We start from the raw sequence: 1,053,961 nt of genomic DNA, 5'->3' as shown, positions 1-1,053,961 counted from the left end.
GATTTTATATTTGTATATAAAATACACACATACAAATACTTATATAGAAAGTCAACCAGATATAAGGTCACAAGGGCCTGGAGAGGAAAGGACACACATCTCACAGACAAGGAAGGACTTGAGATATAGCCAAAATAAAGAATCAAAAATCACTCTTAGAGCTGGTAACGTGGTTTCCTTCTGGGAGGGGAGCTGAGGGGATCAAGTGTGAGGAAGACTTACATTTCACTATATATATCCTTTTGTATCTTTTGATTTTAAAGATTTCCATTTTTTCCTTTTTTTTTTTTTAATTACGTGGCTTAAATTTTAAAATAACTATGGTGGCAAAACCAGGGGGACAGTTAAAATGGTGGTCCGGACAAAGAGGGACGGCATGTAGATTTGGTGAGGAATTTTAGTTTTTAGTGTGTTCATTTCCGGTGCCAGGGGTAAAACCAAGGAGAAGTGTTCCGGGATAACTGGAGTTAATGGAATTCAGGAAGGGGTGGATAATCTGGGGAGAGGATAGCGTTCTTCATATAAATATGGCGATCAGTGACGTGCTGAAGGATGAACTCCCCATAGAAACAGAAAAAGACATCCACAGCAAAGTAAGGAGTGTGAACAGAAACAGAAAGAGGGTTGGTGAGATAAGAAAAACAAATAGTCAAGAGGTATGAAAGTTAGAAGGAGGAAGGGTCTCTGGAAAAATAAAACAATAAAACTATGAGAACCTCACAGATCGTACGACTCATTTTAGGGACCATCTTTAGTCTCATGCAATAAGAATGAGAGCTTGCTATACACCTGAAACTAACAACATTGTAAATCAATTATACTTCAATTAAAAAAAATTTTTTTTAATTAAAAAACCAAGAGCGAAAGCCAAGAGAATACTAAAAAAGCAGAGTTCTTAACTTTTTCATACCACGTAGCCTTCTCAGAATATTTTTAAATGTATAACAAATATACCCAGAAATTCAAAGGAACAAGTTACATTAAAATACAATTTTCAGAATATTTTTAAAGTATAACGTAGTAGTATATGTGCTTTATATTAAATCCATTAAATACTAAGATCTAGTGTCGAGCCTAAAGACCACCATAATTCTGAGGTAGTAAATGAGTAAAAATAATATTTCAAGACAAGATATCTACAAAAACCATCATAAGAAAATACCTGTGATTTCTACTGCTGACAAGATCACAGGTACTGCTAACACTACTTAGTTTGTTTTCTCCATTTATAGTTGAGGGAAATACTAATTTTCTGTTAGACTTTAGCAAAAAGAAAGGTACATTACTTTTCCTTATCCGAGTTCATGGATTTCCTAATCTATGGACTTCAGGTTAAGAAACCCAATCTGAAAGAAATCATCCTTTCTACCCTCCACATACCCACACAGGTATGTGACCCTGCTTCCCTCTTCCCCACCTCTGTCTCTTACCCTTCCCCACTTGCTCCAAGCACCCTCAAGTTCCCAGTCCTGCCTGAAGATGTCTGACATCTAAGAATAGGGGTGGTGAACGAGGGTTGCAGGAAAGCTGTATGTATATACTTTGTCTGTCTTCAAAAAAAGAGAGAGAAAAGCTCTGAGGTATATTGCGGGTCTAAAAAGATGGGGAAAACAGTATCATTCATTACCAAAAGGAACAACAAATTATAAAAAGAAAACATCTTTTTATCAATTAAGAAAGAATCTTTGAATTTATTAATATTGTTCAAGTCAACCCTGGAAAACATCTGCAATTCAATATCTATTCGATAATCTATAAAATGAGGTAAAAAAACAGCACCTACCTCCTAGGGGTTTTGTGAGGATTAACTTAGTTAATACATATAATGAATTGAAAATAGTGCCTGACACAGGCTAAACACTCAGTTTTAAACTATCTTTATTATTATATCTGATGTCTTATTTTCAAGAACATTCCATGAAAATTTCTGGTAAGATTATCTGTATTAATGACTTACATAATAGCAAATTAAGAGTGATAAGGAGGTTAGCCCAGACTCTTGCTTTTCATTTAAATGCTGCAAAGTTAGAATACTCCACTTTTTCCAGTTACATTTTCATCCCTCTAGGGGGAAATAGCCTCAGTGGCTCTTTAAAGGGACTGTAAACTTGGGAAAGAAAAGGTCTGGCAACTCGTATTACAAAGGGCTAATTTCCATAATGCTGTTTATAAAACTTCCTACAAATGAATAAATAAAGCCTAACAATCCTTATACACTGCTGGTGGGAGTATAAACTGGTACAGCAACTTTGGAAACAACTTTGATATAATCTAATAAAAGTTAAGATATACATACTCTAAGGGAACAGTTTGACTACTACATGCATATTTAGGAAATGCAGAATTTTAAGGGTCAGGATGACTGTACAAGAATATTCATAGCAGCGTTGTTCCTCAGTGACCCAGAGAAAGGAAACATCCCAAATGTCTACCAAGCATAAAATGACTAAATTGCAATATATTTGTACAATGAAAACTAATAAATTATGGTTATATTCAACAACACGAATAATTTTTTACCAAGGTAACATTGAACACACAAAAAAGCAAGATGCTATATATATACATATTACTCCATTTATATAGAGTTTAAAAGCAGGCAAAACTATATTCTTTAGGGATACATAGATAGGAGGCAAAATAAAGAAAAAGAAGGAAATGAACACAAAAGTCAAGAGAGCAAGTAAGGGGCAGAAGGAATTTTGTTTGGGAGTAGGGGGTTGTTTTGGGGGGCTGAGAGTGTTCTTTTTGATCAGGTGATGGGTACACAAGTATTTGCTCTGTAACAATTTATTTAACTGTACTCCCAAACTTTTATATATATATATATATATATTTTTTTTTTTTTTTCTGACCGCATGTTATATTTCACAAAGGAAATGTCAAGAAGGAGGCGCCAAATGTATACCTATGGCTGATTCATGTTGATGTTTGGCAGAAACCAACACAATTCTGTAAAGCAATTATCTTTCAGTTAAAAAAAAATTTTTTTAATCTCTGTAGGAATAAAATGGATAAAGAATATGACAGAAATTTCACAAAAAGGAAAATAAAAACGGCTCTTAAATAAATGAAAAGATGCTCAACTTTATGAAAAGACATAAAAACTCCACTGACGTAATCCCTGGCAGTCCAATGGTTAGGACTCTGAGCTTTCACCGCAGGGGCCCAGGTTCAGCCCCTGGTTGGGGAACTAAGATCCCACAAGCCACATGGCATGGCTGAAGAAACAAAACAAAAATATTCCACTGAGATACAAACAGGTCATGATGATAACGCTAACACATTGTGTTAGCAATGGAGAGGAGAAATACATTTTTTGTATCACTGAAGAAAATATAAGTTGTTCCAATATCTATGGAGGGCAATTAGGTAATAGCCATCAAAATTACAAATAACTTTTAATTTAGCAATTCCATTCCTAGGAATTCATTCATTCCTCAAATATTTATTGAGCATCTACTATGTGGCAGACACTGTTTCATGCTCTAGAATTTATCTTCTCCATTCTATGAAAAGTCTGGGAACATAGGGCTGTTTATTATTTCTTAATATTGATTTACTTATTTATTTTTTGACTGCGTTGGATCTTATTTGCATCATGCAGGATCTTTCATTGCCATGTGCAGACTCTCTAATTGTGGGATGCAGGCTCAGTAGTTATAGCACATGGGCTCTCCAGTTGCTCTGAGGCACATGGGATCTTAGTTCCCTGGCCAGGAATCAAACCCGCGTCCCAGGCCTTGCATAGAGGATTCTTAACCACTAGACCACCAGGGAAGACCCAGGGGCTGTTTATTATTCCTGTGGAATTGCTCATGAGAAAGAAGGCTTGCATCTCAATGAGATAATTAAGATTATGTCAGAGCACATTAAACAAAATGAAAAAAGTATAACAAACATTTCCCTACTTACACATTTTTAGATAATCTGCATATACATGGTTATTGGCCTGTTTGTTTTTGAAACGCTGTTTGTAATAGAAAGATGAGGGGAATAAGACTTAAATGCACATCATTATAGGAGTGGTTGAATAAACTATGATTGGCATCTGCTTCATCGCCAGTGCTATCTTCATGGGCATGTGACCTGTGCAGTCACACAGGGCCCCACACTCAAAAGGGCCCCAAGTTTTGCTGTTGCCTCTTGAAATTCTGAACAATTTCACTTCTGAATTTGAGTTTTGTAGGTGAAGTCTGATGCAGCAATGAAGCCAATGTGTGAGCAGAGGAGCTCAGAGCAGTTGGGTGTCACAATTCTTTTGTCACCTCACTCACAAATAGCATCTGTGATGTTCCACGAGCACAGAATTCTGGAGAGCTTGCAATACATGGGACACTCAGCCAATGAGTACAAGGTATACAAGATAAGTGTGTTACATGTATGACTGAATAAGCCCTGAGAGGTGACTGAATAAGCCTTGAGAGGCCATGCTTTCCATTTGACCTAGAACTTGCTCTGAAGCCAAAAAGCAGATAGTGGTTTTCTTTTATAAGCTTTTTTTTTTTTGGTCACACATGTGGAATCTTAGTTCCCCAGCTAGGGATCAAACCTGTGCCCTCTGCATTGGAACTGGACCACCAGGGAAGTCTCAACAGTGGTATTCTAAGAAACATGGAAGATCAAAGAACCGCATCACATCATTTCTTACTTGTGTTACTTCTCCATATTAGCCAATCACTTACGCTAAAAGTGATGACATAGAAGGAAGTGACAGACAAGGCAACCCAGAGTTCCTTTTCCTTTTGCTCCTTCCTTGCTTATCAGGAAGCTAAAAGTTAAGTGTTGGTAGAAGGTGCATGTATCAAGAAGTGAGATCAAAACATTTGAATTCATTTATCCAGTTTCCCATTGTTCTGGTAAGAACAAAATGCAATGTGCAAGTACAAGCTACAGAATACAAATTGTATAATTTTGGTGATTCAACATCCACGTTAAATGCTCTTTAAAACTGGCATTGCGCAATGTAAGATGGTAAATTTCATAATAACAATTTAAATTTTTAAGTTTTCTTTACTTAGACATTGAACAGCAAATAAAAAGCAGCATGGCAAGTCAAGACAGAGACCATGAAAGAAAGGTCTACTTTATCTTTAGTAACATTAATGGTACTTTCTCCCCTGTTTTCTGAATAAGGGACTCACATTTTCATTTTGCACCAGGCCTCTCAAATTAGATAGCTTGTCTTGGTCATCATTTATGAATTTTGTGGCATTAGGCAAGTTATTTAAACACTCAGAGCCTCAGTTTTTCATCTCTGCAAAATGGGAAGAATAATCATACCTAGTTCATACTATTGTTGAGAGGATTAAATATGCTAATATAAATAAAACTCTTAGAGTTTAGCTCCTATATATTTCTGGACTTCCATGGTGGCTCAGATGGTAAAGAATTAGCCTGCATTACAGGAGACCTAGGTTTGATACCTAGGTCAGAAAGATCCCCTGGAGAAGGGAACGGCTACCTACTCTGGTATTCTTGCCTGGAGAATCCCATGGACAGAGGAGCCTAACAGGCTACAGTCCATGGGGTCATAAAGAGTCAGATATGACTGAGCCACTAACACTATATATTTAATATTATCATTAGTGCTGTGTTGCTGTTATCAAATAGACAGTAGAAGAGTATCCAGCCATTAAAGAAGAAAGAGGAAGTCTTTCATATACTACACATACATAAATACATGAGAGTGGTCGAAAAATATAGTAAGTGAAAAAACAAAACAGATAATATGTCAAACAATGTCTCTGATATGCTTTCATTTATTTAAAGAAGGAAAGAAAAAATGTCTTACGTATGTATTGAAAAGTGAAAATGAAGTCACTCAGTCATGTCCAACTCTTTGCAACCCCATAGACTGTAGCCTGCCAGGCTCCTCTGTCCATGGGATTCTCCAGGCAAGAGTACTGGAGTGGGTTGCCATTTCCTTCTCCAGGGGATCTTCCCGATTCAGGAACCGAACCCAGGTCTCCTGCATTGCAGGCAAACTCTTTACCATCTGAGCCACCTAAGGAGTCACATATGTACTTGCATACATTTAAAACATGTTTCTGGGAGAAGTTGTGACCTCTTAAATAATACTGGTTGTTTTCAAGGAGGGGAAACAAGCAACTGGAAGATGAGGTGAGAGGGGAATTTTTCTCTCTTCAAACTTTTGAACCATGTCGAAGTTTCTTTTATCAAAAAAAGAAATTAAATATTTTAGACACCTTCTACATTTTCTTTTACACAATGCACTCCCAGGCACAGAAGCCTAAATAAATAATTGTTGGCCAAGGATATTTCTTTAAAATTTAAAAGGGGTAACATCAGTTTTAAGTTCTTTTTTCTCAATCAGATGCACAGATGTCTGATGTGACCATTCCAAAGAAATGACAGTAACTACAGTAGCTAAACTAAACTTGCACTTGTTTGTTTCCATTCATAGACCCTGCGTGGTACTTTACAGAGAAACTAGAGAAAATCTTGGTGATCAGACAGACCAGATGAGGTTAAGGAGCTTGTGTTAGTCCCAAATGGGCTTGGTTGGTGAGAGAAGACAGGAGGAGAAGGGGGCGACAGAGGATGAGATGGTTGAATGGCATCATCGACTCAATGGTCATGAGTTTGAGCAAACTCCAGGAGATAGTGAAGGACCAAGAAACCCAGCATGCACCATGGAATATTACTCAGCCATTAAAAAGAATTCATTTGAATCAGTTCTAATGAGATGGATGAAACTGGAGCCCATTATACAGAGTGAAGTAAGCCAGAAAGATAAAGACCATTACAGTATACTAACACATATATATGGAATTTAGAAAGATGGTAATGATAACCCTATATGCAAAACAGAAAAAGAGACACAGATGTACAGAACAGACTTTTGGACTGTGTGAGCGAAGGCGAGGGTGGGATGTTTTGAGAGAACAGCACCGAAACATGTATATTATCTCGGGTGAAACAGATCACCAGCCCAGGCTGGATACATGAGACAAGTGCTCGGGCCTGGTGCACTGGGAAGACCCAGAGGGATCGGGTGGAGAGGGAGGTGGGAGGGGGGATCGGGATAGGGAATACATGTAACTCCATGGCTGATTCATGTCAATGTATGACAAAACCCACTACAATATTGTAAAGTAATTAGCCTCCAACTAATAAAAATAAATGAAAAAAAAAAAAGAAACCCAGCATGATGCAGTCCATGCGGTTGCAAAGAGTCGGACATGGCTTAGTGACTGAACAGCAATAACCATGAGGCAGGTGCTATACAGGAATGGCAGCCATGAACAGGAAAACTGAATTCCAGTTACATCAAGTAATTACAACACACTGTGATGACAGAGTAATGGCGGTTCCTGTGACCACGGGTGCACATGTTAGGAGGGCAAGCAAATTCTGTCCCCCAGTTTTTGTTTGTTTGTTTTGGCTATAGCATGTGGGAACTTAGTTCCACAACCAGGGATCAAACCCCTGCCCGCTGCAATGGAAGCTCAGAGTCTCAACCACAGGGCTGCCAGGGAAGGCCCCCCTCCCCCATTTTTACTTATTGCCCCAATAATTGCGCTGAGATATTATAATAACAACTTGTGTGTTCTAGTCAAAGATGATACACCCAAACCATTTTCCAAAAGACCTGTCCCTTGAGTTTGCGTGATTTGTTTACCTGTACCTATAGGTCTCATGTGCATGGTCAACCTGTGAAGATTAGGGGAAGGGATGTAATTTGGGGCCATGTAACTCATGAACAGTAAGTACCAGTAACAGTGGTTTCAGTATATAAGATCTTAAGCAAATATTTAATGACTCTGTTTTCTCAATAATAATACCTACCTCCTAGGGTTGTTGTGAATATTAACCCAGGTAAAGTCTTGCACAGAGTAGATGCTCAATAAAGCTGGACTGATGCTATCATTGTTATTGTTCATTCCTTAGGACTCTGGCCTTCTAGATTAAAATATGAGAAGAGATGAGATCCTGAGTTGTAAGCACTGCTCTCATATCCATTCATTGGTATTGATTTTCTTCACAATATCACTGTTTATCACTTTCTTTCCTTCCCACTGTCATCAACTTGCTTAAGAGATCACTGGGCAGTGATATTCAGAAGGGCTGGAATAAAATGCTAGTAGGTATATGTTAACTCTATTTATTCTTAAGTAATAGCACAGGACACTGGTTCTCCCTCATGAATCTCAGTAGCTGAATGCTCCCTGCTTTTAGCAATTAGGTTTCTCTCCCTCTCAAACTCAAGTCATTAAGAAAATAGTTACTGAGCTCCTGGCAAGACCCTAAAGATGCGATGATGATTAAGGTGGTGTCTTTGCCTTCAAAGTTTCCATGGCAGTCGGGAAGACAGACAAAAACAGACAAAAGCCTTACAATGGAATAAAGGCTGAGACGGAGGAAAGCATCTACGGGAGGCGGGGGAAGCACAGCGGAACAGCACAGGAGAGCGAAGCCCCCAAGAGGAGCGACAGCAACCACTCTCCAGAAGCTGATGGTTCAGTCCGGCTGAAGCTTGGGGTCCGAGAAGAAAGCCCAAAGACTTTCATTAATCTGGGATGGTGGTCTCAAACTTCCACGTTCATTGAATCCACTCTTGATAAAACAGCCTCCTGGGCTCTATCCCCAGAGATTCTGATTTAGTGGACAGAAGTGACCAGTGTGGTCAGTCTGAAGGCCACATTCTGAGAACCACTGATCTGGAGAAGACATGATCAACCTGCAGATAGCCAGATAGCCTTGAACCTTATACTGAGAGGTGTATACCCTTGGGTGCATGGAGAGCTTTTTATGAAAATTTATTTTATTGAAATATAGTTGATTTACAATGTTGTGTTGATTTCTGTGGTACAGCAAAGTGATTCAGTAGCACATACGTGTTTGTGTGTGTGTGCTCAGTCATGTCCAACTCTTTGCAACCCCATGGACTGTAGCCCACCAGGCTCCTCTGTCCATGGGGTTTTCCAGGCAAGAATATTGGAGTGGGTTGCCATATCCTCCTCCAGGGTATCTTCCCGACCCACGGATCGAAACTGCATCTCCTGTGTCTACTGCATTGGCAGGAGGATTCTTTATCACTGAGCCACCTGGGAACCCCTGAATATATTTACATATATATTTATTATTTATATATAATGCATATATTAAAGTGAAGATATATATATATATATACTTTTTAAAAAATATGGAAGCCTTTTGCAAATTTGCATGTCATCCTTGTGCAGGGGCCCACATGGAGAGCTTTTGAAGAGTTTAAGCTTGCAAGATATACAGTCACATTTACATTTTTAGAAAAATCACTTTGGATGCCATATGAAAAATTGTTCAGAGAGACAAGGCTGGAATCCCAGGAGAACAGTTCGGAGGCTGCTACAGAAACCCCCTGAGAAATCACAAGGACCTGAAATAAAATAATGTCTTATTTGTCCTGGGTTGTCATTTGACCTGGGTGGCAGAAGCTAATCCATTTGTCTTTAAATGTTTTTGGCTAACATCTCCGGGATCGCTGCTTCCACTTTGGGAGAGTTCTGAGTTAGAGAAATAAAGGCAAGCCCTGTGAGCTAGTCCTTCACTGAGTCACTGGGCAGACAACCAAACAGAGTTACAAATGTAGGAAATAATCTTATGGTTACCGGGGTGGGAGGTGGGGTGAAGGAGGGAAGGATAAATTGGGAGATTGGGATTAACATATATGCACTACTATATATAAAATAGGTAACTAATAAAGACCTATTACATAGCACAGGGAACTCTATTCAATACCCTAATAATGACCTATATGGGAAATCTAAAAAAAAAATCTAAAAAAAAGTGGCTATATGTATATGTATAACTGAATCACTTTGCTGTACATTAGAAAGTAACACAACATTGTAAATTGACTATGCTACAATAAAAATTAAAAAACAAACAACCACAGTTTATATATATATATATATATATATATATATATATATATATAATTTTTAAAAACCAATTCTCTATTTATCTATTTTTTGACCTTACAACACAGCACATGGGATGTTAGTTCCCTGACCAGGGATTGAACCCACACCCCCTGTAATGGAAGTGTGGAGTCTTTTGTTTTGTTTTGTTTTGAGTCTTTTTTTTTAAATTGAGCTTTTAAAAAAATTATATATTTGTTTGGTTGTTCCAGGTCCTTACTGTGGCCTGTGGGATCTAGTTCCCTGACCAGGGGTCAAACTCGGGCCTCCTGAATTGGGAGTGTGGAGTCTTAACCACTGGACCACCAGGTCAGTCCCACAACCACAGTTCTCTGAGAAGTTTCATTTTTCTCCTTTTGGTACTAGGAACCTCTATTGGGAATGCAAGCCGTTGTTTCCAGACCCATGCTGAGCTGGAGAAAGACAGGACTAGAGTAAGTTGAAACACCACGAAACTCTCTTACCAAGATCCCTCTGGTTTTTTCTTGATTACTCACTCCCTTGGTTGCTGTAAACTTTTAGTTTTCAGAGTTCCAATGAGGTTGAATCTGAAAATTTCTGCCAGTTTGTTCACTGCTCTTGTGGAGGATCAAACTGTTAGAGTTTTCTACTGCCATCTTTGCTGATATTTTGTAGTTTTCAGTGAATAAATCTAACACTTCTTTGGTTAAATTTATTTCCTAAGGTTCGTTGCCGTTGTTTGCTGCTACTATAAATGAAATTGTTTTCTTAATTTCATTTCCAGATTTTCATTGCTAGTGCATAGAAACAGAATTGATTTTTGTATATGAATCTGATATCCCACTATCTGGCTAAACTTGTTTATTAGTTCTAGCAGGTCTAGGATTTCCTCCATGTCATCTGCAAATAAAGATAATGTTACCTCCTTCTTTCCAACTTGGATGCCTTTTCATTCTCTTTCACGTCAATTGCCCTGAATGGGAATTCCAGTACAATATAGAATAGAAGTGGTAAGAGTGGGCAGCTTTGTTTTGTACCTGGATTTAGAAGAAAAATGTTTAGTCTTTCACCACGAAGTATACTGTTAGCTGTGAGTTTTCACTAGATGCTCCTTACTGAATTGACAATTTTCTTCTATTCAGATTTTGTTTCATGTATTTATTCTAAAATATTTTATGCATCTAAAATGTCAGTTTAAGAAGAGTTTCATAGGCCTAGCGAGATTGTCAAAGCATTCCATGGCATAGTTATTATCAAGGGCCTTGGCTATTTGGCAGCATCTTCCAGGTTTGAGTGACAACTATAGACCAGGCTTATACTTCTCTAGTTTGTCACAGTCCCTACCACCCCCTGGAACATTTTTTTTTAATTATTTTTAAATTTTTATTTATTTCTTTATTTTTGGCTGTGCTGAGTGTTGCATGCTGTCTTTCTCTAGTTGTGGTGTACAGGCTTCTCACTGCGGTGACTTCTCCTGTTGCAGAGCACCAGCTCTAGAAGTGTGGGCTCTGAGAGCTCTAGATGCAGGCTCAGTAGTTGCCCCGAGGCATGTGGGATCTTTCTGGATCAGGGATCGAATCTGTGTCTGCTGCATTAGCAGGCAGATTCTTAACCACTAGACCACCAGGAAATTCCCCTGTAACATCTTTAATACCTAGGTGCTATGGATTGAATTGCATCTCTCCAAGATTCATGGTGAAGCCCCAACCCCCATGGTGACTGCATTTGGAGACAGAGTCTCTTTGGAAATAATTCAGGTTAAATGAAGTCATAAAGGTAGGTCCCTGATCCCATAGGTTTAGAATCCTTATAAGAAGAAACACCAGAGCACACACTCTGTCTCTCCCTCTCTCTCTTTCCCTTCATTTCCCTTCCCATTCCTTGTGAAGACATAGCAGGAAGGTGCCATCCACAAGCCAGGGAGAGAGTCCTCACCAGAAACAAAACATATCAGAATCTTGATCTTGGATTTTCCAGCCTCCAGAACTGAGAGTAAATAAGTTTCTGTTGTTTAAGCCATCCAGCCTATGATATTTGACATGGCAGCCTAAGCAGATTAAGACACTGGGTCTGTATCACTTGATTTTTTTGAGGCCTTCTAGTTTGTGACACTACTCCACAACTCCACCCAGATTAAATGATCTTAAAGCCAAGATCCAAGATTAGTTAGTTAGGAACTCAAGATGGGTTTAAAAAAAATTTAATAGGATTTTGTGTTTAGACATGGAAGAACTGAGGAAATGAAAGAAAGCTGGAAGGGGTTAAGGTTCCAAATCAGAGAACTGAATCCTAGAGTGGGACTTTCAGAGATGAAGCAGGTCCACACCTGGGGAAGCTCCCTTTCTCTGTCGCAGGTGGAAGCTGTTACAGATTCAAAGGTGATTCAAGTTGAAGAAAGGGAGGGAAGAAGAGGCATATGTGCTTAAGCTAGCTGGGCTGATGGAAAGAAAGATACAAGTCTATGTGTCCAAACCATAAGTTAACATGCAGGAATGGCTGGAAGGTTGCTGACTGATAGGGTGAGGTGGAGAATAGGGTCTCCTGGCTGGATGACATGATCTTCAAAAGGAAGAGATTATACATGAAGATGGAGTAGAACAGCAGGGAAAGCTATGAGAATTCGAACTCCCTTCAGTATTATCTCCATCTGCACAAACCTCATAAATAGTGTCCCCTAAAGCAAGGACAACTTCTGTCTTATTCTTCTTTAATTTTTTTTTGGCTATTGCCACATGGCATGTGGAGTCTTAGTTTCCCGACCAGGAATCGAACCTGTGTGCCCTGCATTGGAAACTCAGAGCCTTAATCACCAGACCCCCAAGGAACTATCATGTTCTTTTTAGTGGGCTTAACAAAGGTCCATATAGTCAAACATGACTATGGTTTTCCCAGTAGTCGTGTGCAGATGTGAGAGTTGGACCATAAAGAAAGCTGAGCACCAAAGAATAGCTTTCTAACTATGGTGCTGGAGAAGACTCTTGAGAGTCCCTTGGATTGCGAGGAGATCAAAGCAGTCAATCTTAAAGGAAATCAGTCCTGAATAACCACTGGAAGGACTGATGCTGAAGCTGAAGCTCCAATACTTTGGCCACCTGATGTGAAGAGCTGACTCATTGGAAAAGACCCTGATTCTGGGAAACATTGAGGGCAGGAGCAGAAAGAACGACAGAGAATGAGATGGTTGATGGCATCACCAACTCAATGGACATGAGTTTGAGCAAATTCTGGGAGTTGGTAATGCACAGTGAAGCCTGGTGTGCTGCAGTCCATGGGGTCGCAGGGTCAGACATGACTGAGTGACTGAGAGCAGGACTAATCTAAGAGACTTGGTGAAGTTTGCAAGATGTAGTTTTCTAGAAGCTGAACAAGGCAATGTAACAGGGGGGTTTTTATCTCAGCTGAGCTTGACCCACATTTGCTTTTTGTTATTGTTCTTCAGTTGCTCAGTCATGTCTGACTCTTTGCAGCAACATAGATGACAGCATGCCAGGTTACCCTGTCCTTCACCATCTCCCAGAATTTGCTCAAATTCATGTCCATTGAGTCAGTGATGCTGCCCCCACCTTGTAAAGATAATGGATATCTCTGACATTGCAGTTGTCTTTTACTTTGGTCTGGGTAACCATGACTTTTGTTCTCTCTCACATCTGGCTCTAGGTTAACTCTCTAGATAAACTATAAGCTGACTAACCTAATTAACCTAATTATCAATTCACCAAAATATTTTAAAAATGAAATATAATGACTAATAACATTTAGTCATATTATAAACATTCATTTTATAAAATTGATAAATTAAAACATACTAATTTTATAAATTAAAGATATGTGTTAGAATTTTCTTTCTCTCCACACACATAAGTATTTTTTTTTTTTCAGAACTAACTGTTCCAGAACAAACTGCAGATATAATGTCCCTTTACACCTCAATACTTGTTCTTCCTATAAATAAGCCTATTCTCTTCTATCATGGGACAGTTTTTAAACCAAAATCAAGAAATTAATATTGACAGCATTTTTAATCTGTTGACCTTATTCAAATTTTGCCATTGTCTCAAGAATGTGCTTTACAGGAAAATAATATTTTTTTAAAAAAGCAAAAACAAAAAAACCTTCTAGACCAGGATCCAATCCAGCATCACACATTGCCTTTCCTTATCAATTTAGTCTCCATTAATCTAGAAGAATTCTTTAGTCTGTCTTTATGTTTCATATCTTGACACTTTTGAAGATTACATGTTACTTACTATGTACAAAGTCCCTCAGAATGAGTTTGCCTGGTATTTCCTCATAATTGCATTCAGGTAATACATTTTTGGCAGGAATGTCATATCCAGAAATGATGCTGTCAGGAAGCACATGGTATCTACATGTCCCATCACTGATGTTATTTTTTTTTTTTTTTTTTTTGGTCACACTGTGTAGCTTGAGGAATCTTAGTTTCCCCACCAGGAATTGAACCTATTCCCCTGCAGTGAAAGCACATGGTCTTAACCACGGAACTGCCAGGAAAGTCCAACTGATACTAATTTTGATCACATGGTTAAGGTGACATCTGCCAAGATTCTCCACTCTAAAGTTGTTAATTGTGAGGGAAAAGTAATACGTCTACTTGGAAGGGACTTTGAGACTATGCACAAGCCTGTTTCGCAACAAACTACTGCCTGTTAGTTTTAGCATTCGTCTATCATTCTTGCCTCAAACAATTACCACTGTGGTGGTTGCCAAGTAGTGATATGTATTGTAATGTTTCTTACTTTTTTGTTTGTAAAATTCATCTATATTTTTGTGCCTAATTCTAGCTTATACCATTTCATTGTTTGAATTATATCACCATTTAATTTTATTGGTGATAAGATATTTGGGATGTTTATCAGTCAGTCAGTTCAGTCGCTCAGTCATGTCCGACTCTTTGCAACCCCATGAACCAGGCCTCCCTGTCCATCACCAACTCCCGGAGTCTACCCAAATCCATGTCTATTGAGTCAGTGATGCCATCCAACCATCTCATCCTCTATTGTCCCCTTCTCCTCCTGCCTTCAACCTTTCCCAGCATCAGGGTCTTTTCAAATAAGTCAGCTCTTTGCATCAGGTGGCCAAAGTATTGGAGTTTCAGCTTCAACATCAGTCCTTCCAATGAATATTCAGGACTGATTTCCTTTAGGTTGGATCTCCTTGCAGTCCAAGGGACTCTCAAGAGTCTTCTCCAACACCACAGTTCAAAAGCATCAGTTCTTCAGCGCTCAGCTTTCTTTATAGTCCAACTCTCACATCCATACATGACTGCTAGAAAAACCATAGCCTTGACGAGACAGACCTTTGTTGGCAAAGTAATGTCTCTGCTTTTTAATATGCTGTCTAGGTTGGTCATAACTTTCCTTCTAAGGAGTAAGCGTCTTTTAATTTCATGGCTGCAGCAACCATCTGCAGTGATTTTGGAGCCCCCCAAAATAAAGTCTGCCACTGTTTCCACTGTTTCTCCATCTACTTGCTGTGAAGTGATGGGACTGGATGCCATGATCTTAGTTTTCTTAATGTTGAGCTTTAAGCCAACTTTTTCACTCTCCTTTTTCACTTTCATCAAGAGGCTCTTTAATAGTTCTTCACTTTCTGCCATAAGGGTGCTGGCATCTGCATATCTGAGGTTATTGATATTTCTCCCAGCAATCTTGATTCCAGCTTGTGCTTCATCCAGTTCAGCATCTCTCATGATGTATTCTGCATATAAGTTAAATAAGCACAGTGACAATATACAGCCTTGACATACTCCTTTTCCTATTTGGAACCAGTCTGTTGTTCCATGCCCAATTCAAACTGTTGCTTCCTGACCTGCACACAGATTTCTCAAGAGGCAGGTCAGGTGGTCTAGTATTCCCATCTCTTTCTGAATTTTCGACAATTTGCTGTGATCCACACAGTCAAAGGCTTTGGCATAGTCAATAAAGCAGGAATAGATGTTTTTCTGGAACTCTCTTGCTTTTTCGATGATCCAGCAGATGTTGGCAATTTGAGTTCTTGTTCCTCTGCCTTTTCTAAATCCAGCTTGAACAACTGGAAGTTCATGGTTCAGGTATTGTTGAAGCCTGGCTTGGAGAATTTTGAGCATCACTTTGCTAGCAGGTGAGATGAGTGCAATTGTGCGGTAGTTTGAGCATTCTTTGGCATTTCCTTTCTTTGGGATTGGGATGAAACCTGACCTTTTCCAGCCCTGTGGCCACTGCTGAGTTTTCCAAATTTGCTGATATATTGAGTGCAACACTTGCACAGCATCATCTTTTAGGATTTGAAAGAGCTCAACTGGAATTCCATCACCTCCGCTAGCTTTGTTCATAGTGATGCGTCCTGTGGCCCACTTGACTTCGCATTCCAGGATGTCTGGCTCTAGGTGAGTGATCACACCATTGTGATGATGTTTATACTTTTAGGTAATTTAGAGAATCTATAATGGGTCTTCCCTGGTAGTCCAGTGGTTAAGAATCTGCCTGCCACAACTAGAGAAAGCCTGTGCATGCAACAAAGACCCAGTACATTGAAAAATAAATAAGTTTTAAATCTATAATTTACATTTTGTACATAGATCCTGGTACATATAAGAACACACCTGTCCAGGGCTGTACTGTCAAATATTGTATCCACTAGCCACATGTAACTGCTGAGTATTTCAAGTGTGGTTAGTCCACATTGCATTGTGCTGTAAGTGTAAAATATATACCACATTTTAAAGACTTAACATGAAAATATTCCATTCATGTTTATGCTGATTATATGTTCAAATGATATTTTGGATTTTGTGGTTAAACCAAACTTACAAAATCCCCTTACAAGGATGAAAAAGACTTGCTTCATCCAAGAACATTTTCCCTTTCTGGGCCAGTATGCATCCAATGCATCCAATCCAACATGAGGGTATGAAGTCCTGTCTCCACGCCCAAACTCAGGACCACTATAAAGGTTTACCCAGTACAATGCTTATAAATACTTTAAATGTTTATGCCTTACCCTAAAAGTGAACTTGTTTTGAGTTTTTCCTCTTCATTTTGTCAAATTGTAAACATGTTCTTTAAAAAAATGTCATAAGCATAATTATGTAAAACTTGTTTCTGAATATATGTACTTTAATATTTATTTTTTAAAAATTATGAAACTGTGATAGCACATTTACAGGAGACTTGGAAAAAAATAACAAAGTTACACACAGTTATACTATCACTTCAGTTCAGTTCAGCCGCTCAGTCGTGTCTGACTCTTTGCGACCCCATGAATCGCAGCACGCCAGGCCTCCCTGTCCATCACCAACTCCCGGAGTTTACTCAAACCCATGTCCATCGAGTCGGTGATGCCATCCAGCCATCTCATCCTCTGTCGTCCCCTTCTCCTCCTGCCCTCAATCCCTCCCAGCATCAGTCTTTTCCAATGAGTCTACTCTTTGCATGAGGTGGCCAAAGTGTTGGACTTTCAGCTTCAACATCAGCCCTTCCAATGAACACCCAGGACTGATCTCCTTTAGGATGGACTGGTTGGATCTCCTTGCAGTCCAAGGGACTCTCAAGAGTCTTCTCCAACACCACAGTTCAGAAGCATCAATTCTTCAGCGCTCAGCTTTCTTCACAGTCCAACTCTCACATCCACACATGACCACTGGAAATATTACAATTATTTTTTAAGTAGATGAAATAAGAATTTTAGCTGGAGTTTCAATATCAAACTCTCAAGAGTTAATAGAATGAATAGAAAGAAAAGTAGGATATGGCAGACTTAAGCAGCACTGTGAACCAATTCCATGTAATCAAGATTTATACAATTTTCACAGAGCAGCAGGATACAAATTCTATTCAGTTCCCATAGACTATAAACCAGGATGTTTTTTAATACATTTCTGAGAAAAGTTTCTAAAAGGTGGAAGATATGTTTTTACCTGGAAATTGAGTAAACAAGGTGTTTGTGCTCTTAAGAAAGCCTATGAAATTATTCACAGGATCTATGCTGATTACGCTAACTCCAAAGCTCCTCTAGTTAATGTTTTGGTACAAATGCCACATCTCCAGAGAGGTTTCCAGCATTGAGCAAAGCATCAGGCTCTCATCATCTCCAGTGGAGACTGTCAAGTTGTGAGCTTTCTGCAGGAAACTGCAGCATCGAGACCAGATTGGTAGATGACCCCAAACTTCTCATGCAGATTAGAGGAAGAAAATTTCATTATCAAGAGGCCACAGACGTATTGGTGAGGAGTCTGCAGTGGCTGAGATAGAGACGGATTGTGTCTTTAGACAAGATTATGTGTCCCTGGGCTTCCCTGGTTGCTCAGTGGTGAAGAATTTGCCTGCTAGTGCAGGAGACACAGGTTCAATCCCTGATCCAGAAAGATCCCACACGCTGCCAAGAAACTAAGCCCATGGGCCAAAACCGTTGAGCCTGTGCACTAGAGCCCAGGAGCCACAGTTAATGAAACCCGCACACCCTAGAGCCTGTGCTCCGAACAAGAGAAACAAACCACTGTAATGAAAAGCCTGCTCACCATGACAGTAGAGTAGCCCCCACTTCTCACAACTAGAGAAAAGCCCTCCCACAGCAATGAAGAACCAGAACAGCCAAAAGTAAACAAATACACTTATTAAAAAAAATTATGCGTCCCTTTCATTCATACCCTTGTCTATTTGCTTGCTCCCTGATATAACTTATTGAAGGAAAAAATGATTATCAATTTGCATTAAACAAGAGTGGTGCTTTCAGTAACTTCTCTTGTTTTGCCTACCTCTTGACATCATGAACCAGAGGGTCTTGAGTTTAACCTTGAGTTAATACTCAGATAACTCCAAACTTTCAAAAACTAGCAAAATTATAACATGTATTCATGTATCTTTATATTAAATATATATCAATGTATAGTTATATGTGTATGTATTTCTTTTTCTAAAATTTTCATGGGTAAATTATTATCATGGCCCTTTACCACCTAAACACTTCAGTGGTCATTTCCTAAAAATAGGAATATTCTCTCACATAACAGCACATAAATTTACAGCTCGTAAGTTTATAATTCTCTAATCTACCGTCTATATTCCAAATTTGTCAGTTAACTTCAGTTCAGTTCAGTTGCTCAGTCGTGTCCGACTCTTTGCGACCCCATGAACCGCAGCATGCCAGGCCTCCCTGTCCATCACCAACTCCCGGAGTCTACCCAAATCCATGTCCATTGAGTCAGTGATGCCATCCAACCATCTCATCCTCTGTCGTCCCCTTCTCCTCCTGCCCTCAATCTTTCCCAGCATCAGGGTCTTTTCAAATGAGTCAGCTCTTCGCATCAGGTGGCCAAAGTATTGGAGTTTCAGCTTCAACACCAGTCCTTCCAATGAACACTCAGGACTGATCTCCTTTAGGATGGACTGGTTGGATCTCCTTGCAGTCCAAGGGACTCTCAAGAGTCTTCTCCAACACCACAGTTCAAAAGCATCAATTCTTTGGCGCTCAGCTTTCTTTATAGTCCAACTCTCACAACCATACATGACTACTGGAAAAGCCATAGCCTTGACTAGACAGACCTTTGTTGACAAAGTAATGTCTCTGCTTTTTAATATGCTATCTAGGTTGGTCATAACTTTCCTTCTAAGGGGTAAGCGTCTTTAATTTCATGGCTGCAGTCACCATCTGCAGTGATTTTGGAGCCCAGAAAAATAAAGTCAGCCACTGTTTCTCCATTTGCCATGAAGTGATGGGACTGGATGCCATGATCTTAGTTTTCTGAATGTTGAGCTTTAAACCAACTTTTTCACTCTTTTTCACTTCCATCAAGAGACTTTAGTTCTTCACTTTCTGACGTAAGGGTGGTGTCATCTGCATATCTGAGGTTATTGATATTTCTCCTGACAGTCTTGATTCCAGCTTGTGGTTCCTCCAACCCAGCGTTTCTCATGATGTACTCTGCATATGTCAGTTAACTTAGTGGTGTTCTTTACAGCTTTTTTGTCTCTCCAAGACAAAATCTAGTCTAGGGTCAGATATTCCATTCAACTCTCATGTAGTCAGCCTCCTTTAATTTGGAATATTTCCACTGACATCTTTTATGACATTAACGTTCTTGTGTTTTACATTTCTCACTTATTTTTGGCTACACTGGGTCTTTGTTGCTTCATGTGGGCTTGCTCTAGCTGCAGTGAGTGGGGACTCCTCTCTAGTTGTGGTGCACGGGCTTCTCATTGCGGTGGCGTCTCTGGTTGCAGAGCATGGGCTGTAGAGTGTGCGTTCAGTAGTTGTGGCTTTTGGGCTTAGTGGCTGGCACTCAGCCTTCTTTATGACCAACTCTCACATCTGTACACAACTGAAAAACCATAGCTTTGACTATACAGACCTTTCTTGGCAAAGTGATGTCTCTGCTTTTTCTTATGATGTCTAGGTTTATCATAGCTCTTCTTCCAAGGATGTATTCATGCTTTTATGCAAATTGAAATTGTTATTAAACAGTGGTTACCAGGTGGCACTGGTTGTAAAGAACCCACCTGCCAGTGCAGGAGACATGACATAGGTTTAATCCCTGGGCCAGGAAGATCTCCTGGAGGAGGGCATGGCAACCCATTCCAGTATTTTTGCCTTGAGAATCCCATGGACAGAGGAGCCTGGCAGGCTACAGTCCATAGGGTGGCAAAGAGTTGGATATGACTGAAGTGACTTAGCACCCACCCACCACTCTCTTGCTCTACAATCATAGGCTTATGGTGATAGCAGGATCCCTACAGGAAATCTTTCTTACAGGTAATTTGAAGTTATAGTATTTTCTTAATAAGAAGGCATGAACCCTGTATAGTTTTGTTTTACTTGATTTAATGGTTGTTTTGGGAGATGGACAGATTTGTCATCAGGTAAGTATCATTGTTTTCCAGCCCTAGGAGTCTCAATATACTTTTCTTATCAGACATAAATTTTAGCACCCAATCATGATTAAAGTGATGAGAAAAAAAGGTTTAATTGTTCAGGGTGACACAGCAACTAAGGGGCAAAGTCTACACTTCCTAGATGTCAGCTTAGTGCTTTTTAAAAATAAACGATTAGAAACCTTAATTCTACTTCATTGTTGTTCTTTGCTCCATTGCTTACTCATTTCTTATTCTAATTCCAGTGAAGCATTATGCGTTTGGATTTTCTTCTCAAATACAGCTTTTAGCCCCAAACTGAAAATTCCATCTTCAGGGTGCTGAATGAAAAGAATGCTTGTGTTAGGGGAAACTGATAATTCAGAATGGAAAGAAAATTGAGGATTTAAAATTTTCTACTTTAAAGCAAATTCTAGTCACTCAAGAAAGGGACACTGCTTTCAATTTCAGTGTAAGAAGTACAGAGACAGGATATACATATATCAAAGCCTGATCAAAGGATTAAACATTTAACAGATCTTAATCTATGGCTAGTAATAAAGTAACCTCTGTAAAAACGGAACTTCTATGATACTCAATTTCAAAATGCTAGGGAGGACACTTGACAATTAACATTAGACATGATCTCAAACTGCCAGAGAAGTCCAAAACTAAATGTTCTGAAGATACACTAATGTCAAGTGTCCAGCTCTGCCACTGAATAGCTGAGAGTCATTTTCTTTTGTAAAATCGAGTAGCACTTACCGTATAGGGTTGAGGACTGAAAATATTGTACACAAGGCAAGTAAAACAGGACACACGACAAGAACTCACTAAACACAGCTGTTTAGCAAAGTTTGCATTTCTGAACCTTCACAAAACCGTTAATTACAGGCTAAACAAAGAATATTTCCTACTTAGACTTCTAGTTATCCCTGTCCTGCTGACAGCAAATGACCAGTCCTAGGACGGTTATGGTCTGAGTCATCCCCTAATATGCCCAGCACACCTCACTTTATGTCTTTTTCCCTACCACAACCCCTTCTTCAAGTCTGAGCAAAACCCTTCAGCCCTCTACAAGATATCAAGCTAGAGTAAAATTTGCTCTCTATACTCTACTTCTTTCAGATCTTGGTATTTAAAATGGATTCTAATTAGAAAAGAGCTTTGTGTCCTTTTAAAGGAATTTCAGAAATCACACAATTGAGAAATAAGCAGTTGACTTGCAAAATAGCAGCTGCTGGCAAGGGGCTTTTGTAGTTTGGGAAAAATACATTCTAAAGTTACCAATTTTTGTCATGATATTTATTTTGAAATTCCAAATAATACTAAAAAAGGTGTGAGTTTTAAAATAAATAAATATATATTTTAGATGACAGTGTAGGTAAAAAAACAGAGAAGCATTGCTCTAGACTTCTGTGGAACATAAAACTATAATCTTTCACTATTTTGCTGTGCTTCACTATCAAAATACAGGTGGCACAGCTCTGATATAGCTTTAATGACTTGATTATGAATTGCTTTCAAAAGTAATTTATTTGGATTTTCCATATCCTTTAATGAATTGCAAATATATTAACAGAAAAGACTTTACCCGCCCCCCCCAAGACTGTACAATTTCTGAAATAAGTCAGGAAAAGCAAAAAAAGAAGACACAAAATTACATTGTTTCAATGCATATATAACACACACATCACACCCACACTTGCATTTTCCCAGGTTTTCACAAAGAAAACAGGTCACCATATTTCTCTTGAAGGCCCATACTATACTCTGGCTAAACAGAGACTTGCAAACTTTTTTCTTCAAAAAGAGCATTTTTAATAGACTAAATACTGGTTATCACTGAGTTTTTGTTTAAGGTACAACAGCAGCATGGTTCAAATATTACTTGCAGTTCTTGGAAAAAAATAAAAATTTCAAAGTAATGAAATACAGAAAAAGTAGGACCACCTTTCATTATTTTGAGTACCTTTGTTCTCTTGAAAAAATATTTCCAACCTTCTAAAATCCCAGAGTTAAGAACCATTTCCAAGGGGGAAAAATATCCAATGCCACAACATAACTTCTGAACGAGTGTGTGTGTGTGTATACACACGTGTGAAAGGCTTAAAGAGAAAAAATGATGTTGAAGTACTTAGTATTTCTTATTTCCTTCAAAATACTTCTGAAATTTGAAGCAAACATTTCGCTTGATTAAAATGCGTATCTTCTTCTGGTTATTTGATCCCCATACTACACAAAAAAGAAAGAAGAGAAAGCCAGAAACAGTAAGTAGGGAGGAAATGCTTCCAACAGCTAAATGACTTTGAAAGTGGAGGTGTGAGGAAAATGCAATCAGATCAATCCTGGGCTGATATCGATCAACCAACCATCTCCATGCTGTGCCTCCCGCAACTATCCTTTTATTCTTGGTCTCAAAATTAGTACCAGAAAGACTTACTTCTGGCACAGGACATAAATTCCTACTACACAACATAACTAATTATACATCAGCAAATTGTTTTCTGAGCATAGCTTTCTCCAAGCTCTGTAACAAAGAGCTCAGATCAAAGCTTTCTATGAAACTCTATATTTGATACTGTTATACAGCTGGCTTATGATTTGCCAATTAAAAAAAATAAAAGAATATAAAATTAAATATTACAGAACTAATGGATAATAAAATGGAATATTTGTTAGAATTCAAGTGCTAGCCTTGGGGAATCCTTAATGATATTCATTTACACCCAATCTTTCCTTTTTCTTTTTTTGTTTAGTCCTTTTTCTTATAAATTATTTTTTTAGGCAGCACATAAACAGATTTAGGTAGGAAATTTTGTTAAATACCTCTCTGGCACCCCAATACCCAACCTAACACTCTGACTTGAATTAGTTTATAATGCAATTTAATCCGTATTCAAATAAGCAGATTAATAGTAAATGATAGAAAATTACTGAGACTACGGGCTAAAATTTCTCCACATCTTCTGTAATCCACCTTATTTTCACAGCTTGACTAACAAAATACAGGTAACCAGTAGATAAGTTCATCCTTCATCAAATAATCCACAACAATAACTGTAGGCCTGTCATTTGTAAGAAACTATAAATTTGTTATATTCTGATATTGGCACTTAATAAAATGTTAACAACTAAAGTTTCTCTAAAAATTTCAAACATTACAATAAAGGAGATACACAATTTAAAACTTTAAATCAGTTACTGTGAAATTCCAATAATTCCCATTTTATTATGCATAATTAGATCTTTAAAACTGTGGTCATTCCCCAAAGACATCAATCTATATTATGATAAACTCAAGAGAGAACTTGTCTCCTTCATAAGAGTAGGTGGTTTTTTGTTTTTATTTTTGCAGCTAAACATTTCTAATATTCTAAACCAAATCACTCCCAGTACATGTTTTGGTGGCTCACACTACTGGAAATAATCTGAAGCAGAGAGCAGAAAAGAATGGAAATGACCTCACCAAAGGTAACCACACTTTCTTGCACCTTGCTTAAACACTTAAGGAAAGTCAAAGGGATACCTGTCTTGAACAAATATAAATTCAAGGTTATGGTAGGATTCTGATTGTATTAAGGCTTTCACTATCATGATCTCTTAAAGTCTTTCCATTTAGTGTTCTCATTTGATTCTTCTGGTGAACTTATATTGTTATTAAGAGCCTTGTTTTGGCTTTTCAGTGGGCAACCCCTCTATCATCTCTGAAAGTTAAAGGTGATCCCACAGAGCTCAAAGAGAAGAGGAAAAATGTTAAGGACCAATTTTAAAGTTTGCAATACCAAGATAACAATGATCAACACTTTGAGGCAAGATGAATAAATTAAAATTCTTGGTTAGACATTAAAGTATTCTTGCCAAGAATAAGTGTACACTGTATGGAGGAATATTGATTCCTACATATGAGTCCCTATATGCTCATTATATTTGTTTATGGGAGACATTGAAGTTTAATTTACATTCCTTGGCAATCAGGTTACTCTGTTATAGGCAATGTCTTTTATTGTTCCATCTGGCACTTGCTAACACCATTCTTGAAGAACCTAGAAATGAAGGTCAGTCACTTTGTTTATCAGGAACAGAACCAAGTAAAAACAAATTTTTGGAAAAACGACCAAGAGATTCTGGTTCATCACTATTTTCCATATCTAATGGTTCCTTCAGGATAAAACATAACTCTTCCTTCCATGATAGCTTTCCAACAAAGGGAGATTAAAGAAAAAAAAAAGAAAGAAAGAAAAAGAAAGTTTCCCACCCTATCCCCGCTAAACTGTCATTCATACTGGTGAAAGAGCCAGTCTTGTTAGCAGCTAAATATTGCACTGCCTTTCATTCTGTGTACAGTCAGGGTCCAATGAAAGTGGCACACTCAGGATATAAGTGATGGATGATGACATTGCTGGCTCAAGAGTGAAGACTCAGTATATGGAAGGACAAGAAACATGTCAGCACAAGTCACACATCCAGTTGCAAAGGTCTGATTTCCAGAAGTTAAAATTCATCACTTTCAGCTGCATGAAGTTGTGTGTCATCTGCATCAGTCATGCTGCTCTCCTGGGATTCATCTGTTCCCACTTCAAAAATAAAAAAAGTCTACAGTAAGGTATCTGAAAAATATTTTTTTTAGTTCATGAAAATAAGTAAAGAAAACTATTATATTCAGAGAGATAAGACCTTAAACAAAAGCCCTTAAAAATCCTGATATCCTTCAATAAAATGCAATTCAAGTTCCTTATTTTATAGCATGTCTGAGTATTTTATTGCATTTAACCATTAAGAGTTTTAACTACTAAAACTGCCTCTCCCTAATTTCTTACTCCCTAACCTAAGAATTGGGCTTTCCAGGTGGTGCCTGTGGTGAAGAACCAGACTGCCAATGCAGGAGACTTAAGAGATGTGGCTTTGATCTCTGGGTGGGGAAGATCCCCTGGAGGAGGGCACAGCAACCCACCCAGCATTCTTACCCGGAGGATCCCACAGACAGGGGAGCCTTGCGGGCTGCAGGCCAGAGGGTCGCAAAGAGTTGGACACACTGAAGCAACTTAGCACGCACTCAACCTGAGAATTAGAACTATTCTCTAAGACACTGAAAAAGACTGACATTCCACCCAGCTGTTGACTTCACTTTGGGGATAGTCCCTGTTAGTTCACAAAAATATAAATATATTTCTGGAACAAAGGCTTCTTAGTTTATCTCATCAGAGGTCTCTCAATTCATATTTATCTGCCTTTTAATTAACTGATGTATAGCTGACTTACAATATTATATTAGTTTCAGATGTACAATATTTAGATTCCACATATGTGAGAGTTACACAGAATTTGAACAGCCACTACTACAGATCTTTCAATACTTTAAAATGTGCACAAACTTATTATTCATTCACTTAGCACTTAAAAAATGTTTTCAACATAGTCACACCTATCATCTTTTCTCCCCCTACCACATTCCTAGGAAGCAGATAAGCATGGCATTAGTTACATAGATTGAAGTTCAGGTAAAAATCAGCAATAGATTTGTCAAAATCACACAGCAAACTAGATTCAGAACTGAAACTAGTTACCTGGCTCCATATGCACACTGTTGTTATATTACCCTGTTCAATTTCCCTAAAATTTCATTTGGTATAAAAATCTACTGTGTTTAGAAATAAAATTCTTATGCAAAAGGCAGCTTTCTGAATATTCAAAAAATTTTCCACTTTATTCTGTGCCATAAAGAAATATCTGTTTCCTCTGATACGGTGTTTCACTAGCTTTCTGGTTTGAATAATCACATATAGACCTAAGTCATACGGATGATACTCACTAATCTGTTCTTCTTGGGTTATTGGCTCTTCATCATCTGGAAGGTAGCGTTTATCAATCGCCTCTTTAATCTGGTTATTGGCTCCTTTAGGATCTAAATCCATAGCCCAAGAGAAATTCATCAGGGCGAGGTGCGTTTGACCTAACTTCTTGTAAACCTAAAAATAAACAGCAGCACTACATTTTTCATTAAGTTGTAAGCTTCATCTATAAAATCCTAAACATTTTAAATTTAAATTAGGTTCCTGACTGATGTGTTATAAGTTCATTCTGAAGAGTAGGACATTTTCATCCTATAGAAGAATTCATACCAACTTTTGAGTTCCTTTTAATATATTCAGGTATTATTTTCAGAATTCCTTGCCTGTATCTCTCAGGTACTGAGCTTCCAACACATCTCACTCTGTCTGGAACAATGACAGTGGACTATAAATTGCTTGATTAGTACTCATTTACACTGATTTTAAATGGAGTTATAACAACTCTCCCCTGATGGCTCAGTGGTAAAGAATCCACCTGCAATGTAGAAGTCACAGGAGACACAGGTTCGATCCCTGGGTCGGGAAGATTCCCCTGGAGGAGGAAATGGCAACCCACTCCAGTATTTTTGTCTGAAAAATCCCATGGACAGAGAAGCCTGGCTAGCTACAGTCCAAAGGTCACAAAGAGTCAGATACAACTGAGCGTGTGGTAACCATACATACAAAGCAACTCTCACCACTGTCCTTCATCCTCAGTTACTTTAACCAGTTGGCTTCTGGGGACCCAGTGTGTAAAGTCCTGACTAGTCTTGCCTCTACTGGAGAAGGAAATGGCAACCCACTCCAGTATTCTTGCCTGGAGAATCCCAGGGATGGGGGAGCCTGGTGGGCTGCCGTCTATGGGGTCACACAGAGTTGGACACGACTGAAGTGACTTAGCAGCAGCAGCAGCAGTCTTGCTTCAGAAATTCTGCAAGCCATTTTTTTTGAACTAAGACAATACTGCGGTATTATTTTTCTTCTTTTGGGAGACGTTTGAGTATTTTATTGATAACTGGAAACTAAGGGCTTTCCTTGAGGTAGTCTCAACTATGAACTCAGTATCAGTCACTGGACTGCAAGTGCTGATACACTGCCAAACTACAGAAAGATGACAGGGTGTGTGCTCCTGCTTCTTCATTAGGATATCTATCACCTTCTTACCTGTTAATAAAAACTAAATCCATGATTTATTTCCAGAGTATATAGTTCAGAAATCTAGCTGAATTTGCTCAATAGATGGTGCACAATAAAACATTATATTTGTTTTTCAAAAGTTAGTATCTGTTATGATAGAGTTTAGAACCAGGGCCCCAATCTTTACCTTTCCTATTAAGAAGTAAACGAGGGATTCTTTGGGAACAATTTGTTTCAATTCTTCAAGTTCTTGTAAAGCAGACTGAAAAAAGCAAAGAAAAACACAGTAGCAAAATTTTTACAGTTCTGATTAAGCAAGTGATTTTATTTAATTTCCCAAATCATCTTAACTAAAGCTTATTAGATCTTAATCAAAGTACTACCTTGCTTCATTAATCCTTGTGAAAATGCAAGAAAAATACTTATTACAAGAAGAAGAAATGGCAGGAATTCACTCAAATTCACTGAAAACATACACAATTCTCAACAGTTTGATTTTCATTTCGGAGGCAAGACATTGCAGAAGCAGTCAGCAACTTTTCTTATGCCCCCTTTCTAACCTACACCTAAATCATGTATCAAAGTAAGCCTGATAATCTGGCTGAGCCCCAAGCTGGTACTCAAAAATGACTATAACCATTTTGGCCTGGACAATGGGTCAGATTAGAACATGGGTTTCTTGAAGCAATATAGGCTTGATTTACATGGCAGTCCTGGTAGGTGAGGTGGCTTATGCCTTTAAGATTAATAAAATCCTTCAACTGAAGAACCTGACCACACAGCAGATTAAATAAAAACTTTTAAAATTTTGTACAATGAAGCAAAAACAGGAAAACAAATGCTGAATTATAATTATAGTACACTTCAAAGAGCAAGTTAAAAATTGTTAAATGTTTATTAGATTTAAAGGACATTGTAAAAGGCAGAACAGTAAGATTAGACATCCACTTCTCCATAAATCAGAGCAAGACTCCATGGGGTCACAAAGAGTTGGACACAACTGAGTGATTAACTCTCCCTCTAGGGGAGTACTAGATGGTAAGCTATTCAAGGGCAGGAAATATGGTTGCTTCATTTGCCACTATATTCCTGGTGTCTGACCCATCCTTCCTGTGAGTATGTCATGAAGAAATACAGGCAAAAAAAGAAATAGCTTTTAAAAGTGGGGAAATAAACTATTTAAGATAAAAATTCATGTATAAATAACTTTGTTTATTTAAAAAGTGGCAAAGCTTAAATAGTACTATGCTGAAGACTGTTAAGATACATATATTATATATATATATATCTATCTTACCTTATATTTTTCATTTGCAAATAAAACTGAGGCTCTGTGAAATTTGCATAGAGGGTTCTTAGGATCAATAACAATGGCTTTGTTTAGGGTATCCAAAGCCTTCTCAGATTTTTTCAGTGCATGCTGAACCTATAAGAAATAAAGATCCTATTAATGTTTCCTTTTGATATTTATGAGGAAAGGTAAAAACCAAATAGTGTGACTCAAAAACAACACAGCTCCCAATTCACCATTACTCTCCATAATGATAATCAAGATTCTATCTTTAGAGTAGATATTTGGTTACCTTTAAGCCTAAAAGACAAGAAAAACCTTAGTCTTTCTTCACAAGAAAATCTGTACTATTTTGTTAGATAATACATTTTAACAGACTTATTATGGCCCTCTAAATATTAGACTTCTCAAAATTTTTCAAGAACCCCTAGGGGTTTTGGCTCTGAAACTTACCAATCTTGTTTTACTCAGGATAATTACACTTTTACCTATTTGAGGAATTTGCTTTAAAAATAAATCTTCTGCTTTACATATCTGAAAACCATTGATCTGTATTTCTGGGTAGTAAGTAATTTATTTCAAATAACTTAAAAAAAAAAACCAAAAGCAAACCCAACCAAGTCTCATTATTTATTCATGTGTACTGACATTGCTATGTTCATTCTTAGATTATATATTAAAAATAAATTTCAACAGGCTCAGAGACATAGAAAACAAACTGACGGTTACAAAAGGGGAAAGGGGGGTGAAGGAGGAATAAATTAGGAATTTAGGATTAACAGATACAGACAATTATATACAAAATACATGAACAATAAGGACCTACTATATAGCACAGGGAACTATATTCAATACCTCATAATAACCTATAATGGGAAAGAAATCTGAAAATGAATACATATGTATACATACTGAATCACCTTGCTGAAACTCTGAAACTAACACAACACTGTAAATCAACTATACTCAAAAAGACAAAAAATAAAAACAGGGAAACTATAGCAGAGAAGTAACCTTTCCAGTTCTTAGAACCCACAGATTACACAATGCTTGACTATGGCCTTTAAGAAAGCCTGCTTTTAAAATGTTCAACTTCACTAAAAGGTAGCAAGAGATACTCAAGTTTGGTTTAAGTAAAGTGACAAAAAAAATCTTTGACGTATTTTCCCTATATCTTTTGTACAGTATCTAACTGTAAAAGTTACCATGTCAATTCTTAAGAAAATCATTATAAAGAGCTAGAATTCTGCCCCCAAAATGAAAAGCGAAATTCCAAACTCATATCATTTTCCTTATCCTGTATGCTTGTTCCCACAAAAGTCAAACTTGCAAAGAGAAAGAAAAGAGGAAAAGAGGGAGAGGGGAGAAAGGTGAAAGGACAAGAACAAGAACTTAAAAAATGTTCCAAAAAAAAAAAAAAGTTCCAAGCTTTCAGAGAAATTAGTAAATTAAGATTTTAAAAAACAAACATACAAAAACAAAACAAAACAAAACAAACATACCCGTTCTCTTATCCTATCAAAGTACAACTTATTATCACATACAGTAAAAAAATATATAAACATAAAATTGACCATTCTCACCACTTTATAAGAATTTTAATTAGTTCTAATATATCTATACCACTCAGAGGCTAAAATACAGGCAATCATTTGCCTTAAATTATTAATTACTTAATTTAGGAGCTAAATATTAACATGGAAAACTGCTTTCAAAAATATCAAGTATCTCATATGAGTGTTATAATAACCCTATGAGCTAGGCAAGATGGTATTATTTGTCATTCACAAAATAGAAGCTCAGAGAAATTAAGTAACTTGCCCAAGCAATGAGGGTACTCCAGTGATTTCTCTTTATGCCAAGCAAAAAGGTGATATTTTTGGCTGTAAAAGAATCCAGGATATTGTTTCAAGAATAACAATAACAAAGAACCCCAATTTTCATTACAGCAATTAAGCCAATAACATTCCAAAAGGGATTAACTGAACAATACTTAGAAAGCTACTTACTACTCCAATGTGGCAAAGCAAAACTGAACTTTGAGGGTTGATGTCAAGTGCTTTCTGGAAATGCATTTCTGCAAGGCTGAATTTTTCTTGCTTGTAATAAATCATTCCTAAACCATACCTGAGAGTTTAAAATAAAATACAATTTTAAGGATGTGAAATGCTAATTTAGTTTAACTAATAAAGGGATATGTATGGAATGTGGCATTTTAATAAACCAGTAGAAAAATACTGATGGTCTTAGGGTAGGCAAAATCTGTCATGATAAAAAACTGCCCAAGTGTTTTAGACAAGTCACTTTTATAAGTAAAAACAATCCAGTCAATCAAACAATAAATCAAATAAAACTATAATAACTAGAAAAAAAGAAACCACATCCTTAGATCTACCACTACAATCTAGATTTAATAGCTAATTTTTACTGAGCGATTATCATGTGTTTGCCGATAATTAAATTCTTTGTTTGATTTACTTTATTTAATCCTAGATGGAACCAAGGAGATAGGTACTGTTATCAATCACATTTTAAAATAAAGAAACTGAAGCTTAGAGAAGTTAAATAACTTGCTCAAAGTTATACAGCTAATAAGGGTGGGTAAAGAATCAGCCTGCAATACAGGAGCTGCAAGAGACCTAGGGTTGATCCCTGGGTTAGAAAGATCCCCCGGAGGAGGAAATGGCAATCCACTCTAGTATTTTTGTCTGGAAAACTCATGGACAGAGGTGCCTGGTGGGCTACATACAGTCCACAGGGTAGTGAAGAGTCAGACATGACTCAGTGACTAAACACACACACAAGGATTCTATTCAGATCCTCCCTTGATGATTCTAGACCCTAAACTCCTAATAATGCTACTCCCATATTATTTGTCCAAATGCACATATATTTTATACTATGATTAAAGTATGCATAGTTCATGGTCTGCTTCCCCTCCCCCCACTCACGGTATCAAAAATATGCTCCTATAGCTTTCAAAACTTATAGACTTCAAAATTATAATTTTTAAAGGCTTCATGTAGACATCAAAATTAATACATCTTAAAGACTATGCAATGATATATTAAGTTGATACACAGGTATGTTTTCTGAATTTTCAAAACATCAAATATATTGTGACCAATTTACATTAAGGATCCCTCTGGGTGAAACTAGATAATAATGAAGGGGAATAGTCAACAAATGATTAAGAAAAAAGCACAACAGTATACTGTTTATTATTATAATTGTGTTAGAGGTCAAGAAAATGTATGAAAAGTTCTGTGCTAATAATGGTGAAAATGGAGATAACTAAAGAAAGACTACTCACCTTGGAGTTGGAAAAATAAATTTGCTTAGTTTAGTTAAAACTGTTACCTGAATAACTCAATATTGAAAGTCTTTCCAGTAAAAGCTTGCTAGTCTGAATATACCTCCTTTTCTTTAATTGCAACAATTATTTTTATAACAATTTTGATACGGTAAATTTTGTTAAGAATGCAACTACTGAAATATGGCAGAACAGATAACTACACGTTTAAGAAACAACTCAAGTCCTATTAAGAACTGAGCTCTGATGGATGAAAATGGAGCCCATTATACAGAGTGAAGTAAGCCAGAAAGATAAAGAACATTGCAGCATACTAACACATATATATGGAATTTAGAAAGATGGTAACGATAACCCTATATGCAAAACAGAAAAAGAGACACAGATGTACAGAACAGACTTTTAGACTCTGTGGGAGAAGGTGAGGGTGGGATGTTTCGAGAGAACAGCACTGAAACATGTATATTATCTATAGTCAAACAGATCACCAGCCCAGGTTGGATGCATGAGACAAGTGCTCGGGCCTGGTGCACTGGGAAAACCCAGAGGGATCGGGTAGAGGGAGGTGGGAGGGGGGATCAGGATGGGGAATACATGTAACTCCATGGCTGATTCATGTCAATGTATGACAAAACCCACTACAATATTGTAAAGTAATTAGCCTCCAACTAATAAAAATAAATGGAAAAAAAAAGCTGTGGTACATATACACAATGGAATATTACTCAGCCATTAAAAAGAATTCATTTGAATCAGTTCTAATGAGATGGATGAAACTGGAGCCCATTATACAGAGTGAAGTAAGCCAGAAAGACAAACACCAATACATTAAAAAAAAAAAAAAAAAAAAAAAGGAACTGAACTCTGAAAATATCACAGAGAACTTTATGTGAATGTTGGCAAGCTTGACTGTTTAAGTGGTCAGCAGAAGCTAGTACTCATCAGGCCATCTTTCAGGCAATGTTAACAACTTAGAAATGAGATAAAATTCATTAACGAACACATATACAAATCAAAAAATATATTTCAGTAACCTAGTGCTTCAGATTTAGAAACTGCTATAATGATTAACCCTATCATAAATAGATTAACCTTCCTATTCATCTACTTACTCACAAGTATAAAAAAGTAAAACAGGTATAACTTAAACAGGAACATTCTTGATAAACTTAATAAACTAGAACTAATACTTAATAAATCTGCCAAAGAGCAACAACTAATGGATAGTTTTCTATGTTTATTTTCTATCTTCCAAAAGGTAGCAGAAATTACCTATTGAATAATAGAAAAGAAGAATTATACTGTTATTATAATTATGATAGAGAAAATTATACTGTTCTTCTCCACAGTCCCAACCATTCTCTATTTTCATCACCATTTTAGTGCTCTAACAAAAAATAACACATCAAAGTAACAATACCAGATATTAATACTTGCAAAAGTTTAGTAGGAGAAAAAGTAGAAACTTCAATATAAGCATCTGGAATTCTAGTGGCATTAGTTAAGAGTTTGTTAAAGGTATAAATTTCACATAAAAAACCACTTAGGTTAGAAGCTACCAAACAGTATGTACCATTCTACGAATTCATGACAACAAAGAAATAATCTCACAAGAAAAATTACTGGGTACCAGCCCCATTAATAAGACATTGTCTTTGCACTTACCATGCATTATAATGTCTAGGATTGACTCTGATAGCATTTCGAAAACAAGCTAATGCTTTGTCTAATTCTTCAGTTAACACAAACTCGTGCCCTAATAGAGTATAGGCATAAGCATAATTTGGATCAACCTGGATAGCTCTCTGGAAGAATTTAATTGCAATATCATGTTCCCGCTGCAAACTGAAACAGTTCCCTGCAGCACACCAGGCCTTTAAAAAAAAAAAAAAAGGAAACAAAAACCAAATGCATAATTAAAATTTTGACTTATTTTTTTCTAACAAAAGCAATCTATGACTAAAGTGAAGACTCAGATCTTATGTAGAACAAAAAGACAACAATTGAAGAGCTTTAATATAGTCAATCCTTATTATTCAAGCATTCCATATTTGCAAATCTACTTTCTAAAATTAACTTGTAAAACCAAAATCAATACTTGCAGTGCTTTGGTGATCACTGGTGGACCCACGTGTGATATGTGTGTGTATATTTCTCCTAGGAGTAACGGTTCAGTATTTGTCAATTTAGTGTCCATGGAAACTATAGACGTAACTACCAGGAATAATGAGAACTGACTCTTAAATTCTAAGCTTAAATATGTTACAAAAGGACCACTAAATATTCTTGAGATGCAAGGAAATAAAACTCTTATAGGACTGAAACATGTAAATAAACTGCTTATGCCTTAAAATGACAGTTAAAATTATTATTTTTATTTAAAATGAGCACTTTAAAAATCTCTATTTCTGTTTAATGAACTCTACTCTTGGTGACAACAGCAAGTATAACCAAATCTTGATTAATCCTGAATGAAATATATGCTTTAAGATTTCTCTATTTGTGAATCTATACCACATACTCTAGGATTTCTCCTTCTGAGTCTCGGCCTATAGACGAGAATGCAAAAATAAGCGTGGGTGAAACTAAATTAATGATTTGGGTCATTCTCATTTGGTAAAGACAATAAAAAAATAGTTGCAGGGATTTCCCTGATGATCCAGTGGTTAGGACTCCTCACTGTTACTGTCGAGGGCCTGGGTTCAATCCCTCGTTGGGGAACTAAAATCCCACAAGCCACGATGATGCAGCAAAAAAAAGAAAAGAAAAAAGAACATGAACAAACTGCTTCAGTTAATTTACCTCTGGTGAATTTTTATCCATATCTGTTAAGTCTTTTGAAAGAACTGAAAGAGCAACATCCTTTTGAAGATGCCAAAGTGTTGTAGAGTAGATCTCCATGCCTTCGACTCTGTAATTTTCAATTCTCCTAACTTCTGAGAATATTCTTTCAGCCTGAAATACAAAAATTAGTAAGAGGAAAACAAGTTGATACAATTTACATATATACTGGGAGAGTGCTGGGCACTGTTCTCATAGGACCTAAACGCTGCCTTATTTTACACGTGAATTTTATGTGAATTAGCACCAACACATGGCCAAACTGAGTAACCTTCTATGGTAGGTCAAATATTGATGCAATCATATTCATACTTAACCTAGTTTTTATACACAAGTCATGGAAGGAACATAAATTCTGGGGGGGGGGGGGGGGGGTGGTGGTGGAATTTTTTCCACCAAAAAGAAAGAAGAAAGATCTAGACAAATTTAAAAAGAAGTCAATTATTTTATCTTAAAAAACACTATTCCAAGTTTTTATAACAGCTTTATAGAATAACTCTCTGGAAAGGTGAGAGATGAGTGACCTCTGCAATAGAAAACCTATTTCTGTACATTTATTAAGAGGCCAAGTTGAATACTTCAGGGGAAAAAGAGGCGCGGGTGGCTGCCAGCCCTATGGCACCCGGAGCCCTGCGCGCTCGTCAGCGTTGCGCCCGCTGGAAGCACAGGCCCTGCTCATCCACACCCTTGTGCTTCTGCAGCGCCCTGACTTCCGGGCCCCTCCTCAGCCACCGGGTCACAGTCCTCCCCTTACACACTCACAGCGTCCAGACTGCTTCTCTCCCCGGAAGCTGGAGATTTTGGGCTCCATGAAACCAGTTAGCTCCCCAGTTTACCAATTCATTAAAAATTCTGAAAGTCAAACTTAGTTTTGAATAAGGAATATCAGGTCTATTTTTAATGAAATGAAGATGACAAGGAAATAGCATTCATAAAACTAGAAAAATAGGAATGCTTAGATATGGCCGTAAGAATAGGAATTTTTATGATATGGTCATACACCATCTAGAATTAGCTTAGATTTGTGACTCCTCTGAAATTCCTTAAAAGTTATACAGATAAGTTTTTCATTTTTTCAAACACACACTGGTTACAAGAAAACAGACCTAACCACCTGTCAAATACAGGTTTTAGAAACCTGGTTTAAAATTTTTCAGAATCTATTGTTTCCTCTGAAAAATGATTATGCCACAGACAAAAGGAAAATTGGAACAAAACAAAAAATTAAGTTGAAACAAAGATTTCCTTTAAATATCTGGGTCTACATCTGGTCTATGATTAGGGGTAACGAAAAAATTCATGTTAAGAACCCATGAAACAAATAATTTTGAAAAGGCTTGCCAAACCCCACTTCTACCTAGGTACCAATTAAAAAAAAAAACAATCCAGTAATGAAAAAGGCTGTCTACAACTTTTTTCTTTATTACTCAAAATTATAAGAATAGGTATCTTCTGGATTTATTCTTCACCTGGAAGAATACTACACCCCTAGAGCTCTGCATGGCTCCTTAAAGCAGCAAAAATCTTCTTTCTCTGAGCATGTTTTTTTAAGAAAATAGCACCATACCCCACTGTTCCCCAATCTCCTTACCACGCTTCATTTTTCCTTCATATGACTTATTGCTATGTGTCCTTATACATTTATTGGCTTATAATTTCTCTTACTAGAAAAGGGGCTTCCCAGGTTTCACTAGTGGTGAAGAACCTGCTTGCCAATGCAGCAGATTTAAGAGACATGGGTTCAATCCCTGGATCAGAAAGATCCCCTGGAGGAGGGCATGGCAACCCACTCCAGTACTCTTGCTTGGAGAATCTCATGGACAGAGGAACCAGGCAGGCTACAGTCCATAGGGTTGCAAAGAGTCAGACACGACTGAAGCAACTTAGCACATGCACACTTGCTAGTAAGCTCTATGAAGGCAAGCAATTATCTGTCTAGCTATAGTACAGTATAGAACAGAGTCTGGGATATAATATGCACTCAAATACATGTTGAATGTAAAAAGGGCAAACAAGTGATCTTATTATCAACTTTAAATAATTTATATTAGGTTTCTTAAAGCTTTTTCTAATTTAAGTTTAGAGGTGGGGGAGGAAGCGCTTTGAAAGAACTGGGGAGTAAATTAGAATTTTCCTTGGCTTTAGGTTAATCATCCTCTCCTTTCCTGATTTAAACAGATAACTTAAGCAACAAATATAATTAAAAATTAAAATGTTAAAACCTTACAATAAGAACATTATATCCTCAACTACTTACAACTTTCTTCATTGTATTAATTTTATAAAACATACTAAGTGCCAAAAATTCATCCCAGTAAGCTCTCTATATAGCATAAAAATTTTGATTATAAACATCTATTATATGGTAAATACATATTTTCAGATCCAAGTAAGTAGAGTACAAATGTCCCATGTAAGAATGACTTTGATTCTCTACAAATCTATCTCAAGTAATCCCAAAGAATTCAAATTACCCTTAACACAAGAAAGAACTGCACTGATAAGTTATTAATATTGACAAAATAAAGACATTATATAATAAATATTGACCCTTGAGATCTAGCCTTCTCAAACATAATTTTAATTAAATTTACATTATCTCTAGAAAGGCATATGTAACTTTTTAAATACTTACTTGCATGTACTCTGAAAGTTCGAAATAGGCCCTTCCAATTTGGCACAGCACCCAACCAGTATTGTAGTGATGAGAAGGTAGGTGGCTCAAGATATTAATAGCTTCTTTGCAGTTGTATGAACACAAAGCTAAATAACCTTTTCCCATTTCACGAAGAAGGCTCATCAAACCTTCTGGGAGAAAATAATGTAGTAAACAAAGGAAAAAAAAACACAATAAAGCTGCCTGGTTTTCTAGGAAGGCTAATTAAAAAATATTTCATTAAACATTCCAACACTGGGCTTCCCTGGTGGCCCAGTGGAAAAGAATCTGCCTACCAATTCAGGAGACACAGGTTCAATATCTGGTCCAGGAAGATCCCACATGCCGCAGAGCGACTAAGCCTGTGCGCCACAACTACTGAACCGGAGCTCTGGAGCCTGGGAGCTGCACTACATGAGCCCACAGACCTAGAGCCTGTGCTCCTAACAGGAGACGCCACAGCAGCGAGAAGCCCGTGCCCCACAACTAGAGCGGTCCCTGAGAAAAGCCCACACAGCGGCAACGAGGACCCGGCAGAGCCACAACCAGAAATGAATGAACAACAAAGTGAATAAAAAAGAAAAAAAAATTCCAACATCTACGCAGAAAAAAATGTTAATGAACATAAATAAACTTACTTAAAAAAAGTGAATAAAATAAAATATAAAGAAGATTTTAAGCTTTCAAAACAGACCTGCTGCTGCTTTCTGTAGATTAAATGCCTGGATCTGAGGTGTAATTGTAGAGATTTTTCCTTCTGAAATGATTGAAGAATCTAATTTTGTGATTTCCAGGCTATCATTTATGTTAGGTTGAGTTATTCCTCCTTTATTAGTTTTACTTTTTGTTTTTCTATTTGGGATTTTAGGTGGAAACTTCATTTTTAATTTTTTGCTATTCTCCTGTAACAAGAAGGAAATTCCATACTTGTTATGCTTATGTATTTTAAACATCTATCTAACCCTTTTTCTCAAGTATTAGATATAAAATAAACATATGGTTTTGACTGATCTATATTTTTCTCAGAAGAAATTTTATAAAAACAAAAGTCTTCAAAGTCACTTAATTTGAAACGCAACAATTCTGAAAATAAATCATATTAACTAACTAGTATTTAAGGTACATTAGCTTTAAGCGTTTCTCTTTATTCAAAGTATATCACTTTCATTTATTAATTAAAAATAAGAAAGTAAGGAGATACAACAACTACCTAATTGTCTCAGAGCACTGAAATCTGTAAGGTATAAAACTGCTGATCTATATATGTCACAATTAAAGACTGTCCATAATATTTGTTAATGGATAAAGAAAATTTACCAAAGGTATAAAACTCTCCAGTTGTCCAAAGACATGGGCAAAGAAAACAAAAAATTTTCATTCACTCTTCCCACAATCTTTCCCAATGGAAACATATGACATAACCACAGTATACCATCAAATCCAGGAAACTGGAATTGGTGCAATACTAGCAACTAAAACTATAGATCTTACTTGGATTTCATCAGTTTTCACATGGACCTTTTAAAAAATTTCTGTGTGTCCAGTTCTGTGAAAATGTTACATGTATGGATTTATTTAGTCAACTACCACAATAAAGATTCAGGACTATTCTACCACTACAAAAGGAAATTCCTTTGTGCTATGCTATTAAAGTCACATCTTCCCCTCGGTCCTAACTCCTAGTAACTATTGATCTCCTCTCCATCTCTATAATTTTGTAATTTTAACATTAAAAAAATTTTACATAGTCTCCTAATGTATTCATTAGAGAATGAGTCATTGATGAACAGAAATTTCAGAGGAGGAAGTATTAAATAAATGTGACATACAGAAATTTTTAAATTACCTTGGTTGTAGAGCTGTCACTAGTAAAAAGTCGTGAACTTCTTCGAGGCAGTGCATTTGGGGGAGATGTGATAGTGGGGCTCAATACCTGAGGTGTTGTACTAAAAAAATTATAAAAGTAGACATTTAAAAAACCTCAGTTTATGATCATTAACTATTATTTTAAGTATATTAAAAATATGCATTCAACATGTTTGTATTCTAAAATTGATGAGATCAATCCTTTCCTCACCCCCCTATGAAAACTCTTTTTAAAGAACTATTCTTGTTACCATAAAATGATATAAATTACAGCATAGATCTTCACTCTATTTGAAATTGCTAATTTGAACATAAAACAATCCACATAAAAGTTCTGGGTCAATAAATTATACCTATAAACCAATTATCTTTAGTCCTTATTTGGAACTATAGCAAGTTAAAGAAAAAGAAAGCTGGACATAGTCTAAATGTGGGATATTTGCTAAATAAATATTACTAGAACAATTGATACCTGAGAAGCTATTACCCTGTAAGTTCAAACAGCCACATCAAGGGATTATTCCGCAGAATGAGAGAGGGGGACATGGACAGTAAAAGTATTTGAAGAAATAATGGCCAAAAATTAGCTAAATTTGATGAAAACTATCAACTAACAGATCCAAGGAGCTTAATGAATTTGAAGCCCAAGAAAGGAGAAAACACCCTAGAGCATAATCAAATGGATTAATATCAATGATAAAGAAAAAAATCTTAACAAGTCAAAGAAAAGAGACAGATTACACACACAGAAACAAAAATAAGGATGGTAAGAGGTTTATCAGAAACAATCCAAGAAGACAGTAGAGCAATATAAAGAAAAAAACCTGTCAATCAGAATTCCATACCATCAAAGTATCAGTCAGAAGTAAAAACAAAGGTGAAATTAAAACTTTCTTTTGAACATACAAAGGCTGAAAAAATTCATTACCAACAGACCTAGACTACAGGAAATGTTAATCACTCTGTAGAAGTAAAATATATGACAATAGCATAGAGACTGAGAAGATGAGTAGGAAAATATACATTACAAGGTTTATACTCTTAAGTGACAGGGTACAGGATTACTTGAAGGTAGACTTTGATAAGTTAAAATATGTGATATAAACCCTAAAACAACCTCTAAAACGACAAGATAAAGAGTAATTGTTAATAAAGCAATGCTATGGGTTGAACTCTGTCTTTCAAAGGAATATGATGGAGTCCTAACCTCCAGTACTGTTAATGTGAACTTTTTGGGAAATAGGGTCTTTGCGGATGTAATTAAGATTAGCCCACCAGGGTGGGCGCTAATTCAGTATGACAGATGTCCTAATAAGAAAAAGGAAATTTGAATACAGAGGCACACAGGGAAGATGGCTACGTGGAGACAGAGGGAAATACTGAGTTGCCTACTACAAAATAAGGAATGCCTGGGGCAACCAGAAGCTGGAAGAGATAAGGATCCTCCCCTAGTGACTTCAGAGGAAGTATGGCCCTAGCGATACCTTGATTTCAGATAGAACTGTGAGTGAATACATTTCTGTTGTTTTAAGCCACCCAGCTTGTGGTACTTTGCTAGGGCAGCTGTTAGAACCTAAAACAGGCAATAAAGAAGGTACAGTGGTGCACATCAACTATACAGCAACTAAGAAAAGAAGATAAAATGGAATTAGTAATACAGAGAAGACAAAATGAATGTAATTCATGTGTATTACGGTTAGTATATTTGTTTAAATAAAATGCATAATTCAGTAAATTATGTTTATATACTCTTGAAGACTAACATATATTTGGCCTATTAATGTGCTCTGCAGGAGGCTCCTTGTCACTGAGCCCGAGGCAATCACTGCCACCTACCTGAGAGCTGGCACTCATGATGAGATTTACCACCCGGGCATTTTAGAAATATTGAAGCCTTTTATATAGTCAAGGTATATGCACACGTGTACCTATTTTAAGACTTATGGTACATGTTCACTATTTTAGGAGGTAAAGTTGTAGCTTTCTCTTAATATATCAGCTATAATTTATTTTCGAGGCCTTGAATAGGAAGAGAAATCCTATTTAACACCATTCCTGTGTGGAAATGGATTCATCATTTGAAGATTTATTGGAAGAGTCATACTATGATATACTTATAGAAATGCATAATAGGGGAAGGGGAGAATAATCTATCTGTACTTGACCAGTGGAGAAGGTTACATTAAAAAAAAAATTATTTTGGAGGAGTGCTAAGTATATCTAGTTTAAACAAACTCGCGAGGCAACTAGAATAAAAAGGTATTTTAGCTAACTCTTGTCTTGATTTGCATTGTAATACTCAAAAATTAAATTTGCTTTTTCGTAAGTTGGAAATTTCAAATTTAACATATTCAAAATTTACAATAGTCATTCTAGAATTCTTGGAACAGTCAAAACCTGCCTAAACTGAAGAACTATTTCACAAGAAAAGCTAAACAATATCAAATAATGAGACCAAATAAATACCTTGTTTGTGGGCCAGAACTCTGAGTCTGTGCAACAAGAATTGGAGTTACCTCTCGACTGTTTCCACTCTGTGAGAAGACAGACTTTGTTCCAGTTTGGCCGATTCTGGCAACAGACTGTAAAACACAAAAAGTCTAAAGTTTGTGAATTATAGATTGCATTCTGAGTGGTAGAAGACATCATGATGTACCCCTCTACATTTCTCTAATACAAGATTTCATACTATATATTGCCTGTCATCTGAAAACGCATACTATTAATGTCATTAGTGATGTCATTTTAGGTTAATTAATTATTGTTATATTAGAATGAACATCATCCTATTTCCTCATATTAAGCTCAGTATTTTTACCCTTATACTATCCTTTTATCTTTTGACTTTAGTTATCAAGGAAAGGCTTAAGATTTCTAGAAGCCATTTATTATGTAACTTTCCCAGTTGGGGCTAAGTGCTAAAAAATTTTAAGACAACTACTATTCTCAAGATTTATGATCTAACTTAGTATACATAAAAAATAATACAGTAAGATTTTATATCCCTTCTTTGGCACTTAATAAAGACAGTCTTAGAGTAATTCAGATTAGTAGGTTAAAAAAAAAATCACTGGGTTATTTTCCAAACTCTAAGAATACTGCACTGAATTAGTATTTCTTTTTGATGTGTTCAATCTTCTGAACTGTGCTTGCCCCTTCTCTCTTCTCTAATTTATCACCTTATTTCTATTTATTTTCATCACTTAACTCTTTTATAAAGTGATCTCTGTGTCAGTGGATACTGAAAAAAACATTTTACTACCAAATAAATTTCTCCCAAAATTAGTTACTGTGATAGTCACTGTACATAATTCTGAAATTGCACATTATAAATAATTACTAATAATTACTTTCTCACCATATATAAAAGCCTTATTTTGGCCTTCTCAACATTTAACATCATTGATCATGCCCACCCACCTTGCCCTCTGAAACTGTAATTTCTAAAATATTTAGTATAGTATCTTGATTATTTGTTCTACCACTTAATTTGTTGGCCCTTCTTTCTTCTTCCACTGTTTTAAATTAAGTTCCTTAGCAATTCTCTCTTTCTCTAGGAAAGCATGGTCATTTTAACCCTTTAATTATTATATCTATCACTTGGTCATATTCTTTCCTCTATAACTATCCACTGAATATTTTCACCTATTTTCTGGTCCTTCCTTATTTAACAAAGAACTATCTGCTGAACTCACTACTTGGTTTGATATTTTTAGGTGATCCTGCAGGCAGATCTGGAAGTGTAGCTTTTCCAGGAATGTCTTGTAATAGAGTAAAGAACAGAGGCAGAAAGAAGAGGCTCAGACTGGGCAGTGAAATCGCATGTGCGTCCACTGCCTAACTTGTCCTTAATCACTCTGACTCATGGTTTTGGCCTACTTCCCCTGGCATGCTAACCACTGTCCTACTATGCCTTCTTCTAACGGTAATAAACTAATTTCCACATATATATGTCACTCTCATAATAATACAACAGCAGGTAGTTGCCAACTTTTAAAAAATTCAGTTTAAAATACAATCCCCATATTAAATACTTTTAGTCCACGTTTACCACTCTTGGGAGTTCCTATCATCACTCATTAAGAAGCTATCATATAAAAAAAACTTTGCTAAAGTTCAGGAGTAAACAGTAAAAACAAAACAAGAAGAAACATGTTTCTCTGAGGGTAAAAGGGCTCTCTCAGTCATTCGCACACCAGTATGACTCATTCAGCTTTCATTTCTTAAATATCCATTACGCACAACAGGCATTTACATATATAACCTAACTGAATTCTCACAGAAGAATGTTTTAGATGAACCTCACTGTGGCCTCTGCTGCCACAGACAGTAAGAGAACATTATAAAAAGAGCCACAGGGGCAATGCAATCTTGTTCCCGTATTTACTATAAAGATACTATGAAATATTTTTCATTTTACTACACTTTTACTCCACACCTGAGGATCCACCATAAAAATTTTATGATCATAAAGAGCTAGCTTTATGTCAGTCATCTTTTTTCATGTTAATATTAGTACAACTAAAAAACAAATATACTGGTGGGGACAAGCAAAAACCATGGCAGGTATAATTTCCATTATTTACATTCAAAGTGATCATCTTAATTTTGTTTTTTAAAAAAAGGAACTTAAAAAGTAAAAATCTGAATATGCTTAATTAGCTATATGCTGAAATATACTACACTTGTGAGTTACAAACTTACGTGGTCAAAAGAGCAACCAGCTTTGTGTCTCTTAGTATAACCAGGAGGCTATGATAATGATGACCTTCTTTTACATTTAGATAACTTCTCTAAGGCAACAGCAATTCACTGTATTTTACACGGAAAATACCTTTTTTGAAGGGGCTCCGGTGGGTGGCACGTCAATTACAGAAGATGTATTAGTGTAGTTTTGTAAATAGGATCCATCTCCAGGACTTGGGGTTTCTAATGGCAAAATCCCAAAACTGAGAAGAGGTTGAAATCAAGGTGTCAAAAAGTCATCAAGGCATATATAAAGCAGCAGTATACTTAAATTAGAAGGTCTAAAAGGAAGAGAATGGCAAATCAGTCTTGGGGACATTGAGGATCTAAGGGGCAGATTAAAAATAAGCTGTGAATATAGACTATTCCACCCACCAAAACTAAAACTAAAAAAAAAAAAAAAAAAAAATCAAATAAGGAACTAAACTGAGCAGTAACTATGAATCTCAGGAGATTTATTAGAAATAAAGAAGAGTAGATTTGTAAAAGCTAAGATCCAAATTATCAAATTAGTTCAAATTCTTGGAATTTATGTGATTTAGACACTATTACAGAGAAAATGTCCTTAGAGACCAATGAAGGCATCTGTGGAATCAGTGAGTTTTGTAATCTCATGGTCATACTATTTAAGTAATTCCCTGGCCCTGGTACCCAATTCACAGTCTGTTCTAGCATGTAATTTTTTATTTTGATTCTTTGGGAAATGCATCCTCTGGCCTGGGTTCAAGTATTTATACACACAAATATTTCTAAAAATTTTCACAAAACATTTCATATATAGGTGTCAATCCTTTCCCACTTTGGAATAGAGCACTTTAACCATTGCTATCAGTGATTATAAGCATCCCAACGTTTTAAGAGGTTCATTGCTATTCACTGAGGCATAGTCATAAACAGAGTATCTTTTAACACATACAACAGCTTAATAAGGAATGCTTACGTTTAAAAATTTTCTCCAACACTTAATATGAAATTCTTATCACAGATACTGTATTTCTACTACTTCATCTTCTGAAAATGGAATAGACTCATTACTGACTTATTAAATATCTCTATTTCCATAATGATTTAGAAGTTGCTGTTCATATTAATTTATGTCACTAATAAAGGAATTATTCTAAGATCATTTAATATTACAGCACATTTTAAAGTATCTTTTATTTGTCTTACCTTGGGGTTAACGGGCTAAGAGCAGCTGGTCCTCCTAATAAACTTCGACCAGTTTTTGGTTTATTTTGAACCTGTTTAGATAATATGGAAGTTCCTGTTCCAAGAGGGACAGTATCTGGTGAAATTACAGCCGAATCAATATAAGACACTGAAGAATCTGTATTCAATGAGTACTTTGAATTGGAAGATTCTAAATTCAGTCTGTTTAATTCCTGAAACAGAAAATTTCTACCATGTCATTTACAATATATTATTTAGCTCAGATCACTGTTTTTCATTTTCACAATATTTTTAACACTAGTGTATAATACACTTACAATTGTGTCCTGGGGTGTTTCTGTAAGAACTGTCTCAGGCTGTCTGTGAGATAAACTATGATTAGATACTAGTGTTGTGCAAGAGTTGGGCAGACAGCTGCTAAAGTTCTGTAAAGATGTTAATTTAAATGTTTGGTCAGGATCTGGCTTTTCACCTGTGAAGGGGGAAAAAAAAAATTTGCTTCTGAGGAAATAAAGGTTAAATTAAAAAAAAAAAAGCATAAGCATTTTTAAAGTTCTATTTCAGTGAATCAGATTTATCTCCCAAAAACCCATCCATCAGTGTACTGTGAGAGTGTACACCAAAGATAAAGCTGTACATTTAGGAAATAAATTAAACCACAATGAAACTGACTTTAAATATAATAAATCACAGGAAAGTACAGATTTCTGTGTTTTAAAGCAGAAAGCAACTAGACCTCATTTTGCTCAAGGTAAGGAATGAGGGTGGAGAGGTGAAACCTTCTAGAAATCAACGTAAAATTTTAAGCACTTACATGTATATCGACACAACATTTTAAAATGATCCTTCATGCCTCCTAGAGCATATATACTGTGACAACTCCCCACCCCATATTATCCAGGTCTCTGGGTATTCTATTAATTTCTTTTCTTATCCAGAATGCTATTTTGGCTAACTTTATACTCACAACACAACTCATTCCTTGAGGACACAAGAAAGGCCACATTATTCCTGAAATATGATTCTACCTTACTTCTTGTTCTCAAGTTTAAAAGCCTTTAGCTTTGAAAAATATTTGTCTTGTGGATATATAATTTGTATCACTTTGCAAAAATTAAGCAAGGGGAAAAAAAAGTGAAGAAGAAATGGGAGAACCCTCCCCTAACCACCTCTACAAACTTACCTATTTCACATAATGATTCAAAGGGGGACCAGAGGAAAGGATTTAAACTAAGGCTCTTTTGGTAGCATTCTGATCCTTTGGCAAGCCGATCTGTCTTGCTGTAAAGACAAACAAATAGATCAGACAAGCTATAAAACCTAAAACATCTATTACAAAGAAAATTTGTTATAGAAAATTAGGTAAATCTTATGTAAGTTCTGTGCATTCTCTTCTAAATTCTTCCTTAAATGATCAACTTCTCCTTCTTACCATCCTCCAATCTCTATTATTTAGGGTATTTCAAGTCAAACATCAGGTGAAAGCAAACAGAACATGAACTGAAAGGCATGTTAACAAAACAAACAAACTCATTGCTTTCTTAGATACTATAATTGCTTTTCATTTCCTTTTGGACATTATAGTTAATGAGGAGATATGGGAAACACGCAAATATTTCAGTCTTATTCTTGATTTTAAATATAAATCCCAGTGGTAATTTTGAAAGTGACTTAAATGCTTTAAATATAGCATATTTAAATGAGAAGATATTTTAACAAAGTAGAGGTGGCAGCTCTTAACAAAAAGGAAAATTCATGTTTCTTTCTAAATTGGTTATATAAAGGCTTACATTAAAAACATGGACAACATTCTTAGGACCCTTTATACTTGAAACAATCTAGAAATTATTAGAATAGCACTGTGGCCTCCCTAGCTTTTAAATGGGAGAGAAGATGAGGTTGAGGGTTAGTAAGACTTGTAGAGCTTTCAGGTTAAAAAATACTACTGATCTGGTTTAAGACTGAAATTCTTCATTATCTAAAGGAAAAAAATTAAAATACAGCAATTTTTCCAAAACCCTGAGGTTTTATAAAGGACCAGATGGCACTGAACTAAGATTTTCAAAACAACCCTCAAATGAAACTATCAGTTAAAACACATAATCTGTTTATGTGCTGTCAGTATACATCAGAGAAATGAAAAGAAGATCCCCTTGGGGAACTAGATATTAATGTGCCTTACTTTCAAATTTTGCAAGTAAGTAGAAACTAGAATAAATGATGTAATAAAGACAAGAAAGTACCACTAGTTGAAGCTTATTTAGCTTCCCAGATTTGTCTAATTTGACCCAATAAACACACGGACACAAACGGGAAGGAGACAAACTTTCAGAAAATATAAGTTTTATCAAAGTCTGTATCTAAGGATTGCTTAGATGAAATTTCTTAAAGGAAAAATAATTGTAACAAGAATGATATATTCATTTACCATGTATAGCAGGGTAACTTAAAAACAGGAAACAAAGACATAAGAGTATTTTTGGAAGGTAAAAATTAGGAGTGGAAAGTGGAAAATGAATGCTTGGGAACTTTTAATGTATGTCCAGGAAATGAAAAATACAGTGAAATCTCAATGTTTGAAGATTATACCAAAACTAACATGTTATACAGCCCCTCACCATGTATGTAACTAAGTATGGCTTGTCTATTTATTTATCTTTCATGTGCTCTCTTACAATTGATTATAAGTTTTCTGAGAATAAAAAACTAGATTTCTCATGATCTGATTAATAGACCATAAAATAAATGTAAAACAAAATGTCTACTAAGAAGAGATTAGATACACACACACATACACACACATGGATAGATACTGGTATGTATAAATAATATAAAAGTTAATTGGGACAACTCAACACCAGAAAAATAAACAACCTAATCAAGAAGTGGGAAAAAGACCTAAACAGACATTTCTCCAAAGAAGACATACAGATGGCCAACAAACACATGAAAGATGAGCAACATCAGTCATTATTAGAGAAAGGCAAATCAAAACTACAATGAGATATCACCTCACACTGGTCAGAAAGGTCATCATCAAAAAGTCTACCAACAATAAATGCTGGAGAGGGTGTGGAGAAAAGGGACCGCTCTTGCACTGTTGGTGGGAATGTAAGTTGATACATTAAATATAATTTAAATTACATTCAAGGTAAACTGATACAGTCACTATGGAAGATGGTATGGAGATTCCTTAAAAAACTAGGAATAAAACCACCATGTGACCCAGCAATCCCACTCCTAGGCATATACCCTGAGGAAACCAAAATTGAAAGAGACACATTTATCCTATTGTTTACTGCAGCACTATTTACAATAGTTAGAACATGGAGCTAACCTAGATGTCCATCAGCAGATAAATGGATAAAGAAGTTGTACATATACACAATGGAATATTACTCAGCCATAAAAAGGAACACACTTGAGTCAGTTCTCATGAGGTGGATGAACCTAGAGCCTATTATACAGAGTAAAGTAAGTCAGAAAGAGAAAGACAAATATTGTATACTAATGCATATATACAGAATCTAGAAAAATGGTACTGAAGAGTTTATTTGCAGGGCAGCAATGGAGAAAGAGACATAGAGAACAGACTTACAGACATGAGGAGAGGGGAAGAGCAGGTGAGATGTATGGAGAGAATAAAACGGAAACTTACATTACCATATGTAAAATAGATAGCGAACGGGAATTTGCTGTATGGCTCAGGAAACTCAAACAGGGGTTCTGTATCAAGCTAGAGGGATGGGATGGGGAGGGAGATTCAAAAGGGAGGGGATATATGTATACCTATAGCTGATTCATGTTGAGATTTGACAGAAAACAACAAAATTCTGTAAAGCAATTATCCTTCAATTAAAAAAAAATTAACTGGGGAAGGAGCCAGATGTAGAGTTATAATAGTCACATCTGGGAGACAGATCTATAATTACTCAATAGAGAGATAAAAGGAGGAAAAGATTTAATAAAATTAAGCTGCCTGGAGTGCCCCAACTTTAGATGAATTTTTTTAAAAACTAAAACTCAGAAAGGAGTTTTCCAAAGGATTGGGGTTAAAAATAACTATTTAAATGGCACTGGGAAGAAACAGGTTAATCTAAGAACCAGAATTAGAATCAGTCATGCCCTAAAGATGCAAGACTCATGTGCTACTGTAGACAAAAAGACCAATGAAGTGTCTATATCAAAATACTAGAGATAAAAGATAACTTAACAAGCTGTAGCTTCAAAACTATAACAAGGAGGTTTCTAGATTACCGGGTGCAACTTTGGTCACAACAGGCATATGACAGTTGAAATGAAAAGCCAGTTTCTGGAGCAGGGTTGTGCCCTATTGGATACCTGACTTTTAATCTTTATGATAAATAAAAATATTTCTCTGAAAAAGAGGAAAAACCTTCCTTCAAGGTTAGAACTTGATACAAATGTACCTTTAAATACTTTTAAACAAGTGATCTTGTTTTAAAATAACTAGTAATACATATACAGCATTTCTGTGATTTAACACCTTCCCTTTATTTTACTAAACTTTATTTTGATATAATTTTAGACTCACATAGAAGTTGAAAAAATAGTATAGAATTCCCTATACCCAGCTTCCCTTAATAATAGCTTTCAACATAACCACAGTACAATTATCAAAGCTGGGAAACTGATAGTAGTATAATACAGTAAGGGTTTCCCTGGTAGCTCAGCTGGTAAAGAATCCATCTGCAATGCAGGAGACTCTGGTTCAATTCCTGGGGTTGGGAAGATCCCCTGGAGAAAGGATAGCCAGCCCACTCCATATCATGCCTGTAGAATCCCCATGGACAGAGGAGCCTGGCTGGCTGCAGTCCATGGGGTCGCAAAGAGTCGGACAAGACTGACCGACTAAGCACAATAATATGGTAAACTAAACCACAGATTTAATTTGGATTTCAGCAGTTTTTACATGCATTTATTTGTGTATAGTTTTTATGAAGTTTTATCACATGTATATATTTGGGTAATGACCACTACAATCAGGATATAGAACTGTTCCAAAGTCCCAAACTCCTTTAGCTACACCTCTCTATAGCCCCAGTACTCTTGCCCCAACTCTCATGTCTGAGAACCACTGATCTGTCTCTATCACTGTAATTGTGTCATAACAATAATGTTCTATTAATGCTATCACAGAATATGTAAATTGTTGAAATTGGCCTTTTTTCACTTGCCATAATGCTCTTGAAATCCATCCAAATTATCATGTTTATCTATAGTTTGTTCCTCTTTATCGCTGAGTAGTAGTTCATTCTAGTACTGGAAACAATTTTCTGGTAATTTGAATCATTTTTACTTACCAATATACATGTCCCAACAATGAAAGAGTAAAGCAAGCTGAATCACCAAACTCAGTAACAATATCATCATGGCTTTTCTGCTTATTAAACACTCCACCAGATAAGATCTGTTCCCCTTCTGCAAGCCTTTAAAACACACATTCACAGATTTTTTTAAAAAGTCAATATAAAAAACACAGTGTGTAAAGACATTCTTCATTACCAATGAACCTCTTACTATGGAGATAAAGTAAAAAGTTCGTGGTACCTTTAGAATAGCAATAAACATGTATTAAGAATCATTTGGGAGATTGGGAATTTACCATCTTAAAATTTCAGTCTTACCCTTTAAAAACAGAAATAGTTACCTTTAGTCTATATGTACAAATCTAGTCTGAGCAATGTATGCATTACTCACATCAAAAGAAAAGGAAGACTGTTATGCTGGGGGAAAAATATGAACATCTCTTCATTAACAGATTTGGTGGTCCTTCTTAGTTCTATAATTCCTTGAAGCAGGAATTTGCAAGCAGGTTAAACAAGATTAACATTTTAATTAAAAATTGCATACTTAATGGCCTCAGTTATTTTTAGGTTAACAACTGAAATGTGAATAGCACTTCATCTCTTTTTATCAATTATGTGTTCTTGATATAAAAATTACAAATATTCCCCAAAGAGAAAAAAATTTGCCTGATTTCACTATATATTTTTAGCATAACAGAGTTTGTAATGGTTCATGTTTCAAAGTTTTTTCCAAATCATCATGTGGAAAACTCGCAAGTAAGCTTATATATCCTAAACATAAAATGTGCTATCTAAAGATTTTTTTTTTACTATCAGTGGGAGTTTTTAAAAACTATAAATATTTATAAATGGGATAAGAACATTTAATGTAAGAACTGGCTTAAGAAACTGGCAAATTAAATAAGTATATTTTAAAGAATTCAACATTAGAATCTTCAGAGTAGAAGTAATTCAATAGCAAATGTCTCATAAATTTTATATATATATTTTAGCTTTAATTTAAAAGTCATCAATTAGACACTGGACAAATAAAATACTTATCAGACTATGGAGACTTTATGAGCTTTATTTATATCCTTTCACTGTATACCTATCAACTAAATGGGGTTTGTTTGTATCCTTTGACTGTATACCTATAAACTAAACAGACAGGCTTTACAGTTATCTGTTTAGTCACCTTTACCACTATTCCATTTTTCACAGCACAGAAAAGTCTGACAGAACATAACTACCTAAATCTCTAGCTGCCTCCAGATTCAGAATATGGATAGCTGACTTGGTTGTACCGTCATATTTCAAAGAAGTGTTCTCCTAAATCTGTCCCCTTGCTTAAAAGGAGTAATGGTTCCCCAAAAGAATGATTTTGAAGGTCAAATAACTAATTACACAACTATCTAGACACAAGGCAGCATTAATCTCAGGTGAACTGGGAAGTTAGGTTTTCAGGCTTATTACAATCATTTTACAAAATCATAAGGAATTAGTTACAACTTAGGTTTCTCCAGATTTAAATTCTATTTATACCGTAACAATAAAATCTCTCCATATCAAAATAATAGGCAGCAGCATTTCAAAAATTACTGAAATAGACAAAACTCTACTACCAAGAGGGGAGAAAGGGAATCAGAGTCTAATCCATCAAAAGAATTTTCTCGAGAATTCTACAGTTAAGTAGAACAAAATTAGGTAGAAAAGATTTAGAAACTTACTTGCTGAGATCAACACAACATTTTGCAAGCAGGTATTTACATTGCGGTGTAGTACAACTGTGTCCTTTCAAAAGTCTATATGCTTTATATGCTTTTCCTGAGCGATAATAACAGGTTGCCAGTAAAAACAAGGCTTCTTCTGAGTGTACTAAGAACAAACATGAAAAAAAAATGGGCTGTTAATTCAGTATGTTGAATGGTAATTATGGTTTATCTAGCGATACATAAACAAGTTTAGCAATAACAAAAAAATTAGGCATGTTATTCAATACAAAAAACAATTTATTAATTCAAATTTCAATTAAGGAGAAATACTTTCCCAATACAAAAGGTAGTTCCCCAAGTCCTGACTACCTTCTTTCCAGAAGAAAAAAAGGAAATAATACAATGAAGATAACTGTAGTATTCTCTGTAAATCCTTAAGAAGATCAAACACAGGTACAAAATTGCACTTAAACAGACTATCAGAAAAGCATCTTGTTTTTATGTAGTATTTTTCTGAGAGATCCTTTGAGAGAACAGAAGTCAAATTTCATGAGAGAGAAACTCAGGGTTATAAACCTAATTATCAATCTGAAAATTTCTACATTAAAAAAAGACCAAACTGGAAAACAAACAAAACTCACTTATTTCTAATACCAAATACACAGTGGATTATATTCAAAATAATTTAAGGTTAAGGAAAAAAAATTCTAAATTGTGACTACCCACACTATATAAACATTCAATTGACAAATTTGACACTTGTCCAGTAACAATAATTAAACTGCTCTTTAATGGCAAGAGCTGGATTATTTATCAACCTCTTTCCTTTTAACACTAGGAAATGCCTGGTTAATGAAATGTAGCATTCTTCTCCTTTATTTACTCTCTCCCAAACTGACCATCACCCCACTTCTAACCTCACAACCTCCCAACCAATTCAGATGACAGTCTCTTTTTTTTTCCTTTTTGGCCACTATGCACAACGTGTGGGATCTTAGTTCCCCTCCCAGGATCGAACCCTCACCAACTGTAGTAGAAGCACAGTCTTAACCACCAGGGAAGTCCCCAGATGAGTCTAAAGAGGCAAGGATAGAAAGAGGGAAAATCTTAAGTTCTGCACTTCTAAAAATGGGTTATGTAATAATATCAGGAGACTGAGGGGCCATTTAAGCCTGTGATTCCCCAAGTGTGGTCCCTATGCGAGCATCAACATGACTTTGGAGCTTGTGAGAAATGAAGTTCTCAGGCCCCATCTCAGCTCAGACCCACTAAAATCAGTAATTCTGGGAGTGGGGACCAGCAATCTGTGTGGTAACAGACCCTTCAAGTGATCTGATGCATGCTAAACTTTGCGAATCCCTAAATTTAAAGTACAGATAAACTTGCCACATCTTTCTATAAAACTAACTCAAAATGTGGGATAAAAAAGTAGCTTGAAATTTTCCTTCTATGAAGGTTATTTTTTTTTTCCTTTCCTGTTGTACGCCATATATGCACAAGCAAAAACCAACAGAACTCTACTTCTCTGGTCCATCTTATGATTTTTCACGAAACCCTAGTATAAAAAACAATGTACAATCAGATGCCATGTAGTAAATGATAAGAATTTGAGTGTACATGTGTTAATAGGATCTACAGTAGTATCTCTCAGAAATAAAAAAATGAATGGGGACCTCTATTGCAATGGGAACAAATTGTTAATTTCATTGAACTACAAGTGCTAATTCAAGTAAGTTAGAAAGTGTGATTTCTTCTAGATTTTGCAAAGGCCTGGTTTCTTGTCATCTAATAAATGAAGCTTTTAAAAACTAATTATTATACCAAAAAACAATGGCTCTCCGAAGCTAGTTCAACTTTGAGCAATAAAAATATATGATGAAGTATGATGACTTAAAAACTATGTTTAAGTGAGATTATGGATTGGAGGTCTAATCAAACCTTAAGCTTAATGCAACTATAAGATAGTGAAGTAGACTGAGAACAACTGGAAGGATCGTGAAACTGTATGGACTGAAAGGGGTGGCTTTTTGAAGCTTCCCAGAAATAAACTGACAGTCCAAACATAGCTAGTGAACCAGTAGTGAGTGGCTATAATAAATCTAAAAAGGACAGAGTATTGACAAACAGATTTCATCTGGAATAGTAACTTCAAATGATTGACAGTGGCTGCCTCAAGTGCAAAACTCAGAAAAACTCCTAAGGCTGATCATGGCTTTGCTAGTGTAAGTGTGCAGAGATCAAAATAACAGGATCTGGAAATAGCTATAAATGTCTGCATGACATTTATTTGCTATCCTAATAAGAGCCTTAATCAAAATATGTGATTGGGAATTAAATGGTCCATAATACACAGTCAACCCTCTGCAGCTGAGCTCTGCAGATGCAGAACCCATGGGTGGTCCTGAGATGACTGTATTCTATAATCAGGAATAAAGTAAACACTGATTCCACAAAGTCACTCTTAATACTGATAAATCAATCACATATGAGTTAAATCAAGGCACATCCATATGACTAAACACAGTTGTCCAAAAAAAAAACCCTGAATTTTTTCAGAATGCATTGTTAGGTGAAAAAAATGAGTTACAGAACAATACTGAAACTCCTCTTCCTACAAACAGGTTGGGCTTCAAATATAGAGTAGGTCATTTAATATAAGCTCAAAATAATTAAGAGGAACTTAAGCTTGCATCCTTTAGACACACTGCCATCAAATGGGAAGATGAATTAGCTTCTCAGTGCTTTTCAACTAGATAGACACCTCTTCTTCATTCTGATTTATATGTAGCCTTTTCCAAAATGGACTGGTTATGGTGTAAGACTTAAACTAAATGTTTGTTGAGGTGAATACTCTTTATCTAGCTTTGAAAGTGAAAGTGAAGTTAGTCGTGTCCGACTCTGTCACCCCATGGACTGTAGCCTACCAGGCTCCTCTGTCCATAGGATTTTTCAGGCAAGAGTACTGGAATGGGTTGCCATTTCCTTCTCCAGGAGATCTTTCTGACCCAAGGATCGAACCCAGGTCTCCCGCATTGTAGGCAGATGCTTTAACCTCTGAGCCACCAGGGAAGTCTATCTAGCCTTGATAAATTCTAAATACCACAAAGAATTCAGAAGTTAAGAGTACCATGCTTGCTGCCCTGTCACAAACACTCTAGTATTCAAAGAGCATAACACCTATGGGATCATTTATGATTTGTGATACACATTTCATCTTGATTATCTTTTAAGTTCTCACATTACATACAGGCAGTACAGCACATGGATCAGAGTAATGACACTAGAGCCAAACTGCTTCTTTAGTTTGGATTTCCATACTACCACTTATTAGCTGTGTGACTCAGGGCAAGTTAACTTCTCTGATCCTCAGTTTTTCCCTCTGTAAAATAAGGACACAGTGAGTGATACCTACCTCTAAGTACTTAGTGCTGTTAGAATTAAATGAGTTAATATATAAGAACTTTGGATAGTGCCTGATATATAGTAAGAGTTGTATGCACTATTATTAAATTATTATTACTGACCTTCTCCTAAATTTACAATACCTGACTAGTCATCTGATATTTACATGCGGTATACATACATAATGTTCAGCCACAAACTCAAGTGATTCCATCTTATCACTTTTTTGCTGACTGATTTCAAATGCCTGGGTGCTATACTTCACATACGACGCAAGATTCATTCCACCCTTTTCAGAGTCATTTCTGTTGCTGAACACTTGATCTATATGTACAACTTTAGTATTTTAATACTATTCTGAATTTTTATTTTCCTCATGTGTGTTCAAACCCTAAATTTCAGTACTAACTGGTTTTATACTTGTAGATAATGGGGGTTAATAATATTTTTAAATACTTTGAAAACATGATTGGTGTAAATACACCACAGGTAAGAACGCTAGAGAAAATTTTAAAAAGAAATGGCAATACATATGTAGAAAGCAGACAGCCAGATCATACAGGACTTTGCAAGTTGTGTAAAGATTTAGGGATAAATTTTTATAGCTATTATACATCTCTAAAGGGTTTTACAAAGTAAAGAGAACGGGGTTGATTTGGGAGGGGGGAAATCAGAGCAGCAGGAAACAGTAAACACGGGAAAATTAATAAGAAGGCTTTTCTACTAAGACACAGTGGTATTTCAGAATAGGGTGGGAACATTATGAATCCAGTTTTGAATGAATTGAGTTTGATATATGTGATATTTATATGAAACATCTGATCGATGCAATGAAATAGTTGAGCCTTGGATTTAAAAAGATCATTGGGAAGACCAGAGTCTTAGTTCACAAACACATAATGAAAATGAAAACTATAATGATTAAAAAAAATAGCATTAGGAGTTCCTTGGTGCCTAGTGGTTAGGATTCTGGGATTTCACTGTTGTGGTCTAGGGTTCAATCCCCAGTTAGGGAACTGAGATCCTGCAAGTGGCAATGCATGGCCAATAAATAAATAAAAATAAAAGAATATTTTTAAAAAATAGCATTATCTTTTTCATCATTAACAATTTAACTATGAAAGTAAAAGAATAGGCCAATGGGCCAGATATCCTTTTTGTCCCCCCATATGACAAAGTGACTTGAATTTCTAGCGACGATATATTTATAAAATTTTCCACTAGTAATGGCCTAAAAATGATATAATATGCCATATTTTTAGTAGTATTTGGACAACTTCCTTCAATGATGACCTTAACATAACTGGAAATAATTTTTTTTTTAATGCTGCCATTTGCAGTCACATATTTCTGTGAGTTTGGGCTCTCACTATAATAGCTAAGAGAAGAGAAGAGAATCAGATGCTGAATCTTTTACTCTGATTAAGTTCTCTTCAACTAAGCCAAATTTACAAAAAGCACTGTACTCAATGAATTTCTACACCTGACCCATTAATCATTAAGACAGGTAAAAACCTGGTGAACAATTGTCTTAGTTTCTTCATTTCTAAAATGGTAATAGCAATGTCTTTTTATAGAGCTGTTGAAGACTAAATAAAGAATAAGTTTTAAGTACTCAGAGTACCTAGTATACAGTAAGAAATCCATAAATAGTAACTGCCTAAACTAACATTACCAAATTAAAAAAGAAAGTATAAGTCAGGAAAACATGAGGGCTGCTTAGGTATCAATGAAAATATATGTAAGTAGATTATCCACAATAAACCTTGCTTTTCTTTGCAGAGCTGGGCAATCTGTTGTCTTACCTTCTTTGTAAGGCTCTCACTTTTCTTAATCTTTTCATGTGGACCTAAGACTTCTGTCCCATAGATCTTCCCAACTTTCCTCAGGAACTCCTATCCTTCCCTGAGCACCTGACAGCACTCTCAAAGGGACGCTAATTCCCTCCTGTCCCAAGGTAAGCTTGGTTTCCTCCTTGCTTCTCCCAACTATTTTATTTCCAAATACCATCCTTTGTTCTTTTGTGAAATCCCCTGCTGGTGAGATTCATATCTTTTCCTTTTAACTCTTGGTTACTAAATTCAAGACATTCTGCTTCATTAATAAAAGAATTCTGCACCTCATTTACAGTCCTCCTCTCCTAAGTTATTTCCATACATCTACCAATTCAATTTCATCTGGATTTCTAGTACCTCTCCTAAATCCTCTTATTTATCAATCCCTGTGTTAACTTCCCGTTGTAGTTTACAATTCCTGGCCCACATCTTGTCTATATTCTTTAATATTCTCATCCCTTGTCCTTTTTTGACACATGTCTAGCAAACCCCTAATATTTACCTTCTATGCCTGCAGTTCAGTTACTAAGCACTTTACTTTTACGAAGTAAAATCATATAACTGAGCAGAAAGGTTCCATTACTAGTTCATGCAGACACACAAAAATAAAACTTACCTACAATCATAAAAAAACTTCTGGTAAGTAATCCAATGGGAGGTTACTCAGTAAGTGGGAAAATTGAGTTAAACACTGGGGTAAAAAGAAGGCAGCACTGTTTCTAGTTAAGACAGTTATAGTATAGTAAGATAATAATACTTCCTAAATTAATTCATAGACTTATATGGTTTCAGGAGAGCACTGATCAAAATATTTGTGAAATTTCATGGAGAAGGAAATGGCAACCCACTCCAGCACTCTTGCCTGGAAAATCCCATGGCCAGAGAAGCGTGGTAGGTTACAGTCCATGGGGTTAGTCACAGAATCAGACATGACTGAGTGACTGGGCTTCCCTGGTAGCTCAGAGGTTAAAGCGTCTGACTGCAATGCGGGAGGCCTGGGTTCGAACCCTGGGTTGGGAAGATCCCCTGGAGAAAGAAATGGCAACCCACTCCAGTATTCTTGCCTGGAGAATCCCATGGACGGAGGAGCCTGGCGGGCTACAGTCCACAGGGTCGCAAAGAGTCGGACACAGCTGAGCGACTTCACTTTCACTTTCAGTGACTATATAACATCCAGCTGAAGACTAGCAGGGGGGTACTCCTTCTATCTCCTTTATACTTTAATAAAACTTTATTACATACACACACGCACAAAATTTGTGAAATTTCAGAACATTAATAAAATACACATGTAAAATGAAAGAATTAAAAAAAGGGTATTCCTACCAAAGAATGAAATGAGGGAAAAAATGATGGGACAGGACTTATTAGATGTTAAAAGACAATATAATAAAGGGTTAATAATAAAATAGTATGATATTGAGTTAAAAATAGAAAATCAACTAATGAAAGAGAGGAAAGCTTCTGGGAACAGAGTAGAACATTTAAAAAAAATTTAACACAAAACCACGTAAAATACCACGTGGAAGGGAAAAAAGCATTTAATAAATAACACTGACTAAATTAAGTAATAACACTATGATACATTTTTTAAAACTTTTTAAATTACCAAGAACTATATATTTCTTGAGTTATAGAAAAATGACAATTCTTCCAGCTACTGAAGAAATAGGAGAAAGTTTAAATGATAAAGCTACTAAATAAAATTTAAAAGATTAGATTATAAAAATTAACAGAATTAAGATTAAAAAGCAAATAATCTGGGGGCAAATATGCAATAAACAAAGAGTCCACAGACACAGGAATAAATGTAAAACACTTGAGAAAATACCCAGCATCCTTCAGAATTATAAAAAGGAAGACAAAATACTTCACAAATTTCTAGTAAGCAAAAATACATTATGGTAAATCTGATACTGATAGGGCTGTGAAGGAAGTCTTATACTATTGGTGACACAGTGATTATCACAACTGTCTCTGCTGGCTTATCAACCAGGCAAAAGTAAATTGTTGTAGAACTGCTCACGCATTTTGACTTGTATGGGACTTTCCTACTGCCTCAGTGGGTAAAGAATACACTTCCCAATGCAGGAGACACGGGTTCGATCCCTGGGTCAGGAATATTCCCTGGAGAAGGAAATGGTAACCCACTCCAGTATTCTTGCCTGGAAATCCCATGGACAGAGGAGCCCGACAGGCTATACAGTCCATGGAGTCGCAAAAAGAGTCGGACACGACTTAGCCACTAAATGACACCTACTTTGACTTGTAAATTCTATCCTAGAGTATATGACACAAGGAAAATGACAAAGCTGTACATAATCATCTTAGTATTTTTGCTAACGTGCTAAGTCACTTCAGTCGTGTCTGACTCTTTGAGACCCATGGACTGTAGCCTGCCAGGCTCCACTGTCCATGGGATTCTTCAGGCAAGAGTACTGGAATGGGCTGCCATTTCTTCCTCCAGGGTATCTTCCTGACCCAGGGTTCAGATCCACATCTCTTATGTCTCCTGAGTAGGCAGGCAGGTTCTTTACCACTAGTATCGCCCGGGAAGCATCTTAGGAAGATTATAATAACCAAAGACACAAAAAATACCTCACTAATACCAGCTGAAGTTGAATTTATTACAGTGCCAGAAGGTCGTGCCAAGTGTTTTAAATATATTATTTCATTTTTCAATTCCAAGAGACAATAATTACCTTTATTTTGTAGATGAGAAATCTGAAATACTCAAATGTTAATTAGCTTGCCCAAGGTATACTACAGCATGTTTAAGGGTTAGGGTTTGTACTAAGGCTGAAGGCTCAAAATCCATGCTCTAAACCACAGAATATAGACTCTAAAAAAAAAAAAGAAAAAAATACCTAAAGACTGGAACATGATTAAGTACACCACAGGGTAAAACCCAAAGCAAGTCTACATAGTTACTAAAAGTAGCATATAAAAAGCTACACAGATACTGGGAAAAAATTTTTATGAACTAGTGTCAATCATAAAGATAAAACAAGAGTAATACCCACAGGACTTTCCTGGTGGTCCAGTGGTTAAAACTCTGTGCTTTCAATGCATGGGGCGCAGTTCCATCCCTGGTTGGGGAACTAAGATCCCACACGCCTTGAGGCAGAGCCGAAAGAAAAAAGTGATACCCAGAATCTTGTTACAGTCATAAGAAGTGATGGAATTCCATGTATTTTATTCTTTTATAGTTCTTGGAAAGGAATAGACTACAAACCTTCTGCATACAGTCGCTCTGCTAGGAAAACTGCATCTCTGTAAGCATAGTGGTTTAGTGCTTGCCATATAGCAGCCTGTAAATAGAGGAAAAAGAACATAAATAAACAGTTTCATAGTAACTCTTAGCACAGAGCCTTGCATATAATACTTAAATCAACACATCTAATTTAAGTAATAAAACCTCAATATCCACAATGTAAACTCCATAACCTATTAGATGAGGCTCTTCACAGTATGACTCCTAACATCTGAATTTACTCACTTAATTCTCCATGAACTTTTAGACCTCTGTGTCTTTGTATTTCCTTTTCCTTCACTGGGGAATGTGGGCTCCTTCATCTACCTTCTCTTATAAATTGCACATCCTTGTAGACTCAGCTTTAATAATATCAACTTCATAAAGCTTCTAAACTGGAGGCCACTGTGTGCATGCTAAGTTGCTTCAGTCATGTCCAACTCTGTGCAACTCTATGAACCACAGCTTGCTAGGCTCCTCTCTCCATGAGATTCTTCAGGAAAGAATACCCCTGGAGTGCCATGCCTTCCTCCAGGGGATCTTCTGGATCCAGGAATTGAACCCGCACCCCTTTCATCTCCTTCATTGGCAGGCAGATTCTTTACCACTATTGTAATCTTGGAAGCCCATACAAGGTCATATATGTTGGCTAAGTATATATGAAATAACTATTGCACTGGTAATTCAATTTAGGTTCATTATGGATTTAAAAGGTTTTAATGTCTTTGCATAAAATATCACAGCTTTGTCTATTACCTTAAAATTCTGCAGCAGCCTAGAGATATGGATAAGATATACCATCACTTGCTATTCTGAAATATATCTATTACCATATCCAACCTAATGGTAGTATCTAAAAAAAATTCTTTCTTCCATAGGAAGTCTCTGACAAGCTGTTATTCATTTCCTTGAAGTTAAAAGAATCAGGGGGCAACATTTATATTTTATCAGAAAAATAGAAAAATGTTTACCTACCATGTTCATATTAAGAACAATGTCTATACAAGTCAGTTGTACAATTATTTTAAGAGAAAGGTGAACATGAACATCAGATTAACTTAATTCTGGCAGACAAAAGTGAACAACTATGGTCCAGTCAGCCATTAATCTATTACAGAGAGATGACAAAGCTGTAATATTTTATGCAAAGACTGGCTCTAAATATTTGAGGAGCACAAATACAGAGATTTTAAAAAGTGATTTTGTAAAATCTACACTCTGGTCTCTGTTTCTCCAAAGTAAGTGTTTGTGATTTGTTCCTCATACTGCAGTGAGTTCAAAACAAAAAAAGAAAACAACATCAATATATTAAAGTACGTTTCAATGTTGGGTGAACTTTTGTTTTTAGATGCCAATAAAACTTCTTTGTTTGAAAAAAAAAAATAAATAAAAGGTTTTAATGGTTTGGTTAGTGAATTTAACCATCATTTACAGAAATGTACCTAAAGAAAAGTACCTAGGGTCTTATCCCCTTTTTTCCTAGTCCCAGCCTGTAACTGAATCTTCTTTCCTCTAAACTTGTAGTTTCCTAAGTGGTCTTCGTGCCTACAGGCTGCAATGTAATCCATCCTATCCCAGAAATCTGAGTTTGGACATGAGCTCAAAGTCATGTTCCATGACTCACTAGTTCTGTGTCTTGGGCAGGTGACAATGTGTCCTAAGTCTTGGTTTCTTCATTTTAAATATAAGACTCCAATAAAAGTACACAATGGTTCCCTGCATATACCTAATAACTAGTTGATAAATTTCAGATGCTGCCATCATCATTTTCATGTCTTCATCCCTGATCAAAACTTCCTAATGATTCCTCCTGGATGGTCCCACAGTTTATATAATACACCGCTACAGAATAAAGTACAAACTCCTTAGTAAACCAATCAAATCCCTTTGGGCCTTAATCATCCCTTTTCAGCTGTTGCTCATCTCTCATCAAAGCTGCCTATGGTCTAGAACCAGAAAAGGCATCCATCAGTGCCTAAACATCAGCTGTACTTTCACATTTCAAAGTCCGTTTGGGCTGTCCTTTAACTTCTACCTAGTGAAACGTGTCTTCTTTAAAATTCAGCTTACATGGTATCTTCCTTTCACTGATCTATCCCATGCAATATTAATGACTCCATCCTATGAGGTCCCAGAAAATTCTGTCTCTACTTCAAAAAAATATATCAAGCTGTTTATTAGATTTAGTCATATATATTGTTTGGTAAACTAGGCTGCAACTTCTGTGGGTAAAAGTCAGATTCTATTTTTTCTATAATTCCCTGGTTATCCTACTTAAGTAGTTATTTTCCTAATTATCCTAGATAACTGTCTTTAAACACAGGGAATGCTCAATAAATGCTTGTTGAATAAGTGTTTTAAAACTCTGAATCTAATTTCCACTTACTGACCTACAAACTTTTAGTAACCTAATATGGAGGTAAAATATAAAATATTCCTACTATAATTAAATTTACTAACATGATTAAAACATTACTGTTGGCAATATAAAACAATACAAAGTAACATCTAGTGGTTTCTTCCTTGATACAGGTAAGCATAACATTATAAAGGAATCAAGAATCTGGTAAGGAGATACGGGTCAGTCCAACTGAGCAGTTGGAATACATCAGATTTGGGGGCAATAACATTTTAGTGGAGTGACCTATAAATACCTGAAAGATAACCAGATTTTTCTGGTTAATAGTAGCCTAGATCACGTTATATACAGAGTACATCATGAGAAACTTCGCTGGGCTGGATGAAGGCACAAGCTGGAATCAAGACTGCCAGGATAAATATCAATAACCTCAGTTATGCAGATGACATCACCCTTACAGCAGAAAGCAAAGAAGAAATAAAGAGCCTCTTGATTAAAGTGAAAGAGGAGAGTGAAAAAGTTGGCTTAAAACTCAACGTTCAGAAAACTAAGATCATGGCATCTGGTCCCATCACTTCATGGCAAATAGATGGGGAAACAATGGAAACAGTGAGAGACTTTATTTTTTTGGGCTCCAAAATCGTTGTAGATGGTGACTGCAGCCATGAAATTAAAAGATGCTTGTTCCTTGGAAGAAAAGTTATGACCAACCTAGACAGCATACTAAAAAGAAGAGACATTCCTTTGCCAACAAAGGTCCATCTAGTCAAAGCTATGGTTTTCCCAGTAGTCATGTATGGTTGTGAGAGTTGGACTATAAAGAAAGCTGAGTGCCGAAGAATTGAATGCTTTTGAACTGTGGTGTTGAAGACTCTTGAGAGTCCCCTGGACTGCAAGGAGATCCAACCAGTCCATCCTAAAGGAAATCAGTCCTGAATATTCATTAGAAGGACTAATGCTGAAGCTGAAACTCTAATACTTTGGCCACCTGATGCAAAGAACTGATTCATTTGAAAAGACCCTGATGCTGGGAAAGATTGAAGGTGGAGGAGAAGGGGAAGACAGAGGATGAGATGATTGGATGGCATCACTGACTCAATGGAACACAAGTTTGAGCAAACTCCGGGAGGCCTGGTGTGCTGCAGTCCATGGGGTCTCAAAGAGTCGGATGTGACTGAACTGAACTGAACTGAGATCATGTTTCCATACTAGTTAGATCATTTTCCTTATCATCTTATTCAATATGCCTACCACTTTTTGAAACACAGTATCCATCCATTTGGTAAACATTTATTGATCATTTACTTTGCTACATGATCCTGATTGCAGTAAAAAATAAATAATATAAAAATTTAACCAATTTGAGAAAATCAAGTTCTTTGGGTGAGCTGCACAAAGCCTTAACATTTTGAATTTTCAGGTCTCTACTGACAATGAGAAATTATGAATAAGTCAGGTATTATTCTATAGGCAAGTATCTGGTCATTGTCATCACGCTTTTGTTTTTTTATCAAACAGCTGGGAAGCTGAGCCTTAGAACAAAAATATGTGGCATTAGCAAGGAGTGAACATAATAAGAACAGGTTTTAAACGTACTACAGAATCACTGCTATCTAATTTACTTTTCCTCTATACAACAACACAGCAAAGATAGTTAAAAGGCATTCAAAAAACAACAGTTAAAGATATTTAAATTTAATTTGACTCAATTATTTATTGAATGCTTAATATGATCCCCACACTTCAACCTAAGGCAGATAAAAAAGATTCCTCTGACACTAATCTAGATGACTGACTAAGTCAATTCTCTGAGCTTTAGCTTTAATCGTCTGTAAAATAAGGATAAAAACATTTACCTCTGAGATAAGCTTAGCACAATGCCTGGTTAAATTCTAAACCCTCTAAAGAACTAATCTAGTCTTTTGGTGTTTTACCAGACCATACATGACCTAGAGTTCTGACACTATGCCTACAGGTTATCTTTCAAATACACTCATTTAAATTAGGAAACTGTAATAATAGTGAGAGGAAGAAACTCAATTAACATTTACTTTTAAAGGCAGACCATTTTTTCCTGGATTACTTTAACAGTGTCTTATTTAGCCCCTCTGAATTCTTTTCTATCTTATGATTCATTTTCTCTTCCTATGAGTTTTTCACAAGTCAGATCTGATCTTTACTTAAAATCCTTCAGTGGCTTCTAACTGTTCCTGGCAATAAAAGGCAAGACACCAAACTGGCAGTGTGCTACAGTCTGTACCTACCTCTTCGATTTTCATGTTTTCTCAGTATCATGTTTTCTCATGCTGTCCAGGTTAGCACAATGACCTTCTTTCAGCTTCTCAAACCTGCCACGTTATCCTTCTGCCACAGGTCCTTTATACACAGTTCATTTTGCCTGGCATACTCCCTCCTTTCCTTCAATCTATGCTAATTCTAGTCATCCTTTGGACTTCCTTCTTTTCCAGGGAAGGTTTTTTATAGGACACCCAGATGAGGTTACGCATTCTTATACACTCTGATAACATCAAGTATCTCTCCTTTGCAGTATTTCTCACTGTTGTAATTTTACACATATTTAGGAAAGAATATGAGTAATATCTTCCTCACTATAATATAAACTCTAGAAAGGTAGAGACTACATCTGGTTTTGCTCACTGGATACTCCCAGCATTTGTTATATACTTTTTAAGTAGGTGCTTAACTAATGTATGATGAATGAATAAACAAATGATCTTTGACTTTTTGCTGTCCTCCCATTGCTAGCATTTTACATGTTAAATTTTTCTATATTATTATACATTCAATAGTTAAGAATCTCTGGAAATCTTGAAAGAAACTCTGTGGTACATAGAACTCTGTTTCTAATACAAATAATCACCACCTAAGTACTCCTTTATAAAATATGGGGATTTCCTAAGAACCTACTTAAAGAACACTGCGAGTAGGAAAGAACAGATCCACAATTTGATGTTGGAGACTTGTGTTCAAACTTGTGTGCCAGGACTTCAGCAGCGACACTTTGGGGAATTATTTAACTTTTCTCAGCCTCAATTTTCTCATCTGAAAAGTGGAACTCTATTTTTGGACTTGTGTAGATTAAATGAAATGATACGGTGCTTCTAGTATATTGACAGGCACACATTAGGTACTTAAAAACCTTTTCCCTTTCCAGCTCTTAAGATTAACAAATTCTCCAGATGTAATTGATAGTTTGTATTATATAATGTCTCCCATATATGCCACAACTGTTGATTTTGCAACACATAATCCACAAGAGACCCAAGGATTGATTCACCAGCTCCGTCATCGTCATCGTCATTGCTACTGCTTACCAGGAAAATCTGGCACATAAATACTATTGCCAAAAAGTCCTAGAACTTTTGAGTTTCTTTCTTTTTAAAATTAAAGAAGTGGAAGTATCATATTCAAGAGTTCTATCCATTTCTGATTTAAAATCAAGTTTTGCTCAGAATAAAGTCATTCCTTCATCATCAATTCTTAAGGGGGTCAGAAAAGGATAGTGAAGGCAGCCAATAAAAACTCCCACACATCCCAGAAGTGAAACTTGACACATATAGCCCCCATTACACTCTGCTTAAGCATGTGAGTGACAGTATGTATCTTCTGGGAGAATGCAGTGGGGAATGAACTATTCTCTAAAGCATGACAAATTGGTAGCTGATGACAGGCAGGGCTAAGATTAGCGACTACCCACCCCTCCACCCCCACCCCGTTCATCCCTTCCATTGCTCAACTGCTGGTGTAAGTAAAAGTGAAGTGGCTCAGTCCTGTCCGACTCTTTGCAACCCCATGGACAGTAGCCTATCACGCTTCTCCATCCATGGGATTTTCCAGGCAAGAGTACTGGAGTGGGTTGCCATTTCCTACCTTCCCCTAAAAGAATAACACTCAGCGTATCACTTCAGGTGTTCTACAAATTAAAGCCAGATGGAAGAAAAGCTGCTAAAGGTAATGAAGCCAAACTGAGCAACACGACCACCAAGCCCCCAAAAAAGGTTAAAAGAGAAATTTTGCTGATTAAACTAACGAGTCAGTTCTAGGCCACACTAACTTTTAAAGATGATTAAATCAACACCATGGAAATTAAATGGCAAAGTTCCTTCTCCTTGTTTCTCTTCTTAAATATGAAATATTATTTTAAATATAAACAAACCTCTGTAAATTGTACAACTAACTCAGACACAAATATGACCACCTAGATTGTGTCATTCTTGTTTTTTTCAAAAAAGAAAATAGGTGTCTTCTTTTCGACCATTAAAAAAATGGACAACATCAGAAGGTATGAAGAAAAAAAAATCACTTTGGAATTTTCCTACTATACATTACAATGTAATTTCTTGAACTCTAATTTACTTCAGGTCTACATCAATGGTTCTGTCTGGGCAATTTTGTCCCACAAAGGACATGTAGTAACGTCTAGCGGGCATTCTGTTTGTCACAAATGGAGTGGGCATATAGCAGGTAGACGGCAAGGACACTGCAAAACACAGGACAGTATCCCCACTACCAAAAATTAGCTTGCTGAAAACATCAGTAGTGCCAAGATTGATAAACCCTGATGTCCACTACTGTGTAACTTACTGGCCTGTATGTCTCCCTAAATCTTGTCTTGTCCCACCTTCCCAATAGCACCAGATTAATTTTTTCCCAAGCAGTGCTTTCATTACAGTTTTGCAGCCTGATTCTACCTGGCTAGCAAAACCTTATCTTTTCTGTTCTCAATTCCCATTCTAGACAAGGCTATAATTTTTATTGTTTTCTTGTTCCTGAGCACCATTCTCAACTTTGGGCTTTTGCTCATGCCATTCTGTGCCAAGCACATTCTCCTCTACCAATTCAAACCCTTTTTATTTTCTAAAGCTTTAAGTTCTACTCCTTCCAGAAACCTTTTCCATCTTTCCAGTCCACAAGGATCTCTCTTTACTGAATTTATTATTATCTGTGCAAACAAATACATACTGACTTGTAACATTATTCAGTTGCTCCCATTAAGCATATTTATCTTCCCAAAAAGACTGGACCCCTCAAAAGATGAGAAGTTATATATCTACATTTCTACTGGTTGGTTTCACAAATATCTTAATTTTTTCACAACATAATTCCTAATGGCCCTCCTTCAAATTTATTTTCCCTGAAAAGAATTCTCCATTTATTAAACATTACCCCCAAAATGAAATCTAGGTAGCTGTTCTTGATTCCCTCACAAATGATCAATTTCCATGATGCATTGATTCTACCTCCAAAATATCTCTTGAACTTATCTACCACTTTCCTATTCCACTGCTACCACTTTAATATAGGTTACCAATCCCAAAGAAAGGAAATGCCAAAGAATGCTCAAACTACTGCACAATTACACTCATCTCACACGCTAGTAAAGTAATGCTCAAAATTCTCCAAGCCAGGCTTCAGCAATACATAAACCGTGAAATTCCAGATGTTCAAGCTGGTTTTAGAAAAGGCAGAGGAGCCAGAGATCAAATTGCAAACATCCTCTGGATCATCGAAAAAGCAAGAGAGTTCCATAAAAACATCTATTTCTGATATCTATTTATTGACTATGCCAAAGCCTTTGACTGTGTGGATCACAATAAACTGTAGAAAATTCTGAAAGAGATGGGAATACCGGACCACCTGACCTGCCTTTTGAAAAACCTGTATGCAGGTCAGGAAGCAGCAGTTAGAACTGGACATGGAACAACAGACTGGTTCCAAATCGGGAAAGGAGTATGTCAAGGCTGTATATTGTCACCCTGCTTATTTAACTTATATGCAGAGTATATCATGAGAAACTCTGGGCTGGAGGAAGCACAAGCTGGAATCAAGATTGCCGGGAGAAATATCAATAACCTCAGATATGCAGATGATACCACCCTATGGCAGAAAATGAAGAACCACTAAAGGGCCTCTTGATGAAAGTGAAAGAGGAGAGTGAAAAAGTTGGCTTAAAGCTCAACGTTCAGAAAACTAAGATCATGGCATGTGGTCCCATCACTTTATGGGAAATGGATGGGGAAACAGTGACAGACTTTATTTTTTTAAGCTCCAAAATCACTGCAGATGGTGACTGTAGCCATAAAATTAAAAGACGCTTACTCCTTGGAAGGAAAGTTATAACCAACCTAGACAGCATATTAAAAAGCAGAGACATTATTTTGCCGACAAAGGTCCGTCTAGTCAAGGCTATGGTTTTTCCAGTGGTCATGTATGGATGTGAGAGTTGGACTATAAAGAAAGCAGAGCACTGAAGAATTGATGCTTTTGAACTGTGGTGTTAGAGAAGACTCTTGAGAGTCCCTTGGACTGCAAGGAGATACAACCAGTCCATCCTAAAGGAGATCAGTCCTGGGTGTTCATTGGAGGGTCTGATGTTGAAGCTGAAACTCCAATACTTTGGTCACCCGATGCAAAGAGCTGACTCATTTGAAAAGATCCTGATGCTGGGAAAGATTGAGGGTAGGAGGAGAAGGGGACAACAGAGGATGAGATGGTTGGATGGCATCACCGACTCAATGGACATGAGTTCGGGTGGTCTCCGGGAGTTGGTGTTGGACAGGGAGGCATGGCGTGCTGCAGTTCATGGGGTCGCAGAGTCGGACACAACTGAGCGACTGAACTGAACCGTCATCTTAAGACTTTTTATTCTTGCCTCCTTCTTCCCTGAACTTTCACATACAGTAGCCAGAGATCTTAATATCTATATCAGATTATGTCAACCCCCAGCTGAAAATTCATCAGTGATTCCCCATTACACTTAGAATGAAAAATGAACTCCTTACAATGGCCTTATATTACTATGCAACTCCAGCCACACTGGCCGCCTTTCAGGTCTTCCAATGCCAAGTTGTGCTATGTCTCAGGGACTTTACACATGCTGTTTTCTCTATTTGTAATTCTCTTCAAATTATTTCTGTCTCAAACTTTGAACTCAGCTACAATGTTATTTGCTCAAAAGGAACTTTCCTAACATCCTTTTTAGAGAAGGTTTTAGAATGTCTTTTATCTGTGCCTGACACATAGCAGGTGCATAACATTCTTTCCAATTTGATTATTTCACTGAGGCTGCTTCTGAACTTTGATGGTCCAACTGCAAACCTGACTGAAGTCAGGACGCCCTTATTAGGTTTCTCTCTAACACCCTACTTATAGTACTCTTCTTATCACAATTTATAATTATTAATTTGTGATTATTTGTCTCATGCTTTCTCTCTATATAAGCACAAAGGCTGTATCAGAGCACTAGTCCATAAAGGAATTATCACATATTTGTAATGATCTCCTTCTCTATCTCCCCACTTCAAAGCACATCCTCTCAGTTCAGGTACTATGCAGCACTGTCTTCAAAATACTTTATTGTACCTAAATATAGGAATCTGTTTTCTAAAAGGAAATTTCATAAACAAATGTATTTCAGCTAACCTGAATACATTTTTTGAATGAAGACCAAATAGTCAAATGCTATTGATTTATCAATTTAGCTACATATATATGTGTGTATATATATATACATTTTTACAGTGATAAAATATATTTAGGAATTTCTTTTTTTTCTGCTCTACTGAATAGAACAGTTTATTAAAAAGCCTTTTTTTGGGAGAGGGGTAACCATCTAACACAGTTTTCCTGCACACACCATCTTCAGTTCTAAGCTATCTGGAAACTGCGCCCTTTGAACCTGAGTTAGATGCCGTCCCTGTACTTCTTATCCCGAGCCAAAGGTATTCCTTTACTGCTGCTGCTAAGTCGCTCAGTCGTCTCTGACTCTTCGCGACCCCATGGACTACAACCTACCAGGCTCCTCTGTCCATGGGATTTCCAGGCAAGAGCACTGGAGTGGGTTGCCACTGCCTTCTCCGCCTTCACTATCTAATGATCTCTAAAACAATATTATGTGTAAAAGCAACCAGTTACTATATTGCTTATTAAGATGATTTTTCCAAGGCTTTTTGGGTTTTTTTTACAACTTCATTCAACATTTCTGTGATGTCTTACCCCCTAGGAATAATGGATAAATCTATATAAAATTGATTTTTTAAAAAATAAATTTCATCAGGTAGATTTTATACACATCCAAATTAGCACTGATTCAAGTCACTTAGGCTAGTGATTATTCTTCCCCAAATAGTTATTTTAAAAATTAAATAAATAACAGAATTTCTGCCTCATAATAGGAGAGATTTTTGAAGACTCAAATAATACTTTTTTATAAAAGATAATTTGGAGGAAGTGCTTATATTTAGGCTTACATGGTATATCAAACTGGGTATCCCATGTTAAAGCTTTAAAAACAGAAAAAGCAAAAATCAGTTGCTCATCTTTTCTCTCAACTTTTTTCTATGCCTAATAACACTTCAAACCCTGAGACAACCCTCAAGAGGACACACCTTTCCAACTTACTCTCATTCCTTTACAAATACAAGCAATCACTTATTATAGTTTAAATAGCCAAAGTTGCTTGTTCTCCTACTGCTATAGATCCCTTCTTGAATGGCTTCTTATACTAAAAATTAAAACCAAAATTCTCACCTAATTATATTCTAAAACTTGTTACCACTGTCAGTGGGTTGTGTGGGGAGCAAACAAATTTGACTCTTGAGCCTTAAAAATATCTAAATGCATTAATGCCAAGAGTACCGAAGAGTACTTCAATGAAAAACAGAAAACTTGATGCGTTTATCACACAAGAAATATCTTTACCAAGGAATTGGCTACATATTTCTCTCCATGCTTTTATGCAAATTAGGTGGCCCTGGTGATAAAGAACCCGCCTGTCAATGCAGGAGATGTAAGAGACACAGGTTTGATCCCTGGGTCGGGAAGATCCCCTGGAGGAAGGCAAAGCAACCCACTCCAGTGTTCCTTGCCTGGAGAATCCCATGGACCAGAGGAGCCTGGCAGGCTACAGTCTACAGGATCGCAGAGAGTCAGACACGATTGAAGTGACCTGGCACGGATGCATAGGCTATCCATAAAACTAGTTTATCATCTTAGAAGCCATATCTATAAGCCAAATGTATCATTAATTGTTAAGACAAAATAACAAAAATATGAAACAAATTAAACAACTTGAGTAATCTGCTTATACATTTTAGAAGGTATAGATAGCAACTTCTAATTTCACATTAGGTCTCAAAAAAAACACAAACATTAAAAAGGGATTCTTTACTAGTAAATTTGGATGGAAAGAAACAGCTTTGACAGCACCAGTATAATGTACAAACAGAATTGTGTGTACAATTCTGTACAGAAGACAGAATCCCACATTACACTAATTAAAAAATTAATAGCTGCTATATGTAAACAGCTAGAGAAAGAGCCAACTAGGAGAAATTGGTATTTCATCCTGTGATGAAAAAAATTAAAGAAATATGGAAGGAGTGATGTATTAAAATATTTTACTATTTGATATCACAAGTCTTTAGGAGCAATATGAAGCAATTTCTAAAATCGGTTTGCTTTCAAAATACAGTGCATGACTCAGTGACAGCAGTTGATAGAGGTCAACTCTTCTAATCAAGTCAAAGAATCATATGATAGTGTAAAAAGTCTTCCAGACCTGGTCCATCACCAAGGGACAAAAGATTTAGTTTCTTCAGATGGCAGGAGGGGGAAATGACTTGGCACCGTATCACACCCTTAAAATCCAATAGGGTTTCTTCCATGCCAACAGAGCACTGTGCGTCAAAGCAAACCTTGGTGTAGTATGGATGGAAAAACCATGATTTGTCTTCCATTTCCTGAACGCCTTATAAACATGCACAGTAAAACACTCCTGATCCCCATCACAGGTCATGGAAAAAAACCAATTTGGTGTTTCCACCCCCTCCCCGTGTATAGGTGCTTGCGCCTCTACACTGGGCCTTGGGGTTCTCTTTGCAGATCATTGTCCGGAGGTAAACTGAGTGAGGGAGAAAAAGCAACGTGGGCTAGGCAGTTTGTCACCAAAAAAGAAATTAGTATTAAAAACACCGATCCTACCCTCCCTCCACTTTTCTCCTAGAAAACAAAAACAAAACCAACACTCTCCCCGCAAACTTGCCCCACCATTACGAAGATCACACAGGCGCTGATCAAATGTGCGTCCCAACCATCCTTGGGCAAGAGAACACCTGGGGCGAGTTTTCGGCCTCTCATCGCTCACCCCGGCCCTGGCCCAGCCCCTGGGCTGACAGGAGGGGCTCGCCCGACATTGGCCCGGAGGGAAAAGGAGGGATTATCGCCGAACTCCGCTCACACCCGGGAAAGAAGTAACACAGGGCTACAGGGAACGCGGCTGAGGGGCAAGGCCTCGGAACTGACGAGAAGACAGGCAGGAGCCGGCGTGAGGTGAGGCGGGAGAAGCAACCGGGCCTAGGCCGCACCAGGCCGCGAAGTGGCCATACGCCGCTTCCCGACCAAGGCTGCGAGCCAAGCCTCAGGGAAGAGGGTTACCATTACCTGGACGGGTTCCTGCAGCACCGTCATCCTGGAGGTTCAGGCCCACTTTCTGCAGTGCCTCAGGCCCCCCCCGTAGCGACTCCGGCCCGGCCAGCCCCGGCTCATTTAAACTCACCAGCGACCGTTACCGGGGGATGGGGGAGGCCGAGCGAGAGCCGAGTACCTCCGAGCGGGACACGGAAAAACCCGAAGTGGAGAGACGCGCGCGGGAGCCAGACGGAAAGACCCGAAGGAGACCGGAAATACCCGAGGTGAGTCGGCGGAGGAGAACACCGTTGCCGGAAGTTGTCGAGGAGTACCGGAGACGACCGAGCGTGATCCAAAGCGTATGTTCCTCTTCTCGGCCACGCCTTCACTCACGCACGCCACGCCCCGTCGGCCCTTAGGCAGGGTCACGCCCAATCAGTAACCAATAGGCTGGGCGTGGCGTGCGGGAGTCGGCCAGCAGCGTTACGTGGCCGGGCTTCAATCTTGATTCGCGATTCAAGCTTGCTGGATTAATTGGTGCGCGGTGGATTAAGCAGAGGTTTAAACTCAAGAGTTTGGAGCTGATTTTAATCAATCAAGAGGTATCTGTCTGTTAAGTTTAGGTCGTTTATCCATTCCTGAACTCTTATTCATGGCTCAAAGGAAAATAGGAAATAGGAAAGACTGCCACTATTTAAGGATTGAATTTGACCCCTGTCCTCAAATTACGGTCTGTTTAACGGAAAAGTAACGTAACAAAGAATGTTATGTTATGTGATGCCCATTATAAAGTGATGTAAAAATCCAGAAGAAAGGAAAGGGAAATTAATTAGCATTAAGATGAGAAAGTCTCTCAGAGAGAGACTTTATTTTGGGGGGCTCCAAAATCACTGCAGATGGTGATTGCAGCCATGAAATGAAAAGATGCTTGCTCCTTGGAAGAAAAACTATGACCAACCTAGACAGCATATTGAAAAGCAGAGACATTACTTTGCCAACAAAGGTCCATCTTGTCAAAGCTATGGTTTTTCCAGTAGTCATGTATGGATGTGAGAGTTGGACCACAAAGAGAGTTGAGCCCTGAAGAATTGATGCTTTTGAACAGTGCTGTTGGGAGAAGACTACTGAGAGTCCCTTAGACTGCAAGGAAATCTAACCAGTCAATTCTAAAGGAAATCAGTCCTGAATATTCATTGGAAGCACTGATGCTAAAGCTGAAACTCCAGTACTTTGGCCACCTGATTCGAAGAACTGACTCATTTGAAAAGACCCTGATGCTGGGAAAGATTGAAGGCTGGAGGAGAAGGGGACGACAGAGGATGAGATGGTTGGATGGCATCACTGACTCAATGGACATGAGTTTGAGCAAGCTCCAGGAGTTGATGAACAGGGAGGCCTGGTGTGCTGCAGTCCACGGAGTCACAAAGAGTCGAAGAGGACTGAGGAATTGAACTGAAGATGAGAAAAGTTTCAGATGTAAGCCAGATTTTGAAAGATAGGTAGAATTAGAAGAAAAGAAGGGAGAAAGTGAAAGGGAGCAGAATGAGATCAATCTGGTAAGAGATTCAACATTAACTGCTGCTGCTAAGTCGCTTCAGTTGTGTCCGACTCTGCGACCCCATAGACAGCAGCCCACCAGGCTCTGCCATCCCTGGGATTCTCCAGGCAAGAACAATGGAGTGGGTTGCCATTTCCTTCTCCAGTGCATGAAAGTGAAAAGTGAAAGTGAAGTGATTATTTAGGTGGCCAGATCATGGAAAATCTCAGAAATAGGGCAGAAATGTTTATTCTTGATTAGGAGAGGCATTGTGATGTATTGGGAAATCAGGAGGTTGGATTTCAATTTTATCTCTGGCACTATTAGCTTTAGGTCCTTAGGCAAGTCACAACCTCACTGAACTTGTATTTCTTTAGTTTAAAGACAACCATTAAGAGGACGAAATGCATTAATATATGTGACTGTCTAACACATATAGGAGGCTCTCAAATTTCCTTCCTATTACCTCTCCCCCTAAAGTGTGTGAACAGGGAACTATTAAGATTTTAGTTTTTGGTAGATGAGAAAAACAGTCTTTGCAGTATTTTTAAAATTGAAATATAGTTGATTGACAACATTGTGTTATTTTCAGGTGTATAGCAAAGTGATTCAGATATTTTTTTCAGATTAATTTTCCACTATAGGTTATGCAAGATATTTTTATAGTGCCATGTGCTATATGGTAAATCCTAGTTGCTAATCTATTTCATGTATAGTAGTTTGTATCTGTTAACCTCATGTTCTTAGTTTATCTTTCTTTCCCTCCCTTTTCCCTTCCGTATCCATAAGGTTGAAGAAAACACTTTTTGAAGGTTGACTTCCTAATCAGGGCATTTCTAGGCTAGATGTGGGACTTCTGTTTTAAAAATATGGCAAAGACTGTTTTTCTCAATAGTATATTCCATTTGTGTGGATATTTCTCTTTCTGGTTCTAACATTTTATGTAGATGAAATCAGTTCAGAATGGGTCACTCCACCTTCCTTTGGGTGGTGTTGTGGGGGGCGGGGGGATGGATGTTTTGTTTTGTTGATAGAGCTATGACCTTACTGGTGGCCATCCATAGTCACTGCCTATGTACTCGTAGCCCCAGAAAGGGTACGGTGAGCTTATGCTGCCCTGTGGCTTGTTCTGTTAGCAGGGTTGGGCTGGGTGAATTAGGGGGGGAATAGTGTCCAGTGTGGTAGTCACTAGCTAAACTTTAGTTAGAATCAAGTGAAATTTAAAATGAAGCTCTTCAGATGCTCTAGGCCCATTCCAAGGACTCAGTAGAGACATGTAGCTAGTGATTCCCATACTGGATAGCACAGGTACAGATTTATTACCGTCACTGGCTTGATGAGGACTGTAAGATCCACGATAGCTTCGCTCACATCTTGGGTGCCTTGGAGCTGGTTGTTGGCTGAGCCCCTTATTTCTCTTCCACCTGACTTCACATCAGTCAGTTGTCTGACCCTAACTTCTTGACTTGGCACCTGGCAGCCAAGAAGACAAAGACAGAAGCTGTGAGGCCCCTTAGGGCCAGGTCTGTAAGTCAAGCTCCGTCACTTCTAGTTGGTCAAATTAAGACACAGAGACCGCTGGATTCAACTGGAGGAGAAATGAGTCTGCTTCTAGATGGGAAGAGTGGAAAAGCAACACTGCAAAAGGCATGTGCCGTGGGAAGGATTGATCATCTTTGAAAACACTCTACCAGGTTTGAGATGCCAGATGAGAGAATCTGGTGGGGGGAATGGAAAGAAAGTGTGTGTGTGTGGGGGGTAATTACTCCTAAAATGTGACACAATATTACTTTTAAAATGTGATGCGTTAACTGACCACAGCACTCCAGATTTATTCCAATGAATTCAGAATGCAATAGGACTCATGCTTTTATTATCTGGATGACTTCTATTATGGTGGGCTAAAGTTTTACTTATATAACTGATCCTGCTAAGCTTTTGGTCATTTTACACACACACACACCACTTTTTCACACAACAGGCTTCCAAGTCATGTACCTGGGCATTTGATTCTTGTAAATTTCAATGTAGAAACTTACAACACAGGATATATAAAGATGATTTTTGTGTGTGTGAAAATGTGTGTCTAGACTCAGCATTTAGAGATTCTGTGATGTTTGGCATGCTGGCTTTTAAGCTTAGAATTTGCCTAAAGTCCCACCTCGCCCCCCCCCCCCCCCCCAATACCCTTTTTTTCTTTTTTCTGAAAAAGAGCATCTCTTTTCTGACCGTTGTTCATGGGCTAACACATCTGTTGCAGTTTTGTGGTCATTTAGAGCAAGACCACATTGTTTGAAGTTGTGCTTCGATGGACTCTTTTAGAGCATTTTTACTTCCTTTTCTATTCCTCATTGACCTACTTAAACACACCATCCAGCAACTACTTGGGCATCCTGCCGTCACCAATCCACATATATTTAGCTGGCAAGTGGACTTAGATTACAGTAAGCATTATTCCAAACATGATATTTTTTCCTTTATCTTAGCCTTCCTCTTGTTCTGTTTCATGTTCAATCAGATTGGAGGTCAGGGTTTAGGGAACTATTCAAGAAGCTAGATATGGTACCACAGACAAGGTACAGGCCCACTGAGATAACCCAGAGAAAGCTCACTCTTCTCAACTCCTTGAGTTCTCCTTATCTGTACCCTTCTTTTGTCCCTGTTGACGCTGCCTCTTATCCTCTTTATATTACCTACTCTGAGGCTCTGCCCCTCTCTCCCCACCCAAGTCATCAAATCAACTCCTTGAGACTTCCCTGGTGGTCCAGGGGTTCAACTCCGAGCTCCCAATGTAGGGGGCCCTGGCTTGATCCCTGGGCAGGGTATTAGATCCCACATGCTGCATCTAAGACCCAGCACAACTAAATAAATACATGATAAAAAAAATATTTTTTAAAAAACAATACATACCATGTTAGTATTGCATTAAAAAAATCATCCCTTTACTTTGGCATCTCTGATGACAGTTTCCTGGTTTTCTTTCTACTGCTCTGTTTCTTATCAGTTTCCTTGACAGAACTTCTAATATCAGAATGCTTCATGGGGTCAGTTCTAGGCCTTCTCACTCTATATATTCTTCCAAGGTGAACTTATTCTCATGGTTTCATTTTTTTAATTGAAAATTGTTCCATAATCTCCGTCTCTAGCCAGGCTCTTCTTAGAACTCCAGGCCTAAATGCCTAGCTGTCAGCTGGATATCTCTCTCTGGGTGTCTCACAGGTACTTTGTTCAGAATGGAACTCCTCACTCTTCTATTTGAATTATTATCTGTCCCAGTTTCTCCATTGCCCAAACCTGAAACCACTCTTTAATAACCCTAATGTCTGGTCTCAAAGCCCTGCTGATTTTACCTCCTAAATGTACTTTATTTTTATTTTTTTCTAAATGTACTTTAATGTTTCTTCTGCCTCAGGTCTCACCTCCCTCCAAAAACAAGTATAATCGTGTCAGGACTCCTCCCCATGCTTCTCCACTGTTGACCTAAAACAAATAGACTGCCAGTTATTGCTTCAGCATAAAAATGGGTTTATTTGGGACAGCGAAGAAGTGCAGGGTCTGCAACCATGGTGAGCCACGTGCAAGTCACCAGCAAACAAATGGAGAAGGAGAACTCTTTTATGGCAGGGAAAAGGAAATTGGGAGGGCTATAATAAATAAAAAAAGTCTATGACTCCTCTTTGGCTGAGTTATATCAGTCTCTCATTGAGTGAGCTCCTTCAGGAAAGGAGAGGAAGTCTTCTTCTTCTATTGGACTCTCTTATTGTCTGGGGATGTGAGAGCTCCCTCTTCTGGTCTCCCAACTCTATTTTAGTTGAAGTTTCTGTTGATTAACTTCTTTTTTTTTTAAACATTTATTTGTCTGCACCAGATCTTAGTTGAGGCACATGGGGTCTTTGATCTTTGTTGGGGCATGGGGGATCTTAACTCTCTTTTTTTTCTTTTTATTTATTTTTCATTGAAAGATAACTATGATATTGTGTTGATTTCTGCCATACATCAACGTGGATCAGCCCTGTTGGTATACACACGTAGGTATATATACATATGTTCCCTCGCTCATGGGCTTCCCTCCCACCTCCCAGCCCATCCCACACCTCTAGGTTGTCACAGAGCCCTGGTTTGAGTTCCCTAAGCCATACAGCAAATTCCTACTGGTTGTCTATTTTACGTATGTTAGTGTATGTTTCCAGAGGCATGTGAACTCTTAGCTGCGGCATTTAGGATCTAGTTCCATGACCAGGGGATCGAACCTGCATCCCTAACATTGGGAGGAGAAGTCTCAGCCACTGGAACACCAGGGAAGTCCCCTGAATAACTTTTTACATGCCCCAATTCAGGATTTCCCATTGTTCTCAGGATATAGTCCAAAACCTTTTAACTAGTCTCAACAGGGCCATCCAAGGTCTAGTCTCTGCTTCCTTATTCAGCCTTATCTCACTTGTTTCCCTCTTATACTATATATTCCAGTGAAGGAGATCAGAAAATGCCACTTTGGCATGAAGATTATTCTGAACTGAAAGCAAGGCAACAAATATAGATATTTTTGCCCACCCACCCCCATCTGCCTAAAAGCAGACAAAATTCTCCTTTGTGAGGGTGTTTCCTCTCCCCTCTCTGATAAAAGAAAGAGGAAAGCAACCATTATCACTGGAAACAGAGCTGGCACTGAGTTGGTTCTGCACCAAAAAATCTTATTAAAATGACCTTTATCTTCCATTAGTTTCCCCATATATTACCTTTCCATAATATACCACTCCTGGAAGCCCAAACACTATGTCTTGTTACTTCTCCACAAATGTGGAGAATCTTCTATGCTAAGATGATAGGTAAGTCTCAGGTTCTAACCACCTCTTTAAGTTATTTATCACTGAATTCTCCTGTGTGTATGCACGTTGCATGTGTAAATAAAATCTTGTTTTTAAAATTCTGGTAATCTGTCGTTTGTCAGTTTAATTTGCAGGCCTCAAAGACTGAACTTATGAGGATAGAGGGAAAAGTCCCTGCCCCCCCCACCCCCACTAGCTACATGGAACTTCTTAACCCACTTTCTTGTCCCAGAGACATTGTATATGTGTCCTGTCCCTGTCCAGATACCCTAGTTCAACTCTTCACTTGACTAGCTCTACCCATCCTCCAAATTTCACTTCTTTAGTTTTTTTCTGACCTATTGGAATACAGGGGTAGTTTGGCTATCCCTGCTTTTCCTTGGGTGCTAATGTACTTGTCATTACTGTTAGCACCCTTTACTGTGATAACTTGTTTAATTGTCCTCTTCCTATCGAACCCATAAGCTTCATAAGGAAAGAAGCCCTGTTTGCCTGTTCCAGGATGTATTCTCCACACTTAGTATAGTATCAGGTACAGGCAAACCTTGGAGACATTGTGAGTTCTAATCCAAACCATCACAATAAAGCAAATATCAGAACAAAGCAAGTCACATGAATTTTTAGGGTTCCCAGTACATATAAAAGTTATAGTATACTATAGACTATTAAATCTGAAATAGTATTATGTTTAAAAATGTACATACCTTAGTTTAAAAATACTTCAGCAAGTAATAGTAGTAACAGCAAAGATCACGGGTCACAGATCACCATGTCTGTGTGTACTAAGTTGCTTCAGTCATGCCTGACTCTTTGCAACCCCGTCGGGGTCCAGCCCCAGCAGGATCCAGGGGAACCCTCAGGATGAACGGCATCGGTGAATGAGAGAGAGAGTGAGACAAAGCTTGGGGCTAAGTCTGAAGTTTATTTTTGCATAGCTCCTTTATACCCTTAACAACATCTCTGGGGGAAGTGCACATTGCTTACACACAGGGCATCTCAAAACATTACAGCAGCTTGACCTTCAACAAAAACAGGATGTCACCCACATACTTTTCTTTCACAAGAGTCTTTCTTATCATTTGGCCTTCAGGCCTGCTAACATTTTATGGCTTGCACCTGGTGTGACTTAAGCAACTTCAGTAGCAACCCTGTTTTTCTTATAATTAATCTATTTTCTTTCTAATAAGCGTCATCTCTATGCGAACTAGATAGGATTACATTTTTACAGAACAGAAATGCGAAGGACTGCAGAAACAGCGGATATGGCACAAAACAGGCTCTTAGTCTAAAAGTTAACTACCTGCAAGAAGTCGCCAGCTAATCTCTATCTAAAGTATTTTTTATTAGGCACATTTGTGGCTATCATATTTGTGGAGCTTTTCTCACCCCGTGAAGCGGCCTATACTTAATAGTTTCTTTTGTTAGCGTATTGTGTTTAGGATGTTTAGAACAATCATGAGCATTTTGTGCAATGAGAGCACACATTAATCAAACAAGCCAGAATGCCAGCTAAAGGGTTTGAACTGAAGCATTTCCTTCACCCCTGGCCCCTTCATAGGGTACCAGCGTCCAGGAGATTTATTAGGGTTTTAAGTTGGTCCTCATTCAGTGAAAGAGGAGCAGGAGAGCTCTCCGCAGGCAACACAAGAATCCACAGCAGGGCGAACAAGACCAACAGCAGAAAAGGAGGGAGGACACAGGGTGGGGTGGAGGCCGAGGCCAACCTGGAGGCTCCCTTATCCTAGACGGCCTTGACGGTCAGGTTTTTTCCTCGTGACCTTGTCATGGATGGGATCCCAGACGGCCTTGCCTGCCCGGTATTTTCTTCATGACCTCGTCACGGGCGGGACCTCCCATAACGACTCCCGGCACAACCCTATAGACTGTAGCCCGCCAGGCTCCTCTGTCCATGGGATTCTCCAGGCAAGAATACTGGAGTGGGTTGCATGCCCTCCTCCAGGGGATCTTCCAGACCCAGGGATTGAACCCACATCTCTCACATTGGCAGGGAGATTCTTCACCAGTAGTGCCACCTGGGAAGCCCCCAGATAGATCACCATAACAAGTATATTAATAATGAAAAATTTCAACTATTGTGAGAATTACCAGAAATGTGACATAAAATGAGCAAATGCTGTTGCAAAAATGATTTTCTTGACGCAGGGTTGCCACGAAGTTTCAATTAGATTTTCCTGATGCAGGGTTGCCAGGAAGTTTCAATTAGTAGAAAACACAATATCTGTGAAGTGTAACAAAGCAAAGTGCAATAAAATGAAGTATGTCTGTGTTGTTGTTTAGTCTCTTAGTCATGTCCAACTCTTTTTTGACCCCATGGACTGGAGCTTGCCAGGCTCCTCTGTCCATAGAATTTTCCAGGCAAGAATACTGGAGTACTCCAGGGGATCTTCCCAACTCAAGGATCGAATCCAAATCTTACTCATTGGCAGGCGGATTCTTTACCACCGGGAAAGCCCGGTATGCCTGCAGAAGATGGGTATTCATTTTTTTATTTGTTTAGTGAATAAGTAGAATAAACTCATTCTGTTCATATTATTAATTTTTGTTTATTGAGTGGTGTTATGTATAGAATGTTTCCCCCACTCCCACCCAATTCATATGTTGAAGCCCTAACACCCGGTGTGGCTGTGTTTGCAGAGGAGACATCTAAGGTTAATGAGCTCATAAAAGTGGGGTCCTCATCTGATAGGATTAGTGTCCTTTTAAGAAGAGACACCCAAGAGCTCACTCTCTTTTCTCTGCCATCCTCCCCGTGTATGTTCATGCACCGTGGAAAGGTCCTATGAGGACATAGGGAGAAGGCAGCCATCTGCGAAGTTAGGAAGAGAGCTCTTACCAGAAACCAGATTTGTTAGCACTTTAATAATCTATAGATATGTATACCTATATATATATTTGGCTGCATTGGGGTCTCAGTTTTGGCATGCAGGATCTTCATTGCATCACATGGGATATTTCGTTGCCATGCACAGACTGTCTAGTTCTGGTACAGGCTCTGGAGCACGTGGGCTCAGTAATTTCCTAGGCTTTAGTTGCTCTGGTAGCTCAGACGGTAAAGCATCTGCCTGCAATGCAGGAGACCTGGGTTCGATCCCCGTGTCGGGAAGATCCCCTGGAGAAGGAAGTGGCAATCCAGTCCAGTACTCTTGCCTGGAAAATTCCATGGACGGAGGAGCCTGGTAGGCTACAGTCCGTGGGGTCGGAAGGAGTCGGACACGACTGAGCAACTTCACTTTCTTTCTTTCTATAGTTCCTTTTGGAGAAGGAAATGGCAACCCACTCCAGTGTTCTTGCCTGGAGAATCCCATGGACAGAGGGGCCTGGTGGGCTGCAGTCTATGGGGTTGCAAGGAGTCGGATATGACTAAGCAACCAACACACACACACACACACGTGGAATAACTGATCGTTTCAAGATCGAGAAAGGAGTACGTCAGGGCTGTATGCTGTTACCCTGTTTGTTTAACCTATACCCTGAGCACGTCATGAAAAATGCTGACCTGGGTGAGTTACAAGCTGGAATCAAGACAGGCGGGAGAAATATCAACAACCTCAGATATGCAGATGATACCACTCTAATGGCAGAAAGCGAAGAAGCAAAGACAAACTAAAGAACCTCTTGATGAGGGTGAAGGAGGAGAGTGAAAGAGCCAGCTTAAGACTAAATATGAAAAAACTGAGATCATGACATGCAGCCCCATTACTGCATGGCAAATGGAAGGGGGAAAGGTGGAAGTAGTAATGGATTTTCTCTTCTTGGGCTCCAAAATCACTGCGGATGGTGACTGCAGTCATGAAATCAGAAGATGATTGCTTCTTCACAGGAGAGCGATGACAAACCTAGACAGTCTGTTCAAAAACAGAGACATTACTTTGCCAACAAATGTTCATATAGACAAGGCTCTGGTCTTCCCAGTGATCACGAGCAGTTGTGAGAGCTGGAACGTAAAGAAGGCAGAATGCTAAAGAATTGATGCCTTCAAACTCTTGTGCTAGAGAAGACTCCTGAAAGTCCCTTGGACAGCAAGGAGATCAAACCAGTCAATCTTAAGGGAGATCAACCCTGAATAGTCACTGGAAGGATTGATGCTGAAGCTGACACTCCAGTATTTTGGTCATCTGATGCCAACAGACGACTCATTGGAAAAGTCCCTGATGCTGGGAAAGATCAAGCACAGAATGATAAGAGGGTGTCAGAGAATGAGATAGCTGGATGGCATAACCGATGCAATGAACATGAACTTCGGCAAACTCTGGGAGATAGGGAGGCCTGGCATGCTGCAGTCCATGGGGTTGCAGAGTTAGACGTGACTGGGAGACTGAACGACAATGAAAATAAGTTCCATGAAGTCAGGGACTTTGGCTTCTCATGATATCCCCATCACCTAGCAGAGTGCCCTGTACAAATATGAACAGATTTTAAAATAAATCTATAATCATTTTAATATCTGATAATTGAATGGCTTGACCGCTTAATTTATCTCTTACTGATCATAATTTGATGCTTTTTTTTTTTTTTGGCTCCACCAAGCGGCACGTGGGATCTTTAGTTCCCTGACCAGTGATCACACCCACTACAGGGGAAGCATAGATTCTTAACCACTGACCTTCCAGGGAAGTCCTGTGATACTTTTTTAAAAAAACCTTTTTTTTTTTAACGTGGACCATTTTAAAGTCTTTACTAAGTTTTTTACAATATTACTTCTCTGCTTTTTAAGTTTTTTGGGGCACTGAGGCATGTGGGATCTGAGCTCCCTGATTAGGGACTGAACATGCACCCCCTGCATCGGAAGGTGAACTCTTAACCACTGACTAGTCAAGGAGGTCCCCTCTGATGCTTTTTTGACTCCCCCTCTCTGGACATTGGGCTTTCCTGGTAGATCAGACGGTAAAGAATCTGCCTGCAATGCAGGAGACTGGGGTTCAACCCCTGGGTCAGGAAGATCCCCTAGAGAAGAGAATGGCTACCCACTCCAGAATTCTTGCCTGGAGAATTCCATGGACAGAGAAGCCTGACAGACTACATCCATGGGGTTGCAAAGAGTTGTACACAACTCAGCAACTAACACTTTCCCTTCTCTGGATATAGAGGGCCTTGTCCCTCTATATGCTGGCCTTGTCCACATGTTCTTGAGGTATTCAAAGTCAAGGCAGTGTCTGAAGTGTTGAGGCTCATCAGAATATGCATCTTGGTTGAGGTGAGCACTGAGATGTGCTGCAGGGTCTAGGGCTCAAGGACTCTGCAAACTCAAAGGGAAAGAGATAAATGGCAGGCAAGTTAACTTGTGTGGAGTGAAGGCTATGAAAGCTTCTTTGAAATGGCGATGTTGGGGACAGTTGATAAGCTCTGGGTTCCAGGCTGATGACTTTAGACTGATAAAATAGACCCAGAGAGATGCCAGGGGTGACAGAGCTGGGGAATGACCTCATGAGAATGGAATCAGAGAAAGATTATGTTAACAGCTGAGGATTATGTGAAGTGGAGAAGAGAGTAGGGGCTGGGAATGCAGCAAAGAGTCTCCTAGGCAGTGTAGGCAACTCTCAGCTTCTATTATGGTAGGGTCCTAGATGGTTGATGGAAATGGTTCTGAGTTACTCATTTATGGTGAGAAATATTCTTATCTAATTCCTTCTCCTTAGGGCATTAAGATTCTAACCAGAGGCAGCTTGATGAGTAAAGACTTTGAACCAAAAGAGTGAATTGGATGATCTTACTATTATCTCCTTTTCTTCAGAAGGGGCACATATGTCTGACTGCTAGGTGGTGCAGTGGTGAAGGATCCGCCTGCCAATGCAGGAGACACAAGAGATGCGGTTCGATCCCTTGGTTGGGAGGATCCCCTGAAGTATGAAATGGCAACCCACTCCAGTATTCTTGCCTGAAGAATTTCATGGACAGAGGAGCCTGGTAGGCTACAGTCCATGGGGTCTCAAAGAGTCAGATACGACTAAGCACGCGTGCTAGACAAAAAATATGTGTATCATTTGGAGAGGACACCAACTGAATCATAGATTGTTTCTCCCTTTTCTAGGTTCTAGGGAGGCTTTCATTTTTCTCTAAATAAATTGCACAGCAATGGTTTAAACACAGACTTGATCGATTCCAGTCTTGAGTATACACCATAGTTGTCTTAAGTAGACGTTGTTATTATTGTTTGTCTGTTTTTGTGTCACAAATATGTGATTTGGGAGATGGGTGATTAGCTAGGTTTAAAACATACTGAGTTTGAAGTGCCTCAGGTGAGAAATGTCCAAAAGTCAATTGAAAATGTGAAGCTTGATCAATTTAGGAAGGAACCTGGAACTTGAGATCTTTTTCAGGTAGGATTCTAAGTGCTTTCTTTTTGGGGGTTATGTTACACCTCATAAAACTTAGTGAGGCTATTTATCATTATATTAAAACTGTATTGATTTATACATCTGCATCCTCTATACCAAAAGGAAAAGGGGAGTGGCAGAGGATGAGGTGGTCAGATAGCATCACTGACTCAATGACATAAATTTGAGCAAACTCCAGGAGACAGTGGAGGACAGAGGAGTTTGGCATGAGGCAGTCCATGAGGTTGCGAAGAGCTGGACATGAGTGAGTAATAACAGTCCTCCATACCAGACAGTGAGCTCCCTGGGGTCAGGGATGGCCTCTTACTCATCTTAGTCAAAGTGCCTGTCTACTGTGGGTGCTCATTAAGTGTTGAATGAGTGAATGAGAGTAGTCTGGATAAAGGAGATGAAGGAAAAGAGGATCAGTGACAACTTTAGTGTTTTAAGTACAGAGGAGGAGGCCTTGAGGTCTCTAAGACCACAGATCTAGTCACAGAACAGTTGTCGATGGAGTGCTAGGGAGGAAGTCAGAATTCAAGAAGTACAAGAAGAAGCTGGTATAAAGGGAAACCGAGAAAAAAGAATCATCTTTAGAACTGAAAGCACATGCTGAGAATAAATGCCTGCTAGGAGTCTGAGTCGCTTCCTCCTTACTTAGAGCCATCCATACTCTGGGTGCAGGCCAGCTCTTCCTCTGATGCCTTCTTGCTTCCATGCTCCCTGGAGGAGGTGCAGCAGGCCTCCCCTAGACGGAACCCGCATCAGCAATTTCAGCTCCTACCGTTGCTGTAGAGTAGCGTCCTAGCTTCTTGTCCCACGTCTGCCATGACTTACAGTGTGACCTTGGGCAAGTCATCCCCTTTCCTCTGGGCCTCTAAAGTACCTGGCAGCTGTCAGGATGTCTGGGAGAACACAGTTCGGATGACTGGTGAGAATTCCAACTTGCCCTTTGCGGCATTTCTTCTATAAGTCGCCTTGCCAAACACCAGCTGTCCTGGGCTCTGCTTTTGGTCCTCAGGCTGACTCTCACCCACCTGTTACTGGGCCCCTCCCGGCGTCCTTCTCCCGCAGTGCAGTTCACAGATGCGCCACTAGTCGGCACTGCCTTGACCTCAGCACAGAAATTAGCTTCAACCATTGAGGCCGACTATTGAGTGGTGAGGTCAAACTTATGTGGCATTTTCCATCTGAACTAAAATAGCCAAGGAAATGAAGTTTGAGGAAACGATTTAAGTGCTCTGAGAGCCGGTGCTACCGTACTCCTTGAAATTTTGATTTTAGACGCCTTTCTACTTGTTTTCTTCTCTTACCTCAGGTGCCCTGGGTCTTAAGAGTCGCTGAGACTTCAGGTGACTCATTGCTTTTTTTTCTCTTTCCTTGGTGGCCAGGAATCTTATATACAGAGGACTGGGTTAATCACTCTCCTTGACTTATAGCCTTCTTTCATCAGTGGTTCATATAAAGCCTCTCTTGTTTAATTGATTATTCCCTCTTATCTCATTACCCCTTCCATCTAAACTACACTCAGCATTATAGCGTTAGGCAACCATCAGATATTTTTAATGTGTATTTCTTTTGTTTATGTGTGTTCTTGAATAATAGGTAATGATTCTAGTATGTATGTATTTTAAACTTTTTCATGTATTTTATTCCATCCCGTGTACCCAAAATTTTATCTCAAGATGTAATCAATATAAAAATTACTGAGATACATTACATTCTTTTTTGTCTTCAAAATCCACTGTGTGTTTTACTCTTACAGTGTACCTCAATTTGGATGCTAAATTTTCATCAGAAATACTTGAACTGTTTTTAGATCATAAAATTAATATTGAAAAATAGATTCATGTACATGAGTTGTTCCAAGCATGCTTTAAAATTTTCCAGTAACTGAATTAAATACCAAAAAAACCCCCCCACTTTCTTTTAATATCTGCATCCAAATTGACAAAATTGCTTCATTTTGTAGTTGGTTTAACTTTGAAGCAAAAGCATATATCAGTTTCAAAACTATGTCCAAGATAAGTAAATTTACCAACTCTCCTGTCAATCAGTATTATTCACATGAAATTTAAAGAGATATTGCATAAATTGAAAAGCAACTCTAAGATGTATTAATACCAACATTTAAACTTTCTTGTTGTTTTTGTAGCCAATTTACATAATACTATTGATTACAATGAAAATCTCCTGCATATATATGTTAGAAAACTTTGCACTAATTTGCACTATGAGAAATTTCAATTTTAGCATAAATTCTCATATCTGTCTAGCTAATTTGCAAATAAGCATTTTCTTTCCTTGAAGCTTCAATTTTAGCTCCTTCGTAACCAATATGATATCAGTAAGATTGTACGCACATTTTTTTCCCCAATTTTAATTGTTTTCTCTACTTCTTTTTTCTTACTGAAGTATAATTGCTTTACAATGTTGTGTTAGTTTTTGCTGTCCAACAAAGTGAATCAGATGTATGTATACACCCATCCACCTCCTCTTTGAGCCTCGTTCCCACCCCAACCCACCCTACCCCGTCCCAACCATCGGGATCATCGAAGAGCACTGAGCTGAGATCCCAGTGCTACACAAAAACTTCCCACTGCTGCTGCTGCTAAGTCGCTTCAGTCGTGTCCGACTCTGTGTGACCCCATAGACGGCAGCCCACAAGGCTCCCCCGTCCCTGGGATTCTCAAGGCAAGAACACTGGAGTGGGTTGCCATTTCCTTCTCTAATGTGTGAAAGTGAAAAGTGAAAGTGAAGTCGCTCAGTCGTGCAGGACCCTTAGCGACCCCATGGACTGCAGCCCACCAGGCTCCTCCTTCCGTGGGATTTTCCAGGCAAGAGTGCTGGAGTGGGGTGCCATTGCCTTCTCCAAACTTCCCACTAGCTATCTATTTTACACATGGTAGTGCATATGTATATATATGCGTATATTTTTTAATTTATAGAAGTGTTATCATGGCTTAGATCTCATTCAGTTTCTCACTTATCACTGTGATCCTTTTGTGTATGCATCTAATCCTTTGCTTCTAACTGCTACATACTCTTCCATGGTACCTGTGCCTCTTACCCAGGGATTCCCAGTGATGGAGACCCAGATTGCTTCCAAGTCCTGCCACCACAAATCATGATAAGGTGAATATCCTGTTCATGTCCCTTATGATCTTATGTGAGGTTTTTTTTTTTTGGATGTATACTTAGCTTGATTGCTCTTCTAACCACGAAGCACTACTGCTTCTGTCCCTCATATTTCTTAGCTTTCCTGTTTCTTTGCTTTGCTTTTCTTCTCCTGGGATATATTCTCTCTTTTGTCTTTCAATTCCCTAATACATTTCCCAGCTGTGTCCATTCCACTAATTTTCAAGTCTACTGTGTGCTCAATTTTAGTTATTCATTTTTTATGCCTAACATTGCTTATTTTATTAAAGTTGTTTTCCTTATTTCAACTATTATACTTTTCTATATGTGATATTTCCGTTTGATTCTTCTTTATGTTTTCTCATTCTGATGTCATATTGGTAATATTTGCCTTGATCTCTTTTGAAAGTGAAAGTGTTAGTCGATTAGTCATGTGCAACTCTTTGCGATCCCATGGACTGTAGCCTGCCAGGCTCCTCTGACCACAGAACTCTCCAGGCAATACTGGAGAGGGAAATCATTCCCTGCTCCAGGGTCTCTTCCTGAACGAGGGATAGAACCCAAGTCTCCTGCATTGCAGGCAGATCTTTTACTGTTTGAACCACCTTTAACATGTTTATTAACCTACTTTTAAAATCTTGGTCTGTCCTGGTCATCTTTCTACTTAAGGGACAACCTGTAATCAAGTGGGTTGTATCCATCTGAATTAGTTGTTCTCTTTACCTGTCTTGTTATTTTGCCCATGGGTACATAGGTTGGTCTGTTCAACAATGTGTACCAGTGCCATTTAGCTCAGGGGGTGAGGGTCAGGGGTGGATGAGTCCTAAGACTGAGAACCCCAGGCATCAAAGCTCCCAAGTCAATCAGACCCAACCCCACAAAATAACTCCTCATGTCAGACATCACCCTTTGCCCTCCACCTCCCATAGGAGAAGCAACCTTAGGGGGAAGTGCTTCTTAGATTGCAATTCATTTGCTTGGGAAATTGAGGGGATGAGGAGAGGAAACAACTGTCCAAAGTTCAGTTCCCCCCCTTGTTTTTGACTGTCTTCTCATAAGCACAGTGCATCTTCAATGCCCCATTGTTACCCTTACCAGCACCTGGATCAGTGTTTTTTTGTTGTTGTTTGTTTGTTTTACAGAATTTTATTGGGGAATCATTGACATACAATAATAGGCACATACATTAACTTGTACAGTTTGATAAATTTTGACATTTGTGTACACTCCCTAAACTCACAGCCCAATCAAAATAGTGCATTTATCTATTCATCCACCCTGAAAGTTGTCCACAAAGTGATAGGTAAAAGGATAGATTTTAATGCTCCAGGGCACAAAAAGTTCATTGATAACTTTTTTATTTTTAAATATATTAATTTGATTTTGAAGTATTTGATACTTATGAAAGAATATATGTAATGTTTATGTAAGTTATGAAGCATAAAAGTAGTAACCATGAACCCATCTCTCACTTTAAGAATTATAAAATAGCATTGCATTTTAAAAAATGTTTTTATTGTAGTAAAAGTCACATAAAACATACTAGTTTTTTAAAACAATTATTTATTTATGACTGAGTTGGTCTTAGTTGGGGCTCTCAGGCATCTCTCTAGTCGCAATGTGAGGGCTCTGGCACATGTGGGTTCTGTAGTTGCCCCAACGCAGGTAGAATCTTAATTTCTGGACCAGGGATTGAACCCATGTCCCCTGCATTGGAAGGCGGATTCTTTTTTTTTTTTTCCCATTTATTTTTATTAGTTGGAGGCTAATTACTTTACAGTATTGTAGTGGTTTTTGCCATACATTGACATGAATCAGTCATGGGTTTACATGTATTCCCCATCCTGAATCCCCCTCCCACCTCCCTCTCCATCCCATCCCTCTGAGTCATCCCAGTGCCCCAGCCTTGAGCACTTGTCTCATGCACCCAACCTGGACTGGCGATCTGTTTCACACTTGATAATATACATGTTTCGATGTTGTTCTCTCAGATCATCCCACCCTCATGGAAGGCGAATTCTTAACCACTAGACCACCAGAGAAGTCCTGAAAACATACTATTTTAACTGTATTTAGCCACGCAGTTCAGTGGCACTCAGTACATTCACATTGTTGTGTAAACCAGCAGTTTGAGTCCTGAAGGCGATGTTACATCACTGTCCTAAGAAATTGCAGAGAAGAGCGAAGAAAACCTCAGACACACTCTTTTTTTTTTTTCTCTCATTCCACAGCCATGCCTGGCCACCTCCTGCCATAAAACAAAGCCACCCCTCACTAGCACCAGTTCAGAGTGGGGTCTCCCTCACCCAAGGAGTATCTCACAATTTTCTTCATTTCATGGTATTTTCTGTTTATAATTCTTCCACAGTTGACCTTGGTGGGGCGGGGCACCAGTCACACTGGTTCAATCAAGTTTAAGGATGTTGAGCACTTGCTCTGTGCTAGGCACTGCTCTAAGCGTTATCACCTGTATTAACTCATTTAATCCTCACAGTCACAGGTTATATTAGCAGCCCCATTTTACAGATGGGAAAACTGAGATATAAAGACGTTAACTAACGGGACTTCCCTGGTGGTCCAGTGGCTAAGACTCCATGCTCCCAATACAGGGGCTTGGGTTTGATCCCTGGTCAGGGGACTAGATCCCACATGCACAACTAAGAGTTCTCATGCCACAACTAAAGATCCTGCATGTTGCAACTTAAGAAAAAAATCCCACAGGCTTCAAGAAAGATAGAAGTTCCTATGTGTTGCAACTAACATCTGATACAGCCAAATAAACAAATAAAATAAGTTAACTAGTTGTCTAATTGGCAAATTAATCAGGACTCTAACCCAGGACTCTAACTTCTGAGTGGGTCCTTGCGGCAGAGCCTGGCTTGCCAAGTGCCCTCTATGGGGACAGATAAAAGCAGTGTTGGCCAGGGCTTGCCCCATGATGTCCAGCTGATGAGACACTGGCCAGAAGAGAGGAGGGGGGCGGTGACAAGAACAAGGCATTAACAGCCAGGCCTGTTGTCAGCAGCGTTTGATCCCAGGCAGGAGGCTCTAACTGATCTCTCTCAGGGCAGGACACGGCGCTGGGTGGTCAGAGGCGAAGGGAGGAGGATGTGTGAGTGTGTGTCAGCCCAGCCCAGTCGGTCCGGTGGTCTCCGTCCTCCCCTGTGCGTTTGTTTAGATTCGACACGTGGTGTAAGCTGATTGGTGTGAACTGTTCTGCGTTTTCCATCTCCTCCTCCTGTTGGCAGCATGTGAGTGGCTGCACCCACTCTGGCTTAGGGACCATGCCTCCCTGGAGGCCACAGTCAGGCTGCTGGTTCTTGCCACCTCTTCTTTCCTTTGCTTTGATTGGTCAACACATATTGAAGGATAAAACCCTGCCATAGGCCCCCTGAAGGGTACTGTCAGGAGTGTGTGTGCGCTCAATGGTGTCTGACTCTGGAATCCCATGGACTGTAGCCCGCCAGGCTCTTCTGTTCATGGGGTTCTCCAGACAAGAATACTGGAGTGGGTTGCTATGCCCTCCAGGGGATCTTCCCAACCCAGGGATCGAACCCCCATCTCTTCCATTTCCTGGAAGGTGGATTCTTTACCACGGTGTCACCGGGGAAGCCTTAAGGGTATTCTAGGTGGATGAGATTGGAAGCAAATGGCAGTGACTGTGAGGCAGAATGAGGACCACAAGAAAGTGAAACCTCTGATCCAGTTCCTGGGGTCTCATGAGCTGTGGGCATCACTGAGTTTGAGTAATAACAAGGCTAGTGTCAGATATCTTGACTCTTGATGCATGTTTCTTCCTGGGAAACCACAGCTCCCCTCTAGTCATTTCTGAAGTGCTGGCCAGTTTGTTTTTAGCTGGGGTTGCTTAAAGAGAGTCAGAAATTGATTTGAGGAGCGTCTCCTTCCCCACTGAGGTTTCAGGCAGGCAGGTTCCTCGTCTGAATGTCGCTGACAGGCAGGCTGCCTGGCCCCAGGGAGCTGCTACATGCTTTCTGAGCCACAAATATTTCACTCTGTGGGTACCCAGCGGCTGCCCTTCCCCTCTCCCGTTCCCTTCCACCTCTTTCTCGTTCCTAAACCCACACCTTACAGTCACGTTAGCCCCTGCCACCTTAGTCATCCCTCCCTCCTGGGGGCCCCTCTCCTGCCTGTCTTTTTGGGAAAGCTGAGAAACCAGAGCCCACCCCTAGCTTCCTCTGCCTCAGAACGCAAAGGGAAATTGACAAGTCTTGTTGTTTCCTGTATGCCAGAGACGGCTTGTGGTGCCTAACTAATATTTCATACAAAAGCTGGAGAAGAAAATGTTTACTGTTGAGGATCCTGAGGGTGCTGGGCCCAAGATTTAGAAATGGCAAAATCAGGATTCAGACCTGTGCTTGCCTGCCTCCAAAACCCACGCCTTTTCTGTGTTTCCAGATCCCCCAGTCCAATTCAGCGTTCTCAGCTTTCTAACCTCAGAGCTTTGTTCCCAAGCAGACTGGACACTTTGCTTTACCTTAGAATTGAAAGCATTAAAAAAAAAAATTTAAAGAATAAATAAAAGAGGAGAAAGAAGAAAAAGAAAGGAAAAGACAGCCTTCTAGTTGCCTTGTCTTTTGGCGATCATACTTCTTCCCAGAATGATTAGAATAACTTGTTCTTCTATTCAACTGGTTATTTTTTTTTCTTCCATTTATTTTTATTAGTTGTCAACTGGTTATTTTTAAACCTTTAAACCATAGAACTATATTCTAGGAAATGACTGTGGGCCCTCCAGCATATAAACATGCAGGAGTCATACTGATTGAAGTGGCAGGGGTATGTCCCTTACAGCCGGAAGCCAGTTAAGGAAGCCTTACATATCTGTTGACCCCTGAAAGCTCCTGATTATCTCTCATTTTAGAGATAAGGAACCTGGGGCCCAGACGGGGAAGTGGCTGGCAGTCAGAACTAGTAATGTCCGGCTCTTGTAGCTTCTGGCCTGCAGCTTTCTTTCTGTCTTTCTTTTTTAATAATTTTGATTTGTGTATTTGTTTTTGGTTGCACTGGGTCTTTGTCGCTGGGCAGGCTTTCTCTAGTTGCGACAAGCGGGGCGTACTCTTTGTTGTGGTGGGCTGGTTTCTCGCTGGGGTGGCTTCTCTTGTTGCGGGGCATGGGCTCTAGAGCTCGGGGGCTTCAGTGGTTGCAGCGTGCGGGTTCAGTAGCTGTGGCTCCCCGGCTCTAGAGCGCAGGCTCAGGAGTTGTGGCTATGTTGCTCCAGGGCATGTGGGGTCCTCTCGGACTGGGGATCGAACCTGTGTCTCCTGAATTGGCAGGCAGACTCCCGTCCTCCACTGCGCCATCAGGGAAGTCCCTGGCCTGTCGCTTTCTAGTGTGGCTGTCTCTGCACCTCGTCCAGGAAGGGAGTGTGAGTAGGGGCAGAGAGAGAAGGAGAGACTGGGCTTCCTCTTCCCTCCTTCCTCGTCACCAACAACCTGAGCTCCCAACACCCTTGGAGGAGGTAGTCAGGGAGAGGACATCTGAGGAATACTGCAGGGTGCTAGCAGGTCACCAGGAGTCAGAAGGAAGATAGAAGGCAGAAGGGGTAGGGGGAGGAGAAAAGAGCCAAGGAGCCGCCATGCCAGCCCAGGATGGGACTGGCCTAGGGTTTGGGCCCTGGCCTTGCTCTAGGATCCCTTGGATTTGTCCTGGTCCCCTTTCCTGCATCAGTATCTTTTAAAATGTGTATTTATCTATTTGGCTGTGTGGGGTCTCGGTCATAGCACAGGGCCTCTCTAGCTGTGGCATCAGGCTCAGCAGTTGTGGCCCAGGCCTAGATGCTCCGCAGCACATAGGATCTCAGTTCCCGAGCAGGGATAGAGCCCACATCCCCTGCCTTGCAAGGCAGATTCTTATCCACGGGACCACCGGGGGAGCCCCCTGCATGTTTTCCTTGGAGGCTTCTCTGCTCACCGATGGAGGGAGCGCGTACAGGGTACAAGAGGGGCAGGTAGTGTAGCAGCGCCCCGTGGACACAGGGAGCCGGGATTAGCTGGCCCCGCTCTGCCCATGAACAGCCGAAGGTCTCATGGTAGCTCTGAAGTCTCCTGGGCCTCAGGTTCCTCCTCAAACCAGGTGGGATGAGACGATCTCTAAGGGCCCTTTCGACTCTGATGATGTGGTACCTGGAGCCTGTGCTGAGGGAGCCCAGAGAATGGGCAGATGTGGACTCCGGAGCACCAGGTGTTAGGTGCTCTAGAAATCTTGTTTTATAGGAAAGGAAACCGGACCTAGAAAGGCTCTGACTTTTCTGCTTCTCTCAGCTTTATTTCTCTTCATCCTCTGAACTATAGAGCTGTAAGATTCAAAGCAAAGCAATTCTGTGCAGTGGATAAGCTTTTTTATCATTGTTTTTCTGAACTTTTTAACTTACAATTTTTTTTTTTTTTTTTACAAAAACAGTACATGCTCATAAAAATTTCCATGAATACAGGAAGTGAAAAAACTAAAAAACTGAAAATTGCTGTCATCCTCCTGTCCTTACCCTTTGAGTCCCCAGGGGTGTCTCTTGTTGACAGTTTGATGTGTATTCTTCCTGACCTTTCTGATGAACCACAAACATACGTGTCCCCCACTCTATGGGATTATAGTATCAATTATTCAAACATAAGTCTTCCCATGTGGCACAGTGGTAAAGAATCAGCCTGTCAATGCAGGAGACTCTGGTTGAATCCCTGGGTCGGGAAGATCCCGTGGAGTAGGAAATGGCAACCCAGTCCAATATTCTTGCCTGGGAAATTCCGTGGACAGAGGAGCCTGGTAGGCTACAGTCTACGGGTTGCAAAGAGTTGGACACAACTGAGCATTCATGCACTGCATTGAAGCATAAGCTTTAGAATCAAACATACCTTTGTTCTAATCCTAGTTTATAGCTCATTAGCTGAATGGCCTTGCTATTTGACTAGTTTTAGTCTCATTCTCCTCATGTACAAAATGGGAGTAATAGTAATATCTACCTTATAGGATTGTAGGGAAGATTTAAGGAAATTTTGTATGAATGACAGTTAACTACAAGTGCTTGATACATAGTAAGCACTACACACACACACACACACACACACACACACACACTCACTCACTCACACACACACACACACCCACAGGGCACAGAGTGAGTTACAGGTATAATAAAAATGAGACTCAAGTTTTCTGACCTCTAGTCTCATTGACTTTCAGCCAAACTGTCTGCTTCTCACTCTGTCCCTGCTGGGCACAAGTTACATGCTCCATTTTTGTTGAATGAATGAAGCTGTAGGGGGTGAACCTAGGAATCTGAGGTCTGCGGGACTTCCTGGGGAGCCAGCTCTGAGAGATGGAGGGTTTTACCCTGTGGATTGGGAGGGTGTGAGACAGTGCGGGTTGGCCCCACCAGCTGTTGCTCCGGGGCTGCAGGCTGAAGTTGAACCTCAGGGCAGAGCCGAGGCCCCAGAGTGGCTCTCGGCTTAAAGGATCTTGGCTTAAAAGGAATGTGCAGTGGGCTGCCTCTGCTCAGGAGGGGCTAAAAAAAGCCTGGCCCTCCCCTGGGCTTTGTGTGAGGGTTATCAGCTGCTCAAGTCAGCTCATCTCTCTGGCTGGACTCTGGCATTTTTGAGAGGCTCTGTTTCCCTGGCCCCTCTGGGTGTCCACCAGTTGACAGGAAGGGGTCAGCCTCCCTGTCCCCGAGGTGGAGGCCGTGGGGCATGTGAGGTGTGGGGGGAAGGGCCGGGGGAGGGGGCTGGTGGCCCCAAACCTGGTGACAATGCACAGTTGTCAGCTGTACCCTGCTGGTGTTTCTTCCTTTTATAGTCAGCAGCAGTTGCTCTCGCTCTCACCCAGCCCCTCTCTGGGGGCTCCTGCCCAGGATAAAAGGGGCAGGAGGCAGCCCAGGCTCCCATCTCATTTCCCCGGTGCTCCACGTCTCTCGATTCCTTCCTAGGTCCTACCTCCTTGGAAGAGCCCAACAGGACAACATGCCTCCCAAGAAGCCTGAGCCTAAGAAGGAGGTGGCCAAGCCAGCCACAGCCCCGGCCCCGTCTCCTGCCCCACCTCCTGAGCCCCTCAAGGAACCTGCCTTTGACCCCAAGAGCGTAAAGGTGAGTGAGCCTTAGCCACTGGGATGGGGGTGGGCTGACATTCAGGGTTCTCTTGGCCCTGGAGCTCAGAGATCTGCTTCATGGAGGTGGGACCGGGGTGAGGGCTGAGGTGTCCGCGCTCCCGATCCTAGTCCCAGGGGCGATGGAGAAGGTGCTGGGGAGTGCTCTTTTGGTTGGTAGGCTGTTCTTTTGCCTCAAGAACAGCTTTCTGCCCTGACTGAGGAAGGCCTGCTCTGTTATCCAACATTTGCTCAGTAAAGTCAGAAATGGCAGGAGGCGCAACCAACCAACCACCCAAACTGTTTTTCAGGCACCATAGTGAAGCAAAAAGACTGTGTGATATCTTTAAGAGAAAAGACGCAGAATAATCTCCTCCAGTTTACTGCACAGTAGATGATGTCAGTAGCGAGGGAGCATGATCTCTGTGTGCTGGGGTCAGGGAAAGGCTTCACTTGCAAAGACCCTCGCAGTGGATGGGTGGTGGGGGGCAAGGAGACCCTAGGTAAGGTGAGAAGAGCCAGCTTGCCTCTCCTTTTCCCTACCCAGGTGAGCCCCTCCTGTGTGGGTTCTAGAATCATTCAGTGTTTCTCTTTCTCCCTCACGCCCTCACTTCACAAGAGGTGTTGAGAGTTCTGGAGGTTGCATTGTTTGACAGGCCATCAGTTATGGCCCAGCGGTCAGGGGGCTGGTGTGCGGCTCTCAGCCCATATTGTCGCCTTTCCTCCTCATCTGCGCCCTTACCCTGGGCTCCTGCTTGGAGTAGGCAGTGGTCTGGCCCATCCTAGTCTGAGACCCTCTGTCTCAGCAGGTGTGGGGGCTGGGTCAGGCTTCCTTGGCTGCCCCAGCCCTGTTCCCTCTCTGCCCGCCCTGCTCGCCTCACGCCTCCAAGGAAGGCTCCTCTCCTTGGAGCTGGTGTAGACCCTGCCTGCTGATTCAGTCATTTTAGGCTTCTCAGTTATCTGGCCCAGCTGCTTAAGGGATGGAACTGGGAGGGGATGGGCCACAGAAGGAGGGGGTCAGAGCCCCCTGGAGACTGAAGCAGTTTTAAGCGTTGGCACCAGAATGTAAAAGGTCGAGTGGCTACTGGTATGAAAAGCTATTAATAACTGGTTGGGAATGGTGGGCCTTGGGGATCTCAGCCTCAGGGCAGAGCTGGGGGGTTGGTGAGGAATCAGATCAACATTTCAGCTCAGGGCCTGTTTCTGTACAAAGAGGCCAGGAAACTAGCCCCCAGAACTCTAACTGGATGACCCTTCTTGGCTCTGCCAGGGTTCTTCCTAGTGCCCACAGCCCTGGGGGACCTGCCACCGTGCCCAGAATTGTAGGGTTAACTTATGGTCATTCCAGCAAGGAAGGAGTTAAGCAGAACTGGCTTGGCCAAGAGATGGAGGCCGTTGCCCCACCCCTGGGCTTGGTTATGGGACACTCTGGGGAAACTGAGGCAAAGGAAAAGACTTTGAAAGTCCCTGAAGCTTCTCTAGGTCATATACCACTCCCTCTATGAGCAGAGCCTAGCATGAAAAGCTGACTATCTCCCCCTTTAGGAAACCTGTATTTCTGATTAGTTCTGATAATGTACTGTTCCTGTGGGTCAACCTAGTCTGGACAAGAACTGCCTGCTGGTATCAACGGAGTGCCTTCTCTTTGGCCTATCACTTCACCCCCATCACCCACCTTCCCCAATTTCATACCTCTGGTTGCAATTGTCTTCTCCATGTCTGGGTCTTCCAGTTCTAGGAGTTGTTGAAGTTGCTTTAAAGTGGAAAAAAAATTAAGTATCTTTCTGAGGGTCATTTTCCCTCTTATACTTACCCAGTTCCTTTGCTTAGAAGGTTCTTTGCTCAAAGACAGAGCCAAAGTACAAATGAAAATAAACTAGACAAAGACAAATACTGCATGGTAGCACATGCCTGTGGAATTTAAATAAAAATGAAAAGTCAAACTGGAGAAACAGAGAGTAGAAAAGTTGTTGCCAGGGGCCAGTCTGAGGATCTAATGTAAAAATGGTGACGACGATCAGTAATACCGTATTGTATAATTGAAATTTGCTAACAGAGTAGGGGGCTTCCCAGGCGGCACAAGTGGTAAAGAACCTACCTGCCAACGCAGGGGACATGAGAGACCCTGGTTTGATCCCTGGGTTGGGAAGATCCCCTGGAGAAGGGAAAGGCAATCCACCCCGGTGTTCAAGCCTGGAAAATCTCATAGACAGAGGAGTTCATGTGATCACAAAGAGTCAGACATGACTGAAGTGACTTAGCACAGCACAACAGAACCTAAGTGCTCTCACAAAAATAAAATAGCAAATAAATAAATAAGGTGACACATGTATCAGTTAACACACGGGAGGAATCCTTTCACAATGTATTCATATATTAAATCATCACAATGTACACTTTCAAAATCTTACAATTTTGTCAATTATACCTCAATAAAGTAGAAAAATTTTTTTAAAAAGATAAAGTAAAAGTAAACTTCAGTTCAATGTGTGTGGTTATGACTATATATTCTGATGTTATGTTCTTATATTAATATCTCTTACATGTTTACTCCTGGGACTTAAAGCATTGCAAAGTAAGGCAAGTGGCACCGTTCCTCAGAGGGTTCATTCAAGGCGTCTTTTGCCCTATTTAGGGGGTTTCTTTAGCTTTCTGGCCACCATCACCTACACCTCTGGCAAAGTCCATCCTGGGCATAGCCACTTCCTTTCCCAACACAGTGTAACCCCTCTCCTGCTCTCCTGACTCATTCTGGCCACCTTCAGGGGTGTTCATTAATGAGGTCAGCTTCGGATGGGCACAGAGCAGCAGAACCAGAACTAGGAAGAAGAAGAAGATGCTCCAGGATTGGTTTCCACCACCAGTGGAGAGCGGATTTGAGGGGGTGGTGGTGATGCTGGATAAAGACCACGAAGTAACACACAAGATGCTAAATTAAAATGATGACTCATGCTTGTTCATTGTCATTCATCTTCAGAGCTTTCCACCTTCTTCTTTTGTACTCAGATTTGAATTTAGGGGAAGAAAATCCAAAATTTACTCCTTCTTGCAACAAATAATTTTTGAGTACCTACTCTGTGTCAGGTTTTTTCTTTCAAATTCCCTGTTCTGTGGGGACCCTGGTTTTAAGGAGCCGCGGTACACACAAAGGCATGAGTGGAAAACAGGAAGCATCCAGGGCTCACCCACACTAAGCTCCCTGCCCCACGGTGCCTGGGAGGGATGCGTGCTGAAGGAGGGGCTGGAGTGGAAGGGGGTGAGGGAAGGCTTCGTTGAAGGCAGTAGATTGAAAGTTAGTGTCAAGTAGAAAGGGTAGAAACCATTTACAGCTGCTAGGACGGAATTTACATTTGACCCAAAGGAATTATAATAGGGAGTTGTGTGGGCTCTGGAGTTATTCAGAGCACTTCTCTTTCCCTCTCACTTGGAGCCATCACTTCACAAGTGGTGTTGAGAGAGTTTTGGAGGCTGCAGTATTTGATGGGCTGTCAGCTGTGGCTTGGTCATCAGGAGGCCAGTGTTTGACTCTCAGCCCATAATCTTCTTCCCCCCTCATCTGTGTCTGCGGCGGGTGACCCAGCAGCCCCGGAAGCCTGCTTCTCATCGGAAGCCGTTAGCAGTCCCAGCCCTGACTCCTCTGTGTTTCTCTCCACAGATAGACTTCACTGCTGACCAGGTCGAAGGTGAGTACTGATAACTCCAACACCGCGCACCCCCCCCCCACACACCCTCTCTGCTGTGCCTCCTGGGGAAGAGGTTGTCATGATCACCATGGGTAATCATCACTGTCGCTGCCATCACCACCACCATCATCATCATCATCATCACACTAGCATCACCACCATCATCACCATCACCAGTGCAAACCTGTATTTGAGTCAGGGTACACAAAAGCATGACTGGAAAAGTTATTCAAAATAGCAAGTATTAAAAAAAAAAACCAAAATAGCAAGTATAGGGGATTCCCTGGTGGCCTAATGGTTAGGCTTCTGGGCTTTCACTGTCAGGGTTCAATCCCTTCTCAGGGAACTGAGATCCTCAGTGTGGCCGAAAAAACAATCCAAAAAACACCGCCACCACAAACAAACAAACAAAAACAAATAGCAAGTATGGGTTTGCTCTTTGTTGACTGTTATTACTTAAGCACTGTACCTGGATTAATTTATTTCTCACCACAACCCTATGAGGTAGGGTAGGGACCGTCACCACCCCACTTTACAGGTGGTAAAACTGAGGCACAAAGAGGTTGGGTGGTCTACTCAGTCTCTCACAGATAGGTGGTGGTGGAGCCAGGATTCCAGCCAAGGCAATCCGATTCCAGGCTTGGGTTCTGAACGGCTCTGCCAGACGGCCTGGAACATAACAGATGCACAGCAAAAAAATTTTTTTCCTTTTCTCTACCCTAAAATCTAAGATATTTAAAAGCCATCATTTCTGTTGCTGTTATTGAAAAGCCCTCCTTGGGCTACCAGCTCTCTCCCTCCTCATCATGAAGTCTGACAAGACGCTCAGCCCCCTAGCGGTGGCAGGGCCAACGGTGTCTTGGGGGTACCCTAGTCCACCTGTGGTCTCCATCAGCTCTTCTCTGTCTTTGATGAAAGCAATTTATTTTCTCAATGTTATGTAGATATTATTAAGTGTAGCTTCTAGACAAGCCCCTCAGCCCTTCTTTTGTAGGATTCTGGTGTTTTGAGAATGAAATGTTTCATCTTGTGATATCTACTTTAGAGCCTCACCCTCACTGCAATTTATCCTTCTGTTTCCCTCATCAAATCACTCTTGAACAGGAAATCATACAAACTGGAAGGGACCTTGAAAGGTCACCCGATTAAACCCCTTAATTTTAAGCACAGGCTATATTTGAAAAATTAAACTAACACAAGCACATGATAAAAATTAGTATACTACTTAAAAATAAGTAATGAAAATAAAAATATTTTCCCCTTGCTTTCCTTTCATGCTGATCTGCTTTCCCCAAAACAATCATTGTTAACAGGTCTATGCATCCTTTGATAAAAATATATCATGTTACACCAGTATGTATGTGTAAAATTTACACAGATTGAGTCCTATGATGCATACTGTCCTGCATCTTTCATTTAATATACATTTGGGTTCAACAATATATAACATAGTATATATTATTTAATTATCTATTTTAAATTGAACACAAAAACAGTTCTACCTCATTCTTTTAAACCATTGTATAGATTCTCACACATGGATGTACCTTTTAATCCAATTAGCTCATATTGCTAGACCTTCAGATTATCCCCAGCTGGGGGAAAAATCATCATGCTTTCCCCAGGAGGCTTTCCTAGCAATGAGTCAAAGAATATGTGCATTTTTTTTTTAATTTTTAAAAATTAATTAATTAGGCTGCCTCAGGTCTCTGGGGCTCGCAGAGTCTTTGCCATGTGATGCAGGATCTTAAGTGATAGCTCACAGACTCTCTAGTTGTAGAGAGTGGGTTTAGCTGCATATGGGATCTTGGGGCTTCCCAGGTGGCGCTAGTGGTAAAGAACCTGCCTGCCAATGCAAGAGACATAAGAGATGCTGGTTTGATCCCTGGGTTGGGAAGATTCCCCTGGAGAAGGAAATGGCAACTCTCTCCAGTATTCTTGCCTGGAGAATCCCGTGGACAGGGAGCCTGGTGGGCTGCAGTCCACGGGATGGCAGTCGGACACAACTGAGTGACTAAGCACATACATATGGGATCTTAGTTTCCTGACCAGGGATGGAGCCGTCTTCCTGCATTGCAAGGCAGATTCTTAACCACTGGACCACCAGGGAGGTGTCAAGTCTACGTGCATTTAAAATTGTAATAGTTACTGTCAAGTTTCTCCTCCCAAAAAGCCAGTGACTCACAAAAAGGGCATGATGATGGCAGATGTATTTTGAATCTAGTGAATTAAATCTGACTCCATTTTTGCATTATTCTGTTGACACCCACTTTCTGTCAATAGTCTGGAGTGCTGTGAAATTCTTAAAATTAATTTTAATTTTAATTAATTTTAATGCATTTTAGTTACATACATTGACTTCCCAGGTGACTCAGTGGTAAAGAATCTGCCTGCCAATGTAGGAGACTCGGGTTTGATCCCTGGGTCAGGAAGTTCCCCTGGAAATGGAAATGGCATCCCACTCCAGTATTCTTGCCTGGGAAATCTCATAAACAGAGGAGTCTGGCAGGCTACAGTTCATGGGGTTGCAAAAGAGTCAGAAATGCCTTAGCGACTAAACAATAATAACAAGTTAAATTTATACTCATTGTATATACAAACACAGTGGTACCCAGGAAGACTAGAAAATCAATGATAAAAAATTTTCATTTCCCAAGTGAGAATCCTGGTCAAAGCCAGCTGGGACAGCTGCCTGCCTCTTTTCTCCGTGAAGATTTTCAGGGCTGGGACTTAACTAATCCCAGGCTTTCATCCCTCTGACTTTGAAGGCATTGTTCCTTAGGTTGGATTTGAATTGTTTCGGTTTTGATTTTGTTCCCATCTCTTCCTTTGCTCCTTGGTGAACCTGAAGATGATTTTCTTCTGTTTTGCTGGAAAGAACATGATTTGGAACCAGGAGACTTGGCTATTAGCCCTAAATCTGCCACTGGTGTCCATGAGACTTAGTGCAAGTCACTTTTTTAAACCTAAATTCTCTCCTCTGCAAACTGAAGGTATTCGATTCTCTTCAATTCAGAAATTCTGTGATTCTTTTCAGCATTCTCTAGATAACCTCCATCTATTTGAGGATAATCATCAAATCCTTTCTTAGCTTTGTAATCTCCAGGTGATACAGCCCCAATTTCTTTTATTTATTTATTTATTTCTTCTCATAGGAGCTAGTTTCTAAGTCCTGACTTCCTTCTCTGGTCCCTCTCCAGATTTCCATATCCCTTTGGAAAGGGATCATCAGCATTGCTCATTGCTCTAGCAGGCAGCTCACTACTACTATAGAACTTTGAGAAAAAGTTTCTTCAGAGACCAAGAGTATCATCTCTCATATTGCTTGAGATCACTGGGCTAGTTTTCCCCCTAGTTGCAATCCTAGATTTCAGTGTCAGGTTTTTATGTGTGCAGTAGCCTTCTCTGCAGGCAGGAACATTCACTGGGACAACAGGCCACTTCCTCCTCATCCTCTCTCCTCACTTGTTTTCCTTAATCGTTGGCTGAAGTCACATCTGCAGTGGCCTACAAATGAGGATAATAATACCTATAGTATAAAGTTTTTGTAAATATAGATGGGGTAATTCATGCAAAGTTATCAACTCAGAGGCTGGCCCACGATAAGTGCTCGAACCATAGGTCATCATTCTTATTATTTTCCTCTTGTTCAATCTTCCTGTTAAATATCATTCTTTTATGTGCAGATTGCGTCTTTAAGTTTGCCCTCACTCTTCTGAATGAATTAGAAGATCCAAAAGCCTGAGTGCAGATTCAACTACCATATTTATCGGACAATGAATTTGTGCCAGAAGTCATGTTACTAGCTATACATGTTAAGAATTAAATTCTTCTAACAAAGCTGTGAGGTCGGTGCTATTCCTTTTGACAGAGGAGGAACCAAGGTTCAGTGAGGTTATGTGGCTTGGCTAAGATCACACAGTTAAGTGTTAAAATTAGGATTGAAGTCAGTGAGAGATTACTAACAGTGTTGTTGGGGAACTGACAGAGTTAAGATTTTTTACACGCGCTATTGTATTTTATTTGAATGTAATTTAAGGATCCTATGAGGCAGGTGCCATTTATAAAAGAAGAGGTTTATAGAGGTTAAATATTTACTTGCCCGAGGTCACATAGCAAGTAAGCAACGGAAATGGAATTTGAGCTCAATTATTTAGTAATTTGAAAGACATGCGGTTTTATCTCTTTGCAATTCATACAAAGTCTAATAAAGAGCTGCATGTAAACGTCTTGGGGAACCTGTTTTGATATGTGGAATGATTTGTAAATAATCCATATGCCGCCTCTGAGAAAGTGTTTCTAAAGTACTTAGAGAGGATTAAAAACAGCTTTTCTCCTAAGTAGTCCACACATTCTTCTTAGGTTTATATTGTTAATCCACTTTGTAAACCGCTTCTTCATGGGTAGCACAAGGGTACTTCAATGCCATACCCAGTCCAAATTATCCCCGGTAATGAGCCGGTTGAACCCAAATTGATGAGGAATTAAGGTTGTTTGCAAAGGGCCCAGGAGTGCCTTCATTCAGCCTGGTGCCTTGGGCTCCTGCACTAGTATCTTCTGTGAATCTGGCTTCAGAACTAGTAATATAATAATAACCGCTTGCCTTCTTCCCTGGTGGCGCTGGTGGTAAAGAATCCACCTGCCAATGCAGGAGATGCAGGAGACGTGGGCTTGATCCTTGGATTGGGAAGATCCCCCAGAGAAGGGCATGGCAACCCACTCCAGTATTCTTGACTGGGAAATCCCATAGACAGAGGAGACTGATGGCCGACAGTCCATGCGGTTGCTAAGAATTGAACGTGATTGACTTCACACGCATGCGTGTGTGCGCGCACACACACACACTGTTAGCCAAGTCCCTTACCACGTGCTAAACACCACACGTGGAGGGCTTAGTCATCCCCCCGCAGCCCCAACAGGTGCACACTGTCATTCCACCTTAGAGCTGAGAGACAGAGGGCCCACGGAAGTTAGGAGCTTGCCTGAGGCCACCTGGGGGTCAGTGGCAGAGCTGGGGTGGGTTGACTGTCCACCCTTGTCGCCTTGTCCAGCCTGAGAGCTCGCTTTCAGCCTGGGACAGGCCGCACTGTTATTGGCTGACTTCTGAACGGGTCTTATCACTTTGCAGAGTGTCTCCACACACTGCCCCCTCCTTTGGCACTCAACTGGGAGGGTCAGGTGAGGACTGACTCTTGGTGTGTTTGCTTAAGGAGACTGAGACCCAGCCCAGCTTATTCTACCTTGATTGGCAGAGCCAGGAGGAGAACCCAGGAGTCCTGACTCCTGAGCCAGTGCTTTTGACTTCCCTGGAAAGATGAGTGGATGGGAAGGGCAGAGGCAGGGGAGACGTCAAATGATGTGACAAGTGGTTGCTGGAACAGGTCATGGGGGCTCCAGGATACTTCTTTAGTTGTCAGAAGATGGGGTGGGCATGGGTTCCAGGGAGGGGCTGGCATGCTGGCTGTAGGGAAATATTTTATCAACTCCATTGACCTGCTCTTCAACGAGGGTAGAAGCTGATCAGCCCCTAGTTACTGCCTTCGCTTGGCCCCAGGGGGCTGCAGTCAGTCTTTTCTCTGCAGAGTTCAAAGAGGCCTTTTCGTTGTTTGACCGGACCCCGACTGGAGAGCTGAAGATCACCTATGGGCAGTGTGGGGACGTGCTGCGAGCCCTGGGCCAGAACCCCACCAACGCCGAGGTGCTGCGTGTCCTGGGCAAGCCCAAGCCAGAAGGTCAGCCTCCCCTCCCTACCCCTGGGGCTCTCTCCTTTCAAGGCCAACCTGCTCTCCCCAGGTACCCTGCCTCCCATTGCTAGAATTACCCGGAAACATCTGGCACTTGGTCAGTCCTCAAAAGAATGTGACCTGGGCTTGTTCTCATTTTCTCCGTGAGCGTGGGAACTCCTGGGGAGCAGGCGCGACTTTCTACCGCTTCATTGTCTTCCTCTGATGCACAGGGTGCCTGGGACATGGGGCAGAGGGGCTGGCAGGAAAACTGGGAACTGACCATCGCCCCCACCTCCTCCAGAAATTGTGGGTGAGGGGTTACAGCACAGCGATGTCCTGTGACCACCCTGAGTTGTATCACGGATAATGTGTTTCTGATAATACAGCACTGAGATTGCAAATTATTCATTTAATGTAAATTAGAGCAGACGCAGGCTCAGCTCTATAATGATGCCTGTTTCACTGGTTTGCGTTAGATAGGTTTTGGTGAATGGGGGTTTAGAAAGTGGTGCAAGGGGTCCCATTTGTGAATGTCATCTGTCACTGTGGCAGTCAGGCTAACAGCTGCCCTAACACATGAGTCCTTCTGAGGGGCCAGGGCTGGGCAGGCCTGGGCAGGAGCCCTTAGCCAGGATGGATCATTTCTAGAGATTTCCTGGGCCCAAATTGGGGCCTTCCTGCCCTCTTCCTTGGTTCTGGGTCCTTCCCCTCCTATTCTTGCTGGAGAAAACACCAACAATGGTGAAGGATGTGGCTCAGAACGGACCAGAGGACCAGGAGCCTGCCTGTGTCAGTAGGGATTCTCAGAGGGCAAAAGATATTTGGGTCTTTCCATTGTGAGCGGTTTCTGGGTTATAAAGGAAAGCAATGCCAGCCTTGGGATACTTAAAAATGGTTTTACCTCTATGAAAGTAAATTTTTTTGTTTAAACTTTGGTAAATATTCAAGAGTTTTTATTCCAGGTTTCTCATCTTTTTCTTACGGTGTAGTAGGAATTCTTTAAATAATTATCTATTGTAATCTGTAGTTTAATAACAAAAATTATCTTTTGCCAATTTCTTCTTGCAGTTTATAGCTTGTCAAAAACACAAAAGTAAATTAAAGCTTTTAACACACAACAATGTGGGAGAAAGGTGCTAATCATTATTGATTCAGACTTGCTACAGGTGGTGGGGACTAGTGAGGGGACTCAAATTTGGAGTTGTGCAAAGTTTTCTTTTTGCAGTCTTGTCAGTTTACCATGAGACTGGGAGTTTGTCACGTGTCCGAAGTCTAAGTTGTGAACGTGAGAACTGGGAGCCCCTCAGATCCTGCTGCTGCCCCCTCACCTCCCTGCCCCTCTGGCTGCCTGGAGTTCAGAGGTCAGGGTGGAATCACAGGTCCCGGGTCATTTCACTGAGAAGAGTGCCCAGAGCCAGCTCCTGCCGGGCTCCTGGGGCTTCGTGCCCTCCAGGATTCCAGACTGGGGGCCCCACCCAGAAGTGATGGCAGCTGAGCTCTGGGCTAGCCTGGCAGAGCCTGATGACACCTCTCCCGAGCCTCTGCTCCTCTCGAGCTCATGTCGAATTCCTTTCCTTGCTGGTCCCACTGGAAGAGATGAATTCCAAGATGCTGGACTTTGAGACCTTCCTGCCCATCCTGCAGCACATCTCCCGAAACAAGGAGCAGGGCACCTACGAGGACTTCGTGGAGGGGCTGCGCGTGTTCGACAAGGAGAGCAACGGCACGGTCATGGGCGCCGAGCTTCGCCACGTCCTTGCTACCCTGGGTACGTATGCCAGCCAGGCAGGGGCGGAGCCCAAGGGAGAGGAACAGAGGATGAGAAGCGTCTGAGCAGCGTATGTTGGGGAGACGTGGGGCTCCCTGTGTCCTGAGTCTCACGTTCTGGTCCAAGCCCGTATTCCTGGGTTCTGTAGGTACCATTGTCCCCAGCTGGGTTTGCTCAGCAGGGTTGGAAGGAGACAAGAGCAGGCTGGGAGAGCAGGGGTGAAGCCTGAGAGGTGGGATCCAGGGCCCCTGTCCTTGTCTTTGCCTCTGTTGCTAGGGCCTTGGTCTGCTTACGCACTGATGGCTATAGGCAGAGGGAGAGACCTTGGGGGCTAGGAAGGGTCTAAAGACCTTGACTCCACCTTCCAAAGCCTTGGGGAAGATTTTGTTTGACCACTTCCTTGATCCAGGAAGTCCTGGGCCATCAGACTCAAGGGGGTGCTTGGGTTTGGCCAGTTGTCCTTTGCCCATCTGTCATTAAGTGCCCACTGTCTCCCACCCTAGGAGAAAAGATGAGTGAGGCTGAAGTGGAGCAGCTGTTGGCAGGTCAGGAGGATGCCAATGGCTGCATCAACTACGAAGGTATCAGCTCATTCTGCACTTCCTTGGGCAGCCAGGGATGCGGTGGGGTGGGGTGGGGTGGGTACAGTTCAGGCCAGGAGGGGCTGCAGAACATAACAGAAGCAGGAGCTAGAGGATATATGTACCCCATGGTCTTTGGTGAGCTCCCAGTTGATATTGTTCTTTTCCCTCCTGGGAGTGAACATCACTGCGTAATGGAAGGAGCATGGATTTTGGAGATAGCTCTGTGATATACCAGCTGGGTGATCTTAAGCAAGTTGATTACCTTCTCTTAACATTGGTTTTCTCATCTGAACAACGGGGTGATGCTGGACCCTTTCCCAGGATTGCAGGGATTGGCAGAGATAACGTAGCTCATTTCATCCATGTCTGGTATCAGCACAGAGAGTGTACACAGAGCAGTGATTAGTTCCCTTCCTTTCTTCCACCTTCTCCCCATCAACCCCAAACGGGAAAAGGAATCATAATGAAGAAAGGGTGGTGGGAAGGTTTGCAGTCAGGTGGTATAGACCAGGGAGGAGGGGTTTAAGGGGTTGAGAGGGGCCAGGTGACGTGGCTGTTTTCCGTCTTCTTTCCCAGCCTTTGTCAAGCACATCATGTCTGGGTGAAGCAGATCCCTCCAGGGTGAGTGCAGCCCACCCCCCCCGGTGGGGGGGGGGGGCCCACAGCCACACCACGTGCCCTAGAGCCCTTCTCTTCTGGTTTGACCCCCTTCGAGGACACTGCAGGAGACCAGAGCAGTCCGGCCCCACCTATCACCCCTGCATTCTTAGTGCTTCTGTCACCTCCCCTTCATCCCTTCCTGCCCTGCTCCCAGCCTCCTTGGTCTTTGCACCCAATCTTGACCCACCAGTCACATCCTCCTGCCTTTTCCGGGATCTCTCAAGGCCAGATGAATCGCTCAGGTGGGGCTTTCTCTGTAGGCTTCTGGCTGTGAGGAGCCAGGTTGCAGGTGAAAGAGAACATCCCGGGCCTATGCCCTTGGCCCTGTTCCTCTTCACCCCCTTCCCTGAGCCCCTCCGGCCTTGGTGCTGGCTGGTGGGGGTGGGGCCATCATCAGGAGCTGGAGTGTGGAGGGGGAGGTAGAACCCTTTCTATCTCACGCTCTCTTTCAGGTGCCTGGCCCGGGGCCTTAGCCCAGGTGAGTTACCAAGAGGCCCAGAGTGACTGAGCCGGAGCTGGAGTCCTGGACTTTCCCCTGCATGGCAGCCCTGGGGACTCCAAGGGCCCACAGTCCTTGCCATAAATAAACAGCTTCAGCAAGGCCGGGCCGAGGTCCCAACCAGCCTCTGAGTTGTTTATTAAAGCCAATTAATTTATTGAGTTGGGTTTTTGTGAGTGTGTGTGATAATGTCACCTGAGGCCTGTTGCATATTCCTCAGAAGAATAAGCAGTATCTTGGAGCTGGGGAACATGGGCCAGGGCCCAGGGAGCTAGAATCAGGAGGGTCAGATCGTGAGCACAGAGTTTTGGAAGGGTCTGCAGTCTGAGGAGCTGTGATCAGGAGCTTCATTTCCTTCCTAAGCTCAATCTCTACCTTAGGTCTGTCCAGGTGACAAGCAGAAAGAGGGCCACCAGGAGCCCAGGGGATACCAAGGGATCCTCAAATGGTCCTTGCTCCCTCCTCTTTAAAAAAAATTGTGGTAAAACTCACATAACATATGGGACTTCCCGAGTGGCTCAGATGGTAAAGAATCTGCCTGCAATAGAGGAGACCCAGATTCAATCCCTGAGTTGGGAAGATCCCCTGGAGAAGGAAATGGCAACCGACTCCAGTATTCTTGCAGCACATAATATAAAAATTTCCATCTTAACAATTTTTAAGTTTTCAGTTCCGTAGTATTGTGTGTTCACATTGTGTGAACTTGTGTAGCAAGTCTCCAGAACTTTTTCATCTTATAAAATTGAAACTCTATATCCATTAAACAATAAATCCCCATTTCCCCCTCTCTCCAATCCCTGACAACCACCATTCAACTTCCTGTATCTATGAATTTGACTACTCTAGATAGTTCATATGAGCGGAGTCATAGTGTATTTGTCTTTTTGTGACTGGTTTATTTCACTTCGCGTACTGTCTTCAAGCTTAATTTGTGTTGCAGTAAGTGTCAGAATTCCCTTCTTTTTTAAGGAGGAATAGTGTTCCGCTGTATGTGTGCAGGTAGCACATTTTGTTTATGGTTCTTGTAACTTTTTTTTTTATCATGCCACATGGCATGTGGGATCCTGGTTCCCTGCCTGGGGATCGAACTTGCACCTGCCCCCTGCATTGGAAACTCAGAGTCTTAACCATTGGACCACCAGGGAAGTCCTAGTCCTTGCATCTTCATATGGGCCCTTTAGGTGTCTCTGCCCCTGAGAGCAAGGTCCCTGATGCCTGATTCAGCCTTGCTTGTTCTGGGCATCTCACTGACTCCCTGGCCACACCCAGGACTCCATACAGGACTCTGCATCAGGGCTTCAGAGGGAGCACAGACCTCAGGCCGGGCAGGCAGGGGTGTGGCAGGAGGCAACTGGGAAGAGGAGAGACGAGAAACCAGAGATTGAGCAGAAGGGGACAGACCAGGTCATGAAACTAAAGACACGCATATGAGCAGGACCCCTCTGGATGGGGGTCCCCACATCCCTGAGAGCCCCCCAAGGTGGATTAGAACCTCCTTCTTACAGCCTTTCTGCTGCCCTCTCAAGGCATCCAACTGCAGAACTTTGTGAAACATCCTTTATGGATCCCGCCAAGGCTGAGATTCCATGAGCCCAAAAGGGAAGTTGTCATGGGAAGCTGAGAACCATGAGCCCAAACTCAGCCTTCTCAGAATTTAAAGTCTGGTTGGGAAGATGAGACCAAGGCCCATGTATACCTTTTCTTCTGTGAGGAAGGGGCTCCAGTGATGGGAGAGACCTGTTGAATCATAAAACTTGAGATCTTTATGTAGTTGTGATAGGGGTCATTGACTCCAGTGGTTTTCAAACGTGGTTGTAGCTCTATAGCCTTTTAAAAAATTGTTTATTTATTTGGCTGTGCTGGGTTGTGGTTGTGGCTATTACCATTTGTGGGCTCTTAGCTGCAGCATACAGGATCTAGTTCTCAGACCAGGGATTGAACCCAGGCCCCCTACTCTGGGAGCAGAGTCTTAAACCACTGAACCACCAGGGAAGTCTTGGCTGCATAGCCTTTTACTCAAACTAAATTCTGTGTAGAAGCCACTGCATGAACTGAAGGGAGCAGGGATTCTCCAGCTGAGGAGTGAGGGATGGATGCCTGTATCTTGAGCCGCTGCCTGGGCTCCTTAGAGCACAACCAGAAGACCACTGACTGAGTCAGACCAGCTAATTATAAAAGTAAGGAAATGGCTCCTTAGGGGAGACTTGACTCACCCAAGGTCACGGCTAATGACCCATGAACCCAGGTCCCCAGAATCCCACATTTTCCCATTTTTCGACACACATCAATCTGCCTTTGAAATTTTTTTCAAGTTAGGCTCTTGGGAGCTTCTCTCGTATTATCCCTACCATTCTGCTTGATCATTTTTGGCCTTACTTATTTCTCCTTTTAATTTTTGTTTATTTTATTGCCAGATAATTTCAGATTCCCAACCAGGGATTGAACCTGGGCCATGGGAGTGAGAGCCTGGAATCCTAGCCTCTAGACCACCAGGGAACACCCCATTATTTCTCCTTTTCAATTAATGAAGATTTTTATGTGGACCGTTTTTAAAGTCTTTATTGAATTTGTTACAATACTGCTTCTGTTTTGTTTTGGCTTTTTGGCCATGAGACATGTGGGATTTTAGCTCCCGAACCAGGGATCAAACCCACACGCCCTGCATTGGAAGGTGAAGTCTTAACCACTGGACTGCCAGGGAAGTTCCTGTTTCTCCTTTTGAAGAGTCACCCTCCCCAACTTGAAATGCCAGCATTCCTCAGCGTTGGGGCCTTGTCAGGTTTTCCTCACTCCCTTTTCCTTTCTTCCCTTCCACCTTCCCTCCCTCCCTTTCTTTCTCCATGAAGTATTTTTGTCCACTGTAAACATGTAGGGGGAAATGGGGCCAAGCTCCCAATGAGTAAAAACTGAAAGTGTTTTCCCCTCCAAAGTCGATTACCAGTTAAGTCCAGTTAAGCAAGGACATAAGCATCCAGGTACTAACCACAGAATGATCACCTCACAGCACAACATCAGCAGGACAACTTCTTCCATGCCACATGCAGTGTAATTTCCAAGGGCCCTGCACCAAGAGGAAGTGAGATGTGACTGGGATGATCTTTCTTAATGGGCTTTAAGTGAGACCTTAGTGGAAAAGATGACACAAGGCTGGTCCTCAGGTTCAGGAAGGAAAAGGGCAGGAAAGGGGGTCACAGACTTACCTGACGGACGCTTACTGAGGGCTGGCCGTGTGTGTGGCACTGGCTTGGGCCTTGAGGAGACACTGGAGTGGGCAGACACAGTCCCTGCCCTCATGGAGCTTACAGTCCAGCGGGAAGACAGACATGAAACAGTGTGATCATGTGACAGATAACAGCCAACACTTACTGAATGCAATATCAGTTATGATTATCTTTGGCTGTGGGTTAGGGAGACTGAAAGACTGGCTTAAAAGACACGAAAGTACGTTTTCACCTCCCACTGAAGTCCGGGGGTTGGCTGTCCAGGGCTGGTATGGCAGCCGTTCTGCACAAAGTTCTCAGACCCAGACTCCTTTTATCTTGTGGCATTGCTCTGTGACCCCTACTCACAGTCCTGATGGCTGCTCTGGATCAGCCACCTCGGCTCCTGAGGGGGTAGTTCTGGAAGCATTTCCTACTTGGTGAATCCTCAGGAACTGGTATGGCCTGCCGGGCTCGTTATGGTATTCGGCTTACGCCTTTGAAGACACAAGAACCCTTGGGCTGCTAGTCGCCTTTCCCCCGGCCTAGCCTCCTCCTCAGCTTCCCTGGTGGCGGAGATGGTAAAGGATCCACCTGCAATGCAGGAGACCCGGGTTCAACCCCCGCATTGGGAAGACCCTTGGTGAAAGGAACGGCAATCCACTCCACTATTCTCGCCTGGAGAATCTCATGGGAGAGCCTAGCAGGCTACAGTCCATGGGTTCGCATGACTCAGCACACACACACAACCTCCTTCTGGCCGGCCCATCAGTAAGGCTCAGCACTCGTCCCGTCTGGGAAGAGGTATGGGGAAAACTGACCCATCTGCGAGATTTTCTTTGAATGGACTGACTTCCAATACTTCAAACCAGGACTCAGACCATGTCTTGGTCTGCTTGGGTTGCTAGGACAAAACACCATAGACTGGGTGGCTTCAGTAACAGACATTGATTTCTCACAGAGTTGGAGGCTTGGAGCCTGAGATCAAAGTGCAAGCATGATTGGATTCTGGTAAGGCCTCTTTCTGGCTTCCAGGTGGCTAATTTCCTGCTGAATCCTAACAGAGAAAAAAGGGGAGAGAGAAAGTGAGCAAGAAAGAAAGAGACAGAGACAGACTAATCCCATTATGAGGGCTCCACTCTCAGGACTTCACCAAAACATAATTACCAAGGGCTTTGCCTCCAAATACCATCACACTGGAGACCAGGGGCTTTACCATATGAATTTCGGGGGACACAATTCAGTCCCACAGCGGACCATGTAACTTACAGGAACAGGACTGCGCCCCCTGCGGTTCCTTCTCTCGCCTGCAGGCTGGCTGACTGGGCTTGAGAGGGTGGCACCGCAGGAGGCTGAGTAAGGGTGGGAGGAGGAAGGAAGGGGTGTCCCAGTTCTTGGGTGGACTGAAGGAAGGCTCCAGCCTGGAGCTAGACATGGCATCATCCCGACAGGGTGAGGGCAAGTGACGGACATGGGAAAATCGCTTTTGTGGAGCACCGAGGATGACTGGAGTACCCACAGGCTGGGCATCGTGCCTCCCAGAGACTGGTACAGGAAACACGGCCTGCAGTGCAGCTACCTTCCCACCCTAAACCCTGCACACAGATGCTGAGGAGAAAGTTTCATGCTTCAGTTCAGAGAGGATGGGGAGTTTCCTTTAAAGTTCCCGTTGCCGGAGGGAATGAGCCAAGGCAAGCGTAGGGAGGAGCCGTAATGCTCTCTTCACTCAGCGGCTTTCCTCTGCGGCGTTTATTAATGAAGTGCCATTAGGTGTTTGGCTGGTGGCGCAATACCCATATCACACCACTAGATGGCATAATTGCAGCAGCCACGCTTCCAAAGGACGCCCGGGAATGAGAATTACAGGAAAACTGATTCCCACCCTGGGCTGGAAGGAATCCTTAGAAATCACTTGGTCCATCTCTATGCTTTCAGAAAAATGGAGGTTTTATTCATTTTCAAAGACTCACAACTATTAGTGAGCTTCCTTCAGGACCCCCTCAAAGGTTTTGCAGTGAAGGGGCAGAGAGAGGACTGTTTTGGACACGTGGAAACCTGGCATCTAGACCAGTTTGGCTCCTGAGATACACACACACTCAGCTTCTGATCCACAGGTTGCAAAATAAGGAAGTCGATTAGATCATCTTTAATGTCCTTTCCAGCTCTCTGATTCAGATCATTTGGAATGCACCCAATTACTTCCTAAACTCAACTTTAGTCCAACTCTAGATCAACTGTAGTCTTGTTTTATTTTCACCCTCACTGTGTATATGTGTTTAGAACCTTAAGTGGCAGAAAGCATTCATTCAAAATAACTGCAGAATACACAGCTGCAGGTGCTTTGGAAGTCACCTTCCAAAAAGGTGATTCCAAAAGCAAAGTCACTCATAGTCTTTCACTCCATGAGTTTGTACCCTACTGAAGTAAGAATGATCTACAGGTGAAAAGTTATAAAATGAAAATAGAAGAAAGGACACCAGGCAGTGTATATCTAAAGACTGAGGGAGAGGTATGGTATCATAGCACTTGGATCTCAGGGAATGGCCAGGGAGGGCTTCATGGAGGAGGTGTGCAAGCTCGGATGGGATATGAATAGACAAGGACCTGGAGAGTGTGATTCTTGACAGGATGCCTTCTTTTTTCCCGGCTATAATCACACGCATGTGTGCTCAGTCGCTCAATTCTGTCAACTCTTTGCTATCCTACGGACTGTAGCCCACCAGGCTCCTCCGTCCATGGGATTCTCCAGGCAAGAATACTGGAGTGTGTTGCTATGCTCTCCTCCAGGGGATCTTCCCAAACCAGGGATCAAAACTGACTCTTGGAACAGCATCGAAACATGTATATTATCTAGGGTGAAACAGATCACCAGCCCAGGTTGGATGCATGAGACAGTGCTCGGGCCTGGTGCACTGGGAAGACCCAGAGGGATCGGGTGGAGAGGGAGGTGGGATGAGGGACCGGGATGGGGAATACATGTAAATCCATGGCTGATTCATGTCAATGTATGACAAAAACCACTGCAATATTGTAAAGTAATTAGCCTCCAACTAATAAAAATAAGTGAAAAAAAAAAAAAAAACCCCAAAAAACCAAAACTGACTCTTGTGTCTCCTGCATTGGCAGGCGGATTCTGTGCCACCTGGGAATACCACAGTCTCTGCCTTTTAGGATTTGCATAAAAAGAAATAAAGAAGGATAAAAGAAGAGTGAGAAAAGTAACTGGAGAATGGGATAAGAGGCAGGGAGAAGGAAGAAAGACTGAGAAAGGGGGGAAGGGTGAGCAGGGATCACACTGGTGTGAGGTGCAGCTGTTCAGAGATGGAGAAGCAAAGTTAAAAAAATCTAAAACTAAGCTGGGAAAGTACTCATTCTTTTCTCCCCTGATCTTTTAGAGTCACAGAATCATAAGTTTTCAGGGTTAGAAGAGATCTCTAATCCAAACTCTTCCATAAAAGCCCTGTAGAAGTCATTCAGTGTTCACTTGGATACCCACTATGACAGGAGACTTGCTACCCCCCTGATAGCCCACTCCATTTGGGAAAACCTCTAATTGATATTCTTCTTAGTAGGAATCTGACATTTACATCCCTGAAATTTCTATCCACTGGTCCTGGATTTGCCTTCCAAAGTGACCTGGAAAAGACCTAGAACCATTCCCCAAGACAGAAGTTGGCATTTCCTCTTTCTCAGCTTGGCATCTCCCAGCTGGTGCTTGTTCCACACTGAGATTCTCAAATCCATTTCGTGTGGCCAGTTGCTGTCTAATGTGTTCTATCCTGGGATTCAGTTCCCTCTTGGCAGTGTAGTTGGCCACTTCAGAGCTGAAAATTAATCTTCTTGGCGGAAAACATGGAGCTGAGGTCAAACAGAGGTTGGTGAACTCTGCTAATGTCACTCATGCGGCACTGAGGACTGTGACCTTTCTGTTCTTCTTGCTCAGAACTTTAGTGTAGCAGGTTTTTGTTAATTTTGAGATTACAAAAATTTCAGGGACTTCCCTGATGACCCAGTGGTAAAGAATCCACCCGGCAATGCAGAAGACCCGGGTTCAATCCCTGGTACGGGAAAATCACACATGCCGCAGAGCAGCTATGCGGCTGGGCCATAGCCCAGCCTGGGAGCCACAACTCCTTAAGCGCGTGTGCCTAGAGCCCACGTTCCACAGCAAGAGAAGCCGCAGTGAGAAACTCACGCACTGCAACTAGAGAGTAGCCCCTGCCTGGCGCAACTAGAGAAAAACACCTGCAGGGACAAAGACCCAGCCCAGCCAAAAAAAGAGAATTCAGTTCGCCTGGGATTTACGCCTTCTTGGCCTTGTGGTCACAGCCCCATGCGACAAATTTATGTTCATAATAAGCCCTTGGCTGCCCCTCCTTCCATCTATTCTGGAGAAGAACCCTGGAGAATTCTCTTTCCTCAGCTCCACCAGCCTCTTCAGAGCCCCTTCCCCACCTGTTTCCTTACTGAGCTGTTCATAGTTCTCTTTTGAAGACAGTCCATTCCTCTGGTGATAGGAACAGAGATTCTTTTTTAAAAGCTGTTAATGTGACATATTTTTTCATCTTAATGACATTTATTGTTCTCTAATTTTACAAGCAATACATGTTCATTTCAGACAACTAAAAATACATAAAAAAGAATAAAGTGAAAAATAACCATCACCCATAATCTCCAACCCTCAGAGAAACCACCATTAGTATTTTGATGTGTTTATGTCCGGTGTCTCTCTCTCTGTCTCTCTCTGTCTCTATCTCTCTCTCTATATTTATATGTATATATGTATCCAGTGTCTGTCTATCTATCATCGAGATATAATTGACTTACAACACTGTGTTAAGGAACAGAGATTCTTTATCATAAAAGACACATGTGAGCACATTTACACTCTTTCCGAGAACTTCTACTTTTCATCACATTTCCAAAAAGTTCAGAGACCCAAAAAAGGCTAAGAATTGCTATTCGGGAGCCTTTGTGGGATTCTGTTTATCTTTCCTCTGAATGTTTTGATATTGCATCTGCTTTGGGCAGGCTTCCTCCAGGCTACCACGAGCTCTAAAATAGCACATCTCTTTCTCTCAGGACCTGCTTCACTTCCTCCTCTCCCCCAGCCATTCCTTGGGTCACACTGAGGTTTAGAGAGACAGCTCCACCTTTTACTTTTACTTCCTCCGTGGCCCTGCTTTTTGCTGCATTAGCATTTCTACTACACCCCTCTGAGTCTTGCTCCAGACCCTGCTGAACCCGTGTGAGCGTCCACCACTCCGCATCCTCCTCCCTTACCCCACCAGCTGGTGCCTTGGGTTCACAGGCTCATTGCGTTCCCAGGGTCACTTTGGTTCCACTCTCCTCGATCAGGCTCTGATGGCTTCTGCTGGACTTTCTCCTTCAGACAGGTGTGTTCTCTGCGATGTGAATCTTCTTGACTGTCAACACTCACATGCCTACTCTTCTAGAAGTTTTATTTTTCCTAGAACAGAGGCCATTGTTGAATGGAGATGATTCCCATCTCACAAATCTATGGTCACACCCAAGACAGTATGTGCACTTCCTAAAAAATATTCACCATTTTACATTTACATAAGTCTCACAGGATGTTCGGAGAAGGCAATGGCAACCCACTCCAGTACTCTTGCCTGGAAAATCCCATGGACGGAGGAGACTGGTAGGCTGCAGTCCAAGGGATCGCTAAGAGTCGGACACGACTGGGCGACTTCACTTTGACTTTTCACTTTCATGCATTGGAGAAGGAAATGGCAACCCACTCCAGTGTTCTTGCCTGGAGGATCCCAGGGGTGGCTGAGCCTGGTGGGCTGCCGTCTATGGGGTCGCACAGAGTCAGACACAACTGAAGCGACTTAGCAGCAGCAGCAGCATAGGATGTTAGTTATTAGGCGTTGACATGTCATATCATAACAAAGGGCCGTGGGCAGTGTAAGGACAGGCTGATGAGGGTGTCCTGAGTGTTTCAGTTTGTTTTGTGCAGGGTAAGGCTTTGGTCTGGGCATTTGAGGACTTGAAACATTGCATCTGGCCGTGCTGGTCTCAGGGATCCCTCCATTCCCAGCCCTTGGGCTTCAAAGGAAATTTAAAAAATGATCTTGTTATCCCTACCCTCTCTCCCATTCCATCCCACCCACACTTCAGCTCTCATTGCAGCCCTTCTGTGCCCTACATCTTGAGGAATAGCTAGAGGTTAAAGATTTAGCGTTTAAAAGCTTGGTTACCAGCTGGAATGTGGAGAGCGCTCTTGTGTGGTTAGTTTCGTAATCATATATTTAATGCAGTTTATTACTGGTACTGCAAGTTTTTGTTTTTAGAATTTAGTCTTTGTGATATTTTGCCAGGGTCTAGTTTCTGACAATGGCAGCTGGAGTTTTGCCAGGCCTTTGAGGTTTAGAAAATTGAATGGGACCTGGCTGTTGCATTCAGGACGGTAGGTAACCTAAGACATAGTTTTCTGCCTGCGCTCAGTCGTGTCCGACTCTTGGAGGCCCCTTGGACTGTAGCCTGTTAGTCTCCTCTGTCCATGGGATTTTCCAGACAAGAATACTGGAGTGGGTAGCTAAGACATATATGGTATACAAACACAAAAATATCAAGTGGAAGGCAAAGGCTGTAAGATAGATACTAACAAAGAAGTGGGGGGATTTTAAAGGGAAAAGCAGCACTATTTCCAGTTAGGACATCAGAGAAGGCTCTTTGGAGGAGGAGGAGGGGCTGGCACTGAAACTGTAGAGGATGCAGGTGACTTGATGCGTGCTCTTAGAAGAGAGTTGTCGTGGTTAAGAGTATAGTCTCAGGGTCAGGATGGGTCTACACTCATGAGCTGTGTGACCCTGGACAAGGTTTTCAACCTCTCCAAGCCTCAGTTTCCTAATTTATAAAGTGGGGATAATAGTAGTACTGACCTCATTTGGTTATTACAAGGATCCAGTGAGTTGATCAATGTAAAGTCTTAAAACAGCATTTGTATACGTATAACGGATTCAATTGGCTGTACGCCTGAAACTTAGACAGCATTGTAAATCAACTATACTCCAATCAATTAAAAAGAAAAAATGTAAAAAACCCACCCAAAACAAAACAGCATTTGTAACCTAGTAAGAACTCAATTATTAACTCTATAGGCAGAGGGGTATTCTAGGCAGCACATACAATTCTAGCCAGAGAAGGAAAATGAAAGAACTCTTATCCTTTTGGGAAATCCCCAGATAACAGAAATACCTGGGCAACAAGAGGAGAGAGAAACATTGCTCATCAAAATAGTGGTAAAGAACCCACCTGCCTAGGAGGTGTCTTCCTTATTGACAGATGGGTTCTTTACCACGACACCACCTGGGAAGCCTGTAATTAAGGTGGACATGTTATTAAATTTATTTTTTTTTCTGGGAATTTGGGCTTGTTAGGGGTAGTCTTGTGTGATAATCACTCTCATATTTTTTACTTGCTTTTGTTTTACAGCTTGATAAAAATACAATTAAAAATTGCTACAGATAAATAGGGGAGAGACTTAATGTCTCCAATCCATGTAGCTAATTTCATATACCTTTGGCAATTTACCATGTGCTTCCCCTCCATCTTCTGCCATGCTGCAATTAGTTTTTTTTTTTTGTCTTTCAAACTTTTATTTAAGGGCACTGATCCATGATGGATTTTAGATCTTGTTGAATGCAGCCACATCCATAGACTGTACATACTCATCGAAAGCAGTGATCTGCTCCTCCAGCATGTCTGTCCCAACTTTGTCGTCTTAACTACACACTGTACTTGAAGTTTTTTAATGCCATACCCAACCAGAACTAGCTTAGAAGAGCCCCAGACCAAGCCCTCTGCTTGAATGCTTCTGACGCACTCCTCTAGTTTTGCCATATTGGTCTCATCATCCCAAGGTTTCACGTCTAATAAGATGGAAGACTTAGCGACAAGTGCTGGTTTTTTGGCTTTCTTTGACTCATGCTGGGCAAGGCGTTCTTCTCTTAGCCTCTTGGCTTCTTCACTTTCCTCCTCCTCATCAGATCCAAAGAGATCAATGTCATCATCATCTTTACTATCTGTAGCTCCACTTTCTGTGGTGTCTTCCACATTAGCAGGGCCATACTTGCCCAAAGCTTTCTTCACTCCTGGCAGGCTGGCCTTTTCCTTCTCATAAGATTTGATGTAATTATACCAACGGAGGGCATGACACAAGTCGGCAGGTGGTGGGCCGGAGACGGCTTCAAATACTGCCACATCTGCTTGTGATGGCGCATACCCCTCTATGTAACTCTTGTCTGCCAAGTAGTCGTTGAGCACCTGGAGGCCAGTGGGGCTTTTCAAGTCTCCAAAACCCATGGCGACGGCTAATCTAGAACTGGGAGGCAGCCAAGAAAAAGAGGCACGCAACCGGTCAGCGCCCAGCGCAAAGAGGAAAAAAAGGTGCAATTAGTTTTTGAGTGTCTCTAGGAGTTCTGTCTTCCAGCCTCAAAGGACACTTATGGTCACCTGCCTCAGTGTCCTAAATGTTCATTATTATTTATTTTTGGCCTTACCCCATAGCACATGGGATCTTAGCTCCCCAACCAAGGATTCAACCTGTGCCTCCTGCATTGGAAGCACAGAGTCTAAACCACTGGACTGCCAGAGAAGTCCCTATGAAGTATTTAGTACAGTGGCTGGCAAATAATAAGCCCTTGATAATTGTTACCTTTGAAGTTGTCATCACCCTGTCATCTTACCTTAATGGATTGCTTGGTAGAGTTCTGAAGCAGTAGGAAATAAAGGTTCATTTTGTGACCTGGGCAGAAGAAAGCTCTAGAAAACTAGGATGCTCCCAGTCTGAAGGTACTACTTCAAAATCCTTAGAGTACTTAGGGGATGACTAGAGTGTAGGGTTTCCAAGGAAGAATCAAAGACACAGGGTCAGGAAGATAGATGAGTGGTGGTTGCAAGTAACTATCCACAGATGGGGAACATAGCTCTCAGGGTAATCATGGGTGCCTGAGCTCCAGAGGGGAGGAGAAGAGGGTGAGGGAGGAGAGGGAAGGAGGAGGGGGAACCCGGGAGGTCAAGGTGTTCTCCTGCCAGGGGTCCTGATTGGAGCGCCCTAGGTATGGGCTTTCCCCTTCCACTCCTTCCTCAGACCCTGGGGCTCCCAAGTCCTTACTGCAGGCCTTATTGGGTTGGAAGCAGCCAGAGCCTTGGGGAAGTGAGGCGCACTGCTGATCATACACCCAGCTCACAGTCACGCCTCTCTGTCTCATCCTTTCAGGGAAAAGCTGAATCCCAGGGGCTCTCTGTTCAACCCAGAACTTGGTCTAACGCCCAGGTTTTTCCGGTGTAGTTCTCATATCTCAGGAGTCAGGCGGGCATGGCTGGTAACTTCTTGTAATAGTTAAGACAGGAAGTGGTCAGGACCTGGAAATAGAGCAGGGCTAGGGAGTGGGAGGGTTAGGAAAAGGCTTTTTCTGGAGAAAATGTTCTGTGTGCTTTCTTGGGCTGGGAGCACAGAATTCCCGGTCTTGGCCTGGGCTGCAGGGACCCTCAGGGAAACTTCTTTATGGACCTCCCAATTTAATTTTTTCCTTTATTCCAATAGGAATTTCTCGCATGAACATAGCAAGACCCACTTGAAGCATTAGAGGGTATCAGGCAACCTGTAGCCCCACTTACAGTTAGGGAGACAGTGGGGTGTAGAGTCAGAAGGACATGCTTCTCAGTCCCCCTTTTGTCGCTTACTACCTAGGCACTCTTTTTTTAAAAAATAATAATTAACTAGGCTTCACTGGGTCTTAGTTGTGGCATGCGGGATCTAGTTACCTGACCAAGGATTGAACCCAGGCCCCCTGCATTGGGGGTGCAGAGTCTTAGCCAGTGGACCACCAGGGAAGTCACCCTAGGTGTTCTTCAGCTAACTATCCCATTTCTCTGAGCCTCTGTTTTTTCACTTGTAAGATCAGGATTCCCATGTCTATTTTGTGCTGATTAAGTAAAGTATGAAAAAATTCTTAGCATAGTATTTTGCATATAAAAATTAAAAAATAAATGGGATCTAATATAATAACAACAATAATAATAATTGTTCTGTCACCCTACTTAACCTCAGCTTCTGTAAAGTAAGTTATTATGAGGATTAAGGGAGATGATCAATATTTATAAAGAAAGTGGTGTATAAAAAGAAAGATATTTATTTATTTATCAAAGAAGTGCTTTCAAATTCTAGTTCTTTTCCTTGGAGAAGAATCACACTTGGGGGAAAGGGCTTGGGTCAGCAGCTTGTGACAGTGAGGGGACATGGGGGTGGCGGGGAGAGGCCTTTCTCTGGCTGGAGAAGACCTGGGGGGATAACACTCCCTGTTGGGAGGAACTGGGTTGAGGGATTGGGGAGTGGATTCAGGCAGGCTTGGGGGGACCCAGTGACTGGGCCCTGTTTCTTGGAGTGATGGTAAGGACCTGTGGATACGGTTGACGTTGGGCCTTTCTGAGTCCCCAGTGGCCCAGAAGAAGGCCTCCTAGCCTCATGGACTAGGGCTTGACTCTAGGGCTCCCCTATCCCAGAGTGATAGTTCTTAACACACGGTCATAGACCATTTAAGAAACTAGTGAAACCTAAGGACTATTTCTGTAGAAAACACAAACTTTTGGCTATCAGAGGGGGTTCACAGATCTTTTGAAATTCATCCAAGGACTTGTGGTGCAGAAACAATGTCCCTGGCTTCAGAATAGCCCTGATGCTTTAGGTGTTGGCAAGAAGAGTGGTCCATGAACTTGGGACAATCTGAGACTTGTCCCAGCAACACTGATTATGCTAAAGATATTCCAGAGGTTGGAACAGGGACAGGGACCTGACCCAGGAGCTACATCAGGGGATGGTCAGTTTGACCAGTAAGGACCCTCCCCATAGCCTGTAACATCCTCCTGCCTCAGTTAATCAGCTCACCTCAACTAGAGCCCAGGGGGCTAGTGACAAGCAGCAACAATGAAGCAGTGGGTATCTTGACTTGCAGAGAAAATTTAGGGAATTCAGCATAGATGAACTGATCCTAGGGGGAAGAAATAGCTCACATTTATTGAGGATGAGATGGCTAGGTAGCATCACCGACTCAATGGATAGGAACTTGAGCAAACTCTGGGTTAGGACTCGGCACTTTGACTATGGTGGCCTGGGTTCAATCTCTTGTTGGGGAACTAAGATCCTACAAGCCACATGGGATGGCTGGAAAAAAAAGTCTGGAGCCCAGTTGCAAGTTTGGATTCACTGAAGCAGGGCCCCAAGGAAGGTGACTGAGAATAGAAAGATACCCAAAGAGGAATTTGGGGCCAGAAGTCAAGCAGCAGCTCTGTTACTGGAATGAGGCATCACCCTGGCTTGGGGGTTGGATGGAGTAAGTATCTGGATTCGTGTGAGACGGGGTGTAAGCAGTCATATGATGCCTTCTGTGCTCACAGAGCTTGAACCCAGGCTTGGCCAGGTGGTACTTTGTATGATGAGTTGAGATAGAAAGTCCTTGGGCTCTTACTTGTTCTTTTCAGCAGAGAAAGGTCTGGCTTATGTGAGAATGCACGCCAAGACAGAACTTGACTATATTAGGCCCAGTGGGGCTCAAGCTTTGGGAAGGCAGGGCCTGGTGCTCTTCACTACAGCATTCTCAGTATGCTGACACACAGTAGGTGCCTAATACATGCTTGTGAATGAATGTGAAATGCCAAGGCTGAGCTCATCCCTTCACAACTTTGATAAAAATCTAGGGGTACTTTTCCATACAGCTCCCCAGAGCCTAGAAATTCCAAGTTCTATCATCTTTAAGTCAGTGTGGACTCTGAAAACTCATTTCCTTTAAGCCAAAGGAACAGCCCTGTCATCTCTCTCAATGGACAGAAGAGCTCTGCCAAATGTGTAGGAGGAGAATATTGTGAACCAATACACTTACTCCACACTCAAGACTTCTTAACTACAGGAACAAATTTTTAAAAAATTATTTATTTATTTGACTGCTGTGGGATCTTTGTTGCAGCATGCACACTCTTGGTTGTGGTATGCAGGATCTAGTTCCCTGACCAGGGATCGAATCCAGGACCATGGCTTTGGGAGCATGGAGTCTTAGCCACTAGACCACCAGGGAAGTCCTCAGAGGAATGAATTTAAATTGATAGACCTATAATATCTCCACAAATTGTAAGAACAATACGAATATACTTTTCTGTGTTTTTCAGATTCCAAAGGCTTTCGTATCCCTGATCTCTGGAACCTCATAAACATGTGTGGGTGTTGGGAGTGAGTAGAGTGGGTTTGGGGGTGGGGAAAAGGGCAGGGAACAGTTATTTTTTTATAGACAAGAAAAATGAATATAGGGAATTCCCTGGTGGTCCAGTGGTTAGGACTCAGGGCTTCATCGGCGTTGGTCCATGTGGGCGTGGGTTTGATCCCTCATCAGAGAACTCAGATTCCACAGGCTGAGAAGGAAGGCCAAAAAAGAAAAAAGAAAGAAAGAAAAATGAGTACAGAGAGGATTTGGAGTGTTTTTAGATCACTTAATCAGTAAGAGGTGGGGCAAGAATGTGAACCCAGGGACCTTCTGACTCTAAGTACAAAGAGGAAATAAACATGACCTTGAAGGAAAGAGATCCAGGAAATGGCCACAGAAGTGTTTCCTCCAACTTACAGTGGTGACAGTGAGCAACTGGATGGAGTGGGGCTTCCCAAGGGGGCTGACAAGGGCACAGGGCAAGGTTCCCTATCCTGGTGTTAGCCTGGCCAAGGTCACTCAAGGAACCAGATAACGACTCCTGCATCTTAAATGGATCTTGGGGAAGATCTGCCTGCCCTCCATGGTCCTATCCATTGCAGAATATGGCATTTGGGAAAATCATGGAATAGACACTCAGATCTCCCAACATCACTGCTTGATTAACAATTCTTTTAACATTAACCATCAAGGGCTGCTAAGAAGATAAAAGCAGGAAGAAATTATTTTATTTACTGAGGGCCTACTGAGTAATATAAAGATAAAAAGCTACGGTCCCTGTGCTCAAGTATCTCACTGTCTACCAGACAGAGGTGATGTGGGACAGGCAGAGATGGATAAATAATCACAGAACGTCTGCTCCTGACTATGACGAAGTGACTGATATGGAACTTACTCTCCCGCGATAAACAAGAATATATTCAGGCAAAATGTTTGAGAAACTGCTTTAGACATTGAATATGGCTAGCAGAATTATAATCCTTGTGGGAAGAGAAACACATGAGGTGAGGAGCTCTACATTTGCCGAGGAGCTTTTGGCCTGGGGGAGCCTGCTGGAACGCAGTGGGAGAAAGTGGAGCCTAATAAGAGCATGGTGGTCTCACTGAGGTGAAAAGCATAGATTAGAGTTCAGGGCCTCTGAAGAAGCTGTAATCTGTGGGAAAGGTTTTTGGGGAGGGGGAAGCTGAACAGAGGGGTGCCCCAGAAGTCCGCATGGGTGATCTCTACAGTCTTTGGACAAAGACCGAGCTGCGCATGCACATAGTGAGACTCTATAAGGCTTAGCAGAGAGCAGCAGAGAGTTGAAGAGAACTCTAGAGGTGGCACATGGCTTAGAGATGGAGTTCTAGCCCAGTCAGAATGAGAAGATCTCACTAAACAACTTGATGATACAGCTTAGATGATACAGAACGTCCACACCTTAGGAGTAAGGACCACGTTCTACAGACACATATAAACAAGCACACTCTCTAAGATTAAGGATAGAATTTGAAATGACCAGCCCTTCCTGAAAAAGAATAAAGCCATCCTGTCAAGATAACTTGCCAGTAATTTGTCTAATAGAACTAAACTCAGTTCTCCTCAAAGGATGACAACATAAGCTCTGAAATGAATAAGTCACAATGTTAATACATAATCTAATATTACTATACATATGAAGAAGCAGGAACTTGGGACCCACCATTTTTTAAAAAGCAATGAAGATATACAGTTCCTGAGATGAGCTAGAATTAGCAGACTGGAATTTTAGAATACCGGTTATAATCATGTTTATGGTTTTTTCAGTGGTCATATATGGATGTGAGAGTTGGACTATAAAGAAAGTTGAGCACCAAAGAATTGATGCTTCTGAACTGTGGTGTTGGAGAAGACTCTTGAGAGTCCCTTGGACTGCAAAGAGATCCAACCAGTCCATCTTAAAGGAAATCAGTCCTGAATATTCGTTGGAAGGACTGATGCTGAAGTTGAAACTCCAATACTTTGGCCACCTGATGCGAAGAGCTGACTCATTTGAAAAGACCCTGATGCTGGGAAAGATTGAGGGCAGGAGGAGAAGGGGACGACAGAGGATGAGATGGTTGGATGGCATCACTGACCCAATGGACATGGGTTTGGGTGAACTCCGGGAGTTGGTGATGGACAGGGAGGCCTAGTGTGCTGCGGTTCATGGGGTCACAAAGAGTCGGACATGACTGAGCAACTGAACTGAACTGAAGGACATAAAGGAAAACATAGACATAATTACTGAAGATATGGGGAATCTCTGCAGAGAAAGTGAAACTGTGAAAGAGAAGCATGGGAAAATTCTAGAACTTAAAACACCGTAGGCATAACAGCATAATAGAGACTGCAAAAGAAAGGGTTGGGAAACTTAAACAGAGATTACTATTTAATCAAAAAGCAAACAATAAAGTTATTTAAAAAACCTGGAGTCTCAGTGACCTGTGGGATAGTTTATTTCAGATGATATCTAAAATATGTGTGGGCTTCTCTGGTGGCTCAGCGGTAAAGAATCTGCCTGCAATGCAGGAGATGCAAGTTTGATCCCTGGGTCAGGATGATCCCCTGGGGAAGGAAATGGCAACCCACTCCAGTATTCTTGCCTGGGAAATCTCATGGACAGAGGAGCCTGGCGGGTTACAGTCCATAGGGTTGCAAAACAGTCAGACTCGACTTAGTGACCAAACAACAACAAAACATGTGTAACTGGAGTTTCAGAAGGTAAGGAGAGAGAGAATGGGCAGAAAAAATATTGGAAGACATAATTGCTAAGGAGTTCCTATATTTGGTGAAAAATAAACCACTTACAATGTCTTCCCTGGTGGCTTAGACTGTAAAGCATCTGCCTGCAATGTGGGAGACCTGGGTTCGATCCCTGGTTTGGGAAGATCCCCTGGAAAAGGAAATGGCAACCCACTCCAGTATTCTTGCCTGGAAAATCCCATGGATGCAGGAGCCTGATAGGCTACAGTCCATGGGGTCGCAAAGAGTCGGACACAACTGAACGATTTCTCTTTCTTTCTCTTTCTACATAAGGAGAAGAGGGAGGCAGAGGATGAGAAGGTTGGATAGCATCACCAATTCAATGGTCGTGAACTTGGGCAAATTCTGGGAGACAGTGAGGGACAGGGAAGCCTGGCATGCTGCAGTCCGTGGGGTCATGAAGAGTCAGACATGACTTAGTGACTGAATAACAACAAAAACCATTCAAGAGTCCATTAACCTTAAGTTGGTGAAGAAGAAAAGCACCTGTTCATCTTACAATCAAACTGCTAAAAAACTGATAAAGAGTTAACTTAAAAGCAGCTAGAAACAAATCTGAGACAATTTGGGCAACAAAATAAGTTAGGATAGTTTTGTATTATAATTCATGGAATAAAATAAATATTCACAAATTCACACTGAATTTTAAAAATGAGAGAGAAGAGAGCAGGTCTTCCTTACTGTGGAATACTAATTAACAGCTATAGAAGGAAAAAATGGAAATAAAAAATCACTATTAACGAAATATCACACTAACTAATTAATTGCAATCAAGAACCATTGATGGATGCTGAAATTAGTGGGTGAAAGTAGGAAGAGAAACAGGACATTTGCATAGAATTGAAGTATCTTCCCAGAAAATATTGATTAATTGCAAAGAGCAAAATCGTTCTTTTAAACTAAAGAAACCTGGCAGACATCACCTTCACCATGAGATCAAAGCAATAAGATTCATTGTTATGTCAAACACGACTTAATGACGAAACACCCGCCTCCCCCACACACATGCATACACACACACCACCTGGTATAAGGTAATGACAAAGCATACACTTTTGGTGATATTCTTGCTTGGAAAGCTTCCATACAATCATGAGAAAACACCAGAAAAACCCAGAGTGAGGGCCATGTGTGTGTGTTTAGTCACAATCTCAGTCATGGCCAACTCCTTGTGACCCCATGGACTGTAGCCCACCAGGCTCCTCTGTCCAGTTCCAGGCAAGAATACTACATCATAATTGGCCTAATAATTGACACAAAAATGTCAAGGTGATGAAAGAGAAGAAAGACTGAGAAAATGTCATAGATTGAAGGAGACTAAGGAAACATGGTAACAATACAATATGGCATGCTGGATTGGATCTTAGAACAGAAAAAGGATATTAGTGGAATATTGGCAAAATTCAAATATTGTGTCTAGATTAGTTAATAGCATCATACTGAGCTTTCTGTGTTCAATAATTACAATATGGCAATACAAAATGTTGACAGTAGGAGAAACTGAGTGAAGAATAAAAGGGAACTCAATATTTCGAAACTCTTCTGTAAGTGTAAATGATTAAAAAAAAAAAAAAAACCCAGAGGGAAAAGACAAGGAAACAAGAATATATATGATGGGAATTCCTTGGTAGTCTAGTGGTTAAGACTCCATGCTTTCACTGATGAGAGCCCTGGTTTGATCCCTGGTTGAGGAACTAAAATTCCACACACCTCATGCTGAAGCCAGAAAAATAAATAAATAAAATAAATGATGGCTGGCTTCTCATGAGAAACAGTGGAACCAGAAAACAGTGGGACAACATCCATAAAGTACTGAAAGAAAAAATTACCCTATTAACCTAAAAATCTCTATATAAGAAGTATCATTAAAAATGAGACAAATAAAAGTTGAGCATTTTGCTTTTTAGTCTCAAAGTCATGTCCAACTCTTTGCAACCCCATGTGCTGTAGCCCATCAGGCCTCCTCTGTCCATGGAATTCCTGGCAAGAACATCGGGGTGGTAGCCACTTTCTTCTCCTGGGGATCTTCCTGACCCAGGGATCGAACCTGGGTCTCTTGAGTCTCCTGCATTTACAGGTAGCTTCTTTACCACTGAGCATATTTATGGCCTTTAAAGTCTGCTAAAGATAGTTCTTCAGGCTGAAGGGATTGGAAACTTGGACAGCATATTTGCTGGAGAGGTGTCCACCCCAAGTGATTGGTACCAGCAGTGTTAGGCTGGGGAGACACCTAGGTGAATGGGAGATAGTTTATATACATGAGAATGAAGCAAATAAGTAAACATCTAGGTGGAGATGAAACCTGTGTGATCTGGATTTTGATCCACTGTTAAAAGGGCGTCTAACCTAGTCGCCTTCTAGCCGTTAGGAACAGCGTATGGAGCTCAGGTCAGGAAGCCCAGTGACCCTTTGTGGGTGGCTCCTCCCCTGCCCCCTTGCAAATTACTAATGACATTTCTACTGATGTGTGCTCTTCTTTTCCCTAGTGTTTGGGAGGTCTGAAGAGGAAATGCCCATCTCTGCTGAGGGTGGAGCAGAAGGAAGGGTGGGGGGGATCAGACATGGTTATATGGAAGAGGTGACATATGAGATGTTCTGATAAGTGGAATTTTCCACGTGGAAAGAGGAAGTAAGATCAGTCAGACAGGCAGGCAAGGAGTGTCTGGGAATGTTACATATCTTTTTGAGCTAGGATGGGAGGTGGGGCTGGAGACCTGAGGCAGGGCCAGTTTCCAGGTATCTTGTGCATCTCAGGAGAGGGCTTAGGGAAGCCCAAGGACAGCCTGGAAGGCTTTGGAGGAGCCCAACATCTGGAGAGATTCCAAATCCTGCCTGATGCCTCAGGGCTTTTTCTTTTCTTCATTTAAAAAAATTTTTGGGCAGCTCTGGGTCACAGCTCTTTGTTGCTGAGTATGGCTATCCCAAGTTGCAGTTTTAGCAAGAGGAGGCTACTCTCTAGTTGCACTGTGTGGGCTTCTCATTGTGGTGGCTTCTCCTGTTGCAGAACCAGCGCTCTAGGGTTCCAGGGCTCAGTCATCGCCGGGTACCGTCTTAGCTGCGTGTGGGAACTTGGTTCCTGGACCAGAGAATGAACCCAGGTCCCCTGCAAAGGCAAGTGAAAGTCACTCAGTCATGTCTGACTCTTTGAGACCCCATGGATTGTATAGTCCATGGAATGGGGACTATACAGTTCATGGAATTCTCCAGGCAAGAATACTGGAATGGGTAGCATTTCCTTTCTCCAGGGGATCTTCCCAACCCAGGGTTTGAACTCAGGTCTCCCACTTTGCAGGCGGATTCAATATCAGTTGAACCACCAGGGAAGGCCCTGCATTGGCAAGCAGATTCCTAACCACTGGACCACCAGGGAAATCCTCAGGCCTTGTTTTCCATTATCCTTAGAGCTTCCTATTGAGGCAGCCTGCACCAGCCCCTATCTGTGGTGGGCTCCTGCTCCGTCCCAGTGCTGTTGCCTTTGAGCTTCCCGAAGTTTCTAGTTTGTGGAGGACCCAGAGACCCATAAGTAGGGATCCAGGGAGGCAGGAGGCCTTTGAAGAGAATGAGATAAAGCTCTAAAGCCTGTGAGTTTGAGTGCAGGCAGTATGTTGACTGTCTTGAAATGTTTATCAGATACTGTGCTTACTCCGTGCAAGCACCTATTTGCAGAGAAAGGCCCTTTATGCACATCAAATGCTTACACAAACTTGAGATGCGGTCTTGTCTTCAAGAGGCTTACTGTTTACTGGAAAACCAAACTAATCCAAGATAAATATTAGTGAATAACAAAGGACTAAACAGGTGCCTGGCACAGAGTAGGCGTTCAGCAGGTTTGTCAATTAAATGAATGAACGTATCGATGACCAAAAGTCAAGGTACAGAGGGCAGGTGCCCGAGGACCTCGAGGGAAAGAGAAAGCCGTGTGGGTGTCTCCGAAGAGAGGGCACAGGTTTCTGGCTTTTCTAAGCATACCTAGTGCCCGATGCGGACCCTGGGGCCAGGATGTCCCTGGTGGATGCGCCCTCGACCTCCCTGGGGTCCCAGTTTTGCCTTGCGTACCCGCAGGCGATCCTCGCGGGCTGAGCCGCAGCGGCAGAGAGGAGCGGCGGTTTCCCACTTTCCGCCCTGCGGTGGAGGGTCCGCAGAAAGGCCGGAGGGGAGGGCGCATCAGTCCACGGCCCGCCCCGTTGCGTCCCACCCACCGCGTCCCCTCCCCTCCGGCCCCGGGAAAAGCGGCCGCGGGCGCCGCCGCTCGCTGTGGGGCGGGAGGACGCTGCCGAGAGGGAGCGCGGCGGCGGGCGGACGAGATGCGAGCGCGGCGACTCTGGGCCGCGGTGCTGATGGTGGGGGCGCTGGCGGGCGTCGGCGTCGGAGGTGAGTGGGGCTCCCGCGCGGTGGGGACCCGGGTCTCGGGTGAGCCACGCCGCGCTCCTGCCGCAGCCGAGTGTACAGAGCAGACGTAGAGCGGGGAAGCCGGTCGGGTGGTCCTGCGCCCCTGCGCTCAGAGTGCGCGGGGCCAGGCTGGAGACGTCGGAGCTGGAAGCTGGGGACCTTCCGGGCTCCCTGCGGTCAGGGCCAGCCACTACCTAGCGGCAAGTCCACCGGGACACCCAGCTAACTCGTAAGCCGAGTTAGGCGCCTGTCCCGGGCGATCTCCACGTGAGCGGCGCGGTGGGCGCATCTCTGAGTCCGGAGTTCAGTCCCGGCCGCGCGCCTCGCAGGTGGTCCCGGCCGTGCGAAGGCAGGGTGGCTCCCGGAGCCCGGGCGAGCTTCCCGGGGCTGTTCCCCCGCGCTGGCAGAGGGTTGCGGTTGTCGCTTCCCAAATGAGAGCGTGTGCGCGCAGACTTACCGGTTACTCGACATTTCTCTCTCTTTGTGTACACTTTCTCCCAAGTTTCTGTCTGTTGAGTTTTTACTTGGAGGGTCCCCGCGGGAGCGATTCGGAGGAGGACGAGGTCTGTGCCTCCTACAGTGTCCTAGGGTGGCGGCAGTAGCCTCCGCTTCCGGGACAAGCCCAGCATCCGAACACTCTCCACTGCGTGCGAACGGCCACGCCAGGGGTCCCCGGAGCTGGCTTGGCTCCTGGCTTTGTCTCTCCTGCTGCCGCACGCGCACTGTCAGCTGCCAAGGCAGCTGGCACTCGGCCTCGTTGGTGCTGGGAGGGGCACAGCCCAGGTTGCTCTTTCTGGTGCTCGGGTGACCCTCCCAGGGAGAACTCTGTCTCTTGGTCCACTGCGGCGTTTCTCTGCAGCGGACGCACAAGTGTGCACACACCTACTTTTAGTGAAAAGGGTAGTACTCATGATAAGTAGTACTCCCTATGGCTCCGTTGGTTAAGAGTCCGCCTGCCATGCGGGACACCCCGATTCGACTCCTGGGTCTTGAAGATCCGCTGGAGAAGGGACAGGCTACCCACTCCAGTATTCTTGGGCTTCCTTTGTGGCTCAGCTGGTAAAGAATCTGCCTGCAATGTGGGAGACCTAGTTTCCATCCCTGGGTTGGGAAGACCCCCTGGAGAAGGGAAAGGCTACCCACTCCAGTTTTCTGGCCTGGAGAATTCCATGGACTGTATGGTCCATGAGGTTGCAAAGAGTCGGACAGGACTCAGTGACTTTCAATTTCACTTTTTCATGGTAAGACAACTTAGATTCTACAGAAGATTAAGACTTATTGCTAAATCTGTCAGGAAATACTTGATGACTTCCTTTAAGACTCTTGTATGTGTACAGATTGTCCAAGATAGGGCAACAGTATCTTAAAAAAAAACAACACTTTATTGAGGTAGGACCCACATTTTAAAAGCTGTATATATTTAATGTATATGACTTGAATTTTGAGATAAGTATACACTCATGAGATCATCACCACAGTTTATGATCCACAACTTGATGAAGGAGTTACAGATAATACATAGGGGGCTGTTTAAGTTATTGCTGCAGAAGCTTCCCATGTAGTAGATGCTCAAACAAGTCAACTGATATTTTTAGCCTGCAGTGAGTGGCCTGATGACTATGGCCCAGAATTATGAATCTCCAGCATTCAACCCTGGGAGAGGTTAGAGTCTTGGTTCAGATGCTGTCTGAATGGAGAAGTCTGGAGGCAACTCGGCGTTCTCCGGCAGCAATGCCTGCTTCCGTGAACTTAAAACATTTTTTGCTTTCTTTTCACATCTACAGTTTTCTGAATTTCTGAATGATTTCTGAATCTAATCATTATGTATTTTTACAGTTTTAGAAGTAAGATAATATGAGATAGAGTCTAGCATGGTGCTTGGTTCAGCTGGTGAAGATGAAGAGTGCATTTGTTATTTTGCTGTCTCTCTCTCCACCCCTCACTTCTAATATACTTTTTGTTGATCTGGTTTACACAGTTATAATGATCTGTATAGGATTCTACTGTGCTGACATACCTAAATTTGCATGAATTATTCTCTTGGGGATCTGTTTACAGGTTCATCATTGTGATTGGAGTGATTCCAGAGTGGTGATGGGCTATACTGAGTTAGCTAGCCCCAGAGAACCATTGAGAGGCAGGGTAGAGTCCTATTTAAGAGTATGGGCTTAGGACTTCCCTGGTGGTCCAGTGGCTAACTTTGGGTTCCCATTGCAAGGGGCACAGGTTTGATCCCTGGTCGGGAAACTAGATCCCACATGCTGCAATTGAGAGTTCACTTGCCACAACTAAAGATCCTGCATGCCTCAGGTAAGACCCAGTGCAGCCAAATAAACAAATTAAATTTAAAAAAGAGGATGAGCTCTAAGCAACTTCCCTGATCATCCAGGGGTTAAGACTTCATCCACCCTTCCACTGCAGTGGGTTCTGGTTCGATTTCTGGTCCAGAAGATTTGCTGCTCTGGGAAGTCCCCCATCTGCGAGGTGTGGCCAAAACAACCCACAAAAACAAACAAACAAAACAAAAACAACAGCAACAAAAATCAAAAACAAAGGACAAAAGATCATGGACTCTAGAGAAGACCTCCAAAGTAATAAACCCCCAGTAATAGTGGCTTTCTCAATGTCTCAGTGGGTAAAGATACACCTGCAATGCAGGAGACAAAGGAGATTCAGGTTTGGTCCCTGGATTGGGTAGATTCCCCTGGAGATGGAAATGGTATCCTACTTTAGTATTCTTGCCTGAAAAATCCCATGGACAGAGGAGCCTGCCAGGCTACAGTTCAAGGGTTGCAAAGAGTCAGACACAACTGAACAGAGCAGAGAGCAAAAGCAGTTTCAGTTATATTTCACACCCCCCTCACTCCAGTGTTTATGACTGGGTTGCAGGGATCATCTGATCCCTGGGAGGCAGATATAGTATGAAAGTGGAGAGCTCTGTTGGAACCCAGTGTCGAAGGGACACAGACTGGATGGGGATGTCACAGAGAGGCTGTCCCAGTGTGGGATAGTCTGGTAAGGGGAGAAGAGAGGTTGTTTGGTGGTAGACTTGAGTTTTGGAATTCATGTGCAAAGATGAGCTTTTTGACTTCACTCAAGAAATATTGGGTTTTGTGGCTTCCCCAAATATGGGTCTTTATTTTAACCCAAGACCTACTGAGTAACAGGTTTGTTTTCTATCTAATTTGATTAGTTCTGAGCTGAGGTGCTGATTTCTCCTCCTGAATTTATAATCTAAAACTCTCCAGCTGAAAGGAACTCTCAGCGCCTGGAGAGACATAGCAGGGGGCTTTTTGGCTGGGGAAAGGAACAGCTGTGGTTTGAATGTGTGCGTGCTAAGTCACTTCAGTCATGTCTGACTCTGTGACTCTATGGACTATAGCCCGTCAGGCTGCTCAGTCCATGGGATTCTCCAGGTAAGAATACTGGATTGGGTTGCCATGCCCTCCTCCAGGGGATCTTCTTGACCCATGGATCAAACCTACATCTCTTGCACCTCCTACCTTGGCAGGTGAGTTCTTTACCATTAGTGCCACTTGGGAAGCCCAGCTATGGTTTAAAGCCAATCAAATGTGGGTTTAATTCTTCTTTTTTAGACATTTTATTTGTATTGGAGTATAGCTGCTTAACAATGTTGTGATAGTTTCAAATGGACAGCAAAGGGACTCAAATGTATACATGTATCCATTTTTCTCCAAACTCCCCTCTCATCCAGGCTGCCACTGGATGTGGGTGTAGTTGTTAATTTTGCCTCAGTATCTGTTTTACCTTGGGCAAGTGACTTAATCTCTTAGGTCCTCTGTTTCCTCCTCTATAGAGTGGAGGGATTAGTACTTCTACAATTGTACCAATTAAATGAAATAAAGGCACGAAATAAGTTTTCAATGGTAACCACTCCTGTCATTTTTCTTGTCCGTGGTAACTACAGTGTTTTGGAGGTTAGACTGTTAGTGCTTCATCCATGCATAAAATTCAAGTTCCTAGAATGAGACCCATGGGGTCCCTCTTCCCACACTTATGTGATAGGGGCTAAGTCGCTTTGATCATGTCCGACTCTTTGCAACCCTATGGACTATAGCATGCCAAGTTCCTCTGTCCATGGAATTCTCCAGGCAGGAATACTGAAATGCATTGCTATGCCCTCCTCCAGGGACTCTTCCCTATTTCATTGGTATATCTCAGCCACTCTGACCCAGCAAGAGCTCACACAAGAGCCCAAGGGGGAGTGGGGGTCTCTCCCCATACATTTGCTTTATCCACAAGAAAACTTCAAGTCCTGTCCCCGGGAAAAGAGGGAAGTAAAATATATTCACAGGATTTGAGAAGGATGCATCTACTTTGTTCAGTACTCTATGTGCAGTGGTTGGAACATAGGTGCAAAATATATACCTATGGAAAGGCATCTTGAGGAGATATGCCTCACCTTAAGATATCCAATATTTGAATATGTGCATTCATTCATAGATGATCCTCAAATGCTCCCTCTGGGCATTCTGGAGGATATTAAAATACAGTCGAGACCATGAGTTCTTTGGGCACTTGGACCCCAACACTCTTGTGCCATTTAGACCTCTGCTCTGAAGGTCCTGGGAACTCAGAGGATCTTCTGTGAAGTGTCTGCCTTTGTCCCTGTCTTCTGGGAGAATATGCATGGGAGGGCAACATTCTCCTTTCCACCTTTCAAAATTGTAAGTGTGAGTGGCTGAGGTCTCCTGGGGACAGCATAAATGAGACAAGGAGGCAGAATGAGGAGAGGGAGTTAAGACAGGGCTCTGGACTTTCCTAGTAGAAATTCCTCCTCTGCAACTCCCCACCCAACTCAGGATCTCTGGTTATCATTCCCTCCCAGACCCAAGACTCCCGTCCTTTTTGGCAGGAATAGCCAGGAAGCATGCCTGCAGGAACCACAACTCATGAATCAGCAGACAGATAATTAACTGGGGGAATGACTGAGCAGCTTCGGGATCGACTGCTTAGTTTGACCCATCCCCCTCTGCTGCCCACAGAGCTGGCCTGCTGCTTCACTCCTGCCCCCTGGCCCTTTCTGAGTGGAATGGTTGTCGTGGCTGATGGAGCTCAGGTCACGAGTGGAAAAGCAAGTGGAAGCAGAGGAATGAGGCTGCCTGTCCTTCCTGGGAGTAAACTGCTGGTGATTTTTTTAAGGGGGAGACTCTGCAGCAAAGAATTTATAAAATCTGCCTTTCTCTCCATGCACAGTATCACCAGGAACACTCTTCTTTTTAAAAATTAAAGTATAATTTATGTACAGTGAAGTGTGTTCTTTGTAGGTGTTCAGTTCTATGCGTTTTGATAAACACACAGTCAAGTGGGCTTTCTGAGTGGCTCAGTGGTGAAGAATCCGCCTGCCAGCGCAGGAGACGCAGGAGACTCTGGTGCGATCCCTGGGTCCAGAAGATCCCCCAGAGTAGGCAATGGCAACCCATTCCAGTATTCTTGGCTGGGAAGTCCCGTGGGCAGAGGGGCCTGGTGGGTTACATTACAGGGGTTGCAAAGAATCTGACGCGACTGAGTGACATGCACGCACCAGAGCGGTGGGGGAGAGCGGTGTCTCCTGCTAGGACTCCTACCGGTTCAGAACAGACCACACTCTCTCCTGGGAGTTTCCTGAGGACTGTTGGAATGGGCTGGACCGAGTTTCTTCTGGAGTTCCCCTTGAGCTTTGGGATTCCAAGAGGTTACCAAGTTTTGATGCTGAAGGTGCTCATTTGTATAGAGCCTGGCATGCTCTGGGGAACCTACATTTAAATGAATGCAAATCTAGAGACTGAGGTAGAACAGAGGATATGTAAAAATAGCTTTATATATATATATATATATTTTTTTTTTAGCTTATAAAAGTAATTCAACTTTTTGTGGGGGAAAAAAAATAAGTCAGTGGAGTTCCCTGTCCATCTAGTGGCTAGGACTCAGGGCTTTCATGGTGGTGGTCCAGGTTTAATCCCTTGTCAGAGAACTAAGATCCTGCAGACCTTGCTCCGTGACCAAAAAATACATTAAAAAAATCAAGCAGTGCAAAAATAGAATCATGTAAAAAGTACAAGTCCCTTGTAGTCTTGTCCTTAAAGATAACCACTTAAAAATTTTTTTGAATTATAGTTTTTTATTTTTGAAATTATGAAATTATGATAACATATTTATAGGAGACTTGGAAAATAGAACAAGGTTACATATAGTTCCACTGTATATTGCACTTATTTTTTAAGTAGATAAATTAAGATTTTTAGTTGGAGTTTCATATCAAACTCTCAAAAATTAATAGAATGAATAAACAGAGAAGTAGAAGTCGACTTGAAAAGCACTATGAACCAATTCAACATAATTAAGATTTATACAGACAGAAAAAAAACAAAATTCTGTAAAGCAATTATCCTTCAATTAAAAATAAATAAATTTTTAAAATTAAAAAAAAATTTATACAATTTCCACACAACAGCAGGGTACAAATTCTAGTCAAGTTCCCATAGGCTATAAACCAGGAGACACTGAAACATATCCAGAGACATAAGATCAGGTACAAACATTTCAGGTCTTAAAGTATTGAAATCATACAGAGTCTGTTCTTTTATTAATGTAGAATTATGTTAGAGATCAATATCAAGAGATATTTGAAGATAGCCCACATGTTTTCAAGCACAGTGTGACATTTTCCAAGAGAGATCTTTGACTTAGCTATTGAAAGCTTCAATAAAGTTAGGAGACTAAAGAGGCACAGAGGGTGACTGCAGAGAAGAAAGCATTTAAATGAGAAATTAATATCAAAGATACTTTAAAAATCCCATGTATTTGGAAATTAAATGTCCACTTTTAAATGATGGGTGTTAAGATAACCACTGTTGACAGTTACTCCAGAATTCTTTCCTATGTATATGGAAACTTTATTTCCATAAATAAATTTTTAAGGAAATATTTTCCCATGTATATTCCACTGTATATAATTATTTATCTTTGTTGTTGTTTCTCAAGCAGAATCATTCAAAGTAGCATTATTGTCACTTAATAATATACCATGGACATCTTTTTTTTATCAGTTTATGGCTTTCTATTACTGTTTATTCCAAGAGCTGTCATTCTAGACCAAAGGCATATTATTATATGGATATATCTGAATTTTCTTAACCAAGACCCTGTTGGTAGTCATTGGGATCACCCCTAATTATCTGCTACTACCGATAAAGCTGCAGGGGACATCCTTGTTCATTATTATTCACCTTTGGAGCTAAAACTCCTGGGTCAAAGGACACGAATATTTTAAATTTAAATTTTTATAGCTTTTCCAAATTGTCCTCAAAATGGTGGGACCAATTTGCCTTCCTACCAAGACAGACTGGCAGCAAGGGCTGGTGGCACCAGATATGAGCAGCAGATATAATGACAAGATGTGAGCTGGAGGAAGAAAAGTAATGAAACTGAACCATCAAATGCCAAGTGAAGTGAAGTGAAAGTCATTCAGTCATGTCTGACTTTTTGTGTCCCCATGGACTATCCAGTTCATAGAATTTTCCAGGCTAGAATACTGGAGTGGGTAGCCTTTCCCTTCTCCAGGGGATCTTCCCGACCCAGGGATCAAACCCACATCTCCCACATTGCAGGCAGATTCTTTACCAGCTGAGCCACCAGGGAAGCTACGGAGGTCACCAAAAGGGCACTGCTTGGCTGGGCCTCAAACAGAGCTTGGTACAGGCTTGCCTCTCTTCTATATCGAGTGAGTCAGATAGGAGGTGGGTCTTGTGCTGATAAAATTTTCCAGAACTTGAAATGCAGCATTTGAATGAAATGTTAGTTAGTTAGAACATTAGGAAGAAACAGACATGTGTATAAAATTAGAGGGATCCTGGGCCCTGGGATGCTAGGCTTCCTAGAGTATTAGCCTACTGATATTTTCTGCCAGGAAGATATACTTTCAGGGCTGCTTGCACTGTGAAAATCACTAATTTAGTCCTGTTTGTTTTACGGAAAAGCAGAAAGGGAGGTCCTGAGAGGCAAAGTGACTTGCTCAAGATCATGCAGCTAGTTTAGTGGCATTGGAGAAGTCTAGGCCTGAGGGCATCTGTCTCCTGGCCAGTGATTCTTCACTGTATCCCATAGAGACCAAGGGCCCTTTCTCATCTGCCCCTGAGGTGGGTGCAGAATGTGTGGGGGTGGGCATTCCTAGTGCAGGGAGTGATTGGCATGAAGGTAAGGAGGAAGGAAACCAACATTTACTGAGCATCCACTAATTTTTTTTTCTATTTTAAAAATTAGAGTATAATTGCTTTGCATTGTTGGTTTCTGCTATATGACAAAGCGAATCAGCTCTATGTATACATATATCCTTCCCTCTTGAGCCTCCCTCCCAACCCATCCCATCCCTTTAGGTCATCACAGAGTGCTGAGCTGAGCTCCCTGTGCCACACATGGCTTCCCACTGGCTATCCAATTCACACATGGTAGTGTGGGTCGGGAAGATCCCCTGGAGAAGGAAATGCCAACCCGCTCAAGTACTCTTGCCTGGAGAATCCCATGGACAGAGGAGCCTGGTGGACTACAGTCCATGGGATCACGTAAGAGTTGGACACGACTTAACAACTCAACAACAACAACAGCTAAGTGTATATATGTCAATGCTCTTCTCAATTCATCCTCTCGCTTCCCTGCTGTGTCCACAAATCTTTTCTCTATGTCTGTGCCTGAGCATCCACTATTGATGGTTCATGTTATCTCATTTAATCCTAACGACTCTTGAAGTAAGTATTATGCCCATATTTGGGAGTGTTGGGGAAAGGAAGCAGTTGTTGAGGGTCACAGTGCTTGGCTGATGTGGTTGGGTTAGACCTGTTAAACACAAGGGAACAATGATAAGCTCTTGAACAGGGATGTGACAGAGCCTCAGAGTCACTGGACCTTAGAGAGAGCACCAGAGAGACGAGAGGATGTGCTTGAGGTCACACAGCCAGTGGAGTGGTTAAAGGTCTCCTGCCTGCTGTCTGCATGCTTCTCTCACCACATCCACTGTTACACAAAAATAACCTTCATTGGTTTTTTTTTTCTTCTTTTTTTTCTTTCATTGTTTTTTAAATTGGGGGTTAGTTGCTTTACAGTGTTGTGTTAATTTCTGCTGTCGAGCAAAGTGAATCAGCTATACATATACATGTATCTTCTCTTTGTCACACACACACACAAAATGTTCCTTGTTTTCTCCTCCTGCCCTCAGGGTGTTTTCCAGGGGTCGGGTGTTAATTTTAGATGGCAATTACATGGAAGACAGGACTCTGTCCTTTTTATGCGGTGTTCAGCGCACGGCTACTTGATTATACCAGTTGGAGATGATAACCTGACATGATGTGGCTTCTCTTATAAGGACGGGGCTACTGGCTGAAGAAGGGTCAGCGAAAGGGCAAGGCCAATGGTTAACATGTTTGAACTTTGTCCAAAGGGATCCACTTGCTCATGGCAAAATCTTTCCTATTTTTGGGTCTTGCCCCTTGTGCCATTGGATCAGCAAATCCTCAGAGTACATCTAGGGTCTAACCACGCCATGAACACCACTACCATCCAAATCCAATCCACTTCCCTTTGCTGCCTGGATTACTATTTACAAATTTTTAAAATTTATTTAATTTTGGCTGCACTGGGTCTTTGCTGTTGCAAGCAGGCTTTCTCTAGTTGCAGCCCATGGGGCTACTCTTTATTGAGATGCATGGCCTTCTCGCGGCGGTGGCTTCTCGTGTCGTGAAGCACAGGCTCTAGGCACATGGGCTCAGTAGTTGTGGCAGCAGGCTTAGTCGTCCTGAGGCATATGGGATCTTCCTGGATCAGGGATCGAACCTATGTCCCAGCATTGGCAGGTGGGTTCTTAACCACTGGAGCACCAGGTAAGTCCTGATGCCTGGCTTAGTTTATCTTGTAGCATGTAGGATCTTAGTTTCCAGATCACGGATTGAACTTGAGTCTCCTGCATTGCCAGGTGGATTCTTAACCATTGGACCACCAGAGAAGTCCCTTGACCGCTTGATATCCTCCCCCACTGATGCTTTATCCTGCCCTATTTTCTTTTTTAATAATAAATTTATTTACTTTTAATCGAAGGATAATTGCTTCACAACATTGTGTCGGCCTCTGCCACAGATCATTATGAGTCAGCCCTCGTCTGTTTTCTTAATGCATTTGAAATTGTACTTTCCGTTTGTGTATGTTTCGGTTTTCTGTTGAACATATTGGATTTTCTAAACTCCAGGAGAGTAGGGCGGTTGTGTATTTCATCAGTGTGCCTCCAGTGCTTAGCAAAGTGCTGGACACAGATAAGTACTCAATGAGTTTTTGTTGGGTATGAGTGAATAAGTGGCAACATCATTGATAACATCTTAGTAGAAAAGTATATAAGTCAAATGACCACTTTTCTGTTATCCATAAGTGGATTGACCATTGCAAAATGTTCAGTCTCCGCTAGTTTTTCTCAATCATGCAAAGTATTTCAGGTCAGTGCTTCTCAAAATCATGTCATATATGCTACAGAAATGCAAATCCATTTTACGTTAGCTTCTTAGGGCTGCTGTAACTGGGTGACTTAAAACAGCAGAAGTTTATTCTCTAGAGGCTAGAAATCCGAAATCACGGTGTCAGCAGGGCCATGCTCCCTCTGAGACACTGGGATGGACTCTTTCCTGGTATCTTCCTAGCTTTTGGTGATAGCTGGCAATGCTTGATGTTCCTTGTCTTCCAGCTATATCACTCCAACCTCTGCCTCTGTCTTCATGCGGCGGAATTCTATGTCTTCACCTGACATTTTCCTCTTATGAGGACATCAGTCACATTGGTTTAGTGTCCACCCTCATGATCTCATTTTGATTACATATGCAAAGACCCTTTTTCTAAATAAGGTCATAGTTGTAGGGCCTGGGAATTAAGACTCCAATATGTCTTTTGTGAGGATGCAATTCAGCCTATAACACATTTTAATATTGGTTAAGACAAATTGTACACAAATGCCTTCAGATGTTACGTACCATATTTAATTGTCTCAGATATACTTTAAAAAAAATTGGAAAATCTCTGAAATCAGGATATTTTCTGTATGGTTGGGCTTCCCAGATGGCTCAGTGGTAAAGAATCTGTCTGCTAGTGCAGGAGATGCAGGTTCGATGCCTGGGTCAAAAAGTTCCTCTGGAGTAGGAAATGGCAACCCACTCCAGTACTCTTGCCTGGGAGATCCCAAGGACAGAGAAGCATGGTGGGCTACAGTCCATGGGATAGCAAAGAGTCGGACTTGACTGATCCACTAAGCATGCACACACACACCTGTAAGGTAATTTGGACTCTACTGCTTTGGGTGATGCTTACTAGAGCTTTCTGTTCAGAGCACTGTGTTACCTTGAACTCCACCTTCCTGTCTTCTTCCCCTTCCTCGGCTCACTGAGCTGCTGTCACATGTAATGAAAGACCAAAATAAAATAAACTTTCTTAACAACTTGCTCCAGAGAAACCACTTGTTGCATGCACTGTGCAGTTAGGGTATGTTTTGTTCTTGGATGACTCACTCAGCCAGGTGACTGCAATGGAAGATCAGGCCCCTCCTGAGTCACCCAGTGTCCCCGTGAACCTGTTTAGGAAGTCACCAGTCAAAGGTCACTGGCAGGGCCATAACTCTTTCCTGGTGGACAGTAGGAGAGATATCCGCAGTGTTTGCAGTGTGGATCGTCCTCTCTTCCCACTGAACACCTGTCCCTCTGACTGAGCCCTCTTGGAGGGCCCACAAGTGTGGCCTGTTCCTGAATACTGACATCCTGTCTCATTGGACAACATATCCTCAAAATAGCTCTCATTGACGCATTAATAACTTCCACTGGTTCCACCTCCCTTCCTTGTTCCTCTTTTTTTTTCTCTATTTCCCCCACTATTTGTCTCTCTTCTGGTTCTGTGAATTGATCTGATGTGTCAAACCACAGCCTTCTACTTCTAACTTCCAGACCACATTCCTGGCTAATCTCGTCTATCTTTTCTAACTGGCATTCTTTTCTTGACCATCTCTTCTAGACTGGGTTTTTGATCACCTGCCTTCTACTGCTTGGGACTCAGGATAAAAACATCAACAACAAAAACAATAGCGTCAAATAGATGACCAATGAGGACCTGCTGCATAGCACATAACTCAGTGTTATGTGGCAGGCTGGATGGGAGGAGAGTTTGGGGGAGAATGGATACATGCATATGTATGATGAATTCCTTTGCTGTCCACCTGAAACTATCACACCGTTATTAATTAGCTATACACTGACACAAAATAAATAAACAAATGGCAACCATAGCAGCAGCAGCCTCTCTGGGTGCTTCTATTCTTGCCAGCTGCTGTGCTCAGAGTGTGCCAGGGGTTGGATCACTTATAAGTACCTTGGGAGGAATGGGACCAGTCTGACCTTGTTGCCTTGCTCTGGCTAAGCTGCCCGAAGAAATGGGTGGTGGGAGTTGTTAATTCATTTCAGGGACAGAGTTCTAATAAAGGACCCTCATTCTCCAGCAGGGCTGAATCTGGCCCTCTGAGACTGAGTAAGAAAAGAGGCCTTATGAATGACTGCAAACAGAGGCCTAAACTCCTTCCACATGTTTGGCAGGGAGGGGTGTCCTCAAAGCAGCAGCTCACTGAATCAGCACAGTCAGGCGCAGGGACTTCTGATGAGTCACTTGCTTTCAGTCACTGTGTTCCAGGGAACCTGCCCTTGGTGGGCAGTATTCTGGGGAGAGGGGGGAATCATTGCTCTCATGAAATCAACCTGTGGTTCATTACACAGAGGATGGGTAAGGGGAACTGGGTAATCATGACTCCCCAGCCATGACTTCCTAAAGAACTACCCCTGGCAGCTCATCTCATTTTCTGGGGTCAGGGACCGCCCGTTCACTGGGAGGGGGCCTGGTGTTGTTTATTTCACATCTGGTAAGGCATTCTTTTGTGGCAACAAGTCAAGGATTCATGGGAAATGCTAATTTGAGAATGAATGGAGGGCTAAATGGACAGACCGGGAAAAGTTCTCAAAAAACAATTTGATGGCGCGCACACCTCCGTTGGTCGGTCCTCTTCTCTCTTCTAACTTGTCCCTCGTCTCCCTGCTGGAAATCCGTGGTACTTATGTCCAGAATTACTCCCTTGGATGTTGGTTCTCATGAAAACTTCAAAAAGGGATGCCTAAAATAATTCAGGCTATGTTTTTCTCAGAACTCTTCCAATAAGGCAGTAAGGGGGACTGAGTTCACATCTGGCTGAGAAAAGAGCTAAGAGAAGGCCAGGCAGCCTTGGCAGGGAGAGGCCTCCTGGATGCATTGTGGGTTCTGAACACTCTGTCATTCTGACTCTGGCAGCTCTGGGAAGACTGGCTGCTTTTCTCCCATTAGAGTTAGTACACGGCTGAGGGCTGTCCCAACTCAGAGATGGCCTTGATGCCTTAGGGTCAGACCTGGAACTGCTGCTGTAATTTCCACCTTGCAGCCTTTGTGTCATACACATAGGCTGGAGTCAGTCAGAGGCTGGAGTCATAGAGGTTACTCACGAGCTTACATGTGACTTGCAGAATTTTCGAGTTGAGAAAGGCCTTTGAAGTTAGACAGACTCAGAGCTCCGAGGAAACATGGGGCTTCCAGGAGGCGCTTCAAAGATTCCACATATAATCTAGTGTTTTTCAGAGAATAGTGAAAATTTCAATTGTCCAAGGAACTGTATCAACCCATTTGTGTGTTTTATATTGGAATTCTAGGCATAATTTGGAGAAATGAGCTCAGTTGCCTAAAAAACAAAACAAAACTGACCTAGTCCAGGACTTTGCAATTTGCTCTGTATGTATGCGTGTGTGCTTAGTCGTGTCCGACTCTTTGTGACTCCATGGACCGTAGCCTGCCAGGCTTCTCTGTCCATGGGATTCTCCAAGCAACGATACTGGAGTGGGTTGCCATTTCCTACTCCAGGGGATCTACCTGACCCAGGGATGAAACCCACTTCTCCTGCATCTCCTGCATTGGCAGGTGGATTCTTTTACCAGTCAGACACCTAGGAAGCCCCATTAAATGACTCATCCAAGACTATGTTGTTAGTGGGTGACTCAGAACCACAATGTACTGATTGTGTGTGTACCTTTTCTGTTAGGTCACTCTGTCCTGAGCTGGATACTGTTGCAGTGTAATTTTTAGAGTTAAAAATATGATTCTTGTACAACTATAAAAATGAAGTGAAAGTGAAAGTTGCTCAGTCGTATCCGATTCTTTGTGACCCCATGGACTGTAGCCCGCCAGGTTCCTCTATCCATGGAATTCGCCAGACAAGAATACTGGAGTGGGTTACCCCTTCTCTGGGGGATCTTCCTGACCAGGGATAGAATCCAGGTCTCCCACATTGCAGGCAGATTTTTTTACCATCTGAGCCACCAGGGAAATCCAATAAAATGAACCCGTGTCAAAGACTTCATTCAACTCAATGAGAGAACCTGTAAGATGTTGATTAGTCTAAAAGAGATTTCAGGGAAGGGAGTTACAGTCAGTCAATGGAATGCTGAAATCGGTTGCCCAATAGATTCAATATTGGTTAATGTTCTACAAAGCAATAAACCTTAACCTCTGGTGGTTATCTTTGCTACTAGACAGAAATCATTTGCATTGTTGTTGGATAAGAATCATATACATCATTCTCTTTAAGAGTTATATCCATTGTTATTGATTTTCTACAGGTCAACTTCCACTCGTATAGGACTGTAAGATATCCTAATCAGTAGAGGTCAAACAAAGGCACACACCCCTAAAGTTATATAACCCCTTAGCCTGGTGAGGCTACTGGTCAACCCCTTGCGTTACCTTGAAAAGTCACCCAGTACTCCCTTTGCCTGTTTCCACATTTTGGATAGTTTCTTTTAACAATTTCGTGTGTATGTGTGTACGTGCACATTTTCTGTTCCCTCTCCCCGCCACCAGATGTTGAAAGGGAGTTCAGTCACTGTATTATAAAGTGGCCTGAGATACTCAGCTCTGTAAGAAGTTTCAGGGACACTGGGGAAACATCCCAATGATGAGGACGATTTTCCCTCAAATATATTTGCTGGTCTTACCAGCTAAGGAGAAGGGACCACTTCAGAAAATTGGATAAAGGAATTGTCAGGATAATTGAGTCATATCAGGAAGGGGGTCTGGGCTTCCCAGGTGGCGCTAGTGGTAAAGAACCCACCTGCCAATGCAGGAGACATAAGAGATTTGGGTTTGATCCCTGGGTCAGGAATCAGGAGGGCATGGCAACCCACTCCAGTATTCTTGCCTAGAGAATCCCATGGACATAGGAGCCGGGAGGGCTACAGTCTATGGGGTCACACAGAGTCGGACATGACTGAAGCAACTTAGCACGCATGCACAGGAAGGGAGTCTCCCTCATTCTATTCTTTGCACAGTTGTTCATTGGGATCTTCAGGGGATTTATTCCAGGCTCCCTTGACCAAAATCTGAGGATGCTTAAGCCCCTTATAAAAATAGTTTAGTGTTGGCGTATAACACACATACTCTTGTATTCCATAAATCATCCTATGTTCCTTACCATGTGAATGCTATGTAAATAGTTGTAAATCCAATGTAGATAAATAGTTGCTGCCATGTGGCAAATTCAAGTTTTGCTTGTTGGCATTTTCTGGATTTTTTTTTTTTCTGTATATATTTTGACCCTTGGTTGTTTGAATCTGTGGATGTGGGACCTATGGATATGGAGGGCTGACTGTACTGGAAAAGGCCTTCCTGGGAGCCCTGGAGGAAGAGAAGGTTTACCTGACCGAAGCCAGGAAGGCTAAGCTATGGGGAACATGAATGGGGGCTTCTGTCCAGGTGAATGTCTGTGGTTTACTTCCTGGCTGGACTTCTTATGGAATGCTTTTCATCCCTCTGGTTGTGTCTGCTCCTCCGTCAACTTTTTCTGCATCCTTTGACACTTTCAAGACCATTCACAGTCTTCAGTTGAACTGAGACAATTTGGAACCAGTTCTCAGAATTCTGATATAATCAGACTTGAGGGGTCCATGTTATTGGAATCCAGTAGTGATTTACTGAGCATCTACTGCTTTCTAGGCACTGCAAATGTAGTGATAAAAAGTCAAGGTCTCTATGATTAAAATCAGAGATTTCTTCAAAAAAGGAATGTTAGGTTCTCTTCTGGTGTTCCAGAAAGGTTCAACCCATCTCTTTTACATTCTATGTCAATAGTCCTGAGCGAGATTTAACTTTTATAGTGTCATTTTGAATGGCATTTTGTAGTGTACCCAATGCTTCTCTTTTACCTCACTGAATTCCATGTGCAAATCCTGTGACATAGATATTATCAACTTCATGGAGGTTCACCAGGTTGATTGAGGTCATGACATGTCTCGTTAGAAAAGCATTCAGAATTCAAATACAGGCTTTCCAACTCCAAAATTCCATGTTCTTCCAGCTTATATCAGTCAACTTTTTCTAGTATTTCTTTAGTTCTCCCTAAAGCATTCTATGCTTGCATCCCAAGATATATATATTGGGAAGCTTGAGAAGATTTCAGAAGATTTGCTTTCCCCTCATGGGCCAGTTGGAACTGCTGTGGCTGTCACCCCCTACCCCCATATTTAGGCTGGGTGTTAATATTAGTTCATCCAGGCTCTGAATTCCCTGTGTAGTGGCTGTGAATAAATCATTAAAGTAATTACCATGGCTCTGGACCTGAGATTTTTATTTGTACAATGTTGGTGTTAAATCAGTTGTTAAAGCCTTTCTTTATTAAATCTAATTTTTGTGTGTGTTTTTTTAAAAAAATATTTATTTATTTGGCTGCATCCAGTCTTATCTGTGGCACCATGAGATCTTCCGTTGTGGTGTGCAGACTCTAGAGGTCTTGGGCTCAGTAGTTGTGGTGTGTGGGCTTAGTTGCCCTGTGGCATGTGAGATCTTTTTTTTTTTTTTTTGTTTTGAATAGATTTTTGAGTTTTATTGAAATCTTACATGAGCAAGAAATTGGAAATACAATCACATCAAAGAACAAATTGTCATGGCTTTGACGTTTAAGCCAAACAAATTTTGTAGGGCAGGTTTCAAAAAGGTGTGAAGTTATAACAATTTAAAAACACAGTTGACCTACTTCTAGGAATGCAAAACATACAATCATAGGTTATTTTCAATACAAGAAAACTTAAATTTGTTTGCTTTTAATTTCTTCAAACTACTAAGACAAAGCACTAGCTTGTATTTTTATTAACAGCATACTCCATACCCCTAGGTAAGCTATCCCAAATCCAAAATATGAAACTGTCCAAAACCAAAGGTTCTGCAAAATCATGATTTTAACAGTGTGCTCAGATTGTTTTGAAGCTAAAATGAAGCCTGAAACGATAAAAGCATTGTAACTCCCAGAATAAGGGAACTCTGCAAGCCCAATAATGTCCAAGAGCATTTATGAAAAGAGGAAAAAATAAAAAGACTTGAGTATATACACAATAGTGATTTCTTCAGCCAAATACAAATGGCAGCAAATTGCTACTTAAAGATGAAACAGATAAGCCAATTTTTTTTGAAGGATGTAGATCTAGAGCCAATCGTATCTTGTCAATATCATTTTCAAGCCCTCACTTGTCTATTTCCACTGTTGCCCATAAGTATCCTGATAAAATTCCTGGTTGTCATTATCGTAACCATAGTTACCAGAACAGTCACCACCTTGCTGAAGCGGCTGTTGAGCGATGGGTTGGGAACCCCAGTTCTGTTGGTTGTTGGTCTGACGGCGCTTGGAGTCAGGTTGGTTGTACCCGTCTGCCTTTCTCTTGCCTCCTACATTGCCCCCACGGTTGCCCCGAGATCCACGGGAACCACGGCCTCTCTGCTGTTGTGCAGGACCCCCTCTGCCACCCCTAGAGCCTCTTGGTGGTCCCAAAGGTGCCCCCCTCTGTGAGTAGCCAGCTCTACCCCTTGGAGGTGGTGCTCCCCGCCCCCTTGGTGGTGGTGGAGCACCTCGCCCTCCCCTTCCTCCTCCTCTTCCTCTTACTGCATAGCCATCATCATAGCCGTAGTAGGGATCTTCATAGCCTCCACGATAGTCGTGGTAATCATAACCATAGTAATCATCATAGTAATCTTCATAGCCATAGTAATCTGGAGGGTAGCCATATCCACCTCTCCCCCCACCACGACCCCGACCTCTAATTGGAGGTGGCATTCGAGGAGGAGGGTGATAGTAATAATCTTCATACGCAGTACTCCTGGAGGCCTGTCTAGCAGCTTGGCGCTCTTTCCTTTTCTTGTCTGGTGGCTTGGCTAAGACTATTTCAATTTCTTCCCCTTCTATTTCTTTGCCATTCATTTCATCCATGGCCTTAACAGCTGCTCCTCTGTCTTCGAAATGAACAAATGCATAATCTTTCAACTTCTTCACTCTTTCAAGTTTTCCAAATTCAGAAAATGACTTTTCCAATATTTCTTCTGTCACTGTAGTAGCCAAGTTTCTCACAAATAAAACTTTCACCTTAGCCATGACTTCTGGATCTGGTTCTTCCACAGGATCAGCCCATTCAACTGTAACTACATTTCCCCACACTTTTACTTTTCCACTCATCAGCCGGCGTCTGGCTTGTGGTGCTGACTTGTGATCCTCATACTCAAGGAAGCAGAACCCCCGATTCTTCTTTTTGTCATCGGGTTGATGATAGAGAATAACGTCCACCAAACCCTCTGTTAAACCTGTGACTTTACTGAATTCTTCCAGAATGTTTTCTTTAGTCTTATTCTTCGGAATTGATCCAACAAAAAGCCTGTTGTTTGCCACAGAAATGCACACTCCAAGGTGTTTACCAGGGCGAATTTCATAGCTGTCACACAGTTTAACAGCTTCCTGCTCGGCTTCCTTTCCACAGAAGGTAATGAATGCATACCCTCTGTTCTGACCAGACAGTGGATCCATCATAAGACGCAGATCCCAAATGGGACCAGCCTTTTCAAAGAGGGGCACCAATTCATCCTCGTATGAATCTCTTGGTATTTTACCTACAAAGACTTCTGTTCCAATTCCAGGTTGCACGCCAGAGTACACACTGTCTGGGGGAGGACCATCATACTTCCTCTGTCCTGTGGTTACATCCAAGGTATAACCGGTCCTTTCAAGCAAGGCCTTGATCTTTGCTTCATCAGGTCCCTTTGTGGACTCTTGCACCTTGCTCCCCTGTTTCTCCCTTTGCCTGTAGGTCTTCATAACTCCACATAAAAATGCACTTTTGTTCTGAACATGTGATAAGTCACTTTCCTTGAACTGCTGTAGTACAGAGAGAGCTCCTTCTTCATTAAATTCCCTGAGAGCATCAATTGCTCTTTCATCAAGATCGACATAAGCTACCAATCCTGTCTGAAATATTTCATCAAGTCTTTCTGCCACCTTCTGAGGGAGGCCTGCCTCTATCAGTGTCTTGTAGTGTTCTGTGTGATTTACACTGGAAGTATCCATTGGTTCTTCCTCTTCTTTTAACTGTACCGCATTACCATTCACCTGATTAGCCATTTTATTATGCCACTAATGTCTATATAGAGGCAGACTCCGTGGTTAATCTCTGGGTGGATAAATGTTTCTCAAGGCAAAACTCAAATTCTGATGAACAGGGCAGAGTTGGGGCCGGTGGCCGGGCCCGTGAGAACCAGCGCGAGGCGCTTTGAAAACGACTAGAAATGGCGCGCGCGCCACCCCCTTGCATGTGAGATCTTAGTTCCCTCACCAGGGATCAAACTCACACCCCCTGCATTGGAAGGCAGATTCTTAACCACTGAACCACCAGGGAAGTCCCAATGAAAGCCTTTCCGTCAGTTATGATCTGACACTTGCTCCATCACTTGCCATCACCGTGGCCTCATCAGTTAAGAGCAGTGATGAGTTTCTCCTGACTTTCCTCAGCCTCCTTCTCTTTCCCCAAACCATCTATTTTGGGTAAGCGTCTATGGGCTGGTGAAGGTGTACTTGTGTCCGTCTGAGAGCTGTAAACTTGGGCATTTGGGAAAGCTAGGCAAGGATAAGGCAGGCAAGTTACTGTGTCAAGCCAAATTGGGTGCTAATACGTCTGTCTTTCTGTTGCAGGGCCCAACATCTGTGCCACACGAGGTGTGAGCTCCTGCCAGCAATGTCTGGCTGTGAATCCCCTGTGTGCCTGGTGTTCAGATGAGGTAAGGAGCAGATATCTGACTTTATTTCTTTCCCGGACTTAGCTGCCTTTGTGTAGAAACAGACCCATGGGGCTATCTCCTCGCTCCTAAGTACACAAGCCCTTGTCCCTTCTGAGCAAAACTAGGGAGAAGCCTTCCCATGGATGGATGTTGAAGGGAGCTGTCACGAGCTGTTGCTGGGAGTGCCATCCAGAGAATGTTACCTGGCCCTGGCCTTAGGCAAGTAGGCTGGGCCTCTTGGCCTCCCCTGTGGCTGTTTTACCATACTTTGCTTATTTTTGTTGGGGTCCAACACCCCCGGGAGGCTGGGCCTCAGGTCACAAAAAGGAAGGCACAAGGGAGTTGTAGGTACAGAGTGGATGCTGGCTTGTGAACATCCAGAATTTTTAAAAGGCAAATGACAGACAGATCTTGCACTTGCATGTGGGGCTGTTTAGTCAGGGGGCCTTTTCTCTCCCTTTCCTGTCTGACACTTGGGCTCCCCGTGGCTTTGCCTTATCTCTCTTTCTCTCCTTCCTTCCTTCTCTTGGGAAGGTGTTGATGAGAGAAGGAGCCGGGCCAATTTGGTGAGGCCGGGAGGGTGACAGGAAAGGGTTAGCTGTGTCTAGGCAGTGGGTTTGTTGTGTCTGGGGCCCTGGGGAATGAGTGTGTCTGAGGGGATGGCTGTGTTTGTGGCTAAGATGGGAATTTGGAGCTAGCAAGGGCCGGGCGTGAGTGTGGCTGGAGCGGGGCCAGTGATTACAGAGTGCGCGGCTGAGTCATGGGCCTCGTCCCGGCAGGTGGTCACCTGAACTCCTGGCCTGGCTGGGTGTTGGCCGCCTGAGGTGCCCGCTCCGTGGCTCTGTGAAGTGCTCTAAGCCGAGCCCCGGTTGTCTTTGTCGGCTCCTCTCCCCCATCTGCTGAGTTTCCTAAAAAGGCAACCTCCCTGGCAGGCTGCTGAGGGGAGGGGAGTGGGAGCTGCGAGGCCGTGTTTATCAACGAGAGGGAGGCCGGGCCGGCCGAGGCCAGCCCAACACAATGCCTTGGCCTCTGTGCAGTTCAGCACGAGAATGGCTTCCAGAGGCAGCTGCCCAACATCTGGGCCACACTGACTTCATTTAGCAAAAGAAACGTTCCCTGGGGCCAGGAGCTGGGGGTGGGGCATTGAGTGAGTCCTTCCCCTCCACCCCCGCAGGTTCTCCACCCCTCTGGGCTGAACTGGCCCCTCAAGTGTGATGTGGCCTCTCCCTTCTCATCTGCCATATCCTCCTTCCCTTGATCATCATCATGATATTATTAAGCTTCTTTTACAAGGAAATTGGAATTCTGCGGCTGAATCCTCGAAGAAGGGAGAGCTGGATGGGGAGGGTGCTGGATTGGAGGGCGTCTAGCTGGCTGGAGCAGAAGGGTTTGTCAGGGGAGAAGCCCTAGGATCGCTCAAAGGATGCTCCTCCCTCTGCCTTCCCCCCTTTGCAACCCAAAGCAAGACAAAAGGGAGAAACTGTGGTTCAGAAGAATCTGGGGGAAAAGAAAACCATTTTTGGAACGTCTCTCACCTCTCTTGATTGGCATAGGGACAAACCAGGTAATAGATATGCCGAGCCCCCACCAGACAAAGCCCTTAGGTCATGTGACCAGATTTTAGAGAAAAATGTAGAGTATTTAATGGTGGCCATGGTGGATTTTGTCCAATCTGAGGTGGGAGGAGGAAAGAAAGAGGGGAAGAAAGGTGCAGGATAGGATCAAAGCTTAAGTTAGGACAAGCCTAGGGATGGTGGGGTGGAGTCAAAGAGAAGAGGTGTGTGTGTGTGCGCGTGAGTGTGTGTGTGCCCAGTCATGTCTGATTCTTTGTGAACTGTAGCCTGCCAGGCTCCTCTGTCCTTGAGATTTTCCAGGCAAGAGTACTGGAGTGGGTGGCCATTTCTTATTCCAGGTGATCTTCCTGACCCAGGGCTCGAACCTGTGTCTCTTGTGTCTCCTGCATTTGCAGGTAGATTCTTTACCACTGTGCCTCTTGGGGTGTATTTCTTTGACCAAAGAAATCTAATCAGAGGAGGTAGGTGGTCCAAAAAGATATTTTCTGGGAGGATGGAATTTAAACAGTAAAGTGTTTGTTTGTTTGTTTTGAGTGACAAAGTCAGATTTACTGCTCTGGATTGAATCAATGGAGACAGGACCTAGGGGGCGGAAGGCGGAGACAGGAAGTTGGTGAAGCACCCTTTTGGCCTTCATCAGCATGCTGGGAAAGCTGGGGGTGGGGTGTGGTGTGGAGGCCAAGGGCTTGGTGAATGACTACAACTATCTCTCGAGGAGGGAGGAGGGGAGGTGGGATAGCAGAGGAGGCCAGCATGGGGCAACGTTTGTCAACCAGGGAGAGTGGAATCCCAGCCTGTAACCTGAACATGACTGCCATTTCAATTTTTTTCCCTGAGGGCTTCCCCTGCACTGACCAAGTGTAACTGCTGAAAGTGTCTTGGCTGTTGATTTTAAAAACCAAAATGAACCGCCTGGGCCATATTGCCTGTGATTTGTTGAATAATCGACCCTGGAAAACCTTTGGCTTCTGCTTCTCCTACCTTGGCTGTTATAGGCAGGGTTGGCAGTGCCTGCAAAAACAACTGGTTGGGCTGAGCTTTCCCTGGTCCTGCCGGACAGCAGCTCTGGGTGTGGATAGCAAGCACTTGGCTGGGTCTTAGGAAAACATAGCCAATGTGGATGAGTGCAGACTTTTCGGCCCATCTGCATTGGGTGTGTTCTTGGGGGGCTGGATGCTGATATGGGTTGGGGTGGTGTGCTGTCTCTGGACTGTGAATCTAGCAGAGAAGTTGGCCTCACACTGAGATTCAGCTTGTGGTCTTGGCCTTGGTGGCATCATGTAGGGAATTAGAGCTTTCCAAACATGCCTGCTGGTAAGAATCACCTTGGGTGCTTGTTAAATATAAGGATGTCTAGGATGGACCCTGAACCCATTGCATTAGAATGAGTTGTTATTGAATATCAATAACAATAAACTAAAATGCTTTCCTTTTCCGCTCCTTCTTTCTGTTCCCTCCATACCTCTCTCTGTATGTTCAATTTCTTGTCCTCATCAGATGTCAATCAAGAGAACAATTTATTATTGTTAGTTATTATTAATTTATTTGGAGGCATTTGTTAGCTCTCTGGGAGAGGGGAAAGTCACATGATATATTGTTCCTTGCCCTCCAAGAAAAAAGTATGCAGTAATAGTAGTATTGGGGATTTTTCTGGTGGTCCAGTGGCTAAGATACCATGCTCCCAATCCTGGGGACCTGGGTTTGATCCTTGGTCAGGAAACTAGATCCCACATGCTGCAACTACAGATCTCACATGCCGCAAGGAAGTTCGGAGATCCCATTTGCTGCAACTCTGACCCGGCACAGCCAAATCAGTAAATATTTAAAAAATAGTTAAAATGGCAACAGTAGAAAAGAGTTACCTATTTGAATTTATTGTTTCTGTGTGCTAAGTTGCTTTAGTTGTGCCCAACTCTGTGGACTGATGCTGAAGCTGAAGCTTCAACATTTTGGCCACCTGATGGGAAGAACTGACTCGATTGGAAAAGACCCTGATGCTGGGAAAGATTAAAGGCAGGGAGAGAAGGGGACAACAGAGGATGACATGGTTGGATGGTATCACCGGCTCAATGGACATGAGTTTGAGCAAGCTCTGGGAGTTGGTGATGGATAGGGGAGGCAGGTGTGCTGCAGTCCATGGGGTCACAAAGAGTCGGATATGACTGAGTGACTGAACTGAACTGAAGTGTGCAACCCTGTGGACTGTAGACTGCCAGGCTCCTCTGTCCAAGGGATTCTCCAGGCAAGAATACTGAAGTGGGTTGCCATGCCCTCCTCTAGGGGATCTTCCTGACCCATGGATTGAACTGGAGTCTCTTCCATCTCCTGCGTTGGCAGCCCAGTTCTTTACCACTAGCACCACCTGGAAAGTCCTTGTTTATATCAAATCAAAACGACTTGAGTATATAGGACTTACACTGAGATTTTTACATCTTGAAAGTGTTTCCTGTTCACAGTTTTATTTTTTCCCCGACCAGCCCTGTGAAATAAGTAGAATAATGACAGTTATTCACACTATGCTTCCCCAGTTTCTAAAATGGGATTAATGGAGAATGGGACTAACAGCATGTGTCATTCTCCCAGGAGAGGGTGGGAATTCAGCTCACACAGAACGTGGGCTGGAGCCTCCCACCTCTGTGCTCCAACCCTTTCCCTGGGTCTGGGTTATTTTTGCCTTTTTTGTGTAACATCTGGTTTCACTAGGAACTGGAACTTGACTACTCCTCTCTGCCTCCTTCCAGCTTTCTCTCTGAGTCACCTGCATGCATTCCTTCTACCTGCTCAGCCTGGGTTATTAGGACAGGGAATGGAGCCCAAGTGTGTTGAGGTCACTGCCTTGGTGTGCTTCTGGGACAGCAAGCTCTCGGGGAGAGGGTAGCCAAGGAGCAGCCCTGTTAGGTTCCTGACCTCTGATGTCAGCGACCACGGAGGGAGGGGAGGAGACAGTTTTTGTTTCTTAGTGTTTAGATTTCTAAGGAAATTCATAACAAACCATAAGCACTGTCAGCAAGGCTTAGTACTTCAAACTTTCTTCTACTAAACACTTCCTCGTTAGAAAATGGGGGTCAGGAAACCCCCTCCAAAACATTCTCTCCCTTTACCATGCAGCTTGAAGATACCCGACAGCCTTGCAGTTCTCATTGCTTCCTGGGCTCTCCCTTCCCCCTCTCTCTTTCAGCATCTGTCTTAGTCCTGGAAAGGATCAGCAACAGGGCATCTTGGTCCATCCAGTCATTGCCTTTTTTGGAAGGTTTTCTGCCTGGGGCTTTGTGGGCAGCTGGAATCAGAGGTACAGTAGGGAGTTTTGTGAGCAAGAAAGAGACTGCTTCCTGAGAGAGAAGGGTTGGGAGAGATGGGCAGGAGCGGAAAGAATTAGAACACAAAAATGCTGAATGCTCATGAGTTCTCCTCTCTGCCGTTCTGTCCCCGGCTGAGCTAGGGGAATGGGGCAGGATTTTCATCTCTCTGAGACTTGGAGGAGCTGTGAAGTTTTGTAGGATCTTTTGAACCAGGAAAGTTAAGTCTCGTGCGCTGTTTGCTGTTGCTGATGCCGTTTCTCTGCCTCTTACCCCTGAAACTGAGAGAATGAGAAGGAAGCTGCTGGCTTCCGGAAGCTGTTTCCGTGTTTTGCCTGGGCCAGGTTGGTGCTTATGCCATCTGTCTTAGTCTCTTCAGGCTGCTGTAACAAAAATGCCATAGCCACGGTGGCTTAACAATAAACATTTATTTCTGACTATTCTGGAGGCTAGAAAGTCTAAGATTGAGGTATCAGCAAATTCAGCAGCTCCTCACTATGTCCTCAAATGGCAAAAGGGGACAGGGAACTCTTTTTCTTTTTTCCTTCAATTTTTGGCCACACCTCTCAGCATGTGGGATCTTAGTTTCCTGAACAGGGATCAAACTTTCACCCCTTGCTTTGGAAGGTGGAATCTTAACCACTGGACTGCCTGGGAAGTCCTCCAGGGAGCACTCTGGGGCCTCTTTTATAAGGGCACAATACCTTTCATGAGGGCTTCCCCTCATGATCTATCACCTCCCAAGCTCCCACCTCCTAATACCATCATGTTGGTGGTAAGGGTTTAATGTATGAATTCTGAGGGGAGGCAGACATTCAGTCTATAGCATTGTTGGTGTTGTTCATGGTCCCATCCATGTGGGGAAGCCCTTCTGCCTATTAGAGAAGGGCTGGGCAGGAGAGTTCAATTCAGTTAAGCTGCTCAGTCATGTCTGACTCTTTGTGGCCCCATGAACCGCAGCACGCCAGGCCTCCCTGTCCATCACCAACTCCTGGAGTTTACCCAAACTCATGTCCATTAAGTCGGTGATGCCATCCAACCATCTCATCCTCTATCATCCCCTTCTCCTCCTGCCCTCAATCTTTCCCAGCATCAGGGTCTTTTCCAATGAGTCAACTCTTTGCATCAGGTGGCCAAAGTATTGAAGTTTTAGCTTCAACATAGTCCTTCCAATGAACACCCAGGACTGATCTCCTTTAGGATGGACAGGTTGGATCTTGCAGTCCAAGGGACTCTCAAGAGTCTTCTCCAACACCACAGTTCAAAAACATCAATTCTTTGGTGCTCAACTTTCTTTATAGTCCAACTCTCACATCCATACATGACTACTGGAAAAACCATAGCCTTGACTAGATGGAGCTTTGTTGACAAAGTAATGCCTCTGCTTTTTAATATGCTGTCTAGGTTGGTCATAATGTTCCTTCCAAGGAGTAAGTGTCTTTTAATTTCATGGCTGTAGTCACCATCGGCAGTGATTTTGGAGCCCCCCCAAAATAATGTCTGCCACTGTTTCCACTGTTTCCCCATCTATTTGCCATGAAATGATGGGACCAGATGCCATGATCTTCATTTTCTGAATGTTGAGCTCTGAGCCAAATTTTTCACTCTCTTTCACTTTCATCAAAAGGCTCTTTAGTTCTTCTTCACTTTCTGCCATAAGCTTGGTGTCATCTGCATATCTGAAGTTATTGATATTTCTCCCAGCAATCTTGATTCCAGCTTGAGCTTCTTCCAGCCCAGTGTTTCTCATGATGTACTCTGCATATAAGTTAAATAAGCAGGGTGACAATATACAGCTTTGACGTACTCCTTTTCCTATTTGGAACCAGTCTGTTGTTCCATGTCCAATTCTAACTGTTGATTCCTGACCTGCATATAGGTTTCTCAAGAGGCAGGTCAGGTGGTCTGGTATTCCCATCTTTTTCAGAATTTTCCAGTTTGTTGTGATCCACACAGTCAAAGGCTTTGGCATAGTCAATAAAGCAGAAATAGATGTTTTTCTGGAACTCTCTTGCTTTTTCGATGATCCAGCAGATGTTGGCAATTTGGTCTCTGGTTCTTCTTCCTTTTCTAAAACCAGCTTGAACATCTGGAAGTTCATGGTTCATGTATTGCTGAAGCCTGGCTTGGAGAATTTTGAGCATTACTTTACTAGCGTGTGAGATGAGTGCAATTGTGCAGTAGTTTGAGCATTCTTTGGGATTGCCTTTCTTTGGGATTGGAATGAAAACTTAACTTTTCCACTCCTGTGGCCACTGCTGAGTTTTCCACATTTGCTGACTTATTGAGTGCAGCACTTTCACTGCATCATCTTTCAGGATTTGAAATAGCTCAGCTGGAATTCCATCACCTCCACTAGCTTTGTTCGTAGTGATGCTTCCTAAGGCCCACTTGACTTCACATTCCAGGATGTCTAACTCTAGGTGAGTGATCACACCATCATGATTATCTGGGTCATGAAGATCTTTTTTGTACAGTTCTTCTGTGTATTCTTGCCACCTCTTCTGAATATCTTCTGCTTCTGTTAGGTCCATACCATTTCTGTCCTTTATTGAGCCCATCTTTGCATGAAATGTTTCCTTGGTATCTCTAATTTTCTTGAAGAGATCTCTAGTCTTTCCCATTCTATTGTTTTCCTCTATCTCTTTGCATTGATCACTGAGGAAGGCTTTCTTATCTCTCCTTGCTATTCTTTGGCACTCTGCATTAAAATGGGTATATCTTTCCTTTTCCCTTTGCTCTTGCTTCTTTTCACAGCTATTTGTAAGGCCTCTTCAGGCAGGAGAGGGAGAAGGACTTCAAGCATCAGGAGAGGTTTTAGGTTACAGATTCAGGATTTTCTGAATATGGATGGCTCTTTGTGGTTCAGTCTCTCTCCTGGAAACATGGCTTCCAGTCCCCTGAGGGGCTGGGAAGACAGGATGCTACCTATCCATCCCACACCTCCCGCATCCCCATCTAGCATTCTGTTCCCTACTCAGGGCATTCTCAAGTGTGGCTCTTCCCAGGACACTCTATTTCACAGTCCTGATTCTCTGTCTTGATTCCCACTCTACATGGAATGTAATACAACTTACTATTTTATCAGGTTAATCACAGTCAGGCCATCTAGTCAGTATCTCACATCTGCCCTTTCTGAGCTCTGCAACTCTGGGCAAATTACCTAATTTCTCCAAACCTTTGATTTCTTACTTGTTAAGACTGAGCTCCTCATTTGTGAAACCTCCAAGCCTCAGGTTTGTAATTTATAAAAAACCAATAGTTCCAGCATTATAGAACTGTAATCAGAAGGACTGCAATATTCCACGTACAATGCTTCTTACAGGGCCTGACATGCAGTATGTGTGTGTGTGTGTGTTAGTCACTTAGTCATGTCCGACTCTTTGCGACGCCATGGACTGTAGCCTGGCTGTCCATGGGATTCTCCAGGCAAGAATACTGGAGTGGGTCACTGTTTCCTTCTCCAGGGGATCTTCCTGACCCAGGGATCGAACCCAGGTCTCCTGCACTGCTGGCAGATTCTTTACTGTCTGCGCCACCAGGAAAGTTACAGGTCAAAGAGTTTGTGTTGTGTGGTTGTCACTTTAAAACACACAGTGAAAGCCATCGGAGAGGCAAGGCCACTGTTTCTTCTGCAGAGACCACGGTCTGGCTCAGAGGACGTCCCTCCACTCAGGAGTGTGCACCAGCCCCGGACAGCCTCGGGACAAGGGCCTCAGCCCTAGAGGTGGAGGCTGCGGGTGAGCTTGGAGGTGTCTTGGTTCCGCGCGAAAGAGGTCAGGTTTCACTCATTTTAAGAGGTTAATGACATGCAGTACATACTCCGTAAATGTTAACATGAGTTGTTCTGGGATGTCGGTGTGTGTTATTCAGCTGCCTTCTGAATGTGGTGTGAGAGGGGGTGGCTGAGGGTGTGGGGGATCGTTGGACTGAAGGCCTAGATGTTGTGAAATAGGTCTCAGGAGAGGTTTTCTAGCTTTCCAGGCAGTCCCCCCACAAGGCTGGCAAGAATCCCTCGTGGGCTTGTGTCCACACAGTGCTGGCTGAGTTTGCTGCATGTCAGAGGAGGAAGGGACTGAAAGCATCATGTCATCTAAGCCCTCTGACGAGGGTGAATGGGAGAGGGAAACTGAGCCTCAGTGGAGTGAAATGACTTATCTGAGGTCACACGGCTGGTTAGTGGCAGACCTAAGATCGAACCCGTTTACTGATTTCTAGTGTCTTTTCCAATCCCCCTGTTCAGTGCTTGGGTGGAAACACAGACAGAGCTCCAGAGGGTGGTGGGACACATGCCAGGGTGTTTGGAAGGGTGCTCAGCCTGCCCTTTGGCCATTATGAGGGAGGAAGCTCAAAGTGATAGAACGGCTCTGGTTAGTGGCCTAACATCATGGGATTTGCCCAAGCTTGTGAAGTTTATTCTTAATTAATTTATCCAGGAACTATTTATAGCTAACATTTGTCGAGCGCTTACCCTATGGCAGGCACCGTACCCTGTGTTTTACAGGTGCTGCCTTATGTTGTTGTCCCATAGAACATCCTTGTGAATGTGGGGCTGTTATTATTTTCATGTTCTCAAGCAAAGCCTGGAGAGTTGAGGTCTCTTGCCCTAGTGAGTAGCTAGTAAGAGGCAATGCTGAGCTGTGGTCTCTTCTTAGCGCCTACTCTCTGTTCTCTCCCTGTATCCTCCCCTATCACCTTGGTGGTCAGCCTCAGATTGGGTGTTGGGAATAGAGGGGAAAGGAGATACACATAATCCCTGCTCTCATGGGTCTCACACCCCAGCAGTGTCTTAACACAGTGGCTTCCAAACTGTTTTGACCCTGACTTCTAGAAAGAAGTACATCGTCTTTCTTTCTTTCTTTTTTATTGGAGTATAATTGCTTTACAATGTTGTGTTAGTTTTTACTGTATAATGAAGTGAATCAGTTATATATACATTTATCCATTCTCTCTTGGCCTCCGTCCCACCCACTCCTCATTACAGATCACTGAGTTGAGCTTCCTGTGCTTTATGGGTTCCCACTAGCTATCTGTTTTATACATGGTAGTGTAAATGTCAATCCTACTCTCCCACTGTGTCCCACCCTCTGCTTTCCCAGCTGTGTCCGTGTGTCTGTTCTCTATGTTTGCATCTCTATTCCTGCCCTGGAAGTTGGTTCAGCTGTACCATTTTTCTAGATTCTACATATATGCATTGATATATGATATTTGTTTTTCTTTTACTTCACTCTGTATGTCAGGCTCTAGGTCCATCCATATCCCTACAAATGACCCAATTTTGTTTCTTTTTATGTCTGAGTAATATTCCACAGTATATGAATACCATATTTATTATACAGTTTATACCCCACTTCCCAATACATAAACCTTTCACAAAATAATATTTACTTTTACTACTTATATACTTTGATACTTTCTATTCTGTTATGTTGTTGTTTAGTTGCTAAGTTGTTTCTGACTCTGTTGGGACACAGGGGACTGTAGCCCACCAGGCTCCTCTATCCATGGGATTTCCCAGCAAGAATGCTGGAGTGGGTCACTGTTTCATTCTTTCGGCGATCTTCCTGACCCAGTGATCAAATTCATATCTCCTGTGTTGCAGGCAGATCCTTTATAACTGAGCCAGCTGGGAAGTCATTCTGTTATGTTGCATTTTACTTAATTAATGGGTGGTTGAAACCTACTATGTTAATTTTTCTGACCCACAGGTAGGTTGCATTTTACAGTTTGAAAAACGGCTCAATAGGCATCTTATTGTACTGCATCTTCTTACCTGCCAATCCAAGAACAGACACTCACCTAACCTTTCTGATGCCTCAATTTCCCCATTCTGTACAACAGGCCTAGGTACTGTCTTAGGAAGGACCTAACATGTTCATTGATGCTGGTTTAGCTCCAAAGTGCTGGGTAAGCGCTAGGCGGTTGGGAGGTGGTAGAGGCTGCAGGAAGCAGAGAGCCACCACTGGTCTGATCCCAGGACTTGCCCCGGGGCTTCTGTCTTACAGGCGCTGCCTCCAGGTTCGCCCCGCTGTAACCTGAAGGAGAACCTGCTGGAGGATAACTGCGCCCCGGAGTCCATCGAGTTCCCGATCAGCGAGGCCAGAATCCTGGAGGCCAGGCCCCTCAGTGACAAGGGCACTGGAGACAGCTCCCAGATTACCCAAGTCAGTCCCCAGAGGATTGCCCTCCGCCTCCGGCCAGGTAGGGAGCCTGTGGACGTGGCTCACGAGGAAATTGTGGTGGGAAGAGAAGGATGTGGGGGGAGGTGTGAGCAGGAGAAGGGAAGAAAATGGAAGGCTTGGGGACCTGGAGTCCGAAGATCGGAGTTTGAATCTTGGCTTTTCCACAGATTAGCTATTTGACCTTGGGAAAGTTATTTAACCCTGCTAAGACTGTGATGTTTAGTTGCTAGGTCGTGTCCCACTCTGAGTGACCCCATGTAGCCCACCAGGCTCCTGTGTCCATGGGATTTTCCAGGCAAGAGTACTGGAGTGGATTGCCATAAAAATGTCTGTTTCTTCTTTTCCCCAATGCTTGTTTTACCCGGTATATAGCTTTCTCTTGGGACTCAAATGATATATAAGATGAGGAAGCAGTTTATAAGCCCCTTTTCCATGTGAGTTTGAGGCAGGGCCGTGTATAGGGGCAGAGAAAATAGGGGCAGGAGACCTTCGGAGGGGGTAAGGCTTAGGCTAAGAGACAGGCTTTTGGAAGCACTGATATTGACTTTCCAATTCAATTAAGAATTTAAGAGTGTTTTATGTGTGAGGCGTGTGTTGGGTAGTGTGCGACTCAGGGCAGAGTGGAACACGGTTCCTCCCTTTACAGAGTCTGGAATGTAGTAACTGCCAACACTTCTGTGATCCTGGGTGGCAAACCCTTGGGACCCAGGGATTAGACAGATGGGGATTTAGAGACAGTGAAGATTTTAGAATGGAAAAGAAGAGGTTAAAAATAGGAGAGTTAAGAGATTGAAAGAGTAATAGAATTGCAAGGGGAGAGGAAGAGGAACCAGGGCTTTCAAGTTTGGTTTGCTCAAGGAGTTACTTCAGGGAATTCCCTGGTGGTCCAATGGTTAGGTCTTGTCACTTTTACTGTGGTGGCTTGGGTTCAGTCCCTGGTCAGGGAACTAAAATCCCATAAGCCACGTGGCACAGCAAAAAAAAAAAAAAAAAAAAAAAAAAATTGCTTCATCCTAAATATGTCCAAAGGCTTCCCTGATAGCTCAGCTAGTAAAGAATCCAGCTGCAATGCTGGCGACTCTGGTTCAATTCCTGGGTCAGGATGATCCCCTGGAGAAGGGATAGGCTACCCACTCCAGTATTCATGGGCTTCCCTGGTGGCTTAGATGGTTAAGAATCTGCCTGTGGGAGACCTGGGTTTGATTTCTGGGTTGGGAAGATCCCCTGGAGGAGGACACGGCAACCCACTCCAGCATTCTTGCCTGGAGAATCCCTGGACAGAGGAGCCTGGCAGGCTACAGTCCACGGGGTGGCAAAGAGTCGGACACGACTGAGCGACTAAGCACAGCACAGCCCAGCAAATATGTCCAAATCTGCTTAAGTCTTAGAGGAAGAAGAGGAGAAGACTTAACGTCCTTCTGCCTTACAGATGATTCGAAGATTTTCTCCATCCAAGTTCGGCAGGTGGAAGATTACCCTGTGGACATCTACTACTTAATGGACTTATCTTACTCCATGAAGGATGACCTGCGGAACATCCAGAACCTGGGTACCAAGCTGGCCTCCCAGATGCGTAAGCTCACCAGTAACCTGCGGATTGGCTTCGGGGCCTTTGTGGACAAGCCCGTGTCACCATACATGTATATTTCTCCACCAGAGGCCATCAGAAACCCTTGCTATGAGTAAGTCTCTCCTGTAGAAGCCAGGATAGCATCTCTTCCCATTGCCCCAGATATGCCCAAGTCCTGCTTCTTATTTCTACCTCCAGGTTGGCTTTGTTGGCTGCCTTCTGGCCAAATTGTTTCTCCTCTTTACCAACGTCTCCCTGTCTGGCAAGCAGGCCAACTCACTTACTGTGTTGACAGTTAATAATAAACCAAAATTGTTAATAAGATAAATAAAGCTATTTGGAGACCTAGAAAGGAAATTCATTAGCTTCCCAGTCTAGGTCACAAATAGATAGTAGACAAGAGAGAATAAAAGAGAAATGAGACCAAACGTAGAGAGAGAACTTTATGGATAAGTAAATAGAGGAGTTATGATTTCAGAATGTTGATTCCATTGTTATTGTCCTCCCTATCTAGAAGATGGGTTCTACAGAGTTAAAATGCAAAGAAATAAGTCCTAGAGGAATATAAAAGAGTGGAAATGATATTTATTGAACCTTCTAGCATAAATTGATGTGTCCCTACTTTGAGACATTGGCTTACAACTGAATGGTTTATTTATTTAATTGGTGGAGAGACTATGCAAATTCATGGATTATAATTTAAAATGATGGTTATCAAGTCTGACAGGGTATGGCTTTACTTTTTAGATTTGAGAGTTATGTGGGTTGTAAGTTTACCCAGTAAGGATGTCAACCATGATTTAAAGAAATAAACCAATAGACTGGGGACAGAAATGCTCTGTTTGACACAGATCTATCAATTTATTGATAGTTCAGAGACATAAAGTTATTGATGAATTTTTGCTTATTGTTATGTTAATGTTACTTTAGAGAAGTGTTGAGTATAATGTGTTACCAATAGCAATCAGAGCCTCACTCTGATCTAAGAACCTTCCCCATGTTAACTCACTTAAACCTCACAACTAAAAGACGCTTGCTCCTTGGAAGAAAAGCTACGACAAACCTAGACAGTGTATTAAAAACAAGAGACATTACTTTGCCAACAAAGGTCCATATAGTCAAAAAATTCTGTGTAATCAAAGCTATGGTTTTTCCAGTAGTCATGTATGGATATGAGAGTTGGTTCATAAAGAAAGCTGAGTGCCAGAGAATTGATACTTTCAAACTGTGGTGTTGGAGAAGACTCTTGAGAGTCCTTTGGACAGTAAGGAGATCAAACCTGTCAATCCTAAAGGAAATCAGTCCTGAATATTCACTGGAAGGACTGATGCTGAAGCTCCAATACTTTGGCCGTCTGATGCGAAGAGCTGACTCATTGGGAAAGACCGTGTTGCTGGGAAAGATTGAAGGCAGGAGAAGGGGACAAAGGGGATTTGATGGTTGGATGGCATCACTGACTCAATGGATATGAGTTTGAGCAAGCTCTGGGAGTTGGTGGTGGACAGGGAAGCCTGGTGTGCTGCAGTCCATGGGGTTGCAAAGAGTTGGACACGACTGAGCGACTGAACAATAAGGCTTCACAACAACCCTTACTAGCTATCATGTCCTCATTTGTTTTACAGGTTAGGTGTAGAGAAGCTTGCCTAGGATTCCATGACTAGTAAGTCAAGGAACTGGGATTTGAATCAAGGCAGTCTGGTTCCACAGTTCACTCTCTTATCCTTTGAGCTAGGTGGAGGTTAGTTCAATGTGATGCCTAAGTAATTTGAAGGGTTTAGAGTCTAAACTCTGGATAATTCTAGCTGCATAGAACTGGACTGGGCATACCACTTTCCACATCTCTCTCCCTCTTTTCCCTCCCCACTCCCCAGGCAGTCTTTTCTCCACCCCTATCCCTGGCTACACCACATGGCATGTGGGATCCCTTAGTTCCCCGACCAGGGATCGAACCTGCATTCCTTGTATTGGAAGCACTGGACTGCCAGGGAAGTCCCCCTCCCTGCAATCTTTTGTCAGGTGTCTGTTTAAATCATCTCCTTCCCTCCCCAGTATGAAGGCTACCTGTTTGCCCATGTTCGGCTACAAACACGTGCTGACACTAACTGACCAGGTGACCCGCTTCAATGAGGAGGTGAAGAAGCAGAGTGTGTCGCGGAACCGAGATGCACCAGAGGGTGGCTTTGATGCCATCATGCAGGCTACTGTCTGTGATGTGAGTTTGGAGGATGTGGAGCGCCAGGTGTGGTTGGTGCAGATCAAAATGGGGAGGAAGTGGCTCAACGGTGGGGATTTCTGGGTGAAATACAAGATAGGAACTAAGCAGAGCTTTGTACAGTATGAGCAACATGTTGCTGCTGATAAACAACCTCTGCTTGTATTTGCTCCCTGGCCAGAGCTGATATTTTTTTTGAACCTTAGGGGACCCAGGTGCTTACTGGGGAGAGCATCTCCCCACCATCTCTGGAAGTGTATCCGAGTCCAGGCTGGGCTCACTTAACCTCAGCAAAGTGGGCAGATGTTCAGGCAAGATTTCTTCTAGCCCAGCCCAGCTCTGCAGATGCAGGTGGGTTTTTGGATAGGCCATGTGATTCTCATTGAAGAAGTTCTATTTGGAGATGAAGTAGGTGTCTTTCAGCTGCTTGAACTAGTGAGCTCTGAGACTGTTTTTCTAAGAGAACAGAAACTGCTGAGTTGGAAAGCTCCAGCTTGTGTTCCAAGGACTGGGACTGAGGCCATTCTCCAGCCCATGTCTAGCCCTTCAGATTAGGAACTCCTTGGGTCTTTGTTTTGTACCAGTGACATAGCTAAAGTTGCTGTCTTTCACCTTTTTTTTTTTTTTTTTAAACAGGAGAAGATTGGCTGGAGGAATGATGCCTCCCACTTGCTGGTGTTTACCACTGATGCCAAGACCCATATAGCGCTGGATGGAAGGCTGGCAGGCATCGTCCAGCCCAATGATGGGCAGTGTCATGTGGGCAGTGACAACCATTATTCTGCCTCCACCACCATGGTGAGATTCTTTTTTCCACTTATGGTTCCTATTCACTATGGCCAGGACTGCCCTAACTCAGGCAGAGTCTTTGTGTATGAAATGAAATATGAAGATGACAGGTCTTCCTTTGGGCAAGATGCAGGGCTCTTTGCAGCCTGTCTTCGTCCAGGGTACAACCTGCACAACCATTAAAGGTGGTCCTGGCTGGGGTCAGTGTTACTGATACCCCCACTGCCTCCAGCACCAGCCTGCAGCATTGTGGCATCCAGAATGGACCTAGAGGACTTTTACATGTTCAGCTGGAAAGCAGGGCCATCCTGTAATTGTGTACAAATTAGCCCCCTCTTGGAGCATCATGCTCTCTGTGGTTATTGGAAGAAGACAGAGCAAAAAGAGACAAAGACTGGCAAACCATGGTGAGGCAGTCCTGTGAGGAAAGGATAAAGGGCTCAGTGTCATTTAGTTGGAATACAAGGGCTAAAGGATGGTTTAGCTGATACATGAGAAGACTTTTTAAAGTTAAAAACTAAAAAATTATTATTATTATTTTAAATATGGAAAATCATTAAAGATATTTTATTTATTTATTTGGCTGCATTGGGTCTTAGTTGCAGCACTTAGATCTTCGATTTTCATTGCAGCATGTGAACTCTTAGTTGCAGCATGTGGGATCTTAGTTCCTTGACCAGGGATTGAACCCAGGGCCCCTGCATGGAGAGCCTGGAATCCTAGCCATTGAACCACCAGGGCAGTCCCAAGAAGACTTTTTTTTTTTAATTTTTTTTTTTTTTGAGGTGACATTGGTTTATAACATTATATGTTTCATGGTGTACATCAGTATCTTTTTACTTCTGCATACACTACACCATGCTTACCACTCCAAATTTAGTTTCCACCTGTCACCATACAGTAGATCCTCTTTACCCATTTCATCCTCCTCCACCCCTTCCCCTCTGGTAGCCACTACTCTGTATGAGAAGACTTCTTAGAAATTGTTTTCTATGTCCACAGAAGGTAAAACAAAGGAAAGCAGTTTACATGGAAACAGGAGAAATTGCAGTAAATCATAAAGAAAATGTACAGACCTGCAGAATACTGATACTCTGAGTATATAGGGGGAGCTGTGAACTCTTCATTTCTTAAAGACAATATAGCAACTACTCCATCTAGGTGGCTTAAATGTACACCTATGTAAAGGCAGGAACCTGAGTTTCACAATCTCATGAGCTCCCTGAAAGGTCTAGGATTCCAGAGACATGTTCATAATTTGTCAGCACTGCCTTTTTGGCTTGAGTTTTTGATATCAGCCATATGCAGGTTGAGCACTACCAAGCAATGGGTGAGTCTATAATGACTGACATCTAGTCTTTGCAGGGCCTTGGGGCTTCCCCAGTGTCTCAGTGGTAAAGAACCCACCTGCGATGCAGGAGACGCAGGAGACATGGGTTCGATCCCTGGATTGGGAAGATCCCTTGGAGGAGAGTATGGCAACCCTTTCCAGTATTCTTGCCTGGAGAATTCCATGGATGGAGGAGCCTGGCGGGTTACAGTCCAATGGGGTAGAAAAGAATTAGACACAACTGAAGCGACTGAACACATACATACTAGGCATGCCCTTACCGGGGTTGGAGAGTGTTAACAAGACTATATAATGTCCTTCTCTTAAAGAGGTTTTGGTTTAGTCAAGAAGATATGGTACCAATAACAGAAGGTGCATGATTAATGCTAACTAGGTGAAACAGTTGATAAAGGCTTTAGGTATTCAAAAGAAAAGCTCATCGTGAACTGGGGTGGTCAAGGAACGCCTCCTGGAGAAGGTGAGACCTGAGCTGGATCCTAAGGAAGGAGGAGGATTAACAAAAAGAAGTCCACTTTAGGTGGGAGAAAGACAGGGGGCCAGATCAGTGGTGAGTGAAAAGGGGAGAGAGGTTGCATGATGACTGGAAAGGAAAGTTGAGATCACGTGGCAGAGTACTGTGAGCACCAAGCCAAGGCATTTGTCAGGAGCCACAAAACAGGAGTACGCTTCAAAACGACGAGGCCTGGTGCTACCTGGTCCAGAAAGCTGCTCCTTGGTGTGGATGCTTCAAATCTAAGTAGGAAGAAAGAGACGTTTAGTTTTGATACCACAAGCCTGTATCTCTTCATCTATCCCGGGTTCACACCTGAGTTTGTGTTTGCCTCTCATTGTCATGGGGTGAAAAAGTTGAAGCCCCACCACTGTCTGGGCCATCGCCCAAATCAACCAAGGTTGATTCTAAGGTTTAGAATCCAGGGATGTATGTGAATAGACTTCTTACTTCTTAACTAATCTCCACATCCTCCCTTTTTACAGGATTATCCCTCCTTGGGGCTGATGACTGAGAAGCTATCCCAGAAAAACATCAATTTGATTTTTGCAGTGACTGAAAGTGTAGTCAATCTCTACCAGGTGACTATACCTTCGGGGCTTCCTGGAGTGGGAGTGGGCTCTGTGATGGGTGGACCTATCTCAGGGAATCAACCCAGACTACCTTTGGCCATGGTCCCCAATCAGAAAAGACCTGGGAGCTAATGATTACTTTTGGTGAACCTCTCTCCTCTAACCTTGAACCTAGCAGGGTGGGTGTGTTGACGTTTGCAGTGGTGGAGGGGAGTAATTTGGTGGGAAGAGGGGTGTGAGAGGTTCTCTGTAATTTTTCTCAGGGCTGAAAAACTGCTAGATATATTCCTGGCAGTGATAAGTAAAATATCCCATCCCTCCCTCAATTTTTGTTTCAAGACCCTCCATCTGTTTGGGGAGGGCTTTTGGAGACCACCACCTTTATCAGTTGTCCCTAGACATCTTTGTCTTCTTTTCTAGAACTACAGTGAGCTCATCCCAGGGACCACAGTGGGAGTTCTGTCTACTGATTCCAGCAATGTTCTCCAGCTCATTGTGGATGCTTATGGGGTAAGTGTCTTACACTGGGCATGGACCTGCTAAGAGTCCATTGCACTTGGCATTACCCGGGAGGCCTCAGATTTGGGAGTCCTGGCAGCTAGTCCACCATGCAGCCTTGACTGCCTTCTTCTTGTTCTTCCAGAGGCTAGGTGATAGGCAGCACTGGGAGGAATGCAGCCTTCTGCAACAGAAATGGCTCAAGAAGGGATGGAGGGAGCCATAGGAACAACAGGGGAACTGCTTAGAGAAGGTGAAATGGAAAGAGACAATGGGGATGATGTTAAGAAGCGGGGCCCTGAAACTGGGAGTGGGTTCAGGCTGAGGGAGAGCTGGGCTCCAACAACAGAGGGAAGAGGGAGCTGAATTATGGGGAATGTGAGGCTGATGAAAAATTCAGTAGAAAGTAGTACTACCCAAGGTGACCAGTATCAGCACTCCTTTCTTGCAAGTCCATGAGGCCTGCAGGAGGGCACAGCCGGTTTCGATTTTACCCAGACTCAGACACAAGTGGAGAAAGAGCGCGAGCAGGTCTTGGGCTGGAAGGTTAGTAGGATAGAAGCTCCTAGGGACGCTGTGGCAGCTGAGGTGGACCTCAGCATTTAGCAGGGCAGGTGAGTCCAGGGCCACCTGGTGGTTTTTGCTTGGGATGTAATTGGCCCCTACTTATGTCCTCTCAGCCTGTTTTCTGACCTTCTTTTGCCCTTTCTTGCTCAGAAAATCCGCTCGAAAGTAGAGCTGGAAGTGCGCGACCTCCCCGAGGAGCTGTCCTTATCCTTCAACGCCACATGTCTCAACAACGAAGTCATCCCAGGCCTGAAGTCTTGTGTCGGACTCAAGATTGGAGACACGGTGAGGTGGGCTGGACGGGGCAGCGCTGCGGCTGTGCCCCGGAACCTCTGTGGGCACCCACCCCTTCCCTGTACTTTCTTCCTGAGCGTCCTGGCAAGTCAGATGTAACGGAGCTGCCAGCCTTTGCCTCCGAGGCTTCTGTTAGCTAAACCTTTCTCCGTTAAGTAACTTCCCCATCAGGATTTTTAAAAACTTGCGTTTGGTGACTGTTTATGCACAGTCGATTGCAAATGATAATATTTCTTGCCTTCAGCCCTTTACTAGTTTCCACCCTCCTCTAAGGTAATGCCTTTCTTTGCTTTGCAACGTAAAATGGAAATGTCATCTGTGAATATTTATTGAGCCCTGACTTCATGCCAGGCATTGTCCTAGCTGCTGAAGATTTGGCAGCAAACGGAATAGGTGAAAATACCCACCATCATGGAATTTCAGAATGCAAATGTTCATTTTGCCTCCTTAGTCCCTCTGCGGCTTTCCTTCCCTAGTGGTTGGTTCTCCTCGGCTTCTGCCTTAGGGGAGAGGGATGGTGAAAGGGGTGGGAAGAAAAGAGGGGCTTATCTATAGTTATATCATCCATGTCTATATCATTTAATGTCTATATGTCTATCTGCATCCATCTATCCCTCTTTCTGTCTATATTCTAGGCTCATGTGCACACACCCTAGTGAGAAATATTGGCCTGAAACATGTTTGATTGCACAAGTGATGAAATGTTATGTGGAAATTGAACAGGGAGCTCCCTGGTGGTCTAGTGGTTATCACTCTGTGCTTCCACTGCAGGGCGCATGGTTTCGATCCCTGGTTGGGGAATTAAGGTCTTGCATGCTGCAAGGCGGGACCAAAATAAGTAAATAAATAAAAATAAAGAGATTGAATAGTAGACCTTGAGCCTGTGTTGGCCACTACGTGACACTGTATGGGTTAGGGTTAGGGTTACCATTGTTGTTTAGTTGCTGTCATGTCTGATTCTTTTGTGACCCCATTGAGTGTAGCCTGCCAGATTCCTCTGTCCATGGGATTTTCCAGGCAAGAATACTGAAGTGGGTTGCCATTTCCTTCTCCAGGAGATCTTCTCCACCCAAGGATTGAACCCATGTCTCTTGCATCTCCTGTATTGGCAGGCAGATTCTTTACCACTGAGCAACCTGGGAAGCCCCAGTGTTACCATACAATGCCACAAAATAGTGCTTTGTGTACCTTGATATTATGTAATCAGCTAGCTTAGTTGGCCAAGGCAGAGTGTTTATAAGATCATAGGTTCTGCTCTGCTTGAACTGCTTTATTTACCTTTTTTAAAAAAAGCTGTCTCGTGATTATAAGTCATGTCTGCACCCAGCCAGCAGGTCACAATGGCACCAGGCTCTTGCTTTGGCTTTGCAGACCCTGGTAGTGACAAAGCTGAGGAACTTTGGCTTGCAGGGGACAGGACACCCAGTTTGAATATTCCTGGGCAGGGCAGGGAACAGCTTCTTTCCCTCTAGGGCTGGAGTGTCAACAGGGTCCCCTGTGCCTGAACACGATCTTACTTTGCATCCAGGTGAGCTTCAGCATTGAGGCCAAAGTGCGTGGCTGCCCCCAGAAGAAGGAGAAGTCCTTCACCATCAAGCCTGTGGGCTTCAAAGACAGCCTCACCGTGCAGGTCACTTTCGACTGTGACTGTGCCTGCCAGGCCGAGGCTGAGCCTCATAGCCCCCGCTGCAACAATGGCAATGGGACCTTTGAGTGTGGGGTGTGCCGCTGTGGGCCTGGCTGGTTGGGGTCCCAGTGCGAGTGCTCGGAAGAGGACTACCGCCCCTCGCAGCAGGACGAGTGCAGCCCCCGGGAGGGCCAGCCCATCTGCAGCCAGCGGGGCGAGTGTCTCTGTGGCCAGTGCGTCTGCCACAGCAGTGACTTTGGCAAGATCACGGGCAAGTACTGCGAGTGTGATGACTTCTCCTGTGTCCGCTACAAGGGGGAGATGTGCTCAGGTGAGTGGAATTGCACATGCCTTCCATCCTGGTACCCACACACACTCACGCATTTGCAGCCTCTGGAAATGGATGCAGGGTAGGGCTTGAGGTGGGCACAGGGTGGCTCGGGCAGAGGGAGCCGATGGTGTTCCACTCCAAGGGCAGGAAACAGAAGCGAGGTTCTCTTTCATCCCCCTCAGCTCCCTCTGTCCTTTCTCGAGGGACACAAGGAAACTAGTGTCTGCTTTCAGGGGGCTTCTCTCTTAAAAGAGGGTGGGAAAGAGTGGGGAAAATTGAAAGTGAAGATAGTTTTTTTTCTTTTCTCTCATCTGCCCCTCAGCTCACATTTTAAGTCACTGGTTTCTAATCTTTTTGAGGATATAAATCAACCCCTTTTTTACATTAAAAAAGTTTTTTTTTTCTTGGCCACACCATGAGGTATCTTAGTTTAGTTCTTTGACTAGGGTTGAAACTTGCCCCCCTCCCCTACATTGGAAGGGTGGAGTCTTAACCACTGGACCACCAGGAAAGTCCTCCAACCCTTTTTTTACTTAAAAAAACACCCAAAACCACTGACTAATGATAATTAAAATTTTAGTATACATAGATTTGGAAACTACATGATGTCAGAATATGTAGTGAAGTTAGTAATTATTTAACATGAATTTATTTTTTCATCACACAACATGTGGAAAACAAGTAGTGTCTTTACAAGATATTGGAGCACATTTAATGAGCCAGTACACTTAGGAGAGTGACTGAAAAATAGTAAGCTCTTATTAAGTGTTGGTACTATTTTATTATCACTGTTGGTATATTATTATTTTTTGTACTCTAGATCGCTACAGTCCAAAATGGTGGCTATTTTAAATGAATCAAGTTTAATTAAAGCTTAAGTACAAAGTTTAAATTGAATTAAATTTAAAAAAATTAGTTTCTGTGTTCCTCAGGAACCATGTATAGCTAGTTGCCACCCTATTGCATAGCACAGATGTTTCTTGGGGGTGCTGCCACAGACAGTCCCAGACTGCAGGCTGGGCATTATGAGTTTGAATCCTCCTACCTGCAGGAGACTGAATTGTTGTCTATCTCATGACAAAATTCAGTAAAATCTTGAGGCCCATGATAATCTCAAGCTGGTTTCTCCCTACCCCAAAGTCCACTCCTGGGGTACTTCCCCAGCTAGAAGCAGTCCAAGTAAGTTAACATAATTCTTATCTGCAGACATACTGACAACACTCCCAGAGGCAGTTGGCAGTCTGAGTTGTTCCTGAGCATTAGGGATGCATTTTTGCTGGGCTGTAGTCACTGTGGCTTAATCCCCATTGTGAGAGATAGACTGAAGATATCTGCAATTTGGTTGGGACCAGTTTGCAGTTGTATTGTGTGGCCAATTGAACAGAGATTATCATTGGCTTCTGGGGTGATCAAACCTATGACCCAGATTGGCTTCACTTGCACTGGGGTTCTAACCAGTGGAGCTAATCTACCCAGGTGTTCACTTTAACATTGGCCTTTAGGAAAGCTTGAGGAGAAAGGTAAATGTGTGTCATTCTAAAGCATACCCGAGTAATATAAAAATGGCTTCTATCTATTACCTACAACATTGTTTACTGAAGTCAACAAAATTCGAGAGACTGGAGAAAAATGACATCAGAGAAAAGGAATACTGTTCCTAGAATGTTAAAACCTTCAATTTGCTGTAATATGTTATAGCATTTGAGACGGATCAAATTAAATATCTTCTTATAACAAAAATTTGATATCAGAGAGATTAGGGGAAAGAGAGATCAGATATGCATGAACACACAGACACACCCAGCAATTTGAATTCAGGAGTGAGGTAGGAGTTTCAGTTCCTTCTCATAGTGGTCCCCAACATCCGGGATCCAAGGCCTGATAATCTGAGGTGGAGCTGATGGATTAACAACAGAAATAAAGGGCAGAGTAAATGGAATGCTCTTGAATCATCCCCAAACCACCCCCCCAACCCCAGTCCATGGAAAAACTGTCTTCTGTGAAACCCATCCCTGGTGCCAAAAAGGGTGGGGACTGCTGCCTTCTAATATTTAATAGTATTTATGTCATATTCAGGGCTTTCCTGGTGGCTCAGACAGTAAAGAATCCACCTGCAAGGCCAGAGACCTGGGTTCGATCCCTGGGTTGGGAAGATACCCTGGAGGAGGGCATGGAAACCCACTCCAGTATTCTTGCCTGGAGAATCCCATGGACAGAGGAGCCCAGCGGGCTACAGACCATGGGGTTGCAAAGAGTCGGACATGACTGGGTGACTAAGTACAAACACACATGTCATATTCCAGGCACCAAAGGGAATGTTTAAGTTTGACGTGGGAGACACATGAGGAGAAGGTTGGGACTGAGGGAAAGAAAGTTCCCCCTAGGAGAGGCTTACACATGGACCACGATGGCACCAGCGGGGGAGGGAGGCCTGCTGCTGCTCTATGGGCTGACTGTTCCTGGTCTGATGTGGGGCGTGTGGGAGGGATCCCAGCCAGGGTGGTGTGTTTCCTTTGGCCACCCGCCCCACTGAAGCCACAGAACAAAGGCCCCGGGTCATCAGCCCTGATTCCTGCCTCCCAGCCGCGCAGGAACAGCTCGTCCCCAGTGAGCTCCAGCCTGTCACACGAGGGAGGCCCAGGCAGCCACTGTAGCTCTGAGGCCTCCCTCTCCCTTCCTGCCAGGGTGTTGGGTGCCCGCCGGCCTCAGGTCTGGACCCTCTGGTGCCGTCATCACATCCTCCAGGGACACATGCTCGCTGAACACCTGCTCTGTGCCAGGCCCTCGGTCCATATGGGTGCACAGGGGGGTCATGTGCGGTTCCTAACCTCGTGGGGCTTATAGCCCAGCTCATCCTTGTCCCTCCCTGCCCAGAGCTGCTGGCCTGGTCTCTTCTTTGCTCAAGCAGAGGCTTGGGAGCGCAATGACTCGGCCATGGTCCCAGCTCCTGGCTGTCCCTGTCCCCTCCTCCCCACTGGAGGCATGGTCTTTGTGGTTTCGTGGTATCAGCACCCCTCAAACGTCAGGGCGTGCATCCTTGTCCTCAAGGGACTCTTTCCCTGTCACATCAAGGTTTTTTTCCAAAAACTGACCTCAAGCAGGATACATTATTGTTAAATAATCCTAAACAATGTAAAGGGAAAAAAAGTTTGTCTTCTTCTCCTCCTTGAGAATCCCAGATCCCTGTCTCCTTGGGGACCCCCGGACTTCTTATCAACCTGCCTAGGAATTGACTCTCACGTGAATGCTGGTCAGGCACCCGTGTGAGCCAGGTTCTGTGCTGTGTGCCATAGTGTTGTGGGATAGAGAGGCATGAATAAGGGACTTCCTTGGTGGTTCAGTTGTTAAGACTCCAAACTCACAATGCAGGGTGGCCCGGGTTCGATCCTTGGTCAGGGAACTAGATCTCGCATGCCACAACTAAGAGTCTTCATGCCGCAACCTGGCACAGCCAAAAAAAGAAAAAGAGAGAGAGAAGCATGAATAAGACAGTTTTGTCATAAACTTACCCACGGAGAATTCACAGCACAAGGCAGAACCTGTCAGATCCCAGAAGTGAGGTGTCCTCAGTGAGTGTTATAGAGAGATGCACTGTGGACAGCGGAGCCCTGGGGGGCTTCATGGAGGAAATGGGAAGTCAGAGGAAGGGCTGGCCCATAGAGGAGGGCAGCGAAGTGATGTGTCAGCCCAGAAGGTCAATCTGTATGCGGGGAGTGACTGCCTGACCTCTGACCTGAGACCCCTGCTCCTCCCTTCCCTTCCCCTCCCCCACGCCTCCTGGGCCACCTTCTTCTCTACCTCCCTCCTCTTTCTCATGTTTTCGCTTCATTTGCCACCCTCCTCCCCTGACTTTCCTGTGAACCCCTTTTGCTGGAGGGATGCCAGTCCTGTGACATTACTGCACTGTGGTTTCCTTTTAAAGCTTGACCCTGCTGGAGCCTTGCAGTCAGCCTGCTGGCGCTGGCCTGCCACTATCCACTCCCAGCCTCACTCCTGGGCTGGCCTGCGGGCCGTCTTCTCAAAGATCACTTTGTTTAGCCTCACAAAGGAAACACTATGAGACAAGGGTTTCTGAGGAGACTGAGGCCTCTGAGTGCTGCCAGGCCTCTGTGGTGTCCGCTTTTCCTTATCCAGGAGGCATGGTCAAAAGCTGGGTGTAGTGGACACTGTGGGGGTCCCACTCAGCTGGCCCACCCATCCCCCAACCGCTGATAGGGCTGCTGAGAATACCTCACAATTGTACCTTCTCTGGAGAATTATTTTCAGCTGACAAGAGCTGGATGGCTCTCAGACCTTGGCCAATGACTGGTGGACAAGGGCTTACACAGGCCAGTCTCTTTGCCTCAAGGTTGCTGTGGTGCTGGTCATGCCCATCAGCCTGCCATGGGATCAGGCTGAGGGGAGTTGTCAGGCTGAGACCACATTCCTGCCAGCTTTTTTTTTTTTTTTTTTTTTGATGTGGACCATTTTTAAAGTCTTTATTGACTTTGTTACAATATGGTTTTTTGGCCACGGGGCATGTGAGATCTTAGCTCCCCAACCAGGGATTGAACCCGCTCTCCCTGAGTTGAAAGGCGATATCTTAACCGCTGGACCACCAGGGAAGTCTCCTTGCCAGCATTTGCCTCCTGCCCTGTCCTGCTTCCCTCCTTCCCTTCTGCATCCCCAAGAAGTCACTGGGACAAGAATGCTCACCACAAGCCATACTATCTGTCTTCTTTCTTCATCCTTCTACCAGCCCAGTATCTCTATTCTCTAGATCAGGAGTCCCTGATCTTTGGGATCTAAGGCCTGATGATCTCAGGTGGAGCTGATGTAATAATGTTAGCAATAAAGTGCAGAATAAATGTACCAGGCTTGGATCATCACGAAACCATCTTTCTACCCCAGCCTGTGGAAAAATTGTCTTCCACGAAAATATGATGTCTTCCACTTTTGACCATGGTACCAAAAAGACTGGGGACAGCTGCTCTAGATGTATCAGGTTGGCTGAAAGTTCATTTGGGTTTTTACCATAAGATGATATGGAAAAACCCCAATGGGCTTTTGGCCAACCCAATATTTGGCAGCTGGGGTCATTGAGGTTTTGTTTCCCATCCTTCTTGGGAAACAGACACACATAGTGAAGGTGTGTCTGAGCCTTGAATGCCAGGGTGGTTCCTAGAGGATTATGCTGGTATCACTCATCCTTTAGTGGGTGATACCATCCAGAGGGACCTATAGTGGCCAAGAGATATTAATCAGACCCACTGGGTCACTGGGTAGCCAGCTCATTGCTATTTGAGCCTAACTGTGTACCATCCTCTCCTCCACCATCCTGGGGCCCATCTGCTCACACAATGGCTTGATTTTCAGATCAATTCATGTTACTTCCCCCTTGCTCCCTGCCTTTCCTCTGATTAACAATCAGATTTTTATTATTCATCCACTTCTTCCTGATTCAGAGTCCTGGAGAATGAGTCACCTTTCTGCAGGATTTAGGAGCCAAGTTTTAAAGCCTTGGTTAATGATTGTTAGGGGAATATAGTGTTGAGAGTTAATGCCTGCATTTAAGCAATCTAACCCCTACCCTCACCCCATCTCTCTCTCCTGTTCCTATACTCAGGTAGGGAAGCAAATAAGTCTTTCCTAGTAAGGCTGGCGGCTCTTTGCAAACTATGGTAACACAACGAAGGGCATAGGTTGGTGAAGGTTTGTGTGTATTTTCTATGAATTTAACTAGAGGAGATAAGATCTATGATATGCCTGTCTTGTTCACCGTTGAGTCCCCAGTGCTCAAGATGTGGTATGAGTTCGGTAAATATTTGTTGAATGAATAGATAAATAAGAAATTGCATTAGTTGTACACCTACTGTGTGTAAGATTTTACACTAATCACTATTGATGGAAAAATGAATATAATATGTGCTCCCCCATCAGGGAGCTCACAATCCAGAAAGAAACAGATAAGCAAGCAAATTGGTTGAACATCAGGGTTGAAATAAAGGTATCTATAAATACTGGGAGAGTACATGGGCAGACAGTTGATTTGGCCTGGGGAGGTCAGAAAAAAGTTTCAGAGGGGAAGGGACATTTGAATTGGGCTTTAAAGGATGAGTAGGAGTTAGGTAGTGGTCTCAGGATGAAAGGGCATCTAAGCAGAGGGAACAGCAGGCAGAGAAGAGTGAGGCTATGAGAACAGTGTAGAAGATGGTGAATAGCTCAGTGTGGAGGCAAAAGTGTGGTGATGTGAAGAGGGTGATGAGAGGTAAAGCCCCGAATACCGTCCTGGAGTGGGGGCCTCACTGACCGGTCTGCCCCCTTGGGCTGTGTGTTTTCAGGCCATGGCCAGTGCAGCTGTGGGGACTGCCTATGTGACTCCGACTGGACCGGCTACTACTGCAACTGTACCACGCGCACGGACACCTGCATGTCCAGCAACGGGCTACTGTGCAGCGGGCGGGGCAAGTGCGAGTGCGGCAGCTGTGTCTGCATCCAGCCTGGCTCCTACGGGGACACCTGTGAGAAGTGTCCCACCTGCCCTGATGCCTGCACCTTTAAGAAGTGAGTGGGCAGAGACGTGAGCTGGAGAGAGATGGGTGTCTGGGATGGGGGAGAGGGTCCCCCACACTGTGCAGGTTCTGTCTCTCACTCACCAGAGCTTTAGAGAGAGAGGAGTCTGTTCCAGCAAATGACTAGTGTTCATCTATCCATTGAAAACTTGAGGGAAAGTTGGAGCTAGAGCCAGGGGTGAAGGGAACAGAGTGGTACCAGCTGGACTGCAGTTGGAGAAACCTCTCTTTTAGGCAGGATCCTGAATCCCTGAGTTGGAGGAAGGCTAAACCAGGTGACTCCTGGGGAATGTTCCAGTGCTGAGGTTCTGATTTTGTGAAGGAGGTGGGGCCAGGATTATGAAGGCTACAGGAGATGTTCACCACTATAAACATCATTCATCTGGGGGCAGAGGAAGCCCCCCTCAACCCAAGTCCATGGCCCCACTGTTTCTCTTACTGCTTTAGCCAGGCTGGACTCATGGGTATGCAGCCTGCGTATTTGTACAGCACCCTGTGCTTAGAAGGGCCTCACCTTTTGTTTAATGCTCTGCTACCACTGTTTTGAAATTCTTCCTAATTTAAAAAAGAATTATTTATTTATTTATGGCCGCACTGGGTCTTCATTGCTGCGCAAGGACTTTCTCTACTTGTGGTGAGCAGGGGCCACTCCTTAGTTGTGGCATGCAGGCTTTTCATTGCGGTGTCTTCTCTTGTTGCGGAGCACAGGCTCTAGGGAGCACGGGCTTCAGCAGTCGCAGCAGGCAAGCTCGGTAGTTGTGCAAGGACTGAGCTGCCTTGTGTTATGTGGGATCCTCCCGGACCAAGGATCGAACCTGTGTCCCCTGCATTGTCAGCAGACTCCCAACCACTGGACCACCAGGGAAGCCCCCTACTAATTTTTGAGTAAGGGACTGACATTTTTTTTGTGCGCCAGGCCCCCAAATTATGAGACCGGTTCTGACTTTAGGGCTCCCAGAAGTGGCATAGGATTCACCCTCCTGTCACAGTCTTGGATGGGACATAAAGAAGTTTAATAAAGTTCCTGGAGACCTCTGCCTACATAGCCTTAGCTATCAGTTAGGAGGGCAGTCCCACCCCTGAACTCCAGATGTGACTTTCTGGGTCCCCCATGGTTGTCTTACAAATGCTTTTATTTTTGTGTCTATTTTCTGGGGGAGGGGCATCTTTCTGGGTATATGGCAGGCAGAGCCAGACTGTAGCGCACTTAGGGTTCTTCCTTCCCTGCCTTCACCCCTGTGTCCCCTCTCTTTTAGGGAGTGTGTGGAATGTAAGAAGTTTAACCGGGGAACCCTCAACGAGGAAAATACCTGCAACCGTTATTGTCGTGATGAGACTGAGCCTGTGAAGGAACTTAGTAAGTTCAGCAAGCCATAGAGTTATGCACACCCACGTTCTAGGTTTGTCCAGTTTAACCCCAGAAACTTTCCAACTCTCATCTGTAAAATGGAAGAGTAATTCCTACCTCAAAGGTATACTGTGTAGGCCTGATACGCAGTAGGTCCTTCCTAAAAGCTAGCTTCCCTGAGAAACCTTCTGCATCTCTGCAAATGTGTTCAGCAGTTCCCTCCGCTTTTACTTCCTAGAGCCCATGGGCTCAGCAAAATCCTGCAAAGAACTTTTAAAGTATGTGTAAGTCGGGCAACCCTAGCTTTACTACCCTAAGGAAAGAAAGATGATGTACTCCATTTTACAGGTGAAGAAACTGAGGCACAGAATGAAGAAGTAGTTGCCCATGATAACCTTAGTTTAGTAGGCCAGTAAGCATTTACTAAGGGGTTTCCAGGTGGCTCAGTGTTAAAGAATCTGCCTGCCAATGCAGGAGATGCAAGAGACGTGGATTCGAGTCCTGGGTTGGGAAGATCCTCTGGAACAGGAAATGGCAACTCACTCCAGTATTCTTACCTGGAAAATTCCATGGACAGAGGAGCCCGGTGGGCTACAGTCCATGGAGCCGCAAAGAGTGGGACACGACTGAACGACTGAACACACCATTTTACCTCAGAATGTTAAGCAAGGTCCAGCATACAGCTCTGCAGATATAGAGAGAAACCTTCACCTTTATGGATTTGGAGCCAAAATTATTAGCCTGCAGCCCTTTTGGCTCCTGGGAGCTCCTCCTGGCATAAGACAGAAATACAGTGAGGAACAAAACTCTTGCCTGCAATTATTCTGGTTGGTACTTCATCTTGACTTAAAAGGAGTTGCTCTTTGCTGCTGTCACATATCTGATGTGGTTATCTAGGTCAGTTAGACGTTGGGTGATGCTGAGAGATAGTGATCTCACATGAAGAAAGGAAACACATGTTCAATGAGAGCCACAGGAAGACACAGCTAGCCAGCCAGCTTCAGGATGGGGGTGCTTTGGGAAAGAGTCAGATCTCTGGATCCTTTGGCTAATGTCTGAAGTGGGTCTGGACTAATAGTGATTTGGGGATTGAGTTTGAAGAGGCTGTTTTTCCTCTGGAGGAGACCAGGCTTGCTATGATTAGCTTAGATAGAAGAGGCTGCTGATAGGAGAGATTTTTATCATCTAGACTAGATGAGTATCACAAGTTAGTTGATAAATACCCCCATCCTCCACAATGATAATCATAAAAATAAATGCTTCATTGTATGGAGTTTTATAACTTATACAAATGACAAAAGTATCTTTTTGTGCACATTATCTTATTTTTCTCCCAATAACCTAGTAAAGAAGAACTTAGTACTATTGCTAACTTCATTTTTGAGGATAAGAAAACTGAGTCTCAAGAAAGTTGTCACAAAGCAAATTAGTGGTGAGTTAAGGTTGGAACTAAATCCTGAAATCCTTACTCTTTGCATTGCTCTGTAATACCGCTGGTTTACTGAAGGCTCTGTAGGATGTGCTTTGAGACTCATGTCCTAGTCCTGCTCTATCACTTATTTGCTGTCTGACCTTGGTACATTTGCTTAATCTCATCATGTATCAGATTTATCCATCTGCTAAAGCTGGTGGAGGGCATTGTGCAGTTGGTGGAGGGTAACCCATAGTATCACAGTCAGAATAACAGGTTTTAGAATTGGAAGGGATGAAGCCAACAAGACATGATGAGAGTCAAAGAAAAAGAGACGGCTCTGGGGAGGAACACTGGATAGGAAGCAGAAATAGAAGAAATGTAAGGGTTGAGCAAGCAAACTATTGGGAATCATTGAGCAAACAGAGAAAGGAAAGAGAGGAAAGGAACACCCACTGTGTGTTAGGTGGTTTATGCTGTTTGATTCTCAACCATCCTTGTGAGTGAAGGTATCTTTTCTGCTATAGAAGAAGAAATAGATTCAATGAGGTCAGATAACTTACCCAAGATCACACAGCTGGGAGATGATAGAGCCAGGCTTTGAATCAGACTATAATACTGTTATGTCATATCCCTCCCAGAAGAAGGAATAAGAACCCAAAAGTACTTTGTGAGGGACAGAGTACTAATACAGCAGTGAAAGTCATCTCGAAGCAGTTGCCAGGCACGACAGCCATCTCCAAGCATATTGCCTAATATCAGACATGGGGTTTCCTGTCACATGCTTTCCCAGAAGTCTTAAGGCTGGATTTGGGGGTGGCTCCATCTTTCAGGGACTGACCTGTTTTTCATTCTCCCATCTTTCCTCCTCTCCCAGAGGACACTGGCAAGGATGCTGTGAATTGTACCTACAAGAATGAGGATGACTGTGTCGTCAGATTCCAGTACTATGAAGACTCCAGCGGAAAGTCCATTTTGTATGTGGTAGAAGAGCCAGGTGAGTGAACCCTGAGGGTCCCGACCCTTCCCCGAGGGAGAGTGAGACCAATATTAGACAGTTCCATCCATCACTCCTCTTAAACAGAACATCCAGGTGAAACCTGATCTTACAAGTGATAGATCAGGGCTTGTCATCTGAGTGTGGGGTATGTAAATACAGACATTAGCAAGAAAATGACCTGCTAATTGAGGAGATAGAAGAATAAGAAGGTGGGTAAGGAGAGGAAGAGGGTAGGTGTGGAGCTCAAGGAACAGATGATAGCCTGGTATTTTTTGAGGTGATGTTGTAAGGAAGAGGTAAGGAATTTAAATTCTAGCACTTTTCAGCACAAGGCATCTGCTCTACTAAGAGTTAAATGGTTGCCAGGAACAAGCTGCTTGCTGCTTCAGAGGAAGGCCTGAGGTTTGAGGTCTTCACCTTACCAGCTTTACTGTGTGATGTGGTGAAGGATGTGAAGCTGCCTCCAACACTGAAAAGTTAATGCTTGCTCTCAGGACCCTCTGGAGGCAGGAGAGCCCACTGTGTCATACACACACCCACCACAGGTTTGTCACCATCCAGTGCAGTAGATTTGCTTGTTTTTCCTCATTTTCTTTATCTCCTTTCTCTCCCTTAAACAACAGATGAAGGTATGAATCATTAGACTTTTTTTTCCGCCACACCACTCAGCATGTGGGATCTTAATTCCCTGACCAGGGATCGAACTTTTGTCCCCTGCGTTGGAAGGCAGAGTCTTAACCACTGGACTGCTGGAGAAATCCCAATCATTAGACAGTATTTTTGAGTACATATACATCAGGCATGGGCTAGGTGCTGGAGATGTAATAGTAAATAAGGCAGGTGTGGTATTCACAGGCATGTAAAGCAGTCATGATGCTGCAGGGGCATAAGGCCTATGGTATAGTGGGGATGGGGGATGGGAGGGGTGGGCCAGAACTTTCTGGAATGAAGGACAATCTCTGAAGGCAGAGGCTAAATCACTTGGTCACTTGACATTCTTTACAGTTGTAGGAGTGTCTTCAAATCATTCTTTAGACCAGGGGCCAGCAAACTTTTTCTGTAAAGGGCCAGATGTTAAATATTTTAGGGTTTGTGGACCAGATGGTGTCTGCGGTGACTACTCAACTCTGACACGTAGCAAGAAACCTGCCGTAGACTATATGCAAATGAAGGCATCTGACTGTGTTTACCAAAACAGGTGGCCAGCCGCTTTTGGCTCACTGGGCTGTTGTTTGCTGGTCCCTGCTTGAGGCCAGTGGTTCTTGAACTTTTGTATGTTCCTTTGTTAAAAAATCCAGAGTTCTGAACGCTGTCTTACTTCTACAAGCCAATGCCTCTCTGTTCCTTGTTAGTGCTCCTGGTAATTGTGATATATTCCCTGATGTTTTAGACATACCACTTCCCAGATGAGCCATCTCAGACCTCCTCCAGCATCCATTCTGATGATTAGATTAGGTACACATCTTTGATTTTCAGAGCAGCTGTGCTTCCCCCGCCCCCGCCCCCGCCCCTGTTTTGTTTTTTTTTTTTTTTGGTGTGGACCATTTTGAAAGTCTTTATTGAATTTGCTACAATATTACTTCTGTTTTATGTTTTGTTTTTTTAGCTACAAGGCATGTGGGACTTTGGCTCCCCGACCAGGCATCGAACTCGCACCCGTTGCATTGGGTTGCTGTGCTTCCCTTTAGACAGGCTAAGTTCTTATATTGCTTCTTTAGGGAATTCCCTAGTGGTCCAGTGGTTAAAACTCTGTGCTTCCATTGCCAGGGGTCCAGGTACAGTCCCTGGTTGGGGCACTAAGATCCCACAAACCTCAGTCAAAGAAAAAAATTGCTTCTTTAATCTCCTGTCTTCTTCAGGTGACTATATGTTCCTTGAACATAGGAATTGTGTCTCTTATCTATTGTTATAATATCTCTATACCTGGCTCAGTTATTTACAGAGAAGATACTTCATACACAGTTTTTGAATGAATGCATAGGATGGATTATGCCCAGGAGACAGGCAGACTCATATATATCTTAATATCTGTTGGGAGAATCTTGGCTGCTTAAAGACAGGAGTGGTTGAAAGTGGGAAAAGGGCTGCACCTATGTCACTGGAGGTGTTGTCCTCCCCGTGGGTAGAGGAGAGCGTGGGGTCCCCATTTGTGATATTGCTTATCAGTCTCTCCAGGGCTCTCATCCTTTATAAGGGAGAAGAAAGGTAAAGAAAGGGTATCACCTTAGTTTTGTGACTCAAGGGAACACTGACGTGGGGAAGTGGAGAGGAAAGAGTCTGGGTATGTACTGGGTTGGCCAAAAAATTCACTCAGGATTTCCCATAGGATGGGATGGAAAAATCCGAATGAACTTCTTGGTCAACCCATTACGTCTGGGGACGCAGATGTAAGTTAGTTTCAGCACGACTTCCTCATACTTTCTCATCCACCTGTGTTAACGTGTTAAATGGATTTTCCACACCCACCCTATCTGTACTTTTGTCCCTTCTCATCTCCAACGTGCAGTGTCCTCTTGCTTTGGGGTTTAACATTAACTCATCTCTTTGCTGTAACAATCTGGCTGGTGCTCCTGCTGTAGCACTCACAAAAATCATTTGACCTGGTATTCTGAGACTGAAATCTATTGCCTGGAGTCCTGGGAAACAAAGATGATGATAACTGGGATGCTGACACATCACTAGTTATCAGAGTGGAGGTAACTTTTTAGGCTTACTGCCAGTGTAGCCCTTCCTCCACATCAGGAGATAGGTCCCCAGACCTACATTTCTTACCTTGTTGCCTTGAATTCCAAGTTCTGCCTTTCCTCTCACCCTGGCTTCCAGTCATTTTCAGGGACTCTGGCTTTGAGTAGAAGGTAACATCTGGGGCCCTCAGTCTCGGAGGAGATTATTCTCATTTGCTTCCCTAACTCTTGCCCTAGTAGATGTTCTCTCTGAAGGGCTGAACCACCACGGGGCAGTGAAGAGGGCACCGCTATAGAGTTTGACATTAGCCAAGTGGTCAGGGAATGAGCTCCTTTGAGCTGGGCTGTCATCACTTCCAGATAGGGTTGTCTGATAAAAATACAGTATGTCTGCCTTTGGACATTTACATTGCTTCCATGTCCTGGCTGTTGAAAATAGTGCTGCAGTGGGCATTGGGGTACATGTGTCCTTTTGAATTACAGTTTTCTCAGGGAGAAGATATGGTACATATGTCCAATGGAATATTAATCAGCCACAGAAAGGAATGAAACGGGGTCACTTGTAGAGATACGGATGGACCTAGAGTCTGTCATACAGAGTGAAGTAAGTCAGAAAGAGAAAGACAAATACTGTATATGAACACATATATGTAGAATCTAGAAAAGTGGTATGGATGAACCTATTTCCAGGACAAGGAATAGAGACACAGACATAAGAGAATGGACATGTGGACATGAGAGGGGAGGGGAGGGGGAGATGAATTGGGAGACTAGGATTGATGTATTAGTATATACACTACTAGGCGTAAAACAGATAGCTAGTTGGAAGCTGCTGCATAGCACAGGGAGCTCAGCTTGGTGCTCTGTGATGACCTAGAGGGGTGAGCTGTGGGTTGGGGGGAAGGGAGGGCCAAGAGGGAGGGGATATCTGTGTACATATAGTTGATTTCACTTCACTGTGCAGCAGAAACTAACACAACATTACATTGTAGAGTGATTATACTTCAATAAAAAATACAACAGGCAAGATGTGGTACACACTTCAAAAGTTATTTGTTATTTATCTGCAATTCTAATGTAACTGGACTTCCTGTACTTTTGTTTGTCAATTCTGCTAACCATCCCCAGTCGTCCCTGGTCATCATCCATCATGGGTCATCATCACTGTGGCTGGGAAGGCACTTCAGAGACCACCTGGTCTTGTATCTGTTTCCAGGAAACCTGCCGTCCGCCCCTTTTAGGACAGATGGTTAACAGGTTTACTTTTTCCCCTGAAGATCTGGCTTTCTACCTGTCCTGGCCATACTGACACGTAAAATTGAAGCGATTCCACTTTGAGGTTTGAGGGTCAGCCCTACCTCAGTCTTCCAGAGAATTCATAACTGCTTTTCCCAGAAGAACTAGGATGGACCCTTCATCCTTGGGAACTCAGACATTGGGATCTCATAGCCTCTTTCCAGACATTCCTTTAATTATAGACAGGTTGTAATTTGGTGGGATAGGAAATAGCCAGCTTGGGTTGTGGTAGTGGTTGTTTTTGGGTCATGTGTGGTAAGCATAGTGTGTATGTTTAGAGAAGAAGGTGGGAGACAGTGTGGAAAGTAGGTGTGACATCTCTTTAGACCCATCAATACTCAGATATACAAACACCTAATTATATAACACCTGAGAAGTTACTGGAGTGAGGTCACTCATCAGACGTCTGTGGTTTATGGGAAATGGAGCTGTTCAGAGCATACTCAACTGGGCTCTCAGAGGGCTGACGTCGTACCTCTGTTTATGTTGGTTGTTGACTGGGGTTGAACAGGAAGTTGGTTCTCAACAGGGTGAGAATTTTAGATGACTAAATATTTTGGGAAGAAACCCAAAATATTGTCTTGGTTGGCAGACCTCCTAGTTTCAAAGTATGTTAAGGAGGTCATTAGGTTCCCAGCCCTCGGGGGTTATAAATATCTGAACTAGGGTAACTAACTCAAATACCCAGCTCAAACTCAAGGAGGAGCTGGGTAAATAAATTAGGCAAAACAGCCTCGAATAACAGGGATACCAGTAATAACAGTAGCTGATATTTATTGAGCTCTGACTCTGTGCCAGGCACTGTTCTGAGTTCCTTAAATATATTTAACTTAATTATTCCTTTTTTAAGGTTAAAAAAATTTTTGTTTTATTTATTTTGGTGGCACTGGGAGGGTCTTCATTGCTGTGCATGGACTTTCTCCAGTTGCGGCGAGTGGGGGCTACTCTCTAGTTGCAGTGTCTGGGCTTCTCGTTGTGGTGGCTTCTTGCTGAGCACAAGCTCTGGGCGTGCAGGCTCAGTATTTGTGGTGAGTGCACTTTTTAGTTGCCCACAGCATGTGGAATCTTGCTGGACTTGGGATCGAGCTTATGTTGCCTGCACTGGCAAGTGTATTCTTATCCACTGTACCACCAGAGAAGTCCTTAATTATTCCTTAACTATTGCTCATAATACATTTTTGAAATCAGAGCTATTATTGTTAGAGATGGAGAAACGGAAAACAGACACCCAGAAAGGTGAAGTTATTTATCAAAGGTCACATAGCCAGGATTTACTCCCAGGCAGTGTGGCTCCAGAGTCCACAGGGGCACAGACTCAATGACAAGCCACACTTCGCCTCTGTTTAGTGCAGAAAAGAAAGAGTGGTGAGGAATCTGGAAAACTAAAAAGTGTTCCGACTAAAATGGGCAGCTACTCCTCAGCCCGAGCTGTTTGAAACCCTGTAAAAGTGTAAGTTCAGTGTTTCTAGATCTTTTGACTTTTTTCTTTTTCTGAAGAGAAGAAGAATCTGCAATTTTAGGGGGGAGAATCTCCTGGTTTAATGTTGCCAGCAAAATCAAACGTTTTCTTTATTTGGCAGCGCCAGGTCTTCATTGCAACCTGTGGGATCTTTAGTTGTGGCTTGCGAACTCCTACTTACAGCATGTGGGATCTAGTTCCCTGGTTGGGAATCGAATCTAGGCTCCTGCATTGGAAACTTGGAGCCTTAATTACCATTGAACCACCAGGAAACTCCCCAAATCGAATTTTTAATGAACATTTGTGTGAACTCTCACCAAGTAGGCTAGACTCTGCTTGTGGATGACCAGCTAATGACCTTTGATTTAAACCACTCAGGACAGATGATTACTGCTCTAAGGATTTTACCCCGCTCCTTTTAAAAATTAATAGGCTTATTTTGTAAGTTCTGTTTCCTTTGGAGAATGCTCCTGTACTATATTCCTTTGTCGAGAAGATCTTATTTGTAACCAATTCAAATGATTCCTACTCCATTCCCAACCACCCTGCTCTGTGTTCTCTCCTGATAGAGTGTCCCAAGGGCCCTGACATCCTGGTGGTCTTGCTCTCCGTGATGGGGGCCATTCTGCTCATCGGCCTTGCGACTCTGCTCATCTGGAAGCTTCTCATCACCATCCATGACCGGAAGGAGTTTGCTAAATTTGAAGAAGAGAGAGCCAGAGCCAAATGGGACACTGTAAGAGGCCGGGCTGGGCATTTTCTTAAGTTGTTGGTTCGAGAGTCTGAAGTGGAAGTAATAGATGCTTATTTAGGGCAGTCCAGGCTCATCCAGCACCAAAGTTTCCCAGTTAGCCTTTTCCTGGAAGTTGGGAGATGGACTAACAGTCCTAATGTCATTACACTTCTGGAAACCATCTGGTTCTTTCTCTATGACATCAGTGAGCACCACCTGAGCACGGATAGGGCTTAGCTCTGCCCTGGAAGCAGGGAAAAGGAAACTTACTCTGCAAGTGAGTAAGGTAAGACAGACTTGAGAATCCTACATTGAGGACATATAGTAATCCACTATATACTGATGAAGTCCAAAGCATTAAACATAAACAGAAACAAATGATAACAGCTAACATTTACTGAAGATTTACCATGTACCAGGAACTGTCCTAAATGCTTTTTATGAATTAACTTATTTCCTTCCTGTAACAGCCCTATGTGATAGATAACATTATTATCCCCATTTTATAGATAAGGAAACTGAATATAGAGAAATTTAGCAGCTTCTTTGATTATGGGAGGGAACTAGGTTATGATAGGAATTACTTTTTGTATCAGCCTCTTAAAAGAATGCTCCCTGCAATTTACCCTGATTGAATTTAATCAAACAAGCTTTTAATTGAGAAACTTCTATATACTCAAGTTTACTCTCTTTTGGCTCATGTTGCACATTTTAACTTTTTCCTGGGCTTCCAAGTGAATGACTTCACTGAATATCCAAGGTTAGGTTGAAAGTTTGTTCCCATCTGATGGTGACCTCAGGCCTTTGAACTCAAGGATTCTAAGAAGTTGAGATGTTTCTGTTCAGACAATGTAGAAATCCTGACCCTCTAAGGCACATGAGAATGTGTTGTGTTTCTTGAGGCTACCTACCACTAAGGGCTATTAGACCTAATGGGATTTGTCACTTTGTTTTAGAAAATAATTTGGGAAACCTAGTGAGGGTCTTTTTCCTGATAATGTGACAGTTTGTGAGCAAGGCTTGAGGGATAAGATGAGAACAGATTAAGAATCATTTGAGCAAAAGTGGTCCTCTGTATTCCAACCATCACCTGCTACACCTATCTTCTCTGCCTGCGCCCCTTATCACAGTCACAACAAAGAAAAAAAGGGGGGTGAAAGGGAGAAAGAGAGTTCAGAAGAGAAGGAGGAAATATGAGATATTGGCTAAAAGCTAATCTCGGAGGGTTTTGGGATCCGCAAGAGTGATGGGCTGAATTTAACCCCTCAGGAATGGTGGAAGGACGGCATGCCATTTTCTCTCTCCTCTTATTTCCTACCCATTCCCTCTGTAAGAGCAAATGTATGAATGAGTATTACAAGCATCACACTGTTCATTGATGGTATATCTCAGAGAAGAGTGTCGTGGGTAAACTTCTCAGATAACAAGTAAACCCCCAGGATAGGCAAGAATTGAGGAATTTGCTGTAAGACACTTTTCTGTTCTCTCTGCAGGCCAACAACCCACTGTATAAAGAGGCCACATCCACCTTCACCAACATCACCTACCGGGGCACTTAACGAGCAGCCATCCCAGGATCACCCTTGGACTGTCCCAGGATCGCGGACGTCTCTGCTGTCATGTTTACGGGGGGCAACACCTGTGGGGCGGGATTGAGGGCTTGGAGTGGGGTGGGCTGGAAGAATGTGGGTCTGTGTGTGGGTGGGTGTGTGTGTGTGTGTGTGATATGTGTAGGGGGAGTGTATAATTTAAAACCTGTGTCCCAGATGAGCGAAGCTCCTCAGTCTTTGTCCTCAGAATGCCTCCTTCCTTCAGGGAGTTTTCCTGCTTAACCTGAGGGTGACCTACATCGCTGAGCAGGTGTTCTTTATTACCTCAGTGGGCAGCCAACTTTCCTTCTCAGGACAGTCTCTTGGAGAGGAGGGCAGGGCCAAGGACTCTCGTTCCAGAGAGAGGGACCTTGGTTTACCTTGTATTTCTGGTTCTCAGGCCTGACTCACAGCAGCTCTGCTGGGAGCTGCTGGGCTTTGAGGCTTTGTTGTGTCATTCGAGCCTCCATCTCCTGTCCCTTCCCTCAGGCTGAGGGAGACATTAGGGGAAAGCTGAACCATCAGGCCTGCCTGTCTTTGCCGTCACCTCAACCCAGCATAGTTCTCTACTAAGGGAAGTCCTTGCTGTCTAGTCTTCGATCTACTGGGAGATGGGCTGGTGCTGGGAGGCGGGGGGACATGCATGACCTGGGGTTAAGGTGCCCAGGCTCCCCCATTCATGATCATAACCCTTCAGATTTGCCTTATTGGCAGCTCCTTCCTAGAGATTCCTTTAGAAGTTGTGTGTCACCCTTAGCCAGCATCACCTCTTTGGCTCCCATCCCATCCTTTCACTGCTATAGACATTTGTTATGTACTGGGAGGGGCTTCCCAGGTGGCTCAGTGGGTAAGGAATCCACCTGCAATGCAGGGAATGCAGAAGGCGTGGGTTCGATCACTGGGTCAGGAAGATCCCTTGGAGGAGGGCATGGCGATCCACTCCAGTATTCTTGCCTGGAGAATCCCATGGACAGAGGAGCCTGGTGGGCTACAGTCCACGGGGTCATGGAGTCAGACACGACTGAAGTGACCAAGCATGCACGCTCACACATATACTGGGAATTTCTCTCATGACCAAAGGCTTTGCCTTCCAGGGAGAGTGCTATGGTTAGAGTCAGAGGTCTGGCCTCACCCTTCAGGCCTTCTGTCCCATGTTCAAGTCACCTCCACACACCCAATTCTGTGTTTCTATGTGCTATACCCACCCATGGGGCTGATTGCATTTATCTACCTCTTGGGTGTCTTGTGAAGGAATCATCCCCATGGGACTCTGAGTCTGCTGGGCATAAGTGCCAGGGTGGAAGGATGGGCCAGGTGAATAAGCATGTGTGGGCCATCTTCCTGTGGGCTTGGCAACCTCATTTGAACTCAGTCTTTAATTTGAGAGGCCACAAGTGGAATTTTGTTTTTCTCACTGAAACCTGAAATCAGGGACACCTGAAATCAGTATGAGGCTTGCTGAATCTGAAGGAGCATATATATAAACACACTTGCATTATATTTGTAATTTCATTTGATGATGATGAAGAAAAGGATGAAAAGCCACACCGACTTGAGCTGGGTGCAGACACGCCCACTTGGCATCATTCATAAGAAGTCGCTACCCCATTGCTGGGTCTGTAAGGGCTCTCTCATTCTGGGAGCCTGCAGGGTTGGACACATGGACATGCTGGACCTCTCCCAAGGAGGAGGAGGAAAATGGGCTGTGCTTTTTTTTTTCCTAGCAAAAGCAGTTGCTCCATTGGTGTTTACATTTATTCAACATTAATCACCACCCCCACTCCCTGAGAAAAAGGGAAGGGCCTATAAAAACAGGGGTCTGATGATAAAAAAAATCTAGGTTCTGACCTCAGTGTTACATCTAAGGAGCTTTAACCTTAATTAAGGCAAGTCTTCTCCCTGGGGCTCAGTTTTCTAGTTTGAAAAATGATGCATTTTGCCTAGCCAATCTAGGAGGTCTCTGTCAGTATCCACATTCCATAATGCTGGGACTTACTGTGGCATCAAATAGGCAGTCAAGATTCTGTGGGATGTTGATTGTTTTTTCATTTGGGAGATCTGGCTCTGGCAAGAGCAGGTGGCATCCCATATCACCTTTCTCAATGAAAAAAGCCTCATTTTATTTTCTCTGAGAACACCCTTTTCCAACTTTTGTTAGCAGTTACATCTCCTGATATAGCACTTAAACTCCACTTAGTTATTATTTCTTTGTTCACTTTGCACATGGTTTAATCCATGTATTGGGGAAGAGGAATCCATAAGAACTAGCTGAAATGTGTGTTCTGTATCCATGTGTTAACATTGAGAATAAACCTTGGGATTGGGAATGGGGCAGATATCTGAGCCCAGTGTCACTCATGGATTACTCCTTCCCATAGGGAATGGTAATGTTGTAGAGAGATAAATGGGAAGAGACGATTATAAATCCAGGAAGTTTAGAATCTAATTCTAACTGTTGGCTCCTGAGAAAAGACTCCATTGAAGTAGCAGTCATTTTCTTTAGATAAGATGGTTTATACGAAGAAACGGTACCAAAGGAGGAGAAAACTGTATCCTAAGGAGGAAAAAATTAGTAGGAATCTTTCTGAGTTTCTGGAATGAGGCTTACAGGCTTTGAAGATCAGTGTTTGTATGTGGGGGAGAAACCATAGCTGTGTTCATGAGCTAGCAAATAGCAGTCAGTTTTGGTGTCATGTAGGGTGAACCCCTAAGTAGTATTTTAGCATCAGAAAACCAGCCCAAAGAAGTTATTTGTTCTGAGCTCTTTTGGTGATATTTTATGTTCAATCTCAGGGTCTGTGGACAAAAATGGGAAACTTGGAACATTCCTGACAAGTTGTCACCTAAGGAGTCAAGTTCTTTACCTCTCAGATATTCCTAGACCATCCATGATTTCAAGATATTTCTCTTTGTTAAGTATTTCTGGTTGACATAAATGCCTTCCTGACTTCCTAACCACCTCCTCTGTTTGAGTTGTGCAACAGTGAATTAAATGTGGTTTCCAAAAAGAATTGGCCTAAGGCTCCCCAGGGCTTCCTGTGCTGTTATTCCTGTTTCCTTTGGGTGAATAAAGTGACATTGCCTCACAAATGATTATTTTAGAGCAAACATGTTTCCAAATGTAACAGAATGATGATGACTCCAGGAACTGAAGTTAGTTTCCCAATCTAGGGCTTTTGTTTAGACTTGAATCACATTTTCAAAATGAGAAGGTTTTTACTGGTCTAAGAGAATTTTTTGGTTTTGGGGTTTTTTTTTGGGGGGGTGTTTAAATTGGGGATTTCTTAGAACCTTGTATAACTTCAACAGAAGGGACTGTCAATTTAGTGTAGGTTTTGTTTACAGGAGGCATAAATTAGTAAAGTAAAGGCTTAATGGCAAATTATTTACAGGACATGTAAATGCCCAACTTTAAGACAATGGGTCTCAAAGTGTCGGCCCTAGGACCAGAGGAGGTAATTCCTCTGGTGATTCTGTTGCATGGTCAAGTTTGAGAACTACTGATTTAAGGAATCACATACTTACCCTTTCTGGCTTAGAAAGAAATTTACAATAAGTCAGCTCTGCTGCTAAAAGATTAAGAATGTACTTTGGCTGATAGATTAAGAAAACCAAGTATGTACTCACAGAAAACGAAAGTCTATGTTCAATCCATTTTCCAAGTTAACTCACAGGCTTGTTGGGTTCACTCACAGCCACAAATTCCCATGAAAAACTAAAAGAAGTAATAGATGAGAATCTCAGAGGGAAAAACAGCTAACAGAATACTTGGCAGGCATCAAAGAAAACCTTTTGTGTACCAAGCTGAAACAAGAAAATACTCTTACATATACCTATGGCTGATTCATGTTGATGTATGGCAGAAACAAACACAGTATTGTAAAGCAATTATCCCTCAATTAAAAATAAGTAAATTTAAAAATACTCTTACAGCATTTGTTTATAGGAGATAGGATCAAAATCTTAAATATCATCATCCTATAGGATGTCAGAATAAGACTTTAGAACTTGTAACTTTACTTTTTGCTACTTAAAATTTATTGAGCACTGACAGTGTGGCACTGAAATACTTTACAGAACACTTATAATCCTTGCCTTACTTACTTGAAAAAAAAAAAAGCACAATACAGTACAGGACATCATTAAAAGATTATGTGAACCTAGACTGAGTCCTTTTATGGTGAAATTTTGTAAGATTCACTGTGTTTTATTTACATCATGCTAACTGATGACTAAGTGTCTGGATGAAAATGGAGGACTTTATGTGAAAATGAACTGGGTAGCAATATGTCAAATCATATCTATAAGCCTTGACCTCTGTAGCCTGAATTATTTGATAATAGCCATCTAATGACCACTGGGACCAACCACAAGCAGACTGTCTTGAAATTACAATACCCTCATTTTTCATGACAATGTAAGGAAACAATAATATATGCCTTGCAGTAAGCCATTTAGTACTTGAAACTAATTTCTCTTTGGTTTTGTAACATATTTCTGGATATATGTTTCCCTAATTTGTTTTAGTTTGACTAATGTGCACAAGGAGGCAGTTTTAAATGTTTTGATTGGGGTTGACCATATTGTTAAGTAAAATTTTAAAAATCCACTACTGTGGGTATCCAAGAATGGATTGTATGTGAAAGGAAAATTATAGATCAGGAACATGATGGTGTTCCTTGCAGTTCCTAATGTCATAGTGATGTCTCCAACCTCTTACATAGAGAAAATATTTTTTGTTAGCTCTGTATTTTCTGACAATACACCAAGGAATGAAGAATATAAATACTGGGTTGACCAAAATGTTCATTCAGCTTTTTCCATAACATGGAAAAATCCAAACAAACTTTTTAGCCAACCCAATGTCTAGAGAGCAACATTTAGGAGATTTAAGAGCCCTTAGGCAAAGCCACCATTGTAAATTATTCTCTAGCAGTATCCCTGAAAAGAACTTTGAAAGGAAAAAGTTTTACAATTCACTGTGTTTTACCCAGTATATCGGTTGGATTTTCTTGTGACTCACACCATTGGCATGATTCTTTAGAGAGGTCAGAGTGATGCCTGTATAAATATCATTTGTCGGCTGATGGAAATACTTTGTTAAATAATAGGAAAAATGTTGATGGATATATGCTAGGCTTTACTTTTCCTGACCCTTATAATCATCCATTGTGACAGAGATTGCTACTTGGGCCCATTATCTGTTATCACCATTCTCACATTGTATTAGGATTCTTAATTTTTAGTCAGACACACGGTTGCTCATAATAAATACAGCTGGGTGTGCAATGGTCATCTCGTTGGCAGTGAGATGTTAATGAAGGGAGTACACACAACTTTCAGCAAGTGCTATTTAAGGGAGGGAGCATGCCTTTCTTCTCTTCCTTCTTCCTGCAGGCTGATATGTAGAGATGATAGCAAGACTCTAAGCAGACATCATGGATCAAGATGTAACCTAGGGATTATATTAGTTATCTATTGCTGCATAACAAATGACCACATGATTTTAGCAGCATAAAACAACAAACATTATGTTAAAGTTTCTGTGTTCAGAAATTCAAGAATGGCTTAGCTGGGTGGTTCTCACTCAGAGTCTCTCTTGAGGTCGTAATCAAGCTGTTGGCCAGAGCTACAGTCAACTCAAGACTCAAAGGGGCTGCAGGATCCATTTCCAAGATGGCTTATTCACATGGCTGTTGGCAGGAGGCATCAGTTCCATGCTGGCTATTGACAATAGGACATTTGCATAGGACTGCTCGAGGGTTCACAAGACATGCCATCTGGCTGCTCTGCAAGTGAGTAATCCAAGAGAAAACATGGAGAAAGCTGCAGTGTCTTTTATTACCCTCTCTTTGTAAATGTCACATAATCACTTCTGCCATACTCTTCATTATAAATAGCTTACTAAATCTAGCCCACCTTCAAGGGGAGGGAAGTAGATGTCACTTCTTTATTTCTTTATTTGGCTGCATTGGGTCTTAGTTGCAGTATGTGGCATCCTTGCTGTGATGTGGGATCTTTCGTTGTACATGAACTCCAGGTGGTACTGATGGTAAAGAACCTGCCCGCTAGTGCTGGAGACATCCCTGGGTTGGGAAGGCTTGATCTCTGGGTTGGGAAGATCCCTGGAAGAGGGCATGGCAGCCCACTGCAGTATTCTTGCCTGGAGAATCCCCATGGACAGAGGAATCTGGTAGGCTACAGTCCAAAGGGTCACAAAGAGTCAGATATGACTGAAGTGACTTAGCACACACATGAACCCTCTAGTTGCAGTGCAAGCTTAGTTGCTCTGTGGCATGTGGAATTTAGCTTCCCAATGAGATGCCACTTCTTGAACAGAAGAGTACTGTGGTAGACAAAACCATTGCCTATGACCACCCCCACCCCCAGCCAAAAATATCCTTATCTTAATCTCCAGAACCAGTGAATATGCTACTTTACATGCAATAAACTTTTAAGGTTCTGGCAGGTGGGTGCAGAGACCTACTGTCTTGCAGCCACCAAGATAAGTCTTGTATGTAAGTTCCCTTTCTTATTACACTTTCCATCTACCAAGGTGGAGTGGCCTGCCTCTTTCTTTGGTCTCTCCCTACCCTTCATGTAAGAGAGCTGGTTTCAGATTTCACCTGGGACGCTCTCAAGGTTGCAAACGAACAAGCATCAGCTCAAGTCCAGAGTCTTAGACTTTAAATACATCCAGGGGCAGATCGGCTTCTTGGGTGAATTCCTTATATACTTGAGTACAATACTTCTCAGTCTGAAATCCTGTGAACTAAAGGAAAAAGCTATATGCTTCCTTCATACAACAACCAATGTAAAATGGTGGGATAGGTGGGATAACTGCTACAGTCACTCCTGTTTCAAAAGGCAGGAAAAAAGAGATGCACAGATGTTCACAGCAATTCTGAAATTCATTCAGGTACAGGTCTGCAGATCCACCTTCAAGGCCTCAGAACAATTCTCCATGGCTCGATGTTTTACCCTCTAGGCTGTCAGCTGTTGTTGTTCAGTTGCTCAGTCGTGTCTGACTCTTTGCAACCCCATGAACTGCAGCTCGCCAGGCTTCCCTGTCCTTCACTATCTCCTGGCATTTGCTCAAACTCATGTTGAGTCGATGATACCATCCAACCATCTCATCCTCTGTCTCCCCCTTCTGCCCTCAAGCTTTCCCAGCATCTGGGTCTTTTCCAATGAGTGTGTCCTCAAATCAAGCAGTCAAAGTACTCGAGCTTTAGTTTCAGCATCAGCCCTTCCAATGAATATTCAGGGTTGATTTCCTTTTGGATTGACTGGTTTGATCTCCTTGCTGTCCAAGGGACTCTCAAGAGTCTTCACCAGCACTATAGTTCTAAAGCATCAATTCTTGGGTACTCAGCCTTCTTTATGGTGCAACTCTCACATCCATACATGACTACTAGAAAAACCATAGCTTTGACTGTACATATGAACCTTTGTCAGCAAAGTAATCTCCGCTTTTTAATATGCTGTCTAGGTTGGTCATAGCTTTTCTTCCAAGGAGCAAGTGTCTTTTAATTTCATGGCTGCAGTTACCATCCACAGTGATTTTTTGTCTTGCTTAGTCAACAATTATTCAGAAATTTTCTGTTACTGGCAAAGGAATCTAGTCCTCATTAATATATACTTGGTGCTATTTAAAGTCTATGAAACTGACTAATACAGTATCTAACTAGCTCATCAATAGATTCAGTGCTAAAAAATCTACAAATGTTCAAGATTTTTAAAATATTCACAATCTGTTGATCAGCTTACAGATTGAAGCCACTGCAATTCTTACAAATTAGAAATTGAATCTTTATGAATAAGTGGAAAATGAGATGAGTCATTAATACAGGTGACTGTAAACAATGTGGGTGGTGGGGAAGTAGGGAATGGAGAGTTTACAAAAATAAAAACATGGTCTCAGCACTCAGATTACATATAGACTATTTAGAGAGATAAACTGTATATACTTTAAAAGTACTAAAGAATAATACTCCATTGTATATATCACATCATCTTTATCCATTCCTCTGCTGATGGACATGGAGGTTGTTTCCATGTTCTGGCTATTGTAACTAGTGCTACAACAGACACTAGGGTGCATGCATCTTTTGAAATTATGGTTTTCTCTGGATATATGACCAAGAATGGGACTGCTGGGACATATGGCAGTTTGAACCATAAAATGGAACAAAATTATGCCATTTGCAGAGATGTGGATGGACCTAGTGATTGTCAGAGCGAAGTAAGTCAGAAAAACAAATATATATTAATGCATATATGTGGAAATGAGAAAAATGGTACAGATGAACCTACCTACAAGGCAGAAATAGAGACACAGATGCAGAGGAAAAAAATGTATGGACACCAAGAGGGAAAAGGGAGGGTGGGATGAATTGGGAGGTTGGAATTGACATATATACACCACTATTTATGAAACAGATAACTAATGAGAAGCTACTGTATAGCATGGGGAACTCTACTCAATGCTCTTGTGGTGACCTAAATGGGACAAAAATCCAAAAAAGTTGGGATATGTGTATACGTACTGTTGACTCATTTGCTGTACGGCAAAAAATAACACAACACTGTAAAGAAACTATACTCCAATAAAACTTTTTAAAAAGAAGTACTAAATGCCTACAGAGCAGAGTTTAAAACATAAATGAGCTTAGCAGTATCACTGAAGGAATTAATTATGGTGACATACCGACTACTACATACATTTTTGAATTATCATGATCCTGGGAAAACTGAGGCTTAGACAATTTGTCTAAGGTAATTTGTCTTAGGTAATTTGCCCCACTGCATACAGTAAATAAGTAAGACTTGAATTTGGACAGATCTGTCTCTAAAGCCCATGATGTTCACCACATGTAAATAATGGAAAGCTCAGTTTGGATCAATGTGAACAATTTTACCTGTATGTTTGTAAAGAAAGATAACTTTAAATCGTGGGTTTTTTGGGTTTTTAAGAACACTCTTTGCTTGACAGCATTTACAACTATAGTTGAACAAAACTTAAAAATGATTAATTTCATCCAATTGGATTTACACAACGTTTTAGGGACTAACTGAGGAAAACCAGGAACAGAGGACTAACGCTGCTTTGAGTCATTTCTTTGACCAACTATCATCTGCAGCGTGCCTAAAAAGTTGATTTTCGTAGAAAAACAAAATATCTCTTCCAAAAGCAAGGTTAGTCCTTTGAAGGGCAGGCTGGAACAAACTTCAGTAAGGTTGTGGGACAATGGCTTCGACTGTCCACTAATAAGTAGTAGAAGCGAAGTTAGACGGAACATTTTAGCGGAAAGGAAGGGCCGGAGGTATTGAAAGCATGGATAGAAGATAACACTGAAATGGGACCAGATGGGGTGGGACAGCACACCAGAGAATGAATGGAACTGCCAGAAGAGCAGAGAGCGTGCAGGATGGAGAGAGAAATCCAGGCTCTTGGTGCGCAGAGATGAGCCCCGCCACTCTGGTCCAGGCCGCCGAGCCCTGTCTGGGTGAGGTCACAGGCCCTTATGAAGGTCACAAGCCCTTGTGAGGTGGGGCAGACGGGTGCGGCCGCAGCGCTGTCCTGTCCGCGCTAAGGCGGCGGCGATCAGCCGCTCCCTGGAGCCCCGGAGCCCCTGCAAAGTGGCGGTGGCAGGGGCAGCCGAGGTAGCCTGGGTCCCGCGATTGCTCAGCGTGGGCAGCTCAGTGGGCGGAGCATCGAGCGCGGTCAGGTGACCCAGGGGCGGGGCCTCGCTGCAAGGGGGCTCGGGAAGGGAGGCGGAGCTAGAGCGTCGTGCTGAGCTAGGGCTGAGGGGCGAAGGGGTCTGCGTGTGGACCGGCAGACTCCTGAGCGAACGAGGGACAGATTGGGGAGCCATAGGGGGTGACAGTGGGACCGTCAGGGGACAGAGGTGGGGAGAGGAGACCTGCTGAGGCGATGGGAAGGAAGAGCCTCTGAGGCTGAGGGAGAGAAGAGTGTCACGTGGTGTGAGGGACAAAGTAGAACAGTTCCAGGGTTTGGCGAAAGTTCCAGGAAGGGCAGTAAATGAGGAACCGGACTGTCAAGGTGCAGAGTGAGGGGTGACTGGGCCGGAGCCGGCGGCCCCTCAACAGTGGTGGTGGTTCTGGAAGGGTGGTGGTCACTGTGGTGGGGGACTTCAATGCTTCTTCGCAGAACGTTCGGCCTCCGTTGGAGCACTTGTTTCCGTCTTGCGGGGTGATTTTCTTGTCTACTTGTTTGCTTACTTTTTTCCTAGAGAAGTCGCAAACTTCGCAGGAGCAGGGCCTGTTAGAATCCTCTACAGCGCAGAGTTCTGCATGAAATGGATTTTCACTTAATGTTTGTTATAAACAAAGGCAGCTCCTGGGGGAGATAGTGATACAAGTTTCATGTTAGTAGCAGTAGATGCAGTGACGTGGTTGTAAGATTGCAGTTTAATGGATGTGTGCCATCAACAAAACGGAAAGAGTGAGCGAGTGAGTGAGGCGTCTCGTGAGAGGGGCGGTGTGAAAGGAAAGAGTGGAAGGTACTATGTGAGGAGTTGACACCCTCAGAAGCAGCCAGTTACTCTGTGAAGGTGGTGCTAATTCACCAAGGGACAAGGTGCCACGGTGGAAGCGCAATGTCAACCTAGAGGCACGAAACAAAATGAAGCCTTGTTTTGGACTTTCGGAGTCAGAATCTCTGTTTTCTGCCTCTGCTCTGCTTCTTGGTTTACTGAGAAGCAATGGAATTTTGTAAAACTATCCCTGGACTTTGGTTTCCCGGGTGGCTCAGTGGCAAAGAACCTGCCTGGCAATGCAAGAGATGTGGGTTCGATATCTGGGTGGGCAAGAGCCCCTGGCTCACAAGAGTTGGACACTATGTAGTGGTTGAATAACAACACAATATTCATGAACTTGTGAGTCAGAGATCTGAAGTTGGCTAGTATGCATTTTCTTCTGTACTATGTGTGGGCAAATAAGTCTCTCTATGCGTTAGTTTCATGTGTAATTAATAATTAAGGGGTTAGACTGGAAAGGTTTGTTCATTCTAGCAGTGTTGGGGATTCTGTGATTTCATGTAACATTACCTGCCCCCAAGCCCTTAATCATATGTCCCCCCCCAATTTCCATTAAAATTTTATTTAATTGACAATATTTTACAGAAATAAGAGCAGTTTTTCTTTAATACAGATAGGTATATTTATCTATTTATATTTCTCTTTTTACAAAATTGAAGCAGATCAAATTGTTTTCCCTAAAACTGTAGTGAAAAAAGGAATACTAGGAAATAGAAATAAATACTGAAATATGTTCATCATTAAATTATAACCAAGGGCCTTCTGAATCTCAGCAAGGTATATGATTTGGAGAGAGAACATAAGATTTGGAGCCAGGAGACCTGGTCTACGCTGTTTACTTGCTTTGTGTCATAGGCATATTTCTCAATCTGAATCTCAGTTCTCCACCTTGAAAACAGGAATATTAATTAGTGTTTTCATTTTCTTAGGATACATACCCAGCAGTGGAATTGCTGGATTGTGTTACATTTTTATGTAGAGAACTTCATATTGTTTTCCGTAGTGGCTGTACCAATTTACAATCTCAGGAACAGTGTACTTGGGTACCCTTTTCTCCACATGCTCATCAACATTTGTTATTTGTAATGTTGTGATGTAATGACTTTGTAATTTGTAATGTAATGACTTTGCTGATTGTCATTTGGACAGGTATGAGGTGACTGGGCTGTAATCACTTCTTCCACTCTCCTAAATGACTATTTTATAATAATGCCACTCCCCTCAAACCTCCAGCTCACTGTCTTATCCTCATTCTCTGTTGATTACCTTGCTTCCTGTTTCACTAAGAAGACCAAAACAATCAGAGATGATTTCCACAAGCTCCCATTACCAGATCTACTCACCTAGTCTACATGCAATTATGCTGCATTACTCTGCATTGTCTCATTATCATGAATATATTCTTAGTTAAGGCCAAATCCTCCCTTATGTCCTAAATCCTGTTTCTTTTCTTCTACTTGAGAATATTGTTCCAGTAATTCCCCCCTCCTATGTGATCAGTTTTTGCTTCTCTGCTAGGTTATTTCCATCAGCATATGAACATGCCTTTATTTTTTCCCCATCTTAAAACCTCATAGCCATGCTTAGCCTTCAGCTACCTCAATTCTCTTTCCCTTTATAGAATAACCCCTAGAGTTGTCTCATATTTCTGTTCCCCATTCTCTCTTCAATTCACTCCAAGGATATTATTTCCTTATGACACCCAAATGGCTCCTCTTAGGGTGGTTGGTGTCCTCTATGTTGCAGAATCTAGTGAATCATTCAGTACTCATCTTACTTGACTTAGAGACAGCATTTGTCACAGCTGATTACTCATTCTTCTTTTGGATTGCTTTTTTTCACTTGACTTTCAGGAACCCAGGACCCACCAGATTTTCTTACTTGTAGAATCCAGAGTGATCCTTTCAGAAAGGACTTTAGGTCATGTTATTTCTCTGCTCAAAATTCACCTATGGCTTCCTGTCTTCTCAGAGTAAAGGCCAAAGTACCTGCTGTAATACAGGAGCCCTTCATGATCTGCCTCCCTTCCTTCACCACTCTGATCCCTTCTCTCCCTCCCTTCTTTCCCCTTTGCAGTATTTCAGCCTCATGGGTCTTCCTACCATTTCAGAACATTCAAGCTCCTTCTTGCTTTGGAGCCTTTATACTTACTTTTTTCTCTGACTGAAATGCACTTCCTTAAGTTATGCATTGGCTCCCCACTTTAACTCTTTTAGGTTTGTACTCTTAAGTCTGCTCAGTAAGGTCTTCCTTGGCTATCACATCTGCTCTTTGCATCTCTTCCTCAACACCAGACTTAAAATTTCTCTCACTCTTTTACATTTCCCCCCTTAGCACTTGTCACAGATATTATGCTATATATTTATTTATTTTATTGTTTCTCTCCCTGGTTAGAATGTAAGCTCCATGAGGGCAGTTTTTTTTTTCTCTCTGTTTTGTTCACTGCTTTATCCCCAGAGCCTGGAAGAAAGCCTTGCACATGGTAAGTGTGCAATGTATGTGTGCTGAATTTATGGATGAAGGGGTAGAATGGATTGGAGAAAAGGGATACAGTTCTTTTCATTTTTCTTGGTTTGCTCTTGCAAGTTCACATATCTGTCATGATTCGAAGAGTTGAGAAACAATTGTGTTGTCACAGTTATGGGGAAGAGACTTCCTTTGCTATCTTTTCTCTTAGCTTGGAGAGCGTTATGTGGTATCCAGTTTATACAGCAGATTGAGACCTGCCAACTTTTCGATAATGTGACCAATAATTATGAAACAGTTCTTCCTTTCAAAGTTTATTTGTCATGCTTACTCTGCTTAATTAAGTACTTTGGTGACCCAAGAGTTCTTGGTATGTAAGCTCAGAAGGGACTGAATTCCTTCCTTGCTCCCTCTCTCCCTCCCTTCCTACCTCCCTCCCTTCCTACCTCCCTCCTTCCCTCCCTCCCTTCTTTCACTCTTTCTTTCCTCCTTCCTCTCCTCCCTCTTCTTCTCTGCTTCTCTCCTTCCCTCCCTTCTTTCCTACCAGGCTTTTTTCTTTCCTTCTTTTGCAATGCCTTTATAGTACTGTGCTTGGTTCTGTGAGAAATAATTCAAAGAATGATGAGATACCAGCCCATTCCTTAGAAATTTAGACTTTAATTGGTGTAAGAATTATACATGTGATAATTAAATAAAAATACAAGGCAAATGATTAATGCAAGTTGAATAATGAAGACAATAAGAATACTGAAGACAGTAAGTGCTATGCTAAGAAGTTTAAAGGTGAAGATTGAACTGGTTAGAGAAGTTTTAGAAGAGGTTACATAGAGTGGTTTGCTGGCGAGACCTATAAAACCTCTAATGTCTTCTGAGATGCATATTTTTAATGTGGTTTCATTTTATTTTTAACATGTTTTGAATTCCAGAAATTTTGGACTTACCATATTGAACAGTAATTACAATTACATATTATAGAAATATTTTAAAATACTGTCTATTAGAATATTAATACTTACAGTTAAACTTTACAATATGAAAAAGACACTAATAATTGCAACTAACAATGTAATGTAGCTAGCAGTGTAATAAATCATGACTCAGATATGAGTATTGGGTTGGTGGCTCAGATAGTAAAGAACCTGCCTGCAATGCAAGAGACCTGGGCTCGAACCCTGGGTTGGGAAGATCCCCTGGAGAAGCGAATGGCTGCCCACTTGAGTACTCTTGTCTGCAGAATTCCATGGACAGAGGAGCCTGGTGGGTAACAGTTCATGGGGTCACGAAGAGTCAGGCATGACTGAACGACTAACACACTTGGGTCAGATATGATTAAAAATATATTGTGAAAAATTTGGGAAATTTCTAAAGTTGGTTATCACATTTCCATAGTGTGGAACTGGATAAAACATCTTTTGTTTGCAATAGTATTGTTTTGAGAGTCAGTATTGTGTGATGCTGAAGACCTCAGGCTGTTAGGCTGCCTGAATTCAGAATCTGATACTACTATTTGTTGGCTGTGGAATCTTGGGCAATTTGATCCAAGTCTTTATTTTCCTCATCTGTAAAATAGAGATAATGGTAATTCCTTGAAAGGTAATTGTGAGGAATAAATGGAATAATGCGGTTGAAGTGTTTATCATAATGTCTAATAGACAGTAAATATTAAATAATGTTAGTAATTACTACCTATGCTAGTTCTGCTTAACTGGGCTTATTTGAATAAATAAATATTGAACTTTCTGTTTTTCATGCCATTCAAATTTGGATTTCACTACTCCTCCTTATACCACAAAGTTAAGGGACTGGATGAACTCCTGTGATTTATGACTTATTAACTGCTTTTTCTAACTTTTGTATATGTATCTGAGTTAGGAAATGTCTATTAGGTATTGTGCTATAAGTGAGTATCACGTTTAAATAATAGCATCAGGTAGTTTAATTACTTACATCTCCTAAACAAGGATATGATTTTTTATTTTTCTTTTTTTGGCAGGAAATCATTTTGTGCTATTGTTCATTCATAGTTGTTCATCAAGTTCTTTGAGTCTTCAAGGGCAGAATTTACCTCTAAACAGAAAGATGGAAACTAAAGTTCATTTATTTTGCCAGGTATTTTTCAAAACGGTTTGTAAAGATTCCTTCCTTTTCTTCCTTAAAAATTTGTTTACATTACTTCACACCTATAATCAGTAAGCAGATTCATAGCAACATAGTCATACTATCTTGCTTAAAAACTGAGGTGACTTTTGAATTGTTTTAGTAGAAATATATTGAACTCTCATCCCAGCAACCCATGATGTAGTATCAAGAGATCTGTAATGTATGATAAAACTAATTTTGGGGGGAAGGGACAGACACAATTTTTTTGGAGACCAAAGAATTTAAACCTACATGAGAGATTGTAAACAATGTAATTAATAACATGACAGTCTAACCAAAAGGTAAAAGATAATTTAAAAGATGGGACTTCGCTGGTGGCTCAGTGGTAAAGAATCTGCCTGCTAAAGCAGGAGATGCCGATTTGATCTCTGAGTGGGGGTGATCCCCTGGAGCAGGAAATTGCAACCCACTCCAGTATTCTTGCCTGGAAGATTCCACAGACAGAGGAGCCTGGTGGGCTACAGTTCGCGGAGTTGCAAAAGAGTCAAATATGACTTAGCCACTAAACAACAACAACAACAATTTAAAAGATACCAAGTGTCTCTAGTCTTCTTATCTTGATTCAGGGGATATTCCTATCTATTGGCCAGTATCGTGTCAATAAAAAACCAAATCTGGACTTATTATTGAGAGACTTTGTTCAAAAGGATTATTGTAAGGGACAAAAGAGACTACTGAAATAGAAGAAGGGGGGACTAACTGAAATAGGGACCATAAGATCTGCAAGCATCTCAAGGACTAGACCAAAATTTTCTTTTTTCTTTTAAGTTTTATTTTATATTTAATATTTTTATTGTGTATTGGAGTATAGTTGATTGATGTTCTGTTTGTTTCAAGTGCACAACAAAGTGATTAAAAGAATGTTCTTTTGTTGAGAGTGTAAATAAGGCTAGGTGCTAGAGGTTAAGAATCCACCTGCCAATGCAGGAGAATTGGGTTTGATCCCTGGGTTGGGAAGGGGATCCCTAGAGAAGGAAATGGCAGCCTTCTTCAGTATTCTTTGCTGGAAAATTACATGGACAGAGGAACCTGGCAGGCTACAGTCCATGCAGTTGGACACTACTGAGTGAGCACGAAGAAGGCCCGGAAGTATTGGTTATGGGGAAATGGGGAGTAGCATGATCAGATAAAGAGATCAGAGAAAGAGGCTAGCCTGTTCTCTAGAGGGGCTGCCTGCTCACTGGCTCAGGGTGGTGGTGGTGGTGTTCAGTTTGTATCCTACTCTTTGCGACCCCATGGACTGCAGCATGCCAGGCTTCCTTCATCATCTCCCAGAGCTTGTTCGAACTCATGTGCATTGTGTCGGTGATGCCATCCAGCCATCTCATCCTCTGTCGAGATGGCTCAGGGTGAGGGTAGGCCAAAGTTTCGGGGCTTGGAGGAAGGAGAGAAGCTTAACCAAGCCTTGCTTAGTAAGTGTTTTGTCCTGATAAATAGGTGGGGATGAGACCGTTCAGCTAATCATTTATGAGGCAAAGAAAGGAAAATTTGAAGATGTTTGGCCTTGTCATAGGTAAACATGAGGGGTATGTGGTAAGTCTTATCTAAATCATTTGAGGAAGGGTGGTTCTTTGCAGCCAGCTGTTATCCAGAACACAAAAGAGTGAGGGAATTCTTTTAAAGTTCACTGTTTTTTCAGAAGCACAAGGCTCAGGTGAAATTTAACATTGTCAATTGAGAGTCTTAATCTTTTAAATTTATTGTTTTAGTGGATCTGGTGCCACCATATAAGACATGTACCTATGCAGTAATTCAAAATATAACTTCAGAACTTCATGCTAATTACTGAAGGCTGGATATGTCTAGACCTTTAGGCTCAGATGGTAAAGAATCTGCCTGTAATGTGGGAGACATTACATTAGATCTTTGGGTAGGGGAGATCCCCTGGAGAAGGAAATGGCAACCCACTCCAGTATTTTGGAGAATTCCATGGATAGAGGAGCCTGGTGGGCTACAGTCCAGTCCATGTGGTCGAAAAGAGGCAGACACGACTGAGTGACTAACACTACTTTGGCTAATTACTGAGACATGTAATATATACAATGTTGATGGTTCCCTTATAAACTGATTTTGAAGATAAATTCTTAAATATTAAAAAATTAACAATATCAAAATATCATACCAGTTTATTTCCTTAAGCTATATACTTTGTATTTTACAAATGGTTCACCTTTAACAGTAAAGTTTTAGAGATTCTTTTCTTCCTCTGTTAAAGTTTCTACTCACTATCTCTTTCTGTTTATCCGAACTTTGATAACAGATTTTTGTTCCCCTCTGTCTTAAAAGTTTTATTTAAATTAATTAATTTCTGTTATGCTGGGTCTTCATTGCTGCATGAGGGCTTCCTAGTTGTGGTGAGCAGGGGCTGCTCTCTAGTTGTGGTGTGCAGGTTTCTCATTACGGTGCTTTTGTTGTGGAGCATGGGCTCTAGGCGCTCAGGCTCAGTAGTAGCACATGGGCTCTAGAGTGTGGAGGCTTCAGCAGTTGTGGCACACAGGCTTAGTTGCCCTGTGGCATATGGTATCTTCCCAGACCAGGGATTGAAACCATGTCCCTTGCACTGGCAAGCAGAACCCATGTCCCCACACTGAACCACCAGAGAAGTGCTAGAATTGATTCTTGATGTTGTACATTCTGTGGGATTGGACAAATGTGTGATGACATGTAGCCACTATTAAAATGTTATATAGAATATTAATAGTTTCACTGCCCTAAAATCCTCTGTGCTTTGCCTATTTATCTCTTCTCACCCCACCTACTCCCACCAGCAACCGCTGATCTTTTCATTGTCCCCAAAGTTTTTCCTTTTCCAGAATGTCATATAGTTGGATCATACAGTATGCAGCTTTTACACATTGGTTGCTTTCACAATGTAGAAGTATACATTTAAGATTCCGCCATGTCTTTTCATGGCTTGATAGCTCATTTCTTTTTAGTACTGAATAGTATTCCATGATCTGATTGTATCACAGTTTATCTATCCTTTGATCTACTGAAGAACATCTTAGTTTTTTACAAGTTTTGGCCATTATGAACAAAGCTATAAATGTCTGTATTCAGGTTTTTGTGTGGATATACGTTTTCAACTCCTCAGGGTAAATATGGAAAAGTGCAATTGCTGAATTGTATGGTAAGAGTATGTTTAGTTTGGTAAGACACTGTCAAATTGTCTTTCAAAATAGCTATGCCATTTTACATTCCCAGCAGCAATGAATGGGAGTTCCTCTTGCTTCACATTCTTGTCATCACTTGGTATTGTCTATGTTTTTGATTTTGGCCATTCTAATAGATGTGCAGTGGTATCTTGATGTTTCAGTTTGTAATTCCCTAATGACGTGATGTTGAACATCTTTTCATGTGCTTGTTTACCATCTGTATATCTTCTTTGGTGAGGTGTCTGTTAAGATCTTTTGCCTGTTTTTTAATTGGGTTGAACTTTAAGAGTTCTTTGTATAGCTTTGAATATACAAATAAACATACTTTGAATACAGTCCCTTATCAGATATATCTTTTGCAAATATTTTCTCCCAGCCTATGGATTGTCCTTTCATCCTATTGACAGTGTCTTTTGCAAAGTAAAAGTTTTAATTAATGAAGTTAAGTTTAATGGTGCCATAAGAACTAGATTCAGTGAGTGTTAGATATATTCATGAATGCTTTACATTTGTAGCTGCATAGTGCACTAAGGAAAGTTGGAGTCATTTAGAATGTATACCTAATCCAAATTAATGCATTAAGTAGCTCTTTTCAACAAAATTCTTTTTGGTAGCACCATTTTGGAGAGAGTATTGATCTAGAGTGAATGATTTGACTCAGAATGTCATATTTAATTTATGTATGCAAAGAGAACATGGCTGACAGTGGCTTTTGATTGCTCTCCAGGGGGAAGAAAATACTGATTCATCAGATGATGACTGTAATTCTTTTGCAGCTGACTTATTATCAAGAGATATTGACAGCAAAAAGTACATCAAGTTTTCTAAAAGAATAGAGAAGAGAATTTCACCTGAAATTAGGGGTTTGAACCCAGAACACACAAAAAAGTAAGTTGAGCTGTGAACTTACTTAATTGAATTATACTTTTGCCAGTTTAAGAGAACCAAAAATGTAACTCATGTGTTCTCGTAATGTACTAAGCATAGAGGATCATGCATATTGTGACCATTCTTTTAGGAGCATGGTTTTAATTCCTAAATAACTTCTCATATTTTTCTCACTTCTCTCACAGCCATGTGGAGGCCTATAAGCTATCATAGTTTTCCAGTAATAAGGCCATCTTCCATGTATCTGTCTAGATTTTTTTTTTTACAAAATTGTAATTTATTTAAATATATGGTGTCATGATTTAACATATGTATACATTGTGAAATGATTACCCCCATTGAATTAGTTAACACATTCATCATCTCACGTATTTACTACATCATCATCATCATCATCATCATCATCATCATCATATTATTTTGGTGAGAACAGAAGTTCTGATCTCAGCAAATCTTAGTTATACAGTACAGGATTACTAACTAGTCACCTGGTGACTTTTTTTTTTTAAAAATATGTATAAGTCACATAGCATTTGTCTTTCTCTGTTTGAATTATTTCACTTTGCATAATGCCATCAAGGTCCATCCATGTTATTTCCTTCTTTCTCATGGCTAAATAGTATTCCATTGTTTATATTTACCACATCTTCTTTATTTGGAGAAGGAAATGGCAATCCATTCCAGTATTCTTGCCTGGAGAATTTCAAGGACAGAGGAGCATGGCAGGATGGGATCTCAATCCATGGGATCACAGTCTATGGGGTCTCAAAGAGTCTTACATGACTGTGCAACTAACTTTCACTTTCACTTTTCTTTAACTATTAATCTGTTGACAGACACTTATATAGTTTTCATATCTTGGCTATTGTGGATAATACTGCAATGACAATGGGAATGCATATATCTCTTTTGAGATCTTGTTTTCATTTCTTTTGGATATATACCCAGAAATAGAATTGCTGGATCATTTTATAATTCTGTGTTTAATTTTTAAAAAATTTTATTTATTTATTATTTATTTCTGGCTGTACTGGGTCTTTGTTGGGGCATGGGCTTTTCTCGTTGCAGTGTATGGGTTTCTATGTAGAGTGGCTTTTCTTGTTGTGGAATGTGCGTTCTAGAGTGTGTGGGCTTCACTAGTTGCAGCACGTGGGCTCAGTGGTTGTGGTTCCCTGGCTCTAGAGCACAGGCTTAATAGTTGTGGCACCTGAACTTAGTTGCTCTGTGGCATGTGGGATCTTCCTGACCCAGGGATCGAATCCCTGTCTCCAGCATTGGGAGGCAGATTCTTTACCGCTGAGCCACCAGGGAAGCCCTGTGTTTAAATTTTTTTATGAAACCTGTCCATACTGTTTTCTATAGTGACCGTACTGACTAATATTCCCACCAACAGTGTACAGAGTTCTGCTTTCTGCACATCCTTGCCAACTCTAGTTATCTCCTCTTTTTGTGATGATGACCATTCTAACAGGTGTGAGGTGATACCTCACAGTGATTTTGATGTTAATTTCCCTGATGATGAGTGATGTCAAGCACCTTTTCATGTATTTGTTGATCATTGCTATGTCTTCCTTGGAGAGATATCTATTCAAATCTTTGCCTATTTTTAATTGGGTCATTTCTTCATTTGCTTTTGGGTTATATGAGTTGCTTATGTATTTTGAATATTAACTCATCAGATATATGGTTTGCCAATATTTTCTCTCACTCCCTAGGTTACCTTTTCATTTTGCTAATATTTTCCTTTGCTGAGGAGAAACTTTTTAGTTTGATATAGTCCCACTTGTTTATTTTGCTTCTTTTGCTTTTATTTTTGGTATCAATTGAAAAATCATTGCTAAGACTGATGTCAAAGACATTTGTTTTCCTCTAGGAGTTGCACAGTTTCTTTACCAAGATTCTTTTAGCTTTTTGAAGTCTTTTGTAGTTTCATACAGATTTTAGGATTGTTTAATTTCTGTGAAAAGTGACATTGGAATATGGATGAGAATTGCTTCAAATTCATAGTTCACTTTAGATAGTAATGACATTAACAATAGTAGTACTTCCAAACCATGAACACAGAATATCTTGGCATTATTTGTAATCTTCTTCAATGTCTTTCACCAGTGTTTATAGTTTTCAGTGTACAGATTTTTCACCTCCTTGGTTAAATTTATTCCTAAGTGTTTTATTCCTTTTGATTATGTAAATAGGGTTGTTTTCTTAATTTCTCTTTCTGATACTTCTTGTTAGTGGATAGAAGTACAATTGATTTTGTATATTTTACATTTTTCAACTTTATTGAATTTGTGTGTTAGTTCCAGCAGTTTTGTTTTTGATGGAGTCTTTAAGGTTTTTCTGTGTATAAAATCATGCTGTCTTGTATATTATCTGTAGTGAAACAAATCACCAGCCCAGGTGGGATGCATGAGACAAGTGCTCGGGCCTGGTGCACTGGGAAGACCCAGAGGAATCGGGTGGAGAGGGAGGTGGGGGGATCGGGATGGGGAATACATGTAACTCCATGACTGATTCATGTCAATGTATGACAAAACCCACTGAAATGTTGTGAAGTAATTAGCCTCCAACTAATAAAAATAAATGAAAAGAAAAAAAATCATGCTGTCTGAAAACACAATTTAACTTCCTTTTCTGATTTGAATATCTTTTTTTTTTTCATGCCTAATTGCTCTGGCTAGGACTTCCAGTTGAATAAAAGTGGTGAGAGGGCACCCTTGTCTTGTTTCTGATCTTAGAGCAAAAGCTTTCAACTTTTCGCTTTCAACATGACAGTATGATGTTAACTCTGGGCTTGTCATATATGGCTTTGTTATGTTGAGGTACATTCCTTCTAAACCTATTTTGTTGAGAGTTTTTTATCATAAGTGAATATTGAGTTTTGTCAAATTTCTGCATCCGTTGAGATGATCATGTAATTATTATCCTTCATTTTATTAATGTGATTGTGTAAGGAAAAGCCTAAGTTCTCCTGTTTATCTCCTTTACTTTCATGCTACTGCCACACTAACACTTCTAACACCAGATATGTGGATTTTCCCCCACGCCATGAAATTCTGCGACACCAGCTGGGTAGTCTACAATTTAACTCAATTCTGATGCTATCTACCTACAGATAGTGCCAGATCCCACAGGTTAAGGGTTCAGAGCCATGAGACTGCCCCACCCCCACTTCATCTTACAGTCTCAAGTGTTAGGTCCTCAGGTTACTTCTATCTGACTTGGCTATAAATCAGAGGTCCCTATGACCCCTCCTCAGGTTTGATTAATTTCTAGAACAGCTCAGAAAGCTCAGGGAAACACTTAACTTATATTTACCAGTTTATTTAAAAAATGTGATAGAAGGTACAGATGAATAGCCAGACAAAGAGATACATTGGGAGAGGTCTGGAAGGGTCTCAGATGAAGGAGCTCTGTCCTTATGGAGTTGGAGTGTATCATCTTCCCAGTATGTGGATATGTTCAAGAACCTATAAAGCTCTCCAGAGAGGGTAGAGGACTGTAAATGGAGTTAACAATTGATAATGCCTACATGAGAAGGTGGAGAAGGCAATGGCGACCCACTCCAGTACTCTTGCCTGGAAAAATCCCACGGATAGAGGAGCCGGGTAGGCTGCAGTCCATAGGGTCGCTAGGAGTCGTACATGACTGAGCAACTTTGTTTTCACTTTTCACTTTCCTGCATTGGAGAAGGAAGTGGCAACCCACTCCAGTGTTCTTGCCTGGAGCATCCCGGGGATAGGGGAGCCTGGTGGGCTGCCGTCTATGGGGTCGCACAGAGTCGGACACGACTGAAGCGACTTAGGAGCAGCAGCAGCACATAAGGAGGCCTCTAAAAAACTCCCAATAGTATGGGGTTCAGAGATCTTTCAGGTTGGTGAACACATCCACATACCAGGAAGGGTAATGTACCCTAACTCCGTGTGAACTTAATTTCCTGCACCTATGATCCTTCAAGACATTATCTTACATATCTCTTCATCTGGCTATTCATCTGTATCATTTTTCATGTCCTTTAATAAACTGGTAAGCGTACGTAACTGTTCTGAGTTCTTGAGTCCCTCAAGCAAAATAATGAAACCCAAGGAATGGCTTGTGAGAACCTCTGATTTATAGCCAGTTGGTCAGAAGCACAGGTGAAAAATGGGCCTGCAGTTGATATCTGAGGTAAGGTGGGGCAGTCTTGTGGAACTGAGCCCTTACCCTGTGGAATCTGAAAGTATCTCCAGGTACTTTGTATCAGGATTGAGTTAACTTATAAGACACCCATCCGGTGTTACAGAGAATTGCTTGGTGGGGGCAAACCCCACACACGTTTGGGGTCAGATGTGAGTGTGATTGTAGTGTGAGAATAAAGGAGAAACAGAAGGAACACTGATTTTTCCCTACATAGTTGTGTATCACATTTATTGATTTTCCTATCTTGAACCATGCTTGTGTCCTGGGAATAAATCCCACTTGATCATGGTGTCTGATCTTTTTAATATACAGTTGAATGTGGTTTACAGATACTTTGTTGAGAGTTTTTGCATCTGTGTTCATCAGGAATATTAACCTGATATTCTTTTCTTGTAGTGTCCTTGTCGGGCTTTGATATTGGTAATGCATGATCCATTGCTTTAGTCGTGTCCTACTCTTTGTGACCCTATGGACTGTAGCCTGCCAGGCTCCTCTGTCCATGGGATTTTCCAAGCAAGAATACTGGAGTGGGTTGTCATGTCTTTCTCCAGGGAATCTTCCCTGACCTACGGATCGAATCCACGTCTCCAGCTTCTCCTGCATTGCAGGTGGATTCTTTACCGCTGAGCCACTGGGGAAGCCCATTGGTAATGCTGTCTTCATAAAATGAGTTTGAAAGTGTTCCCTCCTCTTCAATTTTTGGAAAGAGTTTGAGAAGGATTGACATTAATTCTTCTTTAAATCTTTAGTAGAATGCACGAGCAAAGCTAACTGATTTTGGACTTTGTTGAAAGGTTTTTGATTACTGATTTAATGTCTTTACTAATAATTGGTCTGTTCAGATTTTGTACTTCTTTATAATTCAATCTTGGTAGGCTGTATTATTTTAGGAATTTCTTTCTTCTAGATTATCTAATTTATTGATATATAATTGTTCATAGTAGTTTCTTATGATCTTTACTATTTCTCTGTTATCAGTTGTAATACCTCCTTTTTTATTTCTTATTTCACTTGAGTTTATCTCTCAGCACCCCCTACCCCATTTTGTTTTTGATATCACAGTTTACATCTTTTTATATTATATACCTCTAAGCAAACTGTTGTGGTTATAGTTATTATTAATACTTTTGCCCTTTAACATTTATACCAAAGTTGTATGTGATTTGCCTCCACCATTACAATAGTGGTACACCATTATACACCTCGGATTTCCCAGGTGGCTCAGTGGTAAAGAATCCACTTGCCAGTGTAGGAGATGCAGGAGACCTGGGTTCAGTCCCTGGGTTGGGAAGATTCCCTGGAGGAGGAAATGGCAACCCACTCCATTATTCTTGGCTGGAGCATCCCATGGACAGGAGTCTGGCGGGCTACAGTCCATAGGGTTTCAAAGAGTCAGACGTTAATGAGTGACTGAAACAAGTCAGAAAGTGAAGTCACTCAGTCATGTCCGACTCTTTGTGGCCCCATGGACTGTAGCCCACCAGGCTCCTCTGTCCATGGGATTTTCCGGGCAAGAGTACTGGAGTGGGCTGCCATTTCCTTCTCCAGGGGATCTTCCTAAGCCAGGGATTGAACCCAGGGCTCCCGCACTGTAGGCAGATGCTTTACAGTCTGAGCCGCCAGGGAAGATGAGTGACTGAGTACATCACAATATTAGAGTATTCTGAATTTGACTATATATCTATATATATATATTTACCTTTACCAGTAAAATTTATATTTTCATATGTTTTCTTGGTACTAATTTAGCATACTTTCTTATTAACTTGCAGAACTCCCTTTAACATTTCTTATAAGGTCAGTCTAGTGGTGATGAACTCCTTCAGTTTTTGTTTGTCTATAAAATTCTTTATCTCTCCTTCAGTTCTAAATACAACTTTATGGGGTAGAGTATTCTTGTTTTTTTTTTTCTTTCAGCACTTTGAATATATCATCTCTCTCCCTCCTGGCCTTGGAAGATTCCTGCTGACAAATTTGCTGATAATCATGTGGGAGTTCCCACTATTCCATTGAGTTAGAGGAGAAAGATGAGACAATCATTTCTAGGCCACCACATTAAGGGGCTTCCCAGGTGCTGCTAGTGGTAAAGAATCTACCTGCCAGTACAGGAGACCTAAGAGATGTGGGTTCAATCTCTGGGCCAGGATGGTTCCCTGGAGGAGGGCATGGCAACCCACACCAGTATTTTTGCCTGGAGAATCCCATGGACAGAAAAGCCTGGTAGCCTACAGTCTGTAGGGTCGCAAAGAGTCAGATGTGACTGAGGCGATCTAGCATGCGCACAGCACACCACAATAAAGCTTGTTACCTAGGAAGAAATGGAACGTAGTAGTAGTGTTTCTTTCCTTTCTTTTATTAGCATTGTTTAAAATGGTTAATACCTGGGGAGACACAATGCACCTAAGGAATGCAATATGAAACAAATGTTTTTAGTTATTTGTTATTTATATCAAATCATTCCTATTCCCTAAAATAGTTATCTTGTTATTAAAAGAACAGTTATACTTTTTAAAATGATAAAACATAAAAGGTGATGTAATGAGGTAGAAGTCATAATTATTCTAGAAATATGAAAATCAGTTTCACTAAGGATATATGGAAGGGGATGGGGGATGTAAAGCAGCAGTATGCTGTAGGTTGTGATTAATTCATGTGTCATGAAATCAAGAGGTAGCTACTAGTAGTTTTCTAAAAAGAAATTAGCATAGAATCGAAGACATTATAGTGCTTTTCATATAATAAGGATAAGTATTCTTTTGTGAAATTGTTTTATTTCTGTCTCTTTTTGTATATGGGTGTTACATCTCAATAGGAAATGTATTTTATACTCTGGGACATAGTCAAAGTAAAGCCATTGCCTTGTGAGGGGAGGACTGTCGAGGGGACTGACCACAGAGCATCTTCAGTGGGGATAAGAGCAAGGTAATAGGGCTCTCAGGGTAGAAGTTTAGGGATTGGATTTAAAGGGTATAATGTCAAAAGGGGCCTTCCCAGGTGGTGCAGTGTAAAGAATCTGCCTGCCAATGCAGGAGATTCAGGAGACATCAGTTTGATCCCTGGGTCTGGAAGATCCTTTGGAGGAGGAAATGGCAACCCACTTCAGTATTCTTGCCTGGAAAATTGCTTGGACAGAGGAGCCTGATGGACTGCAGTCCATGGGGTCACAAAGAGTCCGACACAGTTGGGCAACTGAGCTTGCTCTCAATGTCAAAAGATCAAGTTACCTACTAAGAAAGGGGAGTAGGCTGCATGATAAAAATTTCCCTTATTTCACAGTTTTGCTTAGTGCTAAGTTTATCTAAAGATGTTGTAGACTCAATCTAGTCATTTTTCTATGTATCACCTAAGCAGCCTTTGCATAGCAGATTACTCTAAAAGGAAGGAATCATTTCTGCTAAAGAGTTTTTAGTTTTACATACAAGGAAGAATAAGGTGTTACTTCTAAAGTACTAGATTACAGCCCAGTTGATATGAGTTTTGGGTAGAAACAAGCCTATGCGGTATTGCCATAGTGATTCTCAATTTATTCTCTGTGTTAGAATCTAGTATCTTTAGAAAAAAAAAACTAGTATCTTTAAAAAATTCCAAATATCATCTCAGTCTCCAAAATAATTAAAATCACAATATTGGGGGATTGGACACAGGCATCAGAATTTTTTGAAGCTCTCAGGTGATTCCATTGTGCAGACAAGTTTGGAATCTAGTTTATCTCAGAATCATTCTTAGTCTACAAGATCCCAGGGCACAAAATAATTTTAGGGTTGTCCTTGAAATCTAGATCTACTTTGGATTACTTAAAGCAAAGTATGAAATTTCCAAAAGCTCTTCTTTTTCAAATTCATTTCAGGGTTATTTTATTGATCTCACTATTGTATAGTTTGTGGAGTATATATTTGTGTTACAAAAGTTCTTGACAGTTCAATAAGAAGAGGAGGGAAAGAGGCAGGCATAAACAGAGAAAACCAAGAAATAAGAAAGCAGAGTAATTGCTAAAAAATAGTTCAGAATCTAGCTTGGACTTTAAAGTACCATTTCTTATTGAAAGGAACCATTTCTTTGGAGAAATGTGTGACAGCAGGTCTGGGAAAGGAAGTGTACAGATGAGCTTGGAGCATCTTGTCTTCCAGAAATGAGGAAACTAATGAAGACTGCTACCAGAGATGGATCAAGAGCCCACTTAAAAAAGCTCTCACCCCTTCCCAACCCACATTAGAAAATTAGAGCATCAATAAGGATAAAATTGCAGGGAATTAAAGTGAATTTAATATATTTAAATTAGTGTGTTCACAATGATATAAAAATCATTTTGTCATTGTTGAAGGTTCAGTTCAGCTCAGTTACTCAGTCGTGTTCGACTCTTTGTGACCTCATGGAGTGCAGCACACCAGGCATCCCTGTCCATCACCAACTCCCGGAGTTTACCCAAACTCATGTCCATTGAGTCGGTGATACCATCCAACCATCTCATCCTCTTTTGTCCCCTTCTCCTCCTGCCTTCAATCTTTCCCAATATCAGGGTCTTTTCAAATGAGTCAGTTTTTCTCATCAGGTGGCCAAAGTATTGGAGTTTCATCTTCAGCATCAGTCCTTCCAATGAACACTCAGGACTGATCTCATTTAGGATGGACTGGTTGGATCTCCTTGCAGTCCAACGGACTCTCAAGAGTCTTCTCCAACACCACACTTCAAAAGCATCAATTCTTCGGCTCTCAGCTTTCTTTATAGTCCAGCTCTCACATCCGTACATGACTTCTGGAAAAACTATAGCCTTGACTAGATGGACCTTTGTTGGCAAAGTAATGTCTCTGCTTTTTAATGTTGAAGGTTACAGGTGAGCAAAGTCACTGTCACGGAAAGTGATAAATAAGGGAAAAGCAGTGAATGATCTTGCCTTTCTGAACTGTACCAAAGGGTAAGCAAATAGTACGTGAGAGAAAGTTTCTGTTTATGGAAATATTTTAGCTAATGAGAAAAGAAGGAATGATATTAGATTTAGAATGTAACCATTTTGCGGTTCCTGATGATTTACTGCAGATAGTTATTAGTAGCTGCTAATATCACAAATAGAGAGTTACCTGGACATTATATGCTTCCTGATGGGAAAATACCATCACCTATATAACCCCTTCCAACTACCCTCTAAAAAAGTAGAATATTAATCACATTGAGTCTTTAAACTCCTACAATCTTGGCAATAAAATCAGCAAAATCTAGACTGTGAAAAATCTTTAAAACAACTGGCAATAATGATGATAATGATAATAAAAGACATGGGGGAAGAACCTATAGGTGGAAAAAGATCTAAAAGACATGTCAGCCAACTGTAATGTGGAGACCTTATTGAATCCCGATGTAAAGTGTTAAAAAATTTTGACACTTATGAGGCAATTGGAAATTTGAATACAGGTTCAGGTGTATTTGATGATATTAAGACATTATTGGGGATTTTTGGTTTCATAACTGTGTTTTAAATATGTTTTTAAAAGACAAAACACCTTGAAGAAATGCATATAAAAATCCTATGGATGATGCAATATGATACTGGAATTTGTTTTAAAGTAATAAGGAATGAGAGCAGGGATAAGAATATAGATGAAATAAAATTGTTCATTATTGAAACTGGGTGATGGGTCATTACTGAAACATGAGGAGATCATCATATTATTCTGTCTACTTTTGTTTGTATTTGAAAATTTCCATAAATAAATGACAAAAGAAGAAGAATCAAGAAAAAAAAAATCAATTCAGGAATTACTCCAATTTTCTGTGCAATTTAGGTATGAAACATCAATGTTCCTACTCGGAGAGGAAAAATCCTCTGACTTTTCAGGAGAAAAAAAAGGCAGGAGGAAGAAGAGTTTACAAGTACAATTGCATACTAGAAGAACTGAGGTAAATAAATATTTGCAAATATTTTTGCTTTGCTTTCAAGTATTTTCTTTAGCCCTCAAATAGTCCATTACATTTTAGTCCAAGTATTGAAATGTCATAATCTTAAATATTTCTTCTTCTTCCAGCTCCTTTACCCTATTCCTCCTGCACCTTCTCTTTCTGCTGTAACTCCTTTAAAAATATCAATAGAACATGGAACCTTTCAAGAAGAATATTAATTTTCCCCCTTCTTTATCCATCAGACCAGCATTTTTTATTGTTATGCTCTCTGTTAACGTTTCTGCTGTTGTAGCAGTGACTCTGGCATTCCTTGGCATTTGGCAGCATGAATTCAATCTTGGCCTTCATGTTGCTCTTCATATGGCCTTCTCCCCCGTGTCTACAGTTCAGACTCTTCTCTTATAAGCACATCATTGTGTCTTTCATCTTGAGGTCTTTAACTTGAGATTACACTGTAAAGACCATTTCTGCAAATAAGGTCACATTCACATTTTCCAGGGATTAGGATATAGACATCTCTTAGTGGGGTTATGTAACCTACTACATTCACTGTATGATATATTTAAGTATATGTTCCTTTATTTCGATATTTGTTTGCTTCCTGAGGCTGAGCAAATTTGGAAAACTCAGCAGTGGCTACAGGAATTTGGTGATGGACAGGGAGGCCTGGCGTGCTGTGGTCCATGGGGTTGCAAAGAGTCAGACACGACTGAGTGACTGAACTGAACTGAGGCTGAGAACACATGTCTTCAACTCTGGAAAATGCGAATCCATTATCTTTAGACTATTTTCCCTCCTCCAATCTCTTTATTCTGTTCTTCTGTATCTTCTGTTAGATGTGTGTTAGACCTTATCATTTTGTTTTCTGTGTTTTTTAATATTGCTTCATGTTTTTGATTTTTTTCTATTTTGTTCTGAGTAATTTCTCCCATCTACTTTCTTGTTGACTTTTCTTTTTTCCAGCCAGATATAATTTGCAGTTTAACCTATCTACTGAAATTTTAATGTCTATACATTTTACTTTTTGAAGTTTTATTTAGTTCTTAAAATTTGCCTTATATTATTTGCTTATGTCCCATAATTATTTTAGGATTGATATCTGATAAATCTAGATATGAAGTCATTGGGGGATCGAAATCTTCTCTTTGTTGTCTTGTTTGATTTTCACTCATTAACTCATATTCCTCTCAGTCTTGTATGGTTTGAGAGTCCTCTCTGCATCGTGCATGGTCTTTACAAGTTAGTGCTCCAGTGAATTCCTTGGAGGTCCAGTGGTTAGTAATTGGGCTTACACTGCAGTGGGTCCGAGATTCAAATCCTGATTGGGGAACTAAGATCCTGCAACCTGAAAAGTGCAGCCAAAAAAAAAAAAAGTCAAGGCTCTAGGTTCCTTCCATAGAGCCACGTGAAATTGAAGACACCTAGAATTCAGTTCTTATTTTCTAAAGTGACATTTTTCTATCTGCTTAAGCTGTTTGTCATTTTTGAACTATCTTTATACATGCAGTGTTATTTTTATCAATGTTTATGGAGGTTTTCTTAACCATAAGAATAATTTAAAGCACACTTACCTGTATTATTTAAATAACTGTGTTGATTCTTCACATTATTTTACTTATATAGTCAAAACTTGTATATGTAGCCTAGAGTTTGATAGTCTTGTCTTCACTATACCATAGATTTGCTATCTTTTGTAAAATACATTACTATAAATTGACACAGCATTAATTATGAGATGATGTTGCATACTTAAGAAAAATGTGGCTTTGTCAAAGAATATGATGGAGTTTATTTAAAATTTTAGTATTATAAGCTGTAATTTAGTTACAAAAAGTAATTTTATATTAGAAGTATAGTAATTGGGTATAGGTATGATTGGAGCCTAGGTATGATTAATTATGTTTTAAGGGATTTATTGTTTAAGAATGCCAGTTTACCAATGTGATCTGAGACACAGATATTCTTGCATTTGGCTCTAGGTTGCTCCTTTGTCTGTGAAGGAGAAGATGACTAGAAAAGAAAGCTCTTTATACAAGTTGCCAAGTCAGTACAGCATTCACAAGACTTTGTCACCTCTTGATAAATCTTCCTCAGTTATTCGGTATTTAAATCATTGTATTTTTTAAAAATATTGGATTCAGATTTGGGATTTTTCTACAGCATTCATTTCTCCCTTCTACAGAAAGTATGCCAAATAGTTTGTGCTAACTAAGACTGCTCTTAGGAAGGATGGTGTGGCACTAAGAGCCCTGCATGTGGAATTGAAAGGCTTAGAGTTGAGTCCTGATGGACTTCACATGCTGGTTTAGACTCTTATAGAATTCACTTTGTATTTCTGGGCCTCAGTTTCCACATCTGTATAAGAATCTTGTACTAGATGCACTCTTTAATATTTTTTCCAACACCAACATCCTGTGATTTCCATGTTATGTAATCAGATGATTCATCTTTTTAAGATGTTTTTATCAACAGGTTATGGGATCTGAGATTCTTTGACTGTTTAAAGATATTCTTATTTATCTTATAATGTTGTTGTCGTTAAATTGTGTCCGACTGTTTTGTGACCCCACGGACTGTAGCCCACCAGGCTCCTCTGTCCTTGGAATTTCCTAGGCAAGAATACTGGATTGGTTTGCCATTTCCTTCTCCAGGAGATCTTTCCCACCCAGGGATCGAACTTGCATTTCCTGTGTCTGCTGCATTATGGGCAGATTCTTTACCTGCTGAGCCACCCGGGGAAAGTTATAATAACTTTCTATAAAATTTGCTGTAAGTTGAATTAGGAATAGGAAAAAGTGGACCACAGTCAAGAGATATTACATATTGACTAGGGTAAATCTGCTTCATAGAGATATACCTAAAAGAAATAAGTGAGAATTCTAGGGTGAAGAATATGTAATGACTGATTATCACTTGGACAGTTTTTAAAGAAAGGTTCTTATGGAGTTTAAGAGATGAGAATTTCAGGCTAAATTTTAATGGCAAAATATTATATATCACAAAGTTACATTAAAGTTTTGTGGGTTTTTTGTTTTATTTTTGTTTTCTTGCTTTCTGATGTGGCTGTTTCTTTGACAGGAAAGATGAAAAACTTTCTAACCTTTACCAGACACTATATGATGAAGTACCTGAAGGATGCTTTTACTCAGAAGAATTAAGCGGTAATAATAGGTTTCAGAATTTCTTGAATAAATTTCCTGATTATGTGTTCTGTGTTCTCAAAGAGACAATTTAAGTTATTTCTTTCCAAGTTTGATGACTTTCTAAAGGGGTAGGTTTCTTTGCTTGATAGATTTTTTTTTTTCTTTCAGTATTTTGAGTATATCATCACATTCTCTCCTGGTCTGAAAAGTTTCTGTTGAAAAATTTGCCAGTGGCCTTACAGGATTCTCTTGTCTCTTTTCTCTCCTTGCTTTCAAAGTTCTTTCTTTGTTTTTGACTTTTGACAGTTTAATTATAAAGTATCTTTGCGTAACCTTATTTGGGTTCAAACTATTTTGGGATCCTTTAGGCCTCTTGGATTTGAATGTCCATTTATCTTCCCAAGTTTGGGATGTTTTCAGCCATTGTTGTTTTAAAATATATTTTCTGTTTCTTTCTCTTTGTCTTCTCTTCCTGGAATTCCTGTAATGCAGATATTGTTTCTTTTGTTTGTATCCTATAAGTCCTATAGGATCTCTTTGCTCTTTTTTCCTTTTTTTGCCTGGGTAATTTTAAATGTTCTTTCTTTAGATTCTTTCTTCTATGTGGTTCAGTTTGTTTTTAAAGCTATTTAATTTTCTTGTTAAATTCACTGTATTTTTCATTTCTAGGATTTCTTTTTATTTTCTTTTCTTTAATATTTTCTGTTTCTTTGTTGAGCTTCTTGTTTTTTGGCTGACAGTTAATAGATTTCCATTTCTTTAGAGCCAGTTATTGAAACTTTATTAGTTTTCTTTGGTAGTGTCACGTTTATGTAATTTTTCATTATCTTTGATTCCTTATATTGGCATCTACATTTGAGTAAGTGATCTCCTTTTCCAGATATTACTGGTTTGCTTTAGCAGAGACAGTTTTTCACCAGTCAGCTTAGTTTCTGTTTCTGGATGTGTTAACTGGTAATGTCCTTGGAAAGGTGGGTCTTGCTATCAGAGTCTCTTTTAGAGCTAGGCCACTGCTCATGTTCTAAGATTGGGGAGGGGATGCACTGGTTCAGAAGAGCTGGCTAGAACTGCTGGTTTGTCCCCTAAATGAAGCTATAGGAAAGGTTCTGTGTTGCTTGGGTTCTCTAGTCAGTCAGGACCGGGTTCTATACTCACTAGTAGGCAGGGCTATGAATTAACTTTTGAGCTTTGCAAGGCAATAGAACTGGTCCCAAAGGAATGCACTGCTTTTTGTGTGGAAATCTGAATCAGGCTAGACAGCACTGAGTTTCTTAGTTAGATGCCCCAGTTTTGCTCTGTAGACAGAGAAAACCCTGGGCTCTGCTATCTGTTCAACTGTTACTGTAAAGAGGGCTATGGGATGGGTTATACAGCTCCCCGTGTGCTCTGGTTAAGTCCCCTGGTTGGGCAGGCTAAAGGGTTGTGTTCAACAGTGTGTGGGACTATAAATTAGTTTCCTTGTTGAGCAAGGCACCATATAGGCCCTAAGACCTGCAAGGTTTGTTTGGGTATCAAGTTGGGCAGAATTATGCACCAAGTTCCCTGGTCTACTGATCTACCATCCTGTCTGCAGACAGGTAGGGCCAGCAGTGGGCCTATCTCAAGTGCCATTGTAATTGGAGTTGCAAGATGGTGTATAGAGATTCTCAGGAGTTATGGTTAAGTTTTTTGGTCAGATTGGACTGGAGCCTTTATATTCAGTGTTCAGTGGGGCTATAAATTACCTTTCCTGCCTGGTTGGGACTGAAGGACAGGTCCCCAGGGCTGGTAAAGCTCTTTGTTTGGGAATCAAATCAGACAGATCTCTGCACCAAACTCCCTGGACAGACAAAGCCACCATCTTGGCTTTGCAGATGCAGAGTTGCTGGTTGGGTTTTCTGCTCAAATGCCAATGTAATAGAGGCTTCAGGGTGGCCTACTGAGATTCCCAGGAGCTCTGTTTAGGATTCCTAGTTAATAGGACTGGAGTTTATATTCAGCAGAACAGGCTCCAAGGCTGATAAGACTCTTGTTTGGGGAGCTAATCAGGTAGATCTGTGCATCCTGGCCAGATGCAGTTGCTGGCTTGTTTCTACAAGCAGACAGACCCACTAGCCAGGCTATCTGCTCAGGTACTGCTGGACCATGTCATTTCCCAGGTGTTCAGGCCAGGCTTCCTGGTCAGGCGGGGCCAGAAGCTCCATTCAGCAGTGCACTGGGCTGTGAATTACTTCCTCTCTCTGGGTAAGCAGGAGAACCAGCTCCAAAGCTGGAAAGGCTTTTTGTTTGTGGTCTTGACTCAAGCAGACCTGTGCTCCAAGTTCCCTGGCTAAAGCAGGGCACTGACTTTTTCTGTGGGTGACCAGTTCTGCTTGCTGGACTCTCCATTCCAGGATTGCTGGGCTGCATAGCTTCCTGGGTGTTTGGGTCCGGCTTTCTGGTCAGGCAGAACCAGGAGCTACAACTCAGCATTGGATGGAGATGTGAATTAGCTCCCTTGTCTAGATGGAGTATTAGAACTGACCCCAAGTAGCTTTCCAGGTATTCTGGTTAGTCTTTCTGGAGAGGCAGGGCCACATATCTTTAGTGTCTTTAAAGACATCTTTAGTGTCCAAGTGGTTGATTCATGTAATACTCATACAATACTTTTTAAAACTAATTATTACTTTAATTTCTCTCACCAACCCTGATGTCCACCATTTGATCATTGTTATAATGTTGAAACCTCAGACTTTAATGTCTTGTTCTCTGTTTTCCAACCTGAGCTGCTTTTAGCACCAGTTGGTATCCCCTTTTGTTTTGATCAGATCTCCTGTTTCTTCCTGTACTTATTTCACATCTTCATTTTTCTCTTCAAATCTTCAATCCTATCACCTAGTCCTTCAGTTCTTAAAATATGACATTGCTTTTTCATAGAGGGTTAATAAAGACTGTTTGGCAGAATCTTCCTGAACTCCTTGACTATAAATGAAATCCGTAGCCTTCTGTATTGTCTCATTGAGAAAGAGTCGCTTTCACAAGACAGATCCTTTCACTTCTCTTTTTTTCAATTTTATTTTCTTCTGCTTCCTTAGGGACAATGCTTTGTCAGCTTTATACTCTTTCAGAGAAGCTTATTGAAAGAGTTTTTTTCATTAATTACTGTTTACTTCCTGTTGTTGTTCAGTTGCCCAGTTGTGTCTGACTCTTTGCAACCCCATGGACTGCAGCATGCCAGGCCTCCCTGTCCTTCACCATCTCCTGAAGTTTGCCCAAGTTCATGATCATGGCATTGGTTATTACTTCATCCAGGTTGAAGTAATGGAACCAGATGCCATGATGTTAGTTTTTTTTTTTACTATTTAGTTTTAAGCCAACTCTTTTACTATCCTCCTTCACCCTCATCAAGAGGCTCTTTAGTTCCTCTTTGCTTTCTGCCATTGAGTGGTATCATCTGCATATCTGAAGTTGTTGATGTTTCTCCTGCCTATCTTGATTCCAGCTTGTAACTCATCCAGCCTGGCATTTCTCATGATGTACTTAGCTTATAGTTAAATAAACAGCAGACAGCTCTGTCATAGTCCTTTCTCAGTTTGGAACCAGTTTGTTGTTCCATGTCCGGTTCTGACTGTTGCTTCTTGATCTGCATACAGATTTCTCAGGAGACAGATAAAGTAGTCTGGTATCCCCATCTCTTTAAGAGCTTTCCCACAGTTTGTTATGATCCACACAGTCAAAGGCTTTAGCACCTCAATGAAGTAGATGTTTTTCTGGAATTCTCTTGCTTTCTCTATGATCTCCAACGAATACTTGGCAATTTGCTCTCTGGTTCCTCTGCCTTTTCTAAACCCAGCTTGGACATCTGGAAGTTCTTGCTTCACGTAATGCTGAAGCCTAGCATGCAAGATTTTAAGCATGATGTTACTACCACAGGAGATGAGTGCAAATGTCCAAAGGTTTGAACGTTCTTTAGTACTGCTTTAGTATTTACTTCCTACTTCACTGAAATCTGGTTTCCAGAAACTTCCAGAAGTGAAACTTCTATTAGTAAAGTCATTAGTGTCTTTTTAAAAGTCTTTTTCTGGTATTTATCATTGTTATTTGTTGCCTCTTTTTCTGAAAACAAGGTGAATTCAACCCAATTTAGTTCAGTAGACATTTTTTGAGAATCTCTTCTGAAGTAGATTCTGGGACTTGAAGAATGAAAAATCTTGCCCTCTATTAGCTGACAGTTTAACTGAAGGATACTGACATGCAAGTAGTCAGAACACCAAGAGCTTTGACTGATACACACACAAGTTATAAGGAAGCAGAGAAGGGTTTAACATGCCCAGGATAAGTTGTGGAAGCCTTTGCTTATGTGAACCTTGCGTGAGTTTTCTGATAGTTTCTGAGAATTCTTTAGAAACTCATAGGCTTAGAGGTCACTGGCTCAAGACATACCCAAATAAGTAACAAGACTGATGTTAAAGCAAAGAGTTGGAACAGAAAGATTTGTTCCTCTTTTTCTTTAGTGATTGTCCCCCACCTTCACCTCAGCCCCGACCCTGGAGAGGATGGGGAGAATAAATGATTATTCCCTTGAATTAATTAACTGTTTTGTTATGTGTATTCAGCACTTCAGAAAGCCTGTAAAATTTTTAGTAAAATTCGAGGTGGTAAGATTTATGTGAATGATCTGCCAATGATCCATCGAATCTTGAAGATCTCTATAAGTGACACAGAAATGCGAAAGGCACTGAAGACTATTGATATTGATGGTAAGTTTTTGTGTTTTCATTATTAGTTTAGGGGGTCTACAGTCATGGACATAAGTTAGATGTTGTTGTTGTTCAGTCACCCAGTCGTGTCCAACTCTGCGACCCCATGGACTGCAGCACACCAGGTTTCCCTGTCTTTCACCATATCCCAGAGTTTGCTCAAACTCATGTCCATTGAGTCAGTGATGCCATCCAACCATCTCGTCCTCTGTCGTCCCCTTCTCCTCCTGCCTTCAATCTTTCCCAGCCTTAGTGTCTTTTCTAATGAGCTGGCTGTTCGTATCAGGTGGCGAAAGTATTGGAATGTCAGCATCAGTCCTTCAAGGAATATTCAGGACTGATTTCCTTTATGATTGACTGGTTTGATCTTGTAGTCCAAGGGACTCTCAAGAGTCTTCTCCAGCACCACAGTTTGAAGGCATAAATTCTTCGGCGTTCAGCCTTCTTCTCAACTCTCACATCCATACATGACTATTGGGAAAGCCATAGCTTTGACTATATATGGGCCTTTGTCAGCAAAGTAATGTATCTGCTTTTTAATATACTATCTAGGTTTGCCATGGTCAGATTATAATTACAAATGATAGAAAAGCTAAACTTTAAAATGTTATAAAAAAACTTCTGTGCACATTTACAATAATGATATTAAAAAATTGGGCCTCAGATACACATGACTGAATTGATTGATTACTAGGTTGGCTTATGACATGCTGTCATCAACATTTGATATTTTTAGACTTTTAATTTTTGCTAGTTGCCTTAGTATGAAATGGCGTGGGATAGGGAAAATTTCTTAAAGCAAAAAATGTTTGAGATTAATATATTTGATATATTTAATTATATTAAAATTCATTGCCTGGATTGAGAAGATCCCCTGGTGGAGGGCATGGCAACTCACTCCAATGTTCTTGCTTGGAGAATCCCATGGACAGAGAAGCCTGGTAGGCTACAGTCCATTGGGTCGCAAAGAGTTGGATATGACTGAAGCAACTTAGCGCACACATTTAAAAAGACACCTGAAAGTGAAAAGACAGGTTACAAACTTGGAGATATTTGCAATTCACACAATTGACAAATGATTAGTTTACAAAATGTGTAAAGAATTCATACAAATAGATGACAAATAATGAAATAGAAAAGAAGGCAAAACACATGGACAAGTATTTCACATAAAATGTAACACTTATAGTCAATAATTATGTATAAATAGGTTCAACATCACTCTTGTTCAAGGACATAAAAATAAAACCCTAATAAATTGCACTTTAAGTAGCTAGAGAAATTGGACATGATTGGACTATTGAACAATAGCAGAAACCTAGAAAAATGTATGTTTGCACTCAATGTTTGATACTTGAATCAAAGAAGTAAATAATAGAGAACGCATTACTTTTACAGACCATTCAAAACTTGTTATTAAGGGAGCCACAGGTCATAATGGCCATCATCAAAAAGTGCATAAACAATAAATGCTGGATAAGATGTGGAAAAAAGGGAACCTTCCTACACCATTGATGGGAATGTAAATTGGTACAACCACTATGGAGAACAGTATGGAGGTTCCTTAAAAACTAAAAATAGAACTACCACATGACTGCTCTTGTGTGTAGACTATGGTATTCTACTGTCAGTTAATTCTAGTCACATTTTTAGTTTGTACTTTATCTTATATGCTTAGTGAATCTGCTGATAAATTTGCTAATGGAGTCTTTTTCTTTCTTTTTCTGAATCATTTCTTATAGTTAATGGAATGCTGGATTTTTCAGATTTCCTTAAGGCTGTGAATGATGTCTGTTATTTGGTCTCTCGGAATCCAGGTAAAAAGATTTTCTTCAGAATTATAGAAGAAAATTATTTTTGGTAGTAACTGATTTTAGGGTGGGGTGGTTATATGAATTTATGTTTTTTTTTCAGAATTTCTTAACTCCTTTTTGCCTTAGTAGTCCAGGTTGAGAAAAATTAGACATGGGCTATTCTATAAAAGGCACTAAAAAACCTGGATCACTGCCATGGTATCCTAATTTTCTGTCTTCAATCTCCACTTTTTCCTGTACACAACTACAAGACCAATTTTTTTAAAACACAATTTTTGTCATGTCATTACCTCAAAAATTTAGCTGCTCTTCTTAGTCCAAACTCTTATGCTTCAGGTCCTCACTTCTTCATAATTTTGCTTGCTGCTCTTCCTTTCTCCATAAATCTTTCCCAGGCAAGAACCCCATGCTCCAGTTCAGTTCAGTCAGTTAGTTGTGTCCGACTCTTTGTGACCCCATGGACTGCAGCACTCCAGCATTCCCTGTCCATCACCAACTCCCGGGCTTACTCAAACTCATGTCCATGGAGTCGGTGATGCTATCCAACAGTCTCATTCTCTGTCCCCTTCTCCTCCTGCCTTCAGTGTTTCCCAGCATCAGGGTCTTTTCTAATGAACCAGCTCTTTGCATCAGGTGGCCAAAGTTTTGGAGTTTCAGCTTCAGCATCAGTCCTTCCAATGAATATTCAGGGCTGATTTCCTTTAGGATGGACTGGTTGGATCTCCCTGTAGTCCAAGGGACTCTCAAGAGTCTTCTCCAGCACCACAATTCAAAAGTATCAATTCTTCTGTGCTCAGCTTTCTTTATAGTCCAACTCTCACATCCATACATGACTACTGGAAAAACTATAGCTTTGACTAGATGGACCTTTGTTGGCAAAGTAATGTCTCTGCTTTTTAATATGCTGTCTAGGTTGGTCATAGCTTTTCTTCCCAGGAGCAAGCGTCTTTTAATTTCATGGCTGAAGACACCATCTGCAGTGATTTTGAAGCCCCCAAAAATAGTCTCTCACTGTTTCCATTGTTTCCCTATCTATTTGCCATGAAGTGATGGGACTGGATGCCATGATCTTAGTTTTCTGAATGTTGAGTTTTAAGCCAACTTTTTCACTCTCCCCTTTAACTTTCATCAAGAGGCTCTTTAGTTCCTTTTCACTTTCTGCCTTAACCCTGGTGTTATCTGCACATCTGAGGTTATTGATATTTCTCCTGGCAGTCCTGATTCCAGCTTGTGCTTCATCCAACCTGGCACTTTGCATGATGTATTCTGCATATAAGTTAAATAAGCAGGGTGACAATATACAGCCTTGACATACTCTTTTCCTGATTTGGAACAAGTCTATTGTTCCATGTCCAGTTCTAACTGTTGCTTCTTGACCTGCATACAGATTTCTCAGGAGGCAGGTCATGTGGTCTGGTGTTCCTATCTCTTTAAGAATTTTCCAGTTTATTGTGATCCACAGAGTCAAGGCTTTGGTGTAGTCAATAAAGCAGAAGTAGATGTTTTTCTGGAACTCTCTTGTTTTTTTGATGATCTAACAGATGTTGGTAATTTGATCTCTGGTTCCTCTGCCTTTTCTCAATTCAATTTGAACATCTGGAAGTTCACGGTTCACATACTGTTGAAGCCTGGCTTGGAGAATTTTGAGCATTACTTTACTAGCATGTGAGATGAGTGCAATTGTGTGGTAGTTTGAACATTTGGCATTGCCTGTCTTTGGGATTTGAATGAGAACTGACCTTTTCCAGTCCTGTGGCCACTGCTGAGTTTTCCAAATGTGCTGACATATTGTGTGCAACACTTTAGCAGTATCGTCTTTTAGGATTTGAAATAGCTTAGCTCAGCTGGAATTCTATCACCTCCACTAGCTTTGTTCATAGTGATGCTTCCTAAGGCCCACTTGACTTCACATTCCAGGATGTCTGGCTCTACGTGAGTGATCACACCATCATGATTATCTGGGTCATGAAGATCTTTTCTGTACAGTTCTTCTGTTTATTCTTGTCACCTCTTCTTAATACCTTCTGCTTCTGTTAGGTCCATACCATTTCTGTCCTTTATTGTGCCCATCTTTGCATGAAATGTTCCCTTGGTATCTCTAATGTTCTTGAAGAGATTTCTAATCTTTCCCATTCTATTGTTTTCCTCTATTTCTTTGCATTGATCACTGAGGAAGGCTTTCTATCTCTCCTTGCTATTCTTTGGAACTCTGCATTCAAATGGGTATATCTTTTCTTTTCTCCTTTGCCTTTAGCTTCTATTCTTTTCTCAGTTATTTGTAAGGCCTCCTCAGACAACCATTTTGCCTTTTTTCCCCATGCTCCAGTTAATCATGAGTCTCCGTACCTGCCAATTTCATTCTTACTTCATGCCTTAGTTCTTTTTCATTCTTACTTCATGCCTTCTGTTGAAGACTCATATCTGTTTTCTTATCTACCCTTGACAGTTCTTTTCCCATTGCCTGGAATCTGCATGAATTTCTACCTAAAGTTTTCAGATACTGAATTGTCTCCTAATAACTTTTAGCTTGCACTACATATAAATTGTAAAGAAAATAATTGAAATGACTATTCATGTTAATGATAGAAATAGTGCTTCCAAAGGTCTGCAATCTCTAGTGTTCATGATCGAATTTTAGCAGTCCTTTTATTTTTCCCTTAGGTAAGATTAAGTTTCTGTGCTTATAGAAGATTACATATATTGGAATTATATATATTTATTGTCAGCCAAACTGTATTTTCTTAGAATCAAGTATACATGAATGTGATAGTCAATATTCCCGAGTAAGCAAACAAGAGGCAAGAAAAACTCTTTAAAGTTTACTGATTCATTAATGTAATAAATGTTGTTAAATGCCTACCATATGAAGCCGTAGACATGGTGTTTGGTTTGCTTTTCCTTTTTTAATTCCTTACTTCCTACTTGGCATTTTGATTAACTCCTGTGGCATTGGGATTCTCCTTTATCTCCTTGGTTTTTGACTTACAGCCTTTTCCTGACCATAGATATATATGTTTGTTTGGACTCCTAGGTACTGCCTACTTGTTGTACCGCAGTTAAGAATAGCTTATTTGCTCCCTCATATTCCTTGGTTTTCAATTCCTGGCTTCCTATTTTGACCTTATTTCTGTTTATTGCTACATGCTCTGCAACTAATCAGGAAGTCCCAGGTTTCTTTTTTTCCTTTCAACTCAACACACATAACTCTTCAATGTTATTTTTATAAAATATCCAAGGAATATTTAAGTGTAAAAAGTTGTGAAAGACACTGTTTAATTCCTCCTATAATTTAATGTTGACTTTAGAATCCATTTTGTATTCCATTATGAATATATATATATGTGTGTTTTGTAAGATGAGATGTTACCAATTTTTAGGCAGAGGGTTGATTAAATCCAAGTCTCCCACATTGCAGGTGGATTCTTTAGCAGCTGAGCCACAAGGGAAGCCCTTTGATCTCACAGAAGCTAGTAGAAAGACCAAGCATACAGTTAGGAATTGAGAGACCCTCTAAAAGGGAAAAATGGAAACAATCTACTTTAAGAGAAAAGAGTCAGCTATATACATTGTTTTCTAGTATGATTTTTAAAAAATAAGTAATATATCTTGAAAAGTTTTCCATGTCAATAGATACAGGTCAGCCTTTTTTTTTTTTTATTAAAACTTAAAAAAAAATTTATTTATTTTAGCCTTTCATTTTCAAATAGCTACATGGTATCTGAAAATGTAGATATACTGTAATTTAATCCCATAATGTTGAATATTTAATTGGTTTTAATTACTATTGTAAACAATTCCACAATGCTTGTAACTTTTCTTATATTTTTATATTATATATGTATTTGAAATTATATTTACATTTATATGTGTGCATGTGTCTTTATCATACCTTTATAAGGAAAAATGAGTTATAACTTATTAGGCAGAGGAGAGCCAGTGTGTACATTGGGACATGCCTTCAATACCTTGCCAGATAGTTTCTCAACTCTGCCTTAGCCTTCACTTCCTTCCTATGTATCTCCTCAAGGTAAGCCAGTGGTAAGAGTTTGTTGTTGTTCAGTTGCTCAGTCATTTCTGACTCTTCGTGATTCCAATGGTCTATAGCCCACCAGGCTTCCCTGTCCTTCACTATCTCCCGGAGTTTGCTCAAACTCATGTTCATTGAGTCAGTGATGCCATTCAACCATCTCATCCTCTGTCATCCCCTTCTCCTCCTGCCCTCAGTTTTTCTCAGCATTAGGGTCTTTTCTAGTAGGTCAGCTCTTTGCATCAGATGGCCAAAGTACTGGAGCTTCAGCTTCAACATCAGTCCTTCCAGTGAATGTGCTAAGTGCTAAGTCACTTCAGTTGTGTCCGACTCTTTGTGACCCCATGGACTATAGCCCACCAAGCTCCTCTGTCCATGGGATTCTCCAGGCAAGAACACCAGACTGGGTTGCCATGCCCCTCTCCACTTCCAGTGAATATAAAGTGTCTATTTCCTTTAGGATTGACTGGTTTGATCTCCTTGCTGCCCAAGGGACTCTCAAGAGCCTTTTTCAGCACCAGAGTTCAAAAGCATCAATTCTTCAGTACTCAGCCTTCTTTCTGGTCCAACTCTCACATCCATGCATGACTACTGGAAAAACCATAGCTTTGATTAGGTAGACCTTTGTTGGCAAAGTGATGTCTCTGCTTTTTAATGTTCTGTCTAGGTTTGTCATAGCTTTCCTTCCAAGGAACAAGCATCTTTTAATTTCATGGCTGCAGTCACTGTTTGCAGTGATTTTGGAGCCCAAGAAAATAAAGTGTGTCACTGTTTCCATTGTTTGCCCATCTATTTGCCATGAAATGATAGGACTGGATGCTATGATCTTCATTTTTTGAATGCTGAGTTTTAAGTCAGCTTTTTCACTCTCCTCTTAACACCTTCATCAAGAGGCTCTTTAGTTCCTCTTCAGTTCTACTGTTAAGGTGGTATCATCTGCCTATCTGAGGTTATTGATATTTCTCCTGGCAGTCTTGATTCCAGCTTGTGCTTCATCCAGCCCAGCATTTTGCATGATTTACTCTGCATATAAGTTAAGTAAGCAAGGTGATAATATACAGCCTTGATATACTCCTTTCCCAATTTTGAATCAGTCTGTTTTTCCATGTCTGGTTCGAACTGTTGCTTCATGACCTGCATACAGTTTTCTCAGGAGAGTTTAGGACCTTCTCAAGTCTTTCCTGAGTGTCTATACAGCCCGAACCTTGTGTGTAGCCATCTAGATTCCCAGGAGTATGCTGGAGATTTTCAAAGCCACCTATGGATATCTCATTTCCCAGATTTTCCTCTTAAGTTTGTTTGTTAGCCTATTGTTTGCTCTGTTTCCATTACTACTGGCAGTTGTGATGGTAAACAGTTATCTCTGTTTTTGGTGAATTCTCCCGGGGAAGAGTCTGTTTGCACTGGGAAAGCTTTGAGTCAGTTTATGTAAGAACAGATTTGTAAGTAGGGTCTTTCAGAGAACCACCAGACAGGTCTAATAATAGCAGTTCTCAGGGAATGGCACTTTGAGGAAGTTTCAACCTCTTTTTCCTCCATTGGATTTTAGGTTGCTGGTTTTCATTGCAGTTTTCGACTCTTGGTTTTCAAGGCTCCTAGTAGCCCCTGGGAAGGAAAGGTGGGAATACAGCAAGTTAAAATGCCACAAAGCTCAGTGTTCTTAAGGAGAGTCAGACATTTTTTTCTTGAACAAAGCATTCCTTGGGTTGTTTTAAGCCTTTGGTTGATTTCCAGAGTGTTGAAAAAGTTGACTTTGACATTTTTGCCAGTGTTCTCATTGTTTTATAGAATAGAGGATTCTCAGAGGTCCTTCCTCTATTTTTTTTTTACTGAAGGATAATTGCTTTACAGAATTTTTTTGTCTTCTGTCAAACCTCTACATGAATCAGCCATAGGTATACATATATCTCCACCCTTTTGAAACTTCCTCCTATCTCCTTCCCCATCCCCCCGCTCTGGGTTGATACAGAGCCCCTTTGAGTTTCCTGAGCCATACAGCAAATTCCTGTTGGCCATGTATTTTACATATGGTAATATAGATTTCCATGTTACTCTCTCCTCCCCTCTCCCCATGTCCATAAGTCTATTCTTTATGTCCGTTTCTCCATTGTTGCCCTGTAAATAAATTCTTCAGTACCATTTTCCTAGATTCCGTATGTATACATTCAGTTCAGTTCAGTTCAGTTGCTCAGTTGTGTCCGACTCTTTGTGACTCCATGAATTGCAGCACGCCAGGCCTCCCTGTCCGTCACCAACTCCCGGAGTTTACCCAAACTCATGTACATTGAGTTGGTGATGCCATCCAGCCATCTCATCCTCTGTCGTCCCCTTCTCCTCCTGCCCCCAATCCCTCCCAGCATCAGGGTCTTTTCAAATGAGTCAGCTCTTTGCATGAGGTGGCCAAAGTATTGGAGTTTCAGCTTCAGCATCAGTCCTTCCAATGAACACCCAGGACTGATCTCCTTTAGGATGGACTGGTTGGATCTCCTTGCAGTCCAAGGGACTCTCAAGAGTCTTCTCCAACATCACAGTTCAAAAGCATCAATTTTTCAGTGCTCAGTGTTTCGTGTTAGGAAGTGTTTTAATTTCATTCTTTTACATGTAAGCTGTCCAGTTTTCCCAGCACCATTTATTGAAGAGGCTATCTTTGCTCCATTGTATATTCTTGCCTCCTTTGTCAAAAATAAAAAGTACCCATAGGTGCATGGGTTTATTTCTGGGCTTTCTACCTTATTCCATTGGTCTATATTTCTGTTTTTGTGCCAGTACCATACTGTCTTGATGACTGCAGCTTTGTAGCATAATCTGAAGTTGGGAAGGTTGATTCCTCCATCTCCATTTTTCTTTCTCAAGACTGCTTTGGCCATTCGGGGTCTTTTGTGTTTCCGTATGAATTGTGAAATTTTTTGTTCTAGTTTTGTGAAAAATGCCACTGGTAATTTGATAGGGATTTCATTAAATCTGTAGATTGTGTTTAGTAGTATAGTCATTTTCACAATATTGACTCTTCCTACCCAGGAACATGGAATATCTCTCCATCTGTTTATGTCATCTTTGATTTCTTTCATTCAGTTCAGTTCAGTTCAGTCACTCAGTCGTGTCTGACTCTTTGCGACCCCATGAATCACAGCATGCCAGGCCTCCCTGTCCATCACCAACTCCTGGAGTTTACTCAAACTTATGTCCATCGAGTCGGTGATGCCATCCAGCCATCTCATCCTCTGTCATCCCCTTTTCCTCCTGCCCCTAATCCCTCCCATCATCAGGGTCTTTTCCAATGAGTCAGCTCTTCGCATGAGGTGGCCAAAGTACTGGAGTTTCAGCTTCAGCATCAGTCCTTCCAATGAACAACCAGGACTGATCTCCTTTTGGATGAACTGGTTGGATCTCCTTGCAGTCCAAGGGACTCTCAAGGGTCTTCTCCAATACCACAGTTCAAAAGCATCAATTTTTTGGTGCTCAGCTTTCTTCACAGTAGTGTCTTATAATTTTCTGTGTACAGTTCTTTTGTCTCCTTAGGTAGGTTTATTCCTAAATATTAAATTCTTTTTGTTGCATTGGTGAATGGAATTGATTCCTTAATTTCTCTTTCTAATTTTTCATTGTTAGTATATAAAAATGCAAGTGATTTCTGCGTATTTATTTTGTATCCTGCAACTTTGCTAAATTCACTGATTAGCTCTAGTAATTTTCTGATACTATCTTTAGGGTTTTCTATGTACAGTATCATGTCACCTGTAAACAGTGAGAGCTTTACCTCTTTTTCAGTCTGGATTCCTTTTATTTATTTTTCTTCTCTTATTGCTGTAGCTAGGACTTCCAGAACTATGTTGAATAATAGTGGCAGAAGTGGACACCTCTGTCTTGTTCCTGATCTTAGGGGGAATGCTTTCGGTTTTTCACCATTGAGAATAATATTTGCTGTAGGCTTATCATATATGGCCTTTACTATGTTGAGGTAGGTTCCTTCTATCCCCATTTTTTAAAAGAGTTTTAGTCATAAATGGGTGCTGAATTTTTTCAAAGGCTTTTCTGTGCATCTATTGAGATTATCACACATGGTTTTTATCTTTCAATTTGTTAATATGGTGTATCACATTAATTGATTTGCGTATATTGAAGAATCTTTGCATTCCTGGAATAAACCCAACTTTATCATGGTGTATGAGCTTTTTGATGTGTTGCTGAATTCTGTTTGCTAGAATTTTGTTGAGGATTTTTGTATCTATGTTCATCAGTGATATTGGCCTGTAGTTTTCTTTTTGTTGTCTTTGTCTGGTTTTGGTATCAGTGTGATGGTGGCCTCGTAGAATGAGTTTGAAAGTGTTCCTTCCTCTGCAATTTTTTGAAAGAGCTTTAGAAGGATAGGCATTATCTCTTCTCTAAATGTTTGATAGGATTCTCCTGTGAAGCCATCTGGCCCTGGGCTTTTGTGTTTTGGGAGATTTTTGATCCCAGCTTCAATTTCAGTGCTTGTATTTGGGTTGTTTATAATTTCTGTTTCTTCCTGGTTCAGTCTTGGAAGATCGAACTTTTCTAAGAACCTGTCCATTTTTCCCAGGTTATCTATTTTATTGCAGTTGTTCATAATAGTCTCTTATAATCCTTTGTATGTCTGCATTGTCTGTTGTAACTTCTCCTTTTTCATTTCTAATTTTGTTGATTTGATTCTTCTCTCTTTTTTTTCTTGATGAGTCTGACTAAAGGTTTGTCAATTTTGTTTATCTTCTCAAAGAACCAGCTTTTAGTTTTATTAATCTTTACTGTTGTTTCTTTCATTTCTTTTTCATTTATTTCTGCTTGGATCTTTATGATTTCTTTTCTTCTACTAATTATGGGTATATTTTTTGTTCTTGTTTTTCCAGTTGTTTTAGGTGTAAAGTTAGGTTGTCTATTCGATGTTTTTCTTGTTTCTTGAGGTAGGATTGTATCACTATAAGCTTCTCTCTTAGAACTGCTTTTTCTGCATCCCATAGGTTTTGAGTTGTTGTGTTTTCATTGTCATTTGCTTCTAGAATTTTTTGATTTCCCTTTTGATTTCTTCAGTAAACTGTTGGTTATTTAGAAACATGTTGTTTAATCTCCATGTGTTTGTGTTTCTTACACTTTTTTTTCTTGTAATTAATATCTAGTCTCATAGCATTGTGGTTGGAGAAGATGCTTGATACAACTTCAGTTTTCTTAAATTTAGTGAGGTTTGATTTGTGATCCAAGATGTGGTCTATGCTGGAGAATGTTCCATGTGCACTTGAGAAGAAATTGTATTCTTCTGCATTTGGATGGAATGTCTTGAAGATACCAATGAGATCCATCTCATCTAATTTATCATTTAAAACATGTTTCCTTATTAATTTTCTGTTTTGATGATCTGTCCATTGGTGTGAGTGGGGTGTTTAAATCTCTTACTATTATTGTGTTACTGTCAATTTCTCCTTTTATGTCTGTTAGTGTTTGTCTTATGTATTGAGGTGCTCCTATGTTGGGTGCATAGATATTTACAATTGTTATGTCTTCCTCTTGGATTGATCCCTTGATCATTATGTAGTGTCCTTCCTTATCTCTTGTAATCTTCTTTATTTTAAGGTCTATTTTTTTCTGATGTGAGGATTGCTACTCCAGCTTTCTTTTGCTTCCCATTTGCATGGAATTTATTTTTCTATCCTCTCACTCTCAGTCTGTATGTGTCTTTAGGTCTGAAATGGGTTTCTTGTAGACAGCATAGATACGGGTTTTGTTTTTGTACAGCCAGTCTGTGTCTTTTGCTTGGAGCATTTGGAGCATTTGATCCATTTACATTTAAAGTAATTATTGATATATATGTTCCTATTGCCATTTTCTTAATTGTTTGGGATTGATTTTGTAGATTTTTTTTTTCCCATTGTATTTCTTGACTATATAAGTCCCTTTAATATTTGTTGTAAAGCCAGTTTGGTGATACTGAATTCTCTTAACTTTTGCTTGTCTGAAAATCTTTTTATTTCTCCATCAATTTTGAATGAGATCCTTGCTGGGTACAGTAATCTTGGTTGTAGATTTTTCCCTTTCAGTACTTTAAATATATCCTGCCATTCCCTTCTGGCCTGCAGAGTTTCTGCTGAAAGATCAGCTGTTAAGTGTATGGGGTTTCCCTTGTATGTTACTTGTTGCTTTTCCCTGGCTGCTTTTAATATTCTTTCTTTGTGTTTAGTTTTTGTTAGTTTGATTAGTATGATGTGTCTTGGTGGGTTTTTCCTTGGGTTTATTCTGTATGGGACTCTTTGTGCCTCTTGGACTTCATTGACTATTTCCTTTTCCATGTTGGGGAAATTTTCGACTATAATCTCTTCAAAAATTTTCTCATACCCTTTCTTTTTCTCTCTGTCTTCTGGGACTCTTATAATTTGAATGTTGGTGTGTTTGATATGGTCCCAGAGGTCTCTGAGACTGTCCTCGGCTCTTTTCATTCTTTTTACTTTATTCAGCTCTTCAGAAGTTATTCCCACCATTTTACCTTCCAGCTCACTGATTCGTCCTGCTTCAGATATTCTGCTATTGATTCCTTCCAGAGTATTTTTAATTTCAATAATCGTGTTGTTTGTCTCTATATGTTTATTCTTTAATTTTTCTAGGTCTTTGTTAATTGATTCTTGCAATTTCTTCATTTTGTTTTCAAGGTTTTTGATCATCTTCACTATCATTATTCTGAATTCTTTTTCAGGCAGTTTGCCTATTTCCTCCTCATTTATTTGGACTTCAGTGCTTCTAGTTTGTTCTTTCATTTGTGCCCTATTTCTCTGCCTTTTCATTATTATTATTATTATTATTATTTAGGTTATTATGTTTGAGGTCTCCTTTCCCAGGCTTCAAGGGAAGTTGAATTCTTTCCTTGAAGAAGGTTGAATTCTTTCTTCCTTTTGGTTTCTGTGCTTCTAAGGTTGGTCCTGTGGTTTGTGTGAGCTTTGTATAGGGTGAGATTTGTGCTGAGTTTTTGTTTGTTTCTTTGTTTTTCCTCTGATGGGCAAGGCTAAGTGAGGTGGTGATCCTGTCTGCTGATGATTGGGTTTGTTTTTGTTTTGTTTGTTGTTTAGGTGAGGTGTCCTGCACAGTGTGCTACTGGTGGTTGGGTGATGCCGGGTCTTGTATTCCAGTGGTTTCCTTTGTGTGAGTTCTCACTATTTGATACTCCCTAGGGTTAGTTCTCAGATAGTCTAGGTCTTGGAGTCAGTGTTCCTACTCCAAAGGTCCAGGACTTGGTCTGTGGTCAGGAATGAAGATTCCACAAGTGGTTTGTTATGGCATTAGGTGAGATTAAAGCAAATATGCCAAAAACAAGAAACCAAAGATGAACCCCAGACAAATGGCAGTTACAAAATCAGGCAAATAATAACTAAAATAATGGAATATACACATACATATACACCCATGAGCAAAGTGAAAACAGTCCAACAAAAATAAAGTACAGTAGACTGATCTGGTGAACAAAGGAAATAAAAAATTATATTTACCAGTTAAGAACAAAACTAACTTAAGTACAAATTGGAAAACAAAACTAAATCAAGGTGCCAAGTGGAGAATAAAGCAATGAAAAAAAAAAATGAACAAATATGTTGGGAGAAAAGGAAAGAAAGAAAAGAAAGAAATAATAGATATACAAAGTTAAATAGAGGTAGGTGAAGAAGATTTATATACATTAAAGATTAACTGCAAAGGGAAAAAACAGTAGAAAAGGCAAACAAAGGAATAAATGTAGAAAAATATAATAGGTTATAAAAATTAAAAATATAAAAACTAGAAAAGAAAAAAATCAGAAGAAGAAAGAAAAAAGGAAAACTCCGCAGAACTACAAAAGCCCAATGTAGAAGCAGAGGTTTATAACAGCAATAGAAAGTGTGACTGAATATACACATATACATATATACCCATAAGCAAAATCAAAACAGTCCAACAAAAATAAAGTACAATAGATTGACCTGGCAAACAAAGGAAAACAAAAATTATATCTACCAGAACAAAACTAATCAAAGCACAAACTGGAAAACAAAACTAAAGCAAGGGCCAATTGGGGGAATAAAGCAATGAAAATAAAACTAACAAATATGTTGAGAGGGAAGGAGAGAAAGAAAAGAAAGAATAGATATGCAAAGTTAAATAGAGGTAGATGAAGAAGATTTGTATACATTAAAGATTAACTGCAAAGGGAAGAAACAGTAGGAAAAGCAAACAAAGGAATGAATGTATAAAAAATAATAATAGGTTTAAAACATTAAAATTAAGAAGAAAACAAAAAAAAAAAAGGAGGAAAACTCCACAGAACTGCAAAAGCCCAACATAGAGGCGGAGGTTTATGACAACAATAAAAAATGAGACTGAGAAAAACAAAAAGCTCAAAAGCTTAATTGGATTTCTTTCTTTCTTTTTTTAAAATTTATTTACTTTAATTGGAAGCTAATTTCTTTACAGTATTTTAGTGGTTTTGCCATACATTGACATGAATCCACCATGGGTGTACATGTGTTCCCCATTCTGAACTAATTGGATTTCTTAGTGCCAATAAAACCAACAACTATTTTGCATATAGGGTTATCGTTACCATCTTTCTAAATTCCATATATATGTGTTAGTATACTGTAATGGTCTTTATCTTTCTGGCTTACTTCACTCTGTATAATGGGCTCCAGATGTATAGAACAGACTTTTGGACTCTGTGGGAGAAGGCGAGGGTGGGATGTTTCAAGAGAACAGCATCGAAACATGTATATTATCTAGGGTGAAACAGATCACCAGCCCAGGTTGGATGCATGAGACAAGTGCTCGGACCTGGTGCACTGGGAAGACCCAGAGGGATCGGGCAGAGAGGGAGGTGGAGGGGGGATCGGGATGGGGAACACATGTAAATCCATGGCTGATTCATGTCAATGTATGACAAAACCCACTGCAATGTTGTAAAGTAATTAGCCTCCAACTAATAAAAAAAAACAAAAACCCAACAACTGCAACAGAGGAAGGAAAAAAGAAAAAGAAAACAAAATCCACAATTATCTACAGAAAAAGTTAAAAAAAATAAGAATAATAATTGCTTTTCTTGAGCCACTGCTGTCAGAGTCCTTTCCCTCGCTGGGAGTCACAGTCCACCTTAGCTCCCTAGGATGCCCTCCAGCACTGTGCTGACCTTGGACGTGCTGTGGGGGCAGCTCAGATTCTCATCTGGTCCTACTCCTGTGTGTGCTTGCCTCCAGTGTCCATTGGAGCTATCAGAACTAGTGCATTTTTTTTTTAATGGGAGCTCTCAATGGCCTTTTATATATTCCATTGACACAGAGTCTGCTTAGTTGATCTTGTGGATTTAATCTGCAGCTTGTACAGATGGTGGGAAGGTTTGGGGTCTTATTCCTTAGCCACACTGCCCCTGGGTTTCAATTGTGGTTTTATTTCCACCTCTACATGTGGGTCATCCACTGGAGTTTAGCTCCTGAGGCTGCCCTGGAGGGTTTGGGTTTCCCCCTGTGAGGGCCAGGTGTGGAGGTGGTGCAGCCGTTTGGGTCACAGTTCTGGCAGCACTAGGTACTCAGGGGGATTGTGGTGGCTAAGGCAGCAGGAAATATAGTGTTCTAGAAGGGTATGGCAACCAGTATCAGCCGATATGCTGCAGCATTCTTGCCTGGAGAACCCCCCTCTCTGATAGAGAAGCCTGGCAGGCCACAGTCTACAGGGTCTCAGAGTCGGACATGACCGAAGTGACCCTGTGTGCATAGACGCAAGACATTTTTTTTTGCACGTGGTAGCTGTGTCCCAGTGAGACTTAAGCGTGAAGGTGGCGCAGCTGCGTGGTTTGCGGGGACCCTGGCGGCACAAGTGTGCGGGGACACGGACTGCCTCTGCCGCAGGAGTTATGGCCCTATCAGAGTCTTTTTTCCAAGCCTCTTGCAGCTGGCAATCAGAAGGCCTCTTTGGTCAGTCTTTCTCTGTAGCTCTGCCCATTCAGGCACTTAAGAGGGCTCCCTTGCCTGGGGTCCTTCTCTGTTGTTTGGCATGTCAGGCACATGGAGGGGCCCCCCTGGCTGGGGTCCTACTCTGTAGATAGATGTCAGGCACTTAAATGGGCACCCTGGGTGGGGTCCTACTTTGTAGTTCATGGCATCAGGGATTTGATGGGCCAGCCTCTTTATTGTTCAGCTGCCAATGCTGGCGGGTGGGGAGAGAGAGGCTATGGTGATGGCTCCACCCCCTACACGTGACTCAGCAGTATTACGTTGCTTCCATGGTTGCCTCACTTTCCTCCACTGGCATTTCCCACCATGATCTCCCTCACATCCCCTCAATCTATCTCTCTGAAGTCAATAGCAGCCCTCGCCCTGGGATTGCTCCACAACCCCTAAACTCCAGCTCCAGCTGCTGTGCCTTCCAGGAGACCAGCATTCCTGTCCGGGGTGTTAATGCCTGTGGCAAGGACCGTCTGATTCTCATTCCATTTAGGCTGCCACAGATCAGCTGTTTAACTCTCAGCCATAAATATTTCTTCTCTGACTCAGACAATTGCCCCACTGTGGGGATCAGACCCCTGCTTCAGTTACCCCACCCACTGAAGGCAGGTCCAGTCCTGCTAACTCTCCTGTTTTTCCCCCCTAGATCTTTCGTAGTATAGAGTTTTGCATGGTTCTATATATTCTTTTCCACTGGTCAGGTACTCCTGTCTGTTCTCAGCTGGTGTTCTGCATGCACTTCTGTGTCTGAAGATGTATTCCTGATGTATCCTTGGAGAGAGGTGTACTCCACAGTCCACCTACTCCTCCGCCATCTTGTTCTCCTTCCTTTGCTGTTTTTGCTCCCTTGATTAATAACTACTAGTTGAATGAGCAGTGCTCAGTTCTTCCTCTTCTACTGTGCTTATCTAAGCCCTTGTAGATCATTTTGTTTACTATATGCTGAATGCCAAGGAAATCTAGTCTGACTACAAAGAGATTTGCACTCTGGAATTATTTGAATTGTGTTTCCTTATCAAGATAAATTAAGGGATATAGTGGTCTAAGTTACACTTAAATATCTTAAATGTAGCATTTGGATACAGATAACTGTTTCGGTTTTAAGGAAGCCTTCTTTTGGGGGGAAATTCTCTTCATTATTATGTTCACTTTTTTTTAAACCATGTTCTTCCCAGTTCACTTTTGATGTCAAGGACAGTTAAGAAATTTCTATGGATAAATAGACATTTTGATAGTGGTCAAACCATTGTCAAATTCTTTGTAGTATATACAAAATCTGAAGAAAAATTCTGTATTTACACCATTCTTCTTTCTTTTACAGTATCTTTCCTCAATTACACTTTAAAGTAATTAATAAATGCCCCCAATTTTGGATTAAAGTGTCTTGCTATTCTAGATTATATAACTGGTAAGAAATTGTTATAGCTAAAAGTTTTAACTAAGAGGTGAGTATAACATAATGATTAAGAACAAACATTTTGGATTAGAATTCTGGCTGTTCCATATACTTACAGTGCAATCAAGAGACTTTCTGAGACTTAGTTTCCTTATCTGTAATGTAGGGATAATGAAAAATTTTATTTTATAGGCCGATTGTGATAATGGAATTATATAGCCCGTAATTTTTAGCACAGTTCCTGGCACGTAGACAGAATTCCGTAAAAACCAGTTATTATTGATAATATTATTTTAGCAGCATAATAGTACAGTAGCAAGCATTGCATTTTATATTAAGAATATGGCTAGAATTGGGCAAATGCCTACTTGCAGGTATATTTTTAGAAATCCCCAAATTTATTTTTCCCAGACCAAAATCTGCTCTTCCAGGGAAAGATGTTGATTGTCATTGTACAGTAATTTCTTTGTTTATTGTACTTTTGCAGCATTTCAGAATGCCTTGAAGATTTTTCACAGGATAAAAGGTGGTCAAGTTTCAGTTTCTGAAGTGGGTGAAGTGTTGGATAGCATGGATATCTTGGTGGTCCCTGAAACTTTGCAGGAAGTGATAAAATATACTAATATCAACAGTGAGTTATTTGAATTGATGTATACGTATTTCTTTCTTGGCTACCAATTTTTCTGACTCATCCTTTACTTCTCCTTTTTCTACTTGATTCTTGCCTTTTGCCATGACACTGCTTACTGGTGTCTATGATAAAAGTTGGCCTAGAAAAATTAAGTGAGAAATTTCTAATTGTTATATTTTGATATGTTTGGCAAAAATATAAGAGAAAAATGGAATTTTAAAATTTTCAATGTTATCTCTCTTTTCCAATTGTCATTTCTTGTTTTTTTGGAGAGGTAGTTTCTGTGGTATCAAGAGCATTGACTCCACAAGTTAGGAGACCTAAATTTCTTAAATTTCCAACTTTGTTTTGTAACTTTGATTACAAAATCTTCCTGTGCTGTACAATTACATTCTCTTTAAACTGTATGTTTAGCATATGTTTTATATTAAGTGTTTACATGTGACCAAGAGATGTCCTATAATAATGGATTGATTAGTGATTGATTAATTGATTTATCCATTCATTTAATGAGTCAGATAGCCATTTAATATCTACTGTGCCTGAAACTATGGTAGGTGATATACAGATGAATAAAACATATTTATTGTTCTGAAGGAGCATGCATTCTGATGTAGAAAAAGGCAAATAAACTGAAAATTATGATAATATATGTAGCAAATACTATTATAGAGTGTATTTATGCATATTGGAAGCATTAGAGAAAGATTATTAGAGGAGGTGATGTCTGAGCTAAATGTTGAAGGATTTGTAGGAGTTAGTTGCAGATGGTGGTGGAGGGTGAAACTTTTTAGACTGAGGGAACAGTTTGTGTAAATGTGGCAGGAAAATAATCAGACATGGCATCCTTTCTGGTGGGATTATACTGGATTTTGTCATTTGGTAGTGGTGGCTTTATAGTAGGCCTTTGATTGGTGAAGTGTAGTCTGGAGGTAGAAGCAGGCTGCATGCAGTTTCAGTAGGTAGTCATTTATGGTGGGCTCTTGGGTGATAGACATGAATGGAGAGATATGTATTGGAGCATGAAGATGTATATAAATTGGAATTTTAAAGACTAATCTTAAGTCATATTAAATAACCTTCAGGGCATGCTCTACCAGGAGCAACAGAAATCATATATGAAACTACTGCATTGCCTTGCTTTTTGTCTTATGAAATTCTAGTCTGGGCTTCTAGGTCACCCACTTTATATGGAGACATGGATTAGATAAATAATACTAATTTCATAAGATTATTGTAGGATGTAGATATAAAAATTTATCACTGTTTGGCACCTAGAACAGGCTCAAGAAATGTGAAGCAGAAACCTAAGAATCATCCTTGACAGCTCTGTTTTCTATGTGAAATTATTATGAAGTACTATTATTTTAAAATCCTACATATCTCTTAAATCTTTCTGTTTTCAGCATTGCTAATTTTTCCTTAGGACAATTGGAAGTCTACCCATATCCAGGCTTCCCTGATAGCTCAGTTGGTAAAGAAGCTGCCTGCAATGCAGGAGACCCTGGTTCGATTCCTGGGTCTGGAAGATCCCCTGGAGAAGGGATAGGCCACCCACTCCAGTATTCTTGGCCTTCCCTTGTGGCTCAGCTGGTAAAGAATCTGCCTGCAATGTGGGAGACCTAGGTTTGATCTCTGGGTTGGGAAGCTCCCCTGGAGAAGGGAAAGGCTACCTACTTCATTATTCTGGCTTGGAGAATTCCATGGAGTTACAAAGAGTTGGACATGACTGAATGGCTTTCACTTTTCACTTTTGCCCATATCCAGTCTTAATCTCCCTTTGCACTGTAGCCAGAAAGATCTTTTCAAAAGAAACATCTGGTCATGTTACCTTCTTTGTATAAAATGTAATAATACCTCTTTAATATACAAGGCTTTGCAAAGTCTGGCCTTTACCTGGATCTTAGCTTTATCTCAGACCACATTCTCCCTTACTGTCTGTGCCTTTTTAGAGTTTCAACCTTATACTGCTCTCCTTCTGCCACAGCCATTACACATATTCTGTTCTTTTCTTGGAATATTCCTCTCCTCCTAGTTATTCCTGCTTATATTTGAAAAGCGAAAGTGAAAGTCGCTCAGTCATGTCTGACTCTTCGTGACCCCATGGACTATACAGTCCTTGGAATTCTCCAGGCCAGAATACTGGAGTGGGTAACCTTTCCCTTCTCCAGGGGACTTACCTAATCCAGGGATTGAACCCAGGTCTCCCGCATTGCAGGCAGATTCTTTACCAGCTGAGCCACAAGGGAAGACCAAGAATACTGGAATGGGTAGCTTATCTCTTCTCCAGCAAATCTTCCTGACCCAGGAATCAAACAGTGGTCTCCTGCATTGCAGGCGGATTTTTTTTACCAACTGAGCTATCAGGGAAATATTTATTTATTTTTTAAAAATTCATTTATTTTTAACTGAAGGATAATTGATTTATAATACTGTATTGGTTCCTGCCATACATCAACATGAATCAGCCATGAGTGTACATATGTCTACTCCCTGTGAACCTCCCTCCCCCCTCCCACCCCCCCCACCTCTCTAGGTTGTCACAGAGCACAGGTTTGAGCTCCCTGCGTCATACAGCAAATTCCCACTGGCTATCTGCTTTACATATGGTAATGTAAATGTTTCCATGCTACTCTCTCCATTGTCCCACCCTTTCTTCCACCCCATGTCCACAAGTCTGTTCTCTATGTCTGCATCTCCACTGCTACCCTGCATATATGTTCATCAGTACCATCTTTCTAGATTCCATATATATGCATTAGTATATGATATTGTTTTTCTCTTTCTGACTTACTTCATTTTGTATAATAGGCTCTAGATTTGTCCACATCATGTGAGCCAACACAAGTACATTCCTTTTAATAGCTGAGTAATATTCCATTGTGTATATGTATCACAACTTCTTTATCCATTCATCTGTCGATGGATATCTAGGTTGTTTCCATGTTTTAGCTACTATTGTAAATAGTGCTGCAATGAACATTGAGGTACATATATCTTTTTAAATGATGGTTTCCTCAGGGTCCTGCTTAATACTTTAAACTACACTCTGTTTTTTGGAGATGTTTCCCTGACCTCTCATAGGTCATATTCTCATATTGTACACTTTCACAGGATTGATCTCAGTTGCAATTTATATTTTAAACTGTTTGATTAAGGTTTGTGTATTAATTAACACTAGTTAAGCACCAGGAGAGCAGATATCGTGTCTACTTTTGCTCAATATTGTATCCTCAGTATATAGCACAGTGAATATGGCAGATATTAACCGCTGAAACAATGTTGAAAGAATTAATAATTCTCAGTCCTTATTCCATCTCCCCCAGCCAGGAAGAACAAGATTTCTTCATTTTGTCATATTAATGAAGTCTTATGTTTCAGTGTATACTGAGTTACTAATTCATAATTCCAGATATTGTTCAAAGCCCATAATAGCTGGCCCTTTTTTCCTACTTGCACATATTTATGTGGTGTTTTAATTTTAGAATAGGATAGCAGCTGTATTGTGTTCAAAAGGAAATACAGTGTCTAAACTCAGGAATTCTTTGTATTACAGGTAATCAAATGGTGGATATTGGGGATATTATATTTACTTTGGATGAACTACAGCAAGAGTATGAGAATATTTGTAAGTGATCTCTTGTTGCTATAGCAAGTTTTGTTTACAAATTGTCTTTAAGTACTAATTTATAGATTTTATTATATGAGTTTTGAAAGACTTCTTTAAACCCTTCACACTCTTAAATCAGAGAGATAAAAATTTAATATAGTACCCTGAATATACCTGATAATCAATATTATAATTATATTCCCTGATGGCTCAGATGATAAAGAATCTGCCTACAAGGCAGGAGACCCAGGTTCAATCCCTGGGTCAGAAAGATCCCCTGGAGAAGAAATTGGCTACCTATTCTATTCTTGCTTGAAGAATTCCATGGACAGAGGAGCCTGGTGGGCTACAGTCCATGGGGTCACAGAGGGTCAGACACGACTGAGTGACTAACATTTTCACATAATTATCTAATATTACAATCTCATAATTTTTCTGTTTTTATCTTTCTCTTAATATCTTGCAACGTAGTCAACTTGTAGTAACACTAAAAAAAAGATAATATTTAATTTGCAATTTGTGGTCATTCTGACATCCTGACATTGACTGTTTAAAAAACCATAGTATGTTTTTCTCTATCACTCATTGTTTAGTTTTTCTTCATTAAGTGCATTGTTTTTGATGTTTTCCTCTTGCACATCGTCATTCTTTACTCTTGTTTCATTTGTCCAAATGTCATTTGATCAAGATTATCTATGTACGTAATTTTAAGGATTACATAGCTCTGTAAATCTTGCTAGAAAAAAAAAAAAGAAAAGCAGCCTCTTGCCTAATCCTCCTCTCAGCTTCTCCAGAGGCAAAAATTTCAAATGTTTTAGCTGATTACTTGATATTTATCTTCATGACTGAAAATAGCATGTTTATATTGCTACTTGTTAATTTCTAAAATTTTAGATAGACAAAGTAAACTTCCTACTATTGATGCTGAAAGCTCGCCTTCTCTGCACCCATGCTGGATTGAATCTCAGAAACAGAGTTTTGGGTGAAGTAGAAAAGAATAGCTTTATTGATTTGGCAGGGAAAGGAGAACACAGTGGATTCCTGTCCTGAAAAACTATGCATCCCAACCCAGGGGAGTTTGGTCAGGGCTTTTATAATAATGGTCCAAGAGTACGGTCTCTGACAAAATTAAAGTGTATACAGATGCTTTCAAATTGTGGTGCTGGAGAAGACTCTTGAGGGTCCCTTGGACAGCAAGGAGATCCAGCCAGGTAATCCTAAAGGAAATCAGTCCTGAATATTCATTGGACAGACTGATGGTGAAACTGAAGTTCTAATATTTCGGCCACCTGATGCAAAGAGCTGACTCATTGGAAAAGACCCTGATGCTGGCAAAGATTGAGGGCAGGAGGAGAAGGGGATAACAGAGGATGAGATGGTTGGATGGCATCACTGACTCAATGGACATGAGTTTGAGCAAACTCTCAAACTCTAAGTCCAGGGAGCCCTGGACTTAGCGACTGAGCAACAAACACCAGCAGGGCTTACACTCCCTTAACCTTGTCTCAGGTGGTTGGTCTCCTAATCTTGATTAGTTTCTATGATCCCTTTAGTCTTGCCTCTGATAGTTACTTGGCTGCTTCTCCCTTGATTGTTGTTCAGTCGCTCAGTCCTGTCCAGCTCTTTGCAACCCCATGAACTGCAGTATACCAGGCTTCCAAGTCCTTCACCATCTCCCAGAGTTTGCTCAAACTCCTGTCTCTCAAGTCCATTGTCCCCTTCTCCTCCTACTTGGTCATCAGGTGACCAAGTACTGGAGCTTCAGCTTCAGCATCAGTTTTTCCAATGAATATTCAAGGTTGATTTTCTTTAGGGTTGACTGGTTGGATCTCCTTGCTGTCCAAGAGACTCTCAAGAGTCTTTTCCAGCTTCACAGTTTGAAGGCATCAATTCTTTGGCACTCAGCCTTTTTTATCCCTGGCTCTCACATCCATACATGATTACTGGAAACACCATAGCTTAGACTATACAGACCTTTGTCAGCAAAGTAATGTCTCTGCTTTTTAATACACTGTCTAGTTTTCAGGGTAGGTCATGGAGGCTGGAGTCTTGCCTGTGAGAAATGGGGGACACAAGGACTTCCATGCCTGGGGGTCCCACAGAGCCTCATTTGGTTTTTACAATTGAAAATAAGAATTTAGTTCTGTTTCATTTTCCCTGTCTACGCCACATCCACCTACTCTTCCTGGACCTATTAAGAAGAGGTGGCAAGAATACACAGAAGAACTATACAAAAAAGATCTTCATGACCCAGATAACCACGAATGGGAAATTAATCATCTAGAGCCAGACAGTCTGGCGTGCAAAGTCAAGTGGGCCTTAGAAAGCATCACTACGAACAAAGCTAGTGGAGGTGATGGCATTCCAGCTGAGTTGAGCTATTTCAAATCCTAATAGGTGATGCCGTTCAAGTGCTGCACTCAATATGTCAGCACATTTGGAAAACTCAGCAGTGGCCACAGGACTGGAAAAGGTCAGTTCTCATTCAAATCCCAAAGACAGGCAATGCCAAAGAATGTTCTAACTACCTCACAGTTGCACTCATCTCACACACTAGCAAAGTAATGCTGAAAATTCTCCAAGCAAGGCTTCAACAGTATTTGAACTGAGAACTTCCAGATGTTCAACCTGGATTTAGAAAAGGTAGGGGAACCAGAGATAATATTGCCAACATCCATTGGATCATAGAAAAAATAAGAGAATTCCAGAAAAAAACATCTGATTCATTGACTATGCTAAAGTCTTTTACTGTGTGGATCACAACAAATTGTGGAAAGTTCTTAAAGAGACAGGATTACCAGACCACATGACCTGCCTCCTGAGAAATCTGTATGCAGATCAAGAAGCAACAGTTAGACCTGGACATGGAACAATAGACTGGTTCCAAATCGGGAAAAGAGTATGTCAAGGCTGTATATTGTCATCCTGCTTATTTAACATATGCAGAATACTTCATGCAAAGTGCTGAGTTGGATGAAGCACAAACTGGAATCAGGACTGACAGGAGAAATATCAATAACCTCAGATGTGCAGATAACACCAGGGTTATGGCAGAAAGTGAAGAGGAACTAAAGAGCCTCTTGATGAAAGTGAAAGACGACACTGAAAAAGTTGACTTAAAACTCAGCATTCAAAAAACGAAGATCATGGCATCTTGTCCCATCAGTTCATGGCAAATAAATGGGGAAACAATGGAAACAGTGACAGACTTTGTTTTCTTGGGCTCCAAAATCACTGCAGCTGGTGATTGTAGCCATGAAATTAAAAGATGCTTGTTCCTTGAAAGAAAAGCTATGACCAACCTAGACAGCATATTAAAAAGCAGAGACATTACTTTGCTGACAGTGGTCCATCTAGTCAAAGCTATAGTTTTTCCAGTAGTCATGTATGGATGTGAGAGTTGGACCATGAAAAAAGCTGAGCACTAAAGAATTGATGCTTTTGAACTGTGGTGTTGGAGAAGACTCTTGAGAGTCCCTTGGACTGCAAGGAGATCCAATCAGTCCATCCTAAAGGAAATCAGTCTTGAATATTCATTGGAAGACCTGATGCTAAAATTGAAGCTCCAGTACTTGGTCACCTGATGCAAAGCACTGACTCATTGGCAAAGACCCTGATGCTGGGAAAGATTGAAGATGGGAGGGGAAGGGACAACAGAGGATGAGATTGTTGGATGGCATCACGGACTTGATGGACATGAGTTTGAGCAAGCTCTGGGAGTTGGTGATAGGGAAGCCTGGCATGCTGCAGTCCATGGGATTGCAAAGAGTCAGACAGGACTGAGTGACTGAACTGAACTGAACATTTTATGTGTAGTTATATTCCTGGAATCTCTCTTAATTAACATTCTGGAAGAAGATTTTTCACTTCTTTCCCTGTATGAGATTCTGTACTCATGTTTGATTGGCAGTTTAAGTATAGAATTCTAGGTTGGAAATAAATTTCCTTAGAATTTTTCTGTTTTCCAGTTTTCAGTGTTGCTGTCAAATCCACAATTCTTTTGATTCCTGACTTTTTGTATGTAATTGGTTTTTTCTTTGAAATTTTATAGAATAATTTCTTTACCTTTAGTGTTCTGAAATGTCATGGTTATGTGCCTTGAAATAGATTGTTTTGGCAACAATTGCGTTGGGTACAGTATAATGTGATTCTGGGAAATTTAAGCAATTTGTTGATGATTTCCTTTTCTCTGTAACTTTCATTACTTGGATACTTGACATCCTGAATAGATTTTCCTTCTTTTAAAAAAAAAAAACCTTTTTCTCTGTTATTTTTTGGTGAGATGTACTTAACTTTATCTTCCAACCCATGTGTTTAGGCTTTCATTTGTACTTTTAAGATTTCCAAGAATTTTTTTTCCCTTCTGAAAGTATGTTCTTTTAACATCTTGTTATATGGATATTCCTATTGTTCCATGAACATAATATCTTCTGTTGTGCTAAGGATGATGTTTTAAAATTTTTCTTTTTCTTTCATAGTGTTTTTTCCAAGTTATTTTTCTTTTATTTGGCCTTCATTTTAGAGGCATTCTCCAAATGTCTGGTGATCTTTGGTTGTCTGCTTATGTTTGAGAATGATGAACTCAAAGCTGTTTGGAAGCTCTGAGACTGGGAGTGTGAACTAGTTGACTATGGACTGAGCACTCTAGAGTAGTGGTTCTTAACCAGAAGTGATTTTGGTTAATACTCTCCCACAGGAACATTTGGCAACTTGTGGAGATGATTTTTGGTCATTAAAACATGTGTTACTGTCATTAAGTGATTAGAGGCCAGGGATGCTTCTGTTGACTTTTAAAAAAAAGCACAACCTAAAAGTTGAGAATTGTGTTTTACTGGGGCATTAATGAGGACTTAAGCCTGGGATATAGCCTCTCAGAAAGCTCTGAGGGGCTGTTCCAAAGAGATAAGGGAGGAGCCAGGATATACAGGAGTTTTTGCAAAACTCCTATAGAATTCATGTAATCAAATATCAAAACATTACTGCCCATTAAAGAAAATCCAGACATCTAAAGTTAATGAGTCTATTGCTTTTCTATGTGTGGGAAGATGCAAGAGTCTTGGCTTAATAAAATCATTCCTTTGACATGTACTTTAACTCTATAGAGCCAATATTCTGTTTTTCTCCATCCTGAACCCACTCGGGATGCACCATGGGGGTGGCTGCAGTGGCTGATGGCTTGATGGCCTCAACATCTTTTGTTTATTTATATGGTGGGTGATATTCTTTGTGTGAACTTCTACTCTTTTTTTTTTTTTTTTTTTGGCTGTGTGGTATGTGGGATCCTAGCTCCTGATCAGCAATTGAACCCGTGCCCCCTGCTTTGAAAGTTCAGAGTCTTCCAAAGTCTTCAAAGTCTACTGGATCTTCTAGATATCCCCTTCTCCCCCACTTAATAAGGAATTGAAGTGAAGTGAAGTCGCTCAGTCGTGTCTGACTCTTTGCGATCCCGTCGACTGTAGCCTACCAGGCTTCTCCGTCCATGGGATTTTCCAAACAGGAGTGAGGAATCATGTGTCCCCAAATGCCAATACTGCTGAGGTCAGGGCATCATGCTGTAGGCAATCTGGCTGGATTTTTGCCTTGCAGACCCTTGATGTCACCATCTTTAGGGTCTTTTGCCTTTCAGATGGTCAGTGTTTTCAAAGAAGCAGCTTCTAATTTCCTTCTTGGAGGCTGTAAGTTTTCTTGCCAGAGTTTCAGGTGTTTAATGAGGCAAAAGAACTGGAGTTCTCTTTATTCAGTGGTAATTGTCATGTAACCCTCCCTTTTCATTATCCAGATAATACCCTTACTCTCTTCTATGTTTTGTATTCCCTAACCCAGAGACCTTATGTTTAACCCTCTCTGGTGAATTGTTAGTCTTCTGCTGGAGTGGGAGAAGATCAGTACATGGCCTTGAGAAAATATATGGCTGTGTGAAGGCTATCTAGATATTATTACTGCTTAAACAGACTTTTAAACAATCCTTTATTTCCAGTTTTACTCTTTCCTTCACTTTCAGAAGTAATTAGATGCCACTAATTTATGAGCCTCTGGAGGTTTTGTGTTATAAATTGGGTTGTTGGCATTTTCCTTCTGGCTTAGAATTCAGCCTTTTCCCATCTACTAAGTTCATGCAGTTCATAGTTCTTTTCCTATTCTTCTTATGAATTTATTGTATTTTAAGAATAATTTTAATGGGATTTTTGAAAGCTGTTCAATTTGCCATCATTACCTGAAAGTTTCAAAGTTTATTTTAAATTCTAATTTTGTCTCTGGTATACAAGTTTTACATTTATTTTTCTTTTCCTGCAGAGATATTACTGATAATCACATACCCACTCCCATGCATGATTTGCATCATTTATAATTTTTTCTGAATCTTTGCTGATTTTCTATTAGTTCTGTTACTGTGAAAGGAGAATAGTATTGAAATATATAATTGTGGATTTGTCTGTTTCTCCTTTCATTTTTGTTGGGCTTTGATTCATGCATCTTGAAGCTCTGTTAGTTTCAGGACATTTAGGATAGTGGTTTCTTCTTGGCAAACTACTCTTTTATCATTATGTAATGTGTATGTAATCAATGGTAATTTTCTTTGCTCTGCAATTTACTTTTTAAAATATTAATAAAACTACTTCCGCTTTCTTTTAATTAGTGTTTTCATGTATAGATTTTCTATCCTTTTCTTTTTACCATCTTATATCATCATATTTGGGCTTCCCAGGTGGCTCAGTGGTAAAGAATCCACCTACCAAGCAGGAGCTGTGAGTTCTATCCCTGGATTGGGAACATCCCCTGGAGAAAAAAATGGCAACCCACTCCAATATCTTTGCTGGAAATCCCATGGATAGAGGAGCCTTTAGTCCATGGGATTGCAAAAGAGTCAGACACGACTTAGTGACTAGCAAAAACAACTGTCCTCATATTTCAGGTATTTTGTAGAGTTGGGTAAACGTGAATGTGAAAGTCACTCAGTCGTGTCTGACTGTTTGCAACCCCATGGACTATACAGTCCATGGAATGCTCCAGGCCAGAATACTGGAGTGGGTAGTCTTTCCCTTCTCCAGGGAATCTTCCCAACCCAGGGATCGAGCTCAGGTCTCCCACATTGCAAGCGGATTCTTTAACAGACGAGCCACAAGGGAAGTCAAAGAATATTGGAGTGGGTAGTCTATCCCTTCTCCAGCAGATCTTCCTGATGCAGGAGTCCAGCTGGGGTCTCCTGCATTGTAGGTGGATTCTTTACTAACTGAGCCATCAGAGAAACCCTGTAGAGTTGGATGATGCTTTTATATTCATTCTTATAATTCCTGTTTTTTAATTGGAATGTCTAGGTCATTTTTACTTAATGTGATTAATTATATCAGATATAGGTAGCCATGTTATTTCTTTTCTATTTTTTCCTCTCTTTTTCAACCTTTTCTACCTTCTTTTTTGGAAGTTTTTAAAAAATTCTTTAAAAAAATTTACCTATATATTTTTGCACCGTATGTCTGCATTTTTCAGTAATTGTTCTAAGGATTATAACATACATATTTAACCTTCAGTTCTAACAGTTTAGTCAGTCAGTTCAGTTGCTCAGTCGTGTCTGACTCTTTGCGACCCCATGGAATGCCGCACTCCAGGCTTCCCTGTCCATCACCAACTCCCGGGGCTTACTCAAACTCATGTCCATGTAGTCGGTGATGACATCCAACCATCTCATCCTCTGTCGTCCCCTTCTCCTCCCACCTTCAATCTTTCCCAGCATCAGGGTCTTTTCCAATGAGTCAGTGCTTTGCATCAGGTGGGCAAAGTATTGGAGTTTCAGCTTTAGCATCAGTCCTTCCAATGAATATTCAGGACTGATTTCCTTTAGGATGGACTGGTTGGACCTCCTTGCAGTCCAAGGGACTCTCAAGAGTCTTCTCCAACACCACAGTTCAAAAGCATCAATTCTTCTGTGCTCAGCTTTCTTTATAGCCCAGCTCTCACATCCATACTTAACTACTGGAAAAACAATAGCTTTGACTAGACAGACCTCTGTTGACAAAGTAATGTCTCTGCTTTTTAACTTGCTGTCTAAGTTGGTCATAGCTTTTCTTCCAAGAAACAAGCATCTTTTAATTTCATGGCTGCAATCACCAGCTGCAGTGATTTTGGAGCCCAAGAAAATAAAGTCTCTCACTGCTTCCATTGTTTCTCCATCTATTTGCCGTGAAGTGATGGGACTGGATGCCATGATCTTAGTTTTCTGAATGTTGAGTTTTAAGCCAACTTTTTCACTTTCCTCTTCCACTTTCATCAATAGGCTCTTTAGTTCCTCTTCACTTTCTGCCATAAGGATGGTGTCATCTACATATCTGAGGTTATTGATATTTCTCCTGGCAGTCCTGATTCCAGCTTGTGCTTCATCCAGCCTGGCATTTCACATGATGTACTCTGCATATAAGTTAAATAGCAGGGTATCTTTATTTAACCTTAAAGTATACTAAAGTAAATATTTTACCACTTTCAAGTAAAATATAGAAATTTTACCACTGTGTAGGTCTTTTTACCTTCTGATTTTATGTTCTGATTTTCTTATGTATTACAACTACATTCTTGGAAAGCATACCAGATAATATAATATTTTGCTTTCAATGATTAAACATATTTTAAACTATCAAGAGGAGAGGAATAGTCTTATATTTAACCAAATCTTTGCCATTATATATTTTCCTTCTTTCATATTGACTGCCTACATGTCTTTTGAATATCATTCTTTTAATAATTTTAAAGGATTAAGCTTCTATATGAAAAACTTAATCATTTTTAAAAGAGCAGATATACTAAAAATGAATTAGCTTAATTTTTCTTCATCTGAGAATATCTTTATTTTCTCTACTTTCTGAAAGATATTTTTATTGGATATAGGATTCTGAGTTGACAGTTATTTTCTTTCAATACTTTAAAATTTTCTTTTTACTTTTGACTTCCACAGTTTCTGAAGAGAAATCTGATGTTATCCAAATAATAAAATAGACTGTTTTTCTCTGATTGCTTTCAAGATACTTTCTTTTTTCTTTAGTTTTTAGCCATTTGATTATGATGCATTGGGAGTGTGTTTTTTTGAGTTTTTCCTGTTGGGGTTCATTGAGTTTCTTGGATCTATCTTGCCAAACTTGCGATCTTTTGTCATTGTAACTTCAAATATTTGTTCTGCACCACATTTTCTCCCCTGTCTTCTTGAGACTACAAAGACACAAATGTTAGCCCTCTTTGATGTTGTCCCACAGATCCTTGACACTTCTTAATTTTGTTTTCATTCTTATTTACCTCTACTGTTCAGATTGAATAAGTTCAATTAATGTGTCTAAAGTTTCATAAACTATCCCATGACATCTCCATTATGTTGTTGAACCTATTTGATTAATTTTTTTACTTTAATTATAGTATTTTTAAGTTTTAAATGTCCAAATTTGCTTCTTGTTTGTATCTTTTATTTTGTCTTCTGAGACTTTCTTTCTATTTTGAGTGGTTTTTTTTTTTTCACTATAATTTGGAGCATTTTTAGAATAGATGCTTAGAAGTTTATGCATTTATTTGGCTTTGTTGGGTCTTAGCTGCAGCTTGTAGGATCTTCCATGGCGGTGCATGGGCTCTCTGGTTATGATGCTTAGGCTCAGTAGTTGTGGTGCCTGGGCTTAGTTGCTCAGGTGTATGTGGGATCTTAGTTCCCAGGGATTGAACCTGTGTCCCCTGCATTGCAAGGCAGATTCCTAACCCCTGGGCCACCTGGGAACTCCTTGCTTGAACGTTTTTATAAGGCAATTTCAACGTCTTTTTCCACTTGGTCTTGACATCAGTTGCTTGTCTTTTCCCATGCAAACTGAGATTTTTTTGTTCTTCACATGTGAAGTGGTTTTGAATTATATCCTGGACATTTTTTAAAAATTAATTAATTAATTTATTTTACTTTACAATGTTGTATTGGTTTTGCCTTATATTGACTTGAATTTGCCATGGATGTACATGTGTTCCCCATCCTGAAGCCCCCTCCCACCACCCTCCCCATCCCATCCCTCTGGGTCACCCAGTGCACCAGCCCCAAGCATCCTGTATGCGATTCGTTTCACATGTGATAATTTACATGTTTCAATGCCATTCTCCCATATCATCCCACCCTCACCCTCTCCCACAGAGTCCAAAAGACTTTCAATACATCTGTGTCTCTTTTGCTATCTCGCATACAGGGTTATCGTTACCATCTTTCTAAATTCTGTATATATTCGTTAGTGTACTGTATTGACGTATTTCTTTCTGACTTACTTCACTCTGTATAGTAGGCTCCCGTTTCATCCACCTCATTAGAACTGATTCAAATGTATTCTTCTTAATGGCTGAGTAATATTCCATTGTGTATATGTACCACAGCTTTCTTATCCATTCATCTGCTTATGGACATCTAGGTTGCTTCCTTGTCCTGGCTATTACAAACAGTGCTATGATGAACATTGGGGTACACGTGTCTCTTTCAATTTTTATCCTGGACATTTTGAAGATTAAGTTGTGAGACTGTGGGTCTAAGATTCTAAGGAAATTCTGTGGAAAATGTTGAAATCTTGTTTTGGCAGGGATTTGACTCAATTTGGTTTAGGTTACAAATTTAAGTTAATTTTCTGTGTTTTTCAGTTTCAATATCAGTTTGTTTTTCATAGCCTTTGCAGTGCTATTCAAATCTGTGTGTCATCCAGAGCCAAAGTGGAACCTGGGTTGTGGTCTGCCCTGAAGTTTAGTTCTCAGAGTTATGGTGTACTGTTTAGGGCCAAATTCATGTGCAGGTCAGGGGTGAGTGCAGTTTATAAGCAGCTTTATGAGATTATTTTCCTGAGCTACTTCCTCTCCACAATCTATTTAATGCTTTTTTAATCTCCGAGAGCTCTAGTTTTTGTTTCTTTAGCTGAAAACAGTGATTTACTTACAACACTCTGCTACACAGTTCTATTATCAATGCCCATGTCTAAAGCCAAGTGGCCGAAGGACACAGAGAGAATAAAAGCAACTTGCTAATATATTCCTTTACTTTTTTGAATATATAAAATATGCTAATAGTTACTGTGTTAATGTATTTGTGTGATAGTTTTATGAACTCTTCCATTTCTGAACAGGTTTCTATCAATTGATTTTTCTGCTGATTGTGGCTTATATTTTCCTATTATTTTAGATGTCTATAGTTTTGATGGGATACTATACATTGTGAAGTTTATGTTATTTGCTGAATTTTGTAGCATTCCTTTAAATAGTGTTGGATTTTGTCCTGATGCAGTTGAGTTACTTGAAATCAGTTAGGTCCTTTGGAAGCTTGTTTTCTAAAGTTTTTTAAGGGTGATCTCAGAGCAGCTTTTAATGCTAATTTAGCTCCACTACTAAGGTAGCGTTCTTCAGATGATTCTACTAGATGATCCATATATTATAAGATCTTTCTGCTTTGGTTGGTGAGATCATAAATTATTTTTAGTTCTCAGTGAGATACAGGAATTGTTCTACCTATAATTTTCTGGTAATTCTTTCCTTGTTATTAGGTCATGTTCTCTCATGTAAGTACAGATCAGCACTCAGCCAAAGTGTCAAGCAGACCCCTTAGCTGATCTCCAGAGCCCAGCAGTTCTATTTTCTCTTTGCTCTCATATTCTAGCCCCTTTGGCCTTTCTAATGTCATATCTCTTCTCATTCAGACCAGTGGGCTCTATTTAGGTTTTACTTTCCTGTGCTGTGGAAACTGTCCAGATAGTAAACTAGTGCAATGGTAGGGCTTTAGCTCATTTGTTACCCTTCTTTAAAGGATTATTGTCCTATGCTACCTGTTGTCCAATGTCTGAAAATTGTTCTTTTTCACATGTCTTGTCCAGTTTTTAGTTGCTTAAAGTCAGAGGGTAAAGTTAGTTTCTATTATAGTGTCTTGGCCAATAGCAGAAATGTCAAAGATTTTATATTTTTACCCTATTCCTTTTTGAGAGGTAGCACTTAGAGGTCAATGTCTTTATCTTTAAGAATTTCTAGACTTTTTTTTTTATTTCTAGACTTTTTATACATAAAACTAATATAATGTTTTATGTCAATTACCAAAAAAAGAATAATAATAATTTTAAGTTTCTAAACTTTTAAAATCCAAACACTTTCCTTCAGTTGTTCATTGTAATACACCCTAAGCTAAGAAACTTTTCTTTTTCTCTAAATAAAATGTCTTCATAATCAATATTGTATTGCTACTCTATTAAAAGTCTCTTGTTTTCTTTGGTTTTATAGGAACTTGATGCTGTCATGGAATTATTTTGAGGGTCAAGTGTTGTAACATTTGAAATATTTTAAAATGTGTTATTCAAATGCAAGGTACTATTATGAGCCATGAGATGGATTTTGTAAATGAAGCCCCAATTGGGATATTATATTAATATTTTTCTAAAAATTTTCTTTTATGTATGAAGTTACTAACCTCCTGCAAATGCTGCAGATTTTTAGGAGAGTAATTATTTTACTGTCTTACTTTCGGAGAGTATCATTTTATTTATAAAGTGTTCTAACTTTGTAAATATTTAAAAATTTCCCTTTACAACTTCTTCATATTTCTGCACCCTCATAACTAAGGGATTTGTATCTGTATTGGCTTATTAGTCTATTATCTTTCTGAATTGGAAAAGAGTGGGGAATGAGAACCATGTACTTCAGTAGGCTTTTGCTTTAGGTTCAGTGTTGCTATGAATAGTGTCAGATGGAAGTATTTAACTATATTAAACCAGTAGATTATATTTAACCTAGTCAATAGTTAACCTTTTGGTCATCAGCTCTGTTAGTTATTAACTTCATCTGATGTATTTAAGCAAATGATAATTTCTTGAACAGTTTTCATGAGAACTTAAGTATTGTTTTTTAAAAGGCATTACAAATTGTACAGGTAAATGAATTAATGGAATATGTTTCTCTTGCTTAGCAATTATGGAAGGAGCAGCCTCGGATGAAGCTACTTCAAGAAAGTTATCAAATGTATCAGGATGCTATCCACAATATAGGAAGAAAAGCATTTTAGCTTCTGGACTGTCTGAATCATCATTATTCCAAAAATTAAATACAAAGAGCCTCCAAAATCATAAAATTATGAGCGAGAATGATGACTATGAATTTAAAAGACCAAAAAATATTTTGCAAATAAGAAGATTCCAGGATGAGGTTGATGGCGGTGATATAGAGTTCCAGGAACCATATTCAAAGGATGGCATGAACTTTAAGAAAAGTTCAGAGAAAGTTGAAATTCATGACTCAAAGTCTAAACCACAAGACTTGAAGCATGTTTCAGGCCTCAAAAAGACTCTGGATAAAAGTGATATTTTTAGTATCCCAAAACTTCAGAAGCCAGCTGTGAGAAGGAGCTCTAGCCTTCTAAAACAAGTTTCATCTAAGGAAAAAACTGCAGTTAATGCTCTGGGTCAGTATCATATAGGTAAGACAACATCTGGGCCCTTCAGTTATTATAGAAATGAGCTGAAGTAAGCAGTATTAGTAGTTGTAGACATTTCAATTGTCAATGCTCTGAATATCCATCACTTTTGAAATTTAGGCTGATGGATTCAATACTGTGGTTTTGATAGCAGTTCCTTTCCAGATGCTCCCTTTTGTGGGGAGCTAACTTGGGCTGTTGGTGTGCTGCGATTCATGGGGTTGCAAAGAGTCGGACACGACTGAGTGACTGAACTGAACTTGGGCTGAGAAGTTTATTGAGTGATTAATTGGAATCACTCAAGTTCAGAGGATGAGATGGTTGGATGGCATCACTGACTCAATGGACATGAGTTAGAGTAAATTCCAGGAGATGGTGAAGGATAGGGAAGCCTGGTGTGCTGCAGTCTATGGGGTTGCAGAGTCGGATATGACTTAGCAACTGAACAAGTTCCCGAGAAAGTAGAGGGGCTATTTTCCTTTGGAAATGCTTTTTTTTGGGTCATTTATTTAACCAAGTATATATGAAGTCTATGTGAAATTTTTGCTCAGAGTTCCTTAATTTAAATTTAGGAATATATCTATAGTACTTCAGGTATTCTTTCTTTTTTTTTTAATTTTAATTGGAGGCTAATTACTTTACAATATTGTGGTGGTTTTTGCCATACATTCACATGAATCAGCTGTGGGCTTACATGTGTTCCCCATCCTGAACCCCCCTCCCACCTCCCTCCCCATCCCATCCCTCTGGGTCATCCCAGTGCACCAGCCCTGAGTACCCTGTCTCATGCATCGAACCTGGACTGGCGATCTATTTCACACATGATGATATACATGTTTCAATGCTATTCTCTCAAATCATCCCACCCTTGCCTTCTCCCACAGAGTCCAAAAGTCTGTTCTTTACATCTGTGTCTCTTTTGCTGTCTTGCATATATGGTCATTGTTACCATCTTTCTAAATTCCATATATATGCATTAATATACTGTATTGGTGTTTTTCTTTCTGACTTACTTCACTCTGTATAATAGGCTCCCGTTTCATCCACCTCATTAGAACTTATTCAAATGCATTCTTTTTAATAGCTGAGTAATATTCCATTGTGTATATGTACCACACCTTTCTTATCCATTCACCTGCCAGTGGGCATCTAGGTTGCTTCCATGTTCTGGCTATTGTGAATAGTGCTGCGATGAACACTGGGGTATACGTGTCTCTTTCAGTTCTGATTTCCTCCGTGTGTATGCCCAGCAGTGGGATTGCTGGGTTGTATGGCAGTTCTATTTCCAGTTTTTTAAGGAATCTCCACATGGTTCAGGTATTATTTCTTATGGATGTGGGAATATCAAGAGAAAATAATTAATAGTATACATCCCAGATCTCTAAGGCTTTATGATATTCCTCAAAGATGAGCAGTGACTTCCCAACCAGTATGTGTTTTTCCCTTATGTACTACTTATATCATAGAAGTATTAGGTATGTGCATGCATGCTTAGTCACTTCAGTCGTGTCCAACTCTTTGCAACACTATGGACCAAAACCCACTAGGCTTCTCTGTCCATGGACTTCTCCAAGGAAGAATACTGGAGTGGGTTGCCCTGCCCTTCTCCAGGGGACATATTGTGTAGGGAACCCAATTAAACACTCCTTTCTGTAGGCCTCAGCTGGAGTTACTTAACTTATATTTATTTTATTTCAAGAAATTTACCAGCCTTTAAAAATTGTATTTAGTACTGAGTGTAATTGTTAAGATGAATGCTTTGTGAATCATTAGTGACTCTTATTCCCTGGTGGCTTAGATGTTAACAAATCTGCCTGCAATGCAGGAGACCTGGGTTCCATCCCTGGGTCAGAAAGATCCCCTGGAGAAGGGAATGGCAACCCACTCCAGTATTCTTGCCCGGAGAACTCCATGGACAGAGCAGTCTGGCGGGCTACCATCCACAGGGTCACAAAGAGTTGAACACGATGCAGTGACTAACACACACACATACGCTAATGCATACTAATAACTCAGTTGAAAAAGGAGTGTGATCTATTAAGGAGGCATAAAGATATTTATTATGATTCCTTTACTGATGCACTGCTTTTATGCCATGTCTCATTTCTGTCTCTGAGTTTTTTTGTATTTCATTGAGAATTAAAGCTCTGATTAAAGGAATAATGGAGTAGTAGGCCTTTAGCCAGTGGGTAGAACAGGATTGTGGTAGAAAGTGGTTATCCACCTTGCTGGTATCACTAAAATCAAATGACTTCATCTACCACTGTCATACTTAACATTCTGTATTTGGAAAAGTATAAAATAGTTTATCTCCTACAACTTCTCCAAATAAACTGATGATGGTTGAGCATCTGTGAAATGTGACTGCCACTTGATTTACATTTAAAAAACATTTAAAATTTTTGTTATTAAAGAATTTTAAATTAATAAGAATTACACAGAAATGAAAACATTTCTACCTACTCTTCATCTAATGTTCCCACATGTTAATATCTTTTATAACCCCAGTATAATGATCTAAACTGGAAAATTAACACTGATACAACAGTATTTACTAATATAGGACCTTATTAAAAGTTTGACTGTTTTTCTATGAATGTCCTTTTTTTGATCCAGGATCTCTTTCAGGATCACATGTTACACTTAATTGTCATGTGTCCTAGTCTCCTTCAATCTGGGATGGTTTTTCAATATTTCATGACCTTGATACTTTGGAAGAGTATTGACTAGTTGTTTTGTGTAATGTCCCTCATTTTGGGTCTTCTTGTATTTCTTCATGAATAAATTCAGGGTATACATTTTTGCCAGAATACAACAGAGGTGATATTTTTCCCGTTTCAGTACATTATATAAGGAGGCTCATTATGGTCATATGTGTCTGCTAGGATTTTGTAATTTTGAAGGTTGTGAACTGAAAACATGGTAGGTAAAGTGATAGGGAAAGAACTCTCAATTTTTGTCTGAAATCTTGAAATTTAAACATGGCACATTGATGTTTTAATCTCTTGGACTCCATTATATTTTAATCAGAAACAAGCTGCAGGTATAAATGTTAATAGAATTTCAAGACAGTTTTGTGTTTGAGCTGTAAGAGAAAGATTAGGTATAATGTAAAATACAACAGAAATATGAAGAGTTTTAAGGTGGTATTAGATAAGTAAAACTTGATTTCTGATTACAAGAAAAAGATTTCAGCTGCCAATTATTGCTAAGACACATAAATTATGTTGCTGAATAGTCTTCCACATTTTGTGTATTTAGGAAGTGTCTGTGAAACTATCAAAAAACTCCAAGAAAATTACATTGATGCAGAAGAACTTCAGTCCATTTTGCCTTCAATAGGAATTACTTTATCAGATAAAGAGTTCAAGAAGATTGTGACCGATACTGCTAGAAATGGTGAGAGACTGATAATATCAAAATTTTGAAAAAAAAATTAGATACTTTCACATGATAGTATTAAATGTTGGAGTAAGATCTCTCAACTGGGAATGGCATGGGTCATTCTAAAGAAGATTCGGAAAGAACAAACAAAAATTGGAAGTAGTTATATATAAAATAGATAACTAAAGACTAATAAGTATAGCACAGGGAACTTAACTCAATACTCTGTAATGACCTATATGGGAAAAGAGTGGATATATGTATTACTAATTCACCTTGCTGTGGAGCAAAAACTACTAATAACACAAGATTGTAAATCAACTATACACCAATATATACATTATTTTTAAATTGAGAGTAGTAAAAAAACGATTTCCGGAAAGTTTGGTATAATAGAATGGTTTGGAGGGTCTAGGTAGGTCTTTTCTATTTCAGAATTCTTTCATAAGGTTCTTCATCACTATTCCTAGCTCTGCCTTCTGGTGTGGGACAGGTTCTGGGGAAAGCTTATCTAGTTGTAGAAGAGAGGTTCAAGTAGCAAGACTATGATACCCCAGAGGTTCAAAAATCTCTCAGTAAATAGCCCAGGGAGTCCAAGGAGAAATAATTGGAGATTCTAAAATGTAGAGGGAGTACTGTAGCTAGGAATTTAGGGCTAGTGATTCTTAATCAAGGCAAGCAGCTATTAAATAGCATCTAGAAATAAAATAGCATATCTCACTCATCAGCCTAAGTTTAGGGCAGAGTTTGAGTTTCTAACAAAGATTTTTGTGTTAGAGAAGTTGATTTATCATTAAGTAAGAATTTTCCACAGCAAAAGTTCAGTTGAAGAGAGGGCAGAGGCAACATTTTGGGAAAAGACTGACAGAAATAACATTAGGAGTGAACTATTAGACCCTGAGCAAAACTGTTAGTTAAGGTAAATAAGAAAGAAGGTTTGATTTAAGAAAAAAATCTAAGGAGTAGAGATCAGAGTAAATGGTTACGAGAGGGGTAAGTGTGGGCTGCTGCTGCTACTGCTGCTCTTGCTAAGTCGCTTCAGTCGTGTCCGACTCTGTGCGACCCCATAGGCGGCAGCCCACCAGGCTCCGCCGTCCCTGGGATTCTTCAGGCAAGAACACTGGAATGGGTTGCCATTTCCTTCTCCAATGCGTGAAAGTGAAGTTGCTCAGTCGTGTCGAACTCCTCGCCACCCCATGGACTGCAGCCTACCAGGCTCTGTCCATGGGATTTTCCAGGCAAGAGTACTGGAGTGGGTTGCCATTGCCTTCTCCGGTAAGTGTTGGGGGTGGAACAAAATGGGTAAAAGGGATCAATTGTATGATGACAGGTGGAAACTAAATTTTTGGTAGTGAGCACACTGTAGCATATATTAAAGTAGAAATATACTGTTGTACACGTGAAGCATGCAATGCTATAGATGAGCGTTACCTCAATACAAAATAATTCTTTTAAATTTATTTTTATTAGTTGGAGGCTAATTACTTTACAATATTGTGGTTTTTGTCATACATTGACATGAATCAGCCATGGATTTACATGTATTCCCCATTTTAAAAAATCTAAAGGGTAGAAGCCACTAAATTTTTTCAGCCTTTTTTCTGCTTATCAGGATTAGTATGAACACTGTGCAGGGTTTGTATCTAAAATAGGTGTTGTTTGGACTAGCTGGATAACCGGGGGTAGGGATGGGGATATGTGGGTCCATTAGGGCTGGTTAGCGTTGTCAAGGTATCAATGGATAGCATATTGGATGACTGGGTTTTCATAATTATGTGAAATAAACTCATTAACTTTCTCATGGTCCATATCTTTGAGCACCTTTCCTTTTTCCTCTATCTATTAATAACTGAGTACCTTACCCTGTCCTTTGCACTTTATAATAAACATTGAAAAAGCAGGGACTGTGTCTTACTTACTTTTGAGTCCTTGGTGCCTAGCATAGTTCTTGGCACTAATATACTCTCAGTAAATTGTTGAAATGAAATGAAATGACCTAATTTAGAAAGACTCATCTAGGGAGACAGGCTATGTAGAAGAAATAAGCTGATGATTAAGTGAAGGGTAAGTATTTGTTTCATAGTTGTATTAAAATGTGAATTTACATTTTACACAAAAGTATAATAGAATGTATCATCTCAACTTTTTATTTTACAGAAAATGGAATGGTGAAATTAGATGACTTTGTGAGTGCTGTCTCTAAAGAGCAAACTCTTCCTGAATATGATGGTAGGTAGGAAATTTATTTTAAAGTCATTTGAGGAAAGAGCAGTTAGGTTGAGGAGAATTAGGTTCAACTAAACTGAATTTGCTTTTTTTATGTACTAATAGTTCCAAACCCTTGACAAGCCATTTGGCATTTTTTAAAAACTTTATGTCTCAGGGTACTAAGAACTAACTTGCTTACTTCACAGAATTATTATGTGGATTTTATGAACTGGAAAGTGCTATACCCATGTACAGTAATGGTAATGATAATGAGGTGGTCAAATAGGTAATTAGCTCCATTATTAGCTATTGATGAATGATTTACTTCTTTAAAGAGGGACTTGTTTGAATCAAATACTTTGGTTTATCTTTGTTTTAGAACATTAAAAAAGAAACAGTTCTATTGAGGTAAAATTTACATACATAAAATCTCCCATGCACTGATTTACAAATTTATAGTCATACCACAATCTAGTTTTTTATTATTTGCAGTGTTTTAATTTTTTTATATAAATAATTTTTTTGTGTGAGATTAAAAAGCAATGAAAGTTATAAAGGCATGTTGTTTTATTTCCTTCTGTTTATTCATATGCTTAAAAAGAAGTGAACTTTCTGTCTCTTCCTAAAAGATTTCTCAGATAAAAAAAAATTAATCCAAAGGAAGACACGTCCTTTTATACCTAGATGAAGAATCTCATGTTAAAAGCTATATTATCATTTGTCATTTCTGATGAATGTAAGTGCTTAAATCTCTGGATTCCTTGAAGATGCTATTAGTATATAGATTTCTTGAATGCTTCACCATGCAATCATTCATTCACAAATTCAATCATTCTTTCAATGCTATTTTGTGAAGTTGTGTCTGTCTTGGTCACAGCTGACTCTTTGCTCTGGGTCTTTGTCGTGGTGCACAGGCTTTTTTCAGTTGTGACGAGTGGGCTTCTTTTGTTGTTGTGCGTGGGCTTTCTCTAGCTGTAGTGCACATGGGTTTAGTTGCTCCACAGCATATGGGATCTTAGTTCCCTGACCAGGGATTGAACCTGTATCTCCTGCACTGGAAGGCAGATTCTCACCATCTTAGCCATTTTTAAATGTACATTTCAGTAATTTTAGTGTTAAGTGCATTCACATTGTTGTGCAACCAATCTTCAGAGCTTTTTATCTTACCAAATTGAAACTTTTTATCAGTTCAGTTCAGTTGCTCAGTCTTGTCCAACTCTTTGCAACCCCATGGACTGCATCATGCCAGGCTTCCCTCTTCATCACCAACTCCCGGAGTTTACTCAAACTCATGTCCACTGAATCAGTGATGTCATCCAACTATCTCATCCTCTGTTGTCCCCTTCTCCTCCTGCCTTCAATCTTTCCCAGCATCAGGGTCTTTTCAAATGAATCAGTTCTTCGCATCAGGTGGCCAAAGTATTGGAGTTTCAGCTTCAACATCAGTCCTTCCAATGAATATTCACTGATTTCCTTTAGGATGGACTGGTTGGATCTCTTTGCAGTCCAAGGGACTCTCAAGAGTCTTCTCCAGCACCACAGTTCAAAAGCATCAATTCTTTGGCACTCAGCTTTCTTTATAGTCAAACTGTCACACCCATATATGACTACCGGAAAAACCATAACTTTGACCAAATGGACCTTTGTTGGCAAAGTAATGTCTCTGCTTTTTAATATGTTGTCTAGGCTGGTCATCACTTTTCTTCCAAGGAACAAGCATCTTTTAATTTCATGGCTGCAGTCACCATCTGCAGTGATTTTGAAGCCCCCCCGAAAATAAAGTCTGTCACTGTTTCCATTGTTTCCCCATCTATTTGCCATGGAATGATGGGACCAGATGCCATGATCTTAGTTTTCTGAATGTTGAGTTTTAAGCCAACCTTTTCACTCTGTTTTTTCACTTTCATCAAGAGGCTCTTTAGTTCTTCTTCGCTTTCTGCCGTAAGGGTGGTATCATCTGCACCTCTGAGGTTATTGATATTTCTCCTGGCAATCTTTATTCCCACTTGTGCTTCATCTATATACCAGTTATACCTACATACCTATACCAGTTAAATAAAAATTACCCATCCTTGACCCTCCAGCTCTGGAAATCATCATTCTACAATACTTTTTGTTTCTGTGAATTTGTTCACTTGAGATACCCTAGTAGAATCATATAGCATTTGTCTTTCTGTGACTGGCTTATTTTGTTTATAATAATGCCCTCAAAATCTGTGTTGTAGCATGTGTCAGAATTTCCTTCCTTTTTCATGCTGAATAATATTCCATTGTGTGTGTACACCACATTTTGCTTATTCATTTGACAGTGCACACGTGTGTTTCTTCCACCACTTGGCTGTTGTGAATAGTGCTGCTATACAAATGGGCATGCAAATAACTCTTTAGGCTGCTACTTTGATTCTTTTAGCTATATACCCAGAAGTAGACACAATCCAGTTTGTAACATTTCTATCAGTACTGAAAATTCTCTCATGTCCATTTGTAATTAATCTTCACCCCATCCCTAGACAACCACTAATTTGCTTTCAGGCTCTATGATTGTGCCTTTTTTTGACAGTTAATACAAATTAAATCATATAACATGTCTTTTATACTTGGCTTCCTTCATTTTGCATAATGTTTTTAAGGTTAATTCATGTTGTAGTAAGTATCAATAGTTCATTCCTTTTTATGGATAAATTCATATTACAGTTTATAGATATACTCTGTTTTGTTGATGGTTGACAAGTTCATAGACATTTGACTTTTCCAATTTGTGACTTTTATCAGTAGTAATGAAATTAATATTTGCATACATGTCTTTCTGTGGACATATGCTTTTATTTCTTATGGGTAAATTCCTAGGAGAAAGATTGTTAGTCTGTATAGTAAATTTATGTTTAGGTTTTTAACAAATTGCCAAACTGTTTTCCAAAGTGGCTATAACATTTTCTTTCTCAGCAGCAGTGTATAAAGATTCTAGTTTCTTCACATCTTTGTCAACACTTGGTTTTTTCAAATTTTAACTATTATAATAAGTGTGTAGTGGTATCTCATTTTGCTTTTAAGTTTCATTTCTCTAATGACTAATAATATTGAGTATTTTTGTATATGCTTGCTCGCCATCCAGGTGTCTTTGGTAAAGTATATATTCAAATCTTTTGCCCATTTTTAGAATTCCATTTTGATTTATCTATATTATTTTAGAGTGTATCTCTTTTTGGTGGTTGCTTCAGGTATTATATATACTTAACTTATACAGTCTACTGATGTCATTATTTTACCAGTTCAAATGAAGTATGGAAATATTGTCTATCCTTACATCCCTTTACCCTCCCCTATGTATGATATAATTGTCTTAAATATATCCTTTACATATATTTAAAAGCATACTGGACAGTTTTATAATTTTTGCTTTAACCATCAAATGTGATTTAAAAACTTAAGAGAAGGAAAGCCTACTGTATTTACCCATATTTTGGCCTACCATTTTTTATTCTTCCTTCCTGATACTCCAGAGTTCTTTGTTTTATCCTTTTCTTTCTGTTTAAACATCTTCCATTTAACCATTCATCAGTTTACTGTCAACAGATTCTCTTCATTTTCTTCCATCTGAGAACATCTTGATTTTCCCTTCATTCCTGAAGGATATTTTTTTTCTAAGTATGAATTTGGGGTTGACAGTTCTTTTCTTTCAGCACTTGAAAAATATGGTGCCACTTCTTTCTGGTGTCCGTGGTTTCTGAGGGAAATCTTCATTAGCTTTTTTCCCCCCTATAGGTAAGTTGTCATTTTTCTTTAGCTACTTTTTTTTTCCCATTTATTTTTATTAGTGGGAGGCTAATTACAATATTGTAGTGGTTTTTGCCATACATTGACATGAATCAGCCATGGATTTACATGTATTCCCCATCCCGATCCCCCCTCTCACCTCCCTCCCCACCCCATCCCTCTGGGTCTTCCCAGTGCACCAGCCCTGATCACTTGTCTCATGCATCCAACCTGGGCTGGTGATCTGTTTCACCCTTGATAATACACATGTTTTGATGCTGTTCTCTCTAAACATCCCACCCTCTCCTTCTCCCACAGAGTCCAAAAGTCTGTTCTGTACATCTGTGTCTCTTTTTCTGTTTTGCTTATAGGGTTATCATTACCATCTTTCTAAATTCCATATATATGCATTAGTATACTGTATTGGTCTTTATCTTTCTGGCTTACTTCACTCTGTATAATGGGCTCCAGTTTCATCCATCTCATTAGAACTGATTCAAATTTTTTTCTCTGTGTTTAATTATGATGTGTCTTGACATGATTTTCTTTAGCTTTATCCTGTTTGAGTTTCACTTATTTTCTTGGATCTGTAGGTTCATATCTGTTGCCAAAAATTTGGAAATTGTTTAGCCATTATTTCTTTGAATACCTTTTAAGCCATGTTGTCTCTCTTTTCTTCTAAGACTCTGATGTTAAGATGTTAGATCATTTTTTTATACTGCTTCAGGTCCCTGAGACTCCATTCTTTTTTTATTTCAATCTATTTTCTTTATACCAGACCACCTGACCTGCCTCTTGAGAAACCTATATGCAGGTCAGGAAGCAACAGTTAGAACTGGACATGGAGCAACAGACTGGCTCCAAATAGGAAAAGGAGTACATCAAGGCTGTGTATTGTCACCCTGCTTGTTTAACTTATATGTAGAATACATCATGAGAAACGCTGGGCTGGAAGAAGCACAAGCTGGAATCAAGATTGCCGGGAGAAATATCAATAACCTCAGATATGCAGATGACACCACCATTATGGCAGAAAGTGAAGATGAACTAAAAAGTCTCTTGATGAAAGTGAAAGAGGAGAGTGAAAAAGTTGGCTTAAAGCTCAGCATTCAGAAAACTAAGATCATGGCATCTGGTCCCATCACTTCATGGGAAATAGATGGGGAAACAGTGGGAACAGTATTAGACTTTATTTTCTTGGGCTCCAAAATCACTGCAGATGGTGACTGCAGCCATGAAATTAAAAGACGCTTACTCCTTGGAAGGAAAGTTATGACCAGCCTAGATAGCATATTAAAAAGCAGCGACATTACTTTGTCCACAAAGGTCTGTCTAGTCAAGGCTATGGTTTTTCCAGTAGTCATGTATGGATGTGAGAGTTGGACTGTGAAGAAAGCTGAGCGCCCAAAAATTGATGCTTTTGAACTGTGGTGTTGGAGAAGACTCTTGAGAGTCCCTTGGACTGCAAGGAGATCCAACCAGTCCATCCTGAAGGAGATCAGTCCTGGGTGTTCATTGGAAGGACTGATGTTGAAGCTGAAATTCCAATACTTTGGCCACCTCATCTGAAGAGTTGACTCATTGGAAAAGACCCTGATGCGGGGAGGGGTTTGGGGCAGGAGGAGAAGGGGACTACAGAGGATGAGATGGCTGGATGGCATCACCGACTCAATGGACATGAGTTTGAGTAAACTCTGGGAGTTGGTGATAGACAGGGAGGCCTGGCATGCTGCGATTCATGGGGTCACAAAGAGTGGGACACGACTGAGTGACTGAACTGAACTGATTTTCTTTTGTTGTTCATTGGGTGATTTTGCTGTCTTTCAGTTCATTGATTCTTTCTTCTCTTTTCTCCACATATTTCATACTCTGATTTTATAACCTATTAATGTTCATATTATTAAAGATTCTGACAATGCTTTTCATATATAACATTTGTGAAATATTTAATATGTCATTGGTATGTTAAAACCAAAATTCATCTTACTATTGGTGTTTTCTTTTTGACATATATATAATACTTATTTGCATACTACTTTATTTTCAGTGTTGGCTGGTGTCATTAAAGCTATTGATAAAATTAAAGATGAAAATATTGATTATGGGGATCTGAACACTTGTCTTCAAAATTTAGGAGTTTACCTTTCTAAGCCAGAATTTCAGAAGATCACAGAGTTGACTGAAGTTGGTGGTAAGTGACATATTGTCAGGAAAACTGGGTTGATATATCTGAAAAGAGGATGAGTTTGCTATTCTTTTCCTCAGAGTGATGACTTTACAGATTTTATTGGAAAAAAAGTCCATTAAAGTTAAGCAAATACAGAAAAGTACAAAAATATTCAAAAGTACAAGACTCTTAAAATCTCATTGCCCAGAAATAAGCAGTCTTAATAGTCTTTCAGACTATTTTTCCCCTAGGCAAAAATGTAAACAAAAAGAAAGTAGGGTTTGTGATTTTGCTTTCTGATTGACACAAGTCAGGACTAAAGGCATTAAGTGGGACAAAGGACGACTTTATTATGTCAAAGCCCACAGTTCATAATAAAGCCCACCAATTCTTTTAGGTGCCCCTAGAACATAGCAGCAACTTTCCTAAAGAGAAAGGTTGAGAGTGAGGTAGAGGAGTGTATATGGTTATAGATAAAATAATAATGACCATGAGTTGATATTTGCATCTAGGGAGTATACTTGGTGCTCATTGCCATTTACTTTCTATTTTGAATATATTTACAATTTTTCATAATGAAAAGTAAAAAGAAATAGAAACAAATCTATTATAAGTTATATAAGACCTATGTGGATAAAATGATAAAATGTATAAAAGACATTACAAATACCTAAATAAATGATAATATACCCCATATTCATGGACTCAGAGGCCCAAGACTGTCAAATATAATTAATCTATTTATCCAAAACAATTCTAATAAAACCCTAACTTTTTTGATGAGCTAATTCTAGTATTTGTATGTGTGAGCAAAGGCCAAGAAGAAGAAAAACGTGTGTAGCTGTGTGTGTGTGTATGTGTGTGTGTATGGTGTTGACTGAGACATGCTTTCTGGATTATCAAGGCTCATTATAAAGCTATAGTAATTTAAACAGTGTGAGAATGGCACAGGGATAGAGAAATTGACCAATAAGACAGTAGAAGGAACTTCCAAATTTATCTACACACATATATGGAAATATATATAATGAGGTGGTAGATCATAAGGGGAAAAAGAAGCACCATTTAATAAATGGTGCTGGAGTAATTAACTCTTCAAATGGAAAAAAAGGGATTGAATCCCTATCTATATGCCATATTCAGTAATACTTTCCAGATGTGAACAGTAAAAGTTTTAGGAAAAAAGGAGGAAAAATTTTCTAACTTAGTGTTAGGAGGGACTTTTAAAAAAAAATTCAAAATCACTAAGCAGAAAAGATTGATAACTTTTGCTACATGAGAATGAAGAACTTCTCTTTACTAAAAGATAATACAAAAAGGACAAGTTACAAACCTGAGTAAAAATTATTTTCAATACATAACAGCAGATGATTATTTTAGAGTATTTGTAGGGAGCCCTATAAAATAACCACCTAATAGAAAAAATATCTAAATTTCAAGAACAGTCATATCCAGGGGAACAAATACAAATTTCTAATAATCATATAAAAACATTTGCAAGATCATTAGGAATCAGGGAAATGCAAAATTTAGGTCACAGTGAGATAACTTTTTATATCCACCTACTTGGCAAAAATTAAGATTTCTGTTAATGTAAGTGTTGCTAAATATGAAAGTGAAAAGTGGTGAAAGTGGTTTAAAAAACTTTGAAAAAGATTATGTAGTATTTTGTAAGGTTTTCATATCCCTGTGGCTTAGAAAAATTCACTTTCAGCTATAAATCCAAATAAATCATTTGCACTGATGTACAAGCAGACATGTTCAAGGCAGCATTGATTTTAATGTGTGCCCAGTCACTCAGTCGTGTCTGACTCTTTGCTATGGACTGTAGCCCTCCAGGCTCCTCTGTCCATGGAATTCTCCAGGCAAGAATACTGAATGGGTAGCCGTTCCCTTCTCTTGGGGATCTTCCCAACCCAGGGATCAAACCTGGGTCTCTCATATTGCAGGCAGATTCTTCACCATCTGAACCACCAGAGAAGCCTTTCGTAATGAATATATGTCTCAAATTTTTTTTTGTATGTATGTGTATGTGCTTAGTTGCTCAGTGTGTCCAACTCTTTGCAACCCTATGAACTGTAGTCCGCCAGGCTCCTCTATCCATGGGGATTCTCCAGGCAAGAATACTGGAGTGGGTTGCCATGCCCTCCTCCAGGGGATCTTCCCAACCCAGGGATCGAACCCAGGTCTCCCGCATTGCAGGTGGATTCTTTACCATCTGAGCTACGAGGGTATCAAATATAATAAAATAAAAGAGCAGAATTTATTGCTTTAGAAAACTTATGTGTTCCTGTCAGGGAATGTAAATCTTAATTAACTCTGAATTCCCCCGGAATTTTTCAAGGTCTCACTTCTTTTTTCTCAATGGATTTGGCTAAGAATATAAAGTGATTTGGTGCTCTTTGAAGTAAAATACTCAAGGATATTTAGTCTTGAAAATAGAAGTATACTGTGCTGTATTTTTTATAGTGTATTAGAATTTTTTTTTCTCAGTGGGGTAAGCAAAGGACTAGGATTATTAAAAACTCACCATATTTATGTAAAATCTTTATATCAGGCCCTGGAAAATTCTTAGAAATGTTTTATTCATTATCATTGGGATATTATGAAGAATTTTTAAGGTATAAAGTGACTATTAAAATGTTTAATTGTTTCAGTAGCATGCTTGAGTAAAGATATTAGTATGAATGTTAGCCTGATAGAGAAGAAGTCAAGAGTCAAGAGAGCTCTCTTCTAACTCCTGGTTTTGTATTATCTGTTGTGAAATCATATCATATATGCATGTTTTTTTAACATGTATAAATATTAATTCTTTGCCTACATATTTACTGAGTTGTTGCAAGGTCAAGTCAAGATTATATAAGTTTAAAGTTAAAAACGTTGTACACTTGTGACTAGAGGGATTTTTGATAAGCTTTCTTGGTGTTTTCAGGGCTTAGTTTTTGCCTGTAAATTGAACTGCTTTCCCCCCTTATACCCATATGTCTTTAGTGGTTAGTATTAGCTGATGGATATAATGATGTTATCTCCCTGAATATATAACTTATTTTACATAATTTAGTATTTATCACAATAAATCTTTAAGTTAATACTGAAGAAAATGTGTTCTTTTCCCTTTAGAAACAAAAAAAGTGAATTTTAAACAATTTGTTGATACTATGATGAGAAACACGGAACGCTTCTCTGAAAAATTAGGTAAGAATTTGTACTTTTTGTGGACTAAATAGTTTGACAGACTTTAGAAAAGTGTAATACACTAAAAGAGCCAGGTATCCTGAAGATCATCAGGCAAATAAATAGTTGGCTTACTGCTATGTTTGACCTTAATCATCTCCGTTACTGATTCCTAAATCTAGAAGACCTTCCCTATGCAAATGAATTGAAAGCTATCATAATCTTACTACTCAACCTCACACCTCATTATATAGAGCTAGAATCATATATATGAAATCCATATTTTGGGAAGATTTTAAACGTTTTATTATTTTGGGAAAGTGATGCCATCTAGTGATCATAGCTGAGTACTATAATACAAAATTTCTGGTTTCAGCTGTTTATATTTTTTTCATCTTCCAATTTATTTGATAACATTTGTTGCGCCATTACTATGTATCAGATTATATGTTACGCTGTGAGAGTGCTAAAGACACTGTTTGAAAATGAAAAAGACAGTCTTTGTAACTAAGAAGCTCACTGTAAAAAAATGTAAGGTCATATATGTATATTTTAAATGGAATGAAATTAGTACCTTAAAAATTGGTGCTAAAAGTAGGATTGTGTTATTTTGTGCCATATATTAGGAAATAGTGCACTTTAAGTAACAGCCATTTTTACCTTATATATCAATTTAATTTGTTTCCTATATAAGGAAATCCAATTGATTAGTTGGATGAAAGGATTATTTGCTTGTCAGTCACTTTTCCTAGAAATTTCATTTTTAGATTATTTCCTTTCTAATTCTTTTTCTTTAAGTAATTTTAAAATTAAAGTAAATGCCAAGAGAAAATAATTTTAGTAAAACCATTTCAAGCACATTCAGTGACTGGATGTATATTTTTACATTGTGTACTCATTTAGATTTTATGTAAGCCATTGTGTGTGATTATTCTGTGTTGATCATTCTGTGTGGCTGCTGTAGAATTTATTTTTGTTTTTATTCTTTTATCTTGATTTTTATTCATTTACTTTATTTTTTGTATTTTACAAGATGATGGCTATAATTATTTGTGCTATACAGTATATCTTTGTTGCTGTCTATTTTATGCATAGAAGTTTGTATCTCTTAATCCCATTACCTGTATTTTGTCCTTTCCCTCTGTTCTTTCCTCTCCTCACTGGCAACCACTAATTTGTTTTCTATATATGTGAGTCTGGTTCTCTTTATTGTATACATTCATTTGTTTTATTTTATTTGATTCCACATAAAAGTGATATCATACAGTATTTTTCTTTATCTGACTGATTTTACTAAGCATAGTATTGTCTAGGTGCATCCAAATTGCTGCAGTGGCAGAATTTGGTTCTTTTTATGGCTGAGTAATATTCCATTTTGTCAGAACTCTCCACTATGACCCATCTGTCTTGGGTGGCCCTACACACCATGGCTCATAGTTTCATTGAGTTAGACAAGGCTGTAGTCCATGTGATCAGATTGCCGCACAATTGCACTCATCTCATACTCTAGCAAAGTAATGCTCAAAATTCTCCAAGTCAGGCTTCAACAGTACATGCACTGTGAACTTCCAGATGTTCAAGCTGGATTTAGAAAAGGCAGAACAACAAGAGATAAATTGCCAACATCCATTGGATCATCGAAAAAGAAAGAGAGCTCCAGAGAAACATCTACTTCTGCTTTTTTGACTACGCCAGAGCCTTTGTGTGGATCACAACAAATGTGGAAAATTCTTAAAGAGATGGGAATACCAGACCTCCTGAACATCGTCCTAAGAAATCTGTGTGCAGGTCAAGAAGCAACAGTCAGAACTGAATGTGAAACAACAGACTGGTTTCAAATCGGGAAAGGAGTACGTCAAGGCTGTATATTGTCACCCTGCTTATTTAACTTATATGCAGAGTATGTCATGAGAAATGCCAGGCTGGATGAAGAACAAGCTGGATTCAAGATTGCCGGAAGAAATATCAATAACCTCAGATGTGCAGATGACACCATCCTTATGGCAGAAAGCAAAGAAGAGCTAAAGAGCCTCTTGATGAAAATGAAAAAGGAGAGTGAGAAAGTTGGCTTAAAACTCAACATTCAGAAAACTAAGATCATGGCATCTGGTCCCATCACTTCATGGCAAATAGATGGGGGAACAATGGAAGCAGTGAGAGACTTTATTTTCTTGGGCTCCAAAATTACTGTAGATGGTGACTCCAGCCATAAAATTAAAAGATGCTTGTCCCTTGGAAGAAAAGTTATGACCAACCTAGACAACATATTAAAAAGCAGAGACATTACTTTGCCAACAAAGGTCCATCTAGTCAAAGCTGTGGTTTTTCCAGTAGTCATGTATGGATGTGACAGTTGGACTATAAAAAAAGCTGAGCACAGAAGAATTGATGCTTTTTAACTGTGGTGTTGGAGAAGACTCTTGAGAGTCCCTTGGACTGCAAGGAGGTCCAACCAGTCCATCCTAAAGGAAATCAGTAAATATTCATTGGAAGGACTGATGCTGAAGCTGAAATTCCAATACTTTGGCCAGCTGATGTGAAGAACTGACTCATTGGAAAAGACCCTGATGCTTGGAAAGAGTGAAGGCAAGAGAAGGGGACAACAGAGGATGAGATGGTTGGATGGCATCACTGACTTGATGGACATGAGTTTGAGTAAACTCTGGGAGTTGGTGATGGACAGGGAAGCCTGGTGTGCTGTAGTCCATGGGGTCGTGAAGAGTCAGACACTATCGAGTGACTGAAATGAATTGAACTGAATATTCCATTGTGTGTGTGTGTGTGTGTGTGTGTGTGTGTATGTGTGTGTGTGTGTTTGTGTATGTGTATATATATGGCATTTTTTCCTTTACAAATTCATTTGTTAATGGACACTTATGTTGCTTCCATATCTTGGCTATTATAAGTAGTGTTGTTATGAACATTGAGGTGTGTCTATCTTTTGAAATTAGTGTTTTTGGTTTTTCCAAATATATACCCAGGAGTGAAATTGCTGGACATATGGTTGTTCTGTTTTTAGCTTTTTGAAGAGCCTCCTTACTGTTTTCCACAGTGGCTGCAACAAATTACCTCCCTACCAACAGGGTACAGGTATTCCTATTTCTCTACATCGTTGCTGATGTTTGTTACTTATGGACTTTTTGATGATAGCCATTCTGACAGGTGGGAGGTGATATCTCATTGTGGTTTTGATTTGTATTTCTCTAATAATTAGTGATGTTGAGCTTCTTTTCACGTATCTCTTAGCCATCTGTATGTCTTCTTTGGAGAAATGTCTAGTTAGCGGGTATCAGGGGTGAGCTATGGTGGAGTGGACACCCTCAAAGAACTGGGCTGCTTCTCATGTTGATAAGTAAGCTTCAGCAAATACATTATTTATGGATATTCTGAATTTAGCATTAAAATATAGTTTATGTTTGAGGTTGAAGGGGAATCTGGCTATTCTTAGTCTACCATGTTGCCAGTTCTCTCTTTAAAAGCACTGTTCAGATTTTTGACCTTGCCACTCCACACTGCATGTGTGCTCAGTTTCCTAGTTGTGTCTGACTCTTTGCAACCCCATAGACTGTAGCCCATCAGGCTCCTACTGTCCGTGGAATTTTCCAGGCAAGAATACTGGAGCAGGTTGCCATTTCCTATTCCAGGTTATCTTCCTGGGATAACCTGGAAGGATAACCAGGGATCAAACCGAGTCTTCTATGTCTGCTGCATTGGCAGGTGAATTTTTTACCACTGAACCAGCTGGGAAGCCCTGCCACTCCATACTAGCTTTTTACAAAAAGTTAAATCTTGTCTTGCTAAATGCAGTGGTCAATTTTCTGTCTTTATCTTATTTATCTCTAGTAGGTTTTAACATGTTTTTCTTCAAAATTTCTCTCCCCCTGTCTTCTGTGACACTGTAGTCTCCTAATTTCCTTCTCATCTAATTGGCTTTTCCTTTTTCAAAAATTGAGATATAATTGACATATTGTGTAAGTTTAAGGCATGCAATGTGTTGATTTGGTACACTTTTTGCAGTAGGATTACCATCATAATGTTAACTAACACCTCCATCACATCACATTATTATTTCTTTTTTTGTGGTGAGAACATTTAAGATTTAGTCTCTTAACAACTTTCAAGTATACAGTACAATATTTTTTACCATAATCACTATGCTGTTCATTAGAACCCCAGGGCATTCTAATCTAACTGCAAGCTAGTATCCTTTGACCAACATCTCCCTAGCTCCCTGACTCCTCAAGCCCTGGTAGCCACCATTCCTATTTTCTGTATCTATGAGTTCTGCTTTTTTAGATTTCACATATAAGTGAGATCTTCTAGTATTTGTCTTTCTCTGTCTGACTTACCTCATTTAATACCCTCAAGGTTGCAAGTGGCAGAATTTTCTGTAGTTGCTGAATAATATTCCATTTTATATGTCCCTTCCTCTTTTGTTTTGTTTGCTGGCTGCTGCTTTTCTGGCTGACTTTTAAATGTTAGTGTGATCCCAGATTCCATTCTGAGTTTCATTCTCTAAGGCTTTTTCTGAGTGATCCTACTGCTTTAAATAATACCTGTATCCTTCTGACTCCCTATTTATCTCAAACTTAATGTATATGGAAAAGAATTCTTCTTTTCTGACAAGCTTATTCTTTCCCTAGTCTTTCCTATCTCAGCTACTGATCCTACTCTCCACCCAGCTGCTCAGGTCTCAAACCTAGAAGTTCTTCATGGTCCCAGCCCCCTTAGACTGTCATTCAGTTTATCATTAAATACTCTCTCAGCTTTATGCTCAAAATATATCCTATGTTTGTTCACTTCTCATCATCTCTATCATTTTCACCTTTGTTGATGCCACTGTCATTTTTTCTGTGAACTGCTACCACTGACATTTTTCGGAAGCTTCCTAACTGCCTGATCTTCAGAAAGTTCATTGTCTACATAGCAATAAAATAATCTTTTATACTTTTATAATAAGATAATTTCACTTCCCTGTTAAAACCTTACAAAGGTTTTCTGTTGGAATTTTAATAAAACAAAATTTCCTTCCATAGTCTGTGATATAGTGAAGAGGAAATAGTTATCCAGAAGAGGATTTTTTTTTTCCACTTATTTTTATTAGTTGGAGGCTAATTACTTTGCAATATTGTAGTGGTTTTTGCCATACATTGACATGAATCATCTATGGATTTACACGTATTCCCCATCCCGATCCCCCCTCCACCTCCCTCTCTGCCCGATCCCTCTGGGTCTTCCCAGTGCACCAGCCCCGAGCACTTGTCTCCTGCATCCAACCTGGGCTGGTGATCTGTTTCATCCTTGATAATATACATGTTTCAGTGTTGTTCTCTCTAAACATCCCACCCTCGCCTTCTCCCACAGAGTCCAAAAGTCTGTTCTGTACATCTGTGTCTCTTTTTCTGTTTTGCATGTAAGGTTATCGTTACCATCTTTCTAAATTCCATATATATGCATTAGTATACTGTATTGGTCTTTATCTTTCTGGCTTACTTCACTCTGTATAATGGGCTCCAGTTTCATCCATCTCATTAGAACTGATTCAAATGAATTCTTTTTAATGGCTGAGCAATATTCCATGGTGTATATGTACCACAGCTTCCTTACCCATTCGTCTGCTGATGGGCATCTAGGTTGCTTCCATGTCCTGGCTATTATAAACAGTGCTGCGATGAACATTGGGGTGCACGTGTGTCTTTCAGATCTGGTTTCCTCGGTGTGTATGCCCAGAAGTGGGATTGCTGGGTCATATGGCAGTTCTATTTCCAGTTTTTTAAGAAATCTCCACACTGTTCTCCATAGCGGCTGTACTAGTTTGCATTCCCACCAACAGTGTAAGAGGGTTCCCTTTTCTCCACACCCTCTCCAGCATTTATTGCTTGTAGACTTTTGGATAGCAGCTATCCTGACTGGCGTGTAATGGTACCTCATTGAGGTTTTGATTTGCATTTCTCTGATAATGAGTGATGTTGAGCATTTTTCATGTGTTTGTTAACCATCTGTATGTCTTCTTTGGAGATATATGTCTGTTTAGTTCTTTGGCCCATGTTTTGATTGGGTCATTTATTTTTCTGGAATTGAGCTGCAGGAGTTGCTTGTATATTTTTGAGATTAATCCTTTGTCTGTTGCTTCGTTTGCTATTATTTTCTCCCATTCTGAGGGCTGTCTTTTCACGTTGCTTATAGTTTCCTTTGTTGTGCAAAAGCTTTTAAGTTTCATTAGGTCCCATTTGTTTATTTTTGCTTTTATTTCCAATATTCTGGGAGGTGGGTCATAGAGGATCCTGCTGTGATTTATGTCAGAGAGTGTTTTGCCTATGTTCTTCTCTAGGAGTTTTATAGTTTCTGGTCTTACATTTAGATCTTTAATCCATTTTGAGTTTATTTTTGTGTATGGTGTTCAGAAAAGGGTTTTGTGGGGAGATACAGAGCAAAAGCTATTTAATTCATGATTTTATCAGTTGGACATATTTGTGAATTCAGGTTATTGTAAATCAATGAAAGTTCAATGAAAGTTATTCTTTATAATGATTATTTAGGGGTGCTTAGTTATTTTTAAGTTTCCTTATATATGGAACTATAAGTTCTTGAAATATTTTAGAATCTTCAAAGATACACTTAATTTTATGTTATGTTATTGTATTTTAATATTTGGGAGTTGGCAATTTATACTTTATTTGTTATTCTTCTTAACCATAAAAATCTCAATTCATAACTATTCCAGATAATAGTTTGCTGTATTAATTTCTTGAACAAGAATGTTGTAAAACATGTGTTTTGTGTACCCTTTAGTATTGCTTGATAATATTGAAAACTTCCACAATCTCAGCAAAGAAAAGATGAGTGCTCCTGACCTGTGGAATACTCTGTCTAATTTGAACAATAATTTAAACAAAGATGAATTCCTAACTGCACTGAAATTGGCAAAAGCTGATGGTGAGTATTCCAAATACTAAAATTAAAAGATATATGGTTTTATCTTCTGCCAATCTTTATTTATCCTTGTATCTTGTATTTGGCTGATATGCCAGTATATACATTTAGGAAATATAAAGAAAGCTCATATTGTTTGGCTGTCCTATAGAAAATAATTAATATCTAATATATTATTTCTCTACATTGATCAAATATGCACTGACTGTCACCGGATGAAGCCAAACTGAATCCAAGTTTGGCTACTTGTTGCTTGAAAGGCCAATACTCAGGAGAAAAGTATTGGCATAAATGGAAAAAATTGCTTTATTCAGGCCAGCAATCTGAAAAGATGGTAGACCAATGTCCTAAGACCATTTCCAAGTTGCCAGTTAGGAGTCAAAGGTTTTAATGACAGTGTGAGGGAGGGGCCTACAGGATGTATGAACAGCTTGTGCACAATTCTCGGATTGGTTGATACTGACTGATTAGTTTAAAAGCATTATGTTTCAGGCATCATCTACCCTCTGACTTTAACCCATCTGGGGTCTACATGATTATGGCCAGCGTTTTCATCTGATAAAGTCTACTTCCTATAGAAACAACTTGAGAATGTGTGTTAGACCCTGATCTATTAATAAATCTTTCTGGGAACTGGGAATTCAGTGATTGTGCTGTGTGACTGGTTTGTAGTTTAAATTTTTTACCACTTTCCTGGCCCAACAGCTAGCTGTGTTTTGTTTTTGTATTTTCACATTTCATAATCATTTACTCTTGATCTAGCCTTTTGGGACTCTTGGGAGGCCTAGGAGAGTAAAGCTTTTCTACACATAAAAGGCAGGTGGAGGATATGGAGGTGGTGGTCTGTCCTGGGAGGGCAGAATGCCTGATAGGGTCCTGCTTGGTTGCTTGACTACTTTCAAGTTCCATAATATGTTAACGGAAAATGGAATATCCCAGTGAACACAGGGAGTTAGGAAAATGGTTTATATCCCAGTTTTATTAATACTTCTTGGGATAGTCATGCTGTTTGGTTGAAACAGGCTTTTATTTAATTTGTTAGGAAAATGCATTTGCTGGTGGCTACCACCTGTACCTCGTTAGGAAGTGAAAAAAGATTCACACGAAACAAAAAAAAAGTTCACAAAAATACTATAAAAAAAGACAATAGATTACAATTTTAAAAATAAATTCTCCATTATATCCTGCTGATATTCTGCATTTAGGAAAGAAAGAGTCCATGGCTACATGTGATCATTTCTACTCTCTCATATTCTTAGTACCCTAAAGTTACGAATGTATTTTTATACTCTTTTTTTGTGGAATGTTTATGCAGGACTAGCCTAGTAACATAAGCATGCTGTCTGGGGTCTTTTTCAAAAATTGTCATCCTCTGTGAGTGTTACTACCCCCCTTTTCTCCTTTAATTGAGGCTGGTTATTTTAGACTTTAAGCATGTGGATTGTTTTCTTTATTGGGATATATGAGGTGAGAAGGGTTGATTGAAACACAAGGGTAATTTTCTGGTAGTAGGGATATTTTCCCCCCTCTTTTTTCCTCTGTGGCAAAGTTTCAGGTTCTTTTGATACAGTGAATGGAAGTTGTGGGCAACATGTGCCAGAGAAAATATTACATAGCATTTATTTTAATCAGACCAGTAAAACATTTTATGCATTATGAAGATAACTCAGCTGTCTATAAAACCACTTATTGTGGTAATAAAGCTCCATATATTGTATCCTATTCATTATTATATACTTGTGAAGCAAATATATAGTGTGTAAAATGTAGATTATTTTACCATCTAAATCCGAATATATACAAGATATTGAAAACTGTATGTGGACTTCATCTGTCATACTATTTCTTCTTTTAACTTTAAGCCTTTTATACAAAGTGATTTGGCTCTTATTTTAGTGTACAGGGGTGCTCAGTAGCTTCAGTTGTGTCTGACTCTTTTGACCCTGTGGACTGTAGCCTGAGAGGCTCCTCTATCCATGGGATTCTCTAGGCAAGAGTACTGGAGCAGATTGCTGTGCACTTCTCCAAGGGATCTTCCCAGCTCAGGGATTGAACCTGACCAAAGTAGCTAACACGACCAAGTGAACTGATAAAGCATCTCAACACATCCTTAGAAATATGAGAAAGAACTTAAGGATTATTGTCCTGAAATAATCATTTGACCAGGTTATGTTAAAAAGAAAAAAAAAAGCAACAGATTTAGGTTCTCTCTAAGTGAATTACTTCCTGGCTGTTGATGATATTCCATATTGACTCCTCAGTATTTTAAAGTATATTTAAAATGAAAAAATTAGTTTTATGATGATTAGAAAAATGCATTGAAAAGTAAAAAAGGTGTGTATCATTTGGAAAATTCAGAAATGCTTCCAAAATATCAAGTTATATAGCTTTTGAGTCCCTCCCTGTTTCTGATAAAAGATCTAAATGAAGAGAGTTGAGGTTGAGCCAAAATATGTCGGGATGATGTGGAAAATAGTTAAGGGGAATGTGAGAGACTGAATCCATAGACTAGGAATTATAAGGAGGAAATCATTATAGTTGTAGCCAGGCATAAAGACTTCAGATACTTTCTTCTCTTCTGGTTTCTCCAGTTTTATTTGTTTTAGGTTTTTAAACTTAAACTGAGATGTATTTGTTCTATTTCTCCTGACTCTGATCTCTGATGGAACTGAAATTAGCTAAATAACTTTCTTTTCTTTTGGATTTGACAACCTGATTCAGAACATGTCTTTGTGATATTGCTATTTTCGTTTATACTTGTTCAAGTTAGGTCTGAACATTTATTTCAGGCTCTAACTTTGAAACCTGGCACTTGTGGTGGTTAACCTTGTGTTGGTGGTTTAGCAAAGAATGCGTGCCAAATTCCAAAATCTCTGTCTGCCCACATGTCTTTTCATAGAATATATTTTAAATGTACCCAAGGAATCTTTTCTGAAACCTGTGGTTGCTTTTCTGTTTCAGCATATGTAAGAACTTAAGGACCAAATGGAATTATAGGTCATAGAGATTTGTGTCTGTTGGTAAACAGGCCCAACCCTAGATGCAGATTTTGTTAGAGCACCTGCTAGTGTCATTGGCACCTGGGGACCTCAGATGCTCCTTGTTTGTTTGCTTTTTTCCTTTCTTTCTTTTAGAATTCTAAATAGCTGAATTTAGTTGTGTTTGAATATATGTGCTGGATTCAGAGGAATCTTCACTTAGGTGACTGAGCTGCAATGCCTACTGCTTACTTTAAGCTTCTCTTTAAGCTGCTATAAATTGAAGACACTTAATTGAGAAGGTCTTTTTGTAACTAGTCTTAGAAAATTTGATTATCTTGCCTTGCTAGTTGATATGAGGCTGGTAGGAGATTATCCAGAGTAACAGACTATAAAAGAATCGTGGGAAATGGGATACACAAACTTTTTGTATCCTTTTCTACCCTTTCTTCCCACATCAGAGAGATACCTGACATATTTAAGGCAGAGCTCTTATAGTTAGGGAAATGTAGGGCCTACTAAGGGGCTTCCCAGGTGGCTCAGAGATAAAAGAATCTGCCTACAGTGTGGGAGCCACAGGAGACGTGGGTTTGATCCCTGGGTCAGGAAGAACCCATGGAGAAGGGCACAGCAACCCACTCCAGTATTCTTGCCTGGAGAATCTCATGGACGGGCTACAGTTAATAGGGACACAAAGAGTTGGACACGACTGAAGCGACTTAGTATGGCTCAATGGGGCAGGACCCTACTAAAAGATAGAAGCTGGAAAAATGCAATAAAGATACATGCTCTTACTGTAGAGTACAGTTCCTAAAAATCAAAGTGTTAATTTGAAAGCCAAGGAAAGATAAAAGATAAGACACTATTGGTTGTAGCTATATGTGTGTATATATTTCCAATTTTATTGCATAATAAGTGACAAATATAATTGTATGTAAAGTGTATAATATTATGATTGAAAGATATAGTGGAAGGATTAACAAGATCAAGATAATTAACACATGTACACCCATTACCTCACATAGTTAATTTTGTGTGTATATGAATGATTAGAATGCTTGACATCTAATCTCAGCAACTTTCAAGTGTAAATTGCCATATGTTCAACTATAATCACCATGCTGTACATTAGATTCTCTGAACTTATTCTTTTTCTTTTATTGAAACTATTTTTCTTATAACTGAAAGTTTTTGCCCTTTGACCTATGCTTCTCCATTTCCCATTCCCCAAGCCCCTATCTACTTTATGTTTCTATGAAATTGTTTTTTTTTTTTTAAGATTCCAAATATAAGTGATACCCTACAGTACTTGTCTTTCTCTGTTTGGCATATTTCACTTAATAAAATGTATAATGCCCTGCAGGCTTTTCTATGTTGTCACAAATGGCAGAATTTCCTTCTTTTTTTTATGACTAAATAATAGTCCATCATGTATATATAATTAAAAAAAAAAGGGAAATGGTTGAATCATGTGGTAGTTCTATATTTAATTTTTTGAGGAACCACTATACTTTAAAAATAATGACTGTACCCAGTTACCTTCCAATCCACAGTGTATAAGGGTTCCTTTTCCTCTATATCCTCACCAGTATCAGTTATTTCTTTTTGGTAATGGCCACCCTAACAGATGTGAGATGATATCTCGTTGTGGTTTTGATTTGTATTTCACTGATGATTAGTGATATTAAACACCTTTTCATATACCTTTTGGCCTTTGTAGCTATATATTTAAGCTCTAGGCAAGGTCTTATCTGCTGTCAATACACTTTCTGCTTATACTGTATTCTATCCTATGATCATAAACTATAGTAATTCTAAATCCTTGGATTAATTTTCCCTGTTCCAGATTCATAAAACAAAGTGTTTGTCACTTTGTCTTTGTAATCTCGTACTTATGTATTTTTGTATAAGAAATGGGTGTAAACATCAATCAGAAATTCTAGCTATAGAGCCATCTGACTTTGGAAAAAGTTTTACATCTGCTACAGTATTTTTATCTTCAAACATTTGAAAGGCTAAAATTAAACTGAGATTTGTGTCTTAGTTTTATTTATGGTGATATGGATTGCATAGTTTCTCTTGACTATTGGAAATGAACATCTCAGCCTGATTTCTGCAGCCATAAGGTTTCTTCATTCCATAAAATTAATCTTTTGGTCACTCAACAATATACAAAGGAAATATAATTTTTATGAGTACATCAAATAATTTACATCTTCAAAGATTGCTTTATTGGATCCAACTTCTGCTTCAGTGAGGCTGATTTATTTAAAATGTTTTTCTTACAGAAGGTGACAAAGTACAAATTGAAGAATTTGCAAAAGTGGTAAAGGAAATGCATGATACCTCCAAGTTAAAAGGTAAGTATTGGATTACTTGTGACTGTTAAATTTATTTTTATTGGAGGGATGCCTTTGGTTTTGTTTTTTACCTTTTCTGGTTGTGCTAATTTCTGGTTAACATATTGGCATTGATCTATTTATAGGTAGGCAGAGCTTGGTTTTGATTAAAAGTTGACAGGTTTCTTAATGAAAGAAAAAAGGTTTTTTGTAGAAAGGGACCCGCTTAAACCTATTTTTAACTTTTTTTGTTTTTAGGACTTTATATATACAGTCAGCACTGGCCTTAAAATGTTTCCAGATATGAAAATTCTGTATATCGTTTTAAGCCTCAGACTTAGGACTCCATCCTGTGTATAGGCTTCTATATTATATAATTTCTCATAAATCTTTTACTTCTTTTTTTTTCACTTATTTTTTATTAGTTGGAGGCTAATTACTTTACAGTATTGTAGTGGTTTTTGTCATACATTGAGATGAATCAGCCGTGGATTTACATGTATTCCCCATCCCGATCCCCCCTCCCACCTCCCTCTCTACCCGATCCCTCTGGGTCTTCCCAGTGCTTTTACTTCTTTAATAGACACTTCTTATGTTCCTTTCTTTAGTTTTTGTTAAATATCAGAGAGACCATGTGCAGTTCAGTGGCACAGGTTTTCTACTATTTGACTTCCATTTTGGTTTAAAAGTTAAAGATGTAGGACTGAAACCAATGAAGATTGTACTTGTGGGGTTTGTGCACTTTCTTGTTTGGAAAATATATTTAAAACAGTATTACTGGTGATTTATTTGAATAGCCATTCAAATAACTATTTGATCAGTGAGCACTCTTGTGAAAAGAATGACAACTCAGAAAAATGTTAGGGAAATGACTCAATGCAGAGCCATTTCTGTGTCCAAAGAAGCAGACAATATACTTATAGATTTTTAATACATAGGCTTTCTTGGCATATGAAATACCCACCACTAGAGCTCTCTTTTAGGTAAGAAATGTATTTAATATTTTCTGGTTTACATATAAGTATTTTACCTGGGTCATAACATAATTAGCATCAACATAGTATAGTAGTTAATTAGATTAGCTAAGCAATAGGAAACAGTGCATAGTAGTAGAAAAGAGCGTGGGCTATGGAGTATGATAAAAGATGGGTGTGTGGTTCTTTGACTTATTAGCTGCCTTCTCACTCTAGGCCATTCTGATTTCTTCATCTTTAAAACAAGGATGCTAAAAACAGCGTGTTTCTCATACAGTTGCCAGGATCAACTGCAAAAATACATATTAAGCAGAATTATTAGGTACATATTATCTGCTTAGCAAATGGTAGTTAACTTTGAAGTCAGAGAGCAGGGCTCAGATGGTAAGAAAAAAAATGTTGAAATTAAGCCATTGCGAAAGGAGAACAGATGGATTCGGGTTAGGTACCTGAATCTTGGGGATGGTCACAGGAATGAGGGAGATGGCATTGGAATCTGCCAGTTAGTGCAATATAAGGCCAATAACTACAGGGAAGAGTAAACAAGGGCTCCCCAAGAAGGAAAGAGTTAGCATAGCAGGCCCTCCATCATAACCGATCAGGCTAGTTCACTGTGTCTCAGCTGTCCGCTGGAGAACTTGGAGGGGCCTGGAGAGGAGGCATAATGTGCAAAGTTCTGTACTTCCCTTCAACAAAGACACATACAGTCTTAAAGGATTATGGTCAGTGTCTGATCTTGTAGTTTAGGATATTAGGGATGAGGCAGGCAATGCTAGGTTATGATGAGGATTAAGAATAGCCATTGGTGTGGATGACTTTGGAAAGAAAGTGAAGGCTTGTTGGCAGTTAAGATGTCAAGGTGCTCTGAGGTTAGGATCATCCTTATTGTCATTGGATGATAATAGGATATAGGGTTGAGGGAAAATTATGATCAATGTGCCAAAATCCTTAGAGACTATGAAGGAGTGATCAGAAAGTAATAGAAAATGGTGTCAGAAGGGTGGTATAGTTGAATATCAGGCTTGAACCTTAAAGGGAAGTGATATATTTTGATTGAAGTTGGACTAAAATAGGCTCAAAACAGCAGCAGAAAACAAGAGAATGGTGGTCTGCTTCCTGGTTCTATGGCATATGGAACAGGGGAGAATGAATAGACTGTACTCAAGATGATTATGCAAGGAAACAATATTTTAAAGGAAACCAAATTTTGGTTAAGAAAGAAGAGTTGATACAGGTTTTTAGGTGTTGGCAAAACTCAAATTGCCATCTGCAGTTGTCTCCTAATAATGTTAGGGGAACAGGAAGTGAGGTAGGATCTAAGGCACTAAGAAGCTGTGATTACCATTTGTAGCTACTTTCTTGTTGGTTTTAATAATTATAATAAAAATGACAATTATTTTATTGCTATTAATAATGACACTTAATAAACCCTTAGTGTATGGTTGGATGGCATCACCGTCTCAATGGACATGAGTTTGAGCAAGCTCTGGGAGTTGGTGATGGACAGGGAAGCCTGGCATGCTGTAGTCCATGGGGTCACAGAGAGTCAGACATGACTGAGTGACTGAACTGACTGAACTTATATGTTTAACACTGTTTTAAATGTTTTTCAATATATTTTCATATTTAATCTCCACATCAACCTTGTGAGGTAGATACTGTTATAATTCCACTTTACATATAAGACAAATGAGATTTATAGAGGGGTTAAGGGTTAAGTAGTAAAAATTTGCTCATGGTCACAGAGTTCCAGGTCACAAATTCCAGGGTCAGGATTTGAATGCAGATCTATCTGACTTCACACTGCCTCCTTTGAAAAGGCTGGATGTGAAGTGAAATTCCAGATGCTAGAGTACAATTGACTGTTGGTAGAATTGAAGAGAAAAGATGAATGAGCCCTTGTGATACTGTGTTTTGTAGTTTACAGTTTTTGTGATTCTGAAAATTATTTCACCTCAATAAATAAAGTTAATTTTGCTTGCTACTGTTAGAAATCCATATGTCTGACTCTTTGCGACCCCATGGACTTTAGCCCACCAGGCTCCTCTTTCCAGGCAAGAATACAGGAGTGGGTAGCCATTCCCTTCTCCAGAGGATCTTCCTGGCCGAGGGATTGAACCCAGGTCACATGCATTGCAGGCAGATTCTTTACCACTGAGCCACCAGGGAATCCCAGTAAAATAACTCTTCTGTGTAACTATAGTGAAAAATTCAGCTATATGAATCATTTTGGTTATGCCAATTTTATATTAGCACCAGAGAAATGTGATCAAGAATTCTTTGTATATTATATTGGTGGACATAGTATTTCCTGAGGTCTGGATTCTTCACTGAGATTTCTTATTCCTCAATTCAGGATGTGATCATAAACCATGAGTTGCCACTGACAAAAGCCTTTAGTGATGGTTACTGCTTTTAAATTCAGAGGCTAGATCAGTTACTAAATAACTTCTTTCTATTTCTAGAATCACAGGAGACTGTCTTAGCTGTTGATTTGCCTGAAGATGACATGATACCTGGGAAGAACTTGAAAGGTTTTCTAGGAGATATTGGAATTAAGTCACCTAAAGAAGAGGTAGAGAAAATCCTTCAGTCAGATTTTGTTTCTGGTAAGCATTTAAATACTTCTATCAGGTTTTTTGTTTGTCTCATTTGGTTTTCGGTAAGACTAGTCTTTATAAGTATTCTTTATAAAGAAAGTGCATGGTCTTTGTTCAAGTAAATTCAGTTCCTTTGTTGAGCAAATATCTATAGGTATTTGCTTGTTATTTTAAACATTATCTTTGGCTGAGTAATATTCCATGGTGTATAGGTACCTCCAACTAATAAAAATAAATAAAAAAAAAACAGAAAAAAATTATCTTTGAAAAGGAGCCTTTCCTCGTTTGCAGTTATGAGAATAATTTTAACAAGCAGTTTGAAATTTTGTGGAGAATGGGCTTGTTGTAATCCTCTCCCCTCAGATAAATCTTAATTTAGTGACTGAAGAGTAGTTTGAATTCAGAATCTGTGAGTAGAAATCCTGGCTTTGTTGCTTTGGGTAGAGTGAAGTTACTGGACTTTAAAAGTTTCTTGGTATTTTAGTTTTTGCACAGAGCTAGTGTATCTACAATCTCATCACAAGGCATTTTGGATGAAAATGAATCCAAAGTACCTGGTAAATAAAACTTTCAAGAATAAATTAAAGGTTTAAAATTTTCAATATAAAAATGGTATGCTGATTTTGATACTATATACGTGTAAATTAATTAATTTATTCTTGGCTGAACTGGGTTTTGGTTGCTGCATCGAGCAGGAGCTACCTTCCAGTTGTAGTGTACAGGCTTCTCATTGCAGTCGCTTCTCTTGCTGTAGGGCCCGGGCTAAGGGCTCTCGGGCTTCAGTGGTTGTGGCGAGGGGGCTGGCAGCTGCAGCTCGTGGGCTCTAGAGCACAGGCTCAGTAGTTGTGATGCTCGGGCTTAGCTGTCCCGCATCTTGTGGAATCTTCCCAGATCAGGGATCCCCTGCATTGGCAAGTGGATTCTTAACCACTGGACAACCAGAGAAGTCTGACACTGTATTTTTAATATTATTTTGTCCGCAAATCCTTGCTTGTGACCTCTCTTTCTTTTCCTTCCAGAAGACAACATGGTTAATGTTAAAGACTATATGAAGACTCTGAGTGACACCCAGAAATTTTCCAATTTTATTGGTAAGCTGTTTATGGTAAACTATTAAAAAGCAACTCAGGACTCATTCAGAGGTCATCTAGTCAAACACTATATTGGATGCTTAATCTTCTCTGTGGTATCTGTCTATATTTGAACACTTCCAATTATGGTAAACTACTAATTTTTTTTCATTTAAGAATTGTGCATTTGTGATGGAAAAGACTGGAAAAAAATAAGGTCTTGATCTTTTTCATAGTCAAAATAAGAAAATTGTATTATATACTAAAGGCAATATTTTAAATGTTATAAAAATTTTAATGACCAGAAATGTAGGAAACACAAAGTGTAGCCTCTGTAATGTCACTGTCTGGAAAACTCCTGTTAATATTTGGTAAATAACCTTTTAGGCTTTTTTCTTTAGATCAATGAATATTTGTGTTTTCCAAATTATTATTTTAAATTAGGTCACTTTGCTCCAGTATTCTTGGGCTTCTCTGGTGGCTCAGAGAAAGGTAAAGAATCTGCCTGCAATGTGAGAGACCTGGGTTTAATCTCATGCCCATAATATTCCATGTGCATGTATGCTAAATCGCTTCAGTTGTGTCCAACTCTTTGCGACCCCATGAACTGTAGCTCACCAGGCTCCCCTGTCCATGGGGATTCTCCAGGCGAGAATACTGGAGTGGGTTGCCGTGCCCTCTCCAGGGGATCTTCCCTACCCAGGGATTGAACCCAGCTCTCCTGCATTGATAGGTGGGCCCTTCACTACTTGCATCCCGTGGGAAGCCCATAATATCCCATAATTGACTTTAAAAAATTAACAGTGTATCTTAGATACTGTTCCATGTTTTATTATATTCTGTAAGCTACCCCATTCTTTTTTTCTTCTGGTTTTATAGAGATATAATTGATATACAGCACTATATAAGTTTAAGGTGTATTGCATAGTGATTTAATTTATATACATCAAGTAATTACCACTGTAAGTTTAGTGAACATCTATCTCTCATACAGACACAAAATTAAAGAAATAGAAGTAATATTTTTTTTTTTGTGATGAGAACTCTTAGGGTTTACTTTCAACAACTTTCATATATAACATACAGCATTAATTGTATTTATCATGATGCATGTCACATCCCTAGTGCTTATTAATCTTATACCTGGAAGTTTTGACCTTTTAACTACCCCCCATCCTCCATCTCTGGTAACCACAAATCTGATATCTTTTCCTATGAGTTTGCTTTTAAGTATAATTGACCTGTAACACAATGTTAATTCCTATTACATGACATGGTGATTTGACATTTCTAAACATTTCAAACTGATCGCCACAATGATTCTAATTATCCTATGTCACCACCCAAAGGTACTACATAGTTATTGGCTATGTTCCACTCACTGTACATTTCATACCCATGACTCATTTCTTTGATAACTGTTTAAGTTTGTACCTCTTAATTCCCTCACCTATTTTCTTCTCTTCCCCAAACTTTCCCCTCTGGCAAATACCTGTTTGTTCTCTGTATCTAAAAATCTGTTTATATTTTTGTAATTTTTGTTTATTTCTCTTTTTTTTTAGATTTCATATATAATTAAAATCATATAGTTTTGTATTTCTCTGTATGACTTAGTTCTTTTGGCATAATACCATCTAGGTCCATCCATATTGCAGCAAATTACAAGGGTTTATTCTTTTTTTATGGCTGAGTAATATTGCAGTGTACATGTACACCACATCTACTTTGTTCACATATTGATGGACACTTAGGTTGCTTCCATATCTTGAATATTATAAATAATGCTCCAGTAAACAAAGGGATGAATATGTCTTTTCTAATTAATGTTTTTGTTTTCTTTGGATATATGCCCGGGAGTGGAATTGCTGAGTCATAATGGTAGCACTGTTTTCAGTTTTTTGAGAAACCTCCATACTGTCTTCCATAGTGGTTGCACCAAATTGCATACTGACATTACAGATTTCCCTTTCTCCACATCTTGCCAAGACTTCTTATTTGTTGTCTTTTAAAAAAAGAATATTTGGTTTTTATTTTTTATTATTTATTTATTTTTTGGCTGTGCTGGGTCTTTGTTGCTGAGAGGGCTTTTCTCTAGTTGCAGCAAGCAGGGGCTACTCTTTGTTGTAGTGCGTTGGCTTTTCCTCGTGGGGGCTTCTCTTGTTGCAGAGCACAGGCTCTGGGGCATGCAGGCTTCAGCAGTTGCCACATGGCTCAGTAGTTGCGGTTCCTGAGCTCTGGAGCACAGGCTCAGTGGTGCATGGCTTAGTTGCTCCACAGCACATGGATCTTCCCTGGACCCGGGATTGAGCCTGTGTCTCTTGAATTGGATGGATTCTTTACCACTGTGCCACCAGGGAAGCCCCTATTTGTTGTCTTTTTGATAACAGCCATTCTGACAGGTGTGAGGTGATATCTCATTGTGGGTTTGATTTGCATTTCCCTCATGATTAGTGATGTTGAGCATCTTTTCATGTGCCTGTTGATCATCTGTATGTCTTGTGGAAAAATATGTATTGATATCCTCTGCTTATTCTTTAATGTGTTTGCTTATTTTTTTGGCATTGAGTCATACCAGTTCTTTGTATATTTTGGATACCCTTATTGGATACATTAATATTATTTGCAAATATCACCTGACATTCAGTAGATAGCTTTTTCATTTTGTTGACAGCTTCCTTCACTGTGCAAAAAGATTTTAGTTTAGTTTGAGTTAGTCCCATTTGCTTATTTTTGCTTTCGTTTCCCTTGCCTAAGGAGACATGTCCAAAAAAATATTACAAAGACTTATGTCAAAGAACATCCTGCCTATGTTTTTTCTAGAAGTTTCATGGGTTTGGGCCTTATATTTAAGTGTTTAATTCATTTTGAATTTATTTTTTTGCATCATGTAAGAGGGGAGTCCAGTTTGATTTCTTGCATGCAGCTTCCCAGTTTTCACAACACCATTTAGTGAAGAGGGTGTCTTTTCCCTATTGTGTTTTCTCCCACCTTTGTCATAGATTAATTGCCCACATAAGTGTGGTTTCATTTTTGGGCTCTCTATTATGTTGCATTGAATTATGTGTCTGTTTTGTACCAATACCATACTATTTTGATTACTATTAGGTATAGTTTAAAATCAAAAATTATGATGTCTCCAGTTTTATTCTTCTTTCTTAGGATTGTTTTGGCTATTTGAAGGGTGTTTTGCATTTCCACACAAATTTTAGAATTATTTGTTTTACTTCTGTGAAAAATACCTTTGGTGTTTTGATAAGAATTGCACTGAATCTCTTTTTCTGGTTTTGTTATTAGGGCAGTGGTGGCTGTATAGAATGAGTTTGGTAGAGTTCCTTTCTCTGCAATATTTTGAAATAGTGATAGGTATTAACTCTTCTCTAACTGTTCAGTAGAATTCACCTGAAGGAGATCAGTCCTGGGTGTTCATTGGAAGGACTGATGCTGAAGCTGAAACTCCAATACTTTGGCCACCTCATGCGAAGAGTTGACATATTGGAAAAGACCCTGATGCTGGGAGGGATTGGGGGCAGGAGGAGAAGGGGATGACAGAGGATGAGATGGTTGGATGGCATCACCGACTCGATGGACATGAGTTTGAGTAAACTCTGGGAGTTGGTGATGGACAGGGAGGCCTGGCGTGCTGCGATTCATGGGATCACAAAGAGTTGGACACGACTGAGCAACTGAACTGAACTGAACTGAACAGAAACAAGTAATCTTGTCCATGTTTTAAAAGCAGATGCTTATTTATTGGAGTGAATGGTCACAAAAATACATATGATAGAGCCCTACTCTTCTACTTCCCAACCTTGAATTCCAGAGATAGGGTATTTCTTATAGAAAGAGCTTCATAAACAAGTGTGAATTTGGTGTGGGATTTTCATAAATACCATTCACCAGTCTAAGGAAATTGCCTTCTATTCCTTTTTTGCTAAAAAGATTGAATTTATATTTGTTTATTTGGTTTATCATGAATTTTCCAAACAATTCTTATGTATATCTTAAGGTAGGTCATCTGAGTTTTCTCTTTTAATTTGTTAGTGTGGTGAATTACAGGAGTTGAATTTTTATAATATTAAATGAAACCCGGAATTTTGGATTAAACCCATCTTGGTCATGAAATATTATTATTTTAATTTTTCTAATAAAATAGAAATAGAAATTTTATTTTTGTAAACTTTGTCTACAATTTATTAATCTCTATTTATGAGTGAGACTAATTATAGTTTTGTTTTCTCATACTGGCATTGTCAGGCTTCAATGTCAAATTATCCTTGTAATTTGAAAAGTATTCTTTCTTTTTCTAAATCCTAAAATAGCTTATGTAACACTGGAATTGCATATTCCTTTCATGTCTAGTGGTAGTCACAAAAGAAGCCATCTGAGCATAATAGTTCTGTTTGGGTAGGTTTTTGATTAGTAATTAATCTTTCATGTTATATGATTATTAATTTTTCTTTTATTCTTGAAGTCAATTTTGGTAAATTTTTCCCTAGGAGTTTGTCTTTTTAAAATTTATTGCTATAATGCTATAAAGTTTTTAATAATAAATTCTTAGTATTTTTGTAGTTATTTATAACATATACAGTAATACTTCCATTTCATTCTTCATTTTTGTTATTTTTATGTTTTCCTTTTTAAAATCACTTATGCTAGTGGTTTCCCAAAAAAATTGAAAAAACATTTTTTCTCTTCCTTTGTCATTTTTGTTCCGTAAAGCATCTCTGTAGGGAGTTGTTCAGTTGAGAAGTCATGTCGGACTTTTTGCAACCCCGTGAACTACAGCACACACATCTTTTCCAGATGGTAATCTGCCTGTAATGCAGAAGACCTGGATTCCACTTTCTAACTCATTTCACAGAGCCAAGATCACCCTGATACCAAAACTAGACAAGTTCAGTTCAGTTCAGTAGCTCAGTCGTGTCCAACTCTTTGCGACCCCAGGGACTGCAGCACGCCAGGCATCCTTGTCCGTCACCAACTCCCAGAACTCGCTCAAATTCATGTCCATTGAGTCAGTTATGCCATCCAACCATCTCATCCTCTGTTGTCCCCTTCTCCTCTTGCTGTCAATCTTTCCCAGCATCAGAGTCTTTCCCAATGAGTCAGTCCTTTGCATCAGCAGGTGAAAGTATTGGAGCTTCGGTTTCAGCATCAGTCCTTCCAGTGAATATTCAGGACTGATTTCCTTTAGGATGGATTGGTTGGGTCTCCTTGCAGTCCAAGGGACTCTCAAGAGTCTTCTCCAACACCATAGTTCAAAAGCATCAATTCTTTGGCACTCAGCTTTCTTTACGGTGCAAACTTCACATCCATGCATGACTACTGGAAAAACCGTAGCTTTGACTAGACAGACCATTATTGACAAAGTAATGTCTTTGCTTTTTAATATGCTGTCTAGGTTGGTTTTAGCTTTTCTTCCAAGGAACAAGCATCTTTTAATTTCATGGCTGCAGTCACCATCTGCAGTTATTTCGCAGCCTCAAAAATAAAGTCTGTCACTGTTTGCATTGTTTCCCCATCTATTTGCCATTGAAGTGATGAGACCAGATGCCATGATATTAGTTTTTTGACTGTTGCGTTTTAAGCCAGCTTTTTCACTCTCCTCTTTCAGTTTCATCAAAAGCTCTTCAGTTACTCGTCACTTTCTGCCATAAGGGTGGTGTCATCTGCCTATCTGAGGTTATTGATATTTCTCCTGGCAACTTGCTTCCAGCTTGTGATTCATCCAGCTCAGCATTTCGCATGATGTACTTTGCATATAAGTTAAATAAGCAGGGTGACAATATACTGCCTTTATGTACTCCTTTCCCAATTTGTAACCAGTCCACTCTTCCTTGTTCGCTTCTAACTGTTGCTTCTTGACCTGCATACAGATTTCTTAGGAGGCAGGTCAGGTGGTCTGGTATTCCCATCTCTTTAAGAATTTTCCACAGTTTGTTGTGCACCACACAGAGGCTTTGGCATAGTCAATAAAGCAGAAGTAGATGTTTTTCTGGAACTCTCTTGCTTTTTCCAACAGATGTTGGCAATTTGATCTCTGGTTCCTCTGTCTTTTCTAAATACAGCTTGAACATCTGGAAGTTCAATCTAAGTTGACCTGGTTGGAGAATTTTGAGCATTAATTTGTCTAGCGTGTGAGATGAGTGCAACTGTGCAGTACTTAGAACATTCTTTGGCATTGCCTTTCTTTGGGATTGGGATGAAAACTGACCTTGTCCAGTCCTGTGGCCACTACTGAATTTTCCAAATTTTCTGGTAGATTGAGTGCAACATTTTCACAACATCATCTTTTAGGATTTGAAATAGCTCAGCTGGAATTCCATCACTTCCACTAGCTTTGTTCCTAGTGATGCTTCCTAAGGACCACTTGACTTTGCACTATGTCTGGCTCTAGGTGAGTGATCATATCTTCGTGGTTATCTGGGTCATGAAGATCTTTTTTGTATTGTTCTTCTATGTATTCTTGCCACCTTTTCTTAATATCTTCTGCTTCTGTTAGGTCCATACCGTTTCTGTCCTTTTTTGTGCCCATCTTTGCATGAAATGTTCCCTTGATAACTAATTTTCTTAAAGAGATTTCTAGTCTTTCCCATTCTGTTATTTTCCTCTATTTCTTTGCATTGATCACTGAGGAAGGCTTTCTTATATCTCCTTGCTATTCTTTGGAACTCTGCGTTCAGATGGGCATATCTTTCCCTTTCTCCTTTGCCTTTAGTTTCTCTTCTTTTCTCAGTTATTTGTAAGGCCTCCTTAGACAACCATTTTGCCTTTTTGCACTGAAGAAGGGACTGGCAAACCACTTCAATATTCCTGCCTTGAGAACCCCATGAACTGTATGAAAAGGCAAAAAACCAGACAAAGATACCACAAAAAAGAAAATTATAGTCAAATATCTGTGAGAAATATAAATTCAAAAATCCTCAACCCAATATTAGCAAAATAAATACAACGATATATTAAAAGGATCATTCACCATGACCTAGTGAAATTTATTCCAGGGATTCAAGGATGGTCAAATGTCTGCAAGTCAGTCAACATGATGCATACTACCTTGTGTGCTGTGCCGTGCTAAGTCGCTTCAGTCATGTCTGACTCTGTGATCCCATGGACTGTAGCCTGCCAGGCTCCTCTGTCCATGGGATTCTCCAGGCAAGAATACTGAAGTGGGTGCCATGCTCTCCTCCAGGGGATGTTCCCAACCCAGGGATCAAACCTGCATCTCATGTCTCCTGCATTGGTAGGGTTTTGTTTTGTTTTGTTTTTTTTACCACTAGCACCACCTGGGAAAACGTGATACACCACCTTAATGAAGGGTAAAAAATATGTGAGCATCTCAATAGATACAGAAAAAGCATTTGTAAAGTCAGTGATCATTTACGATAAAATCTCTTAGTAAAGTGGGCATAGAAGGAATGTACCTCAACATAATGTTCCCTTGGTATCTCTAATTTTCTTAAAGAGATCTCTAGTCTTTCCCATTCTATTGTTTTCCTCTATTTCTTTGCATTGATAATGAAGGCTATATATGAGAAACCCACAGCTTTTATCATACTCAGTGGTGAAAAACTAAAAGCTATTCCTTTAAAATCAAGAATAAGATAATGATGCCACTCTTATCCAACACAGTATTGGAAATCTTAACTACAGCAATTCAGTTCAGTTCAGTTCAGTTCAGTTGCTCAGTCGTGTCTGACTCTTTGCGGCCCCATGGACTGCAGCACACCAGGCTTCCCTGTCCATCACCAACTCCCAGAACTTGCTCAGACTCATGTCCATTGAGTCGGTTATGCCATCCAACCATCTCATCCTCTGTCGTCCCCTTCTCCTCCCACCTTCAATCTTTCTCAGCATCAGGGTCTTTTCTTTTTTTTCATTTATTTTTATTAGTTGGAGGCTAATTACTTTACAATATTGTAGTGGTTTTTGCCATACATTGACAGGAATCAGCCATGGATTTTCATGTGTTCCCCATCCCGATCCCCCCTCCCACCTCCCTCCCCATCCCATCCCTCTGGGTCTTCCCAGTGCACCAGCCCTGAGCACTTGTCTCATGCATCCAACCTGGACTGGTGATCTGTTTCACATTTGATAGTATATTTGTTTCAATGCTATTCTCTCAGAACATCCCACCCTCGCCTTCTCCCACAGAGTCCAAAAGTCTGTTCTATACATCTGTGTTTCTTTTTCTTTTTTTTTGGTGATGAGAACTCTTAGGATTTATTCTCTTAACAGCTTTTGTATATAACATAGCAGTGTTAATTTTATTTATCATATTATTCATTATACTCCTAGGACTTATTTTGTAAGTGGAAGTTTGTACGGTTTTTTTTTTTTTCATTTATTTTTATTAGTTGGAGGCTAATTACTTCACAACATTTCAGTGGGTTTTGTCATACATTGCATATAGGGTTATTGTTACCATCTTTTAAAATTTGAATCAGTTCTTCACATCAGATGGCCAAAGTATTGGAGTTTCAGCTTTAGCATCAGTCCTTCCAATAAATATTCAGGACTGATTTCCTTTAGATGGACTGGTTGGGTCTCCTTGCAGTCCAAGGGACTCTAAGAGTCTTCTCCAACACCACAGTTCAAAAGCATCAATTCTTCTGGTGCTCAGCTTCTTTGTAGTCCAACTCTCACATCCATACATGACTACTGGAAAAGCCATAGCTTAGACTAGATGGACCTTTGTTGGCAAAGTAATGTCTCTGCTTTTTAATATGTTGTCTAGATTGGCCATAACTTTTCTTCCAAGGAACAAGTGCCTTTTAATTTCATGGCTGCAGTCACCATTTGCAGTGATTTTGGAGCCCAAGAAAAAGTCTCTCACTGTTTCGATTGTTTCTCCATCTATTTGCCATGAAGTGATGGGACCAGATCCGATGATCTTAGTTTTCTGAATGTTGAGTTTTAAGCCAACTTTTTCACTTTCCTTTTTCACTTTCATCAAGAGGCTCTTTGGTTCTTCTTTGCTTTCTGCCATAAGACTGGTATCATCTGCGTTTTGATATTTCTCCCAGCAATGTTGATTCCAGCTTGTGCTTCATCCAGCCCGGCATTTCTCATGATGTACTCTGCATATAAGTTAAATAATCAGGATGACAATATACAGCCTTGACATACTCCTTTCCCTATTTGGAACCAGTCTGTTTTTCCATGTCCAGTTTCTAACTGTTGCTTCTTGACCTGCATACAGATTTCTCAGGAGGCAGGTCAGGTGGTCTGGTATTCCCATCTCTTTAAGAATTTGCCACAGTTTGTTGTGATCCACACAGTCAAAGGGTTTTGCATAGTCAAGAAAGCTATAGCAATTAGGCAAGAAATAAATAAAAGGCATCCATATTGGAAAGAAAGAAGTAAAACAGTCACTATTTGAGGATGATATGATTTTATATATAGAAAACGCTAAATACTCTACCAAAAAAACCTATTAGAAATAATAAACAAGTTGGCAGGATACAAAACCAATATGAAAAAAAGTCTAAAATTTTCAAATCCAGGAGTCTAACTCTACACAGTGATCTAGTAACATTGGTCACAAACAGAGAAGAACAAGGAGTAAGAGCATACATTGGAGAATGGATAGTTTCATCTTCAATAAATGCTGTTGGAAAAACTGGACAGCCACACACACACACACACACACACACACACACAAAATAAAACTAGACAACTGTCTCACACAACAGACAAACATGATTTTAAGTCCTGAAGCTATAAAAACTCCTAGAAGAAAATATAGGCAGTTCATTCTTTGACATGTCTTATCAATATCTTTTTGGATATTTGTTCCTAGGCATGAAAAACAAAAGCAAAAATGAACTAATAGGACAACATCAGACTAAAAAGGTTCTTCACAGCAAAGGAAACCGTCAACAAAACTAAAAGACAACCTACCAAATGGGAGTAGATATTTGCCCATGTGATATCTGATAAGGAGTTAATATCCAAAATATATAAGTAACTTACACAATTCAATAACAGTAGCAAAAACTGATCTAAAAAATGGGAGAGAAGTCAAATAGACATTTTCCCAAAGAAGGCAGACAAATAGCCAAGAGGCACATGAAAGAAATGTTCAGCATCACTTATTATTAGGAAAATGTAAATCAAAACTTCCCACCTGTTAGAGTACCCATTATAAAAAAGACAAGAAATAAAACGTGTTGGTGAGAAAGTGGTGAAATATTTATTGGTGGTGCAGCCACTGTGTAAAAAAAGTATGAAGATTCCTCAAAAAAATTAATAATGGAACTACTATATGATCCAGTTGTACCACTTCTGGGTATTTATTCAAAGTGTGTAAAAATTAATTCACAAAGGCATATGCACCCTCTAAGTTCATCACAACATTATTTAAATTAGCCGAGATATGAAAACAACTCAAATGCCCATCAATGGATGAATTGATAAAGAACGTGTGATACACACACACACAGACACAGACACACACACACACAGAAATAGTATTCAGCCACAAAAAAGAAAAATAATGCCATTTTGCAGCAACATGGATGGACCTTGAGATTATCATACTAAGTGAAGCAAGTCAGAAAGAGAAAGACTAATACCACATGATATCACTTATATGTAGAAGCTAAAAAAATACAAATAAAGTTATTTACAAAAGTTGAGTAAATTCACAGACATAGAAAACAAGTGTGGTTACTGAAGTGGAGGTGGGGGATAAATTAGGAGTTTTAGATTAAAATATGCCCACTGCTATATATAAAATAGATAACCAACAGAGATCTACTGTATAGTATAGGGAACTAAACTCAGTATCTTATAATAACCTATAAGGGAAAAGAATGTATAAAAGCAATGTATGTATATATATTGAATAATAGTGGGTTTTTACAAAAATTTTGCAGAAACCAAACTTTTGCCCAACTAGTAATGCTGGGCTTTCCTTGTAGCCCAGCTGGTAAAGAACCTTCCTGCAATTCAGGAGACCCCATTTTGATTCCTGGGTCAAGAAGATCCCCTGGAGAAGGGATAGGCTACCCACTCCAGTATTCTTGGCTTTCCTGGTGGCTCAGATAGTAAAGAGTCCACCTGCAATGTGGGAGACCTGGGTTCAACCCCTGGGTTGGGATAATCCTCTGGAGGAGGGCATGGCAACCCACTCCAGTATTCTTGCTGGAGAATCCCCATGGACAGAGGAGCCTGGTAGGCTACAGTCTAGGGGGTTGCAAAGAGTCAGACACGACTGAGCGACTAAGCACCGCACAGTGATGTTAAATTTTGCTTATTGATTAATTGGCTTCTAAAAGCAAAGCCCATTGATATGTTTTAAAAGCTTCTTAACTCAGAATTCCTTCTGTAATACACCTAAGCTGTGTGCAAGCTCGGGTGTTAACTTTTTACACAAACTTCATCATATGTTCTCTGTTCTTCATGTGTTTACAGATTTATATAAAGAGATTACAACTCTTGAAAAGATCAGAAATGATAAGATGCCTATAAATGAACTGAGCTCCCAACTCTTGAGTGCTGGAGTTCCTTTATGCAACAAGGCATTCCAGGAGATTCTGAATGAAGCATCTACTGATGGTGAGTTTTTTTAAAGAACAGTCTGTACTGAGCTTTATGAAAACTTACTTTTACTGTGTACATGGGATATCTGTTGTGTATGTGTATATTTTAGACGCACTAGTTCTTAGAAATATAATGAGAACATAGGCATATTGAAAACTAATTAAAATTAGCTTTTTCTGGAAACATTTTCTGGAAATATTTTGAAGATATATCTGTTTCTCTGGCATCAAATCTGTAAATATATATATATCAATATTTAATTATTTAAGCTGAATAAGTTAATATAATTAGATTTTCCCCCTTCCTTTGAGAGAAAAGATTATGGGTAAAAGTGTCTTAATTGGTTTTTATCCAACTACTTTTCAGAAATTATAAAATTTGCTCACCCACCTCTCTCTGTTATAGTTATTTAATAATTATTAGCATTTACAACTTGCCATTTCATAACCCTTATACTTTACTTTTTAGAAACTGGTGAAGTAAATCTCAAACAAATTTTGGAAACTTTTAACACAAGTAAGCCAGTTTCTGAATTTAAAGGTGAGTAAATAACTCTTTCCTTTTAGATATTTGTCATAGTTTGCATTGTATTTTGTCATTATTATTAAGTGCTGTTGTGAGTTATAAATGGCATACAAATCAACTGTATATTTTTATGATTAAAGTGCACAATTTGATAAGTTTTGACATATACATATACTTATGAAACTGTCATCACAGTCAGTAGTGAGCACATTTAACCCCTAAATTTCCCCACGTCACTTTGTAATCTCTCCTGCCTTTCCATATCCTTCTTCTTCCCATCCCCAGGCAAGCACTGATGTACTTTCTGTCAGTAGAGATTTGTTAGCATACCCAGAGTTTTATACAAATGGAGTACTCTTTTTTTTTTTTTTTTCAGTTTTATTTATTTATTTATTTTGGCTGCTTTGGGTCTTCGCTGCTGCTTGCAGCCCTTCTCTAGTTGCCATAAGTAGGGGCTACTCTGTTGTGTTTGTAGGGCTTCTCACTGTGGTTGCTTCTCTTGCCGAATATGGGCTCTGGGGCACGCGGACTTGAGTAGTTGCTGTGTGTGGCTTAGTAATTGCGGTTCCTGGGCTCTAGAGCACAGGTTCAGTAGCTGTGGTGCATGGGCTTACTTGCTCCATAGCATGTAGGATTTTTCCCGGTCAAAGTGATAACCCTTGTCTCTTGTGTTGGCAGGCATATTCTTTACCACTTAGCTATCAAGGAAGACCAATAGTTTTACTCTTTTTTTTTCTGGATTCTTTCACTAAGAATAATTATTTTGGGATTAATTCATATTGTACCCTGTATCAATAGTTTATTCTTGTTTATGACTGAATTGTACTTCATTTTATAGATATACTGTGATTTATTTACTTACCTACTGATACACATTAGGTTGTTTCCAATTTTTGCCCATTACAAATAAAGTTTCTATTTGTGTAAGTTGTTATATAGACATATGCTTTAATTCTCTTGGGTAATTGCCAATTATTGATTGGATACTAGGTATGTATTTAACTTTTTAAGAAACTGCCAATTTCCAAAGTGTTTACACCATTTTACATTCTCACCAGCAGTGTAACCGAGTTCCACTTCTTCCAAATTTTTGCCATTGCTGGATATAGTATGTCTTTTAAATTTTAATCTTTCTAATAAGTGTATAGCTGTATCCATTGTGGTTTTAATTTGCATTTCCTTAATGACTAATGCTGTTGAGCATCTTCTCCTGTGCTTACTTTTTAGCTGTATATCTTCTTTGGCAAAGTATCTGTTCAGAGCTTTTGCCCACTTTTTAAGTTGGATTTTTAAAAAACTTCTGTGAATATTCTGGTTACAAGTCTAGTATAAGACATGTACCTAGCAAATATTTTCTCTGAGTCTTTTGCTTATCTCTGTATTTTCATTTTCTTAACTGTCTTTAGAAGAGCATTAATTTTGATGAATTCTAATCAAGTTTTTTCTTTTATGCATTGTGCTTTTGGTTTTGTGTATATGAAATCTTTGCCTTACCAGAGGTTAAAAAGGCTTTTTGGTATGCTTTATTCTAAAATTCTATGGGTTTTCATTTTGCATATTAGGCATATGATCTATTTTTAGTTAAATTTTGTATATGAAGTAAAGTTTGAATCAAAGTTCTTTTATTTTTTTACATATGGATATCCATTTGTTCCAGTACCATTGTTGAAAAGACTATGCTTTTTCCACTGATTTGTCTTTGTACTTTTATAGAAAATCACACACGCACACATATACACACACACATGCATATATATACACACACACACAGTTGACCATTGAGCAACACAGGTTTGAATGGGTTGGGCCCATTTATACATGATTATTTTGAATAAATGTATACTATAGTAGTATACAATCCAAAGTTGATTGAATCTGCAGATATAGAGCTGTGAATATGCGAGACCAACCATAAAATTATATGTGGATTTTTGACTGTTCAGAGGTCACTGTCTCAAACCTCACATTATTCAAAAGTCAAATGTATATATATGGCTTCCCTGGTGGCTCAGATGGCAAAGGATCTGCCTGCAATGCAGGAGGTCTGAGTTTGATCCCTGGGTCGGGAAGATCCCCTGGAGAAGGGAATGACTTACCCACTCCAGTATTATTGCCTGGAGAATTCCATGGACAGAGAAGCCTGGCAGGTTACAGTCCATGGGGTTGCAAAGAATCAGATATAACTGAGCAACTAACACACACACACACACCACACGTATAAATATATATTCCCAGATTCTCTGTTCTGTTTTATTGATCTTTTTTCTATCTTTACACTAATAACAGCATTGCCTAATTACTATAACTTTCTAATAAACATTGAACTCCATTAGATTGTATCAGTTCCCCAACTTTTCAAAATTGTTTTGGCTACTGTAGGTCTTTTTACATCGCCATACGAATTTTAGAACCAGTTTGTAAATTTCTACAAAAAAGCCTACTGGAATTTACTGGAGAAATTAAGGAGCTCATGAATTAAGATTTGTTTGAAATTTTTCTTATCTAATAAATTATTCCTGCAACTTTTTTGTGTATTTGTATTTTTCCGCCTTGAAAACTTTTTTCCTATAATCTCTTAGGAAACTAGGGATTCTGATCCGATTAGTGACTTTGAGTGTACGATGATTTGTATAACTTGGTGATAAAGCAGTTAGGGACATGGGTCTAATCCTCAGGATCCTGTTTAGAGGAGAAAACTCCTAGAGGTTTAGCTAAGACCCAGAGGAATGCAGAGTGCTTCAGCTTGAAAGAACCTCTAGCATTTTTATTTTCCTCAGAGAAAAACCCTTTTATCTATTTCCTATAATCTTGAAACTTTTCGGTCTGTATTTCATCTACATTTGTGGCATTTGACCCTTGTATATAGATATCTCTTAGGTTAAGAAGTAAAGGCCATTTCTACTTTTAGTCAAAATATATTTCTAAAAACACTACTCTCGCAGTTTTGGGGTAATTTTAAAAGAGAGTAAGAGTTATGAGGACTAAGGAAAAAAAAGGAAGGAAAATATTTTTAAATAGAAGAAAATTCAGGGATAATAGCTTTATATTCTGAAATTTGAATAGTTTCTTAGAGATAAAATCTCTAAGAAATCTCTCTCACTGACAAAAAAAATTGAACATTTCCTTACAAGATGCAATAATGGCTATATTTAGATTTTTAAAAATTGTTTGTTTTATTCAGCTAAGTTAGAAAAACTCAGTCAACTTTTTTTGTATTGAGTCAAAAATAACTTGTTTCTCAGGGAAATTCTTGAAACAAAAGATTATTTTTGTCTTATTAATTTTGGAATCATAGAGATACAAGTTAATTGAGATACATGTTTGGACAATAGTCTAGAATTTTAGGTACATTATTGTTCAGAAGTTTCCAAAGGATATTAAGTGACTTACAGAATCCCCATTTGCTTTCAGATATACACACTGCCCTCAATACTGTCAGCTTGATGAACCGCAACAGAATTCAAGCTAATGACTTAAAAGATGCTTTTGATGAACTCAGTGTTTCTGTAAAGCCTGAAGAACATCAGATGTTAGAGAAAACCCTTGACATTGACGGTATATATAGCAAGTATAAGTTCGTTTTCTGGACAAAGTGATATAATTTTTAAAATTTCCCTTCCTTATCTTCCACTCATCACTCTCCAACTCCCCAACAACTTTCTTTTTATTATTCTGATGGGGAAAAAAATACTCTTAACAGAGCAACTCTACTGAGGTCATGAATTTATCTTGATAAAGAAGTCTTTGAATAAAACTAGTAAGGTTTTTTAAAGCCTATATAGCCCCATCAAATATTCTGTGTTGACTCCATAAGGGTATATTTATTTGTTTGTGTGATTTTAGCACCTACAGCACTATAGAAATCAGGAAAGGTAAAGTAATTGAGAAGGTTGTGCTGATGTGAAACTGCTTTTGGCCAGGAAAATATTAGAAGAGGACTTTACCCCCCCTGCGTGAGATATTTATGGCATAAGGTTGATTAATGTGAATCCTAAGAGCTTTCAGAAAAAACTACATATAATTTTCAAATTTTGAAAATTATGTTTTTAAATTAACTTAAAATCAGTTTCTAAAAATATTTTCTTTTTTACATTATGAGTTTTTGACTTGCTTCATCAGTAGTAATGACTGGGGCTAATGTGTGGCACAACTTCTGGGGCACATTGTTATCTGAGTAAACAGGATTCCTTGGTGTTGTCCAGTGCCTGTCCTGATTGACTAAGTGTGGCAGACTTGATCTTGAGTGCCTATTATATGTAAGGTGTCATGTAATATGTAATCAAACAAATATAAAATATTTATATTTAGGAATCTTTTGGTCTAGCTAGTAAGGCAAGATGTAAACAACAAAAGAGTATATTACAATACAGAATATAAAAGTTCAGTGAATGTATAATGTTAATGTGGCAGAATTTGAATAATTTCCAGGGAAATTGATGTGATATTGATTTATAATAAGAAATATATATTTAGTTTCTGCCCTCATTTCTGGGACAGAGCTCCTAAAACTCTTATAAATTCCTAAGTGATAAGAGCACTAGGAGTATCTTTTGTTCTAATGAGACAGCTCTGGTGGGGCTCCTGGATGTGGGCTGGAAAGACCAAGCCAAAATTAGAAGCTTAGAATTTTCAGTCCATCCCACCCCTGCTCCCATGATGGAACAGGGACTGGAACTTGAGTGAATAATTGATTATGCTTTTGTGAGGAAGCCTTCCTTGAGATCCTCCCAGATATCACCTTATATACCTCTTCATCTGGCTGTTCTTCTGCACACTTTATCATACCCTTTAATAAACTGGCACACATAACTAACTACTGCCCTGAGTTTTGTGAAGTGCTCTAGCAAATCACCGAGCCCAAGTGGGAGGAGGTCATAAGAACACCCAGTTTGTAGCCAGTTTGGACAGAAGTTGTGGGTAGCCTGAAGTCCTCCTACTTACAATTGGCATCTGAAGTGGGGGTGGTGTGTCTCGTGGGGCTGAACTCTTAACCTATGGGATGTTATTTCTGGTAGATAGTGTCAGAATTGAGTTAAATTATAGGCCATTCAGCTGGTGTTGTAGAGAATTGCTTGGTGTGGGAACTCTTCCCTCATCAAACTGGTGTTAAAAGTATTGTGAATGTGGTGGTAGTGTGAAAGTAAAGGAGAAACATGTAAAGAAAGACTGAATTTTTCACACACAGGTGATACTGTGTTGTGTGAGTTCAGAGGGAAGCTATTTCATTTATTCATTGAAAGTTTATTGAGCACATATTGCTTGCTGGACACTAAATATAAAGATAAAAAAGCTTACAGTATATTGAGATGACAACGAGAACACCAATTAAATTCTATGATACTATACCAGTTAAATACCATATAGGTAAACATTCATTGAATGTTATGGAAAGCACACACGATATGTACCTAACCCACACAAGGTTGGATAGGGTAGTCAGAAGATTATTCCCAGAGGAGATGACATTGGAGTTGAGTTTTGAAACGTGAGTAGGAAGTAGTCAAGAATTGGGAGTTCAGGGAAGGGGACTGGAAGGAGTTAGAAGGGAATGCTGAGAAATCAAAGGAACTTTAAGTAGCCCAGTAGAACTTACACCAGTGGATCTTTGACTGATTTATATCAGTATTACTTAGGGAATTTGTTAAACCCAGATGCTTTGATCTCATTCTAGATCTCTTGCTTCAGAGATATCTACATCAGATCCAAGGCACATGTGTGTGTATGTGTCTGTTTTTCAACGAACTTTGCAGTTCATGTTGAAATCATGAAATCAAAGTTTGACCATTGACTTGGTGGTGCGTAGTTGTTGAGAGTAAGGTCAAGAGCAGATAAAGAAGGGTTTTACTTTTGTTTCTTTCTGAGCAGAAGAGTTAGAACTTTACCCTGCAGGATCTAGTGAAAGTTGCTCAGTCGTGTCCAAGTCTTTGCGAGCCCATGGACTATACAGTCCGTGGAATTACCCAGGCCAGAATACTGGAGTGAGTAGCCTTTTCCTTCTCCAGGGGATCTTCCCAACCCAGGGATCGAACCCAGGTCTCCCACATTGCAGTTGGATTCTTTACCATCTGAGCCACAAGGGAGTCATTGAAAATTCAGCATTGAAAAGTGACATGATTAATTTTGCACTTTGTAATACACATTTTGATAGTGGTGTTGAGAAAGGACTAAAGATTGTGACAACATAGATGGACCTAGACAGTGTTATACTAAGTGAAATAAGTCAGAGGAGGACAAATACCATATGATTTATTTTATATGTAAAATCTAATAAAACAAAGGAACAAATGTAACAAAACCTAAACAGAGTCACAGATACAGAGGGTAAACAGATAGTTGCCAAAGGGGAATGGAGTGGGGGGATGAGAGAAATAGGTGAGGAAGATTAAGAGGTGAAACAGTAATAATGTAATATCTTTGTGTGATGACAGATGGTAGCCATACTTACCATGGTGACCATTTGTAATGTAAAGAAATACTGAATCATGTTGTACGCATCATGTTGTAGGAACTAACACAGTGTTGTATGTCAGTTATACATCTAAAACCCCACAAATTTATAGAAAAAGAGATCAGATTTGTGGTTACCAGAGGGGGATTGGGGGAGGGGGGATTGGATGAAAGTGGTCAAAAGGTGCAAACTTCTGGTTATAAGATAAATAAGTACTAAGGATGTAATGTACAGCATGATAGATACAATTAACACTGTTGTGTGTTATATATGAAAGTTGTTAAAAGAGTAAACCCTAAGAGTCCTCATCACAAGGAAAAACATTTTTTCTTTAATTTTGTATCTATATGAGATGATGGATGTTCACTAAACTTATGCTAATCTTTTCACAATATATGCAAATCAAATCATTATGCTGTACATCTTAAACTTATATAGTGCTGTATGTCAATTATATCTCCAAAAAAGAAAAAAGGAATTAAAAAAGGGCTAAAGGAGGGTAAGTTTGAAAGTAGGGAGACATTTTAAAACTCATAGTTATCCTGGTTAGAAATCGTGAGTGTTGAACTAAGGCATTGGCTAAAGGGATGGAAAGAAGGGAACAAATACGATTTCTGGGAGGCAGAACATCATTGTTGTTTAAGTTAGGGAAGACAGAAGGAGAGGAAATAGGATGAATAACATATTTCTGGCTTGGGAGACTTACTTCATGATGATGCTTTCTAATAAGATAGGGAATGTAGGAGGAGGATCAGGTTTTAGTGCAAAAATGAGGATAACATTGTGTCTGAGATGCTCGTGGACGTAGAATTGAAGGCATGCTGTAGATAGTCTAGGCTAGAAATAGAAATTTGAGAGTCGTCAACATGTTGCTTATAGTTAAATTCAGAAAAAATTTATAGGGTATAATAAAAAGAGAGCTAAGGATAGAGGACTGGGGCATGCTAACATTTAAGTAATGGTGAAGAAAGAGTAGTTTATAAAGGACATTAAGAAGAAGTAAGCAGAATGGTAGGAGGGAGCCCATGAGAAAGCTGTAACCACAAAACAAAAGGAAAAAAGTTTCAAGGAGGAAAGTGTAATATAAAACAAAAAAATTAAATGTATTTATCAGTTTGGCAGTAAATAATTAACTGGTGAACTTGGTAAAAGCAGTTTCAGGAGAAGTGAAAGCCAGATAGCAGCAGTTTGAGGTGTGAATGAGGATATGATAAAATATGAATAAAGACATTTCTTTTCAGGAGTTAGGTTGTCAAGGAAAGGAAAGAAAGGAGCAGTAGCTGGAGGGCAATATAGGCTCAAGGGAAGGCTTTCCTGAAAATGACTTATGGTCTGGTTTTGACATGAATAAGATCTGGTTAAGGACAGAATGGGTACCTTTCTGGACAAAAGTTTACAGAGGTAGAAACTCATAAGCTACTTTAAGGGAACCAGTGTAACTCATTGTGGAAGTCCTTTATGTTTCTTGAATTGATCAATTTATCTTTGTACTGTTTTTGTCTTTACAGAAAAGGGGCATGTTTCCCTGAAGTCTGCCCTATTAGCATTGAAGAGCAGTAAGCGTTTTCAAGATTTTAGGGGTGAGAATAATTAGGGAGTTTTATACACATTTCAAACATAGATAATACTTACCATAATTGTTGATAAGTGATGGGCCACTTACATAAAATCATAAGTGAAGTGAAGTGAAGTCGCTCAGTTGTGTCCGACTCTTTGCGACTCCATGGACTGTAGCTTACCTGGGCTCCTCCCTCCATGGGATTCTCCAGGCAAGAATATTGGAGTGGGTTGCCATTTCCTTCTCCAGGGGGTCTTCCCGACTCAGGGATTGAACCTGGGTCTCCTGCATTGCAGGCAGATGCTTTAACCTCTGAGCCACCAGGGAAGCCAAAATCATAAGTAACACACTACAAAATTAAATGAGTGGTATACATTTAATATTTTAGGAGTTCAGATGAAGGTGAACTTCAAATGTTCACTAGTTTAACTTTTTTTTTTTTTCATTTATTTTTATTAGTTGGAGGCTAATTACTTTACAACAATGCAGTGGTTTTTGTCATACATTGAAATGAATTAGCCATGGATTTACTTGTATTCCCCATCCCGGTCCCCCCTCCCACCTCCCTCTCCACCCCATCCCTCTGGGTCTTCCCAGTGCTTCTTTCTTTTGACTTCTTCCTTTTGGACTACTTAGTAAGGGAAAGAAAAGCTGAGAACGCCATTGAAACCCTTAGCAGATGATATACATTTACAGAGGCATCAGACATACACATTACTTATAAGCTTATAATTGAAGCAAATAGTATGCCTTCTAACAAGGATGCCAAAAATATGTGACCTTAAGAATTATTTAGTTAATTAAGTTTTTTGGTTAGGTAACATGTTCAACAGACCATAAATTAAAAAGTATATAAGGAGCCAGAGGAGATCAAGATGGTGGAGTAGAAGGATGCTGAGCTCATCTCCCACAGACACATCAAAAATACATCTGCATAGGGAGTAAATCTCACTTAAAGGAAACTGGAGACTGGCAGCAAGACTTACACAACCAAGACTGTAAAGAAAGATCCCTGTGAAGTTGGGTAGAAAGGGAAATAAAGTGATCAGGTCAGGACCTGTGCCCCTAGCAAGGGACACAGTGGAGGAGAGGGATTATAAAGGCTCAGAGATACTTGCTGGGGAGTGAGCATTTCAAACCACATATTGGGCACCCCAGCCCTGTGATATGACATTAGGAAGATGAGTCCCCTCAGCTTGTTTGAAAACCAGTGGGACTAACAGGCTGTTGTTGTTCAGTTGCTAAGTCATTTCTGACTGTTTGTTACCCTATGAACTGCAGCACTCCAGGCTTCCCTGTCCTTCACTGTCTCTAGAGTTTGCTCAAACTCATGTCCATTGAATCAGTGATGCTGTCTAACCATCTCATCCTCTGCTGCGCCTTTCTCATCTTGCCCTCAGGCTTTCTCAGTATGAGGGTCTTTTTCAATGAATCAGCTCTTCACAACAGGTGGCCAAAGTATTGGAGCTTCAGCATCAGGCCTTTCATTGAATATTCAGGATTGATTTCCTTTAAGATTCACTGGTTTGATCTCCTTGCAGTCCAAGGAACTCTCAAGAGTCTTCTCCAGCACCACTGCTTGAAAGTATCATTCTTCCACGTTCAGCCTTCTTTATGGTGCAGCTCTCACATCCATACATGACTGTGGGAAAAATCATAACTTTGGCTGTATGGACCTTTGCTGGCAAAGTGGAGAAGGGCTGTTAGAAACTTAGACCCTGCTTGTGAAAAGCATACGCATGCTTGCTTATTCCTTGGGACAAGGCAAAGGAAGCAGATTGAAACTGCCTGGGACTCTGGCTAGTTTCCTGTGACCACTCCAGTGCAAACCCTGGCCCATGCTGAGCACCTGCTCTGGCCCCTCTGACTCTGGTGCAGTTCTGCTCTAGGGAGAGGGTTGCCATTGCTGAGAGGAGTATACACTTGTGCCAGGAGGAGCCAGCACGGCATCTGAACGGGGTGAGGGCAGCCGTTATTGGTATTCACAGAGGGAGCAGATTGGGAGGGTCTGGAGCTCTGACTGAGCATATGAGAAGCTCTGGTTCACACCTGGCTCTGGCTCTAGCCCCTCCATTCCCAGTGACACATCACACCAAGGTGATAGCTGCTAGCACGTGTTTGGGGAAGACATGACCCTTGCTCCCATCTTCTAACTCTTCCACCAAAGCCACATGTGAACTGTATAGGGGCACTCTCATACAAGGACACCCCTTTAAGCCTGAAATAGGTGACTGTTTCACCTAAATTCATAAAGACAGAGAATGTTAAGCAAAATGAGAAGACAGAGAAATTTGTTTCAAACAAAAGAATAAGAACCCCACCCCTCAAAAAACAAGGTGCTAGGTGCTCAGATGCTTAGTCATGTCCCACTCTTTGTGATCACATGTACTGTAGCCTGCCATGTTCCTCTCTCCATGGGATTTTCCAGGCAAGAATATTGGAGTGGGGTGCCATTTCCTCCTCCAGGGGATTTTCCAACTCAGGGATCGAACCCTCATCTCTTACATGTCCTGCATTGTCAGACAGATTCTCTACCACCAGCACCACTTGGAAAGCCCCTCCCCCAAAACAAAGTAACAGACAAAAATTTGTCACATAAAGTATTCAAAGCATTAGTAATAAGAATACTATCTGAACTGGGAAAAGAATAATGAACATAGTGGGAATTTTAACAGGCAATCGGAAATTAAAGAACTAGCCAGGGCTGAAGAATATAATACTAGAAATGAAAAACACACTAGAAGGAATTGACAGCAGACTAGGTGATAGAGAAGAATGCATAAGTGACCTGGAAGATAAAATAATGGAAATCACCAATTCAGAATAGCAAAAAGAAAACAAAAAAATCAACAGTTTAAGGGTCCTTTAAAACAACATCAAGCATACTGATACTCTCATTTTAGGGGTGCTAGAAGAAGAGAGAGAAAGGGATGGAAGATATGTTTGATGAAACTATGGCTGAAAAATTCTTGAACCTGAAGAAGGAAATAGGGAGAACCTTTGCAATTGTGATTATCCTCTGTTGTTGTTCCTTCTTATTTAAAAAAATTTATTTTGACTACTCATAAGCTGCTTTAAAAAACATTTGTTTATTTATTTGACTGTACTAGGACTTAGTTCAGCTTGCTGGGTCTTTTTTTCTAGTTGCAACAGGCAAACTCTTAGTTGGGGCATGTAGGATCTAGTTCCCTAATCAGAGATAGAACCCGGCCCCCCTGCATTGGGAGCATTGAGTTTTAGCCATTGGACCACCAGGGAAGTCCTGGTTCCTTTTTCATATCTTTAGTTGTGGCAGATCTTTTCTGTTAGTCTTCAGATCATTCTCATAGATGGTTGCTCTGTAAATAGTTGTAATTTTGGTGTGTCTGTGGGGGGAGGTAATCTCAGAGTCTTCCTACTCTGCCATATTGACCACATAAACCCCCTCAAAAATAAACCAATTCTATTAGCATATTAATTAGCTATTACCATATTAAGATCATGGCATCCGATCCCATCACTTCATGGCAAATAGATGGGGAAACAATGGCTGACTTTATTTTTTTGGGCTCCAAAATCACTGCAGATGGTGCTTGCAGCCATGAAGTTAAAAGACGTTTACTCCTTGGAAGGAAAGTTATGACCAACCTAGGCAGCATGTTAAAAAGCAGAAACATTACTTTGCCAACAAAGGTCCATCTAGTTAAGGCTGTGGTTTTTCCAGTGGTCATGTATGGATGTGAGAGTTGGACTATAAAGAAAGCTGAGCACCGAAGAATTGATGCTTTTGAAATGTGGTGTTGGAGGAGACTCTTGAGAGTCCCTTGGACTGCGAGGAGATCCAACCAGTCCATCCTAAAGCAGATCAGTCCTGGGTGTTCATTGGAAGGACTGATGTTGAAACTGAGACTCCAATACTTTGGCCACCTGATGAGAAGAGCTGACTCATTGGAAAAAGACCCTGATGCTGGGAAAGATTGAGGGCAGGAGGAGAAGGGGATGACAGAGAATGAGATGGTTGGATGGCATCACCGACTCAATGGACATGAGTTTGGGTAAACTCCAGGAGTTGGTGATGGACAGGGAGGTCTGGCGTGCTGTGGTTCATGGGGTCGCAAAGAGTCAGACACAACTGAGCGACTGAACTGAACTGAATTACCATATATACCATACCTACATTCTCAGCCCTAAGTAAAAGAGAGTCAGTATAAGTTTTAATAAAAAATAGAAAAGAACCAGACTGAGGTGGCAGTAGCTGGGAAGCAGCAAAGAGAACACAACGTATAAGGCAAGGATATGGGAAGAATGGGAAGCAGAAATGGACATACAGAGCTTAATTCTTATGATGAGTTTGCCTTGTAATTGATCTTCTGTTTTATGTGTTTGAAATGAGAATTACCTCAAGAGAGTATTTAAAATGAATGCTATATTATCTTTAAGGAAAAAATGCTAGCTATTTAAACTAATTTCTTGAAATACAGTTAATTATTAGAGTTTGTATTTAAACTGAAAATATTTTCTTTTTATAGAGGTTAATAAACTTGCAAATGCCTTAGACAAAGTCACCAATGAAAAAGTTTATGTTGATGATATACAATCTATACTGAGTGGCCTGGGGATTTATTTTCCAGAAGAAGAATTACAAGAGATGTTTTCATCAGTTTCTGTTGATAGTAAGTATTTTCTTTTCTAGGACATTTATTATATATAAAACTTGTGTCTATTTTCACTCATAAATCCACAGAGCTGAGTGGTAAGGAATCAAATATGAGTTCAACAATGTTAAAATTTCCCTCTAGGCTTGGGTGAGATTTTGTTCTGGATTATCTTCATATTGAGTTATCCTATAAAAGTATAATCTTCCTCTCTTCTCCCCCCCCCACCCCTTTTTTTGCCCCCTGAGGTTTGAATCATGGTTTATTGGTTAGGAACTGTGAAGTTGTCTTGTGCGCATGAAACAAAGGCCTAAACTGTAGTAGGATGATACATTCTACCAGTATGGTTTCCTTACAATCCTCAACAGGCTATACTGCCGTTTTGGAGTTCTGCTAGTGGGATGTTTAGCTTACATGTACAGCCTTGTAGTGTTCTTTTCTTCTTAAGTTCTAAGTACATTACTGATAGAAAGCCAAATATTGTGTAGTTCCTGTATTAATATATCTTTGCTCATAAGTATATGTAGTTTTCTTTAAATATTATAGCTTGTTTGGTTTATGGTACTTATCATTTAGTGGATAAATTATATTCTGTGAAGACATAGATAGTTATCATTGGATGTGTAATGCTGAAAAATTACAGGAATATAGCATCAGAGAGGAAATGTGAAAACAATGATCTCAATTGGTTAAGGTATGTGTAAAATCCATAAAATGTTCATTGGCTCTATAGCAAAAAAGATCACAAGAGTCATCATAATCATGTTCCTTTTTATAATTAGTCTGAGATACGTTTATTAGAATCAGTGTCAGAAAAATATAAGACTAACTTTGGTTTTGAAGATTTAGTAGGCATGCATATCTTCTTACTTCATACTTTTGTATCTTTGGACCAAAGACCATTCATTCCTTTATGTTTCATTTTCAGATGAAGGAAAAGTGGACTTAAAAGATTTCCTGATTAGGTTGTCACAAACTCCATATTTTACAAAAGGTTCAAGTGAGTGAGAACTTTTTAGCAATAATTTTGAGTGGAATTGTTTAGTTTTGATTATATGCATTTATGCAGTTTTCTAATGCTGCAAAGCATGTCATATGCATAACAAATGTACTTTGAATGAAGAACCAGTAGGGAATTATAGTCCTAACCTTTTCTTGACTTACATTTCCTAGAGTTATAGTATATTTTTTCATCACTCAAAAGGGGTAAATATACAAAATCTATCTGGATAATTCATCCTAGTAGTTGACTTTGTGATCCAAGACGGCTGCCATCAGTTGGCAATGTCTTGGTCATTTTACTGAAATTCTGGGAAGAAGGTCAATACGCCTTTTTCTTTTTCTATGCTATTATAAACTTATTTAAATGAGATTTTATCATGGGAATATTAACTATTGAAACATATAGGAACATGTTGAAACATATAGGCTTCCTCCGTGATATTTTTTGCATTACTCCACTTCCTTGGACATGAGATATTGGGTGTAATCTGGTTTTAATGTATTCAGTTAACTGCTATCTCCAACTGATAGAGGTGTCTGTGGGAACTTCTGCATCTCCTTGAAATTTAGGCTAAATAAGCCCCAATTAATAAATTCACAACTATTTTGGATTCCTTGAGTCTCCTGGCAGCAACCCATTTTTTTGAGGTTAATTGAAATGGTTTAATTTCCCTTAGATGCTTTCTAAGGTTGAAACTGAACTAAATTCAAAAGGCTTAATTTAAATAGCTACAAAATGAAGTTGTTTTCCAGAGCCTAAGTGTTTAGGATGTGACCAAAATGGTATGTTTCCTCAATTGACAAAAGATTTTGTCCTAAATCTTTGTTTTTCTGAATGGGATCTTATAAAACTCTCCCATATATATGGTTTATAAGCAATTCTCTTATAGGGTTAATGTTTGTGACAGTATTTATCATAATACATTAAAATTTTTTTCTTACTTGAATGAATAATTTATACATAATACTTTAAAAAATAAATATTAACATTTTTTGTATTGATATAGCTGTGCCAGTCTTTCCATTGTTGGGGGGATATTTTTGGCATATGTATTGGCATGTACAGGTATCCACTGAAGGAAAAAAACTGAGGCCAGTCACATCAAGTTATGACCAGTTATGCAGTTTTTAGCAAGAGGATTACTTTTATGATTATTTGCCATAGCTTTTTTGGGGTTTCTCTGGTGGCTCGAATAGTAATGAATCTGCCCACAATACAGGAGAACTGGGTTCAATCCCTGGGTTGAAAAGATCCCCTAGAAGAGGAAATGGCTACCCACTCCGGTATTCTTGCCTGAAGATTCCCATGGACGGAGGAGCCTGACGGGCTACAATCTATGGGGTCATAAAGAGTTGGACATGACTGAGCGACTTTCAGTACCTTAGCTTTAGTGGAATTGTATCATTATTTATGATGTAGATAAATATATGTTCTGAGTTTTGGTTGTGTGTGACCATCCTTAAGTCTTAACTTTACATATTTGCAAGAGTCTTGGGTTAGCATGCTAGCTAAACATTCTGCCTAAGAAATCAGATATCCTGCACTTCAGACTTGCCTTCACTTTTGATAACTATGTATGCTAATTAGACACCCCGTGGCTCAGACGGTAAAGCATCTGCCTACACTGTGGGAGATCCGGGTTCCATCCCTGGGTTGGGAAGATCTCCTGGAGAAGGAAATGGCAACCCACTCCAGTATTCTTACCTGGAAAATCCCATGGATAGAGGAACCTGGTAGGCTACAGTCCATCAGGTCGCAAAGAGTCGGACACAACTGAGTGACTTCACTCACTTTCATGCATCACAGCCTTGTTGTGGCGGAGGCACTTGCATAACTCAGTGAAGTTGTGAGCCATCATGTGCAGGGCCACCCAAGACAGATGGATCATAATGAAGGGTTCTGACAAAACGGTGGTCCACTGAAGGAAGAAATGGCAACCCACTCCAATATTCTTGACTGGAGAACCTCATGAACGGTATGAAAAAGCAAAAAGATATGACACTAGAAGAGAGTCCTCCAGCTCAGAAGGTGTCCAATATGCTACTGGAGAAAAACAGAAGGCAATTACTAATAGCTCCAGAAAAATAAAGCACCTGGGCCAAAGTTGAAACAACACTCAGTTATGGATGTATCTGGTGGTGAAAGTAAAGTCTGATGCTGTAAAGAACAGTATTGCATGGGAATTTGTAATGTTAAGTCCATGAATCAAGGTAAGTTGGACATAGTCAAGCAGGAGATGGCAAGAATGTATATCAACATCTTAGGAATCAGTGAACTAAAATGGACTGGAATGGGTGAATTTAATTCAGATGACCATTACATCTACCACTGTGGGCCAGAATCCCATAGAAGAAATGGAGTAGCCCTCATAGTCAACAGAAAAGTCCAAAATCCAATACTTGGGTGCAGCCTCAAAAATGAAAGAATGATCTCAGTTCATTTCCAAGGCAAACCACTGAACGTCACAGTAATCCAAGTCTGTGTCCTAACCTCTCATGCCAAAGAAGCTGAAGTTGACTGGTTCTATGAAGATCTGCAAGACCTTCTAGAACTAACACCAAAAAAGATGTCCTTTTCATCATAGGGGACTGGAATGCAAGCATAGGAAGTCAAGAGATATCTGGAGTAAAGGGCAAGTTTGACCTTGGAGTACAAAATGAAGCAGGATAAAGGCTAACAGAGTTTTGACAAGAGAACACACTGGTCATAGCAAACACCCTCTTCCACCAACACAAGAGACTACCCTACAAATGGACATCACTAGATAATCAATACTGAAATCAGATTGATTATGTTCTTTGCATCCAAAGATGGAAAAGCTCTGTACAGTCAGCAAAAACCAGACTGGGAGCTGACTGTGGCTCAAGTCATGAGCTCCTTATTGCAATATTCAAGCTTAAATTGAACAAAGGAGGGAAAACCACTGCCCATTCAGGTATGACATAGGTCAAATCCCTTATGATTATAGAGTGGAAGTGATAAATAGATTCAAGGGATTAGATTTTGTAGACAGAGTGCCTGAAGAACTATGGATGGAGGATTGTAACATTGTACAGGAGGTAGTGATCAAAACCATCCCAAAGAAAAAGAAATACAAGAAGGGAAAGTGGTTGCCAAAAGAAATACAAGAAGGGAAAGTGGTTGCCTGAAGAGGCTTTACAAATAACTGAGAAAAAAGGGAAAAATAAGCCCAAATTAATGCAGAGTTCCAGAGAAGAGCAAGGAGAGATAAGACCTTCCTAAGTGAACAATGCAAAAAATAGAGGAAAACAATAATTAGAAAGACTAGAGATCTCTTCAAGAAAATTGAAGATATTAAGGGAACATTTCATGCAAGGATGGGGACAATAAACAACAGAAATGGTAAGGATCTAACAGAAGCCGAAGAGGTTAAGATGAGATGGCAAGAATATATAGAAGAACTATACAGAAAAAGTCTTAATAACCTGGATAAACATGATGGTGTGGTCACTTACCTAGAGCCAGACAACCTGCAGCGTGAAGTCAAATTGGCCTTGGGAAGCATTACTACAAACAGAGCTAGTGGAGATAATGGAATTTCAGCTAAGCTATTTAAAATCCTAAAAGATGATGCTGTTAAGGTGCTTCACTCAATATGTCAGCAAATTTGGAAAACTCAGTAGTGGCCACAGGTCTTCAAAAGGTCAATTTTCATCTCAATCTCAAAGAAGACCAATTCCAGAGAATGTTCAGACTCAGTATGTGAATTGAGCACTTCCAATGTACAAGCTGGGTTTTGAAGAGGCAGAGGAACCAGAGAGCAAATTTCCAACATTTGTTAGATCATGGAGAAAATAAGGGAGTTCCAGTAAAGCATCCAATTCTGCTTCATTGGCTATACTAAAACCTTGGACTGTGTGGATAACAATGAACTGTGGGAAATTTCTAAAGAGATGAGAGTACCCGACCACCATACCTGTCTCTTGAGAAACCTGTATGCAGGTCAAGAAGCAACAGTTAGAACCAAACATAGAACAGTGAACTGGTTCAAATTGGGAAAGGAGTTCAAATTGGGAAAAGGCTGTATATTGTCACTCTGCTTATTTAACTTATATGCAGAGTACATCATGTGAAATACTGGACTGGATGATTCACAAGCTGGAATCAAGATTGCTGGGAGAATTATCAACAACTTCAGATATGCAGATGATACCTCTCTGATGGCAGAAAGTGAAGAGAAACTAAAGAGCCTCTTGATGAGGGTGAAAGGAGAAAGTGAAAAAGCTGGCTTAGAACTCAACATTTGAAAAACTAAGATCGTGGCATCCAGTCCCATCACTTCATGGCAAATAGAAGGGGAAAGAGTGGAAACAGTGACAGACTTTATTTTCTTGGGCTCCAAAATCACTGCAGATGGTGACTGCAGCCATGAAATTAAAAGATGCTTGCTCCTTGGAAGAAAAGCTATGACAAACCTCAGTTCAGTTCAGTTGTTCAGTCATGTCCAACTCTTTGTGACCCTATGGACTGCAGCACGCCAGGCCTCCCATCACCAGTTCCTGGAGTTTACTCAAGCTCATGTCCATCGAGTTGGTGATGCTATCCAACCGTCTCATTCTCTGTCGTCCCCTTCTTCTCCTGCCTTTAATCTTTCCCAGCATCAGGGTCTTTTCAGATGAGTCAGTTCTTCGCATCAGGTGACCAAAGTATTGGAGTTTCAGCTTTAGCATCAGTCTTTCCAATGAATATTCAAGACTGATTTCCTTTAGGATGGACTGGTTGGATGTCCTTGCAGTCCAAGGGACTTTCAAGAGTCTTCTCCGACACCACAGTTCAAAAGTGTCAATTCTTCAACACTCAACTTTCTTTATAGTTCAACTCTCATGTCCATACATGACTACTGGAAAAACCGTAGCTTTGACTAGATGGACCTTTGTTGGCAAAATAATGTCTTTGTTTTGTAGTATGCTGTCTAGGTTGGTCATAGCTTTTCTTCCAAGGAGCAAGTGTCTTTTAATTTCATCGCTGAAGTCACCATCTGCAGGAATTTTGGAGCCCCCAAAATAGTCTGTCACTGTTTCCATTGTTTCCCCATCTATTTGCCATGAAGTGATGAGACTGGATGCCGTGATCTTAGTTTTTTGACTGTTGAGTTTTAAGCCAGCTTTTTCACTCTCCTCTTTCACTTTCATCAAGAGGCTCTTTAGTTCTTCTTTGCTTTCTGCCATAAGGGTGCATATTGATATTTCTCCTGGCAGTCTTGATTCCAGCTTGTGCTTCTTCCAGCCCAGCATTTCTCATGATGTACTCTGCATATAAGTTAAATAAGCAGGGTGACAATATACAGCCTTGACAAACTCCTTTCCCTGTTTTTAACCAGTCTGTTGCTCCGTGTCTGGTTCTAACTGTCGCTTTGACCTGCATACAGATTTCTCAAGAGACAGGTCAGGTGATCTGGTATTCCCATCTCTTTCAGAATTTTCCACAGTTTATTGTGATCCACACAGTCCAAGGCTTTGGCATAGTCAATAAAGCAGATGTTGATGTTTTTCTGGAACTCTCTTGCTTTTTTTTATGATCCAATGGATGTTAGCAAATCCTTCCTCAGTAATCAGTGCAAAGAAATAGAGGAATTACAAACCTAGACAGCATATTAAAAAACAGAGAGACCACTTTACTGACAAAGCTCTGTATAGTCAAAGCTATGGTTTTTCCAGCAGTCATGTATGGATGTGAGAGTTAGACCTTAAAGAAGGCTGAGTGCCGAAGAAGTGATGCTTTCAAATTGTGGTGCTGGAGAAGACTCTTGAGAGTACTTTGGACTGCAAGGAGCTCAAACCAGTCAATCCTAAGGAGATCAACCCTAAATATTAATTGGAAGGACTGATGCTGAAGCTGAAGTTCCAATACTTTGGCCACCTGATATGAAGAGCCAACTCATTTTAAAAGACCCTGATGCTGGGAAAGACTGAAGGCAAGAGGAGAGGCGGGAGGCAGAGAATGTGACGGTTAGAAAGCTTTACCAATTCAGTGGACATGAATTTGAGCAAACTTGGGGAGATAGTGGAGGACAGAGGAGGCTGTTATACTGCTGTCCATGGATTCAAAAAAAGGTGGACCCAACTTAGCAACTCTAAAACAAATGCTTTAGACTGAATACCTTCTCTAATGCTAGGTATATTTATCTGTTAAGTAAGGAAAATATTAGTACCAATTTTCCAAAGGTTTTTTGGGATTAAATGAGATGGCGTATGTAAAGGACTGAGCATTATGCCTAGCAAGCTGAGACTGGGAAGTGCCCATAAGTGGCAGTAGTCGTGAAGGTAGTAGCAATAGCAGTAGCAGCAGCAGCAGCAGCTGGTGGAGTAGTAATCATTGGTCAGTACCTACTAGTGATATTTGAGTGTTTTTAAAAACATCGAACTTTGTATTTTTTTGAATATAGAACTAGAAGGTCCCATGAAAGCTCTGGCCTCCATTAGGAAAAATATGGCCAATCCTGATGACTTAGGTTCCATGATGAAAAATATAGGAGTTCCATTACCCCAAGATGTGATTCAAAGTGCACTGAAGAATGTGACTATCATGGGTAAGTATGTAATATGTTTCTAGGATCTTTTATCTTAGCTTACATGCATCTGTTTGAATTTTTCATGAGTTGTTAAAGGGTTTATCTGCTTCATGGATTATCCAAGGCTTTTATACCTACCACCCAGTTAGTTTCTAGTTATTTTCAACAGATCATACCAAGGAAGGATCTATAGAGGATGAGTGTTTGTGTGTGTGCCTGAATGATATGCATTAATCTGTCTTTCTGATTGAATATATATTCAATCTGATTGAATATAGGTATGTATTTAACTATATTTCAAGGTCAAATCCATAAATTATTTTTCAGTCTAGCAGTTATACTATAGCTGTCTACCTCTTATTTCTGGCCACTTATCTTTCCCATGTTCCCTGACATGTTGTTTCTTTCAGATGATGGGATGGTGAATTTAGAAGAGTTTATGGGCAATTTGGTCCATTCAGGATTTTCATCTCCATCTGAAAGTGAGTAAGAATTTTCATTTGAATTGAGGTAGATAATGTGTGTATCATGGATCTCTTGGGAAAACCCCAGATAGGCTTTTGAGATGGTTCTCAGCTGCTTTAAAACTGGCAGAATATTCCAATGTCATTGTTCCACACCTGTCAAATGTGTAGCACAACTGAAAAACACCATGAGTTTTAGAAAGAACTAGTTATCTCTGCTGTCTGAGGGTTTCCCTAATGGTTCAGTGGTATAGAAGCTGCCTGCAATGCAGGAGTTGCTGGAGACACAGGTTCGATCCCTGGGTTGGAAAGATAGCAACCCATTCCAGTACTCTTGCCTGAAAAATCCCATGGACACAGGAGCCTAGTGGGCTATAGTCCAAAACAGCCAAAAAGAGTCCGACACAACTGAGAGTCTGAGCACAGCACAGTTACCTCTGCCGTCTAGTCTGAGCACTAGAGTCTTGACTGCAGTTGTCTTTCACTAAGGGCCTTTTAAAAACAGGAATTGTGTAAATAATGGGCTTCTGATACTAATTTATAACTCTTCACTAAGAAACTGATGGAAACCCTTACTGTTACTATTTGGAGAATTTTTGTTCAGGTTTGAATTTCTCTTCTTTTATTATTCGAAGTTTGTTTGCTTTGGATATTTCTTTGAATGGCTTCCCCCTTTTTCCAATCTCTCCTTATACATGAACTCAAAGTTTAATTTTAGTACTATGTTTGTCAATTATAGTGTTAAAAATACTTTTCTTCTTTTGGTTTGCACAGTATATTTGCAATCTCAAGCCTCTGTGTTTTCTGATGAGCTGCCCTTTTTTGTACTAAGGTATTGGAAAGAATGTTTTATATTTTGTATATTTAGGTGGGAAGAATAATTCTGACTTCAAGCCAAAACTGTATCCACTTTCACATCATTTCACATTGTACATCTTAACATAGTCCTTATGGTTGCAGAAGCTCAGGGTACACTTTTGATCATTTCCACATACTTTTGGATAGGTACACATATATAGTCTTGATATTTATGGAGGGATATTTTGCAGAAATGCCTTCTTTGGGGAAACTTTCTAATGAAATATCTCATCTGTTTTTGAGAACTGGCATTAAAACAAGCATCTCAAATAATAATGTAGTACCTTTTTATGATGATGAGTGGTAACTAGACTTATCATGGTGATCATTTTATAATGTATAAAAATATTAAGTCACTATGTTGTATACCAGAAACTGACATAGTATTGCAATTATACTTCCAAAACAACTCTTTTTCTTTTTCATAAAAAAAGAGATGAGATTTGTGGTTATCAGAGATGAGAAGAGGAGATATTGGAAGAAAGGGGTCATAAGGTTGTAAAAGGAAATGGCAACCCACTCCAGTATTCTTGCCTGGAGAACCCCATGGACAGAGGAGCCTGGTGGGCTATAGTCCATGGGGTTGCAAAGAGTTGCACACAACTGAAGCAACTTAGCAATGGGTCATAAGGTACAAACTTCCAGTTATAAGATAAATAAGTACTACAATATAATTACTAGTGCTGTACATTATATATGAAAGTTAAGAGTGTAAATCCTAAGAGTTCTTATCCCGAGGAAAAAAATTTTATTTTTTTCATTTAATTTTTATGAGATAATGAATGTTCATTAAACTTATTATGATGATCATTTCTTGATGTATCTAAGTCAAATCATTATGCTGTGTACCTTAAGCTTATACAGTGCTGTATGTCAATTATATCTCAGTAAAACTGGAAGGAAAAAAGAAACATATCAAAAGTGCCACTGTATCTTCTGAAGAGATTGTTCATTATGCTATTTAGTGACAAATGTGAAAAATGTCTCTTGAAATTTGGTACCAGAAGAAACTTTCTCTCTCCCAAAGACCAGTATGCTCCTTTGTATAAATGATAACCTGAGTTCCCTTTTCTACCTTAACTACCAGAAAGTTCAGATTTAAATTTAATTTTATTAATTGTAACTATATTGGTTTTGTTATTTACCATCTTCCTCTCATGTATTTTGAATTTTTATTTCTGTCTTAAATACATTTACTTTTCATTTAGTAATTCCTCAAATTGTTTTAGGAAGTGATTGGATATAAATTATAAAATAGCATATCAAAAACTGCTATGAATCCTGGCCCATGGGACATTAATTAGTATGTCATGAAAGAGAGATCAGTGGCTAAACTTGGAAAACACTGAAGTAGAAAACAAACTTTAACAAAATTCTCTGCTGCTAGACTGTTAGAGGATTTCGCAGTTGGCACAGTGGTAAAGAATCTGCCTGCCAAGCAGGAGATGCAGATTCGATCCCTGGGTCAGAAGGGTCCCCTGGAGAAGGAAAAGACAGCCCATCCAGTATTGTTGCCTGGGAAATCCCATGGACAGAGGAGCCTGGTGGGTTACACTCCATGGGTTTGCAAAGGGTCAGACAAAACTGAGCGACTGAGTGACAGCATGCACGCACACACGAAGCTCCATCACCATTCTCAATCTTACTATCTTTACTACATACTCATTTGTCAAGGGTTACCTCAAGTATTAAAAAGCAGAGACATTACTTTGCCAACAAAGGTCCGTCTAGTCAAGGCTATGGTTTTTCCAGTGGTCATGTATGGATGTAAAGTTGGACTATAAAGAAAGCTGAGCGCCAAAGAATTGATGCTTTTGAACTGTGGTGTTGGAGAAGACTGTTGAGAGTCCCTTGGACTGCAAGGAGATCCAACCAGTCCATCCTAAAGGAGATCAGTTCTGAGTGTTCATTGGAAGAACTGATGTTGAAGCTGAAACTCCAATACTTTGGTCACCTGATGCGAAGAGTTGACTCATTTGAAAAGACCCTGATGCTGGGAAAGATTGAGGGCAGGAGGAGAAGAGGACGACAGAGGATGAGATGGTTGGATGGCATCACCGACTCAATGGACTTGGATTTGGGTGGACTCCAGGAGTTGGTGATGGATAGGGAGGCCTGGCATGCTGCGATTCATGGGGTCGCAAAGAGTTGGACACAACTGAGTGACTGAACTGAACTGAACTGAACCTCAAGTTGGTACAGAATCCCTTGTATCACTCATACTGTTTTTTTTCTGTGTTCTTCAGAAGACAATTTGGAAATGCTGTTTTGAAGAATAAAATGGAACAATTGTTTGTTGCTGATATGATAAAATAGAACCTACTTATGCATTGATATATAACTCTTGTGCCCAGTGTCTAAATTCTCTTATTAGTCTTTGTGATTTGGTAGATTCTTTAAGATTTTCTGTGTAAACAATTATGTAATCTGCAAGTAGATACAGTTTTACTTTTTTCATCCCATTTTCCATGCCTTTTATTTCTTTTTCTTGTTCTTCCTTATTTTGTTGTCTAACTCCTTCAATATAATGTTGAACAGAAATGTTGAGAGTGGGTATCTTGCTTTATTCTGATCTTAGGGGTAAAACATTCAGTCTTTCACCATTAAATATGTTAGCTGTAGGTTGTTTTTTTTTAAGTCTCTGTTTGAAGAAATTCCCTTACTCTTTCCAGTTTACTGACAGTTTTTTTTTATCATAAATGAATGATAATTTTGTGAAATTCATTTTCTGTCTTCTAAGATGATAGTTTTGTTTTTGTCCTTTATTCTGTTAACATGGTGAATTAAGATGCCTGATTGTTAAATATTGGTAAATTGTATTTAAAAAATACAAGTTTTATTTTGCAGAGTAAAAAGAGCAGAATTTTCAAACTTAAATAGAAAAACATTTTATGCATAGTGATACGGTACATTCTTGTTTTTCAAAGAAACCCTTTAGCTTGCAAACAGAACCAAAATATAATCCGTTATGTTGAAATTGTGGAAAAGCCCAACCATTAGCAATTTTGTCTACTTTTTTTTAAAAGCAGAATTCTCTTGTATTAACTTTTATATTTGTTTATTTATTTATGCCTGTACTGGGTCTTTGTTGCTTTGTGGAGAGTGGGGGCTACCCTCTGGTTGTGGTGTGTGGGCTTCTCATCGCAGTGGCTTCTCTTGTGGTGGAGCATGGGCTCTAAGCACACAGGCTTCAGTAGTTACAGCATGTGGGCTCAATAGTTGCAGCTCCTGGGCTCTAGAGGACAGGCTCAATAGTTGTGGTACATGGGCTTAGTTGCTCCAAGGTGTATTAGATCTTCCTGACCCAGGGATCGAACCCATGTCTCCTGCATTGGCAGGTGGATTCTTTACCACTGAGGCACCAGGGAAATCCCTGTCTACTATTTTTGTATCACTACAAAATGTGAAAAAAAGTGGAGCCTGGCATGCTGCCATTCATGGAGTTGCAAAGAGTCGGTCATAAGTTGTGACTCAACTCACTAAGTTAAGTGACTGAACAGTATGTTTCATACTTATGCATTATGAGGACATTAACTTCTAGATCTCTCTGAATATGATAGAGGTCTTTATTAGTTTAAATTATCTTTCCTTTTCTGTGTAATCTGTTTCTACAGTTAAGAATTGAGACACTGAACTAATCATGCTTGAGAGCCAGAATAAATTTGTTTTATTTTTGTATATGGAAATTGGTTGATCTCTTTTGGTTTCTCAGATGAATGACTAAGAACCCTGTGTATATGAATGAAATATGCTGCTTGGCAAGCCTTGCTTTAGGGAGAGCTGGTAAAGCGGCTTCTTAAATGGTAGAATAAATTAAGCTTTAGTTTCATTCACCAAAATTCACCTTGACAGCTGTGGTTTTCTTTCTTTCTTACTGGAGAGTTCTCCAGTATTTTGGCCAGGAAGCAGGTGCTGAACTGCGTGTTCCTCTGTGACTCAGGGATTTTGGAAAATGAGAAAGGAGTGACTTACTGATACAAATAAATGCTCCATAGATAGGCTTTCGGTTAATCCTTTAATTTTCTGATTCTTCCTCCCTCTGCCACCTTACTTCTCCCCTCAGTATCTGCTAAAATTGAGCATTGAGTTTTTCGGGGAGTTTTTCTGGGCAAATAATCCTTTATCTACTTAGAGCCTCCTTCTTTGTAAATTCTAGACTGTGATTTCCTCTACTTTTTTTATTTATCACATTTATTTGTTTGCTTTTTTACTATATATTTCCCCAAAGTAGCATGTGAACTATTGATAGGAACTTTCTCTGTTTTGCTCACTGCCGTTGTCACTAGCATGTAGGCTAGTGTCCATCACATAAAATGACTTAAACAAATGTTTAATGAATAAATAGATGAACTAACATACTTTGTTCTCTTTCATAAATATTAAACTTTTATTCTACTTTTTCCTACTTATTTTTTCCACATATTCTTTTTGTTGTTTATTCCCTTCTCCCATCATTTTAATCTGTTTAATTGGGTCTTTGAAAGAAGAGGAGAAAAACATGTCTTCATTGCTAGATTTTAGGATATTTATGAGAATATTTTTCATGGAAAAAAAGTCTTGCATTTTGGGTAAAACAACCTATTTAAAAAATTTTGAGACCTTTATTACTATTTGGTGAATATAATCAATGATAGTAATTAATTTAAGAATTAAGTCTCTAATCAAACCACTGCCTTCAAGTTATATTTATATGGCCCAATTGTCCATGTTACTCTAATAATACCCAACAGTTTTTACTTTGTCTTTAGCTCATTTATCGAGAGCTACTGAGGCACTTCTATTTTAATCCCTATGTTCTACTGAACAGCTCTCACTGTAAAATGTGGCATTTCATATTTAAAATCATTAGAAAATCTCAATTTCATATTATTCACTTTCTATGTCTTCAAAGAAAAAATCGAGATCAGTAACCTGGATAATTTCATGGATGATATGGGAATTGAACTTACATGTAAAGAACATAAAGAGCTGGTAAATCATCTCCCAGCTAGTGGTGAGCATTTCAGTAATTTTGGTATCTTGCAAAGAATGCTTTTAGGCTTAATTATAAGAAATATTCATATTTCTCTTTAAAGTACTATAAAAGTACACAGAAATATCTAGTACCAAAGGTGTGAATGTGTATGTGTACTTTATTATTATTGTGATTTTTGAAATGAACATTCAGGCTTTAAGTGAATATTAAGATTGTTATGCAGAAAGTATTAATATCTGGGCCCTAAATATCACCAACTAAGCTAGGTAGTCTCATGAGGTACTAAGCTAGGTAATCTCATCATCAAGGTCAGTGAAAGGCCAGACCATAAGCAGGGAAAAGTAGAAAATTAGAGGAGATGGAAATGTGAAAATGAAGAATAAGAAAAGAAAACTAGTTACGTTCTGCCTCGTAAGCTAGTAAGAATAGCCTATGGCAGAAGTGTCATGAAATTCTAATTTTATTTAGGTTAAATTGTCATAGTAATAAAGGTAGATTTCATTCATACTGCTATGTATCAGGGACTATACCTCCTTCACAGTATTATTTCAAGAATTAAGGAAATAACATAAGTAATTTAAAAATAAATATTAGGGTTTTTTTCCCTCCTGTATATTGAAACAGTGTCTAAATATATATATGTATTTATGTATGTATGTAAAGAGCTTCCCAGGTGGCTCTAGTGGTAAAGAACCTGCCTGCCAATGCAGGAGATGTAAGAGACTCGTGTTCGATCCCTGGGTTGGGAAGATCCCCTGCAGGAGGGCATGGCAACCCACTCCAGTATTCTTGCCTGGAGAATCCCATGGACAGAGGAGCCTGGCAGGCTACAGTCCATAGGGTCGCACAGAGTTGGACATGACTGAAGCAACTTAACATGCATGTATGTAAAAGAAGTCAATAACTTGCTACTCTAATAAAATGGTGGCTCATAATAGCTAAGAATTGTAGTCTTTAATGAGGAAGAAATAGGTATAATCCCTTGTGATTTATTTTTAGTTTGCTCATTTATTTATACAACAAACATTTATTATGGACCTTGTATGTGCCAGATAAAGATGAATTAGGTCTATTCATGCCAGTAAGGAATTTATAGTTTATTTGGAGACAGGAGACAAGTATGAAGAAAAAATGCAAATTAAAGTTCTAAAAGGTCTACGTTATTGAGAATAAATAGACAACATTTGCCATGGAGGAGGAAATGACAACCAATGGACAGAGGAGCCTGGCTGGCTATAGTCCATGGGGTTGTAAAAGAGACAAAGATGAATCAACGACTGAGCATACACAGAGACAGTATTTGGGAAAGGATGAAAAGATGGAAGGAGAAAGGGAATAATGGTTGCTTTCAGACAACTGAATCTGTTGTGGTAGTTTAGGAAAAAAAGAGCTGATGTAAAGGAGGCAAGGTTGTATTACAGAGGGCCTGGACTTTATCCTACAGGTAATACTGCAGGGGGAGCCACTATAGTTTTTCTTATCTGAGAGTGGTATCATGTTTTGTTCTCTACTCCCAAAAGTTACTGGACTAAAGACTACAGAAGATAACTCAAGAGCTGTCTTAAATTCTAAAATGTATTTTTTCACTTATTGGTCACTTTTAAGTACCATGAAAATAGCTATAGTGTATTGCATTTGGCTTCCCTCATAGCTCAGTCATTATAGGATTTCCCTGCAATGAAGGAGACAGCGTTTGATTCCTGGATGGGGAAGACCCCCTGGGTATTCCATTTGAGAAAGCAAATAATTTTTGAAAGATTTGCTTTTCATACTGATTTTTGTAACTTTAAATATTATGCCTTTTTATGACTTCCCATATCAATTATTGTTTCTGTTTAAAACTTTGTCTATCTTGCAGCTGATGAGAAGATAAATCAGCTCAAATTGATGGATACCATGAATACTCTTGAAGGTGAGTGAGTAATAAGAAGACATAAAACTAAAGTCTTGAACCTTTGCAATAATACTTTAATGAAGTGTATTAAGGTTTTGTTTATGCATATTCACAATAAAAAATCTTGGAGAATACGAGGGAAGCATAGAGAGGGCAAAAAGATAAATATCACCCTTAGTTTACAATCAAAGACAAAGATAACCATTTTTTGGTATCAGTTCTGGCAACCCACTCTAGTATTCTTGCCTGGAGAATCTCATGGACTATAGCCTGCCAGTCTACTCTGTCCACTGTGTTGCAAGAGTCGTACATAACTTAGCGACTAAACCACCTAAACGACAGTTCAGTTCAGTTGCTCAGTTGTGTCCGACTCTTTGCTGTCCCATGGACTGCAGCATGCCAGGCCTCCCTGTCCATTTCCAACTCCTGAAGCTTGCTCAAACTCATGTCCATCAAGTTGGTGATGACATCCAACCATCTTATCCTCTATCATCCCCTTCTCCTCCTGCCTTCACTCTTTCCCAGCATCAGGGTCTTTTCTAATGAGTTAGTTCTTTGCAACAGGTGGCCAGTGTATTGGAGCTTCGGCTTCAGCATCAGTCCTTCCAGTGAATATTCAGAACTGACTTCCTTTAGGATTGACTAGTTTGATCTTATTGCAGTCCAAGGGACTCTCAAGAGTCTTCTCCAACACCCCAGTTCAAGAGCATCAATTCTCTGGTGCCGAACCTTTTTTATAGTCCAACTCTCACATCCACACATGACTACTGGAAGAAACAACTTGCACAGAATTTTTTGGATTTGACTTTTATTCATATTATTTCGTGAATAGTAAAGTGCTAATCATATTTTATTGATTGATAGATAATTTGCATCTATTAATACTGAGTTTTATGGACAGAGTCTTTATTATTGTAACAGTGGACAGTTTACATGATTTCTTTATATATATATATATATATATATATATATATTTACGTATTTTCTAAATAATGTAATTTACTCTGGCTTTCTTAAAGTGGCCATATTCTTGACCTGCATGGAAACAATGATGTTATAAATCTGCAATAAGTAAATCAAATTACTTCAGTGAATAAGTAACTAGTTAGAAATCTAGAGGAGTGAGATGAAGTAGAAAGAAAAAATCCTGCTCCTAGAATAGGTGGTAACTAGTGGCAAAAAAAATTGAATTATTGGGAAGATTTCAAATCTTCTTTACTCTTTTAGAGAGAAATGCAAATCCTTATTGCACCAATGGAAAAACTTTGGCATATATGAGAATGACTTCTCTCATTGCCAAAGATAATAGCATAGTACTATTGTTCCTATCAAGCATAGGTTTAATTTCAAAAATGTAGTTTGTGTGATTTACAATTATGATATAAAAAATGGTGTCTCTCTGTGGAAAAAAGATGTATTTAACAATTTGAAGTATGTAACCACACAGACCTGTGTTCAAATACTGGCTCTACAAGCTACTAGCTGTGCAATTCTAGGCAGGTAACACTTCTCTCAGCCTCAGTCACACCATTTGTGAAACTGAAATATTGTGGATACCTAACTTATGTTATTTGAGGATAGACTGAAATGGTGAAAATATAGTATATAAAAATAACTAGATTATTATCTACATGGTGAAATTTAGTGGGCAGTTATTAACTTTGCATTTTTAAAATTTGGTTTAGGCTTGTCATCACAGGTATAATTGGTTATTACATATGGATTAATGATATCAGATTTTATTTTGATTTTGTTATTTATTTTATATTAGTTTTAGAACAAACTTTATTCTGCATATTTGTTTTTTACATTGAGACTGAGAAGCACAAAGTACAGAAATAGTGTCCTTATCCCAGACATAATATATGTATGAAATATATATTTATATATGAAATATATTTTTATGTATAATATGTATTATATTTGTTGATGTTCAATCACTCATTTGTGTCTGACTCTTTGTGACCCCATGGACTACAGCAATCCAGGCTTCCCTGTCCATCACTATCTCCCGGAGTTTGCTCAAACTCATGTCTGTTGAGTCACTGATGACATCCAACCATCTCATCCTCTGTTGCCCTCTTCTCCTCCTGCTCTCAATCTTTCCCAGCATCAGGGTCTTTTCCAATAAGCTGACTCTTCACATTAGGTGATCAAAACATTGGAGCTTCAGATTCAGCATCAGTCTGTTCAGTGAATATTCAGGGTCGATTTCCTTTAGGTTTGACTGGTTTGGTTTCCTTGCTGTCCAAAGGACTCTAAGAGCCTTCTCCACCACCACAATTTGAAAGCATCAATTCTTCAGCACTCAGCCTTCTTTATAGTCCAACTTTCACATTCATACATGACTATGGAAAAACCATAGCTTTGACTGTATGGACCTTTGTTGGCAAAGCGATGTCTCTTCTCTGCTTTTTAATACACTGTCTAGTATCATCATAGCTTTTCTTCCAAGGAGCAAGTGACTTAATTTCATGGCTGTAGTCACCATCCACAGTGATTTTGGAGCCCAATAAAGTCTGTCACTGTTTCCTTTTGTTCCCCAGTTATTTGCCATGAAGTGATGGGACTGGATGTCATGGTCTTAGTTTTTTGAATGTGGAGTTTTAAGTCAGTTTTTTCACTCTCCTCTTTCACCTTCATCATTATGTAAGATAATCCAATATTTATATATACTTATATAATATATAAATTATATATAATGCACAAACATACATACATACATATATATGTAATGTATATATGCATGCTTACAGATGTATGTGAGAGTTTGTAGACATATGTGTGTGTTTGTGTGTGTTTAATTTACCTCATTTTTCTTAAGGAGGGAAAGTTAATACTCAAAAGTTAAGCAATGTTCTGGAGAAGATGGAAGTGGAGCTCACAAATAAGGAATTTCAGAATCTATCAGAACATTTACCAGTTGATAGCATTTCTGTCTTTACTGATGTTTTCAGAGAAAGTCAGATATTGTATGAGGATTCATTAACCACCTTTATTTTCCCATATTGGAGTTTTCAAATGTAATTAGAAAGGTTAAATCTTAATTGCACTTAAACATCTTCTCTTGTAAGTCTTACTTGTCACCAGCAGGCAGAAGGAATATCTGAGAATGATTCAGCTGTCAGTGACATGCTTGGACTTAGGAAGAGAAAACAGACAAAGGTAAATCAGAACACAGATGAGTGGAAGTAGAAGAAAAGAGGAGGTCTGAAAGTAAGCTAGCAAGAAAGGAGGAGGGGAAGAGAAGGTTAGGCTATTGGACTTTCAGTAGTTCCTGGGCTGCAAATGGGAAGTGAATGGAAGCTGCTCAGTCGTGTCTAACTCTTTGTGACCCCGTGGACTGTAGACTGCCAGGCTCCTCTGTCCGTGGAATTCTCCAGGCAAGAATACTGGAGTGGGTTGCCATTCCCTTCTCCAGGCCAACTCAGGCATGGAACCTGGGTCTCCTGCACTGCAGGCAGATTTTTTACCAACTGAGCAAACAGGGCCTGGAAAATGCGGTTAGGCTAAGGGCCCATAGGTGTGATATGACTCTTATTCCATCACTGCAGTTTCCTGATTCTGAGTCAAATCTTTATTTTATATTTTTGGAGTGTAATATCAGAGTTGATATATAAAGTACTTTACTGTGAAAGGTGTTTCTTTTTTATAGCTAGTGAGAAGATAGATCTAAATACACTTCTGGATGAAATTAAAGTTCTTACAGATGAGTGCAAAATTCTGACTAGAATAAAAAATCTTAATTCTTATTGATGAGCTGTTCACAATATAGAATCTGCAGTTCTTTGGTTATCTGAATTTTAATCATAGCAGCCATTGCATTCCTTGTACAAGATTTTTAACTAAGTTGAATTTTTATGGGTGATCTGTTTTGAAGTTGCCACTTTTTGAAAAAAAATGTATATTGTCTCCATAGAATTTGGTCAATAGAAACTAAACCAAAATTCAATGAAGAGGGAAAGTTTGCATTTATTAGCCAAAGTCAATGTTTATATTTCTGGCCCCAAGGAGAACTTCTTGAAGAAAATATAGGAGAATAATTTTATGACCTTACGAGAGACAAAGATTTCTTAGATGACAAAGAGTTATAAGCATGAAATTAAAAATTAATGGGTATCATAAAAATTAGAAACTTCTCTTTGTGAAAGTTAAGAAAGTGAAAAGGCAAGATATAGACTGAAAGAAAATATTTTCAAAACATGGGTGACAAAGAACTAATATCAAGAATATCAAGAACTCTTACAACTTAGTAATAAAAAGACAAATCAATAAAAGTTGGTTTATCTGTTCAATTTGAACAGAGATTTCACACAAGAAAATATATAAATGGCTAATGACCACAGGAAGGAATGCTGAGCATTACTAGTCATCAGAAAAATGCAATTTAAGTCATTATTAGGCACCACACTAAAGATCCATTAGAATAGGAAAAAATTAAAAGATGGACAGTATCAAGCATTGGCAAGATTTGGAGCATACAATATCTAGAGGGTATACTAACCACAGTGGAGATCTGTATGTCAGTTTCTCATAAAGTTGAACATAAATTTACCATAAGACCCAGCAACTTCACTCCTAGTTATTTTTCCAGGAGAAATTAATACATATGTATTAAGTGTTTGTGCATGAATATTCATAGCAACTTTATTCAGTCCATCAACCCATGTAGGTATAAACAAAGTGGAGTATATTCATGAAATGCTGCTCAACAAATGAACAATTTACTGATTCAAAACATGCTGGATGAGCCTCCAAAACATTATCTAAATGAAAGAAGACACTCGAAATAATACCTAGTGTATGATGCTATTTTATGAAATTCTGGAAGAGTAAATCTAATAACAGAAAGCAACCTGGTGACTGCTTGGGTTTATGTTTTAGAGGGATTGACTTCAAAAAAGGATTTATATTTTAGAAGGAGAATAGAAAGAATGAGTGGACTTGAAGTTAGCAAGCCATCATATTACTAATGTGAATGAAAAATGTCCTGTTTATCTCAGTAGCCCTGCTGCTTGGCAGAGTGTCTTCAATGTTGAGTTGTTGAATGAATAAATGAATAAGGAATGGTTGTCTTAAAACAATAAATAAATGAAAAGTGTTCTAATTATTCCACTTTGATTTCATTTGGAAAGTCTATTGTGCAAAATTCTAAAACAAATTTTAACCTTCAAAATTTATTTATTCAATGTTGGAACCTTCCACAGTGTTAATAAATTATTAAATACTTACCTTTTATTATAGCTGAGAGAAAAATAAATCAGATGAGACCAACAGATACCATGGAGCCTCTTAAAGGTAAGATGAAAAGGCAGCAAAACAGATCCTTTTGCTTTGATTCTTATACGGTTTCCTAGTAATTAGATTGCCACCCTCTATATATTAATTATTTTTATTAGTTATTTAGATTTATCAGTTAATATACCGTGATAAACTATTTTGTATCTTGCTTTGTTACTCAGTCACTAAGTGGTGTCTGACTCTTTACGACCTCATGGATTGCAGCACTCCAGGCTTCCCTGGGCTTCATTATAGAATTCCAGTTTTGATAAGTGAGAAGAAAATCAAGCTCTGGATCTAAGAAGCAAAGAGTGAAGTAGAGAACTCAGGATTATCAGCAATGGAGACTTTCTTTCTAGATAGTATGGACAACAAAAATAAATCTTATTTATTGGTCTAAAGTTTTATATTAGATTGCTTGCCTTAAGTGCTATAATTCAGTTAGTTAACATTTGCTGAGTTCTTTAGATGCAGAAGGAAGATAAAGTGGTGAATCAGACAATGTTCCTGCTTTCATGGAGATTTCATTTTCTTAGTAGATGGGGGAAAAATTAATCAAAAAATGAAATAATTTCAGAAAGCAGTAAGTGCTTCTTTTTCTATAAAAATAGAAGGTAATAGGATTAAGGGTGGTGGGGTGGGGGGGGGGGCTGCATTAGATCAGTTAGGAAATGCCAGGTGGAGGTGGAGGCATTTGAGCTGAGATTTGGACTCAGCCTCCTTTTAGAATTTTGTGTTGAATAAGCTGTTTTTCTGGGCTTCCCTGGTGACTCTGAGGTAAAGTATCCACCTTCTGTACAAGAAGCTGCAGGGTTTGATCCCTGGGTCAGGAAGATTCTCCTGGAGGAGGGCATGGCAACCCACTCCAGTATTCTTGCCTGGAGAATCCCATGGACAGAGGAGACTGGTGGGCTACAGTCCATAGGGTTGCAAAGATTCGGGCACAACTGAAACAACTTATCTTGTACACATGCAAGCTGTTTTTCAACATAAGCCTAATAAAATAAATTCTAATTCTAATATTAAAGTTCATTGCCAGTTGGATAGATTTTGAACATAATAATGACAATACATAGACATCGTTGTCATGTTGTACAGTGATAACATCTTCGTCATAGCCCTTTCTCTTTTCCAAGAGAGAAATGATATAAATAATCTTGACATCATTTTAGAGAAAACAGAAATTAATTTCTCTGATAAAGGAATTGAAGAACTGTCATCCAGTTGGCTAGCTGACTTTGGGGCATTATAGATTCCATTATTTTTTTTTCCAAAGGGAACTTGGGATTGTTGGTTTATGATTTCACATTCCTAAAATTCTAGTTTTTTAGTTTCCTGAAGACAATTGATATATATGTTATGAGAATTCAGTCCTATCCTAAGCAATTTCCTTTTCCTTAATTGAGCACCACCTTCACAATAATTTAGGGTATTCTGTGTTTATTGAGCTGAATATATGCAAAACCTGAGCTGGGTTCTGTAGAAGTGAGTTGTAAAATGTATAAAGCTTGGTATTTGTTCTTAAAGTTGCATTTGATTAAAGGGGAAAGATAATTTATAAGCAAAAAAATATAAGTGAAAATAACTTGGAGATTAGGAAAAATGCTAAGTATGGTTATTGTCAGATTTAAGAGTATTGATGCAGTATTAACTCTAAACTCCAACCCCCCCGCCACAGCCTGTTGATTTAATGGAATGGAGTAAGTGCTGATTTAGGAATCTGACAGATATAGTTTTCCTTCTCATACTAACTTTGTGACTTTAGAAAAATTTTTAACTTTTCTGAGGCTCGGTTTCTTTGTTAAAAAATATCATGATAACTTAGCAGGAGTTTGAGATATGGTGTATGAAAACACCCATCACAATACATGGCTTGATAGACAGTCATTAAATTTAGTTTTCTTTCCTTTTCTGAGTGAAAGAGAGCAGATTAGAAAGGACAGAAAACCAAATCAAAATGATGGATTTGGAGGAAAATACTTTTAAATCTTTAAACTTTCATTCTAATGCTGTAAATAGAGTTTAATATCTTAGTACAGAAACCAAAAGGACATATATACTATTTTGAATACTCATTTTTTCATGATTTTATCTTGTGGGGAGGGATTATAGAAATGCAGTTGTAGTGAAAATCATGGGACAATTAATTTTTTATGCTGTTTCACAGTTAAGAATTTCATTTTGCATTTTTGAATTTTATTGTGATCTCTGTGATTTGTAAATTGTCTTACAGCTGATGGGAAAGTTGAACTGAATAAAATAATGAATGATGCTAAAGCTGTTCCAGGTTAGAAATTGATGTAAGACTGAAATAGTAGTGCTTTTAAAACATAGCTTTGCATCAGTATTCTGAATTATATAACCATCACTTTATTAACCTCTTATAACTCCTGCCACTTTATTAACTAATAAAATATTTTATTTGCAACCCTATGAACTGTAGCCCACCAGGCTCATCTGTCCATGGAATTCTCCAGGCCAGAATACTGGAGTGGGTAGCCATTCCCTTCTCCAGGGGATCTTCCCAAGCCAGAAATTGAACTGGGATCTCTTGCATTGCAGGTAGATTCGTTATCAGCTGAGTTACTTGGGAAGCCCTGAATTATGTAACCATTACCTTATAACTCCTGCCACTTTATTAACTAATAAAATATTTTCTCTAATGAACTTCTTTGAATTTCAGTATTTTTTGAAATAAAACTACTGATTTCTTGACAGAAGTCCTCCATGCTGCAGAGGTTTTACTAATAGCATGCTTCACTTTGCCATACTTTGGAAATATGAAACCTATGTTTCATGATAAAAATAATGCACAATGAAAATAATAATAACTATTATTTAGTGGGTACTTTCTAACATGTAGCCAGCATTTATTAATATTATATACATGAGGTAGGTAGTATTATAATCTATATCTTATAGATGGGGCATCAGAGTCTTAGAGGGTAAATATCAGGATAAAGTGTATGCTTTTTTGTTTTTAGATTTCACCTGTATGTTTATAGACAACCAGCCTCATAATTCAAGAGAAAATAATAATAATACTACCTATTAATATAATCATTATTGTTACTGATATATAATATAATTTCAATGGACAGTTTTATAACTACATGTCATACTAATCTGACCTGAGATTATAAGAGATTACCAGAACACAATTCCATTTTAGACTATGTAATTAACTGAAGATATCATCTTTGTTCTCATCTATAGTTGAATTAGAGTGATACTATATAAGCATAAGTGGTATTGTACTTACATTGAAACTTAAATAATTCTTAAATGTCCTTCTGGGTTCTTTTCCTAACTTCTCAAAAGAAAGAAAATTGATTCCAGTGATTTTGAAAATATTCAGGGAAACATGACAATTCAACCCACAGATAAGCTAAATGTTTAGCTACTGAAAACTTTGTCAGTGGATGAAAAACATTTTCCTTCAAGAGAGTTTTGTTTTGAGGCTTGTATATGGTAATTTCTAGATCTATACCTATCTGATTAGATATGTTAAGAAAAATATTCCCTTCTCCAGGGGATCTTCCTGACCCAGGAATCAAATCCAGGTCTCTTGCATTGCAGGTGGATTCTTTACCATCTGAGCCACCAGGAAATCCCAGATGTAACTATCTTGAAAGGGAAAATGTTTGTGATTTAGTTTTTAGTGCATTGATGCTAGCAAACCATTTACTCATGGTTTTTGCCATCAAGATTGAACAGTATTTAATGGTACTCTGGAATCAGTGATAAGCCTAAAGTGTAAATATAAAAAAGACAGAAATGAGTCTAAGAGGAACAGAAGGAGAAAGTAGGAAAGTATTCAGAAAGAGAAAAAATCTTCAATAGGTTGTGTATATGGCAGGATCAAATTTAACACAGTACAAACATTAGTGTGCAGTAAGTGAGAGTGGTGTTCTTTATTTTTTCTAACTGACTTCATTGCCTTCCCAGTCCCCTTTCTATTTTGGCTGTGAGTGGGGTTGAAGACAGTGGAAGGTGAGAGGGCAGGATTTAAACTGGCCACCTAAAAGTAATTCAGTTCATTCTGATTTAAAGTAAAAGATGTCTTTTTAGTTGACCTAGTTTGTTTTAGGAAATCCTCAGTTTTTCAAGCCTTTCTCCCCTTCCCCTCATAAAGGTATCCCACTATAAGAAAAAGCTTGTATATCCTCCTGGTGGTAGAGGAGGGTAGCTAGACCTTGTGTTGTCCTCTGGGCTCTTGATGGCCTCTTTAACAATGTTTCATATTTCGTGAGTCCTGAACATGCTGGTGACCTCTCCTGTTGAAGTCCACTGCTTAAGGAACTTATGGTCTGTTTTCTTAGCAAAGTCAAGGTTCTCTGGTCCTTCCTTCACTAACTTGGCTGAGCTTTAGACTCATTGTTGATGAGGTCCTTTGAGTCTCAGTCAAGTGTTCTATCAGTCCCCAAACTGTGCTATCTCATAGCCTCTGTTAAGCATTATATTTCCCTTGATTTGGTGACCCATTCACTTCTATCTCTGACTCACTAGGAGTATGTGGAATAGCTGAATATCTTCCATATCATGCCAAAAGCCAAAGCGGGCAAAGGGGTATTTCCAGCCCTCTCTCTGCCTAAACACACCATACCACAATATCTGGTGACAATGGCATTGCTGTCTGGGCACCCTATAAGATGGCAACATTACAGAGTTCCAAATGGAAGCAAGACACAAGTACTCCTTAATTTTTTTATACCCTCGCTCCCATCCCACCAACATACCTTCTATTTTACCTCCTTTCAAGGTTTGACTTAGAGAGACGAGTTGGGAATAGACTTAGATAGGGATGGGGCGTTTGACAGCAAAAACAATTAAACCTACTTTCTTTAGAAAGAGAGAGATAAAAGGAGGGAGGAAAAGAGGGTGGGAGGAAGGGAGAGAGGAAGAGAGAAAGAGAAATAGATAAAGATAGATTTAAAAAGAAAGGTGTATCTTTATCTCTCGCTCTCCAAGTTGCATTTTCTTAAGTTTCCCTGATATGGGGCTTCCCTGATAGCTCAGTTGGTAAGGAATCTGCATGCAATGCAGGAGACTCCAGTTCAATTCCTGGGTCGGGAAGATCCACTGGAGAATGGATAGGCTACCCACTCCAGTATTCTTGGGCTTCCCTTGTGACTTAGCTGGTAAAGAATCCGCCCGCAATGTGGGAGACCTGATTCAGTCCCTGGGTTGGGAAGATCCCCTGGAGAGGGGAAAGGGTACCCACTCCAGTATTCTTGCCTGGAGAATTCCATGGACTATACAATCCATGGGTCACAAAGAGTTGGACACGACTGAGTGACTTTCACTTTCACTTTCAAGCCATAAAGTAGACTTTTCCTGTCCTTTTCTAATCAAATGTGGGTGAAAAAGAAAGAGGAAAGGAGCTTCCCTATGTCATCCTTTGGTCTTTCAACCCTCTAGTTTATTATTTAATGTCAGATGTTCAAGTTTGCTTTGTAAAAGTAGTTTCTGAAAATTAAAAATATGCTTTTTTTCCCTTTGAGTGATATACATTCTATGATTTGAATAGGGAAAAGTTTCACAGGAGAAAAAAAAAATGAAGTCCCTCAGTCGTGTGCAACTATTTGTGACCCCATGGATTGTAGCTTATCAGGCTCCTCCGTCCGTGGGATTTTCCAGGCAAGAGTACTGGAGTGGGTTGCCATTTCCTTTTCCAGAGGATATTCCCGACCCAGGGATCGAACCTGGGTCTCCTGCATTGTAGGCAGACGCTTTACCATCTGAGCCACCAGGGAAGTTCACAGAAGAAAGGAAATATGAAAAAGAAAAATACGCTAGTACAATTTAAAATATTTTACCTGTGCAGTACATTTCAACATGACAGAATGTTGCTTTAAGGGTGAAAAGACTTTGACCTAGCTTTCATGTTTTTATGGAGATGGGTATTCCTAATCTATAAGGCAAATCAGAAAAGTGTTTTTTTATGAAACTTAAACAGTCTCATGAATTCCATTTCTCTGTGAGTGGAATTTTGCCTTATCTTTAGCTAATAGCAAAGGTGCATCATAGTGAAATCTTAGCTGGTTTTGAAACCTTTCAAAGGTAAGATGGATGATACATTAACTCTCAAATTATCTCCTAGTATCTTATTTCCTAATCATTTGATAAGGAGTTCTGCTACTCTCCAATGTATGGTCCAATATAATTTAAATTATTTTATCTTGGCAGATGTTTTCTATTTTGGGTTTATTTATCTTGGCCATATTGATGTGGATTTTAATAAACTTTCCTAAAGGGGAGGTAGAATTTATTGCTTGAGGTTAGTTATGAAATGCAGAACAAGAGAATAGTCATTCAGTGATATTTATGAGCATAGGCAGTGAATCCAGTTAGAGTTAAAAAGGGAAACCAACCCTACTTTTGTCTCAGAGGTAGCTATTAAAATGTGTCAAGCACCTCTGTATGGCTGACAGAGTTCTAAGTATTTTCGTATATGTTACTTTATACTCAAAGAAGCTCTATGGGACAGACAGGATCACCTTCATCTCATATACCAGAAAACTGGGACTCCCAAGAAGTTGTGTTATTTACCTACATTCCAGTAGGTAATAAATAGTAGAGAACAATATTCAAACCCATGTGTTCTTACTTCAACCATAGTAATTTTCTCATTTCACTGATGCTGCTGCTGCTAAGTTGCTTCAGTTGTGTACGACTCTGTGCAACACCATAGACGGCAGCCCACCAGGCTCCGCCATCCCTGGGATTTTCCAGGCAAGAGTACTGGAGTGGGTTGCCATTGCCTTCTCCTTCTCATTTCACTAGAACTGCCTATTTCTTTCATAAGAATGATACACTGAAAACTATAATATTAAGAATGCACTGTTCCTTTTAGAAATTTATGGTGTGTATGTTTATTCCTCCAAAAAGGTTTAAAGGAAGTGAGCTTAATTCTAACCATATTGAATGTCTACATAAATTTATATAGGTTCCAGGGGTCTTGAATATTCCTGTGTCCCCAAAAAAAGATCTATAATGCATAGGCAAAATAAATGAAACATTTTAGAACTAGTAAGAATTTTCATATTTATCTCTCTTTCCTTAAGGAGAGATGGTAAATATCAGAGACCTGGACAGCATACTAGGAAACATGGGCATTGAACTCACCAAAGAAGAACTTGGAGAGCTGAGAAGAAACCTTCCCGTTAATGGTGACTCATTTTAGATATAAAGCATCCCTCAGGAAAGCTTGATCTTGAGGTTTATGTATGAGTATTTCTGAGACCAGATTCATTTTATGATGATAAAAAAAAACTTGCAAAATTTCAGAAAAAATCCAGTTCTAGAGAACAAATCCTGTCTTCATTTTCTAAATCCAGATAAAACACAAAGCACTTGTCTAGATTAATTCCAAGATCATCTTTCATATCTGTGAATATGTTCAGGAAGCAAAATTAAAAGGTGGAAAAGGAAATGAAAGACTGAAATTGTACATCCTTTCCACATTTCCCATTCACTTCTGTATTCTGACTTAACTTCTTAATTCTGACTGTGGCTCCTTAACATTACTGAAACTTCTCTAAGGACATAAGTTGCTTACTATTTGTCAGTTACATTAGACTTTATCCAGTCTGTTTTTATTGGAGCTTTCTACTGTCTTTGATATTGATGATAATTCTGACCTTGAGATTATGTTCTTTTGGCTTCTGTATTATTCCCCCCACCTGAATCTTCCCATTCCTCTCTGATTTTCATTTTATATACTCTCTCTGGATAATCTCATCATTATCCATGGTTTTACCTGTCCCCTACCTGCTTTATGCCTTTCAAATCTCATTTCTACACAGACTCTCTCCTGGGCTTCAAAATGGTATGTCCAAATGCCTGTTAAACATTTCCCCTTGGATACTGCACAGGAGGGTTTTTTTCCCTCAACTTATTTAAAATTGAATTTGCTATATTCTGCTCAGTCTTCTAGTCCTGTGTTCTCTCTCATTTGAGTTATCAGTATCACTGTCTAGTCACCTAAGCTAGATATATGGGATTCATTTTTTTATTCTCCAATGTTTCCATTCTGTCACTTAATCTTGCATTTTACATCTATCTATATAAACCTAAATTTCAAAAATACCATACATAGATGAATAGCTGTATGGTTATGTGACAAACCAAGTATAGTAAAATGTTAATAGTAGAATCTAGATGGTGGACATTCATTGCACAATTTTTTCAACTTTGCTGTATGTTTACAAATTTTCATAACAAAATGCTGAAAAAATTCCATATTTAATTTCTTCAGCATCTCTCTGTTCTTGCTACCATGGCCATATTTTAGGTCCTTTTTTTTCCAACTTTGCATACTACAGTGGCTTCCACAATGTAGCCTTCACAGTGATCCATATAAAATGCAAATATGATGATATTATGCCTCAATTTAAAATCTTTTATTGGTTTTCAGTAATGTACTAGGAAATGTCTCAAGTGCCTTCATATGGTAAACAAATAAACTTCATGATTTGGACCCTGCTTGTCTATCTAGTCTAGTATTTTACCCTCAATAACATTGAACTTTTATTCCAGACAGACATATATCATGTTTTTAATCACAATTTTGCTTTGTTAATGCATTCCCCAGTATTCAGAGGGCCTCTCCTTCCCTTTTTCTGACTAACTTCTCCTCCTTGCATGTTAGAGCTGAGAGGCACCTTTTCTAAACAGCTTTTCCTTAACTGCCCAGGATATATTAAATACCTTGTCTCTGTTTTCACAACAACTGTACATATATTTTTTCATTGTTCTTGCTATACTGTATTGTATTAATATGTTTATATTTGCTATCTGGTAACTTTAATGTGAGCTTTAGGAAAAGAGGTACTATTTACCTTCAGGAAAGGGCTTACCATTCATTTTCCTATAGCCAGTACTTAGCAGAGTACCTGACATATAAATTGGCATTCCATAAAAGTTGATTGAGAGATGGACAAATAATTGAGTAAATGACTGGATAAATAACTGAGTAAAATGACTAAATGATTCCTAAAGAAAGCAAGTAACTGCTTTTGGTTAGGTCATGAATATTTACTTCTAGTATATTGTTACCATTTATCAGCAACAATTCTGAGTGACAAGAGAGATCAGTTAGGGATAGACTGGAGATAAAAATATGAACTTTTTCTGACCAGCAATCCATGCTTACAATTCATAGCTTTACCAGAGTTTAGAATCCTCAGGGAATTAACTTGCATGCCTGGTATTTCCTATCATGCTTATAAAGAGTTATTGGCCTAGTGAGAGCATATTTTACTCTGGGATGAACTTTATAGTCCAAGGGTCAAGGGCCAGCTTACTAAGATAGAATCAATCTCTGAAAACTAAGAATTATGCATTAAAATGAACCCAGTGGATAATGTGAATGTGGAGTAACAAAATTTAGCTAGCTTCTGAAATATTATTTGCAAATATTTTTTATGAATTTGCTTCCTATATCAGTTATGCCTTACTTATTTAATAGCTCAAGGGAAGACTGATCTGAAAATGCTGATGGATACAGTACAAGTTATTACAGGTTAGTAAGATGTTACTATAAATTTAAGATACTAATTCTTTACAGGAAGCTATATTTTTTCTCTGACAAATATTTTCCTGAAGTATGATGTGTATAATTACTGTTTCATATAATCATATTTATCTACCTTTAGAACTATTGCAAAGTGAACTTATCCATGTCACCCTGAATCAAGAAATAAATAGTATCAATAATCCAGAAGATCCCCTATAGCCACCTCCTTCATACTTTCTAGATGTTATTAAATCCTTTATTCTAGGATCACAGGTTTGTTTCATCTGTATTTGAACTTTATATAGACGGAACTATATGATTTATATTCCACTATATTTATTTCTGTATCTATTTCACTGCCTTCTTTCATTCAGCTTTATATTAAATGTTTTTCTCTGAGATTTATCCATATTGTTGCATGTGGCAGTGGTTTGTACTTTTTATTGCTGTATGTTATAAAATATACTAAATTATCAAGTAGAGATATTTAGAGAAAAACTTACTTTGGTAGGTGAAATGACTTCTAATTAATTCATTGTACCTGAATACAGTTCTGTGTAATATTCCATTGCATAAGTATACCCCAAAAATCTATTTAATATGCTCTCAAAGGACATTTCCAGTCTAGAGCAGTTACAAATAATTTATTTTTGCTATGAATATTCTTGTATATACCTCTTGCTGAACACATGTGCACAATTCTGTGGCCAGATACCTAAATGAAATTGCTTTGTCATAAGATAGGATTGTGTATACTTTATTAGATATTGTCCATTCATTTTCTTAAGTAGTTGTACCATTTTACATTCCAACCAGCAATATATGAGAGTTCCAATTGCTTTACATTCTAGCTAATATTTGATACAGTCTGTCCTTTCCATTTTAACTATTCTGGTGAGTACTTGGTAATATCCCACTGTGGTTATTTTTTGCATTTCCTTAAGGATTAATAATGTTGAGCACCTTTTTCATGTTTATTGGTTAATCCTTTATTCCCATGTTTATTTTGATAACTCCTTTTGTAAAGTTTCTGTTCATATCTGTTGTCTATTTGTCTTCTTGGATGCCTCTCTTTTAGTTATTAAATTTTCTATGTCCTGCATTTTACCTATAGTTTTTAATGTATTCTGGATACAAGTCCACTATAGATTATATAAATTGTAAATGTCTCACTGTATGTATTACATTTTCACTTATATCTTTTGATGAACAGAAGTTCCTATTTTATGTGTAGTTGAATTAATTAATCAATCTTTTGTAGTTAGAGAGTTTGGGGGTGTATTTAAGAAATCCTTGCATGCACCAGGGTCAAACTCTTTTCCTATTTTATCTTCTGGGAGCTTTATTACTTTTCTTTCACATTTTTTCCTATAATCCTCTCAGAATTGATTTTTCTGTGCGATGGGATAAGGGTCATTATTTGCTTTTTTCTAAATATATACTCAGCACCATTCATTGAAAAGATGATCCTTTTCCCCACTGCAATATAAGGCAAACTTTTTCATTAATTAAAGACCACAAAAGTGTTGCTGATTCTGGACTTTTTCTTTGGTCTATTTGTCCTTGCACCAGTACACTATACACTTGATATAGCTTTAATATGTCTTAATGTCTGAAGTGTAAGTCCTCCAAATTTGCTTTACTTTATAAAGATTTTCTTGGCTATTGATGGTCCTTTGCATGTCTGTATAAATTTTAGAATCAGCTTTTAATTGCCCCTCCAAATCCTGCTGGTGTTTTATTTGAATCTAGATCAATTTACACAGAATAAGTTTTCTGATTTATGAAAATCAGTGGTGTGCTGGTGAAATGACTCTCTGAAAAAGGCAACACCTGATTTGTAGCATATTTTACTTTCCATAGTGTAAATGGACTATAACCCACCAGGTTCCTCTGTCCAAGGGAATTCTCCTGGCAGGAGTACTGGAATGGGCTGCCATGCCCTCCTCCAGGGGATCTTCCCAACCCAGGGACTGAACCCAGGTCTTTTGCCTTGGAGGTGGATTCTTTACCATCTGAGCTACCAGGGAAGCTGACTAAGCACGTAGTATAAATACTTTCACCCTGGCCAATTTCAAGTTACTATTTAAATACTAGCTCACAGAGCATTGTAAAGCAATTTTTCCTCTAATTAAAAAATAAATTAAAAATAATACAGCAGCACAGAAAATGAAAAAAAACTAGCTCACAGAATTCCTAAATTTTTAACAATTGGCCCTTGTGAGCCACTTCAAGCTTGTAGTACATCACTGAAAATAATTCAAGATAGTAGCACAGCACTGAAAATGTTATATTTATTTAGGTCAACTTAATTTCTCTCTTTTATTAGATTTATTCCTAGGTATTTTATAGTTTTTTAATGTAATTGCAAGTGATATATATTTTTCTTATTTAATATCCTAGTCGTTGACATATAGAAATGGATTCATGTCAATGTATAGCAAAACCACTACAATATTGTAAAGTAATTAGCCTCCAATTAACATAAATAAGTTTATGTTTTTAAAAAAGACATGGAGGTGATTTTATCTGTATCTGTCTGTGTGTTAGTCAGGGTCCGACTCCTTGCGAGCCCATGGATTGTAGCCCGCCAGGCTCCTCTGTCCGTGGGATTCTCCAGGCAAGAGTACTGGAGTGGGTTGCCATTTCCTTCTCCAGTTTGTGCCTTTATATGCATGAGGTTTGCTAATATTTTGTTTAGGATTTTTGCAAAGTGGTTTTGTAATGTATTTTGTTGTAATGTTAATGTTCTTGTCAAATTTTGGTTTCAAGGTAGTTTGGCCTCATAAAATTAGGTAGAAATCCTCTGGAAAAGTTTGTATTTAATTGTATCATTCACAGATAAAACACTCTAGGACTGGAGATTTTTATGTGGGTAAGATTTTAAATTGCCAGTTTAGTTATCTTAGTAGATACAAGGCTATCAGGATTTTATATTCCTCTTGCATCATTACTAAGTTGTGTTTTTCTAGGACTTTGTCCCTTCTAAATACTCAAATCAGTTATATGTTGGTCATAATATCCTCTTATTTTCTTTTTAACATCTGTAGAATCTGTAGTGATCTCCCCTTTGTCTTTAGAAATACTCACTATTTATATATTCTCTTCTTTCCTTTGTTAATATTAGTACAGGTATTTATAACTTTTGTAAGTCTTTCCAAAACCCAGTTTTTTGTTGTATTGCTCTTATTTAGTTTGTTTTCCATTTCAGTAATTCCTGCTCTTTCTTTATTATTTATTTTTTTCTACTTTTGAGGGGTTTAACTTGTTCTAACTATTTGAGATAGAATCTTAGGTTATTATTTTTTTTTCATTTTTTCTACTGTATACATTTAAGTTTATAAATTTCCTTCTCAGCACATCTTTACTTTATCCCACAAGTTTTATATGTAATATTATTATTGTTATTTAATTCAAAATATATTCTAAATTCCAGTGTGATTTTTGACATATGATTTATTTAGAAAAACCTTCTTTAATTTCCAAACGTATGGGGGTTTTCTAATATCTTTTGCCTCTGATTTGTAGTTTAATTCCATACTGTATACTGCACAGTTATTTGTACCCATCATCTTCATTATTCTAATAATTTAAAAATTATATAAGCTGTATTGATTGTATGAAATATTACTTTATAACCACCATTATGGGAACATCTCTATTGCTAGAGTTAAAGGAATACTGTTCATTCTCTGTATCTGCAATTGACTGCTTATTGTTTAGCAGGTATCATTATGCCTTAATTTACTTTCATAATTTGAAATTATAATATTTAAAAAATCTCATCTTTCTGTACTTCTTTTGTTTTGAAGGAGGAGAAGTTGACCTCAGTGACTTGGATAATGTCATGCAAAATATGGGAATAGAGCCCACACCTAAAGAACACTTGGAGCCAGTGAATTTACTTCCAGTTTATGGTAAGCATTTCAAATATCAGCATAGATTTCAGGAGAGTTAATATTACCTTTAAGAGAGTTAGTATAGTCATTGAAAAAGTTATTCAGTTTTGCAAGCAGTAGTTGGCTTTTGAGGAGATAATGATATCCTTAAAAAGCCATTTTATCCAATACCCCAGGTTTATTATAGATAAATTATAAGTTAGAGATAATTAAACATATCCAAATTTTACAGATATTTTGAATATTTAAGAATTTATAAATTGTCATTTAAAATATATATAAATAAATAGCCCAATCAATTCTAAATCTTGACATCAGGGTGAGGAATGTTGATAGTTATCTTTCATTCCATTGAGATGCCTATAGAAAATAGGAGAAGGAGGAGGAGAGATTTAAAACTAAACTAGTAGAGGGGAAAAAAGATAGAGTCAAAAAAACTATAAAATAAGGAAATGTTTTTGCTTTAGCATCAGCTCAGTTCAGTTGCTCAGTCGTGTCCGACTCTGTGACCCCATGAACCATAGCACACCAGGCCTCCCTGTCCATCACCAACTCCCAGAGTTTACCCAAACTCATGTCCATTGAGTGAGTGATGCCATCCAACCATCTCATCCTTTGTCATTCCCTTCTCCTGTCCGCAATCTTTCCCAGCATCAGGGTATTTTCCAATGAATCAGCTCTTTGCATCAGGTGGCCAAAGTATTGGAGTTTCAGCTTCAACATCAGTCCTTCTAATGAACACCCAGGACTGATCTCCTTCAGGATGGACTGGTTGGATCTCCTTGCAGTCCAAGGGAATCTCAAGAGTCTTCTCCAACACCACAGTTCAAAAGCATCAATTCTGTGCTCTTCTTTCTTTCTTTTTTTTTTCCATTTATTTTTAGTAGTTGGAGGCTAATTACTTTACAATATTGTAGTGGTTTTTATAGTCCAACTCTCACATCCACACATGACCACTGGAAAAACCATAGCCTTGACTAGATGGACATCTGTTGGCAAAGTAATGTCTCTGCTTTTTAATATGCTGTCTAGATTGGTCATAGCTTTCCTTCCAAGGAGTAAGCGTCTTTTAATTTCATGGCTGCAATCACCATCTGCAGTGATTTTGGAGCCCCCCAAGATAAAGTCAGCCATTGTTTCCACTGTTTCCCCATCTATTTGCCATGAAGTGATGGGACCGGATGCCATGATCTTAGTTTTCTGAATGTTGAGCTTTAAGCCAACTTTTTCACTCTCCTCTTTCACCGTCCTCAAGAGGCTCTTTATTGCTTCTTCACTTTCTGCCATAACGGTGGTGGCATCTGCATATCTGAGGTTATTGATATTTCTCCCGGCAATCTTGATTCCAGCTTGAGCTTCTTCCAGCCCAGCGTTTCTCATGATGTACTCTGCATATAAGGTAAATAAGCAGGGTGACAATATACAGCCTTGACATACTCCTTTTCCTATTTGGAGCCAGTCTGTTGTTCCATGTCCAGTTCTAACTGTTGCTTCCTGACCTGCATACAGGTTTTCAAGAAGCAGGTCAGGTGGTCTGGTATTCCCATCTCTAAGAATTTTCCACAGGTTGTTGTGATCCACACAAAGTCAAAGTCAAAGGCTTTGGCCTAGTCAATAAAGCAGAAATAGATGTTTTTCTGGAACTCTCTTGCTTTTTCGATGATCCAGTGGATGTTGGCAATTTGATCTCTGGTTCCTCTGCCTTTTCTAAAACTAGCTTTAACACCTGAAAGTTCATGGTTCATGTATTGCTGAAGCCTGGCTTGGAGAATTTTGAGTATTACTTCACTAGCGTGTGAGATGAGTGCAATTGTGCAGTAGTTCGAGCATTCTTTGGCATTGCCTTTCTTTGGGATTGGAATGAAAACTGACCTTTTCTAGTCCTGTGGCCACTGCTGTTTTCCAAATTTTTGCTTTAGCATAGTAGGTATTAATAATTGTCTCAGGTGCTAAAGAATTGATATATCTACCATATTAAGAAGTTTTCTTACATTTGGTTTTATCATTTCTAGAAGATAAATTTTAGGAGCAAATTATTTATTGCTCCAATTATTTATTGCTTCTGTTATTAATTATAATAATAAATTAATTATTATTACTTATTATTAGATAAATTTTTGGAGCAAATTATTTTAATGGTTTATATTTCTGTACTTGGATATTTAGTATTGCTTTAGTATATCTAGTTCTTTTTTTTGTGACCTAAATTATGTTATTTTCTTTCATCTACATCTGATGGAAAAATATATAAGAATAGGTTGTTGAACTGTGTGAAAGCTACAAAAGCTGAGAGAGATACAAATTGATAAGTCAGATTGAGACTGTTATGTGTCACTCTTGTCTTTTCCTAGTCATTAACCATTGCTTGCTGTCATTCTCATATATATATACATACATTTCCATAATTCTTTTAATACATATATATGTGTTTTGTGCCAGTCTCAGCCTATCAGTAACCAGTGTTGTGGTTGGATTGGCCCTTGTGATTATTGTTACAATTGCAAGATACCCTTCAATATTAATCATCAGGAAGCTTTGGAAAAACAAAGGCTTATTACTTACATGACCTGGAAATTACTCGGTACATCTGGGGTCACATAGTGAGGTTGCAAGGAGAGAAAGAGAGTGTGTGCATGGGCCTGAAGTTCCACTTTTATTATGGTTGAGGGTGGGAGCCTAGGGTTTTGTGTTCTCAGTCTTTACTGGTGAATTTAGAACATAAGAGTGAACAAAAACCACTACAATATTGTAAAGTAATTAGCCTCCAACTAATAAAAATAAATGAAAAAAAAAGAATTGGACCATAAAAAAATAAAATAAAAATAAATTTTAAAAAAAGTGGAAGTTTAAAGATTGGGAAGAGAGTAAGTGGTTCAAATAATTGGAATCTAAATCAACCAAGATCTCTAAAACAAAGGAGCTTCAGTGCTGGGAGGTGTGTGACAGTCAATGTATTCATTCGAGATAACCATCTTTGAAGTGAGTGCACTTGAATTACAAAAAGAAAAAAAAAAAACACTGTCAGGATTTACACTACTCTTCATATTGATTAAATAATCTCCTGTTTTATTTTAAAGAGATGTTCTAACAGTTTAGGTTTACCTCAATTTTGGCTGTGGATGTATTAAAATTTAAGGCTATTAAATACTGAGATGGGCTTCCCTGGTAGCTTAGTTGATAAAGAATCCACCTGCAATTAAGGAGACCCTGGTTCGATTCCCTGGTCGGGAAGATCCCCTGGAGAAGGGATAGGTTACCCACTCCCATATTCTTGGGCTTCCCTGGTGGCTCAGATGGTAAAAGGATCTACCTGCAATGCAGGAGACCTGGGTTCAATCCCTGTGTTTGGAAGATTCCCTGGAGGAGAGCATGGCAACCCACTCCATTATTCTTGTCTGGAGAATCCCAATGGACAGAGGAGCCTGGAGGGCTACAGTCCATGGGGTCGCAAAGAGTTAGACATGACTGAGCGACTAAGCACAGCATGTATTGAAATACAGTGACCAAACTGAGCACAGTTACTTGTATAAATGTTTATATTAAAAACTGTTATGTTTGTTTTTTCTGCTAAAATTAACCTGAGTGTTTTCTCAATCTGCTTTCAATATGTTGTGTTATATAAATTAATAGATTAGTTTTAGTTCATTAATGACCTTCTTTAAACACTTAAATGTCCTTGACCTCTTTTTTATGATGAAATTAATAACCATAGTACATAGGCATTAATATTTATTATATTCTGAAATTTATGTCAATTTCCTCATGTATTTCTCTTTTTAAGGATTGCAAGTTGGTGTTCAGGATCTTGATGCTATTCTTGGAAACATGTCAGTCAAACTCACAGCTGAGGAACCTATTGACCTAACTCCATATATACCAGTTGATGGTAAGTGCCTTAGACATCATTGTGCCCTAATAAGAATTTGGGGTTTGGGGCTAATATTTTTGGTAGTACTTATTTGGCATAAATAAGAATGGTTTTTACCTCTTAATATATTAAAATTTCCCTAAGAAAGGCAATGCCAAAGAATGCTCAAACTACTGCACAATTGCACTCATCTCACATGCTAGTAAAGTAATGCTCAAAATTCTCCAAGCCAGGCTTCAACAGTATGTGAACCGTGAACTTCCAGATGTTCAAGCTGGATTTAGAAAAGGCAGAGGAACCAGAAACCAAATTGCCAACATCTGCTGGATCATCGAAAAAGCAAGAGAATTCCAGAAAAACATCTATTTTTGCTTTATTGACTATGCCAAAGCCTTTGACTGTGTGGATCACAACAACCTGTGGAAAATTCTTAGAGAGATGGGAATACCAGACCACCTGACCTGCTTCTTGAAAACCTGTATGCAGGTCAGGAAGCAACAGTTAGAACTGGACATGGAAAAACAGACTGGTTCTAAATCGGGAAAGGAGTACATCAAGGCTGTATATTGTCACCCTACTTATTTACTTTATATGCAGAGTACATCATGAGAAACGCTGGGCTGGAAGAAGCTCAAGCTGGAATCAAGATTGCCGGGAGAAATATCAATAACCTCAGATATGCAGATGCCACCACCGTTATGGCAGAAAGTGAAGAAGCAATAAAGAGCCTCTTGAGGACGGTGAAAGAGGAGAGTGAAAAAGTTGGCTTAAAGCTCAACATTCAGAAAACTAAGATCATGGCATCTGGTCCCATCACTTCATGGCAAATAGATGGGGAAACAGTGGAAACAATGGCTGACTTTATTTTGGGGGGCTCCAAAATCACTGCAGATGGTGATTGCAGCCATGAAATTAAAAGACACTTGCTCCTTGGAAGAAAAGCTATGACCAACCTAGACAGCATACTAAAAAGCAGGGATGTTACTTTGCCAACAGATGTCCATCTAGTCAAGGCTATGGTTTTTCCAGTGGTCATGTGTGGATGTGAGAGCTGGACTATAAAGAAAACTGAGTGCTGAAGAATTGATGCTTTTGAACTGTGGTGTTGGAGAAGACTCTTGAGAGTCCCTTGGACTGCAAGAAGATCCAGCGAGTCCTGAATATTCATTCAGGAAATCAGTCCTGGCTATTCATTGGAAGGACTGATGTTGAAGCTGAAACTCCAATACTTTGGCCACCTGATGCGAAGAACCAACTCATTTGAAAAGACCCTGATGCCCTGGAAAGATTGAAGGCGGGATCTGAAGGGGATAACAGAGGATGAGATGGTTGGATGGCATCACCTACTCAATGGACGTGAGTTTGAGTAAACTCCGGGAGTTGGTGATAGACAGGGAGGCCTGGTGTACTGCAATCCATGGGATTGCAAGGAGTCAGACATGACTGAGTGACTGAAATTACTGATTGACTGATATTAAAATTGATGCTATTTTTTTTTTACCATTTATTCATTCAGTAAATATTACTGAGCATCACATATTGGACGTTCTGCTAAGTGCTAGAGATTGAATAGCAAGTAAAAACAACCATAGTCCTTGACCTAAGCAGCTTAATATCTACTATATCACAATTCTTCATGTACTAGTAGAAGCTGAATTAGAAGTAGAGAATTCAGACAATACTGCAAAGCTACAGTAATCAAATCAGTGTGGTATTGGCACAAAAACAAACATATGTATCAATGGAACAAAATAGAGTGCCCCAAAACCCACACACCTACAGTCAAATAATCTTTGACAAAGGACACAAGAATATATAATAGGAAAAAGACAGTCTCTTAAGTAAAAAGTGTTTGGAAAGTTGGACAGCTGCTTGTAAACCAATGAAGTTAGCACACACAATCTCACTACACACAATAATTAACTCAAAATGGCTTAAATATAAGACATGACATCATAAAATACCAGAGGAGGACACAGGCAAAACATTCTCTGACATGAATGTACCAGTGTTTTCCTAGATCAGTCTCTCAAGGCAATAGAAATAAAAATGAAAATAAACAAATGAGATCTAATCAAACTTACAAGTTCTTGCACAGCAAAGGAAACAATAAACAAGAAGACAACATACAGAATGGGAGAAAATATTTGCAAGTGATGTGATTGACAATGGCTTAATTTCCAAAATATAACAATAGCTCATACAACTCAATAACAAAGAAACAGGCAACCCGATAAAAAAAATGATCAGAAGACCTAAAGAGACATTTCTCAAAAGAAAACATGCAAATGGTTAACAGACACGTGAAAAGATGCTCAACGTTGCTAATTATTAGAGAATTGTGAATCAAAACCTCAATGAGATACCACCTCACTCCAGTCAGAATGGCTATCATTAAAAGTCTACAAATAACAAATGCTGGAGAGGATGTGGAGAAAAGGGAACCCTCCTACACTGTTGGTAGGAATGTAAGTTTGTATCACGACTGTGGAAAATAGTGTGCAGGTTCCTCAGCAAACTAGAGATAAAATTACCATATGATCTATCAGTCCCACTCCTGGGCATATTTCCAGACAAAGCTTTAATTCAAAAAGATATGGACATCCCTGTGTTCATAGCAGCATTATTCACAATAGCCAAGATATGGCTGTATAGCTTGGGGAATATATTCAATATCCTGTAATAAGCTGTGATGAAAAAGAATATGAAAAAATATATATATATACACACACACAGACACATATACATATTATTACTGAGTGACTTTGCTTTAGAGCAGTCATGAACACAACATTGAGATCCAACTATACTTCAATAAAAAATAAATTTAAATAAAGAGGAAGGGGTTCCATGGTGGCTTAGTGGTAAAGAATTTGCCTGCCAGTATGCGAGACAGAGATTCCATCCCTGGTCTGAGAAGACCCCACGTGCCACGTGGCAACTAAGCCCATGTGGCACAATTGCTGAACCTGCGCTCTGGAGCTGGGAAGCTGCAACTACTGAAGTCCTGTGCCCTAGAGCTGGCGCACCACAGTGAAGAGTAGCTCCTGCCCACCACAACTAAAGAAATCCCATGACAACAATGAAGACCCAGCATAGATAAAATGATTCATTAATTTTATTTTATTTATTTTTTTTTTAGTTTCTTCAAGTTTGTGGCTTCCTTTTTCATTTTTTTAAAATTTTTTCCATTTATTTTTATTAGTTGGAGGCTAATTACTTTACATCATTGCAGTGGTTTTTGTCATACATTGAAATGAATTAGCCATGGATTTACATGTATTCCCCATCCCGGTCCCCCCTCCTACCTCCCTCTCCACCTGATCCCTCTGGGTCTTCCCAGTGCACCAGACCTGAGCACTTGTCTCATGCACCCAGCCTGGGCTGGTGATCTGTTTCACCCTAGATAATATACATGTTTTGATGCTGTTCTCTTGAAACATCCCACCCTCACCTTCTCCCAGAGTCCACAAGTCTGCTCTATACATCTGAGTCTCTTTTTCTGTTTTGCATATAGGGTTATCGTTACCATCTTTCCAAATTCCATATATATGTGTTAGTATACTGAATCAGTTCTAATGAGATGGATGAAACTGGAGCCCATTATACAGAGCGAAGTAAGCCAGAAAGATAAAGACCATTACAGATTCATTAATTTTAAAACTTTTATTTTTAGAAAAAAATTATATTTTTAAATTAAAAAAAATAAAGAAAAGAGGAAGATGCTACTAACAAGCTAAGAACTAAATTCTTTCCACTTAATTATAATTAAATGCTCTTTCCACATTATGATTGTATGGGCTTTTAAAATCTATTACCCCCATACTCCTTAAAAAAAGATTTAAGTATAAATGCCTAGAGTTAGATACTAGAACTTTTAGCAATAAAACTTCACTCTTTGTTTCCAAAGTCATTATCTGGACTCCTTCCCAATAATTAGCGTATCTTATATGATGGGAAAGCTGAATTCTAGTTCAGCATAGCAAGTGGTGAAGAAAAGTTTTGGTAAAATTAGAGTTGATCTCATAATAAAGCAAGTACTTGCTAATAAAACTTATTTTATATCAGCAATCTATATCATCCTAATTTACTACAAAGTTATTCTCATAATTGCTTGTTTTTTTGCCTTGATTATCATTCAGAGATTATACTAGAATTAACAAGGAAGTCTTTATCTGAAGTGCCAATGGCCTATTTGTTAGGTCAGGTACCTGTTTATCCTGCAGTTGGTTGTAATGCTTCAAAGACAGTTTGTTTTTTTTAATTACATCAAATCATGGCATCATTCACAATAATACCATAAGTCTCCATTTCTTTTGCTTTGAAGAAGGAGAGGTTGTTGTCAATGACATGAAAAAAGTTCCTGGAAACATGGGAGTAGAACTCAAAGAAAAGAAACATGAGTTGGTGAACAACGTGCCAATTAATGGTAAGAATTTCTGTAACTATTCTGCTTCCTATCTAGGTGAAAGACAAAAACTGTCCAAAAAACCTTTAGAAGGCAATATTGTTTTATCTTAAGAAGAAATACCAACTCTGTCATCTCATTTTTAGTTTGGGAATCAGTAGACTCTAGTTATAAATCCCATGACCATGGGTGAAAAATACTGGTTCTTATTTTTTAATCCATTGTAAGTCCTAAAGTTTCAAATGAGAATTAAGGGGGAAAAGGAAGGCATTGAAAAGTATTGGAATGAAAATAAATGAGACATTACAAAAAATAAATGGGGAAGGGGCTTCTGCATGCTAGAGTCCAGGCAATAACTACCTTAGATGCCAATGAGTGAAAAGGGGCCTTCTCAGCAGTTTACTCCATTTCATATTTTATAAAAAATTATTGAGAGTAAATTTGTACTTTGTAGGGAAATGTAAGTTCTGACTTTGTGAAATGGTGGCTTCTATCCTGCTTAATGAATTTTTATATCACTTTTGTGAGATTTTGATTAGTATATTTCTTAAAGCCCATGGAAAGATCAGTCAGAATAGGATGATTGATGGTATGAAGGCCTTTAAAGATGAGCAAAAAGAAAAAATAGGATATTAAATCTTGATAGCTTCACCCTTCTAATATTTTGATGGCATGCTTATGCTTCTTTTAATCCATCTGTACTTTTGCAGATAATCTGCATTATATGTTAGAAAAAACACATCATAATTTGTTGAAAGTTTATGGAAAAGAAGAAAATAAGTTCTATCTAGTCTGAAGAGTGATTAAGAAACAAAAAGAGTAGTAATTGCTAAGAAATTTACTCAGAAAAAGAAAAATTTCTCTGGGTGTCAGCAAAAAAAAAAAAAAATCATGCTTATTGGGTAGAAGTATGAAATTTGTTTTCCCCACTGCTGTGTTTCACTAGCAGTTCATCAACTTCTTTTAAAACTTTCTGCTATGTGGAGTGGCCAAGGGAAGAGATTTTATTCTATTATTGAACATCTTTTAAACACTTGAACAGAATTTATTTAGCCATGGGCTTTGTACTAAAACCTATAACCATATTATGCAGGAATTAACAGTTTTTGGTTACATTTAAGAATCACTAAATTTTGGGTTTATTCCTCTCAGTTTCTTAAAGGGAAGGGGATGATTGTATCAACAAGTTATATACTTTTCTGTAAAACATGAAGTTGAATCTCATAGGCAAAAAACTTTAAAATCTGAAATAGAATCTAAAAATTAATAACTGAGCATTTAACCACTCAAGAGGTCTTGGGCTTATGAAATGCTGAAATGAATCTTTAAAGCTACTAATCTGGCACTAAGAAGACATTGTAAAACCTCACAGAATCTATTTCTAACTAGAAATAAATTCTGTCTTTAAGACTTATATTGAGTTTGTTATATCAGCAACTTCTTTCACTGTGTATCATAAACAATGCTGAAGTTTCTGAAGACCACAAAAGACCAGAGAAGAGTCAGGGAAAAGAGAACAAATTGGGACAAGGAGGGTGGAAATAGATGAAAACATTTTAATTGAAAAATTAAATCTAGGTCTACATAGCAAACATTGAAGTGAAGGATTAGCAATTACTCAGCAGAAGTGATCTGGGAGTTCAAGCAAATGAGAATGGCCCCTTGTTATTGTTTGGAAAGATGAGATCTGTGGTCTACAGCAACAGGTGCTAAACTACCTTGGGCACATTTTGTTGTTTCAGGTTGTCCCCAAGAAACGGTAATAGGAAATCGGTTCTAGATTTATCTATCCTATTGAACTTTTCTGAACATTGGAAATTAGTCTTGATAGCCCTATTAAAAGTGTTAAATGATAGTACGGAGACATGAATTATATTTTCTCTCTTTTTTTATATCAGTAACACAAGCTAATTAGTAATACACAGACATGAATGTATTTTTAATATTTTGGAAACATTGTATTTTTGTCATTTTCCACTCCTACTGCTTTCCTAAGGAGGGAAGGTTAACATGAGTACTTTGGACAGCATTCTGGGGGAAATGAGAATTAAACTCATAGAAAAGGAAAAGGAAAAACTGACAGAAAACCTGCTAGCTAATGGTGAGTATTTTAGAAATAACTGTGCCTTTGATGGGAATTTGTGCTTATAAATATTAGTATGAGAATTTCTAAAACTAGTGATGTTTAGTACCCAAAAAGTATTTTGTTGATCTTGAGAAGAATTAATTTCTTATGTAAAGTTAAGTACTATTTCTTCATTTCTATAAATCCCAGGGAGCAGAAAACAGTTGTCTTTAGTTTATTGTTCTGTTCAACACTCTCTCACAAAAAACTTAATTTTCCCTATAATTCCTGAAAATGTTCATATTTATATCTTTGAACCAATTTTCTCACCCAAATATTGAATTGGTATATTTTAATTTCTATAGGACATTTCTATGCTGTCCCTCAGACATCATGGATTTTGTCAGTAACTGAGTTCATAATTATCACTGTGGTACTTAATGAAAGCAGCCACATGGGGCTTTTAGAAATATATTGGGGGCACGTTTGGTTGTCACAGGTGATTTTAAGATTGGGTACTATTAGTATTAAATTCTTTGAGCACTTCCCAGGTGGCACAGTGGTAAAGAATCCATCTGCCAATGCAGGAGATGCAAGAGATGTGGGTTTGATCCCTGGGTCAGGAAGATCCCCTGGATATGGGCATGGCAACCTACTCCAGTATTCTTGCCTGGAGAATCCCATGGACAGAGGATCTTGGCGGGCTGCAGTCCATAAGGTCACAAAGAGTTGGACACGCCTGAGCACGAATGCATGAGTGCCAGGGATACTAAGTGCTCTACAATTAATAGGACTTTTCAACACACTGAAGAATTGTTCCACAGATAATACCAATTGCATGTTCAGTAATTGAGAAACTCTGGACCCTAACTTGACTTGTATTTCCATACTTTTTCACTATTTGGTACCATCATTTTTATCTTAGTAATATAAGCTGGAATCCTGAGAGTTAAACTCTAACTCATTATATTACAAATGAGTACCATTCGTCTATAAAATGTGAGCTTCTTTTGCCAGAGACCATACCTGGATCTTCATTTTACATCTTTATCCCTCCCTCATCTTAGTACCTTTCACAAATTATAATAAATATTTAATGAAAGAATTAGAATAAATAAAAGAAGTTTCTATTCAAAATGAGAGAAAAACAAAAAGAGTGCTAGTGGCTGGTACTTACAGTAGCCTATTGACAGATGCCTCAACTATTTACTTACTATTATACTCTTCATACCAATTATTAATACCACAGTGTTGTCATAGTTATCCCACACAGAGTTAACTATCTTCTATTCTTGTAAGAAATATTTGGTCTTACTTGCATTTAGGAGCCCATGTTCTCAGGGAAGTTTATAATCCATTGCAGTCTATTCAGTTCTCAATGACATAATGGGAAAACAGTTTTATATACAAAATGTAAAGTTTTTTGCTTTCTTCCAGTTTCTTTTCTGTCATCTTCTTATTCTACCCTCATGTCCTTCTAATGTGAGCCAGTGGGCATCCCTTTTGAGATTATAATTTACTTTATTGTGACTAACTACAATTATATTATAGTTAGTAGAGTTATCAAAGGACTTTGTGAACACCCAGATCACTCCAAAAAGGAATCTCATGCCCTTTAGCTATCACCCTACAAACCCTATGTAATTACTAATCTATCTTCTGTCTCTGTAGATTTGCCTTACCATTTCAAATAAATGGTATAATATGTGGGTTTTGTGACTAGCTTATTTCACTTAGTATGTACAGGTTTATCTGTATTGTATGTATCAGTTAATTCATTCTTATTTTTTGCTTTTTTTCAATATTTTTATTGTGATAAAATGCACGTAACAAAATTTACTATCTTAATCATTTTAAAGGATACAGTTCAGTGGTGTTAAGCTCATTGATACTATTGTACAACCATTCAGTTCAGTTAAGTTCAGTCGCTCAGTCATGTCCGACTGTTTGTGACCGCATGGACCGCAGCACTCCAGGCCTCCCTGTCCATCACCAACTCCCAGAGTTTACCCAAATTAATGTCCATTGAATCTGTGATGCCATCCAACCGTCTCGTCCTCTGTCATCTCCTTCTCCTCCTGCCTTCAATCTTTCCCAGCATCAGGGTCTTTTCAAATGAGTCAGCTCTTCACATCAGGTGGCCAAAGTATTGGAGTTTCAGCTTCAACATCAGTCCTTCCAGTGAACACTCAGGACTGATCTCCTTTAGGATGGACTGGTTGGATCTCCTTGCAGTCCAAGGGACTCTCAAGAGTCTTCTCCAACACCACAGTTCAAAAGCATCAATTCTTCTGCGCTCAGCTTTCTTTATAGTCCAACTCTCACTTCCATACATTACTACTGGAAAAACCATAGCCTTGACTAGACGGACCTTTGTTGACAAAGTAATGTCTCTGCTTTTTAATATGCTATCTAGGTTGGTCATAACCTTCCTTCCAAGGAGTAAGCGAGTTTTAATTTCAACCATTACCATCATCCATCTCCAGAATTTTTTTCATTTTGCAAATTGAAACTTTATATTCATTAAACAAAAGCTCCCCGCTGCCCCTTATCCCCAGCCCCTAGCAGCCACCATTCTGTTTCTGCCCCTATGACTTTCTATCCCTCTGATTTCATATAAGTGGAATGACTGTTTTATTTCATGTGGCATAATGTCCTCAAGGCTCACCTATGTTATAGCATATATTGGAATTTCCCGCCTTGTAAGCCTCAATAATATTCCACTGTAGGTGCATCCCTCATTCTGCTTATCTGCTCATCCATCAGTGAACACTGTGTTGCTTCCACATTCTAGTTGTTTATAATGCTGCTATGAACATGAGTGTACTGCTTCATTCCTTTTTATTGCCAAATAATATTCCATTGTATGGATATTATTTTCTTTATCTGCTTATCAGTTGATAGGCATTTGGGTTCTTTCCACTTTTGGGGCATAATAAGCATTTCCAAACATACACGAAAGTAGTAATAGAATAATATAATTATTCTTTCTCACATGTTCCTGTCATCTAGATTGAACAAGTAGGAAGATTTTGTTACACTTGTTTTTTTTTTTTATTTTTCGGACTGAAATAGTTCAAAACAAGTTCCAACATCATTTTGTTCTTATGTACTTCAGTATGCATCTCTTAAAAATACAGACCATTTTTTATGTTACTGCAATGCCATTATATAATTTAATTCAAAATTTTCTTACTTATCTCTAGTTTTTTTACAGTTGTTAATAGTTTATTCAAGTCAAACACCAAAGTTTTCACCCTGTATCTGTTAAGACACTTGAATCTCATGGAATGTAAAGCTGATCCTCCTTCCTCCTTCTCTTTTACTAAAGTTCGAATTTACTGAAGAAACTGTGTCTGTTGCCAGTTGTCTTGTAGAGTATCCCACTTACTAAATTTGTTTTCTCATCTGTCTTGTTCCTCTAGCCTATGTATTCCCTATAACTAGAAGTCAGCTCTAATGGTTTAATTATTTTCAATTTTAACATTTTTTTGACAAGAATACTTCATATGTGATACTGTAACATTTTACATTTATTTCTATCAGGAAATACGATCTATTTTATCTTTTTGAAAATAGCTATACAATTGTCACAAAGAATTGGACCCAACTTAGTGACTGAACAACAACAAAAAACAGTTGTCACAAATTGCTTATTTCAAGTTCCATCTTCATTCCCTATAATGTGAGATGCCATCTTAACTATATACTTAGTTTCTATATTCACTTGCCTGTTTTTGGAATTCATATTCTGTCCTATTGGTCTAGTTATTCATACACTAATACTAAATTGCCTTGAATATGACAGCTTTATCATGTTTTAATATAGGTTGGTCTAACCCCAGGCCCTCGTTCCCCTCCCCAAGACACATAAGTATATGGCTTCCCCCAGGTCTGGCTGTTCTTTATGGGAATGTCTTTCTGTGTGACTTTTATTAGTAGGATATTTGTCTTTTTTTTTTAATCTTCCATTTTCTATGTAATATATTCCCAAGTGAGAAGATAATTGATTTCTTAGGGTTTGGAAATCACTTATGTGGTCAGAGTACTTATTGTATGTACTTGCTTATTATTGTGCCTAGTCAAAAAACCCCAACATGAAGAAATATGAAGGTATATGGTGCACCATTATTTCTTATTTTCTTTGGTACAGAAATAGCAACTATTCTTTCAAATTTAGATTGAACATAAAAATCTTCCACATTCAATATAGACTGGCATTATTCTGAGTCAAGCTTAGATCATGTGATGATGATGCTGTGCCCAGTTTGTTGTAGTTTGGGCCTCCATGGATATAAATGATGCCATACATGCCTCAGTAGGTGTGCACAGTAAGAGTACCCATGAACATTGTGAGCAACTCATTAAGAAGCTCCAGGAAAAAGAGGAAATGCCTCTTCCTGGCAGTATGCTTACCTGCCTAGCTTCCTGTTTTTCATGAGACTTTGGACTAGTAATTCCTTACTCTCTTTCAGCTCTTCATTGCTTTCAAAATGATGCTTGTTATATTTTATTCAAGATTTTAGTTGCTTTAAGCAGTAAGATGGGTCTGAATAACGTAGTCATCCAAATGGATGGAAACAACTTGCTGGTCAATTTTTGTTAGGAGTTAAGGTATCTAATCTGGGAGTTCAGAAAAGAAAAATAAACTTTACTCATTTTCATTTATTTTACCATTTGCTGTAAATAATTAAGAACTTGCTTAACCATTTTGAATATATCAATTCTAATATCCTTATTGACTGCCTTGGTATATATATGAAGAGACCTTATTAAATCTTGGCCTTCTTGATAAGGTGGATGAAGAAGTTGTTGTTCAGTTGCTAAATCATCCAACTCTTGTGACCCCATGAACTGTAGCACACCAGGATTCTCTGTCCTTCACCATCTCCTGGAGTTTGCTCAAACTCATGTCCATTGAGTCAGTGATGCCATCCAACCACCTCGTCTTCTGTCATCCCCTTCTCCTGCCTTCAATCTTTCCCAGCATCAGGTCTTTTCTAATGAGTCGACTCTTTACATCAGGTAGCCAAAGTATTGGAGCTTCAGCTTCAGCATCAGTCCTTCCAATGACTATTCAGGGTTGATATCCTTTAGAATTGACTGGTTTGATCTCCTTGCTGTCCAAGGGACTCTCAAGAATCTTCTTCAGCACCACAATTCAAAAGCATCAGTTCTTCAACACTTAGCCTTCTTTATGGTCCAACTCTTACATTTGTACATGACTAGTGGAAAAACCAAACCTTTGACTATACAGACAAAGCTGTAATCATAATGCACAATAAGTAACATCAATGGTCACATTGTAGAACCAATAATTTTTTTGTACATGCTTTTCTTTTTACAAGATAAGATTATTGATGTCAATAAAGTGGGTACTCTTTTGCAAAACATGGGGATGAACTTTACAGAACAAGAAATTAGTAATCTGACACACAGTCTACTAGGTGATGGTAAGTATTTAAGACATATTTGAATTGCTCAGGGTCTGTGGAGAATATGGACTTCTATAAAAGAAATCTCTGAAAACTCTTACTTGACATTGAGACAGAAGACAGTAAAGATGACTCAAGACAGAAAATAAACATGTTGATGTTGGACAAAAAGCAACAAAAATCTGTAAAGAAATTATACTTCAATTAAAAAATAAACATTTTTCTAAAAAAGAAAGTAAGCATGTTTTGTCCCTTGATATTTCCAGCAATTTCTGATTCAGTTGAGAATATGGCCAGTGCCACTATTAGACTTGGATAGAACCAGAGAAAGACAGTACTCTCCGGGGAGCGGAATGGTATACATTCCCTTTAACACAGAATTTTTTTTTTTAATAGAAGAGACAACTAAGCCAAATGTGGGAAATTACTTAAAAAAAAAAAAGAGTTCTATCACCACCATTATTTCCAGGGACTTTAGGACAGCAGAATAAAGGAGAAGTGATAAGTGTGGGACTTACTTCCTACACCACATGAGAAGGGCAGAGTCGTCCAGATAACCCAAGGGAAAGGACCATGAAGAATTCAAGCTGTCATGCAAGGAATGCAAGAATGCTCAGCCACTGATGCTTCTGCTTGCATCCTTATATTCCTGAACCAGATTCTGTGGTCCAAGGACTATGTTCCCAGACTTCTAATCTCCCTCAATGGGCTGGAGACAAACTCTAAAGAGCAGTAAATTTCACATTAGGGCTCAATTAATTCATAAACTAAATAAACAAAAGTTAAAGATATAAACCTGATATCACTCCAGTGAGGCTAAGTGTTTGAAACATTTCCTGACTATTTTACAATCTTAATTGAATTAATACTTGCTTATCTTATTAAGATGCATTTAATTGCATCATTGTATAGGACAGAACTGTTCCCTAAAATATTTTTTTGTTTCATTCTATAATTTTTATCACTTTCAATCTACCAGAAAGAATATGCAGATGATCTTCATTGTCTTATTTTCTTTGCATGGGATGACATATTCATTAGGAAAAGTGGGACTAGATGTGGAGCTATCACATATCATAATAGAAAAATATTTTTTTAGCTTAAGAGACCTATCTGAGATTATAATGGTACTTTTAAAAATATTGCCGTACACCAGGTCCGAGCACTTGTCTCATGCATCCAACCTGGGCTGGTGATCTGTTTCACCCTAGATAATATACATGTTTCGATGCTGTTCTCTTGAAACATCCCACCCTCGCCTTCTCCCACAGAGTCCAAAAGTCTGTTCTGTACATCTGTGTCTCTTTTTCTGTTTTGCATATAGGGTTATCATTACCATCTTTTTAAATTCCATATATATGCATTGGTATACTGTATTGGTCTTTATCTTTCTGGCTTACTTCACTCTGTATAATGGGCTCCTGTTTCATCCATCTCATTAGAACTGATTCAAATGAATTCTTTTTAATGGCTGAGTAATATTCCATGGTGTATATGTACCACAGCTTCCTCATCCATTCGTCTGCTGATGGGCATCTAGGTTGCTTCCATGTCCTGGCTATTATAAACAGTGCTGCGATGAACATTGGAGTGCACGTGTCTCTTTCAGATCTGGTTTCCTCAGTGTGTATGCCCAGAAGTGGGATTGCTGGGTCATATGGCAGTTCTATTTCCAGTTTTTTGAGAAATCTCCACACTGTTCTCCATAGCGGCTGTACTAGTTTGCATTCCCACCAACAGTGTAAGAGGGTTCCCTTTTCTCCACACCCTCTCCAGCATTTATTGCTTGTAGACTTTTGGATAGCAGCCATCCTGACTGGCGTGTAATGGTACCTCATTGAGGTTTTGATTTGCATTTCTCTGATAATGAGTGATGTTGAGCATTTTTCATGTGTTTGTTAGCCATCTGTATGTCTTCTTTGGAGAAATGTCTGTTTAGTTCTTTGGCCCATGTTTTGATTGGGTCATTTATTTTTCTGGAGTTGAGCTGCAGGAGTTGCTTGTATATTTTTGAGATTAATCCTTTGTCTGTTGCTTCGTTTGCTATTATTTTCTCCCATTCTGAGGGCTGTCTTTTCACGTTGCTTATAGTTTCCTTTGTTGTGCAAAAGCTTTTAAGCTTCATTAGGTCCCATTTGTTTATTTTTGCTTTTATTTCCAATATTCTGGGAGGTGGGTCATAGAGGATCCTGCTGTGATTTATGTCAGAGAGTGTTTTGCCTATATTCTCCTCTAGGAGTTTGATAGTTTCTGGTCTTACATTTAGATCTTTAATCCACTTTGAGTTTATTTTTGTGTATGGTGTTAGAAAGTGTTCTAGTTTCATTCTTTTACAAGTGGTTGACCAGTTTTCCCAGCACCACTTGTTAAAGAGGTTGTCTTTTGTCCATTGTATATTCTTGTCTCCTTGGTCAAAGATAAGTTGTCTTTAGGTACGTGGATTTATCTCTGGGCTTTCTATTTTGTCTTTGTGCCAGTACCATACTGTCTTGATGACTGTGGCTTTGTAGTAGAGCCTGAAGTCAGGCAGGTTGATTCCTCCAGTTCCATTCTTCTTTCTCAAGATTGCTTTGGCTAGTCGAGGTTTTTTGTATTTCCATACAAATTGTGAAATTATTTGTTCTAGTTCTGTGAAGAATACCATTGGTAGCTTGATAAGGGGAATATTTTAAAATCATGTTATTATCTCTGATGTTATTATTGAGTTTCCCAATAACATGAGCTAAGCTCAACATTCAGAAAACTAAGATCATGACATCTGGTCCCATCACTACATGGCAAATAGATGGGGAAACAGTGGAAACAGTGGCTGACTTTATTTTTGGGGGCTCCAAAATCACTGCAGATGGTGATTGCAGCCATGAAATTAAAATATGCTTACTCCTTGGAAGGAAAGTTATGACCAACCCAGATAGCGTATTAAAAAGCAAAGACATTACTTTGTCAACAAAGGTCCGTCTAGTCAAGGCTATGGTTTTTCCAGTGGTCATGTATGGATGTGAGAGTTGGACTATAAAGAAAGATGAGCGCCGAAGAAGTGATACTTTTGAAGTGTGGTGTTGGAGAAGACTCTTGAGAGTCCCTTGGACTGCAAGGAGATCCAGCCAGTCCATCCTAAAACAGATCAGTCCTAGGTGTTCACTGGAAGGACTGATGTTGAAGCTGAAACTCCAATACTTTGGCCACCTGGTGTGGAGAACTGACTCATTTGAAAAGACCCTGATGTTGGGAAAGATTGAGGGCAGGAGGAGAAGGGGACAACAGAGGATGAGATGGTTGGATGGCATCTCCAACGCAATGGACATGAGTTTGAGTAAGCTCAGGGAAACCTGGCGTGCTGCAGTCCATAGGGTTGCAAAGAATCAGACACAACTGAGCGACTGAACTGAACTGATATGGATATATTTCATTCTGCCCTTGCATGTCCTCAAATTGTTACCTTCTGAGCCACCAGGAAAGCCCCTGATTCCTCATAGGCATGAATATTTCATTATTTGAAATGATAGGTAAGCCATAAAACTCTCAAATATCTATATCCTCATCTTTCCAAAGGAAAAAAGGTTGATGTTGATGACCTTCCAAATCTTCTTAGGAACATGGGAATTGAGCTGACAGATAAGGAATGCTCAGAGCTGAGGAAAATCCTACCAATCAATGGTGAGTCACATGGTTGCCACTCGGACCTTTCATGGCCTAATTGTGTGGCCTTTTTGAGAAGTTATAAAACTTCCCTATGAAATTTCCTCTAGAAATTTCTGAACTTTAAGAGAATAAAATTCTAGGCTGTGTAGAAACCATATAACTGTCAATTAAATTTACTTTTTAAGTCATTAAAACTTTAGGCTCTGAGTAAAGCAATTGATATTGTGTGTGTGTGTGCTTAGTTATGTGCAACTCTGTGACCCCATGAATGTAACCCACCAGGCTCCTCTGTCCATGGGATTTTCCAGGCAAAAATGCTGGAGCCAGTTGCCATGTCCTACTGCAGAGGTTCTTCGCAACCCAGGGATCAAACCCACATCTCTTGTATTGGCAGGCAGATTCTTTACCACCTACACAACCTTTACCACTGGAAACCCTGACTTAATATTACTTATACTTAATTATAAAACCTAATTATAAGCAAGGAAAGAAAGGAAAATGAGAAGAGTGAAAGACTAGTAGAAGGAAGAGAAAGAAGTTAGAGGAAAAAAATGGTGGTCTAGTGGGTAAGAATCCATCCTACAATGCAGTGAACACAAGTTCAATTCTGGGTCAGGAAACTAAGATTCCCACATACTACAGAACAACTGAGTCAGCATGACACAACTAGGAAGTCCATGCACCTCCACAAAGATCCCACGTGTTGGCAACTAAGATCTGATACAACCAAAAAAACAAGTAAATATTTTAAAAATGGGAAACAACAGTATAGCAGAGTGGTAGAGAGCAAAGTATCCTGTGTCTGAATGCCTAGATTCAGATCCTAGCTCCACTACTTATCTTCTGTGTTATCTTGGACAAGTTTCTTCTAAACCTCAGTGTGTGAAATTCCTCATTTATAAAAAGAGGATAAAAATAATAAAGCACTTTGACATGTGCTTAGTATAAGATAAAATTTCAATAAAAGTTATATATTGTGCTGTATTGTAGTTGTGATTATGATGATGGTGGTGATACGTGTGGTAACAATGATGGCTTTAATGGTGGCAATGATGATGATGCCTCAGCATAGCCCAAACTCACAATTGCTTTTAGTAACAAAGATCATAGGGACATGTCACTTTTTTACAAGTTGTTATTTCTGCCTTCATTTTTAAAATTTCTAGTTAAAATAATATTTTAAGGAAAATTATGAAAATATATATTTATAGAATTATGAAATACAAAATACTCTTTTATGAATGACCATACAATTTTCATTCTGACATGAATTTGGCTTTTCTTATAGCTATTGGACAGGTGTTTCAAAATAGGGTTTTGGATGAAGTAAAGTCTCTCAAAGATAAGAAGATACATGTTAAATTCTTGAGTCTAGAACATTATACTGTGAATATTATTGATTCATTACTTATACATCCCTAAATATGTTTATTTTATCAGATAATATTCTTTATTGTATTTTTGCATCTAGCTTTGCATTTACCCAAGCAGGTGAAAAAAATCATTTCAAGTTTACTTGTATATAGCAAGTTAGTTATTTTAGAAATTTGTCACAAATAACCTGAGAGTTTATGTGACAAAAATAATCTGTTACTTCAGAAACCTATGAGATTAGTTGCTTAAGCTCTAGTTTAAAAATCATTAAGAAATTTTATGGTATGTTCTCTTACCCCCTCAAGCCCAACTTTAAAAAGAGAAATTTTTATTTGTAACTCTGCTACTTACTTTTTCAGTCATGAATATGATTTATTTTTATTACTGTTTTTCCATTACATTTCTGAGGTCACAATGGCTATTGGAAAAATAATTCATGGGTAGAGTTATATTTTTAATGTTTTGAAGTCATTTAATTTGCCTCATTTTAATTTTCTCTTTTTCTAAGGTGGGATGATTAATGTCAATGATCTGAACAAAGTTCTTGGAAACATGGGAATTAAGCTCACAGAAAAAGAACATGAAGATCTGATAGCTAATCTTCCAGTTGATGGTGAGCATGAAATTTATAATATACTTTAACATCTCTGAGCTCCAAGGGGTTATGTCCAGGTATCTGCTAAATATTTCTATTTACATGTCCCAGGCTAAAAAAAAATTCATTATATTTTAATTGAATAGAGTCTTACCTCCATGTTCTCTACATCTCCTATAAAACTGGGATCATTCTTCACTCTAACTTTCCCTTAATCCCTGTCCCAGTTAAATTCTATTTAACATCCTGAAGATTTCTTTACTCTGCTTTCTTTACTCCTGACTATCTGTTACCACTGCCCCTATAAACTGGTATTTATAGCCCCAACTTTCTACCTCATCAACATTTGACTTTGTCAGGTGTATTATTTTTTAACATGGTTGATATGAAATTGTATCTTGTTTTAAACTGCATTTGCAGATTGCCAGTGAGGTTATCATCTCATATCTTTACTGATCATTCAACCTTTCTTGTCTGTAAATTGCCTTTTCATTATTTTGCCTAAATCTATTGGGTAATTTGCATTTTAATAATTAATTTATGGTTGTTCTTTATGTACTCTGTACATGCGTGCTAAGGCACTTCAGTCGTGCCTGACTGTCTGCAGCCCCATGGACTGTAGCCTGCCAGGCTCCTCTGTCCATGGGATTCTCCAGGCCAGAATACTGGAGTGAGTTGTCATGCCTTCCTTCAGGGGATCTTCCCGACCTAGGGATCAAATCCGCGTCTCTTACGTCTCCTGCATTGGCAAGTGGGTTCTTTACCACTATTGCCACCTGGGAAGCCCACATACTATATGCTAATATGTATGCTAGTAGGATATAACATCCCACTCTGTATGTTAATCATTTTTATGTTTTATGTACAAGAAATCAAAATCATCAATTCTTTGGCACTCAGAACTGATACTTTTGAACTGTGGTGTTGGAGAAGACTCTTGAGAGTCCCTTGGACAGCAAAGAGAACCAGCCAGTTCCTCCTGAAGGAAATCAGTCCTGAATATTAATTGGAAGGACTGATGCTGAAGCTGAAACTCAATACTTTGGCCACCTGGTGCGAAGTACTGACTGGTTGGGTATGACCCTGATGCTGGGAAAGATTGAAGGCAGGAGGAGAAGGGACGACAGAGGATGAGATAGTGGGATGGCATCACCAATTCAATGGACATGAGTTTGAGCAAATTCCAGCAGTTGGTGATAGACGGGGACGCCTGGCATGCTGCAGTCCGTGGGGTCACAAAGAGTCAGACTGAGCGACTGAACTGACATAAGAAATATCTGTCTCTTACTTAGCGTTTTGCTTAGATTATCATCTTTCATTGAACAGAAGTTCTTAATTTTAATAGAATTAAATTTGTCACTGTCTTCCCTTACAATTTGTTTTCTGTTTAGAAAATTCTTCCTTATCATCAGATCTTAAAGATTTTTCCTATTGTTTTTATCCTATTTCTTTTTAATTGATAAAGAATTTATTTTGGGTTTTTTTTTTTTGTGAGTTAAGAGATCTAATATTTTTCTGTATTAATGGCCAGTATTTCATTAGCCCTTTTCCTACTGACTTGTAATATTTACTATCACATATACTAGAGTCAGTTTCTAAGTTTCTATACTGTTTCATTGACTTATTTTTCCCTCTATCAATATACTATACTACCTTAATAATAAGATTTTACATTAGTAAATCTTGAAATTGAGTATTGTAAGTATCCCTTCTTGAGATGTGTTACAATGGAGTATTACTCAGCCATGATAGAGAAGGAAACAATGCCATTTGCTGCAGCATGACAAGATTAGAGATTATCATGCTAAGTGAAGTATGTCAGATGGAGAAAGACAAATAGCATGTGATATCACTTACATATAGAATCTTTTGAAATGATACAAATGAACTTATTTACAAAACAGAAACAGAATCACAGACTTAGAAAACAAAGTTGGTTACCAGAGGCGAAAGCAGCAGGATAAATTGGGAGGTTGGAGTTAACATACACACACTACTATATATGAAATAGTAAACAAGGACCTACTGTATAGCACAGGAAGCTCTTCTCAGTACTCTGTAATATCCTATATGGGAAAAGGATCTGAAAAAGAATAAATATATGTATAAGTAAATCACCTTGCTGTGCACTTGAGACTAACACAACATTGTGAATCAACGATACTCTAATATAAAATAAATTTTTTAAAAGTACTTTTCTTGTTCCTCAAAATTATGTCAGTTATTTTGTAATTCTTAGTCTTCCATGAATTTTATTAACTGCTTCTAAAATCTATGATTAATACCATTTGGATTTGAATTGAATATGTATTAAAATTAGTATTGTGGTATTCGCAGACTCTTGATGACTTTCCAAAGTTGATCTGGTTTCCCACAACCTTACGAAGATATTTAAAATCAATTATTTCTTTTTCTTGTTATATTTAATGTGTTAGGAATTGCAGCCCAATTTGAATACTAGAGGTAAAATAGGCTTTCTTGTCTTTTTGTGGTTTTAATGGACAAACTTCTAAAGTTTCACCGTTGAATAATGATGTCTACTTTGACGTTTGTTTTACTGAGGTGAAATTCACATATTCATATAACATAAAATTAGTTGCTATGAAATAGATAATTCAGTGGTACTTAGTGCATTCACAATGTTGTACAGTCACTAATTCCAGAACATTTTTGTCCTCTTTTGAAGAATCTCTGTTATTTTAAGCTATTACTTTACACTAATCCCACCTTTGGTATTAGGGTAATATTGGCCTCATAGAATGAATTAGGAATTATTTCCTTCTCTTCTATTTTTTTGGAACAGGTTAAGAAAAATTGGTATTAATTTTTCTTTAAATGTTAGTAGAATTCACCAATGAAACCAACTAGTCCCAGGCTTTTTTTTTGTTGAGAGGTTTTAAATTGCTGATTCAATCTCTTTACTTGTTAAAAGGCTGTTAAAGTTCTGTTTCTATTTCTTCTGGAGTCAATTTTGGTAATTTATGTTTCTAGGAATATATCCTTTTCATCTAGGCTATTAATTTGTTGGCATGTACTTATTCATAGTATTCTCACATAATCCTTTTTATTTCTCTGAGGTTGGTAGTATGTCCCCACTTTCATTATTTATTTTAGTATGTTGCATCTTTTTCCTTAATCAATCTAGCTAAAGATTTGTCAGTTTTATTGGTCTTTTCAGAGTCAACTTTTCATTTTCTTGATTTTCCTGATTTTTCTGACCTCTATATCATCTGTCTTTACACCCTAATTTATTATTCCCTTCTTTCTACTAGCTTTGAATCTAGTTTGACATAATCCACTTCCAGGGCTTATGAAGTGCCCAGTCTTGCCTGAGGTATATGGCCACATTAGAGGAAGGTTACCAAATTAGAGTTCTGTTAGCAGAAAGAATAGTAAGTAGTCATGGCTGATGATTCGACAACCAGCAATGTCTGCCACATACCCCCAAAGCCTACCACGTGGCCTAATTCATATTAAAAATTCTTTACATATTTAATAAATGAATTAATCAGTAGACAAAAAATAATGAGGAAGAAAATTTCCTGTGGTAGAAAATGGTAGAAAGCCTTAACACTTGTCTCAAATGTGTTTCAGTAGTGGCCGACTCTGTGCAACCCTATGGACTGTAGCATGCTAGGCTCCTCTGTCCATGGAATTCTCCAGGCAAGAATACTGGAGTGGGTTACCATTTCCTTCTCTAGGTGATCTTCCTAACCCAAGGATCAAACTCATATCTCTATGTCTCCTGGCTTGGCAGGCAGGTTCTTTACCACTAGTGCCACCGGGGAAGCATGTCACAAATGTATAGAAATCAAGTATTTACAGCAAGTCATGGTGATTGAAAATGTTGGAGAAAAGAAATTTAGCAAAGAATGAAAGATGAAAAGTATAGACTCTTTTCCATTTGTGGTGGCCACTGATGGAGCTTTATAGCTGGCATAAATCATATCTTGATCTCCTTATGCAGGAGTGTATAGCTTCATATAAGCTAGAGAATCCTTATAATCTAGGGAACAGTTGGTTCTTAATATTATTGGGTGAATTATTGAAATCTAGTAAATTATAAATTAATATATGTTTATAAAATATAATAAAATAAAAATAGTTGATTTTGATTATGAGCTATAAACAAGTATTTTATACCTTTTTCCTGAATCTCAATCATTTGTATTAATTGTACCTTTTTGAATAGCTAATGGAAAGATTGTTCTCAATAAGCTAATGGATGGAGTAAAAACTGTTATAGGTGAGTGACAAATACTCTAAATCTAAGAAAATAAATTATTATACTAAATTATATTTCATGATTTTTTTAATCATAGCATTGTCATAACTGTTTCATCATCATTGTTGATTTAGACATTTTTCCTTTTTATTAATGAGTGGTATTTATCAAATTTTCCAGAGTTGGTTGAACTTTAGATAATCTATATTTTAATAACAGTGCTTTGGTGCAGCATCTCGATAAGAAATATTTTATTCTATGAAGCATTTGTCAACAACATATTTCATATGAGTTTATAAATATCACATATTAGTTTAAATGACCAAAGTATAGGTGTAGATGAAGCACTGTAGATGAGGTGAAGCTTCAACTTATATAGGTAATCATGTAAAGACCAACACATTTCATTCAATAACTAAAGATCAAACATCTAAAATATTCTAATTTATCATGTACTTTATATCCCTACATTCTATTGTATACTATATTATCCTGTCCACATGATTAGGAGATAATACCTTTCACATATGTTTGTGATGAAGCTTTGCTCTTGATTCAATAACTGAAGTCAGTGCTACATAGGAAAATATTATTTATTTTTAAATTTTAAATCTTCAAGTAATTTTTAAAATTCTTACATTTTCTAATTCTTATTATTTGTAGGGGAGGACATGGATATCTCTGACACAGAAGGCATTCTGGAAAACATGGGGATACAATTTTCAGATAAGGAACACTTGGAGTTATTGAAAAAGTTATCAGTTGATGGTAAGCATTTCAAATATCACTGTAACAGTGGTTCCCAAGAGGGGACAGTTTTGCTCCTGAAGAAACATTTGACAGTGTCTGGAAATGTTTTTGGTTGTCACAACTTGGTGGAGGAGGGGGAAGTGTCACTGGCATCTGGTGGATAGAAGACATCTAATGCATAGGACAGACCCATACAGCAAAGAATTATCCAAAATGTTAGTAGTGCTGCTGTTAAGAAACTTTGCAGTAAAACCTTTAAGAAAACTTAGATTTGTGTGTTTAAGTAAGAATGTCTATTCCATTTGAGACTCGAAGAAAAAATTTGTCAAAAATTAAGAAATCTTAATTGCATAATTTAGTTCTTCATTTGAAAATCAAGAAACATACCATTATTATGAGTAAGTGCTGAGAAATACCTGCCATTACTCTTAATTCTACTGGAATACTTGATTTTAAGAGAGGAACTTTAAGAAAAAGGAAGTGTGAATATTCAGTCATTCTGTTGTGTCCAACTGTTCATGACTCCATGAGCTGCAGCAAGCCAGGCTTCCCTGTCCTTCGCTATCTCCCAGAGTTTGCTCAAGCTCTTGTCCATTGAGTTGATGATGCCTTCCAACCATCTCATCCTCTGTAACATCCTTCCCCTCTTGTCCTCAATCTTTCCCAGCATCAGGGTCTTTTCCAATGAGTTGGCTCTTCGCATCAGGTGGCCAAAGTATTGGAACTTCAGCTTCAGCCCTTCCAATGAATAGTCAGGATTGATTTTATTTAGGATTGACTGGTTTGATCTCATTGCTGTTCAAGGGACTCTCAAGAGTCTTCCTCTGCACCACAATTCAAAAGCATCAATTTTGCAGTGCTCAGCCTTGTTTATGTCCAACTCTCACACCTGTACATGACTACTGGAAATACCAAAGATTTGACCATTCAGACTTTTGTCAGCAAAACGATGTCTCTGCTTTTTAATATGCTATCGAGGTTTGTCATAGCTTTTCTTCCCAAGGAGCATGTGTCTTCTAATTTCATGGCTGCAGCCACTGTCCTCGGTGATTTTGGAGCCCAAGAAAATAAAATCTTCCTCTGTTTCCATTTTTTCCCCATCTATTTGCCATGAAATGATGAGACTAGGTGCCATGATCTTAGTTTTCTGAATGTTGAGTTTTATGCCAGCTTTTTCACTTTCTTCTTTCACTTTCATTAAGAGGCTCTTTAGTTCCTCTTCAATTTCTTGCCTAAGGCTGGTGTCATCTGCATATCTGAGGTTTTTGATATTTCTCCTTGCAATCTTATTCTAGCTTGAGCTTCGTCCAGTCCAGCATTTTGCATGATGTAATCTGCATAGAAGTTAAATAAGCAGGGTGAGAATATACAGCCTTGAGGTACTCCTTTCCCAATCTGGAACCAGTCAATTGGTCCATGTCTGGTTCTAATTGTTGCTTCTTGGCCTGCATACAGGTTTCTCAGGAGGCAGGTAAAGTGGTATGGTATTCCCATTGTTTAAGAATTTTCCACAGTTCATTGTGATCCACACAGTCAAAGGCCTTAGTGTAGTCAGTGAATCAGAAGTAGATGTTTTTCTGGAATTCTCTTGTTTTTTTTCTGTGATCTAACAGATGTTGGCAATTTCATCTCTGGTTCCTCTGCCTTTTCTAAATCCAGCTTGAACATCTGGAAGTTCTTGGTTCATGTACTAGTGAAGCCTGGCATGGAGAATTTTGAGCATTACTTTGCTAGCATGTGAGATGAGTGCAATTGTGCGGTAGTTTGAACTTTCTTTGGCATTGCCTTTCTTTGGGACTGGAATGGAGACTGACCTTTTCCAGCTCTGTGGCCACTGCTGAGTTTTCCAAATTTGCTGGCATATTGAGAGCAACACTTTAACAGCATCATCTTTAAGGATTTGAAATAAGCTCAACTGGAATTCTATCACCTCCACTAGCTTTGTTCGTAGTGATACTTCCTAAGGCCCACTTGATTTCACACTCCAGGATATCTGGCTCTAGGTGAGTGACCACACAATCATGTTTACCCAGATTATTAAGACCTTTCTTGTATAGTTCTTTTGTGTATTCTTGCCACCTCTTCTTAATCTCTTCTGCTTTTGTTAGGTCCTTACTCTTTTGTCCTTTATCATCCCCATCATTGCATGAAATGTTCTCTTGATATCTCCAATTTTCTTGAAGAGATCTCTAGTCTTTCCCATTTTATTGTTTTCCTCTATTTCTTTGCATTAATCACTGAGGAAGGCTTTCTTATCTCTCCTTGATATTCTTTGGAACTCTGCATTCAGATTAATTTATCTTTCCCTTTCTTCTTTGCCTTTCACTTCTCTTCTTTTCTCAGCTATTTGTAAGGCCTCCTCAGACAACCATTTTGCCTTCTTTCATTTCTTTTTCCTTGAGGATAATTTTGGGCACTGTCTCCTATACAGTGTTACAAACCTCTGTCCATAGGTCTTTAGGCATTCTGTCTATTAGATCTAATCCTTTGAATCTAGTTGTCACTTCTACCATATAATCATAAGGGATTTGATTTAGGTCATACCTGAGTGGCCTAGTGGTTTTCCCTACTTTCTTCAATTTAAGTCTGTATTTTGCAGTAAGGAGTTCAGGATCTGAGCCACAGTCAGCTCCCAGTCTTGTTTTTGCTGACTGTATAGAGCTTCTCCATCTTTGGCTACAAAGAATGTAATCAATCTGATTTCAGTATTAACCATCTGGTGACGTCCATGTGCAGAGTTGTCTCTTGTGTTGTTGGAAGAGGGTGTTTGCTATGACCAGTGTGTTCTCTTGACAAAAATCGGTTGGCCTTTGTCCTGTTTCATTTTGTACTCCAAGGCCAAACTTGCCTGTTACTCCAGCTATCTCTTGACTTCGTATTTTTTGCATTCCAGTCCCCTATGATGAAAAGGACATCTTTTTTTGGAGTTAGTTCTAGAAGGTCTTATATATCTTCATGGAACCATTCAGTTTCAGCTTCTTTGGCATTAGGGGTTGGGGCATAGACTTAGATATACTGTGATGTTGAATAGCTTTGCCTTGGAAACAAACCAAGATCATTTTGTTGTTTTTGAGATTGCACCCAAGTACTGCATTTTGAACTCTTTCATTGACTATGAAGGCTACTCCATTTCTTCTAAAGGATTCTTGCCCACAGTAGTAGATATAATGTTGATCTGAATTAAATTCACCCACTCCAGTCCATTTTAGATCACTGATTCCTAAAATGTCAGTGTTCACTCTTGCCATCTCTTGTTTGACCAATCCAATATACCTTGATTAATGGACCTGACATTCCAGGTTTCTATGCAATATTGTTCTTGACAGCATCAGACTTTACTTTCACCATCAGACATCATTTCTGGGCATCGTTTCTGCTTTGGCTCAGTCTCTACATTCTTTCTGGAGCGATTTTTCTGCTCTTCCCCAGGAGCATATTGGACAACTACCATCCTGGGGGGCTCATCTTTCAGTGTCATATCTTTTTGCCTTTTCATACTGCTCATGGGTTTCTCAAGGCAAGAATGCTGAAGCAGTTTGCCAGAAATCCAAATGAGAAAAGTAAAAGGAGGAATTAAAAGACCGCATGTTTTGGCATGGTAGAATAATAATAATACTGGCTTTACAATTCAAAGAGAATATGATCACTTTTGTTTGGGAAGGGGAGGCCTGTACCACATGGCATGTGGGACTTTGATCAGGGATCAAACCCATGTTCCCTACTTTGGAAGCATGGAGTCTTAACCACTGGACCACCAGGAAAGTCCCCAAAGATCAGACTTTGAAAGTATGTTTTTGTTTGTAATGTTTTTATAATTTGATATATATGGAAAATTTTTAAAGCCATAATTCTAAAATGATTTTTAAACCATCTTAGTGACTGATTTCTCTTTTTCCTGAATTATGTGTTTTTTTACAGCTGATAGGAAAATCTATCAGAATAGATTACTAGAAGGTATAAAGACTCATAGAGATAGGAGAGTCATAATGAAAAAAGCAGATGAGTGCTCTGTAATTTACCTTTTGTTGTTGTTGTTGTAGTATGATACACATAAGATAAAATTTCTATTTCAGTAACATTAAGTATACAACCTTTTGCAACTGTTACCACCATCCATATCCAGAAACTTTTCATCACCCCAAACAGAAATGCTATCAAAAAGCCCATTAAGAAATAATTTCCCATTCCCCTTTCTTCCGCCCTGAGTAACCACTACTCTACTTTCTGTCTCTATGGGTTTGCCTATTTTATGTACTTTATGTAAGTAGATATCATTTAATTTTGTTATTTTTTTCAAGAAAAGTCTATATTCCTTTGGAATTTCCCAAACTTTGGCAGGGCTTGGAAAAATCAAAATCTGAATCTGTACCATAAAAAAATAAAAGATTTCTTTTATTCATAAAATCTGATCAACAGTAAGGCCAACCAGTCTGAAAATTTAATCAGCAATAACAACCATCACCTTTTAGTTGAACAGAAGAATTGACTGGATTGTCTAGTTTTGTCACATTTTAGAATTACTATATTTTGTTCTCATCCCTGTCTCTTTTTAAGGAGGGGAAATTGATGTTGGTAAACTGGACACAGTTCTGGGAAACATGGGGATGAATCTCACAGAAAAGGAACTTAAAGATCTGACACAGAGCCTGCAGACTGATGGTGAGCATCAAATGGTGAACATTCAGAGTTCAAATAGCAGAGTGGTTAAAGGCACAGACACTAGAACCAGACTGGACTGGGTTTGAATTCTGACTCTTCATGTTTAAAGTTATGGCATCTTAATGTTTTTCTGTCTCAGTTTCTTCATACATGAAAGGAGTACATTAATAGCACATCCATAATAGAATTTTGTGAGGATTAAATTAAACCAGTCCCTGGTATTATACATAATGTGTCCAATAAAGTCACTTATTACTATGATAAATATTATTGTTATAATCATTTCTATTATTATCAAGCACCTCTGAAAGCTTGTGAGATTATAGATCTCTTCAAAATGCTTACTTGATATCAAGCTGCTTAGAAAAAGTTTGAAAACCCAATATGGAAGTAAGAGCAAACATTTTCTCTTGACTTTTACATTAACTTATTATATTAATTTTTTTTTGAGTGATGAAGTCTAAACATTGCTGAGAATGTCAACAGGATTACTGAAGGACCATTAGGGAGACAAGGAAAAAAGAGAAAAAGTGGGGAGAGGTTGTAGAAGGCAAGGCTTGTGACAATGGGATATGACAAAATTAAAAGAGTAAAATTGAAAAAAAAAAAGGGAGAAACAAAGAAAGCCTACTGAACATAATGATTAAAATTTCACCCCAAATTGCATCAAATTTGCAGAGATATCTACCCCCAGCTGTTTAAAATAGAAGCACAAAGACAGTGTCACATTTTTTGTCCCCTTAGAGACTCTCATCACAGAGCAAAGTTGTCTATAATTAGGGCCACCCAGCGAACATGTTCTTCCTCCTTTAGAAGGCTATAAAGGTTCCTGTATGATGTTGCCAGACTCCATTATCCAGGAGCTGATGTTGGACTACAGTTCCCTCTTGGAAACCTGGAAACAAGCTCTGATTTTTTAAGAAATGTTAAGTAAGATTGAAGTGTAACTATTTACAGAGCAACTCCCTCCTAGAAGAACAAAATCTGGAATATGTGAACTTTAGAAGATTCCAGTAAGGCCAAGAAATATCTCACCGCTGGACAAATCCATTTTTCCCCATCTTAATCAGATGCCATTTAGTAGCAATTTTGTCATTTCTTATGTTACATTTTTCAGAGATAAGTTCTTGTTTTTTTTTAACTAATTAATTACTTTTAATTGGAGGCTAATTACTTTACAGTATTGTAGTGCTTTTTGCCATGCATTGACATGAATCAGCCATGGGTGTACATGTGTCCTCCATCCTGAACCCCCTTCCCAAATCCCTCCCCATTGCATCCCTCAGGGTTCTCCCAGTGCACCAGCTATGAGTGCCCTGTTTCATGCATTGAACTTGGACTGGTGATCTGTTTCACATATGATAATATACATGTTTCAGTGCTATTCTCTCCAATCATCTCACCCTCGCCTTCTCCCACAGAGTCCAAAAGTCTGTTCTTTATATCTGTGTCTCTTTTGCTGTCTCACATATAGGGTCATCATTACCATCTTTCTAAATTCCATATATATGTGTTAATATACTGGATTGGTGTTTTTCTTTCTGACTTACTTCACTCTGTATAATTTTTCATCTACCCTAGAACTGATTCAAATGCATTCTTTTAATAGCTGAGTAGTATTCCATTGTGTATATGTACCACAGCTTTCTTATCCATTCATCTGCTGATGGGCATCTAGGTTGTTTCCATGTCCTAGCTATTGTAAACAGTGCTGCGATGAACGTTGGGGTACATGTGTTTCTTTCAATTCTGGATTCCTCGGTGTGTATGCCCAGCAGTGGGATTGCTGGGTCATATAGCAGTTCTATTTTCAGTTTTTTAAGGAATCTTCATAGTGTTCTCCGTAGTGGCTGTACTAGTCTGCATTCCCACCAACAATGTGAGAGGGTTCCCTTTTCTCCCCACCCTCTCTTGCATTTATTGTTTTAGACTTTTTGATAGCAGCTGTTCTGACCAGTGTGAGATGGTACCTCATTATGGTTTTGATTTGCATTTTTCTAATAATGAGTGATGTTGAGCATCTTTTCATGTGTTTGTTAGCCATCTGTATGTCTTCTTTGGAGAAATGTCTGTTTAGTTCTTTGGCCCATTTTTTGATTGGGTCATTTATTTTTCTGGAATTGAGCTGCATTTGCTGCTTGTATACTTTTGAGATTAATTCTTTGTCACTTACTTCATTTGCTATCATTTTCTCCCATTCTGAAGGCTGTCTTTTTACCTTGCTTATAGTTTCTTCATTGTGCAGAAGCTTTTAAGCTTAATTAGGTCCCATTTGTTTATTTTTGCTTTTATTTCCATTACTCTGGGAGGTGGGTCATAGAGGATCCTGCTGTGATTTATGTCAGAGAGTGTTTTGCCTATGTTTTACTCTAGGAGTTTTATGGTTTCTGGTCTTACATTTAGATCTTTAATCCATTTTGAGTTTATTTTAGTGTATGGAACTTAAATGCAGAGTACATCATGAGAAATGCTGAGCTGGAAAAGCACAAGCTGGAATCAAGATTGTCAGGAGAAATATCAATAACCTCATATATGCAGATGATACCACCCTTATGGCAGAAAGTGAAGAAGAACTAAAGAACCTCTTTATGAAAGTGAAAAAGGGAGTGAAAAATTTGGTTTAAAGCTCAACATTCAGATAACTAAGATCATGGCATCTGGTCCCATCACTTCATGGCAAATAGATGGGGAAACAGTGGCTGACTTTATTTTGGGGGGCTCCAAAATCACTGCAGATGGTGAATGCAGCCATGAAATTAAAATACGCTTACTCCTTGGAAGGAAAGTTATGACCAACCTAGATAGCATATTAAAAAGCAGAGATATTACTTTGTCAACAAAGGTCCATCTAGTCAAGGCTATGGTATTTCCAGTGGTCATGTATGGATGTGAGAGTTGGACTATAAAGAAAACTGAGTGCCGAAAAATTGATGCTTTTGAAGTGTGGTGTTGGAGAAGACTCTTGAGAGTCCCTTGGACTGCAAGGAGATCCAACCAGTCCATCCTAAAGGATATCAGTCCTGGGTATTCATTGGAAGGACTGATGTTGAAGCTGAAACTCCAATACTTTGGCCATCTGATGCGAAGAGCTGACTCATTGGAAAAGACCCTGATGCTGGGAAAGATTGAGGGCAGGAGGAGAAGGGGATGACAGAGGATGAGATGGTTGGATGCCATCACCGACTGAATGGACATGGGTTTGTGTGGACTCTGGGAGTTGGTGATGGACAGGGAGGCCTGGCGTGCTGCGGTTCCTGGGGTCACAAAGAGTTGGGCATGACTGAGCGACTGAACTGAACTAAACTGAACCGATGGTGTTAGAAAGTGTTCTAGTTTCATTCTTTTACAAGTGGTTGACCAGTTTTCCCAGCACCACTTGTTAAAGAGATTGTCTTTTCTCCATTGTATATTCTTGCCTCCTTTGTCAAAGATAAGGTGTCCATAGGTACGTGGATTTATCTCTGGGCTTTCTATTTTGTACCATTGATCTATATTTCTGTCTTTGTGCCAGTACTGTACTGTCTTGATGACTGTAGCTTTGTAGTATAGTCTGAAGTCAGGCAGGTTGTTTCTTCCAGTTCCATTCTTCTTTCTCAAGATTGCTTTGGCTATTCGAGGTTTTTTGTATTTCCATACAAATTGTGAAATTATTTGTTCTAGTTCTCTGAAAAATACCGTTGGTAGCTTGATGGGGATTGCATTGAATCTATAGATTGCTTTGGGTAGTATACTCATTTTCACTCTATTGACTCTTCTGATCTATGAACACGGTATATTTCTCCATCTATTTGTGTCCTCTTTGATTTCTTTCAACAGTGTTTTATAGTTTTCTATATATAGGTCTCTTGTTTCTTTAGGTAGATATATTCCTAAGTATTTTATTCTTTTCATTGCAATGGTGAATGGAATTATTTCCTTAATTTCTCTTTCTGTTTTCTCATTGTTAGTGTACAGGAATGCAAGAGATTTCTGTGTGTTAATTTTATATCCTGCAACTTTACTATATTCATTGATTAGCTCTAGTAATTTTCTGGTGGAGTCTTTAGGGTTTTCTATGTAGAGGATCATGTCATCTGCAAACAGTGAGAGTTTTGCTTCTTCTTTTCCAATCTGGATTCCTTTTATTTCTTTTTCTGCTCTGATTGCTGTGGCCAAAACTTCTAAAACTATGTTGAATAGTAGTGGTGAGAGTGGGCACCCTTGTCTTGTTCCTGATTTTAGGGGAAATGGTTTCAATTTTTCACCATTGAGGATATTGTTTGTTGTGGGTTTGTCATATATAGCTTTTATTATGTTGAGGTATGTTCCTTCTATGCCTGCTTTCTGGAGGATTTTTATCATAAATGGATGTTGAATTTTGTCAAAGGCTTTCTCTGCATCTATTGAGATAATCATATGGTTTTTATCTTTCAATTTTTTAATATGATGTATCACATTGATTGATTTGCAAATATTGAAGAATCTTGCATCCCTGGGATAAAGCCCACTTGGTCATGATATATGATCTTTATAATATGTTAGATTCTGTTTGGTAGAATTTTGTTAAGGATTTTTGCATCTATGTTCATCAGTGATATTATCCTGTAGTTTTCTTTTTTGTGGCATCTTTGTCTGGTTTTGGTATTAGGGTGATGGTGGCCTCATAGAATGAGTTTGGAAGTTTGCCTTCTGCAATTTTCTGGAAGAGTTTGAGTAAGATAGGTGTTAGCTCTTCTCTAAATTTTTGGTGGAATTCAGCTGTGAAGCCATCTGGTCCTGGGCTTTTGTTTGCTGGAAGATTTCTGATTACAGTTTTGATTTCCGTGCTTGTGATGGGTCTGTTAAGATCTTCTATTTCTTCCTGGTTCAGTTTTGGAAAATTATACTTTTCTAAGAATTTGTCCATTTCTTCCAAGTTGTCCATTTTATTGGCATATAGTTGCTGATAGTAGTCTCTTATGATCCTTTGTATTTCTGTGTTGTGTTTTGTGATTTCTCTATTTTCATTTCTAATTTTGTTGATTTGATTTTTCTCCCTTTGTTTCTTGCTGAGTCTGGCTAATCGTTTGTCTATTTTATTTATCTTCTCAAAGAACCAGCTTTTAGCTTTGTCGATTTTTGCTATAGTCTCCTTTGTTTCTTTTTCATTTATTTCTGCCCTAATGTTTATGATTTCTTTCCTTCTACTAACCTTGGGGTTCTTCATTTCTTCTTTTTCTACTTGCTTTAGGTGTAAAGTTAGGTTATTTATTTGATTTTTCTCTTGTTTCTTGAGGTAAGCTTGTATTGCTATGAACCTTCCCCTTAGCACTGCTTTTACTGAATCCCATAGGTTTTGGGTTGTCATGTTTTCATTTTCATTCATTTCTATGCATATTTTGATTTCTTTTTAGAATTCTTCTGTGATTTGTTGGTTATTCAGAAGCGTGTTATTTAGCCTCCATGTTTGTATGCTTTAAAGACCGTTTTTTTTGTTTTTAGCTCAGAATGCCCATCTGAAATTATAACAGATTTTGTATTATGCTTAATAGTTGTATTTTCTCAGTAGTGTAATATATAATTCAAATTTTAATTTTTGCTGTTAGTCAACAGGTAAATATTTGGAAGATAAAAACACAAGAATGTTTCACTGTTTTCCTCTTTCTTGATACTTAATATAATTGAGATTCTGATTTAGTAAGCTTATTTTGTCTCTCTAATGTTTCTATTTGAATGTCCTTTTAAAAACTGATGAAATAGCTCATTGAATATCTATTATATACAAAGGTTGTAAGTAACAACTGTGTATGTATTAAGTCATTTATAACTTGCACATGTAATTTAAAGTCAATGAATTATTTTTGGCTTAATTATAATAGTGACTAAATAGTGAGTATGGGTCAACTTTATATGAGTAGAAAATTTCCAAACATAAAACAGTGAAATATGGTATACATCACCTTTTTAATTTTGACTCAGTAGCCTACTAAGTAATGGAGAATTTTCCAAGATCTAAATGCTTAAAAGCAGCTAAAGTAATGGGGCTTCCTTTGCATATAATTCTTTTATGCTGAAAGTTTTAATATCTTAAAGCAAAAAATATCAATGTCACATTGTTAATATAGTTATATATGTGAAATGTAAAACCTTTTCCTTATTTTATACCAATGAAGGGGAGAAATAAAATTCTATAGCAAGTGATAAGTACTAAAATTTTTTTGTTTACTTTCTCATCTTTTGTGTTATGTGTGTGTGTGTGTGTATAGATAGATAGATAGCTGTAACGTGTGTTTTCTTGCAGTTGATGAGAAAATTGATATGAAAAAGGTAGTGGATGAGGGGAAAGCATTCACAGGTTAGTGGTAAACTACTAATAAACTGAGTGTCCTAAGGTTTGACAATAATTTTTAATTTTCTAGCATGTTTTCCTGCTATCCTGCCACTAGATCCAATGGAAAGTTTTATCTTGTTGCATAAATTTAAGTTTGGAAAAAAGAAAGCAAAAAGAAAGCAATACAAAATATACTTACAGGACTGAATCTATATAGGAAATCTACACTGTAGAGCTTTCCTTCCGAATAAAATGTTTCCCTGCGTGAAATTCTAGGCAGGCACAATAAATGGCACTGTGAATTATTGAGTAATTGTATATGAGTCAACAATTGCATTATTAACAAAGTCATGTAACACTTTCTTATAAGATTAAATGTAATCTTACCTAATAAGCTTTCTACGTGGATTAAATGAACAGTAATAGAAATAAATTTATTTTTTTTTCAGAATTTAAAAAGAACCTTTGTTAGTATTGAAGAAACAATTAAGAGTTCTGATTTCCCCCAAGACTAATGAGGGCTTCATTGTGCTTTTTGCTATTCAACCTCAAGTTGGGAATCATCATTAATAAGTATAATTATTTCTAACTTTTTAAAGGTGAAAATATCAATATCAATAACGTGGAAAATGTGCTGAGTGATATGGGAATTGAACTTCCAGAAACAGAATATACAAAGCCAATGAAAGCACTGCCAGTTAGTGGTAAGCCTAAAAACTGCTGCTGAACCTTCCTTTGAACAACTAGACCTTGTAAGCGTGGGAGGGAAGTTATAAAGCTTTAGAATTTAATGCCTTAGAATTATTGGGAAATTTAAACTCTGGGTTATTTATAAAAGTCCACCACCCAGATTGAGGGCTATTGTACAAAATAAATGAATTGTACACATCAAAAATCTGAAAATCATGATGGAAAAAGAATGAGGAATTGTCCCAGGTTAAGGAATAAAGAAACATGAGAAATTGATTCTTAGTTGCTATTTATGACATTAATGGAACAACTAGTAAAATTTGAGTAAATTCTGTAGATTAGTTAGGTGTGCTGTATCAATCTTAGTCTTCTAATTGTGCTGTGACTATGTAAGAGAATTATATGCATGTATGTGTGTGCATGCATATATATATATACACACACATACATACATACCTATATGTATATAAAATTTGGTGGCTAAGGGCATTGTGCCTGTGAATTCACTTGCAAACATTCAGAAAAAAAATAGCATGCACCTACAGAAAGGATGATAAAGTAAATACAGTAAAATTTTAACATTTGAAAAATCTGGGTAAAGACTATATGAGAAATCTTTGTACTATTTTTGTCACTTTCTGACTCTGACAGTGTCATGTAGATTTTGGTTTAAGAATCACTGAAATTTCCAGTTAAAATTGCTGTGATAAGATAAGCAATGATTTTATTCATTCACTTGTCTTATTTTTTAGATTCCACAATAAGTAAAAACATATAGTATTTATCATTCTGTGCGACTTACTTCATGAAGTGTAATACTCTCCAGCTTCAAAACAAAGAGCATGGCAAAATATCCTCATAAAACTTTTTAAAATTTCCCCATATTGATAATCATTTCCCTAGTCTCGTTCAGTATCAATCTTAATCTTCTAATTAATGCACACTATATTTAGTGTTCATTATCTTAAAAATATATATATGTACACATATATTTATACATATACATGCATATAATTCTCTTACATAATCACAGCACAATTAGAAGATTAAGATTGATACTGATCAATCTCAGTCTGATTTGCTGTATTTATGCTTTATCTTTTTCTCAGTTATACTTCCAAGCAATTAATCTGTGTTATTATTTCCTACCCTACAAACAACCCAATTCTTAGACTTATTTGTTGTTTACTATTTGTTTAATGTATTAATCTTTGCTATAATTTTTGTCAGTTCCTTTTTCTGTCTTTAGGACATTTTCATTCTCTATTATTCTTGAACTTGAATGGTTGACTGTTTTCATCTTAGTTGCTTTAGCCTTATTTCATGGGATCAGATATATAGTTCTTATTATCATCATTGTTAATTAGCTTACAGTTTCATTTTTTCTCTTAGACCCAAATGTTACTTCCAAAATAATTTTAATATTTTTAGATGGTTGGATTTTTTGACTTCTAGCATTTTAACTTTATTTAAATATAATATTAAATTTTTAGAGAAGTTTTAAGAAGAGTACAGAGAACTCCCTCCTACCCTTTACCCAGGTTCAAAATTTGTTTACAATTTGCCCATTAGCTTTATCATTTATCCATACTTTCTCTCTGTCTCTATCCACACCCCTCTCCCTCCAATAAATATACACACATACATACATTCTTTTTTCCTGAATCAACTACAGAAATATTAACACTCAACATCCAGAATTAATAAATTGACAAGATTTAATACTTCTACATGAGATAAAAAGCAAATACCAACTTTGGAAATTATTTGCAACAAGTGTAACAGAGAGATAATTAAGAACTTTTTAAAGATTTTTTTAAAATAAAAAGACCACCTAATATGAAAATAGACTTATAAATGGGCATGAAACACTTTTTTAAAGAACTTGAGCATGTATATTCAGCATGGTAGAATTCTACAAAAAAAAAATGGCTTTGTGGGACAAAGTGTGAATAGTTTTGTATATTTAAAGATTTTAGTATTCCTTAATGTTATTACTACTTCAAGGTAAAACAGATAAAAGTATTCTAGGACAAATTCTTCTTCTTAAATATAAGAGATAAATTATGTTTTGTGAATTCCATTATCAGTTTCCCTGTATCATAATCCAAACCCCCTTTTTTAACAGATGATGGAAAGGTGCATACAAAGAGAGCACTAAAGGATGTGATGTCTTTCAGAAGTAAGAATTGTAATGTATTGATTCTTTTGTCTGATATATTCAGTCTTTTCCTAAGATTTTGAATCCTTTATCCTTCTTTATATTTTTATTCATTATTTTTGCTTCTTTCAGTGTATTTTCATTTTACACAGAAATGATGTGTATAGTATTATCTTCATAGGAAATACCATACATGGAACTTTTCTAATATTGCTCCCAGGTAAATAATTGGCATGTAATTTTGCAAATAAAAATTGAAGTGGAGGAATAGCCTCACCATTGAATTTAGAAAAGTTATTCAGCAACAACAACAGCCAATTTTGGAGTCTGATCCAAAAAAATAAGTAAATAAAACTATTTTGTACAGTAAGTTAGGACTACTGGGAGTAATAGATGAGGATTCTCCAGGTCCAGTTACCATTTGGCCCAATAACCTTCTTGAGAATGTCTTCTCTATGTAGACTTGTCACCAGCATACGTTTTAAGGAAATGTGTTCCATTCTCATTGTACCTGTTGGCTTTCTCTATGCTCTTGGAAAAGTCAAATGGAAGCTATAGTCTTCTTATCAGAAATGGCAATAACAATACAAACATGCAAATTTTATTTTTTGTTGTCTCTTTTATTATAATACTTATACATACTCATGAAAGACATTTAAAGACAAATGTGTTTTTCATGTTTTAGATCATTCAGTGGCTTTCATGTTACTTTCCTCTCTTTCTTAAGGAGGAAAAGGTGACATCAGCAACTTGAGACCACTTCTAGAAAAAATGGATATCAAACTCACTGAAAAAGAATTTGAACGGCTAAATGAAAATCTACCTGTTGATGGTATGAATAGTAAATAGCATTGTCAGTCTCCAAAGGGAGTTTTCTCCATGTCTTACAGCTGAGAATTTCTAAAACTAGATTTAGTTGGTAATAACATAAAAGTTTAAAATCTTAAAGTACCCTAAACTTAGAAAGAAAAAGAAAAAGCTACAAATGCCAACTATTGTTACTGTCATTCAACATTGTTTTAAGGATTCTAGCTACTTCAGTGAGGAAATGGGATGAAATAATACTGAGAAAGAGACAATATTACCTTTAGTTTCAGATGATATGATTGTGTATCTAAGAAACACAACACAAAAACTAAAAGAAATCTAATTACTGAGTCTTATACATGCAAAGTCGCTTCAGTTGTGTCCAGTTCTTAGTTTCAGATGATATGATTGTGTATCTAAGAAACACAGCACACAAACTAAAAGAAATCTATCATAATTACTGAGTCTTATACATGCAAAGTTGCTTCAATTGTGTCCAGTTCTTTGCAACTCCATGGACTGTAGCCTGCTGGGCTCCTCTGTCCTTGGGGTTCTCCAGGCAAAGATACTGAAGTGGGTGCCATTTCCTCATCCAGGGGATCTTCCTGACCCAGGAATCGAACCTGTGCCACTTATGTCTCCTGTTTTGGCAGGTGGGTTCTTTACCATTAGCACCATCTGGGAAGCCCTATTGGGTCTTAGATAAACCATTTTGGTTCAGGTAACTAAATACAAGATAAATATACAAACCTCAGTGGCTTTCCCAAAGCTTACAATGACCAAATAGGAAAAATACTTGATTTATAACTTCAAGAAAACCCACCAACTATCTAAGAATGCATTTTACAAAAAGTAGGATCTATATAGAGTAAAATCTTATTAAGGAACATAAAAGGTTAATTCATGTTCTTGAATGGTAAACTAACACTCAGGTTCAGATTGTTAAATCAGACTGACATAAATCAGAGATCTTACCTGTCAAGCTTCACCAAATGATGTCTAGGATAAAAGCATTATTAAAAAAAAAAAATAGAGGTCTGAAATGTCAAGGGCAACTCCATAGTTTCTTCCTTCCCATGTTGGACATGCTATTCTGGTTGAGAATAAATGAAGTCTCTATAAATCACCTCACACAGTAGGAGCATTTAAATTATGAAGCATCTCCAGAAAGTTGTATAGTCTTTGTGACATTATTCAGGGAACCATGCCTTACAGCTCATGGGTGCTATTTGCTACAGATAATTCTTAGCCAGAGACATACTGCTAAGGGCATTTCAAGCATAAAGACTCTTCTTTATCATTAACTAGAGAACCAACTGACAAAGATATTAAACTGGATCACCTTCCTTCTTTTCTTTTCACTGAGGATATCCCCTCAATGGCAGAAGTTAATGGGTTATAAACCACTGCTCTAAGATGGAAAAATTTCTCAAGATTTACTGAAACAAAGATATCAATTATTCTAAAATAATATATACACATTTATATTTTTTATTGTATATATTTCTATATTATATACCTATATCTTTATATAAAATATAAAATCCCAATGGGGTTTTTTTTATCAAAGTATAGTTGATTCACAATATTATGTTAGTTTAAGATATACAACATAGTGATTCAACATTTTGATAGATTATACTCCATTTAAATTTATTATAAAATATTGGCTATAGTCCCTGTAATGTACATTATATCTTTATAGCTTTTATATTTTGCACCTAATAATTTGTGTCTCTTAATCCCCTTCCTCTCTCTTGTCCTGCCCTCTCACCCCTTCCTACTGGTAACAGTTTGTTCTCTGTATCTGTGAATCTGTTTCTGTTTTGTTGTATTAACGTGTTTGTTATATTTTTTAGATACTGCATTTAAGTAAAAACATACAGTATTTGTCTGTCTCACTCTGACTTCACTAAGCATAATACCATCCCATCCATCCATATTATTGCAAATGGCAGAACTTCATTCTTTTTTATGGTTGATCAGTATTCCATTGTATGTGTTGTGTATGTGTATGTATGTGTGTATATACATACACATACACAACATATCTTCTTTTTTTTTAAATTAAACTACTGATTTTATTCAGGGATCCCTCTTTTTCCATTAGTGTCTTTTATCTGCTGAAATCCTATGTTGCATTTAGTCATCATGTCTTCTTCATCCTCTTCAATCTGACAAATTTTTAATCTTTGTTTTTCATGATTTTGACAATTTTGAAAAGTACTGGTCATATATTTTGTAGAAAATCCCTCATTTTGAGTTGATGTTTTCTCAAAATTAGGCCAGGGAATATAAATTTTCAAAAATAATACCACAAAGATGGAGTGTTATTATTGTAGCATCATATTAAGGTGCATGATATCAAAATGACTTATCACTGCACACTACATCTTCTTTATCCATTCATCTGTTGATGGAAACAGAGATTTCTTTCATATCTTGGCTATCATAAATAATGCTGCTATGAGCATTGAGGTACATACAGTTTTTCTGATTAGTATCTTCTGCAGGTATATACTTAGGAGTGGAATTGCTGAATCATGTAATAGTTAATATTGTTAGAAATATCCATACTCCTCAAAGCAAATCTACAAATTTAATGTAATCCCTATCAAAGTACCCATGACAGTTTTCACAGAACTAGAGCAAAAAATCCTAAAATTCATATGGAACCACAAAAGACCCCAAATACCAAAAGCAATCTTGAGGAAAAAGAACAAAGCTGGAACTATCACACTCCCTGACTTCACACTATACCATAAAGCTAGAGTGATCAAAACAGTATGATGTATTGGCATGAAACAGATGCATAGATCTATGGAACAGAATAGAGAGCCAGAAATAAATCCATACACACATAATTAATTAATCTACCACAAAGCAGGCAAAAATATACAATGGGGGAAAGATAGTCTCTTCAATAAGTGGTGTTAGGAAAACTGGACAGATACATGTAAAAGAATTAAGTTAGGACATTTTCTCGCACCATAAAATAAACTCAAAATGAATTATGACCTACATGTAAGACTGAAAACCATAAAACTCCTGGAAGAACACATCACAAGTAGTACATTCTTTGATCTGTCTTAATAATATTTTTTTTGAATCAGTCTCCTCAGGCAAGGAAAACAAAAGCAAAAATAAACAAATGGAACCTAATCAAAGTTAGGCACTTTTACACAGCAAAAGGAAAACATCAACAAAACAAAAAGTCATTCTACTGAATGGGAGAAGATATTTGCAAATAATATGTCTGATAAGAGGTTAATATCCAAATTTGTATAAAGAACTCATACAACTCAAAAAAAAAAAAAAAAAAAAAAACCTTGATTAAAAATGGGCAGAAGACCTGAATAGACATTTTTCCAAAGAAGACATGCAGATGGTCAAAAACACATGTAAAGTTGCTCAACATTGCTAAGCATCAGGGAAATGCAAATCAAAACCACAAAGAGATATCGCTTCACACCTATCAGAATGGCTGTCATCAAAAACACAGCAAACAATAAATAGAATTTCCCTGGCAATCAGTGGGTAAGACTCCATGCTTCCACTACAAGGGGCATGAGTTTGATTCCTGATCAGGGAACTAAGATCTGCATGCTGCATGGCATGATCAAAAACAAACCAAAAAATAAGTACTGATGAGAATGTGGAGAAAAGGAAGACCTAGAACACTGTTGTTGGGAATGTAAATTGGTGCAGCCACTATGGAAAATAACATGAAAGCAGAAGTCTCCCAGTCGTATCTGACTCTTTGCTACCCCATGAAATTCTCCTGTTCCCTTCTTCAGGGGATCTTCCCAACCCAGGGATCAAACCCAGGTTTCTTGAATTGCAAGTGGATTCTTTACCAGCTGAGCCCACTAGGAAAGCCCAAGAATACTGGAGTGGGTAGCCCATCCCTTCTCTGGGGAATCTTCCCAACTCAGGAATCTAACCAGGGTCTTCTGCATTCCAGGTGGATTCTTTACCAGCTGAGCTACTAGGGAAAACATGGAAAATAATATGAAGATTCCTCAAAATACTAAAAATAGAACTACCATATGATCCAATAGGGTTTTATTATAAGAACTTGTAAAATGATTTTCAAGACAAGTGGAAGAATAAATGCCCAACTATATCCAAGAAGTCAGGAGAAAGAAAACTAGAAAGGAGATTTGCCTTATCAGAGATTAGCAGTTACTATAAAACTACCATAACCAAAACTAAATTTCACTGGCAAGTAATAGATAAATATGTATACTTTAAAGTGAAAGTGAAGCCGCTCAGTCGTGTGCGACTCTTAACGACCTCATGGACTGCAGCCTACCAGGCTCCTCCCATGGAATTTTCCAGGCAAGAGTACTGGAGTGGGTTGTCACTGCCTTCTCCAATGTAGACTTTAAATAGACTACTAAACAGTTTTAAAATAAATCTAACATAATGGGTAACTTGGTGCTTATTAAAGAATGATTTTTTAAATAGTGCTTGCCATCTAAAAAAAATAGAAATCCCCTTATCTTACAATATAAGCAGAAAAAAAAACCACTTTGTGTGATTTGACACTCTCAATGTAAAATATAAAGATATTAGGAAAAAATAGGAGAATATTTTAAAATATTGGTTTGAGGGAGACTTTCTTAATCAAGACAGGTTACCCAGAAGCAGAAAAAGAAAAAAATAGATGTATTTGGTAACAAACCAGAGAAGTAAAGGAATAAGTAAATTTTAAAGTTATTAAAAAACCTATAAAATTTTTAAATTAAAATATTCCCCAAAAATATAAAAAAGGGGTTAAGGGACAAAGTTGTATTGGAAAAGAAATAGTTATATTTTGTAACAACTGATAGACATTCTATAGCATTGATTATTCAAGAAATACAGGAATAAGCATATCATTTAGAATTATGAAGCAAAAAACCAGAACTGAAAAAAAATAGCAAAAAGTGCTTACTATTGAGGGGTAGAACCCAAGGGTAGGAGATTGGGTAAGGATGAAATGTAGATGTTCTGTGTATTTTGTATCTATACATTGATTTTTATCTATTTCTTATTCCAATTTTATTGAGATATAGTTGACATATAGCATTCTGTAAGTTTAAATATAATGATTTTGAGAAAGGTCGTTCGCGGCTACAAGAACCAATGGCGCTTCAGGCGCCGGGATCAAATGGCTGCGGGCTCTGAGGCGGGGAGCTGGCCTCTCCTATGGATCCTATCCGAGGCTTTTGCGGGGAAACTGCGTTCTCTGGCTGTCACCCTGGACAGCGAGACGGCCCGGCTGCAGCGAGCGCAGGACGGAGTGAACAGCGACTTTGAAGATTATCCAATGAGAGTTCTACATGACCTTACCTCAGAAGTACGAATTCTAAAGAATGATGTCAATATTCTTCTTGATAAAGCAAACTTGGAAAGTCAAGAAAACATTGGTTTCATAAAAGCAACAAAAATATTGAAAAAGAATTCAATGGATATCATGAAAATAAAAGTTTTTCCAGAAGTATGGATATACTCCACGTGCCAAGAAAAATTCAGTGGATGAGCAAGAAGTCACTGACTCTAAACCAGAGTCCAGTGAATGTGAACGTCCTGAGAAGCCTGACGTGAAAGATGATTTGTTGGACTCTGCTGCTGCAAGCACTTCTGTTTCTGAGAAGTCACCGCGTAGTCCACAACTTTCTGATTTTGGACTTCAGTGGTACATCGTATCCCAAGTTCTACCAAGCCCTCCCCAAGCAGTAAACAACCAGAAGGAAGAGCCAAAAATTTTAACTCCATTTTCCAAATACTCACTAGTAAAAACTCCAAAATGTGCACTAAAGATGGATGATTTTGAGTATGTAACTCCTAAATTAGAACACTTTGGTATCTCTGAATATACTATGTGTTTAAATGACGATTACACAATTGGACTTAAAAATGTGAAAACTAACAGTGAGACCATAGAAACAGAACCAGTACCCAGTGATAGTATCTTTGCCACTCCTGGCCTCATAACCCAGCCATTGGGAAAAAATGATGCTGAGCACACACATTCTCCCTTGGCACCTACATTCTTCACTCCTGGTTTGAAAGTCCCTTCTACAAAGAGCAGCACAGCTATGGTACCCACAAACAGTTCATCGGATGACTTAGAAATGAAAGAAAGTACATCGTTAGTTTCAAATTCAGATGAGTGCTTTGAGAAGTTTGCAGGTCCCTCTTCTCCTATGATTTCTTCTTACAAGAATCTGCTCAAAACACCTACACCTCCAGAAGTTACTATAGAAGATTCCAAAAGATATTTGCCAGATTTTGTCAAAATATAACTCAAACCTAGCATCTCCAGTAGCAGTTAGAGTGGTGCCACCAGCAAAGTGTTCCTTCCTCATCGTGGAGGACAGAATGTGCAAGACGCCAGCAACAAAGAAAACTGGTGAAGAAATGATAGTGGATCCGTCCTTCCATTATGGAAACTGAACAGAATGAGATGAATGCAAATCTGGTCTCACTTTGTTTTCAACATCCCTATGTCATCCCCCTTTTGAAAAACCAATTCATGTTAAAGATGAGTATGGACACTAATAGCATAAAGTGCTTTTTATAAAGTTTGATTTAATCTAACCTGTGCAGTTCAGCTGCTCAGTTTTGAAAGATCATTACTATTTCACTGATTTCAAGTTTACCCTGCCTCATGGAACTGTGTGGTTTAAGTAATATTAGGAAGCAGGATAAATAATTTATGAAATTTAAACATTACTGTTTGCCACTCAAATGAGGCCACCTTCAGTCTTCTCGGGGCTGGACAGTTGTTGATAGAGCTGGTCTTCTTCCTTGGGGTTAGCTCTGCCCACTGTCTCCTCATGACTGTCGCAAGTCTTCTACACCTTTTATTTTAACAATGTTCTTTCAGACACTGTGGTTTACAAAAGATAGCCTAAACTGATGTAGGAAAAAAGGAATTTATAGGCCTAGGTAGCTATACTGAAGTGGGTGTCTCTAACATTTGGACTTAAGACACTCACCTGCTGTCATGTCAGGATTGGTGTTTTCCTCTAAATTGTCAGTTTCATCCTCTCAAATCAGCTCTTCCCAGCACATGATTGCAACCTCCCCAGACCCCCATCTAGCTCGGCGCCCAGAAGAGCCCGAGCCTCACCCTCTGGAAGCTGCTCAGGCATCCTTCTGAGTGGGTGCTCCTCTCTGGACTGTCAGCTGTGCCTGTGGACCTGTCTCTGAGAGCACCAGGCTGCCCTGTCCATGGAGCTCAAGAGCATTATGATTGAAGTCAAGCTGCTGCAGCAAAGATTATCCTCTTTTATGGTTGTGCCTTGAAAGTCAAATGGGAAGACACGTCACGTTGTGTCTCTTCATTTCATCAGAAAATTGTCACTGAAGAACAACTTACTCTTTGTTCTAGGAACTACTGAGTAGTTATAATTTAAATTTTGCTAAATAAAATGCTAAATTAAAAAATTAATAAATATAATGATTTTATGTACATGTGTATTGCAAAATGATTACCACAACAAGCTTAGCTAACATATATCACCTATAACAACTCTTAAGATCTACTTAGGAACTTTTTAAGTGTATAACACAGTATTGTTAATTATAGTCATCATGCTGTACATTATATCCCCAGAAATTATTTATGTTTTAACTGAAAGTTTATACCTTTTGACCACTTTCATCCATTTCCCCAACCCCTACTGCTGGTAACCACCAATCTGTTCTCTGTTTCTATGAACTGTTTTTTTAGATTCCACATATAAGCAAGATCTTAAGTGTTTAGCCTTTTCTGTCTGACTTATTTTACTTAGCATAATGCTCTCAAAGTCCATCTATGTCATTGCAAATGGCAATTTTTTTTTCTTTTTATGGCTAAATAATAACCCATTATGTATATGTGTGTGTGTGTATTTTTCTTTACCCATTCATTTCTTGATGGATGCTTAGATTGTTTTCTGTATCTTTGCTATTGTAAATTATGCTATAGTGAACATGGAAATACAGAAGTCTCTTCAATATGACTTTTTTCCATTCAGATATATATCCACAAGTGCAATTTCTGGATAATATAATATCATAGTTTTATTTTTCATTATTTGAGAAACATCCATATTCTTTTCTGTAGTGGCTGCACCAATTTACACTTTCACTAACAATGTACAAGTGTTCTTTTTTTCCACATCCTCATCAGTATTTGTTAGCTCTTTTTCATTATGTCCACTCTAACAGGTGTGAAGTGACATCTCATTGTGGTTTTGATATGCATTTCTCTGATGTTAGTGTTAGTGAGCACCTTTTCATGTACCTGTTATCCATATGAATATCCCCCTTGGGAAAAAATGTCTGTTCAGGTCCTTTACCCACTTTTAAATATATTATTTGATTTCTTTGCTATAGAGGCTTATTAATTCCTTATATATTTTGATTATTAACCTCTTATCAGGCATATGGTTTGTAAATATTTTCTTCCATTTCATATGTTGCCTTCTTGCTTTGTTGATTGTTTCTTTTGTGTTGCAGAAGCTTTTTAGTTTGAGATAATTCCACTTACTTTTATGCTGTTTCTCAGGCTTTAAGGGTCTTATCTTTAAAATTATTGCCAATATTGATGAGATTTTTCTCTGTGTTTTCCTTGGGAGTTTTATGGTTTCAGGTCGTACATTTATTTACATCTGTATTCCACTTTGAGCTTAATTTTGTGAGTGATATGAGGTCTAGTTTCATTCTTTTTCATGCGAATATCCAGTTTTCCCAGCACTGTTTATTAATAGAGGGACTGTCTTTTATCCATTGAGTATTCTTGGTTCCTTTGTCAAATATTAGTTGTCCATATATATTTACATGGGTTTATGTCTAGGCTCTTGATCCTCTTTGATTTGGTCTAAGCATGTGTTTCTATGCCAGTGCAATACTGTTTTGATTATTATAGCTTTGTTACATAGCTGGAAATCAGGACATGTGATACCTCCAGCTTTGTTCTTCTTTCTCAGGATGCTTTAGCTATTGACAATCTTTTGTGGTTCCAAATGAATTTTAGGATTTTGTTTTCTGCATCTGTAAAATGACATTGGAACTTTGATAGAGATTGCATTGAATCTCTAGATGACTTTGGGTAGTATGGAAATTTTGACATTATTAATTCTTCTAATCCATGAATGTATGATGTCTCCATTTATTTCTGTCTTTTCTAAACTTATTCCTAAGTATTTTATTGTTTGTGTTGCTGTTATCAGTGGGGTTCTCTTCTTTATTTCTTTGTCCAATAATTCATTGTTAGTGTATAGGAACACTACTGCTTTTCATATGTTGATTTTTGTATCCTGCATCTTTAGTGAATTTGTTAGAATTAGTTAGATAAAGATCTAACATTTTTAGCAGAGTCTTCAGGATTTTATATATATATATAATATATATAATTATTCATAGAGACAACTTTTTCCTTTCTGATTCTGATGCCTTTTATTTTTTTCCTTGTCTAATTGCTCTGCCTAAGACTTTCAGTACTACATTGAATAGAACTGATGAGAGTGGCCACCCTGTCTTATTCCTGATCTTAGAGGAAAAACTTTCAATCTTTCATCACTGAATATTACTTAACTATGGGCTTGTCATATATAACCTTTATTATATTAAGTTCCTTCTATACCCAGTTTATTGACAGTTTGTAATATGAATGGGTACTGAATTTTGTGAAATACTTTCTCTGCATCTGTTGAAACAATAATGTGATTTTTATTTCTTATTCTGTTAATGTTGTGTTTATTGACTTGCATATGTTGAACCAACCTTACATATGAGGGATGAATGCCACTTGATCATGGTATATAATTCCTTTAGTGTTGAATTTGATTTGTTGGAATTCTGTTGAAAAATTTTGCATCTGTATTCATTAGGTACGTTAGCCTGTAGTTTTCTCTTCTTGTAGTACCCTTATCTAGCTTTTGTATTAGGGCAATGTTAACCTCATAAAATGAGTTTTGGAATGTTTCCATCTCCATTTTTTATAAGATTTTGAGAAGGATTGATGTTAATACATTTTTTAAATGTTTGGTCAAATTTGCCAGGGAAACCACTGGTCTAGGGGCTTTTCTTGGGAGGATTTTGATTCCTGACTCAGTAGCCTTTCTTGTTTTAGTTTGTTCAGATTTTCTGTTTCTTCATGTTTCTATCTTAGTAGGTTGTATGCTTCTAGGAATTTATCCATTTCTCTTAAACTGTCCAATTTTTTGGCTACACTCAGGTGACATTTTAAGCCAGTCTTTAGATTGGACTGTACAATTTCCTTGGTGTTCTTATTATGCTTCCTGGTCAGATGGGTCCGGAAGCTATATACAGCCCTAGTCAGGACTTTGAATTTGCTTCCCATCCTGAGTCTGGGGCTGTAGGCAGGTTCCATCACTGGTACAACTCATTGACTGGGTGCTCAAATCAGGTAGGACTGCTCATCAATCTTCCTGGCCAGTGTCACCAGTTCAGCTCTGCAGGAGGCAGAGCCACTGTTGGGCTTTCTGCGTGGCTGCAGGCAGGGCTGTAGGGTGGTCTACAGCCTCCCAGAAGCTCTCAGTAGGCTTCTTGGTTTGGCAGGACTGAGGGATATACTCAACAGTAGGTGGGGGCCATGAATTTGCCTCCCTGACTGGGTAAGTTTGCAGTAGACTCCAGGGTCCGCATGGCTTATTGACTAGGGACACAAACATACAGAATTTGCCCTGAGCTCCCTGGTTAGATGGCGCTACTAACTGGGCTCTGAAGATGGGTAGAGACACTGGCTGGATTCTCTGCTCAAGTGCTACTATGAGTGGGAACATAGGATGGGGACTCAGCTTCCTGGGTGCTCTAGTTAGGCTTCTTGGTTGGGGAAAGCTGGGGGCTATATCAACAGTAGTTAGGACTTCTATTAATAATTAGCTTCCCTGCCTGAATAGAATGGCAGAATAGCTTGGTAGAATTGTACACTGAGTTCCCTATCCAGAGGGTCCAACCAGCCTGGCTCTGCAGATGGGCAAAGCCTCTGCTAGGGTATTTTCTTGGGCACCACTGCTAGGAGAAACACAATCTGCCAAGATCTGAGTTCTGGTTGCTATAAGCCCTGTTACCCTTCTCCAGCTCAATCTGATCTCCAGTGATTAAGTCCCACAGATTCTCCCTATAATACCTGTGAGACAAGACCCACATGGGCCTCCCAGCAAGCAAACCACAATGATAGGGGAGCTAGATTTCCACCTTGGGCTCTCTTCTTCCTGCTGGAGAAACCATAAGCACTGGTGGCCCTCGGCATAGTTCTGTGCCAGCCTAGGAGAGGAGCAACAAGGTCAGAATGCAGCTAATCCTTTCACCCTTCTAATGCAGTAATTCTTGATCTCTGTGGTCCAGGGAGGTGCTTCAGCCCCACTAATGTATTCTGGGATTTTCACAAAAGTGTCTTGTCTGTGTATATTTGCAAGTTGGTCTTGTGAGGGGAACTGAAGCTGGGGTTAACCTATCTTAGTTGCCATATTAATGACATCAGTTTTAAAAATAATTTTATTTATTTTATTTTTGGCTGTGCTGGATCTTCACTGTTGCATGGGCTTTTCTCTAGTTGCTGATAGCAGGGGCTACTCTCTAGTTGTGGTATGCGTGCTTCTCATTGCAGTGGCTTGTCTTGTTGCAGAGCACAGGCTCTAGGGCACATGGGCTTCAGTAGTTGCAGCATGTAGGCTCAGTAATTGTGGCTCCTGGGCTCTAGAACACAGGCTCAATAGTTAGGGCACAAGGGCTTAGTTGTTCTGTGGCATGTGGGATCTTCCTGGGTCAGGGATCAAACCTGTGTCTCCTGTATTGGCAGGTGGATTCTCTACCACTGAGCCACCAGGAAAACCCTGATGATACCACTTTTATCTCTGTTTCAATATAAATGTAATTTGTAGTAAAGTAATTATAAATTCAAGTTAAAGAAAAAATAAAATGCAAGTTGGTCCATATCATTCCTGAACTTATAACCCCTTGAAGGCTTATATTTTAACTCTCTCAGGCACTGCGTGTCCCAGTGAGGCATTCATTTAACAACCTAGTTTGCACTAGTGCTGCTGTCTGAGTTATGACACAAATAGCTGACAGCAGACCTGAAGTAAGTTTTACCAAACAGCTGACCAACATCAATGGTCCAAAAACACTGGAAAATGTACCTTTTCCCTTGTGCAAACTCCAGTATACATCTTTTTAAAAATATAGAGATCGTCAGTCCAGGTTCGATGCGTGAGACAGGGTGCTCAGGGCTGGTGCACTGGGATGACCCTGGGGAATGGGATGAGGAGGGAGGTAGGAGGGAGGTTCTGGATGGGGAACACGTGTGCCTGTGGCTGATTCATGTCGATGTATGGCAAAAACCACTACAATATTGTAAAGTAATAAGCCTCCAATTAAAATAAATAAATTTAAAAAATAGAGAAATCAGCGAAACCCTTGAAATCCAGAGATTTAATAGAAGTCTGGGTAAGATTTTGGTGTCAATGGAATTTATCTGAAATTTCCCATCAGTAAGTATCCCCTTTCTATGTTCTTCTGAGCTCTTGACATTGATTGCATGTCTCAATTGGCCCTTTTCCTTATAACTTATGGAAAAATTGATCTGGCTAAGGTGATGGATGGAGTCAAAGCTGTTACAGGTGAGGGAGAAGTCAATATAAACCTAGCATCCTAGTTTTTATAGTAATTGCATTTTCTTCAGGCCTTAATTAACTGTATGATAATTCTGTCATTTAGCTTCTATTTAGTGTTTTTATGTCCAGGAGTATTTTCTTATGTATTTTCCACTATACACTTCATTTCTCTTACTTTGAGACAGCCAAAATCTATAATAAAGTGAAATGGATCTTTAGAAAAGACCCTGGTAACTTTCCAAAGGAAAGGTGATAGGTTGTACATATTGATAGAATTGTTTAGGATAAGCCATATACAGTTTGCTAATTGACAAGAGGGATATAATATCCATTTATTGTCATTGTCCTTTTGCATGTGTTAGTACAGGCCCCCCAAGAAAGCAAAAGCCAAGGCAGAATTAAACATTCATGGACATTATTAGAGGGAAAGCCTGTGTAAGAGAAATAGGGAGGTAACCTAAAAAGCCTAGAGGCTCTCAGACTGTAATGCAAATGTGACACCAAAAGAGAGGAAGGAAGAAAAAGTTGAGTGGAAGTATCCTATATTGCCATGCAATCTAAGGAAAGTCTGGCAAAGTCTTCAAGGAATCCTGTGGCCAAAGTCAGCCATTCCCTATCCCCCGGGAAAAGGCCTCCCTGAGTGCAGCATTCAATCACTGGTTAAGAGAAACCTGTTGGAGACATGGCCTTAGTACAAAGACAGGGATGAATTCCAAAGCAGCAGCTGGGGCCCTTGGTCAATTATGTTCTCTGTAGTTGGAAGTCCTAAAGGCACGTTTTCATGGCCACCATTAAGAGTGCCCGCTTGTATCAGCCTTAGAGAACAAATTGTGTTTCTGTGAGTAACGTTATCTCTGAGTACTTGGTCAGAGCTCAGTGACTGTTACTCCCCCAGCCCATACTCATACTGTACTGGCATCATAAATTAGTTTCATTATTTGCAATCGTTTGATTGTACTTATATCCCATGTGTGCCGTTATTTTAATATTTTTTATTAAGGAGGAAAAGTTGATATCAGTGATGTGAAAACTGTCCTGGAAAACATGGGGATTGAGCTCAGAAACAGAGAATACAAGGAATTGGTGAAAATTCTGTCATTTGATGGTAAACATTACAAATATCAGTATAATCAAAAAGAGCTTTTAGCTCCTCTATCTGTGAGACCCTCTAAAATCCTTCTGTTTCCTAAGCTTCAGAAAATAGAAAGTCAATCTCAAAAAAATATTTTAGTGTCCATTTATACCTGAAGTGAATCCCTATACATGCAGTTTTACTTTTAGATTGGAAAGCAACATCCTAATTATGATGACTCATGGGAAACAAGATCTGTATTTTGATGAATCATCATCAAGAGAAAAAAAACGTGATTAATCTAGCATTTGTGGATGGAAGAAAAGGGTTGATAGTTTACACGTGAATAAAGGCGGGCTTGGGGAGAAGGGATGTGCGCATTGTAGAGTGCCTGTTGTGCTAAACATCCCCAGTTTTCTCTAAAATTTTTTTATAATAGAAATTTTTACTAAAAATCCTGAAAAGCCAGTTTTCCCTGAGAATATTCTAGTGATTATGCACTTTTCTCTGTGACTTAAATTCTGCCTTTTCTTACAGATGATAACAAGGTCTTTCAAAACAGATTGCTAGAAGCTGTGAAGTCTCTTAAAGGCAATTGAGAAGCATAATGAGAATGAAGACAAATAGGGGATCCTCATAATTATAGTTTCCAAGATATTAAATTAGTGAGGGCTTCCATCTCTCATATATACTGATTGCAAATTTATGCTCCCATTGAAGATCTAGCTTCAGTTTAGCAGCTGATCTTCTACTTTATATCTACAAAGTCTTCCACTTTTTGGAGATTTTCCCAAACTTTTCAAGAAAAGAAATATCAAATTTCACATTTGCATAGAAAAAAATAGCAGAAAAGATTAATGGTTATTCAGGGATTTTAATCAGCCACAGTAAAAAACTAAACTAAGAGCTGAATCATCAAATCATGGTGTTCAGAAGTAAAGAATGTTTGACTCCAGAGCTAGAATTCTCTTAGCATTTATTCAATGCTATTTGAAACTTTGTATTATATGGGATGGTCCCCAAGACAAGTCTCAAGGTAGTAACCCTAATTCTAATTCCATAGTTGATTTTCTTTATAGGCATAAAGTCCTTAGTCTCTTTACCAAAATTGTTGAGTTTTTTTTCCCCCCCACATTTTAAAATAAGCATTCTTAACCCTAGTAGATATGAAAGGGGAGGGTGCCCCCCAGGTGGCAGTAGTGGTAAAGAATATACCTCCCAATGCAGGAGAAACTTGAGTTCCATTCCTGGGTTGGGAAGATCCCCTGGAGGAGGGCACGGCAACCCACTCCAGTATTTTTGCCTGGAGAATCCCATGGACAGAGGAGCATGCAGGCTATAGTCCATGGGGTCGCAAAGAATCAGACACAACTGAAGCAACTGAGCATGCATGCCCACATATACAAAGGGGAGTCTGTGAGTAGGCTTTAAAGAATATATGACCTCCCTGAAATTATATGCCATCTTTGTGAGCACTAACATATAGTGTTCATGAAATTCACAACATGGTATGTGTCTCCAAAAGATTTAAGTTTGGGGAGTTATGTAATTTTCTTCAGGGACTGTCTCTTTCCTTAGGTAAGAAAGTCAGTGTCAACAGCTTGAGTACTATACTGGACAATATGGGAATCAGGCTTACAGATGAGGAGCTTAAGGATCTAACTCAGAATCTCCCTGTTGATGGTAAGCAAGTTTTCGGGCACTATGGCTAGATACTGGGAGAGTTTAGGCATAAACACTGTTGGCAAAAAATGTCTTAGGGAAAGAAACCTTAGGAATGGTAATCTATCCTGACAGCAATCAAGAAGCTGTAAATGTGGATACAGCATGTAAGCAGCCAGTTACCAAAATCAGCATGAAAACATTGCACTCTGTTTGTATGTCTTTATGTTCTCTCCCCATATTGTAGTCATTAACAGACAATCTTCCACATTTGGAATATATAAAGGCAGGCTCTTTAGATAATGGTACTTCTGAATTTCTTTCCATCACTAATATATATGGGTTTGAAATATTACGGAACTATAAGTAAAATTCATATTATTGATATGACTTTTATGTTGAGATTTTCTTTCTAGTCCTCATGAAGGCGACAAAAATTAGATAAAATAGTAGCATAGAATATATTATTCAGTAAATATACATTTGACACTTAGGATAGTGCCTGGCCCAAAACAAATGAGAACTTATGGTTTCCCATAAGTTTCACAATATTTTATGAGTCCTTTTTATCTCAGTGTGACTTTGATCTTCTCCTACAGTTGATAAGAAGATTTCTCTAGAAACATTGATGAATAAAGTGAAAAAATTTAAAGGTAAGTTAGAATTGTTGTAAATCTATGATTTTAGTCTTTGGTATTAAATTTTGTTTTTCAGTGGTATTTCTTTCTAATGTTTACTATGAAATATGTACATGCTTCTAAGCCTATGGGCTATCTTGGTGGCTTAGATGATAAAGAATCTGCTTGCAATTCAGAAGACCCAGGTTCAATCCCTGGACTGGGAAGATCTCCTGGAGAAGGGAATGGTTACCTACTCTTGTATTCTTAACTGAAGAATTCCATGGACAGAGGAGCCTGGTGGGTTACAGTCCATGGGGTCACAGAGAGTCAGACACAACTGAGCAACTAACACTTCCACAAGTCTATATTGCAATTTGGAATCTGTTGTTTATGCCAAAAATATGCTTTACTTCACTAACATTTAAATAGGCATAATCTAGAAATATATAGAAAATGGCACAGTAAAACTTTGAAATAATCAAGATAATGTATTCACCAAAATCAGCAAGCAATTTTCACCATAACAATTAACTATTTTTGAAGTATAGATTATATATTTAAAAATCTAAGTTGTCTTAATTTGCTGATCAGAGTTTATTCTGAAAGTTGTCTTTTCCAATTTATGGAAAAGCTCTCATTAATTTGTATTATATATGGCATTTTATAAATACTGCAAGATATGCCCAATGATTCTATGTTTAAGAATATCTTCTTTTTACTTAACTCTTCATCTTAAAATTGGAATATCATTAACCTATGTAGAAGATATTTATGACTTTGAGGCAATACCATGATACCTAAAGTTCATGTCTACCATTCCCTCTTTCTAAAGGAGAGAAGGTTGATTCTAGTGACCTGAAAAGTATCCTGGGAAACCTGGGGATTGAGCTCACAGATAAGGAAAAAGAAAAGCTGCTGGAAACACTGACAACTGATGGTGAGCCATCATAGAGGTGTTGCAGAGGCCTTCTAGGAATCTCATATTTTTGTGTCTTTGGGTCTGTGTGAAAATCTCCACCTCCATTTCTGTTTATTTTCTTTTAAAAGTGCAAAAGAAAAAAAAATTCAAGAAATTTGAGTTCTAAGTAATACAGCAACCTTGTCATTATTGTTTAGAATTTATATTGGAAATTAAGTAACCCTTCACACAAAGGTTGACCTTAGCAGTTAGTCATGTTGTTACCCCCTCAAGCCACTAATTTGCTTATATGATAAGAAGGGAAGAGAAAGAGAAAAACAGGAGATCAGTGGTAAAAAAAAAAAAAAAAAGAGAGAGAGAGAGAGAGGGAGAAGAAGATAGGAAGCAGAAACCGAAAAGGAAGGAAAGCTATGCTCATGCTTCAGTGAGTAGACTCCTTCAGGTATTTGGATAGAAAGGCTTGTCACAAGAAAAATCTCTACTCTCTAACTTCTTTGTATTAGATAAAATAGCATAAAAATTAGAGACAAATCATTAAAATGTTATTTCTGAAATTATTTAGTTCATACAAGTTTTGTGATTTCATGTTAGTTTTATCATTACATGAATTATGGCTTTTCTTATAGCTGCTGGAAAAATTCATCTCAGTAGATTGCTGAAGGGTGTAAAGTCTCTCCAAGGTGAGTAAGAAGTCCAATTAAAAATTATTTGGCTGACACTCCCCAATTTTATACCATTCAATTATGAATCCTAGCTCCTCGCTTTGATATAATTCCCTTATTTAATATTTTATTGGTCTGTTCACATTTTAGCTGATAACAGCATGTATTTTATCTTGCATGAAGTTCCACATACTCTTGCTTTTTTTTTTTTTTTGGCTTTGTACACGGTCTCCTCACTCCCGCCCCTCCCCCCCTGACACACACACACAAGGTATTAGGTTGGTTATCAGCAGTCCCACTTACTTAATATTATTTTGTTATGCAGGCTTATTACTAAGACAATATTTAAATATTTTATTGACTTTATATGCTTGGACAAGTATATGTAGTTTTAGATTTTTTGAAATGATAATTATACAAAAACATAAAATGCATTTTCTTTATTTTATTTTCATAGAATTTATGGTGATTGTATTAGTTAGGACTTGATTAAGAAAGCAGAATCACTGTGAGTGACATGGAATAAAGCATTTATTATAAAAATTATGTTTCATGCAATTGTGAGAGATGGTGAAGTCTATGAAAACTTTTGTCTCTGCTTCTGATGGTGGGCCCAAAGTCCTGAAATCACCATAGTCAGCAAGGCCAGCATTCAGAAAGAAAAATTAGATTGAAAGAGTTGGGGAGAACAAAATCAAACTAAAACCTCTGAGGACAAACTGTAATCTATGTCTGTCTATCCTACTTTTCCCACCACTAAGAATATGAATGACCTGTGAAAGAAACCAGTATCCTTCTCCATGGAGAAACACATATGCCTAGCCCAAGACTAGAAAAATTTAAAGGAGATGGGGCAAAAGCCAGAATATCTGTAGGCCCAACTTCCAACTCATGCCAACAAAGTGAGCCAGAAGATCAACAGCAACATCATGAGCTGTAATGGCACCTGGAGCCCCACACTGACCTTTAGAGTGTAATAACAGCTGCTTCACTTGTGCCTCCCAAATCTTATGCAGAATTTTCTTTTACCATCATAACTATTAGGGAAGGAAATTCATAGACTATAATTTTACCTAAGATACTATGATTGGATAAAAATCTATCATCCATATATATCTCTTCTAACTCTTCTTATAATAACCATTTCTCATATAAGCAAAATTCTGCTAACCCTCTTCTCTGAAAATCTTACAAAATCTTAGCTGTCATTTCATCCATCTCTAGGTTATATTCATTTATGTTCTAGTTGAGTCACATTCCTCCTTGACATTCTATAACTTAAACAATGATATATAAGACTAACTACTTTAGCAAATCTTTTGTAGATGGTGGGGGAACAGGGGCAGAGATAAAAGGAAAATAATTGAATAAAGTAGTCGCAAATTTATTTGTATCAAATAATATAGAAATCTTCATTATTGTGCAATCCTTTAATACCTGATCATGTGATTGTAACTGGTATTTGTATCTTTCTTCTCTCACTACCATTTCATATTGCTTTTTCCCTCACCAAGCACCTGGCTGCTCCCATCTCCTTGCCCGGTGGGTGATCCTAAATATTATTCCTGAAGAACAAGGGCCATTACTGTATTAGGTTGTTTGATTTTTAATTAACTTTAATCACAGGTGTTTTAGATTCTGCCTGCATTTATCTATATCCTCTCAGTTTAGAGTATCAGCCTAGTTTCCCTCTGATGGTCAGGATCCATCACTTCAACCAGTGAAGCCATCCCTTTATTTACTTGTTGATTCACAGCAAGAGGAAGTCAAGGTGCCTCAGATCAGTTTTTTTTCTTCCATAGTCAATTGGCAATAGGGTATTCTTTTCTTTTTCAACTTTGCTGATATTTATTTGACATGTAACAATTTGATACACTTACATATTGCCAAATCCCATCACCTCACATAATTTTTTTGGTGAGAACTTTTTTTAATGGTTAAAAATTTTTTATTTATTTATTTTTGCCTGTGCTGGGTCTTTGTTGCTGCATGTGGGGTTTCTCTAGTTGCAGCGAGTGGGGACTACTCTCTAATTGCTATATGTGGGCTTCTCATTGTGGTGACTTCTCTTGCTGTGGAGTGTGGGCTTCAGCAGTTGTGGTGCATGGGCTTAGTTGCCTCATGGCATGTGAAATGTTCCTGATCCGAGATCGAATCTGCATCCCCTGAATTGGCAGGTGGATTCTTAAACACTGGACCACTAGGGAAGTCCTGGTGAGAACTTTTAAGATCTACTCTCTTAGCAACTTTTATGTATATCATCTATCCAATACTGTCAAATATAGTCACTATGCTATATATTCTATTCCCAGAGTTTCTCTGTCTTTGATTTTAGACAGTCTTTTCATTACATCTTGAGAATATTGATTTGGTTTAGAAATTGGAGGGGATGGGGGTTCATGAATGAAATTGAATGTCCAAATCTCTCCCCAGATTTGGGAACCTCTCAGTCTTCATTTCTTGAAATGACCTTTCTACCCCCTTTTCCCTCTCTACTTATGGGGCTCCAGTATTGCACAGATTGTCTTTTTTAGTGGTATCTCATAGGTCATGTAGGCTTTCTTCATTCTTTTTTATTCTTTTTTCTCCCTTAACTGGATAATTTCAAATGACCTATCTTCTATTAATACTTCATAGGTTCTCTCTTCTGCTTGATCAGGCTTCTGCTGATCTATTACATTTTTTCATTTTGTTCATTGTGTTCTCCAGGTCCAGATTTTCTGTTTGGTTCTTTTTCATAATATCTATCACTATTAAACCTCTTGTTTTGCTTTTGTATTATTTTCCTGATATCATTGACTTATCTTTCTGTGTTTTCTTATAGCTTACTAAGCTTCCTTAAATCAACTGTTTTGAAATCTTATTGGGTAGATCAGAGATGTTCATTTCTTTAGGATTGGCTACTGAAAATTTATTGTGTTCCTTTAGTGGTGTTGTGTTTCTTTGATTTTTCATGTTCTTTGAAGACTTGGGTTGCTGTTTTCACATTGAAGAAAAAACATAACTTCTTTCAGCCTTTTATGGCTGGCTTCAGGAGAAATTAATTCATTAGAAGAGTCTGTAAAGGTTGCTGCCTCTGTGTGTAGTGTCAAGTCTAAAGTCCCTGGAGATCAGCAGAACCAGAAATTGGGAGGAAAAACTGGACACAAAGTGGATAAGAGTGCGGATAAACGAATCCACAGAGGCAGACTGGGGTCCCTATCTATCTTTTCGCACTTCCAACTCCAAGAACAGTTTTTACAAAAGAAACTTGCACCCTTTGCCATGAAACTGCACGTATGGCTGACCCAGGACTCAGAGAAGCAAAAGGAGGAGATTTAGCAGGAACTGGGAGACCTGCAAGCCCAGCTGCTTCAGGCCAACAAAGGTGAAGAAACCTGTAGATTGACAAAGACAAAATGGCAAGCTGTGGTGGTGCCTGGCCCTCTAGATGACCTTTCAGAATGCAGTGGCTGCTGCTTCACTTTTGCTTCCGAAATATGCAAGTTTTTCCATGGCCACCTCTACCTCAAAACCATACAGTACTGGCAAAATGAAATACTGGCAAGGATGTGGAGAAGCAGGAATTCTCAAACACTGCTGGTAGGAATGCAAAATGGTACAGCCACTTTGGAAGACAGTTTGGTGGTTTATTATAAAACTAAACATACTCTTACCATACAACCCAGCAATCACATTCCTTGGTATTTATCCAACAGAGATGACAACAGAGATGAAAGCCACTTTATTCATATTGCCAAGATTTAGAAGCAACCAAAATATACTTCAGTAGATGAATGGATAAGTAAACTGTGGTCACAGTTACAGTTACAGTTCAGTCGCTCAGTTGTGTCCGACTCTTTGTGACCCCATGGACTGCAGCACTCCAGGCCTCCCTGTCCATCACCAGCTCCCAGAGTGTACTCAAATTCATGTCCATTGAGTCGGTGATGCCATCCAACCACCTCATCCTCTGTCGTCCCCTTCTCCTCCCGCCTTTAATCTTTCCAAGCATCAGGTACATCTAGATAATGGAATATTTTTCAGCACTAAAAGGAAATGAGTTATTACACAGTGAAAGGACATGGGGGAATCTTCAGTGCTTATGACTAAGTGAAAGAAGTCAATCTGAAAAGGCAATGTGCTGTATGACTCCAACTCTATGATATTCTGAGAAAAGCAAAACCATGGAAACAATAGAAAGATCAATATTTGCCAGAAAGAGAGGGAGGAGGAGAGATGACTAGGAAGTACACAGAGGATTTTTAGGGTGGTTAAAATACTCTATATAATATTATAATGATGGATATAATATGTTATTATAATTTTGTCAAAACCAATGGAATATATGACATCAAGAGGGAATCCTAAGGTAAACTGTTAAGTTTGGATCATTATGATGTGTCAGTGTAGGTTTATCCTTAGTTAAAAAAAAAGTACCACTCTGGGGAATGATGTTGTTAATGGAGGAGACTGTGCATGTATGTAGGGTAGCAGGTATATGGGAATCTCTGTACCTTCTTCTCAAAGTTTTGTTATAAACCTGAAACTACTCTAAAAAAGTAAAGTCTTTTTTAAAAAACTGTAACTTATAAATTAATAAGTAAATCCATACAGGGAAGGAAATTCTTGGAAATGTAGTCTCAACTTAGCTAAGTTGAAATCACCATGGTCAATAAAGATACTAATAATAATATTGCTTATGGAAAATCTTGGTATAATACACTTTTTTCCTGTTGCTACATTGTCTCTTTCATAAGGGGGGAAGGTTCATATAAATAACCTGGACAATGCTCTAGGAAGATTTGGAATTGAGCTCACAGAAGAGGAACTTGCAAAGTTGTCAGAAGACCTACAAATTGATGGTGAGCACTGTTTTACATCTGACTCTTAAAAAATACATTTAATTGATATGTTAGAAAGGTTGGAAAGGATTCTAATATTAAAGTCAGAATAAATCTTGGATCTATATTACAGTTCATCCAACATCAGCATCTATTTTTCCTCTCCATACCTAGAATTGCAGAGGGTGCTGTCAAAGCTCTAATACATCTATAAGAAAGCAAAAATAATAGGGACATGAAAAATTATATATAGAGAAATCAGCAGGCCCATTCTTTTGTTCATCCCTCTGTCTACCAAAATTCAACTAAAATAAATTCAAAGATACTCATCGTAGTGCACGAGGCCTTCTCAGTCCATCTGCCTCTTTGATATCTTCTCTTATTTTTTTCCTCTTCAGACCATGTTGAACTACTGGTAGTTTCACACACAAGACATACCTCTGGACTTTTATCTTCTCTCAATCTCTCCTCCATGTGAAGTCCTTTTTATTTGTATGTATTTTTGATGTATCCTGACTAATACATTAATATAGTTAATGCACTACCTCCTGCAGGAAGCAATCTTAGAACATACTGGGCTAGGTTAGAGATCTCTTCTCAACTGTATGTCTGTACATGAAGTAAAGTTACCAGAATACTGGGCCAACTCTAATGGTATTTTCAATGTATAATGGCTTATAATGGCTTCCAAAACACTAGGAAAAGTATACTTTTCCTGACTCAGATTCTGAAATATGAGACCTCTGTATTAATGAAGGTCACATTAATTCCATGAGATCCAAGCATTCAATAAATGGTCTTAGTTAAAAATGTTTTTAATGGAATTGTTTCCACAAAATGTATGTCTTGAGTTTGTTTTCTGAACTTGTGACATTATCTTCATTGAGCTTTTTCTTGTAGCTAATGGGAAAGTTGATCTGAAAGAGGTGATGGATGGAGTAAAAGCCACTACAGGTAGGTGAGAAATAATAAATCTAAGATATTTAATATTTACTATAATTATATTTTACAATTATCTCTTAATTACCATGTTAGTTGTGGCACTGATCTCTTCATTTGTTAAATGTTATACTAATTGCTAGCAATTCACCTATTTTCTGGCATATTTTTAATATTAGTTTCAGGCATACTGTATAGATTCATTAAAAGTCATTACAAAATAATGGGTATAATTCCCTTGCTTTAAAATGTATCCTTGTTGCTTATCTACTTTATACATAGTAGTTTGTATTTATTAATTCCATAACCCTATTATGCCCTTCCCCCGTTCCCTCTCCCCACTGATACCGACTAGTTTGTTTTCTAGATCTGTGAGTCTGTTTCTGTTTTGCTATATACATTTGTTTTATTTTCTAGATTTCACTTATAAGTGATTTCATACAGTATTTGTCTTTCCTTATTTCACTAAGCATAATATTCTCTAGGTCCATTCACATTGCTACAAATGGCAGAATTTTATTCTTTTTATGGCTGAAATATTCCATTGTATATGTACCACATACTTTTTTATCTGTTCCTCTATTGATGGACATTTGGGTTACTTCCATATCTTGGCTATTGTAAATAGTGCTGCTATGAACACTTTTTAGATTTTTCCAGATGTATACCCAGGAGTGGAATTGCTAGGTATTATGATAGTTCTATATTCAGTTTTTTTTGAGGAACCTCCATATCATTTTTTGAACTGTCAATGCCACTTTGTATTCTCATCAACAGTGAACAAGTGTTTCATTTTCTCTATGTCCTCTCCAATATGTTATTTGTAGACTTTTTGATAATAACCATTCTGACAGGTATAGGTGATCTCACTGTGACTTTGATTTGCATTTTTCGAAAATAGTGATGTTGATTATCTTTTCATGTGCCTTTTAGTTATTTGTATGTGTCATTTAAGGCCACTGTTTCTTTATTGATTTTCTGTCTGGGTGATCAGTCCATTGATGTAAGTGGGCATTAAAGTCCCTTAGTATTATATTTATTATTGTCAATTTCTCCATTTGTGTCCCTTGGCATTTGCTTTATGTATTTTGGTTCTCATGTATTGGGTATATATATGTTAACAAGTATAATATCCTTATTTGTATTGATCCTTTTATCATTATATGATGTCCTTCTTTGTCTTTTATTATAGGCTTTGTTTTAAAGGCTATATTGTCTGATATGAGTGTTGCTACCCTGGCTTTTTTTTTCATTTCCATTTGCATGAAATATCTCTTTCCATCCCCTCACATTCAGTCTGTGTGTCATTAGCTCTGAAGTGAGTATCTTGTAAGCATCATATAGAATGGTGTTGCATTTTTAATCTAATCAACCACTCTAAGTTTTTTGATAGGAACATTAGTCAATTGACATTTGAAGTAATGTTGATAACTATGTACTTATTACCATTTTATTACTTGTTTTTCCAGTTGTCGTGTAGTTCTCTGTTCATTTCTTTTTCATTGTTTCTTCCTTTGTGATTTGATTCTTTCTTTTTTTAATTATATACTTTTGAACAGCCCACGGTTTCATTAGTGTTTCTTTTATTTTTTTAATATTTATTTATTTATTTGACCACACCAGATCTTAGTTGTGGCACACAGGATCTTCAATCTTTTTTGCAGCATGTGAGATCTTTAGCTGAGGCATGCAAACTCTTAGTTATGTGGGATCTAGTTCCCTGACCAAGGCTCAAACCAGAGTCCTCTGTATTGTAAGCATGGAGTTTTAGCCACTGAACTACCAAGGAAGTCCTTGATGGTTTTCTTTAGTAGTGTCCTTGTGGCCTTTCATTTTAATTTTTTATGTCTGCTGTGTGCCTTTGTGGTTGCCATGGGGTTTATATATGGTGACCTATAACTATGTATGATTGCAAGTGAAAGTGAAGTCACTCAGTCGTGTTGACTCTTTGCGACCCTGTGGACTGTAGTCCACCAGGCTCCTCCGTCCATGGGATTCTCCAGGCAAGAATACTGGAGTGGGTTGCCAGTTCCTTCTCCAGGGGATCTTCCTGACCCAGGGATCGATCCCAGGTCTCTGGCATTGTGGGCAGAGGCTTTAACCTCTGAGCCACAACTGGTCATCATTTAGGTTCAAACACATTCTTTAAAAAAAATCTACATCTTTAACTCTCCTCTCCCACATTTTATGTATTTGATGTCACATTTTACATCTTCATGCTTACACCTCAATTATTTATTGTACTTACAGTTGCTTTTATAATTTTTTGTCTTTAAATCTATACACTGATTTATTTAAGTGGTAAATCCTCAGTCTTCACTATATATTTGCCTTCTTTTCACTTAGGTAAAGCCCTTTTATGTTTCTTTTAGAGTAGGCTTAGTATTGATACTGGAGAAGGAAATGGCAACCCACTCCAGTATTCTTGCCTGGGAAACCCCATGGACAGAGAAGCCTGGTAGGCTACAGTCCGTGGGGTCGCAAAGAGTCGGACACAACTGAGCAACTTCACTTCACTTAGTATTGATAAACCCTTTTAGTTTTTGCTTGTCTTATAAGTTCTTAACCTCTCCTTCTATTCTAAGTGATAATCTTTCTGGATAGACTATTGTAGGTCACAGGATTTTCCCTTTCGGCATTTTGAATATAGCATGTCACTCCTTTCTGGCCTCCTAGGTTTCTGCAGAGAAATTAGCTGATAGCCTTATGGAGATTCCCTTTGTCTCTTGCTGCCTTTAAATTTCTATTTTTATATTTAACTTTTGCCATTTTAATTACAGTAAAATAGTGTGGGTTTTGGTGTGGGTCTGTTTGGGTTCTTCTCATTTGGGACCCTCTGTCCTTCCTATATCTGGATATCTGTTTCCTTCTTTGGGTTTGGGAAGTTTTCAGCCATGATTTACTCAAATACATCTTTGATCCCCTTCTTTCTCTCTCTCCTCCTTCTGGGACCCCTACAATGTGAATGTTGATATGCTTAATGTTATCCCAGAAATCTCTTAAATGATTTAAAAGATTTTTTAAAACTTGTTTCTCTTTTCACTGTTCTGATTGAATGATTTCCATTAGTCTATCTTCCAGTTCACTTATGCATTTTTCAGTATCATTTAGTCTTTGCTATTCAACCCTTCTAGTTTCTTTTACTTCAACTATTTAACTTCTCATTTCTGAGTAGATCTTTTTATATTTTCTAGTTTCTTGATAAATTTAGTGAAATTTTCTTTATCTATTCTTTTCTCTAATTTGGTTCAGTTCAGTTCAGTTCAGTCACTCAGTCATGTCCAACTCTTTGCAACCCCATGAACCGCAGCATGCCAGGCCTTCCTGTCCATCACCAACTCCCAGAGTTTACCCAAACTCATTTCCATTGAGCCAGTGATGGCATCCAACCATCTCATCCTCTGTCGTCCCCTTCCCCTCCTGCCCTCAATCTTTCCCAACATCAGGGTCTTTTCAAATGAGTCGGCTGTTCGCATCAGACGGCCAAAGTATTGGAGTTTCAGCTTCGACATCAATCCTTTCAATGAACACCCAGGACCGATTTCCCTTAGGATGGACTGGTTGGATCTCCTTGCAGTTCAAGGGACTCTCAAGAGTCTTCTCCAGCACCACAGTTCAAAAGCATCAATACTTCTGCGCTCAGCCCTCTTTATAGTCCAACTCTCACATCCATACATGACCACTGGAAAAACCATAGCCTTGACTAGACGGACCTTTGTTGGCAAAGTAATGTCTCTGCTTTTTAATATGCTGTCTAGGTTGGTCATAACTTTCCTTTCAAGGAGTAAGTGTCTTTCAATTTCATGGCTTCAGTCACCATCTGCAGTGATTTTGGACCCCAAAAAAACAAACTTTGCCACTGTTTTCCCATCTACTTGCCATGAAGTGATCGGACTGGATGCCATGATCTCAGTTTTCTGAATATTGAGCTTTAAGCCAACTTTTTCACTCTCCTCTTTCACTTTCATTAAGAGGCTCTTTAGTCCTTCTTCACTTTCTGCCATAATGGTGGTGTCATCTGCATATGAGGTTATTGATATTTTTCCTGGCAATCTGGATTCCAGCTTGTGCTTCCTCCAGCCCAGCGTTTCCCATGATGTACTCTGCGTATAAGTTAAATAAGCAGGGTGACAATATACAGTTTTGACGTCCTCTTTTTCCTATTTGAAACCAGTCTGTTGTTCCATGTCCAGTTCTAACTGTTGCTTCCTGACCTGCATACAGGTTTCTCAAGAGGCAGGTCAGGTGGTCTAGTATTCCCATCTCTTTCATAATTTTTCACAGTTTATTGTGATCCACACAGTCAAAGTCAATAAAGCAGAAGTAGCTGTTTTTCTGGAACTCTCTTGCTTTTTTGATGATCCAGCAGATGTTGGCAATTTGATCTCTGGTTTCTCTGCCTTTTCTAAAACCAGCTTGAACCTCTGGAAGTTCATGGTTCACGTATTGCTGAAGCCTGGCTTGGAGTATTTTCAGCATTACTTTACTAGCATGTGGGATGAGTGCAATTGTGCAGTAGGTTGAGCATTCTTTGGGATTGCCTTTCTTTGGGATTGGAATGAAAACTGACCTTTTCCAGTCATATGGCCTCTGCTGAGTTTTCCAAATTTGCTGGCATATTGAGTGCAACACTTTCAAAGCATCATCTTTTAGGATATGAAATAGCTCAACTGGAATTCCATTACCTCCACTAGCTTTGTTCATAGTGATGCTTCCTAAGGCCCACTTGACTTCACATTCCAGGATGTCTGGCTCTAGGTGAGTGATCACACCATCGTGATTATCTGGGTCGTGAAGATCTTTTTTGTACAGTTCTTCTGTGTATTCTTGCCACCTCTTCCTAATATCTTCTGCTTCTGTTAGGTCCATACCATTTCTGTCCGTTATTGAGCCCATCTTTGCATGAAATATTCCCTTGGTATCTCTAATTTTCTTGAAGAGATCTCTAGTCTTTCCCATTCTATGGGAAAAGATTTTTCCTCTCTTTCTTTGCACTGATCACTGAGGAAGGCTTTCTTATCTCTCCTTGCTATTCTTTGGAACTTTGCATTCAAATGGAGGTATTCCTTTTTTCCTTTGCTTTTCAGTTCTTTTCAAAGCTATTTGTAAGGCCTTCTAAGACAGCCATTTTGCTGTTTTGCATTTCTTTTTATTGGGGATGGTCTTGATCCCTGTCTCCTCTACAATGTCACGAACCTCCATCCATAGTTCATCAGGCACTCTGTCTATCAGATCTAGACCCTTGAATCTATTTCTCACTTCCACTGTATAATCGTAAGGGATTTGATTTAGGTCATACCTGAATGGCCTAGTGGTTTTCCCTACTTTCTTCAAATTCAGTCTGAATTTTGCAATAAGGAGTTCATGATCTGAACCAGAGTCAGCTCCCAGTCTTGCTTTTGCTGACTGCATAACAGGACTGCATCTCCATCTTTGGCTGCAAAGAATATAATCAGTCTGATTTCGGTGTTGACCATCTGATGATCTCCCTGTGTAGAGTCTTCTCTTGTGTTGTTGGAAGAGGGTGTTTGCTATGACCAGTGCGTTTTCTTGGCAAAACTCTATTAGTCTTTGCCCTGCTTCATTCTGTACTCCAAGGTGAAATTTGCCTGTTACTCCAGGTGTTTCTTGACTTCCTACTTTTGCATCCCAGTCCCCTATAATGAAAAGGAGATCTTTTTTGGGTGTTAGTTCTAAAAGGTCTTGCAGGTCTTCATAGAACTGTTTGAATTCAGCTTCTTCTGCATTACTGGTTGGGGCATAGACTTGGATTACTGTGATATTGAATGGTTTGCCTCGGAAACGAACAGAAATCATTCTGTCATTTTTGAGATTACACCCAAGTACTGCATTTCAGACTCTTTTGTTGACTATGATGGCTACTCCATTTCTTCTAAGGGATTCTTGCCCACAGTAATAGATGTAATGGTCATCTGAGTTAAATTCACCCATTCCAGTCCATTTTAGTTCACTGATTCCTAAAATGTCAATGTTCGCTCTTGCCATCTCCTGTTTGACCACTTTCAATTTGCCTTGATTCATGGACCTAACATTCCAGGTTCCTATGCAATATTGCTCTTTACAGCATCGGACCTTGCTTCCATCACCAGTCACAACCACAGCTGGGTTTTGTTTTTGCTTTGGCTCCATTTCTTCATTCTTTCTGGAGTTATTTCTCCACTGATCTCCAGTAGCATATTGGGAACCCACCGACCTGGGGAGTTCATCTTTCAGTGTCTATCTTTTTGCCTTTTCATACTGTTCATGGGGTTCTCAAGGCAAGAATGCTTAAGTGGTTTACCATTCCCTTCTCCAGTGGACCACATTTTGTCAGAACTCTCCACCATGAACCATCCATCTTGAGTGGCCCTACACGGCTTTGCTCATAGTTTCATTGAGTTAAACAAGGCTGTGGTCCATGTGATTAGATTGATTAGTTTTCTGTGATTGTGGCTTTCAGTCTGTCTGCCCCCTGATAGAGAGGCAACTCTGAATGCAGTGAAATCTACATTATGTATTTCTCTATTCAATTAGAATATTGTAAATGATTTACTTATTCAAATAATTGTATCAATTAAGGTAAGATCTGTTCATCTCATCTTTATTAATTATCTGGAGTTTTCACTAAAGTTTTACTTTACTTTATTTTTACTTTATTTTATTGAAAACTAATGTAGAGTTTGGTTGTAACAGAAAAAAACAAAATAAGAGGACTCAATCAAGATGGCAGAGTAAGAGGACATGGAACTCACCTTCCCCCAAGAACACATCAAAAATACAGTGGATATACATATAAGGACAGCTTATTAACTTTGCTATAGCAGACACTAACACAACATTGTAAGTCAAGCATGCTGTTGCTGTTGCTGCTGCTAAGCCACTTCAATCACGTCAGATCCTTTGCGACCCCATGGACTGTAATCTGCCAGTCTCCTCTGTCCATGGGATTTTCCAAGCAAGAATACTGGAGTGGATTACCATGCCCTCCTTCAGGGGATCTTCCCAACCCAGGGACTGAACCTGCATCTCTTGTGTTTCTCACATTGGCAGGGAGGTTCTTTACCACTAGTGCCACCTGTGCTTAGCCGCTCAGTCATGTCTGATTCTTTGCAACCCCATGGACTGCAGCTTGCCAGGCTCCTCTGTCCATGGGGATTCTCCAGGCAAGAATACTGGAATGGGTTGCCATGACCTCTTCCAGGGGATTTTCCCAACCCAGGGATCGAACCCAGGTCTCCTGCACTGCAGGGAGAGTCTTTACGCTCTGAGCCACCAGGGAAGTGCCACCTGGGAAGCCCCAAATCAATTATATTGCAATAAAATTTTTTTTAAATCTATATGTGAAATAATTCTCACTGAAAGCTAACTGAAAACTGGCAGAAAGACTCTTGTACAGCCATGGTTGTAAGAAAGACCCACATGCAATCAGGTAAGAAGAGAAGAAAAGTGATCAGATCAGCAACTGTGCACCTGGGAGGGAACTCAGAGGAAAAAGGGAGAATACAGGGACCAAGACCCACCTTGACGGGTGTGTGGCAAGACACACAGATCGGGTGCCCCAGCCCTGGGTTCCTAAACATGGGAGGTAGATGGAGGGCTGCTGGGACTAACAGAAGGGCTGTAGGAAGCCTGGACACTGCTCATGAGGAGCAAGCACACACACAATGCCTTGCCTCCTAGTCAGGGGGAAAAGGGCAGTTAGAGGACTACTCTAGTGGTTGCTGGGTTTTCCTTGGTGTGCACAGCAGCCTGAACCGAGTGAACACTCCAATCCTGCCTAGTCCATGTTGCAGCATGGCACAGGATCTAGGGCTGCCATGCCTGGGGAGAAAACTTGGCTGTGTCACACAGTGGTGACCGGGTCCTAGGGTAGAGCCTGGGTTGGTTGGCAGCAACCATTGTTGGCACTTACTCAAGCAGCACATCTGAGGCAGCCTAGAGCTCTGATGGTAGTTGCTCCACCATAGCTCACACCCTAATATGTGCTAAGAGTCCATATGAGCCTGCCTACCCTGTGGTGCACACCCACAAGAGGCAGGGGGAGTGGAGACGGGGCAGTGGTCAGCTGAGAGTCAAAGGGGACTTGTACACAGGTTGTGTCTGAACAGAACAAAGGAAACAACTGTCGGCTCCCACATACGCAGCTCACTGAGAAAACCTGATCTCTGTCCTCAGCGGACATGATCTGAGAGCATGCAAGGACCCCTTTGCTTCAGCAGTACCCTCTTATGCACAAGGGTTCCAGTACTGGGAGAAGTAAAAGCATTCACTTAGAGGGAACAGAACCAACCCTCAGGGCTTTTAGCTCCAGCATTTTGGGATCAGACTTCAATCCCAATAAGACTATGAAGGACCACTGAGTAGGGAGGAAGTCTCACCTCACACCTAGCTCCAGTTCTACCTATTCCATCTCCATGCATCCCCTCATCAAGGTGATAACTGCCAGTACACCCTGAGGAAAGACCTGACTTTGCATCCATGTCAAATCCAGCTCTCCTACCAAATGTGTTGGGAACATGCAGTCTGTATAGGGACACTCCCACATAAGGACAGCCCTCAACAGACAACTGTTTCACCTAAATACATAGACATAGAGAAAGTTAAGCAAAATAACAAGACAGAAGAAGTGGTCTCATTTGAAAGAGCAAGAGAAAATTCCTGAAAAATAATGAAACAGACATAAACACTTTACTAGATAAAGAATTCAAAGCTTTTGTAATAAAAATGTTAACCAAATTAGACGAAGGTTCGTGACATTGTACAGGAGACAGGGATCAAGACCATCCGCAAGAAAAAGAAATGCAAAAAAGCAAAATGGCTGTCTGAGGAGGCCTTACAAATAGCGTTGAAAAGAAGGGAAACTAAAAGCAAAGGAGAAAAGGAAAGATATACCCATTTGAATGCAGAGTTCCAAAGATTAGCAAGGAGAGATAAGAAAGCCTTCCTCAGGGATCAATGTAAAGAAATAGAGGAAAACAATAGAATAGGAAAGACTAGAGATTTCTTCAAGAAAATTAGAGATACCAAGGGAATATTTCATGCAAAGATGGGCTCAATAAAGGATAGAAATGGTATGGACCTAACAGAAGCAGAAGATATTAAGAAGAGGTAGCAAGAATACACAGAAGAACTATACAAAAAAGATCTTCACGACCCAGATAATCACGATGGTGATTATCTATATCTTGGCTATTGTAAATTTGTAAATAATACTGCAATGAATAGGGGGGTGCATTCATCTTTTCTAAGTAGTGTTTTCATTTTCTTTGGATAAATACCCAAGAGTTAGAATAGCAAGAGCATATGATAGTTCTATTTTTAATTTTTTGAGGACCCTCCATAATGTTTTCCACAGTGGCTGCACAAATTTATATTGCTGCCAACAGTGTACAAGAGTCCACTTTTCTCTACATTCTCTCCAACACTTGTTATTTGTCTCTTTGATAATAGGCTTTCCAATGGGTGTAAGGTGATAGCTCATTGTGGTTTTGACTTACATTTCCCTGTTGATTAGTAATATTGAGCATGTTCTCATATACCTGTTGGCAATCTGTGTGTCTTGATTACAAAAATGTCTGCTCAGAGTCTCTGTTCAGTTTTTTTAATTGGATTTTTTTTTCCATTTATTTTTATTAGTTGGAGGCTAATTACTTTACATCATTACAGTAGTTTTGTCATACATTGAAATGAATTAGCCATGGATTTACATGTATTCCCCATCCCGGTCCCCCCTCCCACCTCCCTCTCCACCCAATCCCTCTGGGTCTTCCCAGTGCACCAGGCCTGAGCACTTGTCTCATGCACCCAACCTGGGCTGGTGATCTGCTTCACCCTAGATAATATACATGTTTCAATGCTGTTCTCTTGAAACATCCCACCCTCGCCTTCTCCCAGAGTCCACAAGTCTGTTCTATACATCTGAGTCTCTTTTTCTGTTTTGCATATAGGGTTATCGTTACCATCTTTCTATATTCCATATATATGTGTTAGTATACTGTAATGGTCTTTATCTTTCTGGCTTACTTCACTCTGTATAATGGGCTCCAGTTTCATCCATCTCATTAGAACTGATTCAAATGAATTCTTTTTAATGGCTGAGTAATATTCCATGGTGTATATGTACCACAGCTTCCTCATCCATTCATCTGCTGATGGGCATCTGGGTTGCTTCCATGTCCTGGCTATTATAAACAGTGCTGCGATGAACATTGGGGTGCACGTGTCTCTTTCAGATCTGGTTTCCTTGGTGTGTATGCCCAGAAGTGGGCCAAAGAACTCAATAGACATTTCTCCAAGGAAGACATACAGATGGCTAACAAACACATGAAAAGATGCTCAACGTCACTCATTATCAGAGAAATGCAAATCAAAACCACAATGAGGTACCATTACACACCAGTCAGGATGGCTGCTATCCAAAAGTCTACAAGCAATAAATGCTGGAGAGGGTGTGGAGAAAAGGGAACCCTCTTACACTGTTGGTGGGAATGTAAATTAGTACAGCCACTATGGAACACAGTGTGGAGATTTCTTAAAAAGCTGGAAATAGAACTGCCATATGACCCAGCAATCCCACTTCTGGGCATAATTGGATTTTTTTAAGTGTTGAGTTGTTTGAGTTCTTTGTGTATTTGGGATATGAACTCCTTATTGGATATATTGTTTGCAAATATCATCTCCCACTTAGTAGATGGCCTTTTCATTTTGTTGATAGTTTTTCTTTGCTGTGCAAAAGTCTTTTTGTTTAATATAGTCCCATTTGTTTACTTTTGCTTATTTTTCCCCCCTTTTTGCTTATATTTTTGTCTCCCTTATTTGAAGAGACAGATCCGAAAGATACTGTTGAAACTTTATGTTAAAGAGCTTATTGCCTGTGTTTTCTTCTAGAAATTTTAGGGTTTCAGTGCTTACATTTAAGCCTTTAATCCATTTTAAATTTATTTTTGTACATAGTGTGAAACAGTAGTCCAGTTTGATTCTTTTGCATGTTTTCCCAACACCATCTATTAAAGAAATTGTATTGTTCCCATTTTATTTTATTTTATTTTTCATTTATTTTTATTAGTTGGAGGCTAGTTACTTTACAACATTGCAGTGGTTTTTGTCATACATTGAAATGAATTAGCCATGGATTTACATGTATTCCCCATCCCGGTCCCCCCTCCCACCTCCCTCTCCACCCCATCCCTCTGGGTCTTCCCAGTGCACCAGGCCCTAGCACTTGTCTCATGCATCCAACCTGGGCTGGTGATCTGTTTTACCCTAGATATACATGTTTCGATGCTGTTTTCTTGAAACATCCCACCCTCGCCTTCTCCCATTTATATTCTTCCCTCCTTTGTCATAGATTACTCAGTCATATAAGTGAGAGTTCATTTCTGGGTTCTCTATTCTGTCCCACTGATTTATGAATCCATTATTGTGCCAGTACCTTATTATTTTGATTACTGTAGCTTTTTAGTATACTTTGAAATAAGGAAGTGTGATACCCTCCAGCTTTATCCTTCTTTCTCAAAATTGTTTTGACTTGCCGGTCTTTTGTGATTCCATGCAAATTTTAAAATTATTTGTTCTAGTTCCGTGAAAAAATGTCCTTGGTATTTTGATATGTACCTTGATATGTGCCCTTGGTATTTTGATAGGGATTGCATTGAATCTATAGATTGCACTGGGTAATATAACCATTTTGACAACATTGACTCTTCCAGTCCACAAACACAGGATATCTGTCCATCTATTTATGCATGTTCAATTTCTTTGATCAGTGTCTCATAGTTTTCCAAATGCAAGTCTTTTACCTCTTTAGTTAGATTTATTTGTAGGTATTTTATTCCTTTTGACACAATGGTAAATGGGATTACTTTCTTAATTTCTCTTTCTGATACTCTGTTTTTAGCATATAGAAACTCAATAGATTTCTGTAGATTAATTTTGTATCTTGTAACTTTACAGAATTCATTGATGAGTTCTGGTAGTTTTTTGGTGATGTCACTGGAATTTTCTATGTATAGTACATGTCTTTTGCAAGCAGTGATGTTTTACTTCTTCCTTTCCAACTTAGATTTCTTCTATTTTCTTTTTGTCGTCTGATTGCAGTGACTAGGACTTCCAATGTTTTGTTCAGTAAAAGTGGTGAGAGTGGTCATTCTTGTCTTGTACCTAATCTTAGCTTTCAACTTTTCACTATTGGGGATGATGTTATCTGTGGGCTTGTCATGTGCTGTGCTTAGTCGCTCAGTTGTGTCTGACTCTTTGCAACCCCATGGACTATGGCCCACCTGGCTATATGGCTAAACTGTATGTTTCTAGGAGTTTATCCATCTCTTCTAGATTGTTTATTTTATTGGTGTGTAACTATTTGTAGTAATTTCTTATGATCTTTTGTATTTTTCTGCTATCTGTTATAACTTCTCCTTTATCATTTCTGATTTTATTGGTTTGGGCCTTCTCTTTTATTCTTGATGAATCTGACTAATGATATACAAACTTGTTGTTTTTCAATGAATTAGCTCTTAGTTTCAGGGGCCAGAACCCCTCACGGCTTGGGGAGAACCTCTACAATTGTATTCATCATCCAGTTGTGGATCTTCCATTCAAGAGTATGAATCTTAACTTTACTACATCTCTGCCCCTCCTACCCATCTTATTGTGAGTTCCTTCTTTATATCTGTAATTGTAGAACGTCTTTTCTGCTAATCTTCCAATATTTCTCATTAATAGTTGCTCCACAATGACTCACAGACTTAGAGACCAAATTTATGGTTACCAGAGGGGAAGGGTGGAAAGGTAGGGTTAGTTAGGAAATGTGGGCTTGACATGTACACAATGCTATGTTTAAAATGATAACCAACAAGGACCTACCGTATAGCACAAGGCACTCTGCTCAGTATTATGTAACAACTTAAATGGGGAAAAAATTTGAAAAAGAATAGAAACATGTGTATGTATAACTGAGTCACTATGCTATACACCTGAACCATACTCCAATATGAAATTTAAAGTTAAAAAAAATACCTGCTCCATAAATAGTTGTAATTTTAGTGTGCCTATGGAAGCCCTACTCCACTTGATCACTCCCACTAGTAGTGAGCTTTTTTTTAATCCTGTGAACTGTCCAAAAATATTTTATTTATTGTTTCAAATCTTGCATATACTAATTACTCTGATCTTCTTCCCCAAATTGGGCTAAAGGAAAGCATCCTAATATTATTTACACTGTCAATTTCCTTTATATATTTGATTCAATGAATCTTTGATCTTTATGCTAAAAGACATAATCATGATTCAAAAGAATTAGTTTTTTAATGTGGATCAGATCTTTTAAGTTTTAGTTTAAAAGAAAAAGTTTTAGTTTCATGAATACTTATGAGGTCCATGGAAGGGCTTCAGAACATCCTCTAAATCTTAATGCACAGTTTATAAATAAGTACATGTGCACTTTGTAGGAGTGTAAGATACATAGCCTTTCTCAGATTCTCAAAAGGTATATGCATAAAAAAAAAAAACCCTTAAAAATAACTTCTCTGGAATCATATAAATGTGCTTCACAGTCCAGTCTCTTTCTAATTAAGGAAATGTTGACATCAAAAACCTGGAAACTGTACTTGGCAACATGGGAATCAAGATCACTGATGAGGAACTTAAAGATCTGACACAAAACCTGCCAGTCAGTGGTAAGTGTATTAGATACCATTGTCTTTTGAGCTTTGTACCTTTAACAGAGGAAGGAAAGAAATAAAGGAAATTTCATAGGAAAGATATCAAGATTGGAGGTGAGAAAGTTAAAGAAGATGGGAATATTACTGTTCCAGGTACTGCTGGCATGGTCAATAGAAGAGTCTTTTGAACTCTGAGAACAAGAAAGCTGGCCTCTACAAAATAACCCATCTTTTCATTATCAAATATAAGATTTGATATTTTATTGGGTAGAAAGTCAAATTTACATTTTTGAAGAAAGCATTAATTTTAATACTTATAATATTTTCTAATCCATGTTCTTTGCTTATTTTGAATAAATGTTTATTGAATGACTGTTTAAAATGCTTAACAAAATGCCCAGTACACTTATTAAGTGCTATTGCTAGTTGTTATAATCAGAAGAGGGGAGAGTGTTCTTATGTTATGTTAAATCATTTTATGAGATTCATGTTATGTTTTCTGTCTTACAGTTGATAATAAAGTGTCCCTTAAAACCTTGAAGGATGAAGTAAAAGCTTTTACAGGTAGGAATTTGTTATAAATGGTTTATACTAAATCATGGTTTATGATAAAAATTTAATAGTATTTCCCAATATATAATATGTGACTTATAAATTAACATATTTTCAGTGTTCATTTTGATAAAATATTTTCATCTACTGACCAACAGATTAAGCTAACATTATCTCGGTTTTATAAGTAAAACAAAATGACTATTTCTTCATTAGAAGTCTTATATTTGATGGGTTTTTTATTCAATAAAAGTATTCCATGAGTATTTATGCCTCCAAAAACTAGATGGACAGAGTAAAAGCAGAGTGAAGCATTAAACATAATAAGTTCATTGCAAACAGCTAATCACATAGTTTTAACAAAATAAAGTAAAATAGGTCATACTCTGATGATTATGTATTTTATTGTACTAACCATCTCTTGGCCTAATTGTAGATAATTGTACAAACAGATTTGCTTCTATACTATGTGGTGTTATTCTAAGTAAGGAGTAATCCCATTTATTAAGGAACAAAATCTATTTTTGATTTGACCTTTTTTAAATGACTAGTTTGTTTAAAAATTTTTTTATTTATCTATTTATTTATTTTCGGCTGCGCTGGGTCTTCCTTGCTTTGCATGGGCTTTCTCTAGTTGCTGTGAGCGGAGGCTACTCTTCACTGAGGTGCACGAGTTTCTTATGGTGGTGACTGCTCTTGTTGCAGAGTACAGGCTCTAGGCATGTGTGCTTCAGCAGTTGTGGCTCACGGGCTCTAGAGCACAGGCTCAGTAGTTGTGGCACACAGGCTTAGTTGCCCTGAAGCCTGTGGAATCTTCCCAGATCAGGGATTGAACCCATGTCCCCTTCATTGGCATGTGGATTCTTACCCACTGTGCCACCAGGGAAGCTCTGATTTGACTTTTTATTAGGAAATCATTCATTCTGTAGCACAAGTATACTTGTAGATGATTTGAAATAATTAGCTTGGCCCTTAATGTTTTACCTATGAATATTCCATCTTTTCAAAGGAGAAAAAGTTGATTCCAGTAACCTACAAAATGTTCTAAAAGACATAGGAATTGAGCTTACAGATAAGGAGCTTGAGCAACTGATGAAAACACTGCCCATTGATGGTAAGCCACGAGAATGTACCATGCCTCCCAGGGAACTTGACCTTATGGGTCAGCATGAGCAGCTCCTAATCGTTTAATAGTACAGTTTTGCCCCAAAATGCCATAAATCAATAGAAAGGCACTTTTGACTTGAGAATAAATTTCATCATTATCTCCTCAAACACAACTTGAATCATCTCTAAGTGACTAATACTGTCCCTCAGGTCAGCATTAGGTTTGCAATATGAACAATGAAAAATAATAAAAAAGAAAGGAATAGAACATCAGTAGAATAAAGCAAAAATATTTTTATGTATTTTGTAGAATTGCACTGTAGGAGAGTTAAGCTTATAAATGTCTCTAATACCAAGTAATAGATAAGTTTGCTACTGTGAAAGATATTTATATTCTTAAATGTCAATATTGTGGCTATAAAATAGACTAAATTTTAAAGCACATCATTAAAATGTAACTTTTTGTAATATACAATTTATAATTTTTCAGTGAATTTTTATGTCAATTTTCCAGAGATCTGAATTGTACCTTTTCTTACAGCTCATGGAAAGGTATTTCAAAACAGATTGCTGAAGGATGTGAGGAGTAACAAAAGTAAGCAAACATGGTTAGGCTTGTGAAATATCCTCCTCAAGTGTTAAATTCATATCAAAAAACTATAATACTTTATTTTGCTTCTTGTTTTGCTTCTTACATCTGTGTTTTTTCCTGCTAAAAACCTTTACTTTATCTTAGAAGGAAGTTCTCTGATAGATTGCATTTTTCTGAATTTTTCTGAAAAAAAATTTATATAAACAAATAAAAGAAAGATGAAAGAAAGAGATGAAGGAAAGGAAAGAGGGAGGGAGCAGAAGGAGTAGGAAGGAAGGCAAGAGGGAGAGAGGGAAAAGTTTTGCCATTTATTCCAGATGTGCCGACGAATAGAGAAAAGAATCTGAGAGTAAGCACTGAGGGGGGAAAATGCTACTCTCTGATGCTAATGCTAATCTCTACTTCTTTGTGAAGAGTACTGATTAGCGCTCTCATTATAGTTGCTTAACTCCTATCCCACCTAACATTTTCCTGAGCAGGTGTGCTTAAGGTTTGAGGAGAGAAGTACTAATCTTACTTTAAACTCTTTAAATTCTAACTCTGCTTGTAAAGAGCTGGAAAAATCTATTGTAGTTTTGTTCTTTGCTTGGAAATATTAGCAGTTATACCAGGTTATGATGTCATTCTCTTTTATCAGTGTATATTCATGTAGCAGTAATACCTGTTACTGTCTCAAAGAGATATCTGCCGTCTTGTGTTTATTGCAGCATTATTTACCATAACCATGACATGGTATGATGGCTGAATGAATAAATAAAATGAAAATGCGGGGTGTGTGTGTGTGTGTGTACACACAATGGAATATTATTCAGCCATTAAAATACAAAGAAACCCTACCATCTGCAACACTATAAATAGAGGGTATAAGTAAATAAGTCAGAGAGAAAAAGATGGACATTTTGTGGTCTCACTTACACATGGTATCTTAAAAAACTGAACTCATAGAAATAGAAAATTGGTAGTTTCCAGAGGTTTGGGGGTGAGGAGGGCAGTGGGTGAAGGTGATCAAAGGATACAAATTTCCAGTTGGAAGGTGAATAAGTCCTAGAGATGTAATGTACAGCACAATGACTGTTATTAACAATATTGTTAATACTGTATAGTATTTTTGAAAGTTAGTAATGGTATAAATCTTAACAAAAGTTCTTACCTCAAAATTATAACTATGAGAAATGTAAATTCATTAACTATCCTTATTTTGGTAATCACTTTGCAGTATATAGATATGTCAAATCGTTATGTTGTACACCTTAAACTTGTACAATGATGTGTGTCAAATATTAATATATCTCAATAAACCTGAATGGGGGAAACCAATAATATCTGTTAGTTGAAAATAGTAAAATATTTATGAATTTTTAAAATATTTTAGAATCATTCCATTTTTCTTCCTTTCTCCCTTTCCTTTCATGTTTTCAAGGAGGAAAGGTTCATGTAAGTAACCTGGATACTGTGTTAGAAGCCATGGAGGTCAATCTTACAGAAGAGGAACTTGATCACCTGAAGGATCTTCTGAGTGGTGAGCATTGTGGAAAATGTGTGATTTTAAATAGAGGTTGAGCTTGAGGATTAATTATGACTGTTTCAAAGGTTTGAATTATTTGCTACCCAAAAAACAAAAAACAAACCTTTGAATAGCTTTCAGGAGAACAACAACAATATGGCTTCCATGTTTTTAATCCAGTTAAAACCTGTAATCTATTTCTTTACACATTTTGGGCTGGGAATGGGTGCTAGTAAAAGAGAGAGGGGTTATTCTTCTCTGGTTTTATAAAATAAGATCTGCAATGTGTGTTTTTCACTGATTCTTATATTACTGACATCAATTCAGGCTTTAACACAATTTTTCCAGCCATTGATTCATGCATTCTTTTTGGTCACTGTAGCAAAAAAATTATAAAATAATATGTATAGTGTTATTAATTTTCTAAAAAGATATGTAGTATTCTTTTGTAAACTAAGGAAAAGTCTGGAAGAATATACAGAAAGCAATTATTAATGGTGAGGTATGGTAATGACAGTGAGAAGTAAAAAGAGGGACTATTTATATGTTTGTGTATTTTTTTTAATTTGTTTTGAAAGGTATGTTTAAATTTCTTTGACTCAATTTATTCTGTTTTATTTATCCTGTTTTTAATTTGAAATGAATGCAAATGATGTGTTAAGTGATAGGGCTTTGGCTGAGTTCTTATCCACCATTTAGTTTCAGGAGATTCACTAAACTGACCACTTACATAATTCAGTTCAGTTCAGCTGCTCAGTCGTGTTCGACTCTTTGCACCAGGCCTCCCTGTCCATCACCAACTCCCGGAGTTTACCCAAACTCATGTCCATTGAGTCAGTGATGCCATCCAACCACCTCAATCCTCTGTCATCCCCTTCTCCCACTTTCAATCTTTCCTAGCATCAGGGTCTTTTCAAATGAGTCAGCTCTTTGCATCAGGTGGCCCCTAGCAAACATTCCTTACAGATTAGCACTAGTCTCCATCTGCCCACTGCATCAACACGTGGCAACACAAGGTATCAATCCTTACAAATATTAGAAAAGATGTATAATTTCAAGAAATAAGTGAAAATAAAGCTGAAGTACTGCTTCAATCACACAGAGCCACTAACAAACATGGACTTGGCAGAGTTAGACCATTTCATAATTGAGGAAGAAAATTTTTACATGAATAATAATGATAGGCCATTTGAAATAGAATAATTTGGGTTTCAAAGTATTTAAAGGAAGCCTTAAAAATCATTTTTCCAAAATTTATTTTTTATGTCTTTTTTCAGAGTTTAAAGTAGCCCATGTTGTTGTTGCTGTTGTTGTTCAGTTGCTAAGTTGTGTCTGACTTTTTGCAACCCCATGAATTGCAGCATGACAGGCTTCCTTGTCCTTCACTATCTCCCTGAGTTTGTTGAAATTCAGGTCCATTGAGTCAATGATGCCATCCAACTATCTCATCATCTGTCATCCCCTTCTCCCCTTGCCCTCAATCTTTCCCAGCATCAGTTCTTTTCCAGTGAGTCAACTCTTCACATCAGGTGGCCAAAGTGTTGGAGCTTCAGCTTTAGCATCAGTCCTTCCAAAGAATATTATTCAGGGTTGATTTCCTTTAGGATTGACTAGTTTCATCTCCTTGCTGTCCAACAGGGACTCTCAAGAGTCTTCTCCAGCACCACAGTTTGAAAGCATGAATTCCGCGGTGCTCAGCCTTCTTTTATGGTCCAGCTGTCACATCTGTACATGGCTACTAGAAAAACCATAGCTTTAACTATGTGGAACTTTGTTGGCAAAGTGATGTCTCTGCTTTTTAATACACTGTCTAGGTTTGTCATAACTTTTCTTCCAAGGAGCAAGTGTCTTGATTTCATGGCTGCAGTCACTATCTGCAGTGATTTTGAAGCCCAAGAAAGTAAAGGAAGCCATAGTGTGCAATAATCTCATTTTCTCAGAAAATCACATCCCAACACATTTTTAAAAGTCAGCATTGATTCTATGGACTAGTTATAACCTGAATTTTCTTGAATATTAGGTAAAATAAACTTATATTCATAATTCAAATTTTTATTTTTCAGTAATACCTTTTGTAGTTTATTTTTATTCATTGTTTACTGTTAAATCTTCATTTTAAGTGTATATATTTTCCTTGGTCATCTTATAGTAATAATAACTCTTAGATAAAAATACTTCCTATTCTATAGATTTTTTCCTGAGTCCTTATTATTGTTTTCCCCTGGTTAAACTATTTTACAGCCTATAAGAAGGTTGATCTGAAAAAAGTGATGAATAGAATAGAAGATGTTACAGGTGAGGAAGAAGTTACCAAATACATATGATTCTGATTCTTTATACAATTTTGTATTTTCTCCTGTTACTTTCTATTTCTTTTTAAATTATGCTATTTTCTAGTAAAATGATTCTTAGACTTTGACTTTGGTTTATCAATGTTTTAACAACAAAACATAGTGCCACATTTTGTTAGGTCCTATGATCTAATTTTTTCCAAATTAATCTAAAATATTTACTAAAAATACATGTTAAAGGAATAAAAATAGTTTCATTACTTTGCTGGTAATCCCCCAAATAGAAAATTATGAAAATCCATTACCATGTACTGTGTTCTTCTGTGTCTACTATTAATAAAATTAAAGAAATAAACACTTCAATTTTCTGCCATAACTGTAGCCAAACAGGACTCACTCAATAAAGTCATTGATAGGTTAGGGCTAATAATTAAACAATCATAGATTTCATTATTATATAGAATAATTAAATAGTTCTTTAAAATCTCACATGTTACCATTTCTTTTTTTTTTTTTTTTTTTTGGAAGGAGAGGAAGTTGATGTCAATGACATGGAAACAGTTCTAGGAAATATGGGAATAGAACTCACAGATAAAGAACTGTCAGGACTGGTGAATAATCTGCCAGTTGATAGTGAGTATTTCTAATAAACTGTAGTCATCTAGGGAATATTATTGTTAAACTGTGAAAATTTCTGAAATTACCTCTACCTCACTGCCTGTCAAAAATAATGTTTCAATCTGTGTTATGTAATTTTAAATGGTGCTATTAGATCTTAAAATATTATCTGTGCCATTAAGTTTTAGTTTGAGAATCAACAATTGCATCATAATGACTCCTATTATCAGGATTCAATTATATTTTTTATTACTTTTGATTCTACCAACAAATCCAAAATTTAAGTGAGAATGAATAAGAAAAAGAAAAAGAAGGGAATGATCTAATAGGGGAAAGTGAAAATGTCACAAAAGAAAAGGAAAAGATGTGTTTCACCATAGTAGAGTACCAGTATCTTCACTTTATGTAATCTCATTATTTGTCAGTAAATCAGAAAATGTCTAAGTCAATTCACAAAATATGTCTTACTGAATTACTGGTTTCATACTGTCTAGGAAACTCTGCATTGTTCTTCTGTGATCTGAATAGTCCTTTCTCTTACAGAGGGAAAGGTCTATCGAAATAGGTTGCTGGATGGTATAAAGTTTCTTAAAGGTGAGTGAGAAACCATTTTATTAAATGCACATCAATCTGAGATCATCATGTTTGGCATTTATACTGTTTCCTTGTGATTAAATGGTAAACCCTGCCACTCAACACTGTATCATTTATTTTATAGATCAACCTGTTCTTTAGGAGATCATTTCTTATGGTGTAACCTGGAAAGAATATCCATGCTCTCTTGGAATTCTTCAAATTTTGACATAGGAAGAAATTATCAGAGCCCAAGTTGACAAAAGTAAAGGGAAAATTAGGACATCCTCAGTTAAATCAGCAGCAGAGACTAGTAATCTGACATTCAGACAAAACAAAAGAACACCAAAAACCTAAAAAGTCTCTGAGGAAGTGAAGGGACCATAAAACTGAAAGAGATGGACAGGAAGCAGGCCATGATGGAGGTCAGATCTAAGCAAGATTCCCACTCTTCCATCATTACATACCTCCTTCATGATATCTGTCAAATCCATAAACATTCCTACTACTATTAACATTTTTTATTTTAAATAATTTAGTTTTTACCTGTTTTTTAAAAAATTTTTAATTGTAATGGAAAATCAGCATCCCTTAACATAACTAGAAGTTGACTCTTAAACACAGTGAAAACAAGACAATATTAGTAATATTGGAATTATTGTCACCTTGCTAAAATTTTCTGAGAAGTTATTCAATCACCTTTAAATATTTATACTGGATATGCTTCTCATGAAGATTAAGATTAAAACAATGAACTCTAATCCTAACTCCATTATTGTACTTTGTACTCCATTCTTTGTCCTCTTGTAAAGCTCTCATTAGGCTTTGGTCTTTTGGATGAAAATGATAATCATAATATTACCTCAGGAATTGTTCATTGCTCAAAATTCACATTTTAGAGACATTAACTTTTTCTTATATATCTCTTTTTATAAGGAGGGAAGATTGACTCTAGTAAAGTATACACTGTTTTGGAAAACATGGGCATGAACCTCACTGAAAAGGAACTCAAAGATCTAACACAAAATCTACCAGTTGATGGTGAGCATTTTAGATATCACTGAACCCTATGTAAAAAATAGTCTTATATATCTATTTCTAACAGTCATTTAAAATGCTTGTTTGACATCAAGAAGTGTTATGAAAAGCTTAGAAGAAAAATTCAGATTGAAAGAAAGGACACATGCTACTCTTGCTAGTGTCATGTGCAAATTAGAGAAAGATTTCAAGGTATCTCTCTCTGCTCTTTTTACTCAGCCTTTCCTGAATGGATAGGTTTCACTTAAATCACAGTCCACCTCTTTAGCCACATTTGCTAATACATGGCATCAGTATTTATTGAAAGGATACTTAATATCAGTATGGCTAGCTTTTATTTTATCTAGTTCAGCTAGAGTAGACCTGTTCTCCAATGACAGCCATCACTATGCCTAGTTACAAAATGTTTTTCTTTGATAAGATCTTTTAAGATTTATTCTCTTAGCAACTTTCAAATATGCAATACAGTATTGCTAACTATAATCACCATACTGTACATCACATCATCATAGCTTATTTATTTTATAACTAGAAATTTGTATTTATTTGTAACTAGAAATTCACTCCAGGAGATAGAGGACAGGGAAGTCCAGCATGCTATAGTCCATGGAGTTACAGAGAGTCAGACATGACTCAGCATCTGAAAAACAACAAAGAAATTTGTACTTTCAAAAAGCTAGCTTTTCTGCAGCAAATGCATGCATGCATGCTAAGTCACTTCAGTTGTGTCCGACTCTGCAACCCTTTGGACTGTAACCTGCCAGGCTCCGCTGTCCATGGGATTCTCCAGGCAAGAATACTGGAGTGGGTTACCATGCCCTCCTCCAGGGGATCTTCCTAACCCAGGGATTGAACCCAGGCCTCTTAAGTCTCCTGCATTGCAGGCAGATTCCTTACCACTAGTGCCACCTGGGAAGCCCTCTACAGCAAATAAATGCTGCTAAATTCGTCTGCTGTATACAACATTGTTTTCTTACATTCCTTGCTGTATTTCTGTCTAATTTATTCCTTTTCTTACAGTTAATGGTAAAGTTGATCTGGAAAAGGTGATGAATGAAGTGAAACCTTTTTCAGGTGAGTAAGACATTAGTAAAACATGTTAAATGGAATTCACCCTGTATTATATTTTGCATAGTGTTTTCTCAATATTACAAAATAAACTTATTAATGTTGATACTTTATATATTTATTATGAAATATGTACACCTTAACTTTTCTTCTTCTTTGACTTCAGATTATCTAGGATTCAGCCATGAAAATAAGTGGTGATGTTTGAATAAAAAATTATATTTTCTGTTATTTCCAGCAACATTATCCTGGTTTTAACCAGTGTTTAGATCAGTGGTCACAAATTAGACACCCATGAGTTTAATTCAATCTGTAGTCAATTTTATAAGATCTGAATTCCCTCACAATAGCTGGCATGTTTTCTTTTTGGACAAGGCATGTGCTGTCTACTTCACTATAGCCAGTTTCATTCATTTTTTCTATCTCCAGGCTCCTGCAAGCTTTTGAGTTAATAACTGCTAGTTTACATAGCCAAAATCTAGATAGTCACAGAATATAGGAAGGTGGATATTTTTAGAAAATTTAATTGATAAGATTGCCATAATAATCTCATGATTCAACATTAAAAACAAAAAAGACTAGATACTTTAAATTACTGACCTATTTCATAATGTAATTTTCTTCTATGATGTCTTGTCATTAGGCTTAAGAGGCTACTCTCTTTATGAAGAATTAAGGAATAAATTCTGATTCACTATCTGTAAACACTGTTCAAATATGTGCAAATATGGAAGTGAGGATAACATTAAATGACCCAAGTTTTAAAATTTTTAGATAACTATGGTGTCCTAAAATTACCATCTGTTAACAATCCTTTTTTTCTTTCAAAGGAGACAAAGTTGATACTAGTAAACTTGAAAATGTTTTGGGAAACTTGGGGATTAAGCTCACATCTAATGAACGCTTGAATTTGCTGGAGACAGTGCCAGTTAATGGTAAGATTCGTGGGTGCTATCTGGGTTTTTTAGGAAGTCTGATTTTGTGGAACTATTTGAAAAATTCCAAAATAGAGTGAAAATGCTTGAAAACTGTTAAAAAGTTAATGCTAGTACAAAGAAAAGATTCATTGCTTAGATTTGTATTTTAAAATCATCAATCTAACCCTCTCAGTTATAAATTATAAGTTTTGCCTTTGCCATCCAAGTCAAAGTTCACCCTGAGCCCTCAGGTCGTTAATCAGCTGGATTTGAAAATAGATTTTTTTTTTTTTTTTAAAGAAGAAGGGTACTTTCCAGGTGGCTCAGTTGGTAAAGAATCTGCCTGCTAAGGCAGAAGACACAAGAGTGGGGGTTCGATCCCTGTGGGTCAGGAAGATCCCCCAGAGGAAAAAATGGCAACCCATGAAAAATTCCATGGACAGAGGAGCTTGGTGGTAGTCCGATATGACTGAGCGCACACATACCACCACCACCAAAAAGAAGAAGAAAGAAGGAACAAGGGAAATAGGAGTAAAGAGAAGATAAAACAACAACAACAACGAAAAATAGCTATGCGTATTTCTGCAGCATAAAATATATATTTTACCAATAAGTGGATAATTTTGTATATTCAGGAAAAACTGCAGTTCTTAACTATCTAATTAAATGAAATTTTAAAATTTAGGAAAATAAAAAATGTTTTTAATTTCATAACACAAAGATAACCAGTATTAATATCTTGAGACCTTTCCTTCTAGTGCTTTTAAGATAGATAGCTAGATACATACATTCATACATAATATTGTGAGTGTATAAATTTATTTATAACTCTTATTTTTTCACAATTTAATATGTCATTATAGAAACCTTGATAATGCGGGTAAGCAAAAACAAAACCATCTCTCTTCCTACCTCAAAGCAGTAAATAATGTAAAAAAATCTGAGGTTTATTTTTCCAGTTCTCTGTCTATAAATAGACATCCTTTTTATTTTTGGCAACCCTGTAGATAAATTTTGGCAAACATCCTAAAATTTAGTGAGATTGTATTCCTTTAAATAGAGTTGCAAAATATTTTGTTTTGCCACATTTCCTTCCAGAATATTGTAATTTGAACTCTCACAAATAGTATTTGAGAATGTTATTTTCCTTACATTGTCAATACAGTAAAAAAAGAACATCTCATTATTATGATTAGCTTTATATTCCTTTACCACTGTGAGTGAACATTCTGGTATATCTGTTATCTATTTGCATTTGAAATGTTCTTCAGGCAAAATTTTCTAAATTCTTTCTTTCTGAAATTAAGAGATGTGTACTATCTTTCTGATTCCTAAATTCTTTTCTAAAATTAATTTCTAAAGTATCTTTTTTTTTATAGCTGATGGAAAAGTTTATCAGAAAAGGTTGATGAAGGGCATAAAATCTCTCAAACGTGAGTAAGAAGCATGCTAAAAAGACTTAATCTGAAACCTTTATTTGCATTGTCAAAATAGAAATCCTCCTTTCCTACATAATCAAGTCTTTATTTATACTTCTTTCAGTAGATCTGCATTTTGCCAGGTATTTACCGAGTACTTTTCTGTACTAAGATTTGGCAGGAAACTTAAATTTTCCTAATTCAGCCCCAGAGAAATAAAATTCATTTTAAAATGCAAACAAAAGGTGAAGAATGAAGGCTGTCAGATTAAGATTTAGGTCTAAAGCAGAAACAATTTGAAATTATAGACAACAAAAATAACGACTATTTTGCAGAATATTATGTCAGGCACCTCTAGCTCTAGCTTTTCAATATTCCCAACACAAAATTGGAGGTAATTAATTCAAATTTTTATTGTATTAGCTGGACAAGACTGACATTTTGGTGTTTGTCTTAAAAATGTTAACAATAATACTAAGAAATGAATGAAGTATTTTTATTGTAATAAAATACATGCTCAGTAAAGAAGAATATTAATATAGAGTGAATGTGTTTTAGAATCATGCAATTTTACTATATTTCTTTCCTATCCTCTATTTAGGAGGCAATATTGATGTCAATAAGCTGGACACTTTTTTAGAAAGCATGGGAATCAAGATCACAGAAGAAGAATTCATGGATTTGATAGAAAAACTACCGTATGATGGTGAGCACTGTAACCACTCTTATACTTTTTCAGGCCTATTGAGTCTTTTTTTTTCTGTCCATCTTTCAGTCAGTTCAGTTCAGTTCAGTCGCTTAGTCGTGTCCGACTCTGCGACCCCATGAATCGCAGCACAACAGGCCTCCCTGTCCATCACCAACTCCCGGAGTTTACTCAAACTCATGCCCATTGAGTCGGTGATGCCATCTAGCCATCTCATCCTCTGTTGTCCCCTTCTCCTCCTCCCAATCCCTCCCAGCATCAGAGTCTTTTCCAATGAGTCAACTCTTCGCATGAGGTGGCCAAAGTACTGGAGTTTCAGCTTCAGCATCAGTCCTTCCAAATTGACGCATAACATTGTGTAAGTTTAAGGTACACAATCTGTTGATTTGATAGACATATATTGCAAAATGACTATCACCATAGGATTAGCTAACACCTCCAACACATCACATTATTATAATTCTTTTCTAACATTTAAGATCTAGTCTCCAAGAAGATTTCAAGTATACAATTAGTATTATTAACTATAGTCTTTACCATATAAAATGTAGCATTCTGTACATTAGATGCTCAGAATTTGTTCACCTTATAACTGGAAGTTTGTACCCTTTGACCAACATCTCCCCGTTTCTCTAACCCCCAGCCCCGGTAACTCTCATTCTGTTCTCTGTTTCTGTGGGCTCAGCTTTTATATGTATGTATACATATATATATATATGTTTTTGTGGGTGGTATCATATCATATTAGTCTCTCTCGATCTGATTTGTTTCAGTTAGCATAATGCTAACTGAGTCTTTTCCAATGTGTCAGTTCTTCACATCAGGTGGCAAAGTATTGGAGCTTCAGCTTCAGCATCAGTCCTTCCAATGAATATTCAGGACTGATTTCCTTTAGGATTGACTGGTTTGATCTCTTTGCAGTCCAAGGATCATATTTTTTCTTCAGGAACTTCCATGCTGTTTTCCACAATGGCTGTACCAGTTTACAGTGAACAGAGGTTCCCTCTTCTCCACATCCTCCCCAGCATTTATCTCTTGTCTTTTGTTAGAATGATAATAGTCATTCTTACAGTTGTGAAGTGTTAGCTCATCGTTATTTTTGTTACCTATAATTTCAAATTGTTTCTGCTTTAGACCTAAATCTTAATCTAACAGCCTTCACTCTTCACCTTTTGCTTTTTATTTTAAAATGAATTTTATTTCCAAGAAAGTTTTCTGCCAAATCTTAGTACAGAAAATTACTTGGTAAATACCTGGCAAAATGCAGATCTACTGAAGGAAGCATAAATAAAGACTCAGTCCCAACAAACTCAACTCAGCTATCCCAACTCAATCCCAGCTCAACCAAACTTGCTCATTTTGGTTTTGTATATCTCGGATAATTAGTGACATTGAACTTCTTTTCATGTACATGATGGCCATTGTATGTCTTCTTTGATATACAAAGATGACTGTTCAGTTCCTCTGCCCATTTTTAATTGAATCATTTTTATATCGAATATACATTTTGAATGTTATATATTTCATATTAATTCCTTATTAGATATATGGTTTGCAAATATTTTCTCCCATTCCATAGCTTGCCTTTTTATTTTACTTATTGTTTCTTTTGCTGTGCAGAAGCCTTTTGGTTTGATGTCATCTCACTGGTTTATTTTTGTTTTTGTTGCTTATGCTTTTGGGTCATATCCAAAAAAATCATTGCCAATATTTGCATCAAGGAGATTTTCCCCTATTTTTTTTTCAGGAGTTTTAGAGGTTCAGGTGTTACATTTAACTGTATAATCCATTTTGACCCTGTTTTTGTGAGTGGTGTAGAATAAGTAGTCCAGTTTCATTATTTTGCATGTGGTTATCCAGTTTTCTGAGCTCTTTTTATTAAAGAGACTGTCATTTTCCTATTGAGATTTCTTGGATGCCTTGTTGGCAGTTAACTGTTTATCTTATACCTGTACTTATTCTATGCATTTCAGTCTAGAACAGTCTTTTTATCTAGTATGACAAAGTCAAGTGATTGGTAAGATAATCTAAAAATCCAGCTAAAATAAAGAATCATAAAAATGATATTTACATACTTTAAACATTTTATTTGACTGAAAAAAATTGGGCCAATGTCATTTTTATTTAATGTAGTTATGCTTTGGGGGGATTTTCTTGCACAAACATACCCATTTATCATCTACTCTCCCATTTTTAGTTTCTCTTAAGTGGAGCAAAGTGATTTTTTTTTTAAGTTGAGCAGAAATCTCAGAGTCCATCTAGATTTAATTCTTGCTTCAATCTTTCTACGGTTACCTTATCCACACCAAATTCAACAGAACTATTTTTTAGTAAACTTGCCCTCACATAAACTTTCCAAATTATTCAAATTTGTTTTAATGATAACTCCTTTTTCTATTTATAGTTCATCAGTTTATATAGTGATTAAGTTATCACCAATTTAATAAGTATAACTATTTATAAACAAGTCTAGAAATAAACTAAAAAACTAAACCCATAAGAACACAGATGCACTGGCTTACTAAAGCATAACCTACTAGATATGAAAGTTATGGCATTCCATCAGCATCAGTCTAAATATTTTGCAGTAAGAATGAAGAATGAAGTTCAGACTGTCAGACTGTTTAAATGCAGATCAATTAAGAGATCTTCTCTTGTATCAATAAATCTCTATTGAGACATAGATTGTCCACTGGCAATCTCAACTCTACATATAAAAAGCAACTATTCTCCATATTAAATTCATTTCTAATTCTTGTCGGGGGGGCGGTGTGTGTGTTTGCCTGTGTTTTGTGTATGTATGTGTGTATATTTTTGTCGAAGCTATGGTTTTTCCAGTAGTCACGTACAGATGTGAGTTGGGCCATAAAGAAGGCTGAGCACTGAAAAATTGATGCTTTTGAACTGTGGTGTTGGAGGAGACTCTTGAGAGTCCCTCGGGCGGGAAGATCAAACCAGTCAATCCTAAAGGAAATCAGTCCTGAATATTCATTGGAAGGACTGATGCTGAAGCTGAAGTGCCAAACTTTGGCCACCTGATGTGAAGAACTGACTCATATGAAAAAACCCTCATGCTGGGAAAGATAGAAGGTGGGAGGAGAAGGGGACGACAGAGGAAGAGATGGTTGGATGGCATCACTGACTCAATGGACATGAGTTTGAGCAAGCTCCAGGAGATGCTGAAGGACAGGGAAGCCTGGCGTGCTGCAGTTCATGGGGTCACAAAGAGTCAGACATGACTGAGTGACTGAACAGCAAAATTTATCCCTATAATCCACCACAATTACTCGTGAAATAATCCATAAATTATCTTTGACTTATGCTCCCTCCTCTTTTCCCTTAAAACAAAATCTCAATTTTATCTCTGCTACTTAATTCAAAACTCATCATCCTGGCCAAGACTACTACAGAAGCCTCATCTGTCAGCCATATTATTGCCTTAAGTTCATTCTCATCACACTAGCCATGATGAGTTAATAGCTAAGGTGAAAATCTGACCTCAGATTAAAAATCAGTGACCCCCTCATAGCTTATATGCATTGTTTTCCAATATGCCAGACAGTGCTAAGCATTTTTATGAATTTTCTCATTCAATTTATTCACTCATGTATCATATCTATTGAACACCTAACACCCAGCATTGTCTGCTTCAGCCTTAGAGATACAGTCATTGTTGTTGTTGTTCAGTCATGAAGTCATGTCCTGCTCCTTACAGCCCCATGGACTGTAGCATGCGAGGCTTCCTTGTCCTACACTGTCTCCTGGAATTTACTCAAATTCATGTCCATCGATTTGGTCATGCCATCCAACCATCTAATCTTCTGTCACCCTCTTCTCCTTTTGCCTTCAATCTTTGGGCTTCCCTTGTGGCTCAGCTGGTAAAGAATCTGCCTGCAATGCGGGAGACCTGGGTTCAGTCCATGGATTGGGAAGATCCCCTGAAGAAGGGAAAGGCTACCCACTTCAGTATTTTGGCCTGGTGAATTCCATAGACTATACAGACAGTCCACAGGGTTGCAAAGAGTCGGACATGACTGAAAGACTTTCACTTTCACTTTTCCTAGTATCGGGGTCTTTTCCAATGGGTTGACTCTTCACATCAGGTAGCCAAAGTTTTGGAGCTTCAGCTTCAGCATCATTCCTTCCAATGAATATACAGGGTTGACTTCCTTTAGGATTTACTAGTTTTATCTCCTCGCAGTCCAAGGGTCTTTCAAGAGTCTTCTCCAGCACCACAATTTGAAAGCATCAATTCTTTGGCACTCAGCCTTCTTTATGGTCCAACTCTCACATCTGTACATGACTACTGGAAAAACCATAACTTTGACTATACAGACTTCTGTCGGCAAAGTGATGTCTCTGCTTTTTAATATGCTGTCTAGGTTTGTCATAGCTTTCCTTCCAAGGAGCAAGCGTCTTTTAATTTAATGGCTGCAGTCTCTGTCCACAGTAATTTTGGAGCCCAAGAAAATAAAATCTGCCATTGCTTCCATGTTTTCCCCTTATATTTGTCATAAAGTCTTGGAACCAGGGGCTTCCCAGGTGGGTAAATAATCCCTCTGTAATCCAAGAGATGCAGGCAGACACAGGTTCAGTCCCCAATTTGGGAAGATCCCCTGGAGGAGGGCATTTCAACTTACTCTGGTATTCTTGCCTGGAGAATCCCATGGATAGAGAAGCCTGGTGGACTACAATTCACAGGGCAGCAAAGAGTCAGACATGACTGAAGTGACTAAGCAGGCACTCACACATGATGGGACCAGACACCATGATCTTAGTTTTTATAAATGTTGAGGTTTAAGCCAGATTTTTCACTCTTTTCCACCCTCATCAAGAGGCTCTTAGTTCCTCTTTACTTTCTGCCATTTAGAGTGGTATCGTCTGCATATCTGAGGTTGCTGACATTTTTTCCAGCAATCTTGATTCCAGCTTGTGATTCATCCAGCCCTGCATTTCACATGACGTACTCTTCATATACGTTAAATAAACAGGTTGACAATATACAGCCTTGTCATACTCCTTTTCCAATTTTGGACCAGTCATTTGTTCCCCTACATGGATCACAACTTTGTCGTGGTAAAAGGGCTTGTATAACTCAATGAAGCTATGATCCGTGCTGTGCAGGGCCATGCAAGAGGAATGGGTCATAATGAAATGTTCTGACAAAACATGATTTACTGGAGAAGGGATTGGCAAACCCGCTCTAGTATTCTTGCCATGAGAACCACATGAACGGTATGAAATGGTAAAAAGATATGATACCAGAGGGATCCCCCAATGGCTCAGATGGTAAAGAATCTGCCTGAAATTCAAGAGACCTGGGTTCGATTCCTGGGTCAGGAAGATTCACTGGAGAAGGGAATGGCAACCCACTCCTGTATTCTTGCCCAGAGAATCCCATAGACAGAGGAGGCTGGTGAGGTACAGTCCGTGGGGTTGCACAGAGTCAGACATGAGTGAGTGAATAACACACACACACACACACACACACACACACACACACGATACTGGAAGATGAGCCCCCCAGATTGGAAGGTGTCCAATATGCTACTAGGGAAGAAAGACAATTACTGATAGCTCCAGGAAGAATGAAGTGGCTGGGCCAAAACGGAAAAAGCGCTTAATTGTGGATGTGTTTGGTGGTGGAAGTAAAGTCTGATGCTGTAAAGAACGATATTGCATAGGGACCTGAAATGTTAGGTCCATGAATCAAGGTACATTGGACATGGTCAAGCAGGAGATAGCAAGAGTGAACATCAACATCTTAGGAATCAGTGAACTAAAATGGACAGGAATGGGCAAGTTTACTTCAGATGACCATTATATCTACTACTGCAGGCAAGAATCCCTTAGAAGAAATGGAGTAGCCCTCATAGTCAACAAGAGTCCAAAATGCAGTACTTGGGTGCAGCCTCAAAAATGAAAGAATGATCTCAGTTCATTTCCAAGGCAAACCTTTCAACATCACAGTAATCAAAGTCTATGCCCCAACCACTAATGCTGAAGAAGCTGAAGTTGACCGGTTTTATGAACACCTATAAGACCTTCCAGAACTAACAGCAAAAAAAAGATGTCCTTTCATCATAGGGAATTGGAATGCAAAAGAGATACAGTCATAAACAAAACAAATTAACATAAAATTTGTGGAGCCAGAATTTTCATCTTTTTTTCACTGCTGTTTTCCCAGATCCAGACAGTCTGATGTCAACATCTAAACTGTTAACTCCAACCAGCCTTTTTTGCCTCATCTTTCCATTCTTTACATGGCATTTTTCCCTTAGGCAAAATTTAAAAGCTTTAGTTCACCACACAATTTGCTCTTCATTGCTCCTTTTCCTGGCATTCTTTGTTTTTTCCCAACTATATAAAGTGACATAATACCATAAAAAATAGCCTTAAATGTATACCAGTCATATATTATCAGCCATTGCTAGGGAAATATGGAGTTAGAAACATGAGTCCAAGAGACTTAGAAAAAATTTTGCCTAACATAGACTTTATGATGTAAGCAATCTTAATCCCTGTTGTAGATAATGGAGCTATCCTTTAAAGTCCAGGAATCATAAATTTTAAAAAGACAGAATATAGTCAATAGCCTTCATCCAGGCTTGACTTCTTAATTTAAGAACTTTGTAGTTTTTGCTTTTTTTCTGAGTTTGGGCTTATCAATGTCTAAATTTTACTGTGTCTTATAGATGAAGAGAAGATCAAAGTAGATACAGTGATGAAAGAACTGAGTACTGTTTTAGGTAAGTAAAATATTTCTTAATTCTTAACTGTGTTTTAATGATATTTCTCCCATCCCTTCATTCCGTTAATTTGCTATTCTAACCTTTCATTAACTAAACATTCTCATTTATCTGCTATGGTAATGCTTTTGCAACAGAGGTACTAGGAAGGAAGGTATTCCTAGACAAGAATTCCAAGACAAGAATTTCAAATTTTGGGCAATAACTGGAATAATACTATATATAGACATAATTATTTGAATCGGTCATCAACATCACAATTTTCTAGACAATTATATTAGCCTCATATCATTATATGTAGAATTTTTCCCAACATTATGAGAATGTGTCTTTTACTATAGAGACAATGTTATATTTCTAAATCTGGTATTTACTCTTCATAATTCAATAACTGTCCTTAGGGTCTTGTTTTTCTAGCAATAAAGTATGCTGCTATACAAACAAGTGTTTTGTTTATCTTTTGTAATTTGGATTCATTTGATAATGTTCCATAGCTTGGCAACAGCCTTTTCTTAATAGTGTGGAAATTATTTGTAGTCCTACTTCCACAATTTGATCCTCTATCAACCAAGACTACAAGAAAGACAATTAGGAACTGTCCAGATTTTCTCCTATTCTCTGAATAGAACATGCACTGTATTTTATACTAGGTCAGCCAAGGTGAGACTCAGTTTTCTTTTTTTTTATTCCCATGAGTGAAATGCATTATTCTTGGGAATCTGTTCCACCAGGTATTAGCTATTTCCTTAGGAAAGATTCTATCCCTTTGGACTCTTTATAAAGAGACAAGATCTACTGAGACTGTTGAAAAGACATACACTTAGAATTATCTCTATAAAAGCTGGCTTAAAACTCAGCATTCAAAACACTAATATCACAGCATCAAGTACCATCAATTCATGGCAATTAGGTGGAGAAAAAGTGGAAGCAGTGGGAGATTTTATTTTCTTGGGCTCCAAAACCACTACAGATGGTAGCTGCAGTAATGAAATTAGAGATGCATGCTCACTGGTAGAAAAGCTATGACTAAGCTAGATAGCATATTAAAAAGCAGAGACATCACTTGGTCAGCAAAGGTCTGCACAGTCAAAGCTATGGTTTTTCTAGTAGTCGTGTATGGATGTGAGAGTTGGGCCATAAAGAAGGCTGAGTGCCAAAGAACTGATGCGTTCAAACTGTGGTGCTGGAGAAGACTCTTGACAGTTCCTTGGTCAGTAGAGATCAAACCAGTCAATCCTAAAGGAAGTCAACCCTGAATATTCATTGGAAGGACTGATGCTGAAGCTGAAGCTCGAGTACTTTGGAAACCTGATGCAAAGAGCCAACTCATTGGAAAAGGCCCTGATACTGAGAAAGACTGAGGGAGGAGAAGGGGGTGACAGAGGATGAGATGGCTGAATGGCATCACTGACTCAATGGACATGAGTTTGAGCAAACTCTGGGAAACAGTGAAGGACAGGGAAGCCTGACGTGCTGTAGTCCACTGGGGTTGCAAGGAGTAGGACATGACTTAGCAACTGAACAACAACAAGAACATAATCAGAATTCTTTAAGTTGGCTTGACAGTAAAAAGCTGAATTATAAAGTTAGGATTGTCCTAACTCTAGTAAAGTGATTGTCTCTAATAAAATTAAACTTCAATAAGTTTTTATTAGTAGTAAGGGAGATTATGATTGGCTAAGTCAGAAATGTATGAAATTAAACAAGTAAAAAGAAAAACATGACAAAATAAGGATAAAAATGTATGAAAAGTATACAGTGCACTGACAGTCAGTGTTTTCTTATTCTAATGGTCTTGTGTGGAAGCTTTTGATGTTATGTAATTTTTGTTTCTGTGGAGCTTGGATTTTGGGTCAGCAAGTGACTTACAGGAAAAAGTGAAAATGCAAGTGTTAGTCACTCAGACATTTCCAACTCTTTCCAACTCCATGGACTGTAGCCCTCCAGGCTCCTCTATCCATGGAATTCTCCAGACAAGAATGCTAGAGTGGGTTGCCATTCCCTTCTCCTGGGAATCTTCCCGACCCAGCAATTAAACCTGAGTCTCCAACATTTCAGGCAGATTCTTTACTATCTGAACTACCAAGGAAGCAACAACCTGCTTATTGAAGCTCTCAGTGGTCTTTAATGATGTAACTTTACAGTTCCGATGTCTCTTCTATTTTACCAGAGGTTTTGGTATTCAAAAGATGATAAAGTTTCTAAATATTATGCAGAATCTTATATAATCATGAATGATTACCAAAATAAAATGAATTCTCTAAAATTGAATAGATAAGTTGGAATGCCCTCAGTAGGTATAGTAGGATAGTGTATCTACAAGTTTGTAAGCCAGTCTGAGTGTTTTGAATTTTTGACACAAGAATGTTAAAAATCCACCCAGGAGGCTTCCCTGGTGGTTCAATTGTTAAGAAAATCACTTTCTAATGCAAGGAACATGAATTCGATCCCTGGTCCCTGGTTGGGGAACCAAGATCCTCCATGCCATGGGGCGCCTAAGCGCATGTGTCGCAATTACTGAGCTCGTGAACTCTAGAGCCCACACACCCACAATGAAAGATCCCCCATGGTGCAACTAAGACCTGAGGCAGCCATAAATAAATAAATAGTTTTTAAAAATCCACCCAGAAAATAAACATACTATTAGTACATGTTCATAACTCAGAAGCAACTGTATAAAACCCTTTTGGATATGTTCAAAAGGTCCCTTAAGGTGTGGTTCTAATCAAAATCTCACAGTTATAGATTTTCTAGAATTATTCTAGTTTCAGAGGAGGTTTGAATTGGCCATGTACTCTGATATCATGCACAGATGTCCTAATCAGTGTTTAATAATGTAGCGAACTTATTTCTGTAGCAGTCTGTTGTTTTATGTAGTGTTTTAGCAAGTATCCATTTGAAATTTTATCTGGTGCAACTAAGGAGCAATCCTGACTTTGCCAGATATTATCCTCATTTTGTAACCTGATCATTCCAATAGCTTCCTTACAAAATTAGGTAAAATTTTGTGCTTAAATGGAATCTTTGAATCTGATCCTACACTTGTTTTTCTGATCTATAAGAGGTCCTTCTAAAAGGACTTTGGGTGCTTTTTTCTCCTCAGTAGTTATGTGAATCCTTAAAGTGGATAATGAAGGAAAAAATGAATCCACTTCTGTTCCTCATATATGCATAGTTGGACCTCCGGGCATGAGAGAAGGGTCATCACTACGAAAGGTGCGTCCAGTCACCCTGCCCTCCCTCCTCCATGGAATGGGCTCCGTTGCTCCCTGGCCGGACCCTATGGAGGCTTCTGTTTGACCCAGTTGTGTGGAAATGATGGTAGGAGTGCTCCAGCTTGTTTCATTAACAGCAAAGAAGAAAATCCAATAATAAATGAAATAGAAATTTTTATCATAAAAATTCAGTAATATATCTTTCCCAACTCTGAAGCTGACATAATCAGAGGAAACTCATTTATCTCTGGAATTACAAAGGAATAGCGTATAAAATAACTACTGTTCATTACAGAGAAATGGGAAGGAGTAGAACAAAAGAAAAGCTGAGAGCTCAGTAGAACACAAACAAGTACATAGCTGCCCGTGTACACTTTTCACAAACATTCTGAGAAGATGCCCATTTCTAGCAGCATGCTGTTCTATGTGCCTGGATGTTGAAAACAACTAATAATGCGGATAGAATCTAATTTTAAAAGAATTCTTGAATGTTTCCGTAAATATGTATCCTTAAGGAATATACATACCAAAAGCCTGGAACCCAAAGAAGAAGAGCCCTGAAGCCACATTTCATTCTCTAAGCATTTGCTGAATTAAGTGAATCTAAGCAGTTTTGACTGTCTGCCAGAACTCAGTAGAAAGGAAGCAAATCCCAGAGCCTGCCCAAAGTAGGAAATATGGTAGTTTTGATCCACGGGTCACTGGAGAAAGAAATGGCCACCCACGCCAGTGTTCTTGCCTGGAGAATTCCATGGACAGAGGAGCCTGGTGGGCTACAGTCCGTAGGGTTGCAAAGAGTCGGTCACTACTGAGCAACCTGTAGTGAGCACACCTGCCCTAAAGCTAAGACTTGAAAAATTATGTATATAGCATAAGAGCGAATTAGAAATATGTCTCTGGACTACAAGGAAGACTGTCTAACTCAATTTATAAACACAAGATGACCTTTACTCAGGCTTACTTATCAAATTTACACTAACTTAGGCTGAGAATTTAAAGTAATCCTAAAAGAAAATTTTAACTGTGGTATTGGAGAAGATTCTTGAGTGTCCCTTGGACTGCAAGGAGATCAAACCAGTCAACCTAAAGGAAATCACTCCTGAATTCATTGGAAAGACTGATGCTGCAGCTGAAACTCCAATACTTTGGCCACCTGATGTGAAGAACTGACTCATTGGGAAAGACCCTGATGCTGGGAAAGATTGAAGGAGGGAGGAGAAGGGGACCACAAAGGTTGGATCACCAACTCAATAGACATGAGTTTGAGCAAGCTCCAGAAGTTGGTGAAGGACAGAAAAGCCTGGCATGCTGCAGTCCATGGGATCACAAAGACTCAGACATGACTGATCAACTGAACTGAACTGAATTCTGAAAGTTCTGAAGGATACTCATCTTCTCAAAACAAAGAATTTCACATACAAAGAAGTTCCTGGTCTAAAATTACTAAACACATTGGCACAATGAGTAACTAAGCATGGCATGATGAGTAATAGCCATCAAAAATAATGTATGATAGAATCAGATTTAGATTTTGGAATTATCAGACAAAAAAATGTTAAATAAACACTCAATATATTTTAAGAATTAAAAAAGAGGCCTTGAATATGTGAATGAAGAGCAGACAGATTTGATAAAGAACCAAAGAGATCTTCAAGAAATAAAAGCAATAGAAAGTTAAAACATTAGATGGATTGAATGGTAACTTTTAAAAAGCTGAAGAAAGAACTAAGGAACTTAAGAAGTTATAAAGTATGTAGCACAGAAAGACCAAAAAATGGAAGATGTGAAAGAATGATTAAGAGACATACAGAATAATAAGAAAATCTAATGTATTTTTAATTGGAATGTCAGGAAGAAGAGAGAGAATGAGACAGAATCAATATTTGAAGAGAACTTTCCAGAAAAGAGAAAGGATGTCAATTTAAAGAAGCCAAGTGAATCCCAAGCAGAATAAATAAAAAGAAATCTGTACTGGACATACATACTTGAAATATGCAACATATCTAATTTATTGACTAAAAGTTTTGGATTCTAGACTTTATAGACAGTAAACTTTCAGAGATTCATTTTCTGCTGATTTAAACCAAAAGACTTAACTAAACAAAAATTGTTTTTCCTTGCAAAGTATAAAAGTAATAATCAAAAAATTACTTACCATACAAACAGTGTAAAACAAAAATTATTATGGAAGCCTGAGGCCCTGTTTTTTTAAAGATACTTTCTAACAAGTATCAACTATACATGTTTTTATATACATTATATTAACTAGTTAATACAAGGCATATAATTTATATGCCTTTCTAGATGAAATTTATGTACCTAAGATTGCATTTCTCTTAGCATAATGCTAATTTCAAAGCTATCAGGAGAAATACTTAAATATCTATTTAGTGAAGAAAAGAATCAATATTTGGCTTTTTTTTTTTTTACCACTTACATAATCAAGGTGGTCATAAATGTTAGTTTTTTGTTTGTTTACAACACATTTTAAGTACCCACAAAATTATAGTGCATGAGTGAAAATGTTACTAGTTAGCAGCTTTTGTTGTAATAACTCACTGATTTTTATCCTTATAAAATTCTTTTTATCACCATTTCTGTCTTTTCTAGGAAAGCAGATAGATGTCAGTGACCTAGATAAAGCTCTGAAAGACATGAAAGTAGAAGTCACAGATAAGGAATACTTGAATTTAGTAAAAACTCTACCAGTTGATGGTAAGGATTTTTAAATTATATATGTATTCTTCAAATGGCTTCAGAGTGCTTGACTGTGTAGTTTTCTTCTAAAATAACTCCGTATTGCTAGCAAGTTGTTATTTTTTCTTTTTGTAATAATTTTGGAAAACTTTTAGTACTTGATTTTTGCCAAAGAAAATCTGGGTCATTTAATTTATATTATGGTAGGCAATAGCTATTTCACTCATTCCTACCAAAAAATTATACGTATTACTGTCTTTGATTCCACTAATATGCCTGATAGCAAGTGAAAGAGTGTGAAAATGGAAGAGTAAAGGGTACAAAGGAAGAAGTCAGAGATAAAAGAAAATCAAATGGGATATACAAGGTTTAGAGCGTCCTTGGTAGCTCAACTGGTAAGGAATCTGCCTGCAATGCAGGAGACCTGGGTTCCATTCCAGGGTTGGGAAGATCCCCTGGAGAAGGGAACATCTACCCACTCCAGTATTCTGGCCTGGAGGATTCCATGGACTGTATAGTCCATGGGGTCCCAGAGAGTTGGACAAGACAGAGAGAGCAACTTTCACTTTTACACAAGGTTTAGCCCAATAATCATTGTTTTTATCCAAGAGCTAATAGATTTGTCTCATTAAAGTCTTTCTCCAAATTTTGTTATGATTTGAGAGCAAATAGGTACATTTCAGGAGAAAAGAATTATTAAAATTCTCTTTTTGAAATTATGGGATTAGGGGAAGAATTGCAGAATTTTTTTTAGGTGAATCCCCTTTTTATTTTTTTTCTGACATGAATTATGCCTTTTCTTACAGTTGAAGGAAAGGTGTTTCAAAACAGGTTGCTAGACAGTGTGAAGAATCTTAAAAGTGAGTGAAAAATATGATGAGAAATCAAATAAATCTGAGATATTATTGTATATTTTCACATATGCTAACTTATTTTTTATTACATTAAAAATCCCATATGTATACTTTCTCAATATTTATGCATGTGTTATATACGTTGTGCCATAAATCCCTGGAAAATTACCCAGTCCTTTTAAAATTTGCACTTTGTTGATTGAATGAAAGATAAAGTCGAATTATCAGTTGATCCTCCTTGTACCCTTGACTGGGTGTTACTGCACCTTAACATCTTCTTGATTAAAGTGTTAACAATAATACACATGAATTAATGCAGATTTTTCTCACATCTTGATATCTTTCTTGCCTCTTATAAGGAGGAAAGATTGATGTGATTAACCTGGACACATTTTTGGAAAATATGGGGACTGAACTTTCACATGAAGAGCTTGAAGATTTTTCACAAAACCTGCCAGTTGATGGTGAGCATTGTAGATAAAAATATATTACCTTTAGGATATCTTAGGTTTGAGAGCATCTGTAAATTAATGATAGTACTTATTTGGTATTAACAGGGCATTTTGAAAAGCTTGTAGCCAAACTCAGGTCTCAAATGAAAACACATCCTTGTCTCTTCATTAATCCAAAACCAACAAATGTTTTCTGCTGTGAATAATAAAAATTGGTAAGAATACTAACAGGTCAAAAAATGAAGAAGAGGAAGGAAGATAGAATGAGAACAATTTTAAAGAAACGTTAAATAATAAGTCAGAAGAAAAAAACAAACTATAATGAGGGGTAATTAAAGTTGACTAATGGTTGTTTCCAGTGTGTATGCCTCAGTTGTTCTGATATAAACAGAAGATTAAAACAAGACAAAACACTAAGAATTTTAAAAGAGGTATATAACTACAGATAGTATGCATAATGATACTCACTGTTGTGTATAATGTGGGATTAGGGTATTATATATATTAATACAATGAACATTTTCCAGGGTAAAATAAATTAGTTACCAATATTAATCAAAGAAGAAATGAAAATATAAATAGGCCAATAATGATAGTTGGAAAAAACTATCAAATAAGTATACCTATCAACCACCACCCATCACTCCAACAAAAGGTGACAGGCCTGCAGAGTTTTGAGAATAAATTCCTTCAAATTTTCAAGGAATGTTTATTTTAATGCTAGCTAAACTGGTCCAGAGGACTCCAGTGCAAGATGATGAGAAAAATAAAGTCCATTTAGTCTTTATTTCCTCTAATACCTAACAAAGGAGCAACAAAAATGAAAAAGTAAAAAATCCACAAACGAAATTTAACATCAATCAACTAATTTAAAAAAAAGACAAATCTAATGGCATAAATATTTAAAGGAGACAACCATGGAGACACATATGTATAGAGAATGGACTTCTGGACACAGCGGGGGAGGAGAGGATGGGACAATTTGAGGAAGTAGCATTGACATATATACACTCCCATGTGTAAAACAGAGAGGTAGTGGGAAACTTATGTATAACACAGGGAGCCCAGCTGGTGCTCTCTGAGAACCTATAGGAGTGGGACAGGGGGAGGAGAGGAAGGAGGCTTAAGAGGGAGGGAATATGTATGTAATTATGACTGATTCACACCATTGTATGGCAGAAACAAATGCAACATTGTAAAGCAATTTTCCTCCAATTAAAAAAAAGATTCTAAAGTAGAAACTACTGTGACAGAGCTAGGCTCCTCTGAGCCTCTCCCCTCTCTCAGAAATTAAACTGGTGAAATCCAGAGAGTTATCACTAAAATGCCCAGATCTGGGGTGAAGAAAACTGGGTACATAACTTTTTTCTCTCTCCATTTATGAGGAAGAAGTAGAAACAGTTGTTGCGGAGAAGTGGCTACAACAGAGAAAATGAATGATTGGAATCGCTCATTGACAAAAGTAAAAGCTTCAGATCTATAGGCTGAATCAGGGGTCTAATCTGAAGCCCAAGAATACCATCCCATGGACAGATCTGGGGTTTGGTGAAATGTCTTTACCAGGGTCTCAGAGCAATGACCCCTGTTGGGACATTTAACCAAAGTTCAGATACGAGAACAGGGCTCAAGTATAAGACCACGTGACATACCTCACTCCACCCTTAGATTACAATAAAAGTGGGTAAAACAATTTTCTTCAAATGCCATCTCACTGAAGAAAGCAAACTGGTCTCACATGCTGTAGAAAGGGCTATTAAAAGATACATTAAATCCTGAGAATAAAATGAAGATCTGGACAGAGTTGCTGAAGCATATGCAAGATGGAAAAAAAAAAAAAAGGATATGGTGACAATTCTAGCATTAACACAGTGAAGAAAAACAGAAAAGTGAAAAGGGAAAGTAAGAAGATAGGATGAAGGAAGATAGCATGCAAAAGAAAAATAATCCATCAAGTAGAAAATATAACCTAAGGAACAAAGAAAAAGAGGTTGTTGACAATTAATTCATATTACAGGACAACTTTAATGGATTCAGTAAAACTAAAGCTCAAAAATGAGATGGTACCATAACATATAAATATTAAAAAGGGAAATTGCAGAAGTAAAAAAAGAATAAGCACAAAAAGTCACTATAGAATTATTAAGGAAATTATAAACATCAAAATTTAAAAATATAAAGAGCTAAAAATCATATTACAGTGTGAGCAGACTTGGTACAGTAAATACAGAGAAAAAAATTAAAGTTATAAAAAAATCTAGTAGATATGGATGATTCACAAAGACATCCACCATAAGAATATCAAATATCTTTAGAAGAGAGTACAAGAATTAAAACTTTTTAATCAATGATAGTTTTTAAAAAAGAAAATTTATAAACTGGTCAACCACTTGTAAAAGAATGAAATTGGAACACTTTCTAACACCATACACAAAAATAAACTCAAAATGGATTAAAGATCTAAATGTAAGATCAGAAACTATAGGCAAAACACTCTCCAACATAAATCACAGCAGGATCCTCTATGACCCACCTCCCAGAATATTGGAAATAAAAGCAAAAATAAACAAATGGGACCTAATGAAACTTAAAAGCTTTTGCACAACAAAGGAAACTATAAGCAAGGTGAAAAGACAGCCCTCAGAATGGGAGAAAATAATAGCAAACGAAGCAACAGACAAAGGATTAATCTCAAAAATATACAAGCAACTCCTCCAGCTCAACTCCAGAAAAATAAATGACCCAATCAAAAAATGGGCCAAAGAACTCAACAGACATTTCTCCAAGGAAGACATACAGATGGCTAAAAAACACATGAAAAGATGCTCAACATCACTCATTATCAGAGAAATGCAAATCAAAACCACAATGAGGTACCATTACACGCCAGTCAGGGTGGCTGCTATCCAAAAGTCTACAAGCAATAAATGCTGGAGAGGGTGTGGATAAAAGGGAACCCTCTTACACTGTTGGTGGGAATGCAAACTAGTACAGCCGCTATAGAAAACAGTGTGGAAATTTCTTAAAAAGCTGGAAATAGAACTGCCATATGACCCAGCAATCCCACTTCTGGGCATACACACCGAGGAAACCAGATCTGAAAGAGACACGTGCACCCCAGTGTTCATTGCAGCACTGTTTATAATAGCCAGGACATGGAAGCAATCTAGATGCCCATCAGCAGACGAATGGATGAGGAAGCTGTGGTACATATACACCGTGGAATATTACTCAGCCATTAAAAAGAATTCATTTGAATCAGTTCTAATGAGATGGATGAAACTGGAGCCCATTATACAGAGTGAAGTAAGCCAGAAAGATAAAGAACATTACAAGTATACTAACACATATATATGAAACTTAGAAAGATGGTAACGATAACCCTATATGCAAAACAGAAAAAGAGACACAGACGTATAGAACAGACTTGTGGACTCTGTGGGAGAAGGCGAGGGTGGGATGTTTCAAGAGAACAGCATTGAAACATGTATATTATCTAGGGTGAAACAGATCACCAGCCCAGGTTGGATGCATGAGACAAGTGCTCGGACCTGGTGCACTGGGAAGACCCAGAGGGATCGGGTGGAGAGGGAGGTGGGAGGGGGGACCGGGATGGGGAATACCTGTAACTCCATGGCTGATTCATGTCAATGTATGACAAAACCCACCACAATATTGTAAAGTAATTAGCCTCCAACTAATTTAAAAAAAAAAAGAAAATTTCTATAAAATGAAGGAATGAATGCAGATCAAAAATGTCACACCAGGCTCCAGAAAATGTTGATCCAGAGTACTCTACAGTGAAATATTTTCTAGGTTGCTCACTGAACCTTAAGGAAAAATGAGAATTTTTCAGACACACAGATGATAGAAAGCAGGTAACAGATGAGGAGAGGAAGTGATGGGTTTCCAAAGCCACATTCAACTCCAAAAAGAATGTCAGAGTATCTACAAAGGTGAAAAAGAAAGTGTGACAAAGAGTATTATGTACAACTATGATGTCATTCAAATATACATAAAAATTTTATATATAAATATAAAATTCCAACTTTTAATAATGGAAAAAACTAAATGAATTCAGCACCTCTTGAAAAAAAGATGATGAAATATAGTTAAGAAATAACTGAAAATTGAGCAAAAGGAAACAATGGTGAAAAGACTGGTGGTGACCTGTAACTCTGAATATAGAGCAAGTACTAGACAATTGTGGGGATGATAGACATAAAATAACATGTTTATATGTGTTAGTATAACAATGATAGCATAACTAATAAAAACATGAAAGTGAGGGGAGAAATGAGAGGAAGTGAGAAAATGCTTTTCATAGCAGGAAATCAGGTGATAGTTTCTAAAATTGAAAGATTAAGTTTGAAAATATGGTTTCACCTCTGTTTTTCATATTCTTTTAAAATTAACTGGATATCTTCATAAATATCTCTTGTACTAAGGTATATTTATTAGAAATTGAAGATTCTTATTTTTAAAACCATATTTATAGTACTTTTTGAAACTAATTCTCCTTATATCTATCTTACCTGTGCAACTTCATAGATGAGAGTCTGTGGAATAACCAGTGATCATTTCTATGGGAGATAGGATTTGGAGGAATGTCTTTCCTTTTCCTAGTACATAGAGAAATATATAATACATAGAGAAAAGTGTGTAAAACTTGAATTTCCTGTGTAACTAATGGTTATAAAACAAGCAGCTATATACTCTCCACCAACATCTAAAATCCACCATGTGTTCTCTTTCCCAACACTGCCCACTCAGTTTATTCATATTTTACCACATAAATATGCATCTCAAATTTTATAGTTCACCCATATTTTGAACTTCATATGAGTGGAGTCACACAGCAAGGAACATTTTGTCACTGGCTTCTTTTTAGTGAGTGTAGGGGTAACTTACTGAAGGTTAAGTTTATGTTTTTCTGATTACTAATGAGGTTGAGACCTTTTTATATATCTATTAATTATTTGCGTAGCCTCTTTTGTGGACTGCCTTTTAAATTATATTGCCTGTCTTCCTACTGTGATTTTTTTTCTTATTGAAATGTGGAAGTTCTTTATATATTCTCTGTATAGGCACTCAAATTTGAGTGTATAGCCTCTCTGTATAGCCTCAAATTTGAGGCTAATTTGCAGTGCAGATAACTGTCTCTTTGGCTTGCTTTTTCATTCTTTTAATGGTGTCTTCCAATGAACAGAAGTTCTTAATTTAAATGTAGTCAAATATATCAATCTTTTCCCTGATGGTTAGTATCTTTTATACTGTATAAAAGAAATCTTTTCATATCCTAAGTTCATTAAAGTATTGTCCCACATTATCTTTTTCAAATTTCTTTATTTTGCTTCTCAAATTTAACTAACAATCCACCTGGACATGATTTTTGTATATGGGATGCTGTAGGAGTTAATTCTTTTCTTTCCCATATGAATATCAAATTTTTCAATAGCATATTTGAAAATACCATCAGTACTATCTTTTCTTGCTATAGTGCCAACTTTCTACAGTCAAATAACATGGATCTCAGAGCAGAGTATGAATTCATGTAGTATAAGGTAGGAGAGAGGTAGAGTCTCAGTTCTACCCTACCTAGCTTACTGTGTTAGTATGGACAAAAGCCTTTCAGTTTCCCTAGGGATTTGCCTCTTCAAGTATAGAATTGAGGAGAGTGAGCTAGATGCCTTTTAAGAGACCTGATAACTAAAAGAATCTAAGTCTGCTTGAGATCCCATCTTTGAGCAGACATTTAGGTGGCAAAGAAATAAATTAAAAAACAAGTGAGTTAGGCATTTGTTTTTGATGCCATCACTCAGAACTTTTCTGCACCACAGTGCAAGGAAATTGTTGCCTGGTACTTTATCTAATGGTTGGTAATATTGAAGGTTGAACAAATGAGGCACCAGACAATGAAAATTTTATAAAAATGTAAAAAATATCAGGCCAATTTTAGATTTAGAAACAGTACATAACCTGCAGTCAGGGCTTCTTGCCTCTGAATTTTAAAAGCCATCAACCTGGTCAGAAAAAAATGTCAAGCCATTTTCAAGCCATTCAACAGAGATCCAATGACAGCACACCTGTTAAACATACATTTCCTAAAATCCTCCCAGAAAGGCAACTTTAATGAAATTAGGTCTAATGAAAAGATACTAGCGAGTTCAGTGAGAAATATAATATTTTTTTTTACATAGCAGAAAATTGACACAAAGAGAGATTGCTTCTGCTTTTCTGTCTCCTAAAAAGAATACAAATGTCACTTCTGGAACCTAACATACAGACTTAATTTTCAAAATATATAATTTTAAAAAAAAATATATATATATATATATATAATTTTATTTTCTTCATAAGGCAGCCATACATAATCAACTCTAAGCATAAAACAGTCACAAACTTTTTCCATAAACCTGGACTTATTGAAGGTTTCCACTAGTCTCCAGGAGCTTACAGCCAAATTAGTCCTGATGTTTCAAATGATCAAGCCTTCTCCACAGCTAAAATTCCTTTATGTTTGGGCTGTTGAACACAAGCTTAGGAGATAATTTGTCTTCCACATAGTCCATCTCTGATCCTAAAGGAATTTCTGTGCTTTCTTTTCAATGAAGACTGACTCCATCTCAAACAACTTCTTCATCGGAGTCTCCTTTTGTCTTCATATCTTCTAGAATATAAGAAAAGCCGTTTCAGCTCTTGGTTTGGACACAGACTTTCACACCACTGTGTTCAGGGTTCAGGCTTATCTTTAAGAAGTTCTTTACTGCAGTGTGTCATGGTGAGGGCAGCCTTGGGCTTGCAGCTTCCTCTTGCTCACAGCCCCAACGGTGGCCACGACTAACAAAGGCTAACTCGTTTTTAATCTCAAAGGGAAATAATTCCATATTTCACCAGCCAATATTACTTTGTTGAAGGTTTTTTGTGATTTGGGGTTATTTACATAACCTTTAGTAAATTAAAGGAGTTCTCTTCTATTCCTATTTTTGTTTTGGATGTTGACATTTATCCAATTCATTTTTTCTACACCTGATCATTGCATGTAATGAAGTGTTTATTGAAGTGATTATATAGTATTTCTCTTTAAATATATTAATCTAAGGTACTACATTGATTGATTTTTGCATATTAAAAAAACTTTGCATTCCTGGAATATATTGATCATGATGGATTATCACTGTTATATATTATTGGATTCTGATTGCTAATATTTTATTGAAGATTTTTGCATTCATGTTTATAAGAGATTTTCCTTATTTGTGCATTCTTCATTAAATTTTACTAGCAAAGTTAAAAAAACATGTTGAAGAGTATTTCTTGTTTGAATTCTCTGAAAGAGTTTTTTAAGGTGGCATTATTTCATTCTTCAATGTTTGGTGGGATTAACCAATGAAGACATCTTGGGTCTGAATTATTATTTTATTGTTGTTTGTGTTGTTGGAATTTTTTTTTTTTCATTTTTTGTGCCCATTTCCTTTATTTATTTTTTTTTAATTTATTTATTTATTTATTTATTTTTTCATTTATTTTTATTAGTTGGAGGCTAATTACTTTACATCATTACAGTAGTTTTTGTCATACATTGAAATGAATTAGCCATGGATTTACATGTATTCCCCATCCCAGTTCCCCCTCCCACCTCCCTCTCCACCCGATCCCTCTGGGTCTTCCCAGTGCACCAGGCCCGAGCACTTGTCTCATGTACCCAACCGGGCCTGGTGATCTGTTTCACCCTAGGAATTTTTTATTTGTTTATTGTTTATTCTTGTGTCAATTTAGTAAACTGTGGTTTTCTAGGAATTTGTCAATTTTATATGAATTTTTATTGTATTTAAATAAAATTATTTAATAACTGTAACTATCTTTTTAATGTTTGCAAGATTAGTATGGGAATCTTGCTCATTTCTAATATTGGTTATTTATGCCTTTCCTTTTTTTTACTTGGTTAGTCTTACCAAGGGTCTAACAAGTATTAAAAGTCATTCCAAACAACCAACTTTTTGCTTTATTAAACCTCTACATTCTTTTTTTTTTTTTTTTTTTAGTTGAAGGCTAATTACTTTACAACATTGCAGTGGTTTTTGTCATACATTGAAATGAATTAGCCATGGATTTACATGTATTCCGCATCCCAGTCCCCCCTCCCACCTCCCTCTCCACCCCATCCCTCTGGGTCTTCCCAGTGCGCCAGGCCCGAGCACTTGTCTCATGCATCCAACCTGGGCTGGTGATCTGTTTCACCCTAGATAATATACATGTTTCGATGCTGTTCTCTTGAAACATCCCACCCTCGCCTTCTCCCAGAGTCCACAAGTCTGTTCTATACATCTGAGTCTCTTTTTCTGTTTTACATATAGGGTTATCGTTACCATCTTTCTAAGTTCCATATATATGTGTTAGTATACTGTATTGGTCTTTATCTTTCTGGCTTACTTCACTCTGTATAATGGGCTCCAGTTTCATCCATCTCATTAGAACTGATTCAAATGAATTCTTTTTAATGGCTGAGTAATATTCCACGGTGTATATGTACCACAGCTTCCTCATCCATTCGTCTGCTGATGGGCATCTAGGTTGCTTCCATGTCCTGGCTATTATAAACAGTGCTGCAATGAACATTGGGGTGCATGTGTCTCTTTCAGATCTAGTTTCCTCGGTGTGTATGCCCAGAAGTGGGATTGCTAGGTCGTATGGCAGTTCTATTTCCAGCTTTTTAAGAAATCTCCACACTGTTTTCTATAGTGGCTGTACTAATTTGCGTTCCCACCAACAGTGTAAGAGGGTTCCCTTTTCTCCACACCCTCTCCAGCATTTATTGCTTGTAGACTTTTGGATAGCAGCCATCCTGACTGGCATGTAATGGTACCTCATTGTGGTTTTGATTTGCATTTCTCTGATAATGAGTGATGTTGAGCATCTTTTCATGTGTTTTTTAGCCATCTGTATGTCTTCCTTGGAGAAATGTCTGTTGAGTTCTTTGGCCCATTTTTTGATTGGGTCATTTATTTTTCTGGAGTTGAGCTGGAGGAGTTGCTTGTATATTTTTGAGATTAATCCTTTGTCTGTTGCTTCATTTGCTATTACTTTCTCCCAGGGCTGTTTTTCACCTTGCTTATAGTTTCCTTTGTTGTGCAAAAGCTTTTAAGTTTCATTAGGTCCTATTTGTTTATTTTTGCTTTTGTTTCTAAAATTCTGGAATGTGGGTCATAGAGGATCCTGCTGTGATTTATGTCGGAGAGTGTTTTGCCTATGTTCTCCTCTAGGAGTTTTACAGTTTCTGTTCTTACATTTAGATCTTTAATCCATTTTGAGTTTATTTTTGTGTATGGTGTTAGAAAGTGTTCTAGTTTCATTCTTTTACAGGTGGTTGACCAGTTTTCCCAGCACCACTTGTTAAAGAGGTTGTCTTTTTTCCATTGTATATCCTTGCCTCCTTTGTCGAAGATAAGGTGACCATAGGTTCGTGGATTTATCTCTGGGCTTTCTATTCTGTTCCATTGATCTGTATTTCTGTCTTTGTGCAAGTACCATACTGTCTTGATGACTGTGGCTTTGTAGTATAGTCTGAAGTCAGGCAGGTTGATTCCTCCAGTTCCATTCTTCTTTCTCAAGATTACTTTGGCTATTCGAGGTTTTTTGTATTTCCATACAAATTGTGAAATTATTTGTTCTAGTTCTGTGAAAAATACCGTTGGTAGTTTGATAGGGATTGCATTGAATCTATAGATTGCTGTGGGCAGTATAGCCATTTTGACAATACTGATTCAATCCATGAACATGGTATATTTCTCCATCTGTTTGTGTCCTCTTTGATTTCTTTCATCAGTGTTTTATAGTTTTCTATATATAGGTCTTTTGTTTCTTTAGGTAGATATATTCCTAAGTATTTTATTCTTTTTGTTGCAATGGTGAATGGTATTGTTTCCTTAATTTCTCTTTCTGTTTTCTCATTGTTAGTGTATAGGAATGCAAGGGATTTCTGTGTGTTAATTTTATATACTGCAACTTTACTGTATTCGTTGGTTAGCTCTAGTAATTTTCTGGTAGAGTCTTTAGGGTTTTCTATGACCTCTACATTCTTAATTCCTTTTTGTTTCATTAATTTCTGCTCTTTGTAATTTTCTTTTATTTCATTTGCTATTCTTTTTCTAACTTAAGGTGTGTGCCTAGCTTATTAATTTTTAATTTTTTCTTTTCTAGTATATTTTGAATTCTGATATATATATATTTTAGCTATTCAGTTTAAAATATTTCTTAGTTCTATTGTGATTTACTCCCAGCCCTCATGTGTGTGTGCTGTTGCTTCAGTTGTGTTCAGTTCTTTGTGACCCCATGTATTGTAGCCTGCTAGGCTTCTCTGTCCATGGGATTCTCCAGGCAAGAATACTGGAATGGGTTGCCATTTCCTCTTCCAGGGGGTCTTCCCAAACCAGGGATGAATTTTGATACATGATATATTTTTTAGTTATTCAGTTTAAGATATTTCTTTGTTCTGTTGTGATTTATTCTCAACCCTCTGATACTCCCGTGTGCTTTATTTTTAGGTTAATTGCATTGTAGTCAAAGAACCTACTCTGTGATTTTAATCCTTTTACATTTTATTGTATTTTATTTTTCAGCAACTTTATTGATACATCATTTACATACCATACAATTTGCCCATCTGAAGTATTCAATTCAACAGGTTTTAGCATATTCATAGACTTACGTGACCATCACCATAATAGATTTTAGAACATTGTTGTTGTTATTGTTCAGTCATCCAGTCATGTGCGACTCTTTGTGACCCCACAGACTGCATCATGCCAAGCCTCCCTGTCCCTCACCATCTCCCAAAGTTTGCCCAAGTTCATGTCCATTGCATCGGTGATGCCATCCAGCCATCTCTCCTTCTGCCCTCAATCTTTCCCAGCATCAGGGACTTTTCCAATGAGTCAGCTGTTCGCATCAGGTGACCAAAATACTGGAGCTTCAGCTTCAGCTGCAGTCCTTCCAATGAGTATTTAGGGTTGATTTCCCTTAAGATTGACTAGTTTGATCTCCTTGCTGTCTAAGGGACTCTCAGGAGTCTTCTCCAGCACTACAGTTCGAAGGTATCAATTCTTTGGTGCTCTTCCTTCTTACGGTCCAGCTCTCACATCCGTACATGACCACTGGGAAGACCATAGTCTTGACCATACAGACCTTTGTCGGTAGAGTAATGTCTTTGCTTTTCAACACTGTCTAGGTTTGTCTTTTAGAGCCCAAGAAGAGGAAATCTGTCACTACTTACACCTTTTCCCCTTCTATTTGCCATGAAGTAATGGGGCTGGATGCCATGATCTTAGTTTTTTTTAATGTTTAGTTTTAAGCTGGCTCTTTCACTCTCCTCCTTCACCCGTCATCAATATGCTCTTTAGTTCCTCTTCGCTTTCTGCCATCAGAGTGGTATCATCCGCATATCTGAGGTTGTTGATGCTTCTCCTGCCTATCTTAATTCCAGCTTGTAACTCATCCAGCCCAGCATTTCTCATGATGTGCTCAGCATATAGGTTAAATAAACAGGGTGACAGCAGACAGCCCTGGTGTACTCCTTTCTCAATCCTGAACAAGTCAGTTGTTCCCTACAGGCTCTAACTGTTGCTTCTTGACCCACATACAGGCTTCTTAGGAGAAAGTAAGATGGGTTGGTATTCCCATCTCTTTAAGAGCTTTCCACAGTCTGTTATGATCCACACAGTCGAAGGCTTTAGTATAGTCGATGAAACAGAGGTAGACAGTTTTCTGGAATTCCCTTGCTTTCTCTATGATCCAGCGAATGTTAGCAATTTGACCTCTGGTTCCTCTGCCTTTTCTAAACCCAGCTTGGACTCTGGAACATTCAGTCAGTCAGTTCAGTCACTCAGTCATGTCTGACTCTTTGCAACCCCATGAACCACAGCACGCCAGGCCTCCCTGTCCATCACCAGCTCTTGGAGTTCACCCAAACCCATATCCATTGAGTCGGTTATGCCATCCAACCATCTCATCCTCTGTCGTCCCCTTCTCCTGCCCTCAGTCTTTCCCAGCAACAGGGTATTTTCAAATGAGTCAGCTCTTCACCTTTTGGCATCACTCTCAAAAGAGTCAACTCTTTTACCTTTTGGCATCAGGTGGCCAAAGTATTGGAGTTTCAGCTTCAGCATCAGTCCTTCCAATGAATATTAAAAACTGATTTCCTTTAGGATGGACTGGTTGGAGCTCCTTGCAGTCCAAGGGACTCTCAAGAGTCTTTTCCAACACCACAGTTCAAAACCGTCAGTTCTTCAGCATTCAGCTTTCTTTATAGTCCAACTCTCACATCCATACATAACCTCTAGAAAAACCATAGCCTTGATCACACAGACCTTTTTTGACAAAGTAATGTCTCTGCTTTTCAATATGCCATCTAGGTTGGTCATAACTTTCCTTCCAAGGAGTAAGTGTTTTTTTAATTTCAGGGCTGCACTCACCATCTGCAGTGATTTTGGAGCCCAGAAAAATAAAGTAAGCCACTGTTTCCCCATCTGTTTGCCTGGAACATTACCAAGCTCCAAAAGGAAACCTCTTACCTACTAACAGTCACTCCCTACTCTCCTCTTCTTCTCAGCCTCTGGCAACCATTAATCTGCTTTTTATCTCTACCAGTTTGGCCTGTTCTGGAGGTTTCATGTGAATGGAATCATAAGTGACTGGTTTCTTTCATACAGCATAATGTTTTCAAGGCTCATCCGTTTTATATCATATATCGCCACTTCATTCATTTTTGTTGCCAAGCAATCTTCCGTTATATGGATATACCACATTTTGTTTCTTCATTCATAAGTCGATGAACATTTGGGGTTTGTTTCCACATTTTGGCTATTATGAATAATGCTGCTATGAATAGTCTCATGTAAATTTTTATGGATACATGTTTTCATTATTCTTGGACATATCCTTAGGAGTGGAAATGCTGAACATATGATAACTCTATGTTTAACATTTTGGGGAATTGAAATTATTTTACAAAGCAATTGTATAATTTTACATTTCCATTAGCAACATGTGAGGGTTCCACTTTCTTCACATCCTTGTCACTACTTGTTATTATCTCTCTTTTTTTTATAGTCATCCTACTAGTGGTGTGAAGTGGTAGTTTTAATTTTTATTTATTTTACGTCTAATGATGTTGCACATCTCTTCATGTACTTGTTGGCTATTCATATATTTCCATTAGAGAAACATCTATTCAGATTCTTTACCTATTTTTCAATTGGGTTGTCTTTTTATTATTGAGTTATAAGAATTCTTTATATATTCTATATAAAACTCCCTCATATGCATGATTTTCAAATACTTTCTCCTGTTCTGGAGTTCCTCACTTCCTTGATGGTATCCCGTGAAGCACAAATGCTTTTAATTTTGATGAAGTCCTGTTTATCTATTTTTTCTTTTGTCACCTATGCTTTTGGTGTCATATCTAAGAATGTTTTGCCTAATCCACAATAAAAATGATTTATTCTTATATTTCTTTCTAAAGTTTTTATAGTTTTAGCTCTTAATTTTGAGTCTACGATACATTGGAAATTATTTCTGTATATGGTATGAGGAAGGGATCTAACTTCAGTCTTTTGCATGTGGATGTATAGTTGTCTCAGCACCATTTGTTGAAAAGTCTTCTCTTCATCATTGAACTGCCATGGTACCCTTGTCAAAACTCAATTAATAGCAAATACAGTGATTTATTTCTGAACTCTCAGTTCCTCTCCATTGATCAATATATCTAGTCTTTTGCTGGTACTTCACTACATTGATTCCTATCACTTTTTAATAAGTTTTGAAATTGGGAAATGTATGTCTTCCAGCTTTGTTCTTTTCTGAGATTGTTTTGGCTATTCAAGATACCTTGCATTTACATATGAATTTTAAGATTGGCTCTTAAAATTTGGCATAAATGCCAACTAAGATTTGATAAAAATTTTCTTGTGTTTCTAGATCAATTCAGCATGTGAGAGAGGGTAGGGGATAGTCACAGAGAATGTTACCATCGTTTCAATATTAAGTGTTCTGATCCATGATCATAGGATGTCTTTCCATTTATTTAAGTCAATCAATTTATTGCAATAATGTTTTATAGTGTTTTAAGTATGAGTTTTGTCCCATTTTTTTGTAAATTTATTCCTCAGTGATAGGTGATTTGTTCTTTGGATGTTACTATAGATGGAACTGTTTTCTTAATATGATTTTGGACTGTTTATTGTCATTACTTTTATTTTTAAAGATTTATTTATTTGACTGTGCCAGTTCTTACTTGAGGCTTGCAGAATCTTTGATTTTCGTTGAGGCATGCAGGATCTTTAGTTGCGGTATGGGAACTCTTAGTTGCATCATTTGAGGTCTAGTTTCCTGACCAAAGGTCAAACCCAGGCCTCTTGCATTGGGACCATAGAATCTTAGCCACTGGATCACTAGGAAAGCCCCTCATTACTTTTAAAATTATTGATATTTGGCTTTACAATGCAATATATGATCATTTTTGTAAATGCTCCTATGTGAAAGGAAATATGCATTCTGAAATTATTGGGTACAGTGTTGTCTATATGTCCATTAAATCAAGTTTGTTAAATTTGTAGTTCAAATTTCCTGTAGTCTTAATGCTTTTTTCTGCTTATTTTGTTAACTACTCAATGAAATATATTAAAATATCCAACCATAATTTAGAATTTTTCTATTTCTCATTCTAACTTTGCAATTTTTATGTATTTGTGACCATGTTGTTGGTGTCAATATAACTACACTATGTTTTTGCTTAGTATTTGTATGGTTTATATCTACCCATCTTCTTACTTTCAACTTTTCTGAATCCTTATATTTCAAATATTTTAAATTCTTAAGTTTTAGATGGTTAGATCACTTCCTTGATGAATTTTACCTAACATGTGAATAAGATATACTAACCTTCTTAATCAACTGTTCAAAGAACACAGAAAGCAGAAACATTTCTGGTTTGATTTATGAAACTATCTTAATCTTGATACCCAAACTTGAAGAAAACACAAAAAAGGAAGATCACTAGCCAGTCTCTCTCATAAACAAATGTGCAAAAATCCTAAACAAAATATTAACAGCATGAATCTATCGTTTTTATTTTTGTATTACTAATAGCAGTTGTGATATTACTAACATACTTGCGCTTAAATCTACTTTTACTCAATGCCTATATTTGTATCATCTGTTCACCATTCTGTTTTCTTCCATTCTTGCTTTGCTTTTGGATTTCTATTATTTTGCTTATTAGTTTGGACTTTTTAAAGATTATTTCAGAAATTACAATATAGTCCTTAATTTGCCTTTCTCCAATTTTGTATTGGGCTTTTATCCTCATTCAAGACAGTGCAAGATTCTTGGACTATCTTAATTTTGTTAATCCCCCTTCCCAACATATTGTTTTGTTTTATACACTATAGTCCTCTAGAATTACTTATACATTATCATTTCATTTCTTCATATTCTTTCCTGCAGTCCTAAATTGAAAGGGGTCATTGAATGCTAAGCAGGATTAAAATTTTTTCAACTTATTCCTAAAAAATACTTTAAAAATTTTATAATATTGGGAGCAAAGAGGAATTTATAAGTAGGATTTAAAAAAAGACTTATACATTATGAATACAGGAGGAAATAGTGGGACGCATGAAACAAAGTAGAGGAAAGTACTAAAACAATTTCTTCTTATGTCTAGGTAAGTATTTATTATATAAAATGTAATAGAATAGAACTAAAATGTAAGATGATATCAACATTCTAGTTGAGAACAGGAATCATAGGTTGAGAAAGCATAAGAAACAGTCTCATTGTTGTATATGACTGCTTTGTGTCTTACAGTGGATGGGAAAGTTGATCTAAAAAATGTGACACTGAGAATGAAAGACTTTACTGGTGAGTTTCTATGACACTGAGATCATAATGCTTTATAATAAATCATATTTTAGATGCTCTTGTCTAGTAGTCTATTGTTCATATTAATTTTGACATTTACCCAGTTATCATTAAAGATTTCTACCTGAAAACATCCACTTGATCTCTGGTTATCTATGTATTAAAACGAAACCACAGACTTTCTTCTCCTAACAAGTTTTACCTATGGTGGAGTTACTATATAGGTCTGTCTTTGCCTGCATGTAAATAGTTAAATTTTAGGTAAGCATGTGAAAAAATAAGGCAAAGCTTTGGAAAGTGCAAGATAATATGTTTGTGTGTGTGTGTGTGTGTGTGTGTGTAAACAGTTACATAAGTCAGTATAATATCTCCTCTCATAATTATTTCTTTTGGCAATTCATTATCCAATCTGATAACTAGATTTCATTCTACATATTATTCCCAACTTGAAGAGAGCCCTCACTATCTCAGTATTATAAGAGCAAATTTACTTTGACTTCTATTGACATGCTGAATTTCTATATCCCATTTTGCCTTTGCTTTTTAATCACAGATTGGAAATGATGCCATATAAGTTATTATAAATGTATCTTTAAAAATACATACAACATAGGCTAATATTATGTTCTAGTGAACCTCTTTAAAGCATTAAATAATTACTTTCTAAAGTTTTCACCTATAAACACTCTGTCTCTTCAAAGGACAAAAGATTAATGCCAGTGATCTGAAAAATGTTCTTGGAGACATGGGGATAGAAGTCAATGATAAGGAATGTCTGGAACTGCTAAAATCACTGCCAGTTGATGGTGAGCTGCATTTGGGTTACTGTGACATCCAAAGCATTGAGTTTTATGGTTCTAGTTATGATGTTTATACTTTGAAGTGTCACATGTTCATATTTACCTGCCCCCACCCCACAGCTCTTGCTTTCTTATGAACAGTGTCTCTATTTCTGTATGCCAACTCAAGGACAGAGATCAACTGTCAAAAGAATCCTCTTCCAAAAAATCAGTGTTGAGGAGGTAAGATGTTAGTGATGATTTTTGCAAAAGGGGAGGAAGGAGTGGAATTTACATTTTGTCTCTCTCAGTAAGCATCCCGAAGTACTCAGAAGAAAGTTTCTTTCTTCCTTTAAGTACAAAAGCTCAACATCGTCCCCATATCTTCTCAACAAAGCATCCTCTCAGCAAAGTTCTATGTATCCCTGTAAGTAAATCGTGTACCATCTGCCAAGAAATTAGTGTTTTCTGTATTATTATATCAGTTCAGAAGTTAACAACACCTTCAAGCATGAGCTTTGTAGCAGCCAGTACCAGCAGATGCATCATGAAAAAGAGCCTGAAGAAACCTGAACAGGCTGCAGGTGACAGTCTTCCACCACAAAGCAACATCTCTGCAGAGAGTGCAGAATAATTTGAGTACAAACATGAGTCTGAGGTTGCAAAGCCTCCATGTTATTATATTACCTGGCTACATCACTACCCAGTTATGATGAAGGTCAGAGAATCAAGAATGAAGCTACTATCCCTTCAGTTTCTGGAAGAGATGACTTCGATAATGCTGACCAACTTGGTTTAGGCAACAACAGGATTTTCATGTTAACTTTTTTATGCCATTCTTCTTTAAAACTAGATTGAGTATTTCCTGTCTGCTTTCCTGACCACTTCAACTGCAGGGAAGTATGAGGCCATTTCAGGATTTGGCCTCTCTCTAATCAAGCAGATCCTTGTTGTCAGGTTTTCCACCTATTTCCCTGGATATTTTGATGGTCAGAATTGTCTCTGGTGGGTGTTTCTGGTTTTAGGTTTTCTCCTGTTTCTCAGAGGATTTGTTAGTTATGCAAAAGTTTGGAAGATATAAAAACTCAAATTTCTGCAGGACAGAGTTCTCTTTATTTACTGAAGACATTTTCTGGCAAAGGCCTTCCTGCGTTTATGATTCCTCTCTCAAGAAACAAGAGAACATCTGCAGGAAGTGAATCGAGATGCAGAACACAGAGGAATAACCACCTGCTTTTAGAGAAGAAAGTGCTATTGAAAAAGAGAAAATAGGGTGAAGCAAATTACTGCTGTTACTCATTAGGCCACTTACATGTCAAACTTGAGCTTCAGGAAGTAAAGAAAACAGAATGGAAATGTGATAGAAACAAGGAATGAAAAGAATTTAAAATAGAATAGGAAAAGATGGTGAGTTTTAGCTCTGTAGCATATAAACCAGTAGTTGCCATGGATGTGAAAGAGTAAGTAGATCTATTAATAATAACAGAATTTATTATGATGAGCCAAGTTCTGTCCTCACCACACACAACGATGACACCGTATCCCTATTTTACAGTGGAGGAAACTGAGGCATAGAAAGGGTAAGTAATTTGCCTAAGGCCACAAAGTTAGTCAGAAGCAGAGCAAGAATTTGAACCCAGACTCTTGACCTTTACACCAGACTACCACTCTATACCATAATGCCAACTTTTTTCATTGCTTAACTTCATCATAATTTGAAAGTAGAAATGGATAGATTTATAAAGTCAGTCACAACGAGGAAATTCTGATCCTTAAGTTCTATCTGTGAGTCATTCTCTGTCCTGAACTATGCCTTTTCTTACAGGTGATAAGAAAGTTTTTCAGAATAGACTGCTAGCAGCTTTGAAGTCTTTTAAAGGTGGGTAATAAATGTAATGAGAAAGTAAACAAGACTGAGATTCTCAATCTTTGTATTTACTTTTTCCTAGTTATTAGATCATGATTCCTCTGCCACCTCTTTTAAATATTGATGCTATAGTTTCGTTTTGTTTTGTTTTTTGAGTGTATGCTGTGTAGACGTGATCCCAAGGTCATATTCAAAGGCACCAGTCTTAAGTATCTCCACAGTTCTCTTTTTGTGTACTCTTGAGTAGGTCAAGTTAGAGTTTTAGCTTTCATAGAGCTGAAAATAACCATCACAATGCACAGCTATGAACTGTTAGTTTTCCTTTCTTTTTTCAATATAAAAGGTGTCACATTCCCAGTAAATATAAAAATTAAAGAAAAAATCATCACTCATATTGCTACTGCTGAATCATTACCACTCTTTATATTTTAAAGCCCTTGATGTTAAAATAGCAAAAATCTCATATAGTCAAAATTGCTTTGAAATCTCATTAGAAGGCTCCATAAAGACACCAACAATTCTAGTCTTGATAAGTTCAGTATAGTCACTTTTTCTTCCAATGATATGGAATAGATTGTTATTCCTACGGTTAAGCAATTAGCTGAAGTGGCTGGCTTGCCTAAGAGCCATAATATACAAAAGTATATCTCAAACTAGACTCTCATTGAGTTAAGATGCTCCCAGTATGATAGGCTTAGGGGAATTTAGTCCATCTGATAGAACAGTAAATTGATGTTCATCCGGAGTTTTCTCTCCTTAAGTGCTTGCTACCCCTGGAGTGTCAGGGAGAATCACATGAATTATTTCATTGTTCATTTATACTGGGCATGTGATTTTAATTCATATAAGTTAAATGATTGTTTGATATAATACACCCTATTAAAAAAGCATTTTTTTCCTGTGGTACCCATTTTTTGTAATACCTATAGCTATGTAATTTTCTGTGTAATGAAAATACAATGGTTTACTTCACAATATCTCTTATCATTAGATATTTAAATTCAGTGTACTTTTTTCTTTTTCCACTTATTATAAGTGAGATTATAATAAACATTTACCTCTCCCCTTTGACATGAGCTTTTTCTGTATTTCTAAAAGTGAAATTAGTGGGATAAGAGTTACGGACATTTTAAAGATTTGTGATGGTTTTTGCCAAACCACTTTCCAATAAGGTAATTCCGTTTAACACTCTTACCAGCAGCCAGACCTATTGAGAGCTGAGAGCTTGTTTAACTCCTCAGGACAAGAATTGTTTTTCTTATTGTATCTTTATTGAGTTTTTCTCACATTTATGTCTCTTTCCTAAGGTGGAAAAATTGATGTCAATAATCTGAATCCAGTTCTGAGGAGCATGGGGATCAAGCTCAGAAATAAGGAACTTAAAAGTGTAGTGGAAAAGCAACCTATTGATGGTAAGCATTGAATTTCTAAAACTAGACTAATTTGTTTCCCTTGTAGCTCAGTTGGTAAAGAATCTGCCTGCAGTGCAAGAGACCTGGGCTCTATCCCTGGGTTGGGAAAATCCCCTGGAGAAGGAAATGGTAACCCACTCCAGTATCCTTGCCTGGAAAATCTCATGGACAGAGGAGCCTCATGGGCTGCAGTCCACGGGGTCGCAAAGAGTCTGGCACAACTGAGTGACTAACACACACAACACACAAAGACATTTTTAAGAATCATGAAGAATTGGTCTTAAACTAAGAAGAAATCCTGTCTTTTGTCATTTTTATTCATCTGAAATTGTCATCCTGCTCAACTGTCAGTAGTTTTGAGGGGATATTCACAATGGTTTTATCAGCTCAGAGAATAGCTGGGAGAAACAAACTTGGGAGTAGGGATCAATGAATGAATGAATAACAGAGAGAGCCAGAAATGACTGAGAGAAAGATATCCATAATGGGGAATAGTGGAACATCTTTAATATTTCTTCAAGTATAAAACAACCACATGTCATCACCATTTAGGGATAGATAAATAAGTTGAAAACATTAAAGGAAAGCTGATTGAGAATAGATGGAAGATTCAAAGCCCCTAGCTCAGAATCAGTGCCAGATGTAAGGTTCACCAAAAAAACAAACAAATAAAAACCCTGACTCTTTATAAATAACATTTTTACCACGCTTGTAAGAAAGCATCTGAAGACCTAAGAACTGGATAATATATTTGTCGTGGTCAGACACTGTGTTTGAAGGACATGGGACAAACATTGTTGTTCTTCTTACTAATAGTGAATCAAGCATTCAAATCAGGAAATATAAATTTAAGGTGAACACAAATAATCTAGTAGAATATATAGACTTTCACTGGGGTCTAGGTCACAATTTTTTTAAGTTCTGTGTCATTGTCTGAATTTTTATGCCTTGTATTACAGCTGATGGAAATGTTCCTCTGAAAAAAGTGATGAGTGATATCAAGGCAGTTACAGGCAAGTTAAAAGTTATAAGATTAAAATCCTAACTCCCCTATTCTATCACCCTGCCTTTCCACTTTTTGAGATCAGTATATCCTAAATTTTATGTTGCTTATTCTTCTTTTGAAAAATCATAGCTTTATTATCTAGGTGATAATGCAACAGACATAGTGTTTTCATTTTGCTTCATTCCACACTATAAAAATGCTCTCATAAATGTGCAGTATTCCCTAATCCTAACCCTAATAACATTCTAACCATAAAACAAGTTCTATATTTCATTTTGTATTTAAAGATAATTATGTATTTATGATTTTGTAGTTTATTATTGTAGTTTATTTCTTTTCATTGTTATATAAATGTTCTACTTGCAAATATGCCATAATTTATTTATCCAGTCTCCTGTATATGAATATTTATATTATTAGGCAGGAAAATGAAATTAATTGGAAAGGAAGAAGTAAAATTGTCTCTCTTTGCTGATGAGGTGATCTTATTAATAGATTTGTATATAAGATATATATATATATAAAACCACAAAGACTCCACCAAAAACTGTCAGAACCAATAAATTCAGTAAAGTCACAGGATATAAAATCAACATATAAAAATCAGTTGCATTTGGAGTTTGATATCACCAAGATGATAAAGTGATAAGGTGACCACACTCTCCATCCCACCATAAAGATCAACAGTTAATTAGATATCCACCAACAGAGCAGTTCTAGGAGAGCTCAGGAGTCCACTTAAGAAACTAAAGCAACCCAGTGGAGTTTAAACCTGAGAATAACTATGTTAAAGGGGTAAGAACAACTTGATTTTGCCTCTATCAGCACACCCCCTTGGTGGCACTGTCAGCACATAGAGGGAACTCCCCAGATAGAAAGAGTTCTCCTAGCAGGAAGAGAAGAATGGGGTAAATGACTAGCTTCTCCATCCTTTCAGGGAACTTCACAAAGGACCTGCTTTGAGGACTTCCCCTGGCAGTTCAGTGGTTATGACTTCAGGCTTCCACTGCATGTTTGATCCCTTGTCAGGAACTAAGATCCCACATGCCACATTGCAAAAACAAATGAACAAAAATCATAGGACTTGCTTTGTTTTTGTTCTACCCAGAGTCCCAGAGAGGTACAAAGCTGAGACATACAGAGGCAGCTAGGAATAAAGAAGAAGAGTAGGGCTTACCACTAACAGCAACACAACAGGATCAGCTTCAGTCCAGTGCAGAGGACTCCTACTTCCAAACACAGTCACATTACAAGGTACTGAGAATTAGAACATCAACATATAAATACTAAACGGACACAATTTGGTTCATAAAATGAAATATTATTTAGCTTCAAAAAGACATGAGGACTTCTGTGGTGGTCCAGTGGTTAAGAATCTGCCTGCCAATGCAGGGGATGCGTATTCGATCCCTGGTCCAGGAAGACCCCACATACTGCCGAGCGACCTAAGCCTGTGCACCACACTATTGAGCCCACATGCCTGGAGCCCATGCTTTGCAACAGAAGAGGCCACCGCAATGGGAAGCCCATGCACCACAGCTAAAGAGTAACCAATGTTCACGGCAACTAGAGAAAGCCCGCACACAGCAATGAAGACCTAGAGCAGCCAAAAAAATATATTTTTTAACTTAAAAAGATGAACACATCTGTTGTATCAATCTCTTCTTAAAAAGAAAAAGAAATTAAGTACTGATATATTTTACAATGTGGATTAACCTCAAAAACATTGTGCTAAGGAGTATAATCCAGACATAAAGGGTCACGTATTATATGATTCCATTAATAGGAAGAGGTAATAGATCCATAGGGTCAGAAAGTAGGTTCATGATTGTTAGGAACTGAAAGGAGGGTACAGTGGGTGATAATTATTTATTGAACATGGGGTTTCCTTTCCAGGCAATAAAAATACCTGAAACTAGAGAGAGTTGATTCACAACATTGTGAATGTACTAAGTGCCACTGAATTGCACACTTTAAAATAGTTAATTTTACGTTATGAGAATTTCATCTCAATTAAAAAAAATCAACCAGCCACAAAAGTGGTATGCAAAGATAGGAAGATGCACTGGAAACAATCTAGTCTGGTAGGATAAAGTACTTATAATGACATTATTTGAAATGTGAGCCTGAAGTGATAGTAAAAGGTAGATTTACTTTTAATTGGTGTTATTATTATTTCTAAGTTCTCTACAAATAATATACCCACTATGACCTGTTCCCAGTGTGGACCTCTCCTACAGCCCCTATCCTCCCAATATGTCAGTGAAAAATAATATGTGTATGATTTTATTTATAAGATTTAAAAAGAAGCAGAGCTAAATAACAGTGATTAAGCATGCCAATTAGATGATAAATGTATAAAGAAAAGGAAGAAATCATTGTCCAACTCTGTAATGACCTATATGGGAGAATAATTTTAAAAAGAGTGAATATATGTAAAACTGATTCACTTTGCCATGCAACAGAAAGTAATAAAACACTGCAAATCAACTATACTCCAATAGAAAGTTTTAAAGTAAGTAAATAGCTCCAAAATTTTTTTTGTATTATAGTTAGTATAGCATAATGCAGTCATTCCCATTAATTTCAAAGACATTGGAATATCTAGAAAAAATACTAAATCATATTTAGTAGCCTCCATTTAAGAAAGTATGGGACTGTGCTACATAATAGTACTTACGATCGATCTACTTCAAACCAAGTATGAGGAAAACAATTAAAGGGGAATAGTTTTAACTCAGTTCTGGAACTTTCATGTTTCCTTCCAAATTAATTTGTAAGTTTAGGTATAGAAATATAATATTATAACTGAAACCCAAACCATCATTTTATTTTTACACAAAAGTTCCTTTGAGTTCATTTTCAGAGACCATCCTAAAAATTTCTCATATACTATACAATTAAAGAAAATGTTTCTCTAAATAGAAATGCCTTCAAATAGTTCATTATTCATGTAAATAAAGTTATCAGTGCTTTGATGTTAAACAAAAAAAAATGAAATCATTGTCCAAAAACTAAGGACATAATTACCTCTTAAGGAATACTGTGAATAGGGTTTGAGAAAGATAGACTTCCAGAGTGCTATCAATGTTTTTCTATTTCTTTACCTAGATGGTAGTTACAAGGGTGTTGTTAACAAGTGTTTGTGTCTAATTGTCCAAAGTCAGTCTGTATTATCTGTATTAATTTTTTTCATTTAGTTCGGTTCAGTTGCTCAGTCATGTCCGACTCTTTGTGACCCCATGAACCGCAGCACACCAGGCCTCACTGTCCATCACCAGCTCCTGGAGTCCACCCAAACCCATGTCCATCGAGTCGGTGATGCCATCCAACCATCTCATCCTCTGTCATCCCCTTCTCCTCCTGCCCTCAATCTTTCCCAGCATCAGGGTCTTTTCAAATGAGTCAGCTCTTCGCATCAGGTGGCCAAAGTACTGGAGTTTCAGCTTCAACATCAGTCCTTCCAATGAACACCCAGGACTGAGCTCCTTTAGGATGGACTGGTTGGATGTCCTTGCAGTCCAAGGGATTGTCAAGAGTCTTCTCCAACACCAGTTCAAAAGCATCAATTCTTTGGCGCTCAGCTTTCTTTATAGTCCAACTCTCACATCCATACATGACTACTGGAAAAACCATAGTCTTGACTAGATGGACCTTTGTTGGCAAAGTAATGTCTCTGCTTTTTTTTTTTTTTTCATTAGTAGCAATTCCTATGTCTTCTAAAACATTTTCTAATAATAATATACCTCAGATCTTCACCACATCAATATCAGGAATAAACAAACTACTGCTCATAGACCAAATCTAGCCCTCTGTTTATAAAGAAAGTTTTACTAGAACACAGTCACAGTCTTTTACCTATTATCAAGGGCTATTTTAGTGCTACAACAGCAGAATTGAGTAGCTTATATAGTCTCTGTTGCAGCTACTCAATTCTGCTGTAGCTTTAAAATAGCCCTTGTGTGAAATGATAAAAATTAGGATAATGGTCAAACACTTTAGCAATTTTGGGGAAAGCAGAGCAAAATTAGGTTAACTTTCCATTCTAGTTTATAAAGCAACTATCTAAATCCTCACTTTACTAAGAACTGTGGTTTCTTATTCTCAGTGTTATGAAAGCAGGTCTTTCCTTAGGGCTATAAGTTCTAATTCTCTGCCCACTCTTGACTCCACTAGGCAGATTTTGTTGTGCCTTTATCTTTTACCTAGCAGCTGGGGATAGTGATGTATAAACATGAACAATTTTGTTTCATATCTTTAAGTAGTTATATAATTATTAATATTATCTACTATACTCACCATTTCTGTTTTTGAAGGAGAAAAAATTAATGTAGAAGATCTGAAAAATATTCTGGCAGGTCTCGGGATAGAATTCACACCTAAAGAATACTCGGAGCTGGTGAAAAATCTGCCAGTTGACGGTAAGCATTTCAAACAAGATTAGAACTTTTGAGAAAGGTTAGTCTTAGGTGTTTAAAACAACTTAAAAAATAAACTGTACCTACTAGATATCCTAATTTAAAAACCACAGCAAAAAGAATGTAAGAAATTTTAGCGTGACTTTGTCCTCCCTTTGGAAAGTGTAATTCTTTCTTTGGGAAACTCTAAATACCAACTCTATTTTCTTGAATCCTGCCATTGGATACAAAAATTCCTTTTATTATATTTGGTTCCCCCCTCAGAGCTACAAGTTAAAGTGAGAGATGTAAGGAAGAATGTGAGGATGGGAGAAATAGAAGAGTAGGAGAATGAAGAAAAAAGTCAAAGAAAAGTGAAGGGAAGACATGTTCATGTTCCAGTTAAGGTGTTTGCTGCTAATAATTGCTTCTACAGTCAGACACAGCACTCAGAGTTTTCTTCTGTCCATAGTTTTAAAATCACTGGAGGGCAAAAATCAAAGTTATTTCTAAGACAAATCATTTTAAAGCATTTCTGTGAAATTATACCTTTGTATTGTCTCTCTTCAATTTCTGTATCCCTTTATCTGTGATGTCAATTTTCTTTTCTTACAGATGATGGGAATATATATGAAAATAGATTGCTAGATGGTGTGAAATCTTTCAATGGTAAGAAGCATGATGAGAAGGAAGATAAATAAGATTCTTCTGCCTTACATTTGCATTAATATTATTGTCTAATTATTCTCTTGTGGATCTAACCACCTCTCACGTGAACTGATTATTTTTTGTTTTGAGTGAAGGTGCTTTTTTCAAATAGTCTTTCCTGCTTAGTAAACTTTGGCTTTTGTTAAATTTATTTGCAAAGCAAATCTAAAGTTGGGTCTATATAGAAAATGTGAAGTAAAGAACTGGCAGTAGTTTTGGGCATTCCATCATTGTAACTCACTGGAGAATGAATTTGTACTTTGTTAAGATTGTCCTCAAGACCATGCAGAAATTACAATTCTAATTCTATTTTGTTCACATTGTGCACTTGAACATTTTTGGATCAGTGATATTTTTGCTGATAGTCCTGGTTGTATGGAAATTGAAATTTCTCTATCGGAGAAGTCATTAAATTTCCCTTGTGTTCCCAACTGTTTCCTTAGGTGGGAAGGTTGATGTCAGTAATCTGGAAAATGTTTTGGGAAACATGAAAATCAATTTCCCAGATAACAAGCTCAAAGATTTGTCACAAAACCTACCAGTTGATGGTAAGCATCACAGATGATATTAGACCTTTTAAAGACATTTAGACTTACAAGCTTATGTTTGAAAATTTCTGGCATTAGATCTGTTTTAGTGATAATATCACTTTTTAAATCTTCGAAAAGAGCCCAGTCCCAACATAAGAGACTATTTTGACTTAGTGTGTTTTCAGCATGCAAGATGGTACATGCACTACAGTGAGTTATAGGAGTCAAATCCTTTACTTGAAAGAAGCTGAAGAAGAGCTTATTACCCACAGAGAAGAGGTTGCTAATTTCAGATTAAGTATGTGATTTAAATTAACTTTAAAAATCATGTCACCCAGCTATACATTCCTATTGGAGGGGGTAATTGAGAGAACGTGACTCAAGGCAAACTGGACTCCAGGCAATCAGAGGATCCTCATCGCCTCCCTTGTGCTTAGAACATGCACCATGTCCACTGTTCCCCCAGTGAGAGTTGTGTTCAAGGAAAGAGCCTTGAGAGAGCGATGTGTTGTTGAATCCCATCTGGACAGTATGCATGACTAAACCCAGTTAAAGTCTCTGTATAAACTTTTAAGATTCTGCTGGGCAGTGCAGAAATCTATTTGTCTTGTGGTCACCAACTGCAAGCCTCATATGTAAGTTTCCTTGCTTAGAAACCTTTCAGCCACCCATCTGGAGTGGTCTGCTCTTGCTTTGGTCTTCTGCTGCCCTCAGTGTACAGGTGTCTGGTTTCAGATTTTACCTGGGAAGCTCCTTAGGTTTCAAACCAACAGTTCCTTTATACACTTGCAAATTACCAACTTACTTATCCCTTCCCCTGTGTTTTGGCACGTGCTCACGTTATTCATTCCTGACCTTATCTCTGTCTACATTAAGAACCTTAAACAGCAATATTTTACCTTCCTTTATTTTATCTATTTATTTGTCTCTGTGCTGGGTCTTTGTTGCTGATGGCAGCCTTTCTGTAGTTGCTGTGAGCAGGAGCGTCTTTGTTACGGTACGAGGGCTTCTCATTGCTGTGGCTACTCTTTGAGCACCACAGGCTCTCTAGGGCACCATCTCAGTAGTTGTGGCTTGAGGGCTCAGTTCCCCATGGCATGTGGGATCTTCCCAGACCAGGGATCAAACTCATATCCCCTGCATTGGGAGTGGATTCTTTATCACTGGACCACCAGGGAAGTACTCTTTTTATTTATTTATTTTTTTAATGGGGGATAATTCTTCACAACGTTCTGTTGGTTTCTGCTGTACAACAGCATGAATCACGCATGTTGTGCTTAGTAGCTTAATCGTGTCTGACTCTTCGTGACTCCATGGGCTGCAGCCCACCAAGCTCCTCTGTCCCTGGGATTCTCCAGGCAAGAACACTGGAGTGGGTTGCCATGCCTTCCTCCAGGGGATCTTCCCAACCCAGGGATCGAACCCAGATCTCCCACATTGTAGGTGGATTCTTTACCATCTGAGCCACCAGGGAAGCCCAAGAATTTTGCAGTGGGTAGCCTGTCGCTTCTCCAGGGGATCTTCCCAACCCAGGAATCAAACCAGAGTCTCCTGCATTGCAGGCAGATTCTTTACCAGCTGAGCTACCAGGGAAGCCCCGATCAAGCATAAGTGTACATATATCTTCTCCCTCTTGAGCCTTCCTCCCTCCCACTTCAGTTTATTAACATTCATATAATGCCCCATTTTAATCCTCTTACCTAACATTTACTGTGCCTACCTTCCCAGAGTCCAGAACTTCTCTGTGTCCGTGTCTGTAGAGAATATATTTCTGGTTTTTAGGGAATGGGCAGGGGGGCAAGAGGAGAAGTGATGGTGGAGTGGAATTTGTACAAAATGGGAATAAAGGAAGGGGTAATAACTAGCAGAGGAGGGGAAGGTTGTTAACTTGCCTGTGTGTACTGACTTGCCAGCAGTCCTCTTGATGTTCATTCCTACACCTTACCCGATACTCTGTATCTTGAAACTTTTTAGGATTCTTCTTTGTGAATTATGCCGCTTTTCATTAGTGTCCCCTCATAGGCTTTTAGGTTCTAGTTTCCTCAGCTCTGCTGAATTAGTTACCACTCTCCTACTTGCTTTCTAATTTTCAAATGTGTGTGAAGTCTCTTGTTCATGAGGATTTTGTCTCCTATGTTGTTGTCTTTTGAGTACATTTATTATTACTTTCCTATCATTTTAGTGAGGTTCTCAGGGAGAGGAGGAAATAAATACTTGTGGGTGGTAAAAGCATTTTGAAAAGCTACCCTAGTTAATTTAATTGATCGAATTTAAATAACTGAATGCAGGCTGAGATTCCCATTTAAAAATTGGACGGTGTAAAGCTTTTTAATCCTAAGGCTAGAGGCACCCTCATTATGTACATAAAGAGCAAAGATAAGCATTTGTAAACCCAGATAGTATTCTACTTTCTTCAATGAATCACATTATCTTTCTATACATAATTAGCTGTTAAACCTTTGGTGTTGAATCTGTGAAACCAGAACAGATTTTCCTTACTCTCTCTGATAGAAAAGCTAAAAGAAAGATCAAAAGCTTTTTCTCACCTAGACTTAGTGAAATCAGTAATAAATGAAGGCTCTGTGAGCACAGGAACCATGTCTGTGCTGCTCACTGTTGTGTGTGTATACTCAGTCGTGTCTGATTCTTTGCAATCCATGGGCTGTTGTGTCCCTCAGTAACTAGCACAATGAGTGCTAGCACAATGAGATCTTTGACACCTGTAAATACTTGTTGAGTGAATGAGAAATAGAATTAACTAGATAATATGTTAATTTAGCAACTACTCAAGACTCTCAGCAAGAATTTTCAGTTGTGTTAATCAATAGATGTTAGCTGATTGTTATCACCAACATGGAAATTTAATGTAAAATTACATTGTGCTATATGTAGCAGGAGACCCCAAAGCATAAATCTGATAACTAAATATATGGGGAGAATGTACTGGAAACTACCCCAAGGGAAGAATAAGATTCCATAATAATGAATAGTATACTGTTTTTTTGGTAAGAAAATACCAATAATGTGCATAGTTTCTAGATTTTTTTTTCTTGGCCTAAAATGTACTACATCTGCAATTCTGGGAAATTATGCTGATTGAAGAGATAATTCTCATTATGTTCCATTCTACTGTTTAATTTTAAAGTGTTTAATATTACTATGGGCAACCCTAATTTGTCTGGATGGGATACAGAATAAATAGGCATATTTTTTAATTTAAAAACTCTCATAATCTTTGATTATGTAATGAACATTACTACTAGAAAAAAATACAGTAGATTAAGCTAACTTGGGGATGATAGTATGGAATAGTGTTAAGTGGGGAAATAGGTAGACTTAAAGTTCCAAACTGAAAGTTTTTACTCTTGTTGCTGGAATCTGATATAGTAGATTGTGTAAAGTCACAAGAACAAACCTGAGGAGTGAAATTTTCATATGCATGCATGCAGAGACTGAGATACTAAGAGGGAAAAGAGAATAAATAATGAAATTAATGCTTAAATATTTTAATAATGTTTTTGAATCAGTCTACAATTGTGTCTGTCTAAATTGTGTCTTATTTTTTAGTGTTTGGCAAGACTGATCTGCATAAACTGCTAAAAGAAATAAAGAAAATAACAGGTGAGCAATACATTTTGTGACAAGATATAAAACTAAAATGCAAATACTCCATGTTTACATACAGATGTAAAGCTGTTTTCTTATTTTGCCATTGATTTTTAACTTCTGTTTTTGTAACAAAGTTGACTCTAATGACATGAAGATTATATTGGATTATTTATGTTTTGGCAAAACATATCACTATTTCTCTATAACAAGTTCTGTATTCTCTGAAACTTTTATATTTTGTGATTTATTTCAATGGCCAAATCACCTATTCATTCATTCAAAATACTTATCTCACATCTACTGTAACCCAGTAAATGTTAAAGTAGAATTTTGATGGAAATACAAATAATGTGGTCAATGAAAATAATTCATCTTATAATTCAGACAAAGTGAGAGAAACACAAATTCTAACTGATGGTTAATACAATTTAGATTAAGTAGCTGCCTGTACATAACTTAGATCACTTTGCCTCCAATATATCCCTTTGCCATGAGCTGGGTTAACTTCTTTGAGGTCCTTAAGAGCATTAGATATAAGTATTTTGTTTAGAACCAAAGAAATAACTTCCAAAAACTGTAGAAAACCCTGTACAAGCTTTAGACACTTCATTGTTTGGAGTCAGTAAGCAATTCTCACCTGTAACCATTCTCATCTTTTAAAGGAGAAAAACTTGAAGCCAAGGACATATACAAAACACTAAAAAACCTGGGGATAGAGCTCACAAATAGGGAAATCTGGGAGCTGTTGAAAATGTTGCCATTTGCTGGTAGGTATTTGATGTATGTATCTGTATATGTATCTCTGTGCTTGTATAAACTTCATTGTGAGGACATCATAAAAATGGGCCCTTCTGGTTTTATATAAAAATCCAAAACACAAAAATACCAATCTTTAGCTGTAAAGAAATTAAGCCTTTAACATTTAGGTTTATCATTTTGAAAAGCTATATCATCAAACCTGAGTCCTGCCATTAAGTGAAATAAATCAGAAAAAGAAAGACAAATACCATATGACATCACTAATATGTGGAATCTAAAATATTAACACAAATGAATGTATCTACAAAATAGACTCACAGATATAGAGAGCAGCCTGTGGTTGCCAAGGGTGAGGTGGCAAAGGGGAAAGGATGGATTGGGAGTTTGGGGTTAGCAGAGGCAAACTATTACATACAGAATGGATAAGCAACAAGGTCCTACAGTACAGCACAGGGAAATATATTTAATATCCTATAATAAGTGATAATGGAGAAGAATATGAAAAAGAATATATATATGTACAATTGAATCGCTTTGCTCTACAGTGGAAATTAGCACAACATTTTAAATCAACTATACTTCAATAAAATAAAATTTTTAAAAAATATTACTCAGAAATGAATGATGCATTAGTAGGGCAATATGAAAGAAAAGTCTAAATTAGAAAGAAGGTGGTGCTTATGGTAAAGAACCCATCTGCCAATGCAGGAGACTCAGGAGGCATGGGTTGGATTCCTTGGTCAGAAAGATCCCCTGGAAGAGGGCATAGCAACCCACTCCAGTATTCTTGCCTGGAGAATCCCATGGACAGAGGAGCCTAACAGGCTACAGTCCATAGGGTTGCAAAGAGTCAGACATGACTGAAGTGACTTAGCGTGCACAGAAAAAGAAAAAGGAGAACTCAGAGTGGGGAAAGAGGTGACATCTGTTTCAGTGGAGAATGTGGATGTAGAAAATGTAGGAATATAACTTAAGACACATTTTTAAAGTACGTAATTAAGAAATTATGTTCTTATTACCTTTTTTTTACTGTCCATGTGTCTTATTTTACAGATGATAAAAAGGTAGAGAAAAATGATTTGCTCAGTCACATCAAGACTTTTCCTGGTAAGTGAGAATCACAATAAGAAGGAAAGTAAAACTAAGGCTTGCAGATTTTACCTTAATTTTCAAAAGGCTTATCATTCCACAGTAATTAGATCATTGATCTTATTACCCATTAACCTATAGGTCTCCTTTAGATGCAATTACATAAATGTGATAATTTATAGTTCTCTGATACAACAAGTTTTATATATACATATGCAACTTATAATACATAAAAATAGCATTTGGGGATTAATATATAAATAAAATTGTATATAATTTACATAATGTACAATTAAGTTCCTTCTAAATACACCTTTCTTGAAAACTATAGAAAGGGCCCCTGAAATGAACCACAAATATATTCTTGACTTCCACAGTAAGTCTTTATTGTGGAAAGTGTTGAAGACATTCTACATGTAACCCTAAACAGTTTCTTTTTTTTAGTCATTATGCAAAGGATTATTTCATCTAGTTGCAATTGGTACATGAATATAACCAGCATTTTTTTAAAATACCAGTTCCTATTTTTTATCACTTCATTCTTTCCTAAGGTGGGAAGTGTCATGTCTCTAAACTGGAAACTATCCTAGAAAACTTGGGTTATAACTTGGAGAATGAGGAAGTTGAGGACCTGAGGAACCACCTGCCAGATGATGGTGAGCATGTAGTCATGGCTTTAGGGAAACTGAGCTCCTCTAATAAATCTTCCAAATGTGTTCATCTGGGAAAATTTATTATCTCAGATAATTAATGTTTAAATCAAAGATCAGTAATCTGTTAAGCAGTGATTCCCACCTGAAGGGCTAAATTTTGATGGCAGTGAGAAAATTGACAGACCTAAGAAGCAAGTAGAGAAATGAAACAGAGGAGCACTTTAAAGAAAAAAAGCCAAAGAAGAAATTTAAAAACCAGTCAGGAAAAAAAAGTAAGAATCTCTTAAATCACCATAAAGTTGCAAGAGAATTCCAGAAAATCATCTACTTCTGCTTCACTGGGGCTTCCCTGGTGGCTCAGGCAGCAAAGAATCCGCCTGCAATGTGGGAGACCTAGGTTTGATCCCTGGGTTGGAAATATCCTCTGGAGAACAAAACAGCAACCCATTCCAGTATTCTTGTCTAGAAAATCTCATGGGCAGAGGAGTCTGGCAGGCTCCAGTTCATGGGGTAGCAAAGAGTCAGACACGACTGAGTGACTGATACTTTCACTTTTCACTTTCTATTTCATTTACTACACTAAAGCCTATGACTGTGTAGATCACAACAAACTGTGGAAAATTCAAAGAGATAGGAATACTAGACCACCTCACCTGCCTCCTGAGAAACCTGCAGATCCAGAAGCAACAGTTAGAACCGGATATGGAATGACAGACGGGTTCAAAATTGGGAAAGTGATATGTGAAAGCTGTATACTGTTGCCCTGCTTATTTAACTTATATGCAAAGTACATCATGAGAAATGCCAGGCTGGAGGAAGCACAAGCTGGAATCAAGATTTCCAGGAGAAATATCAATAACCTCAGATCTGTAGATGACACCACCCCCATGGCAGAAAGCAAAGAAGAACAAAAGAACCTCATGGTAAGTGAAAGAGGAGAATGAAAAAGCTGGCTAAAAATCAGCATTGAGAAAACTAAGATCATGGTATCTGGTCCCATCACTTCATGGCAAGTAGATGGGGAGAAAAATGGAAACAGTGATAGACTTTATTATGTTTATTTTGGCTCCAAAATCACTGCAGATGGTGACAAAAGCCATGAAATTAAAAGACTCTTGCTCCTTGGAAGAAAAGCTATGATAAACCTAGAGAGCATATTAAAAAGCAGAGAGACTTTGCCAACAAAGGTCCATAGAGTCAAAGCTATGGTTTTCCCAGTAGTCATGTACAGACGTGCGAGTTGGACCATGATGAAAACTAAGCGCTGAAGAATTGATGCTTTTGAACTGTGATGTTGGAGAAGACTCTTGAGAGTCCCTTGGACTGCAAGGAGATCAAACCAGCCAATGCTAAAGGAAATCAGTCCTGAATATTAATTGGAAGGACTGATGCTAAAGCTGAAGCTCCAGTACTTTGACCACTTGATGCAAAGAGCTGACTCATTGAAAAAGACCCTTATGCTAGGAAAGATTGAAGGCAGGAGAAGGGACAACAGAGGATGAGATGGTTGGATGGCATCACCAACTCAATGAATATAAGTTTGAACAAACTCCAGGAGATGGTGAAGGACAGTGAAGCCTGGCGTGCAGTCCATGGAATCACAAAGAGTCGAACACAACTGAACGACTGAACAACTACAAAAGTACACAAATTAGATGAAGGAGTCAGCGAAGATTTTTGGTGGGTGTGGAGCTGGAAACATGAAGAAAGTGCTGTGTAAGGGTTGCATATGGAAGTAGCCAGCTACAATATTTTAGGCAGGTGAACACATTGATATTACAGTTTCTATTGTGTATGAATCCTGTAATATTAATAGTAAGGTGGTCAACCATCATAGTACTCCTAGATTCTAAATTAGAACAGGCCAAGTGGAAAGTAAGTCAGTCAATGTTTTTAAAACTTCCTATCACCATTGTGTATAGAATTCAATATTTTATACTATAATTTTGTGTTAACTTAATTCTTCAATTCCATGCCCAGCTGGGGTTTATTGATAGAATAACTCAGGGCAAACTTCTGAATTTCAGTGTTTTGTTCCACAATATAAGGTCTTAGTAACATTTTCTGGGTCTAATGAAAAATCTGTGTCTTACTTGTACTTTATCCTACAGATGAAAAGTTTAAACCAAATACTCTCGTGCAAAATGTTGAGTCATTCAAAGGTGAGTGGAAGTTTATACAGAAAAATCATTATAACAATATGTCGATGCTTTTCTGTTTTGCTTTTAAATATTTTATTCCTATCATACTGATATCATTAGTTCTTTTAGTATATTAATGGTATCTTTCATTCTGTGATCCACATTAGTTTGGGGTGTATACTTTTTAGCACAACTCTTATTTATAATGTCTTGGTAAAATATCTTGTATTCTCTGAATTTTTTCAATAATACATATCACTTTTCCATCATTTAAAAAGAAAAAGAGACTCAGATGTATAGAACAGACTTGTGGACTCTGTGGGAGAAGGCGAGGGTGGGATGTTTCAAGAGAACAGCATCGAAACATGTATATCTAGGGTGAAACAGATCACCAGCCCAGGTTGGATGCATGAGACAAGTGCTCAGGCCTGGTGCACTGGGAAGACCCAGAGGGATTGGGTGGAGAGGGAGGTGGGAGGGGGGACCGGGATGGGGAATACATGTAAATCCATGGCTAATTCATTTCAGTGTATGACAAAAACCACTGCAATGTTGTAAAGTAATTAGCCTCCAACTAATAAAAATAAATGGAAAACAAACAAACAAACAAAAAATAAATAAATAAACAGCCAAAAATCTGTTACCACAATAAGTGGCAGAAAAAAAATTGGCATAAATCTTTTTATGAATAACATTACATAGGAACTTCCCTGGTGGCTCAGACAGTCAAGAATCCGCCTACAATGCAGGAGACCCAGGCTCAATTCCTGGGTCAGGAAAATCCCCTGGAGAAGGGAATGGCTACCACTCTAGTATTCTTGCCTAGAGAATTCCATGAGCAGAAGGGTCTGGTGGGCTATAGTCCATGCGGTTGTCAATAATTGGACATGACTAAGCAGCTAACACTTTTAACTTTTATTTTATCACATGGGCAAATTAAAAGTAATATGAACACTGTCATTACAGACTTATTTCTATAACCTTTATATTAGTTGTTTTAGGCCTCTATACAGCTACCATTTCAGAGTGTCAATTTATCCCATTTTTATTAGTGTATTCAAAAAGTTTTTCTCTCTAGAATTAAGATTAAGTTCTATCTGATATTTCCTTAGTCTTGACTTAGCATTGGCCAACCCTGTTCTTAATCTTGCAATTGAACTTAGATGATGTTCATAATTTAGACTCATTCATCATGCTAAAGTTTTTCATCAGTCATTATTTTCATCTTTTCCCAGGAGCCAAGATTAATGCTGATGAAGTAGATGGTGTTTTGAAAAACATAGGGATAGAACTCACACCTAAGGAACGCTGGAAGCTGCTTAAAACTGTACCACTTACTTGTGAGCATTTATGATACTGTTTTTGTCCTCAGAGGAGCTTAATGTGAGTGTATTTATTGTTGGGGTAGGTAGGAATCATTAAACATTTATTCAGTGTATATTTATATTCAACATGTTTAATGAGCACTTCTTAGGTTATAGGATTAAAGACAAAAGTTCTTGCCTTCATGGAGGCTATTGTCAGAGATAGAGCTTACTCCATTGGAACTGAGCTTGAGAACATCATAAATGAATAAAGATTTTTAAATTGATTTTTTAAATTTAATTTAGGATTTTAATCTTGAAATGTCTAATAGAGAAATAAGGGGGGAAAAAGAGGAAGTCAGGTTTAAAAGGGTCAAATCAGAGAGACTAAAAGTTTCAGCCTAGTAAAGAAAGTTTAGAACTTTCTCTACCCCTTCACTTTATTCTTAAAACCAAGGAAGATAAGGATGTGTGGATGAGAAATTAGATCAATCTAAAAGGCAAATCATGTAACATTATTGTCTTTATAAAATAATCTGTTCTCTTCTTATGAATTGCTGTATCACATTTCTGTGTTAACAATAATGACTTCTCTTGTAGATGACAAAAAGTACTATAAAAAACGGTTGCTCCAGGGTGTAAAGACTTTCCAAGGTGAGTGTTAAGAATAATAAGTCAAGTGAAAATGATGTTTTTGACCTTTGTATTTCCTTTTGGAAGTCCTTTTAATTACTTAATAGTAGTAATAGCTAATTTCTCTTGAGTGTAGTGTCAAGCACTGTTCTAAATACATCTACTAACTCATTTAAGCCTCACAGAAATCTGTAAGTTAGCTTCTTTTGGGCTTCCCAGGTAGCTCAGTGGTAAAGAATCCACCAGCTCAGTGGTAAAGAGATGCAAGAAATGCAGATTCAGTCCCTAGGTTGGGAAGATCCCTGCAGGTGGAAATGGCAACCCACTCCAGTATTCTTGCCTGGAGAATCCCATAGACAGAGGAGCCTGGAGGGCTACAGTCCATGGGGTTGCAAAGAGTCAGATCGAATGAGTGACTGAGCACACACACTCTAGGTACTTTTCCTAAGTTAGGTACCATTTTACAGATGAGAGATGCTAACTCACTTGCCTAAGGTCACTCCATTTGAACTTGGGAGGATCATGATTTGAACCTACATTCTTAACTGCTCTATTGTATTGAACAGTTAGGTTATTAATCTTTTTTATTCCCCTTTATGACTTACAGTTCAAGTTCAGATAACCACTAGGTTATTTCCTGGGAGATAATTTACTATTATAATGACAAGTTTCAAACTTGGTAGCCAGAATTGTGACTAGCATTTCAGACATGTTTCTCTATCATTGATAATAAACGAATGATGACTAATATGTCTCATTCATTTGCTTTAGATGTCTATGACAGATTTTAGCAGAGTGCCTTGTAACATGTAAAGGAGATGTTTTTTTCTTCCCCTATCCCCTGCTACCTTGGTTTTCTATTTTCCTTGAACATCTGTACTGCAACTTTACTTTTCTCCCCCCCATTAGGGTTTGGTGCATAACACTTAACTAAATAATTTTTATTTTAGGCATAATTTTAATCTTTTCTCATTTCATCTCTTAATCAAGGAGGACATGTTTTAGAAAATAAACTAGGAACCGCTTTGACAAACCTGAACTATGAACTTGAAAATAAAGAATTAAATGATCTTCGTAACTATTTGGAAATTGATGGTGAGTATTTAATTTACCACTTGCGACCCCTTTCAGAAGAGCCTTTGAAGTCTTCTTGTAGCATCCCACAGTATACTTGTTCAATTTCATTTAGAAAGTAAGAAATTCTTATAGAGTTATGATTTTCAAGGAGGAGAAATATAGCTTCTGATTATTATTAGTATTGTCAGAGATACAATAAGGGCATTGGCAGATTAAGATTCAACTAGGAAAAACACTAGAAAGAAACACTTCAGGAAAAAATAGCAGAATCTACCAAAATAGATGTTGAAAAGGGTTGGAGATTGACAAAGTAAGAAGGTAAACAGGATTTGGAATTGTTTGACAGGTAATATACAAAGAGAGATTATCATTTTTCCATTTAGCAAATACGAGTATCAGGTTGAAATTGTCAGTGATATCTGATTTGAGACCAATAATATGGCAGCAGAGAGGTATCTTTTAGGTGGAAAAGGTCATCTAAGAAAAGCATTAAAGATCTGATTTAGCATGTTAAAACACCTTCTTTAGAATTCTATAAGATAGTTGAATGTTAAAAAAACTTTCAAAAATCAACAAAAGTTTCTCTATGTAATAATGATAACTTAGGGGGACTGGGATGAGGAATACATGTGAATCCATGGCTGATTCATATCAATGTATGACAAAAACTACTGTAATGATGTAAAGTAATTAGCCTCCAACTAAAAAAAAAAAAAAATAATGATAACTTAGAAAATTTCATGGGAAAAAAAATGATCCTAATCCTAATAGCAATAAATATTTTGTCTGTATCTGATTATCCTTTGCATTTCAGATAGTGGAAAAGTTCCTCTGAACTCCTTGATGAACATAGCAAGTTTATTTTCTGGTGAGTGAGAAGTGATGATGAAAAGATATAAAATCAAGATCTTTTGCCATATGTACATGTCATATTTTAATTATATATTCAATATTCTGAACATTCAGAAAACTAAGATCATGGCATCCAGTCCCATCACTTCATGGAAAATAGATGGGGAAACAGTGGAAACAGTGGCTGACTTTATTTTTGGGGGCTCTGAAATCACTGCAGATGGTGATTGCAGCCATGAAATTAAAAGACGCTTACTCCTTGGAAGAAAAGTTATGACCAACCTAGACAGCGTATTAAAAAGCAGAGATATTACTTTGCCAACAAAGGTCTGTCTAGTCAAGACTATGGTTTTTCCAGTAGTCATGTATGGATGTGAGAGTTGGACTATAAAGAAAGCTGAGCACCGAAGAATTGATGCTTTTGAAGTGTGGTGTTGGAGAAGACTCTTGAGAGTCCCTTGGACTGCAAGGACATCCAACCAGTCCATCCTAAAGGAGATCAGTCCTGGGTGTTCATTGGAAGGACTGATGTTGAAGCTGAAACTCCAATACTTTGGCCACCTGATGCGAAGAGCTGACTCATTGGAAAAGACCCTGATACTGGGAAAGATTGAGGGCAGGAGGAGAAGGGGATGACAGAGGATGAGATGGTCGGATGGCATCACCGACACAATGGACATGGGTTTGGGTGGACTCCGGGAGTTGGTGATGGACAGGGAGGCCTGGTGTGCTGCGGTTCATGGGGTTGCAAACAATCGGACACGACTGAGAGACTGAACTGAACTGAACTGAATATTCTGAAATTACACACATCTCATTTTACCAATATATTGATGTTTGTTTTTAAGTATATATATATATTTTTAACTATCTACAGTTTTAGAAGTATCATTTTTTAAAAAGAAGTCTATTTTATTATAAGCTGGCTGGCTTGTCCTCATTGTTTTAAGAGCACTAATTGAACCATTCTTTTGGCAAGGCTTACAGGAAACATCTACTTTAATTCCTTCTTGTGATGCTCTGCAGTTACAAAAGCTTTATTGTAGCCTTTCTCCTCTGCAGTTACATCTGTAGCAAGTTAATATACTGTTGTTTTATTATAATTTTTTAGTTTAGAATTGTTATATATGAAAATGTTCACTTATCATGTCTCCCATCTTTTTAAAGGTCAGAAGATTAATGCCAAGGACACACAACTTTATCTGGAAAATATAGGTATTGAATTAACAAAAAGCGAAAGTGAGAAGCTATTGGACACACTGCCATTGGATGGTAAGCATTTCAGACATTGCAGTGAATTTTGGAGAATCGTAGACTTATGCATTATGTGCATTACATTCTAGAAGTATAATTGTTTGACATCATATTAGAAGTTAAGAGGTGACATTAGCAATGTGGCATGAAATTCATTCCTCCTTTTTATTTTCCCTTTTTAATCAATGAATTAGACATCCACTCATGAACCAAAGTGCCTTTGTGGGCATTTTGGCCCCTAGCACCTCACTCCCAAGGACCCTGGAAGAGTCTTGCCCATTGGACAACCTCTGTCTGGGCTGTAGAACCAACAGAAACAGCAAAACTGCCTAGACCCCTCTCACCACTGTCAAAATTGGGCAAAACTCGGGTGAGTGTTGAGCTATGCAGGCGCACTTAGAGGAGTGTACTTGCAGGAGTCCAGCTTTCCAGAAGGGAAACCCCAGCACATCACTGGATAGAACAAAAAAAAAGAAAAGGTTTGTGTTGGTACCTGGCTGCTCCAGCAAGGCAGGACCACCAGAGAAATCCACTATTCCCCACTAGACCCACTAGTACTAAGCAGGAGCTCTGTGACTCTGGGGAAGGATATTGGGGAAAAGGCAAGAAAGAGTTCCAAAAATTAAAAGAATTGAGCTCAGGAGGAAGTCTACGCATGAGCTTCTGGGGGTACCACACCCAGGGATCTCTCTACGGGGTTCTCAGGCATCCCCAAGGTCTAAGTGCTAAGCCTCCCTCTACCTGCAGTCTGCTGCCAGCTTCTAGCACAGTGAAGGAAGATGGTCCTCAGTGGGACCAGCAACCACAGCTTGTGAGCGAGGAAGAAACTACAAGAGCTACAGCATCACCTCCTGGGAAACAGAAGATTTACAGTAGCCGGCCTGGTGAATTTTAAGATTTTTTAAAAAGCTTAAAATTTGGCCACAAGAGGGAAGCCTGCATACCTTCACAAAGACAATGGAAAAAAGATAGTAACACCATAGAACATAATACCCCATCTGAAGGTAACAAGAAAAGTTAAGGAGATATCTCCTACTTCAAATGCAAAGGCAGCAACACGTAACTACAAGGATGATGAAAAATCAAGGGAATATAGCTTTACAAAGAATAATGGTAATTCTCTGGCAGCCAAGCTCAAAACCATGAATATTGCAATCTAATTGATTAAATAATTCAAAATAATTATTTTGAAGAAATTCATACAAAAAAACTCAGAAAATTCAATGACATCAGCAATCAAATATACGAACAAAATAAGCTCTTTACCAAGAGGAAATTATAAAAAAGAACCAAACAAATTCTGGAGCTGAAGAATTCTGTGAATGAGATGAAGAAAGCAGTAGAGAGCGTCAGTTGCAAGGCAAACCAGATGGAGAAAAGGAAAAAATGGCTTGGAGGACAGGAATTTTGAAATAACACAGAAGAGAAGACAGAACAAAGACTTTAAAAGAGCAAAGAAAGCCTATGTGAGCTACGGAAGTCCATCAAAAGGCAAATATTAGAATAATCAGGATTCCAGAAGGAGAAAAAAAGATTTCTTTTTTAAAAGAAATTCCGTTTTTAAAGAAATTAAAATTTTCTTTAAAATTTATTTAAAGAAATAAGAGCTGAGAATCTTCCTAAACCTGGAGAAAGACTTGGACGTACAAATCCACAAAGCTAATAGATCACTCTGTCATCTCACTGCAAAGAGACTTTCTCCAAGCCACATATTGAAACTATCAGAAATAATGATATTAACTAGACTTATTGTGATGATCTTTTCACAATAGAGTTGATTCTTGAACAATATGAGGGTTATGGGCACCGATTCTCCATGCAGTTGAAAATCTGTGTATAATTTATAATCAGTCCCCCATATATGCAGAGGACTCAGTCAACCATGGATCATGTAGTTCTGTAATATTTACTATTGAAAAAAATCCACATGTAGTATCTTTTGATATTGATTTCTAACAATTCCATGGTGATAAGAGAATGGACTCTGAATGATTTCAATACCTTTAGACCGTGAAATTTTTGCACCTTGTTTTATGTCTCTGGATATGTTCCAGTGTATCCTGGTTTTATAGACTATGGGAACTTGAATAGAATTCATATCCTGCTATTGTGGGAAAATTGTGTAAATCTTAATTATGTTGAACTGTTTCATAGTGTTTTTTAGGTCTACTGTATCCTATTCTGTCTATTCATTCTATTAATTTTTGAGAGTTTGATATTGAAACTCCAACTAAAAAATCCTAATTTTTATTTACTTAAAAAATAATTATAAGGTTATAGTGAAATGAAAATGAAAATTAAGGAGTAATAGAGGAGTAATAGAGGACTTTAAAAGAAAGTAAGAGAAAAAAATAAAGAAAAAAAATTTTCCTAATTTAAAAAAATAGTAAAAATATATGAAAATGAAAATGAAAGTAGGGTGGAGAGGAAGGTGGGAGGGGGGATCAGGATGGGGAAAACATGTAAATCCATGGCTGATTCATGTCAATATATGACAAAAACCACTACAATATTGTAAAGTAATTAGCCTTCAACTAATAAAAATAAATGGAAGAAAAAAAATAATTGTAATATATAGTGGGACTATATGTAACTTTGTTCTATATTTTCCAAGTCTCCTATAAATGTGTTATCATACTTTCACAATTAAAAAAGAAGAAGAAATAAATCCACATTTAAGTGTATCTGTGCAATTCAGGTGCTTCTCAGATAGCTCAGTGGTAAAGAGTCCACCTGCCTATGCAGGAGACATAAGAAACACGGGTTCAGTCCTTGAGTGGGGAAGATCCCCTGGAGAAGAAAATGGCAACCCACTCTGGTATTCTTGCCTGGAAAATTCCATGGACAGAGGAGCCTGACAGGCTATACAGTCCATGGGGTCGCAAAGAGTCAGATATAGCTGAGCAGCGGAGCTTGCATACATGTGCAATTCAAACCTGTGTTGTTCAATGGTCAGCTGTATATACAAATATCAAATTAGGTTGTACACATAAAGCTAATATAAATTTCTGTCAATTATATCTCATTTTTTTAATGATAAAGAAAAAATCTTAAAGGCAGCAGGAAAAAACTGAAAAGGACCACCCCCACTCCCCGATTAGGCTATCAGTGGATTTCACAGCAGAAACTATAGCCAAGAGAGGGTAGAATGACATATGCAAGTGTTGAAAGAGAAAAGTTTTCAGCCAAGGATACTTTATCTGGTAAAGTTATCCTTCACATACAAAGGAGGAATAAAGGCTTTCCCAGAAAAACTAAAGCTGAGGGAGTCCATCACCACTAAACCTGCCTTGCAAGGAATGCTAACAGGAGTTCTTCAAGCTAAAATGAAAACACACTGCCCAGTGACGTGAAAACACACAAATGTACACAACACACTAAGGTGAAAAATATCGAGTCAGACTTGGAAAACCAGTTCTTCAAAATAACATGGTGTGTTAAGCCCTGAACTGTAGTAAAAAGGTTAAAAGAAAGCACAGTGAACAATAACTATGCTGCGTTTGTGCTTAGTTGCTCAGTCATGTCCAGCTCTTTGCAACCCCGTGGACTGTAGCCCACCAGGCTCCTCTGTCCATGGGGATTCTCCAGGCAAGAATACTAGAGTGGGTTGCCATACCCTCCCCTAGGGGATCCTCCCAACCCAAGGATGGAAGCCAGGTCTTCCACATTGCAGGCAGATTCTTTACCATCTGAGCCATCAGGGAAGCTCCCCCAAAGTAACTATAGCTACTATAAATTGTTAACAAATATACATATTTTAAAGGAGGTAGATTATGACATCAATAATGTAAAAGAGAGAATGAAATGTAAAAGATGGCAGTCTTTGCAGGCAATCAGAGGTAAGTTGCTGAGAGTCAAAAATGAACTGTTATCTATAAGATGTTTTATGGAAGTCTCATGGTAACCACAAAGCAAAAACCTAGAGTAGACCCATGAAAGACAGTCAAAGGGGAAACAGAGCATATCACTTAAATAACCTATTTTAAAAGGTAGGCAGAAACAGAGGGGGGGAAATGGACTGCAAAATAGCAAGAAAACAAATGAATAAGATGGTATTAGTAAATCCTTACATATCAATAATTACTCTAAATGTAAATGGATTGAATTCACTATTAAAAGGCAAAGTGTAGCTGAATGGATTAAAAATAAGATCCAACTATTTGCTGCCTACAAGAGGCTCATTTCAGCTTTAAGGACACACATAGACTCAAAGTAAAGAAATGTAAAAAGATATTCCATGCAAATAGAAACCAAAAGAAAGTGGAGGTAGCCATACTTGCATCAGACAAAATAAACTTTAAGCCAAAACTGATAACAAGAGACAAAGGAAGTCATGATGCATAATTGAGGTAAATTCATTAAGAAGATATAACAATCAGCAATATGTATACATCCAGCATCAGAGCACTGAAATATATTAACCAAATACCAAGAGATCTGAAAAGAGAAACAGACAGTAATACTACTAATATATTTTGGGACTTGAATGCCTTACTTTAAATAATGGGTAGATATCCAGAGTGATGATCATCCAGAGTGAAAACCAAAAAGGAAACAATAGATTTGAACCATACTTTAGACCAAATGGGCCTAACAGACATCTATGGAACATTCTATCAAATAACAGCAGAATACACATTCTTCTTAAGTGCATATGGAACATTCTCAAAGTTAAATTATATGATTGAACACAAAACAATTCTTAAAATTTAAGACGATTTTGATTATAGCAAATGCACTGTACAAACACTATGATAGGAAACTAAAAAGCAACAACATGAGGAGGTGGAAAATCTACAAATATGTAGAAACTAAACAACATATTCTTGGGTCAAAGAAGAAATAAAAGGGAAATAAAATAATATATTGAAATAAGTGAAAATGGAAACACTATATACTAAAACCTTTTGTTAGGTAAGTTTAGAGTGATAGATGCATGTAATAAGAAATTATAAAGATCACAAATAAGCAGCCTAGATTCACACCTCAAGAAACTAGGGGAAAAAAATAACAAATTAAGCAGAAAGTTAACAAAAGGGAGAAAATAAGAGAGATCACAGTGAAAAACTGAAGTGGAGACCATAAAAACAATAAAAAAGATTAATGAAACGGAGTTGGATTTTCAAAAGATAAACAAAAATCAGTAAAACTTTAGCAAATCTAAAAAAAAATCGAAAGGCATAAAAAAAAAAAAGAAAAAGGAGAAATTACAACTGATACTACAGAAATACATAGGATCATAAGAAACTACCAGAAGCAAATTATATGCAACAAATTAGATACCCTGGAAGAAATGGATAACTTCTTAGACTCATACGACTAACCAAGACTGAATCAAGAAGAAATATTGAATAGAAAATCCAAACAGACTAGTAGCAAGTAAAACTATTGAATCAGTAGTGAGAAAACTTTTCAGAAAAGAAAACCACAAGACTCGATTTGCTAGTGAACCACAATTCACTAGCAAATTCTGCAAAATGCTTAAAGAAGAATTAACACCAATCCTTCTCAAATGCTGCCTGAAAAATTGAAGAGGAAGGAAGACAAAAAGTCATCCTACAAGGCCAGCATCATGATAGCAAAGCCATATAAAGACATTACAATAAAATAAAGCTATAAGCCAATATCCCTGATGAATATGCTAGAGCAATCAGGTGGGACAAGGAAATAAAAGGCATCCAAATAAGATAGAATAAAATTGTTATTTATAGGTAATATGATTTTATATATATATATACAGTTGGCCTTGAACAACATGGCAGTTAGGAACACCCGCAGTTGAAAAATCTAATTTTACAGGTGGTCATCTAAATCCACAGTTCCAATCCTCAGTTTTAACCAACTGTGGATCATGTAGTATTGTAGTAGATGTGTGTTGTTGTCTTATTGTTGTTCAGTTGCTAAGTCATGTCTGAATCTTTGTGACCCCCATAGACTCTAGCCCACCAGGCTCTTCCCAGTCTGTGAGATTTCCCAGGCAAGAATACTGGAGAAGAATACATGGAGAAGATCCTTCTCCATGGGATCTTCCTGACCCAGGAACAAACCCACGTCTCCTGCATTGACAAGCAGATTCTTTACACCGAACCAGTAGGGAAGCACTAGTTTAAAAGAAAAATTCACATGTTAAGTGGACCCATGCAGTTCAAACTTGTGTTTTTCAAGTATCCAGTGTACTGAAAATCCCAACTAAATCTCAACTAAATGACTGTTGAATTTAATCAATGAATTCAGTGAAGTTGCAGGATATAAAATCAATACAGAGAAATCAATTGCACTTCTAAATACTAACAGCAAAACATCTGGAAAAGAAGTAAAGAGAACTATCCCACTCATGATAGCATCAGAAACAATAAAATACTTAAGAATAAATTTATCCAAGATCATGAAAATTTTGTTCAATACTGCAAGACCTCATTGAAAGAAATCAAAGAAGATGTAAACAAATGGAAAGACATCCTGTGTTCATGGATTGGAAGTTAATATTGTTATACATTCCATGCTACGCAAAGCCATCTATAGATTAAATGTAATTCCCACCAAAATTCCATTTAAATTGAAATTTCTATTCCACAGAAATAGAAAAAAAGTTCTAAATATTATATGGAACTACAGAAGACCCCAAATAGCCAAAGCAATCATAAGAGAGAAAAACATAATTGGAGGCATCACACTTCCTGACCACTAGCTATACCACAAAGCTAAGGTAATTAAAGCAGTATGGTACTGGCATAAAAATAGACATATATGCAAAACAGGATAGAGAGCCTAATACTAAACTTTTGTGTATATATTCAATTAATATTTAATTAGAGAGCCAAGAACATCAAATGGGGAAAGGATTGTCTCATCAACAAATGATGTTGGGAAAACTGGATAACTACATACAGAAGAATTAAATTGGACCTCGACCTTACATAGTTCACAAAATTAAATTGAGATGGGTCAAATAATGAAATATTAAAACCTAATACCATAAAATTCATAGAAGAAAACCTAGAGAGGAAGTTCCTCAATGTTGGTCCTAGCAAGGATTTTTTTGGATATGACACCAAAAGCACAAACAACAAAAGAAAGGCTCAGCAAATGGGGCTACATCAGATTTAAAAGTTTCTGCACTGAAAGAGAAGCAATCAACAAAATGAAAAAAGGCAGCCTGTGAAATGGGAGAAAATGTTTGCAAACCATGTATCAGATAGGGGTTAATATCCAAAATACATAAACAGTTCATACAGCTCAATAACAAAAAAGAAATCCAACTTAAAAGTGGGCAGAGAATCTGATTAGACAGTTTTCCAAAGAGGACATACAGATGGCCAACAGGTACATGAAAAAGTGGTAATCACTAATCAGGAAAATGCAAATCAAATCCACAATGAGATATTATCTCACACCTGTAAGAATGGCTTATATCAAGAAGACAAGAGACAACAAGTATGCTCAAAGATGTAGAGAAAGGGAACCCTGTACACTGTTGGTGGGATTATAAACTGGTTCAGCCACTATGGATACCAATATGAAGTTCCTCAACAAAGTAAAAATAGAACTATCATATGATTCAGCAACCCCACTTCTGGGTATATATCCAAAGGAAATGAAAACTGGTTATCAAAGAGATGTAAATGCACTGCCATGCTTACTGCAGCATTATACGCAATATCTCAAATACGGCAACAACTTAAGTGGTCATCAGTGAATAAATGTATAAAGGAAATATAGTATATTATATACAATGGAGAACTATTCAGTCATGAGTAAAGAGGAAATCTTGCCATTTGCAACAACACAGACTCTGAAGATATTATGCTAAGTGAGATTAAGTCTGAGAAATGCAAAGACGGGACGATGGTCTCTTCTATGTGAAATCTTTAGAAAAACTAACTCAAAAAAAGAGCAAGTAGAATGGTGGTTACCAGAGGCTGGTTGGGGGGAAGGATGAGAGAGATATTATTTAAGGATACATACTTGAAACCAGTAGATAAATAAGTCCTGGAGATCTAATACAGAGTATAGTGATTATAGACAACAAAACTATTATAAAAAAGATCTTAATTGTCCCCAGCACAAGAAGAAATGATAACTATGTGAAATGACAGAGGTGTTAGCTAATGATACAATGGCCCTCATATTGCAATATGAATGTATCATATCAATATGTTTCATGCCTTAAACTTACACAATGCCCTGTTTCATTTATATCTCATTTCTTAATTAAGAGAAAAATTAATGTCAAAAGTACCAATTCTGATATATAATATTCAGTTCTTCCCATTTAAATCCTTACTTGGAATGTAATGCTGTTTTGTGGGATACTGCTGTTACAGAAAAATAGCTTTAAATGTTGGAACCAACATCTATAACAACTCTAAAACTAAAAGTAGGGAAAGGTGATAATCAGAAGAGTTGAGGAAAGGAAGGAAGGTATACTGTAGAAAAAAAAAGAAAAGAAAAAATATCTGTTTTATAAACATATAAAATAGTACATCACTAAAAGTACATCAGATGCCAGAGAATGTATAGTTAACCTTGAGAATCGTATTCATTTCTTTGTTTCCTTCTTGGGATTTTAACTAATTAAAAGTATATAAAAATTTGCAAACAATTAAATAATACTTTCTGAGCTGCCACTTATTTATGAACTAAATTGACTCTTATCTTACAGAAAATCAAATGGTGTATAAAAACAGGTTGATGGATGGAGTGAAGAAATACAGAGGTGAGTGAGAAGCCTGCCAAGAAAGAAAAAATAGATCTTCAAGCTTTTGCATTTACTTTTCTACAATCTCTTTTATTTCTCACTGATTGGCTTGCTAATTGTATTAGTCTAGTTTTTTAATGAGCTAACATTCTTAGTTGTACACAATCTAAAGAAATAGCTACATTATTTTGTCAGTGTGGCAAAGTTTGAATTTTACTAAATGGTAATAATATGTGCATTGTCTCTGCTATAATTCGTTAGTCTTAGTACTCACCTCTTTCTTCCAGGTAAATTCACCTTGTAAACTGCTGTAACAGTGTTTCCTGGAACACTGAAAAGAATTTTTCTATTTCTAATTCCTCAACTAATTCTTTTTAATCACTTAAAGAGTTTTATGGTGTCATTGCTTTTTGCTTCCATTTATGTTGATTGACTGATATGACCAGGCATTTTTTTCCCCTTTAGCATAATCACAAATTTCTTTTATTCTTATCCCTTTTTTTCATAAGGAGGAAAGGTTAATATCAATAAAATAGATGATGCTCTTGAGAACATGGGATTCCCACTTGATGAGGAAGACATTGAGGAACTATGCAGTCACCTGCCGATTGATGGTAAGCACTTCAAGTACCCAGTGCCCTGTAAAAAAAATTTTTTATTTCTCTATAGAAATATATGAAGTATACTTGTTAATTTCTTGGAAAAAGCCAGAAGCATGTAGAGAGCAAATCCTAAAAATCAGAGATATATTGTTTAAAAAAAAAAGTTTATTTATTTGGCTGTGCTGGGTCTTAGTTGTAGCGGGCAGGATCTTTAGTTATGGCATGCAGGATTTAGTCCTAACCAGGAATGGAATCTCAGACCCCCTGCATTGGGAGCTCAGAGTTTCAGGCACTAGACCATCAGGGAAGTCCCAGCAGTGCTGTTTTTAAAACAAGAAACTAATCTTGTTGTTTCTCCTGCCTTAATTTCTCCAGGAAATGTCTTTCAACTGTAAGATAAATAAGATCAGTGGATGTAATGTAAAACATGGTAACTGTCATTGATAACAGAGTATTGCTTAATTGAAATTTGCTAAGAGAATAGAATTAAATGTTCTCACCAAAAACAGATAGATAGATACATAGATAGTTACTAATAGATGGATAGATTATGTAGTGAGAGATATTAATTAACTAGATGGGGGCAACTTTTCACAATAATCACAGTGTACAGTTTTAATATCTTACAATTTTGTCAGCTATAAAGCTGAAATAGAAAACAAGAAAAAAATAGGAAAGAAGTTTTTTTCTCTCCCAGTCTAATGAGTGAGTACAAAAAGTGAAAGGTGAATAAATGGAATCAATGTTTTCGTCATACTTAGAGTCTTTTTTTCCCCAAGCTTATGCTTTTATAGAGCTTCTCAGGTGGCACTAGTGGTAAAGAACTCATTTGCCAATGCAGGAGACATAAGAGACTTGGGTTCGATCCCTGGGTTGGAAAGATCCCCTGGAGGAGGTCATGGCAACTCACTCCAGTATTCTTACTGAGAAAATGCCACAGGCAAAGGAGCCTTGCTGGCTACAGTCCATAGGAATGCAAAGAGTCAAATAAAACATCTAACTAGAAGCAAAAAAAAACTCTCGGCAACTGCAAAATTCTTACATTTTACACAGTTTAAGAATTCTATATAATTGAGACCTGTATTAGTCTGCTCAGGCTGCCATAACAAAATACCATAGTCTGTGTGACTTAAGAGAAATTTATTTTCTCTAAGTTTTGGATGCAGGGAAATCCAAGATCACCACACCATTTGATTTTGTTTCTGGTGAAGGTTTTCTTCCTAGCTTACAGACAGCTGCCTTCTCACTGTGTCTTCACACAGCAGGGTGGAGAGAAAAAAAATCTTCCTCTTATAAGGCCACAGTCCTATTGGATTAGAGCTTCACCCTTACAACCTTATTTAACCTTAATTACCTCCTAAAGATTTTATTTCCAAATACAGTCACACTGGGGAATAGGGCTTCAACATATGAAATTAAGGGGACATGATTTAGGTCATAGCAGGATTATATCTAAATTTTGTTTTATTTTGTAGTTGAGAGGAAAGTTAAACTGGATAGACTTCTAGTTGAAGTACAAGAACTTCTAGGTGAGTGAGAAGAAATAATAAGGAATAATTTTTAAAAACTCAATACTTAACAAAAGAAGTTATTTTTAAAGTATTTTCTGTTAGCCTGTCCATGACATATTAATCCTGCTACTATATCTGTTTTAATTGGTAATGTGTACATAACTGAAAAGACAGCTTTATAAGCTAAATGTTATTCATTATTGTAATTAATTGTTACCTACTTCTTATTTTAAAGGCTACAGTATAATGCCTCAATAATAAACCCTTTATGCTTTGGTATTTCTCAATAATATTATTATTTTCCTGCTGTTGTAAAAGCAAAATGGCAAGGCAAATTACACATGTAGGTAATATGACCACTGAGAAGAAGCTCATAATTCAGGCAAAAATAAAACAATAGAGCAAATATTACATGCTGGCAGAATTATTTGCACCAGAAAATTTAATGAGCTGTTACAGAAAAACCGATTTTCTGTGTGTTGTGTTTGTTACTTGTTCCCAGCATTGAAGAACTCCATTTTACCAGAAAGAAACTATTTCTGAATCCCCCTTCTAATTCTAAGTAATTAAACAATACTTAATATTTCTATTGCTTTTTATCCTTTATTTGTGGATGATGCTACACAAACAGTTGATATCAGTAGTCGTAGTGGTAGTAGTATTGGTGTTATTTGTATTTTTATTACTATTATTGTTATTTAAAGCTTGACCTTTTATCATTGTTCTGTTTTTTAAGGGGAGGTACTCGACCATAAGGATCTGGGAAATCTTCTGAAAGACATAGGGTTAAGAAACCAACTGAAGGAGAATTCTGTGTTGAGGAAAATTTTGCCACTTGATGGTGAGCATTTAATTTACCAATGAAGTACTCATACATTCAGTGAAAGTGAATTGGTAACATTGGGTACAAATTAGGTACCATTGGGTACCATTAGGTACTAGGTATTATAATAGGCTCTGAGTCACAGAGATGAATAAAACAAAGTCCAGCTCCTAAAAGTACTCAAGGTAGAGACAGCACATGCTCCCTCCCCCCCCGAAAAAAGAAAAGAAACAAATAGTATACACAAAGGTAAGTGCTCTATGTTCATAAGTATGTACTGCTGTGGAAGTACAAAGGAAATTTTGAACAACTATTCTTGGAGACTCTTCACAGTGTGTATATCAATTCAAACAGTGCTGAAAGCTTTGACAGTAGAAGGTAACAAAATCTAAAAGTGTTGAAAAGGACAAAGAGGCACAACTGACCATGTAAAATCCCATATTGATATAGTTTAGAAAACACAGTGTATTCACATTATGTGGATAAATACTTTGTTAATTTGGCTAACTCAAATCAATAATTCAGATATAATCCATCTGTACAATGATGATGGTAAAGATAAAATGATGGATATGAAAATATGAAAGTGCTTTAAAATATTTAAAAGAAATATGTATATTATCTAGGGTGAAACAGATCACCAGCCCAGGTTGGGTGCATGAGACAAGTGCTCGGGCCTGGTGCATTGGGAAGACCCAGAGGGATCGGGTGGAGAGGGAGGTGGGAGGGGGGACCGGGATGGGGAATACATGTAAATCCATGGCTAATTCATTTCAATGTATGACATTAACCACTGCAATGATGTAAAGTAATTAGCCTCCAACTAATAAAAATAAATGAAAAAAAAAATAATAAAATAATGAAATATATAATAAATATCTTAGTTATTAGATTTTTAATTAGTGAAATGCAAATCAAAACTACAGAGAGGTACCACCTGACACGGGTCAGAATGACCATCATTAAACATCTACAAATAACAAATGCTGAGAGGATGTAAAGAAAAGGGAACCCTCCTACACTGTTGGTGGGAATGTCAGTTGGTGCAGCTACTGTGGATAACACTATGGAGGTTCCTTAAACAACTGAAAATAGAATTTTGCTATATGATCCTACAATCCTGCTCCTGGGCATATAATTCAGAAAAGATGAAGACTCTAATTCGAAAAGATAGAGGCACCACAATGTTCATAGCAGCACTATTTATTACAACAGCCAAGGCATGGAAGCAGGCTAAATGTCCATTGAGAGGTGAATGGATAAAGAAGATGTAGTGTATATATATATATACACACACATATATATACAATAGAATATTATTCAACCATAAAAAGGAATGAAATAATGCCATTTGCAGCAACATGATAGGAACTAGAGATTATCATACTGAGTAAAGTAAGTCAGACAGAGGACCAATCATATCACTTATATATAGAATATTTTAAAATTATGCATATGAACATATTTACAAAGCAGAAATAGACTCACAGACATAGAGAGCAAACTTGTGGTTACCAAAGGGAAAGGGAAAGGAAAGGATAAAATGGAAATTTGGGATTAAGAGATACACACTGGTATATATAAAATATATAAACAGCAAGGACCTACTGTATAGCACAGGGAACTATATTTAATACATTGTAATAACCTATAAAGGAAAAAATCTGGGACGAATATGTAAGTATATATGTATGCAAACTGAATCACTTTGCTGTATACCTGAAACATTGTAAAGCAATTATATGTCAATTTGAAAAATAATAAAATAAAACATTTTGCTGAAACAAGTATAGAAAAGAGTGAAATTAAGAGAATTTCCAGGAAAATGATAAAGGAAAATCTCAACATAACAGCTGTGCATCGAGACTAGAGAGAGTATAAAGTAGATGACTAAAGAGAACCTACAGAATTGTTCAGGGATCTCTGCTCAGTGCTTTGTGATGACCTGAATTGGAAGGAGGAAATCCAGAAAGAGAAGATCTATGTATATGTAAAGTTGACTCACTTTGCTGCACAACGGAATCTAACACAGCATGGTAAAGCAGATATACTCCAACAAAAATTAATTTTTAAAAAAGATGAGAGACCCAGAGGGATCGGGTGGAGAGGGAGGTGGGAGGGGGGACCGGGATGGGGAATACATGTAAATCCATGGCTAATTCATTTCAATGTATGACAAAAACCACTGCAATGATATAAAGTAATTAGCCTCCAAATAAAAATAAATGGAAAAATAAAAATAAAAAATAAAAAAGATGAGAAAAATTGTTTAATTTAGAGCAGAAGAATATTGTCTCCAAAACAAGTGATCGTCTAGGGACTGGTAGAATATCTAACATTATTTTAACATATTGAGAGGAGATTTTTCAGTTCTGTTTGAGAGTTAGCGATTAATTAACTACATAGACACATTGGAAACTAAGCAAAATAAGATATTGTTACTAAGGAACTTATCTGCAGAGTAGAAATAGAGACACAGTAGTAGGGAACAGATCTGTGGACCCTGCGGGGGCAGGGGGGGTGGGAAGGTGGGACAGACTGAAAGAGCAGCGTCGACATATTACACCACCCTGTGTAAAGTAGACAGCTAGTGGGAAGCTGCCGTGTGGCCCAGGGAGCTCAGCCCAGTGCCCTGCGATGACCTCAATGGTGGAACGAGGGGCGGGAGGGAGGCCCAAGAGGGAAAGGAGATATGTAGGCCTCTGGCTGGTTTACTTTGCTGTACAACAGACACTAACACAATATTGTAAATTAATCTTATGCCAATAAAAAAACTGAAAAAAGGCAATCATTAACTGCAAGACAAAAATTTCAATAGGAAAGGAAATATGTTTATTAATAGTTATAGCCTATTATGGAATGGGAAGTATCCATTATGTGGCTTAGTTATAATATTTACATAGTCATAATAATGAGCAGTTAATCTCAATTACCAACCCCCCCAAAAGTGTGATATAATCATAATGGAAAAACAAGAAAGGACAAAGGTATGGGAGGAAGAGAAAAAAAAAATCTCACATTTTACAGAAGAAAGACCATTGGGTAATATCAAAGGCTAGTGACTGATTCTCATGTGAAAGTCTAAAAGCAAGAAACAGCAGAAAAACAAATATCATACATTAATGCATATGTACAGTATCTAGAAAGACGGTACTGATGAACCCATTTGCAAGGCAGCAGTGGAGACTCAGACTTAGAGATCAGACTTGTGGACACAGTGGGGCTGGGAAGGAGAGGATGGGACACATGGAGGGAGTAGCGTGGAAAAACAGGCACTACCATATGTAAAAATAGACAGCCAGTGGGATTCTCCCATTTGAATCAGGGAGCTCAGACCAGTGCTCTGTGACAACCTGGAGGGGCGGGGTGGGGTGGGAGTGGGAGCATGGTTCAGGGAGGAGGAACATATGTGTACCTATGGCTGATTCGTGTTGATGTAAGGCAGAAACCAACACAGTATTGTAAAGCAATTATCCTTCAATTAAAAATAAATAAATTTTTAAAGAAAAGAAGCAAACTCAGGTCATCAGTAATGACAGAGCAAAGAAAGGCTTGTTTGAAGTTCCTTGTACTTTCAAGATTTGGGGTTTTTTTGTTTGTTTGTTTTGTTTTTTTACTTTTGAGGTTTTGTGAGGTAAGGACACAAAGTTTTTTTCATGGACTGAGTGAAAGGTGTACACTCTTATCTCTTTGAGGTATGTCTAATGTTTAGCAATTCTTTTGTCATTAAATTTAATTATATTATATTGTGGTCAGAAAATATATTATGTGTGATATTGATCCCTTGGGATTTTTCTAGGATACCTTTATTACTGAAAACACAGTCTGTTTTCTTTAGTATTCTATGTGTTCTCCCAAGAAATGTACATTCTGTTAGTAAGTGTGCTTAAACATTAATTGTTTTGTTCAAATCTTCAATATGTATTTTATTTTTGTTGGCTTGGTATGTGATTCTAAATAGGGATGTAAAAAATCTCCAATTATAATTATACTATCTCTCCTTGCAGTTGTCAGTTGCTGCTTTATATAGTAATAGTTGCAGGCCTCATTGTTAGGTGCGTGCATATTTATGGTGAAAATATATTTTGTTCTATTGATCCTTTTATAGATAAATAACATCCTTCTTTATCCTTTGATGTATTTTGCCATAATTCCTATTTAGGTAAAAGGATTGCTACCCCAGCTTTCTCTTGGTTTATATCCATGCTGTTGTTATCAACTTTTCTATGTCTTTTTACTCTGTGTCTCTTGTAGACAACATATTATTTGGTTTTGTTGTTCAGCATACTCTGACAGTTTCTATTTTGTAATTGTTGAGTTGAACTCATTTATAATTATTATAATTACTGTAATATAGGACATAGTTCTGCTATCATATTTCATAGTTTGCAGTATTTTTGTTACTTTTTTCAACCTTTATAATTTCCACTATATTCCTTGAAACTTCTTCTGGAAGTTGAAAAGTTATAGTGGTTGTCCTTATTAGGACATATTCATGGCCATTTACCCTAATGATTCCTTAAACTTGTCAATCTATATCTTCCCCCAGTTAAGACAAGGATTTTAGTACACTTTCATGACCGATTTGTCAACTTGCTTCCTATCCCAATCATACTGATATTTATCCAGGATGTAAGAGTCGGTTATTATGGATAATATCCTTTCTCTTTTTCCTCTGTACCTAGCTGCGTTTAGTCACTTAGTCATGTCCAACTCTTTACAACCCCATGGACTGTAGCCCTCCAGGCTCTTCTGTCCATGAGGATTCTCCAGGCAAGAATACTGGAGTGGGTTGCCATTTCCTCCTCCAGGGGAATCTTCCCCACCAGGGATCGAACCCAGGTCTCTGGCTTTGCAGGAAGATTCTTTACCATCTGAGCCACCAGACAAGCAATCTGAACCTAGACTTTTTGTAAATCTGCAATAGACTTAACCAAAATATCTGAAGATTTTTTTCTTGCCATACCTCTTGTATTCTGTCCTACATTTGCTTTACTTACTGAAAGCTTACTTTAAAAACTATTTTCAATATGATTCTCTGTGTGATTAGTACTACACACTGAATACCTGAGAATGTTTCTTATTGTGCCTTTACACTTAGGTAACATCTTGGGTGTGAGGTCAAAGTTCTTTTCATGTTTCAGTAATAACTGCTCCGCTGCCTCTCAGCATCCAGAATTACTGTTGAGAAATCTGATCTTTCTTCCTTTACAGATGAATTACCTTTCTCTTTAAAGAATTTTAGAATTTTACCTTTTTATTCAAAATGTTTAAAGTCATTATTATGTGTTCTCCCGGCAATCTTGATTCCAGCTTATGCTTCCTCCAGCCCAGCGTTTCTCATGATGTACTCTGCATATAAGTTAAATAAGCAGGGTGACAATATACAGCCTTGACATATTCCTTTTCCTATTTGGAATCAGTCTGTTGTTTCATGTCCAGTTCTAACTGTTGCTTCCTGACCTGCATATAGGTTTCTCAAGAGGTAGGTCAGGTGGTCTGGTATTCCCATTTTCTTCAGAATTTTCCACAGATTCTTGTAATCCACACAGCCAAAGGCTTTGGCATAGTCAATAAAGCAGAAATAGATGTTTTTCTGGAACTCTCTTGCTTTTTCAATGATCCAACATATGTTGGCAATTTGATCTCTGGTTCCTCTGCCTTTCCTAAAACCAGCTTAAACATCTGGAAGTTCATGGTTCACATATTGCTGAAGCTTGGCTTGGAGAATTTTGAGCATTACTTTACTAGCATGTGAGATGAGTGCAATTGTGCAGTAGGTTGAGCATTCTTTGGCATTGCCTTTCTTTGGGATTGGAATGAAAACTGACCTTTTCCAGTCCTGTGGCCACTGCTGAGTTTTCCAAATTTGCTGACATATTGAGAGCAGCACTTTCACCGCATCATCTTTCAGGATTTGAAAGAGCTCTACTGGAATTCCATCACCTCCACTACCTTTGTTCATAGTGATGCTTTCTAAGGCCCACTTGACATCACATTCCAGGATGTCTGGCTCTAGGTGAGAGATCACACAATCATGATTATCTGGGTCGTGAAGATCTTTTTTGTACAGTTCTTCTGTGTATTCTTGCCACCTCTTCCTAATATCTTCTGCTTCTGTTAGGTCCATACCATTTCTATCCTTTATTGAGCCCATCTTTGCATAAGATGTTCCCTTGGTCTATCTCTAATTTTCTTGAAGAGATCTCTAGTCTTTCCCATTCTGTTGTTTTCCTCTATTTCTTTGCATTGATAGCTGAGGAAGACTTTCTTATCTCTCCTTGCTATTCTTTGGAACTCTGCATTCAAATGGGAATATCTTTCCTTTTCTCCTTTGCTTTTCGCTTCCCTTCTTTTCACAGCTATTTGTAAGGCCTCCTCAGACAGCCATTTTGCTTTTTTGCATTTCTTTTTCCTGGGAATGGTCTTGATCCCTGTCTCCTGTACAATGTCATGAACCTCTGTCCATGGTTCATCAGGCACTCTGTCTATCAGATCTAGTCCCTTAAATCTATTTCTCACTTCCACTGTATAGTCATAAGGGATTTGATTTAGGTCATATCTGAATGGTCTAGTGGTTTTCTCCACTTTCTTCAGTTTCAGTCTGAATTTGGCAATAAGGAGTTCATGATCTGAGCCACAGTCAGCTGCTGGACCAACCTAGACATCATATTAAAAAGCAGAGACATTACTTTGCCAACAAAGGTCCATCTAGTCAAGGCTATGGTTTTTCCAGTAGTCATGTATGAATGTGAGAGTTGGACTACAAAGAAAGCTGAGCACTGAAGAATTGATGCTTTTGAGCTGTGGTGTTGGAGAAGACTCTTGAGAGTCCCTTGGACTGCAAGGACATCCAACCAGTCCATCCTAGAGGAGATCAGTCCTGGGTGTTCATTGGAAGGACGATGTTGAAGCTGAAACTCCAATACTTTGGCCACCTGATGCGAAGAGCTGACTCATTTGAAAAGACCCTGATGCTGGGAAAGATTGAGGGCAGGAGGAGAAGAGGATGACAGAGGACGAGATGGTTGGATGGCATCACCAACTCGATGGACATGGATTTGGGTGGACTCTGGGAGTTGGTGATGGACAGGGAGGCCTGGCGTGCTGCAGTTCATGGGGCTGCAAAGAGTTGAACATGACTGAGTGACTGAACTGAACTGAACTGATTATGTGTTCAGGTTGGGACTTTTTTTATCTCCTCTATTTTAACCTGTATGAGCCCTTCTAATGTAAGGTCTAATCTCTCTCTGATCCTGGAAATTTTAACTCATTACTTCTTTAAATAATTTCCCTTCGCTATTTTTATTTTCTCTTCTTTTGGAGTTCCCATTACCCAAAGATTAGCACTCTTACTTCTATACTCTTATCTTGTAACTTTCCATTTTCTACCTTTTTATCCTTCCTTGTTACCTTCTGAGGGTTCCTCAATCTGGTTGGACAGCCCACTAATTAATATTTCAGCTCTTTTCATTGTACTCTATCTCACCTACTATATTTCTGTATTTAAATGTTTTATACCTAATCTTTTATAACTAGTATTTCCATTGATTCATTTTATACTTTCTTATTATATTATCTAATATCTTCTTTCCTTAAGTATATTTGCCACACTTACTTTAAATTCCTGGTCCTTTTATTCCAACAATTCTGATTCAAATGGTATATGTTATCCAGTTTGTTTTCTTTTGAAGTAGTTGTACATCTCAGATGGCTACTTACTTTAGTCCCATAAGTTCTTTCTCTCTTGGAGTATCTTTACGTGTTTGGAAATGCACCTTCAGTAAGGGTCTAAGGTTAGGCTCCAGTCTGTATCAGCCTCTGTTGGGTTTAAAGAGAAGGGAATGGATGAACCCCAGGGCAGAGAGACCCAGACATTGTTGATCATTTCCCAAGCTGACACTTTTAAGCAGCACCTCTGGTCAGAGTTTCACCTTTAAACTCAGAAAGAAACAAAATTGGAAGAAAGTCTATCTAGATTGCAATTCATCAGCTCTCAAGGTTGAGAAGAGAAGAGGATGATTAAATACCTAAAGGCAGATTGTCCATCTTCACCTGTTTACATTAGATCCTCTCTCCTCAAGTCTGTAAGTCTATGTACTACCCTGATAGTACCGTCTAGATCCCTCATCTGCAGTCTAGGCTTTTCCTGCTGCTTTCTGTGGTGAAAGGGGTAGACAATGATAACTTAAGAATCATAATAAAGACAAGGACAGACATTTTTAATATTTATCCCATTGGTCCTTTAACTGGCACCTCTAGTAGGCCTTCCAGTGTTGGCTGTGGAACCACATACACACACCAGTACAGTTTTCCATTTTCCAAGAGATTTTGCTGTGGCTTTTCATAAGTTTTCACTCTTCTTTCAGTTTTTTTCCAGGGCTGATTTCTGGAGAGGGAGTCAAATATTCATGCTAGTTCCCCATCTAAAATAGAAATCAATCTTTGAATTTCTGTAAAATATGAAGCCTGTGATGATAACAGATGACATTTCATTAAGGGATTTCTTTGCAGAAGAGTTTATTCTCATTGGCTTGTCAATGAAAATATCTAAAACAATATCCATGTGATGTCACCTGAAAATATGGAGAAATGTTCAATACTACCATTCAAAGACAACCTGTCATCATCAGTTGTTTTAGCTCAGGAATCAGCTACAATTCATTCATTCATGAGTCTCACAATATCTGATGCTATCCTTGGGAACATTAATATGCTTGAGCTTAAGCAGAGGAGTAGAAAAGGAAAAATTAAATCAAAAAAGAGAGTGAGAGATGAGAAAGGTGTGGCAATGTACCACTAATAATTTTTTCATTTGTCAAAAAAAAAGTGAGTCGATTTACTATCTTAAGAGTTTTTCCCCATTTGTCGCTTAGTTGGCATATAAATAGAAAAAATGAGTAAAATTATAAGAATGTTTTTTTTTAAATTGCCAGGATTTTGAATAATTTCAGCTGATTTCATCAATTACTGTATTGTTCCTTATGTTCCAGCTGCCGGAAAGCTGTACAAACATAAGCTGCTGGATGGCATAAAGTCTCTCAAAGGTGAGCGAAAACGCAGATAAAATTGAGACTCCTCACGTTTTGCACTTCCTTTTGTGAAAAATCACATTTATTTTTTGGTGGTGACAAATTTGTCAGTCTAACATGTTCATTTATTAAGTGTTTTTGTTTCATTGTTTACTGCTTTGAACATAACTAGCTTTGAAGAAATTATGTTTGTTTCTATCATTGCATTTCAAGTTCTATTTTCTGAATATAACTATAAAGGCAGTTTCTTACCAGAATTCACCAGACTTGCCTAATTTTTTAGTTCCTTCCTTATAAATGTTGCATAAAAACTATAATCAAATCCTCTGGACAAAAATAAGGAATAAGTTCTGGTCTTGATTCTTAAATAACTTTATTGTTCCTTTGATTTTTCACTCTCTAATTAATGCATGGATATGTCTAGTACTTTTTACTTTGTCGTTATTGTTTGTTTTTCTCATTCCCATTTTATTTTTACCTAAGGAGTGGATCTTAATGTTGATAAGCTGGACTGCTTCCTGGAAAATATGGGCTTTAAGATTGAAGAAGAAGAACATAAAGACCTGCTAAACAACTTGCCCCTGTATGGTGAGTTGCTCCTGGTGAAATTTTTGATTCATATATGAGAATTGCTGAGAGTATATTTAAAGTTGTGCAGATATACTAAAGAACAAGAGATAAGGGCCCAGTCCTCAAGAATGCATCAATTTGTGCAGTGGACCTTACTGAGTGCCTAATATACATAAGCTATTAAAAATGAAGGATGATATACATAAGCTATTAGAAATATAAAAGTGACAACGTCCTCTAAAAGTTCACAGTCTAGTAAAAAGGCTTGCATGTTAACAAGTCCTCATAATGGCTATGTGGTTGTGTTATAATAATAAAAATGTTTTCACTAAGATTCTAAAGGAGGGAAAAGCTAAGTTTGCCAAGAAAAGGATCAGAGAAAACTTTATCAGGTGTGTAGAAATTCTTCATTAAAAAAAAAATCCTAGATGAGGAAAGCAGTGCATGAAAAAGCATAAAATCATGCAAAATCACATGGTTAGGGAACTAGCAAGAATTTTTCTATGGCTAGGATATGGGGTCACACAGAGTCAGACGTGACTGAAGCGACTTAGCAGTAGCAGCAGCAAGATATAAACTTCATGTCATAAAGTTGCAGAAAACAAGCTGAAAAGGAAGGCTGCCAAGTCTAGAACTTTAAATCAGGCGTTAGAGTTTTAGCCTTCTTTCTGTTGAGCTGTTTTGGTAATTTGTGCCCTTTCTAGGAATTTGCCCATTTCATCTAAATTGTCTAATTGGTTGACGTGAGGTTATTCGTAGTGTTTCTTTATAATCCTGTTAGTTTCTGTAAAGTTAGTGTTGGTCTCCTGATTTTGATCTGTCTTATATCTTTTTATTTGGATAGTCTAGCTAAGAGTTTGACAATTTTGTTGATCTTTCCAAAGAGCCAACATCAATTTTCCCTACTGATTTTCTGCTTTCCATTTTATTGATTTCACTTCTAATCTCTATTATTTCCTTCTTTCAGTTTACATTGGATTTAGTTTGCTCTTTGTTTTCTAGATCCTTAAAATGAAAATTTAGATTATTAATTTCAGATTTTACTTTTTTTCTAACGTAATTGTTTTCAACTTTAATCAAAAAATGTTGATATGGTTTCATTTTCATTCAACTAGAAATACTTTCTAAGTTCCCATTGTGATTTCTCTTTTGACCCATGGGTTATCTTAAAATGTGTTTTTAATACTTTATAAATATTATAAATATTTAATAAAATGTGTTTTCCAAATATTTGTGTATTTCTTAAATTTCCTTCTACTATTGATTTTGAATTAATTTCACTGTAGTCAGAGAACATACTTCCTGTGATCTCAGAATTGAATGACTTTTTTATGACCTAGGATAATGGTGTATCCTGGAGGATGTTTTATGGTTTATAATATTGTTTGTCTTCTTTATTCTACTGTTTTTCTATTTAGGTGTTGTAGCCATTATAAAAAATTTGATATTGAACTCTCCAAGTATTATACTTTACTTGTCTGTTTCTCCCTTCAATTTTAGCCTTCATCCTATAGGCAGTAGTCTATCTAGAATATTTCAATTTTGGAAGTTGGTGCTGATGGCAACATAGAGGGCACTATTGGAAAGCAAGACTCAAATTTAAAACATATTGTTGTGTTCCAACAAGAGATGATAAGGGCCTGGGCGAGTGAAGTGAACTTAGTGATGGATTAGTCATCATGGACTAATGGGAAACATTAGAATTAAATGTTGGGAAACATTTTAGAATTAAAATGAATAGGGCTTAAGTGACTGACTACATGTGAGTTATGAAAAAAAAAGAAAAATTTTAGAGTCTTCCCTGGAGGTCCAATGGTCAAGACTCTGCATTTCTAATGCAGGAGCCATGGGTTCTATCCCTGGCCAGGAATAAAGATCCCACATACCATGTGGCCAAAACTAATAATAAACTTTAGCTTTAAAAAAAATCCATGGCTGATTAATGTCAACGTATGACAAAACCCACTACAATATTGTAAAGTAATTAGCCTCCAACTAATAAAAAAAAAGAAAAAAAAAGATTTAAAAAAAACACATTTTTTTTAGGAAGCAGACATCTCCTTGTGACTTAATCATAAATTGTATCATACCCAATTTGAGAATTGAGGAAAGATTCAGGTTATAATATCAAAAGAATAGTTTCAGTTTTACACATTTTGAATTTGAGATATGTATAGGACTTTGATCCATAATCACTTTGAACCATAATCACAGAAAACTAGCCCATCTGATCACATGGAACACAGCCTTGTCTAACTCAGTGAAACTAAGCCATGCCGTGTGGGGCCACCCAAGACAGACGGGACATGGTGGAGAGGTCTGACAGAATGTGGTCCATTGGCGAAGGGAATGGCTAACCTCTTTAGTATTCTTGCCTTGAGAACCCCATGAACAGTATGAAAAGGCAAAATGATAGGATACTGAAAGAGGAACTCCCCAGGTCGGCAGGTGCCCAATATGCTACTGGAGATCAGTGGAGAAATAACTCCAGAAAAAATGAAGGGTAGAGCCAAAGCAAAAACAATACCCAGGTGTGGATGTGACTGGTGATAGAAGCAAAGTCCGATGCTGTAAAGAGCAATATTGCATAGGAACCTGGAATGTTAGGTCCATGAATCAAGGCAAATTGGAAGTGGTCAAACAGGAGATGGCAAGACTGAATGTCGACATTCTAGGAATCAGTGAACTAAAGTGGACATGAATGGGTGACTTTAACTCAGATGACCATTATATCTACTACTGTGGGCAGGAATCTCATAGAAGAAATGGAATAGCCATCATGGTCAACAAGAGTCCAAAATGCAGTACTTGGATGAATTTCAAAAATGACAGAATGATCTCTTTTCGTTTCCAAGGCAAACCATTCAATATCACAGTAATCCAAGTAATGCTGAAGAGGCTAAAGTTGAATGGTTCTATGAAGACCTGCAAGACCTTTTAGAACTAACACCCAAAAAAGATGTCCTTTTCATTATAGGGAACTAGAATGCAAAAGTAGGAAGTCAAGAAACACCTGGATAACAGGCAAATTTGGACTTGGAATATGGAATGAAGCAGAGCAAAGTCTAATAGAGTTTTGCCAAGAAAACACACTTGTCATACCAAACACCCTCTTCCAACAGCACAAGAGAAGACTACACATGGACATCACTAGATGGTCAACACTGATATCAGATTGATTATATTCTTTGCAGCCAAAGATGGAGAAACTCTATACAGTCAGCAAAAACAAGACCGGGAGCTGACTGTGGCTCAGATCATGATCTCATTATTGCTAAATTCAGACTGAAATTGAAGAAAGTAGGGAAAACCACTAGACCATTCAGGTATGACCTAAATCAAATCCCTTATGACTATACAGTGGAAGTGAGAAGTAGATTTAAGGGACTAGATCTGATAGACAGAGTGCCTGATGAACTATGGACAAAGGTTCATGACATTGTACAGGAGACAGGGATCAAGACCATCCCCATGGAAAAGGAATGCGAAAAGGCAAAATGGCTGTCTGAGGAGGCCTTACAAATAGCTGTGAAAAGAAGAGAACTAAAAAGCAAAGGAGAAAAGGAAAGATATTCCCATTTGAATGCAGAGTTCCAAAGAATAGCAAGGAGAGATAAGAAAGCCTTCCTCAGCTACCAATGCAAAGAAATAGAGGAAAACAACAGAATGGGAAAGACTAGAGATCTCTTCAAGAAAATTAGAGATACCAAGGGAACATTTCACACAAAAATGGGCTCAATTAAGGACAGAAATGGTATGGACCTAACAGAAGCAGAAGATATTCAGAAGAGGTGGCAAGAATACACAGAAGAACTGTACAAAAAAGATCTTCACGACCCAGATAATCACAATGGTGTGATCACTCACCTAGAGCCAGACATCCTGGAATGTGATGTCCAGTGGGCCTTAGAAAGCATCACTATGAACAAAGGTAGTGGAGGTGATGGAATTCCAATTGAGCTTATATTTCAAATCCTGAAAGATGATGCAGTGAAAGTGCTGCGCTCAATATGTCAGCAAATTTGGAAAACTCAGCAGTGGCCACAGGACTGGAAAAGGTCAGTTTTCATTCCAATCCCAAAGAATGTTCAAACTACTGCACAATTGCACTCATCTCACACACTAGTAAAGTAATGCTCAAAATTCTCCAAGCCAGGCTTCAGCAATATGTGAACTGTGAACTTCCAGATGTTTAAGCTGGTTTTAGGAAAGGCAGAGGAACCAGAGATCAAATTGCCAACATCCGCTGGATCATCGAAAATGCAAGAGAGTTCCAGAAAAACATCTATTTCTGCTTTATTGACTATGCCAAAGCCTTTGACTGTGTGGATCACATAAACTGTGGAAAATTCTGAAAGAGATGGGAATACCAGACCACCTGACCTACCTCTTGAGAAACCTATATGCAGGTCAGGAAGCAACAGTTAGAACTGGACATGAAACAACAGACTGATTCCAAATAGGAAAAGGACTATGTCAAGGCTGTATATTTAACTTACTTATATTTAACCGTATATTTAACCCTGCTTATTTAACTTACATGCAGAGTACATCATGAGAAACACTGGGCTGGAAGAAGCACAAGCTGGAATCAAGATTGCTGCATATAACCTCAGATATGCAGATGATACCACGCTTATGGCAGAAAGTGAAGAGAACTGAAAAGCCTCTTGATGAAAGTGAAAGAGGAGACTGAAAAAGTTGGCTTAAAGCTCAACATTCAGAAAACTAAGATCATGGCATCTGGTCCCATCACTTCATGGGAAATATATGGGGAAACAGTGGAAACAGTGTCAGACTTTATTTTGGGGGACTTCAAAATCACTGCAGATGGTGATTGCAGCCCTGAAATTAAAAGACGCTTACTCCTTGGAAGGAAAGTTATGACCAATCTAGATAGCATATTAAAAAGCAGAAACATTACTTTGCCAACAAAGGTCCATCTAGTCAAGGCTATGGTTTTTCCAGTGGTCATGTATGAATGTGAGAGTTGGACTGTGAAGAAAGCTGAGCACCAAAAAATTGATGCTTTTGAACTGTGGTGTTGGAGAAGACTCTTGAGAATCCCTTGGACTGCAAGGAGATCCAACCAGTCCATCCTAAAAGAGATCACTCCTGGGTCTTCATTGCAAGGACTGATGCTGAAGCTGAAACTCCAGTACTTTGGTCACCTCATGTGATGCGTTGACTCATTGGAGAAGACCCTGATGCTGGGAGGAATGGGGGCAGGTGGAGAAGGGGATGACAGAAGATGAGATGGATGAATGGCATCATTGACTCGATGGATATGAGTTTGAATAAACTCCGGTAGTTGGTGATGGACAGGGAGGCCTGGCGTGCTGCGATTCATGGGGTCACAAAAAGTCGGACATGGTTGAGTGACTGAACTAACTGAGCTGATAGGACTTTGAACTAGAAATATGTATAAAGATGTTTGGAAATGAATACTCTAATAATTTATCTTACTTGACTTTCCCTAGGAAGTTAGCTGTCCACAGATTTAGCAAAGTTAGCATTGTGTCAGAGCACTGTAAAGATTATTACAAAAGAATAAATAAATAAGAAGCAAAATAAATAAATAAGTGGAGGGAATATTTGATAAGGAAAGTTTGAAAGTAAGCAAATAGACTAAGGAGGAAAGTAGTCTTAAGAAAAAGACAGGGAAAAATTTAGCTAGGATGAATTCTGAACTACTAGAAACAAGTTCAAAATGAAGAAATAATTCCAAAATAATTTTCCTTTGTAACTATCACACCTAGCATATTTTAGAGTAACCCCTAATAGTGAGACCCACAAGTATCCACTAGGAAAAGTTTGCAAGATAACAAACCCCTTTGAGAAAAACAGTAAAAACCTGGGCTTTATCCCACTGGCTCTACTGATTATATTGCATTATGGAAAGAATTTGAAATTTGGAATAAGACACAGACTTAAGTCTCAGCTCTGTCTGTGCAAGATTGTTCAAATTAATCCCTCTGAGTCTTGGCTTTTTTTAAAAAAAGAAGAAGAATGTAATAGTCACCTTTCCTAAATGTTGTAAGTTTCTAGGATAGGGCCTAACACAGAGTAGGCATTTAATAGTAGATTTTGTTACTAGTAATTATAATGACCCATATATATTCATGTCGACACAATGCCATTTAACTATGCCTTTGCTCTGGCCAGAGAAATGGAAATTTTCCACAGGATAATTTTTTCTTAATTAATTGAAATATATAGTTTCCCAGTATTTTTGACCTGCATATAAAAGGATGTAAATATATTTTATTATCATATTTTCCAGGTATTTTAAACATTACTAGAATGCCACAACAGTGATTTTGGTCGTGGACATATCAGCCAACTCCTGGAGTACCAATTCTGGGGTCAATGAGCCCAAAGGAAATAACATTAGAAACCTGTTTCATGTTATTCATGAGTCTTCTGTAGGACTAACTGAAATAGATGAGAACAGACAGCTTCCTGTGAGACACTGATCATCCATCGGGCTGTTCCCTCTAAATACCTCATTTAAAAGGAAAATGTGAATAAAGATTTTTAAACTGCTTATTAAAGTTTAGTCAGGTTGATCAAAGCTCTTTTTTTTTTCAATACTGAGTATGGATAATGCCTGAACACAGCTAAGTGTTACCTGTGGATTGAGCAAAAAACTAAGTTGTTTTGGTTTGTTTTGTTTTGGCCACGTTGCACCGCTTGCAGGATCTTAGTTCCCCAACCAGGTGTCAAACCCATGCAGTGGAAGCATGGAGTCTTAACCACTGGGCTGCCAGGGAAGTCCCCCAAAATAGGTATTTTCAATGCTCCAAGTCAGATCTTTCCTACTTGAGCATTTGCCCCTTTTAAGATGCTTGTCAACCTTATCATCAATGAAAAACAAGAATTTTTCTAGATCTGAAAGTAGAGAGGGTGCCTTTTTAAATGTCAGTCCACCATTCCACCATGTAGAGTTTATCTTAATAGAATAAAAGTGAAGTTGGAAGTGTGAGTTAAGTATCTTCTTTATAATCAAGAGGTTTGTCTTTCCACACTTTCCATTTGGAATGAAAATAGGATAAAACTCTAAAACAAACCATAACATTTGCTGAATTTTATGTTTTTCTTCAGCATATAACTTATATCTGTCTTCCATTTCTCTCTTTTGTTGTCTTTATGCATAAGATTCTGTCTTCTCTTACAGATGAGGGGAAAGTAGATGTGAGTGTGGTAATGGATGAAGGAAACTTTTTTACAGGTAGGTTAGATTTTTATTAACTCATTGTTAAACATCTACTTATACTATACAAAAGCATACTTTTGTATCCAAGTATGGATACAAAAAAACCAACCTTCCAGGATCTTATGTAGTTGGGGCAAGGAAAAAACTATAAATCAATGCATAAAATGTTATAGGTGCTTTGTTTAAAACCTATACCAAGCAAAGGAAGAGCAGAATGGTCACTTGAACCTGAGGAGGAGAAACTGGTGAATGCTTTAATAGTATGGGCGACAGTGAGCTGATCCTTGGAAGGTGAGTCAGTTTTGCCGGATAGATAGAGTGGGATGGAGAGAACTTGTGGCTGTTACCTTATGTGGCAAAAGACCATATATGTGGAAATGTGATTAAGAATGATCTGGAGATGGATAAAGTATCCTTGATTATCCAGCTGACCCTAAATGTAATCACAAATATCCTTAGAAAAAGGAAGAAGAGTGAAATTTGATGACAGAGAAAGTAGAAGGCAATGCAGCAATGGAAGCCAGATGCTATATTGCTGACTTTAAAGATGGAAGAGGGGTCATGAACCAAGGAAAGTAAGTGGCCTCTAGACATGGAAAATGCAAGGGAACGGATTCTCTCTCTAGAGCTCCTGAAGGAGCCAGCCTTGCAGATACCTTGATGTTACCCCAGTGGGACTGACTCAGACCTCTGACCCCCAGAACTGCACAAGAAACAAATCCATGTTGTTTTAGGTCACCAAGATTTTGGTAATTTGTAACATATAGCAATATCAGGAAACTAATATAGGAGACAAATTATGGAGGACCTTGGATACCAAATAAAGGAGTGTGAATTTTATTCTGTGCCGAGTGGGAAGTCATTCCAGGGTTTTAAACAGGGGACTATGCGATTAGATTTTCAAATTAGAAAGATTACTCAAGCTTCAGTATAAATGATGGATGGAGATTTGTGTGCTAGAATAGAGTCAGGGAGACTAGTTACGAAGCAGATTATAACTGTTCAGGCAAAAGACAATAAAGGGCAGAACTAAACCATTATTTATGAGACTTGAAAAGAGGCATATGTAAGAGATGTTGCAGATGTAGAATCTATAGGATTTGGCTACTCATGAGCTATGGAAATAGAGCAAAAGGATGAAGTGAAGGCTGACTCCTTTGTTTCTGAGTTGGGTAGTTGGGTGGGTGATAACGACGTTTACCAAAATAAAGACTTCAGCAAAACAGACTTAGGAACAAAGATATAGTCTTCATTTTGGTCATATTGAATTTGGGGTTCCTGTGAGACATCTGTGGGAAATTGAATGATAGGCAGTTGAATATGTGGGTAAGAATCTGAAACCACCTCTTTTTTCTGAGTCAGTCAGACCTCAAGTCAGGAAGAGAATCTGTGTAAATATGGAGTTAAATTCAGAGGAATTTACCTCAAAGCTTCAATTTTCTCCATAAAGTGTAAAACAAAATCGTCTACTGAAAAAAAAAAAAAAAAAAAGGCACAGTAAGGAGGCAGGGAACTTCAAAAGAAGTATTGCTTATTTGGGGCTTTCCAGGTGGCACTAGTGGTAAAGGACCCACCTGCCAATGAAGGGGACATAAGAGATGCAGGTTCAGTCCCTGGGTTGGGAAGGTCCCCCAGAGGATAACATGGCCACCCACTCCAGTATTCCTGCCTGGAGAATCGCATGGACAGAGGAACCTGGCAGGCTACATTCCATAGGGTTGCAGAGTCAGACACAACTGAAACAACTTAGCATGCATGGACATTGCTGGTTTCAGATTACTTTGGTAGAAAATAGGAACTAGAGAAATATATGAAAGCACTGCAGAGAAGTGCCAAGAGTCAAACAAGGTCAGTTATCATAAATAAGTAACTTTTCCCATGATTATGGTATTCTTCAGGTGGACCAAGTTAGGAATTTCTCAAGGCTGATGTGCCAAAAGAATGAAAGCATAAAGACATGAAAGGTGTAGTCAAGAGAGTGGTTAAGTGGTCGAGTATGGGCAGATAGGGAAAGAAGTGAAAATGGAAATTATAATGGAAATTATGAACTTAGAGAAAAGTGAGTGCGTGGAATGAAGGGCTCTACAGAGATTATAACGTGTGTGGTAGGAGTAAGGAAGTAAATGAAGTGGGAAAATATGAAGTTCTGGCCAGGAGCATGCATGTTAGAATTTAAGATTATAAAAAGCACTTCCAGGTGATAACAAAGTCAAGGGTATGTCCATGTCAGTTAACTAGTATAGAATTTATGAGGTAAGTCTGAGGATAAGGAAATCAGAGATCTGGAGAATAAGTTGTTGAATGAGCCCTCCAAATAAAGACTGGAATTCACTGTAATGATGCCAGGAGTTTAAGTGCAGAGGAAGACTGTGAGTAACAGGATATAAGCTCCTGACACGACCAAGAAATCAACTAAGTGACAATAAAAAGAAAGTGTTTCATAAATCTCAAAAGAGGAAAGGTTTGAGCATAGTTGGAAAGCAGCAACTGGAATCCAGGAGAATGCCAAGCCCTAAGGCAATGTGATATAGAATAATGAGCAGTTTTCTCTAAATAAAAAATTAAAATAAATAAAAATAATAATAGAAAAGTCTATTAGGAAAAGGTGAACTTAACTTAAGAAAGAAGGTAAGAGTCTGCAAAGAGATATCAAACTGACGATATAGAGAAATTGAAATTTAATGACATATGAGTCCAAAAGGGCACTATAGGAAGGGTTGAAAAGAAAACTAGCAATGGAAGAAAAATTAGAATGGTAAAACAGAATATAGAGAGGGTAGACATTTTTGAGATCCTTACCTTTTGAGAAAGGAAATAATACAAATAGAAGAGTGGTACAAATAAAAGAATAATAACCTTGAGGCAGAAGGTGGTTCATGTCTGTCAAAAGCTTGATGAAGTTAGCAGACTGAGGAAACCAAAATTGAAAAAGACACATGTACCCCATTGTTCATTGCAACACTATTTACAATAGCTAGAACATGAAAGCAACCTAGATGTCCACCAACAGATGAATGGATAAAGAAGTTGTGGTACATATACACAATGGAATATTACTCAGCCATAAAGAAGGAATACATTTGAGTCAGTTCTAATGAGGTGCATGAACCTAGAGCGTATTATACAGAGTGAAGTAAGTCAGGAAGAGAAAGATAAGTATCATATACTAACGCATATATACAGAATCTGGAAAGATATACTGAAGAATTTATTTGCAGGGCAGCAATGGAGAAACAGACAAAGAGAACAGACTTATGGACATGGGAGAAGGGAGGAGAGGGTGACATGTATGGAGAGAGGAATGTGGAAACTTTTATTACCATATGTAAAATAGATAGCCATCAGGAATTTTCTGTATGTCTCAGGAAACTCAAACAGGGGCTATGTATCAACCTAGAGGGGTAGGATAGAGAGGGAGAAGGGAGGGAGGTTCAAGCGGGAGAGGATATATGTATACCTATGGCTGATTCATGTTCAGGTTTGACAGAAAACAACAAAATTCTGTAAAGCAATTGTCCTTCAATTAAAAAATAAATAAATTTTTGAAAAAAGAAAGAAGGCCCTGGAGAAAAGCCCAGGTTCCACAACACATGATCAAAAAGACTGTAAAACTTGGATTTTAATGCATGCACAAAATTTTATTTTAATAGCAGTTATTTCCTTATTGATATATTCTCTGCTGCTGCTGCTGCTGCTGCTAAGTCACTTCAGTCGTGTCCAACTCTGTGCGACCCCATAGACAGCAGCCCACCAGGCCCCTCTGTCCATGGGATTCTGCAGGCAAGAACACTGGAGTGGGTTGCCATTTCCCTCTTCAATGCATGAAAGTGAAAAGTGAAAGTGAAGTCACTCAGTCGTGTCTGACTCTTCGCGACCCCATGGACTGTAGCCTACCAGGCTCCTCTGTCCTTGGGATTTTCCAGGCAAGAGTACTGGAGTGGGTTGCCATTGCCTTCTCTGATATATTCTCTCACTCTACCTTTTTACTGATGAATGTTTCCATCTACTGACTCGCAGCCTAACTTTGATCACCTTTGTTTAGCCAAAATACTCTAAGATCATGTCTTAGCAGTAGTTTACATTCTTGCCAGGTTTGCTTCATTGACAAAGACAATATAGGGATTTTTTTTTAACAATAAAGAATCATCATTCTTCAAATTGTCAACCGTTACCATGTTTTACTTTTTAAAGGTGAGAAAGTTGATGCTAGTAACCTGGAAAGTTTTCTGGAAAATATGGGGATAGATCTCACGGAAGATAAAGGCATGGAACTACTGAACAATCTTCCAGTTGATGGTGAGCATTAAAAATGTCACAGTGGGGAAAAAAGTCATAGTGACCTTCAAGGAAACTTGAGACTACAGACTTACATGACTAATACGCGCTATTTACGGAATGTCTCATGCCCTCCTCACCAAAATGATTTTACCAAGTTGAGAGTTGTTTCCATTCCTGAGTTTTATTCTTTTAAGTGAAATAATAAGAATGTCTAGCATAAAACATGCAAGTCTTTATATTTCTAAAATTACGTGTGTTTTATTCTATTTTAAAATATCTAGACTGCTGTCTGAGCTTTGGATTTTTCCCTTTCTTGCAGCCCAAAGAAGGGTGTATATGAACAGGTTAATGAAAGAATTGCAGTCTCTTGAAGGTGAGTGAGAAGTATGAAAAGGCAATTAAAACTGAGGACATTGAGCTTTGTTCTTATTTTCAAAAACTCTGTTTTACATATTTCAGATTATTAATCCTGCTGTCCCAGTTATTAATTCAGTATTTATTCTTTATATGCCTTAGGTACTGTACATTCACCAAAATTGTTTAACTTCAGTAAACTCCAAAGCTTTGGTTCCCAAATAAAGTTGTATATCAGAGTAACTGGGGAAGAGGGAAAGATTTAACATTCAGATTACTGGGCCTCTTTCAGTTTTATTGATATTGACTTTCCAGAGAGTACCTAGAAATGCGTGTTATTAAATGTATAGGATTATGATAGAGTAAATCCATGGACAGGACGGATGGATGGATATTTCTCCATTAATTTAGCAAGTTTCAAATCCTACTGTACAGACATGTTTATAAAGGTTAATTTTAGTCTTTTTCATGACTTATCAGATATCTCCTGGAAGGAAATGGCAACCCACTCTAGTACTCTTGCCTGGAAAATTCCATGGCTGGAGGAGCCTGGTAGGCTACAGTCCACTGGGTCGCAAAGAGTCGGACATGACTGAGCGACTTCACTTTCTTTCTTTCTATAGTTCCTTTTGAAGAAGGAAATAGCAACCCACTCCAGTGTTCTTGCCTGGAGAATCCCATGGATGGAGGGGCCTGGTGGGCTGCAGTCTATGGAGTTGCAAAGAGTCAGACACGACTAAGCAACTAACACACACACACACATCAGATACCTCCAACCCCTCAGTTTCTTCTCTTAAAAGTTTTCCAAATCCCAGAGATCAAAGTTTAGGAATTTCTGACTTAGACACCAAGATCACGTTTACTTCAGCCATTTGTTCTTTGCTCTTTATTCTCTATAAGTATTGATGCCTCAATATGAGCTAAAATAATCCACTCCTTACATCACTAGAACTATTTCTCATATCCATCCCTTTCTTTCCTAAGGGACAAAGGTATCTTCAGATAAAGTGGACATTTGCCTTAAAAACATGGGAATTGATCTCACAGAGGAAGAAATCCAGGAACTAAAGGACCACCTACCAGTTTATGGTGAGAGTTTTGATATCAATATACCCCTTAGCAAAACTTTGGATATGAGGCCAGTGTCAGGGCTGGAATGACTAAAGATATGATGTATAATACATGAAAAGAAGAAAAATAGTGAGGCCTTCAGCACAGCTGAAGCCAAGTAACTATCACTCGGGGAAGATCACCAAGAAGGCTGCCCAATATAGATGACAAGTGTCACTCTCCATAGGAAATGCCAAGGACTAACAAGAATACTCAAATCTTTAATCATTGGGTTGTTGTGGGTTTTTTTAAGAATGTGGAGGATTTATTGAACTAGAGATTTTGTAGATTTCAGAGAACTAGTGTCAACACTTCAATCCTTGAGTCCCTGCTGTTAATCCAGCATTAAAAAGTAGTGTGCAACACTTACATAGTCCTGGCATGTGCAAAGCACTGTTCTAAGCAGTTTACTATATCATTTAATCTTCCAAACTACTCTATGAGTTCCATTTTAATGCTTAATTTATGTATCAGGAAACTAAGGCACAGAGAAAACAAGTAGCTTGCCTAGAGTCAGAGAGCTAGTGGTAGACAGGCAATCTGGCTCCAGAAACTGTCTTTCAACCACTCTGCTAATATTGCCACGAACTACAGAATTAATGATCTTAAGAAGATGTATAGTGAAGTTACCAGTTGGCATTAAATTTGGCATGTGTTAGACTGTGGTGTTGGAGAAGGCTCCTGAGAGTCCCTTGGACTGCAAGGAGATCCAACCAGTCCATCCTAAAGGAGATCAGTCCTGGGTGTTCATTGGAAGGACTGATGTTCAAGCTAAAACTCCAATACTTTGGCCACCTGATGCGAAGAACTAACTCATTTGAAAAGACCCTGATGCTAGGAAGATTAAAGGAGGGAGGAGAAGGGGACGATAGAGGATGAGATGGTTGGATGGCATCACCGACTCAATGGACATGGGTTTGGGTGGACTCCGGGAGTTGGTGATGGACAGGGAGGCCTGGCGTGCTGTGGTTCATAGGGTCGCAAAGAGTTGGACATGACTGAGTGACTGAACAACAACAAAGCGTTTATGGAACATCACTCTTGAACAAACCATTAAACTGGTATCTCACCCTTGGGGGAACTTAAAATCTGAAGAATATTAAAAATAATACAAGAATGCAAACACATTTGAGCAGTGATGAATTGGCACCCTTGACCAAGTCATAAGTGGAGAATGAGCTTGTCCATGGGCAGCTTTAAGGTTGCAAACTGAATCTTGCCCGTTAGTGTAATAGCATCTTTTTACTATTAAGGGCAAGAGGAGAAGGGGGCAACAGAGTATGAGATGGCTGGATGGCATCACCCACTCAATGGACGTGAGTTTAAGCAAATTCTGGGAGATAGTGAAGGACAGGGAAGCCTGGCATGCTTCAGTTCATGGGGTCCCAAAGAGTCGGACACAACTTAGCAGCTTAACAATAATCCTTTAATTACTATTGTAATGTCCCAATTTAGTGTTTCTTAAACTTTCAGTTTTATAAACTTATTAAAATGTATCTATTGATATCCAATAGCTTCTGGTTTTATTTTGAGAAATACTGACTAAAGAAACTAAGTTAATGGTCTATGAAAGTCTTTCCATTGAGAATGGGTACTGCAAAACAAAAATTTTGTCAGTAAACAGAACAAATATAACTTGGAAGTTTAACCAAATACATCAACATGATGATGATTGTGTTAGCAAGCTAAGAGCACCAGACATGCACACCAGCAGTCTGTACTTTAAGGGTATCACTTGGTGCCAAGGTGAACATAAGCCCAAAGGTAAAGTCAACACTGGTGAAATGGAGACATAATTTTTAAACAAAATTTTTAAATTCTCAATAAGTTTCAAACTCCTGTCTGAGAAATACTAACCTAATAAAAGAGTCTCTCACAGGAAAGGAGAGTACTTTTTTTTTTTTTAGGAGAGTACTTTAAACATTGCTCATGCACTGTGCTGTGTGGATTTTTTATAGAGTAAAATGCAGGAACTGTTTTAATTACAAGTATGATCTCTGACATGAAAAGCTAATAAACTTCTAGGGAAATGTTTTCAAATGGTTGAATTTGGGGATTTTGCTTCACAATTTAAGGATTTCATATCATTTTTCTAAAAAAAAATTTTATTTTTTATCTTTAAGATAATGAGAAGATTGATTTAAATGTGTTGGTGGATAAAGTTAAAAATATTACAGGTGAGCGAGATATTACAATTATTATTTGGTCTTGAAGTTTTATATGGAACTGTATTTTTAATATAATAGTGTTTCCTTTCTTTACTCACTCAACAACTATTTATTCAGCACTCACTACATGCCAGGCATTGTTTGAGGCATTTACAGTACATCAGTAAACAGAACAAATATAACTTCCCCCACCGAGCTTACATTGTAGCAGAGGAAATAAGCAGTAAACAATAAATGTTATAAATAAGTGCATTAGGTAGTATGTTTGAAAGTGGTAAATTCTATAGAGAAGAATGAAAAGTAGACTACAGTAAAGGAGACTGGGAGAGCAAAGTATGTTGGGAAAAGGAGCAGTTACGGTCTTAAATAAAGAATCGGGTCTCTTTAAGATGGTGACATTTGAGCAAATACCTGAAGAAGGTATGAGTTTCAGTCATGTGGGGACTTCTGGAAAAAGAGTGTTGCAGGCAAAGGAAATAAGTACTAAGGCCCAAAGGTGGGAGCATATCTGGGGTATTCAAGAAACAGCAAGAAGGCCAATGTAGCTGAAGTTGAGTAAGTGAGGAAAACAGTAATAGGAGATGAGAAGAGGGACGTGATGGGTACAAGATCAGCCATCACCATGAAAGCCCTGACAGGTCTTGGGCTTTTTTTCTAAGAGAAATGGGAAGCCATTGAAGGATTTAGAGCTGAGGCATGATATAATCTGACCTAATCTTTCATCAGATCTTTCCAGATTCTATGTGAACAGATGGTGAGGTGAAGCAGTGGAGGTGGGGGAAGTGGAGGAAAGAAACCAAGAATAGAAACAGGGAAACCATTTAAGAGGCTTTTAGAGTAATCCACGTTAGAGATGATGGTTTTTAATACCAGGTTAGATAACAATAAAGTGATGAAAAATAGGGATTTTCCTGGAAGTCCAGTGGTTAAGATTCTGGGTTTCAACTGCAGGGGACACAGATTTGACCCCTGGCCTTGGGTGGGGTGAGAACTAGATCCCCATTTTGCCTGGAGTCACTGCCAAAAAAAAAAAGTAATTGAATTTTGATATATTTTAAAAGGAGCCACTGTGATGGATGTTAACTAGACTTATTGTGGTGATCATTTTGTAACACAACGTACACAAAGAAATCCTTCAGACAAAGAGATACTGGCAATTGAAAGTTGGACCTGTGTGCATTGAAATGTCAAAGGTTAGAGATTTGGTCAGTGCATCTATAGCATCTACCGTATCAGAGTAGAGGGTAAATCAACAGAGTTAAATGCTGCTGATGATCCAAGTAAGATAAGGGCTGAGAATTGACCATTGTGTATAGCCACATGGAGATCACTGGTAGTATCAAAAAGAGAAGTTAAAAAAGAGAGAGAGAGACGTTGTAGGTGGTGAGAGTGGAAAGAAGCCTAATTGAAGGATGTTTAATAGAAATTGAGAGGATAAGATTTAGAAACAGTGAATATGGAATTTCCTGGTGGTCGGTGTTTAGGACTTCTTTCAGTTCAGTTCAGTTCAGTCACTCAGTCGTGTCCAACTCTTTGTGACCCCATGGACTGCAGCACGCCAGGCTTCCCTGTCCATCACCAACTCCTGGAGCTTACTCAAACTCATGTCCATCAAGTCAGTGATGCCATCCAACCATCTCATCCTTTATCATCCCCTTCTCCTCCTGCCTTCAATCTTTCCTAGCTTCAGGGTCTTTTCAAATGAGGCAGTTCTTTGCATCAGGTAGCCAAAGTATTAGAGTTTCAGCTTCAACATCCGTCCTTCCAATGAATATTCAGGACTGATTTTGTTCAGGCTTGACAGGTTGGATCTCCTTGCAGTCCAAGGGACTCTCAAGAGTCTTCTTCAATACCACAGTTCAAAAGCATCAATTCTTCAGCACTCAGCTTTCTTTATAGTCCCACTCTCACGCCCATACATGACTACTGGAAAAACCATAGCTTTGACTAGATGTACTTTTGCTGGCTGAGTGATGTCTCTGCTTTTTAATATGCTATCCAGGTTGGTCATAGCGTTTCTTCCAAGGAGCAAGCGTCTTTTAATTTCATAGCTGCTCTCACCATCTGCAGTGATTTTGGAGCCTAAGAAAACCAAGTCTTTCAGTTTTTTCATTATTTTCCCATCTATTTGCCATGAAGTGATGGGACAAGATGCCATGATCTTAGTTTTCTGAATGTTGAGTTTTAAGCCAACTTTTTCACTCTCCTCTTTTACCTTCATCAAGAGGCTCTTTAGTTCTTCTTCAGTTTCTGCCATGAGGACTTCTTTAATTAGAGAGATAAAAGAAGTTGTGATTAAATAGAGAAAAAGGAAGTGGTGGTTTGAAAGAGAAGTGATGTGAAGCAGTCAACAAGAAGAGTGGGAAAGTTAATGGACTAGCCGAGTATGGTGTGATTGCCCGACAGAAATAAGGACCTACTTGAGCTTCATGGTCATAAATTTAATGTGAAAACAGCATAGTTAACTTTAACTCCGTGCAGCTACATGGCTGCAGACACAGAATTAGCTGCTGCTGCTGCTGTTAAGTCGCTTCAGTCGTGTCCGACTCTGTGCGACCCCATAGACCGCAGCCCACCAGGCTCCCCCATCCCTGGGATTCTCCAGGTAAGAACACTGGAGTGGGTTGCCATTTCCTTCTCCAATGAGTGAAAGTGAAGTTGCTCAGTTGTGTCCATCTCTTCGTGACCCCATGGACTGCAACCTACCACGCTCCTCTGAAATGGGATTTTCCAGGCAAGAGTACTGGAGTGGGGTGCCATTGCCTTCTCCGACAAAATAAGCAGACACTTCTTTTAACCAGGAATGGAGTTTTGCCGAGTATATTAAAAGCAAGAGTAGAGCAATTTAAATGCAGTCTTCCACAAAATTTAAACATGCTTATCACTTTCTTTGCTCACAGTTGTTTTTTACTTCTACTTTTTTGGGGGGTTGACTTTATTCTTCCTACAAGTAAATTGTTCTTAGTACTTTCAGCAAGAGTCAGTCTTTGTCTGAAAAATCTTTATTTTACATTCATGCTTGAATCATGGTTTGACTAAGTCTAGACGTGTAGATGGTCATTTTACCTTAGAATACTGACATGTGCAGCTACTATGGACTTCCCAGTTGGTGCTAGTGGTAAGGAACCTGCCTGCCAATGCAGGAGACATATTGGTCCCTAGGTTGGGAAGATCCCCTGGAGAAGAGAATGGCAACCCACTCCAGTATTCTTGCCTGGAGAATTCCATGGATAGAGGAGCCTGGCAGGCTACTGTCCATGGGGTCACAAAGAGTCAGACATGGCTGAGTGACTAACACACACACACAAAGCAAAGCACAGAAGGGTAGGACCGGAGCACTGAGAATTAGGTCCTAAATCTCCTTTTGACTTCTCAGCTACAGACTCTTCTACATATATTTGAATTTAGCTTCCATATAAAACAACAAAAAACCTCTCTTAGTTTCCAACTAGTAAGATGCAGCTATCCTTCATACAAGTGAAAGTTGTCTTCACTTTCTCCCCAGAATAAGAAGCAGCAAAGTTCCAACAGTCTATCTCTGGGAGACAGTCATACATCTCTGGGTCATGTTAATTACTTCCCAAATTTAGTTATAGCCCCATTTGGACATTGTTACTTAGAGACTAAGCTGTAAAGTTAGCCTATAATAAAATTTGTATTTTAATTTAAAAGGGGAAAAAGAGATAAAAGAACATACATACATGGATAGGTAGACTCATATGCACTGTTTCCTGGCCCTTTTTTTTGCCATAAAAAAAATTAACTCTTAAGTCTTCATTGCTTTTTGATAGTTAATCTCTTTTTCTCTTGTAACTCTTAAGATTATCTCTATCTTTGAAGTTCTCATTATCACATGGCCAAGTGTAGACTTCTTTATATTTTTCCCGCTTGGAACTTCTGATTCCTGAAACTGAACATTTATGCCTTTCATCAAGTCTGAAAATCCTCAGTCCTTATGTATCAGTATTATCTCACCTCTCTTTTCTCTTTTTTCACTTTTGGAAACTCCTATTATATATATGTTAGACTTTCTTATTTGGTTTATCATATCTTTCTTTCAGCTTGCAATGCATTAATAATTGTATAAATATAATTTTATTCAAGGTGGAAATTTTTATAAGTCAATTTTTGTTATCATTATTAAAACTAATTCTATAATTTAGGCAACAGAAGTAAGCCAGAAAGATAAAGACCGTTACTGTATACTAACACATATATATGGAATTTAGAAAGATGGTAACGATAACCCTATATGCAAAACAGAAAAAGAGACACAGATGTATAGAACAGACTTTTGGACTCTGTGGGAGAAGGCGAGGGTGGGATGTTTCAAGAGAACAGCATCGAAACATGTATATTATCAAGGGTGAAACAGATCACCAGCCCAGGTTGGATGCATGAGACAAGTGCTCCAGGCTGGTGCACTGGGAAGACCCAGAGGGATCGGGTGGAGAGGGAGGTGGGAGGGGGGATCAGGATGGGGAATACATGTAAATCCATGGCTGATTCATGTCAATGTATGACAAAACCCACTACAATATTGTAAAGTAATTAGCCTCCAACTAATAAAAATAAATGAAAAAAAATTAAAAAAAAGAAGAAGAGGGAGGCCTAGAGGAGGGGAGAGAGAAGGAAGAAGGGAAAAATAAAGAAAATAATACAACTGTTATGTGATTGGATTACTTATATTAGTCATCAAACAGTATCTAAGTTACTGAGATTATACAGTTCCTATTTTACTTTTTATGCATATTATTGTCTTATCATTATAAGAGGTTCTTTTTACTTAGGTTGAAAGAAAAATGTCTGACTCCCCTCCTTGATTCTGAAGAGCTGAACAAGCCTTCATTGTACCTTATTCTTTCCCCTGCACCTGATAAGGATGTTTAATATGTACACGTTTCCTTTTCTAAAGGAGAGAAGATTCACACTGAGGACCTGAAAAATGTTCTTAAAAACATGGGAATAGAGATCACAAATAAGGAACACAAAAAGCTTATTAAAACTCTGCCCATTTCTGGTAAGCATTTAAGTGTGTTCTATATCACTGAAGTCTAAAAATGTATTCCTTCAACAGACATTTACTGAAGCTCTCTTTTGTACATAGCACTGTACTAAACTCTGCTGGGCAGGTACCATGACTGTGAGGAGCACATTTCCTCAAGTTCCTGCCCTCCTAAACAAAACTTCAGGGAAGGTTAGTTGTAGGGTTTTGTATAAGAAATTCTAACATTTGAAACATTTTATGTCAATTAAAAATATTGTTTAAAGATTCGATCTTAGCATTTTTTTTTTTGAAATCCTGTTCTTTTCATTTAGATTTTGGTTTAGGAAACTGGGACCTCTTTAGACAGAAGTCCCATATAAGACACACATGTCCTTTCATCTCTTTGGGAGAAATCTAAAGTCTAAGCTGTAAGAAGAGAAAAAGGAAGGAGGATAGGAAAATGAAGAAAGAAAAATAAAGCCAAATGAGAGAGGAGAAATGGTAAAGAAAAAGCTATGTGTGTTTCCGCAAAGTAGGATGCCACTAGCAGTAATCTCTTCTGTCTAGTGGCTAGATTCACTACACTGAATTTTCTGAGTACTTTTTATTTCACTGAGAATAAACTTTGATAAATTTAAGTTTTCCCTTTCTGAAAATAAATATTGATTTTTATGAATCATCAAAAACTAAATTATGTTTTTTGTTGTTGTTTGTTTACAGCTGATAAAAAGGTGTTTAAGAAAGAATTACTGAGGGGTGTGAAGTCTTTCAAAGGTGAGTGGAAAAAAAGGCGTGTGTCCATGTGTGCCCAGTTATCACCATATCATTGAAAAATTATTTGTAAACATCATTTTTAAGACTATATCATTGTGTTGTATTTACACACACACAATTTACTTGATTATTCTTTTCTCTTTTTTAAATTTATTTTTTTTTATTGAAGAATAATTGCTTTACAGAATTTTGTTGTTTTCTGTCAAACCTGAACATGAATCAGCCATAGGTATGCATATATCCCCTCCCTACTGAAGCCCCCTCCCATCTTCCTCCCCATCCCACCCCTCCAGGTTGACACAGAACCCCTATTTGAGTTTCCTGAGCCATACAGTAAATTCCCACTGGAATTTTACACATGGTGATGTAAGTTCCCATGTTACTCTTTCCATATATCTCACTCTTTCTTCCTCTCTCCCCATGTCCATAAGTCTATTCTCTGTGTCTGTTTCTCCATTGCTTCCCTGTACACAAGTTCTTCAGTACCATTTTTCTAGATTCCATATATATGCATTAGAATATGATAGTTATCTTTCTCTTTCTGACTTACTTCACTCTGTATGATAGGTTCTAGGTTCATCCACCTCATCAGAACTGACTCAAATGTGTTCCTTTTTATGGCTGAGTAATATTCCATTGTGTATATGTACCACAACTTCTTTATCCATTCATCTGTCAATGGACATCTAGTTTGCTTCCATTAGGTTGCAGCTATTGTAATTAATGCTGCAATGAACAATGGGATACGTGTCTTTTTCCATTTTGGTTTCCTCAGGGTGAATGCTTAGGAGTGGGATTGCCAGGTTATATGGTGGTTTTATTCCTAGTTCTTTAAGGAATCTCCATACCATCTACCATAGTGACTGAATCAATTTACATTCCCACCAACAGTGCAAGAGCGTTCCCTTTTCTCCGTACCCTTGCCAGCATTTATTGTTTGTAGACTTTTTAATGATAGCCATTCTGACCAGTGTAAGGTGATATCTCATTGTAGTTTTAATTTGCATTTCTCTAATAATGAGCAATGTTGAGCATCTTTTCATGTGTTTGTTAACCATCTGTATGTCTTCCTTGGAGAAATGTCTATTTAGGTCTTTTCCCCACTTCTTGATTGTGTTGTTTGTTTTTCTGGTATTGAGTTGTATGAGCTGCTTGTATATTTTGGAAATTAATCCTTTGTCATTTGTTTCATTTGCTATTATTTTCTCCCATTCTGAGAGTTGTCTTTTCACCTTGCTTATAGTTTCCTTTACTGTGCAAAAGCTTTTAAGTTTAATCAGGTACCACTTGTTTACTTTTGTTTTTATTTCCATTAATCTAGGAGATGGGTCATAGGGTATCTTGCTTTGATTTATGTCATTGAGTGTTCTGCCTATGTTTTCCTCTAAGAGTTTTATAGTTTCTTGTCTCACATTTAGATCTTTAATCCATTTTGATTCTATCTTTGTGTGTGATGTTAGAAAGTGCTCTAATTTCATTCTTTTATGTGTAGCTGTCCAGTTTTCCCAGCACCATATATTGAAGATGCTGTCTTTGCCTCATTGCATATTCTTGCCTCCTTTGTCAAAAATAAGGTACCCATAGGTGCATGGGTTTATTTCTGGGCTTTCTATCTTGCTCCATTGGTCTATATTTCTGTTTTTGTGCCAGTGCCATACTGTCTTGATGACTGTAGCTTTGTAGTATACTCTGAAGTCAGGAAGTTTGATTCCTCCAGCTCCCTTCTTCTTTCTCAAGACTGCTTTGGCTATTCAGGGTCTTTTGTGTTTCCATATGAATTGTGAAATTTTTTGTTCTAGTTCTGTGAAAAATGTCATTGGTAATTTGATAGGGATCACATTGAATCTGTAGATTGCATTTGGTAATATAGTCAGTTTTACAATGTTGACTCTTCCTACCCAGGAACATGGAATATCTCTCCATCTGTTTATGTTCTCTTGGATTTCTTTCATTAGTATCTTATAATTTTCTGTGTACAGTTCTTTTGTCTCCTTAGGTAAGTTTATTCCTAGATATTTAATTCTTTTTGTTGCAATGGTGAATGGGATTGATTCCTTAATTTCTCTTTCTGATTTTTCATTGTTAGTATATAGAAAGGCAAGTGATTTCTGTGTATTGGTTTTGTATCCTGCACTTTTGCTAAATTCACTGATTAGCTCTAGTAGTTTTCTGATACTGTCTTTAGGTTTTTCTACGTACAGTATCATGTCATCTACAAATGATGAGAGCTTTACTTCTTTTCTGATCTGGATTCCTTGTATTTCTTTTTCTTCTCTGATTGCTGTATCTAGGACTTCCAGAACTATGTTGAATAACAATGGTGAAAGTGGGCACCCTTGTCTTGTTCCTGATCTTAGGGGGAATGCTTTCAGTTTTTAACCATTGAGAATAATGTTTGCTCTAGGTTTATCATATATGGCCTTTACTATGTTGAGGTAGGTTCCTTCTATGCCCATTCTTTGAAGAGCTTTGGTCATTAATGGATGCTGAATTTTGTCAAAGGCTTTTTCTGCATCTATTGAGATGATCATATGGTTTTTATCTTTTAATTTGTTAATATGGTGTATCACATTGATTGATTTGCATATATTGAAGAATCCTTTCATCCCTGGAATAAACCCAACTTGATCATGGTGTGTGAGCTTTTTGATGTATTGCTGAATTCTGTTTGTTAAAATTTTGTTGAGGATTTTTGCATCTATGTTCATCAATAATAGAGGCCTATCGTTTTCTTTTTTTGTGTTGTCTTTGTCTGGCTTTGGTATCAGGGTGATGGTGGTTGCGTAGAATGACTTTGGAAGTGTTCCTTCCTCTGCAATTTTTTGAAAGAGTTTTAGAAGGATAGGCATTGGCTCTTCTCTAATGTTTGATAGAGTTCTCCTGTGGAGCCATCTGGTCTTGGGCTTTTATTTTTTGGGAGTTTTTTTGATCCCAGCTTCAATTTCAGTGCTTGTAATTGGGTTGCTCATAATTTCTATTTCTTCCTGGTTCAATCTTGGAAGATTGAACTTTTCTAAGAATCTGTCCATTTCTTCCAGGTTATCCATTTTTTTTGCCATATAGTTTTCATAATAGTCTCTTATAATCCTTTGTATTTCTGCATTGTCTGTTGTAACCTCTCCTTTTTCAGGTCTAATTTTGTTGATTGGATTCTTCTCTCTTTTTTTCTTGATGAGCATAAAGGCTTGTCAATTTTGTTTATATTCTCAAAGAACCAGCTTTTAGTTTTAGTAATCTTTACTATTGTTTCTTTCATTTCTTTTTCATTTATTTCTGCTTGGATCTTTATGATTTCTTTCCTTCTACTAATTTTGGAGGTTTTTTGTTCTTCGTTTTCCAGTTGTTTTAGGTGTAAAGTCGGGTTGTCTATTCGATGTTTTTCTTGTTTCTTGAGGTAGGACTGTATTGCTATAAACTTCCCTCTTAGAACTGCTTTTGCTGCATCCTGTAGTTTTGAGTTGTCGTGTTTTCATTGTCATTTGTTTCTAGAATTTTTTTTTCCTTTTGATTTCTTTAGTAACCTGTTGGCTATTTAGAAATGTGTTGTTTAATCTCCATGTATTTCTGTTTCTTATAGTTTTTTTCGTGTAATTGATATCTAGTCTCATAGCGCTGTGGTCAGAGAAGATGCTTGATATGATTTCAGTTTTCTTAAATTTACTGAGGTTTGATTTGTGACCCAGGATGTGGTCTATCCTGGAGAATGTTTCATGTGCACTTGAGAAGAACGTGTATTCTTCTGCATTTGGTTGGAATGTCCTGAAGATAAAAATGAGATCCATCTCATCTAATGTATCATTTAAGACTTGTGTTTCCTTATTAATTTTCTGTTTTGATGATGTTCATTGGTGTGAGTGGGGTGTTAAAGTCTCCTACTATTATTGTGTTACTGTCAGTTTCTCCTTTATGTCTGTTAGTGTTCATCTTATGTATTGAGGTGCTCCTATGTTGGGTGCATAGATATTTACAGTTGTTATGTTTTCCTCCTAGATTGATCCCTTGATCATTATGTAGTGTCCTTCCTTATCTCTTGTAATCTTCTTTACTTTAAGGTCTTTTTTTTCTGATATGAAGATTCCTACTCCAGCTTTCTTTTGCTTCCAATTTGCATGGAATATATTTTTCCATCCTCTCATATTCAGTCTATATGTGTCTTTAGGTCTGAAATGGGTTTTATGTAAATAACATAGATATGGTCTTGTTTTTGTATCCATTCAGCCAGCCTGTGTCTTTTGGTTGGAACATTTAATCCATTTACATTTAAAATAATTATTGATATATATGTTCCTATTGCCATTTTAATTGTTTGGGGTTGATTTTGTAGATATTTTTTCTTCTCTTGTATTTATTGACTATGTAAGTCTCTTTAACATTTGTTGTAAAGCTGGTTTGATTTTTCTTTTCTTATTGAACATTTAGGTAGTCTGTAATGCTTTGCTATTATACATATGTGGCCTTTATACATAAATATTTATTCAACTTTAAAATCATTTTTATATAGAGTTTTCCAACTAGAATTACTAGGTCAAAGGATCTTAACACTTTGATTTATATAAATGGATAAGAGTACCCATTACTGTTATGTTGTGGCCACTATATATTGTTTCACATTTTTTGAGCCTTGCTAATTTAACAGATGAGAAATGGAGTCTATATTTTTTTATTGGTGAAGTTGAAAATGGTTTATATCATTATATCTTTCAGTCTTTTAATTATTTGACATCTTGTCCATTATCCTATGGCATCTTTGCATTTTTCCTATTAATTTCAATGACTTCTTTATAAGGATATTAGCACATTGTCATGTCTATAGAAAATATTTTTCCATTTGGTTGTTTGCATTTTTATTTTATTATGTTGTATTTTTAACAACAGTTTTATTAAAATATAATTTATACACCTTGTAATTCAGCCATTTAAAATGTACAATTCAATGCTTTTTAGTATAGTAATAGAGTTGTGTAACCATCACTACAATCAATTTAGAGCATTTTCATCACCAAAAAGAAGCTGCACTAATTAGCAGTCACTCCTCATTCCCTGTAACTCTCACAGACCTAGGCAGCCACCAACTTACTTTGTGTCCACTATGTTGTACTTCAGTATACAGACTTTTTCATTTTTATGTGTTTATATCAGTCATTCCTTCTGTGATTTCTTCTTGTCATTTTGTATTTAGCAAGTCTGCCTCATTAGCTAGTTTTTCTGTAGTATAAATTATATTAAGAAGCTAATTTATTGTTACTGTAGGAAGTTTCAGATCTTACTTTTTGACCAGAATGACATGATTCAGTTGTTGTCTAATTTACCAGAGTTGCCAAACTCTTTCTTTACTTTTTTCTCCCCAATATAAACTTCTCCCAATTAATTTTGGGATCATATTTTGTTTCTGATTCCACACAACTTGCTGTAAAGCTCTTTTGTGCTTTTATTTGTAGGTAAGTGTTGACAGTCTGAATTTTTTCTTTCGTGACATTTTTTCTATTTTCTCTTGTTTTTATTAAGGAGGCAAGGTTACTGTCAGTGACCTAAGTAATGTTCTACAAAACACTGGATTCAACCTTGACGCAAAGGAAATCCAGGACTTGCAAACCCACCTACCAATTATTGGTGAGCCTTTAAGATGCCTTTATCTTGTAGACGATAACTCAGCTCATTCTGAAAGCTGTGAGGAAAGACATGTTCAGAAGAGAAAACTGAAAGCAGAGATACAATGTAGAGGCTGTTGCTGAAATCCAGATGATACAGCCTTATAAAAGTCCAGATAATAAGGGTCTTATTTAGGGAGCCATGTTGGTAATATATTGGGAAGACTGATCTGATGTGGTAGGTGAAAGGGAGGTAGAGAATAAAAGTGTGAATCAGAGGACTGTGGATCATGGGATTGCCTCAGAACAAAAAATGAAGTTGGGGGGGAAACAGAACAGAGAGAAAAATCCTTTTTAGGACATAATTGAAGTAATTACAGGAAATTTAGATACAAGGTATCAGCCAACTGAGTAAGATAAGGAAGAAAGATAAAGGAAAGGTAAAAAGAAAGAATTCGGAAAAGATAATATAAAGATACATACATAAGAATATAGACTGACCTTTTTTTGTTAAATAGCGTAACTGGGATGGAATCAGGGCTAAGATGAAGGGACTCAGACTGAAGAAAAGGAGGGGAGTAGTCTCTTCTTTCTTCATTGGAGAATCTTGTCTGGCATGAGGGCTGGTTTCAAGTTTCCTTTGTAATAGCATGGAACCCCAAGGACTAGAAAGATCTTTTACGAGAGTAAGATTTCATTGTTCAAGGATGAAGGTCATCAGTTTTAAATACATTTCTTTCTTTAATTAATTCATTCAGCAAACATTTATTGAGTGCCAACAATATGCCAGCATTGTGTTGTATTGCTTTATTTACTTGGCAACTGTTTATACTATTTCTGTACAATGTATTTATTATTAATAGATACATTAACCCCTTACTAGATATATATTTGCAGATATCTTCTCCCATTCAGTAGGTTGCCTTCTCATTTTGTTGATGGTTTCTTTTTATGTACAAAAGCATTTTAGTTTAATGTAATTCCATTTGAATATTTTTGCTTTTGTTTCCCTTGCCTAGGAGACACATCCAAAAAATATACATATTTCTAAGTTCAGTGTTGAAGAGCTTACTGCCTATGTTTTTTTTCTAGGATTTTTACAGTTTCAGGCCTTACAGTTAAGTCTTTAATCCATTTTGAATTTATCTTGGTATGTGGTTTAAGAAAATGTTTCAGGGGACTTCCTTGGTGGTCCAGTGGCTGATTCTGTGCTCCCAGTGCAGGGGGCCAGGGTTCAATCCCTGGTCAGGGAAGTAGGTCCCACATACCACAGCTAAGACTCGAGGCAGTCAAATGAATAAACAAATAAATAAATATTTTTTAAAAAAAGAAAATGTTTCAGATTTCCCAAACTACTTATTGAAAAGACTTGTGTATTTAATTTTTCAATTATCTTTGTTAAAGATACCTTATTATCTTTGTTATTGTTGTTGTTTAGTCTCTAAGTCCTGTCCAACTCTTTTGTGACCCCATGGACTATAGCCCACCAGGCTCCTCTGTCCATGGGATTTCCCAGGCAAGAATACTGGAGTGGGTTGCCATTGCCTTCTCCAGGGATCTTCCAACCCAGGGATCAAACCTGTGTCTCCTGAATTGGCAGGTGGATTCTTTACCACTGAGCCACTTAGCACACATACCTGAATCTAAATTCTGAATTTCTTACAGAAGATGAAAAGGTTGGCTTGGATGTGTTGATGGATGCAGCAAACACTTTTACAGGTGAGTAAGAATTGGTATCAGATGTTATAAAATTGAGATCTTGATGTTTTATAGAGAATTACTTACTTAACAGCAATAGTTTACTCTGTCCAGTCATTAGTCCACTCTGCTCTCATTTTCTGCTCTTTTATCTATTTATTGATAAGTTTGACTTATTGACACTAGTTTAGATTATTAGAGATTTAGAGAAAGTGTGGGCACTCTCCATAAGGAATATTAACTTGTCCAGTGTTTTGGCCAGTAATGTGCTCTCATTTCCCTAGTGTTTAAAAAAAATCAAAATATAGGTGAACACAATGAATCTTAATGTGAAGTTTTTGCATCAGGAAACAGTCAGTTCCATAATTCAGGTTAAGAAGCAGTAACAGAGATATTACTTGCCTGTAGACTCTACTTACCATCACGAGTCATTGTGCCTCTGTGTTACTCTATGCCAGATTGACCCATGCACAGGATAGAAATGTTATCTATCTTCTTATTTGAATTTAAAAAGCCTTTTCAAGTAATAGATTTCACAATAACTCTGTGTAAGTGAAGTCAGCTCATGTATTTAAACTTCATCCTGCAGTTAAAAGTAAGGTTGTACTGGATTATTTTTTTAAAATTTAGAAAAATTAGACCTCTTAATATTATCACCTGAAACAATTCCTGTCTATTCAAAGGAGACAAGGTAGAAGCCAGTGACTTTAAAACTGTGCTGGGAAACATGGGACTCGAGCTCACTGAAAAAGAACAGTTTCTGCTGTCAAAAACTCTGCCAATCTCTAGTGAGTAGTTAACATCCCATCATGGTGCTCAGAGAAATGTGATATTGTGGGCTTTGGGGTGAGAATTGTCCAATGCCCTGAGAAACCCCCTAAGAAAAATGCAGATCAGACATAAGAAACTTTGTCATTGTCACTTGTGTTTTCGTTTGGAAGTGAGAGACTTCTCTCTTTTCTATTCAGCCAGTGGTTAAATATTTTTTTATTTTAATAGCTACACGGCTAAATTGTTAGTCCTCTGAAAATGCACCCCACATCCTCAGTTCCTCCCCCAGTATCTCTCCCACCGTCCAGCAGCTAAACTGTAAACATGTAACAGCCAGGGAACCTTGTGGACCGTGTGCTTATATTGTCAACACCCGTTCTGATTGGTCAGTATCCCAGTGACTTAGTTCCTCAAAAGTTTCACCTCCTGGACACCTGTGTAGACTCACCCACAGAGACCCTAGAGGCCAGCCTGTGCTTCAACTGTACCTCCAGCCTAATTTGAGACCTCAACATATAGACATTCTTCCCCTGCCCCATAGTTCCCATCCCCCATTGTTCCCCAGGCAAGAGAGAGCCTCAGTTCAGGTCAGTCACTCAGTCATGTCTGACTCTTTGTGACCCCGTGGACTGCAGCACACCAGGCTTCCCTGACCATCATCAACTCCCAGAGCTTACTCAAACTTATGTCCATCGAGTTGGTAATGCCATCCAACCATCATCCTCTGTTGTACCCTTCTCCTCTTGCCTTCAACCTTTCCCAGCTTCAGGGTCTTTTCTAATGAGTCAGTTCTTCACATCAGGTGGCCAAAGTATTGGAGCTTCAGCTTCAGCATCAGTCCTTCCAATGAATATTCAGGACTGATTTCCTTTAGGATGGACTGGTTGGATCTCCTTGCAGTCCAAGGGACTCTCAAGAGTCTTCTCCAACACCACAGTTCAATTCTTAGGCCCTCAGCTTTCTTTATGTTCCAACTCTCACATCCATACATGACTACTGGAAAAAACCATATCTTTGACTAGACAGACCTTTATTGGCAAAGTAATGTCTCTGCTTTTTAATATGCTATCTAGGTTTGTCATAGCTTTTCTTACAAGAAGCAGGCATCTTTTAATTTCATGGCTGCAATCACCATCTGCAGTGATTTTGGAGCCCAAGAAAATAAAGTCTGTCCCTGTGAGAGAGCCTACACATCACTAAGGAAGTTAGTGACCTTAGTGGCAGAATTGACATCCTGGGCAGCAAATGCTCAATGCCTCCTGTGAATCCTCCCCACATACACCTGAGGCTATGACTACTCACTAGCATCCCCCCGCCCAACTGCTCTCACGGGGCCAGTTGTGAGAAATGCAACATTCTTAGGATATTGGCTCCAAGAAAGCAGGATAGAGATGCAGAAAGAAGCAAATGGACTGTAATGGAGATGACTGCCTGCGTATGCCAGGTACTGAGGGTTCTGTCCACTCTGCAGACACTCCTACCATAGAATGGAGGCCTCTCCCCAGAGGCAGATAACACCTGTGGGGATGAGTTAGGCTGCTAGCTGTCCCTTGTTCTCTGCCTCTGTTGAATTTCACCTCCATTTATGAAAAGATTTTGTTTAGAGAACAATTTTTTTTCATTTCGGTATTGTTTTATGTTACTGCTTGGGTTGCTACCTGTCTTTAATGTCATCCCTTTTTAGGATCTGTCATTAGATCTAAACATATACTTATAGGAATACGTCCTGGGCCTAGAGCATAGGCAAGGAAAAAAGAAAAAGGCAGAGGAGTCAAAGAGCCATTAAAGAAGAGAAGAATGAGAAGAAAGAATCTTGTGTGTGTGTGTCTGTGTGTGTGTGACCTGCATCAACTACTGCTGTGTGTTCCACATAAAGGATAGATTGAGAACAGTCCTTACCTTTTGTTATAATTTGAAAGTGAAATAGAATAATTTTTTAGGTGAATTGTGTAAAATTCTTATAAAATGACAAGAGCTTGTCCTTTTTCTTTTGACTTGAGTTTTACCATATCTTTCAGGAGATGGAAAGGTATATAAGAAAAGATTACTGAGTAGTGTGAAACCTCTCAAAGGTAAGAATCCTGAGAATAGCATCTAAAATTTATTGTGTTTTGCATCTGCTTTTTAAAATGTCTGATTAGAATTTTTCTCTTTCAATGTTCCACTAATGTACTGATACTGAATTTAGTCCTGGTAACCTACTATTCTTCTTTGGGTATAAGTACATTTGAAGAACTCATTGTTAGTAACATGTAGCAAGTTTGAAATTTTTATTTCATTAGGTTGGTTGTCTTTATCACAGTTCATATGTTTATCTAATTCTTCTTTTTCACCCATGATTACTTCAATTAAAAGCTACAGCACAGTGTTAAGAGAACATTTTCTCTTCTTGACTCCAATACTAACTCTCTGGGTTCACTTAAATGGCCAGTGTTTCACCCTCCACTTAGGGTGAAACTCAAAGATAGAATCCACTTAAAGACATAATCTCCCACTTCTTGGACTTGCTTGTATTTCTTATGTACATCCTCTTCTTTCCTAAGGGAAAAAAATCAGTGTCAATAAACTGGACACTCTAATGAAGAACATGGGAATTCAGCCTGAGAAAGAGGACTATGAAGATTTTCTGACCCATCTGCCGGTTGATGGTAAGTGTTTCAGATACCACTGTACCTAGGGGGAACCTTAGGGTTCCTACATAAAAGCTTCTGAAAGTAAACCTCTTTTTTAATCTCTTTTGAAAACTTATGAAATATTTCAAACATATATAAAAATAGAGACCAATATAACAAATACAGGCTAAAGTTAACAGATGTTATCATTTTACATGCACCTTCCTTTCCTCATTCTCTCCCTCCCACGTATACCTTTTCTTAAGTAAGATAAAGTTTAATTAATGACCCAATAAGTCCAATTAACCTTGATAAAAGTGTCAAAAAGGCAAAGTTAGGGTAATTCATTAGGAAGAAATTGCTGAGGGATGAGCCCCAGTCTAAGATTCCCTTATTAGAGTCTAACAAAGTTAGTGGCTTTGAATTTAAAAAAAAAATTAATAAAACTAATAAAAAGCAAGTTTCTGTAAGAAAGCTAGATAGCACATCTTTCAGCAGAGCCAGTACATGCCAATCAAAGTTGAACAAATTGCTCTTCTTCCTTCAGTGTTCTGTTCTCAGCTAGGGCTTGGCAGGTATAGCTAAGTTAGGCTGCTGCTACCAGGAAACATCTTCTATGTTACCCTTACCTCTATCTGGCCTTAACATAGGAAACAGTTTTAGCCTAGCTTCTGACCTCAACACAGGAAACAGTTTTAGCCTAGTTTGTAATTTAAAACTTCACTCTCCCTGGGTTTAATAATGCTGGTAGTCATGGTCCCTACATATTAGCTAGGAGTCCTCAAGATGATTCCTACCAGAAAAGATATTATTACCAATAAACTGTTTTTAGGGTCCTTGATTCAATAACACAGACAAAATTTTTTTCTAATCCAAAAGTGTGACTATTTCTGCACCATTGAAATTCATTTGTCTAGCTAGCACAAACTATGTACAAAACCCGAATGATAGACAAATTATACCTCATAGTATAAAGGAAATTAAGGCATGATCCCTGCTCTCATATAGTTTACAGTGCTGAAGGTTGGTGGTGGGGAACATAAGCAAAATTTAGAAAGTGGGAAGATAGCATACTGTTAAGCTTTAAGAGTCAGATGCTTACGTAAATAAATGACTTCAAGTTTCCAGATTCTATCTTGATTGAAATATGTTCCAGTTGTTGAGTTGGAAAAAAGGGAGAGGCCTCTTTTAATAGTATAGATTTAGATTTATACTATTTATATAAGTAGATTTAATAGTAATCCCTCTATCAGAAGGGATTGCTATTAAACTTGCTTCTTTACATTAAGGATTATTTGATACTATACAGAAAGTGATATTAATTAAATGAATGCTCATGCTAACATTTTGATCTTTCCTGTTTCTTGTGTATTTTGAGTTAAAAGAGTTACTAAAGAAAATCATGAAAAATAGATAAATTCCAATACTTTACAACTTAATTGTTTACAACTTACAAATTAAATGTTTTATAAAATTTTTCTCTAAGTTTTTTTCTGTGCCTGAATTGTCCTTTCTTACAGAGAATCAAATGGTTGATTTGGCTGTGGCAATGGATGATGCAAAAAATTTCACTGGTGAGTAAGCAGTTAGGGGGAAAAGGAATTCATTTTTAAGTAAGACCTTAATGCTTTATTTTTTCAAAAAAGATGTTTTTAAACAGCCATTTTTTCTTTGGGCTATTATTGACATGCTAAATTGACAAAAGACCCTGATGCTGGGAAAGATTGAAGGCAGGAGGAGAACAGGACAACAGAGGACGAGATGGTTAGATGGCATCACCAACTCAATGGATATGAGTTTGAGCAGGCTCCAGGAGTTGGTGATGGACAGGGAAGCTTGGCGTGCTGAGTCCATGGGGTCACAAAGAGTTGGACGTGACTGAGCAACTGAGCTGAAATCAACTGTCTACAAATTTAATGTTAAATGTTTCTTTTATAATCTGGTGTGGGATTTTCCCTGAATATAGCTGTATTATGTGATGTTTTTAATCAATAATGTTTTACACTTCACCATTGTTTTAAACAACCAAAAACCCAGGTCTCCTGCATTGCAGGTGGATTCTTTACCAGCTGAGCCACCCAGGGAGCCCAAAATATAGGTCAATACTGTCCAATCTCAAGGTAAGTTTTTGTAGGGTAGCTAGGAAATTCAGTTACTGTGTCTGAAGACCAAATAGTTCAGGAAACCTAATGGCTTTTGACTTATACCTGGAATTATGAAAACTTTTCTTTTGCTTGATTTAAAAGTATGAATTCTATTTCTGACTCAATCCACCCACCCACATGTCCTTTGAATCTACATAGTTTAACAAATTTCATAGTCAATTTTCTCGTCTAATTAAAGATGATGCCACATAGGTTATCTTTTTCATAGTTTGAAATCTTTAGTCCATTCCTAAAATTGCTGTTGTTGTTGTTCAGTCTATATGTTGTGTCTGACTCTTTACAACCCCAGAGACTGCAGCATGCCAGGCTCCTCTGTCCTCCACTATCTCTCCCAGTTTGCTCAAATTCATGCTGGTAATGCTATCTAACCATCTCATTCTCTGCTGCCCCCTCTCCTTTTGTTTTCAATCTTTCCCAGCATCAGAGTCTTTCCCTAAAATGAGTCCTAAAATTGTCACATGTTAATAATTCCTGTCTTTCCAAAGGAGAGAAGGTTAATGTCAGCGATCTGGACAATGTGATGAGGAGAATGGGGCTAGCACTCACTACTGAGGAGCAGAAGGAGCTGCTGAAAACTCTGCCAGTTCATGGTGAGGATTTAGCTCAGCCTGGGAAACTTAGAGTCATGGGCTTGTGTATGAAAACTGGTGAAATTATATATGTGTATTGTCCAATAAAACCTAAATTGTAAAACACAATCCTCACACGAGAAGAAATCTTGTTCCTTACATTTTAATACAGAAAATTGACAACATCTTTTGTTGTTCAGTTGCTAAGTCGTGTCTGACTGTGTGACTCCATGGACTGCAACACACCAGGCTTCCCTGTCCTTCACTGTCTCCCAGAGTTTGTTCAGAGTCAGGTCCGTTGAGTCAATGATGATATCTTTCACTAGTCTCCCACCATAATGGCTAAATTATCCTGTCTCTCTGGGAGCACTGTCTAATCTAAATCATGACCAAGTCAAAAAGGGAAGTTGAAGAAGAAACAGAAGGAAGGGAAAAGGAAGAAACAAAGAAGCAAGACTATTTTGAACTGAACAGATCAGTTCAGTTCAGTCACTCTGTCGTGTCTGACTCTTTGCGACCCCATGAACCACAGCACGCCAGGTCTCCCTGTCCGTCACCAACTCCCGGAGTCCACCCAAACCCATGTCCATTGAGTCAGTGATGCCATCCAACCATCTCATCCTCTGTCGTCCCGTTTCCTCCTGCCCTCAATCTTTCCCAGCATCAGGGTCTTTTCAAATGAGTCAGCTCTTCGCATCAGGTGGCCAAAGCATTGGATCTTCAGCTTCAGCATCAGTCCTTCCAATGAACACCCAGGACTGATCTCCTCTAGGATGGACTGGTTGGATCTCCTTGCAGTCCAAGGGACTTTCAAGAGTCTTCTCCAACACCACAGTTCAAAAGCATCAATTCTTCAGCGTTCAGCTTTCTTTATGGTCCAATGCTCATATCCATACATGACTACAGGCAAAACCACAGCTTTGATTAGACAGAAATTTTGTTGACAAAGTAATGTCTCTGCTTTTTTAATATGCTGTCTAGGTTGGTCATAACTTTCCTTCCAAGGAGTAAGCATCTTTTACTTTCATGGCTGCAATCACCATCTGCAGTGATTTTGGAGCCCAAAAAATAAAGTCAGCCACTGTTTCCACTGTTTCCCCATCTATTTCCCATGAATAGGTAGATTTATATCAGTGAAAGCTTCCTTCAGCTTTGGTTTCAATCTTACTTGAGGATAAAACAGAATAACTTCTAAACAAATCAGAAAGGAGTGGTTTTTTTCTCCTGAAATTATGGATGTTATGTTGTCTCTGTGCTGTCTTTGTTAATCTTTCCATCATTTAACTTATATTCTTAATTGTGTTTCATATTACAGCTGATGGAAAAGTATTTAAGAATAGATTGCTAAAAAGTGTGAAGGCCCTGAAAGGTGAGTGAAAAGTATGATGAAAGAACAAGTAAAAATAAAATCTTTAGCATTTTCTTTTAAATATTCCAAGTTTGCTTCCTGCCAATTTATTGATCCATTGTCATGACTCATAACCTCTCATTCTTCTTTGGGTGCACTGCCCTTTAAGATACAAGTTAAAGTATATTACTGTAGGAAGTTTCTAACACTGTTTTCTGGATAGAATCATATAAGTTGGTGGTTATTTCAATCACAAATCATTAGACTTACCCGAAAGTAAAAGTATAAGTCGCTCAGTTACGTCTGACTCTTTTGACCCCCTGAACTGTAGCCCACCAGGCTCCTCCAGATTTTCCAGTCAAGAATACTGGAGTGCATAGCCATTCCCTTATCCATGGGATCTTCCCAACCCAGGGATTGAACACAGGTCTCCTGCATAGCAGGCAGATTCTTTACCATCTGAGGTACCAGGGAAGCCCTAGACTTACCTATTCCTCTCTAAATGACCTCTCATGGAAAACAAAACAGAGTCCCCTGGATAGACATAAAGGAAGATATCCTATTTCCACTTTCTATACTAATTCACTGTAAACAATTATATTTTTAATTAGAAAAATATTAAACACAAAATTACAAGAAAATTATTTCTACCACTTATAAAAATTTATATAAAGAAGTAAAAGTCAAGTCCCAAGGATGTAATGTCCAACATGTTGACTGTGGTGAAGAATACCTTATTTTATATTTAAAAGTTGCTAAGAAAGTAGATCTTAAAAGTTCTTACCACAAGGGGGAAAAGTATGTAACTATATGTGGTGATGGAGGTGAACTAGATTTATTGTGGTGATCATTTTGCAACATATCCAAATTTTGAATAATTACATCATATACCTGAAATTAATGTTATATGCCAATTATATCTCATTTTTTAAAGTGAAAGTCTTCCACTTCCCACTGATCTAATCCCTCTCCATAAAGAATAAACACTGTTTACTGTTTAGCTTTGTCTCAATGGTTACCTTTCTGAATTTTTTCTTACTTTCAAATATCTTACAGACAAATCTAAATCTTGGGAGAGATATATGTTAATAGTTTCTTTGTGCCCTTGTGCTTTATTGTCCAATGAGGTTTCTGATGCATGATCATGATTGGCATTTTTCACTCTTAAGTGTCAATACTCTTGTTTTTATTCCATGCCCTTCTTTCCAAAGCACCAAGGGTCAAAATAAAAAAACTGGAATCTTTTGTGGAAAACATGGGAATTAGACTCAAAGATGAGGAACTTGAGGAACTAATGACCCAACTGTCAGCTGATGGTGAGTATCAGACATCTTTATGTTCTTCAGAGAAGCATTGAGCCCTTGTATTAGAACTGCTGTAAGTAGCCTTTTTAGTACCATAATGAAGTAAGTGTAAAAAGAAAGACTTAATCTTGACTCATGAAGAAATATCATCTCCAAAAACACTTTTGAAAAAGCACGTTGGGAATGTTGCTTGCAGGACTCAGCCATACCTGGGAATACCACATACTTAACGAGTTAAAGAAAAATGAATTTTTAAATTTCACTCATAAGGGAACATGGTAATAAGGGAACATTTAAGAAAGTCAAAAGTCAGATGATGAACTAGGAGAAAATGATAAGGTCCCTAAGGCAGAAAAAGCCCTCATACATTGATTAAAACATACTGACAATAGAAAAATAGGCAAATATTCATAAAAGAGGAAATCTAAAAGTCTAATAACATATGAAAAGATATTTAACCTCACAAGTAATCATGAAAATACTAAATAAAGCAAGGCATGGAAATATTTTCAGTTCTCAGGCAAAAATTAATAAGACTGAGAACATTTAGTTCTGGTGAGAGTGAAGGGAAAGGGACTTACTGATACATTTGGGTAAAAGTTGCCATTGCTCTTGGAAAAATCATTTGGCAGTACTTTGGGGGGGGAAAAAACATCCCTTTTCCCTGGTGAATCTAGCCTACATGCTTCTTCTGTAATATATGGTATTTCTTTTTGCTGAGGTCTGGTCCCTATTCCGTCACTAACTTGCTGACAGTTTAACCCTACTGAATCTAAATTTCTTCACATGTAAAACAAGGGGTTGAATTAAATTATTTTCTATGGTAATTTCTTGCCCTGAAATAATTTAGATAATGCATATAAAGGTCTTACTTTGGTGTCTAGAATACTCAGTAAATGTTGATCATGATGACAGTGGTAGTGGTGAAGATGACAGGGAAGATGGAGAAAATGTTGAAGAAGAAAAGGAAATTCTATGATCTATGAATCAATATTGCCTGTTATATAAATATAAGTCCTAAAAGAATAAATATTTGTTACAAATTATGACCTTCATATAGATACATAAGGTAAAAATACAACTTAGAACATTTTACATGAAATAGCACTGAGCTCACTGGCTTCCTTCTCCACTACTCCTGTTCTTATTCCTGGCAACTTTAATATCCTCTATATAGATCAGAGGCCATAAACCTCTTCCACAGTCTGATTAATTGGACCCCTTCTGAAAAATAATATTTTTAAATGCATAAAATAGAATACATAAAATTACCAAGAAGCTAATTATATTAAAATACAATTTCTCAAAACATTAGTGAAATAAAGTATTAGTACTTATTAATACATTTAACAGTTTCTGGTGTGATCACTCACCTAGAGCCAGACATCCTAGAATGTGAAGTCAAGTGGGCTTTAGGAAGCATCACTATGAGCAAAGCTAGTAGAGGTGATAGAATTCCAGTTGAGCTATTTCAAATCCTGAAAGATTGTGCTGTGAAAGTGCTGCACTCAATATGCCAGCAAATTTGGAAAACTCAGCAGTAGCCACAGGACTGGAAAAGGTCAGTTTTCATTCCAATCCCAAAGAAAGGCAATCCCAAAGAATGCTCAAACTACTGCACAATTGCACTCATCTCACACACTACAAAGTAATGCTCAAAATTCTCCAAGCCAGGCTTTAACAGTATGTGAACTGTGAACTTCCAGATGTTTAAGCTGGTTTTAGAAAAGGCAAAGGAACCAGAGATCAAATTGCCAACATCTGCTGGATCATCAAAAAAGCAAGAGAGTTCCAGAAAAACATATATTTCTGCTTTATTGACTATGCCAAAGCCTTTGACTGTGTTTTCCACAACAAACTGTGGGAAATTCTTCAAAAGATGGGAATACCAGACCACCTGACCTGCCTCCTGAGAAATCTGTATGCAGGTCAAGAAGCAACAGTTAGAACTGGACATGGAACAAAAGACTGATTCCAAATCACGAAAGTAGTATGTCAAGGCTGTATATTGTCACCCTGCTTATTTAATTTATATGCAAAGTACATCATGAGAAACACTGGGCTGGAGGAAGCACAAGCTGGAATCAAGATTGCTGGGAGAAATATCAATAACTTCAGATATGCAGATAACACCAGGCTTAGGGCAGAAAGTAAAGAAGAACTAAAGAGCCTCTTGATGAAAGTAAAAGAGGAGAGTAAAAAAGTTGGCTTAAAACTCAACATTCAGAAAACTAAGATCATGGCATCTGATCCCATCACTTCATGGCAAATAGATGGGGAAACAGTGGAAATAGTGACAGACTTTATTTTGGGGGCTCCAAAATCACTGCAGATGGTAACTGCAGCCATGAAATTAAAAGACACTTGCTCCTGGGTAGAAAAGCTATGACCAACCTAGACAGCATATTAAAAAGCAGAGACATTACTTTGCCACCAAAGATTTGTCTAGTTAAAGCTATGGTTTTTCTAGTAGTCATGTATGGATGTGAGAGTGGGACTATAAAGAAAGCTGAGTGCCAAAGAATTGATGCTTTTGAACCATGGTGTTGGAGAAGACTTTTGAGAGTCCCATGGAGAGCAAGGAGACCCAACCAGTCCATCCCAAAGGAAATCAGTCCTGGATATTCATTGGAAGGACTGAGGCTGAAGCTGAAAATCCAATACTTTGGCCCCTTGATGTGAAGAACTGACTCATTGGAAAAGACCCTGATGTTGGGAAAGATTGAAGGTGGGAGAAGGGGATGACAGAGGATGAGATGGTTGGATGGCATCACCGACTCAATGGACATGAGTTTGAGTAAACTCCGGAGATGGTGAAGGACAGGGAGGCCTGGCATGCTGCAGTCCATGAGGTCGCAAAGGGTTGGACACAACTAAGCAACTGAACTGAACTTAACTGAACAAGTTCTAGTACCAGGTCTAATAATTATTGTCATTTTAAAGTAGTGAAGAGCATAAGTAACTTTTCAATATATTTGCATCAACTATCATGTGATATGAAAATGGTAGTGATTTATTATCAATAGTAACAAAGTCACAGGTTCTTCTACTACTACTATGGTTTGTGGATTACATGAATAAATAAAGAAAATGCTAAATTTAAGTTAGTGATTAATGAAAATAAAGATGCATTTTACAGGGAGTCCTTCAGCTTGAATGGAAAAAAATCTATACATACAGGATCCACGGACCCCAGATTAAGACTCTTGTTATGGGATTTCCCTGCAGTCCAGTGGGTTAGAGTCTATGCTTTCATTTCAGGGGATACAGGTTAGACCTCTGTCAGGGACCTAAGATCCCACATGCCACAGAGTGCAGCCAAAAAGAACCAAAAAAGAATTTAAAAAAAGAACTCCTGGTACAGATCACCCATCCAACAGCCTGACCTGCTGTTCCTTGACCTGTTTAACTTCAATCATCTTTTCCTTTGATGACATTAATCTTGTCCTTGCCTAATACTTCATCACCCTGAAAATATTTATTTTATATATCCACTGTCTACCCATTATCCTTCATTTACAATGCAAGCTGTTCTACCATAACACAATGTAGGAATGCCGGAGAAATCTCCCATTCTGTGCAAGTACACTGAAGTAGCTGAGCTTATGGGGGAAACTGAGAAAGCCCATTCAAAATCTATGCCAGTTTGTAAGCAGAGCACTAACAAAAGCAGCAGTTGATACTGTGTGAAGTTTGAAAAACCCAGGTAAATAGCTCAGAGTAGTTGGAAGCCATTCAAAAATATACACATACACACAACCCCCAAAAAGAGTTAAGCTGACATGCAGCTCTGAAATAATGTAGATGGAAGTAGAATTCTGAGCCAGTGAACCTGATTCTTCCTCATATGTTATAGGCACTTATTTTTTAATTTTATTAAAATAAAGCTGAGAGGGCCCCTACTATAGCCAGTCCAGGTTTTTTGTTTTTGTTTTTGTTTTTGCTTTTCCTGCTGAGGTTTATAATTCTGATTCTCTTACTTAGGAAAAATTATGTATGAACTAATACAACTTCCACATTATTGTGACATTATTCCATTTACCAATTGAATATAAAGAATTGGTGCTATTGAACATGGGGTGTAGCAGAATGTAGAAATCCAACTCTAGCTACTCTCCATCCTTATGTAGGCCTTCAGTGCCTTAACTCAATCAGTCTTTCATTATTCAACTCCTCCCCATATGTCCTTGTTTGCTTCCTTAAATTAGATTCAATACTTCAACATTATATAACCTTAAAGACTCTCAAAACTCCTAACAAACTTGCTTGGCAAAACCCCAGCCATCGCCTTACTCTATACTTGCTCCTGAAAAGCTTTAACATTGCGGAAGAAAATCACGAAACTGCACTAATAGAACTCACTTGAACACATTGGCCATGAATATCAAGTCAGTCCTTAATGAGGCCAAAGTCCCTACTACCTTTTCCAACTAAATTCACTTTTCTCACTCAGATAATTTCACCACTTCTCTCTTCAAATTTCCAACACCTCCTCATCTCAGACTTCATAGAGAAAAAAGATTCAGTTAGATAAGAATAACCTCCTCCTTGATATCTACGAACCTACCTATTTCTATGCCCACATGCCCTGCTTTCATCTTGTTATAAAGGAATCTCTGCTCCCACTGTGAGCCAACCCTTCCATTTGTGCCTTGAATCTCATTTCCACTTACCTTTCAAAGACTTAACTCCTGTAATTTTGCTCTTTCTCTCCTGCATCATCAGTGTCTCCCTTTCTGCTGGATCTCTGTATTCCACTGACAGGGAACTATGTCTCTTATTCACCTTGTCCCTGGCCAGCTCCTACTAGATCAGTTCCTCTTCACAGCGGAACCTCTCAAAAAGCTGACATTACTCATTATCTTTACTTCCTAACCTCCCATTCACTCTCCATTGCTCGCTTCCCTGCCAGGGAGCTGAACCAACTCTCAATCATCAGTGACCTCTTAACAAGCTTCATGATCAGTTTTCTGTTCTTATTTACTTGATATCTCAGCTTTTGACATAGTGACTATCCCTTCTTTATCGAAACATTTTTTATTTCAGACTTTCAAACCTTCATATCTATCTGATTTTCTTCTTTTTCACTGACAGCTTCTTCTCAGTTTCCTTTTCTGACTCCCTCCCTTCAAGGTCTCTGAATAACAAAGTGCCCCAGAGCTAGACCCTTAGCTGTCTTTTTTTAAATCTACATCCTCTTTTTATGAGATTTCATCCAGTCTCATTGGGCGACATATTGTCTTTGAGCTGATAAAAGCAAATTTATATCTCCAGGGCAACCTCCCTAAGTCAGGAATGGTATATCAAACTAGTTATTTATTTGGTATCTCCACTTGGATGTCCAAAAGGCACCACAGATTTAATGGACTTATTTAATTCCCCTAAAAAGTCTCAAGCCCTCTCCTCCACCTCCCCCCCGCCCCGCCCCCCACCCCATTTCAGTAATGTCATTTCGTCTATCCTGTTGTCGTTTTTTGGAGGGAAGGGGAGGAAAGACTAGATTTCATTTCTTTTTTCCCCTCTCATTCCACATTCAAATCTAGGCTGTACTTGAAAAATAGGTCCCAAATCCATCCATTATCACCATCTTTACTGCCATAACCATAGCCCTAGCCACCGTCATCTCTTTCCTGGGCCACTAAAACAGACTACTATCTAGTCCTCATTCCTCCAATTTCCCCATCCTGCATAGAATAGCTAAAGTGATCCTTTGAAAGCTGAAATCAGATCAAATTACTCCCCTTCTTCTAGGCCTCCAGACATTCATTGCAACCAGAATAAAATCCAAGCTTTATCATCATGGCCTACAAGGCCCTGCATAATTTGGCACCTTTCACACTGGCTTTCTCTCTCTCTCTCAATCATGTCAAATTCATTCCCATTTTAGGCCTATCGCACATACCGTTTTTCTGCTTGGAATGTTCTTCTCTCAGTTCTTCACATGACTCTCGTCATCATGCAGGCCTCAACCCAAATAGATACACATCAGAGAGGGCTTTCCTCAGCCCCCTGTCTAAAGCAATCCCACCCACTATTACACTTTAGTTATATTGCCCTGTTTCATCTTTTTTTTAACTTTTTTCTTTTTAGCTTTTTAAATTTTTTTGCTTTTTATTTTGTGCTGTTTCATCTTTGGTAGCATCTTAACAATACCTCAAAAAAATAGTACCTTTCTGCTCATTTGTTTACATGCTCATTGTCTGTTTCCCTCTACCAGATGTACACTCCATAATAGCAAGAACTCTGCCACTGTGTTTACTCTTGTATCCCCAAAGCCTAGCCAAGTGCCTTGCACACAGAGGTACTCCTAAGTACTTGTTGTTGTTTAGCCACCAAGTCATGCCCGACTCTTTTGTGACCCCATGGACTGAACTGTAGCCCTTGAGGTTCCTCTGTCCATAGGATTTCCCAGGCAAGAATACTGGAATGGGTTGCCATTGCCTTCTCCAGATCTTCCCAGTGCAGGGATCAAACCTGCATCTCTTGTATTGGCAGTTAGATTCTTTTCCACTGAGCCACCAGGGAAGCAAAGTGTTTGTTGATTAATAACTAATACAGATACTCAGGGTTAGGTTTATTTGTCCTGTCTTCCTACACTTACTTGTAACCAAACACTTCTTTTAAAATTTTTATTCATTTTATTTTATTTATTGTTGGCTATGCTGGGTCTGCTGCCGTGCGCAGGCTTTCTCTAGTTGCATAAAGTGGGAGCTACCCTTTCTTGTGGTGCTTGGGCTTCTCATTGCAGTGGTTTATCTTGTTGTGGAGCACAGGTTCTAGGCTCATAGTCTCAGGAGTTGTGTCACATGGGCTTCGTTGTTCCATGGCGAGTGGAATCTCCCCAGGGGTCGAACCCATATCCCCTGCACTGGCAGCTGGATTCTTAACCACTGTGCCACCAGGGAAGTCCTACCAATCACTTAGTAATTTAACTTTATTCTAGTAGCCTCTAAAAGCAAATAGGAAAATACAAGAATGATTTATTACAGACTGCAAGCTTTATTTCTAAGATAATACTGTTATCTCTAAGGATAAGTTCATAAAATTCTAAGGAAAATTAGAAAAAAGATTATTGAATTCATACTTTCAGAACTTTATGCATCCTAAGTGTGAATCTCAGTAGCATTAGCTTCTCTGATTATGAAGTTTATTTCCCTTTCCTTACAGGTAATAATACAGTTGGTCTGAATGATTTGATGGATGCTATCAGTTATATCAAGGGTGAGTTGCAAGCTATGATGAAGAGATATTATAAATAGCATCTTACTATTTTGCACTTGGTGAAGAAAAATATATTCCCTTATAAATGTTTAAATTCTTTCATATGTGTTCCATTTTTGTGGATGCTGCTGAAATTCAGTAAATAACATTTAATATGGGCTTATATGTCAATATCCATTAAATTCTCTGACATTTCCCTGGAAGAATTCTTCAACATAGTTATAGATCTCAAGAGCCACAGAATTATTCCTTTTCCCCATTAGCCCCAATCCTAGAAATGTATCCTCTGGAAATAACTTAACTGAATAAAAGAAAAAAAATCTCTTTCTAAAGACCTTCAGAGAAATTTGAAACAGCCTAAATATCTAACAGTTATGGGAATTACCACATCAACCAAGGTAAGTCAGGCTTATGGGATATCATGTGTTGAAATGTTAACTGTAAAAATTATGTAGCAACTTGGAAACAAGTTTATGAAGTAATTAAATTACATTAGGTTGGAAAAACAGGATACAAAGTTATATGTATGTTAGATTTCCACATTATGAAAGACCAGAAATGGAATATGAAAAACTAAAAATGGTTTTGTGGTGGGGTGATATATTTTTCCCACTTTATAATAATCTTAAATGTTATTACATTATTTTTACAATGAATGAGAAAAAAGTTACTTCTATGTTGAGATGAATGAAATTCTTGAAATGCCAAGTGCTCAGAGAAGCAAACTCCAGGTAAACGTTTCCTTTTTCCCCTATCAAGGTCATACTACGTTAACTTTTCTTTAATTGGAGGATAATGGCTTTACAATGTTGTGTTGGTTTCTGCCATACAACAACATGAATCAGCCATAAGTATACATGTGTCCCCTTCTCCTAAACTTCCCTCCCACCACCCCTATCTACTCCACCCACCTCCGCCGTAAATCACAGAGCACTGGGTTGAGCACCCTGTGTTACATAAAAACTTCTCAAACTTTTTTTTAATAAATTTAAAACTGGTCTATAGAAAAAACTTAACTTTCCAGTAGAGTGGCAGGAAGAGAAAAAAAAAAAAACAAATCTATATGTAGCTTAATTTGCTACATTCAATTTTGCAATAACCCATCAGTGAATTCTTTTTTGTAACCACTTTCTGATTGATTTTCTGAACCAGAACTTAAAACAGGATTTTTTTTTCTGATTTTCCTGATTATTCTGGATACACAGAGGAAATGTTATATATAAGCACAAATGGTGTTTTTCATCTTTTGTAGATAGTCATATAATATTTCTGCAACTTATTTCTCATGTTTTCTAAGGAGAGGTGATTGATATCCCAGACTTAGACAACTTTCTAGCAAATGAGGGGATTGAGCTCAATGAAGAAGAAAAGAAGAAACTGATGCCTCATTTGACATTCAATGGTGAGCTGCTTTTTTTCAATTCTGTTAGAAGTTTTCTTGTTATCTTGTATGTAAGATCCTTAGAAATGATCCTTATCTTTTGTATCACTTAGAACAATGCTTCTCAAACTTGAATGCGAATGAATCACCTGGGCATCTTGTTAAAATGCAGATTGTGATTCAGGTCTGAAGTATAGCTTAAGAAATCCTGCATTTCTAACAAGCTCCCAGATAGTGGCAACGTGGCTGATCCAAGGTCCACACTTTGCCTGTCAAGGACCTAAAACGTAGAGAAATGATATATTAAGACTGTGCCTGGCCTTTTATTTCTTAAGTCACAAGTACAACCAAGTTATTATGTGCCTGCCATCCCAAAAACAAGAAGGAAAAATATTAGAGTAATTGAAATTAGCATATAAAAATGAGTATTATGGAGAGTATTAGGGAAAGCAGGGGACTTAGGGATTGGGTGGTTTGCTTATTGATTTTTATTATTGCTTATTGAGTCTAGTTGCATGATTTATCTGCTGGCTTTGCATTTTATAATTACTTTAGCTTAGTCTTTTTACTTCTATTACTCTCTTTGTTGTTCTGATACAAATTAAGAAAGAAAAAGATGATCTAGGAGCATTTGGGGAGTAGCAGTTCTAACTAGAATGATGTTGCTAGAAAGCTTATGCACAGCTCAGGCCTTGAATGCAAAGATTGTATATCAGTTTATTCAAATAACAAACATTATTTGATCACTGAATATGTCCAGGAACTAAAATGGTAAAGAAGGGAGTACCTGTGTTAAGCCCAACTGACAATAGGAAATAAAACACAACCATTATGTTCTCAAACAATGGTTTTAATAAATTTGAACCTATTCACTGCAAACATCTCCAGTTTCTATTTTTTCCAGTTTATCATTTCTTCTTATTCAGGAAGATACACTATATCTCCCTCTCTGCTCTTCAGGTGAAGAGGTTCTTCTTACCCCTTCCAGATCCATTCCTCTTCACCTGATTTTCTCCCACTTCTTCAAAAAATATTTTTTATAGAGAGATAGTTGGTATATTGTATTAGTTTCAGGTATACAATATAATGATGCAATATTTGTAGAAAAGTTATTTATTTCATAATTCAACACTTTCAGTTTCATCTATTTCTCTCTAAAGTAGCATATACTCCTCCATTCCTTTTAAAAACTAACCTTGACTTGGTTCTGGTTCTTCTGCCTTATAATTATGATCATTCACCATTCATTTTTTCTGGAGCCCCCAAAAAATAGTCAGCCACTGTTTCCACTGTTTCCCCATCTATTTGCCATGAAGTGATGGGGCCAGATGCCATGATCTTAGTTTTCTGAATGTTGAGCTTTAAGCCAACTTTTTCACTCTCCTCTTTCACTTTCATCAAGAGGCTCTTTAGTTCTTTTTCACTTTCTGCCATAAGGGTGGTGTCATCTGCATATCTGAGGTTATTGAAATTTATCCCGGCAATCCTGATTCCAGCTTGTGCTTCCTCCAGCCCAGCGTTTCTCATGATGTACTGTGCATCTAAGTTAAATAAGCAATTTTTCCAACATTGAACCAATTTGTGATACTATCATGTATAGAGGAAACCCAGAAATTCTCCTATATCTAGGGACTCTTGGATAGGTTAGGGGAAGGACACATATTTCTCCTACTAACCATAGTTCTGACTTGCTACTTTGAATTCTCTGCTTTGCATTCCTTCTACTATGCTCTTGTCTTTTTTTCATTCTGTTTTTCCACTGGATGCTAATTCCATCATTTCTCAACTCAAGGCTGGCTTGGCCGCTTATTTTACTGAAACTGCTTAAAATTAAATAATAGGTCCTTATTCTCACAGATTCTGCTACCCTTCCTTCTTTAGGGGAATTTTCACTTTTTTTTCTGTTCCTCAAGTTCCAGCCTCCCCTTTTATTGCTGAGGAGGGAAGACTGAAAATATATTCAGAGTTTTGGAGAGAGAAAGAGAGAAAGAAATATGTGCTGTTAGTCTTGAAACAAGAGTAATATGTGTAATATTTTATATTACACATATGTATAATATTTTACCAGTTACATATGTGTAATATATTACAAATATGTGTAATATTTTATAGACACCAAAAATTACTTCCTTGTCAGAATTCTTTTCTTTTTTTCTTGTTTTTTTTTTTTCATTTATTTTTATTAGTTTGAGGCTAATTACTTCACAACATTTCAGTGGGTTTTGTCATGCATTGACATGAATCAGCCATGGAGTTACATGTATTTCCCATCCTGATCCCCCCTCCCACCTCCCTCTCCACCCGATTCCTCTGGGTCTTCCCAGTGCACCAGCCCCGAGCACTTGTCTCATGCATCCCACCTCGGCTGCTGATCTGTTTCACTATAGATAATATACATGCTGTTCTTTTGAAACATCTCACCCTCGCCTTCTCCCACAGAGTCCAAAAATCTGTTCTGTGCATATGTGTCTCTTTTTCTGTTTTGCATATAGGGTTATCATTACCATCTTTCTAAATTCCATATATATGTGTTAGTATACTGTAATGGTCTTTATCTTTCTGGCTTACTTCACTCTGTATAATGGGCTCCAGTTTCATCCATCTCATTAGAACTGATTCAAATGAATTCTTTTTAATGGCTGAGTAATATTCCATGGTGTATATGTACCACAGCTTCCTTATCCATTCGTCTGCTGATGGGCATCTAGGTTGCTTCCATGTCCTGGCTATTATAAACAGTGCTGTGATGAACATTGGGGTGCATGTGTCTCTTTCAGATCTGGTTTCCTCGGTGTGTATGCCCAGAAGTGGGATTGCTGGGTCATATGGCAGTTCTATTTCCAGTTTTTTAAGAAATCTCCACACTGTTCTCCATAGCGGCTGTACTAGTTTGCATTCCCACCAACAGTATAAGAGGGTTCCCTTTTCTCCACACCCTCTCCAGCATTTATTGCTTGTAGACTTTTGGATGGCAGCCATCCTGACTGGCGTGTAATGGTACCTCATTGTGGTTTTGATTTGCATTTCTCTGATAATGAGTGATGTTGAGCATCTTTTCATGTGTTTGTTAGCCATCTGTATGTCTTCTTTGGAGAAATGTCTGTTTAGTTCTTTGGCCCATTTTTTGATTGGGTCATTTATTTTTCTGGAGTTGAGCTGGAGGAGTTGCTTGTATATTTTTGAGATTAATCCTTTGTCTGTTGCTTCGTTTGCTATTATTTTCTCCCAATCTGAGGGCTGTCTTTTCACCTTGCTTGTAGTTCCCTTTGTTGTGCAAAAGCTTTTAAGTTTCATTAGGTCCCATTTGTTTATTTTTGCTTTTGTTTCTAATATTCTGGGATGTGGGTCATAGAGGATCCTGCTGTGATTTATGTCGGAGAGTGTTTTGCCTATGTTCTCCTCTAGGAGTTTTATAGTTTCTGGTCTTACGTTTAGATCTTTAATCCATTTTGAGTTTATTTTTGTGTATGGTGTTAGAAAGTGTTCTAGTTTCATTCTTTTACAGGTGGTTGACCAGTTTTCCCAGCACCACTTGTTAAAGAGGTTGTCTTGTTTCCATTGTATATCCTTGCCTCCTTTGTCGAAGATAAGGTGACCATAGGTTCGTGGATTTATCTCTGGGCTTTCTATTCTGTTCCATTGATCTATATTTGTCTTTGTGCTAGTACCATACTGTCTTGATGACTGTGGCTTTGTAGTAGAGTCTGAAGTCAGGCAGGTTGATTCCTCCAGTTCCATTCTTCTTTCTCAAGATTACTTTGGCTATTCGAGGTTTTTTGTATTTCCATACAAATTGTGAAATTATTTGTTCTAGTTCTGTGAAAAATACCATTGGTAGTTTGATAGGGATTGCATTGAATCTATAGATTGCTTTGGGTAGAATAGCCATTTTGACAATATTGATTCTTCCAATCCATGAACACGGTATGTTTCTCCATCTGTTTGTGTCCTCTTTGATTCCTTTCATCAGTGTTTTATAGTTTTCTATGTATAGGTCTTTTGTTTCTTTAGGTAGATATACTCCTAAGTATTTTATTCTTTTTGTTGCAATGATGAATGATATTGTTTCCTTAATTTCTCTTTCTGTTTTCCCATTGTTAGTGTATAGGAATGCAAGGGATTTCTGTGTGTTAATTTTATATCCTGCAACTTTACTATATTCATTGATTAGCTCTAGTAATTTTCTGGTAGAGTCTTTAGGGTTTTCTGTGTACAGGATCATGTCATCTGCAAACAGCGAGAGTTTCACTTCTTCTTTTCCTATCTGGATTCCTTTTCCTTCTTTTTCTGCCCTGATTGCTGTGGCCAAAACTTCCAACACTATGTTGAATAGTAGTGGTGAGAGTGGGCACCCTTGTCTTGTTCCTGATTTCAGGGGAAATGCTTTCAATTTTTCACCATTGAGGCTGATGCTTGCTGTGGGTTTGTCATATATAGCTTTTATTATGTTGAGGTATGTTCCTTCTATTCCTGCTTTCTGGAGAGTTTTAATCATAAATGGATGTTGAATTTTGTCAAAGGCTTTTTCTGCATCTATTGAGATAATCATATGGTTTTTATCTTTCAATTTGTTAATGTAGTGTATTACATTGATTGATTTGCAGATATTAAAGAATCCTTGCATTCCTGGGATAAAGCCCACTTGGTCATGGTGTATGATTTTTTTAATATGTTGTTGGATTCTGTTTGCTAGAATTTTGTTAAGGATTTTTGCATCTATGTTCATCAGTGATATTGGCCTGTAGTTTTCTTTTTTTGTGGCATCTTTGTCTGGTTTTGGAATTAGGGTGATGGTGGCCTCATAGAATGAGTTTGGAAGTTTACCTTCTTCTGCAATTTTCTGGAAGAGTTTGAGTAAGATAGGTGTTAGCTCTTCTCTAAATTTTTGGTAGAATTCAGCTGTGAAGCCATCTGGTCCTGGGCTTTTGTTTGCTGGAAGATTTCTGATCACAGTTTCGATTTCCTTGCTTGTGATGGGTCTGTTAAGATCTTCTATTTCTTCCTGGTTCAGTTTTGGAAAGTTATACTTTTCTAAGAATTTGTCCATTTCTTCCAAGTTGTCCATTTTATTGGCATAGAGCTGCTGGTAGTGGTCTCTTATGATCCTTTGTATTTCAGTGTTGTCTGTTGTGATCTCTCCATTTTCATTTCTAATTTTGTTAATTTGGTTCTTCTCTCTTTGTTTCTTAATGAGTCTTGCTAATGGTTTGTCAATTTTGTTTATTTTTTTCAAAAAACCAGCTTTTAGCTTTGTTGATTTTTGCTATGGTCTCTTTAGTTTCTTTTGCATTTATTTCTGCCCTAATTTTTAAGATTTCTTTCCTTCTGCTAACCCTGGGGTTCTTCATTTCTTCCTTCTCTAATTGCTTTAGATGTAGAGTTAGGTTATTTATTTGGCTTTTTCTTGTTTCTTGATGTAAGCCTGTAATGCTATGAACCTTCCCCTTAGCACTGCTTTTACAGTGTCCCATAGGTTTTGGGTTGTTGTGTTTTCATTTTCATTCATTTCTATGCATATTTTGATTTCTTTTTTGATTTCTTCTATGATTTGTTGGTTATTCAGAAGCATGTTATTTAGCCTCCATATGTTTGAATTTTTAACCATTTTTTTTTCCTGTAATTGAGATCTAATCTTACTGCACTGTGGTCAGAAAAGATGACTGGAATGATTTCAATTTTTTTTAATTTTCCAAGACCAGATTTATGGCCCAGGATGTGATCTATTCTGGAGAAGGTTCCGTGTGCACTTGAGAAAAAGGTGAAGTTGATTGTTTTGGGGTGAAATGTCCTATAGATATCAATTAGGTCTAGCTGGTCCATTGTGTCATTTAAGGTTTGTGTTTCCTTGTTAATTTTCTGTTTAGTTGATCTATCCATAGTTGTGAGTGGGGTATTAAAGTCTCCCACTCTTATTGTGTTACTATTAATTTCCTCTTTCATACTCGTTAGCGTTTGCCATACATATTGCGGTGCTCCTATGTGGGTGCATATATATTTATAATTGTTATATCTTCTTCTTGGATTGATCCTTTGATCATTATGTAGTGTCCTTCTTTGTCTCTTTTCACATCCTTTATTTGAAAGTCTATTTTATCTGATATGAGTATTGCGACTCCTGCTTTCTTTTGGTCTCCGTTTGCATGAAATATTTTTTTCCAGCCCTTCACTTTTAGTCTGTATGTGTCTCTTGTTTTGAGGTGGGTTTCTTGTAGACAGCATATATAGGGGTCTTGTTTTTGTATCCATTCAGCCAATCTTTGTCTTTTGGTTGGGGCATTCAACCCATTTACATTTAAGGTAATTATTGATAGGTGTGGTCCCGTTGCCATTTACTTTGTTGTTTTGGGTCCACGTTTATGCAACCTTTCTGCATTTCCTGTCTAGAGAAGAGTCCTTTAGCATTTGTTTGTTGGTGCTGAATTCTCTCAGCTTTTGCTTGTCTGTAAAGCTTTTGAATTCTCCTTCATATCTGAATGAGATCCTTGCTGGGTACAGTAATCTGGGTTGTAGGTTATTCTCTTTCATTACTTTAAGTATGTCCTGTCATTCCCTTCTGGCCTGGAGGGTTTCTATTGATAAATCAGCAGTTATCCTTATGGGAATCCCTTTGTGTGTTATTTGTTGTTTCTCCCTTGCTGCTTTTAATATTTGTTCTTTGTGTTTGATCTTTGTTAATTTGATTAATATGTGTCTTGAGGTGTTTCGCCTTGGGTTTATCCTGTTTGGGACTCTCTGGGTTTCTTGGACTTGGGTGGCTATTTCCTTCCCCATTTTAGGGAAGTTTTTAGCTATTATCTCCTCGAGTATTTTCTCATGGCCTTTCTTTTTGTCTTCTTCTTCTGGGACTCCTATGATTCAAATGTTGGGGCATTTCACATTGTCCCAGAGGTCCCTGAGGTTGTCCTCATTTATTTTGATTCTTTTTTCATTTTTTCCTCTCTGCTTCATTTATTTCCACCATTTTATCTTCTACCTCACTTATCCTATCTTCTGTCTCCGTTATTCTACTCTTGGTTCCCTCCAGAGTGTTTTTGATCTCATTTATTGCATTATTCATTTTTAATTGACTTTTTTATTTCTTCTAGGTCTTTATTAAACATTTCTTGCATCTTTTCAATCTTTGTCTCCAGGCTATTTATCGGTAACTCCCTATTGTTTTCAAGATTTTGGATCATTTTTATCATATAAATTTTTATTATCTAAATTCTAAATTCTTTTTCAGGTAGATTCCCTATCTCCTCCTCTTTTGTTTGACTTGGTGGGAATTTTTCATGTTCCTTTACCTGTTGGGTATTTCTCTGCCTTTTCATCTTGTTTAGATTGCTGTGTCTGGAGTGGGCTTTCTGTATTCTGGAGGTCTGTGGTTCCTTTTTACTGTGGAGGTTTTACCCAGTGGGTGGGGTTGGACGATTGGCTTGTCAAGATTTCCTGGTTAGGGAAGCTTGCGTCGGTGTTCTGGTGCATGGAACTTGATTTCTTCTCTCTGGAGTGCAATGAAGTGCCCAGTAATGAGTTTTGAGATGGGTCTGTGTGTTAGGTGTGACCTTGGGCAGCCTGTATGTTGACATTCAGGGCTATGTTCCTGCGTTGCTGGAGAATTTGCGTGGTATGTCTTGCTCTAAAACTTACTGGCTCTTGGGTGGTGGTTGGTTTCAGTGTAGGTATGGAGGCTTTTGGACAGTCTCTGATTACTTAAAGTTCCATGTAGTCAGGAGTTTTCTGGTGTTCTCAGGTTTTGGGCTTAAGTCTCCTGCCTCTGGATTTCAGTTTTATTCTTCCAGTAGTCTCAAGACTTCTTCAACTATACAGCACTGATAATAAAACTTCTAGGTTAATGGCGAAAAGATTCTCCCCCGTTAGGGACACCCAGAGAGGTTCACAGAGTTACATGAAGAAGAGGAGAGGGAGGAGGGAGACAGAGATGAGCAGGAGGAGAAAAAGGGGGACTCAAGAGGAGAGAGACAGATCTACGCAGTTGTCTGTTCCCAGAGTGTTCTCCGTAGCCCAGACACCCACAAAGATTCACAGAATTGGATTGGGAAGAGAAGGGGAAAGGAGGAGATAGAGGTGTTCTGAGGTAGAAAACAGAGTCAAGATTGGGAGAGAATAATCAACACACTCCTGAATAAAAATGGGAACTGAATACTGGATTCTTAAATGTCCACAATTTATATCATATACGGAAAAACAAAGATTAAAAATCTAGAGTAGAGGTTAGACTCTTAAAAATACTATATTAAAAACAAAAACCAAAACACACAAAAAAATTTTAGAAATATATGAAGTTTGGTTTAAAAATAGGGCTTCTCTCTTTTTTTTTTTTTTGGTAAGGTTATAGTGTAATGAAAATGAAAATTAAGGAGTAGTAGAGGAGTAATAGAGGACTTTAAAAGGAAATAAGAGAAAAAGAAAAATAGAAGAGAAAAAGGAAAAAAAAAGAAAAAAATTTTCCTAATTAAAAAAATCATAAAAATATATGAAAATGAAAGTTAAGGAGTAATGGGGGAGTAATAGGGAATTTTTAAAGAAAATAAAAGAGGAAAAAGAAAAAAGAAAATTTTTTTTTTTTTTACTTAAAAAAAAAAAGTACAAATATATCTAGGAATTTCTCTGGAGCTGTTGCGGTCAGTGTGGGTTCGGTTCAGTTTCAGATAGCTCCTCGTTCCAGCTTACACTTCTCGATATCTACAGGCCCCTTCCGGTGTAGTCAGTGTTATCTACAGGGATTTTAATCTGTTGCACCAGTCCCTTCTGAAGCGGTTCCCTTTGTTTGTTTGGCTTCTGTTTGCTGGTCTCTTCAGTGCCTAATTTCCGCCCTGACACAGGCGGGCAGAGGTGGTCTCTTGTTCAGGTTGCTAGTTCCGTCGCGTTGCGGGGAGGGACTGGCGCTGGTTTCCCCGTCTACACTGCTCAGGCTCCCGGCTGTTCTACATGGAGCGTGCCCTGCGCTGCGCGCGGTTCCAGCCCTCGGGTGTTCCACAAAAGCGCGGAACAAAAAGCTGCGCCTGCTTTTTGTGCCTTCCCTGTCAGAGCAGCTCAGGCAGCCAGGAGCTTGACGGGCGCACTCTCCCCGGGTGCGGCGCCTTCTGCCCTCCGCGTCCCCAGCCCCAGTCCCCGCCCGCGCCAGTCAGGTGTCTGCGCCCTGTGTCTCGCCACGACCCTCCCGGCGGGTGTCGACCATCCAGAATCTCAGGAGGTCTTTGATTAGAAACTGGAGGCCTGTTTGCAGTGCGGTAGGGGCTGCGGTCCTTGGGACCGAGCCTGCCCCTTTTCCCCTCCCCCCTGCCTCCAGTCTCCGGCGGGGCTGGGCCGGTCTGTAGCCTGCGAGCTCTTCTCTGGACTTGCTTGGTCCCTTTGTTCTGCGAATGGCCGGCAGTGTGTTAGGGCTGGTTAATTTTCTCTCTCTCTTTTGCTGTCCCACAGTTTAAGTTGGTAACTCACAAAAGCTCCCTCCGATTGTCCTCAGGGCACTCAGGCCCGGTCCTTACCCTAAGCAATGCCGCCCGCTCCTCTCCGTTCCGCCCACACTTGCTGGTGGCGGATGCGGGTGTCTGGGGGTACTTTTCTGCTGGGAGTTGCTTTTAGGCACGTAATCTGTGGGTTTTATTTATTGTTCCCCTCCCAGTCAGGTTGCCCTCCGAAATTCAAAAACTTACCCCAGACCCGCCAGTGTGAGGGTTTCCTGGTGTTTGGAAACTTCCTCTATTAAGACTCCCTTCCCGGGAGGATCTCCGTCCTTAGCTCTTCTGTCTCTCCTTTTATTTTTTATATTTTGTCCTACCTCCTTTCGAAGACAATGGGTTGGTTTTCTGGGTGCCTGATGACCTCAGCTAGTGATCAGAAGTTGTTTTGTGAAGTTTGCTCTGCGTTCAGTTATTCTTTTGATGAATTTGTAGGAGAGAAAGTGGTCTCCCCGTCCTATTCCCCCGCCATCTTGGCTCTTCCCCCCGTCTTGTCAGAATTCTTGAAGGTGCCGCTCAGGGTTTCTTTTTGCCCCTTCTCATACAGGATGACATCATGAAAGAAACATTCAGTCCCACTTGTCTCACGGCTGCTCTTCTTCTAGCTTATTTTTAGTCTTTTCTCGTGCAAGTGCTATTCTGTCCTAGACACAAGATTTAAATCTCCAAATTTCTCATGCATTTGCATTAACTTCTCAGGAATCAACCACTGTCTTCCTGTTTTTCTGGTCCTGTTCCCCTCCACATTTCCATCAGTGTCTTCCACTACTCAGACGGATTCCCCCTTAGCACTCTTTCTTAGGTCAAACTTATACTATCTCCCAACAAATTATTAAGTTGTTAAAGGAAGGGATCCTTTGTGCTAGGCTCTATGTCAAGTACTAAAGACACAAAGATGAATGCGTCAAAGCCTTTGTCCTCAAAGAGCTTATGGTCCAACAGAACAGACAGGCACATAAAATGATTTTGATATAATGTGATAAATGTATGCAGAAGGTGCTAAAGGAGCATTTAGTCAGGACTGGGGTTTCCTGGAGAAGACCCTAAGGTTGAAAAAGTGTGAGAAGATCATTCAAGTCAGAGAAGCCTACACTGTATCCTTGGGAGTAACAAACACAGCATCATCTCAAATGGGTTGATTCTCAAGAAATACCTGTCAGAACAAAAAACAGAGCAAGTCCTTCTCTCCCTATTCCAATTCTGAGCATTTGCCAACATAGTCTCTTCATTCCTTTTCGAAAAAATGTCATCAATCGAGTTTGAAAAACATACTGCCAGACTCAAGCCCTGGTTCTTTCTGTAATATCCCTTTTCCCATGTATCACCTTTGAAGTTTAATACCTTGAAATACAGAAAAGAACTATGTTAAGGAAGTCAAGATAGTTCTCTCATTGATCTATACTTTTTTCCATCATACTCATTTGAGAGATAATCCAATTCCAAGGCAAAAGAGTATCTCTAGTTCTTCTAACTCACTGAAGAAGTTCCAGCCTGCAATGTTGTTTTAATAATTTCATAACTTTTATCTGCTTTAATAAATTTTACATGGCTTCTTCTATATCTGATTCAAAATGTTTTATAGAACATGGGAAGGTTAAAGTTCATTCAATAATGGAGGGCCTGAAGAAGATTAAACGTGAGTAGAAATTTTTTATTAATAGTTGAGAACCTGATGCTATGCATTTATTTTTATGTGTTTTCTTGGTTATAAAACTAATACATAATATGTTTACCTGTGGCTGATTCATGCTGAGGTTTGACAGAAAACAACAAAATTCTGTAAAGCAATTATTCTTCAATTTAAAATAAATAAATTTAAAAAACTAATACATAGAATAGAAAATTTCTGTATTCACAAAATGAAAGAATGAAAAATATTTGAATAATCCTTAATGCTTTCACTAATGATAATCTATAATCTCACCACTTTCCTTATACATACACAACTTTTGTGCATTTAGCTTTAAAGTCTCACTTTTAATGTACTTTCCCATTTTCTTATTAATATTACAATCTTACCTATTGATGGGTATGTCTAATGGCCTAAAATTTCTTCTTGGATGCCTCTGAAATTTAATACATTATCTCAGTACTTTTAATTTTCAGGCCTTTTATCACATTTATGTCTAAAATAATTTTCCCAATGCCACAATACTATGTTCTATAGTTACATTAAAAAAATGAATGGAAAGTTTGAAAATTATACTGTGAAATTGGTCAGTAGAGGCAAGTAAAACTTGTCTTCTGCCCTCTTTTCCTCAACACATACACAACCTCAGTCTGTACTTGATTATTAAGTAATTTTAATTTGCTCTCTGCACCAGCATTTTTCAATGAGTATGATTTTAAAAAATTGAATTTTCTCTGAAAAACTGATTGTGTTTCAAAAAGAAGGATTGAAAAGTAATTAAGGTACTTTATGTAAGTATCTATAAAATGAATCTGAGAGAAAATAAATTTAAATTCTGGGTACCCACATTTAAACCTTCCAAGTGAGGGCTATTGTATTTTACTATTTATGAAAGAAAAAAAAGCATCTCTTTGAATAAGCCCACTTTATCTCATCAATTTCTGCTTCTGTAGCTGGTGCCAGAAAACTTTCAGAAATGTCTACTTGGTAGCCTTTAACCGTGCACTGAAACTCATGCTGCTGAATTTAGGGATACTGGAAGCAGTCCTCCATGGCCATGTATAAGATCAGAATTCATTAATAAGCATTTACTGAGTACCCAAGCACCTGTAAAAATGAAAGTTCAAAAATTAAAAAGAGACAAGCAAAGTTCCTGCTTTCAGCAAGGCTCAGTTTTTGAGTACACAGTATATGCTCAATAAGTGCTTATTGACTAATAGAGGTTCTAGTCCCCTGCTTTCAAATAATTAAACACTCACTAACCCAAGCAGTTGTATCACAGTTATTCTTGAGCTAACCCTCCCAATCGAGGCCACTCAGAAGAAACAGTTATGTGAGTTATAAATGAGCCACCCAAATCAGAATCAATTGTTTAAAAAAACATTTACAAAGCTGAGACAGCACAATTTTACAGTGGTGTCTGCTTACCTTTCCATCGCTCTTCTTCCTCTTTCACATCTTTTTTCTTTTTAAATTATAAATTTGTGATAACACATTTACAGGAGACTTGGAAAATACAGAACAAAGTTACATATAGTTCCACTATATATTACAGTTATTTTTTAAGTAGATAAATTAAGATTTTTAGTTGGAGTTTCAATATCAAACTCTCAAAAATTGATAGAATGAATAGACAGAAAAGTAGAAGGATATAGTAGACCTGAAAAACACTATGAACCAATTCAGCATAATTAAGATTTATACAGTTTTCACACAACAGCAGGATACAAATTCTTCTCAAGTTCCCATAGACTATAAACCAGGAGACACTGGAACATATCAATGGACATAAAACAAGGTGCAAAAACTTTCCATTTCTTTTTCCCTATTTTTTTAACTTTTCCATATTTCTATTAATAAATTATTTTTCTTTCACTCATACTTCCCTGATTTTCCTAGTGGTGTTGCATTTTTGTTTTTTCTTTCCCTTCCAGACTCTATCAAACATACACATTTCACACGCTCACCCTGCTCACTCACTTGCTTTTGTCATTACAAAAGCCCCATTCCACTTGCTGTCACCAAAATATGTTTTATTCTGTGAAGTCTACAGTGCATTAAAGAAAATTTAGACATTTAAAAGTGTATTTCAATATTTTTAGAAATTTCAAACAGTAGTGTCTGTTCCACAAGCTCACCAAATAATATTCAATTTCCCCTTATTAAGTTTTCTGTATGAAAGTGCAAGTGTTAGTCATTCAGTCATGTCCAACTTTGCAACCCCATGGACTGTAGCCTGCCAGGCTCGTGTCTCCATGGAATTACCTAGGCAAGAATACTCAGTAGGTAGCCATTTCCTTTTCCAGGGGATCTTCCTGACCCAGGGATCAAACCCAGGTCTCCTGCACTGCAGGCAGATTCTTTACCATCTGATGCACCAAGGAAGCCCAAGATTTCTGTATAGATATAGGTACTGAGGAAACAGATTTTATTTCTGAATACTGCATTGACTTTTTTGTGCATTCGAACATGTACTACTATGATTTAAGTTTTCACCCTCAAATTTCAGATGACTAGACAGTTACTTTTTAGACAATAACATTTTTCACATTAAAAATCTTTCCTGCTAATTCCTATTTCACCATTGCTATTTTTCTAAGTCATAAAGGTAGATTTCAGTTACCTAGGCACAAACATAAAAATGACATGTCTACATGAACAACTTCAAGATCTGCTAATATTTATGTCATTTGATAATGAACATTCAAAATTCCATTCTGACCTTCAGTGCACTGTGCTTGGGTTGTGGGGTTCTACGTGAGAATTTTTTAAATCACACTTATTAGGAATGTAGAGAAACTTTACTATATATGTAGAAAAAAATAGAGTAGAAAAATAAAATCTGCTTCTTGTCAGGAACAGATATCTTCCAAGTCACATTCCCAGTCAGAGTTGTGGTGCTCCATGCAGTACCCAAGGATGGTATAAGATGTCTCTAAGCAAACTAATGTCTAGGCAGGGAGAAGAGCCTAAGAAGAATGAGAGAATGGGGTAGGGGAGAGGGGAGGGGAAAGAAATGATAAGCTTTTCTTAATTCTACAAATTATGTTTTTTGTGGCAACCTACTCCAGTATTCTTGCCTGGGAAATCCCATGGAACAGAGGAGCCTTGTGGTCTACAGTCCGTGGGGTCACAGAGTCAGACATGACTGAGTGACCAACACACACACACACACACATTAGTATTACTATCGCCCCTCCCATAAAGAAAATATATCTATTTTATGTGTACTCCTTTCTGCATGATACATTACCCTGTACAACCTTCACAGCATAAAGTTACCACAGAATTTTCCATGTTTCCATAACCTGCCTCTGTCTTTTCTTGGTATTATAACAGTACATTATTGACTTTATCTAGCCAAATTAGACCAAACCTAAGTAACTGAGCCCTTTTTTCCTTGAGAGTTAATCTCCTCACATTAAGAAAACCAAACCGCCCCACATTTTGAGAGGAAAAAGACTTGAATCAGTACTTTTAAGGTATTTAATGGTTATTTTTCTGGCCATAGGATGGAGTACACTGAGGGAAGGAGAGTCTATAGTTAATATTATGACATATTTTGTACCCACGCATTCCACAGAAGTATTCACTAGAAAGAAATATCTATATCATTAAAAGGTGTATATATTACTCATGGGTTCATAACCAAAGCACTAATGAAAATGAAATGCATAGCAGATCATTTCTCTTGAGTCAAAAACAGGTTTCCAAAGTTACTTCACTTCTTTACATCCTAAGAGTTGATAAATGAATAGTCTTGACCTCAATGCTGACTCTATGATGCTTTCTAAAAAAACTTTGTTTTTGGAGTTTGATACATTAAAGCAGGAAAGAAAGCAATTTTAATTAAGATATATATCAGAAACAACTGACACTTTCTTCAGCTTCCCTCTCATCTAAGGAAAAATTAATATAAAATTACATCTTCCTATTCTACTTTTTGTTCACTTCAGAAATTTGTATAATTTTGACTCTGAATCTTGTCTTTAATCAAAAGGAATGGGGTCTCTACAGAAACTGATGAAAATCACAGATGATACCAAAGGTGAGTGAAACCTGATGATATCAGGCAAAGGTATTGTAATGATGAAGTTTAATATTTTGACATATTTCTTACTCCATGGTTATTTTCCTTAATTGTTTTGTCGATTACTACCTCTGTCTACTTGTTGAACACCATTGTTTCCCCAGTTGTTTTTCTGAGTTCCTTTGCCGTTTTACTGGGTTGGTCAAAAAGTTCATTTGGGTTTTTCCATTACATCTTCAGGAAAAAACCCAAATGACTTTTTGGCCAACCCAATAGTACATGCCACAATGCATCTCCTATGATAGTAGGTATTTCATGTTGTTTTCTAATGGTTTCAACTCTGATGAACTGTTCTCATCTCTAATTACATTGTAACCTATGTGATGCAATTTACAGTACAGCTATGCAAAGCAGAGATTCCACTAAAGAAATTAGTTCAACTCATTGGGCTTTGGTGTCCTTATCTATAAATTGAAAAGAGTAAATTAGATGAATGATCTATCAGTCTCTTTCAGCTTTAAAATTCTAGGACTAACTTTTGTGGTTGACAGGTCTTCACTGTCAAGAGAGTGAGAAAAACAACCCACAGAATAGGAGAAAATATTTGTAAATGATATATCTGATAAAGGTCTAATATCTAAAACACATAAAGAAACATTGTTAGCTCAACCAGAAAAAGACTAATAATCCAATTTTAATAATGGGCAGAGTAAATTTCTATTTTGATAAATAGAAATTTGTCAAAAATATATATAAAAATGACTAGTAAGCACATAAAAAGATGTTCAACATCATTAGTCTTTAGAGAAATGAAAATCAAAACCATGAGAGACTACTTTACACCCATTAGGATGATTATAACTTTTTAAAAGACAGTAACAAGTGTTGATAAGAATGTGGAAAAATTGGAATCCTCATGCATTGCTGATGGGAATGTAAAATGTTGCAGCTACTGTGGAAAACAGTTTTGCAGTTCTGAAAATGTGAAACCATATGACCAAGCAATTCCATTCTTAGCAATATGCCAAAGAGAACTGAAAACATATGTCCAAATATCCATCAAATCATGAATGGATAAGCAAAATGTGGCATACACATAAATGGAATATTAATCAGCCATAAAAAGGAATGAAGTACTGATACATGCCACAGTATACATGCACTTTGAAAGCATTATACTAAGAAAAGAAGACAGACTCAAAAGGCCACACATTTCATAATGCTATTTATATATAGGTAAATGTCCAGAATAGGTCAATCTATGCAGTCAAAAGACAGATTAGTAGTTGCCAGGAGACAATCACTGTGGGAGGAGAGAATGGAGAGTGGATACAGGGTTTCTTTTTGGCTGATGGAACTGCTCTGGAATTAGGTAGTGGTAATGGTTGCAGGGTTCACGTATTGCTGAAGCATGACTTGGAGAATTTTGAGCATTACTTTACTAGTGTGTGAGATGAGTGCAGTAGTTTGAGCATTCTTTGGGATTGGAATGAAAACTGACCTTTTCCAGTGCTGTGGCCACTGCTGAGTTTTCCAAATTTGCTGGCATATTGAGTGCAGCACTTTCACAGCATCATCTTTCAGGATTTGAAAAAGCTCTACTGGAATTCCATCACCTCCACTAGCTTTGTTTGTAGTGATGCTTCCTCAGGCCCACTTGACTTCACATTCCAGGATGTCTGGCTCTAGGTGAGTGATCACACCATCATGATTTTCTGGGTCGTGAAGATCTTTTTTGTACAGTTCTTCTGTGTATTCTTGCCACCTCTTCTGAATATCTTCTGCTTCTGTTAGGTGCATACCATTTCTGTCCTTTATTGATCCCATCTTTACATGAAATGTTCCCTTGGTATCTCTAATTTTCTTGAAGAGATCTCTAGTCTTTCCCATTCTGTTGTTTTCCTCTATTTCTTTGCATTGATCACTGAGGAAGGCTTTCTTATATCTCCTAGCTATTCTTTGGAATTCTGCATTCAAATGGGAATATCTTTCCTTTTCTCCTTTGCTTTTTGCTTCTCTTTGTTTCGCAGCTATTTGTAAGTCCTCCTCAGACAACCATTTTGCCTTTTTGCATTTCATTTCCATGGGGATGGTCTTGATCCCTGTCTCCTGTACAATGTCAAGAACCTCCGCCCATAGTTCATCAGGCACTCTGTCTATCAGATCTAGTCCCTTAAATCTATTTCTCACTTCCACTGTATAATCATAAGGGATTTGATTTAGGTCATACCTGAATGGTCTGGTGGTTTTCCTTGCTTTCTTCAATTTCAATCTGAATTTGGCAATAAGGAATCATGATCTGAGCCACAGGCTTCAGCAATACATGAAGCGTGAACTTCCAGATGTTCAAGTTGGTTTTAGAAAAGGCAGAGGAACCAGAGATCAAACTGCCAACATCTGCTGGATCATCAAAAAAGCAAGAGAGTTCCAGAAAAACATCTATTTCTGCTTTATTGACTATGCCAAAGCCTTTGACTGTGTGGATCACAATAAACTGTGGAAAATTCTGGAAGAGATGGGAATACTAGACCACCTGACCTGCCTCTTGAGAAACCTGTATGCAGGTCAGGAAGCAACAGTTAGAACTGGACATGGACCAACAGACTGGTTCCAAATAGGAAAAGGAGTACGTCAGGGTGGTATATTGCCACCCTGCTTATTTAACTTACATGCAGAGTACATCATGAGAAACGCTGGGCTGGAAGAAGCACAAGCTGGAATCAAGATTGCTGCATAACCTCAGATATGCAGATGACACCACCCTTATGGCAGAAAGTGAAGAGGAACTAAAAAGCCTCTTGATGAAAGTGAAAGAGGAGAGTGAAAAAGTTGGCTTAAAGCTCAACATTCAGAAAACTAAGATCATGGCATCTTGTCCCATCACTTCATGGGAAATATATGGGGAAACAGTGGAAACATTGTCAGACTTTATTTTGGGGGGCTCCAAAATCACTGCAGATGGTGATTGCAGCCTTGAAATTAAAAGACACTTACTCCTTGGAAGGAACGTTATGACCAACCTAGATAGCATATTAAAAAGCAGAAACATTACTTTGCCAACAAAGATCCATCTAGTCAAAGCTATGGTTTTTCCAGTAGTCATGCATGGATGTGAGAGTTGGACTGTGAAGAAAGCTGAGTGCCGAATAATTGATGCTTTTGAACTGTGGTGTTGAAGAAGACTCTTGAGAGTCCCTTGGACTGCAAGGAGATCCAACCAGTCCATCCTAAAGGAGATCAGTCCTGGGTGTTCATTGGAAGGACTGATGCTGAAGCTGAAACTCCAATACTTTGGCTACCTCATGCGAAGAACTGACTCATTGGAAAAGACCCTGATGCTGGGAGAGGTTGGGGGCAGGAGAAGAGGGGGACGACAGAAGATGAGATGGCTGGATGGCATCACCAACTCAATGGACATGAGTTTGAGTAAACTCCAGGAGTTAATGATGAACAGGGAGGCCTGGCGTGCTGCTATCCATGGGGTCACAAAAAATCGGACACGACTGAGTGACTGGACTGAACTGAATTGAACTGAATGGTTGCACAACTTTGTAAATATACTAAAACCCACAAAATTGTACACTTTCAAAAGTGTGAATTTTATGGTATGTGAATTATAGTTTACTTTCTTTCTTAATTCCAGAAATGACCCAAAAACACATTTGCTAAAAAACAAAACAAAACAAAACCCACAAGTACTCAAAATCCATGCCTGTTTGCTTGTCAGGCTCCGTAAGTAGAAATAAACAATAGGCTGGCCCCAAACATAAGTCCTAACTCCAAAGCACCTTCCATCTATACTGTGCCTCAAGCTGTGGAACCCAGCTTGTGTCCTGGGACCATCAACCCTACAGATAAATATCATACCAGTCCTCCAGTTTTAAACTATGGAAGATACACCCACCAGTAAATTAAGCGAATGACTATTGATGTAACTAAATTATAATACATGTCTACTCCCCAGAATGGTTTAGTTCCTTATGTATTCTGCCCTACTAATTTCAATGATTACTGTCACCACTATTCACTCGCAGATTATAGAAACCTGAATTTGGATGAAACTGTCCTGCTTCCCTGTCAGCTACTTTAGGATAGGCATGCCATCTCTTTTGTTGTTTTTTGAGGTATGGGTGGTTTACAATATTATATTAGTTTCAAGTGCACAACACAATGAACAAAAATTTTATAGATTATACTCCATTTATAGTTATTATAAAGTATTGGCTATATTCTCTGTATTATACAATGTATCCTTATTTATTTTATACATAGTAGTTTGTACCTCTTAATCCCCTACCCAGACATCCCATTTTGTAAGTCTTTTTATTCTCTGTACCTGCAGTTAGCAGGTGTCTGCTAAAGCGATGAAGGGATGTGTGTATCCATTCACGTAACATCAGTAAGAGTCTAACATGTGCCAAGTATTAGTCCAGGTGCTTGGGACAAAGTTCACTGCTCTTGTGGATCTTACTTTCTAGTGAAGAGATATACACAGTAAACAAATAATAGTATGACCGAGATTACAGAGAAAATAAAGCAAAGAAAATGAGTGTACAAGATACTGTAAAAGGAGGAAGGTAATCAAGAAAGACCTCACTGACAAAGAGCATTTAAGTAAAAAGCTAAGGAGATTGGGGGGCAGAAATCTGGAGCAAGAGCACTCCAAGCAGAAGGAAGAGTAAATGCAAAATGCTCATGCAGCATGCTCGGAATACCTGAGAAAGAGCAAAGAGGCCATTGTGGCTGGAACAGAGTGAGCAAGGGCAATGTAGGAGGAGATGAGGTCTTGAAAGGAATGGGACCACCACATTCAGCCACATAGGCTATGCACTGTACAGTTCCAGGATTGTGCAGTGAGATGTCCCTTGTTGGGGGAAAGGGGTGATACAGGTGTGGGCAGTAGCCCTGAAGGCTATTGTAAAGGTTCCATTTTTGTTAATACCCTGAGTAACACAGGAAACTGAGGACTTGAACAGAGACATCACATGATCTGACTTAGTTTTTAAAAGATTCCTGGTTCCTGTGTGTAGAACAAACTTCGCAGGGGTGGATGCAGCAAGAGCAGAATCAGGGAGACCAGTTAGGAGGTCTTTGCAGTAATCCAGAGCAGGAAGTAGAGGTTGGGGTGGTAAGAGTGTTATAGTGATGAAAGCAGGGTCCTGAAGAGAGATGTGAACACCAGAGTGCCACAGGAACATTATTTACGACAACTGAAAGATGGAAGCAACCCAAATGTCCATCAACAGATAAATAAAAGTGTGATATAAGTGTGTGTGCATGCTAAGTCTCTTCAGTCATGTCCAACTCTTTGCAACCCTATGGACTGTAGCCTGCCAGGCTCATCTGTCCATGGGATTCTCCAAGCAGGAATACTGGAGTGGGTTGCCTTGTCCTGCTCCAGGGGATCTTCCCAACCAAAGGATCAAATCTGAGTCTCTTACATCTCCTGCACTGGAGGTGGTTTCTTTTCCACTAGCACTGCCTGGGAAGCCCCATAATGAAATATTATTCATCCTTAAAAGGAAGTTCCGATACATTGTACAACATAGATTACCTTGAGGATATTATGCTAAGTGAAATAAGCCAGTCACAAATACTGTATGATTCCACTTGTGAGATTTCTAGAGTAGTCAAATTCATAGAAACAGAAAGTACAATGGTGGTCATTATCTTCATTTTAAATCTTTGTAGCCCCTGTGGGATATAAAATTAACACACAGAAATACCTTGCATTCCTATACACTAATGATGAAAAAACAGAAAGAGAAATTAAGGAAACAATACCATTCACCATTGCAACAAAAAGAATAAAATACTTAGGAGTATATCTACCTAAAGAAACAAAAGACCTATACATAGAAAACTATAAAACACTGATGAAAGAAATCAAAGAGGACACAAACAGATGGAGAAACATACCATGTTCATGGATTGGAAGAATCAATATTGTCAAAATGGCTATTCTACCCAAAGCAATCTATAGATTCAATGCAATCCCTATCAAGCTACCAATGGTATTTTTCACAGAACTAGAACAAATAATTTCACAATTTGTATGGAAATACAAAAAACCTCGAATAGCCAAAGTAATCTTGAGAAAGAAGAATGGAACTGGAGGAATCAACCTGCCTGACTTCAGACTCTACTACAAAGCCACAGTCATCAAGACAGTATGGTACTAGCACAAAGACATATATAGATCAATGGAACAGAATAGAAAGCCCAGAGATAAATCCACGAACCTATGGTCACCTTATCTTCAACAAAGGAGGCAAGGATATACAATGGAAACAAGACAACCTCTTTAACAAGTGGTGCTGGGAAAACTGGTCAACCATCTGTAAAAGAATGAAACTAGAACACTTTCTAACACCATACACAAAAATAAACTCAAAATGGATTAAAGATCTAAATGTAAGACCAGAAACTATAAAACTCCTCGAGGAGAACATAGGCAAAACACTCTCTGACATAAATCACAGCAGGATCCTCTATGACCCACATCCCAGAATATTAGAAACAAAAGCAAAAATAAACAAATGGGACCTAATGAAACTTAAAAGCTTTGCACAACAAAGGAAACTACAAGCAAGGTGAAAAGACAGCCCTCAGATTGGGAGAAAATAATAGCAAACGAAGCAACAGACAAAGGATTAATCTCAAAAATATACAAGCAACTCCTCCAGCTCAACTCCAGAAAAATAAATGACCCAATCAAAAAATGGGCCAAAGAACTCAACAGACATTTCTCCAAAGAAGACATACAGATGGCTAACAAACACATGAAAAGATGCTCAACATCACTCATTATCAGAGAAATGTAAATCAAAACCACAATGAGGTACCATTACACGCCAGTCAGGATGGCTGCCATCCAAAAGTCTACAAGCAATAAATGCTGGAGAGGGTGTGGAGAAAAGGGAACCCTCTTATACTGTTGGTGGGAATGCAAACTAGTACAGCCGCTATGGAGAACAGTGTGGAGATTTCTTAAAAAACTGGAAATAGAACTGCCATATGACCCAGCAATCCCACTTCTGGGCATACACACCGAGGAAACCAGATCTGAAAGAGACACGTGCACCCCAATGTTCATCGCAGCACTGTTTATCATAGCCAGGACATGGAAGCAACCTAGATGCCCATCAGCAGACGAATGGATGAGGAAGCTGTGGTACATATACACCGTGGAATATTACTCAGCCATTAAAAAGAATTCATTTGAATCAGTTCTAATGAGATGGATGAAACTGGAGCCCATTATACAGAGTGAAGTAAGCCAGAAAGATAAAGACCATTACAGTATACTAACACATATATATGGAATTTAGAAAGATGGTAATGATAACCCTATATGCAAAACAGAAAAAGAGACTCAGATGTACAGAACAGACTTTTGGACTCTGTGGGAGAAGGCGAGGGTGGGATGTTTCAAGAGAACAGCATCGAAACATGTATATTATCAAGGGTGAAACAGATCACCAGCCCAGGTTGAATGCATGAGACAAGTGCTCGGACCTGGTGCACTAGGAAGACCCAGAGGGATCGGGTAGAAAGGGAGGTGGGAGGAGGGATCGGGATGGGGAATACATGTAAATCCATGGCTAATTCATGTCAATGTATGACAAAAACCACTACAATATTGTAAAGTAATTAGCCTCCAACTAATAAAAATAAATGAAAAAAGAAAAATAAATAAATCTTTGTAGCCCCTAATATAGTAGGCCCTAGTTAAATATTTGTTTAATTTATAAATTGAACTTTGTCTTTCTTTCCCTCTGTATGCCTAGCCAGAATGAAAGACAATGTACCAAGTTTGAAAAGACTAGGGAAAAGTCACATTATGCACATAATAAATGACTCCCCCAGAGCAGAAAAAGAAAATCTCTAGAATTGCAGCCAACAAGTGAAGCCTGAAACAACTTGAGGGGCTCAAGCTAAGCCTTTGCCAGAGGTATCTGTGCTTAGCCATTGCGAAAACTAGGGAAACTTCCAACTCCTCTGCTTAGATGATTTAAATGCCAAGACCTGTCAGATCTTGAATACTAAAGTTAAAACAAGTATAATACTTTCTTTAATCGCTCTTTTAAAGTCACTCTTTTCAATAATACTATAGACTACAAGTCTGTGAGAGTTTGATTTTGTCCTTCTTTCTGGATATAAACAATTAATGAAATGGTTCTTAATGAGAATTCAACCAAAGCAATTGGTTAAAATTTTTTACTTGAACAACTTTCAATTCACCAGTGTTTGGTGTGAAAATATGTTAATATAGAATTAAAAACAACAACAACAACAACTCCCCCTTCCCTGAAATCCCACCAGTGTCAAAATATTCTGACTCTGTTACATATCCACACATACCCTATGGGTGCTGAATGAACCACATTGAATTGAAATCACAGTTACTCTAAAGCTGGAAGGAGCTTGTGGGTCATTCTCACCTGAGCCTGAGCCTGAGAAGTGAATGAGGTCACAGTTGTGTGATGGAACAAACCCTTTATTGGATTCTTGATCTGATTGAAGCCCAGAAGTTATAAGTAGCACCACTTAGAAGTAGGTAAATATCCAGATTTTATAGGAATCTGTGAGGAGTCCTTTTTTTTAAAGTCTATTATCTCAGTGAGAGATTGAAGGTAGTTTTTTAAAGTAATGGTTATTTTGAGCCATGAGGATGATTTCACAGCACCTTTCAACTGCCTAAATTGTCAAGCCTCTCCAGAGTTCCCAGCTCTGTGGTAGGTTTCTAGATTTTTGAGCACATGTAGTTGAGTTATTTAGAAACAACAGTTTTCCAGATAATGAGATAAAAACTTCAGAAAATTGAACTCTAACCAAACATTAGAGACTTTTTCTTCATGGTTTAATAATATATGGTAGTCTACTATTGCTAAGTCAGGACTCTATATTAAAAAGAGAAAAAGATCAACAATAAAAGGGGGAAACCCTACCAGCCCAGCTTCTGGTCCACAGGTCCTGATTTTTAAGCTATGCAGAAGTAGAAAGGAAGGACTAGGAAGGCCATAGTGGTTGAGAGTCCATTCAGGAGGCTCTAGGGTAGCAAAACAGTATTATATCCCACACCTATTCTTACTTTTAATAAAGACCAATGGGTTCATAAGAACTGATTGGGCAGGGCTGGACCAGAAGGAACCTCTGGGAAAAGCTACTTACTATCAGGTAGCTATCCAAGACACAAACAAGTAACAAATTGCAAATGCTATAACATCTTGAGATGAAAAATAAAATTTTTCTTTAAATAATTTTTTCTAAATATTTCCAGGATGCTTTACCACTCATTTTTATATAGGATCAGAATAATACTAATATTTTCAGGGGGCTTCCCTAATAGCACAGATGGTAAAGAATCCACCTGCAATGCAGGAGACCCCAGTTTGATTCCTGGGTCAGGAAGATCCGCTGGAGAAGGGATAGGCTACCCACTCCAGTATTCTTGGGCTTCCCTTGTGGCTCAGCTGGTAAAGAATCCATCTGCAATGTGGAAGACCTGGGTTCAATCCCTGGATTGGGAAGATCCCCTGGAGAAGGGAACGGCTACCCACTCCAGTATTCTGGCCTGGAGAATTTCATGGATTGTATAGTCCATGGGGTCACGAAGAGTCGGACACGACTGAACGACCTTCACTTCACTATGAAGGAGGAGCAATGGCAAGAAATTTTGCTTAGAGATTTTGGGATACTAAAGGGGCCTGTCCACATGGCCTTCCAACTCCCAACATTCACATATCTCTAACTTGCATTTGCACATATTATCATTCTTTGAGGCCCAGGACTTGAAACTCCAGGTCCTGAGCTGGGAAAGTTGTAAAAGTATATAAAGAAATTAATCTGTGATTTGATCCTTAATGGTATCTTCTGAATTCCAGACAGAGTTACTGGCCACATGGCAGTTTCTGAAACTAAAGCAAAATTTAAACTGAATCCTTTAACAAAAGTACCCAGCTTCCAAAGTAGGAGGTAAGTTATGAATTAAGATGATCTATATATTAAGATAAAGAATTATTAAGGTGGTGAATATACTAGATACATAAAGGCTATAATGAAACAAGTGAGAAACCTCCTCAGGGATCCATTCTGTGATAAAGTTAATTATAAAACAAAACATCTGAATTGAAGATAAATATTTTTTATGAAAAGAAATATATATATCCTTTTGACTAGAGAAGCAAAGAGGGAGAATCCCTTAGTGGTACAGTGGTTAGGACTCAGTGCTCTCACTGCTGAGGGCCCCGGTTTGATCTCTGGTCAGGGAACTGAAATCTCACAAGTTGTGTGGTTCAGCAAAAAAAAAGAAACAAGAGAGTTCTCCCAAACAAGAGGCTATTTTTGTGTGCTGGGACAGAATACTCCAGAGGGCTAGAGGTTGTCAGTTACACATTAAGACATATTAAGTATCAGTTTAAAGGAGAACAAGTTTAGAGGATAATAAACTCCTAAGCGTCTGAATATGGAAAAAGAGTATGTAGCTCAAAAATGGCCAGTAAAATGGAATCTGGTAAATTAACTCTGACTAACCTTGGGCTAAAGTTGGGATGGGGACTTCCCTGATGGTCTACTGGTTAAGACTCCAAGGGGGTTCAATCTCTGATCCGGGAACGAAGATCCCAAATGCCAAGTGGTTCAAAATATAAAAAATAAAGTGAAATTTTAAAAATAAAATTGGGAAGGGAGGTTTGCCTGTGACATTAACAATAGCTTTTTCTCAATTTGATAACTACAAATTCCAATAAACAGTAACCACTAATGACTGAAAGTAAAAGTCTGGTGCAAATTTTATCAGATCGTAAGTCGAGAAGCCTCTCTCCTCTCTCACAATTATCCATTTTCCTTGTCACTTTTAGAGTATTTCTCCTAATGTCCTTAACCATGCCTTTGCTACAGGAATGTATTACTAACTTTCTTTATTGGGACACGGGTAAGACAACCTTGTGTGTGTGTGTGCATGCACACATGCACACACACACACACGTGCTCATTTGCGAACAACTCTTTGTGACTCCGTGAACTGTAGTCTGGCTGTCCATGGAATTTTCCAGGCAAGAATACTGGAGTAGGTTGCCATTTCCTTCTCCAGGTTATCTTCCCAACCCAGGGATTGAACCCGAGTCTCTTGAATCTCCTGCACTGGCAGTCAGGTTCTTTACCAGCTGAACCATCAGGAAAGCCCCCAAGACCTTAGAGCAGCCAGATTCCTTGATCTCATTGTTCCCTTACCCTTCATTACAAACTGCCTTTTGAAGTGGTGACTTCCTTGTCACTGAAAGTAGTCAAGCAATGATTAGATAATATCACATGTAGAGGGAATTCCTACATGAGATGAGAAGCTATACTGGGTTCATTCCAAATCTAAAGTTTTTTGAACCTTTGAAACACTGTAAAATAAAATAATTTTTTGAGTAAAAAAAAAACAAACCCATTTCTCATCTTTGATCCAAGATAAGGTTTGGAATTCTGCCAAGAGTATTTTTTTTTAATGTAAATAATAAAGACTTCATAGAACTATTCAACTTCAGCTTCGTCAGTGTTACTGGTCGGGGCATAGAATTGGATTACCATGATGATGAATGATTTGCCTTGGAAATGAACAGAGATCATTCTGTCGTTTTTGAGATTGCATCCAAGTACTGCATTTTGGACTCTTGTTGACCCTGATGGGTACTCCATTTCTTCTAAGGGATTCCTGCCCACAGTAGTAGATATAATGGTCTATACATCATTTGGCCTTGGAGTACAGAATGAAGCAGGGCAAAGGCTAATAGAGTTTTGCCAAGAGAATGCACTGGTTATAGCAAACACCCTCTCCCAACAGCACAAGAGAAGACTCTACACATGGACATCACCAGATGGTCAACACTGAAATCAGATTGATTATATTCTTTGCAGCCAAAGATGGAGAAGCTCTATACAGTCAGCAAAAACAAGACCAGGAGTTGACTGTGGCTCAGATCATGAACTTATTGCCAAATTCAGACTGAACTTGAAGAAAGTAGGGAAAACCACTAGATCATTCAGGTATGACCTAAATCAAATCCCTTATGATTATACAGTGGAAGTGAGAAATATATTTAAGGGATTAGATCTGATAGACAGAGTGCCTGATGAACTATGGACAGAGGTTCATGACATTGTACAGGAGACAGGAATCAAGACCATCCCCAAGAAAAAAAATGCAAAAAATCAAAATGGCTGTCTGAGGAGGCCTTACAAATAGCTGTGAAAAGAAGAGAAGCAAAAAGCAAAGGAGAAAAGGAAAGATATACCCATTTGAACACAGAGTTCCAAAGAATAGCAGGGAGATATAAGAAAGTCTTCCTCAGTGATCAATGCAAAGAATTAGAGGAAAACAACAGAATAGGAAGGACTAGAGATCTCATCAAGAAAATTAGAGATACCAAGGGAACATTTCACACAAAAATGGGCTCAATTAAGGACAGAAATGGTATGGACCTAACAGAAGCAGAAGATATTCAGAAGTGGTGGCAAGAATACACAGAAGAACTGTACAAAAAAGATCTTCACGACCCAGATAATCACGATGGTGTGATCACGCACCTAGAGCCAGACATCCTGGAATGTGAAGTCAAGTGGGCCTTACGAAGTATCACTACAAACAAAGCTAGTGGAGGTGATGGAATTCCAGTAGAGCTCTTTCAAATCCTGAAAGATGATGCTGTGAAAGTGCTGCACTCAATATGCCAGCAAATTTGGAAAACTCAGCAGTGGCCACAGGACTGGAAAAGGTCAGTTTTCATTCCAATCCCAAAGAAAGGCAATCCCGAAGAATGCTGAAACTACTGCACAGTTGCACTCATCTCACACACTAGTAAAGTAATGCTCAAAATTCTCCAAGTCAGGCTTCAGCAATACGTGAACTATGAACTTCCAAATGGTTAAGCTGGTTTTAGAAAAGGCAGAGGAACCAGAGATCAAATTGCCAACATCCACTGCATCATCGAAAAAGCAAGATAGTTGCAGAAAAATATCTATTTCTGCTTTATCAACTATGCCAAAGCCTTTGACTGTGTGAAGTGAAGTGAAGGGTAGTCGCTCAGTCGTGTCGGACTCTTTGTAACCCCGTGGATTGTAGCCTACCAGGCTCCTCCATCCATGGGATTCTCCAGGCAAGAATACTGGAGTGGGTTGCCATTTCCTTCTCCAGGGGATCTTCCAGACCCAGGGATCGAACCCGGGTCTCCCGCATTGGAGGCAGACGCTTTAACCTCTGAGCCACCAGGGAAGCCCAAAATCTGGTGGTGGTGGTTTAGTTGCTAAGTTGTGTCCAACTCTTGGGGTCCCATGGACTGTAGCCTGCCAGGCTCCTCTGTCCATGGGATTCTTCAGGCAAGAATACTGGAGTGGGTTGCCATTTCCTTCTCCAGAGGATCTTCCTGATCCAGGAATTGAACCCAGGTCTCCTGTATTGCAGGCAGGTGATTTACCAACTGAGCTATGAGGGAAGCCCTTTTGACTGTGTGGATCACAATAAACTGTGGAATATTCTGAAAGAGATGGGAATACGAGACCACCTGACCTGCCGCTTGAGAAACCTATATGCAGGTCAGGAAGCAACAGTTAGAACTGGACATGGAACAACAGACTGGTTCCAAATAGGAAAAGGAATACGTCAAGGTGGTATATTGTCACCCTGCTTATTTCACTTATATGCAGAGTACATCATGAGGAACACTGGGCTGGAAGAAGCACAAGCTGGAATCGAGATTGCTGGGAGAAATATCAATAACCTCAGATATGCAGATGACACCACCCTTATAGCAGAAAGTGAAGAACTAAAGAGCCTCTTGCTGAAGGTAAAAGAGGAGAGTGAAAAAGTTGGCTTAAAGCTCAACATTCAGAAAACTAAGATCATGGCATCTGGTCCCATCACTTCATGGCAAACAGATGGGTAGACAGTGGAAACAGTGTCAGACTTTATTTTTTTGGGGCTCCAGAATCACTGCAGATGGTGACTGCAGCCATGAAATTAAAAGACGTTTACTCCTTGGAAGGAAAGTTATGACCAACCTAGATAGCATATTAAAAAGCAGAGACATTACTTTGCCAACAAAAGTCCCTCTAGTCAAAGCCATGGTTTTTCCAGTAGTCATGTATGGATGTGAGAGTTGGACTATAAAGAAAGCTGAGAGCTGAAGAATTAATGCTTTTCAACTGTGGTGTTGTAGAAGACTCTTGAGAGTCCCTTGGATGCAAGGAGATCCAACCAGTCCATCCTAAAGGAGATCAGTCCTGGGTGTTCATTATAAGGACTGATGTTGAAGCTGAAACTCCAATATTCTGGCCACTGATGCGAAGAGCTGACTCATTTGAAAAGACCCTGATGTTGGGAAAGATTGAAGGCAGAAGGAGAAGGGGACTACAGAGGATGAGATGGTTGGATGGCATCACTGACTCAATGGACATGAGTTTGGGTAAACTCCAGGAGTTGGTGATGGACAGGGAGGCCTGGCATGCTGCGGTTCATGGGGTTGCAAAAGTTGGACATGACTGAGAAACTGAACTGAACTGAATTAAATAAAGACATGAGATGATTCCCTTAAGGAGGGCCTGACAACCTACTCCAGTGTTCTTGCCTGGAAAATTTCAAGGACAGAGGAGCCTGGTGGCCCCCAATCCATGGGGTCACAAAGAGTCAGACACAACTGAGTGATGGAGCATAATAAGACTTGCATTGCCTGGCCTTATACTTTCCTCTTGCTTCTTGAGATCTTCATATTTCTCCATCTACTGTATCATTTATATCATGTGAAAATAATCTATTTATATTTAGAATTATAAACAATGAATATAAAATAACCGGAGTAAAGGTATTAAGTCAGTAATAAAAAGCAAACACCAGAAGAAATCAATGTTAGCAAAAGCTGAGAAAATAATACTAATTAGATCAAATTCCATTTCAAAAATGTTTGAGACTGGTGCATTTTGAGACCTTATCACCTTCTTTTTTCCCAGGTCCCTCTTTAAAAATGAGCTGATGAATTAACTAGATACTGTATAGGATACTAAATTCATAAACCATAATTTTTTAATCTAACTTCCATGTTTATATTTCTTCTAGTTTTACTTTTTAAATTTATTATTGTAAAAGCACAAAAACTAAGAGATTACGTATTTCTTAAAACCTTTAATTCTACTAGTATCAAAACTAAATGTTGGGAGGGGATATATGTATACTTATGGTAGATTCACATAGTTGTTCAGAGACTAACATAATGTTGTAAAGCAATTATCCTCCAATTAAAAACATATTTTTAAAAAACACACAAAAAATTTTTAAACCAGATATGTTTTAAATAAAATATATCCATAAAATTGTGTTTATTATAAATTTATTATTAAGTGACCATAATATTAGTAATCCAATTTTGCATAATACATTTCTATGTTCCTAAAATAATAATACATCACTGCAGATATTTATAAAATATCCCCAAAGTATTAATCTTCTCCTTTTTTTCAGATATTATTTTCTGAGGAAACAACAGGTCATCCAGGGTTCCAAACTTTTCAGAACTGTTCTCTCTTGATGAGAGAAGTTAATAGATAGATCCAGTTGGCATGAGACACTGAGCAGCAGGGGGAGGTGGGAGATTGGCAGAAATCAATCTACTGCTATCTCCCCATGTGCTGGTAAAAATACAGTTTGGCAAAGTTGTAAAATATACATGAAAGCAAAAGTTTTGCTATAAGTATATTCATCATAAATAAGATTATTTAAACATTAAACATTTGAAACAACTTCTATTTCTAACAATAGGAATCATGTAAGGCTTATATTCTTCAGCACTGGAGTCAAATAAACCTGGATTTTAATCCCAGGGCTTCCATTTATTATCTTTCTGACTCAGGACAAGTTATTTAATCCCTCTGAGCCTCAGTTTCCTCTTGTAAAATGGAAGAAATCAAAAATTTTAAGGGGTTAGGGTGATGGGCAAGTCTAGGACAGAAGAGGACCTCCATGGCCAATATCACTGCCCATCCTGTAGCTATTGGCAATTGACAGTAACAGGGCCCTTAGGTAGTGTGACTTGATATATTTTGATAGTTACAGGCACTCCAGTCAGCAAAAACTGATGAATGAAACTAATATTTGCTGGTTTCAATACACATCTCTTTTCTCAGGGATAAAGATTTACCAGGACTTCTGCCATGTCAATTACAGCACAAAGAAAGGAAGTTGAACCCTTCACAAATGCGAGGTAATGAGAACCATGCTCTAATTAGTATGAATCAACTAATTAGTATAAACATCTAATTAGTATAAACAACTGTGAAACAAGTTGTTTCATAGGGGTATATATGAACAATTCTAAAACTATTGTACATCTATACATAGGTTGAATATGTAAGTGACTGAATGGTAGATTGTGGGATCCAGGTTTCTCTCTGTTGGAGTGAGAGGTTTCAGATAAACAAGGGGAGAAGGCTAAAGTGAAACAGTGGAACTGGATTAGAGTTAGATGTCAGTATAAACTCATGTTTAGCTTAATATGGATGCAGATGGATAGATCAAGAAATAGAGATATGTGTATGTACATGGGTTAGTATATGTGCATATACTTGCTAGCTCTGCTTGCTGAGAAGGCAGAAGCACTGACACCCTCATAGACACAAGCATACCTAGCACCCAGATCTTGATTTCCAGTGTCAGTGTTCTGTCAAAGAACCAGAGTTCCTTGGACAAATGGCTGATTCGAGGGCTTGGATGGAGAATATACAAGATGAACATGGAATATCTTGCAGTGCCAGAAAGTTAGGAGATGCTCAAAATACAAAAGAACAGGAGCATGTCAAAGGGATACAGAAGGCAACCTTCAAGAGCTCACAGCAGCCAGAGCTGGAACAATTTGAACAATAAAAATGAATACTATTGGATTATAACTCAAAGCATAAAGAAAAATTGATGTCCCTAATGACAAAATAAATGAGTTTTTTTAAATCAAGAAGATACCAATCTCTCTTACAAAAGAAATCCAATAATGTATTAAAAGGTACTACCTCTTCCAGGAGGTGGAGCTTAATTCCCTGCTCCCCAGGCCCTCTGTGCCTTTAACTTGACTGCCTTTAGTGACTTCCTTCCAAAGAGGAGAATCTGAAAAAGAAGGGAAGGTCGTTTACACTGGGAAAGTCTGACAAGCATTACCTCCTCAGTCATAAATCATGCTGATAGCCTTGACATAATGATGAGAACACCACTTCACTTCTGTGGTTTTCCTTCCCCAAACCCATAATCTCGGGCTAACCATGAGAAAAACAGCAGAAAAACCCAAATTGAAGAACTTCCACAAAACACCTGAATAACACTCCTCAAAACTGGCAAGAGTGTCAGCAGAAAAAAAAAAAAAAAAAAGAGGAAAGACTGATAAACTGTTAGAGAGAAGAGGCCAAAAAAACATGACAACTAAATGTAATAATGTAATGTGGGACAGGATCCTGGAACAGGAAAAGAGTGGAGGGAAGAACCAGTAAAATCCAAATAACGTGTGCAGTTTAGTTACTAGTACTACACCAATGTTGGCTTTGTGATGTGACAAATGTACTATAGTAATGTTAGATGTTAATGATATAGGAATCTACAGGAACTCTCTGTGCTCTCTTTGCAACTACATCTAAAACCAATCTGAAATAAAATAAAAAATAAATTTTGAAACCTAACCCCACATAACATCACCTCTCTGACCTCTCCTACTCCTTTCCTCTAGCTCACTCTGCTCCAGGCACGCTAGCATCCTTGCTATTCCTGGAATATGCTGGGCCCATTCCCCTAGGATCTTTGCTGCAGCTCTTTCCTCTGCCTAGCCCTCTCTTCCCTTCCTCCAGATACCCACTTTCTCACCTTTCAAGTCTTTGCTCAAATCTTACCTTTTAATACAAGCAACGTATCCCCCAATCCCTAGAGATCCCAAACCCCCGACCCTGTGTTACTTTTTCTTTTCCATAGCACTTACCACCTCCTAACATGCTCTCTGATTTACCTATTTATTACATTTGTATAAAGGCAGAATCTTTGTTTAGTGCACTAATGTACCCTTGGCACTTAGAGCAGCACCTGGCACATAGAAGGCATGTAGTAAGTATTTGTTGATTAAGCTTCATGAATGCCTACTACATGCCAGAAATACTGGGAGAAAAAAAAAAAAAAACAGGTCAGAGATAGTTCCAGCCCTTGAGAAGCCTGCCTTATATCAAAGGAAAAAGATGTTAATTTTTCACATAACTATAGAGCAGTAATTTCTATAGAATTAATCACTCTTTTACATAGAGGCACTAAAACTCGAATGTGATATGAAATCTTTTATTCTGGTGCCTCTTAGAGACTACCTTGTTCTGGATTGAGCCCTTCATTTACTAATTTTGGGCTTTCCTGGTGGTTCAGATGGTATAAAGTCAGCCAGCAAGGCTGGAGACCTGAGTTTGATCCCTAGGTTGGGAAGATCCCCTGAAGAGGGCAGTGGCAACCCCCTCCAGTATTCTTTTTTTTTTTTTCAACTTATTTTATTTTTCATTTATTTTTATTAGTTGGAGGCTAATTGCTTTGCAATATTGTAGTGGTTTTTGCCATACATTGACATGAATCAGCCATGGATTTTCATGTGCTCCCCATCCCGATCCCCCCTCCCGCCTCCCTCCCCATCCGATCCCTCTGGGTCTTCCCAGTGCACCAGCCCTGAGCACTTGTCTCATGCATCCAACCTGGGCTGGTGATCTCCAGTATTCTTGCCTGGAGAATTCCATGGACAGAGGAGCCTGGTGGGCTATAGTCCCTGGGGTTTCAAAGAGTCGACCAGGACTGAACAACTAACACTTTACTAATTTTAGAAAATGTATACCTAATTTTGACTCCAGTTAATGCCTTGAGTATTTCTTTGAAAAAACTTTGAGTCTGTACAGAACATTCAGACCTCACAGTTCTATGTAAGTCAGAAGTCAGATGGGCTCTCCTGGTTCCTCTTCCCTGGGGTCTTACAAGGCCAAAATGAAGGTGTTGGCCAGCCTGGCCTTTTATCTGGAGGCTCTGGAGGAGCATCCACATAGTGGCTTGTTCAGGTTTTTGGCAGAATGCAGTTCCTTGCAGTCATAGGGCTCAGGTCCCAACTTCCTTACTGACTGATACCCAGGAGTCTCTCTCGGTCCCTTAAGTCTACCTGAATTCCACATCACCTTCCCTCTCTATCTTCAAACCAGCAACAACCTGTCAAATCCAGCTGCTTTGAATCTCTCACTTCTGCCACATCTCTCTTGCTTCATAAGGGATCCATTCAGATAATCTAGGAAATCTACCTTAATTACATCTGCAAAATCCCTTTTGTCATGTAAAGTAATCCATTCACAGGTTCCAGGAATTAGGGTGTGAACATTTTTCAAAAGCCACTTTTGCCTACATTTTGCTTTTCCACCAAGTAGTTTAATCTAGTTCAAATCTCATGGAAGGACACTGTCCTTTATAAGAAATGCCCATTAAGTACACAGATTTCTGTAAATGCTTTTTCAGAACATGACCTCCAATCAACAGTATTGTCTGTCCCAATTCCATCAGAATATGTGTTTATTCTTAAATAACTGTCCTAACTTAATTCTATTTCCCCAGCTTTCCAAGATGCCTACAATTTCTTTAACAAGGATAAAACTGGCTGTATTGATTTACATGGAATGATGTGCACTTTAGCTAAGTTGGGAATGAATCTAATGAAGCACGATGTCTATAATGAATTAAGATGTGCTGATATTGATCGTGAGTACTTTGACTTGCCATTTTTTATAAAGATTTTTATAAATACATTTTTTCTCAGACTATATAAACATGAGAAGTAAGCCTCATTTATTTGCCAAAAGTACATATATGTGTTTCTCTTTAAAGTTATCAGTGAGGTATGTGTACAAGTTATGAAATTGAATTAAAGCTACAAAATGGGCTAGTTTTTGAAAAGGCCTGTGTGGAAACCAAAAGTGACTGTTGTATTTAATATCAAATTCAGATTACCTGTCATAATATACATTTTGGAGAGTACCTTGAAATAACAGAAAGACATTGACAATTTCAAAAATAACCTGTTTCTGTTACCCAAAAACTGGACTCGCCTCTTACTGGGTGTTGAGCCAAAAGACACAACCAAGCCTAAGAGCAGAAGAAGGGAGGATTCATTACTTGCAATAAGTAAGGAGAACACTGAGGATATTTCCCAAAGCAATTTCTCCCCAACTGCAATACTGGAGCTGTTTTAAGCTAAGGTTGCATACCTATTCATTGAGGGGCTTGAGCAAAGGAGAATGCAGCATAGAATTGGGGCAAAGGTCAAATAGAGCCCAGGCTCTAGTTGATGGAGGTCATGATGGTCAGCAAAGGTCGGCATCTACCATCCTGAGGCTCTAGGTAGTCTGGTGGTTTAGAGCTCAAGGGGGTTTGGATCCTGGGAAACAGCTCAAGAATGTGCTTCGGGCTAATCTTTACCTTAGAAACTGAACTGGGAGTCTTTACAATTGATATATTATCTCCTGGTAATACCTGTTGGTTCTTACATTCTTCATTCCTTTAAAATAATTATCTATGTAACTCAGCTGGTAAAGAATTGCCTGCAATGCAGGAGACTTGGGTTCAATCCCTGGGTTGGGAAGAACCCCTGGAGAATGGAAAGGCTACCCACTCTGGTATTCTGGACTGGAGAATTCCATGGACTGAATGGTCCATGGAGTCAAAAAGAATCAGACACGACTGAGTGACTTTCACTCACTTCACTAGAATATAGCATATTCTTCTACAAGGACAAGCACTGTGGCCAGATTTAGATGACAAAATGGCTTAGGCCTAAAGTGACTTCTCTTATGTCAAGATACTTAGGTCTAGTTTTCTTCTTCCCAGAATCCTCTACCATATCTGCCTGCATTACCAAGGATATCCAAGCCCTTTGTTTCTGTTTTAATCATAATGGTATAATTCTTCCTTCCATCACTAGAGCCACCTATATTGAATCTTAAATGCCACAGCACTTTTACTGATATTTTTTAAAGCATGTAAGTAGTGTTTTCTTTGAATAGTAGTGATTAGTAGCCCAAGCTAGTATGTTGTGTGGAATAAGTATTCAGCACAGCACCTTTTCCCACCACACCCCACTCACCGGCCAGTGTCCCAGTCAATCGGCAGCACCCTTGATGGGAGTCAGTCACCATTTAATTCAAGGGTCACTTGTTTCCACTAACTCTGCCCGAGTTTTTATCCTTTCACTGAAACACACTCCAATAGCACTTGTTATCCTTTAATTTTAGAGGAAAGGGGCACAATTCAGGGATAGCCTAATAATAAAATATAGAGGTGGATGTGAAATGGGAAGGTGAATATAGCCTTGTTCTGATCCTTGGATCTCTGTTGCAGAGGATGGGAAGGTGAACTTCTCAGACTTTCTAAAGGTGCTAACAGATAAGAACCGCTTCCTCAAGGCTGTGGGTAAGTATGTTGCTGAATAGATGGCAGTGGAGGTAGTTGCAGTTCACTGCATAGTAAATAGTGTTCCTTTAGACCTCCAATCAGGAAGGCGTAGTCTGGGATGTGATTTACTTTTGTACTGCTCCTCTTAAAACAAAGTTTGCTAAGGAAATTGATACAGTTTTAGAATTTTAACTTAAATCCATCAAGTCCTTCTCCAGGAGACACTACTGTTTGGACTTCAGTGAGAACAGTCAGGCAGGGGTGTAGAAAATTTTGGTCACCTTTTATATTTATATACCACTCTGGTATTCTTGCCTGGAGAATTCCATGGACAGAGGAGCCTGACTGGCTATGGTCCGTGGACTTGCAGAGATGGACACGACTGAGCAACCAACACTTTATATTACTTTAATTCTTTACCAAATGCATGTGCTACTTTGGGAGGTATTACTCTTACAAAAGAAAAATGTATACATATAGCACTCTAAATGTTTGGGCTTCCCCAGTGGCTTGGGCTGTAAAAAACCTGCCTGCAATGCAGGAGACCTAGGTTCGATCCCTGAGTTGGGAAGACCCCCTAGAGAAGGAAATGGCAACCCACTCCAGAATTCTTGCCTGGAGAATTCCATGGACAAAGTAGCCTGGTGGGCTACAGTCCATGGGCTAAGCAACCAACACTTTCGCTTCATATATTTTTAGAAAAATGCCGTCTCTCTCATGCATATTTGTGTATAGATAATTCACTATTCCTGAAAAACTTCCTCACCCCAATAAACCTCTGCCCTCAGTGTGAGAGCAGGAGAGTCTGCTGGAGGTTCCAGAACATGTTCTCACATAAGGTTTAAGCAACTTGGAGATATACTCAAATTATTGCTATTAGTTCCCTAATGGTTTGTTTATGAGTTTAACAAGCTGCCTTGGAAAATCTGACCTTATTCATATCATGTTTTCCCGATAAATACATTCCAAATTCCAGATACTGTATACAGTTTTAAAAAAGACATCCTTTCATAAGCTATGAACTGTCTTAGTATAAACAGAAGTTACTGTTTCAAGTATCGCTATAGTAACAAGGGTTTGCCTGCACACCAGAGTTATGTTTATCAACAGTTCCTTTTCATAGATGAACAGAATAGTCCTTAACACATAATTCATGTTTATGTTAAATGTATTACTACATTTACTTAGAAGTCACTGAACTAAAAGTATTTCATTTTAAATCCCATGATTATTTTGTCTGTTCAGTAATCAAAATGACCTTCCTGCCAAACAGAACAGACTTTGAATGTTTGTTTATAATTCTTTAGTTTAACTTTGTTTTAATATTGTATATACAGTAAAATGACTGTCACTTTAACACTTTTTATAATTTTTTTTCAGAAGGCATTTTGAATTTTTTTTTTCTCTCCATAGTTCCAGAAAAGGAGACCTGTTTAGATTTAGTTGGCAACCCAGGAATCCTGTTGTTTGAAATCCTATCAAAGCTTATAGAGACTTCAGCCTTACCCAAAAAGGCAATATCGGAAATAGTAAGGTAGGTGGCAAAGGAACAAAAATGACCTCAGCAACACTTAGGAGGATTCTGCAAGGCAACTGCCTCTCCCTGACATCCTAACATCGCCACAGATCTGCCCCAAAACAAGGAGAAGGTGTACAGGCAGCTAGCTGCTCATGTGCCACAACATGAGACCTCACAGCGCTGCCTAGTTCTGAAACTGCGTGGCTGATTCAGACCATCTTAGGACCCCACTGAGAGCCTAAGGTAGCCCAGAAAGTTCAGCTTTGGAAGTTCCCTGGTGGCCTGGTGGTTAAGATTCCAGGCTTTCAGTGTGGTGACCCAGGTTCAATCCCTGATAAGGGAACTGAGATCCTGCAAGTCCAGCAACATGACCAAAAAAAAAGTTCAGCTTCTCCTACTCTAGGCTAGAAAAGTGCAGAGGAATAAGACTGTTCTGGAATGATTTGGGGTGAGCTTGGAAACTGAGTTTGAATATAGGATACTCCCATTCACACTGGATCTCCAGGAACTCTGATAGGTCCTCCGGGACAAAGTACAGCAACGTCACACCTCCTAAAGTAGTGTTTGCTCTGGAGCAGAGCCAGAGTTAGACTTAGAATAGGGTAAGGAAACATTCCCACACCCAAATGCGTTTATTCCAGCAAATGTCACTGAAGCTACATTTCCTCAATACAGTTCTATCATGGTACTGCAAAAATTAAATGTTGCCATTATCAGTCTTTTCAAAGCATTCTACTTTGAAAAGCATTATTCTTTCAAATCGTTCTACTATCCCACTTAAAGAGATCTAAAAATACAGAATACCACCAACAATGTAAAATATCCTCTGCTCAACACGTAATCTCTATATACTGTCCCACATCTTGATCAGATGTAGAACAGAGGGTGTGCAACATTCTACACTTCATTCCAAGTCAGATACATTTGTTAAATCCCTGATATTGGTACACAAATGTATCACATTCTTAACCTCTCAGCCTCAGTTTCCTCACCTGTAGAATGAGAATAATAATACCTATAACACAATTATAGGGCAATTGTAAGGACATCTGGTAATGCAGGTACAGTGCTTAGCAAACATAAGACCTCAATGAATGTTAACTGTTATCATTATGTGTCATGTATATGGGCTTCCCTGGTGGCTCAGAAGGTGAAGAGTCTACTGCAATGCAGAAGACCTGGGTTCAATACCTGTGTTGGGAAAATCCCCTGGAGAAGGCAATGGCTACCCATTCCAGTATTCTTGCCTGAATTCCATGGACAGAAGAGCCTGGCAGGCTACAGTTCGTGGAGTTACAAGAGTCGGACATGACTATGCGACTAACATTTTCACTTTCAACTATGTATATAAGCATAGAATATACATATTATCTATTTTAATCCTCACATACATGGCAACGAAGATCCCACATGCTGCAACTAAGACCCAGCACAGCCAAATTGAAAAAAAAGAAGAAGAGAATCAAGATAGTAAGGAATCGAGAAACCAAGGCCACAGAGAAATTCAACAGGATAGGTTTTACACCAGTATTATTTTTTTTGTTGTTGTTAGCAGTATTTGTATTTTTATTGTTTTTGTTTGTTACAATTGCTATTTGTAGAATAAAATACTAATACATACCTGTTTTTTTAAGTATACAAAGTAAATGAAGTCATTTGATCATCCTAATCTCATATCTGAGGGATAAGCTACTGTTCACTATTAAACCTTCTTCCTTAATTTTTTTTGTTTTTTTTTTTCATTCTATTTATTTTTTTAATGCGTATAAACAATTTTATTTTATTATTTTTATTTATTTATTTTCTTTTCATTTATTTTTATTAGTTGGAGGCTAGTTACTTCACAACATTTCAGTGGGTTTTGTCATACCTTGACATGAATCAGCCATGGAGTTACATGTATTCCCCATCCCGATCCCCCCTCCCACCTCCCTCTCCACCCGATTCCTCTGGGTCTTCCCAGTGCACCAGGCCCGAGCACTTGTCTCATGCATCCCACCTGGGCTGGTGATCTGTTTCACTATAGATAATATACATGCTGTTCTTTCGAAACATCCCACCCTCGCCTTCTCCCACAGAGTCCAAAAGTCTGTTTTGTACATCTGTTACACCAGTATTAAATACTAAAGTGAGGCCAGGTAAAATGAGGACTGAATGGATGGAATTAGCTTTGGTAGTTTAAGAAATCATAAGTACACTTCAGTTTCAAAAGGATGATGGGAAGAAAACCAAGTTTTCGAGGGTTAAAACATCCCCCAGAGGGATGGGATGGAGAGGGAAGTGGGAGGGGGGATCGGGATGGGGAACACATGTAAATCCATGGCTGATTCATGTCAATGTATGGCAAAAAAAGTAAATAAATAAGTAAAAATTAAAAAAAAAAAATAGCAGTCACGTTAAATATACTAGAATAAGTTCATGTTTTAACTTTTTCTCCCTTCTGAAATTGCACTAAAATAATAGTAAAAGCATTTCAGAGGGCATAAAAACAGGAAGAAGAGCTGAAAAATGATATCCACATAATTGGAAGCTGGACAGGAAATGAATGACTGTTTACAGGCTAGTGAGATCAGAAGAAGCTGAAACTTGAATGGCTTCAGTAGAGCAGGTCAAGAAGCAAGCCAGTTCTCACTGCAGAACATTGAAACACTCAGGAACTGAGACACTGGGAACCTCTAAAGGCAGCAGAAGTGTAGGGAGCCCAAAATAGAAATACTAGTTAAAAGTAGCATTGAGAAGCAGATTGACCCTTAGATTCCTCTCTCTTATCCCACACAACCAAGTGACTGCTTGGCAGTTAACTCTCTGAAGAGGTTCTACCAGAAAGATTGTTTGGGCTCAGGGAGGTCAGACATAACTGAGGATGAGGGTATCAGTGAAAACAGGGTTACATGAAAGTCCACTTACTGAATCACGGTGAGACTCTACCAGCCACTTTCCCCTTCCCTAAGTCTTATTAACAGCTAGACTTTTATACCAGATAAAATGTTAGAGGACCCCTCTCAGAGAAATTGACTAGACAACCACAGAGAGAAAAAACCCAGACAGCCACAGTTAAAAGACCCTTAATGAAACAATGCTCCAACCAGTTACCTGACAGTAAATTTCCTACTCAGTAAGACCCACCACACCAAAAAGCTTCCAGTTGGCCTTAAAGAGTATTTATTCTCACTCTTAAGTATGAATAGACATCCAAAGATCAAGTGATAGTTAAGGAAAACCTGAGTTAGTGAAGAAAGATTGAAACAGGAAAAAGGAAGGAAGGGAAGGAGGAAAGAAAGGAAACAGTTGTAAACATAACCTGGTATATAATTATCAGATAAAGATTAGAGTTTCAGGGAAGGGAAAGTGTAGACTAGAACAGCAGTTTTCAAACTTGGGCTTGCATCAAGATCACCTAGAGCAATTGTCAAACCACATCACTGGACTCCAGGGTTTCTGATTCAGGAGGTTTGTGTGAGGCCCAAGAATTTATATTTCTAGGAAGTTCCCAGTGCTACTGGTGCTGCTGCTGGTTTGAGGACCACACCAGAGCCATCAAGACTGTAGGGGTTCCTTTGAAAGAAAAGAAAGATGAGCCTTCAAGAACCTGGTAGGAATTAAATTACAGTGAGAGAAGCAAGCATTATTCCATATTCCGAGGCAAGTGAGAACATTGTGAATGGATGGATTCAAGACGAGGAGAGGAAGTACAAGTGGCTCAACATCAAAAAAACAAACAACCCTGCACTCCCCTGGTGGCTCAGTGGTGAAGAACCACCTGCCAATGCAGGAGACACAGGTTTGATCCCTGATCCAGGAAGATCCCACATGCCACAGAGCAGCTAAGCCCACGCGCCACCGCTGTTGAGCCTATGCTGTGGAGCCCGGAAGCAGCAACTGCTGAGCCCATCCGCTGCAGTTACTGAAGCCCACACGTCCTAGAGCCTGCGCTCAGCAACAAGAGAAGCCACCACAACAAGAAGCCTGTGTAAATCCATGGCTAATTCAATGTATGACAAAAACCACTGCAATGCTGTAAAGTAATTAGCTTCCAACTAATAAAAATAAATGGGGAAAAAAAAAAAAGAAGCCTGTGTACCACAACAAGAGCAGCCCCTGCTTTCCTTAACTAGAGAAAAGCTTGTGCAACAATGAAGACCCAGCACAACCAAGAATAAATAAATAAAATTTTAAAAAATCAACCCAATCAGAAAACGAGCAGAAGACCTAAATAGAAACTTCTCCAAAGAAGGCATACAGATGGCCAAGAAGCACATGAGAAGATGCTCAACATTGTTAATCATTAGAGAAATGCAAATCAAAACTACAATGAGATATCACCTCATATCAGTCAGAATGACCATCATCAAAAAGTCTACAAAAAATAAATACTGGAGAGGGTGTGGAGGAAAGAGAACCCTACTAAACTGCTGGTGGGAATTTAAATTGGTCACAGCCACTATGGAAAACAATATTCAGGTTCCTTAAGAAACTAAAACTAGAGCTACCATATGACCCAGCAATCCCACTCCTGGGCATATATCAGAGAAAAACCTGGTTTGAAAGGATATATCCAACATTCATTGCAGCACTATATACCTGGATGCAACAAAAATGTCCATTGATAGATGAATGGATAAAGAAGATGTGGTACATATATACAGTGGAATACTACTCAGCCATTAAAAAGAATGAAATAATGCCATTTGTAGCAACATGGATAAACTTGGAGATTATCATACTAAGTAAGCCAGACAGAGAAAGACAAATATGATATGATATCACTTATATGTGGAATCTTTTAAAAATGACACAAATTAACTTATTTACAAAACAAACAGACTCACAAACTTAGAGAATGAGCTTATGGTTTCTGGGAGGAATAACAGGGGAAAGGAATAGTTAGGTAATTTGGGGTGGACATGTACACACTGCTACATTTAAAATGGATAACCAACAAGGACCTACTATATAGCACATAGAACTCTGTTCAATGTTATGTGGCAGCCTGGATGGGAGGGGAATTTGGAGGAGAATGAATATGTGTATATGTATGAGTGAGTGCCTTCAGTGTTCACCTGAAACTATCACAACATTGTTTATTAATCGGCTATACCCCACTATAAAATAAAAAGTTTAAAATAGTAACCAACAAGGACCTACAGGGAACCCTGCTCAATACTCTGTAACATCCTAAATGGGTAAATAATATGAACAAATAATATGGGTTATTATTAATAAATGGGTAAATAATATGTATATGGATAACTGAACCACTCTGTGGTACACTTGTAACTAACACAACATTGTTAAGCAACTATACTCCAATATAAAATACATTTTTAAAAAAAGGTTAGGGAAGGAAGTATCTGATTACAAACCAGACTCCAATCAGAACACGATCAGCACATCTCCTACCCAACCACTGCTGCAGCTCTGATATTAGAAAGAGTTCTTTCCCTCTTCCTGAGAGGAAAAGAAAAGTTCCCCATCACCATCCCAGAGAGAAGTGAAGCCTCCTGATGCTGTAGTAGAAAGAAACCTATGAAGTAGTGAGAAGAAAGGTCCTGTATCTTGTTCTCTAGGACACTCCTCCACTCAGCACACTGTGAGACCTTCCACTTTGGTACTGAAGGCCCCACTGCAGCAAAGCAGTGGGAAACATGTTTTTCCACTCAGCAGTGAGCGACCAGATCCCTACCTCAGCTGCTAAGAGGAATCTCTGTCCCAGCAGCAAGAAGGAATCTGACTTGTCACTGATATTCCAAACATACCTTTGGGGATGTTTATACTGTGAATTAGAGTCCTTTATCATATGTAGCCTGTGGTACATAAAGAATGTATAACCTAAAATGCATAGTAACATATCTCCTAAATATGTTCACACACATGACTGAACGTACACACACACATATGCACACACACACACACACACACACACACACACACACATACAGATTGTAAAGAATTACAGTAGTGATTTACTCTGGACATCTGTGGATAATAAGATTACTGGTAACATTTTCTTTATACTTTTCTAACTCTTCCAGATTTTCTACAATGAGAATTTCTCTTAATTTAAAAAATGCTGCATTTTAAAACCCAACATAAAATTACTATATTATATACCTGTAGCATATGATATTGTACAGAAGCTGCACTTCAATTTTAAAAAACAAACCACAAAATAATATAATAGTAGACATGACTAATGTTTATAGTCAAGTTGATACCACTTAAGGGTTTGTCAGAGATCAAAACTGCTAGGTGTTTTTCTAGACAAGACTAGGAAGTCTTGGAGCGGAGGAAGGAAGACAGAGCCCAGAAACTGCGTGAATAAGTCATCAAATGGTCTGTGGAAAATGTCTGTAGATATTCTATAAATGTCACATAAATAATATTAAATGACTATACAAATTAAACTCAAACATATTCAGCATATATAACTTGAAAGTTGACTTCCTTTTCTTTCTGTCCAACAGTCAGGCACTTTTTAACCATCTCTGAATTACCTTTTTCTCCTAGCTATTTCCGAAGAAAATTCCAGGAAACCACCTCAGGAATGGTGTGGAGCCCCGATACTATGGGTTATGGAAAAAGGAGATTTAAGCCAGACATATGCACACCTCCAAGCTCAAGCACAGCTGCCTTCGCTAATGCTGCTCGGATTGCAATAATGAAAGAAAAGGATTTATTTAAATTTCTTGATGAGCTCAAAAGTAAGGGTCATTTGTCCTCTCCCCACTGTTGTAAAAGATGTATGTGTATGTTACTGGTCAGAAATAAATACTAGATGCCAAGTGCTTTAAGAGTAGGGCCACAGCCTATTCTGAGTGACTGGTCTGTCACACAGATATCGTTTGAAACAAATGTACATTTTACCTGAATCCCTAGACACCTGGATGAAGCTGTAAGTCTGTGGATGGGTGGGATGGTGGGAGCAGGAGAATGAAGAAGGGGTGGCAGGGCCACTGAGGAGATGAATAGGCAAAGAGCAAATTAGGCACCAGATTTATGTCTTCTATGGGAATTTCTTCTTACATTTTTCATGATACCAGTTTTTATCTTTTCAGAGTGCAATCCTCCTTCAGATAGCCCATACTCAAAAATACCCATCTTTCCACTGTTTCCTAATGTGGATGGAGTGGTAATGGGAAAGCCATTCAAAGACATACAAAAGTTAGAAATGCTGAAGAGAAAGGAGCCTCTGAATTTCTTTGAGAACTATTTTTTCCATAAAAAAGACTGGAAAACACAGGTGAGATTTGGATTATGTCATATCAGTTCAATATTTAGGTTTTTAAGTTGTAACTTAACAGAACTAGTAATGTGCTTATTAATGACAAATATTTTCAGTCATGATATTTCAAACCAGACTCCATAGCCATGTCCCTAAATTTAAAGTCCAGGTATAAATATTTCAAGGCTTCCCTCATAGCTCAGTGGTAAAGAATCCACCTGCCAATGCAGAAGACACATGTTTGATCCCTGGGTCAAGAAGATCCCCTGTAAAAGGAAATGGCAACCCACTCCAGTATTCTTGCCTGGGAAATCCCATGGACAGTGGAGCCTGGCAGGCTATAGTCTATGGGATCACAAGAGTTGGACATGACTTAGCAACTAAACAACAACAATAAGTATGTCATTTAATTTAAACAAATCATTAAAATTGCTGAAAAAATGTATAATACTATAATTCTAATCTATATAAATGTTGATTATAAACCAAGGAATGAAAAAAAAATTAAAAATAAAAAAAATAAAATAAACCAAGGAATGAAACTTTCAAGTTTCAGGGACTTCCCTAGCAGTCCAGTGGTTAAGACAACATGCTTCTGCTGCAAAGGTCATGGTTCGATCCCTGGTTGGGAAACTAAGATTCTGCATGTATGTGGCACAGTCAAAAAATAAAAAATAATTTAAAAATTCTACATGGCAAGAAAAGTCACATTTGCAACTCATAATACAAAGAGCTAACTTTTCTAATATATCGGAGAGCTTCAAAGTGATTAGAAAAAACCTATATAAAAATGAGCAAAAGATATGAGCAGACAGTTCTTAGAAACATAAAAAGGTATTCAGTCTCACTCTTCGTAAAAGATCCAAATTAAAACTATCCTGAGATGTTATCTCTCCATATTAGATTGCCCAAGCCCAAAAAGCTGGAAAACACCTGGGACATAAGACATAAGAGAGATAAAAGAGAGAAAAGCATACACATTTTATTAAATTTTACATATACCTGGGAAAATGAAAACCCAAAGAAGCAATTAGAATTAAACATTTATATACTGAAATAAAAAAAGAAGTACTGGTTTGGAGAGTATCAGACAATAAGAACTAAAATACTACACCATGCTAACATGGAAGATGAAGAGGGTGGTGCTCAGAATGAAAGCTAAGTTCTTTTTATTGTTTGGGGAGAGGCTTATGATAGATTAAATCTATAATTTGTTGCATTAATGGTAAATGTTAAAAGTGTGAAGATAATCAGTAAAAACTAAAATGAATATTGCCAAACCATAGAGGAATAAAAAAATTAAGAAAAAAGAGAGAACATGGGAAAATAGAAAGTACGAAACAAAATAGGCATAAAAATCCAAATATATCAGTAACATAAGAAATGATTAAAGACACCAGTTTAAAAAAAAATAATAAGGGGAAGGGAGGAAGGAAGGAAGAAAGAATTGTTTTCAAGTTTAAAAGAAAGGGTGCTGATTTTTTTAAAGTAGTTTTAAGATATATATCATTTTACCTAAATTATGACACAGAAACTTGAAAATAAAGGGACAGAAGAAGATATATCAGGCAAATACAAATCAAAATAAGCTGTTATCCATATGTTGGGGGGAGAAAATTTAAGGAAAATATAAAGATAAATATGCTATTTATCTTAAAATCTTAGAATCTCAAAAATAAAACAGACACAAATTCACAGATACAGAAAACAGTTTACCAGGAGGGAGAAGGATGAGGACAGGAGCAAAATAGGTAAAGGATATAGGTAAAGGATAAACCACTAGATATAAAATAAGTTACAAGGATGTAGTGTACAATACAGGGAGTATAGCTAATACTTTATGATAACTTTGTATGGGGTATAATCTATTAAATGTTGAATTACTGTTTGTACCTTTGAAACTAATATAGAAAGTCAACTATACTTCAGTTAAAATTTTTTTTGATCATCAGGAAGATAAAACTATTCTGAATCTGTATATACCTAACAAATTGACAAATAAGGTGATATTTAACAGAATAATAAGGATTAGCTTTAGACTTTTTAAGGCACTATACATGGTAAAAATAAATATTAAATGAATAAGCAAATCCACAATCACAGTGGAAGATTTTTATCATGCCTCTTCAGAAACTGATAATGCAAAGGAGCAGTGGGGAGGGGGGGATCAAATCCTCCTACAAAAATTTAACTTTTTGTGACAGGAAGAGAAACATGAAACTATAGCTTGATGGAGAATCAGAGTCTATAAAAATCTGTTTCAGGATGTAAGAGATGAGCACTTTTGTAGCCAGGAGGAAGAACCCTTAGAACTCTGGTTCTCAATCTTGGTTGCACAACAGAACCCCCAGGGAGAGCTTTTACAGTCCTGCTGCCCTGGTCACAACTCAGCCTAGTTAAATCAGATCTCTGGGAATGAGGCCCTGGCCTCAGGATTTTTTAAAGTTCCACTATGCAGCCAAAGCTGAAAACCACTGCTTAAAGAGAAACTGAAGTTGTTTGAGGATGTAGAAGAGAGGCAAGACTGGCTACATGACTGGCTAGGCCCAGTGCAAAATGAAAATATAGGGTTCCTTGTCCAAAAATAGTTAAAAATTTAAAAACAGCAACGTAAAACATTAAACCAAACTCAGGGCCCTTCTAAATACAAGGCCCTGTGTACTTACACAGGCCATACACCCATGAAACCAGTGCTGGAAAGAAGTAAATTGGAGGGAGGTGAATAAATAAAGATACACAAAGAGACCTTGAAAATTAGGAAAAACTCTCACATATAAGAGGGAAGGAGGAAGAAATGAGTGAAAGGATAGAGAAATCCTAAGGTGGAAAGAAGAGCAAAAAGAATTCATGTCAGATAGACTTGAAGAGACAAGATCATTAGCTAAGGGAGTTTAAAGGTTTGGTTTTCTAGCAGCCTCTGTAAGAGCTGAAAATGAAGAAAAGTAATGTCAGGCAGTCCTGAGGACCTGGATGAGCCTGGATCGTACACATTTTCAAAGAAAGCAATCTGAATATTTGTATGATTTCCAGCAACGCTGTTCAGCAGCCCAGGAACAGGGTAAAACAGATGGCTGGTTCCCTGTGAGAATTTTGGAAGTAGTACAGGTTGTGCTCTGTGGCGGGCACAGTCATTTTCAGTGCTTTGGAAGTTTGAGTGAGGATGGAGTTGGTGCCTCTCTACTCCCTACATCCATCCCAAACATAAACCATCCTCTGGTCTATACTTGTCTTATGACTAGGCTTCACTATTAAGAAAGAGTTTGCTCGATGCCCATTTACACATGGCACTATACCAGGTACCCTGAAACAATTGACAAGTGGTGTAGAAATAATCTTATAAATCATATACACACCCTTTCATAATACAGTATATTTCTGTGTATTTTGTCTTTGTTATACAATTCAACTAAAATATGTTACTAACCTTCTTTTTTAAATGTTTATAAAGGCAGCAAATATAAAACCTGTTGACCCTACCTCAGGCTACCCAAGTGATATCCTCACCATTGATCAAATACTCAAGAAAAAGCAGAAATGGACAGTGGCTGATGCAGCTGCTATTAAACCACATGTGAGTATCCACTGTTTAATGCCTTCCCAGAAACCATTGACCAAAATGCTTTCCACTTCATCACTACAACCATAGAACTTCCCTGGTGGCTCAGCGGTAAAGAATCTGCCTGCAATACAGAAAACACAGGAGACACCAATTTTATCCTTGGGTCAGGAAGATCCCCTGGAGGAAGAGATGGCAACCCACTCCAGTATTTTTGCCTAGAAAATCTCATGGACAGAGGAGCCTGGCAGTGGGCATGGACCCATGGACATGGGGTTGCAGTGGGTTGGACATGACTGAGCACATACACACTACAACCATAAAACCAAGATTTTTTTTTCTGTTCTCTGTCTTTAAGACCAGATCATTTCTCATTTTCATCCATTGTAATGATATTTCTTGCTCTGTAACCAAATGTGTTCAAATTGTATAATTTATCCTGCTAATCATCTTTGGGGGCTTCCCACATGGTTCAGTGTGGGAAGAAGAATCCACCTGACAATGTGGAGTCATGGGTTTGATCCCTGGGTCAGGAAGATCCCCTGGAAAAGGAAATGGCAACCTACTCCAGTGTTCTTGTCTGGGAAATCCCATGGACAGAGGATCCTGGTGGGCTACAGTGCATGAGGTCCACAAAAGAGTCACACACGACTGAGCAACTAAACAACAATCGCCTTTGGAGCTGAACCCATCATCATTTCTGGGGCATTCATTTGTTTCATACTGGAGACATCAACTAGTTAAGGTAGTAAACCAGCAGTCACAGTGAGGGGTGTACTCAGGAAGGGAATTGTGATGATTGACTGCATCTTTATTATGGCAGCTAAAAGAATAATAGTAATAGTAGTTTAATTATGCTTCCTAGGTGCCAGGCAGTGTGCTCTATAAGTTCTCTACAAGTGCTTTATAGGTTCTAATTCATTTACTTACCACAACAAACCTTTGAGTTAGGCACTGTTACTCCTTGTCATTTTATCATTATGCACAGAGAGGTTACATGATTTGCCCAAAGGCACACAGCTAGAAAGTAACAGAACCAGAATTAAAAGCATGGGTAACTTGGATTCTGAAGAATCCACACTTTAACCACAACTCTGTGCTGCGTGTCTGCTTTTCTGCCCTCACTTCTTAGCAAATTTTGTCTCCCAGAAAGAAACTGTGGTGTATTTATTTTATGCCAGCTCCCTTCCGCATTTGACACTAATGGTCAAGCTCTCCGAGACACATTCTACTTCCTTAGCCTTTACGATGGGGCTTCCCTGGTGGCTCAGATGGTAAAGAATTGGGAGAAGGAAATGGCTACCCATTCCTAGTATTCTTGCCTGGAGAGTTCCATGGACAGAGAAGCCTGGGGGGCTACAGTCCAAGAGGTTGCAGAGAGTCAGACACACCTCAGCAACTAACACTTTCACTTTCTTAGCCTTTACAATACTGCATCTTCAATTCTTTGTGTATCTCTGTGTCTTTCCTCTCTCTTCTTTTTCCTGAGGTTCACCCTTTTTTTCTATAGTGAAGTACAGTTGATTTACAGTGTTTGAGCTATACATCAAAGTGATTCAGTTATACATACACATATAAATATATTCTTTTCCAGATTATTTTCCATTATAGGTTACTATAAGATATTGATTATAGTTCCCTGTGCTATAAAATAGGTCCTTACTTTTTATCTATTTTACATATGTGAAGTCACTCAGTCGTGTCCGACTCTGTGACCCCATGGACGGTAGCCTGCACCAGGCTCCTCCGTCCATGGGATTTTCTAAGCAAGAGTACTGGAGTGGGTTGCCATTTCCTTCTCCAGGAATCTTCCCGACCCAGGGATCGAACCCAGGTCTCCCGCATTGTAGACAGATACTTTACCATCTGAGCCACCAGGGAAGTCCTTAAAATAAGTAAGTAAGTAAGTGTTAGTTGCTCAGTTTTGCCCAACTCTTTGTGATCCTATGGACTGCAGCCCACCAGGCTCCTCTGTCCATGAGATTTTCCAGGCAAGGATACTGGAGTGGGTTGCCATTTCCTTCTCCAGGGAATCTTCCTAATCCAGGGATTGAACCTGGGTCTCCTGCACTGCAGGCAGATTCTTTACCGGCTGAGCTACAAGGGAAGCCCCAAAAAGGATTGCTCCTGTGGCCTGTATGGGGAATGAACCTGCGACCTTGGTGTTATCAAGTGGTGTGTATCTCTTAATCCCAAATTCCTAATTTACCCCTCCCTCCTTTCCCCCTTCAAACTTTGGTAACCATAAGTTTGTTTTCTATGTCTGTGAGCCTATTCCTATTTTGTAAGTAAGTAATCCATATCATCTTTTTAGATTCCACATATAAGTGATATATAATATTTGTCTTTCTCTGTCTGACTTACTTCACTCAGTATGATAATCTCTAGGTCCATCCATGTTGCTGGAAATGCCCTTATTTCATTCTTTTCTATGGTTGAATAGTATTCCACTGTATATATATAAACCCATATCTTCTTTATCCATTCATCTGTCAGTGGACATTTAAGTTCCTTAAGTCTTGATATTTCCTAGTTTTCTAATCTCATCTTACTGCTCTTATTATACACATTCATTTGTTCAGTAAATATTTATCCAGTGTTAACAAGGTTCTGAGATTAGGAGATACCACAAAATAAAAAACACCATTCCTACCCTCAATCTTTCTACACTCTGATTCTCCTTGTTTCAGCTGCCACTTAAATGCCTGATCAGTCTTAACTGTCACTGGCCTAGACGTCTTTCCAGTACTGCCTCAGCTCACTGATTACCTGCTGAGCATGTTTACCCTGCTGTCTCACAGCATATCAAGCTGGACACGTCCAAAAGCAAACTCATCATCTTATACATCAAACTGGCTCTTCCTTGAGGATTCCACACTACCATCTCCCTAGGCACTGAGACTTGAGGCCAGGAGCCATCCTTCAGTTCAGTACAGTTGCTCAGCCATGTCCAACTCTTTGCAACCCCATGAACCACAGAACACCAGGCCTCGCTGTCCATTACCAGCTCCCAGAGTTTACCCAAACTCATGTCCATTGGGTCGGTGATGCCATCCAACCATCTCATCCTCTGTCATCTCCTTCTCCTCCTGCCCTCAGTCTTTCCCAGCATCAGGGTTGTTTCAAATGAGTCAGCTCTTCGCATCAGGTGGCCAAAGTATTGGAGTTTCAACTTCAACATCAGTCCTTCCAATGAACACCCAGGACTGATCTCCTTTAGGATGGACTGGTTGGATCTCCTTGCAGTCCAAGGGACTCTCAAGAGTCTTCTCCAACACCACAGTTCAAAACCATCAATTGTTTGGTGCTCAGCTTTCTTTATGGTCCAACTCTCACATCCATACATGACTACTGGAAAAACCATAGCCTTGACTAGAAGAGACCTTTGTTGGCAAAGTAATGTTTCTGCTTTTTAATGTGCTGTCTAGGTTGCTCATAACTTTCCTTCCAAGGAGTGTCTTTTAATTTCATGGCTGCAATCACCATCTGCAGTGATTTTGGAGCCCCCCCAAAATAAAGTCTGACACTGTTTCCACTGTTTCCCCATCTATTTGCCATGAAGTGATGGGACTAGATGACATGATCTTAGTTTTCTGAATGTTGAGCTTTAAGCCAACTTTTTCACTCTCCTCTTTCACTTTCATCAAGAGGCTCTTTAGCTCCTCTTCACTTTCTGCCATAAGGGTGGTGTCATCTGCATATCTGAGGTTATTGATATTTCTTCCAGCAATCTTGATTCCAGCTTGTGTGTCATCCAGTCCAGCATTTCTCATGATGTACTCTGCATAAAGTTAAATAAGCAGGGTGACAATATACATCCTTGACGTATTCCTTTTCCTATTTGGAACCAGTCTGTTGTTCCATGTCCAGTTCTAACTGTTTCTTCCTGACCTGCATACAGGCTTCTCAAGAGGCAGGTCAGGTGGTCTGCTATTTCCATCTCTTACAGAATTTTCCACAGTTTATTGTGATCTACACGGTCAAAGGCTTTGGCATAGTCAATAAAGCAGAAATAGATGTTTTTCTGGAACTCTGTTGTTTTTCAATGATCCAGTGGATGTTGGCGATTTGATCTCTGGTTCCTCTGCCTTTTCTAAAACCAGCTTGAACATCTGGAAGTTCACGGTTCATGTATTGCTGAAGACTGGCTTGGAGAATTTTGAGCATTACTTTACTAGCTTGTGAGATGAGTACAACTGTGCAGTAGTCTGAGCATCCTTTGGCATTGCCTTTCTTTGGGATTGGAATGAAAACCTACCTTTTCCAGTCCTGTGGCCACTGCTGAGTTTTCCAAATTTGCTGACATATTGAGTGCAGCACTTTCACTGCGTCATCTTTTAGGATTTGAAATAGCTCAACTGGAATTCCATCACCTCCACTAACTTTGTTCGTAGTGATGCTTCCTAAGGCCCACTTGACTTCACATTCCAGGATGTCTGACTCTATGTGAGTGATCACACCATTGTGATTATCTGGGTCATGAAGATCTTTTTTGTACAATTCTTCTGTGTACCACCTCTTCTGAATATCTTCTGCTTCTGTTAGGTCCATACCATTTCTGTCCTTTATTGAGCCCGTCTTTGCATGAAATGTTCTCTTGGTAAATCTAATTTTCTTGAAGAGATCTCTAGTCTTTCCCATTCTATTGTTTTCCTCTATTTCTTTGCATTGATCACTGAGGAAGGCTTTCTTATCTCTCCTTGCTATTCTTTGAAACTCTGCATTCAAATGGGTATATCTTTCCTTTTCTCCTTTGCTTTTCACTTCTCTTCTTTTCACAGCTACTTGTAAGGCCTCCTCAGACAGCCATATACTTTTTGACATTGCTTTTTCTGGGGATGGCCTTGATCCCTGTCTCCTGTACAATGTCATGAACCTCCGTCCATAGTTCATCAGGCACTCTGTCTATCAGATCCAGTCCCTTAAATCTATTTATCACTTCCACTGTATAGTCATAAGGGATTTGATTTAGGTCATACCTGAATGGTGTAGTGGTTTTCCCCACTTTGTTCAATTTAAGTCTGAATTTGGCAACCATCCTTAAGTTATGTTTTTTCCTCACTCCCCACATCTGCTAATCACCAAATCTGGCTACTCCCATTCTCCTAAAGATTTTTCAAATCTGTCCCCTTCATTCCATCATATTGCTATTGCCTAAACTGAAGCCCTGCTTTACCTGGACAACAACTTCCAACCTGCTATCCCTTCCTCACAGCACCTGTTCTCCACACAGCTGCTGTGGAGAACGGGTCCTAAGAAGATCCAACCTGTCACTGTCCTGCTTAAGAAATGAATGCTTCCCTCTCGGCAGTGGCAGCGTATTTCAACTGTATTTTCTGCTCCACACAACTGAGGGTCCCATTGCACTTCCCACAGAAAAGTGTCTCGCTAGAACATGACTTTCCCTGACAAAAGCGCTCTCCCCAACCTCACTGAGAACAAGTCTTAGGGCTTGATTATGGCAACAACCCCTGACTTGCCTCTCCTCAAAGTTAACTCTTTAGTGATACCCTAGGGCCGGGACTCCCCTACCAGCTCTGGGATGAGTTGCCTTGGGGCATTTGTAATGCTATCTCCTCTCCCTGGAATACTTTCCCATGGCCACCTACTCCCTAGATTTAATCAAATCCTTGTGGACCTCTGGGCTTCCCTGGTGGATCAGACAGTAAAGAATCTGCCCGCAATGCTGGAGACCTGGGTTCGATCCCTGGGTTCGGGAGATCTCCTAGAGAAGGAACGGCTACCCACTCTAGTATTCTGGCCTGGAGAATTCCATGGACAGAGGAGCCTGGAGGGCTACAGTCCATGGGGTCTCAAACAGTCGAACACGACTATTTTCATTTCATTTTTCTTGTGGACCTCCTTAGCTCAGCATCTTCTCCTTCCCTGCCCTAGGCTGGACAGAGTGCCATCCTTGTCACTTCTGTTGTACTAAGAGCCCATCTCCATCCCACATTTCCTCCTTGTTTTAGTCTACCGTGTTTTTAAATTCTTATAAAATTTCTTAATATCTCACTACTCCTAAGTAATACATTTTCATTGTCCATCAACTCCTAACTCATGTGTCCTCAAGAGGCACTACCTAATATATAAATTCAGTGACTTGCAAGTAACCTTGAAAAAATAACCTTTGGGGTATCTAGAATTGCAGTCCAGAAACCAAAGATATTTTGAGGTAACTACTATAAACTACTTCTCTCTCACTGCAGGTAAAGAGAGCTACAGACACCTATAACTTGGGAATTGCCCTTGAGCACCGGAAACAAATGCTAAACCTCTGGCGGAAGATTCGAGGAGATTTGATTGGAATAGAGAGTAAAAATGAGTCCTTTTATGACACCTTTTCTACTTATACATGGTCCTGGAATGTCTGCCAAGAATTACTTTCCCCGAAGGACCTAAAGTTATACGATGCCCACGTGAACAGAAATGCCTTCCACAACTCTGTATTCTCGTCCTCTCCAGATATCAGTGAATGTGACACAGACACAGGAAGGAAAAGAAAACGGAAAGGCTTCAAGGACTTTCGACAATGAAATTTCTACGTTTTCTGAACAGCTCATCGCAAACTACTTTTTCATAGATATCAAAATTATTCTTGCTTTTGTCTAATACATCCTTAGCAGCTGGAAATGTTGACATCTTTTGAATTCTGACCAGTAAAAATGTTTAAGTCATAGTATGGTTTCCTTTCCTAATTCTTAACTGGTAAATAGATGCCTCGGGGTGATTTCTCTAGCAACCAGCTGCACTCTGCTGCCCCCACCTGGGGCACCTCAAAGCTGCCTGAGCCTCAGCAGGAAGGATAAAAGCGAAGATGGTACTTAACACAGGGCTGCCCTCTGACCTCCTAACAGCCCTCTCAGCAATAAGCATCTGAGTTTATGTAACTTAAGTGGCATTCTTTTTTTGTTTGTTTGTGAAAGAGGCCAGAAGCAGCAGATGACAATGACCTTTCAGTTTCAGGGAATAATTTTGCAATCCCCTAGGGAAACTTGATTAGATCTGGGTTTTCCTAAGGATCCTAATCCTGATCCCCTGGATTACTCTGAAAAACAGCTGATCTCATACCCTCTTTCTTGGTGAGGGGTTGCAATTTTTTATTGTGGAAAAATGTAAATACCATAACATTTATTATTTTAACATACTTAAGTGTATATAATCCATTACTTTTTCTCTTTTAGAAAAAGGGAAATACATGTTCCACACTGATGGAGACAGTGGCTTATAATGTAAAATTATAACATGCCAGGAAAAAGTAATGAAGATAGCGAAGGCTCCCAAAACTGTTCAAGAAATAAGCCTGAAGTAATTTTGTGTTACCTTGAATATTCAAAACTGTCTGAAATATTTGCCACTTTTTATAATTTTTATGATTGGGACAAAAATAAATAACATTTTCTATCCAAAAAACAAAACTTACAGTTTGACAAGAGTTTTGGGGGGTTTTGTTTTTGGTATGGCTGTGTGAGTATAACAGGAAAACCTAAGAGATTTCATTTGGATGCCAAAATATTAGAATTCCTGGGATATTTCCTTGGATCAATGGGATAACAGGACAGAATATTTTTAAGTAGATCTGTCCTGGAAAATCTAGGATACATTCTATTAAAATTATTCTTAACAGAAATACATTCTATTAAATTATCACACACTGTTGACAACAGCATAAGTTGGCATCTCTCTGATGGAATGCAATATAGCAACAGGTACTCAGCCCGTTCACCAGTTATTTCCTGAGTTGCATACTATGTGCTGGATCCTGTTCTCAGACCTAGATATGTAACCATGAACAGACAGATAAAATGCTCTGACCAAAGACTGAGGGCAGGAAAAGGGGGCAACAGATGATGAGATGGTTAGACAGCATCACCAAATCAATGGATGTGAGTCTGAGCAACTCCTGGAGATAGCAAAGGACAGGAAAGCCTGGCATGCTGCAGTCCATGGGGTCACAAAGAGTCAGACATGACTTAGTAACTGAACAACACAGAGCTTCATAACAGAGCTAATTATAACCATTGACTCAGCACTTCCACTTCTAGAAATTAATCCTAAAGAAATAATAATGGATGTACAAAATGATTTAGTTATAAGGATTTTTCTTATGGTGAATGTTTTACTAAAAAGAAACTAAGAAACAAAGTGGCCTAATTGTCCAGTACATCATGGTATAACTATACGAAACAATACCAGGGTCATTAAAATGATGTTGTAAAAGATACTTCAAATAAAAGAATAATATTCACAACTGCAAAGCAGACTACAGCTCCTAAAAGGAATGAAAGAACTTTATGGAGTTGTTCTAAAACTTAATTATGATTGAACCCAGGTCTCCAGCATTGTAGGCAGACTCTACCGTGTTAGCCACCAGGGAAGCCCCTAACTATGATGGTGTTGCACAAATACATATTTTTATGAAAACTCATTAACCTGTACATTTTAAATGGATGAATTTAATTGTATGTCCATTTTACCTCAATGGAACTGTAAAAAATCAGGGAGGGGCACAAAGTAATTTGTTCTAAAACTATTTAACTTAAAAATTATTTCTATAAACAAGAAACACTGGAAGGATATAAATCAAAGAGTGTCTAATGGGCTAAACTAAGGATGGGGTATGATATTTTCTTTTCTTCTTTTGCCTTATCTTCTAAATGTTCTACAGTAATTTATTTGCAATAAGGAAAACAGTCACAAAAGCTGTTTTAAATTTAACATTGTTAAAGCAACTTATTCAATATATAGGACAGATACGAAGGTTGTCCAGGGTCGATGAAACGTTAAAGAGAGCAAATTAGGACAGTAGGATCCCTTCACCAGTCTTCAGTTCCAGAGCACATGCTTACACAGCCCAGAACCTTCCACTGATTGGAACTGAAAGAAAAGCCTGAAACAATTAACTACCTCAGTCCAGGGTTAACACTCAAGGCCATAATACAGAATGAAATTTCTCAACCTTTCGCAGCTTTGAACCCCTGCCACCCACTGAGCTGGGAGAATTCTCATTACTCACCAGCAGAGGGACCCTTAGCTCCTCTGAAAGGTAGTTCTTGCTGACTCTACAGTCTGATACCATGAAGGATTGACAGACAAGCCTTCCAAATTCCGTCTGAAATATTATTGTGGGTACTTCAAAAGATGGAGAAAAATGAGTTTTACAGGCCAACTAAAGATAATTGTATAAAAGTTAAAATTAAGATACTCTATCACATCTTATTTAAAGGCCCAACTTGTTTGACACTTTAAGTGACTAATTGGAACTAATACAGCAAGTAACTTCAAGTGAAGACAGAGTGAGCTATCTGGAAGAAAATATGCAATAGGACTGTCGATTGGCACCACGAATCTTTCGGTGTGGGGAGAGAAAAGAAAGAAACCCGTAGATGACAGAACAAGATATCAAGAATAAATATGAACCAACTACCTTATTTACAAACAACTGACCTTGAGAAAAGATAAAAATTCTTCTACTTGCTTTTTGGAAAGGAGCTTTTGTTCAAAATGTTTCAAAAGACCATGAGAATGGCAAAACAATGCTGTTTTCAAATAAACTACAAGTTCTTTACTATCTTACCTTTTTTTATTCACTCCTGTCTTTTTCTTTGTGATTTAGGGTTTGTTTCCTTTTTTTTGGTGGGAAAGTTATAGAATCATCGCTCCCTTTGGTTTTGCCTATGGAAAGACTTGGGTTTCCCTGGTGGCTCAGTTGGTAAAGAATCCTCCTGCAATGCAGACTCAGGTTCAATCCGTGGATGGGGAAGATCCCTTGGAAAAGGGAATGGCTACCCACTCCAGTATTCTTGCCTGGAAAATCCCACTGACAGAGGAGCCTGGTGGGCTACTGCCCATGTGGTTGCAAAAGAGTGAGACATGACTTAGCGACTAAACCACCACCACCACCATGGAAAGATTCAGCAACAAGCTATCACTAGTTACCAGTGTGTTAAACCTAGAACTATATTACTTAAATAACTAATCCCTTCTCTTCTTCCAAATGATAGTCATCCCTCTTCTGGAAATCTTCTCAATTAACTTTATCTTATATTGACAGCATACTGTCTTCTTTTGTACATTTGCAGCAATTATAGAAACAAATGTAAGGCTGAAAATGTATTAATATAACTATATATGTATTACAATTCTGATTGTGCAAATAAGCTTTCCTATGAATAATTCAAAAAGTTAGGTGGTGGGGTTACACTTTTAAACTTGTCCTTGGATATTGATTTGACAGTTAAACTTCGTGTTCTCGAAATTCATTTCATATCTTTCTCCAGAAAAACAGTGTGGGGACACACCACACACACTTTTCTCTCTCCTTTTTCACACTGTGAAAATCTGGAAAACTGCCCTATTTCCTCACCCTGCTTTCTATTTTTCTCAATTATTTTGGCCATTGCTCTACAGTAGAGCTAGGTAATTATTTAATTATTAAAGTGATTTAAAATTTTTCCTGTCTTACAACTTAAGAGAAACTGAGAACCTGTTAGAGCATCCTAGAATTAAAAGGAGGCTCAAGTCGAACGTCTACCACTTTCTCGCTCGCCTGTTGAAGGGCTAAAGACTCTGGGGTGAAAACCCGCTGACTCTCTTTCCCAAATAGGTCCGTCCCAGCAGGCAGAGGCCGACAGCCGCCGCGACGGGGAACTTCACAGCTGCCCCACCCGGCCTCCGCGTTTTCCCGCCCAGACCCCGCGATTTCCGAAAGGGGTGTGGCCTGCAGAACGTTCGCGCGTGAGGGGAGAGTAGGTGTTTCCGGTTCCGGTGTCATGGACGGCTCCTTCGCTGAAGGCGATCCTGCTGCTCTCTGCGGGAAGAGGCGGCAGTTCGGGAGCCGGTTTCTGAGCGACCCCGCTCGCGTCTTTCACCACAATGCCTGGTAAGTGCCCTACCCTTCGCCCGGCCTGCGGTTCGCCCTCATTCCCAGCGCCGCAGAGCACTCTGCGGGCCTACTCTTAGCGCTCTCCTCCCATGGAAGAGGCGCTGCGGGGCCAGCGACTCCCTGCCCGCGGCGAAAACCTGAGGCGCCTAAGCTACCCATTTAATTTTCCCAGGGACAACGTGGAGTGGTCGGAGGAGCAGGCCGCGGAGGCAGAGAGGAAAGTCCAAGAGAACAGCACTCAGCGGGTGTGCCAGGAGAAGCAAGGTGCGCCCAGGTGGACCCTCAGTGGTATTGACAGCCTGGTACTGCTGGACGTGCTCTCCGGAGAGGCCGGAGAACCGAGGCCCCGAGAGTCTTTGTTACTGGTCTGAAACAGAGCTCGGATAGAACGAGAAGGGGAGGGATTGGTGAAGGGCTGTGCCTTGACATCTTGTTAGGGTATAAAGGGTGTTTTGGTTTTGCTTTTTTGTTTGGAAGAAGATAGCTGTATCTCAATAGCATTTTCTAGTGACTTAAGTCTTAAATTATGTTGACTAGACCTGTATCAGTATGACTGGCTGTGGCAGCATGATTGTCTTAGAGGATATACTTTGTATATCATTACATTTTGCCCGAGGAAATGTTTCCATTACAGCTGGATTCAAGTGGTCAGATTCTAAATAATGGGGGGTGGGGGGGCGGCTGGCTAATTAATCGTGAGTTATGTGTCTTTTCCTTGTGTGTTGACTATGAGGTGGTAAGTCTTCTGCAAAGGAAAGATGGATGAATCAGAGTGGAAATAAGTCTGGCCAAAGAAAAAGGCCTCTTCTGAAGAGGTGGATGATTTCACTGAAAAATACCCCTAGTTAATAAAACCAGGACTGGTTGGGCCTGTGTTCTAAGTGACAGTTGAAGGTGGCACTAGAAATTGCAGAGTCGTACCCACTGAAATAGTTCTGAACAAGTAGAAGAGTCCAGTTATGAAATATTAACCTTACATAGTTTGACAAAGACTACATCAAAGCAAATTAAGGTGGAGAGGGATTTTGAAAATCATATAGTCCAATATCCTCTTTTTACAGTTAAAGAAACTTGGACTTCAAGACATTAAGTGCCTTGCCCAGAGGTAAGCAGTTTAGTTAGTAGCGGTGGAATTGAGATCCAATTTCTTAGGTTTTTATTCTTCTACTACACTAGTCAAGGCCCTTTATTGGCAAAGAGCAGAAAGCTAAAATCTAGTTATAAGCCAATGTTTTCTCAAAAATAAATAAGTAAAACTGAAATCTAGGACTGCCTTGATCACCTTGAACAAGACAGTTTTCTTTCAAATTGTACACACTTTAGTCTATACTGTCCTCTATCATCAGATCTCCTCTCATCTGAACACTTTTCCTCTTGTCATCATTTTCTATTTCCATGCTTAGTATCTGTTAGTAGTGAATTCATTTCTGGGCTCCACACTAAAGAACCACAGATATAGGAATATAATGTAAAGAAGATACAGTATCATACCTGTATCATAACCATTGACTTCACATGGGGAATAACTGAAGAACCTGGGACATTTAGCTTGTATAAGAGGTTTTAGAAAGGGAAATAATTGCTCTCAAATATGAAAGAGCTGTTCTGTATGGCCCTGAGAGATAGTACGGCCTTTTGACCATAAATGATTAGACAGGTTTTTTGCTTAATATTGAAAGTGAAAGTGAAGTAGCTCAGTCGTGTCCAACTCTTCGCGACCCTGTGGACTGTAACCCACCAGGCTCCTCTGTCCATGGAACTCTGCAGGCAAGAATACTGGAGTGGGCATTTCCTTCTCCAGGGGATCTTCCCAACCCAGGGATTGAACCCAGGTCTCCTGCATTGCAGGCAGACGCTTTAACCTCTGAGCCACTAAGAGCCATCTAAAGATGTGGGAGGAGAATTGATAGGTAGTAAGTTTTCTGGCAGAAGTTTAACTCCCTGGAAGGACAAGATACAGAGCAAATTCAAGTGTGATAGGACGAAATGACCACCGGCTCTGAGACTGAAGCTCTACTTGAGTATAACTTTTTGTATAAAATTTGGTGAAGCAGGGTGATAATTTATATTGTATACAAATAAAATTGAGAGATGGTTCTTAAAATTCTTTCTTAAATATTTACAGTTGATTATGAGATCAATGCCGACAAATACTGGAACGACTTCTACAAAATCCATGAAAATGGGTTTTTCAAGGATAGACATTGGCTTTTTACTGAATTCCCAGAGCTGGCACCTAGCCAAAATCACTTGAAGAGTTTGCTCTCAGAGAATAAGAGGAGTGAAGTATATGAATACTGTAGAAGTGGTGAGGATGGATCTGATTTAATAATGGAAGAACAGCACAGTTGTTCTTCTGTTAGCCTTGAAGATAAGACACAGCCACCTCTTATGGAAGAGAGTGTAACTCAGAAACTCCGTCACCTGGAAGTCTGTGCTAATGAGTTTCCTGGATCCTCAGCAACCTACCGCATACTCGAGGTAACCTCCCTTTATTGTCCTGGCAGTGGGGTTAGCGAGTCTGTCTTATGCACAGAGGGTGGCAGTAGAGAGGCTGAGCCCCAAAGTAACTTCTGATGATGAAGTTGACTAGACTTACCCCTTTTATGTTGGCCTGGAATCACCTGCATTTTTGCGCTATTGAAATGTCCTAGATGCAGACCAGCTGTCTTGGTCATGACGAACAAAGATAGATCACCTGAAGTGCTACCTGGGAACATTATATTCTGTCCAAAAGTTATAGTGTCCTGCTATACCTGCCGTCTAGCAGAGAGTCCCAGGTCAGAAGACAGCTTCTGTTACTTCTGATACAGTTATGAGATGGAGAGATTAGTTAGGATGATGCCTGCTTTTCAGGTGTGGGAGAGTTCTTGTCTTCTCAGTCTGGATGTGTGGTAGAGGCTCGGCTAGACCTGAAAAAGAAAAGTGTGCACTGTAAAATGAATATTCACAAAAGTGACTACACACTCCACCAGAAGCTGATTAGTTTTGGGACTGAGTCCTCTGGCATGACTTTGTGCTAGTCCCTTATCCTCCCCAAGCGGAATGGGACTTCTGCCTCATAGCTATTACTAGGGTTAATTGAGATAATGTATATATAATGGCTGAGGATAGCGTCTGACACAGAGTAAGCTCTTAGTAAATGGTGCTATTTTCGTTATTACCACATCCAGCACTGAATTTAGGACAGTGTTGCCGTGGTTCCCCTCATGACTTTTTCAATCCAGTCTACTAGAAACGTGTTTCCAGTAATGGTATAGTGGAGCTCAGTAAGAAAATACTCTGTTTACAGGACCATTTGCCCAAACTCAAAAAGTAAAAGCAGCCTGTGCTCTTTTTCCCAGACCAGGTCCCATCCTGCTAATAAAAGCCCATATTCTCATCTACTGTGGCTACCTCTTTAAGGGTTCCTGAGGTCACGGGCAGGGAATGTCATGATTACTCTAGCTCTGGTCTCTACATCTTTCCTAATACAGTAAGACAGATTGTCTATTGTTGATTATTTATTTACTTTAGGGAATTAATTCTTTGAGAATTCTGTGATTAATAATTCATTTCTGATTTCTGTCTACAGGTTGGTTGTGGTGTGGGAAACACAGTCTTCCCAATTCTACAAACTAACAAGTAAGGTTTGTTGTAAAGTTTAACAGCATGTCAGCAAAGAAAAAAGTGGTGCATTGTTGTTTCTTGGAACTCTTATTCTATTCAAATGGTAACAGCAATTATTGGGAACTGTGGGTTACAGGAGATTAGATGTCTACATTATCCATTTATGGATTGTTTTGACTTAATTGACTTAGAAGTTATCTCTGTGGTCAAGGAAAGTAGTGAATGTTAAACTTGTTACTTTGTTAACATGTGGTGCCTTTGATATTTTAACTCTGCTGCATAGTAAAGAGAATAGACATAATCCAGTTTGTAATCTAATTCCTCTGCTGTGGTTTTTTTCTTGCCCATTTCAGTGACCCAAGCCTCTTTGTTTACTGCTGTGATTTTTCTTCCACAGCTGTAGAACTTGTCAAGGTAAGTCCAGTGCTCCTATCAGTAATTTTCACTGACTTAAGGGGAAAAGGGCCTCATAAAAATCAGGGTCTCTATTTGCTTATTGTGCTGTGGTCTGAAATAGCCTGGAGTAGAGGAATTGGCCAAACATGATGATGGAACCTGATGCTTTCCTGCTGTGGAACTTTGGGCAGGTCTCTTGACCTTCTGAAAGTCATGTTTTAAGGATTGAAATGAAATGATTGTTTCATTTAGGATTGAGTTACAAGTTACAGAAATTTGTAGATAAACGCAGCTGATTAAAGGGAATGTCATAGATCTGAAGGGCATGTGGTGTAGCCAGGACTAAAACTCAGTGCTGACAAAGTGTCAGGTACCAAAGACACACTGGTGAGATGCTGCCACCCCTTTCTTCCGTCACAGCGCCTCCCTCAAGGTCATGGTGTTTTCCCTCTCATTGCCCATTTGCCTTTTGCTTGCTTTTTTTCTTTGCAGCCCGGTTTTCTCTGATAGGTTTTTCCTGGTTTTATACATGGCCTAATATACTTGCCCCTCTCAGTCCCTTCCTGGTTTTATACATGGCCTAATATACTTGCCCCTCTCAGTCCCTTATAAGCCTCCCCTCTTCGGGTATTCCCAGAACCTCACCTGAATGACAGTGTCTTGATTCCAGAGTCTCCAGAAAGTCTGATTGACTCAGCTCAGCTGACCATCTGCTTGCCCTGTTAATTAGCTGTGACCAGTGAGGAACATGGAAAGTAGTGGTCAAGGCACTGGCACCCCACTCCAGTACTCTTGCCTGGAAAAGCCATGGACGGAGGAGCCTGGTGGGCTGCAGTCCATGGGGTCTTGAAGAGTTGACTGCGACTGAGTGATTTCACTTTCATTTTTCACTTTCATGCATTGGAGAAGGAAATGGCAACCACTCCAGTGTTCTTGCCTGGAGAATGCCAGGGACTGAGGAGCCTGGTGGGCTGCCGTCTATGGGGTCGCACAGAGTCGGACATTACTAAAGTGACTTAGCAGCAGCAGCAGTGAGGAACAAAATCACATTTTTGGAGAAGAGAGATGTAGATAGGGAAGTTACCCTAAAACATGTGTTACAATCATGTATGATGCTCCTAGCATAGGAGCTCAGGGATTGGTAATATTTCTGGTTGGCTTTTTTTTTTTTTTTGTCTTGCCACTCGATTTGCGGAGTCTAAGTTTCATGACCAGGGATCAGACCTGGGTCCCTGGTAGTAGAAGTGCCGAGTTCTAACCCCTGGACCACCAGGGTATGTTAATTCTGAAACTGTTCTTAAGGGCCTATACCAGATGAATAGTGAGACTTAAAAATTAGTGTAATGATAATAAATTGTAGGTTAAATCTTCCACATCCTGGAGAGAGAGATTTTCCTGGAGAATTCTATGATCTGTGTAATATGCTGTAGTGGGAGTTGCTTTAAATCATGCTTTTTCAGTATGTTTTGTTTTCCTACTTATGAGGTTTCTCTTTGCCCTTTTGGTCACTTACTGTCCTCATTTTTTTCCAGTTCTCAGATCTGACTCCTCATCAGAATAAAGACTAGAAGTAAAGCAGTCAGGAATGTACCATTTTAAACATACAAGTTAGATTCCACAGGCTCTTGGAGTTGTTCCTGCTTCTTACCCTAAGAGTAACAGTGTTTCCTGTAATGGCTAAAGCTATCTCCCTCAGTGGGAAGCAGCAGGGATTATGTTTAAAGCAAGATGGTTTTTCTTGAGGCCATATGAACATTTTCTAACCTCTCTTCCATCTCTCTGCAGACAAATTCAGCATATGACCCTTCTCGGTGTTTTGCCTTTGTTCATGATCTGTGTGATGAAGATAAGAGTTACCCAATGCCTGAGAATAGTCTTGATGTTATCATCCTTATATTTGTTCTCTCAGCAATCATTCCAGACAAGTAAGTTTTAAGTCCCTTGACTAGTAGCATAGCAAAAACAAAGCTTTAATCAGGGACCTTGATCTCAGAGTTGGAACCTTAATAAAAAGGATTTTATTAATGTTCTGATAGACAGGAAAAAGCTACATTTCATTATAAGTGATAGAAGCTTCTCAACTACTTTCCTAAGTTTGTTTTAGAGTCCACGTTGGACTCCAAGCGTCTAAACCTCTGCCTGTTGACTGCAGTGGTTGGTTCTTCTTATGATAATGGTTTAACATCTCCAAAGAATGAGGGAGTCATCTTAGTGGGTATGTAGTGAAATTTCCTGTTGATGATCACGTAGCCTGATATCTTAGAACTGTGAATGCCACAGCCATTCAAGAACATCCCATTATTGGCTTTTTAAATGCTTTAAATAAACCAGGCTTATTATCAGCACAAAATACACAGTGAAACTTAACTCATCAAGGGTTCTCTGATATTTAAGTTCTTTGGAAAACTTCTCTAGTAAGAAAGAATTTCATAAAATCAAGATTAAAGGAAAGTGGATTGGTTTGCCTTAAAAGATACCATTAAAGGCTTCTGGACATAGGCAGCCGGTCATCCCAATGAAGTTGAAATACTGTCTCGAGGAAGCGGCATCAGTAGGGGTGCTTTGCGGGGTGGGGTGTGATTGATTTTCTCTAGCCCACATTTCCTCTAGGATAGCACTGTGTCACTTGACCTGATAGGAATATTGTGTGTGAAATAAGGGCAGATGGAGGACAGCCCAAACAGCCTGGCATGGTTTTAAACATTAATTGCAGCAGCTTACATGCTGTAAACTGTATATAGTTTCATTTACTTACATATTGGCTGCACTGGGTCTTCGCTGCTGCTCGTTCCGCAGAGCAGGGACTACTCTGCAGTTGCGTATACGGGCTTCTAATTGCAGTGACTTCTCTGGTTGCAGAACATGGGTTTTAGAGCACAGACTGAGTAGTTGTGGTGCGTGGGCTTGGATGCTTCACGGCATGTGGATCTTCCCGAACCAGGGATCAAACCCATGTCTCCTGCACTGGCAGGCGGATTCTTCACTGCTGACCCACCAAGGAAGCCACCGAGTTTTAAACTGACATGGACTGAAACAAAACATTAAAATTAAAAACATTATTCAAAATAAATTCATTATTCAGTATTTAAATAGACTTTCATGTGGTTTTTGTAAGTTCAAAGCATTTATACTTTTTCAGTAGTTAAAGCTGAAACCTACACTGAGACTCTATATATGGAAAATGCAGTCAGAAGTGTAGAACACTCTGCCCAGAGTACTCATTTGCATACAGATTGTGTCACCTGGTAAAGTTCTTGAGATTCAGTCCTCATGTAACAGGTGGAAAGAGACAGGCTGCATTCAGAGATCGTGGGCCTCGTGGGCAGGTAGGGTGGGTTAACTAGCAGTCCCCTCGCTGGGTGGTCAGGAGTCCTCTCAGAGATCCATGGGAGCCCAGTGTGGGGATGGCTTCCCCCTGAGGAGTGGGAAGTGAGCCAGGCAGACAGCATGTAGCTTCCGCCAGGGTGGATCCCTACTCAAGGAGCAGGCCTCTTCATGCTGAGGGCAGTGGATAGAAGCCACGGTTGTAAGCAAACAGCAGAAGGTACATCAAAGGTTTGGGCATGAGCTCAGGTTATAACTGAAACAAGAGCATAGGAGCTAAGATTTCAGGGGTGATGTATCAGCGTTAGGAAGTCCACTGGCTTTTCCAAATACAATACAGAGACAAGGGACCTGTTCTTTTTTGTGAGGGGTGTTAGGAGGGGACTCTGTTCTTAAAGAGATCTGATCTTCGTTCCCTGCTGCCCTTCAGGATGCAGAATGCTATCAACAGGCTGAGCAGACTTCTGAAGCCCGGGGGGATAATGCTTCTGCGAGATTATGGTCGCTACGACATGGCTCAGCTTCGGTTTAAAAAAGGTATTTTTTCCCACTATAATCAAAACAATGGCTTTGCCATCAGAATAGTCTCACAGATTAGTGGAATAAGATAGAGACTCTGGAATTATATAGCTTCATACAGAGAGCCATTTAATACATGATAAGAATGGTATGTTTTAAGTGTGATATGGCAAAAGATGCCATTAAAAAGTTAAAAGACAAATGACAGATTGAGGACAAATATTTCAGTTAATAGAACAGTAAAGACTTAATATCTATGCTGTTCAAATAGGGCTGCTGGCAAATTGATAAGGTAAAAGACCAGTGACCCACCCGGAAAACAGATGAGAAGTGTTTTAGAATTGATTTCCTGAAGAGTGTATCCAAATGGCCGAAAACAAAACTTGAAGAAAATGGAAACAGCAATGAGACACCTGTTGCTGGCTGACTCAGAGAGAGTGATGTTCCTCTATGAAAGGCAGAAATAGGAATAGTTGCAGCATTTTTTTTCTAAAGCACCTTGGTGTTATCTATTCTATCCAGCAATCCTTTGGGGATTTATTCAGGAACGAGCACATAGTACGTGTGTAATAAGCAAACCCTTGGAAACAAAGGGACTGCCTCTGCATAGGGTAATGCGTTTTATCTCACGGGGTGGACCCCGTACCACTGGTCTCGTGGGGGTGGACTTGGCTGTGTGACCAAGTGAGAAAAGCATTGTGCGGGTTGGCATTTTACACTTAATCCTGTGTTTAACAGTAGCTAGGGGAAAATAAGATTACTTTGACATTCAGAAGGTGTAGAAGGATTGATTACACATCAGGTTGTTAAACTGAGAAGGTCAGGGGGCCTTAGCAGCAGAAAGGGAAGTGTGTCCTTGATAAAAACAGTATGTATGGGATCCTATTTATGAGTGTGCATGTGGACACTGTGGAGAGACATGCAAAAGGACAGTCACTGAAATGGGAATAGTGGCTGTCTCAGATTTCCTTAAATTTAGCTATATTCCTTGAATTTTTACTATGTGTTTTTAAAGGGGCAGAAAGCCACTTAAAAGTTTGCTTTTGTTTTTAAACAAAGTGTATGTGTTATTTATTTAATGGGGGAGGGAGGGAGAAAACAAGCTATTTTCATCCTGAGCAGAACTGTAAAATTGGGGGCTGAGAATTACATGTGTTCACTGACACTGAAGTTTGATTATTCCCCTGGAGCTGTTCTTCTCCAAAGCATCATTCCTTTGTAGGAGAGAGACTGCAGATTGCTGCAGAGTACCAGGGTAGCTTAGAAAAGGATCTGTTCTCTGCCCAAGAAATTGACATCTTGATGCACATTTAATTGACCATGAAATTCACAGAAGCGCTTTAAAGTTTCTCTGGTCTTTACCACATCACTCTGCAGGTCAATGTCTGTCTGAAAATTTCTATGTGAGAGGCGATGGCACCAGAGTGTACTTCTTCACACAAGGTACGACACAAAAGCACTTGTCTTTGTGCTGACAGCTCCCCCAGGACTAACTTCCATATTCCTCAGTGTGCTTTCAGAAGTGACATCATCTGGTCCCTCCAACCTTTTGCAGCCTCTTCCCTGCCCTTCCCCACCCCTCAGCCTACCTCCAGCCACCTAGAGCTACTCAATGTTCTCCCAGTAGGCTCAACTTATATGAGCCTTTGGTCCCTGCCTTGTTCTTCTGCTGCCTGCTCTTTCTCTCCATCACTTTATCCAAAACAGGACACATGCTCATTTTGCAAGACTGCACTGTAGCTGTTTCAGCTTCGAAGCTGGGTTGTACCTTAGGTGCACCTGAGTTTAAGTGAACCCATGGCTCCCTGGGTTCCAGGTGTAACTCAGAGCTGCTTTCCTCTGCTGCTTGTCCTGCTGCCAGTTTTCACCTTCACCATTGCCTTATGGATACTTTCTCCCTGGGCCTTCTGTCAGGTCACATACTTTTCTGAGCCTTTAGTGAGTGATGAAACCTCTCCCCTTAAAAAAAACAAAAAGAAATGGCTTTGACATACCATGTCAATTTTTGCATATGATTCTAAGATGTGCATAGAACCCTAGAAAATTCTTTCCTATCAGCTGACTCTTAGAAAGGCTCTCCCGGTGCATTCCAGGCCACCTTTCACGTGTGGTTTGCCTTCGTCTGCCTAAGCGAGGACTTGCTGCTACGAAGCCACTATTGCAATTGTAGCTAAACCATACTGCCCAAACCACTTAAAGTCTATGAGGAAGGAGAGCAGTCTCACAGAGTACCATTTAGCATGGGAAGTGGTAGACACGGTGCTTCTTCAGGGGAAAATATATAAACATCTCTTTCCAAACTAGATGAACTGGACACACTTTTCACTACTGCTGGACTGGAAAAGGTTCAGAACCTGGTGGATCGCCGGTTGCAAGTGAATCGAGGAAAACAACTGACAATGTACCGAGTTTGGATTCAGTGCAAGTATCGCAAGCCTCTTGTGTCTAGCACCAGCTGAGATGCAGGCACCACCTGCTCCTGAATCATAGGCTCGTTGGGCTTTTTAAAATGAACATTCACAAATGGTGTCTTCTTGTTATTGAACCATTCAAGGATTCAAAACAGATTTGAACCTGGGAAGAATTGTTTTATATCAAGATTCTAACTGTTTTGCTTCATATTTGTGAAGCCCTGTGATATACTTTTCTCAAGTTTTTTTCTTTTGTGGAGATCTCAACGAATCTTTCTTGCCATTTTGTAACTTAATAATTGAAATGTTATTCATGGGAATCAGGAATTTATGTCCATGTGAAAGTATTATATGATAAAGTGAATGACTGAGTTGCATTAAATTATCTGAGGATTCAGATATATGGACTAAGCAGTTGATGCATGGAAAGATGAATAAGAGTCTCACTCAGTGATCATCAAGGAAGCAAACTGGGAAGAATTTCCTGTCTTTGGATGTTCTCCTGACTCAGAAAAACAGCATCAATATAGGGTGTCCCTGTTAAGTATTTGGTTGTGGTCTCTGCTTAACCTTAGTTCCTTGGAATTTTAAGTACTGTTCTCCCCCCACCCCCTGCCCCCATCTTAAGTAACCTGTGTCTAAAAACATTAAAAAGATCTTCACTTTTAGCAAATTGTTTTTGTGTGTGTGTGTTTGTGCTCTTACATTTTTGACGCAAAAGAAATTGGGAGAATTTTAGGCGTTTCACTTCTGAATGTGATCCTTCCATCCCTGTTACTTTTTTAATGTGATTGCTACCCTCTCCCACCCCCTTGATTGATTTTTTTCTTCTTTTTTAAAGAAAGTATTTATTTATTTGGCTGCTCTGGGTCTTAGTTGTGGCACACAGGATCTTCCGTCTTCATTGCAGCACGTAGGATCTTTTTTAGTTGCAACACGTGGAATCTAGTTCCCTGACTGGGGATCAAACCCAGGCCCCCTTCAGTGGAAGCACAGTCTTAACCACCAGACCTCCAGGAAATTCTGCCCTGAATCGTTTTTAAGAGTAAGTTGAAGGATGATGTCCCAACACTACCGTGTATCTCAAATACTATTTTATAACGTGTAGTTCCTGTAACTGAAGATATTCTCCTGCATCACCAAATATATCCATCAGAAGTAGAAATTAACATGGAAACACTGCCAGCCTCAGATAACCAAGTTTTCCCAATAATACCCTTTATCATCAAAAAAGAGAAAAGCCATTGTGTTGCATTTAGTAGTCATGTCTTGGTTTCCTTCAGCCTGGAACAATCCTTGAAGTTTGTTTTCATGACCTTGACATTTGAAGATTAAAGCCTTTGCAGACTGCCCTCAAATTGGGTTTGTTGATGCCTTCCTCATGATTTGGTTTTAGTTACGTATTGTTGGCAGGAATATCAGAAGTGTTGCTGTTGTGGTATGTGATTTTAAAGTATCTTAAATTGTTGATGTTAACTTCGATCACTTAACTGAAGTGGTGCCTGCTGGGTTTCTCCACTGAAAATTTCCTAAGGAGTATTTTGTAAGGTGCTTTGAGACTAAATATCCCATTCCTCTTTAAACTTTACCCCATTGTTTAAGCATCTGTTGCTGTTTCTTAGCTAAATTTCTGTCATGATGGTAGCCAGGTAGTGTGTTTGAATCCCACATCCTTCCTACACTTTTCTGGTTGGCATTCTGCTTAAGGAAGGCTTCCTTTTCTCTATTCATTTACTTACAGATACATGGGTTTCTGTTTTACTCAGTGCTTATTATATATTGCTATCACTTTGATACTTTGTGATTTTTATGCACATTGTCCCAGATTTGGCCTTTGGGAGCCCCTTCACGTGCTTCTGTGACCCTTTGTCATGTGCAAAAAGAGGCAAAGACTCCACTTTTTAAGGTGCAGAGCACAAGACAGGAGCTGGGAAGATGGAATAAAAAAACTGTTTCTGTTGTAAATGCTTCAGAGATGCCGAAGGGAATCATTTAGTATATCTATTCTTCATTTCAAAGGATGAATGAACTACCATTCCAGCACTTCAAGCACAAGTTGTTCCAGGCTCATCATGTACCTTCTCTGTCTCAGTCTGAACCAGCCATGTCTCCCCAAGGAGTTCTAGTTTCATTTAGAAGAGCAGGGTGTTTAGAAACCAAGCTAAGGGTGCTCATTGCTATTGGGTGCCTGTTCCCTGGCCCCCTCAGTGGATGAAGCATAGGGATATATGTATATATACATACTTGAATCTGTATTTCTCTACTTAAATGTGTATTGAAAACCATCAGTTCAGACGAATACTTTTGATTCCAGTCCAGCACCACAGGATTTATTCTAGTTTTTATTTTGTCTCTGTACTTGTTTACTTTTCAATAGTCACCAATGCCCATAATCCTAAAATAATGGGCTAATCCCCTCAGGAAAGTTATGAGCAACCTAGACAGCATATTAAAAAGCAGAGACATTACTTTGCCAACAAAGGTCCGTCTAGTCAAGGCTATGGTTTTTCCAGTGGTCATGTGTGGATGTGAGAGTTGGACTGTGAAAAAAGATGAGTGCTGAACAATTGATGCTTTTGAACTGTGGTGTTGGAGAAGACTCTTGAGTCCCTTGGACTACAAGGAGATCCAACCTAAAGGAGATCAGTCCTGGGTGTTCATTGGAAGGACTGATGCTGAAGCTGAAACTCCAATACTTTGGCCACCTCATGTGAAGAGTTGACCCATTGGAAAAGACCCTGACGCTGGGAGGGATTGGGGGCAGGAGGAGAAGGGGACGACAGAGGATGAGATGGTTGGATGGCATCACCAACTCAATGGACATGAGTTTGAGTAAACTCCGGGAGTTTATGATGGACAGGGAGGCCTGGCGTGCTGTGATTCATGGGGTCGCAAAGTGTCACACACGACTGAGCGACTGAACTGAACTGAATCCCCTCACATATGACCATTTTTTATATGTCACCTACACACAGCCAGCCAAGGGGGTGCCTCCAAAAAGGTTGTCATCCACATGGCAGTGATAGGACTCTCCGTGGAGGAGATTTTCTGCCATAGTGCTGGCTGGCATCAACACCATCGCGACAAGCTGGTGGTGACAGATGCTGTGATTGAGAAATTTGCTCCAATGAAGAGGGAAACAAGATGAACAAGGACCACTTAGAGATGGTTTCTTAGGGTGTGTTGGAGAAAACCAAAGAATTAGCATATCTATGTGCCAAGAAGTGAAAAAATTTGGTGGAGTTTAAGAAGTTTCAACTAGTTATAAAAGGGCTTTTATTTATTGTGGTCTGACACTTCAGTTAAGGCAATTTTTCTCACAAGAGAAAAATTATAGTTTGGAGACTATTTGGTACACCTGATCATTGGCTTTTTTTAATTTTTCTGGCTCAGATGTTAAAGAATCCACCTGCAATGCAGGAGACCCGGGTTTGATCCCTGGGTCAGGAAGATCCCCTGCAGAAGGAAATGGCTACTCACTCCAGTATTCTTGCCTGGAAAATTCCGTGGACAGAAGGAGCCTGGCAGGCTACAGTCTGTGGGGTTGCAAAGAGTCAGACACGACTGAGTGATTATTTCCTTTCCTTTTATTTTTGGCTGTGCTGGGTCTTCATTCCTGTGCGGGCTTTCCGTCTAGTACCAGCAGGCAGGGGCTCTTTTCTAGTGGTGCACAGGCTTATGGTGATGGCTTCGCTTGTGGAGCACAGGCTCCAGGCTGCAGGGGCTTCAGTAGTTGTGGCACCTGAGCTCTAGAGCACAGGCTCAATAGTTGTGGTGCAGAGGCTTAGTTACTCCATGGCATGTGGAGTCTTCCCAGATCAGTGATCAAACATGTGTGTCGCATTGGCAGGCGGATTCTTTACCACTGAGCCACCAGGGAAGCCCAGAAACAGTTTTTATTCCCTTATCCTAGTACCTGCCTATGCTTTTAGTTTAGGTATATAAAAGTTGAGCCTTTATCTTTCCTTCCTACCCACCCCCGCATCCCTTTACCACTTAGCCATATGCCAAGCTCTCTTTTTATCTGTCAAGCTAACTTGAACTCTGTAAGGGACTTTGCATAATTTTTCAGCCTTGGAATCACTAATGAGGGGCAGTAGACAATTAAACATGATCAGGGTAGATTAAAGTATGACCTCAGTGCCACTCAGAAAAACACAGGCTGCCTGGGCTTTCAGTCTGACTCTCTTGACCCTCTTCAGGCAAGAAAAGTGCTGTGTTGGCTGGGAAGGTAGCTCCACATATGAAACTGCTCAGGAAGTTGTGTGGTTTACATTCGAATCTAGCAGAGTAGTGTTTCTGAAACTCACTGATCTTTCTAAGTAATGTTAATTTGGCTGAGGAGACAGATTCAACATTGTTTAAAAAAAGAGGGACAGTTTAATTTGAGATGGGTGCACCAGAGCTATCAGAGAGGAGCTGTGTTCCTGGCGGCATGGCCCAGGGTCAGGTTGTGACACTGTTCCCTGGAGACCTTGGGTTCTTATGGCTCAGAAGTGATTCATCTCCTGATTGTGCGTGCTTCATCTTGAACCTGGCCTTTGCTGATGTTGTCAAACCTATTGCTTTGCAATGGGTCCACTGCCTGCCTTCACATGAGTTCATATTCTCCTGGGCTCTGGCTGAGAAATTAGGACCTTGGAAACTTAGCAGGAAAAGGAAAATCTAATGTGCTAGGACATACTACTTTCCTCGAATTGATTCCTATCTTTGATTAAAGGTGTTACTTTAGTAGTGGGGGGGCACTTTTATCTGTGACTTAAAAGATGGACTCAGGACTAACAGCTTCTTTCACTCTGTTCACAAAGTCCTGTTCTTTGGTTTGTGGCTGCAGCTGCTATTTTCAGAGCTGAGTTGCATTGATGCGTTGCACATTTTTATATGCTTCTTAATTCGGTGTGCAGGTTGATTTGGGAACCTGGGTTGAGGGGTGGGAGGAGTGCTGGTGATAAATTTTGCCAGTGAAAAAGCCAAAATGGTGCATCACGGCTACTTCTCTATTCCATTGAATTTCTAAGGTTCAAGATTGGGTATGGATTGTCTCTTGCCTGTAGTCAGTGGGATGTACTGCATGACCAAGTTAGGGGACCAACAGCCACAGTCAAATTCCACCCTCTGGGGGTGCCCCCTGAAACACAGTAGCCAGTAACCTTGACCAGTGGCGCAAACTTGGCCTCTTCACCTTAAGGGAAGCCCCAGATTGCATATCTAGAGAATCCCCACAGACAAAAAAGCCTGGTAGGCTACAGCCAGTGGGGTTATCAAGAGTCAGACACGACTGAGTAAGCACATACATTCATTCCCTACCTTCCTTTCTCTGAGTTTGGATTTCTTCATTAAACCTTAAATATCACCTCCCTTCTCCGCCAAAAATGAAAGAAAGAAAAAAATATATATCCTTAGAAGGAACCATACTTGAAACCTTTAAGACAGCAATAGCTTGTTAGAGAAATGCCTCCACAGGGAGGAGCAGGACGGAAGAAAAGCCCTCTGATGCACTGTGCTGCCAGTGAACCCCCTACGCCCTCCTCAGCCTTGCTTCCCATTACTCAACATTTATTGGCTGATTAAGACTGACACTCAGTGGAGTCCACTAAATGATGAATTTCTTGGGGGAGCTTTATATTCTCAACACTTAGCCAAGTGGCAAACACCTGACCCACAGTCATGCAGAGATATGTGAAGACTGAATAACTAAATAGCTTCTTCCTGCCATGCCCTCATCCCCCTCAATAGATATGCATCGACACCCAGTTTGTATTTAACTTCAGGAGATTGTAGTGTACAGGGCTTTGATTGCAAGCATCAGCAGCTCAAGCTGGCTTAGGGAGAAGACAGAAGGTAGAAGGACATGGGGTGTCTCATGGACCCCTAGGTAGAAAGGTAGAGGGGCCTGGGAGCCCTAGGAAGTGTGTACTCCCCAGAATCCTCCAGTCTGGCTAAGGACCTTCCCTGCTGTTTAGTCCACTTGTAGGAAGTGACTCTAGCCCAGCTCCTAATGCCGATGTCTTTGTGTACTGAGTTTGTCTACGTGTGTGTATACGGTTGCCAGAATAGGATTACAAACCAAGCAGAGTCTCTAAAAGGCTTCCACAGAACACCATTTTTGTGACATGTGGGCACCAACATTATTTACTTGATCTCTTTAAATTACAGTTTTAAACTTATTTTTAAAGGAAACTTTATATCACTATGATAAATGTAAAATAAATATCATTCATCATGAGCAAAAGCCTTTTTAAAAAATAAACACAACAAAAACAAGAATAATATAAGTTCTGTCTGGATCCGATTGCTGGTGAAAGGCCCTGAGCCCCAGTCCTGGAAACGTCACAGTGAACAGAGCAGAGTCACAGCTCTCTCTCGGAACTCATGTTTGGATGGGGTGATCCCAACAATATAAACCCATACAACATGAATCAGGTGGGCATGTACCAGGAAGATTCATACAGAGTAGAAAGGATACAGAGGGGGTGGGGAGCAGGGGGAAAGAGCCCTCTGAGGTGGGGTGGGCAGGAGGAGGTGACATCCTTCATGGGATGTTTGAGGGCAGAGCCTTCAAGACCAAAGGAACAGCCACTGCATCACAGAGAGAAACTTCCGGGACCATTGCTTACTCTTGTAATAAGTGTATCTGCCTTCAGCACATTTTAATGAGTATTACCCAAATTGACTAAGCAACGAGTAAGAATAATTACTTGTCTCCTTCAGAACCCTCAGGTCCAGGATCTGGATTCTTTCTTCTCGGTTCATTTCGGGACTATTAAAATTATGCAGGCAGCCCAACTCACAAGAGTCTGGTACATAAATGAGGATTATTGATCTGTGATCTGAGGCATGACTGACAAGCCAAGGGGATCTCCCCAGGAAAGGAAGCTGCTGCTTGAGAAACTGAAGATCAGAAGTTGATTGTTAAAAATACACTATAAAATGGGGGGAAAAAAAGAAGAATACATCAGAGTCTAGGAGTCCGTGCTACGAAGAGAAGCTCCCGTTCAGCCATGGCGCTGTCCATACCGGTGAGGCAACAACGGAGCAGATCTGTAGTAACACTACCTAGCATCTGTTTAAACCTTAATACTCTTTAAAAAGGCTTTTCATATGTTTAATCCTCACAGCACCCCTGTGAAGTATCAGTATAATCATCGCCTTTTTACAGATGAGGAAATCTGAAGTTCAAGGAGAATAGACAGTTTACCAAGGTCAGACAACTAGTGTTAATCGTTAAAGTAATTAGCCTAAGATTAAGGAGGGGAGGTTTGATATAAATGATATTTGACATAATATAGGGGTTTAAACATTCTTGGCTCCAACCAGCTGTGCCTGCCTGGGAACATGCCACACCTGCTCAGAGGTTAATCCTGCCTGTCCCCTGCCTTGTGGGGAGCATGAGGAGGAGAGAGGCACCGCCCAAACCCCCCACCCCACCCCACCCCCCGCCAAGACTTCCAGGGGAAAGGAGAGCACTGCAACCGTCAGAAGTGTGATATCAATACAGCTCTGAAAAGTCCATGAAATCAGCTACATTATGTTGGTTGTGCAACACTGTACAATTTGCAACTTTTTCATCAAAATAGAAAAATTTTAATCTACTGTGTTTACTGTGTGTCTTAGGGCACTGCCGGCAAGGCTCGGCCTGGGGTGAAGGGAGGAGCCCTTCACCTTCCCAAGGCTGTGTGCTGGGCTGGGGCCAGCGTCAGGGGCTGTGTCCTGTGGAGTGGCACCGTGCTGGCTGCTCAGAAGGGCCCACACCAAGTCTGATGCTCTGCTGTTGCCATGTTAAAATTCTTAACAACTTTTTAACAAGGGCCCCAGTCCTGCTGCTGCTTCTGTCTTGCTGCTTCTTCCTCCCTCTTCCTCCTTCCTCAGTAAAAAGGGGTCTTCTCTTTTCTGTTTTGGCCACACTGAGAGGCACGCAAAGCTATCCCATCCCAGGCCGGGCCCTGCAGTGGAAGCATGGAGTCTTAACCACTGGACCACCAGGGAAGTCCAAGAGGGGTCTTCTCTTGACTTATTTTTTCCCTTCCTATGTTGTTAGGTGTACTTGGTAGCCTGGGGTTGGGTCTTCTCACCAGGGAGGACCCCTGCCCACCGTGGATTTTTCTGCCTTTCCAAGCCCCTCTCTTCCCTTCCATCAGTTGGGCCTTCCAGACACGCCCAGCCTGGACACCTCAGACTCACTGCTCCTGGAAGGACTCTGCACACACTCCATCTTCTCATGACTGCTGCCTTCTTCATTCAGGGCTCAGCTCCAACCTTCCCCTCTGAGGTTCCTTTCCCACCAGCGACCTTATCCTGTGTCACTGCCGCTCAGAGCCCTCCGCTGCTCTCACTTCCACCACATTATGAGGCTTTATCGTATTCATGACACCTGGAACCATTATTTATTGATTGTCTGCCTCTAGACTGTAAGCTCCTTGGGTTCAAGATATTTTGTCTGCTTTGTTCACAGTGGTATCCTGCACATAGTTGGTGCTCAATATTTACTGGTTGGACAAGTACACAGAATGTCACCCAGGTGCCGGGTCCCTATAGAGATCAAGCATCAAGGCAAAGAAAGTCAAGTTCTAGCATCTAATCCAGCAAGAAATAGTGGAGTGCTCCTCTGACAGTCCAGTGGTTGGGACCCTGGGCTTCCACTGCAGGCAGGGGGCATGGGTTCGATCCCTGGTCAGGGAACTTCACCTGCTGTGCAGTGCCCCCAAAAAGAAAGTAGTGGGACTGGAGGTGGAGTGCATGCTGGTAGCCCAGGGACTGTGGACAGAGGTTCCCCATAAATTTTTCTCAGGAGCCAGGCACACCTGGAAAGAGCAGGGTCAAGAACCCACAAGACAGCAAAGCTGCCAGCTCCCTGAGGAGGAGGCCCACTCAGGGTGGGTTCCTGATAACAGAGGCTGCGACAGAGTGAACAAGCTGTTCCACTCTGAATCTTTAAATGCCTCCAGCACTCGGATAATTCCCAAATCTATGCCACAAGCTAAGGATGTCACTTGAGCCTTGAACTGGTTTATCTAAATGCCTCCTGACATCTCTTTCCCCTAGAAGACCCTCAGACACCATAAACTCAGTCTGTCCAAAGCACAGACCAGGGTTGAAATCCTGGGATCACTGTTTCATTTGTTCTCTGCATCATCTTGGCCCCATTACTGGGTTCTCAGTTTCCTTAACTGTCAGTCAAGTATAAAAAATAATCCAGCAGCCCGAGCAGCCCCCTATAACTTAGCAGCCCCCTATAGCAGCCCCCACTATAACTTGCAGAGAACAGCATTGAAAGCCAACCTCTGTAGACTATTCTGTATTTACAAGACTACTTTGTGTAAGACACACTTTCTCATATATTGTATATTTAGCAGTTATATAGGTGGTATGTCCCCATGTAACTTTTGCCTGGAGAGAATAACCATGTGTTAGTAAGTGAGTCTGTAGCAGGAAGCACTGATCTACATTTCTTCTCTAAAGTCCCAGAGAGCAGTGAAGAGGAGATAAAACCTTCAAGCTTTTGATGAGTTTCAGGTTGTTGCCTTCAGCCAGGGTCAGCTGCTTCATGAGACACGGGGCACAGTCTCCTTTGCAGTGCAGTGACTTGGGCCCATCAACTTTTAGGGGCTTTTGAAAGCATTTTTAATTTTGGTTTATTTTAAAACCAGAAGAGGGGAATTCCCTGGTGGCCCAGTGGTCAGGACTCTGAGCTTTTACTGCTGAGGGCCAAGGTGTGATCCCTGATCAGGGAACTGAGATCCCACAAGCCCACAAGCTGCTCCATGCAGCCAAAGGTTACATTTTTTTTTTAAATAAAAAAAAAACAAAACCAGAAAGAAAAAGTGAATAGGATGATAATGAACATATGATAATGAAGGCAGCCTCGATTACATTTGTTTTTATACCAATCAGTTCAGTTCAGTTGCTCAGTCATATCCGACTCTTTACGACCCCATGGACTGCAGGATGCCAGGCCTCCCTGTCCATCACCAATTCTAGGAGTTCACTCAAACTCATGTCCATTGAGTCAGTGATGCCATCTGACCATCTCATCCTCTGTTGTCCCCTTCTCCTCCTGCCTTCAATCTTTCCCAGCAACAGGGTCTTTTCAAATGACTCAGGTCTGATTTCCTTTAGGATGGACTGGTTGGATCTCCTTGCAGCCCAAGGGACTCTCAAGAGTCTTCTCCAACACCACAGTTCAAAACCATCAACTCTTCGACGCTCAGCTTTCTTTATAGTCCAACTCTCACATCCATACATGACCACTGGAAAAACCATACCTTTGACTAGACGGACCTTTGTTGACAAAATAATGTCTCTGTTTTTTATTTATTTATTTTTGTCTCTGTTTTTTAATATGCTGTCTCGGTTGGTCATAACTTTCTTAGGACTGACTGGTTTGACCTCCATGCTGTCCAAGGGACTCTCAAGAGTCTTCTCCAGCACCACAATTCAAAAGCATCAATTCTTCAGCTCTGCCATGGGCAATGTTGAGACCCAGGGTAAGGGTGTACCAGCCAGAGGCAAGAACCTGGAGAAACAAAAGCCCTGAGGTGGGGAATCTTAGGCATTTAAAGAGCTAAAGGGAGGTGGGGATAGGGTCACCAGAAAGAATGGTGGAGGAAGTTGGAAAGAGGACTAGACCACCAAGGGCCTTGTAAACCCTGCTGAGTTAGGATGTTTTCTTATTACATGGAGAAAGGTGTGGGAGAGTTTTAGGAGAGGGAGTGATCTGACCTGAATTACAATTTTAAAAGATTAGTGTTTAGCTCTGCTGAAAAATATGCGGTGGGGGGTGGGGCAATCAGAAGGAGCAGTCTGTAGGCTCCCTGGTGATGCAGGCAGCTAAGGGGGTACTAAACATCAGAGGCAGCTGGAAAGATGGAGGGATGGGGGTTCAGAGGGGCTGCTGAAGGAGGAGTGGAATCAGGACAGATGATAGATGAGGTGAGGGTTGTTGTTGTTGGTCGCTCAGTTGTGTCCCATTCTTTGCGACCCCATGGACTGCAGCATGCCAGGCCTCCCTGGCCTTCACCGTCTCCCGGAGCTTGCTTAAACCCATGTCCTTTGAGTCAGTGATGCCATCCAATAGTCTCATCTGTCACCCACTTCTTCTTTCAATCTTTCCCAGCATCAGGGTCTTTTCTGATGAATCAGCTCTTTGCATCAGGTGACCAAAGTGTTGGAGCTTCAGCATCAGTCCTTCTAATGAATATTCAGGATTGATTTCCTTTAGGATTGACTGGTTTGATCTCCTTGCAGTCCAAGGGACTCTCAAGAGTCTTCTCCAACACCACAGTTCAAAAGCATCAATTCTTAGGCAGGATAGAGGTGCTCAGCTTTTTTTATGGTCCAACTCTCACATCCATACATGACTACTGGAAAAACCTTGGCTTTGACTGTACAGACCTTTGTTGGCAGAGTAATGTCTCTGCTTTTTAATAAGCTATCTAGGTTTGTCATAGCTTTTCTTCCAAGGAGCAGTAAGAGTCTTTTAATTTCATGGCTGCAGTCACCATCTGCAGTGATTTGGGGACTCAAGAAAATAAAATCTTTCACTGTTTCCATTGTTTCTTCATCTATTTGTCCTGAAGTGATGGGACCGGATGCCATGATCTTACTTTTTTGAATGTTGAGTTTTAAGCCAGCATTTTCACTCTCCCCTTTCACTTTCATCAAGAGGTGCTTTAGTTCCTCTTCGCTTTTTACCATAGAGGTGGTGTCATCTACATATCTGATATTTCTCCTGGCAATCTTGATTCCAGCTTGTGCTTCATCCAGTGTGGCATTTCTCATGGTGTACTCTGCATATAAGTTAAATAAACACCTTGAGCAGAGGTGAGGGGGTTGCTGTTATTGAATGAGAAAGAAGACCTCGTTAAGACCTCTATTTGGATGTGTTAAGTTGGTATGTTGATGCCATGTCACAGGGGAGATGCTGAGAAGAAAGTAGAGGAGTACCTGGACCTGGGGCTTCCCTGGACCTGGTGGCTCAGGTGGCAAAGAATCTTCCTGCAATGTAGGAGACCTGGTTTTGATCCCTGGGTTGGGATGATCTCCTGAAGAATAAAATGACAACCCACTCCAGTGTTCTTGCCTGGGAAATCCCATGGATAGAGAAACTTGGTGGGCTACAGTCCACGGGGTCGCAAAGAGTCAGACCCAACTGAGCTACTAACATACATACATGGGGCTGGATTCGTGGGATGTCAAGCTTCGATGCTGGAAGTATGGGTGGCATCAGCATGCAGCTGGTATTAAAGCCACCAGCCTAGATGAGACCACCTGGGAACTGAAGAGGAAGGGCCCAGAACAATGACCTGGGTTCCCCCAACATTCATAGGACTGGTGGAAGGGAAGGATCAAGGAAGGAGGGGGCAAATTGAATGTGTGGTGAGGCAGAAGTCCAGCAGAGACTGCTGTGAGTGACCCCCAGCCAAGGTCAGAGAAGGTCTTTTAGGTTTGGTGAAGAAGTCACCCTGATGTAGGCAGTCTGAGTGGAGTGGTGGAAATGGAAGTTAAATTTGGGCGGGCCTCTTCCTTACCTGATCTGCATTAAAAAGTAGCTATGGAAGACCTTTGGGTGTCAAATGAGGAAATATGAAATGGACTTTGTATTAGATTATTGTGTCAGCATTCAATGTATTGGATGTGATAATGGTCTGCAGTTATGATACACGAGGGAAGAGGGCAGGGCACAACCTTTAGAAGAATGATGTAACCATTGAGGATACAACAAAAACTAATTAGAGCTGATTAGGCCCAAGATGGTGGGAGATTCGACTTCCAGTGGACCTTGAGCCTTGTTGTACCCTCCCTGTGGTATGTTGTTGTTCAGTCTCCCAGTCGTGTCCAGCTCTTTGCAACCCCATGAACTGCAGCACGCCAGGCTTCCCTGTTCTTCACCATCTCCCAGAGCTTGCTCAAACTCGTGTCTTTTGAGTCAGTAATGCCATCCAATCATCTCATCCTCTGTTGTCCCCATATATTAGCATCCACATGGCACATTCAGACTTCCTGGGTGGTCCAGTGGTTAGGACTCTTCACTTTCAGTGCCGTGGACAGGGTTGAATCATTGGTCAGGGAACTAAGATCTCGCAAGCCAAGCAGCATGACAAAAAAAAACCTACCCCATATTTTGGGTCACTCTCGCCTTTTGAGGTAGATGGCATTCTGTCTGTGGAAGATGTATCTCTAAATATCCTCTTCGTACCTATGACTTTGCCTCTTGCTGAATTACTTCTGCACTAAGACATTAAGAACCTAAGCTTCATTAAATCCTGAGACCAGATGTGCAATCTCAGTTAAAAGACAGTGGGTTCAAGTCCCAGTCTGAGTTTTGGCTGGGTTGGATGGAGTTCCATCTGAGTTGTGCAGTTTCAGTTATGTAAGAGAGGTCTGATTCTTAGGAGATACAGGTTTTAGTGTTTATTGGAATATTTAGGGTTGAAGGAGCAAAATTCCTGAAACTTTCAAGTGGTTCAACAATAGCAACAAATTATACATGTATATTGGAGAAGGAGATGGAAACCCACTCCAGTGTTCTTGCCTAGGGAATTCGACGGACAGAGAAGCCTGGCAGGCTACAGTCCATGGGGTCACAAAGAGTCAGACATGACTGAGTGATAACACATATATGTATCTGTATGTATTATATATAATATATATAAATCATTTGTATGTTATATATGGGCTTCCCAGGTAGCTCTAGTGGTAGAGAACTCACCTGCCAATGCAGGAGTCATAAGAGACTCAGGTTCAATCCCTGGATTGGGAAGATTCCCCTGGAGGAGGGCATGGCAACCCACTCATTATTCTTGCCTAGAGAATCCCATGCACAGAGGAGCCTGGCAGGCTAATGTCCACAGGGTCACAAAGAGTTAGACATGACTGAAATGACTTAGCACGCACACCCGCATGTTATCTATAGGTATGTGTATAGGTATATTATTTATTAGAAAGAGATAGCATATGTGGCAGAATGATAATTGGAAAATCTAGCTGAGGGGTAGTTCAATGGATTTTCAACTTTTCTGTAGGTTTAAGTTTTTACTTAAATTAATGAGCTGGCAGGGCTGTGTTCCAACCCTGTTGGTTGTTTGACCTGAGGCATCCAGCACTGGTGCCTGCAGGCTGTGGGGTGGGGCCAGGTCTTGGTACCTCCAGGAGAGCTCATGCAGGTCTGTGTTCCCAGTACATTTGTCATCAGTCTCCTTGTCCCCACAATGAGCCCCGGTTGCCCCCCACACACACACCCACAACTCCTGCGCTCCCCCCACCCAGGAGACCCTCTATGACCCGAAGTTTTTGAAGAGCTGGACGATCCACGTAGCAGGTCATTTTCCCTCAAATAATCTCTTTGATTTTGGATATGAAGTTCAGCCACAGTGGGAATCTCATGACTAGACACTATCTGACCATCAGAATTTGGGATCTCAACGAGGAAAACCACCCCTTTGAGACTTACCTGGTTCACAACAGTAAGCTGTGCTCTGGCTTGGAAAACAACTGCATTTTTTAGTTGAGTGTGTGTGCAGTGGGTCAGACAGTCTCATCACGACAGCTACTACAACAACAACTTGAGAATATTTGACTGAAACACCAACCACGATGTTATGCTTAAGGCCTCAAGGGAAAACAGCAAACCCCAAGCTATCCTAAAAAACAAGACTGGGAGGCAAACAGAGAAAAGACATCAGTGTCAACTTTAGTAAAAAGTTCCTGGACTTTAGTAAAAACGATCTTGCTTACAGCTCAGCATCCTTCAGAAAATATTGTAGCAGTGACAAATAACCTATATGTATTCCAGTTATTACTTAGTAATCTCATATACTGAGTACTAGTTAAACATGTTCCTAAATGTTTCTTTGGATGTTCATTTGATGGATCAGCCTTATCTTCCCTCTGCTGGAAACAATTGGGAAAGAATTCCGCGGAGTTCAACTTTTCCAAATCCCCAGCTCTAAGAAACTTTGTCAAACCCAACAGGTTCTGGGACATTTCTGTTTAAAATTGAGAACTGTCAGATAACAGTAATTATTCCATAGCTGACTTGAATTTCTGATGCTTTTATTGCCCCATTTTCTCTGGTAGATCCAGTGTTTTGTTTCTAGGTGTCTGCAGAGATAAAAATGAGATCATAGTGTTTAAAGAGAAAAAATATGTGTTTTTTTTAATTAAGCAATTCCGTTTGATTGGAAAATTTCAACTAAAAATAAATACCCATTTACTATTAAAAAAAAAAAAAAAAAGAGTGAACAGCAGGTGAAGAGGCAGTGGAAACAGCCAAGTTGTCAAGGAGAGTTGTCCAGGTAATAGTACCTGTAGGTGACAGTGAGGTCAAGAGAGGGTTTATACCAAAACGTTTAAAATGAGAGCCAGCATAGTTGTTGACAGGAATGCCCCTTTCCTGTTGACAGGAAAGGGAAAAATTGACGGTATAAGAAGGGGGTGGGAGGTTCTGGGTAAAGTCCTTGGGAAGGCAGGTGGGTGGCCCCAAGCTTGGAGGGGACACTGTGCTGAGGTGCTGTGCCGGGCCCTGGGGTCAGCGGTGGGGGGCATCCTTTTCTGCAGGAAATAGGGTCTGAGGCTCTCAGCTGACAAGAATTAGGAGGGGCAAATAGTTGGTTCAAGATGATTGGGGCACAGAGCCAAGAAAAAAATGGACACATTTGTTGTTCTGTGTCTAAGATCTGAAGGGAGATTAGTGAAAGGGCCAACAGAGGAGAGCGGTTAAGTCCATACACCTCTGTTGCTCAGTTTTTCTGTCTGTAACGTGAGGGGAACTGAACCAGGGGCTCTCAAAGGATGCTGCAAACTCCTGTCATACAAGGTCCCTATGACCCCTGATGGGCTGCTTTCACTGAGGAGCACGTGTTTGGCTGGTTTAAGGATTCAAGATGGCTAGTAAAAATTGGACACTTGCCTGAGAGGTCTCTAATTGAGGGTAAAAGCCAAGAGGTAAGAGAGACACTTGTAGACTACTTAAGGCTTGAGGGCACCCCGGGGGAACAAGGGGGTGGCCCAGAGGTCGCTGGGGCTCTGAGATGCCTTGACAACGTGTGGGTAAACGCATTATGAGGGCCCTTGGAGAGTAAATTCTGCTGTCTCCGGGCTCTCACAGAAGCTGGCATCGCACAGCGTGAAATGAAACAGCACATTAATGTGATTAACACTGAATAAACCTCCGTGTGTGAGCAAATATAGCATGAAGTGGGTTTAGGAATTTTAAAATACCTATTATTAAAGACAGCCTGCAGGGCTGCAGTGGCATCCGATGACAAGCCAGAGGCTGCTACCAGCATCTAACGTTCCCATAGTCCTTTCCTTCAGCAAAGTGCGTTTGCAAGCTTCTGTGCCAGGCTCTTCCCTGGTCCTCCCAGGGGGTTATCACCACTACCCGTTTTATAGATGAAGAAACTAAACGCATTGTCAGCAGTAGGTCTCTCACACCGTGGAAAGCAGAGACCATGGAGATCATCATCAGCTCCCCAGTGGCTGGCAGATCGTTGGGAAGGGAAGGAGCCTCCAGCCCCTGAGAGCTGGCCCAGCTAACTGTGAGCTCTGTGCTAGGACCTGCATGTCTGGCTGGCGGCTGAGCATCAGGCCCTGGGCTGCAAGCCTTGCGCAGATGGTCTCACTTAGTCCTGATGACAACCTTTGGCAGTGGGTATTATTAACCCCAAGAGGAAACTGAGGGCAGACAGGTTAAATAACTTGCCAAAGGTCACCCGGCAGAATTAGGGTTCAAGTTCAGATTTGTCTGAACTTAAGTTAGTGCTCTTGACTGCCAAACTGGACTGCCAAACTGCCAGGCTGCCTTCCAGGAGGGCACAGTATGGACTTCAGGAATTCTCGAGGCCCCTGTGCTGGAGAGTGGTCAGCACAGAGCTGAGCTCAGGTAATAGGATAGCACCAATGTCAGTGACTATGGACTGAGGGGCTGACAGTCTGAACGGTTGTACGAGTAGAGATATCTTGTGGGGTCTTCCTCTTCCAATTGATGATTTCCCCAAAGCTTATGAATGCTTAATCTAATCAAGGGAAAAAAGCATCAGAGAATCGCAAAGCCTTTCCTTTATTAACTGTCAAGCCCAATCTGTAAGCTGTTTACGTGCCAAGGTCAGAGATCAGACTTCAGCTGCTCACCTTTCATTCATCTGGCAAAGCCCCGGAACATAAAGTTTATTGATGCAAATCTGATTGGCAGGCAGGGGTAACGAGGTGGCCGGGACAGGGAATATCTGAAGGAGTCCTAAGCCACTCGGGTCAGTCCTGCTCCCCAGTGGTGCTAACTCCACAGGCCCCAGGTGACTGGCCATAGCTCAGAGCTTTCCACACCACAGTCTAGATGAACAGCACATATCTGGACCGTGGGCAGAGTTCACAGAGCCAGGCAAGATGGGGAGGAAAGGAGTCCTTTCTGCCTGCCTGTCAGTTTGGAAAGGAGATAGTGAAGCATGGTCTTGAAACCACACAGATCCAAGGAATTCCTGTGTCAGCCTCCACTGGAGAGGCCTGGGAATTGGGAAGAGGGAGGCATTGTTACACCTGCAGCTTTTGGCCAGCCCTGGACTAAGTGGCTCCCTGTCTTTGGCAAGTTCCTGATGGGGCCTCCTCTGTGCCCATCAGCGAGGGGAGGTGGGGGAGCACACAGGAGTCCATGCCTGACTCTCTACCTGCAGTGTCCTCAGGATAAAGACCAGGAGGAAGGCCCTAAGTTCCAGAAGGTGGTACTGGACCCAGGGATTGGTGCTCATGCCACTCAAGATGGGGAGAGGTCTCAAATATCATTTGTTCTTTTAAAAATATATTTATTTGCTTATTTATTTAGCTGTGTGGGGTCTTAGCTGTGGCACATGGAATCTTTCGTTGTGATGTGTCAACTTCTCTTTAGTTGATGTGCTCTGGTTCAGTAGTTGCAGTGAGGGCTTAGTTGGCCCGAGGCATGTTAGTTCACTGACCAGAGACCAAACCTTCATCCCCTGCATTCTTAACCACTGGATCATGGAGTGAAAGTGAAAATAAAGTTGCTCAGTTGTGACCAACCCTTTGCGACCCCGTGGACTGTAGCCCGCCAGACTCCAATGAGATTTTCCAGACAAGAATACTGGAGTGGTTTGCCATTTCCTTCTCCAGGGGATCTTCTCAACCCAGGGATCGAACCCAAGTCTCCCGCATTGCAGGCAGACTTTACCATCTGAGCTACCAGGGAAGTTGGATCATGGAAGGAGTCCCTCAAATATTACTCATTTTTATCAGGACCAAACTGAATTTTGCATCATCTGAGAAAAAGCCCTGACCACAGGTCATTTTAAAAGATTTTTTAATCTCTACAATTCAGTAATAGTGGTTTTCCACAGCAGTCAGCTGTCTGGATTTAACCCCCCAACACTTACACATCACAAAGCAAAAAAATAACAAAATTAAACAAACCAAATCCCCAGGCCTCGTTTTATTTCCAGTCCAGGTTCAAGGTCTAGTCTGAGCAGCAAATGCCTCCTCTCCTGGTCTATTTCTGGACAGGCAAGGGGGCAAAGTCCCTCTTCCTCTTCTCCATGACAGGGCCAGGCCTGGGTTGTGCAAAGCCCCAGAGAGAAGTGCCCACCGAGGGCAGGGCTGGGCCAGGGCTCCAGTGGCCATGACCTCTCTCGAGTCCTGTCCGTGAATGATGAGCAATTGCTACCGTGGGGCACTGGGATAGGAAGATGATTAACACAGGATCCCAGAGACCCACACACAAACCACTAACCTTAGTAAAAACCAATAAATGCTCTCTTTGTAGTAGGAATAAAATGTCTCAGGTGCACAGGGAAAGAAGGGAGAGGGAGAAACTTCGGTGTTTCTCAAAGTGGTTCCCAGACCAGCAACCTCAGTGTCACCCAGAAGTTGTTAGAAATGCAAATATAAGCCCCAGCCCAGACCCACAGAGTCAGAAATGCTAGAGGCAGGGTCCAGCAAGGTGTGTTGCAAGATACCCCCTAGGTGATCCTGGTGTTAGCTGCAATTGGAGAGTCATCAGGGCCTGGCAAACTGCCTGTTTTTGCGAATACAGTTGAACTGGAACATGGCCACAGTCGTTCATTGTGGGTCATCAGTGACCATCTTCCTGCCGTGCTGGCAGGGTGAGACTTGCGGCAGAGACAGCGAGGACTGCGAAGCCTGAGGGCCTCTGGCAGCCACGCTTCAGTCAGCTCAGTGCTGGGACCCAGCTCTAGTTTGAGGACTTCCTGAAAACACTAAATAGTCTATTTTAAGTGTGAGGAATATATATTAGTCACCACAGTTAGAAAGGTAGGTTTTTAAAAAATCAAATGAGGAAGAGAAGAAATCATAATTCTAGGGAAGCCCCCGCTTAGACTCCCTGTCCCACTCAGTGCTGTGCTGGATGCTTCAGGAAGCCTAACTACCCTTCTAAGATGGGCATTATTTCCCCTCCCTTTAAAACATTTTTATTTATTTATTTTTCGCTATGCTGAGTCTTTATTGCAGTGTGGATTTTCTCTAGCTGCGGTGCATGGACTTCTCATTGCGGTGGCTTCTCTTGTCGCAGAGCACAGGCTCCAGGGCACGCAGGCTTCGATTGTTGCAGTGCTGCGTGGGCTCAGCAGCTGTGGCGCCTGGGCTCTAGAGCAAAGGCTCAATAGCTGTGGTACGCAGGCTCAGTTGCTTCGCGGCATGTGGAATCTTCCCTGATCGGAGGTCAAACCCGTGTCTAAGGCATTGGCGGTGGATTCTTTTCCACTGAGCCACCTGGGACGTCCCATCATATCCCCTTTAATAGATGAGAAAGGGGAGCTGGGACGGTGAAGTAACCAGCTCAAACTCATGGAGCCCAGGGGAGGAGAGCTTGGACTGGCCCCTGGATCAGCTTAGCTCTCAGGTCAGGCTCTCTGCCTCACACCGACCACCTCTCTTTTCCCAGTTATAAGATGGAAACTCCCTCAGTGGGCAGTGGGGGCCCCTCACAGGAACATGTTCACGTAACAGGCACAACTTTCATACTTTTTCCAGTGGAGGAGATGAGCCACCAGGGGCTGGAGAACCAGGTCCAGGGGGTTCCAGTCCTGTGGGGAGCACAGCGAGAGGAGGGCAGGAGCTGCAGGGTCCACAAGGGCGCAGTTCCAGCCGAACCGGGCAGGTGAGACCGTTCAAGCGCTGAATGAGTGCCAGGTGGGGAGCAGCCTCTGGGCACTGTGACCACTGAAGGCCTTCCAGCGCTGCCCCTGCCCCACAGACCAATCCGCAGGTCCTCTGTCCAGCTCCTGCATCATCAGGGTGGGGGTGTGTATAAAGGGCGCCCTAGGGAAGGCCTTGGTAACTGAGGTAAGTCTTGTATCTGTGAGAAGATAAAAGAACCTATCAGGGTATTTCCTGCTCTGATACAGGAGTGGAGTGGATCCGCTGGTCAGTGAGATGCCAAGTCCCTAATCAGATTGGGGAACCTGTTACGATGTGATGTCCTCACTGGTGACTGAAAGAGCAAAAGTAAAATCTTGCCCTGCTACCACAGAAGAAATGCGGGAGCTAAAACACCGCCATCTGGGCGGCTCAGTGACCAAGCAAGCCTGTCCCCTGCCCACACACACACTGTCTATTTTGGTTTCCAAACATTTTGTTAGAATAGGAAAGCAAAAAACATTCTTGACAAACAAAAGAGCTTGGTATGTCAGGCAAAGGTGATGAAGGCAAGCATTTTGAGAAGACTAGTGACCAACTGCTTTCGCTAATCAAATCAGTATGTTTAGTTATTTTAAACAAGCATCATCAGAGTGTCTTCAGCATGCCAGGCACTACACTAATCTTTCTGTTTCTTTTAAAGTAGCATTTTTCATATCTTTTCTCTATTATGCATTGCATTAAGATCAGAGGTATTTACTTCTTTAGTTCTTTTTCTTTTGGGCGGAGGGGCCTCAATGAGCCACTTGTAGGATCTTATTTACCTGATCAGGGATCGAACCTGGGCCCTCAGCAGTGAAAGTGTGGAGTCCTAACCACTGTACCACCAGGGAATTCCCCACACTAATCTTTCTGAACCTCGGTTACTTCATCCCATCCTCACATCAACTCTGAGGGGCAGGTCATGTGAGCAGCCCCATTTTATGGGGTGAGGGAGGGGTTCAGGCAGGACACTTGGCTGACCCTCACTAGCACGCATGGTAGAGCCGAGTTTTGAAACCAGGGCTTGTGACACTGCATCTTGTATTCCTTTGACAGCATCACATTTACTCCGCAAGTAAAAAGTAAATCTGAACAGAGCACAGGAGACCGGGAAAAGACAGGACCCAGAGACTGTGGATGGCTTCACACTGAGATAGCATTTATTCAGGCACTGGTTCTTGGAGCTGATGGAACCACACTCCCACTGATCCATTGATAAGGGCTACTGGGCCACTGTGTAAATAGGCATTGTCACAACAGGCCATGTGCCGGGCCAGCTGTACCAAAACCCTGTTTCTTTGTTGCCTAAACTATTGTTTCAGGGGAAAGTTGCCTCGAAAGAATAATTTCATTTTGCATTTACAAATGGCACTTTTTTTTTCCTTCAAATTTCAGAAGACTTTAGAGTGTTAACTGATTTAACCCTTAGAGCAAGCCTGGGAGGAGAACATGTGTTAGTTCCCAGTTTGATAGAGGAGGAAGTTGAAGTAATTTTCCAAAAGTCTTATGCTAATGAATACTAAAGTAGAGTTTTTAAATGTGAGGCCTCACCAGGATACCTGCAAAACCAGAGAACACCACTTGGGAGACTCCATGATGATGGACGAAATCAACTAACAATGTACCAGAAGCTGCAGGGCTGGCTAAAAATGGGTGATCCAAATTTCTAAGGAAATGTAAGCCTAAATATAAATTGTAAGCCTATATATAAACTGTGGTTTCAGGAGAGGTGAGTCCAAGAGAAAGAAGTCAAGAAAGCAGGGTTTTGATGTAATTTCATGAGAGGGGACAGACCTAGCATCCTGTCCTTTTAGAAGACACACTATTTCAAGGAACTGAGAACAGCAGTTGTCTTCAGCTGGCATCCTGGGTTGTGTACTGTTCTCAGCGTTTTGATGACTTTCTTTGGGAACTGGATTAACTCTGGGGCCGGGGGACTGGAAGACCTGAGAACCAGATTCTGGGTGATGATGAGTTTGATAAGAGTCTTGCCTAAGTGACTAACCAACTACCCAAGTCTACACTTCCAGAGCAGGCGGAAACTAACAGCCAGGTAGAAAAGTTGTGGAATACAATAAATATGGGTAAAAAGCAAGAAACCAGAACAAGGTGACAGGAATTTAAGTGTTAGCTTAAGCAAACTCAAGGAGCAGGTGGAACCTGGAGTTGGACAGGAGGGGCAGAACCGAGCGCCCTGGCCCAGCCATACACTGCAGAGTAGGGGGCAGAGGGCACAGACCCTAGAGGCAGACCAGCTTCCAGAGAATTCTCTCACCTCCTCTCCACTTCCTCCTCCTCCTCTGTATGGTGGGGCTCCCTCAAGGTGGAAAGGATTAAAAGTGATCATGAACGTGCTCTCATTCCAGTGCCTGCCCCATAAATGCTCAATAAGTGCTTTTTGCTATAATCCCTGCCCTTTGGGATCAAGCATTAAACACAGGCTCAAGACTCTAAAACTCACTGCAACATAAAAGCTCCTGTTTTACCGAAACCTTGGTGAGATTGTGGCCTATGCGCATGCCAGCTCAGCAGCAGGCATCTTCTCATCATATCACAAAAGGCCCATAAGGCCCAGAGTGATGCTGCAGCTCTGCCTGACAAGTGGTCCTGCTGCCAACACGCCAGTTCTGGCCTGGGGCCATTTTCACTCACTGTTCTCTCTGCCTGAAAGGCTCTTCCCCCAGACGGTGACAAGGTTTACACTTTCATTTCATATAGGCCCCTGCTCGGACGTCCAGTGATCAGAGAACAGCCGTCCCTGACCTACCGCTCTCTGTGACATAGCATCTCCGCCACCACTGGGGTCCAGCCCTTGGTCCTTGTCCCTGCTCCCTATTTCTCCTGGCACTCCGTGCCTCTGATGTACGATTTTGCATTATTGTCCATTTCTCTCAGTGGCATGCACTTAAGGGCGAGGATTTCGTTTTGGGCTTTTTAAAAATCTATTTTTTTTTCTTCCAAGTTTTATTGAGATACAGCTGACATACAGCACTATATGCTTAAGATATACAGCATGATGACTTAGGTACATCACTGAAGTGACCATCACAGTCAGTTTAATGAACAGCCATCATCTCATATAGACAGAAAATTAAAGAAATAGAAAAAAAAAAAAGTTGTTTTCCTTGTGATGAGATAGTCTTTCTTTTCAAACTGTCCTCACTTCTTTCTATTGAAAAACCTAGCCTGGAGGTTTTTCTCTCTCTATCATGGAAAGGCAGTTACTGGCCAGCTCCGTATCACTATCATACAGACGCAGAAGATAATGCACAGTCCATGCAATGTAATGTGGCCACACCTGCTAGGTGTCTGGTGGAAAGTGTTCCAGGTGGATAGAGGGAAAGGGCAAAGGCCTTGAGGTGGGAGCAGGCTGGTGAGGCTGGAGTGGAAGTGCTGGGGATAAGGGTGTAAGAGAGGATGATTCCAGGGTTTTTGAAGTAATGAAAGAATGGAATTGACATTTGGTAATATGAGTTAAATGGGCTTCTCTGGTATCTCAGTGGTAAAGAACCCACCTGCAATGTAGGAGACATGAATCTGATCTCTGAGTTAGGAAGATCCCCTGGAGAAGGAAATAGCAACCCACTCCAGTATTCTTGCCTGGGAAATCCCACGGACAGAAGAGACTGTCAGGTTACATATTCCCTGGCATCACAAAGAGTTGGACACGACATGTTGACTAAACAATAGTATGAGTTAGGTAGGGAGAGAGTCAGGTTTTGCCTGTAAGTTTTTTGATGATTTCAGGTTGGAAGCACCTGGCAGGGATCCAGCAGTAACCCAGGTGCCTTATATATATCATCTCCACAGCGCAGATAAGGAGATCGAGGCTCCAGAAGTCAGGTGTCCTTGGGTCTCAGAAGACCTTTTACATACTTCTCACGTATGTGGAAGTGTTGAGATTTGAATCCAAGCTGCTTTTCCAAGGGTTTGTCACTGAAGAAGGAGCTGAGAGAGGATTTGCCTGAAGGTGGAAAAGTCAATACTGTTGTGGATAAGGTGAGCTCAGACCACCTTTCCAAACACTGGAACACCAGGACACAGAGGTTCCTTCTGTAGCTGGACTGGTAAGCTTAGGGCCAATAAGAGGAAGCACCACATCACAAGAGCGTTCGGCTGCAATCCCTTTGGCCTCAGCCAGGTGGAGAGCAAATCCATTTCCATGTCTGTTCGGCTGTCGCATGATGCCAAAACAATGGAATGAAATGTGGAAGATTCGATTGGGGTTATTATCATGGGTTGCACTCCAGTTTTCTTCATATTTTAAAAGATTTGCTCATTGTACATACAAAGTCTTCACATAAGGCATTTACTACTAATGTAACTGACACGCCTTTGAGGGCCTTGACCTGCCCAGCATGACCTGCAGACCCGCGGCAGCACCTGAGGGCTGAGACGAAAGCAGACCCTTAGGTCCCACCCCAGACGCACTTGAGGAAGATGCCCGAGGGATTCGTGACATGAACGTGTTCGTCAGTCAGTCGTGTTCAACTCTTTGTGACCCAGTGGACTGTAGCCCACCAGGCTCTTCTGTCCATGGAAGTCTCCAGGCTAGAATACTGGAGTGGATAGCCATTCCCTTCTCCAGGGACTCTTCCCAACCCAGGGATTAAACCGGGATCTCCTGCATTGCAGGCAGATTTTTTACCGTCTGCGCCATCAGGGAAGCCCAGAGGGATACATCTGCTCCGTCTAATCTGAGAAGCCCTGGCCTAGAGCAGGAGTTGACAAACTCTTTCTGTAAAGGACCAGATAGTAAATGTTTTAGGCTTTGCCTGCCTGTCACTACTACTCAGTTCTGCCATTTGTAGCACAAATTCAGCCACAGATAGTATGTAAGGAAATTAGTGTGGCTGTGGGTTTTATTTATTTTACTTCTTGATGTGGACCATTTTTAAGGTCTTTATTGGATTTGTTACAATATTGCTTCTGCTTTATGTTTTAGTTTTCTGGTGGGATCTTACTTCCCCGACCAGCTATTGAACCTATACCCCCTGCATTGGAAAGTGAAGTCCTAACTACTGGACCGCCAGGGAAGTCCCAGTTTGGCTGTGTTCTAAATGAAACTTTATTTATGGACACCAAATTAGATTTTATATCATTTCCAAGTCGTGAAATACTATTCTTTTGATTTTCTTTAACCATTAAAAAGAAATGGACAAAGGTCCACATAATCAAAGTGACGATGTTTCCATTAGTCATGTACAAATGTGAGAGTTGGACCATAAAGAAGGCTAAGTGTTGAAGAATTGATGCTTTCAAACTGTGGTCCTGGAGAAGACTGAAAGTCCCTTGGACTGAAAGGAAATCAAACCAGTCGATCCTAAAGGAAATCATCCCTGAATATTCATTGGAAGGACTGATGCTGAAGCTGAAGCTCCAATACTGTGGCCACCTGATGCAAAGAGCCAGCTCGTTGGAAAAGACCCTGATGCGGGAAAGATTGAGAAGAGGGTAACAGAGGATGAGATGGTTGGATGGCATCACCATCACCAACTCAATGGACATGAGTTTGAGCAAACTCTGCGAGACAGTGAAGGACAAGGAAGCCTGGCATGCTGCAGACTTAGACACTGAACAACAATTTAAAAAGAAAACCCAACCCTCCCCTCCCCCCCACCAAATGAAAAAAAAAAAAACACCCACTTCATTCTTGTCATTCAGAGGCCATACAAAAACCACACACATCTTCTGATTCACCTTTCTGGGCCTACTATGCCCAAGTCTCCTGTCACTAACTGAGTGATCTCCTTCTTTCTTCTCTGTGGGCTCAGGGCTGAGGCCCCCTTTCCCTCCCAACCTGTGTCAGTGTGTCTGAAGTTTGCTTACTTAAGCCTAATATGAAAGGTCAATGGAAGGAAGACTGATAAAATATACTTTGCTAGTGTCCACAGATGCAGGGTGTTTGCTGTTGTTTTCTATCTTGAGGTTTTCTGAGAAAAACCAAAATGGAGGATTCAGTAGCTCAGTGGAGGGGGCTTGTTACATTTAAGGGGCTTGTTACACTTAAGTGGGCACTTATTCTTGTTGCAGTTGCTGAGAAGGAGGAACACACAATGCAGGGAAGACAAGTATTAAAAAAGTAATATTTGCGGAGGGAGTTGAAGGAGGAAATTAGAGAAGGGAGGTGCTCTCTAGGAGAATAAGAACATTGTTCCAGCATCACTGGGCTGTGGGGAAGACAGCATGACTTGATAAATAAACTGTGTCAAGGAGACTTGCCCAGGAAGAGCTTCTGAAGCAAGTTGGGCAGGAGGAGGGTATGGAAACCAGAGATAGGGGAGAGACTGGCAGAGAGTCCTGTGAAGGCTGAGACATGAGACGTGAATTTCTTTCATCCATAGAGCACTTGCCTGGCCGCCAGATGCTTTTCCATTTTGTTAGAAATGGGGAGTCTGGAGGAAATAGCACTGACCAAATGTCTACTGCATGTCAGGTGCAGTTAGAAGGCATTTCCCATCACTATTTCAACTTTATTTTTTAAAAATATTTTTCTTATTTATTTGGCTGCGCTGGATCTCAGTTGTGGCATGTGAACTCTTAGTTGTGGCATGTGGGATCTAGTTCCCTGACCAGGGGTCAAACCTGGGCCCCCTGCATTGGTATGTATTGGTAGTACAGTCTCAGTCACTGGACCACCAGGCTAGTCCCACTATTTCAACTTTCATTAAAGCCACTATGGGATTAGATGTGCAGGCCACAGTTTTCAGATGAAGCTGAGAGGTTAAGAGATGGGGTTCGAACCTAGTTCTGTGCGACCACCACTACCCAGACGTTCTACATGGCCCTGCCCACCAGAATTTCTGGTGGAAATACCGCCTTCACAAAATCCCTTATTTCTTCACACCATTAGAAACCCTCAAGGGTAGGGGAAGAACGTAAACAGACCAGGTGACTTTTATATTTTTGTCTACTGGGCCCTCCCCCTCCCCCCAACAAATGTATTTCTTTCTTTAAAGAGACGTTTTTCCTGTTATCAAGTCCTTTTTCTGCTATGAAGAAAATAGCCCCACAAACAACTCAGTACATTGGCAGCCTGATTTCTGAAGTTACACTGTGTGCTGCCAAAACAATCTAATGACAAAGGTAGGTATCCTTGAGAGAAACATGAGGTTTGAGGACCGTTTATTGAGGGATTATTCTGTCAGGCATACACATCATCTAATTTTGTCCTCCAACAGCCCTGTGAGGTGTTTTTTTTTCTCCAATTTTCTCTCCCTTCCTCTATGGAGTCGATTCAGTTAGAACCAAATAGTTGTATTTTTCAATAATTGTGTGCATGCTCAGCTGTGTCCAACTCTTTGTAAAGACCACATAGACTATGATCGATCCATCAGGCTCTACTGGCCATGGAATTTTCCAGGCAAGAATACTGGAGTCAGTTGCCATTTCCTCCTCCAGGGCTTGTGAAGTTTTAACACCATTTGATGGGTAAAGAAACTGAGGCTTAGAGAAGTTAAATATCTTGCCTAAGGCAACACAGCTGGTAAGAGGCAGGGCCGAGATGAAAACCAGGGTCCTGGACCAAGAGTTTGTCCTCTTAGCCATCATATTGCAGTCTCTTTTCAGAAAAGGTGCACGTGAAGGTCCCCTGCTTGGTAAAACATACCATAATCTTTTCGCTGAAGATGGTGGGTATTTTGAAGCATTTAAGAAGATTGTAGACATTGATTAGTATGGTACCAGTGAAAGGGCAAAGAAGGGCTAAAACTAGTTTTCTCCAGTGTCTTTCTCAAAGTATCTCCCATGAGTATCAGAAACCACCAACCAACCAAAAAAATACCAGGGTGGTGGTTCAAAAAATTAAATTAGAAACCAGTGGATATCCCAGTCCCACTCCTGGAGATTATCTTGTGTATATTGTACATTTTAGGTTCTAAGAAGTACTGAAATAAAGGATTCCACTTAACTTTAACCTAGAGTCCTGAGGACCAATGTACATCCGCTCCCAGTAAAGCATTTAACCTGTTGAGACCTGCAGAGCACAGCTTGGGGAACGCCAACTCCCTTGTCCCTTCTGTGACTACGAACATGGACCCGGAGGACTTGTCACATGCTACCCTGAAGGCAGGATCAATGGGAACATCTAGATGAACCCATGTTTGAGCCTTCTGATAGCAATTGGGCTTTTGCATGGGGAGTGTCACCATTTGCCAGCCTTTGACAAGCTGAGTTTCACAAAGTTGCTCTGTGAGCCAACACACTTTAAACAAGTGGGTTATGAACCCAAGGTTAAATTATATCGTGAGACCCATTGGACAACAACAAAATCATCCATCTATTGTTTCTTTTTTCTGATCGTTAGTATTTGATATTTTCACTTATATGCTTATGTGTGTTACTTGTTCAGTCTTGTCCAACTCTTTGTCACCCCAGGGACTGTAGCCCGCCAGGCTCCTCTGTCCATGGAATTTTCCAGGCAAGGATACTGAAGTGGGTTGCCATTTCCTTCTCCAGGGGATCTTCCCGACCGAGGGATTGAACTCAGGTCTCCCACATTGCAGGCAGATGTTTTACCATCTGAGCTACTAGGGAAGCCTAGTAGTTTATATGCTTATAAACAGAAGCATATAAGAGGGTATCAGAGGATGAGATGGCTGGATGGCATCACTGATGCACTGGACATGAATGTGGGCAAACCTAATGGAGATGGTGAATGACAGACTTGGCATGCTATAGTCCATGGGGTCACAAAGAGTTGGACAGGACTGGGCAACTGAACAACAAACAGAAGCATACCATTTTTGTGGTAAGCAAATTCAAGAAATTCCTATGAGCAATTCCTCTTGGGATGAGTGTTAGATGTGGAGTGGGCTGTGAATAGACCTATGATAGTGTCAGTTTTCTGACATGCAGGGAAAAACACACTAGGCAAAGTGAAACAAAATCTCATCTTTTTCTGAATTTCAATGACTAGTTTTATTTTTATTTTTTCATAGTTACCTCAAAAAATGGAATCATAGCCCTTTAGACCTGGAAAGGACTCTGGAAATCCTCTGGTCCAAACCCCTTCACAGATGAGGTTGGCGAAACTTGAAAGGTTAGGTGACGGGCCCAAGCAGTTTGTCTGTGGAGGAGCTGGCCAGAGCTCAGCTCCAACTCTGTCCAGTGTTCTTTCTCTTAAACTCTTTTCTTTTGAGATGTTACAGTGTCATTTTAAGGAGTTCCTTTTTTGATCATTCACTGTAAGGACAGAACTTGTCTCATGTGCTTTTCTTTTTTGACTTGTAGAGGAACATGCTCTTGGTTCTCCTGCTTCCTTGATAGTCCTTTACCTTGCCCTTTTTCCTACCCTCTGCCTGGAACTTGCTCTCCCCCTCCCCTTCAAACACTGTTATCTATCGAAATATGTATGTGCAAGGCCCAACCTGGCTGGGATTTGAAGCAAGGTGACTCTTGGCTGAATGGATTTTTTTCTACAGTGCTTGAATGAGCCCAAGAGTTTGGACGGCTGGACAACAAACAATAAGTAAACTGCCATCCTTTGCCCTTTCAGCAGGTCTATGTTCCATGAATACAGGAAGAACTAAGAGTAAGGAAGAAAGAAAGGCAGAACCATCGCCTGAAGTACTTGCCTACCCCCTGGAAAAGTTCAAGTCTCATGCTCATTTTCTCCAAGCCACTCGTTGTCACACATCTTCAGACATCTGATCAAGGAAGCATCAGAGGAAAATAAAAAGTTGGGTATCTGTGTAGAAGTCAGTGTCCTGGCTCAGATGTCGGTGGAGAACGTGATTTTTTCTGTGGTGCTGGGCGATCAGAATGGGAGCCTTCTGTGTAGGAAGCCGCCTAGCTAAAAGAGCTACTGCACCCTTGCCCGTCTCCCGTTCCTTGGTGGACACTGAGGGGCAGGCCTGTTTTCCCCGTTCTAGCACTTATTCTTAGAGCCCCCTAAGTACCCAGGAGAGCCTTGTTTTTAATCAAAGGTTGAAATGAAACCTCCCCCAGGGCTCACCAGACAGTCCCTTTGGGGCAGCGCCCCCCGCCCCTTCCGAAGGGCAGCACTGTGGTGGGGGTGGGGGCTCAGCCTTGATCCCAGAGCACCTCTTGACCCTAAAGACGCCCTGCCAACCAGGTACGTGGAGGTGAAGCTCCGTCCGCTTGCCACGGCGCAAACGTGGATTTGGGGAGCGGGACGGTGGGTTCGGAGCGTGGCGGGGCGTGGGAGCTAGCCAACACGAGGGGACACAGCCAACTCACTAACTGGGCGTCTCCGGGGAAGTTCGGGCGGGGTTTGTCGGCTCTCGGCTTTCTTCCTCTAAAATCCATCCTGGGCAGAGCAACCCCACTCCTCACCCAAACTCGTGGAGATCGGGGATTAGGCGGGCGCGGGGTCCGGCGAGGCGGATCCGGGAAGCGCCCGGCCCAGGCAGCGAGGCTCCTCCAGCATCGGTCCGCGACCCAGGGCGCCAGCCCAACCGCTCGGCTGGGGCCGGTCCCGCGGGGCGGGGGCCGATTTTACGAAGACGGCTGCGGGGGCTCCGGGACTCCAACCCAGCCGGGTCAGACCTCCCCTCGCGTCGCGGTGCGTCCGTCGGCGCCGCCCGTCAGCCCGCCCTCAGCCGCCCGGCGAGGCGGCGGCCTCCTTCGCCGGCGCGGGGTCCCCTGGTTAACCCCTGCCCGGCAGGCCGGCCGCTGATTGGAGGAGGCGGGGCGCCGGGGCAGTGGGGACCCCCCCACCTTCCTCGTCCCCTCCCCCTCCTCCCCCACTGTCGGCACTTCCCCCACCCCCCCAGGAACCCCCCCCTGCCTCCCAACCGTGCAAATCTCGCGAGGAAACACGCGGTTTCACTAGTGTGTTTACACCGATCACTACTAATCCGGACCGAACCGATCCGGATTAAGGGGCCGGAGGCGGGTCCTGGGCTCCAGCGGTTCCGACCCCCCCGCCTTCCGCGCCGCACCCGAGTGGCCCCTAGCCGAGCGGGCCCCCACCTCCTGGCCGGGCCTGGGCCTTTCTGCGCCTCCCTTGGCCTTTGTCCGGCGCCAGGAGACCGGTCCCGCGCCCCCCGCGGCCGCCCGGGCCCGGGCCCGCGTCAGGCGCCTGGCTCTGTACGCGAGCCCGGGGATCTGCGGCCTCCGAGGCCCCCCTCCCCCGCCCGCCCTCTCGTGGTGCCCGGCGCCGGCGGCGGCTGCCGGGGCGGGGGGTTGCGGCGCTCAGGAGAGGCCCCGGCTCCGCCCCGGGCCTGCCCAGGGGGAGAGCAGAGCGGTCCGCAGCCGGGTCGGGTCGGGGCCCCTCCCGGGAGGAGCGTGGAGCGGCGGCGGCAGCGGCAGCGGCGGCGGCAGGTGAGAGGCTGAGCCCCGGGCGGGGGAGGGCGCCGGGCCTGAGGTATTAACCGTCCGGGCGACCCCCTCGGCTGAGGAGGCTGCGGCCCGGGCCCACCCGAGGGCCGGCGCCGGGCCGCAGCTCCCCGGCGCTGAGGCGGGAGGGGCTTCCCGAGGGTTGCGGGTCGCCGAGGGGCCGGGTCGAAGATGGGAGAGGCCCAGGCGGCCCCGGCCTGGGAGTGGGGCTTGGGGCCGGCGGGGAGAGGGGGGCACCCGGGCAGTTGGAGGCCCCGGCAGCCTCCTGGGCGCCCCCGAGAGCTGGCCCGCCCTCCCTCCGTGACAGGTGGGCCTGGAGTTGGGGAAAGTTTGGAGCCGGCGGGAGACGAGGGGCGTCGGGACCAGGCCCCATCGGTCCTGCTTTCCGGCTGTGAGCTACAGGGAGGATCCCAGTCCAAGGCCCCGCTGGAATGAGACTGAGTGGATCTTTCCTTAACATGAGTTGACATTAAATGGAATAACCGCTGGGGCGTCATTTTCCGGGCCAGGCCTGGGGATGGAGGTTTAGGAAACGTGCCGAGAGACCCTGGGGCTTGAAGGGAGGCTGCGACCTCTGCCATTCCGGCCTCGATTAGGGCAGGGCGAGACTGGAGGAAGGCCACTTAGAGAAACACTCTCTCAATCTCTCTTTTTTCTTTTTCTCTTTTCTTTTCTAAGATGCCTTTCTACCCTCCTGAGAATTTCCTAATTCCCTCTCTAACCTGCACTTGTCTGTGTGGGTGAAACTTTAATTTGCCACCCTTTCATTCCTCTTTGCCCCAGGCTCTCAATCCAGGAAGGGAAATGAAACTGGAGGCTTTGTAGGGGTTGTTACTGAAAATTGTGGAGTTGTTAGATTGCAGAGGGGCATGTTTAATTCATGTTTTCAGTGAACTTTTAAATCATGCCAATCATTCCAATAGCTATTTAGTAATATATTCAAAGGGGTTGTAGGTAATGGTGTATTTCTACTTTTAATATTTGGGCGGTTTCCAATGCGTTCTGCAAGAGTTGGTTTCTTGCAAACGATGGAGGTATTTGCTGAGAGTAGCCTGTGCATTAATTGGTCGTGGAAGGAGTTTAAAAATGGTGTCCTCTTGCCCCTCCCTGCTTGGAAGGAGTGCTAAAAGCAGATGTCTAGAGCAACCTACTGCTCCAGGGAGTGGCAGAGAAAGATTTTATAAAGGGGTGGTTATGGAGCCATACTAATTTCCTGAGTGGATGCAGGTTGATGGTTTTACCATGGGTTTTCTATTAAAATGAAGTAATTAATTCCTTTTTTCATGCTCCTCAGAGAAAGGAGGCATAATATAATAGTGTTATTTTAAGTTATTAGTAGCTTCTGATTCATGCTGTATTATTTTGAAGTTATTATTAATGATTCATATTTTTAGTTTAAGAACTAGTTCCTGTGTGTTTGGGAAGGGAAATACCCTTCAGTATTTACCTAAATCCAAAGGTTGATAGAAGAAATTTTCTTTTTTTGTAAGCTAGGCTTTGCTCAGCTTTTACAGAGATTATATGAAAGGTTTGAGGGTTTTGTTGGCTGTTAAAGTCAAATCAGAACTAGTTAAGAATAAGTGACCCTCAGAAGAAGACTTTTGAGCCACTTTGTAGCTTTAAATGTATTACTATTTGATAGAGCGCCTTGTGGTTTATTACTTATATGCTATATTTATTTGAGGTTTATCTGTATGTGAATATTCTGTGAAATAGTTACTATGCATTTTGTCGTATCCAAGAATTGGTTCTTCATGTTTTAGGTTTTACGATCTCACAACCTACTTTTTCTTTTTCAGTAGAAATGATGGAAGAATTGCATAGCCTGGACCCCCGACGGCAGGAATTATTAGAGGCCAGGTTTACTGGAGTTGGTGTTAGTAAGGTGAGTAAAATGATGATAATGAACACTGCTCATAGCCAACTTTAAACACATTTAAAAACAAAGAGCAAACTGGATGGATCATACAGATACATTGAAGGAAGAAGATCTGGCTCACAGTTCCAGTGAACTTTTAAATCCCATCAGTTGTTGCACTCATTTAACAGTATGCTTGAAGGTACTCTGTATGGAAATATATACTTCTTTTTACCCTCTAATGTGGGAGAGGTTTCCCATGGGTCTATTGCAAGGATACTAACAGGATGTCTCGATTCTATGCCACATTTTGTCAAAACTCCTCAGTCACTCTGACAAAAACTGCTAATGAAAAGGTATTGGCATAGCTTCATTACGCTGAGCTTTTTGTATGGTTATGTGTAGAGTTTTGAAAAACGTGCCCCTGCTGTGTCACCTCTCTAGATCTGCAGTTCAGCAAGTTCCTAATGACTGTACCCCAGACTCCTTTTCCTTTCCTCCTATTTTCCCTTCTTGTTCACTATTTTTGTTCCAGTAGCATGAGATCAGGCCCCATTCATGGGCAGTGTTATGGCTTCCTGTGCATCTTTATGAAACTGCTGCCTCACCCCTCTACTCTGATCGGAGGGCTTTAGAACAAAGTATAAAACCTACTTATGATTTTAGTACAATATGTAAGATATATTTGTGATGTTTTATTTAAAATCTTCACCAATCCAAGATGTTATTTACTTGGACCTGAGACTAGAGAATTTTTGGTCTTTGATTTCTTCCTGTACTTTCCAAGAAATATTACTTCTCATGACAACTTGGATCTTAGTCTCATGCTTTGGTCAGTAGCTTCTTAAAGGAGAAGGTGTTTGTCAAAGTTTAGTTAGAAAAACTGCTTTGATGAGTGTTGTAATTTTGGTGGGCTGAAATAACTTGATAGTCTTTGTTCAACAGATATCAAATACCTGCTGCATACTAGGTGTTGTGCAGGATGTTAGGGATGACACCTTAGTACAGTGCTTCCAAGCCCTTTTCTGTGTAGAGGAGACGTGGTATAGATAGAGGATAACTGGGATGGGAGCTGTATTAGACCTGTGGTGAGGTACTATAGGAACACAGGATTCGTTACACATTTTGTAATTCTTGGTTTCTTGGCCTCTTTAATTTAAGTAACTAACTTTTGTGGCACTTTAGCGCAACTGTGCTCCTGACTGTTGTTACGTGTTAGTTACATGTCTGAATTCTCTGATCTAGGTGAAGTAGCTTCAGCTGTACTTGAATAGTATATTTGAGTGTTAAATTGATCTCCGATTCAGTTGATTGCCTAATAATGACTTTTGCTGGTAATTCAGTAAATGTCCTGTATCCAAATCTGTCTGTTCAAATGCTCACCTACTGTGTAAGAGTAAGTTTGTATTCAAATTGTATATGGTTTCAACTAATTGGGCTTTGTTAGAATGCTTTTCTTTCCTTCTGTTTTTAGGTTCCTGGTAGCTGTATCCAAGTATACTTTACTGGGGTAGAGCATAAGTTATGGGAATGAGTAACACTGTGAATTCTGCTGCCCAGGCCCAGCTAAAATCATGTAACTGAGGTGTCAAAAAAACTTAATCTGTTTAATAGGAGTTCTGCTTTAATATATAGAAAGAAGTTCATTTTTATCCAAATGTTTTTGTATCATTAATTGTATGTTGTTTTGAAGTTTCCAGTCATGATAAGTATATTGATGATAATAAATATGTTATTCTTGGACCACTAGGAGAGTTTTTACCCATAGCAAAGAAACTTGGGGGTGGGGGAGGGGGAAACAAGTAATTATCCTGTAGTTTTGTGTAGTTAGGAAGAGAAGAAAGAAAATCTCCATTTTGTAGGACTTCTTATGCCTGCAAGCCATTGTTTCTCTCAGACCGCTTATTTGAAATGGGAACGGGGAGGGGGCCATGGTACTGGGAAAAAAGGTGCTTTTGGATAGACGCTTCCTTCTAGCCTGAAACTCCTCATTATGGGTCATCATTTCTCAGTGAGGATGTCGCCGTGTTGATGACAGCTTTCAGTTTTGCAGAGATCATGAGTGCTTTCAGCCCTTGGAAGTGGGAGAGCAGAGTGGCTCTCCTGTGACAGTGCCACCTAGCGGGGCTGGTGCAGCCGCGTGGCTGTCTCTTGAGTTTCTCCTAACTATTCATAACATTTTCAGTACTTTTTGATGTCCATAGAAGGAAGAAAGTTGGTGCCACTGTGGATTCTTTGCTAGTGGACAGGATGTTTTAAGTAGCTGCAGTCTTTGAAATTCCTGGTGATTGTAGATCTTCTGTCATGTTGCCTTGAGTGTTTTGCACCTGCAAATGAGATATACAAAACTTAAGCTAGAAGAAAATGGCCATGCTGCCACATTTATTGCTTGCAGTATTTAAGTTGCTCTTTGCTTATATTTAGGTTATTTGCAAATTAAAATTTTTCTTTCACATTGCATTTATGCACATTAATTTTATATTTAATATTTAATTTATAATAACTGGTAAACCAGAACATTTGTTATGTACTTTGGGATGTGCCATGTGGTTTTGTTTAAGAGACTGATGTTTTCTGTCATCAGTGAGTGGGTAATAGAGGGAACGAACCCGACGTGCACTGTGAAGCTGTAATTGACTTTCCTCCTCTACTCTAGCTGCCATTTTTTAGGACGACCTGTAACCGTTCTCTTAGCATTTTTGAGATGATAAGTTAATTGGGTTATGAACCTACTTCTTCATGTCTTACTGACTTGGCATGTGAGCACTGCTTCTTTTTTGTTTTTTTTTTAAGATCTCTTCCTTTAAGTACTAGATAATCCACTTCCAGTAATGTGAAACTGACTGTACCTTGTATTTGTATGTTTTCAATGAGAACTTAGTGCAGTTTATATTCCCTACTCTCTCCCCTTTTGACTACTTAGATACAGGTAGTCTCATCTCTGTGATTCTGGAGACTGTAAAGTAGGTGGAATTCTACCCTTACATGTACTATTTATCTGTACCTAGTTGAATTTTAATGCTAATATAGTAACAAATACTTCCATAGTATTTTCTGTGTGCCAGATACTGTCCCAAGTGTGTAAAAAAGCAACAAGTGAATTTAGATCTTTCATAACAAGGATACTAGTCTTAATAAACATTCCTTCTCTTTTTATAAGACATGCTAACTGATGCCCACTGCATTGCTCCCACCAGTTGATTTATAGACTTACCAAGGACCACTTTATGACAACTTGCTCTTGTGTTATAATTATATGGCTCAATACAAAACTGTGATAACCATTGACATAAAATGAAACAATTGGTAATTCTGTGAAAACTAAGTTATCTACCTTGGAAACACTGAATATAAAATGAGGCAATAAGAAGATAACTATAAAAATTTATTAAAAGATTTTTTTTTAACCTAGAAGAATTCTTCACTTAGATACTTGGCAAGTATCTTAAAAGTTCTTGCTTCACTTTTAAAGAAATCAAAACTGGAAATAGTAGATGATGCATTATGGGTGTGGTTTGTGTAAGACAGTGTGAAACTACAGTCAGTAGATCTGTAACTCAGTAGGCCTATATCAAAATATTGGCAATAGAATAAGAGTTTCTATACTTTAAGTTCAAAGAAAACATTTTTTTTTTTAAGATTCCTCACTATAACTTACTTTTTTGATTAATATTCTTGGTTTCAGTTGTACTGAATAAAAAGTGTGCTGGAAAAAAAAAAGTGTGTTGATGGTGTTGAAAAGAAGAGCGAAATGAGAACCATGAAAAGTGGGACTCCCTCTTTTGGCACAATAAGAAACTAATTTCCTATCTTTTATAAATTTGTGAGTGATACATGATCATTTTATTTTATTTTTTTTACATGATCATTTTAAATGATCACATCTGACTTCCGAAAAGATCTTGAACCAGCTGATACCTTTCTCCTGTCATGTAGTAAATTGTATCAATTAGAAGGTATCAGTTATGGATACCTAGTGTTAGCTATTTCACATGCCAGTGCAGGAAATTTTTAAAAATATGTTTAGGTGTTTACATTTAGTACATAGTTAGATGGTCAGTAAGCATAAATGCTGAAAAATAGTCTACATTTATACCAGTTTTAAGAGTAACTATTCTTAAATTTATTATTATGTTTGCCTTTATGTTCTCTTCTTTTCATTTATAAATCTTCCTCAACTTATGTCCTGATAAACCCATTGTAAGTTGAAAATATCAGAAGTTGAAAATACATTTAACATACCTAACCTATCATAGTTTAGCCTAGCCTACCTTAAACATGCTCAGAACACTTAGGTTAACCTATCGTTGGGCAAACTCATCTAACACAGAGCCTGGTTTATAATAAAGTGTTGAATATCTCATTTATTGAATTTTGTTCCAGAAGTGAAAAGCAGAATGATTGGGTACAGAACGGTTGAAAATGTGTTGGTTCTCTTACCCTCATGATGGCATGGCTGACTGGCAGCTGTGCTGCCGTCACCACTGGGCAGCGTGAGAGAGGATTGTGTCCCATGTGACTCGCCCAGGAAAAGATCAGCATTCAAGATTGGAAGTATAGTTCCCACTGCATGTGTATCATTTTTGCACCATCATAAAGTTGAAAAATCATTAAATGGAATGATTGTAAGGCAGGGACCATCTGTACTTTAAATTTTTTTTAATTCTACTCTTATTTTTACACGTAGTCAAGTATCAGCTCATTTCTCTTCTTTCTCTAGCATTTGTCTGCTCCACTGCTACTGCCTTAATCCAGACCTTCCTCCATAACTGTAACAGTTAGTATCTCCCACCTCATTCATCTTTTTGTAAACTGCTACCAGTTATGTTTCTAAAAATACCAGTAGTATTGTTTTACTCCCTTACTTTAAAGGCGTCACATGGTCTGCTGGATGGAGTGAAAACTCCTGACTTCTCGCTGCACGGATTGCTGTCTGCTGCCCCACTGCTGGGCGCTGCTGGCCCAGACCGTGACTGGTCTCCCGACCTGGAGTGCTGTCTCCTTTACTGCTCCTTTCCGTTTGTCGCACGGGCCTCCAGTTTACTCTTCAAAGCGTAACTCGGATATCCCTCTGTATTGCTTTTCTGGGTAGTCTCACCAATCTAGTTGTGTAATCTTATTAGCACCTGATGACCTGTCTTTATTATAACACATTTGTTCTCCTTGTTAGTCTCCTTGAGAACATGGATGTTGCCTTTATTTCTGACTGTTCAAATGCTCAGCACGTTGTATATACTGAATAAATCTTTGTTGAATTGGGAAAGAGTTGAATTAAAAATAGTTGTCATCCAAATAGGCATGTTTCTTGTTTTAATATAGTTTCCAAACTCTTGGCTGAAATTGCATTTAATGTAATAACATATTTGTATTGTTGTTTAGTCACTCAGTCATGTCCAACTTTTTGCGACCTCATGGACTGTATGTAACCCACAAGGCTCCTGTGTCTGTGGGATTTTCCATGCAAGAATACTGGAGTGAGTTGCTATTTCCTACTGCAGGGTATCTTCTTGACTCAGGGATCGAACTTGTATCTCCTGCAAGTCTCCTACATTGCAGGCAGATTCTTTATTGCTGAGCCACTGGGGAAGTATTTGGGCTTAAATTTTTCTTAGGTTTCTTTCAAAATCTCTCTTATGATTCTTCTACTTTCTGTTGAAATTTTTTTCATTTATTATCTACAATGAAAGATAAAATTCTCATTCTATTTCCCCCACCTTCAAAGTTTTGCCAGCTATTTGTTTTTTAACATTCCATTTTTCCTTTCTTCTAGTTTGAAAGTTATGTACTCTTTTATTAGTTACCACAGAAATTACAGTATGGATCCTTTATATCAAGGATTGATGTTAATCAATACCTCTGCCCTCCTTTTTGTCAATATAAGGGCCTTGAAACTTTAACTTCATTATTCCTCTCCCACTTTACATGCTGCTGTTTTATACTTAATTGTATGTGTATATATATTTAATTAGTAGACTTTATTTTACAGAAAATTGAGCAGTTAGTACAGAGTTGTCATATACTACTATTCCATCTTTCCAGTTTCCCCATTATTAACATGTCACATTAATGTGGTAGACTTGTTACAGTTGATCAATGAGTATTGATACCTTTGTTATTAAGGAAAGTCCTTAGTTTAACATTAGGATTTACTCTGTGTTGTATAGTTCTGTGGGTTTTGATAAATGAAAGAGTCATGTGTTAACCATTTGTATATGTTTTTAAGAACACACAGATTTTTATTGAATCTGTTTTATAGTTATGTTCATTTAGCCTCACCTACATGTTTACCTATGTTGTATTTACCACTCTCTCTGTTCCTTTTCACATCTTTGACCTTCCATCTGGAATACTTTTGCTGAGATACATTCTTTGGAATTTCTCTAGTGTGGGTCTACCAGTAATTGTCTTCCCATTGTGTCTGGTTTAAAATGTCTGTTTTGGGTTTTATTCTTGAATGGAGGTATTTTGCTAGGTTTAGGATTCTAGGTTGGCTTACTATGTTCTTTTAGTACATTGTTCACTGTTGTCCACTGATTTCCTTGATCTCATTTTACTTTTATTATCATTGCCATTCTGTTGCACTTAGTCTATCTTTTCTTTGCCTGTTTTTGAGATTTTCTCTGTCTTTGATTTTCTGCACTACAATGTAGAGATGAGAGGTAGGTCTAGTTTGGATTATTTACACCTGAATATTTTGGAGGAACCGGAACATACACATAAAATCAGTAGATTTTAGTTTTTAGAGCAGTTTTAGGCTCACAACAAAATGGAGTGGAAGGTATAGAGACTTCCCAGATACTCCTGCCTCTTCACATTTTGACAGGTGATGAACCTGCATTGACACGTTACCATTCAAAGCCCATAGCATACGTTAGGGTTCATTCTTGGTGGTGTATATTCTATGGATTTGGTCAAGTATATAATGATATGTATTTATTATAGCATCATACAAAGTTTTGCTGGCATAAAATCCTCTGTGCTACAACTGTTCATCCCTGCCTCCTCCCCTAGCCCACTACTGATCTTTTTACTGTCCCCATAGTTTTCTCTTTCCTGTAATGTTATATAGTTGGAAATAGTTGGAATGATACAATATATAGCCTTTTCAGATTGGCTTCTTTCACTTCAGTTCAGTTCAGTTGCTCAGTCGTGTCCGACTCTTTGCAACCCCATGAATTGCAGCACGCCAGGCCTCCCTGTCCATCACAAACTCCTGGAGTTTACTCAAACTCATGTCCATCAAGTCAGTGATGCCATCCAACCATCTCATCCTCAGTTGTCCCTTTCTCCTCCTGCCCCCAACCCCTCCCAGCATCAGGGACTTTTACAGTGAGTCAACTCTTCGCATGAGGTGGCCAAAGTATTGGAGTTTCAGCTTCAACATCAGTCCTTCCAATGAACACCCAGAACTGATCTCCTTTAGGATGGACTGGTTGGATCTCCTTGCAATCCAAGGGACTCTCAAGAGTCTTCTCTAACACCACAGTTCAAAAGCATCGATTCTTCAGCACTCAGCTTTCTTCACAGTCCAACTCTCACATCCATACATGACCACTGGAAAAACCATAGCCTTGACTAGACAGACCTTTGTTGACAGAGTAATGTCTCTGCTTTTTAATATGCTGTCTAGGTTGCTCATAACTTTCCTTCCAAGAAGTAAGTGTCTTTTAATTCCATGGCTGCAATCACCATCTGCAGTGATTTTGGAGCCCCCCAAAATAAAGTCTGGCACTGTTTCCACTGTTTCCCCATCTATTTGCCATGAAGTGATGGGACCGGATGCCATGATCTTAGTTTTCTGAATGTTGAGCTTTATGCCAACTTTTTCACTCTCCTCTTTCACTTTCATCAAGAGGCTCTTTAGTTCTTCTTCACTTTCTGCCATAAGGGTGGTGTCATCTGCATATCTGAGGCTATTGATATTTCTCCCAGCAATCTTGATTCCAGCTTGTGCTTCTTCCAGCCCAGCGTTTCTCATGATGTACTCTGCGTATAAGTTAAATAATCAAGGTGACAATATACAGCCTTGACATATTCCTTTTCCTATTTGGAACCAGACTGTTGTTCCATGTCCAGTTCTAACTGTTGCTTCCTGACCTGCACACAGATTTCTCAAGAGGCAGGTCAGGTGGTATGGTATTCCCAGCTCTTTCAGAATTTTCCACAGTTTGCAGTGGTCCATACAGTCAAAGGCTTTGGCATAGTCAATAAAGAGAAATAGATGTTTTTCTGGAACTCTCTTGCTTTTTCGATGATCCAACAGATGTTGGCAATTTGATCTCTGGTTGCTCTGCCTTTTCTAAAACCAGTTTGAACATCTGGAAGTTGACGGTTCATGTATTACTGAAGCCTGGCTTGGAGAATTTTGAGCATTACTTTACTAGCATGTGAGATGAGTGCAATTGGGTGGTAGTTTGAGCATTCTTTGGCATTGCCTTTCTTTGGGATTGGAATGAAAACTGACCTTTTCCAGTCCTGTGGCCTCTGCTGAGTTTTCCAAATTTGCTGGCGTATTGAGTAGTATTCATTTGAGTTTTCTCTGTGTCTTTTCAAGGTGTGTAAGCTCGCTCTCTTCTTTTTTTAAAGCCGGGAATAGTATTTCACTGTCTGGCTGTTGTTGTTGTTCAGTCGCTAAGTTGTATCCAACTTTTTGCAACCCCGTAGACTGTAGCATGCCCCTAGTTTAAAGACTTATTTCCTTGTATGTCTGTGTCAAGTCTTAATTTTGGCATGCAGGATTGTCCTTGTGTCATGTGGATCTTTCATTGCAGCGCACGGACTCGGTAGATGTGGCGCTCAGGCTCGTTGCTTTGAGGCACTAACCAGGGATCAGATCTGCATGCCTGCATTGCAGGATAGATTCTTAACCACTGGACAAGGAGGGAAGTCCCTCTGCCACATCTTACTTGTCGATTCACCTACTAAAGGGTGTCTTGGTTGCTTCCAAGTTTTAGCGTTACAAATAAAGCTGCTATAAACATCTGTATGCATATTTCTGTGAGTGGTTGAATTATTTTGATTTATTCTGCTTGGAATTTATTGAATGTCTTAAATCTGTGGGTTGCTGGTTTTCCTCAGTTTTAGAATTCTCAGCCATTGTCTTTGCATATATTGCCTCTGCCTTACTCTCTGTCTTCTTCTTGCACTTGTTTAAACATACATTAGACTTTCTTACTTCATTTTTTCTGCCTTTTACCCTGTCTTCTGTATTGCTGGTCTTTTATTTCCCAGGGCTAAATACTGAGTAGGTTTGTTCTGACATTTCCATCTACTTTTTTATTTCTTCTTATACCTTCCCCTTATTTATTTTCTCTTTAAATTTGTCTAATCTTCATGCTTCTATCCATTGAGTTTTGTTGAGGGCTGGTTTATTTTTAGGTGGCTCTTATCCTCAAAGGATAGCCCTGTGCTCCTTGTTTAAGGTAGAAGGTGAATTTCCCAGAATCACCTCATTGGGCAGGTCCTGGGCTTCGTGGTTTCCTTCACTGGACTTCACTCTCTTTAAAACTGTAGTAAATGAGTTCTTTCTGTTGAGTTGCTAAGTCGTGTCCGCCTCTTTGCAACCCCGGGGACTGCTGCAGCACGCCAGGCTCCTCTGTCCTCCAGTGCTCCCTGAATTCGCTCAGGTTCGTGTCCACTGAGTTGCTGGTGCTGTCTAACCTCTCATCCTCTGCTGCCCCCTTCTTCTGTTGCCTTCAGCCGTTCCTAGCATTAGGGTCTTTTCCAGTGAGGTGGCTCTTAGTATCAGGTGACCAAAGTATTGGAGCCTCAGCATCAATCCTTCTAATGGATATTCAGGGTTGATTTCCTTTAGGATTGACTGGTTTGATCTCCTTTTAATCCGAGGGACTCTCAAGTCTTCTGCAGTACCAGTTTGAAAGCATCAGTTCTTTGGTGCTCGGCCTTCTTCATGGTCCAACTCTAACATTTGTACACAACTACTGGAAAAACCATAGCTTTGACTATATGAATCTTTATCAGCAAAGTGATATTTCTGCTTTTTAATATGCTGTCTAGGTTTGTCATAGCTTTCCTTCCAAGAAGCAAGTGTCTTAATTTCATGGCTGCAATTGCCATCTGCAGTGATTTTGGAGCCCCCAAAAATAAAATCTGTCACTGCTTCCACTTTTCTGCTGTCAGAGTGGTTCTAAAAGCTGTGGTAGGTCATACTAGAACCAGTCAGCTTCAACTTATTTGGCATCAGTAGTTGGGGCATAGACTTGGATTGCTGTGATGTTGAATGATTTGCCTTGGAAATGAACTGAGATCATTCTCTTGTTTTTGAGCTTGCACCCAAGTGTGCTGTATTTCGGACTCTTCTTGACTATGAGGGCTACTCCATTTCATCTAAGGGATTCTTGCCTACGTAGTAGGTATAATGGTCATCTGAATTAAATTTACTTATTCCTGTCCATTTTAGTTCCCTGATTGCTAAGCTGTTGATGTTCAATCTTGCCATCTCCTGCTTGACCACATCCAATTTACCTTGATTCATGGACCTAACATTCCAGGTTCCTGTGCAATATTGTTCTTTACAGCATTGAACTTTCACCACCAGACACATCCACAAGTGAGCATCATTTCCACGATGTCCCAGCCACTTCATTCTTTCTGGAGCTATTGGTAATTGCCCTCCACTCTTCCCCAGTAGCCTACTGGACTCCTTCTGACCTGGAGGGCTCATCTTCCAGTGTCATATCTTTTTGCCTTTTCATACTGTTCATGGGAGTTCTCCAGGCAAGAATACTGGAGTGGGTTGATATTTCCTTCTCCAGTGGACCACATTTTGTCAGAATGCTTCACTATGACCCATCTGTCTTGGGTGGCCCCATATGACATGGCTCATAGCTTCACTGAGTTATGCAAGCCCCTTTGCCATGACAAGGCTGTGACCTTGAAGGGAGTAGTAAATATATACATAAAAAAATATACTGTTCTAACCATTTTTGAATGTATAGTACATTCACTTTGTTTTGCAACCATCGTTATGATCCCTCTCAAGAACTTCATCTTGCAAAAAACTATACTCACTAAACAATAACTCCACATTTATGCCTCCCCTTAGTCCCTGGCGACAATCGTTCTGCTTTCTGTTTACATGAATGTAAGTGCTCTAGAAATCTCATATAAGTGAACTCATGCAGTGTTTCTCTTTTTTGTAACTGGCTTAGTTCATTTAGCATATATTCCTCAAGATTCATCCATGTTGTAGCATCAGAATTTCCTTCCTTTTTAAGGCTGAGTAATATTACATGTACCATATTTTATTCATCCATGTATCTGTCATTAGTTACTTTGGTTGCTTCTGCCTTTTGGCTACTGTGAATAATGCTGCTGTGAACATGGGTGTACAAACACTGTTTGAATTCCTGCTCTCAGTTATTTTGAGTGTATGTATAGAAGAGGTGTGATTGGATCTTGATTAAACTCTTTGTTGAAGCTTGACCTCTTCTCATCCTATATTGTTGACAAAGTACAGTCTGAAAATTGTGATTGTTTTTCTTTTAGTCTACCCTTAGCAAAAGCCTTAGAAGTCTTAAAAATTTTGTTAGCTTCTACAGAGGGACTGGTAATAATACTCAAATTGCAGTTATTTTTTGCAAATAGTATTATTGGCCCAGGAGTTTGAAGAACTAAGTAACTTGGTGAATTACATAGGATAGCTTTTTATTTTAACCAAACCATTAAACCATAGTTTAATTTTAAAATAACAGCAAGTGACTATCCAGATTTGCTGTACTCAAATTTTTAAAAAATAGATAACTTTATGTATTTAAATATTTATAAGGCTGCAGCGAGTCTTAGTTGAGGCATGTGAACTTTTAGATGTGGCATGTGGGATCTAGTTCCCTGACCAGGGGTCGCAGCCAGGCCCTCTGCATGGGGAGCACAGAGTCTTAGCCACTGGACCACCTGCTGTATTAGAGTTTAACAGCGTGTGCATGCTCAGTCACTCAGGCATGTCTGACTCTTTGTGACACCATGGACATAGTCCATCAGACCCCTCTGTCCATGGGGTTATCCCAGCAAAATTACTGGAGTGGGTTGCCATTTCCTCTTCCAAGGAATCTTCCCAAAGCAGGGATCAAACCTATGTCTTGTGCGACTGCTGCATTGGCAGATGGATTCTTTACCACTGAGCCACTTGGGAAGCCCATTTTAACCAGTTTTGTCCTATGAAGACTGTTAATGTTGCTTATATAAAGATAACAAGGTGATGGTATCTGTTCTAATAGTTGTGACCTGTGTGACTGATAACTTTGCTTTTATAAAGAGTAAATACGTGACTTTCCTGGAGAAGGAAATGGGAACCCACTCCAGTATTCTTGCCTGAAAAATCCCATGGACAGAGGAGTCTGGTGGGCTACAGTCCATGGGGTCATAAAGAGTCAGACATGACTTCGAGAGATATTGCAAGGTAGCAAATGAAGGGGCTTCTCTTGGTCCCAGTTTGTATTGTGTTCAATTGATGACAGAGCTTCTAGGAGCACACAGAAGGCCCGCCATCATTTGCTCTTCAGCAGGCTTTCTCGGCATACCAGTGGACACCAACTGCAGCCTAGGGCACCCAGTAAACTCTGCCACCAGCAACCAAGCCACTGTCTCCCCAACATGTCTGAATCTCAGCCTTTGGGAAGGGAGTACCCCAGCTGTGGGTTTGGTCTCCTGACTAGACCCAGGCTGATACATAGTATCAACTTTATTTCCTTTCGTGTGTCCTTTCTGGAGAAGCTTATAAAAGATACATTCCATAAACACCAGACAGAAAATCATAAAAGAGAAAGGCAGCATATTAAGGAAGCAGATGATCCAAGGAAGGAGAAAAGCCAAGAAGATTTTCAGGACAAGGACTAGGGAGCCAACAGCCCAGAGTGTTGTAGAGGGACAGAACACCTGAGAGGATTTATGTCTCCAGAGAGGGGAAAATGGAGCCTGATACATCACCTGATGTGTTTGAAATAGGCATTAATTCCAGGAAACGGTACCCTTTTTGGTTTAGTGATCAAAACAATGCAAATATTACTGTGACATCTAGTGTTCATTTATAAGAAATTTTTATTTATTTTAAATTTAAATTAAATTAATTAAAAAGATATATAAGTAAATTAAATAAATAAAATTGATTTAAATTCTGTTAAGAAAAAGAAGTAAACATGTGGCTTTCATCTCATAGACTGTTGCCAGAGTTGGTGTTGATGTAATTACTGTTTTGTCTGTCTCCAGAGGAATACTAAGGATTAATTGTGATATTAAAATATAATCTGAAAGCCCAGCTAATCTCAGGAGATGATGCCTCTAGTTCAGGATATGTTTTGTTATATTAATTAACATTAGCAGGTAGATTTAATGTCCAAATTTGGCAGAAACCACTAGCATTAAACCAAAACTCACTTGTCCAGTTTCCATTATAGAATAAAGGCACAAAGTAGTCCATCAACTTCTTCTGAAAAGCTGTTTGACCTGCTATGTGATAATCTGGATGAGGTGAAGGGAAAGAGACATGATAACTATATTGAAATTTTAGTGCCCCCATTTTTCAGCAGTTGGGTTTTGCTAACTATTTATTTACTGTTCGTTTTGAGTTCAGCTGACTCTTAGTAAGTCTGTTACTGTGTGTAGATGTTACAGAGGATTAAAAAAAAATCAACCAGATGTACTGCATACACTTGGGGCACTTATATAATAAGGCAGGAATGGACCCTTATGTCTATGGCACACAGCTGATGGTGGATATAGAAATGTGAAGGTGTTTTGAGCCTAAAAGAAGGGGCACAAGTATATATGTATATTCACTCTCTCCATTAAAAACAGTATGGTGATATGAAGGCATTATGAGCCTAAAAGAAGAGAGCTTAGTAAATAATTTGCTCAGGGGTCAGATTGTGTGTGGAAGGGTGAAAGTTTTTGCTTTGCAGTAAGATCACTGTAGCTAAACAACCTAAGAAAAATTCTGATAAAATATTATGAATAAGTTGCAGAATGATAGTGTAGAATAGCTTGATTTTAAAGCTTAGCAAAACTGCTTAGGATCTAAGGCAGAGTTGTTTTTTTTAAGAGTTAATTTTGATTAGGTGACATATTTACATAGTACAATATTTAAAATATTTTAAAAGTACACAGCGAAACGTCTCTCCTACGCTTTTCCTTTTCTTTCTGTCACACCCTGCAGCATGGGCGATCTTAGTGCCCCGACCGGGGATGGAACCTGTGCCCCTGCAGTGGGAGCCTGGAGTCTTAGCCACTGGGCCGCCAGGGAAGTCCCTGCTATGCTTTTCCTGTGTCCATTTGGTGTTCTTCCCTGGAGACAGCTGTTAGCAGTTTCTTATATTTTATTTATGTGTGTGTATATATCATACATGATGATATATTATCCATGTGTGTGCATGTGCAAATATGTATGTATATTCACCTCCTCCCTTTTTTTTAAAAATACGAAGACGAATATGTTATGTATATTATGGTGTATTTTCCTTTTTGTGTTTAAAATATTTTAGAAATTGTTTTAGTACATATAGAACTTCCTTCTTTTTTTTCAAGGCTGTTTAATACTCCATTGTACAGCTGAACCATAATTTAACCCTTTCCTTGTCTATGGGCCCTTAGATGAAAAACAGTGTTTTACTGACATAAGCAGTGCTTCAGTGAATAGCCTTGTACAGAATGTCACTTCACATATGTTTACTGGATAAGTCCCTAGAAGTAGAATTACTGGGTCAAAGGAACTGGGTCAATGAACATGTGTAATTTTTGTAGTTATAGCCATAGTCCTCTCCATAGAGAATAGGAATATAACTATATTCCTCCATCAATTAATGAAAACATTTATTCCCCGTAGTTAAGTATGTTAAGGGAGTTATTTAAAGGAATATGTGGACAGATGCTAGGGTTCTTGAACCTGTAAGATAATAGGTAAAAATTTGTTTATATGTGTTTATGGCTGTGTCTTTTTCCCAGAAGACAGGTCCACATTTTTTGCTGCATTCTTAAAAAGTTCAGTGATTCAAAATAGGGTTAAAAAGCATTATCTGGCAGTTAGTTGTTTCAAATTAGAATATGTTGTTTTGTATGATATTTCTCTTTTATGGAAATATTTGAGTAGAAGCATGTAAGTAATCATTAGAGATGTTGTATGGAAAGTTACTGTGTAAGAGAATGGTCTAATTTAAATCCAATTTCCAATCTTTTATTATTCTTCCTTTCACTCCCTGGGAGGCCATGTTTTAAAAAGCCTGTTTTCTATTAAACTGAATTTATTAAGCAATACCTTATTTCCCCAATTTTGTTAATTAGAGCTTTAGAACAGTATGAGGTCAGTTTTACTACATAGAATTAATCTTTTCATCTATACTGAGTTGATGAAATTTTAACTAAAGTCCAGTCAATTTGATATTTTAAATAGGCTGTATAGGTGAACAATAGTTCAGGACCCCCATTATTATCTTTGGGACTTAACTAAGAAACATATCTCTACTCTATATCAGGTAGCTTCCAAGGGTCTTTTGAGTTCTGTGTGTCAACAGTACATATTCAGAGATTTTGTTGAGGACCAATATTAAGTTTTGCTGCAGGTTTTGTTACAAGTAAATGCTCACCATAACAGATTCCTTAGAGCTTTCATATTATGGGATAATGGAGTTAATTTGCAATTATAGTATACATATTATTGAAAGTCACACTTCTGTATGTCCTGGAGAAAAAAACAGGAGGTCTCCATATGAATTAGAAAGTTTAAAAGGTTTAATTTAGAGATAGTTGGTGATGTTATGTAAAATTCTTTTTTGATCCTATATTGTTATTTGGTGGCTTGTTTTGAAAGAGGATTTTTCTAGGGATGATTTAAAATATTTCATATAGGGGAAAGTATGGTGAACCTATATATCATGCTAGACACTAGAGCAGGAGTTAAAAGGTCTTGCCTGTTAGTAGCACTCAATTAGGAAACTTTTTTTTTTTTAACTGTTACATGTTCTGGAATAAAACCTGAGGAGCTGTTTGTTGTATAGATTTATTTGTTGTAGATACCTTGTTTTATCTAGTTCTTCAAAGTTTTCTTTATTTCTGAAATAGAAATTTAGAACAAAACTTTTATTATGGGCTGTCCTTACAGAACTTTTTATAGTGATATTTGCTATAAATGGGAATTTGCTTTTACTAACAAATCTTTGACAGTGAATTTTTTAAAAAATTTTTTTATTGGAGTATGGTTGATTTTCAATGTTGTGTTAGTTTCAGAAGTATAGCAAAGTGAATCAGTTATATTAATACATATACATATATCCTCTGTGTTTTAGATTCTTTTCCCATAGACTATTGGGAAGTTGACTATGATAAGTTAAATATGTATATCATTAAGAAAATAGCAAAACAGATAATAGCTAATGACAAAATAGATTAAATGAAATACTTGAAGCAAATATGTTTCACAGTTCTAAAGAAAGATGGGGAAGAGGAAAAGAAACAAAAGCTAGGAAAAAAAGTAACATAGTACATTTTAACTCAAATATATGATAATTAAATATATTATAAATGGTCTAGTACTTCAATTAAGAGTGCCAGGTTAGATCACTGTGATCTAACCAATTAGATCTATGTTATCCAACTATGTGCTATCTACAAGAAACCCACCTTATTTGTAACCTGTATCTTTATATTTAAAAGGATGGAAAAAGATACTGTATAAACAGTAAATATAAAAACATTGGAGTGTAGACAAAGGAGACTTCAGCACAAGGAAAATATTACAAGGGGTAAAGGGCATTTCATAGTGAAAAAAGGATCAATTCATTGAGAAAACTCAGCAGTTGTAAATGTTACGCATCCAATAACGGAGTGAAGCAAAAACTGACAGTTGAAAGGAGCAATGGGCAAATCCACAGTTTTAGTTGGAAATTTCAGTATTCTCCATAATTGATAGAATAAGCTGGCAAGAAAAAAATCAAGAAGGATATAAAAGGTTTAGACAACACTATGAGTGAACTGTACCTAATTGACATTTACAGGACACTGCCCACATACTTTTCAAGCGCACATGGAAGATTTATCAAAACAGACTGTGTCCTGTGATATAAAACATATTTCAACACATTTCAAAGGATTAAAATTATGTAGAGAGTACTCTGACTACAGTGAAATTAAAAAGATACCTGGAAAATCTCCCAAGTATTTGCAAGTAAAGTAACATACTTCGAAATAAACTTTAAAGAAGAATTTACAAGGGAAATTAGAAAATCTTTGACCTGACTGAAAATGAAACCCAGTCTATCAAAATTTGTGGTATGCAGCTAAAGCAGTGATTTAGGAGGAAAACATATAACTGCTAAATAAATGTCTAAAATCAGTGACCCAAGCTTCCCCCTTAAGAAGCCAGAAAAAGAACAAACTAAGTAGGAGAGAAATAAAGAGTTGAAATAAATGAAATAGAAGGCAACTCTGGATAACCCTATATTCATTAAAAAAAAAAATTGGGTTTGTAATTAAAAGCATTTCCACAAAGAGAAGTCCAGGCCCATGTGACTTTATTGGTGAATTCTATCAAACATTTAAGGCAAAAATAATAACAGGATTTTCACAAATTTTAGAAAACACACCACCAGCATTACCTTGATAACCAAACCAGGCAAAAATGTTACGAAAAAAGAAAACTATAGCTCAGTATCCCTCATGAATACATATGTAAAACTCATTAACAAAATATTAGTAAATTGAATCTAGCTCTTTATATGTTTTATCCTATATGATACATCATGACCAGTTGGGCTTAACCCCAGTTGCAAGGTAGATTGAACATTAAAAGTCAGTGTTATCTACTATATTAATGAAATAAAGATAAAAAGCTAAATAATCATAATAGATGCATAGAAAGCACTTGAAAAAAGTTTAGCACTAATTTGTGATAAAAACTCTCAGCTGGCTATGAATAGAAGGGAACTTTGTCAATCTGATAAAAGATGTCTATTAAAAACCTACATTGAACCTCACACTTAAATGGTGGAAGATTGAGTGCTTTCAACCCAATGTCCAGAACAAGTCAATTCACAACTTCTTTACAGCATGTTCTGAAGGTCCTAGCCAGGTGCAGTAAGGCAAATAAAAGGAATAAGCTTATAGATTGGAAAAGAAAAGTAAAATTATGTTTATTTTTAGATGTCTTACGGATGACATGATTATGCATGTAGAATGTTCTGAGTGATTTAAAAAAAATGGCTAGAGTTTAAGTTTAGCTAGACTACAAGTTGAATTTACGCAACACACATCAATTGGGTTTCTTTACACTTGCAATGTATAATTGGCAATTGAAATTTGAAAAGCAATACAGTTTGCAGTAGCATCAAATAGGATAAATACAGAAATGTTCCCTGAGAACAGAAGAGTTGAGAATATTTCTTAGAGATCCTTGTAATAGAAGTTGTTTTGTATTGCCATTTCGTTAAGGTACAAAGGACTAAAGAACATTTATTTGTTTATAAGCACATCTTCATTAAATACCTTTATGTGGAGAAGGAAATGGCTGCCCACTCCAGTATTCTTGTCTGGGAAATCCCATGGGCAGAGGAGCCTGGTGGACTATAGTCCATGTGGTTTCAAAGAGTTGGATATGGCTTAGCAACTAAACAGCAGCAGCAAATTGCATTTTATAGTTCTTTATTCACACCTAGTGTTTTTTAAAACACATTTTATTATTAAAATAAACAACTTTGCATAAAAGCATAACAGAATAAATAAATAAATACCTATTATGTAATAGTAAAGAACAGGGGAGCCTGGTGTGCTGCAGTCCATGGGGTTGCAAAGAGTTGAATTCGATTTAGTGACTGCATGACAACAACAAATATAATAGATACTGTGCTAGGGACATTTGTGTGTGTGTGTGTGTGTGTGTGTGTGTGTGTGTGTGTGTTCGTGTTCATTAACTCAGTTGTGTCTGACTCTGAGGCCTGTGAACTACAACAAATATAATAGATACTGTGCTACGGACGTGTGTGTGTATGTGTGTGTGTGTGTGTGTGTGTTCATTAACTCAGTTGTGTCTGACTCTGAGGCCTGTGAACTGTAGCCTGCCAGGCTCCTCTGTCTATGGAGTTTTCCAGGCAAGAATGCTGGAGTGGGCTGCCATTTCCTATTCCAGGGGATCTTCCAGACCCAGGGATTGAACCACATATCTTGTGTCTCCTGCATTGACAGACAGGTTCTTTACCACTAGCGCCACCTAGGAAGTCCAGGGGCATAGTACAATAGTGAATAAAAGATTATCTCTTCACTCATGGAGATTATAATCTAGTGGAGGCTGAAGGGAGAAATAGATTTAGGGTGCTGAGTTACTAGAATTGGTTTAGCATTTTTTATTTAGATCATGTTCAAAACTTTTTGCCTTTTAGTTAGAACTTCAATATTGTGACTTGCTGAATAATCGGGCCTCTATGGGGGCAAACTATTTTGTTGTAATAGGGTAGTTAAAACTTGTTGGTTTGGTTGGGTTAAAGTTCAGTATTAAGAATGGTCCATTTGTATCTTCCCATACTCCCATTAAGCACCAGCTTTATTTCAGGCACTATTTTACCCACCTTTCCGATATATACTATTATTTTATTTAGTCCTTACAATATCTCTAAGGTGGGTGGTTTTTCCTTTTTTATCACAGATGAGAAGACCAGAGCTCACAGAGCTTAAGTGATTTGCCTAGTTCCTTACAGGGATTCAGTGATTCAGTCCCATACCGGTCTTATTTTATTTTATTTTTTTACCGGTCTTATTTTAAACTGTCGGTATCGCTGTCCTCAGTCATTTTTCTGTTGGTCACACTACTGGGCTGTCCCATTCTTCCCATTCTGGAAATTCGAGTAAGTGAGAGCAATTGTTATAGTGCTGAGTTTGAGTCTGTTCTATGTTTTACTTCAAAAGTAAATCAGAAGAAAAAAACTGTTAAGCGATATAGTTTTTGGTACTCTTCACAGATGATATCAAGATACCAGTTTTATATTGGCTTTCGTATACTTTAATGGAAGGCACAGTCCGTTTAAATTTTGGTGTTTAATTCTGAGCCATGGGCTGTGTGCCTTGGAAAATAATGTGTTTTAGGGATGTAAATAACAGTAACCTAGCTAAGTCTTTTACATGGGTTTTACCAAAGGTTAGTATTGTGATTTTTGAAATTGAAAGATGAGCAGATGAGATTGCCAGGCCTTGGTGGAAAACCTCCAACTGCCTTTCCCCAATCAGATAGTGGAAATTTGAAGCAGCTAGGATCTGTGTGTGTAGGAGGTAGGGCGATTGATTATATAAACTTAAAATTACTCTCTTAAATTCTAGCCCTTGACGGGGCATAAGGGCATTAGTGATGTCTGCCTGGCCTTTTTTTTTTTTTTGGCCATGCCATGCAGGATTTTAGTTCCCTGGCCAGGGATTGAACCTGTGCCCCCTGCAGTGGAAGCTCAAAATCCTAACCACTAGACTACCAGGGAGTTCCCTGCCTGGCTTTCTACAGATGAGTAAACTGCAGATCAGGGAATTCCCTGGTGGTCCAGTGGTTAGGACTCTGAGCTTCCACTGCAGGGGTACAGGTTCAGTCCCTGGTTGGGGAACTAAAATCCCACAAGCTGTGTGTAGCACAGCCAAAAATAAGTAAACTGAAAATCAGATAGAGCACTGACTTGCTAATGATTATGCCACATTCAGTAAATGACAGAACTGGAATTTAGACTTGTGCCTCCTATCATTATACCAATATATTGGGCTCTGCAGTAAGAGTTTTGTTATACTGTTTCCTGTAGGCAAGGATTTGTTTCTTACCAATTAATTAATGATCTCTTCAAAACAGTAAAAGTCAGGAACCTTATATTTATTGCTCATCAAACTTTCTTTAGAGTTATGTACCTCTTGGACATTTTAATTCTGGATTATGCTGATATTTTTAGTTTTGTTCTTATGATGATTTCTTCTGTGTTATCTCTGCTATAAATGTGCCCCATGATTTTGTTCAGAGTTTCCTTTTTCTATCTAAATATCTGTAAGTATTGACTTTGTAGTTTTTAGTCAAAAAAGGAGTTTTTTTTTTTTAACATAAGGAGTAAGGTTAAAAGCTAAATTGTAAGCTTTATAATAAGCTATATAGTCCATATACTGTTGCTTCTATGTGCATGGAAATTATATTTCTTTCCCTTAGGATTAGTTTTTTTTTTAAATGATTGATTTTCAGAACACATGTATGCTTTTACAATAGGACTATAATTGTTAGGAGAAGCTTGGGTATGTATCCACTTAAATTTTAAAAATACTATACTTATCCACTTGCATGCATATTTACCTGTAGAAAGCCTACCGTATTGATTTTTATGACTTTTACAAAAGTTGAATCATACTATCATTATTGTTCTGAGCTTATTTTTCACACAGCAGGTAATTTTGAGATCCACCATAAAGATGTTGTTATATATAGACCTAGTTTAGATCACTATTTAAATAATCATCCTGTAAACACATTTGTAGAATGGTCTTTTGTCACTTACCTAGAGAAATATTATATGAGATAAGAGATTTGGAACTTAGAGGAAGAAAATGGTACCCTGATCCTTTCCATAGATGATCGGGAAGCTCTGGAGGGCAGGATTATGTTTGTTGCTCTTTGGTATCCAATAACAGTGTATGCAATAGCAGTGCAGTCCCATGTTTGTAAGTACTTCCTATATTGAGCAAGAGTCTGCTGGATTTTTTTTAAACAGCTTTATTGAGATATAATTCTCACAATAGACAATTTACTCAATTAAGATATGCAATTCAGTGACTCCATGTGTACTCATAGAAATGTGAAACCATTACCACTGTCAATTTTCGAACATTTTCATTACCTCAAAAAATAAAAACAAAAAATCCTTACTTACCCTTTAGCTTTCACCCTCAAAATTCACCCCCTTTTCTTGGTGCTTATTGTTTAGTTGCTAAGTCAGTCTGACTCTTTGCAATCCCATGGACTGTGGCCTGCCAGGCTCCTCTGTCCATGGGATTTCCCAGACAAGAATACTGGAGTGGGTTGCCATTTCCTTCTCCAGAGGATCTTCCCTACCCAGAGTTTGAACCCATGTCTCCTGCATTGCAGGTGGGTTCTTTATCACTGAGACACCCGGGAAGCCCCCTTTCAGTGCCAGGCAGCCATTAATCTACTTTTTGCCTCGATTATATTTCACCAGTTCTGAACATTTAGTATAAATGGAATCATACAATATGTGGTCCTTTGTGATTGGCTTCTTTTACTTGGCATCATGTTTATAAGGTTCATTCCTGTATCTGAACTTCATTTCTTTTTATTGCCAAATAATGTTTCATTGTATGGATATACTTCATTTTATCTATTCATTCTTTCAGTTGATAGATGTTTGGGTTTTTTCCGTATTTTGGCTGTTATGAATAGTGTGCCATGAACATTCATGTACATGGTTTTGTGTGTGCATATGTTTTCATTTCTCTTGGGTATATTCCTTGGAGTGAAATTGCTGGATCTTATGGTTAAGAGATAGTCCATTAAGGGATTAATATAAGACTTAAGAATCTTTTTTTTTTAAGTCATTAGTGTTATTAACCAGTAGAGGAACTGCCAGACTGTTTTCCAAAGTGGCTGTGCCTTTTTACCTCTCCACCTGCAGTGTGTGAGGGTTAAACTTTCTCCATATCCTTGTCTGTCTTGTTGGCTATATGTACCAGACTTCCATAGGAAGGTTGTCCAGGAGAAAAGATAGTTAAGGGATTTTTTTTATTGTTTTTATGGTTGGATTTGCTTGTCTGAAAATGGATGTTAATAAATTACATGGTTAAGATTTTGCCATTTATTTAAGACTGAAATGCTCCTAAAAAACATTAAGGATTTTCCTGACAGTGTACTGTAATCTTTTATTTGCTTGTCAAAACACAGTTATTCTTTTAAAATCACCCCACTGATTTGACTGTGCTGAGGTGTGAAAAGGTGGTTCTACTAATAGCTAAGAAAGGTATGGTTTTAATTCTTTATTAGGTCTACTCTTTAATGGAGTATCTTTTAATTACCTCAGATAGTCAGCTGTGCTCTTTTATACTTAAACTTTTGTCTGCTGTTCTCAATCTCTTTTAAGATGCCAATTTAGTTCAAGGAGGAAATGAAGACTTTAGAAACTCAACAAATGTTGACATTTAAACTTTTACAAGAGTGAAAGATTAACCTTTGGCCCCTATTTCTACAAGGTTCATATAGGCTTCATTCATCTGCTAAAGACTGGTTGTCAGCATTTGTATTTTAACCTCAGTTTTCATACGTTTACAGCTTATCCACAAGGCTTTCTTTAGGCTTGAAACTGAAGTATTTTTAACCACACCCCCCTCCCCCCCCCCAAGTTCATTTAGGTATATTAGAAGTGTGTTTTACTTTGTTTTTTGGGAGCCTTGCTTCTTATAAATGAGAAACTTGACTCTTGTCTATTTTTTAAACTGTCCATTTGATGTTTTGCTTAAAAAAATCATTAGCAGTATACAGGATAATCAAAGGTAATCGAAGGGTCGCAGAGAGTCAGACACAACTTAACTATTGAATAACAACAGGATCATCAGCATGTTAGCATAGAAAATAGGGCTTTCACTGAGGAATGTTAACTTATTATCATACATTGTTTTAAAAATTCTTGTTTTCCCTTTATCCTTATGCAAAAAAAAAACTGTTTTGTCAGAGACTGACTTTCAGTAGATTGAAGAATTGGGACCAATAAATCCAGAGTTGGAAACAAAGGGGGAAACGGAGAGAGTAACTGGGGTGTGACAAAGAGAGTGAAGACTTACCCAGAAGGAGAAAACTGGAAGTGGATGCTGCTAGTTTTATGTGTCGTTCAGTCGCTAAATCCTGTCCGACTCTTTGTGACTCTGTGGACTGCAGCATGTCAGGCTTCCCTGTCTTTCGCTCTCTCCCAGAGTTTGCTCACACTTGTGTCCATTGAGTCCCTGATGCCATCCAACCCTCTCATCCTCTGTCCCCCCCCTTCTCCTGCCCTCAATCTTTTCCAGCATCAGGATCTTTACCAATGAATTGGCTCTTCACATTAGGTGGCCAAAGTATTGGAGCTTCAGCCTCCATGTCAGTCCTTCCAATGTGTATTCAGGGTTGATTTCTTTTAGGATTGACTGGTTTGATCTTGTTGTCCAAGGGACTCTCAGGAGTCTTCTCCACCACCACATTGCAAAAGCTTCAATTCTTTGGTGCTCAGTCTTCTTTATGGTCCAACACTCACATCTGTACATGAATACTGGGAAAACCATAGCTTTGACTATACAGACCTTTGTTATCAAAGTTATATCTCTGCTTTTTAATATGGTGTCTAGGTTTGTCATAGCTTTCCTTCTAAGGAGCAAGCACTTTTAATTTCATGGCTGCAGTCACTGTCCACAGTGATTTTGAAGCCTAAGAAAATAAAGTCTGTCACTGTTTCCATTTTTTTCCTCCGTTTGCCATGGGACCAAATACCATGATCTTCGTTTATTTGAATGTTGAGTTTTAAGCCAACTCTTTCACTCTTCTCTTTCACATCCATCAAGAAGCTCTTTATAAAGTTCCTCTTCCCTTTCTGCCATTAGAGTGGTATCATCTACATATCTGAGGTTGTTAATATTTCTTCCGGCAATCCTGATTCCACCTTGTGATTCATCCAGCCTGGCATTTCTCATGATGTACTCTTGTATAAGTTAAATAAACAGGGTGACAGTATACAAACTGACATTTCTTTTCCAATTTTGAATCAGTCCATTATTCCATGTCTGGTTCTAACTGTCGCTTCTTGACCGGCATAGAGGTTTCTAAGAAGATAGATAAGGTGATCTGGTATTCTCATCTCTAAGAATTTTCCAGTTTCTTGTGATCCACACAGTCAAAGTCTTTCCTATAGTCAGTAAAGTAGAAGTAGATGCTTTCCTGGAATTTCTTTCCTTTCTCTGTGACCCAACAAATGTGGGCAATTTGATCTCTGGTTCCTCTACCTTTTCTAAATCCAGCTTGTACATCTGGAAATTCTTGGTTTACATACTGTTGAAGCCTAGCTTGAAGGATTTTGAGCATTACCTTAGCGTTTGAAATGAGCATAATTGTACAGTAGTTTGAACATTCTTTGGCATTGCCTTTCTTTGAAATTGAAATGAAGACTGACCTTTTCCATTCCTGTGGCCACTGCTGGCAATTGCAGCATTTTAACAGCATCATCTTTTAGGATTTGAAATAGCTCAGCTGGAATTCTGTCACCTCTGCTAGCTTTGTTTGTAGTAATGCTTCCTAAGGCCCACTTGACTTTACACTCCAGGATGTTGGCTCTAGTTGAGTGACTGCACCACTGTGGTTATCTGCTCAGCCATGTCCAACTCTTTGAGACCCCATGGACTATACAGTCCATGGAATTTTCCAGGCCAAAATACTGGGGTGGATATTTGATCCACTTCTCTAGGGGATCCTCCCAACCTAGGGATGGAACCCAGGTCTCCCACATTGCAGACAGATTCTTTTCCAGCTGAGCCACGAGGGGAGCCCTTATCCAGGTCATTGAGACCCTTTCTGTATAATTGTTGTGGGTATTCTTGCCATCTCTTCTACTTCTGTTAGGTCTTTGCCACTTCCATTCTTTATCATGCCCGTCTTTGCATGAAATGGTCCCTTGGTATCTCCAGTTTTCTTGAAGAGGTCTCCAGTCTTTCCCATTCTGCTGTTTTCTTTATTTCTTTGCATTGCCCACTTAAGAAGGCTTTTTCATGCCTCCTTGCTGTACTCTGGGGCTCTGCATTGTGATTGGTATTATCTTTTCCTTTCTCCTTTGCCTTTCATGTCTTTTCTCAGCTGTTGGTAAGGACTCCTCAGACAACCTTTTTTTCCTTCTTGCGTTTCTTTTCCTTGGAGATGGTTTTGGTCACTGCCTCCTGTTTGATGTTATCAATCTCCATCCATAGTTCTTCAGGTTGCTCTATCAGATCTAATCCCTTGAATCTATTTGTCACCTCCACTATATAATCATAAGGGATTTGATTTAGGTCATATGTCAATGGCCTACTGGTTTTTCCTCCTTTCTTCAGTTTAAGCCTGAATTTTGCAATAAGGAGGAGCTCATGATCTGAGTCACAGTCAGCTCCAGGTCTTGTTTTTTCTGACTATATAGAACTTCTCCATCTTCGGCTGCAAAGAATATAATCAGTCTGATTTGGGTATTGACCATCTGGTGATGTCCATGTGTAGTCGTCTTTGTGCTGTTGGAAGAGGGTGTTTGCTATCACCAGTGTGTTCTCTTGGCAAAACTTTTTTAGCCTTTGCCGTGCTTCATTTTGTACTCCAAAACCAAACTTGCCTGTTATTCCAGGTATCTCTTGACTTCCTGCTTTTGCCTTCCAGTCCCCTATGAGGAAAAGGGCATCTTTTTGATTTGGTGTATATTCTATAAGGTCTTGCAGGTCTTCATAGAACCATTTAACTTCTGCTTCTTCAGCATTAGTAATTGGGGCATAGACTTGAATTACTGTGATATTGAATGGTTTGCCTTGGAAATGAACAGATATCATTTTGTTGTTTTTGAGATTGCACCCAAGTACTGTATTTTGGACTCTCTTGTTGCTTATGAAGTTACAAGTTACATGATATTAATATGAAAATCTAAGTGAAAATAGTTAATTTCCATCCAAGATAGTAGATATTAATATTGGCAAAAATAAGATATAAAAATCAGAATAGACTTCTGTAACCAAGAAAAAAATAAAGGTGATTACAAAATTATTTCCTCCTCCTCCTCTTCCTCCTGCTACTTTGAAGCAGTGCAAAAAAAAAACCACTCCCTAGTTAGTGGTGGTCTGTCCTAACCTTTTAAGAAATAAATAATTCTCATGTTAAATAATAACATAGATATAAATAAACTCTGATAACAAAACCTGACACATATGAGAAAGTCAAAGTATAACCTAATCTCATTTATGAATACATGTATATATGTTTAAGTTCAAGTAAAAATATTTGCAAATGGCCAATTATTTTGTTTCAGGGGATTTATCCGAGGAATGTCTGACAAGCTCAGTATTTTTAAAATCTGTCACTGAATGTGGAGATGACTGTTCACCAGTGTATCTGGAGTGCAGCGGATTGACAGCAGCACAGTGTACGAACGTGTCTAGAGTGTAGCTGAAGGCAGTAGTACGTGTTTTGAAGCTAGGTTGCCTAGGTCTGGATCCTGGCACTGCTTCTTGGCAGCTGGGTGACCTTGGGACGTTTACTAAACTTCTCTTATAGTTTTCTCATCTAATAATAAGACTGCTAATAGCTATCTTAGAAGTTTGTCATCACTTTCCTAGGGCTGCTGTAACATAGACTGAGTGGCTTAAACAACAGAAATTTATTTTCTCACAAATGCTGGAGGCTAGAACTTCAAGATCAAGGTGTCAATAGGATTGATTCCTTTGAGGCTTTCTCTCCTTGGCTTGCAGATGGCCACCTTCTCATTGTGTCTTTATATGGTCTTTCTTCTGTGTGTGCATGTCTGGTGTTTCTGTGTCCTCTAATTTCCACTTTGTATAAGGACATCAGTCATTTTGGATTAGTATCCACCCTACTGACACATTTTAGCTTAATTACCTTTTCAAAGGTCATGTCTCCAAATACATTCTGAGGTTTTGGGGTTAGGACTTGAGTATATAAATTTAAGGAGGACAGAGTTGAGCCCATAACAGGTTTCTAGGAGGATTAAATGCACTAATATAGAGTATTTGACCATGTAGCAAGCTCTGCCTAAGTATTGTTTACCATTATTGCTTAACCACAGCAAGTAGTTATATAATACATATAAATAATAAAAATGATCATACATTAAAAATCTTTAAAGTACTTACAGATTCAAAGAAAGTTGTAAAAAAGAATGTACAAGGAGGTTCCATGTATCCCTTTTCTCCCGTACTGTGAACAACTTATGTAATTATAGTACAATATTAAAACCAAGAAGTTGACATTGGTGAAATCCACAGAGCTTATTCAGATTTCATGTTGTACATGCATCATTTGTGTCTGTGTGTATACAGGTACTTTTGTGACATTTTACTGCTTGTGTAGCTTACTGTATTCACCATCCCAGTCAAGATGCAGAACTGCCCCATCTTAGAACTCTCTCCCACTACTCCTTTGTAGCCACCCCTGTTCCTTCCCTCAAAACCCTAACTCCTGACGTCCATTCATCTGCTTTTCATCTCTATAAACACTATCATTTCAAGAATTGTATGTGTTTTATATATATATGTGTGTGTGTGTGTGTATATATATGTGTATATATATATATAATGTAGTATATAACTTTTTGAGGTTTTCACTTGTTGTGAGAATCAAATGTGCTAATATAGAATACTCAGCCCATAGAAGTACACAAGTGTTAGTTATTGCACTAGCAAATAAACATTTTTTTGTAAATAAGAATTATATCATTTTTTAAGATTCCATATAATGAGAGAGATCATAAGATATTTATCTTTCTCTGTCTCACTGACTTCACTTGATAATCTCTAGGTCATCTATGTCCTGCAAGTGGCATTATTTCATCTTTTTGTGGTTGGGTAGTATTTCATTGTATATAAATAATGCATCTTCTTTATCCATTTGTCAGTGGATATTTAGGTTGCTTCCACATCTTGGTTATTGTGAATAGTGCTGCAGTGAACACTGGGGTGCATGTATCTTTTCAAATTATTATTTTCTCCTGGTATGTGCCCAGGAATGGGATTTCTTGATTACATAATAGGTCTATTTTTAGTTTTTCAAGGCATCTCTATACTGTTCTCTATAGTGGTGTATCAGTTTACATTCCCATCAACAGTGTAGGAGAGTTCACTTTTTTCCACACCCTGTCCAGCATTTATTTTTTGTTGATATTTGATGATAGACATTCTAACTGTTGTGAAGTGATACCTCATTATAGTTTTTATTTGCATTTCTATAATTTTGGCCATTTGTATGTCTTTTTTTTTTTTTTTTAATTTATTTTTGACTGTGCTGGGTCATTGTGCTGGCCTCAGGTTTTCTCTAGTTGAAACAAGCAGGGGCTACTCTCCAGTTGCAGTGCACAGGCTTCTCATTGCAGTGGCTTCTCTTGTTATAGAGTATGGGCTTCAGGGCATGCTGGCTACAGTAGTTATGGTGCATAGACTTAGTTGCCCCATGGCACATGGAATCTTCCTGGACCAGGGATCAAACCTGGGTTCTTTGTATTGGCAGGCAGATTTTTAACCACTGGACTATCAGGGAAGTCTTATATGTCTTCTTTGGAGAAATATCTATTTAGATCTTCTGCCTATTTTTTAATTGCGTTGTCTTTTTTTTTTTTTTTTGATATACAGCTGCATGTTGGTCGGTTGCTTTGTTTGCAAATATTTTCTTCCATCCTGTGAGTTGTCTTCATTTTCTTTATGGTTTCTTTTGCTGTGCAGAAGCTTTCAAGTTTAATTAGGTCCTATTTGTTTGTTTTTATTTTTATTTTCATTATTCTAGGAGGTGAATCAAGAAAGATATTGCTGCAATTTATGTCAAAGAGTATTCTGCCTATGTTTTCCTCTAAGAGTTTTATGGTGTCCAGCTTTACATTTAAGTCTTTGATCCATTTCGAGTTTATTTTTATTTATGGTATTAGCGTTGTTCTGATTTCATTTTTCATTTGTAGCTGTCCAGTTTTCCCAGTACCATTTATTGAAGAGACTGTCTTTCTCCATTGTATATTTTTCTTGCCTCCTTTGTTGTAGATTAGTTGACCATAGGTGCATGAGTTTATTTCTGGGCTTTCCATCCTGTTGTGCTGATCTGTTTTTCTGTCTTTGTGCCAATGCCGTGCTGTTTTTTAGCCACACAACATGGCATGGGAGACCTGTTCCCTGACCAGGGATCAAACCTGTGGCCCCTGCACTGCAGGTGCAGAATCTTAACCACTGGACTACCAAGGAAGTTCAGCACCATACTGCTTTGATTATTGTAGCTTTGTAGTATAGTCTGAACTCAAGGTGTCTGATTCTTCAAGCTCCATTTTTCTTTCTCAGGATTGCTTTGGCTTTTGAAGTGTTTTGTGTTTCAATATAAATTTTAGATTTCTTTTGTTCTAGTTCTGTGAAAAATGCTATTGGTAAAGGAGATCGGTCCTGGGTGTTCATTGGAAGGACTGATGCTGAAACTCCGGTACTTTGGCCACCTCATGTGAAGAGTTGACTCATTGGAAAAGGCCCTGATGCTGGGAGGGATTGGGGGCAGGAGGAGAAGGGGCTGACAGAGGATGAGATGGCTGGATGGCATCACCGACTCAATGGACATGAGTTTGAGTGAACTCTGGGAGTTGGTGATGGACAGGGAGGCCTGGTGTGCTGCGATTCATGGGGTCGCAAAGAGTCAGACATGACTGAGCTACTGAACTGAACTGAATTTGATAGGGCTTTCTTTGAATTTGTAGATTGCCTTGGGTCATGTGTTCATTTTGACAATATTGATTCTCCAGTCCAAGAGCATGGTGTATCTTTCGTCTATGTCTGCCTTTACGCCAGTGCCATACTGTGATTACTGTAGCTTTGTAATAAGTGGATTTGGGACACCTCCAACTTTATCTTTTACAAGACTGGTTCTTTGCAGTCTTATTACAGTTTTTAATGGTAAAGCACTAGAGGAGTTACTTTGAAAAAGAAGAACACAACAGTGATTTTTTTTAAAATATAATTTCATTTTATTATTTACTTATTTTTGACTGTGCTGGGTCTTCATTGCTGCGAGGGCTTTTCTCTAGTTGCAGTGTGCAGGGGCTACTTTCTAGTTGTGGTGCGTGGGCTTCTTGTTGCATTGTCTTCTCTTGGGGAACACAGGCTCTAAGGCATGCGGTCTTCAATAGTTGTAGCACGTGGGGTCAGTAGTTGTGGCTCCCTGGCTCTAGAATTTAGGCTCAATAGTTGTGGTGCACAGGCTTAGTTGCTCTTCGGTATGTTCCTGGATCAGAAATCAAAACCTGTGTCTCCTGCTTTGGCGGGTGGATTCTTTACCATTGTGCCACCAGGGAAGCCCAACAGTGTTCTTTATGGTGGTTATTTATGTTGTTTTATTCAAAGCAGTAAAATGAGAAACAAGAGGTATAAATTGTGGAAAAGTGAAAGTGAAGTCTCTCAGTCATGTCCGACTCTTTGCAACCCCATGGACTGTGGCTACCAGGCTTCTCCATCCATGGGATTTTCCAGGCAAGAATACTGGAGTGGGTAGCTGTTCCCTTCTCCAAGGGATCTTCCCGACCCAGGGATCAAACCCAGGTCTCCTGCATTGCACACAGACGCTTTACCCTCTGAATCACCAGGAATACGTAAACTTATTATTTATAACTACTATGATTTATATCTGGACAAGGAAGTCAAGAGGAACAAACAGATGATTAGGATGAATAACAACTCAGTAATTGGCTAAATGAAATATATGAAAATTATATAATTCCTGAATGTCAGCAGTGTAAGGAAAATAGGAAAAATTGAATCCTAGTTATTCTAACTTGGGAGATGAAGGCGAAGATGTCACAGTGGTGAATGAGAGTTAAACTTTAGTAACCCATAAGCTTTTATATCTTTGGGCTTAATTTTTCCCTAGGGATAATAATTGAGGCCAGAGGCTTGAACTGGAACTGTCAAAAACTGGGGATTGGGAAGGGGCACATTTGTCTATGAATTAGGGCTAGTAAAACGGTCCACCAATCCAGGACATAGGATGGAAGATAACTGCTTAACTTTGGCTTGTGGCTGTTAAAAGCCACAAGAAATGGAAACTCCAGCTTTGTGTGAAAATCCTGGACCGGAAAACTAATGTGTTAATACATTTGGAACTGGTGAATGTTGTAGGGCATTAGCAGAGGTGACCATTAAAATACCTTTGGGATTGACTGCTTCTTAACCCCTGAAACATGGAGGATGCCCCCAAAGCTGTTTATGTACTCATACAAAACTCATAAAGCACCTTAGTAAAAAGATCCAACAAATGAGAGAGTTTACAATTGAGGGGCAGATAATAATAGACTGGAACTTAATTATCCAATATATAGTCCATATTCAATTTCTGCCTTTGTCCCAATAATGTCCTTTGTTTGGTTTTGCTTTTGCTTTGTTTTATGATCCATGGTCAAATCAAGGATCATACATTGAATTTTGTCATGCCTTTTTATCCTTCTGTAGTTTAGTTCAGTTTTTTTCTGCCTTTTTTCTTGAGTTTTTAATGATAGCTACATTTTTTAAAGATAACATTGTTTGCCTAAGAGACTTTGGTTAGCTCTCTTACTAGACTGTAAGCTGTTTTAGAACAGGGAATGTGTGTCATTTATGCCTGTTAATTAAATTTAATCTAATGATTTTATAATAATTTAGGATGCTGTGCTTCAGAAAAGAACAGGGAAAGGGAGGATTAAATGATTCTTAATCCTGTTTTTCTTTTGGTTAGCCACACATACTCCAGGAACCGCAAGGATCTTTGTGCCTATTGCTTTGATATTTCAAACACTACAGTGTACACCACTATTATGTACACTTTACAGTTCATATCATAATTGCTAAAAAAAAAAATAGGTTCTGGATCTTCTGTTCTCTTTTGCCAGTATTCAACCCATTTGCCATTGCCTTTTGAAAGTGAGAGTTGGTGGGTAAAATGAATGGTTAAAATATGTTAATAGTATATGATTTTATTACTATCCAAGGGAGGTAGAATACTTCTTGACAGTTACAATAAAGATAATTCATAAACAGGATATTTTTAACATTTAGGCATAGAAAGATTCAATTTAAATTATTATAGAATTCTTATTTAAGTAAAGCTTTTTTTAAACATCATAGAACTCTATTATATCATTAAAGGAATAAGTCCTTGATTGATTTATGTCACTGGGAATACTTGATTTGATTTCTTCTTCCTAGTTTCCCTTTATTTTTTTTCTTTGCAGTTTTACAAGCATCGCACTATGAAGCTCTCTGATATATTGTGTTGATTACAATTTAAAAATAGTACTTTAAGGATACAGTGAAAAGAGTACCCTGAAATGAGTGTAAATTGACTCTAAGCCTAGTAACTGTTATTTTTTTAAATAGCCTTATTGAGATGTTATTCATAGGCCATACAGTTCACCCATTTAAATTGCACAGTTCATTGGTTTTTAGTATATTTAGAGATATGTACAACCATCAACACAGTCAGCTTTAGAAAATTTTTATCACCTCAAAAAGAAATCCCATACCCTTTAGCTAGCACCCTATGTCCCTCAACCCTTCCCCGAAGCAACTATATTTTACTTTCTGTCTTAGATTTCCCTGTTGTGAGTTTTCACATGAGTAGAATCATTTGATATGTGGTCTGTTGTAACTGGCTTCTTTAACTCAGCAAAGTGTTTTCAAGGTTCATTTATACTGTAGCATATATCAGCTCTTGATTCCATTTTATGGTCAAATAATATTACATTGTATGGATATATCATATTTCATGTATCCATTTATTAGTTGATGGATATCTGGATTGTTTTCACCTTTTGACTTTTGTGAGTAATGCTGCTGTGAAAATTTGTGTCCAAGTTTGTGGGTGTACATGTTTTTTATTTCTCTTCAGTATGTTTCTAGGCGTAGCATTCTGGGTCATATGTAACTCTGTGTTAAATTGAGTAACTGCCCAACTGCTTTTGAAAGCAGCTGCACCATTTTATGTTCCTACCAGCAGTGTTTGTGGGTTCCAGTTTCTCCACATTCTTGCCAACACTTCTTATTGTCTTTGTGAATATATCCATCCTGGTAGGTGTGAAGTGGTACCACATTTTGGTTTTGATTTTTGTTTCCCCATTGGCTAATGATGTTGAGCTTCTCTTCATGTGCTTATTTTGGTAAGATATTTTCTAGTCAGATTAAGTGGGGTCATTTGTATCTCATCTTTGGAGAAATGTCTTTTTAGACCTTTTGCCCATTTTATATTGGATTCTGAACTATAAGAGTTCTTTATATAGCATACCAGTATCTTTTCAAATATATGATTTGCAAATATCTTCCATTTTGTAGGTTGTCTTTGTTGATAGTGTCCTTTCAACCACATGTGTGCTCAGTCCCTTCAGTCGTGTCTGACTCTTTGTAACCCTGTGGACTATAACCCACCAGGCTCCCCTGTCCATGAAATTCTCCAGGCAAGAATACTGGAGTGAGCTGCCATGCCCTCTTCCGGGGGATCTTCATGACCCAGGGACCAAACCCACATCTCATTACGTTCTCTGCACTGGCAGGCAGGTTCTTTACCACTAGTGCCACCTGGGAAGCCCCACAAACATTTTTAATTTTGAAAAAGTCTAATTTATCTTTTTTTTTTCCTTTTGTTGTTGGCACTTTAAGTGTCATATCTAAGAATTCTTTGCCCAGTTTGGGGTTGTGAAGATTTACCCCATTCATCTAAGAATTGTATGGTTTTAGCTATTGGTTTAAGTTCTTGAACCATTTTGAGTTAATTTTTATATGGTGTGAAGTAGGAGTTTATCTTCATTGTTTTGCCTGTGGCTATCCAGTTGTCTCAGCACCCTTTGTTAAAAATGCTATTCTTTCCTCTATTGAATGGTGTTGGCTACTTTGTCAATAATCACTTGACCATAGATTATGGATTTATCTCTGGACTCTCAGTTCTTTTCCATTGGTCCATCTTTATGTCAGTACTACACTATCTTGATTAGTTTTGTTTGTGATAAGTCTTGAAGTCAGAAAATGTGAGTTCACCTTCTTTTTCAGGGTTATTTTGGTCCTTTATAATTCCTTTTTTTCCTTTTTTTTTTGAGGGCAGGGGCATGCAATACAGCATGTAGAATCTTAGTTCCCTGATCAGGGGTGGAATCTGTGTCCCTTGTAGTAGAAGTGTGGGGTCTTAACTACTGGACTTCCCAGAAAGTCCCCGTTCTCTATGAATTTTAGAATCAGCTTGTCAGTTTCTACAAAGAAGTCACCTGGATTTCTACTGGGGATTCCATTGAATCTATAGATCAGCTGAGAGAGAACTGCTATCCTGACAGTGTTAAGTATTCCTGTTCATGAACATGGGATGTTTTTCCATTTATTTAGATCTTTAATTTCTTGCAGTAGCTTTTAAGGTAGTTTTTAGAGTATATGTTTCATGTTTCTTTTGTTTATATCTAGGTAGTTCATTCTCTTTGATGCTAATGAGAATGGAACTGCTTTCTTAACTTCATTTCAGATTATTCATTGCAAGATTATAGAAATAAAACAGATTTTTGTATATTGATCTTGTATCCTACAATCTTTATGAACTTGTTAGTTTAAGTAGTATTTTAGTGGATCCTTTTTGGTTTTATATGTACAATAGTATATCTTCTGGGAATAGCATAGTTTTAATTCTTCCTTTTCAATCTGAATGCCTTATTTATTTTTATTACTATTATTACTTTTTTTTTTGGTATAATTCCTGCCTAGAACTTCTAGTATAATGTTGAATATGTGGGTGAGAGCAAACATCCTTGTCTTGTTTTGGGTCTTAGGAGAAAGCTTCCAGTCTTTAACTGTTAATTATGATGTGAACTGTAGGGTTTTTGTTTTTTTCTGTAGTTGCCCTTTTGTTGGGTTGAGGAAGTTTCTTTTTTATTTATCAGAGAACTCTTTCCTTTGCTTTCATTTTGAAAGAACACTTTGCTCAATGTATGAGTGTTGGTTGACCCAACATTCCCTGCCTCCGTACCTCACACCTCGAATATATTATCCTGCTGCCTTTTGGACATGATTGTTTTTGCTCAGAAATCACCTGTTAATCTTACTTGAATTCCCTTGTAAGTGACATGTTGCGTTTCTGCTTTCAAGATTTTCTGTTTCTTTACCTTCCGTCAAGTGTTTTTCCTACAGTATGTTTGTTTATGAGGCTTTTTATGTTTATCCTCCTTGGAGTTCATCAAGCTTCTTGTATCAGTAAGTTATTATTATTATTTTTTAATGATTTAGGGAAATTTCAGACAATTTCTTCAAAAATTTTTTTCTGCTCCTTTCTTGCTCTCCTCTCTTTCTGGGTATCCTAATTATGTACATGGCAATGTACTTAACAGTTTTCCACATTTCTTTGAAGCTCTGTTCATTTTTCTTCTTTTTTTTTTATTGTTTGTTTATTTTTCAGCTTGCATAATCTCTATTGATCTGTCTTCCTATTTGCTAATTATTTCTTCTGTCAGTTCACTTCTTCTCGTGAGCCCCTCTCAGTTCAGTTCAGTTTAGTCACTCAGTTGTGTCTGACTCTTTGTGACCCCATGGACTGCAGCATGCCAGGCCTCCCTGTCCATCACCAACTCCCGGAGTTTACTCAAACTCATGTCCATTAAGTTGGTGATGCCATCCAACCATCTCATCCTCTGTCTCCTCTTGCCTTCAATCTTTCCCAGCATCAGGGTCTTTTCAAATGAGTCAGCTCTTTGCATCAGGTGGCCAAAGTATTGGAGTTTCAGTTTCAACATCAGTCCTTCCAATGAATATTCAGGACTAATTCCCTTTAGGATTGACTGGTTGGATCTCCTTGCAGTCCAAGGGACTCTCAAGAGTCTTCTCCAACACCACAGTTCAAAACCATCAATTCTTCGGTGCTCAGCTTTCTTTATAGTCCAGCTTTCACATCCATACATGACTACTGGAAAAACCATAGCCTTGACTAGACGGACCTTTGTTGGTAAAGCTTTTTAATATGCTGCCTAGGTTGGTCATAACTTTCCTCCCAAGGAGTAAGCATCTTTTAACTTCATGGCTGCAATCACCATCTGCAGTGATTTTGGAGCCAAAAAAAATAAAGTCTGTCACTGTTTCCACTGTTTCCCCATCTATTTGCCATGAAGTGATGGGACCAGATGACATGATTTTAGTTTTTTGAATGTTGGTCTTTAAGCCAACTTTTCACTCTCCTCTTTCATTTCATCAAGAGGCTCTTTAGTTCTTTGCTTTCTGCCTTAAGGGTGGTGTCATCTGCATATCTGAGGTTATTGATATTTCTTCCGGCAATCTTGATTCCAGCTTGTGCTTCATCCAGCCCAGCATTTCTCATGATGTACTCTGCATGTACTCTGCAAGCAGGGTGACAATATACAGTTTTAACGTCCTCTTTTTCCTATTTGGAACCAGTCTGTTGTTCCATGTCTAGTTCTGTTACTTCCTGACCTACATACAGATTTCTCAATAGGCAGGTCAAGTAGTCTGGTATTCCCTTCTCCTTAAGAATTTTCCACAGTTTGTGATAATCCACACAGTCAAAGGCTTTGGCATAGTCAATAAAGCAGAAATAGATGTCTTTCTGGAACTCTCTTGCTTTTTTGATAATCCAGCGGATATTGGCAATTTGATCTCTGGTTCCTCTACCTTTTCTAAAACCAGCTTGAACATCTGGAAGTTCATGGTTCATGTACTGTTGAAGCCTGGCTTGGAGAATTTTGAGCATTACTTTACTAGCGTGTGTGATGAGTACAATTGTGTAGTAGTTTAAGTATTCTTTCGCATTGCCTTTCCTTGGGATTGGAATGAAAACTGACCTTTTCCAGTTCTGTGGCCACTGCTGAGTTTTCCAAATTTGCTGGCATATTGAGTGCAGCACTTTCACAGCATCATTTTCTAGGATTTGAAATAGCTCAACTGGAATTCCCTCACCTCCACTAGCTTTGTTTGTAGTGATGCTTCCTAAGGCCCACCTGACTTCACATTCCAAGATGTCTGGCTCTAGGTTAGTGATCATACCATCATGATTATCTGGGTCGTGAAGATCTTTTTTATATAGTTCTTCTGTGTATTCTTGCCACCTGTTCTTAATATCTTCTGCTTCTGTTAGGCCCATACCATTTCTGTACTTTATTGAACCCATCTTTGCATGAAATGTTCCCTTGGTATCTCTAATTTTCTTGAAGAAATCTTGTCTTTCCCATTCTGTTGTTTTCCTCTATTTCTTTGCACTGATCGCTGAGGGAGGCTTTCTTATCTCTCCTTGCTATTCTTTGGAACTCTGCATTCAAATGGGTATATCTTTCCTTTTCTTCTTTATTTTTCGCTTCTTTTCTTTTCACAGCTATTTGTAAGGCCTCCTCAGACAGCCATTTTGCTTTTTTGCATTTTTTTTTCCCTTGGGGATGGTCTTGATCACTGTCTCCTGTACAATGTCACAAACCTGCGTCCACAGTTCATCAGGTACTCTCTGTCTGTCAGATCTAATCCCTTGAATCTATTTCTCACTTCCACTGTATAATCGTAAGGGATTTGATTTAGGTCATACCTGTTTGACGAATGTTTGCTATTTGTTCTGACCGCAGGATGACTCCTCCCTGGTGGGGCCTTATTCCTTGGTTCTCTCTCGCTAACTAACTGACCTACAGTCTAGGCTGTATCCTCATTACACAAATATTTTCCCACTTGCCTTTTGCCACAGTCTCTATTGAATATCTGTAGATTTAAACTTGTCCACACTCTGTTGAGAATGAAGTCAGGTCCTTTGGGAAGAGATTTGGTACTATATGTTGCAACGTTTTACCCCCGGCAAAATATCTAAGCCAGGGTTCTGGTGCTGGGGGTGGGGACAATGAGTAACACTTTTCTGTGAGTGACATTTAGCCTCTAGGAGCTGAACACCAGAAGCGGAGGTGTAGATGGGGTGCACACAGCAGCTTGTCTCTCATAATGCGGAGCCACTACCTTATGAGCTGGGCGAGAGGCCTGTTGGAGTCCCGTTATTCTCCGTGTACCAAACGAAGGCAGAGTCTGCCTTCCACAAGTCAGTGTCAGGCAGATGGAAGCCCCCTGACTTCGCCGTACTTGGCTGGGACGCAGCTTCAGTGACAGAGTGCTGGGGGCGGAATGAGAATCCTCAAGTCCTGCTCCTCAGAAAGAGAGCCCTCGGCCGAGAGCTGGGGGAGGAGGGGTCTTGCGCTCTTGGCTGCAGCAGTCGGGAACCCTGCTGAGATGGGAGGGTGGGATATGGGGAGAAAAGCGGGACCTTAGTTCAGGTACCACAGACTTTCACCTTGCAGGCTAAATTTTTCCTAGATTTTATTGAATGGTTGTTTCTTTATGAGCTCTTTGCCCTTAGGGACCATTGTCAGAGGCTTTGAATGGTGGTTTTAAAAAATAATTTTCATCATTTTCTCTGAGCAGCAGGGTAGCAGAGATCCTCAAGCTGTTAGGCTTAGAGGTCAGTCTCCTGTAACTGTTTTTTGAACTGGCAGTCTCTTTAAAGCATGACTCAAAAAAATGTTTCCTTCATTATGGTCTCTGATCACCCCTTCATGAGGAACCTTTGACATATCCTTAACATCTCAACTTTCAGATATCGACTATAAGGTACAAGAAGCACGAGAATCGTTTTTCCCTTGCTTATTTTCCTTAAAGAATGAAGTTGGTCCATGTGGAAGTGCTCTAGAAGGGGAAAGTTTGCATAGGAGTTCAGAGTTTATAAAGGAAATGAAAATAACATTAGGTAGAGAATTTTAACATGAGTGCCCTCTACTATATGATGGATGGAGTTCTTTTCAAGTTGGCCCAGAGGTGTTGCACTTAATTCTTGGTTTCTTTGACTTGATGTAGATATCACAATCACATGGCTTCTTCCTCCTTTTTGCTGTCATCTTAGTTTCTTTTGATTCCTTTTTGTTTTTTTCTTTTCAGGGGCCACTCAATAGTGAGTCTTCCAACCAGAGCTTGTGCAGCGTGGGGTCCTTGAGTGATAAAGAAGTAGAGGTAAGAAGCCACATCCATTGCAAGACTTCTCATATTCCCACACTTTAGATCTGGGTTAAACCATAGCACTGCAGACTCTGGGGTCCCGTTAGGGTCATTGTGAATGATTCCCCTTAGAGTTGTGTGCTCTTTGTGTCTGCACAGTTGTCATGTGGCCCTGATGGGTTTTTATTACTGTAATCATAATAATCAATAAAAGGTAGAAATTTGCAGTTGTAGCTGAATTAGTCTAGGTTTCCTTGAATTTTAGCACTTCTTAGTGCTTCAGCAGAGTGAATCAGTTTGGCCTGAAAGACTTCAGTAACAAAATTTGAAGTTTTTTGTTTTTTAAAGGCAAATAACCTAGCTGAATATATAACTGCTTACTTTGCACTTAGATAAGACTTTGAATAGTCTAGTTAGTTGACTGATCATGCAGATACTTCTTTTTTTTTGGAAAAAAATTTTAGATTTAAGCTCTTTTAAAGTAGAAATATTGTGATTCCCTGGTGGTCCAATGGTTAGGACTCAGTGCTTTCACTGCTGGGGTCTGGATTTTCAGTCCCTGGTCAGGGAACTACTATCCCACAAGTTGCATGGCGTGGCCTCAAAAAGAAAAAAATATTGTAACAACTGTTATTTGAGAGCCTACTATATGCTAGATGCTTGTACTACATTTGTGCTTTATAAAATAGCTCATTTAAGCTTTTGCAGCAACCCTGATTTACACATAAGTAAATTAAAGCTCTGATATTTTAAGCAGTTGGCCAAAAATTGTATAAATGGTTTGATTCCAGATCTTATATTCTTTCCATGACCCTGCTCTAAGAGTAGGACACTCATTTAGGACTTCTGAGCCAGTTAATTCTCCTCATAAATTTGACATTTTTTTACATACACTCTAATTTTCATAACGTGAAAAATTTAACAAAATGCTAATTGTGATGTATATGGTATTTAACAGACTCCTGAGAAAAAACAGAATGACCAGCGAAACCGGAAAAGAAAAGCTGAACCATATGAAACTAGCCAAGGTAGTAATAATTTCACACCAGTAAAAATATCAATTCTTATTGTACTTAGGTATAAAACTTCCAGCTCACACGAATTAGTTTGTGTATGTACAGGGATTCCTAACAATGGAGATTTGCATTCCTTAAGGGAATATCCGCCTGTTTATGATAGACTTGACATTTGATACACACTTGACAAAACAGTGTCAATTCTGTGGGGATTTTCTAGTTTTCCCTGTTGTAAATTAATAGTCTTCTCACCATGGATTTGTCTTCAGACTAAGCATTTATTGTACAGAAAAGAGATTACATAGCAGTTTTAACTATGTCTTGCAACAGATCACTGGTTTGTTAATAATAGGCAAGCAGAAATGGTTTCATTTACATGGCTGTCCTTTTACCTACCCTTCTTCCATGTCAGTTACTCAATTGAATAATTGGCGCCCAGTGGAATAAATCTGTAAATATGATGGTCATAATGCCAGGTTTCTTTAAATAATTAAAGAAAGAATAAATGAAATGGAAGAGCTTTCAAGAAATGAAAGCCCCCCCCCCCCCCCCATTTTGTATCTTTCAATCTGCAAATCATTCTTTACTTTTGTGGGAGAAAATTTTCCCGAAGTAACAAGGTCATATAAACTTACTTGTGAAATAGAATAAACCATTTAGTTCTGATGAATTTGTTTTGAATTTTTTTATCCTCTTAGTTGGGGGTGTAGTTTATATTTTAGTTTTACTTTGATTCACAGTTGTGGCATAAGCTTTGTTAGTGTACTTGTAAAAGAAAGAGTAATGAATCTTAAAGGAAAGCAAGCTGTGAAAAGGTCTTTCTTTCACTGCTTATTTCAGTGTTTTATTTTGTGGTGGAAACTGTCTTCTGTTCTTAGAAAACAGGTATTTTGGCTCATTTGTTAAAAGTAAAGTTGACATTTGAATTGGTAACAGCATAGGCAGTCATTGAATACATAATACACTTTAGCAAATGATGGTTTACTTGTGTTACTGGAAAAACTATACTTACTTTGGTTTTATTTTCAGGGAAAGGCACTCCTAGGGGACATAAAATTAGTGATTACTTTGAGGTAAGTTAAATTTTTGGAAAAAGAAATCTATAGTGACTTAAAAAAAAAAAAGAACCTAAATCCTTTCATTCATTTAAAGCTTTAGAAAGGAATATATTGCCTTTACTGTGCTCTCCTCCCCTTCCTCCCCACCTTCATCAACCTGATGTTGCCCCATCTCTATAAGAGGAAACAGCTGCTGACTTCCTAAATTTAAATTTGTTCATGATGTGTCTTGTCTGTGATGATATAAAAATTCACAAATGAGGTGATTGTTCTCTTGGCCAGACTAGGTTTTCTGTCTTACAAGGTTGAAGTGGAATGACTTGGACTCTTCTTTTGTCCTCTACCTGTAGTCCAGTGGAACCTGTAGTAAGCTCACTGACCCATCCTTAGTGGTTACTGAAGGGGACACTAACATGCACTGTATTCCTGCTTCATGTATTTTGAGACAAGAAGGGAAAACATTCTTCTCTTATGTCTTTTCAAAATCATGTGTACCTTCAGGTTTCTAGCCATGTTTTCCTTATATCTTGGTACATTTCTGCTGGAGCTTCTCGTTAAAATGTCATTGGAAAGATAGCAGAATTTGACTTACATGGCATTTTCTCTCTAGAATAAAATGTGTAGACTTATAGGGACCGTGTATAATTAAGACCTGTTTGTGTATTAATCTTTTACTCTCCTTATCTGAAGCATAGTACTGTTGTGAATTATTCATATCCGTTTTTCCCTGTTGGCCAGTTTGCTGGGGGAAGCGGGCCAGGAACCAGCCCTGGCAGAAGTGTTCCACCAGTTGCACGATCCTCACCGCAACATTCCTTATCCAATCCCTTGCCGGTAAGCATTCACCTGGAGAAATGTGGCGCCTGTTGCAGGAGACCAAGAAGCCCCGGAACACTCAAGCAGTTTCTCTTCCATTAATTACCCAAGGGGGGTGACGTCTTAAGGAGCAACGTTCATAGCATTACCTGTGAATCACTTAACTTAGATTCAGATCTGTATCAGTCAGTTTACATTTTATAAGAGCTGATCCTGTTCTCTCAGTATAAATTGATTACTTCTAGGCCTGCAGCTCATTGTTCTGTCAAGAAAGAGGTTTCCCATCCAAACATTAGGTTTTTATCCTGGCCAGACTTACATATTCCTGTAGTTAATTCCTTTCAAAACATTTTGGTCATCTCCTGGTGTTTGAATTAATTTTATGGCTTACCCAGTGATGTAGAGCAGCTAATGCTGCACAGGTTTGGGGTAGGTTTGTTTTCTGCCTGTGAGTGAGATAAAACTCCATAAAAACATCACAGCCAAGTTAGTGGTTCTCCGGCCGGGGTGGTTTACCCCTCAGGGGACATTTGGCAATGTTGAAGCAATTTTTGGTCAGAATTAGAAGGTGGGTGGAATGATGCCATAGGCAGCTGCTGGGCAGAGGCCAGGGATGCTGGTGTACATCTGACATGCACAGGACAGGTGCCCACAGCAAAGAATGATCCAGTCCAGAATGATATTAGTGCCAAAGTTGGGAGTCCCTGAACCAGCTCATGTAGGATTTTGTGTTAGTTCACTCAAGTGCCTTTGGCTGATTTGTTGATACCATATGAGAACCCTGTACATAAGAGTGTATTATGTTCCTTGATGCCTCAGGTATTGCTGTGGGATCTTAGGGAAAAGGGAGACCAGGAGTTTTCATCCTAGGTCTCTGTTTCAGAAACTTGCTTTTCTCTGCCTCAGCAGACTTGATTGATATTGCTTTTTTTCTTAAGTGATTTAGTCTCTATATTGTTAAACTATTTAAAAATGTTCTTCTTTCCCTCTCTGTCTCATGAACACATGTGTTTATTAGGGTGATTATAATTAGTAAAGCACTTAGGAAAATGTATTCAACTTGAAATTTTTTCTATTACTTTGTCATCATTGCCATATTTAAAAATATTATAAATGTTCGATGTATAAGTCTGTTTGGTTAGGTTGAGGTTTGTTAGCTAACTTTTGAGGAGACCTAGATCTGTATTTTTATTGTTTTAAACCAGTTACAAGTTTTAAAATGTTAAATGGGATTGCAGAATTATCTATTTGGGACAAATATGATTTGTAGAATTTTGTTGTCTTACTACTCTTTTCTTCCTGAAAAAGATTTTTTTTCATTTGGTTTTTAGTAGTGTGACCACCCATCTACCATGTGTCCATGTAAGTCAGGTCTTAAATGAAGACAAGAGAGAGGTACTCAAGTGATCCACAGACAGTCCTGCCACCTCTGTGAATGGTGGCTGGGCCTCATTATCGTGCAAATCTAAGTATGTCTTGGGTGTGAAAATAGAAACCAACCTTAATTTCCTTTTTCCATTGCATTTTATCCTCCTATCTTAGATTCTGTGCTTCACTGTTATAATCACTGATTTGTGTATACTCTTCAATTCCCTTTCCCCACTCTCTCCATCATACTTGCCTGAAAAAAACTCAGCCCTGATTAAATCTAATTTTCCATCTTTTCCTTGCCTGTATCTAAGCAGTTCAGCCTGGTTAGAGGAAAGTACATATACCTGTGCTGACTGATCTCACTTTAAGTTTGTGACCCCCCAACCTCATGAGCCTCTGAGTTGCTGCCAGTCCTATTATATTTCCATAGTTAATTCACTCTCCTAGTTGAATATTTCATATTTTTGTCATTTCCTGCAATCTTCCAGCAGCAATTCCCTCCCCTCTACCCTCTCAACTGATGACTTGACTTTTTTATTTTACTAGGAAAATAGAAGCAATCAAAAGAGAACTTTCCCATGTGCCTCTGCCAGATCTACCAGGTTATTTGTGTCCTTATCCATATCTGCCTTTTAGGATGCATGAACTGGCCAGCCATTTACTTGGGCATTGATTTCCCTGCAAATTACATAATGCACCTCTCCTTGACATTTCTGCTTATATAACTAAATGAGCAGCTTAAAACCATCTCTAGGACTTCCCTGGTGGTCCAGTGGTTGGGAATCTGCCTGCCAGTGCAGGGAACATGGGTTCGATTCCTGGTCTGGGAAGATTCCACGTGCCACAGAGCAACTACGGTCGTGCGCCACACCTACTGAACCCGTGCATCCTAGAGCCTGTGCTCTGCAACAAGAGAAGCCACCTCAATGAGAAGCCTGTACACAGCAATGAAGACCCAGGGCAGCCAACAATAAATAGATAAATAAATAAATTTTTTAAAAAATCCACAGAGGAACTCTTGCTAACTAGCACAACAACAAATTGCTCTCTTTGTAGTCTACCCTGTCCCTATAGATAACAGTTTACTGTGTCCAGTTTTTCAGATCATACCTTCATGCCCCATATCTAATCCATCAAAATCTTATTTTCTTTTTAAAAAATTCCCGAATCCACCCTCTTTTCTATTCATTTGGTTCTCTGAATCAGTCTCCAAAGTAGTCTCCTTGTTTCTGCCTGTGTCTCACCTATTTTCAATATAGTAAGTAGCCAGAATGATTCTTGAAAAATTTAAGTCAGATCCTGTTCAGAACTGGCCAGGGGCTTGTCCAGACTGTTCTAGGCTTACATGGTCTAGAAGCTCCTACATAATCTTTGCTGCCCACGTCCACCTGACTCCATGTGCTCCCCTTCTCCCTCTGCCACTCAAGCCACACTGGCCTCCTGGAAGTTCTGTGAACACTCTGAGGCACTCTTTACTTCAGCGCCTTTGTACCTGCTATTTCCTCTTCCAAGAATAGCATGATGAGCAAGTCCTTCATCAGACTGTTGCTCAAAAATGACCTTGTCAAAAGAGGTCTCTCCTGACCAACTTCTTTGAATAACAGTCCCTCTCACCTTGTAACTCTGTCCCTAATCCTGCTTTAATTCTTAGCTATTACTATCTGGCATATGTATTTAAAATTTGATATATATATTTCAATTTTTGTTGATTCATATTTATACATATAGAAGAGTATACATGTACATCTACAGCTTAATGAATTTTCACCAGCTATACTAGCACAAGAAACAAGATACCAGCCCTTCCAGAAAGTCCCTTGTGTTCCCTTTCAGTTATTAGCCCCCTCCCTGCCACTGGGGATAGCTACTGTCCTGACTTCTAGTAGTAGCGTAGATGAGTTTTTTTTTTTTCTTTTTATACAGTGTATAAAAGGAATCATACAGTATATAATATACTCTGGTGTCTAGTTTTTTTCATTCAACATTACTTTGGTGAAATTCATCCATGTTGTGTGTTGTACATCACTCACTGTCGTCATTGTGTGGCATAATTTTAATATTTTTATTTAATTTACATATCTTAATTTTTAACTATACAGTTAGTTTGTTGCCCATCATTTTCCACCAGAATGTTAATCCCAAGAGAACTGTACCTTTGTTTCATTTACTACTGTTTCCATCTCTTACACTGTTCGTTACATAAAGGTGTAATCATTTTAACTATTTCCCTCACTCCTTGGCATAGAAGAGAGCTCTTGTTCAGTTTTTAGTCTCTAACACCCAAAACAGTGTTGGGTACACAGTGGGAACTCATGACTGTTTGTTGAAAGAGAAGAATATAAAAACAGATAAAGAATTATTTTAGCTTTTTCCCTCCTAAGTGATTCTTCTATATTTTTTTGTTAAATACAAAAAGGACACAAACCCTGAGCCTTTGAGTTCAGGAGTTGGTAAACTACAGCCTACAACTGGCAGGCCAAGAATGATTTTTGGATTTTTTGAGTTGTAGAGACAAAGAAGAATATGTCACAGTTATGTTGCCTGGAAAGCCTGAAGTACTTCTGTCTGGTCCTTCACAAAAAATGTTTCCGGGCAGTCATTATGAAGTTAACTCCATTAATCATTACTTAGGTCAGAAAGTAAAATATTTCCAGCACCCTGGAAACCTTCCCTGATCATAACTCCCTCCCAATACTCTAGAAACAACCACTGTTCTACTTTTTATGATTATCCTTTGCTTTTCTTTATAGTGTCATTATGACAAGTTTTGTTAATCATAGCATTTAATCACCATGTTTAAATCTTCTGTATTCTGACTTTTGGCCACTTGTTCTGTCAGTTACTAAGAGAGGCATATTCATGACTGTTGTGATTGTGGGTGTACTTCGTTTCTTCCTGTATTTATATTTTTGCTTATGTGTTACTAAGTGATTCTATTTCTCCTAATAATTTTTGCTCTTACAGCAGTTTATCTGATACTAGTATATTCAAACCACTGCATAGTGTAAATATGTCTGTTTTTATATTGTCAGCTTTTCATTATTATGTTTTCAATATATCTGACAAATACATAGTTGAAATTTTTTTCTTTGTTCAGTCTAAAATCTTTTTTAAGGGAATTACCTAGTGGTCCAGTGGTTAGGAGTTAGCACTTTCACTGCTGGGGCCTAGGTTCAGTCCCTGGTTGGGGAATTAAGATCCTGCAAGCTGTGTGGCATGGTCAAAAAAAAAAAAAAAAAATCTTTTTTAAACTTCAGTATTTATTCTGTTTACAGTAATAAACATCATTATATTGGTTTTAAATATTCCGGCTTAATGGTATCTGTCATTGCCTATTTCTTGCCTGTTCTATGTTACTGTTTCCTTCAATTCTTGTTTTCATTTGGATTAAAAAATGATTTCATACTTTTCTCCTCCACTAATAAGTAGGTCCTGTGTGGTGTTTCTCTGAGAAGTTACCACAGGTATCTTTAATATGCCAAAGTTTGATGTTAACAGTACCCTAGTTACATGATGACTTTGATTCCATTTCTGTGCTACTGCCTTGGTGGTGGTGGTTTAAGGTTATATTTTGCCTTTAAATATATATATATCTCTAAATGAACACTGACAGCATAGTAATGTTCTATTATGCTGTCAGTGTTCATTTAGATTTATCCATGTACTTACCTCTTTCTTTGTACTTCTTCCCTTTTTACATATTACACTTTCCACTTTAGGGAAGAAGTGGAAGTGGAAGAGTGGACTACTTCTGCCTTCCGTAGTCCTTTAGTACAGTATTTATCTGCTGGGGGTTAACTCTCTAGGTTTTTGTTTGCTGAAATAACTTTATTTTGCCCTTATTCTTGAAAGATATTTATGCTGTGTATATATCTAGATTGTTTTTTGTTTTCTTTCCCCCACACAGTTAAGTATATCATTACCATTTTTTTGGTTTTCTTTGTTACAATTGAGAAAATAATTTTCATTTACTGGTTATTTCTTTTGAAGAAACTGTTCTGCTTCCCCTACCCACACCTACCCTCTCCCCCAAGCCCCAGGCTGCTTTTACGTCGTGCTGTGCACTTATACTGTGAGATATCCTTCTATTTCTCTTCCGTGTAATTTGTTGGGCTTCTGATATTTGTGGGTTGCTGTCTTGTGCCATTTCTGAATAATTATTTGCCCTTGTCTCTATCTCAGTCCTGTTCTCTTTTTTGTTCTCCTATAAAATTTCAGTGAACCATGTGTTAGACTGTCTCACTTTATCACCATCCCCCTTCATTTCTTTTTTCTGTTTTCTTTTGGTCTCTGTATGCTCCTTCTGGATAGTTTCTTGCCTTTCAGTTCTCAAATTCTCTGTTTTGGTGTATCTAATTTGCTGCATTGGATTCTTAGTTTTTGTTATTTTATGTTCCCTGCAGATATAGTCAAACTGTCTTTTATTTCTTTGATCTAGTAGACATAGTTGTTTAATAATCTGTTAATTTTTGTATTTGAAGTTTTAAAAAATCTGTTTCTGCTATATCTTATTTTTCCTAGTTGTTGCTCAGGCCTTTATTTCTTTTATGCTTTGGTTTTTTTGTCTGTGTGCTGTTCATTGTACTTGAAAAATTATTTGTGAAATTTATTTGAGATCTAAGATGAAGATATGTTTCTCCAGGGAGAATTTTTATTTGCTTCTCTCAAGTGTCTAGAGATTCTACCAGTCCCTACAAACTACTGAATTCATGGCTTGCTTGCTTTGTTTGATTTGCTAGTGTGTTTCTTTGAACCAGCCAAGCAATATTGATTTGGATTGTATTAATATTTCTCAGGGGAGCCTGCACACCCTGCATGGCCAAGGCAACTGTTGCAGCTCCCTGAGGGCAGAGAACTATTTCTTCTGGCTTACATTTTCCCTGAGGTTTTATTTAACCCTTTGAAAGTACAGCTTAAAGTGGGAAGAGTTTCATATTTAGCCGCCTCTGCTGGATGGGCTTTAGCCTATGATTATCCACTCGGCAACATGGTGCCCAGGGATTGGAAAATCAAGATCTTGGGGTGTTCTTAGGGCAAATGTGACTTTGATGCTTCTTTTACTACCTCTTTTGTGTTCCTCATTTCCGTTAGGTTTTGCCATGACAAATCCCTACTATTTTGTCAACTTTTCAGTACTTTTAATATCTTCTAAAAAAAAATTTTGTCCTGTCTTTATAGTTGTTTTCTAAGGGAATGTTGGTACAAACATCCCAATCTGCTATATTTCCAGAGATATTTAAAGATCTTTTAAGCCCTTGGCAAATGATTATTGAATGTATGACAGAATGATTTGTTTTAGCATTGTAGGTTCAATAACACAGTGTGCCAGCTAGTGAGATTACTGTTGTGAAGTATTACAGGCATTCTGGAACCTGCATTTAAATTTATTGGGTGGGGTAGGAGTGTTGTTTTTAAGGAGGTGTGGCTTCTACTCATAGATTTTTTTTAAAAACCTATAAGTTCTTTTTTCCAGATCACTTTGATTATTCTGTTTTACTTGTATTTTCTAAAGTGAAAATGTTAGTTTTCCCTGATAAAGGGATACATGCTGATTATGAAAGTCCAATAATTCAGAAGTGGTAAAATATAAAGTCCTTTCCACAAGAGCTGTTATTAAAGAGTTTAGTGGGTGTATATGTATACATGTATGTTCATATAGCAGGTTCCCTCATTTCCATTGTATAAATTTATTTAGACAATAGACTTAAATATTTTGTATTCTCTAAGTTATGCTATAATGAATATCCTTGTGTATATATCTGTGCTTATGCATTTGTTTACTTTGGATAAATTTCCAAAGCTTAGTTTCCAAGTCAAAGAATATGCACACTTTAAAATGTCATCACATGAATGGATAAAGATGTGGTGTGTGTACACACATGTACACACACACTGGAATATTACTCAGCCATTAAAAACAATGAAACAGTGCCATTTGCAGCAACATGAATGAACCTAGAGATTATCATACTAAATGAAGCAAGCCAGACAAAGACAAATATCATATGATATCACTTATATTGGAATCTTAAAAAATGACACAAATAAACTTATTTATAAAATAGAAATAGACCCACAGACATAGAAAACAAACTTACGGTTGTAAAGGGGAAAGAGTGGATGTATAAATTAGGAATTTGGAATTAACATGTTAATATACACACTGCTACATATAAAATAATAACCAACAAGGACTAACTGTATACAGGAAACTATTCATATTTTTTTTCGTTTATTTTTATTAGTTGGAGGCTAATTACTTTACAATATTTAGTGGGTTTTGCCATACATTGACATGAATCAGCCATGGATTTACATGTGTTCCCTATCCCGATCCCCATTCCCTCCTCCCTCCCTATCCCATCCCTCTGGGTCATCCCAGTGCACCAGCCCTGAGCACTTTTCTCATGCATCCAACCTGGACTGGCGATCTGTTTCACCCTTGATAATATGTGTGTTTCGATGCTATTCTCTCAGATCATCCCACCCTCGCCTTCTCCCTTAGAGTCCAAAAGTCTGTTCTATACATCTGTGTCTCTTTCTCTGTCTTGCATATAGGGTTATTGTTGCCATCTTTCTAAATTCCATATATATGCGTTAGTATACTGTATTGGTGTTTATCTTTCTGGCTTACTTCACTCTGTATAATGGGCTCCAGTTTCATCCATCTGTATTCATATTTTATAATAACTTATAAGGGAAAAGAATCTGAGAAAGAAAATATGTGTTCAGTTACATATATATAACTGAGTCACTTTTCTGTATACCTGAAACTAACATAGCATTATAAATCAACTATGCATCATTTAAAATAAAATTAAATAAAATGAAATATCATCACATAATTGCTAGCAGGTCATCAACAGTTTGAGAGTCCCAGTTTCTTCCTATCCTTCTAAACTGAATTTTACATTATAGTCTTCACCAGTGAGAAAAATACCTTGTTTTAAGTTGCATTTCTTCATCAGTGATATTAACTATCTTTTCATATGTTTAGTGGCCTTTTGGATTTCTCTTTTAATGCTTATTCAGTTTATTATAAATAAATAAATATTTATTCTAGCATTTGCTTTGTCTTACTGATGGTTAGGAGTACATTATTTATTAAGATTGTTAGCTCATTGTCACTTATAGTATAAATATTTTCTACCTCTTTATAATTTGTTTTTTAATTTATGTCCACTTTCACCATTCAGAAGTCAAAAAATTAGAAGTGATCAAATTTATCAATGTTTTTCTCTTCATGACTTATTACTAGTTTTGTCTTATTCTTAGATATTCCTATATGGTTTGTGTTTGTAATGTCATGTTTAAAAAGCCCTTCACCACTGGAAAGTCATAATAGCATTTTATATTTTCTTATAATTTTTATGTATACTATAAGGAAGTAATGTACTTTTCCTTTTTTCTAATATCTATGTACATATCCTATCTATCACCTTTGTAATAGAATTCCCACTAATTAGAAATGCAGTATAATCACAAATTATACATCCATTTTATATGGGTATTTTTCTGATTTTTCTGTGCGACTGATGAGTCTGCTTGTTCTTTTACCAATATTATGCTTATTTGGTTAATGTTACTTTGTTGTTGTTTAGTCGCTAAGTCATGTCCGACTCTTTGCAACCCCATTGAATTGGAGCCCACCAGTCTCTCCTGTGTCCATGGGGTTTCCCAAGCAAGAATATTGGACTGGGTTGTCATTTCCTTCTCCAGGGGATCATCCCAAACCAGGGTTGTCTCCTGAACTGGCAGGTGGATTCTTAAAACACTCTGAGCCACCAGAGAGGCCAGTGTTGCTTTGTAGTAAGTTTTAATAGCCAGTCAGGTTTCCCTGGTACCCTTTATCAAAAATTACATGCTAATTTTGATTATTTTTCCAAGTGGACCTCAGAACTAAAATGTGAAAATCCATAGAAACAGTCTCCCCAGAGTGCAGAGGAGAATCACTGTACTACCACAACACCCTTTCTTGCAAAAATAGAAACAAAAATACGCAAAAAGCCCTAAGCACTAGCTTTTAGAAAAATTTGACATATATAAAATTTGAACTCAGGAGCATAGTATTTTGATATTTAATGTAGGTTGTCTTTTATATTTGTCAGTGAACTATAGTTTTCGTTTTACGTGTAATCCGCATATTGTTTCCTTCTAAGTATTTTACAGATAATTTTGAATCTGCTTTTTCTCCTGATGCTACTTGTTCTGATTATAATCAGTTGTTGATATGTGGGGAAGTTGTTGACTTTTGTGTATTTATTTTATACTTGGCCATCTTACTGAACTCTTATTTGTTGTTTTTCGGTTGATTTGTTTGATTTCCTTTGTGAATAGTTATATCATCCAAAATTGACACTTTCTAATGTTTGATATTTTCCAGTGTTTATACCTCATATTGTTGTCCTTATTACTTTGGCTAAAAATTCTATGATAATGTTGAATGACTGTGATTTTCATGTGTTAACCCCTGTCTAGCTCCTAATTTTAATGAAGGTGTCTCAAGTATAGCACCATTAATTACAGTTATGTTTATTTCTGAAAAAATACTCTGTTGAATTATAAATGGATACTTATAGTTTTTTTTTGTTTGAAGTATTGCCCAACAATGTGCAAATCTTTTTGCATCTAAAGGAAAGAATCTTGATTCTCTGCCCTCCCCCACCAACATTAATGTAGTGAATTACATTAGTAGATAGAATAATGAACTATCTTTATATTTCTGGAATAAGCCATACATAATTGTGGTATATTACTCTTTTGTTTGTATTTATTTTATATTTTGCATATAGGTATAATATGGTAATAGAATAGAATAGAGAGTAAAGTAAGTAGGGGCCAAATGCCTTAATCTTTATTAACTTAGAGGTTATAAATAGCATTTCCTTGTAGAATTGAGGGTATAATGAAGTTGTTTGTTGAACTCTACAAAGTAACCTGCAAATTCAGAGTTCTCTAAATACAGAACCATTAAAATGTACTAACTCAGGTTTATAGATAGGTCACAATCCAGTGATAATGTGACTGTACTCTCCATATTTGTTTTCAGAGGGTTTTGTTTTTTTAAGCCCTTCTTATATCTGATAACTGTGTGTAATCTGTTGCATGCTTTGGCCGTATCAGATGTTTTCTTTGTCATGTAATTTGCGTGTTTCCTTTCATGTTTTCCAGCGGCGAGTAGAACAGCCTCTCTATGGTTTAGATGGCAGCGCTGCAAAGGAGGTGTCAGAGGAGCAGTCTGCCCTGCCAACGCTCATGTCGGTGATGCTGGCGAAGCCTCGGCTCGACACGGAGCAGCTGGCGCAGAGGGGAGCTGGCCTCTGCTTCACTTTCGTCTCGGTGAGTACTGAGGCTGCGTTTATGCACATCCTTGTGTTCCTGGGGCTCCAAGGTGGAGTCTGAGCAAGGACTTCGGTAGAGAGATGATGACTTCTAACTCTGTGTTACCTCTAAAGGTGAGTGCTTGTGCTCGGCCCCGCCTGGCTCAAGGCGCCGAGAGAGGCTGCTTTCACAGAGTCTGAGTGCCCTGTGGGATGGAAAACACAACCCTAGGGTGACAAAAAACAGAAAATACCGATTAAATTCCATTACAATTAAAAATAAAATCTCCAGACTCCAACCATCACTTATTTGAAGTAATATTCAAGTTAATAAAATATTAGTGTGGGGACAAGGCATGCTTACTAATCATTTCCCCCTCTATGGTATCTGGACAGCCTGCATGCTTGCTTTCTTCATTTCTTCAGAGTATTAGTACAGTTGCTTTTCCAAGACTGTTTGGCTACCTGTTTGTTCCTTTCAGCTTACTTCTTTCTTCCTTGAAGGACAGGAATTTGGAAAAAAAAAAAAAAGAACAGGAATTTGATTATTATAAATGTTTGACCCCATATTTTATTTGCCAAATTATAATTCAGTTTGACTTAAAAGTTGTTGCTTTTCTTGGTTTCTTTACCCTGCCAAGTACCTGTTTGTTTTCAGTGATGCAATAAAGCAACAGAAAGTCCCATCACCCTGTCCCTCCATTTTTAGGGGCCTCCTTCAGAGCTAACATTACCATTGATCAACATTTCTTTCTCTCTTACTGGTTCATTTTCTCCAGTAATCTGTTTCCTCCTTACTTGTTCCATGGTTTCTGGGCAAATAAATCTCTATAATCTCTGGGATTAACCCACATGTGATTGTATTAAAAAAGGCCATGAAATGGTGGGTGTCTTAAGGAAGGGAGATAAAAATAATAAGATAATTAGATCGGGATCATTGTATATTATTTGAATCCCTTCTGCCCTTCCTTCCTTTTCTCATTCTTTCCTTCCTCACAGTTCTTTAAGTTTGGGGGTAATTTGTTGCTGAGCAATAGAGAACTAATACATGTGGCTTTATCTCTAATGCCTCCTTTTTCCCTCATATTCTACATCTAATCTATCAGAAAACATACCTAACATCTAGAATCTGACCATCTCTCACTGTCTCCACTGCCACCATGATGGCCCAGCATCTCTCTGCTTTGGAATGCTTTCTTATAGAGGAGTAACATGGTAATCACATCTGAAGAAGGAACATGGAAACAGTATAAAAACCAAAGGCCTAGAAGCTTTGGTATAGTTCTGTTTCTCTTTGCTTCTCTGCGGTTCCAACTGGGATATAAACTTAGTGAGATAAAAAAGGAGAAAAGCAAAAAAGTTAGCATTAATATATAACAAATGTTGGTTAATAGAGACAAGCAGTTTCCTTTAAAAAAAAATAAAGGGCAAAGGCTATGAACAGGCAGTTTTAACAGGGGAAAAAAGGACAAATGTCTAACAATGTGAGAAATTGGTTAACTTCAGCCATAGAGAAATGCAAAATAAAATAACTTATCAAATTGACAAGGACTAGTAAATTTGGTGATTCTTGGTACAGGTAGTCGTTTAGATACACATATAGTGCTATGTGTATGTATAGATTGGTACAGTCATTTGGACAGGTTGATAGTGTATCTCAGTGTTAAGGTTACATATCCTTGGGTCCAGAAATTCCATTCCCATGAACTACATACACAAAGATGTTTATTGTATTGTTTATAAATTGCAAAAATCTGGAAGCAGTGTCCCTCTAGAGTGTTTCAGAGGAACTTCTAACAAGAATACCTGTTACCTCCACGTTGCTAAGTCTGGCAATCAGTTCTCAGAACTTACTCAATATAATTCATTAGCTGCAGTTGATCAGTCCCTTCTCTAAGCACATAGTCTTTTCTTTGCTTCTGCCTTTTTGATTTCTCTTCATTTCCTGGATCTCCAAATATTGGAGTGCCCCAGGGCTCAGTCTCCAGTCCTCTTGTATACCATCTTTCAGTGAGGAGAATCTCATTTAGTTTCTTACTTTCAGTCATCACCTATACTCAGAAGACTTCCAAATTTACATCTCCAGCCCAGAGCCTTTCCCTCACTTCCGGACCTATGTAGTCAGTTGTCTGTGTCTAATAGGCATATCAAATTTAACATGACCGAAGCTGAATTCTTCACTTTGTTCCCCCATTCCAAACCCCATTTCTTCCACATCTCAGTAATTTTCAGCTCTCGGCTTACAATTGTTCAAAAATCCTGGAGTCATTCTAGTCTTTATTTTATATCCTAATTCTTAATCCGTCAGCAAGTCTACTGATTTTACCTTCAAAATATGTTCAGAATCCTGCCACTTCCTCTGCCTTTAGATGACCACTCAAATCTCGTCTCCCACTGAGATCATGGTGGCAGCCTCCTAACTGAACTGTTAATTTCTGCCTTTGTTCTCAGCAGATCAGAGTGATCCCATTGGAACTTAAGTCCAAGCATGCTACTCCCCTGCTCAGAAGTGTTTGTAATGGCACATAACGCCTTGCATGGCCTGTTTCCCACCACTTTGACATCTGTTACTACTGTCTCCCTTCCTCACCAAGTTCCATCCTCACTGGCTGCCTTTCTTCTTCAAATGCTACCTGGTGTCTGTCACCTCAGGGCCTTTACCGTAACATTCTTCCTCTAGATATCACCTTGCCTTGTCCCCTTGGTTTTCTCTAGTCTTGTCTTAAATCCACAGCCTATTAGAAAGACTGTAGTGTATAAGGTAGCACTCCTTCCTGCTCCCCCCAAACATTATATAGCTGCTGTGCCCTAATTTTTCTTCTTTGCCTTATCACCTTCTTTGCCTTAACTGCTATAATTTACTTCTTTGTCTCACTCCCCACCCCCATCCTAACTCCCCTCCACTGAAGTGTAACCTGCATTAGGTCAAGGACTTCACTTAGTTCACTTCTGCACCGCCAATGCTGGAACCGGATCTGCTCTCATATACACACAGTTTAATTCTATGTTGTGTGAATTAATGAAGGCATTTTTCATATAAGGACTAGTTAAATAAAATATAGTATGTATATACAATGGGATGCTCTACAATTGACGAATAAAGTGAGATAGACTTTTACATAATTTGTAGACTTTTTTTGGCCATGGGATCCCTTGCATTTCCGTCTGAATTTTAGGGTCAGCTTTTCAATTTCTGTAAACCAGACCAGATGGAATTTATAGCAACTGTGCTGACTCTGCAGATTAATTTGGGGGAGTATTGCCCTCATTAAAAAAAAGTGAGGTATATGTGCTAGCAATGAAAGACCTATAGATCAATACTGATAAGTAAAAATAGGTGGCAGAATATTATGAGTCTGATCCTTTGAATGTTTGATCCCATGGACATCCATGGCATTCTCTAGGCCAGAATACTGGAGTGGGTAGCCTTTCCCTTCTCCAGGGGTTCATCCCAACCTAGGGATTGAATTCAGGTCTCCCGCATTGCAGGCAGATTCTTTACCAGCTGAGCCACAAGGGAAGCCCGTTTAAAATCATATTGCTACATAATTTTATGTATTTCAACATAGGAAATTTGATTTTTAACATTATAAACATATACTTTTCTAAATTGTAAAAGTAGTATATGTGCATGACCTACGAATAATTGAAGTGATAGAGAAGAGTAAAATTCTTTCCTTTGTATTCATGAGATAACCAGTGTTAAAGAGTTTGTTTTAGATTTTGTACTGAATACCATTTTAACTTCAAATTATCTTTTATGCAATCAACATTCCCCATTGTGAGAGATGTTTAACATACCCAGCTTCCTTTTTCATCTTTCATCCTTTTAGTTATTGTTACATTGTTTGTGATATTTAGTTATAATTGATTTGTTTCTGCTTTATAAATTATTCTAAAAATTGAAAACATTTAAGGAGCATTTACTATATTATGGTTGTTTCATTATTGTGCACTGTAAAACTGAGTGATTTTATTGGATTCACTGAAAAGAAAACAGTCCTAGTCACTGAATTAGTTTTGATTGAATGAGACAGTTAATACTTGTCAAGGTCTAAAAGATTTTTTTTAATAAATATATGAGGTCTGTTATTTCCTCAAAAGCTACATCTTTTAATAAACATAAGATGTTCTTAAATGCTTTAATTTTTTAAAATGTAGTTTGCAGATTTTTTTTGGCTGTGGGATCCCTTGTATTTCCATATGAATTTTAGGATCAGCTTTTCAGTTTCTGTAAACAGACCAGATGAAATTTATAGCAGTTGTGTTGACTCTGCAGACTAATTTGGGGGAGTATTGACTTCATAAAAATATTGTTTTCCAGTCCATGAATATGAGATAGCTTTCCATTTATTTAGGTATCTTTAATTTATTTTTATTAGTAATAAAATTTGAAATTTTTGGTGTGTAGATTTTGCCCTTGTTTTGTTCAAATTATTTCTAAGAGTTTATTCTTTTTCATGTTATTGCAAATGTTTTCAGAGATGGCCTTTTTTGGTATTGAAAAAGTTCACTTCTATTCTGAGTTCATTGAGTTCATCATGAAAGGGTATTTGATGCTTTCTCTACATCTGTTGAGATGATCGTATGGTATCTTTTTGTTCTTGAGGTCTATCCACTATTTGTCTTGTCCTTGTCATGTCATAGCCTTTTTTAGTCTTAAAAACCTTTTACCTCAGAGAAACTTTATTTTACTGTTCTTAGATTTTTCTTTCCTTCTGCTCTTTTCCTCCTAAAAGCCTGTTAGTTTTGAAGCCTCTTCCTGTTCATGTTTCTTAACTTTTCTTTCATGCTACTTGACTTTGTTTCTTCCTCTGGGAGATTTTCTTGACATTGTCTTTCAGATTTTCTGTGTTCAGCTCTGTGCATTTTGTTACTTAGCTCATCTACTCACTTTTTAGAATATTGATACTCTTGTCACATTTAATTTCATGTTCTTTACTGATTTTCCATTTTTATAGATGTAGTATCCTTTTAACCCTCTCTGGACATATTTTATTTTTAAAGTTGTTTTTATTGAATACTCTATTTTCTCTTGGATCAGGTTTTGTTTTTTCATGTTGGATCTTCACTTTGTGCTGTTGGTTTTCTTGAAAAATGTATTTTGCTTTAGTTGAATGCAGTACTATTAGGGTGATTTGGCAGAGGTTACTGACATGGATTTTCCCTTCAGTGGCATTGTTCCGCTTCCCAATAGCTCTCCATTGGTGTATGTGTGTGCGAGTGCTACCCTGTGTAAGCATCTGGTCAGCTCTCGGCAGAAAAACCAGCTCCTTTACACACATGGAAATAAGGAGGGCGTTGTTTTGCTAGGTAACTCTAACTCTTAGCGGCGTATTCCACGTCTTCCTCAATTCTGGCAGCTGTAGGGGGCAGGGATACTGTACTTTCTTTACTTTTTTCCTTAGGATACAGTATTCACAGCAGAAGCCCCTCCCCCTGGACTCACTCATTTTCCATTTTAAATATTTACATGTTTGTTTTTATTTGAGAGACCAATTCGTGTGCTTTACCCTTGGTTCAGAAGCAGTAGTATCCATGGCCCTCACTGTGCAAGGGAGAGATCAAGAGGGGACCCTGTTGGACTATATAGGTTTTAAATGTCTGATAATTGTTCCAAGGGTCACTCCTGGTAAAGGTAAATCTCAGTGTGGGGCTTTGGAGGAGTTCCCTTCAAGAGAACCAGCTTGTTTTACTGCTCGTGTTTTCAGCTATGAATTTATTTTACTTTCTCTATCAGTCTGATCCCAAATGCTTTTGAGTGTTTCTTAAAACTTAGTTTTTAAAAATTTCTGATTCTTAATTCTCGTTTGTTTCTTAACGCTGTTAGGATTTCATTTAGAAAGAAAATCTTCCAAGTATCAGTAGGACTTTGGGAAATCTAGCCTGTAATTATGAATTAGAAGCCAATACTATTTCTCTAATTGGAACGAAGAACATGGAAGTCTGGGAAGGATGTTTTGCTGAGTAAGGGTTAGACTAAATTTACAACTACAATGGTCTGCTTAGCAAGGCCATCAGCTTCTCATTTCCTGAGAACATGATCCTATAATTGTGGACTCAGGAGACTAAACTCTGTTTTCCAGTGTTGCATTTCTAGTGTTTAACACAGGACCAGGCACAGAGGTTCATAATTAATACCGAATGAATGATAAGAATTAGAGCATTTTCATGGATTTACTTGTCACAGTAGGTCCTTATATTTTTGTAGTTCTCCTATTTTTTGTAAGTATCAATTTCATTTTCGTGAGGATTTGCTACCTCCTTACTTCTGTCCTACTGACTCAGTTAACTTTCTACAGTTTTACTTCTTATCATGGGGCTATTTATATGTACATTTTTACAGAGAGCTTTAATTTGGAAACATCTCCTTGAATGACATTCTAGCACCCTTTGTTTGCTGAAAGAAAACTTAGAAATGAGCACATGTTAAAAAAGGAAAAAGCATTAAAAAAAGTAAAAAACCCGTATACCAAAATCTAGAAGTTCATAGAAAGAGCCTTTTAGCCTGTCATGTGATTGTTGTTGGTGTTTATTATAAAAGCAGCTCAGTAATGTTTATTTAGAGATAGGTTTTAAAAGGATAGGATTTTAAAAGCAATCTAATGATAACTGAAGGAGATAATGGTTGTATCACAGTGCAGTATAGTACGTGATTTTTACAATCATAACCCTTCATCAATAAGACGAGGTTAGGTTTGCCACATTGTAGGAAGAGTAGGGAACATTACCAGTTACTTAGACTCTCCTAAACCTGGCTCTGATCACTGCTCTGACTTACATGCTGTGTACATTGTTTTATCTCTTTGAGACTGACTCCTCAGTTTTTACTTTTTGATCCCCACAACAGTTCTCTCTCTTTCCTTTGGGTTCTTGTATGGAATGTGAGAACCTGGAATGACCCTATCATCTCTTCCCTTTGACTGCTTATTTCCTTCAAATTTTAACTCTGATATTATTTTATCAAGGAATTAAGCCTCAATTCATTATGTTAGGTTAGGTACCTTGTTGTGTATGCTTATAGCACATATCCTTAATTGCAATTTTGTATTATTATATGATTGTTTAACAGTTTCTGTCAACAAGTATATATCCAGTGCTTAAAACATCTTTTCTTGGTTTATGAGTTTACTAAGGCAGAGGACTGGGCCTTTAGGTTTTGTTTGTTTTTCTTGGCCATTGTGTCCTGAGCACCTAACATGATATTTAGATGAGGATGTTCTCAGTGAGTACTTGAATGAATAAATAAAAATGGAGATGATATTATCGCCTACCTTACAAGACTGTTGTGAGCCTTCAGTTTAGTTGTGTGTGTGAAGTGCTTAGCTTGCTTGTGGCCTGTTCACAGCAGTCCCCATAATGGCTGACGCGAGACAGTTGGTGTACTGTGCTCACAGACATCGGTTACCGTGGATGCAGATAGCCCTCAATTCTTATTCCCCCACTGACGAGCTCTGTGACCCCATGTAGGTGCTTAATATCTCAGATTTGCATTTTCTTTATAAATGAGAATAGCAGCACCTGCTTATAGGGTTTTGTAAGGTAATCCAAGTCTATACCCTGACCAGTAATGCTGAAGAAGCTGAAGTTGAACGGTTCTATGAAGACCTACAAGACCTTTTAGAACTAACACCCAAAAAAGATGTCCTTTTCATTATAGGGGATTGGAATGCGAAAGTAGGAAGTTAAGAAACACCTGGAGTAACAGGCAAATTTCACCTTGGAGTACAGAATGAAGCAGGGCAAAGGCTAATAGAGTTTTGCCAAGAGAACGCACTGGTCATAGCAAACGCACTCTTCCAACAACACAACAGAAGACTCTACACATGGACATCACCAGATGGTCAGTACCGAAATCAGATGGATTATATTCTTTGCAGCTGAAGATGGAGAAGCTCTCTACAATCAGCAAAAACAAGACCGGGAGCTGAATGTGGCTCAGATCATGAACTCCTTTATGCCGAATTCAGACTTAAATTGAAGAAAGTAGGGAAAAGCACTAGACCATTCAGGTATGACCTAAATCAAATCCCTTACAATTATACAGTGGAAATGAGAAATAGATTGAAGGGGCTAGACAGAATGCCTGAAGAACTATGGATATTGTTCATATGGACAATGTTCATGACCTTGTACAGGAGGCAGGGATCAAGACCATCCCCAAGAAAAAGAAATGCAAAAAGCAAAATGGCTGTATGAGGAGGCCTTACAAATAGCTGTGAAAAGAAGAGACACAAAAAAGCAAAGGAGAAAAGGAAAGATATATCCATTTGAATGCAGAGTTCCAAAGAATAGCAAGGAGAGATAAGAAAGCCTTCCTCAGTGATCAGTGCAAAGAAATAGAGGAAAACAACAGAATGGAAAATACTAGAGATCTATTCAAGAAAATTAGAGATACCAAGGGAACATTTCATACAAAGATGGGCTCAATAAAGGACAGAAATGATAGGGACCTAACAGAAACAGAAGATATTCAGAAGAGGTGGCAAGAATACACAGAAGAACTGTACAAAAAAGATCTTCATGACCCAGATAACCATGTTGGTGTGATCACTCACATGGAGCCAGACATCCTGGAATGTGAAGTCAAGTGGGCCTTAGGAAGTATCACTATGAACAAAGCTAGTGGAGGTGATGGAATCCCAATTGAGCTATTTCAAATCCTAAAAGATGATGCTGTGAAAGTGCTGTACTCAATATGTCAACAAATTTGGAAAACTCAGCAGTGGCCACAGAATTGGAAAAAGTCAGTTTTCATTCCAATCCCAAAGAAAGACAATGCCAAAGAATGTTTAAACTTCTGCATAATTGCACTCATCTTACACTGGTAAAGTAATGCTCAAAATTCTCCAAGCCAGGCTTTAGCAATACGTGAACTGTGAACTTCCAGATGTTCAAGGTGGTTTTAGAAAAGGCAGAGGAACCAAGTATCAAATTGCCAACATCAGCTGGATCATTAAAAAAGCAAGAGAGTTCCAGAAAAACATCTATTTTTGTTTTATTGACTATGCCAAAGCCTTTGACTGTATGGATCACAATAAACTGTGGAAAATTTTTAAAGAGATGGGAACACCAGACCACCTGACCTGCCTCTTGAGAAATCTGTATGCAGGTCAGGAAGCAACAGTTAGAACTGGACATGGAACAACAGACTGGTTCCAAATAGGAAAAGGAGTACGTCAGGGCTATATATTGTCACCCTGCTTATTTAACTTATATGCAGAGTACATCATGAGAAATGCTGGGCTGGAAAAAACACAAGCTAGAATCAAGATTGCCGGGAGAAATATCAATAGCCTCAGATATGCAGATGATACCACTCTTACGGCAAAAAGTGAAGAAGAACTAAAGAGCCTCTTGATGAAAGTGAAAGGAGAGTAAGAAAGCTGGCTTACAGCTCAACATTCAGAAAACTAAGATCATGGCATCTGGTCCCATCATTTCATGGCAAACAGATGGGGAAACAATGGCTGACTCTATTTTTTGGGGCTCCAAAATCACTGCAGATGGTGACTACAGCCATGAAATTAAAAGATGCTTACTCCTTGGAAGGAAAGTTATGACCAACCTAGACAGCATATTAAAAAACAGAGGTATTACTTTACCAACAAAGGTCCATCTAGTCAAGGCTATGGTTTTTCCAGTAGTCATGGATGGTTGTGAGAGTTGGACTGTGAAGAAAGCTGAACGCTGAAGAATTGATGGTTTTGAACTGTGGTGTTGGAGAAGACTCTTGAGAGTCCCTTGGACTGCAAGGAGATCCAGACAGTCCATCCTAAAGGAGATCAGTCCTGGGTGTTCATTGGAAGGACTGATGCTGAAGCTGAAACTCCAAATCTTTGGCCACCTGATGCAAAGAGTTGACTCATTTGAAAAGACCCTGATGTTGGGAAAGATTGAAGGCAGGAGGAGAAGGGGACAGCAGAGGATGAGATGGTTGGATGGCATCACCGACTCAATGGACCTGAGTCTGGGTGGAGTCCAGGAGTTGGTGAAGGGACAGGGAGGCCTGGCATGCTGCAGTTCATGAGGTCACAAAGAGTTGGACATGAGTGTGTGACTGAATTGAGCTGAACTGAAGGCCTACTTGTGATCATGGCAGTAATTGCTCAGTACGTGGTGGTTATACATTGTTTTAATGTTAATGAATAAAGAAATAATTAATGGAATAATTAGGAAGTACCAGATGAAACTTACACTATTCGAAACACTATATTCTTTGATGAGATGATATTTCCATTAGCCCATAATCCCCAGAATATCCAGTATTTTGTAATTATGTCTATGATAGGTTGTACTGTGTTGAGTGCAATTTTGTTTTTAAAAGGACTCATTGGAGTAAAGGTCTTCCTTGACTTATGATGGGATTAGGTCCTGATATAACATGTCATGAGTTGAAAATATCATTCATAAATCAAAACATATTTAATATACCTCACCTACCGAATATATCATAGCTCAACCTTGCTTATCTTAAATGTGCTCGGAACGTGTACATTAGCCTGCAATCACCTAACAAAAAGTCTATTTTATAATACAGTGGTGAATCTCATGTAATTTATTGAATACTGAAAGTAAAAATCAACATGGTTGTCTGGGTGTATGGCTGTCAGTGTATCTGGTTGTTTACCTTCATGACTCTGTGGCTGACTGGGAGCTGTGGCCTGCTGCTGCTGCCTGGCATCTTGAGAAAGTACTGTGTCACATGTTACTAACCCAGGAAAAGGTGAAAATTCAAAATTTGAAGTACCATTTCTACTGAACGTATTGCTTTTGCACCATCATAGAGTTGAAAACTTGTTAAGTGGAACTGTTGTTAAGTTGGTGACCATCTGTATAGTGATTGCATATTCTTGAACAGTTGAATTATATTAAGTCCTAAACCTTCTAAATTTGAAAGTGCCTTAGAATGCCCCATCATTTATGTATAAAATGTCACAGTAAACAAGTGACAATATTGTAAATCAGCCAGAATTTTTGGCCCACTGTGTGTTCCTGGGTGAAGTTTGAGCGTCTTGGATGCCCTTCTGAATAGAAGTTCCCAGTCCTTTCTGCCTGGAGTCATGAGCGTCCCCTCTGCTTGAGTGTCTCACCAACCTGTCCTGCGAAAGCACATTTATAGTTGACTCTTAAGATGTGTGGGTTTGGACTGACTGCTCAGGTCCACTTTGATGTGGAATTTTTTTAATAGATCCATACTGTGTGTTACACCATTTGAGACTGGTTTAATCAGCAGATTCAGAACTGTGGATCCAGAGGGCCACCTGTAAAGTTACCTGTGGATTTTTGACTGCATGGTCGGAGGAGGGGGGTGGGTGGTCAGCGCCCTTAACCCATGTGTTGTTCAAGCATCAGTTGTACAGTGAAAAGGACATTTACATACTTAATTTCCATATTTTAAAAATTCATTTGTTAGCATTTGGTGTTTTAAACTATTTACAGTAAAATGGTCTAAGCCACCATGTCATCTTGGCTCCATGCCCCTGAGTCTTGGCTTTCATCAGGAAGTATTTGTTTTATGTAATCGTTTGTATGCATATAAATGCTTGTGGAGAAAGATGGAAAACTTCTTGTGATTGGTGGTACACCTTTATTCCAGGCTCAGCAAAACAGTCCCTCATCTACGGGATCTGGCAACACAGAGCATTCCTGCAGCTCCCAAAAACAGATCTCCATCCAACACAGACAGACCCAGGTAGGTCAGTGGTTGATAAACAGGGAGGGAAAGAACTGCTTCGGAGTAAATGGTAAATCTGGGTCTTCTCTCTCCCTTTATTTCTCTGACTTCATCTCATTTATTTGTGTGTGTTGTATTCAGAACTTGCATTATGAATATTTCAAGTCTTTTGGAAGGTGCTTTTAACTTTTTGAGGTGTTTCTTTGCCTTTCTGATGTATTCAGAAAGATTATAGACAGAAATGATTATATTGCAGCATGGTGTTAAGGAAAAAGCACTTGTTTTGGAGAACTCAAGACCCCGATTCAGATTCTAGCTCTGCAACTTATGCTTTATCTTTTGGGGCCTCAGTTTTCTTCAGTTCAAATTATCTATAAAATGTGGTTGATTATCATCATCTTAGTGTCTACAAAACACTCGTTGGGACAGTACTTATGATAGGCATCAGTGAGTCTTTTTTATTGAAATATAGTTAATTTAGAATATTGTGTTAATTTCACATGGATAGCAAAGTGATTGGTTATACATACATACATATATATATATATATATATATGTATGTGTCTATATTCTTTTTTTTTCTGATTCTTTTTCCATTATGGTTTGTTACAAACTATTGAATACAGTTCCGTGCGATACACAGTAAACCCTTGTTGTTTTAAACTTCTTTAACATGTCGCACACCAACATAATTCTTCCTTAAACAGTCTTCAGAAACTCCTTAATTTAGGGAATTGTTGTGAATATTCAAAGATAATATCTGCAAAAAGGATAATGGATATATCCTCCATTTTGTTGTGTTGAGCTCACCAAATATTATACCTTGTTTTCTTGAAGCTGTTGGTACCTTGTTGCCTTCAAGACAGGATGCCTGGCAATCTGGGAGAATTTCTTAAGTCACAAGAGCTAAACAGCCCTCAGGAGCAGATTTTAAAGTTATTTGAATTAAACTTTTGAATAGTTGAACAGACTTAGGTAGTTGAGCATTCATCTCTCTTCTGGTCGCTCTGTCTCCACTAGGTGGCATGTTTGTTCTTTAGAGATTCGTGTCCTTTCTCCTCTGATGACCTTTTCTATTCAAAGTTAGTTTCATTTCTAGAGAGTATGTTTCTGTACTGTTCAGTGCACAGTATTTTGAGAATTCATATATTTTATCCCAGAGTTAATATATTTTTGAAAGGCAAGTATAGCAGAACGTAATGCTTAAAGAGTGAGATGAGAAAGGCAGATTTAATTTCTTGAGCCATGGGATTCCAGGCTAGTTGTATCATCAAGTGCTTTTTTTTCAGAAAAGTAATGAGAAAAATGTGATGACATATAATATTTTGAGACTAATCCTAAGTTTGTTTTCTGCTTATCTCTGTAGTCTGACCTCACAATAGAAAAAATATCTGCACTAGAAAACAGTAAGAATTCTGACTTAGAGAAGAAGGAAGGAAGAATAGATGATTTGTTAAGAGTAAGTATTAAAATGTCATAGGAGATTTTATAACAAGCTCTGATTGATTTATCTATATTTATATGTGTGAATTGCATGTATATCATAGAGATAATTACTGTAACAAATAATAAAGTTAAAATGTGGACATTTGGATATTTTCCTTTAATCTGAGGGAACCTGAGTAGGTAACAAGGATCAAACTGTATTCCAAACAGTATCTTTACATTGGACATCTTAATTTTAGAATTTTAATATTTAAATATATACTAGAGAAATATATCTGTGGAGAGTTGAAGGTGTGAGAATATCTATAGAGTGTTGTTTTACCATCTCAGGGAAATTTTTTTTAATGTCTTTGAATTTTTAAAACTTTTATTGATTTTTTAAAATTGGAATATAATTGCTGTGTTGTATTAGTTTCTGCTGTACAGTGAGGTGAGTCAGCTGTGTGCATACACGTATCCCTTCCCTCTTGGACCTCCCCCGCACCCCTCTTGGTCATCACAGAACACCGAGCTGAGCTTCCTGTGCTCCATAGCAGCTTCCCGTTAGCAGTCTGTTTTACACATGGTACTGCATACGTGTCAGTCCCAGTCTCCCAGTTTGTCTCACCCTCCCGTTCTCCTCCTCAACCCCCACGCCCCACCCCCGGTCCACATATCCATTCTCCATGTCTCTGTCTCTGTTCCTGCTGGAAATAGGTTCATCGCTACCATTTCTCTAGATTCCACATGTATGTGTATTTGAATTTTAAAAACTATTTCACAAGTACTTTTCAGTCCTGGTTTTGCGTTTTATATCTTTTATAACCTATTCATCTGAAGTGTTTTGTGCTTACAAGAGAAACTTTAAAAGTAGCTATATGGAGTTAAAAATATACCTCTAGAGAATATACAATGATTTTTTTTTAATTTTAATTTTATTGGAGTATAGTTGATTTACATTGTTATGTTTCAGATGTATAGCAAAATAATTCAGTTATACGTATATTCATTCTTTTTTAGATTCTTTTCTTGTATAGATTATCACAGAATACTGAGTAGAGTTCCTTGTGCTATACAGTAATACCATGATATTTTCTGAAATAATTTTTTAATATACAATTTGACATATTGACTGACCCTTTTAAAAAAATTTTTAAGGTTTATTGTTTTCTTATTGTAAAAATCAATACATTCTTTATAATAAATTTAGAGAATAGTAAAAAAAAAAAATAAAATGATACCCATAATTCCATTAACTGTGATTAAAACCTTTGGCATATTTACCATAGTAATTTTTGACCTATTTATAGCATATATAAAATTTTTTTAAGAAATTGTTGATTTATTTCTATTTTTTGGCCACATTAGGCAGCATACAGGATCACAGTTCCCCAGTCAGGGATTCCCATGTAGTGGAGGCACGAAGTCTTAACTGTTGCACTGCCAGCGAAGTCCTTGTAGCATGTACATAAATGCATCTATACGTAAATACTACCAATGTGTAAATAAAATTGGCTAACATTTTAATCTCCAGTGTTTTTATTGTTCTCAAGCTGATGTCCCCTTTCCTATTCAGAAACATTTTTCTTAGGCCTGGTGGTTTTGTTTCTTAGTTTGCTTTTCTCCATCCTTCAGTGAGAAGAGCCATGTTTAGACTCAGTACCTATTTTCCATCTTTCATTGTTAGTATGTATACTTGCTTGGTGTTGCTCTTAACGTCTCTTCTTTTCACTTGGGTGCTCGTTGAATTGCCAAGGTTTATAATTAGATATTGTGTGTTCATAGAAATCCTAGTCTAGTTGTCTAATCTAAACAAAAAAATTTTGTCCAGGGTAGCTCTGCTGAACTAAAAAAGGATCATGGGCTTGTCTTCTTCCTTCATCATCTGATTGTCTCAAGATTGAGAAGATGGAGTATGTGAAAAACTGACCCTAACTTAGGATTCTTTTGGGGGGTTTAAAAAAAAAATGGTTTTATTTCCCAGGAAGCGGTATGTCTCTTTACCAATTCCCGTCTTTCTAATCCCTTGTTTTCTAAAGATTGTAGTCTTTCTTTGGATCTAGAACAGTGCCAATGGAATGGTTATGTCAAAAAAGAAAACACAAAGGAGAGATGCCATTTTTTCAAATTGATGAGAGCTTGTGTTTCTGATTTGGAGGGACAGGGGAATGACCACTACTCCTTATGTCTCTTCAGACAGGCATGGACCATTAATTGAGTTTTTCCATTTTAGTTAAATGTTTGGGTAAGGCTGCATCAGGAGCTGCTAGTCAGGTGCTATTTGAAACCTGAACACAAAATCATTAGTGTTGGAAACCACAAAAATTTAGAGTTCTTGTAATTTAAAATAAACTGCCAGAGATTGATTGATTCCATAAATTTGATTACAGATTTTAAGAGATGTTCACCTTCCAAAAGTAGATTGAACTTCATATATACACATTACATGATCTTTGGCTTACAGATATTTTAAGTATGAATTAGTCATATTTAACCAAATGTCCTTGTACTTGGCCTTTGATAATGTGGTCCATAGAACTCATGAGCTCTCTTAGAAAGACTAATAAGAAGAAATTATGAGGAAGGTAGATACTTGGAGATGGAAACTGTTGCACAATAGTCACTTTAAAATGAAGTTTCAAAGTCTCAAAAATTGAGTGTGCTATAGTATCATTTATTTGCCAAAAGAGTAGATAGCTTTTGTTTAACACAAGAGTAAACTCAGGAGTTGCAAGTCAAAATTGACCTGGGGTTAGTGGTTCTTCGCTTCTCTGTTATTGTAGGAGTCTTGAATTTTTCAAAGTATTTAGCCCACCCTTCTGACCACAGCTAAATCAACTGTGTATTTACATTCTGGTTTTCTTGAACCAAGACCTTGTATTCAGCTTGTTTGTTAGTTCTGTCTTATGTGGGCATGGGTGTGCCTGGTTTCTCTGGTAAGAAACATTTATGTAAATCCATGTCTCTTCTTTGGAAGGAAGAACAGAAGAGCAACAATTGAACATAAAGAACATTATGTGTTGTTTTTTTGGTAGTGCTTATTCACCATTTGTAAGTATTTAATCTATAAATGCTTAAAAGTGTTATTTATATGAATTCTAACCATCTCCTTCATGATAGATTTTTTCTTTTATTTTGTGACAGTATTAGCATGTGTGGGGTACTACTGGATTGATCTGTAACTGGCTTTGGGGAGGAGTAAGATATGACTCTTGCCTGGAAAATCCCATGGATGGAGGAGCCTAGTAGGCTGCAGTCCATGGGGTCGCTAAGAGTCAGACACGACTGAGCGACTTCACTTTCATTTTTCACTTTCATGCATTGGAGAAGGAAATGGCATCCCACTCCAGTATTCTTGCCTGGAGAATCCCAGGTACAGGGGAGCCTGGTGGGCTGCCGTCTATGGGGTCGCACAGAGTCGGACACGACTGAAGTGACTTAGCAGTAGCAGCAGCAAAGTATGACCAGTAGAAAAACATCCTACTTCAAGTAAGAGAATTCATCTTTAATAGTGATAAGTTTATTAAAAGAAAATCAAGGAACAAAGTATTTACCTTCTTTTTTAAAAGACATAATTACTCTTACCTCTTTAAATCTCAATTTTGCTTATAATTTAACAAAAGAAATGCTTTTCAGACTCCCTAGAAACTGCTTTTGAATTAATCTGTCTTCCTTGGAGCTAATTAAAAAATTTTTTTTCCATTGAAGGCCAACTGTGATTTGAGACGGCAGATTGATGAACAGCAAAAGATGTTAGAGAAATACAAAGAACGATTAAATCGATGTGTGACAATGAGCAAGAAACTCCTTATAGAAAAGGTAAGTGATTAGTAGTGGCCTCAACTCTGTATCCCAAGATGCTTAGGGTGTGCCATTGTTGTGACTTATTAACTTTTTACCTGAAATGAAAGTATTTCAAAGTAGGAAAGGACTGACCACAGCTTTGTTCTCTGTTTTATGTGGGCATGGGTGTGCCTGGCTTCTCTGGTAAGAAACATTTATGTAAATCCATGTCTCTTTGGTAAGAAGAATGAAAAACCAACAAAGGGCTTTTGGGGTTAGGAAAGGGCTACTGGGGTTGCCGTAGTGTTAAAGACCCCAACTGCCAAATGCCAATGCAGAAGACTCAAGAGATTTGATCCCTGGATTGGGAAGATCCCCTCCAGTAGGAAATGGCAACCTACTTCAGTATTCTTGCCTGGAAAATTCCATGGGCATAGGAGCCTGGCGGGCAATAGTCTATGGGACTGCACAGAGGCAGACACGATTGAGTGACTGAGTGCACAGCACATCCTATTACTAATACAGACATTTAGCAATAGTTTTATGTCCATTTCAGACATGGTATTTAGAGTAACTATGTATATAATTGATAATTAAGTGTTTTGTGTTTTAAAAACTAGTTTGCAATTACTTGTATATGATTATTTAATTGGCTGATGCCTCCTTTATTATATTAATAGTAACTAATTAGTTGCAATTTGCCTTTAATAATTATATTTCTTATAATTATTATAATAAATAATTATTTATTATATAATATAAATAATTAATGTCTTAAAATTTGTAAAACATACCTCCAGTACTTATTTATCTTACAGTGAAAGTTTTAAGATGATAATACTTCCTAATGAAATGATTATAAGCTAGAGGTTTGAGACAGATTAGTGGTTTGTTTTTTTGCTGAAATCTTTGGAATGCTATTAAAGGGACAGGGAACACTGATAAAAAGTGAAATGAATTATTTTAGTAATGTCAAAAATACTGAGGAGAACTTTGCTTCATCTCTTAATTCATTAATTTTATAGAAGGGAAATTCCACATTTATAACAGAAATGTCTATGTTAGTATATGTTAATGTAGAATGTTTATGGGTTATATAAAATGTTTATAGCTTTAAGGTACTTCCTGAAATCAGTGTAGATTTAGCCAGTTGTCCTAAACTTTGAGCAGTATAGTACAAAAAATAATAGTGCTGCATCTGAGTTCTCATAGGAAAATACAATTATTTTCTATTTGTCCTTTTCCCCTAAGTCAAAACAAGAGAAGATGGCATGTAGAGATAAAAGCATGCAAGATCGCTTGAGACTGGGCCACTTTACCACTGTCCGACACGGGGCTTCGTTTACTGAACAGTGGACAGATGGTTATGCTTTCCAGAACCTTATCAAGTAAGTGAATTGTGATGATAAAGTTGAGAATTGAAAAGTTGGTTTGGATTTTTAACTTTTTTTGTAATTGTAGTCATTAATATGTTAGTAGTGGTAGTCTTCTTTTCATTCAGTGTCTCCATTTTCGTTTGTCTCCACATGTGTAAAGAATTGTAGGGAATGAATAAAGTCCTGAAAAAATGGCAAATAATCAGAGGAATAAAAAACAAATTCTATATTAAAGCTTAAAAAAATCAGAATTGCCAAAACTAAGGAAGAAAAAGCCAAGACTTGACTTGATATTATTTTAATTATGTAATAAATTTTCATGAGGAGTCTGCCCACTTCCAGCATTTATTCTGGGTCCCCAGAAGATTGAAATAGGCAAAGACCCAAGGAAGGATTTCCTGAGTTTGGTATAAAACAAAGCCTTGGAAGAATGTACAGGACATGTTCCTGGGACTCTTTAAGGGGAGAGTATTCAGTCAGCAGAGATAGTCACCTTCTTGAAGGGGAGCACTGAGTCAGCAATGAGGCTGGTGAGCAGCCCCTCTGCCTGTGCCTGTCAGCAACTTGGAATCTTGAGCCCTCCTTCACTTTATTATAACTTTGGTTTAAAGCATTCATTTACTCAAAGGAGGGAATTAACATTTAAAATCCTAAAATTCCAACTGCATAAATAGCTAATATCAGCTCAGGACTTTAAAAAAGAAATCTTAAAAGTTGTGATACCTTTTGATGTGTCTTACTTATTTTGATCATTTCTGTTTGAGACTGGATTGCGGTGGGTGGCACATTGTATTTTTAATTATGGGCTCTCACACTTCTGATCTGTAGTTTACTGTAGATTCAGGGGTTCCATAGACTGCCTATCCTACCTTTTTTTTTTTTTGTTAAATAACGTTTTGGGCATTGATTGGAGAGGATAGAACTACTTTTGAATACCAATGAAACATAAGTAACAAATTTGTCTGAAAGAAAAGTACAGACACTGATATTATTAATAATATTTTGTTAATGGGAATTCCTTGGCAGTCTTGTGGTGAGGACTCAGTGCTTTCACTGTCAGAGCCCAGGTTTGATCCCTGGTTGGGGAACGAAGATCCTGCAAGCTGCCCATGAGGCATGGCCAAACTAAAACAAACAGACAAACTTTGTGGAGAGTAGTCTGGATGATAGGCTGTGCTTTATGAGTGATACATGTGGTATCCACGCTGAGCTCTCTATGCTCAGCTGGTGGCTCAGGTTAACAGAGGTGCACTAGGGCAGGACAAACCGCTGCTGCATAGAGGCATGATGTCTGTTCCTCAGCACCCTGACCGTGATGAGCAAAGTGCCCTGGAAGTGGCTGTCCATCCAGTTTTGTCAGAATGGGACGGAAGAGAAACATCCCTCACGATTGGCCGAAGTCGCTTAATGCTCGCACTGAGTCCCAGATGTGGTAATGACTCCTCCTAGTCCATGACAAGGTTACTCCTCAGATGGCAGTTTTTAAAACGTCGAAAGACTTAAACCTAGTGGTTAGTGGATTTGTTTAGAGATATAAAGTGTAATTACTTTTAAGACGTGATTGTAGTTTTTGCTGATAGTAGCAAATATTTATCTTTTTACTCTATAAACAGCCTGTTGCCCAGAAGGTTCTGGAAATCATATATAGTTAAGAGTAGAAAAGGATGACTTTGCCATAGAGCCATCGGACCAGTGAATTTGGTATTATCTGCATGAGATCCCTAACCAGAGAAGTTTCTCCAAAGTAGATAGTATTTTTTTTTTATGATTTTAAGTAATATAAATTGCAGACTATCCATCTCTCCTCTTGGGAAGCTGTTTCTGGCTGATACCTTTTTTTATTTGCTTGTTTGTTTTTTGGCCACACTGCACAGCTTGTGGGATCTTAGTTCCCTGACTAAGAACTGAACCTCGGCAGTGAAAGTGCTGAGTCTTAACCACTGGACCACCAGGAAAGTCCCCTGGCTGATATCTATTAATTTTAGGTATTTTAATAATATATTCTAAAGTTGTGCTTTAATAAACCAATTTCCTTTCTTAATTTTAATGCAGAATTGAAGTTCTTTAGTTGTAGAAGGCTGTAGCTGATATCCTTACAAATGATAATTATCTGTGTATAAGAAGCTCCATGACACATAATTTGGTGGGTAAGGTACCTGAACACCAGGTTGCAGTACTAGTTTTTATAGAAAGAGCAAACCTCTTGACATTAAAAATTTAATCAAGTGATCAAATATAGTCTGAACAGGAGCCTCAACACAGTTCTTTTGTTCTCAGTTTGTACCTCGGCTCTGTTTTGAGTGATCTTTTTAAGATCCTAAAACAGATTTGTTGTCTAATAAAAAGATCATAACAGATTTGTAATAATTTTTGACCAGGTTAGTAAGTTTTTCTAAAAGGTATTTTTGAACCTGTTGAAAAAGTAACATATTTTATAGTTCTGAGAAGTTAGTTAAAATAAATACTGTTGTTATTCAGCATGTAACTTTTTTATTTAAAGAAGTGTTAAAGTCTCAAATAGTCAATGGCAAGGCAGTAAAAAAATTATTATTAAGATTTTCTTTATATTGACATAAACAACATTAAAGTAAATATGGGGATTTGACCTGTATACAAAACTGTGGCTGTTTAAGATGTGGATCATCAGAGGGAGTAAATGAAATTTTACAGCATCATTGTCCTAGTCCATGAATATATTCTGGTGTATAAGGAATTATAGAATTCCATTTTAAAGTGGTTTCATGTGAACCATCTCATTCTTGGCATATGACCCATAATAAGTGATAAAGCCTTTTTTGTTTTAATTTTTCTACTGAAGTATAGTTGATTTACAGTATTACAGATGTACAGCAAAGTGATTCAGTTATAGTTATATATATGCCTTTGTTTTCCGATTCTTTTCCATTGTGGATTATTGCAAGATATTTACTGTAATTCCCGGTGCTATACTGTAGGTTCTTGTTGTTTTATCTATTTTATATATAGTAGTGTGTATCTGTTAACCTCAAATTCCAAATTTATCCCCCCTATCCTTCCCCTTTGCTAGCCATAAGTTTGTTTTCTATGTCTGTAAGTCTATTTCTGTTTTGTAAATAAGTTCGTTTGTATCATTTTTTAAAAAATTCCACATACAAGTGATATCATATGATATTTAGAGAGACAGCTCTGTTTAAGTATCAGTTCTCCCTTGGGTGGTATATACCAGTTTCCAGTAGACACAGAACATGAAATCCTGGGACTCTTTAAAAATTCTTACCTGGAATATTCAGGAACTATCTGTAGATCACCACTAAAATTACTTTGGTCAAAATAATATCTGCAAATAATGTGCATTTATTTTTTTTTAAAGCCTGTTCTAGTTATGATACGGTTTTGCTATGAAGGGTACATGCAATCATTTCCTGGGCTTCCCTGGTGGCTCAGAAGGTTAAGAATCTGCCTGCAATGCAGGAGACTTGGGTTCAATTCTCTGGAGAAGGTAATGGCTTCCCACTCCAGTGTTCTTCCATGGAGAATTCCATGGACAGAGGACCCTGGCTGACTGCAGTCCATGGGGTGGCAAAGAGTTGAACAGGATTGAGCAACTAACACTTTCACTTTCATAATCATTTCCTAGGGCTACCATCACTAAATACCATAAACTGGGTGGTTTAAAACAACATAAATTTAATTATGTCACAGTTTAGGAAGTCAGAAACCTTAAATCAAGGTGTTGGCGGGGCCGCTCCTTCTGTGGCCTCTAGGGAGGATCCTTGTTTAGTGTTCAGTGGCTTGCAGCAGCATAGCTCACTCTGCCTCCGGTTTCACGTGGTGTTCACCTGCGTGTCTTCTTTTCTCAGGAGGACACCAGTCAAATTGGGTTAAGGGCCCACCCTACTCCAGTATGACCTTATTTTAACAAATTAAATCTTCAGTGACCCTATTTCCAAAGGTTATAATCTGAGGTACTGGGGATTAGCACTTTAACATGTCTCTTTGGGTGGCACAGTTCAACTGATAATGGTACCTAAGACTGATTGTCTTGTTATTATAACTGACAAATAATGGCTTGCTGTTTATTTATTTGGCTGCACTGGTTCTTCATTGCGGCATGTGAAATCTATTGTAGTTCCTTGACCAGGGATTGAACCCAGGCCCCCTGCATTGGGAGCTCGGAGTCTTAGCCACTAGGTTACCAGGAAAGTCTCAATAATGACTTTTTAGAGTTACTTAGATTTGAGTGAGATAAATTTATCGGGTCATCATTACTTTTGTAAAAGATAGTAGAAGTATTCTTTCTGTGGGTGGTAAAGGGTGAGCATTCCCTAAAATTGATGAAATGGAAGAAACATTTAACAGTCAGGTCTATAAAAGGCACTGTGAAGAGAACAAGGTGGCAGAGGAGTAGGTGGACGTGGAGTACATCTGTCTCCACAGATAGATCAGGAATACACCTTCAGACACAGAAGTGCATGCAGAATACCAGCTGGGAGCAACAAGAGGGCCTGACCAGAGGAAAAGAATATATAGAACCACGCAAAACTCGGTAGGATGAAGGAACTAGGGGGAAAAACAAGTGTTAGTGGGACTGGACCTGCCCTCTGCTGGTGGGGGAACTGAAGCAGGAGTCTGATCCCCACATTGGGGCAGTTGTCTGAGTCAGAGGAGAAACACTTATGGCTGAGAGTGAAACAGCTGATCTGTAGCAGCATAAATGGAATGAGAATCAGACAGTCCTTGCCACAGCCATACATATCCCGGACAGGGACGTGGGTCCCCTGGAAGGCACAGCAGCCGGGAGCTGGAGTTTAGGGGTTGTGGAGCAATTCCAGGGCGGCAGCTGCTGTTGACTGTGGAGAGACAGATTTGAAGGGATGTGGGGGAGGAGATTGTGGTGGGAAATGCCTATGGGGGAAAGCCGTGCAGCCATGGAAGCAAGGTGATGCTCTTGAGTCATGAGTAGTGGATGGAGCCATCACCATAGCCTCTCTCCCCACATGCCAGCATCAGCAGCTGAACAATAGGCTGGCCCGTCAAACCCTGACGCACTGAACTACAGACCTGGACCCCACCCAGGGTGCCCCTTTAAGTGGCTGACGCGCTGATCTACAGAGTAGGACCCCAACCAGGCAGCCCCTCTCTGTGCCTGATACACTGAACAGCAGAGAAGGACCCCAGGCAAGGGAGCCCTCTTAGTGCCTAAACCGGCGGAGCTACGGAGAAAGACTGGCCAAAGAGACCTTCTGACCACCAGCTACAAGAGGCTCAAAAACAGACTCTGGTAGGGCCATAACTCCTGGGGTGGAGGCAGTCCATGTCTCTGCACACTTTGTACCACTAGGTGCAAGCCAAGCAGCTGCACCACCTTCACGCTCAACTTTCACTGGGGCAGAGCTACCACAAGCAAAAAAAATCTTGCGTCTATGCGCGCAGGGTCACTTAGGTCATGTCCGACGCTTTGCGACCCTCTAGACTGTGGCCTGCCAGGTTTCTCTGTCAGGATGGTGGGGTTCTTCAAGCAAGAATACTAGAGTATATTGGCCAATACTGGTTGCCATACCCTTCTAGAGCTATATTGCCTGCTGCTCTAGCCTCCAACTCCCCTGAGTACCTGGTGCTACCAGAACCCCTGTGACCCAAGCAGCTGCACCATCTCCACACCTGGCCCTCACAGAGGCAAACCCAAGTCCTCCAGGGCAGCCTCGGGGCAAACCCCAGTGGATGACCCACATGCCGAAGTGGAAATAAAACCACAATGAAACCCAGGGGCAGTGTGGCTAAGGAAGAAGACCCAAAACCTTCCTACCAGCTGTATGAGCTGCAGATTAAATCCACATGATCAACTAGGCAGACTCTGTCTATGGAATATATAAAAGGTCATTGAGAGCTCCCACAAAAGAAAACACACTAGCTCTGATAGCTGTGGACACTGGAGACAAAAACACCCAAAAGTAGCACCAGATTAGAATCTGAGCTGCCCCCACAGCAGGTTGAGATCAGCATAGCTTTGGCGGGCATCCTAGGGAGGTGAGGTGGGCTGTGAGTCCCAGTGAGGGAAAGGACCCTGACAGCAGTGACTCAAGAAAAATATTTATTATTCTTATCTTTTGACTTGTTCTGTAGATTCTTTTGGATTTTTTTTTTTCTTTTTGTTTCCTTTTTTACCCCCCTCTGTTATAGTTGTTGATTTTATTGGCACTAGGAAATCTAATTAAGCTTTTGAGGTTCCTCGGTCACATTTTTATTGTTATTATAAACCTCTGCCTCTACATTGGGCTTTTGCAGTTCTGTGGAGTTTTCCTTTTTTTAAATTTCTTCTTCCTGTTTTTTTTTTTTCTTTCTCTTTTCTCTTTTTTATAGTTTTAATTGTTAATTTTTTAAAAACTTATATTTTTTCTACATTTATTCCTTTGTTTGCCTTTTCAACTGTTCTTTTCCCCTTGCAGATAATCTTTACTATATATAAATCTTCTTTATCTACCTCTATTTAACTTTGCATATCTATTCTTTCTTTTCTTTCTTTCCTTTCCTCTCAACATATTTGTTCATTTTGTTTTCATTGCTTTATTCCCCACTTGGCACCTTGCTTTAATTTTGTTTTCCAGTTTGTGCTTTAGTTAGTTTTGTTATTAACTGATAAATATGATTTTTTATTTCCTTTGTTTGCTGAGTCAATCTACTGTACTTTATTTTTGTTGGACTGTTTTGACTTGGCTCGTGGGTATATATGTATATTCCAATATTTTAATTATTTTTTGCCTGATTTTGTAACTGCCATCTGTCTGGGGTTCATCTTTAGTTTCTTGTTTTGGATATTTGTTTTAATCTCACTTAATGCCATAACAAACGACTTGTGGAATCTTCATTCCTAACCAGAGATCAAGCCCTGAGCCTTTGGAATGGGAGCACTGACTCCAAGACCCTGGACTACCGAGAACTAACCCCAGGGAGTGTTAGGTAGTGAGAACTCACACAAAGGACACCACCTGAATATAGACCAGATCACCAGCAGACAGGATTACCACTTCCCTCAGCCTTGCCAGTCAGAAGAAAAGCAAACAAAAACTCAGCACACATCTCACCCTGTAGGAAGCTTACACAAACCACTGGACCAACCTTAGGAGGGCAGAACCCAAAAGGAAGAAAGAATTCAACATTGAAACCTGGGGAAAAGGAGACCTCAAACACAATAAGTTAAAAAAAAATGAAAAGGCAGAGAAATACTACACAAATGAAGGAACAAACTAGAAACACAGGAGTCCAAATAAATGAAGAGGAAATAGGCAAACTACCTGAAAAAGAATTCAGAATAGTGATAGTAAAGATGTTCAAAAACCTTGAAAACAAAATGGAGAAAATGTAAGAATCAATTTAAAGAGACCTAGAAAAATTAAAGAATAAACATACAGAGATAACACTGTTACTGAAATTAAAAATACTCTAGGTGGAACCAATAGCAGACTATCTGAAGCGGAAGAACAAATCAGTGAGTTGGAAGATAAAATGGTGAAAATAGCTTTTGAAGAGCAGAATAAAGTAAAAAGAATGAAAAGAACTGAGGATAGTCTCAGAGCCCTCTGGGACAATGTCAGACCACCAATATTTGAGTTATAGGGGTCCCAGAAGAAGGAAAAAAGGGTATGAGAAAATTTTTGAAGAGATTATAGTTGAAAATTTCCCCAACATGGAAAAGGAAATAGTTACTCATGTCCAAGAAACACAGAGTCCCACACAGGATAAACCCAAGGAGAAACACGCCAAGACACATACTAATCAAAGTAACAAGAGTAAACACAATATTAAAAGCAGCAACAGAGAAGCTACAAGTAAAATGCAAGGGAGACCCAATATGCTTAACAGCTGATCTTTCAGCAGAAACTGCAGGCCAGAAGGGGATGGCAGGATATATTTAAAGTACCAAAAGGGAAAAATCTACAACCAAGATTACTGCACCTGGCAAGGATCTCATTCAAAATTGATGGAGAAATAAAAAGCATTTCAGACAAGCAAAAGTTGAGAGAATTCAGTACCACCAAACCAGCTTTTCAACAAATGTTGAAGGGACTTATATAGTCAAGAAATACAAGAAAAGAAAAAAGATTGAGAAAATCAATGCCAAATAATTAAGAAAATGGCAATAGGAACATATATATCAATACTTATTTTAAATGTAAATGAATTAAATGCTCCAACCAAAAGACACAGGTTGGCTCTATGGACAGAAAAACAAGACCCATATCTATCTATGCTGTCTGCAAGAAACCCCCTATATGTGTCTAAAGACACAGAGACAAAGTGACAGGTGGAAAAATATATTCCATGCAAATGGGAAGCTAAAGAAAGCTGGAGTAGCAATCCTCCTATCAGACAAAAGAGACCTTAAAATAAAGAAGATTACAAGAGATAAGGAAGGACACTACATAAAGATCAAGGGATCAATCCAAGAGGAAGACATAACAATTGTAAATATCTATGCACCCAACATAGGAGCACCTCAATACATAAGACAAACACTAACAGACATAAAAGGAGAAATTGACAGTAACAATAATAGTAGGAGACTTTAACACCCCACTCACACCAATGGACAGTTCATTAAAACAGAAAATTAATAAGGAAACAAATCTCAAATGATACATTAGATGAGATGGATCTCATTGATATCTTCAGGATGTTCTATCCAAATGCAGAAGAATACACCTTCTTCTCAAGTGCACATGAAACATTCTCCAGGATAGACCACATCTTGGGTCACAAATCAAATCTCAGTAAATTTAAGAAAATTGAAATCGTATCAAGTATCTTCTCCGAATGCAGCACTATGAGATTAGATATCAATTACAAGAAAAACACTTTAAGAAACAGAAATACATGGAGATTAAACAACACGTTTCTAAATGGCCAACAGGTTACTGAAGAAATCAAAACGGAAATCAAAAAATATCTAGAAACAAATGACAATGAAAATATGACAACTCAAAACATACGGGATGCAGGAAAAGCAGTTCCAAGAGGGAAGTTTATAGCAATACAGTCCTACCTTAAGAAACAAGAGAAACATCAAATAGACAACCAAGTTTACACCTAAATCAACTGGAAAAAGAACAACAACAAAAAAAAACCCCACCAAAATTAGTAGAAGGAAGGAAATCATAAAGATCCAAGCAGAAATAAATGAGAAAGAAATGAAAGAAACAATAGTAAAGATTAATAAAACTAATAGCTGGTTCTTTGAGAAGATAAAATTGACAAGCCTTTAGCCAGACTCATCAAGAAAAAAAGAGAGAAGAATCAAATCAACAAAATTAGAAATGAAAAAGGAGAAGTTAAAACAGACAATGCAGAAACACAGGATTATAAGAGACTATTTGAACAACTATATGGAAATAAAGTGAATAACCTGGAAGAAATGGACAGATTCTTAGAAAAGTTCAATCTTCCAAGACTGAACCAGGAAGAAATAGAAATTAAGAACAATGCAATTACAAGCACTGAAATTGAAGCTGTGATAAAAAATTTCCCAAAACACAAAAGCCCAGGACCAGATGGCTCCACAGGAGAATTCTGTCAAACATTTAGAGAAGAGCTAATGCCTATCCTTCTAAAACTCTTTCAAAAAATTGCAGAGGAAGGAACACTTCCAAAGTCATTCTACGCACCCACCATCATCCTGATACCAAAACCAGACAAAGACAACACAAAAAAAGAAAACTATAGGCCACTATCATTGATGAACATAGATGCAAAAGTACTCAACAAAATTCTAGCAAACAGAATTCAGCACATCACACAGCTCATACACCATGACCAAGTTGGGTTTATTCCAGGGATACAAGGATTCTTCAATATATGCAAATCAATCAGTGTGATACACCATATTAACAAATTGAAAGATAAAAACCATATGATCATTTCAATAGATGCAGAAAAAGCCTTTGACAAAATTCAGCATCCATTAATGACCAAAGCTCTTCAAAGAATGGGCATAGAAGGAACCTACCTCAACATAGTAAAGGCCATATATGATAAACCTAGAGCATACATTATTCTCAATGGTTAAAAACTGAAAGCATTCCCCCTAAGATCAGGAACAAGACAGGGGTGCCCACTTTCACCACTGTTATTCAACATAGTTCTAGAAGTCCTAGATACAACAGTCAGAAGAAAAAGAAATGAATCCAGATCGGAAAAGAAGTAAAGCTCTCATCATTTATAGATGACATGATACTGTACATAGAAAACCCTAAAGATAGTGTCAGAAAATTACTAGAGCTAATCAGTGAATTTAGCCAAGTTGCAGGATACAAAGTCGATACACAGAAATCACTTGCCTTTCTATATACTAACAATGAAAAATCAGAAAGAGAAATTAAGGAATCAATCCCATTCACCATTGCAACAAAAAGAATTAAATATCTAGCAATAAACTTACCTAAGGAGACAAAAGAACTCTACACAGAAAGTTATACGACACTAATGAAATAAATCAAAGATGACATAAACGGATGGAGAGATATTCCATGTTCCAGGGTAGTAGTTATCAACATTGTAAAAATTACTGTACTACCAAATGCAGTCTATAGATTCTGTGCAATCCCTATCAAATTACCAATGGAATTTTTCACAGAACTGGAACAAAAAATTTCACAATTCATATGGAAGCACAAAAGACCCTGAATAGCCAAAGCAGTCTTGAGAAAGAAGCATGGAGCTGTAGGTATCAACCTTCCTGACTTCAGAGTATACTACCAAGCTACAGTCATCAAGACAGTATGGCACTGGCACAAAAACAAATATAGACCAATGGAGCAAGATAGAAAGCCCAAAAATAAACCCATGCACCTATGGGTACCTTATTTTTGACAAAGGAGGCAAGAATATACAATGGGACAAAGACAGCGTCTTCAATAAATGGTGCTGGGAAAACTCGACAGCTACATGTAAAAGAGTGAAATTAGAACACACTTCCTAAAACCATGCACAAAGATAAACTCAAAACGGATCAAAAACCTAAATGTAAGACCAGAAACTATAAAACTCTTAAAGGAAAACAGGCAGAACACATGATGACATAAATCAAAGCAAGATCCTCTATGACCTACCTCCTAGACTAATGGAAATAAAAGTAAACAAGTGAGACCTCATTAAACTTAAAAGCTTTTGCATAGCAAAGAAAACTATAAGCCGGGTAAAAAGACAACCCTCAGAATGGGATAAAATAATAGCAAATGAAACAACTGACAAAGGATTAATTTCCAAAATATACAAACAGCTCATACCACTCAAAGCCAGAAAAACAAACAACCCGATCAAAAAGCAAAAGAGACACTAAACAGACTTTTCTCCAAAGAATACATACAGATGGCTAACAAACACATGAAAAGATTCTCAACATCACTCATTTGAGAAATGCAAATCAAAACTACAATGAGATATCGCCTCACACTGGTCAGAAAGGCTACAAACAAAAAATAATCCAAAAGTCTACAAACAATAAATGCTGGAGAGGGTATGGAGAAAAGGGAGCATTCTTGCACTGTTAGTGGGAATATAAATTGATACAGCCACTATGGAAGACGGTATGGAGATTCCTTAATAAACTAGGAATAAAACCACCACATGATCCAGCAATCCCACTCCTAGGCATATACCCTGAGGAAACCGAAATTGAAAAAGACACATGTATCCCATTGTTCATTGCAGCACTGTTTACAATAGCTAGAATATGGAAGCAACCTAGATGTCCATCAATAGATGAATGGGTAAAGAAGTTGTGGTACATATTCACAATAGAATATTGCTCAGCCATAAAAAGGAACCCCTTTGAGTCAGTTCTGATGAGGTGGATGAACCTAGAACCTATTATACAGAGTGAAGGAAGTCAGAAAGAGAAAGAGAAATACCGTATGATAACATATATATACGGAATGTAGAAAAATGGTACTGAAAAGTTTATGTACAGGGCAGCAGTGGAGAAACAGAATAGACTTATAGACATGGGGAGAGGGGAGGAGAGGAGAGGGTGAGATGAATGGAGAGAGTAACGTGGAAACTTACATCACCACATGTAAAATAGATAGCCAATGGGAATTTGCTGTATGGCTCAGGAAACTCAAACAGGGGCTCTGTATCAATCCAGAGGGGTGGGATGGGGCAGGAGATGGGCAAGACGTTCAAAACGGAGGGATATATGTACTTATGGCTGATTTCATGTTGAGGTTTGACAAAAAACAACAAAATTCTGTGAAGCAGTTATCCTTCAATTAAAAAAAAAAACACTGTCATATGTGTTGGAGATATAAGGGTTAATAAGACACAGTTCTTGTTCTAAGAGAAGTTACAGTTTGACATAATCAGACTTTATATTCCCAAAATAAACCTAAGTGAAATGTCACTAATAGACTACTTTAGATGACTTTTATAAGTATAAATGACTAAACAGTTTCAACAACATCAAGAATTAATGTAGCAATCCATATTACATACAACAGTTGATCTTTGGTATATCAATTTTCATGTCCATTCAAGCTCTCTTATTCTCAGAATGTACAGTTGAAGATGATCCCATGGTGTTTTGGCACCAGAGTACCCTTTGTTTATGATTTGTATATAATGGCTGTGAGGATCCTTTCTTTGTGAATTTGGAAATAAAATGTGTAGATTCTCCCTGAAAACAATAGGAAATAAGTTTTATTTATATTTAATAAGGGTAATTTTTAAAATAACCTTCCAAAGCAGTTGGTCTCCAGTAGATAAAATGTTGTGGTACTCCTCTGGTACACTATGGAATATAATTAAACTCTATATTGTATGGTTACCTTCAGAGAGTTCAGAGTGCTTTGAACTCATGGCCCCTGAAGGGTTGGAAATGAGCTTAAAGATATTCTACCAATTTATTTGACTGGGAAACTCATATTCAGAGAAGATACATGTTTTCCTCAAGGACATTCATTGAGTGAGAAGGAAGACTGTGATTTTACCTAAGGATTCTGTGTCTAATCCAGAATTCTTCAAGCTATGAATTATTCATAAACATATATTTTTGGAGGGAAAGTCATATCTCTAATAGTTAAAAGATTTTTTTACACAAGCAGACAATGCTTGAATTAAAATTTCTACTGTCCCATTAGATGTCCATCAGCAGACGAATGGATAAGAAAGCTGTGGTACATATGCACAGTGGAATAGTCTGTTCAGTTCAGTTCAGTCACTCAGTCATGTCTGACTCTTTTCGACCCCATGAATCGCAGCACGCCAGGCCTCCCTGTCCATCACCAACTCCTGGAGTTTACTCAAACTCATGCCCATCGAGTCGGTGATGCCATCCAGCCATCTCATCCTCTGTCGTCCCCTTCTCCTCCTGCCCCCAATCCCTCCCAGCATCAGGGTCTTTTCCAATGAGTCAACTCTTCGCATGAGGTGGCCAAAGTATCAGAGTTTCAGCTTCAGCATCAGTCCTTTCAGTGAACACCCAGGACTGATCTCCTTTAGGATGGACTGATAATGGAATATTACTCAGACATTAAAAAAGAATGCATTTGAATCATTTCTGATGAGGTGGATAAAACTGGAGCCTATCATACAGAGTGAAGTAAGCCAGAAAGAAAAACACCAATATAGTATACTAACACACATATATGGAATTTAGAAAGATGTTAACAATAACCCTCTATGCAAGACAGCAAAAGAGACACAGATGTATAGAACAGTCTTTTGGACTCTGTGGGAGAAGGCGAAGGTGGGATGATCTGAGAGAATAGCCTTGAAACATGTATATTATCATATGTGAAACAGATCGCCAGTCCAGGTTGGATGCATGAGACAAGTGCTCAGGGCTGGAGCACTGGGAAGATCCAGAGGGATGGGATGGGGAGGGAGGTGGGAGGGGGGTTCAGGATGGGGAACACATGTAAATCCATGGCTGATTCATGTCAATGTATGGCAAAGACCACTACAATATTGTAAAGTAATTAGCCTCCTACTAAAATACACAAATTTTAAAGTAAACAAATAAATTGACATCTAATCTTTGAAGTTAGCTTATCTTGAAGCCAAGAAAATGGAATTATCCAAAGAATGGCTGTTTCTTTGCAGTGCTCTGGCTAAGCTGAACTTGCTTACTGGCAGGGCTGCCCTCTTAGGTGTGGCAGCATGAGTGGTGTCCGGGGCTGCTCTGGGGCACAGCCTTGTGCTTCTGGTGGCCGTTCTTTAAGCAAGGAGTCCCGAATCTGGAAGCAGTGTAGAGACTGACAGCTAGCGTTGAGAGGAGAGGGTCAAGTAGACTTCATTTGAGAATATAGGTTTTAAAAATTAGATTCTATCGTTCTGCAAAGGTGAAATTTGGATCAAGAAAAGGAAATGGGGCGATAAAAGCATGGTAGAAAGAGAAGAGGACAGGAGCCAGCATCTGACTGTCAACTATGATGAGTGATTTAAAGATTTTAGTCTGTTAAGTGGTTAATCTCAAATCTTGGTATGCTTTTTTATACCTGGTCTGTAAACCTTAGTATCTGTCAGGAAGCAGGATTCATGAGAGAAAGTGGAGTACTTACATTGATATTTGTATTGACTTTTAGTTTATAAGCTGCTAAGTCACTTCAGTCGTGTCTGACTCTGTGCGACCCCATAGACGGCAGCCCACCAGACTCCCCCATCCCTGGGATTCTCCAGGCAAGAACACTGGAGTGGGTTGCCATTTCCTTCTCCAAGTTTATAAGCTAGTTTATTTTAAAAAATTAGACATTTTTAGGAAATGGTGTTAAATATTCTGAGTCTTTTGTATGTCTTTTATTAATTCATTTTGTGTACTATTTCCTGAGGAGTTTTTACTTGTTGAAAGGCTTCTTTTTGCTTTCTCTAAATGTTCGTCCTTGTTCTTAAAAAACTTAGTCTGGGTTTCTACCATATTAGTGTTTAGGAATGACTTGGGAGTGGTAATGGCTCTCTTGATTAGAATAAATGATAGATTCAGAAGGAAAACATTTCTTACTTTGTTTAACATTCCTCAAATTTGGTATCTTTTTAGATAGATTTTGAAGAAACTATAATCCAATTAAAAAATAAAAAGGCACTTGGAATCCTTTTTTTTTTTTTTTTTTACATAAACAGTTATTTAGTGGGTTCATTACCAGGATTTGTTTTCTTAACTGTTAAAAAGGAATAAGAAAAAAAAGCAATCAAAGTTTTTCCTTTTGAGTTGGAAAATTAGGTCACAATAGAAATTTGATATTGTTTCTTCCTGCCCACTATTCTGCTCTGAGAATTATTGTAATTAGTATATTAAAAGTACAGATTCATTACCAAAAACAGCTCTATCACCAGATATTTGGTTCTTCAAACCTGAAGTTAAAATCAAATCTCTACTTAGGTTTATTTTTCTGAAGTCTATCAAATATGCAGGTGACAAGAATATTTATGTTTATTCTTTAGCCACGTTCAAACAGTTTTGACCTTCTTCTGTGCAACATCTTTTGTATCTCTAGGCAACAGGAAAGGATAAATTCACAGAGGGAAGAGATAGAAAGACAACGAAAAATGTTAGCAAAGCGGAAACCTCCTGCCATGGGACAGGCCCCTCCAGCAACCAATGAGCAGAAACAGCGGAAAAGCAAGACCAACGGAGCTGAGAATGAAACGTATGTTCTTTATTAATGCAAACTGAGATACCATATTCTCCCCTGAGATACAAACCTCCTGTTGAATGCCACTGGAAGAAGTGATAAATTGTGGAGATTTCTAGAGCTTAATCTTTCTTTTTAGTTACATTAATAGAATTGCTCAACTCATATAAAAGTTGTACACAATTAACTCATTTCTTAGTCCTAATTTTATATGAGAAGTTTCAAATGAGAGGGAGAAAAAAATGTCATTTAACTTGATGTCATGATTTTTGGCCACTCTTAAAACAAATGTGATGTCATTGTCATATTCAAATGATATAATTGCTTATGTGTGCTTCCAGGTTGTGGTATGTTGGTATCACCTTAAGGGAATTATCTGGCTCTATTTCAGACTGAAGAAGGCACAAGTGAAGAATGCTATTTAGTAGTCTGAAGAACACTAGTTACCACTCACAAATTTAGATGTAACCTAAGAAAAAATAGGTATTATTTTAGGAAAAGAACATTTTTCCAGTAAGCCAAATCTTGACATTCCCAGTTGTTGTTTATTTATTTATTTATTTTTTTCTGTTCTGGGAACCTAAGGAAAACACCAGTATCTTCAGTTGCAGTGTAGTCATCTTTTTCACTGCTAGTCAACAAGTATTCCATAGTTACCATGAATAGGAGCAGTAGAATATTTAGAGTACAGATGCCTTCTTTCTTCACTCTCGCCCCATATCAAATTTCCCTAATTGACTTTTGAATTCTTGACCACTAAGAGAATCTTCCGCTAGGACAAGCAGCAGCACACTTTTTCTCCATTGGGCCAGATAGTAAACACTTCAGGCTTTGCACACTAGAGACTCTCTGTTGCCACTCCTCAACTCTACTGTTATGAAAGCATTCATAGGCAGCACGTAAGTAAGAGAATGGGTGTGGCTATCTCCAGAACAGATTACGAGCTGACTGGCTCACAGGTTGTAGTTTGCCAAGTAGGCAGGACTGCTGAACAGTTAGAATTGTCATGGGAAATAAAACCAGCAAATTACTTACCTATTTAAAACATTTCTTATTCATGCTCATCACTGCTGTCTTTAAGAGACTTTCCAATTAAAAGGGAAGAAGAGATCTATAAATGTGTAGAAAATCTCTACAGAATTGATGGTAGCCATAAAGTCAGTTTCTGAATTAGATGTTTGAATATTTGAAATATAAAACATATTTTTCCTAGAAACATTCATTGGTATTATAATCAGTATTTCCTTGGTGGCCACATTGGTTTTTCAAGGGAAAGAGAAATTTTTTAAAGCTGTCATTGTGGGGTTAATGGTAGCTACAAATGAGAGCTAATGATACCATGAAATTTATTGACTAATATGTCTTTTGCCTTTAGTGTTTTCTTGTTAGTTCACAAAAACATATTAACCCATAATCCACTTCAAGTGTAAAAATACTTGGTACCATAGTTAAAAGTGCATGACATCCCAGAAATATATCTTTCTTCATTCCAGTGAGAAAGCTGGTTTAACACCAGCCCTCGCCCAATACATACCTGATACCTTGGGGAGGCTTTTGCTTGACATTCATTTAGTAAGTCTGTGTTAAATGCTTATTATAGGTTCGGCCCTGTTCTGGACACCAGGGTGCAGAGCTGAAGGAGACAGCCCAGCCTTAGGACTCACAGTTTATTTAGGGAAAATGGACAGATGAATAAACTAATAGTTACTTTAAGTGTCGTGATAAAGGTATGCACAGTGATTAAGTTTGGAAAATGTCTTCACATATTTTAAAACTAGATTCTAAGCAATACCCCTTTCAAAAAGTCCAAGTGGGAGACTTTCCTGCTGAACCAGTGACTAAGACTCCATGCTCCCAATGCAGGGGACCCGGGTTTGATCCCTGATCAGGGAACTAGATCCCACATGCTATAACTAAGACTTCTCATGCAAGAACTAAAGATCCCAAATGCTGCAACTAAGACCTGGAGCAGCCAAAAAAAAAAAAAAAGTCCAAGTAGCAACCCAGTTTTGAAGAATTCTTTAGGCAAAAATTGTACACATTACTCTGATTATTGTCTTCTTTCATAACTCCTACATTTATTTTGTGAAGGAACTCTCTTTCCAATATTACTTGAAAATTATTTCATGCCAATGAATAAAACCATTGGCAGAAGTAGTAAAGTGGGCACAGTTTTTTTTTTTTTTTTTTGCCATCATAATTAGAATTCAGTCTAAGCTAGTAGAGTGAAAGTAAGCAGTTGCCATCTGGAGTCCTGAGTAAAATCCAAGCTGGAAGGCCTTTGGTCTAATCTTTAATAATTAAAGCATCCGTGGCTCATTCCCTTGGCCAGAAGCCAAAAATATTCCTCTTGTGTTGGAATGGATTTTATTATCCTTTCCTGGTACTTAATGTGTTTCAGGTAGAAAGAATTGTAAGCTATGATTTTTCTCATTTCTCCCTTTTTTACTGGTATGATATGGGATAATAGATGTGAGTATTTCTCCAACTATGAAAAGAGAGGTGTGTGAACCCTAATGGGAATATTTCTTGCTATTTTTATCTTCTTTTAGTCAGACCTCAGCAACTTTATTTTGTAGCTCTTCCTGGTTGATAGGATAGCTGTTTCTTCTTTCTCCTGCTATTTAGAATATATCTAAACAGTGACATCTAAAACTTTGAAGTATATGTGTGTGCTTCTAGAATGTGAAGAGGGTGAAGATGGAGGAGTAAGCTATCACTTCTTACATGCTCATTCTTGAGAAATGAGGATGCGATCAGGGTAGGTAGAACATGAAATGATTGCCCATGAAGTCAGCCCTTTGAGAACTGTGTTGAGTAGTATTTCACAAAGTATAGATTCCTTTCATATTCTCGTTGGAACAGTCACAACAGCTTTTTTAGATGGGTGTCATTGCTTGCTGTGTTTTTAGGAAATTGAGGTTAAAGTTGCTTGCCCAAGGTCACATGGTCAGAATTGTGAACCCTAGTCCTCAGACTCCAGATCCTGGACTCTGTCCTTTAGGTTCTTCTCCTTGTATCAAAGTCCAAGAATTATCAAAAATAACCAAATATGTTGGCTTATTAATATCCCCCTTAAAAAACTTGTAGACGTATAATTTGGCTACCTCTTCCAATGGATTTTATCTGAATAAGGTATATGACCAAACTAATTTCAAAAGTAATGTAAAAATAGAGGTCATTTATTTTTCTCATTTTTTTTTTTTTTATAAATTAGACTTTCAGCTTTGAAGTCCTTTGTTCACATCACATCTGATAAATCACAGAAGTTTTCTCTTGTCAAAGAACTGTGAGATAATCTATCTTTTGATCATTTTAACTAAGTTAAAATGAATATACTGTATAGTATTCTTTGGCATTTCTCTTTAAATAAGCACATTATGATTTCAAATAATTTACTGAAATTTCTGTCATTATTTTCCAGGTTAACATTAGCAGAATACCATGAACAAGAAGAAATCTTCAAACTCAGATTAGGTCATCTTAAAAAGGTAAGTATAATGAGAAAATGTGTGAAGAAATGCAATTTTTAGTTTACATTTGGTGTTGAAGTTGTTTGGGCATTTGAGCAGATAATAGCTTCACATACCTGTGGAAATCATCAGTAGTTACTTTGTGTCGCACCTGTGTTCTAATGGTGGCGGTCGTGTCTTTTCAACTTGAAAGTCAGCTCCATGCCCCCAATAAGAGTGCCTTTTCCACCAATGATATACCGATACTTCATTCTGTATACCTCATAGGGCCCCACAAGTGATTATCTTTTTAGTAAAAAATAATATAAAGTAAGAGCAGATGGTTCTGAAATTGAAGTTATTGTGATGTAAATCACATAGCAGCTCTTATCTCTTACCTAACTGGCTAAGAAAAGAAGGTGGTGCACCAACCATATTGTAACACAAAGGCACCCACATAGAATTTGTGGTTGACAGTGTTCACAGAGTTATCTTTGATGTAGATCACTTGTCTCTTAAATTCAGCAGCTTATCAGGAAGATGCTTTTTGGTGGGTGCTGCTTATCAGGAAGATGATCAATAAGTATTTAATAGATTCCTCTTAAGATGTGCTTGTCGTCTCTCCCTTGCCCTTCTCAGATCTTGTTAAATCAGTGGAATTTAAAAGCACTAAGTAGAATCGCAGTTATCGAACAGAACCAGTTAGAGAACCTGATTTGTGTTTTTTAAAAAAAGAAAAAAAGATTGCATGCCTGTATGTATACATACAAAACATTTCTGGAAACTTACACAAGGAACTTAACAGTGATTGTATCTGGGGAGTGGCCATGAAGAGGGCGGAAGCTTTTCACTTTTCCTGCTGTTCTTCTCTGTATGGTTTGAGTTTTATTTATTATTTTGCTGTAGGATCATTTTTATGATTAAAATTCCAGTTCTTAAAAAAATCTATTTCAATGCAAAACATCTCAGCTTTTCATAAGAAGGATGTCTGCTTTTGTTTTTGAAATGAGAGTCTAAAAAGGTAAAGTTTCCTGTGTTCTAAACTGTTTCTTTCCTTTTCACTTTAGGAGGAAGCAGAGATCCAGGCAGAGCTGGAAAGGCTAGAAAGGGTTAGAAATCTACATATCAGGGAACTAAAAAGGATACATAATGAAGATAATTCACAGTAAGCAACTTGGGGGTATGTTGGGTTGGAGATTGCTGAATACTTTCTGACATGAATTGCCCAGAATATTTTTGCTTATTGTAAATTTGGTGAACCATTCCATGGTGTATTTAACTCTGTTGTAGGTGTAATAATACATTTTATGAACAAAATTATGATTTGCACTGGTTTAAATACATATAAATATATTAGGTTTATATGTTAAGTATATATTTATACATACAGCAATCTTACGCACAGAGAGGTCATTAAAGCAATGTAACTTTGCAGTCGCAAATGGTTTAGGTACATTGTGTACTCAGATTTACCCTCCTAGCCTTACTGAAGAGGGAAGCATTAGGGTGACAGTGGGGTGGGGTGGAAAGACTGTTGGGTTGAAAAATGACACTCAGTTTCTTAATGACCTTTATAGGTCATTAAAGTGTTGAGATTTTTAAGAAAGACTCAAGTTCAATACATTAATTGTAGATAAATGCTCGTCTTTGTAAGCCATTTAAGGAATTAAAACTGTGAAAAGTAGATTGTAAGTGACAAGTGGCTTCTAACCATAATCCTTTTATTTGCCCCACATTCTTCTAATTCTGAAACATGGAGGTTTTGGCATAACTACAGCTTGTATATTTTTGTTTGGCCAGAGTGAGCCATGGACTTGACTTTCTGGAAGTGGCAGCAACAGTAGCTACCATTACTGTGCACTTTCTGTGTTAGGCAGAGTGCTGAGTGCCCCTGTGTTCTGTCAGTTAGTTGTCACAGTAGCCCATTGCAGTAGGTCATTTTCAACAGATAGATCTGGAAAATGGCTTACAGAAATTAACTTGTCTAGGGACTAGTGTGACCAAACAAAGAGTTGAGATGTGGCTCTGACTCCACAGTAAGACCCCATGCAGTGATGTCACCTCTCTACACAGGCGTGCCACTGTCTCAAAATCAAAATAAAGTACTTTCAGAATTATTAGGGCTGATGAGGAACTAGGTAGAAACACCTAAAAGTTATTTTTGCCAGAATCTCTCATTTCTTTATCTTATTGCTAGAAAATGATACAAGATGGAATCCTCTATGGGGAAAACAGTTATATCATGAAGATGTAAAGAGAGAAAATGAATGCACATAGAACATGTGACTCACTTTATAATGAGATCTGTTTTTAAGGCCACGTAAACGATCTTGGGATTTTATTGTATGTTTCTGAATGGAGGGAACGTGTGGTTCTTGGAGGACCCCGGCAGCACAGTTTGGAAATCCCTGGCCCAGTGCACAGCCCTGCACCCCCTGGTTGATGGCAGGGCAGAAAGAGAGGGAAGCCGCCGAGGGCCCCCAGTCTAACTGTGGCTGTGCTGCAGCTGGCGCCTGGCGCTCATGACTCCACGGCTAGTGTCCTTCATCATAGTTACGCCATCTCGTTGAACCATAGAGTTTTTCCTGTGCTCAGAATTAGCTATATTGTGATGATTGCCAAACTGTTGGCAGCATCTGTAATTGTATGTATAACACGTCAGACATTCTGGAAATTTCACAAACATGGAAAATTGTGTAGTCCTTGACCTCCAGATGTTGTTGTTTTATATTCTGTTTCCACAGATTTAAAGATCATCCAACGCTAAATGACAGATATTTGTTGTTACATCTTTTGGGTAGAGGAGGTTTCAGTGAAGTTTACAAGGTAAGTATGAGGAACTGGATATAGAGACTGAGAGTTAAGTTATTGGTTATTACAAACTTAGAAAACATTTAAAATAGTGATAGAATTGTGACTGATATTTACTGGCCAAAATTCCAAACTGTTAAGAACCTGTGTATCGAAATGACCCCTTGGAGAAGCGATGGCAACCCATTCCAATATTCTTGTCTGGGAAATCCCAAGCACAGAGGAGCCTGGTGGGCTATGGTCCACGCGGTCGCAAAAGAGTCAGACACAGCTTAGAGTCTAAACAACAACAATCTTTGGGAGAACTGCTTCTCGTAAACTTGTGACTAAGCAGGAGTCAATATTTTACCCTGTTTATCAAGTTTGAAGAGTAATTACAGATTAAAAAAAAACAAATAGAGAAAATAGCACCATTTCTGGATAATGGAATAGTGGTGATTTTTATTCTAGTTTTGTGCTTTCTGCCTCATCTGTATTTGTTAGAGATGAGTGCTATCTTTATCCTAATAAGATTTATATATGTGTGTGTGTGTGTGTGTGTATGTGTGTATATATATATATATATATATATATATATATAAAATGTTTAATGTTAATTCTTTGAAAACCTGGTTTTTGCTTTTAAAGTGTTGGCATCTTCCACGTCAGAATGTTTAGTAACACTGGTTTTGCTGAAGGGTTGTCCTGGCTTAGAGTGCTTCACTTGGCCCAGCAGAGTCCAGACTCCTGTGCCCCCCAGTTGGTTTTCCGTGAATGAGAGATTCTGCCTGTCTTAAATACAGCTATAGATATATAATACGCTCACCAGCCACAGCCTCCTTGAATTTCTCTGTTTCTGGCACCTGGCATTTAAATGCCCAATTAGTTTATTAATTGGTCTTTACTGCATGACCCTAGTAATTCTGTCTTTTCTAAGTTGTAGCCTATACTGTTAATGATTTATGTTATGCCCATATGAATTTTTAGGGAAAAGTTTTCAATTGGCAATAATCGCGCCTCGGATAAACCTCATTTGGCTACGATACTGCCACTGCGCAAAGCTCCATATGAATTTTTATATAGAAAATCTTTTTGAGTAAAATACTTCTTACTTCAGATAAAAGCATTAGTTTTTCTTTTTTTCTCTTTTTTAATGTTAATTTTTTACTGTGGTGATGTATACATGACACCTACCATTTTAACCATTTTTAAGTATACAATTCAGTGGCATTATGTATACAATGTTCTGAAAGTATCATCACTTCCCATTTTCAGAATTATGATAATATTTTTAGTGTACTGCTGGGTTTAATTTTTTAGTATTTTGCTCATATTTTTAATCTATGATCATAAGTGGTATTGGCTTACAGTTGTTTTTTTATGTGCAGGCAGCATTGTCTAGCTTTGATGTCATAGTTATTCCAGAAGGAGTTGTGAAATTTCTTTTTTCCCATGTTCTGGAATGCTTTGCATTACTTGTTGGCTATGTGGAAGTTGTTAGTGCTAAATCATAAAATCAGCTGTGTGGTTGTCATTTTAGAGGAAAAATAGCCTTTTCAGTTTCTTCTACAAATATTGACCTATTCAGACTTTCTTCCCATTCGTTTTTTTTTTTTTTTTTTTAGTATATGTGCTGCTGAAGCGAACTTTCTTCCCATTCTTAAGTCAGTTTTGATAATTCATTTTTTCTGGAGAATCATCCTATTTCTTCTTGATTTCCATACTTTATAAGTTATTTCTCTTATGAAATGTTTATTTTTGTATCTCGTGATTAATAGGCCAGAAGTTGGTTAGTGTTTTTTTTTCCCTCTGGAGATTAACTTTTTATTTTTGTTAATCAGATCTACTATTTGATTTGTTTTGTTTTGTTTTCATTGACTTTTGCTTTCAAACCTTCCTTCTGTTTAGTTTTCATTCTTGAGTCATATACTTAGTTTATTATTGGGATAATTTAAAAATTGTGATAAAAACACATAGCATAAAAATTACTAACTTAACCTTTTTTAAGTGTTCAGTTGTTGCTGTTCAGTCACTCAGTCATGTCCAACTCTTTGTGACCCTATGGATTGCAGCACGCCAGGCTTCCTTTTCCTTCACTATCTGTGGGAGTTTGCTCAAACTCATATCCATTGAGTTGATGATGTCATCCAACCATCTCATCTTTCATTGTCCTCTTCTCCTGCCTTCAGTCTTTTCCAGCATCAGGGTCTTTTCCAATGAGTCAGCTCTTTGCATCAGGTGGCCAAAGTATTGGAGCTTCAGCATCAGTCCTTCCAGTGAATATTCAGGGTTGATTTCCTTTAGGATTGACTAGTTTTGATTCCTTGCTGTCCATGGGGCCCTCAAGAGTCTTCTCAGTTCAGTAGTGTTAGATATATTCATGTTGTTCTGAAACAGATCTTCAGAACTTTTTCATCTTGTAGAACAGGAACTGTATGCACTAATCAGCAGCTGTCCTTTTCCTTCTCTCTCCAGCTGCCTGTAACCACAATTCTACTTTATATTTTTATTAATTTGATTATTTTTCAGTAGCTCATGTGAGGAATCACACAGTGTTTGTCTTTTTGTGACTGGTTTATTTCATTTACCATAATGTCCTCAAAGTTCATCCATCTTGAAGCATGTGACAAGGTTTTCTTCTTTTTAAACTTGGATAACCCCGAGATTGTATATATATACTTCATTTTCTGTATCCATTCGTCTGTCAGTTGACATTGGCATTGCTTCCTTCTCTTATCTGTTGCGAATAGTGCTGCTTTGAGTACACATGTGCAGATATCTCTTTGCGATCTTGCTTTCAGTTCTTCTGGCTGTATACCCAGAAGTGGGACTATTTCTTTTTTAAAACCATCAAAATTGGTTCTTGGTGCTTCACTTGTTAGTGATTTCTTCATATTTTTTCCTATTCTTCAAACATTTTAACACTTCTGAAATCTAAATACGTCTTACAACAATATGTACATTAATGTATTCTTTTGCTGTTTTCCATATAGCCCTTCTTAGATCATTGGTGAATCACAGTGTTTTCAACTCAGAAATAGGTTTTGATAATAGGAAAAAAATGACACTTGTAGTTCATTAGTGCTCTTACAAATTAGGTGATATTTACTCTGGCTTTTAATGGCTTGATATGGTTCTCTCCTATAAAGCCATGATGGATACATGCATACAGGTAGACTTTAGATTCTGTAGGAAAAATAGAGTTGAAAAGTTTGCATTTCTGTTTGAATTGAATGGTTTTTGTATTTTAAAAATACTGGTTTAAATTTGGTATATATTAGAAGTTTCTTTTATAAGCAGGCCTCTCTTGTATCCTGTGCTTTCCTAGAGGTAGCTTGTCTTTTAAAAGACCTGTAGGACAGTAATCACCACTCTTCATGGCCTGTGTAACCTCTGCCTGTTGTCTTCATCTGTTCATACTTTTGTGGAAACTGGCAGATAGGTGGTAATAACATTGGAACTGAAACAGTAAGTTTTTAATTTGGACTTTAAAGCCAAATTCATTCTAAAAAAGTTCCTCAAAAAATTGTATTGGGGAATTCTGTTGTAAAATGCTACTTACTTTTTCAAATTATGATGTACACCAGGCATCCTTGAAAATCTGTTACCTTTTTTTACCCCACAATCTAGCACTACTGAGCTGATCTGGAACTTGTACCAACAGTGGTGGCCTTTGGGGAAAGCATGTCCCTTTTTTTGGATGGTGCTGGATAAGTGACTAGCTTCTGACATTGTTGAGATCGAAAATTACTTTTTAGTTATCCAGTATGTAGGGGTGCAGCTAAACAAACTTAGCAAAGAGGTGTGTCCTGTTTCTTAAGGAAGCAGATAGTCTATGTCCATAGTGTTTCAAAAGTGGCAGGACCTCTAAACCTAAAACTGCTCTAAAAATAAAACCTATTAAAAAATATTTACAAAAAGGAAAAAAAAAGTGGCAGGACTTACTGTTGAAGATTGTCAAGTCCCAGAACCAGCTGAGGAACAAGAGCCAAGAGGGGAGAAAGGTCCCAAATACGGTAGATGATATCCAGAAAGAGAGTTGTTTAGAAGTGACTGTTAAGGCATGGACTGTCTTTCTGTTTGTGGCATATGTTAGGTTTTATTTTCTAAATCCCTTGGTGCCAGTGTGTCTGGAGACTTCTCGATTGTCTCATAACAAGCTTCAAGAAAGATGATTACAACTCTGAAGGAAGTGTGCTGTCCACTGCTCGTTATTTAATAATGCATTTTGGACTTTTGAGTATGTTGGTCTGTTAAGCAGAAGTTTCTGGTCAGTTACCTGTAATTCTTGTTAGCATTATCCACAATATAACTTATTCCTTTTCTTTATAGGCATTTGATCTAACAGAACAAAGATACGTAGCTGTGAAAATTCACCAGTTAAATAAAAACTGGAGAGATGAGAAAAAGGAGAATTACCACAAGTAAGTGATACTAGAGTATCTGATTTTTCAAAATTTAGTAATAATAGCTGTAGTTTGAGCACTGTGTTAAGAGCTTTACATGCATTGCTATTGTTTCATTTAATCCTCATAATTGCCCTTGGAGGGTAAATAAATCTTCCATCTTACTGTTAAGGAAATTGATACTTAGAGAATTGAGTAACAGCTAAGAAATGGCTGAGCCTGTATTTAAATCCAGACTTCCCTTAATCCAGGCCCATGTGTTTAACCCTCCCCTTCCATTGTTCATCTAAAAGTAGCTATAATAAACAAGTCAAGCCTCATAAATTATTGTTGCTTGTCTGTAGAAAATGTGAGAGTGTTCTGTAGTGGTCTAGAGATCCTAGGGAGCATGAGGTGGGGCTTTTTTGCTGCTTTAGTCATCTCATCACGGAGGAGACCATGCGGCACCTGCTGCCCCTCAGTATTTGGTCCTCAGTGCTGGACCCTCCTCCCCCATCACAGGCTTCCTGTCTCAGAGTTCTTGTCTTCAGTTTCCCACTTGCTGTGCTGGCCACCTTCTAGATGCCATCGTGGCAGCCCTCATCTGTACTTGGGGTGCAGGATGGGAGGGTGACTCTTTAGAATGAACAGTTTTTACATGTGCAGGTGTGAATGTCTTTCTTTCACTAATGTCAGGTCTTGCCTGTTTCTGCCCTGAGCTTCAGAACATTGAAGTTACAGCTCACTTGCTTTGGAGGCCACTCAGACTTTGCTGTTAGGATCTCCCCTGGCCGTAATATTGTTTCCTTTTTGTAGGAACAAGTACTGTGTTAGACATATCCTACCCCTAAAAGGAGAGACAGCCCCTTTTGATATAAAGCAGTCTACCTCCCTTCTATAAAAGCACTTTTGTTTTCTCTTATAAATAGTACTCTGGAGGGAAAAAGGCAGTGGACTTTGAAGAGCCTTTTAGGTGGCTTCTAAATCTCAGTGGAAAAATAAAACATTTCTACATCATTAACCCATTCTTGAGGCTTAGGGCAAGGCGACTCCTGCCTTATGGCTACTGTTCATTAGGGACCCAGGAACTCTCGCTGCTCTGTGCAGGCTGGCAGTGGTGCTCAGCACGGGAGGAGAGAAGGTCCTGTGGCGTAAGGAGCGAGAGCGCTTAGCAGAGGTGGGAAACAGGATGCCGTGTGCTCTGTGCGTGGCACTCTGCCTGTGGCCGTGTGTGTCAGGCGGCTGCAGTCCAGATGCTTCTGAGGAGCAGTTACATTATTACAAGTACATTCTAGGCACTCGACAGGCAGGAACAAATGACATGCGGCTGCAGTTGCCAGGGAGCACTTAAAAGAAGACACCCACATGTTCTGACGAGTTAGGAAAATGGTGAGAAATGTCCGCATCATTGAGACTCAAAGAGTACCTGAGGGTATAGGAACAGTACCTCCATCTCTTTCACAGTGTCCTTCGGCTATCCTTGGAGCCTGTTCTGCAGCTGTGTGCGCTGCCGACTCTAAACCAGCTGACTACAAGGGATGGACCTTGGTGAACCTTGAGGAGATAGTTCCTCTGCAGAGATTTATACAGACTTTGCCTCGTCTCCGTGTCCAGCTTTCAGGCTGAGTTTAAAGAGAACTCAGGGGTCGAAGACTGTGGTGACTGCCCCTGGGGGTTGTGCTCACCATAGCCTTTTGAAGCAGTGAGGGAGAGACACCAGGACCTCCTTGACACGCTTGTCAAGCTATTGGAGTCCTGGTGGGTGTGGATGGGGTCTCCTTTCCCCTTTGTCTGCCAGATGGAGTCACAGAGCAAGTGAAGGGGGTAGTCTCGTGTCTGAGTTCTCAGAGGTTCAGCTCCAGCTCACAGTGCTGCCTTCCTATTCTTTGCTTCCTCACCGCGGCAGGAATCACGACTCCTGAGCACCTTCTGTGGAGCCATCTGGGCAGGAGCCATTTCCCAGTTGATAGACACACTGGTGGAAGGGCGGGTAGTGCAAATGTTTTGTGACCTCCATTCATCCTTGTGGGAAAATTCTTACAACACTTCCACCTTTCTTGGAAAGATTTTGCTTGCTAAGTGATAATAAATCATACAGAGGAATTTTATGCTATAAATGATAGTGAATTAGCAATATGGCATTAACCCCCTTGAACTGAAATTAAGGAGACATATCAGGCACTGAACAGATTTTAGAGAGTGCTTCAAAAATTCAGTGTGTAACTGAAAAGGAGTACATTTCAGTGTTGTGGTCACATTATAAAATATGAAAATACTGCTGTTACCTGCGTATAGTAAGATCTTCTGCCTGCTTTTTCCTTCATGGGGATGACTTCCCAGCCCCATCTGGAATCAGAACATGTATTTGGGTGAAAAAGAAAGAAAAATTCAAAGAAAATAAAAGGCTGTTGTATTGTTTATTTTTGAGTTCTATTTTGTACCCCCTTTCCTCTCCTTTCTCTGCAAAGTGATAGAAGTAAGCTGATTGTTTTACTTTTGCATTATTAAGCATTAATAGACATTACTTGATTTCTTTAACCTCTCAAAATAGATATTAAGAAATTTATGGTAGGAAAAATTTCATATAAAGCTATCCACAGAAATAACTGTATCTATACTCTTGTATGATACTCTTTTCTAATTTTCTAGGATATAATTACTGAAAGTCTAAATATATATCTACTTATAAGACAGTAGAAGACTAAGTGGATCAGTTTCTTACTTGTTTCCTTATTTATAGGGCATTAGTCCCTTGGATGTTTAGTTGAAGTTTGAACATATGAAGGATGTAAGAATATAAGGAGAACCTCTGCCTTGCCTGGTGAACTGTAGCAAATGGCCTTAGAGCCGGACGTGATGTTGAGGGGGGTCTTTTCGTGACACACAGAAAGTTTCCTTAGTTGGCAAGGACTTGTGACACTCTTTAATTTATAATTTTTTCTTCCTTTATTTTCCTCAGTTTTTTATAACCTCCATGGAGAAATTGGTCTCTACTCTGAAATGCACAAAACATAAAGTTAAAAGGGCAGAGAACGATAGATTTCTAGTGTGTGAGAATAAGAAATGACAGTAATCTTAACAGTAATCTGTTTAGATCATAGGTTTCTGAACTTGTTTTTTTAGACACTGTACCACCTTTATTTTACCAAATGAAATGAGGTATTGCATGATTTTTTTTTTTTTTTTTTTTTGGTACATGCTGTGAGGCATGTGGGATCTTAGTTCCCCACCAGGGATCAAACCTGCTTACCCTGCATTGGAAGCGTGGTGCTGCTCCAACTCAGTGCTGACAAGTTTGTTTTTTTTTTTCAGAAAGACATAAAGATTCTGATGAGAACTTCCCTGGTGGTCCAGTGGTTAAGAATCTGCCTGCCAGTGCAGGGGACATGGGTTTGATCCCTGGTCCTGGAAGATTCCACATGCCACAGGGCAGCTAATAAGCCTGTGCATCAAAACTACTAAACCCACGTTCTAGAGTCCATGTTCTGCAACGAGAAGCCACTGCAACTAGAGAGGAGCCCCCACTCACCACAGCTAGAGAAAGCCTGTGCACAGCAACAGAGACTCAGTCCAGCCAAAAATTCTTTACAAATTAAAAAAATGCTGATGAAACAAAGCATCAGAAGAAGCCAAACTGCCCAAAATAGCCACTTGAAAAATAAACCTAATCAAACAGACGTTTTCTTTGGGGAAGAACATTTAATCACTTTTAGATTCCTATTCTTCCCCTCCCTCTTCCCCTAGTTGTTCCTCAGTTTTTCTTTGATTGAGTACTTTCTATGTATTTTTGACATGCTAGAATACATTTCAGAAAGCATTACTTTTTGGGGGTTTTATTTTATCATACTTTGGAATGTTTTCCTTTTTTGACTCTTAGAACAAAATGCCCCAAACTAAATGGGGCTAGATTACTTAAAATATAATAACCTAAAATATATATATAATAATATCCTATTACTCTTATTAAGTAAGAACCACATTTTATTCTTTAAAATTCAGTATATGAATACATCAGATTATATAGTACATTTTTCTTCCTATCTTACTAAAGAAAAAAAACATATGTATGAAAAAAATCTCTTATTCTAAGAAAATTAAAGTTCCCATAGTTTCAAACTTTTTATCAAATTAGCATTTTCTTAGAAAGTAATGCTAATAGTCCTTTAAATTCTTTTTTGTAAAGAGGATTGAAAAACAAATCCAGTGCATTTGTAATTGCCTTATTTTACCAGCAGTCCTTTTACTCAGTGAGTTTACATGCCAAAATTGATCCCTGTGATGGAACCCCAGGGTATAAACATTTGTAAACAGAAAGTATCAGCTTCAGAGAAAAGAAAAAAAGTGCTGTCTTTATCATTTTTAAACCTCTGCTCTTTGGGTATCAATATAAAAGAGGTAAGGTTATCACAGAATGAACTTGCAAAGGATAAAAGTTAGTGCCTACTGTTTTTCCAACAGCTTGGCAGAGACCTGTGGAGAAAACAGGGTGAAGAAAGACGAGAGGACTAAATGGACTTGAATGGAGTGAATGTGCAGGATCAGTGAAGTGTGAGAGTAAATTAGGAGGATCCTGGAAAAGTTCTGAAAGACAGGCCAAAATACAAAATGTTAATTTCCTTTTTTTCACAGGCATGCATGTAGGGAATACCGGATTCACAAAGAACTGGATCATCCCAGAATAGTTAAGCTGTATGATTACTTTTCACTGGACACTGACTCGTAAGTACTATACTGTTTCTAGCTTAGCAGAGAATATTATTTTCTTGCAGCGTGATGACTCATGGAATGGAATTTAAATCTGGGTCCAGAAAATACTGTCTGAGGGGGCCAAATGTATTTTTGAGCAAATGATTGTATTTGAATTCAGATTGGGGCCAGCAAGATATAAACATTTCTTGGCCACAGGATGGGTGCAGTTGTGTGCTGGTCAGTGTTTAACAACCAGCATGGAGGAGAGAGGCATAGGGCTGATGTGTACTGTTTGCCAGTTTCTGTGGAACAATACTCTGAACATGTCCAATTTTTTTAAAAAGGGGGGGCAGCTTTATTGAGATAGGTTTATATACCATATGGTTCACTCATTTAAAAGTACACAGTATTCATAGGTATATTGCGGCCATGACTAGTCAGTTTTAGAACGTTTTCTCTGCCTCAGAAAGAATCCTGTACCTTATTGTATTGTCCCCCTTTTCTTCCACTCTGCTCCTGCTGTAAGCAACCGCCTATCTGCTTTTTGTGTCTATAGATTAGCTATTCTGGGACTTTCATCGGATGGATCATGTAGTGTGTAAACTTTTGTGGCTAGCTTCTTTCACTTAGCATGGTGTTCTTTTAAGGTTCTTCTTATGTCATTTATCAGTACTTCTTTCTGTTTTATGACTAAATATATTCTACTGCCTGGAAATACTACCTTTTGTTTATCCATTTATCCTACCAGTGGCTTAAAAACTAGCTCACAAGATTTCTGAGAATTTTAACTCTCAGCTCTCAGAAACTGGTACAAATTGGTGCTGGCCTACCACAGACAAGCAACAGTCAGTGAGGCTGATGAACACTGATGGGCCTTTCGAAGTTCTAGCAGTATGACTTCATCATAGAATTAGAATGAAATGTGGCAGAGCCTAATGCTACATCTGAAAATACAGGTTGGTTCAGAGGCTTATAGGGATTTCAGTCCAGCCTTTTCACTTTGTAGGTGGAGATTGAGGACCAGAGAAGTTACATGACTTATCTGAGATCTTTAATAATCGTAGGCATTATTGTATTTCATTACTTGGTATAGGTAAGCTCTCGATCTCTTGGTTTATCCAGGAGTTTAGAAATAGTTCCGCATTTGGAAACATCTCTGTTGGAGTCTGAACTGAATCAGGAAAGCATGCTTAGGCCTGGCCCGCAGGGGTTTCCTTCCACCTCCCAGAGTGTTCGGCCTCTTCCAGATGGCAGCTGTCTCAGAGCTTGCTGTGTGAGAGCCCATCCATGTTTAGAAATGGCCCCAAAGGGAGACCATAATCCCCTTTGGAAGCATCCACTCAGGGATTTCCCCTTTCCAGTCAAGTGTAGTCAGCACAGTGCTGTGTGTGGTGTTGAGTGGGATTCAGAAAAACAGTGAGTTAAAAAGCAGGTTTCCACAGGGTGGCTTTATTGTTTTGCTTTCAACAAGTTCCTTGAATACTAGGAAGGACACACATACCCCCCAAATATAAGCACAAAAGCCATTTCAAAAGTAAATGCCGTGACTTGGATTACCTGCTGTTTTGAGTTGCATACACTTCTAACTGACCTGAGACGCTGAGTTGACTTTGCACTACTCTCGCGCTGTTTGCTTTGTCCTTCCTGTTGTGTGTATGGTGAATTTTTCCCCAAAATAAGTCAAATCATTGTTTTAGAAAGGTTTCTAAGAGTTGAGTATTAAAAATGAGATTTTATTTTCAGCTTGCATTGGGTCCAAAATAAATTCACTAAGCCTGAGAGTCTATGCCTCAGATTTCAGCATATCAGATCAGAGAAATCTATACATTTTAGGCCTATTTTCTCAAATAGGATGCTAGCATGTTGAGACATGCTATGTTTTGTAAGAAGCATGAGCCATTGGTCAGTTTGGGGGTCCCTTGGGACTATGTGTGTGTCCACATTTTGTTGCTTTGCTGCCTGAAGGTCTTCAGTGGCCCACAGGCCCTGAGTGTGAGTCCTGCGTCTGTTTGATCGTAGATGAGTTGGCCCTTGTAGGCTGTGTTCACTGGCCTCCTTTGTCAGTTGTTCAATGGGATTCATTCAGTGGAGAGACAGAGGTGGTGGTGGGTGGAGACTCCTCCCCCGATGGTCCCAGGTTCCCGTGGTGACCCTGGTTCTGATTGCACCATCTCCACCCTCTGGCCTTAGAGTGCTAATGACTTCCTGCTCTAGATGATTTCTAGGGTGCTCACTGGCCACTTTGTCTTCTCAGCTCTTCCGTCATCTGTGTGATCAGTTCTCTGAATTAAAGCCTCTCCGTTTTAAATACTCCAGCAATTTTCATTTCCCAGCAAGACCCTGAGTGATTTAGCCACATTGTCACAGCTTAGAATAGTTTAAATGGTATTCCTCTCTCAGGAAGCCTTACTTCAGTTTATGACTGCCTTGGAAGACAGACACATGACCCTTCATACCATGAATGCTATGTAGTTTTAGATTTGGATCTGTGTGACATACTGGTATAAGTGAAAGAAAAAAACTCATACTATATAATGATACATTTGTTAGAACTACAGATACTGTCCTTTAAAAAGCTCTTTTATACCTTGTGTATTTAGCAAAGAAAAATCATAGTATGTGCAGTCTGCTAGGAGCAGTAGTATGCAGTCAGCCTTGGGGACCTGGGCAAACCCTTGATTCTTCTTTATTGTCACCACCCAGGGTGATATAAAATGTTTGCAGTGAGGATTGTGTATTTGATCATAACGTACTTGTTTAGAAATGGAGCATCCTGTGGATTGTAGAGTAAGTGTCTAGCCTAAATATATGACAGTTCCTGTCAGTATTCCTAAAGTCTGATTCAAGAAGCGGTGTGCCCTGGGTGAACTTTAGCAGAGCAGGTTCCAACGTGAAGAGTGCAGACATTCTTCACTAAGAGAGTTGGCAGTTTACTTCCTGTAAACTGCTAATACTAAATAAAGAATGCTGCTGCTGCTAAGTCGCTTCAGTCATGTCCAACTCTGTATGACCCCATAGACGGCAGCCCACCAGGCTCTGCAGTCCCTGGGATTCTCCAGGCAAGAATACTGGAGTGGGTTGCCATTTCCTTCTCCAATGCATGAAAGTGGAAAGTGAAAGTGAAGTCGCTCAGTTGTGTCCGACTCTTTGTGATCCCATGGACTGCAGCCTACCAGGCTCCTCCATCCATGGGATTTTCCAGGCAAGAGTACTGGAGTGGGTTGCCATTGCCTTATCTGGAATAAAGAATAGAAGAGTATTTTAAAGAGCAAAGAAGAAGGAAGTGAGAAGCTATCTACCTCAGTGGTCCACAGCCTTTTTGGATCCAGGGACCGATCGTGTATGTGGAAGACAGTTTTTCCACAGACAGGGCAGGGAGTGGGGGCAGTCATTACATCCCAAATGACTTTGGGATGATTCAAGCACATTACATTTATTATGCACTTTATTTCTATTTTTATCACAGCAGCTCCACCTCAGATCATCAGCATTAGATCCCAGAGGTTGGGGACCCCTGAATTACCTGATGGTTTCACTGGGGCTTTAGTTAGACTTAATTGCTTTTTTTTAGTTGGAATTAATTGCTTAATTGCTTGCTTTTATCCCACAATCAAGTGTTGGTTTATTTGTCTTTAGGTTTTGTACAGTACTAGAATACTGTGAGGGAAATGATCTGGACTTCTACCTGAAACAGCACAAATTAATGTCAGAGAAAGAAGCCCGATCCATTATCATGCAGATTGTGAATGCTTTAAAGTACTTAAATGAAATAAAACCTCCTATCATACACTATGACCTCAAACCAGGTATGTCTAATTTTTAGGAGACAGTATTGGTGGTATTTCTTTGGTCTTATAAGTAACTTTCAATTTTATAAAGTTATGGCGGGGACCAAAAAGGCCTAATAAAATCTGACTCTAAATTGCCTGGGTAGGTGTGGGAATAAAAGAGTCCTGGCCACACAGCACGGGATCTAGGAGGTTGGGTCGTATTCAGTGCTCTGGAGAAACAATACCCTTGTCTTTAGAGCCAGGGCAGTTCATGATATCAGTCCAGTTAAGAAAGAACTGCTCTGGCAAGCTTGGTTTTGTTTTTCCCATTACTCACACTAGACAGCAATCCTTCTACCCCAAGTCTCTTTGATAAGTGCCCTCACATTAGCAAATTATTTTCCACGTATGCCCCCCATTTCATTAAATTCTGAGCAGAGTTTTCCATCTTTTTGTATGGTTACTGTCTAACTTTGATCGTTGTTGGCAGGGGAGAGAACAGTTTGACTTGTATCTGTTGTCATCCTCAGCTGTTGCTGAGCAGTCTGCCTGTGTGCTCTTTAGACAGCTCTGTCCTGCTGAGCTTAGGTGTTGGGAAGAGTCCCCTTTACCTCCTGGTGGGGACAGTTAACTTTGCCATCCTCTTGTGATATTGCCATCCTCTTCTGATAGCTACATATTAAGTCTCACTATTCTTTAATGACCAAAGTGAAAGTGAAAGTCAGTCATGTCTGACTCTTTTGCCACCCCATGGACTGTACAGTCCATGGAATTCTTCAGGCCAGAATACTGGAGGGGGTAGCCTTTCCCTTCTCCAGGGGATTTTCCCAACTCAGGAATCGAACGCAGATCTCCCTTATTGCAGGTAGATTCTTTACCAGCTAAGTCACAAGGGAAGCCCCTTTAATGACTAAATAAATGACTAAAGGAAATGATTTTTTAAAAGATGGCTACTGTGTGATTGGGTTTTCTATGACTGAATCTATTACGTTTTCCTGCCCCAGGAGCTGTAGGTGGCACTGTGGCACTAACTTAGACTCCCCTGTATGTTTTCTTTGATTCCACACCACCCTCCCCAAACTACCGTTCCAAACAGGGCGGTTTAGAGATCCTTACTGAAAGTTCAGATGAAAGTTTCCCACTATTTTTGACCAACCATACAAATGATATTTTACTTTGGCTAGTTAATTATTTTTTTCCACTGCTCACCGTGCTGGTTTTGGCACATTAAGCAGGTGATTCTTGGAAAAGAGAAATTTGCAGCCAGACACTTATGACTCTCCTCTAGCATCCAGAGCCCAGATTGTTTTATTCCAGAGATTTAAATGTTTGCTATTATGTGTAAGAGTTGGAGTCCAGTTGTCCTCTTCTTGTCTGTTATTATTACCTTGGCTTTTCCTAGTAAGTCTCTTTTTTATTCATGAAGATTTTTATCTTTTTAGGTAATATTCTTTTAGTAAATGGTACAGCGTGTGGAGAGATAAAAATCACAGATTTTGGTCTTTCCAAGATAATGGATGATGATAGCTACAATTCAGTGGATGGCATGGAGCTAACATCACAAGGTGCTGGTACTTACTGGTAGGTATCTGAGAGATCTGTCCTGTTGGCTGGAGATGTGACTGTGTTATGCTGAAGTGTTGGTGATTGTTCATTAGACTACATTCTGTCTGCTTAGGCAGAAATGCTGTATACCATAGTAGACTTTCCTCTCCAAATATTTGCTGTCTTGTCAGCGGTTTGACTCTTTGTATTTACATGAATTTGTCTTAATTTTTCTTTTTATTCTTAAAAACCATTGAGAGAGGGATTATGCATGACCAGGCGTTTTGAGTTGTGTGTTTGCTCTGTAGGTAGGCCCTACTGAGTACATAGAGAATGAGGTTACTCATGTGTATGTAAAGAATGGCCCTCACTTCCTTTCAGAATTTCAAATGCAGGTCTCTCTCTTCCTGAGTTGATGGGATGAGGAAGTTTTTTCTATAGTTGCCTGAAGATGGTGGACTGAAGAACCCAGGAGTTATGAAGATTAGGATGTAAAATAAGCACAGCATCCCTTGAAATCTAAACAGGAAAAAGTGAGCATGGTTTGCCAAGAATTGTATCCATTTCTGGCAGCCATGTTCCGAAAGGTTTTGAGCCACATTTCTTCCCATCTGTCCTCACTCGTCCACCCCCAGCCACTACCCAGCTGGCGCTGCCTGCTTGTTCTGCACCCTGTCTTACTCTGTCTCGTACTCCTTTTGACAGTGAGCACCATAAAAGATACCTGCGGCTCAGGCATTTGACTTTGTGATTGTAAAGGTGTTAACAGAACTTGCTTTTTACTTCTGAGGTCGTAACACAAAGCCACACACTGGAGTGTTTGATTCTGAATGTGGAGAAGCCTCTTGTAGCATTAAGGGAGGGGAGATGCATGCAGTTAAAATCCCAAGGTCAGTTGGCCAGATCACTGATGTTTGAGACTGGAGGACCCTAGCCCTTAGCCAGTTAGTGACTGTCTGGGAATGAGGGTGTTGATGGGAAGCAGACAGAGAAGAGGGGGACATCAGCCCTGTTCTCATCACCCCCACCACATTGAAGAATTGATCATGTCCTGCTAAAAGCACCATGTACATACAATTTCAACTTTCCCTTGTTCCTTATTGTTTGTGGAGATGGTACCTATAGTGAAAATCAGTCCCTAAATTAAAACTTTGAGATTCTAGGTTTAAAATAGAAGCTACACTTACAGTGTTTATTCACTTGGTGGTTTTTGTGGGTTCCTGTCAGTAAATGATACAAAAATATCTGCTGTTGGAAATTCTGGAAGCAGGTCTATACCTCTGCTTTATAAATTCACCAGAACTTGGATTTGAGCTTTTCATTTGATAGCTTGTTCTTTTTTAAAGGTGAAGATATTTCACATTTAAATTAGTTATTTCATTGCTGCCTGTTGCTGTATTTGCTAAGCTATAAAATTCAGTAGTTTGGCATTTACATAAAAGTATGTAATGTTTGGGACTTGCTTCAAAGGAATCTGTTTGGGGGAGATTAAGAGGGGTGTACATGAACAAAGATTTGCCATGTTGACAGTTACTGAAGCTGGATGATGTTTACTTGGGGGTTCATTTTATGATGTTTTTCTACTTTATATTTGAAGACTTTTTTTTTCATGATAAGAATAAGGTAAAAAGGAAGCTACTGAGAAAATTAAATTGTTTGAGTTTCTTTGAAGGTTTAAAAAGTATAAATTCTCCATATTGGTGTTTATAATCACCATCCTCAGTGTCATCCTCATATTATGTCCCAGAAAGATACAGATAGAATGTGAGGACATAACAAATTTTAAGTGATCGTTTGCAGCATTCGTTTGTTTCAGAATTCTTCTACATGGAATACTGCTTTTAAACAAGTAACCCGTAGACTAGGCCTTGAGGATCATTTTTCTCTACGAGGATTTTATCATGATGGCATATGCAATTATGTTTGTTTTTTAAACACAATTTAGTGCAATATCTTAGAACACTTTTCTATTCTCCTTCCCAGAGTCCTTGATAGGGACTTAGAATGCTTATTATGTGGGTGAAGAACTAGTCTGTTTCTTCATTTACAGATGGGGAAACTGAGACCTAGAAAGTGATATGCTAAACTTACACTATTAAGGGACCATGTCTTCTGTTTTCTCATTATTTGACCAAATTATTACTTTGCATTTGGATAAGTCCAACAACCTCCATTTTTCCTCACCACAAACAAGAACTTACTTCTTCCCCACCACTTCCACAAAAAAATTATAAGTACATTAAAAGATCATTTTAGAATTAAGATCTTGTTACTTATCCAAGCTCATATTTAAATTATGTATATTAAAAAATCAAGAGCCATGAAAACCTGGGATTCAGGGAGGTTTTAGTGGCATTTGGATGAGCTGTTCTTTTTATAGATTCTTTCATCTATATTTTTATTTCTTTACCTTTCTCTCCCCATACTTCCCTTGTGAGTTTTCTGTCTATATTTTCATTTTTCACTATGTGTTTTGGCTAGATGCTTTCATTGTGAAATAATAGTCTAGGTCAGTGGTCTTAATAATTTTAAAATGACTATTAAAAATAAAAGAAATAACGTAAAACTAAACTTCTTTAAAAAAAAAAAGCCCATCATCTGAACATTTTCTGCCTCTCAACTCTTCTGATTCCCTTTCAGCTATACATTTAGGTTTTTACACCAGAAGCACAGCAGGATTTAAAATAGCTTTTCACAAAATTGATTTTGCCAGCATGAAATCTGCAGAGGTCGATCTGTTATCTTCAGAATTCTGCCTTCCAGCTGTGCCATGGCTAAGACTCCAGGCAGTGAAGAGAGGCATATTATTTGGTTTCCTAAATGCTAAGAGGCACTTACCTTCCACACCATACAATTTGGTGTGGTTGGCTGTCCAGCTAGTCTTTTTAGAGGTCAGGAGTGGGTGGGGAGGGAAGGAATTAAGATGAGGATTGAGTTGGGCCAACAGCTAGAAGTTTATTTGGCTTTTAGGCACTATTTGTTAGTCTTCCATAAGCCCCTGATCATCCTTAAAGTAGGAAATATAAAATGTCCCTTCATAATTTGAACTTTAATGTCACCATTGATTTTAATTGTAGTCAGTCTAGATTTCCAGAAGAGGCTACCTTAAGAAGACACTTAATAGCCACTCCCCTGAGATTTATGCTGGATCCTGAATTCATTTGGATTTTTAAGAGTTATTTATTTTAGAGAGAGTTTCTTCTTCTGTCAGCATGAAAGGAAATCACACCACTTGTATTTTAATGTTTGTTGCTACAGCTATCATAAAAGGAAATGCACTTCTGTGTTCCCCCCCTCCTTTTAAACATTTGCTGAATGACATTTTACACTAGGCACAGCCCTGGAAAAGGATGCTGGGGTGGGTAAAGTAGGAACTAGGGAGAATCTTTACCTCTCTCAGTAAATAAGAAATGGGACATGACCACCTCCTTAACTTAGAGTGTCTTTATCAACTGGGTGTAAGTTGGCTTTCAGATGTTAAGATTCAGATATTTTTATTTTCATCAAAGTCTTTAGTTTGCCCTTTTGTACATGTCTTAGATTTATACAGTTGTTTTTCTAAGAATTTTTATTTCCCTTTTGTCCAGGTATTTACCACCAGAGTGTTTTGTGGTTGGGAAGGAACCACCAAAGATCTCAAATAAAGTTGACGTCTGGTCAGTGGGTGTGATCTTCTACCAGTGTCTTTATGGAAGGAAGGTAATGAAGACGGCTGGATGTGGTGGCTTCTGTCTTGGTGGTGCTGTACACAGTGGCACTGTGTAGATTGTTCCCTTGGAATTAATCATTGGGTTACATAGAGTGGAATCCTGAAAGTTGTGGTTTGAAGAAAATACAGACTTAATTATAGAAGCTTTATGCATATAAGCAGAAATGTTCAGTTCCAGGGCATCTAATGAATTCTCCTGGGCTGTTGAAGACATCCTTTTTTTGCCGTTCACAATTAGATCTAAAGAGCCCATGCACCACAATGAGAGAGCCCATATGCCGCAAGTCGAGAATCTCAATGCAGCCAAATAAATAAGTATTTTATATGTATATATACATACACACACATACACACAATCTTCCTGAGAGCCATTCTTTTTTTTTTTTCCATTTATTTTTATTAGTTGGAGGCTAATTACTTTACAGTATTGTAGTGGTTTTTGTCATACATTGACATGAATCAGCCATGGATTTACATGTATTCCCCATCCCGATCCCCCCTCCCACCTCCCTCTCTGTCCGATCCCTCTGGGTCTTCCCAGTGCACCACGCCCGAGCACTTGTCTCATGCATCCAGCCTGGGCTGGTGATCTGTTTCACCCTAGATAATATACATGTTTTGATGCTGTTCCCGAGAGCCATTCTTAAGGGTCGCAAGAACTGAAACTTGAAATACCTGCAAGGCTCCTTATTCCCAGCCACCCCATTAGCATAAAGTATGATTGGATTTCTATACTGGGGAACTGGTGCCAGAAAGTACTTATTTTCTGTTGCTTCTAATAAAGGTAATATATTATTCGAATAAGTGAAAAGCTAAGTAGTAAGCTACACATAATGAATTTCCACATTTATGTTTTCCTTGTGAGCATAATATCTTGTATATACTAGGATCCATTTGTGTGTTTACATTCCTATTTCTGCTACCAGTGCATTTGTATGTTTCAACGTTCCCCGTTGGGCTGTGGGTATAAACCATTTGGGAGCTCGGCAACTCAGTTAGATTCCTGATCCTTTGATTTCCAGTCCCCAGACCAAACTTAATTCAGATCTCAGCTTGGTCTTTAACTTTGCTTTGGTCTTTGTTTCTTTATTGTACCTATCTAACATTCAGAAACTGTTCAGAACTAATGGGGTTAATTATTATTTATACTCTGATATTGTGGAAGTGCTGCTGATAATGGTGGTAGAAGTTATCTAGCAAGAATTGTGATCTCAGTAGAAACACTACAGAGATGACACTAGGTGTGAACTTCTTTCTTAGGAGTTTATTAGAAAATACTCACTGAGTAGCTCCAGATCTTTTTTTCTTTCTCCCCCACTATGTCCTGACCCCTCTCCTCTTTCACTTCCTTCCCATCTTTTTATCTGCGTCTTGGGTCCATCCGTGGCACACATGCATATTATTGCTTCAGGCCAAAGAGGTTGCTGGTTCCCATTCTGAATCTTCCTTACCTTTGCTATAAGCAAAGCTTAGCAGAGGCACTGTGCAATAGCAAATGCTACTTCTGGTCCCAGCTCTGCATTAACCTAGATGTTGGAACTTGAGCAAATTACTTCAAAAGCAAGTTACTTCAAATCCACGCCTTTCTATCCTTTATAAAATGAGAGAATTAGAGGAGATCATCTCTAAAGTTTCTTCCAGCAATTCTTGTGGAAATACATGTTTACCTTTCCCTTCTCTTTGCTTTTGAATTGTGTTCTCTTTAATTTTAACCAGAGGCCTGCCTTTGTTTGTTTTTTTTATATGATAGCCTTTTGGCCATAATCAGTCCCAGCAAGACATTCTACAAGAAAATACTATCCTCAAAGCTACTGAAGTGCAGTTCCCGCCAAAGCCAGTAGTAACACCTGAAGCAAAGGTAAGTTTTGACCCATTGGCCAGCAGAAATGTCTGCTTTGCTTTCTCTATTATTTCTCTGGGTAATTTCTCCAACCTCTATCTTCTTCCCCCTGTCTCTTCCCACAACAAATACTTATTAGGTACCTAGTATTAGACAACTTCCCAGATGGCACAGTGGTAAAGAATCTGCCTGCCAGTGCAGGAGAAGAGGGAAATGTGGGTTCAGTCCCTGAGTAGGGAGGATTCCCTGGAGTAGGAAATGGTAACCCATTCCAGTATTCTTGCCTGGAAAATTCCATGGACAGAGGAGCCTGGCAGGCCACAGTCCATGGGGTCATGAAGAGTTGGACATGACTGAGCGACTAACCACAGGTGGAAGTACTGAACACTGTTCTGGGTCGTGCAAAGGGCTGGGACTATATAGCAGTGAACTGTGTAGACAAGGTCTCTGCCCTTATAAAGTGTGTGTGTTACAAGGTGAGATAAACAGTAACTAAAAATGAATACCTTTCAGATGGTGATAAATATTATAAAGAAAAGAAATCAGAATAATGGAAAGGGAGAGGTGGGAACCTCCTTTTTTGATGTCATGGTAGAGACAAGGTCTCCATGATGAAGTGACTTTTTTCAACAATCTTGACGGATGTGAAGGTGGGAGCCATGTGTAGATTTGGGAGAGTATTCTGAGCAGAGAGAAGAGGATGAAGCTCAGATGTGAGTGTGAGCTTAGCTAGTCCCCAGAGCAGGCAGAGCAGAGGAGAGTGGAGAGAGACAGCAGGATGGACTTAAGCTTATGGGAGGCAGTTGAAGGTTTTCGTCCGGCCAGCCATGTAATCTGATTGCTCTTTCAAAAGCGTACCCTGGCAGCTGTGTAGAGGGAAGATTCAAGGCAAAAAGAGTATATTTGAGTTGGTATCCAAGCCAAGAAAACCTTCCAGCTCCAGATATCTCACTAAGGAATCTTCATTTTTAAAGGTCAAGGACCACTATGTTCATTTCTATGAATTTGTTATCTTCTAGATGTTTTAATAAAGCAACTGCCTATAGATGTCTTTGCTTTTGAAAAACCAGGAATTTTATCAATTAAACACGGAAAAATAGAAAATCAGTAGTTCATTTTATGTTTTTAGATATATTAAAGTAGACTTTACTTTTTAGAGCAGTTTTAGACTCACAGCAAAACTGAGTGGAAAGTAAACATTTCCATATACTCCTTGCTGCTGCAACCCCCCTCCCTTTGCACAGCCTCCTCCACCAGAATGTCAGCAACCTGCCCCAGAATGGTAAAAAAAATAGGAAGACAGATAATATATGTAAGGGCCTCTGCCAATGCAGGGGACACGGGTTCAATCCCTGGTCCGGGAAGATCCTAAATGCTGTGGGGCAGCTAAGCCTGTGTGTCACAGCTACTGAGCTCACGTACCTAGAGCCTGTGCTCTGCGACAAGAGAAGCCTCTGCCGTGAGAAGAAGCCTGTGCACCGCAACTGGAGAGTAATCCCTGCTCGCTGCAACTAAAGAAAGCCCTTGCACAGCAATGAAGACCAAGTGTAACCATAAATAAACAAATAAAAAATAATTGTAGAAACTGAGGCTATGTAGCTCTTCATACCCAGCAGAAAGGAAACGTCCATGTTGGTAGTAAATTAGGAATCCAAATCAAACCCCACTCACAGTAAGCTTGTATGTTTGCAGAACTCTTGGGGGAGACAAGCCCTGGTCAGATTTTCCTTCACTTAGATGTGTGCCTGCTCATTTGCTTAACAACTTTTCAAGGGAGAAGAAGATACACCGAGAAAGCACTTAGCAGCGCGTGATACGCGGCAGGGTTAGTGTCGTCTCTCACCTTTCCTGCGGTGATAGTTTGTCACTGCAGTGTTCACGTCCTCAGGAAGGTCACGTGAGACCAGGTGCAGAGCTGTGAAGTGAGGCTGTGCCCATGCACGCCAGCCAAGGCAGAGAGAGACTTTTCTTCTGCTCTTTGTGCCCTGGGGACAGAGATCTGTAGAGGTCATGCGCCGCTCCCCCTCGGGAATGGCTCAGGCATCTGTGCTGGAGAAGGAGTCAGTGGCCACAGAGCAGCGCTGCATCTGGCACGTCTCCTCTGGGTCCGCCTGGTGGCTTCCAGGCGAGGCCCTAAGCCCCTTCTCTTTGGGAGACTTTTGCTCTGGGCCCTGGCAGCTGCTACAGAACCTCCTGGGTTCCCTCTTAGGGTGCCAAGATAACCTGCTTCAGGCTTCTTCAAGAAACTTTCCTTTCAGGCGTTTATTCGACGATGCTTGGCCTACCGAAAGGAGGATCGCATCGACGTCCAGCAGCTGGCCTGTGACCCCTACTTGCTTCCTCACATCCGAAAGTCGGTCTCCACGAGTAGCCCTGCTGGAGCTGCTATCGCGTCAACCTCGGGGGCGTCCAATAACAGTTCTTCGAATTGAGACCCACTCCCAGCCACGGACTGTTCGACACACACAGAGTGGACAAACGGCGTCCAGCAGCGGGTTTGGAACATAGCGAATCCAAATGGATCTCATGAAACCTGTACCAGGTGCTTTTATTTTCTTGCTTTTTTCCCATCCATAGAGCATGACAGCATCGATTCTCATTGAGGAGAAACCTCGGGCAGCTCTGGCCAGGCCTCGTAGGAAAAGGCCCCGCCCAAGGTTCCGGCGTCAACGGCCACTGCGTGTGGCTGCTCTGAGTGAGGAAAAAATTAAAAAGAAAAACTGGTTCCATGTACTGTGAACTTGAAAACATGCAGACTCAGGGGGGGTCCCTGATGCAGTGCTTCAGATGAAGAATGTGGACTTGAAAATACAGACTGGGCTAGTCCAGTGTCTATATTTAAACTTGTTCTTTTCTTTTAATAAAGTTTAGGTAACATCTCCTGAAAAGCTTGTAGCACAAAGGCTCGGCTGGGGATGGTGTTTGACTTCGGAGGAAAAAAGTTGCTATTGCCCGTTAAAGGCACTAGAGTTAGTGTTTTATCCCTAAATAATTTCAATTTTTAAAAACATGCAGCTTCCCTCCCCCCTTTTTTATTTTTGAAAGAATACATTTGGTCATAAAATGAAACCCGTATTAACAAGTACGTGGCAATGTTCATTCCAATCAGATGCAGCTTTCTCCTCCGTCTGGTCTCCTGTTTGCAATTGCTTCCCTCATCTCAGTAGGGAAAAAATTGAGTGGGAGTACTGAGATGTGTGGGGTTTTGCCATTGGACAAAGATTGAGGTTAGAACTCTGCAGCTTGGAGTCTCTCTAGGTTTTCAATTATTTCTTCACAATTTGAACACTTGACGGTTGTCCCTTTTAATTTATTTGAAGTGCTATTTTTTTAAATAAAGGTTCATCTGTCCATGCAGTCCTCTTGGATTCTCTGAATGTAGTAGCCATCGAAACTGTTCCAAAGGTAGGCAGAACACAGGCTGGGGAGCCAGTGCTCCAAGGAGCAGGAATTCCCACCCACAGACCCCGTGCACTTGCTGAACGGTGTACATTTCTTGTTAACGATGACATTAAAACTTGATCAGCGCATAAGCTTTCCTCTGTTAGATCTTTTGACAGGAAACAGCCTCCCGCCACCTGCATTATGTGGGTGTGTGCTGGTGTGTGTGTCTGTGTGTGTGCACATGCACACACACAGACACACACACACTTTGTCTAACTCACTTTAATAGATTCATTGAGTGAAGTTAAAAAATAATCTCAAAGTAAATAGGTATTTCAAATATGAACATTCTTTTGGAACTTTTTTTTTTTTTAATGTGGTTGTTTCTGAGATGGATGATCAGCTGAAGATGGAGCTGAAATGGGAGCTGCATGGCCCCCCCCATGCCCTTGAAACAGCAGAACACTCGACAGTAGAGGGGGGAAGGAGGCCAGAGTCTGAACATGTGGTAGCCAGCTTGGAATGTTACTGACATATGTGGCAAGAGGGCTCAGCCAGAAATATTTAAAGATGCAGTACTCAGGCATGTGAGTTGCCTGGGCAAGGGGCAGGCTGGGGGGGTGGGGTGGCGGCAGTCAGGAAGGGTAGAGAGCACTCAAATGACTCACAACTAGTATTTCTTTTAAATGTGAGAAATGCCAGTAGTGATACATTCTCCAGGACCTTTATGGACCTGCCCCATTCCCAGTGTCAGGCGATCTTAAGGGAGGATGGAGTGTTCCAGATTAAAGAGAGGCTCGTGGGCAGGTGTTGTCCTGTGGAACTCTGAAGGGAAGGAAGTCAGCTCCTGAGTGCTTGCTCCGCCCCCCCCCCCCCCCCCCAGCTTTCCACAGCAATCTTACTGCAATATATATATTTACACACATGTATGTATAGTGTCTTTTTCTTCTTTAACCATTACTTTCAAGCTGCTAAGCAGAGTACCCATGGGGTCTCAAAGGTTGAGCACAACACTGTAAGGATGGTGCCTACATAGGTGAAGAGATGGATGAAGTTGAGACCATGTTTAAACTTACTCAAGGCAATGAAGTTCTGTTCCTCTTTTCTTCTCACCCCTTCAGTGATCTTGAAGAATTGTGTTTTGTTTAATTTCTAACTTTCTTCATGTTGAAGGAACGTTGCATCTTTAAGCCTTCCCTCTAATTTCCTCCCTCCTTTCCCCCAGGTTCTTACGAGCCAAGGTGTAGGATGGTATTTGGTAATTTATCTTTTCTGCCCTCCTCCTGAAGAAGGGATGCCCTCTTTTCCTGCTCTTCCTGGGCCTAGGGCTTGGCTGGAACTGTCTGGGCTTGGTTGAGTCTGGGCACAGCCTCTTTCCACTGCATGGATAAGCCCCAGGGAACAGGCAGAATGGTGACCTTTTCTAGACGTGTAAGTAGCCAGTGAAATCACCAAGCGGAGTTCTTCCATGACATACTTTGTTAATATGGGTTTCACTTTTTCCAAGGATAATCCCTTATTGCCACAATGTCGATTTCCTTTAAACAATGACTCCCCCCCCCAAAAAAAATGTGTATTAATTTGTAATTAAACCCAGCCAGATTGTTTTGGCCTTTCCCAATTTGGGGGGTGGGGAGGATATTAAAATAAGTTTTAAGAAGTGACTTTCCTAGCCTCTTGATTTTACTGTAGTTCTCCAGCTTTAATCAGGGCCCTCACCACCTAGGGTATAGCTCGAGGACTCCTGGCAGCTGGCAGAGTCCCAGTGGATGTCACAGTCGTGATGGGAATGTGTGGGTTCATTTGACATCTTTCACCCTTATGTGCCAACAGCTAGAGTTGTGGCTGGGAATAGCCACAGTGAACAGAACGGGCAAGGCCTAGCCGTGACCGTGAACTCATAATTCAGGGCTGGAGGCACTGGCCTGAGGAAGACATGAAATACAGAGGTCAAAGAGAAGGAGCTGGGCTCTCCCTCTTCCATCACGGCACAGCAGCTTTACATGGAGTCTCGCCAGGCAGACACGTACGAGCCCCACTTGTGTGGCTGGCCTGGACGGGTCTGCTGTCTTTTTTTTAGAGGGCTTGTTTTTTTCTTGCCTTCTAGTCCAGGAAGGACAGGTTTTCCTCCAGCTGCGAAGACTAGCAGTCAAGGAGCTCTTGAGTTTCTTAATTTAGAAAATAACTCCCTTTAAACATAGTTATCTCCTAGAATCCTAGAGCTAGAAGCAAGCTTTGGCCTAGCTCCTTGCCCCTAAGAAGGCGAAGTTTGCAACTAACTTGACTCATCTTTGGCAGTCTTTTGCTTTCTGAGAATCTTTCCTTCTCTCTAGCACACATCACTCTCGTCACTCGAGCCCTCTTTGCCTGTAATTAAAATCCACCTGGGGTAAGTTGGGGAGAGACAGGATGCACAAACTAGCTATTCTGTTTTAGTTTCTGAAGGCAGAAGTTAAGAGCTTCACCTAGAGGTTAAGAGCCTGGGTTTTAGAATTAGGTCTGGTTCAAGGCCCGCCTCCACTGGCTTCAAGAATTTCTCCTTGCATGGTTAGAATAAGGAGTAGAAGTGAGGTATTTAAAGTACCTGGAACACAAGGGGGGAATCAAAAAGTGTGATTTTAAAAAGATCACAAGATTTAGTGAGACCAAGACTGCTGGCTGAGGCTCAGAGCCTTTCTATTCTCCAGGTTGTCAGGAGGTTTTGCCTGGGGTTTGGATGCAGACCTTGGGGAGCCTTCCTCTCAGTCTTGAGATTCACTGTCAACCTCTGTCCTGCAAGGTCAGTAGTCTTCTCTTACCCTGCATTCAAGACTGCTCTGGGAGGAGGCATCTTACAGGCCAGTGTGGCCCCTGGGCCAGCAGCAGCAGTATCACCTGGGAACCTGTTGGGAATATACATTCTCAGCCACCCTGTCCCCTTATCTGTCTCCCAGATGGCATGAGCACTGAAGGTCACAAGCCCTGCTGACCTTGTCATCCACCCCAGCCAGGGGGCAGTTGGAGGGTGACTTTCATGGCTTGTCTAAACTCACCCAGCTGGAAGACAAAGATGGCTTTGTTTTACTTTTTGTGTTGGGGATAAAAATCTGCTTTAAGCTCCAGGCTGTCCCAGGACCAAACATCATACTGCTAATCATACTTCTATAACCTTTTACAGGTGCCTTGCTACCTAACAGCATTCTCAAGAGTCATTCATTCCTTCTGGCAAAGCTTCTTACCTTTGGTCTTCTCTTTAAATGTGTGTGTGTGTGTGTGTGTGTGTGTGTGTAAACTCATCCTTCTTGTGAATTAGTTTGTCACATTTTTCTCTTTACCTGAGGTCCCAGGGCTGCCGGAGGATTGAGGTCTGGATCTGCTTGTGAGTCTAGCCTGGCAGTTGGGGTCTGGGCCGAGGAGCAGGGCCGAGCTCCAGCTCCTTGGAAGAGGCTTGGGGAAGATCAAGCTGCAGAGAGGTCATGGGGAGAGGAGGGGGCCCTGTGGGTGGTTTGGGGGAAACTGCCAGAGGCTGGCAAAGCCGGCAGTCCTGGGAGCAGGTCTGGGGTATGGTGGGGGCAAAGAATAAAGAGACCTATTGTGTTGGGGAAGCTTGTAGGGCCGGAGACAGGCTGGAGTCAGCAGAGGGGGTGTGTGTGGTATTGGGCAGGAGACCCCATGGTGTGAAGGGGTCAAAGAGCTACAGGCTGGCTGGCTCAGCCTCACCCATCCCTGGCCACCAGGCAGACCTCCTGGGTGTGGTGGGAAGTGCCCAGCAGAAAACTTCGTGAACCTCAGCCTCCTCGGCCTCCAGGCACAGCCTGCAGCTGCAGTGGCATCCAGTACTGTCCCAGCCTTTTCACCCTGAAGGCAGCTTGGGGTGGGGGTACCGAGGGCAGGATCCACAGAGGGAAGGGGCTCTCTTGCTTCTGCTTGGCAGAGAAGTTCCTCAGCTGTGTGGCTTCCCAGCCTAGGGTGGGCAAGGTAGAAGCACCTCGCTAGTTCTATGTACGAGGAAACCAAAGCCCAGATAGATTTGGTGACTGCTAGGAAGTAGAGGGGGCTTCCCAGGTCGCTCAATGGTGAAGAACCCGCCTGCCAGTGCTAGAGATGCAGGAGACATGGGTTTGATCCCTGAGTCAGGAAGATCCCCTAGAGGAGGGCACACCTGGCAAGCTACAGCCCATGGCATCGCAAAGAGTTGGGCACGATTGAGCACTGAGCAGTAGGTAGAGGATTGAAGGGGAGGGACTGCCGGCTTGAAAACTTTAAAAGGCGGTTTCTCTGAGTGCCATCCTTGGGCAGAGTGCACCAGAGGTGAAGGCTGCACCCGGGCTCCCAGCCAGAGGCATATGTTGCTCTAATTTTGGGCTCCCCCACCCCGCCCACTGCCTCCTTTACTGGGTCCTCCTGCTCCCTCAGGGCCCCCCCTTAGAATGGAGACTCAGCTGGCCTGGGCAGCAGCCCTGCCCTCTGCCGTCTTGAGCTAGAACTGAAGTTAGGTGGGAAGATGGGGCCATGGTTTCACAGAAGATTCCTGCCTCAGGTTCCCAAATGCTCTCATCGTGTCATCTCGCTTTATAGATGAAGGAGTGAAAAATCTGTCTCACGCCACCTCTCCCTTACTTCTTTGCTTGCTTGTGTGCACGTGTGTGTGTGTGTGTGTGTGTGAGAGAGAGAGAGATGCAGGTCTTTTGTCAGGGAGTGAGCAGGACTGGGCAGGGACAGCCAGGGAGCCTGTGTAGCTGGTTCCAGGTCTTCAATAGCAGTGTTTTCCAAAATTTTTTCACGGCAGCATCTCAACCCAATGCACATTTCAGAGACTAGAATTTTTAGCTCATGTGCTGTGCACTGATATTTACTCTTTTACTTCATCTTAAAAATGTTGGCCACTGGGACTTCCCTGGTGGTCCAGTGGTTAAGACTCCGTGCTTCCAATGCCAGGGGCATGGGTTCAATCCCTAGCTGGGGAACTAAAATCCCACATCCCCCCATGGTGCAGTTTAAAAAAAAGTGTTGGTCATCGGCCACTGGTGCCCCTGTCCGCTTCTTGCTGCATCACTGGGGGCTGTGGAAGGTCTGGCGAACCTCTTGAAGCTGGAATGCAGACAGTGAGCCAGCTGGATGCAGCCGCCTGCATCCAGCTCTTGATTCCACCAGGGGAGGCTCTGTCTCCGGACAGGGTCCTTGAGGGTCACACATAACTCTGGGCAGGAACTGGGCCCAGCCCTGCACTCAGAAGGTCAACTTCTGAGACTAGAGAAAACCTAATGCTGCCTGTCCTTCGTGAGTTAGGAATTGGGAGTCGGGACCTCCCACTTGAAACTTCACGTGACCTCTTGAACAGAGGGATGCAGAAGCTGCCAGCCCAGCCAGAGCTATGGACCGGAGCAGGCCTCAACTCCTGGCTTGCTCAGCCCTCAGTGCGAGGACAGGCTAAGAGGACCCTGTGGAGCAGACTAGGGGAGGCGGCATCACTCCCTGCCTGCCGTGGCCCCAGCTGGGTGGGGCAGGAGAAGGAAGGTTCTGGGAACTGCATCCCACCCACTTGCAGCTGGCTCTGCCCCTCAGCTCTGTTGCCCTCTTTGCCTCGGGTCAGCCTCTGGCCCTCTCTCAACCACCACTGGCCAGCTTGTTTCTGACCTGCTAAAGCCCAAGTAGAAATAGGAACCAGTGAAGATCCCCCTGCTCTGAGCTTGCTCTGGGGCCTTGCTGGTAGCTATCATTGCTCTGGTGACGCCTCCAACTGGGAGGCCACATGCAAACTCTGGACACACAGGGAGAAGGTCTGTGCGTCCTGCTTCCTGGAAGGAAGAATCCTGAAGTAACTATTTCCTGTTCCCTGGGGACGACAACGCTTCCCTTCAAAGGAAGTCTTCTTATCCCCTCCTCAGGCTGAAAGTGAGTGGATACAAACCCAGCGGTCCTTCTGGGAGTGGAAAGCCCTGCTGGGTGTCCTCCAAGAAGAGAGTAAGGGAGAGAACCTGGGGAAGGTGGGCAGACTTGTTTCTGCTTATATTTTTGGCCATGATGGGTAGACCAGTCTGGAGAAGACAGCCAGCCATCAAATTCCCCAGTAATGTGAATGTGGGAGAAATAGTTATCTCAGGTTAACTGTCGCAAGATCACACAACCTGGAAGAGGTGGAGCCAACCCTTGAAACTTGGGTCCATCTGAACCCCAAGCCTGCCTCTTCTTTCCATCTTAGGTCCTCAGTGCTGCGGACAAGTGGGGGACTGCAAGGGCAGTGGAGAGTCAAGGGTAGGAGTCGAGAGAGAGGGTGGAGGGGATGGGATCCACCCAGACCAGCCCCGTGCTTGGCCAGACTCTTCCCCTGGCTAAGAAATGTGCGGGTGCCCCTGGGGATTCCTAGCCTCTTGTCTAGTCACCACAGGTAAGGACTGACCTTGTCTTTCCCTTACTTACGTTCTCCTGTCCCACCTGGCCATCCACTCTTCCCTGCCTTGTGTTCCTCTTCCCTAAGCTTTTGTTGTAGACCTGGCTGCCAGAGTGTTCACAGGCTCTGCCCCCCTGGGTACCCTCTGGCTGGAGAGGCTTCTGAGCTCCAGAGCCAGGGAGGAGGAGACTGATGCGAGAGGAGCCCTAAGCACGGTGAGTAATGATACGGAAACTTGTACATCAAGGGGACCCCAGTACTCAGAAGGGAAGTGACCTGCTGGAGGGCACATGGATAGTGGATGGCTGAGCTGGAATTCCAGTTCAACTCTGTCCCCATCCCATCTTTCACTACTTATGGACATGCGTTCATTAGCCAGCAGAAGCAAGCAGAGGGCTGCTTCTACCTGGCTTACTTTACACTTCAGAACACCATTTTTGTGTACAGTTAAACATGGAGATGTTGAGAGCAGGAAGGGAGGTTGTATTGTTCGCTCAGGCAAAGGAAAACACCCAGTGTTGCAGTCCTCATAAAACTGACCTGTGCAGATGTTACCGTCGGTAGGGTGGGGTGGAGAGGCCAGCAGAACGCAGGGTAGGACATATGGGAGACGCCTCATGTTCACACGACAAAGGATGATGGGAAGCAGGGAGGGTTCCCTGAACATCTTTATCCAGGGGCCATGGCTCCGTTTGCACAAAATATTTCATTCTCGCGACAAGATAGAAATTGTTGCCCTGTTTACCAATAGGAATTGTAACCGCAGCGAGAGCTTCAGTAACTCACTGCATGTCACAAACAGGTGAGTGGGAATTCGAGATTCTAACTCGGGTCTCTCTGGAGTCTGCACATCTTCCTGTAAACTGGTTCTAATTAAATCAGCAGACCCACAGCACCCTTGCTGGCTCACAGTGTCAGAAGGAGAGCCACTTCTCAGTATAGACTCCATTGCAGTGATTATCTTGGCAAAAATCCCCTGGACTGGCTAAGTCCCCAGCACCTAGCCTGATGTCTGACACATAGTAGGCCCTCAATAAATGGCTGTTTGAGCTTTAACAGGAATGGAGGAGGCAATAGGCACAGAGGACACTGACCCTTCTTTGGAAGTAGATGAGGTTCTGATGAGGGGCTCCCCAGGAAAGCCCCAACCTCCTTGCAACACCCAGCACTCCTGCAGACTGTGACCACCTTCCGCAGACAACTGACCCTGCACAGGGTCTTTAAGCTGCAGGGGACTAGGCTGGACTCTCCACAGGGAGAATCGCCCAGATGTCACCGGCTCCCTGTCCTGTGAGCTCAAGATCTAAGACAGATGGTGGCTGCGGATGTGACCTGGACATTCCGCAGAATACAACACATAACCCCCGGCCCACTGGATAGAGCGGGAGGCCTCACCCTTGGCAGAGACTAGAACAGGGCTTTAGACACTGAAACAAACAGCTGTCCCTGCTAGCGGAACTTCCTTCCGTGCTCCTTAGCTCTTTCGTGGCAGCTTCTCTGCCTGGAATGTGACAAAAATTGTGTCATCTTCCCCACTGAACAAAACCTCCTCTAGGGTCGTGACTCTGTTCCTCTTTATTCCCCCAGCACTAGCCACCAGGGCTTTTGAAAGCCTGAACGAAGAAAGGAGAACATCTCCTGTGGACTGGGCGCTCAGGGCACTGTGCTGGCGAGTGGTGGACTTTCTGGACTCACATGATTCACTGTCAGCTTGTCAGTCTCTGCCCTGCTTATGGGAGGAATGCCCAAACCACTTGGGCTGGTGGGGAAGGGATATCCAACCCTGTTTCAGAACCTGGAGGGTGCCTTGGGAGCCCTGCCTGAGTTCCCTTCCAGAGGCCAGGGGGCTCCTTGGTGAGAACTGTGGCCGGCACATCCAGGGATAGGCAAGCAGATAGAAGCCTGTGAGAGGACTTTGAGAAGAAGCATCCTATGTTTTGGCTGCTCAGACAGGAACAGAGAGAGGGCAGCTTGGCCGAAGCTGGCGGATCCTGAACCTCCTTGAAAATGATGTGAGAAAGGGGAGGCCGAGCGAATGATCTCTGAGGCAGCTCAGTGCGGTCAGAACTCTGGGATCCCAGTGAAGGAAGTCACCAGCAGGGACTTAGCTCTGTCAAGCAGCTAGCTGTGGGGTGCCGGGGACTTTGCTGGCCTGACTGCTAACCATTTTCTAGGGCCAAAGGGTGGATAGTGGGACTCATTCTAGGGGATTCTAGGGGGTTTTATGGGGGCTCACTTTGGGGTCCTGCAGCTTCTGGATTGATACCTGGTAAGAATCTCAGCCCAGCAGACAGAAAGCGCCAAGTGAGCATCTCTGGCCCCATACCCTCCTTGCAACGATGGGGAAAGATTTATCCAAGGCAAGGGTAGTAAAAAAGGAGAAAACAACATTGAATTTGTTATTTCCAAAAACAACACTGAGGTGGACAGCACAGGAAACAATAAAATTTATATGACCATTTCCTAGTGTTTTTATTTGATTACTCATGGTGGCAGAACGTGAATCTTCTTTGCATTAGGGTCTAAATGTCTTCGTCCAGCTCTGAGCCCAGACGTCCCAAATAACTTTTCTAAGGTCGCTCAGGAAAGGAGAGAGTGACGTGGGCCTGGACTCTCTGACACCCCCTAAGTCCAGGGCTCTGCGCTGCAGTGACCTGTTGCATAATACGGAATAACTGTGGCTTGTCTTCTCTTTTATGAAATTTCCATTTGACCCTCTGAGATCCGCCAACAGTCCGGTTGCTGGTGAGAGCGATGCTGTCTTCTGGAACGTCCAGGGACAGATTTTCCCTGGCTTTCTGGATACAGCCCCCATCTAGCAAAATCACGACATCCCTCTGCGACAGGGACGCTGACACAGGGTTCACGCAAATGCTAAAACAAGACTTCCAAACGTTGGCGCTCCGCACCAGGCCCGGGGGCCCTGCTGCCTCCCCCTCCCCCATCTTTGCCCGGGTGGCTGAGCCCTGGGCTCCGCCCCTTCCCCACCCGGCAGGGGGAGGGGTCCTGCTCCGCGTGGAGGTAGCAGCCGCTGGAGACGTTGGCAGAAAGAGGCGGGACGCAGGGGGCGCCAGTGGCCCGGGTCTGGCCGCCTGGGTCAGCCGTGCGCCCCCGCCCCGCCACGCGGAGAAGTTTGCGGAAAGTTTTGCACAGCCAGCCGGGGAGTTGTGACGCAGCGTCTGGGGCTCCAAGCCCGGACCGAGAAGAGAGGGAAGGCGAGGCGGGGAGAGAGGGAAGCGGACAGCGAGAGAAAAAGAGTGCACGCCGGGGTCCTCCTCGACCCCGCGGATCCTCCTCTCCCGCTTCCCCTTCTCCCTCCCGGGCCCCGCGCCCGCCCGCTCTTCCTCCCCTTCCCCACCCACGCTGCCCGCTTCCCTTCCCCGCTGCCCCTCCAACCCTCCTCCCCGGGTCTGCGCTCCTCCCTCCGCCCTCCCTCCACCCGGCCTGCCTCCTTCCCTCCTCCTCCTCCCCTCCTCTCCCCGGGAGGCATCACTTCGTCCCGACCCGGAGGAAGACGCGAGCCCCTCGCGGGTGGTCACCACAGCCCAGCGCCCCTGCAGCCATCGCGCGCCGCGCCCGCGCTCCCTCGGTCCCCGCAGCCCCCGAGCGCCACGCCGCGGGCATGGGGCCCGGCAGGCCGGCCCTCGCGCCCTGGCCTCATCACCTGCTGCGCTGCGCCTTGCTGTTCGGAGGTCTGCACCTCGGCCGCCCCGCCGCCGCCGCCGCCGCCGCCAACTCCCTGTCGGGTAAGGCGCTTCCAACTTGGTCAACTTCGGGGGCCGGGCGGGGGGAGCACCGAGAAGCGGGCCTCTCTCGACTTTTCCCTCCTTTTTTTTTTTTTCCCCCCTTTGCAGGACGTGTGTGCGTGTGTATGTGTATGTGTGTGACTGGGTTTTAAAAAATCGTCTCCGCTTTTCTGAAAGCGGGGCGGGGGCGGGGGGCGGACAGGGGTGAGGGAGGAGGAGCGCGCCTGGAGGTGGGGGAGGACCTGAGTGGAACCAGATGTGGCGGGCGGCGGGGGATGGGAGCCTGGGGGTCTCGAGCCGTCTCGGAGGAAGAGGGCGGGCCCCGGGAGGACCCCCGCGCCCGCCTTCTAAGACCACCCGGCGCCTGCCCTGTGCTGGGCCCGGGGACCTGCAGGGCGCGTCCGGGGAAACCAGCGGAGACTCCAGGCCAGGCTCCGTGCTTTGCTTCGGGACCAAAGCGTTATTGTTGTTTTTGAATTATTCGTGAGGGCTTGGTTGCCCTTCCCGGCACCTCGGGGGTGTTGGTATTTTCTTTTCCACACTTGGTCTTCAAAGGACAGCCCGTGGCAGGCGGCATCCGCATCAATTGAACGGAGCTCTGTGGGGCAGTTTTGTCATCAGAAGGATGTAGCAGGCTTCGGCAAGGGTGTGTGTGTTTGTGTGTGTGTGTAGTGAAGAGAGTGTTGTGTGGGCGGCTCTGACCCAGCTGGCAGCCCTCCAGAGTGGACAGATCTTGGATGGCCAGAGAGCTGCTAACGATGCATGGACCCGAGCAGCAAAAACAGAAACCCAGAGCTGGGTCTTCTCTTCCTGCTGCTCTTTCAAAGGGTGACGCTGAAGTGTGGGGACAGACAGACCCCCTCAGCAGTAATCCCAGGGGGAAAAGGGAAGCTCTGCTTGGGGCGGGGGGGACGCAGGAGTCAGAGCTGGAACTGCCAGGGAGTGTAGTTATTACAGCCCAGGTGCTGGGCCTATGAAAAAGGCTTGGTCTTGTTTTATGTTTAATTGGGGGATGAGGCTGAGTGAAAGGGGACAGTGCAGCGTCTGCAGTTTTGTGCAAAGCCCAGACAGTCCCCTGGAGGACCTGGGACCTCTAGCTGTGGCCAGTGCTTGCGGAGTTTGCCTGCCCGTAGAGGACCGAGACACGTATCTGCCCAGATTGTGCCCAGCCACTGTGTGAGCTGGGGGCCAGGGTGACGCATATTCATGCTGAGCAGACCTCGCCTGCTGAATTCCAGACCCACCTGGAACTGAATGTCAGACAAACAGAATCCAGGCAGTAACTCCCCATCCACTGCAGGTCAAGGCACCCAGGTTGCCCCCTGCCTTGCTGCTCTCCTGCCTGCAATTTCGCCCCCTGTGAAGGCAGGCCCAGTGGGAGGGGTGGAGGAGCCATTTCCAGAGCCCCAGAGCACGTTGTAAAGCCCGGCAGGCCCTGGGAGGGCTGTGGCCAGAGTGCTGACTCAGCCTTTTCCCCTGTGGCGCCTTTGACAGAGTGAGCTGGAAATGCCTGGGGAGAGGCTGGGTCAGGGGGACCGCCTGGAGTGGCCCTCTGCCTCTGGGTCTCCTCCTGGCCCCCCTTTGCCCTTCCTCGGGCTGTGTCCCTGGGTTTGTAGCCCCATAGCCTTGGAGGGGCCTGTCCCAGCAGCACTGCGTTGGTCACTCTCGAAGAAGCTTAGGTGTGAGCAGGGGTACATGGAGGGGACCCCGGGTGGGTATGGCCTGGTCCCCAGAGCAGCAGTTGAGCAAGACGTTGCAGGTCCTTCCCTGCTGTGTTCCCTCTGCCCAGAATACTCCTCTTCCAGCAAATTCCTTCCTCATCCCCCTCTACCTGACGAATTAGGTGGTCCCTGGGAAGAATTTGCCAGCACCAGGATCCGAATGGCCCCAGGAAATGCTTGTGGCAGATGGGATTTGGTTTGGCAGGCCAGCGCTGCTGGGGTGAAACTTACCCTGGGGGCGGGGTGCTTCCTGACCAGCAGGAGGGGAGAGGATGGGAGACCGCAGAGCCCCTTGGTGTGGGATGGGAGAATCCATCTTTTCTCCACCATCCCCTATGGAGTACCCAGAGGGGCACCCACACAGCTTGTGGCTGGAAGACTGTCTGTTAATTGCAGTACTGATGCATTTTTGTAGATTTTACTGCTCAGCACTGAGCCAAATACTTGGGGAGGAAGGAAGGTACAGAGGAGTTAAAGTTGCATCCTCAGAGAAAGCAAATGTTGGTGGCAGAAGAAACTGTGTGAGGCAAGGGGTCACCAAGACCCCCAGGAGGGAGGCAGGGAGGGGAGCAGAGCAGGGAGACCGGGAAGGCAGGCTGGGCTGTGCTGGAGAGGCTGTGGAAGCTGGCCGGGCTGGGGTGGAGAGATCCTGGGTAGGGTGGGGGAGAAGCTCGACTGAAGAGGAAACTGGCCAGGTTTCCAAGAGGCCAGAGTGGGGGAGTGACTTGCTGGCTAGCGGTGGGGAGCCCTGGAGAACCCCTGGGAGTTTCTGAGCAGAGGAATGAGGTGCGGATTAGAAAGAGGGCTGCTGGGAGCCCTAGGATAAGGTGTCCAGGTGCAGGAGTGAGGAGACCTTGGGAAATCTTTCTAGGGGGACAGACTCTGCTGTCTAAAGGACAGGGAGGGAGGCACTCCTTTGGAAAGGCATCAGGTACTTGCTGCTACTGCCAGACAGACAGATCGCCTGCACTTCCGGCCCAGGTCCTGGTGAGTCATGCAGTTCAGAGGGGGCAGTTCTTAACTGCCCCCATCCGCCCATCCACCCACAACAGTCAGTCTTCCTTGCTCCCCCGACCACTCGCCTTCTGTGAGCTGCCAGGGCTGAGACAGTGCCAGCTGAGCTGTGGTTAGCGCTGAGATCCGGCCCTCCCCTGGGGTGATGTGAACAAGGTGAGGGCGTAGGCAGAGGAGGAGGCGGCGGCTGGGGTCCTGGTTCCCATTGCGCAGAGTAGAGAAATCTCAGCTTTCTGAGGCCTGCAGGGTGCAGTTGATTTGGGCCGATGAGAGGATTTCAGAAGCCCCATGAAGTTCTCAGAAGGGCATTCACTTGGATTCATCACTAATTTCAGCGTTGACTAGGAGCCCCATTGCGCCCTTCAGCAAGGTGAAGGGGTATCGCAGTGACTACCATTCTTCAAGTGCTGCATCCGTGCTGTTCATGCAAGAGTTCCTCCGGGTCTCATCACCTCTCACACGTTGGCTGTCAGCAGCTGAAAGATGTTAGGTTGTTTGCATAAGACCCTACCTCCACACCGCTAGAACATGGTGAGAGTGAGATTCGAACCCAGGTGTGGCTACTGAGCCTGAGCACTTCAGTACCGGGCCTCGCTGAGAGTCTGAAATAAGTATGTTAGGAAAGGCTGGAAAATTCTGTCGTCGAGCGTACCCCCCAGAGCTCCAAGTCCTCTGGAATGTCCTCTCCACGTGTCCTCCAGAGGGGAGTCCCGGGAAGGGGTGGTGGGCATCCTCTGTCACCCCCCCCCAGCTGCCCGGGCGCTCGTCTCTGCCCCCCCGCCCCGTCCCGGGGACCCCAGACGCAGGACCAAGCCCCCCTTGGTGTCCTCAGGGGGTCTGAGGTGCCTGCTCCCGAGGGGCTGAAGGGGTCCGATGGAGCAAGAGCCCCACCACCCCGAGGTCAGGGGTTCGTGGTCATTCAGCCAGTCTGTCAGAGGATGTTTACTGAGCCTGGGCGGTGCTGCAAGCAGGAATGACCTCCGCCTGTTCTTGTGAGCCCACCTCCCCTGCACCCCCAGTGGGGGTCCCTGGGCTTGGAGGGCCTGGGCATTGCCGACAGGAAGTGTCCTTCCTGTTTAGTCCGTTATGAGATGGGGGGTGGGGGGGCGGCCAGTTTCCCATAACTGGATCCTATAAATCTGGGTGGGGTGGGCCATCTAGCGGTGACGCAGCTCTTGGACCTCGCCCTGGGCCCTGCAGCTCCCAGTTACTCCTCAGCGGGAGCTGTGTCGTCAACAGGCGGGCGGGATGAAGGCTGCGCAGTGGCATCAGCCAGCTCCAGCTCCTCAGAGGACAGGCTGGGCTGGGCCCCCACCCTCGGCTGCGCGTGGAGCTCCAGTGGTTAGTTAGGCTCCTTGCTGCCCTTCCCCCTCTTTGGGTCCTCTGTCCCTTCTGAGCCCCTTGACCATGTCATCCTGCCTGGCTGGGCGCATGCTGTCTGCCTCTCCTCAGCTCTGCCCTGGCGCAACTTGAGTTCCTTTGACTGTGCATCCTGTTCCCCCAAAAAGGCCCTGGTTGTGTTGTTAGAAGGTGGCTAGGAACCCTCAGCTTCTTCTCAGCCCCCCACGCATTCCGCCTGCTCTCCTCCTTCCTCCCGGAACCTTCGCGCCCGCCTCACCCCCTGCCACCTTCAGGCCTTTGCGCACACCCTTCCGTCTGCCTGGCACGCCCTCCCCTCTTCTGGCCTGACTGCCACCGCCCTTCCTTCAAGACTCAGGAGTCTCAGAAGGACCCCGACGGGTCCTGGTCACTGCCTCTTGGGCTCCCCTGGGCTAAGGAGACAAGCTGACAGAGGGCGAACACAGGGATGACCGCCAGCCTGGAGGGGTGGGGGGGCGCTTTTTTTTCTTTTTCTTGGGGGTCATCTCCAGAAGGACATGGTGAGAAGCTCTGTGGTGGGCTTGAAGCTCCTACAGGGAAAAACAGGAAGCCCGTTGCCCAGCCTCTCCCGATATCCTCAGAAAGTGTGTGGAATGAGGGGCAGACACAGCTCGCCCCCAGGTAGACTGAGGCGGAGGGGCCCGGCTGGGACCCCGCCCCCGCTTTGTCTTATAAGCTAAAGCAGCAGAGCTGTGTGCACTCGGGCAGAGGCTCCCGTTTCTTCATCTGTAAAAATAAAGTAATAGTCCCTTGTAGGGGTGTCGTAAGAAATGACATAATAGATGTATGAAATACATGGAACAATGCTGGACAGTCACTTCTTAGCAAGTAATATTAAATTAGTGCTTTTTTTTATTATGGGGAGAGAAAGCATGAAAAAACATAATCTTCAACAAAGTTCTAAGTAACTGCAGCCACTTTTTTTTTTTTTTTAATCAAAGTAGGTCTTTGATTACCCATTACTGCTTGGTGACACTTTGCTAACTACCATTGAGTGCCTAAAAGTAACCATGCTTTTTCTGAAAGTAAATTTAAGTACTAAAAAGCAAAAAAAACCCATCCTCAGTTGTCTTTACCCCTTAAGCCCCTCAATTTACTCCCCTCCTGCCTCTCTTTATAATGAAGCTTCTTCAGCTAAACTTCCCTTGGAGCCGAATTCCTGGGACTCTGCCCTTTGAGCCAACAGTCATTCCACCTCATCTAGCCTTCCTCTAAGAAGCTGCCTCCCAGGGGCTCTGGTAATTAGGCTTCCTAATTACTAATTCCCGTGCCCCTGCGCTGGCCTCACCTTGTAGCATGCCTGCTGCTGATAGTCTGTTTTATAATACATGCTGTGTGGAAAATGGTCAGCCATACAGGGGTAAAGTTTAAAAGATTGAGGTCCTCACTTCCCTTCACCCGCAGCCTAACACCGTCAGTAGTTGCAGTGATCTTCCGTTTTTCATGCATATACACGCATACAAATACTCCTTTTACACAAACAGAACTACGTTTTATGCTGTACAGTAAATTTTATTTTGTAATATTCGTGGCGTTTCCATGACAGGCTTCAGAGCTGCGTCATTCTTAACGGTGCTCAGTAGTCCATTGGAAGGATGTACTGTCTTTGGGGTTTTTTTTTTTTTAGCTGCTTCCCTGTTGATGGGCACTGTTGGGAAGTTCTCTCTCCCTCTGGCCTCTGCGATGCGGTTTGCACCCGCGGTCTCCGCCTCCTGGCTTCCAGCCTCAGTCCAGAGTCCACATCGTTGCCAGACTTATGATTCAAAAGGGCCGCTTTAATCGCCAGTCTCAACTTTCTGAACTGAGAATTCGAGGCCTTCCACGGTCAGGTTCTAACCTTTCTCTTCAAACCCTTAAGCAAGTCGCGTCCGGATGGCCCGAGTCCTGCCTGTGAAGCCCCTGCTTCTCTCTCCGCCGCCAGGAGGGCGTGCCTCCGCAGCTGTGGCTCCGAGTCCCCCGCTCGGACCCGCAGCTTTAGCCTTCTAGAAGGAGCGTTTCTCCCTACTCTGCTTTCGCAGTTCTTCGCTGCCGCTCGCCAGGTGGAGACTCTTCCCCCCTCTTGGCCGACTGGAAGCCCCTTTGTCAACCTGGCACAGCTTCCAACCTTGGACACGGTATCCTTTAGTAAATGTTAATTGAATCAAACAAAGCAGACAGGTGTTCCAAAGAGCTCCCCGCACAGGTTTTATTGAGTGTAATTGACATATAGCATTGTATTAAATTTAAGGTGTACACATGATTTGATGTTTTATATATTGCAAAATGGGGCTTCCCAGGTGGTGCAGTGATAAAGAATCCGCCTGCTAATACAAGAGACTCAGAGATGTGGGTTCCATTCCTGGGTGGAGAAGATCTCCTGGAATAGGAGATGGCAACCACCTCCGGTATTCTTGCCTGGAAAATTCCGTGGATAGAGGAGCCTGGCTGGGCTCCAGTCCCTGGGATTGCAGAGTCGGACACACTGAGCAACGAAGTGCACACATGTTGGAAAATGATCTCCATGTGAGTCTAGTTATCATACTGCCCATCACCTCACACGATTATAAATTTATTCCTGTGATGAGAATTTTGTTTGTAGTAGGAGAAAGGCAGTGAAGAAAGTTGCCTTTCCAGAGTTTTAAGTGATGTCACAATCGTGAGAAACATATGGCATTGAATTAAACAGGAAAAAAGTCCAGTGGACTGGAGTAAATTTCAAACATAGACCTAGACTGTTACAAGAACTTAATGTGAGACATGCCTGAAACAGCACACTGATATGAAAAGGAATCTGTACTTGCAAATGGTATGGGACAACTGGATTATAATTTTAAAATTTTAGTTTCAATTTCTAGCTGATTGCAACTGAGAAAATTCAGCTGGCAAGTTTGTCATGTAGAAAGTGCAAAGATCACTAGACAGTAACTTTCAAAAATATGTAATTAAGCTAGTGAAAACAGAAAACCTAATCATGGTAGATCTGTGAGGAAACTCATCTGTATGACTGGGGCATGTAAATTAGTTCAGTTTTTCTGGATTCAGTCTTTCAGACAAGATGTAAGAAACTAGATAAGTAAGACTTCATATCCTTTGACCTCATAATTCCACTTGGGGAATTTGTAAGTCATTAACCTCAAAGAGGAAAAAAAATGTTCATAGAAGTACTATTTGTAGTAGCAAAACAAATTGGAAACCATCTAGAGGCCCAACAGCAAGAGCAAAGCTAATCAAACCAAGATATCTAAGAAGGAAACTTCTCATGACCACAAAACAAGGTTACAAAATAATTTGTAATTACACTGGTAGTAATTAAGTGAAGATACATGCCTGATCCCTGACAAGCAATTTCTCATTCATTCGGTTAACTGTTCTGTTTTTGTTTTCCTGAGCACTGATACTGCTACGTGTAGTATATGATGCTGAGGACACCATGGTGAACAAACCGGGCAAGGCTCCTGCCTTCCTGAAGCTTACATTTTAAGAGCAACATCCCACCCCCAGTGTAGAGCAACGTTCCAGAAGCAAATTTGCACTGATTTCATTTTAGGTGCAAGTTTAAGTTTGTTAGAAAAAAGATGGAAGCAATAGACTGCTCAGAAATATCAGACACAGGGTCAGGAACCTGTCTGACCACAAAGAGAATAGCCCTGAGTCAGACCAGGCTGGTCAAATAGGAATTCAACAGGAAATGGCCCTGCAGTCAGTCTTGGTCCCCAAGGAAAGGATTTCCTAACTTCACAGATGCTTAACCTCATTTCTGAGGATCTGAGGAGATAAGAGTGGTTTAGAAACACTGTTTTACAATAGCCAAAACAAAAATGCACCTTGAAAGAAATATGGATAATTATAGAGTATAAACAAACAATGAAATATAATGCAGTAGTGAATTGACAGATTTCAATACATGCCTCAACGTGAGTGACTCTTAAGAGACAAAATGTTGAGTGGGAAAAAAAATACTCAGAGGACTACATTGGTATTACACTCGGTCTCAAACGACTAGAAGAGTTGGGGGGAAAATGCAGTGAGCATACGTTTACTCTCCACCCGGAAGCACCAATGATTAACATTTGACCACATTTGCTTTCCATCACTGTGTGTGTGTGCGCGTGTGTGTGCGGAAGCTTTGTATCAGTTGTAGACATGACATTTCACATCAGTATTTCACCATGTATCAACTGAAAACAAAGGCATTCTATAAAACCATAATCACATTCAAGAAAGATAACAGATGCAACAGTTCTTTTTTTCTAATATGCAGTTTGTGTTTGAATTTCTCCAGTTGTCCCCATGATACCAGCTGTTACTTAAGTCCAGAACTCAATTTTGGTGTTGTGTCTCTCAGTCTCTCAATCTAAAATAGTTGGTCTTTTTTTATTTTATGGCATTGCATATTTATTTATTTGTCTGTGCCAGGCCTTAGTTGTGGCACATGGGACCTTCCATCTTCACTGTGGCATGTGGGATCTAGTTCCTCGACCAGGGATCAAATCGAGGCCCCCTTCATTGGGAGCTTGGAGTCTTAGCCACTGGACCGCTAGGGAAGTCCCTATAACATTCCACTTTCGATGACTTCAGGCCAGTCGTGTGACAGAATGTTAGCAGTCATTTTATCTGATTGTTTAATCATTAAATTCATGCTCAACATTTTTGGGAGGAAAACCACAGGTGTGGGACACAAATGTGTTCTTTGCATTGTGTCACGTTCAGTTAGTTTGTTCTCTTATTGGTGATGCTGACTTTGATCACTTGGTTCAGGTGGTGTCTACCAGATTTCTTCACTAAAAAGGTACCTTTTCTCCTTTTATTTGGTAGGTAATTTAAGAAACTAAACGATTTTCTTTCAAAGGCAAAATAGCTCCTAGCAGCACTATTCATAATAGCCCCAAACTGAAAACTACCCAAATGCCCGTCAACAATGGGATGGTTAGGTTGCGGTGGCTCCACACAGTTCAGTGGTATTCAGCAATGAGAAGGAACAACCTCCAGCACATGTGACGGTGTAGATGAAGCTCACAAAACTGTTGAACCAAATGCAAGGCATTCGTACCGTTTGATCCCATGTATGTGCAGTGCAGAAAAGAGGGTAACACTGACCTAAGCTGCAGTCAGATAGCGGTTACTGCTAGTGGAAGAAGTTGTAACCAGAGGGTGTCCCAGATAACATTTAGAAGAAAAATGGAAGGTATCTGGAAAATTTATGGCAAGAAGCTCATATAAGCCAATGAGAAAAACACAGGAACCTCCACTAGGTTTTTTTCTCATTATTATTGAATGTATTTATTTTGGCTCTACTGGGTCTTCATAGTGGAGCATGGGCTCTAGAGTGATGCAAGGCCTTAGTTGCCCCTTAGTATGTGGGATTTTAGCTCCTGGACCAGGGATTGAACCCATGTCCCCTGCATTGGCAAGTGGACTCTTAGCTACTGCACCACCAGGGAAGTTCCTCCACTAGTTTTAAGGCATTTAAGTTGAGCCAGTAAAGGCTGGGAACAGAGTTCACAAAGCAATACTGATGTCCATTATGCCTTGGAAAATGTCACTAGCATTAAAAAAAAAGATACCCTTCTCAGAGTACCAACAAAGAGTGATGTGACACAATACGTTCAGTATAATATTTATAATTGAGGAGAATCTGCTTACAAATTGAAGACCGGTAGTAGCTAGAGAATGAGTTAGTGACATGTATGCTGTCATGGAATAGCATACAGCCGTTAAAATGGTTTTTGCAAAATTAAAAGACATATTACAGTCCTTTTTCTAAAATGTTAAGTGCAAAACAAGACTCAGAAGCATTTGTTTGGGAGTGTGTGTGCAGTATATATCAATAAATGAACCTAACTTGTGTTTGAAGTAAATAGGCAAGATAAAATTGGTAAAGGTCACACCAAAATTCAGCAGAAGTTATATTTGTCACATTCTGCTCTATTAGGTATTGATATTTATAATTTATTTATTTACTTTATTTTTGGTTGCACTGGGTCTTGATTTCTGTGCACTGGCTTTGTCTAGTTGTGGTTTCTGGACTTTTCATTGTGGTGGCTTCTCTTGTTGCAGAGCATAGGCTCTAGAAACGCTGGCCTCAGTAGTTGTGGCTTGTGGACCCTGGAGCTGGGGCTCAGTAGCTGTGCTACATAGGCTTAGTTGCTCTGGGGCAGGTGGAATCCTCCCAGACCAGGGCCCGAACTTGTGTCCCCTGCATTGACGGGCAGATAATTATCCACTTGGGAAGTCCTCTCTTGTGTACTGATTATTTGACAGAGGTGATTTTTTTTTTCTTTTAGCATGTCTGTAATTGGCAGCAATGGGGTGGAAAAGGACAGCTTTCTCCCCGTCCTACTGGGAGGTTCCCATCTCACCCATGCTCATTCCCAACTCCTAACAGGGCCACACCCACAGCAGGTGATTCCATGGGGCCAATCAGAGTCTCCTTGGAGGGGCCGCTCTCCCAGTGCTAAGGAAGCCTTGAGAGTCCCTTGGACTGCAAGGAGATCCAACCAGTCCATCCTAAAGGAAATCAGTCCTGAATATTCATTGGAAAGACTGATGTTGAAGCTGACGCTCCAGTACTTTAAGGCCACCTGATGCAAAGAACTGACTCATTTGAAAAGACCCTGATGCTGGGAAAGATTGAGGGCAGGAGGAGAAGGGGACGACAGAGGATGAGATGGTTGGATGGCATCACTGACTCAATGGACATGAGTTTGAGCAAGCTCCGGGAGTTGGTGATGGACAGGGAGGCCTGGCGTGCTGCAGTCCATGGGGTTGCAAAGAGTCGGAGGCGACTGAGCAACTGAACTGAACTGAAGGGAACCTTGTCGGGTGGGTCCAGCACAGAGGGGACCGCCTGGCTGCAGAAGGGAAGAGTGGCCACTTGGTGCGGGGTGGGTGGCCCCCAGGACTGAGACCCAGCTGGCTGGGACCTAGGTTAGTTTACCCAGGCCACTCCCCACCTGCCCCTCTTGGTTTTTTTTTTTTTTCCCTAAATGATGAGTTTGAGCTGGGCTTCACCTACTGGCCGGCAAGGAGGCCGGTGTAGGAGGGTCACCCTCTGGGCTGGGTTCCTGAAGGGGCGGTCAGGATGCTCAGGAGCAAGAGCTGGACGATAGGAGAGGCGCCGGCCTCGAGCTGTTTCCATTAACAGACCCGCAAACGCAAACCCCTTGTTCTTGGCGCTCGTCAACCGAGTGTTTGCGCAAGGGACAACCAGAAGGCAAACTCAGCAATACATGTACTAAGTGGTGGTCCTCACGGACGAGATCGGGGTGCATATCAGATAAGTGCCGGCCAGGGGACAGGCTTTTGGAAGGCTTCCTCCTTTTTGAAATCTTTATGACGTTTCTATACAACACTGTGTAAGAAATGAGAGAAATGGAAACCAGGTTAATACTTACTGAGCACGTCTAATCGGCCAGGGTCAGTATTAGGCAATTGCACATGCACCATATTTTTAATCCTCACATTCCTCCATTTCATGGATAAGGGAATTGAGCCAGCAAGGCTGTGAGCCAGGATCACGCATCTTGTGAGTGGCAGAGCAGGGGACGGAGTCTGTGTCTGTTTGGCTTCCTGCATGGTCTTGTTTTATTTTTGTCAACAAGTATGCATTATAATATAATGGACATTAGGCAAGACAGAGAGAGACCTTTGCAATACTTAACGTTTACCCATGTACTTCTCTCTCTCACACTCTTCCTCCCCCCCAATTTCTTATTTTGTGTTTTTCATGTTTTGCTCTTAAAGTTTTTCATTCTTGGTGGTGAACACCATAAACGTTCAGCTCAATGAATTTTCACAGACTGAACACACCCATGTAGCCAAGGATTGGATCCAGCAAATAATATTACCAGTATTACCAGTGCTTTCAAATGCTTTTACACATTTTTCTGTAACTTCATTAGATGTGTATATTTCTTCTTCATGAACTGCCTGTTCAGACATATTCATCATCTCATATCTTCAGGTCTTAGGGGCCTAAAATTAGTGGGTCTCTATATTTTTCTCATTGGCTTATGTGAACTCCTTGCCGTGTTTGTTAGAAATATCTTTCCCCTGTTGGTTGTTCATTTAAAATTTTTATTTTGGGGGGAATTCTCTGGTGGTTCAGTGGTTAGGGCTCCAGGCTTTCGCTGCCAAGGGCCTGAGTTCAATCCCTGGTCCGGTAAATAGTCCCACAAGCCAGGTAGTACATACAGTGAGTGTATATGTGTGTGTGTGTGTGTGTGTGTGTGTGTGTGTGTGTATCTTTTTAAACCCCCCCCCCACACACACACACACACTTGTGGTTTTTTTCCTAGTAAAGTTTACAAAACCCTTGGGGGTCAGACTGGATTCTCTTCTTCACTGGAAGGCTTCATCCTCTTATGCACCCACACCTTTCTGTTGCCCTGACTCTCACTCCCTCAAAACCCTCAGCAGCTCATCTGAACTTGTGGGCAGCCTCAGTTAGCAAACTTGAATAAGGCTGCAGAAGGACATATATATTTATGTATGTTACATATGTAACATATATGTTACATATATATTTTTTCAGGATCAGAATACATTTTGGTGATTGTAAACAAATAGTACACAACTCAAAAGTTGAAAAAGTTACAAAAAAACACAGGTTACCTAAAATTTCACAGATAAGAAACAGCCACTATTAACAGTTTAGAGACTATGCTTCCAAACTCTCCTCTCCTCTCCTTCCCTCCCTCTCTATAAAACTTGACATAAAGGTTTTAGTGTTGACTTGTAACATCTTTCATATGCCAATATGTCATCAGTGTATTTCCACCCAATACTTCCATTGACTGTGTAAGATTCCATTGTACAGATGTACCATAACTAGCCCATGTTAGACATTCAGGTCATATCTCTTTTAATTTCCAAACATGTAAGTTGTAGAAAATACAAAGAGAAGAAAATAAAAATCACCAGCTATCCCACACGTCAGCAATAACCACTGTTAACACTTAGTCATGTACAGTGGTTCTGAGATTCTGGTGAGCCTCAGAATCACCTGGGAGTCTTATTTACAATACAGATATTCCTTCTTTCTGAGCTAATTCAGTAGGTCGGCTGTAGGGCTAGGGCTTTCCAGGTGGCGCTAGTGGTAAAGAACCTGCCTGCCAAAGCAGAAGAGACTCGGGTTCGATCCCTGGGTCCAGAAGGTCCCCTGGGGGACGGCACAGCAATCCGCTTCAGTATCCTTGCCTGGAGAATCCCGTGAGCAGAGGAGCCTGGCGGGCTGCAATCCATAGGATTGCAGAGTCAGGAGTGAAGCGACTAAGGGCTGGGCGTTTGCTCTGTAAACAAGCACGCCTGGAGATTTGGACTCCCGAGATTCATAAAAAGCAGGCACAAAGGTCTTTTCAGACTTTACTTGATTTAAAAGTAAATAGAAACAAGGTCATATCATATATCCAGTTTTTAAAAATCAGTTCCAGTGTGAACATCTATTCATGTCAGAATATTCCTACAAGTTGATTAGTGTTGTCTGCATAGTTTCCCATTGCATGAATGTATTTCATTTGACTCTGTCAACACCGTGTTGTTGGACATTAACTTTCACCCAGTCATTGTTATCAGTAATGCTGTGTAGCAGAATCTTTGCATAGATTCTTCTTTTTTTAATTTATTTATTTTTAATTGGAGGATGATTGCTTTACACGGTTCTGTTGGTTTCTGCCATACATCGCCATGAATCAGCTGTAGGCATACATATGTCCCCTCCCTCTGTGTTCCCACCCCATCCCACCCTCTGGGTTCTCACAGAGCACCGGGTTGAGCTCCCTGCATCATACAGCAGATTCCCACTGACTGATTAATTTACATTTGCTAATGTATATGTTTCAGTGCTGCTACTCTCTCAGTTCATCCCACCCTCTTCTGCCCCTGCTGTGTCCACAAGTCTGTCCTCTGTGTCTGCATCTCGATTCCCGTCCTGCAGACAGATTCATCAGTACATTTTTCTAGATTACATATATATGCATTGGTATACAGTATTTGTTTTCCTCTGACTTAGTTCACTTTGTTTAATAGGCTCTAGTTTCATCCACCTCACTAGAACTGACTCAAATTCACTTTTTACTGCTAAATAATATTCCACTGTATATATGCACCACAATTTCTTTATCCATTCATCTGTTGACGGACATCTAGATGACTTTCATGTCCTTGCTGTTGTAAATAGTGCTTCTGTGAACATGGGGGTATTTGTTGTCTTTTAGAATTGTGATTTTCTCAGGATGTATACCCAGTAGTGGCCCTGTTGGGTTATATGGTAGTTTTTTCCCCTAATTTTTAAAGAAATTTCCATACTGTTCTCCATGTGGTTGTATCACTTTACATTCCCACCAATAGCGCCTGAGGGTTCACTTTTCTTCACAGCCCCCCCAGCATTTATAGTTTGTAGATTTCTTGATGATGGCCATTCTCACAGGTGCAGATGACACCACCCTTACGGCAGAAAACAAAGAGGAACTAAAGAGCTTCTTGATGAAAGTGAAAAGCTGGCTTAAAACTCAGCATTCAAAAGGCTTAAGATCGTGGCATCCAGTTCCATCACTTCATGGCAAATAGATGGGGAAACAATGGAAACAGTGACAGACTTTATTTTCTTGGGCTCCAGAATCACTGCAGATGGTGACTGCAGCCATGAAATTAAAAGACGCTTGCTCCTTGGAAGAAAAGCTATGGTAAACCTAGACAGCATATTGAAAAGCAGAGACATTACTTTGCCAACAAAGGTCTGTTTAGTAAGCTATGGTTTTTCCAGTGGTCATGTATGGATGTAAGTGTTGGACCATAAAGAAGGCTGAGCACCGAAAAACTGATGCTTTCAAACTGTGGTGTTTGAGAAGACTCTTGAGAATCCCTTGGACTGCAAGGAGGTTAAACCAGTCAGTCCTAAAGGGAATCAATCCTGAATATCCATTGGAAGGACTGATCCTGAAGCTGAAGCTCGAATATGTTGGCCACTTGATTCGAAGAGCTGACTCATTGGAAAAAAAACCCTCTGATGCCGGGAAAGATTGAGAGCAGGAGGAGAAGGGGCCAACAGGATGAGATGGTTGGATGGCATCACTGACTTAACGGACATGAGTTTGGGCAAATTCTGCAAGATGGTAACGGGCAGGGATGCCTGGCATGCTGCAGTCCATGAAGCTGCAGAGTCGGACATGACTGAGTGACTGAACAACAATAATTCTGACTAATATGAGGTGATGATACCTCATTGTAGTTTTGATTTGCATTTTTCTATTAACAAATGCTGTTGAACATTTTTTTATGTGTTTATTAGCCATCCATATTTGCATAGAGTCTTAATTATTTCTTTAAATTCCTAAGAAGTGAACTCTGGGTCAAGTGTCTGTATTTTTGAAGACTTTGGACCTTCTTCTGCAGAAGTGTTTGCCTCCAGGGCTACTGCCACCATGAGCTCACTTGTGTGGACAGCGTGGTGAGTCAGTTCTTCTGTCCCTCGTCTCAGCGAGTCCTGCCAGCTGTCCAGTGGGCAGCAGCAGCGTAGCTCCTGGCACATTCCGGATGCTCAGTACTTGTTCTGTGCAGTAAACAGGAGTCTGGACACTGAAGGACGAAGAGGTCGAATGACTAGTTCAGGAGCAGGAATCCAAGCCTGGTGATGACCCCAGAGGCTGAGCTCTCCTCACCATGCTGTTGATTTTTAATTAATGTCAGAGAGGGAGGAAATGTGATGGTTGTGGGAGGAGTACTCTTAAAAATATGGTCCTAAAAATATACTGACAGAATCAGAAAAAGGGAGTGAAAGGGTGGGGAGGGAGACGGATTGGGAGGGCCGTCACAGACATTCCTGTCGGTCGAGTCTGTTGTGTCATTGGAGGTCTGGGCAGTATCACGGTGGCGGTCACGTGTGTATATACGGTGGTCTTGTGTATGTATATGACCCTTTGTAGCTTCCAGGGCAGAGCAAGTCAAACTCCCCGAACACTGAGCACCGAGGCGGGTCCTGCGGGAAATGCAGAGAGGTTCGGTTCCTTCAGAGATCTTAAGATGTCCACTGTGTCTCTCTTCCCTCAGTTTTATTTACTTTAGAAACATTATAATAATATAATAGAAAGTTATGCATAATTCCAGCCTCCTGGCAATGTAGAAAAATACTTCGCCATCAGGCCCCAATTCCAAGGTTCACAATAACATGTTTCCTTGCACTTTTAGGGCTGTGTAAAGACATTCCTAGGACACATCATACCATTCCATGAGAAGAGAGGTCAGGGGAAAGTGTTCTGTGAGTGTTGACTGCCATACATGTTGTTACCCTGATGAGGTGGAACGGTGCTGTCACACAACAGATAATTTCATGTTTCCCTGATTGTCTTCCATTCGTTGTCCACACGTGATCTTTTAAAATTATTTTGTTTACTTGTTTGTGGCTGCCCTGGGTCTCCATGGCTGCACTCGGGCTTTCTCTAGTTGCGGTGAGAGGGGGCTGCTCTCTAGCTGCGGTGCACCAGCTTCTCACGGCACTGGCTTCTCATGCACAGGCTGTAGGGCACGTGGGCATCAGTAGCTGTGGCACACGGGCTTAGTTGCCCTGCAGCATGTGGGACCTTCCCGGACCAGGGATCAAACCGGTGTCCCCCGCATTGGCAGGCCGATTCTTAACCACTGGACCACCAAGGAAGTCCGAGATCGTCTTTTAAAGGAGGATGTAAATTCAAAGGATGTTAAAACTTTGCCTGTGGGACACAGTGCAGCTTGCCTTTCCACTTCCCCTAGTCCAATTTATTCAACACACATGTATTGAGCACCTGTTGTATGCCCCAAACCAAGGGGATGGATGGATAAGACACAGCTCCTGCTCTGCAGGAGCCATTTAATGGGGAATAGAGACCCTGAAAGAATCATGTCAATATCTGCATATATCTCTCCCTGGAGGTCTCCCCAGGAGCCTATGGAGAGGCAGGGAAGGTGTTTTTGAATTCAGTCCACAGGTAAGAAAACTGAGTCCCCTCAGGTCATTTACATTGTAATAGCAGAATCAGAGCCAGAACTCTTAGATTCTCAGCCTGTGCTGCCCCAACCCTTTCCTCTCATTCTTTTTTAAAAATTTATTTATTTATTCATTTATTTGGCTGTGTGGGGTCTTAGTTACCACATGGGGGATCTTTAGTTGATCTTCAGTTGAGGCATGTGGGATCTAGTTCCCTGACCAGGGATGGAACCTGGGCCCCCTGCATTGGGAGCTCAGAGTCTTAGCCACTGGACCACGAGGGAGGCCCCTCTTCCTCCATCCTTGGAGCCCCGCCACCATGGGACTGCCTGAGTCCCAGCAAGGGTCCCCTACAGACTCTGTCCGCTGCCACGCCAAGTAGTGGGGGCCCTGCGCCGCCTCCTTCCACACTCCCTTCCAGCTGCATGCTCTGACCTCATTTTCCGTTTACGGCTGCACTTGGATTCGATTTCTGCAGCACCAGAATTAGGTGGGGAGAGGAGCCCGCCCCATGCTGCCCCGACCTCCGCAGAAATCCCCCCTCTTCCCCCATCACATTGTTCACAGTCTCTTCTCCTGGCATCTCCCTTGCAGGCACACCTGAGGAGGATCCCCAAAACTCAGAGGTCAGAAACAAACAATAGCTGCCAGGGACCCACCCATGGGAACATGGGGAAGACGTTGCATCTGGACAGTGGATTTATTTTTCTTTTAATTCTTCTGAAGAGCAGCTTAAGCACAAGTCCTTGGCTTTATTTATTCTTATCATTTCCTCTTATCCAGATTGCAGTGTCTGTTGAGGCCTGGTTCCCAGGCTCTCTGCTGTGAAACAAACAGATTCTGGAGCTCATGGCCCCCACTGGGGCAGAGGCTACTCAATGTCAAAAAACAGTAATGCCTCTCCATTATCAAGGGCTAAAGGTACCAAACATCTTTATGCATCCTCTTGCTTAATCTTCCCAGAAACTCATGTGATGGATGATATTGGTGTCTTCCCCACAGTGAGGCTTGCAGCTGGCCCCAGAAGGGATTGGGACCTGGGTGGGTCCAGATTCCAGAGTCACCCTTTTAAACCCTTCTCCAGGCTTCTGGAGGTGGTGTGGGTAAGGAAGTTTCCATGGGTCTGTTACTGCAGATGTCAGCGAGTGTTTAGTCTTTGGCATACAGTTTTAGGGAGATCCTAAAGGTTCCTGAGCAAAAAGGATTCTGAGTTCATGTAACTTCTGTGTTGAGAAGCTGGAGCTGGTATGTTTGTTAAGGGTATGCAGTTTAGAGGAGGCACAGGCCACCCACGTGGATTGGGGTTGGTTGGCAGGTATTTCCTTATCCACTGAACTCCCGCTGTGGGGAAATGAAAAGCCTGGGGTTGCTGGGGTGGAAGGGACAATTTCAGTAAACCAACACAGAGGAAGATAAAATCAACAACTTGTTGCTTTTTGATTCCAGAAACAGGGTGAGGAGGAGGGGGTTGGTGGCCCAGGGGGCCAGGGGAAGGGCGGCCCTCAGACACAGGGGGCAGGACAGCAGGTAGGAGGCACCTGATACTTAGAAGGTGGTTTGCGTGGAGGTCACCATTTTTTCAAAGGCTCAACTTTAAGTGGTTATTTTAAAAAGCGCCCCCTGGAACTTCCCTGGTGGTCCAGTGGTTAAGACTCCACGCTGCCAATGCAAGGGGCACAGGTTCGATCCCTGGTCAGGGAACTAGATCTCACGTGCTTCATGGTGTGGCACAGCCACAAGATAAAATTATAAAAGGTGCCCCTCAAAAGCAAAGCAGGGACTTACAGTGGAAATCCCAAACACAGGTCCTTATCTAAATGTCCAGACTCTGGGTGTGAGCAGGCTTGTCACACTGTAAAAGGCAGTTTCTCAAAAGGGTTGTTTTTCTTATCACAGCTTTTTAAAAACAGAGTGCCATAGCTTGATTTGAGAACCAAACAAGTCCTTGAATACTGCCATGTCAGAAAGTCACTGGACTGCCAGTGAGTAGAGCAGAAGCTTGTCATGAGACGTATGACGATTTCTCAGAATCATCGTGGTGTGTTTCAGACACATCTCGGTAAAGGAACACTGCCTGTCACAGGGATATTGTGTTTGCGGGGCAGTGGAGCCTAATTTAGAGGGACCCCCCTCCCAACACATTTCTTTTTTTTTTTTTTTCCAGTTTTGAAATAGGCACAGCCCTCTGGTCATTTTTAATAGAGACCAGAATATTGAATGTTTCTCCACTCTCCTTAAAACAGTAGTTCAAAAGTGATGACGTATGGCCATTCCCATTCCACTTCAGTGTTGGGGTGGGGGTGCACAAGGGGAGGGCTGTGGCAAACCAGTGAGCCCCCTCTCAGATGGGCAGGAACCCCAGGAACTGCTGCTGGCTCCTCACAGGTACACTGGCTCAACGTGGACGGGCCTCCCAATGCTTCTGAGAGATGCTGAAGATTTAGATTTTTATGTAAATCTCTCCCATTTTCAATGTTGGCTCACTTGGCGTTCATGTACGGGAAGGCTGTGTGTGATTTGCCTGTGGGTTATCAGTTTAAAGTACCTGGAATAGTCGTTTGGCGCTCAGCTCTGGAACTGACCGGTCTCCCTGATCTCCCATCTCTGGTCTGCCCCTTACTAGCTGTGTTATCAAGAGGATTGATCTCTGAGCTATTTAATACCCCAGTTTTCTTATCTGTCAGATGGAGTTAAGAATTTTACCTACTTCTGAGCAGTGCTCTGAGGATTAAGGAGAAAGCCTGGGAAGCCAGTGTCTGGTACCTAGCACGTACATGGTACACAGTCACTTGTATCATTATTTGTGGTCTCTTTCCGTAAATGGCACCCCACTCCAGGACTCTTGCCTGGCAAATCCCATGGGCGAAGGGGCGGGGTAGGGTACAGTCCATGGGGTCGTAAAGAGTGGGACACGACTGAGCGACTCCACTTTCACTTTCCTAAGTGCTGGGTGACCATGTGTCGTCATTTGCCGGGGACAGCCGTGACTCAAGCTTGTTGTGGTGCTATAATGATTACTGCCTCCCCTTTTCATTCTCAATGTGAGACAGTAAACTATATGGTCAACTTATATAAGCAAATACTGGCTGATCCTGTTCAAGGCTTGCATAAGGCTTCGTCTCAATGGAAATGTCATGGTTCCAGTTGTTTGAATATTCTTGGACAAATCACTTAACCTTTCTGTGTTTCTGTTTCCACATTCTAAGGGATTGACATGATGACTACTAAGACTTTCTGGTTCACATTCATTCTGTCATTTGGCAAACAATTACCATGAGGCCAGACTATGCCAGGCAAATGCCCAGGACATGGAGAGGCCGGGATACAAGCTGGGCCCCCAAGGGGCACTTAGCCAATGACAAAGGTATTGTGTTCTGTGAATGGGGGTGGGGATCCTACCCCTTTTTTCTATATTTGAAAAACTTAGCTAGAAATTGTTCATAAAATATTTCTTGTGAATCCAAAGTTTATATTTGAAATCTCAGTTTCTTGCAAACAAATAATTACATTTCAGTTTAATTCTCCACAGGTTTCTTTTATTGTTGTTTGAAAAAAATTTCACTATGGAAAATGCAGAAAGGCCTAAAAGAGATTCTTTTTGTGGACTCTGCAGTAAGCAGTTACTCTGCCTGCATGGCAGTCCTGTCCAACTCTTTGGGACCCCATGGACTAGCCCACCAGGCTCCTCTGTTCATGGAACTTTCCAGACAAGAATACTGGAGTGGGTTGCCCTTTCCTTCTCCAGGGACTCTTCTCCGGCCCTCTCCCCCGTACCCCAGGTATGTGCCTGTACCTTCTGCATTCATTGGCAGGGGCAGGTGGGTTCTTTACCACTGCACTGCCCTGTGGAGGGCCGGGCGGTTCTAATATTTTACCCTTAAGTTACTGTCTGCACCCCCACACTTCTGCAGCCACTTTGTTGAAAATTAAAACAATTTTTCTTTTCTTTTTTTTTTCTGGCCAGCTGTGACTTGAGGGATCTTAGTTTGCAGACCAGGGATTGATTCTACCCTAACACCTGCCCTTCCCCAGCTATATTAGCACGGAGTCCTGACCACTGGACTGCCAGGGAATTCCCAAAACTAAATTTTTAAAAAGTTGCTCTCTCTCAATCTGTCAGGATGTCTGTTCATAGCTCCTCTCCTTATTAGCTTACTTCTCAGCCAACCAGGTAGGAAGCCTCTGATCTGGTCCTGCGGCTGGGGCTCATGCTCCTGTCCATAGTTTTATAAAATAATCTGGGGACGACTCCCACAGATAAGTAAGACAAGTGTGGCCCCTAGGGTGCCATCGGGCCTGCGTCCACGAGTAGGTGGGCACTGCTGTCTGGGCTGTGATCGCGGAGAGGGGCCAGACTGGGCCTCGGCTGGAGACGCCCTCGCCCACGTGCCCGCCGTCCAGGCGCAAATGCGCAGCTGGGACCGGCTCCGACCCGGGGTCCTGACTCCTGCTCTTCGCTGGCTGGTCAGTGAGGTTGGATTGTGCTGGCCCAGAAAGCCACTTCCTGCCGCGACCGGAGCCGGCCGTTGTTGTGAAAGTTGCCCCCCGGGGGAGGAAGTGGCTTTGGGCTGTTTATTTTGGCTGCAGTCAAGCAGACGGCGCCGCCGGGGGCCGCGGACCCGGGGTTCGCAGAGCTGGGGAGCCGGGCAGACCTCGGGGCCACGGCGGGGCGGGGTGAGGTCAGCGCCCAAACGCCCGGACGCGCGGCGGGGATGGGGGCGCGGGCGTGGGTGGGGGGACACATCACGGAGGGAGGGCGCACAGCCTAGGTGGGGGGGAGGCACTACGGGGGCGGGAGGGTGCCTCGCAGAGCCCGGGTTTAGGAAGGAGGGGTGCAGCGGCCGGAGATCCGGAACTCCGAGGACGGGCAGGTCCCAGCAACTCAGGTCCTGGAGGCGGGTGTGAGGGAAGACGGGGTCCAGGTGGCCCACCCCGGGGATGCTCTGGTGAGGAAGAGACGTGGGGACCGGGCAGGGGAGCCAGGCCCCGGGAGTTGCCCGTGAGCAGAGGTTGCCCGGTCCTCCCAAGAGGTTATGGGCGCAATTAGGCTCGGCAACCCCCGCCCCTCCTAGCCTTCCTACCGGCCTGGGAAAGGATAAGCCGAAGAGATCCTGACCTTCAGTCAGAGAAGACAAAAGCCAGCAGGGGATGAGATCAAACATCTCTAAATCGCCAGAGGGTGGAGGTGGGGTGGGGTGGTGGTGGGGAGGTTAGGGCGGGTGAGGATTTGCCTCCCAGAGAACCCTGGGGGCAGCCCCACTCAGTGGCACTGCGGGCTGAGGTGGGGGGCACCCAGGCAGAGCCATGGGAGGGTGAAAGTAGCCTTTACAAAATTTACCTGAATTCCCTTCCCCTCTTCACTATGCACCGTTCTTGTGCATTTATTAGGTGACAAACCCATCTATTAACCCATCATCTGCTATAGAGTCTGCTTTAACATCCTAGTAGAACACCGTGTGGCTCATCGGTAAAGAATCTGCCTGCAGTGCAGGAACCGTGCGTGCTGGGGGTTCAGTCCTTGGGTGGGGAGGATTCCCTGGAGGAGGGAATGGCAATCCACTGCAGTATTCTTGCCTGGAGAATCCCATGGACAGAGGAGCTTGGTGGGCTGCAGTCCATGGGGTTGCATAGAGTTGGACACGACAAGCGACCGAGCGCACATGCAAAGCAGTGTATCACGTTGTGGAACACAGGCATTTCAAGGGAAGAGAAGAGCGTGTCTAGAAATGAATGATGGAGGAAGCTCCCCTTGGGTGGAGGAGCTGAGAGAGAGAGACATTGCATGACACTGCGCCCATGCACACTCACACACACACACGGGCGCGTGTCAGCAGAGCCTGGGGTGGAGTGGGAGTGCTGCAGGATGTGTTTAGATTTGTCACAGGCTCTGTAAGCAGTGGAAGGCCAGCACTTTGGCCTGGCTGCAGTGGAGGAGCTGGGCGGGAGGATGGAGAGTGTGAAAAGCCTGGAGGTGGACGGTCCGTCGGGAGAAGTCCACACTAATCCCAGGATTTCGGTGGGACTCTCCTGCCCTCCATGGAAGGAATACGTAGCCTCCCGCCATCCTGAGGTCCAGTGTGCAAGCTGGGACGTGAACACAGCCTCTAGTAGAGAGTGGCGCAGGGTGGGGTGCCCGGGTCCCCAGGGCTGGCCCCTCAGCAGGGCGGGGCAGGCAGCTTGTGCTGACTCAGACATTTCCAAGCCTGGCCTCAGGGCCCAGCAGCTCATTGAAAACAGCTGCTCCTTTTGGCGGGCGGCCCCGCGGGCGGGCGGCCCCTGGCTCTCCCTGGGATGACCCCTGGCCTTTGTGTGGCCTGGGGAGGGGTACCGATGGGGGAGAGAGGGGTGCCGATGGGGGGGGAGGGTGAGGCCCAGGGGCCAGAAGCACCCCCTGCCATGCCCTCTGGGACCAAATCTGGTCAGCTTCCCCCGCCGCTACCTGGTCCCTGGTCCCCAGCTCTCTAGGAGCTGAGCCAGACTGGTCGCTGGGTCCCCAGTCTTTGCTCCTCCATGCCCCAACTTGGAACCTTCTCCGTGTCCTTGACTCTATTTGTGCCTTTCAGGGTTTTGTTTGACATGCCTCTCATTCAGTAGATGTTTCTGGAGAGCCTGCTGCGTGCCAGGCCTTGTGCTAGAATGAACTTCCCCTCCGCTTCCTTTAGCATGATGTCTTCAGCTTGTAATGGGGAGCAGCCGTCTTATCCGAGGTCAGACCTCTGGCTGCCTCCACTGCTGGGCTGAGTCCCAGAGGCTGTCGGGACAGCTGGGAGGCTTGCTCCTGAGAGAGAGAGACAGTGTGAGCCTCTGCGCTTGGCCTCAGGACCAGCCCATTGTGTATACTTTGCAGCAGACGGGAAAGGAAAGGAGGCCACGGTGACCCTCAGCCAGGAGGGAGGAGATGGAGTTACTCAATGTAGGGCAAGTAGCTTTGAAACCCAGTTACCTCTGAGCACAGGAGTAATGTGCTCCATTCCAGGGTGATGCCCTGGATGTCTGAGAAGCAGAGACTCCACACCAGAAAGATTCCATCGGTTACCTGGAAAATCATTTCTATCCACTTTAATTGATGCTTTTGAACTGTGGTGCTGGAGAAGACTCTTGCGTGTCCCTTGGACAGCGTGGAGATCAAAAGGAAATCCTAAAGGAAATCAACCGTGAATATTCATTGGACAGACTGATCCTGAAGCTCCAATACTTTGGCCATCTGATGCGAAGGGCTGACTTATTGGAAAAGACTCTCATGCTGGGAAAGATTGAAGGTGGGAAGAGAAGGGGATGACAGAGGATGAGATGGTTGGATGGCCATCACCAACTCAATGGACAAGAGTTTGAACAAACTCCAGGAGATAGTGAAGGACGGGGAAGACTGGACTGCTGTAGTTTATGGGGTTGCAGAGAGTCAAACACAACTTGGCAACCAAACAACAAGAACAACCCAAACCATGCAGTATGAATTAGACCTGATGGTTTTACACACGTTGTTATATTCCCTGTAACTTTTTCATGATTTGGTTTGTAAGTTCTGCCCTTCCAGGTTCACTGTAAACATCTTGAGGGCAGAAACCACATCCTTAATTTCCCTGTAGTACCTCGTTCAGTGCTTCACAAAAACTTGTCATTGTCACGAATGAGAAAACACCTGGGGGAGCAGCCAGAAAACTAGTCAGGAGGATGGGGTGAGTCCAGCCTCCAAGCACCTCCTGTGACGTGGCCCAGATGCAGCCACCAGCCCAAGCAGCCCATCACTGATCTGACGGTCAGAGGGCACCCGGGCACCATGCCTCCAGGGGAGTCAAGAATATGGACCGGTGTTCCGGACTAGGAGAAAGGCTCTGACTCCAGGACCTAGGGCTGTGTGTTTATCAGGATTCATTGGTTACAAGGACAAAATCCTGATGCAAACCAGCTCAGCCCAAGAAAGAAAAGAGAGAGAAATGTGGCTGCAAATGATCCTGAATGATGCATGGAACAGAGGAAGAGCTGCAAGAATTCAGGGACGGGCTGGACATTCTGCATCCTGGACACTCACTCCCCTTCCTTCCATCTCTCAGCTCCATGTCTCTTCCCATAGTATCCCTTCCTTGCCTACAGCAGAAAGGCCTTTTCCTCGTGGTAGGAAACGTGGCTATTGGCAGCCCCAGTTTAGAGAGGGGACCTCAGTGTTCTGGGAGGCTCTCTGGTGAGCCCTGTTTAAGTGCGAGTTCCTATGGCCTGGGAATGGGCATGATTATTGACCAGTAATAAGCCTCGCCGGCTTCCCTGGTAGCTCAGCTGGTAAAGAATCTGCATGCAATGCAGGAGACCCCGCTTTGACTCCTGGGTCAGGAAGATCCCCTGAAGAAGGGATAGGCTGCCCACTCCAGTATTCTTGGGCTTTCCTGGTGGTTCAGACAGTAAAGAATCCTCCGGCTATGCAAGAGACTTGGGTTTAATCCCTGGGTCAGGAAGATCCCCTGGAGGAGGTCATGGCAACCCACTCCAGTATTCTTGCCTTGGAAAATCCCCATGGACAGGGGAGCCCAGCAGACTACAGTCCATGGGGTCGCAAAGAGTCGGACACGACTGAAGTGACTTAGCACAGCACAGCAGAGTGAGCCTGGTGCCCACTCAGCCAGAGATACAGGAAAATTCTTGATAAATAAGAAGGGGAAGAGGACGGGAAGTTTGCTGGGCAGACAAAACAAAGATCAGAGACTGTGGGCGGCTCCATGAGGTCAGGGATTCTGTTACCCTCTCCACATCTTCCACACAGAGCCCGGCCCCTGCCAGCCCATATGGTGACAGGCTGGGTTGTATCTGTGTGGCTCAGCCCTGCACCCTCAGGCCTGGCACCCTGCCCGGCACCCGTGAGGTTCTCGGGGAATATTTTTTGAACAAATAAATGCATGACGTGCAGTTGGCACTCCATGCATGGTTACCTGCCTGGCTTCATTCATTTGTTCACTGCCTGAACAAGTGCACTGTGACCCACACCTGGGTGCCTGGTGTGGTGGTGTTGGGGTGACCACCCAGATACGGGGGGCCGTCCTTGTCCTCGCTGAGGACCCTACAAGGTCCCAACAAGGGCTGCTTCCACTCCCTGCACAGCCACCGAGGCTCTCAGGCAAGAGGGCTGGGTAAGGGTGGAGGGGGCCTTCTTGGATGGGGGAGCCTTCCTGTGATGGGGGGGGGGGGAGGGCATCAGGTCTTCACTTTGAGTTCCTCCTGCCACCTCCCGTGTGCCTACGGAGAGCAGAGCTTGGATGACGGTACAGAGTCAGTTCCCAAAATGCCTAGTTTCCTTCCCATCCCTTGAGCATCTTTAGCTTGGCCAAGCCTGGGCCTCATCTCTGCTTCCATTGGCTCCTGGAGAAACAGCTTTCTTTCTGGGAGGACCCAGACCCACCCCTCAACTCTGGATGGGAAATCCTCTCCCCAGAGGCCCCCAGCCCCCTCCTTGGCAAAGCCCCAGGGCTCCGCTGCTAAGAATTCCCCTCCGCCTCCCTGCTGCTCCCAAATTCCTTTTCCATTTCTCATTTGCTGCCAAGGCAGTTCTGTGACCCTCATCCCTCACCTCTGCCTCCTCCGGATCCTCAGTGATTTAGAGTCCGAAGGCCCAGCTCCCTCCGCTGCCCCCAGACACCTGGGCCTGAAGGGCTTGTCTATCCTTGTCTCCTGCTGTGTCCAGACCCCCTGTCTCTACTTGAGACGGTGCTGTGTGTCTCCTCGGGTTCCTGGCATTGCCTGGGACGTATGCAGGGGGAGATGGGTCATTGAACCCAGGCCCTCGGACGGCAGAGGGAGGAGGGGCTTGCAGCGGTGACCCGGGGGACAGAGGAGGAAGCTGAGGCCTTGATGGTGCTGTGCCCGGGTGTCCTGCTCTATTCCCCTCTGGGCCTCAGTTTCCTCATCTGTCCAGTGGTGGGAAGGTGGCGTCTCCCGACCACGTGGCCTCGCCCCTGGTTACAGCTGCATGCCTGCTGAAGTGGATGTACCATACCTGGGTTTTCTGGTTGGGGAGGAAGGGAAGACACTGACCCCTGGGCTGCTGTTGGCTCCTGTGATGTTTTGGGCTGCATGTCCAGCCCCGTCTCTAAGATCACCTATAAAAGCAAGTACTGCTTTCTCCCTTTTCCAGTCCTGGACCTTTCCCTCCCCCTGCCAAGGGTTACTTTCTGTTGCCGACTGTCCTCGCTGGAGTGGAGTTTCTGAGAAACAAATGCCCAATTCAGTCAAACGCTCGGGCAGGCCTGGATGGAGTCCTGGGCCAGTTCGTGGTTCCTGGAGAGGAGCTGGAAGGGAAGGAGCAGGTTAGGGCGGGAGGCGACGGGGAAGGCTTCGCTGTGGTGGTCACGTTTGTTGGTCCTTCAGGAAGTCACCTGTGTCTTGCCCAAAGAGGACCCCCATCCTGGTGTCATCAAAGAATAGAGTGACCAGTGTCCCTCCCCACCAGCCTTCCCACTCTGGAGTTTCGTTGTTTCTTTTTTAAATTCTAACATATATTTTTTTTAAAGTTTTATTATTTAATTTGGCTACACAGGTCTTAATGCATCTCGCAGGATCTTTGATCTTCATTGCAGCATGAGAACTCTTAGTTATGGCATGTGGCATCTAGTTCCCTGACCAGGGATCAAACCTGGGCCCCTTGCAATGGGAACGTGGAGTTTTAGCCACTGGACCGCCAGGGAAGCTGCCCACTGTGGAGTTTCAACATGCAGTGACAGGAGCTGTGAGTGCTCTGTTTTAGTGAAATTGATCTGGCAGCTGGGACTAGGAGCAGAAAGTTAGGTTGGTTGTGATTGTTATCTAGGCATGGATGGAATTCATTCATTCAGTCTTCATTTGTTATTTTATTAAGCAGTACCGTCTGTCGGGTGGAGTTACAGGTACTGAGGATACAGTGTGAAGATGGAGTCTTGGAAACTTTTGAACAAGACGAGAGACAGAAAATAAACAAAACCATGTTAGTTCATGAGCTCTGGTTCTGGAAATAGAAGGTTAGCTTGTATTAGTCTGGTTCTGTGGCCAAAAGCCCTTATCAGTTAATGATAAAACATAAAATACAGCGGCTCAGGAGCGGTCAAAACCAGGCAGAGGCCAAGGAGGAAACAGCCCTTGAGAGAGAAGATGAAGATGGGGTGAGTGGTTCATTTAAGCAGCTTTCTGGCTTCCGTGGTGGCTCAGAATCTGAGGTAGGGAGTCTGCCTGCAGTGCAGGAGACCAGCGTTCAACCCCTGGGTGGGTCAGATCCCCTGGAGAGGAGAGTGGCTGCCCGCTCCAGTATTCCTGCCTGGAGAATTCCGTGGACAGAGGAGCCTGGCGAGCTACAGTCTATGGAGTCGCAAAGAGTTGGATATGACCGAGTGACTCACTCTTTTCAGCTTTTCACTTTCCTCCTGAGCACACTGCCCAGTTTGAGCAGCTCCAAAAGAACGGGGCAGCTTTACTGGTCAGAGTGTGGGGCTACCAGAAAAGCTAAAAATCGAGAGGGAAAATCCTAGAAAGGCAAGAGATGTCCTCATACAAATTCTCCTCAAATATTTGGCAGCTCGAAACTGTGCATGGGCAGAGGGACGCTTTAGGGAACCCAGCAAGAAACAGCAGTGGGAAAGAGATTTCAGTTGCTGCTGAGAAAACAGGAGTTTGGAATTCAAGTTCCACTGAGTTAGAGGAGCTTGGCAATTGCCTAAGGTTTTCTTTTGAAATGCTAGAAGGGCCTCACCTTATGATTAAACCCAAGGTTAAGGGCCACACCTTAAGACTAAACTAAAAACCCGAACAGCCCCACCCTAGCAAAACCAAGCCCCTGCAGAATCAGGATGGTCTACCAGCAGTTTAACTGCCTGCCACAACAAAACTCCACATTCTTTTAAGGAAGATAATGCGCCAGACTCCCTATAACATGTCATCCACAAGTCCAATATGCAATAATAATAATACAAAAGAAACAGGCTCCTGGTAACATTATCCCCTATGTCCAGTATGTAATAAAATTTACTATACATGCAAACAGCAGGAATAATCAACAGAAAAAATAGTCAGCAGACCCAGACTCACAGATAGCCCAGATGTTGGAAAAATGTCAGATAACAATAAATGCTGGGGAGAAAATTTGCTAGAGAGTAACTGTGACTACTATAGATATGGAAGTCAGAGAAGGCCTCTCTAAAGATGTGACTTTTTAAATGCCAATGTCAGGCCAATTAAATCAGTCTCTGGAGTGTTACCTGGGCACCTGCGTTGTTTATTTTTTGCTGCACCATGTGGCATGCAGGAGCATGTGGGATCCTAGTTCCCCGACCAGGGATTGAACCCATGCCCCCTGCATTGGGAATGCAGAGTCTTAACCAGTGGACCACCGGGCAAGTTCCCAAGATGTGACTTTTTTTTTTTTCTGAAATGTGAAATGACAGACAGAAGAAGCAGTGCAAAGGCCCTGAGGCAGGAAAGAGTCAGGCCTGTTCAAGGAAGGGCAAGGAGGTCCATGCAACTTAAGCAAGGGGGAGTAGTGTGATCTGAGATTAGACTGGTTAGCAGGACCAGAACATGTGGGATCTGATGGCTTATAGCAAGGAGTTTGCATTTCATTTATAGAATGATGAGCCTTTGAAGGCAGGAGAGAGACTAACATGACATATTGCTTTTTCTTTTGCTTTGAGAGAAGCTGTCATTTCAAATATTTAACAGCCAATTACATTTCATTTGTTTTAGCTGTGTATACATGTCTTTTACTCATTTCTACTATATTGGTGCCATTTTACTCCTAATTTATTATAGTTTTTTGTAGAAGCTGTTTTCATTTTAGGGAATAAACTATTTGCCTCTAGTAAGTTACATGTATTTTTGTCACTTGAATTCTGATTGTTTTTATAGCATTTTTCGTGCCATGAAAAAAATTATGTTACTGAACTTACCACTGTTTTCTTTATGACTTTCAACATGCCGGTATTATTATTATTTTTTAAAATATTTATTTGACTGTTCCAGGGCATAGTTGCAGCATGTGGGATCTAGTTCCCTGACCAGAGACTGAACCTGGACCCCCTGCATTGGGAGCACAGAACACTCCAATATTATTTAAAAAAAAAATTTTTTTTTTTAGAATTTATTTATCTTTAAAAGATCATGCTGCTTGGCCATGATGAATGGCTTGCAGAGGGAGGACAAGGCCGGCATGAGGGAACAGAAAGGTCTTGGGGTTTGGACTCAGAAGATGGGAGGCCAGATTTCAGCCTCAAGATTCTGGTCCAACTCTTATACTACCCATAGTCAAATTCTTTGCCTGTAGTATGGAATCATCATCATCAGTAACGTTTATGGTGCTCTTATTATGTGCTGGACCCTGTTCCAAACACTTTACATGTATTATCTCATTTAACCTTTACAGTAGTTTGATGATGAGGGAGCTAAACAATGCACCCACCTCACACATTAAATGGCATAGCTGGGGTCTGAACCCTGCCAGTCAGACTCATGCTTTTCAGGCATGAAAATTATCCTGAAGAGCCAGTGGCTAGTGGATGCAGAAGTGCTTTGGAGCCTGGGATGTGCTGTGTGTGTGTGTTGTACTCAGTGGCAGCTGGGGCACAAAACATGATGTAAGAGACCTGGTTGTGTGGTACCATGACTGGGTCACTTTGTGCTCAAACGCATGTCAGTTTCTTCCTTTCTCTTCCTTTCTGTCTCTCAAAACCTTAAAGATATAATAAAAGTCTTGAGATAAAATTCACATCTCGTAAAACTCACCCATTTAAAATATGCCTTTAGTTGGGTTTTAGTATGTTCACAGAATTGTGCAACTATCATGACAATCTAATTTTATTTTTTAAACGATTGGGTTTATTTATTTATTTGTCTGCTCTGGATCTTAGTTGAGCAAGAGGGATCTTCAGTCTTTGCTGTGGCATGTGAACTCTTAGTTGCAGCATGTAGGATCTAGTTCCCTTGACCAGGGATCGAACCTGGGCACTCTGCTCTGGGAGTGCAGAGTCTTAGCCACTGGACCACCAGGGAAGTCCCATGGCAATTTGATTTTAGAACATTTTCATTACCCCCTAAAGAAACCATGTGCTTTTTCTTAGCCACTCCCCATTCCTATTACCCAACTGAGCCCCAGGGAACCACTGATCTACCTCCTATAAATTTAAATCTTGATTTCTTCATCATTGTTTGGCAGAGGGCAGGTTGGACTTCATTGTCTTTCATAGAGTGTCTGCTCAGCGAGATGATGGGTGAGAAGATGCAAGACTGGGGAAGGCAAGAGAGCTAAGTGCTGTCTAAAATCTCAGGAGTGACATGGTTATGGGAAGTGAATGGTTGGAAGTGAATGCTGGGGGTGGGCATGGCGAGTGGTTTGGGAAGATTCTAAATGAGAGGGAAAGATGGAGCCAGTGATTGTGAGGAGCAGGGGGGGAAGAGTGAGACAAAGCAATTTCGGGCTGGAGAACTTTGGTGGAAAAACAACTCCATGTAACAGAGGTTGGGATAAAGGCTGCAGTGTGGTGTGTGATGTAAACACCTTCCCCCTCCTCCTAAGATCTTCATAAAAGTAAACAGTCCCCAACTTGCCATGTGGAATTGGGTTTGCTTTGGGGGAGGCAGGATGGAAGGCTGAGTCCTCCTCCAGGTGCTGTGGGACCAGGGCAGAGGCTGGCCATGTGGGCTCTGCCTTGACTGGGCACAGGGGGTCAGCCGTGCCTCTCACCACCCCACGCAAAGGGCTGGTCGTGAGGATGGAGTGATTTATCATAGGAGAGAAGGCTCACAACCCAGTACCAGGGTCACTGTCTGCAGGCAGCCTGGCCGTCAGCAGCAGCCAGGAGACCCCCGTGATGGCCTTGTGTCCTGCTTTCCCTTCCAGAACCCAACGTCTTTGTCATCTTCAGCCATGGACTGCAGGGCTGCCTGGAGGCCCAGGGAGGGCAGGTCCGGGTCTCCCCTGCCTGCAACACCAGCCTTCCTGCCCAGCGCTGGAAGTGGGTCTCCCGAAACCGGCTCTTCAACCTGGGCACCATGCAGTGCCTGGGCACAGGCTGGCCGGGCACCAACACCACCGCCTCCCTGGGCATGTACGAGTGTGACCGTGAGGCACTGAATCTTCGCTGGAACTGTCGTACCCTGGGCGACCAGCTGTCCCTGCTCCTGGGGGGCCGTTCCGGCAACGCATCCAAGGCTGGCACCCCCGAGCGCGGTGACCAGACCCGCAGTGGCCAATGGCGCCTCTATGGCAGCGACGAGGACCTGTGTGCGCGGCCCTACTATGGTGAGAGGCTGCCTCTGGTGTCAGGGGCTTGGAGCCACGAGGGACTGACGCAGGGAGACAAAACCTTGGCCTCCACCGGCCTCTGGCAGTCAACTCTTTCATCGTCATGGGAACCGTTTGGGGATCATGGAGAAAACGAACTTCAGAGCATTTAATTTGCCTTAAAAAAGACAAAACCTGATACACTCTTGTAAAGACCTTGGTCAGTTCAAAAGTGTATAACGTACAACTAAAAGAGAAATCGCTTCTCTCCCAGGCCCACTCTTCAAGGGAGACCCCAGGGTCACCATCCACAGGTGTCTCCATCCCCCTTCTGCAGGGGTGAATGGGCACCGGAGTCACCCAGTGAGAGGCCTTTCCTGGTGGGCCGCTCCATCCTGGGGGCCCTTTCCCGGGATACCTCCTAGAGTGCCAAGATGGAACTTGGCATGTGAGGCAGCTGGATTTTGGACAGGTGTTAGGGGCCCTAGGGGACCCCCCCTTCCCAGCCCGATGGGTTGAGCAGTGGGACCTCTCACAGGCTCCTGGGCTGACCCAAGGGCAGAGGCAGCCTTCCGGCCACTGTCTGGCATCGCTGCCCCCTCCCTCTCTCCGCTGACCCCTGCCCACCCCAGCTCCCAGGGCTGTAGGGGACTTTCACTGAGGGATGAGCAGGCTGGGCAGCCTCTGGGACCCAGATGCCAAGGGCCTGGCTCCCCTTTCCTGCAGAGGTCTACACCATCCAGGGCAACTCCCACGGGAAGCCGTGCACCATCCCCTTCAAGTATGACAACCAGTGGTTCCACGGCTGCACCAGCACGGGCCGCGAGGATGGGCACCTGTGGTGCGCCACCACCCAGGACTACGGCAAGGACGAGCGCTGGGGCTTCTGCCCCATCAAGGGTGAGGGAGGTCGGCCCTGGGCTGGGGAGTGCGGCGGGTGTGGGTGGCAGAACTTTGCGGACTCGAGTGAGAAGTGCCCCCACCCCCCACCTCCATAGAGTCTCTGCCTATTCCTTGAGGGACCTCCCCTTGGACCCCGCAGAGCGGGCCGGGGCGGGACCCACACTTGGTTGTCGTGGTGGCAGGTAACGACTGCGAGACCTTCTGGGACAAGGACCAGCTGACGGACAGCTGCTATCAGTTCAACTTCCAGTCCACGCTGTCCTGGAGGGAAGCCTGGGCCAGCTGCGAGCAGCAGGGGGCGGACCTGCTGAGCATCACGGAGATCCACGAGCAGACCTACATCAATGGTGAGGCAGGGCGAGGGGGCAGCGGGCAGGACCGGGAGACCAGTCCCCACCTTTGGAGGGGGCCCTGAGCCCTTCCTCCTGCTGCGGGAGGGCAGGATGCAGCTGGTGGGGCAGCGAGTGGATGGCTGGGGCCCGGGCAACCCCCGCCCTCACTGTCGCCCTCTTGTGGTCAGGGCTCCTCACTGGCTACAGCTCCACGCTGTGGATCGGCCTTAACGACCTGGACACCAGTGGAGGCTGGCAGTGGTCAGACAACTCGCCTCTCAAGTACCTCAACTGGGAGAGTGGTGAGGCCCCGGGTTTGGGGTGCAGGGCGGCCTGGGGATCCCACAAGCACTTGGTCTCCTAGGGACTCCTTCCCTGATACCCTACTCCAGACCAGCAGAGTTGCACCCACTTCGGATTGGGTGCCAATGGTCCGTGCAGCACGTTGTCTGAATTACAAATGATGCCCTTTCCTGGGGGCACTGGGCCTGGGAGGTGGACTGGATTTCATCTCCACGCACCCCTTCAGCCAGGGGCATGGGGGCCCTCAGCACGCCAGCAGCCTGGCCAAGGCAGGGGGTCGAGGACCACGTGAGCCCCGCGAGGAGGCAGGAGAGCCAAAGCGCAGCGCTGGGCATCAGCAGGCTCAGGCTTCCGGGGAAGCACGAGGCTCGGGGGAGGGCTCCCGGGCCAGGGGGTGAGTTCCTCTCCCCTGGGGCGCTGGCGCCCTGCGCTCCCCACAGATCAGCCGGACAACCCGAGCGAGGAGAACTGCGGGGTGATCCGCACGGAGTCGTCGGGCGGCTGGCAGAACCGCGACTGCAGCATCGCGCTGCCCTACGTCTGCAAAAAGAAGCCCAATGCCACGGCCGCCGAGCCCCCACCTCCCGGTGAGCGGGGTAGACATGGGGGGGGGGGCTCCTCAGGCCGCCGCCACTGCCCACCCACCCTCACAGCACAGGGGGCTCTGATCTTCCCTCTTCTTAAATGGTTCCGCTGAAATCTGAACAAATTGAGGCGTGCTATTAATTCATTCCGGGACGTTTGTTGGGAACTGTGTTAAGTGCTTCACAACCTATCGTGTCCTCCCAGTAGTCACAGTCTGCTGCAGGTGATGGACATGTCAACACACAAACAGAATATCCAGAGTTATTATAAAAAATAGAATATATATTAGAGGGCTTCGAGAGGAAATTGATGAAGCTCCTGAGAGCTAAGGAGGGTTTCCAGGAAGTGACATTGGATTTGGGCCTTTGAAGTGAAGTGTAAGTTTAAAATGGCATAAAGCGGTGTGGCGGGAGGGCATGAGTGGCAGAGGGAAGGGCAGGTGCAGAGGCTCGGAGACCTGGAAGGTCACAGCTGCTCTAAGATCGGTGAGGATTGCCCCCTGAGGGTTAGAGTACAGATGGACGCTACTTAAAAGCGTGGTCCCTGTCCCAGCTGCCACCACGAAGGCCGTGGTGCCGCGCGTCACCCAGGCCAGCATCGCAGTTGAAGGAGAGCAGATAGGAGCCATCAGAGGGGTCATCGGCGGGTTGCTGGGTATTTCCCTGGAAGATACACAGAAAGAACTGGAGCACGTGCTCCGGAAGATCTTAAACCTGCATGTGTTTGAGGCTGAAAGTAGAAAACACTGGCCGAAGAGCATGATGGACAAGCAGTATGATGTGCTGTCAGCAAGTCCTTCCTGCAGCGCATCCCCAAGGGCAACGAGCCCGACTTCCACCTGGCCATGCCCGCAGGCTGAGGCCTTTTACAGGGGCTTCCTGGAGCCGCTGTGCAAGGCGGAGAGGCCAGAGCTCATCAAAGATGGCAAGTTCAGTGCCTCCCTGCAAGTCCACATTCAGAACTGGAATCTCCGGCCCCTGTTGCCTCTGATCCAGAACACCTGTCGAAGCTTGAAAAGCAACAACAGAGGACAGAAAAAGCCAGAGCCAAAGGGCCTTCTGAATCAAGCAAGAAGGGAAGTGTTCCCCGCAAGGAAGACCACAAAGCCAGCAGCAGGGCTGAGGGGAACATGTCCTCCGAGCAGGAGCCCGTAGGTGGGCTGGGCGCAGGGCATTATCATTGAGCAGAACTGGCTCCTGAAAAATTCATGAAAGATGCTAGACACCTACACTACTTTAAGAATTTGGAACTGAATTCTGAAAAGGAAGATGGAAATTAAAAAAACTGGGAGCCTGCAAAAACAGAACAAAAAACTGCCAAAGGAGTGTTCCCGTTTTCTGCTGCTGCTGTGGTTTAACAGAGGAGATGAGGTGCTGCCAGCGTGGACAAGGCACCCCACCCACAGGGCAGCAAGGAACACACCCAAGGGTCCCCTCAGGGAGCCGTGTTGGTTCCCCTGATTCTCAGCTTGCTTTTGGAACAGGCTGGCCCAACATCACGTGTCATCGAATCCTCCTTTCACACTATGGTGTATGTCTAAGTGTCTGTGATGGGTCCCAAATGCATTCAGGCTGTCCATGTTTTTCCAGAACAGTCGTCCATAATAATACATTATGTGAGAACTTAAAAAAAAAGTGTGGTCCCTACACCAACAGCACCTTCCCAAGTGATGTTATAAGTGCTTATTAGAAATGCAGACTCTCAGGTGCCTCTCCCCTTCTCCCCCCGCAATTAGTTGAACCAGAACCTGCATTTCACAAGATCTTGGGTGATTGGTGTGGAGTTTGAGAAGTACTGGCTTAGCGGGCACAGGGACATGGACTGTTCAGAAAGGCAGGTTGCAGCCAGCCCCTAAAGGATTTTGGCTTCCGGGTGAAATTCAGGTGGGGCCAGGTAGGCTGTGGGAGCCTTTGCAGGCTTTTAAGGCAGGGAGTGTCTTGCTCACATTTGTGATTCACCGAGGCAGCTCTAGGGGCAGGGTGCCGCGTTGGGGTGTGGCCTTCGTCCGGCAGCTTAGTCTCAGAGGTGCTGATTGAGGGTAAACTCACATCCCCTGCAGGGTTGTTGAAAGGCTGGAGACCCGGCCTGGCTCAGAGGAGCATCTCCATGGGCTGGAGGGGCGGGCTTCTGCAGGAGTCCGGTCACCATGGGGTGAGGAGGGGATTTGTGTAAAGAAAACACAGCAAGACAAAACAGAAATTCATGAAATGCAGAAAGTGTAGAGCTACAGAGCAGACGTTTGCTTCTGACCATTAAAGTCTTGCCAAAGGAGGATTCAGGGCCATTGGCCACTGTTCTCTCCCCTCATCCCCTAGGGGATCAGGAGCAAAGGTTTAAAACATTGGTGCCCACATCGAGGGCACCTCACCTCCCCCTGGGGGTGGACACGGGGGAGCCTGGGGCAGGCGAAGAAAGGAGGGTCACGGGGCTGGTGTGGGCAGGCCTTGCCCCTGGCGCCCGCTTCAGGCCTGGCTCCTCACCAAGTCCTGGTACCCTGGATCTGCCCAGCGTGGCTGCTGTGGGGAGCCCTCCCCTGGGGCCTCACTGACCTGCAAATATGTCTCTAGCCTTGGATTTCCTCTTTCATCCCACATCTCTCTATGTGAGGCGTATTTTCTTTTTTCCTTTTGGCTACACTGCGTGGCATGTGGGATCTTAGTTTTCCAGTCTGGGATGGAACCCGCGCCCCCTGCAGTGGAGGCACAGGATCTTAACCCCCGGACCGTCAGGGGAGTCCCAAGGTGTTATTTTCTAAGCAGTTTCTTGGGTGGGTCCTGCCTTCCAGCACTCATCACTCGAAGCATGTCATTTCAGAGGCAGGCGCCATCGGGCCCCTGAAGCGTCCACGTTCCCTGAGCTTCCTCCCTCCCCCCAAACTCTTCTGTCCAGGTGGCAGCCTCAGGTCTTAGCTCAGCTGCTGACAAGAGATGATTGACAGGTCTTGAGCCACTGAGGGAGCCCGCTCAGGCTCTCAGCCCTCCCCACTTTGTCGGGTCTGCCAGAGACAGTATGGCCGGTCCTTGGAGCATCTCCCAGGATGGAGTGGATCCCAGTGGGGCGCTGCTTCAAGTGGGTACATGCTCTCTTGCCCAGCCAGGCAGAATCCTGCCCGAGCCCGATGTTGTGGGTGGTTTGATGAAGTCCTGTTTTCTCTTGCCAAGGCCCAAGTGAGAGCTTGTTTGCATCAGTTGCCCTGGGACCCCAATCCCTAGAGGGTGAACTTGAAATGCACGGAGATGGGGGTGAGGAGGGGCCTAAGACCGGTCGGTTTCTCAGCCCTGGGGTTCAGGGAGAGGAAAAGTGGTGGGGGAGGGAATGAGAGCACAAATTTCAACCAGCAGGCCCGCGCGGCAGTGACTTCATGAGCTGCTGACTTGGGAGGGGGGTGTGTTTCCCCACCTGCTTCATCCTGGACTGATGGGGCCCTGCTCCATAGTGTTCTTTTCTTTCTTTCTTTTTTTTTTTAATATTTATTTATTTGGCTGCACCGGATCTTAGTTGTGACAGGTGGGACCTTCAATCTTTCTTATGGCATGTGGTTTTTTTTTCTTTTTTAGTTGCAGCACACAGGATCTTTAGTTGTGGCATGCAGACTCTTAGTTGCGGCATGTGGGATCTAGTTCCCTGACCAGGGAATGAACCCAGGCCCCCCTGCATTGGGAGCTTGGAGTCTCAGCCACCAGACCACTAGGGAAGTCCCCATAGATGTCCTTTGAGATAGTGTTGGCGGTGTCATTTATTAAGTGAGGTGGACATGAGCTAAGCTGGCATCTTACAGCAGGAAGCCCCATTTTACAGAGGAGGAAACTGAGGCTCTCGGGGCAGTTCTGTCCTGAGTCCCCATCCATCTTTTCCTCTGAGAGCCCCAGCAGGAGGGGTCATCTTGCCTTGAGTGGAATCTGCCACCACCTCCTGGGACTCCAGCTGCCCTGAGGGTTTTGTCTTTTCAACATCCTTTGGTCCTCAGACCTGTCTTGGTGGGAAGAGTTGGATCTAAGACACATTTGGGGAGGAGGTGGACTTCAGGGCCCTGTCTGTATTGACACCCGGGGGTCCGAGCCCATGCTGGGCGTCTCAGCCCCTGAGCAGCGGCCTCTCTGGTCTCCGCAGATGTGTGGGCCAACGTGAAGGTGGAGTGTGAGCCCAGCTGGCAGGCCTTCCAGGGCCACTGCTACCGCCTGCAGGCTGAGAAGCGCAGCTGGCAGGAGTCCAAGAAGATGTGTCTGCGGGGCGGGGGCGACTTACTCAGCATCCACAGCATGGCAGAGCTGGAGTTCATCACCAAGCAGATCAAACAGGGTGAGGAGCTGCCTCCCCAAGCCCTTCCCGGGGGCTCAGGCACTGTCCTCGCCTCCCCTGCCAGTGGAGAAGGCCGACCTCCTGACGTCCCCTCTCCCTTGCCTCACCCCCCCAGAGGTGGAGGAGCTGTGGATTGGTCTCAATGACCTGAAACTTCAGATGAATTTTGAGTGGTCCGACGGGAGCCTCGTGAGCTTCACCCACTGGCACCCCTTTGAGCCCAACAACTTCCGGGACAGCCTGGAGGACTGTGTCACCATCTGGGGGCCGGTAAGAACCCTCTCTCCTTATCACAGGCCCCCAGACCTAGCCTCCCCGTGCCACCGCAGCTGAAGGATGTCCCGTTATTGGCTCCTGCTTGTGACACCATCCCCTTGCCTCTCGGAAGTCCCCTCTCCCCATCGTGTCTCCTTCCCTTCCACTTGGAGAGATTGCCAGGGTTTGAATCTCCTCTCCACCTCCAACTAGCTGGGTCATCTTGGGCAAGCTACTTAACCTCTCTGTGCCTCGGTTTCCTTAGCTGAGTTTCCTTACCCTCAGTTTTCCTAGCTGTCAGTGGAACTCTAAAGGTGCCAACCTCAGAGGGTCTTCATGAGGATTAAAGGAGTTAAATGAAACCTTTGGACATTTGTCGCCTGGCAGCGATCTTGGTCCCCTGCGGGCTGCACTTCCCCGCCAGCAGGTGGCGTCAGAACCCACATTATGTGACAAGCTCCCCAGGCAGGGGGAGCTGCTCCCTGCCAGCCCTGCCCCAGCCCGGGGTCCTGTCCTCTGAAGAAATGGTGGCCTTGTGACTGTTTGCCATGGCTGTGGCTCAGACAGTGTGGGCAGATGAAGGAATTTATACAGGGTTTCAAACAGAGTTAAGTCTGTTCCTTAAAAGACAAAACTGTAGGACAGACTGCCTTCCTCAGAGACAGGACATTCTACCTTGAGATACAGCCAGCGGTGCCAGGGACTCTAGAGGCATCTGACTTAGAGGATGCTCTTTAAAAGTTTATGAACAGTTAGGAAATGGCTACCCACTCCAGTATCCTCGCCTGGGAAATTCCACGGACAGAGGCGCCTGGCGGGCTATAGTCCGTGCGGTTGCAGAGTTGGACACGACTGACAACACGTGCTTTTATTGAGCATCTGTTAAATACTGCGCGTTTTCCTGGGGGCTGAGACACACAAACACCTCTGCCCTCTGGATGGCGCTCAAGGCAGACAGAAACGGCTGGCTGGGTGCACTGAACACAGGCCTTTAGGAGGAGATGAGGACTGAGTTCCTCTGCGGCTCCATCAGCGAGGAGAGGGTCTGGGCACACAGCCTCTGCTTGCCCTGGATCTGCAAGTACTGACTGGACATCTTGCCAAACTGGGAATCTCATCTGTCTTGCCAATGGTCTTAGCCAGCGTGGTGTCCTTGGTATTTATGAAGTGAGGTAATTTAAAAGAGCACCTTTTCCATTTTGACAGTGCTTGTCAAAGTTTGGAGGCATTGGCACAGCTCCTTTGTGTGCTCGCATCAGCCTAGTGAGGCTTATGGCACTAATCCTGCACATCCCCCGTTTCCACCATGGAGCACAGACAGGTCAAGCTTCTTGCTCAGAATAGCCCAGCAAGTCAGAGGCAGGGCCAGGTTTGGGAGACTTGGGGCAGGGAGACTGACACTGCCCCTCACCCTGTGTCCCTAGGAAGGTCGCTGGAACGATAGCCCCTGTAACCAGTCCCTGCCGTCCATTTGCAAGAAGGCGGGCCAGCTGAGCCAGGGGGCCGCCGAGGAGGACCACGGCTGCCGGAAGGTGAGGGTGCTTCTGGAGCTGCTCCGGGTGGGGCCAGCCAGAGGGGCTCCCGGGGGCAGGAGGGATCCCCAGCCTCCTGTGGCACCCTCCCTTTCTCCCGCCCTCCAAACTGCTCCGTCCAGAAGGAGTGACACAGGATGAGGTGGGTGGGGGTGGAAGGCTGTAGGGAGGATGCGGAGCTCCTCACCCCACCCCAGCCCTGAGCCCCCTCTCCATGGAAAGCCACTGAGAATTTGGAGGTGGGGGTGGGCGGGCCCCCCACCCTCAAGGCTGGTCCAGTCATCACCTGCGTGGAGGCTGCTGGGGACCACCTAGGGCTCCTCTGTGTACCCTCCCTCCACCCCACTCCCTGCTCTCCCACCCGTCTGCTGGCACGCACACCAGCGGTGGACACAGCGTGTCTCTGTCTTTCTCCTGGAGGGGGGGGGCAGGGACCAGGCCGCCCTGGGTCTCCCCCACTGTGCTCCAGCCCTAAGGAGAGGAGGGATTAGGACTGAATGGGGCAATGAATGAGTCGGGGAGAGAGGGTGTGAGTGAGGGTGAGGGTGAGTGACCTGTTTCCCTCCTCCCACCCCCCCCCCCCACCGGCACCGCTGCCGCCCCGACAAGCAGGGACGTGAGCAGTGAGGACTATGTGGGCAGGCTGCTCATAAAGGCCACTTTGTGGTGTTTGGGCCCTTGGCGGCTCCCTCTGCCGAAGCCACGTTCCTTCTGCCAGCCCCTCACTGCCAGTCTGGTTCCTCACTCTGTTTTCCTTTGGATTAAGCCCCTTATCACACCCACCCACCTGCACCCCAAACTCTCCCCTAGGGGGAGAGCAGGAAATGCCCGCAGGCATGAGCTCCAGTGGGGAGGAAGGGAGAGCACATGGGCCCGGGCTGAAGAGTGTGGGGGCCAGCGTGGTCGGGCTGGCGGGGGGCTCTGACCAGGCTGGGTGAGGCAGAGGAGCTATTACTAACTGCCCCGCACCAGGGCCGGCCTAGAATGGGTGGGGGGTTGTTGAGCCGCCATGGTTAACACCCCAGGAGAGCCAGGGGTCTTAGCACAGTCCTGCTGGAATATGGGGATCTGTGCCCCGCCCCCCATACACACATATACATACACATGTAAACACATAAATGAAAATGAAGAGAAAGTGTTAGTCACTCAGTTGTATCCAACTCTTTGTGACCCGTGGACTGTAGCCTGCCAGGCTCCTCTGTCCATGGATTTCTCCAGGCAAGAATGCTAGAATGGGTTGCCATTCCTTTCTCTAGGGGATCTTCCCAACCTAGGAATTGATCCCAGGTCTCCTGCATTGCAGACAGGTTCTTTATTGTCCAAGCCACCAGAGAAGCCCCCCAAACACACATATACATACATACATAAACACACGTATCCACACATAGACACATATCCATACACACATACACAATAGACACATACACACACATAAACACACACACACACACACACACACACACACACGGGCTTCCCTGCCTAATGGCTCCGTGGTAAAGAATCTGCCTGCCAATGCAAGAGATGTGGGTTCGATCCCTGGGTTGGGAAGATCCCCTGGACTAGGAAATGGCAACCTACTCCAGTATTCTTGCCTGGAAAATCCCATGGAGAGGGGAGCCTGGCGGGCTACAGTCCATGGAGTCGCAAAAAGTTGGACATGACTCAGAGACTAAACATCATGGACATCTACACACATAAACACACATACACATATACACAAACATAAATATGACTAAACACATACATCTACACATACATAAACACACATATACACACACCAGCTTGTTCTGAACTGGCTCGTGCCCAGGGGGCTGCCCCCCTCCCCCCGCCTCGCCTCTCTCCCGGGCTCCAGCCCCCACCCCCCAGGTATCCCACTCGAAGGCCTGCTGGAGGCCAAGACCCTGGGAGGCACCCGGGGTCATTTTAGGAGGAGCAGGGCTGTGGCAGGGAGGGACACAGTGTCTGTGGCGTGGGTTCAGGCCTGGGCTCCACCTGCACTGTCTGTACAAAATCAAGCCATGTAATGTCTCAGAGCCTCGGGTCCTTGTCTGCAAGGCAGGGACGGAGAGGCCCTCAGGGTGACCCAGGGGGCTGCGGGTTGGTGGGGTAAAGCCTCCCTGGTCTTCTGGGGTGGGTGGAGGGGCGGGTTGCAAGCGGGCCTTGAAGGAAGGGTGGTCTACTGCAACTTTGCTGCCCCTCACTGAGGGTTTGTTCTCCGCCCCCACCGCGCTCAAGCGGGCGCCGCCTCCATTCCATTACTCCAGCTTCTCCAGGCCCCTGAGGACCGACCAGCCTCCTCCACTTGCTGGCCGCTCTCCCAGCTTTTCAGCTCTCATTTCCCAGCCAGCTGGCAGTTTTCCCAATACGTCTCCTGGTTCAAATACCCAAGAGGAGAGTCCAGTGGGCCACTCCTCTTTCTTGGCTGGGCCCCAGGCCGGGTGACTGGCTGCCTCCCTTGGGCCACACACCCACCCCGAACCTGGCAGCTGTGGGTGACGGTGGGCAGGGCAGTGTGGCGTGGCACAGTGCAGACACAGCATAGGAACAGCTGGCTCTGGTGCCAAACCAGCCCCCTCGGTCCTGTGCCCAAGCCTGAAGAAAGCTCAGCGGTGCCACTGTTGGCATCCCCACCCCGGGATTTAGGGGTGAGAGAGAAGCAGCCCTCCCCCAGACACCCCCTTTTCTGCCCACTTTCTTGAGCCAGGGTTGGACGTGGCACAGCCCCTCCTGCTACTGGCTGGGAGAGGACCCGGTGACCTACAGCGAGGCCCGGCGTCTCTGCACCGACCACGGCTCTCAGCTGGTCACCATCACCAACAGGTATGAGGGGGGCCAGCCTGCCCCGATGTCCTGGTCAAATGTGGTCCATCCACCAGAAGGGCCAGCATCCTGCCGTCAAGTGCAGAGGCACTTGAGCTTTGAGTCCCTTTGAGCTTCGACTGTCTCCAGGGCCTTCGTCTAACATTATCATAAGAATGACTCTTGTTTATTAAGCGACCCCAGCATGGGGCAGTTCCTGGGGCGGGGGGGCACAGGAACGGGCCTCCGTGTGGGCTGGATGGATGCCCCAAAGAGGCCTTGAAAAGTGAGTCGCACAGTCTTGTCTGATTCTTTGCGATCCCATGGACTGTAGCTCACCAGGCTCCTCTGTCCTTGGAATTCTCCAGGCAAGAGTTGGCTGTGTCTGATTTTTCTCTCAGCAAGGCGTGGAGATGCAGACAGCAGTGGGGGTCAGCTGTGTCAGCTGCAGCTTTCCCAGGGGTCCCCACTTCCCTGAGCAAGTTTCTGATGTGCAGCACACAGGCTCCCGAAGCAGGGTGTCTGGCCTGGGGCCCTGGGAGCGGTGGGGGTTGAGCTGCCTGCCTTGACCAGCCTCTCTCCCGCAGGTTCGAGCAGGCCTTTGTCAGCAGCCTCATCTACAACTGGGATGGCGAGTACTTCTGGACGGCCCTGCAGGACCTCAACTTCACTGGCTCCTTCCGCTGGCTCAGCGGGGACGAGGTCATGTACACCCACTGGAACCGGGACCAGCCCGGTGAGCCCCTCGCTCAGCCCCCTTCTTGGCGGTGCCTTGGTGAAGCTGGGAGGGCCGTGGTGGACCACCCCTGCCATGACCGAGACCCAGGGCTTCATAGGAGACAGCATTCATAGTGTGGTGATATGGTTAGAAGGATGGGCTCCAGAGCTGAAATGCCTGGCCCAGGTCCTGACTGCAGTTTATTAGTTGCCCATCTTTGAGCCTCAGTTTCCTCATCTGTCCAATGGGGATAATGGTACTTTCCTCACAGGGTTGATGTGAGGCTTGAATGGGTTAATATATGTAAAGCCTTTGGAATAGTGGGCATAGGACAAGTGCTTGCTATTATTCCATTTCACATTTATTATCTTAAAACATTTTTTATAAATCTTTTATTTTTTTAATTTATATTTTTGGCTGTGCTGGGTCTTGATTGCGGGCTCAGTGGTCGCAGTACACAGGCTTCTCTAGTTGCCCAACGGCATGTGGGATCTTAGTTCCCCAACCAGGGATGGAACCCACATCCCTTGGAAGGCAGATTCTTAACCGCGAGTCCACTGTTATCTTTTTTAAGCCCTTTCAAAGTTGGAGTGGATGATGAAACAGGCTCAGAGAGGTTAAGCAGCTTGCCTAAGATCTCACAGGAGTCAACGTAGGGTGAGGCTTCTGCCTCCATTTCCCTCCTGCTCTCCAACCCCGCCACCCCCAACCCCTCAGCGCGTGTCCCTGCAGAGATGGCCCAGCTGGCTCCCCGTGTGGGGGCCATGGAGGTGCCCCTCGGGGACGTGAGGGAGGGCTCAGTGTGTGGGTTCCCCCTCCCTCCTGCAGGGTACAGCCGTGGGGGCTGTGTGGCCCTGGCCACGGGCAGCGCCATGGGGCTGTGGGAGGTGAAGAACTGCACATCGTTCCGGGCTCGCTACATCTGCCGCCAGAGCCTGGGCACGCCCGTGACGCCTGAGCTGCCCGGGCCAGACCCCACGCCCAGCCTCACCGGCGCCTGTCCCCAGGGCTGGGGCTCAGATCCCAAACTCCGGCACTGCTATAAGGTAGGCAGCCTGTGGGCCTCGGGGTGGGGAAGAGAAACGAGAGCAAAGAGACAGTGTCCCTGGGTGGGGGGCAGGGGGGTGTGGTCCCGGTGGGACCCAGCCATGATCCAAGCAGGTGGACCCTAGAGAAACTTTTCCCCTTAGATCCTTCCTGTTGAAACTCTTGTCAGTGTCCTCTGAGGCCTGGTGCATAGCAGGTGCTCAATAAACAATTGAGGAATCGAAAAACCCCCAGAGACCATCAGTTTTAGAGACACTCAGATGTTGGGGCCAGGCTGGCAGTTCTTTAGAATTGCCCAGGGAGCCTGATTTATACGTGATCCCTTATATGTGGAATCTAAAATGTGACACAGATGAACCTATCTATGACACAGAAACAAAATCACAGACGTAGAGAAGAGACTGGTGGTTGCCAAGGGAAGGGGGTTGGGGAGAAATGGAGGAGGAGGTTGGGGTTAGCAGATACGATGTTATATGTATCATGGGTAAATAACAAGATCCTACTGTATAGCACAGAGAACTATATTCAATGTTCTATGATAAATCATAATGGAAAAGGATATTAAAAAAGAATCTATATATATTTATGGGCTTCCCAGGTAAGACTAGTGGTAAAGAACCTGCCTACCACTGCAGGAAACATAGTGTGACTCGAGTTCAATTCCTGGGTCAGGAAGATCCCCTGGAGGAGGGCATGGCAACCCACTCAGTATTCTTGCCTGGAGAATCCCATGGACAGAGGAGCCTGGTGGGCTACAGTCCATAGGGTTGCAAAGAACAGGACATGACTGAAGCGACTTAGCACACACACATATATATTTTTATAACTGAATCACATTGTTGTACAGCAGTAATTAACATAACATTAAAATCAATGTTTTAAACCGAGTACTTCAGTTTAAAAAAATTGAAAAATCTTCCAGGCTGTCACTATAGAGATGGGGATTCAGTGGGCTGTGGTGGGGCCTGGTAATCTGTGTTTTTAAACCTGGCTGGGTTTGGGAGGCACTGAGGTAATCCAGGGCCTTTTATTATAGAAAGATGCTGAAGTCCAGGGAGCAGAGGGCCTTGCCCACAGCAACTGTGGCTCTGCTGGGATAAGAGCCCTGATTGCCCCACTGGTCATCGGGACCGTCTCTGGGAGGCGCCTGTCCCAGTTTCCCTCCCTCTCTGATGAGCAGGGCTGTCTTAACTGGCCTCAACTCCCTGCCCAGTGCAGCCCCAGCCCCCTCCCCACTCAGGTCCTGGGAGGGCAGGCGTCCGGTGGGGAGGCAGGCCAGAGGGACAGCTTGGACTCCACCCCTGCAGGTGTTCAGCTCGGAGCGGCTGCAGGACAAGAAGACCTGGGTCCAGGCCCAGGGGGCCTGCCAGGAGCTGGGGGCCCAGCTGCTGAGCCTGGCCAGCTATGAAGAGGAGCACTTTGTGGCCAATATGCTCAACAAGATCTTCGGGTACTGAGCTTAAGGCGGTGGCCCACGTGCACGTGTGTGGGGCTCTTGGTTTTGCTGGACACGGGGCAGTGGGCCGGGTGAAGGTGACCCCAGAGAGGTCTGTCCAGGGCTTGGAATGACCTGTGTGTCCACTGCTAGTGCCAGGCCTGTCCTGTCCCCACTTGAGTAACCCTGGTCTCGCTGGAGTCGGAGACCCTGTGTTGCTCATTTGAGCCAACAGCACCCTCTCGGACTCAGATTACACAAACCTAACCCTAACCTTTAGGGGCTTTTCTGGCGGCTCAGCAGTAAAGAATCCCTGTGCAGTGCAGTAGACACAGGAGACGCAGGTTCAATCCCTGGATGGGGAAGATTCCGCTGGAGAAGGGAATGGCAACTCACTCCAGTATCCTTGCCTGGGAAATCCCAAGGACAGAGGAGCCTGGTGGACTGTAGTCCATGGGGTCACAAAGAATCAGACGTGACTGACTGAGCACACATACAACCCTAATCCTTACCATCTTTCCTTCTCCATGGCACAATCTCCTAGAAGCTTATCCAAGTGAGTGCCCCCCACTCCTGTAACCCTACACCATCCCATAATAAACCATACTTCTCAAACAGCTTCTCCTGAGAGACAGGACGAGAAAGGCTGCAAAAGTGAGCATTTACCCATGGGGGTTCCCCCAGAACCCAGTCTCTGTCCCGTGGGTTCCTATGACACACAACCCCATCATCCCTTAGCCTTGGGAAACATCCAAATGGATCCAGGCTTCCTGAGATCTTAATTCCAGGGACGTCTCCTCCCAGCAAACAGCACAATGATATTATTTGACTAGTGATTATTATAGCCCATGTTGATCGCTTCTCGCTGTGTGCCAGAGACTGCACTAAACATTGAACCCACATTCAATGCTCTCCTCGATCCTACAAAGTAGACATTATCCCTTGTGGGCTGATCAAGAGGTTGGCTTATTTGCCCAAGGTCACAGAGCTAGCTGGTCCAGGGATGACCTCGGACTGGAATCGAGGTGTATTTGAGTCCACAGCCCCAGGTCTATGCACTGCCCCTGTCTACTTCCTAAAGTGAAAGTCTGCAGACTTGCTGGCGGGGCACACCCTCCCCAAAGGGCAGCAGTGGAAGGGGCCAGGCCCCCTGCCCTCAGTCAGTGAGCGGGGTGCCCGGCCCAGCTGGCCCAGTTCTCTCGAAGACATTTTAGGGTGGCCTCAACAGTGTTTTCAGTGTGAACCCCAGATGGAGAGGCTCCAGGCCCCCAGGACTGCCCGAGTCACAGCTCCAAGGATTCCCCTACAACTCTCACCCTCCCATGCCTTCTGTCTCCACCCCCGGCTTGTGCTGAAGTGAATCAGAGCCCGAGATCCACGAGCAGCACTGGTTCTGGATCGGCCTGAACCGTCGAGACCCTGGAGCCGGGCAGAGCTGGCGCTGGAGTGATGGACTTGGGGTGAGGGGGCCTGGAGGAGGCGGGGCGGGGTGGACCGGATGTGGGCGTGGCCTTTTGGGGTGGGTGTGGCCTTTCGAAGGTGCGCAAGGTTCAGTAGAAGCAGGGCATATGGCAAGGGCCGGCTGGTGAAGGGTGCCTAGCCCAGGCTTTGGGGGAGGCGGGGTCCCAGCTTATGCCAGGCGTCTCGTTGGTCTGTTCTGGGGGTGGAGGCAGCCTGTGCCTGGTGCCTGAGGTCCCTCTTCCCCTCTGACATCACCAGTTCTCTTACCACAATTTCGACCGGAGCCGGCACGACGATGACAACATCCGCGGCTGCACGGTGCTCGACCTGGCCTCCCTGCAGTGGGTGGCCATGCAGTGCGAGACGCAGCTGGACTGGATCTGCAAGATCCCTCGAGGTTGGTGGGGCGGCGCTGCTGGACCCGGCAAGGGATGACGGGCGGCAGGGCCCGGGGTCCAAGGAAGGGTCTTCCTTCTCTGCAGTGTGTCTGTCCCTGTTGTCCCCATAGGCACGGATGTGCGGGAGCCTGACGTCAGCCCGCAAGGTGAGGCTTCCTGTCCATCCTGCTCCCCGTGGCGGCCAGCTGAGGCAGGGCTTAACCAGGACGGAAGGAAAGGGGGTTAGGGGTTTGAGCCGAGGGAAAAGGGGATCGGGGCACATTACCCAGGTCAGATGGGCTTGCAGGCCCGCCTGCCCTGGCTGCCCTGAACCCGCCTTGTCCTCCGTGGGCGGGGCGGGCAGGAAGCCACAGCCTGGACTCCACCCCCACACTGCTCTCGCAGGCCGGCGGGAATGGCTGCGTTTCCAGGAGGCTGAGTATAAGTTCTTCGAGCACCACTCCACGTGGGCGCAGGCGCAGCGCATCTGCACGTGGTTCCAGGCCGAACTGGTCTCAGTGCACAGCCAGGCCGAGCTGGACTTCCTGGGGCACAACCTGCAGAAGGTGGGCATGCCAGCAAGCAGGGAGGGCAGCCCGGGAGCCAGGGAAAAGGCCCTGCCAATCCTCACCTGCCTGCCCGGCTTCCCCAGTTCTCTCGGGGCCAGGAGCAGCACTGGTGGATCGGCCTGCACACCTCAGAGAACGACGGGCGCTTCAGGTGGGAGCCCTGGCCGGGCGGTGGGTGTGGCTGGGCAGCGGGGCGCATGCATGGATGGTTAGCAGGGACCCAGGCTGGAAATAAGAGGCAGCATTGCACACAAGAGACAGATTTGGTTTTGAATCCAGTTCTGCCCCATGCAGGCTGTGTGGCCTTGAGCAAGTGACTTCGGTTTTCTCACCAGAAAATGAAACAATGAGGCCTGCCTGGTAGGGTTGTCCTTAGGACTAAAAATAAGGTGTCTGAATCCTCGGTGCTGCATCCAGCACATTGTCGTTTATTCACTCAGTCGTGTCTGACTCTTTGGGACCCCGTGGACCGTAGCCCGCCAGGCTCCTCTGTCCATGGGATTTCCCAGGCAAGAATACCAGAGTGGGTTGCCACTCTCCAGGGGATCTTCCCAACCCAGGGATTGAAGCCATGTCTCCTGCATTGGCAGGTGGACTCTTGACCACAGAGATGCCTGGGAAGCACATTATTAGGCACTAGATAACAGCAGTTCATATTATGCTGGGGTCACTCATGAAAAGGGTCCACTAAAGACATGGGCAAGAACACATGATGGTCCAGAGGGGCCTCTTCATGTTCAGGGCTCACCTACCAGGCATGAGGCACAGGGAGACCAGGGGAGCACATGAGTGTCTGAGCACAGCATTGCCACTGGACTCCTGCTCTGGGACCCTTAGACTTTCTTTTCTAGTTAGAGAAATGGATGCCCAGGAGGGCTGGGCCTTCCCTGAAGGCACTGGGTCCTTGGGTTCCTGCTGCATTGAGCACAGTAGCCTTGCTCCTCAGTCTGTGGCCCTGAGCCCCTAGATTTGGGCCCTGGTCTCTGCCCCCTCGCTTCTGCATTCAGGGGAGGTCTAACCTGGTGCCCCGTAATGGATCACTCCTGCTCGTACCATTGCAGGTGGACAGATGGTTCTGTTATAAACTTCATCTCCTGGGCCCCCGGCAAACCTCGGCCCATCGGCAAGGACAAGAAGTGCGTGTACATGATGGCCAGCCGAGGTGAGGGCAGGGTAGGGCAGAGAGGGTGCAGAAGCCGAGGGGAGGGTTGGTGTTCGGGGCAGTGAGGTGAGCCTGGGCAGGGGCCCTCGGTCTCTCCTCATCCTCTCTGTTCGCCCAACTCAAGAAGGACTGGATCCAGAGAGAGGAGGGCTGGTGCCTGTCCAGCAGCCGCAGAGGACTTGAGTTCAGAGCTGGACATAGGACCCGAGCCCCAGCCCCGCCTCCCCTCAGGGCGTGAGGCCAGGTGCTGGCAGCCTGGCCCCGCACTTGGAGTGACTGCTATTCACTTTTCACAGAGGACTGGGGGGACCAGAGGTGCATGACAGCCTTGCCTTACATCTGCAAGCGCCGCAACAGCACCAGAGAGCAGCAGCCCCCAGACCCGCCGCCCACAGGGGGCTGCCCCTCTGGTTGGAGCCAGTTCCTCAACAAGGTAGGGGGCAGGGAGGGGGCGCCTGAGGGGAAGGCTGAGCCTCAGGAGTCCTGGCCCTCTGGCAACATCAGAGTCGTGGGCTCTGAACCCACCACCCTCTCCCCTGCTCAGCCCCAGGACCAGGGCTAGACCCCTTGGACACTAACTCAGCATAGTAACACCTTCCAGTTAATCAAGTAATAAGGTTGCCCATATAGTTTGGTGAGTTTTCTAGATCCTTGGTCACCAAACATCTTGATGATGAACTCCTATTAAAACAAAATGTTGAACATGCAAAATATATATGTGTGCCTTATATATGTGTGGAAAAGTAAATATATGTATTTACTTCCATATTGGGACTCCCCCAGTGGCTCAGACGGTTAAAGCGTCTGCCTACAATGCGGGAGACCGGGGTTCAGTCCCTGGGATGGGAAGATCTCCTGGAGGAGGAAATGGCAACTCACTCCAGTATTCTTGCCTGGAAAATCCCATGGACAGAGAAGCCTGGCAGGCTGGAGTCCATGGAGTCGCAAAGAGTCGGACACAACTGAGTGACTTCACTTTCACTTTCCATATTAATGTGACTGCTGTCATATATAATAAAATATGCACAAGAACAAAACAATCTAAAGCCTGAGCTAAAGATTTTAAAACAGTATTTTTAAGTTTTCAAAATTTTTCCTTTTAGTGGTATGAAAAACATTTTGTGCTCACTCTTCAATTTATCAATTATAATAATTATTACTATTTTAATAATTTTGATAAGAGCAAAGTGATCACATATACTTCATTATTTTTATTTATTAATTTTTAATTTCTTTATTTATTTTTGGCTACACTGGGTCCTCCTTTTTACAGGACCTTTGCAGGCTTTCTCTAGTTGTGGCAAGTCGGGGCTATTCTTCGCTGTGGTACATGGGCTTAGTTGCTCTGTGGCATGTGGGATTTTCCCCGACCAGGGATAGAACCTGTGTCCCCTGCATTGGCAGGCAGATTCTTAACCACTGGACCACCAGGGAAGTCTCTATACTTTATTATTTTAAAAAATCTAGGTCTGACACTGATTCAGACTTCACAGGTCTTGTTTGGAGTTCAAATTATTTTAGAACATGGATTGAATGGTTGTTGTAGATGAAAAGATTGCTTTACAAAGACAAATAGATGAAGAAGGAAGTTCATCCATCATTGGCTGGGCTTTCTAAGTCCTTCTCTCCATTTTTCAGTCCTTCTGCCAGTTAAATGCCAATTAAATTTTTCAGTCCTTCTGCCGATTTTTGTTTAAAAACTGGCTCATCAATTTTTGCATTTAAATGAATCTGACTTATAAACTACTCAGAACTGATTGAGAGGGTTTAAAAAAAGTCTTTGGAAGATTTTTTTAAAAACAACATTTAGAAGATTCTCTTTCCAACTATTTTGAGTGTACAGCTATGAGAGTTTGAGGCAATCAAAAGAATCAGGATGGATGTGCATCTAAACATGTTTTCAAAATGTTCCTTCTAGAGTGTGAGTTTCTTTCCAAGAGTGGTTAGTGACCCATGGGCTGATTCATTCAACCTGATTAGACCTTCATTGTTTTTATCTAGTGGCTGAAAGAGCTTATCCCAGGAAGGAAAGTGTGCTATTTCCTTGTGGTTTTCCCTGGCATCCTTAGTATGAGCTCTGAATCATGCCTTTTTTGCCGGACACTGTAAGACTGCTTAACCGAACTGTGAGGATTAGATTAGTTAACACTAGATAACCCAATCCATAAATCTTTGTCATGCACTGGAGTGCAGCCAGCTCATAGTGTCATGGAGCTCTCACTGTCTTCAGATTATTCAAGCAAATAATACACCTTTTCTGCCTTAAAAAAAAAAAAAAAAAAAGAGTAAGATGTATTATTCATATTTTAAAAAAAAACCCTAAAACTCATCTAGACTCTCCAGAGATAACCACTATCAATATTTTTTATTCCACTTCTTGACTTTTTCCATGTAACTGAGATCATACTAAATAGCACAATTTTGTAGCCAACTTTTTTTCCCTCAGTATTGTGCTTTGAGTCTTCCTCCATGTCATTGAATTGTTCCAAAAACTTATTCTTATGGCTTCTTCCACCTAATGTAAAACAATATATTTCATATATGTAACCGGTCCCTTTCTTAATTTGTCAGCATCATTGTAATGATACCAATAATTCTTTTAAAGCCTTTGAAGTATATGAAGCCAAGAACCAAACAGACCTTGTCCTCAGGCATGGCCCAGGGGTTGCTGTCATAGGTGGTGGAGCATTTGGTGGCCCAGAGAAATCTTCCCACTTTAAAACTCCCCAGGTGTGGGCCAGTGTATTTGAATCTGCCATGCCAGGTCGGGAGGGTATTGGAGCCTTGGTCAAGGAGACCCAGCTGTCCTGGTTCTCCTATTTCTCTCTCCCAGCCCCCACAGCCTCCCCAGGGCCTGGCGCTGAGGGGTTGGAGTTTCTGGGTGTGGGGGCCAGGGAGGGGAAGCTGGATGTCATGCCTCCCCCTCCACCCCACAGTGTTTCCGAATCCAAGGCCAGGACCCCCAGGACCGGGTGAAGTGGTCAGAGGCGCAGTTCTCCTGTGAACAGCAAGAGGCCCAACTGGTCACCATTGCAAACCCCTTAGAGCAAGGTAGGGCCAGCCCAGGGGGAGGCCCCAGAGTCCTCTGACACCATCCCCCTAGACGGCTAGAACAGAGTGAGGACGGGGCTGCTGCCCTGTGGCTCATGACTCTGTTTCCTGGGGGACTAGCGTTCATCACAGCCAGCCTGCCCGATGTGACCTTTGACCTTTGGATTGGCCTCCATGCCTCACAGAGGGACTTCCAGTGGGTGGAGCAGGAGCCTCTGCAGTATGCCAACTGGGCCCCCGGGGAGCCCTCTGGCCCTAGCCCTGCTCCCAGCGGCAACATACCGGTGAGGAAGGCCCTGCCCCATGCTCTCCTCTGCACCCGCTAACCCGCCCTGGCCTGCAGCACTTGTCTTCACACCCGGGGACCCCCTTGCAACCTCTTTGCTCATAGTACAGACTTTTGGGGGTGGTGGCACAAGGCAGGCAGCTCCTGGGGCTCCCCTGAGCAGCTCCTTCCCCCCAGACCAGCTGTGCGGTGGTCCTGCGTAGCCCCTCAACCCACTTCACTGGCCGCTGGGATGACCGGAGCTGTGCAGAGGAGACCCACGGCTTCATCTGCCAGAAGGCCACGGGTAGGTATCACCCAGGAGCCTGGAAACCTCAGCCCAGGGCTGGACGCTGTGGGCTGAGCCAGGAGGAGTGAGGCATGGTCCCTGATCTCAGGGGACCACTCTGCTTGGGAAGCAGATGGGCAGAAAGGCCAGGCACCAATCAGAGGGACAGGCAGTGAGCACCCAGGGGTTGCAGGAGGAAGGTTTGGAGGGCTGACCAGGGAGAACTAAGACACTGGGCATGCGTCGTGGCAGGGACCCCGTGGTTCTACATCTGAGGCTCTGCAGCTCTGAGCAGGGGTCCCTCGGCTCTGGGCTCCTGGTCAGGCTCAAGGTTGCTCATCCCTTTACTAGTAAGAACATATTAATAACAACAGTGACTGACGGTTACTGTGCCCAGAGGAGAGTTGGTCTCTGCCTGCTGTTCCCCTTGGCCTCATGCCTGGGGATGGGGTGAGGGGAGCAGAGCCCGGCCTGAGTCCTGCCCCCTTCCCTGTAGACCCCTCCCTGAGCCCATCCCCAGCAGCGTCGCCCCCTGCCCCGGGCGCTGAGCTCTCCTACCTCAACGGCACCTTCCGGCTGCTGCAGAAGCCGCTGCGCTGGCACGACGCCCTGCTGCTGTGTGAGAGCCGAAATGCCAGCCTGGCCCACGTGCTCGACCCCTACACGCAGGCCTTCCTCACTCAGGCCGCCCGAGGGCTGCGCACGCCGCTCTGGATTGGGCTGGCCAGTGAGGAGGTGGGCACCGGGCTGGGCCCCCCTACCCCCAGCTCCCTCCCTGTCTCCTCTTGACGCCCTGCTTTCCGTGGCCCCCCACCCCTGACCCCGTCCTGGCTGGTCCCCTTGCTCCCACCCTGATGGCCCCCTGTGCCCAGGGCTCCCGGCGGTACTCTTGGGTCTCGGAGGAGCCGCTGAGCTACGTGAGCTGGCAGGACGGGGAGCCCCAGCTCCCAGGGGGCTGCGCCTACGTGGACACGGATGGCGCCTGGCGCACCACCAGCTGTGACACCAAGTTGCAGGGGGCTGTGTGTGGCGTTCACGGTGGTGAGTGCCCGCCCACCGGGGCCGAGGGCTGCGCCAGGGGGAAGCCGACCCCGGGAGGACCCTGGGTCACTTCTTCAATCCTGCATTTCTCCCCCACAGGGCCCCCTCCTCCGCGACGAATAAGCTACCACGGGAGCTGTCCCCAGGGGCTGGCGGACTCGGCATGGATTCCCTTCCGAGAGCACTGCTACTCCTTCCACATGGAGCTGCTGCTGGGCCACAAGGAGGCGCTGCAGCGCTGCCAGAGAGGTGGGCTGGGGGGCGAGCGCCCCCACCTGGGCGTTCCAGGTGGCGACCCCTCTCGAGGGCGCTCAGAGACCCCACGAATGTGGTCCCCGTGTCCCACTCTGCTTGTCGGCTGCACTCACCTCTCAGTGCCCCTCACGGTCCAATCCACACAGACCACCTGGGACGGGACATGGATGTAAATGTAGCCCCCCGTTACACGCACGTCTCCACGCCATCCTCTACTCAGGCTGCCAGAGAAGAGGGCGGGGCCTCTCCGGGGGCTCTGCTACCCCCCAGGAGACTGGCCTGCCCTGACGTCGGCCTCCTTTGTGTCCAGCGGGCGGCGCGGTCCTGTCCATCCTGGATGAGATGGAGAATGTGTTTGTCTGGGAGCATCTGCAGAGCTCTGAGGGCCAGAGTCGGGGCGCCTGGCTGGGCATGAATTTCAACCCCAAAGGTGGGTCCCCTGGGTATAAGGTCAGGAGGGGCAGGCCTCAGGATGCAGATGAGACCCTCCACTGGGGCTTGGCTGGTGGTGAAAGGTGGAGGGGTGGGGGGTGAGGACCTGTGGGAGGGAGGTGAGGATCTGTGGGAGGTGGTGTTTTTCTAGAACAGGCCTCTTCTCTCCCATCGGCTTCTCCTTGTCGCTGCCCGCCCCCCGCCATCCCCAGCAACGCCCCCCCCAATGCCGCCTTTCCCACAGGGGGCACCCTGGTCTGGCAGGACAACACAGCTGTGAACTATTCCAACTGGGGGCCCCCGGGCCTGGGCCCCAGCATGCTGAGCCACAACAGTTGCTACTGGATCCAGAGCAGCAGTGGGCTGTGGCGCCCGGGCGCCTGCACCAATATCACCATGGGCGTGGTCTGCAAGCTCCCTCGAGGTGCGGGGGACATCTAGTGCTGGGAGGCGGGGGGCCCCCGGGCCGCTGCTCATTCTGCAGCCACACAGTGAATGGGAGGGAGTCAATAGGCCTGGGGCTGCTGGGACCCTCCTCTGGGATCAGTTGGTCTGTACCAACGGCTGGCCCTTCCTGCAAATTGCCACAGTAGACAGCAAACCTGTCATTTTGTCGTGGTTAAAGGCAGGGATATGGGGTTCGAGCCCAGGCCAAACCATTTGCCAACTCTGTGACCTTGGGTAAATTGCTCAAGCTCTCTGACCTTAGTCTACTCATATGTAAAATGGGGGTAATAAAAGTACCTATGGGCTGCGAAGGTGGCTCAGTGGTAAAGAATCTGCCTGCCAACGCAGGAGATGGGGGTTCAGTCCCTGGGTTGGGAAGATCCCCTGCAGGAGGAAATGGCAACCCCCTCCAGTATTCTTGCCTGGGAAATCCCATGGCCAGAGGAGCCTGGCGGGCTACAGTCCAAGGGGTTGCAGAAGAGTCGGACACGACTCTGTGTCTAAACAACAAAAATAATAAGAGTACCTATGAGAGAAGTAAATGAACCAGTGAAGTGTCTGGCACTGCAGAATATGTTCTTACATGTTTGCTTATTATTACTATATTATTACTACCACTGTTGTTAACTGGTCCCTCCTCCCTTACAGCTGAGGCGAGCAGCTTCTCCCCATCAGGTGAGTGGCAGGCAGGACTAGCCCTCTCCCCCGGTCCTGGTCATTCTGGGCAGTGGGCGGGCGTGGTGGGGCTTCTGACCAAGGGTCCTTCTGGCCGCAGCAGCCCTCCCAGAGAACCCCGCGGCCCTGGTGGTGGTGCTGATGGCGGTGCTCCTGCTCCTGGCCCTGCTGACCGCCGCCCTGATTCTCTACCGGCGGCGACAGAGCGTCGAGCGGGGGGCCTTTGAGGGCGCCCGCTACAGCCGCAGCTCCTCCGGCCCCAGCGAGGCCACTGAGAAGAACATCCTGGTGTCCGACATGGAAATGAACGAGCAGCAGGAGTAGAGCGGAGGGCGTGGGTGGGGCCGGGGGGCTGGGCCCCCCACCAGCTGTGGTCCAGTTGGCCTATGGGGGTGGGTGGCGCCCTGGGAAGCCGCTGGGGCTGGCAGGGCCTGGGCTGGTGGGGTCCCTCCCTCCCATGAGGGCTGGGCTGAGGCCTGGCTGAGTGCAGCATGGCGTTTCCTTTTGGGGGGCCCTAAGGTCTTGTCACCCAGGCCTGTACCCCCATGGTCACTGGAGGCAGGACGGGAGCCTCTTTCTGCCTCTTTCTCCCTGCCCCCACCCCCGAGGCCTGTGCCACAGCCCTGGGACACCCCCCCCCCCCCCCCGCCACTTCTTGCTGCAGAGTCTGAGGAGCCTCCCCGAGCCCTCAGCCGGCCTCTGTCACTTCTCCCCTACCCTAGCAGCTCAGCTCCTCACCCCACATCCTCCCTGCCACCCCCCCCCCCATCCCCCTGCCCTGCATCCCGCCTGCTCTCCCAGCCCTTCCTTCTGAGCCAGGGCCCTGGGGTCTGGGGAGCCCTCTCGCTGTTGGTGGGGGTCACAGGGGGGTTGAGCATTTGTCACTCGTGTGCCTGCTGGGGTGGCCATAGGGCATGGTGGGAGGGTTCTGGGCCGGGACTGAGGACCGGAGCATCACTGTGGTATCAGCTGGGCTGGAGACAGGACCAGGGAGAGACACCCTGACCTCCTGGGGATAACCGGGCTGGGCTGGGGTGTCTTCTCCTGCTGGTCAGGGGAGGGCTCTGTCCCTATAAAGTCCCCTGTGGGGACCAAAGTCAGTTCCCTAAGGTTTCCAGGTCCTGGCTGTGGTTTGGAGAGAGATAAGGTGGTTGGCCAGAGTCGGTGGAGCTGGGGTGCGCCCTCTTAAGGGGGGCCCAGAGGAGCAGCACCTGAACCCCCTGGAGTGGCCCCTGTGTGGGGGAGACGACCCACCCAGAACCTTTCCAAGAGGCTGGAACCCCAGTTAGAATCACCAGTCCTGGTGCCACGGCCCAGGGCAGTGTGAACACAGACTCCAAGACATGGTCCTTTTTTGTAGTTCTTAATTTTTTTTAATGTGCCATTATTGTCTTAAAAGAAAAAGATAAAAGAAAAGCAAACAAATAAAACACCTTTAAGAGGCTTGAGAGAGAAAGGTCCCCACTTTGTCTTGTTGGGAGTCTTGTCCTTCATACCGCTTCAAAGATATGTGTTATTTTGGGGGGCTTGCATCTGTTTTGCTTCTGTCTCGGGGCCACGGGACCCCAGCCTTCTCTCTGCTCCTGGGGATACATGTGAGAGTAAGCATTCAGAAGCCAAAGGACAGTGGCATGAGCTTGGGCAACTTGGCTCCCCTTTCAAAGTGTAAAACGGGAGAACAGGACGCAGCTCCCAGGCTCCTTTAAGGAGGCTGAGGATTAAGTGAGGTCACCTGGGCAAAGCAGTCTGCGCAGGGCCTTGGCGCTGGAGCTCTAATTGCCCATAAACGTCACCGGGTAGCGCTTGTCTCTGGGCTGTGGCTCCCAGGCCAGCGTGTGAGGTGCCCCTCTCAGACTGGGGTGGGGGCCCCACACCACCATCTTCCGAGACAGACCTGCATTTGAGCTGCAAGAAAGTGAGTACACATTTGTTCCTGGGAAGTGTGGGCTCTGAAACCGCCCTGAGGCAGGGGAGTGGATCACAGGACCTCCCCTGCCACCATCACCTCCATTCAGGATGTTTGAACTGGAGTTAGAGCTGCAAACAGAGAAGCCTTGCCAGCCAACGATGGTCAACTGTGCCAGGTCGCGCTGGGTGCAGTGAAGGCCTGAAGCAGGCGAGGGGCTGTGAGCTGGTTTGGGCTGGGTGGTTGGGGCGGGTCTCTCCAGAGGCAGTGAGGCTGGAACCCGAAGGAGGTGGGCGGGAGGTGGTGCATGCACCCCGGCCAGGTCCGGGGCTGGGGAAGGGGAGGGGGGCGGGTCCTGCCGTGGGGTCCCTGGTGCTTCGGATGACCAGTGGGGAGACCAGGCTGGCTGGAGCGTGGCAGGGCCTGGTTGCCCAAGGCCTTGAAGGCAGGCCTAGGAAGCCTGAATGTGGATGTCAGGTCCAGCAGGAAGTCAGTGGGAACGGCTAGTCTGACCTTTTCAGCCGGTGCTTTGGATCGTTATTGTCTGCGGCAACTGGGGAGGTCGTGTGCGCATGCGTGTTTGGCCTTAGTGATTTTTCAACGCAAGTTTCTTGTTTTCTAAACCAGTAATCCTGTCACGTGATTCAAAGCCTAAGCCCCCATGATAGGAAAAGATACACACTCAGAAGTCCAAAGCCTCTGGCCTGCACAGTGGGGTAGACAAGGTGCCGGATGAGTCTGGGAGCTCCTCTTCGGAGCCTTGGAAACCCAAGGCCCTCTTTCTACTCACTTCAGGGAGGGAGCCCCAATCCCGTGGGGGGGGGGGGGTGTCTTTAATGATTAATCTACTTCAGCCTGAAGTGATTAGCCCTCCACGGCGGGGAACAGCTCCCTTTGTGAGTTGAGTGCCCGGCCATTAACCACAACTCACAGATGGCTAGTCCAGGCTGAGCCCAAGCCCCTTGGGGAGTTGGCTGCTGACCCTTGCCCTGCGAGATAGGCAGAGCCTAGGGGTGAAGGCGGGGTCACAGGCTCCTGGGTGAGGTTTGGGGGTGGGAGGAGTAGCTGAAGGAGTGAGGACTCAAATGCCCCAGGGCTACCTGGGGCCAGTGGCTGCTGTGTGTCCTGAGGTTTAAGTCAGCAGTCCCCAACCTTTTTGACACCAGGGAGATTTCGTAGAAGACAATTTTTTCAAGGACCGGGAGGGGAGGGATGGTTTTTGGATAATTCGAGCGCCTTACATTTATTGTGCACTTTATTTCTAATCTAGCTGCCGCTGATCTGACAGTAGATACCAGTCCATGGCCGGGGGGTTGGGGACCCCTGGTTTAAATCACTCCAGAAATACTTGTTCCCCACTCTTCTCTCCTTTCCTCAAGTGGCTTTAGTCCTTGCCAGAGCCCTGAATCCCCACCCAGAAGCATTTCAGATAGCTTCACGTGTACCTGGGGACTCCCCATAGACCTTGTTCTCCTTGGGGGCTCTTGCCTGCCCAGGGGAGGGCCAGGGGGCTCCGGGTGGCTCTCTGCGGGCAGGAGGAAGGCTTGGGACTGGGGTCATCTGCCTCTGGCTCCCGGCCAGTGCTGGTTCTGGTAGGGTGCATGGCAGAAACCCCTTTCTTTCTGCTCATTTCTATGCAATAGGCCTTCAGCCTCTCTACATTCCATCTATGATGCCCTGAGACCCAGCCCCTGGTGCCTGGGCAAAGGGCACTGAATCCAGGCTCCAAGCCCAGCCGGCACTGGTGGGGCGAAAACCGGCTCAGTTCTGGCCACCTGGCCTCCAGGACGGCTCGCTGAATCCATGAATGAACGGGCGAATGGGCCACTCTCCAGAGAGTGGTGTCAGGCCGTCTCACAACCTCCTCTTGTCAAATCAGAGATGGCTTGCTCCCAGGTGTCCTGGCGGAGCTGGCCTGGCCCAGCGGGCAGCCCTGCGAGGCCGCAGGGGTGAGGAGCCGGCCAGCCGCACCACATGGTTCTCCTGGAACAGAGCTGGCCAGGCCCTGCCAGGCTGCCTGGAGCACGAGGGCGGGAGTCTGTGGCAGGGACAAGGTCAAGAACTGCATCTGGAGGGAGAGGCAGTTCCCGAGAAAGGCGGGCAGGAAGGGGGAGGAAAGGGAAAGGAGGTGGAGGGAACATGGAGGGGCCCTGAGCGAGACTGGCGTGAGATGAAAGTGCTCGGATATTCAGGCCTCTATCTCAGGGGTCAGGGCAGCCAGGAGGCCCAGTGAAGGCTGACTTCAGTCTGGACTTCCCGCAGAATCAGCCCCGTTGGATCTGCAGATGGCAATCCTTGTCCAGCAAAGCAGCCAGGGAGGCCAGCCCTGGAGAGGGGAAAGGGACAAGGCAGCATGCAGGCATTTCCCCCTTGAAATGGATTTGTTGCTTGCAGTCAATGCAGAAAATGGACTAGCTTCTGATAGTGGCTGATGGCAGAACTGTAGCCATTTCAGGGAAACCCTGGTCGGTTCAGGTTTTCTAGTCAGCTTTGTTTTTTTCTTTCCTGCCTGGCATCTCTTAAGTTCTGAGGTCCTGTGGCGTGTCCGGGGATCTGGCCCTCCTCGGTCATTGCACAGCCCTGCCGGCTTACGCAGGAAGGCCTGTCTGTATCTCTCTGGTGCCTGAGAAACTTCTGGATGGTGTCTTTTCCTACCCTGGGGCTGCAGGGAACTCAGATATATTGCCTCAGACAGGCCATTCCTCCATGATGATGGTAATGATCAAGATACTTACTGATTATTTACTAGGTATGGCCCTGTTCTAACTGCTTACCATGAATAAACTCATTTTATCCTCTCAACATATCATCAGCTGGTTGCGATTGTGCCCCTTGACAGATGAGGAAACAGACACTGAGAGGGGGAAGGACTTGGCTGATCACTTCTCCACCCTCCCTGCTCTATAAAAAGGTTGGGGGACGGGATACAGGAGAGAACCCACCCCCACCCCCCATGATCTTAGTCAAACTCTGAGGCTCAAGAACTGTCTCAACCTGAGAGATCTGTGCTGAGTTTCAGAAACCCATTTTGAGTGTAAGGGCTAAAAGTGACCTCTCTCCTTTCCTTTTTCTCTGGCCTCCATTCCTGAGGCAGTGGGGGAGGAATACCTGATTAGCCTGGGCTGGGGTTGGACATGGGACACCATGCACAGAATTGCATATGATTGGGACTTCCCTGGAGGTCTGGTGGTGAAGTGAAGACTCTGTGGGGCCCGGGTTTGATCTCTGTTTGAGGAACTAAGATCCTGCATGCAGCACTCTGCGGCCAAAAAAGGAGAATTGCTTAGTATGTGTAGAAATGAAGTGGGGGCTTGGTTCATATATGAGACGTTTGCACTATTGTGGATATTTTATTATTTTTAAAAATTGGAGTACAGTTGCTTTACAGTGTTATTAGTTTCCACTGTATAGCAAACTGAATCAGCCATTCGTATACACATATCCTGTATTCCTTGGATTTCCTTCCCGTTTATGTCACCACAGAGCACCGAGTTCCCTGAGCTATATACAGTCAGTTGTCACTAGTTATCTGTTTTGTACATAGTGGTGGTGGTTTAGTCGCTAAGTCATGTCCGACTCTTGTGATTCCATGGACAAAGGAGCCTGGCAGGCAGGCTACAGTCCATGAGATTCTCCAGGCAAGAATACTGGAATGGGTTGCCATTTCCTTCTCCAGGGGATCTTCCCAACCCAGGAATCGAACCTGGGTCTCCTGCACTGTAGACAGATTCTTTACCAACTGAGCTACAAGGGAAGTCCTTTGTACATAGTAGTGTATATAAATCACTGAGGATGGTGACTGCAGCCTCAGAATTAAGACACTTGCTCCTTGGAAGAAAAACTGTGACAAACCTAGACAACATATTAAAAAACAGAGACATCTCCTTGCTGACAAAGGTCAAAGCAAAGCCATGGTTTTTCCGGTAGTTATGTACAGATGTGAGAGTTGGACCACAAAGAAGACGGAGCACTGAAGAATTGATGCTTTTGAATTGTGGTGCTTCATTGGAAGGACGGATGTGGAAGCCGAAGCTCCAACACTTTGGCCACCTGATGTGAAGAGCTGACTCACTGGGAAAGACCCTGATGCTGGGAATGACTGAGGGCAGGAGGAGAATGGGGCGACAGAGGATGAGATGGTTGGATGGCATCACCAACTCAATGGACATGAGTTTGGGCAAACTCCAGGAGATAGTGAAGGACAGGGAAGCCTGACATGCTGCAGTGTCCTCTGCATTGACAGGCGGATTCTTAACTGCCGGACCTCCAGTGAAGTCCAGAGATTAGCATTTGAATCAATAAACAGTAAAGAAGATCACTTTCCCCAGGGTGGGTGGGCATTGTCCAATCCATTGACGGCCTGAATAGAACAAAAAGGGAGAGAAAGCACAGATTTTCTGTTGAGCTAGGACACCCATCTTCTGCTCTCAAGTATCAGCACTTCTGGTTCTCAGGCCTTCAGACGCCAACCAGGGTTCACACTCTTGCCACCCACCCCCTACCCCCCATGTTCCCAGGCCCAAGTTTGAATTGGAACCGCATCACTGGCTTCCCTAGGTCCTTAGCTTGCCGATGGCAGATGGTGGGACTTCTCAGCCTCCATAATCCTGTGATCCAATCCCTCATACTAAATCTCTTTCTATATATCCTATTAGCTCTTTTTCTCTAGAGAACCCTAGTGCACATTTCTTCCCGTGTAACATGGGGTTACAAGTATCTGCCTCATAGGCGTATTGTGAGGATTAAAGATAAATGTAAAACGCTTACCCTCAGGCCCAGCTCCTAGGAAGTGCTCTGGTAAGTGCGACCTGTGGGCTCCCATTACCTCAGTATGATGTTTTCTACACATGTCCTGCTGCCCCAGTGAGAACTGAGCTCCAAGGAGGTGGGCACTGTGCATTTTTTTCCCTGTATCTTCGCAACCTGCACATGGTTGAAAAAAGTGAAAGTTGAGTCGGATTCCGCGACTCCATTGGCTGTAGCCTGCCAGACTCCTCTGTCCACGGAATTCTCTGGACAAGAATACTGGAGTGGGTAGCCATTCCCTTCTCCAGGGGATCTTCCCAACCCCAGGGTCTAACCCAGGTCTCCTGCAATGTGGATTCTTTACCCTGTCAGCCACCAGGGAAGCACAAGTTGGTAGTTGGTAAAAGCTGCCTAAAGAGCCAAAGGCATAGAAAGACCCCTGTGTCCTATCCAATGTGCCTCAGCCTCGAGTAGGTTCTGCCAATATTTAGCCAGTTATAGAGGAGGGAGATAGCCCTTTTCATCATTCTTTTTTTTTTTTTAAGTATTTTTGAAAATCTATTTATATGGCTGTACTGGGTCTTAGTTGTAGCACCCAGTATTTTTTATTTTTTTATTTTTTTTAGTTGTAGCATGCGGGATTTACTTCTCTGGCAAGGTCAAACCTGGGCTGCCTGCATTGGGAATGCAGAGTCTTAACCACTGGACCACCAGGGAAGTCCCCATCATTGTCTTTTTTTTAATCACAAATAATGCATTTAATTGTTTAGCTTCTTGCAGTACTCCTGGGTCAGGAAGATCTGCTGGAGAAGGGATAGGCTACCCATTCCAGTATTCTTGGGCTTCCCTTGTGGCTCAGCTAGTAAAGAAACTGCCTGCAATGCCGGACTTGGGTTCGATCCCTTGGTTGGATAGATCTCCTGGAGAAGGGAAAGGCTACCCACTCCAGTATTCTGGCCTGGAGAATTCCAAGGACTGTCCATGGGGTTGCAAAGAGTTGGACACGACTGAGTGACTTTCACTTGATCCTTTAAAGAAGGAAATGGCAACCCACTCCAGTATTCTTGCCTGTAGAATTCCATGGACAGAGGAGCCTGGCGGGCTACAGTCCATGGGGTTGCAAAGAGCTAGATACTACTGAGTGACTAACACACACATAACAGAAACTGACAAATCCATGTTTTTGTTTAGTCACTAAGTCATGTCTAATTCTTTGACATCCCATGGACTGTGGCTTGCCAGGCTCCTCTGTCCATGGAATTTCCCAGGAAAGAATACTGGACCCATCGTTTTCTTTTAATCAATGAGACTTGGTCCTTTGGCTTCTTGGGCCATGAGAAGCCCCATCGGCAGACCCCTGGGCTGCAGGGACGATGAAGTGATGGTGCAGGTCTGTTGTGTTGCACCTCTCGCCACCCAGACCTCACAGCAGGCACTCCTGCTTTTGTCTGTAAATCCTTCAGATAGTTTCCCCAAACCCCACACCAGCTGATGTAAACCTGTAATGGTCTCAAGGTAGCTGCCTCAAGCCCTGTCACATCTTACTGCACATTTGGCCTGCCAGAATATTTACCCAGCCACCTCAAGTTCCACAAAGTTCTCTATAAACCTTGTTTTAAAATATGCATTGTCCCTTAGATATTTCTCAGTATTGGCTCTTGGACAAATCCTTTATCTTCAGTTGACCTTACAATTCAGTTAAAAATAAAGACCCATTCTCTCATAGAATGATCACAGCTTAGAGCTCCACTGGTGAGTGGGGCAACTTGAGGTTTTAGGAATTTTATGTACATCACGGAGGTATTTTCAAACTGAGTGGCTCTTCTAGGGACTATGAACATTTAAAGATGTCCCTTTGTTTGGTTCTCATATCTAGGCAGCCTGGTGGAATCTTGTTTGCAGTCCTTGAGTCACTTTGCCTAACTGTGGAACAGATCAGAGGAGTGGGACAAGATTTTGACATCTAGCTCTTCCTAAACTCTGCTGACACTGTAATTTATTTGGGGACCCCTTGGCAGCAACATCTTCAATGGTCACTCTTGTTCTGAGAAGGGCAGGTCTTAAAGGCGGTTCGAGAAGCACCTCTTCCTCTTTTACCTTTTCCTGTCTCTTACCCTTTCTCTGTCCCTTCTTCTGTTGTTTAGAGAGTCTATTCAGGCATAGTTTACAATTACACCACAGAGTTCGCCTAAGTTAAGCGCACAGTTCAATAAGCTTTAGTAAATGCATCCAGTTGTAGGAACATAACCACAGACCAGCTTTCAGAAGCCTCTCATTACCCTACAGAGTCCCCTCTAGCTCATGGGCAGTCCATCTCTGCTCCCCTCCCCAACCCCCAGCAGCCGCTGCTGTTTCTAGTTTGCCTTCCTAGAAATTGCATGTAAATAGGATCATACAGTATGTAGTCTTTCGTGACTGGCTTCTTTCACTTGGCTGTAATGTTTTTTGCAGGCATCAGTAGTTCATTCCCTCCATCTTTATTTTTTGACTTGGCTTTGTCTCTCTCTCTCATATACACACATCTACCTCTTCTTTTCTTACTGAATTCTCTGCCTTTTTTTTCATCCTAAGTCTTGATCTGGCCTTTGGGTGATAAGGTGCAATTAGGAGAGAAGTGTGGAGTAAATGTACCAAACCCTCCTAAGTGGGTACCTACAGGGGCAGCCGGCCAGCCTGTGGGGGCCTGACCCAGCCCCGTTGGGGCCCAGGCTGTGTCATCCCTCGTGGCAGTGATGGTGGGGGGCAAGGAGAGGTGACGGGGTGGGGTGTGGGAGGTGCACTCCTCAGAGTTTCAGGCCCTGAGCCTTTGTCCAAGGGGACTGGAATGAGCACAAGACAAAGCTGGGTGAATAATATCAGTTTATTGATTCCACTCAGGGTGGAGTGAGACCTGAAGGGGTGCCCTCCGCAGAGGGACCCCAGGCCATGGGGCCCATCCACTAGACTTCTAGTGGACTTCTGGGTGGAAGGGCAGCAGCTGGGCAGCTGGCGGGGTCTCAACAAGCCCAGGCCTGGGACTGAGCAGATCGCTGTTGCTGTCTGTGGATGCTCGAGCCAGACCCCAAAAAGAGAGTGGTAGAAGGTGAAAAAGATAACTGGGAACGTGGGTTTTGGTTTCAGTGGCGAGGAGGATGGGAGGCTTGTGGGCACGGAGGAAGGGCGGCCAGGAGGAAGGCTTCTGCCCGGCCAGCTCCCGGGCCAGCTCCCTTGCTAGACAACTCGGCTGCTGCCTTCACAAATGCTGCTGTCACTCCTATCTCCCAGCTCGGAACCTGGAAAGCAAGAGGACGCTCAGGCTGCGGGCTCTGTCGTGGAGGAGGATGGCATCGTTGCCCTTCCTGCCCAGCTCCCCCAAGCCCCTGCCCCAGCACCAGTGACCAGACACACACACACCACACATACATGCTACAGTGCCTGGAACAGTGTGAGGAACAGAGACCCCGCAGCCTTTCAGGGGTCAAATTGGCTGTACACAGAGGGCCATGTGATGGGAGGGGGGCGCACAGAGCCAGTGAGAAGCAGTGGAGGAGGTGAGGTGGGGCGCTTTCTTTATTCTTGGGAAAGATTCTTATTCTCAATATTTCTTTTCTCATTGGCTGGAGTGAGCGTGCTCCTTATTTGGAAGCACGTTCTGACTGGTGAAGGGCAAGGGAACAAGAGTAATCGCCTCCCTCCATCCCTATCTGGACCCTATCAGCTTCTTCCTCCACCACAATGCAGCCCCAGCTCCAAGAGCTGCCCACCTTCTTTCCCCTTCCTCTTTCTGCCAAATCTACTTGCCTTGACTTGTACACTTGGGGGCCGGTGGGGGGCGGGGCATGTGCTCTGGCCCAGCCTTGGCTGAAGGCCTTCATGGCCATTCCTATCCACACCTGTATTGATGGCTGCTGGAGGCATGATTCCCCTCCCTGGACTCGGACTTGGCTGTGGTGACCATTATTTGTGCCAGCCAAGAAGCAACTGTCAGGGGGGCGCTGCGTGACAATCTGTTAGACCCAGGCACACCCACCCAGGGCCTCTCCCCAGCAGCCCTTGCCTCGGTTCCCAGGCGCCCAGGACAGGGTGCCCAGCGAGAAGGTTGTCATGAGCCACAGAGAGGCTGGCATCTTTGTGTCACCTGCTGGGCCCTGATGTTTTGCCTTTTCCCTCCCTGTTTACCTGCCTGGGGCTAGGGCGGCGAGTCACAGCTGTGAGTCAGGTGAGTCCTGCCAGGCTGCCGAGGACCAGAGAAGCCATGGCCCCAGGGGGAGGGCACGAGGCGTGTGGATCCGCCTTGGGCTGCCCTGGCTCTTGTCCTGATCAGGGCTCGGGCGGGAAGCCAGGCCCCGGAGGCGTCTGACCAGCGTGCCAAGACGGTCCCTCTTCGCGGGGCTGCCCCTGCTAGCGACTGGGGTGTGCGCAGGGCTCGGACAGGCGGAGAGGGCCTAGACCCGTTTCCAGCGGGGGAACTATTGAGGCCCCCCCACATTAGGACCGGGAGGGGGTGGATCCTGCAGCTAGTCCCAGCTTCCTGAAGAGACGTGGTTAGTGACATGGTGCGGGGCCGGGGGCGGGAACCAGCTGCCTCGGAGCAACACAGGAGGCAGGGTTCCCCCCCCCCAGCGACTCCGTTTTAAGCACCACCCCGGGGCCGCTCTTCTCCCGTCCCCTAGAGATGTCACCCAAACCGGGCGCCCCAGACCAGGAGCCGCGGTGCCCCTTCCGCATCCCCAAGCCGGGGTGTGGAGGGAGGCTCTCCATCCTGCTCCGGGCCGCCCCCCGCCGCAGGGCGGCAGCGGGCCCCGCTGGGCACTAGGGGTCGCCCCTGCCCAGCCAGACCCGCCCGGGCGCGCCCGCCGCAGCAGGTTTCCCTGAACCGGGAAGAGCGCGGGCCCCTCCGGGGAGGGGCGCGGCCGGGCGCGGCGCCGGGAGCCTGCCCGGAGCCTCGGGCCACCGAGCCTTCCCGGCAGACGCGCGGGGGACCTTTCGGGACGGAGCGTGGGCTCTCGCCGAAGGCCGGGCGCAGACGGGGTGCGTGTGCCCGCACACAAAGGTCTTTCCTAGCCCTCACCGCTCGCTGCCTGCCCTCCCTTCCCGGCGGCCCGAGGGGGAGCAGCTGCTCGGGGTCGGCCCGGGCGACGGCGCCGGGGGACCGGCCGCCCATCCCGAGTGGCCCGGGACCTTGCGAGGGCGCGAGGGGGCTCTGGGCCCTCACCCGGCTCGGCTGGACCCCCGCGGTGGCGCCCGGGGACTGGGACCCTACGAGTTCCTTTTGTGAACGGTGAGCCTGGTAGAGCCCTCCCCATTCTGAAAATGAGCTGCCGGGTTCTGGGACTGCGTGCCCTGAATAACAGATTGGGTGCTGTAGAGTCCTCATCTGGGCCCCACCCTGTGGAGCTTTGAGCTGGTTCAGCCTCTGCAGGCGGGTGGGTTGCAGGGGGACGGGGTGTGGGTCCCCAAAGCATGACCATGACCACTGTATCAGGGTCACCAGGCGCCCACCCCAGTGCCTGAATCGGTGTCTCTGGGAGGGGCCCAGGGATCTATATTTTTCTAAGTTCCCCAGGTGATTCTGATGGCAAAGCCTGAGTGGAAATATGTGTTTTAAACCTTTTAAGGCAGGCCGTTGTGACATTTCTCTCCAGAACAGCCTCTGGGGATGGAACTGTCACCTCTGGCACCCCCTTCCTTAGCTCACTGTAACATTTATCCTTCCAGCTGATGGGAAGGTTCTTCCCACATCTGACCCACCAGCCTGCCTGCTTTAATTGAGCATGTTTTCTTTAGTCGGGTTTTCTATGGGATCATAAACCTGCTTTGGAGACAGCTGGCCTGGCTCCTTGGCCCTTTCCCGATACTTGTTTTCCTTGTTCAACTTCTGAATCCAGCAGGCCCACTGGCTTGGGCCGAAGAGTGAGAAAATCCAGTAACTCCAATACTAGCTTGTGAATGATGGTGGTCCCTTTAGGTAATGGCTACACAGCGCCCTTCTGGGGTTTAAAAGAAAACCCAAGAAGCTCCCCCAAGTGCTGGATGCTGGAGAATCCCAACAAAGGGAAAGGAAAAAAAACCTGCAGTGGGTCATCCTATGTCCAAGGAAGACTGATCCTCCCTTTGCCCGCCTTTGCTCTCGCTTTCAGCTTGAGTTCAAACTCATCTCCTCTGCATCCAGCACACTTGGACTGCCTTGCTGACTGCTGCAGCTAGGGTTTCCCCAGCTTTGTGGGGTTATTTTTGCCTCTGGGGGCAGGGGGTGGTTATTACTTCCTTCCATAGGATTAGGTTCAACACAGCCACAGAAAGACAGCAAATTGCCAAACACCCTCAACATGGCAGGACTGATCCCCACACCTACTTTCATTTTCTTCCGGCCTGGGTTGTGGGTAGTTTCTTGACAACTATGGGAAAGAAGACAATGAAAAATGAACCGTTTTTTTCCAAAGCAATTGTGAACAGATGTCTAATCCCCTAGCCGCGGGAATATTCTAGGAATCCCTGACATCACCTTAAAGGGGCAGAGGAGAAGGCGTGGAGGTGCAAGGGCAGTGTTGATATTCAGCACCTGTGGGACGTAGGCGCCTCCTAAAGACAGCGTCAGCGATAGCACAGGTCACCTTCGCCCGTTTGGGCATCTAAATTTGGCAGTGTGAACAGACCTGCGTCCTCTCAGCAATTGATCTGAGCAGCAGAACCCCATCCTGACGGTCCAGAGTCACATTTCCAGGCAGTGGGGGTGAAAGCCGTGCTAATTGGCCACTTGCCTCACCACTGGCTTTTAAACAATCGGTTGTATTCTCCGCCCGGCAGGAAGCAGCAGGCCCATCAAGGCTCTGGGCTCCCTCTTTGTTCTGACTTTATGGCATTTTATGCCACAATGAGAAACACTGTTTACTCCGTGGGAGGCCATTGTGCCAGGCTGCGAGGATGTGGGCTCTGGGGCAGAGGGGCTCCCCCCCCCCACCCCCTAGGGGGAGGAGGGCCTTTGTGACAGGCTGGGGAAAAAACAAGGGGTGCTGGACACTGTTACTGGGGCAACTGCCTGGCCAGTGTAGCCCCTGGCCAGTGTAGCAAAGCCTTCCTCTCCCCAGAAGGCCGGGGGGAAGGGCAGAAGGTTGGAATTTCTTCTAGAGGAGCAGTGCTAGTTACCTGGTAAATTATACATCCGCCGGTGCTAGCAACAGCCTGCTAGCTGTTCACCAGGCTGCTAGGACGACCTCATCCCGCCTCTAGATTCTGTGCCCGGAGATGGTGGCTATCTAATGATGGCCACCAGGGGGCGCCAACTTGGTGAGTAGGCAAGCTTTCCCAGTAGTTGGCCAAGCCTGGGCCTTGCATAATTTTGGGTGGATTTGGTCTTTTGAGGCAAGGGTTTTCCATTTTGTAGAAATGGTGTGAATGGGGAGAGCCTAGGGAAAGTCCATGGAGCCTCACACACGGATAGGCCAGTGGGATTTCAGAGTGACTTCAACGCCCTCCCTTGCCCCTCCAGGTGAAGTGTGAAACTAGCACACCTGTGGCAGAAGACAGGTGGGTACTTGTGCCAGGAGGGCATCGTGGAAGGCGTGGGGTCCCGCTTGCGCTCTGCCTTTTAGCGTGCACACACACAGAGGAATTCTTTCTATTTCATCTAGTTTGGCAAATTAGGCACTTGAGAGGTGTAAGGAAGCTGCCATGGGCAGGCAGGGAGAGCAGTTTTGGGTACAGGGTCATTTCATTGAGGGGGGATGGAGAGCGTGGCACAGACAAAACCCACAGCCAGGAGGAAGCCCAGGTTAGGGAACCCCGGAGGGTGCAGTCCCTGAATACTGGAGTGCCCCACATGGGTGCTGAAAGGGAGAAGGTGGAGGGAAGGCATGTCCATTTAGCTTCACCCTGCAGAACAGTCCTGTGTCCCCATGAGATTAAAGGGTGAGCCAAGTAGGTCAGGTGAGGCTGGTGGGGCCCCGTGTTCTCTGGAGATGCTCCCATTGTGAACAGCTGAAGAGAGAAAAGGCCAGTTTCCTGCTAGGCTTTGCAGAGCATAACAGTCACTACTCCCGTCAGCCCACACCTCACTCTGTGCCCACTTAAATCTGGCCCTCCATCTCCAGTGCCCCCCAACGTGGGTCCCCTCACCCTGTCCCAGTGCAGCCACCACCCAGCTGGGCTCTTCCCCCTTCAGCCCACCCTCCACAGGGCCGCTCCTGTTCCCTCTCAGAAACATAGCTCTCCTGACCTGTCAACCCCAGGCTAGAAAGCCTGCCATAGCCTCCCAGAGCTGCACCCGACCCCGTCACATCCTGCTCACTTCCGACTCTGGCCACACTCAGTGCCTTGACTTTCCCAGACACGCAAGTCTTTTCCTTCCTGAGGCTTTGTATTCCCTTCTGCGTGGATCCCCTTCCCTCCCCACCAGCCCTGGCCTGAGATTCAGCTCCAGCATCACCTCCTCAGCTGATCAGTCGACAGGAGAAATAAAGAAGCAGCTTTGCCACCAGGCTCCCAAAGCTGTGGGAAGATGGATGGCAAAGAGGACAAGCTAACTGGATTCAGAGCAAAGCCCTCTGAAACGTTGGCTTGTGTCCCTCCTGCCTGGAGGGTCTGTCCTGGAGAAGGTATGGAAGAAGTGGTGGGGGGGGGGGTGGGCAAGAACAGTGACCCCCTCTGTCCTTTAACTCTGCCTTCTTCCACATCCGGCTCCATCTCCTGAAATAACACAAGACACTTTTTTTTTTTTTTTTTGGATACTCTTGGTTACCCATCTGTCTCTTTAGACTCTGAATCCCTTTTAGGCGAAGTGAGTCTTGATCATCTTTATATTTCCCAGGATCTAGTTTGGAACTCAAGGGCTTCACCAATGACTCAGTGGTTAGAGAATTCACCTGCAATGTAGGAGACACGGGTTCAACCCCTGAGTCAGGAAGATCCCCTGGAGGAGGAAATGGCAACCCACTTGAGTATTTGTGCCTGGAAAATCCCATGGACAGAGGAGCCTGGGGGTCTACAGACCACAGGGTCACAGAGAGTTAGACATGGCAGAGCAGACCAAGCACACTTTAGAACCTAGCACATGGTAGGCATGCAGGAAACCTCTGAATAATTAAACATACCTTGAACTTGAAAGTGTTCCTTTACCTGGAATACCCTTTTCTCTCCATAAATTTATATTATCACTTTCTCCAAAACATAACTCAATACTTGCCTCTTGAAGAAGCACGTATTGTTCACTTTTTCATTGCTTGAGCATCAGGAGGTTACTGAGTACCTAGTATGTGCCAGGCATTTTCAAGGCACTGGAGGACCACGTGTACAAAAGAGATAAGTGTTCCTTGTTCCAACTTGCCAATGACCATATCCTCCCCCTGACCCACTCCTGCAACCCTTAGCAGACCACATCCTTTTCTGGCAGTAATTTAGCAAGTTTGTAACCACTCAATGCTCCTGGCATCCATAGTGCCTGGGACTTGGTCAGCAGTCAAACATGCTTCATTGTGTGTCCAGCTTCAGAAAAAGGACAGATGTAGAAGGTTTGACTTTGCCTTAAAAAGGCTCACAGCCTCACTGGGGAGCCAAATTGTTGGTTTATAAGATCACTGAAAACCCCAGGAAGCCACTGTCAGGGAAGATCTTGGGTTTTTTATTTCACAGCCTCCGGGAATTCGCTGAATGTTAGTTCTCTTGACCAAGGGCTACTTTTTGATTATTTCCTGGTTTTCCTTATATGTGAGTCTCACCTTCCCACTTGATTATTAACTCCTCAGAGAAGGGGACATCATGTCTGATAGCCACTTTCCCAGATCCCCATCTCAGCATCTGACATGGGCATAAATGCAGGTGTGAGTGAGTGATCACCACCATGGACAGGCCTTCATCACTGTGCCTTATTGAGACACAACCAGGAACCTGCTGTGAACAGCTTTTCAGGTTCTGGTCAGTAAAGAAGACGGAAGGAGGCATTCTTTCCCATCATAGTGCCTCTCTCTTGCTAAACGTCACCCTTAGAATCTTCTGCAAGAAAATACTGAGACTCAAATCCAGAAGAGAATCAATCTGACAAAAGCCACTTGTTATGGCAAACCCACTCCAGTATTCTTGCCTGGAGAATCTCATGGACAGAGGAGCCTGGCAGGCTACAGTCCATGAAGTCACAAAGAGTCAGACGTGACTGAGCAACTGAGCACATTCAGACACCTGTTTTCCTACTTCCATTCGGGTACCTCTTAACTGGTTCTTAGTACTGGTTACTGCTTGGTGGTTTATATGGGTGAGAGCTACTGGGCTGGCCAAAATTTTGTTTGGGTCTTTCTGCAAGATGGTATAAAAACTTGAAAAACTTTTTGGCCCACCCAATATTTCGGGGGAATCTCAAATTACAAGTAAGCTTGTGACAAGAGAAGTGTTGCCTTGTCCTTCCTGCTTCCTTCCCTGCTGGTTCCCGGCTTGCTCCCCGCATCACCTGCTCCTTCTCTGGCATAGTTTTACTAGAATGTTCTCTAGAGTCAAAGCTTTAAGGGCGTGGGTTTTTCATCCAATGGGTTGCACTATTTGTTGCCTTCTCATGTGCGCATTACAGTCCCAGAGGCTAATGTCTCTTGCCTTTGTTTGTTGATGGTGTGGCCATCTGTAACCTATACTGAACCCTGGGTGCTTTGAAGTTCAATGTGCAATAAAAAGTTCATTAAAAAGACGTGGAATCGTGAAAATAAGGTTACAGAAATGTTAACAAAGGATCATTTCCTGCTTCCTGCTATACTTAAAAAAAAATGTATTTCTCTAAGGAATTTATGTCACCATTAAAACTACGGAAGAGTGAAAGGAAGGACAGGCCTGGGTCAGAGAGAGAGTGAGATGCCTGAGGAGATATCTTGGCGAAGACCCAGCCTGTTGTCTTAATTGAGAGCTCAGGGTCTAAGGGGAGAATGGAAGCCAGAAAGATATAGAGACTGATCTCAAATTCTTATGACTAATGGTTTGAACCCAACATTTCTAGTGGCGTGCGTGTGTGCTCAGTCATGCCTGACTCTACAACCCCATGGACTGTAGCCCACCACGCTCCTCTGTCCATGAGATTTCCCAGGCAAAAATACTAGAGTGGATTACCATTTCCTCCTCCTAGGGGATCTTTCCAACCCAGGGATCAAACCCATGTCTCCTGCATTGGCAGGTGGATTCTCTGCCACTGAGCCACCACGGAAGCCCATTTCTAGCAGGGATGGCTCCAAATGGATTGCCACGGCCTCCAGGGGCGCAGGGACTGGGGCTGTGTAGGGAGCACTTGGAGTCGTGGGGTTTCAACTCCAGACGGTGACTGGTGCCGGCAGGCGCCTCTTGTCCACTTGAGGTGGAAGGGTAGAGACAGAGAGACACGGAGAGCCAAGATGCTGAAGACAAAGAGGTACGTGGGACATGTCACGGAGCATCACCAAAACTGCCTCACAGTTCCACTGGTGGCTTATCCGCTGCAACACTGGCGTGCTTTCCAGAGGTGACCTTTTTTTTTTTTTGGCATGTGGAGCTGTATTGGGATCTTAGTTCCTTGACCAGGGATCAAACCTGTATCCCCTGCATTGGAAGCACGGAGTCTTAACCACTGGACCTCCAGGGATGTCCCTTCTGAACCTGTGAACTCTGTGAACCTGTGAATTTAGTCCCTTCTGAATCTGTGGTGACCTGCGGTGACCTTCTGCAGTGAGCAGAAGGTCAAATTTCAAGCCTCAGGGGGTGTCCTGGGAACCCCAAACACTAAAAGCATATCAGTGCCTGGCATGGCCTTCGGGTAAGGAAGGTGCCCCTGTCCTGCGGTGCTCTTCCCTGGCCCGGCCACCGGGGGGCATCTAACCAGGAGGGCAGTCCCTTGGGGCTCAGGGTTCTGACTTGATAATGGCCAAGGGTATTTGTACATTTCAGAGGTTGCCCTGTTCTCCTGCATTTTGATCTGAGTAGTGGATCTAGGCTTCTCGCCCCACACCACGCAGTCTCCTAGAGGGCCCTGGTTCTTATATTAAAGGACGGGCAGCCACAGATGATCATTCCTGGTAAAAACTCTTGTCACTTCTCTAATGACAGATGGGGCCCCATCAGCACCTTTGTTTCTTGGCATATACACACATAGAGATGCTGGGATAACATACCCTGGGAGCCAAAGCAAAATAAACAGCCCCCTTGGCTGGGGGCAGGGAAGGTTCCTGTTTCTCATGGACCCTCCTTGCTTGGGCAGTGGACATCCACGCGTAATGCACACCCAGTCCCCGCAGCCTTGCTGGCCTCTATTTTGGGGGCCAAATATCCGTAGAGACCTACTTGCTTATATAACCATTAATGACCATTTAATTACCACTCATTTAATAGGAAACAATTACGTGACCTGGTGGCTCAGACGGTAAAGAATCTGCCTGCAACGCAAGGGACCCAGGTTTGATCCCTGGGTCAGAAAGATCCCCTGGAGGAGGGAATGGCTATTCATGCTGGTATTTTTGCCTGGAGAATCCCATGGACAGAGGAGCCTGGTGGGTTACAGTCCCTGGGGTTGCAAACAGTCAGACATGACTGAGCAACTAACACTCACACTTGACGGTCACTTTTCAGCCAGAGGGCCACTGTGCCTACACCTGGCAGCCATTAGTCTTGGTGCCGACGATGACAGTGCCTCATCCCACCTGCTGAACACAGATACACATCTCCTAAAGCACACACAAGGTCAGTGACGCTGCTGCTGACGGTCCAGGCAGGGCCCCACTCACCCTCTCTCTAGTGACCCGGTTGTGGTTGAGTCTCATGAGTTCTGCAAACCTCTGTTCATAGAGATGAAGCAGCAGCACCAGGTACAAGCCTGAATTCATCAGCTCATTCTGTACCTACAGGTGGACAAGAAAGCCTTTACGTTCATCTATAAAATATTAATGGTCTCAATCGAGGATACTAGGCCAAGAGGGGACAAGAAATAGGAACGGGAGCCCAAGCCCCAAGGCAAGGTCTGCTCCAGAGGGGGACAGGAGAACAGAGCAAAAGGGGACCCAGGGTGGAGGCAGGATAGCCATCCTGGAATCCTTGACTGCCTAGTGGAGGATGCCTGAAGAAGCTCCTGGCCTGGTCCTGGGCTGTGGACACTTCCTGAGGAGTTACCTGCCATAGCCTTGAGCTGAATGTCAGGAGAACACAGGGCCAAAAGTCTCAGCTCCCTGCTGGGACCCCATTCTGTGGTGTGGGAGAGAGTGTGCCTCATTCATAGATGGCTCCAGTACCAGTGGGATGTGTCAAGGGCCACAGAGGAGTCGGGAAGGGGAAGAAAGAGGCTGGTGGCATATGACCTGGGAGACAGTGTCTCTGATGGTCCTAAAAGGATGGGAGGGACTTTGGTAGGTGGCCCTGGGGGGCATTCAGGGCCTTTCAGACAGAGGCGCTGACTGGCAGCACATACATGAGGGGGCGGAGTGTTTGTTGGGCAAAATTCTCTACTCACCAGTATAGCTGGAGTATACGGGGAGGGCGTTGGCTTTGAATTTTTTAAAAATCTTGGCATGGGCTGGGGAGATGGTAAGGTGGACCATATTAGGCAGAACGGAGGCAACTGGACGTCATGTTACGTATACACGTGTAGCTGCTGGGCGCCGAGAAGAGGAGTCAACAGGATGAGGCTGTGTGACTCAGGAAGGCGGGTGGGTCTGTTAGAGAATCTGGGACACAAGTGCCATGGCGGGAACATTTGATGTTCCTACACCCCTCATTTGCTCAGGGAAAGGGCCTCAGGCCTTAGTTCTCTAAGTTTCTTCCTTCCCAACTGGGCTTAGTGATGGTCGCACCTGGGGGCTCCCCGACTCCCCACCCTCCCCAGCTGTCCTGTTGTCATCTAAGCCCCAGAGAGCATGTGCCCGGCCGGGCCTCGGATGGCACGTGAACCTCACGGCTTCTGCGCGTGCTCTTTCTCACGTGGTCTGTTGGCTTGTTTTTGTGCGTCTGTTTCTGTCTTTTGAAAATCTTTACATAGCTGTGCAGGGTCTCCGTTGCAGCACTCAGAATCTTTGATCTTTAGTTAGGGCATGTGGGATCTTTAGCTGCAGCATGCAAACTCTCAGTTGCAGGAGGTGGGATCTAGTTCTTCGAGCAGAGATTGGAGCCGGACCCCTGGCTCTGGGAGCATGGGGTCCCAGGCTCCGCACCACCAGGGAAGTCCCTTTGTGTCTCTGCCGTGAAATCTCTGCCACCTTCCACCCTTCCAAGGCTGTGTCCATGACTTGCTTTACAGCCGTCACAAGGTCGCCTCCTTGCAGAAATCTTCCTGATGAAACTCATTTGTTCCAGGTGTTCCTCCCTGAGTCCTAAGCCTTCATCTTTGCTGTGTATGCCGCGTCGTGCTGGCTAATGTCTTTGCTTTTTCTCGGTGGGTGGGTGGTGGTGTATTTTTCTCACTGGTGCTGACAACACGGGAGGTTCCTCTAGGGAAGATCTGACCATCCGAGTGACCGTGGCACCTCTGTCCTCTGCTCCTTTGGCGGTCTGTCTTGCAGAGCCTCGCCCCGTGGACCTGCCTCGACCTTCAATAAATTCTCAGATTTGTGATGACTCCTCCCCGTCTGCCGCTTTATTTCCCCATCTGTCCTCGGGTCAGATCTCCAGGGTGGGAGGATTGGGGATGGGCCAGACGATGCTTAGGAAACCCCAGGGGACTAGAAGCCCAGGCAGAGGGCACGGCCCTTGACATCACCCTTGGGAAAGGTCGAAACTGTGACTGCTTTCCCAGGAGGACTGAAGCTCAGCCTTGACACAGTAGCATCTCAGCGCCTCCTCCTTCCTTTCCCCCAGAGGCCCAAGGGGCTTCACAGGCCTGGCGTCCTGTTCCCATCCCGTGGAGGGCAGCACAGGAAGCCGGCAGAGAGCACACCCCTTCCAGGATGAACCGGCTGCCAGAGAAGGTGCTCAAGCTGAGCAAAGATCCTTATGCTCTTCCCTTCTGCATCGGGGCCAGCTCTGAATCTTGGTGACCACCGGCCTCAAGGTCACTGCTTGAGCCCCCTCCACCGCCCTACAGACCTGCCTTCAAAGACTCCAGCCAACAGTCCTTAGCGGTTAGCCTATTTTTAGCCTTTCTCTTCTGACCTTGGCCTAGAACAGGCAGAGAGGAGATGGCGCGTTTCTCCTTTTTCTGTGTTAAAGGCCTCCTCCCACCTTCCCCAGGAGTCGGTGCTTCCTTTGCCATCTGTCTCAGGAGCCACCGCCTCTGGGAAGCCTTCCCAGACTACCTACCACACAGACCAAGACTTGTCCCTTGTTGACTTTTACAGGTGGGGGGTCTCTCGTGAGCTGTTGATGGCTCTCTCCTGAGTGCCTGCTTCACCAGGAAGCCTTTCTGCTCCCAGACACTCCGATACATAATGGCAAATCAATCAGCTAGAAAATGGCTTGGAACTATCAGGTTTGTCAAAGCGTGCAGGGAAATCATTTACTTTTTATGACTCCATAAGACCCGGAGGCATGCAGATGGGAAAATATCCACTAATGTTTTCTGCAGATCATTTGAAAAGTCACTTCCAGCAGATTGTGTCTCTTCTCTGGTCTGTGGGAGGGAACCTGTCACTCGGTGCCATAAATCTCACTGGCCCAGCTCCTTATGTGTGCCCTTTGCAGAGCCTGTGATGCTGGACAAAAGGGGCCGGGCGGGCCAATTGGGGCAGGCATTTCATAGTCAGCTTGGAGTCATTCTTTTTACCCTAAGCCACAAGTGGGAGGCGTTTGTTATCAGAGAGTTCCATCCGTCATGTTTGGTCGGCAAGAGCAGGATGAGCTAATTTTTGGAGCATTATTTATTGGAGTTGCTCCCGACCTGACCCTCCTTGGCCCATGTGCATCACACTTTACTGGCCATGTGCAACAGCAGAGATGGGGGTGGGGAGGCACGTGAAGCTGTGGGCAGGAGCTCAGGGGGGCACTCAGCCCACCTACCAGATGTTTTTCTTCCTTTTCTCCTGCCCTTTTATTTTGTTCAAATCCATTTCGGCAGAGAGATTTGTTATGGATGGAAATTCTCAATGTAATCTGCTTGAAGAAAGAGAGCCTGGCTAGGAGTTCCAGCAAGTCGTCAAATATGTTCCAAGGATGCTCCCAGGTGTGAGGGGGATTAGGTGGCTGTGTGTGTCCAGGGACATCTGTCCATGGCCGAGAGGGAGCACGGTCAGGCCTGTGCTTCCAAGCAATGACAGCCAGAGGCCCGCTGAGCCCCTCCTGTGTGGCAGGGGCCAGGATGGCAGGGGCACTACTCCATCACATAGGGAGCCTGGGACCCCAGAATGGGCAGCCTGGGACCACCATGCCCTGTGACGTTGGGCAAAGACTTTGAACTGTGCATGGGCAAGGGGACTCCATTTATCAATGGGGAGAATTGTAGGCTCTACTCTGCCTCGTTTCCTCAAGGCGTTATGACAAAATGAGCTAATATGAGTGGACATGGTATTTCGCAAAACAGAAAACATCCTGCAAGAGACAAGAGCTAAAACTAGGATTTGGGGCAAGGACCACATGTGCCTTGCCTGCCCCTCTGCTCCTAGTGCCTGGCCCATGCCTGGAATATGATTGCTCAATAAATACATGCATGGATCAAAGAATGAGGGGGAAAGTGTATAATTTGGGGTTAGTGATGACTTTTGACTCTAGTGGTCCCAACTTTAACACATGTCAGAATTACTGAAAGGGTCTTTTAAATGCAGTTACTGGACACCCCTTTTTTCCAGATGCTGATTCAGTGGGTTTGGGTGGGGCCCAAGAATGTGCATTTCTAACAAATCCCCAGATGATGCTGTGGGCCCTGGTTTGGCAACCGCCCATCTTTGAGAGCCCCTGCTCTCAGCTAAGGATCAACAGTTGGTAGCCAGTAAGCAGAAGCTGGCCTGTGGATGTGCTCTGGTTGAAAGGAAGGAGGGAAGGAAAGAAGGAAGGATGTGACCACCTTCCGCTGGAGGGAGTATTCACTGCCCTGCCACAGTCGCCACCACTCCTAGTGGATGGCACTAGGGAGATTCTGAGCAGCTGTTAACCTGCCTGGTCTCTATGGCATTTGAGTGTACAATCTCCGACCTCGACTTTTCTTAAACTTCTTTTCTCCTGGTCCATTTTGGAACCTGGACTGTTCCTTGGAGCTTTACCTATTGCCATCCAGGAGCTCTTCCTTCCGCTCAGAAACCCAATCAACCAACCCACCAATCAATCATAATTCCCACCTCCAGGGTCAAGAGTGTGTGGAGTTGCTTCACGGGCAACACTGCAGGGAGGTGGGCAGTGGCTGTGGAATGCCTGCTGGGCTTAATTTTCAGGCATCTTTGAGTAAGTGTGGGAGCAAGTTGATGCCAGCCCCGGCAGGCCAATAAATGGACCAGCCTGGTAACAAGCCGTGACCCTATGGGGACCACCCAGTGTCCAAAAAAAGGAGGGATAATTGGATTTCAGTGCCCTGTTAGAGGCCACGGTTAGCATTCCTGCTGGCCCTACTCAGGTGCACTGAACCAAACCAGGGAAACACACACTAATCCAAGCCCCTCAAAGAATATTGACAGTGCTGGCTGGGTACCTACTGGGCAAGTCCACAGTCTGTGGTCAGATGCTAAGTGAGGTATCTTAGAGGGCGTTGTCCTCAAAAGCCTGTGTGTGGAGGGCTTACTCTTTTTCCTCTCTGGTCTTTTCTTGGCTGTGCTGTGTCTTAGTTGGGGCACATGGGATCTCTGATCTTCACTGAAGTGTGTGAGATCTAGTTCCCTGACCAGGGATCGAAGCTGGGATTCCCTGTATTGAGGGCACCGAGTCTTAGCTACTGGACCATGAGGGAAGTCCCTCCTCACGATCTTTGTGCTAAACCACAGTTACTCCCATCTTCATCCATAGAGAGTTTCTGAACTTGTAGAAGTCACACTTCCCTAGTGCCTCCAGTTTAACTTGGACTGTTAGCAAACAGACACTATTAAATTCACCACCAGCCATCAGAACAGTCGGAACTGCCATAAAAGTGGGAGCCCTCAGCTGCTTTCCATCCGCAGATAAATATTGCACGTTGGTTCTTGGGACCTTTGTTCTCCCACCGGGGTGGGTCTGTCAATCTAGTTTCTCCCTGTGATTATAATGAAGGGCATTTTTAAAAGGCTTTGATGGCCTGTCAAGTTCTCCTCGAAACTAATTTAAACTCTTTTCTGCTTCCATGTCATGTAATTAGTGTGCTGGATATTTTCCATCTTCCCCTCCAGCTCCATTTTCTACCCTGCTCTGTGGCCGAGAGGCTGATCTCTGTGGATTGCGTTTACTTGGCCCCCTTGTCCTCTGGCTCCCCATTGTGTTCAGCCAATGGGAGGCCCTGGGAGGAGACCAGAGGGCAGGAGGAGAGAGGCTGGGGTAGTTATCCCCCGGTTCCCTCTCTGTGGGGCAGTGGGGTGGCCATGGAAGCTTTCCCCTACCCACAGGCTGGTGGTGACTCTCTCCTGGAGCCATAACCCAGGATTTAAAAAGGTGACTATAGGACTGCCCAAACTCAGGGGGACGAATTTGACTGTTGTGCTTTATGCACAAAAAAGGTCTGAATATAGGCTAGGGCTTCCCCGCTGGCTCAGCGGTAAAGAATCTACCTGCAGTCCAGGAGACGCGGGTTATCATGTTCAATTCCTGGGTCGGGAAGATCTGGAGGAGGGCATGGCAACCCACTCCAGTATTCCTGCCTGGAGAATCCTGTGGACAGAGGAGTCTGGTGGGCTATGGTCCATAGGGTCTGAGGGAATCAGACACAACTGAAGCGACTGGGCATGCACACATTGACAGGCCAATGATGAAAGCCAGAGAGACTCCTCTGAAGAGTGACATTTCAGTTGCAAACAATGATTTTATGGTTTTTAAATTATGTCCTTTACAGTGGTGGTTATTAATCATTTTTTTTTCCTAATTGCATGACGAGGGAGGTCAGTCTTGAATTATAATGGTAACGATGGGCTATTTTCATTTGAGATAAATATCTATTGACTGCTTATTTGCTAGGCATCGTCCAGATCAGCACTACCCAATAGAAATACAATGTGAGCCACCAATGCAAACAACATGTAACCTGAAAATTTCTAGGAGCCACAATAAAGAAGTATAGAAAGAAACTGGTGAAATTATTAAAAATTTTATTTGATATGATACGTTTTAAATATCATTTCAACTATAATATGGGCTTTCCCGGTGGCTCAGATGGTAAAGAATCTGCCTGCAATTCAGGAGACCTGGGTTGGAAAGATCCCCTGGGGAAGGGAATGGCAACCTATTCCAGCGTTCTTGCCTGGAGAATCCCACGGACAGAGGAGGTTCGCGGGCTACAGTCTATTGTGTTGCAAAGAGTGAGACACAAATGAGTGACTAACTTTACTTTTTTAAACTATAACGTAAAATTATTTATGTGATAATTTACTCTTAGTTTTGGACTGAGCCTTTGAAATTTGGTGTGTAACACAGCACAGCTGGACCAGAAATAACCACTTGTTTGTTAGCTAGCCGTGACTTGTGGCTTCCATGTTGAGCAGCATAGCTCTAAACAGAAAACCATTTGCCTGAGACTTGGGCAATGAACTATTATTCCAGGCATAAATCACCTTCCCACCTAAAGTTAACTCTTTCACAGTATTAGAATTGCAATCCAATGCCCCAGGAGAGTTAATTCAAGAGGTGTTTTTTGTTGTTGTTGTTTTTTAAATTAAACAGTAGGGAAATTCCCTGGTGGTCCAGTGCTTAGAACTAATTGCTTTCACTGCCCAGGACACAGGGTGCAGCTAAAAAAAAAAAAGGACAAAGTAGGTGCTTACCTGTTTTTAAACCCTGAGCAAAGCAGTTCCTCATTACCCCCCCAAGATTACTTGATATATAAATTGGGGACTATTTCTCCAAGACCCTGATTTTTTTTCTCTTGTGGCCATTCAACTTCAATTGTTTCAGCAAATTTGGGTGTAGAGCTTGCCAGACTTTTCCTATTTCTGTGTGTCTGGTCAGCTACTGCAGCTTCCTACTTTGTCCCTGACAGTAGTGGGACCTCAGCAGTGGGACTGTCTTCTAATCCTCCAGTGGTCCAATTTGGGAACAGACTTTCTCAGAGAAGTGAGCTGAATTAGGAGCCTTGCACAGGACCTCCACACCCCACCTCACTACTAGTCCTTGTATCAGAGAGAGTTCCTTCCTGCCTTATTCCTCCACCCAGCTCTAGCCTGTGGACCCGGCACGTAGGAGGTTCTCTTACCCTGGACTGCTGGTGCTTCTGGTAGAACTCAGTCACATTGAAATCATCCAGGTTGACCAGTAGGCTTTGCTTACACATCTCACAGGTCTTTACAGCGCCAAGGTCTGCTCCTTAAAATGAAAGAATCTGGTTACACGTAACCCTCTTGGTGTTGACATTTTGAGAGTGAATTTGTATGTGTTAGGAATTCTGAGTTTCGGTGACCTTCTTTTAAAGTGGGTCATCTTCTGTAGAAAATGACCTTGAACCTGAGATCTGAAATTTCCTTTGTCATTGTTTTCACTATTATGCAAGCTTCCCATGAGTGAAATTCCCGTGACTTTTAAATAACAGGTCTTGCTCTCTGTTTAAATATAAACACATTGGTTCATAAAATTGGAATTACTACATGAAGGCTGAGAGTCTGTAACACAAGTGTTAGCCAGAAGAGTGAACACTGGGTCTATGTTATTGATGTTTTTCCTGCAAGTCCAAGCAAATAAATTAGTAAGGACCAAATTGATGGCAGAAGCTATCCTCGATCTATGGCTTAAAAATCTGCCTTTACTTCTGCCCATGTAACTCCCCAATTAAGAAAAGTGAGGGACCCCAGGCCCATGTGTGGGCTGTGGTATAGCAATATCTGGGGCGAACACTTGAGCCTGAGCTCAGCCTCATTTGGGAAAAGAAACAGGAGGAGGTTCCCTTTGTTCCTGGTTTTTTGCTTTTGGTTTTTTGTTTGGTTTGTTTTTTTAATATATTTATTTATTTGATATATTTATTTATTTATTTATTAAATTTACTTATTTATTTATGCCAGGTCTTAGTTGTGGCACGTGGGACCTTTAGTTGTGGCATGAGAACTTAGTTGTGGCACATGGGGTCTAGTTCCCTGACCAGGGATTGAACCTGGGCCCCCTTGCGTTGGGAGTACAGTATTATCCACTGGACCACCAGGGAAGTCCTCCTGTTTAGTTTTGTTTTTTAATGTGAATTCTAGATTAGCACACTTTCCCCCCTTTATCCTATACCTTAGTGCAAAGTGGAAGATGCAGATGTACGGTTGTTATGTCTTAGCAAACGTGATGCCATATGTCCTTTCCCCCTGGTGTGCATTTTGGTTAATGATGGTGCATTTTGGTTAATGATGTACCAGTGTTTGTTTAATGCTTTAGAAAACAGAGAACTGGGAATTCCCTGGTGGTCCAGTGGTTAGGATTCTATGCTTCCAATGCAGAGGGCCCAGGTTTGATCCCTGGTTGGGGAACTAAGGTCCCACAGGCCACCAGGCACGGTCAAAAAAAAAAAAAAGAATACAGAAGACTAATCAGTTACTTGAATTTATTTGGTAAAGATGGGGTTTGTACAGTTTTATAACCCAGTTCTACTTTTCCCCAGTGGGGATACAAAGAGGTAGTAAATAATAGAGAATTTCAAAAGACAGGGATGAACACTGATCCCTCATCTGCATTTTGTTGACTTGATTTTTTTTTTTTTTTAAGCAGCATTCTGTAATACTTAAGGCTACGGATCGTCCCATGTGTCCTCCAGTCTAATCCTGCCTAGCACACCCAGGCCAGAATTGGTATTTACAAGCATTTAGCAGCACTTTCATCAAAACATCTCATGAGTAATTTTTTCTGTACTAGATGTTTAATTGGCCCAAATTTCTAGTAAGATAAAGCATCGCACGGCAGGGTCATTAGCTGCTGAGATCCACTTGTTCTTTGCTCTCTGAAGGGCTAGGTTTTCTGCTCCCTGTGCAAAGATGCATTTAAGCAACTTGGGCTGCAGTCGCTACTATTCTGCAGATGTGGAGAAAGGGCCTCGGGGAGAGAAGAGTTAACCGGTTCATGCCGAGTGTTCATTCCTGATTAAATGGTGTGCTGTGCTTGGTGAGGGGGCCTGGCCACAACCCATGGGGACAGGGTCAAGTTCTAGGTCTCCTGGGTCGTCTAGCACAATGACAACCAAGGAGGAGAGCATGGAGGAGAGAAACAGCTTCTGGCTCTGGGGTAAAACATTTGCAGAGATGGGGACTTTGAAAGACATAGCAGGTCTTTTTAAAGTAAATGCTTCTTTGCTTTGGCGTCCTTTTTTTTTTTTTTTTTTTTTTTCAAGTTGCTCTTGTTCATAAATATTTTAAAGAAACCTCTTGTTCTCTGCCAAGAAAACTACAGCTGACCTACTGACGTGGCTATATTTAGGTTATAACCTCCCCAGGGGTTGAGAATGGGGACTTCACACCCAGTTACAAGCTCTATAAAGACAGAGCTACCGAAATGAGCACAATGGGAATGTATCTAATGTGGGGCTAGAAAAATTAGATTGGTACGCTTTTCCTTCCCCTGTTCCAGAAACGCATCTTGGCTCAGTTTCTGGGTGTCAAACCTCTCCACACCTCCTACCCTCTCTCACAAGTGAAAGGAAGGAGGTCTTGCTGAGGGTACCCCAGCTGTCCTGACTGCTGGGTGCTTGCTGAGGTCCAACCATGGGCCCATTTGTAGTTCCCTCCTTCCTATGAGATAATCTTAGCATCTCTGCTCAGGCCTCAGGCAGGAGTAATATTTAAGAGCACATTACAGGATTCATCCCGGAGCCTTGGGAAAAAAAAAACAAAACCTAAAACCAAAACCAACTCATTTCCCTCCCATAATTTGAAAGCACTGTTTAGTCCTGATCCTGTCTGTCATGGGCCTGCCAGCAAGAGCCCTGGGACGGTGCCCCCCCTTTTCCCTGTTGTCGGGGCTCGCGGGTCCCACAAGGCGGTGCCTCGTGTTAATTACATATTGCGGCACGTGTGTCCTTCCGCCTTCCCCACCTACCTGATGTTATTTTCACTTTCAGCCATTTTTTCAGGCACTCCTGATGAACAAACTGCAGGCTTCCCACACAGCCGCATGGCTCCAGGAGAGGGTTGGTGAGGGAACCCCCGGCTATCTGACAGATGCGACACAAGTCTCCCTCCTCCTCGGAATCCTCCTCCAGGAGACTAAAAGGAAAACAAGGTCTCGTCACCAGGAGTCTGCACGTCGGCAGTTTCCACAAATACTAGTTTCCACAAATACTAGTTACTAGTTCCCAGATCATCCTTGGGACGGGGGAGGGGGGGTGGGGGAGGGAGAGGGAGCCAGGTTGAGGGAGCACGTTCTCCACCGCTGTGCCTTCCTGGGGCTCACCCTCTGCTCCCTCCGACCCTGCAGCATGGTTACTGATAATCAGCGCGTCGATTCTTGGCAGGCTTCTTTGCAGTTACCGATGGGTGCAGCTCACCAGGTGAACCCAGCGCTCCTATCACACAGCTAGAGATTGGGAAAGGACTCCAGAGGGAAACTGAGCCGGAGGCTAGGAGCCCGTCTCCACACCTCGGCCACTGTGGGGTTTCGCTGGTGTGGTGTGTTAGTCAGTGTGGCGGGGAGGTGAGCGTGGGGGGATTTGTGGTCGGCAGGCCTGGGGTTGAGGCTTCCTTGAGTTTGACATGCTGCTTAAGCTTCCCAGGTCTGTTTCCTCAAGTGGAAAGCCATGAGGATAGTCTGACAACTGCTACCTACTTACAAGGGTGGTAGGGCATCCTGGGTGCCGGGGACGCTGATAAAGTGCATCTGGAGCCTGTCGAGCATCGGCAGGTGCAAACCACTCAGTAGATGCTGGTTGGGACGAATGATGAACCAGTGAACTTGGACATGAGCTCACCAGTACCCTTGCCAGTGAATTATGCCGACATTCCAGAATATAAGCTGCTGGTATGTGATGAAGATGGAATTAATGAAAGTGTAAGCAAACATATTTGTATCTCATAAACAGTAAGTCAGGAATAGCTGGTGGATATTTCTGTAGGGAGGCTTTTGAGAAGCCTAAGGCTATTTTTTTGTTCTTTAGAATCTTCGTGGGCCTGGGGACTGTCCAGTCAAGGAAAGGAAAGTTGGCTGGAGACTAAAATCAACAGAGGGGAAGAAATAGCCATTGCTTTGGATATAGGAGAGTATGCTGTTTCTTAACAGAATTTTCTCCCCAAGAAAGGGAAGTTCAATGAAAAGGAACAGAATTACACTTTCTCATGATAATCACCAACAAAAGAAGAAGTATGCCATGTTTATCAAAAAAAGACTCCCACAGATAATCTATAGATTCAATGCAATTCCAATGAAAATCCCAACAAACTGATGCTTAAGTGTTTGTATAGTGAAAGATTCTTATGGAACAAAATGGAGAGGGAGGCTTTGCTCTGATAAATTTATAAAGCTGCAGTCATTGAGATGATGTTCTTTAGCGAAAAACAAAAAGGCCAATAGGACAGAAGAGAGAGCACTGAGACAAACTTACACACTTATGTTATATGACAGATGGGGCTCTGCAGGGGGAAGATCCTGGGTATTCACAATGCATACCTCACACCACACATTAAATGTCACACTTAAGTCCAAAAATAATTTCACATTAAGTCCTAAGTGTGCAAAGCAAAACTGTAGAGATTTTGGAAGAGAGTAGGAAGAATGTTGCAATGACCCCAGGTTACGAAGGATTTCTTAATTAAGACAGCAAGATACAAATCATAGTCCATACAGAAGATGGATACAACTGACTACGTTAAAATTAAGAATTTATTTTCATTAAGAAAACATCAAGAAAGAGGAGATACAAACTGTCAATACAAATTGAGAAAAGATATGTCCAAAATATAATTGTCAAAGGATCAGATTAGTTGCCAGAATATATAAAGGGTTCTTTACATATATATACACATATATATATATGTATATATATATATATATCAGATTAGTTGCCAGAATATATAAAGGGTTCTTTATATATATATATATATATATGTATATATGTATGTATGTATGTATGTATATATATGAAGGATTATTAACATAAAAATATTCTAAAAGAAAAATGGGCAGAAGACATAGGTAAGCATTTTACAAAAGAAGAAAGACAGATGGCTGTTTAACATTTAAGAGAGTCAAGAGGCACTTCCCTGGTGGTCCAGTAGTTCACTCATCTTGCAGGGGGCACAGTTTTCAATCCCTGGCCGGGAAGATCCCCTGAAGGAAGAAATGGCAAGCCACTCCAGTATTACTGTCTGAAGAATCCCATCGACAGAGGAGCCTGGGAGGCTTCAGTCCATGAAGTTGCAAAGAGTCAGACACAGCTGAAGCGACTCAGCATGCACTGTGCTAAGTTTAACTATCGTTGAGACAGTACACATCATTGGACACATCGTTGAGACGGTGTGTTAACTTGCACAGTGGAAGCTGTGCTACCCACCAGCCCACAAGTCCACTCTTACATAAATATCCCGGAGGACAGACGACATTTACAAGAATGATCATGCAGCACCGTGTACAGAAAACAGTAGAAGACGCAAACGTCCATCGACTTGTGGTATGTTCTTGTGACGAAGTGGTCTGTAGTGGTGAAAGCTAATGCATCAAAGCCCGAAAATATTAACCAGGATGCATCTGCCTAATGATATAAGTGGGAAAAGCAAGTCACAGAAGGACAGCTATTCCATTTCTATGGAGTTCAAAAATAATAGTAACATTTCTACAGAATTCAAAAATATACACAGTGTGTTGTTTAGGCATGGATATACTCATGTGGTGAAGCCATAAGGCAAAAAGATTCTAACAGCAGCAAGATAAAAAGCAAAGGAATTATAAATTCAATGCAAGAATGGTTTCTGGGGCAAAGAGTCATATATGACTGAGCACCTCACACACACACACACACACACACACACACACACACACACACACGGGGTATTAAGAGGAGATGAAGGGAGGACATGAGGAGATAGGGTGGGTGAGGGGCTCACAAGCTCCAGTGAGCTTCTGTCTGCTGGAGGGTGGTCATACAAATGCCTAGGTTTTGTTCTAATTCTCTAGATATGTGCAAATGTTATATACTTATTTGTATGTATCTAACTAATCAAGGGAAAAGTTTAAAGAGTGTAAGTGGCATTGAGAAATGGGCTTGAAATCTTAAAATAAGTCATATTATAAAATATGACCATGTTTACTAAAAACTGCATTTATATGCAAAGACCAAAGACTGGAAACAAAGTTTTTCACAGTGCTTTTCTCTGGATTATAGGGTTATTGGTGATTTTTCTTTTAAGTTTGTATTTTTGATATTTTCCAAAATGAATGTTTTTCAAATAATTAGAACGGCATAAGGTTTATTATATACAGAAAAAGAGAGTGTCTGATAAACACAGTACACAAATAATAGCTGTTTAATGTATTACTATACCTACATATAGATGCATTTTTAACAGAAGTCATTTTTCACCCAAAGGCATTGCTTTGGGATGATAAAAGTCCAGACCCCTGACAAGTGGGTTTAAAACTGTGTTTTGAGGTAGATGAGGATGGATTGGTGCTGAGACCTTTTGGCCCTTAACCCTGGGTCAGTCTTTTGGTAGTTTGATGTGAAAAAAAAAAAAATGCCACTAACAAGGAAGTTAACTTCATCCCTGCAGTTGGAGAATAGCTATAGGAGTGTGTGTGCATTCTAAATCTTAAGTCTTATCTTTTCCTCCTTTTTGCATTCAAATTCACTGCCATGGAATTTTCTCACTTGCAAATGAATATTAATAAGTTAATGGCTCAGTGAGCCATACTAACACACAAGAAAGAGAGCTTGCCTTCAAAGAACCACTTTCTAGATCGGTAAGCCAACATCAGGGCATGGTAACCCCTAGGAGGAGTGAAATGGTCAAATCCTGACATGATGCTTAATGATGGCTTTAAAAAGTATCACATTTCATAGTTGTGGAATATCCCCGAATCATCTCACAAGAAAGGAGAGATCAAAGAAAAGAGCAATTCAAAAAAGATCTGATTTCTCTCTTTCTCATGCATGAGAAACAGCACAGAAAATGGAAGCAGTGATCACCCCAGTGTGGCCCTTCAGAGAACTGAGGTAACTATGGTAACTGTTTGAGACTGTCCTTGTAGTTTGGAAGATTCAAGTTCTAGAACTGTTGGTTGGATTTGCCCAGAGTCCCATGGGGGAGAGCTGGTGAACTTCAAGTGCTGAGTGGCTCCTTCTCTGGGGAGATAGCAACCTTTTTGTAAAAATCTCTAATTGCTGGGGGTGGGGGAGTGGGTAAAGGCAAGCCCTATCTAACAGTCAAAAATCCTCAGGACTTCCCTGGCTGTTCAGTGGTTAGGACTTGGTGCTTCCACTGCAGGCGGCATGGGTTCAATCCCTGGTCAGGAAAGTAAGTTACTGCAAGATATGCAATGCAGCCAAAAGACGTTCTATCTGGCAAACTTGCCTTTCTTACACTTAAAGCATGCAAGGAAAAAAAAACACTTTGGGAATACAGAAGACATTGGGCTGGAACATGGAATGTTTCTTTGTAAAGACATATATTTTAAAAGCAACAAAATAGACAATTTTCTTGAAAGAAGCAATCATTAAAATGTCAAGGAAGGGCTTACCTATGATTTAAAATGCCATGAACCTTTTTAGGAAAGCACTGCTTTATGGCATTAGAGAAATGGAATTTTAAAAATATAGATGCATATTCATACATTTATGAAAACCCTCACCTTTCTTGTATTTTCTTGAGTTTCTCAGGATCCATCTTCATTTTAGGGGTTCCCTTTGCACTGGAAAAGCCAGGGAACTCCATTCTGCTCCCATTCTCATTTTGGTTTGGGAACTCAGACACTGCAAAGGACGTAAAAGGTATATTTTCTTGCAGAGACCGCGCCACATGCAAGTGGCCTTGTACATTCATTCCTGATGGGGAGGAGCTGGAAGACTCCATCAAGGACAAGTTACCCTGAGGATTCGGCAAGAGATTGTCTGTATATAATGGAGCCTCCTGAGACGGGCTTGTTGAAGTAACATCTTCTGCTCCCCTGATATCAAGTTCATGTGCACTATCTACTGGAAAATAACTGCAATTTTCAGCACCAACAAGTAGATTCCTGTTTCTAATGGAGGACAGTGGTTGATGACCATTAAACCTGGAACTTCCCTCCGAGTCTGAACTGGGAACTAAGGTAGATGGTGGGGGCAGGTCTGCCAGAGTATCATCTCTCAGAGTGAAATGTGTGACTGATCCAGGCATGTTATGGGACAAATTCATTGATGATCTTGGAGCTGTTGGTCTACCAGCAAGGAAAGAATCAAGAGGGTTACTAGACTCGCTTAAATGGGCTTGCCAGTCTCTTTCATAAGCATGGGTCCAAGGCCTCTCTTCCATAGAGATACCATCACAGGATACATTTTCAGCATTGATGTCATCCTCCAGGCTGGGTTCGGATTGGGTGTCCCATGAATAAGAGGCCTTTTTCTCACTTTCACTGTCACTGCTGTCTTTCCTTTTAATAGATCCCCCATCAGACAACCCATGGTTTTGAGATATCCTTTGCCTGACAGAAGATTGCCCTGTCACTGGGTCCATTGCATTGCTAATTCTTAAGGAGCCATGGCTGGCCTCACTCCTCCTCATAGAATTCGCTCTGCAGTGTGCAGGATTTTCTTCAGAATTTTTATTTTTGGCCTGAGTGGCCAGTGTCCCAAGGAATCTACTCCTCTTATAACTGGAAGGAGAACGGGGCAGGTGCATGCCAGCCATCAAAAGTTCTTCCTCCACATGGGTTTCCTCTTCTGTGTCATCATTTTCTCCTCCAGGGTTTGAGGATAAAATGGAATAGAAGTCTTCCTCTCTGAACCGAAACATGGTTCTTCTCGGCCCTCTCAGGGTGCTGGCTGTAAGTGGTATCCCCAAGGACCCACTCAATTCTTGGGGACTGTGTGTTCCTTGGAAGGCCTGGGGTAGGGCTGGGTGTGGCTCGCTCTGGGAGAGCGCGCTTGGGTCTCCTTTTCTGGCTCCTTCAGTGGGGGTGTTTTCCATCACCATTATTACTTGTGAGGATGGGACCAAGTTTCTTCTCTCTCGTGTTGGCCTCTTCAGCTTGGTGTCACTTGCCCATGTTGGATGTTCTTGTTGAACTATTGGATCTGCATTGAGAAAAGACAAGCTTAACCATTTTACTGTAGGTGCTCGCTGATGCAAGACCTTTTAATACCTAATGGGAGGGTCCTATAAGGCAACCAACAAGCCCTGGAGAGGAAAACGGGCATGGTTAAAGTGGCTGGAGGTACTGAGAGTGTACAGGAGTGTTAGCCTCAGTTTAAAAGTAAAGTGTGGGTCACTCGGTCGCATCTGACTCATTGTGATCCCATGGACTGTAGCCCACCAGGCTTCTCTGTCCATGGCCTCAGTTTACCACCTACAAATTCTGTTTTGCATACTTGTGGAGTTCAGGTTGGTCTTGGGGCAGTGGAGTGACCCTGAGGATACAGATCTTTTCTGCAGAAACTCTTGGAAGACTGTCCAGCCCCCACATCAGTCAGGGCTGATGATGAGTAAAACCTCTCATTCAATATGAATATGATTTTCATATTCATACCAGTCTTTATTGAGAAGGAAAACCAACACTCCAGGAATGACTATTACAGAAACTACCAGCACTCTCCCATCCCAGTTCATTCAACACACATTCAGGATACTCCTGCTTCACACGCAGCTTCACAGAACCTTAAGAAATGCATGGGCCACTATGGCAGATTGGAAGAAGGCTCTAGAAACTGGTGCCCCATAAATTGATGATTGTGGTTACGTTTACTATTCCGTGTAGATAAAATTATAGCTCTCTCATGAAATCACGATCTCCCCTTTGTCACTAGCCCCTCATCAGTTTGTGACCTCTGGCTATGATAGAATTCCTCTCCATTGTCCCCTGAATCTAAAGTATGGGGAGATGTAGAAAGAGGAGAGAGGGTGAGTGCCTAAATGGGTGGCATCCTCTGAGTGTGAAATGGTTTGGTCAAAATTTACCTTGTAAAATTAATGAATAAGCACGACTTATTGAGGGCAGCATGCTAACTGTGCTACTACCTTAGGAAGTCACATAACTTGCCAAGATCCTATTTCCAGTAAGTGATGGAGTGAACATTTGAATTCAGGTCTGCCTGATGCTACAGTTTGTCTCCATAACCACTACCTTGTGCTGCTCCTGAAGAAACAATTTCCTTGTGAAAATAAGAATCTACTTCATTCATCACGTGTGAACTGCTGAGCGTTTTTACCCTCATAGTGTGGATAGAACACTGGACCTACATCTCTGAATCCACTCACCTGTGTTCCCTCCTGCCATCAGCCCTCCTTCCGCCCCACCCTCCCCTCCCCCGTTCCCCTCGCTGCTGTCTTGCAGGGTCTGGTGAGGTGCTACTGCCGTTATCCTTCAGTTTCTAAAGCAATTCACCTCAGGGTGGCCAGGACCCCACAGCTTTAGGAAGGCCTGCGTGGTAACTGCTCAGGCAGGCAAAATGCACATCCTCTGAGTGTCCAGCTTAGCTAACGGCCAAGTCCACACGGACTCGCTTTAATGGAGGTGTCTCCCAGGGAGCACCAGTCCTGGGCCCTCTGTAAGCCTCTTTTTATTGTGAACTGCGTGGGACACTCATGGACTCAGTGAGAATCTTTACTCATTGGCTCTTTTGGAAATCAGTTAAGCTTTCCTATCAGGCTCCTCCTGGGTTTTAGAAACCCCAGTAAGAGACGAAGCAGCGATTCTAGGATGTTCTGGGCATGTGGCTGTGGATATACAGGAATGCAGCTGTGTGTCCACCCAGGCCGGGCTGATGGCTTTTTAAAGAACAAATGCTTCTATGTAGCGATCTGAATTCTCCTGATATATACATGTGTTGTGCTCATGTTCAGTCGTGTCTGACTCTTCATGAGCCCTGGACTCTGGCCCATCAGGCTCCTCTGTCCATGGGATTTTCTAGGCAAGAATATTGGAGTGGGTTGCCATTTCCTCCTCCAGGGGATCTTCCCAACCCAGGGATCGAAGCTCACATCTCTTGTGTCTCCTGCATCAGCAGGCAGATTCTTTACCACTATGCCACCATATGTGTGTATGTCTAAATATGTATATATAACATGTACACACTGCTATTTTTATTTACTTTTGGCTGCACTGGGCCTTCACTGCTGCATGTGGGCCTCCTCTAGATGCAGTAAGCAGGGGCTACTCTCTAGCTGTGGTGTGGATATCTCATTGTGGTGGCTTCTCCTGTTGCAGAGCACAGGCTCTAGCACGTGGGCTCAGTAGTTATGGCACACGGGCTTAGTTGCTCAGTGCCATATGGAATCTTTCTGGACCAGGAATCAAACCTGTGTCCCCTGCGTTGGCAAGTGGATTCTTATTCACTGTCCCACCAGGCAAGTCCATATATATGTTTTTTTTTGTATATATATATATATATATATATATTTTTTTTTTTTTTTTTTTTTGAGGAAAAGGTAATATGGAGGATTCAGAAGTATAGTCTTTGGTTGGTTACTTTTCATTTTGAATGTGACTGGAGAAGGAAATGGCAACCCACTCCAGTATTCTTGCCTGGATAATCCCATGGACAAAGGAGCCTGGCGGGCTATAGTCCGTGGGGTCGCAAAGAGTCGGACACGGACTCAAGTGACTGAGTCCAAGGGCCTCAGAGATTAGCTAGCAAGTGCTGAGACCTGAATCTTCTGGTTGTTCCCTGAACACACAGAGCCGCTCCTCTGCCCTGAGTCTGTTCAGTTCAGGCTCCGGGAGACCCCTGCCCCCACCCCTGCAACAGGCTATCAGCTAGCTAGCTAGCTAGATAACAAGAATCAGCTTAAGCGGCTTCTGAAACCCAGAAGCTGGAAACAGCAGGAGCCACAGCTTATTTCACGGAAGCCACTGACTCGGGGCCTCTGGGTCAGGAGGAGTCGCAGGCTAAGTGCGGCCCTGCAGTGCCTGCAGATTCCAGAAACACCAGGGAGCGCGTCTCCACCCTTCCTCATCATCCCAGCTGCCTCCCTCCTTAAAAATTCAGTCGCTGGTGTGTGTGCATGTGCGTGTGTTTCCCCTAAAGGTGGCAGACTGTGCTATTCTATGTTTATGCTATTTTAACCCTTTTTCTTGTGTCTATCAAATGAGCAGATTTCATAGCTCCAGGCCTGGGATGACCCCTCAACTGTGTATGTCCAGGGATGTATTTTTCGCAGATCAGGCCTTGCAGATGCTTCTGAGGCCCTGCAGGGGCTCCAGCTGTGAGCAGAGTGCCTGCTGTTTCCAGGAGCCCAGCTAGGTGCGACTGAATGTTGTAGGTGCAATGAGATGAAACCAGAAAAAGCACCTCTCTGCCGAAGGCTGTGGCTTTGTTCTAGACTTCTACATGTGCTTGACCAACAGTTTCATTTGTTTTGACAGCCATAAACTTTTAACTGTTTTCCTCCAATTAATAAAAGTAGTTGATGTTTATTGTAGAAAACTTGGGAGAGACACAAGAGGATAAAGAAGAAGTAAAAATCACCAAATATCTGAAACTCAGAGGAACATCACTACTGTTCTGGAATTCAGAGGTGGGTTGCAAACTCAAGACCCCGGGCTATTTTTATTTTGCAGTTGTCTATTTGAACAATGAGTTACTTGCCTTCAGGTGGAGTGCATCTGGTTGACTGCAAGCATCCTAGCCCTTGTTAGGTACTTCTCCTGTCCTACCCACCTGTCCCCTGAAGACATTTGAATTTACAACCTAGGGCTTACTTATCTAGAAATACTGTTTTTAAAAACAAAATTGGGTATTGGGTATATACAATTTTCTGTCCTGCTTTCTTTCCCTAAACATTTTTATGTGAGCATTATCTCCTGCCATTAATTATTTTTTAAGAACATGATAATGATTCTACTCTAAGGGTACATTATACAAACCCTTCCCCTGTTGGGTATATAGATTGTTTCCAGATTTTTGCTGCCACAGATCACACCATGATAGATATCCTCGCTCATACCTCCTTGACTGCAGGTCTTATTTTCTTAGAGCAGATTCATAGGAGTGGAATTGCAAGCTCTCTAAAGACTAGGACACAGGTTGCCAAATTCCAGTTTGGACCAAGTGACCCTCCAGGTAGGATATGAAAGCATCTCTCCTAACTGTGGTGGTTACTGGGAATGTATGCTGTGGGCTTGGCATAGCACCTGAATATCTGTATCTGGGAAATCTTAGTCAGCAGTTTCACTATCAGTATTGAGCTTTTTTTTCTTTTATAATTTTGTTTATTATATTTATTTATTTTTATTTTTGGCTGTGCTGGGTATTCCCTGCTGTGTGGGCTTTCCTCTAGTTGGGGTTGGCAGGGGCTGCTCTCTAGCGGGCAGTGTGTGGGCTTCTCTTGTTGCAGAGCACGTGCTCTGGGGGCACAGGCTTCAGTAACTGCGGCACGGGCTCAGTTGCAGCCTGTGGGATCCTCCTGGATCAGGGATCAAACCCATGTCTTCCGCATCGGCAGGGGAATTTTTCACCACTGAACCACCAGGCAAGTCGTTGAGCGTTATTCTAGAAAAAGACCTTAGCCAATTTGGTAGGCCAAATTTATCTCTTGTAAATTTACATTTACTACTGAGTGAGCTTGAACTTTTTACCCGCCACCCCCCACCCCAGATTTTATTAACCACCTGTATTATTTCTTCTGTGAAACTGTCTGCAGTGTCTCTTCCCCAGTTTTTCTATTAGGTATTCATGTTTTCCTTATTGATTTGTAAGTGCTTTCAATATATTAGCTCTCTGTCACGTTTGCTTTGGATCTCTTGCTGACACAATTCAAACATCTGGCTCCTACTCTAACTTATGCAAATGATTTTATTATATTTATTTATTTATTTTGCAAACTACTTTGGAATGTGGAAAAAAAAGATTAGAGGCAAGATAAGGAGTCAGGGGTATAATAGAAGATCAGGACAAATTCTCAGTGAATCTCCGGATAATGGAAGATATCTTCTGGGCACACGTGGAGGATTAGATGAGCCTGGTGGGTCAAGGAATGTTTGATGCATGGGGAACCTCACCTTCCAAACAGCAGTTTAGAGTTTACTGAGGACTGTTGGGGAGATGGCAGGAGAAACTAGCGTAGTTGAGTGCCCGCTATATTCAAGTGCTGCTGAGAATAGCACTTGCTTTCGTTATTCTAGCAAGGCAATGAGGTAGATTTCATTATCCTTATTTTATTTTTTTTATTTTTTTCATTATCCTTATTTTAAAACATGGGCATTGTAACCCAGACTGGCTTCTTGACCACCTCAGGCTGCACTGCTGGGAGAAAGGAGGGCTGGAATTAGAAGTGAGGTCCGCCCTTCCTGCCAGGAGGCATTAGATCACTGGGGGCCTGTGGACATTGAGTTGTTACAGAGTCACATGTGCTCTAATCGCCCCTAACTTCAAACCATCCGAGTATATGTTCTATATTTACTTGTGTCCACCACAGTACACATCGACCTTTAAAGTAAAGGCTCCTGCGTTCAGCGGGTGGTGAGGAAATGTGATGCTCAGTGGCTCCCCCAAGGGAATGAAACAGGTGCTTGGCTGGCAAGGTGGGCTGTCAAGTGTCCCCTTCCTTGACTCCCAAGGGGGCTCCTTGGGACCTATTCCTCCTTTCCTTTGCCACTGCAGGAGAGGACAGTGTGATTAGCAGAACAGCGTGGCCTCGGCCTTGGGATAGATGCTCAGGACCAAAAGAGGAGGTGTCGGCCAAACCAGTGTTTTGAAATAAAGCCTATATCCACCTCTATGTTATTTCTTACATGTTAAGATCTTGACACCTTGGATTAGAAGGGAGAAAATCTCTGGGGGAGGTGCACTGTCTGCCATCCACAGACCTCTATCCTCCCCTCCTGGGAGGCGGGTGGGGAACTGCGGCGGGGTGAGACATCCTCAGAGCTGGAAACTGCTTCTCTATCCTTCCCCTCCCCCACCCACCCCCATACCTAACACCCACCACCAAAATACCCTCTCCAGAAGCCTAACGGCGGGCATCCACTCAAAACCTTTCATGGTCTCGCTTATGGAGTAATGGCAGAGAAAATAAAAACTCTCCCCACCCTGCCTTTTCCTACCAGCCTCCCTTGGAGAAGGAAACTGGATCCAATAGTTTGTTTTTAAAACCTTTTAAGTGTTTCATTGTAAGGTACACTCTCTTCACATAAAAAGCACATGGAATTCACCATGTAACAGCTCAAATCAGTCTCTGAGGTCAGAGATGTATGAGCATCCTTACCTATTCCCCTGAGGGCAGGTACCTTCCCAGGCCGCTGCAGATTCTGTCTGCTTCTGTCCCCAGACAATCGTGGGCTCTGCATCTCTGAGCTGACTGTCAGTCTCCCCAGGTTTGGCCTCCTCTTCCTTGATAAAATCTGTGGTGCCTGGGCTGCTGAAAAGTGCAAAATCTTTTCAATAATTTTTTATAGGAAAACATCTTCATGGAAAGACTGTTCAGAGGGCCTGTGGTGGGGGAAGGTGGTTAAGGGAATAAAAAAACCCAAAAAAACAAAAAACAGGAGGCGAGGAGAAGCTGGACTTGAACCCTGGTTCGATGACCTTGTAACCACATGGGCTTGGACAGATCACTTCCGGGAGCCTCAGTTTTCCCCACCTGTGACATGGGAATAATAATATCTACTTCAAAAGGCTGCGATCACCGTTCATGAGCACCCCCTGACACCTGCCATGTGGAGTCTGAAGGGGGTCCTTCCTTTTGCTAAGAAATTTCTAGCTTCCAGTTCATAGATATTGGGATGGGCTTGCTGGTAAAACCATCAAGAGCCTTTACCTTTGGGACACACAAAGCCCGGCTCCCCATGTCCTTATCCAAATGTGAATCACAGTCTGTTTTGCACCTACACATTCATATACTCAGGTTGTTTATTAGCAACTAATATGGCATTCCAGAAAGATTCCAAGCATCTGGGGACCTTTTTTTTTTTTGCTTGTGTGTTACCCACCACTGGGTGGGGTTGATACATTCCCAGGAAGACAGTAACTGAAGTGCCAAGTTGAATTGAGTTACCGGTAATATATTTTTTAAAAGTCACATTTTGAATTAGGTTGCTAATTGGTATGAATAATCTCAAGTTTCCTCTTCACATGTATTAAGTCTCAGTGCATGTGAGCTTGGGAAAAGGGTTTTGTTGTTTTCCAAGCATCTCTACAAGTTCTCAAGTTCACAGGCAGTTAGATTGTGAATTTCTAGATGAAATGCTTCCAGGAGAATTTGCCTGGCTCATCTCCTCTTGGACAGTTCAGAACTTTCACAAATAGCCAGCAGCCAAGGGGGAAGGGGGTAAAGCTGGGAAGGGTCTCTGAGTTGTATGCAAGAGAACAGACTTCCTTGGCATGTGAAGACAACTCGATTTATGTCCCACAGTGTAAGTTGTGGTTATGTGGATCTTTTAAAATCAGATTGAGGAAAGGAATGGAAGTTCTCCTTGGCTGCCCTTGAAGCCTGGTTTAAAACAATGATTAGCTACAACCTACTTTCCCTGACAGGCCCTCATCGGGGAACTTGCTAGAAGGGGGAGCTGCCGGTGGCGTGGGTTCCAGCTTAGGGTACGTCAGTGGAGCCCAGAGAGGTTCTGGGCATGACCAGAAAGAGAATTCTCCAGAAAATGAGAATACATTCTTTGGAGGGTGTAGGATGGTGATTAGACAGGATCTCACTGACTGAGTTGGGAGAGAGGAGGGTGAGAGAGAGGGATGGAGGGCTTAACAGTAGGGGATCCTACCCGCCCCCCCCCCCCCCCAGGAGCTGCATTCCTCCGACGCATAGGCTTCTCCCAATCACTTGAGGCCTTATTCCTCTGCAGCTCTCAGAGGTCATCAACTGCCCCCTGCTTAGCACCTGACACATGGGTGCAGCAGGGCAGGGAAACAGCAGGATCATTCTTTACTGAAGAGGAAACAGGAGGACCAGGGAAGGGGCAGGCTTGGGGTGCAGGCCAAGTCCAGTGGATATTCAGGACCTGGCTCAAAGGTCCTTTCCATGAGGATTTTACTTTGATTTCCAGCCGAATATTCAGACTTCCTTCACACTCCAGGCAGCAGCCCTCCTCCTTCCCCACCCCATCCACACCCCTACACCCCCTGCCTCCCGAGGGCCTTTTTCCTCCAGCCAGCACTAGCTTGCTCCAGCCAGCAGGTCCCTGGAGGTCTGTTTCCTGTTTTACAAGTCTGCTTTGGCCAGAACTTTCAGGGTCCTTAGGGCTTTTAGTATTTAAATATTCCAAGATTGCCTGAGGATTGTGTCTTTTCTCTCCAACTAGACTGTAAACTCGTTAAGGATGAGGACCCTGTCTTAGCCAGCCTGTGTGTTTTCTCAAACTCTCTGGTGGCAGGACAAACAACCACCACCTAGTATGTTTTATAGGGCTGGAGAAGGTGCATTCAGCTGAAAACTATGTGGAATTCCAAAAGTAGCACCATTTTTTTTTTCCTTGTGCTGAACACCCCAGATAACCCAAGATAACAGGTTAGCCTATTTTCCTGTTCAAAAAAGTACTTTCTTCAAGGCATCGGATCTCTTAAGTGATTTCCAAAATGATTTCCGTAACCATGTCTCCTCTAATTGAGTTCTCAGCAAACTAAAGTAATGAAATGGAAAAAAAACTAGAGATGGTTTGACCGGGTCTGGCAGTGAAAAAAACACTGCTGGTAGTGAAGCCAGAGTCCTCTGACTTTGGGGAGTTTGAACCTTAGTATCTACAACTGTAAAATGGGAATGTTCTCATTTCGTTATTGTGAAGTTTAGCAATAATGTAGGTAGATGGTCTAACTCAGTGTCTGGTGCTTATTAGTTGCTAAAAACGGTAACTGGTGCTTCTACCATAAACAGCGATAATAACACTACCAATAATAATTGGAAATCTGATGTCACTCCCCTGAGAGAACTGAATTTGACCAGAAATGTTTTATTATGCAGGCTTTATAGGTTCAGAATAACTTATTCAGCAGCCTTTATTCCTGTGTAATTCTTGCTCTCTTCTTTAATCCTATTATAAAATCCAAAAGACAAATAACAACTCTTTTTATTGTAATTTGTTCAGCAAATGCCTTTTCTGTGTAATGATCCAAGGGCTCACAAAGATGAGTAAGACATTTTGGCCTAAAGGTTATAATCTAACTTGGCTGCACCACTGACTTCTTCCCTGTGATACACTTTTAGGTTCTATGGAAAGCAAAGTCTTATGAAATATTCCTTCTTTTCCATCTGCATCTGCAGTTACAAATGAAGGGACCTAAGCTGCCTGCAGTGCAGGAGATCCAGGTTAAATCTGCAGACTGGGAAGATCCCTGGAGAAGGGACTGGCTACCCACTCCAGTATTCTTTCCTGGAAAATTCCATGGACAGAGGAGCCTGGCAGGCTACAGTCCATGGGATCACAAAGAGTTGGACAGGCTAGCGGCACACGAAGTGCCTGGTTTGTATGTATCAATACATGAATTCCAGTTCCTGATCACCTTACTCACATCCAAAGCAAACAGAACCTCAGGCCATGGGGGTCTTTCTAAGATGATCTTCATGGTAGCATGCTACATATATTAATTTTTAGGAAGACTAAATTATACTGACACTAAAAGGTGAAATATAACTTCCTCTCCAGGTAGTAAGACAAAGCCTTTGTCTTACAGAGGATGGAGCAAATTGTGTTCAGAAGTTTTGTTGCCAGGCAACCTATCAACCTGAAGTTTGTCAGTGAATTTTGGGAAGACTGTGGCTTGCTTTGGGCACCATGAAACCCATTCCTTCTAGATCTGGGCAAAGGGATGCCTCCAGTAGCAAAGAAATCAAACAGCTGTTTACATAGAAGGTGTCTGCCTCAATTGTCTTGACATTGCTGGGACACAAACTGTTGACTGAATAGTTCTTAATTTTACCAGCAGAGGGGAAAAAAAAGTAGAAATCTTATATTTATACAAGACCCTGATGACTGGAGATTAGTTCAAGATAGTGGAGAAGAAGGGTGTGCACTCACTTCCTCCTGTGAAAGCACTGAAATCACAACTAACTATTGAACAACCACTGACCAGGAGATGCTGGAACACACCAAAAGAAGATACACCACGTCCAAAGTCAAAGGAGAAGCCACAATGAGATGGTAGGAGGGGCGCAATCATGATAAAATCAAGTGCCAAACCCACTGGATGGGCAACCCAAGAACTGATGAACACTTGTATCAGAGAAGTTCTCCCACCGTTGTGAAGGTTCTGAGCCCCATGTCAGGCTTTCCAGCCTGGGGATCTGGCAAAGGGACTAGGAATCCCCAGGGAATCTCTCTGTAAAAGTTAGCAGGATTTGATTGCAGGACTTACACAGGACCAGGGGAAACAGTCTCCACTCTTGGAAGACACACACAAAATTTTGTGTACACTAGGACTCAGAGAAGCAGCAGTATGACCCCACAGGAGACTGAACCATACCTACCTGCTAATGTTGCAGGGTTTTCTGCAGAGGCATGGGTCGGCAGTGGCTCACCACAGGGACAAAGGCACTGGCCACAGCAGTCATAGGAAGTACCCTTTGGCATGAGCCACCCTGGAGATCACCATTAGCTCTACCATATAACCTGCAGATTCCAGGGATGGGTTGCCTCAGATCAAAAAACTAACAGGGAGGGAACACAGACCCACCAGACAAACAGATAAAAGTTCTACTGAGCACAGCCCTGCCCTGCAGAGCAAGACTCAGCTTTACACACCACCAGGTCCTCACAACAGGAAGTTTGCCCAAGCCTCTTAGATAGCCTCATCTACCAGAAGTAAGAAGAACTATAATCCTGCAGCCTCCAGAATGAAAATCACAGAAATGGAAAGGCAGAAGATTATGTCCCAGATGAAGGAACAAGACAAAACCCCAGAAAAACAATAAAGTGGAGATAGGCAACCTTCCAGAAAAAGAATTCAGAACAATGATAGTGAAGAAGATCTGGGATCTTGAGGGAAAATAATGGAGTCAAATATTGAGAAGATGCAAGAAACATTTAATAAATACCTGGAAGAACTAAAGAAGAAACAAACAGATGAACGATACACTAGAAGGAATCAATAGCAGGATAACTGAGGGAAAGACAGAATGGTGGAAGTCAGTGCTGCAGAACAGAATAAAGAAAAAAAAATGAAGACAACCTAAGAGACCTCTGGGATAACATTAAAAATACCAACATTTTCATTATAGGGGCCCTAGAAGGACAAGAGAGAGAGGACCTGAGAAAATATTTGAAGATATAATAGCTGAAAACTTCCCTAACATGAAAAAGAAAATAGAACTTCAACCAAGTCCAGGAAACTCAGAGAGTCCCAGGCAGGGTAAACTGAAGCAGGAACACGCTGAAACATATACTAATCAAACTGACAAAAACTAAAGATAAAGATAAGATGTTAAAAGTAACAAGGGGAGAAAAAAAAAAAGAAAGTAACAAGGGAAAATGATAGATGACATACAAGGGTTAACCCAGAAGGTTAACAGCTGATTTCTCAGCAGAAACTCTGTAAAGCTAGAAGGGAATGGCATGATATATTTAAAGCAATGAAACAGAAGAGACTACAACCAAGAATACTCTACCCAGTGAGGGGCTTATTCAGATTTGATGGAAAAATCAAGAGCTTTTAAAAGTTAAGAGAATTCAGCACCTTCAAGTCAACTTTACAACAAATGCTGAAGAAACTTCTCTAGGCAGGAAACACAAGAGAAGGAAAAGACCTACAAAAAACAACCCCCCCACCCCCGCCCACCGCCAGGCCCCTGACAACTGAGAACCGAGTCCATTTAGTGGCCCATGTTAATTCCATGCACCTGATCATCCTTTACTTCCTCACATCACTGTATACACAGACACAGCTCTGGATAGACAAAGTTGAAAAGGAAGGTGGAGAGAGAAATACAATTCCTGAACCTGTACCCCTCCCCCACACCATCTCCACTTCATTGCCCAGTGCCTAGGATTGTGCCTGAGAGATGCCTTCTGAAAAGGTTTTATTGCTTCTTTTGGATCATGGGCAGAATTACAGCTTAACTGCAAGAGCTGATGTTGCCCTGGTGGAATAGGCAGCCTTCTGTACAGTCACAAATAATAGGCTGTGTCTGTTTGCTGGTCTGAGTATGCTGGGAAATGTGTGTTGTCTCACATCCCCAGAGGAGATCTTAATGAAAGCTTAATTATGGACCATAAATGTGTTTTATTTAGGAACCCAGGAGGTGGGATTTTTTTGATTTGGAGAGATGTAGGGCCTAATAAGTAGTCAGGAAAGAAAACATAAACAGTGACTGAGCCCTTTCACTTGTCCCTCCCCGGTGCGGTCCTGAGCGGGCTCTCACATCCAGCGTGGACGTCCCCCACCCAGCCCCGTCTCTGATGCCTCCCTCTCGGGGCCGGCTCTGCGTGCATGGCCATGCCTCTAGGACTACGATCGGACACAGAGGGGCCTGCTGGGTTTCTGGTGGTTATGATCCAAACTGTGCCAGACACAGGCGTGAAGAAATCAAATGAGTCTCGAGAGAGAGAGAGAGAGAGAGAGACTGGGAGACTGAGAGAGGGAGGATGGGATTTTATTGGTCGCTCACTCCTTTAAGTGCTAGGAGAAGGCTGAGTGAAGTGGCTGCAGCTGTCTGGTCTTCCCCAACGCACCACACCGGCCTGCCGTGGGCCCCCCTCTTGTCCACCTGCCCTCCGGAAGCTCTTCGGCTCCACTGTGCTGTGCGCCCTGCCCTGCCGAGGGCCACTTACCACACGAGGTAGATTTTACTGGGCTGTCGGGGGCCGGGCAGGCATAGCACAGGGGTCTCGATGGGCCTGGGGCTGGAGATGGGGAAGTAGCACAGTGTGGCTGGAGACTCGGGCACGGGGCCCGGGGAGGAAGGAGAAGGGCTCAGGAAGCGGGGGAAGGGGGCTGGAGGGAGGTGTAGTGGGGAGTCCTGGCCCGCCGCTGGGGAGGCAGGTGGCACTAGCGGCAGGAGGAGGCAGCAGTAACTGGTATTGGGCTGCAGGACAGGGGAGAAAGCAAAGACGGAGCAGAAAGGGGAATATTCGACACAGAACAGCGGGTGCTCGCTGCTGTCACCTGCACAAAAGAAAAAAGCAGTCAGGAGGGAACACTCGCCCGGGTGGGAGGACAATGAATGAATCAAAACTCAAAAAATCATTCTTGAGGGCTGGATGGCATCTCCGAGTGCCCGGCTCCTGCCTGGGAGGTGCCTGGCTTGGGTCTCAGAGTCGCTGAAGAGTTAAGCAGGGCAGTGACATCACCATCACCCCCCTTTCCGGCCAGTGGTCTCCGGCGTCCCCAACAGATGCAGGAAGGTTCTTCCCCACTAAGTTCCCATGTGGAAGCTCACAGGCCCTTCTCCTCTCCCACAGCCAGTCTAATTAGCTGTTCTGGCAGCAACATATGGTGGTCCGCGGGGTCTCACTTAGGTAAGCCTCTCTCCCCTGCTCTTCCAGCTGCCCACCCCGGTTGGGAGGTTGTGGTCATGCCCTAATCTGGCCTTTCTGTTGCAGAGGGGAGGCTTGGGGGGAAAAGGGAAAGGAGCAGAGACATCCTGGTGGGCTCACGGGCAGTGAGAGGGAGCAAGCAGGAAGAAGCAGGTGGACAGGAGGGGGGGTCCAAGTGAAGTTAATGATTTGTTTGCTAACCTCACACTCAATCTGCCATCCTTGTTGGAGGCAGAATATGGGCGCCTGATGGAGTCACAATCCAGAGACCCACCCTCAGGCAGGACATCTCTCTCCGCTCTGGCACTCACTGAGCTGGGTCACCTTGGATTGACGGCTTGCTGCCTCAGAACCTGTTTCCTTGCCTGCAAAATGAGACAGGTGTTCTCTCTAGCCCTGTTCCTGCCAGGGTGGTCCTGAGACCACAGAAGTGTGGCTGTCGCCTGGAAGCTGCCTAGAAATGCAGACTTGCTGCCCATTCAAACCTACCGAATCATAACCGGTGGTTTATTGAGGTCCCCAGGTATTTCTGGAGAATCTTAAAGTTTGAGAAGCAAGGCTATGAGACAGTGGCCCAAACATATGATGAGAATCACCTGTAGAGCTTGTTAAAAAACCAGCTTTGCGGCCCCTTCATTGGAGAGACATGCTCTGAGTCAGGACAGGCCCCAGGGGGGTGTGTTTTATAAAAGACCGCCCTGGCCATTCTTAGCAACTGAAGAGTTTGGGAAATGCTATGGCTGAACTCGGTTCCAAAGCTAAGAAGCCATCATTGGAGCCATTACCTATAATGGAGGGCTCTAATCCTTAGGCACTTGGAAGTGCAGTAGGAGCTTACCCACCCATTTCCAAAGGCCTCTCTTGGCTCCTGGAGTGGCTCCTACTTCTTGGAACCTTTCTCTGTAGTTGTCTTTCCCTTCCTTCCTCAACTGTTCTTGCACCATCTCTCTCGTTACTCCGTCCACTCTCTCAGGGAAGACACTCTTGTGGTTTCAGCCACCTCTTACTCCCTGCAGACCCGTGGCTTCCTCCTGGTAGCCAGGAGCTCTCTGCTGAGCAGCAGACCTGGGTAACCAGGTGCTTCCTGGCATCTCCTGGCCTGACCAGGATGTTCCTGAAGACAACAGCTACAGAATAAGCCTTGCCTTCTCCTTGATTTCTCAGCCTTGGCAAAGGCAGCCACTGTTGGCCTAGTTTTCTGGGCCAGAAATCCAAGATCTCTCTGATTCCTACTTTTTTCCTTTTCCCCATTCCTAACCCTCACCAAATTCTGCCAGGTTTACTTCCTTAAACACCCCTCCAGCCCAGGCCCCCTCCCTCTGCTTTTGCTCCAGGTCAAGCCCTTCTCAGGTCTCTCTGGGTCCACTGCAGTTGTGGGTAGTCTGGTCTTTTGGCTTCTGTCTGCCCTCACCCTCCTTGCCAACCCCCTTCCCTGGTCACAGTCAGCTGCTAACAACGCTGATCTGATAGAGTCCTTTTCCTGCTTAGTCCGCTGCTCCATCACCCCCAGCATGACATTCAGGGCCCTCGGGGGCCGGGTCCTTGCTTACCTGGAGGGCACCAACTTTACGCTTCCTAACTTGTAGCCTGATCCTGACCCAGAGCTTCTCAAACTCAACCTGTGCACACAGATCTCCCAGAGAGCCTGTAACATGCGGGTTCTGCATCAGTAAGGCTGGGCTGGGGTTCTTGCATTTTTAACAAGTTCTCAGGTGATGCCTCTGTTCCCTGTCTGGAGATACTGTGAGCCCCTAGACTCATAGTTCCTCCACGTCTGTCTGTCTGTCTGGCCTCTCACCTCCCTCTTCCTCGTCCTCTCCCCCACACCTTTGTGTACTCAGCACCTCCTGATGGGTGCACCTTTCCTGCTTTAATCTCCCATGCTCATTCGCTCAGTCCTGTCTGATTCTGTGACCCCATGGACTGTAGGTCGCCAGGCTCCTCTGTCTATGGAATTTTTCAGGCTAGAATACTGGAGCGGGTTTCCCTTTCCTCCTCCAGGGGATCTTCCTGACCCAGGGATTGAACCTGTGTCTCCTTCATTGGCAGGCAGGTCCTTTACCCCTAGCCACCTGGGAAGCCACCTTCCTCCTCTAGCTCTGGCTAAATCCCCTCCTTCAGGATTTTTTGCCCCCCGGGCCCCTCCCATCACATCCTTAGAGCTTACCTTGGCCAGGGTGTGTTGCTGTCCCACCCTCCCACTAGGCTGTGAGCCCCTGGAAGGCAGGTCCTGTGTGTTTGATTCTTATATCCCCAGTATCTATGTGGTGCCTGGCAGATAAGCAGGCAGTAAGTGAATAGTGAAGTGCTGACTGAATGCATGATGGACAGGAAAACCAAGGCCCCTTGTGCCATGCACTCTGAGATGGTGGGGGCAAGTTGAATGTGTTGCTAATATCCCATAGGTCCTGGGGGTATAGATGGATGACTTTATTGATAATCAAAGAGTTAAACATTTTAAATAATCAGGTTATGAACTGTCACATCTCAAACTAAAATATCTTTGGTTGAGCTATTCTCTTAAGAGATGCTAACCTGGGAGCAGCCTACGGTGTTGGGAGCAGACTTCATAAGTAGAGGGGGTCTTTGGGACTAACCTTTACCTAAAGCCCAGCCTGTACCCAGGATTTTAGTCCTCACGTCTACCGTGTGGTGTTGGTAACAACTCCATTTTACTGATGATAAAACTGAGTTTGGAGAAGTCGCCAGTTAATCTTCATAGGGTAAAGTAGACCAGAAATCTGAACGAGGACCTCAAATTCCAGGCTCTGTGATACCTGTGTCCTTCATTTAGGAGCATTACCATACATGGACTGAGAATTAGGATTCAGCCTATAAATATAGGAGCATTTGCTTATGTCAGTTGTTTTCTAACTTGGGCAGACAGCTTGGAAAGTTGTTGGACGCCGCTGGACTTGCCTGGAAACCCATTCATCTTGGCCTCTCAGGGAATCTTCAACAGAACTGACTTGCCAGGTAAGTTATGAAGATTTGGGATTTGCCCTCAAATTTCTCTTCCTGGCTGCTCTTCAAGTGAATATTTCCCAATCCAAAAGAGACCACAGTTGTCTTAGAGGTGTACCTTTTAAAATATGAGTTTACTGCTTTTTCTTCATTTTAGTCTCCATCATAAGCCCACTCTTAGGCTGACTAGGTCTTGCTACTCCTACAAATCTGTATCTGGTAATGACTAACACTGAACTCAATAAGAAGTGAGGAGAATATCAGAACATTTGGCTCTGTTTTAAAGGGCAGGATTTTGGAAGCAGGCTCACCGGACTCCATCCAGATCACTTTTCCTGGCACATAACAAGAGGGACTCTGCCCAGGCTCCGGGTGAGAGGAGAGGGCAAGCAAGGGCTTTAACTTCCTATAAGCCTGGCACTGGGGGTCAGGAGCATCTCAGGACTCTGGGTGCCAGACCCCCACAGCACAATGGCCTTTGGATGGCTCTACGTGTCCTGGAAAGGAGAGGCAGCTCCTGTCCAAGTCAGGACAGGGCTGGGAGGTGTTTTGGGAATAGGCAGGAGCCGGTGGCCCCTACGGCTCCGTGCACTTAATTGGCCTGCTGTCTCCTCTGCTTCCCACTGGTTCCTACAGGTCGATGGAAGGACTCAGATCCTGGGTACAGACTGGGCCTTTGGTGAAGGCTAATCCCCAAGCCTCCTCCCTCTGCTTCTGAAAGAAGAATATGTTAACGGGGCCAGGCTTTTTTCTCACTCCACATCCATGTTCACCTTGATCGTGAAATAGGATTTCTGAATTGATTGCATGTCAGACCCAGCTGAGTCTTGACTCGCTGCCTGAGTTTTTCATGTCTTTTTGGAGGGAAAGCAAATCTCTGGCTTGGTGAATGCTTTCTGATTGTTCATCTTTTTCCATTTGGTCTTTTGCTTTGGAAATTCAGTGTGTAGTAAAAGTGTCTGTGCCTGTGTTTGTGTTAGGTGTTTAAAAGTACAACTCTGATTTTTGGTAAGGGAAAGAAGACTGAGGAGGGGGGAGGAGTTAACATAAAGACAGAAAACAAAATTTTCTAGTCCATTCTCCATTGAATAAAGCTCTTGTGTGCAGGATGCCTTAGTGAAGTGAAAGTGAAAGTCACTCAGTTGTGTTTGACTCTTTGTGACCCCATGGACTATACAGTCCATGAAATTCTCCAGGTCAGTATTCTCCACCCAATACTGGAGTGGGTAACCTTTCCCTTCTCCAGGGGAACTTCCCAACCCAGGGATCGAATCCAGGTCTCCTGAATTGCAGGCAGATTCTTCCACAGCTGAGCTACAAGGGAAGCCCAAGAATACTGGAGTGGGTAGCCTGTCCCTCCTCTAGGGGATCTTCCTGACCCAGGAATCGAACCGGGGTCTCCTGCATTGCAGGCAGATTCTTAACCAACCGAGTTATACATGAGCTATCATATATGAGCTATGGTGCTGAAGGCTGTTCTAACGTTTGAGAATATGTTTTGTCATTGAATCCTCACAGCTATGCTAGCAGGTAGGAACTGTTCTGACTCCCAGGCTCTGCCATTTTACAGATGAGGAAACTGAGGCACAGAGAAGTTACTTTTCAAAGGGACACAGCAAATGAGAAACAGGGCCAGATGCTAATCCAAGCATTTTGTTGCTAAAGCACTTGCCCACAACTGCACGGAGATAGGGGACAAGGAGAATCATAGGCCGATTCATTTAGAAACAGTTCCATGGAATATATGAATTAATTTAAGATGCATGAATTCCTCCTAACAGAGTGTGAATTACAATGAAAATCTGAGACCTTCTTGGTTATAAATCTATTAGTAGCGGGTACTGGTGGTTCCTCTCTTGTAAATAGCCGTTTTAGGGATTCCAGATGATAATTCACATATAAGGATTATAATGGAATATCACTACATAGGTTTGCATGTAAGTCAAGCCACATTCTCCAGCTGAATTATTTTATTCAGGAAAAGTGTGGAATAACACAATATGGAATGTTAGCCTATTAAGCAAAGGAATTCCACTGTCTTAATGGAATTAGTTTTGCATAGAACTCAGGTCTGACTTGGCAAGTTTTGGTAACTCACTGCAATTTTTGGGGTGGCCCCCAAAATGCTTTAGAAAATTATTTCCCTGCAGAACTGAAGGAAAACAGGAGCCTGTGAATTTACCCACTGATTTGAATGGATGTGTCCTAGATGCTTTAGGTCCCCACACCTCTTTTTCTATTACAGCAGGGTATTTATCAGAATGTTCTGAGCTGTCACCACCACTGGACCTAACTTTGCCTGAATAAACTCAGCTTAAGTCATTGCCTTGTCCATAGGCTCTCATTTCACTGGACTGATAAAGGAATTCTGTGGGTGAGACTACACATGTAAAACGAGTGGATCCCAACACACCAAGACTCTACCTTTAGTTCACCCAAATTAACCCAATTTGCTGCAGAACTGAGTTGGCTTCTGCGTAACTAACACCAATCAAAAGGGTTTTTATGCTCGCTGGACGGCTGGGCCACAGTGGTCCTGCTCATGGTTGCATAGAGCTCAGACACAGTCTAGAGCTATAACGTGATAGTAAAGCTGGTGTTTTAAAATTTATTTGTTGTATTATTTTTAAGCTGGTGGATTTTTTTTTTTATCAAGGTGGTTTTTAAAGGCTTTTACTCCAAATGTTGCTTGCTTAGTCGCTCAGTAGTGTCCAACTCTTTGCAACCCTTGGGACTGTAGCCCTCCAGGCTCCTCTGTCTGTGGGTTTTTCAGGCAAGAATACTGGATTGGGTTGCCCTTTCTTTCTCCAGGGGGATCTTCTGACCCAAGGATCGAGCCCATGTCTCCTCCATGGCAGGCAGATTGCTGCTGAGCCACTGGGGAAGTAACATCTCTTATTTGGTGAAATAATTATCCTTCTGCCAACCTGGCTCTCTTGCCTATACCTTGGTGCTTTCCAGCCTAGTAATTCCTCAAATTTGAGGTTTTATAGAATGGAAAGTGAGTTAATTTTCCTTTCCTGTCAGTGTTGTAAAGTTCCATATGGAGTTCACTCAGTTGGAAGAACATCTGTGTTAATCAGACAAACTAAACGTGGAATGGGCCTGAACTGTCCATTTGAATGATTTATCTCTGCAAAGGACAAAACACAGCATGCAAATGGCTACCCAGTTTTAGCAAGAAGGCTAAAAATTATAACGAGTGATTACAGTTCCATTATTTAAACTTAAATTCAATTTTTTAAAAGACATCCTCAGTTCGATCCATGACAGCGTGTATTTGAAATATTTGAGGAGTGATCTTATCTGCCCTATTTCATTCTTAAATAGTCAAATTAAAAACCTAATTCCTACTAAAACACTTTAAAATGAGCAGTTGTTAACTAGGAAGAAACATGAGGTCACTTCTGAGCATGAGATAGGTTTTCCATTCTCAGAGTAGGAGATGTGGGCAAATTTTAATGATGGATCCTAAGACAGTCATAGGCAAGAAGAACATCAGTGAGCATGTGACCGAACTTATTCCACACACTTACATTACAATGGAGAAGCCTGCTCACACATCTATTTTCAGCCAGTGGAAAGGTAGGAAAGATGCTCTGGGCTAAGACAACCAATATCTGTGGTCACAGCCTCAGGAGTGGTAATAGTGTCCACTGCTACTGGTGGGTCTCTCCCCATCACCCTCAGCCAGAACTAGTATTTTTGCTTGCCCCAGGCAGTGGTGAATCCAGTGGAGCTGGTGAAGAGACTCTTAATTGGGTGGGGTGTTAAGCCATGTTTATCCTTCCTTCACCCATTCATTGTACCTTTTGCTTTAAAAGCACCAAAGATGAAAGACAATTTGGCCAATTAAATAGGAAAAGGAGTTGGGGCTTTGCCTGAAAGGACATCATTTCAGAAGTCAACTTTTTTCCCCAACTTCATTAAAGTTATAAAATATGCCTAGTTAATCTGAGAGCTGCCATTGTCTAAAAATGCATCCAGACTTAACTGGATGGGTGGTTGCGGAACAGGAGCTATTTAGGATTAGAAAGTCATTGTGCTTTTAAACAAATTGCATGCTATTTACGAATTCTTGGGCAGTTAATCTGGATCGTTTCCATTCCATTGCAAGCAGAAGACGGGCCTTTCTGCCTGGCTATCCCAACTTCCACGTCAGTTCCCCAGAGGAATCAAGTTTGTCCTACAGATGTTAGCTCTAACGGAGATGAGCCTGAGGGACTCTCAACTTCCGGCTACTTTTATCCCCTCTCTGGATACTATTAAGTTGCTCCTGCCTGAAGCAGAGGACGGGTCTTTGCTTCAAAGGCAGCTAAAGAGTGAATTATTTACCAAACTGCACAAAGGGGAGGATTTATCAAGGCTCCCCTTCTTTTCCCCCAGAGAGGACAACCACAGAACTAGAAGACTTTATTACTCTCTTTCTCGGCAGTAAATTATGCCATTCAGATGCATTTGAAAGCTTCCCTTCATGCTCTGGATTGAGTCATAAAACTTGATACCTGGGGCCAAATGCCTTTATCCTCCCAGAAGGGTAACAAAGGTGAAAGGGCAGCCATTCTAAGCCAGTGCCACACAAAGGCAATGAGTGGGCAGAGTGCGTGGGCAGTGGAGACCCTTACTCTGCCTATTTCACACCTCTTCAACCTGATGTTCTCCGAAATGAATCCGATCACTAGCAGATCATCAAACCCTCCAAAACCTGAATGAGCCACATGGAAACCACTGGGTTGTCATCAGACCACCTATCTGATTGTTGTCCTTAGTGTGATGCTGGACTTAAAAGAGCTTGTGAATTTCAAAACAAAACCATCACTAACCTTTTAGATTTTGTGAATTTTGATAAATCTGCCACTCACCTGGAGGGGGTTTGCTGGGGCCCGCTTTCTCTGATTTCTTGGGAGTCATGGTACTCTTATGTTTCTGCTTGACTGAGGTTTGGTCAATTGCTGGAAGTCTAGAATCGGTCTTACAAGCAGAACTCGTGGCAGATAATCTTGGTTCGGCTTGAGCATCCTCATCACCAGAAATCTACCAAAAATGAAAGGTCAGATCTGAGTATCAGTGATCAATAGGTCCTCTTTGCTGGGCAGAGGAAAGAGACAAGCCAAATGCAGCAACCTCTCAACAGAGATATCAGAGTGTCCTGCCAGCTCAATGTGCCCTTTTCGCCAGTCAGATTTTCATGGACTGGGCATAGCAATTTAGAAATAATAGCAAAGTTAATGAGTCTATTTGGTAGGACATTATGAAAAGAATGAATTCCTGACCCTTAAGTAATTGGATGACCAATAAACAGCTCATGTTAAAAGCTGCACATGAAAGCATCCCTGCATTTAAACTTCTTGCTATTTGTTATTTGAACTACTCCAGGGTGGGTGAGGAAGAACCATTCCTTATGTTAATCATATAGTTGATAATGAAAAGGAAATTTAGACATGTATGTTGGGACTGAATAAATGAGACCTCAGTTTATGCTCTGAATTATCAGGTGCAACATAAGACAGATTAATTTTTTAAGAAAGCCCCTACTTGTCAGTCTTCTGTAAAGAAGTCATTATAAATCTATGCTTGGACAAACCATGACTCACATGGTATCAGAATATCTTAACCCAGCCTTACAGATGCAATGAAATCTGCCTGCAGTGCAGGAGACCTGGATTTGATCCCTGGGTTGGGAAGATCCCCTGGAGAAGGGAATGGCTACCCACTCCAGTATTCTTGTCTGAGAATTCCACGGACAGAGGAGCCTGGCAGGCTATAGTCCACGAGGTGGCAAAAGAATTGGACACAACTGAGCAATTCTCATACTTTGCCACACTTAGAGTGAAAACAACATACATAATTAGGAGAAACTTGGTCTTGAAGGTGATTTAAGTCCTGCCTTATGGTCCTAGGTCCTGGTGTTCATATGATTTGCTAGGTGATATGCTCCATGGCAGATAAAACCAAAGGACTGCCGCCCCTCCTCCCAGGAAAAGGGTCACTAAATACTCCTGCATTGCACAATGGTCTGTATTGGCAAGCCCTCTGCAAATGTATTCCTCTGTCAACACAGAGTGCTAAATTAATGCCCCCCACGTCTCTCCAGTGGTGGCGATTTGTATTGATCTTGCTCCCTGTTCTCGCTGACAGTTGTGGCATTTTCATTTTAAGCCACCTGACTCAGGAAAATACTTTGAATAGCTTTGAATTATTGGGTGCAATGTAAGACAAACTCAGCTCTCAAAACAGTCCCCTACCTGTCAGTCTTCTATAGGGAAGTCAGTACAAATCTACAGGTGGACAGATCATTCTCCTCTGGATTATAAATCATGTTTGGTAACTTAGAGCCTGGCGACAGCCTTCCAACAAATAATTATTGTTTCTCTCTGCATTTTCAGAAAACAGACCACCCTCAGATAAAGGGATGAGAAGAAGGAAAGGACATAATGAGTTGCTTGTTCTCCCTTTTCCCTTGTGAATCTGGAATTTAATAGAAATCCTTGATAATGATTCTGAAATGTCAAAGATGAAACATGAGGTCATTTCTGGGCATGAGATAGGCTTCCCATTCTCAGAGAAGGAAATGTGGGGAAATTTTAATGATGGTGCCTAAGACGGTCATAGGCAAGAAGAACATCAGTGAGCATGTGACCAAACTGCCACACACTTACATTAGTGAATGGAGAAGACTGTTCACACATCTATTTTCAGCCAGTGGAAAGGTAGGAAAGATGCTCTGGGCTAAGACAAACAATATCCATGGTTACAGCATCAAGAGCAGTTAATAGTGTCCACTGCTACTGATGGGTCTCTCCCCATCACCTTCAGCCAGAACTAGAATTTTTGCTTGCCCCAGGTGGTGGTGAATCCAGAGGAGTTGGTGAAGAGACTCTTAACTGGGTGGGGTGTTAAGCCATGTTTATCCTTCCTTCACCCATTCATTTGTACCTCTTGCTTTAACAGCACCAAACATGAAAGAAAGTTTGGCCAATTAAACCATGGCTAAACGAGCTGGCCCAACTTAGCAACTAAGCAACAAACAACAAAATTATATTTGGAATTATGCACTTGCCTTTCAAATACATCTTTCTGTGGTTCCTGGTTCTATCAACCTGACTTCCAGTTCTGAATCCCTCTATTTTTCTTTTTTTTAACTTTTTATTTTATATTGGAAGATAGCTGATAGTTTCAGGTGGACAGCATAGGAACTCAGTCATACATATTACGAGTATGATAATCACTCTTGGGTCCAGAAATTACAGCTGAAAGTGAGTGAGTTGTCAGCTGGAAACTAAAACCACAATGGAAAGAACTAGAATACTTATAAATGCCCTACTGGGTCTTTTCCTGCTTGCTTCATTGACTAATCTTAAGCCAATCACTTCAACATTTTGTGTCTTCATTTGTGTCTTATCATGTACTCAGCCTCATGTATCCTCTCTCCTGAAAGCCCATTATATTATCCAAGGAGGATGAGCCTTGGGTGAAAGGAGTTGTAGTAACTCATTCTGGCAATAAAATGTAATATTAATATATAAGACTGTAGCCCAGCATCCTGGGAGTGAATCCTCATTGTTACACATAGTGACTGTGTGACATGGGGTTAGTTTTAGTTAGTTCATCTCTTTGCCTCTCAGGTTTTCTCATCTGAACAATAGTGCTTTCCATTCTGTGGTTCTCTGAGGACAAAATGAGTTAAGATATGTTTATTGCACTTAGAACACTGCCAGGCACTGAGGAAGTGCCATGTAAGTGTTGGCTTTTGCAATTAGCCATTCATGTTAAGCTGGTTAAACAATTAACTAGCTAACTACCGAACATTAACTGCTTGCTGTTGAAACCAAAACCATAAGCCCCTCTGAGAAATTCTAATGGGTTTTCACGTATTTCAAAGAGCAATGGACAGCAAGGTGGGGCGAGTCCTACACCAGACTCTTGATTTCTTCCAAAGGCTGTATAATTTATGATTGTGACATAAGTATCCAGTTGACATTTATCTAGCCTTAAGAAAAATACGGTAAAAGTTCCCTTTCAGACAGTAAAGCTCTAATGGAAAATATTTAACATTTAAAGATTATCAGATGATAATAATTAAATTACACTGATTTAAAGCTGATTTTAAAATGACGTCTCCTCCTCTTGCAATTTTAAAGAGCAATTACAATTTTCGTTTCTTCTCCCTTATGTTCCTACGTTGAAATGTCACATGGAGGTTGGAGGCAACAGCACATTGCTATTCCTTTAAGAGGAAGAAAACTAGCTCTGTCTTTCAAAACCAAAGCCTGAAGCATGAAACAGAAACAAACAAACAAACAAAACAGAAAATTCCAGACTAGATTCTCTCTTGGTAATTTGAAAAGAGTCCTAAGAAAGCCATGTTAACTAAAGAAACTCTTGTTGAAATTAATATGTATATAGGGTATTATGATTTTTGTAATTAACCTTTTTCAAAGATTCCCCAGCTTGCTCTTTGGGCATTGTCCATAACAAAGTTGAGATATTACCTTACTCAGAGCTGGAATCTCTCAAAAGTTCAGAAACTTTCACCACTTCCCTGGTGGTCCAGTGGCTAAGATTCCATGCTCCCAATGCAGGGGGCCTGGGTTCAATCCCTGGTCAGACAACTAGATCTCACATGCTGCAACTAAGAGTTTGTATGCTGCAACTAAGACCCATCACAGCCAAATAAATAAATAAATTTAAAACTTTTAAATCAAACCAATTAAAAAAAAAAAGAAAGTTCAGAGAAAAACTCATACAGGGAAAAGAAGGAATTTACCTTAGGGTATGTAAGTGGCACTGGGCACTGAAGTAGGACTTTGAAACATTATAATGGTTCTGGTTAGACCTTTTGGAAGGTGGAGACCCAAGAGTTGGGAAGTGGGATACATTTTCTCAGGGATGTGAGAGTGACTGGATCTTTAAACAAGGACCTACTGATGTTGAGTCTGAAATGACAAGGTGACACTGAACAGAGATGATCAGAAGGGCAAGGAGACAGAAGTAGTCAGGAACAGAAAAGATCAAGTCATTTTCCAGCTCTTGCCTGATGGCTCATTTCCAAGACCTAAGGAGCTGCTTCTCAACCGGTATGCCACCTCCCTCCCTCCCTTGCTGAATTCTGATTGATGTGTGCAAATCCCATTGTAGCCACGTGTCATGTGATGGATGGAAGGCTGAGCTGAGTGGATCTTATGACCTAGTGTAGAGATCAGGACATGACTTGCTGTGAATAAGAAAACAGGCAAACAGCAGTGTCAGGCTGGTGTCAGAGAAAGCCAGTGTGCTTGTTGCAGTTGAAATAAAGCATTCTCATGAGATTGTGAAAGAGAAGGATCAAGGTCGTGAAACTTGACACTCAAACAGTAATGACACGGGAAGGGTGGCCAGGGGACTGTGGGTGCAAACGTGTGTCTTCCGAGTGTTGTCCCCAAAGTCCACATTCCTACTGCGCCTCAAACACAAAAACTGCCTTTGGAAATTGAGGGCAGCTTGTATAAATATAGCACTGGCCAAGAAGTTCATTCCAGTTTTTCTATTACGTCATATGGGAAACCCCAAATGAACTTTTTGGCCAACCCGATAGCATTCTGGACAGGATGGGTACCTTTATGAATTCAAGAAATATAAAGTTAGCTGGTTCTATGCAGTCTCATAAAGCTGGCTAAATGTTTTCTCTTCTAGGGGGAAAAAAAAAACCACGACTGTCAGGGCAGCAATCCCTGGGTTGGGAAAATCCTCTGGAGAAGGGAATAGCAACCCACTCCAGTATTCTTGCCTGGAAAATCCCATGGACAGAGGACTCCAGTGGGCCACAGTCCATGGGGCCATAAGAGTCGGACACTGCTGAAAAGCTAAACCACCACCAAGGGCAGCAAAGTGCTTCCCATGTGCAGGACAATTGTGAAATTGCTTACCAGGATTTGTAAACTTGAACAACAGTAAAGAATGGATTAGTAATTTTGTGGGGTGGGATTTGGACTTGGGTACCACTCACCTAATAAACTGTGGAAAATTCTGAAAGAGATGGGAATACCAGACCACCTGACCTGCCTCTTGAGAAACCTATATGCAGGTCAGGAAGCAACAGTTCGAACTGGACATGGAACAACAGGCTGGTTCCAAATAGGACAAGGAGTACGTCAAGGCTGTATATTGTCACCCTGCTTATTTAACTTATATGCAGAATACATCATGAGAAATGCTGGGCTGGAAGAAGTACAAGCTGGAATCAAGATTGCCGGGAGAAATATCAACAACCTCAGATATGTAAACGACACCACCCTTATGGCAGAAAGTGAAGAGGAACAAAAAAGCCTCTTGATGAAAGTGAAAGAGGAGAGTGAAAAAGTTGGCTTAAAGCTCAACATTCAGAAAACTAAGATCATGGCATCCACTCCCATCACTTCATGGGAAATAGATGGGGAAACAGTGGGAACAGTGTCAGACTTTATTTTTGGAGGCTCCAAAATCACTGCAGATGCTGATCACAGCCATGAAATTAAAAGACATTTACTCCTTGGAAGGAAAGTTATGACCTACACTAGATAGCATATTAAAAAGCAGAGGTATTACTTTATCAACAAAGGTCCGTCTAGTCAAGGCTATGGTTTTTCCAGTGGTCATGTATGGATATGAGAGTTGGACTATGAAGAAAGCTGAGTGCTGCAGAATTCATGCTTTTGAACTGTGGTGTTGGAGAAGACTCTTGAGAGTCCCTTGGACTGCAAGGAGATCCAACCAGTCCATCCTAAAGGAGATCAGTCCTGGGTGTTCATTGGAAGGACTGATGCTGAAGCTGAAACTCCAATACTTTGGCCACCTCATGTGAAAAGCTGACTCATTGGAAAAGACCCTGATGCTGGGAGGGACTGGGGGCAGGAGGAGAAGGGGAAGACAGAGGATGAGATGGCTGGATGGCATCACCGACTCGATGGACATGAGTTGGTTTTTTTTTTTGGACATGAGTTTGAATAAACTCCAGGAGTTGGTGATGGACAGGGAGGCCTGGCATGCTGCGATTCATGGGGTCACAGAGTCGGACATGACTGAGCGACTGAACTGACTGACTGACTGACTGACCACTCACCTAAATCCCACCACTTCTTTACCCCGTTTGTGTCTCCCACCTGAAGACGTGGCTGCCAGGTGGGGTTGGACGAGGCCAGGTTCAGCAGGAGGAGCTTTTGGGAGTCAGCTGGGCTGTCACGTGCATGAATTTCATGAGCTGTTGTCTCTGCCAACGATGGCTATAGAGAATGCGCTCCTGTCTGCCATCTTTTCTTTGATTCTCATGCTAGCAAGTTGGAATGGTCCCGTCTGAGACACTGACCTGAGAGCAACAGTGGCCTTAGGGGTTCACGTCTTCATAGTCTTTGATCACCTTTGGGGCTGCTCTCTGAAGGAGAGGCACTGTGGGACTTTAGTAGAACCTGCTTCTTGTTTATGAGACATCCCCCTGGGGAAGGGCCTCTGGGTGAAAGCTTTGCAAGCTACTGAAATGGCAAACCTGTTTGCCTGTTGACCTGTTTTATGACACTTGCTAGTATTTCTTAAACCCAACTGAATCCCTCATGTGCTTTGGAAATCATGGTTGGTTTACATGGGTGGTAACCATACATTTTCATGCTTGGGGGACAAGTGAATGTAGTGTTCTCTGAGACGGAGTTCAGTGTGGTGGGCAGTGAGTGAGGAAGTGGCATGTGGCCAGGAAATTGTTGGATTTAAAAAATTGGGACACCCCAGTACAGTGTTCTGTAGCACACTGAGACCGCCTTCTGTGAGAGGAGCATCTGAAGAACGTGAAAGATGGCCCTTAAGTGGAGGTCATCCATGAAAATACCTCCTACTCAAAACAATAAGTCATAGAACATTTAATTGAAAAGCATCATATGTACCTACTGTGTCTTCAGCCCCCACATACAAATAAGGTGCTTGCAGTGTGTGTGTGCTCAGTCATGTCCAGCTCTTTGCAACTCCATGGACTGCCAGGCTCTTCAGTCCATGGGATTTCCCAGGCAAGAATACTGGAGTAGGTTGCCATTTCCTCCTCCAGGGGATCTTCCCAACCCAGGGATTGAACCTGCATCTCTTCCATCTCTTGCTTGGCAGGTGGATTCTTTGTCACTGCTCCATCTGGGAAGCCTGTGCTTGCAATGGGAGGGGCGCAATACTAGCCATACTGCAAAACTATGTTTAGCTAAGTGATAAATTGGGTGGTACCAATTCTAAATTTCAAAGGCATTCACAGCAAAAAAGAAAGAAAACAAGAAGTTAAGGGATGCTTCATGGAGGAGGTGGTATTTTCTAGGTGGTATTTGCTATGAAAGACTGATAGGAACTGGCTTTGGCTGGAGTCAGCACAGGAGCCAAGGTGTGGATAGAATGACACATGTGGTGTGATTCTCAGTGATGCACGTGGCCAGAACAGAGGGCATGGGGAGGAGAGGTAAGAAATACAGCTGGCTGGCACAGTCCTCCACACATTTTGGGGGTCTCTGAGATTCAAGCAAAGAATGGAGAATCAATGCATTGGAGAATAGGGTCAAACTGAAGGTTTCTGAGTTGAAAGCTGTCATTTTAATGTGGCATTTGTGGTATTTAAGATTAGCTTGTATGTTTCTTTCAGGGAGAAAAAAATGAAGCATCCAGCCAATTTGCCAGTGAAATGATGTTTTTGTAGTTTCAATGGCTTATTTTCATAAAATGTAAGTCTTTTCTTTATTGCAAGAAAAATGCATGTTCATAATGGAAAACTAAAGACAAAGAGAGAAATTTTAAAGTATTCAAAGCTCCATTAACCTTGGAATAAAAACTGCAAATCGCTTGGTCTGTGTTGTTTCAGACCCCTTTTTAATGACTCTGTTGGCGACTGCTAGCTTTCCACTGGAATCCCTGCTCAAGTGATAAGAGCTGCAGCTGGGATGTGGCTGCCCACCTCGAAGTCAATGACTCAGTTTCCCCCGCAACGAGGTGTTGCCCCGGGAGGAAGGGCTCCCTAATGGGGTGGGAGCGGGAGTGATGTGTGCAGCCTGCTTCAGAGATCATCTCTGGCCCTGCACCTCAGCTGAAAAGGCAACAGCTTTGAAAGTCATGTGTTAAACAGAAACATCACAGGCCTGAATCCCTGTGAGTCCCAGTGGAGGAGAGATGCCTTCTGATCTGGTTCAGCCAACCTGGGCCATCATAGGTGCAAGAGATCGTTTTTGGTCCCTTTGTTAGAGCAGCTAACATTAACTTACACATATGTTTATGCATCTGCATAAATGTTTCTTTTCACAGAAATAGAATTGAACCATACTTTACACTGTCACTTAACAATACATTGCATCCATAGATACCTTTCTACAATTTTTTCAATGTTATTTTGAAAAATTTCAAATCTATGGAGAAGTTGAAAGAATAATAGAAATAACATCCATTACCCTTCACCTTGCCAATTTGCTTTCTCTCTCTCTCTCTCTATATATATATATATATATAATTAATATATATATTCTTTTTCCGAACAATTTCAAAGCGACTGGACTTCATGATACTCTACCCTTAGATACTTCAACATGCATCTCCTATCAAAATAGCCATTCTCCTACAAAGCCACAATACAGTTATCCTACCCAAGAGAATTTAATAGTTTCATAACATCACCTAATACGTAGAGCATATTCAAACCAAACTGTCACCAAAATGCTTGTTTCGACCTACCATCCAATGAAGATACACCAGTTGTGTGCACTTGTTATGCCTCTTTAGTTCTCGGCCCTTTTTGCCTTTTCATGATTTTTACTGTTTGAAAAGTCTCAGCCTCATAGAAGGTTGTGTGTTTTGGATTTGTAAGCTTTCTCATAATAAAATTCGGGTTAATTGTTTTGAGTAAGAATATTCCATGTGTGGTGGTATCCATCTTTGTAACATCACCTCAGCACCAAACAACGCTATTTGGTCTCTAGGGTAAGGAGCTGACTGCTAGATTTCTCCAATATAAAAGTGCATTTTTCCCTTTTATAATTAGTAGGTAATCTATGGGATGATTCTTTGACACAAATAGCCTATTAATTACACATTTTATCCAATAATTTTAGCATCTTTTGATGTGCTTTGCCTGAATTGATAATTACATCAAAGTAGTGAAATGATGATTTTTCTATCATTTCTTCTACAATTATTAGCTGGTATTCTTCTCTAAAGAAGAACTTTCCTTTCCTCCCTTCTTACTTGTTTACTTGTTTGTTATCATCATTGTGGTCTCACGGGCATATTTTATTTAATTATCTCATCACATTTTTTGAGGCTCAAATTATACTAGAAGTGCTGAATGGGAATTCATTCTCGTCTGCTGTTGACTTGAGTCTCTGAGCACTTCTTTGCTTTCTGGTACTGTAAAATTTCATAGCTTAACCTTGTACTTTACCTGGCTCAGACCTAGAATCAGTTGTTTTCCCTGTAAGCTCCGGTTTCTTCTAGTTTAGAAAGCTATTTAGAAATCAATATCTGCTTGCTATGTGCATTCATTGCAAATAGAGGGACAGTGTTCTTAAATCTTTTCAGTGGAATTAATTAGTAATATGTATTTTAAAAATTATGAGCTTGCAGAAAGATTTAAAGTTAAAATTAAAGACTTTATGGAGTTTTTTCTTCCTTTCTTTTATTTTCTCTCTCATATTTAAAATCTTTATTCCTCAGTTATATTAAAACATTTATTAATATGTTTGCAATACACATGAAATAATTTCAGAATCACAATACAAATGTTACTCTAACAAACCCATTAAGTAAAGTTTATTCTTTCTTAACAGTTCTCTTTGTCTTTACAATATATTCACATTGTATGGCTCTGTCATAATTATTTCTGTTGGTCATTTAGGTTGCTTCCAACTTTTTCTATGGTAAATGATGCTATGATGAATATTCTTATGTATTTATGCACATCATCAATTATTTTAATTCTGAAGTGGGAATTTATATTGGTAGATTAACAGTATCACAAAGATTTACAAATTTTTGTTCCCAAACTGTCCTCCAGAAATGCTGTATTAATTTACATTTCCAGATGTACATGCCAGATTCTACAAATATTCTCCAACTACACATTATCTTTTAAAAAGAATCTTTGTCATCTTGGGAAAATACTGTAATTTGTAACTTGTATGTAATTTTAATTTAATTATTAAATAGGTTCATTTATTTAGCTCATCTGTTTAGAATCTGTATACCACCTATTTCTAAAAAGGGTCTGAAATGACTTAAAAACTGGACTGAAAAGAGTGTAAAAAAAGTGGGAAAAGGCAAAACTAATTTATGGTGAAAACATGCAGAATAGTGGTTGCCTCTGAGAGGGATGGGGCGGGAATTGACTGGGAAGGGGCCTGGGGTAATGGAAACTCAGTGGGGGTTCAGGTTATATGGTTACAAGCATTTATCAAAACTCATAAAAAAACTACTCTTAAAATCTGTATAAGTCACTGCAGGTAATTTTTACCTGTAAATTTAAAAAATGGGAAAAAAATAGAACAAATCAAATCGCAAAAGTCGTAAACAAATACTCATACATACTAATGATGTATGTGTGTGTTAGTCGTTCAGTCGTGTCTGACTCTTTGTGACCCCATGGACTATATAGCCCACCAGTCTCCTCTGTCCATGGAACTCTCCAGGCAAGAATACTGGCGTGCGTTGCCATTCCCTGCTCCAGAATGATGTATTGGGTTGGTCAAAAAGTTCGTTTGGATTTTTCCATAACATCTTATGCTGAAGTTTTTTGGGGGGAAGTAGGTAGAGTACTGAAGTCTGCAGCTTACTTTGAAATGCACCAAAAGACAAGATGGCTCAATGGATGGATAAGGGGCTAGGTACGTGATGAAGAAGTGCGGCAGAGTGTCCGCGCTGTAGTGTCTGGATGGTGGGGATGTGGATATTCATAGTACAGTTCTGTCAGCTTTTCCATAGCTTAGAAGCTCCTGGTAAAATACTGGAGGGCAATGGAGCAGCACTGCAGATAGAGAAGTACAGGTGTTTTCAGGGCTGCTGGGATAAACGAGGTACTTTGCGGAGTGCTGCTGGCCTTCTGTTGTATGGTTCATCACAGACATTCATTTCTTTAGAGTAAAAAATCTTGCCCGGGACTTCTTTAGTAGTCCAGTGGTTAAGAGTCCACCTTCCAAGGCCGGGGACACAGGTTCGACCCCTGGTCTGGGGGGATCCCACAGGCCACAGAGCAACTAAGCCCGCACCCTGCAGCTACGAAGGCCCATGAGCCACAACTAGAGGACATGTATGCCGCGATGAAGGATCCCTCACGATGCAACAAAGATCAGTAAGTTAGACCCGCAAATAAATAAATACATATTAAAAAACAATCTTTCTCTTCATGGTATCATCAGGTAACAATGAGAGATCGGTGATCAATTCAGCAGTCAATGTAAGATAAATTTTAAAAGAAATGTCTTATCTTACACTTGGTGCTTTAGGATGAGCATACAGTTACACTAACAGGGACGCTCCCATGGAAAAGGCAACATAGCTACTTATGTTGGGAATACGAGAATAAGGAGTCAAAGACTGCCCTCACAGAGCTGACAGGGACATCCCTGGTGGTCCAGTGGTTGTGACTCTGCATTTCTGTGGCAGGGGGCATGAGTTTGATCCCTGGTTGATGAACTAAGATTTCACATGCTGTGTGATGCAGCCAGGAGAAAAAAAAAAAGAATGAAGGGCCAGGCTGGGAACTTTAGCACTGGGCCTGTTGACGGGCAGCCAGAGTGAAGTGGGTTACATTGTGAATAGGAAGTGCATCTTATTTTATGCATTTGAAAATATTATTGTGAGAAGAAGATGCAAAGAAGTCATCGTTATTGCCTAAGAAGCCTGTGACACAAAACCAGGATTAACTCCCAGGTGTAGAGTGAGAAGAGAAGCAAGCCTGGGAAATCCCAGGACTGGAGAAGGGAGGAGCGGGAGAAGCCAGGAGAGAATCAGGAGACTGTGGCTTCGGAGAAGCTCAGGGACTCAGCATTTCAAGGAGTGTGGAGTGGCCAGGCGAGTCAGAGCTGCTGAGAGGTGGAGCACAGTGAGGAGCACGGGAGACCTTCTGCACCACGGACGTGGAAGGCATCTGACCAAAAGCCAGTTCTGTGGAATGATGTGCGTGGCAGCCAGGTTGGAGCAGGTTGCGTTGTGAGTAAGGGGTGGGGAAACGGAGTCAATCAGAATAAATGATTCTTCTAAGAACCTTGACTGTGAGGGAGAAGAAGCAAGCGGAGGGGATGTGGACTCAAGGAAGGTCTGTTCTGCTGTTTTCTTACAGTTTTAGAAAGGAGGGCTTAGTGTTAGTTGCTCAGTTGCAGTCTGACTCTTTGTGACCCCCTGGACTATAGCCCTCCAGGCTCCTCTGTTCATGGGATTTCCCAAGCAAAAGTACTGGAGTGGGTTGCCATTTCCTCCTCCAGGGGATCTTCCTGACCCAGGGATCCAACCCAGGTTTCCCAAATTGCAGGCAGATTCTTTACCATCTGAGGCACCAGGGAAGCCCTGAGAGCTTAGGTCATCATTAAACACTGATGGGAAGGCTCTGTACAGAGCTGGGAGGCGCAGGAATGGAAGGAACCATGGATGGAGTGAGGAGGGTCCCGAGGAGAGAGCTAGGAGGTGGGCTCCTGAGCAGAGGTGGAGAGGTTGATGACTGAATGGTAATGAGGGGAGGGCAGTGCAGTTTTCAGTGGCCTTGGTACTGACCAAGAAACATGGTTGGGCAGGATTTTGCCAGAGAGGTATGGAAACAAAACACAGGGCAAGGGAACATTAAGAGGATCAAACACAGAACACAGTCTGCTTGGGAAGGGAAGTTTATCCCAGAGGGGGCAATCAGAGGACCGAGGGAGAGGAGCCAGTGGACCAGAGGTTCCCCACGGGAAGCAATGTCACAGTAGAAGTGGTTGAGCAGAAGAGCAGGAAGGCTGGTGGTGATCAGTAGTTTTTAGAGATGGAAAACTTTTATCTGATGATGCCGACTAGGATGTGGCATTGGGGAGGGGAGCAGAGAGGAATGGAGGGGGACCTTCAAGATGCTTGGGGAACTGAGAAGGCAGGGTGTGGCTGGATCACCCAGGTAGATGCTGAGCTCATCTAGGCCAGGGGTCCCCAACCTCTGGACCACAGACCGGTACCTGCTGTCAGATCAGCAGTGGCATCAGGTTAGAAATAAAGCGCACAATAAACGTAATGTGCTTGAATCATCCCCAAACCATCCCCCGCCCCCTGGTCTGTGGAAAAATGGTCTTCCATGAAACCGGTCCCTGGTGCCCAAAAGGTTGGGGACCACTGATCCACACTTGTGACCAGAGTTCAGGAGATGGGGTAGAGAGGAAGGGAGCCACGGCCCATCCTCACTGAAGAGGGGAGTGGCCAGGAGACGACAAGGATGACGGCAGGAGGGAATGGTAGAATAAAGCAGCACAAGCCCCAGGGGACGGTGTGTCCAACAGAGCGGGGGAGCGGTGGTCTGAGAGCAGCATCAGGGAGCAGGAAGGGTACCCTCCTGCCTCCTGATCCTGAGGAAGGGCTGTGGGGGGATGTGAACAGCACCACCCCCTCCCCCAGGGGGCGCTCTGATGCACATTTCCTGTGCTGCAGGGGAGCCTGGCCAGCTTACCTGCTCCTTGGTGTGACTCTCCTTGACACGGGCTGTCCCTTCCGCCTGTAACCTCTGCCCTACCTTGGCTCCCCACCCCCCACTCCCAGCTCCCCAGTACCTGCCCGAGTCTTAATATCCAACTGCAACTCAGCATCTCCAGGAAGTTTTCCCAGGTTTCCCTTGCCGCCTTATCACACCCATCAGATACTATCTTGACCTGCAGGCATTCGTGTGATGTCTTATTTTACCAACACTACGAACTACCCGAGGCACAGTTTATTCATCACTGTCGCCCCATACCACCCAGCACAGTGTCTTGGACACCAGTTATTTATAATTCTGTAAAAAGAAAGCAACGAAACAGTAAAACAAGAGGAGGTTTTAGGATTAAATGCTGTAGTAACAAATTATATTTAATGCAGGTATGCCTCTGACTAATCACATCTCGCAACTGAAAACTTTTAAAATTTTGATATCTGAATTTTAATAGGTTTTTAACAGGTTTTTGGTTTTAAAAAGCAGTTGGAATCTTTTTTTTTTAAGTAGGGGATTTTAATAAGAGGTTGCAAACAGAAACACACAGCACTACATAAAATGTGAAAAGAGCCACTTTATTATAATCTTTGCTCATGCAATTTCTGAGCTGCTCAGTCCAATTAACACAGGGAGCTCTCGGGGTCAGAGGTCAGCAAGGTTCGGCACTGTGGATTTCACTGAGCGGGGATAACCAATTGGTGTTTGTCTGACCTGGCCGCATGGCAGAGTCGTCCTGTGGAAGGATTGACTCTAGGCTATCCTGCTTATCTGTTGAAAAGGCAGGACGATGCTCTGGAAGCAGCTGCAATTTAAACTGACAGTTGCCCCATTTTCCTGCCATGCCCTATTTTAAGATTACCTAGTGGAGCTCAGGCAAAGCACAGAAACAAAGGAGAAATGAGGCCCTGCTGGTTTTGCCTGGATGCAGTTATTCGCCTGCACCACTGCTGCTCTGAAAGGTCTGTGGGCCCTGGGTCTATCTAAAGGAGCCTGCGCTCCAGGTCTTCCAATTACTCTAATCTGATCACAATCTTTGCATGAAATGTTCCCTTGGTATCTCTAATTTTCTTGAAGAGATATCTAGTCTTTCCCATCCTATTGTTTTCCTCTATTTCTTTGCATTGATCATTGAGGAAGGCTTTCTTATCTCTCCTTGCTATTCTTTGGAACTAGGTGGCAAGAATACACAGAAGAACCGTACAAAAAAGATCTTCATGACCCAGATAACCATGAGCCAGACATTCTGGAATGCAAAATCAAGTGGGCCTTAGGAAGCATCACTATGAACAAAGCTAGTGGAGGGGATGGAATTCCAGTTGAGCTATTTCAAATCCTAAAAGATGATGCTGTGAAAGTGCTGCATTCAATGTGCCAGCAAATTTGGAAAACTCAGCCACAGGACTGGGAAAGTTCAGCTTTCATTCAAATCCCAAAGAAAAGCAATCTCAAAGAATGTTCAAACTATCGCACAATTACACTCATCTCACACACTAGCAAAGTAATGCTCAAAATTCTCCAAGCCAGGCTTCAACAGTGTGTGAACTGTGAATTTCCAGATGTTCCGGCTGGATTTAGAAAAGGCAGAGGAACCAGAGATCAAATTGCCAATGTCTGTGGGGATCATCAAAAAAGCAAGAGAGTTCCAGAAAAACATCTATTTCTGCTTTTTGACTACGCCAAAGCCTTTGACTGTGTGGATCACAACAAATTGTGGAAAATTCTTAAAGAGATGGGAATATCAGACCACCTGACATGCCTCCTGAGAAATCTGTATGCAGGTCAAGAAGCAAGAGTTAGAACTGGACATGGAACAACTGACTGGTTCCAAATAGGGAAAGGAGTACGTCAAGGCTGTATATTGTCACCCTGCTTATTTAGCTTATATGCAGAGTACATCATGAGAAATGCCAGACTGGGTGAAGCACAAGCTGGAATCAAGATTGTCAGGAGAAATATCAATAACCTCAGATATGCAGATGACACCACTCTTATGGCAGAAAGTGAAGAAGAACTGAAGAACCCCTTGATGAAAGTGAAAGAGGAGAGTGAAAAAGCTGGTTTAATACTCAACATTCAGAACACTAAGATCATGGCATCCGGTCCCATCACTTCATGGCAAACAGATGGGGAAACAATGGAAACAGTGAGAGAATTTATTTTCTTGGGCTCCAAAATCACTGCAGATGGTGACTGCAGCCATGAAATTAAAGACGCTTGCTCTCTGGGAGAAAAGTTATGACCAACCTAGACAGATTATTAAAAAGCAGAGACATTACTTTGTCAACAAAGGTCTGTCTAGTCAAGGCTATGATTTTTCCAGTAGTCATGTATGAATGTGAGAGTTGGACTATGAAGAAAGCTGAGTGCCGAAGAATTGATGCTTTTGAACTGTGGTGTTGGAGAAGACTCTTGAGAGTCCCTTGGACTGCAAGGAGATCCAACCAGTCAATCGTAAAGGAAATCAGTCCTGAATATTCATTGGAAGGACTGATGCTAAAGTTGAAACTCCAATACTTTGGCCACCTGATGAGAAAAACTGACTCATTGGAAAAGACCCTGATGCTAGGAAAGACTGAAGGCAGAAGGAGTAGGGGATGACAGAGGATGAGATGGTTGGATGGCATCACCAACTCAATGGACGTGAGTTTGAGTAAGCTCCGGAAGTTAGTGATAGAAAGGGGAGCCTGGCGTGCTACTGTTCATCGGGTTGCAAAGAGTCGGAGATGACTGAGTGATTGAACTGAAATGAACTGATCACAAAAAAAAACCTCCGATTCAGCCTGGTGAGTTACCTGGTGGAACGTTCAATCACACCAAGATGACCTCTTATAAAACATGAGTGAGCCCTTGGTCAACTTTGGGCTGTTCTGAGTTTTCTCTGTCCACAGAGAACTGCTTATGTCTTTTGTGTGTGTGTGTGTGTGTGTGTGTGTGTGTGTGTGTATGTATTAGTAAAAGAAAGATGCTTTCATCTGAAAAGCCGGCAGTCTGAGGCAATGGTGGACTCATGTCCAGAGGTCAACTCCAAAGATTCTGCTCAGTCATGAGTTGTTGTTTTTTTTTTTTAACTTTTTAATTTTGTATTGGAATATAGCCGATGAACAGTGTTGTGATAGTTTTAGGTGCAGAGCAAAGGGACTCAGCCATACATATGCTAGCATCCATTCTCCTCCATGGGGCTTCACAGGTGGCTCAGCAGTAAAGAATCTGCCTGCCAATGCAGGAGACTTGGGTTTCATCCCTGCAGTGGGAAGACCCTCTGGAGAAGGGCATGGCAACCCACTCTAGTACTCTTGCCTGGATAAGCCCATGGACACAGGAGCCTGGTGGGGCTGCAGTCCTTGGGGTCACAAAGAGCCGGACACAACAGCGTACAGAGCAGCACACGCTCCCCCAAACCTCCCTCCATCCGGGCCGCCCCATGGCACCCAGCAGACTCCCCCGTGCCGGACGGCAGGAGAGGCTTCTCTGTGTTCCTGCCCACCCGGGACAAAAGGGCGCTTTAAAGCTGCCACCTGTCCCTCAGTGGAGTGGTGAGCCAGGAAAAGAAGGCTCCCTGCAGCTGGTTAGTCTGGTCATCAGCAGTGAAGCTGTTTCCAGGTGGCTGACGGCAGTTTCAATCTTCAGAGCCAGACTGGCCCTTGCTCACTGCCTGTCTCACCAAACCACCCTCCTCTGGATGATTTCAAGCCCGGCTGGGGAGCGCTCACCACCCTGGTAACAGTACCCGCTTTCTTCTCCCGCTCAGGGGAGGAGTCCTGCTCCGGCTGTTGTGGCTGCATCACTGTGACTTCAACGTGAGCCTGCTCCTACAATGGTCTTGCGACTGTCAGTCCTCCAGCATTCATGGAGCGCTTAGCATGTGGTGGGCACTGGGAATGGAGGAACCACCAGGGCCTGCTCCTGGGTGACCCCCAGCCTGAGGAGGAGACAGACACATGTCCTAAGGTGGGCTTGAGCCTGGAGGGTGGTATGGGGACGCAGTGGAGGAACGAAAACAAGACCACCGGACCCGCCAGGAGCTGCTCAGAAGCTCTCCCCAAAGGATGTGCCTGCAGAGTTGAGGGTCAGGCCACCAAAGGCCTTGAGGGCCATCAGGGCCATCAAACACTTTGCTAAGGTGTTTGAACTTGATCCCAAGACAATGGGGAACCACTAGAGAACTTAAAAAAAAAAAAATTTATTTATTTGGCTGCACTGGGTCTTAGTAGCAGCACATGGGACCTTTAGCTGCAGCAGGTAGGACCTAGTTCCCTGACCGTGGATGGAACCTGGGCCCCCTGCATTGGGAGTTCACAGAGTCTTAGCCACTGTACCACCAGGGAGGTCCCCACTAAAGAAACTTTAATAGCAAGCGACACAATCTAATTTGCTTTTAGAAGGATCATTCTTACTGCTGCCTAGGTCACTGGCCGAAGGATTGAGGTGAAGGTGAAATGACCAGGAAAATGGCTCCTACAATAATCCAGGTGAAAAGAAGAAAGGGAGACAGAGCCGTCTAAAGGGAGGCGCTGGTGGACAGATCTCAAGACAGAGGAAGGTAAGACAGTCCAGCTCTGGTGTCTGATGGCTGTCAAATGTGAGGAGGAGAGGGAGGAGGAGTCTGAGGATCTCCAGAATTCTCCTGGGCAGAAAGAAGTTCAGGCAAAACAAACTCAAGCGAAGATTCTCACAGGTGTGCACCCGGCAAACCGTGGGCTGCACATTCCATCTCCCTGACGTCCATGTCGGGTTCGAGATGCGGCTGGAACCAGCGTGTGTGTGTGTGTGTGTGTGTGTGTGTGTGTGCGTGCATGTGTGAGTGTGACCTGCCTCAGCCACACACAGCCTCCAGGGCCAGAAGGATGGGAGGCCCAGCCCATGGGGAGTCTGGCAACACACAAGTCGAAGTTAGAGAAAATCAAAAGGATGAGTCACGGAACACATATGCCATGTGCTAAGCTGGCTGCTTCCGTGACACCACCGAGGGTGTTGGTAGGTTGACACTGACAGATTAATGGGAGAACAAACAACTCCCTGAGAGCCGTTTGAAAGAGGAGAGGCTCAAGGTTTTCACAGGCAGGAGAGGCCGAGGAGAAAGGTAGTGAAAGGAGGCATGCAAATATACCCAGGTCAGAGGAAAACCCAAATGCAAAGCAAGCCAGCTGACTCATCATCGGAAAGCGAACGTTTGCAAGGAGCTGTCATGGGCAAAGCACTGTAGTTTGGATTATGCAGGGCTGATTTCTGGGAAACAAAACCCCTTCCTGGCCCATGAGATCTTGTCTTATCTGTTGGACTTGACTGTAATCTGGAGCGCTTTTCTAGTGGTTCAGTGGTAAAGAACCCGCCTGCAATGCAGGACATGCAGGTTCGAACATTGGATTGGGAAGATCCCCTGGAGAAGGAAATGGGAACCCACTCCAGTGTTTTTGCCTGGAAATCCCACAGACAGAGGAGCCTGGCAGGCTACAGTCCATGGGGTCAGACACAATTTAGCAACTAAACAACAACATAATCTGGAGCAGTGCTGTCCCTTAGGATTTCTGCAATGATGTTAATGTCCTATATGGCAGCCCTGGACCACAAGTGGCTACTGAGCCTGGAACTGCATTTACAATTTTATTTTAATTAATTTATATAGTCTCACGTGGCTTATGTCTACTGTATTAAACAGCACAGTTTTATGTTTTTGCTGCCTTCATGTATGAACACACATTCTGACTTTTTAAGCCACTGCAGATTACTTGAAGAGGCTTTACTTTTCATTTCAACCTCTCAAGTTTGTGTGGATGATCATGAACAAAACAATTAAAAATGTTTGTGTTGGGGAGCCGCCTCCACACTTGAGTTTACCTTGCTTTCCGGGAGGTTCAGGTGATCTCGCGGAGGTAAACATCCTGCTGAGCCAGGCCTGGGGCAGAGCCAGCTGCTGCCAGCGTCAGGTTCACCGCCCCCTTCCAGTGTCACGTTGCGTCCCTGTGACGTGGGGTCTAGACATCGAGCTGCTCAGTTGCTGATGGTGGGAGGACGATAATCCTATTCCTGTTAGCACAGGGTGCTCTTGAGAAACTGAGGGCTGGTCCCCACCTTCTTTGCCATTACTGTAAATACTGTATTGTGTGAGTCCTCAATCCTTGACATTTGTGCTTTTGGAAATTCCCATCTGGCATGGATGCAGGGTCTTGGGATGAGAAGGGTCCATGATGACTTTCTTCATTGAAGGTTCCTGTCCCCCAATCAGTTTCACCATTTTCTGTGGGGAAATTGGAGCTCCTCACCCTTCTCTGTGGAGTCTTGAGAGGGCAAAATATCCTCATGTCCCTGTCATCACAGCAGGCTTCTCTGGGCCATCAGTGTCCTGGGGACACTGTTTCCTGTTTATACTGAGAGACTGCTTTGCTTTTCTTTTTTTTTTTTTTTGATGTGGATAATTTTTAAAGTCTTTATTAAATTTGTTACAATATTGTTTCTGCTTTATGGCTTGACTTTTTGGTGGCAAGAGATGTGGAATCTTAGCTCCACTACCAGGGACTGAACCTGCACCCCCTGCATTGGAAGCAGTCTGAACCACTGGACCATCGCGGAAGTCTCTGCTTTACCTTTTAATCTAAATCATCCAAGGTCTCGTTGGTTCTGCGGAGCTGCTCTTTATTTCCCTGTTAAATTCTAATTTGATTAAACAGCTCAGAAGGTTGTAGGTAATTTTGCAAAGGGTCTAAAATTAAGTTGCTACATTAGGTTGGCTTTTAGACATGTGGCCTGGGGCCTGGCTGAGGGGAAAGGAGGCACTCTAGAAGCCTTGGGAGCTGCTCCTCCATAGAGAAGTGTTGGAGCATCATTTGCAGAAATAGCTGGACACCAAGGCAATTTATAATGAATCTAATGTTAGTATGACACTTGAGAGGCTCACTCATTCTTACAGTGATCCCATGAGATAATAGCATAATAATAAGGATCTCCTTGATGGGAAATTGAAGTACTTAGAAGTAAAGTGCTTTGTCTGAATTTGCACTGTAATGAGAGGCAGAGCTGGCCCTTGATGGTAAGTATTCCTTGTACTGAGTCACATCACTAACTTAATTGTATTTAGGAGGAGCCACTTATTTATTTATTATTTTTGGTAATTTTAAAAAATGGAAGTGTAGTTGATTTACAATGTTGCATTAATTTCGGCTTCACAGCAAAGTGATTCAGTTGTACATATACAGACATTCTTTTTTATATTCTTTTCCACTATGGTTTATCACAGTATATTGAATATAGTTCACCATTTTATACAGCAGGGCCTTGTTGTTTATCCATTCTATTTATAATGGTTTACATCTGCTGACCCCGACCTCCCACTCCATCCCTCCCCCAAACCTTTTCCCGCTGGCAACCACAAGTCTGTTCTTTATGTACGTGAGTCTGTTTCTGTTTCATAGATAAATTCATTTGTGTCATATTTTAGATTCCACATATAAATGATATCATATGGCATTTGTCTTTCTCTTTCTGACTTAATTTATTTAGTATGATAGTCTCTAATTGTATCCATGTTGCTGCAAATGGCATTATTTCACTCTTTTAATGGCTGAATAGTATTCCATCATATATATGTACCACATCATTTTTATCCATTCATCTGCCAATGGATATTTAGGTTATTTCCATATTGTGGCTATTGTGAATAGTGCTGCTATGAGCATAGGCATGCATGTGTATTTTTGAATTATAATTTTGTCTGGATACATGCCCAGGAGTGGGATTGCTGGATCATATGGTTATTCTATTTTTAGTTTTCTAGGGAACCTCCATACTGTTTTCCATAGTGGCGGCACCGACTTCCATTCCCACCAACAGTGTAGAAGGGTTCCCTTTTCTAGAAGGTGCTGCTTTAAAGACCACCTTAGCACAGGCTTGGTGATGATAGCTTTATCTTGGATTTAGATTGAACACCATTTCTGCATAACCAGTGGTTAAAGCCTCAGGAGTAAGGAGGTTGGGCCATAAGGGAAAGGCTACCACTTTAGCTGCATATTTGGGGATCTGCCCACCCCCCAGGCAGGTGCTTGGAAATGATATCTTGATACTGGAGCTATTACTTAATGGCAAATGCCTCACTTATTCCAGGCCCATCAGCCTTGTGATGGCCTGAGACTGGCTTAAGGAATGAACGAGTAATGGAAATTGCAATACATGTGTCAAAATGAGGTGGTGGCATGCCTTACCTCATGATTGTACGGTTGGAAAAATTTCCATGGATGAAGCCATCCACTCTCACACAACCCACTCAATCGGGGAGTGAAGTTGCCTTCTCCAATCAGAGGTGAAACATCCCCTCGCGCTTTCAGCCATAGCCACCTACAGAAAGATACTACTCAGGGGAGTGTTCTCCTAAGGAAGAGGGCTTGGGTTGATTGGGTTTACGCTATCTTATTGGACTGCATCTTTCTCCTGCCCCTGTCTTTGCTTTTTTTCTCTTTTAAAAATATTTGTTATACTCTTTTTCTTTTTAAAAAATATTTGTTATATTCTTATTAAAAATAATTTTATTTATTTATTTATTTTTGGCTGTGCTGGGTCTTCGTTGCTGCTCCGGCTTTTCTCCAGTTGCGGGAAGTGGGGGCCACTCTTCGTCGCAGTGCAGGGGCTTCTCTTCTTGCGGGTAACAGGCTCTAGGCATGCATACTGCAGCTCCAGGGGCTCTAGAGCTCAGGCGCAATAGCTGTGGCGCACGGGATTAGTTTGCTTTGCGGCACGTGGAGTCTTCCTGGATCAGAGATCGAACCTGCATCTCCTGCATTGGCAGGCGGATTCTTTACCACTGAGACACCAGGGAAACCGGCTTCATCTGTATTTACAGCCACTCCCCCTGGGCTTGCATGACCGCCTGAGCTCCACCTCCTGTCAGATCAGCAACGGCATTAGACTCTCATGGGAGTATGAACCCTATGGTGAAATGCACATGCAGGGATCTAGGTTGTGCGGAGAAGGAAATGGCAACCCACTCGAGTATTCTTGCCTAGAGAATCCTGTGGACAGAGGAGCCTGGTGGGCTGCTGTCCATAGGGTTGCACAGAGTTGGACATGACTGAAGCGACTTAGCATGCATGCATGCACTGGAGAAGGAAATGGCAACCCACTCCAGTGTTATTGGCTGGAGGATCCCAGGGACAGAGGAGCCTGATGGGCTGCCGTCTATGGAGTTGCACAGAGTTGGACACGACTGAAGCAACTTAGCAGCAGCAGCAGGAGGTTGTACGCTCCTGATCAGAATCTAATGCCTGATGGTCTGAGGTGGTGATGCTAGCTAGTGCTGGGGAAAGGCTGCAAATACAGATGATTATTAGCAGAGAGGTTTGACTGCACAGAGACCATAGTAAATCCCACCAATTTGCATTATGGTGAGTTGTATAATTATTTCATTATACATCATAATGTAATAATAATAGAAATAAGGTGCATAATAAATGTAATATGCTTGACTCATCCCCCCAAACCATCCCCTTCCCCTGCGTCCATGGAAAAATTGTCTTCTACAAAACTGGTCCCTGGTGCCAAAAAGTTTGGGGACTACTAGCATAAGGGTTCTCTGGTTTCACTTGTACTGGGCAGAAGTCGAAAGATGGAGTGAGGAGTGATTAGCATTATGAGCATACAAGCCAGATGGCTGTTGAGAAGGATGCCTTAAGTGACATCTCCCCTCACCCTACCCTGCCTGCACTTTTGTATCCAGAGGCAAACCCCTCCAGGATCCCCCAAGGAATGTCTGTAATACAGGGACTGAAGCAGAGGTGAAATTCACTGTGGAAAACTCAAATTTTGTCACTCTTTTTTTTTTAACCTTGTAAATCAGCCCTTTAATTTTCCTTTAATTAAATACTACTTTGTAGGATAAAATGTTCCCACATTTATCGCCAATCCAATGTTTTGTGATTAATGATTTAGGGAATCTATTTTGGTACTTAAGTCCTTATGTGTGTGCCAGTTATGTCCGACTCTTTGTGACCCCATGGACTGTAGTCTGCCAGGCTCCTCTGTCCATGGAACTCTCCAGGCAAGAAATACTGGAGTGGGTTGCCATTTCCTTCTTACATAAGTCCTTAGCTTATTAATAAATAGGGTTATGACTGCCCTCATTATTTATATTATGTATAAATTCAATAAAAATTGATATAATTTTATAGGTTTGTAAGAAATATTAATTGGGCTAACCACTATTATTTTCTGCTCTTAAAAAAATACTTTTATGTGGTATTGGGGTATAGCTGATGAACAAACAATGTGATAGTTTCAGGTGAATGGCGAAGGAACTCTGTTATACATATACATGTATCTATTCCCTTCCAAACTTCCCTCCTATTCAGGCCACCACCTAATGCTGAGCAGAGTTCCATGTGCTTTACAGTAGGTCCTTGTTGATTGTCCACTTTAAATGTAGCAGTGTTTTGTCGCTCTTCCTGATAGAGAAGGTGCAGCCTGGAAGGCACTTGTACAACAGTGAAAATTGAAAATGTCAGTTGCGTCTGACTCTTGGCAACCCCATGGACTGTAGCTCCTCTGTCCATGAAATTCTCCAAGCAAGAACACTGCAGTGGGTAGCCACTGCCTTCTCCAGGAGATCTTCCCGACCCAGGGATAGAACCCGGGTCTCCTGCAAAGCAGGCAGATTCTGCACTGTCTGAGCCATGAGAGCAGCCCTGGCACTTGTACAATCAATACCCAAGCCCTCGAGACAGCATCATCTGGAAAAAATCGGGAGTATTCAGTCATGTTTTGAGTTCTCTGACATACTGAGGTGCCGTGACACAAAGCCTGAAAAATCCTGTCCTTGGGCTTTAGAAATCGCCGGTTTTATGCATTTCACCACATATTTTTGTCTTTATTTCATAATTACTTTTATATGTACAACTGTGTCCTTTTTTAGATGTGGTCTGAGTATTTTGCAATGCTGTCTTAAAGCAGCAGTCCCCAATCTTTTTGGCACCAGGGACCAGTTTCGTGGAAGACAATTTTTCCACAAATCGGGGGTGGGGGGATGGTTTCAGGATGATTCAAGCACATTACATTTATTGTGCACTGATTTCTATTATTATTACATCAGCTCCACCTCAGATCATCAGGAATTAGATCCCGGAGGTTGGGGATGCCTGCCTTAGAGAATGAGTAATTTTTACATCATGAAACTTCAAGTCCTAGAATATCCCAAATGCATGAGTGTTGCCGTGCAAAATGGCCAAGATTCTGCACGTGAGACTTTGCATGAAAATAGAAGAAGAACCCAGCTGCCTATTTGTTTAGTAATTCCAGTCTAGGAAGATTGCTACATGCTACTGTTTGACTGAAATTACGTTACTTTTTTTTCTCATCTGTCCTTGATTTTTGTTTCTAAGTGCAAAACTGGGAGAATTTATCTTAATGCTAAAAATGTGTTGTTCTAGCCAAACTAGATTTAAGTTTTGGATTAATCTCACTCCATAAGTTTAATCAGCAGCAGGCATTTTATCTAGTCCTTGATTAACAGGAAAAGATGGGCTCCCCTGGTGGCTCAGTGGGAAAGAATGTGCCTGCCAATGCAGAAGATGTGGGTTTGATCCCAGGTCGGGAAGATCCCCTGGAGTAGGAAATGACAACCCACACCAGCATTCTTGCCTGGGAAATCCCACGGACAGAGGAGCCTGGTGGGCTACCATCCATGGGGTCGCAAAAAAGTCAGACACAACTTAATGACTAAACAATAACAACAAACAGGAAAAGATGCAGGCAGCGTGTTCTTCTCAGAGCTGCCAATATTGTGAGGTAGTTTCTTTCACCTTCGGGCTTTAGGTAGAACATTTTATTGTGCAATTTTATGTTCCTTAATAGGGAGTAGAGGTCTCTCCCAGGGATATATCCATAAACATCCATCACTGATGTTTTTAAGGTGTCCTTTGAACACTAAATAGCTGCTATGTGAATGTCCTAGATTAGAGAAGAAATCCCAACAAGAACTTGATTGATATCAGTATCCAGGATCTATCTGAGGGATCCATACCACTGATAGAAAAGAGAGTCCATCCTCCAGAGTATATTTTAGGCATAAAATATTAAATAAGAATTCATAAAAGGCATATTACTCATCTTAAATCAATTCTCCATACTAATAACCAGTGTTGAATGCAGCCTGCGGTATTCAGGGCTCACATAGGGATAAGTAAAACCTCACACAGATAAGATCTTAAACATGAAATATGATCATACAGCTCAGGGGTTCAGAGCCACCCTCTCAGGGGTCAGACTGCCTGGAAAGGAGTCTGTGTGTGTGTGTCTGTCTGTGTGCGTGCGTGGTTGCTCAGTCATGTATGACTCTTTGTGACCCCATAGACTAGCTCATCAGGCTCTTCTGTCCATGGAATCCTCCATGCAAAGATAGTGAAGTGGGTTGCCATTTCCTTCTCCAGGGGAAGAAGGATCTTCCAGACCTGAAGATCTGGGGGATCTTCCTGACCCAGGGGTCAAACCCAGGTCTCCTGCCTTGCAGGTGGATTCTTTACTGAGCCACCAGGGCATACTAGCTGTGAAATCTTAGGTAAACTTTCTTAATTTTTCTAAGGTTCAGTTTTCTCATCTATAAAATGAGGCTATAAGCTGCAAAGAGATTTATGAGAATTAAATAAATGAATAGGTAAAAAGAGCCTAGCATGGTACTGGAACATTGTAATCACTCAAGTAATGGTAACTATTACTCCTGTTGTTATCATTTTCATACTGCTATTATGTTGGGGTAGTCTAGTGGCTAGGTTGCGTCCAACTCTTTGCAACCTCGTGGACTGTAGCCCACCAGGCTCCTCTGTCTATGTGATTTCCCAGGCAAGAATACTGGAGTGGGTTGCCATTTCCTTCTCCAAGGGATCTTCCCCACCCAGGGATTGGACGTGGGCCTCCTACTTTGCAGACAGACTCCTGATCTTATTTTTTAAAATTTTATTTATTTATGTTTATTTTTGGCTGCACTGGGTCTTTGTTGCAGTGCACAGGCTTCTCACTGCGGTGGGTTCTCTTGTGGAGCGTCAGCTGTAGGTGCCCAGGCTTCAGTAGGTGCAGCACAAGGGCTGGGAGTCCCGGCACACAGGTTTTGTTGCCCCCAGACATGTGGAGTCTTCCCACACCAGGGATCGAACCCGTGTCCCCTGCTTTGGCAAGTGGCTTCTTTACCACTGCACCACCAGGGAAGTCCCTATATTGGTCTTATTATTTATTAGTATCATCCAGACAAAAATATTTGAACAATTTCGAGTTATTACATGGTGCAATTATTACTGCATTTTACTCTATTTGAAATAAAATCTATACTAAGCGATGCAATGGGTAAGATCATAAGCCTGCATATATATATATGTCTCTATATAGACAGATCAAGTAGGCATAGATATAGGTATATAGACATATTATGATACTGCACTTTAGAAGGCCCAGTGCTTCCAACTCTTAAATGGTCACAGCGTTTCTGATTTGCATGGTACCTCTCCACTGGACCCTTTATATATAGGAAAGAAGAGTGAGACTCAACAGGGTAAAGAGGGAGGGTCACACAGCAGAGGAGGAGCAGGCATGGTGGGGGTGGTACCCAGGATGAGAGCTTCTGCTGCTGTCTCTCCCTGCCCTGCCCTTTGAAATCCTTAAACATCACACACACAGATACACATACACACACACCCTCTGCAGCAGAAAAAGTGTCTCCCAGAGTTCTAAGTACCTGTTTGGAAGATGACCCGCTTGAAAACCGGGATCTCTCGAAATTTGTCTCTTGCCCCCAAAATTGATCTCGTTTCTTCTCATTTGGGTCTCTTTTGTATTCCTGTCGTCTTAGACAAGCCTGCAGAATAACAACAAAAATGTTTCTTTGGCTTAGGTCTACAACTGGCTCTAACTTTATGCTTGGAATTCCTATTATGAGGAACATGCAATACAGATCTAAGTCCATCTCTAAGTGTTCACCAATACCTCTTATCAGGTGTAAAGATACCCAGGCATCATTTCCTCCTCTCTTTACCCCAAATGCCAGGTCAAGAATATTAGCTGCTGCCTTAATAAATGCAAACAACAGAGGCATTTTGTCAAGTACTTACCCCAAAACTGCCTTTTAGAGGCAGGAAGTACCTAGTACGCTGTACTTACTACTCTTTCTGTTCTCGGCCTCCCTTTTTAAAAACTGAAGTGTGGTTAATTCACAATGCTGTGTTAGTTTCAGGTGTATAGCAAAGTGAATCAGGTATACACACACACACACACACACACACACACACACATTCTTTAGATGATTCTTTTCCATTATAGGTCATTACAAGATATTGAGTATGGTTCCCTGTGCTATACAGCAGGTCCTTGTTTATTTTATATATAGTGTGTATCTGTTTATTATATATATAGTGTGTATCTGTTAATCTGTGTATCTGTTAATATATAGTGTGTATCTGTTAATCCCCAAACTCCTAATTTATCCCTCCCTTCGTTCTTATTCTCTTCATACTCCTCATGCTCGCCTTCATTGCTCTGTATCCCCGTGGGTCAGACTCCAAGCTACAGGATGAGAATTCTGTAGATTGCAAGCTACAGGATGGGAATTTTCACACGTGAGAGCTTTAGCACATGCTGTTCCTTCCACCTGGAATACCTTTCGCAGCACGCTGTCTTGGCAAACCCTGTTCCATCTGTTAGGAATCAGCTCATAGGGCATCTCATCCCTGTAGTTTCTACCCTGACTCAGGGTATATTCTTTCCCAGGGCCTATTAATTGCCCCTGTATTCATACGTGACTTGAATGATGCAACTTTTCCAATATTTAGTTGTTTTATTTCTTGAGCCTGTTTCTCCTGCTGATCAGCAAGAAATCCTGAGGGTAAAGACCACCCTTATCTTTTGAATCCCCCAGCATCTAGCACTTGATGTTAGCTAAACTTCCTTTTTGTTTTGGAGGGAACTATCTATTCCCAAATGCAAAAATAAATAAATAAATAAAACAACCGAAGAATTGTTCCATTTTTTAAAGCAAAATTTAGTACCGAAATATTTCTCTTCCAGTATTAGGACTGAACAAAATCCAAGGCTATTGTGTTCTATGGGCATGTCAATGGATGTTTTTTTTTTTTTTTGAGGTATAGTTGATGTACAATATTGTGTTAGTTTCAGGTATACAACAACAAAGTAATTCAGATATATGAATCATTTTTTTCAGACTCTTTTCCCACATAGGTTATTACAAAATACTGAGTACAGTTCCTTATATACAGTAGGTATTTGTTGGTTATCTATTTTATTTGTAGTAGTGTGTATATATTAATTCCAAACTCCTAATTTATCCCTCCCCCGCTTCCCCTTTGGTTCTATGTCTGTGGGTCTATTTCTGTTTTGTATATAAGTTCATTTGTGTTGTTTTTTTAAGATTCTACACATGAGCAATATCATATGTTATTTATCTTTATCTGGCTTTTAAATTTTTATTTATTTTTGCATAGTGCTTTAAAGCGTCTGTCTACAATGCAGGAGACCCAGGTTCAATCCCTGGGTGGGGAAGATCTTCTGGAGAAGGAAATGGCAACCCACTCCAGTACTCTTGCCTGGAAAATCCCATGGACGGAGGAGCCTGGTGGGGTACAGTCCATGGGGTTGCAAAGAGTCGGACACGACTGAGCGACTTCACTTTGGTGTATCTAAGGACACTTTTCATAACCCAAGGTAACAAAGGCTTTCTCCTATTTTTTTCCTAAAAGTTTTAGAGTTTTACATATAGATCTATAATCTATTTGGAATTAACTTTATATATGATAATAAGGGCTTCCCTGGTGGCTCAGTCGGTAAAGTATCTGCCTTCAGCCCAGGAGACCTGGGTTCAATCCCTGGGTCTGGAAGATCCCCTGGAAAAGAAAATGGCAATTCACTCCAGTATTCTTGCCTGGAAAACCCTATGAACAGAGGAACCTGGTGGGCTACAATCCATGGGGTTGCAAGAGTGAGACACAACTTAGTGACTAAACCACCACCATGATATGAAGTATGCATGCTAAGTCATAGCGTGTAGCTCACCAGGCTTCTCTATCCATGGGATTCTCCAGGCAAGAATACTGGAGTGGGTTGCTGTGCCCTTCTCCAGGGGACCTTCTCCAACCCAGAGATGGAACCCGCATCTCCTGCATCGGCAGGTGGGTTCTTTACCACTATTGCCACCTGGGAAGCCCAGTGTGAAGTATGAACCCTGGTTTATTTCTCTTGTCTTCTCATCTCCGTCCTTCCCTTTCTCCCTTTGCATGTGGTTTCCCTTCCAACTGTTTCATCATCATTTTTTAAAAAATAACTTATTCATTTATTTTTGGTTGTGCTGGGTCTTCATTACTGTGCTGGCTTTCTCTAGTTGCAGCGAGTGTGGGATGCTCTCGAGTTGAGGTGTGCAGGCTTCTCATTGGGGCGGCTTCTCTTGTTGCAGAGCATGGGCTCTAGGGCTCAAGGGTTCCTGGGCTCTAGAGCACAGGCTCAATAGTTGTGGTGCACCGTCTTAGCTGCTCCATGGCACATGGGATCTTCCCCGATCAGGGATCAAACCCATGTCCCCTGTGTGGGCAGGTGGATTCTTTACCACTGAGCTGCCAGGAAAGCCCTCAACTGACATTTTAAATACTGCACAATAGCAAAACTTCCTGCAGAGTTTCTATAGGTCCAATAACTGAACTCACCTTTGTCCTGCCAGAGCCGAATTATCCACTGCTACAGTAAAGAAATGCAGTGTAAAGACAGACCATCTTATTTCTAAACTAGGCCTGACATCTCCCTTTCCCTGCCTGGGTTAAGAAAGGAAAGATTCCTTCCACATCTTTTTCCCTCTGTTAGAAAATGCATCTCCTTCCTTGAAGGACTTGCCAGAATTTCACGGCCAAGGGGAGAGCCAATATTCTGCCACAAGGTTAAGAGTAGAAATGACCTGATATTAACAAAACATTTACCACCTGGGCTTGGGAACAGCGAATCAGTTACACTGTGCTTCAAAACTGATTGGCAGGTGAAGCATTGGTCTCAGGGTTCATCTACAGTGAGTGGCCAGGTGGCATCTGCACAAGGTGAATCCTGGATACTTAGGAGAAAAGTGTCATTTTACCCCACCTAGCTTGGAAAGGGAGAACACTCCAAAATGGTGGAATTTTTCCCCTTGTTGTTGTTCGATCGCCAGGTTGTGTCCAACTCTTTGTGACCCCATGAATTGCAGCACACCAGGCTTCCCTGTCCCTCACTATCTCTAAGAGTATGCTCAAACTCTTGTCCATTGAATTGGTGATGCCATCCAACCATCTCATCCTCTGTCACCCCTTCTCCTCCTGCCCTCAATCTTTCCCAGCATCAAGGTCTTTTTCAATGAGTTGGCTCTTTGTGTCATGTGGCCAAAGTATTGGAGCTTCAGGATCAGTTCCTTTCAGTGAATATTCAGGGTTGATTTCCTTTAGGATTGACTGGTTTGATCTCCTGTTCTCCAAGGGACTCTCAAGAGTCTTCTCTAGCACCATAGTTCCAAAGTATCAATACTTTGGCACTCAGCCTTCTTTATGGTCCAACTCTCATATCCATACATGACTACTGGAAAAATCATAGCTTTGACTATTTGGACCTTTATTGGCAAAGTGATGTCTCTGCTTTTTAATACACTGTCTAGGTTTGTCATAGCTTTTCTTCCAAGGAGCAAGCATTGTCTTTTAATTTCATGGATGCAGGCACCACCTGCAGTGATTTTGGAGCCCAAGAATATAAAATCTGTCACTGTTTCCACTATTTCTCCATCTATTTGCATGAAGTGACGGGACTGGGTGCCATGATCTTAGTTTTCTGAATGTCGTGTTTTAAGCCAGCTTTTTCACTCTCCTCTTTCACCCTCATCAAGAGGCTCTTTAGTTCCTCTTTACTTTCTGCCATTAGAGTGGTATTTTCTGCTTATCTGAGGTTGTTGATATTTCTCTCAGCAATCTTGATTCCAGCCCTTGGTTTGTTATTTTAAAAAATGATGCCATATATCCAATAGATAGCAAGGCTTTTAAATAATTCTGGACAGTGTTTGTTTTAATAAATAATTTAAATAAGAACCCCCCCGCCCAATACTGAATAGTAACTATAATAAGTTAAACAGACACCAAATGATAGAATAAACCAAGCTAAAACTAAAAAGAGTCAGCTGGAGAGTTCAGTAAAGTCCAGCTAAATATGGGCCTCTTTTTCCCTATTTCTTTATGATAACTTCAGAGTGGAGCTCCTGTTGGGGGCAGGGGAGCCCCAGCCTGTAGTATTGTTTCCTGGAGCCTCAGAAGTCTGTGTTACCCTAACTGACTTGTATTAGAGGCTAGGGAAGGAAATGCTGATGGGCTGAAAGTGGAGGAGCCCGTATTAGCAACTGCATGCAGGACCAAAGCAGATTTTGTGGGATGAACAGAATTCTTGTGGGCTGAGTGTTTTTTGAAACTTGTCTCCAAGAATGCATGCGACTTAAATATTTCTTTACTAAAAGGGGAGGAGGAATAGAATGATTTGTTTTTCCCCTCCGGTTATCCCCCCCTCCTTCTCTCATAGAGGAGGAGCAGGAGAAGAAACGAGTGGCAAGGTAGGTACTTTCTAATTTTAATCTTGAAACAGCCGAGCAATCTTTCCATGTAAATCAAACATTAGTCCTCTCCAAGTTACAGTTTTGCTGAGAAGGGGACATGGGGACAGAGCTAAGTTCAGACTTCCAGTCCTAGAAACAGCAAGAATCTAGCCATAACCCCCAGCCCTACCCAGGGACCAGTTTCTTGTTATTTGTACATGTGAATGATTTTTTGTTGTTGTTGTTTTCTGATGTTGAGGAGGTTTCTGCTTGGAGGGTCCTGAAGGGATAGGGGCTGAGGAGTGTGAAATCCCCAGGATGGGGAGAAGGAACAGATTTGTAATTCATCATCACCAGGGGCTCCCCTTACCCTGGGACTTTATTTCTCTTTCAGTTTCATGTGTCTGGAGCTAGAGTGCTATAAATAAGTTTCTGTTCTTGTGACAAGAACTGGCTGAGTCTTGACATGGAGGCTCCAGGTAACTCGTTTCTTCTTTCTAGGGAGAATTGGGGCTTCTTCCTTCACTCTTCCTTTGGTGTTGCACCCCCTGGACCCCCAAACCCATCCTTCTGACTGTAACATGTGCTTGTCAGCCTGCCTTCTGTGCAGAAGCTACCACTGTGGGGCTGGAAAACAAACGTTCCTATGTGCCTTTGAGGGATGATGTGGGTTTTGTGATTCACTGTAACTCAGTATGGGTAAACGCGACAAGGCCCAGCTCTGCCACTTTCTAGCACTGTGACCTTGGGCAAGCTGACTAACTCCATAGATTCTTGCTTCTCCCATCTTTGGGATGGAGGTGTCTCTGTGCTGGAAGACTGCAGGGAGAGCCTGCAGTGAGATGCTTAGCTGAGTGATTGGCTCGCTGTAGCATCAGTAAAACTCAGCATCATCACCATCTACCACCCCACCCCCACCATTGTCACCACTACCATCTTCATCATAGTCTTGATCAACCTCTAATTGTTTCCAATTCCACTTCTGGGTGTACTCCTTTTTCTAAAGTCTGCTCTTGCCAAATAATGTGACTCCAATCTTGGCTGTGGAAGAAGAAAGACTCTTCTTGCAGGCCTGACATTCATCCTTGTATATCTGCCCAAGAAGCAGAGGTCTGCTTGCTGAGCCCACCCACCCCCTCAGCAGCCAACTGAGGAGCTCCCACTCCCAGGCATGCAGGCTACCTCTATAAACCATTTTCTTCAGAATTACAGCTTTCTGAACCCACAGGGATGCTCAAAGTTTCTTTTGTCCCTTTTATCACCAGCCCCATTCTTCTAGTCATCATCTGGGCTCCTGGTACCTTATGAAGCCACGCACCCCAGGAACACTTTTCAGCTTCATGGTTCTGGTCTAAAAAGCATTATAACAATGACCCACCTCTACATTTTCATCTGCAAGGTTACTGTTACTTGAACCCCACAAGCATTTTGAGAAGCGGGACTTGCTATGGCCTTCAGTTGCTTTTAGTTGTTCTTATGCTCCATCAGAGGCTACCATGATGGTTCGGTGGTAAAGAATCTGCCTGCCAATGCAGAAGACTCCGGTTTGATCCCTGGGTTGGAAAGATGCCCTGGAGAAGGGGGTGGCTACCCACTTCAGTATTCTTGCCTGGAGAATCCCATGGCCAGAGGAGTCTGGTGGGCTATAGTCCATGGGGTCGCAGAGTTGGACACGACTGAGTGACTCAATAACAACAATCATCCAACATGCCTAACTCAGAGTTTGGGCTTTTAATTATCACTGGGGACATTATCAAAGTTCATCAGTTTTAAGAGGTTGAGAAATCAAAGGTGTAAAAAACAATTTGATATGCTATTCCCCTCAAGTGAGTTTTTTTTTTGTTCGTTCTATGAAGAGTAGAAAAACGCACATGTCACATACCCCTCCCCGTGACTCCTGCAGGAAAAAAAGTTGAATTATCTCTGTTCCCTCAACCCCCTGAGTGGATAGTCCCCAGACTCATGCCACCTGGGGCAGTGACTCATCACATCCTTAAACAAGTTTATATCATCATACTAGGTTTTGATCTGTACTTGAAAGAACCCGAATGAAAAATAAGCAACATGAAGTGAAACCCATTTGAACACATTTGACAGAGTCGAGAAAATCATCCTGAAAGGCCAGGTGTAATCTTTCTTTCTCGCTTTCAGTGGACGTTAATGGTTAAATTTTGCCACAAGCTACATAAACACATTTGACCAAAAGAAGGGGAAATAAAAAGCTAAACAGCATGAACACCCTTGAAGAAATAGAGCCAAATTCTGAGATGGTGTATAATTACGTACTAGCTACCAGATTCTGAAATAGCATGTAATATGCCAAATAGATGTTTATTTCCTCTTGGTTTTTCAAAAGTGTCCCACCCAACCACTGAGAGGAATAACATCAGAATAACTCAGGGTGGGTTTAACCTTCCTCTCCTGCTGCTAACAGACAGACCTGTGAAGGCACTGCTAATTTGGTGCATACCAGCCTGAAGAGTATTTTAGGCAGTCGCAGGAATAGTGTGTATAGCAGGTTTCTAAGGGCTTCAATTCGAGCCGGTTCATTAAAGGCAAGTCCAGCACAGGAAGGCGTATGTGGCAAAGGTCTATGATTTGGGAGTCACATCTGGTTATTAGGCCTTACACTACTGTACACCCTGAAATGGGGAGTCCTTTGCATGTCACTGGGCTGTGAGTAAAAGCTGGGGTTTCCACGAGTAACTTGCCAAGCTCACTGATGCCCCAGGGTTTCAGTATCTACCCAGTGCAAAGTCTATCTTAGTAAATTATCTACATACATGCAGGTTGTATGTGGACCAAGTTATTGAGGGGGTCATTAAAGTCATGCAACTGATTCTTTTTTTTTTTCAATGTGGACCATTTTTAAAGTCTGTATTGAATTTGTTACAGTATTGCTTCCATTTTATCTATTTATTTATTTATTTTGAGAGTTTCTTTTCTTTTTGACTGCAAGGCATGTGGGATCTTAGCTCCTCGACCAAGGATTGAACCCAAAGCCCCTCCATTGGAAGGCAAAGTCTTGACCACTGGACCACCAGGGAAGTCCCATGCAACTGATTCTTTAAATCCCTACTTTAAATCTTTTCTGGAAGAAGGCGAGGGACAGAGTCGACAATGTAACTCATCACTATTCCCATCAAAGCAGTTTCTGTGGGTTGCTATATACTTAATTTGACAATCCTCAGAACATATTAAGGACAACCAAATTTATTTTTGTAGACCTTGTGGTGAGTGGTTTTGAAAATGCTCAATGAAGGTGGATATGACTTTGAGGATTAGTTACAAGTCAGCTGAACCTGTGTCTGATAAACGTTGTTGGTGGTCAAGTTCGCTAATGCTGGCTTTAATCAATGACAAGGCGCTCGATTCAACACAGGAAAGTGACTCCGTCCTTCCCTGAAGAAGTTGTGGTCCAGTTTGATAGAAAGACATACAAAAGACAATTCCAATACAATCTCATCAACAACAGTACAATCTCATCAACAATGAAGAAGAGGTATGAAGAGGGTGCTTTGGTATTGGAGCGATAGAAATTTTCTAACACCAGATGTTGGTGATGACAGCAAACTTGGTAAATTTAAATTTAAAACAGGTGAATTTTATGATACGTAAATTACACTTCAATAAGGTTTTGTTTTGTTTTGAAGAGGGTGTGATGGGAATACAGAGGTTCCCTCTAGTTCTAAGTTAAAACTATGATCTTTACCACTCTTGTTGAGAGAATAAAGACCAGGGCAGGGAGGTTAGAGAAGTGGTGGAGGATTGGGCTGTTCTTGCTGTGGTTCTTGGGTCTGGGACCTGCCTCTGCATGAGGGGAAAATGATGGAATTGCATACTCAGTTCTCATTTTCCATAAATTTTGATCTGAAAGGTGGCAAGGTTGCAGGCAGGGAGAACGGTTATGAGGATATTTTAATAAACTTGGAAATAAACCATGGAGGTTGGAAGCAGGGCAATGGCCACAGGATGAGAAGGGAGGCACAAGTTCATGAGCTTTCAGTGAACTCAGCAGAACTCGGTAATTGGCAGGGGTGGTGGTGGGGTGGTTTGTGGGTGGTGACAGAGAGGAAGGAGTCAGGGAAGGTTTGGGCCACCATCTTCAGAGAGGGGGTACATAAGAGGATGACTGGGATGGACCATGCTGAGTTCACCATGGACACGCTGAATTCGGTGTGCCTTTCTGACTGCTAGCTGGACCCATCCAGCAAGCAGCTGTGTATGGGATTCTGACACTTTGAGAAGACGCGGGATTATAGGTCATGAGTGTATGTTATTGCCGTGGTTTAGTCACTAGGTCATGTCTGACTCTCTTTGCAACCCCATGGACTGTAACCCTCCAGGCTCTTCTGTCCATGGGGTTTCCCAGGCAAGAATACTGGAGTGGGTTTCCATTTCCTTCTCCAGGGGGATCTTCCAGGGATTGACCCATGTCTCCTACCTTGGCAGTCAGGTTCTTTACCACTGAGCCACCTGGGAAGCCCCATCAGTGTATGCATGGTAGTTAAAAACATAGGAAGGGATGAGATGGGCCACAGAAATTGTGAACTAGGAGAAAACTGGGCTGATGGAAACCTACAGGAATTAACACATGATGGGTAGAGAGAGGAATGTGAGTGAAACAGGAGGAAAACCAGGAGAACGTGATGTCAGGAAGCCAGAGAAGTAATGTTTCAAGAAGGAAAGAGTAATGGCCCCAAATGCAGATAAAGTTTCAGAAAACAAAGACTTAAAATTTGTCTGCTGAGTTTTGCTACTGACCTTAGGAGACGGCCAGGCTAACAGGCCAGTAGGTAGTGAGATGCACCCGAGGGAGCAGGAAGTGGAGACAAAAGTCTAGCTGACTGTTTGGGGACATATGGAGACTAGAAAGTGCCAGGGTTGTGGCTGGAAAAGGACACATGGTCCACAGGCAGCTTTATTCTTTTGTTCTCAGTGTGAGAGAGAGTTGAACATGTTTGTGGGCTGAGACAGTAAGAAGAGGAGGAATTTCAAGGATGCAGATGGGAGGTCCACGGATGGAGAGGGGCTGGGCACACAGGAGCGTGGACCTAGCTCTCAGGTCCAGCCCCAGCAGTGAGAGTGTCCTTCACCCCTCGAGACTTGAGGGCTAGACAGGCATGCATCCCGGGATGGAAGGGGAAGAGCTGAGTGGTGTCCCACCTGTCCGCCTCAAGTTCTTTGGTTTCATGTGTGTGTAAAACAGGGAGAGATGGTCCTTGTTGAAAGTAGAAGGATGGGAGGTTTGAAAAACTAAAGTTTAAACCGTGATAATGGAGGGAACTGATGGACAACAAAAATATTGGAGCTATCCTTCATCCCTCTTTCCCTCACTCTTTCTCCCTGTCTATCAGCAAGATGTCTGTGCAGCTTCGGTTGATATTTCCTGGGTCAGGCTGCTTCTCACCACCCCCACTGTCACCATGCTGGTCTCGCCTAAATTTCTATCAGTTTCCTTACAAGTTTCTCTGCAGCTTCTCTTGCCCTTTTCAGTTCTTTTCCCACACAAAAGCCAGAGTGATCTTTTTTTTTTTTTTCCTAAATTCATTTATTTCTGGCTGCTCTGGGTCTTCACTGCTGCACACAAGCTTTCTCTAGTTGTGGCGAGTAGGGAGCTACTCTAGTTGTGGTGTGCAGGCTTTCTGTTGCAGTGTATTCTTTTGTTGTGAAACACAGACTCTAGGCATGTGGGCTCAGTAGTTGTGGCTCACAGGCTCCAGAACACAAGCTTGACAGTTGTGGTGCACGAGCTCAGTTACCCTGAGGCATGCACACCAGGGATGAAACTGGCGTCTCCTGCATTGCAAGGCAGATTCTTAACCACTGGACCATCAGGGAAGCCCCTGAGGTGATCTTTTTAAAAAGGTAAATCAGATCATCCCACTCGCCTGCTTTAAATTGTTCAATAATTCTCATTGGGATAAGAATAAACACCAAAGACCAAGCTTTGTCCTGAGAGACTCAATGTGATCTGGTCCTATCTACCTCTTCCATACCCTCCCTTAGCGTTTCAGCCAAGCGCACCTTCTTTTGTTTGCACCAAGTTAGTTCCTGCCACAGGGCCTTTGCACCTGCTTCCTTGCTGCTCAGGATGCTCTGACCAGCTCTTTCCCATCATTTTACCTCCAGGATCAAATGTTATTTCCTCAAAGAAGATGCCTTGCCTGTGAAAAAGAGCATCACCCCACCCCCTTTACCTCTGTTTTGCTGGCCTCATTATATTTATCACATACATTATATTGTCTTACATATTAATTTACTTGTGTGTGTAGTTTGCTTCTCAGTCATAGAATAAGAAGTCGGGGAGAGAAGGGACTTTGTTCAGAACATTGTTGTTCACTTGCTCGGTCATGTCCAACTCTTTTCTGCCCCATGGACTGTAGCCAGCCATGTTCCTCTGTCCACAGGATTTCCCAGGCAAGAATACTGGAGTGGGTTGCCATTTTCTTCTCCAGGGGATCATCCCGACCCAGGGATCGAATCCAAGTCTCCTGCATTAGCATGTGGACTCTTTACCACTTGAGCCGCCAGGGAAGCCTTGTTCAGGACACAGTAAGCACTTAATAATTATTATTATTTATAAACACAGTGTTGAAATTGTCCTTATGAACAAGCACAGTGTTGAAAGCCCAAATGAGACTAGAAAATAAAGCTGCAAGTGACTCCAAGCTGCACGATTGTGCGGTTTTCTTCAGGAAAGACCATCAAATAATAAGATTGATTTTCTTATGTGCCTGTTCTGGAGACAATTTCAAGCAAGTATTTCTAAACCTGGGCTCTGTGGCAGAGGCATCTTGGTGGAAAGCAGAGGGCCTCCCAGTGTGACCAGTTCGGATGTTTACGTTCTTATTATCTTATAGAAATCCCCTCAATTCTACAGCCTTGGAGGTGGATTGACAAGTGTAGGAGGCAACTGCTGACTTCATTTCCAGGCCCAGAGCTGAACTGTGTTATACAGGTGAAATCAGGTTACTGAGATCGGTCTGGTTTCCTTGGTGACACGGGAGGTTCGGTTATATTTGAAATTGCTAAGAAGGAGAAAAACCTGATAATGACAGGTCTATGTTTTCCTTTGGGAAGGAGCACTTTTTGATTCTCAGCTGAAGCTAAGGATGTGCCTCCTTGATTGTTGAGGGGTGACCTCCGGCCAGTAGGCTGAGCGACATTTTCAAACTGCTCCCAGAATCCCACAAGCCAGTCTGGCAGGTTTGTCCCACGCCAGCTCTGGGTAATTACATCATGACTTCTCAGGCTCCCTGTCTGTTTTGTTTTTGCATGTAAACACTGTAACTAGGGTGACGAAGAGTTAGCTTGTTGTAGAATGTGTTAACCACCTTTCTTCTGGCGGCAGGACAACGGAAGGGTGTGTTGTTTGATAAATGGTAGGGTGACCCGGTTAACTGCTTAATGTCTTTTTTTCTTGATTGCTGGTTTATCCAATTTAAGCCCTGATGTCATTTGTTGATAAGGTTTGTGTACCAAGCTTTGGACTAAATAGTTGAAAAATGTTATTTCATTTCCACGATGATATAATGGGGCGCGGGGGTGGGCACTATTATCCCCATTGTACAGATGAGGAAATAGACTCTGAGAGGTTAAGTAGCTTTTCATTGGTCACACAGCTCTTAAGTGTGGGTTTTTGAGATTTTTTTTTTCTTTTACAGATTTTTGTTGTTGTTGTTGTGGACCATTTTTAAAGTCTTTACTGAATTTGTTACAATACTGCTTCTGTTTTTTTAAAAAAATATTTTTAATTAGAGGATAATTCCTTTAAAATGTTGTGCTGGTTTCTGCTGTAAAACAACCTGAATCAGCCATAAGTATACATATATTGCGCCCCCTGCCACCGCCCTCTTGAACCTCCCTCCTACCTCCTCATCCCCACTTCTCTAGGTTGTCCCAGAGCACCAGATTCAGCTCCCTGTGATCTATAGGCCACTTCCCAGCAGCTGTCTATTTCACACACAGTAATGTGCATGTTTCAATGCTACTTTCTCAATCCGTCCCACTTTCTCCTTCCCCACACTGTGTCCACAAGTCTAGTCTCCACGTCTGCGTCTCATTACTGCCCTGCAAATAGGTTCATCAGTACCATGGTTCTAGATTCCACATATATGCATTAATATACTGCTTCTGTTTTACTTTTTTTTTTTTTTTTTGGCTTTGACGCATGTGGGATCTTAGTTCCCAGAGCAGGGATCAAACCTGCACCCCCTGCATTGGAAGGCGAAATCTTAACCACTGGACAACCAGGGAAGTCCCAGTGTGGGGTTTGAATTTTGGAAACCTATTGCTGCTTCTCATATACCAGTGCTGTTCCCCCGATTCTCTCCTCATACGTTGGTGGAAGAGAATTCTCGTTTCCTGCTATTACCTGGTATTCTGAGTCCACTTTGTGCTGCATGTCCCGCAGATACTGAACATCACTGACGAACTTCTGCCTGTCCTTTGCTTCGTGTAACATGATTCTTAATCCCCGACCTGCATATGGAAGATGAATAAATGTGCTGTGATATAACCCTTTGTTGCTTTGCCATTTGGGGACTTCTCTTAGTATAATTGCTTTTATTCTCTTATTAATCTCAAGTCCATTGTTGGAAGGGCACAGATGCTCCTTTCAGACTCAAAGGACTCTTTGTCTGGGTGTCGATGCCCTTACAGCCCTCTTGTTCCAGACATAAATAATGTAGCCACTTTCATCAGCTGGCTTCAGCCAGCCTGTCCCGGTTACTCAGAGGGAGTTAGACCGGCAGAAGCAGTTTGACCACACGACAAAAAAGAACCTAGCTTGATTAGCAATGACCGAAGCTCCGAGCCCCGTGGTCACATAAACTCATGGACTCTACGATGATCACGCCCCCATTCCAATCCAGGCACTCCACTGGGCATGAAGGCCAGGTGGTCGGCAAGATGACATGGCCCTGGGCTTTGTGGTTCTCAGTCTAGGGTGGAAGCCAGCACTGAACATGGTAGTCCCCCAGCCCCCTCAGACCCCACATGGCTTTCTCACAAACTGCTCCTCCTCCCCAGTTTTCAGAAGGGAATGTTGGCATCAACCAGCTGGCTGCCCGAGCAAGTAACCTGGGTGGCTTCCTTCACCCTGCCCTCTCTTGGCCCATTCATATGAAAACCAAGTCCTGATGGTTTTCATCCCTGAGTATCCCTGGGATCCATCAAGATTAGAGCTTGGGCACTAGTATGAGACTCTCTGGGTTCAAACCCCAAGTCTTGGGACACTGACAGTGGACCCTGATGCTGATAAGTGCGATGGAGCAGAAAAACGGGGGTCTCTGAGAAACTGTCACTGGGGGACGGGGAGGCAAGGTTTTCCTTAGGAAAGGACACTGGGTTTGCTAAGGAGGGAGCAGGGCTGGAAATGGGACCAAAAGGATCTGGGATGAAAGGACAAAAAGTACAGAGGCTTCAGGGCAGGAAGGGGACAGGCAGCTGGAACACAGGGAGGCCAGGACAGCCACAGAAGGGCTGTGGGCCCAGCTCATGAGGGGCCTTGGAGGTCGGATTCAAAGAGTCATATAAAGCCACTGGAAGGTTCCAATCGGGGGGGAAGATGTAATTAGATCTGCATTTTTAAAGTTTCCTCCAGGGGATTCCCTGGTGGTCCAGGGGTTAGGACTCCATGTTCTCACTGCCAGGAGCCCAGGTTCAATCCCTGGTCGGGGAACTACATAAGATCCTACAAGCTGTAGCCAAAACCAAAACAAAGCCAAAGGTCCCTCCAGCTGTAGGATAGAGACTGGATGGAGGGTAGGGGAGGAGGTAGAAGAATGGAAGTGGACAGACCACTGGGGACATGTTAGAGGAATCCTGATAAGATGGTGCCCAGACTTGGGTCACAACTGGAGGGAAAGAGGAAGAGGAGGAGGAGCTCATAGCTACTGTTTATGGAGCCTCTGGAAGTGCTAAGTAGTGTTTGAAATATTTAAACATACTAACTCATGCAATGTTCACGATTGTGGCAAAAATTATCACTCTCTTGCAGATGAGGAAACTGAGGCACAAAGGGATTAAGTAACTTGTCTAAGGTTACAGAACTGGTAAGCCCAAGAGTTGGGGTTTGAAACCAGGGAGTTTCATGCCAGTGCCCACGCTCTAATCATGATGGGTTCAAGGGACACTGAGGAGAGAAAAATCATCAGGCCTTGGTGATAATAAAGATGACATGATCATAAAAATGACATGATAATAAAAAAGACGGAAGTGTAAAGGCGGCTGCCCAGGTTACTGGTTCGGGCAGCCAGCTGGTTGATGCCAACATTCCCTTCAGAAAACTTGGAATGAGGAGCAGGTTTGTGAGAAAATAATGCGGATTTTGAAGGGGCCAGGGACAGCAAATGGAGATGTCGAGTAAGCAGTTAGATATACAGCTCTAGAGCCGATTAGAGAAGTGAAGACTGGGGCATTGCTGACATTTTGGTAACAGCTGAAGTGGAAGGCACGATGGGTATGGTAAAGAGAAGGATCACCCAGGACAAAATTCTGAGGACCACTGGATTTTAAGAACAGGAAAGTTAGCAGAAAAGAAACTCTGGAAAGAAGCCAGAGAGGCAGGAGGAAAACTGAGAATCAGGTGGGTGCAGTTTCATAGATGCTGAGAAGTGCGTGTTTCAAGGAAGAAATTATTAATAACCTCAGTGAGAGCATTTTAGTGGAGTGAGGGGGCTGAAGACAGATTGCACTGAGTTGCGTAAATGTGAGGTAAGGAAGTGCAGATGATGCTTTCAAGAAGTTTGACTGGTGTGGTCTAAATTGATGACAAAAACATTGAATTAGTTAATGGCATAGTTCATAGTGAGTCTACTGGCTTTCATTTATAGGGTCATCAGGGGTCCCACACTATTTCTGCTTATTGACCAGTGAAGCTCTTTCACTTATTTCTACATTTTTTTTTTTAACTGAGATATAATTGACATATGGGCTTCCTTGGTGTCTCAGTGGTAAGGAACCTGCCTGCCAATGCAGGAGACACTAGCTTGATCCCTGGGTTGGGAAGATCCCATGGAGAAGGAAATGGCAACCCACTCCAGTACTCTTGCTGGGAAATCCCATGGACAGAGGAGCCTGACATAACTTAGCAACCAAGCAACTACATAACTGACATATAACATCATACTAGTTTCAGGAGTACATTGGTATTTGTATGTATTGCAAAAGGACCACCACCAAGAGTCTAGTTAACATCTGTCAGCCCACATCATTACAATTATTTTTTGTTCTTATGATGTGTTTATTCTGTTAGCAATGGTCACATATACTGTTATCAACTATAGTTACTATGTTGTACATTGCATCCTTAGTACTTATTTATTTAATAACAGAAAGTATGTACTCTTTAGCTCCTTCGCCATTTCACTCTCTTCCCACTCCATGCCTCTGGCAACCACCAATCTTCTCTGTATGCTCTCTGTATCCATGAGTTTGGTGGTTTCATTTTTTAGATTCCACATATGAGAGAGATCATGGTATTTTGTCTCTCTCTGACTTACTTCACTTAGCCCTCAAGGTCAATCATGTAGTCACAAATGCCAAGGTTTCCTCCTTTTTTATAGATGAATAATATTCCATTAAGTGTGTGTGTGTGTGTGTGTGTGTGTGTGTGTGTGTCATGAGTGTGTGCATGCTCAGTCATGTCCAACTCTTTGTGACCTCACGGACAAGCTCTGCCAGGCCCCTCTGTCCATGGAATTTTCCAGGCAAGAATCCTGGAGTGGGTTGCCACTTCCTTCTCCAAGGGATCTTTATAGATACACCACATTTTCTTTATCCATTCACCCATTAATAAGACATTTCAGTGGCTTCCATGTCTAAGTTATTGTAAATAATGCTGCAATGAACATAGGGGTGCACGTTAATATCTTTTAGAGTTAGTGTTTTCGTTTCCTTTGGCTTAAATACTCAGGAGTGAAATTGCTGTGTCAAATGTAGTTCTATTTTTAATTTTTTGGAGGAACCCCCGTACTGTTTTCCATAATGGCTGCACCAATTTACATTCCCACGAACAGTGCACATGGGTTTCTTTTTCTCCTTATACTTGCCGACCCTTGTCATCAACACTTGTTTCTTTTCTTTTTGATAGAAGCCATTCAAACACATGTGAAGTGATATCTCGTTGTGGTTTTGATTTGCATTTCCCTGATGATTAGTGATGTTGAACACCTTTTCATGCACCTGTTGGCCACCTGTATGTCTTCTTTGGGAAAAAGTCTGTTCAGATCAGCTCATTTTAAAAACTGGGTTGTTTGTTTATCTGCTATTTAGTTGTATGAGTTCTTTATATATTTTGTATATTAACCCCTTATCAGATATATGATTTGCAAATATTTTCTCCCATTCTGTGGGTTTGCTTTTTCATTTTGTTGATGGTTTTCTTTGCTATGCAGAAGCCTTTTAGTTTGATGGAGGCCCACTTTTTGATATTTGCTTTTGTTGCCACATTAAAAAAATCCATTGCAAGGACCAATATTGAAGAATTTACTATCTTACTTCTTTTAGGAGTTTTATGGTTTGGGGTCTTATGTTCAAGTTTTTAATCCATTTTGAGTTGATTTTTGTGTATGGTGTAAGACAGTGGTCCAGTTTTCCCAACATTGTTTATTGAAGAGGCTATCTTTTCCCCACTGTATATTCTTGGTTCCTTTGTCATAAATTAATTGACCACATATTCATGGGTTTGTTTCAGATTCTCTATTCTGTTCCATTAATCTATATGCCTATTTTTCTTCCAATATCATACTGCTTTCATTACTGTAGCACTGTAATATAGTTTGAAATCAAGATGAGTGATGCCTCCAGCTTGGTTCTTCTTTCCTACATGTGTTTTTTTAATGATAGTCATGTGACAGATGCTGCTGTAGGCTCTGGGAAAACAGCAAGATAAGACAGACAACATTCTTGACCTCAAGTGTTTATATTCTATGGCTTTCCTTCCTTGTTTGGTTTGTTTTTCCAGTTGTGCAGATATTGGCAGAATCAGGTTGCCTCTGACTCATGGTGACCCAGTGTCTGGTCTGGTCTCTATGAAATCTTGCAAGATTTATCATTAAGCCCCAAACAATATCATCTAGGAACTTATGCTGGTCCCTTGGGGCATATTTTCTCTCATTTATAGCAAGTTGATCTTTGTGAGTCAGAATCCAAAACCACAATCTGATAGGTAGTTCCACAGATGACACACAAAGCCTAAATTTTGTCTCTGAGAATTTTAATAGTCATTTATGGAAGTCTAACTTAAGAGACCACTTTTAACTTTTCATATGAATTTGTACCTGCATAGAATAAACTTATGTTCCCACGCTTTTCAGAAAACAATGGTGTTAAAACTGGCAGAAAGATGAATCCCTGCTGCTACTGATGGAAAGAAAAGCCTGTCTGAATATTAATCAGGCAGAGAACATAAGGATTCACAATGAAAATATGTTAATGGTCACTAAAAGAGGGCATCCCAGAATCCACTTGGATGAAACATTTTGGTTACAAAATTAACCTGGAAAAGCCAGCTAATCTCTCCTGGCTTTAATGCTGTGTTATTTTAAGGAGGCTTCTCAGTTAAGAGACATGAAATAATTTTGTCTAAAGAGGTGGGAAGTAGCATTATCTGGATTACTCCATGCTAAGTTACCTCTGACTTCACAATCACCTACCAAATAATGGACTTTAAAATTGCCTACAAGTCTCTTTGTCCTCCCATAAACTCTCTAGGACTGGACTCTACTATAAAATCAATATTTAGAAGCATCATGGTGCCACATTTAATCTCTTACTTAAATACATCAATACTTTGTGAGATTAAACAAATACTCTAGGCCCCAAAGAAACAGATTATTGGAGATAGATCAAGGAGATGATGGGTAGGTCACCACAGTTTAGGCAAACATCCTCCACATTTCTGAAGTGGCAACTTTATACTGGACTTCGGGTTTGAAAAACTGACCAAGAGGAAACGGAAATCACTATATGGAAATAAATCCACATGAGATCATGCTTCATGTGTGGATCTCAGCTTTGTGGGCCTACTCAACCAGATGGCCATTTGAAGCCCCGATTTTTTTTTAGCAAATACGGGCAGGTGGAGGGGAGGAGAGTGATAATAAAATGTGGGCAGGGTGCATGTTTCTAAAATAGCATTCTGTATTCTCTGCTGTTTCTCACCTTTGAACTGCTTCTCAATTCAATATCCACTCATGGTTATGCACACTTCTGTTTTAAGTCTCTGGTGATAATGTGCCAGCTTTGGGCTTTAGAAATCCACAGGAGAAGCCATATTAAGTCAGGAGAGGGAGCAGGAAATGAGAAGAGAGGAGGAGGCATGTGGGAGAGGAAGTCCTGCTTGGCTGAAAGCAAGAGTGAACAATTCTTCTTGGCCTCAAAATTCTACACGTCTGTGAAATTTCAGGGAGGAATATTCTAAGAACTTTGTGACATATGCCTTCCTCTCTAGTGTCAATTTCCAGTGAATTCAGACTTAATTTCCCTGACTAAGGAGAAACAAAGTCTGACTGCAGAATATATTTCTTCCAGTGCTCTAAAAAAAAAATCACACGTGCTGTCTTTCTGTTCTCTGGTCACGTTTCACAAAAAGGAATTGATGGGAAGGGAGTCCTTTTTATTATTAATAATAAGCAAGCCATTTCACTGTTTTCTTATGATGTTCTTATAAGTGTCATCAAAATGAATATGTTATTGGTTCACTCACAAAGAAAAATGTCAGTGGAAAGCCCTCTTTCAACTCAAGGTTCCTCTGAACCAAAACCTAAATGGCTGTATTTATATTTATACTTGACCATCAGGTTTATGGGCTTCCCTGGTGGCTCAGATAGTAAAAAATCTGCCTGGAATGTGGGAGACCTGGGTTCAATCACTGAATTGGGAAGATCCCCTGGAGGAGGGAATGGCAACCCACTGTAGTATTCTTGGCTGGAGAATCCCCATGGACAGAGGAGCCTGGCGGGCTACAGTCTATGGGGTCGCAAAGAGTTAGACAGGACTGAGTGACTAAGAAGAGCACATCAGGTTTATAAATCCCCCACCTTTCCATAACTCAGTGCTGGGAAGAAGGATTGCAGAGGATTTATTCATCTTCTTTACACAATTAATTTGTAATAACAAAGATTACAAAATTTGTTAAAATTTGACTTTCAAAAATCTTAAAAATTTGAAAAGTCTGTAAAAAAAACTTAATAAAATCTTAACTTACAAAAATATTTTGAGTATAGGCGACAAATATGAATGATTTAGGCTCACTCTTCCTAACACTCCACTACTGAGAGAATAATACTATGACCGAAGAAAAAGACGGGTAATTGAGAGGGGCGAGGGTGGATGGTTTGACTCTTCCATCCAATTTGCCTAGGAGATCAGGAGGCGGGGTTGGGGTGCAGTACTATAAATGGCTTATGAGAAATGTTCTTTGGCGTTGACTTCCCTTTATTAATCAAACCGTGAAAGAGCCGGACTTTCATACACTGACCATCAAGCCCAGAAAAGAGAGAGTCAACGTGTAATTGGGAAACTCTGGGGCTGGGCGGGGATGTCACAGGCTGGACCAGCAATTCGATGCTCTCAACAATACCAATAATTTCGCATTGAGGAGCTGGAAGGGCCGTGAACCGTATACCCCTCTTGGAGTCTGTGGGGAAGTTATGTGGATGCGAGGGGGCCTGCCAGAGTGCAAATACATGACCCCCCAAACCGTGTCTGAGGCAGAAAAATGCGGGGGGTGTGGCCAGCTGGGAGGGAGTGACCAAGTCCTCAGGATTTAGGCTGGATTCCGCACCCCACTCCCCCCCAACCCCGTCCCGGAATCGGAATCGTCTCAAGGAAAAGTGGTCTCCCATCTCTTTCCCCCACTTCCTCGGAGGACCAGGGGCCGCGTGGTCGCGCGGGCGGCTGGGCCGGGCCGGGCCGGCCGTTACCTTGCGGGTCAGTCGTCTCCGCCTGCAAGGGGCTAAAGGGGCCGAGGGGCGGGGCAGGCGGGCCGGTCCAGGGCGGAGGAGCCGCCCATCAATCGCGCGGGGCTGTCCCGGTGCTCCTCTTCCTCCTCGCTCCTCTCCCCTCCCTTTAGCGGCCCCTCTTCTTCCTCCTCCCCGGAGGCAGCTTTTAGCCGCGGCGGCCGGGCTTGCTAGGGGCGGAGGCGGTGGGGGCGGCTGCCTAGCGTCCCCCCGTTTCCTTGGCAACCCGGCCCCCTACCTTGTCTCGCGGCCGCGGGGGCGGGGCGGGGCTGCGGCCGAGGAGGTCCTGAACCCGGACTTGGGCGCCCGGCCGGTTGCCGTGGGAACTAGTCGGGATGCTATCCGGAAGGCCAAGCGGCGATGGCGGCAAGCGAGGAAGAGATGCTGAAGAAGGAGTCGGATTGGCTTTGTCTTGATGTCCAAAGCCCAGACCTAGATATTGAGGCCTTCGCTCCTGCCCGGATTAGTGTTGAAGAATGAGATTAGAAAACCGGGGTGGGGGGGGGGGGAACCAGAGGAGAAAGTATTTTTAATCGAATAAAGTAATATTAAAGGCAACACAACGGTAGAGGGAAAGACAGTGCAGCCCTGCAGTCTGAACTGTGCAGGGGATCTCTGAGATGTCTGTGCCAACATAAAAGGGAAGAAATAAATGATTAAGGGGTCACACCATCAGTGGTAGATCGGAGACAGGAATCCAGTTTTCTCTTGATTATCAGTAATCTTGGCTGCTTTTCCCAAGGTAGGAGGCTCTTAGAGCTTTAGACTAGTGCCCACAGATTTGCAAAGAAGGCACCGGAGCCTGTGCTAGATACACCCTCTGCCAGGTTTATTTTTGTCTGTGGTTTTCATAGGCAAAGATGACTCTTCTCCATTTATTGTGCAGATTTAGACACTTGATAACTTGCCAACTAATGTCAAGTTCTGGCATTTTTGATTGGGTAGAGAATAGGGAAAAGGGAGAATAGAAATACTTGGACTTTTCATCAGTGCTCAGAATCCTCAGGTGTCCGTGATTTGGGTGTCTTCTCAGTAATCCCCCAAATCCAGCTGACCTCCGTATCTCCTGCAGCACCACACACCCTTCTTTCTTTTCTTATCACCACCACCCTAGTTTTGAGCTCTATGACCTTTTAATTAATCTTCCCAGGTAGCTCAGTGGTAAAGAATCTACCTGCCAATGCAGGAGATGTGGATTCAGTCCCTGGGTCAGGAAGATCCCCTGAAGAAGGGATGGTAACCCACTCCAGTATTCTTGCCTGGAAAAATGCCATGGACAGAGAGCCTGGCGGGCTACAGGTCATGTGGTGTAGAGAGTCAGATACGACTGAGCACCTGAGCACAACCTTTCAACTGGATTATTAGATGGGCCCCCTAACCACACCCTGCATCCCTGTCTTCCACACCCTATGCTCACCATTTCCGTTGTTCTAAAACCAAAACAGATCCAGTGTCATTGAGCCACACGTTAGGAAGCTCTCAAAATACCTTAATCCCTGGGGAATGAAATCCCTTCCCCAGGGCTTACCTTCTTGCTTTTCCTCATTCAGCACTTCTTCAATCATACTTCCACCAGATGCACCTGTGTGTTACTCACTGAACATTACTCTCGGCCTTCATACCAACTCCTAAGGCACATCCTGAGCCTGGCAGGGCCCAGATCAAATGTATTCAGTTGGCCAAAAAATATGTTTGGGTTTTCCATATTCTTATGAAAAATTTGAATGAAATATTTGGACAACCCAATATTTATGTGAAGGCTTTATTTTGGGCACTTTGTCATCCAAACTTCATTGGTTCTTCAGCAATCCCTAATACCTGTCTATCTCTTGTGGCATTGTTGTTCAGTTGCTCAGTCATGTCCAACTCTTTGGGACCCCATGGACTGCAGCACACCAGGCTTTCCTGTCCTTCACCATCTCCCACAGCTTGCTCAAACTCATGTCCATTGAGTTGGTGATGCCATCTCATCCTCTGTCATCCCCTTCTCTTGCCTTAAATCTTTCCCAACATCAGAGTCTTTTTCAATGAGTCGGCTCTTCACGTTAGGTGACCAAAGTACTGGAGCCTCAGCTTCAGCATCAGTCTTTCCAATGAATATTCAGTGTTGATTCCTTTAGTACTGACTGGTTTGATCTCGCTGTCCAAGGGACTCTCAAGAGTCTTCTCCATCACCACAGTTCAAAAGCATCAATTTTTCTGCGCTCAGCCTCCTTTATGGTCCAACTCTCACATCCATACATGACTAGCTGGAAAAACCATAACTCATAGCTTTGACTATACAGACATCTGTCAGCAAGACATCTGTCAGCAAAGTAATGTCTCTGCTTTTTAATATGCTGTCTAGGTTGGTCATAGCTTTTCTTCCAAGGAGCAAGCGTCTTTTAATTTCATGTCTGCAGTCACCATCTGCAGTGATTTTGGAGTCCAAGAAAATAAAGTCTCTCACTGTTTCCATTGCTTCCCCATTTATTTGCTCTGAAGTGATGGGACCAGATGCCATGATCTTAGTGTTCTGAATGTTGAGTTTTAAGCCAGATTTTTCACTCTCCTCTTTAGCCTTCATTAAGAGGCTCTTTAGTTCTCCTTCTCTATTTATTTATTTTAAAAAATTTATTTATTTTTTATTGAAGGATAATTGCTTTACAGAATTATGCTGTTTTCTGTCAAACCTCAACGTGAATCAGCCATAGGTATACATATATCCCCCCCCCCTTTTTAAGCTCCCTCCCACCTCCCTCCCAACCCTTCCCCTCTAGGTTGATACAGAGCCCCTATTTGAGTTTTCTGAGCCATACAGCAAATTCCTGTTGGCTATTTTACATATGGTAATGTGAGTTTCCATATTACTCTGTCCATACATCTCACTCTCTCCTCCCTTCTCCCCATGTCTATAAGTCTATTCTCCATGTCTGTTTCTCCACTGCTGCCCTGTAAATAAATTATTCAGTACCATCTTTTAGATTCCATATATATGTGTTAGAATACAATATTTATCTCTCTTCTGACTTACTTCACTCTATAATAGGGTCTAGGTTCATCTACCTCATTAGAACTGACTCAAATGTGTTCCTTTTTATGGCTGAGTAATATTCCGTCATGTATATGTACCACAACTTCTTTACCCATTCATCTGTCAATGGACATCAGGTTGTTTCCATGTTCTAACTATTGTAAATAGTGCTGCAATGAACGATGGGATACATGTGTCTCTTTCAATTTTGGTTTCCTCAGCGTATATGCCTAGGAGTGGGATTCCTGGGTCATATGGTGGTTTTATTCCTAGTTTTTAAAGGAATCTCCATATCATCTTCCATAGTGGCTGTATCAACTTACATTCCCACTCCTCTTCTCTTTCTGCCATAAAGATGGTGTCATCTGCATATCTGAGTTTATTGATATTTCTCCCAGCAGTCTTGATTCTAGCTTGTACTTCATCCAGGCTGGTATTTTGCATGATGTATTCTGCATATAAGTTGTAGGGTGTAATGTAAATAAATAGGGTCACAATATAGAGCCTTGATGTACTCTTTTCCCAATTTGGAGCCAGTCTGTTGTTCCATGTCCAGTTCTAATTTTGCTTCTTGACCTGCATACAGGTTTCTCAGGAGGCAGGTAAGGTGGTCTGGTATTCCCATCACTTGAAGAATTTTCCATAGTTTGTTGTGATCCACACAGTCAAAGTCTTTAGTGTAGCCAATCAAGCAGAAGTAGTTTTTCTGGAATTTCAGTAGCCCAACACATATTCTGTTCTTGTCAGCTAGCCATCAAGTAATCCTTATTAAAGTATTAACTGATGATTGAAGCATTAACTGAGAAGTACTAACCTACGACCTTTTCCCACAGTTTGTACTTTTCAAAAGGAGGTGCTTAAAGATGCAAAACTCTTTAAGACACACTGGATTGAAACTGTAATAGTGAAATGATGGGTAGAGAGTTTGTTCTGTTGGAGCTAGGACATCCCCCTCAAATAAAATTATTATAATGATTAACAATGGAGAAAGTTGAAATCCAGATGAGATAGTCAAAGAGAAGTGACCTGCCTTAGGACACATGGCAAGTGGCTCAAAAGCAGGGCTCCCCATTTCTGATTCCCTGATGATACCTACTAGTAAGAAAGCACCTTGGTACATATCGGACGCACATTTTTCTTCCATTTCAACATCTGTATAAAACAAGAGTTTCTACCTCAAAAGATTTCTATGGGGATTTGAGAGATAGGACAAGTAAAACACTTAACATCTTACTTGATATACAGTAAGCACTCAATTGGGCTTCCCCAGTGGCTCAGGAGGTAAAGAATCTGCCCACAATGCAGGAGACACAGAAGACACGGGTTCGATCCCTGGATTGGGAAGATCCCCCAGAGGAGGAAATGGCAACCCACTCCAGTGTTCTTGCCTGGGAAATCCCATGGACAGGCGAGTCTCGAGGGCTATAGTCCATGGCATCTCCAAGAGTTGGGTATGATTGAGCACTAGCATGCATTTAAGCACTCAATAATCAGTAACTTTACTTTTCGAGGCATATTTTAAGATTTTATTTAATGCATATGCATGTCAGCCATACATTTTTGAAGATTTGTAAATCTCCAAAAGGTTTGGAGATGTCACTTCATGTCTCAGTTTTAAACTCTTCTACATTTCAAGTGTTTCTGAAAATTAAGTTCTATGAAACGAATCATGGTGCCTTTGAAAGAGGTCAAGAGTTCCAGAGGTCAGCTTGTAAAAACTTTTATCAAGCAACTCCTGTTACAGTGTTTAACGAGTAAACTTGAGCTTTGTTGTTGTTTGGTCACTAAGTCATGTTCCACTCTCTGCAACCTCATGAGCTGCAGCATGCCATGCTTCCCTGTCCTTCTCTATCTCCCGGAGTTTGCTCATGTAAATTACCAATAAGACTAGTTCTAGCCTTAAAGAGCAAAATGCAAGGAAAGTGAAATGTTAAATTGAAGAAGCACAATTCCTGGTTGGGGAAAGGATCTTACGCTTCATTGCTCTTTGCATGGTGTTCCTGACAGATGATAAACAAATGAAGGGAAAAAAACTGACTTAAGTAGATAGTAGATTCTAATGACTGAGATATTTGGTGTTTGCAAATAAGCATCAAGAAGTTCTTTAGATTAATTTAAGGATTCTACCAAGGGCAACTTCAAGTATAAAATTTCAGAAGTAGACTGTGTATTAGGTTTTAGAAATCACATTTTTTGAGGGAAATATTGAACTCAGTGCAAAGAGTAAGCTGTCTTGGGGTGTAGCCTCGTTTTTAAGCCCCCCAAGGGTTAGGTGCTTCATGGAGACCTGGCCCAGCTACTTACTTGATCGGGAACAACCCATGCTCTCTTTGTTCACCTAGTATTTTCTCTACCTAAGAGTGAGTCTAACTATGTCACTTTGTCACAGTCTAGTCAGGAGCTCTCCTGATGGACATAGTGCTTCATGCCAAGTAGCCCTACAAGAAGATGGGCTCCCTCATAAACAATATTGTCATTTTTAACCTTGGTTCTCACTGTGACTCATGGGTTTCTGTTTTTCATTGGCTGAGGCCACCCAGGTGATGTTACCTTCATTCAATGCATAGAAGGTTGTTTACAGATAGAATCTCCAGGAGGGACTTTTCTGAGAAGGGGACTGTGGGCATAGTAGTCTTTTAAAGCTTCATGGGTTCTCCTCCAGAACCCCTCTGGGCAGGGATTCATCTGATTAATTAAAAAATGTTTGTTGTTGCTCTTCAGTCCCGAAGTCATATCCAACTCTTTGCAACCTTGTGGACTGCAGCATGCCAGGCTTCCCTGTCCTTCACCATCTCCCAGAGTTTGCTTGGCCTCATGTCCATTGAGTCGGTGATGCCATCCAACCATCTCATCCTCTGTTGTCCCCTTCTCCTGAGGACTTTTCCAATGAGTCAGTTCTTTGCATTGGGTGGCCAAAGTGTTGGAGCTTCAGCTTCAGCATCAGTCCTTCCAATGAATATTCAGGATTGATTTCCTTTAGGTTTGACTGGTTTGATCTCCTTGCTGTCCAAGGGACTCTCAAGAGTCTTCTCCAGCCCCACAATTCAAAAGAATCAGTTCTTTGGTGCTAAGCACAATTTACAATGTTGTGTTAATTTCAAGTGCACAGCAAAGTGCTTCAGTTATATATATATATTTTCAGATTCTTTTCCATTATAGGTTATTATAAGTTATGGATATAGGTCCCTGTGCTATACAGTAGATCTTTGTTGCTTACCTATTTTACATACAGTAGTGTATAGATGTTAATTCCAAACTTCTAGTTTATCTCTCCCCCCTCCCCATTATCCCCTTGTAGCTGTAAGTTTGTTTCATCTGATTAATTTTTAAAACTGGCTAGTGGATTATTGAATACACCATGGACTATTGTGACTTTCTGCATTCATCCCATAGAGATATTGGGCCAGACTATGGATATGGAATGTTACCATCTCTTGATGTCACTCATTAAAAGCAGTCCTTTATCAATGCCATTAAGATGGCTAGAGAACTTGGTAGGTTGTTTTGAGGTGTATCCTCTGGGCTGTGTATACATTTTAAAATTTTTACTTATTATTTATTTATTTGGCTGTGCTGGGTCTTAGTTGTGGCATGCAGTTTCTTTAGTTGTGGTGGGATCTAGTTCCCCAAACAAGGCCTGAACTCAGGCCCCTGCACTGGGAACACAGAATCTTAGCTGCTGGACCATCGGGAAGACCTGGGACTAGGTATACATTTTGGTGGAAGTCACTGAAGATCCAGGACTGAGTTCCTTGGGTTCGTAAAATCAGAAATGTCATTTTAGTTAATTCATGGCTGATCTTTATAGGAACTGTGCTGTGTGCTATGCTTAGTTGCTCAGTCGTGTCTGACTCTTTGCGACACCATGGACTGTAGCCCACGAGGCTCCTCTGTCCTTTGGGATTCTCCAGGCAAGAATACTGGAGTGGGTTGCCATGCCTCCTCCAGGGGATCGTCCCCACCCAGGGATCAAACCCAGGTCTCCCGGATTGCTGGCAGATTCTTTACCATCTGAGCCACCAGGAAAGAATTATTGGAAACTAATTCCTAATAATTCTACTCAGTGGAGACTAAATGAACTCCACCTGACTGAGCTGGTGTTTTAGCCCAGAGACTAAAAGCTGGCAGCTGACCATCCATGGTCACATATCCAAGGTCCTCCCTCTTGGTGGGAAGGCATCCCTGGGAGATCAAATTAAAGATCCAAAGTATGTTTGGTGAAGACTGAATTAGATCAGAGGGAACTGAGTGTCCTTTTAGGGATATCTCTAGCAGTTGAGGAGGCCCTGTGGAATAACCTTCCTTCCCTCCAGAGAGGTTTCAGTCTGGATAACTGATTTGGACTGTTCTAAGCTTTGGGAGGTTTTTTACCCCATCTTTGTTTCAGTTAACTGCCTTTTTGCTCAACTTTTCTGAACCCTTTCTCTTCCACTTACACCCCTGACAGCATGGCTTGGAGTTGACAAGTCCCAGGTGGCGTTTGCTGTATGATACGTGGTAAACAGGGCTTTCTTGGTGGCTCAGCAGTGATGGAACTGCCTGCCAATTCAGGAGGCCCGGGTTCGATCCCTGGGTCAGGAAGATCCCCTGGAGAAGGAATTGGCAACCCACTCCAATATTCTTGCCTGGAGAATTCTATGGACAGAGGAGCCTGGCAAGCTATAGACCACGGAGTCACAAAAGAGTCAGACACGACTTAGTGACTGAACAAAAAGACATAGTAAACAGCTTTTATTCCTCTTCACACCTTGAGATCCACATAGTTACAATGGGAATATCCTGAGCCTCCTGACTAGCTTGGTGTTAGGATTAATGAAAAGTCAAGTGTGAAGTTTCTGGTCTTGAACCTGTCACATGATAATTCTTCAACAAATGGTAGTTGTCATGATTATTTGCATAATGTAAGTTTACTTCTCCTTGCTGAGGATACATCAAGGTACATACATCACGCATGAGTTTATAAAACATCTCTAAAATAGTTATTTCTTGAAAATGTTCACCTTATGTTGCTAATATCATGGTGGTTAGTTTAGATTCATTTTTTTATTCTGAATTTCAGAGAGTGACATTTTATGACTTCATACCTAATTGTGAGTGTGTATCCAATTTGAGACTTGCAGTTGTCCATGAACTATCTGTAATTTAGTAATACTTACTGGGCTTTCATCGGAGAAGGCAATGGCACCCCACTCCAGCACTCTTGCCTGGAAAATCCCATGGACAGAGGAGCCTGGTAGGCTGCAGTCCATGTGGTCGCTGAGAGTCAGACATGACTGAGCGACTTCACTTTCACTTTTCACTTTCATGCATTGGAGAAGGAAATGGCAACCCACCCCACTGTTCTGGCCTGGAGAATCCCAGGGATGGGGTCGCACAGAGTCAGACACAACTGAGGTGAGTTAGCAGTATCATTGGGCTTTCATAGGTCAAATATTTGAGATCTGATTCTCTTGCAGGATAAAGTAGACTCTACTGGAGATTGGCAAACTCTACAATTAACTTCAAAAAAGCATGTCCTTTGGGGGAATCCCTTAGAATTTCCCTCATTTCTAATTGTAGTGGGTCTGTTGTACTATTTTACAAAGAGAGGGCAAACTCATTAAAGTTTGTTGGGATAGTTCTCAAAAGTTCAAACAGGCTTTGATTTCTTTATCCATTTTGGAAGCTTCAGACTTTTCAAAAACCCTTCATTATGGCAATTGATGCAGTTGTTGTGATTATAAGAACTTTGAGAACTGAAAACATACTGCTTTTCTGAATTTCTGAGAAATTATTGCCAAAGGAAAGAATTTGACTTCTGTCCAGAAAGAATATCTGATTTGTTTGGATTTGGGATAAACTCAAGCCATATATGTTTGGCCAAGAGTATAATTTGTGGACCGATCACCAAGCTCTAAGCAAGACTCAGGTTTCAGAAAGCTATGACAACATCAGAGATCTCACGTGATTATTAAACATGCTCTGGATAGAAGAATATTCGGTCCAAACACAACAACAAAAAAATCCTTCTCATCTACAGGGCACTGAGCAACTCTTGGACCTTCAAGAAATGGATGTTACTTGGTGATGTTTTGTTTGGATAGCAGGAGAGGGAGGGAACAGAGCAACACAGAAAACAGCTTCCTAGAGGAGCAGGGGCAGTGCTGATTTGGGGGAGCCCCCTTTCTAATCATGTGTTTCCTGATCCTGGCAGTCATGGAGATTTTGCCCTCTGCACTCACAAGGAGGTATCTGGCGATCCCTCTATGACTGTGCCATGGGCTTCAAGGTGGCTCAGTGGTAAAGAATCCACCTGCCAATGCAGGAGACCCAGGTTCTATCCCTGGGTCGGGAAGCTCTCCTGGAGAAGGCAATGGCAACCCACTCCAGTATTCTCGCCTGGGAAATCACATGGACAGAGGAGCCTGGCAGGCTATAGTCCATGGGGTCACAAAAGAGTCGGAAACGACTGACTAAACAGTAAGAACAGAGGACCATGCCACATACCATCCCTGACATGGCATCTGTTTCTTCCTTCCTTCTCTGGGTCTTAGTTGTGGCATGCGTGCATGCTGAGTCCCTGCAGTCATGTCCTGCTTTGTGCAACCCTATGGACTGTAGCCCTCGAGACTCCTCTGTCCACGGGATTTCCCAGGCAGGAATACTGAAGTGAATTGCCATTTCTTCCTCTGGGGGATCTTCCCAAGCCAGGGATCAAACCCATGTCTCTTACATCTCCCGCATTGGCAGGTGGGTTCCTTACCACTAGCGCCACCTGGGAAGCCCCTGAGTTGTGGCGCGTGGGATCTATTAATAGTTCCCTGCTGCTACTGCTGCTGCTAAGTCGCTTCAGTCCTTCAGTCGTGTCCAACTCTGTGCAACCCCACAGACGGCAGCCCACCAGGCTCCCCAGTCCCTGGGATTCTCCAGGCAAGAACGCTGGAGTGGATTGCCATTTCCTTCTCCAATGCATGAAAGTGAAAAGTGAAAGGGAAGTCGCTCAGTCATGTCCGACTCTTAGTGACCCCATGGACTGCAGCCTACCAGGCTCCTCTGTCCATGGGGTTTTCCAGGCAAGAGTACTGGAGTGGGGTGCCATTGCCTTCTCTGAATAGTTCCCTGACTAGGGATCAAATCTGGGCCCCCTGCATTGGAAGTCTTAGCCACTGGATCACCAGGGCAGCCCCTGACATGGAATATTTCTAATGTCTGCATTTCTCTTCAGGAAGCTTTTATTTTTTTAATTTTTAAGGTTTTTTTTTTTTTTTTTTTTTTTTGCTATGCTGCAGGGCTTACAGGATATTAGTTCCCAAACCAGGGGTTGAACCCAGGGCCATGCAGTGAAAGCACCAGGTCCTAACCACTGGACAGCCAGAGAATGCCCAGTACTCTTTCTTTTATGATTTCCTTTCTATTTTTCTAACTGGGGCTTCCTCGGCGGCTCAGAAGGTAATCTGCCTGCAGTGCAGGAGGCCCAGGTTTGATCCCTGGGTCAGGAAGACTCCCTGGAGAAGGGAATGGCTACCCACTCCAGTGTTCTTGCCTGGAGAATTCCATGGACAGAGGAGCTTGGAGGGCTGCAGTCCATGGGGAAGCAGAGTCGGACACGACTGAGCGACTAAGCCCAGCCCAGCACAAGCATCAGATCAGTGGCTGACTAATTTTTTTCTTTTTAACCCTTTGTGACCCCTCATTGCCTTTGCCCCCACTAAGGACTGATGCTCCCCCCTCCAACTTGGGGGAGGCCCTCTCAGGGTGTCCTCAGGCAGCAGGAACAGCTTCATGGCCTAGATAGGCACTGGGTGGGGATAGCAGAGAGGAGGAAGAGACACTTAAAGTCGAGATGGGGCTGCTGCTGGTGTTCAAAGCTGTGCATCCCAAACCAGTGAATCTAGAACATTCTGCCGATTCACTTAACAAATCTTTGGCTGATAGGTGTCAGGGACAATTTACATGTAGACAAATCAATAGATACATGCTGACAAATGGTAATTAGCACCAGGACAGGAATAGGGTTCAGTGACAGAGAATATTGTGGTGGTGAAGGGGAGGGTGGGAACCTATTTAGACAAAGTGGTCAAAGACGGTCTCTGTGGGTGAGATCCGAAGGATGAAGAGGAGCCAGCTCTCAGAGGGTGGAGAAGGGGCGCAGGTGAGACAAACAACCTTGGGAGAGTCGGGGTAAAAGAGAGCTCATGGGATTCAAGGAGCTGAGAGGAATCCAGCATGACTGGAAAACTGTTGTGAGGGAAGGCTGGTGAGGTTGCAAGATTTGGTGGTAGATTTTTTTTCACGTACAATGGAAAGCCTTGGGTGGGAACTTCCTGTTGGCACAGTGGTGAAGACTCTGTGCGCTGAGTACAGGGGGCCTGGGTTCGATCCTTGGTCAGGGAACTGGATCCCGCATGCTGCAACTAAGACCTGGAGCAGCCCCAAAACAGAAAGCCATGGGTGGTTTTAAAGCTTGTTGTGTGTGCACGTGCCATATCACATGGAGACCTGGGAGGAGGTTCCTTACCAGAACTGGGAGATGGGACCGCTTGATCCCTATTCCAGCCATTAAGGAAACTTCAAGATGTCATTCAAGTACGTTCCTGGTCAGTGGCACAAGATAAGATGATTAGAGACGAATAATCAAAGCCCTTTCTCCTAACTCCAGGACACTGACAAGACCGGAGGTCCCATATTGCATAGCGTGTCCTGACTTTTGACTTCCAGCCTCTCATTTCAGGGTGTCTCACTGCACGGTCCCAGTGATGCCTTTCTGTCCCGCACTGAGTCCCGCTCCTTTTCCTCCCTGTCTCACTCTCCTCCTCCTCTCCTTCCTCCTCACCCCCCTGCCCTCCTCATCCCATCCCCCCCTCCCCTAGTTCTCCCCCTGCCTTCCTCATTGAGAGTCAGAGTAGCTTGCCAAGCCGCAGCTCTTAGATTCCTATTTTCCCCAAAACATTTCTTGGCTGGTCACCTCAGATCCTGGTTCTCGCCTCTCTTTCCAGGTTGGAGCCTTCTCTTGTTCCCCGTCACCTCTCCCCTCTCTCAGGCAGCCCAACCCCGAGGTCACTCAGTTTTAAACATGTCAACAGGAAGAAGCACTCTTGCTCTCACCCTGTAAAAAGAACGTGTGACGGGATGAACCGTGGGGACATCAGTCTGTGGGCACCAAGACCGCGGAAGGCAGTTCTTGAAAACCAGATGGGGCAGAAGGTATCACTGGGCGGCCTCCCTTCTTGGCTCACGGCACCCTCTGAGTCAGGATAATGAGAGAACATTCTTAGAACATGACTTAATCACGCTCGGTCCTCAAACAAATTCCTGGATGTGTGTGGAATATGCTCTACCAGCAAGCCTGAGCACAAACATGTGGGTTGGGCTTGTCAGCACGATTCTCAGAGTTGCTACCTTTACAAAGCCACCTTTTGAGCCAGTGAGTGTGTGTTCAGCTTTTAAAACTTAAAAAAAAAAAAAAAAGCCAGAGACACGACGGGGTTTTTTATGGCTGCATTTTCAGAGTTTTGTATTGTGGTGACTGGGTTTCTGTCTTAGGGGACTGGGAGGGGGGCGTGCCCTTGACATCACACATTAGCAGGAAGACATTATGGAAAAGTCTTTCAGAGATAGAAAAACAAAAAAAGAAAACAAGATATTGTCCATCTCCAAAATCAAGCAGAGGGAGAGAGAATCCCAACTAGGGTGCAGTTTGTCCTTTAATTCACTTATACCTGGAGTGTGTGTGTGTGTGTGTTAGCACAGGCGGCTTATCTGAGTGGATTTTAAGAAATTAATTTAACTGAAAAATAATTAAATTACAAACAGAGGAAAAAGCGTTTGGTTGGCATCGTACGGGGTCAGAGGCCGTTGCTAATGCAATATTTCATCAATTGGCTCATTGCTATTCTTGCATTGATGTGATTTCATTTCTCAAATAGCTCTTATCGTGGCAGGCTTGCATTTAGGATACATTGTACAGATGCCTTATAATCATTTCAGTGTGTTTACTTAAAATTTTAAAAGCAATTAAGCAATTTAAAATATATTTGTGTGTGTGTTTGTGTGTGTGTGTGTGTACACACATCCACAGAGAGATTTTATAAATGTTCAGACTAGGGTTCTAAGTGAACACTGGGACAAGCGTTACATTTATACACTGTAGGGCCCTTCATGCATTTCAAAGAGCTTCATGCAGGCGAATGTTAAGCTTGTTTCATACCCATTGAAACTACCATTATCTTCCTTAATACACTGAAGAAGCCAGAATACAAAGAGTCTCCCTGTGTCCCTTATCCAAGGCCACACAACTGTTACTGGAACCCTGAGCTTCCTGAGTGCCAGTCACTTGCTTGCTGCACATCACAAGTGCTGGAAAATGGTGATGAGTCAGTTTGTTAACAAGTAGAGTAATCTACTGGGGAGGGGGTGAGGGAGGGGAGGGTTTTGAGATACTGTGCTTTTTATTTTGATACAAAATAGAAAGGGCCAAGCAACCTTCTGGCAGGATCTAAATAGATATGTGTGTATCTAGGTGGTGGTATCTTCATGCCCTGACCTGTCCCATGCCTCTGCCCCCTTCATCTTGGCTGCAGAATGTTGTGTCCAGAGTTGAGAAAAACAATTTGATGCAGGGGTTTGGAACTGCGTTCCCAGCAGGATGATAGACCCTCCTGGGATCCTCCCACCTCAGGAGGCAGGGAGTTGCAGTCATGTATTCATTCATCAAATGCTTATTAAGCACTTAAGTGCCAAGTCCTGGGGACATAGAGGAATAAGATGCTTTCTTTATGCTTGTGGGGGAGGAAGGAAGGTAAACAAGGATGGAGCAAGCCCTACAATAGAGGAGGGTGTGGGCCTGGGAGACCGGGAGGCGGAGATGGAAAGAGGGAAGGTTCTCACGGTGAGGAATGAAGTGCCTCCAAGCATTGCTGGAGGCCCCACTCCATACTGCCTGCTGATGCGTCAGTTCCCCTTGGATGGAAGCATTTCTCATAGTGCCAGGCGCTGGCTCCATCTGAGCCAGATGACGTTGGCCGTCAGCTTTCCCCGCCTTCCGTCTCTATTTCCTCCCTCCCCCACTTTCTTTTTGCTCCCAGTCTTATCCAATTCTACTCAGGGCAGCTACACATGGTCCATCATTTATGGAATCAAACCGATCTGAAAAGTATTCACATTAAGGTATGAATGACTAATATGGGGGACACCTGGGAACACCCGCATTTACCAGGCTTCAAAGCCTTAAGCTTTGGCTGGCTATGGAAAAACCATTTTCCTTAGCATGCTGGAGTGCTACAGGCACCTCTGAATTCACATAGTCTGGATAGTTGCCTACTCTTTCTGCACTTAGAGCTGGCCTTGTTTCCATATGTGTTTTTCCCTCCCGGCCCTCTATTGTGGCTGCAAGATAAGGCAAGGGTGGGGGCCCGATTACTACTAATCTGAGACATTTTGGCTGGATCTCCCACAAGGCTGCAGAAACAACAGCTTTGAAACGTTTGAGACACCAGTGATGGAAAACAAAGTGGCTATAAGTAGGACCTTCAGATGCTGTCCCCTGCAAATGCACTCACTCATTTAGTTCATTCTTCTTTTTTTCTTTTAAAAATTATTTTATTTGGCTGTGCTGGGTCTTGGTTGTGGCACTTAGAACCTCTTAGTTGCAGTGTGTGGGATCTAGTTCCCTGACCAGGGCTGGAACCCAGACCCCCTACCTGGGGAGCATAGAGCCTTAGTCACTGGACCACCCAGGAAGTCCCTAGCTCCTTCTTGATTGTTTGCATTTGTCCAGCTTTAGGACAGAACTGGTGTGAGTGAGTGCATTAATAAGGAAAACATTGTGGGCTGGTAAATATAGTGAAATTATATTCCTAATGTTGGGTGGGAGGAAGGAGGACGTGCCTAGTAACCTCTACGTCATTCTCCCTCAAAGTTTTCCACTAGGATTCTCCCAAGGGCCCTCAGTTCAGTCTCTCAGTCATGTCCGAGTCTTTGCGACCCCATGAATCACAGCACGCCAGGCCTCCCTGTCCATCACAAACTCCCAGAGTTTACTCAAACTCATGCCCATTGAGTCGGTGATGCCATCCAGCCATATCTCATCCTCTGTCGTCCCCTTCTCCTCTTGCCCCCAATCCCTCCCAGCATCAAGGTCTTTTCCAATTAGTCAACTCTTCCCATGATGTGGCCAAAGTATTGGAGTTTCAGCTTCAGCATCAGTCCTTCCAATGAACACCCAGGACTTATCTCCTTCAGGATGGACTGGTTGTATCTCCTTGCAGTCCGAGGGACTCTCAAGAGTCTTCTCCAACACCACAGTTCAAAAGCATCGATTTTTCAGCACTCAGCTTTCTTCACAGTCCAACTCTCACATCCATACATGACCACTGGAAAAACCATAGACTTGACTAGATGGACCTTTGTTGGCAAAGTAATGTCTCTGCTTTTTAATATGCTATCTAGGTTGCTCATAACTTTCCCAAGGGTCCTACTTGACTGTATAAAAATGTCCTATCGCCATAGAGTACTGCTTTTGATTTTGTGCATCCCCATCCAGATGAAGTTGTGTAGTTTCAGTCAATTCTATTAAAAATCGTCCCTTCGTCAGCTCTGTACTCTGTGACAACCTAGGGGGTGGGAGGGGTTGGAGGTGAGAAGGGGCGTGTATGTATACTTATAGCTCATTCATATTATTGTACAGTACAAACTCCAATTAAAAAAAAAATCATCTCCTTGTAGGAGCCTGGGAAGTAAAGACTAGTCATCAAATATTTTTCAACTTCCAACTTAGTTCATTCTGAGGAGCTGTCTTCTTTTAAACACTATAAACTTCAACAGAAGTTTCAGAGAGTGGACATGTCTCATCGGAACTGTCTAATAGCAATGAAATGGGAGAAGCCCTAGTAATTTAAAATTTCAACATGGGATTGACATAAAAATTATTGAGATATTTTACTTCTTTGGTACGAAAGTTACATCATATATTTTTCAGCTCCAGTGCATCTCCACTGGGACTCATCACATTCTAGGTGTTTGTGCATAGGGTGTGGCTGGCAGTTACCTTTTTAAATACTGCAACACTCTTAGTATCTTTTTGTTTGTTTTACTGAAGTACTATTGATTTACAGTGTTGCATTAGTTTCAGATGTACAGCAAAGTAATTCAGATCTGCAGCTAGCTATCCATCTGTATATTTTTCAGATTCTTTTCCATTATAGGTTATTACAAGATACTGAAAAAAGTTCCTTGTGCTACACGGCATCTTTGTTGGTTATCTATTTTATATATAGTAGTGTGTGTCTGTTAATCTCAAATTCCTAATTTATCTCTTCCCACCACTCCCCCACCCTGATTTCCCCTTTGGTAACCATAAATTTGTTTTCTATGTCTGTGAGACTGTTTCTGTTTTGGAAATAAGTTCCTTTGTATCACTTTTTATGTTACACATGTGACATCATATATTTGTCTTTGACTTCCTTATGAAAAGTTCGTCATAAACCTATGATAGGTTCATTCATGTTGCTGCAAATGACAATATTTCATTCTTTTTATGGCTAAGTAATATTCCATCATATATATATATATATACTATATCTTCTTATCCATTCATCTGTTGATGAACATTTAGGTTGCTTCTATGTCTTAGCACTATGTAAATAGGGCTGCAATGAATATTGGGGTGCATGTATCATTTTGAATTAAAATTTTCATCTTTTCTGAACATATGCCCAGGTGTGGGATTGCTAGATCATATAGTAGTTTTATTTTTAGTTTTTTAAGAAACCTCCATACTGTTCTATATAGTGGTTAAATCTTGGTATCTTTGCTGCTGCTGCTGCTAATGCTTCAGTCGTGTCCGACTCTGTGCAAACCCATAGACGGCAGCCCACCAGGCTCCCCCGTCCCTGGGATTCTCCAGGCAAGAACACTGGAGTGGGTTGCCATTTGCTTCTCCCATGCATGAAAGTGAAAAGTGAAAGGGAAGTCGCTCAGTCATGTCCGACTCTCAGCGACCCCATGGACTGTAGCCCACCAGGCTCCTCCGTCCATGGGATTTTCCAGGCAAGAATACTGGAGTGGGTTGTCATTGCCTTCTCCCTTGGTATCTTTAAATGTTAGCAATTTAGATACTTTCTCCAGGGTAAAAATATTTACAATGTGAGAATCAGTGTGCCTTGAACAAGTGATGCCAGGATATGGTTGTGGAGAGTTAATTTAAGGGAGTGGGTGTCAGAACCGGGGCTTCTAGTCTGGGCCTCTTTTAGTGATTTATTGAAAAAAATATTTTTAAAGTGTGAAATGTATAGCCTTTACCAGAAATCTGAAATAAAGGAGAAATTAACAGAGCAAATGGCTATTCTCCTGGCATCCACTCCTGAAGTGAAGTGTTATTTGCTCAGTCATGCCCGACTTTCGGCGACCCCATGGACTGTAGCCCACCAGGCTCCCCTGTCCATGGGATTTTCCAGGCAAGGATACTGGAGTGGGTTGCCATTTCCTTTTTTAGGGGATCTTCCCGACTCAGGGATCAAACCCTGGTCTCCTGCACTGCAGGCAGATTCTTTACTGACTGAGCTATGAGGGAAGCCCTGAGACCACAAAATGGGAGAAGGGGAAGGAACCTTGGAGATTGTATCGATTCATGTCTCTCCTTGGAAACAATGTCGCAATGTTTCCCTGTCTCTATCTCAGAATCACAGAGGGAAATGTCCCGGAAAATACTGATTCCTGGACCCCCAGCTTAGAGAATCAGATTCAGGTGGTCTGGGGTCAGGTGTAGGGCATCAGTAGTCTTTAAAATCCTCCCAAGTGATTCTAATGTAGGGCCAGGCCTCTGAGTGCAGAAACATCCCCTTCATTTTATAGGTGAAGAAACAGAGCTAATGATTAAGCAACTCACTTCAAGTCCCACAGATTGTTAGGGGCAGAGTAGGGTCCAGAACCCAGGAATTCTCTTCTTGCTTATCTCATACCCAGAGAAACACTTCAGTAATACCTCCATCACACATCTTTTCCCTGCTTGGTCTCAGAATTTCTCTCACTCTGAATTGAGATACATTACCCAGATCAACCTAGATTAGACAGAAACTTCTAGTAAAGGCTCTGAGCTTTTATTTACCAGAAAATCTCTAAATCAATGATAACTTTAAAGTGGTTCTCATCTGGGCTGTTGCTCAGTCAATCAATTGTGTCCGACCCTCTGTGACCCCCATGGATTGTAGCCCACCAGGCTCCTCCATTCGTGGGATTTCCCAGGCAAGAATACTGGAGTGGGTTGCCATTTCCTTCTCCAGGGGATCTTCCCAACCCAGGGACTGAACCCAAATCTCTTGCATTGGCAGGCAGATTCTTTACGATTGAGCACCCAGGGAAGCCCTCTCACCTGGGGCAATGGCCCTAAATGCCTCTCGTTTTAGGATCAGTCAGGATCTGGAAACTTTATACTGAATATTGGATTTTACTGGAAAGGGTAGGGAGGAGCCCTGAAGAAGCTAACACCTGAGTCTGATCCAGCTCATCCTCACTGACTCACAGCTGGAGCTAGTGGTTCCTCCAGAGGGGCTTCATAGTCAGAATACCAAGCAGAAGTGCGCGTGCGCAAAGTGGGCTCGGGGGAGGGTTTGGGGGGGCGTTTGAGCCTCTGGGTGGAGAAGAGCCAAGGCCTGTCTCCTGTCCTTCTGCACCCAGGGCACAGCCACGGAGGTCCTGTGTTGCCAGGACTGCTGATGGTCCAGTTACTCCAGAAGACAGAAATGTAGGTCTGTGTTTGTTTCTGTTCTTGTGAAATATCCTGATTTGTGAATGTTGGCAAACAATCCAATTTTTAGAAAAACACAGGGTCAAGCAAAGCCCACTCATGAGGTCTCTTCCACCTAGAAGTGCAAACTTTTAGTTAAATCTAAGACTTTTTCATGCTCAATATTGAGTTGTGTGGGTTTTCAAAATGGTGATCTCATGCCTTTGTGTTTGATTTTTGCCCTGACCCTGTGAAGCTGATGAAAGCAGGTGGCAGTAACAGAAGGGAAAAATGGTAGAAAAGTCATACTGTTACTGAAAGTGGGGTCCAGCGGCTCATCGTCCTGAACTTAAGATAGAGGAAAAGAAAGGTTGCTTTATTTCTGAGGCCGGCAAGGGGTGGGGGAGCGAGATGGGCGGTGGCGGTGACTCCTGTAGGCAGAGGGAGGGGGCTATAGGTAGAAACAGCAGGGTCAGCTCTGACAGTTATCTTGAAATTGGTCATGCAGTGGTCTGATGAGCGTCATCTTGATTGTTTTAAGTACAGTTAGTCTTCAGTTCCAGAGGTGTTTTGTTCCCATTTCCTTGAGACCATTTCTCGGAACTTTGGCAGCGTCTGTCATGGCTACTGTCTGGCCATTGTGTAGTTAACGTCTTCCACCTGGTGGGGGTAATATCAGTATCTACAATACGGCTCAAAGGACAAGGCTCAGAATATTATCCATCGCCCTTGAGGAGGAACAAAAGGTACCTGACTTTGCTTAATGACTGAGCTATTATTTTGTCCTCTTTGACTGCTTTCGTTTGCTTCTGTGTTTTCTGATATCTCTGATTAAACTCATTCTCTGGCTCAGCAGTAAAGAATCCTCCTACCAATGCAGGAGATCTGGGTTCAGTCCCTGGGTTGGGAAGATCCCCTGGAGAAGGAAATGGCAACCCACTCCAGTATTTTTGCCTGGAGAATTCCAAGGATAGAGGAGCCTGGTGGGCTACGGTCCGTGGGGTCGCAGAGAGTCGGATATGACTGAGCACACACCCATTGTATATATTATCAATGCTACTTTCTCAATTTATCCCACCTTCTCCTTCCCACTTACCCTCACCCCAGGTCCACAAGTTTGTTCCTGAGTTTCTTTTAAAATTTTACTCATTTTCTCACTGTCCACATTATTTTGGGGGTTTGGCACCTGTGACACGTCATGCATTTTCAGCATAAAAATGAAAGTGAAGATCATTACAGTGCCTAAGTTCTGACACTATTTATTTTTAACTTCTTTTTAAACATATAACAAATCAAGCTATTATTAGCATTGCCATGGATAGGCTAGTTGTTCTATATAGGGGTATATAAGGAAAAAAATGTTTTCATTTACTTTAAAATGAAATGGAAATCTCCCTCGAAGTCCTGGGGCAACCTCTTTTTTTAATATATAATATTTTTTTAAAATCTGATTTTATTTATTTTTTAATTGAAGGATAATTGCTTTACAGAATTTTGTTTTCTGCCAAATGTCAACATGAATCAGAAATAGGTATACATATGTCTCCTCCTCTTTTGAACCTCCCTCCTCATCCCACCTCTCCAGGTTGTTACAGAGCCCCTGTCTGAGCTCCCTGAGACAAACAGCAAATTCTGGGGCAACCTCTTAGCCAATGAAATGATAATCCAAATAAAAATTAGAATTACTCTTACCCACATTCTTTATTTCAAGAAAAAAGCATCCTGGCTAAGTCATCAGTGTGACTTCAAGAGCCCTTGATTTCAAATAATCTGAGGTATTAATAACATGTAAAGCCTTTTTCTTTAACAATGTAAGAATTGATGCTAAATTACCCTTTCATCCAAAGTACACTGTAAAAATAAGTGTTAGCTGTTTGTGAAGCTTATTGGAGATGAACGTAAAATATGCATGGCATTTGTGTCTTGGCTATTCTCCCTACACATAACCTTGAATTTCACCATGATTTTTTTTAATGTAAAAGGCTTAAAATTAGAATCTGTACTTGTGAGTATCTGTTTCAAGTATATTTCTGTGAACAGTTTCCCCTGTCCTCAGATAAACAGAGGTGGGTAACTGTTTCTGACAAAAGCTGTAGGGAACAAGATTAAACAAGAATTAGAGCGATTATATTTTCTTATCTAAAACCTTCAAGTCTTTGGAAAACTGCTTGGTTTCTATTTTGAGTCATGCTGCCCACATATCTTAACGACAGAATTTTTGCATAGTTTTGCTCTTCCTCTTTTTCTCTCTGTTTGGGTGTATTTATTATTTCATATGTGATGATGCAAAACTCATTAAAATGTCCATTTATATTCTTGTTATCTGCATGGGGATCTAGCTATTTCTCTCTCACTGTTTATAGAACCCACACTGTAATATTCAGATTTGCTGGCAATGGGCCCTTTCTAACACCGTATACATTCCATTCCCCTCTGTGACTCTATTTATGGGAGCTCCTGTGATTTATCCAAGACTAATAAAGACAGTGTAAAAGGATGGTCTGTGGGTTTATCCATCCATGGAATTTTAGCACTTTCAGAAGGAGGTTTGTCTTATGTTCTTTTTTTCCCCCCAATTTAATTAAAACAACAACCAAAAAAAGCGTCCGTCCAAGTGAGTGACAGTTGGCAGATCTGCATTATTCAGCTGGAGGGACTCCAGCATTTCTGATGCTTGGAGATGGACAAGTAATTACCTCCTGTCTGTGACTATTTTCTACCAGGCTAAGCCCAATGTTTATTGTAAACTATCTGCCATTAAAAGCTGTAATAGCAAGCCTTATGTTCCCACACCATAAATTTGACTGCACTGTTTTTTTATTTACCTTCGTGTTTTATTACATTCTTTGAAATGTTTCATTCTAAAGAAAGATAACAGAAGAATGAAAATTGAACAAATTCCAAATTCACACTTGAAAAAAAGATATGCTTAGCATACATGTATATATATACATATTTTTGCATACGCCTGGACAGCCCTGATGGCCACTTTCTGGATATTGGCAGCTTCCATGAAACTATTAGATGCAGTTGCTATTAGTCCATCACTTGTTAAATGGTCCAGAAAACAGCCTAAAAATTAAAGTTTAACCAGACCATATAGGCCCAGGACATCAGCTCCCAAACTTTTTATTCTCAGGACCCCTTCATGCTCTTAAACTGTTTTTGAAGACCCCAATGAGGTTTTGTTTGTATGGATTATATCTATCAATGTTTATTGTATAAGAAATGTGAACGGAGACCATTTAAACATATTTTTAAATAAGGATATGTATTTGTTTTAAAATAACTTAAAAATCTGTTACATGAAACATTCATAACATTTCAAAAGAAAAATTGTTACTTTCTTTTAAAAAAATGTAGTGCAAAGAGAGGGATTGTTTTTAGATTTTGTGTGATTTAATAGAAAAAAGACTCTCATATCTGCTACTTCATTCAACTTGTTGTGATATTAATATGTTGCTTTGGTTAAAGTATGTGAAAAGAATCTGGCCCTACTCATATAGGTAATTGGAAAAGAGTATTTTAACAGCCTTTTCAAATAATTGTGAATATTCTTCTTTGACTACCAAACCCAGACTCCACAGGTAGTAGCTTCTTAAAGGTTAGTTGCAATGAGGAATTGGAAATCCTATTAGTGAACGTTTATTTTTTTTAAACACTAACAGACTTTGAGAGAAGTTTCAGCTTTACAAAAAATTGAGCAAGTTGTACAGAGTTTCCATAAACTTCCCCCTCTCAGTTTCTCCTATTATTTATATCTTACATGAGTGTGGTTTGTTTGCTAAAATTGATGAACCGGGGGGCTTCCCTGGTTGTCCAGTGGTTAAGACTTCACCTTCCAACATAGGGGTGTGATCCCTGATCGGGGAGCAAGGCTCCTACATGCCTCAAGTCTAAAAAACCAAAACATAAAACAGAAGCAATATCGAAACAAATTCAGTAAAGACTTTAATAATAGTTCACATACTTTGGCCACCTGATAGCAAAGTAATGCTTAAAAATCTCCAAGCCAGTCTTCAGCAATTCGTGAACCGTGAACTTCCAGATGTTCAAGCTGGTTTTAGAAAAGGCAGAGGAATCAGAGATCAAATTGCCAACATCCGATGGATCATCGAAAAAGCAAGAGAGTTCCAGAAAAACATCTATTTCTACTTTATTGACTATGTCAAAGCCTTTGACTGTGTGGATCACATAAACTGTGGAAAATTCTTAAAGAGATGGAATACCAGACCACCTGACCTGCCTCTTGAGAAACTGCATGCAGGTCAGGAAGCAACAGTTAGAACTGGACATGGAACAACTGACTGGTTCCAAATAGGAAAAGGAGTACGTCAAGGCTGTATATTGTCACCCTGCTTATTTAACTTATATGCAGAATACATCATGAGAAACGCTGGGCTGGAAGAAGCACAAGCTGGAATCAAGATTGTCAGGAGAAATATCAATAACCTCAGATATGCAGATGACACCACCCTTTTGGCAGAAAGTGAAGAACAACTAAAGAGACTCTTGATGAAAGTGAAAGAGGAGAGTGAGAAAGCTGGCTTAAAGTTCAACATTCAGAAAACTAAGATCATGGCATCCAGTCCCATCACTTCATGGCAGATAGATGGGGAAACAGTGACTGACTTTATTTTTCTGGGCTCCAAAATCACTGCAGATGGTGATTGCAGCCATGAAATTAAAAGACGCTTGCTCCTTGGAAGGAAAGTTATGAGCAACCTAGATAGCAAATTAAAAAGCAGAGACATTACTTTGTCAACAAAGGTCCGTCTAGTCAAGGCTACGGTTTTTCCAGTGGTCATGTATGGATGTGAGAGTTGGACTATAAATGAAAGCTGAGCATCGAAGAATTGATGCTTTTGAACTGTGGTGTTGGAGAAGACTCTTGAGATTCCCTTGGACTACAAGGAGATCCAACCAGTCCATCCTAAAGGAGGTCAGCCCTGGGTGTTCACTGGAAAGACGGATGTTGAGGCTGAAACTCCAATACTTTGGCCACCTGATGTGAAGAACTGACTCATTGGAAAAGACCCTGATGCTGGGAGGGATTGTGGGCAGGAGGAGAAGGGGATGACAGAGGATGAGATGGTTGGATGGCATCATCAACTTGATGGACATGGGTTTAGGTGGACTCCAGGAGTTGGTGATGGACAGGGTGGCCTGGCATGCTGCAGTTCATGGGATTGCAAAGAGTCAGATATAACTGAGTGACTGAACAGAACTGTGAAGGGCCAACTCATTGGAAAAGATCCTGATGCAAAAGATTGAGGGCAGAAGGAGAAGGGGGTGACAGAGGATGAGATGGTTGGATGGTATCACCAACTCAATGGACATGAGTTTGAGCAAACTCTGGGAGATAGTGAAGGACAGGGAAGCCTGGTGTGCTACAGTCTATGGAGTCACAAAGGGCTGGACATGATTTAACCACTGAAAAATAACATAAAAATATTGATAAGCCAAAATTGGTATGTTATAATTAGCTAAAGTCCATGGCTTACAACAGAGTTCACTCTTTGTGGCATATAGTTCTGTGGGTTTTGATAAATGCATGTCATGTGTCCACCATAACAGTGTCATACAAAATAGTTTCACTGACCTAAAACTCTTGTTCTCCACCTACTTACCCTTTGCCTTCTTCCCCCAGACTCTGGTTACTATTGATCTATTTATGACCTCTATATTATCACCTTTTCCAGAATATCTTACAGTTGGAGTCATACCCTATATACCCCTCTCAGACTGGCTTCTTTCACTAAAGCAATATGCATTTGGTATTCCTTTATGCCTTTTCATGCCTTGATAGCTCATTTCTTTTTGTAGCTGGGTAAAATTCCATTGATCACTGTATTACAATTTGTTACCCATTCAGCTTTTGAGGACATCTTAGGTGCTTTCAGTTTTGGGAAATTATAACAAAGTTACTATAAACATCTGTGTGTGTGTTTTTGCAACTCAATTTGGGTAGATGCCAAGGAATGTGATAGCTGGGTGCTGTGGTGGTTGTGATTAGTCACTAATTCCTGTCCGACTCTTGTGACCCCATGGAATATAGCCTGCCAGGCTCCTCTGTCCATGAGATTTCCCAAGCAAGAAGACTGGAGTGGGTTGCCATTTCCTTCTCTGGGGGATCTTCCCGACCCAGGGATCAAACCTGGCTCTCTTGCATTGCAGGTGAGCTCCTGCATGGCAGGCAGATTCTTTACCAAATGAGTCACCAGTGTTCTCTGTTAAGACTGTGTTTAAGTTTTTAAGAAACTGCCAGGCGATCTCCCAAAGTGGTTATGCCATTTTGCGTTCCTAGCAGCAGTGAATGAGTTTTCCTATTGTTCTCTATCCCTGCCAGCATTAGCTATTATCAGTTGTCTTTTTCTTTTTTTAATTTCAGCCATCTAATAGGTATACAGTAGTATCTCATTGTTTTGCTTTGCAAATGGCGTCTGATGCTGAGCATCTTTCCATGCGCTCATTGCTATCTGTGTATTTTCTTTGAGTTGTCTGTTGAGATCTTTTACTCATTTTTTAAAAATTGAGTTGTTTATTAAATTGTTGAGTTTTAAGAGCTCTTTGTATATTTTGGATACTACTCTTTAATCAAATATGCATTTTGTAAATTTTTTCTCCCAGTTGCTTGTCTTACTGTTCTCTAAAGTCAATGGACCTTTCGTACTGGTACGGTTTGGTGCCACTGCCTTGATTTCTACTAAGACACCAGCAATTTCACCCACCATTGTTTAGCATCAGTGCAAATTTCAACACAGGGAAAAAGGCAAATAACATCTTAATGATCTCTATAATTATAGTTTTAATTTTGTGAGCACCCTAGGAAGGGTCTCACATATCCCCAGGGCCCATGGACCACATTTTTGAGAGCCACTGGTCTACAGCAAACAAGTACAACCCATACTATTTAGTTCAAGCTTTGGAAAGACCAAATAGAAATCTGTTTCCCAAATGTGAAATGTTAACTTCATTTTCTGTAAAAATGATTTAGAAGGCACAAAAGAAATATTATGCACTGAAGTCAGTGTTCTAATTCATTGGGCAGAGTCAATTTTGTTTAGATTTTTTTTTTCTCCCAATGGCTCTTGGCAGGATATCATTCTTATTTTTCAAGAATTATACTGTATGTATGTATAAATGTATTACCTAAAGTCTGTGAGCCAATGAATGTCTCTTTAATAACCAAAAAACTGATAGATGATGCCCAGTAATGGGTTTATAATGTATTTGTATACATAGACAGTATATGGTGTCCTCAACTTTTTCCTTTCTTTTCTCACTCCTCCACTCAGGTATAAGCATAGCAATGGAGAAAGAAAGAACTCTGGTGTTGCAACCAGCAGACCTGGATTTGAATCTTGGCTATGTAATCTTATTTAACTTCTCTGAGTCTTTTGTTCTCCCTCTGTAAAAGGGAAATGATATCATTGCCAAGACTGTGAAGATTATATTGAGTTGGCCAAAAAGTTCGTTCAGGTTTTTCCATTACATGAAAACCCAAACCAACTCTTTGGCCAACCCAGTATAAGACAGTATATATAAAGCCTCTAGAACCTCAGAGGTATCACTCAAATAACCAACATCATCATCAAAAGTCATCCCTTCCATTTTTAACAGATTCACAGTCTATGATTTTCTGGCTCAGATAAGTATGCCTTAGTGTGAGTTTTCTGGAGAAAATACTAATGAGACTTAGTGTATCTCTCCAGGAATACTGTTTTCATAGGGACCAAAACCAGAGGAATAAATCCACTGTTGTCAACCCCCAGCAGGGGGGACTAAATATGGGAATGAATATGAGAAGCAGCCAGAATAGAACGTAAGGATGGAATCAGAGGAGGTGTGATGAGGTGGCTGAGACCTATTCCAAAGGCAAAGGTCTAGTAGTGGTCAAAAGTTAGGGGTAGCCCAGGGGGCTCATCTCAGTGCTCTGTAGCAACCTAGAGGGGCGGGATGGGAGGGCAGGAAGGAGGTCTAAGAGGGAGGGTGTGTGTGTATACTTGTGGCTGCTCTATGATGTTGTTCAGCAGAAACCAACACAACATTGTAAAGCAATCATATTCCCCCAAAAAAGTTAAGGGTGGGACTTCCCTGGGGGTCCAGTGGTTAAGAATCCATCTCGCAATGCAGGGGACACAGATTTGATCTCTCATCTGGGAGATAAGACCCCACATACTGCTGGGCAACTAAGGCCTCAGGCTGCAACTCCTAAGCCCACAAGGCACAGCAAAGATCGTGCATAATGCAACTAGACACAACTAAGACTCCTCTGTCCATGGAATTTTCCAGGCAAGAATACTGGAGTGGGTTGCTCTTTCCTTCTCCAGAGGATCTTCTTGACCCAGGGACTGAACCCATGTCTCTTGTGTCTGCTACATTGGCAGACAGATTCTTTACCACTAGCACCACCTGGGGAATCCCAAATAAAGTTAGGGGTGAAGACAAATCATGGGGTGTGTTCCAGAAACAGCAGAAGGGGAAAATCAGTAGTGAGCCATCAGGGGCATGCCATGGGGATGTACATGCCCACACAGAATTCCCATGGGCAAGGTTTATTGCATCTCCCTTCGTCCACAAACACCTCTTCTGCTTCTGGCAAGCATGACAGATCAAGAAACCTACTGAACAAGGAAGTATTTTTAGCACAGAGGAGACCTCGACACCCTGGAAATTCAAAGTCTGGGTTCTGAAGCTTCGCTTCCTGTGCTTTGAATCCTGGTTCCTCTGTCTGCTCTTGTGTGACTGAGGGCAATCACGAGGCAGTCCTGCTTCCATCTTCTCAACTGTAAAAATGGAGTAGGTGTTGTTATTAGGACATTGCTTCATGTGAAGCATCTAGAACAGTACCTGATGTGGGGTAAAGACTCAACACACCCCAGCTTTTGTCACTTGTGTGCCATCCGTGTTGCTCACCCCTCTGACCAGCACTGGGTACAGCTGTGTGAGATTTCTGTGTGTTTATCTGCGGGCTCCCCTGGTGGCTCAGCAGGAAAGAACCCGCCTGCCAATGCAGGAGACGCAGGTTCGATGCCTGGGTTGGGAAGATCCCCTGGCAATCCACTCCAGTATTCTTGCCTGGGAAATCCCATGGACAGAGGAGCCTGGCGGGCAGTCATTCCCCATTCTTTTTGGCACCAGGAGCAGTCCCGTGGAAGACAATTTTTCCATGGACCAGGGTTGGGGTGGGGAGATGGTTTCAGGATGACTCAAGCACATTACGTTTATAGTGCCTTTTATTTCTATTCTAATGTCATTGCTGATCTGACAGGAGGTACCAGCCCTTTGCCCAGAGGTTGGGGACCCCTGAGCTGTGATGCTATTGGCGGTGTGATGCATTTCACATTAGGCTCCCATCTCTGTTTCCAAGTTCATGCAGGGCCAGCGTACCAGTAAATACACCCACAGCATGATGTTATTTATGGGGACTCCAGACCCTCCACCAATGACTGAAGCTTCAGGCCATTGAGTTTTAAAAGCTTTTCACTCTGAGTGATTTGTATTGTGTTACTCTTTTCAGATACAAAGTGTGATCATCATAGGAAACTTAGAGCGTAAGGAAATGTAAATCACCCATAATCCCATTGGGAGTTAACATTGGGATTTTTTTAAAATTAATTTTTATTGAGTAGAGTTAACTTTACAATGCTTTAGTATCTGCTGAACAGCAAAGTGATTCAGCTATATATTTACATATATCCCCTCCTTTTTGGACTTCCTTCCCATTTATGTTGGGATTTTGTTTTGATGAATTTCCTTCTAATCATGTTTGCACCCATACAGAGAAAGTGAAGTTCTCTCAATCATAAAGTGCAAATACTGATAGAGAAGGTATAAATCAAGTCTTTATCAATTAATAAGCTATTTTTAAAAATGAAGTATAATTGCTTTACAGTGTTGTGTTAGTTTCTGATGTATGATGAAATAAGTCAGCTGTATGGATACATATATCTCCTCCCTCTTGGGTCTCCCACCTTGCCTGAGAAGTGCATTTTCAGTCAAATCAGTTCTAACTGTTGAGGTTTTTAAGTGATAAGAATCTCTGATGCATTTAAGTCCACATCAGGTAGAGAATGAAGCAGCTCAGTCACAATGCAGTTATTCATTCAATAAACATTTATTACTTACCTGCTATGTGGCTTGGCACTACTGAGCCCTGGTAATAGAGAAATGAAAAACAAGCAAACAGCCAACTAAACAGTCGACTCCATTGTTTATTGCAGTGTTGTTTCTAGTAGGAAAAAATGACATTTATTACCAACGCTAAATGTTCATCAGTAAGTTATGGCACAGCCTTCCAATAGAGTTGTAAAAAGATTAAAAGTAACAGGCAAGGTGGAGTAGATATACTTCTCCCTGTTCTTTCCACCAAGTAAACCTGAAAACCCTGGACATTATATAGAAAATGAAAGAAAAGACTCTGAAATGTGGAGAAAAGGCAGAGTGGCTAAGGATGTCAGGACCTGAGGAGCAGCATGGCAGTCTCTTGGATTTTTTTGCCTCGTATACCTCAAACCTGCAGCTGAAGAAGCCTGCAACCTGGAGATGCCAACAGGAGCAGACAAGAAAACCCAAACAATAGCCTGCTGTCTCTTCCCAAAGGATTGGAAAAGGAACAGCCTAAGAAGACAGAAGACTTTTCAACAATGCTATGGGCTGTATTCAGATGTTGAAACCCTAACCCCCAATGTGTTAATATTTGGAGATGAGGTCTTTGGGAGATAATTAAGGTTAGATGAAGTCATGAAGGTGGGGCCCTTGTGATGGGATTAGTGGTTTTATAAGAAGTGTGAGTGAGAGATTGCTTGCTTTCTGCCATATGAGGACAGAGTAAGAGATGGCAACACAGGGAGAGAGCCCTCATGAGATATTGACCTTGTTGTCCTTTGACCTTAGACTTTCAGCCTCCAGAGCTGTGGGAAAATAAATTTTCATTAAGTCACCCAGGCTATGGTATATCTTTTGTCATAACAGCCCAAGCTCAAGGGCTTCCCAGGTGGCGCTGGTGGTAAAGAACCCACCTGCCAATGCAGGAGACGTAAGAGATGCAGGTTCAATCCCTGGGTTGAGAAGATCCCATGGAGAAGGGCATAGCAACCCACTCTAGTATTCTTGCCTGGAAAATCCCCATGGACAGAGGAGCCTGGGAGGCTACAGTGCCTAGAGTTGGACACTGCTGAAGTGACTTAGAACCCAAGCTGATTTAAACAGATTTTGGTACTGAGAAGTGGGATGCTGCTGTTACAACTACTTGTATGTGCAGAAGCAGCTTTGGAACTGGGTAATGGGTAAAGCCTGGAGAAGGGCATGACAACCCACTCCAGTACACTCGCCTGGAGAATCCCATGGACAGAGGGGCCTGGTGGCCTACAGTCCATAGGGTCATACAGAGTTGGACATGACTGAAGTGATTTTGCATGCATGCAATGGGTAAAGGCTGGAAGAGTTTTGAGGTGCATGCTAGAAATATAGATGTTAAAAGTTATTTTGGTGAGGGACTCCCCTGGATATCCAGTGGTTAGGACTCTGCACTCTCACTGCTGAGGGCTCAGTTTCGATCCCTAGTCAGGGAACTAAAATCCCACAAACCACATGGTGTGGCCTACAAACAACAACAAAAAAAGTGATTTTGGTGAGATCTTGGACAGAAATGAGAAATAGGAGTTTGAAAATTGAAGGAAAGTTGATCCTCATTATAATTTGATAAAGAACTTAGCTGAAATGTGTTCTAGTGTTTTGGGTAAGGTAGAATTGTGAATGATAAAATTAGATACTTTGCTGAGATTTCCAGGAGAAGAAACCATTGAAAGAGAAGTTTGTTTCCTCCTGAATACTTTGAGTAAAACGTGGAAGAGAAGAGATGAATTGAAGAAGGAACTAAGAAAAAGGAACCAGAACTTGAAGATTCAGAAAATTTTCAACATATCCATATTGTGGGGAAAAAAAATGAGAGAGAGGACTTCACAGGTGGTCAAGTGGTTAAGAATCTGCTTTCCAAAAAAAAAAAAAAGAATCTGCCTTCCAATACAGGGAACAAAAATCCCACAGGCTGCAGGGCAACTAAACCCATGCACCACAACTAGAGAGCCCATACATGGAAATGAACAGAGGCCAGAATAGAGATGGGATTCTACTAGCAAGTTCAGCTCAGTTCAGTTGCTCAGTCATGTCCGACTCTGCGACCCCATGAATCGCAGCACGCCAGGCCTCCCTGTCCATCACAAACTCCCGGAGTTTACTCAAACTCCTGCCCATTGAGTCGGTGATGTCATCCAGCCATCTCATCCTCTGTTGTCCCCTTCTCCTCCTGCCCCCAATCCCTCCCAGCATCAGGGTCTTTTCCAATGAGTCCACTCTTTGCATGAGGTGGCCAAAGTACTGGAGTTTCAGCTTCAGCATCAGTCCTTCCAATGAACACCCAGGACTTATCTCCCCAGCCAATTTCAGTTAAAGGGGACATAAAGAAAAGAGGTGAAATGAAGGAAGCCGCGGAAGTGGAATCACTGTCTTGGGGGATCCAGGAGGCAGAGCATGGAACCAAAGAGGATTAATCTCAAGCCTTAAAATCCAGTGGAATTTGCCTTGCTAGGTTTTAGCTTTGCTTGAGACCCATCACCCTTTCCTTCTTTCCTGTTTCTCTCCTTTGGAATGGAAATAATCTATTCCAAGCCTTTGAGCATCTACAAAATACCTACAACAGTTAAGATTATACTCGATGGGGAAAGACGGAAGCTTTTCCTCTAAGACTGAGGCCAGCCAAGGAGGTCCACTCTCACCATTCTTATTGAACATAGTGCCGGAAGGTCAAATCAGTATAATAAAGAAAGAATATGAAATGCATAAAAGTTGAGAAGGAAGGAATACAAAGTTTCCTATTTGCAGATGACATGACCACATAAAAAATCCCCTAGAACCTGCCTCCCCTACCCAACAAAAAAACAACTAAACCAACCAAACAAAACTCTTGTAGAACTAAATGAGTTCAAGGGTGTGTAATATAAGATCAAAATCCAAAGATCAATTATATTTCTGTATACTATCAATGAACATGTGGGTACAAAAATTAAAAACACTATACTATAAACAATCATTTCAAAAAAATGCCTAGGTATAAATTTAACAAAACAAGAATAGGACTTGTATGTTGTAAATTCTACAATATGAGGAAAGATATCAAAGAATATCTAAATGAGAGATATTCCTTTTCCTTGAATTGGAAGACTCAACATAGTAAAGATATCAATTCTGCCCAGATGAATATAAAAATGTAATTCCTATCAAAACTCCAGCAAGACTTTTTATAGATATCATCAAGAATATTCTAAGCTTCATAAGGAAAGTAAAAAAGCTAAAACAATTTTGAAAAAGAATAAACTGGAAGTAATCAGTTTACTGGGCTCCCTTGGTGGCTCAGTGGTAAAGAATCCACCTGCCAATTCAAGAGATGAGGATTGGGTCCCTGGGTTGAGAAGATCCCCTGGAGAAGGAAATGGCAAACTGCTGCAGTATTCTTTCCTGGGAGATCCCATGGACAGAGGAGTCTTATGGGCTACAGCCCATGGGGTCACAAAAGAGCTGGACATGACTTGGTGACTAAACAACAGATCAGTCTACTAGATTTCAAGACTTACTCTATAGCTCTAGTCATTACAGCTAATAGTATTGGCAAAGAGACACTTTAGACATATTAATGGAACAAAAAAGAAAATCTAGAAACAGGCTCACACGAATATGCCCAATTGATTTATTACAAATATGTAAAACCAATTCAAAGGAGGCAAACCTCAAAAAATGGTGCTGAAGCAATTATATATCTATAGGCAAAAACAAATTTTAAAAAACTCAGTTGCTACAAAAAAGAAAAAAAAGGGTCATAAACTTTGAAATGTAAAACTGTAAGACAATTAGAAAAAAAATAGAAAATCTTTGCAACCTAGGGCTAGGAAAAGTCTTAGACCTGACACCAAAAAAATAATGTCCATAAAAAGAAAAACTGATCAATGAGACTTTATCAAATTGAAATTTTTGTTCTGCAAAAGATTCTGTTAAGACAAAAAAAAAAAAAAAAAAAAAAGCTCTGGACATGTTTCTCCAGAGAAAATATTTGCAAGCCACATATATGATACCCAGAATATCTAGAATATATAAAGAATTTTCAAAACTCAGCAATAAAATAGGCAAAAATCCAATTAGAAGATGGCCAAAAGGCATGAAGATGCTATTAAAGATGGCAAAAAAACACATGAAAAGATGTTCAATATTAATTGTCATTGTTGTTCAGTCGCCTAATCATGTCTGACTCTTTGCAACTCCATGGACTACAATATGCCAGGCCTCTCTGTCCCTCATCATCTCCCGAAGTTTGCCCAAGTTCATGTCCATTGCATCAGTGATGCCGTCCAGCCATCTCATCCTCTGATGCCCTCTTCTCCTTCTGCCCTCAGTTTTTTCCCAGCATCAGGGACTTTTCCAAAGAGTCAGCTGTTCACATCAGGGGACCAAAATACTAGAGCTTCAGCATCAGTCCTTCCAATGAGTATTTAGGGTTGATTTCCCTTAAGAATGACTGGTTTGATCTCCTTGCTGTCCAAGGGACTCTCGGGAGTCTTCTCCAGCACCACAGTTCGAAGGAATTGATTCTTTGGTGCTCTGCCTTCTTTACAGTCCAGCTCTCACAACCATATGTGACCACTGGAAGACCATAGCCATAATTATATGGACCTTTGTCAACAGAGTAATGTCTTTGCTTTTCAACACACTGTCTAGGTTTGTCATTGCTTTTCTGCCAAGAAGCAATCGTCTTCTGATTTCATGGCTGCAGTCACCATCTGCAGTGATTTTAGAGCCCAAGAAGAGGAAATCTGTCACTACTTCCACCTTTTTCCCTTCTATTTGCCATGAAGTAATGGGACCAGATGCTATGATCTTAGGTTTTGTAATATTTAGTTTTAAGCCAGCTCTTTCACTCTCCTCCTTCACCCTCATCAAGAGGCTCTTTAGTTCTTCTTTGTTTTTGCCATTAGAGTGATATCATCCACATATCTGAAGTTGTTTATGTTTCTCCCACTTGTCTTGATTCCAGCTTATAACTCATCCAGCCTGGCACTTCTCATGATGTGCTCAGTGTATAGGTTAAATAGACAGGGTGACAGCAGACAGCCCTGTCATACTCCTTTCTCAGCCCTGAACCAGTCAGTTGTTCCATACAGGGTTCTAACTGTTGCTTCTCGACCTGCCTACACGTTTCTCAGGAGACAGGCAAGATGATGTCTGGTATTCCCATCTCTTTAAGAGCTTTCCACAGTTTGTTTTAATCCACACAGTCAAAGGCTTTAGCACAGTCAATGAAACAGAAGTAGATGTTTTTCTGGCATTCGCTTGCTTTCTCTATGATTGAGCAGATGTTGGTAATTTAATCTCTGGTTCCTCTGCTTTTTCTAAACCCAGCTTGGACATCTGGAAGTTCTTGGTTCACATAATGTTGAAGACTAGCATGCAACATTTTAAGTGTGATCTTACTAGCATGAGAGATGAGTGCAATTGTCTGATGGTTTGAACATTCTTTAGTACTACCCTTCTTGGGAACTGGGATGAGGATTGACCTTTTCCAGTCCTGTGACCACTGCTGGGTCTTCCAAATTTGCTGACATATTGAGTGCAGCACTTTGACAGCATCATCCTTTAGGGTTTTGAGTAGCTCTATTGGAATTCCATTGCATCCACTAGCTTTGTTGACAGCAGTGCTTCCTAAGGCTCACTTAACTTCACTGCAGAATGGCTCTGGGTGACAGACCACACCATCATAGTTATCTGGTTCATTAAGATCTTTTTTGTACAATTCTTCTGTGTGTTCTTTCCATTTCTTCTGAGTTGACTAGGTCTCTACCATTACTGTCCTTTATTGTGCTCATCTTTGGGTGAAATGTTCCCTTGATATTTCCAATTTTCCTGAAGAGATCTCTAGTCTTCCCCCTTCTGTTATTTTCCCCATAGTTTTATGCACTGTTCATTGAAGAAGGGCTTCTTGTCTCTTCCTGCTATTCTTTGTAACTCTGCTTTTAGTTGGATGTACCTTTCCCTTTCTCCCTTGCTTTTCACTTCTCTTCTTTCTTCAGCTCTTTGTAAAGCCTCCTCAGATAAGCACTTTGCCTTCTTTTCTTTTTCTTTGGAATGGAATGGTTTTGTTTTCTGCCTCCTGTACAATATTTTGGACCTCTGTCCCTAGTTCTTCAGGCATACTTAATCCCTTGAATCTATTCATCACCTTAAGGTGTACCTGGCTGACCTAGTGGTTTTCCCCACTTTCTTTAGTTTAAGCCTGAATTTTGCTATGAGAAGCTGATGATCTGAGCCACAGTCAGCTCCAGGTCTTATTTTTGCTGACTGTATACAGCTTCTCCATCTTCAGTACAAAGAATGTAATCAATTTGATTTCAGTATTGACCATTTGTTGAAGTCATCTCTTGTGTTGTTGAAAATGGGTGTTTGCTATGACCAGTGTGTTCTCTTGGCAAAATTCAGTTAGCCTTTGCCCAGCTTCATTTTGTTCTCCAAGGCCAAACTTGCCTGTTACTCCAGGTATCTCTTGACTTCCTACTTTTGCGTTCCAATCCCCAGTGATGAATAGAACATCTTTTATTGGTGTTAGTTCTAGGAGGTCTTCTAGGTCTTCACAGAGCTGATCAACTTCAGCTTCTTTGGCATTGGTGGTAGGTGCATAGGCTTGAATTTCTGTGATGTTGAATGACTTGCCTTGAAAACAAACTGAGATCATTCTGTCATTTTTGAGGTTGTACCCAAGGACTGCATTTCAGACTCTTGTTGATTATGAGGGCTACTCCATTTCTTCTATAGGACCCTTGCCCATAGTAGTAGATATAAAGGTCTTCTGAATTAAATTCGCCCATTCCTGTCCATGTCCATTTTAGTTCACTGATTCCTAGGATGTTGAAGTTTATTCTTACCATCTCCTGCTTGACCATGTCCAATTTGCCTTGATTCACGGACCTGATATTCCAGGTTCCTATGCAGTACTATTCTCTGCAGCACTGGATTTTACTTTCATCACCAGACACGTCCACAACTGAGTGTCATTTCCATTTTTGGCCCAGCTGCTTCATTCTTTCTGGGGCTATTATTAGTTGTCTTCCACTCTTCCCCAGTAGCATATTGGAAACCTTCCAACCTGGGGGACATCTTTCAGTGTCATATCTTTTCATCTTTTTATACAGTTCATGAGGTTCTCACAGCAAGTATACTGGGGTGGTTTGCCATCCCCTCCTCCCTATTCGCCATTAGGGAAATCCAAATTGAAAACAAAATGAGATACTACTACTTACTTGTCAGAAAAGCTACAATAAGAAGTAACTACAATATCAAATGCCAGCAGTGATGCAGAGAAACTGCTTCACTCATATATTGCTGGCATGAAAGTAAAATGGTACAGCCACTCTGGAAGATAGTTTGACAATGTCTTAAACTAAACACGTAATGACCAGACAACCCAGAAATTACCATCTTGGACATTTGTTTCAGAAAAATGAAAACATATATTCAGTTCACACAAAAACCTATATACAAATGTTAATTGCAGCTTTATCCATAGTAGCCCCAGACTAGAAACAGCTTAGATGTCTTTCAACAGGTGAGTGGTTAAATGGTGGTCCATCCAAAATACTATTCAACAATGTAAAGGAATGAATTATTCACACAACAACCTTTCCATGACTCTTCAGAGAATTATGCCAAATGAATAAAGGCAATCCCAAGTGGTCATGTATGGATGTGAGAGTTGGACTGTGAAGAAAGCTGAGCGCTGAAAAATTGATGCTTTTGAACTATGGTGTTAGAGAAGACCCTTGAGAGTCCCTTGGACCACAAGGCGATCCAACCAGTCCATTCTAAAGGAGATCAATCCTGGGTGTTCATTGGAAGGACTGATGTTGAAGCTGAAACTCCAGTACTTTGGCCACCTCATGCGAAGAGTTGACTCATAGGAAAATACCCTGATGCTGGGAGGGATTGGGGGCAGGAGGAGAAGGGGACGACAGAGGATGAGATGGTTGGATGGCATCACCGACTCAATGGACATGGGTTTGAGTAGACTCCGGCAATTGGTGATGGACAGGGAGACCTGGCATGCTGCAATTCATGGGGTTGCAAAGAGTCGGACACGACTGAGCAACTTAACTGAACAAGAGGTTATATACTATGTGATTCCATTTATAAGACATTCTTTGGTTGGCTGGTTTGGGGGTTTTGTTGTTGATTTTAATATATTTATTTCTAATTTGAGGATAATTTTTTACAAAATTGTGTTAGTTTCTGCCATACATCAACATGGATCAGCCATAGGTATACATATGTCCCCCTCCCTCTTGAACCTCCCTCCCACCTCCTGCCCCATCCCACCCTTCTACATTGTTACAGAGCACCAGGTTTGAGCTCCCTGCATGCATGACACTCTCAAAATGATAAAATTATATAAATAGATTAGTGGTTGCCAGGGGTTAGGAGTATGTCAAGGCTGTATATTGTCACCCTGCTTATTTAACTTATACGAAGAGTATATCATGTGAAATGCTGAGCTGGGTGAAGCATAAACTGGAATCAAGATTGCCAGGAGAAATATCAATACCCTCAGGTATGCAGATGACACCACCCTTATGGCAGAAAAGCAAGGAGGAACTAAAGAACTTCTTGATGAAAGTGAAAGAGGAGAGGGAAAAAGCTGGCTTAAAACTCAACATTAAAAAAACGAAGATCATGGCATCTGGTCCCATCATTTCATGGCAAATAGATGGGGAAACAATGGAATCAGTGAGAGAATTTATTTTCTTGGGCTCCAAAATCACTGCAGATGGTGACTGCAGCCATGAAATTAAAAGATACTTGTTCCTTGGAAGAAAAGCTATGACCAACCTAGACAGCATATTAAAAAGCCGAGATATTACTTTGCTGGCAAAAGTTTGTCTTGCCAAAGCTATGGTTTTTCCAGTAGTCATGTATGGATGTGAGAGGTGGACTATAAAGAAAGCTGAGCACTGTAGAATTGATGCTTTTGAACTGTGGTGTTGGAGAAAACACTTGAGAGTCCCTTGGACTGCAAGGAGATCAAACCAGTCAATCCTAAAGGAAATCAGTCCTGAGTGTTCATTGGAAGGACTGATGCTGAAGCTGAAACTCCAATACTTTGGCCACCTGATGTAAAGAACTGACTCATTGGAAAAGACCCCGATGCTGGGAAAGATTGAAGGTGGGAGGAGAAGGGGACGACAGAGGATGAGATGGTTGGATGGCATCACCAACACGATGGACTTGAATCTGAGCAAGCTCTGGGAGTTGGTGGTGGACAGGGAAGCCTGGCATGTTGTAGTCCATGGGGTTGCAAAGAGTCGGGCACAACTGAGCAACTGAACTGAAGAGTTAAGGAGTGGATGGGGTCGAAGAGAAGTGTGTGTATTTATAAAAAGGCAGCCTGGGAACTCCTGGTGGAGAAGGAAATGTTCTGAATCGTGATTGTATCAGTGTCAATATTCTGGTTGATAGTCCTACAGTTTCATAAGACTTAGCATTGGGGGAAACTCGGTAAAGGATATACAGGACTTCTCTGAGTTATTTCTTACAACTTCATGTGAATCTGCAATGATCTCAAAATAAGACATTTAATTAAAGGAGTCAGGTAATATGTTTGCCACTTGAGATATGATGAATGTCCTATCCCAGTCCATCAAACCCTACTTGAAGCCTCCTCAGAATGACTGTTCAACTGCTCATCTTCAGTGATTTTCTCTGTCTAGAGCATTCCATTCAATGCTTCCTGCAACCTTATGAAGTGCCATCATCCCCAGCTCTCTGATGAGGAAGCTGAGGTCAGTGAGGTCCCCTGACACACCCCAGGCCACACATGTACAGACCCAGTATTCTCAGACTCTAAAGCCCATGCCGTAAAGCACCCTCAAGGTGCAGAAGATCACATTTTAATTCAAGTGGGGTAAAGGGTGGAGAAGAGAAATAAAGTGCCTCAGGCTTTCAGAGAACTCAGATCAGATAGGAGCAAATCCAATTATAGGTCTCCACCCACCCATCCTACTTTGATGGCCCTGCCCAAAAGCCACTCCCTCCGGGAGGCCTTTCTGGAGTTTCCAACCCAGGGACATCTTGCCTCCTCCTCTGAGACTCCCGGAACCTCTGGTTCAGTGCCTTCCCCATGGCTTCCCAGCCAGCCTCAAGGAGATGTGTCTATTGGAGATGACAAATTTCTGTATCTGTGGAAAACACGCATCTTATGTGGCAATGCTAGAGTCCAGAGGAGCCAGGTGCAGCCCAGGGGAGTGGGTACAGCAAGGTGAATCCTCCCAGATAGAAGCTCAAGATTATGAGTCCAGGACTTCCCTGGTGGTCCAGTGGCTAAGAATCCACACTCCCAATACAGGGGACTCAGGTTCAAACCCTGGTTAGGGAACCAGAATTCCACATGCCACAATTAAGAGTTCATGTGCTGCAACTGAGGCCCAGCATAGCCAAATACATAAATATTACCAAAAAAAAAGACTGTGGGTCCCCAGAACTACAGTTTCTCATCCCCAGAGCTCAAGAGTGGAGGGTAGGGAGAGGAGAGTAGAGAGGTTTTTAGGGGCCAACTACACACTCGAATCACCTGGAGGGAAGATGGATTTAAAAATACTGACCTAGTGTCACTTTTAGAGATATGGAATCAGCTTATCTATAGCAATTGTACTCCTCTGCTTCCAACATCGTGGATGGTGGGATCTGGTCCACAGACTCTGAGTCTACTATCTAGTAGCTCCCATACCCAGCCCTGTATGAAATCATAACGACATTACCATCAACAAGAAAGTCATTGCTTAGAGTGGCTTCCCTGGTGGTCCAGTGGCTAAGACTTTGTGCTTCCACTACAGGGGATGCAGTTTCGATCCCTGGACAGGGAACTAAGACCCCACATGCCGAGCAGTGTGGCCAAAAAAAAAAGTCATTGCTTAGAGATACATATTGAAGGATTTATAGATGGGACATCTTACAAAGAGCAATGAATTCCATGCTAACAGATTTGGTTTCTATCTTGACGGCAAAGGGCCTCTATTGGAAGAAGTCAAGTAGAGGTGGCTGTAAGATCAGAATTGTAATCTTGGAAGACCATTGGGATTTCTCCCAGTTATCCAAATCCTCGTCCTTTATAACAAAAGAAAGTCCTGAATCACAGATTGCATCCTGTTGTCGCATCTCTTTAGTTACTCTAAATCTGAAATGCTTCCTCAGTGCTTTCATTGTCTCTCATGAGCTTGACTTTTTAGAAGGATCTGTTACTGTTGCAGGATGTCTCTGGAGCTGGGTTTGTCTGATGGTTCATCGTGATGATATTCACATTATGTATTTTGACAGAAATACCCCAGAAGTAATGCTGTGTCCTTCTTAGTACCTGATACCAGATGATGAGCACATTAACTGTGCTGCTAATTTAGATCACCCAGTTAGGGTGGTGTCTGTCAGGAATTTTCTTTGGAAAGTTCTTATTTTTCCTTTTTTAATTTGTAAATTCCCTCTCTCTTTTGGAGAGAGATTTTGAGACAATTGTAAATAAGCTGTCATTCTCAAGTGTCTACCCTTTAGTAAGAATTAATAATTCTAGCTTGCATCAGTTACTATTACGATGGTTGCCAAGTGGCAGTTTTCTACTTCCATCATTTGTTCCATACTTACTGGCTAGTTTTCTTCTGTAAGGCAGAAATTTCGCTTTTCCTCCATTTATTTATTTAAATACACACACACACACACACACACACACACACACACACACAGAATGTATTCTTATTTAATGAATCCCTTGACTTTTTTTTTTAAACAACTCTCAAGAACACTTTTTTGTTGTTTTGTCTTTTTCGGTCTCCTTTCCACCTTTTGGTGCTTTTTCCTATTGAAATATAGTTGATTTACAATATTGCGTCAGTTTCAGGTATGCAATTATACACACACATATATATATTCTTTTTCAGATTCTTTTCTCTTATAAGTCATTATGAAATATTGATTGTAGTTCCCTGTGCTATATAGTAGGTCCTTGTTGGTTATCTGTTTTCTAGATAGTAGTGTGATATATGCTAATCCCAAATGCCTAATTTATCCCTCCCCATCTTTCCCCTTTGGTAACCATAAATTTGTTTTCTATGTCTTTGGGTCTATTTTTGTTTTGTATACAAGTTAATTTGTTTTGTTTTTTTTTTAGATTTCACATATAAGCAATAGCATATACTATTTGTCTTTCTCATCTGACTTCACTTAGTATGATTGTCTCTGGGTCCATTCATGTTGCCACAGATGGCAATATTCCATCCTTTTTCTATGGCTGAGTAATATTCCTTCGTGTGTGTGTGTGTGTGTGTGTACTACATCTTCTTTGTCCATTCATCTGTCCGTGGACTTTAGGCTGCTTTCATGTCTTGGCTCTTGCAAACAGTGCTGCAATGAACATGGGGTGCATGTATCTTTGTCAATTATGGTTTTCTCTGGATATATGCCCAGGAATGGGATTGTAGGATCATATGGTAGCTCTGTTTTTAGTATTTTAAGGAATCTCCATACTGCTCATCGTAGTGTCTGCACCAATTTACATTCCTACCAACAGTGTAGGAGTGAATCCCTTGACTTTTAGGCCTTCTGCATCATGTTTTAGGTATTTCTCTTGTAAACAGCACATGGCTATACCTTTTTTTTTCCCCCCACACTGACTTTATAACCTTTAAGCAGTGAGTTTTGTTCCTTTATATGAGTTGTGAAAATAGTATACATGGGTTTATTTCTGTAAAAAAAGATGTAGAGCTACACATACTGATGTAGAAAAATGTCTAAAATGTAGTTTTTAGGAAAAAAGCAAATTGCAGAAAAGTATGTACAGTTTGAGACCATCTGTTGGGGGAAAACATATTTGTATATGTATTTCCATAGTCATGAACATTTCTGGAAGGTTATACAAGAAGGAAGTTAACATTGATTACTTCTAAGTAGCTGGACTGGAGGTGGGGCATGGGGGTCTACTCATAGTTCAATATATTAGTTAAATTTTAGCTTTGTGATCAGGTGTTCTTTTCTTTCTTTCTTTTTTTTTAAAAAAAATATTTATCTGGCTGCTCCAGCTCTTAGCTGCAGATCTTCACTGTGGCATGCAGGATCTTGTGTGTGTGTATGTGTGTGTTTAGGTTGCAGCATGTGGGATCTTTTAATTGTGGTATGTGGGATCTAGCATGAGCAGGGATCAAACCCAGGCCTCCTACAATGGGGGGCATCTTAGCCACTGGACCACCAGGTAAGTCCCTTTTCTTTTTTTAAAAGGCAACTTTGTTTATTGGATGCGCCATATGGCATGTGGGATCTTAATTCCCTGACCAGGGATCAAACCTGTGGCCCCTTCAATGGAAGTGCAGAGTCTTAACCACTGGACCATCAGGGAAGTCCCTTTTCTAATTAAAAGGCCCAATATTTGCCCACTAGAAACTCACAACCAAGGACAGTGACTGAGCAACACTTCACTGTGTATTTTGGAGACAATTAGAGGAAAGCCCTGGTGGGGCGCGGTTAGAGCCAGGCCAGAAGACCTGCGGGGGAGGCCCCTGCAGAAGACAACATCTGAGTGCAGTTCTGAAGTGGGGCGTCTTGGCTTCATGGAAAGATTGTAGGCACTGGAATCAAGCAGGCCTGATCTGAGTTCCTGTTTAACTACTTATTAGCTGCACTCAAATTAGCATGCACCAAATTCTGCAGGTCCCAGGGGATCATTGGGAGGATTAGAAATCATAAAATGTGCTTCCAACACCAAAATAGTGCCCAGGTCAACATTTCATGTACTTTTGAAGAATGCATAGGTGTTAAGCAAGGGGAAAGCGTGCTTAAGAGGGAAAGGCCATCATTCAGAGGGACAGCATGTGGTTTACCAGGCCCAAGCTTTGGGTGCTGGCCTGGGGAGTGGAGGGTGACACGGGGACAGCTTAGGAAGAGCCTTAAATTCTATGCTAAGGAGTCTGATTTGTATTTTGAGGGCAAGGGGCATCTATCAAAGGATTTTTTTTTTGTTTTTGGCGGTGCTGGGTCTTAGTTGTCACATGTGGGGTCTCTTAGTTGCAGCATGTTGGATCTAGTTCCCTGATTAGGGATGGAGCCCAGACCCCTTGCATTGGGAGTGTGAAGTCTTAGCTCCTGGTCCACCAGGGAAGTTCCTATTGAAGGATTTTAAGTGGAAATGGTTCTAAGACCAGATTTGTAATTTCAAAAGGTCATTGACAACAGATTGAAGGGAGAGTAGCTTAAAGTCCAGTGAGGTTGCTGCAGTAATCCAGAAGGTAGATGGAGATACCAACAAAAGTGCTTGGCTATGAGGGAGGTGGACTCATGAGGACCTTATCACCTATTGGATGCAAGAGTGGAGAAGAAGCAAGAAGTCCAAATAACAGTCTTAAGCATGGTCTATGTGGTGGTGTGTGTGGGCAGACAGGTGGAAGAGTAGATCTGGAGGAAAGAAGAGTCTAGCTTTAGGCATATTGAGTTTAAGGTATATCTGGTGTGTGTCACTGGATATGTGAGGCCAGAACTCAGAAGAGAAAGTCTGTGCTGGAATTAAACCCTATTCTGTTAGTACGAGAGAGGAAGGGTGGCCAGAAAGGCAATGATTATTTTGAGTAAGGATCAAGCATAACAGGGTAATGACTCAGTCACAATTACTTGGTCTTAAGGTTATTTTTTTTTTAACTGTACTTAAAAAAATTTGTTTGGCTGCACCGGGTCTCAGTTGTGGCATGCAAACCCTTGGTTGTGGCATGTGGGATATAGTTCCCTGACCAGGGATCAGACCTGGACCCCCTGCATTGGGAATGCAGAGTCTTAGCCACTGGATCACCAGGGAAGCCCTGGTCTTAAGGTTTTAAATAGAGGTTGATTTAAAGTGTCAGTATCAACAACCATCAAGGCCTAAGGGAGTATTAGAGGCTTAATGATGACACCAGGAGAAGGCTAGTGCTATTAAAATAACCAAATAATATTAGATGTCTCCAGCAAAAGCCTCAATTGTTTGTGCTTCCAAGGGGAGCTATTAATACAAGTGTTGAAACACCTTTGGCAAGTGGTAGACTTCACCTGAATCTGACAATTACGTTATTTCTTCAAATTAGAGATCTAAAGATATGGATTGGATAGTAACTGATAAAGCCTATTAAATTAGATGAATCCTAAGCAAAACATTTGAAAGCCTGTGTCCAAAACTTTGGGTGTGGTTCACTGTGGTTCATCAAACCAGTCAATCCTAAAGGAAATCAACTCTAAATATTCACTGGAAGGACTGATGCTGAAGCTCCAATGTTTTGGCCACCTGATGCGAAAACCCAACTCATTGGAAAAGAGCTTGATGCTGGGAAAGATTGAGGGAAGGAGGAGAAGTGGGTGAGAGAGGATGAGATAGTTGGGTGGCATCACCGACTCAGTGGACATGAATTTGAGCAAACTCTGGGAGATAGTGAAGGACAGGGAAGCCTGGCGTGCTGCAGGAGTTAGACGTGAGTTAGTGACTGAACAACACTGTGATTCATAGCAACATCCATATGAGTATAACTAGGAAAAATCAGAGTCACATTAAATAAAAATGAGAATTCCAGAATATTGGCTTCACAGCAGGCACCCTATGTAACTGATAGGGTAACATAAGGTTGTTGCTGTGAGGGAGGCCTCCCATGGATGTTTTCAACCTGGGTCCCTGGATGAGGGTCTTCACAGTTGACAGAGCCCTATGGATGGTTTGCAGAGTATTATGTGAATGTGTATAAGTGTACATTTTCTGGGAAGAAAGGCCTGCAAACCACTATTGTAGAAATTAATCCTTTTCTTTCTCTGATGTACCTCTTCTTTTATTGATTTCCTATTATTTTCTTTTTTGTCCATGCCTGGGGCTTAACAGACCACAAAAGAAATCTGCTTACCCCACAGTCTAGCCCAGTTCATCCACATATGGTTGAAATGACTGCTGACTCTTGGTCTAGAACAGCTATTTCAAGCATCCCACCTTGTTTTCTATAAAAATATATACTAGAACCTGCTCTGAATTATTTTGTTTTATCTAACAGAATCTTGCATAGAGACCAGTTTATAAAACTGACTGAAAAAAAAAAAAAAAAGCTCTGTATGTACCCAAGTAGGGAAGTCTGGTCCCACCCACCAGGCCATCCCATAGATGTATATTTGAGGTATATTTTAAAACCACCAGTGTTATGGAATCTAGGAAAGAAGGTATAGATGTACCTATTTGCAGGGCAGGAAGAGAGATGCAGACAGAGATGGAACCTGTGGACACTGTGGGGAAAGGGGAGGGTGGGATGAACTAGGAGAGAAGCCCTGACATATATATACACACACATGCACCCGCACGTGTAAAATAGATAGCTAGTGGGAAGCGGCGGTGTAACACAGGGAGCTCAGCTTGCTGCTCTGTGATGATCTAGAGGGGTCGGGTGGGGGAGTGGGAGGGAGGGGATGTAGGTATATTTACAGCTGATTCACTTTGTTGTAGAGCAGAAACTGACACATTGTACAGCAATTATACGCCAATACAAAATAAAACCACCAGGGTAAATCAGGGTACTGGGGTGGAGATCAACTCCATCAGAGTCCCTATAGGGAAGCAGCATCACCCATGGTGCCACGAAACCCAAGATAAGGATATTTCTGATCTGCTAGGCTTAAAAGATTATCCCGATGGGGTGGCTCTTAAGGAGGGAAAGGAAGCCAGCCCTGGCCTGTCCTGGTTAGTTGAGCTGTCGAGGGTAATGTGAGTGAAACTGATGTTGCAAGCCTGATATCTTCATCAGTTCGATCAGCTCGATTTCATGCCTACAAGGCACACCTCAGGTTGCTGCTAAATTTCTCGGCAGAGAGTGGGATATTTGTAAGAGCTTTCGAGTAGGAGAGTTTAGAGGGCTACATGCAAATCCATCTTTAATCTGGGGAAAAAAAAACAAAAACCAAAAACCACTTAACTCTTCTACTCCCCTGGACTTTGGTGCCCACATTGTAGACCTAGCTTCTGTGCTTCCCCATCCAGTTTTTAAAATTTTTTCTGTCTCTATTTATTCATTCATTTTCGACTGTGCTGGGTCTTTGTTGCTGTGTACAGGCTTTCACTAGTTGTGACGAGCCAGGGCTACTATCTAGTTTCTGTGCTTGGGCTTCTCATTGCAGTGGCTTCTCGTTGCGGAGCACAGGCTGTATGTAGGGTGTGTGGGCTCAACAGTTGCAGCACGTGGACTTAATTGCCCTTCAGCATGCAGGATCGTCCCAAGGATTGAACCCACATCCTCTGTATTGGCAGGCCGATTCTTTACCACTGGACCACCAGGGAAGTCCCCACATCCAGTCCTTTGATGGAGTCCATTACACCTTGACCACGGTTTTCTAACTATCTGGGCTCAACTCTGAAGCTGCCTTCATTTAATGCTTTTATCCCCCTCCCTCCTCTATCCAGATTTTTTTTTTCAAGGTATATTTATTTGGTTGCACTGTCTTAGTTGCAACAGGTGAGTTCCTTAGTTCCTTAGGCATACAAAGTCTTAGTTGGAGCATGTGGCATCTCGTTCCCTGACCAGGGATCGAACCTGGGCTCCCTGCATTGAGAGCACAGAGTCTTAACCACTGTGCCACCAGGGATTTTATCCCTTGCCCAACTCGCCCTCGCTCCCTGCCACAGCCTCTCCCCATTTCCTCCCTGTAGGAGCAGAAATGGCAGAGAGAATCACCTGGAGAGGCCATCGCTTTATTCCAGTGATGACACCACCGCCCAGCCATTTCTTTGTGACTCTTCTCTTAAAGCCCCTGTCATGTTATTTTAAGTATCTTCAGTGACTCTATTTCAGGGATTGATGTTTCAAATGGCCAGACATTATTCAAGTTCATGCACCATAGCAAAGACTGGGACTGCTCTTTGGGTCACCAAAGTAATAAGATTTGATTTTTCTCTCATAATTTGCAATCTGGGCTCCAAAAGATATTCTGCTAGACTAACTGAGGACAGGGGCTGTGTTTGTTCTGCTCATCACTTTATGCTCAGCTTGGAAGACTGTAGGTGTCTAAATAATATTTGCTGAGTGAAGGAGTAGGACTTCCAAAACGTTCCGGAGCAGAAGCAGCATCCTTTGAACAAGTACATGATCTCTTGTGATGTCAGCCATCCTAGGACCCCACTGGCTGAGCACAGAAATCCTGACTCGTGTGTTCTCCCCTTATTTCCTCTGCTCACGTGGAGATATACTGCCGACGAGTGTGAGCCCAGAGAGTCAGTAACAATTAAATCAGGAATGTAAACCTTGGGATCATCTACATGTTGAAGCCACGTGTGTAGATGTTGTTCCCAGGGGAAACTCTGCCGAGGCTGCCGGTCAGTACCACGTGTCTCAGCTTTTCCATGATAAATCGTTATTACCAGAAATCTTTACAGAATGTTTTCAAGTACAGCTCAGTGCTTTAGATAGATTTGTTTTTCTCTTCATGTGGTGGAATCACATCTGGACATTAGTTAGATGTATTTCATCTAAAAATAGCATTTATCCAATTTACTGTCACTTGAGGAGAGAAACCTCTTTTTTTCCCCTTCATTCTTTTTAAAGGCAGACTCCACTGATAATTCTCTGCAGGCTAACATGGCTCGCTGCCATTTCATAGAGTTAAAAATAATAAAGGTATCAGGTTGTGTGTGTGTGAGTGGATAAATGGAAGTACAACAAAGTAATGGTTTTTATAGATGGAAAAAATATGACCACTGCATTCTTATGGACCTTTTCTTCTTTTTTTTTCTTTAAAGTCATCACTGATCTTCCTGGTCATGTGGTTAAGCCCTAAACTCAGCAGTGGGATGAACTACAATCAGACTCTCCTGAGTAATTACACCAGGGCCACAGGACATGACTTGGGGGATTTTTGTCTTAGGCTGTCTTCTTCTTATCAGTGATCATTTCATCTCATCAATCAACCATTTGGGTTTTAGAAAGAAAGGTGGAGAGAAATGAGAAAGGAATCCAGAATAAGAGATGAAGGAAAAAACAGTAGCAGGGGTTCAAGCACCAAGCTCCTGGAGCCCTCTGGAACACTTTGCACATATTTGAAGGCAGAAACTGGAATTTAATGTGACTAAAGAAAAATCCACACTCTGGTCCTTCCACCTAAGGTGCTGACCTCTAGTAAATCAGAGTGGGTTCAGGAAGAGACTATAAGGAAGGAAGCACTAACTAGTCAGTCCCAATTTCACCTCTGTCAAGGCCATTGGTGGTTCTGGAAGTATATATCTTCAGGGACAGTTCTTGGACCTTTCTTGCCGTGTGACACTTGTCCTGTCTCCCTAAAGAGAACTCTGGCTATTGCGCTATTTCTCTAAAGACACATTCTTATTCCCCACCCCATCCCCCCTTTACCAATGAAATCATTATTGTCATCAGTGTAATAGGATGATTTCTGTTTTTCTTTTCTTTCTTTGGTTCTGATGTGAACCATTTTGAAAGTCTTCATTGAATTTGTTACAGGACTTCCCTGGTGGCTCAGTGGTAAAGAATCCGCCTGGCAATGCAAGAGACTTGGGTTCGATCTCTGGGTCGGGAAGATCCCCTGGAGAAGGAAATGGCAACCCACTCCAGTATTCTTGCCTGGGAAATCCCATGGACAGAGGAACCTGGTGGGCTATCTTCCACCAGGTAGCAAAAGAATCTGACCCGACTTAGCAACTAAACAACTGAATTTGTTACAGTGTTGCTCCTGTTTTATGTTTTGGTTTTTTGGCTGTGAAGCATATGGGATCCCCTGCCTTGGAAGGTGAAGTCTTAACCACCAGACTGTCAGAAAGTCCCTGTTTTTCTTTTCAATGCACCTTCCAGCCAGAGTTCATGGGTCTGACCCGTGACTGTTACAAGGTGTTGTCCTCTGCCTGTCGGAGAGCCTTCCCTGGCACTCTGTCGTAGGCCCTGAGTCTGGAGTTTCTTTCCATGCATCAGGGAAGGGTTTGACCAACTCGTCCACATCCTCTACCCTTCTCATTTGCGACCTCCCCTGGGTGGAGGTGTGAAATGGGAGGTGTTAGCACCACAGCCTGAGCTGTGGACCCGAGCCACACTGGCTGAGCTAAGTGGCAATTCAATCCAGGACCTTGACATTGTTGGTACCGTGCAAGCCTGCAAATGATTTGCCCACTGGGACAGGCTAAAGCACATCTGCTCGATTTTCTTCCAATGCATGAACACAGGGGCCTTCTAATTCCTGAGCATATCCAGCCTATAAAAACCTCTGCAGCAGCAACCCTGAGATTGGAACTGTTGAGCCGTTTTCATTTTGTGAAGTATTTTTATAGATTTTTTTTTTTGCTTCAGATACATCTTGGCATAAATGAAACAACAGACTTAACATTTTAAGAGGAGACTCTCATTTGCCTTCAGTTAGTTGCAACCTTCATTTCTCAGCTATAAAAATTTAACAGATATGTGAGTATCACGGGTGGAATGAAATTAATTTTTACCACCCACAATAGTTCATTAGTGAAATAAGGAAAGTATTTAATGGATTTGTGCTTGGTGCACCTAAAATTATTTCACCATAATGAAAGGTCTTGAAAGACTAAGAAAAAGTATGATGACAATTAAATTGCCTATCTGAACAGTATTACTGTAGAGAAGGAAAACAGACTCTTAAAATAGCTCATTGTAGAGTTGAAAAAGATGGAGAAATCCATAAAGGAAGCATAAAGATGTTGCAAATGGAAGGAGAATCTTAAAAAAAAAAAAAAAAAAAACCAACACGATTCTTGTTCTTTCTTTGCACGAAGTCCCAGATTTTCAGGATCTTCCATTTCATTTTTTGAGGGGTGTGACTTGTTAGATTCCTAAGCAAGCTCTATTTTTCTGCTTTAAAACGTAAACCTCCATTCTTCCCAAGTGTACAGAAAAACCACTAAAAAACAAAAAACAAACCCAAAAAAACCCTAACCAAGTGTACAGTAAAACTTTGTATTTTTCATGTTTGAAAACCTACTAATTAACAGTTTGACAGCCCTGGGACTTCCTTGCTGGTACAGAGGCTAAGACTCTGAGTTCCCAATGCAGGGGGCTGGAGTCTGATCCCTGGTCAGGGAACTAGATCCTACATGCTGCAACTAAGACCCAGTGCAGCCAAATAAATAAATACTAAAAAAACAAACAAACAAAAAAACCTTGACACTTCTGATGGGAGAAAGGCCAGTAGGGCAGAAAGACAATGGGAGGGAGTGTTTAATAAACAAACTTGCCTTCAACCCTTGAGTGGTGTCCCCTCCCCCGCCCCCCATAATGTCAGAGGTGGCAAATGATTTTGCAAATGATTTGCTCAAGGGCACACAGTGGTTGAACAAGTAGAGAATTCAGTTCAGTGCCTTCTATCATGATAGATCAAGGCTTGCTAGCACTTCAGCAGGAATCCGTTATTATACCTATTGAAAGAAAGTGAAAGTTGCTCCATCGTGTACGACTCTGTGACCCCCACGGACCATACAGTCCATGGAGTTCTCCAGGCCAGAATATTAGAGTGGGTAGCCATTCCCTTCTCCAGGAGATCTTCCCAACCCACTGATTGAACCCAGGTCTCCTGCATTGCAGGTGGATTCTTTACCAGCTAAGCCACCAGGAAAGCCCTATTATACTATTAGTTTTTATTTATGCATTTAATTGAAAGAAATAAAAGTCCTTTGAAATGTCCTCTAATGCAGACTTTTCACAGATCCTGGTTTATTTAATTTAAAAAATTCTATAATTCCTTTACAATGTGCTAGTTTCTACTGTAAAACAAAGTGAATCAGCTGTAAGTACACATATACCCCCTCCCTTCCACCTCAGATCCCATTTCAGTACTAAGTCCTTTATGCTCCATCCCAAGACCAGATGAATGGAGTCAGAAGGTTTTCCTGCAAATTCTGTCCCAAGCCAGTGGGTAATATGTATCCTTCGGTTTGTTAGGTCAAAGAATAGTGACCTTCCTCAGACTTTGGGAATCCTCTTGGTTCCATGAAGCTTGTTTGTCTGCATCTTACCTCCCTCTGCTCCTCTTAAAAAGAAAAAACTTTAAAGTTTATTTATTTGGTTGCGCTGGGTCTTAGTTGTGGCATGCAAGATCTTCCATCTTCATTGTGGGTTGTGAGATTTTTTTGTTGTGGCATGCAGAATCTTTAGCTGCAGCATGTGGGATCCAGTTCCCTGACCAGGGATCAAGCCTGAGTTCCCTGCGTTAGGAGCATGGAGTCTTAGCCACTGAACCACCAGTGAAGTCCCCTTCTACTCATCTTGACTCTGTCAGAAGAAAAAAGCAAAGAACAAACCCCAGATTTCTTCCTTGTTGTCTGATAACATTGCACCAAAGCCACAGTTTTACCTTTCTGGTTTTCTAGATGCTTGTGTTTTTATCATCTGAACTAAAAAATAATTTTAATGACAGATAGGTGTCTTCTGGAAGGTCAAGAGAAGGGTAGGTGTGAAATCTAGAATTCATTGTGTGTCTTGTCATTTTATTCTAATAATTCAGTGCTTAACTGTGCTGGGCATTTGATGTGTAGAGGCCAAGATTGGGGAAAAAAAAAAAAAGATATGAGGGTCCCCATACTCAAAGAATTGTTAGTCTGGGGGAACTAAAATAAAAAACTAGAAATTATAGGTGGGTTGAAAGTGAAAAAGTGAAAGTGTTGGTCGTTCAGTAGTGTCTGACTCTGTGATCACATGGACTGTAGCCCACCAGACTCCTCTGTCCATGGGATTCTGCAGGCAAAAATACTGGAGTGGGTCGCCATTCCCTACTCCAGGGGATCTTCCTGACCAATGGATCAAATCAGCGTCTCTTGCTTTGGCAAGCAGATTCTTTACTGTCTGAGCCACCAAAATGGGTTACCAATAATAATAACAACCACTACAGCTGGCCCTGGCTAACTTCATAGAATGAATCGCATTAGTCTCTTCTTTCTCCCCATCTGTGAAGTCTCCCTTCCCTCATCACCCAGAGGGAGAGAGGGGCTAACAGGATTGGAACTAGGGCAAGGCAAGTGAGGCGCTTGCCTTGGGCACACCATTTAAGGGGGCACCAAAAATCCAGCTAAGTCAAGATTTTAAATAGTGCATTAAAATCCAAATTAATGCAAAAACCCCGCAAACAAAATATCAATATTTAAATAGAGAACGAGTTCTACTGATTTTTCCTTTTTTTTTTGCCTCAGGCTCTAATACAGTTTGGCATGACATTTGGAGTTAATATCCAGAAATAAAGCAGAATGTGTGTGTATGTGAGAGAGAGAGAGAAGAAGGAGGGAAGGAGGGAGAGAGAGAGAGATGAATCATAAAGTCAAAAGAAACCTTAATGACCCAAATTTAGTTCAGTCAAGTTTATAGGTGAGGAAACTGAGAAGCTAAAGTTTCACCTTAAGCCAATCACAGATATTTATTAAACTTTTTATTTTGTATTGGGGTATAGCCAATTAAGAATGTTGTAATAGTTTCAGGTGATCAGTGATGGGGACTCAGCCATACATATACATGTATCCATTCTCCCCCAAACTTCCTTCCCATCTAGGCTGCCACATAACATTGAGCAGAGTTCCCTGTTCTGTACAGTAGGTCCTTGTTGGTTATCCATTTTAAATCTATCAGTGTTTACATGTCCATCCCAAACCCTCTACTTATCCCTCCCTTGCATCATTCCACCTGGCAACTGTAAGTTCCTTCTCTAAGTCTATGAGTCTCTTTCTATTTTGTAAGTCCATTTGTATAATTTCTTTTTAGATTCCACATAGAAAGGATGTTATACAATATTTCTCCTTCTCTGTCTGACTTACTTCACTCAATGTACCAATCTCTGGGTCCATCCATATTGCTGCAAATGGCATCATTTTTCTTTTTAATGACTGAATAATATTCCATTGGATATGTGTACCACATCTTCATCCATTCCACTGTTAATGGACTTAGGTTGCTTCCATATCTTGGCTATTGTAAACAATGCTGCAGTGAACACTGGGCTGCATGTATCCTTTTGGATCATGTTTTTCTCCGTATATAAATACCTAGGAGTGGGATTGCAGGGTCATATGGTAGCTCTATTTTTGTTTTTGTTTTTGTTTTTTAAATAAAAAGTTTTATTGGAGAAAAATAGAACCACCACAGAGAAAAGAGCACAAAATTCAACTGACCCAGAACTGAAAGTCACAACTACCCAATATTGTTTGCGATTACTTTTCAATTTCTTAAATGGTTTCCTATTTTTGGTTTTTTTAAGGAGCCTCCATACTGTTCTCCATAGTGGCTGTACCAGTTTACATTCCCACCAACAGGGTAGGAGGGTTCCCTTCTCCCCACACCTCTTCAGCATTCATTGTTTGAATCAAATACATCTTAAAAAATTATCTTTAATTTGAATATGGTTGGTTTACAATGTTGTGTTAGTTTCAGGTGTATAACAAAGTGAATCAGTTATACATATACATACTCTTATTTTTTTTTTTTAGATTCTTTTCCCATATAACAGATACCTTTAAAAAACACCAAAGCTTGGGACTGTTAACCACCAGTACTGTGAATACTTACATACTTACACTTACACAGTAATGGCTTCCAAAGCAGAGGAAACTTGGCTCCCCCCAAAGGAGGCAAGCTCAATAAATTGGTCAAATCAGGGCATTTTAATGGGCTATAGACATAGAACTTTTAGAATAGCTAAAGGTCCCAGAGCACATGCCCAGTCTCTTTGTATCCTTTGCATGTAAGGATTCCAGGAAAATAAGGCATGACCTGAAGACCCAGCCACTGCCTGATTTTGGACGGCAGTGCTTGCAAGGGGTTGAGGGGTAGGAGGGGTCTTGGCTTCAGGCTCAACTGATATTCCCCCCGCCCTGACTAGGAGACCCACATGACTTTGGCCACTGGGGTAAATACTCTTGCCCATGTACCCCTGCCTTCTTTGTCTCTGCTCAAAGGGGACTTTGCTGGCATGGCTTTTCTTCACATTGGCATGGGTTGACCTTCAGGATTGGATATGTGCTTTGCTTCTGATTCAGCAAAAGTATCATTTTGCTGCACTTTGTCTTCAGTGAGTAGAGGTTCCCTGGTGACCTTGCAGGAATGAGTGGATGGTGGAGGGAAGGAAGGTTTGGGTATTCCAGGGCCATGGCCCAATTCTGGACCAGTGATAACAGTCCTCAACCTACAAATAACCATCAACATCCCATTTTGGTAAGACTTAGAATACAGTCCCGGAGAAGGCAATGGCAACCAACTCCAGTACTCTTGCCTGGAAAATCCCATGGACAGAGGAGCCTGGTAGGCTGCAGTCCATGGGGTCGCGAAGAGTCAGACACGACTGAGCGACTTCACTTTCACTTTTTACTTCCATGCATTGGAGAAGGAAATGGCAACCCACTCCAGTGCTCTTGCCTGGAGAACCCCAGGGATGGGGGAGCCTGGTGGGCTGCCATCTAAGGAGTCGCAGAGTCGGACACGACTGAAGCAACTTAGCAGCTGCAGCAGAATACAGTCCAGTTACATGGTGATGATGAAAATTCCTGTTCCTCCTTGCTCCTTCCCCATCCAAGTCTCCAGGGACAGACTCTATCCTGTGCACACAAGAGAGTTCTGACAGCAGGAGTTCTGAAAAACTGATCAACTTGTCCTGGGTTGCTTGGGACTTTCCCACTTTGAGCATCAAATACCAAAGTCCCAGGCGACCCCTCAGTCCCAGGCAAACCAGCCCAGTTGATCAGCTTCAGTGACCCACAGCCAGTGGTCACTGGGCCGCATGGCGATCTCAAGAGTCATTAGAGAGCTAGAGCATTTGGCCTTTTTTAAAAGAATAGGATGGAACTTCCAGTGAGTGGAGTGAAGGGGCAGCTGAACTCGCTTTTCAAGTTTGGGCATGGGAACTCTAGTAAAACTCGTCCTTCAGCCTCTGATAAGAATCAGCTGCTTTTGGCCAGGATCGGTGCTGAGTGCTACACTTCCAAAGCAGTGAGAGTTTATTACTACCCTCATGGAACTTGGGCTGCGGGCCAGAGGTGTCTTGTGAGGACTCTTGGGTAATCGGCAAACACTGACGCCAGCAGTACATTTGATCCCTTGTCACCATCAGAATCAGGGCAGAGGAAATGAAGGCAGGAGCTGCAGGACCCAAATCTCCAGGGACAGGCTTTCCAGCAGGATATACCCTCCTGTACGGTCAACCTCAAAGCATCTCCACAGGCACCAGGCTCAGCCTGACCTTGGCCAAGACTCTCTCCAGGGACAGGGCTGATGGAGCTGTGTGAGCTCCATCATACATACATACATACATACATAGTGGTGTGTAGCAGTCTCGCACCTGGATGGTTCAGAGGCAGCTGAGGACAGGAAGGCAAGAGAAGGAGTGAAGGCAGGGCCATCAGAGTTACTGTTTCCTCTTTGGTACGTCTGTGCCTGCACACACTCTCTCTCCAGTCTGATAAAAAAGCATGGGGAATTCTCATGGTTGGAATCAGAAATGTGAAGTCCCAAATGAAACCAGAAATGAGAGCAGAGTAAGTGTGTGTGTAGCAAAAGAGGTGAGGGTGCCAAGCAGATCAGGAAGATTTTCGGTGTTCAGGGTCTTCCCTCGGGCATGTTCAAGGCATCAGTTAACTCAGGATATCTTAAAGGCATCATCTAACCTCCAGTGATAACTTCCATCACCCTGGAATACACAAAGGCTTCGGAGGTTTCAAAGAGATCACATACTATGGGACAAGAGAGTATGGTTACGAAATGAGTAGCAGGAAAGCATGGGTAAGAAGTAGATAGAAAGATTGGGAGGAGTAACAGACGAGGGGTGGACAAAGGCTCTGATCAGGGAGCTGGAAGAGATTTAAAGAACCCGTGTTGAAACAGATAGTAGTCCTCTTTTTAAAAATTTTTTCCCTGGAGTAGAGATGATTTTCAGTGTTGTGTTGTTTCTGGTGTACCACAAAGTGTACCAGTTATACATCTATTCACTCTTTTTAAGATTCTTTTCGCATTGTAGGTCATTACAGAGTATTGAGTAGAGTTCCTTGTGCTATACAGTAGGTTCTTTTAGATATCTATTTTATATAGTAGTGTATATATAGTAGTATATATCAATCCCAATCTCCCAGTTTATCTTCCACTCTTTTACACCCTGCCCTGGTAACCTTAAGTTTGTTTTCTACACTTGTGATTCTATTTCTGTTTTGTAAATATGTTCATTTGTACCATTTTTCTAGATTCCACATATAAGTGATACCATATGATATTTGCCTGACTTGACTTCACTCTGTATGACAATTTCTAGGTCCATCTGTGTTGCTGCAAATGGCACTACTTCATTCTTTTTAATGGCTATTATTCTACCTATGTACCATATCTTCTTTAGCCATTCCTCTGTCAATAGACATTTAGGCTGTTTCCATGTCTTGCTGCTGCTGCTAAGTCGCTTCAGTCGTGTCCAACTCCGTGCAACCCCATAGATGGCAGCCCACCAGGCTCCCGTGTCCCTGGGATTCTCCAGGCAAGAACACTGGAGTAGGTTGCCATTCCTTCTCCAATGCATGAAAGTGAAAAGTGAAAGTGAAGTCGCTGAGTCATGTCCGACTCTTTGCGACCCCATGGACTATAGCCTACCAGGCTCCTCCGTCCATGTCTTGGCTATGGTAAACAGTGCTACAATCACATTGGAGTGCATGAATATTTTCAAATTATGGTTTTCTCTGGATATATACCCAGGGGTGGGATTGCTGGATCATATAGTAGCTCTACTTTTAGCTTTTTAAGGAATCTCTATACTGTTCTTCATAGTGGCTGTACCTATTTACATCCCCAACAACAATGTAGAAGGGTTCCTTTTCCACACTCTTTTGAATTTATTGTTTGTAGACTTTTTGATGATAGCCATTCTGAGTGCTATGTGGTGATACCTCATTGTACTTTTGTTTTGCATTTCTCTAACAGTTAGTCTTGATGAACACCTTTTCATGTGCTTTTTGGCCATCCATATGTCTTTTTGGAGAAATGTCTATTTAGATGTTTTGCCCACTTTTTAATGAATTTTATTTATTTTTATTTATTTATTTATTTATTTATTTATTTATTTATTTATTTATTTATTTATTTTTTATTAGTTGGAGGCTAATTACTTCATAATATTGCAGTGGTTTTTGTCATACGCTGACATGAATCAGCCATGGATATACATGTATTCCCCATCCCGATCCCCCCTCCCACCTCCCTCTCCACCCGATCCCTCTGGGTCTTCCCAGTGCACCAGGTCCGAGCACTTGTCTCACGCATCCAACCTGGGCTGGTGATCTGTTTCACCCTAGATAATATACATGTTTCGATGCTGTTCTCTTGAAACATTCCACCCTCGCCTTCTCCCACAGAGTCCACAAGTCTGTTCTATACATCTGAGTCTCTTTTTCTGTTTTGCATATAGAGTTATCATTACCATCTTTCTAAATTCCATATATATGTGTTAGTATACTGTAATGGTCTTTATCTTTCTGGCTTACTTCACTCTGTATAATGGGCTCCAGTTTCATCCATGTCATTAGAACTGATTCAAATGAATTCTTTTTAATGGCTGAGTAATATTCCATGGTGTATATGTACCACAGCTTCCTTATCCATTCGTCTGCTGATGGGCATCTAGGTTGCTTCCATGTCCTGGCTATGATAAACAGTGCTGCGATGAACATCGGGGTGCATGTGTCTCTTTCAGATCTGGTTTCCTCGGTGTGTATGCCCAGAAGTGGGATTGCTGGGTCATATGGCAGTTCTATTTCCAGTTTTTTAATGTCTATTTAGATGTTTTGCCCATTTTTTAATGAATTAAAAAAAATATTTGACTACATCAGGTCTTAGTTGTGGCACATGAGATCTTTGTTGTGGTACATGGACTTTCTAATCGTGGCACACAAGCTCAGTTGCCCCAAGGCATTAGTTCCCAGACCAGGGATAGAACCTAAGTCCCCTTCTCTGCAAGGTGGATTCTTAACCATTGGACTATCAGGGAAGTCCCCAGCCCACTTTCTTTCTTTCTTTTTTTTAATTGAGCTGCATGAGCTGTTTGTATATTTTGGAGATTAATCCCTTGTTGGTCACTTCATTTGCAAATATTTTCTCCCATTTTGTGGGCTGTCTTTTTGTTTTGTTTATGGCATCCTTTCTGTAAAACAAATACCATTGATATTTTTTGATAGGGATTGCACTGAATCTGTATATTGTTTTGGGCAGTATTGTTATTTTCACCATATTGATTCTTCCCATCTAAGAGCATGGTATATCTCTCAGTTTGTATCATCTTTGATTTCTTTCATCAACATCTTATAAGTTTATTCCTAGGTATTTTGTTCTTTTTGAAGTGATGGAAAATGGAATTGTTTCCTTAATTTCTCTTTCTGATCTTTCATTGTTAGTAGATAGAAAGGCAAGAGATTTCTGTGTATTGATTTTGTATTCTTCAACTTTACCATATTCATTGATGAGCTCTAGTAGTTTTCTGGTAGCATCTTTAGGATTTTCTACACATAGTATCATGTCATCTGCAAACAGTGACAGTTTTACTTCTTCTTTTCCAATTTGGATTCATTTTATTTCTTTTTCTTCTTGGATTGCCATGGCTAGAACTTCCAAAACTATGTTGAATAAAAGTAGACATCCTTGTCTATTCCTGATCTTAGAGGAAATGCTTTCAAGTTTTCACTGCTGAGAAAGATATTTGCTGTGGATTTGTTGTAATGGCCCTTATTGTGTTGAACCTTATAGGTTCCCTCTGAACCCACTTTCTATAGAGTTTTTACCATAAATGGGTGTTGAATTTTGTCAAAAGCTTTTTCTGCATCTATTGAGATGATCATATGGTTTTTATTCTTCAGTTTGTTAGTGTGGCGTATCAAATTGATTGATTTATTATATTGAAGAATCATTGCATCCCTGGGATAAATTCCACTGGATCATGATGTATGACCCTTTTAACGTATTGTTGGATGCTGTTTGATAGTCTTTTGTTAAGGATCTTTGTGTCTGTGTTCATCAGTGATATTTGCCTGTAATTTTCTTTTTTTGTGATATCTTTGGTTTTGGTACCAGGATGATGGTGGTCTTGTAGAATGAACTTGGGAGTGTTCTTGCCTCTGCAGTTTTTTGGAAGAGTTTCAGAAGGATAGGTATTAACTCTAAATGCTTGATAAAATTTTCCTGTGAAGCTATCTGGTACTGGATTTTTGTTTGTTGGAAGTTTTTTAATCATAGATTCAATTTCAGTACTTGTTATTGGCCTGTTTTTATTTTCTGTTTCCTCCTGGTTCAGTTTTGGAAGGTTGTACCTTTCTAAGAATTTGTGCATTTCTTCTAGGTTGTCCATTTTATTGGCATATACTCGCTTGAAGTAGTCTCTTATGAGCTTTTGTATCTGTGGTGTCAGTTGTAACTTCTTTTTCTTTTCTAATTTTGTGGATATGAGTCCTCTCCCTTTTATTCTTGATGAGTCTGGATAAAGATTGTCTGTCTTTTCAAAGAATCAACTTTTAGTTTCTTTGATCTTTTCCATTGTTTTCTTCATCTCTTTCATTTACTTCTGCTCTGACCTTTATGACTTCTTTCCTTCTGCTAACTTTGGGTTTTGTTTGTTTGTCTTTCTATAGCTGCTTAGGTATAAAGCTAGATTGTTTGAGATTTTTCTTGTTTCCCAATATAAGATTGTATTGCTATAAACTTCCCTCTTAGAACTGCTTTTGCTGTATCCCATAGGTTTTGGCTTGTCATGTTTTTGTTGTCATTTGTCTCTAGGTAATTTTTTTAAATTTCCTTTTTGTTATCTTCAGTGAGTCATTGATTGTTTAGTAACATATTGTTTAGTCTCCATGAAAAGTGAAAGTGTTAGTCACTCAGTCATGTCCTATTCTTTGCGACCCCATGGACTTTGGCCCGCCAGGCTCCTCTGTCCATGGAATTCTCCAGGCAAGAATACTGGAGTGAGTAGCCAGTCCCTTCTCCAGGGGATCTTCCTGACCCAGGGATTGAACTCGGGTCTTCTACACTGTAGGCCAATTCTTTGTCCTATGAGCCACCAGAGAAACCTCCATGTTTTGTGTCCCCCCCCGCCAATAATTGATTTCTAATCTCATAGCACTGTGGTCAGAAAAGATGTTTGATATGATTTCAATTTTCTTTAACTTACTGAGGCTTGATTTGTGCCCCAAGATGTGATCCTGGAGAATGTTTCATATGTACTCGAGAAGAAAAGTGTATCCTGCTGCTTTCAGATGGAATGTTTTATCAATATGAGTTAAGTCTATCTGGTCTAATCTGTGAACTAAGGCTCGTGTTTCCTTATTAATTTTCTGTCTGGATGATCTGTCCACTGGTGGAAGTAAGGTGTTAAAGTCTCCCACTATTATTGTGTTACTGTCCATTTCCCCTTTTAATATGTTAGCATTTGGCTTAACCAAATGTTGCTTTGGTTAGCATTTGAGGTACTGCTTTATTGGGTGCATATGTATTTGTAATTGTTATATCTTCTTCTTGGATTGATCCATTGATTATGCAGTGTCCTTCCTTGTCTCTTGTAACAGTGTTTTAAAGTCTATTTTGTCTGATATGAGTATTGCTATTCCAGCTTTCTTTTGGTTTCCATTTGCATGGAATATCTTTTTCTAGTCCCTCACTTTCAGTCTGTATGTGTCCCTAATCTGAATTGGGTCCCTTATAGACAGCATATATATGGCGTCTTGTTTTTGTATTCATTCAGACAATCTCTGTTTTTTGGTTGGGAGATTTAATCCATTTACATTTAGGGTAATTATTGATATATATGTTCCTCTTGACATTTTCTTCATTGCTTTGGGTTTGTTTTTGTAGGTCTCATTTCTTCCCTTCCTCTTTTTTTCTGTTCTCTTGTGGTTTGATGACCATCTTTACTGTTGTGTTTCGGTTGCTTTTCCTTTTTTGTGTGTGTATCTCTTGTAGTTTTTTGATTTGCATTTCCTATAAGGTTTTAATATAGCAATAACCAGGATTCCCTGGTGGCTCAGATCATAAAGAATTTGCCTGCAATGTGGGAGACCCAGGTTCAATCCTTGCGTCAGAAAGATCCCCTGGAGAAGGGAATGGCAACTCCAGTATTCTTGCCTGGAAAATCCCATGGAGCCTGGCAGGCTATAGTTCATGGGGTTGAAAACAGTCAGACACAACTGAGCAACTAACACTTTCTACACACACAAAGGTTAAGTTGCTGGTCTCAATTTCAAATGCAGTTCCCACTTTCTGTACTTGTACTCTTCTCCTCCCACCCCCCACATCCCCCTCACCCCACCCACCCCACCCCTCTAGATCATCACAGAGCAATGAGATTAACTCCCTGTGCTATAGAGCAGCTTCCCACTAGCTAGCTAGTTCATGCATGGTAGTGTATAAATGTCATTGTTACTCTCTCATTTCATCCCACCTTCCCCTTCCCACCTGGAAGGGGTGTTCAAAAAGGTGTGTTCAAAAGTCCATTCTCTATGACTGCATCTCTATTCCTGCCCTGCTAATAGGTTCATCTGTGTCATTTTTCTAGATTCTATATATGTTTGCATTAATATACCATATGTTTTTCATTATCTGACTTTACTCTGTGTGGCAGACACTAGGTCCACTTACATCACTATAGATGACCCACTTTTCTTTTTATGGCTGAGTAGTATTCCACTATATATATGTACCACATCTTCTTTATCCATCCATCCATCAACAGACATTTAGGTTGCTTCTATGTTCTGGCTATTGTCTGATCCTTTCAATGAATACAACTTTCTTTAAAATTAGTCCATAAAAATCAGAATATAAACCATGTAAAGCAGAATGACCAGTGTGGATAAATGAGGTCTTTGTAGTATATTTGTAGTACTGAAAAGGCTGGTTCTACATTAGGGACAGCTGATCTTCATACCACACCTAGAAGGAAGGGTTTATTATTACTTGCAGCAAGAAAGAAAAACACTGGGGATGTTTCCCAAAGCAGCATCTCTCCAAGTAGCAAACTGGGGAAAGTCTTAACTCTGGGTACATGCCTATTTGTGAAGGGGCTTGAACGGTAGGCAGAGTCCAAGTTTTAGTTGATTGAAGGGGAGGTGCTAGGGAGGTGCTGACTGCTGGCTAAAGCATTTGTTGATGACATTTCTTCATTCCTCAGTTAATGTGTATCTTCCTCTTTGTTTTGGTTCCTATTATTTAATTCCCCAGCTTCTATTCTTTTTATGTCTTCCTGTATTAAAGGGACTAAGTGCCCACATGCCCATCCCCTTCTAGAGGCCTCTCACGCTGCACACAGCCCTGCCTTTCCTTTCCCCACCACCTCACTCCCCCACCACCCCACCTCCTGAAGCTGCTGCCGGTCCCCACCCTCTTTGAGGCTCGATTGCTCAGCTTTTTCTCAGTGTCCATGAGATTATACAGCCATCACCCTCTTACTTGAACTTGTTTAACTATGTTTCTATTCTTGCAATCAAAGGTGTATCTTGAGCCCTTATCTCTTCCTTCCTCTTTGCAGGTACACCTGCCAGTGGTACCCTGAGGTGAGGAGTTGCTCAGCTTCCCTGGTGCCCTCCAGGACACGAAAACCACCAGGCCTGTATGCTCGGAAGCATCCGAATACTTAGAGGTTGGCAGATGGTTGGTTGAATTTTTTACCTTTTGGGGGAACATTTCAGCACCTGTGGACAAGGCTCTTGGGCTCCATTTCAGCACCTTGTTAAGACCATTGGATGGATGTTGTTGTGCAAAACAAAGATCCACATGGATCCTGCCACTGAAGCCTGCCTAGGCAGTAGGCTTAGCTGGATAGAAAGTGGTCAGGGATTTCTTTATTTAAGAATGAAAAACACAAAATTGGGAAGGAAAGTGGACTTCATCTCCCTAAATGGAATGACAGTAGAACAGAAAAACCTTTTTCTATCTCCAGAAGGGAATTGTGGCAGGAGAATAGGAGCTTTACGGGGAATTACTGGTATTATCAAAGGCTTTTCAAAATAGACTTGAAATGAATAGCTGTGCGCTCGTTTTATTACTGCCTTGTGAGTTTACATTTTGTTTTTGTACGGTGTTTTTCTCCCCCTTATGAGACGGTTGCTAGGGCTTGTGAGCAAATAACCTTTATTGTGTTGAATTTGGGACTGAACATAATTATCTCATAATTTGGGTTCAGAGTGCCATTTTTGACAGTTGTATTATGAGCTTTTAGAGGAAAATTGAGGCCACATGTGGTAAGCTGCTTCCTATTCAGTTGCCTTTCAAGTTATGGTGTCTCAGCTTTCCCTTCCCCCCCTACTCCACACCAGTGCAGCCTCAGGACCAGATGCTGCCAGAGGCAAATCATATGATCCAGTGTGGGTATTGCCAAGCTCCAGCACCATCTCTTCTGAAAAGACTCTGGTCCTGTCAGTGCCTTTTCCCGGATGACTCTGTGGACATGCATCTCCAGGGATGCTCCTACCAGGAAAGTTGTGAGTCAACAGAAGTTTTGTAAATTGCATCAATGTTCCTAGCAACCTCCCTGACCATTTCAGAGATGCTTCATCTTCATTTCTGACTTGTCTGTCTTGTGGGCAGCACTTTTTACCTAATCTGTCCTACAGCATTTCTATAAAGGAGAGTAATGTACTGTGAACAAACTCTTAAATGTACCAGGAAAGCACACTGCTTACAGAAATCCTTAAATAACAATCCTTTTTTAAAATATTTTTCTGTTCCTTCCTATTACCTAGCAGAAATTTGGGTTCACCTAGAAGCAGGTCTCGAGAAGAGAGTTTAAGGGCAGATGGTTTATTAGAGAAGTCATGCTAGGAAACACCAGTTGCTGCTGCTGCTGTTGATTCGCTCCGTTGGGTTCAATTCTTTGTGACTGCAGCATGCCAGGTTTCCCTGTCCTTCACTGTTTCCCAGAGTTTGCTCAGATTCATGTCCATTGATTCGGTGATGCCATCCAACACCAGTAGGAGAGGGGGGAGTTGATACAGGCAAGGGAAGGAAGTCAACACAAAGTGAATCTTGGAGCTGGTCACTACTTAGGCAAGGTAGTGGGGCTTGATCCTTGCAGAGATCTCTAGGAAACAGTGTAAAGACACACCTCATGTCTATGCCACGTAAGGGTGAGGAACGTAGGGTTATTTATATTTGGGCTCCTTCAGTCACTGGTGGAGGGCTGCTTCTGGGGGAGAGAGTGGATGATATTTAATCATTTCCTAGCACTCTACCTTCTACCCAGGCAGGGCTGTCGAAATCCAAGACAGCTCTTGGATGGTAAATGCTGGCAAATGGAAGCCAAGCCAAATGTAAGTGGCTGTGGGCAGGAACACCAGCGCATCTGCTACATTCAGCTTCTCCGTCATGCCTGGGAGTTACTACACCCACTCTTCCTCATCCTTAAGTGTCTTCTGGCTGAATTCTCTGCAAATCAGAAAAAGGTTCTTAGAGACTTATTATTAGGAAAGTGAAGTTTTCCTTCAAATATTTTCTTTATATAGAAACACTAGGAAATGGAACCAGTGGCCACAACCAAGGCTTAATATCAAGCCTTTTCAAAATGCTCCATCCATCACTTGCAGTGGATGGAGGATATAGAAGCAAGTATAGACAGCCTTTATAGTCAAGATTGTTTTTATTCCATCAGTGGATTTCCATGATTAGCAAAGACTGGCTTCTTTGATATTTTTCTTAAAATATATTTTTTTTATTGGGGTACAGTTGCTTTACAATGTTGTATTAGTTTCTGCTGTATAGCAAAGTGAATCAGCTATATATCTCTCTCTCTCCACTCTTTTTTTGGATTTTATTCTCACTAAGGTCACCACAGAGCATTGAGTACAGTTCCCTATGCTATATACTCAGTTGTTGTTTAGTTGCTAAGTCACGTCCAACTTTTTTGCAACCCCATGGACTGTAGCCCACCAGGCTCCTCTGTCCATAGCATTTTCCAGGTAAGAATACTGGAGTGGGTTGCCACTTCCTTCTCCAGGGGATCTTCTTGACCCAGGGATTGAACCTGTGTCTCCTGCCTTGGCAGGCAGATCGTTTACTGCTCAGCCATCAGGGAAGCTGTGCTATACAGTAGGTTCTCTTATCTGTGTTATACAAAGTAATGTATATATGTCAATCCCAATCTCCCAGTTCATCCCACCCCTTTTGCCTCCTTGGTATCCCTATGTTTGTTTTCTATGTATCTTAGATGCTTTTTGAAAGTGTGTGCATATCCCTGGGTACCTCATGAACCATGGTGTGGCAGGGGTCCAACGGAGGTATGGGATGCTGTCCTTTTGTTTGTAAGTACCAGCTCCACACACTGACAAGAGTGATTAAACCCAGGCATCCTAGTTTCTGTATCTCAGAGGCCCTGGATCCTCACGTTCCTGGTGAGTGCTGCTTTGTCTTTATCCCTGATGGCTCTCTGGCAGCTGAACAAATCATGCTTTGGGTGGTTTCCTACTATTTTGAGGGTTGAAGAGTCTAAGTTCCTGACATAGCATCAGATGGGGATCTTGGTGCTGAGAATTAAGCTCATGGAGTCTCTCTTGCACAGAGATACTACAAACGAGTGGAGCTGAACTTCCTTCAAGAGGCATACTGATGGACTGGCATCTTGGCAAAATGGACTCCAGGTCAGTTCTGTATCAGATCCAGGGACCATTTCTACTCTGACTCCTCATTTCTAGTCCCTGGTGTGTAATTTGTGAGGTTTCAGATCTAGAAAAAAAAACTTTAAAGATCATCCAGCCAACCTGTCTATTTTGCTGATAAGGACCCTGCATTCCAGTGTGGTTGAGTCACTAAACGCAGAGTCAAACAGGGAGTCAAGAGCTGGGCTGAAGGGAGAGAAAGCCAGTCTCTTACTTCCCATGCAGTTAATAAAGCAGCAGAATTTCTCAGTGGATTCAGGAGAAGTAAATGTTTGGTGCCACATTTATTTCTGGTATACCTGCTCAGGACAGTTCAAGGCTATCTGGGAATCTGAAGAATGAGACTCTCACGGCTCTCACACTGTCTGCTTGAGCTTTTTGCTTCCCATCTCTCTTCCCCTACTTCCACTCCCAATTCATTCTCCATCCTATTTTCACTTTTGTTTTTTGGTGCCAAAACCCAGGAACTATTTTCTCTCTTTTCTTATAACTCATGTCCTTCATTCCAACTCCCTAATTCCCTTCCTCCACCATTTCTCTGTTCCCACTCTCCCAGGTTCTTTCTCTTCTCCACTACTATATATTTCTCTTTCTCATATTTATCTATCACTTCTCTTAGCTGCCCTTTCCTAGGCTCCCTGGCTCTCCCCCTCTGCCATCTTCGATCCTGGAAGCATACTTGGTTATGGTGGTAGGCAGCTTCTGTGATAGCCAATGATCCCCAACTGGTCTCTCTGCCCTCATGGAACCTTCTTCCTCCTGGTACAGGATGGACCTTGTATTAAATAACTCAATTTTAATGAATAAAATATGACCAAAATGATGGGACATCACCTGTAAGCTTAGGTTTAAAGAGGCTGTGGCTTCCATCTTTGACTATGAGGAAGCTGGCTGCCACGTTGTAAACTGTCCTACTGAGGGGCCACGGAACAAGGAACTGGAATCGCCAGCCTAACAGCCAGTGAGGATCTCAGGTCGGCTTACCATCACATGAGTGATCCTCTTCTGTGGAGCCTGGAGACAACTGCAGCCCCTCTGATACCTTGATGGTAGCCTATGAGAGGCCCCCAGCTGAGATGCTCTTGGATTCCTGACCCACAGAAACTGTAATAAATTTAAAAAAATTTTTTTAAGTACTGTTGATTTACAATATTGAAATGTCTGCACCCTTTTGAACTGTAGCCCGCCAGGCTCCTCTGTCCATGGGATTCTTCAGGCAAGAAAACTGGAGTGGGTTGCCATGTCCTCCTCCAGGGGATCTTCCTGATCCAGGGATCGAATCCAGGTCTCTTACGTCTCCTGCACTGGCAGGTGAGTTCTTTACCACTAGCACCACTTGGGAAGCCCCTTTGGGTTATTACAAAATATTGAGTAGAATTCCCTGTGATACACAGTAGTTCCTTGTTGATTATCTATTTTAATAATAGTGAAGTGTTTGTTTTTAGCTGCTAAGTTTGGGGGGCAATTGGTTATGCTGCAAAACGAAAAATGCACAGTTGTCCTTTATAGGCCTCCCCTCAGAAATGTTTGTGCTCTCTGAGCAAATTGCTGTGCCGGTTGGGCCTCAGTCTCCCCATTTGTGAGGCTTGGGGCTTAGAGTCTAGTGTCCCAAGTCTCCTGTCCATGAGGCTGTGTAGCCTGTGAGGTTGCAACAAACCCCGTCTATTCTACTGTTCAGCATAGGAAGCCTGGTTAAACCTGCACATCTTTGTACGTTAAGCTCCACATCTTTATATTTGCCTCAGATTTTTCATCCTATTATCTGAGGTCTGTTTCTAATTTCTGACAGAATCGCAGTGGCCCATGCCTCTCTCTGCCCAACACACCAGTTGCATTTTGGAGTCACGGCTATTGTCTTTTTTGCCGCTAATCTCTTGTTTTGCAAAATCCCAATAGAACCTGTGAACAGAGAGAGTTGCCGTGGTGCCAGATCCAGGCACTATGTGGCCCCCAAACAGGGTTGGATGATAGACAGACAGACAGCCTGTCTGCCACCCGAGGCATCTTTTCTTGCTTAAAGACTTGCTCCCCAGATTGCAGACTCCCTTCCAATGCTAGCAAAGACTGGAACGTATTAAATAAGAGCAGAGCTGAAATTGGATGGAATGTCTAAGCCACTTAGATTCAGACCTCTCTTTCTGGGGAGCACGTGAGAAGGGGCTGGATGCGTGAATAACGTAGAAGAAGATGTCTTCCATACCTGTCTCATACCATTCAAGCCTTAAGCAATGGTAACATAGTTTTTCTTAAACATGGCCTATAACCCAGGATCCATCACTTATATGTGGTGTCCATGGCAACCAGGCAATGGTATGGGATCCCTTCTCACTGGGGAATTCCTTTTATGGCTCATTTCCGAAACCAGCATGGCCAGTACCCGAGTCTGCAGTTTCCCAGTTGCTTAGCAACCAGCTCCTATGCTCTAGTCACTAAGAACAGCAGACAGTTAAAAAACTGTTTGTCATCAGAATCATATGTTACATTCTCTCTACTTTGTCTCTTTAGAATCAAATAATTAGTGTGTGATAAGGATGCGGGAAAGGGCACCCACTCCCTGCGGTTAATGCCTCCACTGCTCCTGGCGGGCTGCTGCAGGCAGAGGGAGGGAGGAAAATGTTAGCACGCTTTCGGCTGGTAATTAAGCAGCGCAAGCCATCTGCACATCGAAAGCTCTACATTTTTCACATCTCGTGGGGGCATCGAGTAAGTACAGGGCCAGCAATCTGTGTACTGTGTTCCCTCCCCCAAAGCAGAAAAGCCAGGCTCCACCCACAGGTGTTCACTGGACCACTGCTCCTTGGCTGACATTCTTGGGAGGGGTGGGTTGGTTTGTTGGGTTTTTGGTAGAAAGGCAAGGAGGCCATGTGGCCTTTTGAGTGACAGCCTTGGTTCTCAACCAGGGGTGATTTTGCCCCTTCTCTCTTTCAGATGACATTTGGCAAGGTCTGCAGACATTTTTGGTTGTCATAACTGGTGGGGGAGGGGGATGTTATTGCTAACTAGTGGGTAGAGACCAGGGATGTTGCTAACCATTCTATGATGTTTAGGCAAAGGACAGCCCCCAACAACATAGTAGTAGCCTACCCACAATGCCAGTGTCCCGAGGTTGAGAAACCTCAACGTTTAGAGAAATCAGAAGATCTAGCCGCCTTGTTAAAAACCAACATGATAGCCAACTAGCCAAGACAACTTGTCAAAATGTTGACAAGGTAAAGATGGGACTGAAGAAAATCCATTCAATAGACAATTCCAGGGACTTCTCTGGTGGTTCAGTGGTTAAGACTTCACCTTCCAATGCAGGGGACAAGGGTTCGATCCCGGGTTGGGGAGCTACGACCCCACATGCCTCATGGCCACAAGGCCGAAACATAAAACAGAAGCAATATTGTAACAAATTCCACAAAGACTTTTGAAAAATACAGTCCCAACTGGAATTTCTGTATGTACGGAACTCCTCTGGCCCTACCAGCACTCACTGGGCACACGTAGAGCAAAGGCCCCCTGGAGTTTGTGGCGATGGAGGAAACTCTGAGGTTGCCTCCCTGTAGGGGAGAGAGAGAGAAGGGACACAACTTTGGCATTAGACAGATTGGGTTTCACATAATGATTCCCTTGACTGTGCACTGGGGGCTTTTAGTAAAAGACCTAAGAAGACTGTCTTCTCAACTCCAAAGTGGGTTTTGTGAGAACTACATGTCAGAACACGTGAAACGCCTGACCCCTATCCAGCTCTATTTCTTTGTGTCTTAGCCTAAGGACCCCAATTGTTCTTTTCTTCTACTTTGAACTTTTGAGGAGTATGAACAAAGGTGCTGATCTTATAATGACTGAGGTCATTTTATTTAGCAACGAGTCAGGAACAAAAGCATCATTTGGAGGATTGTTGGCTGGTTGTGTGTGTGTGCACGCACGTGCATGGTCAGTCATGTCCAAGTCTGTGACCCCATGGGCTGTAGCCCACCAGGCTCCACTGTCCATGGGGATTTTCCAGGCAAGAATATAGGAGTGGGTTGCCATTTCCTTCTCCAAGGGATTTTCCCAACTCAGCACAGGATCAAACCTGTGTCTCTTGCTTTGGCAGGCAGATTCTTTACCACTGCAGAACCTGGGAAGTCCAGTGTTACCATTAAGAGTGTTACATTGCCTCCATTTTACTGGTTCTGTGACCCTGAAGAGTTATTTAACCTATCTGAGCAATTTCTTGTCTATGAAATGGGGATAATTATTACCTCTTGTGTTATTGTAAAGATTGAAGATCATATACAAAGTGCCTAGCCTGGTATCCAATAAAAGGTAGGCACTTGATAATGTGACAATATACATATCATGCAGGTACCTTATTTTTTTTTTAACTAAGATGGGCATGTGTAATTCTAACCCAGGATCTTTTCCACTGATGCTGAGAATAAAGCTAATGCTGTGTGTTAGGAAGACACAACTGGCCTATTTCATCTATGACAATCAGATTTCACTCAGTCATATATGGTAGTTCCAGTGGGCACAATATTATGTAAGCAGTTTGGAGGCTATTTCTATTTTCAGCCTGTGCTACCTCTTTGTGGGGGGTAATGAATGCCATACATTTAGTAACCATTTTTTTTACTTGCTTGAAATCTTGAGACTGTCTCAGGACAACTCCTAGTTCTAATAAGTGCATTTTAGTCTGTGTTCCTATTACCTGCACCTTAAGTAATTTTCTAGACTGCAGCACATCCCCTGTCACCCTCTGCCCTGGCCTGAAACAGAAGCCTGTCCAGTCCCTGAGCCACTTGAAATGCCTCATCACCTTTCTCGAAATGCATCAACCCGAGCCACACATTCCTTACAAAGGTAATATTTTCTGTGTTTTTGTTCCTTATGCTCCCTAATAATTTCACAAAACACGTAGGCCTCTGTGGGCCCAGAGTCTTTACTGCACACTCTTGCAATGAATCCCAAGTCCTTTTTCTGGGTCACGACAGCTGGTTCATAGTGGCAGTGTCATCTTCTGTAGTTTGTACTCTCCCTCCCTGTCATGCCCTTATTCTCAGCAAAGTTTGTCTGCTAAGGTTTTGCCCACTCAACCAGACTCATTTAATCTCACCCCTGTTGGCTTCTTGTTCAACACCCAACAGAGACAGGCTCAAGTCTCTAAACACTTAGAAATTCCACTGCTTCTTCTAGCCGGTTGAGTGATCCCACCTAATTTTGCCCAATTGACTCAAGGAGTACAGCTCTCACATGTCACTGCTAAGATTTTTCTCTTCCATGGGGGGGATAATCAAATGATAAATTTAGAGGTTGCTTGCTCATCTTTTCCAAGCAGAATGATAGAATCTCACCTGGAAGCTGCAACAACCAGGAAAGGCAGAAGGGTATTTCTCAGACATATATGAGCCCAGCTCCCCAGAATGCAGCGAACAGGAGCCTCATTTCTGAACAAGTGAAAGAAGCCAGATCCACAGTCACCCCATGGCTGTGAGTAGGGAAAGCTTGAGGTTTCCCAGGAGGACCAGAAGCACTCAAAATATGTGGCAATCAGAGCAGTGGCTAAGAAAGAGTCCAGGCAGGTTGGGGGTATCAGGCAGCTGAGTGCTGGCACATTTGGGATCCAGGATGACAGGAGACTTAAAACAGGGTACTGTCAGAGCTCTGAATCAAGGCAAGGTTTTATCAGGGGATGAATCTGAGCTCCAGGAATGAGGTTGTACAACTGAACCGAGCTGAAGACAGGGGCTTAAAACAATAAAGCACAAGGGTTAACAGAGAGGGAGGGAAGGGGTTGATGGCTTCTTTGGGGGCAAAGAATCTTCTCTGTATTCCTGTAACACTAGTACAGGCTCCTAGAAGATCAGTCAGTTGATCAGTTAGCAGGTAATGTTGACTATGTACTCTGTGGGCATCATTCTTCGCATAAAGTTCCAGCAGAATGCTAACCTTATGAGGTGCCCAAGAAAAACATTCTACAGTCACTAAGTCTGGGATTTTTGCAAAATGCAAGTGCCTCTTGGAAATCTACAGTGTATAGAAGCATTTTAGAAGCTCAAACTTCTATGTTATAGAAATCTGTGTGTTTTATTCAATGTTTCTCCAACAGTTGACAACAGGATTCTTCTGTTACATGAAAATGATGAGCATCCTGTGGACACAGTGTGAGAGACATTGTTCTAGAGAATTCCTAACCTGGTATTCCCAGGCCCACCCTTGTTTCCCAACTTTACCTTCCTTTATTTTCCCACATTCCAACCACATTGAACTCTTTCCCCTTGTACCCGCCCCTATTTCACATTTCCTTCTTTACTGTTACAGAAAGTGATTCATCATTTGCTCCCAAAAAAGGAAAAAATGCTGAGCCTTTCTCACTTCAGCATACCCCCTGCACCATTTCTAGTTATCCTTTAGGGATCAACTCAAAAGAGACACTCTGCCCCAGCCTCCCTGTTTCTATAAATGATCCATTTTCTCCTCTGATCCTTTGTGTCACTGTATCTGTTACTTTTAGAGCACTCAGTACTTTTTGATTTGTATGGCCATTTATGCCTTTCTAATTAGAAGACAATCCATGACGGATTCATTTTTATATTCCTAGCCAAGAATACAGCCCACTTGTAGGATTGTTCAAGGGAACAGAAAGGAAGAAGCTATGAACAACAACAACAAATGATGTCCAAGGCAGAAGTAAGTTTCTCAATGCTCAGGCTAGAGATGGCAGCTCCTCTGGCTCACCTGTTGTCAACTCATAATCACCTTTGTGAACAGACTCATCTATCATCATGTGATGCCCCTGGGGCCCAGACCGCCCCCCACCCCCACCCCAACCACCACCACGAGAATGCTTTTCAACACAGTGCTCTGGAGAGCCATAATCAACAGGTCAGGGTCGGCATGACAGAGGAAATCTAATTGTCATCACTGATTTGGACTTTTCCATGAAGTGAAAGTTAGGAGAATTTAGCAGGCTGAACATTGGAGGTGTTAATACTTTGGATCAAGGACTGTCCATAACAGAAAAGAGCAATTAGCAGAACTATTCATTATACGTTCATGTTCATGTCTAGTCTCAAGGCTAATTATTTGTATAATTAACATGTTACCAAATGCAAATAATTGATGAGCCTGATCTCTTAGAATGGAACACGAGTCTTGTGAAATGTAAATAGCTGTGAATTACTAACAGTTTCCTTTACATAGCCTAATAGGGCAATGCCTGTAAAATTAAACCATTTTCGTGTAAGCCCATGTATGCTAGAAGACTGACAAAGTAAAACAATACGCTGTGTGCTTAAAGGCATTGAAAAAGCACAGGTTTTTAAATTCTCACTCTACTGCTTTCTAGCTGTGACCTTGGGCAAATTACTTAATCTCTGTTTAACTCCTGTTATTTATAAATCTCAGTTTCCGCATTTATGAAATGGGTGTAACAGTGGCCCCTAGTTCACAGGATTGTTGAGAATTAAATGAGGGTTGACTCATTTGTAAAGAGTGCACAGTAAATGTGAGCCATTGTTTTCATTATTATACTTTGTGTTGCTTGGATTTTATACAGAAAGAAATATTAGAGGGATACATGTATATGTGTAGCTGAGTCCCTTCACTGTTCACTTGAAACTATCATAACATTGTTAATTGGCTACACTGCAATACAAAATAAATTCAAAACAAAAAATTTCGAGGGAAAGGGAATGTATACAGATGTCCCTTTTACAACACCAGTCATGTGTTCCTGTAAAGTTCGTATGGTCTATGGCATAGCCCATTGAAAAGAACTGGACTGCCTGGGGAAAAAAAAAAAAAGGTTGGGAAGACCACTCAAAAAACTGATACAGTTTTGTAACCCAAGCACTAACAAAAACAATGTCAGTACTAACAAAATATTAGCCCCACTAAACCTTAGCTTGAACATTGCACACTGCATTTCCTTGAACTCAGGGACTGCTGGTGCTTCTTTTGAGATAAAAGTCCTGGAGAACATTCATTTCTAAGAGGGATCAGTTTAATCAAAATTAAACATGTGATTTAAGGAGTAGTGTTCTGGTTTAAAGGGAAATGTCTTCACAGATTCATCATCAGTACCCTGAACTTCTCTAGAAATCACAACATGATGATAACAGGGATTCTTAAAGTCACTGAATCAGTTACTTTCTGCATCCAAAAAATATGCAGCTTTTCTTTAAGACTTCCATAGAGTGCTAAGGTTTTATTTTAAAGAGGTAGTTACTGTAAGAAAGAGTGCCTCTATGTCTCTGGTTGCTTCAAAATTTTAACATGCTAAGAAAAATAATTGCATAGGAAACAACATGACTTCCATGTTATATCAATCCCTATTTACCTATGGCAGGTAAGATAATTCACATGTAGAACACATGTTGTAGCAATACAGTTTGCATTGCCTATCTCCTACCAGTTGCTGTGATAGGAGCTAAATCATATGATTTAATCTGCTCATTAATCTAAGGTGGTGGGTATCCTTATCTCTGATAAGACTCAGGGATATTAACTTGCCTAAGATCACAAATTCTTAAGTAGCAAAGCCAGAACTCCTCTTTGGAATCAAACTGATTCCCAAACTCACATTCTTTATGACATTATACCCTTAAGAGTGGATGGATTAGTATACTGTAATGGTCTTTATCTTTCTGGCTTACTTCACTCTGTACAAAGAGACTCATGTATAGAACAGACTTGTGGACTCTGGGAGAAGACGAGGGTGGGATGTTTCAAGAGAACAGCATTGAAACATGTATATTATCTAGGGTGAAACAGATCACCAGCCCAGGTTGGGTGCATGAGACAAGTGCTCGGGCCTGGTGCACTGGGAAGACCCAGAGGGATCAGGTGGAGAGGGAGGTGGGAGGGGGGACTGGGATGGGGAATACATGTAAATCCATGGCTAATTCATTTCAATGTATGACAAAAACTACTGTAATGATGTAAAGTAATTAGCCTCCAACTAATAAAAATAAATGAAAAAAAAAAAAAAAAAAGAGTGGAAGGAACAGGAAAGGAGACAGATACCCCTGGCTGTGGTGATGAATAAAAGCCTAATTCCTAACCACAAGTCACTAACATTTAATCTCATTTAATTCTCACAACACCCCTCCTACTTAGCTATTCTTATCATCGCTGTATAGATAAGAAAACTGAAGCTCAGAGGAGTTACAATTGGCTGGTAGCCAAGCCAGGATTCAAAATTAGTCCTACCCAGTTCCTAAACTGGGGTGTTTCTCCCTATGTCCTATATGTGTCTTTATGTTTAAAGACAGCATTCCTAGATATCTTAGTTCGTCTGCCTGCTAGTTTTTTACAAAGCTGAGTTATACATCCCCATTCTCCCATTCTTTCAGCCAGTGAATTCCACTGTGCATGCATGTGCACACACACACAACTGGAAATTCTCACAGGTGCAACTTATCAAGCATGTTTCATAGCACAACCATAAATTACTAGCCTCTTTCAGTGTTTTTTATTTTTCTCTTTGTGCTATTTAAATCTGCCTTTTAAACAGCCTAGAAGAGAACCTATAACTAAAAAACTGTTACCTACTTAGGATTCAAGAAAAGCAATTTGTTAAGCAGAACATCATTTATTGATTCTGTTAATGTATTTTTATTTTGTAATTCTTAAAAAATAAAAAATAAACTACTATTGCCTTCTTGGTTAAAGGAGTGACAGTGTATTTGATCAAAAATTAACAAATATTAGATTTCTTTGCCATAATAATGCCGTTCTTCATAAGGAAATGTGATACCAATCTATTGATTGGAAAGCTAAGTGAAATTAGGAAAACCATGCCTCAACGAAATGAGAAGTTCAAAGAAATGGAAACCATCAAACCCCAAATAAATCCTAGAGCTGAAAAATACAATGACTGAACTGAAGAATTCAATAGAGTTTCAAAAGCAGACTCAATTCTGCAGAAGAAAGAATCAGTGACCTAGAAGACAGGACACTTGAAAGGTGAAAGAGTGAAAGAGAGTGAAAAAAGCCTATAGAACCTGTGGGATATAATCAATGGAAGCAATATTGGCATTATGAGAATTCCAGAAAGAGAAGAGAAAAATTAACAAAGTACGTTTAAGGCAATAATGGTGGACTTCCAGTGGTTGAGAATGCACCTGCATTGCAGAGGATCACTGTTCTGGAAACGCTGCAGAGCAGCGAAGCCCACGTGCCACAACTGCTGAGCTTGTGTCCAGAGTGCGTGAGCCACTATTAAAGCCGTGTGCTGCAAGCACGGAGGTCCTCACACCTAGAGCCTGCACTCCACAGCAAGAGGAGCCGCCGCAATGAGAAGCCCGCAAGACACAGGAGTAGCCCCCACTCAGTGACACTAGAGAAAGCTCACAGCAACAGAGACCCAGCACAGCCAAAAATATTTTTCTTTTATTTTTAAAAGTTTTAATAATGGCTGAAAACTTCCCAAACCTGGGGAAAGAAATGGACATCTAGATCCATGAGGCCCAAACGACCTCAAATAAGTTGACCTTAAATAGGGTTACACCAGGGCACATCATCATTAAATTGTCAAAAGTCAAAGAATTTTGAATGCAGCAAAAGAAAAGAGAAGGTGTCTGACAAGTTTATCAAATTTCTCAACAGAAACTCTTTAGGCCAGAAGAGAATGGAATGATAAATTCAAAATATTCTGAATGTCTTTTGATAGTAGTATGCTTTGATTTCTTTATCTTATTATTTTGTTTAACTTCTACAGGTTTCTCCCTTGTGCGTATCATGAAGTTTTTATAAAATAAGTTAAAATACCCTATTTTAAAGTGATAAAGTCAATAGAATTCTCAGACTTTACACTTTTCATTCTCCACTGCACACACCCCCCCCCATGTTTTAGATTATGTTGTTGGTTTATGTACAATTTATAGTGACAGAAAAAAAAAAACAAACCTGTCAACCAAGAATTCTATACCAGGCAAAGTTGTCCTTGAGAAATGAAGGAGAAATAAAGCCTTTCCCAAACAAACAAAAGGTGAGGGAGTTCATCATTAGACTATCCTTACTAGAAATGCTAAAGGGAGTTCTTTGAGTGGAAATAAAAGGATGCTATTTAACATCATAAAAACGTAAGAAGGTAAAGTAAAACTCACTGCTATTGGTAAATATATAGTCAAAGTTAGATTCTGTAATATGGTAACGGTAGTGTATAATTCATTTACAACTCTAGTTTAAAAGTTAAAAAATACGGCCACTTCCTCTGACTACACCAGTCCCAGTGGGTTGGTACCTTGCCTGATGCCACTCCACCCCCGCCCACCTGGGCAAGTGAGTGCACTCTGGGGCAACCTCAGCAGCAGATGCTGGTGGGAGGCCCCCACACAGAGGTGGGGCTGAAACCACAGCTGAGCCTCAGAGGCTGTGCAAGAAGAGCTGAGAGATCTCCTTGCAACTGTAGGAACCATAGGTTTACATTCCTGCTGTTGGCTTTGTAAAGTCAGTGCCTGGGGAACATCCAAATGGGGGATGGGTCTGGCTTCAGCAGATACGGGCTTTGTGAACTCACCTACAGCTGAGATGGGTCTGGCTTTAGCAGACATGGGCTTTGTGAGCAAGTACACATAGGGATTGAGCCAGGCCAGAATCTGAGCTTCCTCTGTAACTCCCACAGTGTGTCCAGGTGCACGATTACTGCAGTCCAGGGACCTGACTTCAGTGAATCTGCACAGCTGGCCTGGTGAAAACAATGCCTGAGAGACATCAGGGCCAACTGCCAGCATACTCATGGTTAAGGTGGGGCTGAGAGTAGTTCCAGTGACAGTGTAATTTGTGAGCACAATGGGTGAAAAGTGACACAGCAGAATACACTCACAGGTGAACAGCTCCAGAGAGGAAAACTCAGTGACCTCTCTCTCAGTGAGTGCTCCAATCCTGCCTACCTCACACTGCAATCAGCAACACAGCTCAGAAACAAATCTGGGGCCCTCTATTCCAACTAGGGAGCAAACCCTACCCGACAGGGAAGCAACAACCACAGAACAAGGGGGAGGCCTCATTCAACATGCAGTGCAGACTCAAGTCACCACATCAGTCATACCTCCTATCAAGGGATAATGGCCAGTATACATTCAGAAGAGAGGTGGAAGACATTTATACTATTAACAGCCCTTGCATCAAAAAGTATTAAAGTTACACAGGCTACACAGGGAAGTTCCCACATAAAAATTGAGGGTCAGGCATTGGGAGGAAGAATTCTCAGAGCATTTGGCTTTGAAGGCCAGTGGAGACTGGCCTCACTCAGCAGGAGCTCCACATGGCTGGGAGAAACAGAGGTTCCACTCTTGGAGGGTGTATTCAAGACCCCGTGTGTAGTGGGACCCAACACAAAGCAGTATCTCCATAGGAACTGGGGCTAGACCTAACTAGGGGTCTTGAAGGATCTTCTGTAGAGGCAGAGGTTGACTAGCTCACCTTGGGGGCAAGGACACTGGTGGCAGAGACCCTAAGATATATTGATAAGCATGAGCTCTCCAAATGGTCCCCATTTTGGCACCAAGACCAGGCCTCACCAACCATCTACAGGTTCCAGAGCTGGAATGCCTCAGGCCAAACAATGAGCAAGACAGGAACACAGCCCCACCCATTAGCAGACAGGCTGCCTTAAGTCATAGTGAGCTCACAACTTCCTCAAAACACACCATATGACACAGCCCTGCCCACCAAAGGATAATACCCAGCTCCATCCATCAGAAGGCAGGCACCAGCTCCTTCCACCAGGAAGCCCCCATAAGCCCCTGGATCAACCTCATCCACCATAGGGTAGACACCAGGCATAGCAATAATTATGATCCTCAGGCTGCAGACAGGTGACCACAAGCACAGAAAGTCAGATAAAATGAGATGACAGAGAAATATGTTGCAAACAAAGAAACAAGGTAAAAATCCACAAGAACAACTAAATCCAAGAGGAGATAGGCAATCTACCTGAAAAAGAATTCAGAGTAATGATAGTAAAGATGATAAAAAAATCTCAGAAAAAGAATAGAGGCACAGCTTCCCTAGTGGCTCAGTTGGTAAAGAATTTGTCTGTAATGCAGGAGACCACTTGCCAATGCAGGAGACGCAGGTTCAGTCCCCGGGTGAGGAAGATCCCCTAGAGAAGGAAATGGTGACCCACTCCAGTATTCTTGCCTGGCAAATCCCATGGACAGAGGAGCCTGATGGGCTACAGTCCATGGGGTCACAAGAGTTGGGCCCAACTTAGTGACAAAACCATCACCACAGATAAAGAAGATGCAAGAAATGTTTAACAAGGAGCCAGAATATTTAGAACATCCAGAAACGAACAATAAAATAACTGAAATGAAAAATACACTGGAAGGAATCAAAAGCAAAATAAATGAGGCAGAAGAACAAATAAGTGAGCTGAAAGATAGGATGGTAGAAATCACTGCCACAGAACAAAGAAAAAATAATGAAAAGAAATGAGACAGTCCCAGAAATTTCTGGGACAATATTAAATGCACCGACATTAACTTTATGGGAGTCCCAGAAGGAGAAAAGAAAGAGAAAAGACCTTAGAAATATTTGAAGATATTATAGCTGAAAACTTCTCTAACATGAGAAAGGAAACACAAGTCCAAGAAGCAGAGTTCCATATAGGATGAACTCAAAGGGTAACACACTGAGACACATATTAATCAAATTGACAAAAATTAAAGACAAAGAAGAAAAAATCCAAAACCAACAAGAGAAAAACAACCAATAGCATGCAAGGAATTACCATAGGGCTACCAGCAAATTTTTCAGCAGAAACTCTGCAGACCAGAAGGAAGTGGCACAATATATTTCAAGTGATGAAAGGGGAAAATCCACAAACAAGAATATTCGACCAGCAAGGCTGTCATTCAGATTCAATGGAAAATCAAAAGCTTTACAGACAAGCAAAAGCTAAAAGAATTCAGTACTACCAAACCAGCTTTGGGATTCTCTGATAGCTCAGTTGGTAAAGAATCTGCCTGCAATGCAGGAGACCCCAGTTCGATTCCTGGGTCAGGAATATATGCTGGAGAATGGATAGGCTACCCACTTCAGAATTCTTGGGCTTCCCTGTGGCTCAGCTGTACAGAATCCGTCTGCAGTGCAGGAGACCTGGATTCGATTCCTCAGTTGGGAAGATCCCCTGGAGAAGGGAAAGGCTACCCACTCCAGCATTCTGGCCTGGAGAATTCCATGTACTGTATAGTCCATGGGGTCATAAAGAGTTGGACATGACCGAGAGACTCTTAGTTTCACACCAGCTTTTACAACAAATGCTAAAGGAACTTCTCTAGGTGGGAAAAAGACCAACAACTTAAAACAACCTTGTGTGTGTGTGTAGACTGCTATATCAAAACTTCATTGGAACAGCAAACCAAAGGACTACAGTAAATACATGCATGAAAAAGAAAACACAATCAAAACACAACACTAAAGATAGTCATCAGACCACAAGAGAACAAAAGAAGGGAAGAAAAAAGACCTACCAAAACAAAAAAACAAAACCACAAAGCAATTAAAAAACTGCCAATAAGAAAATATATATCAATAATTACCTTACCTATAAATAGATTAATCAAGAAGAAATAGAAATTATAAAAACAGACTAATCACAAGTAATGAAATTGAAACTGTGATGAAAAAACTCCCAACAAACAAAAATCAAGTACCAGCTGACTTCACAGGAGCATTCTATTAAACACTTAGGGAAGAGTTAATACCTATCCCACTGAAAATCTTACAAAAAAATTGCAGAGAAAAGAAAACTCCCAAGCTCATTCTACCAGGCCACCATCACCCCAATATAGGGACGAAATATACTACCAAAAAAAAAAAAAAATCTATAGGTCAATATCACTGATGAACAAAAACATACAAATCTTCAACAAAAATACTAGCAAAGGGAATCTAACAACACATTAAAAGGATCATATACCATGAACCCATGGAATTTATCCCAGGGATGCAAGGATTCTTCAGTATTTGTAAATCAATGTGATATACATTAACTGAATAAAAACCATATGATCATCTCAATAGATGCAGAAAAAGCTTTTGACAAAATTCAATACCCATTAATGAAAAAGAAAAAACTCTCTATAAAGTGGGCATGGAGGGAACCTGCCTCAACATAATAAGGGCCGTATATAACAAACCCACAGAAAACATTCTCAGCAGTGAAAAACTGAAAGCATGTCCTTTATTGTCAGGAACAAGACAAGGATGTCCATTCTTACCACTTTTATTCAACATAGTTATGGAAGTCCTAGCCACAGCACTCTAGAGTAGAAAAAGGAATAAAAGGAATCCAAATTGAAAAAAAACTGTTTGCACATGACCTAATACTACACATAGAAAATCCTAAAGATGCCACGAGAAAACTCTTGGTGCTAATCAATTAATTTAGTAAAGTCGCAGGATATAAAATTAATGCACAGACATTTCTTGCATTCATACACACTAGCAACTCCTTCATGGATCACGACATTGTTGTAATAAAGGGGCTTGCATAATTCAATGAAGCTATGAGCCATGCCAAGCAAGGCAACCCAAGACAGATGGATCACAATGAAGAGTTCTGACAAAATGTGGTCCAGTGGAGGAGGAAGTGGCAAACCATTCCAGTATTCTTGCTGTGAGAACCCCATGAAAAATATGAAAAGGCAAAAAGATACGACAGTGGAAGATGAGCCCCCACAAGTCAGAAGGTGTCCAATATGCTACTGGGGAAGAACAGAGAGCAATTACTAGTAACTCCAGAAAGAATGAAGTGGCTGGGCCAAAGCAAACAATGCTCAGTTGTAGATGTGTCTGGTGGTGAAAGTAAAATCCGATGTTGTAAAGAACAATACTGCATAGGAACCTGGAATGTTAGGTCCATGAGTCAAGGTAAACTTGATGTGGTCAAGCAGGAAATGGCAAGAGTGAACATCAACACCTTAGGAATAAGTGAACAAAAATGGACATGGATGGGAATGGGCAAATTTTATTCAGATGAGCATTATATCTACTACTGTGGACAAGAATCCCTTAGAAGAAATGGAGTAGCCCTCATAGTCAACAAAAGAGTCAAAAATGCAGTACTTGGATACAACCTAAAAAGAACAGAATAATTTCAGTTCATTTCCAAGGCAAACCACTCAACATCACAGCAATCCAAGTCTATGCCACAACCACTAATGCTGAAGAAGCTGAAGTAGACCAGTTCTATGAAGACCTACAACACCAAAAAAGATGTCATTTCATGATAAGGGATTGGAATTCAAAAGTAGGAAGAGAAGAGATACCTGGAGTAACAGGCAACTTTGGCCTTGGAGTAGAATATGAAGCAGGGCAAAGGCTAACAGTTTTATCAAGAGAACACAGGTCATAGCAAACACCTTTTTCCAACAACACAAAAGACAACACCACATGGCCATCAGCAAATAGTCAATATCAAAATCAGAGTGATTATATTATTTGCAGCCAAAGATGGAGAAGATCTATACAGTCAGCAAAAACAAGACCTGGAGCTGACTGTGGCTCAGATCATCAGCTTCTCAGAGCAAAATTCAAGCTTAAACTAAAGAAAGCAGGGAAAACCACTAGGCCAGCCAGGTATGACTTAAATCAAATCCCTATGAATATGCAGTGGAGGTGGCAAATAGATTTAAGGGATTAGATCTGGTAGACAGAGTGCCTGCAGAATTATGGATGGAGGTTCATAACATTGTACAGGAGGCAATAACCTAAATCATCGCAAAGAACAAGAAATGCAAGAAGGCAAAGTGGTTGTCTAAGGAGGCTTCACAAATAGCTGAGGAAAGAAGAGAAATGAAAGGCAAGGGAGAAAGGGAAAGTTATACCCAACTGAATGCAGAGTTCCAGAGAATAGCAAGGAGAAATAAGAAAGCTTTGTTAAATAAGCAATGCAAAGAAATAGAGGAAAACAACAGGATGGGAAAGACTAGAGATCTCTTCAAGAAAACTGGAGACATCAAGGGAACATTTCATGCAATGTTGGGCACAACAAAGGACAGAAACGGTAAGGACCTAATAGGAGAGATTAAGAAGTGACAAGAATACACAGAAGAATTATACAAAAGAGGGCTTAATGACCCAGATAACCATGATGGTGTGGTCACTCACCTAGAGCCAGACATTCTGGAGTGTGAAGTCAAGTGGGCCTTTGGAAACATTACTATGAACAAAGTGAGTGGAGGTGATGGAATTCCAGTTGAGCTATTTAAAATCCTAAAAGATGATGCTGTAATAGTGCTGCACTCAATATGTCAGCAAATTTGGAAAACTCAGCAGTGGCCACAGGACTAAAAAAGATCAGTTTTTCGATCTGAAAGAAGGACAAGGCCAAAGAATGTTCAAACTACCATACAATTGTGTTCATTTCACAAGTTAGCAAGGTAATACTCAAAATCCTTCAAGCTAGGTTTTTGCAGTTTGTGAATTGAGAGCTAATGGATATACAAGCTGGGTTTAGAAAAGGCAGAGGAACCAGAGATCAAATTGCCAACATCGTTGGGTCATAGAGAAAGCAAGGGACTTTCAGAAAAACATCTACTTCTGCTTTACTGACTATGCTAAAGCCTTTGACTGTGTGTGGATCACAACAAACTGTAGAAAATTCTGAAAGAGATGGGAATACCAGACCACCTGACCTGTCTCCTGAGAAACCTGTAAGTAGGCCAAGAAGCAACAATTAGAATCAGACATGCAACAATGGACTGGCTTAAAACTGGGAAAATAGTACAACAAAACTATATATTGTCACCCTGCTTATTTAACTTTTATGCAGAGTATATCATGCAAAATCACAAGCTGGAATCAAGAATGCTGGGAGAAATAACCTCAGATATGCAGGTGATACCACTTTCATGCAAAAAATGAAGAGAAACTGAAGAGCCTCTTGATGAGGGTGAAAGAAGACAGTGAAAAAGCTGGCTTAAACTCAACATTCAAAAACTAAGATCATGGCATCTGCCCATCTCTTCAGGGAAAATAGAAGGGGGCGGGGAATAGAAGCAGTAACAGATTTTCTTTCCTTGGGCTCCAAAATCACCGCAGATGATGACTGCAGCCATGAAATTAAAAGACGCTTTCTCCTTAGAAGGAAAGCTATGACAAACCTAGGCAGCATATAAAAAAGCAGAGACATCACTTTGCTGACAAAGGTCCATATAGTCAAAGCTGCTTTATATAGTAGTCATGTATGGATGTGAGAGTTGGACCATAAAGAAGGCTGAGTGCCAAAGAACTGATGCTTTTGAATTGTGGTGCTGGGGAGTCACCTTGAGAGTCCCTTGGACTACAAGGAGATAAAACCAGTCAATCCTAAAAGAAATCAACCCTGAAGATTCATTGGAAGGATTGATGCTGAAGCTCCAATACTTTGGCCACCTGATGCAAAGAACCGACTCATTGGAAAAGACCCTGATGCTGGGAAAGGCTGAAGGCAAAAGCAGAAAGAGGTGGCAGAGGGTGAGATGGTTAGATAGTATCACTGACTCAATGAACATGACTGAGCAAACTCCAGGAGACAGTGAAGGACAGGAAAGCCTAGTGTACTGTAGTCCATGCGGTGGCAAAGAGTCGCACATGTCTTAGTGACTGAACAACAACAAATATACTAGTGACACAGGACTAGAAGAAAAAATTAAGGAAATCCCATTCACCATTGTGTGAAAAGGAATAAAATACCTAGGACTAAACCTACTCAAGGAGGCAGAAGACCTGTATTCAGAAAAGTATAAAATACTGATGAAAGTAATCAAAGATGACACAAACAGATGGAGAGATACCATGTTCTTGGATTGGAAGAATCAATATGGTGAAAATGAAAATATTACCCAAAGCAATATACAGACTTAATTCAATCCCTATATCAAATTACCAATGGCATTTTCCAAAGAATTAGAACAAAAAAAATTACAGTTGGTATGGAAACACAAAAGGCCCTGAAGAGCCACAGCAATCTTGAGAGATGAAAATGGAACTGGAGGAATCAGGTCCCTCACTTCAGACTACATGTACCACAAAAGATAGAGTAATCAAGACAGTATGGTTCTGACACACACACACAAAAAGAAATATGGATCAATGGAACAAGATAGAAAGCCCAGAGATAAACTCATGCACCTGTGGTCACCTAATCTATGACAAAGGAGGCAAGAATATACAATGGAAACAAGACAACCTCTTTAACAAGTGGTGCTTGGAACACTGAACAGCTGCATAAAAAAGAATGAAATTAGAACACTCCCTAATAGCATACAAACAATAAAAATCCTCAAAATGGATTTAGAGACCTAAATGTAACCCTATAAAACTCTTAAGAGGAAAAATAGGCAGAACACTTTTTGACATAAATCACAGCAAGATCTTTTTTGACCCGCCTCCTAGAGTAATGAAAATAGAAACAAAAATAAACAAATGGGACCTAACTAAACTTAAAACCCTTTTCACAGCATAGGAAACCATAAAAAAGAGGAAAAGACAACCCTCAGAATGAATGAAAATATTTGCAAATGAAGTGACTGACAAGGGATTAATCTCCAAAATACAGAAACAGCTCATGCTGATCAATATTTAAAAAACCCAATCAAAAAATGGGTGGAAGACCTAAATAGACATTTCTCCAAAGAAGATATACAGATGCCCAAAAAGTACATGAAAAGATGCTCAACATCACTAATTATTAGAGAAATGAAAATCTACAAAACTACAAAGAGGTATCCTAACACCATCATCATCAAAAAATCTACAAACAATAAATGCGGGAGACAGTGTGGAGAAAACTGTTGGTGGGAATATTGGTATAGCCACTATGGAGAGCTCTATGGAGGCCCCTTAGAACCTAAAAATAAAGTTACCGTATGATCCAGCAATCCCACTCCTGGACATATACCCAGAGAAAACCATAATTCGAAAAGACACATGAGCCCCAATGTTCACTGCAGCACTATTTACAATAGCCAAGACATGGAACCAAACTAAAAGTCCATTGACAGATGAATGGGTAAAGAAGATATGGTACATGTATACAATGGAATATTACTTAGCCATAAAAAACAAAATAATGCCATTTGCGGCTACATAGATGGACCTAGAGATGGTGTTACTGGGTTAAGTACATCAGAGAAAGACAAATATCATATGATATCACTTATACGTGGAATCTAAAAAATGATACAAATGAACCTATTTATAAGACAGATGTAGAAAACAATCTTATGGTTACCAGGGGGACAAGGTGAGGTGAGAGGGGAGAGATAAATTGGGAGATTGGGATTGAAATATACACACTGCTATATATAAAATAGATAACTAGTAAGGACCTACTTTATAGCACACAGAACTCAATTCAATACTCTGTGGTGACCTAATGAAAAATGAGAAAAGAATCTAAAAAAGTAGATATATTTATATGTAGAATTGATTCACTTTTCTGTACAGCATAAATTAACACAACATTGTAAACCAACTATACTCCAATTTTTTAAAAAAGATAAGTTAAAAAGTAGTAAAAAAAAAAAAATAACAACAACTTCAATAACCTACAATAATCTTTTATTGGTTTCACAATATTAAAAATATGTAAAGTATACCATCACAACCTAAAATGTGAGGGGGAAGAAAAGGACAAGTTTTGAAATGCTATTGAAGTTATCACTTCAGCCACACATGTAATACTTTCTAGGATAGACCATGTACTAGGCCACAAAACAAGTCCTAAAAACTTAAGATTGAAATCAGTCTAAGTATTAATATTTCTGACTATAATGATGTGCAACTAGAAATCGATAACAGAAGGAAAATTGGAAAACTCACAAATACATGGAAATTAAACATTCTCCTGAACAACCAAGACATCAAAGCATCAATTAAAAGGGAAATACTATAGATTTCAGTTATATTTGGGCTTCCCAGGTAGTGCTAGGGGTAAAGAACCCACTTGCCAATGCAGAAGATGTAAGAGAGGCAGGTTCGATCCCTGGTTCAGGAAGATCCCCTGTAAAAAGACATGGCAACCCACTCCAGTATTGTTGCCTGGAGAATTCCATGGACAGAGGACCCTAGAGGGCTACAGTCCATAGGGTCTAAAGATTTGGAATCTTTTAAAAAGGGCAGGGGGAGAAGCTTTCCCAAACTCATTTTACATAGCCAGCATATTTATCATAGCCGTGATGATAAAGTCAGAAAAGGGCAAAAGGGAAAAAACTACTGGCCATTATCCTGATGAAAACAGATACAAAAATTCTCAATGAAAGTTTTAGCAAATGAAATTCAGTAGCATTCTTAAAGGGACCATTCACCATGATCAAGCATAAATCACCCCTGGGATACAAGAATGGTTCAACACTGCAAATCAATGTAATACACCATATTAATAGAATTGAAGAGAAAAATGTGATCACCTCAAATGCAAGAAAAAAATAACATGAAATTCAACATCCATTCATGATAAAAAACTCTTAATAAATTAGGTTTAGAAGGAATGAATCACAACAATAATAAAGACCATATATAGCTAGTGTCAGAGTGTTTTGTTAAACTGCTCATACTCCCAAAAGCCATCTATAGGTTAAATGTAATCCTTACCAAGAGTCCAACAGCATTTTTTTAATTTAAGAAAAAGAGATCAGATTTGTGCCCCCATGAACTGTAGTCCACCAGACTCCTGTCTGTGGGAATTCCTAGGCAAGAATACTGGAGTGGGTTGCCATTTCCTTCTCTAGGGGATCTTCTTGACCTGGGGAATGAAATTACATCTCCTGCATTGACAGGAGGATTCTTTACCACTGATGCTACCAGGTAAATCCCCAAAAGGTGCATACTTACAGTTAAAAATAAATTCTGGGATGTAATGTACAACATCGTAACTATAGTTAACAAAACTATATTGTATATTTGCTAAGAGTAGATTTTGAAAGTTTTCATCACAAGTAAAAAAAAAACTTGTAACTATGTGGTGATGAATGTTAACTAAAATTGTGGTAATCATTTCTCAACAGATACATAAATCAACTTATTATATTATACCCCTAAAATTGACACAGCACTATATGTTAATTATATCTCAATAGATAAAAAAATCTTTTTTGTTTCAGTGTTGGTTTGAAATTGGAGATACCAGCACGAACAGAATGAATTTATGATTGTATGTGTTTGTGTGTGTGTCCACTTGCTGTGAGAGCCCAGAAACAATATCACACCAGTAGCAATGAGCAAGTAAGAATTAAGATCTTGATTTCAAAATTCCAAAAGCAATCACTGGAGAAAAGACTACTTCCAGGTCTGAAATGGGAAAAGTATAAGATGAGCCTAGAAGATCTTGTTGCAACTGGAGAGGACTTGAAGATGTTCCTAGTTGCCAAATATGAGAAAATATGAGCATCATAATAATGATAGTGATAGATTATAACTTGCTTCACAAAATAGAATCTATGAGCCCATATTGACAAAATATAAATGAAAAAATAAATGTGGGAGAGGAGAAAACTCTTCTTTATAGTAGCAAGGCAATAAGAATATAGAGGAAATGATGAAGTTGGGTAGTCATCAATGGATGCTAAAACCTGTGGGTAAATTTTTTTATGTGGAACAGCATATTTACATAGTCTCAAAGTAATTCCCAAAATACTACTAATACAAAATACTACTACTAATCACAAAGGGAAAAAGAATAACTTTAGTGGAGGAATTGAGCAAACATTATTTAACCTACAGATCAAATTTAACATCGCCGACATTGGGAAAAACCTCTACTCTGTGGCATGATGTTTTCAACTTATTTTCAGTTTGCTCAGAATATGCATGTGTGCATTTATGCACACATATATACAGAATGATAAAAGCAAATGAGACAAACTAATTAGCAGACACAGGGGTATAAGGGTTTTCCTTGAACTATTCTTGCTTGCAACTTAAGATTGAGGGTCTTGCTTGCAACTCAAGATTGGGGGCTTCCCTGGTAGCTCAGACAGTACAGAATCTGCCTGCAATGCAGGAGGCCCAGGTTTGATCCCTGGGTTGGGAAGATCCCCTGGAGAAGGAAATGGCAATCCACTCCAGTATTCTTGCTTGGAGAATACCATGGACAGAGGACCCTGGTGGGCTACAGTCTACCGGTCACAAAGAGTCAGACAAAACTGAATGATTGAAGTTATATCAAAATAAAAAGTTGTCCAAAAATGTTGGAAAAGATGGGAGGAGACAATTTTCCATGGGTTGTCCTTGTTTTCTTTTCCTGTCTTGTGAGCAGGGACACTGACAGCTTTTGTCCCAGCCTAACTTTTCACAGATGTTTGTATAGTTTAAGAGACTGAGAAGAAAGAGATTGTATCCCCTACTGGAACCAAAGTCAAGTTTGTTTACTGTCAAATATAATAATATAATGTCTCCCTACAGGGCAAAGTTTGAGCAGGATTATTTGCAGTCTATTTAAAAATTCAGATCACCTGAACTTAAGGTTCCTCAGCCTTGAGGCGTATCTACTGTGTACAGAGAATCCACCTAGAGCCCTCTATATTGCTCTTTGAGACTTTGAGGGCAAGAGGAACCAATGGAATCATGAAGCTTATATTGTTGGATGTTCCATGAGTAATAAAGTCCTTTGTCTCTGACCTTAAGAGTCTGACATCATCTGCCAGAAACCAAGAAACCATGACAGGCTAACTTCTTAATTCGCATGTAGGGGGAAATCTCAGAACCATAATTGTTCTTGGCCAAAAAACAAAAGCAGTGAAAATGAGAACTGTCAACCAATTTGCCAAATGTTGATATGTATTGTTCTCTATTGTGCTGTGTGATTTAGCAGACACCTAAAGGAAGGCATGGGCTTTCCAGGTGGCTTAGTAGTAAAGAATCTGCCTGTCAATGCAGGAGACACAGGTTTGATCCCTGGGTTGTGAAGATCCCCTGGAGAAGGAAATGGCATCCCACTCCAGTATTCTTGCCTGAGAAATCCCAGGGACAGAGGAGCCTGATAGGGTGTGGTCCATTGGGGAGCAAAAGATTTAGACAGGACTTAGCGAATGAACAAAAAAAAAGGAAGGTATGGGAAACTATATATATATATATATATATATATATATATATATATATGGGGGAGTGTGGCTAGAGAGGACTCTGAAAGAAGCAGAGAACCACTATCAACCAATAGAGAAGGGAGGAGGGAACAAACGGGGCAGAAAACAGTCATCAGGGAGTAATGATTAAGATCAGAATTCTGAGATTTACAGCAATAGAAGCAAGTAGTGAGAATTCATTTTGAGGGGATTTGGGGACCTTGTTTGCTTATTTCTCATCACCTGTGTACACATAAAATAGAGGCTGGAGTAAATGTCTCCATTTGAGTTTTTAAGCTAATGGAGGCCCAAGAAAGACTATTCTGTCCTGATTAATATGCTCCTAGCTTTATTGTGATTTGAATAGCCTGGTTGCTGGTAAGTGGTCAGAACACGAGTCATGCAACCTTCTTTTTTTATGCTTACATCATTTAAAAACTAATAATGTTATATTAAAAATACAGATTAATAGATCACCCCTTATACACCAGAAAGATCACGGTTAAATTTTAGGGCATAGTTCACCTTTTACAAATTTAAGAAAACTGGCTACAACCTGACCACATATAAACATATTTATATCAAATTTCTGCTTGGAAAGTGACAAATGGCTGATAGATCAATGTCTAGCCATCGTTCTAAGTGTCTGGTGTCACGTTAATGTTTTAAGTTTTTTGCCTATGGATAAACTCTGATTCTGTTTGAAATTCTCTGGATCTGGAAATCATTGCAACTAACTTCTAGAAGTCTCAACTGCTACTATAGAACTTTGGTTTTGCCTCTCCGAATTTCAGTAAAAATGTTTATTTACACTTTCTATGGTTAAGATTTGGAATAGTTATTACCAAACTTGCATGGGCATAAACTGACACTAGTCAATGTGACAATGGAAGGAAGTCTTATGAAAATGCTCCATAAGTATTGAAAGGAAGCCAATATATGGGGACATGTGGCTTCAATGAGACGTGTTGTAAAAGATGATCCGTCATGGGAAAATATGAACTGGACCATCACAAAAATTAACTCCCCAAATGGAAAGCTTGATGATACACCTGAAGGTCATTACTTTTGAAGACTTGGCATGATGCACTTGACGATTGGTCCACGGATGATGAACATTTTGATTTGACGACAAGCAAAGGCAAAAAAGCTGAAAAATGAAACCAAAATCAAATGGTGACACTCATAGTTATCATGGATCCTGGCAAGGACACCAATGGGTATTTTGCTAGTCATTCTTTTGATTATATCCAATTACTAGGACCATAATTTGCACTGTGTTAACATGAGCAGAAGATTGCTGTGTTTCCATAAAGCATAGTGGACAAGATAGGCAGTACTTGCAGGTTCTCAAAGTCCTAGCCAGAAAGCTCAGAAGCCAAATGAATATATTTCCCTCAAACACCAAATGCCACCCCAGAGATCAATATCAGTGAGTGGGAAAGGAACCTTGCAGAACTGTTTGTATCATATAATAATGGTTAGCCCCTATGAAATAGTTGTATAGATGATTCCTCAAAAATTAACCATAGTGAATATATATGATAGAAACACCGTATTTTCCATGAATTCATAGTTTGAAAAACATGCCCTTTATTCAATTATTATAAAAGTTACATAAATGTTTCATTGAAGATGAATATAAAAAAATGTTAAAGAGGCATCACCCTCTTTCTACCAATCCAGGAAAAAACGGTCATATTTAGCTATTCCCCAGTTGTTGCAAAGAGTTGACATATATATACTGGTGAATATTATTGGTTTAAGGGAATATTTTATTTAAAACTGATTATCATTATCTAATTAAATTTCATAGAAGAGACAAGACTATATGGTCTCATTAATGGAACTTAAATCTAAGAATCAACCTGTATATCTGAATGTAATTGGGGTTGTCCAGTTATAGTGGGAATGTTTGGAATGGGATAAAGCCAGAATTAAACTTGTTTAGGATTAATTTCCATCAGTGGGATTACTGGATAAAATCATTGTCAACTAACTTTCTAGAAAAGTTCTGCTACTTTGCTATTCCATATAGAAACTTTATGGTATGTATGTATTACCTAGCAAAATCAACCGAATTTAAGTAAAAACGTGTTTTAATTTACATCTATTCTTAATGGTTTAAATTTTGGAATATAATTATTAACCAGAACAGTATGCTATTGGCATAAAAACAGACACATAGATCAATGGAGCAGAATAGAGAGCCCAGAAATAAACTCATGCATATGTGCTCCATATATTTATGACAAAGAAGCCAAGAATATGGAAAAAGGACAGTCTCTTCAATAGATGCTGTTGTGAAAAGTGGACCACCATGCACAAAATAATGAAACTGGACCCCCATCCTATACAAAAGGATTAACTCAAAATGGATTAAAGGCTTGAATGAAACACCTGAAGCCATAAAACTCTTTGAAGAAAACATTGGCAGTGAGCTCTTTGACATTGGTCTCGGTGATGAAAATTTTTTAGATTTGACACCAAAAGCAAAGGCAACAAAAGCAAAAAAATAAAACCAAAAATCAAATGGGACTACATCAAACTAAAAAGCTCCTACACTGCAAAGAAAACCATCAACAAAATGAAAAGGTAACATCCAAATGGGAGATAATATTTGCTAGTCATATCTTATAAGAGATTAACATCCAAAATGTATAAAGAACTCATACAATTCAATAGCAAACAACCTGATTTTAAAAATGAGCAGAAGATCTGAACAGACCTTTTCCCAAAAAAGACATACAGATGGCCACAAGGTAAATTTTTATGTGTTTCAGGTACATTTCAGGTGTTCAAAATCACTAATCATCAAGGAAATGCAGATCAAAACCAAAATGAGATATCATTTCACCTTTGTCAGAATGACTTGTTACCAAGACTTGTCACCCTTGTTACCAAAAAAAAGAAAAGAAATGACAGATATCAGTGAAGATTTGGAGAAAAGGGAACCCTTGCGCACACTTGGTAAAAATATAAATTGGTTTAGCCCCTATGGAAAAGGGTATAGAGATTCCTCACAAAATTAAACATAGAAATACTATATGATCCAGAAATTTCACTTCTCAGTATTTATCCAAAGAAAATGAAATCACTAGCTTGAAAGGATACATGCACCCTCTTCCACCATATTCACTGCAGCATTATTTATAGTAGTCAAGATATGGAAGCATCATAAGTGTTCATTGATGGATGAATGGATAAAGAAAATGTTACAGGAGGAGGGCATGGCAACCCACTCCAGTATTCTTGCCTGGAGAATCCCATGGACAGAAAAGCCTGGCAGGCTATAGTCCACAGTGTTGCAAAGAGTTGGACATATATATATATGGTGGAATATTACTTGGCTATAAAAAAGGAGAAAATATTTTCATTTGCAACAACATGGATGGACCTTGAGGGCATTATGCTAAATGAAATAAGTCAGACAGAGAGAGACAAGTACTATATGATCTCACTTATACTGGGAACTTAAAACAAAAAGTCAACCTGTAGATAATAAAGAAGAAATTGGTGGTTGCCAGATGTAGAAGGTGGGAATGGGTGGAATGGGTGAAGGAGGCCAGAAGTTTTAAACTTCCAGTTATAAATAAATTAATACTCAGGATGTAATGTATAGCATGGTGGTTATGTTTCTGAAAATCACTACATTAGGAGTCATATAATCTAGTTCATTGATCTAGTTATAAATTCTTATGCTTTATTAAGCTCCTTCTTACTAGGCTAGCAATTCTAATTATATTAAATGGGCAGGTTAATTTGTAAGGCATTTACATTTTCTTCATATTTAGATTTAATATCTTTACATGTCTTCCAGTAATATTGTATGCTTTTCTTCGTATAGGTTATAACTTGAAACTTTATCCTACTACGTCTTCATTTATTTTTGCCAGAATCCAAGTTTCACTCACTTTTGCCTTTTACTCATTCTCCCATCTAGCTAGGCTCAGTGATTTCAATAATCTAACGTAAGGCAGCAAAGTATAACCGCCTGCTCTCAAACTTTAGAGTGCATCAAATCATCTGAAGAGCTTGTTTAAACACAGATGTTCTGATTTAATAGTTCTAGCATTGCGTCCAAGAATTTGCATTTTTAACAAGTCCTCAGGTGATGCTAAGGCTGCTGGTCCAGAGATTATACTTGAAGAACCACTGTTTAGACCAATGCTTCTCAAAGCATTTGTATGCTTTAACATGCATACAAGTTTTCTAAACACCTTGTTAAATGCAAATTGGTTCTGATTTAGATCTTCAACAGGACTGTGTGATTCTACACTTCTAACAAGCTCCCAGATAATTCTCCTTCTGCTGGTTCACATATCATATTTTGGGTATCAAGGGAATAGAATGAAGAGTGTGGACTTTGAATTCAGGCAGAATTGAGCTTTTGGTGGTGGTGGTTTTTTTTTTTTTTGCCACATTAGTATGTGGGGCCTTAGTTCCCTGACCTGGATGAAACTTGTGGCCTCTGCATTGGAAGCAGAGTCTGAACCACTGGACCACCAGGGAAGTCCAAAGAGGTGGTTTTTTTTTTTTTTTTTTTTCAGAACTGAGTTTGAATGCTGGTCTATGCATACTAATTGATGACCTTGAAAAGAAGTTCTTTCCCTTCAGTTCAGTTGCTCAGTCGTGTCCGACTCGTTGCGACCCCATGGAGGGCAGCACACCAGGCCTCCCTGTCCATCACCAACTCCTGGAGTTTACTCAAACTCATGTCCATTGAGTCGGTGATGCCATCCAGCCAATCTCGTCCTCTGTTGTACCCTTCTCCTGCCTTCAATCTTTCCCAGCATCACGGTCTTTTCCAGTGAGTCAGTTCTTCACATCAGGTGGCCAAAATATTGGAGTTTCAGCTTCAGCATCAGCCCTTCCAATGAAAATTCAGGACTGATTTCCTTTAGGATGGACTGGCTGGATCTCCTTTCAGTCCAAGGGACGCTTAAGAGTCTTCTCCAACACCACGGTTCAAAAGCATCAGTTCTTCAGAGCTCAGCTTTCTTTATAGTCCAACTCTCACATCCATACATGACTACTGGAAACACCATAGCTTTGATTAAATGGACCTTTGTTGGCAAAGGTCCTTTGCCTTTTAATATGCTGGCTAGGTTTGTCATAGCTATTCTTCCAAGGAGCAAGCATCTTTTGATTTCATGGCTGCAGTCCCCATCTGCAGTGATTTTGGAGCCCAAGAAAAAAATAAATTTCTCACTGTTTCCCCATCTATTTGCCATGAAGTGATGGGACCAGATGCCATGATCTTAGTTTTCTGAATATTGAGCTTTAAGCCAACTTTTTCACTCTCCTCTTTCACTTTCCTTAAGAGGCTCTTTAGTTCTTCTTCACTTTCTGCCATAGGGTGGTGTCATCTACATATCTGAGGTTATTGATATTTCTCCCAGCAATCTTGATTCCAGCTTGTGCTTCTTCCAGCCCAGTGTTTCTCATGATGTACTCTGCATATAAGTTAAATAAGCACAGTGACAATATACAGCCTTGATGTATTCCTTTCCCTATTTGGAACCAGTCTGTTGTTCCATGTCCAGTTTTAACTGTTACTTCCTGACCTGCATACAGATTTCTCAAGAGGCAGGTCAGGTGGTCTGATATTCCTATCTCTTTAAGAATTTTCCACAGTTTGTTGTGGTTCACACAGTCAAAGGCTTTGGCATAGTCAGTAAAGCAGAAGCAGATGTTTTTCTGGAACTGTCTTGCTTTTTTGATGATCCAACAGATGTTGGCAATTTGATCTCTGGTTCCTCTGCCTTTTCTAAATCCAGCTTGAACATCTGGAAGTTCACGGTTCACATACTGTTGAAGCCTGGCTTGGAGCATTTTGAGCATTACTTTACTAGCGTGTGAGATGGGTGCACTGTGCGGTAGTTCGAGCATT

General features: G+C 40.8%; 9 protein-coding genes, 7 long non-coding RNA genes, 4 other non-coding genes and 6 pseudogenes across 69 annotated transcripts; 14 read left to right on the top strand and 12 right to left on the bottom strand.

Moving 5' to 3' along the window:
* Positions 1 to 22,251: 22,251 nt before the first annotated feature.
* CDC27 (cell division cycle 27) lies at positions 22,252 to 74,009 on the bottom strand. 6 transcript variants are annotated; one of them, XM_020883168.2, is made up of 19 exons: positions 73,920 to 74,009; positions 61,082 to 61,157; positions 52,625 to 52,772; positions 50,910 to 51,035; positions 46,769 to 46,866; positions 45,903 to 46,057; positions 45,586 to 45,797; positions 44,504 to 44,618; positions 42,136 to 42,269; positions 39,650 to 39,749; positions 38,498 to 38,705; positions 37,783 to 37,955; positions 35,109 to 35,261; positions 33,972 to 34,180; positions 31,003 to 31,120; positions 29,000 to 29,128; positions 27,890 to 27,964; positions 26,547 to 26,703; positions 22,252 to 25,311 (listed from the first exon to the last, which is right to left on the bottom strand). In XM_020883168.2, exons 1-19 carry the CDS (start codon positions 73,944 to 73,946, stop codon positions 25,229 to 25,231), a joined length of 2,496 nt encoding a protein of 831 aa, XP_020738827.1. In that variant the 5' UTR covers positions 73,947 to 74,009; the 3' UTR covers positions 22,252 to 25,228. The 6 variants fall into 6 exon arrangements, with proteins under 6 accessions (XP_020738827.1, XP_020738956.1, XP_020739105.1 ...); XM_020883297.2 differs by having other exon boundaries at positions 37,783 to 37,952; XM_020883446.2 differs by having other exon boundaries at positions 42,136 to 42,251.
* MYL4 (myosin light chain 4) lies at positions 73,559 to 110,851 on the top strand. Of its 7 annotated transcripts, XM_070479588.1 has the most exons (10): positions 74,194 to 74,488; positions 76,904 to 77,117; positions 89,659 to 89,719; positions 97,656 to 97,812; positions 101,467 to 101,494; positions 107,077 to 107,226; positions 108,815 to 108,988; positions 109,492 to 109,569; positions 110,149 to 110,193; positions 110,685 to 110,851. In XM_070479588.1, the coding sequence occupies exons 2-9, from the start codon at positions 77,039 to 77,041 to the stop codon at positions 110,175 to 110,177; spliced, it is 756 nt and encodes a 251-aa protein (XP_070335689.1). In that variant the 5' UTR covers positions 74,194 to 74,488; positions 76,904 to 77,038; the 3' UTR covers positions 110,178 to 110,193; positions 110,685 to 110,851. The 7 variants fall into 7 exon arrangements, with proteins under 7 accessions (XP_070335694.1, XP_070335692.1, XP_070335689.1 ...); XM_070479589.1 differs by lacking the exon at positions 76,904 to 77,117; XM_070479593.1 differs by lacking the exons at positions 74,194 to 74,488; positions 76,904 to 77,117; positions 89,659 to 89,719 and adding an exon at positions 73,559 to 73,808.
* A 7,916-nt stretch (positions 110,852 to 118,767) lies between these two features.
* LOC110131261 (elongation factor 1-beta) lies at positions 118,768 to 122,350 on the bottom strand. The gene is given in 2 exon segments (XM_020883811.2): positions 118,768 to 121,686; positions 121,689 to 122,350. Coding segments are annotated over 2 exon segments (675 nt in total). The 5' UTR covers positions 122,266 to 122,350; the 3' UTR covers positions 118,768 to 121,588.
* A 9,224-nt stretch (positions 122,351 to 131,574) lies between these two features.
* Positions 131,575 to 134,345, bottom strand: LOC139039138 (uncharacterized). Its single transcript, XR_011492354.1, has 2 exons — positions 133,765 to 134,345; positions 131,575 to 132,021 (listed from the first exon to the last, which is right to left on the bottom strand). It is a non-coding gene; the product is annotated as an uncharacterized lncRNA (long non-coding RNA).
* Positions 133,184 to 195,987, top strand: ITGB3 (integrin subunit beta 3). Of its 3 annotated transcripts, XM_070479584.1 has the most exons (15): positions 133,184 to 133,289; positions 153,388 to 153,473; positions 164,349 to 164,544; positions 165,955 to 166,207; positions 168,145 to 168,307; positions 168,944 to 169,105; positions 171,423 to 171,518; positions 171,930 to 172,019; positions 172,725 to 172,864; positions 174,402 to 174,826; positions 181,147 to 181,369; positions 182,634 to 182,734; positions 185,014 to 185,133; positions 191,145 to 191,311; positions 192,802 to 195,987. In XM_070479584.1, the coding sequence occupies exons 1-15, from the start codon at positions 133,223 to 133,225 to the stop codon at positions 192,865 to 192,867; spliced, it is 2,355 nt and encodes a 784-aa protein (XP_070335685.1). In that variant the 5' UTR covers positions 133,184 to 133,222; the 3' UTR covers positions 192,868 to 195,987. The 3 variants fall into 3 exon arrangements, 2 of the variants coding, with proteins under 2 accessions (XP_070335685.1, XP_070335686.1); XR_011492352.1 differs by lacking the exons at positions 182,634 to 182,734; positions 192,802 to 195,987 and having other exon boundaries at positions 191,145 to 191,233; XM_070479585.1 differs by lacking the exons at positions 133,184 to 133,289; positions 153,388 to 153,473; positions 164,349 to 164,544 and adding an exon at positions 164,842 to 164,889.
* LOC110139144 (heterogeneous nuclear ribonucleoprotein R pseudogene) lies at positions 150,227 to 152,917 on the bottom strand (annotated as a pseudogene).
* Positions 191,267 to 202,373, bottom strand: LOC139039137 (uncharacterized). Its single transcript, XR_011492353.1, has 3 exons — positions 202,286 to 202,373; positions 196,525 to 196,612; positions 191,267 to 191,357 (listed from the first exon to the last, which is right to left on the bottom strand). It is a non-coding gene; the product is annotated as an uncharacterized lncRNA (long non-coding RNA).
* A 157-nt stretch (positions 202,374 to 202,530) lies between these two features.
* On the top strand, positions 202,531 to 622,253 carry EFCAB3 (EF-hand calcium binding domain 3). 20 transcript variants are annotated; one of them, XM_070479568.1, is made up of 121 exons: positions 202,531 to 202,628; positions 207,919 to 208,034; positions 211,968 to 212,128; positions 222,085 to 222,199; positions 224,179 to 224,300; positions 225,278 to 225,360; positions 229,917 to 230,060; positions 231,803 to 231,877; positions 247,744 to 247,887; positions 251,444 to 251,515; positions 264,429 to 264,920; positions 268,194 to 268,331; positions 270,474 to 270,545; positions 276,325 to 276,468; positions 279,565 to 279,639; positions 286,411 to 286,554; positions 291,818 to 291,889; positions 295,308 to 295,451; positions 296,462 to 296,533; positions 307,928 to 308,071; positions 308,525 to 308,596; positions 311,993 to 312,136; positions 316,538 to 316,609; positions 321,096 to 321,239; positions 322,150 to 322,221; positions 328,631 to 328,774; positions 329,167 to 329,238; positions 334,970 to 335,071; positions 336,912 to 336,965; positions 342,192 to 342,245; positions 349,295 to 349,399; positions 351,700 to 351,753; positions 355,560 to 355,664; positions 359,428 to 359,532; positions 363,842 to 363,943; positions 365,919 to 366,023; positions 374,975 to 375,079; positions 376,947 to 377,051; positions 381,226 to 381,279; positions 381,922 to 382,026; positions 386,563 to 386,667; positions 393,556 to 393,660; positions 395,775 to 395,828; positions 396,535 to 396,639; positions 411,882 to 411,986; positions 412,565 to 412,618; positions 413,418 to 413,522; positions 414,131 to 414,184; positions 418,906 to 419,010; positions 419,890 to 419,943; positions 433,500 to 433,601; positions 434,097 to 434,150; positions 435,148 to 435,252; positions 435,787 to 435,840; positions 437,258 to 437,356; positions 439,583 to 439,636; positions 440,161 to 440,265; positions 440,794 to 440,844; positions 441,760 to 441,864; positions 442,882 to 442,935; positions 443,760 to 443,864; positions 445,226 to 445,279; positions 445,866 to 445,970; positions 452,666 to 452,719; positions 458,545 to 458,649; positions 459,438 to 459,491; positions 459,845 to 459,949; positions 475,796 to 475,849; positions 476,551 to 476,655; positions 478,454 to 478,507; positions 479,803 to 479,907; positions 480,867 to 480,920; positions 485,230 to 485,334; positions 485,926 to 485,979; positions 486,462 to 486,566; positions 490,116 to 490,169; positions 490,820 to 490,924; positions 491,970 to 492,023; positions 492,557 to 492,661; positions 494,770 to 494,820; positions 496,035 to 496,139; positions 496,704 to 496,757; positions 497,727 to 497,831; positions 498,628 to 498,681; positions 499,833 to 499,937; positions 508,582 to 508,635; positions 509,127 to 509,231; positions 510,695 to 510,748; positions 511,467 to 511,571; positions 520,547 to 520,600; positions 521,069 to 521,173; positions 528,333 to 528,386; positions 532,563 to 532,667; positions 532,969 to 533,022; positions 533,988 to 534,092; positions 535,367 to 535,429; positions 536,237 to 536,290; positions 541,197 to 541,301; positions 541,989 to 542,042; positions 547,548 to 547,652; positions 549,296 to 549,349; positions 550,012 to 550,116; positions 552,118 to 552,171; positions 552,643 to 552,747; positions 554,232 to 554,285; positions 555,362 to 555,466; positions 556,761 to 556,814; positions 558,005 to 558,109; positions 565,265 to 565,318; positions 566,616 to 566,720; positions 577,743 to 577,796; positions 581,791 to 581,838; positions 591,708 to 591,798; positions 597,979 to 598,055; positions 601,445 to 601,588; positions 603,224 to 603,295; positions 604,691 to 604,811; positions 611,304 to 611,497; positions 611,852 to 612,036; positions 615,467 to 615,589; positions 621,784 to 622,253. In XM_070479568.1, the coding sequence occupies exons 2-121, from the start codon at positions 208,005 to 208,007 to the stop codon at positions 622,108 to 622,110; spliced, it is 11,364 nt and encodes a 3,787-aa protein (XP_070335669.1). In that variant the 5' UTR covers positions 202,531 to 202,628; positions 207,919 to 208,004; the 3' UTR covers positions 622,111 to 622,253. The 20 variants fall into 20 exon arrangements, with proteins under 20 accessions (XP_070335669.1, XP_070335668.1, XP_070335667.1 ...); XM_070479567.1 differs by having other exon boundaries at positions 264,429 to 264,935; positions 296,465 to 296,533; XM_070479566.1 differs by having other exon boundaries at positions 264,429 to 264,935.
* Positions 347,912 to 347,983, bottom strand: TRNAC-ACA (transfer RNA cysteine (anticodon ACA)). Its single transcript has one exon. It is a non-coding gene; the product is annotated as a tRNA-Cys (tRNA).
* On the top strand, positions 401,808 to 403,395 carry LOC110136812 (SKA complex subunit 3-like; annotated as a pseudogene).
* On the top strand, positions 476,877 to 477,709 carry LOC110136818 (NEDD4 family-interacting protein 1 pseudogene; annotated as a pseudogene).
* Positions 622,254 to 626,328: 4,075 nt separating the features above from the next.
* METTL2A (methyltransferase 2A, tRNA N3-cytidine) lies at positions 626,329 to 637,391 on the top strand. 2 transcript variants are annotated; one of them, XM_020892746.2, is made up of 9 exons: positions 626,329 to 626,456; positions 626,632 to 626,723; positions 628,585 to 628,940; positions 630,034 to 630,083; positions 630,422 to 630,482; positions 632,250 to 632,389; positions 634,219 to 634,325; positions 635,685 to 635,750; positions 636,612 to 637,391. In XM_020892746.2, exons 1-9 carry the CDS (start codon positions 626,347 to 626,349, stop codon positions 636,764 to 636,766), a joined length of 1,137 nt encoding a protein of 378 aa, XP_020748405.1. In that variant the 5' UTR covers positions 626,329 to 626,346; the 3' UTR covers positions 636,767 to 637,391. The 2 variants fall into 2 exon arrangements, with proteins under 2 accessions (XP_020748405.1, XP_020748406.2); XM_020892747.2 differs by lacking the exons at positions 634,219 to 634,325; positions 635,685 to 635,750; positions 636,612 to 637,391 and adding an exon at positions 633,324 to 633,554.
* An 11,515-nt stretch (positions 637,392 to 648,906) lies between these two features.
* Positions 648,907 to 651,567, top strand: LOC139039058 (serine/threonine-protein phosphatase 2A 55 kDa regulatory subunit B beta isoform pseudogene; annotated as a pseudogene).
* A 13,574-nt stretch (positions 651,568 to 665,141) lies between these two features.
* On the bottom strand, positions 665,142 to 667,524 carry LOC139039136 (uncharacterized). The gene is made up of 2 exons (XR_011492351.1): positions 667,061 to 667,524; positions 665,142 to 666,507 (listed from the first exon to the last, which is right to left on the bottom strand). It is a non-coding gene; the product is annotated as an uncharacterized lncRNA (long non-coding RNA).
* A 539-nt stretch (positions 667,525 to 668,063) lies between these two features.
* On the top strand, positions 668,064 to 786,693 carry TLK2 (tousled like kinase 2). 4 transcript variants are annotated; one of them, XM_020892750.2, is made up of 22 exons: positions 668,064 to 668,146; positions 669,964 to 670,046; positions 709,659 to 709,730; positions 710,674 to 710,743; positions 711,761 to 711,804; positions 712,528 to 712,623; positions 723,148 to 723,315; positions 734,896 to 734,991; positions 736,340 to 736,432; positions 740,107 to 740,217; positions 741,433 to 741,569; positions 757,019 to 757,171; positions 760,581 to 760,647; positions 761,676 to 761,773; positions 763,353 to 763,434; positions 767,731 to 767,822; positions 772,413 to 772,502; positions 776,109 to 776,278; positions 777,685 to 777,823; positions 781,375 to 781,486; positions 783,247 to 783,354; positions 785,595 to 786,693. In XM_020892750.2, the coding sequence occupies exons 2-22, from the start codon at positions 669,966 to 669,968 to the stop codon at positions 785,766 to 785,768; spliced, it is 2,253 nt and encodes a 750-aa protein (XP_020748409.1). In that variant the 5' UTR covers positions 668,064 to 668,146; positions 669,964 to 669,965; the 3' UTR covers positions 785,769 to 786,693. The 4 variants fall into 4 exon arrangements, with proteins under 4 accessions (XP_020748409.1, XP_020748407.1, XP_020748410.1 ...); XM_020892748.2 differs by having other exon boundaries at positions 668,065 to 668,146; positions 669,961 to 670,046; XM_020892751.2 differs by lacking the exons at positions 668,064 to 668,146; positions 712,528 to 712,623 and having other exon boundaries at positions 669,961 to 670,046.
* On the bottom strand, positions 722,809 to 733,289 carry LOC110136817 (uncharacterized). Of its 2 annotated transcripts, XR_002313738.2 has the most exons (4): positions 730,571 to 733,289; positions 724,412 to 724,521; positions 723,661 to 723,793; positions 722,809 to 723,524 (listed from the first exon to the last, which is right to left on the bottom strand). It is a non-coding gene; the product is annotated as an uncharacterized lncRNA (long non-coding RNA). The 2 variants fall into 2 exon arrangements; XR_002313737.2 differs by lacking the exon at positions 724,412 to 724,521.
* On the bottom strand, positions 764,378 to 764,461 carry LOC139039353 (U4 spliceosomal RNA; annotated as a pseudogene).
* A 9,405-nt stretch (positions 786,694 to 796,098) lies between the features above and the next one.
* Positions 796,099 to 854,799, top strand: MRC2 (mannose receptor C-type 2). Of its 2 annotated transcripts, none has more exons than XM_070479563.1 (30): positions 796,099 to 796,836; positions 828,728 to 829,129; positions 829,838 to 830,011; positions 830,197 to 830,361; positions 830,535 to 830,648; positions 831,090 to 831,236; positions 835,345 to 835,533; positions 835,649 to 835,803; positions 837,213 to 837,320; positions 840,025 to 840,140; positions 840,707 to 840,855; positions 841,666 to 841,883; positions 843,192 to 843,334; positions 844,677 to 844,779; positions 845,039 to 845,177; positions 845,289 to 845,324; positions 845,563 to 845,723; positions 845,810 to 845,877; positions 846,788 to 846,888; positions 847,185 to 847,321; positions 849,825 to 849,939; positions 850,060 to 850,223; positions 850,403 to 850,511; positions 850,990 to 851,228; positions 851,366 to 851,534; positions 851,634 to 851,783; positions 852,100 to 852,219; positions 852,466 to 852,645; positions 853,317 to 853,343; positions 853,447 to 854,799. In XM_070479563.1, exons 1-30 carry the CDS (start codon positions 796,713 to 796,715, stop codon positions 853,665 to 853,667), a joined length of 4,443 nt encoding a protein of 1,480 aa, XP_070335664.1. In that variant the 5' UTR covers positions 796,099 to 796,712; the 3' UTR covers positions 853,668 to 854,799. The 2 variants fall into 2 exon arrangements, with proteins under 2 accessions (XP_070335664.1, XP_070335663.1); XM_070479562.1 differs by having other exon boundaries at positions 853,444 to 854,799.
* Positions 831,651 to 835,336, top strand: LOC110123735 (D-aminoacyl-tRNA deacylase 1 pseudogene; annotated as a pseudogene).
* An 8,038-nt stretch (positions 854,800 to 862,837) lies between the features above and the next one.
* On the bottom strand, positions 862,838 to 958,947 carry MARCHF10 (membrane associated ring-CH-type finger 10). 9 transcript variants are annotated; one of them, XM_070479559.1, is made up of 11 exons: positions 958,860 to 958,947; positions 951,031 to 951,137; positions 937,797 to 937,916; positions 910,308 to 910,479; positions 895,278 to 895,430; positions 887,728 to 889,150; positions 882,988 to 883,154; positions 880,184 to 880,293; positions 872,694 to 872,807; positions 866,330 to 866,372; positions 862,838 to 863,267 (listed from the first exon to the last, which is right to left on the bottom strand). In XM_070479559.1, exons 2-11 carry the CDS (start codon positions 951,118 to 951,120, stop codon positions 863,206 to 863,208), a joined length of 2,454 nt encoding a protein of 817 aa, XP_070335660.1. In that variant the 5' UTR covers positions 951,121 to 951,137; positions 958,860 to 958,947; the 3' UTR covers positions 862,838 to 863,205. The 9 variants fall into 9 exon arrangements, with proteins under 9 accessions (XP_070335660.1, XP_070335659.1, XP_070335658.1 ...); XM_070479558.1 differs by lacking the exon at positions 958,860 to 958,947 and adding an exon at positions 958,586 to 958,834; XM_070479557.1 differs by lacking the exon at positions 958,860 to 958,947 and adding an exon at positions 956,823 to 957,055.
* LOC110121849 (uncharacterized) lies at positions 865,531 to 884,625 on the top strand. 2 transcript variants are annotated; one of them, XR_002309056.2, is made up of 3 exons: positions 865,531 to 867,261; positions 883,010 to 883,170; positions 884,042 to 884,625. It is a non-coding gene; the product is annotated as an uncharacterized lncRNA (long non-coding RNA). The 2 variants fall into 2 exon arrangements; XR_011492350.1 differs by lacking the exons at positions 883,010 to 883,170; positions 884,042 to 884,625 and adding an exon at positions 867,464 to 870,659.
* On the top strand, positions 881,357 to 881,429 carry TRNAW-CCA (transfer RNA tryptophan (anticodon CCA)). Its single transcript has one exon. It is a non-coding gene; the product is annotated as a tRNA-Trp (tRNA).
* On the top strand, positions 884,956 to 905,661 carry LOC110121847 (uncharacterized). 3 transcript variants are annotated; one of them, XR_011492348.1, is made up of 5 exons: positions 884,956 to 887,092; positions 887,883 to 888,186; positions 892,495 to 892,589; positions 893,053 to 893,134; positions 894,674 to 894,932. It is a non-coding gene; the product is annotated as an uncharacterized lncRNA (long non-coding RNA). The 3 variants fall into 3 exon arrangements; XR_011492347.1 differs by having other exon boundaries at positions 893,048 to 893,134; XR_011492349.1 differs by lacking the exons at positions 893,053 to 893,134; positions 894,674 to 894,932 and adding an exon at positions 905,365 to 905,661.
* A 41,781-nt stretch (positions 958,948 to 1,000,728) lies between the features above and the next one.
* TRNAG-UCC (transfer RNA glycine (anticodon UCC)) lies at positions 1,000,729 to 1,000,801 on the bottom strand. The gene has a single exon. It is a non-coding gene; the product is annotated as a tRNA-Gly (tRNA).
* A 4,159-nt stretch (positions 1,000,802 to 1,004,960) lies between these two features.
* Positions 1,004,961 to 1,005,033, bottom strand: TRNAE-CUC (transfer RNA glutamic acid (anticodon CUC)). The gene has a single exon. It is a non-coding gene; the product is annotated as a tRNA-Glu (tRNA).
* Positions 1,005,034 to 1,021,786: 16,753 nt separating this feature from the next.
* Positions 1,021,787 to 1,025,414, top strand: LOC139039135 (uncharacterized). Its single transcript, XR_011492346.1, has 3 exons — positions 1,021,787 to 1,021,873; positions 1,023,946 to 1,024,024; positions 1,025,225 to 1,025,414. It is a non-coding gene; the product is annotated as an uncharacterized lncRNA (long non-coding RNA).
* The last annotated feature ends 28,547 nt before the right edge of the window (positions 1,025,415 to 1,053,961 follow it).

The sequence above is a fragment of the Odocoileus virginianus genome, chromosome 17 (assembly GCF_023699985.2).
Source record: "Odocoileus virginianus isolate 20LAN1187 ecotype Illinois chromosome 17, Ovbor_1.2, whole genome shotgun sequence".
NCBI lineage: Eukaryota > Metazoa > Chordata > Mammalia > Artiodactyla > Cervidae > Odocoileus > Odocoileus virginianus.
Note: the sequence above shows the minus strand (reverse complement) of the source record. Positions and strands in the feature narration are given on the sequence as shown.

Coding starts and splice junctions, on each gene's coding strand:
- CDC27 (XM_020883168.2), bottom strand. CDS start 73,946: ATGACGGTGCTGCAGGAACCCGTCCAG. Junction 52,773..61,081: donor AGAGCGACTGTATGCAGAAG/GTTTGTAGTCTA, acceptor GTTTGTTCTTAG/TACACTCAGAAGAAGCCTTG. Junction 35,262..37,782: donor AACTTTCAGAGTACATGCAA/GTAAGTATTTAA, acceptor TTTGTATTTCAG/GCTGAAAGAATATTCTCAGA.
- MYL4 (XM_070479588.1), top strand. CDS start 77,039: ATGGGAAGAGTGGAAAAGCAACACTGCAAAAGGCATGTGCCGTGGGAA. Junction 107,227..108,814: donor GGGCAAGCCCAAGCCAGAAG/GTCAGCCTCCCC, acceptor TCCCACTGGAAG/AGATGAATTCCAAGATGCTG. Junction 109,570..110,148: donor TGGCTGCATCAACTACGAAG/GTATCAGCTCAT, acceptor CTTCTTTCCCAG/CCTTTGTCAAGCACATCATG.
- ITGB3 (XM_070479584.1), top strand. CDS start 133,223: ATGCGAGCGCGGCGACTCTGGGCCGCGGTGCTGATGGTGGGGGCGCTG. Junction 174,827..181,146: donor CAAGGGGGAGATGTGCTCAG/GTGAGTGGAATT, acceptor GTGTGTTTTCAG/GCCATGGCCAGTGCAGCTGT. Junction 185,134..191,144: donor GTATGTGGTAGAAGAGCCAG/GTGAGTGAACCC, acceptor CTCTCCTGATAG/AGTGTCCCAAGGGCCCTGAC.
- EFCAB3 (XM_070479566.1), top strand. CDS start 208,005: ATGGAAACTAAAGTTCATTTATTTTGCCAG. Junction 336,966..342,191: donor TACCATGAATACTCTTGAAG/GTGAGTGAGTAA, acceptor CTTTTATTATAG/CTGAGAGAAAAATAAATCAG. Junction 499,938..508,581: donor GGACACACTGCCATTGGATG/GTAAGCATTTCA, acceptor CTTATCTTACAG/AAAATCAAATGGTGTATAAA.
- METTL2A (XM_020892746.2), top strand. CDS start 626,347: ATGGACGGCTCCTTCGCTGAAGGCGATCCTGCTGCTCTCTGCGGGAAG. Junction 626,724..628,584: donor GGTGTGCCAGGAGAAGCAAG/GTGCGCCCAGGT, acceptor AAATATTTACAG/TTGATTATGAGATCAATGCC. Junction 630,483..632,249: donor CAGCTGTAGAACTTGTCAAG/GTAAGTCCAGTG, acceptor ATCTCTCTGCAG/ACAAATTCAGCATATGACCC.
- TLK2 (XM_020892750.2), top strand. CDS start 669,966: ATGATGGAAGAATTGCATAGCCTGGACCCCCGACGGCAGGAATTATTA. Junction 670,047..709,658: donor CTGGAGTTGGTGTTAGTAAG/GTGAGTAAAATG, acceptor TTTTCTTTTCAG/GGGCCACTCAATAGTGAGTC. Junction 709,731..710,673: donor TGAGTGATAAAGAAGTAGAG/GTAAGAAGCCAC, acceptor GGTATTTAACAG/ACTCCTGAGAAAAAACAGAA.
- MRC2 (XM_070479562.1), top strand. CDS start 796,713: ATGGGGCCCGGCAGGCCGGCCCTCGCGCCCTGGCCTCATCACCTGCTG. Junction 851,535..851,633: donor TGTGTGTGGCGTTCACGGTG/GTGAGTGCCCGC, acceptor TCTCCCCCACAG/GGCCCCCTCCTCCGCGACGA. Junction 853,344..853,443: donor GAGCAGCTTCTCCCCATCAG/GTGAGTGGCAGG, acceptor TTCTGGCCGCAG/CAGCCCTCCCAGAGAACCCC.
- MARCHF10 (XM_070479553.1), bottom strand. CDS start 954,088: ATGGATACAGAGAGCATACAGAGAAGATTGGTGGTTGCCAGAGGCATG. Junction 937,917..951,030: donor AAGTGGACTCAGAATACCAG/GTAATAGCAGGA, acceptor GTTATTCTGCAG/GCTTGTCTAAGACGACAGGA. Junction 883,155..887,727: donor CTCAAGAAAATACAAGAAAG/GTGAGGGTTTTC, acceptor TTTTCCTTTTAG/TCTCCTGGAGGAGGATTCCG.